Below are 1,036,129 nucleotides of genomic sequence, written 5' to 3'. Positions count from 1 at the left end.
AACAGGATATCAGTGAGTACTGCAGCTTCGTGGGGAGCTGGATATCAGTGAGTACTGCAGCTTTCAGGGAGCTGGATATCAGTGAGTACTGGCAGCTTCAGGGGGAGCTGGATATCAGTGAGTACTGCAGCTTCAAGGGGAGCTGGATATCAGGAGTACTGCAGCTTCAGGGGGAGCTGGATATCAGTGAGTACTGGCAGCTTCAGGGGGAGCTGGATATCAGTGAGTACTGCAGCTTCAGGGGGAGCTGGATATCAGTGAGTACTGCAGCTTCGGGGAAGCTGGATATCAGTGAGTACTGCAGCTTCAGGGGGAGCTGGATATTAGTGAGTACTGCAGCTTCAGGGGGAGCTGGATATCAGTGAGTACTGCAGCTTCAGGGGGAGCTGGATATCAGTGAGTACTGCCAGCTTCAGGGGGAGCTGGATATCAGTGTAGACTTGCAGCTTCAGGGGGAGCTGGATATCAGTGAGTACTGCAGCTTCAGGGGGAGCTGGATATCAGTGAGTACTGAGCTTCAGGGGGAAGCTTGGATATTAGTGAGTACTGTAGCTTCAGGGGGAGCTGGATATCAGTGAGTACTGCAGCTTCAGGGGGGGCTGGATTTTAGTGAGTACTGCAGCTTCAGGGGTAGCTGGATATCAGTAAGTACTGTAGCTTCAGGGGGAGCTGGATATCAGTGAGTACTGCCAGCTTCAGGGGGAGCTGGATATCAGTGAGTACTGCAGCTTCAGGGGAGCTGGATATCAGTGAGTACTGCAGCTTGAGGGGGAGCTGTATATCAGTAAGTACTGCAGCTTCAGGGGGAGCTGGATATCAGTGAGTACTGTAGCTTCAGGGGGAGCTGGATATCAGTGAGTACTGTAGCTTCAGGGGGGGCTGGATATCAGTGAGTACTGTAGCTTCAGGGGGGGCTGGATATCAGTGAGTACTGCAGCTTCAGGGGGAGCTGGATATCAGTAAGTACTGCAGCTTCAGGGAACTGGATATCAGTGAGTACTGTAGCTTCAGGGGGAGCTGGATATCAGTGAGTACTGTAGCTTCAGGGGGGGCTGGATATCAGTGAGTACTGCAGCTTCAGGGGGAGCTGGATATCAGTGAGTACTGTAGCTTCAGGGGGAGCTGGATATCAGTGAGTACTGTAGCTTCAGGGGGAGCTGGATATCAGTGAGTACTGTAGCTTCAGGGGAAACAGGATATCAGTGAGTACTGCAGCTTCAGGGGAAACAGGATATTAGTGAGTACTGCAGCTTCAGGTTGGGCTGGATATCAGTGAGTACTGCAGCTGAAGGGGAAACAGGATATCAGTGAGTACTGCAGCTTCGTGGGGGAGCTGGATATCAGTGAGTACTGCAGCTTCAGGGGGAGCTGGATATTAGTGAGTACTGCAGCTTCAGGGGGAGCTGGATATCAGTGAGTACTGCAGCTTCAGGGGGAGCTGGATATCAGGGAGTACTGCAGCTTCAGGGGGAGCTGGATATCAGTGAGTACTGCAGCTTCAGGGAGCTGGATATCAGTGAGTACTGCAGCTTCAGGGGGAGCTGATATTAGTGAGTACTGTAGCTTCAGGGGAGCTGGATATCAGTGAGTACTGCAGCTTCAGGGGGAGCTGGATATTCAGTGAGTACTGCAGCTTCAGGGGGAGCTGGATATCAGTGAGTACTGCAGCTTCAGGGGAGCTTGATATTAGTGAGTACTGTAGCTTCAGGGGGAGCTGGATATCAGTGAGTACTGCAGCTTCAGGGGGAGCTGGATATCAGTGAGTACTGCAGCTTCAGGGGGAGCTGGATATCAGTGAGTACTGCAGCTTCAGGGGGAGCTGGATATCAGTGAGTACTGCAGCTTCAGGGGGAGCTTGATATTAGTGAGTACTGTAGCTTCAGGGGGAGCTGGATATCAGTGAGTACTGCAGCTTCAGGGGGGGCTGGATTTTAGTGAGTACTGCAGCTTCAGGGGTAGCTGGATATCAGTAAGTACTGTAGCTTCAGGGGGAGCTGGATATCAGTGAGAGTACTGCAGCTTTCAGGGGGGAGCTGGACATCAGTGAGTACTGTAGCTTCAGGGGAGCTGGATATCAGTGAGTACTGCAGCTTGAGGGGGAGCTGTATATCAGTAAGTACTGCAGCTTCAGGGGGAGCTGGATATCAGTGAGTACTGTAGCTTCAGGGGGAGCTGGATATCAGTGAGTACTGCAAGCTTCAGGGGGAGCTGGATATCAGTAAGTACTTGCAGCTTCAGGGGGGCTGGATATCAGTAAGTACTGCAGCTCAGGGGGGGCTGGATATCAGTGAGTACTGCAGCTTCAGGGGGAGCTGGATATCAGTGAGTACTGCAGCTCAGGGGGAGCTGGATATCAGTGAGTACTGCAGCTTCAGGGGGAGCTGGATATCAGTGAGTACTGCAGCTTCAGGGGGAGCTGGATATCAGTGAGTACTGCAGCTTCAGGGGGAGCTGGATATCAGTGAGTACTGCAGCTTCAGGGGGAGCTGGATATCAGTGAGTACTTGCAGCTTCAGGGGGGCTGGATATCAGTAAGTACTGCAGCTTCAGGGGGAGCTGGATATCAGTGAGTACTGCAGCTTCAGGGGGGGCTGGATATCAGTGATTACTGCAGCTTCAGGGAAAAAAGGATATCAGTGAGTACTGCAGCTTCAGGGGGGGCTGGATATCAGTGAGTACTGTAGCTTCAGGGGGGGCTGGATATCAGTGAGTACTGCAGCTTCAGGGGGAGCTGGATATCAGTGAGTACTGCAGCTTCAGGGGGAACTGGATATCAGTGAGTACTGCAGCTTCAGGGGGAGCTGGATATCAGTGACTACTGCAATTTTTTTTTTTTTTACAATTAATTTAATTAAATGATTTCTATTCAGCCTTTAATTCTTTCCCTAGAATTCCCAGAATTGTGGTGAAGCCTTTGCTTCTATTCATGTTTTCAATGTAATAGTATAAATGCACTGTCGTGTGAACCATATTCCCCCACCCCAGCCTCACATAGGCCGATCCGCTGTCCTACCGTCAATGATGAAAAAAACTGGGCTGTAGCTGAGGCTTAACCAGCCTGTGCTATGGAACTCAAGAGAAAAGGAGCAGCTCATAGAATATTCTTTGAAAACCACGCAAAATGCCAGTTCTGCCTGAGAATTCCTGGTAGGCTTCAGATAAATGGATGCTGATATATCCACAGACTAACATAGAAAGAAAGCGGATAATGCTTTTTTATTTTTCCCTCTAATTTTTAAAGGGGAACTCTGCCCCAACTCCACTTTTGAAAAGTAAATATAAGTTTATATTAATACATCAATTAAAAAAATAACCCCCGCCCCCTTTTCCCCTGCTGATCTGGCTGACTACTTTGTGACTGAAATAAAATGGAATAGTAGTCGCCTGTCCTAAGCCTGCCTTCAGCCTGCCTCCTCCCAATCCCACAATCCCCTGCTGCACACGTGATGTCAATAAGGAAAGGAACATGGCAGTGCAATGCATTGTGGGTTATGTAGTTCCTGTATGCTGCCTGTAAGCTGTGGAGAAGCTGTTATAATCTGTAACATCAATGGTTTAGTCCCTCCTCCCCTGCCAGGATTTCAAATGATGCCGAAAGAGAAGAACTGTTTTGCAGCTGGATTTCAGCATATAAAATGGTATTTATTCCTACTTTTTGAAGAAACAGATTACAGTGATAGGAATATTAGGGGTTTCTGTGTTCCCTTATTAAGGGAGTTTATCCAGATGCCGGTATCCCATTTTACATTACGCTGAGCCATAGGAAGGAGGCAGGTGAAGAGAATGATTAATGGTTTAAGCCTACTGTAGACATCTGCAGAATAACACGTGACTGCGCAATAGTGCCAAACAATGCGGTTGTACAGGTATAGGACCCCTTATCCAGAATTCTCGGGACCAAGGGATCTTTCCGTAATTTGGATCTCCATACCTGAAGTCTACTAAAAAATCAATAAAACATTAATTAAACCCAATAGGATTATTTTGCCCCCAATAAGGGGTAATTATATCTTAGTTGGGATCAAGTACAGGTACTGTTTTATTATTACAGAGAAAAGGGAATCATTTAACCATGAAATAAACCCAATAGGGCTGTTCTGCCCCCAATAAGGGGTAATTATATCTTAGTTGGGATCAAGTACAGGTACTGTTTTATTATTACAGAGAAAAAGGGATCATTTAACCATGAAATAAAACCCAATAGGGCTGTTCTGCCCCAATAAGGGGTAATTATATCTTAGTTGGATCAAGTACAGGTACTGTTTTTATTATTACAGAGAAAAGGAATCATTTAACCATGAAAATAAACCCAATAGGGCTGTTCTGCCCCAATAAGGGGTAATTATATCTTAGTTGGATCAAGTACAGGTACTGTTTATTATTACAGAGAAAAGGGAATCATTTAACCATTAATAAACCAATAGGGCTGTTCTGCCCCCATAAGGGGTAATTATATCTTAGTTGGGATCAAGTACAGGTACTGTTTTATTATTACAGAGAAAAGGGAATCATTTAACCATGAAATAAACCCAATAGGCTGTTCTGCCCCAATAAGGGGTAATTATATCTTAGTTGGATCAAGTACAGGTACTGTTTTATTATTACAGAGAAAAGGGGAATCATTTAACCATGAAAATAAACCCAATAGGGCTGTTCTGCCCCAATAAGGGGGTAATTATATCTAGTTGGGATCAAGTACAGGTACTGTTTTATTATTAACAGAGAAAAGGGAATCATTTAACCATGAAATAAACCCAATAGGGCTGTTCTGCCCCCAATAAGGGGTAATTATATCTTAGTTTGGATCAAGTACAGGTACTGTTTTATTATTACAGAGAAAAGGGAATCATTTAACCATGAAATAAACCCAATAGGCTGTTCTGCCCCAATAAGGGGTAATTATATCTTAGTTGGGATCAAGTACAGGTACTGGTTTTATTATTACAGAGAAAGGGAATCATTTAACCATGAAATAAACCCATAGGGCTGTTCTGCCCCAATAAGGGGTAATTATATCTTAGTTGGGATCAAGTACAGGTACTGTTTTATTATTACAGAGAAAAGGGAATCATTTAACCATTAAATAAACCCAATAGGGCTGTTCTGCCCCCAATAAGGGGTAATTATATCTTAGTTGGGATCAAGTACAGGTACTGTTTTATTATTACAGAGAAAAGGGAATCATTTAACTATTAAATAAACCCAATAGGGCTGTTTTGTGCGTTTCCACCCAAGGCTCCTCGTTGGGCTCACACATCCCAGAAAATGTTGAATTATGTGAGTCAGGGAGGCGGCACGTCGCGCTGGGAGAGCGTGGCAAGGAGCGGCCCATGATTGAGCACGAGGGAAGGAGCGTGTCCTCGTCTGCTGCGCAATTAGCGGAAGCGTTTCCCCGTACCCCGGAGCCAAGCCGGCTGTTGGGTTATTGAATAAGCATGTCATTTTTCCCAACGCCCCGGGGCAAACGACTTAATGCTACCTGCTGCTGCCTCGTAAGGGATGCGCGGTGTCACCGGGAAGCACAAGGTGCATGAAAGATTCATTAAGAAGGGGCTCAGTGTATTGAGGTCAGGCTTGCAGCAGAACATCGAGCGGTTGTTGGAGCGCCGTGCCGTGACAGCAGCAAGGGACTCCCGCGGAGAAAGACCCAAATTGAGCTCCGGCAATGGATCACTCTCTCTGCAGACAGAAGTCAAACACAATCTCGCGAGGAGCGGCCGCTTAACCCGTTGGATAACGGCGCTAAATGAGTTTTCTTGAAAGGGCGATTTAGCGTGGAAATAAATATATTGATGTCACGCAGGGTAAATTATCGGCGAGCCTCACGCATTCTGACGCTTCAGGGAAATGTATTGTTAATTGTAAAGCCTCCATACTCCTTCCACTGTAAGCTGCCATGACAGTGTTCTAACCCCACCCACTGCTTGAATTATAAATCCTTGCCCCACCCCCTGTCAGCTGCCATGACAGTGATCTAGCCCCACCCACTATACATGGGGTGAGTGCTTATTTGTGCCCCGGGTACCCCTGGAACTATAGCGGGGTGACTGTTACCCCAATGTTTCTATATATCTGTAACCTTGTTATGGGCTAAGGGGGCCCAGCCTGAAGGCCAGTTAGGGGGGGATTTGGGGTGAGTGCTTATTTGTGCCCTGGGTACCCCTGGAACTATAGCGGGGTGACTGTTACCCCAATGTTTCTATATATCTGTAACCTTGTTATGGGCTAAGGGGGCCCAGCCTGAAGGCCAGTTAGGGGGTGATTTGGGGTGAGTGCTTATTTGTGCCCTGGGTACCCCTGGAACTATAGCGGGGTGACTGTTACCCCAATGTTTCTATATATCTGTAACCTTGTTATGGGCTAAGGGGGCCCAGCCTGAAGGCCAGTTAGGGGGTGATTTGGGGTGAGTGCTTATTTGTGCCCTGGGTACCCCTGGAACTATAGTGGGGTGACTGTTACCCCAATGTATCTATATATCTGTAACCTTGTTATGGGCTAAGGGGGCCCAGCCTGAAGGCCAGTTGGGGGGGATTTGGGGTGAGTGCTTATTTGTGCCCCGGGTACCCCTGGAACTATAGCAGGGTGACTGTTACCCCAATGTTTCTATATATCTGTAGCCTTGTTATGGGCTAAGGGGGCCCAGCCTGAAGGCCAGTTATGAGGGGACTTGGGGTGAGTGCTTATTTGTACCCTGGGTACCCCTGGAACTATAGCAGGGTGACTGTTACCCCAATGTTTCTATATATCTGTAACCTTGTTATGGGCTAAGGGGCCCAGCCTGAAGGCCAGTTAGGGGGGGATTTGGGGTGAGTGCTTATTTGTGCCCTGGGTACCCCTGGAACTATAGCGGGGTGACTGTTACCCCAATGGTTCTATATATCTGTAACCTTGTTATGGGCTAAGGGGGCCCAGCCTGAAGGCCAGTTAGGGGGGGATTTGGGGTGAGTGCTTATTTGTACCCTGGGTACCCCTGGAACTATAGCAGGGTGACTGTTACCCCAATGTTTCTATATATCTGTAACCTTGTTATGGGCTAAGGGGGCCCAGCCTGAAGGCCAGTTAGGGGGGGATTAGGGGTGAGTGCTTATTTGTACCCTGGGTACCCCTGGAACTATAGCAGGGTGACTGTTACCCCAATGTTTCTATATATCTGTAACCTTGTTATGGGGTAAAGATTAGACCTCTAAAGGGGCTTGAACTGAAACAGTAAGACAACCATTACTCTAATATACAGTATATATATACAACTGTATTCCCAAGCTTACAGAGCATTTCTAACAGATAAGGGGGAAATGGTGGTTTTCCAATTCATCATCTTGTACAAAAGAGAATAATTCTGGGATTTGGGTTTGTGAAATTTGATTTTTAAGAGATATCCGCTCACAACTGATAGGGTGATGCCTACTGTGTCATTTAGGAGCCGTAGAGACAAATATAAATGTAAATTTGATGGTTTGACACCAATGATAATAATTCATTTTAGATAAAAGAACATAAAGAATGCTTCAATGGGAATATAAGCAGGGAAATCCTCTTTCTGATTTCTTTCAGGGAACATAAGTTTGGGGGCAAGAACCTGGGATGGATGTAGAACAAAGTGTGGCCCTAGGAATGGAAGCCATTTGGCCACCCCTAGGGTATTCTGCAATGTAGTTAAGTCTACAAGGACAATATGTTACCCCACCAGTAACTTGGGGTATGTTATGTAAACAGGTGGGAAGTCTATGAGGGGTTCATATATATATTTTATATTGGGTTAATGTTGCTCTATATTCCAGTAATTAGATGGCAGATGGTTTAATAGATGGTTCTGGTAGGAGGTGGTAGGAGGTGGTCCCTCTGTAGGTGGTAGGAAACCTAGTGTTACGGAAGCTTTGGTTTAGCTCAGTTTAGTTTGTAAGAGATAGGAGAAAGCCAGCCAGTTGAGCAACTTGGGCTCCACCGAGGAGGAGGGATGGGACCAGCAGGCTTGTGGCACCCCGAGAGTCAGGGACACAGTGACTAGGTAGGACTAGGTAGGCCCTTGGATTCTGCATTAGGTGGTACTGCTTAATGTCTTCCTTATTCTGGTCTTGACAGTTGTGGGCTAACAGGTACCCCCCTTAGATAAGGAGACCCTCATGAAGGTGGGCAATGGGAGAAGCTAAGCACCCTGTGAACTTCTGTCCTGTTTTCTTAGAAATTTGGTGGTAGACAGGGTTTCTATCTTTCCAGTTTTTGGCTGATAAATCACTACCCTGGCTACCAATGATTTAGGGGGGTCCTGGCTACCAATGTTTTAAGGGGTTCCTGGCTACCAATGTTTTAGGGGCCCTGGCTACCAATGTTTTAGGGGGTCCCTGGCTACCAATGTTTTAGGGGGGCCCTGGTTACAAATATTTTAGGGGGCCCTGGCCACCAATGTTTTAAGGGGTTCCTGGCTACCAATGTTTTAGGGGCCCTGGCTACCAATGTTTTAGGGGATTCCTGGCCAATAATGTTTTAGGGGCCCTGGCTACCAATGTTTTAGGGGGGCCCTGGCTACCAATGTTTTAGGGGATTCCTGGCCAATAATGTTTTAGGGGGCCCTGGCTACCAATGTTTTAGGGGGTTCCTGGCTACCAATGTTTTAGGGAATTCCTGGCTACCAATGTTTTAGCGTGCCCTGACTATCAATGTTTTAGGGGATTCCTGGCTACCAATGTTTTAGGAGATTCCTGGCCAATAATGTTTTAGGGGCCCTGGCTACCAATGTTTTAGGGGGTTCCTGGCTACCAATGTTTTAGGGGGTTCCTGGCTACCAATGTTTTAGGAGATTCCTGGCCAATAATGTTTTAGGGGCCCTGGCTACCAATGTTTTAGGGGGTTCCTGGCTACCAATGTTTTAGGGGGTTCCTGGCTACCAATGTTTTAGGGGGTTCCTGGCTACCAATGTTTTAGGGAATTCCTGGCTACCAATGTCTGTGTCCTTTGTGCTGATGGGAGGGGTCACTGGGGGAGGGGCCATTGGGGGGCATGGGAAGAGGGGGGGCCCAGTGATTTCCAGTTGTGAGGGGCCCTGTGATTTCTGATGGCGGCTCTGCCTATACCTATAACCCCTGTATCCAAGTTACCCCAGTAATATCCTTATGTAGATTGTAAGCTCTTTTGGGCAGGGCTCCCTTCCCCTCCTGTATCGGTTATTGGTTGCTTTATATGTTACTCTGTATGTCCAATGTATGGAACCCACTTATTGTACAGCGCTGCGGGGTATGTTGGCGCTTTATAAATAAATGTTAATAATAATAATAATATGAGGGCACTGCTATAGGCAAACAAAAAAAAATTGGTTATAAATTGGTTATCTTCTCTATTTCTAACTATTATTATTAATAATAATCATCATAATAAATGAAACAGAGAATAAACTCTCACAAACATTGCATAACAATCAATGCAGAATTACAGTTCCCAGGGTCCCAGACTCGTGTAATTACAGAACTTTTATCTGAAGCTGCCAATATCCATCAATGAGCTGAGATCCGAGCGCGGAAAACTAATGGAATTTCTCGCTCCCGTTGTACCGCGTCCCAGAAACCCGCCGCCGCTTGAAACAAAAGAGCAGCCCGTTTGCCGATAAGAAGGAAGACGGATCGATACTCATTTTCTTTCCTCTAAATCAGAAAGGGCAGTTAATTTAGATAGATTAATGGTTTCCATGACAATTATTCTCCAGCTGATACGCCGTAGAACTCCGCGCAAATGCGGCCGTTTTCTCGTAAAATAAACTTTCAGCCCAATTAAGCCCAGGCTTGGGGCAATATGTTAGAGCTGTGCTGGGGCAATATAGTTACAGGGTCAAACTGGGGCACATTCATGAAAACACGAGTTCGAATCCCGAATGGGATAAATTCGGATTGGATACGAAAATTTCTGCCGATCGCAAATATCACGAAAATGCTGACGAAAAAATCGTATTAGTCACGATAATATCGTATTGGAGACCTGAAAGTGACGAAATTTTTGGACCGAACGATTGTAAACAGCGGGAAAACCTTTCCGATTTTTTCGCGCGAGTGTACAGAAAAGTCAAGCAAGTGTATGGAAAAGTTGCGCGGGTGTAAATAAAGGAGCGAGGGCGTCGAAAAAGTCGCGCAAGACACGAAAAATTTGGCAAAAATACGCTCGGAGTGTTGATGTCTTAATAAATCTGCCCCCTAGTCTTGTAACCAATAGCAACCACTTTTACACAGCAGGCCAGTAAATATCAGGGTTGGACTGGGGGGTGCAGGGCCCACCAGGGCTGCTGCCCCATGGGCCCCACACCCTCCGCCGGCCACGTCACCCGCACCCCCCGCAGGGACCCCCCCTAACTTCCTGCAGGGGCCCCCACCACCCACCTGACGTCCTCCCCTGAGCGCGTGTAAGTGAAATGCGTCAAGGGAAGCGTCGGACTGGTGCAGCCGGGGCCAGCGTCAGACTGGGCTGTCAGGGTACCAGCCCTAGAGGACCCCGGCGGCCCAGATCTGATCCCCCCCCCCTGGCCAATCCAGGATCGGAGGGTATTGGGAGCCTGTGCAGGGGGGGGGTGAAGGCGGGGGGGGCCATTTGGGGGTGCAGGGGCCCATGAGGCAGAAGCCCCGGTGGGCCCTGCACCGCCCAGTCCAACCCAGGCCGGGGCCCAGTCCGACCCTGGTAAATATGATCTACTGATTGGTTGCTTGGGGTTACTAGAAATGGTGCATGGAGACCAAATTGTGCTGATCTACCAACTGGATCTTATTTAGGATCCCATCAGGGCCACACCCACAGCCCCATGTATTTCCTGTCTGACACTATTTGCCAACCAGACTGGTACCTGCTCTGGCCGAGCTCCTATCAGATATCTCCAACCAGCTATGAATGGACCAATAAGCTGCAACACTGGTTACAAGGCGTTCTACAAGAAGATAATTCTCAGATTTTCCCCCCAATGCAACTGCCCAGGGGTAATTAAAGGGAAACTATACCCCCAAAACAACGTAGGTCTCTATAAAATTATATTGCATAAACAGCTCATATGTAGTAGTATGTGCTATTGGGTAATCCTAACTAGAAAACTGCCATTTTGACTATGAAGGGCCGCCCCCTGGGATCATAGGTCACTATGACTCCGGCAGCCAAACAAATGCCGCTCCAATTTTATTGTATTTGTTCCTTATTCCTTATCTTTTTATTCAGTCCCCTCTCCTATTCATATTCCAGTCTCTTCTGCGTGCCACTGCCCGGTTGCTAAGGTAAACAAGGCCCTAGCAACCAGATAGCTGCTGAAATTCCAAGCTGAATAACTGCAAAACCATAATAAAAAATGAAGACCAATCGCAAATTATCTCAGAATAACGATGTCTATGTCGTATTAAAAGTTGTTTTTCCTTTTTTAACACAGTATATTCATATTCCTCTGCCACCTTGGCGTATTAATGCCCACGTAGGGACCGGCAGACAGAACGAGAGAGAAAAATATTGTTTTTGCCACCTTGCCGGAGCGAAGCCTAAAAATAATATCACATGTCATTCGGGGATTTAGAGACATATTTATTATTCTGACAGACATTGTGACAGTACGGGAGAAAGAACAATATTGCTTTTGTCACCTCTGGTGGGATTATCCCGCAAATGGTATTAACTGATTTTCCCAGTGTCTGAGATTCGGCGAGGGGCGGGCTGTCATTCGGGGGGGGGGGGGTTGTTTATCTTTTTGTTTTCAAAGGTGAAATACTGCGGTGACTTGTTCTGCGGAAGCAAAAAAAAAAGGAGGAGAGATGGTAATGATTGGCTGGGGAATTGCTCAATTAAAAGAAAATGAAACGTTATAGGGGCAATTTAAGCCGAAGAATGACTGTTTGTGGGGCGGCGGCGGGGAGCAGAGTCAGGTCTGGGAACTCAATCAAAGGGAAAATGATTCCCTGTTTATAAGAATATTTGCTGTAAAGGACAAGTCAACCTAAAATTAATATTTCTAAGCAACTGTATATATATATATATATAGGTATGCTCAGGACCTGGGGTCTAATAAGGGGTAATTATATCTTAGTTGGGATCAAGTACAGGTACTGTTTTATTATTACAGAGAAAAGGGAATCATTTAACCATGAAATAAACCCAATAGGGCTGTTCTGCCCCCAATAAGGGGTAATTATATCTTAGTTGGGATCAAGTACAGGTACTGTTTTATTATTACAGAGAAAAGGGAATCATTTAACCATTAAATAAACCCAATAGGGCTGTTCTGCCCCCAATAAGGGGTAATTATATCTTAGTTGGGATCAAGTACAGGTACTGTTTTATTATTACAGAGAAAAGGGAATCATTTAACCATTAAATAAACCCAATAGGGCTGTTCTGCCCCAATAAGGGGTAATTATATCTTAGTTGGGATCAAGTACAGGTACTGTTTTAGTATTACAGAGAAAAGGGAATCATTTAACCATTAAATAAACCCAATAGGGCTGTTCTGCCCCAATAAGGGGTAATTATATCTTAGTTGGGATCAAGTACAGGTACTGTTTTAGTATTACAGAGAAAAGGGAATCATTTAACCATTAAATAAACCCAATAGGGCTGTTCTGCTCCAATAAGGGGTAATTATATCTTAGTTGGGATCAAGTACAGGTACTGTTTTATTATTACAGAGAAAAGGGAATCATTTAACCATTAAATAAACCCAATAGGGCTGTTCTGCCCCAATAAGGGGTAATTATATCTTAGTTGGGATCAAGTACAGGTACTGTTTTATTATTACAGAGAAAAGGGAATCATTTAACCATTAAATAAACCCAATAGGGCTGTTCTGCCCCCAATAAGGGGTAATTATATCTTAGTTGGGATCAAGTACAGGTACTGTTTTATTATTACAGAGAAAAAGGAAATCATTTTTTAAAATTAGAATTATTTGCTTATATGACAATGCATCCTACCCTACTCTAGATACTAATTTCTCTGTGACTTATATATATCCTTATGTACTTGCTGAACCCTATCCTCCCCTAGTGGCCGGGGCTTGCATTACAATTGGGATCCCTGGGAACTGCTGCCACCTAGTGGCTGAACTACAGAGGACAACTAACCCCAACAACTCCTATTAGTCCCATAGCTAAAGCTACACTGGGGGCAGCATACAATTAAACATTCTTACTCTCTCACCCCATACAAGTTGAAGCAAAGGACTATGATATGTATGGCCTGTCAGCTTTGGAATAGTTAAGGTAGCACTGGCAGCATAAATACCAATACGAATGGTTCTGGTCTAAATAGACCTTAAATATCTCCTCAGGCGGCAGCCAGCTCTAAAAACCGCCAATCAGATTGCTGCCGATTGCTCCGAAGTGCAACTCCTGTCCCATCGGAAGATAAAACCCATTCATCAATGGGCTCAATTTCCCCTTTACCAAGGCAGAAACATTATGGCATCGTTACATAAGTAACCTGACCCTTATCTATTATTATATATATTTTTTTTTTACTTGCACTCGGCGGAAACTTCACACGGAACAATTTAGAGCCGGCATAAAAAATATTCATTTACGCGGCGCAGATGGGAATAGAAGTTGTATAAAAAAACATAATGTAAACAAATTAAACGAGTGCCAGGACATCCGAGCCTGCGAGGAAAATATAATTTTCTGCAGAAATCATTTTTCACCCCCCCCCCCCCCCCCCCCCCCGAAATTCACGTATTTTTTTTTTTATCTTTTCCGGAACATCTGGTAGGCGCCTTATGACCTGAAGTACAATGCAAGGTGGCTGTAAAAATGGTATTGTCAGACGGAGGCTGCTTCCTACCCTACTATATCTCCGCTACAGCCCAGGATAAAAACTCCGCGTCCCTCCGGTGTGAATAATGGGCAATAAAAAAAGTGCACGGAAAGAGAGAAAAAGGGAAATAAAAAAGAATATTACATCTGCAATGTGGGGTTTTTTTTTTTTTCTCCCGGCATCGCGGCTGCGGATTTTAGTATTAATTACTCACAAAGGGGACGTTTCATCAATAAAAACGTGTTATTTAAAAAGGGATATTTTTTATGCTTTGCCTTGTTTGGTGTCTGCATTATTGTTGTTTATAACTTGTAACGGGAAGGTTTAAGGGAACGGCAATGGGTGCAATGGGCCCTGTACTTATTGACTGGGTGGCATGGGTGCAGGGCTGCATTGCACCCGCAGTGCTACCCATTAACCTTTGTGTCAGACTCAGTGCTAATTGCAAAGAAATCCCTTTCTGAGGGATGTAGAGATATGGCCATATCAGTTTTGGCCTAAAGGTGGCCAACGACAGGCCTCCCCAACCAACATCTGGCCTGAAATTGGCCAGGTCTCGATAGGGCAGGCAGGGGCGGGCCAAGCTGACCGTGCACCCTAGGCAACCCGGTTGGCCACTTCGCCTCTGCACCTCCCCCCCCCTGCTAATGACAAGTGGCGGGGGCAATGACAAAGAAGTGCGGGCTAGGGGTAGGCAGGAGTGGCTCCTGTCTGGCGCCCCCCAATCATTGGGCCCTAGGCAGCTGCCTCTTCTGCCTACCCCTAGTCCCGGCCCTGAGGGCAGGTTTGATTTTGCTATCGGATCGGGGACCACATTGGTTTGTTGATGTGGTACCTGAACCAACGGTGCCTATGCCCTCCAAAGTTTGGTCCTAGTTTGGCCCCGTAGGTGGGCATATCGGGAGAAGATCCGCTTGGTGACCTCACCAAACGAGCAGATCTTACAGTATATGGCCACCTTAAGTCTAAGTACCCCAAACAGACTTAAGAAGAACTAGTCCACCATTTTTGAAATCAGCCTGCCCCTAGCAGGTCCAAAGCATTGAATTAAAGGCCTGCCCACAGTTGGTTGAGATCCCATGTAGTCTGAAGACCACCGCCTTTGCCCATTTGTCTTGTTGCCCTTTCTGAAATCCCAGTTATGTATCTGAATAAGATGGTGGACTCTGATGGTAGGATGGTAACTTTAAAGGGACCATCCCAAAAATTCAGTAGAGGATCTTTCCAATCTTGGAGTGTTTAACTGTCTGTTTCCTCCATGCTCTCTGTCAACTACTGACATCATCATAATGACATGCCTTGGAGATTTACTAGTCATCTAGAGTTTAAGAAGTGGGTGACGTCCCCTCCTTTATGGGAAAAGAGAATGGTCGACCCAGTGATTCAAGATCCAGCCAAAGTCTAACAGTAATGTAATGGCTCTTCAAGGGAAAAATGCCCATTGTCACCAAATCTCAGCCTAACCGACCTTCTGCCAAGGCTTCCAGGTACATCAAGGAAAGAAAATGTCCATTGTCCCCAAATCTCAACCTATCTGACCTTCTACCAGGGCTACCAGGCGTATCTAGGAGAGCAAATGACCATTGTTAACAAATCTTAGCCTAACTGGCCATCTACTAGGGCTTTCAGGTGTCTCAAGGAAAGGAAATGGCCATTGTCCCTAAATCTTACCCAATTTGACCTTCTACTAGGGCTTCCAGGTGTATCTAGAAGTGGTGGGCATATCGGGAGAAGATCCGCTCGCTTGGTGACCTCACCAAATGAGCAGATCTTACAGTGTATGGCCACCTTAAGTCCAAGTCCCCCAAACATAGACTTAGAAAGAAGTAGTCCACTTCTTTGAAATCAGCATTTTTGCCAAGGCTTCCAGGTACATCAAGGAAAGAAAATGTCAATTGTTCCCAAATCTCAACCTATTCGACCTTTTACCAGGGCTACCAAGTGTATCTAGGAGAGCAAATGACCATTGTTAACAAATCTTAGCCTAATTGACCTTCTACTAGGGCTTTCAGGTGTCTCGAGGAAAGGAAATGGGCATTGTCCCCAAATCTCACCCTATTTGACCTTCTACCAGGGCTTCCAGGTGTATCTAAAAGAGGAAATGACCATTGTCCTTAAATCTTAGCCTGTCCAAACTTCTACCAGTGCTTCCATGTCTATCTAGGAGAGCATATAGACATTGCCCCCACATTTTAGACATCCATCAGTCCTTTGAGAAGTCCTTTCTCATATTTTCTCATTGTTACCCAGTCTTTGCTTTGCTATATGGGCCTCCTTGCCTATAACGTCATCATTTTCTACAGACATTTTTCAGGTTTCAGGTGAAGAGATACCTTCCTCTATTAGGCAGGAATCAAAAGTGTTTACAAAGGCTTTCACTGGAGGGAATGTGTCTTTCTGCATTATCTGCTTGTTGACATTGCCGAGAATAACAGTGACGGTTTATTCTAGAAGCTGCCTGCCAGCTTAACCCGGCAATCAGCCAAGTAATGATCCCATCTTGGTGTCTTCGGCACTTTAATCCGAAAATAAGGGGTTCGTAAGAGAGCCGCACTGCCAAACCCAATGAACAGGAATTTGGAACTAGCTGACAGTTTTGAATGTGATTCTGGAACATTAAGGGAATTTAGATTTTCCAGACGGAAAACAGATGCTTAATAAATGAGCTCATTAAAATAAATCAGAATTCTAGGAGGTGTTTCGCTGATGTGCAAGCTAATACTCAGCAAGCTGCCACATAATAAATATGCCATTAACTAATATAAAATTAGGTTATTGGGACTCATCTATAAATGGCACACTGTTCAGAGGGTTGGACAGGCCTGCCAGAACCCTAGAGAATGGCTTCAGCCTTGGTCATGTCCTATTGACCCTTTCTTATTTGCACCACAGGGGTTTGTAGCACCTAGAACATCTGTCTTTATTCTGTGCTCACAATTCACGGAGCACATTTTAGGAAATCTCGGACAAAAGCAGACTTTTTCCTCATGTCGTGCCTCAACTCTGCTCTCTCCCAGGCCTACTAAGGTTACTATAGTATGCTTATAAAGAATAACAAATCAAATCCAAATAGCCAATGGCTCTTCAGGGGGAAAAATGCCAATGTCACCAAATCTCAGCCTAGCTAACCTTCTGCCAAGGCTTCCAGGTACATGAAGGAAAGAAAATGTCCATTGTCCCCAAATCTCAACCTATCTGGCCTTCTATCAGGGCTACCAGGTGTATCTACGAGAGCAAATGACCATTGTTACCAAATCTTAGCCTAACTGACCTTCTACTAGGGCTTTCAGGTGTGTCAAGGAAAGGAAATGGCCATCATTACCAAATCTTAGCCTAACTGACCTTCTACTAGGGCTTTCAGGTGTGTCAAGGAAAGGAAATGGCCATTGTCACCAAATCTCAGGCTAGCTGACCTTCTGCCATGGCTTCCAGGTACATCAAGGAAAGAAAATGTCCATTGTCCCCAAATCTCAACCTATCTGGCCTTCTATCAGGGCTACCAGGTGTATCTACGAGAGCAAATGACCATTGTTACCAAATCTTAGCCTAACTGACCTTCTACTAGGGCTTTCATGTGTGTCAAGGAAAGAAAATGGCCATCATTACCAAATCTTAGCCTAACTGACCTTCTACTAGGGCTTTCAGGTGTGTCGAGGAAAGGAAATGCCCATTGTCACCAAATCTCAGGCTAGCTGACCTTCTGCCAAGGCTTCCAGGTACATCAAGGAAAGAAAATGTCTATTGTCCCCAAATCTCAACCTATCTGACCTTCTACCAGGGCTACCAGGTATATCTAGGAGAGCAAATGGCCATTGTTACCAAATCTTAGCCTAACTGACCTTCTACTAGGGCTTTCAGGTGTGTCAAGGAAAGGAAATGGCCATTGTCACCAAATCTCAGGCTAGCTGACCTTCTGCCATGGCTTCCAGGTACATCAAGGAAAGAAAATGTCTATTGTCCCCAAATCTCAACCTATCTGACCTTCTACCAGGGCTACCAGGTGTATCTAGGAGAGCAAATGGCCATTGTTACCAAATCTTAGCCTTACTGACCTTCTACTAGGGCTTTCAGGTGTGTCAAGGAAAGGAAATGGCCATTGTCACCAAATCTCAGCCTAACTGACCTTCTACTAGGGCTTTCAGGTGTGTCGAGGAAAGTAAATGGCCATTGTCACCAAATCTCAGCCTAGCTGACCTTCTGTCAAGGCTTCCAGCTACATCAAGGAAAGAAAATGTCAATTGTCCCCAAATCTCAACCTATCTGACCTTCTACCAGTGCTACCAGGTGTAATTAGGAGAGCAAATGGCCATTGTTACCAAATCTCAGCCTACCGACCTTCTACTAGGGCTTTCAGGTGTGTTGAGGAAAGGAAATGGCCACTGTCCCCAAATCTCACTCTATTTGTTCTAGAACATTTGTCTTTATCCTGTGCGCACAATGCTCACAATTCACGGAGCACATTTTAGGAAATCTCGGACAAAAGCAGACTTTTTCTCATGTCATGCCTCAACTCTGCTCTCTCCCAGGCCTACTAAGATTACTATAGTATGCTTATAAAGAATAACAAATCAAATCCAAATAGCCAAGGTCTAACAGTCCTGTAATGGCTTTTCAGGGGGAAAAATGCCCATTGTCACCAAATCTCAGCCTAACTGACCTTCTGCCAAGGCTTCCAGCTACATCAGGGAAAGAAAATGTCAATTGTCCCCAAATCTCAACCTATCTGACCTTCTACCAGGGCTACCAGGTGTATCTAACAGGTGTATCCAGGTGTATCTGGCCATTGTTTCCAAATCTTAGCTTAACTGACCTTCTGCTAGAGCTTTCAGGTGTGTTGAGGAAAGGAAATGGCCATTGTTACCAAATCTTAACCTAACCGACCTTCTACTAGGGCTTTCAGGTGTATCCAGGAGAGCAAATGCCCATTATCACCAAATCTCAGGCTAGCTGACCTTCTGCCAAGGCTTCCAGGTACATCAAGGAAAGAAAATGTCAGTTGTCCCCAAATCTCAACCTATCTGACCTTCTACCAGGGCTACCAGGTGTATCTAGGAGGTGTATCCAGGTGTATCTGGCCATTGTTACCAAATCTTAGCCTAACTGACCTTCTACTAGGGCTTTCAGGTGTGTCAAGGAAAGGAAATGGCCACTGTCCCCAAATCTCACCCTATTTGTTCTAGAACATTTGTTTTTATCCTGTGCTCACAATTCATGGAGCACATTTTAGGAAATCTCGGACAAAAGCAGATTTTTTTTCATGTCAAGATTACTATAGTATGCTTATAAAGAATAACTAATCAAATGTTCCGCTTCAACTCTACAACTTTCATCCCTCACCAAATGAATAACTCACCTGTGTGCGTACCCCTCCGGGACATTGCAGACTTTTTCAAAAGAAAAAGTAGATGCTGTCCGCAAACCATTTGCCCCCTCTACAGAAATGAATGATCTCAACCTGCTTACGTCTCCTCTGTCTTTTTATCACTCTTCAATCTTGTTACTGAAGTTTCCCAGATTAACTTTTTAAAAAATTACTCTGTACAGCCCCCATAATAACAAGCAACTGAACACCAGCTCTTTTACTTACTTCCTTGTCTGGTGTGAAGCTCCGCCTTTTTTGCTTTCTGAGCCCTCCTACTGCCTAGCTTGCATGCTCTAATGATTTTAATTGGAGCAGAGACAGTGGGTATACCCAGTAGGCACCTCTCTGAAGTCTTTATAGTCAGAGAGAAAGAGAGAGGGAGGGCTCAGAAACGTTTTGGGTGAAATAAACCTTGAACCGAGAGAGACAAAAATCTCGTTTTTTTTTTAATCGGATGCTCCGTCGGAGCAAATGTTATTAAAGAAAAAAAAAATTCTATTCTGATAAGGGGATTTCAGGCAGAGTTCCCAGACCATAGAGCGGCTGATAAGGCCGATATAACGGGAATACATTACTCTTTCAATTGCAGCTGGCGCATCTCCGAGCGGAATCTTACACGGGAACACGGGGCGCGGAATAAAGATCACGATTTGTGTTCCGCCGCCGAAGGGACTTCTTTGTTCCCTAAACTGTAATAGGTAAACGCGGCCAATGCCTATCAGTGATACGAGCAAGGAGTCGGGAGATTTGGAAGAGCAGAAGCGCTGTATCTCATTTCCATTGACTGTAATGGGTTTGTTACGGGCACGGCTACGGGCGGAGGGGGGGCGAGAGTGTAAATAATCATATTTGTGTATAGAAAGGGGGGTGGGCAAGCTCCGCTTGGGATTATTATTATGCTTTATTGATATATAGGGATGAGCCAATTTTTTTGCCAGGCACGGATCCGCAGCGAATTTCCGCATTTCGGCGAATTGTTTCACAAAACTTCTGTAAAAATTTGCCGTGGGAAAATTAGTTGCGTGTAAAAGAAATGGCTCTCGTTAAACTGCCCACAGTCCCGTCACATTTGCACCAAAAAAAGACACGAGTGGAAAAAAAAGACGTGGGCAACAACAAAAAAAGATTCAGTCACGCCAAAAAAAGATGCAGGTGACAAAGAAGTCGCATGACAAAAACATTTCGCGGATTTTTCGCCGTTTCGTGAATTTTCTTGTTGTTTCGGGAATTTTATGGAGAAGCGAAACGGGACAGATTCACTCATCACTATTGATATAGTCCCAGTACATCTTACAATTAGAGATGAGCGAATCTGTCCCGTTTCGCTTCTTCATAAAATTCCCGAAACAACAAGAAAATTCACGAAACAAATTTGTCGCAAAATTTTTTTGTTGTGCGTGTCTTTTTTGACGCATGACCGCGCCCATTTTTGACGCCACCACGCAGAACAGTCCTATTGGGTTTATTTAATGGTTAAATGATTCCCTTTTCTCTGTAATAATAAAACAGTACCTGTACTTTATCCCAACTAAGATATAATTACCCCTTATTGGGGGCAGAACAGCCCTATTGGGTTTATTTCATGGTTAAATGATTCCCTTTTCTCTGTAATAATAAAACAGTACCTGTACTTGATCCCAACTGAGATATAATTACCCCTTATTGGGGGCAGAACAGCCCTATTGGGTTTATTTAATGGTTAAATGATTCCCTTTTCTCTGTAATAATAAAACAGTACCTGTACTTGATCCCAACTAAGATATAATTACCCCTTATTGGGGCAGAACAGCCCTATTGGGTTTATTTAATGGTTAAATGATTCCCTTTTCTCTGTAATAATAAAACAGTACCTGTACTTGATCCCAACTAAGATATAATTACCCCTTATTGGGGCAGAACAGCCCTATTGGGTTTATTTAATGGTTAAATGATTCCCTTTTCTCTGTAATAATAAAACAGTACCTGTACTTGATCCCAACTAAGATATAATTACCCCTTATTGGGGGCAGAACAGCCCTATTGGGTTTATTTAATGGTTAAATGACTTCACTGCTCCATTGAAGGTCTCTCTGCAGAATGAATAGGAGAGGGATTGACTAGAAACATAACAAATAAAAAGAGACAATAACAATAAAATTGTAACCTTATAGAGCAACGGTTCTATTGGTTGCCAGGGTCAGTGACCCCCATTTGAAAGCTGGAAAGAGTCAGAAGAAGAAGGCAAATAACTCCAAAACTATAGCAAATAAATAATGAAGACCAGTTGCAAAGTTGCCAGCAATGGGACATTCTATAACAGAGTAAAATGTCACTTAATGGCAAAGATTTAAGTTCCCCTTTATTTATGATGACAGGAAATGGCAAAATAAATCTGCCCACCAATCAGTGGAAAGCGACGTTGATAAAACAAAAAATCCCATAATCAGCAGTTTGATCCCAAAAAGAAACATAACTGGCGCAATGAATCCGTGTCAGCGCGTTAGAGATCTGCCTGCCATGTTTTGTTAACATAATCAGAAGAACGGGGCTGCCCGACGCGCTTTGCGCGGCCGCCACTCATCCTGTTAAACGTTTCTGCCGTTTCATTAGAATTCCCTGTCTCTGCAAATCCCACTCAGCTGTGAAATTGGACTCGCAAACAGAAATATTACATTTCCAGCCACTGTACTTGCTGCTACAGTCTGGGGGTTTTTTTTTCCTTTATTTTGACATGTTGAAATGCGCCGTGACAAGGAGACAAGTTTCTGGGGCTAAAACATGAGAGGATTATGGGTAGGGTGGGGGGAGTGATGAGAAGGAGGAAAGGCGAAACCTCGGAGGTTTTGGTAGGGGGACAGACGGACGTGGCGTCTCAGAACAATTGGCACCTGGAACTGTATCCCCAACTGTAAATGATAAGGATATTAGCAGTCACTGAGGGGTTCTGTGCCCATATAAAGGCACAAGGCTGCAGGCTGAGTTATACAGGGAACTCTGAGTATCACTCATGTATTATAAGGGATAATGTACCCCCTACTGTAAATGATAAGGATATTAGCAGTCACTGAGGGGTTCTGTGCCCATATAAAGGCACAAGGCTGCAGGCTGAGTTATACAGGGAACTCTGAGTATCACTCATGTATTATAAGGGATAATGTACCCCCTACTGTAAATGATAAGGATATTAGCAGTCACTGAGGGGTTCTGTGCCCATATAAAGGCACAAGGCTGCAGGCTGAGTTATACAGGGAACTCTGATTATCACTCATGTATTATAAGGGATAATGTACCCCCTACTGTAAATGATAAGGATATTAGCAGTCACTGAGGGGTTCTGTGCCCATATAAAGGCACAAGGCTGCAGGCTGAGTTATACAGGGAACTCTGAGTATCACTCATGTATTATAAGGGATAATGTACCCCCTACTGTAAATGATAAGGATATTAGCAGTCACTGAGGGGTTCTGTGCCCCCCATATAAAGGCACAAGGCTGCAGGCTGAGTTATACAGGGAACTCTGAGTATCACTCATGTATTATAAGGGATAATGTACCCCCTACTGTAAATGATAAGGATATTAGCAGTCACTGAGGGGTTCTGTGCCCCCCATATAAAGGCACAAGGCTGCAGGCTGAGTTATACAGGGAACTCTGAGTATCACTCATGTATTATAAGGGATAATGTACCCCCTACTGTAAATGATAAGGATATTAGCAGTCACTGAGGGGTTCTGTGCCCATATAAAGGCACAAGGCTGCAGGCTGAGTTATACAGGGAACTCTGAGTATCACTCATGTATTATAAGGGATAATGTACCCCCTACTGTAAATGATAAGGATATTAGCAGTCACTGAGGGGTTCTGTGCCCCCCATATAAAGGCACAAGGCTGCAGGCTGAGTTATACAGGGAACTCTGAGTATCACTCATGTATTATAAGGGATAATGTACCCCCTACTGTAAATGATAAGGATATTAGCAGTCACTGAGGGGTTCTGTGCCCATATAAAGGCACAAGGCTGCAGGCTGAGTTATACAGGGAACTCTGAGTATCACTCATGTATTATAAGGGATAATTTACCCCCTACTGTAAATGATAAGGATATTAGCAGTCACTGAGAACATATAAAGGCACAAGGCCTCTTTAAACAGTAATCACATACAGTATATTAAAGGTTATTTATGTGTGTATTACAGATTAGAATGATAAAGTACATGAAATACAGTTACATTATAACAATATTATGTGCAGGTCATTAATGAGGGATCAGTACTCGGGTTTGTATTTACAAATCAGGACAGGATCTAAATGAGTTTTTCCCTAGAGATGAGTAAATAAATATACAGTTGGGCCCGACCGGCGATATCAATAGGGGAATCTACATTTCTAATCTCCGTGTCTTTGCCCTGATTTATAGCCTCCTACCCTCAGGCACTGCCGGATACACAACTGCGGCAACAGCAGAGAATGCGCAGGAAAGGCTGCAGGAAATGCGAGGAAAAGAGAGAAATTCTGCTTTACTGTGTATTATGAGACCTAAAGGGCAAGTAAACCCAAAAATAACATCTTTCTTAAGCACCTTTTCAATATACTTTTATTCCTAATTTGTAGCGTTATTTATAAATATATCTGTCATTAAAAGCAGTATCTGCTTTTCTGTTTTCTGCACTGTCGGTTATCACTATTGAAATAAAGTAGCACTGAGGGAATTGTAGTCTGTCCAGAGGAGGGTTACCCAATGGCGGAACTGGATGCCGACGGGCCACCAACCCGCTGGAACTACTATCAGAAGAGGCAAGGAGGGACAGAAAAGCATTGAGAATAACTGGGAGGGGCTTAGGGTGATGTAGGCGTGGCCAAAAAGTTCAATCGCAAGATGAAAGCAGCTCAGTTTTAGGCACAACACATGTAAAAATAATAATTCCAAATGTTATCAGCAGAGGGCGCCCTACAGACAAAGGCAAATGAGGCCAGTTTCTTTTTTTTTTTATTTGTTGGAGATGCCGGTTAGATAAGCAGTGAATGCTAGAAAGGTGCGGCATTAAGCTGAAAAACTAAAGGGTAAGTAGCATAAACTCCATCTGTGCCTCTGTAAAGCTTGAGTTTGATTCGTCACTCATATACATGATACAACCCAAAGGATGTGGTCATCCCTTCCAGGTCCTACAGAATGGGTTTGCTGAGATGGGAGTGGAAGAACCAGACTGCCCAATGGAATGACCTCAACCCAACTGAACCCCTGTGGGATGGAACCCCGACTGTGAGCCTGATCCCCAACATCAGTGCCCAACCTCACTAATGCCCTTGTGGCTGAATGGGAGCAACTCCCAGCAACACTGTCCCAACATCTAGTGGAAACCTTCCCAGAAGGGTAGGGGCAGTTATAGCAGGTAGGGTTGGGCAACCCAACTGAACCCCTGTGGGATGGAACCCCGACTGTGAGCCTGATCCCCAACATCAGTGCCCAACCTCACTAATGCCCTTGTGGCTGAATGGGAGCAACTCCCAGCAACACTGTCCCAACATCTAGTGGGAACCTTCCCAGAAGGGCAGGGGCAGTTATAGCAGGTAGGGTTGGGCAACCCAACTGAACCCCTGTGGGATGGAACCCCGACTGTGAGCCTGATCCCTAACATCAGTGCCCAACCTCACTAATGCCCCTGTGGCTGAATGGAAGCAACTCCCAGCAACACTGTCCCACCATCTAGTGGGAACCTTCCCAGAAGGGCAGGGGCAGTTATAGCAGGTAGGGTTGGGCAACCCAACTGAACCCCTGTGGGATGGAACCCCAACTGTGAGCCTGATCCCCAACATCACTGCCCAACCTCACTAATGCCCTTGTGGCTGAATTGGAGCAACTCCCAGCAACACTGTCCCACCATCTAGTGGGAACCTTCCCAGAAGGGCAGGGGCAGTTATAGCAGGTAGGGTTGGGCAACCCAACTGACCCCCTGTGGGATGGAACCCCAACTGTGAGCCTGATCCTCAACATCAGTGCCCAACCTCACTAATGCCCTTGTGGCAGCATAGGGAGGGGCAACTGCAAATTAATTTCCTTGGCTCGGGAACAAGATGTTACTTTTTACCATAGAGTGTAAGTTCTGCTGGTGGTGACCAAGCCCCCCCCCCCCCCACCAAGTAGCTGATCTCCATTTCACCCCAACAGGCCATTGTTTTATTGGGAAGCATTAGGAACAGTGATGGCCATACACTTGAGGAGGTATCTGACTGGTCAACCTGTGGGGCAGATTCAACACAAACTGATCATGTAGAGGGCTGCCCAAAGAACTTTGTTCTGATTATTCTAGCCAACTGCTAGAACTGCTGCTACTCTTCAACTGGATCATTGGTAGATGTAATTTTTTTAGTTTGGACAGGATCCATCAGAAATCATAGGGCCCCAATTACATTCCGATTGTTCACCTAGGCTCTTTGACTGGAGAACAAGTAGAATAGGGCCCAATCACAAAATATGACCCAGACATGAATGGACACACCCCTAATTAACCCTGACCACGCCCTTTATGGGAAAACATGCCTGTTTTGTGACCTCCAAATCACATATTGGTGTCTTTTGGGGCCCCCTGCTTACATGGGCTTGAGTGACAATGTCCCTACCTGATGGTCCAAACTGGCCAAACTCCTTGACCATGGCAATGTATGGTTAACTTTGGGCTGACAGGAGAAGATCTATAAGTAAACACTTTTATAGAGGCAAGGGCTGGCCCTGCAACAGGAATATAATATAAGGAGATAATCAGGATACAAGTCTATAAGTACAGTAAGTACAGAAGTTACAAACTGGGATAACGGGTTTCTTTTCCTTCTCTAAAGAAAGGAGAATTTCCGAAATAAAGGGGAATATTTATGCGGCCGAACAATTTACGGAAACGGCTTTTTTTTTTTACCGGATTATTGAGGCCATAAATAAACGTTGAGATGAGCTACAAATAAAAAAAGCAGGGAATAATAGGGGCATTGTTGGTGACAATAAAGAGCTGATTGAACAGGAACTTGGCTTTGTTGGGAAACAAATGTTCTGCTGGGGAACTCGATGTTCCCTTCGTTTCCATTAAGCGCCTGCCCTGCCGCCCGGGGAGATTTGAAAGGAATTTTATGAAAATCTACTGGAAATATAAAGTAAAAGGGACTCGAATGCCGCACTGATCCAATGGGCTGATTGGGTTAGTAAACATGTTCATTACATTTATATTGCGCCAACATTTTCTGTAGCGATGTACAGAGCTTACAATCTAAGGTCCCTATCACATTCCCATCAGTCCCTGCCCCAGTGAGCTTACAATCTAAGGTCCCTATCACATTCCCATCAGTCCCTGCCCCAGTGAGCTTACAATCTAAGGTCCCTATCACATTCCCATCAGTCCCTGCCCCAGTGAGCTTACAATCTAAGGTCCCTATCCCATTCCCATCAGTCCCTGCCCCAGTGAGCTTACAATCTAAGGTCCCTATCCCATTCCCATCAGTCCCTGCCCCAGTGGAGCTTACAATCTAAGGTCCCTATCACATTCCCATCAGTCCCTGTCCCAGTGAGCTTACAATATAAGGTCCCTATCACATTCCCATCAGCCCCTGCCCCAGTGAGCTTACAATCTAAGGTCCCTATCCCATTCCCATCAGTCCCTGCCCCAGTGGAGCTTACAATCTAAGGTCCCTATCACATTCCCATCAGCCCCTGCCCCAGTGAGCTTACAATCTAAGGTCCCTATCACATTCCCATCAGTCCCTGCCCCAGTGGAGCTTACAATCTAAGGTCCCTATCACATTCCCATCAGTCCCTGCCCCAGTGAGCTTACAATCTAAGGTCCCTATCACATTCCCATCAGTCCCTGCCCCAGTGAGCTTACAATCTAAGGTCCCTATCACATTCCCATCAGTCCCTTCCCCAGTGGAGCTTACAATCTAAGGTCCCTATCACATTCCCATCAGTCCCTGCCCCAGTGAGCTTACAATCTAAGGTCCCTATCCCATTCCCATCAGTCCCTGCCCCAGTGAGCTTACAATCTAAGGTCCCTATCCCATTCCCATCAGTCCCTGCCCCAGTGAGCTTACAATATAAGGTCCCTATCACATTCCCATCAGTCCCTGCCCCAGTGAGCTTACAATCTAAGGTCCCTATCACATTCCTATCAGTCCCTGCCCCAGTGAGCTTACAATCTAAGGTCCCTATCACATTCCCATCAGTCCCTACCCCGGTGGAGCTTACAATCTAAGGTCCCTATCACATTCCCATCAGCCCCTGCCCCAGGGAGCTTACAATCTAAGGTCCCTTTCACATTCCCATCAGCCCCTGCCCCAGGGAGCTTACAATCTAAGGTCCCTTTCACATTCCCATCAGTCCCTGCCCCAGTGAGCTTACAATCTAAGGTCCCTATCCCATTCCCATCAGTCCCTGCCCCAGTGAGCTTACAATCTAAGGTCCCTATCCCATTCCCATCAGTCCCTGCCCCAGTGAGCTTACAATCTAAGGCCCCTATCACATTCCCATCAGTCCCTGCCCCAGTGAATTTACAATCTATGGTCCCTATCACATTCCCATCAGTACCTGCCCCAGTGAGCTTACAATCTAAGGTCCCTATCACATTCCCATCAGTCCCTGCCCTAGTGAGCTTACAATCTAAGGTCCCTATCACATTCCCATCAGTCCCTGCCCCAGTGAGCTTACAATCTAAGGTCCCTATCCCATTCCCATCAGTCCCTGCCCCAGTGAGCTTACAATCTAAGGTCCCTATCACATTCCCATCAGTCCCTGCCCCAGTGAGCTTACAATCTAATGTTCCTATCCCATTCCTATCAGTCCCTGCTCCAGTGAGCTTACAATCTAAGGTCCCTATCACATTCCCATCAGTCCCTGCTCCAGTGAGCTTACAATCTAATGTCCCTATCCCATTCCCATCAGTCCCTGCCCCAGTGAGCTTACAATCTAAGGTCCCTATCACATTCCCATCAGTCCCTGCCCCAGTGAGCTTACAGTCTAAGGTCCCTATCCCATTCCCATCAGTCCCTGCCCCAGTGAGCTTACAGTCTAAGGTCCCTATCCCATTCCCATCAGTCCCTGCCCCAGTGAGCTTACAATCTAAGGTCCCTATCCCATTCCCATCAGTCCCTGCCCCAGTGGAGCTTACAATCTAAGGTCCCTATCACATTCCCATCAGTCCCTGCCCCAGTGGAGCTTACAATCTAAGGTCCCTATCACATTCCCATCAGTCCCTGCCCCAGTGAGCTTACAGTCTAAGGTCCCTATCCCATTCCCATCAGTCCCTGCCCCAGTGAGTTTACAGTCTAAGGTCCCTATCCCATTCCCATCAGTCCCTGCCCCAGTGAGCTTACAATCTAAGGTCCCTATCCCATTCCCATCAGTCCCTGCCCCAGTGAGCTTACAGTCTAAGGTCCCTATCCCATTCCCATCAGTCCCTGCCCCAGTGAGCTTACAATCTAAGGTCCCTATCCCATTCCCATCAGTCCCTGCCCCAGTGAGCTTACAGTCTAAGGTCCCTATCCCATTCCCATCAGTCCCTGCCCCAGTGAGCTTACAATCTAAGGTCCCTATCGCATTCCCATCAGTCCCTGCCCCAGTGAGCTTACAATCTAAGGTCCCTATCACATTCCCATCAGTCCCTGCCCCAGTGAGCTTACAATCTAAGGCCCCTATCACAGTTACACACACTAGGGTCAGTTTATCAGGAACCAATGAACCTGCCTGTATGATTTTGGAGTGTGAGAGGAAACTGATAAAAGTAAAAAGAAGAAACCAAGAGAAAAGCGAATGACACTTTCAGATAAATATGATCATCTTTTCAACTGCAGCAAATTCTTTCGCGGCTTTGTTTCCCCTTGACAATTTAGTGCCAGAGAAGAAAAATTCCCCACTCGGTTATTTGTGCTGAGGAACTGTAACCGGCTCTTATGGCTGAGACGGAGCATTTTATTCTGCAAAAGGAAGGGCCATTATAAATAATTCACGGGCAAGAAATTAGATGAATAATTTTGTCACTTAATACCTTTGCCTCATTCAATATTCAGTGTCCCACGGGATCCAGCGCTTCCTTCCTGCTCTTCTATACACTCACCCACGCACATGTATTATATGCCTAGAATAGATACACCCCTAAATACAGTATTATTCAGATTGGGAGCACTAGGTAGGTACCTAATATATAGAGGCAGAGACAGGGGAAAGTGTTGGAAGGGTTACTGCCTGCCCTGCTCTCATTTCCCTACAGAAATAGGGGTTGGTAGCACTAGGTAGGTACCTAATATATAGAGGCAGAGACAGGGGAAAGTGTTGGAAGGGTTACTGCCTGCCCTGCTCTCATTTCCCTACAGAAATAGGGGTTGGTAGCACTAGGTAGGTACCTAATATATAGGGGCAGAGACAGGGGAAAGTGTTGGAAGGGTTACTGCCTGCCCTACTCTCATTTCCCTACAGAAATAGGGGTTGGTAGCACTAGGTAGGTACCTAATATATAGGGGCAGGGACAGGGGAAAGTGTTGGAAGGGTTACTGCCTGCCCTGCTCTCATTTCCCTACAGAAATAGGGGTTGGTAGCACTAGGTAGGTACCTAATATATAGGGGCAGAGACAGGGGAAAGTGTTGGAAGGGTTACTGCCTGCCCTGCTCTCATTTCCCTACAGAAATAGGGGTTGGTAGCACTAGGTAGGTACCTAATATATAGGGGCAGAGACAGGGGAAAGTGTTGGAAGGGTCACTGCCTGCCCTGCTCTCATTTCCCTACAGAAATAGGGGTTGGTAGCACTAGGTAGGTACCTAATATAAAGGGGCAGAGACAGGGGAAAGTGTTGGAAGGGTTACTGCCTGCCCTGCTCTCATTTCCCTACAGAAATAGGGGTTGGTAGCACTAGGTAGGTACCTAATATATAGGGGCAGAGACAGGGGAAAGTGTTGGAAGGGTTACTGCCTGCCCTGCTCTCATTTCCCTACAGAAATAGGGGTTGGTAGCACTAGGTAGGTACCTAATATATAGGGGCAGAGACAGGGGAAAGTGTTGGAAGGGTTACTGCCTGCCCTGCTCTCATTTCCCTACAGAAATAGGGGTTGGTAGCACTAGGTAGGTACCTAATATATAGGGGCAGAGACAGGGGAAAGTGTTGGAAGGGTTACTGCCTGCCCTGCTCTCATTTCCCTACAGAAATAGGGGTTGGTAACACTAGGTAGGTACCTAATATATAGGGGCAGAGACAGGGGAAAGTGTTGGAAGGGTTACTGCCTGCTGTATTCTTATTTCCCCTTCAGAAATAGAAGTATTGTTCAGATATGGACATCTATTCCATAAAAAGGTTATTCATAGACTCCTGTGTAACAATAATGAATCTGGTGATTCAGAAGCAATTTACAAATATAACTATACTAGCAAAAAAAACCCAAAAACTGAGAGCAACAAATTCAATAATTAAAAAAAAAAGTTAAATTATACAAAAAAAATGATATATTTATTTTTACATGAAACAAATGAGTAACCTATTATATTTTATTCTGCAAGTTTCCCCTCATTTCCAATGCAAAAATAGTTTGGTAATTACAAAAGGTTACAGATGACATGTCAGTTTAATAATCCTCTCTTCGGTAACCTCCATATCTATTTCTGCAGCGCTTGTTATGTCTAATTGCTCTAATGATCATTTTATTTCTGGCAAAAAAAAATAAATAAAAATTTAACAATGATCTTCTTTAAAATCTGTTGGCGTTGGCACGTAGGAAAGAGTTGGGGTGAAGATAGCGCAAGGCCGAAATAATCATCTGTGTATAATTAGGAGTTAACGATCATTATTGGACAGTAAAAATGAATAACGGAACAAAATTTCGTAAAGTATAACCTTTTCCTTCTAGAACTTGACAACAATGACTATTATGCCCCTGGGATTCCACTTTGGTTCCAGTTATTTACACCGCTTTCCCCTCAATCCAGACAATTTTCTGATTTTTATTTTTTATTTTTTTGTAGTTTTTCAGGTACAGGTATGGGATCCGTTATTGGGGGCAGAACAGCCCTATTGGGCTTATTTAATGGTTAAATGATTCCCTTTTCTCTGTAATAATAAAACAGTACCTGTACTTGATCCCAACTAAGATATAATTACCCCTTATTGGGGCAGAACAGTCCTATTGGGTTTATTTAATGGTTAAATGATTCCCTTTTCTCTGTAATAATAAAACAGTACCTGTACTTGATCCCAACTAAGATATAATTACCCCTTATTGGGGGCAGAACAGCCCTATTGGGTTTATTTCATGGTTAAATGATTCCCTTTTCTCTGTAATAATAAAATAGTACCTGTACTTGATCCCAACTAAGATATAATTACCCCTTATTGGGGCAGAACAGCCCTATTGGGTTTATTTCATGGTTAAATGATTCCCTTTTCTCTGTAATAATAAAACAGTACCTGTACTTGATCCCAACTAAGATATAATTACCCCTTATTGGGGGCAGAACAGCCCTATTGGGTTTATTTAATGGTTAAATGATTCCCTTTTCTCTGTAATAATAAAACAGTACCTGTACTTGATCCCAACTAAGATATAATTACCCCTTATTGGGGGCAGAACAGCCCTATTGGGTTTATTTCATGGTTAAATGATTCCCTTTTCTCTGTAATAATAAAACAGTACCTGTACTTGATCCCAACTAAGCTATACACATATATACAGTAATGCTCGCTATTTGCTGGTGGCTACACAAGACGCCCAACCGTTGCTTCTATTGACTTTCCGTTCTCTATTTGAAAGGCTTGAATCCCATGGGGCGACGTTAATGCCCCGTGACTCAGGTTGCAGCAAAATCTCCAGTCCGAAGGGGTTTATTATTCGGATACCGGGAGATCCTGGAATCTAAAAGTGCAAGCTCCATGGGGCTAAAGATGTCTAATTACAGGTCGGTGCGCTCCACACCAGCGCTCTCTTTGTAGACCTCACAGCATCAGAATTTTTCAATTACTTCACTTCCAAAGCATTATCAGAGCTTAAAAATGTATTACCAGTCAGACATGTGTTCCTGATTGCCGGGGCGCGTGCCAAAAGTATTCCACTTAGAGCGCGACATTGCGCGGCTGAAGTCACAGAGCGTTCTATTACTCTGCATACATCATTACTTACTGGGATGATTCAGTTCGGCGCCGCAAAGTTTAATTGCTGCTAAAATTAACTGGAAGGAAACTGGCTCCTCTTCAAAGGGTTGGGGTTTGGCGCAAGAGGCAAGAGATAAAGAACTCGCTGGCGATACGGGGGAGGAATTTAACGGCGGCTCCTAAACAAATAGATTGAGAGGTTGGACACGGCCCATGGTGGGGAAGTTGGTTTAGTTGGTGGGGTGAGCTTTGAAGCTTAATAAAACATGTTGGTTTTGGAGCTAGCTGAATATAAAGTGCCACCTATCCCTATTTCTACTGGAGAGGCTGTAGGAGTGGGCCCAGGAGCTTGCCATCAAACTAATCAAGCAAACTCAATGTAAGAGAACCCTGGGAATACCACCAGCCTGGATGTGGCAAGGTCCAAGCTAGTTGTGCCAGTAGAAGTTATTGAATTGTTCACTCAACATGTCCATAAATGGGTATTATAGGAAAATATTGTTGTGCCCATCGGCCAGCCATATTTTAAAGAATATCTATTGCATCAAAAAAGTTTTTACCCTAACTGACCTTCAAGTTTGGCTTTCTTGAGCAGCAAATAGCCATTCTACCCAAATCTCCCCTAACTGGCCTTCAAGCTGGACCTTTTAGCAGCATCTAGGTAAGCAAATGCTCAGTCTACCCATGGCTCTCCCTAACTGTACTTCAAGCTGGACTTTCAGGAATATCTAGAAGAGCAAAACCCCAGTCTAGTCAAATCTAACCCTAACTGTCCATCAAGCTGGACCTTTTAGCAGCATCTAGGTGAGCAAATGTCCAGTCTACCAATATCACACCATAACTGTCCTTTAAGCTGGACTTTCAGCAGTTTCTAGGTGAGCAAATGCCCAGTCTACCCATAGCTCACCTTAACTGTACTTCAAGCTGGACTTTCAGGAATATCTAGAAGAGCAAATGTCCATTCAACCTAAATCTCACCCTAGCTGTCCTTCAAGGTGGAATTTTAGCAGTATCTAGGTGATCAAATGTCCAGTCTACACATATCTTACCCTGACTGTCATTCATGGTGGACTTTTAGCGGTATCTAGTTTCAAGCTGGACTTTCAGGAATATCTAGGAGAGCAAATGTCCATTCAACCTAAATCTCACCCTAGTTGTCCTTTAAGGTGGAATTTTAGCAGTATCTAGATGATCAAATGTCATGTCTACCCATATCCTACCCTAACTGTACTTCAAGCTGGACTTTCACTAATATCTAGAAGAGCAAATGTCCATTTAACCTAAATCTCACCCTAGCTGTCCTTCAAGTTGGACTTTTAGCAGTATCTAGGTGAATAAATGTCCAGTCTACCAATATCTTACTCTAACTGTACTTCAAGCTGGAATTCCAGGAGTATCCAGTCTAGCCAAATCTCACCCTAGCTGTCCTTCAAAGTGGAATTTTAGCAGTATCTAGATGATCAAATGTCCAGTCCACCCATATCTCACCCTGACTGTCATTCAAGCTGGACTTTTAGCAGTATCTAGGTGAGTAAATGGCCAGTCTACCCATATCTCAACCTTACTATCTTTCAAGCTGGAATGAACATCTAGGAGACCAAATGTCCATTCAACCTACATCTCACCCTTGCTGTCCTTCAAGGTGGAATTTTGGCAGTATCTAGGTGAACAAATGTCCAGTCTACCCATATCTTACCCTAACTGTACTCCAAGCTGGACTTCCAGGAGTATCTAGGATAGCAAATGTCCAGTCTAGCCAAATCTCACCCTGACTTTGTTTTAAGATGGACTTTTAGTAGTGTCTAGGCAAGCAAATGGTCATTCTACCTAGATTGTAATCTAAATAGCCTTCAAGCTGGGCTTTCAGAAGCATCTAATAGAGCAAAGGCCCAATCTGCCTAAATCTCACTCTAACTGTATTTCAAAATAGACTTTCTGGATTATCTAGGAGAGCAAATGCCCATTCTACCTGAATCTGACCAAAACTGGGCTTTTTGGTTTGGGAACAAGTGAATTTGGTACAAAAATGTATTTACACACAATCAGAACATGACCAATTCATCAGCACCTCTTGACCTACTGGTCCTTCAGCTCAACACTCTAGTTCATAAAACTGTACAATGGGTGTAGTGGAAAGGCAATTTACTAAAACCCCCTGCTTATGTTTGTATATAAACATTTGTTGTTTCGCAGTTTAGCAACGTTGGCCGCGGCTGTAGCTTGTGTGCAGCCTTCTATTAGTGCTGAAGGTGATTTGTGAGTACTTTTTAATGACTTAGAATATATTAAACTGCTGCTGCCAGTGACAAATATTTATTTCATTAGGGCTCTCGGGTGAATCATTAGCCGGTGTCTCTCGTATAACAAGCCAATAACCCCACATCAGTTATGGAAAATCCCATTTCGTGCTACAACCAAATGGGTTTATCTTCAGCCTAAAGTGTTGACCTAGAACCTGCGCTGCTCATGCTGGATTCATTTTGTTAATGGCTGAGGGGCAAATTCTCTTTCACCCTAACAATTTGTACCTGGTACAGCCAATTACTCCTGCTCTCATTTTCACAGAAGGCTTTTAACTAAGGTTTTCTGTATCTAAACAACTACACAGCAGTGTATGGGCACCGTCTGAAGTCGTATTGAAGTGTTATAATAGTAAAAACACAAATTGCATATTTCTCTCCATATGTTAAATAGCAAAAGAAGACCTTACAAGGATTCTGATTGGAGAATCCTTTTGCATTTGTAATTAAGTTTGAAATGTCTGCTAAGAGAGTCTTAAGGAATACATAAACCTACATACATAAACATAAAGGGGCTGTAGAAGACCTGAGAAGACTTGACAGTATTGTTAAGGAGAATTTTGATTGGAGAATCCTTTTGCATCTGTAATTATTTAATGAAATGCCTAGTTTGACAGTTTTAAGGAATGCATAAACCACATATAAAGGGACTGTAAAGGCCCACTTCTACCTCAGTCGTAGATGACCTAAAACTTTACCGATGAGAATGAGGCCAAAAACCTAATTACAGAATTTACCGATGAGAATGTGGGCATCTTGCTGTTATCTTACATAGGGAGTCTATTGCTTTATTACATTACAGAGGAATCAGACATCGGGGGGGAGGACAGACGAATCTTTAGTTGCACTGTGATCGAAAAACTGTACTTAAAGCCTCCAGTTCCAGTAGCAGGAACAAAGAACACGGAGCCAGATTTACACAGATCAGCTTGCATTCTGGTTGGAGGATTCTTTTGCATATTAATTAAACCACTGGCTCTGGTGAGGAATAATGGCGCTGAACTGCAGCTCTCGTAGTCCAGTGAAAGTTAATGTAAAGGTGACCTTCCTTGTACCACGCCGGCCCTTTATCATGTGATGCAACCCTAAGCAGCCAATCAGATAGAGTCTTATTTGTGAATTCCTCATCTTGCCGCCACTTTGTTGTAGGATTTTGTTTCTCCTCCCCTAATTAATTTCTTTTCACCTTCATCCAACCCCTCCCTTCCCAACGGCACATTTTCTTCTTCCTTCGTCTTCTAGTGAAGGAAACGCACATAGACACAGTCACCTTCTCGCTGGCGCCCGGCCAGTTACACCTGTCCCAGGCATTGTGGGAGCAGATTAATGGCACAGATACATTATGGGAGCTAATAGGAGTCAAATGAAGAAGCCTAGCCAAGTGGAACGCTGCAAATTGGCTGGCGCACATCCTCCCCGTCTCCTCATTGCACGCGCTTTGCCCATTCTCATCGCTGTCCAGTTTGAGCTAAAATCTAAAGGATTAGAATGTAAATAACTCCAAAGCTGCAATTGGAAAGCAGTCGGCTGTTTCATAGCGTATTTATTAACATGACAGAAATGTAAATCTGCAAGAAGCGACCCCCCCCCCCTTTCCCTCTCTCTCCTTTCCTGGACACTGTAATGTCTGTGTCGGCCTCCCTTTCTTTAATGAGCCTCGTCATTTGCTTTTTCCTTAACAATTTCAGCACCAAAGCAGATTGCAGAAGATTTGTAGGGGTAGCCAGGGACAGAGCCCCATTGGTAGGAGCCCTGCAGCTGCATTGTACATAAACAACAAGTATTTTTTGCCTTACTGTCTCCATCTTGTCCTGTTGCCTCCATCTTGCCCTACTGTCTCCATCTTGCTTTGCTGCCTTCATCTTGTCCTACTGATTACTTCTTGCCCTACTGTCTCCATCTTGCCCTACTGTCTCCATCTTGCTTTGCTGCCTTCATCTTGTCCTACTGATTACTTCTTGCCCTACTGTCTCCATCTTGCTCCACTGTCTCCATCTTGCCTTACTGTCTTCATTTTGCCCTACTGTCTCCATCCTGGCCTAATGTCTCTATCTTGGCCCACTGTCTCCATCTTGCCTACTGTCTCAACTTTGTCCTACTGTCTCCATCTTCTCCTACTGTCTCCATCTTGCCCTACTATCTCCATCTTGCCTACTGTTTCCATCTTGTCCTACTGTCTCCATCTTGGCCCACTGTCTCTATCTTGGCCTACTGTCTCCATCGTGCCTACTGTCTCCATCTTGGCCTACTGTCTCCATTTTGCCTACTGTCTCCATTTTGTCACGCTTTCTCCATTTTGCCCTACTGTCTCCATCCTTTCATACTGTCTCCATCTTACCCTACTGTCTCCATTTTGCCCAGCTGTGATGTTCTTGTCCTGATCTACCTTCAATAAGTGGGTGTAAAGATAGCAGACTTGGTAACTGTTGGAGGGAGTTACAAGTACTTGAATTATATTACATGAGTGATACTCAGAGTTCCCTGTATAACTCAGCCTGCAGCCTTGTGCCTTTATATGGGCACAGAACCCCTCAGTGACTGCTAATATCCTTATCATTTACAGTAGGGGGTACATTATCCCTTATAATACATGAGTGATACTCAGAGTTCCCTGTATAACTCAGCCTGCAGCCTTGTGCCTTTATATGGGCACAGAACCCCTCAGTGACTGCTAATATCCTTATCATTTACAGTAGGGGGTACATTATCCCTTATAATTCATGAGTGATACTCAGAGTTCCCTGTATAACTCAGCCTGCAGCCTTGTGCCTTTATATGGGCACAGACCCCCTCAGGGACTGCTAATATCCTTATCATTTACAGTAGGGGGTACATTATCCCTTATAATACATGAGTGATACTCAGAGTTCCCTGTATAACTCAGCCTGCAGCCTTGTGCCTTTATATGGGCACAGAACCCCTCAGTGACTGCTAATATCCTTATCATTTACAGTAGGGGGTACATTATCCCTTATAATACATGAGTGATACTCAGAGTTCCCTGTATAACTCAGCCTGCAGCCTTGTGCCTTTATATGGGCACAGAACCCCTCAGTGACTGCTAATATCCTTATCATTTACAGTAGGGGTACATTATCCCTTATAATACATGAGTGATACTCAGAGTTCCCTGTATAACTCAGCCTGCAGCCTTGTGCCTTTATATGGGCACAGAACCCCTCAGTGACTGCTAATATCCTTATCATTTACAGTAGGGGGTACATTATCCCTTATAATTCATGAGTGATACTCAGAGTTCCCTGTATAACTCAGCCTGCAGCCTTGTGCCTTTATATGGGCACAGACCCCCTCAGGGACTGCTAATATCCTTATCATTTACAGTAGGGGGTACATTATCCCTTATAATACATGAGTGATACTCAGAGTTCCCTGTATAACTCAGCCTGCAGCCTTGTGCCTTTATATGGGCACAGAACCCCTCAGTGACTGCTAATATCCTTATCATTTACAGTAGGGGGTACATTATCCCTTATAATACATGAGTGATACTCAGAGTTCCCTGTATAACTCAGCCTGCAGCCTTGTGCCTTTATATGGGCACAGAACCCCTCAGTGACTGCTAATATCCTTATCATTTACAGTAGGGGGTACATTATCCCTTATAATACATGAGTGATACTCAGAGTTCCCTGTATAACTCAGCCTGCAGCCTTGTGCCTTTATATGGGCACAGAACCCCTCAGTGACTGCTAATATCCTTATCATTTACAGTAGGGGGTACATTATCCCTTATAATACATGAGTGATACTCAGAGTTCCCTGTATAACTCAGCCTGCAGCCTTGTGCCTTTATATGGGGGGCACAGAACCCCTCAGTGACTGCTAATATCCTTATCATTTACAGTAGGGGGTACATTATCCCTTATAATACATGAGTGATACTCAGAGTTCCCTGTATAACTCAGCCTGCAGCCTTGTGCCTTTATATGGGGGGCACAGAACCCCTCAGTGACTGCTAATATCCTTATCATTTACAGTAGGGGGTACATTATCCCTTATAATACATGAGTGATACTCAGAGTTCCCTGTATAACTCAGCCTGCAGCCTTGTGCCTTTATATGGGCACAGAACCCTCAGTGACTGCTAATATCCTTATCATTTACAGTAGGGGGTACATTATCCCTTATAATACATGAGTGATACTCAGAGTTCCCTGTATAACTCAGCCTGCAGCCTTGTGCCTTTATATGGGCACAGAACCCCTCAGTGACTGCTAATATCCTTATCATTTACAGTAGGGGGTACATTATCCCTTATAATACCCAGAGTTCCACGTTACACGTCTGCACCATATGAATATCCTGACTATACGGTTTCTTTTTTCCATGAAATTCTCTAATTAATCCACAAAAAGTGTAGTTCTCTAGATATAGACATTTCCCTCTTCCTAATGACCTTAAGCATTTTCCCGAAGACAATGATGTAATAAGAGCGATTCATCACGGGAAGCGGCGCGACTTTCTGACAAGCGAATATCCCCAACGTGAAGCTTAACACTTATGCAGTGAATTTATCTCACAATTTATCCTACATGGCTCAATAGCTATATTGCTCCATAAAACTACCGAGGAATAATTTGGAAATGATTTAGAGGCCTTTGATCTTGTCTTCCTTTCTTTACTTAAATAATCTGCTTCCATCATTGCTTACAGTATATCTACCTCTATACCGCTCCATAGTGATGTCATCAATACCAGCGATGTCACAGGTGTCTTCTCTCCTCACCGGTATTACTTTCTGAGCAGAGCAACGTCGCAAGCCATGTCTTTACTCAGGAAATTCATTTTCGGCCGAGTAGAGCCAGACGGACCAAATGACCAGCAGGTGGCGCTGCTGTTTCTAATGGATTAAATCTGCTGGTATGGTGAAAACTAGAAAAATGGTGTAAATGGTAGACGTGCTTAGAAGAACGTCTTAGTGACTTCTAACCAATCTTTCCTAAAGCGCATTGGAGAAAGAGAGGAGTTCTTTGATGCTGAATGGGATTGGGAATTCTCTGAAACTCATGCTTTATAGGATTCCACAGACATTCTGCAGAAGTCTCTGTGTGCCCTCAAGTGATTGTTGATTGACTGAATTGTTTGTTGAGCCTACTCAGAGCCTACATTTATGATTCTACTCAGGTCCTCCTCAGAACCTACAACTGTGATTCTACTCAGGGCCTCCTCAGAACCTACAACTGGGATTCTACTCAGGTCCTCCTCAGAACCTACAACTATGATTCTTCTCAGGGCCTCCTCAGAACCTACAACTATGATTCTACTCAGGGCCTCCTCAGAACCTACAACTGTGATTCTACTCAGGTCCTCCTCAGAACCTACAACTATGATTCTACTCAGGGCCTCCTCAGAACCTACAACTATGATTCTACTCAGGGCCTTCTCAGAACCTACAACTGTGATTCTACTTAGGTCCTCCTCAGAACCTACAACTGTGATTCTACTTAGGTCCTCCTCAGAACCTACAACTGTGATTCTACTTAGGTCCTCCTCAGAAACTACAACTGTGATTCTACTTAGGTCCTCCTCAGAACCTACAACTGTGATTCTACTTAGGTCCTCCTCAGAACCTACAACTGTGATTCTACTTAGGTCCTCCTCAGAACCTACAACTGTGATTCTACTTAGGTCCTCCTCAGAACCTACAACTGTGATTCTACTCAGGGCCTTCTCAGAACCTACAACTGTGATTCTACTCAGGTCCTCCTCAGAACCTACAACTGTGATTCTACTCAGGGCCTCCTCAGAACCTAAATTCCAGCTGCCAATGGGTGACCAAGACTGGGACATGGGCTTGTACTCCCTATGCTTGCAAGCTATGCAGTATGCTCTAGAGTATAGGGATATTTATGGGTGCAACCTAAGGGAACCATGTACTTTGTGCTTACTATGTACCAATAGGTACTCACATCGGCCCCATTAGTGAGCCCTACTGACTGCTGGCACTGACTGATTGACTGATGTATTTAAATACCCTTTTGTCTGATCCAGGATTCTTGCCTTAGACTTTAAAGCTCATTGTAATCCCAGCGTGTGTGTAAATCTAGAATAATGTTCACTAATGTACCATGAAATTGGGTCATCTTGTCAAATTTGTACCTCTCCCGAGGCTCTCAAAGTACGGATATATTATTGGACTGACCAGAAAATCCTTTTCTTACTGAAGAATGCAAAGTTCCAAGGACAATGCTGAGGTTCTCAAACATCTCAAACAAGTCAGCTCACAGCAGGATAAATACAGTGCCAATTCCATGTATAATACCCCAGAACCCACAGCAGGATAAATACAGTGCCAATTCCATGTATAATACCCCAGAACCCACAGCAGGATAAATACAGTGCCAATTCCATGTATAATACCCCAGAACCCACAGCAGGATAAATACAGTGCCAATTCCATGTTTAATACCCCAGAACCCACAGCAGGATAAATAAAGTGCCAATTCCATGTATAATACCCCAGAACCCACAGCAGGATAAATACAGCGCCAATTCCATGTATAATACCCCATAACCCACAGCAGGATAAATACAGTGCCAATTCCATGTATAATACCCCAGAACCCACAGCAGGATAAATACAGTGCCAATTCCATGTATAATACCCCAGAACCCACAGCGGGATAAATACAGTGCCAATTCCCTGTATAATACCCCAGAACCCACAGTGGGATAAATACAGTGCCAATTCCATGTATAATACCCCAGAACCCACAGCAGGATAAATACAGTGCCAATTCCCTGTATAATACCCCAGAACCCACAGTGGGATAAATACAGTGCCAATTCCATGTATAATACCCCAGAACACACAGCGGGATAAATACAGTGCCAATTCCATGTATAATACCCCAGAACCCACAGCAGGATAAATACAGTGCCAATTCCATGTATAATACCCCAGAACCCACAGCAGGATAAATACAGTGCCAATTCCATGTATAATACCCCAGAACCCACAGCAGGATAAATACAGTGCCAATTCCATGTATAATACCCCAGAACCCACAGCAGGATAAATACAGCGCCAATTCCATGTATAATACCCCAGAACCCACAGCGGGATAAATACAGTGCCAATTCCATGTATAATACCCCAGAACCCACAGCGGGATAAATACAGCGCCAATTCCATGTATAATACCCCAGAACCCACAGCGGGATAAATACAGTGCCAATTCCATGTATAATACCCCAGAACCCACAGCAGGATAAATACAGTGCCAATTCCATGTATAATACCCCAGAACCCACAGCAGGATAAATACAGCGCCAATTCCATGTATAATACCCCAGAACCCACAGCAGGATAAATACAGTGCCAATTCCATGTATAATACCCCAGAACCCACAGCAGGATAAATACAGTGCCAATTCCATGTATAATACCCCAGAACCCACAGCAGGATAAATACAGTGCCAATTCCATGTATAATACCCCAGAACCCACAGCAGGATAAATACAGTGCCAATTCCATGTATAATACCCCAGAACCCACAGCAGGATAAATACAGTGCCAATTCCATGTATAATACCCCAGAACACACAGCAGGATAAACACAGTGCCAATTCCATGTATAATTAGAGATGTAGCGAACCTCACAAAAAAAGTTCGCGAACCCGTTCGCGAACTTCCGCCAAAAAGTGCGAACTTTTGCGAACTTTGCGAACCCCATAGACTTCAATGGGAAGGCGAACTTTAAAAACTAGAAAAGCCATTTCTGGCCAGAAAACTGATTTTAAAGTTGTTTAAAGGGTGCCACGACCTGGACAGTGACATGCAGGAGGGGGATCAAGGGCAAAAAATTCTCTGAAAAATACATTGTTGACACAGTGTTGCGTTTTGTGCTGTAAAGGGCAGAAATCACACTACATTTCTAAACTTGTGTAATAAACTGCTTTAAAACGTCCGGCGTCTACATGCCAATCAAGTCGTGTAAAGGTTACAGCCGGTTCACGCAAAACGCCGCAGTAGTGGATACGGAATATACAGTATTATTGCTGGTGGAAAAACATTGCTCAGGTGATTTTATTGCAATGCAATGTCACTACTATGTGTAACGTGTTTGGGGCACTACTATGAATAACAGCAAACAGCACTGGACACATTAAAGAACAGTAAGTTAAATAAAAAAAAAAATATTAAAAAAAAAAGTGATCTCTGGTTGGTGCTGGGGGTGAACTACTAGGAGCAGCACACCAGTCCCCAACACAGCTAGACTAATAGCACTGGGCTCTATACATTACAGTAGCAAAGTAAAAAAACACAAAAAAAAAATGATGTGAATGTGTGGTTGGTGCTTAGTGCACTACTATGAGCAGCACACCTGTCTCCAACACACACAGACGGAGCTGCAGTACACAATGAAAAGAAGAGTAACAGTAATCAGAAAATAAAAGCAGTCCTTACAAGGACTATTGGGTTACAGCCGATGATCAGCAGGACAGCTGCCCACAGCAGCTACATACAGAGCAGTAGAAAGTAGATTACTAGTCAGCAAAGCTACCTAAACTGTCCCTCAAACCCCTGCACAGCTCTCTCCCTATGCTAACTCATCAAGCACACACAGGCAGAATGTAAAATGGCTGCTGGGCTGCTGGGCTTCGGTTTATATATGGAAGTGAGTGGTCCGGGGGTGGTCCAGGAGGGAGAGCTGCCTGATTGGCTGCCATGTATCTGCTGGCTCTGGATGAGAGGTCAAAATTTGGCTCCAGCTAAGGCAAACCCAAAATTGCGAACATCGCTAAAAGTTCGCGAACTTGCGAACTTGCAAACACCCGATTTTCGTGCGAATTAGTTCTCCGGCGAACAGTTCGCTACATCTTTATGTATAATACCCCAGAACCCACAGCAGGATAAATACAGTGCCAATTCCATGTATAATACCCCAGAACCCACAGCAGGATAAATACAGTGCCAATTCCATGTATAATACCCCAGAACCCACAGCAGGATAAATACAGTGCCAATTCCATGTATAATACCCCAGAACCCACAGCAGGATAAATACAGTGCCAATTCCATGTATAATACCCCAGAACCCACAGCAGGATAAATACAGTGCCAATTCCATGTATAATACCCCAGAACCCACAGCAGGATAAATACAGTGCCAATTCCATGTATAATACCCCAGAACCCACAGCAGATAAATACAGTGCCAATTCCATGTATAATTCCCCAGAACCCACAGCAGGATAAATACAGTGCCAATTCTATGTATAATACCCCAGAACCCACAGCAGGATAAATACAGTGCCAATTCCACGTATAATACCCCAGAACCCACAGCAGGATAAATACAGTGCCAATTCCATGTATAATACCCCAGAACCCACAGCAGGATAAATACAGTGCCAATTCCATGTATAATACCCCAGAACCCACAGCAGGATAAATACAGTGCCAATTCCATGTATAATACCCCAGAACCCACAGCGGGATAAATACAGTGCCAATTCCATGTATAATACCCCAGAACCCACAGCAGGATAAATACAGTGCCAATTCCATGTATAATACCCCAGAACCCACAGCAGGATAAATACAGTGCCAATTCCATGTATAATACCCCAGAACACACAGCAGGATAAATACAGAGCCAATTCCATGTATAATTCCCCAGAACCCACAGCAGGATAAATACAGTGCCAATTCCATGTATAATACCCCAGAACCCACAGCAGGCTAAATACAGTGCCAATTCCATGTATAATACCCCAGAACCCACAGCAGGATAAATACAGTGCCAATTCCATGTATAATACCCCAGAACCCACAGCAGGATAAATACAGTGCCAATTCCATGTATAATACCCCAGAACCCACAGCAGGATAAATACAGTGCCAATTCCATGTATAACACCCCAGAACCCACAGCAGATAAATACAGTGCCAATTCCATGTATAATACCCCAGAACCCACAGCAGGATAAATACAGTGCCAATTCCATGTATAATTCCCCAGAACCCACAGCAGGATAAATACAGTGCCAATTCCAAAAAAATTCTTTATCCATTCCAAAAAATATGCCTGGATTAAACAATATGGATTAAAAAAGAAAGAGTTGGTAATATGATATCTGCCGGCAGACAATATCGCGCTGATGGGCACTTTGTGCGGGGCAGTAACATCGGCAGATGATGGGTGGGTATTTTTATTATGTTGTGCCAGGAAACGATTCAGTTGACAGAATTCTCAGTACAATATTTTTTTTTCCGGACGCTAAATGGATAGAAGTCAGTTTTCTGCTGCTTGTTAATGCGGAGAAAAATGGTGTGCAATCTCCAGCCAAATATTGCAGAGATTATATGTCATTAGGTCAGGCTGGATGGCTTCTCTAAATGTTTCTGTGGAGAGAGAGCAGCTCCGGAACCTCAGGAACGCTCCCTTCCATTCACCACTTGCCCTTTTTATTGCTTTCTTTTTTCTTTCTCTCTGTTACAAAGCTCAATATTTATTTTCTGTGGGATTAACACCCAGGCTTCTAACCATCCACATTACAGGGCTGTGGTTGTTATGGAAATGTACTGTAGAAAGGTGGAAGCAGCCAAAAAAAAAAAAAAAAGACCAATATACAGATAAAGTGATTCTAAGGAGGAGCCTGATAACCTGTACCAACTGGGGTCTGGGGAACTACAGGCTGGGCAACATTGATATAGAGAGTCTTGCCCTACTGTCACCACCTTGCCTGACTAATGTCATCTTGTCTTACTGTCAACATCTTATTCTAATGCATTTTTTCTGTAATACAGCCATCCTGTGCTACTGTCTCCATCTTGCCCTACTGTCTTCATCTTGCCCTACTGTCTCCATCTTGCCCTACTGTCTTCATCTTGCCCTACTGTATCCATCTTGCCCTACTGTCTCCATCTTGCCCTACTGTCTCCATCTTGCCCTACTGTCTCCATCTTACCCTACTGTCTTAATCTTGCCCTACTGTCTCCATCTTGCCCTACTGTCTTCATCTTGCCCTACTGTATCCATCTTGCCCTACTGTCTCCATCTTGCCCTACTGTCTCCATCTTGCCCTACTGTCTCTATCTTGCCCTACTGTCTCCATCTTGCCCTACTGTCTTCATCTTGCCCTAATGTATCCATCTTGCCCTACTGTCTCCATCTTGCCCTACTGTCTTCATCTTGCCCTACTGTCTTCATCTTGCCCTACTGTCTCCATCTTGCCCTACTGTCTTCATCTTGCCCTACTGTCTCCACCTTGCCCTACTGTCTCCATCTTGTCCTACTGTCTCCATCTTGCCCTACTGTCACCATCTTGTCCTACTGTCTCCATCTTGCCCTACTGTCTCCATCTTGCCCTACTGTCTCCATCTTGCCCTAATGTATCCATCTTGCCCTACTGTCTCTATCTTGCCCTACTGTCTCCATCTTGCCCTAATGCAGTGCTGTCCAACTTCTGCGGTGCCGAGGGCCGGAATTTCTCTAGCATACATGGTGGAGGGCCGCTAATGGAAGCCAGTTTTGACCACTCCAAACCACACCTATTTTATCACAATGGTGGTAGCACAGCAAAATCCCAAATGCTTGGTCCTTACTGTGGGGATATCAACCATCATTCATATGTGGAAGAATTATGTCATATTAAGATATACCCTTAAATTCCATATGCCGCCTCCTCCCCTGTGGATAGCAGAGCAACCCCCAGTACATAATTACACACCTTAGGGACCATTTAATGGCTTTTTTCCAACTGCTAACCAACTCCCACAACAAACCCCTGCCAGGTTCACCTCCCACAAGCAGCATAGGGCAAGCAGAGTATGGCACACACAGGTAGCACTCTGCCTGTCCTATGCTGTCTGTGTGTGCCATACTCTGCCTGTCCTACCCTGCCTGTGTGTGCCATTCACTGCCTTCCCTATGCTGCCTCTGTGTGCCATACTCTGCCTGCCCTACCCTGCCTGTGTGTGCCCTACTCTGCCTTCCCTATGCTGCCTCTGTGTGCCATACTCTGCCTGCCCTACCCTGCCTGTGTGTACCATACTCTGCCTGCCCTACCCTGCCTGTGTGTGCCATACTCTGCCTGCCCTACCCTGCCTGTGTGTACCATACTCTGCCTGCCCTACCCTGCCTGTGTGTGCCATACCCTCCCTGACCTATGCTGCCTGTGTGTGCCATACTCTACCTGCCCTATGCTGGCTGTATGTGCCATACTCTGCCTACAGTACCTATGTCTGAGGTGTGAAGAAGTGAACAATGTGGGTGATTACAGTCTGAGCCTGAGGTGTGAAGACTGCAGGGGGTGAACAATGCAGGGATTAAAAAGTGTGAACAACACAGGGGATTACATTTTTAAACAATACAGAGGGATTACAGCCTGAATCTGAGGTGAGAACCATGCAGGGGGGGCAGTTAATCACAGTACTGATACCATTTAATGCTTACTCAAAGGTAAGCCATCAAAGCAGCCAGACAGGTGGGGGGCCACACAGAGGGGGGCGGCCCGCGGGCCACCAGTTGGACAGCACTGCCCTAATGTATCCATCTTGCCCTACTGTCTCTATCTTCCCTACTATCTCCATCTTGCCCTACTGTCTCCATCTTGGCCTACTGTCTCCATCTTGGCCTACTGTCTCCATCTTGGCCTACTGTCTCCATCTTGCCTTAATGTCTCCATCTTCCCTACTGTCTTCATTTTGCCCTACTGTCTCCATCTTGCCCTACTGTCTTCATCTTGCCCTACTGTCTCCATCTTGCCCTACTTTCTCTATCTTCCCTACTATCTCCATCTTGCCCTACTGTCTCCATCTTGGCCTACTGTCTCCATCTTGCCCTACAGTCTCCATCTTGGCCTACTGCCTCCATCTTGCCTTAATGTCTCCATCTTTCCTACTGTCTCCATCTTGCCCTACTGTCTCTATCTTCCCTACTATCTCCATCTTGCCCTACTGTCTCTATCTTCCCTACTATCTCCATCTTGCCCTACTGTCTCCATCTTGGCCTACTGTCTCCATCTTGCCCTACAGTCTCCATCTTGGCCTACTGAGGTGAGAATCTGAGGTGAGAACCATGCAGGGGGGGCAGTTAATCACAGTACTGATACCATTTAATGCTTACTCAAAGGTAAGCCATCAAAGCAGCCAGACAGGTGGGGGCCACACAGAGGGGGGCGGCCCGCGGGCCGCCAGTTGGACAGCACTGCCCTAATGTATCCATCTTGCCCTACTGTCTCTATCTTCCCTACTATCTCCATCTTGCCCTACTGTCTCCATCTTGGCCTACTGTCTCCATCTTGGCCTACTGTCTCCATCTTGCCTTAATGTCTCCATCTTCCCTACTGTCTTCATTTTGCCCTACTGTCTCCATCTTTCCCTACTGTCTTCATCTTGCCCTACTGTCTCCATCTTGCCCTACTGTCTCTATCTTCCCTACTCTCTCCATCTTGCCCTACTGTCTCCATCTTGGCCTACTGTCTCCATCTTGCCCTACAGTCTCCATCTTGGCCTACTGCCTCCATCTTGCCTTAATGTCTCCATCTTCCCTACTGTCTCCATCTTGCCCTACTGTCTCCATCTTGCCCTACTGTCTCTATCTTCCCTACTATCTCCATCTTGCCCTACTGTCTCTATCTTCCCTACTATCTCCATCTTGCCCTACAGTCTCCATCTTGGCCTACTGCCTCCATCTTGCCTTAATGTCTCCATCTTCCCTACTGTCTCCATCTTGCCCTACTGTCTTCATCTTGCCCTACTGTCTTCATCTTGCCCTACTGTCTTCATCTTGCCCTACTGTCTCCATCTTCAGCCTGCTATCACCATCTATACTACTGTCTCCATCTTACTTACACCATGGATTCTGAGACCATTTCCAAGAATCATTTTCTAGGTTATTCCCAGGACCCAGTTTTCAGCTGCTGACATGTTAACTATAACATCTCTGTGCCCTATAAACAAACAGCATTTGGTAACTGTATCCGGCATCCATTAGTGCCAAGGGTTCAGGAGTGTCAGTATCACTTCATGATCATTTCTGCCCGGCCGAGGGCCATGGAATTAAAGGAGACATCTCCAAACACACGTGTATCCAGTAGTCGGCTGGGCTGAAGGCAACATCTATATTTCTGATCTTTCATCGTTTGAGCGCTGCCAGATAATCCGCTGGACATTTCTTGCGCAGGATCCACGGTTAATTAAACTTATCGGCTGATTAATTTCCACTGCAGTGTGGGCACCTCATGGCTCGTTGGCAGGAAAAGTGAAGATTGTCAAAGGAGATTTTTCATCCCGTGGATCAGTTTATCTGGGATTTCCGATTAGAGATAAACAGAGAGCAGCAAGAACAACCTGACCATGCCCCATTGTGCCCAAACTCTACCCACTCCCGGCAAGACCTGCTACATTCTTGACCTAAGAGTTGCACTCTCATGTCTTTGGGGTCCCTCTCCGCCAAAGGACCCCTATATATTTTAGGCTCCTCTGTCATTGGTCCCCCATATCCACATAGGAGTAGAAAGCTCCAAAACAAACATGGCTGCCATTAGATAATCCATTGGAAATGGCCAAACATGGTCCACCATGACATAGTTGGCCAAGGAGCCAGCAAATGTATTGGTCTCCAAACCAATATAAACAGATGCGCCCCGTGATTCATTGAGTACATACAACAGAAGAGATAAGTAATAACTCAGCGACACGGTATGGAGAGCGTCTCGTTATCGGCAATCAATGGCAGCGCAGCGATGAATAATAATTTAGTCTCGTTCTGGGCTCTCAGGGAGATTTATCATTCCTAACGAGTGTTTATAGGAGCTGCTCCTCGTAGCGCAGTACGGCGCCTTCACTGATTCAGTTATACCAGGTGATGGTATGGTGAACAGAATGACTGGTAGGAGGCCGAGGCCTAAAACAGCCAAGTGGCCCAATCAAAGCGGATACTGAGTAGGTAGGTCATTGTTATGCGATTTCCCTCATATCTGGGTGTGTTTTGTGCTTTTGGGCCGCAGCTCTGGTCTCTGACCACAGGCAATAATGTCACCCACCCAGCTGGCATCTACCCCAGCTTCTTATTCAATAAACTCCACCCAGGCCATAACCACTGCTGGATTCTAATTCTACTTATTATCCAATAAAGCAAGTAATGCCTAGCCATTCCCTCTGCTGGTATCTACCCTCACTTCTTATGGAATAAGCTCCACCCAGTAGCACCAAGCCCTACCCCTTGCTGGCATCTAATCCTACTTCTTATTCAATGAGCCCCGCCATGTAACACCAAGCCATGCCCCCTGCTGGCCACTAACCCCACCTCTTATACAATATGTCCCAACCTAGTAATGCCAAGCCATGCCCCCTGCTGGCCACTAACCCTACCTCTTATACAATATGTCCCACCTAGTAATGCCAAGCCATGCCCCCTGCTGGCCACTAACCCCACCTCTTATACAATATGCCCAACCTAGTAATGCCAAGCCATGCCCCCTGCTGGCCATTAACCCCACCTCTTATACAATATGCCCAACCTAGTAATGCCAAGCCATGCCCCCTGCTGGCCACTAACCCTACCTCTTATACAATATGTCCCACCTAGTAATGCCAAGCCATGCCCCCTGCTGGCCACTAACCCCACCTCTTATACAATATGTCCCACCTAGTAATGCCAAGCCATGCCCCCTGCTGGCCACTAACCCCACCTCTTATACAATATGTGTCACGCCTAGTAATGCCAAGCCATGCCCCCTGCTGGCCTCTAACCCCACCTCTTATACAATTTGCCCAACCTAGTAATGCCAAGCCATGCCCCCTGCTGGCCACTAATCCCATATTTTACCCAGTAAGGCCAACCATGTCCCTTGTGACATCTAACACTACCTCCTATCCAATAAGCCCCACCCCCTGCTGGTCTTTAACAGCAGCTCTTATCCAATTGTCCCTATCTAGTAATGCCAAGCCATGGCCACTGCTGGATTCTAGCTCCACCTGTTATCCAATAAGCCCACCCATGAATCCCAAATCAGGCCCCTCCTTCTGGCCTCTAACTTCCACCTCCTATTCCAGCTTGTGACCTCCCCTTTCCAATAAGCCCCACCCATTGTGAAAGCAGCATTTATCCCTTTCCATTTTCTGCACCGACGGCTCTGACTTTGGAAACAATGCGGCAGAAGCCTGACAATTAAAAAATGTATTTTGCCTGAAGGAGAACTGACTTCCATCACATTATTATTACTCTGTGAGACTATAGTTTTATAGTTATCGTTACTATTTATTCCTTATGTTACTATTCCGGCCCTCTCCTATTCATTCTCCTTTCTCACATTCACACCACTGCCTGGTTGCTAGGGCCTGTTGGATTCTAGCAACCGTACATAAAACCTAAATCATTCAAAACCCCCCCCAAAAAAAGACCAATTGCAGTTTGTCTCAGAATGTCACTGCCTGCCTCACACTAATAGTTCATTTAAAGGCAAACTAAACCTTTAAAACCACCGGCAACGATTAATGAATATATATATTGGCATGGTTAAAACTTTCTTAAGCAAAATTTTCTTTTTTTTTGGGCTTAGTTCCCCTTTAAAACAAAACTCTCATTATGTTTATTCTGCTCTTAAGTTTCATCCCAAAAATAAAAGACAAATTGAGGGACTATTTTCACGCCGCAGTCTATCATAAAAAATAGATGGGGAGACGCTGATGGAGACGTCTGTAAGAGCTCATTAGAAAGCAGAGCTGCCATAGTGATCCGCCGACGGGCTCATTCTGAAGAAGAACAAGCGCCTGGGCTCCAACGAGGGTGGAATCCGGGTCAGTCATTCTGTTCTGTAATGAAATACTGTAAATTACATTTATCTGCTTGGTTGGGGGGGGGGGGCTGGGACAAGAAATGAATAATTACGTCTGAGCCCTTAATAGGGAGCTGTCAGAATCTGTACGGTTTGGAGCGTTAATGCGCTCTTGGATTCAATGCCATGATTTACCGCGTCACCTGGAATTAGACTGCAGGCGTCTCGTGCGCCGTTGGGAAAGTGACAGCGTCGTTTGGAGCCATCTCCGAGACGGGCCTCCGGGATGAATTCTAATTATTCCATCAAAGGCATACATTGATTTGAAAGGAAATATTACAAATAATGGTCATTTGACACAGATATCATGGGGAATTCATTTTCATTATTCAAACCATATTTCCCTTTCATTCAGCTTCAAGGGCCGGAATTCTGTATATTTATTTATTATGGCAATTAATATGGCAGCGCCGCTCTCTGCAGAAACTGCCCAAGAACGGTGGCCTTAGGGTGCCCATCAGAATTACTGGGGGGGGGCAAGAAAAATGGCAAGGGTACCCATCAGAATTACTGGGGGGGGGCAAGAAAATGGTGAGGGTACCCATCAGAATTACTGCGGGGGGGGGGGGCAAGAAAAATGGGGAGGTTACCCATCAGAATTACTGGGGGGGGCAAGAAAACTGAGGGTACCCATCAGAATTACTCGGGGAGGGGCAAAAAAATGGTGAGGGTACGAATTACTGGGGGGGGGGGAAGGGTTTTGGTACACAGAGCCTTGACCTCAACCCAACAGGAACCCCGGCTGTGAGCCTGATCCCCAACATCACTGCCCAACCTCACTAATGCCCTTGTGGCTGAATGGGAGCAACTCCCAGCAACAATGTCCCAACATCTAGTGGGAACCTTCCCAGAAGGGCAGGGGCAGTTATAGCAGGTAGGGTTGGGCAACCCAACTGAACCCCTGTGGGATGGAACCCCGACTGTGAGCCTGATCCCCAACATCAGTGCCCAACCTCACTAATGCCCTTGTGGCTGAATGGGAGCAACTCCCAGCAACAATGTCCCAACATCTAGTGGGAACCTTCCCAGAAGGGCAGGGGCAGTTATAGCAGGTAGGGTTGGGCAACCCAACTGAACCCCTGTGGGATGGAACCCCGACTGTGAGCCTGATCCCCAACATCAGTGCCCAACCTCACTAATGCCCTTGTGGCTGAATGGGAGCAACTCCCAGCAACCCTGTCCCAACATCTAGTGGGAACCTTCCCAGAAGGGTAGGGGCAGTTATAGCAGGTAGGGTTGGGCAACCCAACTGAACCCCTGTGGGATGGAACCCCGACTGTGAGCCTGATCCCAAACATCACTGCCCAACCTCACTAATGCCCTTGTGGCTGAATGGGAGCAACTCCCAGCAACACTGTCCCAACATCTAGTGGGAACCTTCCCAGAAGGGCAGGGGCAGTTATAGCAGGTAGGGTTGGGCAACCCAACTGAACCCCTGTGGGATGGAACCCTGACTGTGAGCCTGATCCCCAACATCAGTGCCCAACCTCACTAATGCCCCTGTGGCTGAATGGGAGCAACTCCCAGCAACCCTGTCCCAACATCTAGTGGGAACCTTCCCAGAAGGGCAGGGGCAGTTATAGCAGGTAGGGAGGGGCAACCCAACTGAACCCCTGTGGGATGGAACCCCGACTGTGAGCCTGAACCCCAACATCAGTGCCCAACCTCACTAATGCCCTTGTGGCTGAATGGAAGCAACTCCCACCAACACTGTCCCAACATCTAGTGGGAACCTTCCCAGAAGGGCAGGGGCAGTTATAGCAGGTAGGGAGGGGCAACCCAACTGAACCCCTGTGGGATGGAACCCCGACTGTGAGCCTGATCCCCAACATCACTGCCCAACCTCACTAATGCCCTTGTGGCTGAATGGAAGCAACTCCCACCAACACTGTCCCAAAATCTAGTGGGAACCTTCCCAGAAGGGCAGGGGCAGTTATAGCAGGTAGGGAGGGGCAACCCAACTGAACCCCTGTGGGATGGAACCCCGACTGTGAGCCTGAACCCCAACATCAGTGCCCAACTTCACTAATGCCCTTGTGGCTGAATGGAAGCAACTCCCACCAACACTGTCCCAACATCTAGTGGGAACCTTCCCAGAAGGGCAGGGGCAGTTATAGCAGGTAGGGAGGGGCAACCCAACTGAACCCCTGTGGGATGGAACCCCGACTGTGAGCCTGAACCCCAACATCAGTGCCCAACCTCACTAATGCCCTTGTGGCTGAATGGGAGCAACTCCCAGCAACACTGTCCCAACATCTAGTGGGAACCTTCCCAGAAGGGTAGGGGCAGTTATAGCAGGTAGGGTTGGGCAACCCAACTGAACCCCTGTGGGATGGAACCCTGACTGTGAGCCTGATCCCCAACATCACTGCCCAACCTCACTAATGCCCTTGTGGCTGAATGGGAGCAACTCCCAGCAACAATGTCCCAACATCTAGTGGGAACCTTCCCAGAAGGGCAGGGGCAGTTATAGCAGGTAGGGTTGGGCAACCCAACTGAACCCCTGTGGGATGGAACCCTGACTGTGAGCCTGATCCCCAACATCACTGCCCAACCTCACTAATGCCCTTGTGGCTGAATGGGAGCAACTCCCAGCAACAATGTCCCAACATCTAGTGGGAACCTTCCCAGAAGGGCAGGGGCAGTTATAGCAGGTAGGGTTGGGCAACCCAACTGAACCCCTGTGGGATGGAACCCCGACTGTGAGCCTGATCCCCAACATCACTGCCCAACCTCACTAATGCCCTTGTGGCTGAATGGGAGCAACTCCCAGCAACAATGTCCCAACATCTAGTGGGAACCTTCCCAGAAGGGCAGGGGCAGTTATAGCAGGTAGGGTTGGGCAACCCAACTGAACCCCTGTGGGATGGAACCCCGACTGTGAGCCTGATCCCCAACATCACTGCCCAACCTCACTAATGCCCTTGTGGCTGAATGGGAGCAACTCCCAGCAACAATGTCCCAACATCTAGTGGGAACCTTCCCAGAAGGGCAGGGGCAGTTATAGCAGGTAGGGTTGGGCAACCCAACTGAACCCCTGTGGGATGGAACCCCGACTGTGAGCCTGATCCCCAACATCACTGCCCAACCTCACTAATGCCCTTGTGGCTGAATGGGAGCAACTCCCAGCAACAATGTCCCAACATCTAGTGGGAACCTTCCCAGAAGGGCAGGGGCAGTTATAGCAGGTAGGGTTGGGCAACCCAACTGAACCCCTGTGGGATGGAACCCCGACTGTGAGCCTGATCCCCAACATCACTGCCCAACCTCACTAATGCCCTTGTGGCTGAATGGGAGCAACTCCCAGCAACAATGTCCCAACATCTAGTGGGAACCTTCCCAGAAGGGCAGGGGCAGTTATAGCAGGTAGGGTTGGGCAACCCAACTGAACCCCTGTGGGATGGAACCCCGACTGTGAGCCTGATCCCCAACATCACTGCCCAACCTCACTAATGCCCTTGTGGCTGAATGGGAGCAACTCCCAGCAAACCTGTCCCAACATCTAGTGGGAACCTTCCCAGAAGGGCAGGGGCAGTTTTGAACCCCCATGGTCTGGGAATGAGATGTTGGACAAGTATCCCCACCGGTTTGGCAAGGTAGTCTACACCTCAATACAAATATTTCCACATAATAAGCTTCCACTATATATTACTATATTTTATTAGCAGAGGAGGCCGTGACTGCCAGACAGCCATTTATAAAGCGAGTCTCTTGGCCGTAAAACTGGGACAGAACAAAATAATCATAAATTTACAGCAAATATATATTTTTATGTGCGGCTATTTTTCATTCCGCGGTTCAGATGCTGCGAGCCATAAAGCATAATACCTTCTCGTGTCGTGACATTGAAACGCACGGCGCGGCGCCTGAATTGTCAGCTCTTCCGTCTACTAAATCTGCTTTTGGACGGCTCTTTATTCGGGGGATGGACTTTGCACTATAGAGGTGAAAACCAAAATTGAAATGTTTGAAAGGAATTGGATATGGGGTTCCCTGTAGCTGGGGGGGCATTTAATACAGGACATGTTAGTTAAAGGGGAAATAAACCTTCCATGTATCCGGTGGGCTAATGTTATATATATACTGTATATATGTCATTTCTACTCCGTCCCATTTTCCAACTCGGCAGATTTCTAAATGATGAATGTGCCAATGACTTGACAGCATCTGCAAAGAGTCGGAAAAGGGTTTTTGTGCCGCCGTTGGTTCTTGGTCCATTAAGCAGCCGTTCCCAGTGTGGGGGGCAGGGGGGGGAGATATGTGGCATAAAGAGAATTATTTGATGTAATGAATAGATTGTGCTCAGCAGGGCAGTTCCCTGATACTCTGTAGAACTGTCCCATCTCATCGTGCTCCCACCCAACCGATTCAGCAGTAGCCTTACTCTTCTATGGCTTCGGCTACTAGTAGCCCCAGCAGGTCTGGGGGATCCTAGGAAAGGGGCCATAAGGACAGGGTTGGACTGGGCCAGTGGGAGACCAGGAAAAAACCCAGGGGGCGCTGTGGACCCCAATGGCTCAGCCCACTTCCCAGCTGTGGCCCCTACCAGCTCCTACCACTCCACCTACCTGTGAGCCTGGAACTGCGGGAGGAGGGGTGCAGTATGCGGCACGTGGACTGGGACGGGGGGCCCCCAGGTGGCAGCCCTGGGTTGGGCCCTGGCACTCCAGTCCAACACTGCATAAGGACCCAACAAAGTACTGCAGTCAGTGGTTCCATTGCAATAGGGGGCTCCAAGACACACATAGGCCCATATTGTGGGCTGCAAGGGAGTGGGTGGGAATTGGCCATAATGAGGCCAGGGTGGATCAGAGACCCCATTCTACATGTTGGCACGGCCCACTGCCCAAGGTTGATAATCAGAACCTAGGGAGGGTCCTGATAATCTATTAGAAAGGGGCCCCATGATAACTGACTAGCAGCCTTGGGGCCCCTATGAGTTTTGATGGCAGATATGCATAGGGGCTGGGGCCAAATAGATGAAACGGAACATTAAGTACTGCTCCCCCAAACTGCCCAACATCTGAATAGAAATGGCCACGCCTCCCCAAACACAGGCACGCCCAGACCTGCCCCAAATCCCGCCTACTTTCTGGTAAGCTCTGCCCTTCTGGTCCATGCCATCTGCCATTGAGTACAATGGAAACATCTTGGTACAATAACCAGTTATACCAGCAATAACGGGGGGGGGGGGGGGTTTCCATTATACTCAATGGCAATTGGCATAGGCAAAACAACCTTAAATGTCCTTGAGAACGCCATTGTGGTGCTGAGAGCACATCTGAACGCCATTTAGGCCACTTGTCCCTTTCATTTCAGAGAGGGAAGGAATGGAAGGGGGTGAGATCAGAAGCTGTTAGGATGACGGGGCAGCGCCAATCCCGCCGGGACGAGTACATAGGGCCGGACATGCCAAGTCACATTACTTTCCCATAATCCTATCCCTCCTGGTGCCACAAAAATCTGAATATTTAAAGAGACATTTACAATGTTAAAAAGGGAATTTCCTTCAAAAATGCTGACGTGGGCAGAAGAGAGAAGGGAGGGCGCGGGTGGCTGGCACCGGCGGACGGGCGCGGGTAGCAGATGTAAATGCATCGAGCTGTCGCCTCCCGTCCCAGAGGAGTAACAGGGAAGAATGTGCATTCTGTGTAACTGGGCCGAGTGAATCCATCAGGGGCGGGGGGAGACCCTGTACTTGGGCACGATTTAATTGGATCTGACATCCTCCCATAATGGCAGCACCTTGGCACTAATGCTGATCACTGGCATAAAGCACTTCAAGGACTGAGGGGGAAACATTAGTATAGGTAGGGAACCCGTTATACAGAATACTCAGGACCTGGGGTTTTCCGGATAAGGGATCTTTCCATAATTTGGATCTCCATAACTTAAGTCTAGTAAAAAATCATTTTAATATTAAATAAACCCAATAGGGCTGTTCTGCCCCCAATAAGGGGTAATTATATCTTAGTTGGGATCAAGTACAGGTACTGTTTTATTATTACAGAGAAAAGGGAATCATTTAACCATTAAATAAACCCAATAGGGCTGTTCTGCCCCAATAAGGGGTAATTATATCTTAGTTGGGATCAAGTACAGGTACTGTTTTATTATTACAGAGAAAAGGGAATCATTTAACCATTAAATAAACCCAATAGGGCTGTTCTGCCCCAATAAGGGGTAATTATATCTTAGTTGGGATCAAGTACAGGTACTGTTTTATTATTACTGAGAAAAAAGAAATCATTTATAAAAAATTATTTGCTTATAATGGAGTCTATGGGAGATGACCATCCCGTAATTCTGAACTTTCTGGATCCAGAATGGAACCCAAGCACCTAAATTCTCCCCATGAATACAGAGCTGCCTGCAGGAGGAAGAGCTGCATTCATGAGCTCTCACCTCTTACCAGTTCCGCAACGTGTAAGCTAGGGGGGGCTGTTGGGTGCAAGTTATAGAGAAGCCTTATACTTACCACTTGCCCTATGGGCAGTATGACCCTGGACCAAGCCAAGTAGCATTGGGGTAAAAGGCATCTCCCTCCAATCAGGTCTACACAGCCTCCCAACTACTTCCTCCCCTTGCTCCTTCTCCCACCCCCCAAGTTGTGCCTACCCCTAGTTTAAGCCCAGCCCTGGACACAAGTGCTTATTAAATCAACGCTATTGATATTGCACCATCAGGTGCTCTAGAACTTCCATGCAGGGTCAATGGCTTAATGTTTTGCACCAAGCCCGCCCCACCCCCACCCCTCTAACCTGTGTGCCCCAGCTTTTCACGCACCACTACTCCTTCTCCCACCCCCCAAGTTGTACCTACCCCTAGTTTAAGCCCTGCCCTGGACACAAGTGCTTGTTAAATCAACACTCATGATATTGCACCTTCAAGTGCTCTAGAACTTTCATTCAGGTTCAATTGGTTAATGTATGGCACCAAGCCCTCCCCACCCCTAAACAGCAGCCTACCCCCAGCCCTCTAACCTGTGTGCCCCAGCTTTTCACGCACCACTACTCCTCTCACACCCCCCAAGTTGTACCTACCCCTAGTTTAAGCCCTGCCCTGGACACAAGTGCTTGTTAAATCAACACTCATGATATTACACCTTCAAGTGCTCTAGAACTTTCATCCAGGGTCAATGGCTTGATGTTTTGCCCCAAGCCCTCACCAGCCCCAAACAGCAGCCCACCCCCCCCTGTGTGCCCCAGCTTTTCATGCACCACTACTATGGGGGGGCCATATGGAGGACCAAAGGTCATGGGGAGCCAATAATGGAATTATGGTCAACGATTGGGCATGGAAGCTTTTGTAAGGTGGTTCAAAATGGCGACTGTGGCCCAAGCAGGGAGCTAAGAAGGGTCCTTACTGCCGCCCTCCAGCTACAGGGTTTGTTCCCTACTAGTTAAACCACTGATCTTTTTTACAGGCAATTAAACATAGCATTAAGTAGTAGCCGCTTCAATAGCCATTGGATCAGCCATGTTTCATGCCAAACCCTGGCCGGGCATTGTCTCCCTTGTGGGGGTGGATATTTATGATATATATATATATGCACCATATAAATATTTAATACCCGTTGGTATATACGTCAGTAGTCAGTACCAACTGATGAGGGGTTCTTGCCCTTTCTGGGTGGAGGGAACCACTGGATTTCCTATAATAAAAAAAAGAAAAGGAAAATGCACCAATCAAACGCATGAGAGGTGACGGTTTCCGCGTGATGGGGGACGAATAAATCATGAAATGCAAAAGAGAAGGGGGCCCCCTAGTGTTCAGGGGAAGCACTTCAATCTCAAAATCCAATTTATTTTATATTAAAATAAGAGCAATACTAAACAAGGGGTGCTGGGGCTTATTTTTTTAATGCAGCAGAAAGTGGGGTGCACTAAAATGGATACAAGTTTCGTGTCTATAGACCCTATTCATTAGTGGTAGTGACGGGCGAAAAAATTTACCAGACATGGATCTGTGGCGAATTTCCGAGTTTCGCCATTGACAGATTTTTTCGCCAAAACGGGCGGCAAAACTTGCAACGGAAACATTAGCCGTGTGTCCAAAAATTGTCGCCCGCGTCAAACGTATTGTCGCGCGTCATTTTTCCCATTTTGCAAATTTTTCACCGTTTTGCGAATCTTTTGAAAGATTCGCGAATTGTTCAGCGAAGCGAAACGGGACAGATTCGCTCATCACTAATTAGTATTGGAATAGGCATGGGCGCGACTGTGTGGAAAGCATTGCAGTAATGTGAATCAGTAGTGGGAGGGCGCCATGCTGGTTGGGGCAGGAAGGGTGCTGGGGGGAGGGCGCCATGCTGGTTGGGGCAGGAAGGGTGCTGGGGGGAGGGCGCCATGCTGGTTGGGACAGGAAGGGTGCTGGGGGGAAGGGCGCCATGCTGGTTGGGGCAGGAAGGGTGCTGGGGGGAGGGCGCCATGCTGGTTGGGGCAGGAAGGGTGCTGGGGGGAGGGCGCCATGCTGGTTGGGGCAGGAAGGGTGCTGGGGGGAGGGCGCCATGCCGGTTGGGGCAGAAAGGGTGCTGGGGGGAGGGCACCATGCCGGTTGGGGCAGAAAGGGTGCTGGGGGGAGGGCGCCATGCCGGTTGGGGCAGGAAGGGTGCTGGGGGGAGGGCGCCATGCCGGTTGGGGCAGAAAGGGTGCTGGGGGGAGGGCGCCATGCCGGTTGGGGCAGAAAGGGTGCTGGGGGGAGGGCGCCATGCCGGTTGGGGCAGAAAGGGTGCTGGGGGGAGGGCGCCATGCCGGTTGGGGCAGGAAGGGTGCTGGGCCAAGAAGTATTTCCTTTGGTGCCAATCGCCTCACTCCTACATGTGTGACATCATGAAACATTACGCACGTGCAGTTGATCAAGATGGGGAAATGGGGGGTGTCTATAGAGATACAGGGGGCCTTGGGGGGTGCAGTGGCCCTTTAAGTCCTGTTCAGACATGGAGATGTGTTCCTATAAATGCCCCCCATGCTAGATTAACAATTACCCAGGTGACCAGATGCAAAACTGCCCTTTTAGCATGGCCTTGGGGGGCATTATGGGCCCCTGTATGGCCAGCTGAAGGTGGTCCGACCTATAGTAATGTGGCTGCTGTTGAAGCACCCTCCCCCCTTGACAGCACCCCTATCTCCTGTCCGGGGTACCCTGGGATATACCATCAAAGATTCATTAGCTGTTAGTGGGGAAAACAGGCAGCTAGGGGCATCTAGGTACCCCACAACCTCTTAGTAGACATGCCTCATTGTCAACCAGGGTAAGCAACATGGCAGCTCCCCAGCCTAAGTCCAAAGACAGAAATATATAAGTTGAAGGGTTCTGCATTCAAGTAAGATGTATCCTTGGCCCTGGATCTGTGGGTCAGGCCTTGCCCAGGATTCTAGTGGTGCCATGTTGCCCACGCCACATCTGCACTGGGGACTGGGTGGGACATTGGAATAACTGGGGAAATCTCCTGCCACCCAGTTCCCAGTATTGCCAGTTGGGTGCAAGCAGTGTGGAGGTTGGTTGGGCCTGGGGGTGCCCCACCATCAACTCTGGCCTGTGTGCCCCCACACTGTACTATGTAAGGATAACAGTAAGAAGTATGGAGAGAGGGAATGTTGATATTATTGGCTATGCCCCCATACTGTACTATGTAAGGATAACAGTAACAAGTATGGAGAGAAGGAATGTTGATATTATTGGCTATGCCCCCACTCTGTACTATGTAAGGATAACAGTAAGAAGTATGGAGAGAGGGAATGTTGATATTATTGGCTATGCCCCCACACTGTACTATGTAAGGATAACAGTAACAAGTATGGAGAGAAGGAATGTTGATATTATTGGCTATGCCCCCACTCTGTACTATGTAAGGATAACAGTAACAAGTATGGAGAGAAGGAATGTTGATATTATTGGCTATGCCCCCATACTGTACTATGTAAGGATAACAGTAACAAGTATGGAGAGAGGGAATGTTGATATTATTGGCTATGCCCCCACTCTGTACTATGTAAGGATAACAGTAACAAGTATGGAGAGAAGGAATGTTGATATTATTGGCTATGCCCCCACTCTGTACTATGTAAGGATAACAGTAACAAGTATGGAGAGAAGGAATGTTGATGTTATTGGCTATGCCCCCACACTGTACTATGTAAGGATAACAGTAAGAAGTATGAAGAGAGGGAATGTTGATATTATTGGCTATGCCCCCACACTGTACTATGTAAGGATAACAGTAACAAGTATGGAGAGAAGGAATGTTGATATTATTGGCTATGCCCCCGCACTGTACTATGTAAGGATAACAGTAACAAGTATGGAGAGAAGGAATGTTGATATTATTGGCTATGCCCCCGCACTGTACTATGTAAGGATAACAGTAAGAAGTATGGAGAGAGGGAATGTTGATATTATTGGCTATGCCCCCACTCTGTACTATGTAAGGATAACAGTAACAAGTATGGAGAGAGGGAATGTTGATATTATTGGCTATGCCCCCACTCTGTACTATGTAAGGATAACAGTAACAAGTATGGAGAGAAGGAATGTTGATATTATTGGCTATGCCCCCATACTGTACTATGTAAGGATAACAGTAACAAGTATGGAGAGAGGGAATGTTGATATTATTGGCTATGCCCCCACTCTGTACTATGTAAGGATAACAGTAACAAGTATGGAGAGAGGGAATGTTGATATTATTGGCTATGCCCCCACACTGTACTATGTAAGGATAACAGTAACAAGTATGGAGAGAAGGAATGTTGATATTATTGGCTATGCCCCCACTCTGTACTATGTAAGGATAACAGTAACAAGTATGGAGAGAGGGAATGTTGATATTATTGGCTATGCCCCCACTCTGTACTATGTAAGGATAACAGTAACAAGTATGGAGAGAGGGAATGTTGATATTATTGGCTATGCCCCCACACTGTACTATGTAAGGATAACAGTAACAAGTATGGAGAGAAGGAATGTTGATATTATTGGCTATGCCCCCGCACTGTACTATGTAAGGATAACAGTAACAAGTATGGAGAGAAGGAATGTTGATATTATTGGCTATGCCCCCACTCTGTACTATGTAAGGATAACAGTAAGAAGTATGGAGAGAAGGAATGTTGATATTATTGGCTATGCCCCCACACTGTACTATGTAAGGATAACAGTAACAAGTATGGAGAGAAGGAATGTTGATATTATTGGCTATGCCCCCACTCTGTACTATGTAAGGATAACAGTAACAAGTATGGAGAGAAGGAATGTTGATATTATTGGCTATGCCCCCACACTGTACTATGTAAGGATAACAGTAACAAGTATGGAGAGAAGGAATGTTGATATTATTGGCTATGCCCCCACACTGTACTATGTAAGGATAACAGTAACAAGTATGGAGAGAAGGAATGTTGATATTATTGGCTATGCCCCCATACTGTACTATGTAAGGATAACAGTAACAAGTATGGAGAGAAGGAATGTTGATATTATTGGCTATGCCCCCATACTGTACTATGTAAGGATAACAGTAACAAGTATGGAGAGAGGGAATGTTGATATTATTGGCTATGCCCCCATACTGTACTATGTAAGGATAACAGTAAGAAGTATGGAGAGAGGGAATGTTGATATTATTGGCTATGCCCCCACACTGTACTATGTAAGGATAACAGTAAGAAGTATGGAGAGAAGGAATGTTGATGTTATTGGCTATGCCCCCACACTGTACTATGTAAGGATAACAGTAACAAGTATGGAGAGAGGGAATGTTGATATTATTGGCTATGCCCCCACTCTGTACTATGTAAGGATAACAGTAACAAGTATGGAGAGAAGGAATGTTGATATTATTGGCTATGCCCCCACTCTGTACTAAAACAGTAGTTAAGTTGGTTATATATTTCCGTTAGAATATATATTTATAGTTCTTATGATGTTCTCCCCCCAATATTCCTGCACAGCTGATAACCCCCCCCCCAATGGCACAAACCTCCCTGCTTAGAATGTAAAATGAGCAATAAAGACGTTGCCTTGGCACTGATTAAGCCGGAGCGGCGTGTAATATCCCGTCTCTGGGGCAAGGCTGGATGTAGACAAGGCAGCGTTTAATCGGCTTAAGAGTAAATGAGTTTTTTTGTTGATGGGGGTATTTCGGAGCAGATGAAGTGAATTCTGCTTAGGTTGTGCCTCCCGGTATGTTTGTGATTTATATTAATGCAATCAGAACTTTCTGCCGGTGACAGCTATCTCTTACTCAGAGGAACAATCCAGATATGCAAAGCAAGCTAAGTACCCAGCAAGCCGCAGTCGCACAGGGCCGGCTCTCTATCTAGGTCACACTCTCCGCACTCACTTTGCTTTTAAGGTCGGCCAGACATGGATAATAACAAGGTTATTCCTTAACAGAAGAAGTATAAGGTTGTTTAACCATTTTCCGGCATTGGAAGAAATGCTCAGTTGAATGGCGGGTTCCTAACTGGTTTCTTTATGCAGAATTTACATGATTACAATTGGGCAAGAGAGAGAGAGACAGCAGGGCTAGATGGAGACCATTGGAAAACTGGAAACGGTAGGGCAACATGGTGACAGTAGGGCAAGATGAAGACAGTAGGACAAGATGGAGACAGTAGGGCAAGATGGAGACAGTAGAGCAAGATGGAGACAGTAGGGCAAGATGGAGATAGTAGGGTAAGATAAAGACTGTAGGATAAGATGGAGACAGTAGGGCAAGATGGAGACAGTAGGGCAAGATGGTGGCAGTAGGGCAGATGGAGACAGTAAGGCAAGATGGTGACAGTAGGGCAAGGTAGAGACAGTAGGACAAGATGGAGAAAGTAGGGCAGATGGAGACAGTAGGGCAAGATGGTGATAGTATGGCAAGATGGAGACAGTAGGGTAAGATAAAGACTGTAGGATAAGATGGAGACAGTAGGGTAAGATGAAGACTGTAGGATAAGATGGAGACAGTAGGGTAAGATAAAGACTGTAGGATAAGATGGAGACAGTAGGGTAAGATAAAGACTGTAGGATAAGATGAAGACAGTAGGGCAAGATGGAGACAGTAGGGAAAGATGGTGATAGTAGGGAAAGATGGTGATAGTAGGACAAGATGAAGACGGTAGGACAAGATTGAGACAGTAGGGCAAGATGGTGATAGTAGGGCAAGATGGAGACAGTAGGGTAAGATAAAGACTGTAGGATAAGATGGAGACAGTAGGGTAAGATGGAGACAGTAGGACAAGATGGAGACAGTAGGACAAGGTAAGGATAGTAGGGCAAGATGGAGACAGTAGGATAAGATGGAGACAGTAGGGCAAGATGGAGACAGTAGGGAAAGATGGTGATAGTAGGGAAAGATGGTGATAGTAGGACAAGATGAAGACGGTAGGACAAGATTGAGACAGTAGGGCAAGATGGAGACAGTAGGGAAAGATGGTGATAGTAGGGTAAGATAAAGACTGTAGAGAAAGATGGAGACAGTAGGGAAAGATGATGATAGTAGGACAAGATGAAGACGGTAGGACAAGATTGAGACAGTAGGGCAAGATGGAGACAGTAGGGAAAGATGGTGATAGTAGGGTAAGATAAAGACTGTAGGACAAGATGGTGACAGTAGGGCAAGATGGAGACAGCAGGACAAGATGGAGACAGTAGGGCAAGATGGTGACAGTAGGGCAAGATGGTGATAGTAGGGTAAAATAAAGACTGTAGGGAAAGATGGTGACAGTAGGGCAAGATGGAGACAGTAGGACAAGATGGGGACAGTAGGGCAAGATGGAGACAATAGGGCAAGATGGAGACAGCAGGGCAAGATGGAGACAATAGGATAAGATGGAGACAGTAGGGCAAGATGGAGACAGTAGGGCAAGATGGAGACAGTAGGGAAAGATGGAGACAGTAGGGCAAGATGGAGACAGTAGGACAAGATGGAGACAATAGGATAAGATGGAGACAGTAGGGCAAGATGGAGACAGTAGGGCAAGATGGAGACAGTAGGGAAAGATGGAGACAGTAGGGCAAGATGGAGACAGTAGGACAAGATGGGGACAGTAGGGCAAGATGGAGACAATAGGGCAAGATGGAGACAGCAGGGCAAGATGGAGACAGTAGGACAAGATGGGGACAGTAGGGTAAGATGGAGACAATAGGGCAAGATGGAGACAGCAGGGCAAGATGGAGACAATAGGATAAGATGGAGACAGTAGGGCAAGATGGAGACAGTAGGACAAGATGGAGACAGTAGGACAAGATGGAGACAGTAGGACAAGATGGGGACAGTAGGGCAAGATGGAGACAATAGGGCAAGATGGAGACAGTAGGACAAGATGGGGACAGTAGGGCAAGATGGAGACAGCAGGGCAAGATGGAGACAATAGGATAAGATGGAGACAGTAGGGCAAGATGGAGACAGTAGGGCAAGATGGAGACAGTAGGGCAAGATGGAGACAGTAGGGCAAGATGGAGACAGTAGGACAAGATGGGGACAGTAGGGCAAGATGGAGACAATAGGGCAAGATGGAGACAGCAGGGCAAGATGGAGACAATAGGATAAGATGGAGACAGTAGGGCAAGATGGAGACAGTAGGGCAAGATGGAGACAGTAGGGAAATATGGAGACAGTAGGGCAAGATGGAGACAGTAGGACAAGATGGGGACAGTAGGGCAAGATGGAGACAATAGGGCAAGATGGAGACAGCAGGGCAAGATGGAGACAATAGGATAAGATGGAGACAGTAGGGCAAGATGGAGACAGTAGGGCAAGATGGAGACAGTAGGGAAAGATGGAGACAGTAGGGCAAGATGGAGACAATAGGACAAGATGGAGACAGTAGGGCAAGATGGAGACAATAGGGCAAGATGGAGACAGTAGGGCAAGATGGAGACAGTAGGACAAGATGGAGACAGTAGGACAAGATGGAGACAATAGGACAAGATGGAGACAGTAGGACAACATGGAGACAGTAGGTGAAGAATTATGGGATACTATGGGCAAGAGCTAAGAAGAACTCTATAGAAGGAGAATGCTGTATTACAGACTGCCTTTCCCCCCAAAAAAGAGAAAAACAGCTTATTAATCAGAACAAGTGTTTTTGTAATATTTATTATAATGTCATATTAACCCTAAACTTCTATACACCCCTTAAATCTTTAGGAACAGAACTGCCCTGTCAGTGGCATTTCCTTGGCACTTGCGACCCCCTCGCTGTAACGGCAGCGGCAATAAACGGGCAGCGCCGAGGACCTTCAGGAATTGGTTTATCATCTTGTAAAATAATAATAACAAAACGGATAGAAAGTGAAAAATTGAATCTGACGGATATTCCAAAGAAAGTTCTCCGCGCGATGAGAGTTTTTGACCTTTAATGCGTTTAACACAAGCACTTGGAATGGGCCGCCATGCCAATTTAGCAGGATCCCAAGTTCTGCGGCCCGAGGCGTATTTGTTAGGGAGCAGTTTAATGCAGACATATTGTAGCGCCATATGGCGCCCGCTGCCCTCGCCAAATGGGAACGGGAGAGAAAAAGCCCCTGATCCAGTTACTGTGGGACTCTGAGCTGCCCATGGGCGCTGAATTTCCATAGAATTCTCTCATCTTGGCAGGGAATTGGGTTAAAGTTTAATGTTCGGGGGGCGGTGAGTTCTCCTCTCGTTCCAGTTCTAAAGTTCCCACCACTCTTAGTTATTGGCACCGGCTCTTTCCAAATGGCGAGAGCTGAACAAATATTCCTAAGGTTATTCCCATGTTGTAGTTTGTGTTATATCAACTGATTGGCTTGGGGAGCTTTCAGCTACAACAGAAACTATGCAGAATTATCTATCTATCTATCTTTCTATCTATCTATATATGTATCTATCATCTATTTATTATCTATCAATCTATCTATCTATTTATCTATCATCTATCTATCTTCCTATCTATCTAACTGTCTATCTTCATATCTATCTATCTATCTATCTATCTATCTATCTATCTATCTATCTATCTTCATATCTATCTATTTATCTATCTATCTATCTATCTATCTATCTATCTATCTATCTATCTATCTATCTATCTATCTTCCTATCTATCTAACTGTCTATCTTCATATCTATCTATCTATCTATCTATCTATCTTCCTATCTATCTATCTATCTATCTTTCTATCTATCATCTATCATCTATCTATCTATCTATCTTCCTATCTATCTATCTATCTATCTATCTATCTATCTATCTATCTATCTATCTATCTATCTATCATCTATCTTTCTATCTATCATCTATCATCTATCTATCTATTTATCTATCTTCCTATCTATCTATCTATCTATCTATCATCTATCTTTCTATCTATCATCTATCAATCTATCTATCTATCTTCCTATCTATCTATCTATCTATCTATATTTCTACCTATTATCTATCTATCATCTATCTATCTATCTATCTATCTATCTATCTATCTATCTATCTATCTATCATCTATCTTTCTATCTATCATCTATCATCTATCTATCTATTTATCTATCTTCCTATCTATCTATCTATCTATCTATCTATCTATCTATCTATCATCTATCTTTCTATCTATCATCTATCAATCTATCTATCTATCTTCCTATCTATCTATCTATCTATCTATCTATCTATCTATCTATCTATCTATATTTCTACCTATTATCTATCTATCATCTATCTATCTATCTATCTATCTATCTATCTATCTATTATCTATAATCTTTCTATCCCTGCTCTAACTGTTCTGCCTAAGACACATGGAGCTACTTGTTGTGGCTACTAAAATAGACAATGCTGATCATTTACTGAAAATTGTCTCTATGTGAGTTTTAGCAGAGGCAATTCTCAGTATTGTCTATGGCCGGGGATTCTCTGGCATTTAGTAGCCATGACAAGTATCTGGCTACAAGTAGCTCCGTGTCCCTTAGCCCCAAAGGCTACCATGGATGGGCTTATGTTGAACATCACCTGACTGATGGAGCTGAGGGCCCTATGGGAGATCATTCATGGCTTGGCCACCTTCCCATTGTTCTGCTCAGTCAGGCCAACGGCTCAAGTTCAGGGGCTTCCATGCCATTCATTGGTCCCTATGGTGCGTTGGGCAAACCTGCCCTATCAGTGAGCTAACAATGAGCCCTTTATGGGCTGGGTGCAGTGGGGCCCGGGGTAATTCCGACAGATAATTGCCATGTCCTAAAGGTGCAACTGGGTGGAGGAGGGGTCATATCAAGGATTTTGTATTCTGCCCAATGAGCTAAACATTGACTATGAGAATGCTGAAGATGCTGATTGTTATTGTATATAGTATTCTCTTGGTATTACTGTTCTGCCAAACCCTTTCTTGGAAGATGTTGCCCCGCACAAATCAATAGGTGAGCGATTAACATTAAAAAAAAAAAAAATCAAATTGCCATTTCCCATGGATAAATGTGTAAATGCATAATGCATGGAGGGTAAAGGAGAACCTTTCATACTTCACGCTTCACATCCCACCCATTTGCCCTTTAATAAAGAGAGAGCTTGACCCGGTGGAGATACGATTACCCAGAGACGTAACCCCTTTAATGTTCCATGAACGCGGAGCAAACGCACCGTATTCTCCTGGAGCAATAGGGAAGCCAGACGCCGTCTCTTCCCTTTCCCCGCGCTGAAAATGTAGTTAAATTCGACAGAATCATCGTTATCTCTCCAATTAGTGACTGCAGACCAAACCAATGGGGCTTCATATAGACCTGGGTATGTAGGGAATGTACCTCTCACTTGCCCTTCAGCATATTTTTGTTCCCACCGGACTCTGCTTATCCCAGAGCAGCCTTAAATAACCCTGGGGCTGTATTAAATCAGCTTTTGGACTCTAGATACCCTTGATCGCTGTTTATCCGAACTGAAGGCAGTTCCGTAGTCCATAAATAGTCTTTGGACAGGAAATAAATGTGTCCCAGAATCCTTATATATCATATCAGTGTGTAAAGGGGTCAAATAAAAGCTTTCTTTTATATGTAATTAGTTAAACAATATTTCCGGTTCAGCCAGCAGGTGGCGCTAAGTCTGCTTGCAGTGCCTATATAAAGCAGTACCTTGCTGAGGCACATCCGCTTTTGGCCTGGTAACATCTGCAGAGTGAGAGACGCTTCTGAGTAGTGATAAGCGAATCTGTCCCGTCCTACTTCACCAACGGGCGCTACCACAACTTTTTTTGCACCCATGTGCAAACAAATTCACCCAGCGAATCCATGTTTGGTGAAAGAATTCACTCATCGCTACGACTGGGTAAAACTAGGTGGGCACCCATGCCTTCCTAGGCAAGATAGGGAGGTAGAAGGGGGTAACTAGCTTGTTCTAGGAGCGAGAGTTGGATAGGACAGCTAGCAAGGACAGCTTGAGTCCCCACGAGGAGTTAGTAGTTGGGGTAGAGCCCCAGGAGCGATTGTACGCCAGACAGGGATTGTGAGTGGGCAGGGTTAGGGTAGCGGCCTTGTAGTGGAGCTGTAGAGAAACAACTCAAGTGAAGCTTGGGCACAGTAAGGAGACAGGGGTCCTGGTAGCTTTAGGGCAGGGATCCCCAACCTTTTGTACCCATGAGCTACATTCAAGTGGAAAAAGTGTTGGGGAGCAACACAAGCATGAACAAGGTTCCTGGAGGTGCCAATAAGAGCTATAATTGGCTACTTTATAGCCCCTATGGGGACTGGCAGCCTACAGGACGCCCTGTTTGGCATTATACTTGGTTTTTATGCAAACAAAACTTGCCTCCTAACCAGAAATTAAAAAATAAGCCCCTGCTTTGAGGCTACGGGGAGCAACATCCAAGGGGTTGGGGAACAACATGTTGCTCACGAGCCATTGGGGGAACACTACTTTAGGGGGATATGATGTGTGAAAGTGCATGCATCTGGTTGGTTTACTCCACTCTGCATTGTGGGAAGCCTGTGATAAAGTAATTTATGGATCATGGTCATGATTTGAGTTCACAGTAAAGGCCTGGGAGAAGAAGGTGACAGTCCTGGGTACCAGCATTGTAAGTGCATGTATTGATGTATGGATGGACACCAGACACCACTCACATATTGACATCAGTCAGTTGCATATTGTTGCTGGTTCCAATAAGAAGCCCACTATTAATCTGGATCTTCGGTTGCTGCCTCGGTTCCTCTACTCAGTTCCTGCTGAACTTCTGGCCTCCTGCCCTTGACCTCTGGCCCATCCTTTGACCACTGGGCTGTGTTCTGTTTCTCTTTTTACAGTATGTGGACTAATGAGTCTGGGCACAAGAACAGGTTGGAAATCAAGACCATGGGACCTTTATAAGAACTATTTCCCACTATATCTCCTGGTTGGAGCACAAGAGCTGCTCTTACTAGCTACTGTAGGTCTGAATTGTCTCATGTTCCTAGAACATGCTCTTGCCAGATCTATCCTGTACACCAATTACCCCTCGTTCATGGGGTCCCTGCTCCCCACCTTCACTAGAGGTGACAGTTTCCTCTAGGGCAAGATCACTTCTGGGAATTTGTTGTTCCCAGACTCCTTGCAACACATCCACCTGGATGAAGGCCAAAGAGTATGGACCCACCCCCTGCTAAAAATTATACTACCGTGTACAGGAAGTGGTCATTATGCCTAAGGGCCAATAATTACACATATGCTAATATAAAAATGGCGATATATTTTCTGCCTGGTAACAGTAAGAACTAGGAAGTAGTGATGGGAGAAATGTTTCGCCAGGCATGGATTCACGGCCATGCATCCAAAAATTGTTGCCGGCGACAAAAGAATAGCCGCAGGCGACAAAAGAATAGCCCTGTGACAAAGTAATAACGGGGGTTACAAAATAATAGCCGTGCGACAAAAGAATAGCCGCGGGCGACAAAATAATAGCTGCGGGCGACAAAATAATAGCCTCGGGCGACAAAATAATAGCAGCGGGCGACAAAATAATAGCCGCAGGTGACAAAAGAATAGCCGCAGGCGACAAAATAATAGCCACGGGTGACAAAATAATAGCCACGGGCGGCAAAAGAATAGCAGTGTGACAAAATAATAGCCTCGGGCGACAAAATAATAGCTGCGGGCGACAAAATAATAGCCACGCGACAAAAGTATAGCTGTGGGCGACAAAAGAATAGCCACAGGCGACAATTTTTTTTGACACACAACATTTTCGCCGTTACGCGAATCTTTTGAAAGATTCGTGAATTTTTCGGCAAAGCAAAATGGGACAGATTCGCTCATCACTACTGGGAAGTGTAGGGCATAAAGCCATAGGGGTTGTTTAGCCTATGGGTCCCTACACAACCAAGCTCAGTGCCTAAAATCTCCATATCTTTTATGTAGCGCAATATCATACATTGATGGCTTTGCCCTCCTTTATCACTCGGTGACAGAAAAGTGAAATTCCAGCTTATTTTGTGATTCATTGGAGTGGCCTTTTCCTTATCACACCGTAGGCTTTGCTCACATTGAGTGCTCTCCAGGTAATACGACCAGTGATGGCTTGATGAATGGTGGCTCTCCTTTTTCCCTGAAATGCTTAAGACTAAATTTAGCTGAAAAATCATTAGGGAATGGTTCCTATGTTTCCCCTTTCATCCTCACCCCACCTAAGTGGTCTACTAATTAAAGCCGTATTGATATTGCCATAAAGGCAGAACTGATTACTATCTAATGACATTCACATAATACGCCTCTCCAAATCAAACCGGGCCAGGGCTGTAAATTTCCCCTTGCAATTCATTTTCTCGTTATCTTAATACTCTTTCTTCTAGTTAATTATTATCAAAGTTATGGCCTTGAGTGAAAGAATTAAAAAAAAAAAAAAAAAAAAAAACAATCACGGAAATTTTTGTTTAATGAAGTCTAGAAATAGTTTTTTTTTTATCTTTGATAATTAACAAAAGCTGTTTTTTTTTTTTTATCTTTCATAATTAACAAAGGCATGAAGACATAGGTAGAGAATCTGGAAAGGGACTAATTGCAGTCTTAATTGTTTCCTTAATTATATGGTTTGAAGTGACATTGTGAGGAAAGGGATGGAATGCGGCAGAAACGTTGTCTGTTTATTAATTGGGCATAAAAATCTAGATCGGATTTGGAAGGACGTGTATTTATTAAATTGGGCAGTTGGATTAATTTCAAATTTCAAATGTCCGGGGTTGGACTGGGGGGGTGCAGGGCCCACCGGGTCTCCAGCCCAAGGGCCCTGCAGGTGTCCCTAACCCCCCCGCATGGGCCCCCTAACCCTCCCGCAGGGGCCCCCACCCGACATCCTCCCCTGACAGGGGGGTGCAGGGCCCAACGGGGCTCCCACCCAAGGGCCCCCCTAACCCCCCCGCAAGGGCCCCCCTAACCCCCCCACAGGGGCCCCCACCTGACGTCCTCCCCTGACTGGCGGGGTGCAGGGCCCGCCGGGGCTCCCGCCCCAGGGCCCTGCAGGTGTCCCCTAACCCCCCCGCAGGGGCCCCCACCTGAAGTCCTCCCATGAGCATGCGGAAATTGAACGTGTCAGGGGAGGAACGGTCTGGCCGGGTGGAGCACCGGCAAGGGTCAGGTCTGGGCCGCCGGGGCCCACTGGGATTTTTCCCGGTGTCCCTATGGCCCAGTTCGACCCTGAACATGTCAGACGTCTGGGAAACCTGAAAGATTCCCAAGTTGATCCCAAGTAGGAGGGACTTCACTATTGTGTTATATCATAACAGGGGCAAAGTCAGCCCAGGTCTAGAGACCAACAACACTGGTCCAATGTAGGCTTTCGTTATTGGTATGGATGAGTAGATACATCGAAGTTTACCCCTATTATTACCCATTAAATATGTAAGTACTGTATGTTGCTATACTGATTCAACATTACATAAAGCTGTTATTGGTCATTTACAAACCCATTGCCAAGTGCGATTGACCCAATGGGAACATGTCTGAACACGCTCTTTATCATGGTTTCCAAAGTGTCCACCCTGCCTCTTCTGATGAATCCTGAGCAACTGCACCTATTGAAACATGGGAGCCCTGGAGCTACCACTACCCTCGACCTTGTGTTGGCAACAGGGTTTCCACAGCTGATGGCATCAATAGGCACACCAGTCTTTTGCCCAGTTTGCTCCTAAAGTAATGCAACCCTCACTCGGAAAATGCTAGATGCACCTGGTCCTGAGAGAAGAAGGAGGCAGTCCAAGGAACCAACTGTACAAGTGCACGTATTGATACCAAAGAACTTTGTATGGACACCAGACACCACTCGCATATTGTTGCTGGTTCCAATGGGCATCCAAGTGCATCATGGTGCAACCACAACAGTTTCTAAGTCCACCATTAATCTCCATAACTGTCAAGCTGTAGTGTAAACATGAAAGAATAGAAATGGCACTCACATATATCTTTTAGGCTCATTTGTCTTTATTTCAAGCCACAGTTTGACTTGTGAAGTAGACTCTTTTTGGGATGGAAGGTGCTTCCTTCATCAGGAGTCTAACTGGTGCGTGACTCATTCGCTTGTACTGGATCTTTGGTTGCTGCCTCGGTTCCTCTACTCAGTTCCTGCTGAACTTCTGGCCTCCTGCCCTTGACCTCTGGCCCATCCTTTGACCACCGGGGTGTGGGCTGCATCTCAATGCAAGCCCATGGGCACAAAAAAGGAAGACACAATTTCACTGTAATGATGAACCCCCAATTATAACCCGAAGGTCATCAAAACACCCTTTCATCCCTTAATTATTTGAAGCAGATCCATTGTTTGACAGAAGGGGCCAGTTCAATTCAGTGAGAAGACATCTCATGGTTCATCACATGGACAAGATTCCTAATTCAGTTGCAGTTTTTTTTCCTTTAGACTTCAATAGAGTTTTGACATGATAACCCATGAGATAAGGTCTCAAATTGAATCCCATCCATCAGTTTTCACGTGATAAACCTTTTTCTCACTGAATTAAATCTGGCCCAATATGTGCTACTATACCTCTAAACAAACCACTTGCCTACTGACCAAAGATGGAGCCAAAAGGAAATAATATGGCAAGTTTAGAAAGCAATGGTGCAGAACCTTCATATTACCCACTGCTAGCAACTGGGTGGGAAGTTGTTCTAAAGAGAGGAGATCCAGTTGTAGTGGCTGGTCACTAGGAGTTGAAGACAGTCAAATACTAGATATATAGATAATGGTGTAAGTTGAGGAAGCCTAGCACAGAAGCCCCCACTAGTGATGAGCGAATTTTTTCGCCAGGCATGGATTCGCTGCGAACTTCCGCATTTCGCCATTGGCGAACTGTTTTGCGAAACTTCAGAGAAAATTCGGCGCAGAATTTTTTTTTTGAGGCGCATCAAATTGGGTGGCGATCGCATAAACAAAGAAGGCGCGGTCGCGTCAAAATTGGGCGCGGTTGCGTAAAAAAAGGCACGGTCGCATCAGAAAAGATAGACACAGGTGACAAAATATATGGTAATACATGGTAATAGCATTAGGATATAGATTTATCACTCTTAGGAAACACTGATACACAACATTAGTGGTGTCACCCTTTTTTTTTTTTTTTTTTTTTTTTCTCAAATCTTTCATATTATTATGAGCACTATTTTATATATTCTCATATATTTTAAAGTCACTATAATGACACTTGTTCACCATAAAGTAGAAGAAATTTGACTTCACAGTTAATTTTTGAAATTTTGTAATTTGTCTTTCAAGAGCGATATATTTAATTCTCTTGATTTATGACTTCACTTTTATTTAGTACACATAATTTAATTTCACATCACGGTTAATTTTATTTATAATTTGTCTTTCAAGAGTGATATATTTAACTCTCTTGATGTATAATTTCACATTTATCCAGTACACAATTTTCACGACTAATACACAGTGTAAAATAATAAATCCCGCGCTACAGACCATGAGCCATACATTACAGTGTATTGAGTTAATAACATTTACATGCACGTTCAGTACGAATATAGCTATTTTATTTTATTTTATTTTATTATATATCTATAGTGAGCTTGGAATACTCACAATCCTTCGTAAGAGACACGGTAGGGATGGTTGGAAAAATGCCTCCCTGTTATTCATGTACCGGATCCTCCATAAAGGACTGTTAATTAGAAATATATTTTCTTTAAGAAACTCAATAAGAGAAATATTTTCAAAAGAATAAAAACTCTCATGATTTCCCATAAGAAACATCGAAGTCGGATTTGTTCCCCGGTGTTCTGATCACTAATAAATATAAATAATTAACAGTAAACTGTTAAAGGGAATGGTTATCTTATGTATGACAATTTTGGAATGTGTTATTGAAGCTCAGGGAAAGAGTATAAGTAGAGAATACTAAATGATTGATAGTAAGCAGTAATGACAGTTAATTTAAATAAAAGTGGGACGGCCAATGAAGGAATGGAATGATTGGCTAATGTGAGTTTAAAAATAATTCCCGGGAAAGCGAAAAAAACTCGCCTTGATAAAGCTTTAGCGAAACGCGCGTCGGCGTTCGCACCCTAGATCTGTACATTTCTGTGCCGAGGTAATAGAAATAGAGTAGTAGGCACATTAGATTATGCAGTGTGGAAATCCGGAATTGGGGGGTAGCTAATTTGACCTTACTAAAAGCGATCGGGTAGTTTGGTGTACATAGTTAACAACAGTAACTTGATGCCGAGGTATCGTTTGGTAATAGTAGGCACAAGTTCTATCCCGCAGTTGCTTTGTGTGGAGCGACAGAAGTGATATGGGAGGGTACTTAATTTGACTCTGCCAGAAACGATTGGTGGCGTTTGCACCCTAGATCCGTACAACTCTGCGCCGAGGTAATAGCAACAGAGCAGTAGACACAGTAGATTCTGTAGTAAAAACCTGGAATTGGGGGTTAGTTAATTGACCTTACTTGAAGCGATCGGTTAATTCTGTGTACTCAGCTAATAACAGTAACTTGATGCCGAGGTATGGTTGGGTAATAGTAGGCACAAGTTCCATTCCGTAGTTGTGTGGAGTGACAGAAGTGATATGGGAAGTTATTTAATCTGATTCTGTCAGAAAACGATTGGTGGGCAGTGTATATTTAGCTAATCAATGGCAACTTGATGCCGAGGTATTGATCGGTAATTATAGGCACAAGTTCTATTTCGCAGTTGTGGTGAGCGAATTGACCAAAATGATATGGGTTAATGCTGGTCACAAATAACGGCATTTGTAACGGACCACTATTTGAATGATTAACCGGTTGCTGTGGCAGACAACAAGAGGTATTATCCCGCTTTTGGGGTTCATTAAAGGTAATTGCAAATTGTGGAAGCCTGATGGATTGATCACAGGCAACGCTGTAACTGTTGGACCCTTGGTGACGGGTAGCTGGGGCCGAGCTATAGAACTTAAGGTAGTAGGCATAGGTATAATCCTGGCCCCGGAGTTTTGCTTTGGGTAATTATTAACTGCTCATACCTAGTGCCGGGATAGTGAGTACACCCTTTCCCGAACGATACCATAAGACATAATTGTTGGGTTAATGAGGTAATTGAGTTTCCCCGATGTAGAGGGAATATCAAGATAACGAACATAGGGTCCAGGTTGAAAGTGTTGTTTACGTACACAGTACAATATACTTTATACTTACCTGGAGTTCCAGTACGAAGGATCGAATTAAGTGAATAAAGATCTTTGTTAAGTATTTCACGAACAAACCGTGAGATACAGCATTTAATTGATCTATTTGGAGAGTAACAGGGCCTAGTGAAATTTGTAATTACATTGGTAACACTAGGTAGATAAGTAAGGAATGCTTGAATGGTGCTAGGTTAACTGTGATTGAAGCAAAATGATATCTAAACAAACAAATAAATGAGACACATGGAGGTTTATATTTTTATTGATATCATAAAAATCAGATTTAAACGATCTATAATAATACGTACCTTAAGATTGCTCCCCGTGCTAATAAAAGCCCTCTGCGAGCTATAGGTGAGAGGAGCAAGGATTTCCAACAATTGCTACATATGTTACTGAAAATATATTTGAGAGACGAGAGTAACATGTACATTTAAGCAACAAAGTTGCTAATCACTGGATAAGTATTGAAGTCCAGCATATGTTACAGATCTAGGGTGTGTTCTTTTATTTTAAATCTTTCCTTTTTTTCTTCTGCTCTATCTATTTTAATATAAAAAAAGTTTTATGTGATTAACTGGAATAAAGGTTATATTTTAATTTTGTACAGGTGTGCCAAAAAATTGTGTCTCTCTTTTCTTTGTTGTATACTACAGGTGACAAAATAGACTCGGACGACAAAAAAAAAAATCACGAGACAAATGCATTTCACAATTTTTTTGCCATTACCTGAATTGGGACAGATTCGCTTATCACTAGCCCCCCCCTGATTAGTAGCCAGAACATTAGCAGAGCCCCTGCTGACTACTCCCTACACCCCATGTCAGCCACTGGAACGTTAGCATTGCTACACATTAATGGACCTTCCTCGCCCAATGTCAGCAGGTAGAACTTTAGCAGATCTGTGTATTGACCACCCTTGGCCACCACTTTATTGTACACAGGTTGACTAATTCACCAGCCAGTAACATTGACTGATGTCCATTCAACTTCATATGATATCAGTTATCAAATTTCACTAGCCCACACTTTCTGAAGTGCTGAACAGCCATATTGGTCAGCCACATCTAAATTGAAAATATTCACCCGCTTCAGTATGAACTGCCCTACAAACATGGAGTCTACGTTGCTTTGCTCTATGTACGTTTTATTCTTCCCAACCACCATCGCTTCTTTCATCTTCCCATCTGTATCCAAGTCAGAGCCGCAGCATCTGTTTATTCAACAATTAAAGGGGTTTCTTACTGATAAATTTCAAAGTACTTCTAATTAAATGTGATAATGAAGCTATCAATCTATGTTACTGAGCTGGAACTAGAATGTAATTAGTTATTGATACACAAAGAGCTTTGTTTAGGGCCAGTCTTGCTTGTGTGCTCCCTACGCGGCTCTACATTCTCAAAGTCCAATAAAAATATAATATCCTTGAACTGGAGGTGTAGTTTGTGCTTTTTAATGGATAAGGAACACTGTTTGTTTGTGCTTTGTTGATTGGTTGAAGAATGCTTATTTGCTTTCCTAAATACAGCTGAAAGCCCTGGTTGAAGGTCAATTATGGTGAAATTGGCTTTAAACACTTCCTTGCTGCCCCAAATATTGTTGGAACTATGACTGAATGGCTCATACACCAGTGTTTTCTTATATCTCTAACCTTGTCAGGAGCTAAGGGTGGGGGCTGGCCAAAGGCTGGACCTGTGTGAGGACTTAAATACCAAAAAAGTCCAACAACCAATGGACTAGATCAGTGATCCCCAACCAGTGGCTTGTGAGCAACATGGTCAGTGGCCTAAAAGTAGGTGCCCATTTTTAAATCTTTATGGAACTATGGCTGAATGGCTCATACACGAATATTTTCTTAGATCTTTAACCTTGTCAGGAGCTAAGGGTGGGGCCTGGTCATAGGCTGGACTTGCATGAGGACTTGAGTACCATAAAACTCCAGCAACCAATGGACAAGATCAGCGATCCCATCCAGTGGCTTGTGAGCAACATGGCCAGTGGCCTAAAGAGTAGGTTCCCATTTTTAAATGTCTTGGAAGCTCAGAGACCAAGCAGAGCTTCCTGCAGGCCAGCAGGCCACATGGGGCTACTAAATAGCCAATCACAGCCCTCAAGTAACTTTTTTCATGCTTGTGTGGCTCACCAACACTTTTTACATGTGAGTGTGGCTCATGAGTAAAAAAGGTTGGGCATACCTGGCCTAGATGCTCAAAAAAAAGGTGACAGTCAAGTCCTAAAGCACAACTGTAGTATAATAATGGCATGCCCTGGAATTTCTGCAGTGGGGTCACACCAGAATGGCATCATGCCCAAAGGTGCCACCATTTTGGATTTGGTGGCATGGGGATAAAAAGTGCTGACCAGAATACATATGAAATACCTTCCACCAAAATATATGACAGTAACCCTCCACCAGTACCTTATAAGCAGGTTTTTAAGGAAATTGTTTTTAGAATTCACACGCAAGTTGAGGAGCACAGACTTCAGAATTCTTGACCAGAATTAAGTGCCAATTGGTTCTCTTGAGATTAAAGGTGCGCATACACGTGAAGATTCGCTTCCTTGGTGAAGTCGTCAAGCGAGCAGATCTTCACCCGATATCCCCCACGGGTGGGGGATATCGGGGAACATGTAGGCCCTGGGGCCAAACAATCGAATTATAATGGCGGCAATGGGGCAGTCGGTGTGGGGACCACATCAACGAGCCGATGCGGTCCCTGATCCGACTAAATCTTTTAACCTGCCTGATCGATATCTGGCTGATTTCTGCCCCTCGTTCCTGCCCCTACACGGGCCGATAAGCTGCCGAATCAGTCCAAGGCAGGGTTATATTTATGGGGGGGGGGGGGGATATCTGCCAATGAATGTACCACATTACATGCAGCAATACCTTAATAGACACAGAACTTCTTATGTTGACATAATTGACACCAATGTATTATACGAAAATATAATCATCCGCCTACCTCTGGGTCCCAAATTGGCGTCACGGTGAAGCCGTACGGAATCAAATCTCATATATTTACCCAGAGAATAACAACACGGAACATTTGTTATCTTTATAAAAAAGTTTTCGTTCAAAGCGAGAATTCTCAGGTGCCTCGGACACATCTATTTATGGCACGGAGGGAAAACAAGCGGTGACTGTACTCACAGCCTCGGTATCTGTCACCCTTCCGACGTGTGGGCACTGAGTTGCTGATAAATATTCAGCGCCGGGAGGCTCATCCCCATCCAAATATATAAACCCTCTGAGCTTCACAGTCCAAAAACATTTTTCTTTAAGAGCAAAGCTGAGTTATTCATCTGGAGTTTGTTTCTCTTCAGGCTTCAGCTCAACAGATCTTTTATTTATCACCGAATCCTTCACCGCCTTCTCCAAAATCGTAGGAGAAACAAGCCAAACCGCCCCCGTCTGCGCCCCATTCGCCACTCTCTACGGGGAAGGCAGTTTAAATCTTTATCACCCTGATTTTTTTTTTAATTGGGAATTGAGAATTTCACAGGCGCCTGATGCGAGTTCATTATGACTGTTGCTGGCACTTCACACTTTCGGCGAAGTAATTAAACATTTAATTAGGCAACATTTGCTAACATGATGGGGACGACAGGGAGAGAAGGACACGTCTGTGGGAATCACGCTTCGTTATTTTTGTCATTGAATGTAATATTTACTTAACGATTATTTCTGGTGTCAACAATATATTCATGGGAATATTCCATTACTTCAAAAACAAATATAAAAAGAAAAATACCCAAGTTCTTTTGTAAAGGTGGCAACTAGAGGTGGCCATACTCGGCCTGCTGGTCCACTTGTCCTGTTAGCCCATGGGCCACACAATATGGCTGCCTTCAATGATTACTCAACAGGTCCAGTTGCTCTAGATTTACTTCTACTAGATATACCATGGCCTGGATGAATGAAAGAGCTTCATAGACATATGGCAGCCTTGCCATTGGTCTGATCACTTGTGCCGATCACAAAAGAAGGAAATGAGAAGTTGGTTGAAGTTGCGTATTGGCCGATAAAATTTTCAACCCTGCCCAATTCCTGAACTGACTGATGGTTATCAGTTGGGATTGAAGGGCCTTCATCAGGCCTGGACTGGAATTGAGAATAGGCCCTGGCATTTCAAGAGAAATGTCCGAACAGCCCCCCAACAAACCAATAAATAGTGACTGCCAACTTACTTACTAGATATACCATCAACTGGATGAATGAAACAGCTTCATAGACATATGGCGGCCTTGCCATTGGTCTGATCATTTGGGTCAATCAGAACAGAAAGAAATGAGAAGTTGGTTGAAAGCTGCGTATTGGCCAATAAAAATTTCAACCCTGTCCAATTCCTGAACTGACTGATGGTTATCAGTTGGGATTGAAGGGCCTTCATCAGGCCTGGACTGGAATTGAGAATAGGCCCTGGCGTTTCAAGACAAATGTCCGAACAGCCCCCCATCAAACCAATAAATAGTGACTGCCAACTTACAACAGCCCCTCTGGCATTTGCCAGAATCCACAGATTGCCAGTCCAGGCCCATGCTCTATACACATACAATAACTATAGTACAATGGTATTGGTACACAAAGGCCAGCTTTACCCCAGTGATGACCCAGAATGATCCAGTCCTGGATATTTTCAATCTGGTTTCATTATCCCTCTATGTCATTGGTTTTCAAACTTTTAACCCCCCCTTCGATGTTCAATTTTTGGTAAGGCCCCCCTCACATAATAACAAGGTTACAGATATTAGGAACGATTGTAAAAGCTAAATTATAAAAGTTCAAATTATACCTAAAACAGGAAATAAATGTTTACCCCAAATCTCATTCTAGCTGACCTTCAAGAAGGGCTTCCACAAATATCTAGTAGACCAAAATGGCATTATTATCAAAGGTTACCCTAACCAACCTTTAGTCTGAGGACACCTACGCTTTGGGGGACCATTGCTCTTAATGGTAGCATGAAATAAGTCTCAAAAACACCCAAAGTGGACCAATGTCAATGACGAGGGGGTAGTAGACACCAATGCATTTGTTATTTGGTAGATCAATAGCCATCATGAATATAGCGTTATTCTTTATTTAACTGTTATGGTGGCTACACAGTTGCCTATATTCATTGGTATCCGTGTGATCACCCATGGGTTGAACTATTAGAACTGCAGGAATTGAAGAGAAGCGACTCCACTTCCTGATCTACTGGTGCACCATAGTTTGACCAATGTGATCCATCAACGGATGAACTACTCACACCTGCCCGATCAGTGAACTAACCAATATCAATGGCACGGAGATATGAATTGGGATTGTTGCTGCAAAAAGCTGAGCCTGATAGGGTTATGCTTATCTGAAAATTGTGCTGGGGAGCAGATACCTCGGCCCTACCTTGGTTGGCCCAGTGTGAAGGATATAGGATATAGGTCCTACCCTAATCTAACTGTTTTAGTTTAGCGGTATCACTTAGATTGCAGTCCAAGACTGATAACCAAGGCCATACACATGAAGATCCATGCAAAATTCGGAAAAATCAAACCTGGCTTATTTTAGGCCAGATATTGGTCATTCGGGCCTATCTTCTGGCACCATACAAAGGCCAATTAGCTGCGGACTCAGTTCCTTTCTCAGATGGGTGGGTAGCCTTTAACTAAAAAGCAATTTTAGATCACACTACTGTATCTTATCTATGTTGTAATGGAATGACAGAAAGCGAGCCTGAACTTAGTAGTAGAAGATGGCTAGGTTAAGCCTAGGATTAAACACAGAATAAATACAGTTATAAAACCTGGGAAACTTTAGGATAAGATTAAAGGTGGCCATACACCTTCTCCTGATATCCCCACCTACGGGTGGGCGATATCGGGAGAATCCAGGCTAATTCAATCGTTTGGCCCTGGGGCCAAACGATCGAATTATAACGACAGGTATAGGCAAAGTCCGACTAGATTTTTTAACCTGCCTGATCGATATCTGGCCGATTTCAGGCCAGATATCGGTCGGGCTGGCCCGTCGTTAATGCCCATGCACGGGGCGATTCGCTGCCGAATCGGTCTAGGGGACCCATATCAGCAGCTAGAATCAACCCGTGTATGGGCACCTTAATAGCAGGTAGCATTACATATGGAAATCGGTTCTCTTATCAATGGGTGTTGGTTAGTAAATGCCATTCAGTATTATCATCGGTTCATATTTTGTGGTTACCTTTGATGCTACCCCCAGGTCAGTGGTGTAACTAGATGTAACAGGGCCCCATAGCAAATTCAATTTAGGGCCCCAAGATATTGGTAATTTGACCTACTTTCCAAGATATATTGAAATCGATAATTAATTAGGGCCTCACTCGACCGTCTACGTTCCTGTGCCCCACTGCAACTGCAGAGTCTGCTTTCTCTGTAGGTACGCCATTGCCCCAGGTTAACATATCTATTCTACGTAGGCTTGGAGATCTGTTTCCCAGCATCTTTGATCTCTGGCCAAGGATCAATCGTAATTACTCAGGATGGAGGGGAAGCGATACACAAGGTGGCAATGAAATTACGAGAGTTCATTCCTAGGTTGCGGTACTTATCTCGCAGAGCAGGCCGGGCGCGGGAAGACAAACGGCGCAGCTGAGAGACATCAATAGCCGTGCACATCTCTTGCACATCTTTCTTTCCCAGGGCGAGCTCCACAGAAGGATGTTTCTCAGTGCGAACATCTGTTTGATTCAGACCTGGCAGTAGGACCGGCTTGGTCGTTAAACTGCTAGTGTGTGCAGTGAGGGATGAGCTCTCTAGCAAGAAAATCCTGGCTCTCGGTGAGTGTGGCCTGGCCAGACGCTTACTGCCCGGCAGGGAGGCCATCTGCGGAGGCCCAGCGTGCATCATTTGTACTGAGTGTAAACACTATAATGAGACAAAGAATGATTGCTAGAAGAGAGTTAAAGGGAACCTGCCTTGGGGCGAAATCATTTTCTAACATTTCAGAGGATGCTATGGAGAAGAAACTCAACAGAAGATCCTATGAAGACCTCAATGTAGATCAAACAATGATGTTCACCACTGGAGTAGTGAAAGCTTTTATCCAGTGTCGGACTGGCCCACCAGGATACCAGGAAAACTAACAGTGGGCCCAGAAGCCCTCTTGCTTCTACCTATTGAGCCTATTTCATGGTTATTCCCTATTTCTGTATGGAAACAAGGAAGATTGATAGATAGAAGAATATAGTATTTAGAGAAAAGAGACTAGGAGAATAAAGCGTTTGAAGGAGGAGAGGAGGAATTAAAGTTTTGAGAGTGGGCCCATTGTCCAGGGTTTTCTGGTGGGCCCCTGCCATCTCAGTCCGACACTGCTTTCATCTACAGGTCTTGATTCGTTCTAGGAGCAGTTACCTCTTACGTGCATTGATGGCTCATTCTCCATCTTTTAAGGAGGACTTGTGACTTCAACCTTAGTCTCCAGCACCTCTTTGTGTTCAAAAGCACCTCCTTATAAGATTGTGTTGACCCCCTTGCTGTTATACATAGAAAGACCACCAATATACGCAGTAGTCATAGGTGTATTTTAGGGCTGTTCCACCAGGATCAAGGAATTATCCAATTCTCCAAATCTACCTTAACCCAGAGGAAATTAAGTTCTAATTGTTTTGATTGCTTCAGGCTGGTGGCTTGGAGAAACCTAAAATTGCATGGCCGGCACAACCCTGAGCTGTTCACTTGTCTACACTGCTATGTCTTCGGCTATTTTGCCATTCTTTTGGCCATTCTGCTATTTAATTAAATCAGTTTTGACCCAGTGGGCACCTACAGGATGATTGTAGTGCCACCCATTTGTGCACCAGAAAAGATGAAGGAAACTACAATGTGGGTGAGATTTTGGTGGGTTCAGAAGAGTAGATGACTCTGTGAATAGGTGCATCCATCTTGCTTTTGACATATCTAGCTCAATCCCAAATTAAAATGATGCCAGTGTGGCTAATGGCCACATAAACCTTCCATAGCTGTTTGTTGTAGCTCCCACCGTTCTTCAACATATTATCAAGGATATATAACAGCAAGATAACTGTAATAGTGGCTGTGAAACATCTCATTGGTTGATTCTCTTTTATCTAGAGCAGTGGTTCTCAACCTTCCTAATGCCGCAAACCTTCCTCAACAGTTCCTCATGTTGTGGCAGTGTTGGACTGGCCCACCAGGATACCAGGAAAACTCCCGGTGGGCCCAGGTGTCGGTGGGCCCTCCTGCTCCTGACCATTTGGCCTGTTTCATGGTCATTCCCTATTTCTGAATGGGAAGAAAGAGGAGAAATAGATGGAAGAATAGATGCTAGCATGTAAATAAAAGAGACTAGGAGAATAAAGAGGTTGGGCGAGGAGAGGAGGAAAAATAGTTTGGAGAGTGGGCCTATGGTCAAAGGTTTTCTGGTGGGCCCCTGGGGTCCCAGTCCGACACTGTGTTGTGGTGACCCCCAACCATAAAATTATTCCCATTGAAAATATGCGTTTTCTGATGGTCTTAGGCGACCCCCTAAGGGGTCCCAACCCACAGGTTGAAAACCGCTGATCTAGAGTGAAGTTCCCTCTTTGGAGAGCTAGGGGGCTAACTGGGAAAGGATTATGATCAGGAACTTTCTGTTGGTGGCCTACAACTCTCAACATTCTCCATCATATTATCAAGGGTTTAAGCATGATGGCATATTTATCCCACCAACCACAGAGATGGATACTTAAACCACCAATGTTGCCTAAGCTTTGGGTCCCATTTAAAAGTGCTTCAGCGGTATTCCTTTGTTACAGTTGAGATGGGAGATGTTAGCGGTGTGATGACCACCATCCAAGCAGTCTCCATCTGTATGCTATGCTGCTACACAGGTTCCAATGAGATAACGTTGTCTGTTTGTGTCACCGGCCCTAGGACACGGCATAACCATCATTTGTCAGGCTGCTCTACTGTCTCCGAAGACTATCAGGCTCCCGTCAGTGTCAGCGCTGTTGTAATTCCAAGAAGCAACGACTGTCAAGGTCGGAAGAGAGTTAATTCACCGCTAGGTCTTCCTATAGGCTACAGCCATTAATATTATGTCAACCAGAAAGCAAAGGAAACCTATGCAAAAGGGATAATCCATTAAAAATAGGTTAGGACAGAAAAACATTTATAAAAGAAAAGGACGGCTCGGCATCAGGAGTACCATTATAATTTGTTGTATTTATTTAAGAAAAGTCTGATTAATGGGTTGGTTAGTATGCCCTTACTTCCATTGTAGCTGAAGATAGATCTGTCCAGGGTTTGCCCTTTCTTTTAAAGAGCTCCCGCCCCCCGGCTTTGTATTTGCCCCATTCACACACGTCTATCGGATCGATTCCACTTGCGGAACATACGGAGAGTTAATTCACCACTAGGGCATCCTATAGGCAATAGTCGTTAATATTATTTCAACAAGAAAGCAAAGGAAATCTATGCAAAAGTGGATAATCCATTAAAAATGGATTAAGACAAAAACATTTATAAAGGAAAAGGACGGCTCGGCATCAGGAGAACCATTATAATTTGTTGTATTTATTTAAGACAAAAAGTTGATAAATGGGTTAGTGTGCCCTTAATTACATTGCAGCTGAAGATAGCTCTCCTTCCAGGGTTTATCCTTTCTTTTAAAGAGCTCCCGCCCCCCGGCTTTGTATTTGCCCCATTCACACACATCTATCAGATCTATTCCACTCACGGAACATACAGAGAGTTAATTCAACACTAGGGCATCCTATAGGCCAGTGATCCCCAACCAGTGGCTCAGGGGCAACATGTTGCTCACCAACCCATTGGGTGTTGCTCTCAGTGCCCCCAAACCAGGGAGTTATTTTTGAATTCCTGACTTGGGGGCAAGTTTTGGTTGAATAAAAACAAGATTTCCTACCAAATAAAGCCCCCTGTAAGCTGATAGGGTGCATAGAGGCCCCTAAAAGCCAATCACAGCCCTTATTTGGCACCTCCATGAACTTTTATGGTGCTTGTGTTGCTCTTCAAGTCTTTTTACATTTGACTGTGGCTCATGAGTAAGAAAGGTTGGGGATCCCTGCTATAGGCTATAGTCGCTAATATTATTTCAACAAGAAAGTAATCCATTAAAAATGGGTTAAGACAGAAAAGCATTTATAAAGGAAAAGGACGGCTCAGCATCAGGAGTACCATTATAATTTGTTGTATTTATTTAAGACAAAAGTTAGATAAATGGGTTAGTATGCCCTTAATTTTATTGTAACTGAAGATAGCTCTCCTTCCAGGGTTTATCCTCTCTTTTAAAGAGCTGCCGCCCCCCCTGGCTTTGTATTTGCCCCATTCACACACGTCTGTTAGATCGATTCCACTCGCGGAACATACGGGGGAGGCTCATACCTGGATAAAAGAGTCCAACACGTTCCATAGGGGGAAGCCTGTCAGATAGAAAACCATGGGCCCTGGGGTTAATAAAAAAAAATAAAAATGCTTTATTTTCTAAAAATATCATCTACTTCTTTATCTAGAAAAAAAACGGCTTGGGAATCGCCTGCGAAACGCGTCGAGAATAGATAATAAAACGCTCCTCCTCGACTTCAAATATCTCGGCTGGAGCCCAGCTGTCTGATGTTCTCTATTTCGAGGGATAACGGCGAGCGGTTTGTAGTTGTATTTGTTTTGGGAGCGGAGCGCCGATTACCATACTGTCAGCGTTCCCTCGAACAGACGCCGGGGAGCCCTTCTCATCGTAAGATCACTCAATGAGCACGCACCGAGCTTTTAGGCTCACACAGATGCAGATTTATTCCGACATTGAAAACTGTTCAAATATGTTTTTGGGTTTTTTTGTTTTCCCCCGTCCAAATCATTGCTCTGCGGAGGGGAGCGTCGCGCCGAGTGCCGATTGGAGCGCTGGCGTTTTATGTTGCCGCTTTTCTATTCCTGCTGCATATAAATGTAATGTCGATGAAATGTACATTGGTTAAACGGCCGTTTAGGAATTTGTGTATCTGAACATGTGATGCCATTAAGGCAGCCGACTGAGTGCACCTTGGAACGTCCTTGGCGGAAAAGCCTGAGAGCAGCTACACATACGCCAATGTTATTAGCCTTTGTGACTATAGAACCATGACTGGGCCAAGTAGTATTGGCATCCAAGGCCTAGAGCCCTGCAAACCCACCCCCTGCCTCAATGCACCCCTCTTACACTGCCATTGCACCTCCCAAAACAGGCACTCCCACCTCACCCTGGCAGACACTCACTCCCTCACTCACTCACTCCCTGACTCCCTCCCTCACTCGCTCCCTGACTACCTCCCTCCCTCCCTCGCTGCCTGACTACCTCCCTCCCTCACTCATTTGCTCCCTGACTACCTCCCTCCCTCACTCACTTGCTCCCTGACTACCTCCCTCACTCACTCACTTGCTCCCTGACTACCTCACTCACTTGCTCCCTGACTACCTCCCTCACTCACTTGCTCCCTGACTACCTCCCTCCCTCACTCACTTGCTCCCTGACTACCTCCCTCACTCACTCACTTCCTCCCTGACTACCTCCCTCCCTCACTTGCTCCCTTACTACCTCCCTCCCTCACTTGCTCCCTGACTACCTCCCTCCCTCACTTGCTCCCTGACTACCTCACTCCCTCACTCACTTGCTCCCTGACTACCTCCCTCCCTCACTTGCTCCCTGACTACCTCACTCCCTCACTCATTTGCTCCCTGACTGCCTCCCTCACTCACTCATTTGCTCCCTGACTACCTCCCTCCCTCACTCATTTGCTCCCTGACTACCTCCCTCCCTCACTCACTTGCTCCCTGACTGCCTCCCTCACTCACTCATTTGCTCCCTGACTACCTCCCTCCCTCACTCATTTGCTCCCTGACTACCTCCCTCCCTCACTCACTTGCTCCCTGACTACCTCCCTGCCTCACTCACTTGCTCCCTGACTACCTCCCTCCCTCACTCATTTGCTCCCTGACTACCTCCCTCCCTCACTCACTTGCTCCCTGACTGCCTCCCTCCCTCACTCATTTGCTCCCTGACTGCCTCCCTCCCTCACTCATTTGCTCCCTGACTGCCTCCCTCACTCACTCATTTGCTCCCTGACTACCTCCCTCCCTCACTCATTTGCTCCCTGACTACCTCCCTCCCTCACTCACTTGCTCCCTGACTACCTCCCTCCCTCACTCATTTGCTCCCTGACTACCTCCCTCCCTCACTCACTTGCTCCCTGACTGCCTCCCTCCCTCACTCATTTGCTCCTTGACTACCTCCCTCCCTCACTCATTTGCTCCCTGACTACCTCCCTCCCTCACTCACTTGCTCCCTGACTACCTCCCTGCCTCACTCACTTGCTCCCTGACTACCTCCCTCCCTCACTCATTTGCTCCCTGACTACCTCCCTCCCTCACTCACTTGCTCCCTGACTGCCTCCCTCCCTCACTCATTTGCTCCCTGACTGCCTCCCTCCCTCACTCATTTGCTCCCTGACTACCTGGGCGGGGAGTAGCTACACATACGCCAATGTTATTAGCCTTTGTGACTATAGAACCATGACTGGGCCAAGTAGTATTGGCATCCAAGGCCTAGAGCCCTGCAAACCCACCCCCTGCCTCAATGCACCCCTCTTACACTGCCATTGCACCTCCCAAAACAGGCACTCCCACCTCACCCTGGCAGACACTCACTCCCTCACTCACTCACTCCCTGACTCCCTCCCTCACTCGCTCCCTGACTACCTCCCTCCCTCCCTCGCTGCCTGACTACCTCCCTACCTCCCTCCCTCGCTGCCTGACTACCTCCCTCCCTCACTCACTTGCTCCCTGACTACCTCCCTCACTCACTCACTTGCTCCCTGACTACCTCACTCACTTGCTCCCTGACTACCTCCCTCACTCACTTGCTCCCTGACTACCTCCCTCCCTCACTCACTTGCTCCCTGACTACCTCCCTCACTCACTCACTTCCTCCCTGACTACCTCCCTCCCTCACTTGCTCCCTTACTACCTCCCTCCCTCACTTGCTCCCTGACTACCTCCCTCCCTCACTTGCTCCCTGACTACCTCACTCCCTCACTCACTTGCTCCCTGACTACCTCCCTGCCTCACTCACTTGCTCCCTGACTACCTCCCTGCCTCACTCATTTGCTCCCTGACTACCTCCCTCCCTCACTCACTTGCTCCCTGACTGCCTCCCTCACTCACTCATTTGCTCCCTGACTACCTCCCTCCCTCACTCATTTGCTCCCTGACTACCTCCCTCCCTCACTCACTTGCTCCCTGACTACCTCCCTGCCTCACTCACTTGCTCCCTGACTACCTCCCTCCCTCACTCATTTGCTCCCTGACTACCTCCCTCCCTCACTCACTTGCTCCCTGACTGCCTCCCTCCCTCACTCATTTGCTCCCTGACTGCCTCCCTCCCTCACTCATTTGCTCCCTGACTACCTGGGCGGGGAGTAGCGTCCTTTCTGTATTATTTTTTCCAGCCTGCGGGGGAAGTGCTGCTTGATGTCATCATAGGGCGGGGAATGGGTGGCATGGTGATGTCATGGGCGGGTATATGACATCAGGGTAGGGAAATGGGCCTATTGGGGAAATGTAGGCTGTGAGACAAGGAAGGGAGGGTATAAAAGAAAGGTTGTATCAGGGAAACACTTTAGGGAGCCCAGAGCCCGTATGGAATGAGCACTAAGGGCCCTGATATTGCACCACTTATTGCTCTTGCACCCTTAGCGATGAGCGAATTTGTGAAACGGCGAAATTGTTGTGTGTCAAAAAAAATTGTTGCCTGCGGCTATTCCTTTGTCGCCCGGGGCTATTCTTTTGTCGCCCGGGGCTATTTTTTTTTGACGCCCGGGGCTATTCTTTTGACGCCCGGGGCTATTCCTTTTTGACGCCCGCGCCTATTCTTTTGACGCCCGCGGCTATTCCTTTGTCGCCCGGGGCTATTCTTTTGTCGCCCGGGGCTATTTTTTTTTTGACGCCCGGGGCTATTCTTTTGACGCCCGGGGCTATTCCTTTTTGACGCCCGCGCCTATTCTTTTGACGCCGCGCCTATTCTTTTGACGCCCGCGGCTATTCTTTTGTCGCCCGCGGCTATTCTTTTGTCGCAGGGCTATTCTTTTGTCACCCGTGGCTATTCTTTTTCGACACGCGGCAAATTTTTCTGTCGTAAATTTTTTCATCCATTTTGCAAAATAATCCGCCAATGGCGAAACGCAGAAATTCGCCGTGAATCCATGCCTGGCATGGCATTTCACCCATCACTAGTCTAGGTAAATGACCCCACGGTTGGACTGGGGGGTGCAGGGCTAACAGGGACTGCTGCCCCCAGGGGTCCCCATGGGCCCCAACATCCCCCGCAGGGGTCCCCGCCTGACCCCTCCCCAGAGCGCGCGTAAATTAAACGGAACTTCAGCGAATCAGGGGGGCGAGACCATCAGCCCGAGGGAGTGCCCAGCGGGGATTGGGTCTGGGCCAGTCTGACCCCTCCAGTGTTCTTATCACTCTCCCTATATAGACTACATTACTTTTTTGCCCCATTTACTCATAAAGGTCAGAATCAGACCTGAGGGTTTATGGCAGGAAAATGAAAGGTGCTCGGTTGAGACTCCCAGCGACACCCAACTCTCCCCGGTGTGAGAAGGATCGAGCCGCTAATCATATTGAAATTACAGTTAGACCGTCCGGGTGTCCCATTGAAAAGATATAGATGTTTGGTTAATTAATCTGTGCTATCTCATTAAGGGAATAACTTATCGAAGGGCTGGGAGAGAGGTTTCAGCGAAGCGATCGAGGTGGAAATAAACGAGGGGCGAGGAGGGATAAACATAATGAAGCCATTACTTCAGCAATCATTTTTTATTGACAACATGAACCACAGGCTAATGGCTGAGAATGGATCTTCCCAGGCACCCGCGCTGCTCCCTCTCCGTCCTGCCGCGGGTTTAATACGCCCCAAGCCTCGGAGCTCTTTTCTTGTCGGGGAATTGTGGGAAACCAAGAACTACGGCTTCTGAACAAAAATGTATTAAAGAGCCCCACAGAAACCCCTAATATCCCTATCCCTGTAATCTGTTCCTTCAAGAAGTAGGAATAAATCCCATTTTTATATGCTGAAATCCAACTGCAAAACTGTTCTCCTCTTTCTGCATAATATGAAATATGGCAGGGGAGGAGGGACTAAAACACTGATGTTACAAATCGTAACAACTTCTCCACAGCTTACAGACAGCCTGCAGGAACTACATAACCCACAATGCATTGCACTGGGATGTTCCTTTCCTTATTGACATCACGTGTGCAGCAAGGGATTGTGGGATTGGGAGGAGGCAGGCTGAAGGCAGGCTGAGGGACAGGCGACTACTGTTACATTTTATTTCAGTCTCAAACTAGTCGGATCAGCAGGGGGAACAGGGGGCGGGGCTTAGGGAACAGGGGGCGGGGCTTAGGGAACTGTTCCAAACTAGATTATTACATTAAAAATCATGAAAAGGCTGCATATCTTTTAATTGATGTATATTGCAAAGTTGCTTGAAATAAAAGCTGAAGTTGTGTTTGGGTGGAAGAAGAGCTCTTTAAATTTCTTGGTATCTCTATTTATACAGCATTATAGATTGTAAGCTCTACGGGGCAGGGACCTCCATCCTCTTGTGTCTTTGACTCTTAACTTATTGCAACTGTATTTATCTTGTATCTATCTGTATTTATTGTTGTACGTTGTATTTATCTATTATTATCTTAATAACCCGCTGTTTGTATTAATGTATTCTACTGTAAAGCGCTGGGTACATAAGTAGCACTTTATAAATAAAGATATACATACATTGAAAGTCCTTTTCCAGCATTGTTCCCACAAGTGACAGACAGGTGGCGCTAAAGAGCAGCCATTTCTCCACTGAGCAATATAATGGCATTTCGTGCCGACCTTTAGCTCCCGCCTGAAGGGACCAGGCTTGTTGTGACCGGACTCACACATTTGGGTTTGGATTTTGCAGGCAGCGCTGGCAGCTGTTTAGTGAGAGCTCAACGGCCCCGGGCAGAGTAGGAAGCTTAGCAACCACACTAACCCCCCAGTGCTTTGGGTATTTTTACACTTTCTTGATAAAGTGATCAGAGCTGAAGTGTTTTAAAGGGGATATAAACCCTGCTGCACAGTGCGGCTCAACCAAACGTTACTCAGTTGTTACTGGGCTACAAATCCCAGAATAATGTAACATATAATGAAGGCTGAGGCATGCTGGGAGCTGTAGTCCAGCAACATCAGGGCTGGATTCTTAAAGCAATATTGCACAATAAAACTTTTCCCCAAATCCCCACAGCCAGCGACTGCTTTAAAATGCAAAAACTCCCCCAATGAGAATCCCAGCTGATCTGTATAAATCCGGCTCCATGTTCTCTGTTCCTGCAATTGGAGTTGGGAGCATTAAACACAGTTTCCCAGCACTGAACAAGTCTGCCCTTATCCCCATGTCTGATTCCTGTGCCATATAATGAGGGGAAAATGCCATCATTATCTCTATATGTAAGGTACCAGCAAGGGGCCTGACACAGTGCTGGGAATCAGCATTCTCATTGGTCACTTCTTCTGCATTTATAATGAAGTTTTTTTATCAGTAGAATTCTCATTGGTGAATTTTCTTGCATCTATAATTATGTTTTTTGGCAACTTCTACAGCAAAACTAGGGGGCGCAGTGGGACAGCATCATGGCTGGGTTTGTATCCCCTTTAATTATATGACAGGGGCTCCTTTAGTTTAGTAACTATGTGCTTGGCCCCTGGACACTCTCCCGTCCTGACCGTGCCCTTGCAGCAAGTCGCCGCAATGTGTATAGTACTTTGCATGCAGGGGGCTACACACAATATACAGCTGCTAGAGATACACTGCTTTTCTGCTAAATTAACTGACAGGATCTCTGATTTGTCTCCCTAGAAATTCCAGATGATCAGCTCTGCTCTAATCCAGCTTTAGATAGGGAGTCCGTCCCTAAACCTTCCCCGTCGCACACACAGATTAATAAACCTCCCTATATTGACTCTGATAGGATCTGACAGTTCGGCAGTCACTACCGCGCCAGCCATCTCCGTGCAACAAGAAGGAAAGTTGGAAATTCACCCTTCATTTGCCCTCGTGAAATCTCTCGGTGAGAGACCGCCGGCCCAGACGCTGGCCCAATTAGAAAATGATTGCCTTGTTAGCTGGCCGGAATTAAACAGGTTGTAAACCCAACTATAACACTGTCCCACTGCGCCCCCTAGTTTTGCTATAGAAGTTGCCAAAAAATATAATTAAAGATGCAAGAAAATTCACCAATGAGAATTCTACTGATCAAAAACTTCATTATAAATGCAGAAGAAGTGACCAATGAGAATGCTGATTCCCAGCACTGTGTCAGGCCCCTTGCTGGTACCTTACATATAGAGATAATGATGGCATTTTCCCCTCATTATATGGCACAGGAATCAGACATGGGGATAAGGGCAGACTTGTTCAGTGCTGGGAAACTGGGTTTAATGCTCCCAACTCCAATTGCAGGAACAGAGAACATGGAGCCGGATTTATACAGATCAGCTGGGATTCTCATTGGAGGGATTTGCGCATTTTAAAGCAGTCGCTGGCTGTGGGGATTTGGGGAAAAGTTTTATTGTGCAATATTGCTTTAAGAATACAACCCTGATGTTGCTGGACTACAGCTCCCAGCATGCCTCACCCTTCATTATATGTTACATTATTCTGGGATTTGTAGTCCAGCAACAACTGAGTAACGTTTGGTTGAGCAGTGCAGCAGGGTTTATATTCCCTTATATATGAGGCCCAGAGATACAACTAATAAAGGGGAAGTAAAGCCTAAGAAAGAGATAGGCTAGAAATGCTACAACATGAACTCAGCACTACGCAGGGGGCAGAGATAGCAATGACACATGTACCTAAATAAAATGTATTCTGACCCTGTTTATTGCCCCATGAACGCCCCCTCGGGGCTTGCCTGTTACCAGATAGAGAGTGTGTCTCTGTGGAGTTTCCCTTTAAAAGGATACCAAAAAAAAAAAAAGAGCGGTGAAAGAAGCGGCGAATCAGCTCCCTCCTCTTATAATTGATGTCAGACACCTCTTTCAAGGACCCTATCCATCAGGTGGTTAACAGAGCAGATGTAATACGCCGAGGCTTAAACAAATGTTTAATGCATAGAGAGCCACGGCTACAACCGCGCGCGCGCGTCCCATTCTGCAAAATTAGAAATGGAAATGTATATCCCTGCGCATTAACCCTTTCCCTTCCTGAATCATTAAAAATGTTATTGCCTCACCAAGTCACCTTAGCTTTGAAATTTCCAACCTGAGCCTCCAGTCCCCGGTGGGGTAGGGATGGAGCCAAAAAGGGTTCTGGGTTTCCTGCTGGTACTTTGGAAGGATTGGTGATAGGGACCTTAGATTGTATCTGACCCTCTCTACAGCACTCTTGGATCACTTCTTCCTGGATTTCTTCTATTATTTCCATCATTATGCAGGTACCTGCACTAGGGGCCATGCTACCATGGAAATAAAACTACTTTTGTTATACTTTATTTCATGGGAAACGCTCTTAGACAGGGAACTACATCACCGGTAGCACTGCCCTAAGCTCTTCTACTACTTTTAAGCAAAGGAGACACCCATTATTTAGGCAGATTACTACTATCATTCAATTTACATTATACTTTATTTCATGGGAAACACTCTCAGACAGGGAACTACATCACCGGTAGCACTGCCCTAAGCTCTTCTACAACTTTTACCCAAAGGAGACACCCATTATTTAGGCAGATTACTACTATCATTCTATCTACATTATACTTTATTACATGGGAACCGCTCTCAGACTGGGAACTACATCACCAGTTTATTTAGGCAGATTACTACTGTCATCCAGGTAAATGACTACTTACTATACACTATTACATGGGAAACGCTCTCAGACTGGGAACTACATCAACGGTAGCACTGTCCTAAACTCTTCCACTACTTTTAACCAAAGGATACACCTATTATTTAGGCAGATTAATACTATCATTCAGGTAAATGATTGCTTACTATACACTATTACATGGGAAACGCTCTCAGACTGGGAACTACATCACCAATAGCACTGTCCTAAGCTCTTCCACTACTTTTAACCAATAGAGACCCTCATTATTTAGGCAGATTATTACTATCATTCAGGTAAATGACTGCTTACTATACACTATTACATGGGAAACGCTCTCAGACTTGGAACTACATCACTGATAGCACTGCCCTAAACTCTTCCACTACTTTTAACCAAAGGTGACACCCATTATTTAGGCAGATTACTACTGTCATCCAGGTAAATGACTACTTACTATACACTATTACATGGGAAACGCTCTCAGACTTGGAACTACATCCCTCCCATATAGATTATAAGCTCTACGGGGCAGGGACCTCCTTCCTCCTGTGTCCTCGACTCTTAACTTATTGCAGCTGTATTTATCTGTATTTATTGTTATACTTTGTATTTATCTATTATCTTAACACCCTGTTTGTATTAATGTATTCTACTGTACAGCGCTGCGTACATAAGTAGCGCTTTATAAATAAAAATATACATACATACATACATACTGATAGCACTGCCCTAAACTCTTCCACTACTTTTAACCCAAGGTGACACCCATTATTAAGGCAGATTACTACTATGACCCAGGTAAATGATTTCTTACTAAACACTATTACATGGGAAACGCTCTCCAACTGGGAACTACATCACCGGTGGAGCTGACCTGAGTTCTTCCACTCTTCCATTCACGTAGATTAGTACTTACAGAGGCTGGCATGGGGGACCTAATTTACAGTATCCTATAGAAGTGCCAGTTGGCCAGTTATCCACTCTACAGAGTCCCCATGGGCCTCCAGTTGGACAGCAATGTCCCATAGTGACAAAGGCTGTCAGGTCCTGCCACCGCCTACAACGGGCCTGGAGACAGAGTCTCCATTTGAGTTAATAGGCACCAGATAGCTTTCTTACATTGCGCATTTACCCGTTTAATGAAATGAGAGGCTCCGCCACCAATACATTGTGCCCAATTCTTTAAGCTACAAAGCTCATCAGATGAGATCCTGAACTCCCGGAGCTCTTTGTATTGCTGCCAAACTCAGATGCGATTTACAGCCACCGGCTCCCTTTATTTGTAACGTCGCCGAGATTATATCTGTAGGACAGAACATCCCATGACCATTATATACGGGTGTCCTCGTTTAACACCAGTTACTTGGGGTTACGGCAAACATCAATTCTCCGCATCGGGAAGTTGTTACGGAGGCGTAAAGTATAAAACAATTTATCTGGGGCTCTGGAGCATATACAAATGCGCAGGCTTTTTATTTTCTGCCTCTAAATGAGAAAGCGGATTGTGTTCAAATGAGGCAATAGTCAGAATTGCTAAGTATCATGGTCCCTTCGCTTACAGTCAAACAGGTGCAATTATTTCCACACCAATAATACATCTCATTCTGATTACACATATCACTTAGCTGCTCATCGCACAGAAAGATCATTTAGAAATGCATCATGCACGCTTCCCTGGCTCCCTGATTCCGACTGCACTATGCAAAGCGCTTTAACACATGAATAACCAAACACAGCCTGTTTTAGGGGCCAGAGTATCACTCATGTATTATAAGGGATAATGTACCCCCTACTGTAAATGATAAGGATATTAGCAGTCACTGAGGGGTTCTGTGCCCATATAAAGGCACAAGGCTGCAGGCTGAGTTATACAGGGAACTCTGAGTATCACTCATGTATTATAAGGGATAATGTACCCCCTACTGTAAATGATAAGGATATTAGCAGTCACTGAGGGGTTCTGTGCCCCCCATATAAAGGCACAAGGCTGCAGGCTGAGTTATACAGGGAACTCTGAGTATCACTCATGTATTATAAGGGATAATGTACCCCCTACTGTAAATGATAAGGATATTAGCAGTCACTGAGGGGTTCTGTGCCCATATAAAGGCACAAGGCTGCAGGCTGAGTTATACAGGGAACTCTGAGTATCACTCATGTATTATAAGGGATAATGTACCCCCTACTGTAAATGATAAGGATATTAGCAGTCACTGAGGGGTTCTGTGCCCCCCATATAAAGGCACAAGGCTGCAGGCTGAGTTATACAGGGAACTCTGAGTATCACTCATGTATTATAAGGGATAATGTACCCCCTACTGTAAATGATAAGGATATTAGCAGTCACTGAGGGGTTCTGTGCCCCCCATATAAAGGCACAAGGCTGCAGGCTGAGTTATACAGGGAACTCTGAGTATCACTCATGTATTATAAGGGATAATGTACCCCCTACTGTAAATGATAAGGATATTAGCAGTCACTGAGGGGTTCTGTGCCCCCCATATAAAGGCACAAGGCTGCAGGCTGAGTTATACAGGGAACTCTGAGTATCACTCATGTATTATAAGGGATAATGTACCCCCTACTGTAAATGATAAGGATATTAGCAGTCACTGAGGGGTTCTGTGCCCATATAAAGGCACAAGGCTGCAGGCTGAGTTATACAGGGAACTCTGAGTATCACTCATGTATTATAAGGGATAATGTACCCCCTACTGTAAAGAATTTAAGTCACTGAGGAGCCTGGCATACAAACACACAATGTTCCTTCTAATATTCTTATATATTACAATAGGGAATAATACAAACATTTCAATTAGTCGTGTGATGGAATATTAAGTTACAGTGATCACTAAACACAGTGTACCAGGATATATATATATAACAGGGTATTTAGACATTTTTGACAATAGAAAAGAAAGAGAAATCCCGCAGCATTCGGTCCCTTTAAAGAAGCAGCGCAATTTTGTTTTTTTTCCCCAACCGCTGTTTTCTGTACGTCGCTTGGCAGGAATATTACTCACAGCGCTGAATACGCAGACGCCTAAGTAGGGTTATTATAAGCCGTAATCCTTTTAATAAAAAAGAGCACTCCGCCTTGCATGCTTAAACAGCTCGGCTTAAGCCTCTTTTACTTACAGCTTTGAACAAATAAAAAACTTTGTTTCTTTATGTGATTTTGTAACCTGCAGGTTTCCTTGCTATGTAGAGATTATATATATACCTAAGGGACCCCACTACCCCAGGGCATACAGTCTGACTGTCCTTAGCCGAGGAGCTAACCAGTATCCGGTTACCTATGGGGCAGGCTATTGGACAAGGAGACCGTCGGGCTAGTAGTTGCCTTAGGCTAGTAGTTGCCACCTGTCCGGGTTTGACCCTGACAGCCTGGTTTTTGGTAACAAAACTGCCTGCCCGTTTGTCCCAATTTGGAAAACCGGCAGTAGCCCCACCCCCTGTGATGATACAACCCACCCCATGACATCAATGCCCCGCCCCATGATGTCACTCCCTGCCCAGAGTTCCCGGACAGGAGAGGTGGCAACCCTACCTTAGACCCTGTTTGGCAACATAGTACCGGGTATTAGGGCTGGGTCCTACACTGTGTTGGCCAGCAATCTAGGCCATTGGGTAGTGTCGGACTGGCCCACCCGGATACCAGGAAAACTCCCGGTGGGCCCAGGTGTCAGTGGGCCCTTCTGCTCACCCAACCATCTGCCTTGTATGCCTATACCATAGCTGTTACTCAATTATATAGGAAAAGAAACTGAAGAAATGGAGGAAAGGATAGATAATAGTATGTAAAAAGAAGTAATTATGAGATTAAAGAAAGTGAGTAGGGGAGACTGGGCCTAAGTCTAAGGGTTTTCTGGTGGGCCCTTAGCGCCCCAGTCCGACACTGCCATTGGGAATTTACTGTATGTAGTGATTATTTTTTTTAAATGAAAATGTCTATGGCCATGTGGTTGCCGTGGATTGACGGGACTTCTAGTATGTCTGAGGTTAATACAAGGCCCATTATCATTTATTTTTTTGCAGTTATATTACTGGCATCTCTTGGGTTAATACAGTGCTCATTATCAATTACAGTGATCCTGCAGGCATGCGTAGGGTTAAAGCTGAGCTCAGTCATTCTTTGCAGTGATATTACTGGCATATCTGTGCCGTGCTTATTATCTGTTTTTTGCAGTAAAAACTTCTGGCATGTCTGGGGTTAATGTAATGCTCATTATGCATTTTCTGCAGTCATTCTGCTGATAGGCCTGGGGTTAATGCAATTCTTATTATCCATTATCCATGCAACTCTTATTGCCGTGTCTTGGGTTAATACAGTTCTCATTATGATTTTTCTACAGTGACCTTACTGTCATCTTGGGTTAATGCCGTGCTTGTTATTCACTTTTCAAAACAATCTTACTGGCCTGTATGGGGTTAATATAGTACTCATTTTCAATTCCTAATGTTATCTTTTCATTTATGCAATAATTATTATCATTTTATCTCCTGGCATTTCTGGGGATTATGCAATTCTCAGTATTTGGGTTTATGCAGTATTCACTATACAAGGTACATTTTCTGCACTTATCTCAGTGGCATGTCTGGGGTTATTGCAGTGCTCATTACCCTACTTCTGGAGCGATCTTACTAGCATGCCTAGGGTTAATCCAGTACTCATTATCCATTTCTACAATGATCTTACTGGCATGTCTGAGGTTATTGCAGTGCTCAATATCCATTTCTAAAAAGATCTCACTGGCATGTCTGGGGTTAATACAATACTAATTATCCAGAATCATCTTTCTGGCATATGTGGGCTTAATACAATGCTCATTATCCATTCTAAAGTGATCTTTCCGGTATGTCTCGGAGTTAATGCAATGCTCCGAATCCATTTTCTGAAGGGATTTTACTGTAGAACAAATCAGTTCTTCCACTTGTTGCTCTATCGATAGAGCCAATCTGTGATTCCATGTACAGACCACACATACACAGGAAACTGTGTTAGCTTCAGAAATGCCCAGCAAGTTTAAAGTGATGCTGCCATGATGTTTATGGGGTCCTTTTTATTTCTAAATGACACTGTTACACAGCAAATAATTCCCTCTGCCATTTAACCTTTTATTCTTCAACCAACAAATATATTTGTAGCTGTAATATTGGTGTGTAGGCGCCATCTCAGTGCATTGTGCCTGAGTCTGAGCTTTCAGCCAGCGCTACACATTAGAACTGCTTTCAGCTAACCTATTGTTTCTCCTACTTCCATGTAACTGGAGGAGTCCCAAGCCGGACTTGGATTTCTTACTATTGAGTGCTATTCTGATACCTACTGGGAGCTGCTATCTTGCTCCCTTCCCATTGTTCTGCTGATCGGCTTCTGGGGGTGAGGGGGGGGGATATCACTCCAACTTGCAGCGCAGCAGTAAAGTGTGCCTGAGTCTGAGCTTTCAGAAGGAGCCGGCGCTACACATTAGAACTGCTTTCAGCTAACGTATTGTTTCTCCTACTCCCATGTAACTGGAGGAGTCCCAAGCCGGACTTGGATTTCTTACTATTGAGTGCTATTCTGATACCTACTGGGAGCTGCTATCTTGCTCCCTTCCCATTGTTCTGCTGATCGGCTGCTGGGGGTGAGGGGGGGGATATCACTCCAACTTGCAGCGCAGCAGAAAAGTGTGCCTGAGTCTGAGCTTTCAGAAGGAGCCAGCGCTGCACATTAGAACTGCTTTCAGCTAACCTATTGTTTCTCCTACTCCCATGTAACTGGAGGAGTCCCAAGCCGGACTTGGATTTCTTACTATTGAGTGCTATTCTGATACCTACTGGGAGCTGCTATCTTGCTCCCTTCCCATTGTTCTGCTGATCGGCTGCTGGGGGGAGGGGGGGGGATATCACTCCAACTTGCAGCGCAGCAGTAAAGTGTGCCTAAATCTGAGCTTGCAGAAGGAGCCAGCGCTACACATTAGAACTGCTTTCAGCTAACCTATTGTTTCTCCTACTCCCATGTAACTGGAGGAGTCCCAAGCCGGACTTGGATTTCTTACTATTGAGTGCTATTCTGATACCTACTGGGAGCTGCTATCTTGCTCCCTTCCCATTGTTCTGCTGATCGGCTGCTGGGGGTGAGGGGGGGATATCACTCCAACTTGCAGCGCAGCAGTAAAGTGTGAGTGAAGTTTATCAGAGCACAGGTCACATGGCTGTGGTACCCTGGGAAATGAAGAATATGGCTACCCCCATGGGAAAAACAGATGACAAAGCAGGATTCTGCTGGAGAAGCTCTATTAACTGATGGGTTAATTTTCCCGTGACAGTATTGCTTTAATAGCGCTCCTTGCTGTTTGCTCCTGTTCCATTTGCTTCTCAGAACCGACTGTGTGGGATCTTCTCGCCCACATTATTCAGCAGTAATAACAGCAGACACTTCCCAATCATTCTGTGCCCAATAAACACAAACGCCGGCTTCTTCTCCGGCAACATCGCTACGTGGCGCGGTGACTTAGTGCGACTGTCAGCTGCCCTGATAGCTCTCTCCGTGGGGTTAGAACCCAGCTCTCTCTCTCTCGACTGTTTATTTGCTTAAAATCAATTGTTCCTTTGATATAAAAATCATGACGGCCGTTTTTCACGCTCTAATCCCCGTGCCTCTGAAACTCTTATAAACTTCCGCTATTGCTTGGCGATTATTCTTCGAATTTCATGCTTAATCTTTCATAATACATGTTGGTTTTTACGAGCGCTTGATTAAACAAATGCCAAAGTAACATTAAAACGCGGGCAAATTTATGCGGCTGGCAACATTTAGGAGGCGTATTAAAAATTGGGGCATAAATACGATGCGTTTCTTCCGAGGCAGAAATACAATCTTATCTCTTAATGCTTAAAATTAAAATATACCCTTTATGCTTATTGTCCTTGAAAGTAACATTTTACATTTGTATTTATAAAATGGCAAAATGAATAGCTGAATATGTCATCATTTCCGTTTTCCAACATTCTGCTGCTGGATTTTCTTGCAGTTGCAATCAGGTGAAGCAACAACTTTGTGGCCCAGATCTTGCTGGCATATCTGGGGTTAATGCAATGCTCATTATCCATTTTCTTCAGAAATCTCACTGGCATATCTGGGGTTAATGCAATGCTCATTATCCATTTTCTTCAGAAATCTCACTGGCATATCTGGGGTTAATGCAATGCTCATTATCCATTTTCTTCAGAAATCTCACTGGCATATCTGGGGTTAATGCAGCAATCATTATCCAGTTTCTTAAGTGATCTCACAGGCATATCTGGAGTTAATGCAATGCTCATTATCCATTTTCTTCAGAAATCTCACTGGCATATCTGGGGTTAATGCAGCAACCATTATCCACTTTCTGGACTGATGTTACTAGCATAGTGGGTTAAAGTAGTACTCGATATCCATTTTGTACAGTATCCTTTCTGGCATATCTGGGGTTAATGCAGCACTCATTATCCAGTTTCTTAAGTGATCTCAACTTCATATCTGGGGTTAATGCAGTGCTCATTATCCATTTTCTTCAGAAATCTCACTGGCATATCTGGGGTTAATGCAGCAATCATTATCCAGTTTCTTAAGTGATCTCACAGGCATATCTGGGGTTAATGCAATGCTCATTATCCATTTTCTTCAGAAATCTCACTGGCATATCTGGGGTTAATGCAGCAACCATTATCCACTTTCTGGACTGATGTTACTAGCATAGTGGGTTAAAGTAGTACTCGATATCCATTTTGTACAGTATCCTTTCTGGCATATCTGGGGTTAATGCAGCACTCATTATCCAGTTTCTTAAGTGATCTCAACTTCATATCTGGGGTTAATGCAGTGCTCATTATCCATTTTCTTCAGAAATCTCACTGGCATATCTGGGGTTAATGCAGCAATCATTATCCAGTTTCTTAAGTGATCTCACAGGCATATCTGGGGTTAATGCAATGCTCATTATCCATTTTCTTCAGAAATCTCACTGGCATATCTGGGGTTAATGCAGCAACCATTATCCACTTTCTGGACTGATGTTACTAGCATAGTGGGTTAAAGTAGTACTCGATATCCATTTTGTACAGTATCCTTTCTGGCATATCTGGGGTTAATGCAGCACTCATTATCCAGTTTCTTAAGTGATCTCAACTTCATATCTGGGGTTAATGCAGTGCTCATTATCCAGTTTCTTCAGAAATCTCACTGGCATATCTGGGGTTAATGCAGCAATCATTATCCAGTTTCTTAAGTGATCTCACAGGCATATCTGGGGTTAAATGCAGTGCTTATTATCCATTTTCTTCAGATATCTCACTAGCATATCTGGGGTTAATGCAGCGCTCATTATTCACTTTCTGGTCTGATGTTACTAGCATACTGGGTTAAAGTAGTACTCAATATCCATTTTGTACAGTATCCTTTCTGGCATATCTGGGGTTAATGCAACACTCATTATCCAGTTACTTAAGTGATCTCACAGGCATAGCTGGGGTTAAATGCAGCGCTCATTATCCAGTTTCTTAAGTGATCTCACTGGCATATCTGGGGTTAATGCAGTGCTCATTATCCAGTTTCTTCTGAAATCTCACTGGCATATCTGCAGTTAATGCAGCGCTCATTATTCACTTTCTGGACTGATGTTACTGGCATACTGGGTTAAAGTAGTACTCAATATCCATTTTGTACAGTATCCTTTCTGGCATATCTGGGGTTAATGCAGTGCTCATTATCCAGTTTCTTCAGAAATCTCACGGGCATATCTGGGATTAATGCAGCGCTCTTTATCCAGTTTCTTAAGTGATCTCACTGGCATATCTGGGGTTAATGCAGCGCTCATTATTCACTTTCTGGTCTGATGTTACTGGCATACTGGGTTAAAGTAGTACTCAATATCCATTTTGTACAGTATCCTTTCTGGCATATCTGGTGTTAATGCAGCACTCATTATCCAGTTTCTTAAGTGATCTCACAGGCATAGCTGGGGTTAATGCAGTGCTCATTATCCAATTTCTTAAGTGATCTTGTTGATATATCTGGGGTTAATGCAGTGCTCATTATTCATTTTCTGGGCTGATGTTACTGGCATACTGGGTTAAAGCAGTGCTTAATATCCATTTTCTAGAGTAATCGTACCAGTATGTCTGGGGTTAATGCAGTGCTGCTCATCATCCAGTTTCCTAAGTGATCTTACCGGCACATCTGAGGTTAAAGCAATGTTCATTATCTATTTTCTGGAGTGATCTTTGCAGCATGTAATCACTTCCTTTCCCCCTCCAACCTTGCTTTGTAGCACTGCCGACCTTTCCTGCAGTTTCAGTCTTGCCAAAGCTTCCATTGTTGTCAACTGTGAGACCTACGTGGCCCTTGAGATTTCTAAACTCTATTATATGCTTCTGCCCGTACAGTAATACAGTGTGGCTGAGCCGCCTCGGTGCCAGCTTGCCCGTTATTCTTTCCATTTCAATAGCCACTAAGCAGGCAGCCGGTTGCCTTCCATACATTGGAGGACACATGTAAACCGTGTTGGTGACCGCGGCGCTTTGTGTTTCCGTATATCCAGCAGGAAAGTAAAGCTCTGTACGTCGGCAGCGGAGAGGGACTCGCTGACCCGACTCTCTCTTTAACCCGTGCCAATCACATGAGACCTACAAAGCGCTTAATGTAAATCTCTTCCCGGGCACCTCTGACCCAGCCGGATCCATGAAAAATAAATAGTTTTTCTTGAAAATAACTGGATAAAGTCACATTGGCCCCTCGGTGTTAAATATGTATGGCTGCGCTCTACACGCGCCTGGGATTGTAGGCCGAGGTTAACATATTCCTCTCGCTGCCATTTGCTGGACGTCTCGGCTAACCTTCTGCCACCTCTCATAGTGAGCGCAACGCAACAGCAGCGTCGGGAATGGAAATGTGGACCCTGGGCGAGGAATACTACGTTTCTCATCACAATATTGTGAATAAATACAAATAATGTTTTTAAAAAAAATACACTATGTCAGTCATCTTGCCGTTATCTTACATATAGAGATAATTATGTCATTTTCCCCCCTTCATTATATGGCACAGGAATCAGACATGGGGATAAGGGCAGACTTGTTCAGTGCTGGGAAACTGGGTTTAATGCTCCCAACTCCAATTGCAGGAACAGAGAACATGGAGCCGGATTTATACAGATCAGCTGGGATTCTCATTGGAGGGTTTCTTTGCATATTAAAGCAGTCGCTGGCTGTGAGGATTTGGGTGGAGGTTTAGGAAAAGTCATGTGACTTTTTGTCACATAAACACAGAAGCCAAATTTTTTTTCACCACGCATTGCACTCACAGTCCTCTTTAACCCTTCTGTGGCCTAAATTAGGATTAGGATGATATTCGGTATTCGGATGATCCCAAAATAGTAGATTTGGTGCATCCCTTACTCTACTCTATATGTGGCACTTACCTTGCCCTCTATCAGGATAGGGTACATTGTGGTTTCTCTTTCTGTATGTGCCACCTTAAGGTCCCCATAGACTCGCGAGATCACCAAGTGAGCGGATCTTCACCCGATATCCCCACCTACGGGTGGGCGATACTAGGGAGCATGTAGGCTAATTCCATCGTTTGACCCTGGGGCCAAATGATCAAATTATATTGGCAGCAATGGGGCAGCCGGTTCAGGGACCGTATCAACGAGCCGATGCGGTCCCCGATCTGACTGAATTTTCTCACCTGGCCGATCGATATCTGGCCAATTTCAGGCCAGATATCGGGCAGGCAGGCCCCTCATTTCTTCCCCTACACGGGCCGATAAGTTGCCAAATCAGTCCAAGGAACCCATATCGGCAGCTACAATCGGCCCGTGTATGGGGAGCTTTACTCTTTATAAAGGTGGCAGTACAGGGGGCAGTACAGGGGGCGATTAAAGCTCCAGACTGAGTTGGAAACTTAAGGACCCTTGTATGGGACCCACCAACTTGCCTGTCTGACTGATATCTGGCCGAAAATTGCCCAAATATCAGGAGCACATTGGTCGATTTGTGAGGTTCTAGTTCAAACGGTCTTTGTAGGACCCAACAAATGATCCAGTTGCCAGCCCTCCCCAAACGGGCAGATCTGGTTCTGCTCATTCTGTGTGTACTACTTACCTTAACTGCTGTGTGGAGATGCTACATTTCTCTATCTACATTGTCTTCAATCTGAGCAGGGTACACCTGCGGTCAGGGTCAGACCAGGGTGTGCGGGGCCCACCAGGGCTGCCAACTCAGGGGCCACCACCGCCTGCCCACCATGAGCACACATACCTCATACTTACCTATCTGCAATTGGGGAAGAGAGGTCCAGGGTGGAGCGCCAATGCTTCCTGGCTGGGATTGGTTCTGGGTCAGCAGGTGTCCCAGGTGTCCCACTGGCCCAGTCCCACCCTGCCTGTGGTTGCTCATTCTCATTGTGCCCTCTGTTATTCTGTGGTTTTTCCCACAGTCATAATTGGTTTGGGGTAACGCCCATCTTTCCATGGTATGAAATAAGCATTTCCCTTGACTAGCAGAGCAGTACGTATAACAGTAATTCCCATGATCCTCTATGAGTTGCAGGAAACCCAGGCACAGAACAGAGACCAATCGTAACAATGGGAACTGTCAGAATTTGGCCGATTTCTCCGTATAAAAATAGCCGCTAGTTTCCTCTCTCTTCCATCTCTCCCCCACTGTGCAGAATACCAGCCTCCGTGCCAGGCGAGGGGCGCCAAGTGTTGCTTTAAATACCAGCCTCCGAGAGCGCCTCCTGCCCCGGCGGCCAACATCGCTCTGATGCGAACTGTGATAATAAATGTTGTTTGTTTGTTCTGAAACAAATGCGAAAAGGGTAAGGATCAGGCAGGCTTCGGAGCCGGGGAAAGTGTTCGGAGGGCGACCCGGGAGGGTGGGATTACTGGAACGGCTGCCAGAAGTGACAAGCAGCAGTGCGGGCTAATGGCTCCGAGGGCACATGTTTTCCACTTGACATTATCCTCTCGTAGCCGGAGCTGTCAGAATGCCGGGCTCTCCGAGATCCATCTGGGGAAATTAATATTCTCCGACTTAAAAAGTTTGTCTGCGGATGGACGGACTGACAAATCAGGGCTGCGGCTTTACAAGCCCCGTCGATGGCTTCCTTAAGGATAAGCGCCCCCTGTTTGCGGCACTTTGCACAGCGCCCCCCAGCATGGTAAACAGCCCCTATTTTTCTAGGCCAAATACTGAATCCTGTATTAAAAAAACAAAAACAAAATTAACCAATAAAGGGGATCTCCAGTCAAAATAAAGTTATGCCTAATGAAAACGTAACTTTACGATTTACAGGAATTGCACATTTTTAATGGTTTTCAAAGTTATTTGTAAATGTAATTGCTATAGAAAACAGTATTGCCCGCCCCTTACTGTTGTTTGGTTGTGGTTCGTCAAACAGTGAATCTGTCCCGTTTTGCTTCGCCAATAAATTTGCGAATCTTTCAAAAGATTCATAAAACGGAGAAAATGTTGCGTGGAAAAAAAATTGTCGCCCACAACTATTCTTTTGACACCTGTGACTATTCTTGCGACAATTTGGACGTGGGACTATTCTTTTGACACCTGAGACTAATCTTGTGACTATTCTTGCGACAATTTGGACGTGCAACTATTTTTTTTGACACCTGCGACTATTCTTGCGCCAATTTTTGGACGCGTGGCGAATTTTTCTGCGGCAAATTTTTTCGTCCAAACAATCCGCGGAAATTCGCTGCGAATCTATGCCTGGCGAAACATTTCGCCCATCACTATTCGGCAGTAGAGATGAGCGAATTCGTTCGGCAGGCATAGATTTGCAGCGAATTTCAGCATTTCGCCATTGGCGAATTGTTTTGGGAAACTTCCGAGAAAATTCGCCGCCGAAAAATTTGTCGCGTGTCAAAAAAAGTCGCGGCCGGGTTAAAATGGGTGCGGTCGTGTCAAAAAAGGTGCAGTCACTTCAAAATTGGTGCGGGCACCATTTCGTGAATTTTGCTGGCGTTTCGAGAATTTTTCAGCGAAGCGAAATGCGACATCACTATTTGGCAGAAGTCAGTTCTACTCCAGGTTTATTACTACATTAGTTCATGAGTGAGAACCAGTAGTGCAGAGGATATAAACAGATAGACGGGGGGGGGAAGACCCAGGGTCCTAAAGGGCTAAGGGTTCAACATGGTACATAATATGGCAGTAGAGTCCTGTGTGGGTCCAATTTCTTAAACCCAGACCTGACCCATACCTGCATTTTTACCTGCTTGAACCCACTACCCGACCTGCAACTGCCTTATCCGGTGCCTGATCCGCATTAAAAATCTGAGCTGTCAATCATATATTGCCTGCCCCGCCTCTATGCCGCAGGCATAGAGGCGGGGCAGGCAATATATGATTGACAGCTTAGATTTTTAATTACAATTTCTTCAACTTCCCATTCAGCACTTCATAAATATCACCTAGACAGCAACTGGACAAGATTTTGGGGTGATACAAAGCTCTGCCTTAATAACAGTGCCCACAAAATGGCGCCGACCTGCTGGCTGTGACTGTAAATTCCAAGACTGAAGGAAAAAGAAATGGAATAATTTATATAGTGTAAGTAAAGTTCATTTTGCTTTACTAACATGATACAAAAGGATTTGGAATTATTTCTTAGGGTGACAGGTCCCCTTTAAACAGGAAGTGCTGTTGCTGCAAACCAGAAGTGACATCATCAGAAGTGAGGGGGGGGGGGAGAAAAAAAAACCATTTAACAAAAGTGTGAAACTTGCTATAGATAAGACTCAACCTGCGACCCTTAAACCTGTCAACCCCCATCTATCGCCGCATCCAAAATGTCTGCCCGCAACCTGCGGAAAGTGCCAGAAAGGCAAAATCAAATCAATTTAGCAATTAAGCGGATGAGCAGGTTGCAAATTTGTAGCGGCTTTTAAACCATTTCATTCTGTGGGAACTTAATCTCCCTTCAAAGCGCGCGGTTGCTTCTTAGAGAATAAAGCGCTCCACGCTGTAAATTCTGCTTTTATTTACTGGGCGCTCGGAACCAATTCTTCCCTTTGTGTCCTTCTGCTGAATCAGCTGTCGGAAATGGTGGACTTTAGGGAAGGTGACAGTCAGGCTGAATGGGCCCCGGAGTCTGAGGAACTTCCAGATTATTTGTGGCGTTTGATTTGCTGTTGCGCCGTATTAATCCTCTCCACTTGTCGATTACACAGCATTGGGCTTCTGTCTCACTGCCAGCCTTTCATAAATGCCACATACAGAAGGCACAGGGCTGCCATCAGAAATCACGGGGCCCGTAACAACAACATTTTCTGGGCCCTCCTCCTCACACGCCCTTCCCCCAATGGCCCCTCCCCCAGTGACCCCTCCCATCAGTACAGAGGACACACAAACATTGGTAGCCAAGGACCCCTAAAACATTGGTGCCAGGAAGCAGTGCCCCCTAATACATTGGTGCCAAGAGCAGTGCCCCCCTAATATATTGGTGCCCAGAGGCAGTGCCCCCCTAATACATTGGTGCCAAGAGCAGTGCCCCCCTAATATATTGGTGCCCAGAGGCAGTGCCCCTAATACATTGGTGCCAAGAGCAGTGCCCCCCTAATATATTGGTGCCCAGCAGCAGTGCCCCCCTAATACATTGGTGCCAAGAGCAGTGCCCCCCTAATATATTGGTGCCCAGCAGCAGTGCCCCCCTAATACATTGGTGCCAAGAGCAGTGCCCCCCTAATATATTGGTGCCCAGAGGCAGTGCCCCTAATACATTGGTGCCAAGAGCAGTGCCCCCCTAATATATTGGTGCCCAGCAGCAGTGCCCCCCTAATACATTGGTGCCAAGAGCAGTGCCCCCCTAATATATTGGTGCCCAGCAGCAGTGCCCCCCTAATACATTGGTGCCAAGAGCAGTGCCCCCTAATATATTGGTGCCCAGCAGCAGTGCCCCCCTAATACATTGGTGCCAAGAGCAGTGCCCCCCTAATATATTGGTGCCCAGCAGTAGTGCCCTCCTAATAAATTGGTGCCAAGAGCAGTGCCCCCCTAATATATTGGTGCCCAGCAGTAGTGCCCTGCTAATAAATTGGTGCCAAGAGCAGTGCCCCCCTAATATATTGGTGCCCAGCAGTAGTGCCCTGCTAATAAATTGGTGCCAAGAGCAGTGCCCCCCTAATACATTGGTGCCAAGAGCAGGCAGCCTATGGCAGGACAAGTCTCACAAATTTTCTGTGACATTTACATCTTCAAACAGCATATACTCTGTAAAGTTCATGCAATGAAGAATGCGGGCTTACACAGGCGTAACTTACTTTGATAAAAAGTTCTGCTTGGATTGTGCTTGTTAACTGGTAAGCTGAGCTTAGGACAAGAGGTTTGGATGTTTCTCCGGCAGAGTGCACAGCTACAGCACAGTTTCTATAGAAACCAGCAGTGCCGTCTCTTCATTGGCTGCTAGACAGAAGGGTGTGTTTGGTACCGAGTTGAATAGTACTGAGCATGCTCAGTAGCCCACAGCCAAAGCCGTAATGAAGGAAAGGCAACAACTGCATTGTTGGAGAACAATAAAAAGGTGATTTATCTACAATGGGTCAAATCTCTAAGGGTGAAGACACACGGAGCTACTAGTAGCAGCTACTTGTCGTGGCTACTAAAAAAGACAATGATGATCATTCACTGATAATTGTCTCTGCGTGTGTTTTAGCAGAGGCAATTCTCACTATTGTCTATGGCAGGGGATTTTCTGGAGTTTAGTAGCCTTAAAAAAGTAGCTGCTACTAGTAGCCCAGTGTGTCTTCACCCTAAGCCGGCCAGTATAAATGATGCTTAATGCCAGTGTTATTATAGGGAATGTAAACCCTGCTGCACTGCTCAACCAAACTTTACTCAGTTGTGGCTGGACTACAAATCCCAGAATAATGAGAGGCATGCTGGGAGCTGTAGTCCAGAAAGATGACAATTCTGAACCCATCTGATGGTTGGGCACAGGGTCTGTGAGGGAAATCAGTGCTTGTAACCAAAAGAGAAAATTTGGGAAGGATTTATATATTCTTCTGGTTGCCTGTAGGTGGCGCTGTTGCACAAAACAGCTTCCAAATGGCACTGAAAGAGTCATTACACAAATGCAGTTGGACCTCTCCGTGCTGCTGTAATGGCTGCGCTGAACCTTGCCAGGTTGTGCCTGATGAAATGATATTAAATGAGAACACACATAAAGCAAGGAGAAAAAATGCCTCTGAGAAAGTTTCTTCTGCTGCTCCGACCCATACTTATAACTTCAGCTTCCACAATTTCCCCTAGAGCGGTGTAGAAATCATTCTTTTGTAATGTATAGGGTTAACGTGGGCCGTAACAAGGAAACAGTTCGGATTTGGTTCGGTATTTGGTCGAATCGTTCACAAAGGATTTGGGGTTCAGCCTAAACCCTAAAATAGTGGATTCGGTGCATCCCTCTTTGCAATAGAAACTATTTACGGTTTTAGTATTTATGATATTAGCAGTTTTACATCACTAATATTATGAATTAGTATCAGTAGCATCCCTTTTTGTTGCGCCATCTCGAAAAACTCCATACGTTTGCTCAATTCAGTCACTACATGGGCAATAGAACTGAGCAGAGAAGTGTCAGATGACTCCTCCTGCCTCAGTAACTTGAGCTTCTGGCATTCTGTCTGGCCAGCTGGCAGTTGGAGGCTTTGTCCAACAAATTGGTTAGCATGATGCTGTCCCACTGCACCCCTTAGTTTTGCTATAGAAGTTGCCAAAAAAAACCCATAAATATAAATGCAAGAAAAAACCAATGAGAATTCTACTGATCAAAAACTTCATTATAAATGCAGAAGAATTGACCAATGAGAATGCTGATTTCCAGCACTGTGTCAGGCCCCTTGCTGGTACCTTACATATAGAGATAATTATGGCATTTTCCCCTCATTATATGGCACAGGAATCAGACATGGGGATAAGGGCAGACTTGTTCAGTGCTGGGAAACTGGGTTTAATGCTCCCAACTCCAATTGCAGGAACAGAGAACATGGAGCCGGATTTATACAGATCAGCTGGGATTCTCATTGGAGGGTTTTTCTCATTTTAAAGCAGTCGCTGGCTGTGGGGATTTGGGGAAATATTTAGGAAAGGTTTTATTGTGCAATATTGATTTAAAAATACAACCCTGATGTTGCTGGACTACAGCTCCCAGCATGCCTCACCCTTCATTATATGTTACATTATTCTGGGATTTGTAGTCCAGCAACAACTAAGTAAAGATTGGTTGAACTGTGCAGTGCAGCAGGGTTCCATCCCCTTTAAAAGAGATGTAATCCTTCATAGAAACTGACTCTTAAGCACCCTCTAGTGTTTAAAGTAATAAACATAATTACAGATGCAAAAGGATCCTCCAATGAGAATCCTGTCTTCTCTATGCATGCCTTGATTGCTGCTCTTCGTTCATTTGACATCTAGGGGCATTTAAACATACTGTATGTTGTCTTAGAACATCTAGAACTCCGCTTCAACCACACTTTTAATGATTGATTATAATATACAGTCACAAGTAAAAACCACACCATTATCTCACTATGTTTAATGGCCAGATGACAGGTATTGCACTGCTACGTCAGATAATCGTAGTATATTTTTTTTAGTATGTGGAATTAAGGTTAGGATGTTTGTTTTCTAGAGTTTGGGGAAAGTTTATGGCCATGCTGCCTTGTTTCTTTGGCGCTTGAATAACAGTGGGCAGGGCTCAGCCCACAGGCAAATTATCCTATTGAAGTTTCTACCCTTTCAGCTCTCTCATGGTTTAGTGCGCATATTACCTTGAGTGACTCTGAAATCATGGATTAGCACTAGGTAAAACGAGACCAAAATAAATGAAATAATTACAGTGCCGGAAACGATTAGCGGCCCAACCTGTAACCTATATGCAAATCTTTCTGCATTAGATAATCCACGTGAAATCCTTGAGCACAAAGCGCCAGTCAGAGAGGTGAGGGTGGAAGGTAACCTTCACATTATTCCGGCTCCTTCCTCTTTGCTTTATTATATGATTCCGCATTCACTCCGTCTCCCCAATCACACTGTGTCACAGAATGTGTTGGCTCAGTATGAATAAATAATGGTGCTAATTTTGTGATTAACATAATAACCATGTTCGAATGTACCAGCCTATTTACTATGGAAACAAGAGTTTTTGACATGAGATGGCAGAGTAAACAGAAGCTGGGAAAGTGCAATAAATAAATCATACGGCAATGATTGGGGGGTGACTTGTGAATTTAGGGTGACCTTGCCGTGTGTCATTGCTCGCCCTAAGTGGAAGCGAGGTCTAGGGCTGCAGCGCTGGGTTGTAGTTCTGCAGCAAGTGGGGGTTTTGCTATTGAAGCATGCCTTGTATTCATATATTCTAAAGTGGGGGGTCCCTTTTTTACTCATGGCCCAAATTCAAATGTAAAAATAGTTGGGGAGCAACACAAGCATGGAAAAATGTACCTGGGGGTGCCAAATAAGAGCTGTGATTGGTTATTTGGTAGAAACTTTGAGGACTAGCAGCCTACAGAAGGCTCCAAGCCAGAAATGCATGCCCTGGGTAGAACTGAGGTCTAGGGATGGGCCAAATTCAAATGTAAGAAGAGTTGGGGAGCAACACAAGCATTAAAAAATATATCTGGGGGTACCAAATAAGGGCTATGATTGGTTATTTGGTAGAACCTTTGAGGACTACCAGCCAACAGAAGACTTCAAGCCAGAAATGCATGCCCTGGGTAGAACTGAGGTCTAGGGATGGGCCAAATTCAAATGTAAGAAGAGTTGGGGAGCAACACAAGCATGGAAAAAATGTACCTGGGGGTGCAAAATAAGGGCTGTGATTGGTTATTTGGTAGAACCTTTGAGGACTAGCAGCCTACAGAAGGCTCCAAGCCAGAAATTCAAAAATAAGCACCTGATTTGAGGCCACTAAGGGGTTGGTGAGCAACATGTTGCTCCTGAGACACTGGTTGGGGATCCCTGGTCTAAGGGGAATGGCTGTTCTATGTGTAAGGCAGGGTGCAAAGTGCAAAAAATAGGCACAGTCTGCCATGTTTTTGCGCTCTTGTCCTGAATGGTAGATGAATTGCTGCAGCTCTTTGAGCTCCTAATCGGAACCAGGAGACCTTCATTCCCCTGATGGTTAGAACACTGCCTACGTTTGGCAGCACAGTAGTCATCAGGGGTTGGAAGCCCTTAGAGCCCATATAAAAAGCACTTGTGTCCAGGGGCAAGGCTACCCTCCCCCATGAACCCCATTGCTTACCTTTTACTGCACCAGAGGTGGTGCAGGGGGGCCGCATCACTAGAGAACCCAATTGCACTAAAAGAGACAAAATTAGGTTCTTAAAGATACCAGGGGCAGCTTTTTGCTATTTGTCATTGCTCGCGCTGGGTAGAACTGAGGTCTAGGGCTGCAGCGCTGGGTTGTAGTTCTGCAGCAAGTGGAGGTTTTTGCTATTGAAGAATGCCTTGTATTCATATATTCTAAAGTTGGGAGGTCTCCATTTCTACCCATGAGCCAAACTTCTACACTTTATAAGGGGAATTGCTGTTCTACGTAGTCGCTTACTACGTGTAAGGCAGGGTGCAAAAATTAGGCATAGTCTGCCATGTTTTTGCACTCTTGTTCTGAATGGTAGATGTATTGCTGCAGCTCTTTGAGCTCCTAATAGGAACCAGGAGACCTTCAGCACAGTATTCATCAGGGGTTGGCAGCCCTTAGAGTCCATATAAAAAGCACTTGTGTCCAGAGGCAAGGTTCTTGAACCCCATTGCTTACCTTTTACTGCACCAGAGGTGGTCCAGGGGGGCTGCATTGCTAGAGCAGAGAACCCAATTGCACTAAAAGAGACAAAATGCCCCAGATAACTTGTAGGGTGCTGCCGCCTGAGGGGAGTTTCTCAACTCCCTTTAACTCACCTAAGTCTACCCAAGCACTTAGGTGCCAGCACAACATCCGTAGTCACAAGGCACATCTAAACTAGCTGCCTGCCTAGGTAAGTAGAGACCTCTACGTCAGGAATCCCCAACTTTTTTACTGGTGAGCCACGTTCAACTGTGAGAAGATTTGGAAAGCAACGCAGGCATGAAAAATGAGGGGGTGCCCAATAAGGGCTGTGATTGGTTATTTGGTAGCCTCTTTGTGGAATGGCAGCCTATAGAAGACTCAGTTTGGAAGTACCTCTGGTTTTTATGCAACTGGGAGCAACATCCAAGGGGTCGAAGAGCAACATGTTGCCCCAGAGCCATTGGTTGGGGATCACTGCTCTATGTGAAGGGCAGGGTGCAACATGTAAAAAAACCTGATGAATTCCACCTACTTTGCACCCTATCCTGCATGTAATAATGAGCCCTGTTGCTCTTTAGCTTTTGAGGAGAAACCACACCATCAAAATGTCCATTTCTTGGAACAACCTCTGTTCCGTTGGAGCTAATCTGTGCAATTTGAACCTTTTAATCATGGCTAAAAGATACGGGCCCCGTGGCCAATACTTTTATGGCCCCCCCCGTAAACATTGGCCAGAAGACATTTTCCATAACAATACTGAAAGTTTACTGGCTCTCTATACCTGCTGGGCCCCAGCTCTCCAGGCCGGTGGCCCATTTTGTATGGTGAAAGAATATGGAATTCCGAGCAACTTCCCAATATACATTGAATACACATTTTCCATGGCTTTAAAGTTATTGCTATTAAAAGCAGTGTCTGTCCGGCTGTTTGATGGCTCAGGCTCCGATACATGAAACAATGTTGCAACGTTGCTGTTACATTGTTTAAAGATAGACTTTGAGATCAGAAATGGTCGACAGAGGCGACATTAAATAACAATTATATTTACATATAACTTTCAAACCATTAAGAACATGTAATAAATGTGTATTAGGGAATTACCTACAATTACATTGTCTTTCATTGTGCAAAATGATATTTCTGAGATTTATATCCCCTTTAATGTAGTTAGCTTTTTTTTTCGCCCTGACACTGGAAATGTTTCATGCCGGAAGGGGTTAAACCAATATCCAAAAACCAGTACCCTATTCAGGGCAAGATAGAACATTTAAGAGCCTGTTGGAAAGACAGGGCAATCAATCATCCGCGGAACGTCCTTGGGAGACCAGAATTATTGAGTAAATATCACTGGTTTTATTGCTCTCATATTCCAGTTACTGGCCGGCCTATATCCTGCCTGACACTAAATGGCAGTCTGATAGCATCCATAACAACCTCCGTGGGGGGACCCGGCGATTTGGCCGTGACAGAACCAGAAAAAATGGAGAACTTTTAATGATGTTACACCAGCTAATTAATCAGCTTAAACTTTAATATCCCAAAGACAAGTTGTGATTAGGAAATCCCAGGTGCCCGGATCCTTGTACATACAGCCGTGCTGTCTCGGCCAGAGATGCCCTGTATTAATATGCCCACCCTGCAACAGAATTTTATGTGCCACAAGAAGACGTCTCAGAGAATTTACAGGCCAAACTCAGTGACAACGCAACATCACTCTGTATTGGATTTCACTCATCATCTGTCTATTCTGCAGAACATGACAGTATTTCTATGGTCTTACTCTTGTTTTGGAATTAAAGGAGATATAAACCCTGCAGCACAGCGCGGCTCAACCAAACGTTACTCAGTTGTTGCAGGACTACAAATCCCAGAATAATGTAACATATAATGAAGGGTGAGGCATGCTGGGAGCTTGAGGATCCCAGCTGATCTGGCCAAGGTTAAAGCTGGCATCAGGCAAGGGAAGGTCCAAAACCAGGTCAGATGTCTTCACCAGGAATAACAGCAGAACCAAGCAGGGACTCAGGAACTGGGCAAGGAACAGAGGAACCCAGTAGGTAGCAGGCAGGATCACAGGTAAACAACTTAACCAGAGACTAATGGTAGCAAGATGCGGGATTATATACAGTAGACCAGGGGTGGCCAATACCTCGATCGCGGTCCACCAGTCGATCCCCCAAGGATTCCTGGTGGACCATGATCAAGCCGGGGATACGGAAGTGCTCCGTGAATGCGTATCTAGGCTGTGTCGCGTACATACGCACTTCCGCATTACACGTCTGTCCGGTTGATCGCAACCAGACCGAGACTGGCCACCCCTGATATAGACCTTGGCACCTGGCCCTAATGTGATTGGACGAGGAGACTGTAAAAAAAGAGAATGCTCATGTATAACTTATGAAACTGGGACAGATAAACAGTCCCGGGTTCAAATCTTGATAGGTCCTTATACTGTAACCTTGTTGTGAAATGACCACAGGTTGGACCACCAAGATGGGCTTGAACTGAAAAAGCCCAACAACCACTGCTCTAGAAGAGATTATTGACTCTGGTAAGCAGGAGGCCATAGTAACACATTCTAGAGGTCACTGTGGGACAAGATGGCACAGAACTCTATGATACATTGGGACCACTGCTCAGTATCAAAGACATAATTGGGCAGAAGGCAAAATATGCTTCTATATAGTTAAATGGTGAAATTCTGCATATTTGTTCATGTAATCCTCATAGGTTTCCAGCTGGTAATGTGTAACGTGCAATATTTGCCTCGTCCTTTCCCCAGAATGAAGACCATCTTGATAGGTCCTTATACTGTAACCTTGTTAAATGACCACAGGTTGGACCACCAAGGTTGGCTTGATCTGAAAAAAGCCCAACAACCACTGCTCTAGAAGAGATTATCGACTCTGGTAAGCAGGAGGCCATAGTAACACATTCTAGAGGTCACTGTGGGACAAGATGGCACAGAATTCTATGATACATTGGGACCACTGCTCGGTATCAAAGAGATAATTGGCCAGAAGGCAAAATATGCTTCTATATAGTTAAATGGTGAAATTCTGCATATTTGTTCATGTAATCCTCATAGGCTTCCAGCTGGTAATGTGTAACGTGCAAATTTTGCCTCGTCCTTTTCCCAGAATGAAGACCATCTTGATAGGTCCTTATACTGTAACCTTGTGAAATGACCACAGGTTGGACCATCAAGGTTGGTTGAACTGAAAAAGCCCAACAACCACTGCTCTAGAAGAGATTATCGACTCTGGTAAGCAGGAGGCCATAGTAACACATTCTAGAGGTCACTGTGGGACAAGATGGCACAGAACTATATGATACATTGGGACCACTTCTCAGTATCAAAGAGATAATTGGCCAGAAGGCAAAATATGCTTCTATATTGTTAAATGGTGAAATTCTGCATATTTGTTCAAGTAATCCTCATAGGCTTCCAGCTGGTAATGTGTAACGTGCAAAATTTGCCTCGTCCTTTCCCCAGAATGAAGGCCAACATCTTTCACAAAACAATTAGAAGCAATGAGATCATGGGTAATAAAGTGTAGCTTTAACTGATTAAATACAATGCTTGCTTTATGCGTGGGCTTTAACACAGGAAAAGAAGAAGCCAAAGGAACGCAACAAGAACAAAGTCGAAAATAGAGGTTGGAGGCATTAGCTGCCGAAATACGGAGGAGAAAAGCACAATTACGAATATAGTCAAGGCCAGCATGAAAAGCCATTTTAGATCAGTCTATGCGATCGTTTCGGAGGAAAATGGCGTTTGAAGCGTCGTAGAGACACATTAGTATTTAGTCGACGGAATCTGCAATTAGAGATGATGACAATATGATTTATACTAATTAAGATTAAGTCAGACAATATGGGACAATTAGCAGTCATTCCAAGCACTATATTAATACTCATTGTACACTGCTCTGTAAACATCTCTATAGAAATTAAAAAGTAATTAGCAGTATTTTACTCATTTAATTCAGTATAATTAGGATCTTTTACAGTACGGCTTTCGGATGCAGATGCTCGGCTGGGCTGAAGGTCATCGGACTAAAAGCTTTTCAGGCAGAGAGGGAACATGGAGCCGGTAATCCTGAGAGATTTCAACACAGGCAAGTCAGATAAAATAGCTATAGGCTTCTCAAACTTTGTAGTTCGTTGTCCTGGACCGGCCCATGAAAATTAATTGGGGATTTGCCGTGATGGTTACTGCATACAGACAAAGGGATTACCGTAGACAAAAAAAATAACAGAAATACAAATGACTTAGAGAAGTGCTAAACTAGCAGGGAAGTTTCTGAGCTCTGTTTATTTAGGTGGTTTGGCAATAGGGTAGATATGTTCGATAAAGTGGCCAAAGAAACATTTCTCAGAAGATTTGATAACCCATTCATGTGTAGTTACTGTTGTTTGGTTATAAAGGCAGGAGTTGGCATTGTAAACTGCAGGCAAAGTGAGGTTTTACCTGTTTGATCTATCCCATAGTACTAATAGAGATAGCCAAAACAGTTGATCTACAATGGTTGAAAATGGTTGGTTTACAGCAGGGGTCCTCAACCTTTTTCACCTGTGAGCAACATTTCAATTTAAAAAAAATAGGGAGCAACACAAGCATGACCAAAGTCCCTAGGCAGTGACCAATAAGGGCTGTGATTGGTTATTTGGTAGCCCAGTGTGGACTGGCTGACTACAGGAGTCTCTGTTTGGCAATACACATGGACTTTATGTCTCCAAAACTTGCCTCCAGGCCAGAAATTCAAAAATAAGTCCCTGCTTTGAGGCAACTGGAAGCAACATAAAAGGGGTTGGTGAGCAACATGTTGCCCCCGAGCCACTGGATGGGGATCACTGGCCTACAGAATAAATTGTAGACTGTAGGTCGGGAAAGGCATTATTTGTCAGCAACCACCAATTAAGTTGACCATATGAGGTTCAGGGAGAGGTTTTCCCTGTTTGATCTAATCTAACCTGTGTTTCACCAAAGTCAAAATTCAGAACTGTATTTATTAATGTAGGTAGCATTTGACAGTTATTTGACAGATATGACTGACTTTAAGTGCTGCTTAATCTAAAATAAGCCATGCTTGCTAAACACACCAAACTCAAGTGCCACTTGAGTGAAGTTTTACCTGTTTGATCTATCCCAGAATACTAATAGAGATAGCCAAAACAGTTGTGAGCTTTAGCACTGCCAAACATAAGAAAATGGTTGGTCTACAGAATAAATTGTCGACTGCAGGTCCAGAAAGGCATTATTTGTCAGCAACCAGAAACCAGACCAATTGAGTCGACCATATGAGGTTCAGGGAGAGGTTTGCCCTGTTTGATCTAATCTAACCTTTGTTTCACCAAAGTCAAAATTCAAACTCTAAAACTCGGCACTCTATTTATTAATGTAGGTTGCTTTTGACAGTTATTTGACAGATATGACTGACTTTAATTACTGCTTAATCTAAAATAGGCCATGCTTGCTAAACATAATAAGCACCCAAAGCCACTAAGAGGGTATTTTACTGAAACCCAAGTGTCACTTATGCTTATCTAAAGCAGTACTTGTATCCAGGGTCTGACAGCCCAAACAAAAAATCCAGTGGGCTGTGCCGAGGGCAGCTTTGGCTGACACAAGGTAGCCCTATCCATACTGACTGATCTATAGCTGACTCCATACAGGACTCTTATGAATACAGTGCTGCTAAATGCAGGCCGTGCTGTATTCATGGGGTGAATGCAGAGCACCGCACCCCCATTTTTGAAAACAGAGACCTGCAGGGTAGGGTTTACAAATAAATAAACAACCCCTTAAATGTACACTGGATGCTGAGAAAGCGAAAGCAACAATGAAAAAGCTTAGAAGCCCTGGGGCCAAATGATCGAATTCTAACAGCGGCAATGGCACAGTCGATTCGGGGACCGCATCAACGAGCCGATGCGGTCCCGGATCCGACTAAATCTTTTAACCTGCCTGATCGATATCTGGACAATTTCAGGCCAGATATCGGTCGGGTATGGCTGTCGTTTCTGCCCCTACACGGGCCGATAAGCTGCCGAATCTGTCCAAGGGCCACCTTTAGTCTGGGCTTTGGTTCTGCTTTAAGCCACATATTGCTGCTCTATACAGGAAATGGTACATCAGCCTTATATAGTACATAGAGGCACTTGGTCCTGTAACATATTGAGACCATAAAAAGCATTTAAGAGAAGAAGAAAGGGCGTATTAGACCCAGAAAAAGCGGTACCTAAAGAAAGATACAAAAAAAACGTACAAAACTGACTTTGGCGTGCCCTGACTAAAATGAACCGAAGTGGGATGAGATCAGGGAAGGGAGGATTAGACGAGAGAGCTCCAAGTACATTAATTCACTAAAGTTCAAGAGAGAGGCATTGTTCAGAGAAAGAGACACGTTAGTACAAGGGTTTATTGATTGATCCGAGAGTAGCAAACTTACTGGCCACGTGCAGAATTCTGCAGGTAAGGGCTCGGAGACCGAATATTGGGCACTTCATGTCTCAAACGGATGCATTTCTAATATGGGGTACGATTTATGTGGCTGTGTGGGGCACGTTTTTAACCCACTATGCAACACCTTGCATCGAGCAAGGAACAATTTGTTGGTGAAAATGCTGGTAAACAGGAGTTTCAAAGTACGGGAGGCATCAAGTAGAAAAATAAAAAAACATTACCCTTGCACTCATGACCATGTCCCCAATCAATCCCAGCCAAACCCCATTATGCTGAAACCCCACCTAAGATCACCCAAGCTCCCCCCGCCATGCAAGAACCCTCGTTGCGACCAGCAAATGATAATTTTATGACTCTTGGGCCCTCTCTGCCATGGGGCCCCGACTGCAGTACTGCAAACTCCAGGGCCTTAAACTCAGTGCTACATAATAGTAATATATAAGGCATTACTTCATTCACTATGATAGTCGCTCTGGATTTAAATCCCCAAATTTGAAACCCACAGCTTGGTTGGGGTCGGACATCCTTCCTCCAGTCAAACTAATGATAAGGCCCCTCTCCACTCATAAGGCCCCTCTCCACTCATAACGCCACCTCCCTTATATAACCATGGGAGAGCCCGCAGCTATGGGCTATCTGGCACAAGTTCCTAAGTCCCTTTTCAGCCTTTGGCCAGGTTGAATTCCCTACCAGTAAACTTACAAATCCTAAACAAATCAACACCAGTGCTCAAAACTAGCCACTAGCAGCACAATGCCCATCTGTACACTGCCTGTTCAGCACTAGGAAACTTGATAAATGAGTCCCCTCTTTTCAAGTCCAAATAAAATTATTGTATTTTGATGTCAGCATCTCCTCACTGTCCTCGTGCCAGGTCCATACCTTCTCACTGTTCCAAACATCATTAAATTCATCCTATCGACTTTGGGACAAACTGTACCAATTAAAGCAAAGACCGTTGCCAAAGTACAATATGCTCCTACGTGGAAGACTTCTGTTGTACCTTTCTTAGACTATTTATTGTTTCCATGCCTAAAGACACTAAAACATCATCTCTGTTTCAATCTAATTGCAGATTGCAGGGTTAAAAGGTGCAGGCCAGACCATGAGGCATACGCTTATGAGTGGGTCTGGGTTTTCCCAAAAGCCAACATGGATGCCAGTCACACACAAATCCCTTGGGGGTTCAGGAATCAAAGAGTTTCATTATACAGTTGATAAGTTTATTCCCAAAATTCTTTGTGGCTGCACTGTATTACGATGAAACAATTCACTAACCACCAACTCCAGGATGAAGCAGTACGTTGGTAGTTCTGTACCTGTAGGCAAAATTGGGTGAGGAGTCTTGACAAGACCAGGAAGTGGGAGGCTGGTGAGGTCATGGAGAGAGTGCAGGTAGGTCAAGTGAAACAGGAAGCTGCAGGTTCTTCATCTTCTGGTCAGTTATTGCCAGCAGCAGCCCAACCACCCTCCCAAGAGAAATCTACTGGGGAAGTAGCAAGAGGAGGAATGTTTGCCAAGCAACAAGCTTTAATCAGCCAAGTGTGGCATATTGGAGTTCTCTGTGAGTCTGGATCCCGGAAGATATGGATTTCAGTTGCCTTCCCTATGTGCCCATCCAACATGGCTATGGAGTAAGGCTGGCAGAGCAGGTAGCCCATTAGGGGTCATTTAGTTTGGCAAGCATTCTTTTGGGAAAAGTCATTATAGTGGCTCAACGTGGTTACTTATATATTCCAATTGTCTGTAACTGAACAGTACTTGTAAAACTTACCATCAGTTCCATTCCTTATTGGTGTGGTTCTTGTGTTGTTGGGGATCAAGGGTATCAAGTCAGCGACTAGGTAGCACAACCATTGTAGGCTGTCTGTCTTGGGGAAGAAGATCTGTCATAAAGCCTGAGACACCTTCCTGGCCTTATTCTACTCCTGCACCCCCTCTCAGTCTCTGAGTTTGACTTCTATTGTTCCATCTCTGGTTGGCACAGAAGGACCTTAGACCCTTAAACTAGGTGCCACATTATTAGACCATAAATGGACCACAGGGTGACTTTGCAGCCTACATGTGGCTAGTAAAGTGAAATTTAATGGAGCAGAAAAAGTAAGCCAGAGAAGTAAGCCAGAGTTTGAGGTTTGGGAAACAAGGGTGGGTGTTGAGCAGGTTCTTTAGGTGGACTCAACTCAATGCATTCAAACCATTGCCATTGTATAACTTTACAATTAAAGGTCCCCATACACGGTAGGATCCGCTCGCTTGGTGAGATCACCAAGCGAGCGGATCTTCCCCCGATATCCCCACCTACGGGTGGGCGATATCGGGGAGCTTGAAGTTAAAAAAAAAAAATAATCCGATCGTTTGGCCCTGGGGCCAAACAATCGGATTATGTAGGAGGCAATGGAGCAGTCGGTTCGGGGACCGCATCAACGAGCCGATGCGGTCCCCGATCCGACTGGATTTTCTAACCTGGCCGACTGATAGCTGGCCAGTTTCAGGCCAGATATCGGTCGGCCAGCACGCTCGTTTCTGCCCCTACACGGGCAGATAAGCTGCCGAGTCGGTCCAAGGGACCGATATCGGCAGCTTCTATTGGCCCGTGTATGGAGACCTTAACTGTCCAAGCTCTAATCTTTGGGGCTTTAGTGGTGTCATCCTGCCTGCTTACTACCGTCGCAGTGGTCCAGCTCAAGTTGAAGAGTAACCACAAACTTGATGGGAACCATCTCAATGTCATCCAAGCCTTACAGGAACATCTGAGCTCCAGCTTCCACTCTTTCGGCCCTGGTACTGCCAGTATTTTGAGCTCCGAATCTGCTCAAACGCTGCAGAATCTCCGGCAGGCGGAAGAAAGCTATTGAAAGTGATTGACTACATTTCTCTCTTTATTACAGCCCCGGGGATGAAGGATCACATCATGGGCTGAAGGATGCGCTACATTGCTTAGTTGTTTTTGTCTGTCCTATTGATTAAAGCAGTAGGAGCCCCCTCTTAGCTGTACCTTCCACTCAGCCTCACATCGATGGAATAATAACTCGCCATGCTCAGGCTGGAAAGGCTTATCAAGCGAAATGAACGCGAACAAATGGCGGAGAAATTACCACCTTGTCTCCCGTGTTTCTGAGAAACGGCAACAGAAATGGCTTTTACAGTACTCCTGTGAATTGGGCTGATGAAAAGCCCAGAGGGAATGATTTATTAAAGGAGAGAGCGCTGCATTTTCTCTGCTGTTTAGTGTCACCTTTTTTTTATTTTGGTTTCCTAATGAGTAATGGTGGTGCAGGGTCTGGTTCACATTTATTTACAGTATATACATAGAGCTTTATTTAACACATATATACATATATATGTCTCAGGCATATGGCTAAACATGGCCATACACAGGCAGATTTAAGCAATCTGAGCTCTTTTAACCGTTTCGGCAGCGTATCTGCCCCTTTATGGGGACCCCTGATGGCCCTCCCCAATTGATATATGCCCCAAAATCGCCCAGGTATTGATCAGGTCCGAATATCCCATCAGCCTTCGGTCTGATGGCTCCTATGCCTGTCATTGTAATTCGATTGTTTGCCCCTAGGGTTAACCCGATATCGCTCACCTTATTGGGAGAAGATCCACTCATTTGGAGACCTCGCCAATGAGTGGATCTCAACGTGTATGGCCACCTTTAGTGTTTAATCATTCACATCACACTCTGCACCAGCGAAGCTTACAATCTTACAAACACATTAGGGTTAATGCCACCAGTAGCCAACTGACCTACCAGCATGTAGGAGGAGCAATTGCCAAAATAACCTATCTACAATAGCGGCCCATCATGGATATTGATTGGTGTTAATCAGGCATCAGTTGGTGCCCTCTATATTCTTGTCTTCTATTGGCAGTTGCAGGGGCTGCTGCCTCCATTGTTGAACCCGTCTCTTATTGGCCATTTCCAGGGTATATCATATGATGGTCTGAAAGTGGGAGTAGATTTTTTTGTGGGTAGGGGTGCTGATTTATATGCCACAGAGATATTGCTGGTGGAAGTGGTCATAAAAGAAGCTAAAAAGTACATAACCCTTCCATAACCCTTCCATAAAACTCCCCCTCTCCACTCCAAAGCAGTTGCCCAAAACATAATTATGCATGCAAGGTGATGCTCCAATGAGAATCCTGCCTAATAGTTCAAGTCCCTATCTAACATAGGGAGATTCCAGTGCAATAAAACCTAATGTAGGTTTTTTTGGTGGGCACCATACAACCCTATCCTTGGGGCTCTGTTATGGACCTGGTTATCTGCTGGTCCTCCCTAACTTGCACATCTGAAACAGATTAGGGGTATCCCACGTGCCTGCTTCCGCCCACCCCTCATGAATACAGCTCTGCAGAACTGAAGCAGCAATGTATTCATGGGGCAACACACAGGACAGGCCAAATATTGCAAAAAAAATTGTACATGGTGCATTGTGCCTTTTGTTAAAAATTATTATTACACTTTGCACCATGCCCTCCAATAAATGAGCTAAATTGTGCCAGTAGAGTTAAGGTGGCCATACACGGGCCGATTCTAGCTGCCGATATGGGTCCCTTACACCGACTCGGCAGCTTATTGGGCCGTGTATGGGCACTAACGACGGGCCTGCCCGACCGACATCTGGCCTGAAATTGGGCAGATATTGATCGGGCAGGTTTAAAAATTTAGTCGGATCGACTCGTAGATGCGGTCCCCGAACTGACTGCACCTATACATATATGTAATTCGTTTGGCCCTGGGGAATTATCCTGAAATGTCCCAATACAGCCCATCCGTAGGTGGGGAATATCAGGAGAAGATCCGCTCGCTTGGTGACCTCGCCACATGTATGGCCACCTTTACCCACAGCAACCAATTAGGGCTTTGTTTTTATTTTCTAACTTGTAGACTGTGCAACCTTATTGCTGATTAGTTGATTTTGGCAAGCCTACCAACATAGATGATAAATGAAACCCTTTTTCATTAATTATGTCATTAAACCCTTTTCCAGTAGATCCACAAAATAATCAGTGGTCAGTTGGCCATGCATTACTGTATATTTGGCTGCCCTTTGTGCCCCGGCAGCCTCTTACTTCCCAGACGTATATACCTGAGCAGCCAAGAAGTATTCCATTACCAACAGGAGCATTTAGCTCCTCCGTTCTGCGGTGTGCAGATAATTTATAGTTCCTCCGTGTCACTAAACCCAGCACGCAAAAAAACACTTTATTGCTGCAAATAGTTGCACAGCGCAGAAAGGCAAAAAGCCTCACCTGCTGCATGGCCTGTAACCATGGCAACCATGCGGGAGCAAGGCTGACTCATAGCGGATAATTACCCATCTCGCTGCCAGACCACTCACGGTGACTTCCCTATATAGAATGAACCCCTTGTTAACCACGGTGAGTGTGACTTTCCACCCAGCTGCCGAGGGCTCGGAGATTAACCCTTCTCATTGCTGGTGCCATAAACTGCCCATAGACACACAGATATCCTGTCACTCCCCTCCTCCTAATTTCTTCTCTTGTTTTATTTGGGAGGGGGGGAAAAAAGATTAAATTCAACCTGCGTATTTTCCAAATGTTCCACATTTTGCCATTTTGTGAAACTTCCGTATTAACCCAGGATAAAAATGCAGGTGAAAACCCGACTACAATTAACTAATTCACAGCTAATTCGCATTTATATTAGTGTACAGTATAGGGTCAAGTTGGTAGGGCACCCAAGGCATGCCAATGTCCCCTACACTTGGCACTACTACCCCAACCCCCAGCCTGAGGATGCAACTGGAAAAATTTCCGAGGGACCAAAGTTAGGGTAAGCAGCTATGGCGTAACTATAGGGGAAGCAGACCCTGTGGTTGGAAAGGGGGCCCCTTGCCTCCTCTATAACAGTGGAGAAATTACTCCACCCCAGCTGTTTTCATATCAGCTCGGAGGGGAAAATGGCAGCCTAGAGACACCAGTGGGGAGCGGGTAGTGGGCGGGTGGGAGATTCCGATGGGGGGCAGGGGTCTGACTACAGATAGCTGTGCGCTGGGCCCCTCCAAATATGTTTTTTTTGGGGGGGCCCTGGCACACCCTAGTTACGTAACTGGTAGGCAGACAGAAGTGGTACATGCCTTGTGCCCTCCCATCATGGTGCCTTAGGCATGTGTGTCTTCCTATCTTTAGTTCCGTCCCTGTTAAGGTGGCCATACACGCACCGATAATATCGTACGAAACCTCGTTTCGTACGATATTCGGTGCGTGTATGGTATGTCGCGAGTCGACCGATATCGCAGGAAGCTGCTGATATCGGCCGACTCGCCGATCGGACCAGTTTGAAAATATTGTTTGAGCGCCATAGAAGGCGCCTGACCAAAATCTCCCTTCAGCGCTGAATCGGCAGAAGGAGGTAGAAATCCTATTGTTTCTACCTCCTTACCTGCCGATTCAGCGCTGAATGATGTGTGGCGGATCTGACGATGTTTCGTGCGACCGGCGGACGCACAAAACATCGTCAGATCGCCACGTGTATGGCCAGCTGTAGTGTATGACACACAAATGTAATTGGAGGCAACCCTGCCCTTTTGCCCCCCCCCATCACCACCACATACCTCCTCCCGCAGGTGGCTTTCTTGATCATGGTCCCCATGCTGGTCACTAACTTACTGTCCCTTCTTCAAATTGAGCCCCACTACCTGGTTGCACCCTAGGAAATCACCTATAATACCTACCCCTGGCTTTGCCCCTGAATTATGCTGGAAAAACACTGCATTGTGGGTAAAAAAACACAACAATTCGCCAACAATTGAGTTCATAAATAAGAGGGGGTAGAGATGTTGACTACAAATTAGATCACTGATCAAGCATGATTATTTTTCGGCAGGCATTGTTGATAGCCTCTTCTTTGGGTACAGAGCCCCAGGGCTGATGGGGGTAGAACCCATACATGCCAATATAAAGATACCTGGCACCACCCTAGTAATGAATGAGGCCCATTTGGCTGTAGCCAGGGATCCTGCCTGTTGTTAACACTGCAGCAGATTAAGGTGGAAGCCACATCTGTTTAGCATTGCCCAAGGGAGGCCCAGAAGGATTGTATTTCAAGAGGGATAATCAGCTGAGCTCTGCAACCATTGAAGAGCATTTGCATAAATTATTTGCTAATTAGCAGATTTAATTGCTTTCTGACACAAATAGTTAGGTCGGGTGGTGTGCACTCCAATTAGAATATGTCCCATTAAATCTCGAAGTGCTGGAGGGGGCAGCTACAAAAAACCCTTTTAAGCTTTGAAGACTCGCTCTGTGTTTTAGGGAATGAAGAGTATGAAGAGGTCTCTTGGAGAATGAAGGGAATTGTAGTCTGGCATATCTTTGGGCATGCCGGAGTTTAACAACGAGACAACCTTAGCCTTTCAATTTATTGCCTCTTTAGTAAATTTCTCTTGCTCAGTTAGTATTCTTGGTGGAGCATTCTAAATGTTCATTTCATGTCCTTCGCTTCTCTAACATGGAAGACAAGAAATCAAAAGCTTATTTATAAATTAATATAAAGATCAGTACTTCCCAAAGTGTAGGAACAGCCACACCCAGGGCCCTAGAAAAAGCAATATACATGAACTCATGTTCTACTGGGGTCTCACCAGGGGTTGGGGTTACATTTGAATTCAGTTTCTATCTGAAAATGAGATCTTGGGATTATCAAAATGATATGATAAATATTGTATATCTGGCACTTCGTACTATGATCGTAACACGATCAGATTCATCAACTGACCCCATGGCATTAGGGTGATCATTGGCCAGTCTTGGATTTAATGGTTAATGAAACCTAATTCTTCTACACTCCTAATCAGTCTTTCCAAAGACTGGAGAAGTAGCAAGAAAAGGCCAGTTTGGGTGTGAATTAAGGAGAACCATCTAAACAGTCAACTTCCTATATCTGTAGCCAATTCATAAATTAAGAAGGGCCCTGGCCAAAAGGAGGACCTTCAACTGGGGCCCTGGCCAAAGGTTGGAGCCTCAAGTTAGGCTTGAAATTAAAAAGGTCTGACAACAACTTCTCAAAATGGTAACATAAACCAGTGAAAAAAAATCCCACAAATGGGTGTAGAGGATCAATCTTACCCTCATCAAATGGAGTTGGCTGACATCTCTGCAACATTTGGGGCTGGAATTTAGACAAGGATTCAGCTATCTATAGTCCATCTATATTTCATAATGAATTCTGGCTAAAATTAAAACGGATGTTGACCTTCAGACAATAGTCCAATGACCACTGTCAAAATTTTTTTTGTAATTCATCTTTATTATTTAAAAAGTTTACTTTTGAAGCTACAGACCAGGATCGGCGCTGATAAAACTCTCCCCAATCTGCTCTTTCCTCTCTCTGTAGGGGATTTGCCAGACTAGGCAGACAGCCAAATAAAAAAAGTTCACACAGAACTGCTTCTGTGCATACCATCCATCTCCTGCTTCATCTGATACCATTGGCTGGCAATATTCAGCCAGTCGGATCAATGAAATGCAAATGAAGCAGAAAAGGGAAGGCATAAGCAGTAACCAGTTCAGTGTCAACTTCCTGTTTGGGCAGAATTCAAGTTGGTGTCGTCAATCCCTTCCAAAGAAAGAGCAGAGAGCAGAGGAGAGTTTTAGCAGCACTTGTTCTGGTCTGTAGCTTCAAAACAAAACACTTAAGGATACATATACAAAGCAGAATGGTGCAATGTACCACACTTTCATGGTGTTGTATGGATTTAGCATTAAGCTTTGATGGGAAATCCATTGAGACTGAAGTCTACCAGTAGTCAAGAAGGTCAACAGCCAAAGACAGACAGCGGACTACTGGAGTTTCTGCTTTAGTTGACCAGATTAGTGGACGTTATTGAGACCCTCTCTAATAGAAAGGCAAAAATGTTTTGGTTTTGGAGAAAAAAAATACAAGTACAATGAATTCCTTTTATGGAAGGAGGCCAAATGTAAAGATACAATGAAGGTGCAGGCCTAACGAGTCTTTAATAATGAGATTCAGCATCGCAACACAATAGCTCAGGCTGTAAATCAAGCCCCTAATTCTATAATGTAATTTGCCCCCGGAACTGTACAGATGTTTCCTTTGAGACCCTTTAGTTAAAAGCTGTTAGATGGTTCAGTCTCAAGATGATCTTCATGGAAACTATCTCCTCAGCTTGATAGAATTATTGAATTTATGGTAGAATTTGTGTTTTTACCAAGAGAAAAAGCATCTTTCACTCTGGAGTGCCACTATTTTATTCCCTAAACTACACTAGACCAGAGATTGTTGTTCCAAAGCTCTTGATTGGCCATTACAGTCCAGGGAATCATGAATCATTAGGTCATCATGCTGTTTGGAGTAGGCCACCTTGATACAAGATCAGAGACATCAACCTTCCTAGATCTGAACCCGGGTTATTTTTGGCCACGCCTCATTCTTCCTAAACCGTGCTTTGTTCCACCCAGACCACACCCCTGTCCCCCCTCTGTCCGGGATATAAATGCTGGTGATTCCCAAAATATCAGGAAGGGTTGAGAGAGAGATGGTGGCCTGCTTTTTGGACCCCTGTTTTTTCTTTTTGTGATCATTTCTGGAGGCATTAGGCACAAATCTCGAATTGCAATGTTGCCCCCTACAGTAAATGTTCATACACTACAGCTTTAAGCATCTAACATATTATAAAGGTCTAAAGCATGCTGGGAGCTGTAGTACTGTCCTTCTACAGAGGGAAATGATACTCCGCCTCTTTAATTAAAATTGCCCAGTGGGTTAAAGGTCTTATTCTGTACATAGGGAGCATACAGCAGAGTGTCTGTATCACTTTAAGACTCTACAAGACCCTCCAGTACTCCTAGGCCCTAAAGCGACAGGTGGGTCTGGCACGACCCTGCTTGGAAAATTCATATAAATGTTATTTAAACCAACACACGAAAGAATTAATCTTTTTTCCCTATTTAAATTGATTTGCAAGACGATGCTTTCCTGCCGGGGCGGCCTATAACTGTTATACCGAGGTGAATCGGTCACCGCGTATTGTCCGGGGGAATTGTCTCAAACAGAGTTTTCTCTTATTGGCATTCCGCTGCGTGCTACTTAGCCTCATTGTCACTGTGATGTGAGGGGGCGGCAATGTGAAAATGAGAGTTTTCTGCTCAGACCCATAGGGTCTCTTTTTATGGAAGGCTCATAAATTGTGAAAAATGCTCATTTTATTACATTAACTGAAAGGTTAATGAGCTGCTTCCTGATTCCTGATTACTATCATTCCAAACACAACTTGTAATTAAAACTGCTCTTTTGTATTAACCTGTTCAGGTCAACAACAATCCCTCTGCACCATCTCTCCCTACTATACCTGCTATCCCACAGCCCCAGTCCCTTCCCAGTGGCTATTATCCCCCACTGCTACTATAGGCACCATCTCTCCCTACTATACCTGCTATCCCACAGCCCCAGTCCCTTCCCAGAGGCTATTATCCCCCCCCTGCTACTATAGGCACCATCTCTCCCTACTATACCTGCTATCCCACAGCCCCAGTCCCTTCCCAGAGGCTATTATCCCCCCCCTGCTACTATAGGCACCATCTCTCCCTACTATACCTGCTATCCCACAGCCCCAGTCCCTTCCCAGAGGCTATTATCCCCCCACTGCTACTATAGGCATCATCTCTCCCTACTATACCTGCTATCCCACAGCCCCAGTCCCTTCCCAGAGGCTATTATCCCCCCATTGCTACTATAGGCACCATCTCTCCCTACTATACCTGCTATCCCACAGCCCCAGTCCCTTCCCAGAGGCTATTATCCCCCCACTGCTACTATAGGCACCATCTCTCCCTACTATACCTGCTATCCCACAGCCCCAGTCCCTTCCCAGAGGCTATTATCCCCCACTGCTACTATAGGCACCATCTCTCCCAACTATACCTGCTATCCCACAGCCCCAGTCCCTTCCCAGAGGCTATTATCCCCCACTGCTACTGTAGGCACCATCTCTCCCTACTATACCTGCTATCCCACAGCCCCAGTCCCTTCCCAGAGGCTATTATCCCCCCACTGCTACTATAGGCACCATCTCTCCCTACTATACCTGCTATCCCACAGCCCCAGTCCCTTCCCAGAGGCTATTATCCCCCCACTGCTACTATAGGCACCATCTCTCCCTACTATACCTGCTATCCCACAGCCCCAGTCCCTTCCCAGAGGCTATTATCCCCCCACTGCTACTATAGGCACCATCTCTCCCTACTATACCTGCTATCCCACAGCCCCAGTCCCTTCCCAGAGGCTACTATCCCCCCACTGCTACTATAGGCACCATCTCTCCCTACTATACCTGCTATCCCACAGCCCCAGTCCCTTCCCAGAGGCTATTATCCCCCCACTGCTACTATAGGCACCATCTCTCCCTACTATACCTGCTATCCCACAGCCCCAGTCCCTTCCCAGAGGCTATTATCCCCCCACTGCTACTATAGGCACCATCTCTCCCTACTATACCTGCTATCCCACAGCCCCAGTCCCTTCCCAGAGGCTATTATCCCACTGCTACTATAGGCACCATCTCTCCCTACTATACCTGCTATCCCACAGCCCCAGTCCCTTCCCAGAGGCTATTATCCCCCCACTGCTACTATAGGCACCATCTCTCCCTACTATACCTGCTATCCCACAGCCACAGTCCCTTCCCAGAGGCTATTATCCCCCCCACTGCTACTATAGGCACCATCTCTCCCTACTATACCTGCTATCCCACAGCCCCAGTCCCTTCCCAGAGGCTATTATCCCACTGCTACTATAGGCACCATCTCTCCCTACTATACCTGCTATCCCACAGCCCCAGTCCCTTCCCAGAGGCTATTATCCCCCCACTGCTACTATAGGCACCATCTCTCCCTACTATACCTGCTATCCCACAGCCCCAGTCCCTTCCCAGAGGCTATTATCCCCCACTGCTACTATAGGCACCATCTCTCCCTACTATACCTGCTATCCCACAGCCCCAGTCCCTTCCCAGAGGCTATTATCCCCCCACTGCTACTATAGGCACCATCTCTCCCTACTATACCTGCTATCCCACAGCCCCAGTCCCTTCCCAGAGGCTATTATCCCCCCACTGCTACTATAGGCACCATCTCTCCCTACTATACCTGCTATCCCACAGCCCCAGTCCCTTCCCAGAGGCTATTATCCCCCCACTGCTACTATAGGCACCATCTCTCCCTACTATACCTATATCTACCTTGGGAGTTACAGTTTATACTTACTGCAGAAACAAATGGCAGCCTCAATATCACATTACAAAGCAGTAGTACAATCACATACCAGATGCAGCAGGATGAAGGTTGTACAAAGCATAGAGCACTAGTAGAAAAGGGAGCTTCTTCCTACTACATTCCCATTGTATGCTGGGTATTGTAGTTTTACATTACCCTTTGCTGTATACAAAATGTTACAGAAAAACTACAATACCCAGCATGCACTAGGCAAGGTGGGAAAGCCAAGGTACACTAGAAGTAAAAAGAAAATACCAAACCCGCCTAGGATTCCGTTTGCACTTTGGGAACCTGCCTTAGCTTTAAATGAGTAGCCCTGTTTGGCGGGAAAACTTCTCCAGGAGAGGCTGGGGGCTGGGCAGGTGACATTACCATAGCAACCACTGCCTCAAACTCCTCTACCAGGAAGTAGAATATTACCCACAATGCAATGCACCGTGCTAGCCTGGAACTCACACCTGAGACAGAAGGCCTATGTGCCATTGGAGTGTGAGGCCTCTTAGGTGGCAGGTCAGTGAGTGGCAGCCATGTAACATATCATTTCCAGCTTCCCTGCCCCAGCCATATACATAGTTTTACTTTATATCTTGCGCTTCCCAGGCTTTTACACACCTCAGGCTGAGGTTGTCCCCTCCTGTCAGTACTGTATTTACCCTACTTTACCTACCCCCCCCCCACACACACTGCACAATCTCCTTCCCAAATATATTGAGCAATATTGTCTAACTCTGAGCTAGGGTTAGGGTTGCCACCTGGCAGTCTGGTTTTCAAAAGGGCTGCCTGGGTTAAAACCTCCTGTTTGGTTTCCCTGATTAGCAAAACCGGGCAGGACTCAGTACATTGACGTGGCAATCGGGCAATCGCTGAGACTCAAGCCAAACCTGTGGACCCCTGTGGCTGGGGGACTCATGGGGCAAGATCTGCTCTGGGACGTATAGGGCAAGTTTGTACAGCTAAAATGTTCTGGACAGTAAAGAAGTGTAAGATGTTGATTTGGTTGAGAGAGAAGCAAAAAGGCAAAGCAGAATAACAGGGAACTGCCTGTGAATGATAGTGGAGAAGTGATCAGGGAAAGCCGCTGTTGTGAGGGAGAGAGAGGGTTAAACAGGGAAGGCAGTAGGGATGGGAGGAATACTGGGAAATAGACACAATAGGGAGGTGAGTTGTCAATAGAGAGGGGTAGATGGGAGTTGTTTTGGGAAATAGAGAGGGGCAGAATAAGGAAAGGGTGATCCTGGGAAATAGAGAGGGGCAGAATAGTGATGGGAGTTGTTCTGAGTAATAGAGAGGGGCAGAATATTGATGGGAGTTGTTCTGAGTAATAGAGAGGGGCAGAATAGGGCAATGGTAGTCCTGGGAAATAGAGAGGGGCAGAATAGTGATGGGAGTTGTTCTGAGTAGTAGAGAGGGGCAGTATAGGGAAAGGGTAGGCCTGGGAATTAGAGTGGGGCAGAATAGTGATGGGAGTTGTTCTGAGTAGTAGAGAGGGGCAGTATAGGGAAATGGTAGTCCTGGGAAATAGAGAGGGGCAAAATAGTGATGGGAGTTGTTCTGGGTAATAGAGAGGGGCAGAATAGGGAAATGGTAGTCCTGGGAAATAGAGAGGGGCAGAATAGTGATGGGAGTTGTTCTGGGTAGTAGAGAGGGGCAGAATAGGGAAATGGTAGTCCTGGGAAATAGAGAGGGGCAGAATAGTGATGGGAGTTGTTCTGGGTAGTAGAGAGGGGCAGAATAGGGAAATGGTAGTCCTGGGAAATAGAGAGGGACAGAATAGTGATGGGAGTTGTTCTGAGTAGTAGAGAGGGGCAGAATAAGGAAAGGGTGATCCTGGGAAATAGAGAGGGACAGAATAGTGATGGGAGTTGTTCTGAGTAGTAGAGAGGGGCAGAATAAGGAAAGGGTGATCCTGGGAAATAGAGAGGGACAGAATAGTGATGGGAGTTGTTCTGAGTAGTAGAGAGGGGCAGAATAGGGAAATGGTAGTCCTGGGAAATAGAGAGGGGCAGAATAGTGATGGGAGTTGTTCTGGGTAGTAGAGAGGGGCAGAATAGGGAAATGGTAGTCCTGGGAAATAGAGAGGGACAGAATAGTGATGGGAGTTGTTCTCAGTAGAGAGGGGCAGAATAGGGAAAGGGTAGTCCTGGGAAATAGAGAGGGACAGAATAGTGATGGGAGTTGTTCTGGGTAGTAGAGAGGGGCAGAATAGGGAAATGGTAGTCCTGGGAAATAGAGAGGGGCAGAATAGTGATGGGAGTTGTTCTGAGTAGTAGAGAGGGGCAGAATAGGGAAATGGTAGTCCTGGGAAATAGAGAGGGGCAGAATAGTGATGGGAGTTGTTCTGAGTAGTAGAGAGGGGCAGAATAGGGAAATGGTAGTCCTGGGAAATAGAGAGGGGCATAATATTGATGGGAGTTGTTCTGAGTAATAGAGAGGGGCAGTATAGGGAAATGGTAATCCAGAGAATAAGAGAGGGGCAGAATAGTGATGGGAGTTGTTCTGACTTATAGAGAGGGGCAGAATAGTGATGGGAGTAGTTCTGGGTAATAGAGAGGGGCAGAACATTAATGGGAATTGGTCTTTAAAAGAGAGAGGGGCAGAAGAGGGAAAAAGTACTTCTTTAAAAAAAGAGAGGCAGAAGAAGGAGGGGAGCTGTTTTGTCAATAGGGGCAGAAGAGGGAAGGGAAAGTTCTGGGAAACGGAAGGGGCAGAAGAGGAAAAGGGTAGTATTGGGAAATAGAGAGGGGTAGAAAAAGGAGGGGAGTTCTGGCAATAGAGAGGTACGAATCAGTGATGGGAGTAGTTTTGGGAAACCAGAGAGAGGCATCATAGGGAAAGGAGTTGTTTAGGGAGAGAAGGGGATGGGGCAGTAGACATGTAGTTTGCTGAGGGGTCAGTCACAAAGTAGATATTCCATTAAGGAGAGGCAACATTTGTCAGAAACCATCTTAGTGCAGGCAAGAGAAGGTCACAGGTCTAAGGAAAACCTGAAACAACAGACAATAGGGATCTATATATGTTAGAGTGTAAGCCAATAAAGAGTAGAAGCAACAGTGGGGGGGCAATATGTTTAAGAAGGGGCATAAACATAAACATAGAATAAATCATGTCACGGATTTATTGGGGATGTGGGGAGTAGATGAAAGGAGATAATGTATGAAGAGCTGCCAGCTGGGAGCTAATGGATCTCAACATGGCTGGAAGGGGTGGTATTGCAGCTCTTACCTGACATGTTCCCACACCCTGCTTAGGAATGGCCCATTCAGTATAAACACCAGTTTGATTGAGCTACATGAGTCAGAGATGCCATTATGTTCACAGTGCTGCTCTTCCCTACAGCGCTTCTGTACTCCATGCCATGGCGCCTAGAAGAAGAAAGGCAGCGGCGAAATCTGCTAAGATAGTTCAAGAGAAGAAATTAACACATTCCTATAAAATACAGCAAAAAGATCTTAGTGGATCGGAGGAAGATATCAAAAACGGTGAGCAAACTTGTCATGAGTGTTCAGTACAGTAAGGATAATCTGCTCCAGAATGCTGGGGATTGGGACTTAGCACCCTTAGCACTGCCAGGCTGGAAAGAGGCAATTCAAATATGGACCTTGTTGCTTTCTGGACTTGTATAGTGCCTTGTGGTGTCAATTTCAACTGTCCATCCTGCAGTTGGTCTGTCCAGACTGAAACCTATCTGCTAATGCTCTTTCCCAGCTGCTGAAGCACTGGCAAATGCTATTTGCCAAAGTCTGCATATAGACTAAATTAAATTAAAGGGGTTCTATAAAAATACCAGTCGTATATATAGGGCAAATATTAACGGTATATGGCCCCCAGGTCCAAAGGGCATATTAAACATTCAAATAGCAAAGAAATCCTGTAATAAAAATAACCACCTGCCTATGAAAAGGTTCCGTGGTGGTGCGAAATGCGTAAGATATCCATTTTAGACGTTTCGCACCACCACGGAAATTAATCATAGGCAGGTGCTTTTGTTATGGGGGGATTTCTTTGCTATTTGAAAGTCTGCATATAGTCAAATAGCACAGGGTATTCTGTGTATGTTCTGCCCACAAACTGTTTGGTGGGCTACTGGCCCATGTATACCCACCATAGACCTCCTACTACTCAGCCAACACCCTAGAAAGCCTAGAGAGAGAACTTCAGGCAGAAGTATCAGGTGTGTGTGTGGGGGGGAATACATTTCAAATCAAAACTTATTGCCCAGTTGCTATATTCCCACATTTTCAACCCCAATGTGGTTGTAGTAGTACTCCTCCCCTTTTCTCTCTGATGTAATGCTATCTAATTGGTGGGCATGCTCGTGCTGATGTTGGAACCCTTAAAGGAGAGATGGAGGGGGTCTGCAGGGTCATTACGACTGAATCAATCTTTCCTCCAACTATCTTGTGCATTTAATCTGCATTTCATAAATAACTATATGTAGAAAATGTTCATTCAACTTTTGAGTCCTTTTTTGTAGATGAGACCCCAGTAATAGACAAATGCAGAAAGAAAAGACCTTCATCATCTTTGTCAAACCAAGGAGCAGATAATGATTACATGGGGTAAAAACTCTTTATTTATATAACTATTTTCTTTATACTGTATCTGTTATTTATATAGCACTAACACATTTTCGGACTCTGGGGTGCAGGGCCCACGAAGGCTACCTCCCCGGGGACCCCACACCCCCCAAGGTGTCCCTGCCAGCCATGTACCCTGCCGCACCCCCTAACCCCCTCAGAGGCCCCCCTTAGCGACCATAAGTACAACGCATCAGGGGAGGGCATTGCGGGAGGGGCAACAGGCATCAGGTCTGGGCCGCTTGGGCCCAGTGGATTTTTTTCCCGGTGTCCCGGCGGCCCAGTCCAACCCTGAGTAGGGCTTACAGTCCCTATCACATTCATACTCAGTACAGTCAGGTTTCCCAGATGCCAGTTAATATGCCTCTATGATTTTGGAGTGTGGGAGGAAAGCAGGGAGTACCAGGAGGAACCCCCATGTATGTAGACACAGGGAGAACATGACTGGCAGCCTGTTTACCGCCTTATTAACCCCTTTTATATGCGACCAACCCCTTTGTCACTTTAGCCAGACAATAAGGATATTCAGCTTTTTTTTCCAAGAAAGAAGCAATATATGAAAAAAAGCTACCTGCCCTACTGCCGCCTTCCAAAACAGCATCAGAAAAGCAAGTTAGAGTGGGCTACCTTAAAGGGGCAGTTCACCTTTAGTTTTAGTTTTACCCTACCCTTCTCAGTGTGTCATCATTTGTTGGGTGAAAGGGGACCTGTCACCCACAAATAAAAAGTTGTTTAATAAAAAAAAAAAAAAAATGAAAACCCAAATTTTGTTAGTTAAATTGTCCATAACTGTTAGAAATGAATTAAAAAATCTGAGCTTTCAATCATATATTGCCTGAGGCATAGAGGCATAGAGGCGTAGCAGGCAATATATGATTGACAGCTCAGATTTTTAATTATAATTACTTCAACGTTCCATTCAGCACTTCCTAGATATCAGCTACATGGGCAAATGCATAAGATTTTGGGGTGACACAACGCTTGCCTTAATGACATTGCCCACAAAATGGCACCGGCCTGCTTTCTGGGAAGTAAAGTTCATTTTACTCAACTAACATTATAGAAAAGGATTTGGAATTATTTCTTAACGTGCCTTTTAAGCATTTACTCATATATTTTAATTACTAGGGATGAAGTGCAGAATATGTTGGGAAGATTTGGGGGTAAGTACACACACACATTCTTTTCTTATTCGAGGGCAATATAAGCAACATATTTAGTAAAACAAGGGACTACACATAAACCTTATTAAAGGGGATATAAACCCAGCCATGATGCTGTCCCACTGCGCCCCCTAGTTTTGCTATAAAAGTTGCCAAAAACATAATTATAGATGCAAGAAAATTCTCCAATGAGAATTCTACTGATAAAAAACTTAATTATAAATGCAGAAGAAGTGACCAATGAGAATGCTGATTCCCAGCACTGTGTCAGGCCCCTTGCTGGTACCTTACATATAGAGATAATGATGGCATTTTCCCCTCATTATATGGCACAGGAATCAGACATGGGGATAAGGGCAGACTTGTTCAGTGCTGGGAAACTGGGTTTAATGCTCCCAACTCCAATTGCAGGAACAGAGAACATGGAGCCGGATTTATACAGATCAGCTGGGATTCTCATTGGGGGATTTTTTGCATTTTAAAGCAGTCGCTGGCTGTGGGGATTTGGGGGAAAGTTTTATTGTGCAATATTGCTTTAAGAATACAACCCTGATGTTGCTGGACTACAGCGCCCAGCATGCCTCACCCTTCATTATATGTTACATTATTCTGGGATTTGTAGTCCACCAACAACTAATGTTTGGTTAAGCGTTGCAGTGCAGCATGGTTTACTTCCCCTTTAAAGCTGTATGTATTCACCCAGTAGCATCAGACTGCGTTCAAGCTGCAAAACATGTTTTCTTAAGACAATGCAGTTAAAATGTGTGTTGTGGCTATACCTTAATAACAGCTGATATTAGCAAGGCTCTAATGGCAAAAAGGAAGAGGCTGGAAACATACACAAAGGCATCTCTGAAAACCAGCAACCAGAAGATTGAGAATGTTTGGAAAACTCAGCAAGATGACAGGTGAGATTGTATCATTTGTTCTCCAAAGAGCACCTTATAACATTTATATATATATATATATATATATATATACAGATATATATACAGGTATATATATATACTGTATATAATAAATTAAAAAGAGAGGAACATTTCCTGTAGTTTTCTGTAGACTAGGACAAAACTGACTGGGCTATTATGTCCCCTGGCCCTGCCATACTGGGGGGGGGGATGCTTATTCTTTATTTAAAAGTCTTTTCTTTTTGGGTGCATGATAAATGGCCCCAGGGTCGGACTGGGCCGCTGGGACACCGGGAAAAATCCCGGTGGGCCCCGGCCCTAGTGGGCCCCAGCGGCCCAGTCCGACCTTTGCCGGCGCTCCCCGCTACTGACTGTTCCTCCCCGACGCGTTCAATTTATACGCGCTCGGGGAGGACGTCAGGCGGGGGCCCTTCGGGGGGGGTTAGGGGGGCCCTTGGGGGGTTAGGGGACGCGGCTGGGGCACCTGCAGGGCCCCTGGGGCGAGAGCCACGGTGGGCCCTGCACCCCCCAGTCCGACCCTGAATGGCCCTCTGATTTTCCCACAGCCCCATAGACATCTCAGAGCAGATCAAATCCAAACAAACGTTTGTTTGCAGAAGGGAAAGAAGCAAAATAATAAGCAACTTATATCTCAAAAACTGTAAGAAGTGCATATGAATGCATAACTGACCCCTTATTGCAGGCAGAAGCTGAGCAGCGAGTATTCTCAGCAGTTCGGGGATTTGTGTCAACGATGGGAGGCTGATGCACAAAAAGCAGAGGAGCAAGATGAAAAATTAACGGTCAGTATTGTCAGGGCGAAATAAATTAATTTCATTACATTTTTTTAAGAATCTGGATTCTTTAATATCATTTTGATTCTTGTTAAATGGAAATTCGGAACACAGAAGGGTCAAAGAATGGCACGCACAGGGAAATATTTTCAACTAACGTGAATATGGGAAAAAAATCTGATTCGGTTCGGCCGGGAGTATGGATTCGGGCGAATCCAAATCTTACTGAAAAAGGCCGAATCCTGAATCGAATCCAGGATTTGGTGCATCCCTAGTAGACACCCTTCCACCCCTAATCTCCGTCCTAAAAGCTTATTTATGTGGAAAGTGCCCCCTGTGGCTTCTCTGCTCAGTTCTATTGCTACAGGGGCGGTGCTTGCGTTACACTTTTATTGATTCATAATATGAGCAGCGTAAAAACCGCTAGTATCATGAAAATAAAAAGAAATAACATCATTTGCAAAGGGGCACAGAAAAGCACTCTGAGCTGTTTTACATGTGGCAAGGTTTATATCCCCTTTAAAGGACAAGGAAAGGCTAAGTCACTTGGGGGTGCCAAAATGTTAGGCAACCCCAAGTGACTTAAATCGCTTACCTTATACCCAGGGCTGGTGCCCCTGTTAGGAGAAAACAGCACTCAGCCCGGGGTACCTGTAGCGCAGCACTTCCACCCTCCGCCTTCGCTTTTGGAAGGACTACGGCAGGCGCATGCGCAGTAGAGTGAAAAGCCAACTTATTTGTTAAAGTTCCACTATTCACTCTACTGCGCATGCGCGCGTGACCGAAGACGGAAGGAGGAAGCGCTGCAGCTACCCTGCACTGGTGCTATTCTCTCCTAACGGGCACAAGCCCGGGGTAGAAGGTAAGCAATTTAAGTCACTTGGGGGTGCCTAAGATTTTGGCACCCCCAAGTGACTTCGCTTTTCCTTCTCCTTTAAAGGAGATGGAAAGTCATTTTGGCATTTTACTGCCAATAGATACGCCACATTAGTGCCACCTAGAAAAATATATTTATTCTGCAGAAAGCATTACCATACCTGAGTAAACAGCTTTAGAACCTCCCTCCGTTTGTTTAAGATAGCAGCTGCCATTTTAAGTAGCTTCCTGCCTGCAGTCTCTAGCCCTTATAGCTCAGATCGCACATTCCTAAGGGAGGGGGGAGGGAGTTCTTAGCATTCTTGTGGGAGGGGGGAGCAGGAGTGGGGAGAGAGGAGAGAACTGGCAGACTCTGGCCATAGGAATTAAGAATGTTTCTGAAAAAGGAAGTCAGACACTGCAACATCATGTTTACAAAAAAAGAGACAAGAAATTTCTTTCTTTTGATAGAGGACTAAGCTTACTTAGTTTTTATCTTTCTTTCTCCATTAACATTGATTGGTCAAATAGTGTCAAGGTGGCCATTCACTGTAAGATCCGCTCGTTTGACAAGGTTGTCAAGCGAACGGATCTACTCCCAGTATGCCCACCAACAGTTGGGTGATATCGGGCTGATTATTGAATGAAAATGATCAAATTAAAATGGCGGGTATAGGTGCCATCGGATCAGGGACCGCATCAACGAGCCAGTGCAGTCTCCGATCTGATGGAAAAATTAGACATGCCTGATCGAGATCTGGCCAATTTCAGATCGGACAGGCCCATGGGGGGGGGGCCCAGACACGGGCAGATAAGCTACCAAATCGGTCCAATATTGACAGCAGAAATCAACCCGTGTATGGGGCACCTTTAGGCTTGAAGGTACTGGATCTAAAGGCACCTTCCAAAGCTGCTGTTTGTTCACTGTCTCTGTTTTCTGTACAACAGAACATGATTCGTCAGCAGCAGAAACTGTTTCACCAAGCAAGAATAGTTCAGAACCAGAGACTCAAAACCATAAGGCAGGACAACGAGCAGTTTTTAAAGGTGCGTCACAATCTTGGTATTGAATATACAGTTTTATTGAACGGGAATAAATGTTTTGAAGAGGAATAGCTGCATCAATTTGACAGAAAAATCATTCTTTAGATCAGTATATGTTGAGGTTTCATGGCACGGACATGAGCTAAATCGTAGGTTTGTGAGTGTTATAGTTTCCCTCTTCTGCCCCCAATAAGGGGTAATTATATCTTAGTTGGGATCAAGTACAGGTACTGTTTTATTATTACAGAGAAAAGGGAATCATTTAACCATGAAATAAACCCAATAGGGCTGTTCTGCCCCAATAAGGGGTAATTATATCTTAGTTGGGATCAAATACAGGTACTGTTTTATTATTACAGAGAAAAGGGAATCATTTAACCATTAAATAAACCCAATAGGGCTGTTCTGCCCCAATAAGGGGTAATTATATCTTAGTTGGGATCAAGTACAGGTACTGTTTTATTATTACAGAGAAAAGGGAATCATTTAACCATTAAATAAACCCAATAGGGCTGTTCTGCCCCCAATAAGGGGTAATTATATCTTAGTTGGGATCAAGTACAGGTACTGTTTTATTATTACAGAGAAAAGGGAATAATTTAACCATTAAATAAACCCAAAAGGGCTGTTCTGCCCCCAATAAGGGGTAATTATATCTTAGTTGGGATCAAGTACAGGTACTGTTTTATTATTACAGAGAAAAGGGAATAATTTAACCATTAAATAAACCCAAAAGGGCTGTTCTGCCCCCAATAAGGGGTAATTATATCTTAGTTGGGATCAAGTACAGGTACTGTTTTATTATTACAGAGAAAAGGGAATCATTTAACCATTAAATAAACCCAATAGGGCTGTTCTGCCCCCAATAAGGGGTAATTATATCTTAGTTGGGATCAAGTACAGCTACTGTTTTATTATTACAGAGAAAAGGGAATCATTTAACCATTAAATAAACCCAAAAGGGCTGTTCTGCCCCAATAAGGGGTAATTATATCTTAGTTGGGATCAAGTACAGGTACTGTTTTATTATTACAGAGAAAAGCGAATCATTTAACCATGAAATAAACCCAATAGGACTGTTCTGCCCCAATAAGGGGTAATTATATCTTAGTTGGGATCAAGTACAGGTATTGTTGTATTACTACAGAGAAAAAGCAAATCAGTTTTAAAATTCTGAACCATTTGATTAAAATGGAGTCTATGGGAGATGGGTTTTCCGTAATTCAGAGCTTTCTGGATAACGGGTTTCTGGATAACAGATCCCATACCTGTATGGGCAATTTCCATGAAATTTTACTTTTCAGAATATGAGCGACCTTGAAAAGACTCATGAAAATGCTCAGAATGAACTCAAGAAGGAAATGGCTTTGCTGCAAAAAAAGATTATGATGGACACTGTAAGTATAAACCTTGTGATAACTGGAAACAGCGATCTCTTGTGATACATTAGCGCTCATTTACGACTGCAAACGCTCCTGCAAAAAGTCATTGAATTGATAACATTCATTAAAGGGGATGTAAACCCTGCTGCACTGCACGGCTCAACCAAACGTTACTCAGTTGTTGCTGGACTACAAATCCCAGAATATTGTAACATATAATGAAGGGTGAGGCATGCTGGGAGCTGTAGTCCAGCAACATCAGGGCTGTATTCTCAAAGCAATATTGCACAATAAAACGTTTCTCCAAATCTCCACAGCCAGCGACTGCTTTAAAATGCAAAAAATCCCCCAATGAGAATCCCAGCTGATCTGTATAAATCCGGCTCCATGTTCTCTGTTCCTGCAATTGGAGTTGGGAGCATTAAACCCAGTTTCCCAGCACAGAACAAGTCTGCCCTTATCCCCATGTCTGATTCCTGTGCCATATAATGAGGGGAAAATGCCATCATTATCTCTATATGTAAGGTACCAGCAAGGGGCCTGACACAGTGCTGGGAATCAGCATTCTCATTGGTCAGTTCTTTTGCGTTTATAATGAAGTTTTTTATCAGTAGAATTCTCATTGGCCAGTTTTCTTGCATCTATAATTATGTTTTGGCAGCTTCTATAGCAAAACTAGGGGGCGCAGTGGGACAGCATCATGGCTGGGTTTATATCCCCTTTAAAGGTACTAGTGCCAAAAGTCACTCCTTGCACTTCTGCATGGTTGCCCCCGGTGCCTTCTGTTGCCAATTTGCACTTTGAACACTGCACTTGTGGTCGTAAATGACCCTTATTGTTCCATGTAGACCCTATCTGCCCTATGTTAAATGAAATTAGTGACATGTCTCTTTACACCTTATCCACCCTGTGGTAAATAGTGACATGCCACGTGGTACATTGTTCCATGGACATCCTGTCCACCCAGTGGTAAATGCAGGTCATGTGATACGTAATTTCAGGTATACCCTACACTTTATTGTTCACATTAAAAAAAGATAACTTTTTTTCTTACTTTTTTTTTCCCGTTAGCAAAAGCAAGAGATGGCAAGTGTCCGCAAGTCTCTTCAGTCAATGTTGTTCTGATGGCTTCTTAAAGAAACAACCTGCACCTATACAGCTTGCTATAGTAACATTTACAATTATCCAGAGCAGTATTCATCTTTAGTTCAGTGTTTCTAATTACGGTATTAGAACACTTTTTTTGTGCTGTTTAATGGGAAAAAAAAACTTTACAGGAACTTTACAGACCATCTCTCTCAACGCTATGGTCGATGAGCAATGTGCAGATAAAGCAGCCACTTCCCGACCTAGGTGCAAGGGACTGTGGGAAAGTAATCTGGTAGATGCCAAAGAGTAACCAAGCACTGCTGGAAAGGAGCAAATCTGAATCGTGGCTGGGGAGGTGCTACAGAGAGTTGGCAGATTACTCTGCAGTTTGGAACTGTGATGGAACGTTTCAAAATTAAAGTTTAACAAAAAGTTGACCTTTTATAAGATATTTTTTATAGAGGATGTACTCAGGGTGGGAACTAGGGGTAGGTAGAAAAGGCAAATGCCTATGGAGCAATGATGGGCAGAGAGGGGCGCTAGGCCCTACCTCTTCTGCCTGCATATCCTGAGTTCTGTCCCTTCTATAGCTCCTCACCGGTGCAGCTCTTCAATGCTTGTCCCTTTCCCTCCCCAAGCTGATCTTCACTACTCCGAAGATCATTGTGCTTAGCAGGACAGCAGAGAAATTTATTGCAAAGGTGGAGGAGTGAGAGGGAGGGGTCATGAGCCTAGGGCAGGGGTCCTTAACCTTCCGTACTTGTGAGCCACAGTCAAATGTAAAAAGACTTGAAGAGCATCACAAGCACCATAAAAGTTCATGGAGGTGCCAAATAAGGGCTGTGATTGGCTATTCGGTAGCCTCTATACATACTATCAGCTTATAAGAGGCTTTTTTGGTAAGAAATCTTGTTTGTATTCAACCAAAACTTGCCCCCAAGTCAGGAATTCAAAAATAACTACCTGGTTTGGGGGCACTGCAAGCAACAGCCAAGGGGTTGGGGAGAAACACGAGTCACTGGTTGGAGATCACTGGCCTAGGGAGTCCTGCCTAGGGCACAGTAAGCGTTTGGCCTGGCACTGAATGTGCTATGGATTTCCATATGAGAAGAAAGGCTTTCTTAGCAAAATACAGTAGTTTCAAGTAGCAAAAGTCATTAAGGTCTTTCTACATGCCCTAAAATGTATGGATCAAAGACTCTGCTGTAAGGGAGTGAGACTTCACATTCGGCAACTCTTCTCAAAATGTCTATGTCTGAAGACAGTGTCAGAGCATATGAAGAAATGATAGATACTTTGACTCCACACAAGGAGTCTACATTTAGGGTTCCATGACGTTTCATTGCAAGCCTATGGGATGAAAGGTTTAGGCAATTCAATCTTTGACCTGAGCAGCTCTGCTTCACTTGAATCACTAGATTCAGCTATAAAACTCAGTGTGCCTCAGGGTTGTATTTACCATATAGGCACCCAAGGGCCCCTGCCTAAGGTTGTCTATAACACACAAAAAAACTCCTTCCTCCAGGGCAGTTTTAGATGTTTCTTCACAAGTAAAACATTTCAAGTAAGGAGACCCTCACCTCGTTTGTACGCCCAACAAAAGGAATCTTGGGAACAAAACCTCCACCGGGACTAATGTTCTATGCCTCTTTCGTTGTGTGTTTTTACAATGACGTATTTTTGTTCTACGTTTCTTTGATTAACTGCCCAGTCTTCCAAAATGTGACAAATGGCCTTCTATGAAAGGCAAAGCTAATGAGCATCAGCTGTGATAGTTGCTTGTGAACCTAGCTGGATGTCCTTCATGACACTGTGACATGCAGACAACTCAGGGCTATGGGCCTCCAAGCCAGACTGTCGCAAAAGAAGGGATTAACCACCTGTGACCCAGGTCAAGAGCAGCTAATCAAATGCCTCCTGAGATATTATCCAATGGCTTTTCTGCTGGCAGCTTCCTAAAGGAACAAACACTAGCTTCGGTGTTATATCCACCAACGTAAGTGTCCTTGTTTGACATTATTTTGTGAAGTACTTCTGAAAAATCTCCCCCCTTCCCATGTAAGGTCTTCATTTCCTTCTTCAGTTTCTTCTTTATTTCCACTGATTTAATGATGCAGAATCTGCTCTTTTGATGTCTTTGAAGAGGTGCAATACATTACCCAGTCGCCCCGGCTCAACTTAAACCCTCCATTTAAACATAAAAAGAAGTGTGGGATTTTTTTTGATGACAATATCCTCCAGATTTGGATGTTTAAAAGTTCTCATCCTGACTCTGATATGAAAACAACTCCCTAGCTGAATACATTCGAAGAACAAAATGGATAGATATTATAAAAGCAGTGGGAAAAACAAGTGAACAATATAGGAAAAGGGACACAGCCAAAAGGAAGATAGAGGGTAAGAAAACAAAAATGTAATTAGGGATTGTTTGTCCATACTGTATATTGCAATATACAGGTATAGGACCCGTTATCCAGAATGCTCGGGACCAAGGGTATTATAAAACATTAATTAAACCCAATAGGGCTGTTCTGCCCCCAATAAGGATTATTTATATCTTAGTTGGGATCAATTATAAGGTACTGTTTTATTATTACAGAGAAAAAGGAATCGTTTAACCATTAAATAAACCCAATAGGGCTGTTCTGCCCCAATAAGGGGTAATTATATCTTAGTTGGGATCAAGTACAGGTACTGTTTTATTATTACAGAGAAAAGGGAATCATTTAACCATGAAATAAACCCAATAGGGCTGTTCTGCCCCAATAAGGGGTAATTATATCTTAGTTGGGATCAAGTACAGGTACTGTTTTATTATTACAGAGAAAAGGGAATCATTTAACCATTAAATAAACCCAATAGGGCTGTTCTGCCCCAATAAGGGGTAATTATATCTTAGTTGGGATCAAGTACAGGTACTGTTTTATTATTACAGAGAAAAGGGAATCATTTAACCATGAAATAAACCCAATAGGGCTGTTCTGCCCCAATAAGGGGTAATTATATCTTAGTTGGGATCAAGTACAGTTACTGTTTTATTATTACAGAGAAAAGGGAATCATTTAACCATTAAATAAACCCAATAGGGCTGTTCTGCCCCTATAAGGGGTAATTATATCTTAGTTGCATTACAAAAATTTTTGGAAGAGAATTTGACCAAACCACGCCTTCCTATTGAATACAAAATAAGAATTTATGAACATAAAAAAATGAATATAATATTATAATAATATTAACAAAATAACACAACTCTTCAAAGCAATATGCATGGATGACACTTTAGTCTCATGATATTTATGAGGTACTTTTTATTTCTAAATGACACTGTTACACAGCAAATAATTCCCTCTGCCATTTAACCTTTTATTCTTCAACCAACAAATGTATTTGTAGCTGTAATATTGGTGTGTAGGCGCCATCTCAGTGCCTTGTGCCTGAGTCTGAGCTTTCAGCCAGCGCTACACATTAGAACTGCTTTCAGCTAACCTATTGTTTCTCCTACTCCCATGTAACTGGAGGCGTCCCAAGCCGGACTTGGATTTCTTACTATTGAGTGCTATTCTGATACCTACTGGGAGCTGCTATCTTGCTCCCTTCCCATTGTTCTGCTGATCAGCTGCTGGGGGTGAGGGGGGGGGGTATCACTCCAATTTGCAGCGCAGCAGTAAAGTGTGCCTGAGTCTGAGCTTTTAGAAGGAGCCAGCGCTACACATTAGAAATGCTTTCAGCTAACCTATTGTTTCTCCTACTCCCATGTAACTGGAGGAGTCCCAAGCCAGACTTATATTTCTTAGTATTGAGTGCTATCCTGATACCTACTGGGAGCTGCTATCTTGCTCCCTTCCCATTGTTCTGCTGATCGGCTGCTGGGGGTGGGGGGGGATATCACTCCAACTTGCAGGGCAGCAGTAAAGTGAAGTTTATCAGAGCACAGGTCACATGGCTGTGGCACCTTGGGAAATGAAGAATATGGCTAGCCCCATGGGAAAAACAGATTACAATGCAGGATTCTGCTGGAGAAGCTCTATTAACTGATTTTTAGTGTGGATAAAAAAAAAAAAAATAAATGCAATGAACTTTATAAAGTATACAATATAAAGCATTTCCTGAACAAATATTTATTTGCAAACATAAAATAAAATTTGACTTAAAAAAATGAAACACCTCTCCAGCCGGAAAAAGGTCATTAATACGAACAAAACAAATATTTACATCGTGTTTAATAACATTTTCAAATTTAACGATGAATTTCTTAGATTTTCTGAGATGATATATCCCGTTAATCTATAAAAATAACGCCGTTCGGTGTTAATAACTGGGGGGGGGGGGTGTTTGCCGAACGCGACTTTCAATAAATCCTTGCAATCATCACCTGCGGTGGAATCTATGCAGATTAGGGATTCCCTTCATTGTTTAAGTACAAATACAAATTGCATTTGCATATGTAATTAAAATAAATGAGTTCGTTTAGAAAAGTAGTTAAGATCAGCTTCACTATAGGGAAGGCTTTACGAAGGTTGTTTCATCGTTTTCACATCAGATTTCCGTTAGAGTAATGTTGACAGATTCTTGCAAAGGTAATAAAAATCCATGCGTGTGATATAAAAGGCAATTTGGTGTCTAGTAGGGCCCCCGACTGCTGTGTTATTTAACTAGTAGCCTCTACTGTGCAGTCTCCCCTTCCCAAGCCATATTAAAGGGGATATAAACCCAGCCATGATGCTGTCCCACTGCGCCCTCTAGTTTTCCTATGGAAGCTGCCAAAAAACATCATTATAGGTGCAAGAAAATTCACCAATGAGAATTCTACTGATAAAAAACTTCATTATAAATGCAGAAGAAGTGACCAATGAGAATGCTGATTCCCAGCACTGTGTCAGGCCCCTTGCTGGTACCTTACATATAGAGATAATGATGGCATTTTCCCCTCATTATATGGCACAGGAATCAGACATGGGGATAAGGGCAGACTTGTTCAGTGCTGGGAAACTGGGTTTAATGCTCCCAACTCCAATTGCAGGAACAGAGAACATGGAGCAGATCAGCTGGGATTCTCATTGGGGGATTTATCACATTTTATCGCTGGCTGTGGGGATTTGGGGAAACATTTTATTGTGCAATATTGCTTTAAGAATACAACCCTGATGTTGCTGGACTACAGCTCCTAGCATGACTCTAACTTCATTATATGTTACATTATTCTGGTATTTGTAGTCCAGCAACAACTGAGTAAAGTTTGGTTGAGCAGTGCAGGAGGGTTTACATCCCCTTTAGCTCAACTTCGTAGATGTCAACAGTTCCTCTATACATTGAGAAAAAATGCAGAACTGTGCAGCAGAGTTGATGGCCACCATGCTTGACCGTGCTTGTCATGTATGGTCTTATGGTGGTGATCGTTGAGTACACCGGAGCCTGGAAACTGTTGACTTCTACGCAGTTGGGTTGATGTGGTTGGAGAAGGGAAAAGGGTGATGGCATTAAGACTAGAACAACAGGACCCTAAGCGTTGGTGGTTCATTTAGTGTTCTCCCAGAAAAATTGCAACACTGCCCAACAACGATGACTAAGTATAAAAGTTTAAAAATGCTAGGTAAGTTGAAGTTAACCCAATGCATGGCCTACAACTATGGCCCTCTGAAGGCCCCTTCCTCAATATTTCCCAAACCCCACATTTGGTCTGGAGGAAGTTGAAAGGAAAGGAAAATGAGGAGTGTAGAAGAGCAGACAAAAAGAGATAGGAGGGGGAAACAGGAGAAGAAAGATGAGGAGTGGAGAGGAGATATGGAGAAGTGAGAACATTTGAAGAATGAGGATAACAGAAACAAGAGAACAACAGGGAAATAAGAATATAAACATGGATGATTAAAAAAGAATGTTAGAAAAACAAAAGGGCAAACGACCGAATGGAGAAGATAAAAAGGGAGAAGAGCAAAGAAGGAGAGAAAGAAGAATGAGAAGAAAAGAAACGGAACAATTAAACTCTGAGGAAACCCTGTCTGTCAGGAGAAAAGGCATCTGCAATGGGGCATGATTACTCTTTAGTAATGAGCGAATTTTTTCGCCAGGCATGGATTCACAGCCAATTTCCGCATTTCGGCATTGGCGAATTGTTTTGCGAAACTTCTGTGAAAATTCGCCGTGGAAAAAATCTGTTGCGCTGATCTTTTTTTGTTGCGAGTCAAATCAGACGCAGTTGCATAAAAAAAGGTCACGTAAAAAAAGGACGGGACAAATGCGTTTTGTGAATTTTCGATCATCACTATTACTCTTTACAAGTACGTTATAGACAAATGTGACAAATGGGTTCTTTTTTTTTTGCTTCAAAAGATCAACGAAACCAGAAGCCACCCCTTTACATTTGTGGAACTGAACTTTAACCTGAAGCATCAAATTTGGTCCCTTACAGTGGGGGTAGTCGCAGAAAAGCCTTCCGGGTGATGTTGTGATGGCAGTTTCGCTTGGGTAACTTGCCTTTACTTTCGGTAGCACCACCTTCTTCTTGCACTGTATGAAAGACCCAGTGGGCACAATGGTGCACCACAGCGACAATAAACACCACAATAAGGCGTTTGGCACAATTTAGGCTCAATTTTTCCAAACTGGGGAGCTGGATATGGCCTTTAAAAAGTATAAAAACTGTATTCCATGTGTTCTATACTACTACTTCTTCCAAAATGAGATATACATGAGATAGTATGAGGTAAAAGCTCATCTACCCCTTGAAAAGGCATGTAAACGAGGGGGTTAACAATGCACGTTTCAGTTTCCTCTGCGTGCGGAAAATTACAGCAAGTTGTTTAACAAGCAAAATTGGTTCTGTCAAAGTAAGTTAGAGCTTACTGAATAGCTTTCTCTCGTGTCATAGGGCTGCTAAATGTGCCCAGCCTTGTGACAATAGAGATATCATCCCCTCGGAAGCTCTGCTCCGCACCACCATGTGCTTCCTTCCTTGACAGGCCCCGCTGGAATGATCCACATTTAAACAGACATGAGAATAGATTACCTATGGAGGCACATCCGTGATCAAACATCCCACCAGGCGTGGAAATAATAAATAAAAATAGCTATGGAGCAAAGCAGGCCTATGTGGAAAAACATTGTCATTAGTAGTATTATTTCTGATGCTTTTTTTTTTTTGAAGAGGCTGAAACGTCAATGGTTCTGGAGGACCATGCATGACGTCTGGATACACATATGATGCAGTAGATCCAAAAAACCTTTCATAAACCAATAACCAGGACTAAACCATATCTTAGTCCTGTGAGACTGCTTTCTACGTCCTTTACTCATTCCAAATAAGTGCTAAGTTTCAAATGAGAACGTTCACCAGGAACCTTCTCCCACCTCTTTTGTAACTGTCCCCCAAATTGCCTCCAACTGGTGTGGCATTTAGGGCTTTTTTAGGCAATGAACTCTCCTTCCAAAACAGAATTTTAGAAGTATTTGGGCCATGTGGGCTTTGTTATCCCCATAAGATACCAATGCATCTTGTTGAGGTTGCCCGCTAAGCTGTACTTCTAAATGGAAAGCAGCAGATTCAGCTTGCCCTATGGAGAAGATCATCAATGGTCTTTTGCTATTCTAGCCTACTTGTTTCATAAGAGGTTGCCCAGACAAATTTGCCCAAATTTGGAGCCAATGAGCAGGTTATACGAACAATGTACTAGTTCCAAGAGCCAACGCCCTCCCTCCCTTCCTTCCCCCCTCCTGTCCTCCCTTCATCCTTTCTCCCTCCCTCCCATCCTCCCTTCCACCTTCCTTCCTCCCTCCCTCCCTTATTTCCTTCCTCCCTTCCTTCCTCCCTCTCCCCCGTTCTCCCTCCACCTTCCTTCTTTCCTCCCTCCCTCCCTTCCACCTTCCTTCCTTCCTTCCTTCCTTCCCTCCCCCCGTCCTCCCTCCCTTCCTTCCTTCCTTCCTCCCTCCTGTCCTCCCTTCCACCTTCCTTCCTTCCTCCCTCCCATCCTCCCTCCCTCCCTTATTTCCTCCCTCCCTCCCGTCCTTCCTTCCTCCCTCCCCCCCATCCTCCCTTCCACCTTCCTTCCTCCCTCCCGTCCTCCCTTCCACCTTCCTTCCTTCCTCCCTCCCTCCCGTCCTCCCTTCCACCTTCCTCCCTTCCTTCCCCCCGTCCTCCCTTCCACCTTCCTTCCTTCCTCCCTTCCACCTTCCTTCCTTCCTTCCTCCCTCCCGTCCTCCCTTCCACCTTCCTCCCTCCCGTCCTTCCTTCCCTCCTTCTCTTACTTTTTTATTCACCCTCTCTGTTCTTCAGTTCCTTCTTTTCTTTTTCAGTCCCCGAATGAAGTTATAAAGAGAAGGGGGTTCTGACCTCAAGCTTTGGTTTGCTTAAGCCAACATTCCCTTGGAGATGCCCCCTCTGTTCCCACCTGAGCCACATAGTTGCTTACCCTGGAACCCCCATGGGGTGTTGTGTAGTTGAATGGGGTGATATAATAAAAGTAACAATATTCGTCCAGGTCTTGTAACCCATAGCAACCAAGGTTTGTTTGTAAACAGCCACCTGCTCATTGGTTGCTAGGGCAGCCAGTTCACTGAGTAATCACTCATAATTCATTATATAAGACAGAATAAAATCTGTGAATAAAGCCCACCAGGGTTTATAAGGAAGAAGCGCCGTGAACATTTTCCAACAAACAATCATAAATGGGTTAAATCCTGGTCTAGTTTTTGCTTCCATTAGAATCAATCATGAACAGACATAGTGTAATGTGTTTTATACAGCAAAAGCCTCTTAATCACAGAGCCATAATAGACTGGCCCTGGGCCCTGGACTATATATGCATCCATCACCTCATATGTATATAACCCCCAAACACTTAATCCTCTAGCGGCCCATATCTCCATTCATTTTCCCACCACCCGTTACCCCCCAGGAGCCTAGATTATAGAGTCATCAATAAAATATGGCAGAACAAATAAACCGTCTGTAGTAAACACAAACAGAATGTAACTATACACAAACCGTACAGTGCAGGATTAATGCAATATTATGGGCTGCCAGCTAATATCGTTATGGTAGAACCCTGACATTGTGCCCAAAAGAGAAAAAGAAGAAAAACTTGCAAACTGAGAGCATTAGAACCATGTTTTTGTACATTGTGTCTGTGATCTGGAACTCTTTGTAAAGCAAATATCAAAGGTACATTAGTAAGGATCATTGTTGTGGTGGAAAATAAAGTTGCTACCAAGTTTTACGCTTCTGGCTTATGTTTTGGGGTGTTGCTTCTTCTACTTTCTTCTTCTTTCCTCATGGTGCCCATCAACTTCATTTTCTGGCAAAAAAAACCCCAACAGCATGATGCTTCCACCCCCATGCTTCCCAGTTGGGATTGTGTTCTTTGGCTTTAAAGCCTCTTCCCTTCTTCCTCCATATAAAGGATGATCATTATGGCCAAACAGGTTTCATCTAAACAGAAAAACCTCCTCCAAAATGTTGGGTCTTTGCCCTGATGGCCATCTGCAAACTTCAGTCTGGCTTTATTATACTGCGCTGGAGTTCTTCCTTGAGCAACAACCTTTCAGGTGATGGTGATAACAGACTTAACCTGACCCAGCAAGGCACCTGTATTTTTAGACCCATGCCCAACTTGCCCATCCTTGACATCACAAAGGGGACAGGGCAGGCAGGTGTGTGCCTTAAACACAGGCGGAAAACAAGCCATAGTAAGGTTGCAGGCTGGGAGGGGAAAGCAACCTGCAAGAACTGTGTGAAGGATGATCCAAACCCAACCGACCCACAGGTTTCGGGCCAGTCTACACATCACTACTGGAAGCCCAGCTTACACTTACAGTACTGCTTTCTGGAGATCACCTAGAAGAGAGGGCTTTAAAACATAGATGAGAGAGAGCAAATAAAACCCTAAAAGGTTAACTTACGAAAACAAGTGGGCAACCCACATTCAAAGCTGTCACTAGTGTCCAAAGACACACTTACATGCAATTCAGACACAATGGCACTTCATCTATACAGCTGTGCAAGGATCGAGCAAGATTAGACACAAGCATGAGTGTATGATATGTAGAAATGGTCCATACACGCTCCTTTTGTCAGGATTTGTGTGGATTCAATCGCCAGACTGCTGGTGCATTACCCAACTGAGCTACTAGAGACTCTTAGTGCTGGTCCTGTTTAGTTTCCTTAACGTACCTTTTGCAAAACTGTCAACCTTTTAGTTGGGGTGGTCGGGGGAATGCCGTAATTTTTTCCCAATACCTGGAAGTGACATCATGTATTCACCGCAGGAGGTTTTTAGAACAGTTGGGTGAATGCTGCTGGGGAACAGGAGATTGGAGGAGAGCCACCAAAATCTGGTAACCCCTGAACAAATGGGGGTGGGTTAATATCTCTGCTTTTGTATTCCTGCTGTTCCCTTTCCTCCACCCACCTCATTAGCCCCATGTAATTGGATAGAAAACTGGCTGAAGGATAGAGTACAAAGAGTGGTGGTAAATGGAACATTTTCTAATTGGGCCAGTGTGGTTAGTGGAGTACCGCAGGGGTCAGTCCTTGGTCCTTTGCTTTTTAACTTGTTTATTAATGACCTGGAGGTGGGCATAGAGAGTACTGTTTCTATTTTTGCTGATGACACTAAATTGTGCAAAACTATAAGTTCCATGCAGGATGCTGCCGCTTTGCAGAGCGATTTGACAAAATTGGAAAACTGGGCAGCAAACTGGAAAATGAGGTTCAATGTTGACAAGTGCAAAGTTATGCACTTTGGTAGGAATAATATAAACGCAAACTATCTACTGAATGGTAGTGTGTTGGGGGCATCCTTAATGGAGAAGGATCTAGGGGTTTTTGTAGATCACAAGTTGTCTAATTCCAGGCAGTGTCATTCTGTGGCTACTACAGCAAATAAAGTGCTGTCTTGTATAAAAAAGGGCATTGACTCAAGGGATGAGAACATATTTTTGCCGCTTTATAGGTCCCTGGTAAGGCCTCACCTTGAGTATGCAGTGCAGTTTTGGGCTCCAGTCCTTAAGAAGGATATTAATGAGCTGGAGAGAGTGCAGAGACGTGCAACTAAACTGGTAAAGGGGATGGAAGATTTAAGCTATGAGGTGAGACTGTCAGGGTTGGGGTTGTTTTCTCTGGAAAAGAGGCGCTTGCGAGGGGACATGATTACTCTGTACAAGTACATTAGAGGGGATCATAGGCAGTTGGGGGATGTTCTTTTTTCCCATAAAAACAATCAGCGCACCAGAGGTCACCCCTATAGATTAGAGGAACAGAGCTTCCATTTGAAGCAGCGTAGGTGGTTTTTCACGGTGAGGGCAGTGAGGCTGTGGAATGCCCTTCCTAGTGATGTGGTAATGGCAGACTCTGTTAATGCCTTTAAGAGGGGCCTGGATGAGTTTTTGAACAAGCAGAATATCCAAGGCTATTGTGATACTAATATCTACAGTTAGTATTACTGGTTGTATATATATAGTTTATGTATGTGAGTGTATAGATTGGTTAGTATAGGTTGTGTGCTGGGTTTACTCGGATGGGTTGAACTTGATGGACAATGGTCTTTTTTCAACCCTATGTAACTATGTAACTATGTAACTATGTGTAGCTTATTAATCAATGCAGACCATTTATAAGCTTGCCCCTGGCCATTGATCAATGCTTGGCCATTAAGCTGTTCCCGTGGTCTTGCCCTCCTGTGGTTTGTGATTTCCATGTTCCTGACCCTATCTGATGCCTAGTTCTTTGTCCCCCTGTTCCTGAGCTCCAGTGCCCGTCCTAGACCTGTACCTGTGGACCTCCTGGATTTGACCTTGGCTTGTTCCTTGACTCTCTTTGCCAGTCCCAACTACCAGCCCTATTACCGGTCTTTGCTTATCTGCTGCCTGTTTCAACTACTGGCTCGATTACTGACCTTCGTCCCAGCCTGCCATTCATCACTGTCACTGGCCTGTATATTGGTTTTGTTCCTTCAGTGCACCATAAGCTATAGTGTTACCACATCTTACTTATTAAATTCCACATTCCACGTTCATCATGTCTCAGTTCCACCATCTATGGAAACACCAAAGGCTCTGATTTACAATCATCTCCTCACTGTCTCTTTGTGACACTCGTGACCTTTAACTTTCACCAAGCACCAATGCCAACCTGCTCTTATGAATTATGTGCAAGAGCATGTATTGATACATTGGCTATTCTACAGTTCCCATAGCAGGTTATGTCAACAATGGTGAGGAAGTTGTGGTAGATGCAACTTAAGGTGGCCATACACGTAAAGATCTGCTTGCTTGGTGAGCTTTAGTGCTTGGTGAAAGTTAAAGGTGTCACAACTGTCACGAAGAGACAGTGAGGAGATGATTGTACATGAGAACCTATAGGCTGGATAACCTTTGGTATTTCCATAGATGGCGGAACTGAGACATGATGAACGTGGAATGCGGAATTTAATAAGTAAGATGTGATAACACTAATGCACCTTCGGGTGGGGGATATCGGGAGAAGATCTGCTCGCTTGGCGACCTCACCATGTATGTGTATGGCCACCTTAAGTTGCGGTAGATGGGCTAGATGCAACTTAAGGTGGCCATACACATGAAGATCTGCTCGTTTGGTGAGGTCGCCAAGCGAGCGGATCTTCTCCGATATCCCCCACCTAGGGATGGGGGATATTGGGGGAATTTAGGCTAATTCAGTTGTTTGGCCCTGGGGCCAAATGATCGAATTATAATGACTGTAATGGGCGCAGTCGGTTCGGGGACCGTTGCGGCCCCTGATCCGACTGAATTTTTTAACCTGTCGGGCAGGCCAGTCGTTGTTGCCCCTACACGGGCCGATAAGCTGCCCAATCAGTCCAAGGGACCGATATCGGTACTACAATCGGCCCGTGTATGGGGACCTTTAGCATGCATTCACAATTACTCTGTAATCCCAGGGAAGAAGGCTGCGTTATTGGGAAAATGTAATTAATCCTGGAAAATATTGATTCATTTGGAATATTTCCCATCAATTGAACAACCGTTGAGCTATTTTTACGGCAATAAGAAGCCGCCCAATGTGCCGAAGTGGACTAGAGGTTGTACGATGATTTAGTTAAAGTGAATTTATATCTGTGCAACCTTGGGAAACAATGGAGGAAAATTCAGGGATGATTGCTACGGCCACTGGGGAGCTTAACTGATTTCAAGGCAAGAAAATGCGACTGTGTGTAAATGAAAGAGACGTCGGAAGTAGAGAATTCAATTTCCATCCCAATCGCCGTTCCCTTTTCATTCTGCTCCTTTTGCCCCTAAATTGAATTATCGGGCTCCTTGAAATTGGCGCGGGCGTCTAACATTTCCCAGGTTTTAGTTTTACGATTCGCGGCCATAAAAGGAAGGAAAATGAACATGATGACTGTTTGAGAGATCATTTCTTAGGAGAAAAAAATTGATGCTCTCGTCTTCTTACTGTTCAATAAAGCCTTAAAAATGGATTCCGGGACAGGAGGAGGGGGGAGGAAGGAGAAAAACGGCTTAGGAAAAGTTTCAGACAATAAAAAGAAAGTATCCAGGAGACATGCAAGTCCACTTACCATAAAGGCTTCTCATTGTCTCGTGAAATCACAGACAATCGCTATCTCTCTACCCTGCGGCCGGGGATGACCTTTCCTGTATTAATTTCAGCTTGTTGTATGGGCCAGCTGCTGCTCAGCACATTTGTTGACTTCTCCGTGTTAAACTATGAGCCGCTCTGGAATATGTTTCCATCAGTTAACCCACCCTTTGCTTGGTAGGGCTCTTCATATACACCAGGTATTGTGCACTTATGGCACATCATTTTATGGGGAGAATTGCAATGAAAATGGATTCCAACTTCGATGATATCAATGTTATATTTATCTAGTGCACATAGACTATATGGTCAAATATGTGGACAACTGGACAAGGTGAATGTCCTCTTTTGGGGCAATCAGTAGAATAAAACATTTGCCTAAAGGTCCCCAGAAACCTTAAGATCCGATGTCACCAAGCGAGCGGATCCTCTCGCGATATCGGGGGAATTTAGGCTAATTCGATCATTTGGCCCTATGGTCATAGGCAAAGTAGGTTCCGGGGACTGCATCAACGAGCCGATGCGGTCCCCAATCCAAGTAGATTTTCTAACCTGCCCGATAGAGATCTGGCCGATTTCAGGCCAGATATCGGTCGGGCAGGCCCGACGGTAGTGCCCATACACGGGCCGATTAGCTGCCGAATCGGTCTAAGGGACCCATATCGGCAGCTAGAATCCCCCCGTGTATGGGGACCTTAACAGCCTAAAATTGCAATGCACAATGTGAAGCATAAGCTGGAGGGGTATAAAGGTCACTGCCATGGGGCAGTAGAAATGTGCTTTCAGGGGTAATGGATTGCAGTCTGACTAGTCCTGCCATGGGCAGGTTACCCTAGCAACCAGGTGCTAGTTTGAGTGGCATCTAGGCACTAGCATGTATAATTGACAATGGGGGGCCCAATTCAGCTTTTCCACCCCCGCAAGAAGTTGGTATAACGCTTCCTCAGTGGAGGGGGCATATTTAGGGTTCACACCTTTATAAAATAAGTATACTGACTTCAAGTAGGCGGAGTTGTGGCCTAGAGTGGGGAGGGGGCATGTGATGTTGATTGGCACGGATCGTCACATTGAGGGACCGGATCGTGTCATGAAGTAAGGAAGTGGAAGAGGATTTAGTAAGTATATGAGCTAATACAGGAAAAAAGGGACGTAGGAGTTGGCACAAAATTGCCCAGTGCTTAACTTTTGTTCCTTGGATAGATGTAGCGTGATATGACGCTATGGCATGGATTCCTCGTTGGCATAGAGATGTACCGCAAGGATCCAGTGAATCCCTTGTAAACATTCAAGTCCACTTGGTCCCCTTCCTAAGGCAAATTACTATTAACTAAAATGGACTGCCAATAATTACAGTCTTAAAATGAGATACTCTCTGGGTACTCCTGGGTGCCAAATAGCCTCTATCACTATCCAATCATGTGGAGTCCCTGTAGACCAAGGCAACAACTTCTTACCGTTCAATCCTCGGTGGCACTAATGCTGCTCATAGAGCAACTCAAGGTCGGATTTAGGTATTCACTGACTAATCCTTGCTCAGCGGCCCCCCACTTTATCATAGACTATAGCTGGACATTTGGGGATGCTCCTGAGGAAGTCATGTTTTGAATGAAATGTGTTCTCTACCCCCTACATTCCCTTCACTTTATGTATCCTCATCCTGTACAATGGGAAGCGGGGGGGTATACCGTATATACTCGAGTATAAGTCGATCCGAATATAAGCCGAGGTACCTAATTTTACCTAAGAAAACTGGAAAAACGTATTGACTCGAGTATAAGCCTAGGGTGGGAAATGCAGCAGCTACTTAATAATCAAAATAAATACTAATAAAATGACATTAATTGAGGCATCAGTGGGGTATATGTTTTTCAATATTTATTTCAAAGGAAAAACAGTAAACTAGCTCTGTAAGCGGAGAAGAGGGTCAACAAAAACAATATGAGTACTACCCCACGCTCATTGCACATTGGCAAACTGGCAGCAGACCCAGTCCCGGAGGGATGTAAGGGGATATAAGTATTTCTAGTGGGAGCCTAGGCCAGGGCACTAGAGGGTCTGGTTGCAGGGGGCCTAATTTGCACACAAAGGAGAGAGGGTGCTAGTCTAGAGGGACCCATGTGTCAGCGGGGGCCTCCGGCACCCACGGGAGAGGTGAAGTCAGGATCAAGGAGGAAGGCCGCTTCCAGCGAGTCCGAGCGAAGTACAGATGCAGGATAATCCAATAGAGAGGTCAGGTTCAGGCAAAGGTCACTAAAGGCAGGCAGCAAGGTTCAAGGTCAGAAACAGGCAAATAAACAGCAACAGGAAGCAGATAAGAATATTAGAGACCCAGGAACACAATAGGTATGTTGAGCTATACTCGGGCATTGAACCTGGGTCACTGGCGTCTTTTTGAGTTTGAATTTGGCGCCATAGCGCGTGACGTCATCGCGCCGGCGTCCTTGCGCCCACGTGGAGTCCTGGGCGCCGCCATCTTGGATTCGCCGCGCTGAGAAGGAAGACGCCGCCGCACACCAGGAGCAGGTAGGGAGCGGGAGCGGCGACGGTTCCTGACAGTACCCCCCCCCCCACGGGGGGCCACTGGACCACCAGGCCGAGGCTTCTGAGGAAATTGACCATGGAACGCCTTCACAAGACGAGGAGCATGTACATCAGAATCTTTCTCCCAGGAGCATTCCTCAGGGCCGAATCCCTTCCATTGGACGAGGTATTGGAGTGATCCCCTGGAGAGCCTAGAATCTAGAATTTTCTCAACCTCGTACTCTTGCTGATCATCCACGAGGACGGCAGAAGGAGGGGACTGAGCAGAGGAGAAGTGATTGAACACTACTGGCTTCAATAAGGAAACGTGGAACACGTTAGGAATCCGCATCTCTGGGGGAAGTTGTAGACGGACAGCCACTGGATTGATCACCTCAGAGATGGAGAAGGGACCCAGGAACTTGGGACCCAGTTTCGGAGATGGTACCTTCAAGCGGATGTTCTTGGAAGAAAGCCAGACTTTTTCACCAACCTTGTATGGAGGGGAAGGCTTTCTCCGACGATCAGCGAAGGTTTTGTGTACCAGGGAACTTTTCTCCAAATTAGACTTGGTGGCAGCCCAGATAACAGACATGTGAGCCGCCAGGTCATCTGCAGCGGGAACTTCGGAGAGGAGAAAATCTTGAGGGAAGGCCAAAGGATGTTGACCATACACTGACAAGAAAGGAGATCTTCCAGTGGAGGAATGACTGGCATTGTTGTGAGCGAATTCTGCCCATGGGAGTAAATCTGACCAGTCGTCTTGGCAAAGGGAAACATGGTTTCGCAGAAATTGTTCAAGAGCTTGGTTGACACGCTCTGCTGCCCCATTGGTCTGAGGGTGATAGGCCGAGGAGAACTGAAGAGATACTCCCAGAGACTTGCACAAGGAGCGCCAAAATCTGGACACAAACTGAGACCCCCTATCGGAGACAATTTCCACAGGGAAACCATGCAAACGAAAGATATGCTGTATGAAGAGTTGAGCCAGTTCTACAGCCGAGGGGAGTTTCCTCAAGGGTACGAAGTGTGCCATCTTGCTGAAGCGGTCTATCACTACCCAAATGACAGTGTTACCACAGGAGGGCGGTAACTCCACAATAAAGTCCATACCCAAATGCGTCCATGGGCGAGAGGGTACTGGTAAAGGATGCAGAAGACCGCAGGGTCGAGAGTGGCTGGCTTTAGTGGTGGCACATACAGTACAAGCTGCGACAAAGTCTCGGACATCCTTGCGGATGGTCGGCCACCAAACTAGGCGTCGAAGAAGTTCAAGAGTTTTTTCAGAACCAGGGTGGCCGGCTTGTTTGGAGCTATGAGTCTGCTGGAGAATGGGAAGGCGTAACTCAGGAGGTACAAATGCCATCCCTATGGGAGTATCTGGAGGAGCGGCAGACTGGCTTAGCAGTATTTGTTCAGCGAATTGGGGCAATACAGAGGCAATGATCCTGGATGGAGGAATGATAGGCTCTTGCTCTATAGGTAGACGATCCTCTGGAGAGAAACTCCGGGACAGGGCGTCTGCCTTCCGATTCTTGGTCCCAGGACGATACGTCAGGACAAAATTGAAACGGGAGAAGAAAAGTGACCACCTCGCCTGACGGGGATTCTGTCTCTTTAGAGACTGTAGAAATTCTAGGTTCTTATGATCGGTATAGATCGTGACCGGATGAGATGCTCCCTCTAAGAGGTGTCGCCATTCCTCGAGGGCGAGTTTGACAGCCAGGAGTTCACGATTCCCAATGTCGTAATTCTGCTCGGCGGAGGAAAACTTCTTGGAGAAGTATGCACATGGATGGAGCTTACCATCTGCAGAATGTCTCTGGGAAAGAATAGCACCTGCTCCTACATCAGAGGCGTCGACTTCAATAAAGAAGGGTAGATGGGGCTCCGGGTGTCGAAGAACAGAGGCTGAAATGAAGGCATCCTTCAGGGACTGGAAGGCTTCAAGGGCCACAGGGGGCCAACAATTGGGTCTCCCTCCTTTGCGGATGAGGGAAAGGATAGGAGCAATGCGTGAAGAAAAGCCTTCAATGAACTGGCGGTAATAGTTCGCAAATCCTATAAACCTCTGGATTGCTTTAGTACTCTGGGGGAGTGGCCACTTCTGGATAGCAGATACCTTGGCAGGATCCATTTCGAAGCCCCTAGACGAGATAATATAGCCCAGGAAGGAGATCTTTGGTACTTCAAAAGTGCATTTCTCCAACTTGGCGAAAAGAGAATTTTCTCTAAGGCGAGAAAGGGCCTCTTTGACTTGGGAGCGATGGGTCTCCAAATCTTGAGAGAAGATAAGGATGTCATCCAGGTACACGACAACAGACCTCCCCAGGAGGTCCCGAAAAATATCGTTTACGAACTCTTGGAAGACGGCTGGAGCGTTGCAGAGGCCGAAGGGCATCACGAGGTACTCGTAATGCCCATCACGGGTATTGAAAGCCGTCTTCCACTCATCGCCCTCTCGGATCCTGATGAGATTATAGGCCCCACGGAGATCTAACTTAGAGAAAATCTTGGCCCCTTTTAGTTGGTCAAAAAGTTCTGAAATAAGGGGTAAAGGGTATCTGTTCTTAACAGTTATTTTATTGAGACCCCGGTAGTCAATACAGGGGCGGAGTCCACCGTCCTTCTTTTCGACAAAAAAGAAGCCAGCTCCTGCTGGAGAGGTAGAAGGACGGATAAATCCACGCTGGAGATTCTCAGAGACATACTCCTTCATGGCAGCCGTCTCCGCAGGGGATAAGGGATAGGTCCGCCCACGGGGTGGCATGATTCCAGGAAGGAGATCAATAGGGCAGTCATACCGTCGATGCGGGGGAAGAAACTCTGCTGACTTTTTACAAAAAACATCAGAGAAGTCCCTGTAGACGGAGGGCAGAGCTGAAAGACTCGTAGAGGAGACTGTAACCCGCTGGAGTGGCTGATGAATTAAACAATGTCTTTGGCAGTACTGACTCCAACGGGAGATTTGACCCGATGACCAGTCAATGGAGGGGTTATGGAGTCGTAGCCATGGCAACCCCAGCACAACAGGAGACGAAGGACATGGGATGATCAGAAATGACATCTTTTCCAGATGTAGTGCTCCAATCTGCACAGATAGTTCACCGGTGGTTAAAGTGATGGTGTCCGTGGAGAGAGGTCTGTCATCGATGGCGAGGACCCGAATAGGAGGAGTCACTGGAAAGAGGGAAATGCCAACCTTTCTTGCGAATGCCAAGTCCATAAAGTTTCCTGCAGCTCCGGAATCAAGGAAGGCTGAGACTGGAATTGCCTGGGAGGGCAACCGGATCTGCACAGGAACATGAAATTGGTGAGATTGTTCCGCTGACTTAGGAACAATACTACCAGCAAAAGAAACAATAGTCTTACTTGAAGCAGGAGAATTCCCCAGCTTGACAGGGCAGGAAACCGCTAAGTGGGATTGTCCGCCGCAGTATAGACATAGGCCGGAAAGGCGTCTCCGAAGCTTCTCTTGTGCAGATAGTCGAGCCTTCCCAAGTTGCATGGGTTCCTCCGAAGGGGAAGAGGTAAACTGCGGGGAAGACGGTGGTATCATAGGGTTCTGGAAGCGCGGAGCCAGGACTGGATGAGACTTTTTACTCCGCTCTTTGTCAGCCTGATGTTCCTTAAGGCGAGTGTCTACCTTAATAGCGAGAGCAATCAAATCTTCAAGGGAGTCAGGTAGATCTCTGGATACCAGGTCATCCTTCAGACGGGACGATAGGCCTTGATAGAAGACTGCCTTATAAGCCTCCTCATTCCAGGAAGTTTCCGCCATGAGGGTTCTAAAGTCTATGGCATACTCACTGGCACCGAGACTGCCCTGGCGGATTTGCAGCAGGCGTGAAGAGGCAGTAGCGACCCGACCAGGGGCATCGAAGATGGTTCTGAACATCTGTAGAAATTCCTTCACATCAAATGTCAGGGGTGACTGACTCTCCCAGAGAGAAGTTGCCCATTCCAGTGGTTTGCCCTCCAGACGAGACATAACGTAGCCCACCTTCGCTCGTTCACAGGAGAATTGGGAAGGTTGGAACTCAAACTGAATCTGGCATTGAGTCACGAATCCCCTGCAGGACTGCGGATTGCCACTGTAGCGCGGAGGAGGAGGTATTCGTGGCTCACGAGCTGGCGGCATCGCTGGCAGAGGAACCACCACAGCAGGAGGAATTTCCGCGACAGCGGGAGTAACGGGCAAACGGGACAAAATGGAATCAAGTACTTGCCCAATTCTGACTTGCTGGGATTCATACGCCTCCATACGGGACGCCAGCCCGCGAAGGGCTCTTCCGACGTCCGGTACCGCTTCCTCGGGATCCATGGCCCGAGTATAATGTCAGCGGGGGCCTCCGGCACCCACGGGAGAGGTGAAGTCAGGATCAAGGAGGAAGGCCGCTTCCAGCGAGTCCGAGCGAAGTACAGATGCAGGATAATCCAATAGAGAGGTCAGGTTCAGGCAAAGGTCACTAAAGGCAGGCAGCAAGGTTCAAGGTCAGAAACAGGCAAATAAACAGCAACAGGAAGCAGATAAGAATATTAGAGACCCAGGAACACAATAGGTATGTTGAGCTATACTCGGGCATTGAACCTGGGTCACTGGCGTCTTTTTGAGTTTGAATTTGGCGCCATAGCGCGTGACGTCATCGCGCCGGCGTCCTTGCGCCCACGTCGAGTCCTGGGCGCCGCCATCTTGGATTCGCCGCGCTGAGAAGGAAGACGCCGCCGCACACCAGGAGCAGGTAGGGAGCGGGAGCGGCGACGGTTCCTGACACCATGGCACCCGACTCGAGTATAAGCCAAGGCACATTTTGGGTGCTGAAAAACTAGGCTTATACTCGAGTATATACAGTAATTCCTTATATATAATTTTCAGGATATTCAATTTAAAAAGTGACTTGTGTATGACCCCACCGCCACTTTTCACCCTTCCTAAAAGCAAAAACATTTGCAGAAAAAAAGCAGTTTACATCGCCCCCCCCCCCCCTAATCCGCGTGCCTCCCGAGAGAGAAGAGACACTTCTGGTGCCGCTGACGGATGGGTTGTGACACACATCTAAACTTGCCCCGTGATAATGAGCCTCCCTTAGTCATTCCAAGTGGCATTCAGCTGGAGTCCCGGGCACATTGTGCCGGACATCTGCATCTTGGAGATGGACATTTCAAACGGATCTGTCAAAACCCGTTAACCCAGCCGCGCTTCTCACGCCATTTTGGATCAGGGAGACGGCTACCCTTGGCACCTGAAAAACTCCAAGACTTAAAAAAGCTGGAGGGCATTCTCTGCTCGCCACGAGGTGCGAACACAACAGAACCGGGGGCCCTCGTCTCCAATCCAGACCACTTATTATTGCAAATGGCTTCAATTAGGAGAGTTTTAGGGGCCGGGTGCGATTTCAACGGCGACGATATTCGTAGCTTCGGGGGGCGACTGAATGAGTGTGAAACAAGATTCAATTAATTACTGACAACCACAATAAACTGCCACCGTCGGCTGCAGAGTGAGTCTTCGACGGAGTCCTCGGAGAGACGCGCGGTGACAGATGTCAGACAGGGGCCCATCTGGAGACTCGAGAGCAGAGAATAGGAAAAAAAATCCCAAATCTTCCAGATTCCTCAGCTTCTTTAAATGATATTATTTTAGTTTCAGCCTATGTGCTTCTCTCTTGAATATAATAAACTGTAATTGCCTTGTTCCGTGTAAACGAAGCCATCTGGATATACTGTACTCGGGGCTGACATTAGTCATTGTGTAATGGTCACCGTAGGATATAATAGACGGCACAATAAGCGGCTGCAGGTGTTTTTAAAGGTACAGGCTTAATGCGCGGCACATACAGTCGTCTAAAGCAGCAAATAGGGCCGTTTTTATTATTGCTCGTGCCGAGGGCGTCGGGAACATCATTGAATTACATGGGAAATAGGGCAACATGTACATTATAGGGGTTGTAAACCCAGCCATGATGCTGCCCCACTGCACCCCCTAGTTTTGCTATAGAAGTTGCCAAAAAACATAATTATAGATGCAAGAAAATTCACCAATAAGAATAAAAAACTTCATTATAAATGCAGAAGAAGTGACCAATGAGAATGCTGATTCCCAGCACTGTGTCAGGCCCCTTGCTGGTACCTTACATATAGAGATAATGATGGCATTTTCCCCTCATTATATGGCACAGGAATCAGACATGGGGATAAGGGCAGACTTGTTCAGTGCTGGGAAACTGGGTTTAATGCTCCCAACTCCAATTGCAGGAACAGAGAACATGGAGCCGGATTTATACAGATCAGCTGGGATTCTCATTGGGGGATTTTTCGCATTTTAAAGCAGTCGCTGGCTGTGGGGATTTGGGGGAAAGTTTTATTGTGCAATATTGCTTTAAGAATACAACCCTGATGTTGCTGGACTACAGCTCCCAGCATGCCTCACCCTTCATTATAAATGATACTAAAAAATCAATAAAACATTAATTAAACCCAATAGGACTGTTATATCTTAGTTGGGATCAAATACAAAGCACTGTTTTATTTTTACAGAGAAAAAGGAAATCAATTTTAAAAATCTGAATTATTTGATAGAAAATGGAGTCTATGGGAGACGGGCTTTCCGTAATTTGGAGCATTCTGGAGATTGAGTTTCCGGATAAGGGATCCCATACCTGTATAGTCACTTATGCTATTAGTAAACACGACCACTTTGGCAACCCTACCAATAATCCCTCCTTATCCCCACCCATCAGTCCATTTGCCTAATCCCATGTCTAGCCCACCCATTTCTCCGCTGCCAAGTGACATCACTACCTGCCCCCAACCTAAAGGCCAATATTAATAGCAACCCCCCCCCAAACCTAATTACATCCGCCCAGGGCCGCCATCAGGGGGGCACAGGGGGGACAGTTGTCCCGGGCCCGGACGATCGGCGCTTTAAAGGGGGCCCGGCCGTGATACAGTTTTTTAGCTCGGGCCCCCTTTAAAGAACAACGGGCCCCATTGGTTCATTGGTGGCCAGCGGGAAATTTTATTGGTTGCGCCCCGTGCGTGCGTCCCTACGTGCGGGCGCAACCTTTTAAAATGTTAAGATGCAGCGGGGAGGATGCAGAAGAAGAAAGTTTCGGTGGGAGAGCTGGAGGATGCCAGAGGAAGCCGCAGGGGAACAGGAGTAAGTAGCTGGGGTGGAGGGCGGGAGTAAGTAGCTGGGGTGGAGGGCGGGAGTAAGTAGCTGGGGCGGGGAGCCAGAGGAAGTCACTGGGGGTTGAGCTGGGGGAAGCCACAGGTGGACTCTGGGGGGGGTGGGGGTGCTGTGCAAATGCAGCAGGGAGCCTGGTGGGAGCTGGGGGGAAGCTGGAGGATGCTTGGGGGGTTTGGGAGCTGGACGATGCTGGGAAGGACTCTGGTGGGGGAGCTGGAGGTTTCTGGGGGGGAGCCGGAGGATGCTTGGGGGGGTGGGAGCTGGAGAATGCTGGAAAGAACTCTGGGGGGGGAGCTGGAGGACTGGGCAGGGGGGTAACTGGAGGATGCTGGGGGGCCCTGGCTACCAATGTTTTAGGGGGGCCCTGGCTACCAATGTTTTAGGAGGCCCTGGCTACCAATGTCTGTGTGGAGGGGCCATTGGGGGGCAGGGCGTGGGAGGAGGGGGGCCCAGAAAATTGTATTGTGAGGGGCCCCGTGATTTCTGATGGCGGCCCTGCATCCGCCCCACATCCCAGAACTCTATGGAACCTCGGACTCCAGTTCCGATTTAGATTCTCCACCTGATTCTCCATCCCAAACAGACTAAATATAATCTTAAGCCTTATGGCCATATCTGCAAAGCAGCATCCATTATTCACCATAGTAATCTCTTTAATAAAATCAGCAGATGTAGGGGCAGATATACCCCAAGGGGGGGAAGGGGCTCCTGTTTCCTAATGTTCCTTCTTTATTCTCTGACTTTTCTGAAGTGCAGCTGGATCCCAGGCACCAAGCTCGACGCGTTCCGCCCCAAAGAGGGTGCTTTATATAAAGGGCCTAGATTTGTTCCTCCTAAATTTAGCCGTGTCCCAATTAGTTATCGGAATTCACAGGTAAAAGGCAAAGCTAAAATACACCAGAAATAAGCGACATCAGGGGAATGGCCCATTTCTGCAGATCCTATGGGGTGCCGTGAAGGTTCACTCTCCGGCCAGTGACTCTTGAAAGCTTTTTAGCTGACAAAGTGATAGGGACGGAAACGTCTGCCTCGGGAGAATCAGGTGATTGTTCCCTAATGGGTCCCCTGCCTTATGATTCTGGCGCTTACGTTCAGCATTTGGAGCTTGAAGGGCAAGTAAACCCAGGGCACGAGAACATTCAGAAGCTGGAACTTTCGCAACGTGTGGAGAACCGTCAGGGGCCTGATGGATAGCACTTATATAATGAATAGCAAAGTATGCAATGAAGGGATTCCGCCATGATTTTTATGGGATACTTTTTATTTCTAAATGTTACACAGCAAATAATTCCCTCTGCCATTTAACCTTTTATTCTTGTACCAACAAATGTATTTGTAGCTGTAATATTGGTGTGTAGGCGCCATCTCAGTGCATTGTGCCCGAGTCTGAGCTTTCAGCCAGCGCTACACATTAGAACTGCTTTCAGCTAACCTATTGTTTCTCCTACTCCCATGTAACTGGAGGAGTCCCAAGCCGGACTTGGATTTCTTACTATTGAGTGCTATTCTGATACCTACTGGGAGCTGCTATCTTGCTCCCTTCCCATTGTTCTGCTGATCGGCTGCTGGGGGGGGGGGATATCACTTCAACTTGCAGCGCAGCAGTAAAGTGTGCCTGAGTCTGAGCTTTCAGAAGGAGCCAGCGCTACACATTAGAACTGCTTTCAGCTAACCTATTGTTTCTCCTACTCCCATGTAACTGGAGGAGTCCCAAGAGAGATACCATAACACTATGGCAGCATAGGGATTCCCCTGTACTAAGCACAATTCAGCAGGAACAGTCCCCTAAGTTTGCTCATAGCCTGTACAGAGAGATACCACAAAACTATGGCACATAGGGATTCCCCTGTACTAAGCACAATTCAGCAGGAACAGCCCCCTAAGTTTGCTCATAGCTTGTACAGAGAGATACCATAAAACTATGGCACATAGGGATTCCCCTGTACTAAGCACAATTCAGCAGGAACAGCCCCCTAAGTTTGCTCATAGCCTGTACAGAGAGATACCATAACACTATGGCAGCATAGGGATTCCCCTGTACTAAGCACAATTCAGCAGGAACAGCCCCCTAAGTTTGCTCATAGCTTGTACAGAGAGATACCATAAAACTATGGCACATAGGGATTCCCCTGTACTAAGCACAATTCAGCAGGAACAGCCCCCTAAGTTTGCTCATAGCCTGTACAGAGAGATACCATAAAACTATGGCACATAGGGATTCCCCTGTACTAAGCACAATTCAGCAGGAACAGTCCCCTAAGTTTGCTCATAGCCTGTACAGAGAGATACCATAAAACTATGGCACATAGGGATTCCCCTGTACTAAGCACAATTCAGCAGGAACAGCCCCCTAAGTTTGCTCATAGCTTGTACAGAGAGATACCATAAAACTATGGCACATAGGGATTCCCCTGTACTAAGCACAATTCAGCAGGAACAGCCCCCTAAGTTTGCTCATAGCCTGTACAGAGAGATACCATAAAACTATGGCAGCATAGGGATTCCCCTGTACTAAGCACAATTCAGCAGGAACAGTCCCTGCCTTTACTTCGAGCCTGTATATAAAGAGGCCATAGATGAATTCTATAAATTGTATATATATATATATATACAGTATATAAAGTCTGTAACAAACGTTCTATTCATGGTGCAATATCAGTAGCAGAAGGGAATGCAGTTTGAGACTCAGTCGCCTCCTAAAGAGTCCAATTAACCACCCTGACCTCTCCTGGAGGCCCCATAGCAGATAAAGGGAATAGAGATATATGCCGCATATAGGGACAGAGGTACGGAACTTTCCGGGAGGAATCCATTGTGCTTCAATGGAGGCCGGCAAAGTGACAGCACTAAGGGATAACTGTCTCGCTGCTCTATTGTGTTTCCCGCACACCCAGCAGTAATGGAGGTTAAATCGCGTTGGGCTTGTCAAGATGTCCCAGAATTTAGTGCTGTGCAAGCGATGTCTTCATAAATGTTTAATTAAAAGCTCTTGCCGGGGCCCCGGCCTCACAGGTCAAGGAGAACCAATGATATTTACTGGGGGTATTGATCGGGACGCGATGATGGTACATTATGCATTGCTAATAGCCTAATGAGGGAGAGATAAGGGAGACGCGCCGGTTTGGGGACGGGAATTAGCAACGCACTTAGGCAGCCCAATCCCTCATGGTTAATCAGTCCTTCCGTTGATCGAAAGTCATCATTGGTGTAAACAGAATGGGATGGATGGGTTGGCGGGGGGGGCAATGAGCCTTCCAAGGACAATACTAGATAGGTTCGGGCCCTACATAGAGAACATTTAATATGTTATAGAATGGCAAACTCTTCATTTTTTTATATTATATAGCTTATCTTTCTATTCAGTCCCTCTAAAATGTATATTTCAGTCTCTCATTCAGGGCCCACTGCCTGGTTGCTAGGTTAAACTGGACCCTAGCGACCAGATAGCTGCTGAAGTTCCAAGCTGCTGAGAAAAAGCTAAATAATTTAGAAACCACAGTAAATGAAAAATGAAGACCAATTTCAAGTTGCCTCAAAATATCACTCTCTGCATCATACTAAAAATTAAGTATCGGGGGTGATGGATGTCAGTGGGAGGATGGCGTGATTGGTGACAGCAGGGCTGGTGGTTCCTTGATCTCTACTCCAACATTGGATGAACTGATACAGGTGATACAGCTAGAGATAAGGAAGGGGTAACTAGTGGCAATGGGTTTCTGAAGGTCAAGTTCTCTGGTGGGTCCTTGAATCTCCACTCCAAATAGAGATCAGGAAGGGGTGATCTGTGGCAGCAGAGCTCTAAGGGTCAGGCTCTCTGGTGGGTCCTTGGATCTCCACTCCAACACTGGATAAATTGATAAACAGATAGAGATCAGGAAGGGGTGATCTGTGGCAGCTGAGCTCTAAGGGTCAGGTCCACTGGTGGTTCCTTGTGCTCCACTCCAACATTGGATGAACTGATACAGGTGATACAGCTAGAGATAAGGAAGGGGTGATTGGTGGCAACAGATTTCTGAAGGTCAAGTTCTCTGGTGGGTCCTTGGATCTTCACTCCAACATTGGATGAACTGATAGATAGATAGATAGATAGATAGATAGGGATCAGGAAGGGGTGATCAGTGGCAGAAGGGCTCAGAAGGTCAGGTTCTCTGGTGGGTCCTTGGATCTCCACTCCAACATTGGATGAATTGATAAACAGATAGAGATCAGGAAGGGGTGATCTGTAGCAGCAGAGCTCTGAGGGTCAGGTCCACTGGTGGTTCCTTGGATCTCCACTCCAACATTGGATGAACTGATAGACAGATAAAGATCAGGAGGGGGTGATCAGTGGCAGCAGGGTTCTGAAGGTCAGGTCCTCTGGTGGGTCCTTGGATCTCCACTCCAACAATGGATGAACTGATAGACAGATAAAGATCAGGAGGGGGTGATCAGTGGCAGAAGGGCTCAGAAGGTCAGGTTCTCTGGTGGGTCCTTGGATCTCCACTCCAACATTGGATGAATTGATAAACAGATAGAGATCAGGAAGGGATGATCAGTGGCAGAAGGGCTCAGAAGGTCAGGTTCTCTTGTGGGTCCTTGGATCTCCACTCCAACATTGGATGAATTGATAAACAGATAGAGATCAGGAAGGGGTGATCTGTAGCAGCAGAGCTCTGAGGGTCAGGTTCACTGGTGGTTCCTTGGATCTCCACTCCAACATTGGATGAACTAATAGACAGATAGAGATCAGGAAGGGGTGATCTGTAGCAGCAGAGCTCTGAGGGTCAGGTCCACTGGTGGTTCCTTGGATCTCCACTCCAACAATGGATGAACTGATAGACAGATAAAGATTAGGAGGGGGGGATCAGTAGCATCAGGGCTCTGAAGGTCAGGTCCTCAGATGGGTCCTTGGATTTCCACTCCAACATTGGATGAACTGATAGACAGATAGTGAGTCCTTGGATCTCCACTCCAACAATGGATGAACTAATAGACAGATAGAGATCAGGAAGGGGTGTTTGGTAGCAGCAGAGCTCTGAAGTTCAGGTCCTCTGGTCCTTGGATCTCCACTCCAACATTGGATGAACTGATAGATAGAGATCAAAAAGGGATGACTGGTGGCAACAGGGCTCTAAAGGTCAGGTCTTCTGGTGGGTCCTTGGATCTCCACTCCAACACTGGATGAACGGATAGAGATATACTGATCGGTAGGATGATAGATACAGAGAACGATAAATAGGAAAATATGGTAACACAAGTAAATGAACACTACAAAACAATATGAGATTAGAACATTCTTCCGTTATCAGAATTCCTGATAGAAGCAGAAAGGAGGAGGCTGAAACTTTTCCCTTCGTTCTGTAGAAAAGTCCAAAGGTTCGGGTATCTCAAACGCTGAAACTTCCGTGGCATTTACCTTATTGCGGTGATGGATGACACAATGTCAATAGCAGACGTTAATAGACAGGCAGCTTCAAATTGAAGAAGTCAATTCTTTGATTAAATACCTTTTAAGGATAGGTTGTTAGTGTTGGTCAGAAGATCTTGGCCCCTTTCATGTTCTCATAAATAATACCGATCCAATAGGTCAACGGCAAAGGGCTTTTGGAGGGAAGAACATCTATCAATCTGCTGGCGCCACACGTGTAACTGAGAGAGAGTAAAGTTTCCCCTTGTTTTTCAGTTTTATACTAAGATAGTAAATATTTCTATGGGATGGGGAGTAAGGATACTGAGGTTACCTGCCTACTGTCATTGGCCACTGCATTAAACCCATAGATGGCATTTATAGTTCCATTTACAGTTAAGGAAGACCCTTGTACATTAAGTACCACCAGGCATGAGTGACCAATGGGAGTCAGATAAACCCTTCCAGTTCTTCCCCAACTGTGTGTCCAGCTATGGCCATGACTCAGTGCCAAAATGCCACTTTCTAGTAGCCACAGTTTGTCAAATCTATGGTGCCAGCAGGGGCATCTTTGGCAGGAGGCGTGGTGAGAACATTGCCTCAGGCGGACTTTACCAGGGGTGGCAGGTCAGAGTGGCCCGCCAGGTTTGAGGAGCACTTCATGGTGCTCCTCTCTCCTCCGGCACCATGTCCAAAATGGCAGCGCTGACACAAGTTGCTGGGTGTGGCATAAATGCTGTTCTTAATCTTCTGGTCTCCTGAGTGATCTTTTCTGATTGCTGCCTGCCCCGACTTTGTCTTAAATAGGACCTTAAGCTTTCTTAACCTTTTTGGATATTGTGTACTCTTTGAACTCCTTGGTCCAAACTTCTAACCCAGTAAGGGCCATTGAGCCTTGACACCAGGGTACTGACAGAACCCTATTCAACCAAACATTTGGCCTTCTATGCCTATGCCATGATCATTTCCCATGTAGGAGAGCAAAGAGGAGAAATGGAGGGAAGGATAGATAAAGCGCCCAACAGTCATGAAATGCTCCATCTCTGTTGGTACCACTACTTATGCCTAATAGCAGCCTACTAAGACATAGCATCCCTTGAGCTTGTGTTGCTCTTGGAGTGATGGAGTCTAGGAGTTTGATATCACAAGTCTGCTGTCCTCTGCTCAAGTCTGGTTCAGCCGAGGCCAACAACCTCTTGACGCCTCCATCAAACATTACTTATAAAGGCCATTGCCTTGGGGCACCAAAAAAATGCTGAAATTCAGGGGTGGCAGGTCAGAGTGGCCCATCAGGTTAAAGTTTCTGCCTGTTTGCCCTGAGGATTGCAACCTTTGCCTGTCTGTAGAGGTGGCCATACACAGGCCAATTTAAGCTGCCGATATTGATCCTTTAGACCGATTTGGCAGCTTATTTGCCCGTGTATGAGCACGAACGATGGGCCTGCCCGACATCTGGCCTGAAATTGGCCAGATCTCGATGGGGCAGGTTTGATTTTTCTGCTGAATCAGGGACAGCATTGGCTCGTTGATGCGGTCCCTGAGCCCACGGAGGCTAATGCGATTCTTTGGTCCAGGTGTCGAATTAGCCTGATATCGCCCCCCTGTAGGTGGGGGTATCGGGAGTAGTGATGAGCGAATCTGTTCCGTTTCGTTTTGCCGAAAAATTCACAAATCTTTCAAAAGATCCGCAAAACGGCGAAAAATTTGTGAAACTGCGAGAATGTCATGCGGCAAAAAAAAATTGTCGCCCGCAGCTATTCTTTTGTCGCCGGCGGCTATTCTTTTGTCTCCCGCGGTTATTATTTTGTTGCCCACGACTATTCTTTTGTCGCCCGCGGCTATTCTTTTGTCACCCGCGGTTGTTATTTTGTCGCCCGCAGCTATTATTTTGTCATGCGGCTATTATTATTATTATAATTTTTGGACGTGCCGCGGGAAAATTTTTTTTCCCGCGGCGCATTTTTTCATCCGAAACGCGGAAATTTGCTGTGAATCCATGCCTGACGAAACATTTCGCCCATCACTAATAGGGAGAAGATCACCAAGGGAGTGGATCTTAGTGTGTATGGCCACCTTAACTCCGGGCAGGGTTTGGGGTGTAATGTAACTGGGCGGGACAGTAACGTCATGTGGGTGGCACAATGCCATCATAGGGGCGGGTCTATGACGTGGCGATCAGCAATTGGCTGATCATCAGCATGGGCAAACCACAAAAAGCCGTAATATCCCCCTGTTCTTACCCACAATGCAACAGTCAAATGCGTACAAGTTCCATTCGGGCCACTCTGATGTCATTGTGGGTGCAAATTGGCGCCGGCGACTGCATTAATGTGCCAGTAATTAGGTACAAAGTAACTGAGAGTCGCTCATTTGTTTCTATCCCGGGTTCATTTTGGGGGATTTGTGAGGACTCCCTGTAATATCTGGAGCAAGATAAAGAAACAAACAAATAAACACAAAATAGGCCATCATCTGCCCGTCTTTAAAAATCTCACTCTGGGGACAAAAATAAGAATTTAAGTAAAACAAACCCCTAGGATGAATAGGACCTGTCTGCCCCAGTTCCAACTGGAAGAGGAATTGCTTATTCAGCACATTGGCCCCATTCCCTGGGATTCGCTCCCATCCCCGGGTCTCTCCATCAGTGTCACTAAGCCAATTACATTGCAGTTTGTTTACACCGGGAAGCGCCGGAGCCAAGTTGTAGCCGCAAAGCCCGGTGTGATTTATTGGCAGCGAGGGTCGGGCCGAGTGTGGCTCTGTGCCAGCCGGGGAACGGGGGTCTCTGGGGCAGTGCTGCTGGGCATAGCCAAAGGGAACTGCATTATTCTTTCAATAGAGAATATGGAACTTTCTTGGCTTTCTGCCCGGAAACTTTCTATTTGCCACAGTTCTGTTAGTGGGAAATGCTGGCATCCCATTGGCCACTGTTCCTTGTGATACCTCACCTAGTTGGACACCTAACTATCTTTCTATCTATCTATCTATCTATCTATCTATCTATCTATCTATCTATCTATCATCTATCATCTATCTATCATCTATCTATCTATCATCTATCTATCTATCTATCTATCATCTTTCTATCATCTATCTATCTATCTATCTATCTATCTATCTATCTATTTATCTATCTATAATATATCTATTTATATATCATCTATAAATCTATCTATCTATCTATCTATCTATCTATCTATCTATCACCTATCTATCTATATAACATCTATCTATCTATCTATCTATCTATCTATCGATCGATCGATCTATCCTCTATCTATCTATCTATCTATCTATTTATCTATAATATATCTATTTATATATCATCTATAAATCTATCTATCTATCAATCTATCTATCATCTATCTATCTATCTATCTCTCTATATATCATCTATCTATCTATCTATCTATCTCTCTATCAATATAAAATCTATCTATCTATCTCTCTATATATCATCTATCTGTCTATCTATCTCTCTATATATCATCTATCTATCTATCTATCTACCTATCTATCTATCTATCTATCTATCAATATAAAATCTATGTATCTATCTCTCTATATATCATCTATCTGTCTATCTGTCTATCTATCTCTCTATATATCATCTATCTATCTATCTATCTATCTATCTATCTACCTATCTATCTATCTATCTATCTATCTGTCTATCTATCTCTCTATATATCATCTATCTATCTATCATCTATCTATCTATCTCTCTATATATCATCTATCTATCTATCTATCTATCTATCTATCAATATAAAATCTATCTATCTATCTCTCTATATATCATCTATCTGTCTATCTGTCTATCTATCTCTCTATATATCATCTATCTATCTATCTATCTATCTATATATCATCTATCTATCTACCTATCTATCTATCTATCTATCTATCTATCTATCTGTCTATCTATCTCTCTATATATCATCTATCTATCTACCTATCTATCTATCTATCTATCTATCTGTCTATCTATCTCTCTATATATCATCTATCTATCTACCTATCTATCTATCTACCTATCTATATGCAATCGGAGCCCCAACTCCAGATGCTTTATCTTTCTGCTTTCCTATTTTCCTACCAGTAATGACTGTTAGAACTATTGTATCATGTAAAACAGAAATAAATATTGGTCCCAGTGTGTGGGAGAACAATAGAAGAGACCTGGGCGACACCAACCAGCATTAATTAAAAAGTGCAAAAAATGAGCAACCAACCCAACAACCACCAACTGCCCCACGCACCCTGGTTGGAAGGAGTCGCCCCCCAGACTCATGATTTGGATCTTAGATCTTCACCCTGAAGACTGATTTGTCAGTAGCAGAGAAACAGTCCCATCTGCCCATGTGTCATTCCCTCGGCCATTAATATTCCCCCAGCGTGCCAGCCTGCGGAATTTGTTGTCGCTTTATTAATAATTGACAATAATAACAATAATTTTACATGAGTAATTAGCAGTCATTATACAAGGGGAACAGGTGAGGTTAATCAAACATTGAGATGCTTTTTAATGAAATGTAGCCTCTCTGCCCCTATTAATCCCAAACACTTTCATGGAATATTAAGATTTGTCCTTGAATGTGGGCTGAAAAAGATCAGAATTGTTATTGGTGGGTAACAGTGTGTGTGTGTGTGGGGCTGGGAAGGGACTGGGGCTGTGGGATAGCAGGTATAGTAGGGAGAGATTGTGCCTATAGTAGCAGTGGGGGGATAATAGCCTCTGGGAAGGGACTGGGGCTGTGGGATAGCAGGTATAGTAGGGAGATATGGTGCCTATAGTAGCAGTGGGGGGATAATAGCCTCTGGGAAGGGACTGGGGCTGTGGGATAGCAGGTATAGTAGGGAGAGATTGTGCCTATAGTAGCAGTGGGGAGATAATAGCCTCTGGGAAGGGACTGGGGCTGTGGGATAGCAGGTATAGTAGGGAGAGATTGTGCCTATAGTAGCAGTGGGGAGATAATAGCCTCTGGGAAGGGACTGGGGCTGTGGGATAGCAGGTATAGTAGGGAGAGATGGTGTCTATAGTAGCAGTGGGGGAATAATAGCCTCTGGGAAGGGACTGGGGCTGTGGGATAGCAGGTATAGTAGGGAGAGATGGTGCCTATAGTAGCAGTGGGGGGATAATAGCCTCTGGGAAGGGACTGGGGCTGTGGGATAGCAGGTATAGTAGGGAGAGATGGTGCCTATAGTAGCAGTGGGGGAATAATAGCCTCTGGAAAGGGACTGGGGCTGTGGGATAGCAGGTATAGTAGGGAGAGATGGTGCCTATAGTAGCAGTGGGATAATAGCCTCTGGGAAGGGACTGGGGCTGTGGGATAGCAGGTATAGTACGGAGAGATGGTGCCTATAGTAGCAGTGGGATAATAGCCTCTGGGAAGGGACTGGGGCTGTGGGATAGCAGGTATAGTAGGGAGAGATGGTGCCTATAGTAGCAGTGGGGGGATAATAGCCTCTGGGAAGGGACTGGGGCTGTGGGATAGCAGGTATAGTAGGGAGAGATGGTGCCTATAGTAGCAGTGGGGGGATAATAGCCTCTGGGAAGGGACTGGGGCTGTGGGATAGCAGGTATAGTAGGGAGAGATGGTGCCTATAGTAGCAGTGGGGGGGATAATAGCCTCTGGGAAGGGACTGGGGCTGTGGGATAGCAGGTATAGTAGGGAGAGATGGTGCCTATAGTAACAGTGGGATAATAGCCTCTGGGAAGGGACTGGGGCTGTGGGATAGCAGGTATAGTAGGGAGAGATGGTGCCTATAGTAGCAGTGGGGGATAATAGCCTCTGGGAAGGGACTGGGGCTGTGGGATAGCAGGTATAGTAGGGAGAGATGGTGCCTATAGTAGCAGTGGGGGGGATAATAGCCTCTGGGAAGGGACTGGGGCTGTGGGATAGCAGGTATAGTAGGGAGAGATGGTGCCTATAGTAGCAGTGGGATAATAGCCTCTGGGAAGGGACTGGGGCTGTGGGATAGCAGGTATAGTAGGGAGAGATGGTGCCTATAGTAGCAGTGGGGGGATAATAGCCTCTGGGTTGATTGTAACAATAGAGTAGAGAAGCCGAACTTGTGCAGCTTTTGTTGTTTCTGGGGAATAGAAGTTACTGGAAGTTATACTTTAACAACACCATAAGTGCTATTATGGGGACAGCTCTAATAATACAAGCCCACAAAGTCTAATCTTATTACAACTAAATGAAAATGAGTTACATATCAGTTTCCTTTCTGCCTTATTCCTATTTCGTTGCCGCTGTATTACTGCCGCCTGTCGCCAACCCCCATGCTGAGGCGATGAAATTAAAGCCATAAAAGTTTGCTCCGGGTCTAGTAACCGAGACTCTCGCTCTCAGACAGGTGACCAGCCAATGGGAGGCACTGATTGGTTGCTATGGGTTATTAGACTCGGCGGACTCATTGAGCTTCAAACTTGGAACCTGTAAGCTGATAGACTTCAAAAATAACTCTCCTGTATCAGCACAGATCCGAGAGACTGATTATTCTGCTCCCCTTTCCCTTCTTTAATATACAGCCTGGAGTCTGCCAGCTCCCCGGAGCGCCCTCGGCGGCGCTTTTAATTAGGCTACGGTGGCTACCAAAAGCGCTAGATGTAATTATTACAAAAAAACTGTTTAAGCAGCAATCATAAAGCCCTATAAATTTTCACGCTTCTATTCTGGGCCAACGTAAAGCCCAACAAGGCTGCTCATTTGAGCCGGAACCTGCAGAGTCTACCATTTTGGCATGGGGGGGGGGGCAAGGAATTTCAGATGCGGGTTTGTACAATTCAGAAACCAATATCTCACCAATGTAGAGAAGCACCATGAAAATTAAATGTCTTCAATAGTGATGAGCGAATCTGTCCGTTTTGCTTCTTTGAAAAATTTGCGAATCTTTCAAAAGATTCATGAAACAGCGAAAAGATTCGCGAAACGGCGAAAATGTCGTGAGTCAAAAAAATTTTTCACCCGCGACTATTCTTTTGTCACCCACAGCTATTCTTTTATCACCCGGCTATTCTTTTGTCGCCCGTGGCTATTCTTCTGTCACCCGCGGCTATTCTTTTATCGCCCGGCTATTCTTTTGTCGCTCTTGGCTATTCTTTTGTCACCCGCAGCTATTCTTTTATCGCCCGGCTATTCTTTTGTCGCCCGTGGCTATTCTTTTGTCGCCCGTGGCTATTCTTTTGTCGCCCGCCGCTTTTCTTTTGTCGTCTGTGGCTATTTTTTTGTTGCACGGCTATCCTTTTGTCGCCTACGGCTATTCTTTTGTCGCCCGCAGCTATTCTTTTGTCGCCCGCGGCTATTCTTTTGTCGCCCGCGGCTATTCTTTTATCACCCGGCTATTCTTTTGTCACCCATGGCTATTCTTTTATCGCCCGGCTATTCTTTTGTCGCCCGTGGCTATTCTTTTGTCACCCGTGGCTATTCTTTTATCGCCCGTGGCTATTCTTTTGTCGCCCGTGGCTATTCTTTTGTCGCCCTTGGCTATTCTTTTGTCACCCGTGGCTATTCTTTTGTCACCCGTGGCTATTCTTGTATCGCCTGGCTATTCTTTTGTCGCCCGTGGCTATTCTTTTGTCGCCCGTGGCTATTCTTTTGTCGCCCGCAGCTTTTCTTTTGTCGCCCGTGGCTATTTTCTTTTCGCCCTCAGCTATTCTTTTGTCGCCCGCGGCTATTCTTTTGTCGCCCGCGGCTATTCTTTTATCACCCGGCTATTCTTTTGTCACCCATGGCTATTCTTTTATCGCCCGGCTATTCTTTTGTCGCCCGTGGCTATTCTTTTGTCACCCGTGGCTATTCTTTTATCGCCCGTGGCTATTCTTTTGTCGCCCGTGGCTATTCTTTTGTCGCCCTTGGCTATTCTTTTGTCACCCGTGGCTATTCTTTTGTCACCCGTGGCTATTCTTGTATCGCCTGGCTATTCTTTTGTCGCCCGTGGCTATTCTTTTGTCGCCCGTGGCTATTCTTTTGTCGCCCGCAGCTTTTCTTTTGTCGCCCGTGGCTATTTTCTTGTTGCCCGTGGCTATTCTTTTGTCGCCCACGGCTATTATTTTGTCATGCAACTATTTTTTCGACACTCGAGGCTATTCTTTTTACGCCGGTGACAATTTTTGGATGTGCGGCTAAATTTTCCGTGGCAAATTTTTTCATCCATTTCGCGAAACAATCCGCCAATGGCAAAATGCGGAAATTCGCTGCGAATCCATGCCTGGCGAAAAATTTTGCCCATCACTAGTCTTCAATGTTTTTTAGATATTATGCGACCAAGGTGGCAACCCAACGGCGCCCGATGTTGAGGACTATGGCAGGAACGGGGTTTTATTTAACGTCTAACTGTGAGCAGCTTTGAAAACACATCTAAATGCAATGAAATGCAAGCGGTATAATCAATGGAGGCATTGATCTGCATTGCTTCTATAGACGGACGTCAGGAAGGTTCTATTCTTCGACCCCTTCCAGCTGACACTCTTGAGCAATGAGATTTGGCAAAGTGGCCACCAGCTGTGACCTCTCTTCCATTTTCCCCCCTTGTTCCTCTGAAGGATTTCATAATGTTCTTCGGCCTTTCTTGTGGGTTTTTTTTTTTTGTACCTTTCATCTTCCCGGTGACAGGCATCTTTCATCTTTCCAGAGAATGCCTTGCAGCTGGAGGCTTCCTGGATGCTTCTCAAATGGCTCGGAACCTCCAAAGGGGGAGCTCATTGATTGCAGAACCTTCGCTACGGTGGGCAGGGAGGATGATAATTCCACATTCTGTCAACGGGCAACGCATTTAACCCCTTTGATGGATTATGGTGCCGTATGGGATACTTTGAAGATCAAGCGCTGAATATAAAAAGGGTTTTGCACGAAACCAAACTCCTTAGTGGGTATGGGAAATTGATGGCTACCTGGGGAGAAGACTTGGAAGACAAGGACAAGACCATGGAAGGAATAGGTTCATCACTCTCTAAAATGCAGATACCGAGGGTGTTACATATATCGAAGGCAGTTTCTCATGATCATATAGGAAGCAGATAAGCATTTCTGAGAAACGGCAAATAAATAGGAGAAACAAGTAGCAAAATATTCATAATAAAAGAAGACATCTTCATTTTCTTTTCTAGGTTCTTGAGTAGAAATATATTGAAAGACGAATTACTTTCCCTTTGTTTTCTTTCTTCCTCTTTCTTCACTTTCAGTCTTGCCTTAGGCTTCATTGTCCATTGGTCACTAAAGTCTCCTCTAGTTAAAATGGCACCCATCAAGAAGAAAGCCCTTCTGTCTTGTAAGGGTTATGGGATGAGGTGCAATCAGCAGAGCTCAGCTCGCTCATAAGCCTTGTGTTCTCTGGAATCTCCCCAATGCCATGCTACGGTGGGCAGGGAGGATGATAATTCCACATTCTGTCAACGGGCAACGTATTTAACCCCTTTGATGGATTACGGTGCCGTATGGGATACTTTGAAGATCAAGGGCCGACTATATAAAGGGTTTTTGCATGAAACCAAGCTCCTTAGTGGGTATGGGAAATTGATGGCTACCTGGGGAGAAGACTTGGAAGGAATTCAATGCCATGTAGCACGGCTCTGCCAATTCTTCATAAATGTAGGGGCATCATCCTGAGCAGTGGCAGACAGGGGCACCTGGGGTCCACCAGAGGAACTGACCTCAAGGACCCGCCCCATATGCTTGCATAAGAGATAACTTCAGGCATGACTCATACTTCATGTCATATGCCCTCTGGGTGATTTTCCCAGTGTCTTGGTGGGCCAGTCTTACCCAACTTCTGTGGGAAGCTGCATCTGGGGGTGGTGGATACCATTTCTAGGGGGGCAAGGAGCCAAATGGTGCTTTTCAACTGTTTTTGCACTTGTTCCTTTGTAACAGAACCCTAATATCTTCTTATGTGCTCAAATGTCTTCTCTTAACTGGGCATTTATGAGCAAAAAAGAAATGCAAAACCAAACGAAGAGACCTGCAGCTGATCAGGTACCCACAGAATGCCAGCAAAGAGGTCGGATTTTGGGAAGAAAGTTCCCAATTCACCAACCAGGCAGCCTACGGGTAGAAGTTTCTCCCTTTGCCAGGTTGATCCTCCTCTGGAATGACATCACTTCTGGACCTTGGTGATGTCACTTCCGGTCTCGTAGGTCCCCAGGTCAGGTGGTAACTCAACCCACATTACGGGTGTGGATTGGGTAGCGGGTCTGGGGCATAGCAGTGTTGCGGGTCAGTGGGTCTGGGTTGGGCACAGGTCTGCCCAATTGCACCCAAACAGTACAGGTATGGGATCCCTTATCCGAAAACCCATTATCCAGAAAGCTCCGAATTACGGAAAGCCTGTCTCTCATAGACTCCATTTTAATCAAATAGTTCAGAATTTTAAAACTGATTTCCTTATTCTGTGTAATAATAAAACAGTACCTGTACTTGATCCCAACTAAGATATAATTACCCCTTATTGGGGGCAGAACAGTCCTATTGGGTTTATTTAATGGTTAAATGATTGCCTTTTCTCTGTAATAATAAAACAGTACCTGTACTTGATCCCAACTAAGATATAATTACCCCTTATTGGGGCAGAACAGCCCTATTGGGTTTATTTAATGGTTAAATGATTCCCTTTTCTCTGTAATAATAAAACAGTACCTGTACTTGATCCCAACTAAGATATAATTACCCCTTATTGGGGGCAGAACAGCCCTATTGGGTTTATTTAATGGTTAAATGATTCCCTTTTCTCTGTAATAATAAAACAGTACCTGTACTTGATCCCAACTAAGATATAATTACCCCTTATTGGGGGCAGAACAGCCCTATTGGGTTTATTTCATGGTTAAATGTAGACTAATGTACGGAGATCCAAATTACGGAAAGACCCCTTATCCGGAATTCTACACCACAACAAATATATTCATTTTCCTTCCGTTTTTCCCTGTCAATTCCGATTTAACTTTTTTTCGTCTAGTTTTCAAACTCTTTCCAGTGGCTGAACTTTCTCCCAATAAAGAGACTTTTCCTCCCCGTTTTTACGACTCTTTCTTCATTTATTAAAAGCATTTGTTATGCAGAAATGAGCCTTTGAATGGAGCGCTAATCATGGCGCGCAACACATATTTATTTTACATAATTCTGAATTAAACAGGATGAATTAGATTTCCAAGTTTAGTTTACTAAGCAGTAAATAAATTCCTTATCGCCGGCATTAAAGCGCGCGGGGAGGACGTTAATGGGAAATGAGCTTTAGGAAAATATAGAAATAGATGGAATTTAATATTGAAACTGGCGATTAGTTGTGAAAGTAGTTTGTTGAGGCATGAAGAAAATCCCAGTTAGTTACTTACACACGGTCAGTAGCGCAATGTTATGCCTGGAACTTGGCCATGGCCTTCTATAATCCGGCTCAGGGGTTTTCTGCTAAATTTCTGGAATTATGGTTCCAAATATCTGTAACCTTGTTATGGGCTAAGGGGGCCCAGCCTGAAGGCCAGTTAGGGGGGGATTTGGGGTGAGTGCTTATTTGTGCCCTGGGTACCCCTGGAACTATAGCGGGGTGACTGTTACCCCAATGTTTCTATATATCTGTAACCTTGTTATGGGCTAAGGGGGCCCAGCCTGAAGGCCAGTTAGGGGGGATTTGGGGTGAGTGCTTATTTGTGCCCTGGGTACCCCTGGAACTATAGCGGGGTGACTGTTACCCCAATGTTTCTATATATCTGTAACCTTGTTATGGGCTAAGGGGGCCCAGCCTGAAGGCCAGTTAGGGGGGTTTTGGGGTGAGTGCTTATTTGTGCCCTGGGTACCCCTGGAACTATAGCAGGGTGACTGTTACCCCAATGTTTCTATATATCTGTAACCTTGTTATGGGCTAAGGGGGCCCAGCCTGAAGGCCAGTTAGGGGGGGATTTGGGGTGAGTGCTTATTTGTGCCCTGGGTACCCCTGGAACTATAGCAGGGTGACTGTTACCCCAATGTTTCTATATATCTGTAACCTTGTTATGGGCTAAGGGGGCCCAGCCTGAAGGCCAGTTAGGGGGGGGATTTGGGGTGAGTGCTTATTTGTGCCCTGGGTACCCCTGGAACTATAAATGAGGCAGTACAGTATCAACATTTCTCTATCTACTCTTTTAAACCCTAAATCAGTTTCCTAGTTTTATAAAATGGTGAATGGTAAGTTATTGCCCATAAAACTCCTACAAACAAAGAAAGAATATTGCCTGTTCCTAATTTATGTGAGTGTATAGATTGGTAGGTGTGGGTGCTGGGTTTACTTGGAAGGGTTAAACTTGATGGACTCTGGTCTTTTTTCAACCCTGTGTAACTATGTATGTAATTTGCAGGAGGGGTAAAATCAAGTGCCGGCAAATAAGCGGCTCCGAGTCTCTGACTAAACAGTCTCAGTCCCTAAATCGTGCCCGTGATTGGCTTTGCAGAATAGATTTAAAGATCCACCTTGAGCAGGTAGGTGAGTTACAAGCTCGGTGCAACCAATTCACAGTCCCTGTATTTACTGCTATAACTCAATGAAATAAACTTTATCTTTATATCTGGACATTAATAAGCAGCTTTTAAATCAAGCCGGCTCCTAAGCACTGTTCTCGCTCCTATAATTTACTCCCGCCTCTCGCCGCACTATTTTACCTGCTGAAGTCCTTACATTTAATTCTTTCAGACCCTAATCGGATTGTTTCTCGGGGAGCTACATGATGTGGAGCACCCTCGGGACTCGGCGCCAGATCTCTCTGTTATTGCTTTATGGGACTTGCCTCGGAGTCTGCCATGCAATACAAATTACCTGCAAACAATGGGAGAAAAATGAGTCTGACCTGGCAGGAATTCCGAGCAACCAAAGAGAATGTTTATTAGTTCATGAGTATTACTATATCAGCCTCCGGGTGTATGGCTTAATATATGTGCAGTTCTTATGCACACAGACACACAGTATACCAGATACTTGTAATAAATAAAAGGAATAAGGTAAAAAAAAATAGTCTGGTTAGTTCTCCATCTCAAAATCCTCAAGTGCCCTCAAGGCAGGAAAATGAAGGTTCCATAGTCATAATTAGACCTCTTTAGTTAATAGAAGAGAAGGGGGTAATAATCTCAGCCGTGAAAGCAAAGTTTGAGGTCTACTTGGGTAAAAGGACACTTTGATGATAAAGAAAAGGCAAAGACTGGAGGTTGGTTCTGTTTACCATAGATGAGTAGAGTCCATAAGCAAATAAGGGAATTTCCACCCCAATCTAATGCCTTTAGGTGCAACTCCTAGGCTAAGGACCCATAGAGTAAAGGTCCCCATACACTATAAGATCCGCTCGCTTGGCAATGTCGCCAAGCGAGCAGATCTTCACCCGATATCCCCACCTATGGATGGGCGATATCGGGGGGCATGTAGGTGAATTCGATCGTTTGGCCCTTTTGCTCGTCCTTGCATCAAGGAGCAGATGCGGTCCCCGATCCGACGGGATTTTCTAACCTGGCTGATCGATATCTGGCCAATTTCAGGCCAGATATCGGTCGACCAGGCCCCTCAGTTCTGCCCCTACACAGGGCGATAAGCTGCCGAATCGGTCCAAGGGACCCATATCGACAGCTACTATCTGCCTGTGTATGGGGACCTTTAGTTTGTTAAGCCCCTCGCTGCTACCATGGGCGACTGCTCCAAAATGCCTTTCCTATATGAGTCACTAGTGGAAAGGCCAAAGCTCTGGCTTTACAAAGTCCCACAAAGTTTCCTCCTGCAGGAAACATCTCCTTCCTCGCGACTTTGGGAACTTGAAGCAGTTCATCAGCCTTTCCACCGGCAACTCCTATTGTTACCGGTGGAAAGGCATTTTGGAACAGTTAGTCACCAGAGGTAGTGCTCCGTGGGTCCTTAGGGTTAGAATAGAACAGCTGCTGATTACTCTATTTACAGTAGTACCTGTGTTTTGTGAGTAGCAAGTGATTGTCCCCTCAAAGTCCCCCTATCTTGTGAGTCATTCAATACAAAGTTCTATATTGGACCACTTAGTACTTTAGCACTTGCACCTATACCACTTAGAGGTTGAGTGATGAGCCTTTGATGTGGTTTCTCATGCTAGAGACCCTGGTTTGATTCTCTTTGACAACTCCTTGTGACCAGGGTTGAACTGGGCTGCTGAGACACCAGAAAAAAAACTGTGGGCCCTGGCGGCCCAGACCCAACCCTTGACAGTGCTCCCCCAACCAACTGTTCCTTCCCTGATGCTTTAAACTTATGCTTGCTCAGGGGAGGACGTCGGGTGTGGGACTCTGCGGGGGTTAGGGAGGCTCAGTGGGGGCCCCTGTGGGTGGTAAGGGAGGCTCAGTGGGGGCCCCTATGGGTGGTAAGGGAGGCTCAGTGGGGCCCCTGTGGCGGGTTAGGGGGTTTGGGGGACATGGCCAGGCGTGGGCCCTGCACCCCCCAGTCTGACCCTGCTTGTGACTCTGGACAAGTAATTTAATCTTCTGGTGTCCCAGCATACTTAGTGCAGTTATAATGGCTGCCTTGCTTGCTGTAAAGTCCCATGGGAGAAAAGTGCTATATAAATGATACCCTTACCTTTACCACTGCTAAATGAATCAAACACCTGCCTATTCCCATTCCCAAACCAATGGAACTGATATACAGTTGGTTCTCCCCTTGCTGCTATAACTGCCTCATTTCTTCTGGGAAAGTTCCCACTAGATGTTGGAACATTGTTGGTGGAATTGGCTTCCATTGAGCCACAAGAACATTTGTGAGGTTGAGCACTGATGTTTGGGGGTCAGGCCAAGCGCAAAGTTGGTGTTCCAGTTCTTTCCAAGGATTTTCAGTTGGGCTTCTAATTCAGTGTTCTAATGATGTGACTGGATTGGATGGTTGTAATGATATATGTAATTATATAAATAGCTCTGCAGTTGGTTGGTTCCAGCCATTTGGACCTCTAATACTCTTGATTCGCTCTACAAGAGGTATGGTTGACTCTCTACCAGTTTCAACGTTGGCTCCATGCAGTCATTATTAGATCATCTCATCGAGCTTGACTATCTTTTTAATTGCTGGTTTGAATAGATATGTTCTTCTAGACAATGGTTTTGTCATCCTTCCTCTCAACAATGAAATCAAATAGCCAACGTGTGAGCACAAACACAGAACAGATTTGATTTCTGTTCTTTCCACCCCCCTGTCTGCTTGCTCGGAAAACATATACAGCTGGTAACAATAAGTCTGGATTGTGTATTGTTGTTTTTTTCTTCAGCAATTAGAACGTTTATCTCCGTGCAGGCTGTTCCCCCACCTGCTATTGAGTCAGTAGGATGTAGCGCGCTTGCTGCACAGCTATAACAACTCTAGGGTCCCATTAAGGCGTAGAACTATTAAGAGGCAACTAACTAACCACTCCATCCAAGGAAAGCTCTTCTGCTCTAGAATGTGTGGAGCCTGTAGCTTCAGATTATTCTTGACAAGATCAGTTCATTTGAAACTTTGACTGAAGGGTTTGGGTGATGAGGAGCCTTCAAGGTCTGGAGCTTGCTCAGTTATTTGCAGAGGGCAACACATTAAGATGATAATACAATGCTCTTTGGCATGGATGCAATCAGGAGTCATGGGGCCCAATACTACTAAGCTAGTAGTACCCCAGGGGACTCCAGTTCTTAACCCATTGGTCACCTGGACCCTTGGGCAGAGGCCTCTTCCAACTAGTAGACTGAGACCTTAATGGAAACAAAATAAGCCTGCAGACTCCTGCAGCCCCTTCTCTACCTAAAATTGTGCCTAAAATTGGGCAGATCTCGATGGGGCAGGTTTGATTTTCCACCTCATTGAGCACCACATTGGCTTGTTGATGCAGTCCTCAGTCCGAAGGCACCTCGGCTCGGGGAACACATTGGTTTCTTGATGCGGTCCTCAGTCCGATGGCACCCATGGAATTCTGGGAAGTATTTTAGGTCCAAAATTGTGCCTAAAATTGGGCAGATCTTTATGAGGCAGGTTTGATTTACCATCGCATCGGGGACCACATTGGCTCGTTGATGCGGTGCTCATTCTGACGGCACCTATTGAATTCTGGGAAGAATTTTAGGTCCAAAACTGTGCCTAAAATTGGGCAGATCTTGATCGGCAGGTTTGATTGTGCATTGGATCAGGGACCACATCCGCTTGTTGATGCAGTGCTCAGTCCGATGGCACCTATGGAATTCTGGGAAGAATTTTAGGTCCAAAACTGTGCCTAAAATTGGGCAGATCTTGATCGGGCAGGTTTAATTGTACATTGGATCAGGGACTGCATCTGCACGTTGATGGGGTCCTCAGTCCGACGGCACCTATGGAATACTGGGAAGAATTGCATGCCACTTGCCCCAACAGCTTGTGAAACAAATTATTTCTACTGTTCGAAGTCGCAATAAAATATGTTACATCTTGTAGACAAAATATCGGCCTCTCGGAAACAGGGAGATCGGAGGGGTAGTGCATCTTCGGGCTTCAAAATGGAGGTTCGGAAACGATCCAAAGGCCAATGGGAATATTTAGCAACTAGGGACGAGCAAAATTTTTTGGATTGGCTGCAACAACTGCCGCAAAAATTCACCATGACAAAAATTTGCTTAGTGAGGAAAAAAGTCACGGTTGCGTCAAAAAAGTAGCACGCGTTAAAGAATCGTGGAGTAGCCACATTTTGGCGGATGTGTGGTGAATTCTTAAAGGTACACTGTACAGTTGTAAACTGTAAAGTTGTGCCGAGGTTGCACCGAACACGCCCGACCCACTGGTAAACCCACAGGTCCTGCACTTCACTAAGGGGCAGGAAGGGGTGTAGGGTTTTAAAAGAGGGCAAACTCTGCTGACCCCCAATAAACTAACTGTTAATTAGAATATTAATTAATAGAACTCTTTGTATGAACTGCTTATTATAGAGTAACATCAACTGTTTATACACAAGGGGCGTGGGCAAAATCTCAGTGCTGCTCGCTTGTGTTTATGGGGGGGCCCCCAAATTTTCTGATGGCGGCCCTGGACTTATATAATACAGGTATAGGACCCATTATCCAGAATGCTCGGGACCAAGAGTATTCCGGATAAGGGGTCTTTCCGTAATTAAGTCTACTAAAAAATCAATAAAACATTAAACCCAATAGGGCTGTTCTGCCCCAATAAGGGGTAATTATATCTTAGTTGGGATCAAGTACAGGTACTGTTTTATTATTACAGAGAAAAGGGAATCATTTAACCATTAAATAAACCCAATAGGGCTGTTCTGCCCCAATAAGGGGTAATTATATCTTAGTTGGGATCAAGTACAGGTACTGTTTTATTATTACAGAGAAAAGGGAATCATTTAACCATTAAATAAACCCAATAGGGCTGTTCTGCCCCCAATAAGGGGTAATTATATCTTAGTTGGGATCAAGTACAGGTACTGTTTTATTATTACAGAGAAAAGGGAATCATTTAACCATGAAATAAACCCAATAGGGCTGTTCTGCCCCAATAAGGGGTAATTATATCTTAGTTGGGATCAAGTACAGGTACTGTTTTATTATTACAGAGAAAAGGGAATCATTTAACCATTAAATAAACCCAATAGGGCTGTTCTGCCCCAATAAGGGGTAATTATATCTTAGTTGGGATCAAGTACAGGTACTGTTTTATTATTACAGAGAAAAGGGAATCATTTAACCATTAAATAAACCCAATAGGGCTGTTCTGCCCCAATAAGGGGTAATTATATCTTAGTTGGGATCAAGTACAGGTACTGTTTTATTATTACAGAGAAAAGGGAATCATTTAACCATTAAATAAACCCAATAGGGCTGTTCTGCCCCAATAAGGGGTAATTATATCTTAGTTGGGATCAAGTACAGGTACTGTTTATTATTACAGAGAAAAGGGAATCATTTAACCATTAAATAAACCCAATAGAGCTGTTCTGCCCCAATAAGGGGTAATTATATCTTAGTTGGGATCAAGTACAGGTACTGTTTTATTATTACAGAGAAAAGGGAATCATTTAACCATGAAATAAACCCAATAGGGCTGTTCTGCCCCAATAAGGGGTAATTATATCTTAGTTGGGATCAAGTACAGGTACTGTTTTATTATTACAGAGAAAAAGGAAATCAGTTTTAAAATTCTGAATTATTTAATTAAAATGGAGTCTATGGGAGACTGGCTTTCTGTAATTCTGAGCTTTCTGGATAACAGGTTTCCGGATAAGGGATCCCATACCTGTAATCTAATTTTCATTTTCAGACCCACTCATTTTATCTCTACAATAACAATAAGCAGCCGGAATCCAGATCAGGGCCAATCAGGCCGACATCAAGTTTTAAGACGTTCGCCGGCTTCTCGTATTGCAGTTATTAATTCCTGATCATTAGCGGAATGGCGACCGACGCACAGTTTAATCTCTCAATGAAATGTCTCTTTGAAGACAAACATTAAACAGAGTCGCTGGTATGGGCGCAATAGGAGTGTCCCTAGTTATCAGCGTAGGCAGACGGATGTACCAACACTAGTGATGAGCGAATCTGTCCCGTTTCGCTTCGCCGAAATATTTGTGAATCTTTCAAAAGATTGGCGAAACGGCGGAAAATTTGCGAAACGGCGAAAATGTTGCACGTCAAAAAAAAAAAATTGTCGCCTGAGGCTATTCTTTCATCGTTATTTTGTCGCCCGTGGCTATTATTTTGACGCGGGCCACAATTTTTGGACGTGCAGCGAATTTTTCCCCAGCGAATTTTTTCATCCGTTTTGCGAAACAATCCGCCAATAGCGTAACGCAGAAATTCGCCATGAATCCATCCCATGCGAAACATTTCGCCCATCACTAACCAATACTGCTTGTACTCTCTGTTCTGTCGGGAACAGAGAAGCCATGGTGGATTACTTAATTGCTGCTGGACTACAAATCCCAGAATAATGTAACATATAATGAAGGGTGAGGCATGCTGGGAGCTGTAGTCCAGCAACATCAGGGTTGTATTCTTAAAGCAATATTGCACAATAAAACTTTCCCCCAAATCCCCACAGCCAGCGACTGCTTTAAAATGCGAAAAAATCCCCCAATGAGAATCCCAGCTGATCTGTATAAATCCGGCTCCATGTTCTCTGTTCCTGCAATTGGAGTTGGGAGCATTAAACCCAGTTTCCCAGCACTGAACAAGTCTGCCCTTATCCCCATGTCTGATTCCTGTGCCATATAATGAGGGGAAAATGCCATCATTATCTCTATATGTAAGGTACCAGCAAGGGGCCTGACACAGTGCTGGGAATCAGCATTCTCATTGGTCACTTCTTCTGCATTTATAATGAAGTTATTTATCAGTAGAATTCTCATTGGTGAATTTTCTTGCATCTATAATTAGGTATTTTGACAACCTCTATAACAAAGCGTTTAATTGCTAAGTAAGACGTGCGTCCGCGCGACGTGCAACGGTACCTGCCCCCAGACGGAGAAAATGAGTGCATTTCATTGGCTTTTTCAATCTGAATTATGGGGCAATTATGAGTTTGGGAGGAAAGAAATTGGCAACGGATTGACATTGATCTCATTGTTCCCTTCTGAATTACATTCTGCATTTATTTCATTGTTCTTCCAGCAGATTTCTTTTGTCGATGGGATGGGGAGGATTTTGTAAAAAAAAAACCAATTGTTCTATTTTCATTTTCTTTTATGCATTTTCTACTTCAGATGATAGTAAAAGGGTCATTTATGAATGCAGCCGCAAGAGTGGGCAAGTATTGATGCAATTTATTAATGTACTTGCTTCCAAATATGCTTCTGCGCTTACCCTTTATATACCAGTGCTTCCATTCTGCCTCTTCTCATGGTTGGACTGGGCTGGTGGGACATTCGGAAAAAAACAGTGGGTCCGCCAACCCAGACCTGATATCTGCCTGCCCTCAACCATCGCTTCCCCCTTCCTCTCCTGAGGGGGGGGGGGGGGCAAAAATATAAGGTGCATGGAGGGGCTAGCAGTGGGGGAGGGGGCAAGTGTCCCAGGTGGGCCTTGCACACCCCAGTTGACCCTGCCTCTCCTGATGCTGCTTAACTGCACCTACAGGGTTGGACTGGAGGTTGTGGGGCTGCCACCCCAAGGGACGCTACCCCCCCGCCAAAGGGCCCCCAAGCATGTGTAAAAAATTTATAGCTATTACTGACCCCAGGGAACACTGGCGCCCAGCGGGGATTGGGATCCCAGTCTGACTGTGCGCCTACTGACACTGGGGAACCCTGGAGTTTCCACCAACCTGGACTTCTCAGTAGCTCCAGGATTCCCACATTGACCCTGCCTCTCCAGGTTGCGTAACTGCGCCTACAGGGTTGGACTGGAGGGTGTGGGGCCCACCAGGGCTGCTACCCCAGGGGCCCCCTAGCATGGGTAAACAACGTATAGCTATGCATGTTCGAGGAACAGCTATTTCTGACCCCGGGGGAACACTGGCGGGGATCGTGACACTGGGGAACCCTGGAGTTTCCACCAACCTGGACCTCTCAGTAGCACCAGGTTTCCCACAACAGGTTGCGTTAATAGGTCTCTGAGTAGTCACCATGTATAGAATTTAGGATTCTCCTCTCAGGATCTCCAAACACTCTCAAGCTCCCTATACTTTGCTTCCCTGTCCAGTTCAACAGGGATTATAAAGTAACCCTGTAGCTCTGAACAAAGAAGTCTTTTTTACCTCTCTTGGGATGTGTTCCCATAGGCCTAAGGGTAGTGATCGTTTTTCCTGGTCCCTAGTCTGTATAAGAGGGAGAGCACATGGTTCTGTCTCTTTGGACTCCACTTGGTGCTAGGTGTGGATGCTGCTGGAGAACCTGAGGTAGGAGACATCAGTGGGAACATAAGCCCTAAGACAACCAAGGCCTTAGGGAGGGGAAGGATTGGGGACCCCATGAATGAGGTGAAAGCACCTATTATAGAACAATTTAGGAGTGTTAGACAGACAGAAATACTGTACCTAGTAAGAGAAGTCTGTGCTCTACCGAGAAATTCCTACAGGTTGTAGGAACTCAAGTGGGTAGTACTCAGGCTGCCATAGAGCACCGGTTGAGTAATTTGATGGTATACTGGGAGCAGAAACCCATTGTAAACTCAGTGGGGGGTAATATTATACTCTTATGTTTTTGGTGTGCCAAGGAACTACCTCCTCGCTTGTTATTTCTTCAGTAAATCTAGTCTTCCTGGCAGAGAACTGCTGGTGCCCAAGTCTTTTTGAGAAACTGTCTGTGTTGAACTTCCGTTAAAGGGCATATAAACCCTGCTGCACAGCACTGCTCAACCAAACGTTACTCAGTTGTTACTGGACTACAAATCCCAGAATAATGAAACATATAATGAGGGTAGAGGCATGCTGGGAGCTGTAGTCCCCCAAAAAGTAGTACTCCTCTCTATTGCTGATAACTTTAGGTGGATATTTATATGTTATAGAATGTCCTATTCTTAGTAACTTTGCAAATGGTCTCCATTATTTATTTGTTATATTTTTTGAAATATTTGCCTTCCTCCTCTACATCTTTTCAGCTTTGAAATGGGGGTCACTGACCCTGCCAGTCAAATAACTATTCCTCTGTGAGGCCACAGTTTTATTGTTATTGTTACTTTTTATTACTTATCTTTCTATTCTAGACCCTCTCCTATTCATATACCAGTCTCTCATTTCCACACTGCCTCAGCAAGTCCCTGTTTGCTAAGGTAATATGGACCCTAGCAACCAGATAACAGTTATCATTCCAAACTAGAGAGTTCCTGAACAAATAGTAAATTCATAAAAAAATGAAGACCAATTGCAAATTGTCTGAGAATATCACTCTCTACTTCATACTCAAAGGTAACTCAAAGGTGAACAACCCCTTTAACCAGGAATGACCGGGACAAACCCAATTTCCAAATACAATGTTAGACGTCTTCCCATCGGCCTGAGCAAGGCCTCTGCTACTTTCCATGAATAGCATGTCTCGTATTTCAGTAGAGTTTATCCCACTCTGTATTTATCAGCTTTGTGCCTCCCTCCTCCCCTGGAAATGCCTGAAGCTTGTCTCAGCAACCCTGTATGGCACTTCTGCTGCTTCTAATTAACTCGGAAGGCAGGAAAGCCTGTTGGAAAGTGGCCCCAGGAGCCATATCAGGAGCCCACGCTGATCACGCCATTGTCTACTCAACAGAAAGGGACACTGTAACCGGTTGGCCACGCCGGGGTCATTAAGGAAAAGGGTTGACCGATGTCTCGGCGGTTACATCATTCCTCGCCGTTTTTCTCTTGCCGTTTATATTGCGCCTGTTATATTGCGTGGCTGGTAACAAATCACAATGCCAGGTCAACAGAAGTATTCACTGCGCTGGGCGAGAGCGACAAGTGTTCCGCCACAAAGATGATCTGCAGAAAAAACATTTTCCTTTCCCTTTGGGACTCGCTGATGCTGAATGGATAGTTCGGGCTCCGAGTGAGTCTAACATCCATCACCGGGCTCCTCGGGGGACGGCAATTTGCATGGGCTTATGGGTTGAGCGATTTTGTAAAAGTCCTTTTAATGGGCATCTGTGGAACTGGAAGTCAGAGATACCCAAGGCGTACAGGGGAATCCCTATGCTGCTATAGTTTTATGGTATCTCTCTGTACAGGCTATGAGCAAACTTAGGGGGCTGTTCCTGCTGAATTGTGCTTAGTACAGGGGAATCCCTATGTGCCATAGTTTTATGGTATCTCTCTGTACAGGCTATGAGCAAACTTAGGGGGCTGTTCCTGCTGAATTGTGCTTAGTACAGGGGAATCCCTATGTGCCATAGTTTTATGGTATCTCTCTGTACAGGCTATGAGCAAACTTAGGGGGCTGTTCCTGCTGAATTGTGCTTAGTACAGGGGAATCCCTATGCTGCCATAGTTTTATGGTATCTCTCTGTACAGGGTATGAGCAAACTTAGGGGGCTGTTCCTGCTGAACTGTGCTTAGTACAGGGGAATCCCTATGTGCCATAGTTTTATGGTTTCTCTCTGTACAGGCTATGAGCAAACTTAGGGCGCTGTTCCTGCTGAATTGTGCTTAGTACAGGGGAATCCCTATGTGCCATAGTTTTATGGTATCTCTCTGTACAGGCTATGAGCAAACTTAGGGGGCTGTTCCTGCTGAATTGTGCTTAGTACAGGGGAATCCCTATGTGCCATAGTTTTATGGTATCTCTCTGTACAGGCTATGAGCAAACTTAGGGGGCTGTTCCTGCTGAATTGTGCTTAGTACAGAGGAATCCCTATGTGCCATAGTTTTATGGTATCTCTCTGTACAGGCTATGGGCAAACTTAGGGGGCTGTTCCTGCTGAATTGTGCTTAGTACAGGGGAATCCCTATGCTGCCATAGTTTTATGGTATCTCTGTGTACAGGCTATGAGCAAACTTAGGGGGCTGTTCCTGCTGAATTGTGCTTAGTACAGGGGAATCCCAATGCTGCCATAGTTTTATGGTATCTCTCTGTACAGGCTATGAGCAAACTTAGGGGGCTGTCACTGGCCTAAACTTGTACCTGAACCTGTACTCCCCCAAGTACGCATACTACAGGAGAGGGGGACCTGTGGGCCCAGAGGTGCCCAGCAGGGATTGGTTTTCCGGTGCCTCGCCGGCCCAGTCTGACCCTGTCTGCATGATGCCTAACCAGGTACAAACTGGCTATAGCGATGCCCTAATTGCCTGTACAAAAAGCAGATGGCTCGGTATATCCTACTCACAATAAACCAGAGAATGTCATTGTGCCCCAGAAATATCGCCCATCCACAAATGGAATAAACGGAAGGACTGTAATGCTGTTTGGCTGGGGATGTAAATAAACACTCCATTATCCAGAGAGCAATCCGGCCCGATGAGTCTCCTTCCTACCTGTGCCGAATGCCATTCATTAAGTGATTATCATTAATGGATTTAAATGCGCTCAGCTCCTACACTGGCCGCTATAATAATCCCCCTGTCATCACTGACCTTCTGGGAGGTTATGTGCAATATACGAGGTTATACAGCATTTTATAAACCCCATTTATTACTGATACATTAGCTGGAAAGCTTGAGCCCTATGTAACAGGCAGAGCAGAGGCACGGGGATGATAGGCTTGGCACACAAAATGTTTGGTTATGGTGCAGAGGGACCATTTGGCACACAAAATGTTTGGTTATGGTGCAGAGGGCCCATATGGCACACAAAATGTTTGGTTATGGTACAGAGGGCCCATTTGGCACACAAAATGTTTGGTTATGGAGCAGAGGGCCCATATGGCACACAAAATGTTTGGTTATGGTGCAGAGGGCCCATTTGGCACACAAAATGTTTGGTTATGGTGCAGAGGGCCCATTTGGCACGCAAAATGTTTGGTTATGGTGCAGAGGGCCCATTTGGCACACAAAATGTTTGGTTATGGTGCAGAGGGCCCATTTGGCACACAAAATGTTTGGTCATGGTGTAGAGGGACCATTTGGCACACAAAATGTTTGGTTATGGTGCAGAGGGACCATTTGGCACACAAAATGTTTGGTTATGGCACAGAGGGCCCATTTGGCACACAAAATGTTTGGTTATGGCGCAGAGGGACCATTTGGCACACAAAATATTTGGTTATGGCGCAGAGGGACCATTTGGCACACAAAATGTTTGGTTATGGCACAGAGGACACATTTGGCACACAAAATGTTTGGTTATGGTGCAGAGGGACCATTTGGCACACAAAATGTTTGGTTATGGTGCAGAGGGACCATGTGGCACACAAAATGTTTGGTTATGGTGCAGAGGACACATTTGGCACACAAAATGTTTGGTTGTGGCACAGAGGGCCCATATGGCACACAAAATGTTTGGTTATTGTGCAGAGGGCACGTAAGGGCCCATTTATAAAGCGGGAAGAACTAGAATCAGTGCTAATATACTCCTAATAAAATACATTAATAATATAAATATTATGTACAAGATGGCCATTACTATGTACTATGTATCATCTTTTAAATGGAAACTTTTAACAACAGAACATGCTGGGGCTCATTTATAAAGACTGGGCAAACTTGCACCGGGGCAGTAACCTATAGCAACCAATCAGTGATTAGCCTTTTTTCATCCAGATGCAGGTTGAGCAGTGAAAGCAACTAGCTGATTAGTTGCCATGGGTTACTGCCCAGGTGCAAATTTGCCCGGTATTTATAAATGACCCCTGCTGTGTATAACCTAAAGGGATACTAACAGTGACAGGTGCTCACTGACTTCTAATATCCTTATCATTTAAAGTAGGGGGTACATTATCCCTTATAATACATGAATGATACTCAGAGTTCCCTGTATAACTCAGCCTGTAGCCTTGTGCCTTTATATGGGCACAGAACCCCTCAGTGACTGCTAATATCCTTATCATTTACAGTAGGGGGTACATTATCCCTTATAATACATGAGTGATACTCAGAGTTCCCTGTATAACTCAGCCTGCAGCCTTATGCCTTTATATGGGCACAGAACCCCTCAGTGACTGCTAATATCCTTATCATTTACAGTAGGGGGTACATTATCCCTTATAATACATGAGTGATACTCAGAGTTCCCTGTATAACTCAGCCTGCAGCCTTGTGCCTTTATATGGGCACAGAACCCCTCAGTGACTGCTAATATCCTTATCATTTACAGTAGGGGGTACATTATCCCTTATAATACATGAGTGATACTCAGAGTTCCCTGTATAACTCAGCCTGCAGCCTTGTGCCTTTATATGGGCACAGAACCCCTCAGTGACTGCTAATATCCTTATCATTTACAGTAGGGGGTACATTATCCCTTATAATACATGAGTGATACTCAGAGTTCCCTGTATAACTCAGCCTGCAGCCTTGTGCCTTTATATGGGCACAGAACCCCTCAGTGACTGCTAATATCCTTATCATTTACAGTAGGGGGTACATTATCCCTTATAATACAGGAGTGATACTCATGGATGCTGAATGGTATAATAGCCCATTGTTTCAATCATTCCCCCCCATGACTCTCTACATATTACAATGACTTTTGCATGCCTTGCCCTTAATGCAGCACAGATGGATTAGGCCAATATCGCTAAGTAATTTTCAGCATCTGCAGAAATGTAATTTAGCTGTAACACACGTTCGTCTGTGATTCAATAATCCATTTACTGTTAAGATTTACCTGCAGAAATAGGATATTCATGTTCTCTCTGCAGGGCACTCACTTATGGCCTCAGCAAGGGGCTAGTCATGTGATCCTGTACAAACCAGAGAGTACAAAGGGCCCCCCCATGAGGGAGCTGGCAAGCTGTGTAATTCTCCCCCTGAAGTGTCTGTACTGGCAATAGATAGCTTTAAGTTTGCTCATAGCCTGTACAGAGATACCATAAAACTATGGCACATAGGGATTCCCCTGTACTAAGCACAATTCAGCAGGAACAGCCCCCTAAGTTTGCTCATAGCCTGTACAGAGAGATACCATAAAACTATGGCACATAGGGATTCCCCTGTATTAAGCACAATTCAGCAGGAACAGCCCCCTAAGTTTGCTCATAGCCTGTACAGAGAGATACCATAAAACTATGGCACATAGGGATTCCCCTGTACTAAGCACAATTCAGCAGGAACAGCCCCCTAAGTTTGCTCATAGCCTGTACAGAGAGATACCATAAAACTATGGCACATAGGGATTCCCCTGTACTAAGCACAATTCAGCAGGAACAGCCCCCTAAGTTTGCTCATAGCCTGTACAGAGAGATACCATAAAACTATGGCACATAGGGATTCCCCTGTACTAAGCACAATTCAGCAGGAACAGCCCCCTAAGTTTGCTCATAGCCTGTACAGAGAGATACCATAAAACTATGGCACATAGGGATTCCCCTGTATTAAGCACAATTCAGCAGGAACAGCCCCCTAAGTTTGCTCATAGCCTGTACAGAGAGATACCATAAAACTATGGCACATAGGGATTCCCCTGTACTAAGCACAATTCAGCAGGAACAGCCCCCTAAGTTTGCTCATAGCCTGTACAGAGAGATACCATAAAACTATGGCACATAGGGATTCCCCTGTACTAAGCACAATTCAGCAGGAACAGCCCCCTAAGTTTGCTCATAGCCTGTACAGAGAGATACCATAAAACTATGTATATAAATGTATAAATCTTGTGCTAGTAGATAATTGGACAGACTATGATTTAACCTTGATTTAAAAGCTAAATCCCTTTCAATACCCAGTATTTAAAAGACTCAGGTAATACTGAGGGATCACAGTACATTTTCCTAAAAGGTCCCGTCGTCAGCGTCCAGCTTACTGAATCCTCCCCTATAAAAAAAAAGACGAGGGGGGGGTTGGAAAGAAAGAAAATGTCAGAGACCCCCGACTTGCAGAATCCATAAATCCTTCTTTCAACCAAGCGATTCTTATTCTCGTCAACAGGTCGAATCAATCTGGAAAGACTTTTATCTGCTAAAATGCAGTTCAACTTTGCAAAGTTCTCTCTCTCTTTATCTCTTGCCGAATTTTTTTGGTTAAAGGTCAAATTCACGTTGAACAACAAGGGGCGGATTTACTAAGCGTGATTAAACATCTGAGCGAATGAAATGTCAGCTTTTCTTGAATAAAAACAGTAACGACGTGACAGTACTAGAATTACTCGGCTGCTACAAATATTTCTATCCTTTATTCAAGGACCTTATAGTCCTTTTTTCAGTTCGGTCGTATGAGACAAACATCTCTTGGGGGGTTTTATTTATAAGCAAAACATCCGGCCAGTGGGTAGTTGGGCAAGAACCCCAGAACCTGAAACCAATTACATTGTTTCTTTTACAAACACGCCCCTTGTGGGGCCTTCTTCCTTCTCCACCAATCAGTGCATGACTAAGCCCTTCAAGCCCCACGTTGGGCGCCAACATCTTGGCTGAAATGGCCTAAACCCAGCTGCTCCTAGGCAGAAGACCTTTACATGTACGACCCTCTCTCTCAGATAAGGCCTAGAAATAGGTGGAGGATGGGTCAGATGCCACTATACTGTTTCCACACCCACAGTATTTAAAACTAGGAGGAGCACCAGTGGTTCTTATATAGCAGATAGCAGCAAATACTTCTCAGTCACACACACCCATGTTCCCTTTCAGGTATGACACACATGCCTCAGGTATTATCTCCCTATATCCAGGTTGCCTCGGGGGTACTCCAAGGGATTACAAACAGAATTATCTACCCTACATATGGTATCCATTGTCTATACCAGTGGTCTCCAACCTTTTTTGTACCATGGACCGGGTTTAAGCAAGACAATTTTTCCCGAGGACCAGGGGTGGTGGGTACAGACCTGAGCTTGTTTCCCTGAGACTAGATGTGCCCAGCCCCCCTTGCTCTTCTTACTCCCACCTAAGTGGTGACATCCTCTGATGCTAAATATGGAGTTTTAAGTACTTTGGTCCTTTTTGTGATCAGTAGAAAACTCCCTGGACTTCGCATAGCAGTTGTCACAGAGTTGGGACCACAGGTAATTGGGACCAGAGGTGGCCCAGTTTACAACAGCCCAGGGCCCGGCACCGGTCCCCGGCCTGGTGCTTTGGGACCCCTGGTCTATACCTCGTTCATAGGGTCCCTTTTCCCCTTGACTTTACTAGGGGTCCTTCTTCACTTCTTTCTGGGCCCCCCCCCTACATCTCCTCCTGAAGATGTGCTCCTTCCCCTTTTACAACCTTCCCACAGGAACAACTCACACTACCCCCGGCCTAGGGAACCCATCCCTCCCCCATAGCATAGGTAACAGCTACCATGAAATCCTTAAACAGTAGGCCACTACCTCCTTAGGTCGCCTACCAAATATCTTTATGGATGTTGAGTATGTATTGATTCCCCTTATCAGATGCATTGTTACAACCTTGAATTTGGGGGGGGGGGGGTCTCCCAAACTAGCCCATACCTAGCTAGAGGCTGGGGATATGAAAGTGACCTGTTTAATCCAGGAAATGTAACCAAGGCTGAAGGGTGGCACAAAGTAATCCCAAAAGCTTTGGTAAAACCATACACCTAGTAAGTCATTATGGGCATCGTATGGGCATAAATGACAACCACATCTTTTAGCCTTTGGCAAGGGTAGAGATTAGCACCTTCTACCAGTACAGGGCAACACAGAAAGGGGCTAGAGATAGGAAGGTGTTGTGGGTAGTAGTGATGAGCCAATCTGTCCCGTTTCCCTTTGGCGAAAAATTCCTGAATCTTTCAAAAGATTCGCAAAATGGCAAAATTGTCGCACGGAAAAAAAATTGTCGCCTGTGACTATTCTTGCTACAGCTTTTGACGCACGACTATTCTTTTGACGCCTGCGACTATTCTTGCAAAATCTTTGGACGCGCAACTATTCTTGCGACAATTTTTGGATGTGCGACTATTCTTTTGACGCCCGCCACTATTCTTGCGACAATTTTTGGATGTGCGACTATTCTTTTGACGCCCGCGACTATTCTTGCGACAATTTTTGACACCCGCCACTATTCTTGCAACAATTTTTGGATGTGCGACTATTCTTTTGACGCCCGCGACTATTCTTGCGACAATTTTTGACACCTGCGACTATTCTTGCGACAATTTTTGACGCGCGACTATTCTTGCAAAATGTTTGGACGTGCCACTATTCTTGCGACAATTTGTGGATGCGCAACTTTTCTTTTGACACCCGCGACTATTCTTGCGACAATTTTTGACGCATGACTATTCTTTTGACACCCGCGACTATTCTTGCGACAATTTTTGACACCCGTGACTATTCTTGTGACAATTTTTGATGCCCGCGACTATTCTTGTGACAATTTTTGACGCGCGACTATTCTTTTGACACCCGTGACTATTCTTGCTACAATTTTTGACGCGCGACTATTCTTTTGACACCCGTGACTATTCTTGCTACAATTTTTGACACGCGACTATTCTTTTGACACCCGTGACTATTCTTGCTACAATTTTTGACGCGCGACTATTCTTTTGACACCCGTGACTATTCTTGCTACAATTTTTGACGCACTACTATTCTTTTGACGCCCGCAACTATTCTTGCTACAATTTTTGGACGCCCGACTATTCTTTTGACACCCGTGACTATTCTTGCTACAATTTTTGACGCACTACTATTCTTTTGACGCCCGCGACTATTCTTGCAAAATTTTTGGACATGCGACTATTCTTGCAACAATTTTTGGATGTGCACTATTCTTTTGACACCCGCGACTATTCTTGCAACAATTTTTGACACCCGCGACTATTCTTTTGACGCCCACAACTATTCTTGCAACAATTTTTGACGCATGACTATTCTTTTGACACCCGCAACTATTCTTGCAACAATTTTTGACGTGCGACTATTCTTTTGATGCCCGCGACTATTCTTGCGACAATTTTTGACACCCGCGACTATTCTTGTGACAATTTTTGATGCCCGCGACTATTCTTGCAACAATTTTTGACGCGCGACTATTCTTTTGACACCCGTGACTATTCTTGCTACAATTTTTGACGCACTACTATTCTTTGACGCCCGCAACTATTCTTGCTACAATTTTTGGACGCCCGACTATTCTTTTGACGCACGCGACTATTCTTGCAAAATTTTTGGACGCGCGACTATTCTTGCGACAATTTTTGGATGTGCGACTATTCTTTTGACACCCGCGACTATTCTTGCGACAATTTTTGACACCCGCGACTATTCTTGTGACAATTTTTGATGCCCGCCACTATTCTTGCAACAATTTTTGACGCGCGACTATTCTTTTGACACCCGTGACTATTCTTGCTACAATTTTTGACGCACTACTATTCTTTTGACGCCCGCAACTATTCTTGCTACAATTTTTGGACGCCCGACTATTCTTTTGACGCCCGCGACTATTCTTGCAAAATTTTTGGACGCGCGACTATTCTTGTGACAATTTTTGGATGTGCGACTATTCTTTTGACACCCGCGACTATTCTTGCAACAATTTTTGACACCCGCGACTATTCTTGCGACAATTTTTGGATGCGCCACTATTCTTTTGACGCCCACAACTATTCTTGCAACAATTTTTGACGCATGACTATTCTTTTGACACCCGCGACTATTCTTGTGACTATTTTTGATGCCCGTGACTATTCTTGCAACAATTTTTGACGCGCGACTATTCTTTTGACACCCGTGACTATTCTTGCTACAATTTTTGATGCACTACTATTCTTTTGACGCCCGCGACTATTCTTGCAAAATTTTTGGACGCGCAACTATTCTTGCAACAATTTTTGGATGTGCGACTATTCTTTTGACACCCGCGACTATTCTTGCAACAATTTTTGACACCCGCGACTATTCTTGCGACATTTTTTGGATGCGCCACTATTCTTTTGACGCCCACGACTATTCTTGCAACAATTTTTGACGCATGACTATTCTTTTGACGCCCACGACTATTCTTGCGACAATTTTTGGACGCGTGACTATTCTTGCGACAATTTTTGACACGTGACTATTCTTTTGACGCCCGCAACTATTCTTGCTACAATTTTTGATGCGCGACTATTCTTTTGACGCCCGCGACTATTCTTGCGACAATTTTTGGACGCGTGACTATTCTTTTGACACCCGTGACTATTCTTGCTACAATTTTTGACACGCGACTATTCTTTTGACACCCGTGACTATTCTTGCTACAATTTTTGACGCGCGACTATTCTTTTGACACCCGTGACTATTCTTGCTACAATTTTTGACGCACTACTATTCTTTTGACGCCCGCAACTATTCTTGCTACAATTTTTGGACGCCCGACTATTCTTTTGACACCCGTGACTATTCTTGCTACAATTTTTGACGCACTACTATTCTTTTGACGCCCGCGACTATTCTTGCAAAATTTTTGGACATGCGACTATTCTTGCAACAATTTTTGGATGTGCACTATTCTTTTGACACCCGCGACTATTCTTGCAACAATTTTTGACACCCGCGACTATTCTTTTGACGCCCACAACTATTCTTGCAACAATTTTTGACGCATGACTATTCTTTTGACACCCGCGACTATTCTTGCAACAATTTTTGACGCATGACTATTCTTTTGACGCCCGCGACTATTCTTGCGACAATTTTTGGACGCGTGACTATTCTTTTGACACCCGTGACTATTCTTGCTACAATTTTTGACACGCGACTATTCTTTTGACACCCGTGACTATTCTTGCTACAATTTTTGACGCGCGACTATTCTTTTGACACCCGTGACTATTCTTGCTACAATTTTTGACGCACTACTATTCTTTTGACGCCCGCAACTATTCTTGCTACAATTTTTGGACGCCCGACTATTCTTTTGACACCCGTGACTATTCTTGCTACAATTTTTGACGCACTACTATTCTTTTGACGCCCGCGACTATTCTTGCAAAATTTTTGGACATGCGACTATTCTTGCAACAATTTTTGGATGTGCACTATTCTTTTGACACCCGCGACTATTCTTGCAACAATTTTTGACACCCGCGACTATTCTTTTGACGCCCACAACTATTCTTGCAACAATTTTTGACGCATGACTATTCTTTTGACACCCGCGACTATTCTTGCAACAATTTTTGACGTGCGACTATTCTTTTGATGCCCGCGACTATTCTTGCGACAATTTTTGACACCCGCGACTATTCTTGTGACAATTTTTGATGCCCGCGACTATTCTTGCAACAATTTTTGACGCGCGACTATTCTTTTGACACCCGTGACTATTCTTGCTACAATTTTTGACGCACTACTATTCTTTTGACGCCCGCAACTATTCTTGCTACAATTTTGGACGCCCGACTATTCTTTTGACGCACGCGACTATTCTTGCAAAATTTTTGGACGCGCGACTATTCTTGCGACAATTTTTGGATGTGCGACTATTCTTTTGACACCCGCGACTATTCTTGCGACAATTTTTGACACCCGCGACTATTCTTGTGACAATTTTTGATGCCCGCGACTATTCTTGCAACAATTTTTGACGCGCGACTATTCTTTTGACACCCGTGACTATTCTTGCTACAATTTTTGACGCACTACTATTCTTTTGACGCCCGCAACTATTCTTGCTACAATTTTTGGACGCCCGACTATTCTTTTGACGCCCGCGACTATTCTTGCAAAATTTTTGGACGCGCGACTATTCTTGTGACAATTTTTGGATGTGCGACTATTCTTTTGACACCCGCGACTATTCTTGCAACAATTTTTGACACCCGCGACTATTCTTGCGACAATTTTTGGATGCGCCACTATTCTTTTGACGCCCACAACTATTCTTGCAACAATTTTTGACGCATGACTATTCTTTTGACACCCGCGACTATTCTTGTGACTATTTTTGATGCCCGTGACTATTCTTGCAACAATTTTTGACGCGCGACTATTCTTTTGACACCCGTGACTATTCTTGCTACAATTTTTGATGCACTACTATTCTTTTGACGCCCGCGACTATTCTTGCAAAATTTTTGGACGCGCAACTATTCTTGCAACAATTTTTGGATGTGCGACTATTCTTTTGACACCCGCGACTATTCTTGCAACAATTTTTGACACCCGCGACTATTCTTGCGACATTTTTTGGATGCGCCACTATTCTTTTGACGCCCACGACTATTCTTGCAACAATTTTTGACGCATGACTATTCTTTTGACGCCAACGACTATTCTTGCGACAATTTTTGGACGCGTGACTATTCTTGCGACAATTTTTGACACGTGACTATTCTTTTGACGCCCGCAACTATTCTTGCTACAATTTTTGATGCGCGACTATTCTTTTGACGCCCGCGACTATTCTTGCGACAATTTTTGGACGCGTGACTATTCTTTTGACACCCGTGACTATTCTTGCTACAATTTTTGACGCGCGACTATTCTTTTGACACCCGTGACTATTCTTGCTACAATTTTTGACGCGCGACTATTCTTTTGACACCCGTGACTATTCTTGCTACAATTTTTGACGCACTACTATTCTTTTGACGCCCGCAACTATTCTTGCTACAATTTTTGGACGCCCGACTATTCTTTTGACACCCGTGACTATTCTTGCTACAATTTTTGACGCACTACTATTCTTTTGACGCCCGCGACTATTCTTGCAAAATTTTTGGACATGCGACTATTCTTGCAACAATTTTTGGATGTGCACTATTCTTTTGACACCCGCGACTATTCTTGCAACAATTTTTGACACCCGCGACTATTCTTTTGACGCCCACAACTATTCTTGCAACAATTTTTGACGCATGACTATTCTTTTGACACCCGCGACTATTCTTGCAACAATTTTTGACGTGCGACTATTCTTTTGATGCCCGCGACTATTCTTGCGACAATTTTTGACACCCGCGACTATTCTTGTGACAATTTTTGATGCCCGCGACTATTCTTGCAACAATTTTTGACGCGCGACTATTCTTTTGACACCCGTGACTATTCTTGCTACAATTTTTGACGCACTACTATTCTTTTGACGCCCGCAACTATTCTTGCTACAATTTTTGGACGCCCGACTATTCTTTTGACGCCCGCGACTATTCTTGCAAAATTTTTGGATGCGCGACTATTCTTGTGACAATTTTTGGATGTGCGACTATTCTTTTGACACCCGCGACTATTCTTGCGACAATTTTTGACACCCGCGACTATTCTTGTGACAATTTTTGATGCCCGCGACTATTCTTGCAACAATTTTTGACGCGCGACTATTCTTTTGACACCCGTGACTATTCTTGCTACAATTTTTGACGCACTACTATTCTTTTGACGCCCGCAACTATTCTTGCTACAATTTTTGGACGCCCGACTATTCTTTTGACGCCCGCGACTATTCTTGCAAAATTTTTGGACGCGCGACTATTCTTGTGACAATTTTTGGATGTGCGACTATTCTTTTGACACCCGCGACTATTCTTGCAACAATTTTTGACACCCGCGACTATTCTTGCGACAATTTTTGGATGCGCCACTATTCTTTTGACGCCCACAACTATTCTTGCAACAATTTTTGACGCATGACTATTCTTTTGACACCCGCGACTATTCTTGTGACTATTTTTGATGCCCGTGACTATTCTTGCAACAATTTTTGACGCGCGACTATTCTTTTGACACCCGTGACTATTCTAGCTACAATTTTTGATGCACTACTATTCTTTTGACGCCCGCGACTATTCTTGCAAAATTTTTGGACGCGCAACTATTCTTGCAACAATTTTTGGATGTGCGACTATTCTTTTGACACCCGCGACTATTCTTGCAACAATTTTTGACACCCGCGACTATTCTTGCGACATTTTTTGGATGCGCCACTATTCTTTTGATGCCCACGACTATTCTTGCAACAATTTTTGACGCATGACTATTCTTTTGACGCCCACGACTATTCTTGCGACAATTTTTGGACGCGTGACTATTCTTGCGACAATTTTTGACACGTGACTATTCTTTTGACGCCCGCAACTATTCTTGCTACAATTTTTGATGCGCGACTATTCTTTTGACGCCCGCGACTATTCTTGCGACAATTTTTGGACGCGTGACTATTCTTTTGACGCCCGCGACTATTCTTGCGACAATTTTTGGACGTGCGGCAAATTTTTCTGAGGCCGCTAATCCATACCTTTTAAGAGGTGAATATTGGCCTGCACATTTGTGCCAAACTAGGTGCCCTCAAACCTCCATCTAAAATATAGAGAGGGGCTTCAAATTCTAAATTGTGCCTCTTTTCAAAATACCATACAAAAAAATCTTTAAAATAAAATGATACATGTATGAGACTGGGAAACAAAATCTTAGGGAAAAAGGGAATATGTTGGAAAGACAAGATTAAGGCAAGTCGTCAACAGTCACTAATTTATTCACCCATGAAAAATATATTTTACGCCCAGGGAAGTCAGAATGTTGTCGAACGCGGTTTGTTTTCGGCAAAAGTGAAGAGATCTAGGATGCAGAAAAGATTAAGCAGAAATCCCAAAGGAAAGAAAAAAAAAAAGTCAATGTGACTTTGCTCTCCAATATAATTATTTATTGATTAACTTTTGCCCTGATATATGTTCCTCGGGCAGCTCTCCCTGGGTTCCAGTAATCAGCTCATTGGAGAAGACGGCTCCATGCGGTTTGTGATTGGCAGGGCAGGGATTTGTGTAGAACGTATGGGGTGAGAGGATAAAAGGAACATTATAAAATACAAATTATTAATAAACAGAGCAGAAATGTAACTAAAGTTCATCCCAGTGGTTATATTAGCCTTCCAATGAACTCTATAACTGTAAGTTTTACAGCCCTATGTCATATAAAATAAAACCTCAATCTTCTGACATAGGGCTTCTGGGCATGGTGGGTAGCACAGCAGCTCTGCTCGACAGATAAACAAACAGCACCCGGCCTCCTAGTGAAAGGATAAATAAAACATGTACATGTAAACCTTGAAACTGAGTTACATTCAATAAAGGGCTGAATTGCAATACCCTCATTAGCCAGCAGGAGGTTGGCAGTATAGATATTAGTGATGTATGGGGAGGGCTGAAACCTGCAGGTCAAGGCTTGCTGAAGGCCCTGATTGCAGGTAAGCAAAAGGGCAGATTTCTTGAAGGGATTGCCCCCACTGGTAACATCACTACTGTACTTAGCCACCTCTGGTTATGGAACTAACCCATGCAGATATCTCTAATCTCACCAGAGGTGCTGGTTATATTATCATAGCAATACATCAGGTTGGGTGTGGGTTTGTAAGGGACAGGTTGGGGCAAGTGTGGGTCAGGAAATGCCCAACATGTGTATCATGAAAGGTGTTTCATCTGACACAAAAGGTCAATATTATGAAGAACGCTCCATTCATGGGCTAGTTGGAGCTTCATGCATGTATACAGCACATACATATTATGTGTTGAATATATAGAAGTGACCACCCTACTCTAGGCCTGCTGTCTCATGAGCTTCACTGGAGCCACTTGGGGACTAAACCCACCTAACGTCTTATCAGAGCCACAGATTGCTATCTAGGTACCCTGTTCTAGACCCTGCTCCTAAAATAAATACTAACTATTCCTCATTATTAAGGTCTTTCATGACTTACTTAGAGATAGATGTTCCTCCTTGGGCCTTCCAAGTCTATTCTTTGCTGAGGCTTCTTGATTCAGTTTCCCAGGAGACTGCCTAATAAGGGCTGTGATTGGTTATTTGGTAGCCCTATATAGACTGGCAGCCTGCAGGAGGCTTATGCCTCCAAACCTTGACTCCAGGCCACAAATTCAAAAATTGGAACCTACTTTGAGACCACTGGGAACAACATCAAGGGGGCTGCTTCCTCCAAAACCACTGGTTGGGGATCACTGACTTAGAGTATTCAGGGTATCAAAGTAATTGGCTTTAATGGCCAGTTCTGCAGTCTTCCTACTTGGTTCTAGATCAGTGCTGCCTGCTGCAGTGGCCCAGTTATTCTCTATACTACATGTTGGGGGCCCCATATCACAATAATATGATGATGCTACCCCAAGAGGTAAGTGGAGCTCTTGAGTAGTCTTGGGACATGTGAGTCTCCAGTCGGAGCCCCCTGTTCTACATCATGCTCTAGATTCCCAAGACTGTACCAGCTGGTTCAAAGGGACTGAGGCTTCTTGATTCCGTTTCCCAGCACCCCTTGCTTTCCTACCTAAAGGAATTTAAAAGACACTAACCAGCTTTCCCTAACTCCTTTCATATTGCAGAGAAATCCACATTTACTTTTGCTGGGGCTACAGGGGCCCCTTCCCAGCCACTTCTCCCGGGACTTCTCTCAAGAGCAGATGCATAATACAACCTGAGGTTCTGTTCTTCCTCATTACATTACTCCAACCTGTGTCCCTCTAAAACGCCAGTCAATTAAGAAGTATTATCTAATTAATAATTGGCATGTATTATTGCATGTAGGGTGCACTTCGGTCTCTGAGGAATTGAGCCAAAGAGCATTCACTTAGTGATGGGCGAAATGTTTTGCCAGGCATGGATTCGCGGCGAATTTCCCCATTTCGCCATTGGCGGATTGAAAAATGGATGAAAAAATTTGCAGCAGGCGTCAAAATAAGTAGTCATGTGTCAAAATAACAGTCGTGGGTAGTGATGGGCGAAATGTTTCACCATTGGTTTCGCCATTGGCAAATTGTTTCGCAAAATGGATGAAAAAATTTGCCGCAGAAAAATTCGTTGTGTGTCCAAAATTAAGAATAGTTGCGGGCATCAAAAGAATAGCCGCGAGCGACAAAAGAATAGCCGCGGGCGACAAAAGAATAGCTGTGGGCGACAACTTTTTTTGACGCGCAACATTTTTGCCATTTCGCAAATTTTTCGCCATTTCGAGAATCTTTTGAAAGATTTGCAAATTTTTTGGCGAAGTGAAATGGGACAGATTCGCTCATTACTAGTTGTGCTGCGCGACAAAAGAATAGCCGCGAGCGACAAAAGAATAGCCACGGGTGACAAAAGAATAGCTTTGCGAATTTTTTGGCGAATCGAAATGGGATTCGCTCATCACTAGTTGTGGGCGCCAAAAGAATAGTCGCGCGTCAAAATAAATACCTGCAGGCGTCAAAAGAATAGTCACGCGACAAAATAAATAGCCGCAGGCATCAAAATAAATAGCCGCAGGCGTCAAAATAGAAAGTCGCAGCGACAAAAGAATAGTCGCGCATCAAAAAAATAGTCGCGCATCAAAAGAATAGTCGCACGTCAAGAAAATTTGTTGCAGGCGCCAAAAGAATAGTCGCGGGCAACAAATTTTTTTTTACACGCAACATTTTCGCAGTTTCGCGAATTTTCTGGCATTTTCCGAATCTTTTGAAAGATTCACGCATTTTTCGGCGAAGCAAAATGGGACAGATTCGCTCATCGCTACATTCACTCTGTAGCTGACCAAAATTCTATTTAGTGGCGAGCAATGCTGCGCTGGAATTCATGGAGAAAAGTCGCATTGTTGGTAGAGCGAGTTGCCGATTTGTGTCTGTTTTCCCTCTCTGTTCGTTGCCCTCGCTTCCTGTAAGTAACCCAATCCGCGTCGCACACTGTTTGTTTTAGTGGCGCTTCTGTTTGTTACGAGTCCTCATTGCTCCCTTTGTATTGTTTTTACAGCCTTTCTATTGCAGTTTATATGTAAACAATAATTAAAACGAATGCGCACTCGGAGCAGCTATTTCATTAGCAGAGGAGCTCGGTGACTCACTGGGAAGCTATGGAGGGTGGCGAGGAGGAAACAAACTAATTACGCCACCGTTGTCCATTTCTCTGGGATAATATACAGCCAACGCCGCTAGTGGGGAATGCAGTGAAAGTTCTTTCTGAGTCTTGTAACCCATAGCAACCAAGAGGAACCCATACAATCCAATTAGCAGGCTGCATTCTCCACCAAAACTTGCCACGATCGCAACCTAGGCTCAGCGATGCAATCAATATGGCGGCCTCTCTCTACCTCCTGATGACTGAAGATGAGTATAGAAAGCATTTGCTTCATCATAACATAATTGTCATCAGATAAAGTGACTCATATTTATGTCTAGCAATGGCCGACTTGGAATGGGGTGCTAAATATACAGAGCAGGGGTCCCCAAACTTTTTTACCCAAAAGCAACATATAAATGTGAAAAAAAGTTGGGGAGCAACACAAGCATGAAAAAAGGTTCTAGGAGACTGGATAATAAGGGCTGTGATAGGTTATTTGGTAGCCCAATATGGACTGGCAGCCTTCAGGGGGGCTCTGTTTGGCAGTATACAGGGTTTTTATGCCTCCAAACCTTGACTCCAGGCCACAAATTCAAACATTGGAACCTACTTTGAGACCACTGGGAGCAACATCAAGGGGACTGGTTCCTCCAAAACCACTGGTTGGGGATCACTGACTTAGAGTATTTAGGGTATCAAAGTAATGGGCTTTAATGGCCAGTTCTGCAATCTTCCTACTTGGTTCTAGATCGGAGCTGCCTGCTGCTTTTTTTTCAGTGGCCCAGTTATTCCTACTTGGTTCTAGATCATTGCTGCCTACTGCTTTTTTTATCAGTGGCCCAGTTATTCCTACTTGGTTCTAGATCAGTGCTGCCTACTGCTTTTTTTTCAGTGGCCCAGTTATTCCTACTTGGTTCTAGATCAGTGCTGCCTACTGCTTTTTTTATCAGTGGCCCAGTTATTCTCTATACTACATGTTGGGGGCCCCATATCATAATAATATGATGATGTTACCCAAAGAGGTAAGTGGAGCTCATGAGTAGTCTTGGGGACATGTGAGTCTCCAGTTGGAGCACCCTGTTCTACATCATGCTCTAGATTTTCAAGACTGTGCCAAGGATTTAAACACTCCAAAACAAATTAATGTGAAATTGCTCTTCTGAGCACTTTTGCAATTTGTCTTCATAACTCATGCATACTCACTAAGGAAGGCTTGAAAACCAGGGTTCTAGGTAGCACTTATGGAGGGTTCTAGGTAGCACTCATGTAAAGGGAAACTCTCCCCCAAAACAGTTGCCTGCATAATGAAAAAAACTGCTTTTCTTGGCTACTTTGCAATTTGCTTTATACCCAAAATATTATTTTTGGGTGGAGTTCCCCTTTAAGAAGCCAGGCCTTCTGAGACAAGCGGCGCATTTTGGGGTTAATGGGACGTGTTTTATGAACAGCATGCTTGAAAGAGTAACACAGGGGACTTAGAGTATTCAGGGTATCAAAGTAATTGACTAATGCTCAGTTCTGCAGTCTCCTTACTTGGTTCTAGATCAGTGCTGCCTACTGCATTTTTTCAACATCCTAGGTATTCTCTATACTACATGTTGGGGGCCCCATATCACAATAATATGATGATGCTACCCCAAGAGGTAAGTGGAGCTCTTGAATAGTCTTGGGACAGGCGAGTCTCCAGTTGGAGCACCCTGTTCTAAATCGTGCTCTAGATTCTCAAGACTGTGCCAGCTGGTTAAAAGCTGGTTAAACACTCCAAAACAAATTAATGTGAAATTGCTCTTCTGAGCACTTTTGCAATTTGTCTTCATTACTCATGCATTCTCCCTGAGGAAGACTTGAAAACCAGGGTTCTAGGTAGCACTTATAGTTAGTCCATCAAGTTCAACCCTTCCAAGTAAACCCAGCGCACACAATCTATACTTACCAATCTATACACTCACTTATGGAGGGTTCTAGGTAGCACTTATAGTTACATAGGGTTGAAAAAAGACCAGAGTCCATCAAGTTAAACCCTTCCAAGTAAACCCAGCACACACAATCTATACTTACCAATCTATACACTCATATATGGAGGGTTCTAGGTAGCACTTATAGTTACATAGGGTTGAAAAAAGACCAGAGTCCATTAAGTTCAACCCTTCCAAGTAAACCCAGCACACACAATCTATACTTACCAATCTATACACTCACTTATGGAGGGTTCTAGGTAGCACTCATGTAAAGGGAAACTCTCCCCCAAAACAGTTGTCTGCATTATGAAAAAAACTGCTTTTCTTGGCTACTTTACAATTTCATTTATACCAAAAACATTATTTTTGGATGGAGTTCCCCTTTAAGAATCCAGGCCTTCTGAGACAAGCGGCGCATTTTGGGGTTAATGCGACGTGTTTTATGAACAGCATGCTTGAAAGAGTAACACAGGGGGCCAGACTAATTTACTTTTTTTAATTAGTTTTTGGGCGTCAGGCAATTAGGCGCCGTGCGCGTATATATATATTTAGAACGTACTTAATTAAAAACAGAATAAATTATATTTTGTGTGTACATAATGCAGATTTTTTCCCAGCAAGTTCCCCGACGCCAGAACAGTGGCTTAATTAATAAAGGGGGAAAAAAAAGCTGCGGAAAAAGTGAACGGGGAGGCGGAGATCACGCGGCTCCATATCAGGTTTTATAGGTCACGGGGCAATAAGAAACGGTTCCCGGATACGGGTTGGGGTCGATCTGTGCCAATAGCTGGAGAAGGGATTGTGCTTTGGAAATTAAATAAGGCACATTACTAAGAGCATAGGAGTCACAGTGCACACAAACATGCTAGGCCCCATCAGCCAATGAATGGACAGAGTTCTGCCGTTTGCTCCCACACTACTTCCTGTTACAGTTAGAGCCGCATCACTTCCTGTCAGCTGATCTCTGAGGGAGCACACAGCCCATCACAAAATGGTGGCTCAAGGGAAAGGATGTAAAAGGGCAATATTTACTGATATATATATTCCAGTTTGACGAGATTCTGGTGACGTATTCATTCTGGGGGTATAGTTTCCCTTTAATGTAATTAGGCCAACACAAAAACCTCCAATGTATCTTGATATGGGTGCAAAATTTGTGGCAATTTGGCTTTCAGATTGACGTGGCATTCGATCAATTGGCATTCGGCAAGTCATAGCCCCACCCCCGCTGCATTGTAGCCCCGCCCACACTACATCACTGCCCCCGCCCAGTGATGTCACATCCCCCCCCAGGCCCCGTTCGCTTTTTTATTGGCACAGTTCATTATGTTTTAAACACCTCAAAACAAATGAATGTAAAATTGCTCTTCTGAGCACTTTGTCTTCATACCCCATGCCTGCTCCCTGAGGAAGGCTTGAGAACCCAGGGTTCTAGGTAGCACTTATGGACGGTTGGATTGGCACAGTTCATTATGTTTTAAACACCTCAAAACAAATTAATATAAAATTGCTCTTCTGAGCACTTTGTCTTCGTACCCCATGCCTGCTCCCAAAGGAAGGCTTGAGAACTCAGGGTTCTAGGCAGCACTTATGGATGGTTGGATTGGCAAGGTTCATTATATTTTAAACACCTCAAAACAAATTAATGTAAAATTGCTCTTCTGAGCACTTTGTCTTCGTACCCCATGCCTGCTCCCAAAGGAAGGCTTGAGAACTCAGGGTTCTAGGTAGCACTTATGGATGGTTGGATTGGCAAGGTTCATTATATTTTAAACACCTCAAAACAAATTAATGTAAAATTGCTCTTCTGAGCACTTTGTCTTCGTACCCCATGCCTGCTCCCAAAGGAAGGCTTGAAATCCCAGGGTCCTAGGTAGCACTTATGGACGGTTGGATTGGCACAGTTCATTATGTTTTAAACACCTCAAAACAAATTAATGTAAATTTGCTATTCTGAGCACTTTTGCAGTTTGTCTTCAGAACCCATGCCTGCTCCCTGAGGAAGGCTTGAAATCCCAGGGTTCCAGGTAGCACTTATGGACAATTGGATTGGCACAGTTCATTATGTTTTGTTTTTTACCCACAATGCATCATGTGAGAACATAACAAAGCAAAACACATAAAAGAAAACCTGCAGTTACCCCCAGTCAGGGTATTTTTTGGTACCATTTTAAGCTGGTTGCCTCTGTTAATGTTGGCAACATGTTCGCGAAACAGCGGAAAATTTGCGAAATGGCAAAAACATCGTGAGTCAAAAAAAAATGGTCGCCCGCGGCTATTCTTTTGTTGCCTGCGACTATTCTTTTGTCGCCCGCGGCTATTCTTTTGTCACCCGCGGCTATTCTTTTGTCACCTGGCTATTCTTTTGTTGCCCCCGGATATTCTTTTGCCCCCGGCTATTCTTTTGTTGTCCACGGCTATTCTTTTGTCGCCCGCGCCTATTCTTGTGTTGCCCACTGCTATTCTTTTGTCGCCTGCGGCTATTCTTTTGTCGCCCGGCTATTCTTTTGACCCCCGGCTATTCTTTTGTCGCCCGCTGCTATTTTTTTGTCGCCTGGCTATTCTTTTGTCGCCCGCGGCTATTCTTTTGCCGCTCGACTATTTTTTCGATGCCTGTGACTATTCTTTTTTGACGCGCGACTATTCTTTTGACGCCGATTTCAATTTTTGGACGTGCAGCAAATTTTCCGCGGCAATTTTATTCATCCATTTCGCGAAACAATCCGCCAATGGCGAAATGTGGAAATTCGCTGCGAATCCATGCCTGGCGAAACATTTCGCCCATCACTAACGCTGACATCCGCAATGTGTGCCTTTAGCCTAATCCTTGAAGCCTGCAGCCTTGATGTTATTGGACTACAGCTCCCATCATGCTCTACTCTACTTGATACTGTGTTATATGTAGACTAGAGCAGCACTGCCCTTACTTTAGGCTGATGTAGGATATGTATACTGTATATCATTATATCTTATCTCTTCCAACAACCCATGTTCTGCTGATGGGATAACATACATGTGGCGTTGAGGTGGCACATTAAACATGCCCTCTTATGTCCCTGACTGCCGACTGAAGGACGCGCTCGGCTCCCTGGCAGCACCGGCACTACGTGGGTTGCCCTGGGGGGGGCCCCTTTGATGCCTCTCTCTTCTGTTAAAGACAAAGAATGCCACTGAGAGCCAATTAGCCTCGGATATTACTCCTCGCTACAAAGTAGCACACCTTTTAGTGCTTTCCAGAGGGAAAAACAGACTTAACCTATTCAGTGCCATGAAGTAGGCAGAGGGGGTTAAACCCAATACATGCACTGAATTCATTATTTTTGGGTTCGAACCCCCGAATCCTTTGTGAAAGATTCAGCCGAATACTGAACCGAACCCTAATTTGCACATGCAATGAGGCTATGGAAGGGTTAAATAGAAGTGCGCACAAAGCACGTGCTCATATTTTATTTACCCAGTGTTTACGTGGACAGTCACATGATGTTAAGGATTTTGATCCTGGATTTGGTGCGTCCCTAGTTGTGACTCCTGACACAATGTAGCAGAACCAGTTCCTCTCCACGACCATCAATAGACAACTCCTAACTCTCTCCCTACAATCGTTTTCATTATTTACCTCAACTACATGGTTATGGTGGGTGTATTGAATTTGCGTATCTGGAAATAAATAATAATGCTGGTGTCCCATAAATGGGCCGATTATGAAGTCCAAGCAGGAAGGAGATGTTGGCTGATCAGACAATATGGCCCCCAGGTCAATGATCGGATCACATGGAGGTCAATTGGGAGAGGACTTAGGACCACAGCTTCACAAGATCCTTATCTACATCTTCCAACTGATTAATATGTCACTGAATCTGGACCAGGGTAGTCAAGGAGGCCATTGGAAGGCCTGTCCAGGCAGGAAGGCAATGTTGGCTGATCAGAAATATAGCCCACAGGTCAATGATCGGATCACATGGAGGCCCATTGGGAGAGGACTTAGGACCACAGCTTCACAACATTCTTATCTAGATCTTCCAACTGATCAATATGTGCCTGAACCTGGACCAAAGTAGTCAAGGAAGCCATTGGAAGGCCTGTCCAAGCAGGAAGGCAATGTTGGCTGATCTGACAATATAGCTCACAGGTCAAGGATCGAATCACATAGATGCCCATTGGGAAAGGACTTAGGATCACAGCTTCATGAGATCCTTATCTAAATCTTCCAACTGATCAATATGGGCCTGAACCTGGACCAGGGTAGTCAAGGAGGCCATTGGAAGGCCTGTCCAAGCAGGAAGGTGATGTTGGCTGATCTGACAATATAGCACCCAGGTCAATGATCGTAACACATGGAGGCCCATTGGGAGAGGACTTAGGACCACAGCTTCACAACATTCTTATCTAGATCTTCCAACTGATCAATATGTGCCTGAACCTGGACCAAAGTAGTCAAGGAGGCCATTGGAAGGCCTGTCCAAGCAGGAAGGCAATGTTGGCTGATTTTACAATATAGCTCACAGGTCAAGGATCGGACCACATGGAGGCCCATTGGGAGAGGACTTAGGACCACGGCTTCACAAGATCCTTATCTAGATCTTCCAACTGATCAATAGGAAGGAGATGTTGGCTGATCAGACAATATTTTCCCCAGGTCAATGATCGGATCACATGGAGGCCCATTTGGGGGGGGGGGGGGACTTAGGACCACAGCTTCACAAGATCCTTATCTAGATCTTCCAACTGATCAATATGTGCCTGAACCTGGACCAGGCTAGTCAAGGAGGCCATTGGAAGGCCTGTCCAAGCAGGAAGGCGATGTTGGCTGATCAGACAATATAGCCCACAGGTCAAGGATCGGATCACATGGAAGCCCTTTGGGCATGGACTTATGGCTACAGCTTCATGAGTTCCTTGTCTAAAGTTTCCATCTGATTAATTTGAGGCTGGGCCTGGGCGAGGGTAGTCAGGGATGCCATTGGTTGGCCCATATATATTGGCTAATGATGAGTGTCCAAGCAGGAAGGCAATGTTGGTTGATCTAGTCATTTAGACCCTTGGTCCCCTTGCACTACTCTTCCCCACCCTCCATATTGACCAACAGCCTCCTTACAGCTGCCCTGAAAGTATATGGGTTGGGTCCTGGTGCACCTACTTCCCTCCACCCCCCAGTTGTTCCCCCCTGCTGCACCGGAACCCTTGTGCTCTGGTTCTACATGTGATAATGACCCAAAAGGAACCTGACATAGAACCGCCCTTTGATCTTATTATCCAGTTATATATGAAATTAGTCCCCAAAAAATGATGTCTTTGTTCACGACCCAGGAAGTCATTGTTTTTATAGCAATTAATTCCAGCGATCAAACTATTACTCGCTGGCCAGTGTGGGGCTCGCTGATTAATTTCCCGCCGTTTCACATGGTCATGCTTCGCATTTACCGCTTTATACACCGTGCTTAATTACTAATCAACTAGTTAAGTCTCGTCGCCGGTCGGATAATAAGCTGCCACAAAGAGTTTTCCAGTCTTTCTGACGCTCACCTGCTGCCGCACTAATTCCGTGTCAGATGTTAAGTGGATTAATTAGGGGAAATCTCTAATAGAAATAAAAGTACATCAGCTGTCGGCTCTGCGCTGCCTGGGGAACCTGCGGGGAGATTTATTGTACAGCGCTGCGCAGTATGTTGATGCTTTATAAATATATTTCAGTTATAAAAATGTTCTATTTATTGTACTTATTGTACTTAAGGTATACTTCCCCTTTAAAACTAAATTACCTCACACACCTATGCCAATATTATGCTTTATTATTATGTTTCTATATATCTGTAACCTTGTTATGGGCTAAGGGGGCCCAGCCTGAAGGCCAGTTAGGGGGGGATTTGGGGTGAGTGCTTATTTGTGCCCTGGGTACCCCTGGAACTATAGCGGGGTGACTGTTACCCCAATGTTTCTATATATCTGTAACCTTGTTATGGGCTAAGGGGGCCCAGCCTGAAGGCCAGTTAGGGGGGATTTGGGGTGAGTGCTTATTTGTGCCCTGGGTACCCCTGGAACTATAGCGGGGTGACTGTTACCCCAATGTTTCTATATATCTGTAATCTTGTTATGGGCTAAGGGGGCCCAGCCTGAAGGCCAGTTAGGGGGGGATTTGGGGTGAGTGCTTATTTGTGCCCTGGGTACCCCTGGAACTATAGCAGGGTGACTGTTACCCCAATGTTTCTATATATCTGTAACCTTGTTATGGGCTAAGGGGGCCCAGCCTGAAGGCCAGTTAGGGGGGATTTGGGGTGAGTGCTTATTTGTGCCCTGGGTACCCCTGGAACTATAGCGGGGTGACTGTTACCCCAATGTTTCTATATATCTGTAATCTTGTTATGGGCTAAGGGGGCCCAGCCTGAAGGCCAGTTAGGGGGGATTTGGGGTGAGTGCTTATTTGTGCCCTGGGTACCCCTGGAACTATAGCAGGGTGACTGTTACCCCAATGTTTCTATATATCTGTAACCTTGTTATGGGCTAAGGGGGCCCAGCCTGAAGGCCAGTTAGGGGGGGATTTGGGGTGAGTGCTTATTTGTGCCCTGGGTACCCCTGGAACTATAGCGGGGTGACTGTTACCCCAATGTTTCTATATATCTGTAACCTTGTTATGGGCTAAGGGGGCCCAGCCTGAAGGCCAGTTAGGGGGGGATTTGGGGTGAGTGCTTATTTGTGCCCTGGGTACCCCTGGAACTATAGCGGGGTGACTGTTACCCTAATGTTTCTATAGCTTAGATTTGGGGGTGATTGCTTATTTTTGGGCATTTTGGGCTCTGCTAGAGATGAGTCTGTGCCAGAGGTGGAGAGAGAGAGAGAACCGGGCAGAACAAGAAGATTTATCACCAGAAACAAGACCCGAGCGATCAAAACACTCCAAAATCAGCGCGAGTCAATAAAGGCTGTTTATGTGAAAGATCATTTCTCTGAGTGGTGGAATAAATCAATCCCGCGGAATGAAAGAGCAAACTGATGTTTTCTGCCACGCGGGGAGCCCCTTGTAGAAATATCTGCTGCCACTTTGCGGGTGGCATTATGTACTTCTAATGAATTCCCTGCTTCCGTTTGCCTTGGGCACTCTAATTGCACCTACACATAAATGCATTGGACACTATAGGCCTATATAGAACTTAATGGCCTAAAGGAGACAGAAAGACAGTTTCTATGGGTTCCATGACTTCGAAAATAAGGCTTGACTTGACCTAGGACAACTCCCATTGACGTCAATAGAAACTCACAGGCTTTTAGATTGTTTGGGGTTTTTTTGCACCTAATAAACACCCGACATTCGAGTTTATGAAACATAATTTGAATTCAAGTTTCTTTAGGGCAAAAAAAAAAACTGGAAACGAACTCCAGTTGAACATTGATAAAACTCCCCCATAGAGAGGCATGAAGGACAGCTCCGGTCTACTGGCATCTTCTCAGCGTGACATGTTCCAAATTGGTGCTTTTTTAAAAAATAATTTCTGTGAGAGGGAAAATGGCTTTAAAAGCTCTCGGCCGGAGTGCTCAGGAGAGCGTTTTGCAGTACTTAGTTCTAAGGGGTTTTTAGAGGAGCTTCCGGGGCTTCCCTAGTGAATTCCATGCACTGCTGTTGACCCTACTGAACAGCAGCAGAAGATATAAAGGAAAAACTGAGAATGCGCTTGTCACTTTAGCAAATCCCATTAAATGTGTTACTACCTCTCACTCGAAAGGAAGGAATGGAGCTGGACTCGGGGAAAGAGCATTCGGCCAGAGAGCAATGAGTTTTTCTGAAGGTTCTGAGGGCAATCCATAGTTTCCTTGAAAAAGGTCAAGGTCCCCAAGGTCACTGACTCCAACACCACCAGGGATTATGGAAGGTGGTCAGTTGGTTCCACTCAAGGCACCCAAGGTCACTGACTCCAACACTAGCAGGGATTATGGAAGGTGGTCGGCTGGTTCTGCTCAAGGCACCCAAGGTCACTGACTCCAACACCAGCAGGGATTATGGAAGGTGGTCAGCTGGTTCTGCTTAAGGTCCCCAAGGTCACTGACTCCAACACCAGCAGGGATTATGGAAGGTGGTCAGCTGGTTCTGCTTAAGGTCCCCAAGGTCACTGACTCCAACACTAGCAGGGATTATGGAAGGTGGTCAGCTGGTTCTTCTTAAGGTCCCCAAGGTCACAGACTCCAACACCAGCAGGGATTATGGAAGGTGGTCAACTGGTTCTGCTTAAGGTCCCCAAGGTCACTCACTCCAACACCAGCAGGGATTATGGAAGGTGGTCATCTGGTTCTGCTCAAGGCACCCAAGGTCACTGACTCCAACACCAGCAGGGATTATGGAAGGTGGTCAGCTGGTTCTGCTTAAGGTCCCCAAGGTCACTGATTCCAACACCAGCAGGGATTATGGAAGGTGGTCAGCTGGTTCTGCTCAAGGTCACCAGGGTCACTGACTCCAACACTAGCAGGGATTATGGAAGGTGGTCAGCTGGTTCTGCTTAAATTCCCCAAGGTCACTGACTCCAACACCAGCAGGGATTATGGAAGGTGGTCAGCTGGTTCTGCTCAAGGTCCCCAAGGTCACTCAATCCAACACCAGCAGGGATTATGGAAGGTGGTCAGCTGGTTCTGCTCAAGGTCCCCAAGGTCACTCAATCCAACACTAGCAGGGATTATGGAAGGTGGTCAGCTGGTTCTGCTCAAGGTCCCCAAGGTCACTGACTCCAACACCAGCAGGGATTATGGAAGGTGGTCAACTGGTTCTGCTCAAGGTCCCCAAGGTCACTCACTCCAACACCAGCAGGGATTATGGAAGGTGGTCATCTGGTTCTGCTCAAGGCACCCAAGGTCACTGACTCCAACACCAGCAGGGATTATGGAAGGTGGTCAGCTGGTTCTGCTCAAGGCACCCAAGGTCACTGACTCCAACACCAGCAGGGATTATGGAAGGTTGTCAGCTGGTTCTGCTTAAGGTCCCCAAGGTCACTCACTCCAACACTAGCAGGGATTATGGAAGATGGTCAGCTGGTTCTGCTTAAGGTCCCCAAGGTCACTGACTCCAACACCAGCAGGGATTCTGGAAGGTGGTCAGTTGGTTCTGCTCAAGGCACCCAAGGTCACTGACTCCAACACCAGCAGGGATTATGGAAGGTGGTCAGCTGGTTCTGTTTAAGGTCCCCAAAGTCACTGACTCCAACACCAGCAGGAATTATGGAAGGTGGTCAGCAGGTTCTGCTTAAGGTCCCCAAGGTCACTGACTCCAACACCAGCAGGAATTATGGAAGGTGGTCAGCTGGTTCTGCTCAAGGTCCCCAAGGTCACTGACTCCAACACTAGCAGGGATTATGGAAGGTGGTCAGCTGGTTCTGCTCAAGGCACCCAAGGTCACTGACTCCAACACCAGCAGGGATTATGGAAGGTGGTCAGCTGGTTCTGCTCAAGGCACCCAAGGTCACTGACTCCAACACCAGCAGGGATTATGGAAGGTGGTCAGCTGGTTCTGTTTAAGGTCCCCAAGGTCACTGACTCCAACACTAGCAGGGATTATGGAAGGTGGTCAGCTGGTTCTGCTCAAGGCACCCAAGGTCACTGACTCCAACACTAGAAGGGATTATGGAAGGTGGTCAGATGGTTCTGCAACTTTGTTGACTCAGCCCTGGCCATCTATTTACTCCATCCCGATACATGAAACATTGAACTCATACTGTAATAAAGGGGAAGTTCACATTATCATTCATTCTAAGGGCATTTAATAATTCATCTGGAGGTAAGAAGTTCTATACTGGTCACCCCTGTCCCTGGTCAACCAACCCACATCATTAAACAGTATTTATATAGGCTTAAACATGTGCCCATTGTCCAACAAGGGCAAGTAAACTGCACAGAGAGCGCAACAAGGTTGGTTGGCATCGGTCAGTTGTTAGAATATCTATGAAGCAAAGCAACAACAACACAAAGCAGATATCAGCACAGAATTTCTCAGGTCCCTCATTATAATGTGACATGAACATGAGGCCTTATATTTTCTGGGACGTAATGGGAACAAAGGAAATATTGATTGGAGCTTTTAGCCTCCAACCAACTCTGAGAAATGAATTGTGTAGAAGGAAAGGGGAAACATCATGATATTGTGTTGATGCTACAGCCGGAGAAGTAGACGAGGGATTAGTCGGTGCTGGTCCCATTGGGTCACAAGATCATGAAGAATAGGGATCGGCAACTACGGCATAACAGGAGCCAAGTAGGCTTCTTCATTGATTTAGATATTTTTATCCCACTAGTCCCAATACGGTCCCAGAACCCAAGTCACATGAAGATGGAAACCCACTCACATTGCGTGTAGCAAGGATCCGACCTAATGGATTTCATTTGATGTGAAAGATGTAATTGTAGGTGTGGGGGCTCTACTATGGACTCTACTATGGACTCTACTATGGACTCTACTATGGACTCTACTATGGACTCTACTATGGACTCTACTATGGACTCAGTGGAGATCACAGATATCATAACTAGTTCCTAAGGTGCATCCAAACTCCTACATGGTTGCCAATGCGTCCAACTTGCCTCTTCCGATGAGTGATGTGCAACTGCTGTCGGGGAACGTTGGGGCTACTGTGACCCTCGATCTGCCAGTAGCTCCATGGGTCAGTAGGTTCCCCAGACTTGCGCCCAGTGAAAAAATGACCCCCCACTGTTTATCCCATAGAAACCCCATTGGCACTTCAAATTAAATCTCAAGGTAAGTTTACTCTGTTGCCAATCAGAGCATTATAATGAACACACCGCTATACCAACTAGTAGCCAATCATAGCAGTGGAAGTTTCAGAGGACTAGACCAACCTGCAGCCAATCAGGGCGTTAGAACTCTCTTTGGGTTAGACTAATCTGAGTCCAATCAGAGCATCATAATAACCACATAACTAGACTAACTAGTAGCAATGTGGTATTAGAGTATTAGAACTTTTTTTGGGTTAGACTAATCTGTAGTTGAATCGGACTATTATAACTACCATATGGTTAGACTAATTTGTATAAATACAAATATACAGAGAAGGAATGTTCTGGGCACACAATAAGCTGTACCCCCATACTGTACTGTCTAAGGGAAACACTATGGCATCTCCCACCCATATGTATAAATACAAATATACAGAGAAGGAATGTTCTGGGCACACAATAAGCTGTACCCCCATACTGTACTGTCTAAGGGGAACACTATGGCATCTCCTACCCATATGTAAAAATACAAATATACAGAGAAGGAATGTTCTGGGCACACAATAAGCTGTACCCCCATACTGTACTGTCTAAGGGAAACACTATGGCACCTCCCACCCATATGTATAAATACAAATATACAGAGAAGGAATGTTCTGGGCACACAATAAGCTGTACCCCCATACTGTACTGTCTAAGGGAAACACTATGGCACCTCCCACCCATATGTATAAATACAAATATACAGAGAAGGAATGTTCTGGGCACACAATAAGCTGTACCCCCATACTGTACTGTCTAAGGGAAACACTATGGCACCCCCTACCCATATGTATAAATACAAATATACAGAGAAGGAATGTTCTGGGCACACAATAAGCTGTACCCCCATACTGTACTGTCTAAGGGAAACACTATGGCACCCCCTACCCATATGTATAAATACAAATATACAGAGAAGGAATGTTCTGGGCACACAATAAGCTGTACCCCCATACTGTACTGTCTAAGGGAAACACTATGGCACCCCCTACCCATATGTATAAATACAAATATACAGAGAAGGAATGTTCTGGGCACACAATAAGATGTACCCCCATACTGTACTGTCTAAGGGAAACACTATGGCACCCCCTACCCATATGTATAAATACAAATATACAGAGAGGGAATGTTCTGGGCACACAATAAGCTGTACCCCCATACTGTACTGTCTAAGGGAAACACTATGGCACCCCTACCCATATGTAAAAATACAAATATACAGAGAAGGAATGTTCTGGGCACACAATAAGCTGTACCCCCCATACTGTACTGTCTAAGGGAAACACTATGGCACCCCCTACCCATATGTATAAATTCAAATATACAGAGAAGGAATGTTCTGGGCACACAATAAGCTGTACCCCCATACTGTACTGTCTAAGGGAAACACTATGGCAACCCCTACCCATATGTATAAATACAAATATACAGAGAAGGAATGTTCTGGGCACACAATAAGCTGTACCCTCATACTGTACTGTCTAAGGGAAACACTATGGCACCTCCTACCCATATGTATAAATACAAATATACAGAGAAGGAATGTTCTGGGCACACAATAAGCTGTACCCCCATACTGTACTGTCTAAGGGAAACACTATGGCACCTCCTACCCATATGTATAAATACAAATATACAGAGAAGGAATGTTCTGGGCACACAATAAGCTATACCCCCATACTGTACTGTCTAAGGGAAACACTATGGCACCTCCTACCCATATGTATAAATACAAATATACAGAGAAGGAATGTTCTGGGCACACAATAAGCTGTACCCCCATACTGTACTGTCTAAGGGAAACACTATGGCACCTCCTACCCATATGTATAAATACAAATATACAGAGAAGGAATGTTCTGGGCACACAATAAGCTGTACCCTCAATGAAGATCCCCACAAAAGAAGGAATTTTTGCAAAATACACTATAAACGCTCTCCCCTTAACACCAGAGGAAGAGTTAATGAGCCAATCACGGCGTCCTGTACCTTGAGATCTCCGAGCCCGGAGTCGAGCGGGGCGCCCATGAAAGCTGAATTCGCCGCTTTGAGCTGCTATTGTTGAATTTTTCATGGGGGCTTTAAGCGCACGTCAGCACAATATCGCTCTCGGAGGAGACGGGATTTCTTTTGCCGCTGTCATCAGCTTTCTGGGGAAACGGGGACAACTTGGGAAAAAAACATAAAGAAAGTTTCAGCCTCCGGAGATGTGACAGCGCTCGGCTTCTGAATTATTACATTTTCCTTTAATCGCTGATTGGTTTCCAGACATAAAGGAAAATGAGAAACGACAATGTCATCATTCATCTTTACCGGGGTAACTGGCTAAACGCACTCGCCCCGCTGGGATTCCCAGTCTAATGAGTATTAATGATTGGATCGGAACTGGAGCAACATCATGGAGCTCAGCATGATCCGATTGGTCATTCATGTGCTGAGCAATCAAATTGCACGATTGTATAATGTATGGGGGGCATTGGCTGCAAATTTGCATTGGCTTCTGACTAGTGATGAATAAATCTGTCCCGTTTCGTTTTGCCACAAAATTCGCAAAACGGCAAGAAAATTTGTGAAATGCCGAAAAAATTCACAAAATGCATCTTCGTCCGTTTCTTTTTTTTTTCGCCCGTGCCTTTTTTTACGTGCCCAATTTCGACGCAACCGCTTCCAATTTGACACACAACAGATTTTTTGGACGCACACTGAATTTTTCCGCTGCGAATTTTCACGCTCAATGGCGAAATGCGGAAATTCACTGCAAATACATGCCTGGCGAAAAAATTTGCTCATCGCTACTTATGACCAAATAAAACCTCAAGTGGGATCCGGGGGAGATTGAAAGGGGAGGTTTAACTCTGGATTATGTAATAAAAGGCACTAAGTTTGCCCAGGAGCAGTAACCCATAGCAACCAATCAGCAGGTAGCATTTACTGGTCACCTGTTTAAAAGCCAATATCTTATTGGTTGCTATGGGTTTCTGCTCCTGGGCAAACTTAGTGCCTTTTATTACATATGGGTAGTGATGGGCAAAATGTTTCGCCAGGCATGGATTCGCGGCGAATTTCCGCGTTTCGCCATTAGCGGATTGTTTCGCGAAATGGATGAAAAAATTTGCCGCGGAACAATTCGCCGCACGTCCAAAAATTGTTGCCGACGTGAAAAAAGAATAGTTGCGGGCGTCAAAAGATTAGCCGCATGACGAAATAATAGCCGCGGGCGATGAAACAATAGCCGCGGGCGACAAAAGAATAGCCGTGCAACAAAATAATGGCCGCGGGCGACAAAACAATAGCTGCGGGCGACAAAACAATAGCCGTGCGACAAAATAATAGCCACGGGCGACAAAATAATAGCCGTGCGAGAAAGTAATAGCCGCGGGCAACAAAAGAATAGCCGTGCGACAAAATAATAGCCATGGGGCGACAAAATAATAGCCACGGGCGACAAAATAATAGCTGCGGGCAACAAAAGAATAACTGTGCGACAAAATAATAGCCGTGGGCAACAAAACAATAGCCGTGCGAGAAAGTAATAGCCACAGGCAACAAAAGAATAGCCGTGTGACAAAATAATAGCCACGGGCGACAAAATAATAGCCACGGGCGACAAAAGAATAGCCACGGGCGACAAAAGAATAGTCGCAGGTGACAAAAGAATTGTCGTGGGCAACAATTTTTTTTTGCCGCACAACATTTTCGGCATTTCGTAAATTTTTCGCTGTTTTGCGGATCTTTTGGAAGATTCGCAAATTTTTTGGCGAAGCGAACAGATTCGCTCATCACTACATATGGGGATTTATGTGGGAAAGATTGACTGATTCTTAGCAACTTATCAACTGGTCTTTATTTTATTAAATTTTGAATAGTTTGGCTTAGAGATGCACAGATTCCACTATTTTGGGATTCGGCTGAACCCTGAATTCTGCCGAATACTGAACCGAATCCAAATCCTGCTGAAAAAGGCCGAATCTTGGCCGAATCCCAAACCATCGGTATCTTTCCAGAATATTTTTAGATGATAGATTGCTAACTATAAACCAACAGGCCCATGGGATCTCTACTGCCAGCTATTTTTCTTTGCCATTATCCAGATGTCCAATAAAGACAAGAAAATGGCCTTTTGGTCTTTGTACTTTGCATGTTGTACTATAAGCAACAATGGCAGCTCCGGGAATGGATCCCATGGAGACCCCAGTGGAACTCTTTTTGCTCCACACTAGGAATGTAAAGAGTTGATCAGTAAGGAGCAACATATTGGGTTGGGGCAAAGTTGGCATGGGAGGTGGGCAGCCTTCAGAACATGAAAGATGGGGAGTGCCAGGGGAAACAGGACTCTATAGAGGACAATGAAGTCTTGACGTTCTCCTCCCAGCTCTCTGGTGGTGACCACCCAACAGGAACGTGCAACTTTACATTCAGGGATGCACCAAATCCACTATTTTGGGATTCGGCCGAACCCTGAATCCTTTATGAAAGAGTCATCCAAATACCGACCCATGGTGAAAGACTTTCAACTTCAGTTTGGCCAGAAGGATGGATTCCACCGAATCCTGCTGTAAAAGGCCGAATCTTGGATGAATCCCGAACCCAATCCTGGATTTGCTGCTTCCCTATAATTCAGGTCCTGAAGATCTCTGTCTTGGAATGCTCCTGGCAGGCAGAGCGTTGGGAAAAGTAGCCACAGGGTCAAAGATGGTTGCCACCAGCCCTGCCGCACTACTCTGTGTTTTATTATCAGGTGCCGGGGGAATATTGGGGGTCCAGTTAGGGGAAGGAGGGCCTCTACAGGGGGAGTATATTCTGTAAAGAACCCATTTGAGTTATGCTCTGCACCCGCATTTGGCAACACTGTATCTATGACTGGGGAAGAAATGTATGTATCCCCACCAAGCACCCCTACCTGACTCCTAACTTACGGTCATTCAGAGGTGCAAGGCAGGCAGGGTCAAACTGGGGGGCGCTGCACCAGGGACTCCGCATCCCCCAAGGGGCCCCCGCCGTTGCTCCCCACACCCTCTGCAGGCCCCCCGCTACCTGACCAACCCCCTCATCCGAGTGGACTTAAGTTAAACTCCCTCGGGCGAGGGACACCAGTGGCCAGATGGAGCGCCAGCAGGGATTGGCTCTTGGCTGGCAAGGCTCAATGGGTTTTTTCCCGGTGCCCCACTGGCCCAGTCCGACCCTGACAGTAGATGGTAATAACAGGACTAGTTCATACCCATCTGCCACTGGGTGCAGTCCGGACCCTTAAGGGAAACGCTTATAGAATGAACATTAAGGGGTGCACCTTTGAGCCCCCTAGTGCGTCAAGGGTCCCCCCTGTTGAAGCTCCCCTATTTCATCCTCGCCTTATTGCAGCCCAATTACAGCGCAGTGTTCCCATTAATACAATGAGTAATTACTTACCCGCTGTTTATCTCCCCCTCCCTTAATTAAATCTCTAACGATTCCATCTGACTACATGGCCATAAGGCACCCGTATCGGACCCCGAGAGAGAACCCGTGACAGCGCGGGGAAACACAATAACCATCATTAACCAGTTTTTATTCCATCTTTAATTCTCATTTTGTTAAATATTTATTATTAAGAACCCCCCCCAATGACTTTCAAGAGCCAATCGTCATCCTCCTTTTCCCCCTGTCAATCACGGCCGAAGCACGGATGAAGAAATAGCCCCTCTGCCCGACGTTGAAATGTAATGGCCGTGTTTCTGCTCTTCCAATCGGCAGCAAGATTCTCAATTCCAAAGTTCGTTTCCAATCTCGGGAATTGAGCCGGGCGCCCAATCTGTGCGTCAGTACGCATCAATCTTCTGAAATCTCATTACTGCCGAATAATGTAGTATTGATGTATATTGCATGCTAACCTGTTAAAGGTGCAGCCTTAGAGATTCAGAAAGTCTCCAGTAACCGCTACAGTCGTATATATGTTTTATAGACATCGTTTCACTGTTAAAGGCAAAGTAAACTCTTTAGGATAAATGAAAATACCCCTAACCCTGTAGGTAACTATGAATAATATACGGTGCTGGTTTCCCTTTGGGCTAAACATTAATTCTATCTGTAACAATGGCCCCTTTATTGGAGCTCCCTATAGATCCTCTCAGGTCCCTGTCTGTGTTTCAAATGAGGGGTGGGCGTGTCCTAATGGTCCCAGCACAGTAGAAGGTGGATAGCCAATCACAGCCCTGCAGTCACACAAGCACAGACAGGCTTCAGTTCCCTATCAGGTCAGCCTAGCTGCTGATTGGTTCCTATCCTACAGTGCCGCCGCCCCCCCTGCACAGCCTGGGAAAGGAGGCAGCAGGAAGTGGATCAGATGGGCGGGGCTAGTGGAGTTTTTGGAGAAATCAATAAATCAATTCCAAAACGCTACTTTTTAAAGCACATTCCTTCTAAAATTAGATAAAATTGGTGAATCTCTTGAAAGATTTGGGAATTTTCAGCCGCAACGGGACAGATTCGCTCATCGCTATTAAGGGGTCCACTCCCTAGGGTGTCGTGGGGCTCCCCTATTTCATCCTCAACTTTATTATTATTGCAGCCCAATTACAGCTCAGTGTAGTGTTCGATTCCCAGTGAGTCGGACAGGGTCAGCGGATATGAGCCTCCGTGTTCCTAATGATGGTAGCCCGGAATGGAACCACGGGTAATGGGGGTGTAATGTTAAGTAGAGACCAAATGGACAAAGAAAGGCTTTTATTTTCTTGTTGGGAATCTCCGTAATCTTTAAATGAAGTCATTCCTTGTCACGTGTCTATTATAAATGGGGCCACACCCCCAGGGCTCAGGGTCGGACTGGGGGGTGCAGGGCCCATCGGGATCCCGCTCCAGGGGCCCTGCAGGTGCCCCCGCTGGCTGTGTCCCCTATACCCCCCCTGCAGGGGCCCCCCTAAGCCCTCCCACAGGGGCCCCCATAACCCCTCCCACAGGGGCCCCCCTAACCCCTCCCACAGGGTCCCCCTGAGCCCTCCCACAGGGGCCCCCCTAAGCCCTCCCACAGGGGCCCCCCTAACCCCTCCCACAGGGTCCCCCCTAAGCCCTCCCACAGGGGCCCCCCTAAGCCCTCCCACAGGGGCCCCCCTAAGCCCTCCCACAGGGCCCCCCTAACCCCTCCCACAGGGGCCCCCCTAAGCCCTCCCCTGAGGAACAGTTGGGCAGAGGGAGTGCCGGCAAGGGTCGGATCTGGGCCGTCCAGTCCGAACCTGCCAGCGCTGCTCTTCATACTGTTCTGCTCTTGTCACGGGGACTCATTGACCCTAATTGAACAATTAGGGTCAATGAGTAGGATATTCTATAACATGCAAAAAAGTTAACTAGAAGGTGAACTTACCCTTTAAGGGAATAGGCAACGGGGAAGCAGAATGCAGCAACATTTACATTTTACACCCTGGCCCAGGCACACAGGGCCATATAAAAACAGGGCCATAGTGGGATCCATCGCTGTCCCCCCAACCATAAACACAACTTTGCCAGTTACTTTATAGTCACTTTATCCTTTTGTTTCCTTCTCCCTTCAGCCGAATCGACCAGACTGAGCGGAAAGTAAAGAAATGTGAAGGTTCCTCTCTGACTTTTCTCCCGACCTTAATGCCTCATTTGAGCCGCCGGAGACGGGACGGAGAATCCTTTAGAAACAGGGAAAAGAATCAGTTTTCCATGTTCCTATGGTAATATGGTCCCTAGCAACCAGATAGCTGCTGAAACTCCAAACTGGAGAACAGGTTGCTGAACAAACACTGAAATAATTAGACAACTACAAGTAATAAAAAATGAAGACCAATTGCAAATTATCTCAGAATATCACTCTCCCTTTCCTCCCGACCTTAATGCCTCGTCTGAGCCGCCGGAGACGAGACGGCGAATCCTTTAGAAACAGGGAAAAGAATCAGTTTTCCAGTCCGTCCCCACGTTCCCTTGATGATACCAATCTAGTCGCTTTGCCAAGGCTGCGCGGGCAGAGGAACAAGCTGCTTCCCGAGGGGGGCGACTGCAGCCATTTTGTATGCGCAACTTTGTGCAACAGAGATTTGTATCACATGTAACTAGGGATGCACTGAACCCACTTTTTTGGGTTCGGCTGAACCCCCGAACCCGCCTTGATGGATTCTGCCGAATCCCGAACCGGATCTGAATTCTAATTAGCATAAATTAGCATATGCTAATTAGGATAGGAAGGGGTTAAAAATCGGCACCTACGCAGCATGGCAACATTTTTTCCCCCTGATCATTTAACCCCTTTCCAAATGGTAATTAGCATATGCCAATTAGGATTCAGTTCAGCCGGGGCGGTAGATTTGGCCGAAACCGAATCCTTAAAAAAAAAAAAGCCTGGATTTGGCCCGAATCCCGAACCGAATCTGGGATTCGGTGCATCCCTACTTATAACTCACCCAAAATAATCCGTTTCTCTCTCTCTCACCCCAATACCAATAAGTATACAGATGGAGGAAGCTTTATTAGGGATTAATTTTTAGTATGTTAAAGAATGGCCTATAGTGATGGGCGAAATGATTTGCCAGGCATGGATTCAAGGCGAATTGTTTCGCGAAGCGGTTGAAAAAATTTGCCGCGGAAAAATTCACCACGCATCCAAAAAAAAGAATAGCCGCGGGCGACAAAAGAATAGCCACGGGCGACAAAAGAATAGTCGCGTGACAAAAGAATAGCTGTGGGCGACAAAAGAATAGTCGCGGGCGACAAAAGAATAGTCGCGTGACAAAAGAATAGCCATGGGTGACAAAAGTATAGCCATGGGCGACAAAAGTATAGCCTTGCGACAAAAGAATAGCTGCGGGACGACAAAAGAATAGCCGCGAGCAACAATTTTTTTTGACGTGCGGCGCAAATTTTTTGGCGAAGCAAAACGGGACAGATTCGCTCATCACTAATGGCCTATTCTTAGCAACTTTCCAATTGGTCTTCATTTTTTATCTTTTTCGTTTTTTAATTATTTGCCTTCTTCTTCTGGCCCTTTGCAGCTTTCAAATGGGGGTCACTGACCCCGGCAGCCAAACCCTATTGCTCTGTGAGGCTCCAGTTTTATTGTTACTGCTACTTTTTAGCACCTCTCTAATGATGAGCGAATTTTTTTTCGCCAGGCATGGATTCGCAGCGAATCTCCGAGATTTCGCCATTGGCGAATTGTCTTGCAAAAGTTCAGCGAAAATCCACAGTGGAAAAATCCGGCGCTGGTTAAAAAAAGTCGTGTAGTGAATTTTTCGGTGAAGTGAAACAGGACGGATTCGCTCATCACTACCCCTCTCTTATTCCAATCCCAGTCTCTCTTTCAGACCACTGTCGGGTTACTAAGGTAAAATTGGACCCTAGCAACCAAATAGCTGCTGAAACTGGAGAGCCGATGAAAAAAAAGCAAAATAATAAAACACTCACAATAAATAAAAAATGAAGACCAACTGCAAATTGCCTCAGAATATTACTCTCTACATCATACTAAAGGTTAACTCAAAGGTGAAAAACCCCTGATGACTTTTAAAACTCATAATTATGACTTAATAAAGTCATAATAATGAGAATAAAGGTCAAAATTTTAATACATTTGTCCCAATGGGGAATATTTAGAAGCAAATGTATTAAATACCAAATAGAGAATCTAGAGGGAACCTTGCAAGTCTGATATATGGGAGAGTCCTCATTTCTTTTTGTACAGGTATCAGACCCCTTATCCGGAAACCCGTTATCTAGAAAGCTCCGAATTATGGAAAGAACCTCCCATAGACTCCATTTTAATCAAAGAATTCAGAATTTTAAAACTGATTTTGTTTTTCTCTGTAATAATAAAACAGTACCTGTACTTGATCCCAACTAAGATATAATTACCCCTTATTGGGGGCAGAACAGCCCTATTGGGTTTATTTAATGGTTAAATGATTCCCTTTTCTCTGTAATAATAAAACAGTACCTGTACTTGATCCCAACTAAGATATAATTACCCCTTATTGGGGCAGAACAGCCCTATTGGGTTTATTTCATGGTTAAATGATTCCCTTTTCTCTGTAATAATAAAACAGTACCTGTACTTGATCCCAACTAAGATATAATTACCCCTTATTGGGGGCAGAACAGCCCTATTGGGTTTATTTAATGGTTAAATGATTCCCTTTTCTCTGTAATAATAAAACAGTACCTGTACTTGATCCCAACTAAGATATAATTACCCCTTATTGGGGGGTTTGGTACATCCCTAATGAAACTTGAAGGGGATATAAACCCTGCTGCACAGCGCGGCTCAACCAAACTTTACTCAGCTGTTGCTGGACTACAAATCCCAGAATAATGTAACATATAATGAAGGGTGAGGCATGCTGGGAGCTGTAGTCCAGCAACATCAGGGTTGTATTCTTAAAGCAATATTGCACAATAAAACTTTCCCCCAAATCCCCACAGCCAGCGACTGCTTTAAAATGCGAAAAATCCTCCAATGAGAATCCCAGCTGATCTGTATAAATCCGGCTCCATGTTCTCTGTTCCTGCAATTGGAGTTGGGAGCATTAAACCCAGTTTCCCAGCACTGAACAAGTCTGCCCTTATCCCCATGTCTGATTCCTGTGCCATATAATGAGGGGAAAATGCCATCATTATCTCTATATGTAAGGTACCAGCAAGGGGCCTGACACAGTGCTGGGAATCAGCATTCTCATTGGTCACTTCTTCTGCATTTATAATGACGTTATTCTCATTGGTGAATTTTCTTGCATCTATAATTATGTTTTTTTGGAAACTTCTATAGCAAAACTAGGGGGCGCAGTGGGACAGCATTTGGCTTCCAAGTGTGACAGAAGGACACGGCCCTGTTCCTCCTCCCTGTAGCCGACATCTCCATTCTTCCCGCGTCCCGTAACTGGCACGTAACCTCCATAAAAGTAGCCGCATTGTCCTTCCCGCATCACGGCCGCCATTATATGTGACATTCTGCAGACTCTGCCGGGGACGCAAACGGTTTTCGCAGTCTATTTCGTACACATTCGATGTGATTTGTGCTCGTGCCCGATAATCGCGCTTTAAGTTTACACGTTAAACATCTGAGGACGTTATTGTTATGAAATGCCTTGAATTACAGAGCCGGGCCGGACGCCAGCGTTTAGTGATGAGCGAATCTGTTTCGCTTCCCCATAAAATTCATAAAACTGGAAAAATTTGCGCAAAGGTGAAAAATTCACAAAACGCGGAAAATGACGTGTGCGTTATTTTTTTGGCACGCTCGTCTTGTTATTGACATGCGTGGCTTTATTTGTCTTTTTTCTGACACGAGCAATAGTGATGAGCGAATCTGTCCCATTTGACTTCGCCAATAAATTCGCAAAACGGCAAAAAAATTTGTGTAACGGCGGAAAATTTGCATTTGTCGCACGATTTTTTTGTTGACCGAGTGTTTCTTTTTTGTCGCCCACGTGTGTTTTACGCGACCACGCCCTTTTTTGCCACACTGTGTCCGTTTTTGCCACGACCATGCCCTTTTTGGATGCAACCTCGCCCAATTTGACGTGACCACGCCATTTTTTGCCGCAACCGTGTCCTTTTTTTTGCCACGACCGCGCCCTTTTTGATGCAACTGTTCCCAATTTGAGGAGACCTGCAACAAATTTTTCCGCTGTGAATTTTCACGGAAGTTTCGCAAAACAATTCACCCATGGCGAAATGCGGTTATTCGCTGCGAATTAATGCCTGCCAAAAAATGTCACTTATCGCTGCTATTGTTCCATTCCGCACGCGCCAAAAAAAATTGTTACGCTGGTTACATGTGCATCATTTTTCTTATGCGCGCAGCAATTCGCTTTGCTGTGCGTCATTTTTTTTTATGCACTGCAAATTTTTGACGCAATGCCTTTTTACCCAAAAAAATCCAACGGCAAAGTGTGGAAATTCGCCATGAATACACGCAATTTCGCTTTTCCCTGCTTCCCAGCATGGATCCGTGACGAATTTCCGCATTTCACCGTTGCCTGATTTTTTTTGTGGAACGCCCACATGACATTTTGGGTTGACTTGTCCTTTAAAAGGGGAATAGAATAATCAGAAGGCTTCTGGCCAGGGTCTCTCTCCTCTGCCAATGGCACCAAGACCTCCCCCCAAATACGTCTCTTCTCCCTTGTGCAGCAGAGTTGGTGCCCCCCATATCTGGCCAATCCACTGGCTCTCTGGTGGTGACTGCCGGCCAGGACATACACCCTGCAAGCAAGGAACTGATTGGTTTCCAGTAGGCCTGTTCCTATTTACTGATCAATCTTATGGGGCCAAGAGTTCAAAGGTAGTGATGAGCGAATCTGTCCCGTTTTGCTTTGCCATAAAATATGTGAAATGGCAAGAAAATTCGTGAAATGGCAAAAAAATAGCGAAACGCATTTGTTGCACTTTTTTTTGTCGCCCGCGTCTTTTTTGTCACCTGCATCTTTTTTGGTTGCCCGCCTTTTTTTTTTGTTCGTGTTTTTTTGACGTGGCCGCACCCAATTTGACGCAGCCGCGCCCCTTTTTTATGAGACTGCACCCAATTTGATGTGCAACGAAATTTTTTTACAAAATTGGGAGCGGTTGCATCAAAATTGGGAGCGGTCGCATCAAAATTGGTAGCGGTTGCGTCAAAATTGGGCACGGTCGGGTCAAAATTGGGAGTGATCATGTCAAAATTTGGTGCAGTTGCATCAAAATTGGGAGCGGTTGCGTCAAAATTGGGAGCGGTCGCGTCAAAATTGGAAGCAGTCCCATCAGAATTGGGAGCAGTCACGTCAAAATTGGGCATGCCCGCGTCAAAATTGGATGCGGTCAAGTCAAAATTGGGCACATTCGCGTCAAAATTAGGAGTGATCATGTCAAAATTGGGTGCGGTCGCATAAAAATTGGGAGCGGTTGCGTCAAAATAGGGTACGGTCGCGTCAAAATTGGAAGCAGTCCCATCAAAATTGGGAGCGGTTGCATCAAAATTGGAAGCAGTCCCATCAGAATTGGAAGCAGTCATGTCAAAATTGGGCACAGTCGCGTCAAAATTAGGAGTGATCATGTCAAAATTGGGTGCGGCTGCATCAAAATTGGGCACGGTCGCGTTAAAATTGGGAGCGGTTGCGTCAAAATTGGGAGCGGTCGCGTCAAAATTGGAAGCGGTCCCATCAGAATTGGGAGCAGTCACGTCAAAATTGGTCATGGCCGCGTTAAAATTGGACGCGGTCAAATCAGAATTGGGCAAACAAACAAAAAAAAGCGGGCGACCAAAAAAGATGTGGGCAACAAAAAAATTGTGCAACAAATGCGTTTTGTGAATTTTTCGCCGTTTCGCAAAACATTCTTGCTTCCCCATAAAATTCACAAAACGGGACAGATTCGCTCATCACTAGTCAAGAGTTTAATTCCAGCCATTTGTGCCATAGTGGGTAATGAGGGTATTATGGGTAAAGAGAAGTCACATGTAAAATCATCACTGCTGATCTCCAAAAGGGGCAATCAAAATATGACTTCCCCTTTAAAAAGCTCTTGGGATGGAGAATCGTTCTGAGCAGCCCATGATCTCTTCATGACAAAAGGAGCATGAAAACCGTCGCCTGTCTACGTACCGCGGGGAAAGTACGGTTTATTCACCAAAGAGTGCATCATGTGGTCGGTGGAGCAGAAGGAGAACATGGTCCGTCTTTGTTTGAAGCCTAAGAGGAAATTCTCTTTTTTTTCCCATGGAGCAGATGGTGGCTCATTCATGGCATCAATGGCCCAGGCTCGGTATGTCAGGGTTATGGGAGCTAATAAGCACATTTGCTCTCCATGTGTAGGTAACAGTCTGGATGGAGGAGGATTTGAGGCTAGAGTTTCCACAGATGGAGAGGGCTTTATAGATCCATCAAGAGCAGATGCCGCGACACTGGTGGCCGTGCCAGATACATTAACCTGCTCCATCTGCGTTGAACGTAATAAAACTCACTGATTCACGTAAACCCTGCCGCACAGCACTGCTCAACCCAACGTTACTCAGCTGTTGCTGGACTACAAATCACATATAATGAAGAGTGAGGCATGCTGGGAGCTGTAGTCCAGCAACATCAGGGGTGCTGGAGTTATTCACTGGTAGGTAACTGGTATTGGGGGGGGGGGGGATGTTGGGGTTGCAATGATTTTCATGAAAAAGGAAACAATTTGCTGGTGGGTCCCATACTCCCATGTGCCCAAAGGTTACCAGTTTTTAACCCTTTCCCACATTCACCCAAATCCCACCACTTGCTCATGCAGTAGAAAAGGTGGCCATAGGTGGGATCTTCTTCCGATATCCCCACCTATGGGTAGGTGATATGGCCATGGGGCCAAACGATCGAATTAGAATGACTGGTATAGGCATCCGTCGGTTCCTTGCATGCCTATACCATGGTCATTCTTCATGTCTACATGGGAACAATGAGAAGCATTGAAGGAAGGATAGATAATAGGCCCACAGTCTTAGGTTTCTGGTGGGCCCCTGGAACCCCAGTCCGGTGCTGGACCTAAGGGACACGGTGCCGTCAGAACTCTTGTACCTACCTCTCTGGATCCACTGAGCCACTTAGAACGACGGGTATAGGCGTCCGTCGGTTCGGGGACTGCATCAATGAGCCAATGTGGCCCCCGATCCGACTGATTTTTAAACCACCCTATCGAGATCTGGCCAATTTCAGGCCAGATGTCGGTCGGGCAGGCCATCAGTAGTGCCCATACACGGGCCAATAAGCTGCCGACTCAGTCTAAGGGACCGATATCGACAATTAAAATCGGCCCGTGTATGGGCACCTTAAGACTTGGTTTCCTAATTCCTCTGATAAAGTTCTTTATGTCAAAGGGCCACCTACTTAGACCTAAGCAGGGTCGGACTGGCCCACCAGGATCCCAGGAAAACTCCCGGTCGGCCGAGGGTTAGGGGGCCCTCCTTCTCACCCAGCCATTGGCCTTGGATGCCTATACCATGGTCAATCTTCATTTCTACATGAGAACAATGAGAAGCGTGAAAGGAAGGATAGATAATAATAAGTACAGAGAAATGATTAAGAGAAGGTCCACAGTCTAAGGTTTCTGGTGGGCCCCTGGAACCCTAGTCAGATGCTGGACCTAAGGGACATGGTGCCGTCAGAACTCTTGTACCTGCATCTCTGGATCCACTGAGCCCCCGCTCCCTACTGGGAACAATGGGAATCTCCATCCCACCCCCGTAGCGTCCGCGTTGCCCCAGGAACATAATGATGGCATCTTAGCGATTATTTCTGGAGCAGTGGAATCCAACACCTTCATTATAAATCCAGGGAGCATCGTCTCTCATCCTCTCATTTGCCGTTGATATGTTGGAACATCATACAGTTGGGATGAAGAGGAATTTATCAAGACGGCTGATTGCAGCCCCTTACCAGCTCTAGTAAATTTTAGCTGTAATTGAAACATTGATACCGCTGCAGAAAATTCAATTACTTGAGTAGCTGAAGAGATCATCCCTGATGTAAATCGTCCCCGTGACAAATATTTCAGCACTTTGGGGGCTACCTCTACAAGCCCAGCAGGATTTCATGTTTATTTTGTGCATTTTAAAGGAATACTTACCCTTTTTTTCCAAAAAATTCATTAATAATGATAATTTCTTTATTGTTTTTGCTAACAAAACTTGGTCAATGGTTGTTACGGGTATGAACAAAAACTACATTAGTGACTATAAGAAGATAAGGAATGAGTATGAAAAATGGTAGAAAGTAGGGATGCACCGAACCTACTTTTTTGGGGTTCGGCTGAACCCCCGAACCCACCCTGAAGGATTCATTTTGGGGTATATTTATTATAGTGTGTAAGTCAACATCATCAGTGATATTTCCCATAGCAACCAATCAGATCTTTGCTTTCTAACTTGTAGACAACCATTCAAATTGAAATACTGGTTGCTATTGGCAACATTACCGGTGATGTTGACTTACATGCTATAATAAATATGCCCCTTTGAGCAAGTTCTGAGGACTGTTTTTGGACTTCTTGTGAACTATTTTCCCCTCTTTTCAGCCTAATAATAATTTTTTCAGACTCATTGTGATTGGAATTAACCCACTCCCCTGAAATTTTTAGATGGACTCTGCCTAATCATCTAAATCAAGGGTTCCCAACCTTTTTTTTTTTTTTTTACCTGTGAGCAACATCTGAATATAAAAAAGTTGGGAAGCAACGCTAGCATGAAAAAATGTCCTACTAGGGTTCCTTAAGGGTTATTTGGTAGCCCACTGTGGACTAGTAGACTAAAGGAGGCTCTGTTGGTGGTCTTTATGCCCCTAAAACTTGCCTTCAAGATAGAAATTCAAAAATGAGCAACTGCTTTGAGTCCACTGGGAGCAACATCCAAGGGGTTGGTGAGCAACATGTTTCTCCCAAGTCATTGGTTGGAGATCATTGATCTAAATTATTAAAGAAACCAAGCTGAAGACCAGGTCTGAGCACCTACACACAACTCCCTTCTGGTTCCTCATAATAGACATTGGTCTCTTATGAGCAACCAGAAGGGAGTTGTGTGTAGGTGAAGCGCTCAGACCTGGTCTTCAGCTTGGTCTTCAGCTCTTATAGCCAAAATCGCAGAAGCCATACTGTGCCAACAAAAAGTATGATCAGAGAGCCAATACAAAGGGGAGTGAGCATCAAACATACACTTTTTGCGGCTGGGGTCTAAGTGCTGATGCACATGAGTATGATTGCCTGTGCCTGTGCTTCTAGGATCTAGGTTAAAGACTACAGGTTGACAAATTTGGCCTTACTAGATTTCAAGTTGACCTCACAGTATAAAAAATGCTGGTCTGATCGACAGAATCAACAGAGTGGTGTTTGGACATTGGAAAGCAGAGCAGTGACATTATTGAGTTTCTCAAGAGCCTTCTCTTGGGTTGTCTTTCTAGCATCATCTAAAGAAGTGGTTCCCAACTAGTGGCTTGGGAGCAACATATATCTCACCACCCTGTTTGTGTTGCTCCAACTGGCATCAAAGTAGGTGCCCTTTTTTCCATTTCTGGTTTGGAGACAAGTTTTGGAAGCTCAGAGACACAGTTTTACTCCAAGGAGAGCCTCCTGTAGGCCAGCAGGCCACATGGGGCTACCAAATAACCAATCACAGCCCTTATTTGGCACACCCAAAGAACTTTCTTTGACTACATCTGAATGTGGCTCAGGAATCAAAAAGGTTGGAGATCCCTAATCTAAAACAAACACAAACTACTGTATTTTGTTTTTACTTTCCGCCACGCTTCCCTGAAGGTGTTGCTTCTCATCGAAGTTCTAGACTTGCCTAAGCTCCCATTATCTCTCAGGGGTTGCTATCGACATTCACTAATATTAATTGCCGTCAAGTTGATCTCAACTCCTTGTGACCAAATCCATAGAGTTGCTCCTGTCTTCTGTTTGGGTCTTTGGGCTTCTTACCAACATTGTCTTGTCTAGACTCCATTTAGTCGTAGGTTGGCTTCCACCAATTTTGTCTAAAGGACAAAAATCTAATAATTGGTCCCAAATAAAACAGTTTAATTTTGGTAATGAGTGCTTGAAGGAGATCGTGCTAATTTTGTCAAGGACCCAAGTGCCATTCAAAAGTCTCTGCCGACACCAAAGTTCAAAGGTATCGGTACTTTTCCTGTCCTGCTGGTTCTGATGTTTATATACTGTAGACCCAATGTAATTCCCAATTCTGTTCTAAAGGTACTAAACGTTCCAGAGCCACTGGCACACACTCACATTACATAGAGCCTTTGATAAAGGCAAGGGAAAGTATAAGAATAACCCGGGTTCTATTGGAGTATGACAAAAGGGTTTCTTTGTGGGCCAGAAGTGCCGTCTAAATGCACAGAAATCAGGTGGCAGCTGGATATTAACAGCCGTACAGTTTGTATTTGTCATTCTCTTGTCACCTCGGCTTAGACCTTGTCCCCATCGTAAACACTAAAAGAATCAAATGGAAAAATATTTATGAGCATCCAGTTTGCTATGGAGTTTTGAAACATTTATTCTTTCTGTTCCCTTCTTTTCCTGCAGAACAATTGAACTAATGTAACACTGGTAGGTATCCTGCTATAAAGAAACATTTAGGTACACGTGGTGTTAAAATAGCCCCAGTCCCTTCCCAGAGGCTATTATCCCCCCACTGCTACTATAGGCACCATCTCTCCCTACTATACCTGCTATCCCACAGCCCCAGTCCCTTCCCAGAGGCTATTATCCCCCCACTGCTACTATAGGCACCATCTCTCCCTACTATACCTGCTATCCCACAGCCCCAGTCCCTTCCCAGAGGCTATTATCCCCCCACTGCTACTATAGGCACCATCTCTCCCTACTATACCTGCTATCCCACAGCCCCAGTCCCTTCCCAGAGGCTATTATCCCCCCACTGCTACTATAGGCACCATCTCTCCCTACTATACCTGCTATCCCACAGCCCCAGTCCCTTCCCAGAGGCTATTATCCCCCCACTGCTACTATAGGCACCATCTCTCCCTACTATACCTGCTATCCCACAGCCCCAGTCCCTTCCCAGAGGCTATTATCCCCCCCACTGCTACTATAGGCACCATCTCTCCCTACTATACCTGCTATCCCACAGCCCCAGTCCCTTCCCAGAGGCTATTATCCCCCCACTGCTACTATAGGCACCATCTCTCCCTACTATACCTGCTATCCCACAGCCCCAGTCCCTTCCCAGAGGCTATTATCCCCCACTGCTACTATAGGCACCATCTCTCCCTACTATACCTGCTATCCCACAGCCCCAGTCCCTTCCCAGAGGCTATTATCCCCCCACTGCTACTATAGGCACCATCTCTCCCTACTATACCTGCTATCCCACAGCCCCAGTCCCTTCCCAGAGGCTATTATCCCACTGCTACTATAGGCACCATCTCTCCCTACTATACCTGCTATCCCACAGCCCCAGTCCCTTCCCAGAGGCTATTATCCCCCCACTGCTACTATAGGCACCATCTCTCCCTACTATACCTGCTATCTCACAGCCCCAGTCCCTTCCCAGAGGCTATTATCCCCCCACTGCTACTATAGGCACCATCTCTCCCTACTATACCTGCTATCCCACAGCCCCAGTCCCTTCCCAGAGGCTATTATCCCCCCACTGCTACTATAGGCACCATCTCTCCCTACTATACCTGCTATCCCACAGCCCCAGTCCCTTCCCAGAGGCTATTATCCCCCCACTTCTACTATAGGCACCATCTCTCCCTACTATACCTGCTATCCCACAGCCCCAGTCCCTTCCCAGAGGCTATTATCCCCCCACTGCTACTATAGGCACTATCTCTCCCTACTATACCTGCTATCCCACAGCCCCAGTCCCTTCCCAGAGGCTATTATCCCACTGCTACTATAGGCACAATAATAATTACTATAACAATTTGCAAGGGCTATTAAGCTTCCCAGCAGCAGCCCAGAGCCCACTGAGCACGTGCAGTGCCACTGACACACAAGACGGCCCTTTAAGTGTGTTAAAGCCCTACTAGAAATCCGTTATTCATTTTATTAAGTGACAGCGTTGCATAGATGGAAAAAGACGTTTTTATTTAAGTTTCAAGCAATATTCTGCACATTCAGATGAAAACTGAAAACTATCTCAAGGCCTTTTCTTTCAGCAATGTAAATGATTTAACAGCTATTCAGAAAGCTTAAACCACAAAAGAGGTTGAACCACATCACACGGAGATATCATAGCTGAAAGCAAAGGGCATTTTCATTTCTGTTTGAAAAATACAGCTCTTCCAGGAGCCTCCTCCTATGCCCGGCGGGTAATGAGGGTTATAGAGATTGGATAGAGAAACCATATGAGCGTTGGCTATGGCCCATTGGGTACAATAGGGATATGGGCAAGATGGGGCGAGGGGTGCAAGTAGGCAAACTGTCCATGGTGTGTGGCTCCGAGGAATGGCAGTTGTTGAAACAGGGGCTACCAAAAACAAGTATCAGCTAGCCACAATGCTGGGAATGTAAGAGCTTCCAAACTGTTGACTTTATTATAAATAATAGATGGCACACTGAGATCCCATCACTTAGTATAGCCCTTAGGACAATAGTCGTCCCGGGCCCAGAGAATTTCCACTATTAAGGGGGGCCCGGCCGTGCTAAACTTCTGGCTAGCTGGGGCCCCCTTTAATCAAATACAGGCCCAGTCCACCTTAACATTGGGCATCTTAAATTTCATTGGCGGTCAGCGGCTAATCCGATTGGTTGCACCCCGTGCATACGCGTGATGTCAGTACGCACAGGGCCTGTCTCTTGGAGGAGTCCGAAGGCACTGGAGCTGTCGATGAAGAAGAAAAAGCCACTGCTGAAGCCAAAGGGGCACTGTGTATGGGGGAAATTGGGGGCACTGTGTATGGGGGATATTGGTGGCACTGTGTATGGGGGCACTGTGTATGGGGGAAATTGGGGGCACTGTGTATGGGGGATATTGGGGGCACTGTCTATGGGGGCAATTGGGGGCACTGTCTATGGGGGGCCCTTGCCAGCATGGCATTAGTGGGGCACTGTGTATGGGGGCACTGTCTTTGGGGGACAATTGGGGGTACTGTGTATGGGGGCAATTGGGGGCACTGTGTATGGGGGCACTGTGTATGGGGGGCCCTGGCCAGCATGGCATTATGGGGGGGCCTGGCCAGCATAGCATTAGGGGGCACTGTCTTTGGGCGACAATTGGGGGCACTGTGTATGGGGCAATTGGGGGCACTGTGTATGGGGGCCATGGCCAGCATGGCATTATGGGGGGCCTGGCCAGCATAGCATTGGGGGGGCACTGTCTTTGGGGGACAATTGGGGGCACTGTGTATGGGGCAATTGGGGGCACTGTGTATGGGGGGCCCTGGCAAGCATAGAGTTAGGGGGGCCCTGATACTTTTTATGTCTGTGTGTCCTTTGTACTGATGGGAGGGGCCATTGGGGGAGGGGCCCCCAGAAAATTTTGTTGTGAGGGGCCCTGTGATTTCTGATGGTGGCCCTACCAGGAACATAGAAATATCCTTACTCCAACCCACCCCAGCCCACTGACTTCATGCTCCACCCCATTAACATCATTGCTTGTCCCCTGCCCTGGCTAGCCTCCGACCCACCCTGACCCATCTCGATACACCCTCAACCCGCCTCCTATCCTCTCTCCCATCTCCTTTCTAGCCTACCCTCAGCCTATTACCCTTCAATTACCCATCTCCGATACACCCTCAGCCTATTACCCTTCAATTACCCATCTCCGATACACCCTCAGCCTATTACCCTTCAATTACCCATCTCCGATACACCCTCAGCCTATTACCCTTCAATTATGGCCCACTGACTTCATGCTCCACCCCCATTAACATCATTGCTTGTCCCCTGCCCTTCATGCCCCGCCCCCATTAATGTCACTACTCCGGCCCTGATGTCATGGACCCACCCCCCAATTGACCCGCCCCCTGTCCTGACCAGTAAGAAGTAGCCTGAAAGGGGACAACCCTCCATGTGCAGTGGATTCCTGGCTTTCCATGGAACTTTTTAGTTTTTGTTTGTTTCTTTCCCTTTTTATTCCGTTCCCTGATATTTATAGCCCCGCAGCCCAGGGAATTTGTAGCCGGAATACTTGGCCAAGTTACTCCATCACTGGGAAAGCCGCCCTGAAAGGATCTTTATCACGCAGTCAGTCAATTTTAAATTACAAACTAATAATAAAACACCTCCAAGTTTAAGAATGACTCCCATTAATCAGCCGAGTCGGAGGCAGGAGGAACAAATTAACGAGATTTCCTTCTCACCTCTCTGTTCTGAGAGAAATGGGAGAGAGGGAGTGATTCCCAACAGGCGCGGGGAGACGGGAACGCTCAGACTCTCATAACGTTAATAAATGGCGGAGTCTCTGTATGGAGATTATGTGTCACTAAACATTAGGCAGGTCCCGAGTCTCCGGGGGACGAGATACAAATGGATCCCTGTGAGGCCTCAGATATCAACGGAAATACATTCGTTAATTTCTAGTGGGAAATAATGGTGGATTTCTGAGGGATGATGGAGGAGGTCGCTAATGTTCCAGGGTACCAGATTCTTGGATAGGACATAAGGGTGCTGTGGGACTGTGGGATAGCAGGAATAGTAGGGAGAGATGGTGCCTATAGTAGCAGTGGGGGGATAATAGCCTCTGGGAAGGGACTGGGGCTGTGGGATAGCAGGTATAGTAGGGAGAGATGGTGCCTATAGTAGCAGTGGGGGGATAATAGCCTCTGGGAAGGGACTGGGGCTGTGGGATAGCAGGAATAGTAGGGAGAGATGGTGCCTATAGTAGCAGTGGGGGGATAATAGCCTCTGGGAAGGGACTGGGGCTGTGGGATAGCAGGTATAGTAGGGAGAGATGGTGCCTATAGTAGCAGTGGGGGGATAATAGCCTCTGGGAAGGGACTGGGGCTGTGGGATAGCAGGTATAGTAGGGAGAAATGGTGCCTATAGTAGCAGTGGGGGGATAATAGCCTCTGGGAAGGGACTGGGGCTGTGGGATAGCAGGTATAGTAGGGAGAGATGGTGCCTATAGTAGCAGTGGGATAATAGCCTCTGGGAAGGGACTGGGGCTGTGGGATAGCAGGTATAGTAGGGAGAGATGGTGCCTATAATAGCAGTGGGGGGATAATAGCCTCTGGGAAGGGACTGGGGCTGTGGGATAGCAGGTATAGTAGGGAGAGATGGTGCCTATAGTAGCAGTGGGGGGATAATAGCCTCTGGGAAGGGACTGGGGCTGTGGGATAGCAGGTATAGTAGGGAGAGATGGTGCCTATAGTAGCAGTGGGGGGATAATAGCCTCTGGTAAGGGACTGGGGCTGTGGGATAGCAGGTATAGTAGGGAGAGATGGTGCCTATAGTAGCAGTGGGGGGATAATAGCCTCTGGGAAGGGACTGGGGCTGTGGGATAGCAGGTATAGTAGGGAGAGATGGTGCCTATAGTAGCAGTGGGGGGATAATAGCCTCTGGGAAGGGACTGGGGCTGTGGGATAGCAGGTATAGTAGGGAGAGATGGTGCCTATAGTAGCAGTGGGGGGATAATAGCCTCTGGGAAGGGACTGGGGCTGTGGGATAGCAGGTATAGTAGGGAGAGATGGTGCCTATAGTAGCAGTGGGGGGGATAATAGCCTCTGGGAAGGGACTGGGGCTGTGGGATAGCAGGTATAGTAGGGAGAGAAGGTGCCTATAGTAGCAGTGGGGGGGATAATAGCCTCTGGGAAGGGACTGGGGCTGTGGGATAGCAGGTATAGTAGGGAGAGATGGTGCCTATAGTAGCAGTGGGGGGATAATAGCCTCTGGGAAGGGACTGGGGCTGTGGGATAGCAGGTATAGTAGGGAGAGATGGTGCCTATAGTAGCAGTGGGGGGGATAATAGCCTCTGGGAAGGGACTGGGGCTGTGGGATAGCAGGTATAGTAGGGAGAGATGGTGCCTATAGTAGCAGTGGGGGGATAATAGCCTCTGGGAAGGGACTGGGGCTGTGGGATAGCAGGTATAGTAGGGAGAGATGGTGCCTATAGTAGCAGTGGGGGGATAATAGCCTCTGGGAAGGGACTGGGGCTGTGGGATAGCAGGTATAGTAGGGAGAGATGGTGCCTATAGTAGCAGTGGGGGGATAATAGCCTCTGGGAAGGGACTGGGGCTGTGGGATAGCAGGTATAGTAGGGAGAGATGGTGCCTATAGTAGCAGTGGGGGGATAATAGCCTCTGGGAAGGGACTGGGGCTGTGGGATAGCAGGTATAGTAGGGAGAGATGGTGCCTATAGTAGCAGTGGGGGATAATAGCCTCTGGGAAGGGACTGGGGCTGTGGGATAGCAGGTATAGTAGGGAGAGATGGTGCCTATAGTAGCAGTGGGGGGATAATAGCCTCTGGGAAGGGACTGGGGCTGTGGGATAGCAGGTATAGTAGGGAGAGATGGTGCCTATAGTAGCAGTGGGGGGATAATAGCCTCTGGGAAGGGACTGGGGCTGTGGGATAGCAGGTATAGTAGGGAGAGATGGTGCCTATAGTAGCAGTGGGGGGATAATAGCCTCTGGGAAGGGACTGGGGCTGTGGGATAGCAGGTATAGTAGGGAGAGATGGTGCCTATAGTAGCAGTGGGGGGATAATAGCCTCTGGGAAGGGACTGGGGCTGTGGGATAGCAGGTATAGTAGGGAGAGATGGTGCCTATAGTAGCAGTGGGGGATAATAGCCTCTGGGAAGGGACTGGGGCTGTGGGATAGCAGGTATAGTAGGGAGAGATGGTGCCTATAGTAGCAGTGGGGGATAATAGCCTCTGGGAAGGGACTGGGGCTGTGGGATAGCAGGTATAGTAGGGAGAGATGGTGCCTATAGTAGCAGTGGGATAATAGCCTCTGGGAAGGGACTGGGGCTGTGGGATAGCAGGTATAGTAGGGAGAGATGGTGCCTATAGTAGCAGTGGTACCTACATACTGTAGTACCTGTATGACAAACCTGCTTGATAAAGAAAACACAATGTATTGATGTGAAACCAAGTATATCCTTAGCTGAATGGAAGCTGCTGGTTCTTGGGACGTATCTGATGGCCGGGATTTATAGAATCATCGCTGTTATTGTTGGATTCTGTATTGCGAGGCACAAAGCGGCTGGCAGATATGAATATGCAGCTGCAGCGGATATTGCGATGTGACAGTTTGTAAAGTTATTTTTATCTAAGTGCCCAACTTAAGCCATTCCTTATCCGGATACGAGTGGCACTTTCTGGAAAGCGAGATAAAAATAGGGTTTTTTTCTCTAGAAAAAAAGAAAAACTGAGCACACAGGGAAGGTAAGTGCAGCTGCTTCTGTACAATCCATGGGCCTCTCTCTGTCAGAATCAGCCCCAACCGGACAGATCTATTCTGTTCATCAGATGGGAAAGGTTATTAGTAATAATATAATAGCTATTAACAGCAACATCTATGTCTGTATATATATATATAAGCCCCCCCTAACTGGCCTTCAGGCTGGGCCCCCTTAGCCCATAACAAGGTTACAGATATATAGAAACATTGGGGTAACAGTCACCCTGCTATAGTTCCAGGGGTACCCAGGGCGCAAATAAGCACTCACCCCAAATCCCCCCCTAACTGGCCTTCAGGCTGGGCCCCCTTAGCCCATAACAAGGTTACAGATATATAGAAACATTGGGGTAACAGTCACCCCGCTATAGTTCCAGGGGTACCCAGGGCACAAATAAGCACTCACCCCAAATCCCCCCCTAACTGGCCTTCAGGCTGGGCCCCCTTAGCCCATAACAAGGTTACAGATATATAGAAACATTGGGGTAACAGTCACCCCGCTATAGTTCCAGGGGTACCCAGGGCACAAATAAGCCCTCACCCCAAATCCCCCCCTAACTGGCCTTCAGGCTGGGCCCCCTTAGCCCATAACAAGGTTACAGATATATAGAAACATTGGGGTAACAGTCACCCCGCTATAGTTCCAGGGGTACCCAGGGCACAAATAAGCACTCACCCCAAATCCCCCCCTAACTGGCCTTCAGGCTGGGCCCCCTTAGCCCATAACAAGGTTACAGATATATAGAAACATTGGGGTAACAGTCACCCCGCTATAGTTCCAGGGGTACCCAGGGCACAAATAAGCATGCACCCCAAAATCCAGCTATCAGAGCTGAACAGGTTACAGTTTATATTAAATGCAATCAGTGCTGCCCTGCAATATGTATCTTTTAGACTTGTCCCTGAATTTGGAAGTGATGCGGTCACCCTGTATTAAAAGTGAATGTCAGACTGGTTGCTATGGGTTACAAGATCAAGTTTCAGCTTTTTATGACATTACCCCAATAATAGATATTGTATCTGTGCAGGTTGATTAACAATAAAGGAGCTGATTTGTGGAGGAAAATCAAATTATAAATGCTTGGACTTTTAATGCCCCGGGGGTGAGGGGCACAACCAACAGCTTCACATATAAAGTGGGGAATTTTGGATTCTTTCGGGCAGCACAAACCTCCCCTTCCCCCTTCCCTTCTAACAAGAAAGCAGTAAATAAATGGCGGCTGTGATGTGAGCAGTGACCAGTAGAGGGCTCCCTCCGCTCACAGATACTGAGCTGCCATAGGCCTGTAGGACAAGTAGGGTTATTGAGAAGTTGGCAGTGAGGATGACTGTGTAATGTGCCCAGACAGGTATTTTAGGGAGAGAAGCCGCATGTGTTGCCTCTCATTCCAACAATACAAAGGGCGATGTTTATTTAAAAATGAATTTTAATGCATGTTCTTTTCCTGGCTTTCCCCTTTGGGGAATGATTCTTGTGGTGCATGTATTTATCTCCTGCAGGAATGCCGCGGGGGGATGCAAAGTGGAGGAAAGTGTGAAAAGACTCACGAAGCTTCTTCCCTGCTTATCCATTAGCATTGAATTTCCAACGCAACCCGACGAGCGAATCTCATAGGAAACAAAGGAAAACACGTAACCCCTGAACTGCCGGAGAGTAACGCGGGGGGAACGGATTTATCTTCATAGGATGGTCAGGAAAAATGGTATAAAAGTATAAACGGGGTGAATGTCAGATAGCTAGAATCTCAGCCATAAAGCAGGGCAGGACTGCTGCTTACAATGGGGGGGATCAGATAGGATCTGTGCCACTGTGACAGAATGCTCTGTTATACAGATAGCTAGAATCTCAGCCATAAAGCAGGGCAGGACTGCTGCTTACAATGAGGGATCAGATAGGATCTGTGCCACTGTGACAGAATGCTCTGTTATACAGATAGCTAGAATCTCAGCCATAAAGCAGGGCAGGACTGCTGCTTACAATGGGGGGATCAGATAGGATCTGTGCCACTGTGACAGAATGCTCTGTTATACAGATAGCTAGAATCTCAGCCATAAAGCAGGGCAGGACTGCTGCTTACAATGGGGGGATCAGATAGGATCTGTGCCACTGTGACAGAATGCTCTGTTATACAGATAGCTAGAATCTCAGCCATAAAGCAGGGCAGGACTGCTGCTTACAATGGGGGGATCAGATAGGATCTGTGCCACTGTGACAGAATGCTCTGTTATACAGATAGCTAGAATCTCAGCCATAAAGCAGGGCAGGACTGCTGCTTACAATGGGGGGGATCAGATAGGATCTGTGCCACTGTGACAGAATGCTCTGTTATACAGATAGCTAGAATCTCAGCCATAAAGCAGGGCAGGACTGCTGCTTACAATGGGGGGATCAGATAGGATCTGTGCCACTGTGACAGAATGCTCTGTTATACAGATAGCTAGAATCTCAGCCATAAAGCAGGGCAGGACTGCTGCTTACAATGGGGGGATCAGATAGGATCTGTGCCACTGTGACAGAATGCTCTGTTATACAGATAGCTAGAATCTCAGCCATAAAGCAGGGCAGGACTGCTGCTTACAATGGGGGGATCAGATAGGATCTGTGCCACTGTGACAGAATGCTCTGTTATACAGATAGCTAGAATCTCAGCCATAAAGCAGGGCAGGACTGCTGCTTACAATGGGGGGATCAGATAGGATCTGTGCCACTGTGACAGAATGCTCTGTTATACAGATAGCTAGAATCTCAGCCATAAAGCAGGGCAGGACTGCTGCTTACAATGGGGGGATCAGATAGGATCTGTGCCACTGTGACAGAATGCTCTGTTATACAGATAGCTAGAATCTCAGCCATAAAGCAGGGCAGGACTGCTGCTTACAATGGGCAGTCCTGCCTCCAAAGTGACCGTAGTTATCATATGGTTGGCCCAGGCTCTATCAAAGACCTTTAATAGCAATATCAGGACAGGTTTTCTGTAGGGCCCTAGAAGGCCAAGTCCAGCATGGATTTCATCCATCATATCCAACCTACCAGTTTGTGGCTATTTTGCTGCTTCTTTTGGGCCATTGAGGGACCTTTATATAGTTTGAAAGTTCCCGTCACCATTTACAAAGATACCATTGGATTTCTTTGCTTTCTTTGTAGGCTAACGTGTTTCTATGACCTCTTACGGCAGGACAAGGTTACAGATATATAGATATGAAACTATTCACTCTTAAAAGCAAATAAGTTCACTATATTTAACCAAGACTTTAGTTTGTGAACCTACAATTTAAAGGGTAAGTAGAGTAGATTAAGTCTAAAAACAACTGGACTCCAGTTGAAAGAAAAGTCTAGGCACATCAGGCCTGGCTCACAGTCATGGTCCCAGTTCATCCCATAAGGGTTCATTTGGGTTGGAATCAAGTCTCTGTCGACATTTGTAAAGTTCTTCCATTCTGAGGTTGGACAATAATGTTGGGGATAAGGCCTGGCTCACAGTCATGGTCCCAGTTCATCCCATAAGGCTTCACTTGGGTTGGAATCAAGTCTCTGTCTCAACAAAGACTTGATTCCAACCCAAGTGAAGCCTTATGGGATGAACTGGGATGGGATGAACTGGGACCATGACTGTGTATAACAGATTAGTCAAGTTCTTCTAATCTGAGGTTGGGCACTGATGTTGGGGATCAGGCCTGACTCACACTCATGGTCCCAGTTCATCCCACAAGGGTTCAGTTGGGTTGGAATCAAGTCTGTAGCGAGATTAGTCAAGTTCTTCTATTCTGAGGTTGGACGCTGATGTTGGGGATAAGGCCGGCTCACAGTCATGGTCCCAGTTCATCCCATAAGGGTTCAGTTGGGTTGGAATCAAGTTTCTGTTAAAGCTAGACATGTTCTTCCATTCTGAGGTTGGACACTGATATTGGGATCAGGCCTGGCTCACAGTCATGGTCCCAGTTGATCACACATGGGTTCATTTGGGTTGGAATCAAGTCACTGTCAAAACTAGTCAAATTCTTCCATTCTGAGGTTGGACACTGATATTGGGACCAGGCCTGGCTCACAGTCATGGTCCCAATTCATCCCATAAGGGTTCAGTTGGGTTGGAATCAAGTCTCTGTTGAGAATTGTCAAGTTCATCCATTTTGAGGTTGGACTCTGTTGTTGGGGATCAGGCCTGGCTCACAGTCATGGTCCCAGTTCATCCCATAAGGGTTCAGTTTGGTTGGAATCAAGTTTCTGTCGAAACTAGCCAAGTTCATCCATTTTGAGGTTGAACTCTGTTGTTGGGGATCAGGCCTGGCTCACAGTCATGGTCCCAGTTCATCCCATAAGGGTTCAGTTTGCTTGGAATCAAGTTTCTGTCGAAACTAGCCAAGTTCATCCATTTTGAGGTTGGACTCTGTTGTTGGGGATCAGGCCTGGCTCACAGTCATGGTCCCAGTTCATCCCATAAGGGTTCAGTTGGGTTGGAATCAAGTTTCTGTCGAAACTAGCCAAGTTCTTCCATTCTGAGGTTGGACACTGATGTTGGGGATAAGGCCTGGCTCACAGTCATTGTCCCAGTTCATCTCATAAGGGTCCAGCCGGGTTGGAATCAATATCTATCAAGATTAGTCAAGTTCGTCTATTCTGCGGTTGGACACTGATGTTGGGGATCAGGCCTGGCTCATAGTCATGGTCCCAATTTATCGCATAAGAGTTCAGTTGAGTTGGAATCAAGTCTCTGTCAAGATGAGTCAAGTTCTTCCATTCTGAGGTTGGACTCTGTTGTTGGGGATCAGGCCTGGCTCACAGTCATGGTCCCAGTTCATCCCATAAGGGTTCAGTTTGGTTGGAATCAAGTTTCTGTCGAAACTAGCCAAGTTCTTCCATTCTGAGGTTGGACACTGATGTTGGGGATAAGGCCTGGCTCACAGTCATGGTCCCAGTTCATCCCATAAGGGTTCAGTTGGGTTGGAATCAAGTCTCTGTCGAGATTAGTCAAGTTCTTCCATTTTGAGGTTGGACACTGATGTTGGGGATCAGGCCTGGCTCACAGTCATGGTCCCAGTTTATTACACATGGGTTCAGTTGAGTTGGAATCATGAAGTCTCTGTCAAGACTTGTCAAGTTCTTCCATTCTGAGGTTGGACACTGATGTTGGGGATAAGGCCTGGCTCACAGTCATAGTCCCAGTTCATCCCATAAGGGTTCAGTTAGTTGGAATCAAGTCTCTGTCGAGATGAGTCAAGTTCTTCCATTCTGAGGTTGGACACTGATGTTGGGGATGAGGCCTGGCTTATAGTCATTGTCCCAATTCATCTCATAAGGGTTCAGTTGGGTTGGAATCAAGTCTCTGTCGAGATTAGTCAAGTTCTTCCATTTTGAGGTTGGACACTGATGTTGGGGATCGGGCCTGGCTCACAGTCATGGTCCCAGTTCATTCCACAAGGGTTCAGTGGGTTGGAATGAAGTTTCTGTCAAGACTTGTCAAGTTCTTCCATTCTGAGGTTGGACACTGATGTTGGGGATCAGGCCTGGCTCACAGTCATGGTCCCAGTTCATTCCACAAGGGTTCAGTGGGTTGGAATGAAGTTTCTGTCAAGACTTGTCAAGTTCTTCCATTCTGAGGTTGGACACTGATGTTGGGGATAAGGCCTGGCTCACAGTCATTGTCCCAGTTCATCTCATAAGGGTCCAGCCGGGTTGGAATCAATATCTATCAAGATTAGTCAAGTTCTTCTATTCTGAGGTTGGACACTGATGTTGGGGATCAGGCCTGGTTCATAGTCATGGTCCCAATTTATCGTATAAGAGTTCAGTTGGTTAAAAAATCAAGTCTCCATCCAGACCAGTCAAGGTCTTCCATTCTGATCAGTGGTGAGTGAAATATTTCGCCAGGCATGGATTCACAGCGAATGTCCACGTTTCGACATTGCCGCATTATTTCGCAAAACGGGCACAAACATTTGCAGCAAGTGTAGGACTGGCCAAGCTGGGGGTGACTGAGACATAGTTGGCCAGCATGAAGTATATTTCAATATATGGACAAACAATGCATATCTTGGTAGCTTAAGTCCATATAAGTATATTGATAGTGCAGAAGATCTCTTGTTATTGTCTATACAAGTTCCAGGCTGGCCAGCTGAAAAATTATGGGCAAGTACATTTGGAAAAGGGGATGGAGAAAGGTGGTCAGTTATTTTTGGGTTCTTCTAAAACTGTTCCTCACAATTCTGGTCTGTAGGAACACTGGTCTGTCTAATTCATACATTTTCATTAGAGTTCATCAGTTTGAGAGGTCACAGAGGGGAGGTAAGAGGAGAAACGTCCATTGATTTCTAGTGGATTTGTTCTCTGTATGAGAAGCAACGGGCAGTTACTGTATCTCTGAACTTGACACTTTTGTTGACTGAATGTCACACTGTGGCCAAAAAAGTGTAAAGGGGAACATGAAGAGGTCAATACCCTATACCCCTAATGAGGTGTCAGCTGACCATGTCTGGAAACTAGCGAGATGCTCTAGATCGGCGGTTCTCAACCTGTGGGTCGGGACTCCTTTGGGGGTCGAACGACCCTTTCACAGGGGTCGCCTAAGACCATAGGAAAACACATATTTCCGATGGTCTTAGGAATAATTTTATGGTTGGGGGTCACCACAACATGAGGAACTGTATTAAAGGGTCGCGGCATTAGGAAGGTTGAGAACCACTGCTCTAGATTAAATCTGGTCCAGATCATCACAGGCTAGAACTGGAATGGAGAGCAGGGAAACAATTGTATATTTAGCTTTCTATAAAGGTGATAAACATATTAAAAGTCTAGTAACCCATAGCAACCCATTAGATGTGTGCCTTCAAAGATATGACCAATGCCTGCTACCTGCTGATTGGATGCTTGGACGTCTACAGCTGATGCAATCTTCTTCTTATTGGTTACATTACCCCCTTTGGGTCAGTTTGAAGCCTTGAGTTGAGTAGTAGGCTTGGTGGCCCTTTGTTGGGCTCACATATTAGCGGTATAAAACAGCTGCCATTGCCGTCAGGATGTTAAACTTGTATCCATTGAAAAATGACATTTTTTAATTACTCCCACGCCTAGCACGTTAAGCAAGACTCCGGGAACCGTGGGAAAAGGAACGCCAGTCAACGGATGACAAGAATTACTTCTCTTGCCTTTTGGGCAAATGTTTCAAACGTCTCCCAAGTTTAGCGTTTCCTTTTTAATTGAAAAACGAAAGTGTGTGCCGTAGTCGCTAAAGCGTGACTTTAAATAATACAATGGAGTGTGGAGCTACTAATTGTACTCGTAGGGGCTCCTGGAGGTTCCTATAGAGCGTCATAGTATGGGTGTTGGGTGAGTTATCCAGCTCTGTTCTTCTCTTTCTGCATCATTTGAAATCCTGGCAGGGGAGGAGGGACTAAAACACTGATGTTACAAATTATAACAGCTTCTCCACAGCTTACAGACAGGGTGCAGGAACTACATAACCCACAATGCATTGCACTGGGATGTTCCTTTCCTTATTGACATCACTAGTGATGGGCAAAATGTTTCGCCAGGCGAATTTCCGCGTTTTGCCATTGCCGGATTGTTTCGCGAAATGGATGAAAAAGTCACCGCGGGAAAATTCGCCGCACATCCAAAATTTGTCAGCAGCGCCAAAAAAAAAAAATAGTCGAGGGCGTCAAAACAATAGCTGCGCGACAAAATAATAGCCGCGGGCAACAAGATAATAGCCACTTGGCGAAATAATAGCCGAGGACGACGCAAATAATAGCCGCAGGCGACAAAATAATAGCCGCGCAACGAAATAATAGCCGCGGGCGACAAAATAATAGCTGCGCGATGAAATAATAGCCGTGGGCGACAAGATAATAGCTGTGGGCGACAAAAGAATAGCTGCGTGACGAAATAATAGCCACGGGCGACAAAAGAATAGCTGCGCGACTAAATAATAGCCACGGGCGATAAAAGAATAGCCGCGGGCGACAAAATAATAGCTGCGGGCGACAAAAGAATAGCTGCGTGATGAAATAATAGCCATGGGCGACAAAAGAATAGCTGTGCGACTAAATAATAGCCGTGGGCGACAAAAGAATAGCTGCACGACAAAATAATAGCCACGGGCGACAAAAGAATAGCTGCACGACTAAATAATAGCCACGGGCGATAAAAGAATAGCCGCGGGCGACAAAATAATAGCTGCGGGCGACAAAAGAATAGCTGCGCGACTAAATAATTGCCATGGGCGACAAAAGAATAGCTGCGCGACTAAATAATAGCCACGGGCGACAAAAGAATAGCCGCGGGCAACAAAAAAATAGTCGCAGGCGACAATTTTTTTTGCCGCACGACATTCTCGCCGTTTCACAAATTTTTCGCCGTTTCGTGGATCTTTTGAAAGATTTCCGAATTTTTCGGCGAAGCGAAACGGAACAGATTCGCTCATCACTAGACATCACGTGGGAAGCAGGGAATTGTGGGAATGCAGGCTGAAGGCAGGCTGAAGGCAGGCTGAGGACAGGCGACTACTGTTACATTTTATTTGAGTGTCAGAGTAGTCAACCTGATCAGCAGGGGAACAGGGGGCGGGGCTTAGGGAACTCTCTGTTCCTGCAATTGGAGTTGGGAGCATTAAACACAGTTTCCCAGCACTGAACAAGTCTGTCCCTTTATCCCCATGTCTGATTCCTGTGATTCCAGACTCTAGTCTATTACATAATGAATTTTCACTACATTAAAGCATTAAGGTTAAGGAGACCGCCGCATATGTATGCAAATAAACAACAAGAATTCTGGGAATGAATTCCAAAGATCTCCAAGAAAACCCCATTTACATGGGTTTATCCTATAGGCTAAAGCTCACCCACTGGGTGAAGCCAGGATAAGAGCTGGTCAGATTTGGGATTAGTTCCCAGAATTCTTTTCGTTTATTCACTATATTAAAGGGGATCATGGGGCCCCCACTAAAGATCATGGGGGGGGGGGAAGTGCATTATAGCAACAAACAGTAGGGAAAGGATATTATTTTGTCCCTATAGGCCGGTATGCAGAGGGGTGTGCCACCATAACCTCTCAAAGCATCGTATGCCATTCAAGCAGTTAGTTTAACTAGAATTAATGACTTCTAGATAAACAACCTCCTCCCTTCACCAGTTTGTTGTGAACACTTTGGCTTACGGATAAGCAGCGGTGTAACAATAGAGGAAGGGTTGGTCCCGGGGCACAGGGGGGCCTGGGCCGTGGATTCTGCTTCCTCTCCTGTTACTTGTTAATCTCTGCTCCCTGATGGTTCTTAGATAGGAAAGTGGGTGGGAAGGGGGGATTTATAAGCAGCAGGGGATGTGATGCAGGGGACACAGGTAATCTGCTTATTTACAGTACCTAGCTTCAAGCTAGCTTCAGTTCTTCTGATTGCCTTGTTTAGTATTTCCAAGTTAGTTTAACTAGAGATAAGGAGTTCTGTATAAACAACCCCCTCCCTTCACCAAGTAGTTGTGACTGTTTTGGTTTATGTGTGCACTGGTAATCTTCTTATTTACAGCAGCTATCTTTAAACTAGCTTCGGTTTTGCTGTTTGCCTTTTTTAGTATTTCCAAGTTAGTTTAACTAGAGATAATGAGTTCTGTATAAACAACACTCTGCCTTCACCAAGTAGTTGTGACTGTTTTGGTTTATGTGTGCTCTGGTAATCTGCTTATTTACAGCACCTATCTTCAAACTAGCTTCGGTTTCTCCGATTGACTTGTTTAGTATATCAAAGTTAGCTTAATTAGAGGTAATGAGTTCTGTATAAACAACCCCCTCCCTTCACCAAGTTGTTGTGACTGTTTTGGTTTATGTGTGCGCTGGTAATCTTCTTATTTACAGCACCTATATTAATACTATCTTCAGTTTCTCTGATTGCCTTGTTTAGGATTTCAAAGTTAGTTTAATTAGAGATAATGAGTTCTGAATAAACAACCCCCTGCCTTCACCAATTTGTTGTGACCATTTTGGTTTATGTGCAAGCTGGTAATCTATTTATTTACAGCACCTATCTTCAAACTAGCTTCAGTTTCTTTTATTGCCTTGTTTACTATTTCAAAGCTGGTTTAATCTGAGATAATGAGTTCTGTATAAACAACCCCCTGCCTTCACCAATTTGTTGTAACCATTTTGGTTTATGTGCAAGCTGGTAGTCTGCTTATTTACAGCACCTATCTTCAACTTAGCTTCAGTTTCTCCAATTGCCTTGTTTACTATTTCAAAGTTAGTTTAATTAGAGATAATGAGTTCTGTATAAACAACCCCCTCCCTTCACCAATTAGTTGTGACTGTTTTGGATTATGTGTGCGCTGGTAATCTGTTTATTTACAGTACCTAGCATTAAACTAGCTTCAGTTCTTCTGATTGCCTTGTTTAGCTCTTTTAAGTTAGTTTAATTAGAGATAATGAGTTCTGTATAAACAACCCCCTCCCTTCACCAATTAGTTGTGACTGTTTTGGATTATGTGTCCGCTGGTAATCTGTTTATTTACAGTACCTAGCTTCAAACTAGCTATTGGGGTGCTAGAATTACACTAAGGGTTCTAGAGCTTTTATGGTTGAGAAGAGAAATATGAACCAGGTTGTTCCTCCAGCCCACAGAGTCAGCCTACTGCAGATTTATTGGATAAACACAAGGAGTTGAAGGATTCTGAGTTCAGATCCCGTGGTGGTTCCTAACAAAGCCGCCGCCGCCGCGTTGCTGGTTCCCACGATGCGTTTCTGTCAGGCGTAACTGCTTCACAGCTTTTTAGTCTCATTGTTTCCTTGATGATATTATATAAGGTGTAATTTGTTGTTCAGATTTAGTGCAAAGCACTCAGGCAATCACTGCACAAATCTGGGGCACTTATTCAATCACATTTACCGTCACGTGCTCAGCCGGTACTATGAATAGGAGCCAATGAGGAGACAGCTCCATTCTTCCCTTGGGCTCAGCTGAACTGTATTATAAGGGATAATGTACCCCCTACTGTAAATGATAAGGATATTAGCAGTCACTGAGGGGTTCTGTGCCCATATAAAGGCACAAGGCTGCAGGCTGAGTTATACAGGGAACTCTGAGTATCACTCATGTATTATAAGGGATAATGTACCCCCTACTGTAAATGATAAGGATATTAGCAGTCACTGAGGGGTTCTGTGCCCATATAAAGGCACAAGGCTGCAGGCTGAGTTATACAGGGAACTCTGAGTATCACTCATGTATTATAAGGGATAATGTACCCCCTACTGTAAATGATAAGGATATTAGCAGTCACTGAGGGGTTCTGTGCCCATATAAAGGCACAAGGCTGCAGGCTGAGTTATACAGGGAACTCTGAGTATCACTCATGTATTATAAGGGATAATGTACCCCCTACTGTAAATGATAAGGATATTAGCAGTCACTGAGGGGTTCTGTGCCCATATAAAGGCACAAGGCTGCAGGCTGAGTTATACAGGGAACTCTGAGTATCACTCATGTATTATAAGGGATACTGTACCCCCTACTGTAAATGATAAGGATATTAGCAGTCACTGAGGGGTTCTGTGCCCATATAAAGGCACAAGGCTGCAGGCTGAGTTATACAGGGAACTCTGAGTATCACTCATGTATTATAAGGGATAATGTACCCCCTACTGTAAATGATAAGGATATTAGCAGTCACTGAGGGGTTCTGTGCCCCCCATATAAAGGCACAAGGCTGCAGGCTGAGTTATACAGGGAACTCTGAGTATCACTCATGTATTATAAGGGGTAATGTACCCCCTACTGTAAATGATAAGGATATTAGCAGTCACTGAGGGGTTCTGTGCCCCCCATATAAAGGCACAAGGCTGCAGGCTGAGTTATACAGGGAACTCTGAGTATCACTCATGTATTATAAGGGATAATGTACCCCCTACTGTAAATGATAAGGATATTAGCAGTCACTGAGGTGCCTGAGTGCGGCGCCGTACGGAGACCCGCGAATGAAGAGGCGCCGATGCAGAACGCAGCCCCCATCTTCGCGGACTCCGTTCGGATACAATCTGTCGGCGCACAATCAATCTGGGAATGTTGACTCGCATGACACAAAATCAGTACGTACACATTACGCTCGCAGCCCGGGAACATGACACACAATGTTTCCCGAAGATCATTTCTGCTCTGACCTTTTCCTTGTGTTAATATGTACACGCCGGGATCATCCTTCATACACCAAGCCTGCTGGAGAGTTCTTTCCCTGGATTATGGCACCTAATGGAGACAAATCTCTCGCCCCACTCAATGTATCATAAGTTTTTACTCTGCCTCTGTGAGATACATATTGGGGCGGATTGATCAAAATGGGAGTTTAGAGATTAAAGGGGATATCAACCCTGCAGCTCAACCAAACGTTGTTGCTGGACTACAAATCCCAGAATAATGTAACATATAATGAAGGGTGAGGCATGCTGGGAGCTGTAGTCCAGCAACATCAGGGTTGTATTCTTAAAGCAATATTGCACAATAAAACTTTCCCCCAAATCCCCACAGCCAGCGACTGCTTTAAAATGCAAAAAATCCCCCAATGAGAATCCCAGCTGATCTGTATAAATCCGGCTCCATGTTCTCTGTTCCTGCAATTGGAGTTGGGAGCATTAAACCCAGTTTCCCAGCACTGAACAAGTCTGCCCTTATCCCCATGTCTGATTCCTGTGCCATATAATGAGGGGAAAATGCCATAATTATCTCTATATGAAAGGTACCAGCAAGGGGCCTGACACAGTGCTGGGAATCAGCATTCTCATTGGTCACTTCTTCTGCATTTATAATGAAGTTTTTATCAGCAGAATTCTCATTGGTCACTTCTTCTGCATTTATAATGAAGTTTTTATCAGCAGAATTCTCATTGGTCAATTCTTCTGCATTTATAATGAAGTTTTTATCAGCAGAATTCTCATTGGTCACTTCTTCTGCATTTATAATGAAGTTTTTATCAGTAGAATTCTCATTGGTCACTTCTTCTGCATTTATAATGAAGTTTTTATCAGTAGAATTCTCATTGGTCCCTTCATCTGCATTTATAATGAAGTTTTTATCAGTAGAATTCTCATTGGTCTGTTCTTTTGCATTTATAATGAAGTTTTTTTTCTCATTGGAGAATTTCCTTGCATCTATAATTATGTTTTTTGGCAACTTTTATAGCAAAACAAGGGGGCGCAGTGGGACGGCATCATGGTTGGGTTTACTTCCCCTTTATATGAGAGGGTGAATTCCCTATTTAAACAGTGTTTAGAAATATAAAGCACCCTATAAAAATCATAACAGAATCCCTTCAAAAAATCTGAAAATGATGGATTTGGTGCAGCCCTGCTTAATATCTACCTTCCTAAAGGTATTTAGTTAATCTGTGCCTAATCCTCACACCCCGCCATTAGCCCCTAGCAGGGTATTATCATGGCTCCCCATTGGGGAATAAACAGAGAGAGAGAACATTAGGCTGGGAGGCAGCAGGCTGCATTGGAGTTTTTATATTTCAAACAGTTAATCTAACGTTATAGTCTCCGTCGCTGTAAAACCAGCCCATATAATGTTTTATGCGAGGAAAAACTCGACAATTACGCGGAAATAAAACGGGGTAATAACTCTTACTTCTTACTGGACGGTTTAATTTGCTGTCAGCCTATCAGCAGCGGGGTCTTATGTTCCAAGAGAATGATAGGAAATGTTGGGGGGTAGTGATGAGCGAATGTTTTTGGCAGGCATGGTTTCGCAGCGAATTTCCGCATTTCGCCATTGGAACATCCGTGAAAAATTCGCAGCGGAGAAATTTGGCGAGCGGAAAATTGGGTGCAGAAATTTAGGCAAAAAAAGTGCAGGTGACAAAAAAAGACGAGGGAGACTAATGTGACAAAATTCGTGACAGATGCGTTTCGCAAATTTTTCAGCCTTTCTCGAATTTTCGTGCATATCGAAACGGGACAGATTCGCTCATCACTAGTGAATCTTTCAAAAGATCCGCGAAACGGCGAAAAATTCGCAAAACGGCGGAAATGTCGTGCGACAAAAAAAACTGTCGCCCGCGGCTATTATTTTGTCGTGCGGCTATTGTTTCGTCGCCCGCAGCTATTATTTCGTTGCACGGCTATTGTTTCGTCGCCCGCGGCTATTATTTTGTCGCCCGTGGCTATTGTTTCGTCACCCGCGGCTATTATTTCGTCGCCCGCGGCTATTGTTTCGTCGCCTGCGGCTATTATTTCGTCGCCCGCGGCTATTGTTTCGTGGCTATTGTTTCGTCACCCGTGCCTATTGTTTTGTCATCCGCGGCTATTGTTTCGTCGCCAGCGGCGATTATTTAGTCGCGCGCCTATTCTTTTGACGCCCGCAACAATATTTGCCCGTGCAGTGAATTTTTTCATCCGCGAATACATGCCTGGCGAAACATTTCGCCCATCACTACTCATCACTATTAGGGGGTAGTGATGAGGGAATCTGTCCATTTTGCTTCACTGAAAAATGCGCAGAACGCTAGGAGAATTCCCAAAACGCTGGAAAATCAGTGAAATGGGTTTGTTGCGCAAATTTTTTGTTGCAAGCGTCTTTTTTCCCGTGACCGCGACTTTTTTTGACGCGGTATGAGTTTTTTAGTGGCGGATTTTCACTGAAGTTTTGCGAATTTTCATGTGAAGCAAAACGGGACAGATTCGCTCATCATTGGGGGGTTGTTGCACTTTAAAGAATTTGGGGCAAGAAAAAATAAAGTTGCGCATAAAAATGTTGCGTGTGTAAAAATTTGTCGCCTTTTGACTTCAACGCAATTCATTTTTCGGCAGTTTTGTGAATTTTCCGGACAAACTCAACAGATTTGCTCATCACTGCCCAATGGATAATGAGTGAATCTGTCCCGTTTTTAATTGGTCAAAAAATTCCCGAAAAGCTAGGAAAATTCGCAAAGCAGCTGAAATTCCACAAAACACGTTTGTCGCATGTTTTTTTTTGCCTTGACCATGCCCATTTTGACTTTTTTTGGACGCGCAACAAATTTTTTCACGACGGATTTTTGCAAAACAATTCCCTATAACTCAAGGTCATTCTGAATAGATAATTCCGCAACTTTTTCAAATTGTCGCACTGACTTTTGACTTTTTTTGGACGGGCAACAAATAGATAATTCCAGTGCGGCCCCTGTTTCTATGCGCAACTTTGGTCTTCATTAGTGATGGGCGAAATGTTTAGCCAGGCATGGATTTGCGGCGAATTTCCGCGTTTCGCCATTGGCGGATTGTTTTGCAAAACGGATGAAAAAATTTGCAGTGGAAAAATTCGCCACACATCCAAAAATTGTTGCCCGTGTCAAAATAATAGCCGTGCACAACAAAATTATAGCCGCGGGCGACAAAATGATAGCCGTGCGACAAAATAATAGCCGCGAGCGACAAAATAATAGCCACGTGACAAAAGAATAGGCACACGACGAAAGAATAGCCGCGGGCGACAAAAGAATAGCCACGGGCGACAAAAGAATAGCCGCGGGCGACAAAAGAATAGGCAAGCAATGAAAGAATAGCCGCGGGCGACAAAAGAATAGGCACACGACGAAAGAATAGCCGCAGGTGACAAAAGAATAGGCAAGCGACGAAAGAATAGCCGCGGGCGACAAAAGAATAGGCACGCGACGAAAGAATAGCTGGGGGCGACAAAAGAATAGGCACACGACGAAAGAATAGCCGCGGGCGACAAAAGAATAGGCACGCGACGAAAGAATAGCCGCGGGCGACAAAAGAATAGGAACGCGATGAAAGAATAGCCGGGGGCGACAAAAGAATATGTACAGGAGAGGACCTAAGTTGAAAAATAAGGTATAAAAAGTAACAATAAAATTGTAGCCTCACGGAGTAATAGTTTTTTGGTTGCCGGGGTCAGTGACCCCCATTTGAACAAATAGACTTTTGCAGCAAATGGCACTGCTTCCAGCCTCCCTGGGCACCCAGTATGTGGGACCCACTTGGGTGTGGCGTTCAGTCTCCTATTCCTACAGTATAGGGCAGATCTGGCAAACCCTGAGGGATTTTTTTTCCCGTTGGGAGGCTGTAGTTTCACAAAACAATTCGCCAATGGCAAAATGCGGAAATTCGCTGCGAGTCCATGCCTGGCGAAAAAATTCACTCATCACTACTAATTACTATCCCCCACACCCCCATGGGCCCCCCTAGTTTAAAATACCTGAGGTTGCCCCCCTCTTGCCAGGACAGTCAAGAGCTTTCTGGGTAATAATGATGAGCGAATCTGTCCTGTAACACTTCTGCAAAAAATTCACAAGCCGATAAGAAAACTCACGACAAAATCTGCGAAACGCGTTTGTCGCACACATTTTTCTTGTCTCCCTTTGTAATCTCCCCGACGGTTGATTATAAACATGTCTCTGCTGCGCTCCTCTATTCAGCATCCGGGGAGAGACAGCATTTCAACTCCTCGCCTGACTGCCAGCTTTGCTTCAGCAGATGCGGAAAATGAAAAGCTAAAAACTGCCGGGTTTCTGCAAAATACACTAAAAAAAAAAAAAAAAGCACAGCCGGCACAATAAAATACAATTTAGTTTGATCCTGTTCTGAAAGTTAAAGGGGATATAAACCCTGCGGCACAGCACTGCTCAACCACACGTTACTCAGTTGTTGCTGGACTACAAATCCCAGAATAATGTAATATATAATGAAGAGTGAGGCATGCTGGGAGCTGTAGTCCAGCAACATCAGGGTTGTATTCTTAAAGCAATATTGCACAATAAAACTTAAAGCGACTGCTTTAATATGCAAAAAACCCTCCAATGAGAATCCCAGCTGATCTGTATAAATCCGGCTCCCTGTTCTCTGTTCCTGCAATTGGAGTTGGGAGCATTAAACCCAGTTTCCCAGCACTGAACAAGTCTGCCCTTATCCCCATGTCTGATTCCTGTGCCATATAATGAGGGGAAAATGCCATCATTATCTCTATATGTAAGGTACCAGCAAGGGGCCTGACACAGTGCTGGGAATCAGCATTCTCATTGGTCACTTCTTCTGCATTTATAATGAAGTTTTTTATTAGTAGAATTCTCATTGGTGAATTTTCTTGCATCTATAATTATGTTTTTTGGCAACTCTGGGAAGGCTGCCTTTCCTTCAGACAACATAGGAAAGTTGAGTCCAATTCAGATGCCATTGGATCACCCTTATAGGGGTTGTCCACTTTTCAGTAGGCTTTTGCCACGGAATATTCGCAGTTGCACCAACAAAAGTCACAGTCGTGTCAAAAAAAGACAGCGTTTTTTATTGACGCGCCCACAACGTTTTTGACACGCCCATGACTTTTCTGACGCGACCGTGTAAAAAAAATAAAAAAAAGTCACATTTCGCAAATTTTCTGCCATTCGGCGAATTTTTCCAAAGTTTTTGCAAATTTTTCAAATGGGGGTCGCTGACCCCGGCATCCAAAAACTATTACTCCGTGACGCTACAATTTTATTGTAATTGTTTCTTTTATGCCTTATTTTTCCTACTTCGGCCCCTATCCTGTTCATATACCCCTCTCTCATTCAAACCACTCCCTGGTTGCTAAGGTACTTTGGTTCCTAGCAACTAAACGAGCTGCTGAATAAAAAGTGAAATAACTAAAAAACAACAAATAACAAAAAATCAAGACCAATTGCAAATTGTCTCAGAATACTCTTCTCTACATCATACTAAAGGCTGACTGAAAGGTTAACAACCCCTTTACCTTCTACACTGGTTTTTTTCTCAGTTTGACTTGGGTGAGCCCGGCTATAATGTTTTATACAATTATAAAGCATTAACCAGAACCAGAATGGATTATGGGCTCCTTCCAGGCGAGGGAGAAAGAAATAAACAAAGTTTTGTTTATTTCTTTCAAAAAAAGTAAAAAAAAGTCACGTTTCTGCCATTCGGTGAATTTTTCCAAAGTTTTGTTTATTTCTTTCAAAAAAGTAAAAAAAAAGAAAGAAATAAACAAAGTTTTGTTTATTTCTTCAAAAAAGTTTAAAAAATGAAAGAAATTAACAAAGTTTTGTTTATTTCTTTCAAAAAATTCACGTTTCGCAAATTTTCTGCCATTCGGTGAATTTTTCCAAAGTTTTGTTTATTTCTTTCAAAAAAGTCACGTTTTGCAAATTTTCTACCATTCGGTGAAATTTTCCGAAGTTTTGTTTATTTCTTTCAAAAAAGTAAAAAAAAAAGAAAGAAATAAACAAAGTTTTGTTTATTTCTTTCAAAAAAAGTTTAAAAAATTAAAGAAATTAACAAAGTTTTGTTTATTTCTTTAAAAAAAAGTCACGTTTCGCAAATTTTCTGCCATTCGGTGAATTTTTCCAAAGTTTTGTTTATTTCTTTCAAAAAAGTCACGTTTCGCAAATTTTCTGCCATTCGGTGAATTTTTCCAAAGTTTTGTTTATTTCTTGCAAAAAAGTTAAAAAAAAAAAAGAAAGAAATAGACAAAGTTTTGTTTATTTCTTTCAAAAATGTCACGTTTCGCAAATTCGGTGAATTTTTTCGAAGTTTTGTTTATTTCTTTCAAAAAAGTAAAAAAAAAGAAAGAAATAAACAAAGTTTTGTTTATTTCTTTCAAAAAAGTTAAAAAAATGAAAGAAATTAACAAAGTTTTGTTTATTTCTTTCAAAAAAGTCACGTTTCGCAAATTTTCTGCCATTCGGCGAATTTTTCCAAAGTTTTGTTTATTTCTTTCAAAAAAGTCACGTTTTGCAAATTTTCTGCCATTCGGTGAATTTTTCCAAAGTTTTGTTTATTTCTTTCAAAAAAGTCACGTTTCGCAAATTTTCTGCCATTCGGTGAATTTTTCCAAAGTTTTGTTTATTTCTTGCAAAAAAGTTAAAAAAAAAAGAAAGAAATAGACAAAGTTTTGTTTATTTCTTTCAAAAATGTCACGTTTCGCAAATTCGGTGAATTTTTTCGAAGTTTTGTTTATTTCTTTCAAAAAAGTAAAAAAAAAGAAAGAAATAAACAAAGTTTTGTTTATTTCTTTCAAAAAAGTCACGTTCCGCAAATTTTCTACCATTCGGTGAAATTTTCTGAAGTTTTGTTTATTTCTTTCAAAAAAGTAAAAAAAAAGAAAGAAATAAACAAAGTTTTGTTTATTTCTTTCAAAAAAGTAAAAAAAATGAAAGAAATTAGCAACGTTTTTTTATTTCTTTCAAAAAAGTCACGTTTCGCAAATTTTCTGCCATTCGGCGAATTTTTCCAAAGTTTTGTTTATTTCTTGCAAAAAAGTTAAAAAAAAGAAAGAAATAGACAAAGTTTTGTTTATTTCTTTCAAAAATGTCACGTTTCGCAAATTTTCTGCCATTCGGTGAATTTTTCCAAAGTTTTTGCAAATTCTTCAAATGGGGGTCGCTGACCCCGGCAGCCAAAAACTATTACTCTGCGACTCTACAATTTTATTGTTACTTTCTATGCCATATTTTTCAACCCAGGCCCTCTCCTGTTCATATAACCCTCTCTCATTCAAACCACTCCCTGGTTGCTAAGGTACTTTGGTTCCTAGCAACTAAACGAGCTGCTGAACAAAAAGTGAAATAACTAAAAAACGACAAATAATAAAAAAGCAAGACCAATTGCAAATTGTCTCAGAATACTCCTCTCTACATCATACTAAAGGCTGACTGAAAGGTTAACAACCCCTTTACCTTCTACACTGGGTTTTCTGGTCTCAGTTTGACTTGGGTGAGCCCGGCTATAATGCTTTATACAAACACCCAATATTATATGATTATGAATATGATAATAATAAAAAAAAACACTATTAATATAAAAAAAACCAAAACAAGCCCTTAATTCATAGCCGAACACGGGCTGTTAATCTCTACTTTGGGAGTCTGACTCAGTGCGGAAATGTTAATGAAAACCTACAGAACATTAACTCTCCCCGAAATCAAACCAAATTTGTGTTTTTATTCATCCATCTAAAGGGAAACTTAATAAGATAGAAACATGGTTTTTCTTTCTCTCTCGTTCTTTCATTTTAATCATATTCTCACCTTTCTGGAATGAATTCATTGTGAGCCCCGCGCGCCTCAGACTGGCCTTCTAGAAGCATTAAAACGATGCAAGGTGTTTCATCCCGTCTGTGGGTATTAATCAGAACCGAATGGATTATGGGCTCCGTCCAGCTGAGGGAGAGAGAAATAAACAAAGTTTTGCTCTTCTGCGCTCGCAAATTCCCTGTCAAATTAGGGCACGTTTGGCAGAAAGTTGGGTTTATCCATAAATATCCATAAATATCCATTGTATTTCTGTTGCTAGGGTAGGTTTATACTAGAGGCTATTGCTATAGAGTAGAAACTAGAGACTCAATGGGGCTTATTTACAATGGAAATGAAGGCAGCCGCGTCCCCCACACCCCCACAAGGGGGCCCCACTGTGCCCCCCTAACCTCCCACAGGGGCCACCTGCCTAATGTCCCCCCATGAGCGCGAGTAAGTGAAACGCATCAGGGGAGGGAAACCGACGGCCGGGGGAGCGCCTGCTAGGTCTGGGCCACTGGTGACGTTCTTCACTATTCCATCCTTCCTACTGGGGCAACTGTTTAAGAGAAGGTCCACTCCGGCTGTTTCAGCAGGATAATTTGAACCCAGTTCAAATGGTAAGGTCCATATGCTGTGATGGGAGTAGAAGTACTTGATACAAAGAGCCCTGACCTGAACCCCCTGTGGTATGAACTGGAACCCCGACTGTGAGCCTGATCCCCAACATCAGTGCCCAACCTCACTAATGCCCTTGTGGCTGAATGGGAGCAACTCCCAGCAACACTGTCCCAACATCTAGTGGGAACCTTCCCAGAAGGGTAGGGGCAGTTATAGCAGGTAGGGTTGGGCAACCCAACTGACCCCCTGTGGGATGGAACCCCGACTGTGAGCCTGACCCCCAACATCAGTGCCCAACCTCACTAATGCCCTTGTGGCTGAATGGGAGCAACTCCCAGCAACCCTGTCCCAACATCTAGTGGGAACCTTCCCAGAAGGGTAGGGGCAGTTATAGCAGGTAGGGTTGGGCAACCCAACTGAACTCCTGTGGGATGGAACCCCGACTGTGAGCCTGATCCCCAACATCACTGCCCAACCTCACTAATGCTCTTGTGGCTGAATGGGAGCAACTCCCAGCAACACTGTCCCAACATCTAGTGGGAACCTTCCCAGAAGGGTAGGGGCAGTTATAGTCCAACCCTTGATTCTGGAATGAGATGTAGATAGGCAGGTCTCCACATACAGTTGAAGATATAGCTCCCTCTATATATATATGTTTAGCCCCCCCAAATGTGAGCCACGTGCCCTTGGGGCAACCTCCCCATGCCATATTTGTGGATGAGAGAAGATTAATTAGTAGCCCTGGTCAGTTTCCCTTCAGATAGTAAATGACCGCATATATTTTCATGGTCTCTTAAAGTCTGATTGATTTCAGCGAGACCTGGACACTAAATAGAGTCATTATTGAATATGAGATTTGCATATTTGCATTAATTAAGTTTGTTTGCACTTTTTTTTCCCCTTTCAAGCTGTTTAAATATCACCCTAAGAGCGACTGGCGGGGGAATCTCTTCACGCTCCGTTAAATCTAAAAAGTGCTTTTAATTAAAAAAATGTTGCCAATGAAGTATATTTCTTTGATGGTATCGTTTCTGCCCGGGGAGAGAAAGGTCCGGATCAGGTAAGAATAATATTAAAGCCGCTCGGGAGGAGGCCACCGTAAATACCCAGCTGCACCGCTCCGCACAAAAGAACATTAAAACTCTACATGAGAAGTAATTACAGTTGGAAAACAATATTTAATATCAGAGCACGGAAATGGGCCCAGCAATGTGCCAGTTGGGTTGCCTTGGCGCCCGAATTTACAGCCTTGGCCAGGTAGTGAGTACAGACTGCCGCCTTGAGTGTTACTCCCAGGAGTGGTCATTGTTGCCTTGCTAAAATTAGCGATGAGCGATTTTTTTTTCCGTGAAAATTTGCCGCGTCGAATTGGGCGCGGTCACGTCAAAATTTGGCGCCGTCATGTAAAAACACGCGGGCGACAAAAAAGTAGATGCAGGTAACAAAAATAGATGCGGGCGACAATAAAAAGATGCAGGCGGAAAATCATGCGTCAAATGCGTTTTGCGATTTTTTGCCGTTTCATGAATGTTAAGGTGAAACGAAACGGGACAGATTCGCTCATCACTAGTGAGTAGTGATGAGGGAATTTCTGCATTTTGCCATTGGTGCTAAAAGTTTCATGACAATGTGACGCAGAAAGATTCGTTGTGCGTTAAAATTATTGTCACGCATCATATTGGGCGTGGTCGTGTTACAAAAAAAAGGTGTGGTCACTTCAAAATTTGGGGTGGTCATGTAAAAACACGCGGGGAAACAAAAAAGTAGATGTGGACGACAAAAATAGAGGTGGGTGACAATAAAAAGAAATGTATTTTGCAAATTTTTTCGCCGTTTTGCGAAGCAAAACAGGACAGATTCGCTCATCACTAGTGAGTAGTGATGAGCTAATTTTTTCGGCAGGTATGGCTTCACAGCGAATTTCTGCATTTTGCCATTGGTGCCAAAACTTCCGTGAAAATGCGGCACAGAAAAATTTGCAAAAAAATTATTGTCGCGTGTCATATTGGGCGTGGTGGTTGTGTAAAAAAAAAGGTGTGGTCACGTCAAATTGCGTGCAGTCGCGGCGTGGTCATGTAAAAACACGCGGGCAACAAAAAAGTAGATGCGAGCTACAATAAAAAGAAACGGCTGAAAAAAATCGTGCAACAAATGTGTTTTGCGAATTTTCTTGCCATTTTGCGAATTTTCTTGCCGTCTCGCAAATTTTATGGCGAAGCCAAACAGGACAGATTTGCTCATCACTAGTGAGTAGTGATGAGCAAATTTTTTCGGCAGGTATGGCTTCACAGCGAATTTCTGCATTTTGCCATTGGCATCAAAACTTCCGTGAAAATGTGGCGCGGAAAAATTTGTCGTGCGTTAAAATTATTGTTGCGTGTCATATTGGGCGTGGTGGTTGTGTAAAAAAAAGGTGTGGTCACGTCAAATTGGGCACTATCACATCGAAAAAGGGCAGGTGGCAAAAAAAAGGCGGGGCAACCTAAAAAAGGCAAGGGCGACAAAAGACGCAGACAACAAAAAAAACTGCGCAATAAATACGATTCACAAATTTTTTGCCGTTTCGTGAATTTTCTTGCCCGTTCGCAAATTTTATGTCGAAGTGAAACTGGACAGATTCGCTCATCACTGGCGAGTAGTGACGAGCGAATTTTTTCGGCAGCTTCACAGCGAATTTCTGCATTTTGCCATTGGCGCCAAAACTTCAGTGAAAATGCACCGCGGAAAAATTTGCTGTGCGTTAAAATTATTGCTGCGTGTCATATTGGGCGTGGTGGTCGTGTCAAAAAAAGGTGTGGTTGCGTCAAATTGGGTGCAGTCGCGTCAAGTTGGGCATGTCCCATCCAAAAAGGGCCGGCGGCAAAAGACTAATTTCTCGCCGTTTTGCGAATTTTCTTGCCGTTTTGCGAATTTTATGGCAAAGCGAAATGGGACACATTCGCTCATCACTAAAATAGTAGTAATGAGCCAGTTTTTTCACCAGGCATGCATTCTCTGCAGAATTTCACCACTGAGCGCAAACATTTGCAGAATTCGCAGAGTCAGGAAAAAGTCTCAGTTGCATAAAAAAAAAGTAGTGATGGCGGCCAAAAAAAAGTCCTGGTTGTGTCAAATATGTCCCAGTTGTGTCAAGAAAGTCGCAGTCCCGTAAAAATACATTACAGTTGCATCAAGTAAGAAAAGTCGCATAAAAAAAGACATGGTCACGCCAAAAAATTGCATCAAAAAAAGTTGCAATAGTGGCAAAAAAAAGTCACGGTTGAATCAAATTAGTAGTGGTTGCATTAAAAAAGTCAGAATTGCATCAAAAAAATTTGCAGTTGGGTAAAATAAGTTGCGGTCGCATCAAAAAAAGTTGTGGCCAATGTAAAAAAAAGTCACGTCCTTCAAAAAAGTCGTGCTGCAGCTGCATTTCTTGAATTTTTTGCCGATTCACAAATTTTTCTGCAGTATCGCAAATTTTTCAGCGAAGTGAAACGGGACAATTTCTGCAGTGGGTCAGGTACTCGCGGGTTATCCGCAAGAAAATCGAGTACCCTGCAGGCTGCGGTAGGATTTCCGGATGCAGTGTATGTTATCTTTATTTTACTCCTGTAAACATTTGTTTAAATGTTTCCTTTTTTATCCCGCCCACTTCTGTTGATGTCACTTCCTGTTTGCAGCAACAGCACTTCCTGTTAAAGAGTGGTCAGTGGATCGTGGATCAGGTTATTGATAATGCAGTTGCCAAGTAGGTCCAAGTAGTTTGTGGGTCCAGGCTGGGGGTATGGGTTGGGTATGGGTTTCAAAAATTGGTTTCATGCATCTATCTATCATCTATCAATATCTAGCTAACTCTCATGCTTGGCATTTTAGCAGCTATGCGGTTGCTAGAGTCCTGTTTACCTTAGCAACCAGACATTGGTTTGAAAGAGAGACAGGAATATGAATAAGAAGGGGCATGAGTAGAAAGTAGTGATGAGCGAATCTGTCCCATTTTGCTTCATCGAAAAATTTGTAAATCTTTCAAAAGATTCGCGAAACGGTGAAAAATTCGCGAAACAGTGAAAATGTTGTGTGTCAAAAAAAATTGCGGCCCACGACTATTCTTTTGGCGCCCACGGATATTGTTTTGCGTGCGGCTATTGTTTTGTCACCTGCGGATATTGTTTTGTCGCCCGCGGCTATTATTGTTTTGTCGCCCGCGGCTATTGTTTTGTCACCGGCGGCTATTATTTTGTCACCCGCGGATATTGTTTTGTCGCCTGCGGCTATTCTTTTGTCACTGGTGGCTATTTTTTTTGTCGCGCGGCTATTCTTTTGTCGCCCGCGAAATTTTTGGACTTGCTGCAAATTTTTCCGAATCCATGCCAGGCGAAACATTTCGCCCATCACTAGTAGAAAGATAAGAATTAAAAGGAACAATAACAATAAAACTGTAGCCTCATGGGGCAATAGTTTTTGGCTGCCGGGGTCAGTGACCCCCATTTGAAAGCTGAAGAAACGTAGAAGAGGAAGGCAAATAATCCAAAAACTTTAGAAAACAAATAATAAAGGGCAAAGTTGCTGAAAATAGGACATTCTATAGCAGGGGTGGGCAAACAACGGCCCGCGGGCCACATCCGGCCCCTTGGCCTTTTTAATCCGGCCCGCCGACGACGCCAAGTCTCATCACGCGAGACTTAGGGGCTGATTTACTAAGACACGATTTCGAATCCGAATTGGAAAAATTCCGATTGGAAACGAACATTTTGCGACTTTTTCGTATTTTTTGCGATTTTTTCGGTGTCTTTACGATTTTTGCGTAAAAATGCGAGTTTTTCGGCGTCCTTGCGATTTTTGCGTAAAACCGCGAGTTTTTCGGCGTCTTTACGATTTTTGCGTAAAAACGCGAGTTTTTCGTAGCCATTACGAAAGTTGCGCAAAGTCGCGATTTTTTCGTAGCATTAAGACTTGCGCGCAAAGTCGCGCCTTTTTCGTAGCGTTAAAACTTAAAAGGCGCGACGTTTCGCGCAAGTTTTAACGCTACGAAAAAATCGCGACTTTGCGCAACTTTCGTAATGGCTACGAAAAACTTGCGTTTTTACGCAAAAATCGTAAAGACGCCGAAAAACTCGCGTTTTTACGCAAAAATCGTAAAGACGCCGAAAAACTCGCATTTTTACGCAAAAATCGTAAAGACGCCGAAAAAAATCGCAAAATTACCGATCATTACGAAAAAAATGCAATCGGACACATTCGGCCCGTTCGTGGGTTAGTAAATGTGCCCCCTAGTGTCATTGGCGGGCCGGAATTAAAGAGAAGAAGGGGGCATAACGCTGGCCTGGCCCTGCCTGCCCTGGCCCGGTCCGGCCCGGGGGTAAGTAAATGTGGCCCGTGAGCCAAAAAGTTTGCCCGCCCCTGTTCTATAACAAATTGAAAATTAGTTTAAAGGGGAACCTACCCCCCTATACAACCTCTTTTGTTAGTGTGTGTAACGACGCTGTACCAAACCCCTTGTTTCCTGTTGATTAATACATAACAACGTCTCTTCCTTTGTTGTTTTTTTCTCCATCTGACGGAACAAAGGGTCCAAACGTTCCACAGAATAGATCAAACAAACAAAGAAATAAACAACGATTCTGTCGGAGAGATAATTAAACAAAAGCCGTCAGCACCCCCCCCCCCCCCGTGGGCGCCGTTGGCGCATTCCGAGCTTGATCCGCCGGCCGAGGGGGAGATAGATTTGACAATGTTTCCAACCAGATACAACAATACGCTCTCGGATTCCCCTCTGCCGTCGTCGTCGACTCTCGGAAACAAGGAAAGCTTTTTATAAAATCAATAAGAGAAGCCGGAGCACTCAATCACCCTCAATATGGAACTGCCAAAACAATTCTATCTGCTGATCCATCCAATAAACGGAACCCGAAATGGGTTAATTTAGCCGGAATTGTGTATTTATTCCCGGCCGCGGGCTCTATGGATAACAGATAATACAAGCGCCCGACGGATCAAAAGATTATTAGCGTCGGCGTTCCGTTGGGGGGAGTCGCCTGGATCAGACTAAATGATATACAGGTAATCACATATGTATCCTGCGCGGCGAATGAAAATGAAGGTGATTCAGAAACCGCGCACGTGCACCGGGGCAGATTAAACTCTTCTCTGGCAGAAGGGACAGTGATAGATTGCGCTTTGCCTTTTCCCCCTTTTTGTACAGGTACTGTTTTATTATTACAGAGAAAAGGGAATCATTTAACCATTAAATAAACCCAATAGGGCTGTTCTGCCCCCAATAAGGGGTAATTATATCTTAGTTGGGATCAAGTACAGGTACTGTTTTATTATTACAGAGAAAAGGGAATCATTTAACCATTAAATAAACCCAATAGGGCTGTTCTGCCCCCAATAAGGGGTAATTATATCTTAGTTGGGATCAAGTACAGGTACTGTTTTATTATTACAGAGAAAAGGGAATCATTTAACCATGAAATAAACCCAATAGGGCTGTTCTGCCCCAATAAGGGGTAATTATATCTTAGTTGGGATCAAGTACAGGTACTGTTTTATTATTACAGAGAAAAGGGAATCATTTAACCATGAAATAAACCCAATAGGTCTGTTCTGCCCCAATAAGGGGTAATTATATCTTAGTTGGGATCAAGTACAGGTACTGTTTTATTATTACAGAGAAAAGGTAATCATTTAACCATTAAATAAACCCAATAGGGCTGTTCTGCCCCAATAAGGGGTAATTATATCTTAGTTGGGATCAAGTACAGGTACTGTTTTATTATTACAGAGAAAAGGGAATCATTTAACCATGAAATAAACCCAATAGGGCTGTTCTGCCCCCAATAAGGGGTACTTTTATGGGCTTTCCATAATTTGGAGCTTTCTAGATAACGCGTTTCCGGATAAGGAATCCCAAACCTGTATTACTTTTTAAATAAAGCCCTTTACCAGCCAACGATATACAAACCGCTGATCAAATCCCGGCACAAAGCTGATATTTTGAGTCCCAAAAGGACTCACCTTCCCCGTATCCCCGCAAACCAACCGCCTCTTATGAAAATGTACATATTATAAGTGACATCTATTACGCCGCGCTGTGCTTAAGTGCTTCTTTGAAATCCATAAACTGTAGCAATTTGATGCCCCGTGTGACACGGAGTGACATTGTGACGAATCTGGCATTTTTAAAATATATTTTGCATTTATCACGATTGTCATTTGCCATTAATTTCAATTCCCTTTATGCATCTGCTCAAAAAATAATTAGGATTTTATGCTGCAGTAAATATGCTTGTTCATCCATTAGGGCAAAGCAGAAGATTAATTGCATTACAATGGGAATCAGCACTGCAGAATTTAGAGCACCGGTTGTAATGGCAGAAACGCTGCCCACAATACTTTACTCTGATAAGCTTCAAAAGCAGGCGTAAATGGGAAAATAATTGAATCTCTGACAAGTAGCGCCATTCCCGGATCTATTTATATGAGCTAAAACATGGGCCTTTGTTCAAACAATGGAGTTCCGCTCCAAACATATTGTTTCTGAAGACTAAGGACATGCGTTCTAACAATTATCCAATCTTCTCGCCTTTGTCGTTTGCACATAAGCAGCGGCAACCTTTACGCTTGATAGGGAAGCGCAGAACGTAAAGATTCCGTTCTTAATAAACCTTATTATCGTCTACCCAAGTTTCCAGGAGGATGGAATATGGAGAATGTTTACTGGTGGTTAGTGATGGGCGAATGGATTCGCGGCAAATTTCTGCGTTTTGCCATTGGTGGATTGTTTCGCGAAACGGATGAAAAAATTTGCCGCAGAAAAATTTGCCGCTTGTCTAAAAATTGTCGCCGGCGTCAAAAGAATAGTCGGACGACGAAATAATAACCGTGGGTGACAAAAGAATAGCCGTGCAACAAAATAATAGCCGTGGGCAACGAAATAATAGCCGCGGGCGACAAAAGAATAGCTGCGGGTGACAAAATAATAGCCGTGGGCGACAAAAGAATAGCCGTGGGCGACAAAATAATAGCCGCGGGCGACAAAAGAATAGCTGCGGGCGACAAAATAATAGCCGTGGGCGACAAAAGAATAGCCATGGGCGACTAAATAATAGCTGCAGGCGACAAAAGAATAGCCGCGGGTGACAATTTTTTTTGCCGCACGACATTTTCACAGTTTTGTGAATTTTTCGCCGTTTCACAGATCTTTTGAAATATTGGCAAATTTTTCAGCAAAGCAAAACGGAACAGATTCTCTCATCACTACTGGTGCTGGCAGTAAATTGTCGGGAATCACTGTGGGTTACTTTCCATTGACTAAAACAAATAGCCTACATATTCTGTTCCAGAACATGATAGAGAACTTTTTTTCGATGATAAAACAGCATACGAGAAACAACAGTAATCTTAACGTTTGAACAAAACAAGTAAGATTATTTCTACCATTTGGCCAAGGTGCCAATGTAGAGCCCAACTACAGTACTCGCCCCCTATAAAGCACTTAGATATTTCAAATTAGGCAGATAACATTGTTGGATGGAATATGGAGAGTGTTTACTGGTGGTTAGTGATGGGTGAAATGTTTTGGCAGGCATGGATTCGCGGCGAATTTCCGCGTTTCGCCATTGGTGGATTGTTTCACAAAATGGATGAAAAAATTTGCAGCATAAAAATTCGGCGCTCGTCCAAAAATTTCGCCAGCATCAAAAAAGAATAGTCGCGCGACGAAATAATAGCTGTGGGTGACAAAAGAATAGCCGTGCGACAAAATAATAGCCGCGGGCGACGAAATAATAGCCGCGGGCAACGAAATAATAGCTGCTGGCGACAAAATAATAGCCGCGGGTGACAAAAGAATAGCTGTGCAACAATATTTTTTCTTGCACGACATTTTCGCCGTTTTGCAAATTTTTCGCCGTTTCGCAGATATTTTGAAAGATTTGCGAATTTTTCGGCCAAGCGAAATGGAACAGATTCGCTCATCACTACTGTCGGTGGCAGTAAATTGTCGGGAATCGCTGTGGGTTACTTTCCATTGACTGCAACAATATGATCATGAGTAGCCCACATATTCGGTTGGAGAACATGATAGAGAGCTTTTTTCGATGATAAAAAAGCATATGAGAAACAACAGTAATCTTAACTTTTGAACAAAACAAGTAAGATTATTTCTAACATTTGGCCAAGGTGCCAATATAGAACCCAACTACAGTACTCGCCCCCTATAAAACACTTAGATATTTCATATTAGGCAGATAACATTGTTTCTGAGGGGACTGTGTCCCACCAAGAGGCCAATATAGAGCCAATCTGCAGTGCTTACTGCCGTATTGACTGCATTTTTTGGTATTTATTGAGAAGGAAAGAAGCAGCGGCAACCTTTACGCCTGATAGGGAAGCACAGAATGTAAAGATTCAGTTCTTAATAAACCAGGAGAGAAAATAAAGTGGCAACGACAGAAGATAAGTTTTTTATTATCATCTACCTGAGTTTCCAGGAGGATGGAATATGGATTGTGTTTACTGGTGGTGGCAGTAAATTGTCGGGAATCGCTGTGGGTTACTTTCCATTGACTACAAAGATACGATCATGAGTAGCCCACATATTCTGTTGAAGAAGATGATAAAGAACTTTTTTTCGATGATAAAACAGCATACGAGAAACAACAGTAATATGAACTTTTGAACAAAACAAGTAAGATTATTTCTATGAAAGACCATTTGGCCAAGGTGCCAATGTAGAACCCAACTACAGTACTCGCCCCCTATAAAGCACTTTGATATTTCAAATTAGGAAGATAATATTGTTTCTGAGGGGACTGTGTCCCACCAAGAGGCCAATATAGAGCCAATCTGCAGTGATTACTGCCGTGTTGACTGCATTTTTTTGGTATTTATTTAGAAAGAGAGAAGAGTAAGTTAGTTTATGGGTGGAGTAGAGTTGCGTTGAGTAACTGTGCCAAGACTCTATCTAGAGAGAAAAGGGGAGAAATGTGAAAAGAATATGAAGAAAAGGGAGTAGGGGACAAGGGTCAAAAAGTAGCTAATGAAACACATACGTCCTTAGATCAAAGGAGTTGTGTAGGTGAAATAGATCCAAAGCTCAAGTCTTATTGTTCATAAGGGGGCCCAGGGTTAATTGTGGGTTAGCAAAGCCACCCTTATCTGCCTATAATCCCCGCTAATGTACTTGTACAGAGTAACCATCAAGCACCTTATTTCCAGAGAAAAAAAACCCAACCCTGACAGTCTAACCTCATAGTTTAACCCCCTCCATCCCCTTTACCAGTTTAGTTGCACGTCTCCAGCTCATTAATATCCTTCTTAAGGACTGGAGCCCAAAATTGCCCCCCATACTCAAGGTGAGGCCAAAATTATGTTAAAGAGGCAAAATTATGTTCTCATCCCTTGAGTCAATGCCCTTTTTATACAAGACAGCACTTTATTTGCTGTAGTAGCCACAGAATGACACTGCCTGGAATTAGACAACTTGTTATCTACAAAAAACCCCAGATCCTTCTCAATTAGGGATCCCCCCCAACACACTACTGTTTAGTGTATAAAACACATTTATATTATTTCTGCCAAAGTGCATTTTCCAGTTTGCTGCCCAGTTCTCCAATAGAGGCAGTACTGTCTATGCCCACCTCCAGATCATTAATAAACAAGTTAAAAAGCAAAGGACCAAGGACTGACCCCTTGCGGTACTCCACTAACCACAGAAAACCATTAGAAAATGTTCCATTTACCACAACTCTTTGTAATCTATCCTTCAGCCAGTTCCCTATCCAAGTACAAATATTATCTTCCGGGTCAATATTCCTCAATGTTATCATTATCAAGTACCCTATGAAACGCTTTAGTCCAAGTCGATCACATCCACTGCCATTTCAGCATCAAGGTTCCTGCTCACCTCTTCATAAAAAGCAATTAAACAGCTCTTCTGGTACCAATGGGACCTTTGTAAAACAAATTAACTCATCTAGTTCATTGCATGCCAATTACAATGGTACAGTGCTTTCTCATTAAAAGGCAAGAACTGATAGGCTTAAGCTTTAGGGTAACCTCAAAACTCAAACTTTCCCAGAGCAGAATGAATTGCCCAGTAAATATTGTAAGGCATCAAATGGCAATTTTTCAGGAGCACTCTAATGGGATCAAGCAGCAAAGAGAGGAAGAGGGAATAAGTTATTTCTCTGGTGGTTCTGTTGATTCTGAAGGTTAGAACTCTGATTTTACGGCTTGACAAACTTCAGTCCAGATAATAATGCCAAAAGCACCTTTATTTCCCTTTCTGCAATGGTTTCGCTGGAAATACAACTTATGTTACAAAATACAATAATTCCGCTGGCGGTTAGAGAATTACATGTTTTACCTAACCCACAAGAAAAGACGGGCATCGATCTCAACGTCTCATTGATCCGCGTGAACTTATAAAGCAGATGTGGGAAATTCTATGTCCAAACATTAATCCTAAAATACCAGGTATTGTGCAAGCGTCTCTTCTAATAAACACGGATATGTGCGTTTCCTTGCATTGATGGAACGTAAGATACATGGGATTAGAGGGGTTTCAATAAAAATAAATTCCGCAGAACATTTTGCCATTGCCAAAGAAAGCAAAAACCAACAATCAAATATAATCAAGCAAAAAATAATACTGATAGATCTTTCTGACCTTTCTGCTTGGAGGTACATATCCCAGATGACTAGCGATCATAGGGATCATTTATTACACTTCTGTAGGGGGTCTTTGTAATTGAGTCCTCATGAATTTGGAAGAGCCTTTGAAGACCCCAATAGTGCTTTGCAGAATTATTAGGCAACTAATGCCATTGGTGTCCCACCAGATTAGGTTGCACCAGTAATCACAGGAGCTACTCAACCAGATCCACATTTTGGAGGCTCCTTCTCATGTGAAGTATTTAATTAATAAAACTCAAGGTTGGGATGGACAAACCTTGAGTTTTATTAATGTGTACTTCACATGCGAAGGAGCTTCCAAAATGTGGATCTGGTTGAGTAGCTCCTGTGATTACTGATGATAACAGTGAAGTAATGAAAGGAGGTGGAGTATTGTAGATGGCTTTGTACATTAAAACCAAAAATTGAAATGGTCTGTATTTGATGCATGAGAGGTAACCAAAGGCTTGAAGGATTGGTCATAAAGGGACAACATTTGAAGAATGTCTATGAAGATTCAACTGGACTTTTTTTGAAAACCTTCCACCACTCATCTGAGGGGCTTCTTCAATTCATCTTAGTGGCAGAGAATTCCACATTTTTCCATACTGGAAGACTATGTAGTAAAATTAAGTCTAAAGCAACTGGACTTTACGAGTTTTCTTGAAAACATTCCACCACTCATCTGAGGGGCTTCTTCAGTTCATCTTAGTGGTAGGGAATTCCCCATTTTTCCATATTTGAAGAATATGTCTATGAAGATTCTCATTCATCCAGGTCATGATATACAGTTTCTACAGTAGTAGAACTAAGTCTAAAGCAACTGGACTTTCCGAGTTTTTTTTAACACCTTCCACCACTCATCTGAGGGGCTTCTTCAGTTCATCTGAGTGGTAGGGAATTCCCCATTTTTCCATATTTGAAGAATATGTCTATGAAGATGCTCATTTATCCAGGTCATGATATACAGTATCTAGTAGAATTAAGTCTAATGCAACTGGACTTTCCGACTTTTTTTGAACACCTTCCACCACTCATCTGAGGGGCTTCTTCAGTTCATCTTACTGATAGTGAATTCCCCATTTTTCCATATTTGAAGACTATCTATGAAGATTCTCATTCATCCAGGTCATGATATACAGTATCTAGTAGAATTAAGTCTAATGCAACTGGACTTTCCGAGTTTTTTTGAACACCTTCCACCACTCATCTGAGGGGCTTCTTCAGTTCATCTTAGTGATAGTGAATTCCACATTTTTCCATATTTGAAGACTATGTCTATGAAGATTCTCATTTATCCAGGTCATGATATACAGTATCTAGTAGAATTTAGTCTAATGCAACTGGACTTTCCGAGTTTTTTTGAAAACCTTCCACCACTCATCTGAGGGGATTCTTCAGTTCATCTGAGTGGTAGGGAATTTCACATTTTTCCATATTTGAAGAATATATCTATGAAGATTCTCATTCATTCAGGTGATGATATACAGTATCTAGTAGAATTAAGTCTAATGCTGTAAGGTACCTGCTCGTCGTGGTCGTCCACCTGGTCGCAAGGGGGTGCGTCTTGAAGCCGGTGTGCGTCTTGACGCATGCGCATGTTCTGACGCCGGCGTGCGTCTTGACGCCTGCGCATTCGCCTTGCGCTTAAAAAGACGCCAGAGGCCTAGGATCACTGCGAAGTGATCATTTCCCTTGTGAAAGACGCCAAGCATTATTTCCTGATTGATATTTGTTATTTGATCCAGCCTGACTCCCGACTCTGAATCCTGCTGCCTGTACCGACCTATTGCCTGCCTGACCATCCAATTGCCTCCCGATTTTGCCTCAGACGCCTGGTTCGGCACTCCTGCCACTCCTTCACTTGGCTCCAGTCCTGTTCCATCCCCAGTGGCTGTGTTCCTTAGTGGGAGGTGTAGGAGAGGTCCTTCCTCTACGACTTCTTCCAGTGACGTTTCCTGCTTAGTCGTGACAAATGCAACTGGACTTTCTGAGTTTTTTTTAAAACCTTCCACCATCATCTTAGTGGTAGGGAATTCCACATTTTTCCATATTTCAAGAATATGTCTATGAAGATTTTCATTCATCCAGGTCATGAAATACAGTTTCTACAGTAGCAGAACTAAGTCTAAAGCAACTGGACTTTCCGAGTTTTCTTGAAAACCTTCCACCACTCATCTGAGGGGCTTCTTCAGTTCATCTTAGTGGCAGAGAATTTCACATTTTTCCATATTGGAAGACTATGTCTATGAAGATTTTCATTCATCCAGGTCATGATATACAGTATCTACAGTAGTATAATTAAGTCTAAAGCACATGGACTTTCCGAGTTTTCTTGAAAACATTTCACCACTCATCTGAGGGGCTTCATCAGCTCATCTGAGTGGTAGGCAATTCCCTACCATTCAGTTGAACTGAAGAAGCCCCTTAGATGGTTTAAGGTTTTCAATAAAACTCAGTTGATCTTAAGAATTAATAAATGCCCCTTAAGCCACCCCTGCCCACAGCTACTCATAGACTAGGTACTGTATAAATGGAGAGAGTACTTGAGCCTTTTGAAGGAATGTTGCACCACCAAGTCAGGAACATCTTCTACATTTAGATCTTTGTCCTATATGAGAACTTTTATTGTCCCCCACTCCATTATGCACTGCAAACAGACTCACAGAACCACACGTCTTCAAGTGTTTCAATATCTAGCAGAATTAGGTTGAAAGCAACTGGTGTTTCTTAGTCTTGAAAATGTTTCACCACTCATCTGAGGGGCTTCCTCAGTTCAACTGAATGGTAGGGAATTCCCTACCACTCAGATGAACTGAAGAAGCCCCTCAGATGAGTGATGAAATGTTTTCAAGACAAGAGTGGTAGGGAATTCCCCATTTTTCCCATATTTGAAGAATATATCTACTGTACAAAGATTCTCATTCATCCAGGTCATGATATACAGCATCTACTGGAATTCCCTACCATTCAGTTGAACTGAGGAAGCCCCTCAGGTGAGTGGTGAAACATTTTCAAGACTAAAAAACACCAGTTGCTTTCAACCTAATTCTGCTAGATATTGAAACACTTGAAGACGTGTGGTTCTGTGAGTCTGTTTGCAGTGCATATTGGAGTGGGGGACAATAAAAGGTCTCACATAGGACAAAGATCTAAATGTAGAAGATGTTCCTGACTTGATGGTGGCACATTCCTTCAATAGGCTCAAGTACTCTCTCCATTTATACAGTACCTAGTCTACGCAAGGACTTGTGAGTAGCTGTGGGCAGGGGTGGCTTAAGGGGCATTTATTACCCCATTTTCTATCAACTCTCAAAACATGTCTGTAGCACTTTAATTCTATCCAAATTCGCCTAAAAGAAGACAATTTGCAGTCCTTCCTCCGAACGAGTTAATGAAGTAGAGACGAGGCGTCCCTGCAAAACTCTGACTCTGTATGACTTGCACGGAGCTCTATTTATTAATAAATTATTCTTTTGTTCTGTTACTGATTGAATATTTAAAGGCCCATTCAGTCAATAGTGCTCCGGCGTTTATTATTCATTAAAGATAAATAAAATGAAATCATCGCCCAGGCTGAAATGCCTTGCAGTCAAATTTGGAAAATAATTTCCACCCGTCTGTTCAATCAGGGGCTTTTATTCTAAGACTTTTAAAAAATAATTAAATCTTTGTGCAACATTAACATTACTTGGGTGCTGTGACTTTGGGTGCGTGAAAAAAGCAACTGCTCCAATGAGCAATGAGACTAAAGGAGTCCATACATGTGAATATCCGCTCGCTTGGCGAGGTCGTAGGTGGGGATATCGGGAAAATGTAGGGAAAATGTAGGCTACAACAGGAGCAATGGGCGCAGTTGGTTCGGGGACCGCATTCACGACTGAATCTTTTAACCTGCCTGATCGATATCTGTCCAATTTCAGGCCAGATATCGGTCGGGCAGGCCTCTCGTTTCTGCCCCTACACGGGCCGATAAGTTGCCGAACCGTTTCAAGGGACCGATATTGGCAGCTACGATCGGCCCGTTGATGGGCACCTTTAGGGGCACATTCATCAAATACGAGTTTGAATCCCGAAATGGGAAAAATTCCGATTAGATACGATAATTTCTGATGATCGCAAATATCACAAAAATGCCGTGTTGGCAGGAAAACCTTTCCGACTTTGATCCTTCTGTGTATGATTTTGAAAGCCTCCCATAGGGCTCAATGGCACTCTGCAGCTCCAACCTGGCCCAAGGAAAGTCTCCCATAGGGCTCAATGGCACTCTGCAGCTCCAACCCGGCCCAAGGAAAGTCTCCCATAGGGCTCAATGGCACTCTGCAGCTCTAACCCGGCCCAAGGAAAGTCTCCCATAGGGCTCAATGGCACTCTGCAGCTCCAACCCGGCCCAAGGAAAGTCTCCCATAGGGCTCAATGGCACTCTGCAGCTCCAACCCGGCCCAAGGAAAGTCTCCCATAGGGCTCAATGGCACTCTGCAGCTCCAACCCGGCCCAAGGAAAGTCTCCCATAGGGCTCAATGGCACTCTGCAGCTCCAACCCGGCCCAAGAAAAGTCTATCCTGTATCCTGTTTCACTTTGCCGTAAAATTTGCGAGACAGGAGGAAAATTTGCGAAACGCATTTGTCGTGCAACTTTTTTGTTACCAAGATTTATTTTGTTGCATGCATCTTTTTTTACATGACCACGCCTAATTTGACACGACCGCACCCATTTTGATATGACTGCAGCCATTTTGCAGTGACCACACCCAATTTGACGCGACTTTTTTTGACGCCCAATGACTTTTTCTGCAGCAAATTTTCTCACAAGTTTTGCACAACAATTCACCAAAATGTGGAAATTAGCTGCGAATCCATGCCTGGAGAAAAAATTTGCTATCACTAACCCCCAACATTTCATAGCATTCTCTTGGAATATAAGACCCTGCTGCTGATAGGCTGGCTACAAATTAAAATGTCCCCAACCTTTTTTTACCCTTTAGCCACATCTAAAATAAAGTCATGGTAAAGAAGAGTTGGGGAGCAACACAATCATTAAACATGTATCTGGGGGTACCAAATTAGGGCTTTGAGTGGTTATTTGGTAGTCCCTAGAGGAGGGTCTGTTTGGCAGTAAACCTGGTTTTATGCAACCAAAACTTGCCTCCAAGCCAGGAATTCAAAAACACCTACTTTGAGGCCACTGGGAGCAACATTCAAGGGGTTGGGGAGCAATATGTTGTTCCTGAGCCACGGGTTGGGGATCACTGCCTAGAACAGGGGTGGCCAATACGTCGATCGCAGTCCACCAGTAGATCCCCCGTGGATTTCTGGTGGACCACGATGAAGCTGGGGATGCGGTAGTGCTGCGTGAATGCGTACATGCACTGTATCACGTCCGTATGGATTCACGCCACACTTTCGCATTCTGCATTCCCCGGTTGATCGCGGACGAAGAAAGTCGAAGGCCTAGAACATTGGCTTCAGAATCAGAATTTTAAACTTACTTAATCCTGGATCAGCCAGTAAGGTTTGGCAATTTGAGTAATGTTGGCCTAGTCTGAATGAAACTGACAAAAGTGTTAACTTTTTTGTATCCAGATTAAACCAAACACGAAATTGTTGGACAGTTTTTGGACAATTCTGAAGAAAACCAGCCACACTTACGAGGCCTTCTAAACTGGTCAACTATATACAACTTTCCCATCTAAAAGCTGAAGAGGTCATGTAGAAGTCCATGAGAGCTGAGAATACTAATGAACAATGTACTAAATCAGTTAAGAACAATATTAGTAAAACCTAATACAAACAATGATAGTGTCACCGTAAGATATGAATTATTTAAGATTGTTGATGCAAAGAGCTATGTGGAGAACATCTGGACCTGATCCTAAAGCTTCATCAGATCATTACAAGCCTAAGGCCCGGAGCTAAGGTTCGGATTAAGTTACAAATTCCTTGACTGAAGTCTAAAACTATATTTTGAGATATATATATACAACAATCTCAACTACAAACAATAACCTCACAAATCAATAACTTTCCTGTAGATATGTTTCATTTTTACAGTTCTTTCCCAGCCGTCAACACAACCTTTTGACATAAAAACTTGATATTTTTCTGCCCTGCCGATCAGTAATCTGGATCCAGTCTTCAAGAGACTTAGCACAAGTTTGAACAATCTTTAAATTATATCATAAGGAAAACACAATTTTTTGGTGAAAATATAATATTTGGAAGGATGGACAATCCTTTGTTGTGTTACTATTATTTATGGAACCATTGTTGTTAATTCATTCTTAGTTCAAACCATTAGGCCAGGGATCCCCAACCAGTGGCTCAGGGGCAACATGTTGCTCCCCAACCCCTTGGGTGTTGCTCTCAGTGCCCCCAAACCAGGGAGTTATTTTTGAATTCCTGACTTGGGGGCAAGTTTTGGTTGAATAAAAACAAGATTTCCTACCAAATAAAGCCCCTGTAAGCTGATAGGGTGCATAGAGGCCCCGAATAGCCAATCACAGCCCTTATTTGGCTCCTCCATGGACTTTTATGGTGCTTGTGTTGCTCCCCAAGTCTTTTTACATTTGACTGTGGCTCACGAGTAAGAAAGGTTGGGGACATTAGGGTCATATTTACTTCATGTGACTGCCTCATTGACTGGACAGTGAAGTCTATGATTTTCCTTGCTCTGGGTCATTTATCCACTGTTTCACATTTAAAGGCTCATCTTAAAGGCACCAATTTATGAAATTGGGAGAGAAATTGATGTTTTGCAATTTGGATGATTGGGGCATTGTTAATGATTACTGCCTTTAGGGCATATTTACTATACTAGTGCTATGTTGAAACTGCTTATAATTAGTGATGAGCGAATTTCTTCACCAGGCATGGATTCGCAGCAAATTTCTGCATTTCGCCATTGACTAATTGTTTCGCGAAACTAAAAAAATTTGTTGCGGAAAAGAGTGATGAGCAAATCTGTTCCGTTTCGCTTTGCTGGAAAATTCGTGAATCTTTCAAAAGATCCGCGAAACGGCGAAAAATTAGCGAAACGGCTAAAATGTCCAGCAACAAAAAAAATTGTTGCGCAGCTATTGTTTTGTCCCCGCGGCTATTATTTTGTTGCGCGGCTATTGTTTCGTCGCCCGCGGCTATTATTTTGACGCGCGGCTATTGTTTCGTCGCCCGCGGCTATTGTTTTGTCGCACGGCTATTGTTTCGTCGCCCGCGGCTATTATTTTGTCGCACGGCTATTATTTTGTCGCCCGCGGCTATTGTTTTGTCGCACGGCTATTGTTTCGTCGCCCACGGCTATTATTTTGTCGCACGGCTATTATTTTGTCGCCCGCGGCTATTGTTTTGTCGCACGGCTATTGTTTTGTCGCGCGGCTATTATTTTGTCGCCCGCGACTATTCTTTTTTTACGCCGGCGACAATTTTTGGATGTGCGGCGAATTTTTCCGCGCCAAAATTTTTCATCCGTTTCGCGAAACAATCCGCCAATGTCCAAACGCGGAAATTCGCCGCGAATCCATGCCTGGCAAAACTTTTCGCCCATCACTAGCGGAAAAATTTGTCACCAGTGAAAAAAAATTGTTGCGCATCAAATTGGTCGAGGACGCGTCAAAATTGGTCGCAGTCGCACCAAGTTGGCCGCGGTCACATCAAAATTGGGTGTGGCGAGTTGAAATTGGGTGTGGTGGTGTAAAAAAAAAGACGGACGACAAAATAAGACGTAGACAACAAATAAAAATGCGTGACAAATGTGTTTTGCAAATTTTTCACCCTTTTGCAAATTATCTTGCCTTTTCGTGAATTTTATGGCGAAACGGGACAGATTCGCTCATCACTACTCGTTAATTAATCCGCCCATCACTAGATATCTGCCATTGAGGATCTCAACCACTTTTACATTTCATATTTTTCCTTTTGGATTTGTCACAGTTTTAACACATAATAAATGGGAGGGGGGGGGGAATTGAAATTTTTTCTGCAACAAAATTGTATTTTTGCAACAAAAATTTATGAATCTTGAAAAAAAAAATTGTCCGTTAGTAAATGCCCCCCTAACTGGAATATATTTACATATGTATTTTGTGACTGGACCTTTAAGAGGTTGGAAAATCCCATTCGTTTTGACCCATGAATCAATTCACCTAAATAAAAGCCGTTTATGTTGCCCCTTGAACTCCGGTGAATCAATTGAAATCAATCGGTGACTTTATTTGAAGGTCACAAATCGCAAATCATAAAATTTATGTCTTACTGAAATTATACAATTGTGATTCATGGACTCAATGTTTCATTGGAATTAGTGATGGGCGAAATAATTCAGCAGACATGAATTCGTAGCAAATCTATGCGTTTCGCCACTGGCGGATTGTTTCGTGAAATAAGTGGAAAAATTTGCTGCGGGAAAATTCACAGCGCGCCAAAAAATTGTCACTGGTGTAAAAAAAAAAATCAAATCAAAATTTCAAATCAAAATTTTTTTGACGCGCCCCATTTTCGCGTATATGAGACATATTCCAATTAGTGATTAGGAAATCTGTCCCGAATCTTTCAAAAGATTTGCGAAATGACAAAAAAGTCATGCGTCAAAAAAAAAATTGCTGCGCACAACACTTTTTTTGTCGTTCCCAAATCTTTTGAAAGATTCGTTAATTTTTTCAACAGATTTCCTCGTCACTAATTGGAATATGTCTCATATAGGTATGGGATCCCTTATCTGTAAACCCATTATCCAGAAAGTTCCGAATTACGGAAAGGCCATCTCCCATAGACTCTATTATAAACAAATAATTCTAATTTTTAAAAATTATTTCCTTTTTCTCTGTAATAATAAAACAGTACCTGTACTTGATCCCAACTAAGATATAATTACCCCTTATTGGGGCAGAACAGCCCTATTGGGTTTATTTAATGGTTAAATGATTCCCTTTTCTCTGTAATAATAAAACAGTACCTGTACTTGATCCCAACTAAGATATAATTACCCCTTATTGGGGGCAGAACAGCCCTATTGGGTTTATTTAATGGTTAAATGATTCCCTTTTCTCTGTAATAATAAAACAGTACCTGTACTTGATCCCAACTAAGATATAATTACCCCTTATTGGGGCAGAACAGCCCTATTGGGTTTATTTCATGGTTAAATGATTCCCTTTTCTCTGTAATAATAAAACAGTACCTGTACTTGATCCCAACTAAGATATAATTACCCCTTATTGGGGCAGAACAGCCCTATTGGGTTTATTTCATGGTTAAATGATTCCCTTTTCTCTGTAATAATAAAACAGTACCTGTACTTGATCCCAACTAAGTTATAATTACCCCTTATTGGAGGCAGAACAGCCCTATTGGGTTTATTTAATGGTTAAATGATTCCCTTTTCTCTGTAATAATAAAACAGTACCTGTACTTGATCCCAACTAAGATATAATTACCCCTTATTGGGGCAGAACAGCCCTATTGGGTTTATTTAATGGTTAAATGATTCCCTTTTCTCTGTAATAATAAAACAGTACCTGTACTTGATCCCAACTAAGATATAATTACCCCTTATTGGGGGCTTATTCAATATTTAAATGATTTTTAGCAGACTTGAGTTATGGAGATCCAAATTACGGAAAGACCCCTTATCCGGAAAACCACAGATCCCGAGCATTCTGGATAATAGGTCCCATACCTGTATATGCTTTTTATATTTTCCTTTGTTTCAACGAGACTGTAAATAAAGTTTTATTTTGTAGTCAGTTTGGATAATTCTCTGGATTGTGATGAGAGCCAATCACAATAGTGCTACAGGAGCCTTATATTAACTCTTTGCTGACTCGGTTCCATACACTCAGTGCTCGGTGTAGCCCATAGACATGGCCGTACAGCAGGTTTATTTCCCACCCGCGGCTTCACAGCTGGAATTTTTTTAGCCCCTTCCCAGTAGAAAATCATTTGTAGAAGTTCCCGCTGTCGGGCGCCGGATTGATACGACGTCGGAGGAGAAAAAGCTGAACATTCTCTCCCTGAAATCGAATAGAAAACAAAAATAATAGTTCAGACCGAGCCCTTAATTGTGTGATGACGTCAAAACAATGGCAGAAAGCCTGTCCGTGTCAGTTCCTAAAACATTATTGTCGGAAAAAAAAAGAAAAGAAAATGTCCCCGCTGATTGAAAAACACCCAAATTTCACGAAATTTTGCGGTGGCTCTAATTTTTGGGTGAAGTGAATTGGGGCAGATTTAACCCATCGCTATCTGGGAGCTTCTGTAGAAGCCAATGGGAGATGTATTTGCAATATTAGAGCTAATTTTTGAGTACAGCAGGATGAGTAATAATGAATGAGTTTGTTCACATCAAGTTTTTGTGGGAATTAATGTGATCAGGGTTTTTTTCAGCTTGATTTTCTAATTCAATTGTGACTTTTTGAAAAAACTGAAATTCGAAAAAATTAGGATATCTGTACAGGGAGCTTTACTAGAGCTAGCTAGAAAGATATTGATAAATAGATAGATAGATAGACAGACAGACAGATAGACAGAGAGAAAGATAGATACATACATACATAAATAGATAATAGATAGACATACAGACAATAGATAGATACATAGATGATAGATAGATGATAGATAAATAGATAGATAGATAGATAGATAGATAGATAGATAGATGATAGATAAATAGATAGATAGATAGATAGATGATAGATAAATAGATAAATAGATAGATAGAGATAGATAGATAGATAGATAGATGATAGATAAATAGATAGATAGATAGATAGATGATAGATAAATAGATAAATAGATAGATAGATAGATAGATAGATAGATAGCCAGACAATAAAGATAGATAGATAGATAGATAATAGATAGACAGACAGACAATAGATAGATAATAGATACATACATAGATAATAGATAGACAGACAATAGATAGATACATAGATGATAGATAGATAGATGATAGATAGATAAATAGATAGATAGATGATAGATAGACTGACAGACAGACAATAGATAGATAGATAGATAGATAGATAGATAGATAATAGACAATCAGACGGACAATAGATAGATAATAGATGATAGATAGATAGATAGATAGATAGATAGATAATAGACAATCAGACGGACAATAGATAGGTAATAGATATATAGATAGATAGACAGATTTATAATTGATAGATAGATAGATTAATAGATAGATAGATAGATAGACAGACAGACAGACAGACAGATAGATGATAGATTGATAGATAGATAGATAAATAGATAGATTTATAGATAGATAGATAGGTTTATAGATAGATGATAGATAGATAGATAGATTAATAGATAGATAGACAGACAGACAGACAGACAGATAGATGATAGATTGATAGATAGATAGATAAATAGATAGATAGATAGATAGACAGACAGACAGACAGACAGATAGATGATAGATTGATAGATAGATAGATAAATAGATAGATTTATAGATAGATAGATAGGTTTATAGATAGATGATAGATAGATAGATAGATAGATAGATTAATAGATAGATAGACAAAAAGACAGACAGATAGATGATAGATAGATAGATAGATATATAGATAGATAGATAGATAGACAGACAGACAGACAGACAGATAGATAGATAGATAGATAGATAGATAGAATAGACAGACAGACAGACAGACAGATAAATAGATAGATAGATTGATAGATAGGTTTATAGATAGATGATAGATAGATAGATGATAGATAGATAGATAGATAGATAGATAGATAGACAGACAGACACACAGATAGATAAATATATAGATAGATAGATAGATAGATAGATAGACAGACAGACACACAGATAGATAAATATATAGATAGATAGATAGACAGGTTCGGCTGGGGCTGTGGATTCGGCCCAAAACCCAAACCGAATTCGGGATTCGGTGCACTCATTGCTACAAATAAGTACAATTTCAGTTTATTATATAGAAATTACAGACAAAACGGACGGAATCAGCATTTCTCCCTGCTTGCCGTATCACTTGCCTCTGAGTTATTATCCAGTAAAGTTGAGTTTATACAGAGAATTATTAATTAAAAAGTCCAGTTTCCAATTAAATCCCGCATAATGTAAATCAATCCCAATAAAACAGGCACTCAGGGAACGTACACACATCCATCTCTATTACATCTCAGTTTGAAACTCGGCTCTCGTACAGAATGGTATGTACTAAAACAGCGGGTCAGGGCGTCGGCATATAGAAAAGGGATGGGATCTCCATACGCCCTGAGGAGGGGCTTCTTACATCATCATTTGTGCCCGCCAATCCTAACCCTACTCTGCAAGACAGTGGGAGGAGCATATTAACCCTACTCTGCAAGAGAGTGGTAGGAGTATATTAACCTTACTCCGCAAGAGAGTGGGAGGAGTATATTAACCTTACTCCGCAAGAGAGTGGGAGGAGTATATTAACCCTACTCCGCAAGAGAATGGTAGGAGTATATTAACCCTACTCTGCAAGAGAGTGGGAGGAGTATATTAACCTTACTCTGCAAGAGAGTGGGAGGAGTATATTAACCCTATTCTGCAAGAGAGTGGGAGGAGTATATTAACCTTACTCTGCAAGAGAGTGGGAGGAGTATATTAACGTTACTCTGCAAGAGAGTGGGAGGAGTATATTAACCCTATTCTGCAAGAGAGTGGGAGGAGTATATTAACCTTACTCTGCAAGAGAGTGGGAGGAGTATATTAACGTTACTCTGCAAGAGAGTGGGAGGAGTATATTAACCCTACTCTGCAAGAGAGTGGGAGGAGTATATTAACGTTACTCTGCAAGAGAGTGGGAGGAGTATATTAACCCTATTCTGCAAGAGAGTGGGAGGAGTATATTAACCTTACTCTGCAAGAGAGTGGGAGGAGTATATTAACGTTACTCTGCAAGAGAGTGGGAGGAGTATATTAACCCTACTCTGCAAGAGAGTGGGAGGAGTATATTAACCTTACTCTGCAAGAGAGTGGGAGGAGTATATTAACGTTACTCTGCAAGAGAGTGGGAGGAGTATATTAACCCTACTCTGCAAGAGAGTGGGAGGAGTATATTAACCCTATTCTGCAAGAGAGTGGGAGGAGTATATTAACCTTACTCTGCAAGAGAGTGGGAGGAGTATAATAACGTTACTCTGCAAGAGAGTGGGAGGAGTATATTAACCTTACTCTGCAAGAGAGTGGGAGGAGTATATTAACCTTACTCTGCAAGAGAGTGGGAGGAGTATATTAACCCTACTCCGCAAGAGAATGGGAGGAGTATATTAACCTTACTCCGCAAGAGAGTGGTAGGAGTATATTAACCTTACTCTGCAAGAGAGTGGGAGGAGTATATTAACCTTACTCTGCAAGAGAGTGGGAGGAGTATATTAACCCTACTCCGCAAGAGAATGGGAGGAGTATATTAACCCTACTCCGCAAGAGAATGGGAGGAGTATATTAACCCTACTCCGCAAGAGAGTGGTAGGAGTATATTAACCTTACTCTGCAAGAGAGTGGGAGGAGTATATTAACCTTACTCTGCAAGAGAGTGGGAGGAGTATATTAACCCTACTCTGCAAGAGAGTGGGAGGAGTATATTAACCTTACTCTGCAAGAGAGTGGGAGGAGTATATTAACCTTACTCCGCAAGAGAGTGGGAGGAGTATATTAACGTTACTCCGCAAGAGAGTGGGAGGAGTATATTAACCCTACTCTGCAAGAGAGTGGGAGGAGTATATTAACCCTACTCCGCAAGAGAGTGGGAGGAGTATATTAACCCTACTCTGCAAGAGAGTGGGAGGAGTATATTAACCCTACTCTGCAAGAGAGTGGGAGGAGTATATTAACCCTACTCTGCAAGAGAGTGGGAGGAGCATATTATCCCTACTCTGCAAGAGAGTGGGAGGAGCATATTATCCCTACTCTGCAAGAGAGTCGGAGGAGTATATTAACCCTACTCTGCAAGAGAGAGGGAGGAGTATATTAACCCTACTCCGCAAGAGAGTGGGAGGAGCATATTAACCCTACTCTGCAAGAGAGAGGGAGGAGTATATTAACCCTACTCTGCAAGAGAGAGGGAGGAGTATATTAACCCTACTCCGCAAGAGAGTGGGAGGAGCATATTAACCCTACTCCGCAAGAGAGTGGGAGGAGTATATTAACCCTACTCTGCAAGAGAGAGGGAGGAGTATATTAACCCTACTCCGCAAGAGAGTGGGAGGAGCATATTAACCCTACTCCGCAAGAGAGTGGGAGGAGTATATTAACCCTACTCCACAAGACAGTGGGAGGAGCATATTAACCCTACTCTGCAAGAGAGTGGGAGGAGTATATTAACCCTACTCTGCAAGAGAGTGGAAGGAGTATATTAACCCTATTCTGAAAGAGAGTGGGAGGAGCATATTAACCCTACTCTGCAAGAGAGTGGTAGGAGTATATTAACCCTACTCTGCAAGAGAGTGGGAGGAGCATATTATCCCTACTCCGCAAGAGAGTGGGAGGAGCATATTAACCCTACTCTGCAAGAGAGTGGGAGGAGCATATTAACCCTACTCTGCAAGAGAGTGGGAGGAGCATATTATCCCTACTCTGCAAGAGAGTGGGGGGAGTATATTAACCCTACTCCACAAGAGAGTGGGAGGAGTATATTAACCCTACTCCACAAGAGAGTGGGAGGAGTATATTAACCCTACTCCGCAAGAGAGTGGGAGGAGTATATTAACCCTACTCTGCAAGAGAGAGGGAGGAGTATATTAACCCTACTCTGCAAGAGAGAGGGAGGAGTATATTAACCCTACTCCGCAAGAGAGTGGGAGGAGCATATTAACCCTACTCTGCAAGAGAGTGGGAGGAGTATATTAACCCTACTCCGCAAGAGAGTGGGAGGAGCATATTAACCCTACTCTGCAAGAGAGTGGGAGGAGTTCAGGGTTCGACCAAATCCTAAAATAGTTGATCTGGTGCATCCCTAATACTGAGATGGAGAAGAGGGGTTACTTGGGGGGGGGGGCAACAAAATATATGATCCATATCCCATTTACCAAAGTTAGAGGACAAATGGGGCGCATTTATCAACCAATTTGCCCGTGGGCAGTAACCTATAGCAACCATTCAGTTCAGGTAGAACAATAATACAACAGTTTGATTGGTTGCCATGGGTTACTGCCCATGGGCAAATTTGCCCAGTGTTGATAAATGAACCCCCAATTAGTTTTTAGAAACTGTAAATTTTACTTAAATACACTATAGGGCATTTACCTTCTCGGGTTCAGAACAACAATAACAAGGTTGCCCAAAGGAATGACTGTTCATATTGCGCGTTCAGTATTTTTCCGTTAACGACTTACTAAAATACGCTTTAAATGCGAACGTGATACATAATACGGGGAAAAACTCGCCGACACTGAAGCATTTTCTCAAGTATTATAAATGAATGTCATTTTCTCCCCTTATGGGAGCCAATATCTAATATACGCGCCCAGCGAGGGGCCCCGTACGGCACCTTCGTTATTGTAGCGCACAGTAGGGCGTCACTGCCAGAAATCATTACGTTTGCGCTGCAAAAGGAAATTGTTCCCTCAGACCCAGTAACTGAGTGTAATTCTTGTTCTGAAAATCGTATAATCTAATATTATTGGTTTCTTAATACTTAATGTTAGCATTAATTGCGCTTGTTTTTATCTTAAAAAAGATGGATACACGGTTTACAGTGACTGCAGAGGATAAATCTGTGTTTGATACCATTGATCTGATTTGGTCTTGGAATTCATAAAAGAATCATAAATAATACAGGTTCTGTATGTTGCTATAATCTTCTACACTGTGCTTAGTACAGGGGAATCCCTATGTGCCATAGTTTTATGGTATCTCTCCTTACAGGCTATGAGCAAACTTAGGGGGCTGTTCCTGCTGAATTGTGCTTAGTACAGGGGAATCCCTATGCTGCCATAGTTTTATGGTATCTCTCTGTACAGGCTATGAGCAAACTTAGGGGGCTGTTCCTGCTGAATTGTGCTTAGTACAGGGGAATCCCTATGTGCCATAGTTTTATGGTATCTCTCTGTACAGGCTATGAGCAAACTTAGGGGGCTGTTCCTGCTGAATTGTGCTTAGTACAGGGGAATCCCTATGTGCCATAGTTTTATGGTATCTCTCCTTACAGGCTATGAGCAAACTTAGGGGGCTGTTCCTGCTGAATTGTGCTTAGTACAGGGGAATCCCTATGTGCCATAGTTTTATGGTATCTCTCCTTACAGGCTATGAGCAAACTTAGGGGGCTGTTCCTGCTGAATTGTGCTTAGTACAGGGGAATCCCTATGTGCCATAGTTTTATGGTATCTCTCTGTACAGGCTATGAACAAACTTAGGGGGCTGTTCCTGCTGAATTGTGCTTAGTACAGGGGAATCCCTATGCTGCCATAGTTTTATGGTATCTCTCTGTACAGGCTATGGGCAAACTTAGGGGGCTGTTCCTGCTGAATTGTGCTTAGTACAGGGGAATCCCTATGTGCCATAGTTTTATGGTATCTCTCTGTACAGGCTATGAGCAAACTTAGGGGGCTGTTCCTGCTGAATTGTGCTTAGTACAGGGGAATCCCTATGTGCCATAGTTTTATGGTATCTCTCCTTACAGGCTATGAGCAAACTTAGGGGGCTGTTCCTGCTGAATTGTGCTTAGTACAGGGGAATCCCTATGTGCCATAGTTTTATGGTATCTCTCCTTACAGGCTATGAGCAAACTTAGGGGGCTGTTCCTGCTGAATTGTGCTTAGTACAGGGGAATCCCTATGTGCCATAGTTTTATGGTATCTCTCTGTACAGGCTATGAACAAACTTAGGGGGCTGTTCCTGCTGAATTGTGCTTAGTACAGGGGAATCCCTATGCTGCCATAGTTTTATGGTATCTCTCTGTACAGGCTATGGGCAAACTTAGGGGGCTGTTCCTGCTGAATTGTGCTTAGTACAGGGGAATCCCTATGCTGCCATAGTTTTATGGTATCTCTCTGTACAGGCTATGGGCAAACTTAGGGGGCTGTTCCTGCTGAATTGTGCTTAGTACAGGGGAATCCCTATGCTGCCATAGTTTTATGGTATCTCTCCTTACAGGCTATGAGCAAACTTAGGGGGCTGTTCCTGCTGAATTGTGCTTAGTACAGGGGAATCCCTATGTGCCATAGTTTTATGGTATCTCTCCTTACAGGCTATGAGCAAACTTAGGGGCTGTTCCTGCTGAATTGTGCTTAGTACAGGGGAATCCCTATGTGCCATAGTTTTATGGTATCTCTCCTTACAGGCTATGAGCAAACTTAGGGGGCTGTTCCTGCTGAATTGTGCTTAGTACAGGGGAATCCCTATGTGCCATAGTTTTATGGTATCTCTCCTTACAGGCTATGAGCAAACTTAGGGGGCTGTTCCTGCTGAATTGTGCTTAGTACAGGGGAATCCCTATGCTGCCATAGTTTTATGGTATCTCTCTGTACAGGCTATGGGCAAACTTAGGGGGCTGTTCCTGCTGAATTGTGCTTAGTACAGGGGAATCCCTATGCTGCCATAGTTTTATGGTATCTCTCCTTACAGGCTATGAGCAAACTTAGGGGGCTGTTCCTGCTGAATTGTGCTTAGTACAGGGGAATCCCTATGTGCCATAGTTTTATGGTATCTCTCCTTACAGGCTATGGGCAAACTTAGGGGGCTGTTCCTGCTGAATTGTGCTTAGTACAGGGGAATCCCTATGTGCCATAGTTTTATGGTATCTCTCCTTACAGGCTATGAGCAAACTTAGGGGGCTGTTCCTGCTGAATTGTGCTTAGTACAGGGGAATCCCTATGTGCCATAGTTTTATGGTATCTCTCCTTACAGGCTATGAGCAAACTTAGGGGGCTGTTCCTGCTGAATTGTGCTTAGTACAGGGGAATCCCTATGTGCCATAGTTTTATGGTATCTCTCCTTACAGGCTATGAGCAAACTTAGGGGGCTGTTCCTGCTGAATTGTGCTTAGTACAGGGGAATCCCTATGCTGCCATAGTTTTATGGTATCTCTCTGTACAGGCTATAAGCAAACTTAGGGGCTGTTCCTGCTGAATTGTGCTTAGTACAGGGGAATCCCTATGTGCCATAGTTTTATGGTATCTCTCTGTACAGGCTATGGGCAAACTTAGGGGGCTGTTCCTGCTGAATTGTGCTTAGTACAGGGGAAATTTTTGTTTATTGAGTTCTTGCATCCTAATACAATAAAGCTTAAAATAACATAACAAATAAGCAAAAGCATTAAATAGATTTACATGCAGTAAACATAATTAGCTTATCCTATAAACGTATCCGCTTGCTCTCTGGGCAACTGTACAAATGTTACAAAGCTGATGTATAGTTGCACCTGAGCTATACAACGCTGCTCAATTTCCAACTTTAACTCAACTTCAATGAGCGGCTCAGCCTGGCTGGGGGCCACTCTACTATAAACAACTATATACACAAAACATGGCTCTGACTCCAGGAAGGCAAAAGATTGGGCTACTCACCTAAAACTGTATGAAGCCCCATCAGAAAAATACGACGAAGGCAAAAATCTAAGGGGGGTGAAAAGAACTAGCCCAACACCAAAGAGACATCAGAATTAGCAAGAGACTCACGGTGGGTCAAACTGAATGCCCCTCCACAGACCCTTCCACCTTGCTTCATCCATCCTTTGTCTCTCCAAAGAGCGTATCTTCCCGAGCTCACCCAGTACCATATCCACCACCACTGGACCGGGGAGGACTTCACGCCTGAGAGAAACCTTGCACCGTGCGTTCCAGGTGTAAAAGCGGACAACAGAGCTGACTAAGAAAAGAGTGCCCAAATCATACCCCCTGTGTCGCTTGAATGCCCCATAGGCCCACTCCTGGTAATTACAACCAGAGAGGCAAGGAATGCCCAAGGCAGCAGAGACTTGTTTGTAAACATCTATGTTAAAGGGGCACTGAAGCAAGAAGTGGTCCATCGTTTCCACTTCCCCAGAGCATTCCTCTCGTGGGCAGTCACGGTCATCAGTGCGTCTGTACTTCAGATTCCCATTAACATAGAGCTTCCCGTGGAAGGAGCGCCAGACGACATCCCTGAGCTTCGGGGGAACCCTTGGGGAATTGACTAAAGAGAGCCCTGATCTCAACACCTCGTCTGGACAGTCTTTCAGGGCCAGTGATGCATGAAAGTAGGAACCCAAGACTCTCCTATCGATGTCCCTTCTTGGAGAAGCCCTGATCTCCCCAACAGACACACACCACCGCCTCATCACCTTCAGACTCACGGCAACATAAGGCGGGAGAGGGGCATGAGGAGCACGCACGCTCTTTACCAAGCCGCCTCTCTTCCAACACTCAAGAAAAGGAAGGGCCCAAACTCTGAAGATCTCCACCCACAAAGGAGGCTTCTCCAACAGGAGGTTGTTATAGTTATACTTAATAAAGGTGTTCACGAAGAACACAACGGGGTTCACCATACCGAGACCCCCCTCCTTCCTTTGTAGGTAGGTAATATTTCTTTTGATGAGGTTTGTCTTATTCCCCCATAACAGTTGGAAGAAGAGACCTTTGATCTTAACGTAGAAAGCTTCTGGCAAAAGGCACACATGGCTGAGATACAAAAAGATTGGAATCAGGTAGGTTTTGATAAGATCCACCCTTTCTCTGAGGGTAAATTTCAACCCTTTCCACCGGTTCACCAGAACAGATGCGGTTTCCAACTTGCCCTCCCAAATTTGCTTGGCATAATCGCCCTGGCCAAATTCGATACCAAGAATTTTAATTTTGGGCTGGGCCACTGAGAAGACATCCGGAAGATCGAAGGCAGGATCTCCCTTCCCCATCCAGAAAGTTTTGCACTTATTCTGATTAATCAAGGACCCAGAGGCCCTTGAGTAGTCCCTTAGCACCCGTGCCACAGTCTCTGCCTCCTCCCCACTAGACACGACTACTGTGACATCGTCTGCATAAGCGGAGACCTTCAGGGCCCTCCCGGGAGACAGAGGAACCCCTGCTAATGCATCGCACTCTATCCGCCTTATGAGGGGATCAATGGCAAATACATAAAGCAAGGGGCTCAAAGGACAGCCCTGTCGGACCCCAGAAGAAACCCCAAAGCTCTCCCCGGACCAACCATTCACAAGTGGGAAACTCTCGGCCCCTTTATACAAAATCTTTAGCCAATTAACAAATTTACCCGGAAGGCCGTACCTGTCAAGGAGCAACCAGAGATACTCGTGGTTTACCCTATCAAAAGCCTTTGACTGATCCAAAGTCAGCAGATACTTACCCCACTCGCAGATCCTGCACCGCTCTAGGACCTCCCGGATGCCAAGGACAGCGGAAAAGGTGCTGCGGCCCTTCACTGTGCAGTGCTGGGAGGGGGAAAGAAGCCTTTCTGCAAAAGGAAAAAGGCGGTTGAACATGACCTTTGCCAGAATCTTTCGGTCTGTATTGAGAAGAGCGATGGGGCGCCAGTTCTCAACCTTAGACTGGTCCAAACCCTTGGAGAGGAGAATAAGAGCTGAGTGTCTCATAGAGGGAGGGAGTAGGCCCTCTTCCAGGGTGCTATTGAATACCTCTGTGAGACGAGGGGCCAGGACATCAACAAACTGTTTATAAAATTCGGCTGTGAAACCGTCAGGCCCTGGAGACTTTTTGAGGCCTAAGCCTTCAATTGCCTTCCTGACCTCCTCAACTCCAATCTCACACTCCAATTCGTCAAAAGAAATATTCTCATCTTGCAGAATAGGGGTCTCTTCCAGAAAGGAAGACATACTGGCCCGGGAGAGCCCCTGCCCCTTCAGGAGTTCAGCATAGTAGTTCTTAACAACTCTGAGAATACCAGGGACCGAAGTCTCTAGCACCCCAGCCTCATTTTGCAAGCCGTGTATGGACTTGCGGGAAAACACTTCCCGGCAGTTTTGGCAAGGGTCGGGCGAGTGGTGCTTCCCGTAGTCCCTCTCCAAAACCAGGGAAGAGTACCTGTCATACTGATACTCCTTCATGAGGGCACGGACCCTGGCAACTTCCCCACCTTGGGCCCCATCAGACACCAGTCTGTCTAACTTTCTCCTGAGAGATTGGTAGGCACGATCTTTATCAATTTGTATCTTGTTTGCTAGGCCTCGAAAGAGTCCTGCTGCCCTCTTTTTGACCATCTCCCACCACTCCGCCTTAGTGTTGCACAGATCTAATAAGGATTCCTGAGCCTGAAAGAACTCCCTGAAGGACTGATTTACACACTCCTCCCCCAGGAGGGCCGAATTCAGGCGCCAAAGACCCCTTCCCCTCTGAGGAGACTCTGAAACATTCAAGGACACACTCACCATACAGTGATCGGAGAACTCCATGGCTGTCACCTCAGGAGGAGACACTATGAAGTCCTGTTTAACAAAAAACCTGTCTATCCTACTTCTACATGTTCCTCTATAAAAAGTGAAACCCCATTCAGCAGGACGTCTAAGACCATACATCTGCCCATCTCTACCTCAATCACCCGTTTGACTGTTACCTTACTGGTCTTAAAAAGGACCGCCACTCCGCTGTACATCTCGGCCGCAAGAGACCAGTAGGAAGGACCGTGCACCCATTCCTTCTTGGCCCTATGGAGCACCTGAAGATTGCATAATCTGGTCTCTTGCAAAAATAAAATGTCTGCCTCAACTCGGGAGAGAAAAAAGAAGGCCGTGTCTCTTGCGCCTACAGACTTAACGCTCGCGACATTAATGGTCACGACGCGTATCGGAGGGGGAACAGCCATTTACAGGGTGATTAAGATGAGGAGGTTTCCACCCTCCTTTTTACCTTCCTATCATCGTCAGAGCATTCCCTCTTTGCAGAGAGACCAGATGGAAGCTTTTCAGCTTCAGCCGGACTTATGTACTCAAATTCCGAAGAAGAAGAGTTGGCGTTATCAGACCGTGCCAGCTCCCTGTTTAGCTCCTCCTCCTCCTCCAACTCTGCCCTCTCCCCCCAAGATAAAGGAGCAAATCTGTTTACAGATAAAGGAAAGGGATCAGCCCCCTCCTTTGCATGGGCACCTTCTGCCCTTTCCTCTTTCTTTCTGTGATTCCCCCCACTCGAGTTGGTAGCCTTTTGTTTGGCCAAGGTGGCTTTCTGGGGTTCGCCTACTTTAACCCAATCCCCCAATGTGTTGTTAGCCACACTAGGCCGCTCAGAAGGGGGGGTCTCCTGAACTACCCTTTGGGACATTAGTGAACGTCCACTAGGTTGCCCTCTCCCTCTCCCCCTTCCACGTGTTGCCCTAACAGATGTGGAGGACTGCGGGGCCTGGGAAGACCGCGGGGCCCGGGAAGAGGAAGGCTGTGGCCCTTGGGGAGGCTGGGGGCCTTGGGGAGGCTGGGGGCCCTGGGAAGGCTGAGATGAATTATGGGGGATGAACGGGGGGTCAGGATCAGGCACAGGCTGAGTTTCCCCAACCACCTGACCCTGTGTGGCCTCGGACTCCAGCACCCCCATTTCCTTGCGGTATTCCTCATCAATGCTTTGCCACGACATAGGACAGGAACCATACGCATGGCCGAGCTCTCCGCACAAGTTGCACCGGATGCTTTTGGGACAGTGCTTTGCCACATGACCTACCCCAAGGCACATGGCGCATTTCAGTACATCGCAACTAATACTGAAATGCCTGGTGGAGCCGCACTTCCAACATTCCCTGGGCTGCCCGGGATAAAAGCAGCAGACTAAATCCCGACCAATGTATGCGGAGCTGGGGATGTGCTGGGTGACATTGCCTACAGTGCGTAGGTGCACCTTAGCCTGCCAGCCCCCCGTCCATATCCCCCTGTACCCAAAGTCCCTCTCCAGCTCCCCTATCACATCCCCATACCTTCTCAGCCAGATCTTAAGGTCTGCGGGGGGGATGGACTCGTTCTCTATGAGAATGGTGACCTTGCAGACCCCAGGCCTAGACACGGGCACTGCCCGAAACCCCTCCCACATCCCTGTGGCATCCCTAAACTTTTCCCAGAACTCGTCCAACTCCTGGGGCCTCATGAAGCTGATGGTATAATCTTTGAACACTTTGTTATGCACAAAACAATAAATATCATTTGCAGTGAAGCCCATATCACAGATCTTATCAACGACAATATTTCCTTCAGGCAAGGGACCCTCCCCCTCCCACTGCAACCGCACCACATTCCTGCGCCTCCCCGAGTCTGCGGGGTAGATCCTCCCACGTCGGGGGTAATTCCCCACTGCAGGTTTGTCACTCACACGCGCCCCACTCACTGCCACCTTCGCCACATTCACACTGCCAGGCCCTTTAGCCTTGCCACGGACAATATTAGCAAAGCTTTGGCCACTCACTCCCGCCACCTCATTCACTGCACTCACACCCGCCGCTGTGGCATTAACTGCACCAGTTGGGTCATTCACCCCTGCACCCACAGCACTCATATCTGCACCCACAGCTCTTGTACCTGCACCCACAGCACTTGTACCTGCACCCACAGCACTCGTACCTGCACCCACAGGTCTTGTACCTGCACCCACAGCACTCGTACCTGCACCCACAGCACTCGTACCTGCACCCACAGCACTCGTACCTGCACCCACAGCACTCATACCTGCACCCACAGTTCTTGTACCTGCACCCACAGCTCTTGTACCTGCACCCACAGCACTCGTACCTGCACCCACAGCACTTGTATCTGCACCCACATTCACCTCTTGCACAACAGCATTTGACCCTTGCACAGTTGGACCCGAGCCCCCCAACACTTTCCCCCCACACACATTTACACCCACAGAATTCACATTCCCAGTGCACTCACCAGCCTCAGGCAGTCGCTCACCGATCCCCTCACTGCAGTCACGCCCACACACACTTGCACCATTGGAAATGGCAGCAGTTGGAATTGCTGAACTACAAGAGTCCGCTGCAGAGTCTTTTGCAGCCGCCTTCTTCCTGCCAGATTTAGGAGCAGGCTTGGTCTTCTTCTTCTTGTTTCCCTTTCGCTGTTCCTCCTGCTGCTCAGCGACTGCAGCTTTGCCTTTATGGTTCCGCTCCGAGTTGTTTCCTTCACTTCTGGCTTTTTCCTGCTCTGGGAGAGACACAGTAGTGGATGTAATGGCCTCTGGCTGCTGTGAGATGTCACCCTCAGGGCCCGCTTGTTGTTCTGCACCGATGTTTGCAGCAGTGTGGCAAACTGACTCCCTTTCAGCCATGTTCTGCGCCGGCTGCCCTGCATTCCTCCCAGATGGCAGATTCTCACTGTTCCCTGCTGCATCCACATTGGCATTTGCTTTTTGTGCCCAACTGGCCAACGCAGCAGGGGCTGACTGCACCCCAACATCCTCAGCTGACTGAGGGGCAGCCTGGGAGACACCCATAGACATAGGCTGATTTTGGGGTGAGGGCAGGACAGGGAAATCAGATTCTGTGTAGACAAAGCTACTTACTTCCAGCTGCTGTTTCTTTTCCTTTGCTTTCACCTTTTCCTTGGGGTCAATATCTTCAATTTCATCAGTAGAAAAGACAATTTTTTGCGGCCTCAGGGAGCAAGGAGACTCCACCTGCCTGATCTCCCTTAGGAGGCCCGGTGTACCTGAGGGGGTACCTGAGGGGGTACCAGTAGGAGTGCCAGTGGGGGTCCCAGGGCTCTTTGGAACTGGCCGGTTTGGCTGGAGGGCCCCAGAGCTTTCAGGCTCCTCATCGCTGGACACCTCAGTAATGGCTCTGCTTCTCAGCGATGCCCTGTATTTCTCTTCCTGGCGCCTCTGCTCCATCTCCCGGAACCGCTCGGCATTATCAAACGATTCCTTTACCGCACCGATTCCCTTGCCAAGGAAGTCCAGCTCCCGCTCCAGAGTGCGCTGTTTGTCGCACAGGGCAGCAATCTCTACCTTCTTGCGGGGCCGGGCCAGGCTGTAGGCCTTAGCGCACTCATACCTCTTGGTTTTTATTAGAGATTTCAGAGCCGCAAGCTCAGCCCTTTTCTCCTTAAACTTCTGAATTCCCTTGGCCAGATTTTCCTGGAATCCCGGTTCATGCGGCAGCATATCAGGGTTAAACCCCGCAACTTGCACTGGGGACTCCGCTTGGGGCCCCTCAGAAACTCCTCCTTCTGCAGAAGCACCCCGAGGCCTAGGTGACTCAGATGAGGCCTGGGGCTTTCCTGGATCAGCATCCTTGGGCGCACCACACCCTCCAGGGCTGCAATTGCTCATGATTGAGCTCAACGAGCACCACACAAACTGCGATCAGCACCCAGCAGCACACAAGGTCAGGTGAGCACTAATGGGCGGTTCCTGCTGAATTGTGCTTAGTACAGAGGAATCCCTTTGCTGCCATAGTTTTATGGTATCTCTCTGTACAGGCTATGGGCAAACTTAGGGGGCTGTTCCTGCTGAATTGTGCTTAGTACAGGGGAATCCCTATGCTGCCATAGTTTTATGGTATCTCTCTGTACAGGCTATGGGCAAACTTAGGGGGCTGTTCCTGCTGAATTGTGCTTAGTACAGGGGAATCCCTATGTGCCATAGTTTTATGGTATCTCTCCTTACAGGCTATGAGCAAACTTAGGGGGCTGTTCCTGCTGAATTGTGCTTAGTACAGGGGAATCCCTATGCTGCCATAGTTTTATGGTATCTCTCTGTACAGGCTATGGGCAAACTTAGGGGGCTGTTCCTGCTGAATTGTGCTTAGTACAGGGGAATCCCTATGTGCCATAGTTTTATGGTATCTCTCTGTACAGGCTATGAGCAAACTTAGGGGGCTGTTCCTGCTGAATTGTGCTTAGTACAGGGGAATCCCTATGTGCCATAGTTTTATGGTATCTCTCCTTACAGGCTATGAGCAAACTTAGGGGGCTGTTCCTGCTGAATTGTGCTTAGTACAGGGGAATCCCTATGCTGCCATAGTTTTATGGTATCTCTCTGTACAGGCTATGGGCAAACATAGGGGGCTGTTCCTGCTGAATTGTGCTTAGTACAGGGGAATCCCTATGTGCCATAGTTTTATGGTATCTCTCTGTACAGGCTATGAGCAAACTTAGGGGGCTGTTCCTGCTGAATTGTGCTTAGTACAGGGGAATCCCTGGTATACACATTTTGTATTCTTGTATGGCTACAAAGTACAAAAACAGAAAATAAATAATCCAGCATATAATAATAGTGTACATAGTATTAATGTGTGGCTTTGGTCACACTGCTGCTGCTGCCCATTAATAAATGCATCTCCCCTACTGTAGAATCCTGGGGTGGGTTATCCAGAAAGGCATAATCTGGAGCCAATATCAACCCTGTCTGGGGGGTACTTTTCCACATAGTGCAAGGTCTCGCAAGGAAGCCACTCCCCCTAAAAGAGGGAATGATGGAGATCAGATTGAGATGATTATATGACAAATAAATGAATAAATAATCCTAACTTGATGGTGAATTTGGGAAACTAAAGATTATGTAAAACAAAGAAAAATTCATGAAATTTGGGAATTCAGGAAACTAAAAATGAATTTGTAAAACAAATAAAAATTCACAAAATTCAGGAATTTGGGAAACTAAAAAAGAATTTGTAAAACAAATAGAAAATCCTGAAATTCAGGAATTTGGGAAACTAAAAAAGAATTTGTAAAACAAAGAAAAATTCAACAAATTCGGGAATTCAGGAAACTAAAAAAGAATTTCTAAAACATAGAAAAATTCACAAAATTCGGGAATTTGGGAAACTAAAAAAGAATATGTAAAACAAAGAAAAATTCATAAAATTCAGGAATTCAGGAAACTAAAAAAGAATTTCTAAAACATAGAAAAATTCACAAAATTTGTGAATTTGGGAAACTAAAAAAAAATATGTGAAACCACGAAAAATTCACGAAATTCGGGAATTCGGGAAACTAAAAAAGAAATTGTAAAACAAAGAAGAATTCAAAAAATTCAGTAATTTGGGAAACTAAAAAATAATTTGTAGAACATAGAAAAATTCACAAATTTCAGGAATTCAGGAAACTAAAAAAGAATATGTAAAACCACGAAAAATTCACGAAATTCGGGAAACTAAAAAAGAATATGTAAAACAAAGAAAAATTATCGAATTTTAGGAATTCGGGAAACTAAAAAAGAATTTGTAAAAAAGAAAAATTCCTGAAATTTGGGAATTCGGGAAACTAAAAAAGAATATGTAAAACAAAAATTCACGAAATTCAGGATTTTGGGAAACTCAAAAATAATTTGTAAAACAAAGAAAAATTCACATAATGTGGGTACCACGCAACTTTTTTTTTTACGAGATCGCACCCTTTTTTTTTATAATACCATGCCCTTTTTTTTTACACAACCACCCCTGCACGACTGAGAATTGTTTTTGCGCAACCACACCTTTTTTTAATGCACCAATGCCTTTTTTTTAACGTGATCGTAAATTTTGCAGAAGTTTCGCCAATGGTGAAATGAGAAATTTTGCGGTGAATCTGGCAAAATTCGCTCATCACTAGTCACCAGATTTCTAGGAATTGCCATTTGTAATTCTAACTGCCAATCAGAGAAGCCATAAACTGCCTCTACTTTAGTTTGTATTCCAGCAATGAATGGAGCCTGAACAACTGCAGCAATGTGCAACTACAACTCTACAGGAGCCACTGTCCAGCTTCATTGAACGGCCCCTGATCCATTATGCTTGGCTTAATGGAAATCATTATATTCCAGTTACAAACTTAATTGGCTATAAAGTAACATAAAGAACCTTTAATTCTTATTTCATTCCACAGGATCCCAATTACTCTTTGCCATTAATGTCATGTTGTAGTGAAGGTACGGCCGTCAGTGTGCCCACAGGAATCCTGGGAGATTCCAAGATAGTACAAGGGTCATTGACATAAAGGGATTCTGATTGGTGGCACGGGAAAGGAATCCCTCTGTTATATTAGTGTTGAGTTATATACAGTATAAATGTAAATGTGATCCACAAGGATCTGGTTGACCCACCTGTAGTGATGGGCGAATTCCGTTTCGAAAAATAGACTTTCAAATAGTCTTTCAATAGACTTGCGAAATGGATAAAAATTCATGAACCGGTGAAAATTGACACTCACGTCATTTTTTTGGACAATTTTTTGTTGCGCTGCAAATTTCCCCCACAAATTTTGTCGACTGTTTCGTAAAAAAAATGCGATCCAATGCCAAAACGTGTAAATTTGCCGCGATTCCATGCCTGGCAAAACATTTCACCCATCACTACCCACCTATACATCTACAGTCTCTGATATAGGGCCACTATTTGTAACTATGTCTGGATATGTCTTATTCTTTGCCCCTTGGTCACTAGTAACATCAAAGGGATCAGATGAGCGATTTTTTTTTCGCCAGGCATGGATTGCAGTAAATTTCCACATTTCCACATTGTTTTCTCAAACCTAAGCGGAAATTAGCAGCGAAAAATTTGTCGCGTGTCCAAAAAAGTTGTGTCAACATAGGTGATGTGGCATCAAATATAGGCATGGTTGCGGCAAAAAAGATGCTCATGACAAAAATTGACGTTCGACAAACACGTTTCGCGGATTTTCCTGTCGTTTCGCTGATTTTTTGGGGAACCGAAACAGGACAGATTCGCTCATCACTAATCTGGTGTGTTAAAACTCTATGTTGAAGACCCTCTATAAATGCTTTTCATTAAACCTGTAGAGCAGCGGTTCTCAACCTGTGGGTCAGGACCCCTTTGGGGGTCGAACAACCCTTTCACAGGGGTCGCCTAAGCCCATCGGAAAACACATATTTCCGATGGTCTTAGGAATAATTTTATGGTTGGGGGTCCCCACAACATGAGGAACTGTTGAGGAAAGGTCGCGGCATTAGGAAGGTTGAGAACCACTGATGTAGGTATTATATTCATGTACATTTAATTACATTTTATGCTTTCCCTTCCTTTCCTGTGTTGGGTGTTTTGGGCAGTATATACTCACGTCTTATCCTCCAAGCTTGTATTTATTAAAACATGGATGAAGGCTTGGCCAAAACATGTCCTGACCTAACAGTATAATCAGGTCTTAAGGGACCATTTATTATTAGGAAGGCATTGTGGTACAGGCACAATGAGCCATTTTTTTGCACTTTGCACACTTCCTTCCTTGATTAAAGAATTGCTGCATGTCCCTGTGCCCATTTTGGAATGAAGAGGCCTGCGTTGGTCAGTGCTGTATTTATAAGGGCAGGGGAGGCACATAGCAAGACCACCTCTATCTCCACTACATATCCTATAACTTTAACTATCCTTCATCTAGCCCCATACAGGGATAGGGAGTGGTAGAGGCCACAGGCCCCAACTAGGCAGTAAGGATAGGGCTGGCCTTTCCCCTTGGTGCTGTGGTCTGCACCTCTCACTGGAATGAGTTGTAGACTCCAAACCAACTGGTGGACAAAGTGCTGCTTTTGTCTCCTTTGCTGATCTTGTACTTCTTCTCCCTGGTCATCATAAACAAACCTTTTTTCTTAACTGTCTCGGGACATGACCAACATACAGACCTAGCTTTACATGTTGTTTTTATGAATATATATTTGGTAATGAAATCCTGAGATCCAACACTCCATTCAGTCAGTAGAGGTCATTGACTTTTTGATCCTGGGCAAGAAGTTCAAGAGCTCTAAAGGGCACAAGAGCGTACCCCTTAGGTCTTCTGCCCAGGATTGGCTGCCATCTGCATCTTGAGTCCTATGGGAGGCTTTCAAAATCATGCACAGAAGGATCAAAGTCGGAAAGGTTTTCCTGCGTTTTACGATCGTTCTTTACGAAAATTTTGTGACTTTTGGATTGCCAATACGATATTATCGTGGCTAATATGATTGTTTCATAGGCATATTTGTGATATTTGCGATCTTAAGAAATTATAATCCGAATTTTGCCTAATTCGGGATTCAAACTTGTACTTTGATGAATAGAACCCCTAGTGTGTTTTTGCTTTCACTGATTCACTTTTATAACTTGATTCTTTGAGATACAAGTGAATCGGGCGTGCAACAAGTCATTTTTATGTTGATTTACTTACATATAGGTATATTTTGCCTTTACTACAACAAGAAACACTCACAAAATGGTGGAAAATCTCCAGCAATAAGTTTGTACAAATTGTCCTTGTATCTAAGTGTTATTTGTCTACAGCTATAACCATATAATGGTACAATGGTTTGGGCCTGGGGGGGTCTAAATTGCTTCCCATATATTGGCGTGTTTTGTTTTTATTCCGATACACCCAATGGCATTCCAAGGTAAGAAGCATAAACCAAGGTCATGTGCCGCAGTTCATCCATGAACAAGTTTTGATGCTTCATCCACACGTTTGTCCTTCAAAGTCCACATTTGTCAGAAGAAGATAAATGGAGTTGACCTTGACTTTCAGATAGCCACAGAACCGCGACTTTTCCCGATATGCCCTATGGCTTGTCCCTGAATGCTTCTGGAAGGTTCCCGGGCAAAATGATGTTCTCTTTTGAGTAGCTCTCTGCTAGGTGATATTTCATTCTTCACTGCCTAATTAGTTTGATATTCAAACAATAGCGCCGGTAATGTCAAGTGCTTGGAGAATACAATCAATGCAACTGCTAACGGAGAAATATGTGGCCATGTATGATCACAAAAGATTCAGAGACTCCATTTGTATGTTAAATGAGGCACAGATAAAGAGCAGAGCAACAAAAAGGCCTGGAAATAAATCTGCAAGCATCACAAAGGAAATGAAGCTGAATGTATTACCTACCAGCATGTTACATTACAAAAGAAAAAAAAGTTCCATATTGGCATCTAAATGTTCTACGGTTTCTCTTTTATGCTTTCTTATAAACAGGTGTATATTTATACATATACTCATTTATATATATATATATATATATATATATATATATATATATATATATATATATATATATATCTCTTCTCGGCCATTTTGGGTACTGTTTAATTGATGAATTGTTTTTCTATAGACAATAGAAATGATAAACTAGTTGAGAAGAAGTAGAAATGATACCTATGGACTTCAACATTGGGCACAGAATGTTCCCCCCCAGAATCCTATTTCCATAGAAACTCATTATAAGGGTGCTCCGTACCTATAAGGTTGCAGGAGCCTTGACGGTGCTAGGAACAGCAGGGGGAGTGGAAGGGGTTAATTATAGAGGCTAAGACTGGGGTGAAGGAGGGCTTGTAAGTAAGAGAGGAAGAGGCGGTACCATTACCTTGTGGAGAGTCAAGGAGCATTGTCCCACCCACCCGCCCTTGAATATAAGCAATGTGGACTGAGTTGGGAGGGGGTTCGTTTATGCCGTCACAGCTTGCGGTAGGAATGCTTGCTGGAAGGTGGGGGCTAAACCCCAGTTTTGGCACATGGGTGTCAGAAGGTGGAGTGTAACCTCCTCGGAGAAGGCTCCCAGGAGAGTAGTGGATTCTGGTTGCCTGCTCTCACTTGCCCACCTGAAGCTGTTGCGGAAGGCAGCCGTGGTTGGTGGTTTGGAGTGGGCAAGCATTCCAATGGGCATAACATGGATGGTTATTGTTAAAATGTTGATCATTTTATAAATGATTTTGTATTTATATAATTACATATTTTCTGTTTATAATTCTGTGCCCCCCCGACAATTGCCAGCTGGCTCAATCTACTCAAAGCTCTTCTGCCACTGATACAACTCACCTATATAGCAAGGGGATGCCCCCAAAAATATGACAAGGTATGGGGAACATGGGTTGAAGCCATGGAATAATTCCACAGGATCCTCCCGGGGAACTTGAACCCTTACCGGTAATCCCAAATCCTCCCTGTCTTAAACAGAAGTTGAACATTACATCGAGTAGGACTGACTACCTAAACCAATGTACCGTATATGTCCTGAACAAAACACACTTGTAGAACCAATGTCAATGTTTCATGTTGTTATATGGTATAAATGCATAAATAAACACCTTTGAAAAAAATAAAAATAAAGCTGTGGCCTGTTATATCCCATCCTAGGCATCATTATTGTCCCTGAGCTACCGGGGGGTGGGGGGAAAAGAGCTTAAGGTAAGGGAGCCTGCGTAATTGACGCTGCACTGTCAAGTAGTAGATTTTGGTGTTTTCTTTGGTCTTATATAATATAATAAATTGTTGTGCCTAAGTAGCATGATGGAAACTTGGGAGCACCCATGGGCATAGGGTGCAAAGAAGCCCTGATCTACCAACTGCCCTATGCCTGTCTGAATGACACAAAGTCACAAATGATATGATAGGGAGTGGAAGGAGGAAGCAGACATATCAACTCCACCGATTTTGTCCCGATATTATCCCCCTTCCTCTGTTTTCTGGTGGAACATGTCCCCCTCTACAATTGCCCTGGTTGATGGAAGCCTATGTGCCTCCCAAGCCTGATATTTAGGAATACAGTGCATTTCATTGTATTGATAGATAAAGCCTCACCATATTGAATACGGCACTGCCCAATGCAGAAAATGCCATATTCATGACAAAAACAAAGGTCACTTTTCTCCATTATGGTCTACAAAGACCTTGTCATGAATTCTCCATTGCTCTATCTTGTCATGAATTCTCCATTACTCTATCTTGTCATGAATTCTCCATTGCTCTATCTTGCCATGAATTCTCCATTGCTCTATCTTGCCATGAACTCTCCACTGCTCTATCTTGCCATGAATTCTCCATTGCTCTATTTTGTCATGAACTCTCCACTGCTCTATCTTGCCATGAACTCTCCACTGCTCTATCTTGCCATGAATTCTCCATTGCTCTATTTTGTCATGAACTCTCCATTGCTCTATCTTGTCATGAACTCTCCACTGCTCTATCTTGTCATGAATTCTCCATTGCTCTATCTTGTCATGAACTCTCCATTACTCTATCTTGTCATGAATTCTCCATTGCTCTATCTTGCCATGAATTCTCCATTGCTCTATCTTGCCATGAATTCTCCATTGCTCTATCTTGTCATGAATTCTCCATTGCTCTATCTTGTCATGAATTCTCCATTGCTCTATCTTGCCATGAATTCTCCATTACTCTATCTTGTCATGAATTCTCCATTGCTCTATCTTGTCATGAATTCTCCATTGCTCTATGTTGCCATGAATTCTCCATTGCTCTATCTTGCCATGAATTCTCCATTGCTCTATCTTGTCATGAATTCTCCATTGCTCTATCTTGTCATGAACTCTCCATTGCTCTATCTTGCCATGAACTCTCCACTGCTCTATCTTGCCATGAATTCTCCATTGCTCTATCTTGTCATGAATTCTCCATTGCTCTATCTCGTCATGAATTCTCCATTGCTCTATCTTGTCATGAATTCTCCATTGCTCTATCTTGTCATGAACTCTCCATTGCTCTATCTTGTCATGAACTCTCCACTGCTCTATCTTGCCATGAATTCTCCATTGCTCTATCTTGCCATGAATTCTCCATTGCTCTATCTTGCCATGAATTCTCCATTGCTCTATCTTGTCATGAATTCTTCATTGCTCTATCTTGTCATGAATTCTCCATTGCTCTATATTGCCATAAAATCTCCATTGCTCTATCTTGTCATGAACTCTCCACTGCTCCATCTTGCCATGAATTCTCCATTGCTCTATCTTGTCATGAATTCTCCATTGCTCTATCTTGTCATGAATTCTCCATTGCTCTATCTTGCCATGAATTCTCCATTGCTCTATCTTGTAATGAATTCTCCATTGCTCTATCTTGCCATGAATTCTCCATTGCTCTATCTTGTCATGAACTCTCCACTGCTCTATCTTGCCATGAATTCTCCATTGCTCTATCTTGTCATGAATTCTCCATTGCTCTATCATGTCATGAATTCTCCATTGCTCTATCTTGCCATAAATTCTCCATTGCTCTTTCTTGTCATGAATTCTCCATTGCTCTATCTTGTCATGTATTCTCCATTGCTATATCTTGCCATGAATTCTCCATTGCTCTATCTCGTCATGAACTCTCCACTGCTCTATCTTGTCATGAATTCTCCATTGCTCTATCTTGTCATGAACTCTCCACTGCTCTATCTTGTCATGAATTCTCCATTGCTCTAACTTGTCATGAACTCTCCATTGCTCTATCTTGTCATGAACTCTCCACTGCTCTATCTTGCCATGAATTCTCCATTGCTCTATCTTGTCATGAATTCTCCATTGCTCTATCTTGCCATGAATTCTCCATTGCTCTATCTTGTAATGAATTCTCCATTGCTCTATCTTGTCATGAATTCTCCATTGCTCTATCTTGTCATGAATTCTCCACTGCTCTATCTTGCCATGAATTCTCCATTGCTCTATCTTGTAATGAATTCTCCACTGCTCTATCTTGCCATGAATTCTCCACTGCTCTATCTTGTCATGAATTCTCCACTGCTCTATCTTGTAATGAATTCTCCACTGCTCTATCTTGTAATGAATTCTCCACTGCTCTATCTTGCCATGAATTCTCCATTGCTCTATCTTGTCATGAATTCTCCACTGCTCTATCTTGTCATGAATTCTCCATTGCTCTATCTTGTCGTGAATTCTCCACTGCTCTATCTTGGGCGGCTAATTCAACATGGCGGTGCCTATAGCTGCAAAGTCATGTCGGCACAGCACGTAATGACGCACTTCTGTGTGATATCATCATGTCGCCATTTGGTACCAGAGTAAAGGTCTTACTTAGTGAGTTCCTGGGTGCTCCTCAATTGCTATTTTGACTTCATCTACTGGTTCTTTACTCTTCTGCTCTGATTCTGACTATGCTGATTGCTGCCTGCCCTGACCTTTGCCTCAGTTTCAACCCATTAACCCCTTGGATGCACATATTGGACTACTCCTGCCCTCCTAAACTTCTGCTTCCTCCTTGGTCCTGACTCAACCCCAATAATTGGGCTAGTGATCAGCGAATCTGTCCCGTTTTGCTTCACTCAAAAATGTGCGAAACGTCAGAAAAATTTGCGAAATGCGTTTGTTACGTGAATCTTTTTTGATGCGCCCGCAGTGATTTTGATGCAACTGCAGCAATTTTGATGCAACTGTGTCCATGTTGTCACGACCACGCCCACTTTGATGTAACCACGCCCCCTTTCCCACGCCCACAATTTTTTTGACGCCTGGATTTTTTCGCTGCAGAAATATCGCTAAACTATTCGCCACTGGCGACTTTACGCCTTGAAAAAAAATTCGCTCATCACTAAACACGGCTGTTGGAGATATTTGATATACTGTGTATCGTGAACTTTGTTATAAACCAGCGGACGTTGGCCGGCCAATGGGAAATCATAAAAATGTCTGCTATAATGTTTAATATTTACGCTTATGCAGAAATGAGCTGGAAGGAGCGGGAGATTGGTGCTCGGCCTATGGGAACCCTGACAGCAAAACGAATCCTCTATTTGATCTTATCATACATTCAGCTCATTTTCGTTAAGGACGCAGCGGGGTTTTACATGGGAAGCGACAATTTGCCTCGCGAGGTATTAGTGTCGGAGCTGATTAGCAACTCTAAGCACTTTCCCTCTCCTGCTCGATAAACACAATGCTCATAATAAGCCCGATGATTTCTTTGTGGATCTCTGCAATGTACGGTGTTTTTACATGAATTTTCACTGACAGCTTAACCACCAGGCCAGGCACAGAACAAGCCGATTTTAATAAAGGAAAAATATGTACAGATAAAACTTGTAATTTAATTATTTCCTTATTCATCTCCCTCCTACATGCTGTCAGTATGAAGAAGGCAATTTCATAAAGAGGAGGAGGGATCATATATTTCATTGGTAACCATATTAATAGCTTCTTGCAACTATTTTCATGGCAGGGTTTGTTTGTAAACTCATACGGGGGTATGGGATCCATTACCCAGAAAGTTCTGAGTTACGGAAAGCCTTTCTCCCATAGACTCCATTTTAATCAAATGATTGTGATTGTTAAAATGTTTCCCTTTTCTCTGGAATAATAAAACAGTACCTGTACTTGATCCCAACTAAGATATAATTACCCCTTGTTGGGGGCAGAACAGCCCTATTGGGTTTATTTAATGGTTAAATGATTCCCTTTTCTCTGTAATAATAAAACAGTACGTGTACTTGATCCCAACTAAGATATAATTACCCCTTATTGGGGGCAGAACAGCCCTATTGGGTTTATTTAATGGTTAAATGATTCCCTTTTCTCTGTAATAATAAAACAGTACCTGTACTTGATCCCAACTAAGATATAATTACCCCTTATTGGGGCAGAACAGCCCTATTGGGTTTATTTAATGGTTAAATGATTCCCTTTTCTCTGTAATAATAAAACAGTACCTGTACTTGATCCCAACTAAGATATAATTACCCCTTATTGGGGCAGAACAGCCCTATTGGGTTTATTTAATGGTTAAATGATTCCCTTTTCTCTGTAATAATAAATTACAAACTCACAAATTAAAGATATTTGATTTTTTTTTCGTATGGGTTTTCCATGATAAATAAGCATCAGATGTAAAGAGCATTTACGGTAATTTCTAGAACCTCTATCACCGGCGGATCGATCTTTCTCTATCACCGGCGGATCAATCTTTCTCTATCACCGGCGGATCGATCTTTCTCTATCACCGGCGGATCGATCTTTCTCTATAACTGCGGATCGATCTTTCTCTATCACCGGCGGATCGATCTTTCTCTATCACCGGCGGATCAATCTTTCTCTATCACCGGCGGATCAATCTTTCTCTATCACCGGCGGATCAATGTTTCCCTATAACCGGCGGATTAATGTTTCCCTATAACCGTCAGATCAATCATTCTCTATCACCGTCGGATCAATGTTTCTTTATAACCGGCGGATCAATGTTTCCCTATAACCGGCGGATTAATGTTTCCCTATAACCGTCAGATCAATCATTCTCTATCACCGTCGGATCAATGTTTCTTTATAACCGGCGGATTAATGTTTCCCTATAACCGTCAGATCAATCTTTCTCTATCACCGGCGGATCGATCTTTCTCTATCACCGGCGGATCAATCTTTCTCTATCACCGGCGGATCAATGTTTCCCTATAACCGGCGGATTAATGTTTCCCTATAACCGTCAGATCAATCATTCTCTATCACCGTCGGATCAATGTTTCTTTATAACCGGCGGATCAATGTTTCCCTATAACCGGCGGATTAATGTTTCCCTATAACCGTCAGATCAATCATTCTCTATCACCGTCGGATCAATGTTTCTCTATAACCGGCGGATCAATGTTTCCCTATAACCGGCGGATCAATCTTTCTCTATCACCGACAGATCAATCTTTCTCTATAACCGGCGAATCAATCTTTCTCTATAACCGGCGAATCAATGTTTCTCTATAACCGGCGGATCAATCTTTCTCTATCACCGGCGAATCAATCTTTCTCTATCACCGGCGGATCAATCTTTCTCTATCACCGGCGGATCGATCTTTCTCTATCACTGGCGGATCAATCTTTCTCTATCACCGGCGGATCAATGTTTCCCTATAACCGGCGGATTAATGTTTCCCTATAACCGTCAGATCAATCATTCTCTATCACCGTCGGATCAATGTTTCTTTATAACCGGCGGATCAATGTTTCCCTATAACCGGTGGATTAATGTTTCCCTATAACCGTCAGATCAATCATTCTCTATCACCGTCGGATCAATGTTTCTCTATAACCGGCGGATCAATGTTTCCCTATAACCGGCGGATCAATCTTTCTCTATCACCGACAGATCAATCTTTCTCTATAACCGGCGAATCAATCTTTCTCTATAACCGGCGAATCAATGTTTCTCTATAACCGGCGAATCAATGTTTCTCTATAACCGGCGGATCAATCTTTCTCTATCACCGGCGAATCAATCTTTCTCTATCACCGGCGGATCGATCTTTCTCTATAACCGGCGGATCAATCTTTCTCTATAACCGGCGGATCGATCTTTCTCTGTCACCGGCGGATCGATCTTTCTCTATCACCGGCGGATCAATCTTACTCTATAACCGACAGATCAATCTTTCTCTGTCACCGGCGGATCAATCTTTCTCTGTCACCGGCGGATCAATCTTTCTCTATCACTGGCGGATCAATCTTTCTCTATCACCGGCAGATCAATCTTTCTCTATAACCGGAAGATCAATCTTTCTCTATCACCGGCGGATCAATCTTTCTCTATAACCGGCGGATCAATCTTTCTCTGTCACCGGCGGATCAATCTTTCTCTGTCACCGGCGGATCAATCTTTCTCTATCACCGGCGGATCAATGTTTCTCTATAACCGGCGAATCAATGTTTCTCTATAACCGGCGAATCAATGTTTCTCTATAACCGGCGGATCAATGTTTCTCTATAACCGGCGGATCAATGTTTCTCTATAACCGGCGGATCAATCTTTCTCTATAACCGGCGGATTAATCTTTCTCTATAATCGGCGGATCAATCTTTCTCTATAACCGGCTGATCAATCTTTCTCTATAACCGGCGGATCAATCTTTCTCTATAACCGGCTGATCAATCTTTCTCTATAACCGGCGGATCAATCTTTCTCTATCACCGGCGGATCAATCTTTCTCTATAACCGGCTGATCAATCTTTCTCTATAACCGGCGGATCAATCTTTCTCTATCACCGGCGGATCAATCTTTCTCTATAACCGGCGGATCAATCTTTCTCTATCACCGGCGGATCAATCTTTCTCTATCACCGGCGGATCAATCTTTCTCTATAACCGGCGGATCGATCTTTCTCTATCACCGGCGGATCGATCTTACTCTATAACCGGCGGATCGATCTTTCTCTGTCACCGGCGGATCGATCTTTCTCTGTCACCGGCGGATCGATCTTTCTCTGTCACCGGCGGATCAATCTTTCTCTATCACCGGCGGATCAATCTTTCTCTATCACCGGCGGATCAATCTTTCTCTATAACCGGCGGATCAATCTTTCTCTATCACCGGCGGATCAATCTTTCTCTATCACCGGCGGATCAATCTTTCTCTATCACCGGCGGATCAATCTTTCTCTATCACCGGCGGATCAATCTTTCTTATAACTCAATAAAGTAACAATTTGTTTTATTATTTTCAACAAACTAAAAAAAAACAACAAACAGTAATTTAATTAAAAAAAAAAAAAAATAATAACACCAGACAGTTCAACTCCTGTTGTCGAGAAACCCATTAGGCAAACGTTTTAATTAGCTTTTAATTACAGGAGGATTAAGTGAGGTGTGACTGCGTGCATGACATCAAACAAAAACATCAATCTCATTTTCTGATAAATATTCATGTTTTTGTAATATAAAAAGTGGAGCAAAAAAAAAAAAAATAGGTGCACTTTCCTGACTTAAGGTGGCCATACATGGGCCAATTGCAGCTGCCGATATGGGTCCCTTAGACTGATTTGGCAGCTTATCGGCCCGTCTGGGGCACAAACGACAGGCCTGTCCAACCGATATTTGGCCTGAAATCGGGCAGATATCGATCAGGCAGGTTAAAAAATTTAGTCGGATCGGGGACCGTATCGGCTCGTTGATGTGGTCCCCGAACTGACTCCGCCTATTTGGGCATTCTAATTTGATCGTTTGGCTCCAGGGCCAAATGACCGAATTAGCCTAAATTCGCTCACCCATAGGTGGGGATATCGGGAGAAGATCCGCTCACTTGGCGACCTTGCCAAGCCAGCGGATCTTAACCTGTATGGCCACCTTCATTTTACCAATCTACTAGTGATAGGCGAGATAGTTCACCAGGCATTGATTTGTGGCGAATTTCTGCATTTCAGAATTGGCAGATTGTTACTTGAAACAGGCGGTAAAATTGTTGCGCGCATTAAAAAAATGCGCGTGTCAAAAAAAATAGATTTTTTTGACTCGCCACATTTTTGTTGTTTCCCAAATTTTTCTGCATTTCGTGAACCTTTGGAAGATTCGCAAATTTTTTGGCAAATCAAAATTTTCCGCCAGGCATTGATTTGGGGCAAAGTTCTGCGTTTCACCATTGGCCGATTTTTTTGTGGGCGACAAAATTCACCCCAGCCCAACATTTTCACTATTTCGAGAATTTTTCGGCGTTTCACAAATCTTTGGAAAGATTCGCGAATTTATTGGCAAAGCGAAACGGGACAGATTCGCTCATCGCTACAATATACCAGTTTGCTAATGGAATACCCAAGTGATCTACACAAGGGTATGACTGAGGTAAAAGAGAAAGCTATTTTAGTTCTTAGTAGTGATGAGTGAATCAGTCCCATTTTGCTTTGCCAATAAATCTTTCAAAAGATTCGTGAAACGCCGAAAAATTCTCGAAATACTGAAAATGTTGGGCTGGGGTGAATTTTGTCGCCCATTTTGCAACAAAAATCAGCCAGAACTTTGGCAGAACTTTGCCCCGAATCCATGCCTGGAGGAAAATTTCGCTCATCACTAGTCCTTAGTAACATTGACCTAAAGACAGCCAAGGCTATAGTCCACCTAAAGTGGTCAATTAAAAAACCTTCAAGCCAAGCAACTGTCAGATCCTAACCACATAGTCATAAGCTGAGTTTTGTGGATTGTGGAACCAATTAGGGATGCACCGAACCCACTTTTTTGGGTTCCGCCAAACACCCGAACCCACCCTGATGGATTCTACCGAATCCCAAATGAGAAGGGTTAGAAGTTGGGCTAAAAAAAATGTCCCCCTAAATTTTAACCCTTTCTGAATGCTAATTTATGCTAATTAGGACTTCGTTCGGCCGGGACCATGGATTCAGACGAAACCAAATCCATCAAAAAAGGCTGGATTTGGCCCGAATCCGGGATTCGGTGCTTCCCTAGGACTAATAAGGGAAATAGGTTTTGGAGGATTACAATAAATCCAGAATTTCAGAGCATGAATCCTTAACCTATGGTCATCCTCTGAATATAGTAAAATTTTCACCTACAGAAAAGTAGTAATTACAAGGGTATGGAGAACTGGTTATAAAAACTCATTTTTTATCATTTTAGTGATGAGCGATTTTTTTGCGCCAGGCATGGATTCGCAGCTAATTTCCACATCTTGCCATTGGAGAATTGTTTTGCAAAACTTCTGTGAAAATTTGTGCATCAAAAAAAAGTCGCGGTCGCGTTAAAATGGGCATGGTTGCGCCCCAAAAAAGATGCGGATGACAAAAATAAGACGCAGGCAACAAAATAAAGGCGCAGGCAACACAAAAGTTGTGCGACACAGATTTTTCGCCTTTTCGTGAATTTTCTTGTCATTTCGCTAATTTTATGGCAAAACGAAATGTGACAGATTCGATAATCACTACTTAATGTGGGTCCCCTGTTTCGTTTCAGCAAAAAATTTGCGATACCACTGAAAAACTTGCTAAACAGCACCCGGGCACCTTTTTTTTAGTGACGCGCCTTTTTTGACATTTCGTTGCAAAATTTTGTGGGCAACAAAAATGGCACGTATGACAATTTTTTTGATGTGCATCAATTTCTCCGTTTCATGGGTTTTTCGTAGTTTCGCAAATCTTTTCACCGATTAGCAAATTTTTGGGGGGAAGCTAAACGGGACTGATTCGTGTAAAAAAAATGTGCTGGTTTTTTTTTACGTGTGCGTCAACAAAAATGATGCGTGCCATTTTCGCCGATTCGTAGATCTTTAGCCATTTTGAGAATTTTCTTGCAAATCGAAATAGGACTGATTCGTGCGAGTCTTTAAAAAAAAAAAACTCGAATTGTGGAAAAAAATTGAATTCGAACATTGATTAATCAAAACCAGAATAGTAGAGTAAAGTAGAGATTTGTAGATTTTCCAAATGCTTTTAGCATAGCAGGAGATTATAATATTTATTAAAGTTATTGATTTTTATACTTGGCTGAAGCATTAGTACTGGGCCAAGGACCTTTCTGTATGAAGCAGGTCTCCAAAGAAAAGGAAAAACGGTTGCACAGAATTTAACATACGGCACAAAATGTATTATCTTGGGAAAAGATTTGCCCGATTAATGAGCGAGTGAATGGCAGGTAACACCGAATGTAGATCAATGCAAGATTATTATTATAAGATTATTATGGGCCAAATAAAAACACTATTTGCAAACAGAACGTTACATACACACAGCAGAATTTCTCATTGAAAAGTAATTTAGGAAAACGACTAAACGGCAGACTGCAAATGGTTCCGTGTCGGGGAGCAGCTGCCAAAACGAATACAATTTTGTGTTGAATGAAAGGGGTTTTAAATGCGCGGCATGAAAATACGATTTTTGCCTCTTTGTACGTTTCAGGTTAAGGCGCACCGGCAATCTGGAACTCACAAAATGTATACGGAACAGACACGAGACAGAGTTCAGAGCAGGACAACAAAAATAATATTAATAATCATAATAAAATCTCTGAATAATGTTGATACAGTGGATAAATGTGGATTTTCCATAGAGATGTAGCAAATTGGGATGAGCGAACTTTTTCGCCAGGGGTGGATTTGCAGCGAATTTCTGCAAAACTTCTGTGAAAATTCGGCGTGGAAAAATTTGTTGCGCAGAAATGTTTTTGTTGCACATCAAATTGCCCCCTGTCACGTCAAAAAGAAGGCGCGGTTACATAAAAAAAGCGTACGCGCGCCAAAAAAGCGTAGGCGACAAAAAATAGACGCGGGCAACAAAAAAGATGCAAAAAATCACGTGACAAATGCGTTTCGCAAATTTTTCACCATTTTACCATTTCGCAAATGCGTGACAAATGCGTTTCAAAAATTTTTCGCCATTTCGCAAATTTTATGGTGAAACGGGACAGATTCGCTAATCACTAGTAGCAAATTCATATTTTCTGTATTTGGAAGGAATATAAAATCCACAACTACTGATGAGCGGATCCGTCCCATTTCTCATTGGCGAAAAATTTGCAAAACTACAGAAAAATTCATGAAACGGCAAAAAAATTTGCCAAACGCGTGCAATGTATTTTTATTTGACCACACCCAATTTGACGTGCCTATTTTGACCCAACCGCAACATTTTTTGACGAGTGGTGAATTTTTAGCGGTGAATTTTTACTGAAGTTTCATGAAAGAAATCACCAATGGCGAAATGTGGAAATTCACTGCAAATCCTGGCCTGGCGAAAAAATTTACTCTTCACTATCCATAACCAAACATTCAACCAATTCTAAATTCTAATTGACAGTAGAAAATTGGATAAAAATCAACATGTTCAGTGGTGTAACTACTAGTGATAGGGGAAATTTTTTGGCAGGCCTGGATTTGTGGCAAATTTCTGTGTTTCGTCATTAGCGGATTTTTTTTTCGTGAAATGGGTGACAAAATTTGACCCGCAGAAGGAGCCCAGAATTTTTTTTTATGGGGGGGGGGGGGGTGAGCCCTGAAATTACGCCCTGAACATATTTAAACAAATAATTATCACTTTCAATTTTGAGAGCATTAATGTCATGTAAAGGGAAGATTTAATATTTGTTTTTTCTGAATATTTAGGATTTGGTTGAATTCTGCAAAAAGTGCAGCCAAATCCAAAAAAGAATCCCGGATTTGTAACATTGCGGCGAATTTCCGTGTTTCGCCCTTGACGGATTGTTTCGTGAAACGGCTGAAAAATTACTTGTTCAACTCTTTTGAAGATCAGGTGGTTTTAGGCAGGGTTGGACTGGGGGGTGCAGGGCCCACCGAGGCTCCCGTCCCAGGGGCCCTGCAGGTGCCCCCACCAGCCGTGTCCCCTAACCCCCCCAGGGGCCCCCCGAACCCCCCCGCAGGGCCCCCACCCGACGTCCTCCCCGAGCGCATATAAAATGAACGCGTCAGGGGATGAACAGTCAGTAGGGGGAGCACCGGCAAAGGTCGGACTGGGCCGCCGGTGCCCACTAGGCCCGGGGCCCACTGGGATTTTTCCCGGTGCCTCGGTGGCCCAGTCCGACCCTGGTTTTAGGCATTTCCAATGGTTCACTATTGTAGAATTAAGTCTAAAACAACTGGACTTTTGTTGAAAACTTTTCTCCACTCATCAAAGTGGCTTCTTCAGGATATTTTTTATAAGAATCATCTAAATAAATTGTGCAGAAAGCTTTAGAATTAATCCAAATCCTGAAAGATTTGCTCAGTTCAATATATCCCAAATATCTCAATCAGTGATGAGCGAAATGCATTTGTCGCACAATTTGTTTTGTCGCCCACGTCAATTTTTTTGTCGCCGATGTCAATTTTTTTGTCGCCCACGTCAATTTTTTTGTCGCCAACGTCAAATTTTTTTTTTGTCGCCCACGTCAATTTTGTTGACGGTGCTTTTTTGATGCGACTGCGCCCAATTTGACATGCGACAAAAAAAATATATCCGTGCAATGATTTTTTCCCCGGTGAATTTTCTGCAACACAATTTGCCAAAGGTGAAATGCGCAAATTCGCTGCAAATCCATGCCATGGCGGAAAAACACGCTCATCACTTATCTCAATATCTTGATCCCAAATAATATACTCAGCGCTGCCATTTTTCCTTCTACCAAGAAAAGGGTTAAATGCTAAGTAATTAGGACAAAATGGAGAGACTCAGCATAAAAAGTGTTACATTCTGGAAAGCCAATGCCCAACTTTAATAGTGCTGACCTACTCAGTATCCGACAAATAAAGTCAGACTTATTGAAAAAGAATTAGACCCAATTAATGACTGTGCGACTGAGATATACTGTAAGGAAACTCACTTGCTACAGTCCTGGGGACATATTGAAAGGACTACACACAGCTATTGATTTCCAGTCCAGTTCTCTTTGGCTAAATACTTTATTTTAGTCGAGATTAAGAATAATAACATCGTGCCCAACTTAAGTCTGGGAAAATCCAGAGTTTTTGTTTCTCTTTCAAAAAAGCAGATATGGAATGAGCTCTAGTTTATAAGGATAAGAAAATGATTACAGATCTTGATGTGCAGAAATTATGTGGATTTCTGTCCCGTTTCACAGAAAAAAATAGTGAATTAGCGAAAAATTCATGAACCGGCGAAAATGTTGCATTGAATTTTTATGCAGCAAATTTTGTTGCCCCAATCGCAAATCCATCCGCCAATGGCAAAATGCAGAAATTCAATGAAAATCCATCAGTAATCGTCAATAACTGATGAGCGAATTTTTTCGGCAGGCATGGATTCGCAGCGAATTTCTGTATTTTGCCATTGGCTAATTGTTTCACGAAAAGTTCGATGTGGAAAAATTTGTTGCGCTGAATTTTTTGTTGCACGTCAAATTGGGTGCAGTCGCGTAAAAAAGGGCGCGGTCACGTAAAAAAAAAGCGCGGGTGACAAAAAAAATAGCCTCGGCGACAAAAAATAGATGCGGGCGACAAAAAAATAGCCGCAGGTGACAAAAAAGATGTGGGCGACAAAATAATCACGCAACAAATGCGTTTTGTGAATTTTCTTGCTATTTCATGAATTTTATGGAGAAACGGGACAGATAAACTCATCACTAATCAATAAGAAATATTATTGGATACATGGGAAAAATGGGTAAAGGTTCTGAGTAATGACGGGCAAAATTTTTCGGCAGGCATTGGTTCGTGGCAAATCTCAGCATTTCAACATTGGCGGATTTTTGGCGCGTAACGAAAAATTCTCACCAGAAAAGTTCACTGTGCGACCAAAAATTGTCACCCATGTAAAAAAAAAGATGCGAGTCACAAAAATATGTTGCACGCATCATTTTTTTTACGTGCGTGTTAAAAAACTTGACGCGTCAAAAAAATTCATAAAAAAAAAAATGACACATTTTAACCAGTTTGCGAATTTTTCACCGTTTCGGGATTCTTTTCAAAGATTTGCTAATTTTTCACCAAAGCGAAAAGGGACAGATTCTCTCATCACTAATTATGAGGAGGCTAGAGGATTAGGCTATAGGTTTGCAACTAGCATTACTCGCCAATTTGAAGACCCTTCTATGACTATGAGAGGGAGATGGGAAGGTGAGTCCTTAAGGCGAAAACTGACAGGGCGGAGTGGGCGGAGACTGACAGGACAGGGTGGAGTGAGTGGAGACTGACAGGGCAGGGCGGAGCAGGCAAAAACTGACAGGACAGGGTGGAGTGGGTGGAGACTGACAGGGCAGGGCGGAGCAGGCAAAAACTGACAGGACAGGGTGGAGTGGGTGGAGACTGACAAGACAGGGCGGAGTGAGCGGAGACTGACAGGGCAGGGCGGAGCAGGCGGAGACTGACAGGACAGGGCGGAGCAGGCAAAAACTGACAGGACAGGGTGGAGTGGGTGGAGACTGACAGGACAGGGCGGAGTGAGCGGAGACTGACAGGGCAGGGCGGAGCAGGCGGAGACTGACAGGACAGGGCGGAGCAGGAAGAGCAAGGAGGGAAGGCAAATGCAGGCCCAAAGGGAAGATACAAGATCAGGAACCAGAACAGGTAACAGGAGCTAGGGACAAGCCACAGGGCTCAAGGTAAGACCTATATTCAGGCAAGGAGTGTGAGGAAGACTGGGCTTAAATAGGGCAGAGTCACCCCCTATTGGTTGACCCTACCTAACCAATAGGGCTGCTGGGGTGATGTCACAAAGCCTAGAATACAGGTAAGTGGAATAATACAATGGTTAGGGAGAGCAGCCAACTCTCAGGAGATCCTGAGATCAAACCCTGGCAGAGCCTAACACATTGAAGACCTCTGTTTTTTTTTTACTTTTGTTCCATTGTACTTTACAAACGTTTTCAGCCTCACATAAGTTATAACGGAACTTGGACCTTGGACCTGATACACTGAAATAAAGATGGTAGAGAATTGCTAATTGCTATGCAGTCACATTTCATTTTACCCGGAGAATGGTAACTCTGCAACTCGCACTGCCCACAATATTCCCAGCGTTCTTCATCTTCCCTTGGTCTCGTAGCTGGCGGAATATCATAAGGTTCTCGAAGGTTGCAAGAACCGTATCTATACGTGGTCTTTTTCAGATGTGCCAAACCTTTTAATGTCGTTCATATACTCAACTCACACAAGAGCCATGGAGTAGCAATAGACTCATTCCTAGTAACGCAGCAATGTGATAGTATAGGAAAGAACATGTACGTTCTTCACAGTTTTTTCCTGTTGCCAGGGAAACGAAGATGAGAAATTTTGTAAAAATAAGTGTCCCACCACCAAATAAAAAAGAAAAATCGGATACCAAATACATTTAAATATTATCAGGGGTAGTGATGAGCGTATCCGTCCCGTTTCGCTTCGTGAAAAAATTGTGCATCTTTCAAAAGATTCACGAAATGGCGAAAATGTTGCGCGTATAAAAAATTTGTCGCCCGCGACTATTCTTTTGACGCTGCGACTGATCTTTTGACGCGCGACTATTTAATTTGAAACCACAACTATTCTTTTGACGCTGTGACTATTTATTTTGACGCCGTAACAATTTATTTTGACGCGCGACTATTTATTTTGACGCTGCGACTGATCTTTTGACGCATGACTATTTAATTTGACACCACAACTATTCTTTTGACGCTGTGACTATTTATTTTGACGCCGCAACTATTTATTTTGACGCTGCGACTGATCTTTTGACGCGTGACTATTTAATTTGAAACCACAACTATTCTTTTGACGCTGTGACTATTTAATTTGACGCTGCGACTATTCTTTTGACACAGCAACTATTTATTTTGACGCCGCAACTATTCTTTTGACGCTGCGACTATTAATTTTGACGCAGTTACTATTTATTTTGACGCTGCGACTATTCTTTTGACGCGTGACTATTTATTTTGACGCTGCGACTATTTATTTTGGCACCACAACTATTTATTTTGACGCTGCGACTATTCTTTTGACGCGTGACTATTTAATTTGACACCGCAACTATTTATTTTGACACTGCGACTATTTATTTTGGCGCCGTGGATATTTATTTTGACGCTGCGACTATTCTTTTGACGCGCGACTATTTATTTTGACGCCTCAACTATTTATTTTGACGCCGCAACTATTCTTTTGACGCTGCGACTATTAATTTTGACGCAGTTACTATTTATTTTGACGCTGCGACTATTCTTTTGACGCGTGACTATTTATTTTGACGCTGCGACTATTTATTTTGGCACCACAACTATTTATTTTGACGCTGCGACTGATCTTTTGACGCGTGACTATTTAATTTGAAACCACAACTATTCTTTTGACGCTGTGACTATTTAATTTGACGCTGCGACTATTCTTTTGACACAGCAACTATTTATTTTGACGCCGCAACTATTCTTTTGACGCTGCGACTATTAATTTTGACGCAGTTACTATTTATTTTGACGCTGCGACTATTCTTTTGACGCGTGACTATTTATTTTGACGCTGCGACTATTTATTTTGGCACCACAACTATTTATTTTGACGCTGCGACTATTCTTTTGACGCGTGACTATTTAATTTGACACCGCAACTATTTATTTTGACACTGCGACTATTTATTTTGGCGCCGTGGATATTTATTTTGACGCTGCGACTATTCTTTTGACGCGCGACTATTTATTTTGACGCCTCAACTATTTATTTTGACGCCGCAACTATTCTTTTGACGCTGCGACTATTAATTTTGACGCAGTTACTATTTATTTTGACGCTGCGACTATTCTTTTGACGCGTGACTATTTATTTTGACGCTGCGACTATTTATTTTGGCACCACAACTATTTATTTTGACGCTGCGACTATTCTTTTGACGCGTGACTATTTAATTTGACACCGCAACTATTTATTTTGACACTGCGACTATTTATTTTGGCGCCGTGGATATTTATTTTGACGCTGCGACTATTCTTTTGACGCGCGACTATTTATTTTGACGCCTCAACTATTTATTTTGACGCCGCAACTATTCTTTTGACGCTGCGACTATTAATTTTGACGCAGTTACTATTTATTTTGACGCTGCGACTATTCTTTTGACGCGTGACTATTTATTTTGACGCTGCGACTATTTATTTTGGCACCACAACTATTTATTTTGACGCTGCGACTATTCTTTTGACGCGTGACTATTTAATTTGACACCGCAACTATTTATTTTGACACTGCGACTATTTATTTTGGCGCCGTGGATATTTATTTTGACGCTGCGACTATTCTTTTGACGCGCGACTATTTATTTTGACGCCATGACTATTTATTTTGATGCCATAACTATTTATTTTGACGCACGACTATTTATTTTGACGCTGCGACTATTTATTTTGACGCCACGACTATTATTTTGACGCACGACTATTTATTTTGATGCCACGACTATTTATTTTGATGCCACGACTATTTATTTTGACGCCACAACTATTTCTTTTGACGCTGAGACTATTTTTTTTGACATGCGACTATTTATTTTGACGCCGCGACTTTTTCCACAGCAATTTTTTTCATCCATTTCACGAAACAATCCGCCAAAGGCGAAACATGGAAATTCGCCATGAATCCATGCCTGGCGAAACAGTTTGCCCATCACTAATCAGGGGTTCAATATCTGTTATAAATAAGGCTATAGATTAAAGGTTTTACAATACAATAAAAATCAAACGGAGGGTGAGCTCCCAAGGTAAAATACTGTACATGACAATGACAATACAGCATAACATTCACAGATGGCATGGATTCGCAGCGAATTTCCGCATTTCGCCATTGGCGGATTTTTTCATGAAATGGGCGACAAAATTCACCTCGCGACCCGTGAAAAAATGAGCCATTATCTTTAGTGATGGGAGAAGTAATTCGCCAGGCATGGATTTGTGATGAATTGCCATTGGCGGATTTTCTTGCAATACGGGTGACATAATTTGCTGCCAAAAAATTTGCCACGCATCAAAAATTGTTGCCTGCGGCAAAAGATCTGCCATTGGCACGATGGCACGATGATCTGCTATTGGCACAATGGCACAATGATTTTTTTTCCATGCAACATTTTAGCCATTTTTGCGAATTTTCCGCCGTTTTGCAAACCTTCTCAAAGATTAGTGACTTTTTCATTGACGCAAAATGGGACAAATGGGACACAAAATCTGCCATTGGCACTATGGCATGATGATTTTTTTTGCTGTGCAACATTTTAGCAGTTTTGCAAATTTTCCGCCGTTTTGCAAATCTTTTCAAAGATTTGTGACTTTTTCGTTGACGCTAAATGGGACAGATTTGCTCATCACTAATAGTGATGGGCAAAATAATTTGGCCAGGCGTGGATTTGTGATGAATTTCCGCGTTTTCCATTGGCGGATTTTCTTGCAATACGGGAAAGAAAATTTGGCTCAAAAAAACTTGTGCAAACTCAAAAACGCTGTGCAAAAAAATGATGCGCATCCAAAAAATGACATGTGCTACAATTTTTATTTGACGCACAACATTTTAAAAAAATTGTGCCATTTCGTGAATTTTTCCCAGGAACAAAACGGGACAGATTCACTCATCACTAATCACTAGTTTCGCCACTGGCAGATTGTTTCGTGACACGGATGAAAAAATTTGCAGCGGAAAAATTCGCCGCACGTCCAAAAATTGTCGCCGGCGTCAAAAAAGAATAGTCGCGGGCGTCAAAAGAATAGCCACGCGACTAAATAATAGCCGCGGGCGACAAAGAATAGCCGTGCGACAAAATAATAGCCGCGGGCGACTAAATAATAGCCACGCGACGAAACAATTTGCCGCGGGTGACAAAAGAATAGACGTGCAACGAAATAATAGCAGCGGATGACTAAATAATAGCCGGACGACGAAATAATAGCCGCGGGCGACAATTTTTTTTTGCTGCACGACATTTTCACTCTTTAGCAAATTTTTTACCGTTTCGCGGATCTTTTGAAAGATTCGCAAATTTTTCGGCGAAGCAAAACGGAACAGATTCACTCATCACTACTAATCACTAATTATCTTGTATTGGATTATGCATTAGTTGTTCTTTTCCCTCAAATAAAAAATATTATACTTCTGGCTTCACCCTAACGTCTCTGATTGGAATTTTCTTTTTGGTATAGGGCCCGACTGGGACATATTGGGTGCTGAAGTTCCAAATGAGTCACGACTAATTAGCCCAGGTTGAATCACATTCACCATTTCTCCCATAATTTCATGGCTTCGTTGAAGACAACCGAAGACATTTATGTTGCAGATGCCATTATATTTGTGTCCTGGAATATTACAGTATGTACCATATTGTTACAGCGTTGGGATCTAATTGCTTGTAAAGACACGAGTCCTGTCATAGGAGTCACAACCAAGAGTACTTGTAGTGTAGAACTAATGAACTCAGCTTGTTCTTCAATTTCCCGAGGATGATGGTGACATGTTATTCTTAACAAGATTACAGCTTGTAGTTTACACTTCTTCTGATCCCATCTTACCACCTATCAAATGAACATACATCTGCTAACACGTTCTGGCCAATGTGACAATTCCCATTCACTAAGCTTAAGGATACCTCTCTCTTGTTCATATCAATGATGGGTATAAAAAAAAGCCTATTTCAGTCTTCTACTGGATCATTTCTGAATGTTCTCAGTGTTGCTTATATGGTATAAGCTTGAAGCCCACAGTAAACAATGTAGAGTTAAGGTAACCCTAACTCCGGTAGACCAGGGGTCCCCAACCTTTCTTACTAGTGAGCCACAGTCAAAAGTAAAAAGCCTGGAGAGCAACACAAGCACCATAAAAGTTCATGGAGGAGGCAAATAAGGGCTGTGATTGGCTATTAGGGGCCTCTATGCACCCTATCAGCTTACAGGGGGCTTTATTTGGTAGGAAATCTTGTTTTTATTCAACCAAAACTTGCCCCCAAGTAAGGAATTCAAAAATAACTCCCTGGTTTGGGGGCACTGAGAGCAACATCCAAGGGGTTGGGGAGCAACATGTTGCCCCTGAGCTACTGGTTGGGGATCCCTGTAGACAATTAGTGGCATCAACTAGGTCTTTAAAAGTTGCCTATATGTAATTGTATCTTAGTTGGGATCAAGTACAGGTACTGTTTTATTATTACAGAGAAAAGGGAATCATTTAACCATGAAATAAACCCAATAGGGCTGTTCTGCCCCAATAAGGGGTAATTATATCTTAGTTGGGATCAAGTACAGGTACTGTTTTATTATTACAGAGAAAAGGGAATCATTTAACCATGAAATAAACCCAATAGGGCTGTTCTGCCCCCAATAAGGGGTAATTATATCTTAGTTGGGATCAAGTACAGGTACTGTTTTATTATTACAGAGAAAAGGGAATCATTTAACCATTAAATAAACCCAATAGGGCAGTTCTGCCCCAATAAGGGGTAATTATATCTTAGTTGGGATCAAGTACAGGTACTGTTTTATTATTACAGAGAAAAGGGAATCATTTAACCATGAAATAAACCCAATAGGGCTGTTCTGCCCCAATAAGGGGTAATTATATCTTAGTTGGGATCAAGTACAGGTACTGTTTTATTATTACAGAGAAAAGGGAATCATTTAACCATGAAATAAACCCAATAGGGCTGTTCTGCCCCAATAAGGGGTAATTATATCTTAGTTGGGATCAAGTACAGGTACTGTTTTATTATTACAGAGAAAAGGGAATCATTTAACCATGAAATAAACCCAATAGGGCTGTTCTGCCCCAATAAGGGGTAATTATATCTTAGTTGGGATCAAGTACAGGTACTGTTTTATTATTACAGAGAAAAGGGAATCATTTAACCATTAAATAAACCCAATAGGGCTGTTCTGCCCCCAATAAGGGGTAATTATATCTTAGTTGGGATCAAGTACAAGCCCTTTCTGGCTAATGGGTTTCCGGATAAGGGATCCCATACCTGTACTAATATCAAGGGTCCCTTTCCTTAAAGTTCTTTCTTTTGTCTGGAAACTTTCAGATTTTGGGTTTTGTCCAAAAATCATGACTTTTCCGAATGATTCTCAGGGCGACAATTGGAAAAAGTCATGTTTTTTTTATGACTTTTCCTTGCAACTTTTTTTTTTTAGCAAATATCAGACATTTGGGAAAACGAATTCAGACAAATTGGAAAATGAAAAAAACATGAGAAATGATGGAGTTTTAGTTAAACTGACCCCAAATGTGATTATGTATCAAGCAAAGATAGGCGTGATTGGTCTGATCTGGGGCCAAAAAGGAAATCATTGGAGACACTGTGTATCAAGAAAGTGTATAGTCACTTATGTGCAACATATATGTAGTGTTACTGTACCTTTAACCACGGACACCATTTTATTTTTTACAGCCTATCTGTTCCATAAATCTCCCAAAGTTTCTGTGCTGTGGTAATTCCCTTGGGAAGTCTGCACAATATTCTTTTCTATGTATGGAATGTTCCTGCCGTTGTAAATCCCTTCTCCATCATATAATTGATGTGTTAGACACAATAAGTGTGAACAACATAAATGAATTCTATCATCTCGTACTTTTTATTTACGCTCGGATCCAGCTCAGTTCGTATAAGAGACAGTTATTGTTATTATATTACCGAGAAGCCTTGGAAATTAATCTTTGCTTCCTGATGCACTTAGGTGCCTTACTATAAAGTCAGGAACAACATTAGATTGAAGTTAATGATTTATATTATTATGGTTCTATAACTGTAAAATAACAAATGCAAAACTCTTATTGGTTGCTATGGTTAATATCACCAGTGATGTATTCTCCAGTGTTATTAAATATCCCCTAAATGTCTTGTCTTATATTGGGTTTGTTATCCAAAAAGCTCAGAATTTCTCCTTTAGGCTCCATTTTAATAAAACAGTACCTGTACTTGATCCCAACTAAGATATAATTACCCCTTATTGGGGGCAGAACAGCCCTATTGGGTTTATTTAATGGTTAAATGATTCCCTTTTCTCTGTAATAATAAAACAGTACCTGTACTTGATCCCAACTAAGATATAATTACCCCTTATTGGGGGCAGAACAGCCCTATTGCGTTTATTTCATGGTTAAATGATTCCCTTTTCTCTGTAATAATAAAACAGTACCTGTACTTGATCCCAACTAAGATATAATTACCCCTTATTGGGGGCAGAACAGCCCTATTGGGTTTATTTAATGGTTAAATGATTCCCTTTTCTCTGTAATAATAAAACAGTACCTGTACTTGATCCCAACTAAGATATAATTACCCCTTATTGGGGCAGAACAGCCCTATTGGGTTTATTTCATGGTTAAATGATTCCCTTTTCTCTGTAATAATAAAACAGTACCTGTACTTGATCCCAACTAAGATATAATTACCCCTTATTGGGGGCAGAACAGCCCTATTGGGTTTATTTAATGGTTAAATGATTCCCTTTTCTCTGTAATAATAAAACAGTACCTGTACTTGATCCCAACTAAGATATAATTACCCCTTATTGGGGGCAGAACAGCCCTATTGGGTTTATTTCATGTTAAATGATTTTTAGATAGATGGATGGATAGTTAGATAGATAATTAGATAGATAGATAGATAGATAGATAGATAGATGATAGATAGATAGATGATAGATAGATGGATGGATGGATATATAGATAATAGATAGATAGATAGATAAATAGATGGATGGATAGATAGATAGATAGATCACTAGATAGATAGATCGCTAGATAGATAGATAGAGAGATGATAGATAGATAGATCGATAGATAGATGGATAGATAGATAGATGGATAGATAGATAGATAAATAGATAATATATAGATAGATGGATAGATAGATAGATAGATAATAGATAGATAATAGATAGATAATAGATAGATGGATAGATAGATGGATAGATAGATAGATAGATAATAGATAGATAAATAGATAGATGGATAGATAGATAGATAGATGCACCCAGTGCTACAAAATGAGACCTCTTGTGTAGACCTCGTTGGTTTAATGATGGAGGATGTCCATATAAACCATTGTGTTATCCTCATAATTCTCCACTTTGTTTCTTCATTTCAGCAAATGGCAATAGGTGCCGGTGTTCATGGGCAGTTTCAATGTCTTCTCCACCTGCATTTTTTCACCCATGGATAAAAGAACACCCAAGCCCTCATTTAATGATGACAGGAAAAGGAGCAAAGTGTAAAACAGATGCAAGCCGCCATGTATTCACCCTGCCTCCCTGCAGAATGTGTTCAGCAGCACTGTATTCATTCGGGGCCGGCTGGGGGGGACAAAGTAGGGTGACCCTCTTCCTCTTCTACCCTTCTCCTAACTTGTGCATTATTTAAGTTGTATCACATGGAAAAAAAAGGCAGGCACTCCGGGATTTCGAAATATATATACTTAGGACATACATTCACTCTAACACACGTGTGCTTTTTTTTGTTTTAATTTAACTTTGTGCCATTTACTTAATTTACCTAATTAACCTAGTCACCTGATTAATTACATCTGTATAGCCATTGGCTTTTCATGCTTTAAATACCCCTTGTATGTAATGTTTCATTCAGCCTATGATTAAGTACCGTGAGGTACGAAACGCGTAAGGCTATTTGTACCATGCGTTAGTTTAATAAACTTTTTGTGATTTTACTTCACTTTTTCGTGAGCAACTACTTTTTTCCACCGAAATCCCGGAGTGCCTGCCTTTTTTCCATGTGATATACCCAAGATGACTCCCTTAAGCTGGGGCATGAGCATTATTTAAGCTGGCCATACACGCACCGATCTTATTGTACGGAATGAGGTTTTGTATGATATTTGGTGCATGTATGGTGGATTGACGAGGCAACCAATATTGCAAAAGCCTTGGATATTAGTCATCAATTTAAATGGGGGGGGGGGGGCAAAAGATTTTTATTGGGCTACATTGAGCAAAGACATGCGTTTAAGGTGGTCATACACGGGCCGACTATAGCTGCCGATATCGGTCCCTTGGACCGATTCGGCAGCTAATCGGCCCGTGTATGGGGAGAGCAGATCGGCCTGGCCGACCGATATCTGGCCTGAAATTGGCCAGATCTCGATCGGCCAGGTTAGAAAATCTGGTCGGATCGGGGACCGCATCGGCTCGTTGATGCGGTCCCCGATCCGACTGCCCCATTGCTGCCCACATAATCCGATCGTCTGGCCCCAGGGCCAAACGATCGGATTATTATTTTTTTTACCTAAATGGTCCCGATATCGCCCACCCGTAGGTGGGAATATCGGGGGAAGATCCGCTCGCTTGGCGACATCGCCAAGCGAGCGGATCTGCTCGTGTATGGCCACCTTTAGGGCTGAATCATCATATAGAGTAGAATTCCTATTGTTTCTACCTCCATAGGTGACGATTCAGCCCTGAACGTTAGTGAAGGGTATGAAGATCGTTCATACCCTCCACTAATGTTCAGGGCTGAATCCAATGGTTTTTCTTCAACCAATGGTGACAGGACAGATACAAAGGGGCTGATTTACTAAGACACGATTTCAAATCCGAATTGGAAAAATTCCGATTGGAAACGAACATTTTGCGACTTTTTCGTATTTTTTGCGATTTTTTTCGGCGTCTTTACGATTTTTGTGTAAAAACGTGAGTTTTTCGGCGTCTTTACGATTTTTGCGTAAAAACGCGAGTTTTTCGGCGTCTTTACGAAAGTTGCGCAAAGTCGCGATTTTTTCGTAGCGTTAACACTTGCGCGACTTTGTAACACCATGAGAAAGGGAAAGACACAAAGTCATGTTTCAGCACCTTGGACAGCAGCCTACTCATCCAGCCCAATGGACTACCGGCAAGGGACAGTCCAAATGTACAGAAATGCCCTGTGTACTTAATAAACTACTCTTTGTATTGAAACTACTCTTTGGGGCACATTTACTAACCCACGAACGGGCCGAATGCGTCCGATTGCGTTTTTTTCGTAATGATCGGTAATTTTGCGTCTTTTTCGTATTTTTTGCGATTTTTTTCGGCGTCTTTACAATTTTTGCGTAAAAACGCGATTTTTTCGGCGTCTTTACGATTTTTGCGTAAAAACGCGAGTTTTTCGTCGTCTTTACGATTTTTGCGTAAAAACGCGAGTTTTTCGGCGTCTTTACGAAAGTTGCACAAAGTCGCGCCTTTTTCGTAGCGTTAAAACTTAAAAGGCGCGACGTTTCGCGCAAGTTTTAACGCTACGAAAAAATCGCGACTTTGTGCAACTTTCGTAAAGACGCCGAAAAACTCGCGTTTTTACGCAAAAATCGTAAAGACGCCGAACAAAAACGTGTTTTTACGCAAAAATTGTAAAGACGCCGAAAAAATCGCGAAAAAGTCGCAAAATTACCGATCATTACGAAAAAAACCGCAATCAGACGCATTCGGACCGTTCGTGGGTTAGTAAATGTGCCCCAAAGAGTAGTTTCAATACAAAGAGTAGTTTATTAAGTACACAGGGCATTTCTGTACATTTGGACTGTCCCTTGCCGGTAGTCCATTGGGCTGGATGAGTAGGCTGCTGTCCAAGGTGCTGAAACATGACTTTGTGTCTTTCCCTTTCTCATGGTGTTACTTACTAATTGTCTATGGTAAGGATGTCTCAATTTAATAAATCATTGCGAATTCCAACATAATACAGTCATATCTTCTTTTTCTGCCTAAATAAGTTGAAAAGGGATAAGAAAAGGGCCAATCAGATGTAACATTGGCAAGTAGAAGAATACGTTGTGTCAACATGACTGTTATACTTTGTGCTTCTGATAACGATGTGGGTCTCCGTTCCATCTGCAGCATTGCCACATTTTATACATTAAAATCTTTGATTCGACGGGGGCCCCAGTTGAGAAGAAGAAGAAGAAAAGGGCACAGTTCTCAACGCAATCACCGAATGACTAGAGCAGATTTCTCTCGCAGAGCCTCCCTCTCTCAGGCTCCTAAATGATTTAGCACCTCCTCTTTGTCCCTGCGAAGCCAATGCCTCAGCAGCTGCTGAAAAAGAAATGCTGCTGAATTCACACAGAGCACAGAGCCTTCTCAGTCCGGAGAAGGGGAATCAGAAGCGTCTTTAAGGCTCAGTATTCCACAGTGCAACCCCCCCTCCCTCCCCTCCACCTACCTGCTGTACATTTCCCCCCCCCCCAAAGCATCATCTGTATGTACAGCAAAGAAGAGCCAAACAAAATGCAGTAGCACAGGATGCAGACAGAGCCGGCAGTCACCGGGCTGATGGAAAAGGGCTGTTTATGGTGCAGCAAATGAAGACTTGTAGCCTTGCTCTGCATGATGACACCGAGGTGTTGGTGCCGTTGAAGACCCTCTTGTTTCTGTCTTGGTCTTTTTTTTTTGGACAGAAGGGACGTGGGATCTACCTGTGGTTGGAAGACTCTCTGGATTTGCTATCCTATGAATTCCTTGCTCGTGGTAGCCATGCCAGCATCTGTCACAGACTTAACTCTGTCCAGGTCATCCCTAGTCTACAAACTAGAATAATGATATCCTCTGCCACCGCTCTCCCCTGATACCTCACTTACCATCCTGGACTTTTTCCATTCGTTTTTTTTTATTGAATACAACCCGAGACTTCAAAATGGAATAAAGGGAATCTAAAAATAAAAATAAACCCCCAACATATCATCAATTTCGATATATGTATCTGTTCCACGTGACTTACAAAATTCACCCGGGCAGATAAAGACAAGGAACAGGACACATTCCCTTAGACAAGTTTCCGTTCTTGTAAAGGTGGATTGTCAGATGGGTAAGTTATGTCCTATTCTGCTGAATTACTCTTGTGTTATTCGCATTGGGAAGCATGTTGTCTATCTTTACTACACTACAGGAAACTAAATAGCTCGGTGGTACCAGGACCTTTAGGGGAGAACATGCATGAAGAATAGACTCCAGTATTCCCAATGGTCTTCACTTAACAAGTGTTTCCTTTTATTTCATATGTTTTGGGTCCGAATGAGCATATTCATGTGTATCCAAGTCCCGTATGGTTATATTTATATGGTATCTTTGGAAATAATCCCCCCCCTCCTCATGAAAATCTTTTCTTGTAGATAAATGTCATGGGCATTGGAAAAAAGCAAGTTTGTATTCCATAGACAGGGAAGAAGAGAAAACCGAAATCCATTGCAAAACGTTGATAAGTCTTCGTATTTCTACCCATGACCCTAATTTATTTTTACCTATAAGTGGGACCATGGGAACCGGTAGCTATATTCATATTCGTCATACCTGTAGATAGGAATGGACTTGTGTAGATCTGCTTTGATTTCTTCCATTATAATTGTTTGAAGAACCTAAGAAATTGAGTTAAGGTTTAATACCCACTGAGGGTGGGGGGGGGGGGGTTAAGAGATAAACAGGCAGTGTTACTAGTCTGCCAAGGTAGAACTTGGGTTAAATATAGATTACAAATTGGCATTATCAGGACAATGTTCCTTTTTGGTGTGTGGGTGTATGTGTAGGATGGGTTCTGCATCTTAGCCGAAGTAACATGGCAAGGCAGTGCTTACAGGCTTTCGGCGCGGAAGGGGTTAATGGCAAAGGCTTGAAATTAATTAATGTGGCATTTCCAAATTAGGAGCCTGCAGCAGCAGCGGCAGCAGCATTGCATCTTTGCTTTGTGTCTCTGTGCAGTGGCGTGTTCCTTCCCCACTACTTCCAATAAGAAGACCAAGGACGTTATTATTATTATTATTATTGTTATTATTATTACATATGCCGAGGAATATCTCTGATCTCGAGTGATGCTGAGCGTCCTTTGCCTCCGAGGCAGAAGCAGAATGGAGAGAACACAAGTCGTACATTAATGTAACCTCTCCAGACCTCCCTTCGCTATTACTCAACAGCTATTAATTCCTCTTCTTCTAGTGTTTTATAGGATAGGAACCTCGCCCCAGGTAAAGACGGCTCTTAAAGACATTACTGAGCAGTCCGGTGCCTGGACTATTTAATTTAGCAAAAAAAAAAAGAGCATTTTATTGTGTCAGCACCAAATTAGAGAGAGAGGAACGGAGAGCTGCAGTGCTAGGCATTTAGTAGGGAGAATTGAAGAATAATAAGGCAATAAAACATGACCGTGTCCCGGCTATGTACAATATAAGAATATTGATGGTCGCTCAGCCGGGATACTGAATGTGTGTGTGTGTGTGAATAAACGTGTATTTTATGTCATGGGAAGATGGCTTGAGAGGCAATAAACATAGAGAAAGGGTTCTGGTCATGGTTCCATGGTGAGATGTGTGCGATCAAGTGATTCCATCAGCATGAGTATGCGGCATTTCAGACCCCGTTGGAAGTATTCATGTGCATTAACTATATGCAGTTGGCACAGGCTCTCGGCATTGGCTGTCGGTTTAAACAGATCCATTGATCTTTGATCAGCTGCCTTTTTTTTTAACCATTTAATGGCACCGGCGATAAAGCAGCAGCAGCTAGACCACCCTCAACACAAATGATCCAGGCACTGCACCAAGCATGGCTCAAACAATCATGTTCCGGGGAGGGGGGGGGGAGTGTAACACATGTTCCACATGGACATCAACTAGTGAGGAAGGAATTCACACACCGTGTACGGTCCTTATCCAGCTGTTTGATTCTTCTCTCCCCGGAGTAAATAGGAATAAATTGAGATATTGTTGGGTTGCACCTAAAGCATGATTACAGAACTGAACGAAGGAGATATTTTAGCTTCTACTTGAGCACAGGACTGTGTCAGTCTATCTGTCCGTGTCCATTGCTATAGTAAAGTAAGACAGTAACAACGTCTCGGACAATAGCAGTTTAAGGTGTGATCATGGCCGTGTATTTGGCTGAGATAAGTACAGGTATCGGACCCCTTATCCGGAAACCCATTATCCAGAAAGTTCCGAATTATGGCAAGCCCATCTCCCATAGACTCCATTTTAATTAAATAATTCACATTTTTGAAAATGATTTCCTTATTCTCTGTAAAAATAAAACAGAACCTTGTACTTGATCCCAACTAAGATATAATTACCCCTTATTGGGGGCAGAACATCCCTATTGGGTTTATTTAATGGTTAAATGATTCCCTTTTCTCTGTAATAATAAAACAGTACCTGTACTTGATCCCAACTAAGATATAATTACCCCTTATTGGGGCAGAACAGCCCTATTGGGTTTATTTAATGGTTAAATGATTCCCTTTTCTCTGTAATAATAAAACAGTACCTGTACTTGATCCCAACTAAGATATAATTACCCCTTATTGGGGGCAGAACAGCCCTATTGGGTTTATTTAATGGTTAAATGATTCCCTTTTCTCTGTAATAATAAAACAGTACCTGTACTTGATCCCAACTAAGATATAATTACCCCTTATTGGGGCAGAACAGCCCTATTGGGTTTATTTAATGGTTAAATGATTCCCTTTTCTCTGTAATAATAAAACAGTACCTGTACTTGATCCCAACTAAGATATAATTACCCCTTATTGGGGCAGAACAGTCCTATTGGGTTTTTTTAATGTTTAAATGTTTTTTTTAATAGACTTAAGGTAGGAGATCCGAATTACTGAAATACTCCTTCTCCAGAAAACCCCAGGTCCCGAGCATTCTGGATAATGGGTCCCATACCTGTACCAGGGAGTTTAATATGTAATCATGATAGGGCAGTGATCACTTGGTATGCTCGGGCTTCTGTCTCTTACTCTCTCTCATGAGACATTCATTTATATTCTATCTATCCTGTACGCCTTCACTCTCTCCCACTAATCTTTCCTCTCCTACACTTTCCCTTTCCTTGCTAATGTCCTCCTATTTTCTCAGCCTCCTTTCAACACAAGGACCCCTGTGAGGAACCCAAGGCTCATCATAACGCTAATGTATTCAAGGATTGTCTGGTAGAATTTTTAACTTGAGGCCATTCTAGAAGTGACTGGAATATATTTTTTGAGATGGAGTCAGGTATAAGCATACACTCTAATGTCTACAATTAGAAGTCCATTAGTCAAGTGACAGCAGCAAAGGCAGTTATCCGGTCTGCTGTGAAATTCAAAGAAATGTTGATTGCTGTTTTTATCATTGAATGTATCCTTGAGTAGGTAGCCTTCTTGGCATCGCAGCGTCTTAAACTCAGATTCCGAGTGAGTGCAATTTGTTGGTGTTGACCTTGATGGTGGATATCAAGCCTGTAATAATATCCAATCTATGAGAAATAGAAACCATGCTTGTGTAGATAAAACCAATGAAGAACCCTTCCCCTTGGTTATAGTCTATAAAACACTTGGACTGCAACTTAAGGAGCAAGATTATTGGTGGAAAAATTCCAAGAGAGATGTTTGTAAAGATGAGAGATTGGTCTTAGCAAACGTTCTACATAAGCCGAGAACATTCGTGATATGCCGGTCTTAGTTCCAGCTGGCTACGTGCTGGTTCCCTTCACTGGCAGTGTTTGAAAAATTCTGTAAAATTCAGTTACTTGCTAGATTAAGCATGAGAAGCATGTGAAAAGCTTGTTTCAAATCTGTATTTAACGTGTTCATCTACTAAATGTGCCAAAAACAGTGCCATTTTATCACTAGATAGATGTAGCATGGATGAGCATTGGCTGCTTTGGTAAAAATGGCAGCTAAAGGGGTGTGGATTCATTCTGGTAACATGAGCCTAGAACAGGGTTCCCCAACCTTTCTTATTCATGAGCCTCAGTCAAATGTAAAAAGACTTGGAGAGCAACACAAGCACCATAAAAGTTCATGGAGGAGCCAAATAAGGGCTGTGATTGGCTATTAGGCAGCCTCTATGCACCCTATCAGCTTACAGGGGGCTTTATTTGGTAGGAAATCTTGTTCTTATTCAACCAAAACTTGCCCCCAAGTCAGGAATTCAAAAATAACTCCCTGGTTTGGGGGCACTGAGAGCAACATCCAAGGGGTTGGGGAGCAACATGTTACCCCGAGCCACTGGTTGGGGATCACTGGTCTAGAATGTTATCTTAGTGACCCCCAGTAGTAGTTTTTGGTAAGTTTATAAGTTAGTAAGTTTGGTTAGCAGATGGTAAGTTGGTAAGTTTGGCAAGTTGGATTAAAAAATGGGTAAAGCTAAATGTGTAGCTGTGTTGATCCCTTGGTGAACCCCTTAGTGTGTTTTTTTCTCCGACACTGTTGTTCTGTTGCCAAAGGTTATATGGAATTGTATTTGTATGGACTGTGCCTGATAAAGAGTACTTGTAATAAAAGGTAAAACATACCTATATTATCATTCTAACCTGAATAATCTGATAGACACCCATTAGCTTCTTCTTGATGGACACCAACATTAAGGGTTTAGAGTTACTCTCTTCTTATTAACACCTTGGGTACAGATAATAAGTACCAAGCTCTTCCATATTGAAGCATAAATCCTTCTTCCATACCTGTTTTTGGGGGGTTATTTGCTTAGCTGCTCTTATGATTGAACGATCTAGGCAGATTTAGGCAACCAGAGAGCATTAGAGAGAGATCATTATCACTCAACTCTATCCACCATGTCCCGTTTGATATTATTTCATTATATGTAATGTTATTATTGGGTTATTTTTGGCCTCTTTCACTCGGGTATAGGGGCCTAGTGTAATTACATTTTAATTCGTTTGTCCTCCTAACTGAACCTGGAAACGCTGCTTCATAAATAGTGGCAGCGATGACCATCTGGAATTGCCCGAGTTGTCACATGATTTATTTATATAGTTTAATGTAATTCAATAAACATGACAAGATTATCTTGGAACCTCCCATGTAATCGTATTACTGCAATTCCTTTACAATTAGAATTTAAGTTGAACGTAACTTATTGTTTCCTTATCTGCCCTTGCAGCATCCAGTGAAGGTCACAATTAGTCCCCCCCCCCCCAAGAAATGGTGCAAAAATGATACAAAAGGTAGAATTTGATTTTTGGTCAAGATTTATGGTCCCAGAGCAGCAAATCGTCTCTAATACTTTTGTGAAACATAATAAGATGTTTTTACAAGGGATCAGGAAATGAACAGGGCTAAGGATTATGGGTCCCAATATGCATTTAAAAACACCATAAAGGGGATGTAAACCCTGCTGCTCAACCAAACGTTACTCAGTTGTTGCTGGACTACAAATCCCAGAATAATGTAACATATTATGAAGGGTGAGGCATGCTGGGAGCTGTAGTCCAGCAACATCAGGGTTGTATTCTTAAAGCAATATTGCACAATAAAACTTTCCCCCAAATCCCCACAGCCAGCGACTGCTTTAAAATGCAAAAAATCCCCCAATGAGAATCCCAGCTGATCTGTATAAATCCGGCTCCATGTTCTCTGTTCCTGCAATTGGAGTTGGGAGCATTAAACCCAGTTTCCCAGCACTGAACAAGTCTGCCCTTATCCCCATGTCTGATTCCTGTGCCATATAATGAGGGGAAAATGCCATCATTATCTCTATATGTAAGGTACCAGCAAGGGGCCTGACACAGTGCTGGGAATCAGCATTCTCATTGGTCAATTCTTTTGCATTTATAATTTACCAGTAGAATTCTCATTGGTGAATTTTCTTGCATCTATAATTATGTTTTTTTGGCAACTTCTATAGGAAAACTAGGAGGCGCAGTGGGATAGCATCATGGCTGGGTTTACATGATTGGCTTGACCCTCTTCATTCCATCTTCTACTATCAAGCCCTAAGCCACCATCTTAACCCCATAGACAATTAATTTCTTTGTTTTTTTTAACCCTATCCTATAGGAAATTCATAGTGGTTTATAGCAGTAACTCAAGGCTAGAGAACAGCTGATTCATCCCAGTTCAAGGCATGGACTGAGGTGTCTACAAAGTCCTCCAGAGTTGACCATGAGTATAATACTTTTTTCCCCTCTTCTGGAACCAATATCTCCATTTATAGGGTCCATATTGACCATACAGGACAGATAGGAGTAAATTGACATGCTGATGTATTGGAGTCCTATTGAGTGGACAGTCAGGGAAATCTCTTGATGTGGATATTGGGAAACTTTGCTGTATTGTATCCCAAATAAATGTAGATATTTCACAATTAAAGAAGTGAATGACATCTCTTTAATGGGTTCCTCATCCCAAGCAATCATAAAGGAGATCAATCCAAAAAATATTGTAGTTTCTTCAAAAAATCTGTTGAGAGTTTTGTTGTCCCAGCTTGTTGGCCATATTTGATTTAAATACAATATAAGTTTTCTACCACCCTCTGAGAATATAAATTTTACACTACTCCCCCTAGTGGCTCCACCTTTATATTAGATGCATAATTATGCTCCAGTGGAAGTTCTGGATGGTTTGTGTAGCTTGCTTCTTGCACTTAACCCGTGATATGAGTAAAGGTGGCCATACACGGGCCAATTCTAGCTGCCGATATGGGTCCCTTAGAGCGATTTGGCAGCTAATTGGCCCGTGTATGGGCACCACCGACGGGTCTGCCTGACTGATATCTGGCCTGAAATCGTCCAGATATCGATCAGGCGGGTTGAAAAATTTAGTCGGATCGGGGACCGCATTGGCTCGTTGATGCGGTCTCGGACCGACTTTGCCTATACCTGCCATTATAATTCGATTGTTTGGCCCCAGGGCCAAACGACCGAATTAGCCTGGATTCTCCTGATATCGCCCACCCATAGGTGGGGGATATCGGGAGAAGATCTGCTCGCTTGGCAACATCACCAAGCGAGCGGATGTGAAGGTGTATGGGCACCTTTAGGCACTGAAGGGTCACCCCCCTCTACAAATATACAATACTGCATAACTTTTTTTGCTATGTGTTTTAAAGGAAAAGTATACCCCCAAGAAAAAAGACTTGTTAGGTGGCCTATTAAAGAATCTCCCCAAACTGGAATATATATATCAGTAAATATTACCCTTTTACATCCTTTCCCTTGAGCCGCCATTTAGTGATGGGCTGTGTGCTCCCTCAGAGATCAGCTGACAGGAAGTGATGCAGCTCTAACTGTAACAGGAAGTAGTGTGGGAGCAAAAGGCAGAACTCTGCCCATTCATTGGCTGATGGGACCTAGCATGTATGTGTGCCTTGGCTTGTTTGTGTGCACTGTGACTCCTATGATCCCAGGGGGCGGCCCTTAGTACTTAAAATGGCAGTTTCCTGTTTAGGATTACCCAATGGCACATACTACTAAAAAAGTATATTTATATGAAAATGGTTTATTTAGATGAAGCAGGGTTTTACGTATGAGGTGTTTATGCAATATATTTATATAGAGACCGACATTGTTCGGGGGTGTAGTTTTACCATTAATAAGATAGACATAATACGTCTATTCTACTATAATATCGCCATTTAGAAAATGGATGACATTCCCATTTTATGTCATTATGCTGCCATCATTTCTAGAATCTGTGCCTTCATCGACAACATATACCACAAGTATTTGTTTTTAGAATTATTTCTTTTATTTCTACATGTAATGCATTTATTTATTAAATAAATAATCTGATGGATGTATAAAAGTTGTGTGCATAGTGAGAGACTTGTTTCCTTTTTGGTATGTGGCCGCCATGTTGCTTTCTGTGGTAGCAGTATACTCTAGGGCAGGGGTCCCCAACCTTGCTTACTCATGAGCCTCAGTCAAATGTAAAAAGATTTGGGGAGCAACACAAGCACCATAAAAGTTCATGGAGGTGCCAAATAAGGACTGTGATTGGCTATTAGGGGCCTCTATGCACCCTATCAGCTTACAGGGGTTTTATTTAGCTTTATTCAACAAAAACTTGCCCCCTAGTCAGGAATTCAAAAATAAATCCCTGGTTTGGGGGCACTGAGAGCAATATCCAAGGGGCTGGGGAGCAACATGTTCCCCCCAACCCACTGGTTGGGGATCACTGCCATAGAGCAAATCTATTAGTCATAGTTATCCCTATGAGTACTGTATAGAGCAGTGATCCCCAACCAGTGGCTCAGGAACCTCACCAACCCTTGGATGTTTCTCCCAGTGGCCTCAAAACAGGTGCTTATTTTTGAATTTCTGATTAGAAGGTAAGTTTAATTATATAAAAACCATAAGTACTGCCAGACAGAGTCTCCCATAGGCTGTCAGTCTACATAGGTCCTACCGATATCTACAGCCATTTGGCACCCAAGGAACTCCTTTCCTGCTTGAGTTGCTCTCCAACCTTTTTATACAGGTATAGGACCCATTATCCAGAATGCTCGGGACCAAGGGTATTCTGGAAAAGGGATTTTTCTGTAATTTGGATCTCCAAACCTTAAGTCTACTAAAAAATCAATAAACCATTAATCAAACCCAATAGGACTGTTCTGCCCCCAATAAGGGGTAATTATATCTTAGTTGGGATCAAGTACAGGTACTGTTTTATTATTACAGAGAAAAGGGAATCATTTAACCATGAAATAAACCCAATAGGGCTGTTCTGCCCCCAATAAGGGGTAATTATATCTTAGTTGGGATCAAGTACAGGTACTGTTTTATTATTACAGAGAAAAGGGAATCATTTAACCATGAAATAAACCCAATAGGGCTGTTCTGCCCCCAATAAGGGGTAATTATATCTTAGTTGGGATCAAGTACAGGTACTGTTTTATTATTACAGAGAAAAGGGAATCATTTAACCATTAAATAAACCCAATAGGGCTGTTCTGCCCCCAATAAGGGGTAATTATATCTTAGTTGGGATCAAGTACAGGTACTGTTTTATTATTACAGAGAAAAGGGAATCATTTAACCATTAAATAAACCCAATAGGGCTGTTCTGCCCCCAATAAGGGGTAATTATATCTTAGTTGGGATCAAGTACAGGTACTGTTTTATTATTACAGAGAAAAGGGAATCATTTAACCATTAAATAAACCCAATAGGGCTGTTCTGTCCCCAATAAGGGACAATAATATCTTAGTTGGGGATCCCTGGTATAGAATGTGACTCAACTCTTTACTTCAACATCGTCCTATCAATTTGGTTGTGTGTAACGTATCTTCCATTTCAAGTGTTGAACCTTCAACCCTTAATCCGATCACATCAAAAGCTCTTGAGGTCTCCCCTGTGTCGTCTTCCAATCGCACGCCGGATAATACCGAACCAAAATACGACTTTCCCTTATCTTTAGTCCGAACGCCGAAGGTCTGAGTGATGTTTACCGGGCAGAAGGGCTGAAATGAAGGAACTCTTCATCCTTAATGGTGATTTAAAAGTGAGAGACAAAGTACATTGCGTTACAGATGCTGCAGCTATTGGGACAGGAATCAGCTAGAGGGCAGAAACGTAGCAACCGCCGCTGATTAATGTTACACTCCGTGAATAGTCAACAGGAATATTAAACATAGAGTAATGCGCAGAGGAACTGATTACAGACTCTGGGACTCCTGCTGTCTTACTGTGGGATTCAATAAACAGAGGGAACATTAACCAGCCATAAAGCCTTCCTCGGGAACTTCCGTTACTTGATTATCCAGAATAGGGGGGGTCCTTATCAATAATTACAGGTGGCAAGAGAAAGAAAGACGGAAAGATATCCAATATCATTTTGATACGGTATCATTTCTATCTAAAATGTATATTCATTATATTGGTAATATAGAATTTTAAACACCATTCCAGTACTGTTTTATTATTACACAGAAAAAAGGGAATCATTTGACCATTAAATAAACCAAATAGGGCTGTTCTGCCCCAATAAGGGGTAATTATATCTTAGTTGGGATCAAGTACAGGTACTGTTTTATTATTACAGAGAAAAGGGAATCATTTAACCATGAAATAAACCCAATAGGGCTGTTCTGCCCCAATAAGGGGTAATTATATCTTAGTTGGGATCAAGTACAGGTACTGTTTTATTATTACAGAGAAAAGGGAATCATTTAACCATGAAATAAACCCAATAGGGCTGTTCTGCCCCAATAAGGGGTAATTATATCTTAGTTGGGATCAAGTACAGATACTGTTTTATTATTACAGAGAAAGGGAATCATTTAACCATTAAATAAACCCAATAGGGCTGTTCTGCCCCAATAAGGGGTAATTATATCTTAGTTGGGATCAAGTACAGATACTGTTTTATTATTACAGAGAAAGGGAATCATTTAACCATGAAATAAACCCAATAGGGCTGTTCTGCCCCAATAAGGGGTAATTATATCTTAGTTGGGATCAAGTACAGATACTGTTTTATTATTACAGAGAAAGGGAATCATTTAACCATGAAATAAACCCAATAGGGCTGTTCTGCCCCAATAAGGGGTAATTATATCTTAGTTGGGATCAAGTACAGGTACTGTTTTATTATTACAGAGAAAAGGGAATCATTTAACCATGAAATAAACCCAATAGGGCTGTTCTGCCCCCAATAAGGGGTAATTATATCTTAGTTGGGATCAAGTACAGGTACTGTTTTATTATTACAGAGAAAAGGGAATCATTTAACCATGAAATAAACCCAATAGGGCTGTTCTGCCCCAATAAGGGGTAATTATATCTTAGTTGGGATCAAGTACAGGTACTGTTTTATTATTACAGAGAAAAGGGAATCATTTAACCATGAAATAAACCCAATAGGGCTGTTCTGCCCCCAATAAGGGGTAATTATATCTTAGTTGGGATCAAGTACAGGTACTGTTTTATTATTACAGAGAAAAGGGAATCATTTAACCATGAAATAAACCCAATAGGGCTGTTCTGCCCCCAATAAGGGGTAATTATATCTTAGTTGGGATCAAGTACAGGTACTGTTTTATTATTACAGAGAAAAGGGAATCATTTTTAAAAATGTGAATTATTTGATTTAAATGGAGTCTATGGGAGACGGGCTTTCCATAATTTGGAACTTTCTGAATAATGGGTTTCCAGATAAGGGGTCCGATATCTGTTAAAGCTAGATTTTTACATGACAACGGCACGAGCGGGAAATATTCATTCAAAAAGTTGCTGAACGTTCTTTCTACATGGGACTTTTGTAGTACGTATTTGATGCCGTGAATCCACGCCTGGCAAATTATTTCGCCCATCACTATGTATCAGACATTAGTAAATGCAGAGTTGGACTGGGGTGCCAGGGGCCCGCAGTTGCCCACCCCAGTCATGAGGTCCTACTCTGCCACTACCCGCGCTCCCCTGACCACCGGATACACACTTAAAGCTTAATGTTGGGGAGGAGGAGTACCGGTGCCCACATTTGCTGGCATGGGAGATAAGATGCTTTTAATTTGCATCAGTTTTCAGAAATTTCATAAAAAGCTAAACTCAGCCATTTTGAACTTTTCAAAATGTGCATCAAAAAATTATTTGTAGGGAATTTTGGCATTTTACTGCCAATAGATTTGCCACAATAGTGCCACCTAGAACATTATATATATTCTTCAGAAAGCTTTACCATACCTGAGTAAACAGCTCTAGAAGCATCCTCTGTTTGTTTTAGATAGCAGCTGCCATTTTAGCTTGGTCTTCAAAGCTTCCTGCTGCAGCTCTAGCAGTTGGTAGCTCAGATTACACATTCCTAAGGGCAGGGGGAGTGAGATTTATAAATTCTTATGGGAGTGGGGAACAGGAGAGAGGAGAGAGCTGGGCAGACTCTGGCCCGGGAATGAAGGATTTTTCTGAGAGAGGAAGTCAGATACCGAAGAACATGTTTACAAAAAAGAAATAAAGAAATCCTGTTTCTTTTGATAGAGGACCCCAGATCCCAAGCATTCCAGGTAATATCCCATACTTGTATTTTATAAAACCATCAAAATACCAAAAAAGTAGAGAACACCCATAATACATTCACGTCTCTCGATTCAACTCCAGGTTCTGCTCAGAGACAATAATGATTTTGTGAGCTAAAACAAGTAACATCTATTGAAAGCAATGTGTTTATAGTTCATTAAGTTCATCTGTAAAGGCAGTGAAACAGGACAGGTAATTGTAAATGTTTTCTGTACAATTCTCCTTAAAGGGCAAGTAAACTCATGTTTTCTATGGGATGCTGATTTATTAAGCACCACCCATTTCGGACAATGGGCAACAAAATTCACAATGGAAAAATTTGCCATGCGTCAAAAAATTGTCGCCCGTGTCTGAAAATTGATTGAACATTTCCGCTGTTTGTTGAATTTCTTTTAGCATTTTGCGAATCTTGCGAAAGAAATAATTCACTAAACAATTTGCCAGGCATGGATTTGCGGTGAATTTCCGCGTTTTGCCATTTTTTAAGAAAATTGTTGCCTGCCTCAAAATAATTGTCGCCTGTGTCAAAAAATTGTAGCCTGTGGAAGAAAAAAAAATTGTCACCCACGTCAAAAAAATTGTAGCTGTTTCGTGAATCTTTTGGAAGATTGCCAAATTTGGACAGATTCGCTCATTACTACCGATGAGTAAATCTGTCCCGTTTCGCTTCAACGAAAAATTTGAGAAACGTTTTGGAGAAAATGTTGCACATAAAAAACAATTGTCAATTTTTTTGACTTGGGCAACAATTTTTTTACTCTGGCAAAATGTTTTGACGCACGGCGAATTTTTCCGCTGTGAATTTTCCCCGTTTCATGAATGAAATCCACCAACGAGCGAACTAGTGATACTGGAATCTGTCCCATTTCGCTTGGTCGTAAATTTTGCAAATCTTTTTGTAGAAAATGTCCCACGTAAAAAAAAATTGCAGAGTGTCGAATTTTTCCACTGCAAATTTTCCCCTTTTGCAAAAAAGTGATTTTTTGGACTCGGGCAACAATTTTTTTACTCTGGCAAAATGTTTTGACTCACGGCGAATTTTTCCGCCGTGAATTTTCCCCGTTTCATGAATGAAATCCACCAACGAGCGAACTAGTGATACTGGAATCTGTCCCATTTCGCTTGGTCGAAAAATTTGCAAATCTTTTTGTAGAAAATGTCCCACGTAAAAAAAAAATTGCAGAGTGTCGAATTTTTCCGCTGCAAATTTTCCCCTTTTGAAAAAAAGCCATTTTTTTGACTCGGGCAACAATTTTTTTACTCTGGCAAAATGTTTTGACGCACGGCAAATTTTTCCGCTGTGAACTTTCCCCGTTTCATGAATGAAATCCACCAATGAGCGAACTAGTGATACTGAAATCTGTCCCATTTCGCTTGGTCGAAAAATTTGCAAATCTTTTTGTAGAAAATGTCCCACGTAAAAAAAAAATTGCAGAGTGTCGAATTTTTCCACTGCAAATTTTCCCCTTTTGCAAAAAAGTGATTTTTTGGACTCGGGCAACAATTTTTTTACTCTGGCAAAATGTTTTGACTCACGGCGAATTTTTCCGCCGTGAATTTTCCCCGTTTCATGAATGAAATCCACCAACGAGCGAACTAGTGATACTGGAATCTGTCCCATTTCGCTTGGTCGAAAAATTTGCAAATCTTTTTGTAGAAAATGTCCCACGTAAAAAAAAATTGCAGAGTGTTGAATTTTTCCACTGCAAATTTTCCCCTTTTGCAAAAAAGCCATTTTTTTGACTCGGGCAACAATTTTTTTACTCTGGAAAAATGTTTTGACACACGGCGAATTTTTATGCTGTGAATTTTCCCCGTTTCATGAATGAAATCCACCAATGAGCGAACTAGTGATACTGAAATCTGTCCCATTTCGCTTGGTCGAAAAATTTGCAAATCTTTTTGTAGAAAATGTCCCACGTAAAAAAAAAATTGCAGAGTGTCGAATTTTTCCACTGCAAATTTTCCCCTTTTGCAAAAAAGTGATTTTTTGGACTCGGGCAACAATTTTTTTACTCTGGCAAAATGTTTTGACTCACGGCGAATTTTTCCGCCGTGAATTTTCCCCGTTTCATGAATGAAATCCACCAACGAGCGAACTAGTGATACTGGAATCTGTCCCATTTCGCTTGGTCGAAAAATTTGCAAATCTTTTTGTAGAAAATGTCCCACGTAAAAAAAAATTGCAGAGTGTTGAATTTTTCCACTGCAAATTTTCCCCTTTTGCAAAAAAGCCATTTTTTTGACTCGGGCAACAATTTTTTTACTCTGGAAAAATGTTTTGACACACGGCGAATTTTTATGCTGTGAATTTTCCCCGTTTCATGAATGAAATCCACCAATGAGCGAACTAGTGATACTGAAATCTGTCCCATTTCGCTTGGTCGAAAAATTTGCAAATCTTTTTGTAGAAAATGTCCCACGTAAAAAAAAAATTGCAGAGTGTCGAATTTTTCTGCTGCAAATTTTCCCCTTTTGAAAAAAAGCCATTTTTTTGACTCGGGCAACAATTTTTTTACTCTGGCAAAATGTTTTGACGCACGGCGAATTTTTATGCTGTGAATTTTCCCCGTTTCATGAATGAAATCCACCAACGAGCGAACTAGTGATACTGGAATCTGTCCCATTTCGCTTGGTCGTAAAATTTGCAAATCTTTTTGTAGAAAATGTCCCACGTAAAAAAATTGCAGAGTGTCGAATTTTTCCGCTGCAAATTTTCCCCTTTTTTGCAAAAAACAAAAAAAACCCGCCAATGGCAAAACGCGGAAATTCGCTGCGAATTCATGCCCCCCAAATTATTCCGCCCATCCCTTCTCATCACTAATGACTACGTTTTTTCCACTGACACAGATTCTGGCTGAGATTTTGTTTCGCTGTTAATAGAAAAAAAATTTTTCAAGGGGAAAAAGAAACACAACCCCCCCCCCCCCCCCATTGATTCCAATGCATTTGGCAAAATTACAAAAAAACAAAATGTTACTATTTTGCAAATATTTTTCTGTGGATTTGCGCATTTTCCGTTGAAGCAAAACAGGGCAATTTGGCTCATCACTAAACACGATTTACGCCAATTACCATAAGCCAGTGCCGCCATATTTATAGCTATGGAAATGCTGAGCAGAAATGTTCTTTGAACGCAAAATATTTATTCATAAATATTTAATTTTATTAAAGAAAAGGAAGACAAAAATTTCTCCTGATTTTTTTTTAAAAAGAAGATATCAGTTTCTATGTAATAACCAATTTATCTTTCTACACCAGTTGTAACAACCTAGTAGGGTTGGCGTTTTTTTTCCAACGTTTTTTTTAAAGGTGTCGTGCTCTTTTGATTTGCATTCACTATTTTTTTTTTTTTTTACTCGTTGGCTTCTTGTAATTAACCCCATTACTTTATCTGCATAATTACATTTAGAGAGAGTGCATTTGCTGCCCAGCAGAGCTCTTTAACAGCTAATGGGAGTAATGTCCGCCTACTGTGCGTTCTACGATAAAACGTGTTTAGCCTGCATGGTAGGCATTTCTGAGGCCATTAAAAATACAATTGCAAATGGAGAAGAAAAAAAGACGGCAGATATTAGGGAGAAGATATCCAGTCGGCCATTATTCATACACTAATGAAAATAACCCCTAACGAATGAACCATGGGATCTTCTGGGTCGAAGTCTACGGAAAGTGAAACTTTAGTGATGAGCGAATCTGGCCCGTTTCGCTGCGCAAAAAAGATTCGCGAAACAGTGCAAAATGGGGAAAATGCCATACATCGAAAAAAAAATTGTCGCTCGCATCATTTTTTTTTGACACGGTTGACAATTTTTTCGCCCGTTTCACAAAAGAATTCGCCAATGGCGAAACATGGAAATTTGCCACAAATCCATGGCTGCCGAATTTTGACCATCACTATTAAACTTCTATTTTGGATGAAAGTGCCCAATAGTGATGAGCGAATCTGCCCCGTTTCGCTTCGCCATAAAATTCGTGAAACTGCAAGAAAATTCGCAAAATAGACGAAAAATTAGCAAAACGGTGGAAAATTTGAGAAATGCATTTGTCGTGTGATTTTTTTTGTCGCCTGCTTCTTTTTTGTCGCCCACATCTATTTTTAGTCGCCCGCATCTATTTATTTTTTTCGTCCGCCATTTTTTTGCCACAAACGCACCCAACGCTCGACAAAAAAATTACGCACAATGAATTTTTTCCGCTGTGAATTTTCACAAAATAATTTACCAATGGCAAAATGCAGAAATTCGCTGCACATCCATGCCTGGGGAAAAAATCGCTCATCACTAGTGCCCAAGGTAACCATTGGCAGGACAGAAGGCTACGGGTGGGCATGGAAGAAGGAAGGAACTTACCCCTCCCCACAAACTCAAGATATATATTTTATGACCCATTGCTTGAGATGACCATTCCACCAATGAGTTGAACCGGTAAGGAGACTTTAAACAAGGGGAACTACATCATGAGAAGTCACATTGATGACATATTCTTTATATCCCAATTCTGTTTGTGGAGCTGACATTAGTGATGAGCGAATCTGTCCCGTTTCACGGTGAAAAATTTGAGAAACTACGAAAATTGTCGTCAATTTTTTTGGTTCGCCCTGCAACCATCAAACACAGCAGAACTGCGCGTAAAGAATTGTCATCAATATCGTTTTGAGGTCAAGTGCCCTGACCATATCAACAATTATGCTGGAATTAAGAGACAAAACACTGCATTCTGGGTAAAAAAATATTAGGGATGCACTGAACCCACTTTTTTTGGGTTCGGTGCATCCCTAAAATTATGTCAAGCGAAATTTGCGAATTTTGACGCGAAACAATCCGCCAATGGGGAAACGTGGAAATGCGACGGGAATCCGTGCCTGCCAAATTATTTCGCCCATCACAAGTTGACATGTCCACTAACCGCATTTCACCACTGGCGAATTATTTTGAGAAACTCCTGTGAAAATGCGCTGCGGAAAATTTAGTCGCATGGAAACTTTTTTGTCTCGGGTCAAATTGGGCACGGTTGCGTCAAAAAAGGCTGCGGTAGCGTCAAATTGGCTGCGGTCGTGGCAAAAAAGGCACAGTCATCACACAGCGCGGGCAACAAAAACATTGACATGGGCGACAAAAACATTTACATGGACAACAAAAACATTGACATGGGCGACAAAAACATTGACGCGGGTGAAAAAAAATACGTGGGCGAATTTTTCGCCGTTTCGCAAATTTTATGGTGAAGCAAAATGGGACAGATTCACTCATCACTACTCAATGACATGAAAGTACGCCAACTGACACAGGGGAAGATCCCCTCGCCTTGAAGGTGCTGGTATCTCCAGGGTCCACCCTGCAACCATCAAACACAGCAGAACTGTGCATAAAGAATTGTCATCTATATCCATGGCAATAATTATGCTGGAATTATGAGACCAAAACACTGCATTCTGGGTAAAAAAATGGCAAACTTCATCCAAAATGACACTGTGCACTTGGACATGTCCCCTTTGGACGTGCATGGACTCCAGTAACGTTAATGAGTGCCTACAACGACTGCATCCATTTTGACACTTTAATTAGCCCTTTTCTCGCTCTTGTACTCCATTCTTTCCCTGTACTGAGGCAGTCGCAGTGCCATAAATACTTCTTGGAGAGCATCTCGTATGCACGACTGGTCTTTAACCACTTGAGCTCGTTACCCGGTGGAGTAGAGCATTCATTAAGAACTTTAACTCACTCTGGAAAGAAACCATTTGTTTCTTGTACCATAATGCATGAAAGATTTTTCCAATAATGTCACTTTCTGCCGTCGTCCTAATTGCAATGGGTTTCTATACAACTTTGCACGGTGCATTTGCTCTTAAGATTTTTTCAATTGCCTGGGCCATAAAGCTAAAGTATTGCGTGATCTAATTAAAGTTTTAACATGTTTGAGATCATATGCTTTACGGTTCCAACACTCAGAGGCCTTTGTGATTCTTGAATGCATTCATCAATTTATTATTTTATATACAGGTATAGGACCCGTTATCCAGAATGCTCGGGACCAAGGGTATTCCGGTCTTTCCATAATTTGGATCTCCATACCTTAAGTCTACTAAAAAAATCAATAATTATATCTTAGTTGGGATCAAGTACAGGTACTGTTTTATTATTACAGAGAAAAGGGAATCATTTAACCATTAAATAAACCCAATAGGGCTGTTCTGCCCCAATAAGGAGTAATTATATCTTAGTTGGGATCAAGTACAGGTACTGTTTTATTATTACAGAGAAAAGGGAATCATTTAACCATGAAATAAACCCAATAGGGCTTTTCTGCCCCAATAAGGGGTAATTATATCTTAGTTGGGATCAAGTACAGGTACTGTTTTATTATTACAGAGAAAAGGGAATCATTTAACCATTAAATAAACCCAATAGGGCTGTTCTGCCCCCAATAAGGGGTAATTATATCTTAGTTGGGATCAAGTACAGGTACTGTTTTATTATTACAGAGAAAAGGGAATCATTTAACCATGAAATAAACCCAATAGGGCTGTTCTGCCCCAATAAGGGGTAATTATATCTTAGTTGGGATCAAGTACAGGTACTGTTTTATTATTACAGAGAAAAGGGAATCATTTAACCATTAAATAAACCCAATAGGGCTGTTCTGCCCCAATAAGGGGTAATTATATCTTAGTTGGGATCAAGTACAGGTACTGTTTTATTATTACAGAGAAAAGGGAATCATTTAACCATTAAATAAACCCAATAGGACTGTTCTGCCCCCAATAAGGGGTAATTATATCTTAGTTGGGATCACGTACAGGTACTGTTTTATTATTACAGAGAAAAGGGAATCATTTAACCATTAAATAAACCCAATAGGGCTGTTCTGCCCCCAATAAGGGGTAATTATATCTTAGTTGGGATCAAGTACAGGTACTGTTTTATTATTACAGAGAAAAGGGAATCATTTAACCATGAAATAAACCCAATAGGGCTGTTCTGCCCCCAATAAGGGGTAATTATATCTTAGTTGGGATCAAGTACAGGTACTGTTTTATTATTACAGAGAAAAGGGAATCATTTAACCATTAAATAAACCCAATAGGGCTGTTCTGCCCCAATAAGGGGTAATTATATCTTAGTTGGGATCAAGTACAGGTACTGTTTTATTATTACAGAGAAAAGGGAATCATTTAACCATTAAATAAACCCAATAGGACTGTTCTGCCCCCAATAAGGGGTAATTATATCTTAGTTGGGATCACGTACAGGTACTGTTTTATTATTACAGAGAAAAGGGAATCATTTAACCATTAAATAAACCCAATAGGGCTGCCCCCAATAAGGGGTAATTATAGACTATAGACTATAGTCCATAGACGTCCATAGACTATTTGTCTGTTTTATGACTATTTTTGACAATGCCTCTATCAGACTTAACCAGCCTTGCCTGTCAATCCAGTCCTTCCAAATAGTGATAGGTGAGGTGTTTCGCCAGGCATGGATTTGCGGCAAATTTCCACGTTTCGCGAAACAGATGAAAAAATTTGCAGCATAAAAATTTGCTGCATGTCCAAAAATTGTTGCGGGCGTCAAAAGAATTGTCGCGGCGTCAAAAGAATAGTTACGGTGTCAAAATAGTCGCACATTAAAAGAATAGTCGCAGCATCAAAGAATCGTTGCAGCGTCAAATAGTCGCGGCAACAAAATAATAGTCTTGCGTCAAAAAATTAGTCGCGGACGTAAACATTTTTTTTACTCACGTCATTTCCGACGTTTTGCAAATTTTTCACCGTTTCGCAAATTATTTGAAAGAGTTGCGAATTTTTCGCTGAAGCGAACCGGGACAGATTCGCTCATCACTACTTCCAAAGTATTTTGCCTTTCCAGTCCTACCCATCCTTCGTGTTCTCCTATTCCTACTTTCTCCTCAGTCCCCACTTTCCAATGTTGAGGCTAGCAGCCAAGTTGCGAGGAGAAAAGAAACTATCAAGTCAGCTTTTCCCTCCCAATTAAACCTTCTTAATAATTAACTCCCCTTCATGTATTATACTTGAGACAAGGGCACATTAAAGGAAATGCTGGAGCTTCTTATACAAGGCTCATTATTTCTCACGAAACTCTTATAAATGCTTGATCACATAATTTTTATTATAAAAAGGACACATTGCATCACAAGATCGACTGATTTGGTTTATGTTGAACCTGGTGAATACTAAGGGGCTGATTTACTTACCCACGAACGGGTCGAAATGAGTCCGATTGCGTTTTTTTCGTAATGATCGGTATTTTGCGATTTTTTCGTATGTTTTGCGATTTTTTCGGATTCTTTACGAATTTTTCGTTACCAATACGATTTTTGCGTAAAAACGCGAGTTTTTCGTATCCATTACGAAAGTTGCGTAAAAAGTTGCGCATTTTTCGTAGCGTTAAAACTTACGCGAAAAGTTTTAACGCTACGAAAAATGCGCAACTTTTCGCGTAAGTTTTAACGCTACGAAAAATGCGCAACTTTTTACGCAACTTTCGTAATGGATAGGAAAAACTCGCGTTTTTACGCAAAAATCGTATTGGTAACGAAAAATTCGTAAAGAATCCGAAAAAATCGCAAAACATACGAAAAAGTCGCAAAATGTTCGTTTTCAAGTCGGAACTTTTCCAATTCGGGTCGGATTCGTGGGTTAGTAAATCAGCCCCTAAATGTTAATATAAACCAATGGGTAGACGGCTCTAATGATTTGCCTTTAGAACTCCAACTGCTGAACAGAAGAGTATTTACGTTGTGGCCCTTTTGGCTGAGCCCTTGCAGGACAGAAATAGGTCAAGTGGTTCATAACCATGAACTGAAGGTATTTTTTTGAACAGAGAAGGCACTCCCTTAGGCAAACAGATTCGGCAAGACAATATTAGTACTGGGTTGAAGACCCTATTCAAGAGGCCCCTGTCTCCCAGCTTCTCTAAGAATTGGTTACTATAGGGCTTGGTCTTTGTCTCCTGTACTCAGGCTTGCTTCCACCTCACCTCTTTGAAAGATCCACCTCCTGCTATGACAAAAAGCAGAAAAAGAGACCACATGTTTAATTTTCTTTTATAGACATGGGAAGCAGGAACTGGTGTACAAATGAGGAATACTTCTCTCCCACATGGCTCAGGGGACTTTCTGAGAAGTACGGGAAAGTTAACCCTATGGGTCTCCTTGAATAATATTTATCAGTTGTAAGTCTAAAGGTGGCCACACACGGGCCGGATTGTAGCTGCCGATATCAAGTAACTCCAGGTTCATTAAGGTGGCCATACACGTTAAGATCCACTCGCTTGGTGAGGTCGCCAAGCGAGCGGATCTTCTCCTGATATCCCCCACCTACGGGTGGGCAATATTGGGAAAATTAAGGCTAATTCGGCTAATTGGCCCCAGGGCAAAACGATCAAATTATAACAGCAGCAATGGGCGCAGACGGTTCAGGGACTGCATCAACGACTAAATCTTTTAACTTACCCGATCGATATCTGCCCAATTTCAGGGTCACGTTGAGATTTGCTCGCTTGGCGAAATCACCAAGCAAGCGGATCTTCACCCAATATCCCCCAGCTACAGGTGGGGCATATCGGGGAGCGTGTAGGTAAAAAAAAATAATTTGATCGTTTGACCCTGGGGCCAAACGATCAAATTTTATTGGCGGAAATGGGGCAGTCGGTTCGGGGAACGCATCAACGAGCCAATGCGGTCCCCGATCTGACTGAATTTTCTAACCTGGCTGATCGATATCTGGCCAATTTCAGGCCAGATATCGGTCGGGCAGACCCCTTGTTTCTGCCCCTACATGGGCCGATAAGCTGCCGAATCAGTCCAAGGGACCCATATCGGCAGCTACAATCGGCCCCTGTATGGCCACCTTTAGTGACCTTGCTAATGTTTTAGCACTGATCCAGATGGCGTCTGAAGAACCTTTTTTGTTGAACATTCACGATTACTCAGCGACTTTAGTTGCTTTAGATTTACCATTCCTAGATACTGTAAATCATGTCCGGGTAAATGAAACCTTCATACACAAGAACATTTTGCTTGTGTGAAAATTGGTTTTCAGCTGGATCTTTTTGCTCTTGCGGCCTCTTTAGTCAGTAAGATGTTAAATATAGATATAGTATATGATATTGCTGAGTATAGCATGCCTAGGGCATCTTGGCCCATATACCTCTTTGCATCTAAACATTTCCTTTTATCTTAGGAGCTATATATATATATATATATATATATATTTTCTTTTTCAAGAAACACAGCCTGGAATTTTTTGTGCTATATTTTATTACACATAATGCGACGATTCCCCTCATCTCATTCCTACTCTGGCTTGGACACAGCTCCCAGCTATAACTTATATTTGGTGAAAAAGGCCGTGAAACTGGATGACATTAGGCACGGGCCTGTGAGTGGCCTAAATGTCAGCTGAATAGTCGCATTTACTTTTCACGCAGCTCTGGCATCCATCCCGGCCACCGTAATAACGAGATTTTATTCACCAGAATGTGTTCGTTAGAAACATTTTCCTATAACTTTTCCACTGGGCTGAGATTCCTAAACTCAAGCTCAGCGTTCAGTAAGAAATGGCTTATTACGGTTAATTAAACAGAAGGCGCTCTTGAACATTACCATCATTATGTGCAAAAGAATTTTTTTAAATGTCCCAGAATTGTACAATTTTCTCTTAATACGATTTTTTTTTTTTTTTTTTTTAAAAAGCCTCTTCGATGGCTGCCTAAACTCATTTCATTTTTTTCAGCTCATCCATGTCTAACGCCAGGAGGCAAATTTATTCATTTTCAAATTTTGATCGTAGAAAAAAAAATCCTAGATTAAAAAATAAGAAAACCTTTTGTCCGGTAAAATTACTCTAAACAGCCTCCAGAATTACCCACCTTTGTCCCAGCATTCTGTCTGACCTGGTTCCTCAGTCAGAAGTTACGGTAATTCTTTCCTTTGCTTCCTTGTGCAGAGTGAAGCCCCGCCCCCCACTTCCTGTTCAGCTCTCTCTTCAATTCGACTACTCTAGTCGGCCTGGAGAGCTTTCTGGGCATGCCTGGAGGCAGCAGGAGCCAATCTGTGCATTATTGCATTAGCAGGGTTTTTTTTAATGAGAGACCTGAACAGGAAGTGGGGGCGGTGCTTCACTCTGCACAAGGAAGCAAAGGAAAGGTTTTGGTTAAGGCTAACCTTAACCAAAACAGATGTGGAAAGGTAAAGGGGGGTCTTAGTCTTGTCATGTCCTGCTTCCATGTACTGATCTCTGGGATACTGGACTCCCAATAAAATGTGTTTATTACTGTGATATCCAGAATTCAGAACAATTAAAAAAGATAAAGAAATGTGTTTGTGCTGATAGACCTTGTTATATTGGTTCCTATCGTTGGTTCCTATCGTTGGTTCCTATCGTTGGTTCCTATTGTTGGTTCCTATCGTTGATTCCTATCGTTGGTTCCTATCGTTGGTTCCTATCGTTGGTTCCTATCGTTGGTTCCTATTGTTGGTTCCTATCGTTGGTTCCTATTGTTGGTTCCTATCGTTGGTTCCTATTGTTGGTTCCTATCGTTGGTTCCTATCGTTGGTTCCTATCGTTGGTTCCTATCGTTGGTTCCTATCGTTGGTTCCTATCGTTGGTTCCTATCGTTGGTTCCTATCGTTGGTTCCTATTGTTGGTTCCTATCGTTGGTGACTGCAGAGGGCATTCCAATGATGTATGATTGCTACCCATCCCTGCATTTTCTAATAAACAGAGCTACTGACCTATAAATATAAACAGAAAAGGACAGATCTAAAAGTCTGACAAGCACAAAAAAATAAAAATGCATTTTTTTTGTTGTTCCTGTTTCGAAAGTTCTGCAAATTTTTTGTTCGGTTCAAAGAACTCTGGGGACAACTTGAAGGGAGTTGTCGTTGAGGGACATTTAGAAGATAGAAAGTTGGCGAAGGGAGAAAATAAATCTAATTTCTGTGAAGGTGAGGTTTGTTTGGCACATCTGTTATTTTCAAAGGTTACCTTGTAATATAAGATTAAGGGCAGGTACCCAGCATCCAATCAGCACTCGGATAGATGCGCCCACAGGAAGTTGAAATTGGTTTATGCTCAAATTTGTGATGTTTTTTTTGGGGTTGTTTTGCATTTACATAGACATTAATTAAACTGCCTTAGTAGACATGTACAGGTATAGGACCCGTTATCCAGAATGCTTGGGACCAAGGGTATTCCGGATAAGGGGTTTTTCCATAATTTGGATCTCCACACCTTAAGTCTACTAAAAAATCAATAAAACATTAAATTAACCCAATAGGACTGTTCTGCCCCAATAAGGGGTAATTATATCTTAGTTGGGATCAAGTACAGGTACTGTTTTATTATTACAGAGAAAAGGGAATAATTTAACCATGAAATAAACCCAATAGGGCTGTTCTGCCCCAATAAGGGGTAATTATATCTTAGTTGGGATAAAGTACAGGTACTGTTTTATTATTACAGAGAAAAAGGAAATCAGTTTTAAAATTCTGAATTATTCAATTAATATAGAGTCTATGGGAGACAGGCTTTCCGTATTTCAGAGCTTTCTGGATAACGGGTTTCCGGATAAGGGATCCCATATCTGTATAACCAAAATGAAATCCTCATTTTACAAGGGGACAGCATTCTTAATATAAATACATACTATTCAACAGAAACAGGAACATTTGAGACCCATAGGCGCCAAGGTATGTATTCCTCCAATTGCCATAGCTTAATTTTGCAATAAAATGTTGTCCTTATTGCCCCATATTGTGGAGAAGCGCCCTCTAGTGAAGAAGCTGACCATGCAGGGTCCATTCATTCTGTTAGCGGCAGAGGTACATGTAAAGGGTGGTTATGGCAAGACAACCATTGGTGGAGAAGAGTTTAAGAAGAGTTTTGTTGATTAGTGTGTATTTGTGTCCTCCAAAGGCTTTGGTATAGGACCATATAACTTTGTATGTGCTATGACCTGCCTCCTTAATCACAAAATATAGAGCCTACCTATATAAACAAACTTTAACTATTCTAGTATCACAATTCCAACTATGGCCATCATTAGTGTTGGCTCAGTAAGGGTAAAAAAGGTAGAGGATAAGGTTGAAGAACGGAGAGCTGGGCTAATGTATAGAGAGCTAGTCTAAAATAAATGACGGCAAGCTTCCTTAAAAAATAGCGAGCTAGACTAAATAAAGATAAGGTTTGTGGCTTGGCTAAAAGAAGGTAACATAGTAACATAGTAAGTCAGGTCGAAAAAAGACATTCGTCCATCACGTTCAACCATAATGCCTATATATAACCTGCCTAACTGCTAGTTGATCCAGTGGAAGGCAAAAAACCCCATCTGAAGCCTCTCTAATTTGCCTCAGAGGGGGAAAAAGTTCTTTCCTGACTCCAAGATGGCAATCGGACCAGTCCCTGGATCAACTTCACCAAATACATGGATCTCACAATTTGGTCACCCACATGTTTGGTCAAGTTTATCCGATCACTGGCTTGGTGGGTCTATTATTGGATAATGCAGGAGGCCTACCAAAACCCATCAGCTGAAGACTTCATCAATGTGGCAGGTTTTCAAACCTACTTAATACTTTCGATATCTGATTTTCAGCCAGATATCATTCGGGTAGGCACTTCCAAAGCTCCATACATGGGCTGATAGCCTTGCCGCTCAAGTGCCACTTATGGGCATAAATGTGGTTCATCTAGAGCAGTGGTTCTCAACCTGTGAGTCGGGATGCCTTTGGGGGTTGGACGAACCTTTCACAGTGGTCTCCTAAGACCATTGGAACCGAGACACTGCTTCTCTATGGTTGGGGGTCACCACAACATGAGGAAGGTTGAGAACCACTGGTCTAGAGGGAAAAAAACAATTTAGAAAACATTTTCTAAGAAGGCCTGTTCTTCTACCCTAATTTATATGTGTAATTATACAAAGAAATTGTGAGTAACGGAAAAGAGTATAAAAAAAAATATACCAGGAAATAATTTAGAAGTACCAAACAGTGAAGAGGTGTTCTTTCAAGCAAACGTTCTTAATTAAATCGATTTAATTAGAGTCATCTGCATATTAGCAATCTTCTTCTCTGATCTTTTGCTTACCGCCTGTATTTCTACAAACACTAATTTCAGTTCTGATGTATGTTTAGCATCTTGTAAAAAAAAAAAAAAAGCGTCGGAGCCAGATGAATGTCCCCAGAGTCTATTTGGAGAAGAATGGGACGGGTGGTGTATGAAAGAGAGGGGAATCTAGTTCAATCACTCGGGGAAGATTCAGCCTTGTCTAGACGCTGGGAGTGATGTATGTATTGGTTCAGAGGAGAACCTCTTCGTCACTGTATGTTTTATGCATCAATTTACTGATATAAATCCCTACATGTGTTCAAAAATATTGTATAAATATCCTATTCATCCTTTATGCAACACTGAATTACAAACCCATCTCTAGAAATCTAGAGAACAAAGAAAGTATATGCAGTATAAGGGACCAGTAGAGAACTCTCTATAACAGGGATCCCCAACCAGTGGTTCTTGAGCAACATGTTGCTCCCCAACCCCTTGGATGTTGCTCTCAAACCCCTTGGATGTTGCCCCCCAACCCCTTGGATGTTGCTCCCCAACCCCTTGGATGTTGCTCCCCAACCCCTTGGATGTTGCTCCCCAACCCCTTGGATGTTACTCCCCAACCCCTTGGATGTTGCTCCCCAACCCCTTGGATGTTGCTCCCCAACCCCTTGGATGTTACTCTCCAACCCCTTGGATGTTACTCCCCAACCCCTTGGATGTTGCTCCCCAAACCCTTGGATGTTACTCTCCAACCCCTTGGATGTTACTCCCCAACCCCTTGGATGTTACTCCCCAACCCCTTGGATGTTACTCCCCAACCCCTTGGATGTTGCACCCCAACCCCTTGGATGTTGCTCCCCAACCCCTTGGATGTTGCTCCCCAACCCCTTGGATGTTGCACCCCAACCCCTTGGATGTTGCTCCCCAACCCCTTGGATGTTACTCCCCAACCCCTTGGATGTTACTCTCCAACCCCTTGGATGTTACTCCCCAACCCCTTGGATGTTGCTCCCAGTGGCCTCAAAGCAGGTGCTTATTTTTGTATTTCTGGATTGGAGGCAAGTTTTGGAAGCATAAAAACCAATTGTACTGCCACACAGAGCCCCATTTAGGCTGCCAGTCCACATAGGAGCTACCAAATAGAATCTTGGTACCACTGTGATTGGATCACACCTTCTTACCCCTGTCAGTTTTAGCTAACACCTAACTGAACAAGTTCAATGGAACCATTGCGATTGGATGTCTGTGACTGTACTACCATCAACAGTTTAAACACCGGGGAATCCCCTACCAGTCATTTGAACTGAAGAAGCCACTCGGATGAGTTGGGGAAACGTTTTCAAGAAAAGTCCAGTTGTTTTAGACTTAATTCTACTAGATAAGTAAGACATTTGTTTGCTGCACAAAATTGCCATTTTCTGACCAAAACATCTATTGTGGCCCTACTGCCCCTCCCCCTGCTGTGTTGATTTAAGCCTCTCCCCAACACAACTGCAACAATAACATCTCCATTTCCCATCTTTTCAGATAAACCTATTGCTGCCTATTGATGTTTTCTTTGTAAACTTGGCAACTCTACTCCCTGTCTCCTTTTGAGATGAACTTGTAGAGCCCTCGGTTCCATTCTCTTAATGTGTATCTGCAAGCCATACATGAACGCCCCAGGCACAAAGAAATACTGTTTGCTTTGTGACTAATATTGTAGATATATAAATTATTCATGGAAGATAAGATTAAATGGTTTTCCTATTGGAGAAAATGTCTATTATATTTGTATTAGCACATCTTGAATGTAACCCTACTTTGGCCTTATCTTACATTCATGTGAAAGCCACACATACTCTACTGAAATCATTCAGGAGCACCCTTATGGAACCCAAATGGGAATTCTTACCAATGTATCATATATAATATAGTAATACCACAACGAAAAATGGGCAGACGTGGCACCTTAGTCATATTAGTATGAGAATGTAGACATAAAGCCTTGTTTATGTTCTCAAGCCCAGTGGGCAACTTGAACTTTCCCCAGCAATCAGTTGAGCTTAATGCCACTTGGCACCAAAATGCACTCCTTGCCCCTTCCATAGTCATGTTTTCCATTGCAAATAAAGTACTGTTATGCCTAATGCCACAGTGGAACTGTGAGGGTCTACTGGGGTTTGAACCCAGGACCTTCTGGCTCAATGGTTAGGGAGGGGTTCAAACCCCAGCAGACCCTTACATTATTCAACAGGAACAAGACAAAGGGGCAAGAAAGCAAGGCTAAGGAGCAAAGAAGAGAAGAAACAAGACAAAGGAGCCACAACGGGAAATACAAACTAGGGTCAGGCCACAGTTCAGGCACTGAGTGTGAGGAGGGCTGGGCTTATATAGTGCAGAGTCAGCCCCGATTGGCCAATAAACCTAGCCAATAAGGCTGCTGGGGTGATGTCACCAAGCCCAGGACACAGGTGAAAGGCAACATAAGGAAATCACTTCTTGACGGCTGCTCTCCTGGCTCAATGGTTTGGGAGAGCAGCCAACAGCCAGAAGGTCCTGGGTTCAAACCCCAGCAGACCCTTACAGGAACCCTGATGGTACTGCCACCTCCGGACCAGGCAGTAGCTTGAGGGTTCTCTCAGCTCCCTGGCAATGAAATAATAGGGCACTAGCATGTAGAAAACCGGCAATGGTGCCAGACAGACTTAGAAAATAGTTGCCACAACTGAGGCCAATTTGCAAAGATAGTCCATTTTGGCAAATAGTATACACAGTAGGTGCCGCACAATTGTGCCAAGAGAATCGCCCATTTGCATCCACCATGTTGTTGAAATTATGGGAAAAAATGGTGCATTGTGTGGAAAAAAAACATGGCAATTGTGCTTGAAGTTGCACTATGCTAACTTGGGGGCATAAATGAGCCCACGACTTTTTTAGAAGTTGAAGAGTATCTCAGTAACTGTTGCTGACGTGCTGGACTGTCTATTTTAACCTATCCTATGACTATCTAGTGTTGAGCGAATTTTTTCACCAGGCATAGGTTTGCAGCGAATTTCCGCATTTCACCATAAGCAAATTGTTTCGCGAAACTTCCGAGAAAATTCACCGGCGAAAAAAAAGTGTCAGAAAAAGTTGCAGTTGCATGAAAATAGGCGTGGTCACGGCAAAAACAGCACGGTCGCGTCAAAAAAGGCATGTTCGCATAAAAAAGGGCGCAGTTGTGCCAAAATGGGCGAGGCAACTGTGCCTATTTTGAGACGAGCGTGCCTATTTTGTCGCGACCACTTCTGTTTTGCCAAGACCATACCTATTTTGCCGTGGCCGTGCCTATTTTGCCTTGACCGTGCCTATTTTGCCGTGACCGTGTCTATTTTGCCGTGACCGTGTCTATTTTGCCGTGACCGTGTCTATTTTGCCACATCTGCTTCTATTTTGCCGCGACCAAGCCTATTTTGCCGCGTTTTGGGAAACAATTAGCCAATGGCAAAATTCGCCACCAATCCATGCCTGGCGAATAAATTCGCTCATCACTATTGCACAGTTAATGACTGTCTTCGGGGTATATGGTGCAGTCTCGTATCCTCAGGAGACTTGAAATGGTTCAGCCCTGTTATCCTCTAGCTGCTCAGCCCCGGCTGTCGAATGGTTACTTCCAAAATGAGATGCAAAACTGATTATAGAGGGGAACTAATGGGGGGCAGGTCAGAGGACCCCGGGACTAAGCGGCTAATGTTATAATGGGTCTATAATGGACGGCTTGCGTGTGAATATTTCCTGGCTAAATAAATGCACTTTAATAAAAACAAATCTCACTTTAGCGCGTGTTGTTTTAGGCGTAAAAGGGGCGACTCCATGACAGATACATTTCCGAAGGCCGAGAAGCTCTATGAGTCAGATCTGAATCACTGCAATTTGCCTTTAGCAGAACCATTGGCTTAACCCCTTACGGGGTGGCAAATCTGCAAGGAAGGTAAGAAAAGGGATGAGCGGAGTGCGGCGCTTATTGGGTTAAATCAATCGTTCTGTTCAATGGAGATTTCTATGGGTGAAAGCTAGTGCTGGGCGGTATACCGGTTTAACCGGTATACCGTTTTTAAAAAAAAAAAACGGTATGAGTTTTAAACATACCGCTATACCGGTATGCGCGCCTCCTGCTGTTTTTCTCCAATCACATCTGGGTTGCGCCCGTGCGTACGTGACGTCGGCGCGCATGTGACGTCGGTGCGCATGTGACATCAGCGGGCACGCGACGTCGCTAGGACGCATCGCTGGAGCTGGAGGAACCACAAGTTGGGTAAGTTCTGCTGGGGGGTTGTGGCTGGGGTTGGGTTGGGGGGTTGGGGTTGGGGGGGGTTGGGGGGGCTGGGGGGGTTGGGGTTGGGGGGGGTTGAGGTTGGGGGGGCTGGGGGGGTTGGGGTTGGGGGGGCTGGGGGGGCTGGGGGGGTTGTGACTGGGGTTGGGGGGGCTGGGGTTGGTGTTGGGGTTGTTGGGGGGGGGCTGGGGTTGTTGGGGTTGTTGTTGGGGGGGTGGGGGGCCACCAATATTTATTATTTATTTTTTATTTATATACCGTCAAATACCGTGATACCGATATAATTTTGAAAAATATTGTGATATAAATTTTTGGTCATACCGCCCAGCTCTAGTGAAAGCTGAGCATGGTGCGGAGTGTTGGACTGGGGGGCCCAGCGGGGCTGCTACCTAGGGGCCCACGTGCTGCATACTGTACTCTCCCCTCCTGCAGTTCCAGATGGGCAGACGGGGGAGCGGTAGGAGTGGGCCAGCGGGGTTGTAGCTGGGCAGCAAGGGACACCAAGGCTCATTGTAAATGCCCCCTATAAATCTAATTGCTGATTGGTTGCTATGGGCAACATCACTGGTGAAATTTATCTCCAATCTTAGTTAACACGCCCCTAAGTGTAGAGTTTCCTTTGCATCTCTTGAAGGGGTAGGGAGTCTGTAAGTGTATATACTGCAGGTAGGTAGGTAGGTAAATATTGCCCTCAGTGAAGGATTATGACTTGTTTTTACCATACGAGAATTAATTTCCTAAAGTAGAAAATGCAGAGAACACAAAAACAATATCACGTAAACTCACTTGTTTTGAGGGAATAACGTCAGATTCTGTAGAAATCCCGTGTAATTGAGCTGAATTCATTAATTATAGCAAAATAACTAGTTAAGAATACTCATTCTTCAAAGTGAATATATATATATATGGAATCATTTACCACCTGCTGTGGGATATATAGGCAATAACTTATCCTTTGTTGTGATATATAAGCACTAAATAAAGGTATGTGATTGCAGGCTGAGTGCTCTTATACAGTAATGGGACTACAGGGGGGCAACTCATCATCCTTGTTTTCAAACAGAGGAACATTATTTCTTATAACACACATGCCCCCTACTGTAAATGATAAGGATATTAGCAGTCACTGAGGGGTTCTGTGCCCATATAAAGGCACAAGGCTGCAGGCTGAGTTATACAGGGAACTCTGAGTATCACTCATGTATTATAAGGGATAATGTACCCCCTACTGTAAATGATAAGGATATTAGCAGTCACTGAGGGGTTCTGTGCCCATATAAAGGCACAAGGCTGCAGGCTGAGTTATACAGGGAACTCTGAGTATCACTCATGTATTATAAGGGATAATGTACCCCCTACTGTAAATGATAAGGATATTAGCAGTCACTGAGGGGTTCTGTGCCCATATAAAGGCACAAGGCTGCAGGCTGAGTTATACAGGGAACTCTGAGTATCACTCATGTATTATAAGGGATAATGTACCCCCTACTGTAAATGATAAGGATATTAGCAGTCACTGAGGGGTTCTGTGCCCCCCATATAAAGGCACAAGGCTGCAGGCTGAGTTATACAGGGAACTCTGAGTATCACTCATGTATTATAAGGGATAATGTACCCCCTACTGTAAATGATAAGGATATTAGCAGTCACTGAGGGGTTCTGTGCCCATATAAAGGCACAAGGCTGCAGGCTGAGTTATACAGGGAACTCTGAGTATCACTCATGTATTATAAGGGATAATGTACCCCCTACTGTAAATGATAAGGATATTAGCAGTCACTGAGGGGTTCTGTGCCCATATAAAGGCACAAGGCTGCAGGCTGAGTTATACAGGGAACTCTGAGTATCACTCATGTATTATAAGGGATAATGTACCCCCTACTGTAAATGATAAGGATATTAGCAGTCACTGAGGGGTTCTGTGCCAATATAAAGGCACAAGGCTGCAGACTGAGTTATACAGGGAACTCTGAGTATCACTCATGTATTATAAGGGATAATGTACCCCCTACTGTAAATGATAAGGATATTAGCAGTCACTGAGGGGTTCTGTGCCCCCATATAAAGGCACAAGGCTGCAGACTGAGTTATACAGGGAACTCTGAGTATCACTCATGTATTATAAGGGATAATGTACCCCCTACTGTAAATGATAAGGATATTAGCAGTCACTGAGGGGTTCTGTGCCCATATAAAGGCACAAGGCTGCAGGCTGAGTTATACAGGGAACTCTGAGTATCACTCATGTATTATAAGGGATAATGTACCCCCTACTGTAAATGATAAGGATATTAGCAGTCACTGAGAGGTTCTGTGACCATATAAAAGGACAAGCCTATCATATCTATCTATTTCTACAGTATCTGCATTGTATATATATATATATCTATTTCAGCTCGGTTATAGATGGAACTGTACACTTGGGGCATTATAAAGTATCACCAAGAACGTACTGATGACATTTTGGTCTTGGCTAAGATTCTAGTCTGGAGTGCCTACCGGAGATGTCTGCCAAGACCTTAATGTTGACTCAAACCAGAGTCCTTGGTGATTGAACAGCCCTATGAGACTGCACTCACAGCCAAGTTATCGCTCTGTATAATAACATTATCATCCTTTCAAACTTTCAACTCACATATTTAAACTTATTCCTTCCAACCATGTTAAATGGAGGTTTTAGATTATTATTATTATTCTTAATATATACTGAAGACTTAATTATATATTGTCAGTTCTTCTTGGCCTTGCTCAGTGAAGCTTACAACCTAATCTCTCCATTGTAGGCACCCCGATATTATGCAACACATGGAGGGAACCAAAACAAACCCTAGGGTAACACATATGATCCATGAATCTAGAACCCTAGATTTCCTTTTTCTCTGTAATAATAAAACAGTACCTGTACTTGATCCCAACTAAGATATAATTACCCCTTATTGGGGGCAAAACAGCCCTATTGGGTTTATTTAATGGTTAAATGATTCCCTTTTCTCTGTAATAATAAAACAGTACCTGTACTTGATCCCAACTAAGATATAATTACCCCTTATTGGGGCAGAACAGCCCTATTGGGTTTATTTAATGGTTAAATGATTCCCTTTTCTCTGTAATAATAAAACAGTACCTGTACTTGATCCCAACTAAGATATAATTACCCCTTATTGGAGGCAGAACAGCCCTATTGGGTTTATTTAATGGTTAAATGATTCCCTTTTCTCTGTAATAATAAAACAGTACCTGTACTTGATCCCAACTAAGATATAATTACCCCTTATTGGGGGCAGAACAGCCCTATTGGGTTTATTTAATGGTTAAATGATTCCCTTTTCTCTGTAATAATAAAACAGTACCTGTACTTGATCCCAACTAAGATATAATTACCCCTTATTGGGGGCAGAACAGCCCTATTGGGTTTATTTAATGGTTAAATGATTCCCTTTTCTCTGTAATAATAAAACAGTACCTGTACTTGATCCCAACTAAGATATAATTACCCCTTATTGGGGCAGAACAGCCCTGTTGGGTTTATTTAATGGTTAAATGATTCCCTTTTCTCTGTAATAATAAAACAGTACCTGTACTTGATCCCAACTAAGATATAATTACCCCTTATTGGGGGCAGAACAGCCCTATTGGGTTTATTTAATGGTTAAATGATTCCCTTTTCTCTGTAATAATAAAACAGTACCTGTACTTGATCCCAACTAAGATATAATTACCCCTTATTGGGGCAGAACAGCCCTGTTGGGTTTATTTAATGGTTAAATGATTCCCTTTTCTCTGTAATAATAAAACAGTACCTGTACTTGATCCCAACTAAGATATAATTACCCCTTATTGGGGCAGAACAGCCCTATTGGGTTTATTTCATGGTTAAATGATTCCCTTTTCTCTGTAATAATAAAACAGTACCTGTACTTGATCCCAACTAAGATATAATTACCCCTTATTGGGGCAGAACAGCCCTATTGGGTTTATTTAATGGTTAAATGATTCCCTTTTCTCTGTAATAATAAAACAGTACCTGTACTTGATCCCAACTAAGATATAATTACCCCTTATTGGGGGCAGAACAGCCCTATTGGGTTTATTTCATGGTTAAATGATTCCCTTTTCTCTGTAATAATAAAACAGTACCTGTACTTGATCCCAACTAAGATATAATTACCCCTTATTGGGGGCAGAACAGCCCTATTGGGTTTATTTCATGGTTAAATGATTCCCTTTTCTCGGTAATAATAAAACAGTACCTGTACTTGATCCCAACTAAGATATAATTACCCCTTATTGGGGCAGAACAGCCCTATTGGGTTTAAATGATGTTTAAATTATGTTTTAGTAGACGTAAGGTATGGAAATCCACATTATGGAAAGATCCCTTATCTGGGAAGCCCCAGGTCCCAAGCATTCTGGATAACAGGTCCTATACCTGTACTTTTAATGTATCTATTTTATTTGTCATTTAAAGAAACATCCACGTTTATGATATTTAGCTGTTCCCATTCAATACATAGTGTATTTATGTCTATAGGCTGGGTATTCATTGCTCTGCTGTAAAGCAGGATCCAATAAAATTCGCTCAAATAGTGAATCAATGGCTTTTTGGACCATAAAACACTACCTTTGTACGGCAATTCATCATAACGGACGGCTGATCCGGGGGCATTTTGCGTTGTACATTGGGAAGGACATTAGTAAAGGTGAGCTGGTCAGGCATATTCTCGCTAATGCCCCGTTTTCACTTCGGCCAGAGATAATCCATCCTGTGTCAGTGTCACGCCATCGCAAACATCAATAACTCAACATCTAACGGCCACATATATATTATGGCAAGTGGTGACAGTTTATTAAACTAAAGCAGAACCTGTTCCACTCCATCATACTCTAGATCATTAGTAGTGATGAGCGAATCTGTCCCGTTTTGCGTCGAGGCTAAAAATTGGCCGAAAATGAAAAAAAATATATATATATTGATGAGCGAATAGTGATGAGCGAATTTTTTCGCCAGGTATGGATTCGCTGAGAAATTCCGCATTTCACCATTGGAAATTTTCATTAATGCAAAATTGCCACAAAAATTTGCCGCAACAAAATCCACTTGCTAAAGAAAAACTCCACAGTAGTGTCAAATGAATTTTTTGTAATTTTTTAGCAGTTTCTTGAATGTTTCGGTGAAGCAAAATGGGACAAATTCGCCCATCACTAGTGTTTCACCAGGCATGGATTTGCAGCGAATTTCCGCATTTCGCCATTGGCGGATTGTTTTGCAAAACAGATGAAAAAATTTGCCGCAGAAAATTCACTGCACGTCCAAAAATTGTCGCCGGCATCAAAAAAGAATAGTCGCGGGCGTCAAAACAATAGCCATGCGACAAAATAATAGCTGCGGGCAACAAAATAATAGCCGTGCGACTAAATAATAGCTGCGCGACAAAATAATAGCCGCGGCCAACAAAATAATAGCTGCGGCCAACAAAATATTAGCCGCGGCCAACAAAATATTAGCCGCGGCCAACAAAATAATAGCTGCGGCCAACAAAATAATAGCCGTGTGACTAAATAATAGCTGCGCGACAAAATAATAGCTGCGGGCGACAAAATAATAGCTGCCTGACTAAATAATAGCCGCGCGACAAAATAGTAGCTGCGGGCAACAAAATAATAGCCGCGCGACAAAATAGTAGCTGCGGGCAACAAAATAATAGCCGTGCGACTAAATAATAGCTGCGGGCAACAAAATAATAGCCGTGCGACTAAATAATAGCTGCGGGCAACAAAATAATAGCTGCGGGCAACAATATAATAGCCGTGCGACTAAATAATAGCTGTCAATTTTTTTGCCGCACAACATTTTCGCCGTTTCGCAGATTTTTTCAGAGATTCGCAAATTTTTTGGCAAAACGAAACGGAACAGATTCGCTCATCACTAGTCAACATTCTTGGCTTTTTGCACCCAAGGCCCAAGGCACACACTGGAAATAATCTAAAATTGTCTAAAATTGTATCCCAAATGGCAAAATCTGAGGGTGGACTTTAATTGCGCCATCGCACTGTAACAGGGACAGGCAGGTAAATCTGTGCTTGATTATTCTCCATACTAGTGAAGAGCGAATCTCTCCCGTTTCACTTTGCCGAAAAATTCGCAAAAAATTTGTTGTGAAATTTTTTGCTGTCAAACGGTGAAAATGTCACGTGTCAAAAAAAAAAAAATTGGCGCACATGTTTTTTTTTTACACACGCATTATTTTTTTGCTGTGTGCATCAAAATAAACATGCTCATGACAATTTTGACGCAGGCAACGATTTTTCGCCATTTTTCCCGTGGCAAATTTTGTCGCCCATCACTACTCTATAGTAGTGATGAGAGAATCTGTCCTGCTTCGCCAGAAAATTCACGAAATAGCAGGGAAATTCACGTAACGGCAAAAAATTTGCAAAACGCATTTGTCACACAGTTTTTTTGGCGCCCGCGTCTATTTTGTCGCATGTGGCTATTTTTTGTCGCCCGCATCTATTTTTTTTGTTGCCCGCATCTATTTTTTGTTGCCCGCGCTCAATTTTGAAGCCACTGCTCCATTTTTTGATGCGTCCATGCCAATTTGATGCGCCCGCTCCATTTTTTGACATGACCACGCCTGATTTGATGCATCTGTGCCCAATTTGACGTGCAACAAAAAAAATGTCCGTGCGACCCATTTTTTCGTGGCAAATGTTCACGGAAGTTTCGCCAAACAATTCGCCAATGCCGAAATGTGGAAATTCGCTGCAAATTAATGCCTGGCGAAAAAATTTGCTCATCACTACTCTATACCCAACTCACCTTGCCCTGGGCAGTGTACAAGTACAGTCCATGTTTTCCATTTTCTCCGCCGCGCCGGCACAGAATTCATTTCCATTTTACGCCTGCCCTGAGAAACTGTTGAAGGTGTGAATAAAAAAATAAAAAGTGAAATCTCACCAATACATTTGCTGACAATCTATTTTCCTATTTTCTGCCCTGTCGCTTATCAGTTCTACTGACAGGTTTATTCTAAATTGCTGGTTCAGCAAATCTATTTAATCAGACATGCAATCATAACAATACAAATAATACTGGGATTTCTTGCCTTCCTTTGGCGTTTATTGCATTTCTCCTGCTATAACACTGTACCTACGATATATATAGCGATGAGCGAATTTTTTTCACCAGTTGTGGATGTACTATGGGCAAATTTTTGTCGCGACAAAAAAGTCACCGAGACAAAAAAGTTGCCAAGAAAAGATGTCACCAAGGACAGATTCGCTCATCACTGAGTAGCACGGGGTCCATCAGTAGTGATGAGCACATCCAGGCTTGGATCCACGGCGAAATTTTGCATTCCGCCATTGGCAAATTTTTCATGAAATGGCGGTCAAAATTTGCTGTGAAAAAATCCACCGGTACAAAATAATCAGCTAGACAAAAATGTTGCGATGTCGCCGAGACATAAAAGTCACCGCAAAAAAAAAAAATACAAAGCGTGCGTTGACTTTAATGCTTTTGGAGTAAAAAAACCCATTGGCTAGTGATGTGCAAATCTGTCCCGTTTCTCTTCACCAAAAACTGCTAAAAAAATTCACGAAATGGCAAAAAATCATGAAATGCATTTTTCCCCGCACAACTTTTTTGTGACATCTTTTCTTGGCAACTTTTTTGTCTCTGTGACTTTTTTGTTGCAACAAAAATTTGTAGTTGTAGTACATCCACAACTGGAGAAAAAAGATCGCTCATCGCTATATATCGTAGGTACAGTGTTATAGCAGAAAAAATGCAATAAACGCCAAAGGAAGGCAAGAAATCCCAGTATTATTTGTATTGTTTTGTTGCATGGCGAATCTTGCAAAAGATTCGGTGGAAAACTAGCGAAACGCTTAAAATGAATTGAATGCATTTTGGAGTGAGAAAAAAAGTTGCGGGTGAAAAAAGTAGCCTGTTGACTTCAATGTGTTTCACAAAAAAAATACGAAACGGGACAGATTCACTTATCATTAGCGATGAGCGAATCGGTCTCGTTTTGCTTCACCACAAAATTCGGGAAACAGCAAGAAAATTCATGAAACGGCGAAAAATTCATGAAGCCTATTTGTCACGCAATTTTTCTTTGCCCGTGTATTGTTTGTCGCTTGCGCTTTTTTGACGTAATCATGCCCAATTTGACGTGATCATGCCCAATTTGACGTGACCATGCCCAATTTGATGTACAGGAAAAAAATAATTCCGCGCAACGGATTTTTTCACGATGGAATTTCCCGGAAGTTTCGCGAAATGCGGAAATTTGCTGCGAATCCGTGCCTGCCGAAATAATTTGCTCATCACTAGTGCATGGATTCGCGGCGAATTTCCGCGTTTCGCCATTGGCGGATTGTTTCGCGAAACGGATGAAAAATTTCGCCGCGGAAAAATTTGCCGCACATCCAAAAATTGTCGCCGGCGTCAAAAAAGAATAGTCGCGGTTGACAAAATAATAGCTGCGCGACAAAATAATAGCCGCGGGCGACAAAACAATAGGCGCGCAACAAAATAATAGCTGCGGGCGACGAAAAAATAGCCGCGGGTGACGAAACAATAGCCGTGCGACAAAACAATAGCCGCGGGCGACGAAACAATAGCCGCGCGACAAAATAATAGCTGTGGGGGATGAAACAATAGCCGGGCGACAATTTTTTTTTGTCGCACAACATATTCGCCATTTTGTGAATTTTTCGCCGTTTCGCAGATCTTTTGAAAGATTCGCAAATTTTTCGCCGAAGCGAAACGGAACAGATTCGCTCATCACTACTCATCACTACTCAACACTATCCATCAGCTCATGTTCAATCTTAATCACCTTCCAATGTACGTGTCGCCTCCGGTTCCCTCGCTCAGGGGCTGTAGGTTTTGCATTTTCTTTTCGTTCTCCCTACACATTTCTTTCCATAGAACATTTCCGCTTCCATATAAAGGGGCTTTTAGTGCATCAACTGAAAGCTGTTTTTGTTCCTGTCTCTGAGCGACACAACAGTGCAATTTGGCTGCCGGAACACTCGGGAGCATCACCTGGCGTCCTGTTGCGTCGCTCAGTGTCTGTAGGCGCCGATTCAGGAGCACAAACAGCTGCTCGGTTTTATTCATTCCGAACAGGCGTCAGGTATTATGTCGGCCCCGGCATCGCGGCGAGGAGGAGAGAGTAGGAGCTAGAGAGCAGAATTTATGTGTTGTCTCGCGCAGGAGGTCAGGAGACAGTTTGTTTGCAAGTGTCGGCTTCTGACTTACACGCTCTGATAATTCCCAGCTTGGGAAAGGGATCTACGCAAATGAACCCAAAGTCTGGCAAAATTACTTTCTTTTTCTCTGTAATAATCAAACAGTAGTAAAAAGTGAATTTTTTGTCAGGTACGGCGAATCTGTGTTTTGTTTTCGAAAAACTTGGCCAAAAATTCTCAGAGACAAAAAAGCTGCCAAGAAAAATGTCTCTGAAATAAAAAGTCACCGCAAAAAAAAAAACCCCACCCATTGACTTGAATACATTTTTTTGTCTTACTTTTTGTAGTAAATGTTAGATATTTGGGAAAACAAATTTAGTCGAATATGAAAAAGAAAAAATATATGAAAAATAATGGAATTTTAGAAAATCTGCCCCTTAGGGTGCTGTGACAATTTGAAAAAAGTTGTTTTTGGATAAAACCCAGCAAAATGTCTAAAGTTTCAAGACAAAAGAAAGAACTTCAAGGAAAGGGAAGGGACCTCTGCCATTGGCTTCTACAAGTTTACCCTGACGAATTATTAAATTCGGATTTTAAACATGAAATAAACCCAATAGGGCTGTTCTGCCCCGAATAAGGGGTAATTATATCTTAGTTGGGATCAAGTACAGGTACTGTTTTATTATTACAGAGAAAAGGGAATCATTTAACCATTAAATAAACCCAATAGGGCTGTTCTGCCCCCAATAAGGGGTAATTATATCTTAGTTGGGATCAAGTACAGGTACTGTTTTATTATTACAGAGAAAAGGGAATCATTTAACCATGAAATAAACCCAATAGGGCTGTTCTGCCCCCAATAAGGGGTAATTATATCTTAGTTGGGATCAAGTACAGGTACTGTTTTATTATTACAGAGAAAAGGGAATCATTTAACCATGAAATAAACCCAATAGGGCTGTTCTGCCCCCAATAAGGGGTAATTATATCTTAGTTGGGATCAAGTACAGGTACTGTTTTATTATTACAGAGAAAAGGGAATCATTTAACCATGAAATAAACCCAATAGGGCTGTTCTGCCCCAATAAGGGGTAATTATATCTTAGTTGGGATCAAGTACAGGTACTGTTTTATTATTACAGAGAAAAGGGAATCATTTAACCATTAAATAAACCCAATAGGGCTGTTCTGCCCCCAATAAGGGGTAATTATATCTTAGTTGGGATCAAGTACAGGTACTGTTTTATTATTACAGAGAAAAGGGAATCATTTAACCATTAAATAAACCCAATAGGGCTGTTCTGCCCCAATAAGGGGTAATTATATCTTAGTTGGGATCAAGTACAGGTACTGTTTTATTATTACAGAGAAAAGGGAATCATTTAACCATTAAATAAACCCAATAGGGCTGTTCTGCCCCCAATAAGGGGTAATTATATCTTAGTTGGGATCAAGTACAGGTACTGTTTTATTATTACAGAGAAAAGGGAATCATTTAACCATGAAATAAACCCAATAGGGCTGTTCTGCCCCAATAAGGGGTAATTATATCTTAGTTGGGATCAAGTACAGGTACTGTTTTATTATTACAGAGAAAAGGGAATCATTTAACCATTAAATAAACCCAATAGGGCTGTTCTGCCCCCAATAAGGGGTAATTATATCTTAGTTGGGATCAAGTACAGGTACTGTTTTATTATTACAGAGAAAAGGGAATCATTTAACCATTAAATAAACCCAATAGGGCTGTTCTGCCCCCAATAAGGGGTAATTATATCTTAGTTGGGATCAAGTACATCTATTAGTATTTGCTAGGCACTCTCTCCCTCCCGTGTTTCCAAAAATTCTCTATTTGTGGTTTCTTTTTTGCCAAAACAGCGATGATGTTGGGTCGTCTACTGAGGGAAGGGCATCAGATAAGTCCTTTGTTTTGAACAATAATTTTATCGTAAGATCATAAATCACTGCAGGTAATGTAACCAATATGCATCTCTCTTTTGTATTTTTAAAAAACATAAATGAAGGTTTGTTTTTTTGTTAATAAAAAGGAGAATGTTCCATCAGAATCAATCGTTTTACTAACGCCCCCTCACCTTACAACCCCTGTGGTCCTGCCTTAAGGCGATATATGTGTGTCAGGGCCAGAAATGGATTTTAAAAGCACTGAGTGGTCCAAGAGACAGATCTATCAGGCAGAGGAAAGAGCTGAATGCTGAATGTGGCCTGACGATCCCAGCGAGATGGATTAACTCACTAGACCTTTGAAAAACCATCAGCACCCTAAGCGAGCTCCGGTTTAAATCTATCCGGCTATTTGTTTCAAGGTGCGCAGGAAGATAAATACCCCCGGAGCAAAAGTCAAGGATTCTATATGGATTTGCCTGATGGGTCGTGAATACCGAGGCTATTTCAACCTGTTCCCTTGGTTGCGGTGGAATAAAAATCATTTATATAAATGTACTGATCCTGGCGCTGGGCAGAATTTACAGGTGCAATGAACTGGGGCTCTCGACTGTATTTTTTACCCCTCGATGAACAATTTCTCTACCTTCTCTACCTTCCTCTGACATTTTATAAAAGCCATAAATAGTATGAAGGAGAGCTGTGATAGGATTCCTGCCTTAGCTGGCTGTTCCACCCTACAACCCTGTCCATGGCTTGGATCCTCAGCTACATGGGCGCCAACCAAACGTCACAGCAACAGGATCAACCAACTTTTATAGGATTGAACTCCTGATTATTTGAGTCTATGAAGTTTCTGTATCTTAGGTCCAATAGCCTGGAAGCTATGCCCCTAGGTATTAACTAGAACAGTGTTTTTCAACCTTTTTTGGGCAAAGGCACACTTGTTTCATGAAAAAAATCATGAGGCACACCACCATTAGAAAATGTTAAAAAATGTAACTCTGTGCCCAGCAGCAGTGCCCCCCTAGTACATTGGTGCCAAGAGCAGTGCCCCCCTAGTACATTGGTGCCAAGAGCAGTGCCCCCCTAGTACATTGGTGCCCAGCAGCAGTGCCCCCCTAGTACATTGGTGCCAAGAGCAGTGCCCCCCTAGTACATTGGTGCCAAGAGCAGTGCCCCCCTAGTACATTGGTGCCCAGCAGCAGTGCCCCCCTAGTACATTGGTGCCAAGAGCAGTGCCCCCCTAGTACATTGGTGCCCAGCAGCAGTGCCCCCCTAGTACATTGGTGCCAAGAGCAGTGCCCCCCTAGTACATTGGTGCCAAGAGCAGTGCCCCCCTAGTACATTGGTGCCAAGAGCAGTGCCCCCCTAGTACATTGGTGCCAAGAGCAGTGCCCCCCTAGTACATTGGTGCCCAGCAGCAGTGCCCCCCTAGTACATTGGTGCCAAGAGCAGTGCCCCCCTAGTACATTGGTGCCCAGCAGCAGTGCCCCCCAGTACATTGGTGCCAAGAGCCAGCCCCCCTAGTACATTGGTGCCCAGCAGCAGTGCCCCCCTAGTACATTGGTGCCAAGAGCAGTGCCCCCCTAGTACATTGGTGCCAAGAGCAGTGCCCCCCTAGTACATTGGTGCCAAGAGCAGTGCCCCCCTAGTACATTGGTGCCAAGAGCAGTGCCCCCCTAGTACATTGGTGCCAAGAGCAGTGCCCCCCTAGTACATTGGTGCCCTGCCTACGGCACACCAGGCAACATCTCGCGGCACACTAGTGTGCCGCGGAACAGTGGTTGAAAAACGCTGAACTAGAAGATTGAATGAACAGTAGGGCAGAGCAAATTTTTTCGCCTGATATAGATTTGCAGCGAATTTCCGCATTTCGCCATTGGCAAATTGTTTCGCAAAAATCCTGAGAAAATTCTCCGCCAAAAATTTGTTGCGCATCAAAGAAAAAGTTACAGTCGCGTCAAAAAAGTGAAATTAGGTGCGCTCGCGTCAAAAAAGGCGCGGTTGCATCAAAATGGGTGCGGATATCAAAAAAGGACGCGGGCAACAAAAAAAATTGCGCAACAAACCCACTTCGCAATTTTTTTGCCATTTCGCAAATTTTGCTGTTGTTTTGCGAATTTTTCGGCGAAGCGAAGCGGGGCAGATTCACAGGGCAGGTTCAACCATATTTAGTAATGAGGAAATCGTGCCCATTTTGCTTTGCTGAAAAACTAGCAAAATGATTAAAAAAATTATTAAATATTGTTACAACCGTGACTTATTTGACGCGCCCGCGACTTTTTAGCCGCGCCTGTGACTTTTTTTGTCGTGACCCCAACTTTCTTCTTACTTGGTGAATTTTTGTGACTAGTGATGGGCGAGTCTGTCCCGCAAGAAAATTCGCGAAACGGCAAAAAATTTGGGAAATTTCAGAAACATTTTTGTCTTTTTTGTCGCCCGCATCTTTTTTTTTACGCGACCGCGCCCCATTTTGATGCACAACAAATTTTTTTTATACAGAACGAATTTCCACTGAAGTTTCGCGAAACAATGGCGAAATGCGTCAATTTGCTGAAACCATGCCTGCTGAAAAAATTCACTCATCACTACTCAGCACTAACCATTTTAACTAGCTAGAACTTAATTAGATAACAGAAGGCAAATTCAGGGATCAACTGTACATGACCCAACACAGGGTCAAACTGGGGGGGGGGTTGCAGGGCCCACTGGGGCTACTGCCTCAGGGACCCCTACACCCCCCAAAGGGCACCTGCCACAGCCTTCACACCCCCTGCAGAGGCCCCCCCCACCTGTCCACCCCCTCCCCTGAGCATGTATAATTTAAACTTACCTTCAGTGCATCAGTGGAGACAGCAGATCAGGGGAGTGCCCTGTGGGGATTGAGTCTGGGCCGTCGGGACCCACTGGAGCCCAGTCCGACCCTGAGTGCAATACAGGGGATTACCAATCCCCCCATAGTTTTATGATATCTTTTTATCAGGCTATGTGCAATACCAGGCTGCCCCTGCTCAGTTGTGCTTAGTACAGGGCAACATCAATGCTGGTATCGTATTATGGTATTGTCTTCTACAGGCTTCCCTAGGATCTCTTGGTTGAAGCACAGAATTGTTGTTACTGGTTCCCACTCTCTTTCTCACATCTCTGGAGTGTGTTATAACTATAAATACCCTGCCACTGTATGGTTCCTTTCCCCAACTTTCTCTAGGGTGTCAGCCTACCTTAGGGTCCCGGCTTCTCCTATAGAGGCCCTCAAGCACACCCATCATCCCTCATACGGTGGCGTTAATGTGTAATGAAATAAAGGTGTAGCAGTTCTAGTAATCCATAACAACCAGTCAGCAGCTTCGGTATCAATTTCTGGTCTGCCGTTGGCATGAAAACATCTCATTGGTTGTTGGAGGCTACTGGACCTGGATCAAACTTTGTGTCCCATAACGGATGCTCCATCTGTTTTTCAGAAACAGAACTGAGTTAGAACAGCATTACTATTATGAAAGGATCATGTAATGTATCAAAGCCCCCTCTAATGAATAAAATGTAGATTGACGCCCATGGTTCCAAAGGCAAGACTGGTTTGTAAGGTATTAGCGAGTCTGCTGTCAGGGCACAGCTTTGATTTTCCATGGTATTTCTACAGCTGCCGACAGAATTATAACGGAGGTGTTCTCCTGAATGAATTTCTAGAATTCTCTCCCTTGGAATTTTCTGAGAACGGAACTTCTATCCAGTATATGTAATTTATAACAAGTAAATCATGGACTCAAGGTTAGCTTTCTAATGTATGTTACTGTCCATAAATAACATTCACAATCCATCAGTCATGTTTGGAACAAAGCAACTGCGGGAAAGAGAAGGTGATTTGGTGACTAAAGTCCATGGAGACTATGATGACGCTACGCATCAACTGGGCTAGAGCTCTGGAGATTTTCAAATAGAGCTCCCCAGTAGGGGTCATCCTCATTTTTGAAAGCTGTAGATAAGATGCCAGCTTGAAGGTTAGAACATAATGAGGTTCAGGTTTAATGTCCGTGGAACCAAAGGGCATTACTTCACTATATTAGTCTAAAGGTTTTTATGAATGAATGAGGTCCAGAGAAAATGTTTGACACCAAAAAAAGGTGGATTGAACCCCCAAAAAAGGTTGGAAACTCCTGCTATAAAAGGCCTACAGCAGTGGTTCTCAACCTTCCTAATGCCACGACCCTTTAATACAGTTCCTCATGGTGTGTGACCCCCCAACCATAGAATTATTACTAAGACCATCGGAAATATGTGTTTTCCGATGGTCTTAAGGTGCCCATACATCTTCAGATCCGCTCGCTTGACGTTGCTCACCAACCACTTGAATGTTGCTCCCAGCGGCCCCAGAGATGATGCTTATTTTTGGATTTTTGGATTAGAAGCAAGTTTTGGTTGCATAAAAAAACAGGTGTACAGGTATGGGACCTGTTATCCAGAATGCTCGGGACCTGGGGTTTTCCGGATAAGGGATCTTTCTATCTTAGTTGGGATCAAGTACAGGTAATGTTTTATTATTACAGAGAAAAGGGAATCATTTAACCATTAAATAAACCCAATAGGGCTGTTCTGCCCCCAATAAGGGGTAATTATATCTTAGTTGGGATCAAGTACAGGTATTGTTTTATTATTACAGAGAAAAGGGAATCATTTAACCATTAAATAAACCCAATAGGGCTGTTCTGCCCCCAATAAGGGGTAATTATATCTTAGTTGGGATCAAGTACAGGTACTGTTTTATTATTACAGAGAAAAGGGAATCATTTAACCATTAAATAAACCCAATAGGGCTGTTCTGCCCCAATAAGGGGTAATTATATCTCAGTTGGGATCAAGTACAGGTAATGTTTTATTATTACAGAGAAAAGGGAATCATTTAACCATGAAATAAACCCAATAGGACTGTTCTGCCCCAATAAGGGGTAATTATATCTTAGTTGGGATCAAGTACAGGTACTGTTTTATTATTACAGAGAAAAGGGAATCATTTAACCATTAAATAAACCCAATAGGGCTGTTCTGCCCCCAATAAGGGGTAATTATATCTTAGTTGGGATCAAGTACAGGTACTGTTTTATTATTACAGAGAAAAGGGAATCATTTAACCATTAAATAAACCCAATAGGGCTGTTCTGCCCCCAATAAGGGGTAATTATATCTTAGTTGGGATCAAGTACAGGTACTGTTTTATTATTACAGAGGAAAAGGGAATCATTTTTAAAAATTAGAATTATTTGCTTATAATGAAGCCTTTCCGTAATTCAGAACTTTCTGGATAACGGGTTTCCAGATAAGGGATCCCATACCTGTACTACTAAACAGAGCTTCCTGTAGGCTTTCAGGCCATAAAGGGGCTACTAAATTACAAGTCACAGCCTTATTTGGTACCCCAAGTCAGGTTCGGACTGGGCCCCTGCTTGACCCTTGTTACTGCTCCCCTGGCCATCGGTGTCCTCTGATGAGTATCATTTACACACCTTCAGGGGGGGGATATCGGGTGGGTGGTAGAGGCCCCTGCATGGGTTTCGAGGGGTGCTACACCCCCCAGTCTGATCCTGCCCCAAGTAACATTTTTCATGCATGTGTTGCTCCCCAAAAAAGCTTGGGAACCCCTACTCTAAGTGAATTCTGATCCACAAAAAGGGACTTAAACCCACACATTTTAATTACCACTAGTGATGGGCGAAAAGTTTCGCCAGGCATGGATTCGCGGCGAATTTCCGCGTTTCGCCATTGGCGGATTGTTTCGCGAAACGGATGAAAAATTTCGCCGCGGAAAAATTCGCCGCACGTCCAAAAATTTTCACCGGCGTCAAAAAAGAATAGTCGCGGGCGACAAAATAATAGCCGCGGGCGACGAAACAATAGCGCGCGACAAAATAATAGCTGCGGGCGACAAAATAATAGCCGCGGGCGACGAAACAAGAGCCGCGCGACGAAACAAGAGCCGCGCGCGACGAAACAAGAGCCGCGCGCGACCAAACAATAGCCGCGCGCGACCAAACAATAGCCGCGCGCGCGACCAAACAATAGCCGTGCGACAAAATAATAGCTGCGGGCGACAAAACAATAGCCGCGGGCGACGAAACAAGAGCCGCGGGCGACGAAACAAGATCCACGCGCGACGAAATAATAGTCGCGCGACAAAACAATAGCCGCGGGCGACGAAACAAGAGCCGCGCGACGAAACAAGAGCCGCGCGCGACGAAACAAGAGCCGCGGGCGACGAAACAAGAGCCGCGCGCGACGAAATAATAGCCGCGCGACAAAACAATAGCCGCGGGAGACAAAACAATTGCCGCGCGACAAAATAATAGCTGCGGGCGACAATTTTTTTTGTCGCACGACATTTTCGCCGTTTCGCGAATTTTTCGCCGTTTCGCGGATCTTTTCAAAGATTCACGAATTTTTCGGCGAAGCAAACGGAACAGATTCGCTCATCACTAATTACCACTGTTATTATTACACCCCAATAATTTGATATATTCAAGATTCAGGAAGACAGAACATGTTTGCTATTTGCTGGGAATCTCTGACATAAATGAGACAGGGTACCACAAGAGGGAGGGCAAATTCTATCTCTGTTCGTCTCATAACCTCCCATATATATTATTCAGAGCCTTCATTGGTTAAGTGCCTTTGGCTGTGAACTGCATAACAGAGGGCAGAACAAGTTTTCCCTGTGAAAACTCCTTTGGCCAGAATTAAATTGAAAATATGAGTATCTTCATTGTCATGTTCTCATTCTACAGCGGTTCCATTTTATCCATATTGCAGCGCGCTCTCATTGGGAGTGCCGCGTCTAAACAGCATTTGTCAGGATTGCTGATAAGGAAAAAATAAATAAATTACCGAACGTTGAGACCAAATCAAAATATTCTATTAGCGCTCCCATAAACTGGATTTCATCTGCAGCCGAGGATGTAATAGACTGAGAAAAGATACAATTCCCGGCCGATGGGATTCGCAAAATGGAATTTGATAACAGCCGAGCTAAATTTTATTATGGATGAGCCTGGATGATCACCAAGATCAAAATATTAGCCTTTTTTATTTGAAAACCCTGGTATTAACATCGGGGCTTGTCATTGTATCAAATGTCAATAGAGTTGGTTTAATGTAACAATGATTTCCACCGATAAGGACCATAAAGGTACAGGATGGAGGCACTGGTGCTGAGTGCAAAAAATAGGGATAATTTACAACTGCAGTTGGGTATCGTGCAACTTGAACACAATTGTTCCATGTATTCAGGGCAGTTTTAATAAACGGGCAAAAGGGGCAATAGCCTGGGGCCCACCACAACTGGGGGCCCACCATCAGACATTTTATCTGCTATAACTAGTGATGAGCGAATCTGTTCCGTTTTGCTTCGTCGAAAAATTCGCGAATCTTTCACGCGGCTATTATTTTGTCGCGCGGCTATTGTTTCGTTGCCCGCGGCTATTATTTTGTCGCATGGCTATTGTTTCGTCGCACGCGGCTATTGTTTCGTCGCCCGCGACTATTGTTTTGTCGCACGGCTATTGTTTCATCGCACGCGGCTATTATTTTGTCGCGCGGCTATTGTTTCGTCGCCCGCGGCTATTGTTTTGTCGCACGGCTATTGTTTCGTCACCCGCGACTATTGTTTTGTCGCACGGCTATTGTTTCATCGCACGCGGCTATTATTTTGTCGCCCGCGGCTATTGTTTTGTCGCACGGCTATTGTTTCGTCGCCCGCGACTATTGTTTTGTCGCATGGCTATTGTTTCGTCGCCCGCCAGCGACAATTTTTGGATGTGCGGCGAATTTTTCCATGGCGAAATTTTTCTTCCGTTTCGCGAAACAATCCGCCAATGGCGAAACGCAGAAATTCGCCGCGAATCCATGCCTGGCGAAACTTTTCGCCCATCACTAGCTATAACTTTCGACTGATCCTCCAGAATCATTTTGATCAGCTGGAAGAGCCCAAATGTCCCTGGACCTCATGTCGATTTCAGTAAGAACAGACTTTTTTAAAGAAAAAAAATGCCTTATCAAGCGCTTTTGCTTGAAGGTAGTTCTTTTTAGAAATTTATTGGAGCAGTTGTAGGGGCTCGCTGGTGAGATATTTGCCCCAGATTCACTGGTACCTTAAAGCCATTGAGGCCCTTCATCAAATTAACAATATGACTAGTGATGAGCGAATCTGTCCCGTTTTGCAAAATGGCAAGAAAACTCACAAAATGGCAAAAAATTCACAAAATGGCAAAAAATTAGCAAAACGCTTTTGACGTGCGATTTTTTTTGTCGCCTGCGTCTTTTTTGTCGCCCGCGATTTTTTTGACATGTCCTTGCTTTTTTTGCCATGACTGCGTCCAATTTGACGCAACTGCACCTAATTTGTCGCAGTGAATCTTCACAGATGTTTCACGAAACAATTCGCCAATGGGGAAATGCGGAAATTCGTTGCGAATCCGTGCCTGGCGAAAAAATTCGCTCATCACTACTTGTGACCAAACACTTAGATGCATTTCCACCAGGGATGCACCGAACCCATTTTTTTGGGTTTGACCAAACCCCGAACCCACCCCGACGTATTCTGCCGAATACCGAACCGAATCTGAATCCTAATTAGCATTTGCTACTTAGGATCGGTAAAGGTTAAAAAATTTCCCCCCCTACCATTTAACCCTTACAAATGCTAATTAGCATATGTTAATTTATGCTTATTAGGATTCGGATTTGGTTCGGCCGGGACCGTGGATTTGGCTGAAACCAAGAGTCATAAAACACCAACAAGCAGGGGTCCTCAAACTATGGCCCGTGGGCCCCCCAAGGTAATTTACTTGGCTCCCACTGCATCCTCACCCCTGGCTACTACCTGTCTGCTTCAGTGTGGTCCTCAGCCCCAGTGCGTCACGTAACCACGTCCTACCAGCCAACACTAATGACGAGTGCCACCGTTCAGTGTGACGTGGTGACGTGACCCACTGGAGCCGAGGACCACGCTGAGGCAGACAGGTAGTAGCTAGGGAATGAGGATGCAGAGGGAGCAGGGTGGGGCCTGTAGTTTGAGAACTAACTATAGTCCGGCCCCCCAACTGTCTGAGGAACTGTGAACTGGCCCCCTATTTAAAAAGCTTGAGGACAAAAAAGTTTGATTCATGGGAATATTCAAGGATTTCCTATCATTTAGAAGCATGGGCAACATTCGATATTGTTTGATAAAGGTTAAATTTAATATTGATTTGACAATGTACAAAGCACGTGCATTACGGAGAGTTTCAAAAATCAAATTAATAAAATGATGGCTTTTGCACGTGTAGCCTCCTAGTAAAGCTCCCTCTGAAGACTGAATGAGAACAGGATGAATTAATTCTGCTGTGTAACATCTATCGATCATTCCAGTAAATGATTCTGGATGTCCTCAAACTGTTCTAACACGTCAGATCTAAATCATATTCTACAACATTTCAGACACTCGGTAAAAATGATTGTTGGAACTGTGCTAAAGAGGAACAATGGAACTCGCAGAAGGGTTCAATCTCAGGAAGAAGGAGGAAGAACCATGGAGGTCAAAAACATCTCTGACAGATATTGCCTACAGGCCTCTGTAGGGTCATTGAGTTAAGGGTCACGCAAGGGCATAAACTAGAGATTGTTCAAGAGAACTTGATCAAATGCCTTGCACTGTGCTATTGACACCCATTCAGCTGATTGGCTGTTGGTCAAGGAGGCCATGTTGATGATTACAGTTCTATATTCCTAAGAGAATCCTGGCCATCAAACTGCACCATGTGCGTTTCTCTTTTATTATTACTAAAGTTAAAGCTTCTGTAACAAAAAACTCATTAGATGGAAGATTCCCATATACAGCAGATTGTTAGTCTGGTCTAAAGGCCCCCATACATGGGCCGACTATAGCTGCTGATATGGGTCCCTTGGACCGATTCGGCAGCTAATCGCCCGTGTATGGGCAGAACAGAGTGGCCTGGCCAACCGATATCTGGCCTGAAATTGGCCAGATAAAGATCGGCCAGGTTAGAAATCCAGTTGGATCGGGGACCACATCGGCTCGTTGATGCGGTCCCCGAACCGACTGCCCCATAACCACAAATTTAATCCGATCGTTTCGCCCCAGGGTCACCCAGGGATATTGGGTGAAGATCCGCTCACTTGTCGACATCGCCAAGCGAGCGGATCTTATAGTGTATGGGGACCTTTAGCCTCACACAACAATTGCAATTGGCCACACATTTATTTTGACTTCTGAACTTCAACGATCTGGCCTACAGCCAAGGCCAGAAGGATTGAATCAATGAAGAAATATAAACCCCTTCTATCGTCTTTTTATAAACTCTTGCATAGACTTTATATGTTTATTAGTGATGGGCGGCAAAAATTTGCCGGGTGTTGATTTACGGTGAATTTGCACGTTTTGCCACTGAAGGATTTTTTCGTGAAACGGCGACAAAATTCGCTGTGTACAAATTTGCCCACGTTAAACAATTGTTGCCCATGTCAAGAGAATGTTGTGTGCGTTAAAAAAAATGAGTCGCGCGTGCCTTCCCATGGACTTCAATGCATTTTGTAAATTTCATCAAAATTTTACCATTTCACTATTTTTTTTTGTGTGTTTTTATCAGTGGGCCAGTTTTATTCATACAGCAAAAATACCTTATTTCATTCCCAAATTTCCTCCTCAATTTTCACGAGATAAACTATGAGATATGTTTTGTCATACGATAAATATTACATCTCAGCAATAATATGTAAATGCATATGAAGCGATTTTGTGTTACTGCCCTTTTACATTTTTACAATTTTGTTTTCATCTAATTCTCTAAGGGGTCTATTCATCAAATCACGAGTTCGAACCCCAAATGGGAAAAATTCGGATTGGATACAATAAATCCAATCGCGAAAATGCTTACTTAAAAATATTGTTAGTCACGATATTATCGTTTTGGCGATCCAAAATTTTCGTATTGAACGATCGTAAATGGCGGGAAAACCTTTCCGATTTTGATCCTGCTGTGCATGATTTTGGAAGCCTCCCATAGGGCTCAATGGCACTCTGCAGCTCCAACCCGGCCCAAGGAAAGTCTCCCATAGGGCTCAATGGCACTCTGCAGCTCCAACCCGGCCCAAGGAAAGTCTCCCATAGGGCTCAATGGCACTCTGCAGCTCCAACCTGGCCCAAGGAAAGTCTCCCATAGGGCTCAATGGCACTCTGCAGCTCCAACCTGGCCCAAGGAAAGTCTCCCATAGGGCTCAATGGCACTCTGCAGCTCCAACCTGGCCCAAGGAAAGCCTCCCATAGGGCTCAATGGCACTCTGCAGCTCCAACCCGGCCCAAGGAAAGTCTCCCATAGGGCTCAATGGCACTCTGCAGCTCCAACCCGGCCCAAGGAAAGTCTCCCATAGGGCTCAATGGCACTCTGCAGCTCCAACCCGGCCCAAGGAAAGCCTCCCATAGGGCTCAATGGCACTCTGCAGCTCCAACCCGGCCCAAGGAAAGCCTCCCATAGGGCTCAATGGCACTCTGCAGCTCCAACCCGGCCCAAGGAAAGTCTCCCATAGGGCTCAATGGCTCTCTGCAGCTCCAACCCGGCCCAAGGAAAGTCTCCCATAGGGCTCAATGGCACTCTGCAGCTCCAACCCGGCCCAAGGAAAGTCTCCCATAGGGCTCAATGGCACTCTGCAGCTCCAACCCGGCCCAAGGAAAGTCTCCCATAGGGCTCAATGGCACTCTGCAGCTCCAACCCGGCCCAAGGAAAGTCTCCCATAGGGCTCAATGGCACTCTGCAGCTCCAACCCGGCCCAAGGAAAGTCTCCCATAGGGCTCAATGGCACTCTGCAGCTCCAACCTGGCCCAAGGAAAGTCTCCCATAGGGCTCAATGGCACTCTGCAGCTCCAACCCGGCCCAAGGAAAGTCTCCCATAGGGCTCAATGGCACTCTGCAGCTCCAACCCGGCCCAAGGAAAGTCTCCCATAGGGCTCAATGGCACTCTGCAGCTCCAACCCAGCCCAAGGAAAGTCTCCCATAGGGCTCAATGGCACTCTGCAGCTCCAACCTGGCCCAAGGAAAGCCTCCCATAGGGCTCAATGGCACTCTGCAGCTCCAACCCGGCCCAAGGAAAGTCTCCCATAGGGCTCAATGGCACTCTGCAGCTCCAACCCGGCCCAAGGAAAGTCTCCCATAGGCCTCAATGGCACTCTGCAGCTCCAACCCGGCCCAAGGAAAGTCTCCCATAGGGCTCAATGGCACTCTGCAGCTCCAACCCGGCCCAAGGAAAGTCACGATAATGAAACTTGAATGAATCCTAACCTTTCATACTTGTTGCGACAATACGATTTTGACACGTAATTTTTTACGCACGGTACAAAAAAGACGCGTAAAATAACGAAAAATCGGCGAAAATACGCAAGGTACGAAGAAATACAAATCAGTTGTATTCGGAGCGATCGTACTTTGATGAATAGACCCCTTAGTGTTCATTTGTTCTAGATTTCCATGGGAGTAGTTTAGTTAGAATGAAAGCGAATAATAAGGAGCTTATTTTCTATTTCTCAATGTGTTGTTCTGTATCGGGATTCTAAGTCTTCCTTCCTGGTTTTCCATCGTATACAAGAAGTGATCAGACATTTTCAGAATTCAAATGAGTCCTCTCTTGGCAAAAAAAGACTAGAAAACGGAATAAATCTGTAAAATAAAGAAAATCCAAGACCTGTAGGACAACTATTAGATCTAAACATGCTTAATAAATCAACCTTTGAGTGAGTACGTCTGTTTATAGATGGGTATATCTGAATGGAAATAAATGTGTAGGAGCTTATCTGCAGATCTGCCAGTGCCTGTTTGACTGCACATAGAAAACATCACTGTACATTTTTCAGAAAAGCAAATGTGACCTTGGCATTGTGTTCTGATGAGCCATTAACTGTGTTGGAAAAGTCTGGCTGAAAAGCTAGCTTCTTAAAGTGATACTATCCCATGAAATAATGGCAGATTTACACTATACGAGCAGCTACTGTATACTCTCTCAATGTATAAAGTGAATGTTCACAGAGAATGGAAACCACATCCCATTACAGGTATCGGACCCCTTATCCTGGAAACCCATTATCCAGAAAGCACCGAATTAAGGAAAACCCATCTCCCATAGACTACATTTTAATCAAGTAATTCAGAATTTTAAAACTGATTCCCTTTTTCTATGTAGAAACAAAACAGTACCTTGTAATTGATCCCAACTAAGATATAATTACCCCTTATTGGGGGCAGAACAGCCCTATTGGGTATATTTAATGGTTAAATGATTCCCTTTTCTCTGTAATAATAAAACAGTACCTGTACTTGATCCCAACTAAGATATAATTACCCCTTATTGGGGGCAGAACAGCCCTATTGGGTTTATTTAATGGTTAAATGATTCCCTTTTCTCTGTAATAATAAAACAGTACCTGTACTTGATCCCAACTAAGATATAATTACCCCTTATTGGGGGCAGAACAGCCCTATTGGGTTTATTTCATGGTTAAATGATTCCCTTTTCTCTGTAATAATAAAACAGTACCTGTACTTGATCCCAACTAAGATATAATTACCCCTTATTGGGGGCAGAACAGCCCTATTGGGTTTATTTCATGGTTAAATGATTCCCTTTTCTCTGTAATAATAAAACAGTACCTGTACTTGATCCCAACTAAGATATAATTACCCCTTATTGGGGCAGAACAGCCCTATTGGGTTTATTTCATGGTTAAATGATTCCCTTTTCTCTGTAATAATAAAACAGTACCTGTACTTGATCCCAACTAAGATATAATTACCCCTTATTGGGGGCAGAACAGCCCTATTGGGTTTATTTCATGGTTAAATGATTCCCTTTTCTCTGTAATAATAAAACAGTACCTGTACTTGATCCCAACTAAGATATAATTACCCCTTATTGGGGGCAGAACAGCCCTATTGGGTTTATTTAATGGTTAAATGATTCCCTTTTCTCTGTAATAATAAAACAGTACCTGTACTTGATCCCAACTAAGATATAATTACCCCTTATTGGGGCAGAACAGCCCTATTGGGTTTATTTAATGGTTAAATGATTCCCTTTTCTCTGTAATAATAAAACAGTACCTGTACTTGATCCCAACTAAGATATAATTACCCCTTATTGGGGGCAGAACAGCCCTATTGGGTTCAATTAATGTTTTATTGATTTTTTAATTGGCTCCAGCATTCCCTAATTGGCTCCAGCATTCTCTAGTCATACTTCAGGGTACTAGCCTCTCCTGCCCTGGAGATTTAAAGGAGCCCGTACCTCAGCCTGGGTGCTATATAGCTATCCAACAGACAGTTCTCACCAAGACAAACCTTTTTGTCACATACCTCCCCCCTCTGTTCGAGCCTGTGGGTTCGGACACTGATTCCCTGATAGAAAGACACCAAATAACAATCTTTTCCATTGCCTCTCTCACAATATATACAAGTGCACAGCTTAGCAAAGCAGCTACAGGAATAAAACTTTGTATAGTCTGGGCTATCACATTGGTATAAACCAGCCGATCTCAACCTGTGGGTCGGGATCCCTTTGGGGGTCGAACACAGGGTTCATCTAAGACCATTGCAAAACACATATTTCCGATGGTCTTAAGAATAATTTTATGGTTGGGGGTCTACACAACATGAAGAACTGTATCAAAGGGTCATGGTATTAGGAAGGTGTAGAACCAGTGGTATAAACAGTTTTGTTTGCAGGAATATGTATATTCCTTTGTCCGGTATCAGCTAGAAATGCTGCCGTTTAGGTGCAGAGTATCTGATGGCAAAACACAGGTTAGCAAAATCAGCCCATAATGTCTGTCTAATTTATTATCAAGTCAATAATTCTCCTTTTCACTGTACTGGCTGTACCTTGCGTTTGATGATATCTATAAAATCTTACATCCTACAGAGAAGAGATGGAATATTTAATCGTCGTAGCTCAGTCATATCCGCTGTCATTAAAATTATTGGAGTATTCAGGTGAATTCAGGGAGCAGTTATAATTTTTTATCTTCTTTATACGGCCTACGTTTAAACCAAGAGACCTATAGTGGTGAGACGAGTGTTTTAGGTAGAGGGCCCGCTGATGGGAATCTTGCATCTCAGATACTAAATCTATTCAAGCTGCCTCTTCAAGGTTTAATTATCTGGTCAAGAAGAAACCATAAATTTTCCCAGCGGTGAAGAACTGAGAACAAATGTGATAGTTTCACCACAAATGTGACCAGGCCTTGAGGCTTTCAGAGAAGGATCTCATCAAACACACTGCCCAGAATATCTTTGGATGGTTTTGGTTCAGAAATGATTGCTGTTCATAGAGGCTTCTGACAGAAAATCTATGATCTTCTCTCCTCCTGTAACCTCCATCCTCAGGTGAAGAATTCCAACAGTCATAGACTGAGCTCTGGGGATGTTAAAGTTTTCTCAAGGACTAAAGCATCTGCAAAGTCCTTCACATTTATTGGGTGTTGGTGGTAGCCTTAGCTACTCGTTAGAAGCAACACGGCTAGATGTCACAACGAGAGCTGTATTGATGGGGTTGATATCCACTTCTCAGTCCAACGCACATTTAGAATTGACGTTCATTGCAGCTGTCGATGGATTCTTGAAATCAGACAATGGTTCATTTTTTTCTAGCAGTTGCGTGGTTGTCGTCTGACAAGGGCAGAGATGTTTCTTACATTTGCTTCTCGAGAATGATCCGGGGTCATTTCAAAACAAGGTCATGCGTGATTATTTAACAAGGTCGGTCTCGCTGCCATAGCAAATGTTAACGTTACACAAAGTCAAAAGCGATGGTGATGAATAAAACAAGGCAGTATTGAACTTTTCTTCCCATCAAGGTCAACGGGTGACTTCTCTTTAAGTGCTACTTGCAAGTGAAGCCAAAAACGATTTGTCAGCACAGTCATCAAGCCAACCTGCCCACAAAATGTAACATAATGACCAAGATGTCAGCATATTTAGTGCTTAACTATCTACTATCAATACACAATAGGTTGCTAAACTAAGATGTTCACACTGCTGGTACAGACACACATTTGCTCAGAATTAAACTGAGTGGGCTACACAATATATTATTTATTCTGACTTGCAGAGGAGTGACAGCTGAGACAGACTCATCATTCACTCCTTCAGAGTCTCACAAATCAACCAACACTGAATTAACTCTACTTATTGGCTAAAATATACAACCTATCTGGGGGGGGGGGGTCTGTAAGAGCTCAGCCATGGCCGAGAGAGCAATAATCATGGGAATATCATTCTCGTTATAACAAGCCCTTTGGTTTATCATTTTAAATGCAATCATTAATGGGATCACATGATTCCTAATCTTATTGGAAACCTGTTACCATAAAGGTGATATCTTCCTGGTGATAATTCTCCTAGACTGGAGGCCCCCTACCTTTTCTATCCGTTACATCTGAATATAAAAAAGTTGGGGAGCAACACAAGCATGAAAAAAGTCCCTAGGGGGTGCCTAATAAGGTCTGTGATTGGTTATTTAGTAGCCCAACGTAGACAGGCAGACTAAAGGTCCCCATACACGGGCCGATAGTAGCTGCTGATATCGGTCCCTTGGACCGATTCGGCTGCTAATCGGCCCGTGTATGGGCACTCCCGACAGGCCTGCCCAACTGAGATCTGGCCTGAAATCAGCCAGATCTCGATCGGGCAGGTTAGAAAATCTGGTCGGATCGGGGACCGCATCGGCTGGTTGATGCGGTCCCCGAACCGACTTTGCCATTGCCCGTTGTTGTAATTTGATCGTTTGGCCCCAGGGCCAAACAATCGTATTACCCTGGATTCTCCCGATATCGCCCACCCGTAGGTGGGGGATATCGGGAGAAGATCCGCTCGCTTGGCGACATCGCCAAGTGAGCGGATCTTATAGTGTATGGGCACCTTAAAGAAGGCTCTTTTTGGCAGTACACATGGGTTTTATGCCTCCAAAACTTGCCTCTACATCATGAATTGAGAAATAAGCACCTGCATTGAGGCCACTGGCAACAAAATCCAAGGGGTTGATGAGCAACATGGTCCTCCCGACCACCGGTCGCCATAGACCTTCAACCTTCTCCACACAGACTAGACTGTGAACTGTGAAGCTCAATGAAATACATAGGAGGTCGCTATACCTAAGAAGTAAACTAAAGTTCCCCTTTACAATCAATTACATTTTTGGGGGGTCAAAGTAACAACAGTAGAATGTACTTATCCATCAGCACAACAGTTACAACAACAAACACCTTGAACCAAAATGTTGAATCCATCATGGATGGTTAGGTGCACCTTGGCCGGTTTCCACATCTACACAAAGCACCATCGTCAGCTGTAATTTCTCCTTGACAGCAACAGGGAGTTATGTCCAAATTTATTGATTTGATGGCTTCAGACAATAAAGTACATACGCCTTGATCTCTGAAATATGGCCCCGCTTCTGACATACTGTAACCTTTACATTGGAATGCTCTGGTAATGCCAGCTCATCAGTATGCAGAGCAGAACACTAATCACACTTAACAAAGGACAGAAGATGCAGCTTTCAGATATTTTTTTTCTAAGTGGTCAGCAAACACAGATTGCCTGAAAAGGCTAGAGGTGGGAGTGTACTAAACCAACATATTTCTATTGCATTATAAAGGCGCAGCCTTTGCATTTTCTGTCAAGGGGAGCAAAATGCAAAATATTGGGCGTGGGGTATCTCAAAAGGGCTGTTAGCCACAAATAATAATGTGTCTAATGAAAAAAAAATGTAATTCCAATATTAATTCAATATTGTTGACAACCCCTGTTTCTTGCTATATTTCAGAGCTCACTGCTGGTTCTGACAGTATATGAATGGTTACAAATGTAGGTAGAAGGGTGTTCCAGTGACAAGGCTGGAGAGAATGGCCTATGACTAAGGGGCTGATTTACTAACCCACGAATCCGACCCGAATTGGAAAAGTTCCGACTTGAAAACGAACATTTTGCGACTTTTTCGTATGTTTTGCGATTTTTTCGGCATCTTTACGAATTTTTCGTTACCAATACGATTTTTGCGTAAAAATGCGAGTTTTTCGTAGCCTTTACGAAAGTTGCGTAAAATCTTGCGCTTTTTCCGTAGCGTTAAAACTTACGTGAAAAGTTGCGCCTTTTTCGTAGCGGTAAAACTTAAAAGGTGCGAAGTTTCGCGTAAGTTTTAACGCTACGAAAAAAGCGCAACTTTTTGCGCAAGTTTTAACGCTACGAAAAATCGCAAGATTTTACGCAACTTTCGTAATGGCTACGAAAAACTCGCGTTTTTACGCAAAAATCGTATTGGTAACGGAAAATTCGTAAAGAAGCCAAAAAAATCGCAAAATATACGAAAAAATCGCAAAATACCGATCATTACGAAAAAAACGCAATCGGACTCATTTCGACCCGTTCGTGGGTAAGTAAATCAGCCCCTAAGTGTGCAAACGCACGAAACGCATCAGGCACTATTGTTTTTAAAATGATGAAATAAAGACCGTGTTTTAGCAGACTCCTTCAGTGCTTGATGTTCCTTTCAATATTGGTTACTTCTCCCTTCAGCTGCGGGTTCGGGGCTTTGAGCACCCGGACCACTACTGGACAACGGTGAGCATACAGATTTCTCTTGGTCTAATGTGAATCACATTTTGATGAGATTGGGATCGGATATCGAGCGATAGCAATTGACTATTTGGTACGTTTAGCCCATTTTTCCTAACGTGTGAAAAAAAATCTTATATTGTGTTTATTTATTTTGTTTATTTATTTTTACATTCTTGAGAAATCAATTTGGGTTTAGCTCTTTGAGCACCTAGTCCATGGCCAACAACAAATTTAGTTTTTGTAGAAAGATGCAGTAGATTGAGTCACAATGGTGATACCATTTGGTAAGCCCAACCTTGAACTAACTGGTTATAAATGGTTATAAATGTAGGTAGAAGGGTGTTCCAGTGACAAGGCTGGAGAGAGTGTTTAGCCATGGCCAACAACAAATTTAGTTTTTGTAGAAAGATGCAGTAGATTGAGTTACAATGGCGATACCATTTGGGAAGCCCTCTCTTGAACTTACTGGTTATAAATGGTTATATATGTAGGTAGAAGGGTGTTCCAGTAACAAGGCTGGAGAGAATGTTTAGCCATGGACAATAACAAATTTCGTTTTTTTAGAAAGATGCAGTAGAATTGAGTTACAATGGTGATACCATTTGGGAAGCCCTCTCTTGAACTTACTGGTTATAAATGGTCATAAATGTAGGTAGAAGGGTGTTCCAGTAACAAGGCTGGAGAGAATGTTTAGCCATGGATAACAACAAATGTCGTTTTTGTAGAAAGATGCAGTAGAATTGAGTTACAATGGTGATACCATTTGGGAAGCCCTCTCTTGAACTTACTGGTTATAAATGGTTATAAATGTAGGTAGAAGGGTGTTCCAGTAACAAGGCTGGAGAGAATGTTTAGCCATGGCCAACAACAAATGTAGTTTTTGTAGAAAGATGCAGTAGATTGAGTCACAATGGTGATACCATTTGGGAAGCCCTCTCTTGAACTTACTGGTTATAAATGGTTATAAATGTAGGTAGAAAGGTGTTCCAGTGACAAGGCTGGACAGAATGTTTAGCCATGGCCAACAACAAATTTAGTTTTTGTAGAAAGATGCGGTAGATTGCGTTACAGTGGCGATACCATTTGGGAAGTCCTCTCTTGAACTTACTGAGCAGGCCCAACTTGTAATTACTGATGAGTGAATTTTTTCGTCAGGCATTGATTCACAGCAAAATTCCACATTGGTGAATATTTTGGCGAAACTGCGTCAAAAATTTGCAGCGAAAAAGAAAAATTATTCCAAGAAAAAAAGAAAAACACCACAAAAACACCCATAGACTTCAATGTATTTGGGGGGGAAAAATTAAGGAAAAAAATGCTCAGTTATTTGAATTTTTCAGCAAAATGGAACAGGGAAAAATGGCCATTGACTTCAATGTATTTTTCATGAAAAAATTCCATGGTAGCTATGAAAAAATTCCCATTAACTATAATTAGTGATGAGCGAAACGATCCCATTTCGCTTTGTCATAAAATTCGTGAAACGGGAAGACAATTTGCGAAACGGTGAAAAATTTGTGAAACACATGTGTCACAAATATTTTTTGTTGCCTGCGTCTTTTTTTGTCACCTGCGCTTTTTTGACGCAACCACGCCCAATTGTGATGCGACTGCACCCGTTTTTTTTACTAGACCATACCCGATTCAACGAGGCCGCGCCCAATTTGATGCAGAACAAAAAATTCAGTGCAACAAATTTTTCCACTGCAAATTTTTCACGGATGTTTCGCAAAACAATTCACCAATGGCGAAATGTGGAAATTCACTGCGAATCCATGCCTGCCAAAAAAATTCGCTCATCACTAACTATAATGTGTTTTGCAAATTTTTAGGGTTAGGGTAAGGATACACGGAGAGGTTGAGTTACCCAAGATAGATCTCTGCTATCGTGGGCAACAAACTGCTCAGAAAAGGCTTTCCACTGGCAACAATAGGAGTCGTCGGTGAAAAGCCATTAGCACCGATTCGGTAATCCAAAGTTGCATGAAGTTTTCTCCTGCGGGCAACTTCGCGCAACTTTGGGAAAGTGAAGGGCTTTCCACCAGCGACTCCTATTGTTGCTGGTGGAAGGTCTGTGTTAGCAGAGATCTATCGCGGGTGACTCAACCACCCTGTGCGTTAGCAGTTTAGTGCTTTTTTTGCTATATCAAAATGGAACAGATTTGCTCATCACTACTTTTAATCCAAATTACAGTATGTATTGCGTGTTATATGCTCACCATGGTCATGAGAGCAACAAAATAAATTGAGATCCAGCATTGTCCTCACTGCTGGTTCATATATGACAATATATGAATGGTTATGAATGTAAGTTGAAGGGCGTTGCAGTGAAAAGGATGGAGAAAATGCTTAGTCCTGGGCAACAACGCATTTCGATTTGGTAGAAAGATGCAGTACAGAGCGTTACATTGTTAATACCATTTGGGCAGAAGTCTCTTGAACTCAGGGAGCAGGTGCAACTTTTAATCAAAACTACAGTAGCTATTGTGTGTTATATGCTCACCAAGGTCAGGAGAGCTACAGAATAACTTGAGATCTAATAGACAATTTAGTGGAAATACAATCTGTGATGTCAATGTGTATTTTCATTTTTAGAGTCTCAGCCCACAAATACTTGACATTTTCTAAAACTTTCACTATAAGGCTTTGAAAGCAGGGTCGGACTGGGTCAGCAGGACACCAGGACACCCTCATGGGCCCTGCCAACTATAAACCGATCCCGTCCAGGAAGCATCGGCGCCTGACCCTGGACCTCCCTCCCCCGATTGCACCCAGGGCAGCTATTTATAAAAATATAAAGAGGGGACAAAAATATGTAAGATGTACTTGTATAACAATATGTTATAACTGTTATAGAAGGCTTTTATTTCTTATCCTATCAATCAACATCATCAAGTTTTTTTAGAACCAACCTTAGGCATGTTTATTCTATACCAGTGATCCCCAATCAGTGGCTCGGGGGCAACATGTTGCTCACAACCCCCTTTAATGTTGCTCCAAGTGGCCTCAAAGTAGACACAGTTTTACTCCAAGCAGAGCCTCCTGAAGGCTAACAGTCGACATTGGGATACCAGTCGACATTGGGATACCTTATTTGGCATCCCCAAAGAACTTTAATCATGCCCGTTTGGCTCAACACTTTTTAAATCTGAGTGTCTCTCACGAGTAAAAAAGGTTGGGGATTCCTGCTCTATGATCCTAACTGTACCCTGTTGCATTTTCCAAAGGTTTATCATCTAAACCATTTACTAAAGCTGGCCATACACGGGCAGATCCGCTCGCTTGGCCAAGCGAGCGGATCTTAACCCGATATCCCCACCTACGGGTGGGCGATATCGGGTAGCAAGTATCTTAAAAAAAAAAAAAATCCGATCGTTTGGCCCTGGGGCCAAACAATCGGATTACATTTGCGGCCATGGGGCAGTCGGTTCGGGGACCGCATCAACGAGCCGATACGGTCCCCGATCCGACTGGATTTTCTAACCTGGCCGATCGATATCTGGCCAATTTCAGGCCAGATATCGGTCGGCCAGGCCCCTCGTTTCTGCCCCTACACGGGCCGATAAGCTGCCGAGTCGGTCCAAGGGACCGATATCGGCAGCTTCTATCGGCCAGTGTATGGGGGCCTTTACGGTAGGATTTTTCTTTTTCCGATCTGATTTTCAAGTGCTCAAAGTTGTGACTTTTTCAAGTTTTACCATTTAACAAAACTGTGACAATTCTGAATCCGACAATTTGGCATCTAAAACTTATTGAGATCACGTAGAAATTGCTTTGAAAGTTTAGGCAAATATATAGACAGAAAACCACCTTGAGAGCAGATTCTGGAGTTTATATGACTATTCATCGAGGGTTGAATAGAATTCGACAATTTGGCATCTAAAAATTACTGAGATCATGTAGAAATTGCTTTGAAAGTTTAGGCAAGTATATAGGCAGAAAACAACCTTGAGAGCAGATTCTGGAGTTTATATGACTATTCATCGAGGGTTGAATAGAATCCGACAATTTGGCATCTAAAACTTACTGAGATCATGTTGACATTGCTTTGAAACTTTAGGCAAATATATAGGCAGAAAACCACCTTGAGAGCAGATTTTGGAGTTTATACGACTATTCATCGAGGGTTGAATAGAATCCGACAATTCAGCATCTAAAACTTATCGAGATGATGTAGAAATCGCTTTGAAACTTTAGGCAAATATATAGGCAGAAAACCACCTTGAGAGCAGATTTTGGAGTTTATATGACTATTCATCGAGGGTTGAATAGAATCCGACAATTCAGCATCTAAAACTTATCGAGATGATGTAGAAATTGCTTTGAAACTCTAGGCAAATATATAGGCAAAAAACCACCTTGAGAGCAGATTTTGGAGTTTATACGACTATTCATCGAGGGTTGAATAGAATCCGACAATTCAGCATCTAAAACTTATCGAGATGATGTAGAAATCGCTTTGAAACTTTAGGCAAATATATAGGCAGAAAACCACCTTGAGAGCAGATTTTGGAGTTTATATGACTATTCATCGAGGGTTGAATAGAATCCGACAATTCAGCATCTAAAACTTATCGAGATGATGTAGAAATTGCTTTGAAACTCTAGGCAAATATATAGGCAGAAAACCACCTTGAGAGCATATTATGGAGTTTATATGACTATTCATCGAGGGTTGAATAGAATTCGACAATTCTGCATCTAAAAATTACTGAGATCATGTAGAAATTGCTTTGAAAGTTTAGGCAAATATATAGGCAGAAAACCACCTTGAGAGCAGATTCTGGAGTTTATATGACTATTCATTGAGGGTTGAATAGAATCTGACAATTCGGCATCTAAAACTTATCGAGATCATGTTGACATTGCTTTGAAACTTTAGGCAAATATATAGGCAGAAAACCACCTTGAGAGCAGATTTTGGAGTTTATATGACTATTCATCGAAGGTTGAATAGAATTCAACAATTCTGCATCTAAAAATTACTGAGATCATGTAGAAATTGCTTTGAAAGTTTAGGCAAATATATAGGCAGAAAACCACCTTGAGAGCAGATTCTGGAGTTTATATGACTATTCATTGAGGGTTGAATAGAATCTGACAATTCGGCATCTAAAACTTATCGAGATCATGTTGACATTGCTTTGAAACTTTAGGCAAATATATAGGCAGAAAACCACCTTGAGAGCAGATTTTGGAGTTTATATGACTATTCATCGAGGGTTGAATAGAATTCAACAATTCTGCATCTAAAAATTACTGAGATCATGTAGAAATTGCTTTGAAAGTTTAGGCAAGTATATAGGCAGAAATCCACCTTGAGAGCAGATTCTGGAATTTATATGACTATTCATCGAGGGTTGAATAGAATTCGACAATTTGGCATCTAAAACTTACTGAGATCATGTTGACATTGCTTTGAAACTTTAGGCAAATATATAGGCAGAAAACCACCTTGAGAGCAGATTTTGGAGTTTATACGACTATTCATCGAGGGTTGAATAGAATCCGACAATTCGGCATCTAAAACTTATCGAGATGATGTAGAAATTGCTTTGAAACTCTAGGCAAATATATAGGCAGAAAACCACCTTGAGAGCAGATTCTGGAGTTTATATGACTATTCATCGAGGGTTGAATAGAATCCGACAATTTGGCATCTAAAACTTACTGAGATCATGTTGACATTGCTTTGAAACTTTAGGCAAATATATAGGCAGAAAACCACCTTGAGAGCAGATTTTGGAGTTTATACGACTATTCATCGAGGGTTGAATAGAATCCGACAATTCGGCATCTAAAACTTATCGAGATGATGTAGAAATTGCTTTGAAACTCTAGGCAAATATATAGGCAGAAAACCACCTTGAGAGCAGATTCTGGAGTTTATATGACTATTCATCGAGGGTTGAATAGAATCCGACAATTTGGCATCTAAAACTTACTGAGATCATGTTGACATTGCTTTGAAACTTTAGGCAAATATATAGGCAGAAAACCACCTTGAGAGCAGATTTTGGAGTTTATACGACTATTCATCGAGGGTTGAATAGAATCCGACAATTCGGCATCTAAAACTTATCAAGATGATGTAGAAATCACTTTGAAACTCTAGGCAAATATATAGGCAAAAAACCACCTTGAGAGCAGATTCTGGAGTTTATATGACTATTCATCGAGGGTTATCAGGACCGTAGAGAGTCGTTAGAGAAATTCGTAGGGGAAGGACCTCTCCTACACCTCCCACTGAAGCGACAGCCGCTGATGGTGGAGACAGGACTGGGCTTAGTGGAGGAGTGGCAGGAGTGCCAAACCGGAGCGTCGGAACCAATTCAGAAGGCAGGAGCGAGGTCAGGCGGGCAGAGGGTCAGTGCAGGCAGCAAGGGTTCAAAGTCAAGTCAGGCCGGGTCAAAAATCAGAATCTTGGTAGCAGAAAATAGAGCTTGGTGTTTTCAAACAGAAATGATCACTTAGCAGTGATCCTAGGCCTCAGCGTCTCTTTATACATTGTGCGCATGCGCAGGGCGCCGGAAGCGCGTTCCCGAGCGCGTGCGAACGTGCGCGCCTCCATGCGCGTCATTCCGGCGCGTGCGCATATTTGCCGGCGCCATGACAGGCGCGCGCATGCGCAGAAGGGCGCGCCGCGCGCCTGCATCAATCGGCGGCGGCGCCGCTTCGGGACCCGGCGGTTGGAGGCAACGGGCAGCCCCAGGTACCCTACATTGCCCCCCCCAAGGCGCGGCCTCCGGACGTGCATAGGTGCCGGTTTACCTGGAAACTTCTTATGGAAGGCTCGAATTAACCGAGGAGCGTGGACATTGGTTATAGACTCCCAGGAATTTTCTTCAGGAGAAAAACCCTTCCACTGAACCAGATATTGTAAGCGCCCCCTTCGGAGTCTGGAATCAAGGATGGCTTGTACCTCAAATTCCTCTGACCCTTGTATCACCACAGGCTTAGGAGGAGGCTGAGTACGACCAGGAAATGGATCTTTGACAGAGTTCTTAAATAAGGAAACGTGAAATACCGGGTGTACCCGGAGGCTGGTAGGCAACTTCAGTTTGTAAGCAACAGAATTTATCTGTTTGATAATCGGAAAAGGCCCCATAAATCTTTGGCCCAATTTCCTGGAGGGACAAGAGAGTTTGAGGTTACGGGTCGATAACCACACAAGATCACCAACCTTAAACTCGGGACTCCTTCTCCTTCTCTTGTCAGCGTGTCTCTTATAGGTCACTTGAGCCTCCTTAATAGTTTGTTGAAGAACCTTGAAGTTACTGCTCAAAAAGGAAAGCCGATCTTGTGCCGCAGGAACAGCAACTTCAGAAAGTCCCGGAAGAGCAGTAGGATGGAACCCATAATTGGAAAAGAAAGGAGACTGTTTGGACGAGGAATGCACCGCATTGTTATATGAAAATTCTGCCAAAGGTAAGAGGACCGACCAGTCGTCCTGGGAAAAGGAAGAAAAACACCTAATATACTGTTCAAGTGTTTGGTTGGTACGTTCCGTCTGGCCATTAGTTTGAGGGTGAAAAGCAGTAGACAAAGCAAGTTGAATGTGAAGTCCCTGGCACAAAGATTTCCAAAAACGAGAGGTGAACTGTGAACCTCGGTCAGATATTATCTGTTTAGGTAGTCCATGGAGTCGAAAAATCTCCCGGATAAAAGTTTCAGCGGTTGCGTCAGCAGACGGTAAACCTACCATGGGAGTGAAATGAGCCATCTTTGTAAGTCTGTCAACCACAACTAAAACAGTATTATAACCAGCAGACTCAGGAAGATCCACAATAAAATCCATGGAGATCCTTTCCCATGGTTTCTCAGGAACAGGAAGAGGCTGAAGCAGACCCATAGGATGTGAACGAGGATCCTTAAATCGGGCACAAGTCTGACAAGTGGTGACGTATTTAAGACAGTCTTTGGATAAGCCGGGCCAAAAAAAATGTCTTTTAGCAAGTTCCCGCGTCTTACGAACCCCAAAATGACCTGACACTGGATGGTCGTGGACAAACTTGAGAACTTCAAGGCGCAGCCTTTCGGGGACAAAGATCTTACCATCAGTCATAAAATAGTCGTTTTGGAGGATAGACCCCTCAGGTCCTTTGTTTAAAATTCTAGAGGCCTCTTGAATCTTACTCAATACTTCGGCCTGGAAGAGAAGGAAGTTAGACGTCCTAAGTACAGTACTGGTGGCCGGAACATCCTCAGGTGCCGGAAACATACGAGACAAGGCATCTGCCTTCCCATTCTTAGAACCCGGCCTGAAGGTCACATGGAAATTAAATCTGGAAAAGAAAAGCGCCCACCGGGCTTGGCGAGGACGGAGTCTCTTCGCTGAGCGTAAATATTCCAAATTCTTGTGATCAGAAAAAACTAAAATAGGATGGTTTGCCCCTTCCAGAAGATGTCGCCATTCTTGAAACGCAGATTTAATAGCAAGCAGCTCTCTATCTCCCACATCATAATTACGTTCCGATTGTGATAACTTCCTGGAAAAAAAAGCAACAGGATGAAGTTGATTCTTAAAATCGGCTCTCTGTGAAAGTACTGCCCCTACGGCATGTTCGGAGGCGTCAACCTCCAAAATAAATGGGCGAGCTGGGTCAGGATGACGTAGAATTGGGGCAGACGTGAAAGATCTCTTGAGTTCCGTAAATGCTTGTTGGGCCTCCGAAGACCAAAAAAATTTTTTAACAGAGCTTGTAAGGGCAGTGATTGGGGCGATAACCCTTGAAAAGTCCTTGATGAATTTTCGATAGAAGTTAGCAAAGCCCACAAACCTTTGAACTGCCCTACGATCGTTAGGAATAGGCCAGTCCAGCACGGCAGAGACCTTGCGTGAATCCATGGATATACCATCAGAAGAAATGACGAGACCAAGGAATTCTATGGAAGACTTTTCGAATTCGCATTTTTCGAGCTTTGCAAAAAGTTTATGGGCTCGTAACCTGGAAAATACTTTCGTAACATGGACCCGATGTTCTTCCAGAGAGGAAGAGAAAATCAGGATATCATCGAGATAGACAATGACAAAAAGATCTAAAAAGTCTCTAAAAATGTCGTTGACAAGGTGCTGGAACGTAGCTGGGGCGTTGCAGAGCCCAAACGGCATTACTAAGTACTCAAAGTGACCGTACCGGGTGCGGAAAGCTGTCTTCCATTCGTCCCCTTGGCGAATACGGACTAAATTATAGGCTCCCCGAAGATCAAGTTTCGTGAATACTTGTGCCGATCGCAGTCTTACAAAGAGTTCAGATATAAGAGGCAGAGGGTACCGGTTTTTAACCGTGATTTTATTCAGGTCACGATAGTCAATGCAAGGACGTAAGGAATGATCCTTCTTCTCAACGAAGAATATGCCCGCCCCGGCAGGAGAAGTGGAGGGACGAATAAACCCTTTATCCAGATTTTCTTCAATATACCCCTTAAGGACAGTGAGTTCTGGTTCAGAAAGAGGATAAATCCGTCCAAAAGGAATAGTGGCTCCGGAAAAAAGATCGATAGGACAGTCATAAATTCGATGAGGGGGAAGTTCATCAGCGCCTTTTTCATCAAACACATCCAAAAATTGGTGATACGGCTCGGGAATAAGTTTGAGACGAGGGTCAGGAGTTAATAACTGCAACCTTCCAGGAGACCAGGTGTGACGAAAACATGAGTTGGAAGGAAATGAGATCTGGTTAGAGTCCCAATGAATACAGGGGTTGTGCGTCTTGAGCCAAGGAAACCCCAGGATGAGCGGGTACAAAGGAGAGGACACCACATCAAAAGACAACAACTCACTATGCTGCTGAATCTTTATTAACAAAGGAATGGTCTCAAAAAGTACGGGACCAGAGGAGATATCGGATCCATCCGCCAATTTAACCGTCATTGGACAGGACCTCGATTTCAAAGGAATATCATGAGATTGGGCAAAGTCCCGGTCAATGAAACATCCGCACGCTCCAGAATCAATCAGTGCTGGTATCTGAAGTGTTCCTCTTGACCACTGTAAGACAGCATCAACAGACATGAGAGACAAACCAACAACAGCCTCAGCACTAAGGAGGACGGGAACGAGTCTCTTACTTGTGGGCCTAGCGGGACAAGTACGGAGTAGGTGCCCGGAGCCCCCGCAGTACAGGCATAAATTCAGACGACGTCTGCGCAGCCTCTCTTCTGCTGTCAGTGGAGAGCGAATTAATCCGATTTGCATAGGTTCAGAATCCGCGGAGGAGGAGACTGGAACGGGTGTAGAAGAAGAAGGCTTGGGAAACAGAGGAGCCTTGGGAACCAACCAGCTGGGCTGAAACATTCCTGACTTTTCTTGCCTTCTCTCCCTCAGGCGTCGATCAATCTGGATCGCAGAGTCAATTAGGGAATCTAGGTCTTCGGGTACCCCAACACGGGCTAACTCATCTTTTAAGCCCTCCGATAAGCCAATCCTAAATTGATGTTTCAAGGCAGCTTGATTCCACTGTGTGTCAGCTGCAAAGTTGCGAAAGTCCGTAACATATTCTTCCACTGCCCGTCTCCCCTGGGACAGTGATCTGAGCGCGGCCTCTGCCGTAGCCTCCCTTTGGGGGTCATCATAAAGCTGTGCCATAGCCTGGAAGAATGCCGTGGAGTTACTGAACAATGGACTTTGTTGTTCCAAAAGCCGGTGAGCCCATGTCTGTGGTTCGCCAGACAACAGGGAAATTGCAAACCCCACTTTATACTGTTCCGTAACATAAATGTGAGGGTTCAGGGTGAACTCCAGCTTGCAACTGTTCATGAAGGCCCGAAATTTCTTTCGATCCCCAGAGAAGCGCTCAGGCAGAGAAAGTTTAAGTTTTGTAGCCGGTGCCGGAACAACTACAGGAACTTGGGCGACTTCGGGATCCTCGGGCAAGGCATGTAGCTGAGCCTGCATTTGGTGAAACCCCGTCTGAAGGTCTTGTACCGCCTGGGTAAGAGTTGCCAGCTGCTGGGTGACATGATGTAAGGCCGAGGCTTCCCCAGATTCCTCCATCTGGCTAAGTGATACTATCAGGACCGTAGAGAGTCGTTAGAGAAATTCGTAGGGGAAGGACCTCTCCTACACCTCCCACTGAAGCGACAGCCGCTGATGGTGGAGACAGGACTGGGCTTAGTGGAGGAGTGGCAGGAGTGCCAAACCGGAGCGTCGGAACCAATTCAGAAGGCAGGAGCGAGGTCAGGCGGGCAGAGGGTCAGTGCAGGCAGCAAGGGTTCAAAGTCAAGTCAGGCCGGGTCAAAAATCAGAATCTTGGTAGCAGAAAATAGAGCTTGGTGTTTTCAAACAGAAATGATCACTTAGCAGTGATCCTAGGCCTCAGCGTCTCTTTATACATTGTGCGCATGCGCAGGGCGCCGGAAGCGCGTTCCCGAGCGCGTGCGAACGTGCGCGCCTCCATGCGCGTCATTCCGGCGCGTGCGCATATTTGCCGGCGCCATGACAGGCGCGCGCATGCGCAGAAGGGCGCGCCGCGCGCCTGCATCAATCGGCGGCGGCGCCGCTTCGGGACCCGGCGGTTGGAGGCAACGGGCAGCCCCAGGTACCCTACAAGGGTTGAATAGAATCCGACAACTTGGCATCTAAAACTTATCGAGATCACGTAGAAATTGCTTTGAAAGTTTAGGCAAATATATAGGCAGAAAACCACCTTGAGAGCAGATTTTGGAGTTTATATGACTATTCATCGAGGGTTGAATAGAATTCGACAATTTGGCATCTAAAACTTATCGAGATCACGTAGAAATTGCTTTGAAACTCTAGGCAAGTATATAGGCAAAAAACCACCTTGAGAGCAGATTCTGGAGTTTATATGACTATTCATCGCGGGTTGAATAGAATTCAACAATTCTGCATCTAAAAATTACTGAGATCATGTAGAAATTGCTTTGAAAGTTTAGGCAAGTATATAGGCAGAAAACCACCTTGAGAGCAGATTTTGGAGTTTATATGACTATTCATCGAGGGTTGAATAGAATCCGACAACTTGGCATCTAAAACTTATCGAGATCACGTAGAAATTGCTTTGAAACTCTAGGCAAATATATAGGCAGAAAACCACCTTGAGAGCATATTCTGGAGTTTATATGACTATTCATCGAGGGTTGAATAGAATCCAACAACTTGGTATCTAAAACTTATCAGGATCATGTACAAATTGCTTTGAAAGTTTAGGCAAATATATAGGCAGAAAACCACCTTGAGAGCAGATTCTGGAGTTTATATGACTATTCATTGAGGGTTGAATAGAATCCAACAACTTGGCATCAAAAACTTATCGAGATCAAGTAGAAATTGCTTTAAAACTCTAAGCAAATATATAGGCAGAAAACCACCTTGAGAGCATATTATGGAGTTTATATGACTATTCCTAGAGGACTAGGTTAAAACGCAGGGACTGACAGCAAGGGAAAGTACAATAGCCAGCTTATTGAGTACGGATAACCTTAGTTCGTCCTCTCTGTTTCTACTTTCCTCTGCCTTCGGACTGTAGGAAATTTATGTCTGTGCATTAAATTCTAAGAGAGTCATATAAATTCATATACTATATAGCATTTATGGTAATATCAGCACGTACATAATCCCTCACTCCATTGCTCATGTCTATCGTGCTATAATGTTTCGGGCTCTGCAGGGCTCGGCGTTGCACATTAGAGAAGGTGAGTTCCCTGCGGGCAGACTTCCGACACAGTCTCTCATCTCTTTTTATTAGGCGCAAGTTAGTGATAGAAGCGTGAAACAAAGAGATTCTCGGAGTGGAAGGGAGTCAGGTTCCGGGCGACTGTGCCTGTTCTGCTGCATTAAAGCTTTACAAGGAAGCAATGAGTCTGCAGTGCTGCTTACAAATGTCTCGACAACCTGTGTAGAGTTTTATCTACACGGAATCGACCACGTCCACAGTTCACCTGCCTCGGTGACATTTTATCTGAGAAATACGTTCACCTTGACTTTCCAGGCACAAAGAAATGTCTGAAAACTGTTTTAACCCCTTTGACGCGCCTCTGAATATACTTAGTTATATACGATACAATAGTGAAATGAAGGTTAATTGGTGGCATATCATTAAAGGTGCACAACACAACACTGAAACCCCTGGTCCTTCAAAAAGTAGGTATAAATATCACATTTATAGGCTGAAATCCAGCTGCAAAACAGTTTTTCTCTTTCTGCCTCATTTGAAATCCTGGCGGGGAGGAGGGACTAAAACACTGATGTTACAAATTGTAACAACTTCTCCACAGCTTACAGGCAGCATGCAGGAACTACATAACCCACAATGCACTGCACTGTGATGTTCCTTTCCCTATTGGCATCAAGTGTGCAGGGAATTGTGGGATACTTTTTGAGACACAAGATACCCCTCCGTGGTGTCAAAACATTGACACAATAAAGACAATCTTTTATATTTTTTGATAAAATGCAGAGCAGGGTCAGACTGGGGGGTGCACGGCCCAACAGGGTTACCTCCCCAGGGGCCCCCCAAGGTGCCCCGGCCACATCCCCTGCACCCCCCACAGGGGCCCCCCTAACCCCCGCGACATCCTCCCCTGAGCGCAAAACTTGATTTCAGCACTTCAGGGGAGGGACACCGGCGGCCAGGGGAGCGGCGAAAGGATCGGATCTGGGCCCACTGGGTTTTTTCCCGGTGCCCCAGTGGCCCACCCTGACCCTGATCCAGAGTGTATCACAGTAATTTATAGACATAGTTTTTACCTTTCATGTTTACTCCCCAGTGTACAGTGAATTTACTGTAGAGGGTGTAGATAAATCAGGAGATGTGAATACAGGTATGGGATCCCTTATCTGGAAACCCGTTATCCAGAAAGCTCCGAATTATGGAAAACCTGTCTCCCATAAACTCCATTTTAATCAAATAATTCAGAATTTTAAAACTGATTTCTCTTTTTCTCTGTAGTAATAAGACAGTACCTTGTAATTGATCCCAACTAAGATATAATTACCCCTTATTGGGGCAGAACAGCCCTATTGGGTTTATTTCATGGTTAAATGATTCCCTTTTCTCTGTAATAATAAAACAGTACCTGTACTTGATCCCAACTAAGATATAATTACCCCTTATTGGGGGCAGAACAGCCCTATTGGGTTTATTTCATGGTTAAATGATTCCCTTTTCTCTGTAATAATAAAACAGTACCTGTACTTGATCCCAACTAAGATATAATTACCCCTTATTGGGGGCAGAACAGCCCTATTGGGTTTATTTAATGGTTAAATGATTCCCTTTTCTCTGTAATAATAAAACAGTACCTGTACTTGATCCCAACTAAGATATAATTACCCCTTATTGGGGGCAGAACAGCCCTATTGGGTTTATTTAATGGTTAAATGATTCCCTTTTCTCTGTAATAATAAAACAGTACCTGTACTTGATCCCAACTAAGATATAATTACCCCTTATTGGGGGCAGAACAGCCCTATTGGGTTTATTTAATGGTTAAATGATTCCCTTTTCTCTGTAATAATAAAACAGTACCTGTACTTGATCCCAACTAAGATATAATTACCCCTTATTGGGGCAGAACAGCCCTATTGGGTTTATTTCATGGTTAAATGATTCCCTTTTCTCTGTAATAATAAAACAGTACCTGTACTTGATCCCAACTAAGATATAATTACCCCTTATTGGGGCAGAACAGCCCTATTGGGTTTATTTAATGGTTAAATGATTCCCTTTTCTCTGTAATAATAAAACAGTACCTGTACTTGATCCCAACTAAGATATAATTACCTCTTATTGAATGCAAAACAATCCTATTGGGTTTAATTAATGTTTTATTGATTTTTTTTGTAGACTTAAGATATGGAGATCCAAATTACGGAAAGACCCCTTAATCAGAATACCCTTGATCCTGAGCATTCTGGATAACGGGTCCTATACCTGTATTAATAAATCTATGATCTTAGAATTTGTAGAAAACCTGGGTATAGAAGTCAATATTTTGGCAATGTAAGTAATCTGGGTTTTTCAAGAGCTTGAATGTTGGGGTGAGGGAGAGGAGAGATCAAAGGTGGCTTAGTGGTAGGACAATTGGTTTCTAAAGTAGCAGTAAAAGAGGTGACAATTTAGTAACAAAACCAATAAGGAATTATTTTTTTGTCAGACTAAAAATAAAACCGACTGTTTAGCGGTTATGGGTAACTGCACTGGTGCAATTTAGGAACTCTGTGTGATAGAAGACATAGGTTAAATCCAAGGCAGAGAGGAAAACGTTCAAAATAATACAGCAGATTGACATTTGGAAAGTTGAGGCAAAGAGAGTGAGGAAGAGGTCAGACCAAGAGGAGTAAATATCATCAACATAAAATGATGCAGAATCTCCAAGGAATTGATGAGTTTACCAAAAGATGGAAAATATAATGAGAAGTGCAAAGGTCAAGTACCGAGTCTTGAGGGACCACGGATGAAAGGCTAAGGGTGAGAAGGTCTTACCCAACTAAACCTACTGGAAATGAGCATTTGGAATAGAAAATATGAGCAGATAATTGGCTTCCATAGTGATACGGCAGACCCAGTAGTGTTTCAAAATGTTCCATGATGTTCCTCTACATGCAGTGTCAGCTTTTGTGTTTCCCGTAATTATTTTGCTCCAGTGCAGCCGCAGTAGAAGAAGCTGAACTTCCTGATCAAAACAGGAAATTAAACTTTATATAAATACATTTGCCACTGATTAGCAGTGCAACATGACACAAGAATCTTAGGGGGCATTTGCTAACATTCATATTTCTTATTTTTTTACCGATTTGTGGTTTTTTTTGTGCTTAAACTCAAATTTTTGTGATTTATAAAGTGTAAAAACCATGAAAAACACTCATGCAAAACGTCGCCATCTTCAAGCTGTCAGGTTCATGTAGGAGTCAATGGGAGTTGTCCTACGCAAATTGTAACAATCATTATCAAAAACTCTTGAAAAAAATGTAAAACCCACCAAAAAGTTTTGGTTTTCTTGTTCTTTTCAGTTTCGTTCTGCATTTTAATTGGTTTGTGCTTTTCAATTCAAATCTTTTCATAAATGACTAGACATTCATGGTTTTTGTGGAAATGAGTCTACTTGTGGCTTCAAAAAACTCTAAAACCACAAAAAACCCAAATGTTAATAAAAAGGCCTCCCCGCTTTATTTTCAGTGCACTACTATGGAAATGTGCCTTGATTGGTTCGCTTTAAAACAAGAAAAGGCCATTAGCTAACTCTAAGGGGCTGATTTACTAAGACATGAATTCAAATCCGAATTGGAAAAATTCCGATTGGAAAACGAACATTTTGCGACTTTTTCGTATTTTTTGCGAATTTTCGGCGCCTTTACGACTTTGCGGAAATTATCGCGACTTTTTCGCTACCAATACGATTTGCGCGAAAAAACGTGAGTTTTTCGTAGCCATTACGATGCACTCGTATCTTGTAGCGACTTTTTCGTATTGAGCGCTCGTAAGCGGCGGGCGAAACTTTCAGACTTAGCATGATTTTGGAAGCCTCCCATAGGACTCAATGGCACCCTGCAGCTCCAACCCGGCCCAAGGAAAGCCTCCCATAGGGCTCAATGGCACTCTGCAGCTCCAACCCGGCCCAAGGAAAGTCTCCCATAGGGCTCAATGGCACTCTGCAGCTCCAACCTGGCCCAAGGAAAGCCTCCCATAGGGCTCAATGGCACTCTGCAGCTCCAACCCGGCCCAAGGAAAGTCTCCCATAGGGCTCAATGGCACTCTGCAGCTCCAACCCGGCCCAAGGAAAGTCTCCCATAGGACTCAATGGCACCCTGCAGCTCCAACCTGGCCCAAGGAAAGTCTCCCATAGGGCTCAATGGCACTCTGCAGCTCCAACCCGGCCAAGGAAAGTCTCCCATAGGGCTCAATGGCACTCTGCAGCTCCAACCCGGCCCAAGGAAAGTCTCCCATAGGGCTCAATGGCACTCTGCAGCTCCAACCCGGCCCAAGGAAAGTCTCCCATAGGGCTCAATGGCACTCTGCAGCTCCAACCTGGCCCAAGGAAAGTCTCCCATAGGGCTCAATGGCACTCTGCAGCTCCAACCCGGCCCAAGGAAAGTCTCCCATAGGGCTCAATGGCACTCTGCAGCTCCAACCCGGCCCAAGGAAAGTCTCCCATAGGGCTCAATGGCACTCTGCAGCTCCAACCCGGCCCAAGGAAAGTCTCCCATAGGGCTCAATGGCACTCTGCAGCTCCAACCCGGCCCAAGGAAAGTCTCCCATAGGGCTCAATGGCACTCTGCAGCTCCAACCCGGCCCAAGGAAAGTCTCCCATAGGGCTCGATGGCACTCTGCAGCTCCAACCCGGCCCAAGGAAAGTCTCCCATAGGGCTCAATGGCACCCTGCAGCTCCAACCTGGCCCAAGGAAAGTCTCCCATAGGGCTCAATGGCACTCTGCAGCTCCAACCAGGCCCGGATTTGTGGAGAGGCCACAAAGGCCCGGGCCTAGGGCGGCAGAAGTTTAGGGGCGGCATGCTGCCCCGCCGCAAGAACATTTTTTAATTTTGCTCCCATACGGAGCAGTCGGGACCTCTCCCCACTGCTCCGTATGGGAGTTAAAAAGAGCGTTCGCGCATGCGCAATGGGGAGCTGGCGCTTCGCGCATGCGCAGTGGGGGCGCGTTCGCGCATGCGCACCGGGGTACGCGTTCGCGCATGCGCATGGGGGACTCCCACAGGGGCGGCCTCGGGGCGCACCGGAGAGAAATCCGGCCCTGGCTCCAACCCGGCCCAAGGAAAGTCTCCCATAGGGCTCAATGGCACTCTGCAGCTCCAACCCGGCCCAAGGAAAGTCTCCCATAGGACTCAATGGCACTCTGCAGCTCCAACCCGGCCCAAGGAAAGTCTCCCATAGGGCTCAATGGCACTCTGCAGCTCCAACCCGGCCCAAGGAAAGTCTCCCATAGGGCTCAATGGCACTCTGCAGCTCCAACCCGGCCCAAGGAAAGTCTCCCATAGGGCTCAATGGCACTCTGCAGCTCCAACCCGGCCCAAGGAAATTCTCCCATAGGGCTCAATGGCACTCTGCAGCTCCAACCCGGCCCAAGGAAAGTCTCCCATAGGGCTCAATGGCACTCTGCAGCTCCAACCCGGCCCAAGGAAAGTCTCCCATAGGGCTCAATGGCACTCTGCAGCTCCAACCCGGCCCAAGGAAAGTCTCCCATAGGGCTCAATGGCACTCTGCAGCTCCAACCTGGCCCAAGGAAAGTCTCCCATAGGGCTCAATGGCACTCTGCAGCTCCAACCCGGCCCAAGGAAAGTCTCCCATAGGGCTCAATGGCACTCTGCAGCTCCAACCCGGCCCAAGGAAAGTCTCCCATAGGGCTCAATGGCACTCTGCAGCTCCAACCCGGCCCAAGGAAAGTCTCCCATAGGGCTCAATGGCACCCTGCAGCTCCAACCTGGCCCAAGAAAAGTCACCATACTGAAGCTTGAATGAATCCGAATCTTTCGTACTCGGCGCGAAAGCTGCGAAAAAGTCGCGACTTTTCGCGCAATTCGTAACAGCTACGAAAAAGTCGCGACATTTCGCGAAACATTCGTAATGGCTACGAAAAAGTCGCGACAATTAGCCGAAAAATCGCAAAATACCGATCATTACGAAAAAACGCAATCGGACGCATTCGGCCCGTTTGTGGGTTAGTAAATCAGCCCCTAAGTGGCTGATTCATCGAAGTACGAGTTCGAATCCCAAAATGGGTAAAATTTGGATTAGATACAGTAATTTCTGATGATCGCAAATGTCGCGAAAATGCTTATGAAAAAAATCCCAGTACGAAAACTTAGAGAAAATACGTTTTTTTTTTTGTATCTGGAAGCAATCGTATTTTGATAAATGGGCCCCTACGTAGCCTTCAGATATAATAATTATAACATATCTTTGTACCATTCTAGTAATTTCTACAATTTTGGCCATCTGGACAATTGACATGAACAGTGATGAGCGAATCTGTCCCGTTTCGCTTTGCCATAAAATTTGCGAAACGCATTTGTTGCACGATTTGTTTTTGTCACCCGCGTTGATTTTTTGTCACCCGCGTCTATTTTTTGTCACCCGCATCTATTTTTCTTGTCACCCGTGCCTTTTTTTTGACACAACCACACATTTTTTTCCGCTACCGCGCCCAATTTGACGCACAATGAAAATCTCCGCACAACGAGTTTTGCCACAAGCATTTTCACTGAAGTTTCGCTAAACTATTTGCCAATGGCGAAATGCGGAAATTCGCTGCAAATCCATGCCTGGCGAAACAATTCGCTCATACCTAGACATGACCAATGGACACGGTACTCTCAGACTTTTTTTTTTGTATTTTTTGTATTTTATGATGAAAATTATTATTGCGAATAAATATAACGACACAGGGAATGGAAAAAGTCACCCACCCTCGGTTTCATGCAATTAATTTATTTTAGATAAAATTCGAGCACAAACTCTACACGTCTTTCAGGTTTCTTTATATCTGTGCTCAAAATCAATAATTCGTTCTAACAAGTGACACCGAGGAGCAGCGCTCTCAGCCTTCCTGCTCCAAGTTTATTTATTAGCCCAAAAGGCAGCATTGTTTCAAGAGGACCAGTTACACCAAATAAATAGAGCAGTAGGTGAAGATAACCTTCGCCAACAAAATAAAGGATGAACACAATGATGGCTTTGAGGATTGCGTTGCCGCCATACACGGAATTCTCACTGATAAATCCACCACCAGTTGATTATAATTTAGAGAAGCAGAAGGTTTCCTCATCATCTGATAATTTCCTGCACCCTATGAATCATTGGTCACCAACATTTACTACATTCCAATAGATTTCGCCTAGTAATGGAATAGTCATGGCGCGCAACTATTTTGTCGCCTGCATATTTTTTTTGTCACGACCACGCCCATTTTTTTTTATGTGACTACTCCTATTTTTTGACGCAACCGCAACTTTTTTGACGCGACACATTCAATTTCACCTATTGGCCTCCAAGGCAAGGGACACAGGTTCAATATAAACCATGGTGCCTGAAGCTGCAGGAAGATCCCAACCGGATCAGGGCCCACTGGGATTTCCCCCTGGGATACGGGTCTGACATTCCTAGTACAGGTATAGGACCCATTATCCAGAATGCTCGGGACCAAGGGTATTCCGGATAAGGGGTCTTTCCGTAATTTGGATCTCAATACCTTAAGTCTACTAAAAAATCAATAAAACATTAATTAAACCCAATAGGATTGTTTTGCATCCAATAAGGGGTAATTATATCTTAGTTGGGATCAAGTACAGGTACTGTTTTATTATTACAGAGAAAAGTGAATCATTTAACCATGAAATAAACCCAATAGGGCTGTTCTGCCCCAATAAGGGGTAATTATATCTTAGTTGGGATCACGTACAGGTACTGTTTTATTATTACAGAGAAAAGGGAATCATTTAACCATTAAATAAACCCAATAGGGCTGTTCTGCCCCAATAAGGGGTAATTATATCTTAGTTGGGATCAAGTACAGGTACTGTTTTATTATTACAGAGAAAAGGGAATCATTTAACCATTAAATAAACCCAATAGGGCTGATCTGCCCCAATAAGGGGTAATTATATCTTAGTTGGGATCAAGTACAGGTACTGTTTTATTATTACAGAGAAAAGGGAATCATTTAACCATTAAATAAACCCAATAGGGCTGATCTGCCCCAATAAGGGGTAATTATATCTTAGTTGGGATCAAGTACAGGTACTGTTTTATTATTACAGAGAAAAGGGAATCATTTAACCATTAAATAAACCCAATAGGGCTGATCTGCCCCAATAAGGGGTAATTATATCTTAGTTGGGATCAAGTACAGGTACTGTTTTATTATTACAGAGAAAAGGGAATCATTTAACCATTAAATAAACCCAATAGGGCTGATCTGCCCCAATAAGGGGTAATTATATCTTAGTTGGGATCAAGTACAGGTACTGTTTTATTATTACAGAGAAAAGGGAATCATTTAACCATTAAATAAACCCAATAGGGCTGTTCTGCCCCAATAAGGGGTAATTATATCTTAGTTGGGATCAAGTACAGGTACTGTTTTATTATTACAGAGAAAAGGGAATCATTTAACCATGAAATAAACCCAATAGGGCTGTTCTGCCCCAATAAGGGGTAATTATATCTTAGTTGGGATCAAGTACAGGTACTGTTTTATTATTACAGAGAAAAGGGAATCATTTAACCATTAAATAAACCCAATAGGACTGTTCTGCCCCAATAAGGGGTAATTATATCTTAGTTGGGATCAAATACAAAGCACTGTTTTATTATTACAGAGAAAAAGGAAATCAGTTTTAAAATTCTGAATTATTTGATTAAAATGGAGTCCATGGGAGACGGGCATTCCGTAATTCAGAGCTTTCTGGATAACGGGTTTCCGGATAAGGGGTCCGATACCTGTACAGGTATGGGATCCCTTATCCGGAAACCCGATATCCACAAAGCTTCAAATTACGGAAAGCCCGTATCCCATAGACTCCATTATAAGCAAATAATTCAGATTTTAAAAAATGATTTCCTTTTTCTCTGTAAAAATAAAACAGTGCTTTGTATTTGATCCAAACTAAGATGTAATTAATCCTTACTGGATGCAAAATCATCTTATTGAGTTTAATTAATGTTTTATTGATTTTTTAATAGACTTAGGGGCACATTTACTAAGACACGAATTCGAATCCGAATTGGAAAAATCCGATTGGAAAACGAACATTTTGAGACTTTTTCGTATTTTTTGCGATTTTTTCGGCGCCTTTACGACTTTTTCGGAAATTGTCGCGACTTTTTCGTTACCAATACGATTTGCGCGAAAAAACGCGAGTTTTTCGTAGCCATTACGTTGCGCCGCGACAAAACACGAGCGCATCGTAACGGCTACGGAAAACACGCATTTTTTTCGCGCCAATCGTATTGGTAACGAAAAAGTCGCAACAATTTTGCCGAAAAAAATCGCCAAATACCGATCATTACAAAAAAAAGCAATCGGACGCATTCGGCCCGTTCGTGAGTAAGTAAATGGGCCCCTTAAAGTATGAAGACCCAAATTACGGAAAGACCCCTTATCCGGAATACCCTTGGTCCCGGGCATTCTAGATAATGGGTCCTATACCTGTATCTGTAAACAGGGGAGATGAAGGACTTGCATGGCTCCAACCAAACACCATAACAGCGGCAGCATCAATGTGCCCCTCCCAACAACCACAAGCTCCTCCCTCCACCCCTTTATTAAGATAACATACTAGACTACAGGAAACACTTTGGGTGATAAAGGTCACAGCTGGTTTATTAACAAACCTACATCAAAAAAACAAAAATCATACATAAACATCAGTTAAGTGTAAGGCAATTTAAACAATTACATTTAAATTGGAGGTTCCTTGTAACCTCCAATAGCCGCTAAAGGCTGCAAACCAAGGGTGAGGGGCTCCTCTGTTGTCCCTCCTAGGTGCGGCTTTCCTCCATAATTCATGGTCCGGGCCCCTTTCATCACTTTGGCCCCAGGCCTAACCCCTGTTATGCTCTACACTTCACACTCCTATCACTGACACCCCCCCAAGGGAGCCCCTCCCACTGTGACTCCATACTAATGCCACCCCATATCCTCTACCCCAGTGGTTCTCAATAGTGATTAGCGAATCTGTCCCGTTTCGCTTCGGCGAAAAGTTTCTGTCCCGTTTTGCGAATTTTCCGCCGTTTCGCGAATCTTTTGAACGATTTGCGAAACGGCGGAAAATCCGGAAAATGGCGAAAATGTCACACGGCAAAAAAAATTCTTTAGTCGTCCGCGGCTATTATTTTGCTGCAACAATCTTTGGACGTGCGGCGAATTTTTCCGTGGCAAATGTTTTCATCCGTTTCGCGAAACAATCCGCCAATGGCAAAACGCAGAAATTCACCGCAAATCCATGCCTGGTGAAACATTTCGTCCATCACTAGTTCTCAACCTTTCTTATGCCGCAACCCTTTAATACAGTTCCTCGTGTTGTGGTGACCCCCAACCATAGAGGAGTTTCGGTTCCTAAGACCATCGGAAATATGTGTTTTCCGATGGTCTTAGGCGACCCCTGTGAAAGGGTCATTTGACCCCCAAAGGGGTCCCGACCCACAGGTTGAGAACCACTGCTCTACCCCCTTGCTCCGGAGAGGGCAGGAACTGTTCAAGGTTAAAGGGAACACCCTTCACTTTCTTCCTCATTTCTAACCTTCCTAACAGGTAACCCAATAAACTACAACTCCCATACTTCCTAACACACTCCTTCAGTTCCCTTCTTCCTAGCCTAGTTATGGCCCTGCGTTTCCCCAGTTCCTGGCTCACTTCCCTTGGCAGGGTCAGACTGGGGGGTGCAGCACCCACCGGGACTGCCACCCCAGTGGCCCCTTACCCCACAAGGCACCCAGCTGGCCGTCTCCCCCTTACATCCCCCCTGCAAGGGCCCCTACCACTCACCTGACATCCTTACAATGCATCATGGGAGGACACCGGTGGCCAGGGGAGCAGTAAAATGGATTGGGTCTGGGCCGCCGGGGCTCACCAGGTTTTTTCCCGGTATCCCGGCGGCCAGGGTCGGACTGGAGTGTGGAGGGCCCACCGGAGCGCCCATAGCGTACCCCCCCAAGGGCCCCCCAACCCCCCTCGCAGGCCCCCCCACCCGACCACCTTCCCCGCGTCGGGGCAGGAGCGCTCGGGCAGGGGGAGCGCCGCAAGGGTCGGGTCTGGGCCACCGGGGCCCACTAGAGCCGGGGCCCACCAGGATTTTTCCCGGCGGCCTAGTCCGACCCTACCGGCGGCCCAGTCCAAATGAAAGTAGACATGTAAACAGATTTATTCTAAAGTGGCATCTATGACATTGCAATAGCAATTATAAGAGATGGATCAAGAAAACCTGAATATATTGTGAGACGACTGAACTAAAATGTCCTGCTCCGATTTCTAGTCGTATCTCGGAAATAAATGATTAAGCCAAAAGAGGAGGAACAAAAGATCTGTTTGCAGGACCTATGAACAAACTGCTGCCAGACCCTCACAAGTCATTTCCTCTGCAACTGTCAGTTTTCTTCCTTTAAACATCTCATCCTCCTGGTGGTATTCATTGTGTCTGCCTCACAAATAAATTCCACTCATAATTCACTTTGTCTGCGGTGACAGCTCCCGGCATAGGCAGTAGGATGAAAAAGACAGATTCCTTTGCAAAGATAAATAAAAAAAAAACAAAAACAAAAAAAACCAGTTCAAATGGGAGGTGAGTTTCAAAGAAAACAGCCGTCCCTTTAAAGCAGTTGTTTTTGACCCAACTACAACAAAGAACCGAAGTGAGGTTTCAACAGTTTCACAGTAAAAATCCCCTTTATCAGGGATAAATCACTAAGAAAATGTGTTATTGCCACAGGAAAATCAAATAAATTGTCTTTAAAGGAAAACTATACCCCCAGAATCTATACTTAACCAACAGACAGTTTATTAAGTCACCTATTAAAGAATCTTACCAACCTGAAATATATATATACAGGTATTGGAAACCCATTATCCAGAACGTTCTGAATTACGGTAATGCCATCTTCCATAGACTCCATTTTAATTAAATAATTCACATTTTTAAAAATAATTTCATTTTTCTCTGTAATAATAAAACAGTACCTGTACTTGATCCCAACTAAGATATAATTACCCCTTATTGGGGCAGAACAGCCCTATTGGGTTTATTTAATGGTTAAATGATTCCCTTTTCTCTGTAATAATAAAACAGTACCTGTACTTGATCCCAACTAAGATATAATTACCCCTTATTGGGGGCAGAACAGCCCTATTGGGTTTATTTAATGGTTAAATGATTCCCTTTTCTCTGTAATAATAAAACAGTACCTGTACTTGATCCCAACTAAGATATAATTACCCCTTATTGGGGGCAGAACAGCCCTATTGGGTTTATTTCATGGTTAAATGATTCCCTTTTCTCTGTAATAATAAAACAGTACCTGTACTTGATCCCAACTAAGATATAATTACCCCTTATTGGGGGCAGAACAGCCCTATTGGGTTTATTTAATGGTTAAATGATTCCCTTTTCTCTGTAATAATAAAACAGTACCTGTACTTGATCCCAACTAAGATATAATTACCCCTTATTGGGGCAGAACAGCCCTATTGGGTTTATTTAATGGTTAAATGATTCCCTTTTCTCTGTAATAATAAAACAGTACCTGTACTTGATCCCAACTAAGATATAATTACCCCTTATTGGGGGCAGAACAGCCCTATTGGGTTTATTTCATGGTTAAATGATTCCCTTTTCTCTGTAATAATAAAACAGTACCTGTACTTGATCCCAACTAAGATATAATTAATCCTTATTAGAGCCAAAAACAATCCTATTGGGTTTAAATACTGTTTTTTTTCTAGTAGACTTAAGGTAGGAGATCCAAATTACAGAAAGACCCCTTATCCGGAAAACCCCAGGCCCCGAGCATTCTGGATAATGGGTCCCATACCTTTATATATCTCTTTTCCCTTGAGCCACCATTTTGTGATGTTTTGTGTGTTCCCTCGGAGATCACATGACAGGGTTGCCAGGTTGGCAGTTTTCCCACCAAATTGGGCTACTAATGTAAAGCCCAGGTGGGTTTCCAAAGTACAAACCCGCCAAGGTACAGTTTTGGGCTATTTTTTGGAGCCTTGGCGGGTTTGGAGTTTGGAAACTAGTTTTTTCCCCTCCGTGTGCCTGTCCCACTGCATGCTGGGTAATGTAGTTTGTATCTAACAATTAGCCTACAGCTTGGATTAATATAAAACTACAACACCCAGCATGCAATTCAACCTGCTCCCTGCTCTATAGGGTGTGTGATTGTACTGTTACTTTCTACTGGGATGTGGGGCAGTTCTACCCCCTGCTCCCTGCTCTATAGGGTATGTGATTGTACTGTTACTTTCTACTGGGATGTGGGGCAGTTCTACCCCCTGCTCCCTGCTCTATAGGGTATGTGATTGTACTGTTACTTTCTACTGGGATGTGGGGCAGTTCTACCCCCTGCTCTATAGGGTATGTGATTGTACTGTTACTTTCTACTGGGATGTGGGGCAGTTCTACCCCCTGCTCCCTGCTCTATAGGGTATGTGATTGTACTGTTACTTTCTACTGGGATGTGGGGCAGTTCTACCCCCTGCTCTATAGGGTATGTGATTGTACTGTTACTTTCTACTGGGATGTGGGGCAGTTCTACCCCCTGCTCTATAGGGTATGTGATTGTACTGTTACTTTCTACTGGGATGTGGGGCAGTTCTACCCCCTGCTCCCTGCTCTATAGGGTATGTGATTGTACTGTTACTTTCTACTGGGATGTGGGGGCAGTTCTGCAGTTGCTCCTTAAGCTATAACTCTCAGGATATCTTGGGGGCTTCTGAGAGTTGTAGTTCAACGCACCCATATGTATATCATGTCTGGGGTTAATGCAACATTCTGAATCAATTTCTGTAGTGACTTCCCCTCTGGACTGGGCAAGTTTTTAAGCAAAAGGCAGAACTCTGCCCATTCATTGGCTGATGAGGCCTAGCATGTATGTGTGCCTTGCCTTGTTTGTGTGCACCATGAATAGTAGAATCCCAGGGGGCTAACGTTTACTATTCCATTTCAGTCGAAGGGTTAAAAACAAACAAAAACAGAGTCCCTATTGGAAAGTAAAGGGAAAGCGGTGTATTTTTGGCCAATAGAGAGGGACCGTGACCCTTTGGCGCTCCTCAGCGCCACGTTACCGCCCTTATTTACACGAGCGGCTTTGTTTATCTGTTTTTGTGAATGTCAAAACGGAGTCAGTGATAAATGACGGTGCACTTTTGGATGAAATGGAAACAACCCAGACAATTATCTGCTCTGCCGTTCCAAGCACAATCCTAGAAAATGACAACAAATTAGGCTTTTGAGAAAAAAACAACAAAAAGCAAATTGCGATGTGGCGAGTTTTCTTTTTTTCTCGATGTTCTTTGATTTCATCGTAATTAAGGACCCAGGATTTCTGTAGGAGTGCCAAGTCTCTTCAATACCATGTGTGGTCTTCTGATATCTTCTCCAGTACAGTCCTTCCAAAATCTAAAACATACTGTGTATTTATACGTTATGCAGGGTCGAACTGGGGTACCCTTGCCGGCCACATCACCTGCACCCCTGCAGGGGCCCCCACGACCCACCCAATCCTCACCTGAGCGCATTTATGTGTATATTTACCCACCCAAATCCTCCCCTGACCGCTACCCACCCAAATCCTCTCCTGAGTGCATGTATATTTACACTGTACACAGGGTCGAACTGGGGTGCCCCTGCCAGCCGCATCAGCCGCACCCCCTGCAGGGGCCCCCACCACCCGCCCAACATCCTCCCCTGAGCGCATGTATATTTACACTGTACACAGGGTTGAACTGGGATGCCCCTGCAGGGCCCCCCCTAACCCCCTGCAGGGGCCCCCACCACCCACCCAACATCCTCCCCTGAGCGCATGTATATTTACACTGTATACATGGTCAAACTGGGGTGCCCCTGCCAGCCGCATCGGCCGCACCCCCTGCAGGGGCCCCCACCACCCACCCAACATCCTCCCCTGAGCGCATGTACTGTATATTTACACTGTACACAGGGTCGAACTGGGGTGCTAGAAGCATCAATATCTTTTCTGCCAACATACCCGTTGGAGTTTAAGTTCCACACTAACTTGAAGCTCTCAACCTTTGTAGACCAGAGAAAGGCAACGTTTCGGGCCTTACTGGGCCCTTTTGATGATCATCATACGTTTGCTGCCTTCTCTAACTCCAGCTCTATAATATTTAGAGGTAGCAGATGAGCAAACTACGGTGGGGGTGGGATAATTTATCCCTTTATCCCACTTGGTGGGCCCCATGGCACCTGTCAGGGTCGGACTGGGACGCCGGGACACCGGGAAAAAAACCCTGTGGGCCCCAGACCCGACCCTTGCCAGGGCTCCCCCCTGCTTACCGTTCCTCCCCTGACGCGTTCAATTATGAGATAATTTCGTATTTTTTTAAACGTATAAAACATTCCGGAATATATGCGAAAAAAGAGTTTTTCGTGGTTTTCATTACATTTTTTACGAAAAAATTCGCCAGGTTTGATCTGTCGAGTCCCATTGAGTCCTATGGAAGGCTTCCTAAGGCGTCTGGAAGGTATCAAAGCCAGAAAGGTTTTCGTGGCATAACAAACTTATCGTGGCACAAAAATATCGTGACTAGTGATGAGCGAATCTGTCCTGTTTCACTTCATCATAAAATTCACGAAACGCCCAAAAATTTGTGAAACGCATGTCGCACAATTTTGACGCAACCGCGCCTTTTTTTGACGCGACTGTGCCTGATTTGACGCGAGACAAAAAAAATTCTGTGCAACGAATTTTCCCTCAGCGAATTTTCACGGACGTTTCGCGAAACAATTCGCCAATGGCGCAATGCGGAAATTTGCTGAGAATCCGTGCCTGGCGAAAAAATTCGCTCATCACTAATCGTGACTTTCAGAAGGCAATTTGTACGAACGATAAAAGCATTTTCGAGACATTTTAGAACTTTTTTTTAGAATTTTTACTATATCGCATATCGCAAGCCCAGAAAAATCTTAGTAAATGTACCCCTAAGCGTTGTTGCAGCTTGGACATAATATGGGGGTTTATATCTACCCTTTGCGTCCATTTAATCCAGGGGTCCTCAAACTTCTGAACCAAGGGTCCGTATCAAGGGCCCCTCAGACTGTTGGGGGGCCGGACCACCATCAACAGCATATCATCCCCCTCGGCGGTGGCGGCAATGGCAAAATTTGGCCCAAACTGGTCACATTTCCCCCCAAACCCTCCCCCCCCAGAGCTCCCTTCGTTCCCACTGAGTCCTACCTGCCGTCCGTCCTCCCTCTCAGCTCCCCCGTCCCACTCCCCGCTGAGTCTTCTCTCTTCGCTGCCAGGGGTGAGGACGCAGCGGGGGGGGGGCGGGTAAATTCCCTGGGGGGCCGGATCCGGCCCGCGGGCCGTAGTTTGAGGACCGCTGATTTAATCTTTGCTATTAGCCAAAATAGAGTCAAATCAAAGGTAACACCAACACAGGGGAGATAGCGGGAAACTTTCTCTTCCGAAAGACTCGAGGAGAGCAGTAAAGCGTGGCCTTATCGCAGCTTGTTCATAAATGAAAGCCTCCTGACAGTGAATTGAAATGTAAATGAAAATTCCGCTGGAACTTGATGAAAAACTTCTCACATCTGAGGTTCCATTAAAGTGCAGACATCTTTTAATGGTTGAACGTTTTCATTTACACAATATCGACCTATAATTCACTGATACTGTCCTTTTTCACATAAACAGATGTCTCTGAATGACCAAGACCTGCTCCAAGTTAATCTCCCTGGCTGGCATCGTTTTGGGCTAAAGAGCTGTTCCCGGTTTTGGCCGGAAAGACCTCTGGCTGGAGGGCACATCAGATGCTAAAATGGGTACTTGAATAAAGCGGCCTTCAGAGGGGAACCTGCTGGCAACTGCCTGTTTACAGAGATAGGGCTTAAATAGCCAAGTAGTAATAACAGCGAGGAATTAAAAAATGCAAGAAATTTCAGCTGTGAACGGAATTTTCAGTTTTTCATTCCTCAAATGCTTGGTCTGTGACTCCACCATTGTTTATAGACATTGATATTAGAGGGTTAGTACAGGTACATTTATTTTTGGGGGTAAATTTACTTTTGCCTTTTTATATGTTTGTCAGTTTTCTGACACCAGTGCCATTGTACAGTAGTAGTACAGTATTAGTAGTACTGCCATTGTACAGTAGTAGTAGTACAGTATTAGCAGTACTGCCATTGTACATTAGTAGTAGTAGTACAGTATTAGTAGTACTGCCATTGTACAGTAGTAGTAGTACAGTATTAGCAGTACTGCCATTGTACAGTAGTAGTCGTACAGTATTAGCAGTACTGCCATTGTACAGTAGTAGTAGTACAGTATTAGCAGTACTGCCATTGTACATTAGTAGTAGTAGTACAGTATTAGTAGTACTGCCATTGTACAGTAGTAGTCGTACAGTATTAGCAGTACTGCCATTGTACAGTAGTAGTACAGTATTAGCAGTACTGCCATTGTACAGTAGTAGTAGTACAGTATTAGTAGTACTGCCATTGTACAGTAGTAGTACAGTATTAGTAGTACTGCCATTGTACAGTAGTAGTCGTACAGTATTAGCAGTACTGCCATTGTACAGTAGTAGTACAGTATTAGCAGTACTGCCATTGTACAGTAGTAGTAGTACAGTATTAGTAGTACTGCCATTGTACAGTAGTAGTAGTACAGTATTAGCAGTACTGCCATTGTACAGTAGTAGTACAGTATTAGTAGTACTGCCATTGTACAGTAGTAGTAGTACAGTATTAGCAGTACTGCCATTGTACAGTAGTAGTAGTACAGTATTAGCAGTACTGCCATTGTACAGTAGTAGTACAGTATTAGTACTGCCATTGTACAGTAGTAGTACAGTATTAGCAGTACTGCCATTGTACAGTAGTAGTACAGTATTAGTAGTACTGCCATTGTACAGTAGTAGTAGTACAGTATTAGCAGTACTGCCATTGTACAGTAGTAGTACAGTATTAGTAGTACTGCCATTGTACAGTAGTAGTAGTACAGTATTAGCAGTACTGCCATTGTACAGTAGTAGTAGTACAGTATTAGCAGTACTGCCATTGTACAGTAGTAGTAGTACAGTATTAGCAGTACTGCCATTGTACAGTAGTAGTACAGTATTAGTACTGCCATTGTACAGTAGTAGTACAGTATTAGCAGTACTGCCATTGTACAGTAGTAGTAGTACAGTATTAGCAGTACTGCCATTGTACAGTAGTAGTAGTACAGTATTAGCAGTACTGCCATTGTACAGTAGTAGTAGTACAGTATTAGCAGTACTGCCATTGTACAGTAGTAGTACAGTATTAGTACTGCCATTGTACAGTAGTAGTACAGTATTAGCAGTACTGCCATTGTACAGTAGTAGTACAGTATTATTAGTACTGCCATTGTACAGTAGTAGTAGTACAGTATTAGCAGTACTGCCATTGTACAGTAGTAGTACAGTATTAGCAGTACTGCCATTGTACAGTAGTAGTACAGTATTATTAGTACTGCCATTGTACAGTAGTAGTAGTACAGTATTAGTAGTACTGCCATTGTACAGTAGTAGTACAGTATTAGCAGTACTGCCATTGTACAGTAGTAGTACAGTATTAGCAGTACTGCCATTGTACAGTAGTAGTACAGTATTAGTAGTACTGCCATTGTACAGTAGTAGTAGTACAGTATTAGTAGTACTGCCATTGTACAGTAGTAGTAGTACAGTATTAGTAGTACTGCCATTGTACTCTCCTCAAAAGTTATCCACGTCCAAACTTAGTTGGGGAAGAAATATTTATGCAACTTCTCATCGATTTCATTCTATTTTTAGCCAGAAAATGAATTTTACCTTGGAAAGAGAAGAGTGATTTAAAACTCTATACTGATTCTCGATAAAATACAATGTACTGTAGGCTGATTTATGTGAGATTATTTCTCAAGTCTCTGTTAAATGTGAGATGGGATCCATATCCATCTTCTGCTCTCCTTCACGAGTCAACAATTAATTTATCACTTAGCTACTCAAAAGGCAAAGTGGACCTGACGATTATGGTAAATTACGGACTGTGGCTTTCTTGGTAAAGTTACAACCACAATGAATATTTGAAACCAAAATCTTTACATTTAAATATTTGTTAGAATTATTTTTTAATTCTATTTTGAGTTGGAATCACCAAAATTTAATTTTTTTGGCAAAGTGGACCTGACGATTATGGTAAATTACGGACTGTGGCTTTCTTGGTAAAGTTTCAACCACACTGAATATTTGATACCAAAATCTTTACATCTAAATAATTTCTAGAATTATTCTTCATTTCTATTTTGAGTTGGAATCACCAAAATTAAAATTTTTTGGCAAAGTGGACCTGACGATTATGGTAAATTACGGACTGTGTTTTTCTTGGTAAAGTTTCAACCACACTGAATATTTGATACCAAAATCTTTACATTTAAATATTTGTTAGAATTATTTTTTAATTCTATTTTGAGTTGGAATCACCAAAATTAAATTTTTTTGGCAAAGTGGACCTGACGATTATGGTAAATTACGGACTGTGGCTTTCTTGGTAAAGTTTCAACCACACTGAATATTTGATACCAAAATCTTTACATCTAAATAATTTCTAGAATTATTCTTCATTTCTATTTTGAGTTGGAATCACCAAAATTAAAAATTTTTGGCAAAGTGGACCTGACGATTATGGTAAATTACGGACTGTGTTTTTCTTGGTAAAGTTTCAACCACACTGAATATTTGATACCAAAATCTTTACATCTAAATAATTTCTAGAATTATTCTTCATTTCTATTTTGAGTTGGAATCACCAAAATTACAATTTTTTGGCAAAGTGGATCTGACGATTATGGTAAATTACGGACTTTGGCTTTCTTATAAAGTTACAACCACAATGAATATTTGATACCAAAATCTTTATATGTAAATAATTTCTAGAATTATTCTTAATTTCTATTTTGAGTTGGAATCACCAAAATTACAATTTTTTGGTAATGTTTTATTAACTAATGAAGGAAGAACACAAGCAAAGATGTAATACTTTCATACTTTCTTAGATGTTCCATAAAATGTGCTATATTCACATTTTAGATTAAGATTTTTTAAATTAATTCCACCTTTTTGCATACTTTGTGGTACAAAAATTGTCCTATGGATGCTGGTTTACAACTGACATCACCATATTTTTATATGGAATTATATACTACATTTTTTTGGTGAAAGAAAGGCATTTCCACACCCAAGACCAGAGATCACCAACCTTTTTTACAATAAGTATGATAAATGTTCTTTGGGGATGCCAAATAAGGGCTGTGATTGGCTATTTGGTAGCCCCATGGGGACTACTGGCCTGAAGGTGGCTCTGCTTTGAGTAAAACGTATCTCTGAGCTTCCAGAACTTGCCCCCAAGCCAGAAATATAAAAATGGGCACCTACTTTGAGGCCACTGGGAGCAACATCAAAGGGGGTGGTGGGCAACAAGTTGCCCCCGAGCCACTGGTTGGGGATCAATGCCCTTGACTGTTGTTGTTGCCATTCCCAGATATCAAGATTTGTTCATTACTTTTCAAGATTTACATTATAATTGAGTTGATAATTATATGAGTCTTGATACAAGTATATTTGATACAGTTGTAACCTGTTGGCCATGAAGTAGCCCATAATTATTTTAGAAGAGTTACCAGTCCTAACAAAGTATTAAATAATACTAGTTCCTCTCTATCTGGGGGAAAGGACAGAAAAATCATTAAAGCGGGTGTATCCGTTGTGACCTCATGCACTATATGATGGATCTGGGGTCTCTTTCTAATGAAGACATGATCTACATCAGGGACCCCCAACCTTTACCCTTGAGCCACTATCAAATGTAAAGAGAGTAGAGGAACAACACAAGCATAAAAAAGTTCCTGGGGTGCAAATAAAGGCTGTGATTGGCTATTTGGTAGCCTCTATGGCTGGCATCCTACAGGAGACTCTGTTTGGCAAAATGCTTGGGACCAAGAGTATTCCGGATAAGGGCTCTTTCCGTAATTTGGATCTCCATATCTTAAGTCTACTAAAAAATCAATAAAACATGAATTAAACCCAATAGGATTGTTCTGCCCCCAATAAGGGGTAATTATATCTTAGTTGGGATCAAGTACAGGTACTGTTTTATTATTACAGAGAAAAGGGAATCATTTAACCATGAAATAAACCCAATAGGGCTGTTCTGCCCCCAATAAGGGGTAATTATATCTTAGTTGGGATCAAGTACAGGTACTGTTTTATTATTACAGAGAAAAGGGAATCATTTAACCATGAAATAAACCCAATAGGGCTGTTCTGCCCCAATAAGGGGTAATTATATCTTAGTTGGGATCAAGTACAGGTACTGTTTTATTATTACAGAGAAAAGGGAATCATTTAACCATGAAATAAACCCAATAGGATTGTTCTGCCCCCAATAAGGGGTAATTATATCTTAGTTGGGATCAAGTACAGGTACTGTTTTATTATTACAGAGAAAAAGGAAATAGTTTCCAAAAATTAGAATCATTTGTTTAAAATGGAGTCTATGGGAGATGACCTTTCCGTAATTCAGAACTTTCTGGATAATGGGTTTCCGGGTAATGGATCCTATACCTGTATACGTCCTAGAGGTTTTCCATGACCATATAAAGACATTTTATAATGGTCATGGAACTCTGAGGAGACTCCTAATACCCTCTTTTACCCTTTTTTTCTACCCTATTTTACAACAGGGGGTACTTTATTTAATTTCACTGGGAAAAAAAACACTTTCTTTTGTTTTCTTGCTGGTGCAACTCATTTACTGAAAGGTCATTTACTTAATTCCCGGATACGATTTGCAGAGTGCCCAGCCATTGGGCAAAGGGCAGGCCTGTCCTTACCATCTGCCCGAGGGCAGGGTGCCTGAATGATAACCTGCGTGCCACTCCCATGAACAATCCTATTGGGTTTATTTCATGTTTAAATTATTTTCCAAGCCACGGAAAGATCCCTTATCCGGAAGACGCCAGGTCCCGAGCATTCTGGATAACAGATCCCATACCTTTAATATCATTATATTTTACAAAAGCTTTATTTAATATACATTCTCCATTGGAGCTTACATTCTAAGGTCACACCTGTTTGCTAACCTTCCGGTTCCATATTTATATTTAACCCTATAATGGGTTGCGCTATTCTGTAGAACGGTCGGAACAAACATGGCGGCTTAGCCGTGTCAGCTACATCAGTGCATTAGCCCCCAAGCCTGAAATGTAAAAATGGGCACCTACTTTGATGTCATTGGGAGAAACATCAAAGGGGGTGGTGGACAAAGATCCCTTATCCGGAAGACGCCAGGTCCCGAGCATTCTGGATAACAGATCCCATACCTGTAATATCATTATATTTTACAAAAGCTTTTTTTAATATACATTCTCCAGTGGAGCTTACAGTCTATGGTCACACCTGTTTGCTATCCTACCGGTTCCATATTTATATTTAACCCTATAATGGGTTGCGCTATTCTGTAGAACAGTCGGAACAAACATGGCGGCTTAGCCGTGTCAGTTACATCAGTGCATTAGCCCTACTATCCTATTAATCATTGTTATTACATTTGCAGTCCATTTGCCAGCACCGGGCGATGTATCCGGAATGATAAAAGCCTGTTTTCCTCCAGTTTCCCTGGGTTGCAGCTTTGCATTCTGCATCCCCGGCCCAGTAAATAGCTGCGAAGCGACTGCACTTCAGACACTGCCCCCTAATAACAAGGTTTAATACAGTGTTTTGACTTTCAGCTTTGTGTATCCACTGACATATGCAAATAGTGACATATATTCTGGGTTAGAATCATTGCCCGCGCCCGAGCGGCCGAGGATCTGACGTAAATTGGACTGAACTAGAAAGCAATTTTCAGAGAGGATCGGGGCCGTGCAATTTCCTGCAGAAGTCTGAATATACATGTTTCCCCGTGGACTCGGTGTAAATAATTTCCAGCGCGGGCATGATCAGAATTGCAAATGATATCGGAGCTAATATTGGGATTTTGCACACAAAGCAGATCCGGCTCAGTTCTCCCAGCAGCCTCGGACACAGCAAGGAAATTCTCCGGCTTTGGAAACGCTGGGGATCATTTATTAATTCTGACATTGCTGCATTTGCTATGCTTACCCTTGGCAACCAATCAGCTCTCCGCTTTTACTGGTGAAGTGCAGTTAGAAGTAGTGATGGGTGAAATGTTTCGCCAGGCATGGATTTGCGGCGAATTCCCGTGTTTCGCCATTGGAGGATTGTTTCGAGAAACGGATGAAAAAATTTGCCGCACGTCCAAAAATTGTCGCCGGCATCAAAAAAAGAAAAGCCGCGCGAGGAAAGAATAGCTGCGGGCGACAAAAGAATAGCCATGTGACAAAATAATAGCCGTGTGACAAAAGAATAGCCGTGCGACAAAAGAATAGCCGTGCGACAAAAGAATAGCCGTGCGACAAAAGAATAGCCGTGCGACAAAAGAATAGCCTTGCGACAAAATAATAGCCTTGTGACAAAATAATATCCTTGCGACAAAAGAATAGCCGCGGGCGACAAAATAATAGCTGTGCGACAAAATAATAGTCACGGGCGACAAAATAATAGCCACGCGACAAAAGAATAGTCGCGGCCAACATTTTTTTTGCCGCACAACATTTTTGCTGTTTCGCGAATTATCGCCGTTTCGCGGATCTTTTGAAAGATTCGCTAATTTTTTAGCGTAGCGAAAAGGAACAGATTCTCTCATCACTAGTTAGAAGTACAGTATTTACACCATTTACTCATAGGAACCGATCAAAAGCTGCCTATTATTGGTCTAGGGTTTTCAATGGTGCTTAAACTGCAACTCTACATTGGCACTATACTATTACTGCCTATTGTCAATATCAGTCAGGGAAGCTGGGGATAGGGATATTTAAAGGGAGATATAAACCCTGCTGCTCTGCTCAACCAAACTTTACCAGAATAATATTACATATAATGAAGGGTGAGGCATGCTGGGAGCTGTAGTCCAGCAACATCAGGGCTGTATTAAACACAGTTTCCCAGCACTGAACAAGTCTGCCCTTATCCCCATGTCTGATTCCTGTGCCATATAATGAGGGGAAAATGCCATCATTATCTCTATATGTAAGGTACCAGCAAGGGGCCTGACACAGTGCTGGGAATCAGCATTCTCATTGGTCACTTCTTCTGCATTTATAATGAGGTTTTTATCAGTAGAATTCTCATTGGGGAATTTTCTTGCATCTATAATTATGTTTTTTGGCAGCTTCTATAGCAAAACTAGGGGGCACAGTAGGACAGCATTATGGCTGGGTTTATATCCCCTTTAATAGCAAACACAAGGTTCAACTGCATGTAATTTGTACAATATGGGCTAGTGGGTTGCTTCCCCCTGAATTTCCCCCAGAACACCAATATAAAAGCTCCTGAGAAGTTGTGCATGATGTGGTTATATACTTGGGGCCAGGGTCGGACTGGAGGATGCAGGGCCCACCGGGACTGCCGCCTCAAGGGCCCTACAGATGCCCCCACCAGCCGAGTCCCCCGCACCCCCTGCTGAGCCTCTCCCCCCCCCCCAACATTCTCCCCTGAGCATGTGTAAGTTTTAATGGAGCAACACCGTTGCCCAGAGAAGCACTGGCATGGGTCGGGTCTGGGGGTTTGGGGCCCACTAGTGCTAGGGCCCACCAGTTTTTTTCCCTGGAACTATTGCTGTGTCTAAGGTACCAATTCTTTAGTGATACAGTATGTGAATCTATTAAAATTTGAGATCATGTGTTTTGAAATTCAAGAAAATCAAAGCCAAAAAAACCTTATCTTGAATTTTGATTAATTTCCGAACATGAATTTTTGAGATTTATGAGTCAAATTTTTTTTTGTTTTGTTTTGGAAAATTGAATGAAAAACCTATCAATAAAGACCAGGCAAGCTTCTATAGGTGTCAAAGAATACAAGTTTTCCAATTCAAGACTTTTTACAAATATTCTAGAGATGGAATAAAACAAATATCAAGTTTGACACCGATTATTTGGGGGGTCATCGAGTTAATAAAAGAAAACCTTGAATTTGAGAATGAATAAATTGCCCAACGCAGAGTGGAAGACTTGGCCCTATGATTATACTTGGTGAGATGTTTCTTTGTTTAGCGGGAGCTGATCATTTAATAGCGAGTAGCAGGGCAGGTGATTTATTAGAGCGGAGCTAGGGCGTAATTAGTAGGATAATCATGTTCCTATTCCATTCTGCTTATTCCCTATACAACTCTTTTCCTCTATTTTCTTTATGTAGGGTCTCTATGGCCTTAGCCATTACTATACCTGCCCATATTCCCTTCTATTATTCATTGTTCCTTTCTAACATTCAGTTTATTCTCACTTTGTTTTCTTATATTTCTGTTTCTCTATCTAATTATTACCCCCCTTGTGCCCATTACTTGTATGTTATTGACCATTTCTCACCTATCTCCTCTGTCTCTTCTCATTACTCTCCCACATTTGTATTGATATTTCCAATTTATATCTTTTCTGTGCCATTTTTCTTTTTTTCCCATGGAAATCAATTTCACATCAATGGGCCTGATTTACTAAAGGGCGATAAAACGTGCGCTATTCTTATTGTGCGCTAAAATTTTTACTGCCGCTTAATTTTGCAGATTTTTCGCACGATTCACTATAAGCATACTCGCGCTTTTTTACGCGCGATATTGCATGCGTTATTTAACTCGCGAAAGACTATTTCAATGCGGTATTTGCTGGTACATGCGCTAAATTACGCGAATAATCGCCGAATATGAATGGTAGCATAGAAATAGTGTATAAAAATTGTCGAAGCATATAAATGGTGTATATAAATATTAGCCACATATAAATAGTAGATGCATATAAATAGTAGCCACTAGTGATGAGCAAATGTGTTCTGGTTTCTTTAGTGAAAAATTAGCAAATCTTTCGAAAGATCCACGAAACGGCAAAAATGTTGTGCGGGCAAAAAAATTGTTGCCCGTGACTATTATTTTTTGACACTTGTATCAATTTTTGGATGTGTGGTGAATTTTTGCGTGGCAAATTTTTTCATGCGTTTTGCCATTGGCGGATTGTTTTGCGAAACGCATGAAAAAATCCACCGCGAAAAAATTCAACGCACGTCCAAAAATTTGCTGCAAATCCATGCCTGGCGAAACATTTCATCACTTGTAGCCAAATAGAAATAGTCGCGCAAATGAACGCACGCCATGTTAGCCATACACGCCAATACTTGCGGAAAATGACTGTATTAAAAATGAACATTTCGCTGCAAACTGGCGGCTGCGTCACTCTGGGGGAAACACAGACTTGAATAAATAACACTGTAAGTCCATATTTTATTGCAAAAAATCATTTACTGCACTTTTCTATAATTTTTCGCCTGCCTGTAGTAGGTGTTAATTTTCGTATAGCCGAATGCGATATTTAGCGCGCAAAAGTTATAGTGATCGTATTCTTTTCAGCGCGGAAATTAACGCAAAACGGTAAAACTAGTGCGAGAAATACCCCATGCGAAAATGGCGATTTTTCGCATGCGATAATACTATGGTGAATCGCGCGCAAGTTATTTTGCGTTTTTTAACGCGAAAAAGCGTGCGATAATTTTTATCGCCCTTTAGTGAATTAGGCCCAATATATTAAAAAACATTAAAACATTTCGGGGCTCATTTATGAATGCTTGAGCCTTTCTACATGAGCAATCGTAAGGGAAACCCTGTGTGGGTTAAGGAACTCAATGTAGGGTTTCCAGGAAAAAACCTCTTTAGTTGAACTGTTTTCTCCAACGAACTTTTTTAAATAGGAAAATGAAAACTTTCCCCCAAATCCCCACAGCCAGCAACTTCATTAAAATGCGAAAATCCCCCAATGAGAATCCCAGCTGATCTGTATAAATCCGGCTCCATGTTCTCTGTTCCTGCAATTGGAGTTGGGAGCATTAAACCCAGTTTCCCAGCACTGAACAAGTCTGCCCTTATCCCCATGTCTGATTCCTGTGCCATATAATGAGGGGAAAATAATTATCTCTATGTAAGATAATATCAAGATGGCTGATATAGTGCTGGGAATCTAATCAGCATTCTCATTGGTCAATTCTTTTGAATTATTATTCAGTAGAAATCTTACTGGTGAATTTTCTTACATCTATAATTATATTTTTTGGCAACTTCTATAGCAAAACTAGCGGGCGCAGTGGGACAGCATCATGGCTGGGTTTAACCAACCCAACACCTCACACGGGGAGTTGCCTTATGATCATTTTAACGATTCTTGGGATCATTAGAGGAAAGATACATAGAAGATCCTTCACAACTTCTCTTCCTATATCTGTAGTTATAAGTCAGATCAACTGGACTGTGTTTTTCTTCAATGTTGACAGTTTCGACAGTCATCCAACTGATGCCCGTTTATTATTTATAGATATTCAATCAAAAGCTGATAAGGAGGCCTATGGAATACACACAGTTCACCATTAACTTACATTTTACTATCTACTGTGGATCAAATGATCAGAGATTCTCTTGTTTCCCGTTATTTGTTTCATTCTTCTAAAGGCCTTGATCTTCAGCTGGTCCCCTAGGATGTCACATGGAGGAATGAAATATTTATGTTTTTACAGCTCTGCCGCTGCTCCCCGATGAATTGTTTTACATAATTTGTGCAGGATTTAGTGCTCTAGATATTTGTTTTACATTAATTTAGGTCTATTTTTCAGGCTATGCATGTTGCAGAAGATGTTCTGTTAGAAGTTTTCAGGCTGTGTGTTCTCCGATCCATTAATAGGATGGTAAGGGATGAACTTAGCTTTGGCAGGTTAGTAAGGAGATTTATTAGCTGGGGTATTGGAGCATCCAAACCACTAAGGGCCTAAACAATCAGGTCTAGGATCTTCTCCCCACGGTGCTTCACCAACACTTTTATAGGGAAGCCCAAGCTTCAAGGCTTGTTGCTATGGTTTAGTTAAGAAACCTAACCCAAATAAAACTCCAGGAACCTGGATTTGATAGCTTAGATTGACTAGGACCTCAGAATGTCATGGTTAGAGAAGATATCTTCATTTACCCCAAAAACGCTTTGAGAATGTACTCCAGTGAGGTAACCATGGTCACGATTAACTGAATGAGGTAAGACTCCCCTTACATAGAAGAGCTTGTTATGGTTTAGTTGACAACCTAACCTAAATAAAACTCCAGGAACCTGGATTTGATAGCTTAGATTGACTTGGACCTCAGAATGTCATGGTTAGAGAAGATATCTTCATTTACCCCCAAAACGCTTTGAGAATGTACTCCAGTGAGGTAACCATGGTCACGATTAACTGAATGAGGTAAGACTCCCCTTACATAGAAGAGCTTGTTATGGTTTAGTTGACAACCTAACCTAAATAAAACTCCTGGAACCTGGATTTGATAGCTTAGATTGACTTGGACCTCAGAATGTCATGGTTAGAGAAGATATCTTCATTTACCCCAAAAACGCTTTGAGAATGTACTCCAGTGAGGTAACCATGGTCACGATTAACTGAATGAGGTAAGACTCCCCTTACATAGAAGAGCTTGTTATGGTTTAGTTGACAACCTAACCTAAATAAAACTCCTGGAACCTGGATTTGATAGCTTAGATTGACTTGGACCTCAGAATGTCATGGTTAGAGAAGATATCTTCATTTACCCCAAAAACGCTTTGAGAATGTACTCCGGTGAGGTAACCATGGTCACGATTAACTGAATGAGGTAAGACTCCCCTTACATAGAAGAGCTTGTTATGGTTTAGTTGACAACCTAACCTAAATAAAACTCCAGGAACCTGGATTTGATAGCTTAGATTGACTAGGACCCCAGAATGTCATGGTTTGAGAAGATATCTTCATTTGCCCCAAAAACGCTTCAAGAATGTACTCAAATGAGGTAACCATGGCCACGATTAACTGAAGGAGATAAGAAGAGGAAGAGCTTGTAATGAATTGAAGATTACTTACATGTTATTTGTCTTATTTGTAGTAGATCCCAGATGCCCTGGTCAGTTTAAAGGGGTTGTAAACCCAACCATGATGCGGCCCCACTGCGCCCCCTAGTTTTGCTATAGAAGTTGCCAAAAAACATAATTATAGATGCAAGAAAATTCCCCAAAGAGAATTCTACTTATAAAAAAAACTTCATTATAAATGCAGAAGAAGTGACCAATGAGAATGCTGATTCCCAGCACTGTGTCAGGCCCCTTGCTGGTACCTTACATATAGAGATAATGATGGCATTTTCCCCTCATTATATGGCACAGGAATCAGACATGGGGATAAGGGCAGACTTGTTCAGTGCTGGGAAACTGGGTTTAATGCTCCCAACTCCAATTGCAGGAACAGAGAACATGGAGCCGGATTTATACAGATCAGCTGGGATTCTCATTGGGGGATTTTTTTGCATTTTAAACCAGACACTTGGATCAAAACCTAATCCTGGATTTGGTGTATCCCTTCTTGGTAGTAGTATGGGTATATCTGTTTCTTTTTTTAACCCCCAATCATAGCTTTAATTTCAATTTTGAAGACTCGATCTCTGTTGTCCATGTTGACTAAGAATATCTACTAACAAGTTCATTATTTCTATTGGCCGAGGAACCGAGGAGCGCACACCGCAGTCATACTAGATTAAACCCCCCCCATTTTGCTCATTTCCATGTATTCCTCAGCAGTCTGACAGCAGGAGACAGAGACTGAGGGAGTTTCCTGATTTGTTTCCTCATGTTTGATGGTTATGAGCTTCACAGGAGAAGGTATAAATCTTTCTGGCTAATGAGGGTCAAGTATCGTAAATGAAAGAACAAGTCGCTATATATGAAATAGCGCAACGACTTGACAGCGAAGTTTTGACATCATTAAAAGGATACATAAAGATTTCTCCATTAAGAAAAAATGTAGAAGGCACGTTCATCGGAATTGTTTAATTAAATCCGTACGCCAGTTTCCAAAGTGACAAGGTATAGGCTTTGGGCAGCCAACAGAGAAAGGAAGCAAATTGAAAATAATTTGAATGGACTAAGACAAGGCATGAATGACAAAGTGGCGTCTCCGGGGAGCTGCCAAGCGCAGTATCTATTAAAACAGAAAGAATGAACGCTTTCATAATTTAGATGGGGGTTTAAGGGAAAGGAATCTCGATGGAAACTTTGGCAAATCATGCGCAGACAAGCAGACGTCTGTTGTCACAACCATGGGAACAGGTCAAATATTGATGGGGCTCCGGCGCTCAAGGAGCCGAGCAATTTGCAAAGTTTCGGCTTCTCGGAACTTCGGCGAGTTATTACCGATGGAATAGTTTGTAAATTTCTTACTGGAAAAGCTTTAGGGGTCATTTTATTAAGTAATATATAGGGGCAGAGACAGGGGAAAGTGTTGGAAGGGTTACTGCCTGCCCTGCTCTCATTTCCCTACAGAAATAGGGGTTGGTAGCACTAGGTAGGTACCTAATATATAGGGGCAGAGAAAGGGGAAAGTGTTGGAAGGGTTACTGCCTGCCCTGCTCTCATTTCCCTACAGAAATAGGGGTTGGTAGCACTAGGTAGGTACCTAATATATAGGGACAGAGACAGGGGAAAGTGTTGGAAGGGTTACTGCCTGCCCTGCTCTCATTTCCCTACAGAAATAGGGGTTGGTAGCACTAGGCAGGTACCTAATATATAGGGGCAGAGACAGGGGAAAGTGTTGGAAGGGTTACTGCCTGCCCTGCTCTCATTTCCCTACAGAAATAGGGGTTGGTAGCACTAGGTAGGTACCTAATATATAGGGGCAGAGACAGGGGAAAGTGTTGGAAGGGTTACTGTCTGCCCTGCTCTCATTTCCCTACAGTAATAGGGGTTGGTAGCACTAGGTAGGTACCTAATATATAGGGGCAGAGACAGAGGAAAGTGTTGGAAGGGTTACTGCCTGCCCTGCTCTCATTTTCCTACAGAAATAGGGGTTGGTAGCACTAGGTAGGTACCTAATATATAGGGGCAGAGACAGGGGAAAGTGTTGGAAGGGTTACTGCCTGCCCTGCTCTCATTTCCCTACAGAAATAGGGGTTGGTAGCACTAGGTAGGTACCTAATATATAGGGGCAGAGACAGGGGAAAGTGTTGGAAGGGTTACTGCCTGCCCTGCTCTCATTTCCCTACAGAAATAGGGGTTGGTAGCACTAGGTAGGTACCTAATATATAGGGGCAGAGACAGGGGAAAGTGTTGGAAGGGTTACTGCCTGCCCTGCTCTCATTTCCCTACAGAAATAGGGGTTGGTAGCACTAGGTAGGTACCTAATATATAGGGGCAGAGACAGGGGAAAGTGTTGGAAGGGTTACTGCCTGCCCTGCTCTCATTTCCCTACAGAAATAGGGGTTGGTAGCACTAGGTAGGTACCTAATATATAGGGGCAGAGACAGGGGAAAGTGTTGGAAGGGTTACTGCCTGCCCTGCTCTCATTTCCCTACAGAAATAGGGGTTGGTAGCAGTAGGTTGGTCTCTAACATATAGGCACTGAGAATAGGAAGAAGTTTTTCTAGCTGTATTAACTGGTAACTGTGCTCTGATTTTATTTACATTACAGCACTAGGCTACAATATAGTAAAAGAGACAAGGGGAAGAGTTGGAAAGGTTATCGACAGCTCTTGTTTGAAGTTATAGATTTTCGAACACATTTCACTTTTGCCCGCTAGAGTAGAAGAACAAATGGCGTCGTTGTTGTGCCAAAAGGCATTTGCGTTATCTTGAGTCATTTCGTTCCAGTTCCATGTAGTGATGCAGTTTAGCAAATAGTTGCAGATTTATCTAACTGGGATAGTGTGCAATATCCCTATAACTTCTCTGCTGGTTATGTAGCTGTGCTCCATGAGTGCAAATGACTGAGGGGCGCAATTGGAGAGGGAGAAGATCTACTGGAAAGGAACCCAGTGGGTGATAAGCCAGATTGGCATGTGGAGGTTATGTGAGCTTTTTTAGATTAGGGAGAGTCTAGGCTACCTGGTCAAGTACAGTAATAATTGGGCACTAATAGTACTTGGCCTGGCTCTACCTGTAGATACTGCTTGACTAGCTTCATTGCAACTTGCACCCATTGGCCCCTCCTAACTAATGTGTCTAAATGACACAAAGACCTCCATTTGTTAATACAGTGGGATCTAACCCAACCCTGAGTTTATGTTGGCTAGGCAACGGTGCATATTGCAATCAATACAACCAATCATATATCAGTATTACATGAGGTAGAGCCTAATGCAACAAAATATTATTACTATTATACTATTAAAGGTATGGGGCCTGTTATCCACAATACTTGGGACCTGGGCTTTTACAGATAAGAGATCTTTCTGTAGTTTGGATCTTCATACCTTTAATCTTTAAATGACACAAAGACCTCCATTTGTTAATACAGTGGTATCTAACCCAACCCTGAGTTTATGTTGGCTAGGCATGGGTGCATATTGCAAAAAACATGGCAGTTTGCACCTTTATTTTGCACTTAGACATGAGGTAGAGCTTAATGCAACAAGATATTATTACTATTATACTATCATAGGTATTGGACCTGTTATCCACAATACTTGGGACCTGGGCTTTTACAGATAAGAGATCTTTCTGTAGTTTGGATCTTCATACCTTTAATCTTTAAATGACACAAGGGCCTCCCTTTGTGAATACAGTGGGATCTAACCCAACCCTGAGTTTATGTTGGCTAGGCATGGGTGCATATTGCAAAAAACATGGCAGTTTGCACCTTTATTTTGCACTTTGCTCCCTGTCCTGTCAGTGTTAAAACCAATCAATACAACCAACCATATATCAGTATTACATGAGGTAGAGCCTAATGCAACAAGATATTATTACTATTATACTATTATAGGTATGGGACCTGTTATCCACAATACCTGGGGTTTTACATATAAGAGATCTTTCTGTAGTTTGGATCTTCATGATCTCTCTCTCTCTGGGTACTGGTTGGGACCTGAAGAAGTCATGCAGAGGTGCCACCATGATCTCCAGTTCAGGGGAATTCTAAAGGTCTTTTTGTTGTGCTTCCACATGGGCCACTAGGTGGATGACATTAGCACTGAATATTATTTTTTTAAATTCTCTAAATATTGGGGGGAACTCTGGGGAAGGGCAGATGTAACATCCCCCCCATGAATTCCCATGCCATCAGTTACTTCTTTGGTGATGAAAACCACCCATAACTGCCAGTGGCAGGTCAAGCCGCCAGATGCCCTAGGCAACCCAGTTGGCTTGACGTGTGTTCAAGCAAGTGCACAGGGGCGGGGTTTGCCGGGACTGCTGGGGGGGGGGGTGATGTGGTGGGGGAAAAGGGCCTGGAACTAAGGGTAGGTGAAAGAGGAGGTACTTGCCTGGCGCCCCCCACCATTGCACCCTAGGCAGGAGTTTCTTGTGCCTACCCATAGTTCCGACCTTGATAACTGCAACGATGGCACAAACCCTTATGAAAGAACGTCTAGGTTATTAAAGGTTTACTATCAATTCCTACTGGCATAGCTTAGAACTAACGTGATATTAATATTAGGCAAGATAATGTTAGACTAAAGTGAGATATTACTGTTTGTGCCGACATTATTTTAGGTATTTCTTTGGCTCACTGAGTAATTAGAAGAGGATTTAATTGCTTGTTTGGTTTTAAAATTGAATCCTATTCAATTACTCCAACATACTGTAATTAATAGCAAAGCCTTCCTCCTAAGCCATTTCCCGGTATTTGCTTTTTCCCAACCTGGGAATTCATTGATAGCGGGAAATGTTTCCTTGTTCTGTCAACAGAATCAGCTCGGCACCGGATTAGAACGTGTTTTTTTGCAAGTCAACCAATTAGTGGAGGCAATTCCCTTCCATCTTAAACTCATTTCATACCAGATCTATTAATATTGATTTATTTATTTATCTATAGAGTTGTTGTAAAATATATATATATATATATAAGAATGAAAATGGCTCCATCTGTAGCTTAGTTAGTTTGATATTGATTCATTCCGGCATGACTTGCAACAAAACTTCTCAGGGACCATCCCTTCATCCACAAGGTCAACATCGTTTTGTGAAAAATATATCGGACCTTCTCCTACAGATGGAGTCTCAATAGGTTTTGAGAATACTCATTTAAAAATATGAAAATGTTGGGCTGTTTAATTGAATAATTCCATGGAAATCCAGTTTACAGTATCTAACTATTTGGGATAGCCTAAAAAAATCATGTAGGATAGCCGTTGCTCCATCTGTATTTCCTGCTACCACATATCACTTTATTTGTACACAGAGCTATGATTGGCTATTTGATAGGCCCTATGTTGACTGTACTACAGAAGGCTCTGTTTGGCAATAACACTGGGTTTTTAGCAACTAAAACTTGCTTCCTAACCAGAAACTCCAAAATAAGCACCTGCTTTGAGGCTACAGTCAAAGGGGTTGGCGAGCAACATGTTGCTCACGAGCCACTGGTTGGGATCACTGATATAAACTAAGGACATGATGGCCAATTTGGAAACCTTCCCTACCACAAGGAATAGGTAACAGACAAAGAAATCTTGAGTGGGTATGGAATTACCCTTTTGGGTCTTGAAGGCATTGAAAAAATTGTTTGACATTCTGAGGTTGAGATATCTGAGAATTTGGAGCTTGAGATGGTGTGAGAGTTAAGGTCCCCTTACACGGGCCGATTCTAGCTGCCGATATTGTTCCCTTAGACCGATTCGGCAGCTTATCGGCCCGTGTATGGGCACTAACGACGGGCCTGCCCGACCGATATCTGGCCTGAAATCGCCCAGATCTCGATCGGGCAGGTTAAAAAATCTAGGACTGACTTTCCTATACCCGTCGTTATAATTCGATCACTTGGCCTCAGGGCCAAACGATCGAATTAGCCTTTATTCTCCCGATATCGCTCACCCGTAGGTGGGGGATATCGGGAGAAGATCTGCTTGCTTGGCGGCATCGCCAAGCGAACGGATCGGCCCGTGTATGGGGACCTTAAGTTAAGAGTAGGCACAAATAATAGCCATAATTACAAATTATTTGATTAATTATTTCATTTTTTTCTGCCTAGTGATATACAGTTGTCTAGACACCTACAGTAGAACATGCAGGTTGATAGCGACTGTCCTCCCAATAAAATCTTCCTTCTGTGACCTTGGCATCTCCAAATTAAGGATGGTTGTCCATGAACAACCAAGGAATCCATTCTGATATTTTCTCCCATATCCAACATTAATAGAATAGAGATTGGGAGGGTTTTTTTGTTTGAGAAATTCTAAAACAGCTGCAGGACTCAGTAGCAGACAGCTGGCTTCCTACTATTGGCAGAAACGCTTACAATAATAAATACCAAGAGGAGCCGCTCAAGTGACACTTCATTTCAAAGCATCATTTGGCTGCTCGACCCCTGGTTGGGAATGAATAAATGTAGTGTAAAAAAAAAAACCAAAAAATGAAAGCTCCATTCTGCATGACATTTATGAAATAGGCTAAAAATGAATTATTAATAAACTCAAAATTTCATTTTACAATTTTATTCTCTTTAGATGTTACATGAAATATATATATTGTATATTTTCTAGTGATGAGCGTATTTTTTCGGCAGGCATGGATTCGCAGCGAATTTTTGCTAATAGTTTCGCGAAACTACCATGAAAATAAGTCGCGGTAAAATTAGTTTTTTGTCGCGCGTCAAATTGGGTGCGGTTGCGTCAACAAATGGGGCGGTCACGTCAAATCAGGCGCAGTCGCACCAAAAAGCACAGGCAACAAAAAAGATATACACGGACGACAAAAAAATAGCTGCGGGCGACAAAAGGGTTTCGTGAAGTTTTCACCGTTTTGTGAATTTTTCACCATTTTGTGAATTTTCTTGACGTTTTGTGAATTTTCTTGCTGTTTCGCAATTTTATGGTGAAGCGAAACGGGACAGATTCACTCATATCTAATATTTTCCAGTCATTATTTTAGTTCTATATAAAAAGGAAGTCATGGGATACTAACAGTTGTGTAATTCTGAGGCTTAATCCAAGGTTGAAGTTAAAACCCTTTAGGGTTAGGGAACGTATGCCTTTAGCTGAACTGGAGTATGAAGCAAATCCAAGGACTGGAACCTTGGAACTCATTTGGGGCCCTGATGTTCCCACTCGTCGTAGTCAAGTCAACTTCGACCCCATTTCGCTCTGCTCTAGGAGGTACCACTACTGTTCCACGTTCGTTAAGATGCAAATTGAGAGTCTCTAAGTAAAGTCAGTTTTGACCTTATTAAAGCTCTTCGGTGGAAGGCGAAGCTATTACAACATGTTAGTGAGATGCAAATTGAAAGTCACTGACCGCAGCTTCAGTCTACAGCTGCAGGGGTTGATTTTTAACCATCCAATAAGAGATTCTAGCCACGGTTGAGTTGTATAAAGGACCTTAACACAAAAAATATCTGAACAATCGCCAAATAATGAAAATTTCATTTGTCCGAGTGGCTTTGTTACCCATAATGCAGCATTCTTCTCTCTTATCAATTGTGGTCATTGTCTGCATCAAAATGGATGCAAGCTGCATTTACCATTTTAAAAGAGTTTTGCATCAGTTTTTCTGGTGTGCCTATTGATGCAACTTGCAGTTTGGGGCCACCACAAGGTCCAGGGTGGTTCCAAAGGTTCCACATGGTGAACAAGCAGTTGCCTATTATTCATTAGAAGAGACAGGATAGATGCATTGGCAGCCCCATTGAAGTGCAGGAGCGTCTTTGGCCACAAGAATTGTGTCAACATCACTTCATTGCATCCATTTTGGACTTGAGGGTGTCATAAATGGCAATGGATAGAAATTTTGAATTTTCTTTCTTGTTTTTTTTATGTTGAGTTTTGGGAGTCCACCATTAATAACACTTCATCAATATATATAACACATGAAACAATATCCAGTAAAATATTCATACAGATATGAATTTAGCCATTGAGTATCTATTGGCCATTCATTTTCCCAATCTCGGATCATCGTTTGTACAGGTATCGAACCCCTTATCCAGAAACCCTGTTATCCAGAAAGCTCCGAATTACGGAAAGCCCATCTCCCATAGACTCCATTTTAATCAAATAATTAAGAATTTTGAAACTGATTTCCTTTTTCTCTGTAATAATCAAACAGTACCTGTACTTGATCCCAACTAAGATATAATTACCCCTTATTGGGGGCAGAACAGCCCTATTGGGTTTATTTCATGGTTAAATGATTCCCTTTTCTCTGTAATAATAAAACAGTACCTGTACTTGATCCCAACTAAGATATAATTACCCCTTATTGGGGCAGAACAGCCCTATTGGGTTTATTTAATGGTTAAATGATTCCCTTTTCTCTGTAATAATAAAACAGTACCTGTACTTGATCCCAACTAAGATATAATTACCCCTTATTGGGGGCAGAACAGTCCTATTGGGTTTATTTAATGGTTAAATGATTCCCTTTTCTCTGTAATAATAAAACAGTACCTGTACTTGATCCCAACTAAGATATAATTACCCCTTATTGGGGGCAGAACAGCCCTATTGGGTTTATTTCATGGTTAAATGATTCCCTTTTCTCTGTAATAATAAAACAGTACCTGTACTTGATCCCAACTAAGATATAATTACCCCTTATTGGGGGCAGAACAGCCCTATTGGGTTTATTTCATGGTTAAATGATTCCCTTTTCTCTGTAATAATAAAACAGTACCTGTACTTGATCCCAACTAAGATATAATTACCCCTTATTGGGGGCAGAACAGCCCTATTGGGTTTATTTCATGGTTAAATGATTCCCTTTTCTCTGTAATAATAAAACAGTACCTGTACTTGATCCCAACTAAGATATAATTACCCCTTATTGGGGCAGAACAGCCCTATTGGGTTTATTTCATGGTTAAATGATTCCCTTTTCTCTGTAATAATAAAACAGTACCTGTACTTGATCCCAACTAAGATATAATTACCCCTTATTGGGGCAGAACAGCCCTATTGGGTTTATTTCATGGTTAAATGATTCCCTTTTCTCTGTAATAATAAAACAGTACCTGTACTTGATCCCAACTAAGATATAATTACCCCTTATTGGATGCAAAACAATCCTATTGGGGTTAATTAATGTTTTATTGGTTTTTTAAGTAGACTTACGGTATGGAGATCCAAATTACTGAAAGACCCCTTATCCAGAATACCCTTGGTCCTGAGAATTCTGGATAATGGATCCTATACCTGTATATCCGGTTTGAAGAAGTCTTATTCTTATAGTTTCTTATAATTACATTACATTGAGGCAGGTACAATGGACTTGCATTCTCTTTTAAGCCTCACTCAAGCTATTTTCAAGACCTTCACATTCCCATTTAATCCCCTGCTTTGCTATTACATCTGATTTGTCAAGCCTATAGCAGAAGTGCGTTGGCCAGACCTGCCAATCATAATTATTTACCTTTATCAAACCATAATTATAACGGATAGCTTCATTTTTTGTTACAGCTGAGGTCTTTACATGGAACCTTGCATGAACATTTTCTTCTCAATGTACAGTACTTGATGAGAGCTACGTATGGCATCTTGCCAGTAGTTTCTATTTGCCCCAAGTTACAAAGTTGACAGGAATTCCCTGTCTGCCCCACACTGACAGGTCTGTCTCAGGATATCTACTTAAACGAGTGCTCTGGTTTGATTTGCTGGCAACCTTCTCTCATCTTGTGCGTGTTCCCTGCCTCGCAGAATCAGCCAACTTTAATCAATTTTTATATGTTTTTTGAGTTTGCTTTACTCAACTGGAAGGCCTAAACTAGAAGGTAGGGTCATATACAATATCCTATCCAGGAGTCACTAATATTATCAAGTCGGATAAAAGCTGTGTTTTATGTATTTGGGATTGTCAGGGTTTTGTGCAATGAATAATTTTGTGGAATTACCATCAAGCTACAGAGAATTACCCCACCTAATGCGTTTAACTCAACATGGTGAACACTACTCACTACAATGAAAATAATGCATAGCATCCTATAAGCCCAGATATTTTCAATCCTGGGCAAAACTTCATCTCATGATGCCTATTGATGTCCAAGATCACACCCAACGTCTTTTCCAGGAAATCATGCCCTATCATGATGGTTCACCATATAAAGAACCTGGATGAAACATACGACAATAGATAGAAGAGTTGGAGAACATTTTGTATGGATTATAGATGACAAGGAAGAGCTGATGAAGGATCAGGTTGACGAAATGTGAATAAGTACCTGGTGTAACCATGTACAAACATTAGCTTTGCAGTTCTATAGGCTTCTGGCAAAACTCTGCAACCTTCATCATCATCATCATCATCAAGCTACAGACAATTACCACACAAATGCACCTAAAGGACTTACCTTGAAACCACCTGGAAATTTACAATATCCAAGTGGTAATGTGTGCAACACTGTAGAGGAACACTACTCACTACAATGAAAATTTTTCTATCCTGGGCAAAACTTCATCTGATGATGCCTATTGATGTCCAAGATCACACCCAACTTCTTTTCCAGGAAATCATGCCCTATCATGATGTTTCACCATATAAAGAACCTGGATGAAACATACGTCAATAGATAGAAGAGTTGGAGAACATTTTGTATGGACTATAGATGACAAGGAAGAGCTGATGAAGGATCCGGTTGGGGAAATCTGAAGAAGTACCTGGTGTAACCATGTATAAAGCATTAGCTGTGCAGTTCTATAGGCTTCTGGCAATACTCTGCAACCTTCATCATCATCAAGCTACAGACAATTACCACACAAATGCACCTTAAGGATTCACCTTGAAACCACCTGGAAATTTACAATATCCAAGTGGTAATGTGTGCAACACTGTGTAGAGGAACACTACTCAGTACAATGAAAATAATGCATAGCATCCTAAAAGCCCAGGTTAAAGATCTAGATATTTTCTATCCTGGCCAAACCTTCATCTCATGATGCCTATTGATGTCCAAGATCACACCCAATGTCTTTTCCAGGAAATCATGCCCTATCATGATGGTTCCCCATATAAAGAACGTGAATGAAACATTCGTCAATAGATAGAAAAGTTGAAGAACATTTTGTATGGACTATAGTGGTGTGGTGTAACCATGTACAAAGCATTAGCTTTGCAGTTCTACAGGCTTCTAGTAAAACCCTTTCCAGTATATCTGAGGCAAACATATTCACTGCCAAATTTCCAGCTAGCAGATACCATGTATGTCCTGTATTTTTGTGGGATATTGTTAGGTAGAGCCAAGACTCTTCTCTTGCCCCTTCCATTATTGAAAAGTGCCAGCACCACCATTGTTTAGAGCAGTGATCCCCAACCAGTGGCTCAGGGGCAACATGTTGCTCACCACCCCCATTGATGTTTCTCCTAGTGGCCTCAAAGTATGTGCCCATTTCTAAACTTCTGGCTTGGAGACAAGTTTTTGGAAGCACAGAGACCCAATTTTACTCCAATCAGAGCCTCCTGCAGGCCAGCAGTCCACATGGGGCTACCAAATAGCCAATCATAGCCCTTATTTGGCATCCCCAAAGAACTTTTTTCATGCTTGTGTGGCTCAGCAACAATCTTTATACCTGCATGTGGCTCATGAGGACAAAAGGGTGGGGATCTCTGGTTTAGAGGTTTCTAGGAGTCCAAAAGTCCAAAGAATGACAAAGAAAAAATCATAGGGTAAATGTTATCATTAAAGCAAATGTTTCACAAGCCTTAATACTTGGATGCACCTCTGCTGTGGGTGCGTAATCAAACTGAAAGGACTGGACACAACAAAAGACTGTAGAGCAGGCCTTAACCTGACTAGGTTCGAAACATGTTGTGTGACTAATAAACCTTCGAAGCAGTTAAAGTCTGCTTTACAGCCTTTTCTTGTACCCAGTAGTGATGAGCGAATCTGTCCCGCTTTGCCATAAAATTCGCAAACAGGGATGAAAATTCGCGAAATAGCAGAAAATTCGTGAAAGGCATTTGTCGTGCAATTTTTTTTTTGTCGCCTGCATCTATTTTTTTGTCGCTCACGTCTATTTTGTTTGTCGCCGGCATCTATTTTTTGGTGCCCGCGCTTTTTTGACGCGACTGCTCCCAATTTGGCACGCCCGCGCCCTTTTTGATGCAACCACACCCAATTTGACACGCAACAAAAAATCCCTGCAACGAATTTTGCGCGGGCGAATTTTCACGGAAGTTTCGTGAAACAATTCGCCAATGGCAGAAATTTGCTGCGAATCCATGCCTGCCAAAAAAAATCGCTCATCACTAGTAGCCAGTCGAAATAATGCACATTTGTAATGCAGACCATTTGTATCGGGATTTATTTGGTGAACATATGTTGGAAGATATGGCATATAGCTGAATATTTGAACATATAACCAGAGGCGGGCCAAGTCGGCTGGGCGACCTAGGCGACCCGGCTGGCCACCTCACCCCACCACAGTGAGTAAATGCCAGGAAATCAAATGTCCTGGTAAGAGATCCTGGACTAGGGGTGGCAACAGAGGTACCTGCCTAGCGCCCTCTCACTGTTGCCCCCTAGGGAGGTACCTCTTCTCCCTACCCCTAGTTCCAGCCCTGCATATAACAACTAAGTGCAACACTGCAGTTCAGAAACAGTTAAGATTCCTACATCTCATCCCAGTTCTCAGTGGCTCCCAGTGCAATCTCCAAACACCGTGCTGGGCCTCCACCTACACGAATTTCAATTTTACATCCAACCCATTCCCATGATTGTAATAGACAAGCAATGTTTAATAGGTTCTTCAACGACGGCTCTGCATTCATCTCCAAAAAGAGCAGCAGCTCTTAAAATCCAAATTCATAGTCTGAACATCAATTTTTTTTTGTGTGTGGTTCCTTCCGTGTCAGGTATCAATGTGGTTACTATTTCTGGTGAAACCATCAATATTTATGTCCACCCGCCTCCTTTACGAGCTACGGATTTATGATAGGAGCCAGCAATACGTGAGCACGTTTGAAGCCGGGCTGAGAAATCCACAGCCTTGTGTATATTTTAAACTTCATGAGTCAGACAATGGAGTTAGATCAGCATCTTTTCCCCCTCAGCAGATACTTTACAGCTTCGGAAGACCAAGTTGGCATCTAATCGCTTCGGCCTTGGAATTAATGTAACAGCATTTCAGAATGCATACACATGTCGCACCATTAAATCTTTCCTTATCTGATGCTATGCTCGCACGATGGCCTTCTACCATTCCCACTAAGGAGGGTAACGGCCTATGGAAATGTTTAAAGCAAAATGTGACAACTCCTCAGCAACCTAGTCAGTTTGACTTAAGGTGGCCATACATGGGCCGACTGTAGCTGCTGATATGGGTCCCTTAGACCGATTCGGCAGCTTATCGGCCCGTGTAGGGGCACAAACGACAGGCCTGCCCAACCGACATCTGGCCTGAAATTGGGCAGATATCGATCGGGCAGGTTAAAAAATTTAGTCGGATCAGGGACCACTTTGGCTCGTTGATGCGGTCCCCGAACCGATTGCGCCTATTACTGGCATTCTAATTCGATCGTTTGGCCCCAATTTGCCTGAATTCACCCGATATCGGGAGAAGATTCGCTCGCTTGGCAGTGTCGCACTGGGACCCCAGGGCTCCACCAGAAAACCTTAGACCATAGGCCCACTCTCCAAACTATTTGCCTTCTTTCCTCGCCCAACCTCTTTATTCTCCTAGGGGCACATTTACTAATCCCCGAACGCTCCGAATGCGTTTTTTTCGTAATGATCGGTATTTTTGCGACTTTTCCATCACCGTCATGACTCTTTCGTATTTTCCCCCGAATTTTCGCCAACCTACCGAAATTTTCGGATTGAACGAAAGAACGTTCGTTGCACAACGAACGTTCTTTTGTGCGCAAGTGCACTGATCGAGCCCATGCAGACATGCACTGAAGGATCAAAGTCAGAAAGGTTTTCCCGGCGTTTACGATCGTTCAATACGAAAAATTTACGACGAAAAGTCGTGAAAAATACGAAAAAGTCACGACGGCGACGAAAAAGTTCCGAAATTTTCGTTTCCAATCCGAATTTTTGCCGTTCGGGATTCGAATTCGTGGATTAGTAAATGTGCCCCCTAGTCTCTTTTATTTATATGCCAGCATCTATTCTTCCGTCTATGTCTCCTCTTTCTTCCCAATCAGAAATAGGGAATAGCCATGAAACAGGCCAAATGGTCAGGAGCAGGAGGGCCCACTGACACCTGGGCCCACCGGGAGTTTTCCTGGTATCCTGGTGGGCCAGTCCGACACTGTCGCCAGGCAACCGGATCTTAACGTGTATGCCCACCTTTACTGGGAATTTCTGTTCCATTTTTGGTTTCAGTGGAACTGTAGACAAGAATATAATTAAAGCAGCGGACCTGGTAGCAACAGAATAGAAAAAGAGAGAAAAAAAAATCTCTAGTCTCTACTTAGAAAAATTGATTTTCTAGCATTTATCATTCTTTCACAGAATCTCCTTTTCAATGAAAATGTGAAAATTATTTTCGAGCTGTCGGTGTCTCCAATAGACTTTGCATTACATTCAATTCTCACGCAGCTCGGAAACCCTTTCACCACTTTTCGCCTTGGTTGACCGGCAAGTTTTTTTTTTGCCCATAGGATAGAAGGGTCGAAACTGGAGAGTATTTTTTTGGTAAAGTGTGGAATAGAGGCAGAAGCTAGACATTTTTAAAAGTGCATATTTATGAGTGCAGTGTGTTATTTAGATGCAATTCTCAATGTTTCCCCAGACTTTCTCACCATTTCAGTATGGGGAATTGCACGTGGTGAAATTGCTGCAAATTGTAAGCAGTTGTGCATTGTGTTTTGATGTGAACAGCTATCCTCAGGATTGGGTCGTTTTGGGTGCTTAATGTTATTCTTTAGGTGTAAATCCACTTTTTGTATTGATGCAGGCCGCAATGGGAACCTTGGAGCTACTGCCGCCTTCGACGTAGCTGCACCTCCAGGGTTCACCATGTCAATAGGCACCCTTGAGTGTTATTCATCCCAACAAACTAGTCGGGAGCAAGGTTGAGGGAGGATGTTTACATGCAGGGCCGGATGGCGCTTATCGGGATTGAAGCCAGGACTAGTGATGGGCGAAATGTTTCGTCAGGCATGGATTTGCGGCCAATTTCAGCGTTTTGTCATTGGCGGATTTTTTTGCGAAATGGATGAAAAAATTGCAGCAGAAAAATTTGCTGCGCAACAAAAAATAGTAGCCGCGGGCGACAAAACAATAGACGCGCGACGAAAGAATAGGCGCAGGCGACAAAAGAATAGGCACAGGCGACAAAAGAATAGGCGCAGGCGACAAAAGAATAGGCGCGGGCGACAAAAGTATAGCCGCGGGCAACAAAAGAATAGCCGTGCGACAAAAGAATAGTCACACTATTTTTTTGACGCGCAACAGTTTCGCCGTTTCGCGAACCTTTTGAAAGATTCGCAAATTTTTAGCTGAAGCAATTTTTTTGTCGCCCACATCTATCTTTTGTCGAAGCGGCTATTATTTTGTCACCCGCACGAGAACATTTTGTATGGATTATAGATGACAAGGAAGAGCTGATGAAGGATCAGGTTGACGAAATGTGAATAAGTACCTGGTGTAACCATGTACAAACATTAGCTTTGCAGTTCTATAGGCTTCTGGCAAAACTCTGCAACCTTCATCATCATCATCATCATCAAGCTACAGACAATTACCACACAAATGCACCTAAAGGACTTACCTTGAAACCACCTGGAAATTTACAATATCCAAGTGGTAATGTGTGCAACACTGTAGAGGAACACTACTCACTACAATGAAAATTTTTCTATCCTGGGCAAAACTTCATCTGATGATGCCTATTGATGTCCAAGATCACACCCAACTTCTTTTCCAGGAAATCATGCCCTATCATGATGTTTCACCATATAAAGAACCTGGATGAAACATACGTCAATAGATAGAAGAGTTGGAGAACATTTTGTATGGACTATAGATGACAAGGAAGAGCTGATGAAGGATCCGGTTGGGGAAATCTGAAGAAGTACCTGGTGTAACCATGTATAAAGCATTAGCTGTGCAGTTCTATAGGCTTCTGGCAATACTCTGCAACCTTCATCATCATCAAGCTACAGACAATTACCACACAAATGCACCTTAAGGATTCACCTTGAAACCACCTGGAAATTTACAATATCCAAGTGGTAATGTGTGCAACACTGTGTAGAGGAACACTACTCAGTACAATGAAAATAATGCATAGCATCCTAAAAGCCCAGGTTAAAGATCTAGATATTTTCTATCCTGGCCAAACCTTCATCTCATGATGCCTATTGATGTCCAAGATCACACCCAATGTCTTTTCCAGGAAATCATGCCCTATCATGATGGTTCCCCATATAAAGAACGTGAATGAAACATTCGTCAATAGATAGAAAAGTTGAAGAACATTTTGTATGGACTATAGTGGTGTGGTGTAACCATGTACAAAGCATTAGCTTTGCAGTTCTACAGGCTTCTAGTAAAACCCTTTCCAGTATATCTGAGGCAAACATATTCACTGCCAAATTTCCAGCTAGCAGATACCATGTATGTCCTGTATTTTTGTGGGATATTGTTAGGTAGAGCCAAGACTCTTCTCTTGCCCCTTCCATTATTGAAAAGTGCCAGCACCACCATTGTTTAGAGCAGTGATCCCCAACCAGTGGCTCAGGGGCAACATGTTGCTCACCACCCCCATTGATGTTTCTCCTAGTGGCCTCAAAGTATGTGCCCATTTCTAAACTTCTGGCTTGGAGACAAGTTTTGGAAGCACAGAGACCCAATTTTACTCCAATCAGAGCCTCCTGCAGGCCAGCAGTCCACATGGGGCTACCAAATAGCCAATCATAGCCCTTATTTGGCATCCCCAAAGAACTTTTTTCATGCTTGTGTGGCTCAGCAACAATCTTTATACCTGCATGTGGCTCATGAGGACAAAAGGGTGGGGATCTCTGGTTTAGAGGTTTCTAGGAGTCCAAAAGTCCAAAGAATGACAAAGAAAAAATCATAGGGTAAATGTTATCATTAAAGCAAATGTTTCACAAGCCTTAATACTTGGATGCACCTCTGCTGTGGGTGCGTAATCAAACTGAAAGGACTGGACACAACAAAAGACTGTAGAGCAGGCCTTAACCTGACTAGGTTCGAAACATGTTGTGTGACTAATAAACCTTCGAAGCAGTTAAGGTCTGCTTTACAGCCTTTTCTTGTACCCAGTAGTGATGAGCGAATCTGTCCCGCTTTGCCATAAAATTCGCAAACAGGGATGAAAATTCGCGAAATAGCAGAAAATTCGTGAAAGGCATTTGTCGTGCAATTTTTTTTTTGTCGCCTGCATCTATTTTTTTGTCGCTCACGTCTATTTTGTTTGTCGCCGGCATCTATTTTTTGGTGCCCGCGCTTTTTTGACGCGACTGCTCCCAATTTGGCACGCCCGCGCCCTTTTTGATGCAACCACACCCAATTTGACACGCAACAAAAAATCCCTGCAACGAATTTTGCGCGGGCGAATTTTCACGGAAGTTTCGTGAAACAATTCGCCAATGGCAGAAATTTGCTGCGAATCCATGCCTGCCAAAAAAAATCGCTCATCACTAGTAGCCAGTCGAAATAATGCACATTTGTAATGCAGACCATTTGTATCGGGATTTATTTGGTGAACATATGTTGGAAGATATGGCATATAGCTGAATATTTGAACATATAACCAGAGGCGGGCCAAGTCGGCTGGGCGACCTAGGCGACCCGGCTGGCCACCTCACCCCACCACAGTGAGTAAATGCCAGGAAATCAAATGTCCTGGTAAGAGATCCTGGACTAGGGGTGGCATCAGAGGTACCTGCCTAGCGCCCCCTCACTGTTGCCCCCTAGGGAGGTGCCTCTTCTCCCTACCCCTAGTTCCAGCCCTGCATATAACAACTAAGTGCAACACTGCAGTTCAGAAACAGTTAAGATTCCTACATCTCATCCCAGTTCTCAGTGGCTCCCAGTGCAATCTCCAAACACCGTGCTGGGCCTCCACCTACACGAATTTCAATTTTACATCCAACCCAATCCCATGATTGTAATAGACAAGCAATGTTTAATAGGTTCTTCAACGACGGCTCTGAATTCATCTCCAAAAAGAGCAGCAGCTCTTAAAATCCAAATTCATAGTCTGAACATCAATTTTTTTTTGTGTGTGGTTCCTTCCGTGTCAGGTATCAATGTGGTTACTATTTCTGGTGAAACCATCAATATTTATGTCCACCCGCCTCCTTTACGAGCTACGGATTTATGATAGGAGCCAGCAATACGTGAGCACGTTTGAAGCTGTGCTGAGAAATCCACAGCCTTGTGTATATTTTAAACTTCATGAGTCAGACAATGGAGTTAGATCAGCATCTTTTCCCCCTCAGCAGATACTTTACAGCTTCGGAAGACCAAGTTGGCATCTAATCGCTTCGGCCTTGGAATTAATGTAACAGCATTTCAGAATGCATACACATGTCGCACCATTAAATCTTTCCTTATCTGATGCTATGCTCGCAAGATGGCCTTCTACCATTCCCACTAAGGAGGGTAACGGCCTATGGAAATGTTTAAAGCAAAATGTGACAACTCCTCAGCAACCTAGTCAGTTTGACTTAAGGTGGCCATACACGGGCCGACTGTAGCTGCTGATATGGGTCCCTTAGACCGATTCGGCAGCTTATCGGCCCGTGTAGGGGCACAAACGACAGGCCTGCCCAACCGACATCTGGCCTGAAATTGGGCAGATATCGATCGGGCAGGTTAAAAAATTTAGTCGGATCAGGGACCACTTTGGCTCGTTGATGCGGTCCCCGAACCGATTGCGCCTATTACTGGCATTCTAATTCGATCGTTTGGCCCCAATTTGCCTGAATTCACCCGATATCGGGAGAAGATTCGCTCGCTTGGCAGTGTCGCACTGGGACCCCAGGGCTCCACCAGAAAACCTTAGACCATAGGCCCACTCTCCAAACTATTTGCCTTCTTTCCTCGCCCAACCTCTTTATTCTCCTAGGGGCACATTTACTAATCCCCGAACGCTCCGAATGCGTTTTTTTCGTAATGATCGGTATTTTTGCGACTTTTCCATCACCGTCATGACTCTTTCGTATTTTCCCCCGAATTTTCGCCAACCTACCGAAATTTTCGGATTGAACGAAAGAACGTTCGTTGCACAACGAACGTTCTTTTGTGCGCAAGTGCACTGATCGAGCCCATGCAGACATGCACTGAAGGATCAAAGTCAGAAAGGTTTTCCCGGCGTTTACGATCGTTCAATACGAAAAATTTACGACGAAAAGTCGTGAAAAATACGAAAAAGTCACGACGGCGACGAAAAAGTTCCGAAATTTTCGTTTCCAATCCGAATTTTTGCCGTTCGGGATTCGAATTCGTGGATTAGTAAATGTGCCCCCTAGTCTCTTTTATTTACATGCTAGCATCTATTCTTCCGTCTATGTCTCCTCTTTCTTCCCATTCAGAAATAGGGAATGGCCATGAAACAGGCCAAATGGTTAGGAGCAGGAGGGCCCACTGACACCTGGGCCCACCAAGAGTTTTCCTGGTATCCTGGTGGGCCAGTCCGACACTGTCGCCAGGCAACCGGATCTTAACGTGTATGCCCACCTTTACTGGGAATTTCTGTTCCATTTTTGGTTTCAGTGGAACACTGTAGACAAGAATATAATTAAAGCAGCGGACCTGGTAGCAACAGAATAGAAAAAGAGAGAAAAAAAAATCTCTAGTCTCTACTTAGAAAAATTGATTTTCTAGCATTTATCATTCTTTCACAGAATCTCCTTTTCAATGAAAATGTGAAAATTATTTTCGAGCTGTCGGTGTCTCCAATAGACTTTGCATTACATTCAATTCTCACGCAGCTCGGAAACCCTTTCACCACTTTTCGCCTTGGTTAACCGGCAAGTTTTTTTTTTGCCCATAGGATAGAAGGGTCGAAACTGGAGAGTATTTTTTTGGTAAAGTGTGGAATAGAGACAGAAGCTAGACATTTTTAAAAGTGCATATTTATGAGTGCAGTGTGTTATTTAGATGCAATTCTCAATGTTTCCCCAGACTTTCTCACCATTTCGGTATGGGGAATTGCACGTGGTGAAATTGCTGCAAATTGTAAGCAGTTGTGTATTGTGTTTTGATGTGAACAGCTATCCTCAGGATTGGGTCGTTTTGGTTGCTTAATGTTATTCTTTAGGTGTAAATCCACTTTTTGTATTGATGCAGGCCACAATGGGAACCTTGGAGCTACTGCCGCCTTCGACGTAGCTGCACCTCCAGGGTTCACCATGTCAATAGGCACCCTTGAGTGCTATTCATCCCAACAAACTAGTCGGGAGCAAGGTTGAGGGAGGATGTTTACATGCAGGGCCGGATGGCGCTTACCGGGGTTGAAGCCAGGACTAGTGATGGGCGAAATGTTTTGTCAGGCATGGATTTGCGGCCAATTTCAGCGTTTTGTCATTGGTGGATTTTTTCGCGAAATGGATGAAAAAATTGCAGCAGAAAAATTTGCTGCGCAACAAAAAATAATAGCCGCGGGCGACAAAATAATAGACGCGCGACGAAAGAATAGGCGCGGGCGACAAAAGAATAGGCGCGGGCGACAAACAGTTTCGCCGTTTCGCGAACCTTTTGAAAGATTCGCAAATTTTTAGCTGAAGCAATTTTTTTGTCGCCCACATCTATTTTTTGTCGAAGCGGCTATTATTTTGTCACTCGCATCTATTTTTTGTCGCCGCCGCTATTTTTTTTGTCGCCCGCATCTATTTTTTGTCGCCGCTGCTATTTTTCTTTGTCGCCCGCATCCATTTTTTTGACGCTGCTGCTATTTTTTTTGTCGCCCGCATCTATTTTTTGTTGCTGGGGCTATTTTTTTTGTCACCCACAGCCATTTTTTTTTTGTCACCCGCATCTATTTTTTGTCACCGTGGCTATAGTTTTTGTCACCCGCATCTATTTTTTGTGGCCGCGGCTAGTTTTTTTTGTCACCCAAGTGACAAAAACAACACTGCAAACAACACTTGCATCCAAGCCAAGAATTCAAAAATAACTACCTGCTTTGAGGCCACTGGGAGCAACATCCAAGGGGTTGGGGAGCAACATATTGCTTATGAACCACTGGTTGGGGATCCCTGACCTAGTCCTTGCAAACAAAACCTATAAAAGGCATACAACCAGATAGTGACCTGGATGGAATCAAACCCAAGATCTTAGTAATTTGAGGCATTGATTAATGATGATCTGTGTCAGGGAAATGCAGTGAATGGCACCAATGTGATTATTCTTATCTCTGGGTGTTACACTTGGGCATGTAATGCTTTCAATGTCCTACCGTGCTCTGACCAACCGGTATTTTCTTGATTACTGGAAGTTTGCTTGTTGGGTTTAAGGAGCTTAGAGCAACAGCAAGACAAAAAGGGAGGATTATTCTCTACACTGGCTCCCAGCACTGAATGTACAAAAATCAAGCATTCTCTGCCTTAGCGGGCTGAATGGCGCTTAATCCCAGATGATTTAGCCAAACTACAAGCTGGGCACCGCTGGGGCACTTAAGATGTTCCTAATGGCTTCGTTTCAAAAACTAAAAATCTGATTCGGAATTGAAAAGGGAAAGTACTTGCTATTCCATTCGGTTCTGTTCCTCGAGTCTTGTTCAATATGGCAGTGTAAACACAAATGTACAGAGACGGAATGATCTTTGCACAGAGCGAGACGTGTATAATCTCATATTATACTACAAACACCAATATTGTGCCAGTGCCAGAGTCGCACATCCAGGTACAGGCAATAAATGTGTGAACTTAAAAACTACAATTCCGTTTTACAGGTATCTGACGTGTAAACGTTGCTCGAAACAAATTTTTGACTAAATACTCAAACCAACTGATAAAGTAATCAGAAAGGTCTATGCAAATACAGCCATACACACTTACAGAACTGCTGCTCTGAGTCCAGTGCAAAAAAAACAACACATTTCTTTCCTTTTATTCTGTACACATGATCTTCTGTGTCAGACTTCCTGCTGGAAAATCCTTCAGGGCACAAGTCAGTTTGCTCCTCTCTCCCCCTCCCTTCTCCTCCTCCCACTTCAACTGCCTCCTCTCCTATCTCTGCTGTGTCCTCAGTGCAAAAAATAACACATTTCTTTCCTTTTATTCTGTACACATGGTCTTCTGTGTCAGACTTCCTGCTGGAAAATCCTTCAGGGCTTGGCACAAGTCATTTTGCTCCTCTCTCCCCCTCCCTTCTCCTCCTCCCACTTCAACTGCCTCCTCTCCTATCTCTGCTGTGTAATCTGAGCTTACAGCTGTTCTGGACAGGCCCGGATTTGTGGTGAGGCCACAAAGGCCCAGGCCTAGGGTAGCAAAAAACACAGGGGCGGCACAATAGGCAAATTTTCAAATTTTGCTCCCATACAGATCAATGGGGACATCTCCCCACAGCTCCATATGGGAGTTTTAAGTTTGGTGCTTGCGCATGTGCGTTCACGCCCGGGGGGGGGGGGGCGTCAATAGGAGGGTGCCGGTCTTGGGGTGCCCGCAGTAGAAATCCGGAGCTGGTTCCGAAGCAGTGTGCAGTCAGGGAAGTGAAGCCAGACCCAGCTAAAATGGCAGCTGCTATCTTAAACAAACAGAGGGAGCTTTTAGGGCTGTTACTCAGGTATGGTAAAGCTTTCTACAAAATAAATATAGCATTCTAGCATGCACTATTGGGACTAATCTATTGGTAATAAAATATCAAAATGCCATTCTTTCTTCTTTAAGAGCTTGGCATATAGAACATAAGCATTCGTTTACTAATAGCGGCCCTTAATTCTTAAAATGGCAGTTTCCTATTTAGGTTTACCCAATGGCACAGACTACTAAACATGTATATTTTGAAATGAACATTTCTCCAAAAAAATTCCCATCAAATTCTCTTTACAGGATCTTTATGAATAAATCTAGATAAATGTTTCATTGCTTTAAGTACGTGTTTAGCGGCGAGTGGTTCCTGCCTCGGCCGGGGTGCGCGGAATGAGGCTACTGGGATATTGAGGCTTCGGCTTACTTTGCATTTTTCTCTCTTATCTTGTGCTTCCTGCTACTTCATTTTCATTTCTTTTTGCTTTTTTGTCTCGTGGGTCTTTCACATTCACTTTCCTTGCGGTGATTAGAGATTAACAAATTGCATTTTATATAGAGCTCCCATAAGTCCTGGGTTTTCCCCTCATTATTGCCCCCCTCCCCCTCCACGTCCCCCCCCCCTTCTGGTCTCTCTACTAAAATGTCCCAGTTTTTCTGCAAGAATCTCTGAAGTAAAAACAACAAATTAGATCCTTGTTGTGTCCCACTTTTTACATTCATACAACATATATGGGGGGGGAGGTCACCATGAAACAATCATCAGAAGGGAATTTATAATGTATATCTATGGCGGACGGACTACTCCATGATACATCAGTAGTGATGAGCGAATCTGTTCCGTTTGGCTTCGCCGAAAAATTTGCGAATCTTTAAAAAGATCCGCGAAACGGCGAAAAATTTGCGAAACAGCGAAAATGTCGTGCAACAAAAAAAATTGTCGCCCGCGGCTATTATTTTGTCACGCGGCTATTGTTTCAACGCCTGCGGCTATTATTTCGTCACCCGCGGCTATTATTTTGTCACACGGCTATTATTTTGTCGCCCGCGGCTATTATTTTGTCACTCGGCTATTATTTTGTCACTCGGCTATTGTTTCGTCGCCCGCGGCTATTATTTTGTCACACAGCTATTATTTCGTCGCCCGCGGCTATTATTTTGTCGCACGGCTATTATTTTGTCGCGCGGCTATTCTTTTGATGTCCCCGACTATTCTTTTTTGTCGCCGGCGACAATTTTTGTACGTGCAGCGAATTTTTCTGCGGCAATTTTTTTCATCCATTTCGCGAAACAATCCGGCAATGGCGAAACGCGGAAATTCGCAGCGACTCCATGCCTGGTGAAATATTTCACCCATCACTATACATCAGTTGTAAGGAGGCAGATCTATTAAAATTCGAAAGTTTTTGAAATTGTTGTCATTTTTTTTTGTTTTTGTTTAATAAATCTTGAATGTTTGAGTTCAAAAAAATGGCATTTAGGAAAAAAAATTGTAATCTTGAATTTAAAGGGAAACTATCCCCCCAGAATGAATACGTAACCAACAGACAGTTTATATTATGTTAAGTGACCTATTAAAGAATCTCCCCAAACTGGAATATATATATCAGTAATATTTTGTGATGGGTAGTGATGAGCGAATCTGTCCCGATGAGCTTTGCTGTAAAAGTTGGGAAACGCTAGGGAAATTCGTGAAACGGAGAAACACATTTGTCGTACAATTTTTTTGTCACTCACATCTTTATTTTGCTGAGAACGCACCCATTATTTATGTGACCACACCTATTTTTGATGCAATACTGCCTATTGTTATGTCCCCACGCCCATTTTTGACGCAACAGCGTCTATTTTATGTGACTGTGCCCATTGTGATGTGACACCTATTTTTTGACGTAACAGTGTCTATTTTATGTGATCATGCCCATTTTTATGTGACCACACCTATTTTTTGACGCAACAGCGTCTATTTTATGTGACCACACCCATTTTTATGTGACGACACCTATTTTTGACGCAACAGCGCCTATTTTGTATGTGACCACACCCATTCTGATGCAACTGCACCTATTTTTGATGCAACTGCGCTTGTTTTTCCGTGACCACGCCCATTTTGATGCAACTGTGCCTACTTTATCACAACCACGCCTATTTTTGGCTAGACCGCCACCTTTTTTTTGGACATGCGACAAATTTTTCCACGGCTGATTTTCACTGAAGCGTTACAAAAACAATGTTGAAATGCGGAAATTCACTGCAAATCCATGCCTGGCGCAAAGATTTGCTCATCACTAGTGATGGGCTGTGTGCTCTCTCAGAGATCAGCTGACAGGAAGTGATGCAGCTCTAACTGTAACAGGAAGTAGTGTGGGAGCAAAAGGCAGAACTCTGCCCATTCATTGGCTGATGGGGCCTAGCATGTATGTGTGCCTTGGCTTGTTTGTGTGCACTGTAAATCCTATGATCCCAGGGGGCGGCCCTTAGTGTTTAAAATGGCAGTTTCCTATTTAGGATTACCCAATGGCACATACTACTAATAAAGTATATTTATATGAAAATGGTTTATTAAGATGAAGCAGGGTTTTACATATGAGCTGTTTATACAATATATTTTTATACAGACCGACATTGTTCGGGGGTGTAGTTTCCCTTTAAGTAAATCTCTCCCTTAGAGCCCAGTAGCGCATTTTCTTTAACTCCGGATTCTTTTTCAACCATATTTTCAATGCTTTATGGCTAAAAAAAAGAGGAGCCTCGATTGTACGTGTGCCAGTTCAGCGCAGGCTATGTTTATACCATGGGAATTATTATTATTAGATTAGCAGCAATGGCGGAGTGAGGAGAAGATGATACAATCACAGGCCTGTAGGAGAGACCTACTGAGGATAACCGCTCATTCTTCAAAGTGATTCTAATTTACTGCCTATTTTTTGTGTTTGATTGTATTTATTTCTGTTACATCTTCCCTATAACATTCTGTAATACCCATCATTCCCTTTCCTTCTTGCTCATTTTCTTCCGACTGTCCTTAACTGCTGCCTAATACCATCTGCTCTACCCTATATCCTTGTCCTTTATTCATAGCTATCTCTTCTCTGCCATAGTTTTATGATATCTCTCTGTACAGACTATGACCAAACTTAGGGGGCTGTTCCTGCTGAATTGTGCTTAGTACAGGGGAATCCCTATGTGCCATAGTTTTATGGTATCTCTCTGTACAGGCTATGAGCAAACTTAGGGGCTGTTCCTGCTGAATTGTGCTTAGTACAGGGGAATCCCTATGCTGCCATAGTTTTATGGTGTTTCTCTGTACAGGCTATGGGCAAACTTAGGGGGCTGTTCCTGCTGAATTGTGCTTAGTACAGGGGAATCCCTATGTGCCATAGTTTTATAGTATCTCTCTGTACAGGCTATGAGCAAACTTAGGGGGCTGTTCCTGCTGAATTGTGCTTAGTACAGGGGAATCCCTATGTGCCATAGTTTTATAGTATCTCTCTGTACAGGCTATGAGCAAACTTAGGGGGCTGTTCCTGCTGAATTGTGCTTAGTACAGGGGAATCCCTATGCTGCCATAGTTTTATGGTATTTCTCTGTACAGGCTATGAGCACACTTAGGGGGCTGTTCCTGCTGAATTGTGCTTAGTACGGGGGAATCCCTATGCTGCCAGGGGAATTTGTTTGTCTATCATCTTTCTTTCTCTCATCTATCTATCTATCTATCTATCTATCTATCTATCTATCTATCTATATATCTCCCTATCTATCTATCTATCTATCTATCTATCTATCTATCTCTCTATCATCTATCTATCTATCTATCTATCTATCTATCTATCTATATATCTCCCTATCTCTCTATCATCTATCTATCTATCTATCTCTCTATCATCTATCTATCTATCTATCTATCATCTGTCTGTCTGTCTTTCTGTCTGTCTATCTATCTATCTATCTATATATCTATCATCTGTCTGTCTTTCTGTCTTTCTATCTATCTATCTCTCTATCATCTATCTATCTATCTATCTATCTATCTATCTATCTATCTATCTGTCTGTCTGTCTGTCTGTCTGTCTGTCTTTCTGTCTGTCTATCTATCATCTATCTATCTATCTATCTACAGTATCTATCTATCATCTATCTATCTATCTATCTATCTATCTATCTATCATCTATCTGTCTCTCTCTCTGTCTGTCTGTCTATCTATCTATCTATCTATCTATCATCTATCTATCTACAGTATCTATCTATCATCTATCTATCTATCTATCTCTATATGTGGGTGTGCTAAGTTCCCAAAGTAAGCCAACTTTTCCTTATTATTAGTTAGAGTTGAGCCTGATCCATTTCTCAGATGTTTCTGGCCCAAGGAGGGAGGCAATTAGATCCTGTTCCTCGGAATAGATTTGGCCAGTTTTGCATTGCTGAATTAGGCATAAAGGCTTGACGTGCTGCCAAGGATCATTATTTCTGAAGTGGGTTCACAGAATTCTGTTCAATTTAATTCCCTCATTAGGTGAATGCAGAGACGAGCCCAAGAGCAAGATGAGTTGGGAGAAACCGGAGCTGCTTGTGATCCGGTCTGAGTGCCGGGCCCGTGTGTTATATTCATTGCGCGTTACCCGCCGGGCTTGATTATTATTGGCGGGATTCATATAAACCCATTCATTTGCCCTTCTAAAGCCGAAAAATGGTAACTGGGCATTTATAAATCGTATATGGGAGGGGGCAGAATTGTCATAATAATCTTACTCAGCCAATGGAATAGTTACCCCTCCGGGCAACAGAGAGAGAAAGAATCAATCAGCCTATCCACTTCTATTGGGTATTCTAACTATTTCTATTTTAAAGGGAAACTATACCCCCGAACAATGTAGGCCTATAAAAATATATTGCATAAACAGCTCATATGTAAAACCCTGCTTCATCTAAATAAACCATTTTCATAAAAATATACTTTATTAGTAGTATGTGCCATTGGGTAATCCTAAATAGAAAACTGCCATTTTAAACACTAAGGGCCGCCCCCTGGGATCATAGGATTCACAGTGCACACAAACAAGCCAAGGCACACATACATGCTAGGCCCCATCAGCCAATGAATGGGCAGAGTTCTGTCTTTTGCTCCCACACTACTTCCTGTTACAGTTAGAGCTGCATCACTTCCTGTCAGCTGATCTCTGAGGGAGCACACAGCCCATCACAAAATGGCGGCTCAAGGGAAAGGATGTAAAAGGGCAATATTTACTGATATATATATATTCCAATTTGGGGAGATTTTTCAATAGGCCATTTAACATAATATAAACTGTCTGTTGGTTAAGTATTCATTCTGGGGGTATAGTTTCCCTTTAAAGAAGCTTTTCCTTAAAACTGCTACTCTCCCCTATGGCCATGCCAAAACACTACATTGTAATATATCTAGGCAATAGTAATACAAATTCAAGGAAAGCCACTTTGGAATTGGGAATTGTTTTTTTTTTTTTAATCCTGATACACTAGAATCTCTTACTCTTTATGACTTGTTTTCAATGCAAAGGCGTTTGGGGGTGTTTTCTTGACCACCCAAATGCAGTTTCCAACCGTCATCTGAGACTAAACAGTGTCTGTAGAGTTGCTTTGATGTTTACTTTAGTTGCCCTCCATGGACCTTTATAAGTTGTAGCTGTAAGAGGTTCACTGGCTTCTGATCTGAGCATGCTCGAGCCCTGGGCACCACCAATAGGCTTATAGGCTAATGTTACAGAAGTCCAGAAAATTGGGCATGAAAAGGTGTAGAGCAAAGACTCCTTTGAGCCATTTCTCAGGTCACATTGTTTTAAGCCATAAATGAGCTACTAGCATGGAGGGAACCATGGGAGCCAATACAAGGTCTCAAATCACAGACCAAGAGAGCCAAACCAAGTAGTATTGGCTCCCATGGTTCCCTCCCTGCTAGTTGCTCACTTTGGACCTCAGAACTGCACCCTGTCAAAGTAATGCACCCTCTGCATTCTATAATATTATTGTAATGCATGGCACAACTTTCTGACCTGATCCAGTACTGAACATGCTCGAGTCCTGGACACCCCCAAGTAGGCGGCACCAAACTTAAGGGCTAATGTTACAGAAGTCCAGCAAAGTTTGGCCTTAACAAGGTGTAGAGAAATGACTCCTTCAAACCATTTTATCTAAGGTCTCATATCACGGACCAAGAGAGCCAGACCAAGTAGTATTTGCTCCCATGGTTCCCTCCCTGCTAGTTGCTCACTTTGAACCTCAGAACTGCACCCACCAGGCAATGCACCCTTTGTGCTTTATAATATTATTGTAATTCTTGGAACAACTTTCTGACCTCATCCAGTACTGAACATGCTCGAGTCCTGGACACTCCAAGTAGGCGGCACCAAACTTAAGGGCTAATGTTACAGAAGTCCAGCAAAGTTTGGCCTTAACAAGGTGTAGAGAAATGACTCCTTCAAACCATTTTATCTAAGGTCTCATATCACGGACCAAGAGAGCCAGACCAAGTAGTATTGGCTCCCATGGTTCCCTACCTCAGAACTGCACCCCCCAGGCAATGCACCCTCTGTGTTCTATAATATTATTGTAATGCATCGTACAACCTTCTGACCTGATCCAGGACTGAACATGCTCGAGTCCTTGACACCCCCAAGTAGGTGGCACCAAACTTAAAGGCTAATGTTACAGAAGTCCAGCACATTTGGGCATTACAAAGGTGGCTGATCTGAGCATGCTCGAGTCCTGGGCACCACCAGACTTAAAGGCTAATGTTACGGAAGTCCAGAAAATTGGGTATGAAAAGGTGTAGAGCAAAGACTCATTTGAGCCATTTCTCAGGTCACATTGTTTTAAACCAGAAATGAGCTACTAGCAGGGAGGGAACCATGGAGCCAATACAAGGTCTTTATGACTTGTTTTCAATGCAAAGGCGTTTGGGGGTGTTTTCTTGACCACCCAAATGCAGTTTCCAACCGTCATCTGAGACTAAACAGTGTCTGTAGAGTTGCTTTGATGTTTACTTTAGTTGCCCTCCATGGACCTTTATAAGTTGTAGCTGTAAGAGGTTCACTGGCTTCTGATCTGAGCATGCTCGAGCCCTGGGCACCACCAATAGGCTTATAGGCTAATGTTACAGAAGTCCAGAAAATTGGGCATGAAAAGGTGTAGAGCAAAGACTCCTTTGAGCCATTTCTCAGGTCACATTGTTTTAAGCCATAAATGAGCTACTAGCATGGAGGGAACCATGGGAGCCAATACAAGGTCTCAAATCACAGACCAAGAGAGCCAAACCAAGTAGTATTGGCTCCCATGGTTCCCTCCCTGCTAGTTGCTCACTTTGGACCTCAGAACTGCACCCTGTCAAAGTAATGCACCCTCTGCATTCTATAATATTATTGTAATGCATGGCACAACTTTCTGACCTGATCCAGTACTGAACATGCTCGAGTCCTGGACACCCCCAAGTAGGCGGCACCAAACTTAAGGGCTAATGTTATCGAAGTCCAGCAAAGTTTGGCCTTAACAAGGTGTAGAGAAATGACTCCTTCAAACCATTTTATCTAAGGTCTCATATCACGGACCAAGAGAGCCAGACCAAGTAGTATTGGCTCCCATGGTTCCCTCCCTGCTAGTTGCTCACTTTGAACCTCAGAACTGCACCCCCCAGGCAATGCACCCTTTGTGCTCTATAATATTATTGTAATTCTTGGAACAACTTTCTGACCTCATCCAGTACTGAACATGCTCGAGTCCTGGACACTCCAAGTAGGCGGCACCAAACTTAAGGGCTAATGTTACAGAAGTCCAGCAAAGTTTGGCCTTAACAAGGTGTAGAGAAATGACTCCTTCAAACCATTTTATCTAAGGTCTCATATCACGGACCAAGAGAGCCAGACCAAGTAGTATTGGCTCCCATGGTTCCCTCCCTGCTAGTTGCTCACTTTGAACCTCAGAACTGCACCCCCCAGGCAATGCACCCTCTGTGTTCTATAATATTATTGTAATGCATCGTACAACCTTCTGACCTGATCCAGGACTGAACATGCTCGAGTCCTTGACACCCCCAAGTAGGTGGCACCAAACTTAAAGGCTAATGTTACAGAAGTCCAGCACATTTGGGCATTACAAAGGTGGCTGATCTGAGCATGCTCGAGTCCTGGGCACCATCAGACTTAAAGGCTAATGTTACGGAAGTCCAGAAAATTGGGTATGAAAAGGTGTAGAGCAAAGACTCATTTGAGCCATTTCTTAGGTCACATTGTTTTAAACCAGAAATGAGCTACTAGCAGGGAGGGAACCATGGAGCCAATACAAGGTCTCAAATCATGGACCAAGAGAGCCAGACCAAGTAGTTTTGGCTCCCATGGTTCCTAAGGTCTCGTATCAGTGAACATAGCCAGACCAAGTACTATTGGCTCCCATGTTCCCTCCCTGCTAGTAGCTCACTTTGGACCTCAGAACTGCACCCCCCCAAACGATGCACCCTAGATACATGCCTGTCCTGCCTACCCTAGTTCAATCCCTGGTTCTGAGTAGACGAATAACTAAAAAACATTTATTTGTCCTTTATTGTGTTCTTCAATATTATTCTAATTCACAACACAACTCTTGAATCTTAAAAAAAATGGTTCCAAACATCCTAGAAAAAAATAGATCCAACACATCCACAATATTAATGCATTAACTGTACTTCATATCTACAGTACGTGGTGTCCTTCGCTTCCATGGCTTCATTCGGTGGCACCCATGGAGAAGCGGTGACTCCCTTGGCCACAATTCGCTCCAGTCTGTTGTGTCATGGGAGATAGGGTTGCACATAACAAATACACAAAACTGTTTTCCTGCCATGCCTAATCCATCACACCTTGCAAGGTCCTGTTTTATATCCTTACGCCAGAGGACGGGACGTTCTGACACCTGTTCGTTTGCCAGTTCCCTAATGATTAAAGAGAAGGAGGCAGCCCATCCATCTTCCCTTCGATACACATTAGTCACGGAATGACATATTAGTGTCACTGTATTCACATGGAACTTATTCTGCCCCGTCCAGACAGGCATCGTCGCTGATCGATAGCCGTAAGGAAGCCGTTAAGCTGACTTTTCGCGGTTTTACGGAAATAAGAGTCCAAGTCAATCAAAGTCAACCAAGAAAAAAAAAACAAAAGAAACTTGGAATGACAGTTTTTCCAGCCCAGGTTTGATGCCGGTGACAGATTGGATCAGAAACAGAGTCATTAATAGAGATGTGAGGGTTCTTGGTGGAACACAAGCGCAAGTCCAAGCTAAAATGGATACATTACCATTGTCTGGAGTGCTCTTTTTATCCGCTTCCTTCTAAAGATGGTCGCCCATGGTCGCAATATGACATTGGTGCACCGTCGCTATGTGAACCTCGGTCTTTGGTGTCTTTTTATTTTGAATTTTCACTCCAAAGCCCTACGTGATGTAAGGCTTTGGAGTAAAAATTCTAAATAAAAAGACACCAAAGACCGAGGTTCAATGCCCAAATACAGGTCTTTCCCTGTAAAGTTCCTGGGTGGGTTTGGCTTGATCTACTGGTTCTTGACTTTCTGCTTTGTTTCTGGCTACATTGATTGCTGCCTGAATTACGACTTGAACACAAACTTTCTTAACCCCTTAGATACCGAGGCAAAATCTTCTGACCTGATCCAGGACTGAACATGCTCGAGTCCTTGACACCCCCAAGTAGGCAGCACCAAACTTAAGGGCTAATGTTACAGAAGTCCAGCAAAGTTTGGCCTTAACAAGGTGTAGAGAAATGACTCCGTCAAGCCATTTTATCTAAGGTCTCATATCAAGGACCAAAAAAAGTCAACGAAGAAAAAAACTTAGAATTGGATCAGAATAGAGATGTGAGGGTTCATGGTGGAACACAAGTGCAAGTCTGTCCAAGCTAAAATGGATACCATTGTCTGGAGTGCTCCGGTTATCCGCTTCCTTCTAAAGATGGCGGCGCCCATGGTCGCAATATGACATTGGTGCACCGTCGCTATGTGAACCTTGGTCTTTGGTGTCTTTTTATTTTGAATTTTCACTCCAAAGCCCTACGTGATGTAAGGCTTTGGAGTGAAAATTCAAAATAAAAAGACACCAAAGACCGAGGTTCAATGCCCAAAAATAGGTCTTCCCCTGTAAGGTTCCTGGGTGGGTTTAGATGTCTATGTTGGCTTGATCTACTGGTTCTTGACTTTCTGCTTTGTTTCTGGCTACGTTGATTGCTGCCTCAATACGACTTGAATATGAACTTTCTTAACCCCTTGGAAACCGAGGCAAAAATTCGCCACGAAAGAATTCAGCAAGACAAAAAAGTCACCAAGGCAAAAATATTGCCGCAAAAAGACGCCTATTGGCTTTAATGAACTTGGAGTAGGAAAAAATTCACATGTAAAAAATGTTGGTTATTGGCTTCAATGCGTTTGGCAAATTTTTTGCCGTTTTTGTGACTTTGTCAGGAGTTTCGTGAATTTTTTGGCAAAGCGAAACATCGCTAGTGATGAGCCAATCTGTCCCATTTCACTTCGCCATTAAAATTCGACAAGAATTTTTGTCGTCCGTTGTTTTTTTACGCAGCCACGCCCATTTTTGAGGCAACCGCGCCCAATTAGACGCGACTTTGACTTTTTATGGGAGAAGTTAGATCCACATTATGGGAGAAGTTAGATCCACATTAATAAAATAACACTTATTTCATGTTTAACAAATGCTTTCTTCATTTCAGTTTTTGGATTTGCACAGAACTCTGGGTGTTTTGCCAAGTACATCGCTTCTCTGAAATACCAACAGCTTGAAACACAGGTCAAAATTTGCATTATAAAAAGGCTGAACTGATATATTACATTTGTCAAGAGAGAAGTATTTGGGGGGGGGGGGAGTACGATGGTGGGGAGAGTTTTTACTTGGGGAAATTACCTTTGGCTTATTTTTCAAGAACAGTTTTATGGTATCTCTCTATACAGGCTATGGGCAAGCTTAGGGGGCTGTTCCTGCTGAATTGTGCTTAGTACAGGGGAATCCCTATGTGCCATAGTTTTATGGTATCTCTCTGTACAGGCTATGGGCAAACTTAGGGGGCTGTTCCTGCTGAATTGTGCTTAGTACAGGGGAATCCCTATGTGCCATAGTTTTATGGTATCTCCCTGTACAGGCTATGAGCAAACTTAGGGGGCTGTTCCTGCTGAATTGTACTTAGTACAGGGGAATCCCTATGTGCCATAGTTTTATGGTATCTCTCTGTACAGGCTATGAGCAAACTTAGGGGGCTGTTCCTGCTGAATTGTGCTTAGTACAGGGGAATCCCTATGTGCCATAGTTTTATGGTATCTCTCTGTACAGGCTATGAGCAAACTTAGGGGGCTGTTCCTGCTGAATTGTGCTTAGTACAGTGGAATCCCTATGCTGCCATAGTTTTATGGTATCTCTCTGTACAGGCTATGGGCAAACTTAGGGGCTGTTCCTGCTGAATTGTGCTTAGTACAGGGGAAGCCCTATGTGCCATAGTTTTATGGTATCTCTCTGTACAGGCTATGAGCAAACTTAGGGGGCTGTTCCTGCTGAATTGTGCTTAGTACAGGGGAATCCCTATTAATGGTTTATATCATTGCCTTTCATTCCGTACCCTGTATATTTGCACTATTTCTGTTCAACTCTATCAATCATAACTGAATGTGACTTGAGTTACCAAGTGATTCTGATACTTTAGCTCAACCTCAATCCTCCCTTTTTCTCTTAACTAAACATTTACCTTGTGACACGGGGGGGGGGGGGGAGGGGCTAATTATCTCCGTTACCTTGATAAATACAATTGCGCTGCGAGCTCTGAGGCTCAGGCCCCACTGATCGGCATCGACACAAGAGGATTTATGAGCCTCGGCCTTAGATCCAATGCATCAAATCTGGCCTTGATACACTATATCATAAATACCATATCGCCCCCCCCCAACCCCCCCCCATTACACCACCGGCCTGTGACAGAAGGGAATGCGATTGTGTTCCAAAGAATCACAGCCAGGAATATAATAACATCCCGCTATGTAACACTTAGTACATATATATAGATATACAGTATATGCCTGTGTAAGAGCTGTACCCATTGTTATTTGCCGCAATGCATTTATTCCTGGGTCGCTAATTGCACTTCTCATAATCTCATATTTTTTTTTAAAAGCCCTTTTTTCCTCTTTGTTGCAAGTTTTCTCTCTCGTAGAAGGAGTCGGGCTAATTGGATTTATTGACTCCCACTTGCTCCAGGGAAGTGCTTTTTACCCACAGGCTTTTGTTAGCGGTTACTAGGGGTTAAGGCGCCTTAGAGCGTCAGCTTTGTACGACGCTTTGCAAAGAGAGGGCGGATCTCCATGCAGATAATTATCGTTATGATCTTAGTCCTTTGTTGGAAGAGCTGTTTCTAACCCCCTATGTGAGTTCACTTGGAAACACCTTTCTCCTGTGAGATTCCCCCCCTCTGAGTGTTTTGGTTCGGCCCATGGCTGAAGTTAAAGAAGAACTAAGACTTAGGGGTAACAATGAGTGAATCTGCTGAAAAATTCCCGAAATGGGAAAAATTCGTGAGATGACATAGGCGACCAATTTTACGTGCATTTTACTCCAAATGAATTAGTTAAGGGGTGTTTTTTGTATCAGCGATCAGCGTCAGACTGGGCCGTCGGGGTACCGTAAAAAATCTCGGTGGGCCCCGGCTCTAGTGGGCCCCGGCGGCCCAGACCCGACCCATGCCGCCGCTTCCCCCTGCCCGGCCTCTCTTCCCCTGGCGCATTAAATTTACACGCTCGGGGGAGGATGTCGGGTGGGGGGCCCTATGAGGGGGTTAGGGGGTGGCACGGGCACCTGCAGGGCCCCTGGGGCAGGAGGCTGGTGGGTCTTCACCCCCCCAGTCCAATCCTGGCGGCCCAGATCCGATCCCCCCAGGGCGCTCCCACAATCCGGCGTCTCCATCCCCCGACACGCCGCAGGTAAGTTTCTCTTAGGAGCCCTTTGGAGAGGGGGTCGGAGGGTGTTGGGGCCCTCTGTGGGGGGGTGGGATGAAGGTGGCAGGAGCCATTGGGGGGTGCAGGGGACTCTAAGGCAGAAGCCCTGGTGGGCCCTGCACCCCCCAGCCCAACCCTGTGAGCGACATATTTGTCTTGGCAACTTTTTTGTCTCTGTGCCATTTTTTTTTCACAAAATGGCGAAATGCGGAATCTGACTGCAAATCTCTGCCTGGCAAAAAGATACGCTCATCACTACTTAGGGGCAGATTTACTAAAACTCCATATTCGACTAAACTTGTCTTTCTGAATATTTACTCGACTTTTTCAATTGGTTGACGTGAAAATGCCACCAACTTTATGGCGAAATGCGTAATTTCGCAGCGAATCTGTACCTGGTGAAAAATGTTGCTCATCACTAAATATTAGTTACTGTTGGTTAGTGACGAGCGAATCTGTCCCATTTTGCTTCAGCGGAAAGATTTGCATAACCGCGAAAAATTCCCGAAAAGCGGGAAATGGCCCACATCAAAAAAATTGTTACGCACGTCAAAAAAAATGTTGCACGTGCCATTTTTTTACCGTTATTTTATCTTCTGCAATATTTTCCATGGCGAATTTTGGCGCCCATTTCAAATCTGTCCCATTAAGCTTTGCCAAAAAATTCAAGAGACTTTGAAAAGATTTGCGTAACGGCAAAAAATTTGCAGAATGTGTAAAATGACACACATAAAAAAAAATGGTACCACGCATCAAAGTCGCGTGAGTCAATAAAATTTCTTGCGTAAAAGAAAAATTGCCACATGCAATTTTTTTGACGTGCACCAATTTTTTTTTGACAATTGCAACTTTTTTTTGTTGCTCTGCAAATTTTTCTACAGCAAATTTTTGCGCCCATTTCTGCAATCCGAAATGCAGAAATTCGCTGTGAAGCCATGCAAAACTTTGCTCATCACTAGTGATGGCTAAAAAAATTCGCCAGGCATGGATTCGCGGTGAATTTCCACATTTTGCCATTGGTGGATTTTTTTCTCGAAATGGGTAACAAAATTCGGCACGCAAAAAATTGCCACGTGTCCAAAAATTGTCACCCGCGTCAAAAGAATTGTCACGAGCATCAAAAAGGAATTTTCGCGCATCAAACTTATTGTCCCCTGGCAAATGTATTGTCGGCCATCAAAAAAATTGGCTCTCTCATCAAAAGAATTGTGCGACAAATTTTTTGATGCGCAACATTTTCCCCGTTTCGCAATTTTTTGGCCATTTGTTGAAAGATTCATGAATTTTTCGGTGAAGCAAAACGGGACAGATTCATTCATCACTATTGTTGACCCCCTGAATAACTCAACATCCCACAATGAATACGACCCTCTTGCTTGTAAACTGACTCTGCTACTAAAATTGATAAATAATGAAAAATTCCAAGGGTTGATAGGTAGTGATGGGTGAAATGTTTCGGCAGGCATGGGTTCGCCGTGCGTCCAAAAATTTTCGTGGGTGACAAAAGAATAGCCGCGGGTGACAAAAGAATAGCCGCGCGACAAAATAATAGCCGCGGGCGACAAAAGAATAGTTGCGGGCGACAATTTATTTTGCCGCGTGACATTTTCGCCGTTTCGCGAATTTTTCCACCGTTTTGCGGATCTTTTGAAAGATTCGTGAATTTTTCGGCGAAGCGAAACAGAACAGATTTGAACAGAAACGGAACAGACCACTATTGATAGGTCAATAGATTTTCCATTACGGATCCCGATCTAAATACAGTTGAATTGTTGTCTTTTTTCATTAATTACCCACTTTGACCCTGCCAGCTTCCCTTCTCTGGATATTTTATATGAAGTCGTGCCTGTTTTGTTCATTTGTATTGGATATAGAGCACCAATCGGCTATGAGATCACCCGTAACACTCTTGTACAATAATGAGTCCTTTGGGAATAGAGCACCAATCGGCTTTGAGATCCCCCGTAACACTCTTGTACAATAATGAGTCCTTTGGGAATAGAGCACCAATCGGCTTTGAGATCCCCCTTAACACTCTTGTACAATAATGAGTCCTTTGGGAATCGAGCACCAATCGGCTTTGAGATCCCCCGTAACACTCTTGTACAATAATGAGTCATTTGGGAATCGAGCACCAATCGGCTTTGAGATCACCCCTAACACTCTTGTACAATAATGAGTCCCTTGGGAATAGAGCACCAATCGGCTTTGAGATCCCCCTTAACACTCTTGTACAATAATGAGTCCCTTGGGAATAGAGCACCAATCGGCTTTGAGATCCCCCTTAACACTCTTGTACAATAATGAGTCCTTTGGGAATAGAGCACCAATCGGCTTTGAGATCACCCGTAACACTCTTGTACAATAATGAGTCCCTTGGGAATAGAGCACCAATCGGCTTTGAGATCGCCCGTAACACTCTTGTACAATAATGAGTCCCTTGGGAATAGAGCACCAATCGGCTTTGAGATCCCCCTTAACACTCTTGTACAATAATGAGTCCCTTGGGAATAGAGCACCAATCGGCTTTGAGATCCCCCTTAACACACTTGTACAATAATGAGTCCTTTTGCATAGGCCAAGGGTCTATATGAAGGGAAAGAATGAGTTAATCAGGCTGGAAAGGACAGAGAGGAACCATCTGGCTTGCAATCAAATTACTGCAAATATCCGAATGTTTGGCTTCTAGAAAACTGGCAGCTCTGCCAGCGAGAGCTTGGGGTCAATTAGAGAGTCCGAACATATTGCGCCATATTTTCATTTTAATGAGAGGGTGTCGACAGTCTGTGAGTGATGCATCATGGGGGTGAATTCAAACTCTTTGAGTTCTGGGCTGCAGTTGGGCCCGTTTGGCACTGATCCCTAGTTAAGGACCCGACAGTAAGGGGCTGATTTACTTACCCACGAACGGGTCGAAATGAGTCCGATTGCGTTTTTTTCGTAATGATCGATATTTTGCGATTTTTTCGTATGTTTTGCGATTTTTTCTGATTCTTTACGAATTTTTCGTTACCAATACGATTTTTGCGTAAAAACGCGAGTTTTTCGTAGCCATTACGAAAGTTGCGTAAAATCTGGCGATTTTTCGTAGCGTTAAAACTTGCGCAAAAAGTTGCGCTTTTTTCGTAGCGTTAAAACTTACGCGAAACTTTGCACCTTTTAAGTTTTAACGCTACGAAAAATGCGCAACTTTTCATGTAAGTTTTAACGCTACGAAAAATGCGCAACTTTTTACGCAACTTTCGTAATGGATACGAAAAACTCGCGTTTTTACGCAAAAATCGTATTGGTAACGAAAAATTCGTAAAGAATCCGAAAAAATCGCAAAACATACGAAAAAGTCACAAAATGTTCGTTTTCAAGTCGGAACTTTTCCAATTCGGGTCGGATTCGTGGGTTAGTAAATCAGCCCCTTAGTGATGAGCGAATCTGCCCCGTTTCGATTCTCGTAAAAATTAGCAAAACTATGGAAAAATTCCTGAAATGCGGGCGCTTTTTGATACGACCATGCCTTTTTTTGACGTGACTGCACCTTTTCTGAAGTGTTCGCACTAGTGATAAGCGAATTTTTTCGGCAGGCATGGATTCGCAGCAAATTTCCGCATTTTGCCATTGGTGAAATGTTTTGCAAAACTTTAATGAAAATTCGCAAATTTTTGCTGTTTCGCAAATTTTCTTCCCGTTTCGCAAATTTTATGAGGAAGCAAAATGGGACAGATTCACTCATCACTCGTCCGCACCGTTTTTGACAGGACCGTGATTTTTTTGCGGTGAAATTTTGCAACTGCGGAATTTCACTGTGGATCCATGCCTGGTGAAAAAATTCACTCACTCACAAATGTGGGTACTGCGTGACTTTTGTGACACGAGCAACTCTTTTTACGTGACCACACACTACTGTGGAAACAAATCCACCCCCCAGGGCCTAGGTTATAGCTAACTGGGACTTCCTGAACTAGCAGGAACTTAACCCTTTTGGTACCCTACATTAGTGATAAGTGAATCTGTCCTGTTTCACTTCCCACCAAAAATTTGTGAATCTTTCAAAAGATTCGCAAAATGGCAGAAAATGAGCAAAACGGGGAAAATGTTGCACGTCAAACTTCAATTATTTTTGGACGTGCGACATTTTCCCTGTTTCCGCCATTTTGGTCCTACCTAGAGATGAGAGAAACAATTCTTTTGACACGAGAGACTTTTTTTTTTTTAAACCAGTGACAATTCTTTTGATAAGAGACAATTCTTTTTGATGCGAGTGACAATTCTTTTTAACACGAGAGACAATTCTTTTTGACGCGAGAGGCGATTCTTTTTGACGCGGGAGACGATTCTTTTTGACGCGGGAGACGATTCTTTTTGACGCGGGAGACGATTCTTTTTGATGCGAGAGACGATTCTTTTGATGTGCGACAATCTGTTTGATGTTTTGATGGGTGAGACAATTGTTTTTGGCGCGAGACAATTCTTTTGATGAAAGACAATTCTTTTTGACGCGAGAGACAATTCTTTTTGATGCGAGAGACGATTCTTTTGATGTGCGACAATCTGTTTGATGTTTTGACGGGTGAGACAATTGTTTTTGGCGCGAGACAATTCTTTTGATGAAAGACGATTCTTTTTGACGCGGGAGACAACTCTTTTTGATGCGAGAGACGATTCTTTTGATGTGCGACAATCTGTTTGATGTTTTGACGGGTGAGACAATTGTTTTTAGCGCGAGACAATTCTTTTGATGAGAGACAATTCTTTTTGACGCAAGAGACAATTCTTTTTGACGCAAGAGACAATTCTTTTTGACGCGAGAGACAATCTGTTTGATGTTTTGATGGGTGAGACAATTCTTTTTGGCGCAAGACAATTCTTTTGATGAGAGACAATTCTTTTTGACGCGAGAGACAATTCTTTTTGGCGCAAGACAATTCTTTTTTGATGCGGGCGACAATTTTTGGTATCGCAGCAAATTTTTCAACTGCGAATTTTGTCACCCATTTCGTAACAAATCCACCAATTGCGAAACGTAGAAATTCGCCTTGAATCCATGCCTGCAAATTTTTTCGCCCATCGCTACCCTACATAGAAAATAATGTCAATAATGAAGAAACTTCCTATCTTAGACAACATAACCCAAGCAAATGAAGTAAAAAAATATACGCAGCCTATAAAAGGTCTTTTACGGGTGTTTATGTTGCGTCTGGAATAATTAAAAAGACGCCAAACTCAATGTAGAAATACGAATATAAATTCTTCTGCAACGTTACCATTTCGGTTGAATATTCTCTTTATAGGGAGTAAAACATTGAGCTTGATGTTATTAATATCTTATGTTGTACAAAGTCTTAGCTGTGTTCCGGATTTATTATGGGGCTGCTAATTTCATTACTAATGTTTTTATTAGGCGTTTAAAAAACATAAACTATAAGCAGTTTCTGCATGATGGAAAACTGTTCATTTAGAGAAGGGAGAATTAAATGAATGAGATATATCAACAAGAGGCTGTAAAACTCACAACCCTAATTCAGTGTTTATGTATCTAAATATGGCCAACACGGGCCAATTTTAGCTGCTGATCTTATTGGGCAGCTTATCTGCCTGTGTATGGGCACTCCCGATGGGCCTACCTGACCAATATCTGCCCTAAAACTGGCCAGATCTTGATCGGGCAGGTTTGATTTTTCAATCGGATTGGGGGCCACATTGGCTCGTTGATGTGTTCCTCAGTCCGACGGCCCATATACCCACCATTTTAATTCAAACATTTGGCCCTAAGGCCAAACGATCCAGTTAGCCCGATATCACCCACCATAGGTGAGCGAATTGCACCATGTTTGGCCACCTTAACCCTTTTTAAGTCCAGTTTGTTTGATCTATACATGTGTCCATGCAACATGGTTGACTGTAATGACCAGGGGCCATGGCAGCTACTGGTCATAGTGTTTGGGGGTTGGGAGCAAGGAGGAGGCTTGCAACCTAAAATATTTATTTTATTTATATTTTTGCAGCACAGGTAGATAAGAGGGTTCATTTAGGTCAATGCTGCTTATTCCTTTCTGCCTTCTGTTCCAAATCAGGAGCTACTGGGCCAGTTGATGTTGGAGTTGATGTTGCCTCATATCTCCTGGCCAAGTGTTAGCTCCAGGGTTCTGTGATGTCAATAAGGAAAGGAACATCGCAGTGCAATGCATTGTGGGTTATGGAATTCTTTGATAAAACATGGAGAATGCACTCAAAATTGCACTTGCGCGCTTGTAAGGCAGGAAATATAAAGCAAGGCAAGATGAAGAAGCTGGAGTCCACTTTGAGGCACACAAGGGGTCAAGTAGTCCAGAGCTTTGCTTACTCCGAACTAGGGGGCCCACTGCAGGAGAGTAGACAGGGGTATATTTAGGTCCAATACTCCCTTAGATATCAGACCTAAACCTGCCCCTACATTGTACTCGTGATGTCACTTCCCCGGAGCCTGTGACCCCCCTCAACCCTCAGCTCCGTTGTCAGATTTCCTATTTCACATTATAAATAAAAAAAATATATATATAGGCGCTAGTGATGAACGAATTTGTCCCGTTTCACTGAAAAATTTGCGAAACGTCAAGAAAATCCGCGAAATTGTGAAAAATCCCCAAAATGCGTTTGTCATTCGACATATGTGTCACCGGAGTCTTTTTTTGCTACAACCGCGCTTATTTTACCATGCCCACTTTCCAACACCTGCGCCACTTTTGATGCGACCGCGCCTATTTTGACGTGACAGCGCCCAATTTGACATGACCGAGACTTCTTTTTGATGCCCGACGAATGTTTCCGCGGCGAATATCCGCTGAAGTTTCACAAAACAATTGCCTAATGGTGAAATGTGGATATTCGCTGCGAATCCATGGCAAGCAAAAATTTGCTCATCACTAATAGGCACCCAAGGGCTGCCCCCCCAAAATGTGCCACCCTAGGCACTGGCCCTTGGGTGCCTTATTATAAATACGCCCCGGAGAGTAGAGCTAAGTCCAGGCAGCATGACCAGTAGGAAAGGAGTAATGGCTGGGGGAATAATTAGCCAACAGTGATAAGTAGTGATGAGCGAATCTGTCCCGTTTCGCTTCGCTGAAAAATTCGCGAATCTTTCTAAAGATTGGCGAAACGGCGGAAAATTCGCGAAACGGTGAAAATGTTGCATGTCGAAAAAAAATTGTCGCCCGCGGCTATTCTTTCGTTGCGCGGCTATTATTTTGTCGCCCGCGGCTATTATTTTGTCGTGCTATTATTTCATTGCGCTGCTAATTTTTGGACGTGCGGCAAATTTTTTCGTGGCAATTTTTTTCATCCGTTTCGTGAAACAATCCGCCAATGGCAAAACGCGGAAATTCGCCGCAAATTCATGCCTGGCTAAACATTTAGCCCATCACTAATGATGAGCAACTTTTTAACCAGACTTTGCTGCGAAATTCCGCGTTTTGCCCCCGGAGAATTTTTTCCTGCAAAATGGACGCAAAATCTCAGCATGACTAAAACTTGCAGAGTGAGGAAGACGCAAAGTCAAACAAAGTTTTCCGTGGGCGCATTTTGAGAATTTTTCCTGAATTTTTCAGCAGTTTGGCAAATTTTCCGGCGCAACTAAATGGGACATATTCGCTCATCACTACCAGTCAGGTAGACCAGCTACAGACAATGGCGAATGGTTAGACAGAAATACTACAGGGGAAGGAATAGGGAGGACTATTGTCAAAGAAAACCCAGACCACAAGGCCCTGGGTTCAAGTCCAACAGTAGGCTGCACCCTACGCCAGCACCCTGGTCTGGGCACCTCAGTGTTGCACAGCAAGTAAAGCGTTAAATTTCTAACCTGAGCTTTGTTAGTCATTTCAATTCCGCTACATTTTATAGGTCAGATACACCATTGTGAAATATTATGATTTCAGCTGCTAGTTCTCCAGTTAAAAAAAAAAGGTTAGAGCCAAGTCATAAGGGATCTCTTTATCAAAATGAGATATTCCATATTACCAATTTATAAGGCATCTAAAATGTTCCGGCACAAGTGAAAGTCACCACTAACATTTTCTTTATTAGCTGTCAAAATCCCATAAGCGCCGACGATGTTTCCAAATGCAACGAGCGCAGAGGTTACCCTGGCACTTAGCGACTGACTTTTCACGCAGAAATTTCTATGGAAACTTTAGCGCTAGTAGTGCCGTGGCCGGAAAAGCTATTGAAAAAGTTCTGTAGAAAAAACTTCTGGGGGGTAAGTGCAAAAATATATCATTAACAAAGGATGAGCCAATAACTGATTCAGAACTATTTGAATCTTGCAGTTCATAATCGTGGTCGGACTGGGCCGGCGGGACACTGGGAAAAAACCCGGTGGTCCCATGTTAAAGGTACCCAGAAGGCTGTGGATATTTTTATTGGCTGTCCCCTTCTGATGTGTGGGGGTGCAAAGGTTGATCTATTGTAGGGATATGCAAAAAGTTTTACAATAGAACAGAATTTCACACCAAGGACTAGTTATCCACTATTTCATATGTTTGGAACCCATGATACTACCTGTCCAAAACCGAATTCCAAAGCCAAGGGTACTATTGTAAACTTGCTCATTTGTAGCTATAACAACCCCTACTCTTCTTGGAAGGATCCCACTAGATCCCCACAGTTAGGGTTCCAATTCATCTCACAGGGGTTCAGTTGGGTTGCCCAACCCTACCTGCTATAACTGCCCCTACCCTTCTGGGAAGGTTCCCACTAGATGTTGGGACAGTGTTGCTGGGAGTTGCTCCCATTCAGCCACAAGGGCATTAGTGAGGTTGGGCAGTGATGTTGGGGGTCAGGCTCACAGTCGGGGTTCCATCCCACAGGGGTTCAGTTGGGTTGCCCAACCCTACCTGCTATAACTGCCCCTACCCTTCTGGGAAGGTTCCCACTAGATGTTGGGACATTGTTGCTGGGAGTTGCTCCCATTCAGCCACAAGGGCATTAGTGAGGTTGGGCACTGATGTTGGGGATCAGGCTCACAGTCGGGGTTCCATCCCACAGGGGTTCAGTTGGGTTGCCCAACCCTACCTGCTATAACTGCCCCTGCCCTTCTGGGAAGGTTCCCACTAGATGTTGGGACAGTGTTGCTGGGAGTTGCTCTCATTCAGCCACAAGGGCATTAGTGAGGTTGGGCAGTGATGTTGGGGATCAGGCTCACAGTCGGGGTTCCATCCCACAGGGGTTCAGTTGGGTTGCCCAACCCTACCTGCTATAACTGCCCCTGCCCTTCTGGGAAGGTTCCCACTAGATGTTGGGACAGTGTTGCTGGGAGTTGCTCCCATTCAGCCACAAGAGCATTAGTGAGGTTGGGCACTGATTTTGGGGATCAGGCTCACAGTCGGGGTTCCATCCCACAGGGGTTCAGTTGGGTTGCCCAACCCTACCTGCTATAACTGCCCCTGCCCTTCTGGGAAGGTTCCCACTAGATGTTGGGACAGTGTTGCTGGGAGTTGCTCCCATTCAGCCACAAGGGCATTAGTGAGGTTGGGCACTGATGTTGGGGATCAGTCCTGGTTAGCAGTTTAAAGGGAACCTGTCACCAGTGTCGGACTGGGCTGCTGGGACACAGGGAAAAAACCCAGTGTGCCCTGGCGGCCCAGACCCGAACTCCCCGGGGGGCTCCCGCGATCCTTCAGGGGAAGGATCGTGGGAGAGCCCCCAATGAGCCACCGGTAAGTTTTATTTAGGTGCGCTTGGGAGAGGGGGTAGGAGGGTGTTGGGGGCCCCTGCAGGGGGGGAAGTGAAGGTGGCGGGGGCCATTGAGGGGTGCAGGGGCCACTGAGGCAGAAGACATAAAAAGCTGTATAATAAAAGCCCTGTTCAAATTAAACATGAAACCCAAACTTTTTTTTAAATAAAACATCCATACACATTATAAAAGCATTTAAAATCTCCAGCTGTCAATCATATATTACCTGCCCCGCCTCCATGATGTTCATCTACTGTAAACCCTTGGCAAGGGGTTCCTTGACTGCATAGCAACCGACTGAAAAAGGTGGTAGAATCACACGCTATTTGGGTAAGTCCCCCTAAGATTTAGGCATGATGCAAAGCTTTCCTTACTAACAAAATGGCGGCTGCCTGCTTGCTGTAGTTGTGTCATTCCAAGACTGAAGGAAACAAGATTTAAATCATTTATATAGTGTAGGTCAAGTTTATTACGCTTGGCTAACCCGATAGAAAGGAATTTGGAATCATTTCATAGGGTGACAGGTCCCCTTTAAGCACACTGAATGGCTGTCACTGTAAATCCAATAATTTATGCAAGAAGCGTATTTCATCAGATGTTTCCCTATAAATAAAAATCTATTTTCAAACCTCGGTTCCTCTCGGTTCTTGGTTGGCTAAATAGGAGATAAAAATAAGGCAAAGGTTTCATAGGAAGGAGAACTGTCTCTATTTTATCCCCGAAGAGATTGCAATTTTTTTTTAGTTTTTGGATATTCCAATCAATTACCGCGAGCGTTTAAGTGAGATGATAATGCAGAATGCTGCCGTGTTTTCAATTCAGTCAAAAATAATAAACATCAGATTTTTTTATAGACTGTCGGCTGACACTCGGAATACACAAACTGTCAGGCCTCCGCCGGAACAGCAGTCGCTGAAAGGAAATTATAATTATAATCGCAGAATGGAGAAATTTTTGTTTCGAGCGGCGGCTGTCAAGCCGTCAATCTCGCTCGTTCCTGGTAACCGCGGACAGCGGCCGCGCTCTTTAGCCGGACTGACAGAGGATTCTGGGAGATGAAGTGCTCTAACGCACGAAACGCGTCAGGCACCTTGTTTTTTAAGATGAAGAAATAAAGACCGGGTTTTAGCAGACTCTCTTCGTCCGGTGTGTTCGATGCTTCTTTCAAAAATGAAGTTCACATATTAGTTCAAATCGGATGGGACTTATCTGGGAAGCCCATTAAACATGCACGTTATCGAAATTAAGGAGCGTCAATGCGGTTTCCCAAGCAACGAAATTCCGCGTTCCACTAGTGATGAGCGAATCTGTCCGTTTCGGCATAAAATTCGCGGAACGACAAGAAAATTCCCGAAACGGTGAAAAATCAGCGAAATGCATTAGTCACGTGACTTCTTTGTCGCCGTTGTCTTTTCTTGACATGACCGCACCCAATTTGACGCGACCGCATCCAGTTTGATGCTGCAAATACCGCAGAAGTTTGGCGAAACAACTCGCCAATGGTGAATCCATGCCTGGCGGAAAAAATTAGCTCATCACTAATTATAAATAAAAAAAGAAAATTTAGGCACTAGCGATGAGCAAATCTGTCCTGTTTTGCTGAAAAATTTGCCAAACGTCAAGAAAATTCGTGAAACTGCAAAAAAATCGACTTTTGTGCAACATTTTTGTCAGCCATGTTTTTTTTTGTGTCGCCCACAGCTTGTTTTGCCACGACCGTGACTTTTTTTTGACGCGCAATGAACATTCCCGCGTCGAATTTCCCCTGAAGTTTCACGGTGAAAAATCAACGAAACGCATTGCGTGCCCAATATGACGCGACTGAGACTTTTTTTTGGCGCTCTACGAATTTTTCCACACTGAATTTTCACAAAACAATTCGCCAATGGGCGAAATTCGGAAATTCGCTGTGAATCCATGCCTGGCGAAAATATTCGCTCATCGGTACATTTCACCATTGGCAAATTGTTTCGTGAAACCTTTGTGACATTAAGCCCTGAAAATTTTGGTAAAAATGGGCGTGGCCGCATTAAAAAAAGACACGTGGCTCCCACGTTTAGCAAATATTTTGCCGTTACGCAAATTTTTCCATAGAGTCTTGAATTTTTCAGCAAAGCGAAACGGGACAGATTCGCTCATTGCTAATAATTTGTTTTATACAAGATAGAAATGTAAATATTGCCGTTTAGCGCCTACTGAATGTTAGCAAATCAGCCCCTCCCGCGCCTACGTGGAAAAGCTGTATGAGAATTGCCATTAGGAATGAGTGAAATCTTCCGCCAGGCATGGAGTCGTCTCCTTATGAAACTTAGCATTTCGCCATTGTCAATTTTTTTTTGCTAAACAGCCACAAAAATTTGGAAAAAAAAGTCGACTTTGGTCACGTCAAGAAAAAAAAATTCACGGCTGCGTAACAAAACACTTGTGATCGTGTCAAAAAAAGTAGTTCCGTGTGTTGTGATGCAGTGGCCTCAATAGCGATGGAGTCAACTCCCCCTTTATTCTGGAATTGTGTGGGGGGGGAGCACTGCATTCTGGGTAAAGAAAAAGAAAAATTGACGTATTGCATCCAAAATTGCACAATGCATTTGGGGTAGTCAATGACATCATTCCTAGCCCCTAGACTTATTAGTAATATGGTTATCTGCACTGCTTGTTAGTTGTCGACTATACAGCGCTGAGTAAATCCATCACTCATGGTGTGCCCACCCCTGCATGACTCAACCAATGGAGATTCAGATTGGATTTTGAAGATACATGTGAGATGATAGGCTGCCACACACTTGACTTTGTGTTGAACTTTACTACACAGGGTAAGGCTGGGCCAAGCAGGACACCAAGAAAAAACCCTCAATGGCCCCACCTACCTGGACCCGGTCCCCACCTGAAACTCTGGGTGCTCCTTCTTGACCTTCCCCCCAATCACAGCCACAAGGGAGAATACACGGGTGGAGGTTGGTTGTGGCATTGGGTAGACCTCATGACTAGGGTGACATTGTCCCATTAAAAGCAATTAACTGAGCTGGGTTCCCTTAAATGAATGTAATTAATCATTTATGGCTCAGTCCAAAAGTTCATGAGAATACCTACTGAGCAGATGGTGGGCTCTATTCCCACCTAAAAATAAATGCTGCAAATCAAGGGAAAGACACAATAAAACCTCATTTATGGGTCAGCCGGTGGTTTCTACAGAGTTTTTCCTCATTGGACTGAGAAAGCCAGAAAGTTGAATTAATTTTTTTTATAATATGATACGTGCATTCTGGTTGGCTACAGAAAAAAAAAAACCCTCCATGGCTACCAGCCATCTCAATGAGTCCATAGGCCTTATCCCCTTATATACTGTAACGTGGCCCATAACCATGTGATCATCAGTTACTCAACACTGCGTTCATGGTTCACTTAGTACGTTGGCCAAGGTCTTAGAGGCATTATAGAGTATGAGTAACATAGTAACATAGTAAGTTAGGTTGAAAAAAGACACATGTCCATCACGTTCAACCTATATATAACCTGCCTAACTGCTAGTCTATCCTGAGGAAGGCCAAAACCCTCATCTGAAGCCTCTCTAATTTGCCCCAGAGAGGGGGAAAAAGTTCCTTCCTGACTCCAAGATGGCAATCGGACCAGTCCCTGGGGCAACTTGTACTAAGGCCCCAAACTCTGCTCTACAGTCAATCATATCATTGAATTCTGGAAAGTTGCCCAAAATAAAGAGGGATGAAGCAATACTATGATGGGCTGTAGAGCATTTGCGTTGAGTTGAGTTGAGACTCATGGCCTGCAGTCCAGGGTTCAAACGTACTCCGAAGGCCGATAGACTTATTTCGGAATCTGTCTTCATTTGGGAAGAGAATAATCAACAGAGGGAACCATCTGTTATTCTGCACAAAGGTAACCCAGGCAGCCTGTAACATTTACAAAGAATCACTGAACTGTGAAGAGTGACATTTGAGTCACAAAGTCAGACTTGTTTTTAACTAACCTAATGTATTTCAGTCTTGATCTGTCTTTAGATTCAGCCGTCATCGCTGAGCATTTGTCTGGCTTCCCAATTGAAAGCGGCTTGAGGAAGGGGAGGGAGGAGGACTTGTAACCCATTCAGTTCCATGGGACCGTGCATAAAGGGATCCACTCATGGTACTTTCTATTTCTAAATGACACTGTTACACAGCAAATAATTCCCTCTGCCATTTAACCTTTTATTCTTCAACCAACAAATGTATTTGTAGCTGTAATATTGGTGTGTAGGCGCCATCTCAGTGCCTTGTGCCTGAGTCTGAGCTTTCAGCCAGCGCTACACATTAGAACTGCTTTCAGCTAACTTATTGTTTCTCCTGCTCCCGTGTAACTGGAGGAGTCCAAAGCCGGACTTGGATTTATTACTATTGAGTGGTATTCTCATACCTACGGGGGCTTCTCTCCAACAGAAATAGGGGTTGGTAGCACTAGGTAGGTACCTAATATATAGGGACAGAGACAGGGGAAAGTGTTGGAAGGGTTACTGCCTGCCCTGCTCTCATTTCCCTACAGAAATAGGGGTTGGTAGCACTAGGTAGGTACCTAATATATAGGGGCAGAGACAGGGGAAAGTGTTGGAAGGGTTACTGCCTGCCCTGCTCTCATTTCCCTATAGAAATAGGGCTTGGTAGCACTAGGTAGGTACCTAATATATAGGGGCAGAGACAGGGGAAAGTGTTGGAAGGGTTACTGCCTGCCCTGCTCTCATGTCCCTACAGAAATAGGGGTTGGTAGCACTAGGTAGGTACCTAATATATAGGGGCAGAGACAGGGGAAAGTGTTGGAAGGGTTACTGCCTGCCCTGCTCTCATGTCCCTACAGAAATAGGGGTTGGTAGCACTAGGTAGGTACCTAATATATAGGGGCAGAGACAGGGGAAAGTGTTGGAAGGGTTACTGCCTGCCCTGCTCTCATTTCCCTACAGAAATAGGGGTTGGTAGCACTAGGTAGGTACCTAATATATAGGGGCAGAGACAGGGGAAAGTGTTGGAAGGGTTACTGCCTGCCCTGCTCTCATTTCCCTACAGAAATAGGGGTTGGTAGCACTAGGTAGGTACCTAATATATAGGGGCAGAGACAGGGGAAAGTGTTGGAAGGGTTACTGCCTGCCCTGCTCTCATTTCCCTACAGAAATAGGGGTTGGTAGCACTAGGTAGGTACCTAATATATAGGGGCAGAGACAGGGGAAAGTGTTGGAAGGGTTACTGCCTGCCCTGCTCTCATTTCCCTACAGAAATAGGGGTTGGTAGCACTAGGTAGGTACCTAATATATAGGGGCAGAGACAGGGGAAAGTGTTGGAAGGGTTACTGCCTGCCCTGCTCTCATTTCCCTACAGAAATAGGGGTTGGTAGCACTAGGTAGGTACCTAATATATAGGGGCAGAGACAGGGGAAAGTGTTGGAAGGGTTACTGCCTGCCCTGCTCTCATTTCCCTACAGAAATAGGGGTCGGTAGCACTTAGTTATCCATAGATACAATACTGAGCAGAGCTGCTCCTGTATCGTTGCTGAAAACAAATTTCAGACTGTACCTCACATAACAATACCTTAATAGTAAGTGCATGTAATTGAGTGATATCATCAAACTGCAATATGTTAGGTCACTTGTACTTACCCTTGAATGAATGAATGAATGTGAGGCATAAATGGGCTGCTAATAGAATTAATATCAGTGATGGAGTTTTACTTACAGTAACAATAGTTAATGAATGATTGTTATTGCTGGCAATATGTACGGCACATCATTAAGTGATTATTTTTTAAAGCCTTGTTTCATATTAATAATAATAATAATATCTCTGAGCAGTCTCTGTAATTGGCAGTAAATGACAAGCGCCATTAATTGGGATCCTGTTATGAATATACAATACCATCAAAGTATTTGGGGAAAAGCTGCATTTTGGTGGCCGATATGCGGAAAGCGTGGTTTTAAAGGGACACTGTCACGGGAAAACATGTTTGTTTCAAAACCCATCAGTAAATAGAGCTTCTCCAGCAGAATCCTGCATTGTAATCTGTTTTCTAACCATATTCTTCATTTCCCAGGGTTCCACAGCCATGTGACCTGTGCTCTGATAAACTTCACTCACACTTTACTGCTGCGCTGCAAGTTGGAGTGATATCCCCCCTCCCCCCCCAACAGCCGATCAGCAGAACAATGGGAAGGGAGCAAGATAGCAGCTCCCAGTAGGTATCAGAATAGCACTCAATAGTAAGAAATCCAAGTCCGGCTTGGGACTCCTCCAGTTACATGGGAGTAGGAGAAACAATAGGTTAGCTGAAAGCAGTTCTAATGTGTAGCGCTGGCTCCTTCTGAAAGCTCAGACTCAGGCACACTTTACTGCTGCGCTGCAAGTTGAAGTGATATCCCCCCCTCCCCCCCAGCAGCCGATCAGCAGAGCAAGATAGTGATATCCCCCCCTCCCCCCCAGCAGCAAGGGAGCAAGATAGCAGCTCCCAGTAGGTATCAGAATAGCACTCAATAGTAAGAAATCCAAGTCCGGCTTGGGACTCCTCCAGTTACATGGGAGTAGGAGAAACAATAGGTTAGCTGAAAGCAGTTCTAATGTGTAGCGCTGGCTGAAAGCTCAGACTCAGGCACACTTTACTGCTGCGCTGCAAGTTGGAGTGATATCCCCCCCCCTCACCCCCAGCAGTCGATCAGCAGAACAATGGGGAGGGAGCAACATAGCAGCTCCCAGTAGGTATCAGAATAGCACTCAATAGTAAGAAATCCAAGTCCGGCTTGGGACTCCTCCAGTTACATGGGAGTAGGAGAAACAATAGGTTAGCTGAAAGCAGTTCTAATGGGTAGCGCTGGCTGAAAGCTCAGACTCAGGCACAAGGCACTGAGATGGCGCCTACACACCAATATTACAGCTACAAATACATTTGTTGGTTCAAGAATAAAAGGTTAAATGGCAGAGGGAATTATTTGCTGTGCAACAGTGTCATTTAGAAAATACAAATATTTTAACTTCTGGACAAAAAATAGAGCTTCCCTGCAAACTAGAGGCAGTTGGCAGCTCCAATTCTCCTGCCTTTAGCTGAATTCACTGACCTGACACTGAGCAATCTGTTAATCTGTCATGTCGCTCCCATGTGCCCACATCTCTCAGAACGGGACTGGGTTACGTGCGTCTCGGCGCATTGAAAGCAATTCTCACAACGTCACTTTTTATTTTTTTTTTCGGGAAAATGTCCAACTCTTAGCAGGGAGGTCACGGAATACGAGACTGGCGGCGCCCCCCCAGTAGTGTGCGTATTATGACTTGGCACTGATAGGTTAACCCTGTCTCTATAGGAACCCCAGGCTGCCTTCAATCAGGTGAAATCTGCTCTGATCTTGGTTCCATCATAGACACAGACTATTGGGCTTTCATGAAAAGGGAGGCCGGGATTGATTTCAGCAGCTATGTCTCCCTCTGGAAAGGTTTTACCCTGGAGAGAGAGGATTACAGCTCAATTTTAAAATTATTCACATAGGCCAAAGGATGTTGTTCCCTTCAGTGCTTTCCTTTTCTGCCAAGGCCCCCTGTCTGGCAGGGTTATATAAGATTAGATTGAGTAGAATGATATGAAAGTACACTTTACTTGTCAGCTATCTCTTCTCTGGCTGGCTGAAGGACTTGCTGCTTGTGAGGAGGAAGTAGGGGCGGGGCAATATCAGTAGAGTTCTACTGCAAAGGCCGGATTAAAAACTTATGAAAGTACACTTTACTTGTCAGCTGCCTCTTGTCTGGCTGGCTGAAGGGCTAGCTGCTTGTGAGGAGGAAGTAGGGGGTGGGGCAATATCAGTAGAGTTCTACTGCAAAGGACGGATTATAAATTTATGAAAGTACACTTTACTTGTCAGCTGTCTCTTGTCTGGCTGGCTGAAGGGCTAGCTGCTTGTGAGGAGGAAGTAGGAGGCGTGGCAATATCAGTAGAGTTCTACTGCAAAGGCCGGATTAAAAACTTATGAAAGTACACTTTACTTGTCAGCTGCCTCTTGTCTGGCTGGCTGAAGGGCTATCTGCTTGTGAGGAGGAAGTAGGGGCGGGGCAATATCAGTAGAGTTCTACTGCAAAGGACGGATTAAAAATTTATGAAAGAACACTTTACTTGTCAGCTGTCTCTTGTATGGCTGGCTGAAGGACTAGCTGCTTGTTAGGAGGAAGTAGGGGGCGGGGCAATATCAGTAGAGTTCTACTGCAAAGGCCGGATTAAAAACTTATGAAAGTACACTTTACTTGTCAGCTTTCTCTTGTCTGTCTGGCTGAAGGACTAGCTGCTTGGGAGGAGGAAGTAGGGGGCGGGGCAATATCAGTAGAGTTCTACTGCAAAGGCCGGAATAAAAACTTATGAAATTACACTTTACTTGTCAGCTGTCTCTTGTCTGTCTGGCTGAAGCACTAGCTGCTTGGGAGGAGGAAGTAGGGGCGGGGCAATATCAGTAGAGTTCTACTGCAAAGGCCGGATTAAAAACTTATGAAAGTACACTTTACTTGTCAGCTGTCTCTTGTCTGTCTGGCTGAAGGAATAGCTACTTGGGAGGAGGAAGTAGGGGGCGGGGCAATATCAGTAGAGTTCTACTGCAAAGGCCGGATTAAAAACTTATGAAAGTACACTTTACTTGTCAGCTGTCTCTTGTCTGGCTGGCTGAAGGGCTAGCTGCTTGTGAGGAGGAAGTAGGGGGCGGGGCAATATCAGTAGAGTTCTACTGCAAAGGCCGGATTAAAAACTTATGAAAGTACACTTTACTTGTCAGCTTTCTCTTGTCTGGCTGGCTGAAAGGCTAGCTGCTTGTGAGGAGGAAGTAGGGGGCGGGGCAATATCAGTAGAGTTCTACTGCAAAGGCCGGATTAAAAACTTATGAAAGTACACTTTACTTGTCAGCTGTCTCTTGTCTGGCTGGCTGAAGGACTAGCTGCTTGTGAGGAGGAAGTAGGAGGCGGGGCAATATCAGTAGAGTTCTACTGCAAAGGCCGGATTAAAAACTTATGAAAGTACACTTTACTTGTCAGCTGTCTCTTGTCTGGCTGGCTGAAGGACTAGCTGCTTGTGAGGAGGAAGTAGGAGGCGTGGCAATATCAGTAGAGTTCTACTGCAAAGGCTAGATTAAAAATTTATGAAAGTACACTTTACTTGTCAGCTGTCTCTTGTCTGTCTGGCTGAAGGACTAGCTGCTTGGGAGGAGGAAGTAGGGGGCGGGGCAATATCAGTAGAGTTCTACTGCAAAGGCCGGATTAAAAACTTATGAAAGTACACTTTACTTGTCAGCTGTCTCTTGTCTGGCTGGCTGAAGGACTAGCTGCTTGTGAGGAGGAAGTAGGGGGCGGGGCAATATCAGTAGAGTTCTACTGCAAAGGCCGGATTAAAAACATATCCTTGCTTAAACTTATCCATTACATTTAAATTGATGGTGAAAGTAATATTATATACAGGTTGTCTCTTGATTAAGGAATATTTAAATGAAAATAATATTCACACATACAGTAGGTGCCATTGGTAAAAACCCCAGTTAACTGCTTCATTGCAAGAATTCACTCTCAAACACTTTCTATAAGTTTCACAGATCTTACTTCCAGATCATACACAGTATATTGAAATTCTTCAACTAATGCTTTATAGGGACTGGCTTCAGGGTATTTTGCAGTGATCAGGGGATCAGGAAGGCACGTGGAACTGCCCCCCACTAGGGCCCTTCCAAGTCAATGCAGGAAGACCTGAAGGTCAGATCATTCATCTGGAACGTTTCCAGACTGGAAAGGTTCCAGGTCCATGTTCTGCACCGAGGCCCATGGTCCCCTAGTTAGCCCCTGGCTTTTTTATTACACCAAACAAAATCCAGCCAAGTACATTCATTATATCCAGTGGCTTCATTTCAATTATCTACCTTCCTTACGACATTTTACCATTTTTATGTTTATTCCTATTTATTTATTCATGTTTTTATATTTTTTTCCCCGTTCGGCTGGTGATTTAGATTTGATTCATCCCCTAGTTTTTCAGTATTGGGGAAATATATTACATTCTCAATGTCCGTCTTTCTTGCTATTATTCATGTATTCATCTCATTTTGCTCGAAGTCATTTTTTGCCAACTTTTTGTTTTATTTCAGGTTTTTTTCCATTTTATTTTTATTTATTTTATTTTATTTTTGTATATGCACTCATTCTTTTTTAATGTTTTTTTTTAATTTTTTTACCTCCGTTATTTATTTTTATTTTTGTTTGGTTAAACTTCTTTTCGAATGATATAAATAGGAACCAAAGGAGAAATAAGCCTCTCTTATCTCCTTTGCGCACACATGTTTCCGTGTATACAGACCTGGTTTATTTCATTTTTCATCAGTTTTTTTATTTTGTGCATCAAGAAATAGTGAAATAATTTAAAAAATTAAGCTTTATTTTGACCCCCGACGGAAACTACTGATTTATGGGTAATTTTTATTGCGTGTTGGTTTTTTTTTCCCCCCCATAATGCCCAGTTGGACAGTATGGGGGTGCAGATTCCCTGTGTACCAGACTGACACCTCAGACACCGTGCCATATTCTCGCTCGCTATGCACCGGGCCCAGAGCTCAGGGAACAGACGGTTTCCATGGAAACTTCATCATTTTCTCCTTAAGTAACTAAGTAAATAGTCCCATAAAAACCATTGTTAATATTGGCATGAAAACGAAGGCTGCCTTTTTGGCACGGCTCCTATAAACGTGCCCCCCCCCCCCCCCCTTCGTATACAAAAATCCAGATTTCAGCCAATTTCCGTCACTGCAACATGTCGCTGGGTTCGTCGGCTGGGGGAGTCGTTAATCCGTCAGCAACAAGTCATTTAAACATATTCATATTTATGTTTAGAGCAGATCAGAAACCATTTGCGCTGATCCCGGGGCTGTGTGAGGCATATAAATCAGCCACGGAGACGTAGAACCCCCCCCCCCCCAGCCTACGGAATGGTTGTGACCTCTGAATGTACCATGTACGCAAAATATTCCAGTAGCGGTCGCACTGAAAAACAGGTTTTTTTTCAGCCATCAAGTCATTTAATTGCCTGGTTTTAACAATTTGTGTTTTCTTGTTGACTAGAGGTCGATAAACAAATAAACAAATAAACAAAAATAGGGTGACCTCCCTATCAAGTGTGTTGCTGGGGGAATATTTTTGTTTATTTTCTATCAACTTTAGGTGAAGATTCTAATGATATTATCATTATCATTATATTATCACTTTACAAGCCTATCTTGTTCTATAACCAATAGAAATCCTTCAGTAACTGAGTAGCTGAGTGTAGGATTTACCTGGAGCTGGGGGCTTTTTAAAGGGGAGCTGTCACCCTAAGAAATAATTCCAAATGCTTTTCTATCATGTTTGTCAAGCAAAATAAACTTTACTTACACCATATAAACTATTTAATTTTTTTTCCCTTCCGTCTTGGAATTGACAGTCACAGCCAGCAGGCCGGCGCCATTTTGTAAAATCTGTTATTAAGTCAAGATTTGTAACTACAGCTTTGTATCTTCTCCCACCGTCTATTCCCACCCCATTTCTAACCACACTGTTTCTCTCAAACATCTTTCCATCTCTGGACTTTCCTACCATGACCCTATTATATACAGAGAACTCTATTTTCGCCAATTATTTCTAATGTTAAACCCCGCCTCTATTGGTTTGTAAGCTCTTGCGAGTACAGGGTCATACTAGGGGGTGTAGGGCCCACAGGGGCTCCCGCCTCAGGGGCCCTGCAGGTGCCCGCGCCCCCCCCTCACAGGGCCCACCCACCCGGCGTCCTCCACCGTGTGTGTAAATTTAAAGTGTCAGGGCAGGAGCGGTTGGGCAGGAGGAGCACCGGCAAGGGCCCACCAGGATTTTTCCCGGTGTCCCAGCAGCCCGGTCCGACCCTGTGCCAGTAGGACCCTGTACTGCTAATTAGTGAAGAGCGAATCTGTCCCGTTTCGTTTCGCCGAAAAATTAGCGAATCTTTCAAAAACGGCGGAAATTTCGCGAAACAGTGAAAATGCCCGCGGCTATTCTTTCGTCACGCGGCTATTCTTTTGTCGCCCACGGCTATTATTTCGTCACCCGCGCCTATTCTTTTGTCGCCCGCAGCTATTCTTTTGTCGCCCGTGCCTGTTCTTTTGTCGCCCGCAGCTATTATTTTGTAGCCCGCAGCTATTATTTTGTCGCCCGCAGCTATTCTTTTGTCGCCCGCGCCTATTCTTTTGTCGCCCGCGCCTATTCTTTTGTCGCCCGCAGCTATTATTTTGTAGCCCGCAGCTATTATTTTGTCGCCCGCGGCTATTATTTTTTCACGCGGCTATTATTTTGTCACCGTGGCTATTATTTTGTCGCGCGGCTATTCTTTTATCGCCCGTGGCTATTATTTTGTTGTGCGGCGAAACCATGCCTGGCGAAACCTTTCGCCAATCACTACTGCTAATATTTCATTGACTTGTTATAATAATGCTGTAAAGGAACAAATACAACAAAGCTATTGTGAGTGGGACACTTGAAAAAGCAAATAGGATAAGTTATCCTTGTAAATAACACTGACCTATCAGATCCTTGCTTTTAAAATGATAATGACTCTTTCCTATAGGAAAACAGCGAAGTCGCTTTGGACACATTTTGCCCGTATTTTCACATCTGTTAGAAGGATGTTTAATGTATCTATCAGCCCTATTGTAATGGTGACATAGCTTTAGTGGTCAAGTAGAGAAAAGATAGGATATATCAAATAAAAAAATCATATTGGATGTTATAATTGTGCTCTATAGAACAATTAGCAAGTACACAAGCAGTTTTATATACTCTTTCATAATGTTTATGATAATTACTCTCTCTATGGAATCATGTAAACTTGAAGGAAAGTGATGCTATAGCTAGTTTACCTCTATTTATTTTCCACCAATAACATTGTATAGCTTTTTGTGTGCCCAGAACATTCCATCTCTGTATATTTGCATTTAGACATATGGGTTGGAGATGCCATAGTGTTCCCCTTAGACAGTACAGTATGGGGGTACAGCTTATTGTGTGCCCAGAACATTCCCTCTCTGTATATTTGTATTTATACATATGGGTAGGGGGTGCCATAGTGTTTCCCTTAGACAGTACAGTATGGGGGTACAGCTTATTGTGTGCCCAGAGCATTCCTTCTCTGTATATTTGTATTTATACATATGGGTAGGAGGTGCCATAGTGTTTCCCTTAGACAGTACAGTATGGGGGTACAGCTTATTGTGTGCCCAGAACATTCCTTCTCTGTATATTTGTATTTATACATATGGGTAGGAGGTGCCATAGTGTTTCCCTTAGACAGTACAGTATGGGAGTACAGCTTATTGTGTGCCCAGAACATTCCTTCTCTTTATATTTGTATTTATACATATGGGTAGGGGGTGCCATAGTGTTTCCCTTAGACAGTACAGTATGGGGGTACAGCTTATTGTGTGCCCAGAACATTCCTTCTCTGTATATTTGTATTTATACATATGGGTAGGGGGTGCCATAGTGTTTCCCTTAGACAGTACAGTATGGGGGTACAGCTTATTGTGTGCCCAGAACATTCCTTCTCTGTATATTTGTATTTATACATATGGGTAGGGGGTGCCATAGTGTTTCCCTTAGACAGTACAGTATGGGGGTACAGCTTATTGTGTGCCCAGAACATTCCCTCTCTGTATATTTGTATTTATACATATGGGTAGGAGGTGCCATAGTGTTTCCCTTAGACAGTACAGTATGGGGGTACAGATTATTGTGTGCCCAGAACATTCCTTCTCTGTATATTTGTATTTATACATATGGGTAGGAGGTGCCATAGTGTTTCCCTTAGACAGTACAGTATGGGGGTACAGCTTATTGTGTGCCCAGAACATTCCTTCTCTGTATATTAGTATTTATACATATGGGTGGAACAGCGCTGATCCCCCATGCCGCTACCTGTTTGCCCCTGTTTGTGTCACTGTTACAGGGAATATAGCTGTAAGCGCCGCAGAGTGAGATGAGGCGGAGGAAATGCTAATGTTTGTGCTCCCATGGGATCTGACAAGTCCCACACTTAGGTTACAAATGCTCTGGCTGAACGGCACGGCGCCACTGCAGGACATGAAACGGCTGAGCTGGAGCGGAGCCAGGAGAGAGGGGACTGGGGGTCTGTAGGGAATGCAGAGCCGATAGGCCCTAAATATGAGCACTGTAATAACCTCATCATCCAATGCGGCTTTATTTACCCTTACCTGCTAGCACCCTATCCCTATACTAAAACTACTCTCACCCAGGCAGCGCCTTCCCCTTTACTCACATTATGGCAAATGGCATTAAAGGAGAGGGGTTATATACAGGCTATGAGCAAACCTAGGGGGCTGTTCCTGCTGAATTGTGCTTAGTACAGGGGAATCCCTATGTGCCATAGTTTTATGGTATCTCTCTGTACAGGCTATGAGCAAGCTTAGGGGGCTGTTCCTGCTGAATTGTGCTTAGTACAGGGGAATCCCTATGTGCCATAGTTTTATGGTATCTCTCTGTACAGGCTATGAGCAAACTTAGGGGGCTGTTCCTGCTGAATTGTGCTTAGTACAGGGGAATCCCTATGTGCCATAGTTTTATGGTATCTCTCTGTACAGGCTATGAGCAAACTTAGGGGGCTGTTCCTGCTGAATTGTGCTTAGTACAGGGGAATCCATATGCTGCCATAGTTTTATGGTATCTCTCTGTACAGGCTATGAGCAAAGTTAGGGGGCTGTTCCTGCTGAATTGTGCTTAGTACAGGGGAATCCCTATGTGCCATAGTTTTATGGTATCTCTCTGTACAGGCTATGAGCAAACTTAGGGGGCTGTTCCTGCTGAATTGTGCTTATTACAGGGGAATCCCTTTGTGCCATAGTTTTATGGTATCTCTCTGTACAGGCTATGGGCAAACTTAAGGGGCTGTTCCTGCTGAATTGTGCTTAGTACAGGGGAATCCCTTTGTGCCATAGTTTTATGGTATCTCTCTGTACAGGCTATAAGCAAACTTAAGGGGCTGTTCCTGCTGAATTGTGCTTAGTACAGGGGAATCCCTATGTGCCATAGTTTTATGGTATCTCTCTGTACAGACTATGAGCAAACTTAGGGGGCTGTTCCTGCTGAATTGTGCTTTTTACAGGGGAATCCCTTTGTGCCATAGTTTTATGGTATCTCTCTGTACAGGCTATGGGCAAACTTAAGGGGCTGTTCCTGCTGAATTGTGCTTAGTACAGGGGAATCCCTATGTGCCATAGTTTTATGGTATCTCTCTTTACAGGCTATGAGCAAACTTAGGGGGCTGTTCCTGCTGAATTGTGCTTAGTACAGGGGAATCCCTATGTGCCATACTTTAATGGTATCTCTCTGTACAGGCTATGAGCAAACTTAGGGGGGCTGTTCCTGCTGAATTGTGCTTAGAACAGGGGAATTTTATGGATAACAGATTTCTGAATAAGAGATCCCAATACCCGGGCCCTTTAACATTGAGTCTAGTTGGCTATTTTCTTGCTCGGCCCCCATCCCGTATGAGCTATTAGCTTATTACCTTGCAGAGTTCGGCGCTCCTGCCAATTACTGAGGTGCTTCCCTCAATGCCAACTCTCAATGCCAAATTCAAGGTCGTTCCCGCACTATTGTGGGGCCTCAACTTGTGCTGCTGTCGGAATCCCTCTCCCCCTGGTCTGCGCCGACGCAAGTCACATGGATGCCCCTATGTTTTACCCCCTTGCAAATGGTGCACTTTTTTTTTAATCTTAAATACATTAATATCCTTGAACTCAATGTGTTATAGGGCCGGAATCTCCAGCCTAATTGCAACTGCGCTCTTAGTTGCATCTACCACGATTGTCTCAGAACTGACTCCATTGTGCTTGAATTGTGACCCAAATCAGGTTGCACGGTGCGACTAGTGTTTTTAGAGTGGGTTTTGTCTCGCTACCATAGCTAGTTGTATGGGTCCCACACATGTGATTGGTGGAGTCCACCAACCAACGCATCTTGTAGCTAGTTATATGGGTCCTACACATGTGACTGATGGAGTCCACCAACAAACACATCTTGTAGCTAGTTATATAGATCCCTACATGTGACTGATGGAGTCCACCAACAAAGACATCTTGTAGCTAGTTATATAGATCCCTACATGTGACTGATGGAGTCCACCAACAAAGACATCTTGTAGCTAGTTATATGGGTCCCACACATGTAATTGGTGAAGTCCACAAACCAACACATCTTGTAGCTAGTTATATTGGTCCCACACATGTGATTGGTGAAGTCCACCAACCAACACATCTTGTAGCTAGTTATATTGGTCCCACACATGTGATTGGTGAAGTCCACCAATAAACACATCTTGTAGCTAGTTATATGGGTCACACACATGTAATTGGTGAAGTCCACCAACCAACACATCTTGTAGCTAGTTATATTGGTCCCACACATGTGATTGGTGGAGTCCAAAAACCAACACATCTTGTAGCTAGTTATATGGGTCCCACACATGTAATTGGTGAAGTCCACCAACCAACACATCTTGTAGCTAGTTATATTGGTCCCACACATGTGATTGGTGAAGTCCACCAACCAACACATCTTGTAGCTAGTTATATTGGTCCCACACATGTGATTGGTGAAGTCCACCAATAAACACATCTTGTAGCTAGTTATATGGGTCCCACACACGTAATTGGTGAAGTCCACCAACCAACACATCTTGTAGCTAGTTATATTGGTCCCACACATGTGATTGGTGGAGTCCAAAAACCAACACATCTTGTAGCTAGTTATATGGGTCCCACACACGTAATTGGTGAAGTCCACCAACCAACACATCTTGTAGCTAGTTATATGGGTCCCACACATGTAATTGGTGAAGTCCACCAACCAACACATCTTGTAGCTAGTTATATTGGTCCCACACATGTGATTGGTGAAGTCCACCAACCAACACATCTTGTAGCTAGTTATATTGGTCCCACACATGTGATTGGTGAAGTCCACCAATAAACACATCTTGTAGCTAGTTATATGGGTCCCACACACGTAATTGGTGAAGTCCACCAACCAACACATCTTGTAGCTAGTTATATTGGTCCCACACATGTGATTGGTGGAGTCCAAAAACCAACACATCTTGTAGCTAGTTATATGGGTCCCACACACGTAATTGGTGAAGTCCACCAACCAACACATCTTGTAGCTAGTTATATGGGTCCCACACATGTAATTGGTGAAGTCCACCAACCAACACATCTTGTAGCTAGTTATATTGGTCCCACACATGTGATTGGTGAAGTCCACCAACCAACACATCTTGTAGCTAGTTATATTGGTCCCACACATGTGATTGGTGAAGTCCACCAATAAACACATCTTGTAGCTAGTTATATGGGTCCCACACACGTAATTGGTGAAGTCCACCAACCAACACATCTTGTAGCTAGTTATATTGGTCCCACACATGTGATTGGTGAAGTCCACCAACCAAAACATCTTGTAGCTAGTTATATGGGTCCTACACACGTAATTGGTGAAGTCCACCAACCAACACATCTTGTAGCTAGTTATATTGGTCCCACACATGTGATTGGTGGAGTCCAAAAACCAACACATCTTGTAGCTAGTTATATGGGTCCTACACACATAATTGGTGAAGTCCACCAACCAACACATCTTGTAGCTAGTTATATGGGTCCCACACACGTAATTGGTGAAGTCCACCAACCAACACATCTTGTAGCTAGGTATTTGGGTCCTACACATGTGATTGGTGAAGTCCACCAACCAACACATCTTGTAGCTAGTTATATTGGTCCCACACATGTGATTGATGAAGTCCACCAACCAACGCATCTTGTAGCTAGTTATATGGGTCCCACACACGTAATTGGTTAAGTCCACCAACCAACACATCTTGTAGCTAGTTATATTGGTCCCACACATGTGATTGGTGAAGTCCACCAACCAACACATCTTGTAGCTAGTTATTTGGGTCCTACACATGTGATTGGTGAAGTCCACCAACCAACACATCTTGTAGCTAGTTATATTGGTCCCACACATGTGATTGGTGAAGTCCACCAACCAACACATCTTGTAGCTAGTTATATGGGTCCCACACACGTAATTGGTTAAGTCCACCAACCAACACATCTTGTAGCTAGTTATATTGGTCCCACACATGTGATTGGTGAAGTCCACCAACCAACACATCTTGTAGCTAGTTATATGGGTTCTACACATGTGATTGGTGAAGTCCACCAACCAACATATCTTGTAGCTAGTTATATTGGTTCTACACATGTGACTGGTGAAGTCCACCAACCAACATCTCTTGTAGCTAGTTATATTGGTCACACACATGTAATTGGTGAAGTCCACCAACCAACACATCTTGTAGCTAGTTATATTGGTCCCACACATGTGATTGGTGGAGTCCAAAAACCAACACATCTTGTAGCTAGTTATATGGGTCCCACACATGTAATTGGTGAAGTCCACCAACCAACACATCTTGTAGCTAGTTATATTGGTCCCACACATGTGATTGGTGAAGTCCACCAACCAACACATCTTGTAGCTAGTTATATTGGTCCCACACATGTGATTGGTGAAGTCCACCAATAAACACATCTTGTAGCTAGTTATATGGGTCCCACACACGTAATTGGTGAAGTCCACCAACCAACACATCTTGTAGCTAGTTATATTGGTCCCACACATGTGATTGGTGGAGTCCAAAAACCAACACATCTTGTAGCTAGTTATATGGGTCCCACACACGTAATTGGTGAAGTCCACCAACCAACACATCTTGTAGCTAGTTATATGGGTCCCACACATGTAATTGGTGAAGTCCACCAACCAACACATCTTGTAGCTAGTTATATTGGTCCCACACATGTGATTGGTGAAGTCCACCAACCAACACATCTTGTAGCTAGTTATATTGGTCCCACACATGTGATTGGTGAAGTCCACCAATAAACACATCTTGTAGCTAGTTATATGGGTCCCACACACGTAATTGGTGAAGTCCACCAACCAACACATCTTGTAGCTAGTTATATTGGTCCCACACATGTGATTGGTGGAGTCCAAAAACCAACACATCTTGTAGCTAGTTATATGGGTCCCACACACGTAATTGGTGAAGTCCACCAACCAACACATCTTGTAGCTAGTTATATGGGTCCCACACATGTAATTGGTGAAGTCCACCAACCAACACATCTTGTAGCTAGTTATATTGGTCCCACACATGTGATTGGTGAAGTCCACCAACCAACACATCTTGTAGCTAGTTATATTGGTCCCACACATGTGATTGGTGAAGTCCACCAATAAACACATCTTGTAGCTAGTTATATGGGTCCCACACACGTAATTGGTGAAGTCCACCAACCAACACATCTTGTAGCTAGTTATATTGGTCCCACACATGTGATTGGTGAAGTCCACCAACCAAAACATCTTGTAGCTAGTTATATGGGTCCTACACACGTAATTGGTGAAGTCCACCAACCAACACATCTTGTAGCTAGTTATATTGGTCCCACACATGTGATTGGTGGAGTCCAAAAACCAACACATCTTGTAGCTAGTTATATGGGTCCTACACACATAATTGGTGAAGTCCACCAACCAACACATCTTGTAGCTAGTTATATGGGTCCCACACACGTAATTGGTGAAGTCCACCAACCAACACATCTTGTAGCTAGGTATTTGGGTCCTACACATGTGATTGGTGAAGTCCACCAACCAACACATCTTGTAGCTAGTTATATTGGTCCCACACATGTGATTGGTGAAGTCCACCAACCAACGCATCTTGTAGCTAGTTATATGGGTCCCACACACGTAATTGGTTAAGTCCACCAACCAACACATCTTGTAGCTAGTTATATTGGTCCCACACATGTGATTGGTGAAGTCCACCAACCAACACATCTTGTAGCTAGTTATTTGGGTCCTACACATGTGATTGGTGAAGTCCACCAACCAACACATCTTGTAGCTAGTTATATTGGTCCCACACATGTGATTGGTGAAGTCCACCAACCAACGCATCTTGTAGCTAGTTATATGGGTCCCACACACGTAATTGGTTAAGTCCACCAACCAACACATCTTGTAGCTAGTTATATTGGTCCCACACATGTGATTGGTGAAGTCCACCAACCAACACATCTTGTAGCTAGTTATATGGGTTCTACACATGTGATTGGTGAAGTCCACCAACCAACATATCTTGTAGCTAGTTATATTGGTTCTACACATGTGACTGGTGAAGTCCACCAACCAACATCTCTTGTAGCTAGTTATATTGGTCCCACACATGTGATTGGTGAAGTCCACCAACCAACGCATCTTGTAGCTAGTTATATGGGTCCCACACATGTGATTGATGGAGTCCACCAACCAACGCATCTTGTAGCTAGTTATATGTGTCCCACACACTAATCTAAAGACAGGAATTACTCCTTTGCTTTCCTTGGTGCATTCATAGGCCATGGTGTCACTTGATATCAGTTTTGGAGATGGAGAAAGAACACCAACCTGCATTAAAGAGAAGGTACACAGACTCCAATACAATAGCCACCATGAAGAAGTCCCCATGACCTTCTCCTTAATACTTTTTGTTGTTCGGAGTTACCCTTTGAAAATGCTGAGAGGTGCAAAACCTGCCCGATATTTAATATTTCACCCGAAAACTTACATTGATCAAAATGTTTAAGTAACACACAAAACCTCTTGTGCTTAATCTCATCTCCTGCGAGGCTGATGTATGGCGCATAGATGTGTGTTAGACACTGTCATACAGCATTGCCAGAAACCTAAATAGGATTAAAAGAGATTTTCTCACTAGCAATACAATTACAGCTTGTGCCCCCAGGCAAACGCAATATGTTACGTCCCCGTAACCTTTCATCCCCTTCACAAAAACACATAACTAATGGCTCTATGGCAAAATAAACAATGTCTAAAATAGGTGTATTTCTACGGCTGTATCTGCCTGACCAGGGATATAGCAAAGTGGGATGTTTTTGGAAAGTGCCATTTGAAAAGTACCTTTGCACATGTATTAATGAGAGGATTAGGTCCTGGTCCGGTTACTGGCAAAGACACCATGCCCCCCCAAATGTATGGGGGTGCCAGTCCTCAAGGTGTCTGGGCACTGTAGGGCACCATCCTTCCAGAGACCATTATTACAGTCCCACCAGAGTCCAGAACAGTGGTCTAAGTTGGGGAGAACACAATGCAGGAAGATTCTGATTGGACAGTTGAATTTGGAGGTGTAATAACCAGTAGTGAAGGTGTTGCTTACCTTTACTTCATGTAGTCTAGTGATGAGTGAATTTTTTCGGCAGGCATGGATTCGCAGCAAATTTTATGGCAAAACGGGACATGTAGTCTAGCGGAATTTTTCACCAGGCATGGATTCACAGCGAATTGCCGCATTTCAGCATTGGTGAATTGTTTCGAAAAAAAAAAGAAATTTGCCTCGAAAAAATTTGTTCCGCAGAATTTTTTGTTGTGCGTCAAATTAGGCGCGGTTGCGTATAAAAATGTGGGCAACACAATAATAGATGCATGCATAAAAAAATACACGGGCGACAAAAAAATCGCGGAACAAGTGCGTTTTGTGAATTTTCTGTCGTTTTGTGAATTTACTTGCTGTTTTGTGAATTTTATGGTGAAGCAAAACAGGACATGTAGTCTAGTGATGAGCGAATTTTTTCGCCAGGCATGGATTCGCATTGAATTGTCGCATTTCGCCATTGGCGATTGTTTGTGAAACTTCTGTGAAAATTTTTTTTTTCGACAAAAAAGACGTGGGCGACAAAAAAATTGCGCGACAAGTGCGTTTCACAAATTTTTCGCCGTTTCGTGAATTTACATGGCGAAACGAAACGGGACAGATTCACTCATCACTAATGTAGTCCCCTTTGCAGGTTAAATTGATCCCTGGTAGTTGTGTAGTTGGACATTATATTTACTGACATACATAAAATAGTAATCTTATACAGTATGAAATAGTCTTATACAGTATGAAACTTGAGTCTGTATTGAATAGTAGAATAGATTGAATGGATTCAGTTGGGGATTTGGCCAAGATTCTGCCATTTTCAGCACGATTCAGATTTGGCTGAACCAAGACCGACTCTTTAAATTCACGTGACTTTTTTGTTTTTTGTCCATATCTTTCATGAAGCACTTGAGGTTCGTCCAGATCCCAAAATTGTGGATTTGGTGCATCCCTAGTATTGAATGAGCTTATGAAACTGAGACATAGGATTGTGGTGTTGCTTCAAGAGACTTGAACTTCCTACTGAGCTTGTTCATAATAGAAGGGGTATATGGATATTTTTGGATATTATATTTACTGGCATACATAAAATAGTAATGTTATATAGTGATGAGCGAATTTGTCCCATTTCGCTTCGCCGAAAAATTAGCAAATCTTTCAAAAGATTCACGAAATGGCGAAAAATTCGCAAAACGGCGAAAATGTCGTACGTCAAAAACAAATTGTCACCCGCAGCTATTATTTTGTTGTCCGCGGCTATTATTTTGTCGTGCGGCTATTATTTTGTCACCCGCGGCTGTTCTTTTGTCGCTCATGGCTATTATTTTGTCACTCGCGGCTATTATTTTGTCAAGCGGTTATTATTTTGTCAAGCGGCAAATTTTTCCGCGGCAATTTTTTTTATCCGTTTAGCAAAACAATCCGCCAATGGCAAAACGAGGAAATTCGCCGCAAATCCATGCCTCGCGAAACATTTCGCCCATCACTAATCTTATACATTATGAAATAGTCTTAAACAGTATGAAACTTGAGTTTGTATTGAAATATTTTTGGATATTATATTTACTGGCATACATAAAATAGTAATGTTATATAGTGATGAGCGAATCTGTCCCGTTTCGCTTCGCCGAAAAATGAGCAAATCTTTCAAAAGATTCACGAAACGGCGAAAAATTCGCAAAATGGTGAAAATGTCGTACGTCAAAAACAAATTGTCATCCGCAGCTATTATTTTGTCGCCCGCGGCTATTATTTTGTCGTGCGGCTATTATTTTGTCGCCCGCGGCTATTCTTTTGTCGCCCACGGCTATTATTTTGTCGCCCACGGCTATTATTTTGTCGCCCGCAGCTATTATTTTGTCAAGCGGCTATTATTTTGTCAAGCGGTTATTATTGGACGCGCGGCAAATTTTTCTGCTGCAAATTTTTTTATCCGTTTTGCAAAACAATCCGCCAATGGCGAAATGCGGAAATTTACCGCAAATCCATGCCTCGCGAAACATTTCGCCCATCACTAATCTTATACAGTATGAAACTTGAGTTTGTATTGAATAGTAGAATAGATTGAATAGATTGAGTTGGGGATTCGGCCAAGATTCTGCCATTTTCAGCACGATTCAGATTTGGCCGAACCAAGACCGACTCTTTAAAATCACGTGACTTTTTTGTTTTTTGTCCATATCTTTCATGAAGCACTTGAGGTTCGGCCAGATCCCAAAATTGTGGATTTGGTGCATCCCTAGTATTCAATGAGCTTGTGAAACTGAGACTTTATGCCATTTATAGACTGAAAGTGAGTTAGAATGGGTGATCTAATTAGCTGGTCACAACTGGATTAATTCAATTTAATTTTGTTTAAAATGACATATTCTGTAACATGAACATCCCCTTGGGAGGTAGCACTGCTTAGCGAAGACGTGCCCACATATGTTCGAGTAGCACAGATATAAATGAGAGCAGACTGGCTTATTAGGGGAAGGTAAAGTGCGGCTCTCAACTGCTTTTTTCGGAAGCTTAATATCTCTTCTACATGTTCTTCCATCAGAGCTCATTCTTCTCCTGCCCATCGGATTCATCTTCATCTTTTTCTTTTTTCTTTCTTTTTTGTGTGTGTGTGCGGTCTGATTGTCTCTCGCTACGGATCCAAAATTGCTTTTGCCGAGTGCAGAATCTCTCCCTTAACAAATGATGCGCGAGGCTGTAATTTATAAAGGTGCATTGGGCTGGGTGAAATTCAACCGGGCAAAATTGTATAAAATTCTCAGCTAAATATATATAAAAAAAAAAAAGGTTTTATTGTCCAAATATAAATCAACTGTATATGATAGCCTATAAAATTACATTAGGAGGAGCAATTCTTTGCAGGGACATTGGGAGATTTTTATCTTGTCGCTGGGCAGATTTTGGATAGAGAACTGCCTGCCGTTGTCTCTTGTTTGTTTCCTCATTGTATTAACATTTATACACATTACTGATTAATATTATTGGTTTGAGTCTTGACTATGCCGCCATTGTTTCAGGCTGACTGGTCCCAACTTTGTTTATGGCCGTTCATAACCCTCATTTACATTATCGGGGGTGCATTTAGGTCTGGTGCTGCCCTAGGCTCCGGACCTAAAGATGCCCCTACGTCGTGCACGTGATGCTCCCTCACCCCCCCCCCCAGCTCAGTCCACCAGATTCCCTATAGAAATCCGTGGCGGAGGCTGGGGGCATTTTTTCTTTTTAAATTAAAATCATGATTGCATCAAAAAAGACAAAAAAGTTGGGGTTGCGTCAAATAAGTCGCGGTTGCATTAAAAAAGTTGTGGTTGTGTCAAATAAGTAATGATCACATCAAAAAAAGACATGGTCATGTAAAAAAAAGTCACGTTTGTTTCAAATAAGTCACGGTCCGGTCAAAAAGTTGTGGTTTCATTAAAAAAAGTTGCGTCAAAAAGTAACGGTCACTAGTGATGGGCAAAATAATTTAACAGGCATGGATTTGCCACATGTAAAAAAAAATTGTCGCCCACGACAAAAAAATGTCGGGCATTTTAAAAAAATCGCTGCATGCGTAAAAAAAAAGATGCACGTCTTGCGCGTAATTTTTTTGCTGCGTGCTACAAGTTTTTGCCGCACAACATTTTCACTGTTCTGGGCGAGGCGAAACGAGACAGATTGACTCATCACTAACAGTCATGTCAAAAAAATTGTGGTTGCGTCAAAAAAGTTGCGTGTGCCAAAAAAGTTGCGTGGTAGCCACATTTTGTGAATTTTTCAGCAGTTTCGCAAAATTTTTGGTGAAACAAAATCGGACAGATATTCTAATCACTAGCATCCGTGACTAATTTGACCCCACTGTGACTTATTTGGCTTGGCTGTAACTTTTTTGACATGACCATGTCAAAAAAGTTACAGCCACGCCCCAACCAGTGGCGCAATTTTTTACGTGCACTTTTCCGCAACTGCGCCCAAATTTTGACACGACTGTGCCCTTTTGATGTGGCCCTGCCCAGTTTGATGCGCAACAAAAAAAAAATTACGCGCAACAAATTTTTCCGTGGCGAATTTTCATGGAAGTTTCGCAAAACAATTCACCAATGGCGAAATTCGCTGCAAATCCATGCCTGGCGAATTATTTCACCCATCACTACACAAGACCACCTTCACTTAAAGATTAATGATGAGCGAATCTGTCCCAAAATATTCGCCATAAAATTCCCGAAACAGCAAGACAATTTTCAAAACAGTAAAAAATTTGCGAAACAGTGAAAAATTCGCAAAACGGCGAAAAATTTGTGAAACATTCCGCATCTTTTTTTGTCGCCCGTATCCATTTTTGTCACACACATCTATTTTTTTGTCACCCGCATCTATCTTTTTTTTTACAAAAAAAAATTCTGTGCGACTAATTTTTCCGGGGTGAATTTTCACAAGAAGTTTCGCGAAACAATTCGCCGGAAATTTGCTGCGAATCCATGCCTGGCAAAAAAATTCACTCATCACTATTTGTCGTAGGATTTTTTTGTCGCCCGTGTCTTTTTTTTACTTTTTTAGTTTTTGGTCGCGTCCTTTTTTGACATGACCACACCCAATTTGATATGCGACAGAAAAAATTACACAAAACGAATTTTGCCGTTGTGAATTTTCACAGAAGTTTCGCAAAGCAATTCGCCAGAAATTCGCTGCCAATCCATGCCTGGCAAAAAAATTCACTCATCACTACTTGTCGTAGGATTTTTTTTGTCGCCCGCGTCTTTTTTTTTACTATTTTTGGTCGCGTCCTTTTTTTGTTGTGACCACACCCAATTTGATACGCGACAAAAAAAATTACACGAAACGAATTTTGCCGTTGTGAATTTTCACAGAAGTTTCGTAAAACTATTCACGAAATGTGGAAATTCTCTGCGAATCCATGCCTGGCGCAAAAAATTTGCTCATCACTATTAAAGATAGAATACTTGTTGGAAAACCAAAAAATTAAATGAAAGGTCGTTGTAAATAACAATATTTGTTTGTTTTTCTCTATGAGGCTGAGAACGTGCACGTTAGATCAGACGTTCGCATAGGAACTCCTGGCCAGAATTCTTTAAAAACGGATCAGGGATAAAAGAGAGAACTGACACAAAACGCTCTCGGTTCTGACAGTTGCCTTGCGTCGGCCCTCGCCAGCAAACTAAAAATAAAAATCGATGTGCTCGCGAGCTATGAATATTCATAATTTTGCACGTATTTTCCTCCTGCCAAATCTATGGATGAACTCTTTCCCAAACGGAACATAAATTACAGGCAAATGTATGCTGATTGCCAAAGACATGCTTCATAAAAACAAACGTATGCGCGGAGTGGAGCTATGCCAGGCGCTCCATGTCACATCAGCTTCTATTAGCATGTAAAGCAAAGATGCTCCGTGCCCCGTGCTTGTTCTGCATAAAAAAGAAAGAGGCGGAAGAAAGCATAATGAGATCAGAGCTTTACTAGGGTTCCCTGCTCTGCTGACTTATCAGGAAATGTAATAGGGTTACAAAGATAATTAAAGGCGATGTGTGCCTCTTCTTAAAGGGGCAGTGTAATTTACACGCACTCAGTGAATAGGGCTTGTGATGAACATACCGTATTTTTCGCCCTATAAGACGCTCCGGAATATAAGACGCAGCCAATTTTAAAGGAGGAAAATCTAGAAAAAAAATGATTCTGAACCAAATACTGTAGTAAAATATTTTATATCAACTGTATAAAGTTAATTGTCTCTGGGTTCGCACATAATGAGGCTCCCCCAGGGCCCCCACCAAGTATCCTTCGGCTTCCCCCAGGGCCCCCCCCAAGTATCCTTCAGCTTCCCCCAGGGCCCCCCCCAAGTATCCTTCAGCTTCCCCCAGGGTCCCCCCCAGTATCCTTCAGCTTCCCCAGGGCCCCCCCCCCAAGTATCCTTCAGCTTCCCCAGCCCCTCCCCCCAAGTATCCTTCAGCTTCCCCCAGGGCCCCCCCAAGTATCCTTCAGCTTCCCCAGGGCCCCCCCCAAGTATCGTTCAGCTTCCCCCAGGGCCCCCCCCAGTATCCTTCAGCTTCCCCAGGGCCCCCCCCCCAGTATCCTTCAGCTTCCCCCAGGGCCCCCCCCCAAGTATCCTTCAGCTTCCCCCAGGCCCCCCCAAGTATCCTTCAGCTTCCCCCAGGGCCCCCCCAAGTATCCTTCAGCTTCCCCCAGGGCCCCCCCCAAGTATCCTTCAGCTTCCCCCAGGGCCCCTCCCCAAGTATCCTTCAGCTTCCCCCAGGGCCCCCCAAGTATCCTTCAGCTTCCCCCAGGGCCCCCCCCCAAGTATCCTTCAGCTTCCCCCAGGGCCCCCCCCAAGTATCCTTCAGCTTCCCCCAGGGCCCCCCCAAGTATCCTTCAGCTTCCCGCAGGGCCCCCCTGAAGTATCCTTCAGTGTCCCCCAGGGCCCCCCCAAGCATCCTTCAGCTTCCCCCAGGGCCCCCCCAAGTATCCTTCAGCTTCCCCCAGGGCCCCCCCAAGTATCCTTCAGCTTCCCGCAGGGCCCCCCCCAAGTATCCTTCAGCTTCCCGCAGGGCCCCCCCCAAGTATCCTTCAGCTTCCCCCAGGGCCCCCCCCCAAGTATCCTTCAGCTTCCCCCAGGGCCCCCCCAAGTATCCTTCAGCTTCCCGCAGGGCCCCCCCCAAGTATCCTTCAGCTTCCCCCAGGGCCCCCCCAAGTATCCTTCAGTGTCCCCCAGGGCCCCCCCAAGTATCCTTCAGCATCCCCCAGGGCCCCCCCAAGTATCCTTCAGCGTCCCCCAGGGCCCCCCCAAGTATCCTTCAGCTTCCCCAGGGCCCCCCCCCAAGTATCCTTCAGCTTCCCCCAGGGCCCCCCCAAGTATCCTTCAGCTTCCCCCAGGGCCCCCCCAAGTATCCTTCAGCTTCCCCAGGGCCCCCCCAAGTATCCTTCAGCTTCCCCCAGGGCCCCCCCCAGTATCCTTCAGCTTCCCCCAGGGCCCCCCCAAGTATCCTTCAGCTTCCCCCAGGGCCCCCCCCAGTATCCTTCAGCTTCCCCCAGGGCCCCCCCAAGTATCCTTCAGCTTCCCCCAGGGCCCCCCCAAGTATCCTTCAGCTTCCCCCAGGCCCCCCCCCAAGTATCCTTCAGCTTCCCCCAGGGCCCCTCCCCAAGTATCCTTCAGCGTCCCCCAGGGCCCCCCCCCCAAGTATCCTTCAGCTTCCCCCAGGGCCCCCCCCAAGTATCCTTAAGCTTCCCCCAGGGCCCCCCCCAAGTATCCTTCAGCTTCCCCCAGGCCCCCCCCCAAGTATCCTTCAGCTTCCCCCAGGGCCCCCCCAAGTATCCTTCAGCTTCCCCCAGGGCCCCCCCCAAGTATCCTTCAGCTTCCCCCAGGGCCCCCCCAAGTATCCTTCAGCGTCCCCCAGGGCCCCCCCAAGTATCCTTCAGCGTCCCCCAGGGCCCCCCCAAGTATCCTTCAGCGTCCCCCAGGGCCCCCCCAAGTATCCTTCAGCGTCCCCCAGGGCCCCCCCAAGTATCCTTCAGCTTCCCCCAGGGCCCCCAAGCACCTTCCATTTCCCCCCTAACCTCACCCCAGCGGCCTCTGGCTCCCGTGATGTCTTCCTCTCTGTGCCGCAGCTCCCAGCTGCTTCTGTTCTGTGATGTCAGTACGCACGGGCGCAACCTAGCGAGGATGTAGCAGAGAGCTGCGGCACATAGAGGAAGATGCAACTAAAGATTGGGCCCGGGCTTGATTAATGGGGGAACAAGCTAAGGAAACTCTAGTTCGGCCGGGCCCCCTTTAAAGCTAAAAACCCCCGAGCCCGGGACGTTCGTGCCCCCCTGATGGCGGCCCTGGTCTAGTTTGTCGTATAAGAAGCACCAACTCCCCCCCCCCCCCAGTTTTGGGGAAGAAAAAGTGCGTCTTATACGGCGAAAAATACGGTACTTATTGCCAATTGTCTTATTTAAGAAACAGATGAAATGAAGCTCCATGTTCAAGATGCTCCGTGCCCCGTGCTTGTTCTGCACAAAAAAGAAAGAGGCGGAAGAAAGCATAATGAGATCAGAGCTTTACTAGGGCTCCCTGCTCTGCCCCGCCCCTGGTGGGCCCCGTGGGCCAGACCCAATCCCTGTTACCAATCCCTGTTCAGGGGAGGATTTTGGGCGGGGCTTTAGTGGGGTGTGGCAGTTGGCCCTGCACCCCCCAATCTGACCCTGCTCCTTTCACTCAGCACACTGCACTGTAGGACAGGAACCAATCAGCAGCAAGCCTGACCTGATAGGGAACTGAAGCCTGTTTTTCCTTGTGCGACTGCAGGGCTGTGATTGGCTATTGCCCTCCTACTGTGCTTCTGGCAGCCCCCAGTGTTGCACCATAGTCACGTCTCTCTTCTGCCCACCGTCGGTGTCCTCCCCTGATGCACTTCACTTACACGCTCTCAGGGGAGGATGTCGGGCGGGCAGTGGGGGCCCCTGTGGGGGGTTAGGGGGCGTGGCAGTGGGCCGTGCACTTCCCAGTCCGACCCTGCGCCTTTCCAAGGCTGCGCAGAGGGGGCGGGAAGCACTCAGCATACTGCACCGTTGGCCACAAACCAATCAACAGTAAGCCTGACCTGATAGGGAACTGAAGCCTGTATTTCCTTGTGCGACTGCAGGGCTGTGATTGGCTATCACCCTCCTACTGTGCTTCTGGCAGCCCCCAATGTTGCACCATAGTCATGTGTCTCTTCTACCCACCGCTAGTCCCTCCACCCAGTTACACCCAGACACCCATGGGTCAGGAAGTAAGTGCAGGGTGCTGTTGCTGCTGCAGGCCTTGCCCAACTTGCTTCTGAGACAGGTAAGGGAACCTTATGAGGCAGGGAACCTTATGAGGCAGGGAACCTTATGAGGCAGAGCTGCATTCATGGGACGCTTGCAGGTGTCTCCACTCCAAAATGAGATGCAAAGACCTACGATAATTAATGTATGCCTAAGGCAGGGCACACATTCTCTTACATAAATGACCCCTATAGAGCTCCTCATCAGGACCTTGGTTTAGAGTCTCTATAACAGGAAATGTTTGGACAAGAAACCCTAACATAGACAATTTACTTCCCCTTTAACACAGAGAATTGTCCAGTTGGTTACAGTAAGAATCTGAAGTTGTGGGCTTTGTTAACTCCTGACTAATTGATATTTGGTGGCCATACACTTTAAGAACCACTTGGTTGCCAGACAAGTGGATCGTCTCCCGATATACCCACCTAAGGTCGGACTAATTCGATTGTTTGGCCCTAGGCGCCGTCGCATCAAGGACGAGCAAATGCGGTCCCCAATCTGATGGAAAATCAAACCTGCACGATCGAGATCTGGACAATCTTAGGCCAGATATCGGTCGGGTAGGCCCATCAGGGGCAGATAAACTGCCGAAGTGGTCTGAAGGACTATAACTGGCAGCTGAAATCTGCCTGTGTAAGCCCACCTTAGGTCTGATGGCCAGATTTTGGTTCTGCACAGGGCAACGGGGGCCCGTACAGCTCCCTCTCCCAATCATCTCTTCAGTTATCCTGACAATCATAAGGTCGGCCAATAAATCGAGGACCACGTCAACGAGCCAATGCGGTCCTCAATCTGACGGAAAATCAAACCTGCACGATCAAGATCTGGACAATCTTAGGCCAGATATCGGTCATGTAGGCCCATCGGGGTTGTCCATACACGGGCAGATAAACTGCTGAATCAGTCTGAAGGACCATAACTGGCAGTTGAAATCTGCCTGTGTAAGCCCACCTTAGGTCTGATGGCCAGATTCTCATTCTGCACAGGGCAACGGGGCCTGCACAGCTCCCTCTCCCAATCATCTCTTCAGTTATCCTGACAATCATAAGGTCAGCCAATAAATCCATTGTGGGTTACCCATAATTCTGAGCATCTGTGTTTTGACTGACCTACATACTGTTTAATTAGGCAACACCGAGGCGTCTCTCTGCAGCTTGGCTTCTATTTAAAAACAACAATCACACAGTTTTCCTAGTGGTTTGGTTTGAAGCTCTGGACCCTACCACTAGGTGTCATATAATGATCACTTATCAAAGGGAAGCTTGCCGAGAGAGCCATCAAGCAAATCACCATGGAATTCTGTGAGCAGTGCCTTCAGCCTGGGAGGGGGGGGGCTTCCCGAAAGGAAAAGCACGGAGTAAGGATCACGTCTCCCTTAGCGACACGCATGTACCTATCCCCCTCTGTTTATCTAGGTAAGAGATTGTAAACACAACTGCAATGTCTAAGGAAGCTGGGGCACATTACAGACCCTGCAAAAATATGCAGCCTTTTTCAGGATTTTTGGAACATCAGTGTTTTAGTCCCTCCTCCCCTGCCAGGATTTCAAATGATGCAGAAAGAGAAGAACTGTTTTGCAGCTGGATTTCAGCCTATAAAAATGGGATTTATTCCTACTTTTTGAAGGAACAGATGACAGTCATAGGTGTATTAGGGGTTTATGTGTTGGGTGGAGCTCTTTAACACATTTTTGGTTCAGAAGGCAGAGTTCCCCTTTGAATAAACATGGGGTGGGTGGGTATCTCACAGTCGATCTATCTGATATTATATAATCATATTCAACAGAAATACCGCACAGATAATGCATTATACAATTTGCTGCCTGCCTGATTCGTTTTAAAGCAAAACTAAAGTAAAAACACAGGTTGGTAACAACCCATGGGCGTTCATGCCCCAACCGCCATAGAGGAGCTTCCCGATACATCTATATATAAGGCAGCCACTGGTTAATATTAGATTTATTGTCTGCCAGGGGAAAAGCAGCTGCCATGTTTGTGGGTGTTGGTCATTGTAATTCTGTGAAATATACAGAAGGGGGCTTCCCTGTCCCATCAATGAACTGGCCATGGACAGAGAATTTCCTACACTTAATTCATTTCAAGATAGACTGTAGGCTCTTGTGCTTGGTTCCTCATATAAAATGTTTAGAAATCTCAAACTATTTCCAAGGGATGACATACAGGTCTGCATATGTAATACCTGAAGCTCCAGGGTGTGGTTTCATATTCTTTATATCTTTTTAGTAGGGCAACATGGTAGGGATGTCAGGATCAACTGGGATTGGAACTCTGGTGGGTGTGGTTCTAAGATGGTGTATTTGCCAACCAAGCGACTGGAGGCTCCTAGGGTGGTCATGATCAGTTCTACCTATGTATTCCTGCTGTCTGCTTCCTTTCCTCCTCCCACCTTTTTAGCCCCATGTGTAGTTCATCATGTAATATAGACCCTTTATAAGCTTGCCCCTGGCCATTGCTCTTTGCTTGGTCATTGAGCTTTCTAGCCTAGATCTTGCCCTCCTGTGATTCATGTTTTCCTGATCCTGAGACCCCCATCTGGTTCCTAGTTCCTGAGTCCTTGCTTGATTCCTTGTTCCTGTACTCCTGTGCTCCTTCTTGATCTGTTCTTGTGGATTCCCAGTTTTGACCTTGGCCTGTTCTTCGACTCCGCTTAGCTTGGTTCTGCCATTTTTGGGACATTGACAAAGTGGCTTAGCCTGGAGGCCAATTAGGGTAAGATTTGGGGAGAAAGCCAATGTGCTTTTCTAGGTACACCTAAAAGTCCATCTTGAAGATTAGTTATGGTGGGAATTGAGGCATAAACGCATTTGATGTTCTAGATATTCTTGGAACTATGGCTGTTTTGTTATTTTGTCTTCATTAAAACCTTGCATTCATGTTATGATGGCTTCATAGCTCGGTTCTGCCATTTTGGGACATTGACAAAGGAGGCTTAGCCTGGAGGCCAGTTGGGGTAATATTTGGGGAGAAAGCGAATGTGCTTTTCTAGGTACACCTAAAAGTCCATCTTGAAGATTAGTTATGGTGGGAATTGGGGCATAAACCAGTTGGTGTTCTAGATATTCTTGGAACTATGGCTGTTTTGTTATTTTGTCTTCATTAAAACTTTACATTCATGTTGTCATGGCTTCACAGCTTGGTTCTGCCATTTTTGGGGCATTGACAAAGGAGGCTTAGCCTGCAGGCCAGTAAAGATAAGATTTGGGGAGAAAGCCAACATGCTTTTCTAGGTACACCTAAAAGTCCATCTTGAAGATTAGCTATGGTGGGAATTGGGGCTTAAACCCATTCTAGATATTCTTGGAAATATGGCTGAGTTACTGTTTTCCTATATCTGTTTTCAGTTTTTATGAGGTAATGAGTTAGGGTTGAACTTCCAAGGTCCAACAATCACTGATCTATAGCCTTATGCCTTCAGGTTACAAGGAACTAAACATTTCTTCTCTTCTCTTTCTTCTCTTAATCTCTTGTTTGTCCGTGTTGGAGTTAGTAAACTTCTTGGGCTAAACCATTTGTGCGTCAGATTGTTCATCTGAAGTGGAATTGTCTAGGGCAAATTTGATTTGGAAATTTTGAGTCCCCAGAGTAATGGAAAAGGATCTTTCTTTCCTTTTAACAAAGCGTTGGTATGATCCTATCTAGAATATGCAGTGCAGTTTTGGTCTTTACAATAAGACTAATAAAAGGTTTGGATAAGAAGAGTCACTTATAAAAGATGCCCAAAGAAATGATGGGATGTCCAGATTTATTCTTGAAGTTTCAGCTGAAAAAATGATAGTGATAGCGAGGAATCTCCGGTAATAGAGCTTCCCCGCAATACGCCAGATCAGTTTCAATGTAATGAAAAAATATCCGCAAACCTTTGATAAAAACACATCGCTGAAAGTGTATCTGTGCTAGCATTCTCACTCGAGCAATGTTTCCAGCTTTTACGAAGATAATATGAAGAAAAGGTAAAAGCCATTTATTGGAGAGGTATCTGACTTCCTTGGGGAAGACTATATATATATTTAGAAGAAATATAAAATATCAACACATTCTTATCTTCTTACTAGAAAAGCAGAATGTAGTAGGCTGGGCTGCAGAGACATCCATGGCAAAACCAGCCGCAGTGGATGCACTTGTAATCCCCACCCTCACTGCCCAGCCTGAAGGCCAGTTAGGGGGAGATTGGGGGTGAGTGCTTATTTGTGCCCTGGGTACCCCTGGAACTATAGCGGGGTGACTGTTACCCCAATGTTTCTATATATCTGTAACCTTGTTATGGGCTAAGGGGGCCCAGCCTGAAGGCCAGTTAGGGGGAGATTGGGGTTGAGTGCTTATTTGTGCCCTGGGTACCCCTGGAACTATAGCAGGGTGACTGTTACCCCAATGTTTCTATATATCTGTAACCTTGTTATGGGCTAAGGGGGCCCAGCCTGAAGGCCAGTTAGGGGGGGATTTGGGTGAGTGCTTATTTGTGCCCTGGGTACCCCTGGAACTATAGCAGGGTGACTGTTACCCCAATGTTTCTATATATCTGTAACCTTGTTATGGGCTAAGGGGGCCCAGCCTGAAGGCCAGTTAGGGGGGGATTTGGGGTGAGTGCTTATTTGTGCCCTGGGTACCCCTGGAACTATAGCAGGGTGACTGTTACCCCAATGTTTCTATATATCTGTAACCTTGTTATGGGCTAAGGGGGCCCAGCCTGAAGGCCAGTTAGGGGGGGATTTGAGGTGAGTGCTTATTTGTGCCCTGGGTACCCCTGGAACTATAGCAGGGTGACTGTTACCCCAATGTTTTTATATATCTGTAACATTTTTATGCGTTAAGGGGGCCTAGTATGAAGACCAGTTTCGGTGAAATTTGGGGTGAGTGTTTAAAGAAGGGTGATGCCTTTTAAATCAATGTTTGAAAGCAAAGGAGAGCAAATGAAAGCATCTTATGAGGGGAAACAAGCAGTACATATAAGTAGGCCAATATTACCTTTCATCTGGAGCAAAATCAAGTGTCTATGGGAACAATGCAAAAAGGAGGCTGTGTACTTACTGTCTAGTCAGGGTGAAGGACATCCTTGGGGCTAAATGTATGCTGTGCCCTGCACCTTGTGGCTTCTACACCGAAGTAGGAGAAGACAGCAATCTGGCCACCATGTCATTAAGGGCAAATTGTGTATGGCATTGTAATGGGATTGATGTATAATGGTGCTTAATGTTAGCTAAACTAGAATATATTGATCTTTAAACCAACATACTTCCCTGAACATCTGCAGAATGCTAAAAAAGAGGTCTTCTGACCTTGTTGGCTGAGGTTTTAAATGCAATTTTCAGTCAACAAACAGGTCTCACCCTTCCAAACCGCCATTACGGAAATACGATGTATGATAAATGCTATCATGACAAAATAATGTTCTTTATATTTCGGTATTTCCGTATCGGATCGGATCATGTATAGAGGAGTGTAGTAGCTGTTATTTTTTAAGACCAAAATTTCCATCTGGGCTTAGCCGTGCAAGTAAGAATGGCCTCCAAGTCTTAGAAAAACCTGGTGGCAAGAAGCTTGGTTGAAACTAGATGCCATTAACCCCCATCTCAGAGCATCTCCGACCGCGTCCGTCATTGAACATCTAATCATTAACCACTTCTGAACCTTTACATTTGTACATTTTTCTTCTTTTACTGTCGGACCAGCAGAACACCATTATACTGTGAGCTTCTTTCCCACCTGGTGATGGAGGAGAAGCTTAGGAAGCTAAGTACTTTGAGAGATATCTTGGAGCCAATGAGCCTTAACTAAAAAGATGATTTTATTGAACGATGGCTAAGGTGCATCCTGGGTACAGCAAATGGTGATGAGCAAAACTGGGCCATTTCGCTTCACTGAAAAATTCTCAAAAACGCAAAAATAATTTGGGAAATGGTGCCAAATTGACATTTTCCTGCATTTTTCCCAATGCAAAATCCAGCATATTGTGTGATTAAACAAAAATTTTGCCTTTACCTTGCTAATGGGAACCAATGACCCAGACTTATTCAAGGGTGTTGGTCTTCTTAGGGCCTGAAGTTTGATATCAGGTATGTTCTGGGCTCCCACCATATCCACCCATGGGACTAGGTGGATAATAAAGAGACATGATCTTCTTCATTATTCCCATCATATTGATGGGAATAAGTCACAAGATCCCAGGGTCCATTGGGGAAACCAATGTCCCTTAGGCAATAAGGGTTTTTCATCTTTAACTTAATCTTCAGACTCTTTCCAGCTTTGTAATGGAGGTCACTGACCCCAGTAGCCAAAAAACCTGTTGCTCTGTGAGGCTACACATTTGTTGTTATTGTAACTTTCTATAACTCATCTTTCTATTGAGGTCCTCTCCTATTCATATAAGAGTCTCTCATTCAAACCACTCCCTGGTTGCTAGGGTAATGTGTACCATAGCAACCAGATAGATGCTGAAACCCCAAACTGGAGAGCTGCAGAAAAAAAGTTAAATAACTACAAAGGTACAAAATATAAAATGAAGACTAATTGCAGATTATCATAGAATAGAAAGTAGGTATGCAGCCTTTTTTTTGAAGGATTTGTGCAATTTGGATTTGGTTCGGGATTCGGCAGAATCCGTCGGAGTGGGTTTGGGCATTCGGTGCATCCCTAACTTAAAGTTAATGCTAAGGTGAACAACCCCTTTAACAGTAGCAGAAATTAACCCCTTGGGTCCTCTTCAATAGCAACATGGAAAGGTGCGTTCACCACTAAACACTTTCAAATTCGAAATTGCCAGTACAAATTCATTCTCAACCAATCGGACTTGTTCAAAACCCTATCCTGATATTTGCCAACTCCCGACAGCACCCCGTAATTTCTGCATTATTTGTAACCCAACTTTCGATATAAAAGCTCAATCCGCTGAGTGGCGACCCCCCCCCACCTCAACTCTTTTCTTTTTCAGACGTTTCATCATAAAAAAAAAAACTTTTGGAAAGCGCCAATTATCGGCACATTTTTGCACCTCAAACAAGACAGGAAATCCAGAGCTTTCTAAACAGACCCCATTAGTTATATTCTACAATAGAAGCCGCAGTTTGACAAGGAAAGAAGAGAGCGGACCCTTTTAAGCTGTAAAACATGGATATAGCGCTATTATACTAAAAAGCCTCTTCTGAAAATTGCCTTTTTTTTGGCAAACTGATCACACAGAAGTAAAGTGCCTTTGTGACAGCTGATGAAAAGGAATCCTGCACAAACAAAAGGAACGGGGGAAACAGAAGGAGAGTTGCAGAGAACAGACTCTGGCTACAAATCTCACATAGGAAACTAAATCCAAGGAACATCTTCATATGAGTGCCTTTGAGCCTGCGATTGTGCCGCTTGGTAATTAATAGAACCTAAAAAAAAATGTAAAAAAGCAACTTTTTAAGACTTTTTAAGACGTTCATGTTTGATCTTAACATTTCTGCTGCAAAGTTGTTTAAGTACTGTATAAGGTGTCAGTGCTTTATGTCCATATTTACTCATGAAAAACTTGGGATCAGTCGTGAGGTTGGGTTGCCAATAATTGGTCATGAGGTTGGGTTGCCAATAGTTGTTCATGAGGTTGGGTTGCCAATAGTTGGTCATGAGGTTGGGTTGCCAATAGTTGGTCATGAGGTTGGCTTGCCAATAGTTGGTCATGAGGTTGGGTTGCCAATAGTTGGTCATGAGGTTGGGTTGCCAATAATTGGTCATGAGGTTGGGTTGCCAATAGTTGGTCATGAGGTTGGGTTGCCAATAGTTGGTCATGAGGTTGGGTTGCCAATAAGTGGTCATGAGGTTGGGTTGCCAATAGTTGGTCATGAGGTTGGGTTGCCAATAGTTGGTCATGAGGTTGGGTTGACAATAAGTGGTCATGAGGTTGGGTTGCCAATAGTTGGTCATGAGGTTGGGTTGCCAATAAGTGGTCATGAGGTTGGGTTGCCAATAGTTGGTCATGTGGTTGGGTTGCCAATAGTTGGTCATGAGGTTGGGTTGCCAATAGTTGGTCATGAGGTTGGGTTGCCAATAGTTGGTCATGAGGTTGGGTTGCCAATAAGTGGTCATGAGGTTGGGTTGCCAATAGTTGGTCATGAGGTTGGGTTGCCAATAGTTGGTCATGAGGTTGGGTGGACAATAAGTGGTCATGAGGTTGGGTTGCCAATAGTTGGTCATGAGGTTGCCATTTTTTTCGAGATTCACTCTGTGTCCAAATAGTTAAAAATCAGAATCCGACAATTCACCATCTAAAACTTATGGAGATCATATCAATGGCAGTCAACAATTTTTTTCGATATTCACTTTGCGTCCAACAGTCCCTTCCCTTTCCCTGAAGATCGTTCTTTCGTCTCGAAACTTGAGAGGTTTTGGATGTTTGACACTGTTTCTAAAAAGTAAAAAAATTCATCTTGCCAATAATACAATCAGCAATAGGAAAGATATTTACATTTACATATTTATATTTACATTCTGATTTTTTTTTTTCAATTCGGAAAACAAGCAAAAAAGTTGAAATTTTTTTCGAGATTCACTCTGCGTCCAATGGTCCCTTCCCTTTCCCTGAAAAAAAATTCATCTTCACGAGTTTTCTGCAACTTCTCTCGTGCAGACTTTTTCGGCTATAGGAACCATATTTCCTATTCAGAAAAAACAAACAAAAAAAGTTGCAATGGTTTTCTAAACCATTAAAAATCAGAATCCGACAATTCACCATTTAAAACTTGTTGAGATCATGTAGAAGTCAACAGCAGTCAATGGTTCCTTCCCTTTCCCTGAAGATCCTTCTTTTGTCTTGAAACTTGAGAGGTTTTGTATTTTTGACACTGTTTCGAAAAAGTAAAAAAAAAATCATCTTCGCGACGGTTAAAAATCAGAATCCGACAATTCACCAAAAAAAAAATTCACCAAAAAAATGAATCTTCGCGACTTTTTCTGCAACTTTTCTCGCGCAGACTTTTTCGGCTCACACTTTTTTAGTAAATGGAAGACGTTCGTGGAAACTGAGAAACGTTAGAGTTTAATAAATGTGCCCCTTGATGTTTGTTTTGCCAGTTTAACGTAGAAATGAGTTTATGGAACTAGAGTCAATTTCTGACCACCAGATCCTTTAGTGATATAATCAGCAAAACCAGAGTCTTCTTATAAAGTGTATGAAAAATATGTGGCCACCCACGTGTGTTTAATACCTTTTGGCCAGCTTCTGAGCAGTTGCAGTAAATCAGTGTTTATAATATGCCTTTTAAGTTGACTTTAACTTCTGGTGACACATGGATACCGATGGTCTTTACCACCAAAAAATGTCCTTAGACTGCAATGCCTTTTTGCAAATTTTTGCCCTTTTTTTGGCAAAGTGAAACGGGACAGATTCGCCCATCGATACATAATGACAGAAAGTTCTCTCTTCTGATTGGGTCTTCAGGTTTCTCAATGCAATGTTCTAACTTTTTGGGACTCAACCTATCCATAATTTTACTGGTCATATTTTTTCTAGCATAGCTAGGTCTTTTCTAAGGAACGTGGTCATTTTTTCTGGCCATTTACATAGTAACATAGTAAGTCAGGTTGAAAAAAGATGGACGTCCATCACGTTCAACCATAATGCCTATATATAACCTGCCTATCTGCTAGTTGATCTAGAGCAGTGGTTCTCAACCTTCCTAATCCCACGACCCTTTGATACAGTTCCTCATGTTGTGGTGACCCCCAACCATAAAATTATTCCTAAGATTATCAGAAATATGTTTTCCAATGGTCTTGGGCGACCCCTGTGAAAGGGTCTTTCGACCCCCAAAGGGGTCCCGACCCACAGGTTGAGAACCGCTGATCTAGAGGATGGCAAAAACCCCATCTGAAGCCTCTCTAATTTTGTGTTCGTTGGAAGGACCTACTGGTAAATAAAACATTAGGGAGGTTATTATATGATCCCCTTATGTATTTATACATAGTTATCATGTCACCTCTTAAGCGCCTCTTCTCCAGTGTAAACAGACCCAACTTGGCCAGTCTTTCCCCATAACTGAGACTTTCCATACCCATTACCAGCTTAGTTGCCCTTCTCTGGACCCTCTCTATTTCAATTTGTGTTTGAAATGGAAGACCAGGTTTGGTTTGGATATTGCAATGTTTACACTGAGAGCAAACCATTTCATTAGAATTTTAGAACTGCATCATCCCGGTTTTGGTTGATATAAATATTTATGAACAAATATGGAATTTACATGCATAAAAGAATCACATTGTGCTCACTGAAGACATGAACACTCTAATCATATTGCAGTAAGAGAAGTGTGACTTGAGGGCTTATTTATCCATTTTCAACCTTGTGAATTCGAGATTGTTTTGTCTAAATCGAATAAACTCGCATATCGAATAGTCGCTTATTTATTAATAAGGAAAACTCGTTAGAATAAAAAACTCGAATATCTTGAATATGTTTCAGAATATGTCTTGACTTTGCCTGTAACAACTCCCATTGACTTATGTCGCAAGCTTTTGCACAGCAAATTTTAACATTCGAGGTTTTTTTTCAATACTAGACATTGAACCATAACTCGAATTCGAGTTTTTTAAGTGCAAAAAAAACTCAAATCACACCCATAAGGGCACATTTATTAATGTACGAATGATCCGAATGTGACTTTTTTGTAATGAGTGTATTTTCTGCGACAATTTTGTACCTTGCGCGACTTTTTCGTACTTTGCAACAACATTTGTGCGACAAAATCGTATTTTTGCGCCAAGTAGGAAAGTTTGGGATTCATTCAAGCTTCAGTATGGTGACTATCCTTGGGCCGGGTTGGAGCTGCAGAGTGCCATTGAGCCCTATGGGAGACTTTCCTTGGGCCGGGTTGGAGCTGCAGAGTGCCATTGAGCCCTATGGGAGACTTTCCTTGGGCCAGGTTGGAGCTGCAGAGTGCCATTGAGCCCTATGGGAGACTTTCCTTGGGCCGGGTTGGAGCTGCAGAGTGCCATTGAGCCCTATGGGAGACTTTCCTTGGGCCAGGTTGGAGCTGCAGAGTGCCATTGACCCCTATGGGAGACTTTCCTTGGGCCGGGTTGGAGCTGCAGAGTGCCATTGAGCCCTATGGGAGACTTTCCTTGGGCCGGGTTGGAGCTGCAGAGTGCCATTGAGCCCTATGGGAGACTTTCCTTGGGCCAGGTTGGAGCTGCAGAGTGCCATTGAGCCCTATGGGAGACTTTCCTTAGGCCGGGTTGGAGCTGCAGAGTGCCATTGAGCCCTATGGGAGACTTTCCTTGGGCCGGGTTGGAGCTGCAGGGTGCCATTGAGCCCTATGGGAGACTTTCCTTGGGCCGGGTTGGAGCTGCAGAGTGCCATTGAGCCCTATGGGAGACTTTCCTTGGGCCGGGTTGGAGCTGCAGAGTGCCATTGAGCCCTATGGGAGACTTTCCTTGGGCCGGGTTGGAGCTGCAGGGTGCCATTGAGCCCTATGGGAGACTTTCCTTGGGCCGGGTTGGAGCTGCAGAGTGCCATTGAGCCCTATGGGAGACTTTCCTTGGGCCGGGTTGGAGCTGCAGAGTGCCATTGAGCCCTATGGGAGACTTTCCTTGGGCCGGGTTGGAGCTGCAGAGTGCCATTGAGCCCTATGGGAGACTTTCCTTGGGCCGGGTTGGAGCCCCTTAGACATGTGCCCCTTTGACTTGATTGAAATATATATATACAGTATATATATATATATATATATATATATATATATATAGACATATAAATCGCCTTGTTTTATTGATTACATATTGTGATCAAAAAGAATCTAGGGAATTGTATTAAATTAAGGCAATCTCTAATTTCTACCAACCGTTACAGGTACCCATGTGGGTCATTTCCTCTTGTCTTTGATGAAAATAGATGATATTTTGAGCTGCTGTATTTATCCATTTCCATTTGAAAACCTAATAACCAGCCAGAACACTATAAAAAAACCTCAACAGGGAAAATCTGGGGTTGTTAGATCTTAGATTATTATGGGATATCATCATTCAGATGAGCAGTTTGGTGCCATCTGAGGGCAATACTAACATACTCAACAACTCTATGCATCAGCACTCATATGTGTTTTGCTAAGGAACGGATTCATCTGTAGCCAGTTTTATTTAAAAAAAAAAAAAAAATCCAATATTTGTAGAAGATTCATTATTGAAAAGAATGTCCAGATGTTTATACTCATTCATCTGAATATTACTCATATGAAATCATTTATTTTATTGTTGCACCAAACCCAAATTATATATAGGACCACGGTTAGTGAAGGTATCAGAATAGCACTCAATAGTAAGAAATCCAAGTCCGGCTTGGGACTCCTCCAGTTACATGGGAGTAGGAGAAACAATAGGTTAGCTGAAAGCAGTTCTAATGTGTAGCGCTGGCTCCTTCTGAAAGCTCAGACTCAGGCACACTTTACTGCTGCGCTGCAAGTTGGAGTGATACCTCCCCCCTCACCCCCAGCAGCCGATCAGCAGAACAATGGGAAGGGAGCAAGATAGCAGCTCCCAGTAGGTATCGGAATAGCACTCAATAGTAAGAAATCCAAGTCCGGCTTGGGACTCCTCCAGTTACATGGGAGTAGGAGAAACAATAGGTTAGCTGAAAGCAGTTCTAATGTGTAGCGCTGGCTCCTTCTGAAAGCTCAGACTCAGGCACACTTTACTGCTGCGCTGCAAGTTGGAGTGATACCTCCCCCCTCACCCCCAGCAGCCGATCAGCAGAACAATGGGAAGGGAGCAAGATAGCAGCTCCCAGTAGGTATCGGAATAGCACTCAATAGTAAGAAATCCAAGTCCGGCTTGGGACTCCTCCAGTTACATGGGAGTAGGAGAAACAATAGGTTAGCTGAAAGCAGTTCTAATGTGTAGCACTGGCTCCTTCTGAAAGCTCAGACTCAGGCACACTTTACTGCTGCGCTGCAAGTTGGAGTGATATCCCCCCCCTCACCCCCCGCAGCCGATCAGCAGAACAATAGGAAGGGAGCAAGATAGCAGCTCCCAGTAGGTATCAGAATAGCACTCAATAGTAAGAAATCCAAGTCCGGCTTGGGACTCCTCCAGTTACATGGGAGTAGGAGAAACAATAGGTTAGCTGAAAGCAGTTCTAATGTGTAGCGCTGGCTGAAAGCTCAGACTCAGGCACACTTTACTGCTGTGCTGCAAGTTGGAGTGATATCCCCCCCGCCTCCCCCCCAGCAGCCGATCAGCAGAACAATGGGAAGGGAGCAAGATAGCAGCTCCCAGTAGGTATCAGAATAGCACTCAATAGTAAGAAATCCAAGTCCGGCTTGGGACTCCTCCAGTTACATGGGAGTAGGAGAAACAATAGGTTAGCTGAAAGCAGTTCTAATGGGTAGCGCTGGCTGAAAGCTCATACTCAGGCACAATGCACTGAGATGGCGCCTACACACCAATATTACAGCTACAAATACATTTGTTGGTACAAGAATAAAAGGTTAAATGGCAGAGGGAATTATTTGCTGTGTAACAAAAATAAAAAATGCCCTATAAATATCAAGACAGTGTCCCTTTAAAATACCCAACATATGTTATATATAAGAATATAAGAGTTTTATGTGTTTTTTTTTTCCCCTCAAGGGTCCCTTATGAGGACAGGGCCAGGGTATATTAAATTTGTATTATTAAGTTAAGCTTTAAAGACAACCAAGGAGTCGGGTAGGCAAAGGAGAAGTCTAGCTTATATCAAGCACGTATCATTTAAGCACTGGACAATAAGGATTATTCCTTCTGGTCTCTTGAAGATCACAAGATCTATTACTGTTCCATTTTATATCATTTTTAGGCAATTCATAGCACTAAATGTTTTCTAATGACAAGTGTGGACGTCCTCCCGTTGGTAATGAAGTGCCGTCATAATGAACCCGGCCGCTCCTTTTCACAAGACCCATTTGCCGTGAGATATGAAGCTTCCGCTCGCCGCTCATTACAAGGGAATATTTATTTGTTTCCGGGAAATCAAAGGATTTCATTTGGGTGAACTGATTAACTCCTCGAGTGCCCCGGGGGGGGGGGCTTGGGGCGCAAGCAATTATACCAGGCAATAGAAAGATGAATTGTTTGGCTCCTTCATGGAGAAGTGTTGAAGCTGGAGTAGGCACAGGAACATCACCAAATGACTTTGTTTGAAATTTATGAGAATTATGGGACTAATTTGTATGCGGTGGGGACGGAAGGTTGTCTCTTTCTCAGTAAAACCGTAATCTATCAGGGGAACATTTATTAACAAAGAAAAAGTAAAACCTGATAAAACTTGTACTAGAAATTACTGTATGTTCTTGCACAAAGGCCGTACTGTTTTAGCCTAGAGGCTGGTCATGTATTTAGCGCTTTGCCCAACCCTACATGGAGAAGAATTGGCACTGGCCTGCACCCCAAAACAGAGCACAATCCCCTGAATAGTTATTGTGCCTACTTCTTCTTATGGTGTGTCAGCCATCTTACTTTTTTGACGTATATACTCTCCCTAGACCAGTGGTTTTCAACCTTCCTAATGCCGTGACCCTTTAATACAGTTCCTCATGTTGTGGTGACCCCCAACCATAAAATTATTCCTAAGACCATTGGAAATATGTGTTTTCTGATGGTCTTAGGCGACCCCTGTGAAAGGGTCGTTCGACCCCCAAAGGGGTCCTGACCCACAGGTTGAGAACCACTGCCCTAGACTGATTCATTTTCGAGGTCCTTATACACATCTGTAGACACATCTGGACACCTGTTATTCAGAATGTTCCAAATTAAAGAAAGGCCAACTCTCATAGACTCCATTATTTTTAATAATAAAACAGTACCTGTACTTGATCCCAACTAAGAAATAATTACCCCTTATTGGGGGCAGAACAGCCCTATTGGGTTTATTTAATGGTTAAATGATTCCCTTTTCTCTGTAATAATAAAACAGTACCTGTACTTGATCCCAACTAAGATATAATTACCCCTTATTGGAGGCAGAAAAGCCCTATTGGGTTTATTTAATGGTTAAATGATTCCCTTTTCTCTGTAATAATAAAACAGTACCTGTACTTGATCCCAACTAAGATATAATTACCCCTTATTGGGGGCAGAACAGCCCTATTGGGTTTATTTCATGGTTAAATGATTCTCTTTTCTCTGTAATAATAAAACAGTACCTGTACTTGATCCCAACTAAGATATAATTACCCCTTATTGGGGGCAGAACAGCCGTATTGGGTTTATTTAATGGTTAAATGATTCCATTTTCTCTGTAATAATAAAACAGTACCTGTACTTGATCCCAACTAAGATATAATTACCCCTTATTGGGGGCAGAACAGCCCTATTGGGTTTATTTCATGGTTAAATGATTCCCTTTTCTCTGTAATAATAAAACAGTACCTGTACTTGATCCCAACTAAGATATAATTACCCCTTATTGGGGGCAGAACAGCCCTATTGGGTTTATTTAATGGTTAAATGATTCCCTTTTCTCTGTAATAATAAAACAGTACCTGTACATGATCCCAACTAAGATATAATTACCCCTTATTGGGGCAGAATAGCCCTATTGGGTTTATTTAATGGTTAAATGATTCCCTTTTCTCTGTAATAATAAAACAGTACCTGTACTTGATCCCAACTAAGATATAATTACCCCTTATTGGGGGCAGAACAGCCCTATTGGGTTTATTTAATGGTTAAATGATTCCCTTTTCTCTGTAATAATAAAACAGTACCTGTACTTGATCCCAACTAAGATATAATTACCCCTTATTGGGGCAGAACAGCCCTATTGGGTTTATTTCATGGTTAAATGATTCCCTTTTCTCTGTAATAATAAAACAGTACCTGTACTTGATCCCAACTAAGATATAATTACCCCTTATTGGGGGCAGAACAGCCGTATTGGGTTTATTTAATGGTTAAATGATTCCCTTTTCTCTGTAATAATAAAACAGTACCTGTACTTGATCCCAACTAAGATATAATTACCCCTTATTGGGGCAGAACAGCCCTATTGGGTTTATTTAATGGTTAAATGATTCCCTTTTCTCTGTAATAATAAAACAGTACCTGTACTTGATCCCAACTAAGATATAATTACCCCTTATTGGGGCAGAACAGCCTTATTGGGTTTATTTAATGGTTAAATGATTCCCTTTTCTCTGTAATAATAAAACAGTACCTGTACTTGATCCCAACTAAGATATAATTACCCCTTATTGGGGGCAGAACAGCCCTATTGGGTTTATTTAATGGTTAAATGATTCCCTTTTCTCTGTAATAATAAAACAGTACCTGTACTTGATCCCAACTAAGATATAATTACCCCTTATTGGGGCAGAACAGCCTTATTGGGTTTATTTAATGGTTAAATGATTCCCTTTTCTCTGTAATAATAAAACAGTACCTGTACTTGATCCCAACTAAGATATAATTACCCCTTATTGGGGCAGAACAGCCCTTTTGGGTTTATTTATTGGTTAAATGATTCCCTTTTCTCTGTAATAATAAAACAGTACCTGTACTTGATCCCAACTAAGATATAATTACCCCTTATTGGGGGCAGAACAGCCCTATTGGGTTTATTTCATGGTTAAATGATTCCCTTTTCTCTGTAATAATAAAACAGTACCTGTACTTGATCCCAACTAAGATATAATCACCCCTTATTAGAGCCAAGACCATCCTGTTTAAATTATTTTTTTAGTAGACTTAAGGTAGGAGATCTAAATTACGGAAAATTTCTTACCAGAAACCCCAGGTCCCGAGCATTCTGGATAATGGGTCCCATATTTGTACATCTGAATATTACTTAAGTAAAATAATTTATTTTACTGCTGCACCAAAACCAAATTATATATAGGACCAAGGTAAGGTTAGGTCTTGTTGGCATGGGTTCCTCAGACTATGAGGTCCTTCATTGTAGGCTTTGCCTCCAAGTTTAGTGAAGTCTATGAGACATCCTTACACCTATTAATGGCTGTAGCATCTGCTGTTTTATTATAGAACTTACAGCCCCTCCATACAATGGTTGATTCCAACCTGCCTATGTTTTTTGACTGTGGAAGGAAACCCACAAAGAAACTAGAAGGACATATAGTCCCAAGTCAAAGCCAAACTCAAGATCCAAGCAATGTAAGGAAGCCGCACTAATCAGTGAGCTACCGGTGGCATTTTTACAAATACACTTTACAGTTAAGGCAAAGTAAGGACAAGTGTGCGGCTAAATTGGTTGCTAAGCATCAAACTCCACTTATATATATTTTAAGGTTACAGTAAAATGATCATTCTATCAAAAGTTCTAATAGTATAGAGTCTTTAATAAACCGACTTGTGCATCTCATGTGTTTCAAAGTAATATCTCTAGGTAATAAGAGGTTGCACTTTAGGCCTTAGATTGATGGCATTTTGATATCTCTGATCCTTTGCCCTTAAGATAAATCCGAATTCTGCGTTTCTGGGAACCATCGACGTCTGTAAATCAATAGGCACCTTCGTCTGAGCAGCAGGGTTTGGAGGACTGACCCCGAGGACATCTGAGAAAACCGAAAGTTTACAAAGATTTGTGACCTATCAGACTGGACTTTGACAGCAATAACGCCGTGTAATATTTCTGAAGCTTACTTAATGCTATTTTCAAATATTGTGGCCGGGCTTTGAAAGCGGAGATGTTTATTGCCAGAGACGGACTTTCGAAAAGTTGCGGTCTCCGGTGGGAAAATGGAATCAAAGTCATAAAGAGAAACTACATAAGAATATATTCTTGGAGTATTCTTATACCTATAGATGGGGTATTTTTATACAAAAAAACGCTGATGGGTTCCCCAAATCCCCACAGCCAGCGACTGCTTTAACATTTGAAAAATCCTCCAATGAGAATCCCAGCTGATCTGTATAAATCCGGCTCCATGTTCTCTGTTCCTGCAATTGGAGTTGGGAGCATTAAACCCAGTTTCCCAGCACTGAACAAGTCTGCCCTTATCCCCATGTCTGATTCCTGTGCCATATAATGAGGGGAAAATGCCATCATTATCTCTATATGTAAGGTACCAGCAAGGGGCCTGACACAGTGCTGGGAATCAGCATTCTCATTGGTCACTTCTTCTGCATTTATAATGAAGTTTATATCAGTAGAATTCTCATTGGTGAATTTTCTTGCATCTATAATTATGTATTTTGGCAACTTCTATAGCAAAACTAGGGGGCGCAGTGGGACAGCATCATGGCTGGGTTTACAACCCCTTTAATCATGACTTAGTAGAACGCTCTAGATTGGTTGACCAGAGTACCACAAAACTTCTCGTATGCCCAGGTGTGGGAGGACCTTTCAACCCAGCCGAGTGGCCTTGTATCCCTATACCATAGCCATTTCACATTTCTGTATGAGAAAAATAAGAAAGATATGGAGGGAAGAATAGATAATGTATGTAAAATGAATATAGAAGGTGAACAAAGAAAATAGTTTGGAGAGTGGTCTTCGGTCTTCTGGTGGACCTCAGACACTTTTACCTGCTTTGATTGGAATTAGTATGAAGATAAGGAGAATAAGAAAAATGGGCTGCCTGGAGTCAAGCATGGCTTTATTGGGGGACTTTATTCATGCCAACCTTAGAGTTGGCATCTGTCTACTGGTTTAGCCTATTCTAGTACTTTTGTATTAGGAACTGTAACACTGGCTTCAGCAGTGCATCCAGAGACAGGTCCAGCTGACCAGTAAATTCATTGTCAGTAGTTATCCCTACTTAAGTAGCTGGAATATGGCCCACTTGGTGGTATCAGTTTACTCAACATCGGTCTAGGTATGTATAGGCAGAAGACATTGTTGCTATTATCATTACCTAATGCATGCTGTTGCCTTCTCATCTGCAACCAGCATTATAATTGATAAAAAGCTCTATTATGACAGCAGATAAATCAGCAGGATGCATATTTTGCATTGATATATGGGTAATTAAATATGACAATGGAGAATGGGGCCTATCTAATCAGATCTAGATTATTTGTTCAGATATTGTCCCTTATGGAAGGGAACGTGATGTTCTGGCCTTCTCAATAAGGGTGAAGACACATGGAGCTACTAGTAGCAGCTACTTGTTGTGGCTACTAAATCAGACAACGCTGATCATTTACTGATAATTGTATCTACGTGTGTTTAAGCAGAGGGAATTCTCAGTATTGTCTATGGCAGGGGATTTTCTGGAGTTTAATAGCCTTGAAAAAGAAGCTGCTACTAGTAGCCTTGTGTGTCTTCACCCTAAGGAAGCTAGTCCAGTGTCTAATAGGACCTAACCTTATATGGAACCTAGTCTATCAAACTATTTACAAATGGAGTGAATCTTTGACAGGTGGGTGGAGTTACTGTATGGAGGCAAAGTACTCATTGGGCCACACACTAGTTATTTAGCAGGAGACTACTTCAGTTAGAATGGGGCTCTAATGAAAATAAATGTGGGCTTCCTCCGACCATTCCACATTAAGCCCAGAGCCTGCCCATAATTTACCCAAACCCTGGCCAATGCACTTGAAGTCCCACCCATTTCATGACCCACAAATTTCAAAATCTCTTGGGACACCCTCTGCCATAGCCCCTGCACCCACCCTGATGGTGGCCCTGATACTGGCTTTCCAAAACAGCACCCTATCATATTCATGGGGGCAAAATCAGTTATGATAGGGTTCCTGTGGAAACCAGAAATGAATAGGCTAATATCCAACATATCACTGTATAGCAGTCGGCATTGAGACTTTTATACAGGGCAAAGATGCTCATTATCAGGATAATGTAGCAGGTCGGTTTGGCCGTTACACCAATTGCCCGTACTAAAGCCTGTTCATTATTAGTGCCAAGAATATTCTCTGGAGTTGATGGGATTTCTTTGCTATCTGAAAAGCTGAATTATACTGTGCTTAGTTTCAGCTGCTTATCACAACCGTAAAAAACCCAAGATCTCTCTCCCTTCTTATCTGCCAGGGGTTTGAAGGAATTACCCCTAAGTGAAGGCTAATAGCGCTGATTAGTGAGAACCGGCTGCCAGTAGATTTATGTGAATGCTTTATGTGCTGGAAGCTCAAAAATACATCTGAAATGTGAATTTATTTCCTTTTCTAATGTACCTATATGTTCTATTCTATTTTTTTTTTTATAGAGGGTCTTCTAATTTAAAAAGACCCCATCATGGTTGGGTGGGAAAAGCCATTAGGTAGAGTTGAAGGTTTATTTGAGGGATATCCCACTAGCAATACCTGCCTTTACCTCTCCTCCATATATCCCTTGGGTGGTATCTGAATTCTGAGACATAAATACCTTTCAGCTGTCTTCTTAGTCTTTTCTAGACAAAATATTCCGCTCCAAGGTCTGTAATGTTGACAGTTCATCTATCTATCTAGAGAGAGCCAATGGATTGTGAATACATCTGCCAAGTTCACCTACCAAAAAAGAAAACCATTTCTACACCATGAGATTAATATACGTTAAAGACAGTTGGTTCTACACAGAGTCAACTAAGCATTTAGCAAGAACTCATGCTCAGGGCCAAATGTATAGGTTCTAAAAGTGCCCAGTCTATGCAATATATTGGATATCATGGTAGTGAATATAAGATTATCTTGGGGGAATGTTGGCCAGGAGATACAATGAAGAGCATGGCCATCTCTGTGCATTTGGTTCCAAATTGCAAAGAGACCATGAGTAGGAATGGTCTTCACCTGTTGTCCATAAGGAGCTCCGACTCTTCTCTGGAAAAAGTCAATGTGGCCCTCAACATTTCTCAGAACATCGCCAGTGTGTGTGTCTATCATATAGAGTGTATATTGTACAACCAATAGCAGTGTGCTTCTGTACTAAGAATTATAAGATAGAGTTTATCTTGGGGGAATGTTGGCCAGGAGATACAATGAAGAGCATGGCCATCTTTGGGCATTATGTTAAATGGGGACTAAGGGGCAGATGGAAGAGAGCCAAAGGCATCACCAGCGTTTGGGGTAAATGCTGACTCTTCATGCTGACAATTGGTTCCAAATTGCAAAGAGACCATGAGTAGGAAGGGTCTTCACCTGTTGTCCATGAGGAGCTAAAACTCTTGTTTGGGAAGAGTCAACGTGGCTCTCAACATTTCTCAGAACATCTCCAGTGTGTGTCTATCATATAGAGTGTATATTGTACAACCAAGAGCAGTGTGCTTCTGTACTAAGAATTATAAGATATAGTTTATCTTGGGGGAATGTTGGCCAGGAGATTCAATGAAGTGCATGGCCATCTCTGGGCATTATGTTAAATGGGGACTAAGGGGCAGATGGAAGAGAGCCAAAGGCATCACCAGCGTTTGGGGTAAATGCTGACTCTTCATGCTGACAATTGGTTCCAAATTTCAAAGAGGCCATGAGTAGGGAGGGTCTTCTCCTGTTGTCCATAAGGAGCTCCGACTCTTCTTTGGGAAGAGTCAACGTGGCTCTCAACATTTCTCAGAACATCTCCAGTGTGTATGTGTCTATCATATAGAGTGTATATTGTACAACCAATAGCAGTGTGCTTCTGTCCTAAGAATTATAAGATAGAGTTTATCTTGGGGGAATGTTGGCCAGGAGATACAATGAAGAGCATGGCCATATCTGGGCATTATGTTAAATGGTGGCTAAGGGGCAGATGGAAGAGAAGCCAAAGGCATCATCAACCTTTGGGGTAAATGCTGACTCTTCATGCTGACAGTTGGTTCCAAATTGCAACGAGACCATGAGTAGGAAGGGTCTTCTCCTGTTGTCCATAAGGAGATCCAACTCTTCTTTGGGAAGATGTGGCCCTCAACATTTCTCAGAACATCTCCAGTGTGTAGAGTGTATATTGTACAACCAATAGCAGTGTGCTTCTGTACTAAGAATTATAAGATAGAGTTTATCAACGTGGCCCTCAACGTGGCCCTCAACATTTCTCAGAACATCTCCAATGTATGTGTCTATCATATAGAGTGTATATTGTACAACCAATAGCAGTGTGTTTCTGTGCTAAGAATTACTGTGTCCATGTGTGTGTAGTACAGAGCAGTGTGTGTGTATGTTATTCAAAAGCACTATGTTATGTTATTATAATGATAAGAGTCATTTTTGTGTGTTTGTTTTCTAGAACAGTGTGTCTCTGTAGCACAAAGCTTAGTGTGAGTATTATACAGGGCAATGTATGCGTCTGTTATATAAGATGTGTACTGTGTGTGTGTGTGTAATGTGGAGAAGGGAATCAGGGCAACGAGTTTTGTTATACAGAGCAGAGCGGCAATGTTTGTGTCTTTTATACAAAATGTCGGTATAAAGGGCAGGTGGTGCACATTGTGTACATAGAAACAAGTGTGTGTAACCCAGGGTAGGGTGTGCCTATATAGTATGTGTGTGTCTTTTACACAAAGAGTATGTAGTATACACTATACCCATACAATGTGGCACAACTATACACTCCATGCTCATTTCTCTTACTGCGGGTTTGGGTCTGCCCCAGTGTAATGTACAGTGTGGCGCTGTGTATTTCTACATTATACAACGCAGTGTGTCAGCATTGTGTGCATTCTGCCAGATAAATCCGTTTGGCTGTGTGCAATAACCACTTGTCTCCCTTATCTGCAACCCCTGCTCTTCCACTCAGCGCTTAACCCCTGCAGTAAAGCTGCAGAGAAATGTGCTTTGCATGATGCTGCGCGGATCCGGCACGACAATGGGCTCAGCGTGGGGGCACCAGAACTCAGGCCTCTGCATACTAATGGCTTGGCTGTCACCGAGTGTAGCTCCGCCATACAATAAAGCCTGCTTTCTTCCCTCTCTACATCTCACCTCACTCCATTGAGTTTCTTTATTCCTATATAGGTGGTATCTGTAGCCTCTCCATAATCCATAGAGCACAGGCACATTCACAATCAAAAGGATTACATTGCACCCAGAAAGCCAATGACATCAGGATCATGTATTACAAATCCCTTAAGTATATATATATATATACAGATCCTATCTCATCCCCCCCATTGTAAGCAGCAGTCCTGCCCTGCTTTATGGCTGAGATTCTAGCTATCTGTATAACAGAGCATTCTGTCACAGTGGCACAGATCCTATCTGATCCCCCCCATTGTAAGCAGCAGTCCTGCCCTGCTTTATGGCTGAGATTCTAGCTATCTGTATAACAGAGCATTCTGTCACAGTGGCACAGATCCTATCTGACCCCCCCCCCCATTGTAATCAGCAGTCCTGCCCTGCTTTATGGCTGAGATTCTAGCTATCTGTATAACAGAGCATTCTGTCACAGTGGCACAGATCCTATCTGATCCCCCCCATTGTAAGCAGCAGTCCTGCCCTGCTTTATGGCTGAGATTCTAGCTATCTGTATAACAGAGCATTCTGTCACAGTGGCACAGATCCTATCTGATCCCCCCATTGTAAGCAGCAGTCCTGCCCTGCTTTATGGCTGAGATTCTAGCTATCTGTATAACAGAGCATTCTGTCACAGTGGCACAGATCCTATCTGATCCCCCCATTGTAAGCAGCAGTCCTGCCCTGCTTTATGGCTGAGATTCTAGCTATCTGTATAACAGAGCATTCTGTCACAGTGGCACAGATCCTATCTGATCCCCCCATTGTAAGCAGCAGTCCTGCCCTGCTTTATGGCTGAGATTCTAGCTATCTGTATAACAGAGCATTCTGTCACAGTGGCACAGATCCTATCTGATCCCCCCATTGTAAGCAGCAGTCCTGCCCTGCTTTATGGCTGAGATTCTAGCTATCTCTGTAGCAGAGCATTTGAACCTATTTATACATAGTTCATTGTAATATATTCCTGTCTTTATGTATTTAACCCACCACTTCCTAGGCTGGAACTGGAAAAAATACTCCATGATGGATAGTCTAACTAAGTCGGTTCCACGGCTCTAATTTTCTCTTGATTAAACAGACTGATAAACGGTTGCGCCTTGGACAGACGACCAACCTTCACAACTCCGAGAGATTGATATACAGTACAACACTGATAGACTTATATTTGTTTTGACTCTACAAAGACTGCGAAAATCTAATCGCCTTTAGCAATTTATTCTTCCATCTTTCTTCATCGGCAGTCAGCTCAGCAGGCCCAGGCTTGACTGTATCCTTGCCAAGTCAGCTGAAAATTACTTCCACTAGCCTTTGGTCATTTTCTTTCTTCGGTGTTAGCAACACAAGCTGGCACTGTCAAGATATCTTCATGGGATTTTCAAAGACAGATAGCCTCCGAGAATCAGCTGGGGCAACATCATTTGTCTGTGGCCTCCATTAACGAGGCTTTCACTCAAGTGTTTTATGATTGAATGGCGAATTGTCCAGACAATCCTCGGCGTATGAATGTTTTTAATTAACGAGTATTAACCACTTTCGCCTGTGAATTATATTTAAATGCCCTGATTTCAAAAGAGAGAGCTCGGAGAACAGAAGCTCCTCGCCGATCGGTGTCGTTTAAGGTCAATTTGGCACCGTGGAATCCAAAGGAGTTTAGTAATTCGTTATTTATAATTACTCATAAATACTAAAGATTAGATTCCTGCAGTGGGTCGGGTATCTGAAGGTTACTTGCAAGAAAAGTGAGTACCCTACGGGTATCGGATACATGTGGGTTGTTGGGTCGGGGTCAGGTTGCGGGTCTTATCCCTATTTCTTATCTTATATTACCTACATTAACTCTATTTTACTCTTTTGAACATTTTTTTGAATGTTTTTTTTTTCTACCCCGCCCACTTCTGGTGAGGTCACTTCCTGTTTGCAGCAACAGCATTTCCGGTTTATGGTGGTTAGTGGATTTTTTATAATTACCCATAAATACTAAAGATTAGATTCCTGCAGTGGGTCGGGTATCTGAAGGTTACTTGGAAGAAAAGCGGGTACCCTGCGGGTATCGAATGCAGTTATAGATGTGGGTTGGTGGGTCGGGGTCAGGTTGTGGGTCTTATTCATATTTCTTATCTTATATTACCTATATTAACTATATTTTACTCTTTAAAACATTTTTTTTAATTTTTTTTGTTCTACCCCGCCCACTTCTGGTGAGGTCACTTCCTGTTTGCAGCAACAGCATTTCCGGTTTATGGTGGTTAGTGGATTTGTTTATAATTACCCATAAATACTAAAGGGCAGTGGGTCGGGTGTCTGAAGGTTACTTGCAAAAAAAGTGAGTACCCTACGGGTATCAGATACATGTGGGTTGGTGGGTCGGGGTCAGGTTGTGGGTCTTATCCATATTTCTTGTCTTATATTACCTATATTAACTCTATTTTACTCTTTTAAACATTTTTTTGAATGTTTTTTTGTTCTACCCCGCCCACTTCTGGTGAGGTCACTTCCTGTTTGCAGCAACAGCATTTCCGGTTTATGGTGGTTAGTGGATTTGTTTATAATTACCCATAAATACTAAAGATTAGATTCCTGCAGTGGGTCGGGTATCTGAAGGTTACTTTGAAGAAAAGCGGGTACCCTGCGGGTATCGAATGCAGTTATAGAAGTGGGTTGGTGGGTCGGGGTCAGGTTGTGGGTCTTATTCAAATTTCTTATCTTATATTACCTATATTAACTCTATTTTACTCTTTTAAACATTTTTTTGAATGTTTTTTTTCTACCCCGCCCATTTCTGGTGATGTCTCTTCCTGTTTGCAGCAACACCACTTCTGGTTAATGGTGGTCAGTGGATTGAGGATTGAGTTGTGGATACAGCAGTTGTGGGTCGGGTAGCAGGTCAAAGCGAGTAAAAATGCGGGTTGCGGGTCCGGGTCGAAGGCTGTGGGTCTGGGTCGGGTCCAGGTCTCAAAAATTGGTTCTACACAGCAGATATTGTAGTATATACAGAATTACATCACTTATCATTCCTAATAGCAAATTTTTTCGCCAGGCATGGATTCACAGCGAATTTCCGCATTTCGCCATTGGCGAAGTGTTTCACGAAACTTCCGTGAAAATTCACAGCAGAAAAATTCACCGCGGGGAAGAAAATTTTTGTTGAACGTCAAAAAGGGTGCGGCCGTGTAAAAAATGGGGACGGGCACATCAAAAAAAGGGCGCGGGCGCGTAAAAAAAAGCGCGAGCGACAAAAAAATTGCGTTTCACTAATTTTTCGCCGTTTCATGAATCTTCTTGCCGTTTCGCGAATTTTATGGCGACAGATTTGCTCATCACTAATTCCTAATTCCTATGGCATGTGGTTTTCCTATCATCCTATGGCTGGAATAAGTGATACAATGTCCTGTTCCACATAAGTCTCCATAAAGCAATGATCAGAATACATATTTAAGCCATGGGAGCCTGATGTTCTTCTTGTACAAGACCCTGAACTTGTTTCAGAAGGTGGAACCTGTGTGGAGCTGTTCTGCTCCTCAAAAAAAGTAATTAGAAGAGATACAATGTCCTGTTCTTCATGGGTCTGAAGAAAACAATCATTAGACCATATCTGTAGGGCATGGGGCGATGTCTGACTTGTATAAGGTCCTAAAGTTGTAAACCTGTTTTCTGGTGGCCCTGATCCTAGTACCATGATGCTGTGATTGGGCAGGAGGTCTGTTTCTAATAAGTTTGCTAGGCTAGAGTAAGAATGAAGATTATGGTAGGGGATTTGCAGTAGGTCAACTATCTGGGTAGACTATTGACCCAAGCCAAGTCAGTTCTCGAACCTGTTGAACTCAAACCTGTAATTTAGATGGGCTGGCTGTTTTTGGTTTCAGAATAGCCACCTGGGGGTAGAGTCTTGCAATGGCAGAATGGCCTGTAAATGCCAGACCCTGAACATCACTCTTAACTATGCCATCAGTGGGCCCAAATGCTTCTCATGTGTGGACCCCTGAGGAGAAACGATTGAGCTTCAAAAGGTGGTCTTGTCTGTGTTCAAAAACTCTTAAGGATAGGGTTTTTTTTTGCTTTTTCATTGGTAGTTTTGTTAAATAACTGTTCCACCAATAAGTCCAGAGATGCTTTATCTGGATCTTAAATCATAATGGCAACCAAATTTAATGAGGTTCAGTTCATTTTGTTTTCTGGCTACTGACCAGAAGTTTTATACTTGAATGGGGAGACCAAAATTATTCATTTGATCTGATATACAGAAATACTCTCAACTCGAACCCTGATAGTTTTGGTGGAGATGTTTCAAGGGAATGAGACTAGGGGGATTCATCATGAAAGGTATTTGGGTCCTTTGGGAAATTAGACTGGGAACACCTGAGACAGAAAAAGATGTATTTAATGGAATCCTTTAACATATGACATTGTGTATAGTCTAAGGTAGTGGTCCCCAATCAGATGTTGCTCATCAAATCCTTGGATGTTGCTCCCAGTGGCCTCAACCCAGGTGCTTATTTTTGAATTTCTGGCTTGGAGACAAGTTTTGGTTGAATGGAAACCAGTTACCAGAGTCTCCTGTAGACTGCGAGTCCCCATAGGGGCTACCTGAGCCAATCACAGCCCTTATTTGGCACCCCACAGGAACTTTTTTCACAGGTCAGAAATGTTGGGGCAAATTATTGCCCTAGTAACAAGTGAAAGAGCACAAACAATGCAGATCTGCTCTCCTTAGTACTAATGCACCGAACATGTGTGTCCAATGCATCTGTCCGTTTTCGCTTCGACGTAAAATTCTTGAACCACAGAAAATGTTGCGAGTCCAAAAAAATTGTTGCGAGCGTCTTTTTTTTGCCGAGTGCAACAAATTTTTTGGATGTGCGTCTTTTTTTTTTGACGTGAGTGCCAATTTTTTTTTGCCGCCGGAGACACTTTTTTGTCTCGTCGCAAATTTTTCCAATGCATTTCCGTTTCACGAAAAAAATTGGCGATGGCAAAACACAGAAATTTACTGCGAAACCATGTCTGCCAAAAAATTACGCCCATCACTTACTGGGATGCTGGATAAAGAGTCCAATACCTAGAGTACAAACATGTAGAACGCAAGCCCTAGGGCAGGGATCCCCAACCTTTCTTACTCGTGAGCCACAGTCAAATGTAAAAAGACTTGGAGAGCAACACAAGCACCATAAATGTTCATGGAGGTGCCAAATAAGGGCTGTGATTGGCTATTAGGCAGTCTCTATGCACCCTATCATCTTACAGGGGGCTTTATTTGGTAGGAAATCTTGTTTTTATTCAACCAAAACTTGCCCCCAAGTCAGGAATTCAAAAATAACTCCCTGGTTTGGGGGCACTGAGAGCAACATCCAAGGGGTTGGGGAGCAACATGTTACCACTGAGCCACTGGTTGGGGATCCCTGCCCTAGAGCAAAGGTATATTTGTAATAATGAGCGAATCTGTCCCGTTTCGCTTACAAAACTTCTGAAAAACTCGCAAAATGCAGCTACTACACAAATTTTTTGACACACAACCTTTTTATGTGTCCTCAACTTTTTTTTGATGCGACTGTGCCTTATTTGATGCAACTGTGATCTTTTTTTTTGTAACTTATAATTTTTATTGAGTTTTATAAAGAAGGGAAGGGGGGAAAAGTAAAAAAAAAGGGGGTTGATACAGAAAAAATATACAAAGCATACAGAAGATGTAAGATACATTCACTGCATTTTTTGTTATGGTGATGTTTTGGGTGTTTGAAGTTAGTGGTCTACGGAGCTTACTCTTTCTTGGGGGAAATATCAGTCTATGGAGCCTTGGGGTGGTGTTATAGGGGTAGGTGATGAATACTTTTAGTTCCCATATGGACCAGATTTTGAAATACATAGTTGTCTTGTTTTGTATAGCAAGCATTCTGGATTCGAAGAGTCTGTTGTCGTTTACTTTTTTTGTGATCTCAGCGATCGTTGGTATGGTTGTTGACTTCCATTTGGAGGCTATTGCTGGCCTCGTGGCTGTGAGAATTTGGTTGAACAGTGCTTGAGTGTGTTTATGCATTTTGTCGAAGGGTTTGCCTAATAGAAAAGTTGATATTTCCTTACGAACTGGGAATCCTAGACAGGCCCCGATTTTTGGAGAGGCCCCCAAGGCCCGGGCCTAGGGTTGCAAGATGTTAGGGGCGGCAAATAGGTGCCCCTAACATCAACTGGGAGCTGTGCCTGTTCTTTATTTGTGGTGGGCAGCGGGCAGCGGCACAGAAAATAGTTAAATAACATCTTACCCGGCCGCCCCAACTCCGAAAACTGCCGTGCGCATCTAGTTCCTGGTCGGTGACATCATCACGCCATGCACACGCGTCGTTATGTCTATCTGTGCGCGTCCCGGCCCTACAAGGGGGGGGGGGGGCGGCACAGCAGCTGGGCCTAGGGGAGCACCAAAGGTAAATCCGGCCCTGATTCTAGAAGGTGATTTAACATATTGGCTACTTCGGTCCATAGTGGTTGGAGAAGTGGGCATTCCCAGAATATATGGATTAGAGTGCCCCACAGTTTCTCCAACAGAGGGGAGAGCAGTCTGGAAAATGGAGTTTATCTGGGGTGGGGTGCAATTGTGATCTTTTTGACACTACCGCAACTTTTTTCCTTTTTTTGTTGCGGCGAATTTTAGTGGCAATCCATGCCTGCCAAAAAGAATCGCTCAATCGCTCTTGTCCCTCAAAGCACAATGTATTTTCTCACACCGTGCATATAGTACACTGAAAGAAAAAATTAGTTTGGCAGCCCGTGGCCCAATTAGAAAAAAATGGTCTCTCTCCATATATATGGGGTCTGTGCCAACTCTATTTTTCATTTCCTGTGTTTGGCCATGGAAACCCTTCAAGGATGGATAGCACTTTCAACAGCAAGAACATGCCAATTTGCCCAGAGACATAAATAACACCTCAAGCTTCATAAATATCTCCGCTGGCATTTTATACATAATTAACAGAGAGCATTGAGTGATAACACCACTGAACAGGCCTGACACATGGAGCTGTAGATTTCGCCTGCGTCAGCTGTCCGAGTGACGATGCTGAAATACGAGCAATCAGTTGGAAGCCGGCTCGGTCATTTTTAGTTACTGAAACCTAGTGAGAGCTTAAAAATCTAATTAACGGCGATCGGGAGTGCCGGCTTCCTCCCGGCTTTGTTGCTGGGCTCATAGGCACGATTCTCTGTGTTGTCTTAAGGTGGCCATACACGGGCCGATTGTAGCTGCCGATATCGTTCCCTTGGACCTAGTGATTAGTGATGGGCGAAATGTTTTGCCAGGCATGGATTCGCGGCAAATTTCTGCGTTTAGCCATTGGCGGATTGTTTCGCGAAACGGATGAAAAAATTCGCCGCACGTCCAAAAATTGTTGCCGGCGTCAAAAAAGAATAGTCGCGGGCGACGAATTAATAGCCGCGCGACAAAATAATAGCCGCGGGCGACGAAACAATAGCCGTGCGACAAAATAATAGCCTCGGGCGACGAAACAATAGCCGCGCAACAAAATAATAGCCGTGGGCGACGAAATAATAGCCGCGCGACAAAATATTAGCGGCGGGCGATGAAACAATAGCCGCGGGCGACAATTTTTTTTGTCGCATGACATTTTCGCCGTTTCGCTAATTTTTCGCCGTTTTGCGGATCTTTTGAAAGATTCGCGAATTTTTCGGCAAAGCGACTAGTCTTTTGTCGCCCCGTGACTATTCTTTTGTCGCCCCTCAACTATTCTTTTGTCGCCCCCGGCTATTCTTTTGACGCCCGTGACTATTCTTTTGTCGCCCCCCAGCTATTCTTTTGACGCCCGCGACTATTCTTTTTACGCCCGCGACTATTCTTTTTTGACACGTAGCTATTCTTTTGACGCAGGCAACAATTTTTGGACGTGCGGCAAATTTTTCTGCGCCAATTTTTTTCATCCGTTTCGCAAAACAATCCGCCAACAGCGAAACGCGGAATCCATGCCTGGCGAAACATTTCGCCCATCACTACTTGGACCGGTTCCACAGCTTATTGGCCTGTGTAGGGCAGGAACCGATATCTGGCCTGAAATCACAGATCGGGCAGGTTAAAAGATTTAGTCGGATCGGGGACCGCATCGGATCGTTGATGTGGCCCCCGAACTGACTGCGCCCATTGCTCCCATAATGATTCGATCGTTTGGCCCCAGGGGCCGAATTAGCCTACATTTTCCCAATATCGCCCACCCGTAGGTGGGGATATCGGGAGAAGATCCACTCACTTGGTGACCTTGTGTATGGCCACCTTTAATTGATAGAAGTCTTTTATATTATTCAATAACACCAAAGATTAAAATCAGTAAAACACATAAATAAATCAATCGCTCTCCTCCGTTTCTACCAAATACATTTTTTTCGGTCGTGGAAGAATTTTTTCGGTTCTTTCCACCTCTGTTAAATCCCCCCCTGGCCTACTAGTCTCTTCTTTTAGCTTATAAGTTATCCGTGTCCCTCAGGGTAAGATATCAACTCTGCACAGTAAAGGGATTCTGCCAGGGATTGAAACTTAAATGGGCTCTAAAGGCCATGGGATTTAGCAGAGGTTTCTTTCTGCCTCCTTGACATCCGCCTTTACACAGAGGCATTAGAGTTTCTGCAAGCAGTGTACAAATATTTTCTTCATGGAAGATACGATAGAGGAAAAATAGTCATTTTTTCAAAAACTATATGGTAATACTTCTTGGAATATCAGTATGAGTGTAGGGGGCACATAAACTAGGATAGTCTACCACTGTAGAACCCTAGTGGACACTAGCTTGGGGAATAAGTAATGGGAGAGCTTAGGGCAGTCCCACTAGAGATGCATGGTCCATCTGGGAGCATCTAGTAACAGACAGAGCCTGTGTATGTAAGTTAACCCTCCCATATACATATGATAATATTTATGTATAGATATATAATGGGAACATATAAAGAACTCTTTCATGCTTTATTCACCAGGAGGCCTTTCCAGTAGACATCAAGGCATTCATTGAGAAGAAGGTTTTATCTTAAGACATTAGAAAGTGTTTTTCTGAGATCTGTGACGTTAGAGAAGTCTATCTCTGAGGTGGTGGTACTGGCAGATACCTTCAAGATATTTTTCTATCATTGGATCAAATATGGGGATGCTGAAATGATCTCATAAGGAAAGTTGATCCAAAGACTGGTTTGATTAACCTCTTGAGGCCATTTTTAGGAAAATTGACCTTAGTTAGGCTGGTTTGAACTCAGTGGGTGTGTGTCAGGTAGAACTCAATGAATGTGTGTCTTTTAAAGATTTTTCCATTCATCCAGGTCATGGTGAATCTAGTAGAAGTAAATCTAGTAATCGAGTAATTATTGAAGATGTTCTTCAGAGGTTCTTCAGTTCACCTGAGGGGTGCGAGAAGTTCTCAGCATATAAACTCTTTCAGTAATCCAATGGTGCAATGTAACTATTCAGAGAGGTGACAAATAAGACTCACAGAGGTTGTGAATGCTGTGAAGATACTGCCATAGAACCAGTCAGTTGAACTGAAGAAGCTGCTCGGAGGAGTAGTGAAACATATTTGGTGATTACTCAGCAGGTCCATATAGTAACACAGTTACTGCTCTAGATTTACTTCTACTAGATATATCAATGAATGTGTGTCTTTTTTCAGCCTAAATAACTATGTTACTATGTTAGTGTAGCTATAGCAGGGTAGTTGTCGGGCTAATTCTGCGTATATCTAAAAGAATTCAAGGCTCCTTATTAGTAACAGGAGGAGTCTTAAATAATATATGCCCAACTCTGAATTCGATATCGAGCTTTCCCAATCAATTGGTACAAAGGTGAGAAATCATGACAATTATTTAATAAAATAATTAATTTATTTAAATATGAATATTACAAAAATGAAATTATTACTTAACACTCCCTGATATCTATCTAATAATTAATCAAAATGAACATTGACCAATAGACATTCTTCAATAAATGGCAAGCATCCACAAGATTATATATGTACGTTCACTTTCAATACTTAATAACAAGGTAATTAAATATGTTGAATCAAAGGAAGGGTCAATAATTGATTTTGAGGTCTTAAGGAATTCTATCCTTAAATTTTCTTATTTCTCCATTAGATTGTTAACTTGGATATCATAAATCTATACTAATGAAAAATAAAATGGACCCAAATTAAACAGATTATTCCCAGTTTGCAACTCTGGGAAAGTCAATGTTTAGGGTAAGACTATAATATACATAGGAATAATAAATATCCAAGCATACAACTTAATCGAGAAAAAGTATAACAAAATTTATATTTACCAGAGTAGAGTTTTCTTATAGTTGAGAGTAGTTTCTCCTTCCTCTTCCAGTTTTTAGATCCCTCTTTCTTTTAGATCCCTCTTTTTTTCTTATTAGTTCTTAGTCCTTTCTTTTCTCCTAACTTATCCCTCATCTCTATCTAAAACTCCACCTCTGGGATTTATCAACTAACCAACTGGCATCAAAGGATGGTCTTTAAGTTAATCTATCACCAGTTGATTTAAATATTTATTACAGTGACCTTTGGACCCGTAATGTCCTCCACCATCTGTGGATGTCACTGTTTCCTCAATATTGTGGTCTGAAAATATTCAGAAAATATAAAATAACTTTTGACCTTCCTTAATTCGATGTTACACACTATTGTTGACATTGCTCCACACTAGAACAATGCTGTGTAACTACTTAATACCTTAGTACACATACAATATTCCTGTGAACACACTAGCCATACAAAATTGGTCTGTCCTTGATTAATTATTACCCTCTCAACAGGTGTGCTCTATATTGTGGAGAGTTTGTAAGATCCTTCAAGGTGTTCTCATCTTGTTCACCTAGACACCAAGGATTATATAACCTTTGATATTTGCTTTAACACAAAGGTTATACATCTGGGCTAGTAATCCGATACAAACCTCCTTTTCAACATATACGTTTCTGATCAACTAAACAAAATAACATTCATTATTTATTCCTATATGATTCATCAAAAAGCATAATATCATTCATGAATATATATTCTATTAAGTAACATAATCACGTTATCATTAACAAATCAGAATATTCTTGTAATTAATAATTATCTTATCTGAAAATCCGACAAATCCCCCTTGTTTTTCTAAAATGTTTCCTATAATATGAACATTTTAGGAAAATTACTTAGGGTTTTCAAACTCTTCCTTCATCATACTCATTATGTAAACTTGATCGGCGAGATTTAAGCCATAGTTTTTTTGATGATCTTCATCCAACTTCATCCAACTTCATCCAACGAATTGCTAAGATGGTGATTACAGTTAACCACCCTACTATAATTGTGACCAATATACTCCATATATAGTTTTCCCCCCATGACCAAACAGAAGAAAACAGTATTTCATCATCGGTTGGTGAAAATTATGGAGTATCCATGGTTTTAAGGGATTTGGAATTAGCGATTGTTACTCCGGTTGCAAACACGTTTCCTACTACTGCAAAGATTATAGCAGCAACAATAGCAGAAATAAACCATTTTGGTCTTTGGTTTGACGAAAAAGGCTCTCTGATTAAAGTTTTCCCGGTTTGCTCCAGGATTTGAGTAATCCGCTTTTGTGAATATTCAATATGCAGCTGGTACCATGTTTGAATCTCCGGTGATCGAATATTGGATACGTTGACTTGTCTTTCGATGACACAACGTGGATCTAGGCTCATATAAATCTTCTGGGACAAGATTCTCTTGTTGGTCATGATGAATCCCGCCGTATCCTATAGCATGATCCCGGATGATGGACCTGGCATCACAATCCGCTCAGCGTGTAACTCTTTCCCCAAGATCAGGACTGCATATAAAATAGCGATCATCTTGGATGGCATCTTTGCACCTATAGATAATCAAAAGAAATCATTAGGTTCAGCCGTCATATATACACAGCAAACTTCAGTTCACTGATAATATAAAGGATATTTGGAAGGTAGAGAGACATAGACATATCATGATACAACATCTATATACAATATTAATTTCTACTTCCATCTTTAACTAAAATCTCCTGATTTCTTACTACTCAGCTCTCGACTTGCTCTATTCTCCGAAGCTGTGAGCTAGGATGACAAACACGTAATTGGTTAATGTGCACCCATTTTTCAACAAAATCATCCCCCTTAGGAATTTTAACTTTATAAACCACAGGAGTTAATTTATCAGTGATTATATAGGGACCTTTCTGGCGACTAAGATATCCACTGCATAGGGTATTCGTTGTCCCCATCTCAAGGCTTGTTCTTTATCCTGGAATTCCTCTGGATTCCCTGATAGTCTGGACCACAAAACATTATTGATCAAATCAACTTGTATGGCAAACCGATGTATAATGTCATTTCCTAAATACATTTGATATTGTGGTTCCTTTAACACATTGAAAACGTGTTCCGCAGATTTGTTTCCTAGGGAGATAGATAAAATGCATTTTGCAATCACATTTTGACTCTGGTCGTCTTTGTCCAGGTCATAAACCCATTCCTGTAAGGAAGAAAATTTAATCATCTGAGGATTTGTAACCTGCTTTAGAAGTCCTAAACTTATATAGCTGACTTCGGATTTGAGATCCAGCTTGGCATATTTCACCCGGGCAATATTATTTACCTGTACGGGAACCAGCATAGTATCATTGGTCTTCTCGATTTTAACCAATGATTGGATATGTCTGGTTATGCCTGCTACTTCCCGATTTCCCCCTTTAAGAGAAATGGTTAACACATCATCCTCTAGGATTATCTTTTCAATTTTGTCCTTTTGGATATTAATGATGTGGAAGGAAGTATTAATGCTTTCTTCAGGTTTACCGTTTTTTAGGATTGAGACATCTGGTACCTGACTGTTCCGGAAATGGATTTCGACAGAATTAGGTCTTTCTTCAATCATATGGCAACTATTTTGCGGTTTTGCATTGTGGGAACGTTCAAAAGAGATTGGGGTTTTTACCTGAGTCCATATTGCTTCATTAATAAAGTCAATTATGGATCTTAACCTTTTGAGCAGATCAATTCCAATGATCAGCCGATCATATGGAAGATCTACAATCAATGTTGGATGTCTAATGGTCTTTTTACCAATCTTATATGTCAGCCAGGACTTGCCTTTCACTTGTAGACTATCACCACCTACACTTACCAGAGATCCATCAAATACCGTCAATCTCGGTTTATTCTTTGAGGACTCTAAGATCTGTTGGAAATAGCTGAAAGACAAAATAGTGACCTGAGATCCGGTATCCAGTAAACCTTGGATTGGTCCGACACATCCATCCGGGAGACAAATATCTATAAAATACCGGCCATCTAACTGTAAGATATTACAGAGGAAATTGGAGTGTTTTATCATCTGTTGACTTAAAAAGTGATCTCTCTGCAGCATCAGGATATTTGGAGATTGCTCCTCCTTGTTCTGTCTGCAGGGCATTTGTGTTCCTATGGACTCTATTAATGGAACAGACTGAACCGAAGGTACTTCACACACTGGTTCAATTAACACCGGATTATAAGAATTGTCCTTATTAGGCTGTAAAACAGATGAAATATTAGATTTTCCCTTCCCGGCCCTGAATTCAGGGTCGGGGCAATGCAAAACATGATCATTGACTGTATTTAATTCTTTCCTGTCCATTTCCATATAGCAATTTGATTCTGCTTCCTTTATTTGGCAGAGCTTGGCCCCGCTTTTTCCTCTAAAAAAACTTCAGGTTGTTTTCCTGCAGAAACTTGAGATAATTTACTTACAATGTCAGTTAACTTGGAAACCTGATCTGCAAGCTGATCAAATCTGCTAGGTCTACCTGGGTTTTGATTCCGTGGACCATTTTGGTTCCCTGTGGGTGATTTACCCCTGGGTGAATCTGGTGATTCCTGCCCTTTTCTCCATTGCTGCCTGGGCCTATTGTTCCAACGTCTGTATCCCTGGGGATCCCGGTATCCTTGGTAACCCCCATATCTTTGGTTACCTCGGTATCCATGGTACCCTTGGTTGAAACGAGGACAGTAACCTTGGCTTCCAGAACCTGAACTATTTCCTTCTGACCCCTTGGCAATTTGAGGTTTAGTTTTTCTGGGATTTAGCTGTTTTTGGTTTTGCTGATTAGGTCCAGTGGCTGAAGGTATTTTCTTTGGCTGGGACTCAAAATTTAAATGAGGTTTTACCCTGGACTCATCAACATTGTGCTCTGGGAATTTTTTAAATTTCCTATCATTTAAGTTTTGGCCCTCACTAATGTTAAACAGCAAAGTTGCTGATGTTACCAGTCTTTCTAGAGGGTTTTCAAAATCCAGATCATGAGCTAGACTTAATTTGATCTGGGTTGGTAAGGCCTCATAGAATACCTGTTTAAATTCCACAGATTCCCAATCGGGGTTTCTGTAAGCTAAACCATAGGCATTTTTAAGTACAGAGAGAAATTCTCGAGGGCTTTGATTAGATCTACATGTGAGTTTATAAATTTCTCTCTTTGCGGCAGTGGTAGTTCGATAGGGCCCAAATTCTGATTTAATTTCATGTAGGACTGACTGCCATTTGGTGATTCCTCTCTCTTTAAAGGAGGAAAAGTAATGACGGTATCTGTCATCAAAGGCCCATGGAAGAAACCTGATTTTGTCTGCCTCAGATAATTTTAATGAATCCATAGTAGATTCATATAGTTCTAAGTGGTTTGCAATTTGGGAAGAACCTTTCTTAGAAAATTTTGGTATAGCAGTATTCAAAAATTTAATTATGCTGGCAGAATTTTGTTTTTCTTTTGGAGATTGGGGATTTTTCCCTTTTGAACCCCTCTTATGGGTATTCTTCCCCCTGTTTGGGAAAGGACCGGATCCCCATGCTCTCTCATCACTCTCAACTTCACTTGCATCAGTATTGGAAACACTACTTCTATGGGATACATTTGACATAGGTGTTTGATTTCGCACATTCATCACATTCCTCTCTGGGGACGTGTCTGAAGAAGAATCTCTAAGAACCCTTGTTCTGTGATTACCTATTAAGGTGGTCACAGCTTGGCATGCTTCAGCCAACCGGCCCAAAACATCTTGTGCCTCTGAATCAACATTATCAATTGGTTTGGCTCTAGAAATATATGGTGCCCAATTTTTATATTGGGGAGTGATTATTGGAGGATCAGGAGATCTCTCCACACCATATACACCTGACTGTTGACTTTTAATGTGCTGTTGCTGTAATTCTTCGAAATCCTTTCTGAGCTTACAGTATGCTATGCGACTACGTTCAGCATCGGTTTCTAAATCCCTAATAAAAGCTTCCTTGTTTGAGATATCTATCTCTAATTGGTTTTTATCAGATTTCATATGTTGGATATCTGATTCTATCTCATGTAACTGAGACCTCAATTTTTCTACATTTTCTTTTCTAGCTTTTGATAGGGTATCTACCTCCATTAATGCATATAAAACAGGAGGTAGGGCACATATTAATTTTTTTTCTTTGTCTGAACTGTTAGAGGCTAAGTTCATACATGTTAAATAGCGTTCAACCAGGCCGTCTGTTGCCCAGATATCATTAAGGTCTGCTTTAGCATTCCTCTTCAAATCATTAATCCAAACATCCATTCCTATATCAAATTTTACCCGTGTATATATGAATTCAACAATTCTGTGGATCATTTGCTCTGGGGTATTCCCATTCTCACTGCTTGCAACACTCATGGTCTTAATTAATAAACAAAATAATTAGCTTGACAGAAGTATTGGAATGGTTTTTCACTATTTGTACCAATATGAGAAAATAATCTCGATCTCAGCAGTGCCTCCAAATATATGTCGGGCTAATTCTGCGTATATCTAAAAGAATTCAAGGCTCCTTATTAGTAACAGGAGGAGTCTTAAATAATATATGCCCAACTCTGAATTCGATATCGAGCTTTCCCAATCAATTGGTACAAAGGTGAGAAATCATGACAATTATTTAATAAAATAATTAATTTATTTAAATATGAATATTACAAAAATGAAATTATTACTTAACACTCCCTGATATCTATCTAATAATTAATCAAAATGAACATTGACCAATAGACATTCTTCAATAAATGGCAAGCATCCACAAGATTATATATGTACGTTCACTTTCAATACTTAATAACAAGGTAATTAAATATGTTGAATCAAAGGAAGGGTCAATAATTGATTTTGAGGTCTTAAGGAATTCTATCCTTAAATTTTCTTATTTCTCCATTAGATTGTTAACTTGGATATCATAAATCTATACTAATGAAAAATAAAATGGACCCAAATTAAACAGATTATTCCCAGTTTGCAACTCTGGGAAAGTCAATGTTTAGGGTAAGACTATAATATACATAGGAATAATAAATATCCAAGCATACAACTTAATCGAGAAAAAGTATAACAAAATTTATATTTACCAGAGTAGAGTTTTCTTATAGTTGAGAGTAGTTTCTCCTTCCTCTTCCAGTTTTTAGATCCCTCTTTTTTTCTTATTAGTTCTTAGTCCTTTCTTTTCTCCTAACTTATCCCTCATCTCTATCTAAAACTCCACCTCTGGGATTTATCAACTAACCAACTGGCATCAAAGGATGGTCTTTAAGTTAATCTATCACCAGTTGATTTAAATATTTATTACAGTGACCTTTGGACCCGTAATGTCCTCCACCATCTGTGGATGTCACTGTTTCCTCAATATTGTGGTCTGAAAATATTCAGAAAATATAAAATAACTTTTGACCTTCCTTAATTCGATGTTACACACTATTGTTGACATTGCTCCACACTAGAACAATGCTGTGTAACTACTTAATACCTTAGTACACATACAATATTCCTGTGAACACACTAGCCATACAAAATTGGTCTGTCCTTGATTAATTATTACCCTCTCAACAGGTGTGCTCTATATTGTGGAGAGTTTGTAAGATCCTTCAAGGTGTTCTCATCTTGTTCACCTAGACACCAAGGATTATATAACCTTTGATATTTGCTTTAACACAAAGGTTATACATCTGGGCTAGTAATCCGATACAAACCTCCTTTTCAACATATACGTTTCTGATCAACTAAACAAAATAACATTCATTATTTATTCCTATATGATTCATCAAAAAGCATAATATCATTCATGAATATATATTCTATTAAGTAACATAATCACGTTATCATTAACAAATCAGAATATTCTTGTAATTAATAATTATCTTATCTGAAAATCCGACATAGTAGACTATGGGGCTGATTTATCAAAGTCCGATTTTCGGATGTTTTTAAGCACGATTGGCCAAAATTTGTATTATTAACAATAATATTCCCTATTTCTGTATGGGAATGAAATGGGAGGATAGATTATAGTATATAACGAAACAAGACTAGGAGAATAAAGAAGTTAAGTGAGGAGAAGGAGGGGTGTAACTACAGAGGAAGCAGACCCAGTTGCTGAGGGGCCCAGGAATGTAGGGGGTTCATTAAGCCCCCTTATAGAGCAGTAAGGCAGTAAGCCAATTAGAACAATAAGTTGAAGGAAAGTGGACCTTTGGTCTAAGGTTTTCTGGTGAGCACCCGGCCTTCCATCTGGCTGCCCCCTACCACAGTTCCTTAGCAGCAGATTGCTGTCGTTGGTTATTTGTAAGATTTAGCTGCCGTGTATTCAACATTCCTGCTCCCAATATTCTATTATTTTACACATTATTATTATTAATGTTTTGCTGCTTCCAGAGAGCGTATTAATATTCTGCATGCTGTTCTGTCCAACGCCGTATTCTTCTCCCTCCCCCTGAGCCGTTCCCTAGTTCCTCTCCAACCAGAACTGTAATTATCCTGCGTTGGTTCGGCTAGAAATTAACTTTTAATATATTATTGACAAGAGTATCCTAAGCAACATTCCAGTGGAGATTTTTGTTTATTTTTTTTAATGTTCTGCCATTTTAGTTCAGTCCGTCATTAGGTCATTTTTATAGTCTAAAAAGTATAATAAAGTAATAGATTGGGCGAAGAAGAACATACCCTAGGAGAACTTGTTTTTTAATGACTGCTCGTTGAGTCCATGTTCTGACCCTCACTCGGACCTTTATTATATGAGCAGATGCTTTTACTTTTGGGACCATCAGAAAATAAGACAAACACAGTGAAAGCAGGTTGTGGTCAGACATACAGATTATGAGGAGGCTTTGGGCAACATGTATGGAAAGAATGGAGGAGGAGGCAGATAAAAGGAACAGGCATGTTGACATGGACAATATAGGGATTTACATTCTTTTTTTTTGTACAAAAGCAATCATCTTCTCCAAGGTGAGACCATGGAAATGTGAGACCATGGAATTGATTCCTCTGCATTATTTTTGGCCACTACACCAACTTATAACTCTCCCAGAACTGCCACACACCTCCAAAGATACCTAAATCCCTCCAGTAACCCACCAAACCAATAAACTGCACCAATATACCCCACGGCTGCTTACCTCATATAATGGTTCTCCTCCAAACCAGCCTTGGTCACCACCTCACAGGCTTACCACCATTCTTCCATCCATCCTGATAGTAACATACCCACCTTCCAAAACCATACTGGCTGTCCCCATAAGAAGAAGCCCACACCCTTGATCAGGCTTTTTCCTATGTGTTTAGACGTTAAGGTCTCGATAGTAAAAACACCTTGCTACAACTATACAACCATGTCCCAGCTCAACCAGCCCCACCACTCAATCTCAACCGGTCTTCAGCCCCACTATCTTTGATACCTGACCCCGGAGCTGGCTAATTCCTAAACCCATTATGACCTTCTCCTCTCTACAGCTCCCCTCCTCCTGGACTTCATTTTTCTTTTGCAACCCAACAAGTTTTAGGGAAAATAACACAAAACTTTGTTAAAACATTTGCCAAACTGCCAATCACTTACTGTATATAGTTAAATGTCTCAGTGGGAGATGCATCAAACGTACAGCCACGTGAAGCATGGATCAGTTTTGTTTAGAAGTAATTATGAAGCTGCACTTTTATAATTGGTGTCCATTGCTGGCTCTCCCACCGACACTAGACAGAATGCTTTGTAGCATTTCCTCAGTAGTATTAATTAATTTGAGATCATAGGCCCGGGTAGGCCTTTGAAACTCTACATGTGGGTTAGGCTTAACTCTAAGAGGCTGGAGAAGGGGCTTTCAGATGAGTTTGTTAATTAATAGAGATTTCCTGCAATTGGGCAAGAAGAGACTTGAGTTCAAAAGTTGCACAGAGTGATTTGCTGGTAAATAGGGACTTTTCTGCCCAGTTTATCTTCCCAAATCACCCACAATTATGGGATTAGGATGACTTAGAGATGTCTTTATGTATAAGTAAATGAATAGTTTAATAACCAAACTAAAGGAATATCTTGGAAAAAAGGAAACCATTCCGAAGGCAAAAACCCAAGATGAAGAAGAAGCTGCACTCAGAACAGAAGGTTGACCTTATAAAATGGGTGTTTCTAAAGGAATAATTATCATTAATGTAATTAACGGGAGCAATACAAAGTGATATTGTAAGGTTCTACATTGGGTGAGTGGGTGGGCAAAGAGAACTGAGCAAGGACAGGACTGGAACATGTTAGGGACAGACAGAAACCAAATAGGGGACCAAGAGCCAGGGACATGCCTCACTTCTCAGGTAACCAAGGCCAATGCTAAGGCTCAAGATGTGAGGAGGGCTGGGTTACTAAACGGCAGAGTCAGCCCTGATTGGCTAACCCCACCCAATGAATCAGGCTACTGGGATCATGTAACATAGCCAGGGATACAGATAAAAATGAGGTGGGGCTTGTTGGTTGCTCTCCTGGCCCGGTGGTTAGGGTGAACAGCTAACGACCAGGAGGTCCTGGGATCAAACCATTGCAGGTACTTGGTTGGTTTTATCACTGGTTATATAATGTACTTTAATACTGTAGGTGTAAGGATCGGTTTAGAACCAATGGATAGAATCTTTTTTTTCATTTACAGGTATAACTCTTGTGTTGAGGTTATCAGTGCCGGAATACTGGGAGATTGTTAATTTAATGTTCCTCCCAAATTGTAACTATTCAAAAAGCGAAATTCCACTCCACTCACTTTTAGGAACCTTAATTGGGTCTGTTGTTTATGTTGGTAAATGATCTTGTATAGAGAGGCAGCTCTGTATTAGGTGTTGGAAGGGTTACTGCCTGCCCTGCTCTCATTTCCCTACAGAAATAGGGGTTGGTAGCACTAGGTAGGTACCTAATATATAGGGGCAGAGACAGGGGAAAGTGTTGGAAGGGTTACTGCCTGCTCTGCTCTCAATTCCCTACAGAAATAGGGGTTGGTAGCACTAGGTAGGTACCTAATATATAGGGGCAGAGACAGGGGAAAGTGTTGGAAGGGTTACTGCCTGCCCTGCTCTCATTTCCCTACAGAAATAGGGGTTGGTAGCACTAGGTAGGTACCTAATATATAGGGGCATAGACAGGGGAAAGTGTTGGAAGGGTTACTGCCTGCCCTGCTCTCATTTCCCTACAGAAATAGGGGTTTGTAGCACTAGGTAGGTACCTAATATATAGGGGCATAGACAGGGGAAAGTGTTGGAAGGGTTACTGCCTGCCCTGCTCTCATTTCCCTACAGAAATAGGGGTTGGTAGCACTAGGTAGGTACCTAATATATAGGGGCAGAGACAGGGGAAAGTGTTGGAAGGGTTACTGCCTGCCCTGCTCTCATTTCCCTACAGAAATAGGGGTTGGTAGCACTAGGTAGGTACCTAATATATAGGGGCAGAGACAGGGGAAAGTGTTGGAAGGGTTACTGCCTGCTCTGCTCTCATTTCCCTACAGAAATAGGGGTTGGTAGCACTAGGTAGGTACCTAATATATAGGGGCAGAGACAGGGGAAAGTGTTGGAAGGGTTACTGCCTGCCCTGCTCTCATTTCCCTACAGAAATAGGGGTTGGTAGCACTAGGTAGGTACCTAATATATAGGGGCAGAGACAGGGGAAAGTGTTGGAAGGGTTACTGCCTGCTCTGCTCTCATTTCAGTTATTGTATTACTTTGTGTACTGTAGGGAAAGCCTGAGGATAAACAGCAACCTGTACAAAATATTGCTGTGGGCAATCCCTCAGCAATTAGAAAACCAGCATATGAAGTATATACACTTTGCCTTCCTTTTTTATGTACTAACAAGCCTGTGAAACAAAATAGGATGTGCATTAAATGTTGATAGAGATTCATGAAACAAAGTTTTTAAATTAAAAGCGATGCTGAGATTTCCTATGGAGGTGTCGATCACTTACTTTAGATCTATAAAAATCTACAATAGCAAATATTAAGTAACCTCAAAGTGTATGCTGTTTATTACAACCCCTTATCTTCAACTAGGTCACACTTTTTTGGAATGCCCTGTAGTCAGGTTATATAGCAGATAGAGAGGGGCATGGGGTAATGGATACCTGCTATTCCACAGCCCCAGTCCCTTCCCAGAGGCTATTATCCCCCACTGCTACTATAGGCACCATCTCTCCCTACTATACCTGCTATCCCACAGCCCCAGTCCCTTCCCAGAGGCTATTATCCCCCCACTGCTACTATAGGCACCATCTCTCCCTACTATACCTGCTATCCCACAGCCCCAGTCCCTTCCCAGAGGCTATTATCCCCCCCACTGCTACTATAGGCACCATCTCTCCCTACTATACCTGCTATCCCACAGCCCCAGTCCCTTCCCAGAGGCTATTACCCCCCCCCTGCTACTATAGGCACCATCTCTCCCTACTATACCTGCTATTCCACAGCCCCAGTCCCTTCCCAGAGGCTATTATCCCCCCACTGCTACTATAGGCACCATCTCTCCCTACTATACCTGCTATCACACAGCCCCAGTCCCTTCCCAGAGCTATTATCCCCCACTGCTACTATAGGCACCATCTCTCCCTACTATACCTGCTATCCCACAGCCCCAGTCCCTTCCCAGAGGCTATTATCCCCCCACTGCTACTATAGGCACCATCTCTCCCTACTATACCTGCTATCCCACAGCCCCAGTCCCTTCCCAGAGGCTATTATCCCCCCACTGCTACTATAGGCACCATCTCTCCCTACTATACCTGCTATCCCACAGCCCCAGTCCCTTCCCAGAGGCTATTATCCCCCCACTGCTACTATAGGCACCATCTATCCCTACTATACCTGCTATCCCACAGCCCCAGTCCCTTCCCAGAGGCTTTTATCCCCCCACTGCTACTATAGGCACCATCTCTCCCTACTATACCTGCTATCCCACAGCCCCAGTCCCTTCCCAGAGGCTATTATCCCCCACTGCTACTATAGGCACCATCTCTCCCTACTATACCTGCTATCCCACAGCCCCAGTCCCTTCCCAGAGGCTATTATCCCCCCACTGCTACTATAGGCACCATCTCTCCCTACTATACCTGCTATCCCACAGCCCCAGTCCCTTCCCAGAGGCTATTATCCCCCACTGCTACTATAGGCACCATCTCTCCCTACTATACCTGCTATCCCACAGCCCCAGTCCCTTCCCAGAGGCTATTATCCCCCCACTGCTACTATAGGCACCATCTCTCCCTACTATACCTGCTATCCCACAGCCCCAGTCCCTTCCCAGAGGCTATTATCCCCCCACTGCTACTATAGGCACCATCTCTCCCTACTATACCTGCTATCCCACAGCCCCAGTCCCTTCCCAGAGGCTATTATCCCCCCACTGCTACTATAGGCACCATCTCTCCCTACTATACCTGCTATCCCACAGCCCCAGTCCCTTCCCAGAGGCTATTATCCCCCCACTGCTACTATAGGCACCATCTCTCCCTACTATACCTGCTATCCCACAGCCCCAGTCCCTTCCCAGAGGCTATTATCCCCCCCCCTGCTACTATAGGCACCATCTCTCCCTACTATACCTGCTATCCCACAGCCCCAGTCCCTTCCCAGAGGCTATTATCCCACTGCTACTATAGGCACCATCTCTCCCTACTATACCTGCTATCCCACAGCCCCAGTCCCTTCCCAGAGGCTATTATCCCCCCACTGCTACTATAGGCACCATCTCTCCCTACTATACCTGCTATCCCACAGCCCCAGTCCCTTCCCAGAGGCTATTATCCCCCCACTGCTACTATAGGCACCATCTCTCCCTACTATACCTGCTATCCCACAGCCCCAGTCCCTTCCCAGAGGCTATTATCCCGGCATTTATATTTGTATGGGACACGCAGATGAATCACTTTCTGGCTGTATTATAGGAGACATCCATTTCTTAATTAAAAATATATGTATTACAAAAGGAAAAAAATAAAAGAAGCAAGGTATCTCCCCGGCCAGGGAATATAAACAGAGCATCTTTATACCTGGTGCTTTAGGCAAGTTTCCAGAAACAAACAGAATGGAATAAGCTAATGCTTTCTGGCCGGGCAGAGTCGGCTCAGTGAGTGGAAAGCCAATGTGGCTCCATTCTTGTCGGATTATAAGGGAGAAGCAGTGACAGATGGCTGCACACTGACCTCTGCCGGAAGGAATAGGCTGCCGGATTCTGCTGCCAAACCCTAGTTATCCTGCTGTGCGGCCACAGACAGGCAAGGGGAAATATTACCCAGCTCTGTGCCGGCAACGCACTCACTGATCCATCTAACCGGCTAGAAATGCACCGCCTACACATGTAGTAAATCCCTGATACACGGCTGAAACCATTGTTATACATGCATTGTCATATGGTATTATGACAGGAATTAAGCTTAACGCGTTTCGTGCCTCTTGGGGAACTTGTTCATTGGCTGTCACATGATCTTAGGTTTTAATACCCCCTGCCTTTGCTATTTACTTAGGGGCAATAGGCACTTGAACAATTTAGGGGGTAAGAGCAAGGGGTAAAAAAAAGCCTAACGCGTTTCATGCAGCTTGGGGAACTTGTTCATAGGCGGTCACATGGTTTTTGTCACATGATCTTAGGTTTTAATACCACCCCCCTTTGCTATTTTCTTAGGGGTAATAAGCACTAGAACAATTTAGGGGGTAAGAGCAAGGGGTAAAAAAAAGCCTAACGCGTTTCATGCCTCTTGAGAAACTTGTTCATAGGCTGTCATATGGTTTTTTCACATGATCTTAGGTTTTAATACCATCCCCCTTTGCTATTTTCTTTAGGGAAACAGGCTTTTTTTTACCCCTTGCTCCTACCCCCTAAATTGTTCAAGTGCCTAACGCATTTCATGCCTCTTGGGGAACTTTTAATACCACCCCCCCTTTGCTATTTTCTATGGGGTAAGCACTAGAACAATGTAGGGGGTAAAAGCAAGGGGTACAAAAACAACTCATAATTTCTGCTGCTGACTATTATTATGAGTTAATTAGGAAGGGCCCAATTGTTTAGAAAACCCTTTATTCAGAAAGCTCAGAATTATGGGAAGTCTCTCATAGACTCCATTTTAATGAAGCCATTTTTTTTTAAGTTTTAACCCCTACAGGTATGGGACCTGTCATGCAGAATGCGTGGGACCTGGGGTTTTCTGAATAAGGGGTCTTTCTGTAACTTGGATCTTTATAGATAACAGGTTCCCGGATAAGGGGTCCCATATCTGTATCTCCTTCAGTGTTGTAACTAAGATATTATTATTGGAGGCAAAACAATCCCCTTTGGTTTATTGATTGTATTTGTTGTAGGCACAGAAATACTCTCTCTTTATTGGAGGTTAAGAGGGTCAGGTCTTTAATTCAACAAAAAACAAAATGGTGTCCATATGGTGACGTAATTTGTCTTATAGAACAAATATACCGGATGAGTATGAATGAAAAGGGGGATTAGTATTATTTTAAAGGGGATACAAACCCAGCCATGATGCTGTCCCACTGCGCCCCCTATAGAAGCTGCCAAAAAACATAATTATAGGTGCAAGAACATTCACCAATGAGAATTCTACTGATAAATAACTTCATTATAAATGCAGAAGGACTGACCAATGAGAATGCTGATTCCCAGCACTGTGTCAGGCCCCTTGCTGGTACCTTACATATAGAGATAATGATGGCATTTTCCCCTCATTATATGGCACAGGAATCAGACATGGGGATAAGGGCAGACTTGTTCAGTGCTGGGAAACTGGGTTTAATGCTCCCAACTCCAATTGCAGGAACAGAGAACATGGAGCCGGATTTATACAGATCAGCTGGGATTCTCATTGGGGGATTTTTCGCATTTTAAAGCAGTCGCTGGCTGTGGGGATTTGGGGGAAAGTTTTATTGTGCAATATTGCTTTAAGAATACAACCCTGATATTGCTGGACTACAGCTCCCAGCATGCCTCACCCTTCATTATATGTTACATTATTCTGAGATTTGTAGTCCAGCAACAACTGAGTAACGTTTGGTTGAGCCGCGCTGTGCAGCAGGGTTTATATCCCCTTTAATCTTACTTAGCCTTACAAGCTGAGCAGGTTCTTCTTGATGTTTATGCCCCATTCTCTCAATTCTGAATGATGAGAGAACGCAATATCCAAATTTTTTTTCTATTTTTATTTTCTTAATTTATACTGATTGAAGAAAAGCCACCCAGGTTGTTTGGTAGAAAGACCATCGCAGTAAGAAGCCACCGAGAGAAGACAATCTGCAATTGTCTGCGGTGAGTCCATTGTCAGACTAGTACAGTTACAGTGACTTCCCAGCATGGATAAATAAACACGCAAGAGTTAAGAAAACAAGTCGCTGTAGTACAGCTGCCTATGTAAATAGGACGCGTTCCAGTTTAGACTTTCTTCTCCAAGGTTCACGCTGTGATAGCCTTAGAAAACTTTCTTTGACTCCCTGCAGTTTCCATGTTGTACATTCTGAATGCTTTACAAAGCAAATAGCTTGATATTTTTCCCCCCTCTTTTGCAATTTCTCCATTATTTGTGAAGAAACGGCCTTTCTAAGCTTTGCCCTGATAAACACCAGGCTTTGAAGCTGGCACCCTGGGAAAAAATTGGTGGGAACAAAGGCGACTGCAGAAGAGTGCTGGGAGGGCATTGTCTCCATTGTCTTGACGGAGAAGGAAAGTGACAGCAAGTGACGCGTCTCCAGCAGAAGGGGATTGACCCCCAGTCTGTCAACTTGCCCATGAGGTTTAACCAATTACTGAGGCTATTGGCATAGTAAATGTTGGTTTATATAGAGTGATGGGCGAAATGTTTCACCAGGCATGGATTAGCGCCAAATTTCCACATTTCGCCATTGGTGGATTGTTTCGCAAAACGGATGAAAATATCGAAAAAATTCGCTGTGCGTCCAAAAATTGTGCGTCAAAAAAGAATAGTCACGGGCATCAAAAGAATAGTCGTGCGACAAAAGAATAGCCGCGGGCGACAAAAGAATAGCCTCGCGACAAAAGAATAGACTCGCAACAAAAGAATAGCCGCGGGCGACAAAAGAATAGGCGCGGACGACAAAAGAATAGCCTCACGACAAAAGAATAGCCGCGGACGTCAATTTTTCCACGTTTTCCACGTTTCGCCATTGGCGGATTGTTTCGCAAAATGGATGAAAATATCGGAAAAATTCGCTGTGCGCCCAAAAATTGTGCATCAAAAAAGAATAGTCGCGGGCATCAAAAGAATAGTCGTGCGACAAAAGAATAGCAGCGGGCGACAAAAGAATAGCCTCGCAACAAAAGAATAGCCGCGGGGGCGACAAAAGAATAGCCGCGGGCGACAAAAGAATAGTCTCATGACAAAAGAATAGCCGCGGGCGACAAAAGAATAGCCGCGGGCGACAAAAGAATAGCCTCGGGGACAAAAGAATAGCCTCGCGACAAAAGAATAGCCACGGGCGACAAAAGAATAGCCACGGACGACAATTATTTTTACGCGCTACATTTTCGCCATTTTGCAAATTTTCTGTCTCTGTCTCTCAAGACAAGAGACCTCCTTACCTCCATAAGTAGCCTTGTGCTTTCAACTGAATGTTCTTCTGGCTCTCAATACTAGAGACCTCCTTACCTCCACAGATAGCCTTGTGCTTTCAACTGAATGTTCTTCTGTCTCTCAAGACTAGAGACCTCCTTACCTCCACAAATAGCCTTGTGCTTTCAATTGAATGTTCTTGAGTGACTAACAGGGTTGCTGAGCGTTAAAAGGCTTGGCTGAAAGGCACCAGAAATCCCTCCATTACTTGACTTTTGATAGCCCAGACAACTTGGCTGCCAACTTGCATGGTTGTATGGTTTTTCCCAATTCCTGCATGAAAACAAATTTGTGGATACCTAAGTTGACATGGTATGGAGGAGGATGGGCAAATACAGTTGTAAACATTGATGCTACCCACTTGCATTATTCTGATGGACCTCCCTCTAATCCACCTTGGAGATGTGGGTTGTCACCCTGTTTATAATCCTCCAATATTAGTATTTTAAGCATTCTTATGTTATTATTATGGTACTGGGAGAGGTAGACACCTGCTAAATAGTGGTTACTCTATTCTTTTGATGCAATTGAGTTTAAGACTTGTCACAAATACACCTCCTTCTGTTTTTTTCAGGTCCTTGGAGACATTGTGGTTGGGATTCCGCTATCCAGAAAAAACGAGAAGGAACAGGTGGAAGATATTCATTTGAATTCAGAGGTACAAAGCATGACTTTTTGTTGAAATAATTGTCTCGGGCCCTTAGACAATTCCATCTATGCTAATTAGCAAAAAGATTAATTCATTGAGTTTAGCAAAAGCTAAAAGAGACATCTGTTAGCCCAGAACTTTATTTATGTTTTGTTTTTTTTCATTTCCCAAAATGTAAATACAAAAGGTGAAATGTTAACAAATAAAATATGGGCCATCGTTTTTACACCTTTTGAGACGCAAGAGATAGCAGTATAGTATATTTATAGTTATACTGGATACTGTATATACACACACAAGTGAATGATAATGATTGACTTTGCTTTTGAAGTTTTCCATTTTTGTGGGGCTAAAAAGACCAAACAGAGAAGCAGAAGCCACATGTCAACAGTATTTGTTACCTAATTGAGAATTCCCCCCCCCCTCATTATCTGATATGGTATCAGAGTCCCCAAAAATGGTATATTCTACTGGGTTTCCATTAGAATAGATATAGTGAAATGTAGGATACCTGTCTTACCATAAAATAAGCCCCCATTAGGTTGGGTGTGTGGGCAGGAACCCTACTCTCTTAACCTTCTATAGAAGTGGTCTCCAACCTTTTTTGTATTACGGACTGGTTTCAAGCAAGACAATTTTTCCAAGGACCAGGGGATGGTGGGTATAATACAGCTCATCATAATACAAAATCAGTGGGAGACCTGACCTTGTTTCCCTGCAACTAGACACGCCCAGCCCCCTTGTTCTTCTTACTCCCACCTAAGTGCGGACATCCCCTGGCGCTTAGTATAGAACTTTAAGTACTTTGATCCTTTTTGTAATCAGTAGAAAGCTTTCTGGGCTTCACAAAGCTGTTGTCATGGAGTTGGGATCACAGGTAATTGGGACCAGAGGTGGCCCAGTTCATCACAGCCCACAGCCCGGCACTGGTCCCCGGCCCGGTGGTTGGGGACCCCTGTTCTATAGTTTGCTTCTGGTCATTAATAACAAGTATAAAGAAAAGTAATCAAGGTAAGCTAAAAAAATATACAAAATGTAAAATATACTGACTATGTAGATGGAGCCAGCTGTATTGTTTTGCATACATTTGCCCACAGGCCATCATTTATTTCAATGAAGAAAAGGGTGTGGCTTTGAGTCCAAGAAAGGACTTTTTTTTCTGCTCCATTTATAGTATTTCAGAGATGCTTAATTATTATACTATATGTAGGGCCCAACATTTCTTCAACTTTTCATTTGGATAATCATGTGTAAAGAACAGTGAAGCCCAATTGGCTGTCTGCAGTGAAAGTGGTGTACCATCAACAAGCCCATTATTTTATTCTGCTGTCCCAAGAGTCAGACTGAAGGGTGCAGAGACCACCGGGGCTTCTGCCTCAGGGACCCCTGCATCCTCTTATGGCTGCGGCCTTCACACACCTCCCTGCAGGCCCCTTCCGTCCTGTCCAACACCCTCACTTTGGATGGTGGGAGACCGGAGGATGGGTGGAGCTCCCTGCGGGCCATGAAACCCTACAGGAGGTGAACCACACAAGCATGAAAAAAGTTCTTTGGGGATGCCAAATAAGGGCTGTGATTGGTTATTTGGAACCCCCATGTGGATTGCTGGCCTGCAGGAAGCTCTGTTTGGAGTAAAACTGTGTCTCTGAGCTTCTAGAACATGCCTTCAAGCCAGAAATTTAGAATTCTTTGAGGCCAGTGGAAACAACATCAAAGGGGGTGGTGAGCAACATGTTGCTCAAGAGCCACTGGTTGGGGATCACTACCTTAGAGCATAGTAATGATGTAGCCAAAGCTATCCTTTAGAGCAGGGGTCCCCAACCTTTCTTACTCGTGAGCCAAAGTCAAATGTAAAAAGACTTGGGGAGCAACACAAGCACCATAAAACTTCATGGAGGTGCCAAATAAGGGCTAAGATTGGTTATTAGGCAGCCTCTATGCACACTATCAGCTTACAGGGGCTTTATTTGGTAGGACATCTTGTTTTTATTCAACCAAAACTTGCCCCCAAGTCAGGAATTCCAAAAAAACTACCTGGTTTGGGGGCACTGAGAGCAACATCCAAGGGGTTGGGGAGCAACATGTTGTCCCCCGAGCCACTGGTTGGCAATCACTGCTTTAGAGGGCCAATTATTTCTCATGAAACGTGTTTGAGATGACAAAATCCTTTGGAGGGCCACACCCAGGCTGTAGGTCCTCATTTAGACAACCTTCTATAAGTCAATAGAGTCAACCAAGTTCAAGGTAAGCTGGGATAATGATGGCTACATCTCTGGTTAAGGGTTGGTGATGGCCTTACAGGAGGCTTTATTTGGTAGTAAGTCTTGTTTTTATTCAATCAAAACTTGCCCCCAAGTCAGGAATTCAAAAATAACTCCCTGGTTTGGGGGCACTGAGAGCAACACCCAAGGGGTTGGGGAGCAACATGTTGTCCCCGAGCTGGTTGGGGATCACTGCTTTAGAGGGCCAATTATTTATCATGAAACGTGGGGGTTATCAAAATCCTTTGGAGGCCACATCCAGGCTGTAGGTCCTCATTTGGACAGCCTTCTATAAGTCATTAGAGTTAACCAATGAAGGTAAGCTGGGATACTGATGGCTACATCTCTGGTTAAGGGTTGGTGATGGCCTTACAGGAGGCTTTATTTGGTAGTAAGTCTTGTTTTTATTCAACCTAAACTTGCCCCCAAGTCAGGAATTCAAAAATAACTCCTTAGTTTGGGGGCACTGAGAGCAACATCCAAGGGGTTGGTGAGCAACATCTTGCCCCCGAGCCACTGGTTGAGGATCCCTGCTTTAGAGGGCCATTTATTTATCATGAAACATGGGGGTTATCAAAATCCTTTGGAGGCCACATCCAGGCTGTAGGACTTCATTTGGACAGCCTTCTATAAGTCATTAGAGTCAACCAATGAAGGTAAGCTGGGATATCAATGGCTACATCTCTGGTTGGGGACAGTGATGGTCTTAAAAGTTGACTTTCCCCGGCATCACTTCAGCCGATACTCAAAACGCCACGTAGCGTTGGGCTGCATATCAAGTACAAACAGTTAAATAATTCTAGATTTTTGCAAACAATCCTCCGGTAATTACTGCTTAAGACGGATTAAAACCAGCTTTTCTTCCAATAAACACAGAAAGCAGATTTATTTTCATCCTGATGAGTTTGTATTACCTGATATAATTACCCAGGCCAACACGCTGTGCAAACTAAAGGGGAGCGAGTCGGCTGTGTTCCTCCTCATTTGCTCCTTTGAAGTAGCCGCGACTTCCTCAGGAAGGAAACGCCATTGACTCCGACTAGATCCAAATCAACGGCTGTTTTTTTTTTTTTTTCCCCAGTCCCTTATTTATTTATTTTTTTGCTGTTAAATAAAATATATTAGTTGAGCGTGTCAGATAAAAAGAGACACTTACAGGCCGATAAACACACAGCGGAACAGTCCTGTTCACCTTTGTCGGTATTAAGATTCCATTTCGAGTTGAGCCGCGGAGATATCTTGGAATAAACTTCTCCCTCCGGCTGTGCAATCTCGCACATTCACACGCTTTACAATCCTCCCGTGTTTATCAGATTCGCCGTTTATAGCAGGAACATTCAGATGAATATTGTTAAAAAATAAAATAAACATTCAGGGAACAAACGTGGAATTGCCCAGACATAAAAAAGCTTTACAGGTATCGGACCCCTTATCCAGAAACTCATTATCCAGAAAGTTCAGATTACGGAAAGGTCATCTCCCATAGACTCCTTTTTAATCAAATAATTCACATTTTTAAAAAGATATAATTACCCCTTATTGGGGGCAGAACAGCCCTATTGGGTTTATTTCATGGTTAAGTGATTCCCTTTTCTCTGTAATAATAAAACAGTACCTGTACTTGATCCCAACTAAGATATAATTACCCCTTATTGGGGCAGAACAGCCCTATTGGGTTTATTTAATGGTTAAATGATTCCCTTTTCTCTGTAATAATAAAACAGTTCCTGTACTTGATCCCAACTAAGATATAATTACCCCTTATTGGGGCAGAACAGCCCTATTGGGTTTATTTAATGGTTAAATGATTCCCTTTTCTCTGTAATAATAAAACAGTACCTGTATTTGATCTCAACTAAGATATAATTACCCCTTATTGGGGCAGAACAGCCCTATTGGGTTTATTTAATGGTTAAATGATTCCCTTTTCTCTGTAATAATAAAACAGTACCTGTACTTGATCCCAACTAAGATATAATTACCCCTTATTGGGGGCAGAACAGTCCTATTGGGTTTATTTCATGGTTAAATGATTCCCTTTTCTCTGTAATAATAAAACAGTACCTGTACTTGATCCCAACTAAGATATAATTACCCCTTATTGGGGGCAGAACAGCCCTATTGGGTTTATTTCATGGTTAAATGATTCCCTTTTCTCTGTAATAATAAAACAGTACCTGTACTTGATCCCAACTAAGATATAATTACCCCTTATTGGGGGCAGAACAGCCCTATTGGGTTTATTTAATGGTTAAATGATTCCCTTTTCTCTGTAATAATAAAACAGTACCTGTACTTGATCCCAACTAAGATATAATTACCCCTTATTGGGGGCAGAACAATCCTATTGGGTTTAATTAATGTTTTATGGATTGTTTTGTAGACTTAAGGTATGGAGATCCAAATTACGGTAAGACCCCTTATCCGGAATACCCTTGGTCTTGAGCATTCTGGATAAGGGGTCCTATACCTGTATTCAGCTTGGCATGGCCTGCCATTCACTTTCATTGGGAAAAGAGTAGGGTGGCCACCTGTCCAGTTTTGACCTGGTTCAAAACCTACTGCCCGGTTTCCAAAATTACGAAAACTGGGCAGGACTCAATAACATTGACGTGGCAATTGGCGCCCCACCCCTGTGATTTCATGGCCCCACCTCCTCCCAACTCCATGACATCATGGCCCCACCTCTTCCCGCCCCCATGACTTCACCTCCGCCCCCTGCCCGGCTAAGAAAAAGAGGTTGCAACCCTAGAAAAGAATGTGGCAAATAGCAAAGATCTTTGCGGTTGCTATGGTTTAAATGAACACCTATGTCAGCAAACAATGCCCTAAATCCTTTGCTTCACACTGGCGACCTGCTAATCCTTTCCCAGTATGATTTAATTGAAATTCTTTATGGTTCATATGGATTCATAAGAGTATTGCATTTGGGGAAATAAAGTCGCCGTAGGTTCAAGTTTGCCTCCTTACTTGTGATGGTTGATTTTGCTTATTAGTCATAAAGGAGATATAAACCCTGCTGCGCTGCTCACCCAAACTTTACTCAGTTGTTGCTTGACTACAAATCCCAGAATAATGTAACATATAATGAAGGGTGAGGCATGCTGGGAGCTGTAGTCCAGCAACATCAGGGTTGTATTCTTAAAGCAATATTGCACAATAAAACTTTCCCCAAATCCCCACAGCCAGCGACTGCTTTAAAATGCAAAAAATCCCCCAATGAGAATCCCAGCTGATCTGTATAAATCCGGCTCCATGTTCTCTGTTCCTGCAATTGGAGTTGGGAGCATTAAACCCAGTTTCCCAGCACTGAACAAGTCTGTCCTTATCCCCATGTCTGATTCCTGTGCCATATAATGAGGGGAAAATGCCATAATTATCTCTATATGTAAGGTACCAGCAAGGGGCCTGACACAGTGCTGGGAATCAGCATTCTCATTGGTCACTTCTTCTGCATTTATAATGAAGTTTTTTATCAGTAGAATTCTCATTGGTGAATTTTCTTGCATCTATAATTATGGTTTTTGGCAGCTTCTATAGCAAAACTAGGGGGCGCAGTGGGGCAGCATTATGGCTGGGTTTGTATCCCATAGACAGAAGCCATGATATATAGATAGATAGATGATAGATAGATAGATAGATAGATGGTAGATAGATAGATAGATAGATAGATAGATAGACGGATAGATGATAGATAGATAGATAGATAGATAGATAGATAGATGGTAGATAGATAGATAGATAGATAGATAGATAGATAGACGGATAGATGATAGATAGATAGATAGATAGATGATAGATAGATAGATAGATAGATAGATGGTAGATAGATAGATAGATAGATAGATAGACGGATAGATGATAGATAGATAGATAGATAGATAGATGGTAGATAGATAGATAGATAGATAGATAGATAGATAGATAGATAGACGGATAGATGATAGATAGATAGATAGATAGATAGATAGATGATAGATAGATAGATAGATAGATAGATAGATAGATGGTAGATAGATAGATAGATAGATAGATAGACGGATAGATGATAGATAGATAGATAGATAGATAGATAGATGATAGATAGATAGATAGATAGATAGATAGATAGATAGATAGATGGTAGATAGATAGATAGATAGATAGATAGATAGATAGACGGATAGATGATAGATAGATAGATAGATAGATAGATAGATAGATAGATAGATGATAGATAGATAGATAGATAGATAGATAGATAGATAGATAGATGGTAGATAGATGATAGATAGATAGATAGATAGATAGATAGATAGATAGATAGATAGATGGTAGATAGATGATAGATAGATAGATAGATAGATAGATAGATAGATGGTAGATAGATAGATAGATAGATAGATAGATAGATAGATAGATGGATAGATGATAGATAGATGATAGATAGATAGATGATAGATGTTAGATAGATAGATAGATAGATGATAGATACTATACACTATATATATATATATATATATATAGTGTACTTATTGGTATGGCCAGCACCTACCATGGTCAAAAAAGGGGTTAAAATCGAGTTTTCACTGCCAGCCGAGTTATTGATCCCTCCAACGTTCTATCCGTAATATTTTGTCCGCCTTTGATAGAACAATGCAAGTAATCTACATCGGGGACAATGCCTCCCTTCTGTTCCTCTCGGTGAGGGAGTTCTGCCTGAAAGGCATTTGATACTTCACCAACTACCTGCAGCTGCGCCTCCCTTTGTGCTTCATAATCCGGCGTCAGAATTAAAAATAAATGGTTTATTGGAAACGGTGCAGTGAGGAAACCTGCCCGGCCACGTGGTAGCGGAGCATAATAACTGCCTCCGTTTCCCATCTACGACCCTCTGACCCTCATCAGAACCTCTAGTCTTTCATACAAAACATGTTTCTCTGTGAGTTATTGCCAAAAGCTATTTAGTACTGGCGGATCTCTGGTCCAAACAATTATAGTCATTTTTGGAAAAGACACAGGGGCTCATTTATCAACATTGGGTAAGTTTACCCATGGGCAGTAACCCGTAGCAACCAATCAGTTATTTACCTGTACTTGATCCCAACTAAGATATAATTACCCCTTATTGGGGGCAGAACAGCCCTATTGGGTTTATTTAATGGTTAAATGATTCCCTTTTCTCTGTAATAATAAAACAGTACCTGTACTTGATCCCAACTAAGATATAATTACCCCTTATTGGGGGCAGAACAGCCCTATTGGGTCTAAATAACGGCACTGATAAAACGATACTTTCTATTTTTGAACTTTGATGAATAGACCCGTCGTTCCGTCTGGATCTGCCTTTTTAAATAATAGAAAAGTCTACAGATTTATCTGTGTTTTGCTCTGTTGCCATTACATTAAGGCAGAAGGTTCTCTCGGATAACCAACACCGACTGCTGCACTAACTGATTTACATCAAGTGTCCGAGTCGTGTAACGCTGGAATCAATACGATATAAATACAAACGGATCGGGGCACTGAGCTTTTGTTTCCGTCCTGTTGCCGGATTTCCATTCCCAGCTGGACCTGTAATAACGTTATTCTACTTTCCTTATGAACGCCTCAGGATGGATACAAGAGAACTTCCTTTGCCCAATATTGTACAGGTATAGGACCCATTATCCAGAATGCTCGGGACCAAGGGTATTCTGGATAAGGGGTCTTACCGTAATTTGGATCTCCATACCTTAAGTCTACTAAAAAATCAAGAAAACATTAAATAAACCCAATAGGGCTGTTCTGCCCCAATAAGGGGTAATTATATCTTAGTTGGGATCAAGTACAGGTACTGTTTTATTATTACAGAGAAAAGGGAATCATTTAACCATTAAATAAACCCAATAGGGCTGTTCTGCCCCAATAAGGGGTAATTATATCTTAGTTGGGATCAAGTACAGGTACTGTTTTATTATTACAGAGAAAAGGGAATCATTTAACCATGAAATAAACCCAATAGGGCTGTTCTGCCCCAATAAGGGGTAATTATATCTTAGTTGGGATCAAGTACAGGTACTGTTTTATTATTACAGAGAAAAGGGAATCATTTAACCATTAAATACACCCAATAGGGCTGTTCTGCCCCAATAAGGGGTAATTATATCTTAGTTGGGATCAAGTACAGGTACTGTTTTATTATTACAGAGAAAAGGGAATCATTTAACCATGAAATAAACCCAATAGGGCTGTTCTGCCCCAATAAGGGGTAATTATATCTTAGTTGGGATCAAGTACAGGTACTGTTTTATTATTACAGAGAAAAGGGAATCATTTAACCATTAAATAAACCCAATAGGGCTGTTCTGCCCCCAATAAGGGGTAATTATATCTTAGTTGGGATCAAGTACAGGTACTGTTTTATTATTACAGAGAAAAGGGAATCATTTAACCATGAAATAAACCCAATAGGGCTGTTCTGCCCCCAATAAGGGGTAATTATATCTTAGTTGGGATCAAGTACAGCTACTGTTTTATTATTACAGAGAAAATGAAATCATTTTTCAAAATATGAATTATTTGATTTAAATGGAGTCTATGGAATATGGCCTTTCCGTAATTCGGAACTTTCTGGATAATGGGTCCGATACCTGTACTTCAAAATAACTAAACATGACATTACTTAAAAGCTTCTTTTGATTGAATGCAATCATAGAACCTTTTATGCAATGCCCTGTTTAGTGTTTGTAGTGATGAGCAAATCTGTTCCGTGTCACTAAAGGCAGAAAAATCCCCAAAATGCCCAAAATGCCGCATAGCAAAAAAAAAAAAATGTTGCGTAATTTTTTTTGGAAATTCACCGCAAATCCATGCCTAGCAAATTATTTCACCTACCACTAGTGATTTGTCTCTGATCAAAAATCACCATTCAATTCAAGTCTTTTTTATCTTCCATCTGTTCCTTGGCCTGATGGGTCGCTCTGTGCCGCAACAAAGGAATAAAGGCAGATAAGTGCAGGGGGATATCAGGTCTGCAGCTAAGTAGCGATATTGTAGGGAGATACATACAATATCATTTCCTAAAGTGTTGGGGGGGGGGCGTTGACTATGTGTTGCTTTGATTTGCCTCGCCACAAAGGTACAATTGCCCCATTTTCTGGCTGCCTTTGAAGTACCTTCTTGAAGCCGGAATATAGAATTAGAAGGAATTGTTACATTCCATTATTATATACATGTCAAGTAGTTCTTTTCAATGACGCATTTCGCCATCCGTCTCGGAGCTTTCTAGCTGTCGGTTTCTTAATGCCAATAAAATCTCCCAGGCTTTTTACAGCATTAAAAAAAATATATAGTTCCGGAATGCATTGCTGACTCAAGGGTTAAAGATGGCACGGTAAACAGACAATATGGCCGTCGTTCTCGTAAAGCCGAGGCTCAAAGGGGCCGAGACCGATCAAAAATACGAATTCTGTGCCGTACGCGTCGCCGCACTTTTTTTTGGGCCACAAAGGATCATGTCCGACTTGCATTTAAAACGATGTAGACATAATCTGTAAGTAATCAGCTGTGTAATTGAACACGGACACCGGTTATTACCGCTTCATTAGCCTGAGCATCGTGTAAGTGCTTTGCAGCTTCACGCAAGTCGCAATGAACTGGTCGTCATCGGTAAATTACGTGCATGATGTTTTCAGTATCGGATAAAGAGAAAGTTTTAGGCATAACTGAAACATTTGAGTATTGTGTACTGGTGATTAGTGATGAGCGAATCTGTCCCATTTCGCTTTGCCGAGAAATTCGCAAATCAAAATTCACGAAACAGCGAAAATGTTGTACGTCAAAAAAAGATTGTCGCCCGCAACTATTCTTTTGTCACGAGGCTATTCTTTTGTTGCGAGGCTATTCTTTTGTCGCTTGCGGCTCTTCTTTTGTCGAGCGGCTCTTCTTTTGTAGAGCGGCTCTTTTTTGTAGAGCGGCTCTTCTTTTGTTGAGCGGCTATTCTTTTGTCACGGGGCTTTTCTTTTGTCACGAGGCTATTCTTTTGTTGCCCGCGGCTATTCTTTTGTCGCGAGGCTATTCTTTTGTCGCTTGCGGCTCTTCTTTTGTCGAGCGGCTCTTCTTTTGTAGAGCGGCTATTCTTTTGTCACGGGGCTATTCTTTTGTCGCCCGTGGCTATTCTTTTGTCGCCCGCGGCTATTCTTTTGTCGCCCGCGGCTATTCTTTTGTCGCGAGGCTATTCTTTTGTCGCCCGCGGCTATTCTTTTGTCGCCCGCGGCTATTCTTTTGTCGCGAGGCTATTCTTTTGCCACGCGGTTATTCTTTTGTCACACGTGGCTATTCTTTCGTCACGCGGCTATTCTTTTGTCGCCTGCGGCTATTCTTTTGTCACCCGTGAAATTTTTCCATGGCAAATTTTGTTTCCGAAATGCGGAAATCCGTGCCTGGAGAATGATTTCGCCCATTGCTAATTATGATCTGTTTCTATGGATTGACATTGTAGAACATGACGCTAGTGATGAGCAAATTTCTGCATTTTGCCATTGGGCAGTTATTTTGCGAAACTTCCGCGAAAATTCATTGTGGGAGAATTCGTTGCGCGGAAATTTTTTTTGTCAAATTGGCCGAGGTCATGTAAAAAAAGGCACAGTCGCGTCAAAAAAGCACGGGTGACAAAAAAATAGACGCGGGCAACGAAAAATAGACGCAGGTGACAAAAAAATTGTGTGACAAATCGTGCGTTTCTCTAATTTTTCGCCGTTTCACAAATTTTCTTGCCGATTTGTGAATTTTATGGCAAAGCAAAAAGGGACAGATTTGCTCCTCACTAGGCATTGATTTGCAGTGAATCTCCACATTTTGCCATTGGGCAATTGTTTTGCGAAACTTCCATGAAAATTCGCCACTGAAAAAAATTCATTGCACGTCAAAAAAAAAGCCGTATGTGACAAAAAACTCAGGCAAGAAACGCGTTTCGCAGATTTTTCGCTGTTTCGTGAATTTTTCAATTGTTTCGTTAATGTTTCATTGAAACAAAAAGGGACAAAATCACTACATGGTGAAAAACCAAATGACCAATAACATTTGCACCACCGGCGTCCTGGATGTTGAGGAGCAACAACGTTTGGAAGTAGCAGCGCTGTTATTTGCCCTTTAATCAGTTCCCTTCAATGGATTGATATATTTCAAAGAAATGGCTTAAGGAATAATAATAATGGAAGGAATATAACTGCTTCAAACTCCGCCGTCAGACAGCGCTAAGTCACCTCCAGCCACGGTCTGACTCCTGATCCTTTTAGGGAATTAGATACAGAAACCTCCTCTAATAATATAACAAAGTCTTTTACAGAAGGACAGAGATCCCACGAGGAACAAGTATAATGTGAAACAAGGAAAAGTCAAAGAAGTGCAATAAAAAAAAGAAAATGTAGACGAGTTCCGGGACTTTAATTGGTTTAAGCAGATTTATTGGCACTGGGAAAAAATAACAAAATGATATCAGAGTCAGGGGGGCCACACATGGGGCAGAGACCTCCCAGGGACCAGATGGTTCGCCTTTACGCAATATTTCCGGTGTTTCATTAATTTTTGCCCAAAACAAAACAGGACTGATTCGCTCAACACTATTCTCTGCAACATTAGCGGTCAAAAAAAGAGCACGGTCGTGGCAAAAGGGGGCGTGGTTGCGACAAAGAGGGGCGTGATCGAGACAAAATAGTAGTGATGAGTGAATCACTCAAAAGATTTTAAAAAATTTGTGAAACGACGAAAATGATGCTGTCAAAAAAATTTTTTTTTTTTTGCTGTACGCAACAATTTTTGCTGCACTGCATTTTTTTTTACAGGTGTGACAATTTGGTTTTGACACGGGAGCAAATTGTTTGAGTGAATTTTTACGTGGCGAATTTCGTCGCCCGTTTTGAGAAAAAATACGCCAATGCCGGAATGCGGAAATTCGCGGGGAATCCATGCCCATCACTACAAAAAAGTCGCACGTGTTGATAAAGTCACATGGTACCCGCATTTCACAAATTTTTTGCCTTTTTGCACAATTTTCTGCTGTTTCATTCATTTTTCGCCGTGGCAAAATGGGACAGATTCGCTCAACACTATTTTTGACGATTCGCAAATCTTTCCAAAGATTCGCGAAACAGGACAAATTCGCTCATCACAACTTTTTTGTCTCGACCACGTCCTTTTTGTTGCCACCACGCCCTCTTTTTACCGTTTTTTTAATGCGACGGTGACTTTTTTTTCCGACAAATTTTGCAGAAGTTTCGTAAAATTATTCGCCAATGGCACTTTGTGAAGTCCGTCTAAACATTGATTGCGGCGGTATAACCAAATGTGTGGGATTCCCGTCGGTGAGGGGTAACAACTGTAAACCTCGGTGCTGGTAATGTTTCTTGGGTCCACTTTGCAATTTACAAAATCAAAGTAGATAAATGCGGTTTGTTAGTATAGATACAGTATTTTAGGATAATAGAGAAAAGGAGGACAGATCATGTAAAACAGAAGAAGGACTGAAAGGAGAGTAAGGAAAACTATGGAGATGCCCCGCCCAACAATTTAATTAATTACTTCTGTATAATTCTATGATCCTTATGCATTAATAAAGAGAAGCAGCCAACCGCTGTGTCACTTATCCGGTCCATTTGCACAGAGCAGACCGGGAAAAGCCGGCTATAGGGAGAATGGTGATAGAGCGCAGTTGTCAGGGGCTGAGGGGGCACAAGCCATTGAAATTTTTGAAAATTTTGAAAAACCTGATATTGTTCAGAGTGTCTGAACTGCTTCCAGTCAAACCACTTCTGTATAAACTCTTTTTCAGAAGTTCTTATCTCCTCCTATAGATTTCCAACAGTTTATACAGCCAATCATTTATCTTGGGGGGGGGGGGTCTCTGTTTGGCACCATTTAATTTGAATTAATAGCTTAGCAGTAGTGATGAGCGAATCTGTTCCGTTTTGCTTCGCCAAAAAAATTTGCGAATATTTCAAAAGATCCGTGAAACGGTGAAAAATTTGCGAAATGGCGAAAATGTCGTGTGCAAAAAGATTTATTTTTATTATTATAAATTATATAATATTATTATTATTTTGTCGCGCAGCTGTTATTTTGTCGCCCGCGGCTATTATTTTGTCGCACGGCTGTTATTTTGTCACGCGCAGCTATTATTTTGTCGCCCGCGGCTATTATTTTGTCGCGCGCCTATTATTTCCTCGCGCGCGGCTATTATTTTGTCGCCTGCGGCTATTATTTCGTCCCGCGGCTATTATTTTGATGCCCACGACTATTCTTTTTTGACGCAGGCGACAATTTTTGGACGTGCTGCGAATTTTTCCGCACCAAATTTTTTCATCCGTTTCGTGAAACAATCCACCAATGGCGAAACACAGAAATTCGCCACGAATCCATGCCTGGCTAAACATTTCGCCCATCACTACTTAGCAGCATCCAGCATGACTGGGACTAGAGAATTTTTGTATACTGTTCCTTTCACCTATGGCTTTCTCTTGATATTGACATTGCCATAGAAACCAACAGGGTCAGTCTGGGCTGGTTGGATACCGGCCCCTCTGACCCATGACCACTCCCTGCTGGGCTCTGTTTGCTCCACCCCCACTTTCAATCATTTCAAAAAGTAAATGGAACTTGACACAAAGTGAAGAGCAAGGGGGTGAAGATGAGTGCAGCGGGTGTAGGCTTTGTGGTCCACACAACTGGCAATGGAGACCAATGAAAAATAGCAATTGGCCCATAATAGGTGGTGCTGTTTTATCAATGACTAGGGTGGCTACCATAGTAGAGGCAGATGTTATGGCAAATCTCACTCACAGTCAGGCCAATTGGAATTTCATCGAAGAAATTACCCCGATTAACCCAAATGAGTAATTTCTCCATAATGACTCATTAAGCTTTTTTGTATAGACAAAATTCCAAATTTGAATTACCTATATATTTGCCGAAAACTGATCGTTATTTGTTGTTTATCAATAATTGACCATGTCGCTAATAGTAACGGTAATCATTTGCTGCTTTGGTTGCTAAGCAATCTTATTTTGGATATTTGTACATTGTATGGGTTGATGATAATTGCAATAATAACCACAAAATAATTAATGAATCCTTTTGGTCCGTAGGCTTATGGTGAGTAGAGGTTACGGGAAAAAAACAGACTTTGTGATCATTCTAGAATCAGACAGAAATGTAACAACATATCTTTGCTAGGGTAGCAATTACTGTAGTTACCTAGGTAACTGATGATAAAATAAACTGTTAAGCCATCTGCAAATTTCATTGAAATTGATGGGTTCCATTTAAGGAAAAGTTGTTATGTCTGTATTTCTTCTTACAGTTAACAAGGTTACAGCGCTAGGATAGAAGTTCCAAAAATAGCCAACAACTCCGTAACCAAGGTAATTTATCCGGCGTGCCAATTCCAGGCTCTCTACATGTTCGTCTGATTAACTGGGGTAAATTAGGGATTTGTTGAGAATAAATATTTTACTTGTTGATAAGACTAATGGCACAGGTAGCATGTTGGTTAAAGGTTATAGTCTGAGGTGTTTTTGGAAATGGGCATTTATTGGAATGTAAGGTAGCAGTGAAGCATATCTTCATCCCCATCATGAAAAAATTCACCAAAGGCAAAATGATGATTTTTGCTCATCACTAGTGCCCTCTGCTCTTCCTATAAAGTCAACCTGTTTCGATTAAAAAAGTTCTCCATTTCATACATGGAGGCAAGAAAACTCTGGAACCACCTCCAGCCTAGACCTGATGGTAATTGTAGGGTTCCCTTAGCAGGCTGATCTTATAATATAAATAAGGTAATCTATCTAGCGTGCCAATTCCAGGCTCTCTACATGTTCGTCTGATTAACTGGGGTAAATTAGGGATTTGTTGAGAATAAATACTTTACTTGTTGATAAGACTAAAGGCACAGGTAGCATGTTGGTTAAAGTTTCATACATGGAGGCCAGGAAACTCTGGAACCACCTCCAGCCTAGACCTGATGGTAATTTTAGGGTTCCCTTAGCAGGCTGATCCTATGATGCCAACAAATTGTGATGCCACAAATTCAATTACTGATTGTATGTTGCACCCAAATACAATAAGACAAACCATGCACTCTAACTAGGTTGTTGTTTGCCACGGGATTTGGCATACACTACGCTGCAGGTGTTTTAGGATCGCTGGGATTTGAGCCTTGAGCCTACAGATTTTTGCCCACTCTCCTTATGCATTAGACTCGGAGAGCAGCTGGTGATCTCTCTCATTCTCATTAATTCTCAGGATCTCACCCATCTCAAACCAGCAACATTAGTGGTCAGCCAATCAGAACTATTAAAACCCTTCCTTGACCCCATGTCCTTGCCTGAGCAGTAAAGTAGTTTTGGCTTGAGTACTGAGCCTTGCCCCTAACTCTAGATCTTCCTTGCTCTTGCCCTCCCTTGCCTTGGTCCCATTCCTGCCTCTATGTCCTGCTCCTGACATTCTGTTCTGCCTCCGTTTGGTTCTGCCCTGCTCCAATCTGTCCATCTTGCTCCCAAACAACCACCCATCGAATCTGTGTATTAGGGATGTCTCCTTAAATCCCGAACAAGGTGTCTGCTATAACACTCTGGAAAAACACTTTGGGGGTCATTTTTGACTGCAAACATAGTCGGCTAAGTGCAATTTTTAGCACAATCTTCTGTTTTTAACCACAATACAACATTTTTTCCCCATGATTCCAACACAAATGTGGTTGCCATGGAGGGATGGGTCTGATGAAATTTTAGCTGATGCTGTTGTACTGAAAATTTAAGTCTGGTTGGTGTAATTTTTGGAATCTTGCATACTATGCTTTTGACACAATGGTGCTGCCGCAATTGGCCCAAGCTACTGCCACTAGTGATGGGTGAAATGTTTCGCCAGGCATGGATTCGCTGCGAATTTCCGCATTTCGCCATTGGCGGATTGTTTAGCGAAACAGATTAAAAAACCCGCCGCGGAAAAATTCAACGCACGTCCAAAAAATGTCGCCCGCGTCAAAATAATAGTCGCGGGCAACAAAATAATAGCCGCGGGTGACAAAATAATAGCCGCGGGCGACAAAATAATAGCTGCGGGTGACAAAATAATAGCCGCGCGCGACAAAATAATAGCCACGGGCGACAAAATAATAGCCGTGCGACAAAAGAATAGCCGCGGGAGACGAAATAATAGCCGCGCGACAAAATAATAGCCACGGGCGACAAAATAATAGCCGTGCGACAAAAGAATAGCCGCGGGCGACAAAAGAATAGCCGCGGGACGAAAGAATAGTCGCGGGTGACAATTTTTTTTGCTGTGCGACAGATTCGCTCATCACTAACTGCCACCTCCAAACTAGGTAATAATCAATAGGAGAGAGTCCATTGGCTGCAGCAAGCTATTCTATTTCATAGTACAGGTACTACAGTAGACTTAAGGTATGGAGATACAAATTATGGAAAGACCCCTTATCCGGAATACCCTTGGTCCCAAGCATTCTGGATAACGGGTCCTGTACCTGTACTAGGTAAGGGCTTGATCAGGCACTCAGGTCTCAGAATAAAGAACTTTTCTGGGCTTAGCCGTTAGGAGCCCACAACAGTTATTAATGCCAAATGCAGCGTAATCCTAAATTGTGGGAAATACATAAAACACATCAAAAAAATATTGTCTAGTCCTCATTTAATATTTCTGAAACTAAATTCTTGTTTCTCAGCGGAAAGCAATAACCAATGAAATATTTAGTTTCCCGTCCTCCGGAACAGCACGTTTCGTCGGCCCATTGTAAAATGCAACGGTTCAGGAGAGAGATCATACCCATTACCGGTTATACAATGGGCATATATTCTGAATGTCTTAAATTCCGCAAAGGCATCATAACTTTCAAATATCTAGAATATTGCAAAAATGCCGGAACGTTTTTTTACCGCGGCTGTATTTTTGCCGTTCGGTATTAATGAAGCCCCGTCGGAGCAGAACTGTTGCTTGATTCACTGCGAGCTATTGATTGAGTGCCCCTTAAGCCAAAGAATTATGGGATTAAAGCGGCCAAAGATTATCAAAGCAGCGACATAATTAATAAACAGATGAATAGATTGGAATATCCGTTTCAAGGCGACTCGCTAGCGCCGCGGATAATTGTATCAGGAATTCACGTACCTTCTCATGTGCTTTGCGACCTTCTCGTCTCCAGCAATTGCAGCAAGTTGGAGAGATCCTATTATTTCATAACCTTCTGAGTATTGAGTTTCGGATTGTTTTTTAATTAGCATTTTAATTGCTCATCAAAGTAATGGAGGAGGCGCTGGAAAAAAAAATGGAACATTTGCTAATCCCTTTGGTACAAGACAAGACTTTTTTTTTTCCAAGGTCAAGCTGATGTGATGCAACTCAATGTAGACGTCCATGTCCAACGCCACTAAGTGACACATCATTGTTTATACATAGAGAACAAATGTCTCCCACAATGCAATGCCGTACAGGGTGACGAGAGAAATGTTGCCCTGTTGTCGGAGGTGATAACTAGTGATGAGCGAATCTGTTCCGTTTCGCTTCGCCGAAAAATTTGCGAATCATTCAAAAGATCCGCAAAACGGCGAAAAATTCGCAAAACGGCGAAAATGTTGTGCGACAAAAAAAATTGTCGCCCGTAGCTATTATTTTGTCGTGCGGCTATTATTTTGTCGTGCGGCTATTCTTTTGTCACCCGCGGCTATTATTTTGTCGCGCAACTATTCTTTTGACGCCTGCGACTATTCTTTTTGACGCCGGCGACAATTTTTGGACGTGCGGAGAATTTTTTCATCCATTTCGCGAAACAATCCGCCAATGGCGAAACTCGGAAATTCGCCGCGAACCCATGCCTGGCGAAACATTTTGCCCATCCCTAGTGATAACATGTGAAGATCGGCGAAAAATTCGCGAAACGGCGAAAATGTTGTGCGACAAAAAAAAATTGTCGCCCGCAGCTATTATTTTGTCGTGCAGCTATTATTTTGTCTTGCGGCTATTATTTTGTTGCCCGCGACTATTGTTTTGTCGCCCGCGGCTATTATTTAGTCGCCTGTGGCTATTATTTTGTTGCGCGGCTATTATTTTGTCGCGCGCGGCTATTATTTTGTTGCGCGGCTATTATTAAGTCACACGGCTATTCTTTTTTCACCTGCGGCTATTATTTTGTCGCGCGACTATTCTTTTGATGCCTGCAACTATTCTTTTTTGACGCCGGCGACAATTTTTGGACGTGCAGCGAATTTTTCCGCTGCAAATTTTTTCATCCGTTTCGCGAAACAATCCGCAAATGGCGAAACACGGAAATCCATGCCTTGCGAAACATTTCGTCCATCACTAGTGATAACGTAGTTGCATTTCTGGAGCCAACACAAAGGACATAAGGGTTTGAATTCTAATTGGTGGTCGGGGTTCTCCTTGACTCTAGCGGGGTCGTATATTTGTCTTCTCTTGACTCAAAACAACTATATGAAAGAAGGAATATGATGCACGTACATCCCTATTCAACTTCATCCTCTTCATGTTAGGAACAAAGGTTACTCAGTGGTTTACTCATATATATATACAACATTACCATATATATTGCAAGAAGCTTTTAGTGTTCTGTAGACTAGACTAGGAAAAGTCCTACCATGAGGTATTAGTCCTACCTTGAGAAGATGGGATTGGGTTGAGTGGGAAGAAGATGAAGAAGATGTCCTGTGCATCATGTAACCTTGAGAACCTAAGGAACAAGTGATAGTGAAAAATAATGTAGATAACCTCCTCACTAGAGATGTAGCGAACTGTTCGCCGGCGAACTAATTCGCACGAAAATTGGGTGTTCGCAAGTTCGCGAACTTTTAGCGATGTTCGCAATTTTGGGTTCGCCTTAGCTGGAGCCAAATTTTGACCTCTCCCCCCAGAGCCAGCAGATACATGGCAGCCAATCAGGCAGCTCTCCCTCCTGGACCACCCCCGGACCACTCCCTTCCATATATAAACCAAAGCCCAGCAGCCATTTTACATTCTGCCCGTGTGTGCTTGATGAGTTAGCATAGGGAGAGAGCTGTGCAGGGGTTTGAGGGACAGTTTAGGTAGCTTTGCTGACTAGTAATCTACTTTCTACTGCTCTGTATGTAGCTGCTGGGGGCAGCTGTCCTGCTGATCTCATCTGCTGTAACCCAATAGTCCTTGTAAAAGCAGTTTATTACACAAGTTTAGAAATGTAGTGTGATTTCTGCCCTTTACAGCACAAAACGCAACGCTGTGTCAACAACGTATTTTTCAGAGAAATTTTTGCCCTTGATCCCCCTCCGGCATGCCACTGTCCAGGTCGTGGCACCCTTTAAACAACTTTAAAATCAGTTTTCTGGCCAGAAATGGCTTTTCTAGGTTTTAAAGTTCGCCTTCTCATTGAAGTCTATGGGGTTCGCAAAAGTTCGCACTTTTTGGCAGAAGTTCGCGAACGGGTTCGCGAACTTTTTTTGTGAGGTTCGCTACATCCCTACTCCTCACTCTTCAGTAGATACCAGTAGTGATCGGTAGCACCATGTGTAATATGTAACGGAATGGGTCAACAGGGGAGTGTGGAAATGTATTTAATAATTTGCTTTAGTTTCCCCTACAGAAATAGGGGTTAGTGGGGATTCGTAAATACATAAGTATCTAATATATAGGGGCAGAGACAGGGGGAAGTGTTGGAAGGGTTACTGCCTGCCCTGCTCTCATTTCCCTACAGAAATAGGGGTTGGTAGCACTAGGTAGGTACCTAATATATAGGGGCAGAGACAGGGGAAAGTGTTGGAAGGGTTACTGCCTGCCCTGCTCTCATTTCCCTACAGAAATAGGGGTTGGTAGCACTAGGTAGGTACCTAATATATAGGGGCAGAGACAGGGGAAAGTGTTGGAAGGGTTACTGCCTGCTCTGCTCTCATTTCCCTACAGAAATAGGGGTTGGTAGCACTAGGTAGGTACCTAATATATAGGGGCAGAGACAGGGGAAAGTGTTGGAAGGGTTACTGCCTGCCCTGCTGTCATTTCCCTACAGAAATAGGGGTCGGTAGCACTAGGTAGGTACCTAATATATAGGGGCAGAGACAGGGGAAAGTGTTGGAAGGGTTAATGCCTGCCCTGCTCTCATTTCCCTACAGAAATAGGGGTTGGTAGCACTAGGTAGGTACCTAATAATAGGGGCAGAGACAGGGGAAAGTGTTGGAAGGGTTACTGCCTGCCCTGCTCTCATTTCCCTACAGAAATAGGGGTTGGTAACACTAGGTAGGTACCTAATATATAGGGGCAGAGACAGGGGAAAGTGTTGGAAGGGTTACTGCCTGCCCTGCTCTCATTTCCCTACAGAAATAGGGGTTGGTAGCACTAGGTAGGTACCTAATATATAGGGGCAGAGACAGGGGAAAGTGTTGGAAGGGTTACTGCCTGCTCTGCTCTCATTTTCCTACAGAAATAGGGATCAGTAGCAGTAGATAGGTGCTTAATATAGAGAACAGAGACAGTCTATTGAGGATATTGAAAGTAAATTTTGAAACATGAATGTAAAATGGAATGAATCTAAATCATTGCTCCCTTTGCTGACAGGGGTTTAGACAGTGTACACACCATATATTCCATTAAAACCAGGCTAAAAAGGATTTTCAGCAAAGTACTTATTGTATTTTTTCAGATGCTATTTTACCATCAAAGCAGTAGATTTTACACCACGGTGAACAACTGACAGTTTTTTTTCTTGCCGCGACAGCAGATTCATGTTAAACAAAAGGAAAGAGAGTGATTTTCCCTCATCAGCTCAATGCCCTAAACATTTTAATGCACTTAGAGTAAAGGTGGATTTGTCTTCAGTGGAAAGAGTGCATTGTAATTACAGCGGCAGGGGAGCTGAATTCTCTTTATGCTGGCAGGTGCAGTAGATGCCTACAAAAGAAGGTTGAAAACCTCTCTACCAAGCGGGGAATCCAAGGGTAAAAACATATTTTCAAAAGACATACACAGCTGTTGGGTGTTTTTAAGTTAAACACTTGCAGGCTTAGTGAATAGGTTGGTTGGAATTCAACACAATTCCAGTATTTTGTGTGTTTCTCTTTTGTTTTCTCCAACTTGTTGGGTTCATCTCAAACTACAGTTCTGGTCTAAATAAGGTAAAAATTATGGCTCGTAAGATGGAAAGCTCTACAGGGCAGGGACCTCCTTCCTCTTGGGTCTTTACTTATTTCTTTGAACAAAGGAAAGTCACTGTGGGAACAACGAAGGTTGAAAGAAAACAACAATGTAAAATCCACTAATGGTTCTGCTAGTGTAGGGCTCTTTGAGGCTTAGTAGATAGGTTGGTTGGAATTCAACACAATTCTAGTATTTTGTGTGTTTCTCTTTTGTTTTCTCCAACTTGTTGGGTTCATCTCAAACTACAGTTCTGGTCTAAATAAGGTAAAAATTATGGCTCGTAAGATGGAAAGCTCTACAGGGCAGGGACCTCCTTCCTCTTGGGTCTTTACTTATTTCTTTGAACAAAGGAAAGTCACTGTGGGAACAACGAAGGTTGAAAGAAAACAACAATGTAAAATCCACTAATGGTTCTGCTAGTGTAGGGCTCTTTGAGGCTTAGTAGATAGGTTGGTTGGAATTCAACACAATTCTAGTATTTTGTGTGTTTCTCTTTTGTTTTCTCCAACTTGTTGGGTTCATCTCAAACTACAGTTCTGGTCTAAATAAGGTAAAAATTATGGCTCGTAAGATGGAAAGCTCTACAGGGCAGGGACCTCCTTCCTCTTGGGTCTTTACTTATTTCTTTGAACAAAGGAAAGTCACTGTGGGAACAACGAAGGTTGAAAGAAAACAACAATGTAAAATCCACTAATGGTTCTGCTAGTGTAGGGCTCTTTGAGGCTTAGTAGATAGGTTGGTTGGAATTCAACACAATTCTAGTATTTTGTGTGTTTCTCTTTTGTTTTCTCCAACTTGTTGGGTTCATCTCAAACTACAGTTCTGGTCTAAATAAGGTAAAAATTATGGCTCGTAAGATGGAAAGCTCTACAGGGCAGGGACCTCCTTCCTCTTGGGTCTTTACTTATTTCTTTGAACAAAGGAAAGTCACTGTGGGAACAACGAAGGTTGAAAGAAAACAACAATGTAAAATCCACTAATGGTTCTACTAGTGTAGGGCTCTTTGAGGCTTAGTAGATAGGTTGGTTGGAATTCAACACAATTCCAGTATTTTGTTTGTTTTTCTTTTGTTTTCTCCAACATGTTGGGTTCATCTCAAACTACAGTTCTGGTCTTTAAAGCACACGATAAATTGGAAAGTTCTACAGGGCAGGGCCCTCCTTCCTCTTGGGTCTTTAGTTATTTCTTTGGACAAAGGATAGACATTGTGGGGATTTTTAGTTTAATTGAAAGAACAAGAAAGTTGAAAGAACTCAAACTACAGTTCTGCTCTTTAAAGCACATGATAATTAAGGTAAAATGGTGGCTCGTAAGATGGAAAGCTCTACAGGGCAGGGGCCTCCTTCCTCTTGGGTCTTTAGTTATTTCTTTGGACAAAGGATAGACATTGTGGGGATTTTTAGTTGGACTGAAAGAACAAGGAAGGTTGAAAGAACTCAAACTACAGTTCTGCTCTTTAAAGCACGTGATAATTAAGGTAAAATGGTGGCTCGTAAGATGGAAAGCTCTATAGGGCAGGGACCTCCTTCCTCTTGGGTCTTTACCTCTGTCTTTGAGCAAAGGAAAGTCATTGTGGGAATCTTTAGTTGGACTAAAAGAACAAGAAAGGATGAAAGAAAACACCAATGTAAAATCCACTAATGGTTCTACCAGTGTAGGGCTCTTTGAGGCTTAGTAGATAGGTTGGTTGGAATGTAACCCAGTTCAAGTATTTTTTTTTTTGTTTGTTTTCTCCAACATGTAGGGTTCATCTAAAACTACAGTTCTGGTCATTTAAGCACATGATAAATAAGGTAAAAATGATGGCTCACAAGATGCTGTAGAAAGCTCTACAGGGTTGAAGGTTGAAAGAACTCAAACTACAGTTGTGGTCTTTAAAGCACGTGATAATTAAGGTAAAAATATTGGCTCGTAAGATGGAAAGCTCTACAGGGCAGGCACCTCCTTCCTCTTGGGTCTTTACCTCTGTCTTTGAACAAAGGAACGTCACTGTGGGAACAAGGGAGGTTGAAGGAATACACCAATGTAAAATCCACTAATGGTTCTAGTAGTGTGGGCTCTTTGAGGCTTAGTAGATAGGTTGGTTGGAATGTAACCCAGTTTCAGTGTTTTGTTTGAGTTTTTCTTTCTTCAACATGTTGGGTTTATCTCAAACTGCAGTTCTGGTCTTTAAAGCACATGATAAATAAGGTAAAAAATGATGGCTTGTAAGATGGAAAGCTCTACAGGGTAGGGACCTCCTTCCTCTTGGGTCTTTACTTATTTCTTCGAATAAAGGAAAGTCATTGTGGGAACAATAAAGGTTGAAAGAAAACAACTTCTTTTATTGCCGTTATATCTAAACTCCCCTTTAGTGAAGTGCAAATCTGTCCTGTTTCATTTAGCTGAAAAAGTCAATAGGTGTAACTTTTTCCATGCACAATTTTTTTTTTTACCACTAAACTTTTTCTTTTGCCCCCAATGGAGTCTTTACTTATTACTATTCCCCTTCCATTTCATTGCTAGGTTCACCAATAAGTACCCTTGTTCAGATATCCTTGTTGCATATGTCTAATGCCCTTGCCCAAAGCTAAGCTTGTCCTACACCATGGTCATTGGCCTATATCTACAAACCTATCTAACTCGCCGGACCACTTTCATGGTACGTTAAAAATGTTCCTGAAATGTTCAGAAGCCAGTAATTCTCCAGGACAACAACAAGGCAAGCAGTATATGTACAGATGAACATACTGAATGTGTTTCAGTTTACATATTAAATTGGACATAAGGGGGCTGATTTACTAATCCACAAATCCGAATCCCGAATGGGAAAAATCGGATTGGAAACGAACATTTTGCGACTTTTTCGTATTTTTTACGATTTTTTTAGTCACCGTCGCGACTTTTTCATAGCCATTACAACTTTCGTGAATTGTCGCGACTTTTCCATAGCCATTACAACTTTCATGAATTGTCGCGACTTTTTCATAGCCATTACAACTTTCGTGAATTGTCATGACTTTTTCGTATTGAGCGCTTGAAAAATTCGTGACGGTGACAGAAAAGTCGCAAAATACTGATCATTACGAAAAAACCGCATTCGGACGCTTTTCAGACGTTCGTGGATTAGTAAATGTGCCCCATGGTGTGAGAAGAAATGAGCAAACAGATCAACAGTTCAGTTGGGCAAGTGGCCTCTACTCCAATTCCTCAGTAACCCCACATATGCCAATTTTGGTTGTTTTTTGTGGAGGACTCACGTAGGATTCTAGGCCGCAGATAGGAAACCTTTTGTTTTTATCAATCAGTTTTGTAATAACACACATTTAGTTCTGCGTGACCTGTTTTTCCATTCACCCTCAGCGTGTATCTAGGTTTCAAATTTGTCTCTGGGTGAACATCTGGTCAGTTGTGTTTGTGACGCACAGACAACTAATTAAAAGCTTAAAAAAGAGGTCATAGGAGGTAATAGAAATAACTCTAAGCTCTTTCCACCCTGTTCAGACATACTCCCTACTCATAGACATATTCTTTACTTATAAAGCCTGATGTTGGCAGTGAATTCATGAATGGACCTCCATTTACTGCCCAATGTTTGGATTAAATATATTATTGGATCAAATGTATTATATTACAGGAACAATCTAACAAACTCCCTATATAGAAAGGTCTTGGCTTTGAATAGTACCAGATTGGAAAAAGAAGAGGAATGCATATGCCTAGTGAAGCTCTTCTGCTATCCAGAGTCATTATCTCTTTTTATAATGAATTGAATTTCATTATTATTGTCACGTGGTCCTTCACCAGCATGTGTTTCATCTGACGCACCTGTTTGAGAGTCTGTTATGTGCTCGGAAGCCCGAGGGGGGCAACAGGATGTCAACAGTCAGGTCCCAACTGCCAGCTTGAACTTTGCCTACGTATAACTATGACTTTTTATTCAACTTTTTGCTCAACACCCACTCAGTATTACTAGAAAGTACCTTAGAGTAAAGTGAGGCACAGTAAGAGCAGGACTAACCCATTGGGATGCTGGGAAAAATATCAGTGGGGTCCAATCCTGGTGGGCTGTGCTGGCCACCCAGGAACTGCTGTCGTTAAATGAAGATGGAAACAAAATTAAAGATGGCTGTGTGTGTGTGTAGTACGGACAGCCATCTTATAACCCTATGGGGGCAGCCATTCAAAGGAGAAAAGGCACAGGTTACATAGCAGATAAAAGATAAAACACCATTATATTCTAAAGAGCTTATCTGTTATCTGTTATGGAACATGGCTACACAGCGGGGTATTTATATAAACTATAGTAGGGTTTCTGTAGCAAACACCCCAGCTGTACCGGTGCAGGAATGGCTGCCCCCGGGGCTACACAGCGGGGTATTTATATAAACTATAGTAGGGTTTCTGTAGCAAACACCCCAGCTGTACCAGTGCAGGAATGGCTGCCCCCGGGGCTACACAGCGGGGTATTTATATAAACTATAGTAGGGTTTCTGTAGCAAACACCCCAGCTGTACCAGTGCAGGAATGGCTGCCCCCGGGGCTACACAGCGGGGTATTTATATAAACTATAGTAGGGTTTCTGTAGCAAACACCCCAGCTGTACCAGTGCAGGAACGGCTGCCCCCGGGGCTACACAGCGGGGTATTTATATAAACTATAGTAGGGTTTCTGTAGCAAACACCCCAGCTGTACCAGTGCAGGAATGGCTGCCCCTGGCGCTACACAGCGGGGTATTTATATAAACTATAGTAGGGTTTCTGTAGCAAACACCCCAGCTGTACCAGTGCAGGAACGGCTGCCCCCGGGGCTACACAGCGGGGTATTTATATAAACTATAGTAGGGTTTCTGTAGCAAACACCCCAGCTGTACCAGTGCAGGAATGGCTGCCCCCGGGGCTACACAGCGGGGTATTTATATAAACTATAGTAGGGTTTCTGTAGCAAACACCCCAGCTGTACCAGTGCAGGAATGGCTGCCCCCGGGGCTACACAGCGGGGTATTTATATAAACTATAGTAGGGTTTCTGTAGCAAACACCCCAGCTGTACCAGTGCAGGAATGGCTGCCCCCGGGGCTACACAGCGGGGTATTTATATAAACTATAGTAGGGTTTCTGTAGCAAACACCCCAGCTGTACCAGTGCAGGAATGGCTGCCCCCGGGGCTACACAGCGGGGTATTTATATAAACTATAGTAGGGTTTCTGTAGCAAACACCCCAGCTGTACCAGTGCAGGAATGGCTGCCCCCGGGGCTACACAGCGGGGTATTTATATAAACTATAGTAGGGTTTCTGTAGCAAACACCCCAGCTGTACCAGTGCAGGAATGGCTGCCCCCAGGGCTAATGATTTCTAAGCTGGGTTTTGCTCATTTACTGACTTCTTAACTGCACTTCACTTGTTTACTGACTTCTAAGCTGGACTTCACTTGTTTACTGACTTCTAAGCTGCACTTCGTTTGTTTACTGACTTCTAAGCTGCACTTTGTTTGTTTACTGACTTCTAAGCTGCACTTCGTTTGTTTACTGATTTCTAAGCTGCACTTCGCTTGTTTACTGACTTCTAAGCTGCACTTCGTTTGTTTACTGACTTCTAAGCTGGACATCGCTTGTTTACTGATTTCTAAGATGGACTTCACTTGTTTACTGATTTCTAAGATGGACATCACTTGTTTACTGATTTCTAAGCTGGACTTCACTTGTTTACTGACTTCTAAACTGCACTTCGCTTGTTTACTGACTTCTAAGCTGCACTTTGTTTGTTTACTGACTTCTAAGCTGCACTTCACTTGTTTACTGACTTCTAAGCTGGACATCGCTTGTTTACTGACTTCTAAGCTGCACTTCGCTTGTTTACTGACTTCTAAGCTGGACATCGCTTGTTTACTGATTTCTAAGCTGGACATCGCTTGTTTACTGATTTCTAAACTGGACTTCACTTGTTTACTGACTTCTAAGATGGACTTCACTTGTTTACTGACTTCTAAGATGGACATTGCTTGTTTACTGATTTCTAAACTGGACTTCACTTGTTTACTGATTTCTAAGATGGACAACGCTTGTTTACTGATTTCTAAGCTGGACTTCACTTGTTTACTGATTTCTAAGCTGGACATCACTTGTTTACTGATTTCTAAGCTGGACTTCACTTGTTTACTGACTTCTAAGATGCACTTCACTTGTTTACTGACTTCTAAGCTGGACTTCGCTTGTTTACTGACTTCTAAGCTGGACTTCGCTTGTTTACTTATTTCTAAGATAGACTTCGCTTGTTTACTGACTTCTAAGCTAGACTTCGCTTGTTTACTGACTTCTAAGCTAGACTTCGCTTGTTTGCTGACTTCTAAGCTAGACTTTGCTTGTTTACTGACTTCTAAGCTTGACTTCACTTGTTTACTGTTTTTTAAGATGGACTTTGCTTGTTTACTGGCTTCTAAGCTAGACTTCGCTTGTTTACTGACTTCTAAGCTTGACTTCACTTGTTTACTGTCTTTTAAGCTGGACTTTGCTTGTTTACTGATTTCTAAGCTGGACTTCGTTTTTTTACTGACTTCCAAGATATACCTTGCTTGTTTACTGATTTCTAAGCTGGACTTCACTTGTTTACTGACTTCTTAACTGGACTTCATTTGTTTACTGACTTCTAAGCTGGACATCACTTGCTTACTGATTTCTAAGATGGATTTCACTTGTTTACTGACTTCTAAAATGGACTTTTGCTGATTTACCGACTTCTAAGCTGGACTTCGCTTGTTTATTGACTTCTAAGCTGGACCTTGCTGGTTTACTGACTTCTAAAATGGACTTTGCTTGTTTACTGACTTCTAAGCTGGGCTTTGCTTGTTTACTGACTTCTAAGCTGGACTTCACTTGTTTATTGACTTCTAAGCTGGACCTTGCTGGTTTACTGACTTCTAAAATGGACTTTTCTTGTTTACTGACTTCTAAGCTGGACTTCACTTGTTTACTGACTTCTAAGCTGGGCTTTGCTTGTTTACTGACTTCTAAACTCGACTTTGATTTTCAGAAGAATCTAGGATTTAAAACAAAAGCATTTTACCCAAAGCTAACCATAGCTGTGTTTGGGGAATCAAATACATTTCTAAATTTGTCTGAAATAATTCAAAAACTTGGGCACTTAACTGATTTGAAATGATTTAAACCAATTATGGAGGCACACACTGTCCGACAGTGCCTTTAGGTAAGGTAAGGAAAAGCTGGCAGGTTAGCCTGTAGCTTTTGTGGGGATTGCTTGGGCACTGCTATAGGTTATTTCTGCTATAGCAATAAAAATAGGGTTGCACTGAATCCAGGATTTGGTTTGGGATTCTTTTTCAGCCGGATTTGGTCAAATCCATGCCTTTGGCCAAACAGAATCCAAATCCATAAAATCATGTGACTTTTTGTCAAACAAACATGGAAGCCGAAATTTCTTGGCTGTTCGTGAAGTGCATGGTTCATTTTGATGCTTTTGTGTCCTAATGTGTCCTAATTCAGTTCGGTATTCGGTCAAATCTTCACACAGTCATCGATTATTTTTTAAAAAGTTTTTCTTACATTGCTGATGAGACTGTGACTGGTTGAGTTGAATGGAGAAGAGCTTTTAACTAATAACAATTATAAATATCTGTGTTTTTTCCTCCTATGTGTCCGTAGCTGAAGAGATTACTGGCATATAGTCAATATATATATATTTACACCATACGGTATTTAGATTGACGCATGCAGAGCTATCTCATAGCAACTGGGCAAACATAGTCAAGAGTATAATCGAGTTGCTCATAGCAACTAATAGTTCAACACTCTCAGGGTACTGACAGGGAAATTGACAGTGGGAATATAATATCTCCAAAGACTTTTTACAATCTTAATATGTATCTCATTTAAAAAAATAAAAATAAACACACACACACATATATATATATATATACAGTATGTGCCATCCTCCTGTCACTTAGCTCTTAATCTTTAATGTAACTGTACTTTGTATTCTTTATAAATAGCGCTATATAAATACACCTACATACATATATATTACCATTAAAATCAGAGTGGGTTACAACTTTTAGACTGAGGTTTATAATATCAGTCAAAGTTACCCGCTTCCCTCCAGCTGTTTTGTTGAACTGCTGAACCACTGGGATCCCTTACAGCGTGCCAGAGGCAATCAGAATGTACACAGGCTACTGTAAACGAGTCACTGTCTGTTTTTCTGCTGTTCTTTAGTCTAAAATATTTCTTCTTATTAACATGTGAAGCACATATACAAACATGTTTTGATTCACCCCTTACTGAATACTCAGCTGTACCTTCCTTCCTCCCTCTCTCCCTCCCTCCCTCTCTCCCTCCCTTCCTTCCTTCCTTCCTTCCTTCCTTCCTTCCTTCCTTCCTTCCTTCCTTCCTTCCTTCCTTCCTTCCTTCCTTCCTTCCTTCCTTCCTTCCTTCCTTCCTTCCTTCCTTCCTTCCTCCCTTCCTTCCTTCCTTCCTTCCTTCCTCCCTCTCTCCTTCCCTCCCTCCCTCCCTCTCTCTCTCTCTCCCTCCCTCCCTCCCTCCCTCTCTCCCTCCCTCCCTCCCTCCCTTCCTTCCTTCCTTCCTTCCTTCCTCCCTTTTCTTTCCTTTTTGTAACATTTTTCCTTCCTTCCTTCCTTCCTCCCTCCCTTCCTTCCTCCATCCCTTTCTTTCCTTTCTGTAACATTTTTCCTTCCTCCCCTCCCTCCCTTCCTGCCTCCATCCCTTTTCTTTCCTTTTTGTAACATTTTCCTTCCTTCCTTCCTTCCTTCCTTCCTTCCTTCCTTCCTTCCTTCCTTCCTTCCTTCCTTCCTTCCTTCCTTCCTTCCTTCCTTCCTTCCTTTCTTCCTTCCTTCCTTCCTTCCTTCCTCCCTTCCTTCCTCCCTCCCTTCCTTCCTTCCTTCCTTCCTTCCTCCATCCCTTTCTTTCCATTCTGTAACATTTTTCTTTCCTTCCCTCCTTCCTCTCTCCCACCTTCCTTCCTCCCTCCCTCCCTCCTTTCTCTAACATTTTTCCTCCTTTCCTTCCTGTAACCCTTTTCCTTCCTTATGTAATATTTCCCTAATCTATAATATCTTAACACTGAATCCACCTTTCAGTTAGACATTTCTATGTGTACTTATTCCTTGGGAAATGTACTTTGGGTAGTTTTTCCCTCACTCCCTCTACAAAAGCATCCATGATTCTATCTTCTGAAAAGGATCATTTAATTAGCTGCGGCTCTATGAGTGCTCAGTGGGAAGGTGAGCACGTGGCCTCTTACCCATAAGTATATTAATATTTTCATACCATCATCATGCAGGTAGCAGAAAATCATTGCCGTCTAGGACAGAGATGTCCCTGGTGGGCAAGTCTTGTGTCTCTGCAACCCTCAGTCATGTGATTTGTCTGCACCTACATATACAGATGCCATAAATATTATAAACTACATATGATTGTCTGGAGCAAAAACCCATTGTATAATATATTGGGGCAATAGTCTCTACTGTTCTAGACAATCATATGTAGTTTATATGATCTACATTTGCATCCTTTTCTCTTTCAAGGTAATAGATATATTGACCAATATAGAAAACCAAGAAAAACAAAGCTCTACTTCTCAGATCAGGTAATAGATCCAAGTCAAAAGCAATGTTTTTCAGTTATTTATTTACTTAATAGGATGTGGTACACGTGTCCTAGGGTCAAACTGGTCAGTGGGGACTTGTGCTAACTTAATGCCCACCAAATCCAAAGACTTTGATAGAAAACCAAGAAAAACAAAGCTCTTCTTCTCAGATCAGGTAGAAGATCTAAGTCAAGAAGAAAGTCAAAAGTAGAGGACTACTAAAATGTAGTGTTTTTCAGTTATTCTTCTACTAAAAATGATGTGGTACGAGGGTCAAACTGGTCAAAGGGGACTTTGTTTGCAAATGTTTAACGTCCAAATAACCCAATCTGTCACATTTACATTTGGGTTTGGGGCCACCAGGTTTGGTTGTGGCCCCGCATTGGTATTGGTTAGCTTCTATGCATGCCTAATAATGGATAGAACTGGTTAAAATATTTCTCACAACAATAACTGAGAAGGAAGATGAAATGCGGTGGCACCATCTTGGAGTTAGATGACTCTGCATTCCCTAGAGCCTCCTTCCATTCACAAAACACTGAAACCCTCTCTATTTGCCATTTACACTACAACAACAGCAGCAGAGCCCTGGGGGAATAGCAATGAATTGCACTCTCAGAGTTTTACACCTTGGAATGAAACAATGAAACAAAATTATCAAGTACGTAAATAGATTTGCTGCATTATAAGAGGCCGGCATGAATTATTCAACGTCATTATTGGGAAACATATTCCGAGCTTGGTGTTGTGTTATTATAAAAAAAGAGTGGCGGAAGCCCAGGGATTCTGAGATTTTAGATGGATTAGAAAGAAGAAATGACCTTGAGGTGCCCCCATGATGTATATAAAATGGGTAGGCGGACTATGTAATAGGGAATGTTTTATTGGACCAACACATATCTGTAGTAGGAAATACAGGCGTTCAAAAGCCTTGTGGTTCCTCATTAAAGTGCAGAAAGAATGGAAATTAAGGTTGGAGAGGGCCGGTGGGCCCCTCTTGGGCAACGTTGACCCAGATCCTATCCCTGCTGGCACCCCCACCCTGCTTATCTCCCTCCCCCAATTGTGTTGAAGATAAGTATAATGTACACACACTTGGGGGAGAAGGGGTTGGACAGGCAGCGGAGCCCCCTTGGGGAGCCAGCCCCAGTGGACCTTGCAGACCCCATTCTGACCCTGATGGAATGGATCTACAATACAAAGAGGAGAGGAGAAGAGATAAAATCAGGAGAAATTTGCTTTTAAAGAGAAATTTCACCAAAAATTGTGCAAAATACGGCACAATCCGCTATATTCTTGCACTTTGCACTTGTGGGTCCCCCATGATCCCCTATGCTACCTTCCCCCAGTGTATCTGAATACATAAAACCATATAATTACCCTTGTGATCCCTTAATCAAGAAGGGGGGTCCTAGTATTGTAGAAGGGCCCAACCAACTTTTAAATTACATGTGTGTGTGTGTGGGGGGGAATAATATAAATCAGGAACCTTAAACTTGAGCTAAAATTCCCAACATTTCTCCTACGTTTGGGTTGTTGCTAGAATGCTCAGAGGCATCTCACCAAGAATTGGTGCACAGATTTGCTACAAACATTCTACACAGAGGCTACTGTTTCAGGGGCCCCTGCACCCCCAATGGGCCATATATGCAGCCTTACCCCCCCCCGCAGAGGCCCCCACCACCTGTCTGATGCTCTCCCCAGAGAGGATGTAAATTAAACTTACCTTCAGCGCATTGAGGGAGGGAGACTGGCGGCTCAAGGAAGCACCCTGTGGGAAGCGGGCCCTAGTGGGCCCGGTGGCCCAGTCCGACCCTGGTTCTATAATATATTACGTCTTTTTTTTTTTAATTTATCCCTTTCCTCTAGACATTCCTCTGGAAAGTCGGCTTGGAACTGATTAGGGTCTGTTGGCCATGACCATTGCGACTGGTGCTTCACAACGAACACAATGTTGGGTGACTCGGTTGAGATGAAGCTAATATTTTAGAGGGGACATTTACTATTGCTCTATTTGTTTCAGTTCAGGTTTTTTTTTTTTATGCCAAAACCCATTTGATCTTATTATTGCCCCAGTCGTCTTCATGAATAAATGGCTGCTGAAAACCAGTAGCACTGTATTCATGGGTAAGCATGTGGTAGTGGTGGAGGGAGTGTCTTTTTGCTCCAAAATGGAGACCTGTGCCTGGGTTTTCTTTCTCTTTGCACCTTGCCTTGCACTCTGTAAATCGCCCTTATATTGTCCAAAATGTTTTCAATGATTTTAAAGTTTATTTATTTATATTAGGGATGCACCGAACCCTCTTTTTTGGGTTCAGCCGAACCCACTCCGACGGATTCGGCCCGAATCCCCAACCGCAGGGCCGGAACTAGGGGTAGGCAGAAGAGGCAGCTGCCTAGGGTGCAATGATTGGGGGGCACCAGGAGCCTCTCCTGCCTACCCCTAGTACGCGATCAGCAGTTGTGCGCCGTGTCGCCTTGCATCGCACACTGCGCCGGGGTGCACGATGTAGGTGCAGGGGCGAGGTAGCCGACCGGGGTGCCTAGGGCGCTGTTTCTCTCTTTTTATTCTCTGGTTCTTGCAATAATGCGGTAAAAGTCAATTCTTCATCCGGGGCTTCTTCTGCATTGTTTCAGGAGTCAGACACGGCAGTGTTCAGAATACAAACAGCCAGACTGACACTGCTTGTAATAGCAATTATATGTGTAATGGATAACGAGACGAGGTTTTCTTTCATTGGGCCAAAAAAATAGTTTTTGGGTTTCCCTTTTGCGCTGATGCCAGGAACCAGTCCTGTTGTCAAATCTCGAAACCCTCGGCCAATGCTGATAGGATAATGTCTAAATGGAAAGAGAAATGATAGCAGTTTCCCTGTATAATGCAAAGCCAAATGGAGGCAGATAATGCAGATACTGTACATTATACAACTGCCATTGTGTTGTCTCCTCCGCCAATGGTTTCAGCCGGTGTGACCTCAAGCAGGTTTCCTCTCATTCCGCCCCGGGCCGAGAGCGATCCCCGCAGATCAGCTATTCATTGGTCGCTCAGGAAGTGGCACTTAAGTGTAGCAAGCCGCACTAACATAATGACCTTGCCTTTATTAGAATAAATATATCCTGGGGTAATGCATTTCCAACAAAGAAACACTTCAGATATTTCTTTTTCGCTCTCCCCGGCTGTAGTTGTTCTGATGGGCCGGCACTAATTGAAAGCCGTCAGCCTGGTTCTTACACTTAGGGCTAATTTATTTGTAGTGACATGTAGCCTGCTGTATTTGTAAAGGGGATATAAACCCAGCCATGATGCTGTCCCACTGCGCCCCCTAGTTTTGCTATAGAAGTTGCCAAAAAACATAATTATAGATGCAGGAAAATTCACCAATGAGAATTCTACTGATAAAAAACTTTATTATAAATGCAAAAGAACTGACCAATGAGAATGCTGATTCCCAGCACTGTGTCAGGCCCCTTGCTGGTACCTTACATATAGAGATAATGATGGCATTTTCCCCTCATTATATGGCACAGGAATCAGACATGGGGATAAGGGCAGACTTGTTCAGTGCTGGGAAACTGGGTTTAATGCTCCCAACTCCAATTGCAGGAACAGAGAACATGGAGCCGGATTTATACAGATCAGCTGGGATTCTCATTGGAGGATTTTTCGCATTTTAAAGCAGTCGCTGGCTGTGGGGATTTGGGGAAAAGTTTTATTGTGCAATATTGCTTTAAGAATCCAACCCTGATGTTGCTGGACTACAGCTCCCAGCATGCCTCACCCTTCATTATATGTTACATTATTGTGGGATTTGTAGTCCAGCAACAACTGAGTAACATGTTGGTTGAGCACTGGTTCTCCAGAGCCAAAGCCACAGAAGGGGAGAGGGAACTCGGGCAGGTGGGCAGGCAGGGGGTGAGCAGGCTGCAGGGGGTGAGCAGGCAGCAGGGGGCAGGCAGGCAGGCAGGGGGCGGGCAGGCAGGCAGGGAGTGAGCAGGCAGGGGGCGGGCAGGCAGGGGGCGGGCAGGCAGGAGGCAGAAAGGCAGGCAGGGGGTGAGCAGGCAGCAGGGGACGGGCAGGCAGGGGGTGAGCAGGCAGCAGGGGGCGGGCAGGCAGGTAGGGGGCAGACAGGCAGGCAGGGGGTGAGCAGGCAGCAGGGGATGGGCAGGCAGGGGGTGAGCAGGCAGGCAGGGGGTGAGCAGGCAGTCAGGGGGTGAGCAGGCAGCAGGGGATGGGCAGGGGGTGAGCAGGCAGCAGGGGACGGGCAGGCAGGGGGTGAGCAGGCAGGGGGCGGGCAGGCAGGCAGGGGGCGGGCAGTCAGGCAGGGGTGAGCAGACAGGCAGGGGGTGAGCAGGCAGGGGGCAGGCAGGCTTCAGGGGGCAAACAGGAGAAGGGCAGTGGGCAGGTGGGATAAAGCAGTAAGTGGCTGTGCACTGGGCCCATCTGAGGGACCATGCAGGGGGCCCCGGCGCCATCTTGTTATGCCACTGAGTAGAAGTAGGAGAGGGAAGGTATGAGACTATGGTAACAGTACAATGTATAATGAGCTGAATAGAGGGGTTGACAGAGCTGTGTTGGTGGCAGTCATGCGTTGGCACAGAGCAGTCTGAACTCGCTGCCGAAGCTCCATCCCACATTGCAGGTTCCATCTGTGTATCCACCAGGCGCTGCCCACTTGTAATGTTGTGTAAACAGCTCCCCTCAAGGTCTGTGTGCAACGGAAGCCGCATGTATTATTCATCTCCCCTTTTGTTTTATTGGATGTAACAGAAGTGTTTTCTTTTAAGTAACTGCCTCGGCATCTGTCTGTACATGAACGTGTCTCTCCCCGACCCATGGCAGCTCCAGCTTCCCCTCCATCTGCTCCGAGCGGCCCCGCAGCAACCGGCTCCCAGCTCCGGACGGAGGGTCCCCCCCCGAGTCGACTGCACTCTTTTCCGTTGCCATGGTAATTGCTTCCAACCGCTTCATATTCATGGCTTGGTTGGACGCCTGACGCTGTCGGCCCTTCATCAGTCTGATACCAAAGTGATTGTAAGACAAGTGTATAAGGTGAAATATATCATTTATTTTACATATATTATATGCAGAGGTGGGAGCTGCCACTTAGCTACTTAAAGGGAAACTATACCCCCAAACAATGTCGGTCTCTATAGAAATATATTGCATAAACAGCTCATATGTAAAACCCTGCTTCATCTAATTAAATCATTTTCATATAAATATACTTTTTAGTAGTATGTGCCATTGGGTAATCCTAAATAGGAAACTGCCATTTTAAGTACTAAGGGCCGCCCCCTGGGATCATAGGATTCACAGTGCACACAAACAAGCCAAGGCACACATACATGCTAGGCCCCATCAGCCAATGAATGGGCAGAGTTCTGCCTTTTGCTCCCACACTACTTCCTGTTACAGTTAGAGCTGCATCACTTCCTGTCAGCTGATCTCTGAGGGAGCACACAGCCCATCACTAAATGGCGACTCAAGGGAAAAGATATAAAAGGAAAATATTTACTGATATATATATTCCAGTTTGGGGAGATTCTTTAATAGGTCACTTATTATGATGTGGTATAGTTTTCCTTTAAAACTGGGGGGGGGGTAATATTTCCTTTAATGTAATATACCGTGACAGTTTTATAAGTAGGGAAGAAGGATAACAGACATAGGAGTATGTGTAACTCTTTCCAGAAAAGGGGGCAATACCAACCATTGCTGGTCCAGCGGAAACAACTTGTATATTCTTATAAGTGAGTGTTACCATCAGCGCCCCTAGTGGTTAGTAGAGAACATTCAGTTTGTTCAATTTTTAAAGAGGTAGTTCACCTTTACATTAATGTATAGTACAGGTATAGGACCCGTTATCTAGGATGCTCGGAACCAAGGGTATTCCAGATAAGGGGTCTTTCCGTAATTTGGATCTCCTACCGTAAGTCTACTAAAAAATCAATAAAACATTGATTAAACCCAATAGGGCTGTTCTGCCCCCAATAAGGGGTAATTATATCTTAGTTGGGATCAAGTACAGGTACTGTTTTATTATTACAGAGAAAAGGGAATCATTTAACCATTAAATAAACCCAATAGGGCTGTTCTGCCCCAATAAGGGGTAATTATATCTTAGTTGGGATCAAGTACAGGTACTGTTTTATTATTACAGAGAAAAGGGAATCATTTAACCATGAAATAAACCCAATAGGGCTGTTCTGCCCCCAATAAGGGGTAATTATATCTTAGTTGGGATCAAGTACAGGTACTGTTTTATTATTACAGAGAAAAGGGAATCATTTAACCATGAAATAAACCCAATAGGGCTGTTCTGCCCCAATAAGGGGTAATTATATCTTAGTTGGGATCAAGTACAGGTACTGTTTTATTATTACAGAGAAAAGGGAATCATTTAACCATGAAATAAACCCAATAGGGCTGTTCTGCCCCAATAAGGGGTAATTATATCTTAGTTGGGATCAAGTACAGGTACTGTTTTATTATTACAGAGAAAAGGGAATCATTTAACCATGAAATAAACCCAATAGGGCTGTTCTGCCCCAATAAGGGGTAATTATATCTTAGTTGGGATCAAGTACAGGTACTGTTTTATTATTACAGAGAAAAGGGAATCATTTAACCATGAAATAAACCCAATAGGGCTGTTCTGCCCCAATAAGGGGTAATTATATCTTAGTTGGGATCAAGTACAGGTACTGTTTTATTATTACAGAGAAAAGGGAATCATTTAACCATGAAATAAACCCAATAGGGCTGTTCTGCCCCAATAAGGGGTAATTATATCTTAGTTGGGATCAAGTACAGGTACTGTTTTATTATTACAGAGAAAAGGGAATCATTGAACCATGAAATAAACCCAATAGGGCTGTTCTGCCCCCAATAAGGGGTAATTATATCTTAGTTGGGATCAAGTACAGGTACTGTTTTATTATTACAGAGAAAAGGGAATCATTTAACCATTAAATAAACCCAATAGGGCTGTTCTGCCCCCAATAAGGGGTAATTATATCTTAGTTGGGATCAAGTACAGGTACTGTTTTATTATTACAGAGAAAAGGGAATCATTTAACCATGAAATAAACCCAATATTAGTTTAACACAGGGGCTATGGGTGAAGTTGTGACCATAAATGTCCCATATATCTATCTGGGGACTTTGTACCGTATGTTCCAAGACCATCTCCTTAGGATCCTGGCACAGGCACATTCACCCCACGTCTGAGCTTCGGGTATAAAAGAATCTCTGAGCCGGGGATTTGCTGTCCCTATGAAAATCCATGTACGCGGCGCTATCTGAGAATAAAGTTATTTTTATGTGCCAATAATTGCAGCCTCCAGCACAGCGTGACGCGATAGTAAACATTCCAGTTATAACAAACAAGGTGTGGGGGGCACAGTGCCAGTTATTATTAGAAATGATGTGTTAACGTGTAGGGCCGTTGGCACTGGTTATAGAAGCTGCTGCCTGGTGTATATCAACTTGTTGTTAAAGGGGATATAAACCCTGCTGCACAGCGCGGCTCAACCAAACTTTACTCAGTTGTTGCTGGACTACAAATCCCAGAATAATGTAACATATAATGATGGGTGAGGCATGCTGGGAGCTGTAGTCCAGCAACATCAGGGCTGTATTCTTAAAGAAATATTGCACAATAAAACTTTTCCCCAAATCCCCACAGCCAGCGACTGCTTTAAAATGTGAAAAAACCCTCCAATGAGAATCCCAGCTGATCTGTATAAATCCGGCTCCATGTTCTCTGTTCCTGCAATTGGAGTTGGGAGCATTAAACCCAGTTTCCCAGCACTGAACAAGTCTGCCCTTATCCCCATGTCTGATTCCTGTGCCATATAATGAGGGGAAAATGCCATCATTATCTCTATATGTAAGGTACCAGCAAGGGGCCTGACACAGTGCTGGGAATCAGCATTCTCATTGGTCACTTCTTCTGCATTTATAATGAAGTTATTTATCAGTAGAATTCTCATTGGTGAATTTTTTTGCATCTATAATTATGTTTTTTGGCAACTTCTATAGCAAAACTAGGGGGCGCAGTGGGGCAGCATCATGGCTGGGTTTACATCCCCACTTTTTGTATCTGCAACATTCTTGACTTGGGGACTTTTTTTGTCCCGGTGACATTTTTGTCTTGGCGAATCTTTTTTTGCAGTTGAGTTGCATGAATAGGTGGCCATTAGGCTAGCCAACAGTGGCTTGAAGATACTTTTATACCAGCATGGGCTTGTTGATCTTCTACTCTAAGCTTTACTATGGTGGTAAGGGCAATAAAGGCCTGCTAGGACATAGAGGACTTGGTGGGCTCCATGAATGATGGGAACAGGTTGGCTCCTGAAGTTATAAATGCAGAAGAAGTGACCAATGAGAATGCTGATTCCCAGCACTGTGTCAGGCCCCTTGCTGGTACCTTACATATAGAGATAATGATGGCATTTTCCCCTCATTATATGGCACAGGAATCAGACATGGGGATAAGGGCAGACTTGTTCAGTGCTGGGAAACTGGGTTTAATGCTCCCAACTCCAATTGCAGGAACAGAGAACATGGAGCCGGATTTATACAGATCAGCTGGGATTCTCATTGGAGGTTGAACATTGTATGGCTTTGGTTTTACACCCTTTACAGTGTATAGACTCCCATGATTCCAAAGTCTGCTAAAAAAAATTTAAAAAAAAAAGTGCCAACTTTCCTAACAGCCCAGCTTGGCCGAAATCCTCAGATTTGAGTGAAATCATCGCTCTCGCTTTAGCAACGACAGTCCCCATATGCTCCTTGATACATATTTTCTGCTCGTTGTCACTATTCATTTGGTGGCCCATCATATCAGCCTTGGGGCAAATCTGTGCACTTGGCCGGCGGCCAGCGTCCTACGGCGAGAAGAATCTCCGGCAAGTTCGCTCCGCAGACGGCCCCCCTGTAAATAAACGTATGCCACGTGCCCAAACTGAACAGGGGCTGGATATATTTATACTTTTGCGCGTCTACCCACAATCCCCAGAGAAGGCCGCTGCCATTCCTTTCTCAGAACTCCATTGTATTTCATGGTGACTAATGAAGACAAAACGCACTGACAAACGCCAAGCTGGTTTCAAAGAAGAATTCAGCTGGTTTTATTTTAATCCAATCATAGCCAAAGGGGTTGGGGGGGGGGGAAGAGAATCTCGTTCGGTGAGTGAACGGCTGGATTCCGACGGAAAACTTTGAAGATCCTCGGGCCGCTCTAATTGGACGTCGGTCTCCCAGTAAGCCAATTAGCGGAGTTAAAGCAAAATTAGAAGACACTGGCACGGTCTGGGCACGACGGACCATTCCGGCAGTAAAGCCAGAGCGCCGTAGCAAGGGCAGCAAGGCAGCTGTCTGACAGAAAAGTAATTGCTTCTCGCAGAGCAGACATCACAGTAATAGTGAGTCTCGGGCCGGCACTAAATGCAGCGCGCCCAATTTTACGCAGCGCTGCACATGGAATTTTTCAGGCACACTGAGTCCCTGGCAGAGAACGGCCACTCGATATAAATGTTAATCGCAGATGCTCCCTCACCAGGTCCCATGCAGGATCACTTGCTTTCCAATGCCAATTTCTCCATCACGAAGGAGAATCAGGCTAACCGGGTACCCAACAAAACTAGTCCCTTAGACCAGGGGTCCCCAACCTTATTTGTACCAAGGACTTGTTGCTATGTGTAAAATGGGGGGGGTGCGCCGCACGAATGTCAGACACGGTCTTGCACAGTGTGCGCCGCGTTCATTTCGCCTTTGTGTGTATGTCGCGTACGGTTGTGCCTCTATGTGTACGAAGCGATCATTTATAACGTTAGTTGCACACCGCTTTGTGCTCCGTGGGAATGCCGGTGGCCCAGTGCCAAGCAGTCCACGGCCCGGCACTGGTCTGCGGCCCGGTGGTTGGGGACCCCTGCCTTAAGGTGCCCATACACTATAAGATCCGCTCGCTTGGCGATGTCGCCAAGCGAGCGGATCTTCACCCGATATCCCCCCCACCTAAGGGTGGGCGATATTGGGTAGCAAGTAACTTTAAAAAAAAATAATCCGATCGTTTGGCCCATATTTGTGGTTATGGGGCAGTCGGTTCGGGGACTGCATCAACGAGCCGATGCGGTCCCCGATCCGACTGGATTTTCTAACCTGTCCGATCGAGATCTGGCCAATTTCAGGCCAGATATCGGTCGGCCAGGCCGCTCTGTTCTGCCCATACATGGGCCGATTAGCTGCCGAATCAGTCCAAGGGACCCCTATCGGCAGCTATAGTCGGCCCGTGTATGGGGACCTTTAGACCGATTCGGCAGCTAATCAGCCCGCCAGATCTCGATCGGGCAGGTTAAAAAATCTAATCGGATCGGGGACCGCATCGGCTCGTTGGTGCGGTCCCCGGACTGACTTTTCCTACACCCGTTGTTATAATTTGACGGGTCTGAATTAGCCGGGATTCTCCTGATATCGCCCACCCGTAGGTGGGGGATATTAGGAGAAGATCCGCTGACTTTTCGACATCGCCAAGCGAGCGGATCGGCCCGTGTATGGGGACCTATACAGTAGAAACAAACCCCAGAATACTTGGGATGTTGGGAGATGCAGTCAACCAGCCTCAAAGTTGAGCAATATTGCTCAGGAAACTTTTTTCTTAGCTCTCCAGGGCAGGCAGATTCATTAATATGCAATATAATCCTCCAATGAGAATCCCAGCTCATTCTATGATTTTTTTTTGGTCCTGCTACTGGACCTGGAAACATTAAGCACAAAATTCCTAGTTCTGAACAAGTGTGCCTTTATTTCCATGTTTTATTGTAGTGTAATTTAATGATGCCAAAAATCTCTGTATATAAAATAGCAGCAAGAGGTAAATCCAGAACTATGGGTAGGAGAAAGATGCATGTTTCTAGGGTATAATTCTGGGGGCTCTTCTCCTCTCTTCTCCTCTCTTCTCCTCTCTTCTCCTCACTTCTCCTCTCTTCTCCTCTCTTCTCCTCACTTCTCCTCACTTCTCCTCTCTTCTCCTCTCTTCTCCTCCATCTAGCCAGTAGCAATTACTGCTGCTGTTAAAAGACAAACAAATCTCTGTATGTAAAATAGCAGCAAAAGGCAAGTCCAGAACTATGGGTAGGAGAAAGATGCATGTTTCTAGGGTATAATTCTGGGGGCTCTTCTCCTCTCTTCTCCTCTCTTCTCCTCTCTTCTCCTCACTTCTCCTCTCTTCTCCTCTCTTCTCCTCACTTCTCCTCACTTCTCCTCTCTTCTCCTCCATCTAGCCAGTAGCAATTACTGCTGCTGTTAAAAGACAAACAAATCTCTGTATGTAAAATAGCAGCAAAAGGCAAGTCCAGAACTATGGGTAGGAGAAAGATGCATGTTTCTAGGGTATAATTCTGGGGGCTCTTCTCCTCTCTTCTCCTCTCTTCTCCTCTCTTCTCCTCACTTCTCCTCTCTTCTCCTCTCTTCTCCTCACTTCTCCTCACTTCTCCTCTCTTCTCCTCTCTTCTCCTCCATCTAGCCAGTAGCAATTACTGCTGCTGTTAAAAGACAAACAAATCTCTGTATGTAAAATAGCAGCAAAAGGCAAGTCCAGAACTATGGGTAGGAGAAAGATGCATGTTTCTAGGGTATCATTCTGGGGGCCCTTCTCCTCCCTTTTCTTCTCTTCTCCTCTTTCCTCCTCTCTTCTCCTCTCTTCTCCGCTCTTCTCCTCTCTTCTTCTCTCTTCTTCTCTCTTCTTCTCTCTTCTTCTCTCTTCTTCTCTCTTCTCCTCTCTTCTCCTCTCTTCTCCGCTCTTCTCCTCCATCCAGCCAGTAGCAATTACTGCTGCTGTTAAAAGACAAACAAATCTCTGTATGTAAAATAGCAGCAAAAGGCAAGTCCAGAACTATGGGTAGGAGAAAGATGCATGTTTCTAGGGTATCATTCTGGGGGCCCTTCTCCTCCCTTTTCTTCTCTTCTCCTCTTTCCTCCTCTCTTCTCCTCTCTTCTCCGCTCTTCTCCTCTCTTCTTCTCTCTTCTTCTCTCTTCTTCTCTCTTCTTCTCTCTTCTCCTCTCTTCTCCTCTCTTCTCCGCTCTTCTCCTCACTTCTCCTCACTTCTCCTCTCTTCTCCTCCATCCAGCCAGTAGCAATTACTGCTGCTGTTAAAAGACAAACAAATCTCTGTATGTAAAATAGCAGCAAGAGGCAAGTCCAGAACTATGGGTAGGAGGAAGATGCATGTTCCTAGGTTATAATTCTGGGGGCTCTTCTCCTCTTCTTCTCCATCCAGCCAGTAGCAATTACTGGTCTTCTGTTTAAAGGCAAACATGTGATTGGATACTTGACCTGGTTCAAAGTTTGCACCTGTGTTTTCATACACCCCCCACCCCCCCAAATCAGCATCCAATGATATTTTACTGCAACAAAACCCAACCACAAACCATGTTGTTACACCATTTATTCCTGGTTCACCCCTTTTACAGCCTTGACTTCAAGTCTTACCATAAATATCATCCCACAACTGCTGCCTACTTACTATAAATGTTCCCAGTCCCAGATTCTTCCATGGACAAGGTCTTTCCTGCTTGAACGCCCTCCCCTCTCTGTGCATACCTCTTTTTCTTTTTCTACCTTTACAAGTTCTTGTGATAAAGAACCAACAAGCTGCTTAATTAATGCATTTAATTTATAAGGAACATATTGCTGCCTGTGAGCTATTATCCGTTCTTAGATCCCTTATAAAATAACAACCCCTCCCCAACCTTGATAGGCACCAAGGCAATTTATGAAGTCTGAGGCCACCTCTTATTACCACGGATAGGAAATGAAAGGGGCTGTCTAACTGAAACGATAAAGGAAGCTGGGCATCAAATGAAAACCATCATATGTTTGGTCAGTAAGTTGTACTCATTAAAACAAACACCTGACACATGGCTCATTTATGTCCTGTTCAAGGCTGGATGATTACAAGCAAAGGGAAAAGTAGTAGCGAGCCTCGGAACAGACTCTAGGTGAACGGCCTTTGTTGTATTACAGGATCTCTGTATAAAGTAGAGGCAATTACCAAACCTTTTAATTCAGAGATTTTTAACTGCAGTCGTTTGCTCTTGAAAGTCTCTGAACCGCAAAGAAACAGCAATAATTCCTAAAAGTCCTAAACCTTGCTCTTCCGTTTAAATGGACTGCATTGTAACAATGGATTTCATATCACGGTTCTGATTTGTTACTCTAAACAGGGGATCCCCAACCTTTTTTACTCTCAGATGAAAAAAAAGTGTTGGTGAGCCACACAAGCATGAAAAAGGTTCTTTGGGGATGCCAAATAAGGGCTGTGATTGGCTCTTTGGTAGCCCTATGGGGACTTGTTGGCCTGAAGAAGGCTCTGCTTGGAGTAAAACTGTGTCTCTGGGCTTCCTAAACTTGCCTCCAAGCCAGAAGTTTAAAAATGGGCACCATGGGCAACATGTTACTCCTGAGCCACTGGTTGGGGATCACTGCTCTAAGTTGCCTTGTCCTACAGAAAGTGAAGGTTCTCCCCATTTATGGCTAAATTGCCTCATGTTACAAAGTAATGTAGGTTGAAAGAAAACAACAATTCTCTAAATTCAACCCTTTCAAATAATCCCTTGGACACTGTGCAATATAAAAGTCCTCACAAGGGTAATTAGTAATTAATTTGGAGGGGTGGGGGTTTGAAAGCAGAAGAAGAGGTTGAGATACCGCTCAGCATATTAATCAGCAGCAGTTAGTGTAACTGCATTGGAATTGGAACGCTAATATGGCAGAGAGATTAGTCACATGGGCCGGGTTATACATGGGAAATCAGAAGGGAACAGTACTTGGGATTTAGCTCAGAGTAAAACCAGGGAACTGGAATGGACCATATACCGAGGAATCAGTGGACTGGACCATACACAAAGGAACCAGTCCCATACTGGGAGGCAAAATAGGCAGCCCCCTCTAGTATTTGCCAGAACCTACAGAACTTGTTTGCTCAGAGCTGACTGTGGTGGGATCTATAAAAAGCCTTCTTCTGCAGCTCATTGGAGGAAACCAGCAGATAGATTAACCCATATGCTTGCTAAACACACAGAGAAGTACCTAAGGTGAGAGTCATTTGTTACAACTAGTGATGAGCGAATCTGTCCCGTTTTGCCATAAAATTCGCGAAATGGCAATAAAATTCACAAAACTGTGAAAAATTCTCAAAACGCATTTGTGATTTTTTTGTCATCCGAGGTTTTTTTGTCACCCACGGCTATTTTTTTGTGGCCTGCATCTATATTTTGTCGCCGCGGCTATTTTTTTGTTGCCCGCACCCTTATTTTGCCACGACCGCACCCTTATTTTGCCACAAACCTGCCCATTTTGCTGCGACCGCACCCAATTTGACGCCTGACCAAAAAATCCTGCGTGTCAAATTTTTCCGCAGCGAATTTTCACAGAAGTTTCGCCAATGCCAAAATGCAGAAATTTGCTGCTAATCCATGCCTGGTGAAAAAATTTGCTCATTACTAGTTACAACCCCAATTACACCAGCTAGTGCAGTGATCCCCAACCTGTGGCTCGGGGGGCAACATGTTGCTCAACAATACCTTGGATGTTGCTCCCAGTGGCCTCAAAGAAGGTGCTTATTTTTGAATTTCTGGCAAGTTTTGGTTGCATAAAAACCAGGTGTACTGCCAAACAGAGCCTCCTGTAGGCTGCGAGTCCAAAAATAGCCAATCACAGCCCTTATTTAGCACCCCCCAGATACTTTTTTCACGCTTGTGTTGCTCCCCAACTTTTTTTTTTACATTTGAATGTAGCTCTCGGATAAAAAAAAGGTTGGTGACCTCCAAGCTAGTGGTAGAGCAGGTTCAGAAGAGCTCCCTTGTTGATGAGATATTGGCGTAGACCCACTAGTTGAGCTGCTGAGGTTCCTCCAAAGAGTAAGGAAGGGGTCAAAAGATTGATAGTATCTTGCAAGTCAGGATAACAGTGACAGGGTCACTGTTAATTATTTTTTATATAATTATTTATTAGACTTCCTAGGGAAGAATTAGCCTTTATTTCATGCTGTGGCACATCAGCCGACCCGAGGAACCGAACTACTGACATATTTAATTACCTGTTTGCTCTTTATTCTAAATGAAAGCAGATTATTATGAATCACCGTGCTATCTTTTTGTCCAATAAATTAGTTCCGTATCGATCTCAGGAAATCGCGAGTGTTCCCTACAAAACTCATCGACGGAACTTAATGGTACTAATGTACCTTATAAATTAGAATAACGTATTAATTTGCATGGCACTCTTCCCCCCCGGGGGGGGGGGGATGAAAAAATTACATTGTAATTGAAATTCGACAAATAAAATAAACGATTAAACTATGAATAGAGCCGAGCAAATCGGCTGCATTTCTAATCTTCAATTGATTCACCTAAATCAAAACCTTGAAAATAACTGATCCTCGGAATCTCTGACTCAAACTCAAAGGGCTGAGAAATGAAATAAAAAATCAATTGTGATGTTCCAAAGCCTTTTATATTAATTTACCCTCCTCCCCGATGAGCGGGGCCACAGTTTATATCCTTCTATTACATCTTTTTTTAAAAAAAGTCTAAAATAATAGTTTGCCACCTCCCTCCCTAGACCTTCACATGAAGTCTTCTTCATTATTTTGTCATCATCATGATCACTTCTATGTTTTACGTACTGTAGTGAAGGGAAGCCCATAAACTGCCAGGAGTACCTTTTAGGGGTAGCAGGAGAGCCCTCCCAACCCTGGTGCCCAACAACGGACTTGGACCTTGGACCTGGACTTTCTGTGGTGGATTTGACAGGGATCCTACACATGGCTAAGGTATTCTAGTAAACGCGGTACAAAAGGGATCAGGCACAGGCAAAGTCAAGTCAGGCAAAAGGTCGGTGGCAGTCAGTGGAGATTTGAGAGTCAATAATAGTGATGGGAAAATCTGTCCCGTTTCGCTTCGCCATAAAATTCACGAAACGGCAAGAAAATTCGTGAAACAGTGAAAAATTTGTGAAACAGTGAAAAATTTGTGAAACAGCGGAAAATTTTCGAACGTATTTGTCGCCCCCGTCTTTTTTTCCCCATCTATTTTTTTGCCACCTGCGCTTTTCGACACAACCGCGTCCAATGTTGCCACGTCCGCGTCCTTTTTTTGACCCGACCGCACCCGATTTGACGCGCAACAAAAAAAACTAACTAATTTTTCCACGGCGAAGTCTCACGGAAGTTTCGCAAAACAATTCGCCAATGGCGAAATGCAGAAATTCGCTGCAAATCCATGCCTGGTGAAAAAATTTGCTCATCACTATTCAATAATCAGGCAAAAAGTCAAAAACCAGTAGGGAAAATGAAACAAGGCTTTAGCTAAGTTCTATAGCCATTGAACCAGATTGGGCACTTAAAACAAGCAGGAAACAGAATTTAGACCGGGATCTGGCATGCATCAAGGTAGGAACGCATGTTGGTTAGTGATGAGCAAATCTGTCCCGTTTCGTTTCGCCATAAAATTCGTGAAATGGCAAAAAATTCACGCCTGCGTCTTTTTTGTCGCCCGCATCTTTTTTGGTTGTCCGCGTTTTGGTTTTTTTTGTCACCCATGTTCCGTGACCGTGCCCTTTTTTGACGCAACCACACCCAGTTTGATGTGGCCGGGTCCAATTTGACGCCCGACCAAAAAAATTTTTACGTGCAACAAAATTTTCCGTGGCAGAAGTTTTGTGAAACAATTCACCAATGGCGAAATACGGAAATTCACCGAGAATCCATGCCTGGTGAAAAAATTCACTCATCACTAGTGCCGGTCTCCTGGTGCTCCTTACAAGAAAAAGTCCTAGTGCAAGTAAGGGGTCCATAAAAAATGTAGATTGGCAGGTTGAGATTGGGTTGCAATCTGGTGGGTCTAAGACAGGGGTCCCCAACCTTTCTTACTCATGAGCCACAGTCAAATGTAAAAAGACTTGGAGAGAAACACAAGCACCATAAAAGTTCATGGAGGTGCCAAATAAGGGCTGTGATTGGCTATTAGGGGCCTCTATGCACCCTATCAGCTTACAGGGGCTTTATTTGGTAGGAAATCTTGTTTTTATTCAACCAAAACTTGCCCCCATGTCAGGAATTCAAAAATAACTCCCTGGTTTGGGGGCACTGAGAGCAACATCCAAGGGGTTGAGGAGCAACATGTTGCCCCCGGGCCACTGGTTGGGGATCACTGGTCTAAGAGAAAGAAAGAAAGAAAGCAAAGGAAGGAGAAAAATCAGTTGAATTTAAAGAACATACATATTTGATGGATTCATTAGTCCAACCCAGCATGAGCAATTTAGCGACTCTTGGATGTGCTTCAGTGGGCCATGTCTACAATCACCGGCCATGTATTTGCAAACTTTAATCTTGCCATGTAAAAAAGGTTGACCTTATTTTGAAATAAGGACTAGCTGACCTTTACTTATGTATTTCCATTTTTAAGCATGCCGAGAATAATTGAGTGGAGGGGACCGCGTGCTTTTAATAGCTTGACACCAGCTTTCACTGTTAATTACACGCTATTGGATTATAAAGTGATTTAGAACTTTGTAGGCCGCCATTTGAAGTTTTGAGGTCTCACTTGACAGCTGGTGGGTTAAGGATCATCTGGAAACATGAAAGCAATTGAAGGAATGCTCAGTAGTTGCTTGAAGGGCAGAAGAACGTGTCATCGTGCTGGTCACAATCCTGGCCCAATGGCGCTGACGCAGAGCACCTCAACTGACAGACTGTCATATCAGCTAGATGCTTGATTAGTTAGATTACTTTCCTTTTGTTTGACCAGGCCACGGAGTGTAGACTTTCAGAATAAAATTCGTTCATGCATGACTTTCAATTTAACTTTCTTTTCTCGGGTATTTTGGAGACAATTTCAGCACATCCAACGATTGCAGCAAAGGGACCTAACCATAAAACTAAATGAGCTACGAGCAAACAATGAATGGTTGTTGGCAGATACCTTTGCATTCATTGACCTGAATATAAATATTGTCAGATAAGTTGTACGCCATCACCGAGAGTTGTTAATTACTTATCCTTTTAATGGGATAAATGTCAACACTTCCAAAAAAAAGTCTCATTTCATTGTCTAAACAAGCGGCAGTGTGAGAGAGAAGGAACCGTGGGAGAAATCCATGTGGAATTCATGGAATAACATCATTTTCGTATTTAATTCCCAAATTGTTCTTTTTAAAAATGTTATAGGTGGGATGAAGCTTGAGATCAAGGGCAAGGTTGGGTCTTGGGATGAGATGAGTTACTGATCTGAAAGATGTTGGATTATCTGGCAGTCTAGGGAAATACAATCTCTTCGATTTGTTGCAGACTAAATCAATGGCAATTTAGGAGGCAAAAGTGATGTAACACTTTGGGGCAGATTCATCAAAGCACGAGTTCGAATCTCGAAATGGGAAAAATTTGGATTACATACGATAATTTCTGATGATCGGCAATGTCCCGAAAATGCTTCCGAAAAAATCGGAATAGTCACAATCCGAAAGTCACAAAATTTTCGTATCCGTACGATCGTAAACAGGGGGAAAACTTTTCTGACTTTGATCCTTTTTGGAAGTTTCCCAAAGGACTCAGTGGTACTCTGCAGCTCCAACTAGTGATCAGCGAATCTGTCCCATTTCACTTCGCCAATAAATTCGTGAATCTTTCAAAAGATTCGCGAAACGGCAAAAATGTTGTGCGGAAAAAAAATTGTCGCCAGCGACTATTCTTTCGACATGCGACTATTCTTTTGACACCTGCGACTATTCTTGTGACAATTTTGGACGTGCGACTATTCTTTTGACCCCCACGACTATTCTTGCAACAATTTTTGGACGCGTGACTATTCTTGCAACAACTTTGGACATGCGACTATTCTTTTGACCCCCACGACTATTCTTGCAACAATTTTTGGACGCGTGACTATTCTTGCAACAATTTTTGGACGCGTGACTATTCTTGCAACAATTTTGGACATGCGACTATTCTTTTGACCCCCACGACTATTCTTGCAACAATTTTTGGACGTGTGACTATTCTTGCAACAATTTTGGACGTGTGACTATTCTTTTGACCCCCACGACTATTCTTGCAACAATTTTTGGACGCGTGACTATTCTTGCAACAATTTTTGGACGCGTGACTATTCTTGCAACAATTTTGGACATGCGACTATTCTTTTGACCCCCACGACTATTCTTGCAACAATTTTTGGACGCGTGACTATTCTTGCAACAATTTTGGACATGCGACTATTCTTTTGACCCCCACGACTATTCTTGCAACAATTTTTGGATGCGTGACTATTCTTGCAACAATTTTTGGACGCATGACTATTCTTGCAACAATTTTGGACATGCAACTATTCTTTTGACCCCCACGACTATTTTTGCAACAATTTTTGGACGCGTGACTATTCTTGCAACAATTTTGGATGCATGGCAAATTTTTCTGTGGCAAATTTTTTCATCCATTTCGTGAAACAATCCACCAATGCCAAAATGCAGAAATTCGCCGCAAATTTCCTAAGGAAAGTCACTATACCGAAGCTTGAATGAATCTGAAACTTTCATACTTGTTGCGGCAAATACAATTTTGTAAAAAGTTGCGCAAATTTGCGAAAAAATAGGCGAAAATATGCACAGTGCGAAAACTTCGAAAAAAATATGTTTTTTTGTATTCGGAAGTGATCGTATTTTGCTAAATGTGCCCCTTAATGTACAGTATATAATGTTGTATATGAATTTATAAATACATATACACATATATAATTGTAAGTTCTCCAATGGGAAGCCTTTTGTTGGAATCTAACCCAACTATTGCCCAAACTATTTGATCCAATGCAAAGAGGAAGACTGTTTACCTTTCTATATAAACTCTATTTTTTCCATAGCAGGTTCTAGGCTACAACATAGTCCAATATGACTTTTTTGTTCATAACTTTCTATACAGGCACTTTCTATTGAAGGCATTGTAATCACTGGGCTTCTGTAACTTGTGTTAAAGTTTGGAGCTTCTCAACTTTCATTTCTGTTTCAGGCTTGTGAATAACATTTTAGGAATGTTTCTAGGTAGAAATGTTAGCAGACAAAGCAATTCGGATATTTATTGTACAGATGGGAGTAACAGTGCTATAGAACATTCCTAATGATGGATGCCTGGCCCGGCTATAAGAGGTCTTCTGAAAGCAAATTACATGGGCATTCTGATTTGTTATGTTTCTAAATGGCGGGGGTGGCTCATTTACATTCCGTGTAAGAACTAGAAAGGAAATAAAATAACAACATGCCTTCATTATAACAATGCATAATTGGTAGAAATTATATTTGTCAGGAGATGAGAGAAAAAGAAGAATGGGACAATTACTCTTTGTAGATAATGGTTGAGATGGGGGGGATTACTAAGGGGTGCAAAAGCACATTCCTTGGTGCAACATCAGCAGGCTAAACTTGACCTGTCCTTACTGTCAGGCATGAATTCCTCAAGACCAGTGATCCCCAACCAGTGGCTCGGGGGCAACATGTTCCTCACCACCCCCTTTGATGTTGCTCCCAGTGGCCTCAAAGTAGGTGCCATTTTTACATTTCTGGCTTGGAGGCAAGATTTGGAAGCCCAGAAACACACTTTTACCCCAAGCAGAGCTTCTGTAGGCCAGCAGTCCATATGGGGCTACCAAATAGCCAATCATAGTCCTTATTTGGCATCACCAAAGCTTGTGTGGGCTGTTTGGTAGCTCTATGTGGACTTCTAGCCTGCAGAAGCTCTGCTTGGAGTAAAAACTGTCTCTGTGTCTACGGCTCTGTACCTTTCTTATGTGCCTCCCTCATCTGCTTCTCCTAAACTGACTACTGCATAGAGCAGGGGTCAGGGGTGGTTCACCTTTAGGTTACCTTTTAGTATGATATAAAATGGCCAATACCAAGCAACTTTTTCACTGGTTTTTGAACATAGTACCATTGTGATTAGATCATACCTTCTTACAGCTGTAAGTTTCAGCCAACCCCTAACTGAATACGTTCAATGGAATCATTGGGATTGGATGTGACTGTTCTACCCTCAAGGGTTTAAGGGCCGGGGAATTCCCTACCTGCCTTCTGAACTGAAGAAGCAGCTCGGATGAGTTGGGGAAACGTTTCCAAGATAAAATCAGAAAAGTCCAGTTGTTTTAGACTTAATTCTACTAGATACTGTATATTGCTTTTTTTATTATTTGCCTTCTTCTTTCAAATGGGGGTCACTGACCCCGGCAGCCAAAAACGATTGCTCTGTGAGGCTACAATTGTATTGTTACTTTTTATGATCTATTTTTCTATTCAGGTCCTCTTATATTCATATACCAGTCTCATCCAAACCACTGCCTGGTTGCTAGGGTAATTTGGAGTGCTGAAACGCCACTGGAGAGCTGCTTAACTCAAAGGTGAACAACCCCCTTAAAAATCCCAGTCTACAGGTCTCTGTGCCCCAAAACAAAGCTCAGATGCCCCACAATGCCCCATACAGTGGGCAAAGTGCAAACAATGGTAAACAATGGAGCACAAGTGGAATTAGAAGCAATTTGCCCTGTTACCGACCCCCCTATTATCTGAATAGTCACCAGTAGTGATGAGCGAATCTGTCCCGTTTTGCTTCGCCGAAAAATTCACGAATCTTTCAATAGATTTGTGAAACGGTGAAAAATTTGCAAAGCAGCGAAAATGTTGCGCGGAAAAAAAAATGGTCACCCGACTATTTATTTAACGCCATGACTATTTATTTTGACACCGCGATTATTTATTTTGACGCCACTACTATTTATTTTGACGGCGCAACTATTTATTTTGACGCCGCGAGTATTCTTTTGCCGCTGACTATTTATTTTGACGCTGCGACTATTCTTTTGACGCGCAACTTTTTATTTTGACGCTGCAAATATTTTTTTGACGTGCAACTTTTTATTTTGACGCCCGTGACTATTTATTTTGACGCCCGTGACTATTTATTTTGACGCCCATGACTATTTATTTTGACGCCTGTGGCTATTTATTTTGATGCGCGACTATTCTTTTGACGCCTGCGACAATTTTTGGACGCGCAGCAAATTTTTCCGGCGGTGAATTTTTTCATCCATTTCGCGAATAAATCCGCCAATGGCGAAACATGTAAATTTGCTGCGAATCCATGCCTACTCATCACTAGTCACCAGTTTACTCAGCATTCAGAATTAGCCGTTTTGCTGAAAGGAAATGATTGAAATGTCCTTCCGACTCACATCAGACAGAGCGATATTATAAGAGGTGATCAAATTAAAGATTCATCCAAAATGGCTGCTCGACTTTAGACAGGAATATGGAATCTAGGAAAGAAGGAGGGCTGAGTATGTAGGCCGGATACAATAACCTGAGGAATATTAGTAACAGACTTTCATTGACTGAGCGGTTCCGGATTTGACGGATATGGGTAAAACTCACAATTATTCTGTTGTTGTTTATATTTGTTTTGTCATTATATTCACATTCCCATACAGCTGTACGGTTATGACTTATTGTTTGCTCATAAAGCACCTTTGGGTAATATATTAGAGGCACTACAACAAGGTTTCATTGGTTATTCCTAGCCCTAGGAATGTGTATAGAGACTTACCTTTATATATTTTTACTCTGTAATTTCCAAGAACATACATGGATCCTGTATCTGATCCCAGTGTCCTTGCTATGGAGGTTACTGGATGCTAGGGTTATGGTTTTAGAGCGCTACCAGATTGGTGCTTTGCCTTCATTCTATACTTGCATACGTGGGACTGTCAGGCATGAGTTCCTCAAGAGCAATGATCCCCAACCAGTGGCGCCGGGGCAACATGTTTCCCCATCCCGTTTGATGTTGCTCCAGGTGGCCATTTTTAAGTTTCTAGCTTGGAGGCAAGTTCTACTCCAAGCAGAGCCTCCTGCAGACCAGCAGTCCCAATGGGGCTACCAAATAGCCAACCACAGCCCTCATTTAGCATCCCCAAAAAACTTTTTCATGCTTATGTGGCTCACCAACAAGTAAAAAAGGTTGAGGATCTCTGCTTAGGAAGAAGAAAGGACTAGTGATGAGCAAAATTTTTCACCAGGCATGGATTTGCAGCGAATTTCCGCATTTCCCCATTGGTGAATTGTTTCGTGAAACTTCAGTGAAAATTTGCCGCGAAAAAATTCAATGCGCAGAATTTTTTTTGTTATGCATCAATTTGGGCACGGTCGCGTCAATATGGTCGTGGTTGCGTCAAAATGGGGTGCGGTCGCAACAAAATTGGCCGTGGTAGTGGCAAACAAAAACGCGGGTGACAAAAAAACTAGCCGTGATGACAAAAAATAGATGCGGGCGACAAAAAAGACACGGGCAACAAAAAAATTGCGCGACAAATGCGTTTCGTGAATTTTTCGCTGTTTCGCACATTTTATGGTGAAGCGAAACGGGACAGATTCGCTCATCACTAGAAAGGACTATTATGAAAGCAAGAAATAAGAATGGCAAGTTTAGATAACAAAGAAATTTCATGGGAGGGAAGGAAAACCCAGTAATAGAAGGAAAAACTATTTATCATAGATAATAGGGGCTTTTCTTTTCATTTAATGCCTGGAACTGCATGTCCACTGTAAAATCAAGCCAACAGAGCAACTCCTGTAAAGAAACCCCAAGCAAAACAAAATATACACTTACATAATTAAGTTTGTAAATAGATTATATAAGGCAGTTAAACCCTACACCAGGAACCTTTACAGCCATAACACACATTTAAAGACAGAAGTCAACCTTTTTGACCTGTGAGCCACACCAAGATGAAAAAAAGTTGGGGAGCAACACAAGCGTACAGAAAATTTATGGGGATGGCAAATAAAGGCTGTTATTGGCTATTTAGTAGCCCCTATGTCAACTGGCAGCCTACGGGAGGCTCTGTTTGGCAGTACACATGGTTTTGATGCAACCAAAACTTGCCCCCAAGCCAAGAATTTAAAAATAAGCCCCTGTTTTATGGTTACGGGGATTAACATCCAAGGAGTTGGTGAGTTTTGGTCTCCAGTGCACAAACGAGACATTATTGAGTTAGAGACTGGCCAAGTTGGTTCTGTTTACACTGGGGAAGGGGCAGTTATGGGGTGACATGATAACTATGTATAAATATATAGCCAGTCATACTGGCTGATACATTATATAGCTTTAAGAAGGGGCTGGATGGATTCTTAGCAAGTGAGGGAATACAGGGTTATGGGAGATAGCTCTTAGTACAAGTTGCCCCAGGGACTGGTCCGATTGCCATCTTGGAGTCAGGAAGGAATTTTTACCCCCTCTGCGACAAATTAGAGAGGCTTCAGATGGGGTTTTTGCCTTCCTCTGGATCAACTAGCAGTTAGGCAGGTTATATATAGGCATGATGGTTGGCCTTGATGGATGTATGCCTTTTTTCAACCTAAAATAGCAACTATGTTGCTCGCAAGCCCCTGGTTGGGCTTCACTTCTCCAAGGACTACCTGCAGCCCCAGCTACCCTCAGCCACTTTAGATGGGCATGTGATAGCAGGAATTCTATCTCAGCCCATTTTTAGGGGTCCACCCCATGGAGACTTCAAATAAAACAGTTGTTGCTGCCATCTTATCACCAGGTCATAGGACCTCCTTTGAAAAACATTAAAGAAGGTGGAAGAGTGGAAGAGTGACAGAGATGACTCTTCCTCCTCATGTTCTTACTCATGCTCCTCCCCACCACTGCACCACTCAACATATCATAAAGCCACCAGCTTCCTCACACTCGGCATAGCTCCTACCCCTAGGTACATGGTGCCCATCTTCAGGAGAACAACAATGGAGAACCGGAAGGTGGTCCCACTTATCCAGGATAGGGGCATATTTGTAGTAGTGTGAAAAATAGTGTGTCTATGTTGGTGTAGAATACATGTGTAGGTTAACAAGATATAAATAATCCATTACACAGGGCTAATTGGTGAATTTACAAAGGTGGGCAATGTCTACACCGTATTTAATTCAATAGGCCTGGAGTAACCCATTGAGGTTAATGGAACAGATTCAGGTAGCAAAGAGTTTTTGGTGTGAAAAATAATACAAAATGATGTATCAATAGGGGCAATAACACTCAACACCATCTTTAAGTGACTTTCTTCCAAGCTCGAACCTTTTTTTTGTCTTTTTTGTACACATTTTTATAAAATAATGACAAAGCTTTATAAATATGCAACATTTTACAATAAATATGACAAGGGTAAAGCGTCGACGTGAAGAGAATTTCAATGTATTTCTTAAATACCTTTATAGCTATGCCCCATATTGTATGAATATCCAACAAATATACAAGTACAACTTTATGTTTCCCCACCAGAGAGTCACCATGGAAATGGAGCCTGTTCTGTGGTTCAATTATTAATAGTATTATCAAGTATTTATGTAGCTCCGACGCATTTCGCATTATTTTATGATAGCATGAAGCCCCTAAACAACACTTGCAAATTGGGAAAAACATAGATCAATGCAAGAGTTGAAAAGGGTTCAACTAGTAAGGGGAGGGGGCCCTCCAGTCTTATTCTTATTCTGTAACCCTTCTTTGCAAAATTATTGTTGAGATTTCTGCTGGTTCTGAGAATATTATTAGCAGCTTCATTATTAGCTGGCTCTATGTAAATAGAGGATAATGATAATTAAGATAATGAAAAGAGTGTAAGAAATAAGAACCTTACTGGTCAGTCCCTTCCCAGAGGCTATTATCCCCCCACTGCTACTATAGGCACCATCTCTCCCTACTATACCTGCTATCCCACAGCCCCAGTCCCTTCCCAGAGGCTATTATCCCACTGCTACTATAGGCACCATCTCTCCCTACTATACCTGCTATCCCACAGCCCCAGTCCCTTCCCAGAGGCTATTATCCCCCCACTGCTACTATAGGCACCATCTCTCCCTACTATACCTGCTATCCCACAGCCCCAGTCCCTTCCCAGAGGCTATTATCCCCCCACTGCTACTATAGGCACCATCACTCCCTACTATACCTGCTATCCCACAGCCCCAGTCCCTTCCCAGAGGCTATTATCCCCCCACTGCTACTATAGGCACCATCTCTCCCTACTATACCTGCTATCCCACAGCCCCAGTCCCTTCCCAGAGGCTACTATCCCCCCACTGCTACTATAGGCACCATCTCTCCCTACTATACCTGCTATCCCACAGCCCCAGTCCCTTCCCAGAGGCTATTATCCCACTGCTACTATAAGCACCATCTCTCCCTACTATACCTGCTATCCCACAGCCCCAGTCCCTTCCCAGAGGCTATTATCCCCCCACTGCTACTATAGGCACCATCTCTCCCTACTATACCTGCTATCCCACAGCCCCAGTCCCTTCCCAGAGGCTATTATCCCCCCACTGCTACTATAGGTACCATCTCTCCCTACTATACCTGCTATCCCACAGCCCCAGTCCCTTCCCAGAGGCTATTATCCCCCCACTGCTACTATAGGTACCATCTCTCCCTACTATACCTGCTATCCCACAGCCCCAGTCCCTTCCCAGAGGCTATTATCCCCCCACTGCTACTATAGGCACCATCTCTCCCTACTATTCCTGCTATCCCACAGCCCCAGTCCCTTCCCAGAGGCTATTATCCCCCCACTGCTACTATAGGCACCATCTCTCCCTACTATACCTGCTATCCCACAGCCCCAGTCCCTTCCCAGAGGCTATTATCCCCCCACTGCTACTATAGGCACCATCTCTCCCTACTATACCTGCTATCCCACAGCCCCAGTCCCTTCCCAGAGGCTATTATCCCCCCACTGTTACTATAGGCACCATCTCTCCCTACTATACCTGCTATCCCACAGCCCCAGTCCCTTCCCAGAGGCTATTATCCCACTGCTACTATAGGCACCATCTCTCCCTACTATACCTGCTATCCCACAGCCCCAGTCCCTTCCCAGAGGCTATTATCCTCCCACTGCTACTATAGGCACCATCTCTCCCTACTATACCTGCTATCCCACAGCCCCAGTCCCTTCCCAGAGGCTATTATCCCCCCACTGCTACTATAGGTACCATCACTCCCTACTATACCTGCTATCCCACAGCCCCAGTCCCTTCCCAGAGGCTATTATCCCCCCACTGCTACTATAGGCACCATCTCTCCCTACTATACCTGCTATCCCACAGCCCCAGTCCCTTCCCAGAGGCTATTATCCCCCCACTGCTACTATAGGCACCATCTCTCCCTACTATACCTGCTATCCCACAGCCCCAGTCCCTTCCCAGAGGCTATTATCCCCCCACTGCTACTATAGGCACCATCTCTCCCTACTATACCTGCTATCCCACAGCCCCAGTCTCTTCCCAGAGGCTATTATCCCCCCACTGCTACTATAGGTACCATCACTCCCTACTATACCTGCTATCCCACAGCCCCAGTCCCTTCCCAGAGGCTATTATCCCCCCACTGCTACTATAGGCACCATCTCTCCCTACTATACCTGCTATCCCACAGCCCCAGTCCCTTCCCAGAGGCTATTATCCCCCCACTGCTACTATAGGCACCATCTCTCCCTACTATACCTGCTATCCCACAGCCCCAGTCCCTTCCCAGAGGCTATTATCCCCCCACTGCTACTATAGGTATCATCTCTCCCTACTATACCTGCTATCCCACAGCCCCAGTCCCTTCCCAGAGGCTATTATCCCCCCACTGCTACTATAGGCACCATCTCTCCCTACTATACCTGCTATCCCACAGCCCCAGTCCCTTCCCAGAGGCTATTATCCCACTGCTACTATAGGCACCATCTCTCCCTACTATACCTGCTATCCCACAGCCCCAGTCCCTTCCCAGAGGCTATTATCCCCCCTCTGCTACTATAGGCACCATCTCTCCCTACTATACCTGCTATCCCACAGCCCCAGTCCCTTCCCAGAGGCTATTATCCCCCCACTGCTACTATAGGCACCATCTCTCCCTACTATACCTGCGATCCCACAGCCCCAGTCCCTTCCCAGAGGCTATTATCCCACTGCTACTATAGGTATCATCTCTCCCTACTATACCTGCTATCCCACAGCCCCAGTCCCTTCCCAGAGGCTATTATCCCCCCACTGCTACTATAGGCACCATCTCTCCCTACTATGCCTGCTATCCCACAGCCCCAGTCCCTTCCCAGAGGCTATTATCCCCCCACTGCTACTATAGGCACCATCTCTCCCTACTATACCTGCTATCCCACAGCCCCAGTCCCTTCCCAGAGGCTATTATCCCCCCACTGCTACTATAGGCACCATCTCTCCCTACTATACCTGCTACCCCACAGCCCCAGTCCCTTCCCAGAGGCTATTATCCCCCCACTGCTACTATAGGCACCATCTCTCCCTACTATACCTGCTATCCCACAGCCCCAGTCCCTTCCCAGAGGCTATTATCCCCCCACTGCTACTATAGGCACCATCTCTCCTTACTTTACCTGCTATCCCACAGCCCCAGTCCCTTCCCAGAGGCTATTATCCCCCCACTGCTACTATAGGCACCATCTCTCCCTACTATACCTGCTATCCCACAGCCCCAGTCCCTTCCCAGAGGCTATTATCCCCCCACTGCTACTATAGGCACCATCTCTCCCTACTATACCTGCTATCCCACAGCCCCAGTCCCTTCCCAGAGGCTATTATCCCCCCACTGCTACTATAGGCACCATCTCTCCCTACTATACCTGCTATCCCACAGCCCCAGTCCCTTCCCAGAGGCTATTATCCCCCCTCTGCTACTATAGGCACCATCTCTCCCTACTATACCTGCTATCCCACAGCCCCAGTCCCTTCCCAGAGGCTATTATCCCCCCACTGCTACTATAGGCACCATCTCTCCCTACTATACCTGCTATCCCACAGCCCCAGTCCCTTCCCAGAGGCTATTATCCCACTGCTACTATAGGTATCATCTCTCCCTACTATACCTGCTATCCCACAGCCCCAGTCCCTTCCCAGAGGCTATTATCCCCCCACTGCTACTATAGGCACCATCTCTCCCTACTATGCCTGCTATCCCACAGCCCCAGTCCCTTCCCAGAGGCTATTATCCCCCCACTGCTACTATAGGCACCATCTCTCCCTACTATACCTGCTATCCCACAGCCCCAGTCCCTTCCCAGAGGCTATTATCCCCCACTGCTACTATAGGCACCATATCTCCCTACTATACCTGCTATCCCACAGCCCCAGTCCCTTCCCAGAGGCTATTATCCCCCCACTGCTACTATAGGCACCATCTCTCCCTACTATACCTGCTATCCCACAGCCCCAGTCCCTTCCCAGAGGCTATTATCCCCCCACTGCTACTATAGGCACCATCTCTCCCTACTATACCTGCTATCCCACAGCCCCAGTCCCTTCCCAGAGGCTATTATCCCCCCTCTGCTACTATAGGCACCATCTCTCCCTACTATACCTGCTATCCCACAGCCCCAGTCCCTTCCCAGAGGCTATTATCCCACTGCTACTATAGGTATCATCTCTCCCTACTATACCTGCTATCCCACAGCCCCAGTCCCTTCCCAGAGGCTATTATCCCCCCACTGCTACTATAGGCACCATCTCTCCCTACTATACCTGCTATCCCACAGCCCCAGTCCCTTCCCAGAGGCTATTATCCCCCCACTGCTACTATAGGCACCATCTCTCCCTACTATACCTGCTATCCCACAGCCCCAGTCCCTTCCCAGAGGCTATTATCCCCCCACTGCTACTATAGGCACCATCTCTCCCTACTATACCTGCTATCCCACAGCCCCAGTCCCTTCCCAGAGGCTATTATCCCCCCACTGCTACTATAGGCACCATCTCTCCCTACTATACCTGCTATCCCACAGCCCCAGTCCCTTCCCAGAGGCTATTATCCCCCCACTGCTACTATAGGCACCATCTCTCCTTACTATACCTGCTATCCCACAGCCCCAGTCCCTTCCCAGAGGCTATTATCCCCCCACTGCTACTATAGGCACCATCTCTCCCTACTATACCTGCTATCCCACAGCCCCAGTCCCTTCCCAGAGGCTATTATCCCCCCACTGCTACTATAGGCACCATCTCTCCCTACTATACCTACTATCCCACAGCCCCAGTCCCTTCCCAGAGGCTATTATCCCACTGCTATTATAGGCACCATCTCTCCCTACTATACCTACTATCCCACAGCCCCAGTCCCTTCCCAGAGGCTATTATCCCCCCACTGCTACTATAGGCACCATCTCTCCCTACTATACCTGCTATCCCACAGCCCCAGTCCCTTCCCAGAGGCTATTATCCCCCCACTGCTACTATAGGCACCATCGCTCCCTACTATACCTGCTATCCCACAGCCCCAGTCCCTTCCCAGAGGCTTTTATCCCCCCACTGCTACTATAGGCACCATCTCTCCCTACTATACCTGCTATCCCACAGCCCCAGTCCCTTCCCAGAGGCTATTATCCCCCCACTGCTACTATAGGCAACATCTCTCCCTACTATACCTGCTATCCCACAGCCCCAGTCCCTTCCCAGAGGCTATTATCCCCCCACTGCTACTATAGGCAACATCTCTCCCTACTATACCTGCTATCCCACAGCCCCAGTCCCTTCCCAGAGGCTATTATCCCCCCACTGCTACTATAGGCACCATCTCTCCCTACTATACCTACTATCCCGCAGCCCCAGTCCCTTCCCAGAGGCTATTATCCCCCACTGCTACTATAGGCACCATCTCTCCCTACTAAACCTGCTATCCCACAGCCCCAGTCCCTTCCCAGATGCTATTATCCCCCCACTGCTACTATAGGCACCATCTCTCCCTACTATACCTGCTATCCCACAGCCCCAGTCCCTTCCCAGAGGCTATTATCCCCCCACTGCTACTATAGGCACCATCTCTCCCTACTATACCTACTATCCCACAGCCCCAGTCCCTTCCCAGAGGCTATTATCCCCCACTGCTACTATAGGCACCATCTCTCCCTACTAAACCTGCTATCCCACAGCCCCAGTCCCTTCCCAGAGGCTTTTATCCCCCCCACTGCTACTATAGGCACCATCTCTCCCTACTATACCTGCTATCCCACAGCCCCAGTCCCTTCCCAGAGGCTATTATCCCCCCACTGCTACTATAGGCACCATCTCTCCCTACTATACCTGCTATCCCACAGCCCCAGTCCCTTCCCAGAGGCTATTATCCCCCCACTGCTACTATAGGCACCATCTCTCCCTACTATACCTGCTATCCCACAGCCCCAGTCCCTTCCCAGAGGCTATTATCCCCCACTGCTACTATAGGCACCATCTCTCCCTACTATACCTGCTATCCCACAGCCCCAGTCCCTTCCCAGAGGCTATTATCCCCCACTGCTACTATAGGCACCATCTCTCCCTACTATACCTGCTATCCCACAGCCCCAGTCCCTTCCCAGAGGCTATTATCCCCCACTGCTACTATAGGCACCATCTCTCCCTACTATACCTGCTATCCCACAGCCCCAGTCCCTTCCCAGAGGCTATTATCCCCCCACTGCTACTATAGGCACCATCTCTCCCTACTATACCTGCTATCCCACAGCCCCAGTCCCTTCCCAGAGGCTATTATCCCCCCACTGCTACTATAGGCACCATCTCTCCCTACTATACCTGCTATCCCACAGCCCCAGTCCCTTCCCAGAGGCTATTATCCCCCACTGCTACTATAGGCACCATCTCTCCCTACTATACCTGCTATCCCACAGCCCCAGTCCCTTCCCAGAGGCTATTATCCCCCACTGCTACTATAGGCACCATCTCTCCCTACTATACCTGCTATCCCACAGCCCCAGTCCCTTCCCAGAGGCTATTATCCCCCACTGCTACTATAGGCACCATCTCTCCCTACTATACCTGCTATCCCACAGCCCCAGTCCCTTCCCAGAGGCTATTATCCCCCCACTGCTACTATAGGCACCATCTTTCCCTACTATACCTGCTATCCCACAGCCCCAGTCCCTTCCCAGAGGCTATTATCCCACTGCTACTATAGGCACCATCTCTCCCTACTATACCTGCTATCCCACAGCCCCAGTCCCTTCCCAGAGGCTATTATCTCCCCACTGCTACTATAGGCACCATCTCTCCCTACTATACCTGCTATCCCACAGCCCCAGTCCCTTCCCAGAGGCTATTATCCCACTGCTACTATAGGCACCATCTCTCCCTACTAAACCTGCTATCCCACAGCCCCAGTCCCTTCCCAGAGGCTATTATCCCCAATGCTACCTCTGTTGTGTGCCTGAATTCAGCATGATAAATTTATATACAGAGGAGTTGAACACAGCTCTGTTTGTAACAATGTGGGTGTTAAATCCAAATGGGAGACGTAAAAAAATTAACTTTATCTAATCCTTTTCTTTCCCATTTTTTTTTATCTGTTCTGAAATTTTCCCCGTAACTAAGATAATGTGTGGGAGCGAGATTAGAAATCTGACTCAGTATGTCATATGCTCATACATTTGGTGCAGCTGCTTCTGTGGCAAATGTGAGCGGAAAGGTCTTTTTATCTGCTGGATCTTTAGGTCTCAAAAGGCAACGACAGAGAGAGAGAGAGAGAAACAGTCGCGGAAAGCGGATTTATTTTTGGTATTTGTTTGTTTTTTAATTGCAGCAGCCAGGTGTTACATTCATTTATACACATATGGTAGGGCTCCTCCTGGGCTCTAGTTAAAGGCCTATTGTTTTTAGATCTGGAGATCAGATTCAGGGAGCGTTGAGCCAGCGGCGTGACTGCACAATCTCCCTCTCTGACTGTCTCTGTGCCCAAGTGGCTTCATTCATTGGCTGAGGGAGATGGAATAGCAGCTGTCTATAACATCCAACAAGGAAATAAAATTATTACAGGTATAGGATCCGTTATTCTCTGTAATAATAAAACATTACCTGTACTTGATCCCAACTAAGATATAATTACCCCTTATTGGGGGCAGAACAGCCCTATTGGGTTTATTTCATGGTTAAATGATTCCCTTTTCTCTGTAATAATAAAACAGTACCTGTACTTGATCCCAACTAAGATATAATTACCCCTTATTGGGGCAGAACAGCCCTATTGGGTTTATTTCATGGTTAAATGATTCCCTTTTCTCTGTAATAATAAAACAGTACCTGTACTTGATCCCAACTAAGATATAATTACCCCTTATTGGGGGCAGAACAGCCCTATTGGGTTTATTTAATGGTTAAATGATTCCCTTTTCTCTGTAATAATAAAACAGTACCTGTACTTGATCCCAACTAAGATATAATTACCCCTTATTGGGGCAGAACAGTCCTATTGGGTTTATTTAATGGTTAAATGATTCCCTTTTCTCTGTAATAATAAAACAGTACCTGTACTTGATCCCAACTAAGATATAATTACCCCTTATTGGGGGCAGAACAGCCCTATTGGGTTTATTTCATGGTTAAATGATTCCCTTTTCTCTGTAATAATAAAACAGTACCTGTACTTGATCCCAACTAAGATATAATTACCCCTTATTGGGGCAGAACAGCCCTATTGGGTTTATTTCATGGTTAAATGATTCCCTTTTCTCTGTAATAATAAAACAGTACCTGTACTTGATCCCAACTAAGATATAATTACCCCTTATTGGGGGCAGAACAGCCCTATTGGGTTTATTTAATGGTTAAATGATTCCCTTTTCTCTGTAATAATAAAACAGTACCTGTACTTGATCCCAACTAAGATATAATTACCCCTTATTGGGGCAGAACAGCCCTATTGGGTTTATTTCATGGTTAAATGATTCCCTTTTCTCTGTAATAATAAAACAGTACCTGTACTTTATCCCAACTAAGATATAATTACTCCAATTGCAGGAACAGAGAACATGGAGCAACAAATGAGTAAAGTTTGGTTGAGCAGTGCAGCAGGGTTTACTTCCCCTTTAACTGTGTATACCATTTATCAGGAATGTCTGTCCCACCTGTACAATCCATAACAGAACCAGGAGCCGTTAGAGCTTCACCTTCAGGACGCCAGGAGTATGTTCCTCGGTTTAATCCCGCCGCCTTCTCTGCACGCCGAACGCACAACATTCCCCTTGCCCCGATGATGCGGCTGATTAATTAGAAAACACAAAACAATTGATTTTGTTAGGGATGAGGGCAAAGTACATTGAAATTGATTTTTAGAAGTAACATCAAATTGATTTGTCTGGGAAAGTGCACATCATATGTAGACGGCGCAACTGCCGACCACTTCTGTGTTGGACCAGACGGCACTCGAGAATATCCTTGAAGGAAGGAAATGTATGGTCTGATGAATAGTTTCTTAGTTGAAAAGCATGTTTTCCTCTTCTCCAAGGGCAATAGGTTGGGTGCTTCAGTCATTGTTCATTGGTAAAAGGGAAATAATCTGTCTATTTTATTAGTTAGTGCTGTATGAAGACATAAAATATGATCCGCCTGTTTAGTATTAAGCATTCATACACGCTAACCAATCATAACTCTGTCTGTTTACTACCAACCAAATCTTTGCTTTAAAGCTATGGTCCTCTGTTCATGACTGGTGTAATACCTTGAATATGGCCACAAGCAAACTGTGTGATTTTCCTATATATCTCATAAAGTGCTTTCCTCTCCTCAAGTTGTAGGTCACGTAAATACAAGGCTTTTTGTACAGTAGGAGTTGGGTTCCTTGTCCTATCATCATCTTTGGATTGGAATGAACCATTGTGCGTTTTGTACCTATGCCTCTAAACTTTGTCATGAATCCATCGGAAGAAGACACAAATCCAGGGCAAGGAAAATCTTTTAAAAAAATCAAAAATATGCAGTAGTTGCCCATGTCAGAGTTTTACCAAATCCAGGCTCTCAATTCTAGGTCTTCTCCTCACCATTATCTCAACTGACCGTTGACCAAAGTTCTCTCCATATGCCTATATAAATTTAATCTGCTGGAATTAAGGTCCTAGACATCAGTATCTGAGTGAACCCAAACCTACAGATGCAGTCTAGTTCCTTTATCATGTTGTCACATTCTGTCTTTGGCCACAAGGAAACTGTGTGATTTTCCTATATACCTCATAATGAGCAAAGTGCTTTCCTCTTCCCAAGTTGTAGGTCACATAAATACAAGGGATTATACAGTAGGAGTTTGGTTTCCTGTCCTATCATCAGTGTCTTTGGATTGGAATGTCACATTGTGCACTTTGTACCTGTCCTTCTAAACTTTGTCATGGATCCATTTGAAGAATACATACATCCAAGGAATCAAAATAAGTGAATATCAAAAATATGCAGTAGTTGCCCATGTCAGAATTTTACCAAATCCAAAAAAATTCTAGGTCTTCTTCTCACAATTATCTCAACTGACCTTTGTCCAAAATTCTCTCCATATCCTGTATAACTTAAATCTTCTGGAATTAAGGCCCTAGACATCAGTATCTGAGTGAACCCAAACCTACAGATGCAGTCTAGTCCCTTTATCATGTTGTCACATTCTGTCTCTAACTGGTTGTCCCAAAGGGGGGGAAAAACACAAAATTCGCCACCAGGTGGCACATGGTCTATGGCGTTTTCCATTGTGTTTTGCTGGCAAGTTTTTGCACTCTGGCTCCATCTAGAGGCAGGACCTAACATCCAAAAAATGGTGCCTGGACATGGTAAGACAACATGTGTCAACAGGTTGTCCCAGAGGGGAGAAAGAGTTTGGTTCCATGTCCTATCATCAGTGTCTTTGGATTGGAATGTACCATTGTGCACTTTGTACCTTTCCCTCTAAACTTTGTCATGAATCCATCTGAAAAAGACACACATTCAGGGCAAGGCAAGTCATATCAAAATAGGTGAAAATAAAAAATATGCAGTAGTTGCCCATGTCAGAGTTTTACCAAATCCAGGCTCTCAATTCTAGGTCTTCTCCTTACTATTATCTCAACTGACCTTTGCCCAAAGTTCTCTCCATATGCCTATATAACTTTTATCTGCTGGAATTATGGTCCTAGACATCAGTATCTGGGTGAACCCAAACCTACAGATGCAGTTTAGTTCCTTTATCGTGTTGTCACATTCTGTCTCTAACTGGTTGTCCCAGAGGGGGGAAAGAGTTTGGTATCCTGTCCTATCATCAGTGTCTTTGGATTGGAATGTCACATTGTGCATTTTGTACCTACTCCTCTACACTTTGTCATGAGTCCATCTGAAGAAGACACACATCCAGGGCAAGGAAAGTCATATCAAAATAGATGAAAATCAAAAATATGCAGTAGTTGCCCATGTCAGAGTTTTACCAAATCCAGGCTCTCAATTCTAGTTCTTCTCCTTACCATTACCTCAACTGACCTTTGCCCAAAGTTCTCTCCATATGCCTATATAACTTTTATCTGCTGGAATTATGGTCCTAGACATCAGTATCTGAATGAACCCAAATCTACAGATGCAGTCTAGTTCCTTTACGATGTTGTCACATTCTGTCTCTAACAGGTTGTTCCGGAGGGGGGAAAACAGTTTGGCCACAAGCAAACTGTGTGAGTTTCCCATATACCTTATAATGAGCAAAGTGCTTTCCTCTCCCCAAGTTGTAGGTCACATAAATACAAGGGTTTTTGTACAGTAGGAGTTGGGTTTCCCTGTCCTATCATTGTCTTTGGATTGGAATGAACTATTGTGCACTTTGTACCTATCCCTCTACACTTTGTCATGAATCCATGGCAAGGGCAAGGAAAGTCATATCAAAATGGGTGAAAATCAAAAATATGCAGTAGTTGCCCATGTCAGAGTTTTACCAAATCCAGGCTCTCAATTCTACGTCTTCTCCTCCCCATTATCTCAACTGACCTTTGCCCAAAGTTCTCTCCATATGACTATATAACTTCTGCTGCTTATCTGCTGGAATCATGGTTCTAGACATTAGTATCTGGGTGAACCCAAACCTACAGATGCAGGGTCAGACTGGGCAGCCAGGACACCGGGAAAAATCCCCGTGGGCCCCGGTGGCCCAAAACTGGACCTTTGCTGTGCTCCCTCTGCCCGGCATTAAATTTATGAGGGGAGGGGAGGACGCCTACAGGGCCCTGCACCCCCCAGTCCAACCCTGCACATATGCAGTCTATTTCCTTTACCATGTTGTCACATTCAGTCTCTTACTGGTTTTCCCAGAGGGGGGGAAAAAACACACAAAATTTGCCACCAGGTGGCACATAGTCTATGGCGTTTTCCATTGTGTTTTGCTGGCAAGTTTTTGCACTCTGGCACCATCTAGAGGCAGTACCTAACACCCAAAAAATGGTGTCTGGACATGGTGAGACAACATGTGAAAACTTGCTGGCTGCATCTGTAACTGCCAATAAGACAGAATGGGGTTTATTGTAGCATTATAGGTGAAGAACAAAGCCCCGTGCAAGTCTTTTTCCAACTGGAATACATTTCATTTTTGGGTCGGCAGTATCCTATCTGTCGGCTATATTTCACTGGTCACTAGATGTGACAGATGGGAGAAGATATTTAGCATTTTTTGTAATCCCTGTAGATGCCAACAGATTGAACGTGCGTTACAATATATTAATAACTCTGTCTACAACTCACAAATTACTGCCGAGCAGGCCCTGAATATGATGATATAAGAGAGAAACTGATATACTGACGGGGAGGGGATGGGGGTTTAGCATTTTTTATTTACCCAATCTGTTGCTGTTTCTCCACTTTGTCGGGAAGACCATACGCGGCCCTGGCTCCACAGGCAGGGAATTTCAATTTCATGTTTTCCAGATCCGCATGGGAGAGCAGTAATTATTATTATTTCTATTTTGTCCCTTTTCACACTTTTTATGATAAAAAAAAAAATCATTAGACTTTCACTCGGCAGCAAATTATTTTCCAGCGCTTTGTACTTTAAGTGGATACAAATAACATCAGACTTACAGAAGTAGAACATCGGCGCCAAGGGAACGGCACAAAAACATTTCTACTCCCGCCCCCCCCCCCCAAAAAAAATGAAGGATGGAATGGCCCGAGGTAGAAAAGTGATTTTATCATTTGCAGTTGGCATTATAAAGAAATAACTAATCACAAAAGAGGATTAGGGTCTATAATTAACTCTAACTGCAGGTCGTTAGGGTAAAAGGAAAGGTATTAGCCGCGCTCTGCTACACAACCTTTATAATGAGGCACTCAGATACCTGGTGGGATTTTGGAAATCCAGGAAAGAGCTGATCAGTAATTGTAGCAGATATTAAACATGGAAGCCACAAGACTCCCATGGATATAGTATGTGCCAGCAGGGTTGGACTGGGGGGTGCAGGGTCCAACCCCCGCAGGGGCCCCCCTAACTCCCCTCACAGGGCCCCCCATGCGACGTCCTCCCCCAAGCGTGTAAATTTAATGCGTCAGGGGAGGAGCGGTCGGGCAGGGGATGCACCGGCAAGGGTTGGGTCTGGGCCAGCGGGGCTCACTAGTACCAGGGCCCACCGGGTCCGACCCTGTGTGCCAGGAACGACCAGTCTCACCCTGTGCACCAGGACCGACCAGTCCGACCCTGTGTGTCAGGACCGACCAGTCCGATTCTGTGTGCCAGGACCGACCAGCCCAAACCTGTGTGCCAGGACCGACCAGTCCGAACCTGTGTGCCAGGACCGACCAGTCCGACCCTGTGTGCCAGGAATGACCAGTCTGACCCTGTGCACCAGGACCGACCAATCCGACCCTGTGCGCCAGGACTGACCAGTCCGACCCTGTGTGCCAGGACCGACCAGTCCGATTCTGTGTGCCAGGACCGACCAGCCCAAACCTGTGTGCCAGGACCAACCAGTCCGAGCCTGTGTGCCAGGACCGACCAGTCTGATCCTGTGTGCCAGGACCGACCAGTCTGACCCTGTTCGCCATGACCGACCAATCTGACCCTGAGTGCCAGGACCGACCAATCTGACCCTGAGTGCCAGGACCGACCAGTCCGACCCTGTGTGCCAGGACCGACCAGTCCAACCCTGTGTGCCAGGACCGACCAGTCCAACCCTGTGTGCCAGGACCGACCAGTCCGACCCTGTTCGCCATGACTGACCAGTCTGACCCTGTGTGCCAGGACCGACCAGCCTGATCCTGTGTGCCAGGACCGACCAGTCCGACCCTGTGTGCCAGGACTGACCAGTCCGATCCTGTGTGCCAGGAACAGGAAAGGTATGAGGGTAAAGGGAATGGAATACAGGGTAACAGTAGGAACCCTGAGATTTTGCTATACCTACAAGAAAACCTTTACTTTTATTTGAATTGTATCTACAAATGTAGTGCAAGAATCTAGCTGATGAGAATTTAATTGTGACACCCATAAATAGTATTGGGTTGGGCGTCCTAGTACCACTCAAGAACTTGACACTGAGGCCCTACTTTCACAACATTTAGAGCACTGATCCCCAACCAGTGGCTCAGGGCAACATGTTTCTTACCAACCGCTTGGATGTTGCTCTCAGTGCCCCCAAACCAGGGAGTTATTTTTGAATTCCTGACTTGGGGGCAAGTTTTAGTTGAAGAAAAACAAGACTTACTTCCACATAAAGCCCCCTGTAAGCTGATAGGGTGCATAGAGGCTGCCTAATAGCCAATCACAGCCCTTATTTGGCACCTCCATGAACTTTTATGGTGCTTGCATTGCTCTCAAAGTCATTTGACTGTTGCTCATGATTAAGAAAGGTTGGGGATCCCTGATTTAGAGGTACAGGGGTAAATGTAAGTATTATGGACTCATGTTGGAAATAGGGGGTGATGAGAAGTGTCTTTGGCACAAAGGGCTGAGGCTCATTGAGAGATACTCTTGTACACTGGCAGGTCAGTCCAACCCTACCCTATAAGCCATAGCATACTACTTATTGTGGACTTTTTTTTCATTGTCTAAGCGAGGGATGCCCAACTTTTTGTACCCACGAACCACATTCAAATGGAAAAGGTTTTGAAGAGAAACACAAGCATGGAACCAGGAGGTGCCAATGAGAGCTATAATTGGCTTTTGGATAGCCCCTATGTTGACTGGCAGCCTACAGAAGGCTCTGTTTGGCAATTACACTGGGTTTTTCTGCAGTCAAAATTTTCCTTCTAAATTCAGAAATAAGCACCTACTTTGAGGCCACTGGGAGCAACATCCAAGGGGTTGGTGAGCAACATGTTGGGGATCACTGGTCTAACCAGACTGTGTACAGCCACACCTTGATCCAGCCCCCAAAATGACTTCTATCAAGAATACAACCTTATACTGGTCACCTGAATGTAAACATCTGATTGGTTGTTATAGGTTTTTAGAACCAAGGCAAGCTATTAATTCCATAGTCTTGCCTATGCTGCTGTTGCCTGATGATCTGGCCAATGCCATCCTTATCTACACTCATAGACCTCCTATAATTCCTCAATATCCTTATACCGGTCACCTGAATGTAAACCTCTGATTGGTTGTTATGGGCTACTAGAAGGTAAACTATTACTTCTGTTGTCTTGCCTAAACTGCTGTTGCCTTATGATCTGGCCAAAGTCCTCCTTATCTTCACACATAGACCTCCTTTTCTACACACATAGGCCAAAGTCCTCCTTATCTACACACATAGACCTCCTTTTCTACACACATAGGCCAAAGTCCTCCTTATCTACGCACATAGACCTCTTTTTCCACACACATAGGCCAAAATCCTCCTTATCTACGCAGATAGACCTCCTTTTCTACACACATAGGCCAAAGTCTTCCTTATCTACACACATAGACCTCCTTTTCCACACACATAGGCCAATGTCCTCCTTATCTACACACATAGACCTCCTTTTCTACACACATAAGCCAAAGTCCTCCTTATCTACGCACATAGACCTCCTTTTCCACACACATAGGCCAATGTCCTCCTTATCTACACACATAGACCTCCTTTTCTACACACATAAGCCAAAGTCCTCCTTATCAACGCACATAGACCTCCTTTTCTACACACATAGGCCAACGTCCTCCTTATCTACGCACATAGACCTCCTTTTCTACACACATAGGCCAACGTCCTCCTTATCTACACATATAGACCTCCTTTTCTACACACATAGGCCAAAGTCCTCCTTATCAACGCACATAGACCTCCTTTTCTACACGCATAGGCCAACGTCCTCCTTATCTACGCACATAGACCTCCTTTTCTACACACATAGGCCAACGTCCTCCTTATCTACACACATAGTCCTCCTTTTCTACACACATAGGCCAAAGTCCTCCTTATCCACACACATATCTACACACATAGACCTTCTATAATTCCATAATATCCTTATAACAAGTGAAAGATGAAGGGAGTTTTGCAAACTAAAATGGTTAACTTTGCAGTATAATTGTTTATAATAGAAACTTTATCAAGTTGCAGACTGATAAAAGGCCATAAGAGCAATGCAGAGGGCATTGCTTAGTTTTATTTACCCTTTTGCTTGGCAGGGAATGTATTATCAGCTTAAAGGGAAACCATGGTTCCTTAAGACAGACGGCAGTTCATTAATTGCTATCGGGAGCGATCAGGCATGACTTCTCAATATTGCGCATCCAGCTACAGTATATATATACACATGGGGGCTCAGGGCTTTGCACTCGATGCATAAAATACTTCAATAATCAGCTTGTGAAGATGTAATCTTGAGTTTATTAGTTTCATACTGGAAACCATCATAACAAGCATTTGCCCATTGAATGGATAAAGGGGACGTACAAGGGGACGTACTCATCTGACCTTTGTGCCAAAACCCATAGGACAAAATGGGCAAAAAAAAAATTCAGGCCTCCGGCTCATCTGTGTCAGACGTTGATAGAAAGAGAAATAATAGGAGATGCAATGAGTGATTTAACCCTTTTTATTGGAACTAAATAATATAGCTCAGTCTCCCATAGGATTCCACTGTGTGATGGAGTCAGCCCGGAGGAACTCTAATTCACTTTGCCTTTTAATCTCCTCTGATGCTCATGACTGATGATGTTAGATTGCTTGATGGATCTGGAACATCTGCACCTTATCAAGCCGTATTGTAATATCATTCTGTCCTCAGAAATGGAAGAGGATTTATCGCCTGGCTCATTTTAATGCAGACAAAGGTTCTCGTTAGGTTCAGCAGCCACTGGGTTTTTCTTTTTTTCCTTATTATTTGAAATCAGGGAGGTCCATGGGCACAACAGAATTGGTAGATACGGATCGATTCTCCTGCTCCGAGTTCATTTATTAATTAGGTGCAGAACAGGCGGGACTCTCAGAGGAAGGTGTATGGGACTGTTTTAGATAATAGTCAACGTCCACTACCCAACACCAGGGATGTTTTAATAAATGGGCAAAAGGGGCATTTGCCCAGGGCCTACCATGATAGAAGACCCACTTGCACATCTTTCATCTGGGATAACTTCCATAGTGTGCATAGAGGCTGCCTAATAGCCAATCACAGCCCTTATTTGGCACCTCCACGAACTTTTATGACGCTTGCATTGCTCTCAAAGTCATTTGACTGTTGCTCATGATAAAGAAAGGTTGGGGATCCCTGATTTAGAGGTACAGGGGTAAATGTATTAGGTGCAGAACAGGCGGGACTCTCAGAGGAAGGTGTATGGGAGTGTTTTAGATAATAGTCATTATCCAGGGGCATTTGCCCAGGGCCTACCCTGATAGGAGACCCACTAGAACATATTTCATCTGGGATAACTTTTGGCAGAAGCATCCTGTAGAGATGGCAAACCCCTCATTTTAATTATCTAGAAGAGCTCTACAGTATGGTTAATGGTTTAATTGCTTTTCCTTTTTTTTCTTGTGACATCACAATTTTGTCATTTTTCTGCTCCAGCGTCCTCGGTGGCACACCTTGGGGACCATGTCTACTTCAGTAAGCACCGACCATTTCTTCACTGTCTGCCTTATATATAGTGAACGTCATGTGCAAATTTATTGGGGACAACCACAAAAGTAATATATTTAGTGGGTACAGTAATATATATGGTGACACAGTTATTATTACTGCTCACCTTGCCCTCTATAACCTTCCTTTGTGTTGACTTCTTCTGTATGTCCCATTCCCCTTACTCAATGTATCTTTAGGATACTCCTGTTACTCCTTTGTATGTACCACTCACCTTACCTTCTCTCTGGGCAATGTACATCTGTGGCCGTCTAAAAAGAAGCATAGGCACATCAAAAAAGAATTGTGGTCATGTAAAAAAGGTGCATCTACGTTAGTGTTTTTTGACGCACAATATTTTCCCCCGTTTCGCAAATTTTTTCGCAGTTTCGCGAATCTTTTGAAAGATTTGCAAATTGTTTTTGTTGCCCACGTCTATTTTGTCACCCGCATCTTTTTTGATCGCCTGCATTTTTTTTTTTGTCGTCTGTGTTTTTTTGACGTGACCGCGCCCAATTTGACGCATGACGAATTTTCCCCTGGCGAATATTCACAGATGTTTTGCGAAACAATTCACCAATGGAGAAATGAGGAAATTCGTTGCGAATTTCCACGTTTTGCCATTGGCGGATTTTTTCGTGAGATGGGCGACAAAATTTGCAGTGGAAACATTTGCAGAGCGTCCAAAAATTGACGCCTGCATGTCAATGTTTTTTTACGCAATTTTTTTCCCATTTGTGAATCTATTGAAATATTTTCAATAGATTTTTTTGTCACCCGCATCTTTTTTGATTGCCCGCGTTTTTTTTTATCGCCCGTGTTTTTTTGACGAATTTTCCCACGGCGAATATTCACGGAAGTTTTGCGAAACAATTCGCCAATGGAGAAATGCGGAGATTCGTTGCAAATCCATGCCTGGCTCTCATCACTAGTGAGCAATAGTGATGGGCGAAAAAATTTTCCAGGCATGGATTTGCGGCGAATTTCCGTGTTTTGCCATTGGCGGATTTTTTCGTGAAATGGACAACAAAATTTGCAGTGGAAACATTTGCAGTTTTAAAAGATTTGCAAATTATTTTTGTTGCCCGCGTCTATTTTGTCACCCCTGTCTTTTTGGGTCGCCCAAATTTTTTTTGTTGCCTGTCTTTATTTGACGCATGAACAATTTTCCCACGGCGAATTTTCACTAAAGTTTTGCGAAATGCGGAAATTCGTTGCGAATTTCGTTGCAATGTTTTTTGACGCACACCATTTTCCCCGTTTCGCAAATTTTTCGCAGTTTCGAGAATCTTTTGAAAGATTCGCAAATTTTTTTGTTGCCCGCGTCTATTTTGTCACCCGCATCTTTTTTGATTGCCCGCGTTTTTTTAATCGCCTGTGGTTTTTTTTGACGTGACCGCGCCCAATTTGACGCATGATAAATTTTCCCGTGGTGAATTTTCACAGAAGTTTCGCGAAACAATTCGCCAATGGCTCATCACTAGTCTCAACACCAGGTCCTGCCCATACTAACCAAACATCTTCAGAACTTCATTGTAGGTCCCCCTAAAATCCCAACTTTTTGTCTTTTGTCCCTACTCTCGTATTCCCTTTCAAATAAAAGATTTTTTTTTTTTTTGGTCTTTTCTACTGATTTATTTCCCCTTATGTACAACCTCGCAAATTCATTCCAATATAAAAGGAATCAAACAATGATAAAATGTGCCCAGCGTGGCTTATATTGGTCTCCTACCTACTCGAGAATTTCATAAAGGAAAATGACACGTTCATTTTAGTCCTCTCATTTTGTTGGTGGAGAAAAAAAAGAGGAGAATAGGAGCTTTCATCTGCTCATTAAAAGTGTTCATTTGAATGGAGCTGAGCCCTACGCTAGCAGCATCGCGGCGTAGCCAATACGGGCATCAGTCTGGAATAAAAAGAACTTCAATTAGATTTTCAAGCCGTATAAACATCACATCGGTGTGTGTGTAAAATGAGAAGCAGACATTCAAACTCCACTTATAAACTCAGAAAACAGGGAGGACTCACAATTGCCCTCTGGCCCAGGCGATATGGGATGGGGGGGTAGTTTAAGGTAAAACTAGCAAATGTATTTGTAGCTGTAATATTGGTGTGTAGGCGCCATCTCAGTGCATTGTGCCTGAGTCTGAGCTTTCAGCCAGCGCTACACATTAGAACTGCTTTCAGCTAACCTATTGTTTCTCCTACTCCCATGTAACTGGAGGAGTCCCAAGCCGGACTTGGATTTCTTACTATTGAGTGCTATTCTGATACCTACTGGGAGCTGCTATCTTGCTCCCTTCCCATTGTTCTGCTGATCGGCTGCTGGGGGGGGGGGGATATCACTCCAACTTGCAGCGCAGCAGTAAAGTGTGCCTGAGTCTGAGCTTTCAGCCAGCGCTACACATTAGAACTGCTTTCAGCTAACCTATTGTTTCTCCTACTCCCATGTAACTGGGGGAGTCCCAAGCCGGACTTGGGTTTCTTACTATGGAGTGCTATTCTGATACCTACTGGGAGCTGTTATCTTGCTCCCTTCCCATTGTTCTGCTGATCGGCTTCTGGGGGTGAGGGGGGGGGGGATATCACTCCAACTTGCAGCGAAGCAGTAAAGTGTGCCTGAGTCTGAGCTTTCAGCCAGTGCTACACATTAGAACTGCTTTCAGCTAACCTATTGTTTCTCCTACTCCCATGTAACTGGAGGAGTCCCAAGCCGGACTTGGATTTCTTACTATTGAGTGCTATTCTGATACCTACTGGGAGCTGCTATCTTGCTCCATTCCCATTGTTCTGCTGATCGGCTGCTGGGGGTGAGGGGGGGGGATATCACTCCAACTTGCAGCGCAGCAGTAAAGTGTGCCTGAGTCTGAGCTTTCAGCCAGCGCTACACATTAGAACTGCTTTCAGCTAACCTATTGTTTCTCCTACTCCCATGTAACTGGAGGAGTCCCAAGCCGGACTTGGATTTCTTACTATTGAGTGCCATATCCTATCCTATAGAAGCTTCTCACAAGGGGTGTCCAGAAAGGGTAACTAAGGCTGATGGGGTTATTATCCCAACTCAGCCAGGGAACAGAAACTCTCCGCTTCCAAATTCCGCATGAATAACTTTTTAGCTCTAAACATAACAAATTGTGTGACTAAAGGACGCCTCCCCCACACTGCCCACCAGTCAGCTTCACTCGCTTCTACAAATCTTTATAAATATTCCTTGAGAATCCCACATCAATTATGCTCAGCTAACACTTAACAAACATTGATTAAACCATTTTGCAAAAGCATCAGCTGTTTCTTCCTAGCGAGCGAGTCACTATGTGTAGGACAAACATGCGGGACAGTGTGAATATCAATGTGTGTGGGGAAGGGGGGGTGGTTCTTTAATTTTCTATACAGGAATATGAATAAAGGAAGAGAGAGGAGCCTGTGCTGCTTAGCATTGCAAGTCAAGATCCCCCCATTGTAAGCAGCAGTCCTGCCCTGCTTTATGGCTGAGATTCTAGCTATCTGTATAACAGAGCATTCTGTCACAGTGGCACAGATCCTATCTGATCCCCCCATTGTAAGCAGCAGTCCTGCCCTGCTTTATGGCTGAGATTCTAGCTATCTGTATAACAGAGCATTCTGTCACAGTGGCACAGATCCTATCTGATCCCCCCATTGTAAGCAGCAGTCCTGCCCTGCTTTATGGCTGAGATTCTAGCTATCTGTATAACAGAGCATTCTGTCACAGTGGCACAGATCCTATCTGATCCCCCCCATTGTAAGCAGCAGTCCTGCCCTGCTTTATGGCTGAGATTCTAGCTATCTGTATAACAGAGCATTCTGTCACAGTGGCACAGATCCTATCTGATCCCCCCATTGTAAGCAGCAGTCCTGCCCTGCTTTATGGCTGAGTTTCTAGCTATCTGTATAACAGAGCATATATCATTATTATTGCTTTTTCATCCATCCTTATTTCTTTCTATGACTGGTCTGCTGTTGGAACTACAGGTTAAACATTAAATCAGCTTTTAAACTCTTGTTAGTGTAAATCTATGAAATGAAATATATCTATGTGGAAGCTACAGTATTAATAAGGATGGTTGCCTTTTTCTGCCTTTTGGTTGAGCAAAGAAACTTATACATATGGACATAATGAGGCAACTAGTGATGGGTGAAATGTTTCGCCAGGTATGAATTTGCTGCGAATTTCCGCGTTTCGCCATTGGCAGATTGTTTTGCGAAATGGATGAAGAAATTCGCTGCTGAAAAATTCGCTGCACGTCCAAAAGAATTTGTCGCCCGCCTCAAAAGAATAGTCGTGGGCGACAAAATAATAGCCGGGGCAACAAAATAATAGCCGTGCAACAAAATAATAGCCATGGGCGACAAAATAATAGCTGTGGGCGACGAAAGAATAGCCCCAGGCGACAAAATAATAGCCACGGGCAACAAAATAATAGCCGCGGGCGACAAAATAATAGCCGTGCGACAAAATAATAGCCACGGGTGACAAAATAATAGCCGTGCGACAAAATAATAGCCACGGGTGACAAAATAATAGCCACGACAAAATAACAACGACGGGCGACGAAAGAATAGCCGCGGGCGACAAAATAATAGCCACGGGCAACAAAATAATAGCCGTGCGACAAAATAATAACCACGGGTGACAAAATAATAGCCGCGACAAAATAATAGCGACGGGCGACGAAAGAATAGCCGCGGGTGACAATTCTTTTTTTTACGTGTGACATTTTCGCCATTTCGCGAATTTTCCGCCATTCCGGGAATCTTTTGAAAGATTCGCGAATTTTTCGTCGAAGCAAAACGGGACAGATTCGCTAATCACTAGAGGCAACCAAACTCAATTTGGCCTATGATAGTCTGTTTATTACCAGTTTGATGCAAGAATTAATTTAATCCTGTCTGCAAAGATCCATACTTGTTTCTAAGTGATCCCAACATCTATATCCTTCTTAACCCAAAATGTATCTGATTTACTTGATGTTCTTTGTTCCCGTCGAGGTGGGACCGAGGGGGATAGCGAGACGCACGCGGCAGTAAATTCATCTTCTGAATTAATCCTGACGTTTCCTCGAAATCCGCCCGTTTCCTTTCATTTCCCTTTGACGATGACCTGATCCCTCTGGATACTTTCCACACAACAGGCTTCGGTGGGGTTTAATGTTGTTTGAGGAACATTTGGCACATTCCATTATCCTGAGATTTGAAAAGCATAAAGAATTCACTCAATGTTGTGACCGCGCTTCACAAATGGTTTCCCCTTGGAAAAGTGTTTGTGGGATTGAAAGGCCGGCATGTTCATTAAGTCATTGTTCCCCTTTGCAAATAATGGGAATATTAAATCTGTTTATTCAGTGTTCAGTATAAAGAATCAATATTCGGTACAAAGAAAATCCTTGTGTTGCTGCCTAGGCTAAGGGGCTGATTCATAAAAACAAGAGTTCGAATCCCAAATGGGACAGATTCGGATTGGAGACGATAATTTCTGAAGATCACAAAAATCACGTAAAAATTGTATTAGTCACGATAATATCGTATTGGCGATCCAAAATTTTTGTACCGAACGATTGTAAACAGCGGGAAAACCTTTCCGACTTTGATCAAGTTCAACCCTTCCAAGTAAACCCAGCACACACACCCTATACTTACCAATCTATACACTCACATACATAAACTATATATACAAACACTAGTACTAACTGTAGATATTAGTATCACAATAGCCTTGGATATTCTGCTTGTTCAAGAACTCATCCAGGCCCCTCTTATAGGCATTAACAGAGTCTGCCATTACCCCATCACTAGGAAGGGCATTCCCCAACCTCACTGCCCTCCCCGTGAGGAACCCCCTACCCAACATCCCCCGGCAGGGCATTCCCCAACCCCCTCACTGCCCTCACCGTGAGGAACCCCCTACCCAACATCCCCCGGCAGGGCATTCCCCAACCTCACTGCCCTCACCGTGAGGAACCCCCTACCCAACATCCCCCGGCAGGGCATTCCCCAACCTCCTCACTGCCCTCACCGTGAGGAACCCCCTACCCAACATCCCCCGGCAGGGCATTCCCCAACCTCCTCACTGCCCTCACCGTGAGGAACCCCCTACCCAACATCCCCCGGCAGGGCATTCCCCAACCTCACTGCCCTCACCGTGAGGAACCCCCTACCCAACATCCCCCGGCAGGGCATTCCCCAACCTCCTCACTGCCCTCACCGTGAGGAACCCCCTACCCAACATCCCCCGGCAGGGCATTCCCCAACCTCCTCACTGCCCTCACCGTGAGGAACCCCCTACCCAACATCCCCCGGCAGGGCATTCCCCAACCTCACTGCCCTCACCGTGAGGAACCCCCTACCCAACATCCCCCGGCAGGGCATTCCCCAACCTCCTCACTGCCCTCACCGTGAGGAACCCCCTACCCAACATCCCCCGGCAGGGCATTCCCCAACCTCACTGCCCTCACCGCGAGGAACCCCCTACCCAACATACCCAACAATGTACTTGTACAGAGTAATCATGTCCCCTCACAAGCACCACTTTTCCAGAGAAAACAACCCCAATCCTGACATTTTCCAGTTTGCTGCCCAGTTTGGTGTGTCAGGGACAAGCATCATCTAGTCCATGGGTCCTCCCTTTGTCAGAGAGTCCATTTAGGGGCATCACTTTTATCTGAGCTCAAGTGTGACAAAGTTGGAGATGGTCTCCTTGGCAAGGGTTTCAATATGGAGATATTTTCTCATTGGAAGTAGCCAACCAACCATGTAGTGCTTTTGGTAAGCATTCCATGTGGACTATATTATTTTTCCTCTCTGTGTTATATTCGTTATCCTACTATTTATATTTAAATATAGATTTTTAAGCACATGATAAAACACACTAGACACAAAACCAGTGGATCTCTTTTTCATATCTGCAAGTTTTATTTTAGACGTCTTATAACTTAAAGTAGTGCTTTAGAGTAAGTCTTTCTATAGATTACTATATAGTGAAGATGCTGAGTTTCTTCTTGGATCCCTCCCAAACCCTTTATCTCACACTTCAAGATCATTGTGGTTTCATGAAATCTGTTGTGTCTTTTACCTTAATCTCTGTGTTTATTTCTCCCTTGAGTGGTCCCCATACATAGTTGGCATGGTAGGTCCAGGGTAATAGAGAAAATGTCTAGCTACTTGAGCTGATCATTTTCTGGTCATTCTCTATATCAGGTCCCCCCAGTGGGTTGCATTAATGGAGTCTTGACATCTAGTTACATGATGCCTGTCTTCAGCTGAGAGGGTTATTTCAAGTTGTAGGAGGTGGTTCTACTGAAGCACTGAAGAAGGAGCAATCAATACACCAATAATATGGAAAATGACTAGGGAACCACAGCAATCGAACCATTGTCTCCTTCCGACAGGGAAGAAGATCTCACCTCCAAGTGTGTGAAAATGATAATTTCATCAAATTATTCAGTTCTGCTTAGCTATAAAATAGAATGCACCATTTGGACTTATGGCCCCATAGGTGTCAGGACTGGCCTCTGGTGGGTGACCAGCAGGTAGGAGCCTATGTGCAGAGTAACTCCAAGAAACACCCTTTAATAGCTGGATAGTTATCAAGGCCAAGTGAGGTGAAGCAGATATTTAATAAAAACTGAACAGAACCTGTGATGAGGCAAGATAGACAAGAGTCCGGTAACAGGCAAGTTGGTCAGGGCTGGTATAGTACTGGCAAGATCCAAAAGGCAGGCTGAGGTCAGTGGCAGGCAGCAGGCAAGCAAGGTCAAGTAAACAGGCTGAAGGTCAAACCAGGGAGATCCACAAAAGACAGGGTACCAGGTGGGGACAAGAGAATGAACGCAAGGAACCAGGCAGGGCACAGGCAGGGAACACAGGAATAACGGATCACGGAATCATAGACTGTTCAGAATCAGGAAAGCGGCTAGATCAGGCTCAGCAAGAATGATGATCAAGCACCGGGAGTTGCCAGGAGCAGGTTTATAAAAGGCTCCTAATTACTAGACCAGCAACACATGCTATTAACAAGATGGGTGGAGACTGAAGGGAAACAGGCAGAGATGCTGGATGCGCATCGGGGCAACTGACCAAGTCCTGGTCAAAGAGCCTCTTGTGGCTCGGTAGGTTGATGCAAGCATAGATCCTCATGAAGTCCAGTGTTTGATTCCCCACAGATCCTGACGATAGGTCAAGGCAGAAGGATGGAAAATACAAGGGACATAATGGACTTTGAGGCATTGGTTGAGTCCTTTTAGGATCACAAATGTGTTCAAAGCTTCATACTTATTTATCTAGACTTATGCACATCTATGTACTAATATTCTCAGCTGTAGCCTATATTGGAAGCCATATACTATGTACATTTCCGCAATTCATACATCCCCCCCCCACAACTGGGCACCGAGCACTACAACTGCACGAACAACCATGTTAAAGAAATAATACAGAACTAATAGAAAATAGCTTCAAGAGGCCCAGAAGTTTTACACTTCACCCCTAATTATGGCTAATTGGAAGGCATTGAGATCTGTTGAAAGGTTGCTTCACATTAGATCCTAATGCCATCCTCATTAGAAAGTAGTGCTTCTCATTAAGGACAGCTTCCCTCACAGATAATCTCGTTTATTGTACCTTTGGCTGGTAGACCTATTAAAAGGTATTTCCACTTCTACAAAGCAGACTCCCTTCTCGAAAGGTGGTTTCAATCACAAGTAGGTTTTGCTCTCATATTAGAAAGGACAAAAGGAATTCTTTTGATGGCATAAGAGGGGAGTGTAACTCGCTGGACGGCCAAACCGTTGCTAATTCAACCACAAAATCTGGAGATTGGAGATTCCAGTTTGGATTTGTTTGTCCTAGTGATGAGCAAATTTTTTCACCAGGCATGGATTGGCAGCGAATTTCCGCATTTTGCCATTGGAGAATTGTTTCGCGCAACTTTCACGTGTCAAACTGGGCGCAGTCGTGTAAAATTTGGGCTTGGTCGCGTCAAAAAAGTGCGGGCGACAAAAAAACCGTCATGGGCGACAAAAAAATGACGCGGGTGACAAAAAAATTGCGTGACAAATGCATTTCACGAATTTTCCGACGTTTCGAAAATTTTCTTGCCGTTTCGCGAATTTTATGGCAAAATCAAGAACGTCAAAAAAGACGCAGTCGATTCAAAATTGGGCGCAGTCTTGTAAAAAAAAGTGCGCTTGCGTCGAAAAAGGCTCGATTGCATTAAAAAAATAGACGCAGGCAACAAAAAATAGACGCGGGCGACAAAAAAAAAATCATGCAACAAATACGTTTTGCAAGTTTTCTTGCCGTTTCGCGAATTTTATGGCGAAGCGAAACGGGACAGATTCGCTCATCAGTAGTTTGGACCTCTTTACAGTTGTTGGCAACATGGCCACTTGAAGACAGACCAATAGATCTGGCAATATTAAGTAAATAACGTCTGCTTATGGGTTGCTATGGGTTACAGGACCTGGGACAAATGTTACATTTGCTGGTATATTATGCCTAGTATAACATTAGAAGAAGACACATTAGCCCAACTAATCTGCCCATTATATGGTCCTGTCTCTTTGGACTCTACACCAGGAGGAAGGTGGATGCTGCTGGAGATCCTGAGGTAGGAGGCATCAATAAGCACCTGAGGTGGAAAATGGCCTTTAGAACTGAATAAAAGTTAACCCTAAGGTTGGTGATAAGGAACCCCATAAATGAGGAAAAGGTAGTGTGGCAGGCAGATACTGTTAAAAATGCTGTAGGAATGTAAGATAGACAGTAGAGCTTATTTATAAGCACTGGGCAAATATGCACCTAGCAACTAACCAGTCATTAGTATTTTTTTCCCAGCCAATTAGGACAATAAAAACAAACATATTATTGGTTGCCATGGGTGCTTATTATGTTGTATAATCTACTGCTTCCAGTTAAGAACCACTGGCACCCTAGTCTCTTTGTCTTTATAGAGACTTCTCTGCAAAACCTAAACTCTCTGTTGATCCAGCCAGTTGTGTGTCTCAATGGAAAACTTGGAAGCATTAATTTAATGCATGGGTCATAGGGTAAGTTCTGGTCAAGGTACTCTCTAGAAGCAGTGTCGGACTGGCCCACCAGGATACCAGGGAAACTCCTGGTGGGCCCAGGTGTCAGTGGGCCCACTTGCTTCTAACAATTTGGCCAGTTGCATGGTCATTCCCTATTTCTGAATGGGAACAAAGGGGAGAAATAGATGGAAGAATAGATGCTAGCATGTATTTAAAAGAAACTAGGAGAATAAAGACGTTGAGTGAGGAAAGGGAGGAAAAATAGTTTGGAGAGTGGGCCTATAGTCTGTTTTCTGGTGGGTCCCTGGGGTCCCAGTCCAACACTTGTATGTTGGCTGTGTGAGTAGGTTGTCTTTCTTGTTTTCCTCCACAATCCAAAATTATTCAAGCAGGTTAACTCTTAAGGTTTGTGTTATTCATGGCCATGGTTCATTTATTGGTTTGTGTGTCTTATTCGTGCATCTGTTTTTTCCAAAAACATCTCAAAAACCGTAATAGCACCTGTTGTGAAGGATCAAAGGACCTTCAAAGAGATGTCTATACTGTACCTGTACCAACAAAGGCTCTCATTCATTTGAGGGTTATGGAGACAAAGGGTTAATGAGGTAGGGCACATATTTTGAAATACCCCCCATATCAGTGCTAATGCAACAGTTGATTTTCTTCTGGAGATGAGAGTTTCCAGCAAGTGATTGAAGGTGAAGCTCCTTCGTCATCCGCAGGTGATGGGAGGTGAAAGCCTTGAGTGTTTTTGACAGTTTCTCATGGGCGACTGCTCACTTTTGCTCTGCTATAGACGTAAGAAGCAATTTAGCCAGCCAAGTACTAATAATGAAAGCCAAATGTAGGGCATGCTGTGTAATTCACTTCTCATGCAGTGACATTATGGTAGTGACTCCAGGGTAGCAAATCTCATACGCAATGTATAGTCTATATTCATGCCAGGTTACCGAGGGGGTCCCGGCTTGATGGGATACTTAGTGGCTCACTTATTCAGAATGACCCAATTAAGCTCAGGAAAAATCAGTGAAACACTCAGAATTTGGCCTCATTGTGTCCTGAGCTCTGACATTGATTTTTTTATTTTATTTTAATAACTTCACAAGAATGACTTGAGTTGATTTCCCATTATTATTCAACAATATTGTCAGGTTCTCACTCATGATCGAGAGAGATCTTTCTACAAGTCTCTGGGTTTAAGAGACCATTCTTGCAGTCAGAAAAAAACATTTATCAATGGAAGATGCATTAAAGATATCCAAATAATTTGTATGGACCTGTTAGTTCTTACTTTGCCCCAATGCAATTTGCTAATTTTTGCCCTGAGGCCCATTGGGCTTCTAGAATGGAGTACAAAGTTCTGTATGCAAAGCTACCTGTATCTGGCACTACTGGATACCCAAGAGGTAGGAGGTTGGTGGGTGGAATGCCCCTAGCTTGGGCAGTATTCAGAATAAGAAAGCAGGAGACGCAATGCACTGGGGTTCCTGCGCTTTCCTATGTATTGAACTCTGCATTCTGTACCATGGGTACGTTAATGGATACTGTAATTATTGCATAAACTGATCTGAATCATATAATATTAAAGTGATGGACAACTAAACTATTTACAAAGGTTCTCCAGTCAATGCAAGTTGCTACCTCTTCCCTCTGGGACCATTGTAGGCCTTTGCTGAGAAAAGTAGCCAAGACTACACGAAGTGTGTTGACCCAGACTTGACTGGCAAGCTTCTCAGTACACAGAGCAGGGCAGACTGGAGTAACCCAACCAGGAAACTTCTCTAGAAGTCACACGAGAATGAGTAACACTCATACTTCAAGCAGCATATCTCCATTAAAGCCTCCAGTGCCAAAGCGTCACACAGCTGTTGTTTCTCCAAGGTCTGTACCCTAATCCTATACACACAATCCCTATCAGGTGTACAATCACCACTGGGGCTCTATCCCAAATTCCGCCTTCTCATGGGGACCCAAGCTGTCCCTTTTATCTGACCTGTCTAGCTCTTGTTCCTAGAACAACCTAGTTTCACCTTCTACTTCTCTATCTACCCTAGTTAGAATTGGGTGGCCCACCAGGCTTAACTCAGTAGTGTCTGTCTCTCTCTACTGATCTTCTCAGGCCAAAAGATGAAGTGCACAGCTAATGCACTGCATTATATAGGCTCTTGGGGGGGATGTGGTACCACTTGCTGGCTACCATCTTGCACCAAGATGTCCACTGTGTTTGTATCTTGCACCAAGATATCCACTGTGTTTGTATCTTGTACCAAGATGTCCATTGTGTTTGTATCTTGCACCAAGATATCCATTGTGTTTGTATCTTGCACCAAGATGTCCATTGTGTTTGTATCTTCCCCCAAGATGTCCATTGTGTTTGTATCTTCCCCCAAGATGTCCACTGTGTTTGTATCTTGCACCAAGATGTCCATTGTGTTTCTATCTTGCACCAAGATGTCCATTGTGTTCATTTTCATGAATAAAAGACAAGGTTTATAGTACAGGCTGCACCAACTCATGGGAGCCTTGGAACTAGCACTGACCTTGAGGAGATGTTCCAGGACTCCCTTTGTTTTACACCTACTGTTTGTATCTTCCCCCAAGATGTCCACTGTGTTTGTATCTTGCACCAAGATGTCCATTGTGTTTGTATCTTGCACCAAGATGTCCACTGTGTTTGTATCATGCACCAAGATGTCCACTATGTTTGTATCTTGCATCAAGGTGTCCACTGTGTTTGTATCTTGCACCAAGATGTCCACTGTGTTTGTATCATGCACCAAGATGTCCACTATGTTTGTATCTTGCACCAAGATGTCCACTGTATTTGTATCTTGCACCAAGATGTCCACTGTGTTTGTATCTTGCACCAAGATGTCCATTGTGTTTGTATCTTGCACCAAGATGTCCATTGTGTTTGCATCTTGCACCAAGATGTCCACTGTGTTTGCATCTTGCACCAAGATGTCCATTGTGTTTGTATCATGCACCAAGATGTCCACTATGTTTGTATCTTGCATCAAGGTGTCCACTGTGTTTGTATCTTGCACCAAGATGTCCACTGTGTTTGTATCATGCACCAAGATGTCCACTATGTTTGTATCTTGCATCAAGGTGTCCACTGTGTTTGTATCTTGCACCAAGATGTCCATTGTGTTTGTATCTTGCACCAAGATGTCCATTGTGTTTGTATCTTGCAAAAAGATGTCAATTGTGTTTGTATCTTGCACCAAGATGTCTACTGTGTTTGTATCTTGCACCAAGATGTCCTTTGTGTTTGTATCTTGCACCAAGATGTCCACTGTGTTTGTATCTTGCACCAAGATGTCTACTGTGTTTGTATCTTGCACCAAGATGTCTACTGTATTTGTATCTTGCACCAAGATGTCTACTGTGTTTGTATCTTGCACCAAGATGTCCTTTGTGTTTGTATCTTGCACCAAGATGTCCTTTGTGTTTGTATCTTGCACCAAGATGTCCATTGTGTTTGCATCTTGCACCAAGATGTCCATTTTCATGAATAAAAGACAAGGTTTATAGTACAGGCTGCACCAACTCATGGGAGCCTTGGAATTAGCACCTACCTTGAGGAGATGTTCCAGGACTCCCTTTGTTGTTACACCTACTCCCACATACTCACTTGGGTATAATCATTTGACTTGCTTCAAAAGACAAATATGGCATTTTATATTGGGACAATTTCGGCAATTAATTATTTTGTTTCTATATCCAAAGCAAAAAAAAAAACATATTCCTTAAAACTGGCTGCATTCATATCCAACCCATTACTCCAGACGACAGATGAAGGGCCATAATGCATAAAACACAGGTCAGAAAATCCAGATATATGCTGTTCTCTCAGTTCCTGAGGAGAAGGAGCAACAGGACTCAGCTTTAATGAGCCTGAATCTCCCTAGGTACAGGAAGACTTATAAATTACAAGAACCTTAAAAAAAAATGTCATAAAAATAGTTTCTATGGCCGCATAAAGCCCAAGAACGGCTGGAAAATAAAGTACAGCTATTAAGGGGATTTTTCTTTTTATACAAACTTGCATAGCTTTTGTGTATGTAGATTCGGCACTGTTTTAGTATTCACACTCATACATAAAGGGGATGGATATACAATGCTTTCAGTGCAAGTGATTGTAATACATTAAAAAAATTCTATTAAGCTCCTAACTGCGGCACAGAGTACGTCTGGGGGTGACTGATGGTTAGTAACGAGAGCTTAAATGTTTTGAGGGCCAAGTAACCCTAGCAAGGAGTTTGTTTCATTGTGCTTGAATACAATAAATAAATCAAGGAGCCTGTTTGGGGCCCTTAATTTAACTACCCTCAACATATTGGTGGAGAGAAAGAACCCTTTTATGATAATACTCCAGAAAAGTTATGGAAAAGTCTCACCAGCTCTGTTGGGGCTTCCTGTTCTGAGAAGCTCTAGTAGCAGCTTTGAGCAACTATTCAGTCCCTTTTTATTCCTTTTAGACATATCCATACCCACTGCCACCTCATATCATGGCTACAGTAGAACAGGGGTCTTCAACCTTTCTTACTTGTGAGCCACAGTCAAATGTAAAAAGACTTGGAGAGCAACAAAAGCATCATAAAAGTTCATGGAGGTGCCAAATAAGGGCTAAGATTGGCTATTTGGGGCCTCTATGCACCCTATCAGCTTACAGGGGGCTTTATTTGGTAGTAAATCTAGTTTTTATTCAACCAAAACTTGCCCCCAAGTCAGGAATTCAAAAATAACTCCCTGGTTTGGGGGCACTGAGAGCAACATCCAAGGGTTTGGGGAGCAACATGTTACCCCCGAGCCACTGGTTGGGGATCACTGGTCTAAATGTTCTGAAAGTGGGGACTCAGTGTCAAGTTCTTGAGTGGATACTCAAGGGTCCCTACTGCTACCCTATATTCTGTTTCTCATTACCCTCAACAATCACACACACATTTCCGTTTCTTGGCACATACTATTTCCACAGGAGTCATGTGGCTTCCATGTTTAATATCTGTTACAATCACTGACCAACTCTTTCCTGGATTTCCAAAATCCCAACAGGGGAGAAGGGTTAAAGGTTGTGTAGGAGAGCGCGGCTAATATCGCCCCTGTGTTGCCACAGGTTGGGGATCACTGCAGTAGAGTAACAGGTATATGAAAACCCAAGGAGGATGGATTACTAACCACAGCAACAAATGAGGCTTCTTCCTTGGTCAACTATATTGACCCAGTAGTGGTGGAATTTTCACTAGAGCAGCTACAGATGGACTATATACCATATGTATGCAGAGCAGCGGTTCTCAACCTGTGGGTCGGGACCCCTTTGGGGGTGGAACAACCCTTTCACAGGGGTCGCCCAAGACCACTGGAAAACTCATATTTCCGATGTTCTGAGGAATAATTTTATGGTTGGGGTTCACCACAACATGAGGAACTGTATTAAAGGGTCGCGGCATTAGGAAGGTTGAGAACCACTGATGTACTGAGTATTTTTTCAGCCCCCACTTCCCCATATTACATATGCATTGGACATAACCAACGTTGATAGTTGACAGCAAAGCCTTCATCCCCTAAACTCAGCACATGTGTTATCCGAGAAGGTATCCTCCAAGAATGGCCTCTGGTAGTTATGAATATCCTTATTACTTTGATAATACTGATACATAACTTATATACTGGAATCAACCGACTAGAGAAGCTCAAGCATTAACTTATGCAAACACCCCAAGCATGGAACAGACATGAGAATAATTGGACCCCGTGGAAAATTTATTGTGATCAACATGAAACATATCAAGGCCTAAAGATACCATTAAGACCCTTTAATTCAAATACTGTATCTCCTGTTTTGGTTTGATTACAAATGTATCCCCTCAAACAATACAATATGTCAGATTATAATATGAAGCCGTTCCAGGATGAAATTTATGGAAGTTGATGAACGTCAAACCCACTGCTTCCTGTTGTCCTTGTATAGGACTATCTTCCTATCTCTAGTTTCCTTATCTTATAACGACAGGGTTTAGTATTGTTTTACAGTACTGATGGAAAAGAGTTGTCCAAATTATTAAACCTCCCTCCTCATTTGCACCAGAGATTAATGGTTTGAAGGTCCAGTATGTTAGAGCTCACCACTGCCACTGAGCTCCAACACCTAAGAGCAGCTGAACATATTCTTCCATTTACCCTTTTGATATAGGTCTCAAACTAGTGACTAATTAGTGCTAATAACTCTGTATTCCCCACTTTAGTATTTATTAAATCTACATTCTCATCATACACCATCATTTTATCAATGCGGGGAGCTCCAGTCTGGAAACATCAAGGTTGAATGCTCAGAGCACTGTTGCCCAATAAAATATTGCCCCTGCTCTCCAGGGACAGTTCTGCCCCAATAAGGGGTAATTATATCTTAGTTGGGATCAAGTACAGGTACTGATTTATTATTACAGAGAAAAGGGAATCATTTAACCATGAAATAAACCCAATAGGGTTGTTCTGCCCCCAATAAGGGGTAATTATATCTTAGTTGGGATCAAGTACAGGTACTGTTTTATTATTACAGAGAAAAGGGAATCATTTAACCATTAAATAAACCCAATAGGGCTGTTCTGCCCCAATAAGGGGTAATTATATCTTAGTTGGGATCAAGTACAGGTACTGATTTATTCTTACAGAGAAAAGGGAATCATTTAACCATTAAATAAACCCAATAGGGCTGTTCTGCCCCAATAAGGGGTAATTATATCTTAGTTGGGATCAAGTACAGGTACTGTTTTATTATTACAGAGAAAAAGGAAATCATTTTTAGAAATGTTAATAGTTTTTTTTAAAATGGAGTCTATGCTATATGGTCTTTTTATAATTCAGAAGTTTCTGGATAATGGGTTTCCAGATAATGGATCCCATGCCTTTACTAGAAGATGGGGCTCAAAGTCATGTTGTGATTGAAGTGATTTAACATCAAACTTCGCAAAGAAAAATAAGTGCAATTACCCAGAATACCCCAATCGTTATTATAAACCATTGGCCAGTCATAATGCTTGCCTTATAGAAGCAACATTTTTTACCTCCTTTAGGGTCCGTATTTAATAAGATAGGCAGTATATGCTTAACCTTCTCAAATTTTCTCCCAAAATCGTTTTGTGGTTATTCTAGTAAACACCCATGTATCTTCTTATCTATAGATGTTGAATTTTCAAATTCCAAATTATTCAAATTCTTGATTTTTTTTGTCACAATTTTAACAAATTACAGCAAAAAAACAAATTAAAATTGTAATAAAGTTGCCCCATACGTCAGCTTGTAAGTAGTGATGAGCGAATCTGTTGAAACGGCAAAAAATTCACGAAACGGCGAAAATATCGTGCAACAAAAAAAATTTGTCACCCGCGGCTATTATTTTGTCGCATGGCTATTGTTTCGTCGCCTGCAGCTATTATTTTGTCGCCCGGCTATTATTTTGTCGCCCACGGCTATTATTTTGTCACCTGCTTTTTTTTATTTTATCGCGCGGCTATTATTTTGTCGCATGGCTATTATTTTGTCGCCCGCGGAAAATTTTTTTCATCCGTTTCGCAAAACAATCCGCCAATGGCGAAACGCGGGAAATTCGCCGCGAATCCATGCCTGCCGAAACATTTCGCCCATCACTACTTGTAAGCCAATCAGCTAGATCATTTCGTGGAATTGCAGGAACGTGCAATCCTGGACCTGCCAGTGACCCTAGACACAAACCAAACTGAGCCATAGATTGACCCAGATTTTTAATTTAGGCTAATCAGTTTAACAACTGAGATGTGTGCGTATCTCTAATGCGTAAGTTAGAAAGGTTATCCAATGCATGAGATATACAATGGTTTATTCCATTGCTGACGTGTTATTGAGTGAAAATGTTTCTACCTAATAGGATATTGCGGTAAAAATCAATGCGAAATCCCTTCATTGGACACATGGACAGAGTATGTGATACATTTTTACATCAATATAATTCTTAGATGGTAAATGCCATGATGAAAGCAGGCATTCAGCTGTGGATAGAATGCTGGCTGAGATAAATATGCCATTTATGGTTGGAAAACGGGAAATGTTGAGGTTTCCTGATGGCTTTGTCCAGTTGGTTTGGTCTATGACTTGGTTTAAACTAAGGTCTTTGTATTTGAGGACTGGAATTCTGAGCTAATCTAAGATCTCCATTGAAATCAATGGGAGCATTTTTGGGTGGAAACATATCCATTGCCTAATGTATTCATAATTTTGGTGATTTTTTGGGGGGGTTCAAGCCTACTATAAGGTCCAACAATGGTCCTAAATGAGAAAGGTCCCACATAAAGGTTGAACTTGATGCATATGTGTTATTTCACCTTCAGTTACATAATTGGTTGTGCCTGAGTAGACTTTAGAAGTTATGCTCAGCTTGACAGCCACTACGTTCTTTGATTTTTGAGACATTGAGACAAGTCTAGATGTGCCCATGAACATGCATCAGAGCTCCCTTGTTGGCAAATAGGCCAATATCTATCAATTTAATTTGCTTATCTTAGCATTATTCACCATTGTAACATTGTTATTGCTATATTATCCAAGCTCAGGTCTTTCTAAAGTGCAAAATATTAGGGATCCCACAAAATCTAAGATTTGACTACGTTGTGGTATATTTTATTTTTGAAAAGTAGACTCCATGCTGCACTTTTTCACTCTATTCTTTATAACCGAAAGCTATTCCTTTCTACTTCATGAGATAAAACACTCGGCACAAAGAAAAATTAACACGACAACTCTCCCTAGGTCTTCTCAGTTGTGTAGCCGGAGTTTAAATATAACTTTAACCATGAGATTTTTCATTTAGATAACATGACAAATAATTATAGACGCTAAGTCAAAAGTTGCTCCCCGCTTGGTTACGGCTTTGAATTTGCAGCGCTTTGTATTTCAAACACCAGGACATATACTGTAGGCTCGGCACAGAAACTGACAGTTGAAGCTTATGTCTTGTTCTGCAGAAGGTTTTTGTCTGTGCACGGAGATTGCATTGCTATAAAATCCCTGTTGGTGTAGGGCACGTCCACCTAAGGTTTGCGCAATGGAATGATATTAATGATTTATCACCAGAATCTCTTTGTGCCCAATCTGCAGTGTTTGATGTCAGATAACAGCAATTCGGGGGTTTCAAACACCCTAAGAATGAGATTCTTCATATAAATACTTTCAGAATCAACCCCTAACTGCAAGGGATGCTGGGAAACTTTATTTTTGTTCATTCCATCCATCCATTCCATGGGGCCGATTCACTAAAGTGCGATAAAACGTGCGCTATTTATAGCGTGCGTTAAAATTTTTTATCGTGTCTTAATTTTTGATTCACTATAAGCATCCTTGCTCTATTTTATGCACGGTATTTCATGCGATAGTTTTGTCGCGATAAATAGCGTGCGCGGTATTTTTCGCATGCACGCTATTTATCGCATGCGCTAATTGTCGCGACATTACACACGCGACAATCGGCAGCATAAAACTGGCGACATTTTGCCCTGGGAGAGCACAGAGTGCTAGAGAGGTGCTGTATAAATGTTTATTTGCAAAAAAAAGTGCTAGAGTTATCACACTCGGCAGAAAATACGCTACGTACAGGTATGGGATCCCTTATCCGGAAACCCGTTATCCAGAAAGCTCTGAATTACGGAAAGCCCGTCTCCCATTGACTCCATTTTAATCATATAATTCAGAATTTTAAAACTGATTCCCTTTTCTCTGTAATAATAAAACAGTACCTGTACTTGATCCCAACTAAGATATAATTACCCCTTATTGGGGGCAGAACAGCCCTATTGGGTTTATTTAATGGTTAAATGATTCCCTTTTCTCTGTAATAATAAAACAGTATCTGTACTTGATCCCAACTAAGATATAATTACCCCTTATTGGGGGCAGAACAGCCCTATTGGGTTTATTTAATGGTTAAATGATTCCCTTTTCTCTGTAATAATAAAACAGTACCTGTACTTGATCCCAACTAAGATATAATTACCCCTTACTGGGGCAGAACAGCCCTATTGGGTTTATTTAATGGTTAAATGATTCCCTTTTCTCTGTAATAATAAAACAGTACCTGTACTTGATCCCAACTAAGATATAATTACCCCTTATTGGGGGCAGAACAGCCCTATTGGGTTTATTTAATGGTTAAATGATTCCCTTTTCTCTGTAATAATAAAACAGTATCTGTACTTGATCCCAACTAAGATATAATTACCCCTTATTGGGGCAGAACAGCCCTATTGGGTTTATTTAATGGTTAAATGATTCCCTTTTCTCTGTAATAATAAAACAGTACCTGTACTTGATCCCAACTAAGATATAATTACCCCTTATTTGGGCAGAACAGCCCTATTGGGTTTATTTAATGGTTAAATGATTCCCTTTTCTCTGTAATAATAAAACAGTACCTGTAATTGACCCCAACTAACATAAAAATAATCCTTATTCGATGCAAAACAAGCCTATTGGGCTTAAATAATGTTTTATTGATTTTTTAGTAGACTTAAGGTATAGAGATCCAAATTACGGAAAGATCTCTTATCTGGAATACCCTTGGTCCTGAGCATTCTGGATAATGGGTCCTATACCTGTACTAATTTTGAAAGATCCCCGAAACGGCAAAAATGTTGTGCGGGCAAAAAAATGGTTTCCTGCGACTATTATTTTTTGAAGCCTGTGTCAATTTTTGGACGTGCATTTTGGCGTGGCAAATTTTTTTATGCGTTTTGGCAGATTGTTTTGCGAAACGCATGAAAAAATGTGCTGCGGAAAAATTCACCGCACGTCCAAAAATTCGCTGCGAATCCATGCCTGGCGAAACATTTCATCACTTGTAACCGCATATAAATAGTCGCGCAAATGAACGCACGCCATGTTAGCCATACACGCCAATACTTTCATAAAATTACTGTATTAAAAATGACCATTTCGCTGCAAACTGGCGGCTGCGTCACTCTAGGGGAAACACAGACTTGAATAAATAACACTGTAAGTCCATATTTTATTGCCAAAAACTCATTTATTGTACTTTTCTTTAATTTTTCGCCTGCCTGTAGTAGGTGTTAATTTTCGTATAGCCGAATGCGATATTTAGCGCGCCTAAGTTACAGTGAATCAAGCGATCGTATTCTTTTCAGCGCGGAAATTAACGCATGCGGTAAAACTAGCGCGAAAAATACCGCATGCGAAAATGGCGACTTAACGCACGCGATAATACTATGGTGAATCGCGCACTAATTATCGCGACTTATTTAACGCAAAAAAGTGTGCGATAATTTTTATCGCACTTTAGTGAATCAGGCTCCATGTCTGTGATCCTTAGGGGCAGATTTACTAAAACTCCAAAATGTCTAATTTTTTCGAAATTTTCAAATTGGACTAAATTTGCTTTCCCCAATGTCTGATATTTATTAAAAAAAAACAGTCACAAGAAACTGTGATATTGGTTCTATTTCACTGTTTTCTTTTTTAATTTTACCTTTTCTTTCATTTATACTACTGAATGATTACATGAACATTAAGCCCGACAATGTGTTTAATATACAAAATGAAATACATGTAAAACTTGAAAACAAATGTAACAATGAAACATGTAAAAAAATCAATAAAAACAAAAGTTTACAAAAAAAAAGTCACAAGGAAAAGTCGCTGCAAGAAAAGTCATATAAAACTCAAATTTTTCTAAATGTTGCCGCGAAAATCCTGAATTTATCGAATTGTCGCTACGGCAATTTGAAAAAGTCAGGATTTTCCGACAAAACCCAGCAAATGAAAGAACTTTTTGGGAAGGGAAGGGAAGTTTGCCATTGACTTCTACATGAAGTTCAAATTTGTGTTCTTGGCCGTTTGGACACTCTCGAAAAATCTCAAAAAAGTTACAGTGTTTTTTCTCGGTAGAAAAAATGCAAATCGAATTTAAAATAAAAAATCAATGGTTTGTAAATGAGCCCCTTAAGTCAAAAAAAATTGATTCGGCAACTTATCAGCCCATGTATGGGCACTAACTGCCTGACCAATATCTGGCCTGAAATCAGGCAGATCTTGATCGGGTAGGTTTGATTTTTCGTCAGATCGGGGACCGCATTGGCGTGCTGATGCGGTTCCTGAACCAACGCATGCCTATTCCCATCGTTCTAATATTGCCCACCCATAGGTGGGGATATCGGAAGAAGATGCGCTTGCTTTGTAACACTTTTGATGCAGTTCCCAATTTTTGGTCACGTGTAATGATGGGCGAAATGTTTCGCCAGGCATGGATTCACAGCGAATTTCTGCATTTCGGCATTGGCGAATTGTTTCGTGAAACAGATGAAAACATTTGCTGCGTGTCCAAAAATTGTTGCCAGAATAGTCCCGCATCAAAAGAATAGTCGTGTGTCCAAAAATTGTTGCAAGAATAGTCGTTGCCGTCAAAAGAATTGTTGCAGGCAACAAATTTTTTTTGGCACACAACATTTTCGACATTTTGAGAATTTTTCACTGTTTCGGCATTTTTTTGCAAGAATTTTGACGCCGTTTTGCGAAATAATCTGCCAATGGCGAAATGAGGAAATTTGCTGCAGATCCATGCCTGCTGGATTATTTCGCCCATCACTACCCAAGGGTACATAGAACATACAATTTCTGAACTGGCCAAGAACCAGGAGACATTTCTAGTACATATTAAGAACATAGCAGTGAGAAACGGCCGTAGGTAACAGTCTTTTTTCTTTTTCAAAATCTGCTACTTAAAAAAAAATGCTGAAATTGTTTATCAATGTTTCTGTTTAAATGGGTGTTTATCGGAGTTTTGTTTGACCAACTGTTGTTTTAATCTCCGGTGGATCCAAGAAAGGAAAAAATCCATTAAGATTAATTTTGTGCTGAAATCTTGGAATCCTTACAAAAAGCTTAATGGGCTATTTCTTGTGTATTGCTAATTAACAGATTGCATACACTAATGCAAGCTCTCAGCAGGGTTTAAATGCTGTTACCGGGGTGCATAAATGAAATCCGGTTCAATTATTTAATCTGTACCTTCAGGAGATAAATAGACAGAATGTTTATTGCTAAAAAGACAAGGCTGCAGATTGCATGTTTTTAAGCTTGTCTGATTTTGACATTTCACATAGAAAAATAAACAACGCAAATGTGAACGGAATATCAATATAAGAATCCAGCACCAGTCAAAGATTATTGCCGGCAAATGATTTCATGTCTACTAATGAGCGAATCAGTCCCATTTCGATAAGTCAAAAAATTTGCAAGTCTTGCAAAAGAGTCGGTAAACAGTGAAAAATTCTCAAAATGGCGAAAATGTTGCGTGCCAAAAAAATTTTGTTGCCTGCAACAATTCTTTTGACCCCCGTGACTATTCTTTTGACGCCAGCTACAATTTTTGGACACACGACTATTCTTTTGATGTGGGACTTTTCTGGCAACAATTTTTGGACATGCAGCTAATTTTTTCATCTGTTTCGCGAAACAATCCGCCAATGCCGAAACACGGAAATTCGCTGTGAATCCATGCCTGGCGAAACATTTCGCCCATCACTACACGTGACCAAAAATTGTCAACTGCATCAAAAGTGTCACAAAGCAAGCTGATCTTCTCCAGATATCCCCACCTATGGGTGGGCGATATTAGAACAACGGGAATAGGCGCACGCCGATGCGGTCCCCTATCTAACAAAAAAATCAAAATTCGCAAAATGACAAAAATGTTTTTTTGATGACCACAACCTTTTTTGTTTACCCGCGCGACAATTGTTTTTTCTGCACATCAAATTTCGGAAATTTGCCGCGAATCCATGTCTGACGAATTATTTCGACCATCACAATTCATGTACATTTGGCACAAGAGAACATATTTCTGTTTTTTGCAAACACGATATTTACTAAAGAGCAAATGTATTAAAATTCGACAGATAAAATTATTTTGAATTCAAGTTTTCTGAACTCGAACTTTCAAATGAAAACATTTGGCCTCTATAACTCGTTACAAGTCACATAAGAGGTATATTATCAACAGTATATTATTTGGGGGAAGGGAAACAAGTGAGAACTTGTAAAACTGTATGGAATTTTTATTGTCGTTGAGTAATTTCTCAGTAACTTAATGCTACTAAATTTGTATTTTTTATTTTTGTGATCGTTTCAAAAAAACTTGAATTTAAAAATTGATAAATTGACCTCCATGTGTTGAAGAATCAACAGAATAGCATTAAGTTATTTGTAGCGATAAGCCAATCTGTCCCATTTCGCTTCAGTGAAAAATTTGTGAATCTTTCAAAAGATTCGCGAAATGGCGAAAATGTCGCGCGTCAAAAAATATTCCCCAGGCAAGGATTTGTGGCGAATTTCCGCATATATCGCCTTTGGCAGATTTTTTTCTCGAAATGGGCGACAAAATTCAGCGTGGAAAAATTTGCTGTGTGTCCAAAAAACGTGGCCTGCGTCAAAAGAATTTTCACATGTCAAAAAAACCTGTCTCGCTCATCAAAATTGTCTCCCATCAAAACAATTGTCTCCCATCAAAACAATTGTCTCTTGCATAAGATAAAATTGTTGTGCGTCAAAAGAATTGTTGTGTGCAACAATTTTTTTTTGATGCTCAACATTTTCGCCATTTTTTTGCCATCTTTTAAAGATTCGCAAATTTTTCAGTGAAACAGGACAGAATTGCTCATCACTACACATAATAAATATTGGACATTTGAGTTTTTGAACCATAATTTGAATTTTGGGGGGTTTAGTGCAAAAAAACTTGAACTGTGGAAAAATTCAAATTCAAACATTAATAAATCACCCCCTAACTGTACAGCTTGTAGTTAAAGTTAATTCAATATCTCTGCTTCATTCTACTTTCAGCTTATTTTTAGTGATGAGCGAATCTGTCCTGTTTCGCCAAAAAAATTAGTGAATCTTTAAAAAAAGATTTGAGAAACGGCAAAAAATTCAAGAAGAAATGAAAATGTTTGTCCATTTCGTAAAAAAAAATCTGCTGAAATTCGCTGTGAATCCATGCCTGGTGAATAATTTCACTCATCACAAGTGATGAGCGAATCTGTCCCATTTTGCTTCGCCATAAAATTCATGAAACGGCGAAAAATTCGCAAAACGCATTTGTCAAGCAATTTTTTTTGTCGCCAGCGTCTATTTTTTTGTCGCCCACACTATTTTGACTTGACAGTGCCTTTTTAACTCACCTGTGCCCAATTTGACGCGTCCGAACCCCTTTTTTGATGTGACCGCTTCCAATTTGACACGCGACAAAAACATTCCACACAACAAATTTTTCTGCAGCAAATTTTCCCAGAAGTTTCGCAAAACAATTCGCCAATGGCAAAATGTGGCAATTTGCTGCGAATCCATGCCTGGTGAATTATTTTGCCCATCACTAGTGATGAGCGAATCTGTCCCATTTCGCTTCACCATAAAATTTGCGAAACGGCGAAAAATTTGCGAAACGCATTTGTCACGCAATTTTTTTGTCACCTGCGTCTATTTTTTGTTGTTGCCCACGCTATTTTGATGCGACAGCGCCTTTTTTAATGCACCCGCGCCCAATTTGATGCGTCTGAACCCCTTTTTTGACGTGACCGCTCCCAATTTGACGGGCAGCAAAAAAATTCGAATTTTTCTGCTGTGAATTTTCACAGAAGTTTCACAAAACAATTCACCAATGGCGAAATGCGGAAATTTGGTGGCGAAAAAATCCGCTCATCACTACCCATCGCTACTTATTTTGCAAATAAATAGATGCCAGCTCTACGACTAAGAAAATTATATTTTTTTTTTACAGATTACTAAAAAAAGAGATATATATAGTAAATTCATTATCCCCGTGACGCCGGGTAAGTGAAGCAATTTAAATTGAATACTGTGTTAATCATTAATATGCAGAATTCAGCTAATTAATTGAAAGTGTTTGTGTTAATGAGGCTACAGTGGTGTGAAAAACTATTTGCCCCCTTCCTGATTTCTTATTCTTTTGCATGTTTGTCACACTTAAATGTTTCTGCTCATCAAAAACCGTTAACTATTAGTCAAAGATAACATAATTGAACACAAAATGCAGTTTTTAAATGAAGGTTTACGTTATTAAGGGAGAAAAAAAACTCCAAATCTACATGGCCCTGTGTGAAAAAGTGATTGCCCCCCTTGTTAAAAAATAACTTAACTGTGGTTTATCAATTTCAATTTTCAACTTCAATATCAATTTCTGTAGTCACCCCCAGGCCTGATTACTGCCACACCTGTTTCAATCAAGAAATCACTTAAATAGGAGCTACCTGACACAGAGAAGTAGACCAAAAGCACCTCAAAAGCTAGACATCATGCCAAGATCCAAAGAAATTCAGGAACAAATGAGAACAAAAGTAATTGAGATCTATCAGTCTGGTAAAGGTTATAAAGCCATTTCTAAAGCTTTGGGACTCCAGCGAACCACAGTGAGAGCCATTATCCACAAATGGCAAAAACATGGAACAGTGGTGAACCTTCCCAGGAGTGGCCGGCCGACCAAAATTACCCCAAGAGCGCAGAGACAACTCATCCGAGAGGCCACAAAAGACCCCAGGACAACATCTAAAGAACTGCAGGCCTCACTTGCCTCAATTAAGGTCAGTGTTCACGACTCCACCATAAGAAAGACACTGGGCAAAAACGGCCTGCATGGCAGATTTCCAAGGCGCAAACCACTTTTAAGCAAAAAGAACATTATGGCTCGTCTCAATTTTGCTAAAAAACATCTCAATGATTGCCAAGACTTTTGAGAAAATACCTTGTGGACCGACGAGACAAAAGTTGAACTTTTTGGAAGGTGCGTGTCCCGTTACATCTGGCGTAAAAGTAACACAGCATTTCAGAAAAAGAACATCATACCAACAGTAAAATATGGTGGTGGTAGTGTGATGGTCTGGGGTTGTTTTGCTGCTTCAGGACCTGGAAGGCTTGCTGTGATAGATGGAACCATGAATTCTACTGTCTACCAAAAAATCCTGAAGGAGAATGTCCGACCATCTGTTCGTCAACTCAAGCTGAAGCGATCTTGGGTGCTGCAGCAGGACAATGACCCAAAACACACCAGCAAATCCACCTCTGAATGGCTGAAGAAAAACAAAATGAAGACTTTGGAGTGGCCGAGTCAAAGTCCTGACCTGAATCCTATTGAGATGTTGTGGCATGACCTTAAAAAGGCGATTCATGCTAGAAAACCCTAAAATAAAGCTGAATTACAACAATTCTGCAAAGATGAGTGGGCCAAAATTCCTACAGAGCGCTGTAAAAGACTCGTTGCAAGTTATCGCAAACGCTTGATTGCAGTTATTGCTGCTAAGGGTGGCCCAACCAGTTATTAGGTTCAGGGGGCAATTACTTTTTCACACAGGGCCATGTAGGTTTGGATTTTTTTTCTCCCTAAATAATAAAAACCCTCATTTAAAAACTGCATTTTGTGTTTACTTGTGTTATCTTTGACTAATAGTTAAATGTGTTTGATGATCAGAAACATTTTGTGTGACAAACATGCAAAAGAATAAGAAATCAGGAAGGGGGCAAATAGTTTTTCACACCACTGTAAGTACTTAGCACTCTGAAAACCTAATAACTCGACTACTTAGCACTCGCGCTTGCAATGAATTCCACATACCTCAGCGCAAATATTGTGTTGACTGCAGAGTTCAACATGTTCCTCTGATAAATAGAAAATGGTGTTTGTTTTGTGAGACAGAATTTTTCATTTCTTTCCCCCCAGAAATAGAATCGGGGCTATTTGGGAAAAGTTCAACATGTTCATTCATAATGTTTAAGATCTTTCTCTAGTATTATTTATTAGCGATAAGTGAAAAATTCGCTCATCGAATTTTGCGGGTGTTGCACGCAACTTTTTTTGACTAGCGCCCATTTTGGCGCCTATTTTGATGCGACTGCACCTATTTTGACATGTAACAAATGTTTTTGTGCCAAATTTTCGAGGAAGTTTCGCAAAATAATTCGCCAGTGGCGAAATGCGTAATTTCACTGCGAATCAATGCCTGTACCAAAAAATTTGCTCATCCATATCGTTTATTATGAGTTGATTAGTGTATGTGATGGAAAGCTGTCACTAAGGATCTTGGGAAAACATGTTTTTTTCAAAACACATCAGAAGTGATTAGTGATGAGCAAATCTGTCCAGTTTTGCTTCGCCCTAAAATTCGCGAAACGGCAAGAAAATTCACAAAACGCATTTGTCGCACGTTTTTTTTTGTCGCCCGCGTCTTTTTTGTCACTCACAGCTATTTTTTTTGGTTGCCTACGCTTTTTTAACATGACCGTGCCCGATTTGACACGACTGGGCCCTTTTTGATGCGACCGCGCCCAATGTGATGCTCAACAACAACAAAAAAAAAATCTGCGCAATGAAGTTTTCACGTTTCAAGTTTCGCAAAACTATTTGCCAATGGCGAAATGCGGAAATTTGCTGCGAATCCATGCCTGGCAAAAATATTTGCTAATCACTAGTAGTGATGAGCTAATTTTTCCACCAGGCTTCACTATAGATTCACAGCGAATTGCCGCACTTCGGCATTGGCAAATTGTTTTGTGAAACTTCTGCAAAAATTTGCAGTGAAAAAGCTGAATAAAAAAAAAGCGCAGTCGCATCAAATAGGGTGCCGTCGTGTCAAAAAAGGCACAACCATCCAAAAAAAAGTTGCCAGGTACCCCCATTTTGTGATTTTTTTTTTTTTACATTTTGTAAATTTTTGAACAGTTTCGGAAATTTTTGGGCGAAGCAAACTGGACAGATTCACTTATCACTACACATCAATTAATAGAGCTTCTCCAGCAGAATCCTGCATTGTAATCTGTTTTTCCCATGGGGCTAGCCATATTCTTCATTTCCCAAGGTGCCACAGCCATGTGACCTGTGCTCTGATAAACTTCACTCACACTTTACTGCTGCGCTGCAAGTTGGAGTGATATCCCCCCCCCCAGCAGCCGATCAGCAGAACAATGGGAAGGGAGCAAGATAGCAGCTCCCAGTAGGTATCAGAATAGCACTCAATAGTAAGAAATCCAAGTCCGGCTTGGGACTCCTCCAGTTACATGGGAGTAGGAGAAACAATAGGTTAGCTGAAAGCAGTTCTAATGTGTAGCGCTGGCTCCTTCTGAAAGCTCAGACTCAGTCACACTTTACTGCTGCGCTGCAAATTGGAGTGATATCCCCCCCCCTCACCCCCAGCAGCTGATCAGCAGAACAATGGGAAGGGAGTAAGATAGCAGCTCCCAGTAGGTATCAGAATAGCACTCAATAGTAAGAAATCCAAGTCCGGCTTGGGACTCCTCCAGTTACATGGGAGTAGGAGAAACAATAGGTTAGCTGAAAGCAGTTCTAATGTGTAGCGCTGGCTGAAAGCTCAGACTCAGGCACACTTTACTGCTGCGCTGCAAGTTTGAGTGATATCCCCCACCCCCCACCCACCAGCAGGCGATCAGCAGAACAATGGGAAGGGAGCAAGATAGCAGCTCCCAGTAGGTGTCAGAATAGCACTCAATAGTTAGAAACACAAGTCCGGCTTAGGACTCCTCCAGTTACATGGGAGTAGGACAAACAATAGGTTAGCTGAAAGCAGTTCTAATGTGTAGCGCTGGCTGAAAGCTCAGACTCAGGCACAAGGCACTGAGATGGCGCCTACACACCAATATTACAGCTACAAATACATTTGTTGGTTCAATAATAAAAGGTTAAATGGCAGAGGGAATTATTTGCTGTGTAACAGTGTCATTTAGAAATAAAAAGTCCCCCATAAATATCATGACAGAATCCCTTTAATGTTCCTAATAATGTCACAGGCCATGTTATTCACACGTATTAGTGATGAGTGAACCTGTTTTAACATGACTGCGACTTATTTGACACCGTGACTTTTCTTGACAGCTTCGTGTAAAAATTGGCCAATGGCAAAATACGGAATTTCGCAGTGAATCCATGCCTGGTGGAAAAATGTTCTCATCGCTAACACACACACGAGCACACGTTACTCGGACGCATCAGGGAGAGATAACAAAAGGAATGTTTCTAAGGATATCAGTGCCGTTAAATCAACTGTTCTCACTTTTACCTCTGCGCCCTCAGTTTTGGCTTCTAATCAAACAGCATATTAGAGTATCTTTATCTGTATCAAAGCTCAGTACGCCTCTCTTTCTCTCTGGGCACTCTTATCTCCCACTACACCTGCTCTCTATCCTTATGCTTAGGTCAGGGCAATCTATTGTCCATACAATGCACCTCTAGAAAACAGTCTGTCTGAAAATTGTACTCCTTTATAGCCTACGTCTCTATCTCTGCGGCTTTGCAACCGGTTCTTGATGTTTTGTACAACACTGTCCACCCCTGTCTTATAAATATAAACTATACTTCTTGGCAGTAGTGATGGGCGAAATGTTTCGCCAAGCATGGATTCGCAGCGAATTTCGCGCGTCAAAAAAAAGAATAGTCGCGCAACAAAAGAACAGCCTCGGGTGACAAAAGAACAGCCTCGGGTGACAAAAGAACAGCCTCGGGTGACAAAAGAACAGCCTCGGGTGACAAAAGAATAGCCGCGGGTGACAAAAGAATAGCCGCGGGCGACAAAAGAATAGCCGTGGGTGACAAAAGAATAGCCTCGTGACAAAAGAATAGCCGCGGGCAACAAAAGAATAGCCGCAGGCAACAAAAGAATAGCCGCAAAATGCCAAAATGCGGAAATTCGCTGCGAATCCATGCCTGCCAAAAAAATTTGCTCATCACTAGAGATGAGACAGATTCATTTATCACTAGTAGGCAGTAACTCATTTCAGCACTTATCTCCACACTTCACTCATAACTAGCGATGAGCGAATCTGTCCTGTTTCACTTGGCCGAAAAATTGTCGCGCGTCAAAAAAAAAATTGTTGCCCGTGGCTATTCTTTTGTCGCCCGGCTATTCTTTTGTCACGAGGCTATTCTTTTGCCGCAAAGCTATTCTTTTGTTGCTCGTGGCTATTCTTTTGTCACCTGCAGCTATTCTTTTGACACCCACGAACATCCTTTTTGACGTGTGGCTATTCTTTTGTCGCCCGCGGCAATTCCTTTGTCGCCCGCGGCAATTCCTTTGTCGCCCGCGGCTATTCTTTTGTTGCAAGGCTATTCTTTTGTCACCCGCAGCTATTCTTTTGACACCCACGAATATTCTTTTTTGACGTGCGGCTATTCTTTTGTCGCAAGGCTATTCTTTTGTTGCTCGTGGCTATTCTTTTGTCGCCCGCAGCTATTCTTTTGTCGCCCACGGCTATTCTTTTTTTTACAATTTTTGGTCGTGCGGCAAATTTTTCCGTGGCTAAGTTTTTCATCCGTTTCGTGAAACAATCCGCCAATGGCGAAGCGCGGAAATTTGCCGCGAATCCATGCCTGGCGAAACAATTCGCCCATCACTACTCATAACTCTCTTGGCTCCAGTTATACATTGTTGCTCGTTCCCCCCATTCTGTTGTCAGGTAGTATAAGCCTACTTTCTTTTTTAGTTACTGCTTAATCATCTTCCCTCAAAAGAATCCACTTCTTTTCAATTAAACCAAGTCATTTATAATGTTAAGTATACGTCCCCCTAAAATCCATTCCATTGATCCTAAAAAAAATCATTACCCATCAGTGGACTTATACTCAGTAGGCATATAAACGGTCCTTTTGGGATGCTCTTTGGAGCTCCGAGAGGGCGGAGCCTCTTTCTCACATAGGTTTTTCATGCATCACAACCTGTCTCTTCCCTTATTGACATTAATATCTATGAAGCTGGTTTCATTAAAACAATGTTGAGCAGTAAATTTCACCGTGTAATGTATAGTATTCACCCTTTTGACCTCTTGATATTTTTATTGGATAATGTTAATTCTTCCAAATCCATATGTAAAATTTGCTGCCCTTATATCTATACCTTTCTACAGTGTAATTACACAGTTCTGTCTGAACCAGAATTAGTGTTTTTTTTACAGTTAATTCATATACTGTAAATGATAATAGAATAGGCAATTTATATTGCCTTTGGTGGAGAGATATACAGGTCCCCTTATCCGGAAACCTGTTATCCAGAAAGCTCCGAATTACGGCAAGCCCGTCTCCAATAGACTCCATTTTAGTCAAATAATTCAGAATTTTAAAAACGATTTCCTTTTTCTCTGTAAAAATAAAACAGTACCTGTACTTGATCCCAACTAAGATATAATTACCCCTTATTGGGGGCAGAACAGCCCTATTGGGTTTATTTAATGGTTAAATGATCCCCTTTTCTCTGTAATAATAAAACAGTACCTGTACTTGATCCCAACTAAGATATAATTACCCCTTATTGGGGGCAGAACAGCCCTATTGGGTTTATTTAATGGTTAAATGATTCCCTTTTCTCTGTAATAATAAAACAGTACCTGTACTTGATCCCAACTAAGATATAATTACCCCTTATTGGGGCAGAACAGCCCTATTGGGTTTATTTCATGGTTAAATGATTCCCTTTTCTCTGTAATAATAAAACAGTACCTGTACTTGATCCCAACTAAGATATAATTACCCCTTATTGGGGGCAGAACAGCCCTATTGGGTTTATTTAATGGTTAAATGATTCCCTTTTCTCTGTAATAATAAAACAGTACCTGTACTTGATCCCAACTAAGATATAATTACCCCTTATTGGGGCAGAACAGCCCTATTGGGTTTATTTAATGGTTAAATGATTCCCTTTTCTCTGTAATAATAAAACAGTACCTGTACTTGATCCCAACTAAGATATAATTACCCCTTATTGGGGGCAGAACAGCCCTATTGGGTTTATTTAATGGTTAAATGATTCCCTTTTCTCTGTAATAATAAAACAGTACCTGTACTTGATCCCAACTAAGATATAATTTCCCCTTATTGGGGGCAGAACAATCCTATTGGGTTTATTTAATGGACCCCTTATCCGGAATACCCTTGGTCCCGAGCATTCTGGATTACAGGTCCTATACCTGTATATATATTTCTTTTGCTATGTCAACCTCAATAGTTTCCAATAAAACCTTATTCAGGATTAATGAAAGCAGTGGTAACCAGATTGGGAAACATGTAAGTACCTTGATTGTACTGCAATGACTGAACTGTTATTCTCCTATATTGCTGTACATTTATGAGGAAATAGTTTGAACAATTTTCTAGGAAGATATTTCAGTATATTATTTATGTCAATAATTCTGAATTCCGGTGATTTCTTCCAGTTTTTCTGAAGAGCAATTGTATTATTGTAGAACACGGTTCACCAACCTTTTTTACTCATTAGTAGGGTTGCTAGTGATGAGCGAATCTGTCCCGTTTCACCGGAAAATTTGCGAAACGACAGCAAAATTCACGAAACGGTGAAAATTTTGCGGAACGTGTTTGGTGCACAATTTTTTTGTCACCCATGTCTTCTTTTGTCACCCGTGGCCATTTTGACACAACCGTGCCCTTTTTTTTTATGCGACCGCACTTATTTCGACGTGATCGCAACTTTTTTTTTGACGTGCAACAAATTTTCTCTGAAGATTCACGAAACAACTCGCCAGTGGCGAAATGCAGAAATTTGCTGTGAATCTATGCAAAAAAATTGCTCATCACTGAGAGTTGCCACCTGTGCCAGCTTTCTTAGCCAGGCAGGGGGTGGAGAAAAGGCGGGGCTTTCACGTAATGGAGCAGGAAGGGGGCGGGGCCATCAAAGGGGCGGGACTATGAGGCATAGAGGCGAGGCAAGCAATATATGGTTTACAGTTGAGATTTTTTAATACCTTTATAACAGGTACAGATTAGTAATTAGTAGTGATGGACAAAATGTTTCGCTAGGCATGGATTCGCTGCGCAGCAAAAAAGAATAATCGCGAGTCCAAAAAGCATAGCAGCGGGCGACAAAAGAATAGCCGTGCAACAAAAGAATAGCGCTGGCGACAAAAGAATAGCCGTGCAACAAAAGAATAGCCGCGGGCGACAAAAGAATAGCCGTGCAACAAAAGAATAGTCACGGGTGACAATTTTCGCCATTTCACAAATTTTTCGCCGTTTCGCAAATCTTTTGAAAGATTTGCGAATTTTTCAGCGAAACGGGACAGATTCACATGGCATGGATTCACCATTGGTGAATTGTTTCAAAAACTTCTGCGAAAATTTGCCACTGAAAAAATCGGTGCGCATCAACAAAAAGTCACGATCATGGCAAAATAGTTGTGGTCGCATCAAATTGTGCGTGATTGTGTCAAAATGGGCACGGTCACATCAAAATTATACAGGCAACAAAAAAAAATAGACACAGGTGACAAAAAAGTCACGTAACAAACACGGTTCGCTGATTTTTCTCCGTTTCAGAAATTTTCTTGATGTTTTGTTAATTTTATGACAGATTCGCTCATCACTAGGACAGATGTTTTAATTAAAAAAACAATTGGTTTTGTGTTTTATTTAAAAAAGGAATTTTATTATGCATTTAATAATGTCTAGTTGACAGGTCCCATTTAAGAAGGCTAACAGGGGGGCATGGACTGGACATCAGAATCGGATAAGCCACTGGGATTTAAACTCCAGTTATTAAAGCTCGTTTTTTTCAGTTCAGGTTTTTTTGACGCCAAAATACGATTTTGTCATGTAAAAAAAACAAAATTTTTTTGTGATTTATTATGTGACGAAACCACTACAAATCCAAAAGTAAAAATACTAATACATCTAAAAATCTGTAATGTGACAATTTGTATTTTGTAAAAAAGTAGTGTGACAACCGAGTTTCGTGAATTTTTTGCCGTTTCACAAATTTTTCTGTAGTTTTGCGAAACGGGACAGATTCGCTCATCACTACTAACAATGTAAAAATATAATTTCTATACAGCAGAATGATGGACTTTATGTTTCTATTCGGTTGTTTAAGGAAAATCTTGTTTCATGGTTGACCAAGCAGATCATTCCTCGCTCAATAAGTCAATGTTTATACTTGTACAGAACCAAAGTACCAATGATCTGCCATAGGGAGATGATGTATTTCATTTCTAAACAATCAATCTATCTTGACTTCTAATTGCAAATGTAAACACTTCGGGAAAAGTCCCGATATCCCGTCTCATTTCATTTTCTGGTGGAGTATGAATTCATTGAAAATCAGTGCAGTCCTTCACAGAACTATTGGCAAAGTTGAATGTTTCTCATAATGATCTCAGTATATTTTGGGATCCCAGATTCAATTTGGGATTTGGCCCGGATTGAGCATTTTTTTCAGCAGGATTTAGATTCAGCCAAATGAATGTGCTTGACCGAACCGAATCTGAATTTCTAAAATAACATGACTCTTTTGGGGGAGATTTACTAATCCACGAACGGGCCAAAGGCGTCCGAATGCGTTTTTTTCTTAATGATCGGTATTTTTCCGAGTTTTTCATCGCCTTCGACTTTTTCGTATATTTTCCGTGACTTTTTCTAATCCACGAATCCCAATCCCGAAAGAGAAAAAATCATATTGGAAACAAAAATTTTGTGACTTTTTCGTCGCCGTCGCGTTTTTTTCATATTTGTTGCGACTTTATCGTATTTTGCGCATCTATTTCTGCGCCGTCGCGATTTTTCCGTATTGAACGGTTGTAAACGGCTGAAAAACCAATCTGTTTTTTTCGCGACGGCGCAGAAATAGACGCGCAAAATACAATAAAGTCGCGGTGGCGACGAAAAATTTGCAACAAATATGAAAAAAATGCGACGGCGACAAAAAAAGTCACAAAATTTTTGTTTCCAATATGATTTTTTCCCTTTCGGGATTGGGATTCGTGGATTAGTAAATCTCCCCCTTTGTCACATAAACATAGAAGTTGAAAAATTTTCACTCTGCGCTGCATGCGATTTTCCTCCATGACCTTATTGGCATATTCAAATTAGTATTCGGATTTGGTTCGGTATTTGGACAGATCTTTAACAACTTTGGACAGATTCACTCATCACTAATAGTATTTACTTTTAAATGTCCAATCCCAAGTACAAGGCTCTAACAGTGGAGTTTCTGTGGGATCTATTTACCACAAAGACTTGATTTGAGTCCATGCTTTGCCAGATGACACAGAGGGTACTAACCCTTTTGCTCTCTTCATTGGGGCCTCCTGCTGCTCTATTAACTGCCCAAATCTCAATCCTAGAGTGACCTATACCAGGATCTAACCTCACACTGGCTTGACTTATTTTATTTCCTACTGAGGCCTCCTACTTCAAACTCCTCAGTTCCAACCACCCCCTCCAGCAATTGGGTCCAAAGTAACAGACCCACATGGTGACTTCCCTTTTAAAGACTAGGGACAACTGACACCCCTGGCCAATACAAAACTACCAGAGAAACTCTGGTCTCTTCATTGGAGCCTCTTGCTGCTCTATTAACTGTCCAAATTTCAATCCTAGAGTGACCTATACTAGGATCTAACCTCACACTGGCTTGACCTATCTTATCTCCTACTGATGCCTCCTACTTCAAACTCCTCAGTTCCAATCACTCCCTCCAGCAATTGAGTCCAAAGTAACAGACCCACATGGTGACTTCCCTTTAAAAGACTAGGGACACCCCCAGCTAATACAAAACTACCAGAGAAGCTCTTGTCTCTTCATTGGAGCCTCTTGCTGCTCTATTAACCGCCCAAATCTCAATCCTAGAGTGACCTATACTAGGATCTAACCTCACACTGGCTTGACCTATCTTATCTCCTACTGATGCCTCCTACTTCAAACTCCTCAGTTCCAATCACTCCCTCCAGCAATTGAGTCCAAAGTAACAGACCCACATGACGACTTCCCTTTAAAAGACTAGGGACACCCCCAGCTAATACAAAACTACCAGAGAAGCTCTTGTCTCTTCATTGGAGCCTCTTGCTGCTCTATTAACTGCCCAAATCTCAATCCTAGAGTGACCTATACCAGGATCTAACCTCACACTGGCTTGACCTATCTTATCTCCTACTGAGGCCTCCTACTTCAAGCTCCTCAGTTCCAACCACCTCTCCAGCAATTTGGTCCAAACTATCAGACCCACATGGTGACTTCCCTTTTAGAGACTAGGGACAACAAAGCTACCAGAGAAGCTCTAACCTACAAAGAGAAACAGTCCACCTCCCTTCTGTGAACAGACCCAGTCTATTATTTGGGTTAGACATTTTCTGAAGAGTAGGAAACCCTAAAATGCAGTTCCTCCACCATCACTCATATCTAATGTGTTACACTGAATATTTTGAATCAACCTTATTTCTTTAAATGTAGGTTTATATTGACCAGATTGCTCTTCTCCAACACTTTTCCAAAGGACTAAATTGCCGGAAGGTAGGGCAGTGCTACAACATTGCCCCAGTTTGACACAAGTTGGTTGTTACTTCTACCTGTGTCTAGAGGAGGATATAATTAGTATCATTTTCTCCCACATTTTCCCAAACGGGATTTCCTCGTATTAGAGAACCTTTCATTCCTGTTAATTTCCGTGTTAATTGATACGCTAAACACTTTAGTGCTATTCACGCTATGTGAGGAGCTTCTCAACCCGCTTAACCTTGTTGGAAAAATAAAAGTTGTTTCCCCAATCAAACTAATTTCATCTGCTCCGATAGAATAACGTGATTCATAGTCAGCAGCTTGAATGCCTTCATTAATTCCAGCGTATAATTAGATAAAGGGTACCTTCATGTAACATTATGACAAATGTTAAATATTTCATTCCATGATAATGCTTATCCTTATAAAAAAAGATTTTTTTTTTGCGCTCCGTGATATTCTTTAAATCTGAACAGACTTGTCTTCTATTTTTAATATCCAAGTGTTAAGTCAATTAGGAACATTGGGGTTATAACTGTAAAATAAATGTCTCTGTGCTTATTAAACAATTAATGAATCCAGGGTTAATAGTTAACTTTACTCAACTTCAAAGGAAAGTTTTATTGCAGAAAGAACATTTCCACACAAGTATCTATGGGTGGAACCACCGTTGCCCTAAAAAGGATCTGATTCTCCTGAGCTACCACACTCGTTACTAGTGATGGGCAAAATGTTTCGCCAGGCATGGATTTGTGCAGGGCGGGATTTGTTTTCGGAGCGTCCCTAGGCCACCCCCGTTGATCGGGCCGGCTCCCCCCAATGCGCATGCGCGAACGAGCGAACCACCGCTTGTCCCCCCTGTGCGCATGCGCATACATTTAAAGCCCCATACGGAGCAGTGGGGAGAAGTTCCCACTGCTCCGTATTGAAAAAATGTTAAAAATTCCGTTGCGGCGGGGCGGCATGCCGCCCCTACATTTCTGCCACCCTAGGCCCAGGCCTTTGTAGCCTCTCCACAAATCCGGGCCTGGATTTGTGGCAAAATGCAGCGCTTCGGCATTGGCGGATTGTTTTGCGAAACAGATGAAAAAATTTGCCGCGCGTCCAAAAATTGTCAAAAGAATTGTTGTACCGTTAAAATAAATAGTCACGGCATCAAAATAAATAGTTGTGGCGTCAAAACAATAGTCTTGGCGTCAAAATAAATAGTTGCGCATCAAAAAATAGTTGCGGCGTTAAAATAAATAGTCGCAGCGTCAAAGAATAATGGCGCGTCAAAAGAACAGTCGTGGTGTCAAAATAAATAGTCACGGCGTCAGAATAAATAGTCGCGGCGTCAAAGAACAATCGCGGCGTCAAAATAGTAGCCGTGCGCGCGCAAAATTAGTTGCGGGCAACAAAATAAATAGCTGCGGCGTCAAAAGAATTGTCACGGCATCAAAATAAATAGTTGCGGAGTCAAAAGAATAGTCTCGGCATCAAAAAGAATAGTTGCGGCACCAAAATAAATAGTCGCGGCGTCAAAATAATAGTTGCGCGCCAACAAAATTAATCGCGGACGTCAAAAGGATAGTCGCGGGCACCGAAATTTTTTTACACGCAACATTTTCGCCATTTCCCTATTCGCTTATCACTACTTCGTAACACATATGGGCATTTCTTTATATGTAGTGATGAGCACATTTTTTTGGCAGGCATGGATTTGCCCATTTCGGCATTGGCAAATTGTTTTGTGAAACGTCTGAGAAAATTTGCCGTGAAAAAACTCATTGGGCGCCAAAAAAAAGTTGCGGATGCGTCAAAATAGGTGCGATTGCATCAAAATAGGCGTGGCCATGTCAAAATGGGTGCGGTCGCGAGACATCTGCGAAAATTCATCGCAGCCAAAAAAAGTCACAGGCGCGGCAAAATATGCGTGGTAGCACGAAATAGGTGCGGTAGCATGAAATAGGTGTGGTCACATCAAATTGGGCTCAGTCGCATCAAAATGGGTACAGTAGCGTCAAAATTGGAGAATTAGTTTCAGATTTATTGCAGTTTTGTCACATAATAAATGGTGGGGGGGGGGAATCACTTTTTTCAGCGTCAAAACCTTATTTTTGTTGAAAAAATACAAATTATGAAAAAAAAGTTATGTGATTCCTAAGAAAAGCACCTTACATTTCCTTGAATGTATAGTCTTCCTGGTCTCCAACTCACTGGCTGAGATGAACCTGTCCAGGATTCATTACTAATATATCTCGATGACCTCCCTTGCTGCCCTATTTACCCCTTATATCTACCAATGTAGTAATAACATCTAAATGGGTATATAGGAGAGTATGTGTGGATTAATAGATCATGTTATAAGTATTAGGAAATATGAACACTTTAGGTGGCTTCTCATCCTCATGGGTAGGATGTGCAAAGTAGCCAAAGGGTGTAGTTTGCATTATAGGCCCACACAAGGTCAGATATGGACCCATGGACCTTTAAGGCAGGGGTCCCCAACCTTTCTTACTCGTGAGCCACAGTCAAATGTAAAAAGACTTGGGGAGCAACACAAGCACCATAAAAGTTCATGGAGGTGCAAATAAGGGCTGTGATTGGCTATTAGGCAGCCTCTATGCACACTATCAGCTTACAGGGGATTTATTTGGTAGGAAATCTTGTTTTAATTCAAGCTTACACCAAATCGGGAATTCAAAAACAACTACCTGGTTTGGGGGCACTGAGAGCAACATCCAAGGGGTTGGGGATCACTGCTTTAAGGTCTGTGTATGTCAACAGCAGAACAAAAGCTCTGGATGGTCTTCTGTTTTGGCCCACCACTTGATAGGCCGGGTCTGGCAAAGGGGCTGTTGTTTTACCAAACTATGGGTGTAATGTAATAAATGGTCATAAGTTTGATACTTGACTAGTAAAGGTGGCCCGTACATAGTAAGAGCCACTCATTTTGCAAGGTCATCAAACGTGCAGATCATCTCCCGATATGTCAACCAACAGTAGGCCAAATGATCGAACTATTGTGGCGGGCATGAACGCTGTCAGATCAAGGAGCGCATCAACGAGCAAATGCAGTCCCCCTAATCCGACAGAAAATCAAACCAACCCAACCAAGATTTGACCAATTTTAGGCCAGATATCAATGGTTAGGACCGATGGTGGTGCCCATACATGAGCAGATAAGCTGCCAAATTGGTCTGAAGAACCCGAATGGGCAGCTGGAACCTGCCCGTGTATGGCCACCTTATGTCATAGCAAGTAGCATTTAGTGGTCAGCTGCTTAAAATCAAACATCTGATTGGTTGCCATGAGTTACTAGATAGCAACTAACTAAAGACTGTTTACTACATTACCCCAAAAGTAATATTTTTGTGTCAAGCATAGTTTAATGTCGTAATACTAGAATAACCTGAATTGCATGATTTTCTGTATATTATATAAAGGGTACATGCATCTTTAATATAGGGTTTGTTTATTCATTAACATACTTCTAAGTAACAACGGAATCTCAATTCTGCGCACAATCACATAATATTTCAGTCTACATCCCTGAGCGGAAATACATGAGAATCGGTCCGTGTATCTCGATAAAAACGTTATGTTCTATATACAATAAACAAAACCAGTGTGAAACCTCTGTTCCCTGGCGAGAACCACAAAAAAGTATCTCCAATATTATTCAAGAAAATAGTCCATCTAAATTCACAGGTATGTGTTTGCCCCAATCATACTTACGTCTCATAGAGCAACGAGTCTTTTTCAATAGATAATACTCAACAGGAGATGCCATTGATCAAAGACTGAGATTAAACTGCACTGAAAATTAATCTTTTGTTAGGCTTGAATGTTAAGCTGTGTCTTCAACATACGGAAAACACTCCCTTTACTGTTATTTAATGACATTTCCGCCTGGTTTCAGCTTATTTTTCCTTTACCATTTCAGGTTTATCATGCTCACACTCAAATAGAATGACATGCCTATTGGCCCATAGCAAGCAGTTTCCCCCCAGTACCCATGGAAAGAATATAAACATTCGATATACAAAGCAAATACACCTTGGCAGGCACAGTAGATGGAGGTCTAGGTCCATCATTGTTTCACCTCACCCATTACCGTAGATGGTTATGAGCAAACTGGTAAATTTAGGGGCTGATTTACTAACCCACGAATCCGACCCGAATTGGAAAAGTTCCGACTTGAAAACGAATATTTTGCGACTTTTTCGTATGTTTTGCGATTTTTTCGGATTCTGTACGAATTTTTCGGATCCAATACGATTTTTGCGTAAAAACGCGAGTTTTTCGTATCCATACGAAAAATGCGCAACTTTTCGCGTAAGTTTTAACGCTACGCAAATTGCGCAACTTTTTACGCAACTTTCGTAATGGATAGGAAAACTCGCGTTTTTACGCAAAAATCGTATTGGATCCGAAAAATTCGTAAAGAATCCGAAAAAATCGCAAAACATACGAAAAAATCGCAAAGTACCGATCATTCCGAAAAAAACGCAATCGGACTCCATTCGACCCGTTCGTGGGTAAGTAAATCAGCCCCTTAGTGTCTGTTAGCACTAATCTAGAATTCCATATCAATCTGAGACTTATTTTTGGTCTCCTGATAGAATAAACCTTCCAACAAAAGACAGGTACAGGCTACCAGTATAAGTTTGATGGAGGCCCTTCAGTTAGATATAATGAAGCTTAAGATCGAACACACCAGCCTTGGGTGATTTTCAGACTTCTAACTTGTAGAAGGTTTTATGGGTGGTCTATGCTCAGTGTATATCTAGCCCTTTCCCATGAACCAGAGCCCTCTTTTGTATAAGTTTGTACTAGTATGGACTCAGAACCTGGATCAACCTGGTCAAACAATGTTGGGAAATAATTTTAGGTGCAAGGGTGTAGATTGAGAACAATGGGCCTCAGTTTAGGTTATCCTCCTCACTTTCTTAGGTTCATGCCTTCTAGCCATATTCTGGCCCTCAAGTTTCAGGTTTGACTTGAGATAAAAGGCAGAAAAGTCAACTAGGGGATTGAAGCCTAATCTTATGTGCTGAACGGCTTTAGAATTTGGGCTAATTACTTTAGGGTGGGACCTGCCCATCCCTTTGCATCCCTTATAGGTCCTACAACTCTATGTTGCTTTCTTGTCTACTAGGGTTTTTTTTTTTTGGTAAAAATCACATAAGCCTATGAATTATCTGCATGGCGCCGACTTGACTGATTGTCCCCCAATGTTTTTGTATGCAAACACAACAAAATCCATTGACTCTCATTATAATGGCCCTGACTCCATAAATATATAATCACTCACTGACTTAGCAAAGGTTCCGTCGGTTCAATTTCGCCCCATTTTATTCATGTATGCCTACATATCCCTGGCAAGAAATACAATGAGTATTTTCACCTTTTCACTCTTGTCCTGGATGTGAAATTACAAGGGAAATTACGATAATAAGCAGCCTATTTACAGCACAAAAAGTGTCAGAAAAAAATCCATAACATATAGAATATTCCCTAATAGAAATGTATACCGGTGACACACACAAACAACTCCCCGTTTGGCAGAAAATTATAACAGGAATTCATATTCCGCTGCCATTACATGAGTCACGGGTAGGTCTGAAATTAGAGGCTGCAATTTGATGTCCTTATTTATGAAAACCTGAGAGACTGAGAGATAAATTACAATGCAGGGGAAATTAGGATCTTGTTCCATTCATGTGCACAAAATACTGTATTTTTTTTTACCCGTTCACTTCCAGGTCTGCCAGGTTATTAACGAATTCCCTAGTGTCCAGTTTAGGGGGACCAGTGCTAAGGGATTCAGCAGTAGAAGGTGCAATGTGTGTTACAGAAGGCACAGCAATGAGGTTCTAATGCACTTAGATTGTAAGCTCTACGGGGCAGGGACCTCCTTCCTACTGTGTCTCATACCCTATGGCACATTCCCTGTGTATTTATACTTATTTATTGTATTTATTATAACACCTGTCCTCCCTGTGTGTAATTTTGTATATTGTAAGATTCTACAGCACTGCTTACCCTTGTGGCGCTTTATACATAAAGTTTTTTTCGAAAGATTCACGAAAAACGGCAAAAAATTTGCGAAACGGCGAAAATGACATGGGTCAAAAAAAAATTGTCACCCGCAACTACTTTTGTCGTGTGGCTATTCTTTTTTCGTGCGGCTATTCTTTTGTCACGCGGCTATTCTTTTGTCACCCGCAGCTATTCTTTTGTCACCCGCGGCTATTCTTTTGTCACCCGCGGCTATTCTTTTGACGCCTGGGACTATTCTTTTTTTGAAGCGCGACTATTCTTTTGGACGCACAGCAATTTTTTTCATCCCTTTCGCCCATCACTACTCACCAACCCCTTTGATGTTGCTCCTAGTGGCCTCAAAGTAGGTGGCATTTTTACATTTCTGGCTTGGACAAGCTTAGAGGCACAGTTTTACATCCAAGCAGAGCCTTCTGCAGGCCACTAGTCCACATGGGGCTACCAAATAGCCAATCACAGCCCTTATTTGGCATCCTCAAAGAACTTTTTTCAACACTTTTTACATCTGAGTGTGGCTCACGAGTAAAAAAGGTTGGGGATCCCAGCATTAGAGGGTTCATTTACCTTCACGGTTGCAGTTGCAAAATGGAAGCAGTTGCACCATTCATTGAAGGTATTTGCCCCCACTTATGCTCCTTCTACTCGCCTATGGTTGTGCTGGGAACCCATCTATCCTGCCTCCTCTTCAGTAATACATGGAAGTGTGCCTACTGATGCAGGGGAACCATGGAGCTAAGGTGTCGTTCAAGCTCGCGGGAGTTCCCATTTCCATCAAAACAATTTTTGTTTAACGTGTCAGGTTCAACTCCATCTTGTAGCCACAGCTACAGTGCCGTTGTAGGAAAAAATACAATGTTCTTAGTAAAAAACATGGCGGATTGGGTCCAAAATTGCACTTTTGCACCATTTTGGGGCATTAATGAATGCAAGTGCATTGTGCAGTTTCAGACACAATTTTACAAATGTAACTGTGGTATGTATATCAAGGGGGGCATTTATTAAATGTCATATTTTTTTCTTCACGATTCGTATTTTTTATGAAAACATATGATTTTGTCTTGATAAAAATGCATTTTTGTTAGTGATAGGTGAAATAATTTGCCAGGAATGGATTCATGGTGAATTTCCGCATTTTGCTTTTCCACGAAAAAGCCGAAAATGCTGCTCGTCACAATAAATTGTTGACGCGCAACTTTTTTTTTTTTTTTTTACTTGGATGACAATGTTTTGTATTTTGTTTTTTTTTCGATGTGCAAAAAATTTTCCCACGGCAAACTTTGATGCCCACGTCAAAAAAACATTTTTTTTTTTACGTTTCGGCTGTTTTTTTGCCGTTTTGCAAATCTTTTTAAAGATTCGCAAATTTTTCAACGAAGCAAAACTGGACAGATTCGGTCATCATCAATTTTTGTCACTATTTATTATGTGACAAAACTGTCAACTGGGACAAATCTGAAAGAAAAAATGCACCATCTAAAAGCCATTGAGATCATGTAGAAGAAGTCAATGGTAGGTGCACTTTTTGCAACTGGAAAATCTTTCTTTGCTTCATGGTTTTAGAGATTTTGGGGATTTGTTGATGAAAATGAAAAATTCGTGTTTTTCACGTTTTTTTCCCCACATCTTTTTTCCCTTATAAAAAGCTGTTTTAAAAAATTCCTTGTCATTCGTAGTCTTAGAGAAAATGAGTTGAGTTTAGAAACCTCTGAAACTATGAAAAGGTGCAAATGTGTCCATGATTTCCAGAATGGTGGTCGTGTCACTTTAAGAGCATTAAGACGGTATTGCAACTGATTTACTGGGCACAAGTCTGCCTATTAAGAAAAGAAACCCTTGTTACCTCCATGTCCAGAGTAATGGTAACTTCAGGGTTCCTCTAGCACCAATAGGCGCAGTTGTCCTATTTTGCTTCACCTACAGGGTGAAAATTCTCAAAAAGTCAAGTTCAATTTTTTTGCGGTGACTTTTTCCAATTTTCACCAAAAAAAATACAATTTTTTCAGTCATTGGAGCCTCATCATTGCTCATCACTACTACACACCATTCATCAGAAGAGTCAAGATGGACACATGTGGACCTTAATGACTCTCTGTTGAGTCAAAGTTGAGCAACTTGACTTGTGGCCGGGTTCATCAACGACCCCAATTGTGTTGTGATTGTAAGAAGGGAAGCTCCAAATGCCTACCCTTAGGATTCTGCTAACTGCCAGTTAAGCAGTAGACCTCAGAACAAGGTTATTCAAGAACAGATTTGCTTTGAGGGTGACACCATGCAATCTGTGTGCACATTTACTCAGCCACAAGCTGTATAAATACTGAACATAACCTTTATGAGTGGAGAAAAGCTGATTTTATGTCCCAGCTACTTGTGGAAGATAAAGATGCTCTGACTGTCTTTCTGCATCTTGGGCATAATGTGTCCTGTTTCCATGGTAACTAAAATGGCTTAGTAAAAATTGAAGCATAGAAAAGTTATGTTTCTTGTTGCCAAATATATATATATATATATATAAATATATATATATATATATAAATAAATATATATATATATATATATATATATATATATATATATATATATATATATATATATTGGGGGTACTTTTATAATAAGGAAGGTCGAATAGGGGAAAACACACCCAGATCCTAAGGGAAATACACACCTAAGATGTTACAGTATATTCATTTGGAAACATAACCAATAGATTGCTTGTATGTGTATTTTCATTATGTAAAACTGAACTGTAGTGTCCCATTGCATCTACACTAGTGATGAGCGAATCTGTCCCGTTTCACCGAAAAAATTGCGAAACAGTTAAAAATTCATGAAACGCAGCTACCACATAACTTTTTCGACGCACCCACAATTTGTTAATAGTTTTTTCTCCTACTCCCATGTAACTGGAGGAGTCCCAAGCCGGACTTGGATTTCTTACTATTGAGTGCTATTCTGATACCTACTGGGAGCTGCTATCTTGCTCCCTTCCCATTGTTCTGCTGATCGGCTGCTGGGGGTGAGGGGGGGGATATCACTCCAACTTGCAGCTCAACAGTAAAGTGTGCCTGAGTCTGAGCTTTCAGCCGGCGCTACACATTAGAACTGCTTTCAGCTAACCTATTGTTTCTCCTACTCCCATGTAACTGGAAGAGTCCCAAGCCGGACTTGGATTTCTTACTATTGAGTGCTATTCTGATACCTACTGGGAGCTGCTATCTTGCTCCCTTCCCATTGTTCTGCTGATCGGCTGCTGGGAGGGGGGGGGATATCACTCCAACTTGCAGCGCAGCAGTAAAGTGTGAGTGAAGTTTATCAGAGCACAGGTCACATGGCTGTGGCACCCTGGGAAATGAAGAATATGGCTAGCCCCATGGGAAAAACAGATTACAATGCAGGATTCTGCTGGAGAAGCTCTATTAACTGATGGGTTTTGAAAAATAATTTACAAATATAGAACAATATTCAGTCAGGGTTTTCTCAAAGTAAACTGCACGGTCACCATTAATTTGCCTTATGGCTTTTACTTTATAAAATCAGCACTTTCGGTGTCAGAGTCACGTTGAGTGGAACCAAACGTAGATAACTGGAAATGTTAGTTATTTGGGAGATGTACTGGAAGAGAAGCAGAGAGAAAACACTTAAATGCTACTTTAGTACAATTTAGGAAGAGCATTTAGATGTAATGTTCCAGCCATTAGACTGAAGGCAGGGTCTTCAGCGGGGAACTGTACATTTTCCCCATTTTCTGACTAGCATGGGTAATTGGCCAGTAATACAAACAGGGGCAAGGATCCGCTTAGTGCAAATAAACAAGTACCTGGATACTCACAGAAATACTTTATTCTCGCTGCAGTTCTAGTAAACGTGTGTGAGGACCTGCTCAGCTCCTATTGGGTTTGTAGTCAGGACTAATGGTGGCCATACACGGGCCGATTGTAGCTGCTGATATAGGTCCCATGGACTGATTTGGCAGGTTATCGTGTAGGGGCAGGAACGAGGGGCCTGCCCAACCAATATCTGGCCTGAAATTTGCCAGATATCGATCGGCCAGGTTAAAAGATTTAGTCGAATCGGGGACCACATCGGCTCGTTGATGTGGTCCCTGAACCGACTGCGTCCGTTGCTCCTGTTATAATTCAATCGTTTGGCCCCAGGGCCAAAGATCAAATTAGCCTAAATTTGCCCGATATCATCCACCCGTAGGTGGGGATATCGGGAGAAGATCCACTCGCTTGGTGACCTCACCAAGCCAGCAGATCTGAACGTGTATGGCCACCTTAAGGGGGGAAGTTTAGTTCAGGTAAACAAATAGTCCAACATTTGGTTTCCAAAAGGGTTAAATAGTCTCGGAGTCGTATTCCAGGAGAAGGTCAGTTCATGCAGCAAAACAGCAGTCAAAAACAGGCCAAACAGTCAGGAACCAGAAGAACAATCATTAGCAACTTAGAACTCACCCAAGATCTTGCAGGAAAGTCCTATATTTGGGCATTGAGTCTCTGGTGTCTATTTATTTAGATTTTGTGTGTCTGATGTGACCTGATGATGTCACAAGCCATGGGCGTCGCCAGGGGGGGTGCAACCTCCATTGGGCGCTCCTCCAAATAGGTCCTTAAATACTAAATATTCATGACTCGGACGAGAAACCGATTGGTTATTGCGTGATTTCTCCCTCCAAATACATTAAAGCTAATGGGCGGTTTTTGCGGCGACTTTTTTGTCTTGGCGACTTTTTTGTTTAGGCAAATATTTTTCGTGGAACAATTTACCAATGGTGAAATTCAGAATATCCCTGCGAATCCCAAAATTCGCTCATTACTATATCGTATTGACCTTTCAAAACTACCGAATGTAGATGGGTTTGGGTTGACGAACAAATGGATTTTCGTGGTGGTGAATTGTTACCTGTTACCCAAGATCAATTAAAAAAGGACCGCCAATAACTTTTAAAGGTAAATACTACTCATTGGTCGGGCTATTACATTTTTTTATAAGTCAAATTGTGGCTGATGTGCTTATATTTTTTAAGAATATGTGAAAGAAATCAGAGATCTCTCATACGATGGACATTAAAGTAAGGCATTGGCAGGGTCAGACTGGGGTCTCCTGCATCTCCTGTATCTCCTGCATCTCCTGCATCTCCTGTATCTCCTGTATCTCCTGCATCTTCTGCATCTCCTGCATCCCCTGCATCCCCTGCATCTCCTGCATCTCCTGCATCTCCTGCATCACCTGCATCTCCTGCATCTCCTGCATCACCTGAATCCCCTGCATCTCCTGCATCTCCTGCATCCCCTGCATCTCCTGCATCCCCCGCTGCGCCTCCCTAACCCCTTGCAGGGGCCCCCACTCAACATCCTCCCCTGAGCGCACATAAGGAGAGGGACATTGGGGGTGGGGGAGCACCTTCAAGGATTGGGTCTGGGCCACCAGGTCCCATTAGGCTCTGATCCTGGGCATAAGCCAAGGGAGGAACTCCAAGTTCCAACAATCCCTCACCATCTATGAGGTAGAAGCCTACAGGGAGTTCCAGCTTTGATACTACTGGATCAGGTCATTCCTTCTATCAAGTTCAACTCTTTGCCAAACTCCTTAGCTACCTTGATGTAGAGAATCACCAGTTTGTTTGCCCTTTATTTTATAAAAGGGTGTTAATTCCCTTATTCCATTGTGTTTCCATATTATAACCTTTGCCGTGTAGCAGCGGTTTCTGCTAATTAATAACAGCTTTTTAACGGGCAACAAGGGGCACTTGGCACACGTGGGGGGGGGCTGACTATGCTCATTAATCAAACATTGGTCCCAACCGCTTCGGAATAAACAACATTAAAGAGGATGGAAGAAGAACAGAGGACATGGGCAGGCGAATAAAATCTCCCATAAACGAGATGTACGAGGTGAGGGGGGTCACTACATCCAACTCTTGCCAGCCTCAGCAATCCTTTATACGGCCCTTGGAGTAGAATTACTGTAGTACTTAATGAGTGCTTGAGCGTTAGCCGAGGTGCATACTAATGAGCCGCAGTGTGATTCATTAATGAGAAACATTATTATAGTTTCCCTCAAGTCTGGAGTTTCTTCATTTGCATTTCTTTAGTTCCAGTTAAGAAGTAACGGACTTGGGAATCAAAATAAGGCAACGGAAATACTAGATAAATAAACAAAAGGATTCAAGGGGAAATAGGCGTTAGGTATTGTTTAACGGTAAAGGGGGAGTTCACCTTTAAATTAACTTTGAATAAGCCGTCCCACACCTTGTGTCTCAACCCTTTCGCCTTGTAGATTGTAAGCTCTTTTGGGCAGGGCCCATTCCCACACATTGTGTCTCAACCCTTTCGCCTTGTAGATTGTAAGCTCTTTTGGGCAGGGCCCGTTCCCACACCTTGTGTCTCAGCCCTTTCTCCTTGTAGATTGTAAGCTCTTTTGGGCAGGGACCGTTCCCACACCTTGTGTCTCAACCCTTTCTCCTTGTAGATTGTAAGCTCTTTTGGGCAGGGTCCGTTCCCACACCTTGCGTCTCAACCCTTTCTCCTTGTAGATTGTAAGCTCTTTTGGGCAGGGCCCGTTCCCACACATTGTGTCTCAACCCTTTCGCCTTGTAGATTGTAAGCTCTTTTGGGCAGGGCCCATTCCCACACCTTGTGTCTGAACCCTTTCGCCTTGTAGATTGTAAGCTCTTTTGGGCAGGGCCCGTTCCCACACCTTGTGTCTCAACCCTTTCTCCTTGTAGATTGTAAGCTCTTTTGGGCAGGGCCCGTTCCCACACCTTGTGTCTCAACCCTTTCGCCTTGTAGATTGTAAGCTCTTTTGGGCAGGGCCCGTTCCCACACCTTGTGTCTCAGCCCTTTCTCCTTGTAGATTGTAAGCTCTTTTGGGCAGGGACCGTTCCCACACCTTGTGTCTCAACCCTTTCTCCTTGTAGATTGTAAGCTCTTTTGGGCAGGGCCCGTTCCCACACCTTGCGTCTCAACCCTTTCTCCTTGTAGATTGTAAGCTCTTTTGGGCAGGGCCCGTTCCCACACATTGTGTCTCAACCCTATCGCCTTGTAGATTGTAAGCTCTTTTGGGCAGGGCCCGTTCCCACACCTTGTGTCTCAACCCTTTCTCCTTGTAGATTGTAAGCTCTTTTGGGCAGGGCCCGTTCCCACACCTTGTGTCTCAACCCTTTCTCCTTGTAGATTGTAAGCTCTTTTGGGCAGGGCCCGTTCCCACACCTTGTGTCTCAACCCTTTCTCCTTGTAGATTGTAAGCTCTTTTGGGCAGGGCCCGTTCCCACACCTTGTGTCTCAACCCTTTCTCCTTGTAGATTGTAAGCTCTTTTGCGCAGGGCCCGTTCCCACACCTTGCGTCTCAACCCTTTCTCCTTGTAGATTGTAAGCTCTTTTGGGCAGGGCCCGTTCCCACACATTGTGTCTCAACCCTTTCTCCTTGTAGATTGTAAGCTCTTTTGGGCAGGGCCCGTTCCCACACCTTTTGTCTCAACCCTTTCTCCTTGTAGATTGTAAGCTCTTTTGGGCAGGGCCCGTTCCCACACATTGTGTCTCAGCCCTTTCTCCTTGTAGATTGTAAGCTCTTTTGGGCAGGGACCGTTCCCACACCTTGTGTCTCAACCCTTTCTCCTTGTAGAGTGTAAGCTCTTTTGGGCAGGGCCCGTTCCCACACATTGTGTCTCAACCCTTTCTCCTTGTAGATTGTAAGCTCTTTTGGGCAGGGACCGTTCCCACACCTTGTGTCTCAACCCTTTCTCCTTGTAGATTGTAAGCTCTTTTGGGCAGGGACCGTTCCCACACCTTGTGTCTCAACCCTTTCTCCTTGTAGAGTGTAAGCTCTTTTGGGCAGGGCCCGTTCCCACACATTGTGTCTCAACCCTTTCTCCTTGTAGATTGTAAGCTCTTTTGGGCAGGGCCCATTCCCACACCTTGCGTCTCAACCCTTTCTCCTTGTAGATTGTAAGCTCTTTTGGGCAGGGCCCGTTCCCACACATTGTGTCTCAACCCTTTCGCCTTGTAGATTGTAAGCTCTTTTGGGCAGGGCCCGTTCCCACACCTTGTGTCTCAGCCCTTTCTCCTTGTAGATTGTAAGCTCTTTTGGGCAGGGCCCGTTCCCACACCTTGTGTCTCAACCCTTTCTCCTTGTAGATTGTAAGCTCTTTTGGGCAGGGCCCGTTCCCACACCTTGTGTCTCAACCCTTTCTCCTTGTAGATTGTAAGCTCTTTTGGGCAGGGCCCGTTCCCACACCTTGCGTCTCAACCCTTTCTCCTTGTAGATTGTAAGCTCTTTTGGGCAGGGCCCGTTCCCACACATTGTGTCTCAACCCTTTCGCCTTGTAGATTGTAAGCTCTTTTGGGCAGGGACCTCTTGTATCGGTTATTGTTTGCTTTATATGTTACTCTGTATGCCCAATGTATGAAACCCACTTATTGTACAGCGCTGCGGGATATGTTGGCGCTTTATAAATAAATGTTAATAATAATAATAAAAGTCGTCGACATTGATATTCTGAGACAAATCGCAAATTGGTCTTAAGTTTTTGTTCAGTTTTTTAGCTTTTTGTTCTCAAAACTAGGGATGCGCCGAATCCGAATCCTAATTAGCATAAATTAGCATAATCTAATTAGCATTCAAAAAAGGTTTGAATTTCCAGGTGAAAATTTTTTTCACCGTGCTGCGATTTTTAACTCCTTCCAATCCTAATTAATCCATGTTAATCAGGATTCAGATTCGCTTCGGGATTCGGCCAAATCCTTCAGTGTGGGTTCGGGGGTTCGGCTGACCCCAAAAAGTGGGTTTCGGTGCATCCCTACTCGAAACGCAGGTACTGTTCGACTTTGTTGACACAGCCACGCCCATTTTTGACGCAGCTGCAACTTTTTTTGACGAGACCATGAATTTCACAACACAATTCGCCGACGGTGGAATGTGGAATTTTGCTGCGAATCCCTAGTGAGGGGCGAAATAATTCCCCAGGCATGGATTTGCAGTGAATTTCCTCGTTTCACCATTGGTGGATTTTTTTGCAAAACGGACGGAAAATTAGAAAAAAAATTGTTGCATGCATCAAAAAATTGTCGCAATAAAAAATGACGCACTTCTAAAAAAAATTGTTGCACGCATCGTAACATTTTCCCCGTTTTGTGAATCTTTTCAAAGATTCGGGAATTTTTTGGCAAAGCGAAAGGAGACAGATTCGCTCATCACGACTCATCACTAGTGATAAGCAAATTTTTTCGCCAGGCAAGGATTCGCAGCGAATTTCCGCATTTTGCCCAAATTGGGCGCGGTCGTTGCAAAACTGGGCGTTGTCCGTCTAAACTGGACAGGGGAGACTGGACTGGGAGAGGTTGCGTCACAATAAGGGCGCGATTGCGTCAAAAAAAGACGCGGGCAACAAAAAAATCGTGCAACAAATGCGTTTTGTGAATTTTGTTGCCATTTTGTGAATTTTATGGGGAAGCAAAACGGGACAGATTCCCTCATCACTACTCATCACATCGTTTGATTAAACTTGCTGAGTTCATGTTGAAGTCAATGGCAAAGGTCTCTTTCCCTGAAGTTCTTTCTTTTGTCTTAAGGAATTCTGGGAGTGAATTCCAAACTCTTAAAAAAATCCCATTTACATGGGTTTATCCTATAGGCTACAGCTCACCCACTGGGTTTGAAGCTTCAAACCCAGTGGGTGAGCTGTAGCCTATAGGATAAACCCATGTAAATGGGATTTTTTTAAGAGTTTGGAATTCACTCCCAGAATTCCTTTTGTTTGCTTTTGTCTGTATGAGGCAGTTTCCTCAACCTAATTTATTTGTTTCTTTTGTCTTGAAACTTTAGATATTTTGCTGGTTTTTATCCCAAAACTCGACTATTTTTAAGCCACAAGGACAACTCAACAAATTTGGGATTTTCATGGCGACAATTAGAAAAAGTCTTAGTATACCTGTATGTTATATGTTTAGAAAACCGAATTTAGTCGAATTTGAAAAATAAATTGAGAATGTATTGAGTTTTAGTTAATCTGCCCCATAGTTTGCCAGTCTGCAGGAAGACCTGTAGATCATCTTCTCGAAGCTTGTCTTAAAGTTCTCCTCTATGAGCCCATAGTTTACTTTCTAGGAGAACTATTACTGCCATGTCTAGTTTTGTATTGTCTGAACAGAAGAAGCAGTAATAGCAACAATTAGTAAGGTGTATAATTGGTATATTAAATAGACTCTCAGAAAAAGTAGCAACTTCTACTGCCAAGTATGAGGAGCAAGGAATCAACTGAGGCCCAGCCAGGTTGTTAAGCATGTCTAGTTTGCAATTAGCATTCATGTTATTTGTGCCCTTGCAATTAGCAACACTGAACCTCGTTTGCTGCTCAGATTTAGCCAAATCTTTTTGAAAATTGGCAACCTCCTGCCGTGGCCCAATTAGAAAATGTTCCATTTTCCACCATTCTTTGTCATCATCATAAGATATGTACAGCTGTAACCCCGAGAAATAGTCCGTCCCCTTTGAATCTTATTGCGTGTAGACTAGGGTTGCCACCTCTATGGCCCAGGAACTCCAGGCAAGGTGTGATGTCATGGGGGCGGGGTGTGATGCCACAGGGGTGGGGCTATGATACGGTGATAGAAGGTTGGCCAATCGCTGTGTCAGTCTTGGAAAATCTTGCCTGGTTTTCCAAATTGGGAAAACAAGGCCGGAAGTTGACCCGGAAAGCTCAGTTTTCGGGCCAATCCTGGACAGGTGGTAACCCTAGTGTAGACCCAATGGCGCTCATTTATTGACAAATTTGCTCATGCGCAGTAACCCATAGCAACCAACCAGTGATTGGCTTTCTTCAGCCAGCTGCAGGTAGAGCAATAAATGCATCAATTTGATTGGTTGTCAACTTGCCATGTGTTACTGCCCATGGGCAAATTTGCCCAGTGTTGATGAATGACCCCCCACGCCTCCCCATAAGCTTGGCATTGCCTCCCATGCCTGTCCCTTCCTTCCCGGCACACAAAGGGTGGCGCACTGTTCCTCATCCCTTTGTCTTTATTCTTCCGAGTTTGTCAAATGAACCTCCACGGGTTTGTTTATCTCAGAGATCACATACCTGCAGCACAAATTATTTTAATGGAATTTATTAAATCAGCTCAGTAACTAGAACTATATAATTAAGAATAAGAGATTGAAAACACTTTTCCAGATCCAGGCGTTTCCGAGGTCTCTCTATCAGATCAACGTTGTCGTTTCACAGGGAGAGCGGAATTTTTTTTTATTTAATATTTAGTTCATCTGCAAAGAATTACCTTAATATTGGGGAATATTCATCCATGAAATGTGATTTGCTTCTTACCCATGAAAAGAATATTTAAATGTATCATTCCTTTCAATAAACACTGAATAGTGTTTGTGTTGTTTATTTCTTCAGACTCCATTCGGCTGTAGTTCAATATGTATTTTTCCATTTAAACAACCATCACTTGGCTCTAGTGATGGGCAGACATGGATCTGCGGTGAATTTCCACGTTTTGCCATTGGAGGATTGTTTCACGAAACGGATGAAAAAATTAGCCGTGCATCCAAAAATTGTCACCCGCGACAAAAAAATAGCCGCGGGTGACAAAATAATAGCCATGCGACAAAAGAATAGCCGCGGGCGACAAAAGAATAGCCGCGGGTGACAAAAGAATATCCACGGGCGACAAAAGAATAGCCGCGGGAGACAAACGAATATCCGCGGGAGACAAAAGAATAGCCGCGAGACAAAAGAATAGCCGCATGACAAAAGAATAGCCGCGGGTGACAAAAGAATAGCCACGTGACAAAATAATAGCTGCGGGCAAAAAATTTTTTTGATGCGCAACATTTTCGACGTTTCGAGAATTTTTCGCCGTTTCGTGACAGATTTGCACATCACTACTTGTCCCTCCTCACTTTATTCAAGATCTGCACTCACCCATTATAAATATATATATTTCCGTGTTTCGCCATTGGCGGATTGTTTCACGAAACGGATGAAAAAATTCGCCGCGTATCCAAAAATTGTCACCCGCGACAAAAGAATAGCCGCGGGTGACAAAATAATAGCTGCGGGCGACAAAAGAATAGCCGCGGGAGACAAAAGAATAGCCACGGGAGACAAAAGAATATCCATGGGAGACAAAAGAATAGCCGCGCGACAAAAGAATAGCCGCTGTACTTGATCCCAACTAATCATTTAACCATTAAATAAACCCAATAGGGTTGTTCTGCCCCAATAAGGGGTAATTATATCTTAATTGGGATCAAGTACAGGTACTGTTTTATTATTACAGAGAAAAGGGAATCATTTAACCATGAAATAAACCCAATAGGGCTGTTCTGCCCCAATAAGGGGTAATTATATCTTAGTTGGGATCAAGTACAGGTACTGTTTTATTATTACAGAGAAAATGGAATCATTTAACCATGAAATAAACCCAATAGGGCTGTTCTGCCCCAATAAGGGGTAATTATATCTTAGTTGGGATCAAGTACAGGTACTGTTTTATTATTACAGAGAAAAGGGAATCATTTAACCATGAAATAAACCCAATAGGGCTGTTCTGCCCCCAATAAGGGGTAATTATATCTTAGTTGGGATCAAGTACAGGTACTGTTTTATTATTACAGAGAAAAGGGAATCATTTAACCATTAAATAAACCCAATAGGGTTGTTCTGCCCCAATAAGGGGTAATTATATCTTAATTGGGATCAAGTACAGGTACTGTTTTATTATTACAGAGAAAAGGGAATCATTTAACCATGAAATAAACCCAATAGGGCTGTTCTGCCCCCAATAAGGGGTAATTATATCTTAGTTGGGATCAAGTACAGGTACTGTTTTATTATTACAGAGAAAAGGGAATCATTTAACCATGAAATAAACCCAATAGGGCTGTTCTGCCCCCAATAAGGGGTAATTATATCTTAGTTGGGATCAAGTACAGGTACTGTTTTATTATTACAGAGAAAAAGGAAATCAGTTTTAAAATTCGGAATTATTTGATTAAAATGGAGTCTATGGGAGACGGGCTTTCCTTAATTCGGAGCTTTCTGGATAATGGGTTTACGGATAAGGGATCCCATACCTGTACAAAAAAAAACTTATTTTCAAGTTGACCACAAATCTGTTCGTCCAACCAATAGTGACATTTTTAAATCCGCCTCAGGGGCCCCTCCCTCACTTGACTGCAGTCTGTCACCATTCTTCAGTTCAGATCTTTTGTTGTCATCTCAACCGCATAAGAAATTGACACAGTGGGGCGAAATGATTAAATTTCAAAGACGATAATTTTGCCAAAGAGGGAATGCAGCGTACACACACAAAAAAACCCATAATAATAATAATAATGTGCAAATAAAACAGCAATACGGTTTTGATTTCGATTTCCAATGCGTCACCACAATACATAAAGGAAGGAACAATACACAGCACTTATTGCAGCAAAAAAAGTGAATAAAACAACAATGCAATGTGCAAATCAATGCAATTCCAATTTTCCAATGGGTCCCCATAGCAATAGCAAATAACCATATTATCTTAAAGGGAAACTATACCCCCAAACAATGCAGGTCTCTATACAAATATATTGCATAAACCGCTCATACGTAAAACCCTGCTTCATCTAAATAAACCATTTTGATAAAAATATACTTTATTAATAGTATGTGCCATTGGGTAATCCTAAATAGGAAACTGCCATTTTAAGTACTAAGGGCCGCCCCCTGGGATCATAGGAGTCAAAGTGCACACAAACAAGCCAAGGCACACATACATGCTAGGCCCCATCAGCCAATGAATGGACAGAGTTCTGCCTTTTGCTCCCACACTACTTCCTGTTACAGTTAGAGCTGCATCACTTCCTGTCAGCTGATCTCTGAGGGAGCGCACAGCCCATCACTAAATGGCGGCTCAAGGGAAAGGATGTAAAAGGGCAATTTTTAGTGATATATATATTACAGTTTGGCCAGATTCTTTAATAGGCCACTTAGATAATATAAACTGTCTGTTGGTTAAGTGTTCATTCTGGGGGTATAGTTTCCCTTTAATTCTGTTTTAACCTTGCGTGTTATTATAATAAAGTGCATATATGACTGTGCAACATCAGGGCTGTATTCTTAAAGCAATATTGCACAATAAAACTTTTCCTCAAATCCCCACAGCCAGCAACTGCTTTAAAATGCGAAAAAACCCTCCAATGAGAATCCCAGCTGATCTGTATAAATCCGGCTCCATGTTCTCTGTTCCTGCAATTGGAGTTGGGAGCATTAAACCCAGTTTCCCAGCACTGAACAAGTCTGCCCTTATCCCCATGTCTGATTCCTGTGCCATATAATGAGGGGAAAATGCCATCATTATCTCTATATGTAAGGTACCAGCAAGGGGCCTGACACAGTGCTGGGAATCAGCATTCTCATTGGTCACTTCTTCTGCATTTATAATGAAGTTTTGTTCAGTAGACTTCTCATTGGTGAATTCTCCTGCATCTATAATTGACATGTGTCTTTTTTCACCCTAACTTACTATGTTACTATGTATTATTTTCCAGTGCTGGAAAAAAAAAATGGAGCTTTCTAATTAAAACATGACCTCACCCTATCCTAACTTGACTATTCGCTGCAATATACCGCAGTGCTTGCCGGTGGCAAATGAGATAAGTTTTAACTATCTACTAATTGTTTTTTTGTTTTTTTTGACTAATTATCACCATAGCCACCTTTCCATAGAGAGTATTTACCCCTAGATTTGATTGATGTTTCCATCCCTACCGGAGCCCCGTAATCAGGATAAAGGTACGTCTTTGGCCCTGTAGTGTTTTTCGCCCCTACGGTTTTCTCACGGGACTCAGCAATCTCCACGCGCCGGAGATAATGAAGTGTTCCAGGTTTATAACCTATTGTACTCATTTCACAGATGAAAATGTAAGCCTTTATCTTCTGACAGCGAGTCTGGATTACCGCGCATTTTAAATACCACGCGCTCCATATTTGATGGAAATAAATGACTCATTGCAGATACATTTGGAACCCTTTTGTTGGGTTTTGTCAGGATGAACAATAGCAGCCGGGAACAAAAAAAAAAAAAAAAAAAATACAAAAAAGGTAGATATTTCTAATGATTACATGAAATTATAGCTGATAAAACGGGAAGGCATTTCAATGTTTTTGTAATATTTATTGTACGCTTGAGCTGTTGGGGCTGCGGCTCTGGGTTTCAGATTTGAAGACATGAGCGGATTTCGTAGAAGTCGTAAAGAGGGAAAATGTTTGAGATACGGACACGGGATCCGCGAGTCAAAACAAGTAAGTAGTGATGAGCGAATCTGTCCCATTTCAAAAGATTCGTGAAACAGCAAAAAATTTGCGAACCGGCGAAAATGTTGCGCGTCAAAAAAAATTCTCAGCCGTGGCTATTCTTTTGTCGCCCGTGGCTATTCTTTTGTCGCGCGGCTACTCTTTTGTCGCCCGGCTATTCTTTTGTCACCCATGGCTATTCTTTTGTCGCCCGCGGCTATTCTTTTGTCGCCCGGGTATTCTTTTGTTGCCCAAAGCTATTCTTTTGTCGCGCTGCTATACTTTTGTCGCCCCCAGCTATTATTTTTTCGCCCGGCTATTCTTTTTACGCCCGCGGCTATTCTTTTGTCGCCCGCGGCTATTCTTTTGTCGTCCGCGGCTATTCTTTTGTCATCCGCGGCTATTATTTCGCCGCCCGGGGCTATTATTCTGACGCGGGCGACAATTTTTGGACGTGCGCCAAATTTTTTCATCCGTTTCGCGAAACAATCCGCCAATGGTGAAACACGGAAATTCGCCGCAAATCCATGCCTGGCGAAACATTTCGGCCATCACTAACAGCGAATTTTTCGGCGGCAAATTTTTTTATCCATTTCGCGAAACAATCCGCCAATGGCGAAACGCGAAAATTCACCGTGAATCCATGCCTGCCGAAACATTTCGCCCATCACTACAAGTAAACATTACCTTTATGTACACCAGCATCGGGATTTCTGTATTACAATATGGCAATAAATCTTCATTGCATTAGAGTTACGCACATTAGAGTTACGCGCATTCTACTGATTGGAGATTGCGCAACCATAGCAAGGCCTACACGATTCCTTAATTGCCGAGAGTTTCAGTTTGAAGTCACAAACCACTTATATAGCAACAATGATAGAAAGTGTGTAAAGTGTTCCTGAGTCTGAGCTTTCAGAAGGAGCCGGCACTACACATTAGAACTGCTTTCAGCTAACCTATTGTTTCTCCTACTCCCATGTAACTGGAGGAGTCCCAAGCCGGACTTGGATTTCTTACTATTGAGTGCTATTCTCATACCTACTGGGAGCTGCTATCTTGCTCCCTTCCCATTGTTCTGCTGATCGGCTGCTGGGAGGGGGGGGGGATATCACTCCAACTTGCAGCGCAGCAGTAAAGTGTGCCTGAGTCTGAGCTTTCAGAAGGAGCCAGCGCTACACATTAGAACTGCTTTCAGCTAACCTATTGTTTCTCCTACTCCCATGTAACTGGAGGAGTCCCAAGCCGGACTTGGATTTCTTACTATTGAGTGCTATTCTGATACCTACTGGGAGCTGCTATCTTGCTCCCTTCCCATTGTTCTGCTGATCGGGTGAGGGGGGGATATCACTCCAACTTGCAGCGCAGCAGTAAAGTGTGCCTGAGTCTCAGCTTTCAGCCAGTGCTACATATTAGAACTGCTTTCTGCTAACCTATTGTTTCTCCTACTCCCATGTAACTGGGGGAGTCCCAAGCCGGACTTGGATTTCTTACTATTGAGTGCTATTCTGATACCTACTGGGAGCTGTTATCTTGCTCCCTTCCCATTGTTCTGCTGATCGGCTGCTGGGGGGGAGGGGGGGGGGATATCACTCCAACTTGCAGCGCAGCAGTAAATTGTGCCTGAGTCTGAGCTTTCAGCCAGCGCTACACATTAGAACTGCTTTCAGCTAACCTATTGTTTCTCCTACTCCCATGTAACTGGAGGAGTCCCAAGCCGGACTCTATCTATCTATCTGTCTGTCTGTCTGTCTGTCTGTCTGTCTATCTATCTATCTATCCGTCTGTCTGTCTATCCATCCATCCGTCTGTCTGTCTGTCTATCTGTCTATCCATCCATCCGTCTGTCTGTCTATCTATCTATCTATCTATCTATCTATCTATCTATCTATCTATCTATCTATCTATCTATCTATCTATTGATTATCTATCCATCATCTATCTATCTATCATCTATCTATCTATCATCTATCATATATCTCTATCTATCTATCTATCCATCCATCTATCTATCTATCTATCTATCTATCTATCTATCTATCGTCTATCTATCTATCTATCTATCTATCTATCTATCTATCTATCTATCTATCTGTCTGTCTATCTATCCATCATCTATCTATCATCTATCTATCTATTTATCTATCTATCTATCATCTATCATATATCTCTATCTATCTATCTATATATCTATTGTCTGTCTGTCTGTCTATCTATCTATCTGTCTATCTACTTTTTCCTATATTTGTTGCTCTTTATCTTTTTTTTTTTTTTACTTATTTTATTTGACTGCTACTTTTTAATATCAGATTTTCTAAAAAAAAAAAACAAAAAAACTAATCTATGTAAATATATAATTTCCGGATTTCCAGCAGGACTAACCAATGTGCTTTTGTCCTTCATGTTTTGCTGTATTGACGTCCGTGTGTATTGGGCAAACATGAAACAACACATTTGGCTTCCCTATACTGGGACTGAAGCCAATGAAGGGGCTGCATGTTGGCCTCTTCCCTTCCCAGCCCACCCCCTCAGTCCTTTTAGCGCTCACCACTTCTTAGATTGTCAACAAAGCTATTATTCCGCTCAGTGGTCAATACATGTTCATTTTCTGCTGACTGCCTGGGGAATAAATGCTCACTACTCTTTATGGGTCGGCTTTTTTCTTCTCAAATAGTAATGTCTGAGCGTTAGATTTTGCAACTCAGAAGCATTGTAATTTTAAGTTCTTTACTCAGCAAAAACAAACAGCTCTTTCCATCTAGATGGGCAAGAATTACAGACTAGGGCTCGGGGGCCCGAACAGCCTCACAAGGGTTCAATGCCCAACGGCTTCATGTAACTACTACATTGGCTACTGCTTGGAATGTGTCATCAGAAACAGCCGTTCTAATTGGGGGTTGAAATGAGTTTTTTCATTATGACAAAAATCAATATTTAACGTCAATGTGTAAAATTCTGTCAGGAAAAGAATAATATGGATATGGGGTCTGTGCTTTCCAGATTCTGTCAGTAAAAGAATAATATGGATATGGGGGTCTGTGCTTTCCAGATTCTGTCAGTAACAGAATAATATGGATATGGGGGTCTGTGTTTTCCAGATTCTGTCAGTAACAGAATAATATGGATATGGGGGTCTGTGCTTTCCAGATTCTGTCAGTAACAGAATAATATGGATATGGGGGTCTGTGCTTTCCAGATTCTGTCAGTAACAGAATAATATGGATATGGGGGTCTGTGCTTTCCAGATTCTGTCAGTAAAAGAATAATATGGATATGGGGGTCTGTGCTTTTCAGATTCCGTCAGTAAAAGAATAATATGGATATGGGGGTCTGTGCTTTTCAGATTGATTCTGTCAGTAACAGAATAATATGGATATGGGGGTCTGTGCTTTCCAGATTCTGTCAGTAACAGAATAATATGGATATGGGGGTCTGTGCTTTCCTCATTCTGTCAGTAAAAGAATAATATGGATATGGGGGTCTGTACTTTCCAGATTCTGTCAGTAACAGAATAATATGGATATGGGGGTCTGTGCTTTCCAGATTCTGTCAGTAACAGAATAATATGGATATGGGGGTCTGTGCTTTCCAGATTCTGTCAGTAACAGAATAATATGGATATGGGGGTCTGTGCTTTCCAGATTCTGTCAGTAAAAGATTAATATTGATATGGGGGGTCTGTGCTTTCCAGATTCTGTCAGTAAAAGATTAATATTGATATGGGGGGTCTGTGCTTTCCAGATTCTGTCAGTAACAGAATAATATGGATATGGGGGTCTGTGCTTTCCAGATTCTGTCAGTAACAGAATAATATGGATATGGGGGTCTTTGCTTTCCTCATTCTGTCAGTAAAAGAATAATATGGATATGGGGGTCTGTACTTTCCAGATTCTGTCAGTAACAGAATAATATGGATATGGGGGTCTGTGCTTTCCTGATTCCGTCAGTAAAAGAATAATATGGGTATGGGGGTCTGTGCTTTCCAGATTCTGTCAGTAACAGAATAATATGGATATGGGGGTCTGTGCTTTCCAGATTCTGTCAGTAACAGAATAATATGGATATGGGGGTCTGTGCTTTCCAGATTCTGTCAGTAACAGAATAATATGGATATGGGGGTCTGTGCTTTCCAGATTCTGTCAGTAAAAGATTAATATTGATATGGGGGGTCTGTGCTTTCCAGATTCTGTCAGTAAAAGATTAATATTGATATGGGGGGTCTGTGCTTTCCAGATTCTGTCAGTAACAGAATAATATGGATATGGGGGTCTGTGCTTTCCAGATTCTGTCAGTAACAGAATAATATGGATATGGGGGTCTTTGCTTTCCTCATTCTGTCAGTAAAAGAATAATATGGATATGGGGGTCTGTACTTTCCAGATTCTGTCAGTAACAGAATAATATGGATATGGGGGTCTGTGCTTTCCTGATTCCGTCAGTAAAAGAATAATATGGGTATGGGGGTCTGTGCTTTCCAGATTCTGTCAGTAACAGAATAATATGGATATGGGGGTCTGTGCTTTCTAGATTCTGTCAGTAAAAGAATAATATGGATATGGGGGGTCAGTGCTTTCCAGATTCTGTCAGTAACAGAATAATATGGATATGGGGGGTCTGTGCTTTCCAGATTCCGTCAGTAAAAGAATAATATGGGTATGGGGGTCTGTGCTTTCCAGATTCTGTCAGTAACAGAATAATATGGATATGGGGGTCTGTGCTTTCCAGATTCTGTCAGTAAAAGATTAATATTGATATGGGGGGTCTGTGCTTTCCAGATTCTGTCAGTAACAGAATAATATGGATATGGGGGTCTGTGCTTTCCAGATTCTGTCAGTAACAGAATAATATGGATATGGGGGTCTTTGCTTTCCTCATTCTGTCAGTAAAAGAATAATATGGATATGGGGGTCTGTACTTTCCAGATTCTGTCAGTAACAGAATAATATGGATATGGGGGTCTGTGCTTTCCTGATTCCGTCAGTAAAAGAATAATATGGGTATGGGGGTCTGTGCTTTCCAGATTCTGTCAGTAACAGAATAATATGGATATGGGGGTCTGTGCTTTCTAGATTCTGTCAGTAAAAGAATAATATGGATATGGGGGGTCAGTGCTTTCCAGATTCTGTCAGTAACAGAATAATATGGATATGGGGGTCTGTGCTTTCCAGATTCTGTCAGTAACAGAATAATATCGGTATGGGGGTCTGTGCTTTCTAGATTCTGTCAGTAACAGAATAATATGGATATGGGGGGTCAGTGCTTTCCAGATTCTGTCAGTAACAGAATAAAATGGATATGGGGGTCTGTGCTTTCCAGATTCTGTCAGTAACAGAATAATATGGATATGGGGGTCTGTGCTTTCCAGATTCTGTCAGTAAAAGAATAATATGGATATGGGGGTCTGTGCTTTCCAGATTCTGTCAGTAAAAGAATAATATGGATATGGGGGTCTGTGCTTTCCAGATTCTGTCAGTAACAGAATAATATGGGTATGGGGGTCTGTGCTTTCCAGATTCTGTCAGGAAAAGAATAATATGGGTATAGGGGTCTGTGCTTTCCAGATTCTGTCTGTAAAAGAATAATATGGATATGGGGGGTCAGTGCTTTCCAGATTCTGTCAGTAACAGAATAATATGGATATGGGGGTCTGTGCTTTCCAGATTCTGTCAGTAACAGAATAATATCGGTATGGGGGTCTGTGCTTTCTAGATTCTGTCAGTAACAGAATAATATGGATATGGGGGGTCAGTGCTTTCCAGATTCTGTCAGTAACAGAATAAAATGGATATGGGGGTCTGTGCTTTCCAGATTCTGTCAGTAACAGAATAATATGGATATGGGGGTCTGTGCTTTCCAGATTCTGTCAGTAAAAGAATAATATGGATATGGGGGTCTGTGCTTTCCAGATTCTGTCAGTAAAAGAATAATATGGATATGGGGGTCTGTGCTTTCCAGATTCTGTCAGTAACAGAATAATATCGATATGGGGGTCTGTGCTTTCCAGATTCTGTCAGGAAAAGAATAATATGGGTATAGGGGTCTGTGCTTTCCAGATTCTGTCTGTAAAAGAATAATATGGGTATGGGGGGTCTGTGCTTTCCAGATTCTGTCAGGAAAAGAATAATATGGATATCGGGGTCTGTGCTTTCCAGATTCTGTCAGTAACAGAATAATATGGATATGGGGGTCTGTGCTTTCTAGATTCTGTCAGTAAAAGAATAATATGGATATGGGGGGGGTCAGTGCTTTCCAGATTCTGTCAGTAACAGAATAATATGGATATGGGGGTCTGTGCTTTCCAGATTCTGTCAGTAACAGAATAATATGGATATGGGGGTCTGTGCTTTTCAGATTCTGTCAGTAACAGAATAATATGGATATTGGGGGTCTGTGCTTTCCAGATTCTGTCAGTAACAGAATAATATGGGTATGGGGGTCTGTGCTTTCCAGATTCTGTCAGTAACAGAATAATATGGATATCGGGGTCTGTCAAGCATAGAATTAAATGGCGGAGATGAGTCAGTTTAGGGGATGTAGGTAGGAAAACGTATTTAATACACATTTTGATAAACATTCACTTCTTTAATAGGGAGGAGCAAAGTTTTTTACCAAGCATGAATTTCCGCATTTCGCCATTGGCGAATTGGTTCACAAAACTTCTGTGAAAATTCGGTGAGGACGTTGGGCGACAAAAAAATTGTCGTGTAAAATTAGGAGCGGTGACATAAAAAAAAAATAATACGCAGGCGGCAAAAAACCCGTGGGTGACAAAAAAAAAATCCGACCGGCACAAAATAAGACACTGGCGACAAAAAAATAACGCGACCAACACGTTTCACGGATTTTTCACTGTTTTGCAAATTTTCTGGTCGTTTCGCAAATTTTACAGCAAAGTGAAACGGGACAGATTCGCTCACTGATATTCTTTAATAGTGGTGAGTGAATTTTTTCGCCATGCATGGATTCACAGCGAATTTCCGCATTTTGCCATCGGCAAATTTTTTCACAAAATTTTTTTTTGTTGCTCGCTTTATTTTGTCGCTGCGTCTTTTGTTTGACACCCGGGTCATTTCCTTTTCACCCGTGTTTTTTTTTTGCCATGACCGCGCCTATTTTGACACTAGCGTTTTGTGAATTTTCCTGTCGTTTTGCAAATTTTCCTGTCTGTGCGCAAATTTTACGGCGAAGCGAAACGGGACCGATTCGCTCATTACTATTATCATAGGGCCCTTTGATACAGGTGTTTTTATATCACAGGAATTTTAGAAGTCAGGGAAGGAAGAGCCAAAAAATTCCAGAGCCATAATATCAGGCATGGATTCACTACGAAATTCCGCGTTTCGCCATTGGTGAATTTTTTTGTTCGCCCACAAACATTTGACGCGAAAAAAAGAAGAAAAAGTTGCAGTCAAGTCAGAAATGTTGCAATGTTGGAAATAAATGTATTGCAACACATTTGCATACTTTGGGGCAGATTTACTAATCCACGAATCCGAATCCCGAATGGGAAAAAATCGGATTGGAAACGAACATTTTGTGACTTTTTCGTATTTTTTGTGATTTTTTTTGCTGCAACTTTTTTGTAGCCGTTACGACTTCCGTGAATTGTCGCGACTTTTTCATAGCCGTTACGACTTGCGCGAACCTTTTCGTATTGAGCGATAGTAAACGGCGTGCAAACCTTTCCGATTTTTTTCGCGACGGCTACGAAAAATTAGCAACAATTCGCACAAGTCGCAACGGCTATGAAAAAGTCGCGACAATTTATGAAAAAGCCGCGACGGCGACGAAAACATTCACAAAATACCAATCATTACGAAAAAAAACGCATTCGGACGCTTTCCATCCGTTCGTGGATTAGTAAATCGGCCCCCTAGTTTTAGCATGAATTTGTAAATGAATCGTATTCTGAACTAGGAGAAGAGGGTTGTTTACACAGAGCTCGTTATCTCCATTCAAGCACAATCATTTCTGCTGAGGATGAGAGGAAGCTATAAAGGGAAAAAACTACCAATAATTTTTTTTTTAATTAAAATAATATTCCGATCTATTAATATAGCTCATGGTGAATAATGATGTACATAGATATATATTGTCCCTTTTAATTGACTCTGTCGCAAAAGGAAAACCTAAATATTACATTAAGATTGCCAAACACTTTCTTAACCAAATGCTGATTTACCCCCGATGATGAGTCTCTGTCAGGCTATAATTCACTGCACAAAATGGGCACTTTTGTCGCTGTTTATTGTACGATGCTTCCTCCATAGCAATTTGTCATTGTGACACATTACATTCCCCAGTTTGCTGATGTTTTGACAGTTGAGTGGGGGGTAAAGTGGCGAGTTAACACCTTTTGAACCATAAGGACGCTACATTGTCATCCAAAAGGGCCCCTGGGTAATCAATGGAATATTGAACTTTGTGATGGCTGAGATCATGGTTTATCCCGGCTGCTTCTCTGCATAAGCCACGTAGCCACATATTTACTGTATTAGTGATGAGCACATTTTTTCACCAGGCATGGATTCACAGTGAATTTCCACATTTCGCCATTGGCGAATTGTTTCGTGAAACTTCTGTGAAAATTTGGCAAAATTTGTCTCTCAAATTGGGCACGGTCACGACAGAATAAGGCGCAGGCGCGTCCAAAATGGGCACGGTCGAGTATAAAAAAAGTGTGGGTGACAAAAAAATAGGCGTGTGCGACAAAAAATAGATGCGGGTGACAAAAAATAGACGTGGGCGACAAAAAATAGACATGGGTGACAAAAAACAGATGAGGGTGACAAAAAATAGACGCGGGCGACAAAAAATAGATGAGGGTGACAAAAAATAGACGCGAGTAACAAAAAATAGATGTGGGTGACAAAAAATAGACGTGGGAGACAAAAAATAGATGAGGGTGACAAAAAATAGACGCGGGCGACAAAAAATAGATGTGGGTGACAAAAAATAGACGTGGGCGACAAAAAATAGATGAGGGTGACAAAAAATAGACGCGGGCGACAAAAAAAACGCACAACAAATGTGTTTCGCAAAGTTTTCTCCGTTTCGCGAATTTTCTTGCCGTTTCGCCAATTTTATTTTAACGGATTTCTATACAGAATATGTTTGCTGAGAATCCTTGAATATATGCAATGGGGGTTATTGATAATATCGATGCTCTTGGTGTGTATCATTTAGATTGTAAGCTCTTCTGTTATAGCCAATGACAATATCCTTGGTGGGTATCATTTAGATTGTGAGCTCTTCTGTTATAGCCAATGACAATATCCTTGGTGTGTATCATTTAGATTGTAAGCACTTCTGTTATAGCCAATGACAATATCCTTGGTGTGTATCATTTAGATTGTAAGCACTTCTGTTATAGCCAATGACAATATCCTTGGTAGGTATCATTTAGATTGTAAGCTCTTCTGTAATAGCCAATGAATATCCTTGGTGGGTATCATTTAGATTGTAAGCTCCTCTGTTATAGCCAATGACAATATCCTTGGTGGGTATCATTTAGATTGTAAGCTCTTCTGTAATAGCCAATGAATATCCTTGGTGGGTATCATTTAGATTGTAAGCTCTTCTGTCATAGCCAATGACAATATCCTTGGTGGGTATCATTTAGATTGTAAGCTCTTCTGTTATAGCCAATGACAATATCCTTGGTGGGTATCATTTAGATTGTAAGCTCTTCTGTTATAGCCAATGACAATTTCCTTGGTGGGTATCATTTAGATTGTAAGCTCTTCTGTTATAGCCAATGACAATATCCTTGGTGGGTATCATTTAGATTGTAAGCTCTTCTGTTATAGCCAATGACAATATCCTTGGTGGGTATCATTTAGATTGTAAGCTCTTCTGTTATAGCCAATGACAATATCCTTGGTGGGTATCATTTAGATTGTAAGCTCTTCTGTTATAGCCAATGACAATATCCTTGGTGGGTATCATTTAGATTGTAAGCTCTTCTGTAATAGCCAATGAATATCCTTGGTGGGTATCATTTAGATTGTAAGCTCTTCTGTCATAGCCAATGACAATATCCTTGGTGGGTATCATTTAGATTGTAAGCTCTTCTGTCATAACCAATGACAATATCCTTGGTGGGTATCATTTAGATTGTAAGCTCTTCTGTCATAGCCAGTGACAATATCCTTGGTGGGCATCATTTAGATTGTGAGCTCTTCTGTCATAGCCAATGACAATATCCTTGGTGGGTATCATTTAGATTGTGAGCTCTTCTGTCATAGCCAATGACAATATCCTTGGTGGGTATCATTTAGATTGTAAGCTCTTCTGTTATAGCCAATGACTATATCCCTGGTGGGTACCATTTATTATTATTATTATTATTATTACTAACATTTATTTATAAAGCGCCAACATATCCCGCAGCGCTGTACAATAAGTGGGTTACATACATTGGACATACAGAGTAACATATAAAGCAATCAGTAACCGATACAAGAGGTGAAGAGCATCGATATTATCAATAACCCCCATTGCATATATTCAAGGATTCTCAGCAAACATATCCTGTATAGAAATCCGTTATTTATGCTCTGTGTTTATTAATGGAATTGTTCCAGCCCTAATGAAAGTTGTCCACTTAACGATTGTGCTAATAGGCTATTTTACTTCGGTTGGAACTAAAGGGGAGACGTAGGTTACACAAAATATGTGGCTCTTCGGTCAAAGGGAAAGTTTTAATATGCATAGACATGTGTTCTCCTTGTTCCCAATATACAGCCGGCATTGTAGCTCACATTACTCACACTGTTTGTCTCTGCACATAGATATATTTCATATAATTTCGGCTGGAAAGTTTACATTTGCTGTGTGTGTGTGATTTCCCCATAAAAAAGAAGCTTCTCTTTCCCCGTGGTCTAATATATATTTAAAAGAAATGTTGTATTCCTCAGCACTGGGTTTATTGCACGGCATTTAGTCATCAATATATCCAGTAAACATCCCCCGTTAAACCAAATTGCCATAGATAAGCATCCAGCGGGGGGCATTTATCTTGGTGGCACAGTCATTCCAAAAGAGGAGGAATAATGACCATAAGCCCGGAAGGAATTCTTGGTACAGATAAGGCCAAATTTAATGAAGAACATGGAGTACACTATTCAATTAACTTGGGAAAATTGTGTGGTTGGATATCACTTTGATAGTAGCTCTGACTACGCGTCTTGTTCCGCTTCTCTTGTGTTTAGTTTAAAGTGAATCTGTCCCATTTTGCTTTGCCAAAATGTTTTTCGAAACTGCTAAAAAATGAACAAAATGGCGAAGGTTTGGGACGTTTTTGACGTGAGCAATAGTGATGAGCGAATCTGTCGTGAAACGACAAAATTTTTTAATAAGTTGTCTATTTTTTTCGCCCACGCTTTTTTGATGCAAGCACGCCTTTTTGACACGACCGTGCCTAATTTGACGCGGGACGAAAAAATTCTGTGCAACAAATTTTCCCGCTGTGAATTTTCACAGAAGTTTCGGGAAACAATTCAATGAAAAATTTGAATTTGTTGTGTATTTTTTGTCGCCCGCGTCTATTTTTTGTCACCCGTGCTTTTTTGATGCAACCGCACCAAATTTGACGCGGGACAAAAAAATTCTGTGCAACGAATTTTCCCACTGTGAATTTTCACAGAAGTTTCGGGAAACTTTTTTTATGGTACTTTTTCCTTACTCTTCGAATTTTTGTCTTTTTTCCCAGTTTCATTAAAAATTTGCAAATGGCGAAATGCGGAATTTGGCAGCGAATCCAAGCCTGTGCATTTGTCCCATTTTGCTTCGCCATAAAATTCACGAAACAGCAAGAAAATGCGCGAAATGGCAGAAAATTCACAAAACACATTTGTCGCGCAGTTATTTTATCGCCCACATCTTTTTGGAAACATAAGTTTCACTAAAGAATTCAGCAAAAAATTCAAATTTGTTGTCTATTTTTTGTCGCCCGCGCTTTTTTTGATGCGACCGCGCCTTTTTTCACAAGACCATGCCTAATTTGACAAGGGACAAAAAAATTCTGTGCAACGAATTTTCCCGCTGTGAATTTTCACAGAAGTTTCGGGAAACAATTCAGCGAAAAATTCGAATTTGTTGTGTATTTTTTGTCGCCCGCGTCTATTTTATGTCACCTGTGCTTTTTTGATGCGACCCTACCTAATTTGACGCGGGACAAAAAAATAATGCGCAACGAATTTTCCTGCTGTGAATTTTCACAGAAATTTCGGGAAACAATTCACTGTGAATCCATGCCTGGCGAAAAAATTTGCTCATCACTAGTGAGCAACTTTTTTGACGCTGCTGCTGACTTTTTTGATGGTACTTTTTCCTTACTCTTTGAATTTTTGTCTTTTTTCCCAGTTTCATTAAAAATTTGCAAATGGCGAAATGAGGAATTTGGCAGCGAATCCAAGCCTGTGCATTTGTCCCATTTTGCTTCGCCATAAAATTCACAAAACAGCAAGAAAATGCGCGAAATGGCAGAAAATTCACAAAACGCATTTGTTGCGCAGTTATTTTATCGCCCGCATCTTTTTGGAAACAGAAGTTTCAGTAAAGAATTCAGCAAAAAATTCAAATTTGTTGTCTATTTTTTGTCGCCCGTGCTTTTTTTGATGCAACCGTGCCTGGCGAAAAAATTGCTCATCACTAGTGAGCAACTTTTTTGACACTGCTGCTGACTTTTTTGATGGTACTGCAACTTTTTCCTTACTCTGTGAATTTTTGTCATGCCTAGTTTTTTTTTCCTAGTTTCATGAAAAATTTGCCAATGGCAAAATGCGGAATTTGGCAGCAAATCCAAGTCTGTTGAGCGAATCTGTCCCATTTGCTTTGCCATAAAAAATAAGTAAATAAAATAAAATTCACTAAACTTTGCAAAATTCAAGAAGATGGAAAATGCACAAAACGCATTCGTCGCACAATTTTTTTTTGTCGCCCGCAGATTCTTTTTACGCGACCACGGCCTTTTTCGACACGGCTGCAATCGATTTGACGTGACCCTGCCCAATCTTGACGCGATCGTGTCCAATTAGACGTGCAACAAAATATTTTAGCACGCAACTAATTTTTCTGAGACAAACTTTAATTGGGCTGGGGGGGGCTGTTTGTGCCTCTGGGTACTGGGAATGCCAGGGGGGCTGTAAGGTGCCACAGACAGTCACTATTTATTGGGCTGGGGGGGCTGTTTGTGCCTCTGGGTACTGGGAATGCCAGGGGGGCTGTAAGGTGCCACAGACAGTCACTATTTATTGGGCTGGGGGGGGGGCTGTTTGTGCCTCTGGGTACTGGGAATGCCAGGGGGGCTGTAAGGTGCCACAGACAGTCACTATTTATTGGGCTGGGGGGCTGTTTGTGCCTCTGGGTACTGGGAATGCCAGGGGGGCTGTAAGGTGCCACAGACACTCACTATTTATTGGGCTGGGGGGGCTGTTTGTGCCTCTGGGTACTGGGAATGCCAGGGGGGCTGTAAGGTGCCACAGACAGTCACTATTTATTGGGGTAGGGGGGCTGTTTGTGCCTCTGGGTACTGGGAATGCCAGGGGGGCTGTAAGGTGCCACAGACAGTCACTGTTTATTCGGCAGGGGGGGCTGTTTGTGCCTCTGGGTACTGGGAATGCCAGGGGGGCTGTAAGGTGCCACAGACAGTCACTATTTATTGGGCTGGGGGGGCTGTTTGTGCCTCTGGGTACTGGGAATGCCAGGGGGGCTGTAAGGTGCCACAGACAGTCACTATTTATTGGGCTGGGGGGGCTGTTTGTGCCTCTGGGTACTGGGAATGCCAGGGGGGCTGTAAGGTGCCACAGACAGTCACTATTTATTGGGCTGGGGGGGCTGTTTGTGCCTCTGGGTACTGGGAATGCCAGGGGGGCTGTAAGGTGCCACAGACAGTCACTATTTATTGGTCTGGGGGGGGCTGTTTGTGCCTCTGGGTACTGGGAATGCCAGGGGGCTGTAAGGTGCCACAGACAGTCACTATTTATTGGGCTGGGGGGGGGGGGCTGTTTGTGCCTCTGGGTACTGGGAATGCCAGGGGGGCTGTAAGGTGCCACAGACAGTCACTATTTATTGGGCTGGGGGGGCTGTTTGTGCCTCTGGGTACTGGGAATGCCAGGGGGGCTGTAAGGTGCCACAGACAGTCACTATTTATTGGTCTGGGGGGGGCTGTTTGTGCCTCTGGGTACTGGGAATGCCAGGGGGCTGTAAGGTGCCACAGACAGTCACTATTTATTGGGCTGGGGGGCTGTTTGTGCCTCTGGGTACTGGGAATGCCAGGGGGGCTGTAAGGTGCCACAGACACTCACTATTTATTGGGTTGCTGGGGGGCAGCGTGTACTTGAAATGAACTCCTCCTTGTTTTTAAACCTGAGACATGGGGAAAAGGGGGTGGCTCGTTTATACAGAGCACATTATCTCTCTTTATAATCACATGAAGGTCAAGATGTGAGAAGTACATTATAGAGCCGCCTCTTGCTTTTAGCAACTCCACTGTTTCAATGTTATGTTGTTAATGTTATGTTAACCCTTTCTTTTAATGGAACTATGGGTACTTAACATTTTCTTGAATGTGAACTAAATGCCTGAGGCTTAGCTCTGACATTCATAGAGTATCTTTTTTTTTTTTTTCGGCACCATGATTTTATTTGCTTTGAGAAATATGAAGCTTTCCGTGTAGGTTTTGAGACACGGTGGCACATTCCCTCCTGCGCTTGTCCTGGTTCCCTTGGGCCCCGATGTCTGATCTACAAGTGTGAGGCAGCTTGAAAGGATTCAGACTGGAGAGGGCTCCCTGGGAGGAAAGGCACAGGCTCTGGGCTCTGCAGATATATCACTGTTATTCCAGCAGGAATTAACACATTACTTACAAGTCTGTCCTGTGCAATGCACATAGTCTAACTCTGCTGCCGTCGGGATATTATTTTGTAACTCAAAAGATTCTAGATAAAACCTTAACCCAAAATGTGTTTTTTGGAGTGTAGGCGCCATCTCAGTGCATTGTGCCTGAGTCTGAGCTTTCAGCCAGCGCTACCCATTAGACCTGCTTTCAGCTAACCTATTGTTTCTCCTACTCCCATGTAACTGGAGGAGTCCCAAGCCGGACTTGGATTTCTTACTATTGAGTGCTATTCTGATACCTACTGGGAGCTGCTATCTTGCTCCTTTCCCATTGTTCTGCTGATCGGCTCCTGGGGGGGGGATATCACTCCAACTTGCAGCGCAGCAGTAAAGTGTGCCTGAGTCTGAGCTTTCATAAGGAGCCAGCACTACACATTAGAACAGCTTTCAGCTAACCTATTGTTTCTCCTACTCCCATGTAACTGGAGGAGTCCCAAGCCGGACTTGGATTTCTTACTATTGAGTGCTATTCTGATACCTACTGGGAGCTGCTATCTTGCTCCCTTCCCATTGTTCTGCTGATCGGCTGCTGGGGGTGAGGGGGGGCGGGATATCACTCCAACTTGCAGAGCAGCAGTAAAGTGTGCCTGAGTCTGAGCTTTCAGAAGGAGCCGGCGCTACACATTAGAACTGCTTTCAGCTAACCTATTGTTTCTCCTACTCCCATGTAACTGGAGGAGTCCCAAACCAGACTTGGATTTCTTACTATTGAGTGCTATTCTGATACCTACTGGGAGCTGCTATCTTGCTCCCTTCCTATTGTTCTACTGATCGGCTGCTGGGGGTGAGGGGGGTAGATATCACTCTAACTTGCAGCGCAGCAGTAAAGTGTGCCTGAGTCTGAGCTTTCAGCCGGCGCTACACATTAGAACTGCTTTCAGCTAACCTATTGTTTCTCCTACTCCCATGTAACTGGAGGAGTCCCAAGCCGGACTTGGATTTCTTACTATTGAGTGCTATTCTGATACCTACTGGGAGCTGCTATCTTGCTCCCTTCCCATTGTTCTGCTGATCGGCTGCTGGGAGGGAGGGGAGGATATCATTTATTTTTGAGGCTCCATCAGGTTCAATAATCTTGCAGTCTACCAGGACAAAAGGATTTTTGGTCCTGAAGGAGGAGTGATTGGCCAGACACTCCCAGATGATAAGTATGGTTGAAACACCTGACCAAATCTGACCTTGAGTGGACAGTTGAAGAACCAAGAGAGTGCAAGAAATAAATATATCTCCATTTGGCAAGAAGCACTTTTATAAATGTAAAGGGTATCTTGCAACAGGAACTGAATGACTTATTATTATCTAAATATTTCCATCAGACAGACCAGATTTAAAAAAATGTGAAGGCTTTAGAGAGTAGGAGCACTCACAGCTCCTGCATTGTGCTGGTTCTTAGAATCCAGTCCGACACGCTTAGCTCTAAATGTACATGAAAACACTATAATTAATAGGCAATATCTAAAACGTAGATAGCAACAACCATCATTTTGACAGCATTAGCGTAGAGCTGATAGTAGAGTGCAGTAAATGTCCCCCTGGAGAGAGAATTTGCGTTATACACAGACAAAGGTAGAACTCAAACATCTCATTCCATTAAATGCACCAGAAGAGAGAGACTGGACAGAACGATTTGGTGACGTGACCCTTAACGTTCCCTGTAGGAAACGTTCTCTTTGTTGATGTGTCAAATCCACTATTTTGGAATTTGTGTGAACCCTAAATCCTTCGTGAAAGATTCGGCCAGGAGTGTGAATTTGGCCGAATCCGAATCCTGATGAAAAAGGCGAAATTTTGGCCTAGTCCCGAACTGAATCTGGGATTTGGTGCATCCCTAAATGAAATTCAATTCATTTTCAAAAACATTTTCGCAGAACTGAGCTAGAATTTTGCCTTGTGTTTTCTTGGGTTACTGGAAAAGGTTGTGTTTTTTCCACAAAAAACAGGAGAAAAAAAGACCCACTGATGTCAATGCATTTGGGGTAAGAACAAACACAAAACAAGACAAGTGATTGCCCCTTGTTCCTATATCCAGTTCTAGACCTGTTCTAACTCCTCACACCTAGGTTCTGATTCCTCATTCCTGCCTCGTCTTGATCTTGTCCCTAGTTTTGGCCTCCAGGTGTTGATGTTGGAATGTTCACTGCCTCTTTGGTTCTGACCCGGTCTGTTTGACTATACTTTGATCTGAAGCTTGCCCCAGAAGGTAGCACTTAAGTAGCTGAAGACCACAGACCCGAGTGGGGTTGCCAACTCTCCTGACCTGGACCAGGCAGGGGTGTGACGTCACGGGGACGGGGCTATGGTGTGGCAATTGGCCAATCGTCGCTTCAGTCTTTGAGAATTTTCCAAATTGGGAAAATGGGGCAAGCAGTTTTGACCCCAACAGCCCTACTGAAAACCAGTCTGTTCAGGTCAAAACTGGACAGGTGGCAACCCTAGACCGGAGGCCAAAAGCATCTGTTATAGATAGAAGAGCAGACTTGAACCCATTGAACATTACAAACATATTATAGTAAACATATACATAAAATTGTCACTTTATTTCCATAATTCTTCTTTCATTGTTTGGTGTTAGCAGTCCATTACCTTCTGCTGGAAGGTTATCCATTGTAACATCACTTTTAGATACACTTCTATTATTTCCATTTTTCAATAGACGGTAAAGTTTGAAGTATTTTTTTCCATGGTCAACTCCAACTTTTACACTTTATTATCCTGGGAACCGTAGTTAACAGTAGCCGAAAGGTCAGAAAATAGATGTCCATTGTGATTTATATGAGAGCTTGGGTGTACAGCTTAATAAAAAACACTGTTATCTGTAGTATAGTAAAGGTAACTACAAGATCAGTTTTAAAAAGGTAAGAGTGAACAAAAAAGTAAAGAATAAGCTTAATTGCATTGAATTTATAGTAGTAGTATTTATATTTTAGAGTCGGTTATCAAATCCATAGGGACATTTTTTTGGTTCCGCTTAACTTGATCCGCTTGGCTTTTTGCACCACGTCTAACAAGCCGTTGGTTTCATCTCCGTAATATTGAAAGTGGAAAGACTTTACATGGTTTGGGTTGCCAATACTGAGAGCTGAATTGCCTGTGAGAGGTGATTACAGTTGTTTTAATTCAATGCCAGGTCCAAAAAGCACAATCCAGTGCCAAAAGTCTAAACCTTTTCCAGTAGTGTGTGAATCCAGCATTATAGTTTCAGACATGATTTTATAATTTTAAACCATCAAATACTACATATAGATTGTCTATCCATGCTTTTCTTTCAACGAAGTCTGTAGGCAGACTGTGTTTCCAGGGTTTGAAGAGGTCTCTACCATATTTTTTCTTACACCGTATGGAAACAAAGTATGAGGAGCATTATGTCTCACATGAGCTTAGGGGAGAATTTAGGTCTTAACTTACTTTTTGGTTTAGATCTAGCTTAAGCTGGGTCTGTAGAGGTGTTGGGAGAAGAAGGTAATCAAAGTTCAGTCTATTAAAGAGGTGGTGGGCTAGGTAGTTTAGACTTCTTTGGATGGTGCTGAGAATCTAAATCAATCACGGCCTTATTAGAGGAAGGAAGAACCATAATATCAGCAGTACATAGTCAGGGAGAAGGCTACAAATTCTGAAAGCAGACTGTTTTTCCAGGGTTTGAAGAGGTCTCTACCATGTTTTTTCTTACACCCTATGGAAACAAAGTATGAGGAGCATTATGTCTCACATGAGCTTAGGGGAGAATTTAGGTCTTAACTTACTTTTTGGTTTAGATCTAGCTTAAGCTGGGTCTGTAGAGGAAAGAAGAACCATAATATCAGCAGTACACAGTCAGGGAGAAGGGATGCTGTGATCAAGGACTAGGATGAGTAAAGGTGGCCATACACAGGTTGCCGATATCGGTCCCTTAGACAGATTTGGCAGCTAATTGGCCCATGTAGGGGCACTAACGATGGGCCTGCCCGACCGATATCTGGCCTGAAATCGGCAAGATATCAATCAGGCAGGTGGGGGATATCGGGAGAAGATCTTCTTGCTTGGCGACATCACCAAGTGAGTGGATCTGAAGGTGTATGGCCACCTTAAGGGATAACTTTCATTATATCTTACTCTAAACTCTTTGTATGGGGACCCCTGACAAACCAATATCTGGTTGAAAATTAGCCAGGAATCGTGGACCGCATCATCTCATTGATGTGGTCCTCACTACAACGGCTCCTATACCTGTCCTTGTAATTTAAGGTGGACACGTTGGGAGAAGGATCCACTTGTTTGATGACTATGCTAAATGAACGGACCTTAAAGAGTATGGCCACCTTTAAGAGTCAGAGTCAGACTTAGGATAGCTAGTAGAACAATCAGGGACTCCACTAAAGAGAACAGGAAGAGAAATACCGAAGTGTGGCCAACCAGTGCAGGACAAGCAGAGTAAAGCAGATTCCTTTGAAGCAGGCCTTGTCCTGTCACTGTCCTTGACAATCATGGAAAAATTACCACTGACTTTAAAAAAGTGCCACTTGGCCTTCATGTATTTTCCATTATCTGTTGTATTTAAGATCCACTTGAAATCAAGTTATTATGAATCAGTCAAGTGTAGAAATCAGAATGGAAATCCTAGTCCAAAACTACAACCAGCTGAGCGACAAATGAATTGAATGCTCTCCTGAGAGTGTCAGACACTTGCTTTGGAGTTTTGAAGAGGTCAGCTGACTATTCCACATGGAGAAGTTGAGGATTTTTGTCTGGATAGAGGGTGTAGGATTAAAAAAATTGGCGCTGATGCAAAGAACAGATATTTGGAGATGGAAAAATCTAGGGCCCCATCCCAATTTTTTAGAAGGGTTCATGGGCCTCTGTTTACGTCAATGTTAATAACATATAAAATGTTATTTTATTATTTCTCGTGTTATACTGTATATTGTGAGAAAAATCTGTGCATTTTAGGGAGAATGTTGGACCCCCGCCCCCAGAAACTGTCTTTTCCGAAATTGTTTCGAATTGTTTCCCATTAACAACCATAGTATCCCTTGTGCTTAACAGGTATCTTCCTATGGAAATCCAATGTGGAATTTAATGGCTGCGTGAATACCCTGTGAGGATGGCATCATATCGAGTGGAGGAATCATGGGAACGAGTGTGACCAATGGGAGGGTCCTCCTGTGAAGCACTTCAAAGGGAGGTAAGAAACAACTATGGTTTTACTACTATTACAAATAGCGGCATTGTGTAAACAGCTCTGGGATTTAGGCACATAATATATTCTATGATTTAACTGGATTTTCACAGAACTTTGAGAATTATTGAGAGATTTGTATTTGTAGATGAATTTGTTTCTTTTTACCGGAGGCAGTGAAAATTAATGAGAAGGACAGTGGTCACGTAACTCATGGTAGGTCCCATTTTTGGGCTGCAATCATTGGATCAATTGTATTGGCTGTGAGTACAAACTTTGCATTTGTCTTCATACTCCATCACATGTCCATGGTCAAGAGTTTCCAAACTATCAGATTATATTTACCCAAATAAAGTTTGGGTTCCTAATGGTCTGAAGACCTTTCTCCAAAAAATGCAGTTCGGAATGTTAAATAAAGTTGTATCCATCTGAATGTCAATATTTTATTATTTTCCATTGGTGACCATTGAAAGCAATGGAGGGAATTGGAATAGTCAACAGTTTCCAAACTATCAGATTATATTTACTCAAATAAAGTTCGGGTTCCTAATGGTCTTAAGACCTTTCTCCAAAAAATGCAGCTCGGAATGGTAAATAAAGTTGTATCCATCTGAATGTCGATATTTTATTATTTTCCATTGGTGACCATTAAAAGCAATGAAGAGAATTGGAATGGTCAAGAGTTTCCAAACTATCAGATTATATTTACTCAAATAAAGTTTGGGTTCCTCATGGTCTGAAGACCTTTCTCCAAAAAATGCAGTTCGGAATGTTAAATAAAGTTGTATCCATCTGCATGTCAATGTTTTGCAGACAGAGTTTAGAGCAAATGATGTGCTCCTTCTTCAAAGTTCAATTTTGAAGGCATTGTTTATAACAATATCATTTATATCTAAGAATGAGTGCGCATCGCAGATCTTCCTCCTGATGACTCAGTTTCCAAGAATGATTCAGGCCATTGGCTTAGAAGCCCTTTGAACAGTAAATGAATTGTGACTCCGCAGTTTGTCTATTAGTTTCATTGAATGGACACAAAGTTCTGTATCTCTGGGCACGCTAATGTAACCAAACCCAATTACTTAAACTCAACTATTATTCAAGACTTAATACCAACTAGAAGCTTGAGACAAAAAAACGGCGAAGTCTGTAGACAGCATTTCTGCTGTTAAAGGGGGGTTCACCTTTACATTAGTTTTTAGTATGTTATAGAATCTCCTATTCCTGGAAACTTTGCCATCGGTCTTCATTATTTTATTTAGAGTTTTCAAACTTTTTGCCTTCCACTTCTACATTTTTCCAGTTTTTAAATGGGTTTTACTGACCCCAGCATCCAAAAACGATTGCTCTGTGTGCTTACTAGTGATGAGCGAATCTGTCCCATTTCACTTTGCCGAAAAATTTGTGAATCTTTCAAAATATTTGCGAAACGCCAAAAAATTAGTGAAAGGGTGAACATTTTTGCACATCAAAAAAAAATTATTTTGACAAAAATTCTTTTGTCGCGCAATTTTTTTTTTTTTGCCACCCATGTCTTTTTTGTTGCCCGTGGCTATTTTTTTGTCGGCCATGCTTTTTTGACGTGCCCACGCCCAATGTTGCCGCGACCGCGCCTGGTTTTGACATGCCCACACCCAATTTGACATGACCACGCACTTTTTAGATGCACCTGCGCCCAATTTAGACCCTACCATGCCCAATATGACGCGCAACAACAAAAATACAGCGCAATAAATTTTTCTGTGTGAATTTTTATGGAAGTTTTGCGAAACAATTCACCAATGGCGAAATGCGGAAATTTGCTCATCACTAGTGACAATTCTTTTTCCCCGGGCAACAATTCTTTTGACGCGGGTGACAATTTTTGGACACGCTGCAAATTTTTTCAGCCGTTTCGCAAATGGCGAAATGCGGAAATTCACTGCAAATCCATGCCTGGCTAAACATTTCGCCCATCACTATTGTTCAGTTTTGTATATATTGAATGCTTTGCCTTGACTATGAGTTTAATCTAAGAAGTTGTAATGGGTGGATTTCTATATAAAATGAAATGGACCCCGATTGCTGTTTCTCTAATGAGATATGGACTGATTTCTCTTTTATACTCACAACATATTTGCCGGTGGGTAGGCGCAGTCAATGATTTATTTTCAGGGCATGTAGTATTGGCTGCTGAGCAGATGCTCTGGGTATTGAGCCTGGACAGAGCGCTCCGTGGGCAGATTGTGCTGCCCAGAAATGTACTGAGTGAATCCAGCAGACACATGCTTTGTCTGACGACTCTGTGTATCTCGTGCCTCCGTATCAATTGCCTCTCAAAGAAAAGCAAAAAAAAAAATACTTGTGTTCTGGGCCCAAGTCAAGAATGTCATGAATTAACTACAGGTGGGTTGGTCATGTCAACCATAGAGACCATAGAGAGAGACAGTCACTGCAAAATAGCTCGGTCTCTTGGTTCTGTCTATGAGAAAATTTGGAATTAAATCGAGAATTTGGCCTGTTGGGTTCAATTCTAATTGAACTAAATATAATATTTTTCCTTTGGTTATAGCTTTTTATGTGCACAGAACATTTTTTCCATGTGTATTTCTATATATACGTTTCTGTTGTTTCCCTTAGCTGGTATCAAGGTGGAGTTGACCTATACAGGTATGGGATCCATTACATAGAAACTCGTTTTCCAGAAAGCTCCGAGTTACGGGAAGGCCATCTCCCACAGATAGGGATGAGCGAAAATTCCCGAAACAGCGAAAAATTTGTGAAACACATTTGTCACACGATTTTTTGTCCCCCGCGTCTTTTTTGTCACCCGCGTCTATTTTTTTTTGCCCGTGTATATTTTTTTTGTCGCCCTCACCTTTTGACGCAACACCGCCCTTTTTTTTAGTGACCACGCCCTTTTTGTCGCGCGACAAATATAATTATGCCGACAAATTTTTCCACTACGAATTTCCATGGAAGTTTCGCTAAACAATTCGCCAATGGCGAAATGCGGAAATTCGCTGCGAATCCATGCCTGGTGAAAAACTTCACTCATCACTACCCGCAGACTCCAATTTAACCAAATAATAGCCGCGTGACAAAAGAATAGCTGCAGGCAAGAAAAGAATAGCTGCGGGCGACAATTAGTTATGAGCGAATCTGTCCCATATCGCCCAAAAAATTGCGAATCTTTCAAAAGATTCGCGAAAGGCGAAATCAAATAAAATTGTCTCCCGTGACTATTCTTTTGTCGCCTGCGGCTATTCTTTTGTCACGTGGCTATTCTTTTGTCGCCCGTGGCTATTCTTTTGTCACGCGGCTATTCTTTTGTCGCCCATGGCTATTCTTTTGTCGCCCGTGGCTATTCTGTTGTCGTCCGTGGCTATTCTTTTGTCGCCCGTGGCTATTCTGTTGTCGTCCGTGGCTATTCTGTTGTCGTCCGCGGCTATTCTTTTGACGCCCACGACTATTCTTTTTTGACGCGGGCAACAATTTTTGGATTTTTCCCGCAAGCAAATTTTTTCATGTTTCTCAAAACAATCCGCCAATGGCAAACCGCGGAAATTCGCCGCGAATCCATGCCTGCCGAAACATTTCGCCCATCACTAGTGCTGTTGACTTAACCAAAAGGCATATAGTCTTTAAAGAGAGCAACCGACTAGAGAAAAGAACAAAATAGGTTCTCTTATAAAGGTTTTCATTAGATACAAGACCTGTATCTATCAGTCTCTTATAGTTTACTCTAGCTTGCCTCCCCTTGTGTGACCCTGTACTGCTTGGTATTCTCCGTATCAATTCTATCACCATGGAATATGAGTTCACCTGAGAGCTATATTTGATGGTTTTCCAGCTTTGAAAAATGCAGGCGGAGATCAGCAGGCTCATAATGATGTTTGTCCACAAATCTCTACCTGCTTGCGCTTCGGAGTTGTCAGCTTGAGCCAGAGCAGCTTCCCCCCGTGCTTTCAATCCCCTATTCAATTTCGCTCAAGGTCTTTAATTCTCCAAGATATTTCTCGGTGTGAGGTTCATGGTCTATCTACCAAAGAAAGAGTTAAATGACAGGAAAAGAGAAAATTGACAGTAAAAACTCTCCCAGGAGGAGATTTAATTGAAAGAACCATTGACGGGTCTAAAGTTTCCTCTACAGCAATTAAAGACCAGGGATATTTAGCAAATAAGTCCACAGTATATATTTATATATTTTTGTCGGTTTGTTGTCTCATTTCATGCTGTCAACTGCCAGAAAATTGGTTTCTGTTGTGTTGTCAAACTAAAATGTTTCCAATAGTGGAAAAAAAAGTGAAAGATGGTCATACATGGGCCAATTTTAACTGCCGATATTGGTCCTTTACACCGATTTGGCAGCTTATCTGCCCATGTACGTGCACCAATGATGGGCCTCCCTGACTAACATCTGGAAATCATCCAGATCTCATTCAGCAGGTATGATTTTTATGACGGATCAGGGACCGTTGATGCGGTCCCCAAACTAATGGTGCCTATGCCTGCCATTCTAATTCGATCGTTTGGCCCTTAGGTGGGCATATTGGGAGAAGATCCGCTTGCTTGATGACCTTGCCAACTGAGCGGATCTTACAGTGTATGGCCACCTTTAGACTGTAGTGGGACCCCTCTTCCAATGCCAATGTTAGACTTAAAAGGAAGAGGAAAAAGACCTTATATCTAGGGCAGGGGTCCTCAAACTACGGCCCCCCAGGGTAATTTATCCGGGCCCCTGCTGTGGCCTCACCCCTGGCAGCAGAGAGAGGAGTCAGTGGGGAGCAGGGCGGGAGAGCCGTCAGGGAGGACAAGCGCCTACAGAAAGAGAACTAGACGGATGGAAGACTGGGGGGAGCTGGAAGAGGTAGGACTCAGCGGGAGGGTTGACAGATGGAGCACGGGAGGGTGGACGGACTTTTAGACAGACGGACAGAGTGCACGGGGGGCAGGTTGGTGGGGTGCTGGAAGTGGGGGAGTGGCCATAGTTTGACGACGGGGGGGGGATGGTGATGGCGGCCTGGCCCTCCAACTGTCTGAGGGGTTGCCTAAGAAGTGTATGGACCCCTGATCTAGGGAAAACAGCCCCAGAGCTGTTGCAATGGTAGATAGCCATCAGCAGAGAGCCTTGATGCATTCTCCATGGCACTGGTTCTGTGGGTCAGTTTTAATGTCCTTTCTGCTATGCTGTAGACACAAACTTTCTCCTAATTCAGTTCCAGTTTTCCCATAGTCTTGAATAGAGATAAGTGAGATACGTTTTTTCTCATTGAGTTGCATCTGGCTTTGTGGGAATATCTGGCACTGAATAAGGAGATAAGTCTTTCTCATCTTATTGAGTCTGACCCAAAATGGGAAAACCTATCACAGAGAAGCTCATTGAATAGTTCTATACTAGCCATAGGTTCCATATACTAGAACGTCCCGAGTCAGCAGAAAAATGAACTCCATGGGCCCCCTACAATAATCTTCCCAATCATAAAACTCACCCTGCACCTTTGAGCATCAACACAACGGGACTGGGACAAAACATGGGGTCAGGCTGGTCTGGAACGTTCCATGACATGTGTCAAGGGCATAGGTGTTTATTATCCATTTGCAGCCTTTGCTCAATGCACATTACGGACTACTTTCTTATAAACTATAAAAGAAATGCTTTCTCAAAGCACATATTTTTAGACACAACCGTACAGGTTTGCCAGGAACGGTGCATCGCCGGCAATTTAATGGATACTATCTAATGCGTCCAATCAAAACGGAATCACTCACAATGACTTGAGAGACTAGAATTTCCACACAATCACATCTCATTGCGGCGCGCCATTACTGTAATGGATTTCCAAATAAGCTACTTCCGATGAAAACAGATTTTTTTTTTTCCTCCACCAATATATCTATATATATATATAAAAACAGGCAGTAGAAAAGTGATCTGAGAGCGGCAGTGCTTACTTTTGTTATGGTAAAACGGTGCCCGCGGGTCAACATTAGTGTCATTGGTAACTTCTCTAATCATCGCAAAGTAAATGCCTTTGTCTGCGAGGAATAATGCATCGACTTCTCGCCTGAAAGGCTGTTTGCTGAAGAAAAGTCATCAGAGATGTATAAAAGTGATAACAGATTTATAAATGCCAAACTATCAAAACAACTTTATAAATTGTCTTCTCTATGGCTTTTTTTATGGAATAGACTTCAATGATACAGCGCATCGTACATTCCGGTGGCTCTGTGTGTCAGGGGCGCTACAGTTGGAAACACTCCTCTTCAGTTCCAAGATGGAGGTGCCCATGGCTGCGATGGTACGTCAACTGTGAAACGTCATCTCAACGCATTTTACAGAGAAACTCAAAATGAAGAGATGCCGGAGTCCTGGGTTCAAAGCCCAAATAAAGGACCTATTTTGTGAGTTCCTGGGTGCATCCTAAATAACAGTCATTGTTCCAATTCATCCCACAGGGGTTCATTTGGGTTAAGGTTGGGGTTCTGAGCAGGCCAGTCAGGTTCATTTTGTCAAGGCCCTATGGCCCTTACCATGGTTGAAGCCTGGACCAAGGAGGACGCTGTGTACTGGTCCAATTTGCAATATTCAAGTGGTTAAGAAAGCTCAAAGTCAGATAGCAACAAAAGTGGTCAGAATCAAAGTAGAAAGTCCGGAACCAGAAGATCAAGTCAAAATAGTAATTTAGGCACACCCAGAATCTCAAAGAGTAAAGACCTGTATATAGGCAATGAACCTGGGTCTCCGGCATTCTTTATCTGGAATTTTTGCATTGAAGCATGATGCGATGATGTCACGTGACGTTGCAGCCATGGGCGCCGCCATCTTGGATGCGCTCCTGACACTTCCACTCTCATCTCAGAAAGCCTACTCTGTACAGGCCTGGCTATTACATAGTATGTATGGTTAGTGGCATCTGTGTTGGCAATGATGACTGTGGGTCAGATATCCAGTAATAAGTAATGGTGTCCACATACTATTGGTCAATTCATTTGTCTTTGATAAATTCTACCTTTGCAACTGTCTGTAGGAGAGAATTATTTAAAAAGATGTTAAATGTTGGATTGGATTTACAGCAAAACTACACGGAATGTCATTGGTTAAAAAGGATTTCTTCCTTATCTGGCGAGTACCCAGTCTCCAGGAGCTGCTATTTCTGCAAGAATTACAGCTTTAAATAAAATATAATGAATGTGCAGCATAATGATACTTCAGACATTGCTACAGGAAAAACATTTTTATTAGTTTGTGTGGGCAGATTAGACAGTGGCTTAATTAACTCAAAATATGCTATTTTTGTACTGGCACAAGGAGTGTACTGGCACAGCCCTGATTTCATTTGCTTTATAGGCACATTGGTAGCACTAGGTAGGTACCTAATATATAGGGACAGAGACAGGGGAAAGTGTTGGAAGGGTTACTGCCTGCCCTGCTCTCATTTCCCTACAGAAATAGGGGTTGGTAGCACTAGGTAGGTACCTAATATATAGGGGCAGAGACAGGGGAAAGTGTTGGAAGGGTTACTGCCTGCCCTGCTCTCATTTCCCTACAGAAATAGGGGTTGGTAGCACTAGGTAGGTACCTAATATATAGGGGCAGAGACAGGGGAAAGTGTTGGAAGGGTTACTGCCTGCCCTGCTCTCATTTCCCTACAGAAATAGGGGTTGGTAGCACTAGGTAGGTACCTAATATATAGGGGCAGAGACAGGGGAAAGTGTTGGAAGGGTTACTGCCTGCCCTGCTCTCATTTCCCTACAGAAATAGGGGTTGGTAGCACTAGGTAGGTACCTAATATATAGGGGCAGAGACAGGGGAAAGTGTTGGAAGGGTTACTGCCTGCCCTGCTCTCATTTCCCTACAGAAATAGGGGTTGGTAGCACTAGGTAGGTACCTAATATATAGGGGCAGAGACAGGGGAAAGTGTTGGAAGGGTTACTGCCTGCCCTGCTCTCATTTCCCTACAGAAATAGGGGTTGGTAGCACTAGGTAGGTACCTAATATATAGGGGCAGAGACAGGGGAAAGTGTTGGAAGGGTTACTGCCTGCCCTGCTTTCATTTCCCTACAGAAATAGGGGTTGGTAGCACTAGGTAGGTACCTAATATATAGGGACAGAGACAGGGGAAAGTGTTGGAAGGGTTACTGCCTGCCCTGCTCTCATTTCCCTACAGAAATAGGGGTTGGTAGCACTAGGTAGGTACCTAATATATAGGGGCAGAGACAGGGGAAAGTGTTGGAAGGGTTACTGCCTGCCCTGCTCTCATTTCCCTACGGAAATAGGGGTTGGTAGCACTAGGTAGGTACCTAATATATAGGGGCAGAGACAGGGGAAAGTGTTGGAAGGGTTACTGCCTGCCCTGCTCTCATTTCCCTACGGAAATAGGGGTTGGTAGCACTAGGTAGGTACCTAATATATAGGGGCAGAGACAGGGGAAAGTGTTGGAAGGGTTACTGCCTGCCCTGCTTTCATTTCCCTACAGAAATAGGGGTTGGTAGCACTAGGTAGGTGGGGGGACTAGTCTGAAGGGGTAACAGTCACCCTGCTATAGTTCCAGGGGTACCCAGGGCACAAATAAGCACTCACCCCAAATCCCCCCTAACTGGCCTTCAGGCTGGGCCCCCTTAGCCCATAACAAGGTTACAGATATATAGAAATATTGGGGTAACAGTAACCCCGCTATAGTTCCAGGGGTACCCAGGGCACAAATAAGCACTCACCCCAAATCCCCCCTAACTGGCCTTCAGGCTGGGCCCCCTTAGCCCATAACAAGGTTACAGATATATAGAAACATTGGGGTAAGAACTTATAACATACAGTATGAAGGGTACCTGGTTGGTAGGAAATGGATTAAACATGTTTAAGCCTCATGGTTTTTTTCCCTATCCACATAAATATTCAGTTGACTTTGCCCTTTAATGAGCTGAGTGCCATATCTTCATGTTGCTTCTAATCTCCGCTGTCACCCAGTACTGGAGAGGTTTATGAATTCTAATGTGGGATTATATGTCCATAAAGATGATGTGATATTAATCTCCCTGCAGGGGTAACTTTAGGGCAGGGCATAAAGCAAATATGCTCTGGTTTCCCCCAAGCGCCACTTGATTACATTTCTAATATATCAGTGACATTTAATCTGCAGTCTTTCAAATGTCACCCAACTACATCTCCCAGAATCCTTATGGCAGTTAAAAGATATTGGTGGCGACAGATTAATTCAAGCGCAGTTAGATGGCTTTTGGGGGCTCCCATTCTCCATTACATTACGGGCTCCGTGGAAGTCGCTATTTATGGTTTTTCTCTTCACCCCCTTGAAAGGGATACATATTAAAACCACATCAAGCGCTGCTTGTTGATAATTAAAAGCGGCGACCTACAAAATACATTTACAATGGTTTTAAGTTACTTGTAAACGTAATTGGTATTTCTATTCTCCATCCTACTGGTTATTAGTGATGAGCAAATCTGTCCCGTTGCAAAATGGAGAAAAATTCCCCGAAATGCGGTTACCCCTTGACTTTTTGGCACGCAACTTCTTTTTACGCGACTGCAACTGTTTTGATGTGAACGAGACTTTATTCACGCGTCTGGATTTATTTGATACGACCATAACTTATTTGACGCAACAGCGACTTTTTTTTGCCGTGACTAGTGGTGAGTGAATCTGTACCGTTTCGCTTCGCCATAAAATTCACGAAACGGCAAGAAAATTAGCAAAATGGTAAAAAATTTGGAAAACACATTTGTTGCACAATTTCTTTTTGTCGCCCACGTCTTTTTTGTCACTCGCATCTTTTTTGGTCACCCATGTCTCTTTTTTGTCGCTGCCCAATGTGACACAACCGCACCCTTTTTTTACACAACCACGCCCTTTACTGATGCAATTGCGCCCAGTTTTGATGCGACCACTCCCAATTTTTTTTACATGTGGCAAATTTTTCTGTGCCAAATTTTCACTGAAGTTCCGAGAAAGAATTCACCGATGGCGAAATGCGCCAATTCCCTGCAATTCAATGCCTGGCGAAAAAATTCACTCATCACTAGCCATGACCATTCCACTGGTGGAAAAAGAAAAGCTGGAAAGCTTTAGAAGACTGTATATAAGACCTTATATGTCGAGAATAGTGATAAGTGAATCGGTCCCATTTTGCTATGCAGAAAAATTACAAAAAATTACAAAACTGTTGAAAAATTCACCAAATGGCAAAATATTCTAAAAATGTGGCTACTACTCAGCTTTCTTGACGTGCATAACTTTTTTTACGCTACTGCAACTCTTGACAAAACTTATTTGCCGCAACTGCAACTTTTTTTGACGTGACCACAACTTTTCCCTCAATTTTTTGTCTCTTGAAACAAATTGCCAATGGCGAAATGCGGAATTTTGCCGCAAATCCATCCCTGGTGAAAAAATTTCACTTTTGATGTGACTTATTTGTCGCAACCACAACTTTTTTTTTTACACAACCACAACTTTTCCCTTACTCAATTTTTGTTGCTGCAAATTCTTGCAGCAGTTTCACGAAACAATTCGCCAATGGCCAAACACGGAATGTCACAGCGAATCCATGCCTGGTGTAAAATTTCGCTCATCCCTATTGGGTATGACTCCTGATTAGTGATAGGCATGGATTCGCAGCAAATTTCCGCATTTCACCGTCGGTGAATTGTTTTGTGAAACTTTTGTGAAAGTTCGCAGCGGAAAAATTTGCTGCGTCTAATTGGTCACGGTCACGTAAAAATTGGCCGTGGTTGCGTCAAAAAAGGGTGTGGTCGGGATAAAGAAAGTGCAGGCAACCAAAAAAGACGCGGGCAACAAACAAAATCGTGCAACAAATGCGGTTCGCAAATTTATCGCCATATCGCAAATTTTATGGCGAAGCAAAATGGGACAGATTCGCTCATCACTACTCCTGATGCAGTATAGATAGCTGATTGCCAATGAAGTATGCAAGATGTGACTTTAATATGTGTCTTGATTTAACCGGGTTAATCCATCTTATCTCCTTCTAAGATCAGACTTTACGGCTTCTGAGCAAATTGGAGGCAACTCTTTGCAGATAAGACCTTGTATCGATAGAAAGTACCCATCAGTGATTAAGATTAAGTTGCCCTTTAGGAACCTACTGTCTGGATGAGATGGGGTGAAGATGGCTTCTAGAGCACGTTGGGCTGCACATATCATTATTGCTCCTTTCCCTTCTGTTCATGTATTTAAATGCACCCCAAGGGGGTTAATCCCCTCCGTCCCCGGTGCCGCCGCGCCTGTTCCATTATATTGTAGCCTCTCCGCCTGGGTCCATGATTCACGTAACCGGGAAAGGATCAATTCCGCGGCGGCTTTTGGAGACAGGAGTAAAGCTATCTTCACAAGTGATTTATATCAGGCTGAACAGATAAACCACTAGTAATCTTCAAGGAAAGAGCAGGCCGGCATTTATTTCCCACTGCAGGTGCAATTGGCACGGAGAGTTTAACCCCTTCATGAGGGCTTTGGCTCTAGGGTTCTGCGGAATACAGAGAAGAGTAAAGCACTAACAAATATATAACCAGGGGTGCATCATTTTTCTAATTTATTGTAAAATATTCCCAATTTTTTCCCTTTTGTTACTCATTATGTTACTGTGTCCTGACCTTCTCCATGTAAGCCCCTCCCACTGCTTCAGTCAAGTATTTCCAACCCAACCACATAAATAATAGCGTTCACATTAACTGAACTCTACTTTCTACTCCACTTTAGCCCCTTTCTACCTTTCTCAAAGGAGGGTCCTTTAAACAAGTACAAAGGGGTCCCAATAAAATAATGCCCTTATGCCCTATGATCCATCCCAGTCACACCCTCTTATACCAAATTCCCCCTACGATCTACCCCCTTCACAACCTAAAGGGCCCCTGACTTAAGTACTTCCTGTACTTCCCTGATGGCCAAGGTTGGACTGGGCCAGCGGGATACAGGGAAAAAAAACCCAGTGGTGCAGGACCCCTGCTGGCCCAGACCCAATCTCAGCTGGCCTCAGCTGGGGAGGGACAGGGCCCCAGCAGGGGTGTGTGCTTGTGGTGGGGGCCCTGTGATGCGCATGTGCGGGCTTTGTGGGCCCCTGGAGGGTGTGTGTGGGGCCCCTGAGGCGGAAGCCCTGGTGGGCCCACACCCCCGGTCCGACCATGCTGAAGGCTGTTCTGGCTGGGCAGGAGCATGCTCAGTTGCAGCCAATCTGGTTCTGACTTCCACTGCTCGTGCTCCTGGTCATTGATTGTGGCAGCGGCAGAACTAGGACTTGAAAAAAATAAACAAAGTAGCCATCAACCCCGCTATGCTGCACTGAAGTTACAGAACTAGTATGGGGCACCAGGACTTTTACCCACAGGGACCTAAGCAGCTGGATTGAAAGCAGTAGGGCCTCTATGAGGGAGATATCATCCAATGACTAGCGATGAGCGAAACTTTCCCAAAAAATGGCGACAAATTTGTGAAACACAATTTTTTTGGCGCCCGAGGTTTTTTTATTGCCTGCATCTTGTTTTATGTGACCGTGCCCAATTTTGATGCAACCGCGCCCTTTCTGACGCGAACGCAACTTTTTTTTTGACGCGCGCCGAATTTTCCTGCAGTGAATTTTCACGGAGATGCAAATGGCGAAATGTGGGAATTCGCTGCGAATCCATGCCTGGCGAAAAAATTCGCTCATCACTACCAATGACTAGCGATGAGTGAATCTGTCCCGTTTCGCTAAAAAATTCGCAAATCTTTCAAAGGATTCGAGAAACAGCGTACAATTCACGAAACGGCAAAACTGTTGTGCGCCAAAAAACATATTGTTGCCCTCGACTATTCTTTTGACGCTTGCGACAATTTTTGGACGCTTGACTATTCTTTTGACGCACCGCGACAATTTTTCCACGCGCAGCAAATTTTTTCATCCGTTTCGAGAAACAATATGCCAATGGGAAACGCAGAAATTCGCCGCGAATCCATGCCTAGCGAAACATTTCGCCCATCACTACCAATGACCATTACAAACACACATGTACATGAATTTTTTTCATAGTTCTAAGGTTGTACATTCTCCTTTACTTCATTTATTCTCACTCTATTCCTCTGCACCGTGACTCATAAAAGCCAATGTCAAAAACGTCTTTGATTGTCATAAGTAGAGACACCGCCTAGAAAGCCAGAGAATGGAACAGAGGGTGGGGGTGCATGATTTATGCAGGGACATTATTCCCGCTGCTGCTATCCAAGTGACAGCCACAAAAGAGATAATTGGCAGCTACTCTGGTGTCCAGTAGGACCTACAAAACCCTTTTTATATGCACATTTTTTATAGAACTAGGTCTTTCTTGAATTAAGGGTCCTTCTTCCACCCCTCATGATCTTTCAATCCATAGTGAGACCTCATCATTTGTATTTAACCATCAGTTCTCTGCAACAATTTCTATAGATATACTCCTTGCTAGTGATGAGCGAATCTGTTCCGCTTCGCTTCGCCGAAAAATTCGCGAATCTTTGAAAAGATCCGCGAAACGGCGAAAATGTCGTGCGACAAAAAAAATTGTCGCCCGCGGCTATTATTTTGTCGCGCGGCTATTGTTTCGTCTCCCGCGGCTATTATTTCGTCACGCGCGGCTCTTGTTTCGTCACGCGCGGCTCTTGTTTCGTCGCCCGCGGCTATTGTTTTGTCGCGCGTGGCTCTTGTTTCGTCGCCCGCGGCTCTTGTTTCGACGCGCGGCTCTTGTTTCGTCGCCCGCGGCTATTGTTTCGTCACGCGGCTATTATTTCGTCGCCCGCAGCTATTATTTTGTCGCACGGCTATTGTTTCGTCGCGCGCGGCTCTTGTTTCGTCGCGCGGCTCTTGTTTCGTCGCCCGCGGCTATTATTTTGTCGCACGCTATTGTTTTGTCGCCCGCGACTATTCTTTTTTGACGCCGGCGACAATTTTTGGACTTGCGGCGAATTTTCCCGCGGCGAAATTTTTCATCCGTTTCGCGAAACAATCCGCCAATGGCGAAACGCGGAAATTCGCCGCGAATCCATGCCTGGCGAAACTTATCGCCCATCACTACTCCTTTCCAACTAGTATCTGGTTATGATTTGGGCCAGATATTGACCCCAGCAACAAAAAAATCCCATTGGACATGGATGTGGTCTTCTCTAAAAGCATCAGCATAGGTACCTAATATGAACTGAATTTGATCACATTGGCTTAATTTTGACCTATCAACTGGAAGAATAAAATGGGAAAGAATCTGATTGGTTTGCCAAACTCACCAAGTGTTCAGGTGTAGACAAGACTGAGTCCCTTTGTAGTTCAAAGCTAATCATTTTGAAGTGAACCAGTAGAAGTTTGGGCTGCAAAAACCTTATTATTACGTTTCCTCTCAAACAATTGCCCTATAACAATGGGTTTGTTATTTGACTTTCAGTGAAAAAGAATTAACCCTCTTCTGAGACCAAAAGGAGATTTCTTTTGTTGTTGTTGGATTGGAATGCCTTCTTTTAGATCAGCTCGAAGAGGAATAGCATTGTTGGAAGCAAATAATAGAGCCTGATGGATGTCTGGCATTTCTTTTTAAACCTTGACAATTGTAGTACAGGTATAGGACCCGTTATCCAGAATGCTCGGGACCAAGGGTATTCTGGATAAGGGGTCTTTCTGTAATTTGGATCTCCATACCTTAAGTCTACTAAAAAATAAAAAAACATTAATTAAACCCAATAGGATTGTTTTGCATCCAAAAAGGATTAATTATATCTTAGTTGGGATCAAGTACAGGTACTGTTTTATTATTACAGAGAAAAGGGGAATCATTTAACCATTAAATAAACCCAATAGGGCTGTTCTGTCCCCAATAAGGGGTAATTATATCTTAGTTGGGATCCAGTACAGGTACTGTTTTATTATTACAGAGAAAAGGGAATCATTTAACCATGAAATAAACCCAATAGGGCTGTTCTGCCCCCAATAAGGGGTAATTATATCTTAGTTGGGATCAAGTACAGGTACTGTTTTATTATTACAGAGAAAAGGGAATCATTTAACCATGAAATAAACCCAATAGGGCTGTTCTGCCCCCAATAAGGAGTAATTATATCTTAGTTGGGATCAAGTACAGGTACTGTTTTATTATTACAGAGAAAAGGGAATCATTTAACCATTAAATAAACCCAATAGGGCTGTTCTGCCCCAATAAGGGGTAATTATATCTTAGTTGGGATCAAGTACAGGTACTGTTTTATTATTACAGAGAAAAGGGAATCATTTAACCATGAAATAAACCCAATAGGGCTGTTCTGCCCCAATAAGGGGTAATTATATCTTAGTTGGGATCAAGTACAGGTACTGTTTTATTATTACAGAGAAAAGGGAATCATTTAACCATGAAATAAACCCAATAGGGCTGTTCTGCCCCCAATAAGGGGTAATTATATCTTAGTTGGGATCAAGTACAGGTACTGTTTTATTATTACAGAGAAAAAGGAAATCAGTTTTACAATTCTGAATGATTTGATTAAAATGGAGTCTATGGCAGACAGGCTTTCCATAATTCGGAGCTTTCTGGATAATGGGTTTCTGGATAAGGGATCCCATACCTGTACATGTTATGTTGTGCTATATGTGGTCTTAGTAAACTAGTCCAGTTTAGATCTTTAACTTAGCACCAAATGTGATGTTGGGTCCCTCAATACTATGAGTTTTCACAGTAGTTTTAAAATGGTACAGCACTAGTGCTAAAACTTGTTCTGGTTCCATATATTGAATATGGACCTTGACTGGAAGTGATGCCACAACCGCAGGATCTAATAATGTTACATTTCCAGCCTGGCAAACTGAATGTTCTACCAGGCAAAGCCATTGTTTCTTCTAGTTGGAAGTTCCAAGAGAAGTCTTGGGAACCCAAGCATCTACTGGTTTACTTACAAAAAAATATTCAGCTTTATAATCACTTGCCTAAAGCCATAATCCTAAAGATCTTTGTCTGATTTGGTCACCTGGGGCAAAGATTGAATCCTACTGAGCATCTATGGACACTCGGTGGACATAAACTCTATCAACATGCTGACACAGTCTTCACCCAAAGGCATTTATAAACATGCCCGATAGATATCTGCCTAGTGTTGGACTGGCCCACCAGGATACCAGGAAAACTCCCGGTGGGACCTCCTGCTCCTCCCCATTTGGCCTGCTCCATGGTCATTCCCAATTTCTAAATGGAAAATAAAGGAGACTAGGAGAATAGAGAGGTTGGACGAAGAAAGGAGTAGAGTGGGCCTATGGTCTAAGGTTTTCTGGTGGGCCCCTGAGGTCCTAGTCCGACACTGCCCAATTTTTAGTCAGACATAGATCATGTAGGCCATTGGGAGGGATCAATAAATGAGCCAATAAGCTGTTTACTTTGTGTAAACAGTTTTATAGACATAAAAAATAGACATAGCTTCAATTTGCTCAATGTCTAAGTCCCCTTGGTTGACTTGAATACATTGGCAACACAAATGGAAATTACACTGTTACCCCTTTATAAGGCCTGATATAAACACTGCAGCCCAGAGGTATCTATTACACTCTTACGGTTTTGCCAAAAATATCTAGCACAGACAGAAGGTGCACGGAAAAAAGGAGATAACTTGCACTTCACTGTAATAATTGGATGATATGAAGGAATCATAAATGATCCAAGAACAGAACTCAGACAGATTGTAAGAGAATCCTGGCTCTCTTCTTACAAGAGGAAATGCATTAAAGATTAAACAAAATAAATCTGTTTATGCATGTAAATGGTTCAGAATGTTTTCTGGATGTTACAAGTCTTTGATTAGAAAAAGAAAAGAAAAAAGAAAATATATGGGGAAAGAAGAAGGAAAGAAGCTCATTTGTAGAAGTGAAAGGGCAATGCGAGTAGGCCTGAAACTCATTCTCATCATCTCGTCGGGTTTAATTGCATTATATTGAAACCTGTAGATGGTTATTTTTTAATTACTCACATCAACAACTCCATTTATATTGTGGAATATAAAAAGATGCATGAAGGGATCAGTAATCATTGAACTCGGCTAATATAAGGGTTACTTTTTAAAGAGGACTGTTAGGATCAGCCAGGACTTGAACACTGGTTTGTGTATTTCTAGCTACATGCATTTACCTCCTGAGCCCCTTGAGGCACTGGGGCTCGTCCTAACCAATTCTCCTGTCACCCTCCTTGTATTCTCTCTGCCTGCTCCCTTTCCTCCACCCACCTCATTATCCTCATGTGTTTTCCATCTTGTACTCTGGGCCCTTTATAAGCCTGTCCCTGTCCATTGCACCTTGCTTGGTCATACTTGCTTGTATCCTGTTCTGTTTCTGGTCCCTGCCTTCTGAGGTTCTGTTCCTGGTCCCTGCCTTCCAAAGTTCTGTTACTGGTCCCTGCTTTCTGAGGTTCTGTTCCTGGTCCCTTCCTTCTGAAGTTCTATTCCTGGTCTCTGCCTTCTGAGGTTCTGTTCCTGGTCTCTGCCTTCTGAAGTTCTGTTTCTGGTCCCTGACTTCCAAAATTCTGTTCCTGGTCCCTGCCTTCCGAGGTTCTGTTCCTGGTCACTGCCTTCCAAGGTTCTGTCCCTGGTCCCTGCCTTCTGAGTTTTTGTTCCTGGTCCCTGCCTTCCAAAGTTCTGTTACTGGTCCCTGCTTTCTGAGGTTCTGTTCCTGGTCCCTGCTTTCTGAGGTTCTGTTCCTGGTCCCTTCATTCTGAGGGTCTATTCCTGGTCTTTGCCTTCTGAGGTTCTGTTCCTGGTCCCTGCCTTCCAAAATTCTGTTCCTGGTCCCTGTCTTCTGTTCCTGGTCCCTGCCTTCCAAGGTTCTGTTCCTGGTCCCTGCCTTCTGAGATTCTGTTCCTGGTCCCTGACTCCTGAGGTTCTGTTCCATGACCCCAGCCTTGTTCCTTCACTCCTGGTCCCTCCGTGTCCTGATCTTTGGATTCCCTGGTACTGACCCTTGGCCTGTCCATGACTTTGTGTATTACTGCCAGCCCCAACATTTGGCCTGATTCTGGATTGTGTCTCCTGTGCCGATTTCTACTATTCAAGTCTGTATATCAATTATGTGCACTATTACTTATCACTTTCTTAATTAAAGTTCTCTTTCATTGATTATCATGGCCTCTGACATCAGTTCCATGATATATGGTTACACTCCGGGTTACCCAGTCTTTAGGCTCCCAACTTCCTGGTACTCCACAGCTTCTCCTTGTGACAAGGACATTACCTTGCTCATCTGTGTTGCTCAACAATTGGTTCCCAAACTCTTGCACAACTCAATAGAATGCTCTTACATATTATAACCTATTATTAGAGGTCAAAATGGGTCAATTTTGAAGCCATTTTTAGTATTTTAACGATAGACATATGATAAGCAACATTTTTTACTTATTCTTCATGATTTTTTTGTAGGGGTTTTTTAATTCTTGAACTATTTTTAGGGCTGTATCTGAAAAGCTATCTGGTTGTTGGAGCCACTGACCCCCAACTTTCTAATTCAGAGAGGTAGTATTATAGGTAATGGTATTCACCCTCTGGAGAAAGGGAGCAACATATAGGATTAGATTTGTGATGAAGTGCTGAGGTACTTGAACTAAGAGATCTCAAGGGAACAATAGACGCATAACAGTAGGTTTATATAGTAATGTATATAGTCAATTATTACAAAGGACCTCACATTTCTTGGACACGGCTTATTCAGTAGATATTGCAAGGAAACATAGTTTCGGCAAAATGAATAATTTCACCAGAACTGGATTTGATATTTCTCGGCTGCTTGTAAAAGTGGGTGGAGTTATATGACTAAAGAAGCAAGATAACTTTATATGCTTATAATCGATTGTGAAGTTCCTCACTGGGTGCGAAGAGTTAACTGAAATTCAATATTCTCTCTTATAAAGGACCTTTTCGTTAAAATTTGAGTTCAAACTTTTTTTGCGATTTGAGAAAATACAAAAAAACAAAATCTTCAAATTCTAATTTTTGGAACTTGAGTTCTATGCGCTTTATTATTTGTAAAAATGCTGAATATTCGAGTTCAATATTTTATTTTTACATTTTTTTTAGAAAAGAACTCAAATTTGTAAAAATCAATGCAAGAATGTGATTTTTTTTAAGAAAACAAATGCAATTGAGTTTTTCTTTGACTTTTAAAAAATATGTTTGAGAAACAAACTGCAAAAGTTTAATTGTGATTGTTTTTGTGATTCGGTTTCGAATATTTGAATTTGAAAAAGGTTCGTTCTTCCCTTTTGCCCTGTCTAAGGAGGACTTGAATTTTCCATAGAAAAACGAAGATGCTTGTGGAATTATTTTTGAAAGAAGACTTTTACTAGTTCATTTTAGTGATGAGTGAAATTTTTGGCAGGATTTGCCGCAAAATTCTGCAATGGGAGAATTTTTTTAGTAAACTACCGCAAAAATTTGGCACAAAAAAAATTTGTTGAGTAAGGTTAAAGTCACAGTTGTGCCGAAAAAAAAAGATGTGGTCAAGTCAAAAAAGTTGAGCGGTGCTCGCATTTCGCAAAATGTTTCCCATTTTGCTCAGTTTTCATCAGTTCCAAACTGGTTTGGGACCAATTTGCTTGTCACTAGTGATAAGTATATCTATTCTGTCAGCTTTGCCAAAAAATTCCCGAAACGACGAAAAAATAGCGAAACGCGTCCGATGCGCAACCTTTTTGATGTAACCTTGCCTATTTTAATGTCACTGCTCCCATTTTTGGATGCTCCGATGAGCATTTTGGGGTGAGCAACCATGCTCATTTTGACCACGCCTATTTTGCCCAACTTCTTTTTTGTTTCGCAGAACATTTTCCCAGTGGTGAAATGTGGAAATCCTCTGCAAATCCAAGTCTGGCGAAAAAATTCACTCATTATAACTTGTCACTAGTTAATTTAATTTAACCAGTAATGACAATGGCTGGATGATGATATCCTGTTTCTTTTAATTGGCCAGAATACCCAACTTTGCATCTACTAAATGGCCAATAAGCAAAATGTATGCCAAATGAATGACAACTTGTTATAATAAAACAAAATTATACAGCTTAATTCCCTGTGATATTTAGGCCTTATCTGCTAATGCATTTTACAAAATTAATTAAGATTGTTTTTATTGCCGGCATTTCTAAAAAACAAACATTTGAATAACAAATGTATTGGTTTATAGGGCGACACTGCGATATATCTTTGTGAAGTTTTTTTTATGCGGTATTAAAATTAAAAGTTTGTAAGTCTTACATCTTTAACACCAACCTCTGGTAAAGATAGACAGACAGACAGACAGACAGATAGATGATAGATAGATAGATAGATAGACAGACAGACAGACAGATAGCTAGATAGATAGATGATAGATGATAGATGATAGATAGATAGATAGATAGATAGATAGATAGATAGAGATAGATAGATAGATAGATAGATAGATAGATGATAGATGATAGATAGATAGATAGATAGATAGATAGATAGATAGATATAGATAGATAGATATAGATAGATAGATAGATAGATAGATGATAGATGATAGATGATAGATAGATAGATAGATAGATAGATATAGATAGATAGATAGATAGATAGATAGATAGATAGATAGATAGATAGACAGACAGACAGGCAGGCAGACAGACAGACAGACAGATAGCTAGATAGATAGATGATAGATGATAGATGATAGATAGATAGATAGATAGATAGATAGATAGATGATAGATGATAGATAGATAGATAGATAGATAGATAGATAGATAGATAGATATAGATAGATAGATATAGATAGATAGATAGATAGATAGATGATAGATGATAGATGATAGATAGATAGATAGATAGATAGATAGATATAGATAGATAGATAGATAGATAGATAGATAGATAGATAGATAGACAGACAGACAGGCAGGCAGACAGACAGACAGACAGACAGCTAGATAGATAGATAGATAGATAGATAGATAATAGATAGATGATAGATAGATAGATAGATAGATAGATGATAGATAGATAGATAGATAGATATAGATAGATAGATAGATAGACAGATAGATATAGATAGACAGACAGACAGACAGACAGATAGATAGATAGATAGATAGATATAGATAGACAGACAGATAGATAGATAGATAGATAGATGATAGATAGATAGATGATAGATAAATAGATAGATAGATGATGGATAGATAGATGATAGCTAGATAGATAGATAGATAGATAGATAGATAGATATAAATAGATAGACAGATAGATATAGATAGACAGACAGATAGATAGATAGATAGATAGATAGATAGATAGATATAGATAGACAGATAGATATAGATAGACAGACAGACAGACAGACAGACAGATAGATAGATAGATAGATAGATATAAATAGATAGACAGATAGATATAGATAGACAGACAGACAGACATAGATAGATAGATAGATAGATGATAGATAAATAGATAGATAGATAGATAGATAGATGATAGATAAAAATATTATAATATTACTGCACTTTACGGATTTTAGTTGCATTTTGAAAAGGACACACATATACATATATTTTTATGATTCCAGTTCTGAACCCAGAAATACAGACTTTCTTACATTAGATTAGTTTTGGGTAGCGATGAGTGAATCTGTCCCATTTCACTTTGCCAGAAAATTAACGAAACTACAGAAAAATGTGAGAAATGGCAAAAAACTAGCGAAACCGGGTGTTGCGCAACTTTTTTGTTGCGACTTGTTTATGACACCCCTGTGACCATTTTGATGCGAATGCAGGCATTTTGCCACGACGGCGAAAAATCCACGAAGCGGCGAAAATGTTGTGTGTTGAAAATAATTTGTCGCACGTGTAATTTTTTTGATTGTGTCAAAAAAAAACCAATTTGTTTTACGTGCGTAATTTTTTACGTGAGAGACAATTTTTTTTTCTTGACATGGGCGACTATTTTTTGCCGTGGAATCGGCCGAAACCGAATCCATCAAAAAAAGTCTGGGTTCAGCCCGAATCCTAAACCAAATCCGGGATTTGGTGCATCCCTAATTTTCACACCCACTAACGATGGGCAAAATGTTTTTGCCCGGCATGTATTCGTGGCGAATTTCTGATTTTAGTCATTGGCGGATTTTTTTTTTGGGAAACGGGCATAAAAAAGTTGTCGTCCATAGAACACATGATTATGACTATAATTAAGATATGGATGATCCTCTAGGGAATTCTTTATCTACAAAAAAAATTAAAAATTGTCGTCCACGTCAAAACAAAATTTTTGCGCACATAAACAAAAAATGTTGCACCAATTCTTGTATTTTTTGGTGTTTCGCTAATCTTTTGAAAGATTTACAAATTTTCCGGCAAAGCACAACGGGACAGATACGCTCATCGCTAGTTATCTCCTACTTGCAGTATGGAATCTTGTGTTATAGGTTTAATGCTTATATTTCTTTTATTTCTTTTCTGCCCATCATTTTTTTGAAATCGGCTCGAGCACCGTAAGATGCTTTTTGAACTGTTTACTTGTAGTGATGGGCAAAATGTTTCGCCAGGCATGGATTCACGGCAAATTTCTGCGTTTCGCCATTGGCGGATTGTTTTGCGAAACGGATGAAAAAATTTGCAGCGGAAAAATTAGCCGCACGTCCAAAAATTGACGCCGGCATCAAAAAAGAATAGTCACGGGCGTCAAAAGAATAGCCTTGTGACAAAATCATAGTTGTGGGTGACAAAAGAATAGCCGCGGGCGACGAAACAATAGCCGCGCAACAAAATAATAGCTGCGGGCGACAAAATAATAGCCGCGCGACAAAATAATAGCTGCGGGTGATGAAATAATAGCCGCGCAACAAAATAATAGCCGCGGGCGACGAAACAATAGCCGTGCGACAAAATAATAGCCGCGGGCAACAAAAGAATAGTCGCGGACGACAAATTTTTTTTGTCGCACAACATTTTTGCCGTTTCGCGGATCTTTTGAAAGATTTGCAAATTTTTCGGCAAAACGAAACGGAACAGATTTGCTCATCACTACTTGTTTGTGAAGAATCAGCAACCGGCGTAGATAGGGCTAGATTTACACATAGACTATTATTTAATGCCCGAGTTCTTTCATTTCAGCAGGAAATTTATTTCACCCAAGGGTCTTGTTGTGCAGGATTTGTGGTCCCTTGATGGAATGGATTAAATGGACACAGTCTGGGGCTTAAATTACAGGAACTGGGTGCCAACATCACTGTGTATATGCAACCACTACCCAGAGGATTATATGATACTCTGGTATTTAGGAGGTGAGACATATCAATAATTAAAAAATCATTTTTTTAATTATACATTTCTAGCGCACCCTTGGGTGTTGGCTTATGGCTAATTGAGAGCGTGGGTGAAGGGCTGTGCGCGGCTATTACCAGGCAGTGGTTCTTTTCTGGAAGTTTCGCAAAACAATTTGCCAATGCCGAAATGCGGAAATTTGCTGCTAATCTATGCCTGGCGAAAAAAAATTGCTCATCCCTAAATAGCGCACTTCCATGGAGGTTCCACACACCTGCACAGTGGCCCTATCTCCAAAATAGTCGATCCCATGGTGAGGTCTTGCTCCCTGGAAAACTACCTGCCCCTGAGCTCACCCACTTGTGTCTGTATTGTGGTGGTTCTGACCACCTAGGGTCTTAGCCCTCTAATCTCCTCGGTGGGGCAATCAACTGCCTGGCTACCTTCCCTGAACCTATCTCTTGCTCCTAGAGCGACTCCTTTCAAAGCTACCTTTTCTCTATCTTGACTTTACTGACCTATAATCCTCTCCATGAGAGGAAAGGTCCCAGGAGAAGACCTCTAGAGGTCCCCATACATGGGCCGATTCTAGCTGCCGATATGGGTCCCTTAGACAGTTTCGGCAGCTAATCGGCCCGTGTATGGGCACTACCAACGGGCCTGCCCGACCGATATCTGGCCTGAAATTGGCCAGATCTCGATCGGGCAGGTTAAAAAATGTAGTCTGATTGCAGACCTTATTGGCTCGTTGATGCGGTCCCCGGACCGACTTTTCCTATACCCGTCGTTGGCCCTGGGGCCAAACAATCGAATTAGCCTGCATTCTCCCGATATCGTAGGTGGGGGATATCGGGAGAAGATCCGCTCATTTGGCACCATCGCCAAGCGAACGGATCTGAAGGTGTATGGGCACCTTTACACATGTGGGTCATTCCCTTTTATACTGGAGAACACCTCCACCTAGTGGGAATTCCTGAACTGCAGTGGAAGCTCTCTTTTAAGCTGGAAAGTATAGTTTTACTGTGCACACAATTAGTATCACCTTTAGGTGTCCAAACTAGGGGAAACCTGCCTGAACAAAACTGTGGGTTGTTACAAATTTTTCATACAAAATAATTCAAATGTTTTCTGTTTGCAACACCTGCTTTTTTGGATGAGTTTGGACGAATTTTAATATATTTTGCTCCTACCATCATATCTGGTAGAATACATTTAGTTAGAGAAAAGAAAAATAGGCAATTGCACCCAAGTAAGTTAAGGGGGAGTTAATAACCTATTGAAAATAACCAAATTGCCCCAAATAAGCCCATACATAGCCACCCCCACTTTCTCAAAAGTAAACAGCCCTACCGGGATCTGAACCGTGTGGTTCACGGACAAAATAAATTTCACTGTAAAAGTTTGGGAATGTTAAAAATGCCATCAAAATTGAATGTTACAAATACCATCAAAATGCTACATCCCCTTGACTTTCAGATCCCAGATTTAAGATGAGGCATTTTAGTGAGTCTTTTGTCAGTGAAATATTGGACAAAGTAAATCTACAACCCATGTCCTTTCCAAAATTATACATCTGCTTCCTTTCATAGTCTAGGTTTTGTTGTTTTGTAAGTTTTTCACTTATTTGGTCTTTCTTCTCGACAAAAACATAAAAGGCCATAAAAAGGCCACGTCATTCCTTGTACGTTCAGCGCAGTTTTCGTCAGTGGAAAACATTTTGATCCAAATACTGTATTTCTTTTTGCCAAATATTTATGTTTAAGAGGTATTGCTTTGTATGAATAGAAGGTAGAGTGACTTTGCCTTACTCTCATGTGAAGGTCCTATTTATATTGGCAGCAGATTATAAAAAAAATTAGATCAAGTCTAAAATGTTTCGCTAGCCATGGATTCGCCGCAGAAAAATTTGCCACGTGTCCAAAAATTGTTGCCCGCATCAAAAGAATAGTCACGGGTGACAAAAGAATAGCCGCGGGTGACAAAAGAATAGCGGCGCAACAAAAGAATAGCCGCGGGCGACAAAAGAATAGCCGCGGGTGACAAAAGAATAGCGGCGCAACAAAAGAATAGCCGCGGGCGACAAAAGAATAGCCACACAACAAAAGAATAGCAGTGGGTGACTATTTTTATTTGACGTGTGACATTTTCACCGTTCCGTGAATTCGCCAATTTTTTTGGCGAAGCGAAACAGGACAGATTCGCTCATCACTAGTCAAGGATATTGATGAGCAAATCTGTCCCATTTCACTTTTGCTGAAAAATTAACGAATCTTGCAAAAGGCTCACGAGAAGGCAAAAAATTGGGGAAACAGCGGAAAACGGCGAAAATGTCCCACATCCAAAAATATTGTTACGCATGTCATTTTTTTGACACGTGCATCAAAAAATGGCGCAAACAACAATTTTTTTTTGACGAACATCGTTTTTTTATGTGCGCAACACTTTTTTTGATGCGGGTGACATTTTTTTTTTCGTGGAAATTCACCGCAAATCCATGTCTGCCGAATTATTTTGCCCATCGCTAGTCAAAATTCACTGCACAGCCAATAATTGTTGGCCGCCTCCAAAAAATTGTCACACATGTAAAAAAAAAATGTTGCGCGCATCAATTTTCTATAGACACACCATATTTTTCACAGTTTCGCTAATTTTACTGTGGTTTTACGATTTTTTCAGCAAAGTGAAATGAGACAGATTACCTAAATGGTAGTGATGAGTGAATTTTTTCGCCAGGAATGGATTCGCAGCAAATTTCTGCATGTCGCCATTGGCGAATTGTTTCGCGAAACTTCCAGAAAAATTAGCTGCAGAAAAATTCAGCGCACAGAAATTTTTTTTTGGCGTGTCTGCGTCAAAAAAGGGTGCGGTCGCATCAAATTGGGCATGGTCGAATAAAAAAGGGTGCGGTCACGTCAAAAAATGCGCGCCCGACAAAAAAAATTAGACATGGACAACAAAAAAATAGACATGGACAACAAAAAAGACGTGGGCAACAAAAAAAATCGTGCAACAAATGCGTTTTGCAAATTTTTCACCGTTTCACGAATTTTATGGTGAAGCAAAATGGGACAGATTCGCTCTTCACTACTTAATGGGAGTTGTCCTAGGCAAAGTCAAGACATATTGTCAATTTGAGTTTTATTCGAGTTAAAATTCAATTTTTTTATCTCTCAAGTTTACCAGTTTAATCGATTTAGAAAAACAATATTCACCAATTTGAAAATTGATAAATAAGCCCCTAAGTTTCCAAGTCAACATCACTGAAGGCAGTCAGGCCAGCTTCGTCTTCTTCTTTGGTGTGAAGAAGTGAAGAATCCAGACTACTTGACACATTCTCTTTTCACTTCCCCCCAGGAGGTTCTACTATAAAGGTAGTTCCATAGCCCTTTGTGCCGCCCAGGGAACGGAGTAGAACTGGAGTCACTTTCCTACAGAGAACTTTTCTTTAATATATTAAAGGGTAAAACTGTCCTTTCACCTGAGTTAGCGAGGTAATCTTCTTTCTTTCCGAGAGATAAAAGTAGAAGTGGTCTCATTTTTTATTTAAGGACTTTTTTTGGGTGGCTTATTTAATTTTGATGCTGGTTCTTCAGCATCCCAACTCCGGCAGGATCAAGAGACTTGAGCGATGAAGTAACTTCCTTGTGCCCATTGTGTAGCCGGTTCTTTGCATCACAAGCCCAAGTTTCTTTAGAAATAGCACTTGACTCAGTCCGACCAAAGTAACAGGAACTGTGATCTGGAACTGGGCAAGGTTACTTTCCATTTTCCTCTCTTGTAAAATCAGTGCAGGGAGAGAATCAAAATCTCTTGCCATTAAATATATCGTTATACACATTTAGCCATTGGCGGATTGTTTAACGAAACGGATGAAAAAATTCACCCCCGAAAAATTAGTCAAAAAAGAATAGCCGCGGGCGACAATTTTTCACCCCAGAAAAATTAGTCAAAAAAGAACAAGCCACAGGCGACAATTTTTTTCACCCCAGAAAAATTAGTCAAAAAAGAACAGCCGTAGGCGACAATTTTTCACCTCAGAAAAATTTGTCAAAAAAGAATAGCCACGGGCGACAATTTTTCACCCCAGAAAAATTAATCAAAAAAGAACAAGCCACGGGCGACAATTTTTTTTCACCCCAGAAAAATTAGTCAAAAAAGAATAGCCACAGGCGACAATTTTTCACCCCCAAAAAATTAGTCAAAAAAGAACAGCCGTGGGCGACAATTTTTCACCTCAGAAAAATTTGTCAAAAAAGAATAGCCACGGGCGACAATTTTTCACCCCAGAAAAATTAATCAAAAAAGAACAAGCCACGGGCGACAATTTTTTTCACCCCAGAAAAATTAGTCAAAAAAGAATAGCCACGGGCGACAATTTTTCACCCCAGAAAAATTAGTCAAAAAAGAACAAGCCACAGGCGACAATTTTTTTCACCCCAGAAAAATTAATCAAAAAAGAACAAGCCACGGGCGACAATTTTTTTCACCCCAGAAAAATTAGTCAAAAAAGAATAGCCGCGGGCGACAATTTTTCACCCCAGAAAAATTAGTCAAAAAAGAATAGCCACGGGCGACAATTTTTCACCCCCGAAAAATTAGTCAAAAAAGAACAGCCGTGGGCGACAATTTTTCACCTCAGAAAAATTTGTCAAAAAAGAATAGCCACGGGCGACAATTTTTCACCCCAGAAAAATTAATCTAAAAAGAACAAGCCACGGGCGACAATTTTTTTCACCCCAGAAAAATTAGTCAAAAAAGAATAGCCGCGGGCGACAATTTTTCACCCCAGAAAAATTAGTCAAAAAAGAATAGTCACGGGCGCCAATTTTTCACCCCCGAAAAATTAGTCAAAAAAGAACAGCCGCGGGCGACAATTTTTCACCTCAGAAAAATTTGTCAAAAAAGAATAGCCACGGGCGACAATTTTTCTCCCCAGAAAAATTAGTCAAAAAAGAATAGCCACAGGCGACAATTTTTCACCCCAGAAAAATTAGTCAAAAAAGAATAGCCACGGGCGACAATTTTTCACCCCCGAAAAATTAGTCAAAAAAGAACAGCCGCGGGCGACAATTTTTCACCTCAGAAAAATTAGTCAAAAAAAATAGCCACGGGGGGCAATTTTTTTCACCCCAGAAAAATTTGTCAAAAAAGAATAGTCACGGGCGACAATTTTTCACCCCAGAAAAATTAGTCAAAAAAGAATAGCCACGGGTGGCAATTTTTCACCCCAGAAAAATTAGTCAAAAAAGAATAGCCACGGGCGACAATTTTTTTCACCCCAGAAAAATTAGTCAAAAAAGAATAGCCGCGGGCGACAATTTTTCACCCCAGAAAAATTAGTCAAAAAAGAATAGTCACGGGCAACAATTTTTTGCACGCATCAAAAAAGGTTTAGCAAATTTTTCAGTGTTTCACAAGTTTTTTTGAAGTTTCATCGCAGACGTGTCAAAAAAAAAAGTTTTGCGCATCAAAAAATTTTTAACAAATTTTTCACCGTTTTGAGAATTTTTTGAAGTTTTGCCGATTTTTTTAAAGTTTAGTAAATTTTATGGCGAAACGGGACACATTCGCTCATCACTAGTATCATATAGTGCACATGGAACATTAGTGTATGGTGTTTTTCTAATAAATACAGACTATTTGTGGTTAATAGTATTTTTCAGTAGGTTCTCAAATTGTGAAAAAACGCAAACTCAAATCGGCCCCTAAATAGTGATTATACACAGATTTATCTATCTATCTATCCATCTATCTATCTATCTATCCATCTACCTATCTATCATCTATCATCTATCTATCTATCTATCTATCCATCTATCATCTATCTATCTATCTATCTATCATCTATCTATCTATCTATCTATCATCTATCTATCTATCTATCAATCATCTATCTATCTATCTATCAATCATCTATCTATCTATCTATCTATCTATCTATCTATCTATCTATCTATCATCAATCTATCTATCTATCTATCTATCTATCTATCACCATTTATATTCTTCTATCTATCTATTTATCATCTATCTGTCTATCTATCTATCTATCTATCTATCTATCTATCTATCTATCATCATTTATATTATTCTATCTATCTATCTATCATCTATCCTATCTATCTATCATCATTTATATTATTCTATCTATCTATCTATCTATCATCTATCTATCTATCATCTATCTATCTATCTATCTATCATCATGTATATTATTCTATCTATCTATCATCTATCTATCTATCTATCATCATCTATCATATATCTATCTATCATCTATCTATCTATCTATCTATCTATCTATCTATCTATCTATCTATCTATCTATCATATATCTATCTATCATCTATCTATCTATTATCTATCTATCATCTATCTATCTATCATCTATCTATCTATCTATCTATCTATCATATATCTATCTATCATCTATCTATCTATTATCTATCTATCATCTATCTATCTATCTATCTATCTATCTATCTATCTATCTATCTATCTATCTATCATCTATCTATCTATCATCTATCTATCTATCTATCTATCTATCTATCATATATCTATCTATCATCTATCTATCTATTATCTATCTATCATCTATCTATCTATTATCTATCTATCATCTATCTATCTATCATCTATCTATCTATCTATCTATCTATCTATCTATCATATATCTATCTATAATCTATCTATCTATTATCTATCTATCATCTATCTATCTATTATCTATCTATCATCTATCTATCTATCATCTATCTATCTATCTATCTATCATATATCTATCTATCATCTATCTATCTATTATCTATCTATCATCTATCTATCTATCATCTATCTATCTATCTATCTATCTATCATATATCTATCTATAATCTATCTATCTATTATCTATCTATCATCTATCTATCTATTATCTATCTATCATCTATCTATCTATCATCTATCTATCTATCTATCTATCTATCATATATCTATCTATCATCTATCTATCTATTATCTATCTATCATCTATCTATCTATCTATCTATCTATCATATATCTATCATCTATCTATCTATTATCTATCTATCATCTATCTATCTATTATCTATCTATCATCTATCTATCTATCATCTATCTATCTATCTATCTATCTATCTATCTATCTATCTATCATATATCTATCTATAATCTATCTATCTATTATCTATCTATCATCTATCTATCTATTATCTATCTATCATCTATCTATCTATCTATCATCTATCTATCTATCTATCTATCTATCTATCATATATCTATCTATCATCTATCTATCTATTATCTATCTATCATCTATCTAGTGATCTATCTATCTACATGCAAAAAAGTAATGCCCTGTCCAAAGCATAATTGTACCCCAGACTCTACTTTCTAAGGGAAACAAAATGGCGACTCATATGGATAAATGCATATACACATAGAAATGCACACAATTGTTAGGATATATATAAGAAACCTCAATGTATCAATCATTCAGTCATAGATCCAAGAATATCCCAGACATCAAAAAAGCATTTACCCACATCTGACACTAACAGACCTAAAACGCTACCTTTTCTCATTCGTTTTAATTTTCAAACTCGACTGAACTCATTTTCTCCAATGTCTGAACATTTACCAAAAAGTCTTTGCAACTTTTCTTTGCGAAAACCTGACTTTTTCAAATTGTCGCTGTGAAAACTCGACTTTTTTGAGTTATTGAGCAAAAAACCAGCGTCAAAAATCCAAAACCTCTAAAGTTTTGTGACAAAAGAAGGCTCTACAAGGAAAGGAAAGAGAAAAATGGAAAATGATTGGATTCGGTAAATCTCGAAAAAGATCCGAATCGAGAAAAAAAATCCAATTTGTGTATTTTTGGGAGCAAAAATTGCAGTCTTTTCAAATCTCTCCTTAACTGAAGCTCCACCCCCACTACTCCAGTTCCCAGAATTCCCAAGGCGCCTCCCCTCATTCATTAAATGGTTTTAATTAAATGTACCCGGCATATACAGCCATTCAAATAGATGGTTGGATTTTTTAATGTCCTCCACTATCTCCTAATTCCGTTTATAGCTTTAAAATTCAACGCACATTGCGCCAAGATGAATGAAACCCATAAAAATGTTTTCTGTGTGCACCTTCTGTGAGTTTTCCTCGAAGCAGAGTAATTATGCATTTATTTCATTTTACCCATTTCGCTTGAAATGCTGCAGTGATCGTGTGCGTTCCGTGTATTATGTTCAGTAAACAAAACCGTATTATTGACTCACTGAGCTCGGGAAATAAAGGGAGAAAATTAAATAGGGCGTTTTGGCACCACAAGTGATTCCTTCTTGAGAATGTAAAACATTTTTGGAAATGAAGCCATCATACACTTAGGGGCACATTCATCAAAGTACGATTGTTTCCAAATACAAAAAATTAGCATTTTTTCTATGGGAGACTTTCCTTGGGCTGGGTTGGAGCTGCAGAGTGCCATTGAGCCCTATGGGAGGCTTTCCTTGGGCCGGGTTGGAGCTGCAGAGTGCCATTGAGCCCTATGGGAGACTTTCCTTGGGCCGGGTTGGAGCTGCAGAGTGCCATTGAGCCCTATGGGAGACTTTCCTTGGGCCGGGTTGGAGCTGCAGAGTGCCATTGAGCCCTATGGGAGACTTTCCTTGGGCCGGGTTGGAGCTGCAGAGTGCCATTGAGCCCTATGGGAGGCTTTCCTTGGGCCGGGTTGGAGCTGCAGAGTGCCATTGAGCCCTATGGGAGAGTTTCCTTGGGCCGGGTTGGAGCTGCAGAGTGCCATTGAGCCCTATGGGAGACTTTCCTTGGGCCGGGTTGGAGCTGCAGAGTGCCATTGAGCCCTATGGGAGACTTTCCTTGGGCCAGGTTGGAGCTGCAGAGTGCCATTGAGCCCTATGGGAGACTTTCCTTGGGCCGGGTTGGAGCTGCAGAGTGCCATTGAGCCCTATGGGAGGCTTTCCTTGGGCCGGGTTGGAGCTGCAGAGTGCCATTGAGCCCTATGGGAGGCTTTCCTTGGGCCGGGTTGGAGCTGCAGAGTGCCATTGAGCCCTATGGGAGACTTTCCTTGGGCCGGGTTGGAGCTGCAGAGTGCCATTGAGCCCTATGGGAGACTTTCCTTGGGCCGGGTTGGAGCTGCAGAGTGCCATTGAGCCCTATGGGAGACTTTCCTTGGGCCGGGTTGGAGCTGCAGGGTGCCATTGAGCCCTATGGGAGACTTTCCTTGGGCCGGGTTGGAGCTGCAGGGTGCCATTGAGCCCTATGGGAGACTTTCCTTGGGCCGGGTTGGAGCTGCAGAGTGCCATTGAGCCCTATGGGAGACTTTCCTTGGGTCGGGTTGGAGCTGCAGGGTGCCATTGAGCCCTATGGGAGACTTTCCTTGGGTCGGGTTGGAGCTGCAGGGTGCCATTGAGCCCTATGGGAGACTTTCCTTGGGCCGGGTTGGAGCTGCAGAGTGCCATTGAGCCCTATGGGAGACTTTCCTTGGGCCGGGTTGGAGCTGCAGAGTGCCATTGAGCCCTATGGGAGACTTTCCTTGGGCCGGGTTGGAGCTGCAGAGTGCCATTGAGCCCTATGGGAGGCTTTCCTTGGGCCGGGTTGGAGCTGCAGAGTGCCATTGAGCCCTATGGGAGACTTTCCTTGGGCCGGGTTGGAGCTGCAGAGTGCCATTGAGCCCTATGGGAGACTTTCCTTGGGCCGGGTTGGAGCTGCAGAGTGCCATTGAGCCCTATGGGTGACTTTCCTTGGGCCGGGTTGGAGCTGCAGAGTGCCATTGAGCCCTATGGGAGACTTTCCTTGGGCCAGGTTGGAGCTGCAGAGTGCCATTGAGCCCTATGGGAGACTTTCCTTGGGCCAGGTTGGAGCTGCAGAGTGCCATTGAGCCCTATGGGAGGCTTCCATGCACAGAAGGATCAAAGTCAGAAAGGTTTTTCCACCAGTTCCGATCATTCAGATACAAAAATTTTGTGACTTTCGGATTGCCAATAAGATATTATCGTGACTAATACTATTTTTTCTTAAGCATTTTTGTGACATTTCCAATCATCAGAATTTATCTCATTTAATCCGAATTTTACCCAACTCGTACTTTGATGAATCTGCCCCTTAAGGGGTGATTTACCAATGGTTGAGTATGATTTTTTTTTTGTCAATTCAAGTTTTTTTTTCTCTTAAAAAAACTCAAATTCGAATTATAGTTCGAAAACTCAAATGTCTGATATTTATTAAGTGCAACACAACAGACAAGTTGAATGTAAACATTTTCCATCTAAAAGCTTGTGACTTTATATAGAAGTCAATGGGAGTTGTCATTCGCAAAGTCAAGCCATTTAGAGCTTGAATAGTGATGGACAAATCTGTTGTGTTTCGCTTCGCCAAAAAATGAGCTAAACTACAGAAAAATTATCCAAATGGCAAAAAAATTGCGAAATACAGGTGTTGTGCGAACTATTTTGATGTGAACGTGGCCATTTTGAAGCGAACGCGGCCATTTTGAAGCGAACGTGGCCATTTTGATGGGACTGCAGCCATTTTGATGGGACTGCGGCCATTTTGATGGGACTGCGGCCATTTTGATGTGCACCTATTCTGATGTGACCACAGCTTTTTTTTTTTGATGTGCCGATGAATTTTTTCATATCGAATTAACGCCAAAGTTTCACGTCACAATTCGCCGATGCCGACATGTGGAAATTCACTGCCTATTCGTAAACTTGAAAATTTGAGTTTTTTTAATTCGTTGCGTTTCTTTATTAATAGTAATGAGCGAATCTGTCCTGTTTCGTGTCGCAAATCCTTGAAAAGTTTCACGAAAAATCCATGAAACGGTGGAAAATGTCGGGCGGAATTTTTTTTTACACAGTCCAGAAATTTTTTAGCGCACCGAATTTTGTCGCCCGTTCCATGAAATAATCCAACAATGGCTAAATCACCGCAAACTCATGCCTGCCCAATTATTTTGCCCATCACATGTGATAAAAAATGTCGAATTGCTAAATAAGCCCACTTTTGACTAATGAACCATAGGGGAACATCCCCAGGTAAGAGCTTCCATGTGCTGGTCCTGTTTGTGCATAGACATTGAGATGGATGCTTCCACTACTTCAAGATATTCTTATTTTAACCCTCCCTATGCTAGAAAATGGCATTCAGAAACTTTAAAAGAAAGATAACCAGTTTTTGGAGTTTGACTAAAGGTCCCCATACACGGGCCGATTATAGCTGCCGATATGGGTCCCTTGGACCGATTCGGCAGCTAATCGGCCCGTGTATGGGTAGAAACGAGCAGCCTGGCCGCTGAAATTGGCCAGATCTCGATCGGCCAGGTTAGAAAATCCAGTCGGATCGGGGACCACATCGGCTCGTTGATGCGGTCCCCGAACCGACTGCCCCATGGCCGCAAATGTAATCCGATCATTTGGCCCCAGGGCCAAACAATTGGATTATTTTTTTTTTTAAGATACTTGCTACCCAATATCGCCCACCCGTAGGTGGGGGATATCGGGTGAAGATCCGCTCGCTTGGCGCATCGGCTCGTTGATGCGGTCCCCGAACCGACTGCCCCATGCCCGCAAATGTAATCCGATCATTTGGCCCCAGGGCCAAACGATTGGATTATTTTTTTTTTAAGCTACTTGCTACCCGATATCGCCCACCCGTAGGTGGGTATATCGGGTGAAGATCCGCTCGCTTGGCGCATCAGCTCGTTGATGCGGTCCCCGAACCGACTGCCCCATGGCCGCAAATGTAATCCGATCATTTGGCCCCAGGGCCAAACAATTGGATTATTTTTTTTTTTAAGATACTTGCTACCCAATATCGCCCACCCGTAGGTGGGGGATATCGGGTGAAGATCCGCTCACTTGGCGACATCGCCAAGCAAGCGGATCTTATAGTGTACGGGGACCTTTATTGTACTACTGAGTCTTTTGCAGGCTTCAAACGGTTAATCGGGCAAAGTACAGTTTATTCCATTGTCTACTATGCACGGGTCAAGCATGGGCGAAAACCAACTCCGTTCAATTATCTTTCAAAAAGCCGAGAACCAGAAATTACTGTAAAATCAATGGCCGTCCTGATTTGTAAAGCCACTTCAGATGCCACAGTGGTTCCTCGGGGAAGGTGCCTTGAGTACAATTAGTTATTGCTGGAAACAAAAATCTACGGACTGCACAGCACAATTTACTGAAGTTGCCAAGAGCATTATTAAAGTTTCAGAATTTACAGCAGGATTCATCCATGTTTTACTTTAGTTTTACACTAATGAGAAAAAACGGCCCCATTGTTCTCTGCGGAGATGGGGGGACCGGGGAATCTATTCTTGCAACGTGTTTATGAATCAGACTTTATTCTTTCCCTAATAATGGACAGCTAAATAGTAAAAAAAATAACATAAATTCACTGGAGTTCCAGGAGAAAAATTCAATTTTAACCTCCCATTCATAGAAAATGCATAAAAATATATGGAGCAATAAGCGGGAAAGTGGGTTAGCTTGGCACAATCGGCTTCTTTTTTTTTAATTTAATGCCGCTTATTTCGGAGGAGGCAAATTTAATCTATGATTCTTTGTGGCAGAAGTTGTTCTATTTGTGTTTATATTCTATTCATGTTGGGAAAGTAGGATGATTCTGAAGGCTCATTCAGGGGATGGAAGAGATTTGTCAGACTCTTACATCTAGAATGAATGGGGAAATGTGTACAATAAGCACCTTAGCTGGAGAACAGAAGGCTCTCCTCAACGGAGGGTGAATGATAAGAAAGAAGAGACTATAACATTCTATTGTCATTGTGCCTTAGGTACGTGAAGGAATATTCAATATTACAGCTTCAACTCCTAGGGGCTTTTTGTAGTCTCAAGTGAGAGTTAAGGTGGCCATACACGGGCAATTCTAGCTGCCGATATCGGTCCCTTAGACCCATTGGGCCATGTATGAGCACTAATGACGGGCCTGCCCGACCGATATCTGGCCTGAAATCATCCAGATCTCAATCGGGCAGGTTTGAAATTTAGACCCATTCAGCATCTTATTGGGCCATGGATGAGCACTAATGACGGGCCTGCCCAACCAACATCTGGCCTGAAATCATCCAGATCTCAATCGAGCAGGTTTGAAATTTAGACCCATTCAGCAGCTTATTGGGCCATGTATGAGCACTAATGACGGGCCTGCCCAACCAACATCTGGCCTGAAATCATCCAGATCTCAATCGGGCAGGTTTGAAATTTAGTTAGATCAGGGACTACATTGGCTCATTGATATGGTCCCCGAACCGATGGACGCCTATACTCATCAGTCTAATTCAATCGTTTGGCCTTAGGGCCAAACGACCAAATTAACCCGATATCGCTCACCCGTAGGTGGGGATATTGGGAGAAGATCTGCTTGCTTGGCGACCTCACCAAGTGAGCGGATCTTAGCATTTATGGCCACCTTTATTTGTAAAACTGGTCTTTAGGGTTGGGGGGGGGCAGACTGTGACTTGATTTGGGAGCGGGGCTATGATGTAAGGGGTGGGAAAATGGGCAGACTGGGTGGAAATCAGGTGAATGGGGCAAGGGAATGGGTGGCCTTGGTGGGGAAAAGTCATCTGGACTGAAACCTTCATCTGGCCTGAGATCTCAATCGGGCAGGTTTGATTTTTCGGCAGAAAGAAGAGACTATAACATTCTATTGTCATTGTGCTTTAGGTACGTGAAGGAATATTCAATATTACAGCTTCAACTCCTAGGTGCTTTTTGTAGTCTCAAGTGAGAGTTAAGGTGGCCATACACGGGCAATTCTAGCTGCCGATATCGGTCCCTTAGACCCATTATTGTAATGTATGAGCACTAATGACGGGCCTGCCCAACCAACATCTGGCCTGAAATCATCCAGATCTCAATCGAGCCGGTTTGAAATTTAGACCCATTCAGCAGCTTATTGGGCCATGTATGAGCACTAATGAGGGGCCTGCCCAACCAACATCTGGCCTGAAATCATCCAGATCTCAATCGAGCAGGTTTGAAATTTAGACCCATTCAGCAGCTTATTGGGCCATGGATGAGCACTAATGACAGGCCTGCCCAACCAACATCTGGCCTGAAATTATCCAGATCTCAATCGGGCAGGTTTGAAATTTAGACCCATTCAGCAGCTTATTGGGCCATGTATGAGCACTAATGAGGGGCCTGCCCAACCAACATCTGGCCTGAAATCATCCTGATCTCAATAGGGCAGGTTTGAAATTTAGACTCATTCAGCAGCTTATTGGGCCATGGATGAGCACTAATGACAGGCCTGCCCAACCAACATCTGACCTGAAATCATCCAGATCTCAATCGGGCAGTTTTGAAATTTAGACCCATTCAGCAGCTTATTGGGCCATGTATGAGTACTAATGAGGGGCCTGCCCAACCAACATCTGGCCTGAAATCATCCAGATCTCAATCGGGCAGGTGTGAAATTTAGACCCATTCAGCAGCTTATTGGGCCATGTATGAGCACTAATGATGGGCCTGCCCAACCAACATCTGGCCTGAAATCATCCAGATCTCAATCGGGCAGGTGTGAAATTTAGACCCATTCAGCAGCTTATTGGGCCATGTATGAGCACTAATGATGGGCCTGCCCAACCAACATCTGGCCTGAAATCATCCATATCTCAATCAGGCAGGTTTGAAATTTAGTTAGATCAGGGACTACATTGGCTCATTGATGTGGTCCCCAAACCGATGGACGCCTATACTCATCAGTCTAATTCAATCGTTTGTCCCTAGGGCCAAACGTCAAAATTAGCCCGATATCGCTCACCCGTAGGTGGGGCTATTGGGAGAAGATCTGCTTGCTTGGCGACTTCACCAAGTGAAGGATCTTAGCATATATGGCCACCTTTATTTGTAAAACTGGTCTTGGGGGGGTTGGGGGGGGCAGACTGTGACTTGATTTGGGAGTGGGGCTATGATGTAAGAGGTGGGAAAATGGGCAGACTGGGTGGAAATCAGGTGAATGGGGCTAGGGAAATGGGTGGGCTTGGTGGGGAAAAGTCATCTGGCCTGAAACCTTCATCTGGCCTGAGATCTCAATCGGGCAGGTTTGATTTTTCGGCAGACTGGGGACTGCATCGGCTCGTTGATGCAGTCCCTGAATCGACGGCGCCTATACCCATCATTTTAATTCGATTGCTTGGTCCCAGGGCCAAAAGACCGAATTAGCCCACAGAAAAAAATGTATTTTGTGTAGGCGGTTAAAAAAAAACAATAATCATAAAATAATTGCCTGTAAGCAATGCGAGAACAAGGTGGGCAGGAGTTGCTAATATTCAGCTTGGATTATTATTGGCTTTTTGTAGTCTCAAGTGAGAGTTAAGGTGGCCATACACGGGCCAATTCTAGCTGCCAATATCGGCCCCTTAGACCCATTCAGCAGCTTATTGGGCTATGTATGAGCACTAACGACGGTCCTGCCCGACCGTCATCCAGCCTGAAACTTTCATCTGGCCTGAGATCTTGATCAGGCAGGTTTGACTTTTCGGCAGATCGGGGACCACATTGACTCGTTGATGCAGTCCCTTAACCGACGGCGCCTATACCTGTCGTTCTAATTCGATCGTTTGGTCCCAGGGACAAAAGACCGAATTAGCCCAATATTCCCCACTCGTAGATGGGGATATAGGGAGAAGATCCGCTCGCTTGGGGACCTCGCCAAGCCATCAGATCTTAGCGTTTATGGCCACCTTTGGGGCAGATTGATCTCAATTTAAGAAATCTTTTGATTTTCTCACTTGATCACACAAGAACCCTTCCTTGATTTTTTTTCTCATAAATATTTCTCATGTTTTTTTAAAATTCTTCTTGAGTTGTGCAAGGTGCCCATTGGCTTCTATTGAATGGATAAAATACGGCAAATAGGAAATTCTAAACTAAGTACATTGGTTTAGATGGGCTGCTGATATTCATCCTGTAATTAGCCGAGAATATCATCATTTTATATTGTACCTGGTGAGATAATGAGAATTCTCAAAATACATGTATGGTAAACAAGAAGCATTATTAATCAATTCTGCTTGTATATTTGGAGAGAGAAACAAAGGGTAAATGCAATAAAACGACCATAATATATCAGTGAGTAGTGATGGGCGATGTTTCGCCAGGCATGGATTCACGGCGAATTTCCGCGTTTTGCCATTGGTGGATTGTTTCGTGAAATGGATGAAAAAATTTGCCGTGGAAAAATTTGCAGCACGTCCAAAAATTGTTGCCGGCATCAAAAAAGAATAGTCGCGTGCGACGAAATAATAGCCGTGCGACAAAATAATAGCCGCAGGCGACGAAACAATAGCCGCGCGAAGAAATAATAGCCGCGGGCGACAAAATAATAGTCGCAGGCAACGAAACATAAGCCGCACGACAAAATAATAGCAGCGGGCGACAAAATAATAGCCGCGCAACAAAATAATAGCCACGGGCGACGAAACAATAGCCGCGGGTGATGAAAAAATAGCCGTGCGACAAATTAAAATAGCCGCGGGCAACAATTTTTTAAATAATAATAAATAATAATACTAGTTATTAATAATAATAATAATAATAGCCCCGCAACAAAATAATAGCCGCGGGCGACGAAACAATAGCCGCGGGCGACAAAACAATAGCCGGGCAACAATTTTTTTAATAATAATAAATAATAATAATAATAACTATTATTAATAATAATAATAATAGCCACGCAACTAAATAATAGCCGTGGGTGACGAAACAATAGCTGCGCAACGAAATAATAGCCGCGGGCGACAAAATAATAGTCGCAGGCGACGAAACATAAGCCGTGCGACAAAATAATAGCCGCGGGCAACAAAATAATAGCCGTGCGACAAAATAATAGCCGCGCAACAAAATAATAGCCGCGGGCGACGAAACAATAGCCGCGGACGATGAAAAAATAGCCGTGCGACAAACTAAAATAGCCGCGGGCAACAATTTTTTTTGTCGCATGACATTTTCGCCGTTTCACAAATTTTTCGCCGTTTCGCGGATCTTTTGAAAGATTCGCTCATCACTATCAGTGAGCTATAATATGCTTGAACACATACAGTATATACATAGAGACACATACATTAAATAAAAATACAAAAGAAAATAATTTATTTTGTGTAGGAGGATAAAAAAAACAATAATCATAAAATAATTGCCTGTAAGCAAAGCGAGAACAAGGTGGGCAGGAGTTGCTAATATTCAGCTTGGATTATTATTGGAGATGCAAAAAAAAATAACAGAGTCTACGGGGAACAATCAGAGGAAAAAAGATTGGAATCTAAATAGTTCTAAAGTGGGAAGATGTTTTATTATTATATGATGTTCATTATTTACTCTTGGTGCATCTCCATAAATCACCAATATCCACGGATCACAAATGAAAGGCTTGGAAGGTCGGGAGAATAAAACCACTTTATATCATTTTCTGATCAACCGCGGGATTTCTTGTGCTATTATTGGGCAGAGTGAAATACGGGAGATAAAATGGGAGTAGGAGGTTTAATAAAGGAAAGATTAACTTGGGAGAGGGTTAAACCTTTTTATGAATAGACCTCTTTTGTCTTTTTTTCTGAGGATCCATAATATCTGAGATGATCTGTGTCAAGAACTAGGGCTGGGCCGTTGGGTGAACAGGTTGTAAGGTTAAAAATAATGTAAAAACAGATCTCTAACGGGCTGATTTACTAATCCACAAATCCAAATGATGATATTGTTATGATACTTAAGGTGGCCATACACTGTAAGATGCGCTTGTTCGGCGAGGTCGCCAAGCTGATCTTCTCCCGATATGTCCACCTACGGGTGGGTGATGTTGGGCTAATTCTATCATTTGGCCATAGGGAGAAGATCTGCTCGCTTGGCAACCTCGTCAATTGATTAGATCTTCTACAGATATGCCCACCTACGGGTGGGTGATGTTAGGCTAATTCTATCATTTGGCCATAGGGAGAAGATCTGCTCGCTTGGCAACCTCATCAATTGATTAGATCTTCTACAGATATGCCCACCTACGGGTGGGTGATGTTGGGCTAATTCTATCATTTGGCCATAGGGAGAAGATCTGCTCGCTTGGCAACCTCATCAAATGAGTGGATCTTCTACAGATATGCCCACCTACGGGTGGGTGATGTTGGGCTAATTCTATCATTTGGCCATAGGGAGAAGATCTGCTCGCTTGACAACCTCATCAAACGAGTGGATCTTCTACAGATATGCCCACCTACGGGTGGGTGATGTTGGGCTAATTCTATCATTTGGCCTTAGGGAGAAGATCTGCTCGCTTTGCAACCTCATCAAACGAGTGGATCTTCTACAGATATGCCCACCTACGGGTGGGTGATGTTGGGCTAATTCTATCATTTGGCCTTAGGGAGAAGATCTGCTCGCTTGGCAACCTCATCAAACGAGTGGATCTTCTACAGATATGCCCACCTACGGGTGGGTGATGTTGGGCTAATTCTATCATTTGGCCTTAGGGAGAAGATCTGCTCGCTTGGCAACCTCGTCAATTGATTAGATCTTCTACAGATATGCCCACCTACGGGTGGGTGTGTTGGGCTAAATTCTATCATTTGGCTCTAGGGAGAAGATCCGCTCGTTTGGCAAGGTCACCAAGTGAGTTGGTCTTCTCCCGATATGCCCACCTACGGGTGGGTGATATTGGGCTAATTCTATCATTTGGCTCTAGAGAGAAGATCCACTTGTTTGGGGACCTTGTCCAACGAGTGGATCTTCTACAGATGTACCCACCTACAGGTGGGTAACGTTGGGCTAATTCTGTTGTGTGGCCCTAGGCCCAAACAATGGAATTAAAACAGCGGGCATAGGCGCCATTGGTTCAGGCGCCAATTCAACGAGCGAATGTGGTCCCCGATCTGATGGAATAATCAAACCTGCCTGATGGAGATCTGGATGATTTCAGGACAGATGTCTGTTGGGGAGGCCCATTGTTGGCTCCCATACACAAACAGATAATCAGTCTAAAGGACCAATATTGGCACAATACTTATTGTGACATCACTCAATCATTACATACCACCTCCCCAGGTAAAAGGTTATATAGGAGGTAAATGTCTCCTCTGCTATACAATGTTAAATTATTTTTTGGCGAAGCGAAATGGGACAGATTCGCTCATCACTAATCATCAACCTACAGACTGATCCAATGAGCAGAACATGTTTGGACTTTTGATGTCTTCTTGATGGTGCTTCTATCCATGTCAAAATCAGTATTGTGTACAAATCAGTAGAGATGTAGCGAACTGTTCGCCGGCGAACTAATTCGCGCGAACATCGGGTGTTTGCGAACCCGCAAGTTCGCGAACTTTCCGCGTATGTTCGCAATTTGGGTTCGCCGCATTTCTTTTTCCACTGCGTTTTTTCTTGGCCTAAAAACGCCACACATGGCGTTTTCAGCAAATCCAGTTTCCATGGTGGTAACAGCGCGAAATAGCAAAAAACGCTGCGTATTTCCGCTAGGTCTGCCAGCTGCCTTTGCGATTTTACGCAACCCTGTGTCAACAAAGTATTTTTCATAGAAATTTTTGCCCTTGATCCCCCTCCTGCATGTCACTGTCCAGGTCGTGGCACCCTTTAAACAAGTTTAAAATTAGTTTTCTCTCCAGAAATGACTTTTCTAGGTTTTAAAGTTCGCAAAGTTCGCGAATATTCGCGCTTTTTGGCGTAAGTTCGCGAACGCGTTTGCAAACTTTTTTTTTGAGGTTCGCTACATCCCTACAAATCAGCGATTGTTCCCCATATTTACCCAAAGAATGGTTTCGTGAAAACTGTTTGATCACCTCTACCTATAATACAATCCTATAGTCAACATTCATACCACTTGCTTGATGTTCCTATAGGTCATATATTGATTTAAAAAATGTTATTATCAAGTAATGTGCCAACAACTTGCTTGGCTGTCTTTACATCAAAAGATGCAGTTTATGTACAATTACAGACTGATACAGGCATAAAGAGAACCCTGTTTTGGAAAGGTTACACATAGACAAGGCAAGAGTTATAACATGACCATACTTACAATCAGAGCTAACAATCAAAATAAAGTGAAAAGGTTTAATGATATCTTGAATGGTGTCTGTATGGATTAACAAGGTCTACACTTTGCTAATCCCTACACAGACCATTCAAGATGGCAGAAGGGTTGGTGAGTAGTGATGGGCGAAAAGTTTCGCCAGGCATGGATTCGCGGTGAATTTCTGCGTTTCGCCATTGGCGGATTGTTTCGCGAAACGGCTGAAAAATTTCGCCGCGGAAAAATTCGCCGCACGTCCAAAAACAATAGCGCGCGACAAAATAATAGCCGCGGGCGACGAAACAAGAGCCGCGTGCGACGAAACAATAGCCGTGCGACGAAACAATAGCCGTGCGACAAAATAATAGCTGCGGGCGACGAAATAATAGCCGCGCGACAAAACAATAGCCGCGGGCGACGAAACAAGAGCCACGCGCGACGAAACAAGAGCCACACGCGACGAAACAATAGCCGTGCGACAAAACAATAGCCGCGGGCGACGAAACAAGAGCCGCGCGACGAAACAAGAGCCGCGGGCGACGAAACAAGAGCCGCGCGACAAAATAATAGCCGCGGGCGACAATTTTTTTTGTCGCACAACATTTTCGCCGTTTCGCGAATTTTTCGCCGTTTCGCGGATCTTTTCAAAGATTCGCGAATTTTTCAGCGAAGCAAAACGGAACAGATTCGCTCATCACTATTGGTGAGGATACATACAAGAGTTACACCAAAGACTCTCTAACGCTGAGGCAAATTTAGACTGGATGAATCCATTTGCTAACCTATATCCCTAGGTGTACATCCCTTAAGACATAAAGAAGACACTTCTTATTAGACTTTGCAATCAAAATAAAGATGAAAGGTTTAAAGATACCTTGAATGGTCAGTGTAGGCATTTGCAATGCCAGGCAGGTTACATATGGATAAGGCAAGAGTTACACTAGAGACTATCCCATTAGCTGACCTATATCCCCAGGCTTATATTCCTACAGGTTCAAAGGAGACCCTGTTTATTAGAGCTTAAATTCAAAAAGAATATGAAAGGTTTAGAGATATCTTGAATGGTCAGTGTAGGGATTAGCCAAGTCGGACGGCTGTGGAAAAATGCTTGGCGAGGCGACATACAGATAAGGCAAATATTATACCTTTAGCTGACCCATATCCCTGGAGGCAAAATGGGTTTAAATAATCTTAATTATTTTTTACAATATGAATTCTCTTTGGTGGTAAAAATGAATACTCGGCAATTTTTTTCAAGCATCGACCTTACTAATCCCAAGTGCTTTTTTGGACCAAGATTAGGCCACTTTTTTATTGTAACCAAGATGGGGAGGTTGATTCTGTGCTTGGAGGCTGAGTCAAATGCAGACTGGATGAATGCAGCGAGTATTGTGCCCGAGTCCCCATCCTTTTACAAACAAGAGAACGTGCCAAACTCACAGCTGTGTCAGCATTAGGAGGATTAACTGTTCATCTCATTGTTAAATATAGATTTAAGACCTTTGACTTGATGGCAAACAAAAATAAATTAAACCCTGACAAATCAATTCAAGGTGATAATGTACATATTTAACTTTTTATTGGTTGTGGAGGAAAAAAACAACTTTTCTTCTTCAAAAAATTACATATTCAATGTAAAGCAAAATAAAGCAAACTTCCAAATTCCACCACTGTTTTTAGGGTCGATAGTGGCGATAGTAGTGATGAGGGTATCTGTCCCATTTTGCTTCGCCGAAAAATTCTTTTGAAAGATTCGCGAAACGGCGAAAAATTTGCAAAACAGCAAAAATGTTGCACGTCACAAAAATTGTCACCCGCGACTATTCTTTTGTCGCCCGCGGCTATTCTTTTGTCGCCCTCGACTATTCTTTTGTCGCCCACTGCTATTCTTTTGTCGCCAACGGCTATTCTTTTGTCGCCCGGCTATTCTTTTGTCGCCCAGCTATTCTTTTGTCGCCAGTAGCTATTCTTTTGTCACCCGCGGCTATTGTTTTGTCACCCGCGGCTATTCTTTTGTCGCCCATGGCTATTCTTTTGTGACGCGGCTATTCTTTTGTGACGCGCGACTATTCTTTTGTGACGCGCGACTATTCTTTTGACGCGGGCAACAATTTTTGGACGCGCGGCGAATCCATGCCTGGCAAAGCATTTCGCCCATCACTAGCAAAAAGCAAAGAGTTCTACACAAAGAATGCAAAACATCGAATCTACATTGGAAATACTGATCACTTCCCTTGATCTCCCTTTGGGCTGTGATAAATTTGCTTTGGGGGAGGGTACATGGGTCAGTTGAGGGTGGGATCGTGGAGATAAATGGGAAGAAATCAAAGCTTTAATTTGCTTCACTAATGTTAACTTATAATTGTATATAATGCTTTTAAAATGGTTCAAAGGTTTAGCTTGCTAATAACTAGAAAAATTTGCAAAATAATAAAATAATATAGAATAATTCCTGAAATTCGCAAAACTGCGAAAAATTAGCGAAACACATTTGTTGCACGATTGTTTTTTTGCCTCCCGTGTCTATTTTTTTGGTCGCCTGTGTCTTTTTTTTTTTGGCCGCGTGGTTTTTTGGCACGACCGCGCCCAATTTCATGCAACCACACCTTTTTTCACGGAACAGCGAAAAATTAGCGAAACGCATTTGTTGAGCGGTTGTTTTTTTGCCGCCCGTGTCTATTTTTTGTTACCCGCCCTTTTTTACACGACCACCCCCAATTTGACACGCAACAAAAAAATTTCCGTGTAATGAATTTTTACACTGCAAATTTTCATGGAAGTTTCGCAAAACAATCTGCAATGGCGAAATGCGCAAATTCGCTGTGAATCTATGCCTGCCGAAAAAATTCTCTCATCACTACTCATCACTAATTTTTTCGCCGGGCATGGATTGCAGCCAATCCCCACATTTCGCCATTGGCGTATTGTTTTACGAAATGAGATGGCCACATAAAAATTGACACAGCTGCATCAAAAACAGTTTTTGTTGTGCAACAAACTTGTTTCACAAGTTTTTTCTTTCATCACTACTAATGAGCGAATTGATTTGCAGTGAATTTCTGCATTTCAGCATTGGCGATTTGTTTCGCAAAACTTCCGTGAAAATTTGGCTTGTGTAAAAAAAATGGTTGCGGCGAAATTGGGTGTGGTCACATCAATTTGGGCATGGTTGTGTCAAAATAGGGCACAGTCACGGTAAAAAGTGCGCAGTCGCGTCAAAAAAAGACGCGGGTAACAAAAAAAAAGTGTGCAACAAATGTGTTTCGCTTATTTTTTGCCGTTTCGCTAATTTTCTTACGTTTCTCGAATTTTATGGTAAAGGGAAACGGGACAGATTTGCTCATCACTAACCATAAAGCAAAAAACGATCTTTCAGTTGTAAAAGGGATGTCTACCATTGACAGCTTTTAGCTGGCGTATTTTTGCTTTTGCATTTGTTTTTGGTTTTATCACATAATAAATCACAAAAAGTAAGTTTTTTTTCCACAAAATTGTATTTTGACACAAAAAATATGAATTATGAAAAAAAAAAAATCAAGCACTGGTAAATGCCTCCTCCCCCAAATCTGCCTACAAAAACCTACTTTTTGTTTTTAAGATTTTTTAAAGGTTATTTTTTCAATATTTTTTTCAAAGCGGGACCTACACCTGAATATATAAGATAAGTAAGAGCCAAACAGAAAATGAAGGTCAACACTGAGAATATTGCAAAGCCCACGAATCCTGAATGTGACCCGATTAATGATCTCTGAAATGAATTCTGGTATTTTCAGCCTGATATAAATATATAAAAGCTTTAGCGAAGAGCAAATCTTATTTCTTGCCTCCGCGGCAGACTAAAAAACATGGTAATTGGATGTTTAACATTTAACACAGAATATAAGCATGACAAGCCAGTCTTGGAAAGAGTCGCCGCATTCACCTGGAAAACATTCTGCATGTATTATCTTAGACCTGCTCCCCCCCCCCACAATGAAAAATTATAATCTTCTGGCTCTCGGTGCGGAACCAAATAAATCATTTTCCTATTAAAAATTAAGAAGAGTCACAATTCTAAATGTTTAGTGATGTGGAAATATTGGCCCATTTTTTTCCTTGTATTTTAGAAACCTAATATCTTCCCCCCCCCCCCCCCCCCCCCAGCAATCCAACAATGACATATCTCGATCGGGCAGGTTTGAAATTTAGTCGGATCGGGGACCGCGTCGGCTCGTTGAACCGATGGACGCCTATACCTGCCAGTCTGATTCGATCATTTGGCCCTAGGGCCAAACAACCAAATTAGCCCAATATCACCCACCCGTATTGTTTAGCGAAACTATAAGGGCGCGGTCACGGCAAAAAGCGTGGACGACACAAAAATAGCTGTGGCGACAAAAAATAGATGCGGGTGACAAAAAAGAAACGGGCAACAAAAAAAACACGCGACAAATGCGATACACCAGGCATGGATTCGAAGCGAATTTCCGCATTTCGCCATTGGCGAATTGTTTTGCAAAACTATAAGGGCGCGGTCACGGGCAAAAGCGCGGACGACACAAAAATAGCCGCGGCGACAAAAAATAGATGTGGGTGACAAAAAAGAAACGGCCAACAAAAAAAAACGTGCGACAAATGCGATTCGCCAGGCATGGATTCGAGGCGAATTTCCGCATTTCGCCATTGGTAAATTGTTTTGCGAAACTATAAGGGCGCGGTCACGGGCAAAAGCGCGGACGACACAAAAATAGCCGTGGTGACAAAAAATAGATGTGGGTGACAAAAAAGAAACGGGCAACAAAAAAAAACACGCGACAAATGCGATACGCCAGGCATGGATTTGAGGCGAATTTCCGCATTTCGCCATTGGTAAATTGTTTTGCGAAACTATAAGGGCGCGGTCACGGCAAAAAGCGCGGACGACACAAAAATAGCCGTGGTGACAAAAAATAGATGCGGGTGACAAAAAAGAAACGGGCAACAAAAAAAAACGTGCGACAAATGCGATTCGCCAGGCATGGATTCGAGGCGAATTTCCTCATTTCGCCATTGGCGAATTGTTTAGCGAAACTATAAGGGCGCGGTCACGGCAAAAAGCGCAGACGACACAAAAATAGCCGTGGCGACAAAAAATAGATGTGGGTGACAAAAAAGAAACGGGCAACAAAAAAAAACGTGCGACAAATGCGATACGCCAGGCATGGATTCGAGGCGAATTTCCGCATTTCGCCATTGGTGAATTGTTTTGCGAAACTATAAGGGTGCGGTCACAGCAAAAAGCGCGGACGACACAAAAATAGCCGTGGTGACAAAAAATAGATGCGGGTGACAAAAAAGAAACGGGCAACAAAAAAAACACGCGACAAATGCGATACGCCAGGCATGGATTCGAGGCGAATTTCCGCATTTCGCCATTGGTGAATTGTTTTGCGAAACTATAAGGGCGCGGTCACGGGCAAAAGCGCGGATGACACAAAAATAGCCGCGGCGACAAAAAATTGATGCGGGTGACAAAAAAGAAACGAGCAACAAAAAAAAAAACCTGCGACAAATGCGATTCGCCAGGCATGGATTCTAGGCGAATTTCTGCGTTTCGCCATTGGCGGATTGTTTCGCGAGACGGTCATTTTCGCCATTTCGCGAATCTTTCGTCGTTTCTCGAATCTTTTGAAAGATTCGCGAATTTTTCGGCGAAACGGGACAGATTCGCTCATCACTATGATAAGAGAAAAGAGTCCTGTTCTAACCTGCATAGTCAGAATTCACTAACTTGCTTGTCTAGATACTAAACAATTTAGGGGATGGATCGAAGGTGGGAGGAAGGGACGCTCCTCCTCCCATACACAATGCATGAATACAGTGTTGCCAAACTCTGGCTTCACTATTGCAGTTCTGTGCCCTCAGTGTATGTAATTAATGGCCCATTTTATGTTTATGAGTCTAACGAAGATCCTAAAACTAAACTGCAAAACTACTAAACTTCACCATTACCAAGAAACATGGAAGACGCCCCCCCCCCCCCCCATCCCTTTCTGTCCATTAAAAACCTCCACAATAAACTAGTAGGCCTTTATGAATGCAGCTTGGTCTGATGTGACTGTTTACTAAGATCAGTAGAGTATGTATGTATGCAATTAGATGAATATTATGGCAACTGTGGTTGTTCCCAATAGCTATGGGTGGCTGTGCCGGGGGGAGTGGCATGAATGTTCTAAGAATTGCTGCAGATCTCTTAGAATATTAAACGTAGTTGCTCTAAGCACAAATAAGTCATTGTTGCATAAAACATTGTTTAATCGGTGGAAATGGTGACTGTTGACCATCAGAGGTACAATGTTTATTATAGTGGAAAGCAGAAACTCTTGTAGACTATTTATCAAAGTGTGCAAAGCCTCTCCATGGGTTGGGTTACTAACAGTTTTTTAGGCCATTAGGAAACTGGCTAGCTATCCTGCCGATGAACCACCGCTGAGCATCTTCACGATTGGTTTTGTTCTTTAAAGCAACACTGTCATGGTAAAACATGTTTTTTTCAAAACCCATCAGTTAATAGAGCTTCTCCAGCAGAATCCTGCATTGTAATCTGTTTTTCCCATGGGGCTAGCCATATTCTTCATTTCCCAGGGTGCCACAGCCATGTGACCTGTGCTCTGATAAACTTCACTCACACTTTACTGCTGCGCTGCAAGTTGGAGTGATATCCCCCCCTCACCCCCAGCAGCCAATCAGCAGAACAATGGGAAGGGAGCAAGATAGCAGCTCCCAGTAGGTATCAGAATAGCACTCAATAGTAAGAAATCCAAGTCCGGCTTGGGACTCCTCCAGTTACATGGGAGTAGGAGAAACAATAGGTTAGCTGAAAGCAGTTCGAATGTGTAATGCTGGCTCCTTCTGAAAGCTCAGACTCAGGCACACTTTACTGCTGCGCTGCAAGTTGGAGTGATATCCCCTCACCCCCAGCAGCCGATCAGCAGAACAATGGGAAGGGAGCAAGATAGCAGCTCCCAGTAGGTATCAGAATAGCACTCAATAGTAAGAAATCCAAGTCCGGCTTGGGACTCCTCCAGTTACATGGGAGTAGGAGAAACAATAGGTTAGCTGAAAGCAGTTCGAATGTGTAGCGCTGGCTGAAAGCTCAGACTTAGACTTAATTCTACTAGATGCTGTATATCATGACCTGGATGAATGAGAATCTTCATAAACAACAGAATGCCTTGTATTCTAATTACTACTGAGCCCCATGGGATTGTCTTATAAGGGATCCAGAAGGAAAAATAGAATATACATACATCAAAGCCTCATTTCATCTTCTGGACATAAAAGGGGAAGGAAAACTCATCCTTATTGTCCTTATTTCAACCTTTTCGTACAGTGTGCCTGCCTATGATTATAGCATTGTGTGCAATGTCATGAAAACATAAAAAAATGGTTGGTTTAAGAAAATTATATATTAAAAAAAAAGCATATTATTCTATTTGAAAAATAAAAAGCATCGTCTGCGCATTACAAATCTGTCATTTTTGGGAAAAAAAATTCATGTCCTTTTTCCCATTATAGCAATTTCAAAAATAACAAGCAGATGCCGGTGTTACCATGATACAATAGTTACTTAGAGATGTGGAGTTTGTATCCTTGGAAACACTTCCATTATTCCCAATGATTGTTTACCTGTGTGATGAGAGCATCCCCTCGGAATCAGAGAGAGATTTCTTTATTTTGGCCAAACGCATGTCTGTGTATTAGAAGATCCCAATTATTTGATTATGGCAAATGATGGGTGAAATGTTTTGCCAGGCATGGATTCGCCGCGCGTCCAAAAATTGTCGCCCACATTAAAAGAATAGTCGCGCGTCAAAAGAATAGCCGCGGGTGACAAAAGAATATCCGCGGGCGACAAAAGAATAGCCTTGCGACAAAAGAATAGCCACGGGACAAAAGAATAGCCATGGACGTCAAAAGAGTAGCCAGGCGACAAAAGAATAGCTGCAGGCGACTAAAGAATAGCCGGGCGACAAAAGAATAGCCTTGGGTGACAAAAGAATAGCCGCAGGCGACAAAAGAATAGCTGGGCGACAAAAGAATAGCCTTGGGCGACAGAAGAATAGCCGCAGGCGACAAAAGAATAGCCGCGAGTGACAAAAGAATAGCCGCGGGTGACAAAAGAATAGCCGCGGGCGACAAGTTTTTTTTTTTTTGATGCGCAACATTTTTGCCATTTCGCAAATTTTCGACGAAGCGAAACGGGACAGATTTGCTCAACAATAATTATGGCCCTATTTATACAATGTAAGTAAAGTCGCCTCTTTTTCACTAACGTTATAAAAAAAAATTAGGGGTTGTTAGAGAATAAAGGGAGCTGCGGGTGTAAGATAGCACTGGGCTTGGGGTCCTCGGATCTCGTTTCTCTTCTTCCGCGCACAAAGGTTGGACAGGCGAAGTGTAATGAACATGGGCTTGGAAAGGAATTTTTCCGTGTAGTAGAAAAATGTATTTCATTGGCAGCGGCAGGTAAACATCTCCACACAAAGGAGATAACATAGATATCAGCGGTAGATGGATCTCTCGTGCCGTCCTTCCCAAGTCCTCTGCTATTTTACAAGGTGCACAATAGCCAGTGGCAATGTAGGCTCCACTCCGGGAATGCTCTCAAGTAGAAACAAGTGGATGAAGCACAATGGAAGCGCTTCTAGAATGGAGAATAGATATGAATTGCAACCTTTTAGATATAAACCCATGTGTGCATTTGTAGGGGGCTTCTGCTATATCCAAGCACCAGCGCCAAAAGCAAATATCCGAGCCGCCTTTTTTGTAGTATGTGGAACTTTGTTTACAATGTGTTTAATGTGGAACAATAAAGCTTGTTGACTAGTGATGAGCGAATTTTTTCGCCAGGCATGGATTTGCAGCGGATTTCCGCATTTTGCCATTGGCGAATTGTTTAGCGAAACCTCCGTGAAAATTTGGTGTGGAAAAATTTGTCGCACTGAATTTGTAAAAAAAAGGGCGCAGTCACGTCAAATTGGGCGTGGCCACGTCAAAATAGGCACAGTCGAGTCAAAATTGGGCACAGTCGCGTCAGGACAGATTCGCCCATCACTAGTGATGAGCGAATCTGTTCTGTTTCGCTTCCATCGAAAAATTATTATTTTGTCGCCCACGGGCATTATTTAGCCGCCCGCGGCTATTATTCCGTCGCGCGGCTATTCTTTTGACGCCCACGATTATTTTTTTTTTACGCCAGTGACAATTTTTGGACGTGCAACAAATTTTTCCACGGCGCGAAACCATGCCTGGCGAAACATTTCGCCCATCACTACTCATCACTATTGTTGACTTCAGCTCGATCTGTAATGCACAGCCGTTCAGTGGAGGCCCTATACGTCATATTATGGACCCATTACTTTCTAGAGCAAAGGTCCCAACATTCTAATGCAAAAAGAGTTGGGGAGCAACACAAGCATAAAAATTTAACCTAGGGGTGCCAAAAAAGGGCTGTTATTGGCTATTTAGTAGACTTTCTATTGACTAACAACCTTAAGGAGGTTCTGTTTGGAAGAACACATGGTTTGTATTTAGTTAAAACTTGCCTCCAAGCCAGGAATTCAAAAATAAGCACCTACTTTGAGGCCACTGGGAGCAACATCCAAGGGGTTGGAAAGCAACATGTTGCCCCCAAGCCACTGGTTGGGGATCACTGGTTTAGGGTCTAGTACAAGGTGCAAGGACAAGGCATAAGTACAGGACCCTAATGCAGTTGCACCCAATAGCACTCCTTATTAGTGGTGAGTGACTTTTTTCGCCAGACATGGATTCGGAGCGAATTTACGCATTTCTCAAAACTTCTGTGAAAATTTGGAGCAAAAATATTTGTTGAGGCAAATTGGGCACAGACGCACCAAAATGGGTGTGGTCGTGTAAAAAAAAATTGCGGAGAACAAAAAAGTTGCATGACAAACGCGTTTCATTAATTTTCCGCCTTTTCGCTAAATTTTTCTGGCAGACATGGATTCGCAGTGAATTTCCATATTTCACAAAACTTCTGTGAAAATTTGCAGAGAAAAGATTTGTTGAGTCAAATTGGGCACGGATGCACCAAAATGGGTGTGGTCGCATAAAAAAAATTGTGGAAGGCAAAAAAGTTGCGTGACAAACGCATCGCTAAATTTTTTCATCAGACATGGATTTGCAGAGAATTTGCGCATTCAAGGAAAAAATTAGTTGCGCGGTCAAAAAAGGCGACAAATTGGACGTGCCAAAATGGGCGTGGTTGCATTAAAAATTGTGAACAAAAAAATTGTCGCATGACAAACACGTTTTGTGAATTTTCTGCCGCTTTGCTAAATGTTTCCGTCAGACATGGATTCACAGCGAATTTGCGCATTTCGCGAAACTTCTGTGAAAATTTGCAGCGAAAAAATTAGTTGCACGTTAAAAAAAGCGACAAATTGGACATGGACGCGCCAAAATGTAAAAAAATCACGGGCGACCAACGCGTTTCGCAAATTTTTCATTGTTTCTCTAAATTTTTTTGTTTCGCTAATTTTCCATCAAAACGGGACAGATTCGCTCATCACTACTCCTTGACTTGCCCATTTGAATGTCATGTAGGTTAGGGGGTGGATAGGGGGCAGGAGTGGGGAGACCTATGTGCTTTCAATGCCTATGTGCTTCCCTCATCTGCCCCTCACTAACTCAGCTCCATCAAACATAATAATGGAGCCCAGAGCACATAAAACTGTAGTGAATACATTTCAGCAGGAACAGCCCCCCCTAAGCTTATGCATAGAATACACAGTGTAACAGAAGAAACCTAATCGAGGTGTTGATTCATCAGTTGGATATAAAGTTTTATTCAAACTCCCAGCTCCTGAAATTTGCTATTTGCTCCCAGCAGACGTATGTGGATCGTTACCAAACTGATCAATTATATCAGTTCATAAGTTTTTTTTTTGTACCACTGATTTAAATTACTTTTGCAAATTGCCTTTAGATCTAAAATCCATTGTACCCAATTTATTCTGCTAAATGGATTTCCTCAATGGCAATTCTATAATAATAATGTCTCCGGACCATCTGTATATTGATATGAATTATTCTTTTACAGTGGGGAATGCAGATCAGGCAGTTTTCTGCTGCCACATTGGTATAAATACCGTTTACGTGAGGCGTTTAAACTCTCGCTCACCTTTTCCTACTTGGAAGGAAGGGTAAAGGGGCAGCGCTGAAGGGCGCGTTCAAAATGGATCTTTAGTATGATGTAGGCATATATAATGTGGGACTTGATCAGATCTGGTTGTCAGGGTCAGTGACCCCTGATTTAGGGTCCTGTAGCGGACCGGGTTGGATTTTTGGATGTGGGTATAGATGAGGGTCAGGTTGTGGGTCTTATCCATATTTCTTATTTTATATTGTATTACCGACATTATCTATATTTTACTCCTTTTAACGTTTTTATAAATTTTTCTTTCTACCCCACCCACTTCTGATGTCACTTCCAGTTTGCAGCAACACCACTTCCTGTTGGTGGTCATGGATCAGTTTGCGGCTAAAGGTGGCCATACATGGGTCGATTCTAGCTGCCGATTTGGGTCCCTTAGACTGATTCAGCAGCTAATCGGCCCGTGTATGGGCACTACCAATGGGCCTGTCCAACCGATATCTGGCCTGAAATCAGACAGATCTCGATTGGATAGGTTTGAAATTTAGTCGGATCGGGGGCCGCATCGGCTCGTTAATGCGGTCACCGAACCAATGGATGCCTATACCCATTCGGTCGTTTTGGCCTCAGGGTCAAATGGCCAAATTAGCCCCATATTGCCCACCCGTAGGTGGGGATATCGGGAGAAGGCAAGGTCTCCAAGCAAGAGGATTTTAGCGTTTATGGCCACCTTAAGGCAATTGCAGCACGGGTAGCAGGTCAAAAGTAGAAAAACTGTGGGTTGCGGGTCCAGATCATGGGTTGCAGGCCGCTGGTCTGGGTCGGGTCCAGGTCTCAAAAACTGCTTCCATGCAGGACTCTAAACTGGTTCATGCCAAGGCTAAATTATTAATATTACCTGTAGACCTTTCTAGGAGCACAATTACCCATGTCTACTCATCCTCTTTCCTAGTTGTCCTCTCACCAAAGTGATAGATAAATCTGTAGCACCGACTGACACATTCAGACGCTCAAGTTATGGAGCACCGAAAAGCAAGGCCACAATTTGACCCTGTTCTTACCACGTGCCATTAGAAACCTGCAAATGCAGTGCTCCTCATCCAGGGTCAGACTGGTATGTGTGAGGCCCACTGGGGATGCAACCTCAGGGGCCCCCACACCCCCTCTGGGGACCCGGCTGACTGCCCTCTCCCCCACCACCAGCCCTACCCTCCCACATATGCACCTTATACTTATATTTTCCATGACGTTTTATGGTAGGCAATATTGGGTCTGGGTTGGCAGGGTCCATCATGTCCCGCCAGCCCATTCAAACCTTATCTGCTTCACATGTGCATTTTTTTTATCCAGTGCAAGATTTGGACAAAAGTACCTGAATGAACACAAATTGGCATCCATTTTGTGCCCCTTAGTGCTCTTGCACTTCTGCCTGGGGTCTAAATAAATGAACCCAATAGTGTCCTTCTTTGCGTTCCTTGACTAATTGGCTTGTCATTGATAGCTGTGCCTCCCTGGCATTGTGCACTCTTTGATGCATCGTGTAGCCTAAGTTGCACCTACATACATGAGCACCTAGACCAGATGAAGATGTTGCATTTGGCACCCACATTGGCACAAGCACAGCACCCTGTTGGCACCAGTTACACTGGAATTCTGTCTAACGCTGCTATAGATTTTAAAAAAACAACATGGCGGACTGAGTGCAAACCAGCCATTTTGCACTTTGCACCTGGTCTGTAAATGAACAATTATCCATAAACTATGCTTTTCAATGGTTCCTCCATTTGGAAACCTAATTCCAAACAATTTATTGCAGCCGTACGACGTATCCAAAGGGAATTAGGGTTTGCGTATTGAACGTTTAAGTGGAAACCAATATGATCCAACTGATCCGGGAATCAGACGGCTAATGTCCGTGTTGTTAGCGGCGTCCTCGTACGGATTGAGCCACACGGAAGATTTCACGCCTACGCACAAGTGCATGAAGGCACGTGTAATTCTCTGAATATTTAAGCTCAGTTTTGTTGCCGTCAACATAAGGACAGCGGGATATTACATGGCCCAGAAGAGACGTATATATAGTTGCGTGTCAGTCAAGGTCCTTGATTTTTATTTCAACCATTCTAAGCCCCATTTCAGCGCCATAAAAAAGGAAAATTCATACTGCACTTTAATGCGCACTAAAAATAATGTGACATTTAAATGCAAGGAACGGTAGCATTACACACAGGCTCAATCATATTTTAAGCACAGCGCATGATGATCAGCGAAGCTCCTTCGGATTTCAGACTCTCCGTGGCTTGTTTCTTCATGTCTCAACATTAATGAGATTGGTTTCTCTGTTCTTTAAAAGGGATTTGCTCTTCGCATAGGAGGTAACTGTACAATTGGGAAAGAGATTGGGGCAATAGGAGGTACAACAGGGTAACTACAACTGTACAATTGGAAAAGAGATTGGGGCAATAGGAGGTACGGCAGGGTAACTACAACTGTTCAATTGGGAAAGAGATTGGGGCAATAGGAGGTACAGCAGGGTAACTACAACTGTACAATTGGAACAGAGATTGGGGCAATAGGAGGTACAGCAGGGTAACTACAACTGTACAATTGGAACAGAGATTGGGGCAATAGGAGGTACAGCAGGGTAAATACAACTGTTCAATTGGAAAAGAGATTGGGGCAATAGGAGGTACAACAGGGTAAATACAACTGTACAACTGGAAAAGAGATTGGGGCAATAGGAGGTATGGCAGGGAAACTACAAATGTACAATTGGAAAAGAGATTGGGGCAATAGGAGGTACAGCAGGGTAAATACAACTGTACAATTGGAAAAGAGATTGGGGCAATAGGAGGTACGGCAGGGTAACTACAACTGTACAATTGGAAAAGAGATTGGGGCAATAGGAGGTACGGCAGGGTAACTACAACTGTACAATTGGAAAAGAGATTGGGGCAATAGGAGGTACGGCAGGGTAACTACAACTGTACAAATGGAAAAGAGATTGGGGCAATAGGAGGTACAGCAGGGTAAATACAACTGTACAATTGGAAAAGAGATTGGGGCAATAGGAGGTACAGCAGGGTAAATACAACTGTACAATTGGAAAAGAGATTGGGGCAATAGGAGGTACGGCAGGGCAACTACAACTGTACAACTGGAACAGAGATTGGGGCAATAGGAGGTACAACAGGGTAACTACAACTGTACAACTGGAACAGAGATTGGGGCAATAGGAGGTACAACAGGGTAACTACAACTGTACAACTGGAACAGAGATTGGGGCAATAGGAGGTACAACAGGGTAACTACAACTGTACAATTGGAAAAGAGATTGGGGCAATAGGAGGTACAGCAGGGTAACTACAACTGTACAATTGGAAAAGAGATTGGGGCAATAGGAGGTACAGCAGGGCAACTACAACTGTACAACTGGAACAGAGATTGGGGCAATAGGAGGTACAACAGGGTAACTACAACTGTACAACTGGAACAGAGATTGGGGCAATAGGAGGTACAACAGGGTAACTACAACTGTACAACTGGAACAGAGATTGGGGCAATAGGAGGTACAACAGGGTAACTACAACTGTACAATTGGAAAAGAGATTGGGGCAATAGGAGGTACAGCAGGGTAACTGCAACTGTACAACTGGAACAGAGATTGGGGCAATAGGAGGTACAACAGGGTAACTACAACTGTACAATTGGAAAAGAGATTGGGGCAATAGGAGGTACAGCAGGGAAACTACAAATGTACAATTGGAAAAGAGATTGGGGCAATAGGAGGTACAGCAGGGTAACTACAACTGTACAATTGGAACAGAGATTGGGGCAATAGGAGGTACAGCAGGGAAACTACAAATGTACAATTGGAAAAGAGATTGGGGCAATAGGAGGTACGGCAGGGAAACTACAAATGTACAATTGGAAAAGAGATTGGGGCAATAGGAGGTACAGCAGGGTAACTACAACTGTACAATTGGAAAAGAGATTGGGGCAATAGGAGGTACAGCAGGGCAACTACAACTGTACAATTGGGAAAGAGATTGGGGCAATAGGAGGTACAGCAGGGTAAATACAACTGTTCAATTGGAAAAGAGATTGGAGCAATAGGAGGTACAACAGGGTAAATACAACCGTACAATTGGAAAAGAGATTGGGGCAATAGGAGGTACAACAGGGCAACTACAACTGTACAATTGGGAAAGAGATTGGGGCAATAGGAGGTACGGCAGGGCAACTACAACTGTACAATTGGAAAAGAGATTGGGGCAATAGGAGGTACAGCAGGGTAACTACAACTGTACAATTGGAAAAGAGATCGGGGCAATACTGGGGTTGAGCAAAACTGGGGTTGGGCAAAACTGGTGTTGGGCAATACTGGTGTTGGGCAATACTGGGGTTGGGCAATACTGGTGTTGGGCAATACTGGTGTTGGGCAATACTGGGGTAGGGCAATACTGGGGTAGGGCAATACTGGGGTTGGGCAATACTGGGGTTGGCCAATACTGGGGTTGGCCAATACTGGGGTTGGGCAATACTGGGGTTGAGCAATACTGGGGTTGGGCAATACTGGGGTCGAGCAAAACTGGGGTCGGGCAAAACTGGGGTCGAGCAAAACTGGTGTCAGGCAAGCAATACTGGGGTTGGGCAATACTGGGGTTGGGCAATACTGGGGTTGGGCAAAACTGGGGTTTACTGGGTTTTTTGCTAAAATTTAACAAAATACTCCAAGCTTCTACCACTGGTACCACCTTTCCAAGTACGTACACCCTTCCTGTCTAGAAAAAAGTCTTCGGAGCTATTAAACGCCACCGCAAATGAGCTAATGGACTGGGCTTAATAATCCCCAGAACCATTTTCTTAAGCAAAAAAAAAACCCAGAACGTCTCTTCATGGAAAGAAAATTGAAGATGATATGAATCTACTTGAAGTTAATGCCTCATCAAGCAAAGGGGCAATCTGTTCCTAACTTAAATTAACATATTTTCATTAGGTAAATTAAACATGACACCTCTAGTGCTTTGCCTTGTAAGTAATTATAATGAAACTGATGCAGTGAGTATGCTGAAAAGCAAAGTAAAAAAAAAAAAAAATGCCGCAAAAACCCGATGGGAGGGTTGATAAAGCTGAGCAGGAGAAGTATTATACATGGAATTGGCGCTGTATTTATCCTGCTGTGGGTTCTGGGGTATTATACATGGAATTGGCACTGTATTTATCCTGCTGTGGGTTCTGGGGTATTATACATGGAATTGGCACTGTATTTATCCTGCTGTGGGTTCTGGGGTATTATACATGGAATTGGCACTGTATTTATCCTGCCGTGGGTTCTGGGGTATTATACATGGAATTGGCACTGTATTTATCCTGCTGTGTGTTCTGGGGTATTATACATGGAATTGGCACTGTATTTATCCTGCTGTGGGTTCTGGGGTATTATACATGGAATTGGCACTGTATTTATACTGCTGTGGGTTCTGGGGTATTATACATGGAATTGGCACTGTATTTATCCCGCTGTGGGTTCTGGGGTATTATACATGGAATTGGCACTGTATTTATCCTGCTGTGGGTTCTGGGGTACTATACATGGAATTGGCACTGTATTTATCCTGCTGTGGGTTCTGGGGTATTATACATGGAATTGGAACTGTATTTATCCTGCTGTGGGTTCTGGGGTATTATACATGGAATTGGCACTGTATTTATCCTGCTGTGGGTTCTGGGGTATTATACATGGAATTGGCACTGTATTTATCTGCTGTGGGTTCTGGGGTACTATACATGGAATTGGCACTGTATTTATCCTGCTGTGGGTTCTGGGGTATTATACATGGAATTGGCACTGTATTTATCCTGCTGTGGGTTCTGGGGTATTATACATGGAATTGGCACTGTATTTATCCTGCTGTGGGTTCTGGGGTATTATACATGGAATTGGCACTGTATTTATCCTGCTGTGTGTTCTGGGGTATTATACATGGAATTGGCACTGTATTTATCCTGCTGTGGGGTCTGGGGTATTATACATGGAATTGGCACTGTATTTATCCTGCTGTGGGTTCTGGGGTATTATACATGGAATTGGCTCTGTATTTATCCTGCTGTGGGTTCTGGGGTATTATACATGGAATTGGCACTGTATTTATCCTGCTGTGGGTTCTGGGGTATTATACATGGAATTGGCACTGTATTTATCCTGCTGTGGGTTCTGGGGTATTATACATGGAATTGGCACTGTATTTATCCTGCTGTGGGTTCTGGGGTATTATACATGGAATTGGCACTTTATTTATCCTGCTGTGGGTTCTGGGGTATTATACATGGAATTGGCACTGTATTTATCCTGCTGTGGGTTCTGGGGTATTATACATGGAATTGGCACTGTATTTAACCTGCTGTGTGTTCTGGGGTATTATTCATGGAATTGGCACTGTATTTATCCTGCTGTGGGTTCTGGGGTATTATACATGGAATTGGCACTGTATTTATCCTGCTGTATGTTCTGGGGTATTATACATGGAATTGGCACTGTATTTATCCTGCTGTGGGTTCTGGGGTATTATACATGGAATTGGCACTGTATTTATCCTGCTGTGGGTTCTGGGGTATTATACATGGAATTGGCACTGTATTTATCCTGCTGTGGGTTCTGGGGTATTATACATGGAATTGGCACTGTATTTATCCTGCTGTATGTTCTGGGGTATTATACATGGAATTGGCACTGTATTTATCCTGCTGTATGTTCTGGGGTATTATACATGGAATTGGCACTGTATTTATCCTGCTGTGGGTTCTGGGGTATTATACATGGAATTGGCGCTGTATTTATCCTGCTGTGGGTTCTGTGGTATTATACATGGAATTGGCACTGTATTTATCCTGCTGTGTGTTCTGGGGTATTATACATGGAATTGGCACTGTATTTATCCTGCTGTGGGTTCTGGGGTATTATACATGGAATTGGCACTGTATTTATCCTGCGGTGGGTTCTGGGGTATTATACATGGAATTGGCACTGTATTTATCCTGCTGGGGGTTCTGGGGTATTATACATGGAATTGGCACTGTATTTATCCTGCGGTGGGTTCTGGGGTATTATACATGGAACTGGCACTGTATTTATCCTGCTGTGGGTTCTGGGTATTATACATGGAATTGGCGCTGTATTTATCCTGCTGGGGGTTCTGGGGTATTATACATGGAATTGGCGCTGTATTTATCCTGCTTGGGGTTCTGGGGTATTATACATGGAACTGGCACTGTATTTATCCTGCTGTGGGTTCTGGGGTATTATACATGGAATTGGCACTGTATTTATCCCGCTGTGGGTTCTGGGGTATTATACATGGAATTGGCACTGTATTTATCCTGCTGTGGGTTCTGGGGTATTATACATGGAATTGGCACTGTATTTATCCTGCTGTGGGTTCTGGGGTATTATACATGGAATTGGCACTGTATTTATCCTGCTGTGGGTTTTGGGTTATTATACATGGAATTGGCACTGTATTTATCCTGCTGTGGGTTCTGGGGTATTAAACATGGAATTGGCACTGTATTTATCCTGCTGTGGGTTCTGGGGTATTATACATGGAATTGGCACTGTATTTATCCTGCTGTGGGTTTCTGGGGTATTATACATGGAATTGGCACTGTATTTATCCTGCTGTGGGTTTTGGGTTATTATACATGGAATTGGCACTGTATTTATCCTGCTGTGGGTTCTGGGGTATTATACATGGAATTGGCACTGTATTTATCTGCTGTGGGTTCTGGGGTATTATACATGGAATTGGCACTATATTTATCCTGCTGTGTGTTCTGGGGTATTATACATGGAATTGGCACTGTATTTATCCTGCTGTGGGGTCTGGGGTATTATACATGGAATTGGCACTGTATTTATCCTGCTGTGGGTTCTGGGGTATTATACATGGAATTGGCTCTGTATTTATCCTGCTGTGGGTTCTGGGGTATTATACATGGAATTGGCACTGTATTTATCCTGCTGTGGGTTCTGGGGTATTATACATGGAATTGGCACTGTATTTATCCTGCTGTGGGTTCTGGGGTATTATACATGGAATTGGCACTGTATTTATCCTGCTGTGGGTTCTGGGGTATTATACAAGGAATTGGCACTGTATGTATCCTGTCCATCACTGCTGGAAGACTCCTTTTAGCAGTTTGAATGTACATATGTTAATCCCCATTCTTGAAGTTTTACCAGTTCCCTTGAGCGCAGAGGGCACCATCAAGTGGAACCATTAGTCCTCGGTCTGACAACTCATGGGAGCTTTTTCCCAGTCAGTCAGTATTCTCTGCGCCAGTATCAATATTACTAGTACATGGTAATTCAGACATTAGCATTCTGTGCCACAGAGACGACTGCTGCAGGTGATGTAAATTTTCTGTCCTGGCAAGGGAAGCGCAGCGGTGCTCTGTTTGTACCCAATCAGGGATAACGTGCAGAGCCACCAGTCATGGAGGACATGATACACCCTCTGCAAATAAACAAATACACTTGTATTGGTATAATATAAATACATTCTGTATTAGGCATAAGCGCTATTTCTGTGGCTCTGGGTAACCATAAGGGTGCTCATGTGACCATGAGGATCACGCACAGGGGCCCCGGTGGGCCCCGGCCCTAGTGTGCCCCGGCAGCCCAGTCTGACCCTTGCCGGCGCTCACCCTGCCCGACTGCTCCCCGGACGAATTAAATTTATGTACGCTCAGGGAGGACGTCGGGGGGGCCCTGCAGGGGGGTTAAGTGGGCGTGGCTGGCCGGGGCACCTGCAGGGCCCCTGAGGCGGGAGCCTCGGTGGGCCCTGCACCCTCCAGTCCAACCCTGATCACGCCCACTGCTATGTGGCAAAATGTTCACAAATGCACTTGCATTTTGGACCTTTAGGTGCCACTGCCCATGTTCCCTAAGCCCCGCCCACTGTTCCCCTGCCGATCTGGGATTGGGCAGAGGCAGGCTGAAGGCAGGCTGAGGGAAGTCGACTACTTTTACTTTTTATTTGAGTCTCAAAGTAGTCATACTTTGAGACTCAAATAAAAAGTAACAGTAGTCGCCTGTCCCTCAGCCTGCCTTCAGCCTGTATCCTCCCAATCCCACAATTCCCTGCTGCACACGTGATGTCAATAAGGAAAGGGACATCCCAGTGCAATGCATTGTGGGTTATGTAGTTCCTGCATGCTGCCTGTAAGCCGTGGGGAAGTTTTTACAATTTGTAACATCAGTGTTTTAGTCCCTCCTCCCCTGCCAGGATTTCAAATGAGGCAGAAAGAGAAGAACTGTTTTGCAGCTGGATTTCAGCCTATAAAAATGGGATTTATTCCTACTTTTTGAAGGAACAGATGACAGGGATAGGGATATTAGGGGTTTCTGGGTTGTGTGGGGCTCTTTAATATAAAGTTCCCCTTTAATAAGTAGCATCCGTTTGCTCATCTCCTTGTATTTTTATATATATAAGGAAAGCCGGCAGTCATTTTTTCTGTTTACTTTTTCTCCCTGCGTGATTCACAGAACTGAAAGGGGGATGACGGATAAGCAATAAACGCAAGCAATCCTACCAGCCCTATTTGGATATGCAGAATGGATTTATTTTTACCCATACGTAAATATAATTGCCAATCCTTTTTCATATTCATAGTTTCTGGTGGCTGCGCCGTGCCCGGACTTCATCATTATATTCCGAGCTGCTGATAAAATAAAATACATTGGGGGAAAAAAATAAATAAGGAAAACCGGGCACTCGGCATTATAATCTGTTTTCTTCTAATGACATTTTAATTGTTTTTTGTTGATTTACGGGAGTTTTATGGTATCTCTCTGTACAGGCTATGAGCAAACTTGGGGGGCTGTTCCTGCTGAATTGTGCTTAGTACAGGGGAATCCCTATGCTGCCATAGTTTTATGGTATCTCTCTGTACAGGCTATGAGCAAACTTAGGGGGCTGTTCCTGCTGAATTGTGCTTAGTACAGGGGAATCCCTATGTGCCATAGTTTTATGGTATGTCTCTGTACAGGCTATGAGCAAACCTAGGGGGCTGTTCCTGCTGAATTGTGCTTAGTACAGGGGAATCCCTATGTGCCATAGTTTTATGGTATGTCTCTGTACAGGCTATGAGCAAACCTAGGGGGCTGTTCCTGCTGAATTGTGCTTAGTACAGGGGAATCCCTATGTGCCATAGTTTTATGGTATCTCTCTGTACAGGCTATGAGCAAACTTAGGGGGCTGTTCCTGCTGAATTGTGCTTAGTACAGGGGAATCCCTATGTGCCATAGTTTTATGGTATCTCTCTGTACAGGCTATGAGCAAACTTAGGGGGCTGTTCCTGCTGAACTGTGCTTAGTACAGGGGAATCCCTATGCTGCCATAGCTTTATGGTATCTCTCTGTACAGGCTATGGGCAAACTTAGGGGGCTGTTCCTGCTGAATTGTGCTTAGTACAGGGGAATCCCTATGCTGCCATAGCTTTATGGTATCTCTCTGTACAGGCTATGAGCAAACTTAGGGGGCTTTTCCTGATGACCAATGCTAGGTATTTCATTTGATAGACTCGTTTTGCCCTTTGGGGCCAAAGATATCCATATTGGCATAGCCAGAGCATGCACCATTTTGCCATCCTGTAATATTCCACCACAATGTGCCATTGGCAGTGATGAGCGAATGTGTCCCCTTTCGCTTCGGCATAAAATTCGTGAAACGGCGAAAAATTCGCAAAATGCTTTTGTTGCACAATTTTTTGTCACCTGTGCTTTTTTTCACGATACAATTCGCCACAAATCCATGCCTGGCGAAAAAATTCGCTCATCACTAGCCATTGGTCCAAACTTCCTTGTAAAAAATGTGGTCGTGCCATTCACTCTTATTCAACATTTTCTACTACGCCAATACTCACCAATTTCTTTACTTACAAACAGGTGAGGGTCTTTGTAACTAGCCCACAGCATGCCACGGCAAGTCTTAGCCAATCTGTTCATTTGTATTATGGTTTCATCCAAAATGAGGGACGCTCATCACTAGCCATTGGTCCAAGCTTCATTGTAAAGAATGTGGTCGTGCCATTCACTCTTATTCAACATTTTCTACTACGCCAATACTTACAATTTCTTTACTTACAAACAGGTGAGGGTCTTTGTAACTAGCCCACAGCATGCCAAGGCAAGTCTTAGCCAATCTGTTCATTCGTATTATGGTTTCATCCCAAATGAGGGACGCTCATCACTAGCCATTGGTCCAAGCTTCATTGTAAAGAATGTGGTCGTGCCATTCACTATTATTCAACATTTTCTACTACGCTAATACTCACCAACTTCTTTAGTTACAAACAGGTGAGGGTCTTTGTAACTAGCCCACAGCATGCCACGGCAAGTCTTAGCCAATCTGTTCATTTGTATTATGGTTTCATCCCAAATGAGGGACGCTCATCACTAGCCATTGGTCCAAGCTTCATTGTAAAAAATGTGGTCGTGCCATTCACTCTTATTCAACATTTTCTACTTTGCCAACACTCACTAATTTCTTTACTCACAAACGGGTCAGGGTCTTTGTAACTAGCCCACAGCATGCCAAGGCAAGTCTTAGCCAATCTGCTCATTCGTTTTATGGTTTCATCCCAAATGAGGGACGAAGGGGATGGTGGGCATGGGGTTGGCATAACAAAAAAGGAGCTTATCATTTACATGCCGGCAAAGCCTCAACATCAGCCTTATATTGTAGATGAGTGGTTGGCTAAGTGGACCCGCCGTCTCCTGTTTCCTGTTCTAGGTCACGGCTTTATTAATATTTTACATGTGTTCTGACAAGACAATGACTGATAAAAACAAGTTAATTACAAGAGGTACAAATACATCTCGGCTGAACTGAACATCGGCTGCCAAGATAATTTCCCGGTTATACAGAGAACTAGTGCAACAATATTGTGGCCTGAAATGTTCCATTAGCAACAGATGGTAGAAGAAGTGGATTTTGGAAATGGCCGTCATTTCATGGGTGGGGATAGAATGTTCCAGGGGTCCTTGGTCCCTATTAAAGTTTTACTGAGAATCATGGAGGAAGCTCACAGGCAGGTCCTTGAATGGAGAAGCTTCAATCAGCAAACAAAGTTGGAGAGTAGGAAGATCTTCATAGGGAAGGGGACCTGCCAAGAGGATGTGCTACAAGAAGGCAGAGTCATTGATGTCAGTGGGTACTTAATACCTGAACTTGGTGCCAACATTTGGCATCCTCACATCCTTTCTAAAAGTTCCTCGCCAGTGGTTCTGGCATTCCAAACCCATTACTTCTAGAGCCTAGATTATAACTTCTCAGGGGCAAGGTCTTCACTTGGGGTACCATAGTTCTCCATAATTCATCGTACAAGCCTGCAGAATATGTATGTTATAATAATAACCAAAGTGAAAGAGAGAGAGGCCCAGCCTGAAGGCCACTTAGGAACAGGTTTTGGGAGGATGTGGCTTTGCTCTCCCAGATAAACCAATTTTGGAGGCAGATTTGGTTCTTTGATGTCCTAGATGAGGGTCTCCAACCTTTTTTTACCTGCCAGCAATATTTAATTCAAGTTGTGGAGCAACGCAATCATGATAAAATTTCCTAGGAGGTGACTGATAAAGGCTGTGATTGGTTATCTGGTAGCCCAATGTGGACTGGCAGATTAGAGGTGGCTCTGTTTGGCGGAAACATGCTCTTCAGGCCTCCAAGTCAAAAATTCAACCAACATCAAAGGTGTTGGTGAGAAACATGTTGCTCCTGAGCCCCCGGTTGGGGCTCACTGTCCTAGATAGTCATGGGACTAGGCTAAGTGGCTTATTCAGTAATGTTTCCATAGGTTTGTAACCTTACTATAAGTTGGGAGAGGCTTGGAAAAATATTGGGTGTCAAAGGGGGACTTGCCAAATAAATAGGGAGCACCACTATATTATGCATGCGTTAGGAAGTGTTGCCCTTTACATGATCTGCCTCAGCCACTGATCACTCAACAATGTGCACCTTAAAGGGTAACTCCACCCAAACATAACTTGAATTTTTTAAAAAATAAACATGATTTCAAGCAACGTTGCACTATATATATACACATATATGTATCAATTAAATAATATGCAAATCTTTAATGTAATAATCTGGTTTGGAACAGTTCCCTAAGCCCCGCCCCCTGTTCTCCTCCTGATCTGGCTGAGACTTTGAGACTCAAATAAAATGTAACAGTAGTCGCCTGTCCCTCAGCCTGTCTACCTCCTCCCAATCCCATAATTCCCTGCTGCACACGTGATGTCAATAAGGAAAGGAACATCCCAGTGCAATGCATTGTGGGTTATGTAGTTCCTGCATGCTGTCTGTAAGCTGGGGAGAAGTTGTTACAATCTGTAACATCAGTGTTTTAGTCTCTCCTCCCCTGCCAGGATTTCAAATGAGGCAGAAAGAGAAGAACTGTTTTGCAGCTGGATTTCAGCCTATAAAAATGGTATTTATTCCTATTTTTGGAAGGAACAGATTCCAGGGATAGGGATATTAGGGGTTTCTGTGTTGTGTGGGGCTCATTTTGATTTGAAATCATAATATAATGAGCAGATAGTATGAGACATGGGAGCGTATCAGAGCCTGTGACCTCAGTGTAAGACAGATTTAGCCTCTCCGTCCCAGAATAACCCAACCTCATTAACGAGGACAAGCCAAACAATAGCGGGGAGCTGGGATAATTCGCTCCAGACGTGGAACGGCGGTGTCTCCATTCAGTAGCGATAGCCTTTTAACGAAAAAATTAGCTTCTGCCGACAAGTGTGATGAAAACAAATGTATTATGTCAACGGAATAAATTAGTGGGGAATGTGACACAACGAGTCTCGCTGGCAGAGTAGTGGGGGGGGGGGGACCCTGACAAGATAGGCTTTGTTCACAGTTTGCACTTTATTAGCAGCGATTGGTGCAGCTGCTCCCGTTCATAGGGCTGATGCGCGGCGTCACCGGAGAATATCCCTGCGCCGCGATAAAGCTTCATGCGAATAAATGGAATTGCCTATGTACATTGTTAGAGATGCCACCGTGGCAGGTCGAGAGTTAATTATATACTGTATATATATACAGGTATGGGACCTGTTTTAATAATAAAACAGTACCTGTACTTGATCCCAACTAAGTTATAATTACCCCTTATTGGGGCAGAACAGCCCTATTGGGTTTATTTCATGGTTAAATGATTCCCTTTTCTCTGTAATAATAAAACAGTACCTGTACTTGATCCCAACTAAGATATAATTACCCCTTATTGGGGGCAGAACAGCCCTATTGGGTTTATTTAATGGTTAAATGATTCCCTTTTCTCTGTAATAATAAAACAGTACCTGTACTTGATCCCAACTAAGATATAATTACCCCTTATTGGGGGCAGAACAGCCCTATTGGGTTTATTTCATGGTTAAATGATTCCCTTTTCTCTGTAATAATAAAACAGTACCTGTACTTGATCCCAACTAAGATATAATTACCCCTTATTGGGGCAGAACAGCCCTATTGGGTTTATTTCATGGTTAAATGATTCCCTTTTCTCTGTAATAATAAAACAGTACCTGTACTTGATCCCAACTAAGATATAATTACCCCTTATTGGGGCAGAACAGCCCTATTGGGTTTATTTAATGGTTAAATGATTCCCTTTTCTCTGTAATAATAAAACAGTACCTGTACTTGATCCCAACTAAGATATAATTACCCCTTATTGGGGGCAGAACAGCCCTATTGGGTTTATTTAATGGTTAAATGATTCCCTTTTCTCTGTAATAATAAAACAGTACCTGTACTTGATCCCAACTAAGATATAATTACCCCTTATTGGGGGCAGAACAGCCCTATTGGGTTTATTTCATGGTTAAATGATTCCCTTTTCTCTGTAATAATAAAACAGTACCTGTACTTGATCCCAACTAAGATATAATTACCCCTTATTGGGGCAGAACAGCCCTATTGGGTTTATTTCATGGTTAAATGATTCCCTTTTCTCTGTAATAATAAAACAGTACCTGTACTTGATCCCAACTAAGATATAATTACCCCTTATTGGGGCAGAACAGCCCTATTGGGTTTATTTAATGGTTAAATGATTCCCTTTTCTCTGTAATAATAAAACAGTACCTGTACTTGATCCCAACTAAGATATAATTACCCCTTATTGGGGCAGAACAGCCCTATTGGGTTTATTTAATGAAAGTTAAGAGAAAGTGTGTTTTTATAATGAGACTAATTCTGTATGATACATTAATTGTATGCATGAAAAACATGTATCATTGTGACTGTACCCCAATATTACTAATAGAAACCCCATTTTCCTTCTTCTAACTGTAACAATAACAACAGCAAAGCTTTTATGATTATTATTTAAATGCATTTTCTGATTAGCCTCTGATTGTAAAGTGCTCAATGTATTCTGTGTTTGGGAATGAGTTATTAAAAAAAAAAAAAAGATAATTGCTTCAGAATAAAAGATTTGTTTCATTATATTCCTCTTGTTTTGTGTCACAGGTAAAAAGTTTGTTAATCTCACAGGCCATTAGGCAGATACTTTCAAAATTCACCTTAACAGCAAAAATGGTTGCTAAGGGCAAAGAAACAGTACAAAAAAACAACAAGGAATATATTGTGTTTATTATTTTGTTATTAATTAATACATGTTAATGCTGAGACAGCCTCTAGTGTCGTTTAATGTACAGACATAATTTATTACGTGTATCCGAATACATTCCGTGCACTTCTGCGGCAAACGCCATTGTATCCGTCGGGCCTCTAGTGCAGTTAAACATAGGAGTGATGCGGAATATCATGGTGATTTGGCCAACTCCATGCATGGCCATGATTGCACATGAATTATATGTAGAAACACAGCATTTGGGGGTAAAAGTGCAAAGATCTGAGTTCAAAATTGCACTTTGAGCAAGTAAATAAAAAAAAAGATAAATAAATGTGTAGGAGGGTGAAAAAGGAGTGTAGGGTGTAAGGAGTAAAATTGTTTTATTGAAATGTCGGTGTTTCTAGTTCAGCAACTAGGTGGCACTGTGTAATAGGAGAGGCTATATAGGAAAAAGGGGAGGGTACAACTTCCTCTTTGGCCAATGAGAAGTGGATAGAGCATGACAACAGGGCATCTGAGGTAGGGCAGCTCAGAAAGATATCCTGCAGGGTTAGTTAGATTAGGGTTGTAGGGTAGATTTGTTGGAGCTCACTGCAGGAGAGACGAGCAGTTGAGGCTCCAACGAGAAGAGAGAGAGGGACCACTGTCCCAACAGTACCTCAACCAGTTAGGGACCAAGTGGATGAGGGACCAGGTTAGATAGGGCCCAGTATGCCCCAAACGTAAGGCTGACCCCTATGCTGAAAGTCTGTAAGAAGGTGCAACAGACCTGACAAGGAGGAAGGAGCAGGGAAGTAGGTATCAGGCTTGGGCCCAGTGGCCTGTGGAAGCTTTGATTGTTAATAAACAATGTATGTAAGTTACTTGGTCAAGTATCCCTGATATGTTAGTATTAACTATAGTGTTTAGCTCTTAACTCTAGGAACAGTTATAGAAACTTCTAGGAGGGTGGAGTTTAAGACCATATAACAGAAGACAAGACAAGCCAATAAGACCTTTATTCTATTTACTGTAACTGGTGAAAGTTGAAATGAAAATAAATATGTGTTAAGATCTTTATATCTTGCTTGCACATCTATGAAGGTTTACATTCATCAAGGTATAATCTAGTAGTAGGCAAGTCCAAGGCTGATGTCCCATGATCCTACGATAGATCTTCCAAAATGCCTTTCCACCAGCAACATTATAAATCGCTGGTGGAACGGCCTACGCAACGCTTCAGTTTTTTTCAAAGTTGCATGGAGAGACTAAATCTCTCCATGGGACATCAACCTAAAGCAATGGGACTGCTTTAGACTTTTCATACAGGAAGCTTCTTCGGTTCAGCTGTCAAGCTAAAGAAAAAGCCAAAAATAGGGATGGGCGAAATGTTTCGCCAGGCATGGATTCACGGTGAATTTCACCGCTTCATCATTGGCGGATTGTTTCGCGAAGAAAAAATTCACCACGGAAAAATTGTTGCGTCAAAAGAATAGTTGCGCGGCAAAAAAGAATAGCCGCAGGCTACAAAAGAATAGCCACGGGTGACAAAAGAATAGCCGTGCAACAAAAGAATAGCCGCGGGCGACAAAAGAATAGCCGCGGGCGACAGAAGAATAGCCGTGGGCAACAAAAGAATAGTCGTGGGCGACAAAAGAATAGCCGTGCGACAAAATAATAGCCACGGGCGACAAAAGAATAACGGCAGGTGACAAAAGAATAGTGGCGGGTGACAAAAGAATAGCTGTGCAGCAAAAGAATAGTCGCGGGCAACGAAAGAATAGTTGAGGGTGACAAAAGAATAGCCGTGCGTCAAAATAATAGCCATGGGCGACAAAAGAATAACCGCAGGTGACAAAAGAATAGCGGCGGGTGACAAAAAAATAGCTGTGCAACAAAAGAATAGTCGCGGGCAACAAAAGAATAGTTGAGGGCGACATTTTCACCATTTCGCGAATCTTTTGAAAGATTCATAAATTTTTCGGCGCAGCAAAACGGGACAGATTCCCTCATCACTAGCCAAACAGATTCAAGCATTGGGCTTCTGAGTACAGTAGAGGGTTAAATACTCCAGACAGCAGGTTTCTGAAGCCCTCCCAACTCTGGCTTGATCACTGCTCGAAATAACTCTTTTACATTTTTTTGGAAACAAACTCCTCAGTTTTATTTTCGAAGCCAAGCGAGCTCTTCCAACGTTCAGTTCCAGAATTGGAAACAAACTAATGGCGAACATACGCTTTGCCAGCACATTCTCTCTCTGCCAGGGCATTGTTCGCGGTTTTTATTTCCAAAATTAGAGCTTGAAAAATCTGTTCTTTGTTTTTTGTTTTTTTTTGGAGAGTTTTTTTTTTTGAGCTGTGAGCAGGGGCTGCTGGTAAAGATATCTCCACTAGGTTAATGGTGAAGAAACACTGATGTAGAGGTCTACATATGTCTGTCTCCTGTGCTTCTCTGGAGTTTTGTGTATTCTTTTTGATATAGTATCATTGTTAGTGATGGGCGAAATGTTTCGCCAGGCATGGATTCGCGGCGAATTTCCGTGTTTCGCCATTGGCGGATTGTTTCGCGAAACGGATAGAAAAATTTGCCGCGGGAAAATTCACCGTGCGTCAAAAAAATTGTTGCCGGTGACAAAATAATAGCTGCGGGCGACAAAATAATAGCCACGGGCGACGAAATAATAGCCGCGGGTGACGAAATAATAGCCGCGGGCGACAAAATAATAGCTGCGGGGGACAAAATAATATCCACGGGCGACAAAAGAATAGCCGCGGACGACAAAAGAATAGCCACGGGCGACAAAAGAATAGCCACGGGCGACAATTTTTTTGAAGCGCAACATTTTCGCCCTTTCGCAAATTTTTTGCTGTTTGGCGAATCTTTTGAAAGATTCGCAAATTTTTCGGCGTAGCGAAACGGGACAGATTCACTCATCACTAATCATTGTCTAATAGTCTAAACCTCAATAGATATATCAGAATGATCAAAAGATCAGAATTATACAACTAACCAACCCTACCAAACAGTAGATACAGTATTAGAAATGACCCAAGCTATGGACAGTACCACCTTAAAAATATCATTTGATGACATCACAGCAATGATGCTATCATGATGCAACAACATGGCGATGATTTGGAATTGTTTTTTAGGGTGACAGGTCCCCTTTAAAATTTTGTGGTTTCGAATTGGCGAAATGGCGAAAAATCCGCAAAACACACTTGTTGCGCAACTTTTTTGGGGGGGTTTTTTGTCGTCCATGCCTTTTTTTTTTGTCGCCCGTGTGAAGCCCAAATTGATACAACCGCATCCAATTTTGGCCGCCTGCGTTTATTTTTCACTTTTTTTAGCACGTCCGTGCCTTTTTTTGATGCGACTGCGTCCGATTTTGAAGAAGAAGAAAATTCGCGAAACGGAGAAAAATTCGCAAACCTCATTTGTCGTGCGATTTTTTTTGCCGCCTGCGTCTTTTTTGCTCGCCCGCACCTTTTTTTTGTCGCCAACACTTTTTTTTTTTACGCGACCGTGCCCAATTTGATGCAACTGTGCCCAATTTCGGTCGTCTGCGTCTTTTTTTTCACTTTTTATTTTACACGTCCGCTCTTTTTTTTTATGCGACTGCGTCTAATTTTGACGCACGCCAACTTCTCTTTACGTGCCCAGGAATTTTCTCCCCATGAATTTTTACTGACATTTCGTGAAACAATTCGCCAATGGCGTAATGGGGAAATTCGCTCATCGCTACCCGTGTGTTTTTTATTGCGTGACCGTGCCCAATTTTTATACACCCATGCCCATTTTTGACCTGATTGTGACCAATTTGACGTGATTTTTTTTGATGCGCGCCAAATTTTTCCCGGAAATTTCACTAAGCAATTCGCTCCGCATCCGTCCCTAGCGAAAAAATTGGCTCATCACTAGAAGAAGACACTCTTTCCTCCCAAGGGTTTTGAGCCCCTTCCTAGTGACTTATCTATAACGCACAAAGCCTCCCCGTGACTCGACAACTCAACAATATGTGCAACATGTCTGCAATAGGAAATGTTTGTTCCGCGCTTCTTTGATGATTTAGTAAAGGGCTGCGAGAACTGGAAATAGAAAGAGAGACCTGGGCTGACGGGAGAATGATGGCGCTAATAGGCATGTGTTTAACAGCACTAAGGTGCAACATGGAATCAGTTGGGGAGAGGTCTCGTTGGGGTGAGAAGCACTGACGTTGTGTATAGTCCTTGCATGATAAGCACCGGCTGCGCCACAAACGGCTCCCAATCCCCGTCACACGCGTCTCCTCCTGCCTTTTTATTTAATGGCTTGACATCCTATGACAATAATCATTATTTTCTGTCCAATTTTCTCTCTGAAAATGCTTCGACACAGATCAATGCGTCTTACTGTCTCTTTTATGGCGCAGAAACATTTGATACTGGTATCTGGAAAACTTAATTGGTCTGGTGACAGAAAATGGAATGACTATTCTCTGAGTCACTTATTCCATCTGACCTTGCATTGCAATCCGGCAAGGTAAATGCTCGGTTTTTAACAAACATCAAATGTGCATTAATGGAACAGACACAGGCTGGCTTATGTCTTAATTGGGTTCCCTAAGCACTCACCCCAAATCCCCCCTAACTGGCCTTCAGGCTGGGCCCCCTTAGCCCATAACAAGGTTACAGATATATAGAAACATTGGGGTAACAGTCACCCCGCTATAGTTCCAGGGGTACCCAGGGTACAAATAAGCACTCACCCCAAATCCCCCCCTAACTGGCCTTCAGGCTGGGCCCCCTTAGCCCATAACAAGGTTACAGATATATAGAAACATTGGGGTAACAGTCACCCTGCTATAGTTCCAGGGGTACCCAGGGCACAAATAAGCACTCACCCCAAATCCCCCCCTAACTGGCCTTCAGGCTGAGCCCCCTTAGCCCTTAACAAGGTTACAGATATATAGAAACATTGGGGTAACAGTCACCCTGCTATAGTTCCAGGGGTACCCGGGGCACAAATAAGCACTCACCCCAAATCCCCCCCTAACTGGCCTTCAGGCTGGGCCCCCTTAGCCCATAACAAGGTTACAGATATATAGAAACATTGGGGTAACAGTCACCCCGCTATAGTTCCAGGGGTACCCAGGGCACAAATAAGCACTCACCCCAAATCCCCCCCTAACTGGCCTTCAGGCTGAGCCCCCTTAGCCCATAACAAGGTTACAGATATATAGAAACATTGGGGTAACAGTCACCCCGCTATAGTTCCAGGGGTACCCAGGGCACAAATAAGCACTCACCCCAAATCCCCCCCTAACTGGCCTTCAGGCTGGGCCCCCTTAGCCCATAACAAGGTTACAGATATATAGAAACATTGGGGTAACAGTCACCCCGCTATAGTTCCAGGGGTACCCAGGGCACAAATAAGCACTCACCCCAAATCCCCCCCTAACTGGCCTTCAGGCTGGGCCCCCTTAGCCCATAACAAGGTTACAGATATATAGAAACATTGGGGTAACAGTCACCCTGCTATAGTTCCAGGGGTACCCAGGGCACAAATAAGCACTCACCCCAAATCCCCCCTAACAGGGTTTTACATATAATATGAGCTTGTTTATGTAATATATTTTTATTGAGACGTAGAAAAAAACATTTATTTAACCCAAATTGACTCCGCTCCATGTTTCAGAGGAATAAAGGAATTTGCTTACGGTCACAGGAATCTCTGTAGCGGATCAGGGCTGAACAACCGGAGAGGGGCATTGGCATTAAAGGGGCCCAGTTTCTCATCCGTAGAACTGTAGGCCTCTCTTAGGGGGAAGAAGACATCCCTTTGTGCCGCGCAGAACGGATATTTTTTGAGGCACAGTGACTATTTTGTGTTTGGATGTTCCCAGCTGTCACGCCTTGGGTCCGCTCCAAATTCCCAGTTCCTGATGGCAATAAAGAGAAATTCTGCCACGGTTTTATATAAACAGATATGGGATCGGGGTTGAATTCTCCATTAGAAATAAAATACAAATAAAATACAAATAAAAAGACTGATTAGAAGGCATAGGTGCCAGAATATACGAAAATAGGTCAGTAAATGCTCCTTTCTAAATGGGGCTCGTTTGGGATTGGTTTGCTTGCCCCTATCTGGATTTGTATATATATATTTATTAATCCCAGGGGGGGGGGGATCAGGAAGAGTTGCAAATGAGGCTCGGCAATGTTATTTATAGACACGTCTCCCCCCCCCCCCCCCCCCCCCGATAGGACATAGTGTATCCGGCGTGGCACAGGAATGCACAATAAAGGGAAAGGTGACTAAGGCCATCACTTCAGGCCCTGAGCTGTAGAGGGCACCATTACCCCAGGGATATATAACATTTCTATGAATTTTCCTCTCCCCCTGCCCTATTGCTCATGGTGATGTCCAGAGCTCAGAGGGGAACGCCATTGGGAGAGGAGAAAGGCAAAACTGACAGGCATAAGGGAATGCAGCAGGCGCCTAAGAGACCAGCATCCACTGACTGCTACTGACTTGGTGGTAACATTTCGTATGACATGGGTTAATGTTCAAGGTCAGACGCAGTCAGTAAATGCCGGTCTGTGTTTGTGCTGCATTTGCCTGTGCCTGCCAGATCTGCCAGCCTCCTGTGAGATGAAATGTGCTCTTGGCTAAAGATGACAATACGCATGTTCATCCATTGATTTTACTGGCATATCTGGGGTTAATGCATGACTTATTATCCATTTTTCTGCAGTTATCTGTACTGACACATATGGGATTAATACAGTGCTTAATAGCCATTTTCTACAGTAAGCTTATACATCTGGGGGTTAATGCTGTAATTATTATCCATTTTCTGCAGTGGTTTTTACTGGCACATCTGGGGTTAATGTTGTACTGTTCTATTTACAGTAGTGATTTTCACTGACAAATCTGGAACTAATACAATGCCCAATACCCATTTTCTACTGTAAACTTGACATAGAGAACTGACACATCTGGGGTTAATGCCATTTTCTACAGTGAGCTTACTGGCACATCTGGGGTTAATGCTGTACTTATCTATATTTCTGCAGTTATCTGCACTGATGCATCTGGGATTAATTCAGTGCTCAATACTCACGTTCTACAGCAAACTTACTGGCACATCTGGAGTTAATGCTGTAATTATTATCCATTTTCTGCAGTGGTTTTTACTGGCACATCTGGGGTTAATGCTGTACTTATCTATTTTTCTGCAGTTATCTCTACTGATGCATCCGGGATTAATACAGTGCTTAATACTCATTTTCTACAGTGAATACTGGCACATCTGGGGGTTAATACTGTAATAATTATGCATTTTTCTGCAGTGGTTTTTACTGGCACATCTGGGGTTAATGTTGTACTTTTCTATCTTCAGTAGTGATTTTCACTGGCACATCTTGAACTAATACAATGCTCAATACCCATTTTCTACTGTGAACTTGACATAGAGAACTGACACATCTGGGGTTAATGCCATTTTCTACAGTGAGCTTGCTGGCACATCTGGGGTTAATGCTGTACTTATCTATTTTTCTGCAGTTATCTGCACTGATGCATCTGGGATTAATTCGGTGCTCAATACCCATTTTCTACAGCGAACTGGCACATCTGGGGTTAATGCTGTAATTATTATCCATTTTCTGCAGTGGTTTTTACTGGCACATCTGGGGTTAATGCTATAATTATTATCTATTTACAGTAGTGATTTTCACTGGCACATCTGGAACTAATACAATGCTCAATACCTATTTTCTTCTGTGAACTTGACACGCCTTGGCATAGAAAACTAGCATATCTTGGGTTAATGCTATATTGGCATAGCTGGAGTTAATTCTGCACTTATTATCCACTTTCTTCAGTGATTTTTACTGGAACATATGGGGTTAATACAGTACCCAATACCTCTTTTCTACAGAGAACTTGACATATCTTGCCACAGAATACTGACACATCTGGGGTTAATCCTATACTCTGAATTCATTTTGGGCAGTGGTCTTACTGGCATGTCTGGGGTTAATGCAGTGTTAAGTATTCATTTCCTGCATGATTTTACTGGCACATTCTTGGTTAATGCAATGTTCAGAATCCTTTTCTGCAATGATCTTACTGTAATTTCTAGGGTTAATGCTCTGAATCCATTTTCTGCAGTGAGCTTACTGACATCCTGGAGTCAGTACAGTGCTCTGAATACATCAGTTGTGATCTTACTTTCATATCAGGGGTTAATGCAGTGCTCTAAATCTATTTTATTCAGGGTTCTAACGTTCTAGAGTTAATGCAGTGCTCTGAATACATTTCTGATGCGACCTTATTTGCCTATGTGGGATTAATGCAATGCAAGGTGTCAGTTTTCTGCAATGATCATAAGGGCATGTCTGGGGTTAATGAAGTGCTCATTATCCATTTACAGAAGTGATTTTACTGGCAGGCCTGGCTCATTATGATTCAAAGGGTAGAGTGCATGGTGCCTCAGGCCTCATGTTTTGTTGGGGGGTTTTGGTTCTTAAGTAAATGTTCCATCTAGTTGCTGACAATGGGTGGGGTTCAACCCACAAGCAGCAAGCAGAGCATTTAGACAAGCATACCTCCGACATACAGCAGTTTCATGCGCACTATTGTCCCCTAATATAACCAATGTAAATAAGATTAACACCGGAATAGTATTTTACACCTGCTAAACACCTTGAGGGCCAAGGTCCACCAGGCATTCAAAGGGTTAAATGCAATTGGTCTGGAAATCTCCCGACCGCCTCCCATTCCTCCTAATTTATTTAGCATTTCCAAATATCGCGACCCCATTAAAGATGGTCCTTTCTAAAAGTTCACATTTTCAGATCATTATCTGCCCGCGAAATTGGTAAACAGGCGTGTGTGTGGCCCTCGTTAGCGGAGATCTCGTTAATAAGAGGAGCGTCAAAATTAAACTTTTTTGTTTTTCCCCTTCTCAGTGTCTAGGTGTGTTCCAGGATAAAATCAGTGGGGCAGTTAATTATGTCAGAATTAATCCGGGATAACGACTGATTTTCTAACGTTTTTTTTTTCGTTACCCCCCCATTGTCCAATGAAAGAAGATGTAATTCATGGAAACTTTCTAATAAGAATTTTTTAGCTATTTTGAAATTATCTGTTTTTTGCTTAGTGCAATTTTAATTTCCCGGGTTGAGTGTAGAGGCTGTGAGACCATGGCCTGTAGGTTTATTGTACTGCAAATTCTGCTTCTAGATTCAGATCCCTGCAGCACATTGACAGCTTTCTAGGTACAGATTCCTGCTCTACATTTACAGCCACGTACAGGTCCCTAGTGCAAATTTACAGCTCTCAAGGTACAGATCCCTGCAGTTCATTTACAGTTTTCTGAGTACAGATCCCTGCAGCACATTTACAACTTTCAGATTAGAGATCCCTGCAGCACATTTACAGTTATTTGAATAGCGATCCCTGCAGTACATTTACAGTTATCTGAGTACAGATCCCTGCAGCACATTTACAGCTTCAGATTAGAGATCCCTGCAGCACATTTACAGTTATTTGACTAGTGATCCCTGCAGCACATTTACAGTTACCTGAGTACAGATCCCTGCAGCACATTTACAGCTTTCAGATTAGAGATCCCTGCAGCACATTTACAGTTATTTGACTAGTGATCCCTGCAGCACATTTACAGTTATCTGAGTACAGATCCCTGCAGCACATTTGCAGCTTTCTATAAACAGATTCCTGCTGTACATTTACAGTAAGTAAGGTCCCTAGTGTACATTTACAGCTCTCGAGGTACAGATCCCTGCAGCACATTGACAGCTCTCTGAGTACAGATCCCAGCAGCAAATTTACAGCTTTCTAAGTACAGATCCCTGCAGCACATTTATAAGTACAAACCACCTTCAGAAAATAGATAGCTTTCTTAGTACAGATCCCTGCAGCACATTTACAGCTTTCTAGGTACAGATCCCTGCAGTACATCAACAGATATATAAGGGCAGATCCCAGCAGCACATTTACAGCTTTCTAAGTACAGATCCCTGCAGCACATTTATAAGTACAAACCACCTTCAGAAAATAGATAGCTTTCTTAGTACAGATCCCTGCAGCACATTTACAGCTTTCTAGGTACAGATCCCTGCAGTACATCAACAGATATATAAGGGCAGATCCCAGCAGCACATTTACAGCTTTCTAAGTACAGATCCCTGCAGCACATTTACAGCTTTCTAGGTACAGATCCCTGCAGTACATCAACAGATATATAAGGGCAGATCCCAGCAGCACATTTACAGCTTTCTAAGTACAGATCCCTGCAGCACATTTATAAGTACAAACCACCTTCAGAAAATAGATAGCTTTCTTAGTACAGATCCCTGCAGCACATTTACAGCTTTCTAGGTACAGATCCCTGCAGTACATCAACAGATATATAAGGGCAGATCCCAGCAGCACATTTACAGCTTTCTAAGTACAGATCCCTGCAGCACATTTATAAGTACAAACCACCTTCAGAAAATAGATAGCTTTCTTAGTACAGATCCCTGCAGCACATTTACAGCTTTCTAGGTACAGATCCCTGCAGTACATCTACAGATATATAAGGGCAGATCCCAGCAGCACATTTACAGCTTTCTAAGTACAGATCCCTGCAGCACATTTATAAGAACAAACCACCTTCAGAAAATAGATAGCTTTCTTAGTACAGATCCCTGCAGCACATTTACAGCTTTCTAGGTACAGATCCCTGCAGTACATCAACAGATATATAAGGGCAGATCCCAGCAGCACATTTACAGCTTTCTAAGTACAGATCCCTGCAGCACATTTACAGCTTTCTAGGTACAGATCCCTGCAGTACATCAACAGATATATAAGGGCAGATCCCAGCAGCACATTTACAGCTTTCTAAGTACAGATCCCTGCAGCACATTTATAAGTACAAACCACCTTCAGAAAATAGATAGCTTTCTTAGTACAGATCCCTGCAGCACATTTACAGCTTTCTAGGTACAGATCCCTGCAGTACATCTACAGATATATAAGGGCAGGTCCCAGCAGCACATTTACAGCTTTCTAAGTACAGATCCCTGCAGCACATTTATAAGTACAAACCACCTTCAGAAAATAGATAGCTTTCTTAGTACAGATCCCTGCAGCACATTTACAGCTTTCTAGGTACAGATCCCTGCAGTACATCTACAGATATATAAGGGCAGATCCCAGCAGCACATTTACAGCTTTCTAAGTACAGATCCCTGCAGCACATTTATAAGAACAAACCACCTTCAGAAAATAGATAGCTTTCTTAGTACAGATCCCTGCAGCACATTTACAGCTTTCTAGGTACAGATCCCTGCAGTACATCAACAGATATATAAGGGCAGATCCCAGCAGCACATTTACAGCTTTCTAAGTACAGATCCCTGCAGCACATTTACAGCTTTCTAGGTACAGATCCCTGCAGTACATCTACAGATATATAAGGGCAGGTCCCAGCAGCACATTTACAGATTTCTAAGTACAGATCCCTGCAGCACATTTATAAGTACAAACCACCTTCAGAAAATAGATAGCTTTCTTAGTACAGATCCCTGCAGCACATTTACAGCTTTCTAGGTACAGATCCCTGCAGTACATCTACAGATATATAAGGGCAGGTCCCAGCAGCACATTTACAGATTTCTAAGTACAGATCCCTGCAGCACATTTATAAGTACAAACCACCTTCAGAAAATAGATAGCTTTCTTAGTACAGATCCCTGCAGCACATTTACAGCTTTCTAGGTACAGATCCCTGCAGTACATCAACAGATATATAAGGGCAGATCCCAGCAGCACATTTACAGCTTTCTAAGTACAGATCCCTGCAGCACATTTATAAGTACAAACCACCTTCAGAAAATATATAGCTTTCTTAGTACAGATCCCTGCAGCACATTTACAGCTTTCTAGGTACAGATCCCTGCAGTACATCAACAGATATATAAGGGCAGATCCCAGCAGCACATTTACAGCTTTCTAAGTACAGATCCCTGCAGCACATTTACAGCTTTCTAGGTACAGATCCCTGCAGTACATCTACAGATATATAAGGGCAGGTCCCAGCAGCACATTTACAGATTTCTAAGTACAGATCCCTGCAGCACATTTATAAGTACAAACCACCTTCAGAAAATAGATAGCTTTCTTAGTACAGATCCCTGCAGCACATTTACAGCTTTCTAGGTACAGATCCCTGCAGTACATCTACAGATATATAAGGGCAGGTCCCAGCAGCACATTTACAGATTTCTAAGTACAGATCCCTGCAGCACATTTATAAGTACAAACCACCTTCAGAAAATAGATAGCTTTCTTAGTACAGATCCCTGCAGCACTTACAACTTTCTAAGTACAAATACCTGCAGCTTATTCGCAGAAAAGCACAGATGCCTGTCGCACATGTACAGCTGTGTAAGCACAGATCCCTGCAGCACATTTACAGCTGTGTAAGCACAGATCCCTGCAGCACATTTACAGCTGTGTAAGCGCAGATCCCTGCAGCACATTTACAGCTGTGTAAGCACAGATCCCTGCAGCACATTTACAGCTGTGTAAGCACAGATCCCTGCAGCACATTTACAGCTGTGTAAGCACAGATCCCTGCAGCACATTTACAGCTGTGTAAGCACAGATCCCTGCAGCACATTTACAGCTGTGTAAGCACAGATCCCTGCAGCACATTTACAGCTGTGTCAGCACAGATCCCTGCAGCACATCATCAGATATAAATGTACAAAACCCCATATATAAATTCTGCTGCACTATATCTTATTGGAACTCTACCAATAATTTGTACTCATTTTTGTGCCTTCTATTTGTAAATGTGACTCTTTAGGCTTCAACGGATAGAGCCTCCATAATATTAGACCCCTGCAGCACATGTCCATGTACCTTGTTGAGCACCCCTTCCCCATCACCTGCTCTCTCAGGTTGGCATTGAGCCTAATCCAAGTGTCTGGCTGATAGGAAAAGGTGACATTCGATCTGGAGAAGATATAAGGGAATTAAACGTGCAATTTCTTTAGGACTATGCATCTGCCCGCGCTCTAATAGCTTGATACATAAGCACTTTTTAATGAAGAAGACTGAGCGTACTCCGACAGCTTCAATTTAAAACCTAAAGATATTTTTGGTGGGTCTAATTTGTCCTTAACCCAATGGCATTGAAAACGTCTCCCTCTCCTTTTTTTTTACAGTACGGTGGAGACTCTTTCATCACTCGGGTTACATAATTGTAGAATGAATTACGGCGAAATGGCAGGAGCAGTAAAAGCTCCGGCTGCGGATACACAAAACGTAAATTGGGCAAGAGAAATGACATGCCTAAGGGGAGAGGTGGATAGGAAAGGGATAGGCTTTTTCTTTATCATGACAAGCTGGAAAATCAATACGGCACAGTCTCGTGTCTCCCGTCTGTAGGAACGACTCCGATATTGCTACAAACACGCCGAGATGGATGGGCCTCTGCTGAAGCTGAGAACTTGGCCACCGAGCCTTGCGTGGTCAGCAAATCAGACGGCTATCGAAATGGCATTAGCAATAGTATAACTGGTTAACAATAACTGGGGCCCCTGTGGCCCCCTCACCTATAGGCAGGTCATTGTTCAAACAAGAAGCCAACATTGACCATCAGCCAGGACCTTTATCCATTCCCTGTGTATATTGCAATCTTTGACCCAGTGGCATAACTATATATGCAGCAGATCCCATGGTTTTGGGGGGACCGGACCGCAGGGTTCTGCTGTACCTTAGTAACCCTTCCCCTGCCCCTCTCCTACCTTAACTATAGCAGAGTGGTCGGGGGCAAGTAACTGTTCAAACAAAAAGTCAACAGTGACCATCAGCCAGGACCTTTATCCATTCCCTGTGTATGTTGCAATCCCTTGACCCAGTGGCATAACTATATATGCAGCAGATCCCATGGTTTTGGGGGGACTGGACCGCGGGGTCTGCTGTACCTTAGTAACCCTTCCCCTGACCCTCTCCTACCTTAACTATAGCAGAGCGGTCGGGGGCAAGTAACTGTTCAAACAAAAAGTCAACAGTGACCATCAACCAGGACCTTTATCCATTCCCCGTGTATATTGCAATCCCTTGACCCTGTGGCATAACTATATATGCAGAAGATCCCATGGTTTTGGGGGGACCGGACTGCGGGGTCTGCTGTACCTTAGTAACCCTGCCCCTCTCCTACCTTAAATATAGCAGAGCGGTCGGGGGCAAGTAATTGTTCAAACAAGAAGTCAACAGTGACCATCAACCAGGACCTTTATCCATTCCCTGTGTATATTGCAATCCCTTGACCCTGTGGCATAACTATATATGCAGAAGATCCCATGGTTTTGGGGGGACCAGGCAGCTGGGGGACCGGACCGCAGGGTCTGCTGAACCTTAGTAACCCTTCCCCTGCCCCCCTGTCCGATGTCCTCCCCTGAACACGCATATGTGAAACGCGTCAGGGGAGGACATAGGAGGCCAGAGGAAGTGGCAATAGGGTCAGGTCTGGACCGCTGGGGCCCTACGGGTATTTTCCCGGTGTCCCGGCGGCCCAGTCCGACCCTGTAATAATCTAGATAAAGCCTTGATATACACACATGAGCCAGTGCTTCTGTAGAATGAGGATGAGAGAGCTGTCAGAAGAGTTTGACCGCCCCCCTCCATATTCATAGCACTCTTTCCCAGTCAAACGTTTTAATTCTGCATTTATAAGGATTTTTTTTTTGCAACCCTTTCTACTTATGGCGATTTACATTTGAATGTGTCTGCGCCGACTCCCTCTGCATTGAATGGACTAATGGCGATTGGTTAACGTAGAGTGACGCCATGATAGACAGGCTGTATGAGATGCGTTCCGTCTATTGTGCGGGGAGCGGAGCTCATTTATATGCGGCGCGGTGATCATTGCTCGCTCCAGCCACCTGAATAGCACAATGTGAGACAAACACAAAGGATTCTGGTTATGGATATGCAAATCAGCACATTCAGGCAATTGGAACAAGCTATAACCAGGCTGTACGCCGCATATGAATGAGATTTTATGAAGTTTTTTTTTTATGCACTTTATCTCGATTCCTTAATTAACGGTAAACTGTAAAAGAATTTTGGACGGGCACCCTGGTGAGAACATGTAACATGTAACAAAAAAATCTGTTTTTTATTGGACGCTTTTCTTAAAGGGGATGTAAACCCTGCTGCACAGCACGGTTCAACCAAACATTACTTAGTTGTTGCTGGACTACAAATCCCAGAATAATGTAACATATAATGAAGGGTGAGGCATGCTGGGAGCTGTAGTCCAGCAACATCAGGGCTGTATTCTTAAAGCAATATTGCCCAATAAAACTTTTCCCCAAATCCCCACAGCCAGCGACTGCTTTAAAATGCAAAAAATCCCCCAATGAGAATCCCAGCTGATCTGTATAAATCCGGCTCCATGTTCTCTGTTCCTGCAATTGGAGTTGGGAGCATTAAACCCAGTTTCCCAGCACTGAACAAGTCTGTCCCTTATCCCCATGTCTGATTCCTGTGCCATATAATGAGGGGAAAATGCCATCATTATCTCTATATGTAAGGTACCAGCAAGGGGCCTGACACAGTGCTGGGAATCAGCATTCTCATTGGTCACTTCTTCTGCATTTATAATGAAGTTTTTATCAGTAGAATTCTCATTGGTTAATTTTCTTGCATCTATAATTGTTTTTTTTTGCCAACTTCTATAGCAAAACTAGGGGGCGCAGTGGGCTTAAATATCTCATGTTGCAGTGTATGACAGTATACATAACATGTAGGGGGGTCTGTACTAGCATTGCACTCGTTAAATTGATGCTATAATATGTTGGATCCCACCACAAATTGTACTGATAGGCTGACCACATGAAGGGGGAAGAGCGTGTGGTTGTTGGGAGGGGCTTGCCAAATTGATGCTGTCATGTGTTGGATCCCACCATGAGTTGCGCTGATAGACTCACCATATAAAGGGGGGAGGAGCTTGTGGTTGTTGGGAGGGGCTTGTCAAATTGACATTATCGTGTTGGATCCCACCATGAGTTGCACTGAAAATATATTCCCTTTGATTCTCTGCCCTGCCAGGGAACATACAGGCACTGCCCCAGGTCCAACCCAGACCCACCCCGCAGCAGAGAGATAGAGGCATGGTTATATAGCGCTACACTGCTGTTCCCTCCTGATTGGCAGGTACTTTCAGGGGCGCCAGATGCATTGCTAAGTAAGCAGAGTGACTACCATATAGCAACGAGCTGTCTCCCTCACTGTCTTCTCCACTGTCTCCCTCACTGTCTCCTCCACTGTCTCCCCCACTGTCTCCTCCACTGTCTCCCCCACTGTCTCCCCCACTGTCTCCTCCACTGTCTCCTCCACTGTCTCCCCCACTGTCTCCCCCACTGTCTCCTCCACTGTCTCCCCCACTGTCTCCCCCACTGTCTCCTCCACTGTCTCCCCCACTGTCTCCTCCACTGTCTCCCCCACTGTCTCCCCCACTGTCTCCTCCACTGTCTCCTCCACTGTCTCCCCCACTGTCTCCCCCACTGTCTCCCCCACTGTCTCCTCCACTGTCTCCCCCACTGTCTCCTCCACTGTCTCCTCCACTGTCTCCTCCACTGTCTCCCCCACTCGCTTCTTCATGGCAGGTGTCAGCAACGCTGAGCGGAACAAAATGATTTCACCTTTAAATGCCAAGCGGTATCTGAATATTCCAGTTTCAGAAAGCATAACATACTCACAGAGCCACTTAGAGAGGGTGTCGCCCCGGGCGATTGGGTTTGTACTTTGTTTAACAAGAAAGGTGGGAATATTTTGTCTTAATGTTTCTCAACATCAACCCAAATAAGCTGATTAATAGAACCTTGCTACCCAGTACCCTCCAACACTTTCCCCTGTCTCTGCCCCTATATATTAGGTACCTACCTAGTGCTACCAACCCCTATTTCTGTAGGGAAATGAGAGCAGGGCAGGCAGTAACCCTTCCAACTCTTTCCCCTGTCTCTGCCCCTATATATTAGGTACCTACCTAGTGCTACCAACCCCTATTTCTGTAGGGAAATGAGATCAGAGCAGGCAGTAACCCTTCCAACACTTTCCCCTGTCTCTGCCCCTATATATTAGGTACCTACCTAGTGCTACCAACCCCTATTTCTGTAGGGAAATGAGAGCAGAGCAGGCAGTAACCCTTCCAACACTTTCCCCTGTCTCTGCCCCTATATATTAGGTACCTACCTAGTGCTACCAACCCCTATTTCTGTAGGGAAATGAGAGCAGGGCAGACAGTAACCCTTCCAACACTTTCCCCTGTCTCTGCCCCTATATATTAGGTACCTACCTAGTGCTACCAACCCCTATTTCTGTAGGGAAATGAGAGCAGAGCAGGCAGTAACCCTTCCAACACTTTCCCCTGTCTCTGCCCCTATATATTAGGTACCTACCTAGTGCTACCAACCCCTATTTCTGTAGGGAAATGAGAGCAGGGCAGGCAGTAACCCTTCCAACACTTTCCCCTGTCTCTGCCCCTATATATTAGGTACTTACCTAGTGCTACCAACCCCTATTTCTGTAGGGAAATGAGAGCAGGGCAGGCAGTAACCCTTCCAACACTTTCCCCTGTCTCTGCCCCTATATATTAGGTACCTACCTAGTGCTACCAACCCCTATTTCTGTAGGGAAATGAGAGCAGAGCAGGCAGTAACCCTTCCAACACTTTCCCCTGTCTCTGCCCCTATATATTAGGTACCTACCTATCTGAAGACCCAACAGAAAAATAAAAATAAGAACCTATATTAATACTATGGTGCTTTTAACACTAAGCTCTTTGTGGTTGATGCAATGTGGCCTTTATCATGATTTATTTATATGGTAAGTGACAAATCACTCAGCTGTGCCTCGGGTATCACATCCCATCAGTGCATATGCCGCGCGTGACTCATAAAGTGAAAGCGATTATATAAAGTGATTTTTAGCTCCTACTGCACTTAAAGGGCCAGCGCCGCCAGCATTGGTTTGTTGTCAGTATTGGGGCTCACACTGCGTTGTGTCATTGACTGGCACGCGGGTTTTTACAATGATACGTCGGTATAAGGAGCTGGTTTTCTATGAGGCCTACGTCACATAGAGACTGTGCTTTTGCCCAAGTGCCTTCCCTCTTTTAACCCTCTCTCTGCCTCAATCTGCCTTGTCGTGTGTCAAATAAAGTCACGGCCACGTCAAAATGGCGCGGATGTGTCTTAAACAGATTTGGGCGACATAAAAAAGACGCCGGCAACAAAAAAGTTGCGCGACCAACGCATTTCGCAGATTTTTTTCCCAGTGTAGCAAAACGGTACAGATTTGCTCATCGCTAGTGGTGCGTAGTGAGGATCGAAAATTTTTGCCAGGCATCGATTTGCAGCGTATTTCCGCGTTTTGCCATTAGTGACGTAGCGAACCCGCGCAAAAATGTTCGCGAACCCGTTCGCGGACTTTCGCCAAAACTCGCGAATATTCGCGAACTTTGCGAACCCCATAGACTTCAATGGGAAGGCGAACTTTAAAACCTAGAAAAGCCATTTCTGCCCAGAAAAATTATTTTAAAGTTGTTTAAAGGGTGCCACGACCTGGACAGTGACATGCAGGAGGGGGATCAAGGGCAAAAACTTCTCTGAAAAATACTTGTAAAAAAAAACGCCAAAAAATAACGCCAAAAAAAAAACGCAAGCTATTCCTATGTATAGGCGATAAAACGAAGCGAAAAAACGCAGTGGAAAAACCAAGGCGAAAAAACGCGGTGCCAAAAAAAAACGCGGCGAACCCAAAATTAGTTCGCCGCGAACAGTTCACTACATCTCTATTTGCCATGGGTTTTTTTTTGCGAAACGGATCGAAAAATGCGCCATGAAAAAAATGTGGTGCGCGTCAAAAAAAAGGTCGTAGTAGAGTCAAATTGGGCCAAACCCGGGACCATGGATTCAGCCGAAACCAAATCCTTCAAAAAAAGGCTGGATTCGGCCCGAATCCCAAAACCGAATCCTGGATTCGGTGCACCCCTAATCCAAATGGACGCGGTTGCGTCAAAAAAGTCGCGCACATCAATAAAAGTGGTGTCTCCCTAATTTTTCTGAAGTTTCGCTAATTTTTTGCCAAAGCGAAAGAGACAGATAAAAAATTAGCAAAATGGCAAAAAAGTTGCCAAATGAGGCGCCTGCGTGACTTTTTTTACATGCAACGTTTTTGATGCGACTGGGACTTTTGTTACGTGACCCATTTTTGATGAGCCCCCAAATTTTCCACAGCTTAATTTTGTCAAGAATAAAAATTGCCAATGGGCTCATTGAGGAATTTCACAGCGAATCCGTGCCAGGCAAAAAGATTTGCTCATCTGTCACCAGCCTGGCCAGTGAATCATCAGCTAGGGCCGGCCCTGGTATTACATATTTACCAGCAACGTGTTTAGCCTATAAAGCCCCACTTTCCTCACCTTCTGCTCTGCTGATCAGCTTTTATAATCATAGGCCCACCTCTGCCCCGCCCATTTCTCCACCCAGTCACCTATTTCCCTGCCCATTTACCGCTCACATTCACCCTTTCCCCACCCAGTCCACCCATTTTCCCAGCCCTAATGTCATAGCTAGAGATGAGCTTGCGAAAAATTGCGAATCTTTCAAAAGATTCGCAAAACGGCAAAAATGTTGCTCGTCAAAAAAAAAATTGTTGCGACTATTCTTTTGACTATTTTTTTGACGCGCGATTATTCTTTTTGACATGCGACTATTATTTTGAAGCCTGCGACTCCTTATTTTGATGCACAACAATTCTTTTGACGTGGGCGTCAATTTTTGGACGCACAGCGAATTTTTCCGCAGCAAATTTTTTTCATCCGTTTTGCCAAACAATCCGCCAATGGCGAAACGTGGAAATTCGCTGAGAATCCATGCCTGGCGAATTAATTTGCCCATCACTAGTCATAGCCCTACCCCCAAGTAATTTCACAGCCCACCCCCCAACCCAAAGACCAGTTTTATGGAAACAAAATGGTGGCAACCCTAGTTTCTTTTACCTGTCATTAGAGATGAGCACATTTTTTTTTTTTGCCTGATACAGATTCACTGTAAAAAATTTTTGCCAGGCATGGATTCGCTGTGACTTTCCACATTCCATTGAAAATTTTTTCCACGAAAGGGGCACAAAAATTTGCAGCGGTGTGAGGAAAAAGTCGATGTTGTGTCAAAAACATCATGGACACATTAAAAAGATCTCAATTGCATTCACTCTGTGGCCAATGAGTCTCTGCTGTACCCCCTAAGTCAAGACAGCAATCTACATTATTTTTATTTATTTTAAGCATTTTAGTTGTCATGATAGTAGCAGTTTTACACTGCTAATATCATACATTTGTGGCCATTTGGTCTGAACGTCAATTTACAATATTTAGGAAATTATTCCCTTTCTAATGAGCTTTTTGTCCACATTTGGAGATAGAATAACCAACCATGTCCCCACTCCTTAATAGTATTTTTCCATTGTGGAGAGGGATTTTTAGCATAGTCGTTCGTGTCCATCTCGTTTCTGTAGGCAGCTGAGCTTGGACGCCACTTAATGGGTGTGAATGAGTTGAACGCTATTTGGTCCTACAGTTAGAAGGTTTAATGCTCTGATAAGGTTGTTTAATCTTCTGAGAGGTCTCTTTGTGTCAAATGAAATGCAGTCTCTGTTTCCCTGCCAGCGGATTATGGCTCCGTACTTTCTTTTGCTTGAGCCAAAACAATCCTGGAAAACACGGCACTTGGGATTTCGTGGTCATTTTGTGGATATTAATGGTTTTGGGCTCGACCTACAGTATAGCCTTAGGCAAATGATGAAGGACAGAATTACAGAATACAAGATAAAATATGTCTCATTTATAGGTATTGCCTATTGTTTATCAACGCTTGAAGGGGAAGTAAACCCTGCTGCACTGCTCAACCCAACTCAGTTGTTGCTGGACTACAAATCCCAGAATAATGTAACATATAATGATGGGTGAGGCATGCTGGGAGCTGTAGTCCAGCAACATCAGGGCTGTATTCTTAAAGCAATATTGCACAATAAAACTTTCCCCCAAATCCCCACAGCCAGCGACTGCTTTAAAATGCGAAAAAACCCTCCAATGAGAATCCCAGCTGATCTGTATAAATCCGGCTCCATGTTCTCTGTTCCTGCAATTGGAGTTGGGAGCATTAAACCCAGTTTCCCAGCACTGAACAAGTCTGCCCTTATCCCCATGTCTGATTCCTGTGCCATATAATGAGGGGAAAATGCCATCATTATCTCTATATGTAAGGTACCAGCAAGGGGCCTGACACAGTGCTGGGAATCAGCATTCTCATTGGTCACTTCTTCTGCATTTATAATGAGTTTTTTAGCAGTAGAATTCTCAAAGCTGGGTTTAACTTCCCCTTTAATGTCTATCAATAATGTTTCTGATGAGACAGGAAACATGGCTGCTCTTTTTGTCCTATATAAAAATGAATATATATGTAGTGCACTCAGGAAAGCGCGGTATAAGCTGATATGCACTATATATATTGTCTTAAATAGTCATTAAATGGATCTGCCAACGTCCTTTGTCATTGAACTTAGAATACGTTTATTTCTCAGAATGATTAAAATCCACTGGAGATTGACAGGAAATAAATCTCTCCAAGGAATGGGCGACGTGTATTTAATGTGATCTTTTCAGAGAATAGGCCACATTGTACTCGCCACATTGTTCTTTCCACATCCACAAGCCAAGCCAAGGTTGGAGAACATGGAGAGTGAAAAGCGCAACTCAAGGACGCCGGATGAGACTAAAACAAGAAGAAAATGATATAATGATAAAATATTCAATTCATCCGTTGCAGTGTGTAACCACTTACTCATTAGTTAATGAAGTCCAATCTTCACAAAGCAATGAGAGCTCTTTCTTTTCTACAGAACCTTCTACAAGATAGGACTATCAGCGAAGAGAAGTTATCTAAGAGATAATACATCTTTGACAGACCCGGAAAGGGCATCCTGGTGTCCCAATTCCAATAATCAGCTGAGTGTATCCACCAAACACTACTTTTTCTGTCTAGAAGAGATGCCTTGGTTGGTTTCTTAATGATCAGTCATAGTGTTGGTGATGAACATCAACATTTTCTAATAAATGGACCAACGATTAGCAGGTGCAAAATGGACATTAAACAATGGACTTTTTTTGCTTCTATCTAAAGATGAAGCTGGGATTAAAGATTGGAAGTGAAATGGGCACTTTCCTTGGCAAGAAACATGATGGGGGTCATTTGCTAGTGCAATAGCACTAAGGGGCAGAAAGGTGCACTCCATTGTGCTCATTTATAAAGCATTTGAGTCCAGGGGGGGTGTGTGTTTGTGTGTAGGGTTGGACTGGAGGGTGAAGGGCCCACCGGTGCTCCCGCCCCAGGGGCCCTACCGGTGCCCCTGCCGGCCACGTCCCCTAACCCCCCTCCAGGGGCCCCCTAACTGAAGTCCTCCCCAAGCGTGTGTAAATTTAACGCATCAGGGGAGGAGCAGATTGGGGAGGGGGAGCACTGGCAAGGGTTGGGTCTGGGCCCCCGGGGCCCACCGGGATTTTTCCAACCTTGTGTGTGTGAATGACCTTCAAGTTAAAGGAGGGGTACAGAGTATAGAGTTGTCCCTTCTCGCTCCCAGCCACCCCAAAAGGAGCTTTAGCATCTAGTTTACTAGGAAATGCTGGGTTCCTGATCAGTTCATGGCTTAATAGCATTTAAAGGACAAGGAAAGGCTAAGTCACTTGGGGGTGCCAATTGCACTTGCACAGGACGAGTCATAAGCCAAAGGATATGATGTGATACAAAACCAAGATGGTGGCCATGATGAGGCTTAAAGTGCTACTGCTTTCTTGAAAGTTTTAGATGAAAAATTGTATAGTATTGATCTTATCCTATTGAAGGAACATCTATGAAGATTGTCATTCATCCAAGTCATAATATACAGTATCTAGTACAGGGATTCCCTACCTTTTATACCTGTGAGCCACATTCAAATGGAAAAAGTGTTGGAGAGCAACACAAGCATGAAGAAGGTTCCTGATGATGCCAATAAGAGCTATCATGGGCTACTTAATAGCCCCTATGTGGACTGGCAGCCTACAGAAGGCTCTGTTTGCCATTATACTTGATTTTTATATAATCAAAACTTGCCTTCAAGCCAGGAATTCAAAAATGAGCACCTGCTTTGAGACCACTGGGAGCAACATCCAAGGGGTTGGGGAGCAACATCCAAGGGGTTGGGGAGCAACATCCAAGGGGTTTGGGAGCAACATCCAAGGGGTTGGGGAGCAACATCCAAGGGGGTTGGGGAGCAACATCCAAGGGGTTGGGGAGCAACATCCAAGGGGTTGGGGAGCAACATCCAAGGGGTTGGGGAGCAACATCCAAGGGGTTGGGGAGCAACATCCAAGGGGTTGGGGAGCAACATCCAAGGGGTTGGGAAGCAACATCCAAGGGGTTTGGGAGCAACATCCAAGGGGTTGGGGAGCAACATCCAAGGGGGTTGGGGAGCAACATCCAAGGGGTTGGGGAGCAACATCCAAGGGGTGGGGAGCAACATCCAAGGGGTTGGCAGCAACATCCAAGGGGTTGGCAGCAACATCCAAAGGGCTGGGGAGCAACATGTTGCTCATGAGCCCCTAGTTGGGCATAACTGATCTAGTAGAATAAGGTCTCTAGCAGAATAAGGTCTAAAGCAACTAGACTTTCTGAATTGTCCTGAAGGCATTTCACCACTCATCTGAGCGGCTTCTTGACATGTTTTCAAGAAAACTCTGAAGGTACAATTGTTTTTTGATATGTGATACTCACAATCAGGAACAGGGTCGGAGTGGGCCACCGTGGCACTGGTAAAAAAAAAAAACAGGTGGGCCCCAGAGGCCCAGACACGATCTCCGCAGGGTGCTCCACCAATCCTCAAGTCTCCCTCCCCTGATGTGCTGTAGGTAATTTTTATTTACGTGCGCTCGGGGAAGGGCGTCAAAAGGGCGGTGCCCTGGTGGGAGGTGTGTGAAGGCTGTGCCGAGGACCATTGGGGGGTGCAGGGGCCCCTGAGGCAGAAGTCCCAGTGGGCCCTGCACCCCCCAGTCCGACCCTGATCAGGAATCAAACAGAAAAACCTATAATGCAAACAGGCATGCATATCGTTATAGTTCTTCATCTTTTCAAATATTCTCAGAACGACGGCAGCCACCGAAGATGCTGATCGTTCCTTCCTCATAAAAACCTTCTTTAATCATCTCCCAACCGCTGGGTGCCTGTATCAGATGATACTCATTTCTCAATCTGAATATAAATGTTATGCGGGCTGACAAGGAACACGTCAGGTGAGGTGTGACAATTTTCTCGACTCTTGATAACAAAAAAAGAGACATAATGACAAGAAGGCGTTCAATTAATATTACACTTTCCAATCTGTGTCAAGCCACATTTAGACATTAATAAATCACTTAGTGATGTGGGCAGAGAGGTAGAACTCATATCGGCGATACAGAGAAGGAGAGAAGTGCTCTGCAGTTACACTAACAACCACCTGCGCAGAAGAACCATCTCAACAACAATCATCGGCCAAATGACCATAGAGATATCTCCAATCATTCCACACAGCAGGTTTCTGGGGCTGAAGTATCCAATTGAAAAGACTTGGGAGGGGATGTGGGTTGGAACACTCTTACGAGAAGGACGATACACAATGTAGAACATTTGGTCTAACGGTCGTTTAAATATTTACCTAAAGCCTGTGCGCTTAACAGAGGTCAACATGGACTCATCAAGAAGACTGAGCATCTGCAGGATTTGTGATGCATTTTAGCACCTGGTTGATTTGGGAGCGATGGCCAATAGGGCTAGTCCTTTCCAGATTTTAACTTTATCTCAAAATGAGACAGAAGGGTCCCTGATGATAACAGTATATAATGCCTTAGTAATTAGAAGCGCATAGTAATTTGGCACCTGTAATTGCTTGTGTTTTGGTGCATGGGCCACCTGGAGACAAATGCTTCATTGTGGGTAAAACGGTGTCCATTTGTGTGCCTTTGCACACTCCACTCACGGTTTTAAGTGAGCCCTAGTGTTGAGCGAATTTTTTCACCAGGCATGGATTCGCCATTGGCGAATTGATTCGCGAAACTTCAGTGAAAGTTCGGCGCGCGTAAAAAATTTCATTGTTTGTCAAAATTGGGCACAGTCATGTCAAATTGGGCGCGATTGCATCAAAAAAGTGTGGGTGGGACTAAAAATAAAAAGACGCGGGCAACAAAAAAGACTCGGGCGACAAAAAGGACACGGGTGACAAAAAAGACACGGGCGACAAAAAAGAAGACACGGCATGAAAGCTTCAGCCTTCTCTTACCAAGTATGGTGTCATTCGTAATTACATAGTAACATAGTAAGTTAGGTTGAAAAAAGACGTACGTCCATTACGTTCAACCATAATTCCTAACTTCTAGTTGATCCAGAGGAAGGCAAAAAACCCCAACTGAAGCCTCTCTAATTTGCCCCAGAGGGGAAAAAATTCCTTCCTGACTCGAAGATGGTAATCGGAGCCCTAGTGCAACTTGTACTAAGAGCTATCTCCCATAACCCTGTAAAAAATCCCTTCCAAATATTTAATCGGAGTGGGTGCCCTCGTGGACCTACTGGTAAATAAAACATTAGAAAGGTTATTATATGATCCCTTTCTATATTTATACATAGTTAAAATGTCCCCCCTTAAGCGCCTCTTCTCCAGTGTAAACAGACCCAACTTGGCCAGTCTCTCCCCGTAACTGAGACTTTCCATACCCTTTACCAGCTTAGTTGCCCTTCTCTGGACCCTCTCTAACTCAATAATGTCCCTTTTGAGCACTGGAGACCAAAACTGAACGGCATATTCTCAAATTTGTTTGAGGGTGGTGGGTAGGAAAATATTGTAGCTTGGCACTGCACTTGTCATGGCCTTGGGTTGTTGTGTGGCTTCCCACAACCAACAGTCTGTGCCTCTTAAGATATAGCTTTTCAACTTCCCTTGAAAGCCTAAAGCAAAGTGCTGGCCCAGTGCACCGCGATAGGTCATTGGCGTACAGGCACTAGGATTTGAGTATGGTGCTATTCTCTGGCGATGGTAGGGCCATGATAGATGAATCTAGAAGTTCAAGTTGGGTTGACTCATAGTCCACATAGGGTTGCTCTTTATATAGGCCTGACATTAGATGAATACAGATCAAATGCCCCATTTTTGCCGATGCTGTGGGCTTCCTGCTTCCTTCATTTGTCTTCCCTTTGATTATAGAATCAGTAATTCCAGGCAAACAGGACAGACACGATAACGACGGGAGTGGGTTATGGGCAGCGATGCTCCGGTTTTATGAGCTGTATATGTTCTTTTATAGTTCCATTTCTATTTCATTACTGTGCAAACAAAATGAGTTGACGCGTAGAAGCAATCAGCATCCGATATGCCCACTGGAACCTCAATTGCCTGACTTTGGCTGCCTCTATAAACAATTGTCTATTAAGTGCTACTGAGGCAAAAGAAATGGTTATCTTTGCAGGATTAACAGAAGGACATTAGGAGAATTATGGGCAAGATGCTTATTACCTGTCGAGTGACCCCCATCAAGATCCATCGACATGACACTTTCTATCTTATCCAAGAGAGCCATTTTGTCCGATCAACGAGATTTCATAGCGTTTGATTATTCCGCGCAGGTCGAATCACATTATGGGCTTTATTTTTTTTTTATTGAACAGAATCGGAGATTGACCGTTTTCACCGGGACAAAATTCATCATGGCTAGTTATCATCTACACGTTCCCTCCATCGCTCATCCATACGCTCAACCGGTTAAACTCTACCTGACTTTCATATTCACGCAATGGGCTGCAATTATTAGCCAATAAGAAATCTGCGAGATGGTAATGCAGCCGGGCAGGGGGCTGGCTGGGCCGAGCGCGGGGATATTAGAAGGCAGTTTAATCTTGCTACCGGCTGATGATATGACAAAAGACAAGTCAAATTAGGAAAGAGGAATGACTCTATTATAGCGCACAGCCGGGGGGAAAAAAAAGATCGACTTTGTGTTTGTATAAGTACTTGGTCTTTGGTCTTCATGTTGGAAAGGTGGTCTTGCTTAAAGCAGCGGCAGTAGAACCATAACTGGTTGCCATGTTTTTTTGCTTTCACTTGCACCCCTTACTGTTCTTGCTCTTCTTCTCCAGTTCTGTCCTATAAGACCTTATGCCTTTCCTGCTCCTGTACTTGTTCATCCTGCCTCTTCTTATGAATGGGGCCCAACTATAATACAGACATGGGACACATTATCCAGAATGCTAGGGACCTGGAGTTTTCCGGATAAGGGATCTTTACGTAATTTGGATCTTCTGCCTTAAGTCTACTAAAAAAAATCATTTAAACATCAAATAGGTAGGATTGTTTTGCCTCCAATAAGGGGTAATTATATCTTAGTTGGGATCAAGTACAGGTACTGTTTTATTATTACAGAGAAAAGGGAATCATTTAACCATGAAATAAACCCAATAGGGCTGTTCTGCCCCCAATAAGGGGTAATTATATCTTAGTTGGGATCAAGTACAGGTACTGTTTTATTATTACAGAGAAAAGGGAATCATTTAACCATGAAATAAACCCAATAGGGCAGTTCTGCCCCAATAAGGGGTAATTATATCTTAGTTGGGATCAAGTACAGGTACTGTTTTATTATTACAGAGAAAAGGGAATCATTTAACCATTAAATAAACCCAATAGGGCTGTTCTGCCCCAATAAGGGGTAATTATATCTTAGTTGGGATCAAGTACAGGTACTGTTTTATTATTACAGAGAAAAGGGAATCATTTAACCATTAAATAAACCCAATAAGGCTGTTCTGCCCCAATAAGGGGTAATTATATCTTAGTTGGGATCAAGTACAGGTACTGTTTTATTATTACAGAGAAAAGGGAATCATTTAACCATGAAATAAACCCAATAGGGCTGTTCTGCCCCAATAAGGGGTAATTATATCTTAGTTGGGATCAAGTACAGGTACTGTTTTATTATTACAGAGAAAAGGGAATCATTTAACCATTAAATAAACCCAATAGGGCTGTTCTGCCCCAATAAGGGGTAATTATATCTTAGTTGGGATCAAGTACAGGTACTGTTTTATTATTACAGAGAAAAGGGATGATTAAAATGGAGTCTATGGGAGATGGCCTTTCTGTAATTCGGAACTTTCTGAATAATGGGTTTCTGGATAAGGGGTCTGATACCTGCATTGACAAATTGGAACTAGATGCAAGTCTGGTGCTACTATTGAGTTAAATAGCCATAATTATAGATGCAAGAAAATTCACCAATGAAAATTCCACTGATAAAAAACAAACGTTACTCAGTTGTTGCTGGACTACAAATCCCAGAATAATGTAACATATAATGAAGGGTGAGGCATGCTGGGAGCTGTAGTCCAGCAACATCAGGGTTGTATTCTTAAAGCAATATTGCCCAATAAAACTTCCCCCAAATCCCCACAGCCAGCGACTGCTTTAAAATGCGAAAAAATCCCCCAATGAGAATCCCAGCTGATCTGTATAAATCCGGCTCCCTGTTCTCTGTTCCTGCAATTGGAGTTGGGAGCATTAAACCCAGTTTCCCAGCACTGAACAAGTCTGCCCTTATCCCCATGTCTGATTCCTGTGCCATATAATGAGGGGAAAATGCCATCATTATCTCTATATGTAAGGTACCAGCAAGGGGCCTGACACAGTGCTGGGAATCAGCATTCTCATTGGTCACTTCTTCTGCATTTATAATGAAGTTTTTTATCAGTAGAATTCTCATTGGGGAATTTTCTTGCATCTATAATTATGTTTTTTGGCAGCTTCTATAGCAAAACTAGGGGGCGCCGTGGGACAGCATCATGGCTGGGTTTACATCCCCTTTAATTTATGGATTAACACAATTGTTATGCAGTTTGCTCTATATTTATGGTACAGTGGAGTAAAATTCTTGAAAATGAACACAATTGTGTTTGCAAGAGACATATAGATACAACCAACGCTTTGTGATACATGTAACATGCATCCGAAGTGACGTGTGCTCAGCCGCTCGTGTGTGAGAGCCCAGGGCTGTCTCTCAGTACGGGCAGAATCAGTTTCTCTCTCTCATTGCCTCATGTGGAAACAGCGGTTCAATGAATGACGTATAGACGGGAAAATCAGTTTTTCCTGGGGCTGAAAATGCGATGCCATGTGATATCGACAGAACCTGAGTTCTGGTTTCTCCTCCTTCCCTTTGTCAAATGTGAAACTTAAACGGGGCAAATCACAAACTGCCATTCTTCAGTAATTCAGTATTTTTTTAAACAATCCTATTAGGTTTATTTAATAGTTAAATGATTCCCTTTTCTCTGTAATAATAAAACAGTACCTGTACTTGATCCCAACTAAGATATAATTACCCCTTATTGGGGGCAGAACAGCCCTATTGGGTTTATTTAATGGTTAAATGATTCCCTTTTCTCTGTAATAATAAAACATTACCTGTACTTGATCCCAACTAAGATATAATTACCCCTTATTGGGGCAGAACAGCCCTATTGGGTTTATTTAATGGTTAAATGATTCCCTTTTCTCTGTAATAATAAAACAGTACCTGTACTTGATCCCAACTAAGATATAATTACCCCTTATTGGGGCAGAACAGCCCTATTGGGTTTATTTCATGGTTAAATGATTCCCTTTTCTCTGTAATAATAAAACAGTACCTGTACTTGATCCCAACTAAGATATAATTACCCCTTATTGGGGCAGAACAGCCCTATTGGATTTATTTCATGGTTAAATTATTCCCTTTTCTCTGTAATAATAAAACAGTACCTGTACTTGATCCCAACTAAGGTATAATTACCCCTTATTGGGGGCAGAACAGCCCTATTGGGTTTATTTAATGGTTAAATGATTCCCTTTTCTCTGTAATAATAAAACAGTACCTGTACTTGATCCCAACTAAGATATAATTACCCCTTATTGGGGGCAGAACAGCCCTATTGGGTTTATTTAATGGTTAAATGATCCCCTTTTCTCTGTAATAATAAAACAGTACCTGTACTTGATCCCAACTAAGATATAATTACCCCTTATTGGGGGCAAAACAAGCCTAATGGGTTTATTTAATGGTTAAATGATTTTCTATTCTCTGGATAACAGGTCCTATACCTGTAGTATGATTTATAATGCCCAAATACATTCAATGGCCTTTGTCCTTCAAACATGGATTTTGACCAAGATAAATACAATGTAAGTACCTGTACATGAAAGAGGAATCTTCTCATTACAATGTGTAGGAGATGGAATTTTGTCCTGTTTCACCTCTGATTTATCTTCTGAATAATAGGGGATGATATGGGATCATGGGTAAGGGAGATCCATTTATTTATGTAATTGGAAGGGCTCCTTTGGAAGCTCTTGGGAAGTGATGACAATCATTATTCTGTTTCTTGAAATCAAGAATCATTAGTTAAGTTCATGAAGCGGAACATCCTGAAATCTTTAATTTTCTTGGGCGACAAGCAAAAAAATATATAATAATGGATAATAACTGATCCATGGGAGATGGGTGACCACATTGCTTTCCTGTAGAGCATCTGTGAGTAGGTACAAAACTAGCAACCCATGGATTAACCTACACATAATTCTACATAGAGGGACCAAGAAATTATATGTGGCTAATTATCAATTTATATACATATGTGGGGGTTCAAAAATGGAGACAACCTCCTCCACTTCTATAGAGAAGACTAAGTCTAAAGCAATTGAGTCGAATTGCTTTAGTCTTAATTCTACTAGACAATGTAGACCAGGGGTCCCCAACCTTTCTTACTCATGAGCCACAGTCAAAAGTAAAAAGACTTGGAGAACAACACAAGCACCATGGAGGTGCCAAATAAGGGTTGTGATTGGCTATTAGGCAGCCTCTATGCACCCTATCAGCTTACAGGGGCTTTATTTGGTAGGAAATCTTGTTTTTATTCAACCAAAACTACCTGGTTTGGGGGCACTGAGAGCAACATCCAAGGGGTTGGTGAGCAACATGTTGCCCCTGAGCGATTGGTTGGGGATCACTGATGTATACCATGAGCAGGATGAATGAGCGTTTTCATAGACAGTAACGAGAAGACAATATCCACAGTAAAATCAGGTAAGAAATAAAATGTCCATGCAAAGTCACCTCTACCATGGAACCAGAACCTGGAGTGTATTAATATTTCCTTGATACCATGAACCTCATGTTAAGTTTGATCCCTGCTGTCCTTTTAGATGTCCTATTTATGAGATAACACTGAAATGTAGATCTTTGGTTCATAAACAAATGGAAAAGATAGGTTTGTCCAAGATAAAATTAACAGCAGAAGATGGCCATGACCATGTAAGGCTTCACATATGGTAGGCATCCATACAGACCATTTGTCAATTAGGCAGATACCGTGGGGGATTGGCAACCGTTTGACCAACCTCTACAATGTCAGCATCCATGTTTTATCATGGGAATAGATCTGACAGTATAGAGTTTTGAGCTATATGAGGCTCTATATCTAGAGTTGGACTATGTATTGTCTAAGGAAGGATCTAGTTCAAAATGAAAGAAAGCTTCATCATTGCTAAATTCCATGCATAATTCATAGTTCAAGAAGAGTCAAACTGAACTGATTGTTGGTCTCCAAGGAGTTAAATGATTATTTAAAAATGCAGCACTGGAACAGATCTTATCTACCCTATCACTAAGGGAAGCCATTACGATTTAAGTCTTTATGTCTTACTGAGGGTTGGGGTTACTGAGGGTTCTGGTGGGCATATGTCTAATGGAATTCAAATGAATAAGAGCAGAGCATCTAATCCAAAGGACAAGTCCACACCTCATAGAATTCCATAATCATTAGGGACCTGTTGAAGATAAACAGGGAATGTAATAAAAACAGCGGGAATTCAATATAAAAAATGAAAAGCAAAGACCAAAGAACGTCTAAAAATCCAATACAAGGACACAAGTCTTCTGATATCTCAGATAAACCCAAGATCATGTTTCTTTATGTTCACCAAACTATCTCTCTATCTATCTTGGGGGTCCCCAATTGGCTAATTATAGCCCCTATGTGGATTGACAGCCTACAGGAGGCTCTGTTTGGCAATACTCATGGTTTTGAGGCAACTAAACTTGCCTATAAGCCAGGAATTTAAAAATTCTTTGAGGCCACTGGGAGCAACACCCAAGGGCTTTCTTTATGTTCACCAAACTATCTGTCTATCTATCTTGGGGGTCCCCAATTGGCTAATTATAGCCCCTATATGGATTGACAGCCTACAGGAGGCTCTGTTTGGCAATACTCATGGTTTTGATGCAACTAAACTTGCCGCCAAGCCAGGAATTCAAAAAGAAGCACCTTCTTTGAGGCCACTGGGAGCAACATCCAAGAGCTTGGGGGGCAACATGTTGCTAGTAAGCCACTGGTTGGGGATCACTGATCTATGTTGGTTACATGCTATGTGGTGAACCTACTACCTCCGGATGAGAGTTTACATACTCCAGGAAGCAATCCTTATTGTAATACTTCATATTTGCTCTTGAAAAATGAACATCTACTGAGCTAACCAACCTCATAGATACACAATCTAAATGGCTTTCCAAGAATCCATCAATACATCTTGACACAGCCATCCTAGCCACATTGCTACTGTGTCTTTAACATGTCTACCATGTCAGGAGCAGGGAATTTAAGTGGAATGTGTAGGAGGAGTGAAGGGTCTGCATTTATACAATGCTGAAATGGACTTGGCCTTGGTATATCTGTAACAATGCAGCAGCAGCACAAGGTTGGGGGGGGGGGGAAATAGTACTGCGTCTACGGACATGACATTTCCATTCAGTATAAGAGCTTGGCTTGTGCTATAACTGATGTTAAATATCCACTTGTTAAACATACAACTTCCGCCTATAGGAGTTGTTGTTTTTTTAATAAGTAAAGATTTCTGTATGTAGGAACAAAATGATGGAAGTGCTTGTCTCTTTCTTGCCAACACTAAAGCTTTTAGTGCAAGTTACTCAATAGCCTCTATAAAATGACCGTGAGTAATTGCTGTGCATCGAGGTGTTATGGGTAATACTTGCTGTAAAGCCAGGACCCGACAGCAGGGAGAACAGCATAGTAAAAGCTGAATGAGGGCTTTTAGTGAGTGAAAGTACAGCCCCATGTACAGCCCCATGTACAGCCCCATGTACAGCCCCATGTACAGCCCCATGTACAGCCCCATGTACAGCACCATGTACAGCCCCATGTACAGCACCATGTACAGCCCCATGTACAGCCCCATGTACAGCCCCATGTACAGCACCATGTACAGCCCCATGTACAGCCCCATGTACAGCCCCATGTACAGCCCCATGTACAGCCCCATGTACAGCCCCATGTACAGCACCATGTACAGCCCCATGTACAGCCCCATGTACAGCCCCATGTACAGCCCCATGTACAGCCCCATGTACAGCACCATGTACAGCCCCATATACAGCCCCATGTACAGCCCCATGTACAGCACCATGTACAGCACCATGTACAGCCCCATGTACAGCCCCATGCTCTAGAAGTGTGAGATAGACAGGGTAGTTAGAATGATGAGCCTTATGCTGCACCAAGTACGTACCTTATGGTATAATTTCCCAAGGAAACTCCATCCACAGTAGGGACTTCAGTGTGTAGGGGCTGAGGATATAGTACATAGGGGCAGTGTGGGGTTAGTCCCTCAGTTTACACCTTCCACAGTAGGCACTTCAGTGTGTAGGGGCTCAAGATAGAGTACATAGGGGCAGTGTGGGGTTAGATCCCCAGGTGACACCATCCACAGTAGTGACTTCAGTGTGTAGGGGCTGGGGGATAGAGTACATAGGGGCAGTGTGGGGTTAGATCCCCAGGTGACACCATCCACAGTAGTGACTTCAGTGTGTAGGGGCTGGGGGATAGAGTACATAGGGGCAGTGTGGGGTTAGATCCCCAGGTGACACCATCCACAGTAGTGACTTCAGTGTGTAGGGGCTGAGGGATAGAGTACATAGAGGCAGTGTGGGGTTAGATCTCCAGGTGACACCATCCACAGTAGTGACTTCAGTGTGTAGGGGCTGAGGATAGAGTACATAGGGGCAGTGTGGGGTTAGTTCCCCAGGTTACACCTTCCACAGTAGGCACTTCAGTGTATAAGGACTGAGGATAGAGTACATAGGGGCAGTGTGGGGCTTGTTCCTCAGGTGAAACGCTCCAGAGAAAGGAGTTCAGCGTGTAGGGGCGGGGGGATAGAGTACATAAGGGCAGTGTGTGGTTAGCTCCCCAGGTTACACCTTCCACAGTAGGCACTTCATTGTATAAGGACTGAGGATAGAGTACATAAGGGCAGTGTGTGGTTAGCTCCCCAGGTTACACCCTCCACAGCAGGTACTTTAGTGTGTAGGGGCTGGGGGAAGGAGTGCATAAGGGCAGTGTGGGGTTAGTTCTTAAGGTGACAACTTACACAGTAGGGACTTCAGTGTGTAGGGGTTGAGGATAGAGTACATAGGGGCAGTGTGGGGTTAGATCCCCAGGTGACACCCTCCATAGTAGGGACTTCAGTGTGTAGGGACTCAGGGAAAAGTACATTAGAGACACCAAAACTATGAAGTATGTATTGATGGACATGAGCTATTTACCTGATACATTGAAACTCTCCAGTGAATCAAATGAAGAACCTTCTTTGCCCGTTGATTATTCTTCTCCAAATAAGTTGTTTCTCTAAGAAGCACTGGCACCCAATTTTTCTTCTGTGTGGCAATTATTGTTCAGCTTAGAAACTCTTTATTTATACCGTCCTATGAGGGTCCAACCACCCCCCCCCCCCCCCCGTGTCTATAGAGCAGCAGTTCTCTGGGTCGGGAGCCCTTTGGGGGTCGAAGGACCCTTTCACAGGGGTCACCTAAGACCATCTGATGGTCTTAGGAATAATTTTATGGTTGGGGGTCACCACAACATGAGGAACTATAGGTAGGTTGAGAACCACTGCTCTAGAGCTACAGGAGCAACATAGACCTGTGAAACGGTGGCAACTAACCTGCCCGCTAATTTGTTTCTAGGAAATTCACATTCAAAAACGGATGTTTTTGTTAAAGAAAAAAAAAAACATTCACACCGAGATGCCGGCGAATTGTTGATAATTCAAAAGAATCCAGAGTCAAACTTCAGACGCGGTAAAAGCAACGGGACCTTCTTGAACTCGCGAATCAATACAACTTCCATGAATCATGTCTTTTAAACATGGTTATTGTGGTTCCCAGTGAGACGCAACTGCTGCCTTTGTGTAACGAAGTGATGCGCCAACCCGGACTTCACTTGCCATGTTGTTATAGTACACGCGGTTTGATTCTTCCACAATCCATTATGTGTTCAGATGTTTAACATTCGCTGTTACAAAGTAAACTCTTCCATCCCGTTCTGCAATGACTCACTACCTGTTCAACACTAAACATGCTTTATATTCGCCGAACGCACGGTAAGTTGCGGTTAATGTGACAAGTTGCCCCCTTTGGGGCAATATCACATCCGGCTTTTAATTTCCCCAAACAATTCTTACCAGTGTGGAGTAGTTACAAAGGAAAGACAAGGTGCCAAGTTTCCCAATTCTCAAAATTTATGCGACGCGTTTTGAGCTTTGAGTTTCTGCATTGCAAAAAGGGGGAAAGGGACCGGAAATTAAAGGGGATGCCAAAGCAAAAAATTTAATTGTACCTAAGGAAAGATATTTAATGCTAAACAACTTTTCCAATATATATTTATTATACATTTTCACTGGTTTTAAAGTTATTGGCAAATGTAATGGCTGTAAAAAGCGATGTCTGTGTGGCCATTTTTTTTTTCTGCTTTGGACTTTTTAAACAATGTTGCAAAATGTATCTCTCCTCGTCAATCAGCTGCTTCTGCTACATTGTTTCCTTGGAGACACCAGGGCGGGGAATAACAATGGAGAGCCACAGAATGCTTTCAATAGCAAATACATTTGTAAATAACTCTAAAACCACTGAAATGTGTAGTAAATAAATTAGAAAAATGTGTTTATAATGAGAATATCTTTCATTAGGCACAATTTTATTTGGTGTAGTTATGTACATTTTCAGATGTTCTTTTTGTATGTGAGAATATCTACGTTTTGTTTTATTATGAGCTACTAGTCCCGGGGTGGGCAAACTTTTTGGCTCAGGGGCCACATTGACTTTAAAAATTTGACAGACGGGCCGGGCCAGCGTTATGCGTTTCCGCTTGTCAGTCCCCAGACGCCAAGTCTCGCGTGATGAGACTTGCGGAGTCGGCGGGCTGGATTAAAAAGACCAACGGGCTGGATGTGGCCCGCGGGCCGTAGTTTGCCCACCCCTGTACAAGTCTCATCTGCCTCTTTAACCTGGAATAAAGAACAATGCAGATCTACCAACAGTTCCAGATCCAGTTAAACTACTGTAAAGGCCCCCATACACGGGCCGATTATAGCTGCCGATATTGGTCCCTTGGAATGATTCGGCAGCTTATCTGCCCGTGTAAGGGCAGAACCGAGGGGCCTGGCCGACCGATATCTGGCCTGAAATTGGCCAGATATCGAACGGCCAGGTTAGAAAATCCAGTCGGATCAGGGACCGCATCGGCTTGTTGATGCGGTCCCCGAACCGACTGCCCCATTGCCGCGTGCAGAATTCTGGGGCCAGACGATCGAATTCGCCTACATGCCTCCCCAATATCGCCACCTGAGCGGCCACGCCTTTTTTTTTTTTACTCAAACACGCCTACTTTTTACATGACCACAAATTTTTTGCACTAAAATTTGGCATAAGTTTCACAAAACAATTCGCCAATGGCGAAATGCGGAATTTAGCCAGAAAAATTTGCTCGTCACAAAAGGTGGGCATACACGCTAAGATCCACTTGTGTGGTGAGGTCGCCAAGCGAGCGGATCTTCTCCCGATGTCCCCACCTACGGGTGGGCGATATCAGGCTAATTTGGTCGTTTGGCCCTGGGGCCAAATTATCGAATTAGGCAGGTATAGGCACTGCTCAGTTCGGGGGCCGCATCAACAAGCTGGTGGTCCCCAGTCTAACAAAAAATCCAACCTGGCCGATTGAGATCAGCCCAATTTCAGGCCAGATGTCGGTCGGGCAGGCCCATCAGTAGTGCCCATACACAGCCCAATAAACTGCCAAATTGGTCTTAGGGACTGATATCAGCAGCTAGAATCAGCCCTTGTATGAGCACTAGGGATGCCCCGAATCCCAGATTCGGGCCGGGATTCGGGCCAAATCCACAGTCCCGGGCGAACCGAATCAGAATCCTAATTAGCATATGATAATTGGAAGGGTTAAATGGCGGGGGGGGGGGGGGAAATTGCTGCGCACTGCGCTTGCACAGATTTTTAACCCTTCCCAATCCTAATTAGCGTATGCTAATTAGGGTTCGGATTCGGTTCGGGATTCAGCAGAATCCGACGGGGTGGGTTCGGGGGTTTGGCCAAACCCAAAAAAGTGGGTTCGGTGCATCCCTAATGGGCACCTTAACTGTAATCCCTATATTTTATCAAAAAGCTAAAGGCCAGAAATCCATACTTGAAACTCATACACTACACTGGTGGTTCCCACATTGTGAGGTTTGCAACGATATTAGGAGGATCTCCTGAGGGTCAGACAGGGTGACATTTGGGCAGAAAGGTTATTTGCTATCTCCAGATATAGCTGAAAGCCTTGGGTAAAAACTTTTTTATTGCCTTAGATATTCTTTTGATCATTGACTAATTACCTATACTGTACATTGAGGTTTCCTCTATTTCTAACCTTAGAATTTGCAAAGGAAGCCTGACCAAATGATGAGCCTCAAAGTAGATCTTTGACAACCACTGGGACAATACAATAATACAATACAATAAGAGAACACCATACTGTGCCCACAGAACTGACTATTTGTGGCATACTGTATCTGCATGTAGAAATATGGATGGGAGTTTTCATTTTGATTCCAGTAGAGTTTGAGGGTACAACTTATTTTACCAGATGTACCTCCAGTCAACTCCTGGTCCAATATGAACTACTACATTTCTATTCTCACCTATACTGTAGTCCCACTCACCTCTAATAACCTAATTTAAAACGTATACTTTAAAACGGTGGTTCCCAACCTTGGGAAGGGGATGAATGGCGTTCAGATAGGATGGAACTTGGGGAGGATGGCTCTTTTCTCTTCTAGATACACATGAGAGCTAAACTTGAAGGCCATTTAGGGCGAGATATTATTAAAATGCCTTGGACATTGTCCTAATTATTCTTGGTACTATGGCTGAATGACTGTTTCAAGCTTACCAGGAAGGGAACAAGTATCGTGACAGAGAGAGACCCAGAAGCGCCCCACACAGCCCAAAGCTCACCTGTGGGTGGAACAGGGAACTAAGGGAGTGACGAGTTGCTGGTGAGGCCAGATTGCGAGGTACACGAGGATGAGACGAGAGCTTGGTCAGACAAATCCGGGTCAAGTCAGGCAGTGGAGGTTCTTGAGCGAGTAGACAGGCCAAGTCAGAAGTGGAGAAGAGGCAGAAGGTCAATCGGAGCAGAAGGTCAAAACTGGAGGGATCAAAATACAGGAACAGGCTAGGTTTCTTAGGAGGAGACCGAGATAACCAGGCACTGATAGACATTATAGCCAGCCTTAAATAGCCAGGGGGAGCGTCAAGACGCATACAACCCATTGGCGCCCAAGACTTTACATGTTGAAATAGAAGTGGTGGGTTTGATGCTGACCAAATGTTGAAGGTCCATCCTTCAACATTCAACTCAAAAGTGTCAAGACCACTGCTCAATTCAGCGAACAAATGCAAGTATAGTCAACACAGCCATTGAAGGTTAAGAGGGTTTTTAACCATTAGGCTAAAAGAGCTAAATTACCAAATGCCCACTCAGTAGTTAATAAGCTTGACTGTAACTCTAAACATAACTGCTTATATTATGTGGCATGATGAATCTAGCTGCCAGATTCCAAGTCCAGACAATATTTTATAATTGCACTCTTCCCTCCACTCGTACAGCCACAGGCTCCCCTAGAAATATGATATTCGTAGCACAAACTGATATCTTGTCAGCAGCCAATTTACTATGTTGTAAATATGGAATTTTTTTATTATGGCCTGCCTTAGAGAAACCTAATTGCTTATCCATCATAGAGCAAAAAAACAAGGCGAACGCATAAAGGCATCAATAAATTTCTCTAAAAAAACCGCTGCATTCTTAACAATGTCCCAATGAGTAATATTCCATGGTGAAATAGATTCTCCACTTGGTGCGCATGTACCGCCTCATTCAAATGACCTCTGGAATAAGGCAAAGTATTTTTTGAGAATTAGGACCCCCCCCCAAAAAAGTAAACCTTTGCCCAAAGCCAAACTTCTTTTGACTTCAACCTTCTTCTGTAAGCCTAGAGTTCATGTGGTGGGGTAACTAGATGTTTCTGGGCCCCAAGTTGACATATTTTATCAATATATATTGAAATTACTCACTAATTAGGGCCTTAATGGGTCCCCTACACTTCTGGGCCCCCCTGCAACCTCAGGGTCTGCCTTCTCTGTAGTTACGCCCCTGAGTGCATGTACCCTGGTACCTTAAACCCAAGGGCACTTTGCTAGAGTAGAATGGAAGGAGGAGGACCATAACCAAAGAAAAAGACTAAAAAATAACCTGTACTTTGAAACATTTGGTACAACCCATGGGTGTATTTATAATAAGGCCCCTGAGGACCAGTGCCTACTGGCAACCTATTTAAAAAAAAAATGCCCCGAGCCTCCCCCTAGGGCAGCACCGGACCTAAATACGCCCCTGGTACTACCCATGGAAAGTACCACAGCAGCCCAATGCCAAACTAATGAAAGAATTTGTTTTGTAACAAACACAACAACAACAAAAAATTTAGGATTAGGACCCCCCCCCAAAGTAAACCTTTGCCCAATGCCAAACTTCTTTTGACTTCAACCTTCTTCTGTAAGAGTTCATGCAGTGGGGTAACTAGATGTTTCTGGGTCCCACAGAAATATTGGGCCCCAAAACATTGGAAAGTTGATGTACTTTATCAATATATATTGAAATTGCTCACTAATTAGGGCCTTAATGCGGCCCCTACACTTCTGGGCCCCCCTGCAACCTCAGGGTCTGCCTTCTCTGTAGTTACACCCCTGAGTGCATGTACCCTGGTACCTTAAACCCAAGGGCACTTTGCTAGAGTAGAATGGAAGGAGGAGGACCATAACCAAAGAAAAAGACTAAAAAATAACCTGTACTTTGAAACATTTGGTTCAACCCATGGGCGTATTTATAATAAGTCACCTAAGGACCAATGTCTACGGCGTTTTGGGTGGCAACCTATATTTTCTTTTTTTTATTAAAAAAAATGCCCCGAGCCCTGCCTAGGGCAACACTGGACCTAAATACGCCCCTGGTACTACCCATGGAAAGTACCACAGTGGCCCAATGCCAAACTAACACAACAACAACAAAAACTAAAATTAGAAAACCATTGGGTGAACAAGACACCCCGACAGGCAAAATCCCCCATAGATTGCTCTCCTTTTGCCCCACCCCTGCAGTGTCCATTAGATAGGAAAGTGTCCTTGTTTGGAAAGCTGACCTTAAATTGCAGAGAAGTGCAGTAGAGTTCATCGGTGCCATATTCTGGATCTTGGGATCCTCTTCTCTTAATAAAATGACGGATGGACGTTTTTGGCGCCGTTGGAGCTATTCCTGGACTCAGTGATGGTGAACTTCGAAGACCCAAAGACCTAGAAGATGGTAAATGGGAGGCACACTGTGCTACTCTACATGTATAGGTAGACAGGGACACTTTTTTATCTAAAGGACTCTATGGGGCAGTCTATGGGGGCTTTTGTCTTTCAGAAGGTGGGTTAGTTTCCCTTAACTTGTCGAACAAAATCCAAAGAACTATACTATGGCAACTGGGAAGTACGCTGTGCTACTCATCATTTGTAGTTAAGCTTTCCAGACAGGGCCACTTATGTATCTAATAGACTAGTGATCCCCAACCAGTGTCTCGGGGGCAACCAACCCCTTGGATGTTGCTCTCAGTGCTCACAAACCAGGGAGTTATTTTTGAATTCCTGACTTGGGGGCAAGTTTTGCTGTAAGCTGATAGGGTGCATAGAGGCCCCTAATAGCCAATCAGCCCTTATTTGGCTCCTCCATGAACTTTTAGGGTGCTTGTGTTGCTCTCCAAGTCTTTTTACATTTGACCGTGGCTCATGAGTAAGAAAGGTTGGGGACCCCTGTAATAGACTCTATGGGGCAGTCTATGGGGGCTTTTGTCTGTTGGGGGGGGTCAGTTTCCCTTAACTTGTCGAACAAAATCCAAAGAACTAGAAGATGGCGCCTGGGAAGTATGCCTTTCTACTCAACGTTTATAGTTAAGCTTTCCACACAGGGACACTTTTGTATCTATAAGACTCTATGGGGCAGTCTATGGGGGCTTTTGTATGTTGGGGGGGTTAGTTTCTTTTAACTTGCCGAACAAAATCCAAAGAACTAGAAGATGGCGCCTGGGAGGTATGTCTTTCTACTCAACATTTATAGTTAAGCTTTCCAGACAGGGTCACTTTTGTATCTAATAGACTCTATGGGGCAGTCTATGGGGGCTTTTGTCTGTTGGGGGGGGGCAGGTTTGTTAGTTTCCTTTAACTTCCAGATAACTAGAAAATGGCAATTGGGAAGTAGGTGGTGTTACTCAACATTTATAGTTAAGTTTTCCAGACAGGGACACTTTTTCAATTAATAGGGGGGGGGGGGGGGGAGCAATGGAGGGCAGTCTATGGGCTTTTGCCCATTGGGGGTTTAGTTTTCCTTCAACAGAGCCCATTAGGCATGGGGAGAGGGAATACTACTGTATGATGGAAGGTCTATAGGCAAAACAACATGCCATATGCAAAAACACTATAGGGGTCATTTATAAAATAAAGGGGAGGGGCCAAAGTGCAAAAAGATGTGGAATCTCCCCTTTTTTTTATTACTCTTTGCATTCTTCCTTCAACTGTAGTTGAATTTCCACAGCTCTCATTTCATAGGGACTTGTAGCCACCTCCATGAATACAGCACTGCCTGCATTTGGTAGCACTGTATTCATGAGTAATAGTTAAGGAAAGAAGTGTATATGGGTCAGGTTTCCTATTTTTTGGTAGTTTATAACTAGATTAAGGATAAAACGGGGCAAGGAACAACCAAAGTTCAGCACTTTGATCACTATAAGATATAGGGGAAAGTCCCACAGAATGCTTGTGGCTAGTGATGGGCGAAAAGTTTCGCCAGGCATGGATTCGCGGCGAATTTCCGTGTTTCGCCATTGGCGGATTGTTTTGCGAAACGGATGAAAAATTTCGCCGCTGAAAAATTAGCCGCACGTCCAAAAATTGTCGCCGGCGTCAAAAACGAATAGTCGCGGGCGACAAAATAATAGCCGCGGGCGACGAAACAATAGCGCGTGACAAAATAATAGCCGCAGGCGACGAAACAAGAGCCGCGCGACGAAACAAGAGCCGCGGGCGACGAAACAAGAGCCGCGCGCGACGAAACAATAGCCGTGCGACAAAATAATAGCAGCGGGCGACGAAATAATAGCCGCGCGACAAAACAATAGCCGCGGGCAACGAAACTAGAGCCGCGCGCGACGAAATAATAGCCGCGCGACAAAACAATAGCCGTGGGAGACGAAACAATAGCCGCGCGACAAAATAATAGCCGCGGGCGACAATTTTTTTGTCGCACGACATTTTCGCCGTTTCGCGAATTTTTCGCCGTTTCGCGGATCTTTTCAAAGATTCGCGAATTTTTCGGCGAAGCGAAACGGAACAGATTCGCTCATCACTACTTGTGGCTCCACCCACACAGCAGTGAGTCATAAGTCGGAGCCCAAAGCATCATAACCATGCAGTAGTTGCATAGGAAGCATACACACAGGATTGGGATTGGTTAGCTTGTATGCATGCATAATGAATAGGTATTGACAAAAGCAAGATGGCGGACGTTGAAAGAACTTTGAATCATCATAGCACGAAGACTAAAACAAATAAATAACGATAACGCATTAGCAAAATGCTTTGTTTCGCCTGAAATTCCAAATGGCATAAAACACACGTCTGCCTTTAATGTGCCTTTAATGTGCCTTTAAATGCCATTATTCTAAAAGGCAGTAATTATGTTTTTAAAAAAGTGACTCTCGGCACTGTGCAGCGTGGGTAATTAAAAGCCCAAAATGTTGATTCCAAACAATTTTTTTTCTTGTCGTCTTTGAAGCTACGAAGGCAGCCGGTTAACATGCAGACGGCGTAGGAAGAACAGAGCGAACTTTATGGGGATTACGTTCTCGTCCGGCTCCGCCGCCACAAATCATTTTTGCCGGAAAATGACATTATTTCTGGTCAGTTTATCAAAACAGATTAAAAAAAACGTCGCCTTAATTGCTTAAGATCTCCGAATGACTTTTAAATGGAAAACTCCAGCGCTCCCTTTTATCTGGGAGAGATTTTAGCGCCCCCCCTTGGATTTCTTCTTCAGCTGCTAAAGGCTTCTCGGGGGGGAATGTTCTTATGTTTCCCAAGAACATCTGGGCCCAACATCTGCCGTCTTCATGAGCTTCTATTAGAAAAGGCCTCAAAAATCCTCGCTGCCCTCCTGGGTGCCATCTTGAGTGTGACCATGTAAATGCTTTACCAAGGGGAGGGGTCTATGGTTTCTGCCAGATGCTTGATTAATTTAATTACATTCATTCATTTCTTCTAATCAATATGCCAACCTGCAAAGGGAGAGAGACAGGGGAAAGTGTTACTGCCTGCCCTGCACTCATTTCCCTACAGAAATAGGGGTTGGTAGCACTAGGTAGGTACCTAATATATAGGGGCAGAGACAGGGGAAAGTGTTGGGAGGGTTACTGCCTGCCCTGCTCTCATTTCCCTACAGAAATAGGGGTTGGTAGCACTAGGTAGGTACCTAATATATAGGGGCAGAGACAGGGGAAAGTGTTGGAAGGGTTACTGCCTGCCCTGCTCTCATTTCCCTACAGAAATAGGGGTTGGTAGCACTAGGTAGGTACCTAATATATAGGGACAGAGACAGGGGAAAGTGTTGGAAGGGTTACTGCCTGCCCTGCTCTCATTTCCCTATAGAAATAGGGGTTGGTAGCACTAGGTAGGTACCTAATATATAAGGGCAGAGACAGGGGAAAGTGTTGGAAGGGTTACTGCCTGCCCTGCTCTCATTTCCCTACAGAAATAGGGGTTGGTAGCACTAGGTAGGTACCTAATATATAGGGGCAGAGACAGGGGAAAGTGTTGGAAGGGTTACTGCCTGCCCTGCTCTCATTTCCCTATAGAAATAGGGGTTGGTAGCACTAGGTAGGTACCTAATATATAAGGGCAGAGACAGGGGAAAGTGTTGGAAGGGTTACTGCCTGCTCTGCTCTCATTTCCCTACAGAAATAGGGGTTGGTAGCACTAGGTAGGTACCTAATATATAGGGGCAGAGACAGGGGAAAGTGTTGGGAGGGTTACTGCCTGCCCTGCTCTCATTTCCCTACAGAAATAGGGGTTGGTAGCACTAGGTAGGTACCTAATATATAGGGACAGAGACAGGGGAAAGTGTTGGGAGGGTTACTGCCTGCCCTGCTCTCATTTCCCTACAGAAATAGGGGTTGGTAGCACTAGGTAGGTACCTAATATATAGGGACAGAGACAGGGGAAAGTGTTGGGAGGGTTACTGCCGCCCTGCTCTCATTTCCCTACAGAAATAGGGGTTGGTAGCACTAGGTAGGTACCTAATATATAGGGGCAGAGACAGGGGAAAGTGTTGGAAGGGTTACTGCCTGCCCTGCTCTCATTTCCCTACAGAAATAGGGGTTGGTAGCACTAGGTAGGTACCTAATATATAGGGGCAGAGACAGGGGAAAGTGTTGGAAGGGTTACTGCCGCCCTGCTCTCATTTCCCTACAGAAATAGGGGTCGGTAGCAGTAGGTAGGTACCTAATATATAGGGGCAGAGACAGGGGAAAGTGTTGGAAGGGTTACTGCCTGCCCTGCTCTCATTTCCCTACAGAAATAGGGGTTGGTAGCACTAGGTAGGTACCTAATATATAGGGGCAGAGACAGGGGAAAGTGTTGGAAGGGTTACTGCCTGCCCTGCTCTCATTTCCCTACAGAAATAGGGGTTGGTAGCACTAGGTAGGTACCTAATATATAGGGGCAGAGACAGGGGAAAGTGTTGGAAGGGTTACTGCCTGCTCCCAGTATTTTGCTACTGTACATACTGTATATTTGCCCTACAATGAGATATATTTTTACCGGCCAATCCTTCAGCAGGGGGCTGACAAACCCTCTAGAAGCTGCTCTGATAACTGAATGGAACATGATTATCAGTTATACGGTGCAGCCGGTCGCTGGCAGGTATATAAATAAGCCCAGGCCCGGGGGGGGGGGGATACAGATTTAGTTGTACGTTACGGTAAATATCCGATATTTGGCTGCACAATGAGCCTCCGCGAGTAAGTTCTGCCCTCAACAAAGAACCGGCGCCGGATTCGGTCCCCCTAAGCCACCTGAAAAAAATTGCCGCTGCTCCGAGCTGCGAGGTCTGAGGCTTAATGGCGAGAGAGACGGAGAGGAAGATGAATGTCACAGCGTGACGCCTGCGCGAGGACGAGACACTTCGTAACATGAAGGCGCAGCGGCAATTAGCAGCCGACTCACGCTGGCCAACTTTGATTAAAAAGGAATGGAGACCGGGGCGCAGTCTCTGGGAAGGGACAAGGGGACGTTACTTTCTGACTTGTTAGAAAATAGGAAAAATTCACTTTCTAGATAATAATCTTCCAATATTGATGTATAGGTTATTAGCCAAATACATGTAACCCAATCTGATCCCCCCATTGTAAGCAGCAGTCCTGCCCTGCTTTATGGCTGAGATTCTAGCTATCTGTATAACAGAGCATTCTGTCACAGTGGCACAGATCCTATCTGATCCCCCCATTGTAAGCAGCAGTCCTGCCCTGCTTTATGGCTGAGATTCTAGCTATCTGTATAACAGAGCATTCTGTCACAGTGGCACAGATCCTATCAGATCCCCCCATTGTAAGCAGCAGTCCTGCCCTGCTTTATGGCTGAGATTCTAGCTATCTGTATAACAGAGCATTCTGTCACAGTGGCACAGATCCTATCTGATCCCCCCATTGTAAGCAGCAGTCCTGCCCTGCTTTATGGCTGAGATTCTAGCTATCTGTATAACAGAGCATTCTGTCACAGTGGCACAGATCCTATCTGATCCCCCCATTGTAAGCAGCAGTCCTGCCCTGCTTTATGGCTGAGATTCTAGCTATCTGTATAACAGAGCATTCTGTCACAGTGGCACAGATCCTATCAGATCCCCCCATTGTAAGCAGCAGTCCTGCCCTGCTTTATGGCTGAGATTCTAGCTATCTGTATAACAGAGCATTCTGTCACAGTGGCACAGATCCTATCTGATCCCCCCCATTGTAAGCAGCAGTCCTGCCCTGCTTTATGGCTGAGATTCTAGCTATCTGTATAACAGAGCATTCTGTCACAGTGGCACAGATCCTATCTGATCCCCCCATTGTAAGCAGCAGTCCTGCCCTGCTTTATGGCTGAGATTCTAGCTATCTGTATAACAGAGCATTCTGTCACAGTGGCACAGATCCTATCTGATCCCCCCATTGTAAGCAGCAGTCCTGTCCTGCTTTATGGTTTAGATTCTAGCTATCTGTATAACAGAGCATTCTGTCACAGTGGCACAGATCCTATCTGATCCCCCCATTGTAAGCAACAGTCTTGCCCTGCTTTATGGCTGAGATTCTAGCTATCTGTATAACAGAGCATTCTGTCACAGTGGCACAGATCCTATCTGATCCCCCCATTGTAAGCAGCAGTCCTGTCCTGCTTTATGGTTTAGATTCTAGCTATCTGTATAACAGAGCATTCTGTCACAGTGGCACAGATCCTATCTGATCCCCCCATTGTAAGCAACAGTCTTGCCCTGCTATGAGGAACTAGGTATATTCGTAGTTTCCCAGATGCCCTCAGCCATGTGACTTGTGCTCTGTTAACTTCAGTCACCCTGCACGTTGGAGTAATATCCCCATCTCACCCCCAGCAGCCGATCAGCAGAACAATGGGAAGGGAGCAAGATAGCAGCTCCCAGTAGGTATCAGAATAGCACTCAATAGTAAGAAATCCAAGTCCGGCTTGGGACTCCTCCAGTTACATGGGAGTAGGAGAAACAATAGGTTAGCTGAAAGCAGTTCTAATGTGTAGCGCTGGCTCCTTCTGAAAGCTCAGACTCACATGAACCAAATTGTATGTAAAATGCCTTATCTTCCGCCAAAACAGAAAGGCGTTCAAATAAATATTGATTTGTGAATGGTTTCAGAGGGCTATACGCTATACCGTGGATTCATTTCCTACCTAGAACTACTCGGAATGTAAAAGGTTTAGCCGCAGCCCGTCCTTCGGTGTCGGCTCTAATACACTCTCAGCAGAACTCACCTAATGGTTCTTATCTTGTATTCGCAACCTCGGGGAAAAAAAAAAAAAATGAAATTGCTTTATGTGGAAAGTAAAAGCAAGACACGGGGGCCATAATTGCATGTTTCAAGGATCTCGTTTATAGGTTCTTATTTTATTTATTTATTTATTTATTTTTTGGTCAATGCTACTCCGCTAATTTGGATGGGAAGTGAAGTGCGGAGTAATATGCTGAATTAAGTGAAGGGCTAAATGAAGCAATTAATTCCATTCTCTCCGAGACAATAAGGGAACCCGGCAGAATAGCGCGTAGCATCCGAATGACCTCTTGTGGGATTGTAAAGTGATAGGACTAGGAGATAAAGAGGATTCAGCGCTGTACTCCTCGCTCCTTTGAAGTAGTATCCAGGGAGCCAGTGGCACAAGTTATCAGAAATACAGAGAGAGCTATTACCGCCTGTTAGTTATGCCTCATAATCCCCTCAGCGGCTGACAGATCTGAATGGCCCGGCTACATGTGCCACAGAACCTTCTCCTTCACTGCACCTTATTCTGGGAATTCATTGCTGGAGCTCCATCAGGCAGAATAAATGGAGGTGCTTTATATAGAAGACTGTGCGAGGGTGCAATCCCAGTCGAAATACGCTATACATTTAATTCATGCATTTCTATAGCTCATTGTGTCTTTTATTAACTCTTTTAGGAGCTATGTTTATATTTCATGTATGTTTAACACTTTGGGACAAAAGAACCCACACTTTTTGGCATATAAAAAAAACCCACTTTTTGGCACAAAAAACCCCACACTTTTTGGCATAAAAAACCCCACACTTTTTGGCATAAAAAAACCCCACACTTTTTGGCATAAAAAACCCCACATTTTTTGGCATAAAAAACCCCACACTTTTTGGCATAAAAAACCCCACACTTTTTGGCATAAAAAACCCACACTTTTTGGCACAAAAAACCCCCACACTTTTTGGCATAAAAAAACCCAAATTTTTTGGCACAAAAAAACCCACACTTTTTGGCATAAAACCCCCCACACTTTTTGGCATAAAAAACCCCACACTTTTTGGCATAAAAACCCCCCACACTTTTTGGCATAAAAACCCCCCACACTTTTTGGCATAAAAAAACCCACACTTTTTTGGCAGAAACCCCCCCCCCCACACACTTTTTGGGACAAAACCCCACACTTTTTGGCATAAAAAAACCCACACTTTTTGGCACAAAAACCCCCACACTTTTTGGCACAAAAAACCCCCCACACTTTTTGGCACAAAAAACCCCCCACACTTTTTGGCACAAAAAACCCCCCACACTTTTTGGCATGAAAAAAAACCCACACTTTTTGGCATAAAAAAACCCCCCACACTTTTTGGCACAAAAAAACCCACACTTTTTGGCACAAAAAACCCCCACACTTTTTGGCACAAAAAACCCACACTTTTTGGCACCTTTCCCCATTTTTTGTACCCAGAGGACCAACTCTTTGCTCTTCTACAACTGACCATAAAGGGATTATTATGACCCTGTATTTATATTAGGGATGCACCGAACCCACTTTTTTGGGCTCAGCCGAACCCCCGAACCCACCTAGCAGGATTTGGCCGAATTCCGAACCGAACCGAATCCAAATCCTAATTAGCATATGCTGATTAGGATCGGAAGGGGTTAAAAAAAAATTTGCTGCCCATTTAACCCTTTCGGAATTCTAATTAGCATATGCTACAATTGACCATAAAGGGATTATTATGACCCTGTATTTACATAGCACTGATATATTCCACATGGCTGTCCCATCTAAGGTCCCTATCCCATTCTCTAGGGCTCATTTTACAAGCAGCCAATTAATCTGCAGGAAGCCCACACAAGTATGGAGAGCACATACCCAGAGGACCAACTCTTTGATCGTCTACAATTGACCATAAAGAGATTATTATGACCCTGTATTTACAAAGCACCGATATATTCCACATGGCTGTCCCATCAAAGGTCCCTATCCCATTCTCTAGGGCTAAGTTTAAAACAGCCAATTAATCTGCAGGAAGCCCACACAAGTATGGAGAGCACATACCCAGAGGACCAACTCTTTGATCTTCTACAATTGACCATAAAGGGATTATTATGACCCTGTATTTACATAGCACCGATATATTCCACATGGCTGTCCCATCTAAGGTCCCTATCCCATTCTCTAGGGCTAATTTTACAAGGAGCCAATTAATCTGCAGGAAGCCCACACAAGTGTGGGGAGTACATACAACCACCTTGCAGATGGTATATGGTTGGGAGCAAACCCAAGACCCAAGGGTCATAATAATCTCTTTATGCTCAATTCTAGAAGGGCAAAGAGTTGGTCCTCTGGGTACAAAAGTGGGGAAGAGTTTAAAAAGTGTTGTTAAACATACATGATACTTACATAGTAACATAGTAAGCTAGGTTGAAAAAAGACACATGTCCATCAAATTCAACCATAATGCCTATATATAACCTGCCTAACTGCTAGTTGATCCAGAGGAAGGCAAAAAACCCCACCTGAAGCCTCTCTAATTTGCCGCAGAGGGGAAAAAATTCCTTCCTGACTCCAAGATGGCAATTGGACCAGTCCCTTTCCGAATATTTAAAAAAAGTCTACCAGGCACTTCTATGTCATCTTTCAGTCTTCTCCTCTAGCTTAAGAGTGTGCCCTAGCCATGGGGAACGCTTTCTTCCTTTTCATTTTCTGATATATTTGGAGCTTTGCTCATCTGAGCTATACATATTAAAGTTTTGAAGCCTTTGTTATTGAGACCATACACCATAGTAGTGGCCCTTCCCCTAATTGCTTCTATATTATGTTCTTCTTCTTAGTAGGACCTCCAGAATGGAATGCAATATCTAAGATGACCTCTTTGGTGCCCAACTTATACTTCCTTTCCAACTCTGCACTGTTTACCTCTCCATATATTCAAGTCATCAGTAGTGATGAGCGGATCTGTCCCGTTTCGCGAATCTTTCAAAAGATTTGCGAAACGGTGAAAATGTCATTTGTTGCCCTCTTTTGATGCGAATTTTTCCACGGCTAATTTTTTCATCCGTTTTGCGAAACAATCCGCGGAAATTCACCGCGAATCCATGCCTAGTGAAACAATTCGCCCATCACTAGTCATCAGAGTTTGGGAGATCTTGCCCTTACATTTAGTTTAATGAAAATACTCAAGTGTGATTGGCTCTTTGTCTTCTTCTTCTTCTATTCAAACCATCTCTGACCAATTCTCGCCCGCCAACAGGCAGTTAGTCATCGGATACAGTTTATTATTCTCAGATCCTACAATTAGATCCAATCATTTCCATTTTGTAAAACATCAGTCGATCACGTGTGCTGCTCATATTAATATCTGAGGGACATTAGAGTTCATTAATGGTATCAGTGGACACGTTGGCTAAATGTTTCTTTTTGTTTTTACTAAGCAGAACCCGACGATTAACTTTTTTTTTTTAAGGCCAGAGGTTATGTTTTCCTGAAATAATAAATATTACATGATCTTTGTACCATTTGGGTCACTTAAATATGACATGTACAATAACCCTTCTGACTGTTATCCGATCTGAATAAACGTGAATGGAATAAATATAATCCGGAAAGCTTTTAATTGCTTATCTAAATGGCGGCTTTCATCAAGTATGACAAATCCCCACTTATATTATTTAACTCTTTCTTATAAGCATCTGCTTGGTGTTGCCCATTGAGTAATTGAGCACAATACGCTTATAGCTAGTGATGGGCGAAATGTTTAGCCAGGCATGGATTCGCGGCGAATTTCCGAGTTTCGCCATTGACGGATTGTTTCGCGAAACGGATAAAAAAATTTGCCGCACATCCAAAAATTGTCGGCGGTGTCAAAAAAGAATAGTCGCGGGCGACGAAATAATAGCCATGCAACTAAATAATAGCCGCGCAACAAAATAATAGCCGCGGGCGCCGAAATAATAGCCGCGGGCGACAAAATAATAGCCACGGGCGACGAAATAATAGCCGCGGGCGACAAAATAATAGCCACGGGCGACAAAATAATAGCCACGGGCGTCGAAATAATAGCCGCGGGTGACAAAATAATAGCCGCAGGCGACAAAATAATAGCCGCGGAACAAAATAATAGCCGCGGGCGACGAAACAATAGCCGTGCGACAAAATAATAGCCGCGGGCGACAATTTTTTTTGTCGCACAACATTATCGCCGTTTCGCGGATCTTTAGAAAGATTCGCGAATTTTTCGGCGAAGCAAAATGGAACAGATTCGCTCATCACTACTTATAGCAATATCATCATTGGTTTTTCCAGGAAGAAATGGAGCTTGTCTACTGGGTTTTTTGGCATCAGTCAACTCTGTAACCTCCTTCAGAGCAAAGCACAGACAATTAGATTTGGCAAGACTACTTTTTGGCTGGGCAAAGTCCTTGGTGAGACATTATGCTTCAATTAAAGACATTCAGTTATACTCATGAGACCTGAGTTCAGACTAGGAGGCTCAAGTTGAGTTATGGACAATGAACGTTCCACAGCTTTCATGAAAATGAAGACATCATGAGAGGAAGCTTTATTTTAACCATGCCCTGTTGCGATTTGGGGGGGAATCAAAGACGTGTAAGGTGTCTACATAGCATAAGATCAATAGTACATGTAGGTGGTCATTTACAACTGCAAGTGCCGTGTCCAAAGTGTCAATTTCAAGTACAAATTTGCATGATTTTACCCAGAATGCAACATTTCATGCAAAATCATTGCAACATCCATTTTTATATATCCACAGTCCAACTGTGGTCATAAATGGTTCCCATCAAGCGGAGAAACACCAGACACCTCTTCATAAAGGCTGAAATTTAGATCAACAGAAACACCTGCCATGAAGCAGCTTCAATTGTCCTTCATATTTGGGTAGAAGCCCATGGCTAAACATGGCAATGGAAAAGTGGCACAAGTGCCATTGGCCTCAGGGAAATATAAGCTCCACTCCGCTCTAGTTGCCCAATTAGCACTTATTGATTGATTGATTGCTATGGCGAACAGCACCCTCCAGGACCGGAAGTAGAAAAGGACTCCCAACACAATGGCTATAGGGGTATAGTTGGAGGTGGAGCAATTGGCGAGGTAGTGGGAGATCAGTAGGGTAGGGGTGTCTTGGGTAGCAAGAACCTATGGTATATTAATGGTATATATGCTCAAATACCGAACCGAATCCTGAATTTGGTGCATCAAGGAGTTTAGTCAACAATAGCCAAGTCTATAATAATAAATCAGTGATCGATGGTACCATTTCCAGAACCCTCAGTCAAAGGGTGACCATTTATCAGAATTCAGAACAACCTAAAGGCAAAAGATCATCAATAATTAAAGCAGTAGTTGGAAGTAAAATTCCAAGAGTCATTTATTAGGACAAGGATAGAAGCCTTACGCGTTTCGTGCCTTATGGGGATCTGATACCCACCTCAGATGACCAGATGAACCACCAAATGCCGAGATGCTACAGATGAGATGTACAAGTTTATACACTGCTGTATCATTGCTGCCCAATCCCTATAAAGCATTTACATTCCATATACATAGTATATTTAATAACAGCACTCCTAGTGGGCAGATACAGGTCAGGTCATTCAATTGCTGTGCATGGGTGATAGCAAATCAATATTTGCAAATCATGCCCAGATTGATCGGAAGGATTAGCTCTAATAACAAAAAAAAACCTCCTCGCTAATTGTCTCCCCGATCACACAGTATTTAATTAACGGCTACGCTCAAAGTCACCTAGATCCACCGAATGGCATTCTTTCTCCTACCCTTTACAGTAAGTCATCCTGATTATATTATGTCACGCGATTGTGTCAAAGGTTTTTACGGTTTGACTTATGGTAGGGGAAAAAGAATGTAAGTGCTGAGTATGGGTAAAAATCCGACAAATAAATTATGTCAGAAAGGTGACACGCATTACTATATATAAATATACTGGGTGCTCATAGGAGCCGAGAAAAGTCAAGGAGATGTGGAGGACTGATTGTCAAATTAAATCTGTCATTATGGGAAGAGATGAGCGAATGGAATGAGGGAATCATTATGTTGATTCAGGAGCAGAAAATATAATAAATGCCTGAATTGTCCCTTCTCCTTTCCTACGTCCAATTTGTGGTGTTTGATGGGTGCTACTAATAGGCTAATTGGACAAAGATGCGTTGGGGACATTCAGAAATTTGCCCATCAAGTCTTTTCTCACCGATAAACGTGGTTTCAAAATTCTCCAATTTGTCCTCCCCATAGCCCTTCTATGACAATCACCCCGTAAGAGAATGTGGAAGTGGTTTAAAGTGATTGTCCTAGAGGGCAATGGAGGGACATCTTGTGCCTTCAACAATGTGAGCAACACACCCTAAGTCATGGATAAAAAGTAGAGTCCCTTGAGGGTCCTCCCACCCACCGTCCCAAAATGTCACCCTAATAGTGCTTAGTTTTCCTTAACTGTCATGTAAAAGCAGAAAACCACAATGGCACCATGATGAGCCACTTCTTCTATAGACGTTCACCAACACAGCAAGTCTGTCCAGACCAGGCTTCAATTGGTCTGGAATCACTTGTAGGAGATTAGGCGGCTTGTGATGGAGCCCAATGACACTTGTCTTGTCTTTTACAAACAGGTAACCAAAAGGGGGCAGTATTGGTGGGGTGCGCTGGTAAGGTCCAGTTGGGAGGGAGGCCTCTTCAGGGCTTCTACCTTTCTTGCATGGGTTTTATTTTTCAAATAAAAAGCAATGCACACAAAGACAACCCCAGTTCGTCTAGTATTCCATGGTCATTGGACCCTAAAATGATTGGAGCTTATATTTAGAGAGGTTGACTGGCATTGGTCAACGTGGATAAAGGTGTACATGTTGTACTTCATTCACTTAAAGTAGGCACATTCAGGGCTGCCATCAGGAGTAGTGATGAGTGAATCTGTCCCGTTTCGCTTCGCCGGAAAATTTGCGAATCTTTGAAACGATTTGCGAAACAGCAAAAATGTTGTGCGGCAAAAAAAAAACTGTTGCCCGCGACTATTCTTTTGATGCCAGCGACTATTCTTTTGACGCCCACGACTATTCTTGCGACAATTTTTGGATGCGCAGTGAATTTTTCCGCTGCAAATTTTTTCATCCGTTTCGCGAATCCATGCCCGGCAAAACATTGCGCCCATCACTAATCAGGAGTCATGGGGCCCCATGCTATTAGGGGCCCTAAATTAGTAGCACATCACATGGGTTGCGGCCTCTGTCAACATTTAGAATGGGGCCCCAATAAAACAAAATTGCCTGTGCTCACAGGGTCACAACCCCTAGTGTGCCCCAACAACACCCCGTTATACCAAAAGCCATGGCTACTATCCACCCCAAACCCCACCCACTTTCCAAAAGCCCCGCCTCTTATTGTAACCTTCAAATCGCACTTTTGCAACTAGTGGGGCCCCCTTGACTACTAGGACCCAGACTGTATTTCTACCCCTGATGGTGGCTCTGGGCACCGCTTTGAGTTCATCAATGGTCAGTTGGTCTAGGGCAGTGGTTCTCAACCTTCCTAACCCTTTAATACAGTTCCTCATGTTGTGGTGACCCCCCAACCATAAAATTATTCCTAAAACCATCGGAAATATGTGTTTTCCCATAGTCTTAGGCGACCCCTGTAAAAGGTTTGTTCGACCCCCAAAGTGGTCTGACCCACAGGTTGAGAACCACTGGTTTATTGGACTATATAAGCAGAAACAGGTTCCGCTATAACCTATGTTCTTATATTTTACACTGTTATGTTTAATTATACTCTGTTTTTCCCACCGCACCGAGCGAGCGCCATCGTGACTGTGTACGGCTCCGGGCTAAAGTTGTACTCCCATTAGTCTCAAATATCACACAAGGAGGGATCTATCACTTTCTGTCAGCAGAAATTCGCACTAATAACATTTTGCGGAATTCAGTAATTCCGTCCCATCACAGCCCTTGATGTTATTAAATTCATAATGTGTTTACAAGATATGAAATGAAGAAAAAATAATAATAATAATAATAATAATAATAATAATAATAATGTGTCTTTGAAAGGTAGATGCAATTTTTAAGGAGAGTTCACTGAAAAACCTTGGCTTGGTATGAATTAGGGGAGATAGGGAGGAACCGGAATGGGGGCAATTGAAAATTGTTGCATTCATCATCTGAGGATTAAGTTGCCCTTTGTTGAGATGTGTTCCAACCCATTTCCCTCATAGAAAGAGATGAAATGCTTTCTGATGACACACACTATGGTGGTCATGAAAAGTTGCACCAGGTCTACCAACCTAATCAATCAAACTATTGACCATTAAAGGCAACCTTCTCATTGGCTGCAATAGGTTAAGAGACCTGGGGCAAACATTGACACTTTTATGACATTGTCCCAAAAGATAGGATTGGCCAGGGGTGTCCAGGGCTCACTGGGACTGCCACCTGGGGGCCCCCCACTCCAGTTGCAATGTCAAACCCCCTTCATCTGAGGATTAAGTTGCCCCTTGTTGAGATATGCGCCAACCTCTTTCCCTCATAGAAAGAGATGAAATGCTGATGACAAACACTATGGTGGTCATGAAAAGTTGCACCAGGTCTACCAACCTAATCAAGTGTCTGCTTTGAAACAATTGACCATTAATGGCAACCTTCTCATTGGCTGTGATAGGTTAAAAGACCTGGGGCAAACGTTGTCGCTTTTATGACATTGTCCTAGAAGATAGGATTGGCCAGGGGTGTCCAGGGCTCACTGGGACTTCCACCTGGTGCCCCCCACTCCAGCTGCAATGTCAAATCCCCTTCCCCCTTTATTCCACACTTACATCTTGCGGGGGGAAGGTTTTGGCACCTGCAATTGGTGGACGAGGGGTCCTGGGTTGGTGGGGTCTATAAGAGGTGGGGCCACCTGTTTTTTTCCAGGTGCCCCACTGGCCCAGTCTGACCTTGCCAAAACAGAACCACTACTCTGTCCACTCTCAGAGTCCAAAACTTTAGAAGAGGGGACAGACTGAAGTCATTTGGGGTGCGGTTTGGGACGAGTGTTCCTTTTAGGGATTAAAGTAGCAGGGTGGCTGTTCCACTGATGCTTATTTCTGGACAACGAACCACTATCGTAAAATATACAGGATACAATCCCCGGGGAGTTCCGTGAGCAGTGTCACAAAAATAGACACAGTTATTTCAAGGTACCATTCAAGGTAGGTGCAAATTCATCTGTTGGCCGAGGGGAACCCCACGTTGAGTTGCAATAACAGACTTGCACCTAAAGAACATTGGCCCATGTGAATTTAATGTGAATTCATTGATAATTCCATTGGGGCAGCATGGTTGCTCTGTGTTTCTGGGGCCCTGGGTTTGATTCCAGTTTGAATTCTTGACTTGGGGGTAAGTTTTGGTTGAAGAAAAACAAGATTTCCTACCAAATAAAGCCCCCTGTAAGCTGATAGTGTGCATAGAGGCACCTAATAGCCAATCACAGCCCTTATTTGGCTCCTCCATTCATTTTTATGATGCTTGTGTTGCTCTCCAAGTCTTTTTACATTTGACTAAACTGTTCTCAGCATCACTCCAATATACATTTTGTAAAAGTGCTATTTCATTTTTTCTGGCTGTTTTAGTCTCTCCATTCTTGGTTTTGACTCCCAAAACAACATCACAAATGCCAACTGATCAACAGACCCCCCAAAGCTGGGCTAAAATGGTGCCCAGTCAAGCCGCTAGCCATCAGCCCCACTTGCCACCTTTCCCACAATACTGCCAACACCAATCACCTATTTGTCTTCTTCTGGTTGCACAAGTCTATAGAAGGCAGCAGGGGTATGTGCTTAAGGTCCTATTGCCCCCCCTCCCCAACCATTGCTCCTTAGGCATGTGACTCTAGTCTAGTTCCACCCCTTACAGACCTGAAGAAGAACTGACTTCTGCAACTTTGTTAGAAGAATCAGAAGCAGAGAAGAGAAGAGAAGAGAAAGGGATAAACAAATAATGTGTTCAGTCCTTGTAGTTCTAGAACTTCTAGTTTAAGACCAACCAAGCTTAGTCCTCTGCTCCAAATCCATCAAAAGAGAAGCAAACCCCACATTCCCTCTTCCACCAGGCTGCATTATTCTCCCACGTTCCACTCTTCCATTTCCTCATCTTCTTTTATTATATCCAGCCTATTTCATTTGCTTGGGTTATACACACAGCCGGCTCCGAGGATTCTCTTCAGCTTGTTCCAGTGATGAACAAGGCAAACTGTTTGACCTTCTGCCCATGCAACATTATTTCTCCAGCAATGCGTGATTGACATAAAAGCTTGTAATTTGCTCTGTCTTATTATCCCATGTAGTTTCTCGGCTGCAACCCTTGCCTTGAACCTCCAGTCTTCCTCTCAGCCAAACCAAAGAGCATTTTGCATTCTCCTGGGAATATTAACTTATGGCTCAATTAAATAAGGTCGACTGCATTTCATGCCAACTTCCCCCCACCCAAGTCGATAAATAAACCAACGTTTTTATCTCTCCTGGTCAGCGAATATTTTACTTTTTGAGCTGCATAGGAATCCGTAGGATCTTGAGCTTCTTCCAGCTGTTCCATGACATCAAAATAGAAGTGATGCCCAAAGCCGCGGTCACCGGTTTAATTAAACTGCTTCTATTTCCGACTTCTCCTTGCTGATTTTTTTGTGTGGGGGGTTCTTGGAATGTGTATGAATGAGGTTGCAGATTAGCTGTGTGCTGGGTACGTACACGGCTCTTTACTCTTCATTTCAATCCTTTCCGTCGTTGTCTTCCACAGCATGGGACGGATTAGAAAGAAGCTTTTTTTTGCCCTAAAGACATTATCTGCCTTTAAATAAAGAAATTGGATTTCCCATTGAAGTATAGCAAAAGCCCTTGTAGAGTTTATTAGGAAGCGGTGGAAGAACAGCAGGGAGAGGACACCCCATGGTTATGGGGTGGGGGTGGTGGGGTCTTTGGGATAGAGGGCCATGGAAGGACCTGGAAAGATCAGGTTCTTCCACGTGGACCTGTTATCCAGCTTGGGACTTCGGGTTTTATGGATAAGGGATCCTTCCATCATGTGGATCTCCATACCTTACGTCTACTAAAATATCATTTAAACCCAATAGGATTTTTTTTGCCTCCAATAATGATTAATAACAGCTTAGGGAACTGTTACATTATTACGGGGGAAAAAGAAAATCTTTTTTAAAAATTAGATTTATTTGCTTATAATTAGGGATGAGCGAATCTGTCCCGTTTCGCTTCGCCATAAAATTAGCGAAACGGCAAGAAAATTCGTGAAATGGTGAAAAATTAGCAAAATGCATTTGTCGCGCTATTTTTTTTGTCGCCCGCGCTTTTTGGACGCAACCTCACCCTTTTTTTTACGTGACCTCACCCAATTTGACACGACTGTGCCATTTTTTTGATGTGCCCATGGGCAATTTGACGTGTGACAAAAAAAAAATTCTGCGCAACGAATTTTCACGGAAGTTTCTCAAAACAATTTGCCAGTGGTGAAATGGGAAATTCGCTGCAAATCCATGCCTCGCAAAAAAAAAACGCTCATCACTACTTATAATGGACTATCTATCTATATATCTATCTATCCATCTATCTATCATCTATCTAACTATCTATCATCTATCTATCTATCTATCAGCTATCTATCTATCTATCTATCTATCTATCTATCTATCTATCTATCATCTATCTATCTATCTATCTATCTATCTATCTATCATCTACTGTATCTATCTATCTATCTATTATCTATCTATCTATCTATCTATCATCTATCTATCTATCATCTATCTATCTATCTATCTATCTATCTATCTATCTATCTATCTATCTATCCATCTATCTATCATCTATCTATCTATCTATCTATCTATCTATCTATCTATCTATCTATCATCTATCTATCTATCATCTATCTCTCTATCTATCTATCTATCTATCTATCTATCTATCATCTATCTATCTCTCTATCTATCATCTATCTATCTATCTATCTATCTATCTATCTATCATCTATCTATCTCTCTATCTATCATCTATCTATCTATCTATCTATCTATCTATCTATCTATCTATCTATCTATCTATCTATCTAATGGACTATGTGAGATGGCCATCCCTTAATTCAGAACTTTTTCTGGATAATAGATTACTGGATAATGGATCCCATACCTGTACTACATTATTAGTAGGGATGCACGAATCCAGGATTTGGTTCGGTATTCGGCCAGGATTCGGCCTTTTTCGGCAGGGTTCAAATTCGCCCAAATCCATGGTCATGGCCGAACCAAATCCAAATCCTAATTAGCACATGTTACTCTTGTCATGTTACAGATCATGACTTGGGGTTGGAGCCCAGAATATTTGTCATAGGGGATCATTGAAGTTGGACAAGTTTTTTTAATACAATGTGGTCCATAGTAGGGATGAGTGAATCTGTCCCATTTTGCTCCGTTGAAAAATTCGCGGAACGGCATTTTTTACATCCACTTTTTCCATACAGAGTTTTTTTTTTTAAACATGCAACTTTTTTTGGGCCCACTGGAGTCTATGGGCGTTTGAAAGCTGGTAAAAAAATTTCGCTCATCACTAAAGGTCCCCATACACAGGCCGATTGTAGCTGCCGATATGGGTCCCTTAGACCGATTCGGCAGCTTATCGGCCCGTGTAGGGGCAGCAACGAGGGGCATGCCCGACCGATATCTGGCCTGGTTAAAAAATTTAGTCGGATCAGGGACCGCATCTTTGTGTCATGGTAATGGGCACAGTTGGTTTGGGGGCCGCATTGGCTCGTTGATGTGGTCCCCAAACCGACTGCGCCCATTACCACTGTCATAATTCGATCGTTTGGCCCACCCATAGGGGATATTGGAAGACGATCCACTCGCTTGGCAACCTCGTGTATGGCCGCCTTAATCCATAGTCCATCATTGTCCCCAAAGTGATTGATAAGCCATCAACCTCTAATACTATTGCAACCAAGTCTTTTGAGCAAAACTGAACAATGAGCCAAAATGGCCCATGCTGTTGGGTTATCAGGTTGTTCAGAGCTTTATAGGTTCAATCCCTGCTTGGTCCACTAACTGCCCAGTGCTATTAGACTGTAAATGTGCATCTGCCTTTGGGAAGATTGCTGTAGGGAACAGGTCTTTATTGTACATTGCAACATTCCCTAATGAGTCTTTTGACTCATTAGGGAGATAGTCTAATGACATCTTGACAGGTTGGTACTCAATGTTTTCCCACCTATATACAAAACTAAAGAGCAAGTCAATAATTTGCTACTTCTACTGATCAGCCTATCCTTCATAAATCTACTTCTGCCCCAAAGCACAAACCTCTTAACATTTCTGAACTGCATATCCTCCCTGGTAACTACTTGATTCATTACTAGTGGATGAAATTGTATCGCAATTATTATTATGCCCCAAACGGGACAATGCAGTATGCAATGGTATATGTCTTAATAGTTATTTTCTTTCTCTTCTTTTACAGGGACTGATGTGCCTTCAGAGATTAGGAACTCCCTGGGAAACTGGACCCCTACAGGTAGAGAACATCAATTGCTTTGACATGTAGATAGCAGTAGACAAGATGGAGTTTGAACTCATTGTGTGGTCTTCTGTGGCCTATGTATACTCTTGATGCCTGTCTCTGATCCCTTGCTGGTAACATCCATGAAAATGGAACCTAGACTACTTACAGTAAATGAATTGGATCTATGGATTTATAAAAGCTCAAGTGTCATGGAGCTGGGTTGGTTCAGGCTTAAGGATTAGGCTCATGTTATAGAACAGGGATCCCCAACCTTTCATACCCGTGATCCACATTTAAATGGAAAAACTGTTGGGGAGCAACACAAGCATGAAACAGGTTCCTGGGGGTAGGAATAACAGCTATAACTGGCTACTTAATAGCCCCTATGTGGACTGGAAGCCTACAGAAGGCTCTGTTTGGCATTATACTTGGTTTTTATGCAACCAAAACTTGCCTCCTAACCAGAAATTCAAAAATGAGCACCTACTTTATGGCCACTGGGAGCAACATCCAAGGGGTTGGGGAGCAACATCCAAGGGGTTGGGTGCAACATCCAAGGGTGTGGGGAGCAACATCCAAGGGGTTGGGGAGCAACATCCAAGGGGTTGTGGAGCAACATCCAAGGGGTTTGGGAGCAACATCCAAAGGGTTGGGGTGCAACATCCAAAGGGTTGGGGTGCAACATCCAAGGGTATGGGGAGCAACTTTCAAGGGGTTGGGGAGCAACATCCAAGGGGTTGGGGTGCAACATCCAAGGGTATGGGGGGCAACATCCAAGGGGTTGGGGAGCAACATCCAAGGGGTTTGGGAGCAACATACAAGGGGTTGGGGAGCAACATCCAAGGGGTTGGGGAGCAACATCCAAGGGGTTGGGGAGCAACATCCAAAGGGTTGGGGTGCAACATCCAAGGGGTTGGGGTGCAACATCCAAGGGAATGGGGAGCAACATCCAAGGGGTTGGGGAGCAACATCCAAGGGTATGGGGAGCAACATCCAAGGGGTTGGGGAGCAACATCCAAGGGGTTGGGGAGCAACATCCAAGGGTATGGGGAGCAACATCCAAGGGGTTGGGGAGCAACATCCAAGGGTATGGGGAGCAACATCCAAGGGGTTGGGGAGCAACATCCAAGGGTATGGGGAGCAACATCCAAGGGGTTGGGGAGCAACATCCAAGGGGGAAGGTATGGGGAGCAACATCCAAGGGGTTGGGGAGCAACATCCAAGGGGTTGGGGAGCAACATCCAAGGGTATGGGGAGCAACATCCAAGGGGTTGGGGTGCAACATCCAAGGGGTTGGGGTGCAACATCCAAGGGGTTGGGGAACAACATCCAAGTGTATGGGGAGCAACATCCAAGTGTATGGGGAGCAACATCCAAGGGGTTGGGAAGCAACATGTTGCTTTTGAGCCACTGGTTGGGGATCACTGTTATATAATATCACTCTCTACATCCTACTAAAGGTTACCTCGAAGGTGAACAACTCTATCCTCATCCTTTATCAACATCTTAACTTGCCCTGAAAAAAAACAGCACTTTGAATGATTCAATCCACTCTTGTTATGAGAGAAGTCGTATGTTCTTTTATTATTTTTTTTCACACCGAGGACAGAGGAGGGTATCTATATAATGAGGTTATAATGAAGTGTCAACCTGGGGAATAGCTAGAAATCAACAGAAATGCTATAGAGGACTTTGTGTGAGCCACAACATGCTGTGTTTTAATAAGGAGGGGGTGGTCAGTTTTGTCACATGTCACCGAAGCCACCTAGTGTTGAGTCACGGGCCACCTACAGAAACCAATTTCTCCCTCATTAGGCCGCCTCAGTGCAGGAGGGTATAGCACATATTAATATGTGAAGCATTTGGTACGCTATTCCTCACCTTTCCATACTTATCTGAATGAACATATGGTACCTAACTATAAATTGGCTGTAGCACACATTTATTTATACAATGTCTGACGAGAAAGATAATATATTTGGTTCAGTCATTAGGTTTTCTTCACGCTGTAAGATGCTCCCAAACGTATTGAGATTATATATACATCAAAGATTGAATATTTTTCGTTCATGTATTGCAGTAACTATAGAAAATGCAGTGTAAGGAATGGTGGACAGAGTTCAGAGATGCAATATCTTGCTTGAGCAGAAGGTTCTTCTACTTTGATGTCATGCAAGAATATCCATGAATGGTCCACCCGTATGCTCCATCGATGTGTGGCTAGGGCAAGTCACTGTAAGTAGCATCAGGCAGGTACATCTTTGTGTCTGTTATTTTCAGGTTGCACATTGAGTAGAACCATTAGCTCAAAGAGGGTTGGTCAAGATCAAAAAGTTTTTGATCTATGAGGGGCAAGTTCACTTCCCAGATCTACAGTGCCAGGTGGCTGCTGTACCTCTGGGTTGGTAAACCCTGCAACATAGCTGAAAAATATATTTTCCATTTACTCCTATGGCTGAAGAAAGGTGGACAACTATTGGAGCAGCCACTCCCTACAGTGTATATTGTCCTGGTGAAACTGACTTGTTACCTGGTTATCAGTGAATGTCTTCTCTTCATTGGCTGTTGAAATTCAGAAAGTGTAGACATTGCAGTCTTTGCAGTTACCAGACACTTGGTTAGATTAAAATATAGATACCTGAAGTGGCCTCCTGGGTCAGGCTGCTTCTTCACAGTTTATCTGGTCCTTGACATGGACCAAGGGAGAGAGGAAGACAGTCAAGGAATTAATTCATTTGCCTTGAGTGGCTGCATCTGTGTTATTCTTGCCCAGGTATCAATCTGCGATCTTGAGTCTGCCTGCATTCTCCACCAGAACTGCCTGAGAAATCCAGTTACCAGAGACCACTTGAGGTGTAAGACATAGTTTATTTGACACAAACTTCATGGATTCTGTACTTTTAAGAGTCAGAACCCAGTACAAAAACAGTAAAGAGTTGTTGGAGATGACAAAGTCATGGAAATATTATGGGAGAGAAAAGGGTGGGGTGAATGGAGATAGCACTCCACAGCACAGAAAAACAAACAACCAAAGAGGTGGCTGTGCCCTCAAGGCCAGGGTAGTAGTAACCAAGTCTTGACAACAGAATCCATCCAAGTCAGGGGGCTTATGGGGGAATCTGCATTCACAGAAGTTTTCTCTCACAGAGCAACACTAGACTTAAGGTGGCCATACACAGTAAGATTCACTCATCTAGGGAGGTGGCAACATGAGCAGATCTTCTCCTGATATGCCCACCTAAAGGTGGGCCAAATCAGGCTAATTCAATTTCAATGGAGGGCATAGGTGCCATCAATCCAACGGAAAATCAAACCTGTCCAAACGAGATCTACCCAATATTAGGTTGGATATTGGTCAGGTAGGCCCATCGGGGCTGCCCATACATGGCCAGATAAGCTGCTGAATTGGTCTGAAGGACCCGAATTGGCAGCTTTAATCTGCCTATGTATGGCCGCCTTTAGTTACCCATAGAGTTCAGGTCTTAACAATATTAGGAAACTTCACGGGTTCTGCACTTTTAAGAGTCAGAACCCAGTACAAAAACAGTACAGTTGTACCCTTGAAGATGACAAAGTCATGGAAATATTATGGGAGAGAAAAGGGTGGGGAGAAAAGAGATAGCACTCCACAGCACAGAAAAACAAACAACCAAACAGGTGGCTGTGCCCTCAAGGCCAGGGTAGTAGTAACCAAGTCTTGACAACAGAATCCATCCAAGTCATGGGGCTTATGGGGGAATCTGCATTCACAGAAGTTTTCTCTCATAGAGCAACACTAGACTTAAGGTGGCCATACACAGTAAGATTCACTCATCTAGGGAGGTGGCAAAATGAGCAGATCTTCTCCTGATATGCCCACCTAAAGGTGGGCCATATCAGGCTAATTCAATTACAGTGGCGGGCATAGGTGCCATCAATCCAACGGAAAATCAAACCTGTCCAAACGAGATCTACCCAATAATAGGTCAGATATTGGCCGGGTAGACCCGTCAGGGTTGCCCAAACAAGGACAGATAAGCTGCTGAAGTGGTCTGAAGGACCCGAATTGGCAGCTTAAATCTGCCTGTATATGGCCACCTTTAGTGACCCATAGAGTTCTGGTTAGTGATGAGCGAATCTGTCCCATTTCGCTTCACCAAAAAATTTGCGAATCATTCAAAAGATTCGTGAAACGACGAAAAATTAGCGAAATGGTGAAATTGTTGCGCGTCAAAAAAATTGTCACCCTGCGACTATTCTTTTGTCGCCCACGGCTATTCTTTTGTCGCCCAGCTATTGTTTTGTTGCCCGCGGCTATTGTTTTGTTGGCCGCGACTATTATTTTGTCGGCCGCGACTATTCTTTTGTCGCCCGCGGCTATTGTTTTGTCGCGTGGCTATTGTTTTGTCGGCCACGACTATTATTTTGTCGGCCGCGACTATTCTTTTGTCGCCTGCGGCTATTGTTTTGTCGCGTGGCTATTGTTTTGTCGCCCGCGGCTATTGTTTTGTCGCCCAGCTATTCTTTTGTCGCCCGCGGCTATTCTTTTGTCGCCCGCGGCTATTCTTTTGACGCCCGCGGCTATTGTTTTGTTGCGTGGCTATTGTTTTGTCGCCCGCGGCTATTGTTTTGTCATCCGTGGCTATTGTTTTGTTGCCCTTGACAATTTTTGGACGCGCTGCGAATTTCCCCTACAGCAAATTTTTTCATCTGTTTCACGAAAAAATATCCCAATGGCGAAACGCGGAAATTCGCCGTGAATCCATGCCTGGTGAAGCATTTCGCCCCCATCACTCATTCTGGTCTTAATAACATTAGGAAATCTCTTTAAACAGAAGCAGCACTATCCTCACTTGCAGGCATTACCCACCACCTCATTGTGTCCTTTCAACAACCATATTCAATAAAACAACCCAAACTTATTGCCTCAGTAAAATCGCCGAGTACCTTGTACACTCCATAAAAAAAACATTACTAATTTAAAATCACGATCGTTATCTCACACACTTGTCGCATTGTCATAGCACTAAATTGGGATAAATGTGGCATTACCATTTTTCATAGCGCGCCGTATAAATGTATGAGGTGTGAATTCTGGAATGGGATTTAAATGGAAAATGCCGTATTTGACAAAGTAGGAGCTTAATGGCATCCATTAGCGCGGCCGGTTTTTGCCAGAAAAATAACAGCTGTGGTGATTTGTTGCTCGTGTTTAATATTAATGCTGTACGGTAATAGGCTACGAAGCCATCGTACCTCCAGCTTATTGCTTAACCATTGCTTAAACCAGCTCTAAAAAAGGTAAAGGGTAAGTTTAGCTGACATAGGGCTGCTGTACATGCCTAGAGCATGGAGGAGGAGGGGGTTAAGAAGGTATTTGGTATCCCAGCTATGGGGAAGGCTGTTAACATACAATGAGGTGGTATAAAACTGCAAATCTAGTTACACTGCAGGTTCCAGCAACCCTGGGAGCCTTGAGCTGTCAAAGGGATGCTCAGAACTCTAGTTAAACAAAAGCTGGATTGTTTTTAGTTATATAGCTTTGTTTAATATAAATATTGAGGCCCCTATACAGACTAGGTAGACCTAGACCATGGTGATCCTTTGAAACACGAGCCTGAGATACTTTTGCCCATGGGCACCTGAGATGAGAGTTGAAGCTTCTGACCTACTCCAGTGCAATGACCATATTGGCTTGGAGCAGGTCTATTGGACTGTAGTTCCATGTAAAGAAATGTTCTCTTCTTTGCAGAAAAGGGTCAATGATAGAATTATTTTGTGTAGCTTACTACTTATATATATATATATATGCTAGCTGCAGATGTAATGCTTGTGGAGCTACATGTATCCAGAGTTCATCCCAGAAGCTGAGAGCTGGAAGTCCTTGGACGTTGACCCCATAAAACAGTAATTAGGTTAGACTTATGAAGGGTCAAGTGGTGTTCTTTGTTAAAAATGTACTGGATTATAACACCTAGAGGGCATAGGAAATGACATGTACTGACATGTGTGTCCAAGAGATTAGCCTGTGCCAGGGTCTTTAATATCGGTTCTATAGAGTTGTTCTGAGAGATAACCTTGGAAAGGTCATTAAAATTGGTTTGCGTTTGGTATCATGTGATCTTCAGGTCAGAATCTCGTACGGGATAGAATGAGATAAGAAATCATGATAATCATCTGACTTTATGGTAGGCTCTTGCATGGTCTTTGATAGGGTCTTCCAATAAAAATTACATTTGCCTTACCTATCTTCAAGATCTTCTCTAGTCTCGTTTGATGAACATCAGTTGACTGGAACCCTAATGAAATAATTGCAAAAAGCCATTCCATGGTTGACCTTGATTTAATTCACTATAAAAAAAAGGTGAAGCCACTTAGGAATGTTAAAAGCACTGTATATCCTGAAGAACATCTAAAGCGTTCTTTGATGAGCTCCAGTATCTAAGAACCCAAATGATGATTTGCTTATTGTCCGTAAACCTTGATGTAGTTCAAAGTTAAGTGGTTGAAGATTAAAGGCTAAAAAAGTTGCAACTTATGTATGTTAATGGCTACCATATTAAGTAACCATCAGTGCCATGGTGGTCTTCAAATGGCCTAGCTGTCTGGTCATTGGGGGGCATCTAGCTATTTTTTATATGCAATCAAAGAGTTTTGATGGCATCATAACCCAATAATTTGATTAATTGTTTCACTCATCTCTAAGTAGGTTCCCATCTGTACTTAGTTTCTAGAAGACCCTTAAACAGAGGTTTCTAGATTGTGGGGCCCTTCAGTGTGAAGAATTATGTACTCAGGCTGAAAGCCAATTATGTTAATTGGGGTTCCATCTCAGGACCTCCCGATTGTTGCCTGCTCTCCCTAACTATTGAGCCAGTAGAGCAGCCGGCAAGAGTTTCTTGCTCATTTATTATTCCACTCACCTGTATTCTGGGCTTTGTGACATCACCCCAGGTGGGGGTCAGCCAATCAGGACTGACTCTGCTTTATTTCAACTCAGCCCTCCTCACACTCCTTGCCTGAACATACGTCTAACATTGAGCACTGTAGCTTGCGCCTAGCTTCTGTTACCTGTTCTGGCTCCTGCCTTTGCCTTCGCTCCTTGCCTCACCAGTTCCATCCTGTCCTATTCTCAGACTTCACCCCCCCCCATCCCGTCCAGCCAGTCCTACTCTCAGACTTCGCCCACCCCATCCTGTCCTGTCCTACTCTCAGACTTCACCTGCTCCATCCCGTCCTGTCCTACTCTCAGACTTCGCCCACCCCATCCTGTCCAGCCAGTCCTACTCTCAGACTTCGCCCACCCCATCCTGTCCTGTCCTACTCTCAGACTTCACCTGCTCCATCCCGTCCTGTCCTGTCCTACTCTCAGACTTCACCTGCTCCATCCTGTCCTGTCCTACTCTCAGACTTCGCCCGCTCCATCCTGTCCTGTCCTACTCTCAGACTTCGCCTGCTCCATCCTGTCCTGTCCTACTCTCAGACTTCACCTGCTCCATCTCGTCCTGTCCTACTCTCAGACTTCACCTGCTCCATCCCATCCTGTCCTACTCTCAGACTTCACCTGCTCCATCCTGTCCTGTCCTACTCTCAGACTTCACCTGCTCCATCCTGTCCTGTCCTACTCTCAGACTTCGCCTGCTCAATCCCGTCCTGTCCTACTCTCAGACTTCGCCCGCTCCATCCTGTCCTGTCCTACTCTCAGACTTCGCCTGCTCCATCCTGTCCTGTCCTACTCTCAGACTTCGCCCACCCCATCCTGTCCTGTCCTACTCCCAGACTTCACCTGCTCCATCCCGTCCTGTCCTACTCTCAGACTTCGCCCACCCCATCCTGTCCAGCCAGTCCTACTCTCAGACTTCGCCCACCCCATCCTGTCCTGTCCTACTCTCAGACTTCACTTGCTCCATCCTGTCCTGTCCTACTCTCAAACTTCGCCCGCTCCATCCTGTCCTGTCCTACTCTCAGACTTCACCCGCTCCATCCCATCCTGTCCTACTCTCAGACTTCCCCTGCTCCATCCCATCCTGTCCTACTCTCAGACTTCACCTGCTCCATCCTGTCCTACTCTCACACTTCGCCTGCTCCATCCTGTCCTGTCCTACTCTCAGACTTCACCTGCTCCATCCCGTCCTGTCCTACTCTCAGACTTCACCTGCTCCATCCCGTCCTGTCCTACTCTCAGACTTTGCTTGCTCTACCCCGTACTCTAACAGCCCCTGCCTCAAGGACTCACCGTTCTCATCTCCTCTCTAGCGCCCTCCACCTACTCGCTCATCAAATTCTTTTCATGTCCATTACCGTTTCTTTGTGGTAGAGACCCTTGGAACTATACAATAGTGGAGCTAGTATAACTAATAAATATTTGCCCATAGCAACCAGTCATCTTTGATTAGCCTACTAACAGCTTCTAAAGTCAAATGCAGAGATCTGATTGGCTGTTTGGATTGGTAGCAAATCACTTCCAGTTAGTGTTACAACATTGGCCAATGCAGGAGGAGCCCAGAAATTAAATATCTTTAGTAAACCCCCATCAGAATATCCAACACTGGGATCTTTAAGTCCCCTCTTTAAAAACAGGGCATTTTCTTTTTTTTTATTTTACTCAAAAAACCGCATTTCTGAAGATTTATTTTTGCTTCCTTCTGTTTGTGTGAGTCACTTTCCCGGCTGAACTCGGCGAACGGCAAATCATCTTTTTTTTCCTTTTTTAAAAATATATATTATTCATATTTCGCCTCCTCTCCCCCATAATGAAGGGTAGTGAAATATGTAATTAAAAAAAAAAGCCCACACAGGAACACTGCCAGGATTTATTTTTATTTTTTATTTTTTTGGGGGGGGGTTTCTTTCTTTCTAAATCCTCACAAATGTGCATTATTTATTTGCCGGGGAGGCGGCGACAGATAAATCATTCTGAAATGCAATTGTTCATTCGTGAAATAAATATATTTGTTAGTAATGGAAAGGCTCGCCCCGGAGTAATGCTCCCTCCGCTCCGTGGTTATAAATGGGTTGGAATCCGCACCAGAAGAGCCGCCGATGCACGGAACCTCCCTCGGCCGAGGCTTTACTTCCCCTTGAAGCAAGGGCAGTTGAAGGGCAAAGTTGCTGAGATATTTCTATATATTCCACAGGCTTCGTTAGGGAAACGGGAAAGGAAACGTGAAGACATCTGCATAGATTTGTGTTGCTGGAAGTTTCCCCCTACCCAGGAGAGAACTGCGAGTTGATTAGGGAGGTGTAATTGCAGTAAGGCCGTAGATGGTTCTTGTGCATCGTCAAAAGAAGCCCATGGAGGGAAGGCGGAAGAGAAGGGAAGATTATATTTAGACTGAGCTTTGCCTGAGCAGGCAGGCAGGGAGGAATACGCAGGGTTAAAATGCCAGAGCCAACGTTATGATGCCATGATGATGCGGATACGAGTGCGCCTATGGGTCTAGTTGAGCTTTCTCATCGATGTGGATATGTGTACATGATGCCATCAGAGTAATTAGAGTCCCGCCCACTGCTTAAGTATGGAAAAAGTTCTTTGGGGATGTCAAATAAGGGCTGGGATTGGCTATTTGGAAGCCCCATGGGGACTGCAGGAGGCTCTGCTTGGGGTAAAACAGTGTCTCTGGGCTTCCAAAACTTGCCCCCAAGCCAGAAATTGAAAAATGGGCACCTAGTTTGAGGTCACAGGGAACAACGTCAAAGGGGGGTTGTGAGCAACATGTTGCCCCCCGAGCTACTGATTGGGGATCACTGGCTTAGCTCTAGACTCTTTAACATTCCCCCTGTAAGCTGCCATCAGAGTGTTCTAGCCCCACCCCCTGCTTAAGTTTCAGAGTCCCTGCCCTTCCCCCTGTAAGCTGCCTTCACAGTGTTTATTATCTGTCTGTCTGTCTATCTATTATCTATCTATCAATTATCTATCTATCTATCTATCTATATCTATCATCTATCTATCTATCTATCTATCATCTATCTATCTATTATCTATATATATATCTATCATCTATCTATCTATTATCTATATATCAATCTATCAATTATCTATCTATTATCTATCTATTGTCGATCTATCAATCGACCAATTATCTATCAATTATCTATCTATCTATCATCTATCTATATATCTATCATCTATCTATCTATCTATCTATCTATCATCTATCTATCTATATCTATCATCTATCTATCTATCTATCTATCTATTATCTATATATCTATCTATCAATTATCTATCTATCTATTATCTATTTATTGTCGATCTATCAATCGACCAATTATCTATCTATCAATTATCTATCTATCTATCTATCTATCTATCATCTATCTATCTATCTATCTGTCATCTATCTATCATCTATCTATCTATCTATCTATCCATCTATCTATCTATCTATCTATCTATCTATCTATATCTATCATCAATCTATCTATCTATCTATCTATTATCTATCTATCTATCTATCAATTATCTATCTATCTATCTATCTATCTATCTATCTATTATCTATCTATTGTCGATCTATCAATTGACCAATTATCTATCTATCAATTATCTATCTTTCTATCTATCATCTATCTATCTATCTATCTATCATCTATCTATCTATATATCTATCTATATGTTATCTATCTATCTATCTATCTATCTATCTATCTATCTGTTATCTATCTATCTCTCTATCTGTTATCTATCTAGCTATTATCTATCCATCTATCTATCATCTATCTATCTATCTATCATCTATCTATCTATCTATCTAGCTACCTACCTAGCGATTATCTATCTATCTATCTATCTATCTATCTATCTATCATCTATCCATCTATCTATCTATATCTATCTATCATCTATCCATCTATCTATCTATCTATCTATCAATCTATTTATTCATTTATCTATTATTTATATATCTATCTATCTATCATCTATCCATCTATATATCTATCTATCTATCTATCTATCTATCGCTCTATCTATCTATCTATTATCTATCTATCTATCTAGCTACCTACCTAGCTATTATCTATCTATCTATCTATCCATCTATCTATCTATCTATCTATCTATCTATCTATATATATATATATCTATCATCTATCTATCTATCATCATCTATCATCTATCTATCTATCTATCATCTATCTATCAATCTATGTATTCATTTATCTATTATCTATCTATCTATCTATCTATCTATCTAGCTAGCTACCTACCTAGCTATTATCTATCTAACTATCTTTCTATCTATCATCTATCTATCTATCTATCCATCTATCTATCTATCTATCTATCTAGCATCTATCTATCTATCTATCATCTATCTATCTATCTATCTATCTATCTATCTATCTATCTATCTTCACAGTGTTTATTATCTGTCTGTCTGTCTATCTATTATCTATCTATCTATCAATTATCTATCTATCTATCTATCTATATCTATCTATCATCTATCTATCTATCTATTATCTATCTATCATCTATCTATCTATTATCTATAAATCTATCTATCAATTATCTATCTATTATCTATCTATTGTCGATCTATCAATCGACCAATTATCTATCAATTATCTATCTATCTATCATCTATCTATCATCTATCTATCTATCATCTATCTATCTATCTATCTATCTATCTATCTATCTATCTATCTATCTATATCTGTCATCTATCTATCTATCTATCTATCTATCTATCTATTATCTATATATCTATCTATCAATTATCTATCTATCTGTCTATCTATCTATCTACAGTATCTATCTATCATCTATCTATCTATCTGTCATCTATCTATCATCTATCTATCTATCTATCTATCTATCCATCTATCTATCTATCTATCTATCTATCTATCTATCTATCTATCTATCAATTATCTATCTATCTATCTATCTATCTATCTATATCTATCATCTATCTATCTAACTATCTATTATCTATCTATCTATCTATCTATCTATCTATCAATTATCTATCTATCTATCTATTATCTATCTATTGTCGATCTATCAATGGACCAATTATCTATCTATCAATTATCTATCTTTCTATCTATCATCTATCTATCTATATATCTATCTATATGTTATCTATCTATCTATCTATCTATCTGTTATCTATCTATCTCTCTATCTGTTATCTATCTAGCTATTATCTATCCATCTATCTATTATCTATCTATCTATCTATCTATCATCTATCTATCTATCTACCTACCTAGCGATTATCTATCTATCTATCTATCATCTATCCATCTATCTATCTATCTATCTATCTATCTATATCTATCTATCTATCTATCTTTCTATCATCTATCCATCTATCTATCTATCAATCTATTTATTCATTTATCTATTATTTATCTATCTATCTATCTATCATCTATCCATCTATATATCTATCTATCTATCAATCAATCTATTTATTCATTTATCTATTATTTATCTATCTATCTATCTATCTATCTATCTATCACTCTATCTATCTATCTATCTATCATCTATCTATCATCTATCTATCTATCTATCTATCTATCATCTATCTATCTATCTATCTATCTATCATCTATCTATCTATCTATCTATCTATCTTTCTATCATCTATCCATCTATCTATCTATCAATCTATTTATTCATTTATCTATTATTTATCTATCTATCTATCTATCATCTATCCATCTATATATCTATCTATCTATCAATCAATCTATTTATTCATTTATCTATTATTTATCTATCTATCTATCTATCTATCTATCTATCGCTCTATCTATCTATCTATCATCTATCTATCATCTATCTATCTATCTATCTATCATCTATCTATCTATCTATCTATCTATCATCTATCTATCTATCTGTCTATCTATCTATCAATCTATCTATCTATCTATCTATCTATCTATCATCTATCTATCTATCTATCTATCTATCTATCATCTATCTATCTATCTGTCTATCTATCTATCAATCTATCTATCTATCTATCTATCATCTATCTATCTATCTATCTATCTATCTATCATCTATCTATCTATCTATCTATCTATCTCTCACCCTGACATACAGACCCATAAGGAACAGAGGGATGGGGAGAGGAGCAGGTTGCTTCTAGCTGAGTAAATAAATCTGGGGAACATATTCTCAGTGCGGCGGAAGCAGCAGGAAGAAAACAAAAAAATCTAAAGTATTTGAAGCCAACTTGCTGGAAAACTGCCCAATGTCATATGTTAATGGAATTCTAATGTTTTCTAGGAAAGAGATAATCCCAAATGTATTTGTTCTACAAGCTGCACGTTTCCTCCTCTCAGGGTCTTTGCATTGGGTTGCAGCAGTTTTTGTTGCTAGAATCACGTTAAAGGTTTCGGGGGGGGGGGGGGGGGGGGGTCACAAATACGTTAAATACTAAACACCCCCATGTAAATAAATTAGCACTCTGATTGATTAGCTGCAATATGTCTCATTCTCCAGTAGGCGGAGCTTGCTCTGTTTGATTGCTGTCAGTATTAATTCTGCAATATTTCTCAAATATACAGAGAAGGAATGTTCTGGGCACACAATAAGCTGTACCCCCATACTGTACTGTCTAAGGGAAACACTATGGCACCCCCTACCCATATGTATAAATACAAATATACAGAGAAGGAATGTTCTGGGCACACAATAAGCTGTACCCCCATACTGAACTGTCTAAGGGAAACACTATGGCACCTCCTACCCATATGTATAAATACAAATATACAGAGAAGGAATGTTCTGGGCACACAATAAGCTGTACCCCCATACTGTACTGTCTAAGGGAAACACTATGGCACCTCCCTCCCATATGTATAAATACAAATATACAGAGAAGGAATGTTCTGGGCACACGATAAGCTGTACCCCCATACTGTACTGTCTAAGGGAAACACTATGGCATCTCCTACCCATATGTATAAATACAAATATACAGAGAAGGAATGTTCTGGGCACACAATAAGCTGTACCCCCATACTGTACTGTCTAAGGGAAACACTATGGCATCTCCTACCCATATGTATAAATACAAATATACAGAGAAGGAATGTTCTGGGCACACAATAAGCTGTACCCCCATACTGTACTGTCTAAGGGAAACACTATGGCACCTTCTACCCATATGTATAAATACAAATATACAGAGAAGGAATGTTCTGGGCACACAATAAGCTGTACCCCCATACTGTACTGTCTAAGGGAAACACTATGGCACCCCCTACCCAAATGTATAAATACAAATATACAGAGAGGGAATATTCTGGGCACACAATAAGCTGTACCCCCATACTGTACTGTCTAAGGGAAACACTATGGCACCTCCTACCCATATGTATAAATACAAATATACAGAGAAGGAATGTTCTGGGCACACAATAAGCTGTACCCCCATACTGTACTGTCTAAGGGAAACACTATGGCACCTCCTACCCATATGTATAAATACAAATATACAGAGAAGGAATGTTCTGGGCACACGATAAGCTGTACCCCCATACTGTACTGTCTAAGGGAAACACTATGGCACCTCCTACCCATATGTATAAATACAAATATACAGAGAAGGAATGTTCTGGGCACACAATAAGCTGTACCCCCATACTGTACTGTCTAAGGGAAACACTATGGCACCTCCTACCCATATGTATAAATACAAATATACAGAGAAGGAATGTTCTGGGCACACAATAAACTGTACCCCCATACTGTACTGTCTAAGGGAAACACTATGGCACCCCCTACCCATATGTATAAATACAAATATACTTAGAAGGAATGTTCTGGGCACACAATAAGCTGTACCCCCATACTGTACTGTATAAGGGAAACACTATGACACCTCCTACCCATATGTATAAATACAAATATACAGAGAAGGAATGTTCTGGGCAAACAATAAGCTGTACCCCATGCTGTACTGTCTAAGGGAAACACTATGGCACCCCCTACCCATATGTATAAATACAAATATACAGAGAAGGAATGTTCTGGGCACACAATAAGCTGTACCCCCATACTGTCTAAGGGAAAAACTATGGCACCTCCTACCCATATGTATAAATACAAATATACAGAGAGGGAATGTTCTGGGCACACAATAAGCTGTACCCCCATACTGTACTGTCTAAGGGAAACACTATGGCACCCCCTACCCATATGTATAAATACAAATATACAGAGAGGGAATGTTCTGGGCACACAATAAGCTGTACCCCCATACTGTACTGTCTAAGGGAAACACTATGGCACCTCCTACCCATATGTATAAATACAAATATACAGAGAAGGAATGCTCTGGGCACACTATAAGCTATACCCCCATACTGTACTGTCTAAGGGAAACACTATGGCACCTCCTACCCATATGTATAAATACAAATATACAGAGAAGGAATGTTCTGGGCACACAATAAGCTGTACCCCCATACTGTACTGTCTAAGGGAAACACTATGGCACCTCCTACCCATATGTATAAATACAAATATACAGAGAAGGAATGCTCTGGGCACACTATAAGCTGTACCCCCATACTGTACTGTCTAAGGGAAACACTATGGCACCCCCTACCCATATGTATAAATACAAATATACAGAGAAGGAATGCTCTGGGCACACTATAAGCTGTACCCCCATACTGTACTGTCTAAGGGAAACACTATGGCACCTCCTACCCATATGTATAAATACAAATATACAGAGAAGGAATGCTCTGGGCACACTATAAGCTGTACCCCCATACTGTACTGTCTAAGGGAAACACTATGGCACCCCCTACCCATATGTATAAATACAAATATACAGAGAAGGAATGCTCTGGGCACACTATAAGCTGTACCCCCATACTGTACTGTCTAAGGGAAACACTATGGCACCCCCTACCCATATGTATAAATACAAATATACAGAGAAGGAATGCTCTGGGCACACTATAAGCTGTATAACACAGCTAGTCCCTCCTTACCCAAAGTACTATGTTTCCCCTTAAGTCGAATAATACAAGGCAAACTGATGTTTTCAGCCTTATATTTGTAAGTGAAATAATTGGCCAGAGCCAAGGAGAGATTCCTTCTCCCCCGTGTGCAGAAATATAACTCTGCTGCTGTCCGCGGGCCTGAAAATCAATAATCTGTTGCGCCTCTCAAAGCATTTTATAGCCGCCTCATGGTTATAAATGTGACACGGGGAAAAAAAAAAAAAAGTCTCTGAGCACAATGGTCAATATATGAATCCATAAGTACCTTCTAGGGTGATAATTAGTTATTTGGCGGTGAGTAGAAAGATTGTACACAGTGGGCTTCCCACCATTAATATCCAGCAAAACAAAAATACAGTAAAAGCTGTTGACAGTTGGAACTGACAGTGGTGGAAGGTTTCTCGGTGCCAAAACCTGAGATCTTGTGTTTATCATTAAATAATTGGCATTAACGATACTGTCGACTAATTGAAATGCGGACCTCTTAGCTAATTAATATGTTAGAGTTGTTTCTGACTTCTGTCAATAATATCATCTCCTCATTGGCTTTTGAAGCACCTTTTTCCTAATTACTTGTTTGTTATTTATAATATTATTAGCCCCTGCCTCAGTGGAGCTTGCAATCTAATACAGTAGGGTCAGTTCTGTCCGGAGCCAATGAACCTGCCTGTATATTTGGGGTGTTGGAGGAAACCCATGCAGAAGAATATACAAACTCCAAGTAGAAAGTAGCCTCTATTGGAATCGAACCTAGGTCCCCAATAAGGGGTAATTATATCTTAGTTGGGATCAAGTACAGGTACTGTTTTATTATTACAGAGAAAAGGGAATCATTTAACCATTAAATAAACCCAATAGGGCTGTTCTGCCCCAATAAGGGGTAATTATATCTTAGTTGGGATCAAGTACAGGTACTGTTTTATTATTACAGAGAAAAGGGAATCATTTAACCATTAAATAAACCCAATAGGGCTGTTCTGCCCCAATAAGGGGTAATTATATCTTAGTTGGGATCAAGTACAGGTACTGTTTTATTATTACAGAGAAAAGGGAATCATTTAACCATTAAATAAACCCAATAGGGCTGTTCTGCCCCCAATAAGGGGTAATTATATCTTAGTTGGGATCAAGTACAGGTACTGTTTTATTATTACAGAGAAAAGGGAATCATTTAACCATTAAATAAACCCAATAGGGCTGTTCTGCCCCAATAAGGGGTAATTATATCTTAGTTGGGATCAAGTACAGGTACTGTTTTATTATTACAGAGAAAAGGGAATCATTTAACCATTAAATAAACCCAATAGGACTGTTCTGCCCCAATAAGGGGTAATTATATCTTAGTTGGGATCAAGTACAGGTACTGTTTTATTATTACAGAGAAAAGGGAATCATTTAACCATGAAATAAACCCAATAGGGCTGTTCTGCCCCAATAAGGGGTAATTATATCTTAGTTGGGATCAAATACAAGGTACAGTTTTATTATTACAGAGAAAAGGGAATCATTTAACCATGAAATAAACCCAATAGGGCTGTTCTGCCCCAATAAGGGGTAATTATATCTTAGTTGGGATCAAATACAAGGTACAGTTTTATTATTACAGAGAAAAAGAAAATCAATTTTAAAAATTCTAATTATTTGATTATAATGGAGTCAATGGGAGTTTTCCGTAATTCGGAGCTTTCTGGATAATGGGTTTCCGGATAAGGGGTCCGATACCTGTACTATTGGTTTATTTAACCATAGATGGGATAGTTAGCAAATAAATAAATAATGAGTGGCAGCCGTAGCTGCACAGTGGGGCTAACGCATTCTAGTGTCCCACTTTGTCAGGTAGATGGCAGCAGCATCCCATTCATTGCCTTCATGTCCCTGTTTTTCCCACAGACATCAAGTGTTAATGCAATTGACCAATCAGTGCTAAGATGATGGGAGGTAATTGGGTAATTGTATTTTATTCATCACAAGCAGAGGAAAAGGAGGAAAAAGTAGGATTGGGTGGGGAAGAGAAATGGAAGAAGGAAAAGCCGAGGGAAAAGGGTGAGTGAATTAGGAGGTGGGGTGGGGGGTTGGAAGGAGGAGGAGGAGGAGGGAGAGCCAAGGCTCACTAGATGTGAATGCTGAAAATTGCATTAAGGAGTTCTCAGAAGATCTGCACGCAGTTTGCTAGGGATGCACGGTGAGCGGAAGGGATTGTGCTTTTCTCTGCTGGAACTGGGAACTTCAGGCATTTCATGTGTGGATCTGCTGCTGGTGGGAAGTCCATAAAGAGCTCCGTTGTCTCCTAGAGGGAGAGCCATGGGGAAAGAGCGAGGCTCCCAAGAACGGAGAGAGATCGGGGGAATATAGGAATGAGAACAAGAGAAGATCTATTTATAAAGGAAAAACCCTGGGGGTCTGGGCTTGAGCTGGAGAAACCCAAGTGCACCCTAAGATCTGGAATATGGATGAACAAGGAGAGTAACTGATCAGCTGAAAGGACTTTTCTACGTATATTCCCACCTGGATGGAATTTTTTGGTTTTTTTTTTTTCTTTCTCGTGCTCATTGGACGAGTTTGAGTCATCTGCAGGGAGGCAATGAAACCCCCCGTTTCCACCAGGTGATCCTACGAGGCTGATGGATTTATTACGAGCGGCATCTCTCCAACAGCCCTCCCATTGAAAGTGATATAATGAAATTGCAGAGGAGGCTGAGCAGAAGGGTGGCAAAGCAAGACTGGAGTTTGAGCATTGGGATTTCTGGATCAAAGAAATTCAAATAACGTGGGGTGGGGGGGAAAAATCTAATTCAACAAATACATTACGAGGAAAGGGTTAAAGATAAAAAAAAAAACATGCAGAGCTGCACTGGGTTGTGATTGGAAATCTAATCAGATCTTTGGAGAAAGGGAAAGTTTCTTCCTGGGTTGGGGAAAAGATCTACGTTATGGTGCATGGAGAAGCTGTGGGATAGACCATGAAAACTGGTGGCTTGGTATGGACCAAGGATGGATTGGATTTTTAAAGCAGGATGGTGAGGAATGAGTGGATCCCCAGTCTCCTGGTTGGCGAAGGAGAAGGCTGCACCGTGGAACCGAACATCGCCCTTCAGCACCATGGTCAGTAAAAGTTTGGATAGGGGAGAAGGTGTCTCGTTCTCTCTGGATGGTTCCTCGGCGCCTTCCACCTCCCTGTGCAAATCGGTGTGAAATTAGCCTCAACTTGGAGGCACAGTTTGAATGAACCTATTGGGCTGAATCGGATTGTTGGGCTAAAATAGGGGGGGAGGGTTTTTTTTGGTGTGTGTGTTGGGAGGGGGGGGGGGACCGATGGCGAATTGCATTTGGATTGTATCCTGGCTGTCACCATCTCCAAATCTGCACGTCTAAGCATTTGGGGTCTTCATCTGGATAAGCTGCCATTATCCTGACACAGTGAGTGCCTTCTCAACATTTTTAGTACCATACCCCTCCCCGGCCCTTCAGTCCTTGGTCCCCCTTCTTGCATTTAACCATTTAAGTGACGTAGCTAAGCAACGCATTGGAGAACACCCTTCTCCTTCCACCACCAGCCCTACATTTCCATCATCTCCTCAGTCAGTTGAAAATGCTGAACTTGAGCTTCATGTACATACGGTACCGAGTACCACACATGGTGTGTGCAGCTGGCCACTACCACAAGCCCTGGGCACGTAGACTATCTCAATAAGGAATAGCAGAGCCAAACGCACTGTGTGTGTAGCAATTGAATGCAGATTCCCATACACTCCTCCTCAACCCTAATCATCTGTCTACTGAATGTAAAGCAACATATGGGCTATTGTGTTCCACTTGTAGACAGTGGCAAATACAACTTGTGCTGCTTATAGCTATGAGTAGGCGTTGGTGTGTGTGTATAGAGATGGTGTGTGTATATAGAGTTGGTGTGTGTATATAGAGTTGGTGTGTGTATATAGAGTTGGTGTGTGTATATAGAGTTGGTGTGTGTATATAGAGTTGGTGTGTGTATATAGAGTTGGTGTGTGTATATAGAGTATATCTATAAGGAGTGGTGATAGCATTGTGGGTTCTAGGTATGTCTACATCTGTGTGTGCAATGTAGGGGGGGGTTATATGTGTTATATGTGCGGTGTGGGTGGTGTATAGGTGTGTAGTGTGTGACGTTTGTGTGTTTAAATATTCATCTACCTGTACTACAACACAATGGCCATAGACATGGGGGAAAAATATAGGGGTTCAACCCTTACAAGACCTAAAAATGCCAGTATCCATTGGCCAACGGATAGAGGGCACCTATAGGCATATATATATATGCTCTGAATCCTGGTTATACAGGAAAGCCTTATATAATAGGAACATGGCAGCCTTGGTTCCATTTGCCACATTAGAGATTCTGACTGCCCCCCCAATATGTCTTCCCTCAGGGGATAAGAGGTCAGTGCCAACTTTGCTCCCCAAGACTTGAGTTTCCTATAGGAATTCTCCATTGCCCATTAAGGAAGGGGGGAGAACAGCCCCAGGGGGAATATCTGATCAAATGCTGCCCTACTGCTTATCCATGGACCTAATGATGAGTGGGAAATCTGTACAGGTATGGGACCTGTTATCCAGAATGCTCAGGACCTGGGGTTATCCGGATTAGGGATCTTTCTGTTATTTGGATATCCATATCTTAAGTCTGCTAAAAATCATTTAAATATTGAATAAACCCAAAAGGGCTGTTCTGCTCCCAATAAGGGGTAATTATATCTTAGTTGGGATCAAGTACAGGTACTGTTTTATTATTACAGAGAAAAGGGAATCATTTAACCATTAAATAAACCCAATAGGGCTGTTCTGCCCCCAATAAGGGGTAATTATATCTTAGTTGGGATCAAGTACAGGTACTGTTTTATTATTACAGAGAAAAGGGAATCATTTAACCATGAAATAAACCCAATAGGGCTGTTCTGCCCCAATAAGGGGTAATTATATCTTAGTTGGGATCAAGTACAGGTACTGTTTTATTATTACAGAGAAAAGGGAATCATTTAACCATTAAATAAACCCAATAGGGCTGTTCTGCCCCCAATAAGGGGTAATTATATCTTAGTTGGGATCAAGTACAGGTACTGTTTTATTATTACAGAGAAAACGGAATCATTTAACCATTAAATAAACCCTATACGGCTGTTCTGCCCCCAATAAGGGGTAATTATATCTTAGTTGGGATCAAGTACAGGTACTGTTTTATTATTACAGAGAAAAGGGAATCATTTAACCATGAAATAAACCCAATAGGGCTTTTCTGCCCCAATAAGGGGTAATTATATCTTAGTTGGGATCAAGAACAGGTACTGTTTTATTATTACAGAGAAAAGGGAATCATTTAACCATGAAATAAACCCAATAGGGCTTTTCTGCCCCAATAAGGGGTAATTATATCTTAGTTGGGATCAAGTACAGGTACTGTTTTATTATTACAGAGAAAAGGGAATCATTTAACCATGAAATAAACCCAATAGGGCTGTTCTGCCCCAATAAGGGGTAATTATATCTTAGTTGGGATCAAGTACAGGTACTGTTTTATTATTACAGAGAAAAAGGAAATAATTTCTAAAAATATGAATTATTTGCTTATAATGGGGTCTATGGTAACGGGTTTCTGGATATGTGATCCCATACCTGTACTTTGGCCCCTTCTCTTTCCTAAGAAACTAAGGGTAAGAAACTCTACTCTGGCCTAAAGATATGTCTGAAAGAGGGGATGAATGTGAATAGTAAGGGCGAATGGTGAAAGGGGTTGTGTATTAGTGTATAGTAAGGCTAACTATAAAGGCTAGCAAGGTATGCTGGGAGTTGTAGTCGTAGTCCATTCACAGCTTAGATTGTAGGTCGTTACAAGGGACAGGAGCTGCTGTGGGGGCGTTGGATGGGTGGCCATCGTCCCCTTATTGTCATTATTGTGAGAGGTCTGAGGCTGAGCCTTTATGCAGTAATTACTGCAGTGACCGGAAGCATCTGCCCCGGGAAGCGATCCGGGGTCACAGCCCCACATTGACATAAACGCTGTCCCTTTCAAAAAGAACCAGGCTGATTTACGAGCCCCAATAGATGCTTCACACATGGGCGATTTGGGACCAAAAAAGATGCTGCTGAGAGTGAAGGTATTCGACGCCCTAAGGTGCAACTACAACTCCCCCACCTTCTGCAGCCCAAGGATGCTGGGAAATTGTCTAATCAACAACTGAGGGCTTTCATGTTTAATTGGTCCCTGTTAGGGAGCGACTGGTCCCTGTTAGGGAGCGATTTAAAGGGGAAATAACGCTAAACTCCCAGCTAGATTCCTATATTGGGATAAATATGTCTATAGGCTGTACTTACTGCAGTGTGTAGCCATAGTGATTAATAATTATATTCTTTATTATTATCACTTATATTTATTATTAAAAAAAACCCAACTATTATGTCTTTATTGGGCTATGGGAAGACTGACCTATTTGTTAATTAAGCAGGATATTTCTATTGGGAGGGTGAGACCATTAGTAACGAGCAGCAGGGGTGTCGTGGCCAGATCTGATTGGCTGATTGGGTTGGCCAGTTTGGGCAGTCAGTCCAGGCGGAGGGGGTCTATAGGCATCCCTATGGGACGTGGGCTCTACAGGTGTGAAGCCCCCCCCCAAGCTGGGCCTGGGTGCTTACATTCCAATGCATGGGAAGGAATACCCAGCAAGGATGGAATCAGGGCTAAAAGAGTTAAAAAAAAAACCCTCATATGACTCTGCGGCGTTTGTATTCTCTCATGTGCAGCAATGGTTACGGGGAATGAGGGCAACAAGATATACTATTATGGCTACTGAATATTCATCTCTCCTTCTATACAGTATTTATACTGTCTGTCTCTATGTCTATCTATCTATCTATCTATCTATCTATAGCATAATATCACTCTGTTTGTCTGTCACTAGCGCAATACCTGTCTATGTATAGGCAATATCTATTTATCTATCTCTATGTCTATTATGTATCTATAGCCTAACATCTATTTATATCATCTATCTATCTATCTATCTATCTATCTATCTATCTATCTATTATCTATCTATCTATCTATCTATCTATCTATCTATCTATCTATCATCTATCTGTCTATCTATCTATCTATCTATCATCTATCTATCTATCTATCTATCTATCTATCTATCTATCCATCTATCTATCTATCTATCTATCTATCATCTATCTGTCTATCAATCATTGATATCATAATATCTATCGTTCTATCTATCTATCTATATGACTATTATGTATCTATATCATAACATCAATTTATTTCATATCTATCTCATAATATCTATCTGTTTGTCTGTCTGTATGTATGTAACGCAATGCCTGTCTATGTATCAATATCTATTTTTCTATCTCTATGCCTATTATGTATCTATAGCCCAACATCAATTTATTTCATAATATCTATCTATCTATCTATCTATCTATCTATCTATCTATCATCTATCTATCATCTATCTATCTATCTATCTATCTATCATCTATCCATCTATTTCTCTCTATAATATATCTATAGCTTAATACCTTTCTAGGTATCAATATCTATAGCCTAACATCTATTTATATAATTATCTATCTATCTATTTATCTATCTATCTATCTATCGCTATGCCTATTAGGTATCTATATCATAACATCAATTTATATCATAATATCTATCTCCCTATCTATCTATATCTATCTATCTGTCTATTATATATATTTCTGTCTGTCTTTCTCTGTCTATAATATATATGTAGCTTAATATCTATCCACGTATCAACATCTATGTATCTATGTATGTATGTATGTATCTATCTATCTATCCATTTCTATATTTGTCATCAAACGAGAGCAAGGATAGAGAGATATTGGTAACTAACCCCAGAGCTGCACTCTGTAAGATATAAAATGCCTCGGTTATAGAAAAAGCTGAAGTACATTCTGTCCACATAGGGCATTGCCATCCCATGTATATGTTTCTTTTCTCTCTTTAACCCCTCCCTTCCCCTGACTGCACCCACACAGCCCCACGCACATACATACATGGATCGATAAAGAGACTAGATAATCGGATATTGAGAAAGAAGCTACAGATACATAGATAGACAGATAGATACATAGATAGAAAGATAGATAGATAGATAGATAGACAGACAGACAGATAGATACATAGATACATAGATAGATACATAGATCGATAGATAGATAGATAGATACATAGATTGATAGATAGATAGATAGATAGATAGATAGATAGATAGATAGATAGATAGATGATAGATAGATAGATAGATAGATAGATACATAGATAGATCGATAGATAGATAGATACATAGATAGATAGATAGATGATAGATAGATAGATAGATAGATAGATACATAGATAGATAGATGATAGATAGATACATAGATAGATAGATAGATAGATAGATAATAGATAGATAGATACATAGATAGATAGATACATAGATAGATACATAGATTGATAGATAGATATATAGATAGATAATAGATAGATAGATAGATAGATAATAGATAGATAGAAAGATAGATAATAGATAGATAGATAGATAGATACATAGATAGATAGATAGATAGATAGATACATAGATAGATAGATAGATAGATAGATAGATAGATAGATAATAGATAGATAATAGATAGATAGATAGATAGATAGATAGATAGACAGATAGATACATAGATACATAGATAGATAATAGATAGATAGATAGATAGACAGATAGATAGAAATTGTTCCATGTTATATACAAGATATCTGCAAATGCTTCTATAGTTATTAAAGGGTTACCCTCCACCTCCTCCCCCCTCTCCCCCCCCCCCGACCCAAAGTGTGACGAATCGGAAGAACCACCCGCAAACTTGAGGGGCTTTCAGAGAAGGAGCTCGGGGCTTCAAAGCCCTTATGTGTCTCCCCGCACAATGGCAGCTCTGTGTTGGCGAGACCTCGGTGAATACGCATTGGCGCTGGAATTTCTAAATGGCGGCCTCCATCATTCCAGAATGTGCAAATGATTCAGGATACAAACAGACCCCACCATATTCCCATGAATAGCTAAGGGGGCCTCGGGGGGCTGCATCTCTCTGCCCATAGGGCAATTCAGGCAACGTGCGTTGGTTATTGGGAACATTTGGGGAGATATAGGGAACCCGATGGCGAACGTGTCATCTGCTTAGAGAAAGAAAGTCCTTCTTGGAATTTCCTAATTAGGCATGAGTTCATTAATAATGGATGATGTGCTTAAATGGAACAGCTCCCATAAAGCCTAAGCCACAATAAGAGTTTCCCAGTTGGGAGAAGCCACCCTGGCCTTGGACTCCAACCATGGCCATTGATTCATGGATAGAAGAGAGAAACGTTTGGGGCCTGATGTAGGTCAGACACCCCAGCAGTATAGATTAGATATATGTAGCCATGTTCTTTATACTTGTAGCCGTATGTTATAATGGCCTCCTCTGATGATGGACCCTATCTATCTATCTATCTATCCATCTATATCTATCATCTTGTGATTCAACCATTTCAACCCCCTTCTCCCTCTCTCTCTGTCTATTATGTATCTAACTATATCATAATATCTTTCTATCTATCTATCTCTATAATATATCTATCTTATTATTCTACCATCATTCTCCCTCATGCTCTCTCTCTCTTTCTTTCTCTCTGTCTATTATGTAGCTTACTATATCATAATATCCGTATATCTATCTATCTATCTATCTATCTATCATCTATCTATCTGTCTATCATCTATCTCTATAATATATCTATCTTATGATTCAACCATTTCAATCCCCCCCCTCTCTCTTTGTCTATTATGTATCTAACTATATCATAATATCCGTCTATCTATCTATCTATCTATCTATCTATCTATCTATCTATCTATCATCTCTATAATATATCTATCTTATGGTTCAACCATTTCAATCTCCCCCCTCTCTCTCTCTCTCTCTCTCTCTCTCTCTCTCTTTGTCTATTATGTATCTAACTATATCATAATATCCGTCTATCTATCTATCTATCTATCTATCTATCTATCTATCTATCTATCTATCTATCATCTCTATAATATATCTATCTTATGGTTCAACCATTTCAATCTCCCCCCTCTCTCTCTCTCTCTCTCTCTCTCTCTTTGTCTATTATGTATCTAACTATATCATAATATCTGTCTATCTATCTGTCTATCTATCTATCTATATCTATCTTTCATCTATCTCTATAATATATCTATCTTATGATTCAACCATTTCAATCCCCCCCCCCTCTCTTTGTCTATTATGTATCTAATTATATCGTAATATCTGTCTATCCATCTATCTATCTATCTATCTATCTATCCATCCATCCATCTATCTATCTATCTATCATCTATCTATCATCTATCTATCTATCATCTATCTATCTATCTATTATCTATATCTATCTATCTATCTATCTATCTATCTATCTATGTATCTATCTATCTATTATCTATCTATGTATCTATCTATCTATCTATCTATCTATCTATCTATCTATCTATCTTTCTATCTATGTATCTATATCTATCTCTATAATATATCTATCTTATTATTCTACCATCATTCTTCCTCATTCTCTCTCTCTCTTTCCATCTCCTGCATTTTAAAAGTCATGACCCTATTAGCATGAAATCTTCCCTAAAACTCTCCCAGTTGCACCCCCTAGCTCTCTGAAGGTGTCTCTGCAGTATTAATTACATATGCAAGTGGATTCTCCAATTAAACTGATCCCTGCCCCTTTGTTATTCCACATCGGTGGGTTACTGTGTGAGAGAATCCTCTTGCATCTGCAATGGTCGGTGACACCTTCTTTGAGGAGCAAATTGTAGGAAATTGAGAGTTTGTCTTTAGGAAGGTTTGCCCACCGCCCTTGGATAATTGCCTCCAACCCCCAGCATGTTTTACCCTTTCAATATTTATTTGTATATGCTTTGTAGAAATAGAGTAGGTCTACATTTATTTGGGTAGAAGCCACTATATCTGTAAGTTTGTCCATAGACATAGTCTATAACCATGAACCCCTTGGTTGGCAGAAGACCTAAAACGTAGAATCTACTTTCTTTTGTACTTTTTCTACTTATTCTACATTTGCCAGTATTCAAAGGGGGTAAAGAAGAATGTTTATGGGGAATTCATAGGGCAGGTTTGAAACTTTGGCTGGAAGGAACCATGCTGGCCCCTTCAATGCAGATCCTGGGATAATGACCCTCAGCCCAGATTGACATGTTCTTCACGGCCATGATGCAACCAGCTGATGTTCATGGGAAGCCACAGACACAATCTCACCCTGCTTCATTGGGAAACCTATTTGTACATCTGCCGCCTCGCCAGCTACGCGTCCTCCCAAGTGATTTGAAATGCCTTTCATTCCACGCAGTAATTCTTTAAATAGGTCCTGGCTCTCTCTTGTGATGTTTATCTCCTAAACCAATTGATATTGGCAGTGCATCGAGTGCTCGCTTAGGGTGGCTCGGCAATGATGAATGAGGTAGTGCTTTTGAATTTTCACCGTTCCCCCAAGTTCTTTGTGAATATCTGTCCAATCAGAAAGGCACAACTGTGGGCGATATTCTAAAAATCCAGGTGATGGTCAAGGCAGGTGGTGGACAGTCCAGCCAAGGTATAATGGACCTCAACTGGGGTAAATAAAGTGCTGTCTTGTATTAAAAAGGGCATTGACTCAAGGGATGAGAACATAATTTTGCCCCTTTATAGGTCCCTGGTAAGGCCTTACCTTGAGTATGGGGGGCAGTTTTGGGCTCCAGTCCTTAAGAAGGATATTAATGAGCTGGAGAGAGTGCAGAGATGTGCAACTAAACTGGTAAAGGGGATGGAAGGGTTAAACTATGTGATTAGACTGTCAGGGTTGGGGTTGTTTTCTCTGGAAAAGAGACGCTTGCAAGTACATTCGAGGGAATTATAGGCAGATGGGGGTGTTCTTTTTTCCCATAAAAACGATCCACGCACTAGATGTCCCCCCCTTTAGGTTCTGGAATACCCTGCCAGGGGATGTTGGGTAGGGGGTTCTTCATGGTGAGAGCAGTGAGGGGGTTGGGGAATGCCCTGCCGGGGGATGTTGGGTAGGGGGTTGCTCATGGTGAGGGCAGTGAGGTTGGGGAATGCCCTGCCAGGGGATATTGGGTAGGGGGTTCCTCACAGTGAGGGCAGTGAGGTTGGGGAATGCCCTGCCAGGGGATGTTGGGCAGGGGGTTCCTCATGGTGAGGGCAGTGAGGTTGGGGAATGCCCTGCCGGGGGATGTTGGGCAGGGGGTTCCTCACGGTGAGGGCAGTGAGGGGGTTGGGGAATGCCCTGCCGGGGAATGTTGGGTAGGGGGTTCCTCACAGTGAGGGCAGTGAGGTTGGGGAATGTGCTTCCTAGTGATGCTGTAATGGCAGATTCTGTTAATGCCTATAAGAGGGGCCTGGATGAGTTCTGGAACAAGCAGAATATCCAAGGCTATTGTGATACTAATATCTACAGTTAGTATTAGTGGTTGTATATATAGTTATGTACAGTATGTGAGTGTATAGATTGGTAAGTATAGGCTGTGGGTGCTGGGTTTACTTGGAAGGGTTGAACTTGATGGACTCTGGTCTTTTTTCAACCCTAAGTAACTATGTAACTAACTATGTAACTATGTAACTACCTCCTTGTGATGGACAGTGGTCTCCACCGTGTTTGAGGGACAGTAGAAGTCACAGAATGAGGGGACAATAGGATTTGTAGTTGAACAACTGGAGGTTGGCAGATGAAAATCCATGATTGATGCTTTTATGGGACGTGTCCATGTCTTACAAGAGTTAAACAGCCATTGCAAGGAATGTTCCGGCACTGCTGAAAAAGCTGCAGAACAGGCAGCGGGTTATGTTCTTAGCATTCTTTTCTAGGATGAGATGCGTGTGGATGTGGCAGCAAGGTACTAAGATGATAGATGGTGTTTACATTTCATATCGTATAATTGTATAAAGATACAACACCGGCTTTCTATATATAGACCCTCAATTTCATTCAGGAGTGTGGCATTTTCACCCCACCAAATACAATTTTCTATGTTAATAACTGCAGTGAGATACATTGGTTTTATGTACTTAGATTGTCAGCAACTTCCGGAACATTCCAGCAGCAAAGATGGATTTCGACAAAATAGGACTAAAGTCAGGGTCGGAATGAAGGGGGTGCAGGGCCACTGCAGGGGTTCTGCACCCCCCCCAAGGGACCCCCGCTGTGGTCCCCACATCCCCTACCCAACCCCCTCCCCCGAGCTCACATACTTAGGCGCATCCAGCAGGGATTGGTTCTGGGCCGGCAGGGCCCACAAGAGTCCAGTCTGACCCTGACTAAAGTCATTCTCATAATTACTAGCAGGGTCATTTTCATTAAAGACTGGGCAAGATTGCACCTGGGCAGTAACCCATAGCAACCAATCAGTGATTTGCTTTTCTCATCCAGCTGCCGGTTGAGCAGTGAAAGCAAGTACATGATTGGATGCCATGGGTTACTGCCAAGTTGCAAATTTGCCCAGTCTTTATTAAAGGAGAAGGAAAGATATAATCACTGGGGGGGGGGCACCCCAAGTGATTGTAATCGCTTACCTTATACTCTGGTGCTTCTGTGAAAACCACCCCAGCCAGGGGTATAAGGTAAGTGATTACAATAACTGGGGGGGTGCCTAGCTCTATATTACTGCAAGGAAATTGCAGGGGGCCCAGCCTTTGACCTTGCTGAAGGGACATAAGTTGGAATTTGCTGTGCAAGAGGCTCCCACACCACTAAAATGGCCTTTATTTTATGCTGTGTAAACTTGATTTGCTAATGGTCTAGGGGCCCTTAACATGATTATATTAGCCACAATAGGGCAAGCTAGAACGCTGTATTTATTCAGAAGAAAGCTTTACCATACCTGAGTAAACAGCCCTAGAAGCTCCCTCCGCTTGTTTAAGATAGCAGCTGCCATGTTAGCTTGGTTTCAGTAGCTTCCGTGCTGCAGCTCTAGCTGCTGATTGCTCAGATTACAGCACAGTTGGGAGGGGGAGAGAAGAGTTATGGGAAGGAAAGGAGGAGAAGGGAGGGGGAGAGAGGAGTGATGGGAGGGAAAGGAGGAGAAGGGAGGGGGAGAGAGGAGTGATGGGAGGAGAAGGGAGGGGGAGAGAGGAGTGATGGGAGGGAAAGGAGGAGAAGGGAGGGGGAGAGAGGAGTGATGGGAGGAGAAGGGAAGGGAGAGAGGAGTGATGGGAGGGAAAGGAGGAGAAGGGAGGGGGAGAGAGGAGTGATGGGAGGAGAAGGGAGGGGGAGAGAGGAATGATGGGAGGGAAAGGAGGAGAAGGGAGGGGGAGAGAGGAGTGATAGGAGGAGAAGGGAGGGGGAGAGAGGAGTGATGGGAGGGAAAGGGGGAGAAGGGGAGAAGGGAGGGGGAGAGAGGATAGTTGAGCAAACTGAGCAGACTCGTGTCTTGCCCTAAAGAGGCCTCATCCCCATGTGTATTAGTGTTGGATTCTCGGATAACTTGAGTTTCTCTTGGAACAGTAGTGGCTTCCATTTCTTGAATTTTTCTGAAATTCTCTGATGCACAAAGCAACACAAACAGACTGTATCCCTGTAGGTTCAGGTGTTCAAATATCTTGTAAATCAAATCTTGACCCCTTTTCAGTACCGCGGCCTGCTGGGAATGGATCATGTAAATCACAGAAGAAGTTTCCTGTGAAACAACCCACAAAATGAATATCTAGTGATGCATTTACATGTAAAGGGATCCTGAAATCTATGAGTATAGATGCGGAATTCAACAGCTATTGCTCGGCAAAAGCAAAATACACTTACAGTCATGTTTAGAACATCATTGCCCCAAGGGGTCACTGCTTTATGGAGTCTCTAGATGAGATTTTATTGTCAGCCGAGCAGCCAAGATAAGCCAATCCCACCTATAAGAACATTTTGCATGAAATTATGAAATACCAATACATTAAGAAAAACTGCAATATACTATTTCAATTATACTGGCATTTTATGGAACTTAGGGGGCTGTTCCTGCTGAATTGTGCTTAGTACAGGGGAATCCCTATGTGCCATAGTTTTATGGTATCTCTCTGTACAGGCTATGAGCAAACTTAGGGGGCTGTTCCTGCTGAATTGTGCTTAGTACAGGGGAATCCCTATGCTACCATAGTGTTATGGTATCTCTCTGTACAGGCTATGAGCAAACTTAGGGGGCTGTTCCTGCTGAATTGTGCTTAGTACAGGGGAATCCCTATGTGCCATAGTTTTATGGTATCTCTCTGTACAGGCTATGAGCAAACTTAGGGGGCTGTTCCTGCTGAATTGTGCTTAGTACAGGGGAATCCCTATGTGCCATAGTTTTATGGTATCTCTCTGTACAGGCTATGAGCAAACTTAGGGGGCTGTTCCTGCTGAATTGTGCTTAGTACAGGGGAATCCATATGTGCCATAGTGTTATGGTATCTCTCTGTACAGGCTATGAGCAAACTTAGGGGGCTGTTCCTGCTGAATTGTGCTTAGTACAGGGGAATCCCTATGTGCCATAGTTTTATGGTATCTCTCTGTACAGGCTATGAGCAAACTTAGGGGGCTGTTCCTGCTGAATTGTGCTTAGTACAGGGGAATCCCTATGTGCCATAGTTTTATGGTATTTCTCTGTACAGGCTATGAGCAAACTTAGGGGGCTGTTCCTGCTGAATTGTGCTTAGTACAGGGGAATCCCTATGTGCCATAGTTTTATGGTATCTCTCTGTACAGGCTATGAGCAAACTTAGGGGGCTGTTCCTGCTGAATTGTGCTTAGTACAGGGGAATCCATATGTGCCATAGTGTTATGGTATCTCTCTGTACAGGCTATGAGCAAACTTAGGGGGCTGTTCCTGCTGAATTGTGCTTAGTACAGGGGAATCCCTATGTGCCATAGTTTTATGGTATCTCTCTGTACAGGCTATGAGTAAACTTAGGGGGCTGTTCCTGCTGAATTGTGCTTAGTACAGGGGAATCTCTATGTGCCATAGTTTTATGGTATCTCTCTGTACAGGCTATGAGTAAACTAAGGGGCTGTTCCTGCTGAATTGTGCTTAGTACAGGGGAATCCCTATGTGCCATAGTTTTATGGTATCTCTCTGTACAGGCTATGAGCAAACTTAGGGGGCTGTTCCTGCTGAATTGTGCTTAGTACAGAGGAATCCCTATGTGCCATAGTGTTATGGTATCTCTCTGTACAGGCTATGAGCAAACTTAGGGGGCTGTTCCTGCTGAATTGTGCTTAGTACAGGGGAATCCCTATGTGCCATAGTTTTATGGTATCTCTCTGTACAGGCTATGAGCAAACTTAGGGGGCTGTTCCTGCTGAATTGTGCTTAGTACAGGGGAATCCCTATGTGCCATAGTTTTATGGTATTTCTCTGTACAGGCTATGAGCAAACTTAGGGGGCTGTTCCTGCTGAATTGTGCTTAGTACAGGGGAATCCCTATGTGCCATAGTTTTATGGTATCTCTCTGTACAGGCTATGAGCAAACTTAGGGGGCTGTTCCTGCTGAATTGTGCTTAGTACAGGGGAATCCATATGTGCCATAGTGTTATGGTATCTCTCTGTACAGGCTATGAGCAAACTTAGGGGGCTGTTCCTGCTGAATTGTGCTTAGTACAGGGGAATCCCTATGTGCCATAGTTTTATGGTATCTCTCTGTACAGGCTATGAGTAAACTTAGGGGCTGTTCCTGCTGAATTGTGCTTAGTACAGGGGAATCTCTATGTGCCATAGTTTTATGGTATCTCTCTGTACAGGCTATGAGTAAACTAAGGGGCTGTTCCTGCTGAATTGTGCTTAGTACAGGGGAATCCCTATGTGCCATAGTTTTATGGTATCTCTCTGTACAGGCTATGAGCAAACTTAGGGGGCTGTTCCTGCTGAATTGTGCTTAGTACAGAGGAATCCCTATGTGCCATAGTGTTATGGTATCTCTCTGTACAGGCTATGAGCAAACTTAGGGGGCTGTTCCTGCTGAATTGTGCTTAGTACAGGGGAATCCCTATGTGCCATAGTTTTATGGTATCTCTCTGTACAGGCTATGAGCAAACTTAGGGGGCTGTTCCTGCTGAATTGTGCTTAGTACAGGGGAATCTCTATGTGCCATAGTTTTATGGTATCTCTCTGTACAGGCTATGAGCAAACTTAGGGGGCTGTTCCTGCTGAATTGTGCTTAGTACAGAGGAATCCCTATGTGCCATAGTGTTATGGTATCTCTCTGTACAGGCTATGAGCAAACTTAGGGGGCTGTTCCTGCTGAATTGTGCTTAGTACAGGGGAATCCCTATGCTGCCATAGTTTTATGGTATCTCTCTGTACAGGCTATGGGCAAACTTAGGGGGCTGTTCCTGCTGAATTGTGCTTAGTACAGGGGAATCCCTATGTGCCATAGTTTTATGGTATCTCTCTGTACAGGCTATGAGCAAACTTAGGGGGCTGTTACTTGTGCAATGTGTAACACTATTATAGCAGCTAGGGGAAAAATGACTTTGCATTAAACTGCAATTATTATAGGGGAACACCACTGAAACACATAATTTCAAGAAACTTTGCAATATACATCAATTAAATAATATGCAGTCTTTACATGATCTTTAATGTAATAATATGGTTTGGCTCAGTTCCCTAAGCCCCGCCCCCAGTTCCCCTGCTGATTGGCTGACAACTTTGAAACTCAAATAAAATGTAACAGTAGTCGCCTGTCCCTCAGCCTGCCTTCAGCCTGCCTCCTCCCAATCCCACAATCCCCTGCTGCACACATGATGTCAATAAGGAAAGGAACATCTCAGTGCAATGCATTGTGGGTTATGTAGTTCCTGCAGGCTGTCTGTAAGCTGTGGAGAAGTTGTTACAATTTGTAACATCAATGTTTTAGTCCCTCCTCCCCTGCCAGGATTTCAAATGATGCAGAAAGAGAAGAGCTGTTTAAGGACGATCTGCTTGAAGATTAACTGTAAAATTTTTTATTTATGACAAGTGTAACGTTTAACCTACTAGATGATGGCGTTTAAAAAAAAAAAAAGCTGGAGGAGAGCCAGAGCCTATTGAAGGAGCCGTGGGAGGGGAAGATGGGTCTGTAAAAGCTTAGGGAAATCAGTTTAAAGACGGGAGTTTAAAGGCAAACTAACGCTTCAAAGGGAGTTGACGTTAAACTGAAGGGATCACCATAATGAGGCATGGAGGAAAAATGTTCCTAATCCTTGTTCTTATAGGTGCCCAGCCATAGCAACATGAGAAAAAGGCATAGTAACCAAGTAAACCAATAGCAAAGGGGATGAAAGTAGAGCTTGATATTCCGAGACAATTTGCAATTGGTCTTCGATATTTATTTCCGATGGGCTTTGAATTATTTAGCTTTTTGCTTAGCGTCTCTCCACTTTTGTATGTAAGCAGGTATATGGTTGCTAGGCTTCAATTGACCCTAGTAACCAGGCAGCGGTTTGAATGAGAAACTGGCATATAAATAGGAGATGGGCCTGAATAGAAAGATAGGTAATAAAAGGTAGCAATAATTAGTCCTGAGCGATTTTTTTCACCAGGCATGGATTTGCAGCGAAATGACGCGTTTCGCCTTTGGCGAATTGTTGCCGAAAATTCGCAGTAGAAAAATTGGCAAAAAAAGTTGTGATCTCATCAAAATGGCCGCCATATGCTTGCGTAAAAATGAAGACACGGGTGACAAAAAAAAGCGTGGGCGACAAAAAAGTTGCGCGACAAACGCGTTTCGCTGATTTTTTGTCATTTCACAAATTTTCTGGAAGTTTTGTGAATTTTACGGCGAAATGGGACAGATTTGCTCATCACTAGCAATAATAATAAGCATTTAGACTCACAGAACAATAGTTTTTGGTTGCCGGGGTCAGCAACCCCCCATTTGAAAACTGGTAAGAGTCCGAAGAAAAAGGCAAATCCGAAAAGCGATAAGAAATTAAAAAAATGAAGACTAGTGATGAGCGAATTTATTTTTTCCAGGCGTGGATTCACTGAAAATTTGATGCTTCAAAAAATTCGCCAAGTGGGGAAAAAAGTTTGGTCAAAAAAGTCAAAAAAGTTTGGTTGGGTCAAAAAAAGTTGCGGTTACGTCAAAAAAATCATATTAAAAAAGTCATGTTGGGTGCATGAATGTATTGACTTCAGGATCTGCCTTATAATAATAAGCCCCCGGACCCCCTTCTCGCGCCCTTACAAGAATTACCTTATATATTTCTCATCTCCCTTTCCCACCATCACAATGGAGTGGAGCCTGAATGGCTCATATCCTGAGAGATACGGCGCAACGGTTTCCATAGCGATGACTGCCGTTTCAACTTGTTGTTAGCGATGTTTTGTTCCTTCTCAAGTTGAGATCTTCTTCTAAACCTTCACAAAGAGGGGGAGGAAAAAGCAAAAAGATTTCTTTTTTTGTAACTAGTCGCTATGATTCCATCTGTGGTTTGGGTGTTTCTCTTGTTTCTGAGCAATTAAATGAATAAATAACAATAAAAAAAAAGCTTTAATCTATGAAGATACAAGTTTTTATTATACCCAGGGATTGGGATAGAGAAAATACATTGCTCTAACTGTGACACATGTAAAATTCAGTCTGACTGGGCTGGTGGGACAGCAAAAAAAAAACCTGGTGGGCCCCGTTGGCCCAGGTGGTCTTCTCCCCCTTCCTGGAACTTGTGTGCCCCACGCAACCACTAAAAGTAATGTGCTACCATGACTTTCCATAAGGTGCTTGACTAGGGCGGAGGCCCTTGGGGCGGTCCCTGGACACCCCATTCTTGTATGGTTAAATAGAAGTGAATTAATCTGTAGGCAGTGGTTTAACTATAGAGGAAGAAGACCCTGCAGATGTTGGGTGGACCTGGGAGAAGGAGAGGACCAGACTGCAGGGTGCTCTATAGCTGTCCCCCCTCCTCAGCCACTCTCTTACCTACTCAGGGGATAGGGAACACAGGTGGGTGGGTCGAGTGAGGGCTGAGTAGGAGTGCCGGGCTCGTGGGACACCAAGAAAAAACCTGGTGGGCCCTGTTGGCCCAGGTCTTCTCCCCCTTCCTGGAACTTGTGTGCCCCACGCAGCCACTAAAAGTAATGTGCTACCATGACTTTCCATAAGGTGCTTGACTAGGGCGGAGGCCCTTGGGGTGGCCCCTGGGCACCCCATTCTTGTATGGTTAAATAGAAATGAATTAACCTGTAGGCAGTGGTTTAACTATAGAGGAAGAAGACCCTGCAGATGTTGGGTGGACCTGGGAGAAGGAGAGGACCAGACTGCAGGGTGCTCTATAGCTGTAAAATGTCCCCCCCCAGCCACTCTTACCTACTCAGGGAATAGGGAACACAGGTGGGTGGGTCAAGTGATGGCTGAGTAAGAGTGCCGGGCTGGTGGGATACCAAGAAAAAACCTGGTGGGTCCCGTTGACCCAGGTTCGCTTCTTACCAGGAACTTGTGTGCTCCACCCAAACGATAAAAGTAATTTTACACAGCGTGCTAGGGTGGAAGTGTAAGAAATGGGGTGCTTGACTAGGGTGGAGGCCCTTGGGGTGGTCGCCATTGTGGGTCCTGGACACTCCAGTCAGACACTGTCTTGTATGGTTAAATTGAAGTGAATTAATCTGTAGGCAGTGGTTTAACTATAGAGGAACTATAGATGTCTGCTTCCTCTATAGCTGTAAGATTTCCCTCCCCTCCCCAGGGAATAGGGGGAACAGGTGGGCAGATGGAGGTAGGGCTGGGTAGGTGCAGTGTCAGACTGAGAAGGCAGGGGCCCACCAAAAAACCCTGAACCATGTGCCCACTGTCAGAACTTTAATTCCTCCTCTCCTCCCTCAAACTCTTTATTCTCTCTTTTCTCTACATATTATACTCTATTCCTCCATTTATCAAGTGTCTTTGTTCCCATACAGAAATAGGGAATGACCATGAAATAGGCTAAATAGTTAGAAGCAGGAGGTCCTACTGACACCTGGGCCCACCGGGAGTTTTCCTGGTATCCTGGTGGGTCAGTCCGACACTGGGTGGCTGTGCACCGGGCACCTCCAAAGATTTTTCTTGCAGGGGGTTGTTATGCTACTGTCTGTAGAGTATCCCATCACTACAGTGGCTTCTATGCATGTAAAATGCATCTAAAGGAAAAGGAAAGGCCATAAATCACATCTAACCAAACCAATAGGCACCTAAAAATGTCAGTACCTTTTCCACCCACGTCTCTATCTCCAAAACTGAACCAGCAGCAGGATCAGAAAGTGTAAAATTATTTCATGTTGGAGCAGATTGTACGTTTCACTGGCTTGGAGCCTCTGAAAATATCTATTTTTTTGCCCTGCACATCCACCTAGAGAAGAACTTCGTATTGCTGATAGTGATCCTGTGCAATCATCCACAAAACGACAGAATTTACTTTTTTGAGAAACTAGGTTTAACAGAGGATTTTCAAAAACCAAGGAGCTGTTCAAGCGTCAAATAATGTCTAGCTTGACCCAACGTGATGTCCACTCAAGGATATCTAGTATTTATGGCTCTCCAGCAAACGTGCAAAAAGTTTTGAATTGATATTGGTGGTAACAAAGCGAGACCTCAGGCTATCCCAAAGGCTGTCTCTCGACCAATGAGCAATGTTTTGATATTGCTTATTCCTTTTGGCATAATGGTGGCCACATCTGTATATAGTTTGGATGAATCAAGGGACATGGATGACCCATTTCATCTACAACCTATGATTGAGGTTATTCAACCTTTCATAGTAGGGTTGCTACATCCAAAGGCCTCTGGACTGCAACTCCTAGCATTCAACATATACTTAAATGGGAGGTCTAGTCCAGCAACCATAGGCGTGCAACATTCTGTAGCAACACTACACCATTAAACTTTTCCCACATACTCTAGGGCCAATGGGCCAAAGTGATGCAAGATGATCCTCCAATTAAAATCCCAGAGTCTGTTAACAATTATTGGTTTCATAAGATCATATGAGCACCTAAAAAAACCCTATACAGGTATAGGACCCATTATCCAGAATGCTCGGGACCAAGGGTATTTCGGATAAGGGGTCTTTCTGTGATTTGGATCTCCATACCTCAAGTCTATTAAAAAATCAATAAAACATTCATTAAACCCAATAGGATTGTTTTGCATCCAATAAGGATTATTTATATTTTAGTTGGGATCAAGTACAGGTACTGTTTTATTATTACAGAGAAAAGGGAATCATTTAACCATTAAATAAACCCAATAGGGCTGTTCTGCCCCCAATAAGGGGCAATTATATCTTAGTTGGGATCACGTACAGGTACTGTTTTATTATTACAGAGAAAAGGGAATCATTTAACCATTAAATAAACCCAATAGGACTGTTCTGCCCCCAATAAGGGGTAATTATATCTTAGTTGGGATCAAGTACAGGTACTGTTTTATTATTACAGAGAAAAGGGAATCATTTAACCATGAAATAAACCCAATAGGGCTGTTCTGCCCCAATAAGGGGTAATTATATCTTAGTTGGGATCAAGTACAGGTACTGTTTTATTATTACAGAGAAAAGGGAATCATTTAACCATGAAATAAACCCAATAGGACTGTTCTGCCCCCAATAAGGGGTAATTATATCTTAGTTGGGATCAAGTACAGGTACTGTTTTATTATTACAGAGAAAAGGGAATCATTTAACCATGAAATAAACCCAATAGGGCTGTTCTGCCCCCAATAAGGGGTAATTATATCTTAGTTGGGATCAAGTACAGGTACTGTTTTATTATTACAGAGAAAAGGGAATCATTTAACCATTAAATAAACCCAATAGGGCTGTTCTGCCCCCAATAAGGGGTAATTATATCTTAGTTGGGATCAAGTACAGGTACTGTTTTATTATTACAGAGAAAAGGGAATCATTTAACCATTAAATAAACCCAATAGGGCTGTTCTGCCCCAATAAGGGTAATTATATCTTAGTTGGGATCAAGTACAGGTACTGTTTTATTATTACAGAGAAAAGGGAATCATTTAACCATTAAATAAACCCAATAGGGCTGTTCTGCCCCCAATAAGGGGTAATTATATCTTAGTTGGGATCAAGTACAAGGTTCTGTTTTATTATTACAGAGAAAAGGGAATCAGTTTTAAAATTCTGAATTATTTCATTAAAATGGAGTCTGTGGGAGGTGGGCTTTTCGTAATTCGGAGCTTTCTGGATAACGGGTTTCTGGATAAGGGGTCGCATACCTGTATCTGCCTTGCTTACATTTGTTTAGAGTCTAATATTAGCAACCTATAATTGCCCTGTAATGTCAAAATGTTACAGTAATTAGTAAGATACAGTAATTATGAAAAATCAAAAGGGTTGAGGAGACCACCTCATACATATGCAAATAAACACAAGGAATTCTGGGAACTAGTCCCAAAGAGCTTCCAGAAAATCCCAAAATCCCATTTACATGGGATAATAGCTCATCATATTCCCAACAGATTCCCAACTACAGACCAATTTTACCTTTCTTGGGGTTCATCAATGCTTGCAGGGTTTCCTGATCAGCTTAGGTCAGGGGTGGTCAGACTTTGTCCACTGACTCCTCCCCCAAGATGCAGCGTATGTACCCATTCCCAATACACACACCGTGCTTCCGCATCCCCCAGCTTTGTCATGGTCCACTAAAAATCCACAGGAGATCAACTGGTGGACCACGTCTTGGCCACCCCTGGCTTAGGTAGAGCCAGGGGTGTGACTACACAGATAAATCAGAAAGGTTGAGGAGACCGCTTCATACGTATCCAAACAAACACAAGGAATTATGGGAACTAGTCCCAAAGAGCTCCAAGAAAATCTCATTTACATGGGTTTATCCTATAGGCTAAAGCTCACCCACTGGGTTTTTAAAGCACCTATAGGATAAACCTATATAAATTGGATTTTCTTGGAGTTCTTTGGGATTAGTTCCCAGAATTCCTAGTAATTATGACACAATTAATATAATGCATGTAGGGATGAGTCTCAATGGGACATCCTCTTGCATCTACTTGCTGTACTAGGGGGTACAAAACAATCCCCAAAGTTAAGATTCAAAAACAGCCGGAAAACTGCAGGTTAAAATTCAATGTTTTTGCTTTCCCTTCTTCATCCATTGAAAGGCAGTCCGTGCTTAACAAAGAGAGCATTTCTAATTTTGTTTAAGGCTTACTGTGTAATTAAAATGTCCCATAGACGTGGCCTGCTGTATCACTGTCAGCATTTAAAGAAAAGCTTCCAAAACATTTTTTATTGCTTTGAAGCTTTTTATTAGTGGTTCTGTAATCATTGCTTCCCATCTGTGCAGGTACATGGAATATATTGCTTTCTTGTATAATTAGCAAAGAACACCCGGCATTGGACGACAGAAATGAAAATGTTGTGAGTATGAGATATTCTTGGCATAGTGTGTTTATAAAATGTTTGCCCCCTTAATTCCCCACATCAATTGGGAATGGGAATTTGGCTTCCAAAATGCAAGTTCTCATTATGATATGACAACTGAATGGATGAAGCATGCCTGATCCTATCAAACACATGTATTTCTCCCAGTAATAAAGTTCAGAGGGAGTTGGTAGTCATTAATGAATTGGCCAATGAGCATTTTCTTGAAAATGATGTCCCTCAGGCTTTGGTCTTGTAGTACTGATCATTGGTATTTGTGTCATATATTGGGGTTATTAACTAGTTGTAGGAATGCAACACAGAGATAATACTGCATTGGCCAAGCCTGATCTTGACCTTGTATCTGAAAGAGCTTGAGTTGGTCTTTGTAGCCAATAACAAGTGACTTTAGAGGGAGTTGGTAGTCATTAGTGAATTGGCCAATGAGCATTTTCTGTTCACTCGGGCTTTGGTCTTTTAGTACTGATCATTGGTATTTATACCATGTATTGGGTTATTAACGAGTTGTAGGTAATCCAACACAGAGATAATACTGCATTGACCATGCCTGATCTTGACCTTGTATCTAAAAGAGCTTGAATTGGTCTTTGTAGCCATTAACAAGTGACTTCAGAGGGAGTTTGTAGTCATTAATGGATTGGCCAATGAGCATTTTCTTGAACAGTGATGTCCCTCAGGCTTTGGTCTTTTAGTACTGATGTAGTATTTATGTCATGTATTGGGGTTATTAACTAGTTGTAGGTAATGCAACACAGAGATAATATGCATTGACCAAGCCTGATCTTGACCTTGTATCTGAAAGAGCTTGAGTTGGTCTTTGTAGCCATTAACAAGTGACTTAATTTTGTCAAGGCAAAACTCATTCATTCCCATCTGGGGTATGTATGCCAGTGAGTGGGCAAATAAAGAGATGAGTAAGGTTCTAATGATGGACAGGTTTGGAAGAACCATCTCTCTTAACATATGAAAGGAAATAATGAGGAGCATGGTGAGGTAGACTAGTGACCACAAATGAAACCATATAGGGATGGTAGCTATCTCTTGCAAGATAGGTGGCTGAATAACATGTAGCATTAGGACAATATTCTCTAGACCCCATCCAAAGAGCAGTATGGTAGACTAGACCACCATGACTTTAACATGCTAGCTGCAACTTGCCCCTATGTTTATGTTATTATACTATATTATTGGTATTGTTAAGGTTTATTATTGTGACTTTATGGTGGCCCACCATTCCTGACCAATATCTGTGTACTATCGATTATTTAGGAATTGAGTAGGTTTATACATTTTACCTATTCTTGCTCTATGTTGGTCACTACATGAACAATCTAAACCAGTGCTATCCAATGTTGTGGCCCAATTATTTTTTATATAACATGTTTGAGGTACAGTGAAGTCTGTGGAGCTTTAAAGAAGACTGGGGGTCATAAAAATCCTTGGATGGCCATATTTGGCCCGCAGACCTCCGGTTGGACAGCCTTGATCTAAACAATAGGAATAAGATCATGGTGTGGGTGGCCTTTTGTACGCTCTACTGGTGGCTCGTGGCCTGCCATCTGGAGATCGTACATGATTGGCCTGTGTGGTTACCTTTAACGAATCACAGACAGAAAAGGGGCAGTGCAAAGTTGCTTGAATTAGATTTTTCTTTATGGTTCCTGTTAACCCCTGCATACTCATTTCTTGTCCACAGCTCATGTTTTCATTGGTCAGAAGACACTTAAACTCTTCAAAATGAGTTTTAATTGCATTGTTGGCTTATTTTTTTGGATGGAGAGGTATTTTTAGATGACTTTATTTGATGGGCAGAGATAAAGTCGGATTCCTTTACTCATTGTTTGTGTTTTAAAGAACGTATTACAATATTTTGTGTAGCCGTGATATGTTAATTGCATAGCTGCAGGCAAGCGGACTGTAGCCTCCTGTGACAATTACGGGGAACAATGGACTTACTGTGAGTTACTCTGTTCCTGCGAGGAGAAGGATGATTAAAATGCATTGCAGGCAGAGAGAGAAAACCTCACTGGAGGGGCTAAGACGCCCAGAGAGGCTTCCTGCCTGCATAATCAGTCACCTCTCACAGTTGGTATGCATAAAAACCAAAGGCAAAAAGAAGTCAAGTCGCAAGTAAATACACCGCCGTGTAAAGCCGATAAGGAGGAGGTTAAATGTTTTGAGTGCAGAAGAGGGTTGTAGAATGATGTTTGATAGACACGTCCATCTTGGTTTGTGGTGATCATTTCCACAAGGAAAAGGAAAATCTGCATTGGTGAGCAACACAAGTCCTAGTAGACCACAAGTCACTACTGAAGTCAGGTTTCATACCATCTATCAGTAGAATAATTGCTCTGGAAAGTTCTACTCCCTCTTGGCTCCATCTGTTTCATCTCAACTGCAGGTGCAACTCTATTGGTGTCCAGTGTTTTTGAACAGTAATCTGACAGTAAAAAATTTAATTTTGGCATATTCCTCTATAGATTTTATGAAAATGGGGGGTAGACAGTATTGAACCCTAAACTGACTTGGCCCTCCCTTGGGACTCATACTAGATGGAGATACAAAAGCAGGTGTTAATAGATGGGAATAGGTTTTGGAGATGACGAGGAAAATGGACCTCTAGCATATTTTAGTATTGGGTATTAAGGGTAACTGGTTACTCCTCTGGCTGGTTTATCATTCTGTTGAAAGTTTGATTTGGGTTGCCAACATTTACTAGAAATGACACCGGCCGGGCAGGGGGTGGGTATACAAAGGGGCAGATTGTGACGTAAATAGGCGGGGTAATGACATCATGGGGGCAGAGTTTAATCATCAAGGGAACCAAGCCGCAACCTGAAGGAATGGAATTAAGCAGAATAGTTGAGAATGGAGGGGAGAAAGGGGCAGGCTGGGGGTGGATCAGAGGTGGATTGGAGCCGAATTGACTAGATATTACAAATTTACCATCAATAACTTGTATACTGGCCTTGGCTGTTTTTTTTAGACAGGAATAGGTTTTGGAGATGACATGGAAATGGACCTCTAGCATATTTTAGCATTGGGTATTAAGGGTAACTGGTTGCTCCTCTAGCAGGTTCATCATTTTGTTGAAAGTGTGATTAGGGTTGCCAACATTTACTAGAGATGACACCGGCCGAGTAGGGGGTGGGTTTACAAAGGGGCAGATTGTGACATAAATAGGCGGGGTAATGACATCATGGGGGCAGAGTTTAATCATCAAGGGAACCAAGCCGCATCCTGAAGGAATTAAATTAAGCAGAATAATTGAGAATGGAGGGGAGAAAGGGGTAGGCTTGGGGTGGTTCAGAGGTGGGATCAGAGGTGGACTAGGGCTGAATTGACTAGTTATTACAAATTTACCATCAATAACTTGTATACCGGCCTTGGCTGTTTTATTTTAGACGGGAATAGGTTTTGGAGATGACAAGGAAATGGACCTCTAGCATATTATAGTATTGGGTATTAAGGGTAACTGGTTACTCCCAGGGTCGGACTGGGCCGCCGGGACACCGGGAAAAATCCCGATGGGCCCCAGCGGCCCAGTCCAACCCTTGCCGGCACTCCCCCCTACTGACTTTTCCTCCCCGACGCGTTCAATTTCTACGCGCTCGGGGAGGACGTCAGGCGGGGGCCCTGCGGGGGGGTTAGGGGGGCCCCTGGGGGGGTTAGGGGACGCGGCTGGGGCACTTGCAGGGCCCCTGGGGCGAGAGCCCCGGTAGGCCCTGCACCCCCCAGTCCGACCCTGGTTACTCCTCTAGCAGGTTCATCATTTTGTTGAAAGTTTGATTAGGGTTGCCAACTAGAGATGACACCGGCCGGGCAGGGGGTGGGTTTACAAAGGGGCAGATTGTGACATAAATAGGCGGGGTAATGACATCATGGGGGCAGAGTTTAATCATCAAGGGAACCAAGCCACATCCTGAAGGAATGGAATTAAGCAGAATAGTTAAGTATGGAGGGGAGAAAGGGGCAGGCTGGGGGTGGATCAGAGCCGAATTGACTGGATATTAAAAATTTACCACCAATAACTTGCATACCGGCCTTGGTTGCTTTTTTTTACTGGAAATACCGGTGAGGTGACAACCCTAAGTGCGATATATCAAGTGCCTACTAAGTCCCAGAGTCCACTAATGGTTAATCAGACTCTTACTTGGTATTACAAACCTTTAGCTGGCAGTAACTTTGAGTTCAGTCCGTCCTTACTTGTAGCTGAGCCTGAATACAATCTCCATGGTAATTTTATTTATAGAGCTTCCAATTTCTGGTTTAATAAAAATGTTTCACTAGAACCAGTTGGCTGTATGTCTTTATCAGTTATAGGGAGCCAAATATGTTGATGCGGGAAGTTTTGCTGCCAACAGTGGATAATCTAGACTGGCCGGACGCCACAAATAGGTCCCAGTGAAAATACACGACTAGATTGCCTGTCCGCTTTGGTTAGAGCTTTGACGACCCAAATTACATCAACATCTTTCCTTTATGAACTCATTTGGCTAAGACACCAATCTTATAAGCATGGATACCTAAATCGCCGAGTTACTTATAGGTAGGCATTTGCGTGGATCTGTAGTGTGAAAATATATTGAGCTCAACGATGTTTATATTTAATTACCTTTATTTTAAAGAAGCTAAAATGTCTAATTTCAAATCTGTGTCTTTGTTAACTCATGTTTATGACATACGGGTACTTCCAAGATAGGCAATTTACAATATGGCAGGCTTCCTGCATGGGGATACACAACATTTGTAAATGACTGGAGGCACCTAAACAGCTTTATGCTGGAGAGGTTCTGTGAAATGGTTCTGATCCATTACAGCTAGCTTCAGCAGAACATTTAACTCACAGATCCCCAACCTTTTTACTCATCCACACTGACCAAAAGTGTTGGGGAGCCACACAAGCATGAAATAGTTCCTTAATGGTGCCAAATAAGGACTATGATTGGCTCTTTGGTAGCCCCACGTGGACTGCTGGCCTTCAGAAGGCTCTGCTTGGAGTAAAACTGTAACTCTGGGCTTCGAAAACTTGCCTCCAGGCCAGAAATGTAAAAATGGGCACCTACTTTGAGGCCACTGAGAGCAACATCAAAGGTGGTGGTGAGGAAAATGACCTTCTGAAGGTAGATGGTTGACTTTGGGACAGAGCAATGATCTCCAAGTGTCCTGGACATGCACATATGCCATAAACATGTATTAAAAATGCACAGTTTTACTTGGAGTAAAAGTGTATCTCTGGGCTTCCAAAACTTGCCTCCAGGCCAGAAATGTGAAAATGGCACCTACTTGGAGGCCACTCAGAGCAACATCAAAGATGGTGGTGAGCAACTTGACCTTCTGAAGGTAGATGGTTGACTTTGGGACAGAGCAATGATCTCCAAGTGTCCTGGACACGCCCTTATGCCATAAACAAGTATTAAAAAATACACAGTTTTGCTTGGAGTAAAACTGTGTCTCTGAGCTTCCAAAACTTGCCTCCAAGCCAGAAATGTAAAAATGGAACCTACTTTGAGGCCACTGGGAGCAACATCAAAGGCGGTGGTGAGCAACATGACCTTCTGAAGGTAGATGGTTGACTTTGGGACAAAGCAATGATCTCCAAGTGTCCTGGACATGCACATATGCCATAAACATGTATTAAAAATGCACAGTTTTACTTGGAGTAAAAGTGTATCTCTGGGCTTCCAAAACTTGCCTCCAGGCCAGAAATGTGAAAATGGCACCTACTTTGAGGCCACTCAGAGCAACATCAAAGATGGTGGTGAGCAACTTGACCTTCTGAAGGTAGATGGTTGACTTTGGGACAAAGCAATGATCTCTAAGTGTCCTGGACACGCCCTTATGCCATAAACAAGTATTAAAAAATACACAGTTTTGCTTGGAATAAAACTGTGTCTCTGGACTTCCAAAACTTGCCTCCAAGCCAGAAATGTAAATATGGCACCTACTTTGAGGCCACTGGGAGCAACATCAAAGGGGGTGGTGAGCAACATGACCTTCTGAAGGTAGATGGTGGACTTTTGGACAGAGCAATGATCTCCAAGTGTCCTGGACACGCCCTTATGCCATAAACAAGTATTAAAAAATACACAGTTTTGCTTGGAGTAAAACTATCTCTCTGAGCTTCAAAAACTTGCCCCCAAGCCAGAAATGTAAAAATGGGCACCTACTTTGAAGCCACTGAGAGCAACATCAAAGGGGGTGGTGAGCAACATGACCTTCTGAAGGTGGATGGTTGACTTTGGGACGGAGCAATGATCTCCAAGTGTCCTGGACATGCCCTTATGCCATAAACAAGTATTAAAAAATACACAGTTTTGCTTGGAGTAAAACTATCTCTCTGAGCTTCAAAAACTTGCCTCCAAGCCAGAAATGTAAAAATGGAACCCACTTTGAGGCCACTGGGAGCAACATCAAAGGGGGTGGTGAGCAACATGACCTTCTGAAGGTGAATGGTGGACTTTGGGACGGAGCAATGATCTCCAAGTGTCCTGGACACGCCCTTATGCCATAAACAAGTATTAAAAAATACACAGTTTTGCTTGGAGTAAAACTATCTCTCTGAGCTTCAAAAACTTGCCTCCAAGCCAGAAATGTAAAAATGGAACCCACTTTGAGGCCACTGGGAGCAACATCAAAGGGGGTGGTGAGCAACATGACCTTTTGAAGGTAGATGGTTGACTTTGGGACAGAGCAATGATCTCCAAGTGTCCTGGACACGCCCTTATGCCATAAACAAGTATTAAAAAATACACAGTTTTGCTTGGAGTAAAACTATCTCTCTGAGCTTCAAAAACTTGCCTCCAAGCCAGAAATGTAAAAATGGAACCCACTTTGAGGCCACTGGGAGCAACATCAAAGGGGGTGGTGAGCAACATGACCTTTTGAAGGTAGATGGTTGACTTTGGGACAGAGCAATGATCTCCAAGTGTCCTGGACACGCCCTTATGCCATAAAAAAGTATTAAAAAATACACAGTTTTGCTTGGAGTAAAACTGTCTCTCTGAGTTTCAAAAACTTGCCTCCAAGCCAGAAATGTAAAAATGGAACCCACTTTGAGGCCACTGGGAGCAACATCAAAGGGGGTGGTGAGCAACATGACCTTTTGAAGGTAGATAGTTGACTTTGGGACAGAGCAATGATCTCCAAGTGTCCTGGATACACCCATATGCCATAAACGTGTATTAAATAAATACAAAAAGATCCTAAAATGAGAATTTGAATAGATGTAATGCCATGTAAACACTGCAACGTACAATGGGCACAACAGACCCAAGTTTAATATATCGGTTAGCCATACTGAGTTTAACACAATTACTGTAAAGAAAAAAAGGCAGGCAGCTGCTTCAATGTACTGTCCATTGTATAGTGAAAAAAGAGAGATATATTATGTTTGTATTTTTATCATAAAGTCTGAGTTGCTTTACTGCGCTCGGCGCATTGTTATTGCTTTATGTAAAAAAGTAATATCGTATAATGAGCTTTCTGCTGAGCACCTTTGAAATGGAACATCAGAAATGTTCTGTCACCTTGAAACCCATTTGAATGCTCCTTTGTCAGTCAATAGCTCCAGATTATACCTCTGAAATGCTTTCCAAAGGTATGTGTCCGCACTTGAAAGCATTGTTCAGCTCAGACGTGATGGAGACAGAATGCTGAATATCTTAGCCCCGGGAAAACCTATTCACTGCTGGGATGCCTGGTTTGCAATGGAAATTAGCCTGAAGCAGTAGGATTGGGGGGGACCTAAATGGCCATGTAGAAGCATTCATCTTCCATCCTCCAAAGAGAAGGGAACCCATATAATTACTCCATTGGTACCCAACATGAATGATGATGGAACAGGCTACTCATCATAGGCTTAGTCTAAGATTTTGATGTTGTGATGGTTATTATAATGGAGTTCCTTTCAGCAGTGAAGGAGTGAAAGCTCCTACAGGGAAATCGACCTCTGATTTCTCCGCGTGATTATGCTTCTTGGTGCTGTCCATCTCTCATAGCACTAATATGAAACACTTGAATGCACTTTGGGCTATTACAGCGTTGTGCAATATGGTACAGGAATTTTTTCTGCATATATATATATACATGTATAAAATGTATTTTTATATTTCTTGGAGAGCAGGGAAGAGTCACTAGGTCAAACAGTTGAGTTTCACAAGAACTGATTACTCACTGATACCTTAAACTACAGTTATAGACATCTAGTTATTGCAAACGATTGGCTGAAGTACTTTCCAACGAGAGATGAGCAAATTTCTGGAGATTTGGTGGACCAAGATGTTTGGAAACACAGCAGCTTCTAGAACAGGTCCATCCAGTGTCGGACTGGCCCACCAGGATACAAGGAAAACTCCCAGTGGGCCCAGGTCTCAGTGGGCCCTCCTGCTCCAAACCATTTGGCCTGCTTCATGGTCATTCCCTATTTCTGAATGGGAACACAGAGGAGAAATCGATGGAAGAATAGATGCTAGCACGTAAATAAAAGAGACTAGGAGAATAAAGAGGTTGGTTGAGGAAAGGAGGAAAAATAGTTTGGAGAGTGGGCCCATGGTCTAAGGTTTTCTGGTGGGCCCCTGAGGTCCCAGTCCGATGCTGGGTCCATCCAACCAGCTAATGGGCACTTTGAAGAATGTAGCTGCTGGGGTTGTCTTAGGAAGCCAAATATATGGATCTTAAACCACATTAGAGGTATAAATGGGCACATTAACAATGTAGAGGTAGAGGCATATGGGGACAACAGTGGGATAAAGAATGTTGGTCTCCAAGACTGTAGTAATTCGACTTACATTTGGTGAAAGGGTGACAATATACGATGTATGTTCAATAGAAAGCAGTAAAAAAGGCTTCTTCCCAACCTCAATAATCCATTGAATAAAGAACAAATGACAAGCTTAGAAGTAGATTACTGATGTTGGATGTTCATTGAGGTTGCCAAAGACAGGGCCAATGCCTAAAGGTGGCCATACACGTCGCAATAACGATCATTCATGCGACCATTGGATCAAATTCCTTCCTGACTCCAAGATGGCAATCGGACCAGTCCCTGGATCAACTAGTACTAAGAGCTATCTCCCATAACCCTGTATTCCCTCACTTGTACTGAGAGCTATCTCCCCTACCCCTGTATTCCCTCACTTGTACTGAGAGCTATCTCCCCTACCCCTGTATTCCCTCACTTGTACTGAGAGCTATCCCCCCTACCCCTGTATTCCCTCACTTGTACTGAGAGCTATCCCCCCTACCCCTGTATTCCCTCACTTGTACGGAGAGCTATCTCCCCTACCCCTGTATTCCCTCACTTGTACTGAGAGCTATCTCCCATACCCCTGTATTCCCTCACTTGTACTGAGAGCTATCCCCCCTACCCCTGTATTCCCTCACTTGTACTGAGAGCTTTCTCCCCTACCCCTGTATTCCCTCACTTGTACTGAGAGCTATCTCCCATAAACCTGTATTCCCTCACTTGTACTGAGAGCTATCTCCCCTACCCCTGTATTCCCTCACTTGTACTGAGAGCTATCTCCCATACCCCTGTATTCCCTCACTTGTACTGAGAGCTATCCCCCCTACCCCTGTATTCCCTCACTTGTACTGAGAGCTATCCCCCCTACCCCTGTATTCCCTCAATTGCTAAGAAGCCATCCAGCCCCTTCTTGTACCTATATAACAAATCCTTTCCGGATATTTAAACGGAACCTCCCTTCTTCTAAACGGAGTGGGTGCCCTCGTGTCCGTTGGAAGGACCTACTGGTAAATAAAACATTAGAAAGGTTATTATATGATCCCCTTATATATTTATACATAGTTATCATGTCCCCCCTTAAGCGCCTCTTCCCCAGTGTAGTCCCCTCAATGTAACCAGTCAACTCTATTTCAAAGTACACGTCCCGAATCTCTGTGCAAATTGTTAACCAAAAGCCCCCGTTGATGAGTTAAAACGAAGCCAATTGACCAGTTTAATGTTCTGAAGGGCCAACATTATCCCGAGGAAGAACATAAGAGTCCTAAACACAATGCGTTCATGCTTTTAAATGTTCGTTCCCAAATGCCTTCCCCTCGCCGTTCTCTTAACTTGCTGAATTTAATGGATTCTGAGTAACAACATACGGTGCCGTCATAGCAGGAGTATAACTTACAAATGGAGCTTAACTCTCCAACCAGTCGAACCTGTTCACTTTGTTACCGGGTTCCCTGCAGCGACGGCATTGTCTTTATGCGTTTGATGCCTCTAATTCTTTGGCAGGAGGATGGTATTTTGTTCCCCGTTTCATGCGTTTCATAAAATAAGTCCCCTACGGTGTTCTTGGCTTGGCTAGCAGCTATCCAGGTGCATATATTGTGCTTGGAAGCCTTCAAAACAGACCCCCGCAGCGTAAATAGAAAAGACTTTCGCTTTTGACTTCATTTTGTGTATAAACAACACACAAGGATTCCTATAAAATATGTAAGCTTATGAGATGTTAGCCCAATATATGTCCACACAGCTGCGTATTGTCTGTCCAGTACAAGTTGCCCTTTATTCTCCTTTTTTGTTATTTATTTATTTTGTTTTTTCCATGTAACCATGTCCTACTTAGATGGAGTAAAGCTAGGGCATACAGTTTGCCTTTGTGGGCGTGCAAAAATAGAATTCCATCTGTGTATTGATTGTTATATCTAACAACCAGGCTATGTATGGAGGCGCTGAAATGGAAAAGTGACATGTTCTACCGTGGAACCAGTAATGTCATTGTCAATCAGCTGGTCCGAAAGCCTGTAAGCTATGGGAAACATAGGGACTGGCATGTTTTGCTTTGGGATTAGTGATCTCAGCGTCAATCAGGGGATATAAACCCAGCCATGATGCTGTCCCACTGCGCCCCCTAGTTTTGCTATAGAAGTTGCCAAAAAAACATAATTATAGGTGCAAGAAAATTCACCAATGAGAATTCAACTGGTAAAAAAAACTACATTATAAATGCAAAATAATTAACCAATAGGAATGCTGATTGCCGGTACTGCGGTTATCAAAAAAGTTCCCGGGAAAAGTGGAGCCGAGACAATAAAGTCGGCGCAAAAAAAAAATGCCAATTGACTTTAATGCATTTGGAATCTTCCACAATTCAGTGTTTGAATGAGCTGTGATAGGACTATTAGAAAGAAACAGGTTTTCGTTTTCCAAATCCCTCAAAAGAGCCCACGTTTGTTGCCCAGGAGTAAAGGTCCCCATACACGGGCCGATTGTAGCTGCCGATATGGGTCCCTTAGCCGATTGCAGCTGCCGATATGGGTCCCTTAGCCGATTGCAGCCGCCGATATGGGTCCCTTAGCCGATTGTAGCTGCCGATATGGGTCCCTTAGCCGATTGCAGCTGCCGATATGGGTCCCTTAGCCGATTGCAGCTGCCGATATGGGTCCCTTAGCCGATTGCAGCTGCCGATATGGGTCCCTTAGCCGATTGCAGCTGCCGATATGGGTCCCTTAGCCGATTGCAGCTGCCGATATGGGTCCCTTAGCCGATTGCAGCTGCCGATATGGGTCCCTTAGCCGATTGCAGCTGCCGATATTGGTCCCTTAGCCGATTGCAGCTGCCGATATGGGTCCCTTAGCCGATTGTAGCTGCCGATATGGGTCCCTTAGCCGATTGTAGCTGCCGATATGGGTCCCTTAGCCGATTGTAGCTGCCGATATGGGTCCCTTAGCCGATTGTAGCTGCCGATATGGGTCCCTTAGCCGATTGTAGCTGCCGATATGGGTCCCTTAGCCGATTGCAGCTGCCGATATGGGTCCCTTAGCCGATTGTAGCTGCCGATATGGGTCCCTTAGCCGATTGTAGCTGCCGATATGGGTCCCTTAGCCGATTGCAGCTGCCGATATGGGTCCCTTAGCCGATTGCAGCTGCCGATATGGGTCCCTTAGCCGATTGTAGCTGCCGATATGGGTCCCTTAGCCGATTGCAGCTGCCGATATGGGTCCCTTAGCCGATTGCAGCTGCCGATATGGATCCCTTAGCCGATTGTAGCTGCCGATATGGGTCCCTTAGCCGATTGTAGCGGCTCGTTGATGCGGTCCCCAAACCGACTTTGCCTATACCCATCATTATAATTAGCCTGGTTCTCCCAATATCGCCCACCCGTAGGTGGGGGATATCGGGAGAAGATCCAAGTGAGCGGATCTTAAGGTGTATGGGGACCTTAACTCATAGCAACCAAAAAGATGTTTGCTTTAAAACAGGTGGGCAGTAGTGATGAGAGAAATTTTTGCGCCAGGCATGGATTTCCTTCGAAAAACTTGCATGCGTCAATATTTTTTGATGTGTGTCAGGTTTCATGAATTTCGCTAATTTTATGGCGAAACGAAACCAAAAAATTCACAAAACGGCGAAAAATTTGTGAAACATGGCTACAGTGAGACTTTTTTTTTTGACATGTGCAACTTTATTTTACCCAACATTTTTGTGCAAACGCAACTTTTTTCTTTTTTTGCAGCCGGTTTTGTGAATAAATTCACCAATGGCGAAACGCAGAATTTCCCAGCGAATCTATGCCTGGTGAATAGAGTTGAGGAAACCTGTCTTGTTTCGCTTCGGGCAAAAATTTGCAAAACTATAAAAAGATTCGGGAAACCCGAAAAAAGTCTGCGAAATGGGGAGACTGACGCGTGCAACTATTTCTTTTGCTTTTTTTTGGCTACGCACAAATTTTTGTATAATGGATTTTTGCAAAACAAGCTGCCAATGGCAGTGGAAATTCACCACGAATCCATGCCTGGCGAAAAATTTTGCTCATCGCAAGTTGCTATGAGTAAAGGTCCCTTAGACTGATTCGGCAGCTAATCGGCCTGCTAATCGGGCCTGCCCGACCGATATCTGGCCTGAAATCGGGCAGATCTCGATCGGGCAGGTTAAAAAATCTAGTCGGATCGGGGACCGCATCGGCTTGTTGATGCGGTCCCCGGACCGATTTTTCCTATACCCATCATTATAATTTGATCGTTTGGACCAAGGGCCAAACGATCGAATTAGCCTGGATCCTGTAGATGGGGGATATCGTGAGAAGATCCGCTCGCTTGGTGACATCGCCAAGCGAGCGGACCTTATGGTGTATGGGGACCTTTACTGCTTCGGGGCAAACTTAGTGCCTTTTATTACATAACTAGTAATGAGTGAATCTGTCCCGTTTCGCTTCGGCAAAAAATTAGTGAAACTGCAAAAATGTCGCCTGCGTCTATTTTTTTGTCGCCCACGGCTATTTTTTTGTCGCCCACAGCTATTTTTTTGTCGCCCACGGCTCTTCTTTTGTCGCCTGTGACTATTTTTTGTCGCCCACGGCTTTTTTTCTGTCGCCCACGGCTATTCTTTTGTCGCCTGCGACTATTTTTTTTGTCGCCCATGGCTATTTTTTGTCGCACGGCTATTCTTTTGACGCCTGTGACTATTCTTTTTTGACGCCGGCGACAATTTTTGGACATGGGGCGAATTTTTTCCGCTGCAAATTTTTTCATCTGTTTCGCGAAACAATCCGCCAATGGCAAAACGCGGAAATTCGCCGTGAATCCATGCCTGGCTAAACATTTCGCCCATCACTATACATAACCCCCTTAGTGCCTTTCTGTTTTGCACTCCAGCAGTTGTATTGATTATACGGAGACCAGTAGGCATTGTTGTCACCCCCATAGGCCGTGAACCTGTTTAGTAGATTTGTGGCTTTACATAACTCTTTCTCTGTTATGTTTCACTGGGTGATTTTTGGTTCGATAATAATATAAATTGCTTCATTATTCCGGCACATTTCCCCTGACAGGAGAACCTTACAGCCGCTCTACGTAGATATTATTCTTCATTTTCAAAATAGGGATTGGCCATTATTTTTCACGGCAAAGGAACTAAATTTTGGGGGTTTACAGATGAACAATGAGTAACAAAATAGATGTGTTTGGGGGGGAAACAAAAGAAGGAAAGAATTGTTCAAATGTCCCAGGTCTCTGATATATCCCTGCTGGGTTCCTATCTCCATTTACCTTCTGATATAGCGATTAGTGATGAGTAGTGATGAGCGAAATCTTTCGCCAGGCATGGATTTGCAGCGAATTTCTGCATTTCGCGAAAAATTCATTCCGCATAAAAAAAGTCGCAGTCGTGCCAAAAATAGAAGTGGTTGCGTCAAAATTGGGTGCGGTTGCATCAAAATAGCCGGAGGCAGCAAAAAAACGCGAGCGACAAAAAAAAAAAAAAACACGGGACAAATACGTTTCGCAAATTTTTTGCTGTTTTGAATTTTATGGCGGAGCGAAATGTCTGTCCTGTTTCGGCAAAATATTTGAAAGACTGCGGAAAAATTAGTAAAATGGCGGAAAAGTCAAGACGGTACAGAGCTTTTAAGTAAACCCAGCCATGATGCTGCCCCACTGCGCCCCCTAGTTTTGCTATAGAAAAAAAAAACATAATTATAGATGCAAGAAAATTCACCAATGAGAATTCTATTGATAAAAAACTTCATTATAAATGCAGAAGAAGTGACCAATGAGAATGCTGATTCCCAGCACTGTGTCAGGCCCCTTGCTGGTACCTTACATATAGAGATAATGATGGCATTTTCCCCTCATTATATGGCACAGGAATCAGACATGGGGATAAGGGCAGACTTGTTCAGTGCTGGGAAACTGGGTTTAATGCTCCCAACTCCAATTGCAGGAACAGAGAACATGGAGCCGGATTTATACAGATCAGCCGGGATTCTCATTGGGGGATTTTTTGCATTTTAAAGCAGTCGCTGGCTGTGGGGATTTGGGGAAAGTTTTATTGTGCAATATTGCTTTAAGAATACATCCCTGATGTTGCTGGACTACAGCTCCCAGCATGCCTCACCCTTCATTATATGTTACATTATTCTGGGATTTGTAGTCCAGCAACAACTGAGTACTGAGCTCTTTTTTATAGGGTGACAATACGGAAGGCTGTGGGCAATTATCTTAAGTGACAAGGGAAACAGAATGCAGGAAATAAAGAAGAAAGAAAGAAAAATAAGCGCATTGTGTCTCTATAATGATGTACAGTGATGCGCCAATCTGTCCCATTCTACGCTGAAAAATTAGCCAAACGCGGTTACTAGTGATGAGCAAATCTGTTCTGTTTCGCTTCGCCGAAAAATTTGCAAATGTTTCAAAAGATCTGCGAAAATGTTGTGCGACAAAAAAAAATTGTCGCCCAAAGCTATTATTTTTGTTGCACGGCTATTCTTTTGTCGCCCGCGGCTATTATTTCGTCACACGGCTATTCTTTTGTCGCCCGCGGCTATTGTTTTGTCACGCGGCGACTCTTTTGACACCCGCTACTATTCTTTTTTGACGCCGGCAACAATTTTTGGACGTGCAGCAAATTTTTCCACAGCCAATTTTTTCATCCATTTCGCGAAACAATCCGCCAATGGCGAAATTCGCCCCGAATCCATGCCTGGCGAAACATTTCGCCCATCACTAGCGGTTACCAAGCACCTTTTTTACATGATTGTGCCGTTTTTTTTTTTCTTTTTATGCCACCGCTAATTTTTTGCGGTGAAATATTGCGCAAGTTTTGCAAAGCAATTTGGCAATGGGAAAATGCAGAATTTCGCTGGCGTAAAAATTCGCTCATCACTAACTACGTACAAACCATTCACTGCTTTCTTTCCATCCGCGTTTAAGATTCCACTTCCACGCCTTTTCCATAAACATAAGAAGCGAATGTTTTTACTTTAATTCAGTGTTATGTTTGTGTATGCAAAGCCGCGAAAGAAAAATCTCTTTATATAGCGCTGGGGGGGGGGGCTTATTGTCACATTTACATAGGTTCGGCTTTAGCTGTCTTTACAGCTTAAATTCAAAAGCGTGACCTTCCGGAGATGCGAGAAAGTGGATTTATACGGCGGCTGCCGCGGATTTATCCTGTCGAACGCACCGTTATGTTTATCTAGCGGTTGTTTAAATCACGGTTTTGATTTCATAGTTTGGGACCGGTGTTTATTACGTTCCGGGGGGGATGTATTTTCCGATGCTATTTATCGGCGGTGTTCCGACCGCACTCGGAGAGCGCAGATTTAGTTGATAGATACGGCGGCTGCTGCTTTAGATGTTAAGCGAGATACCTATTTCCCTCGTGTGAAAATCAATCTATCTCGTTCTCTATCAGTATTTATAGGTTCCAGAAGGGGAAGAAGGAAATATATTTCCCCCCTTCACTGTTATCGGAAATGGTTGTGTGTATGAGAGAACATAGGGGTAGTGATGAGCGAATCTGTCCCATTTCGCTTCGCCAAAAAATTCGCAAATCTTTCAAAAGATTTGTGAAACACCAAAAAAAAAACGTGAAACGGTGAAAATGCTGCGCGTCAAAAAGAATTGTCGCCCGCAGCTATTCTTTTGTCACCCACGGCTATTCTTTTGTCACCCGTGGCTATTGTTTTGTCGCCCGTGGCTATTGTTTTGTCGTCCGTGGCTATTCATTTGTCGTCCGCAGCTATTCTTTTGTCACCCGTGGCTATTGTTTTGTCGCGTGTGACAATTTTTGGACGCTCTCAGAATTTTTTCATCCGTTTTGTGAAACAATCTGCCAATGCCGAAAAGCGGAAATTCGCCGCGAATCCATGCCTGGCGAAACATTTCGCCCATCACTACACAGGGGGTCATTTTTCAACAGTGGGCAAATCTAACTAGTGAAGGATAAAAAAATTCACCAGGCGTGGATTCTCGGCAAATTTCCAAGTTTCGTCATTGGCAGATTTTTTTGTGAAACGGGAGTCAAAATTCGCAGAGGAAAAATTTTTGCTCTTCCAAAATTGTCACCCATGTCAAAAGAATTGTCGCGAGCGTCAAAAGAATTGTCTCGCTTTTCGAACCTTTTGTTGCTCATATTGTCCTTTTTGACGCACAACATTTTCCCTGTTTCGTGAATCTTCTGTAAAATTTGTCGCTAATGATAAGCGAACCTGTCCCGGTTCGCTGCGGCAAAATATTGCAAAACGGCAAGAAAATTCACGAAACAGCGAAAAATTCACAAAACGAATTTGTTGTGCTTTTTTTTTGTCGTCTGCATCTTTTTTTTGTCGCCCACATCTATTTTTTTGTTGCCCATGCTTTTTTGACATGACTGCTCTTTTTTTTTTACGTGACCGCGCTCTTTTTTTAGGCAACTGTGCCTTTTTTGACGAGACTGCACCCAATTTGACGCATGTCAAAACAAAATAATTCCACATGACAAATTATTCCACACATATTTTCACAGAAGTTTTGCGAAACAATTCGCCAATAGCGTACGTAATGCAGAAATTCACTGCTGATCACTATTTGTCACCATGTTTCACTGTTTGGCTAATTTTTTGCCATTTCGTGTTTTTTTTGGCAGTTTCGTAAATTTTTCACCAGTTGTGCTGATTTTTCATCAAAGCGAAACAGGACAGATTTGCCCCATATCTGTATTCCTTCCTTTCAGCAATGGTTGCCGGCTGCTCTGGGGCTCATAGAGTTAACAGGTGATTTCCAATTGCTCGTTAAATACTCATCTTTTAATGACAGTTGTCTGCTTGGGTCAAAAAAACCCTCCTTCATCCGCCATGTCGGGTGATTCAGCGCCTGCGAAATGAATAGATGCTTCTAATTAACAAATCCGATAATGCTCGTTATTAATGATTAGGCGACTGGCTTCTCATTTCTGCCTCCTAGTGTTGGAAATGATTTAATTATGTTGCAATGGATTTTATTGTTAGCGATCAAATAATGATAAATGTGATAAATGTCACCTGTGAGTAAAATCACTGCCTAATTATGCGGCGGGAGGTCCAGGCGCCGCAAACGCTTCGATTGAAGGGAAGAGATGCCTTTTATAAAGATAAGATTATGAGTAGTGATAAGAGAATTTGACCCGTTTCTCTTCGCCAAAAAATTAGCAAAACTGGGGAAAAATTTGCAAAATGGCGAAAAAATTGTGAAACGCGTCTACTGCACGACTCTTTTGATGCAACCACTACTTTTTAATGCAACCCTAATGTACTTGGTGAGTCCATGACCTTTTTGATGCGACTACCATTTTTTTATGGTAATTTTTTGCAGCCAATTCACGGAAAAACTTACCAATGGCGAAATGTGGAATTTCACAGTAAATCCATGCCTGGCAAAAAATTTCGCTCATCGCTAATAATCAGCCATAATATATTCACGGATAGTGATGAACGAATTTGTCCCGTTTTGCTTCATCGAAATATTAGCGAAACTGCTGAAAAATGTGCGAAAAGGGGAAAAAATGGTGAAATGTGGCTACCCCATGACTTTTTTGACATGGCTGCCACTTTTTTTTATGTGACTGCAACTTTTTGGCAATTTTTTGTTGCAACTAGTTATGGCCGAAATGTTTTTTTTTTGCCACGCAACTTTTCACTGTTTTGTGAATTTTTCGCCCATTTCGCGAATCTTTTTGCTAGTCGCAACGCATTTTTCACAAAAAAAATAGCCAATGGTGAGATGCAAATTTTTTTTTTTATTATTTGTGGTTTTTGAACAATTTAGCTTTCTCCAGGTTGGAATTTCAGCAGCTATGTGGTTGCTAGGGCCTAATTTAACCTAGTAACCAGGCAGTTGCTTTTAAAAACGGACTGGAATATAAAGAGAGAAGGGCCAACCTAGAAAGATACGTAATATAAAGTAACAAAATGGTATTTTAGCCCAGTTGGAGGTTTTCCAATGAGTCGTGCCACCCAAAGAAATTATAGTTGATAAAGGAATCTTTGCCCCTTAGGTCATCAGCAAATATCTTCATAGATCTTATCTTCTAATAAGACACAACGCGTTTTACATACATAAGGGTAAATGTCATAACATGACCTTTCATACAACTCTAACAGCCCTGAGGCCTTACATTTCTCTAATGTGGATGACAGTTATGTACCCCAACGTTGTTTATAAAACCATCAGATTTATCATTAGTTCAATCTTTACGAATAGTGATGAGCGAATCTGTCCCATTTCGCTTTGCCGAAAAATTCACAAATTTTCCAAAAAGATTCGCAAAACGGCTAAAATTTTGTGCGTCAAAAAAAAATTGTCACCCACGGCTATTCTTTTGTTGCCCGCGGCTATTCTTTTGTGGCCCGCGGCTATTCTTTTGTGGCCCGCGGCTATTCTTTTGTCACCCTCGGCTATTCTTTTGTCGCCCTTGGCTATTCTTCTGTTGCCCCCGGCTATTGTTTTGTTGCCCGCGGCTATTCTTTTGTCGCCCGAGGCAGTTCTTTTGTCGCCCGAGGCTATTCTGTTGTCGCCCGAGGCAATTCTTTTGTCGCCCGAGGCAATTCTTTTGTCGCCCGTGGCTATTCTTTTGTCGCACGGCTATTCTTTTGTCGACCGTGGCAATTCTTTTGTCGCCCGTGGCTATTGTTTTGTCCGTGGCATTTTTTTTCATCTGTTTCGCGAAAACAATCCACCAGTGGTAAAACGTGTAAAATCGCCGCAAATCCATGCCTGCCAAAACATTTCGCCCATCACTATTTACGAAGCTTAAACATTGAGCCCCCCCATAGAAAGATGATTTGCTTCTTAAAGAGGACATTCCCACTGCCGAGCAAATTGCTCAGTTTTGATATTGATGCCAGCAGATGTGATAATTTGGCAGATTCTTGGCACGTCAACGGAGAAGCTGAACGCTACAGCCCTGCGTAATTCCCCCCTCAGCAGAAAAATGTTTCATTGATTTGCCATTGAATATTTCCTGGAAAATAATTCTCTGGAAGACGTCGTTATCGGTAACATTTTATGCCCTTAACTAAATATTGTGTTGAAACTTAATGTAGACAATAACATGTCTAAACTCATACTGTACCTAAGAGTGGGAGCTGCCATGCTGAATTAAAAGGGAAGTTAGTGGTAAAAATGTATATTTATTATGTAGAGTGTATCTGTGTGGGCACAGATATTTATTAAGTACCTATGGGTACCTAAGCACTTCTGTATTTCATATTTCGGCAGAATAAATGTCAATACTATCAGCACCCATAATGATCAGAAATAGAGGCTGCAAGATGGTCAATGGGCAGCACAGCCATAGTCAGGTAGGCAAGTAAAAGCAAGGTAATCCTCACTGTTTACCCCAATGACTAGCTGAGGAGGTTCCAGTTCCACTCCCATTCCCTTCTGAGAGCTGCCAACCAATCCTATTTCATGAGGGAGATAATGATCCAGTCCTGGATTTTTTTTTAGGCCTGCATTCTTTATACTAAATGAGGGCAAGAAATAAAGGTTCAAAAAGGTCTGGAGTGGATTATCAACCTTGTAACATGGGGTTGGTTGACAGCTCTGTCTTCTACTCTGTCTACTCTGGCTAGAATTCTCCCCACCAACCTATAGCTGTGCCAAACAACTAATATACCCATCCTGAGCACCCCTGATTCAAAGGTCCCACCAAAGAAGGGAGGCTGCTCTCACTCTGCCAAACAGGAACAGGACCAGACTTTTTGCCTTCTTTAAACCCATATACAAGGTATAACCCTTACCCCAAAATCCCAATTTTCACGATGTCCTCCCTGCCTTTCTAGCCACGGAAAAAGCACCCGGCGTTAACATGGATGCAGCATTTATGATATTCTAGTACAATCCCTCCGCAGAAATGGTCCATGTAGTTATCATTCAATGCCAGGAAAAGGTCAGATTTCTTATGATGGTTTTTGATAGAAATAAAATGAAAAATATGCCGAGTGCACAATAACCAAATTATTCATACATTTTATTGAAAGGAAAGCTCACCGGGGAAGTTGCTTGGAGACTTTTACTTTGTTCACTCTGCATGTCCATGAAGAAAACTCGAGCTCTAGAATAAACAGCATTTGCAAGTCTAAGTAACCCTTTAGCACTTACTGAGCTGCAGCCAATGCTGATATTACGGAAACATGTGAGGCCTGATGCATTTCTTTGCAAGCAAAAAAGTATAGACCCATTGTTACTGGTAAAATGCATCAGATACTTTCTTCTTCTTCTTCTTCTTCTCCTTCTTGTTCTCCTTCTCCTCCTACTATTTTTCCTCCTTCTCCTCCTTCTCCTTCTCCTCCTACTATTTCTCCTCCTTCTCCTCCTCCTTCTTCTTCTTCTCCTTCTCCTCCTTCTCCTTCTCCTCCTCCTTCTTCTTCTTCTCCTTCTCCTCCTCCTTCTCCTCCTCCTTCTTCTTCTTCTCCTTCTCCTCCTTCTCCTCCTTCTCCTTCTTCTTCTTCTTTTTCTCCTTCTCCTTCTCTTTCTTCTTCTTCTTCTTCTTCTTCTTCTTCTTCTTCTTCTTCTTCTTCTTCTTCTTCTTCTTCTTCTTCTTCTTCTTCTTCTTCTTCTTCTTCTTCTTCTTCTTCTTCTTCTTCTTCTTCTTCTTCATTATTCTTCTTCCTCTTCTTCTTGATGTTATTATTAGTATTCCTCTTCCTTTTCTTCCTCCTCCTCTTCTTCTTTATTTTCTTCCTCTTCTTTCTCCTCCTTTTTTTCTTTTTCTTCTGCCCTTTCAAACCTACTGCTTCATGAGTTTACAAATTTGCAATTTTCCCATTAAAGACCAAATCCATTTATTTTGGGTGCAATATGCCATGTAGAGCAGTAAATCACCTTTGGTTGGGGTGGTACACATAAGGGGCCTGATTCACTAAAGGGCGATAAAACGTGCGCTATTTTTATTGTGCGCTAAAATTTTTACCGCGTCTTAATTTTGGCGATTTTTCGCACGATTCACTATAAGCATACTCGCGCTTTTTTACGCGCGATATTGCATGCGTTATTTAACTTGCGAAAAGACTATTTCAATGCAGTATTTGCCTGTACATACACTAAATTACGCAAATAATCGCCGCATATGAATGGTAGCATAGAAATAGTGTATAAAAATTGTTGCCGCATATAAATGATGTATATAAATATTAGCCACATATAAATGGTAGCATATAAATAGTAGATGCATATAAATAGTAGCATATAAATAGTAGCCACTAGTGATGAGCAAATGTGTTCTGGTTTCTTTAGTGAAAAATTAGCAAATCTTTCGAAAGATCCACGAAACGGCAAAAATGTTGTGCGGGCAAAAAAATTGTTGCTGTGACTATTATTTTTTGACGCTTGTATAAATTTTTGGATGTGCGGTGAATTTTTGTGTGGCAAATTTTTTCATGGGTTTTGCCATTGGCGGAATGTTTTGAGAAACGCATGAAAAAATCCGCCGCGAAAAAAATTCAACGCACGTCCAAAAATTCGCTGCGAATCCATGCCTGGCGAAACATTTCATCACTTGTAGCCGCATATAAATAGTTGCGCAAATGAACGCACGCCATGTTAGCCATACACGCCAATACTTGCAGAAAATTACTGTATTAAAAATGAACATTTCGCTGCAAACTGGCGGCTGCGTCACTCTGGGGGAAACACAGCCTTGAATAAATAACACTGTAAGTCCATATTTTATTGCAAAAAATCATTTACTGCACTTTTCTATAATTTTTCGCCTGCCTGTAGTAGGTGTTAATTTTCGCATAGCCGAATGCGATATTTAGCGCGCAAAAGTTATAGTGAATCATGCGATCGTATTCTTTTCAGCGCGGAAATTAACGCACAACGGTAAAACTAGTGCGAGAAATAACCCATGCGAAAATGGCGATTTTTCGCACGCGATAATACTATGGTGAATCACGCGCACATTATTTTGCGTTTTTTAACGCGAAAAAGCGTGCGATAATTTTTATCGCCCTTTAGTGAATCAGGCCCAAGATGTCTAAAAAGCAAAACAGATGCCATCTCACCATCATTTCAAAAATTCAAGTACAAAAAAATGGGTTTCATGTACTTTGCACCTTCCTCTGCAGCCAAAGAAACAGCTCTTTGTATTTGGAAGAACTGTATTTATAGGGACAGGTGGTGAGTGAAAAAGCACAGCCTTGGATGCAAATATTCTGTACATGAGCATTATTGGGTTCAATTTTGCACCCCTTAGTCCTCTCCACTCCCTAGTTACATAGTGAAGGAACTAAGGAACTTAAGGAATTTTTGGCAGTGAGAATATAAGTTGTGGTTGCTTCAAATAAGTCATGGTCACATCAAATAAGTCACAGTCACATTCATAAAGCGGTGGTCCCGTCAAAAGGCATGCCGTAGCTAGCTCTATTCTTTCTGTCTGTGTGACTTTCCCAGTCCCTTAAGTCAGTGGTCTCCAACCTTTTTTGGACCATGGACCGATTTCAAGCAAGACAATTTTCCTGAGGACCAGGGGTGGTGGGTACAGACCTGAGCTTCTTTCCCTGCAACTAGATACATCCAGCCCACTCGCTCTTCTTACTCCCACCTAAGTGGTGACATCCCCTGATGCTTAATATGGAGCTATAAGTACTTTGGTTCTTTATCGCGATCATAAAAAAGCTCCCTGGGCTTTGCATAACAGTTGTCATGGAGTTGGGATCACAGGTAATTGGGACCTAGAGGTGGCCCAGTTTAGCACAGCCCACGGCCCGGCACTGGTCCCCGGTCCGGTGGTTGGGGACCCCTGCCTTAAGTTACTATGGATCTGCCAACTTACGCTGCCTCTCCGACTCCCTGGCAGTGACACCGTACAACATGATTTTCATACTCAGGCAATGCGTTTTTGTTAATCACTAGGATGTAAAATGACCCTGCTTCCATGGTGACTAAATCCCCCTAAAGCTTATTTCGTTTGTCATGGTGTCTAAAGCGCAAGAATTCAGGCATAAGGAATGATTTTCTAGTGATGCCGGCAGAAGCGATGTGTTATTTACATAAAGTGAGCTTCGTTGATTACATTATGTGCAGATGTAGAAAAAAAAACCCTTTGCATCCCATACATTGTAGCTGGCAGACATAGACAAGTCCATCAAGTTGAAGAGCAACTCTTCGTCACCAACCTGCTGTGCCCAGCAAGACCCCAACACTGCAAACTATGGAGCCACCATGTTGCCCACCATGCATGAAGGTAGAACTGACCCCATTGGGCACCCCAATCAAACAGGCATATTCTCTTGTATTTTACCCCAGTTGGTCTAAATGCATTGCCAATGATTCAACTTAGTCTGGATTGATTAGAATAAAAAAAATGGCGGATAGCAAGTCTACCACAAATCTCATCATTCATTTGAAGCCAATATTTCAATAAATGAATACATTTGCCTCTTTTTGGGCAGAAACTTGATTGGCCATGAACCAAACTGTAGCTTAAAGCCTGAGAACCTAGAGAAAGAGATTATGGGGCCCTGTTGGCTCAGTAGCCTCTAATACAGTATATATTTACAGCTTCTTCTTGACAACATATTATTACAGTATTTTGTTCTGAAATATCCTTTGTGTATGAAGTTTGAATCATTAATGTACAAGGCTAAGCTACATGCTGAAAATCAATAAGCTTCCTGCTTTCAGCCTGTCCCAGTCCAATATCTCTCTATCCTTGTATATAGCACCAAGGGTAGAGCAAAAGGGCAATAAAATAAAACTGCAGGCTCCAAATGAGTCCAGTAAATGATTTTTTTGGCCAAAAACCTCTGTCTTTTTTATGGATAGATACCTGGACACATGATAAAGGTAAAAAAAATGCATAGATTGATAGGCAGATAGAGGTGAAGATAACTAAACACGTGTAATAGGTTTTATAAGAAGGATTACTTTGTACCTGTATGGACCTTACGCTGGCTAGCTTTGGGCATCAGCAAACACTAAGATGGAGATGGTACAGTTCTAGTTACCATTACAAATGGTCCGTCCTTCATTACTTCCTTCTTACCTTAATTCCTTCCTTTCTTCCCTCCTCTTTCACTTTCTTCATTCCTTCCCTCCTTCCTTCCCTCCTCCCTTCATTTCTTCCTTCCCTCCTCCCTCCCTTCATTCCTTCCTCCCTTCTTTCCTTCCTTCCTTCCTTCCTTCCTTCCTTCCTTCCTTCCTTCCTTCCTTCCTTCCTTCCTTCCTTCCTTCCTTCCTTCCTTCCTTCCTTCCTTCCTCCCTTCCTTCCTTCCTTCCTTCCTCCCTTCCTTCCTTCCTCCCTTCCTTCCTTCCTTCCTTCCTTCCTTCCTCCCTTCCTTCCTTCCTTCCTTCCTTCCTTCCTTCCTTCCTTCCTCCCTTCCTTCCTTCCTTCCTTCCTTCCTTCCTTCCTTCCTTCCTTCCTTCCTTCCTTCCTCCCTTCCTTCCTTCCTTCCTTCCTTCCTTCTTCCTTCCTTCCTTCCTTCCTCCCTCCCTCCCTTCCTTCCTTTCTTTCTTCCTTCCCTCCTCCCTTCCTCCCTTCCTTCCTTCCTTCCTTCCTTCCTCCCTCCCTTCCTTCCTTCCTTCCTTCCTTCCTCCCTCCCTCCCTCCCTTCCTTCCTTCCTTCCTTCTTTCCTTCCTTCCTCCCTCCCTCCCTCCCTCCCTCCCTCCCTCCCTCCCTTCCTTCCTTTCTTTCTTTCTTTCTTTCTTTCTTTCTTCCTTCCTTCCCTCCCCCCTCCCTCCCTCCCTCCCTCCCTCCCTTCCTTCCTTCCTTCCCTCCTTCCTTACTTCCCTCCCTTCCTTCCCTCCTCCCTTCCTCCCTTCCTTCCTTCCTTCCTTCCTTCCCTCCTCCCTCCCTCCCTCCCTCCCTCCCTCCCTCCCTCCCTTCCTTCCTCCCTCCCCTCCTTTACTTCCTTCCTATTCTAACATTTTTTCTTTGCCTCTATTATTTTTCCCTCTATATTATTCTGTGCCTCACTTTCTCACTCTCTCATTTGTCTCCTCTCATCAATATACTATTTTTCACATTTACTCTATATTTTCACTCATTTTTCTCCCCTTTCTGCTCTCCTGTGACTGTATCATGTAGATGCATGTATAGGCATAAGGGTTATCTCCTATCAGCATATAGTTACGAGTGCTAAGGAACCTATTGGAATGCCGTATGCACCCTGCTTCTATACTATTACATCTCACTAATTGATTAGGGCAATACTTGAGTTTGCTGTATTCCTGTAGAATAAATCTGTTATACTTTATCTAGTAAACTCCCCCTCCTTTCTGAGCGGTACCGTGTTTTCCCCACCCCCGAAACGCTTTAGTTATATACATTATTTTTCTTTTCCGAGGGGTGAACTAATTTATGCTGAATCAAAATTCTATACATTTCAGTCTAATTATTCTGAATGGAATGGATTTTTAGAAAGAACCTGAAAAAAAATCAATGTAATTGAAAATGCAACGTTGGCTCCTAATGGCGCTATAGGCCTGCGAGAAAAGCGCCTATTTTATAGATTTAGATTTTATTTTCATTTCTGCTTGATGAGCTTTTTATAGGGATTTTTAAACAAAACATCACAATAATGCAATTAGGCCTGACAAAAGAACATTTGTGGGTTTAAAAGTTCACGGATAATGAGATTTGTTGGGATTTTTTCCAGTGCAAGGTAATGTGTTTCCTGCCCCTCCTGTGTTGATAAAACTAATTGAATTGTGTTAATACAAAGTATAAAATGGCCAAATCGGCCTAATCTTTAATTTGTTTTCCAAGGCTTTTCAACCCCTTCCAGTTTCTCTCTTTCTCTGTGGATATATATATATATATATAAGCTACAGACTCTCTTATAACTTAAGTCTACTAAAAAATCATTTCAATATTGAATAAACCCAATAGGACTGTTCTGCCCCCAATAAGGGGTAATTATATCTTAGTTGGGATCAAGTACAGGTACTGTTTTATTATTACAGAGAAAAGGGAATCATTTAACCATGAAATAAACCCAATAGGGCTGTTCTGCCCCCAATAAGGGGTAATTATATCTTAGTTGGGATCAAGTACAGGTACTGTTTTATTATTACAGAGAAAAGGGAATCATTTAACCATTAAATAAACCCAATAGGGCTGTTCTGCCCCCAATAAGGGGTAATTATATCTTAGTTGGGATCAATTACAGGTACTGTTTTATTATTACAGAGAAAAGGGAATCATTTAACCATTAAATAAACCCAATAGGGCTGTTCTGCCCCAATAAGGGGTAATTATATCTTAGTTGGGATCAAGTACAGGTACTGTTTTATTATTACAGAGAAAAGGGAATCATTTAACCATGAAATAAACCCAATAGGGCTGTTCTGCCCCCAATAAGGGGTAATTATATCTTAGTTGGGATCAAGTACAGGTACTGTTTTATTATTACAGAGAAAAGGGAATCATTTAACCATGAAATAAACCCAATAGGGCTGTTCTGCCCCCAATAAGGGGTAATTATATCTTAGTTGGGATCAATTACAGGTACTGTTTTATTATTACAGAGAAAAGGGAATCATTTAACCATTAAATAAACCCAATAGGGCTGTTCTGCCCCAATAAGGGGTAATTATATCTTAGTTGGGATCAAGTACAGGTACTGTTTTATTATTACAGAGAAAAGGGAATCATTTAACCATTAAATAAACCCAATAGGGCTGTTCTGCCCCCAATAAGGGGTAATTATATCTTAGTTGGGATCAATTACAGGTACTGTTTTATTATTACAGAGAAAAGGGAATCATTTAACCATGAAATAAACCCAATAGGGCTGTTCTGCCCCAATAAGGGGTAATTATATCTTAGTTGGGATCAAGTACAGGTACTGTTTTATTATTACAGAGAAAAAGGAAATTATTTTTAAAAATTATTTGCTTATAATGGAGTCTATGGGAGATGGCCTTTCCGTAATTCAGAACTTTCTGAATAATGGGTTTCCGGAAAAGGGATCCCATACCTGTATTAAGAAAACACTGAGACATGGGCAGCATTCACTACAATATTCTCCTTCATACCCACCCGCCTTACCAAAAAATGTTCTAATGTCCCCAGGTTATAAATATTATGGTAGCCTTGGGCACCCATGCTTTTGCCCCAGGGTGCTAACACTTATATTGGTACCCACCACTGTTTGCTGCATCCTTAGCCATTTATTAACTATCCTATCTGTTATACTGTATAAATTGAATCAAGGCTCCTAACCATATGAAAGGATGGAAATTTCTACTGTAGAAAGACAGCATTAGGGTATTAATGTAGGTCTACACCATCCACCATGGCCAATTTAGTGCCAAAAAGTATTGCAAATAGAGTGACACCGTGGGACATTGTGAGGGATCTGATAACTAGATAACATTTTGTTTGTGAGTTTATGGCAGGCATCCTCAAACCACGGCCCACGGGCCATATGCGCCCCCCCAAGTTAATTTACCCAGCCCCCACTATGATCTGATGCGAAGACACATGGAGAATGGGTTGGCCCCCCAACAGTCTGAGGGACCCATGAACCCGCCCCCTGGTGTATGGTTGGTTTCCTCCTTTTCAAGCTGCCTATGGCTTGGCAGGGGGCAGTCTGTGATATAAATGGGTGGGGCTGTGTCATTAAGGAGGAGGGATTATGATTAGTGAATGTTTTGCCAGGCATGGATTTGCAGCGAATTTCAAAAGAGTCAAAAGAATTGTCGCCCGTGTCAAAAGAATTTTTTTTGACACGCACCAGATTCACAGATTTTTCGGCAAAGCAAAATGGGACAGATCCGCTAATCACTAGTTACAATGTCAAGGGGAAGAATTATGCCCTTAAGGATTGATTTGAAGAGGATTTAGTAAGTCCATTGGAGCTAGGAGGGAAGAATGGGGCAGGACGTGGACAGATTGGAGGAGGGTTGGGGACAGGACTAGCTATTACTAGCGATGGGCAAAATGTTTCGGCAGGCATGGATTTGCGGCAAATTTCCGTGTTTCGCAATTGCCGGATTGTTTCGCGAAATGGGTGAAAAAATTTGCAGCAAAAAATTTTGTCACCCGTCCAAAATAATAGCCGCGGGCGACAAAAGAATAGCCTCACGACAAAAGAATATCCGCGGGCGACAAAAGAATAGCCACATGTCCAAAATAATAGCCGCGGGCAACAAAATAATAGCCGTGCGACAAAAGAATAGCCTCACGACAAAAGAATATCCGCGGGCGACAAAAGAATAGCCACATGTCCAAAATAATAGCCGCGGGCAACAAAAGAATAGCCGCGCGACAAAAGAATAGCCACAGGCGACAAAAGAATAGCCTCACGACAAAAGAATAGCCGCGGGTGACAATTTTTTTTGATGCACAACATTTTCGCTGTTTTGCAATTTTTCGCCGTTTCGCGAATCCTTCTAAAGATTCGCAAATTTTTCGCCGTAGTGAAATGGGACAGATTCGCTAATCACTAGCTATTACAAATCTACAGACAAGTCCATTGATGGTTAATTTGTAATACCAGTCTGGGTCTTGGCTGGTATTTTACCATCTGGGCCAGTTAAATACCAGCCAGGGAACATCCCTAGTGCATGGGTGGCCCCATTCTGATTCAAACATTGGTCCAAAGGCAAAAAATCTAAATCTCCACAGATTGAGCCCCTACTCCCCATGGCCAATATCCCTAGTGTATGGGCCCCTATTCTGATTCAAACATTGGTCCAAAGGCAAAAAATCTAAATCTACACAGATTGGGCCCTTACTCCCCATGGCCAATATCCCTAGTGTATGGGCCCCTATTCTGATTCAAACATTGGTCCAAAGGCAAAAAATCTAAATCTACACAGATTGAGCCCTTACTCCCCATGGCCAATATCCCTAGTGTATGGGCCCCTATTCTGATTCAAACATTGGTCCAAAGGCAAAAAATCTAAATCTACACAGATTGAGCCCTTACTCCCCATGGCCAATATCCCTAGTGTATGGGCCCCTATTCTGATTCAAACATTGGTCCAAAGGCAAAAAATCTAAATCTACACAGATTGAGCCCTTACTCCCCATGGCCAATATCCCTAGTGTATGGGCCCCTATTCTGATTCAAACATTGGTCCAAAGGCAAAAAATCTAAATCTACACAGATTGAGCCCTTACTCCCCATGGCCAATATCCCTAGTGTATGGGCCCCTATTCTGATTCAAACATTGGTCCAAAGGCAAAAAATCTAAATCTACACAGATTGAGCCCTTACTCCCCATGGCCAATATCCCTAGTGTATGGGCTCCTGTTCTGATTCAAACATTGGTCCAAAGGCCAAAAATGTAAATCTACACAGATTGAGCCCCTACTCCCCACGGCCAATATCCCTAGTGTATGGGCCCCTATTCTGATTCAAACATTGGTCCAAAGGCCAAAAATGTAAATCTGCACAGATTGAGCCCCTACTCCCCATGGCCAATATCCCTAGTGTACGGGCCCCTATTCTGATTCAAACATTGGTCCAAAGGCCAAAAATCTAAATCTGCACAGATTGAGCCCCTACTCCCCATGGCCAATATCTCTATGCCACATGAGGCATTACCCCCTTGAATAGTATCATTTACTTTCCTGGCTTCACCGCTACGGTGCTTAATCTCTCTCCCAGCTTGCATGGAAAGCTCCCATAGTGTCAGGTACCAGAACACATAACAAACCCTACACTCTCAGGCACCATCAATGTAGTTTACCGAAGAGACTCCGGCAGAACCCAAGCAGTAAGTGAAGCTGATCAGAGAGAGATGTATTTCATGGGGTAAGTGACACAGTCAGTCAGTGGCAGTATTCCATAAAAGTGATTGATATAACCAAAGTTATCCCAGGGCTTTATTTCCCCTTAAATCAATAAAACTTCAGCATCCAAGCAATCACGTGACTGTACAATAAAAGCCAAGCTTTTTCCCCCCCCCCCTGTTTTATTTCAGCTGGGCTACGTTTCTAATAAAGGCGCAGACCAACGTCCAGCAGAAAATAGACAAACCTGCAGTAAATGTATTTGTATTGACGTCTACATTTGGCTTGATGTACAATGTGAAATGAAAAAGGAAAAAAAATACAACAACAATAGTTTTTGAGGATATGGAAACCAAACGCAATGTGGTTGACGGTTTCTGTGTTGGTCGTTAATATTATTATATTACAGCCCCCATAAATATGATTATGTCTACATGCAACGGAGCCTCAGGCCCAAGCAAATGGTGCAGCCAACTAAGAAACGGCATTGGACAAACAATAAATCCTTTGCTCTTGGGAATAAATGAATTGGCTTCAACTCCGTTTTAAGTAATGGCGGAGCGTGGCTGGTGCAAAAGCAGCATGGAGAGCAGAAAATTTATTTTCCAATGATATCTGGTCTTAATTAAGAGTTTTACGTGTTTATTCTGGGCATTGACCAAAACTAGATGAGCTTGGCACGGCTGAGTTTGTGGGACGATATCAAAGTGCAGTTCAGCATCGGACACGGACGTTTATTGCCTCGTTAATTGATGCGACATCATTTTCAACTATTCAATTAAGAGGAGAAGTAAAGCTTGGTAGCAAATCCATGCATTCCATTAATGGGTCAAGTTAATTTACCCTTTACTGTAAGTAGTGATGGGTGAAAAGTTTCGCCAGGCATGGATTTGCGGCGAATTTCCGCGTTTCGCCATTGGCGGATTGTTTCACGAAAAGGATGAAAAATTTCACCGCGGAAAAATACGCCGGCGTCAAAAAAGAATAGTCGTGGGCGACAAAATAATAACCGCGCGACAAAACAATAGGCGCGGGTGACAAAACAATAGCCGTGCGACAAAATAATAGCCGCGCGACAAAATAATAGCCGCGGGCGACAAAATAATAGCAGCAGGCGACAAAATAATAGCAGCGGGCGACGAAACAATAGCCGCAAGACAAAATAATAGCCGCGGGCGATGAAACAATAGCTGCTAGACAAAATAATAGCCGCGGGCGACGAAACAATAGCCGTGAGACAAAATAATAGCCGCGGGCGACAAAATAATAGCCGTGGGCGACGAAAGAATAGGCGCGCGACAAAATAATAGCCGCGGGCAAATTTTTTTTTTGTTGCACGACATTTTCGCCGTTTCACGAATTTTTCGCCGTTTCGTGGATCTTTTGAAAGATTCGCGAATTTTTCGCGAAGCGAAATGGAATAGATTCGCTCATCACTAACTGTAAGCAATTTCTTTTTCCTGGGGAGGCAGGAAAACTATGGTGTTGGCTACTAGAACCTACATTGCAATGTCCCGATTATTGGATCTAAATAGTGATGAGTAGTGATGAGCGAATTTCTTCACCAAGCATGGATTTCTGCATTTCACCATTGGCGAATTGTTTAGCGAAACTTCCATGAAAATTTGCAGTGGAAAATTCGTCGAGTGGATTTTTTTTGTTGTGCATCAGATTGGGTGCGGTCGTGTCAAAATTGGGCGCGGTCGAGTAAAAAAAAATTGCCGTGGCGACAAAAAATAGATGCGGGCGACAAAAAAAATAGCCGTGGGCGACAAAAAAAAGACACGAGTGACAAAAAAATCACGTGACAAATGCGTATCACTAATTTTTCGCCGTTTCGTGAATTTTCTTGCCATTTCGCAAATTTTATAGTGAAGCAAAACGGGACTCTTACCAATGGGCGTTGTATGTTTAACATTTAAGCTAAATTTTTTTTTATTTAAAATCTATTTTTGGACGCACAAATTGGCATGAGAATTTTTAGTTCTCTCAATGTAGAAAAAAAAATCAAGATCACGAAAAGTCCTGATTAGTGATGAGCGAGATAACTCAGGCATGGATTTGGGCCAAATTTCCACGAAAATGGATTTTGTGCTAAATGGGCCAGAAAATTCACCGCAGAAAAGTTCACCACGCAAGAAATATTTGGCGCCTGCGTCAAAAAATTGTCAACAATGGCGGATTTTTTAGCAAAATGGTTGACATAATTAGCTGCACAAATATTTGCCACGCGACAAATACTTGTTGCCTGTGTCAACAAAATTGTCACCAGCGTCAAAAAAATTGTCACCATTGGGGTATTTTTTCATCAAGCAGGTGACAAAATTCACAGCAGAAAAATTTGCCGCGCAACAATTTTTTTTTGATGTGGGACAATTTTTTATCGAATTTTACGGCGAAGTGAAATGGGACAGATTCACTCATCACTAATCTTGATTGAATTCAGAAAAAAAATTGATTTGAAAAATAATAAATTGCCCACCCTCAATTTTTTCAAATATATATATATTTTTTTTATAGTACATGACAAATATATTCAAAAGATTTTTGAGCTTGGTTTGCTTTTTATTTATTCCTGCCAACGCTACAAGACATTTTAATGCCGTTAAAGTTACACGTAGATTTATAGTATGGATTAAGTCTAAATTTCTGCTTTCTGTAGCAAAGCTGTCAGCAAATCTGGTTACTAAACAAACTGTCATCTGCTGGCTGCACACAGCTAAATATACATATGGAAAACAGGAGCGCCATTAAATGACAGGCGAAGTAACAGAGCTAATTACATGCAAGATCCAAATTGTCTGCGGTGCGTTCTCCAACGAGGGGTAATTTGTTAGAAATCTGCTCAAAAACATCACAAAAATATTTTTTATTCAAACTTTTTTATTCTTCTTCTACCTTTATTTCCATCCTTTGGGGTTTTTTTTTTTGCTCATGACTTTATTCCGAGATGAGATTATTTTGTAATGATGTCTCTCAGGAGTTACCTAGAGCCACAAAGAGAATTGACGACCGTGTCCTCTGTCGGTACAAATGGCGATGTATTATATTTATTCTGCCGCTGCATAGAATCCTCAAATGTAGTGATAAGCGAATTTTTCTGGCAAGCATAGATTCGCAGCTAAATTTTTGCATTTCGTCAAAACTTACGGGAAAATTAGACACCAAAAAATGAGTTGCGTGACAAAAAAAGTTGTGGTTGCATCAAATTGGGTGCGGTTGCGTCAAATTGGGCACGGTCATGGCAAAATGGGCGTGGGCGCAGCAAAATGGGTGCAATTAGCGACAAAAAAAGACGCAAAAAAAAGAAAACGCGGGCGACAAAAAAGTAATTTCACAGATTTTTCGCAGTTTCGGAAATTTTCCTGTTGTTTCGCGATTTTATTTTGACGAAGCGAAAGGGAACAGATTCACTCATTACTACTCAAATGTTGCTGTTTCTTATATTAAAGTGGCAGTAGGGGTTGTATTTATTATAATAGGAACGTGAAAAATTGTATTTTTTTATAAAAAGAAAAATGTAGATTTTTTGACAATTATTCATGAGTGAATTTTTTCGCCAGGCATGGATTCGCCGTGAAAACGGACTTTAAAATTTGCCTTGTAAAAGTTTGACAAAAAAAAGTGACACCCACGTAAAAAAAATGATTGTCCGCCCGTGGGCAACATTTTCGCCATTTTGCTGATTTTTCGCTAATTTTCCTGTTGTTTCTCTAATTTTTGGCCAAAGCAAAACGGGACAGTTTCGCTCATCACTAAGTTTGACTAAACAATGGGGTTCTCTTAACCCCTCATGAAAATTTTTTGTGGAATATTAACAGAATCATTTATCTGCACTGGGCAAATTTGCCCGTGGATAGTAAAGGTCCCCATACATGGGCCGAGAGTAGCTGCCAATATCTGTCCCATAGACTGATTCGGCAGCTAATTGGCCCGTGTATGGGCTCTACCAACGGGACTGCCCAACCAATATCTGGCCTGAAATCGGCCAGATCTCGATCGGGCAGGTTAGAAAGTCTAGTCGGATTGGGGACAGCATCGGCTCGTTGATGAGGTCCCCGGACTGATTTTGCCTGTACCCGTCATTATAATTAGATCTTTTGGCCCCAGGGCCCCAGAAATCTCCCGATATTGCCAACCCATAGGTGGGGGGGGGACATCGCCAAGCGAGCAGATCTGCCAGTGTATGGGGACCTTAACCCATGGCAACCAATCAAATTGTTGCATTCATTGTTCTACCTGCAGCTGGCTGAGAAAAGCCAATCACTGATTGCTATGGGTTACTGCCCATGGGCAAATTTCCCCAGTGTTGATAAATGAGCCCAATTCTGTTAATATTTCCCCAAAAAAATTCATGAGGGGTTAAGAGAACCCCATTGGCCTCATCAAGTTCCATCCCAGCTCATTTATCAACACTGACCAATGTCACCAAGATGGAGGTCCTGGTTTTGATGTGGGCTGCTCATATAGATGTTTTGGGTTGGCTGCCATCTTGATACCCCTAAACTTGTATATTTAAAAATGACATCCACGCTGTAGTCCGAATTGTAATTCTTTCATGAAGCCTAAATCCCAGTAAATCCTCTCCAACCCCACAATGACATTATATACAGTTTATTCTCCTAGGTTAGGGAATCTGTTACATATTTATATCTGTAAATGTCATGGTATGTATTGAAACATAAGGGTGATTTAGTTTTAATCCTTTCCGTTCCTATAAGCCACGAGCGCCAATAGTCACTTGGAATTTCTGTATTCCTAATGATTTTTTTTTGTTTGAGTAAAGCATTGACTGAACATAACATATTTTAGCATTTTTATTTACTTTGGACCTCACAGTTGATATTAATCTTATGCTTTCTATTCACTAATCCCATCGGTGCTTAAACTTGTTTAGAACTGGAATCTGTAAGGCGGAGACTCCCAAACTGATGCTTTTGCCTCAAGCAAAGGATTTGGGGGGTTTCCCTGGGTACCCCTGGAACTACCAATGTTTCTATATATCTGTAACCTTGTTATGGGCTAAGGGGGCCCAGCCTGAAGGCCAGTTAGGGGGGATTTGGGGTGAGTGCTTATTTGTGCCCTGGGTACCCCTGGAACTATAGCAGGGTGACTGTTACCCCAATGTTTCTATATATCTGTAACCTTGTTATGGGCTAAGGGGGCCCAGCCTGAAGGCCAGTTAGGGGGGATTTGGGGTGAGTGCTTATTTGTGCCCTGGGTACCCCTGGAACTATAGCAGGGTGACTGTTACCCCAATGTTTCTATATATCTGTAACCTTGTTATGGGCTAAGGGGGCCCAGCCTGAAGGCCAGTTAGGGGGGGATTTGGGGTGAGTGCTTATTTGTGCCCTGGGTACCCCCGGAACTATAGCAGGGTGACTGTTACCCCAATGTTTCTATTTATCTGTAACCTTGTTATGGGCTAAGGGGGCCCAGCCTGAAGGCCAGTTAGGGGGGGATTTGGGGTGAGTGCTTATTTGTGCCCTGGGTACCCCTGGAACTATAGCAGGGTGACTGTTACCCCAATGTTTCGATATATCTGTAACCTTGTTATGGGCTAAGGGGGCCCAGCCTGAAGGCCAGTTAGGGGGGGATTTGGGGTGAGTGCTTATTTGTGCCCTGGGTACCCCCGGAACTATAGCAGGGTGACTGTTACCCCAATGTTTCTATTTATCTGTAACCTTGTTATGGGCTAAGGGGGCCCAGCCTGAAGGCCAGTTAGGGGGGGATTTGGGGTGAGTGCTTATTTGTGCCCTGGGTACCCCTGGAACTATAGCAGGGTGACTGTTACCCCAATGTTTCGATATATCTGTAACCTTGTTATGGGCTAAGGGGGCCCAGCCTGAAGGCCAGTTTAGCTCATGTTAGTAATCCTTTAAAATGACCTGCTGAAGAGCTTAGTTCTTTCATACTTGCCACTGTACTAAATCACATCAATAAATAAACACTTCAGGAGCCAAATAAATTGCATTAAGTAAATTGAAGCAATGCGCTCGGTAGAGCCCCATCTCTAGATGAACAAGCTGTTGCTGACCAAAATTCAGAGCTGCCCTTGGATTCGGTCAGAGTACTAAGGAGCAGAGATTTAAGGTGCCCATTCTAGCTGCCGATATGGGTCCCTTAGACCGATTTGGCAGCTTATCGGCCCATGTAGGGGCACAAATGACCAGCCTGCCTGAAATCGGGCAGATATCGATCGGGCAGGTTAAAATAATTAGTCGGATTGGGGACTGCATTGGCTCATTGATGCGGTCCCCGAACCGACTGCGCCTATTCCGGCGCTATTTGCCCAGGGCCAAACAACTGAATTAGCCTAAATTCCTCCGATATTGCCCACCCGTAGGTGGGGATATCGGGAGAAGATCCACTCGCTTAGCGACCTCGCCAAGCAAGCGGATCTTCACGTGTATGGCCACCTTTACCCTTGAGGAAAGATAGGGACTTCTAGAATACTCAGTATTTCCTAAAGAATGAGTAGGAATCGTGGGAGTGAAGTGCACATTAGTGATGAGCAAATTTTTTTCGCCAGGCATGGATTCGCAGCGAATTTCTGCATTTCCCCATTGGCGAATTGTATCGTGAAATTTCCGTGAAAATTCACGCTGCAGAAAAATTCAGCACACGGAAATTTTTTGTTGCGCGACAATTTTGTGCGCAACCTCAAAATTGGGTGCAGTCGTGTAAAAAAAAGTGTGTTGCGGCACATTGGGAGTGGTCGCGTCAGAAAGAGGCGCGGTCACGTCAAAATTGGGCGTGGTAGCGTCAAAAAAAGTGCGGGTGACAAAAAAAATAGATGCGGGCGACAGAAACTAGACGCCGGTGACAGAAACTAGATGAGGGTGACAAAAAAGATGCGGGCGACAGAAACTAGAAGCGGGCGACAAAAAAGATGCAGGCGACAGAAACTAGACGCAGGCGACAAAAACTAGACAAGGGCGACAAAAAAGATGCGGGAGACAGAAACTAGACGCGGGCGACAAAAAGATGCAGGCGACAGAAACTAGACGCAGGCGACGAAAACTAGACGAGGGCGATAAAAAAGATGCGGGCGACAGAAACTAGACGTGGGCGACAAAAAAGATGCGCAACAGAACATGGCACCATCCAACTGTTGGCGGGTTGCACGTTGAACAGCCCTGTGTTCGAGAATCCTAATGTCCTAATGTTAATACTGGAAAAATAGTTCAATGTCATTCATCGGTAACGGTAGCAGTGGCATTTATATGGTTAATGGGTATACTAATTGCCTTCTAAAAAAAGGAACCAGGTTTCCAAATCTCATATTCCCCACAAAGCATGAATTTTGTGTATCCTCAACGGGGCACTGGTAAGTCACAGATGGATCTGTCAGAATTACTCATTGATCCACCCGGGCATCTGTAGGGATCCCGGCAAACATTCAGCGCTTGGTGGGGGTGACAGCAGGCGTCGGGTCTCGTTAGCAGATCCAAGGGGAGGTAACATTTAGTAGTAGTTTCTAAAAAGAACGTCTCGTGTCCCTCGGGCAGATGCTGATGACATATCACAATATGAATATGGCTGCAAGTGCTGACATCCCGCCCCTAGAGGGAGCCTTAGCCCAGTTTGAGTTACCGTGAGATGTTACCAAAAAAAATAAAAAATGGTTAACATAATACAGTATATAGGGGGGTCATTTATCATCAAAGGTGCAGGAAGGAATTTTTAACTGGAATAGACATAGTTGTGTTATAACGCGGCATTCCCCCCATAATTCTGGGTAATTGTTGCGCCATAAATACATCAAAATGGGTGGAAGTTGCATTCACCATTTTTGTAGTTGGGGTTGAGCTTCTTCTGGATCAAAACAGATTCACTGGCCACAAACCTACTGTGGGAGCCACGACTTATTCTAGGGTGGCAGCAGCTCCAGGGTTCCCCAGTGTCAATGGGTCCAAATGGGCCCATACTTAAAGGGGACCTGTCACCCAGACATTAAAAGCTGTTTAATAAAACTCCTTATCAAATTAAACATGAAACCTCAAATCCTTTTTTTCTTAACATATCCATAGCCATTATAAAGGCATTTAAAAATCCCAGCTGTCAATCATAAATTGCATGCCCCGCCTCTATGCCTTAGGCACTCACATTCCCCCCTCCCTCTTCACCATCTAATTGTGTAACCTATGCATTACCATATGCATCAGGAACCCCATTTTGGCACGATAAACAAGATTTTGGCATGATACAAAGCTGGCCTTAATAACAGTATCCACAAAATGGCGCCGGCCTGTACGCTGTGATTGTGTGATTCCAAGGCTGAATAAAACAAGATTTATGTTATTTAAATAGTGTAAGTGACATTTATTTTGCTTGATAAACACAATGGAAAATAATTTGGAATTATTTCTTAGGGTGAAAGGTCCCCTTTAATTTATGTGTCACTTTTAGGGTTAGATTTATCAAAATGTGAATTCAGAGCTGAATACATAGAAACTCACCCACGTTCTATTCATTCCTATGGGGTTTTAAGAAGTGTATTTATCAGTGGGTGAAAGTTAGAACTCACTTTTTGATTAAAAAAAAAAGTTTTTATGTATTCAGCTCTGAACTCACATTTTGATAAATCTGCCTCTTAGGGGCTGATTTACTAATCCACGAATGCGAATCCCGAATGGGAAAAAATCGGATTGGAAACGAACATTTTGCGACTTTTTCGTATTTTTTGCGATTTTTTTCGTCACCGTCGCGACTTTTTCGTAGCCGTTACGACTTACGCGAATTGTCGCGACTTTTTCATAACCGTTACAAATTTCGTGAATTGTCACGACTTTTTCATAGCCATTACGACTTTCGTGAATTGTCGTGACTTTTTCATAGCCATTACGACTTTCGCGAATTGTCGCGACTTTTTCGTATTGAGCTCGAAAAATTTGTGGCAATTCGCGAAAAAGTCGCAAAATACCGATCATTACGAAAAATGCATTCGGACACTTTTCGGACGTTCGTGGATTAGTAAATGTGCCCCTGAGTGTTGCGTTGGCCAATGATATGGCTCTATAGTTGTGTGGTATCACTGGTATGAAATAAATGGAAGGCAAGTCCACTCCAGGCATCATTTGATACAAAGGTTTTACAGTTCCAATGGTTGAGTCGAGGGACACTGGGCAATAAGGAAACTGCATGATGAATAAAATACATAAAGCAATTGCGACGACCAATTGCAAGTATGTTTTATTGATTAGCACCTATAGAAATGCAGTTGTTGAACCCTTAAGATCTAGTCCTATCCATGTTGATGATTCTACTTCTTTTATTGTGTCTATACCAATAATTTCCCAAACTATCAGCCCCCACTCTGAAGCCCCTTTGCCCCAGAAGAGTACAGTCTTTACTTTAATGAGATCAAACAGTAGTGGGGTGCTATAAATCTGACAGATGTGCCACAGATTAGATCAGAGTCAAAAAGAGGTGGGGATCTGCATGCAGATGTGTATGGCAAGCCTTTATTCTCCTATCACATGAAAGCCTTCTAGGACACCGAGGTATTAATATCACATCAGTACAAACAAACATTGTCCCCGGTGGTTCGCATCAAAGGATTGATTCATAGAAACAAGTTTATTTTGTTGCAAATGCAGGAGATGTCATGTTTAGTTACCAGACTTTCTAGCCTACCTTTGATGTTGCTCCCAGTGGCCTCAAAGTAGGTGCCCGTTTGCAAATTTCTGGCTTGGAGACAAGTTTTGGAAGCTCAGAGACATAGTTTTACTCCAAGCAGAGCATCCTGCAGACTATCACTCCCCATGGCATCCCCAAGGAACTTTTTTCATGCTTGTGTGGCTCCCCAACACTCTGAGTGTGGCTCACAAGTAGAAAAGGTTGGTGATCCCTGGTCTAGAGCATATCAACACCTTTAATGTAAACTTAAACACGTGCAAGAGTCATAGTCCCCAAGGCATTGCACTGCCACCTTGCTAGAGAAGTCATGGGTCAGGGGTACAGCTGTAGGGGTGTCAGTCATCAATGGAACTCGGAAAACGTTTCTAAGGTTTCTGATGGTAGCACCAGGACCAGGCAGGTAAAGGTTTCTGGAGGTTAAGTAACTTTTCATGCTTGTGTGGCTCCCCAACACTTTGAGTGTGGCCCACAAATAGAAAAGGTTGGGGATCCCTGTTCTAGAGCATATCAACACCTTTAATGTAAACTTAAACACGTGCAAGAGTCAAAGTCCCCAAGGAATTGCACTGCCACCTTGCAAGAGAAGTCATGGGTGAGGGGTACAGCTGTAGGGGTGTCAGTCATCCATGGAACTTAGAAAATGTTTTTGAGCTTCTGATGGTAGCACCAGGACCAGGCAGGTAAAGGTTTCTGGAGGTTAAGGGACTTTTTTCATGCTTGTGTGGCTCCCCAACACTCACAAGTAGAAAAGGTTGGAGATCCCTGTTCTAGAGCATATCAACACCTTTAATGTAAACTTAAACAAGTGCAAGAGTCAAAGTCCCCAAGGAATTGCACTGCCACGTTGCAAGAGAAGTCATGGGTGAGGGGTACAGCTGTAGGGGTGTCAGTCATCCATGGAACTCAGAAAACGTTTTTGAGCTTCTGATGGTAGCACCAGGACCAGGCAGGTAAAGGTTTCTGGAGGTTAAGGGATTTTTTTCATGCTTGTGTGGCTCACCAACACTCTGAGTCTGGCTTACAAGTAGAAAAGTCCCTTTTCTAGAGCATATCGGCACCTTTAATGCAAACTTAAACACGTGCAAGTGTCCTAATCCCCAAGGAATTGCACTGCCACCTTGCTAGAGAAGTCATGGGTGAGGGGTACAGCTGTAGGGGTGTTAGTCATCAATGGAACTCAGAAAACATTTCTAAGGTTTCTGATGGTAGCACCAGGACCAGGCAAGTAAAGGTTTCTGGAGGTTAAGGAACTTTTTTCATACTTGAGTGGCTCCCCAACATGCTGAGTGTGGCCCACAAGTAGAAAATGTTGGGGATCCCTGTTCTAGAGCATACCAACACCTTTAATGTAAACTTAAACACATGCAAGTGCCCAAGTCCCCAAGGAATTGCACTGACACTTTGCTAGAGAAGTCATAGGTGAGGAGTACAGCTGTAGGGGTGTCAGTCATCGATGGAACTCAGAAAACATTTTTAAGGTTTCTGATGGTAGCACCAGGACCAGGCAGGTTAAGATTTCACCTCAACAAACGTTTTAAAACCCACTTATATAAAACATAGGGACCTTGATGTGATTATATTAGGGATGCTACGGATCCCGGATTCGGTCCAGGATTCGGGCTGAATCCAGGCTTTTTTTGAAGGATCCGGTTTCTCCCGAATCCACGGTCCCAGCCAAACCGAATCCAAATCCTATTTAGCATTTGGGAAAGGGTTAAGTGGTCAGGGGGAAAAGATTTTGCCACGTGATCCACGCACAGCGGTTTTTAACCCCTTCTGATCCTAATTAGCATATGCTAATTAGGATTCGGATTCAGGATTTGGCAGAATCCTTCAGGGTGTGTTCAGGGGCTCGACCCAAAAAAGTGGGTTTGGTGCATCCCTAGATTATTTCATATGTTCCTTAAAGACACCGGATAAATTATTAATAGTGATGAGCGAATCTGTTCTGCGAAAATGTTGTGTGACAAAAAAAACTGTCGCCCGCGACTATTCTTTTGTCGCCTGCGGCTTCTATTTTGTCGCGCGGCTATTGTTTAATTGCCCACGGCTATTATTTTGTCTTGCCCGCAGCTATTATTTTGTCGCCAGCGGGTAATATTTTGTCACCCGCGGCTAATATTTTGTCACCCGCGGCTATTATTTCGTCGCCCGCGGCTATTATTTCGTCACCCGCGGCTATTATTTTGTCGCCTGCAGCTATTATTTTGTCGCACGGCTATTATTTTGTCGCCTGCGGCTATTATTTTGTCGTGCTGCTATTATTTTGTCGCACGGCTATTCTTTTGTCGCCCACAGCTATTATTTTGTCGCGCAGCTATTCTTTTGACGCCCGCGACTATTTTTTTTTTGACGCCGGCGACAATTTTTGGACGTGCAGTGAATTTTTCCGAGGCAAATTTTTTCATCCATTTCGCAAAATAATTAGCCAATGGCGAAACGCGGAAATTCGCTGCGAATTCATGCCTGGTGAAACATTTCACCCATCACTAATTATTAACTACAAATTTTATAATCTCTTTATGTTTCTACCAGCCAACACTATTTCCTACACATGTAGAAGATCAACTCTCCTCTTCCGGAGTTATTCAATCTACGTGTGTATTTCTGTTTGCACAGTTTGTGTCGCTTCTACCAATGTTTAATTTCAGGTTATACTCTTTCCATTGTGGGTGAATCTTGACGCCTACTATTTCAATGTTTATCCACATTTGTATCTTTCCGAATGCCTTGTTTCTGTTATTTTATGAAAGCTGAACAAAAGGAGAAAAACACCATATAATTTGAGTTCTGCTAAAGTATTTAGTAAAAACTGAATGTGGTTCCCCCCCCTAGGGCTTATATAAATGCCACCATCACATAAATGAATATAAATGTGGAGCAAAATTGGCTGGATCTTCTCTCATAGTTACATATAATCCCCCAGTCTGTTGGAAGCCTGAATGACTTGGCATGACGGAGTATCGTTCCTGGCCAACTGCTGAGATGTATAAAGAGGGATTAAATGCCTTATCTTCATTTCTTCAGATAGCGATATTAAAAATAATGTGGCCGCGTGATATGGAGTGACGTGCTTTATGAGTAACAATAAGCCTATCTGATTTCCATACTTTATTAAACATTATGGAGGGCATTATCATGAACTTGAAGCTGTAAAATCATTACGAAGGCAGCAAATCTCATCCATAAAGATGATCAGCTGTTTATTTTAGAATGAAGGGAGGATATTTGGACACAAACACATTCATTATTCCTTTCAAAAAAATGCTATTCATATTGGTTTGCTTTAAGTTTCAGTGTGTCACATGACCAATAAACCTCTGGCAATAATTTGTGATGATGTTTTGACGTTTGATGTGTTTTATACTCATCAAACCTACTCTTCTTCTAGAGTAGCAACTCTATCATTTCAGTCTTTGTGATATCTACTATAGCTTAAGTGCTGGTATCATCAACTTGGCATCAATTGACATTCTGGAAATCCATGATGACATTGGTGACATATTTTTATAGTTAATTTGAACTGCAGACAACTCTCCAACTACTTCGGCTTCTCACTGTATCTCTCAGCAATACAGGCCCACATTGTAGAGGGCATCATGTAAAGGCTTTACATGATGTCTTCATGTTCATTTTTGTGTTGTGTTTGGCAAGCTTTTTCATGAATTGACATTCTAGAAATGGTGAGATAGTGACATTGTTCCATAGTTAATTTTGACAGAAAAAAGACAACTTTCCACCAAGTTCAGCTCTTCACTGTATCTCTCTCAGCATTACTGACTCTACTGATGTTGTCTTCTTGTTCATTTTGGAGTTGTATTCGCTAAGCTCTATGTTTTATGACTGGGCATTCTGGAAATCCATGATGAGATAGTGACATTGTCCCATAGTTAATTTTGACTTAAAAAAGACAACTTTCAACCAAGTTCAGCTCTTCACTGTACTTCTCTCAGCATTACTGACTCCACTGATGTTGTATTCAAGTTCATTTTGGAGTAGTATTTGCCAAGCTCTACGTTTCATGACTGGGCATTCTGGAAATCCATGGTGAGATAGTGAAATTGTTTCATAGTTAATTTTGGCTGAAAAAAGACAACTTTCCACCAATTTCAGCTCTTCGCTGTATCTCTCACAGAAATACTGACTCTACTGATGTTGTCTTCAAGTTCATTTTGGAATCGTATTAGCTAAGATCTATGTTTCATGACTGGGCATTCTGGAATTCCATGGTGAGATAGTGACATTGTCCCATAGTTACTTTTGGCTGAAAAAAGACAACTTTCCACCAAGTTCAGCTCTTCACTGGATCTCGCTCACTATTACTGACTCTACTGATGTTGTCTTCAAGTTTATTTTGGAGAGGGCCTCATATAAAGGCTTTACATGATGTCTTCATGTTCATTTTTGTCTTGTGTTTGGCAAGCTTTTTCATGAATTGACATTCTAGAAAACCATGGTGCGATAGTGACATTGTCCCATAGTTGATAGAAAAAAGACAACTTTCCACCAAGTTCAGCTCTTCGCTGTATCTCTCTCAGCATTACTGACTCTACTGATGTTGTCTTTAAGTTCATTTTGGAGTTGTATTTGCTAAGCTCTACGTTACATGATTGGACATTCTGGAAAACCATGGTGAGATAGTGACATTGTTTCATGGTTAATTTTGACTGAAAAGACAACTTTCCACCAAGTTCAGCTCTTCACTGTATCTCTCTCAGCATTACTGACTCTACTGATGTTGTCTTCAAGTTCATTTTGGAACTGTATATGCTAAGCTCTACGTTTCATGACTGGGCATTCTAGAAAACCATGGTGAGATAGTGACATTGTCCCATAGTTAATTTTGACTTAAAAAAGACAACTTTCGACCAAGTTCAGCTCTTCACTGTATCTCTCTCAGCATTACTGACTCTACTGATGTTGTCTTCTTGTTCATTTTGGAGTTGTATTTGCTAAGCTCTACGTTTCATGACTGGGCATTCTGGAAATCCATGGTGAGATAGTGAGATTGTCCCATAGTTTATTTTGGCTGAAAAAAGATAACTTTCCACCAAGTTCAGCTCTTCACTGTATCTCGCTCACTATTACTGACTCTACTGATGTTGTCTTCAAGTTTATTTTGGAGAGGGCCTCATGTAAAGGCTTTACATGATGTCTTCATGTTCATTTTTGTCTTGTGTTTGGCAAGCTTTTTCATGAATTGACATTCTAGAAAACCATGGTGCGATAGTGACATTGTCCCATAGTTGATAGAAAAAAGACAACTTTCCACCAAGTTCAGCTCTTCGCTGTATCTCTCTCAGCATTACTGACTCTACTGATGTTGCCTTTAAGTTCATTTTGGAGTTGTATTTGCTAAGCTCTACGTTACATGATTGGACATTCTGGAAAACCATGGTGAGATAGTGACATTGTTTCATGGTTAATTTTGACTGAAAAGACAACTTTCCACCAAGTCAGCTCTTTGCTGCATCTCTCTCAGCATTACTGACTCTACTGATGTTGTCTTCAAGTTCATATTGGAGTTGTGCTTGCTAAGCTCTGCTTTCATGAATAGACATTCTGAAAATCCATGGTGAGATAGTAACATTGTTTCTTGTTAATTTTGTTAAGCTCTTCACTGTATCTCTCTCAGCAATACTGACTCACATCGTTGAGAACTTTGCAAAGTTTGAAGATGATTCCTTTTTTGCCTTGGACTTTAGCCTTTGGACAATATATATATATAGCAATGTCAACTAAAGAGATTGCTCTTTATGCCCTTATTGATGATGTTCAAACAGTTAAATTCTATTTCAAATCCCTGTTTCCTTAATAACTTGCCTTCATGGTTCCACCAAGGACAGAAACTCTGTTTTCTTTATGATATATGTTGCTATCATTATTTGCTCTATAAGAACACAATATGCAGTCTGGGAACATCGTTGCCGTTTCAAAATAGAACAAAAATAATGATAAATAAGCGTCCCCTTATCTCTAACTAACTAACTGATGCACCTGTGTGTCGATCCATGACTGTTGCATCTGTGTTTTGTTTTCCAAGATTGGCCAGACTGCAGTTTTTATTTTCAGACTGACAAGGCACCTGGATTGATACCTTAAAGAATCAATCATCCCACAGACTTCACTTGACAGGTGGAACATTTAAGGTCACTTAATCTAAGACAAAGAAGAACATCTCTTTATTGACTCGGCGCATAGCTGTTCTACATTCATACTCTGACGGCACTTTCCCCCCCCCCCTCCCTTTCATCCCTGCCGATGCACAATAATATTTGACCTATATGTCCAGAAATAATGAGTCTTTGAATATGATCAGTCAGTCAGCTAGTAAATAATGACAAATCTACTCATCCAGGTATCAAAAGAGCAGCTTAAAGATTCATTAGCTTCCCTATCTTTAGGATCCTTAAATTGAAACAAGGTCTTTTGAAAAATGTAATTAGTTTACCTCCAGCCTTCTTTGGAGCTTGTTGTTTGGTGCAGGCCATGAATATTAATGGCTTCCCATGCAGATCACTGGTAACCCTTGATGCTTTGGGTAATAGAGGAAACTTTGCTGTGCGCGTACGGGGAGGGTGGGAGGAACCATGTGCTGCAACTTTATTACAAATCAGATCGGGTCATAGATAAACATGTCATTACCAGGAGAACATCTCTTCCACTCTGATTGACTGTAATGGATCGTAATGTATTAAGCAGTCCGTTTGGTGTGCTAATAACAAGGTATAGTTGAGGAAAGGAAAACTAAAATAAAAGTGCACCCTTATTGATATAGCTTGGTTGCTTTTTCCAAACAGCGAACTAAAAGGGCATTAGATAGTTGAAAGGGTAACTTGATAATGTTGATAAGGATCTATAAAAATGGGAGGACATAGTAAGTCGTCAATGTCAAAGGTCTACATAATAGAAGTCCAAAGTCTACATAACATTTATGAAATGGCTCAATTGGCCATGATTTTGCACTTTGCAACTTGCCCTGCAGGTAGAACAATTGTGCCAGGTCTCTGCTCTTCCTTTTTGGAATGCCTATGTTTGTCCACTTCCTATTGGTGGGGGAGGCATGTAGGCTTACCCATCCGTCCTCATCCTTCCTTTTTATTCCCTAACTTAAGCATTTGAATGACAGCGAGCATAGGCCTCATTGAGGCCCTGTACTTACCACCGGCTCTATGGTAGTATGGTTGTGCCAGGTCTCTGCTCTTCCTTTTTGGAACGCCTATGTTTGTCCACTTCCTATTGGTGGGGGAGGCGTGTAGGCTTACCCATCCCTCTTCATCCTTCCTTTTTATTCCCTAACTTAAGCATTTGAATGACAGCGAGCACAGGCCTCATTGGGGCCCAGTACTAACCACCGGCTCTATGGTAGGCCCCTAAGGACAGGTCTTCCTTGTGCCCATTGATGGACTTTTGGAATGCAGTGCATGATCATTACCCCCAAATTACCCTTTGAACCTCAAGACAGAAACTGTGCACTAAGTTCCAATGTTTTGAGAAGGAGGGTGATGCCTAGAAGAATCCAGAAGGCAAGTGGGGGCTGTTGGGGGGGGAGTATTACATAGCATATGCCACAAGTGGTATTAGAAGAAGTCAACTTTTGTATGGGTTTTGGTTTCCCTATAAAACCTATGTTTTATCGTTGTCTGTGCCAAAGCTGTTATCACGCAGGCAGCAGGCATTGAAGTAGCAATTCCTCCCATCTGTCATCAATTTGCACCACAAAAAAAAAGTTCCATACTCTGAAGAATGCAGAGAAGACACATTGCACTTAGACAAACATCTCCTTGGGCTTCAAGCACCCTATATCCATTCATGCATCCATTTTGTGCTAATTAATTTGTGCCCATACAACACTTCCTTCCGTGGCATTCTTGTCCACTTTCGTTAGATCCAAACCAGGCAGAATAACGTATGAAATTGTTGATTTGTGGCATCAGGCTCCCTTTGTCTGACGTAAATCCATGCCTGGTGTTTAAGATGCAAACTAAATAAAATAATGAGAGCTCATCACTCATTCGCCTGGCTCCAGCACTGTCTGGGATTTGGGTTATCATTAGAAACACGCCAATCTTTGGCATCTGCTTCAGCCAATCATTTCTTTTAATTTATAGCAGGACGAGCCTGTCGTACAACTCATACATATGTGCGGTCATCTGCCGTTATTGCTGTAACAGCATATTGATTCTTATGCGGCGCTGCAAATTAGGAGGGAGCACTCACTTACACCTGTATCCCAGCTATAAAGTCAATGGCAATGTCATTTTCAAAATCTCTATTGCTAATGGGAGCGCGCCGTCCAAGGAGCCATTCAAGAAGGTCTATGGAGATTTTGACCTTGCTGGGTGCCGTAGTAATCCCACGTACTGCCTAGAAACTACCAGTTGGATAGAACAGCTTTACTAAATGAAACCGTACCGCAGGGTACCCACCCTGGTGGTACAGAGAACCCTCTACTTCATCCTCACCCACTACTTTTATCGTCCCAAGAAGCCATTCAAGAAGGTCTATGGAGATTTTGACCTTGCTGGTCGCCGTAGTAATCGCACGTACTGCCTAGGGACTACCAGTTGGATAGAACAGCTTTACTAAATGAAATCATACCACAGGGTACCCACCCTGGTGGTACAGAGAACCCACTACTTCATCCTCACCCACTACTTTTATCCTAAAATGACTGTTTTTTGGGATAAAAATGAGCAAACCATGGAAACTAATTGTGGAAACTAAGAAAGGGACTATAGGGGATGAAAGGGACCCCAAGATTTGGTTTAATATTCCTCAAAATGATACCAAATGCATTTTCTAAGCCATTGATCCCCAACAGTGGCTCACAAGCAACATGTTGCTCACCGCCCCCTTTGATGTTGCTCCCAGTGGCCTCAAAGTAGGTGCCCATTTTTACATTTCTGGCTTGGAAGAAAGTTTTGGAAGCTCAGGAAACCCAGTTTTACTCCAAGCAGAACCTCCTACAGGCTTGCAGACCACATGGGCTACCAAATAGCCAATCACAGTTCTTATTTGGCATTCCTAAAGTATTTTTTTCATACTTGTGTGGCTCCCCAACACTTTTTATATCTTAGTGAGGCTCATGAGTAAAAATAGGTTGGGGATCCCTGATGCAAGCTACAGTGCCTTCTCCCAGAACTTGTTTCATGCCAAGTAAGGATCATCAACCTGGACCAGCATGGACTTGCAAACCAATACACCCCTCCACTCATACCCATATGCCAGAACTGCACTGGAATGAAGCTTGGTTCCCATCAGAGCAAGCTACCTTAGAATGGCTAACATTATGGCACTACTGTGTCTTCTGCCATTGGTCATCGCCAAGATTTTATAGGAGTACGGTAGTGTTGCCTCTAAGTATAAATAAATCTAAAGCAACTGGATTTGTTAAGTAATCATTGAAGACGTTTCACTACTCATCCGAGCAGCTTCTTCAGTTCAACTGACTGGTATGGGAAGTCCTCAGCATATATACTCTTCCACTAATCCAATCACAATGACACATTGTAACTCTTCAGAGAGGTGTCTATGAAGATTTTCATTCATCCAGGTCATGATATACAGTATCTAGTAGAATTAAGTCTGAAACAACTGGACTTTTCCGAGTTTTTCTTGAAAACGTTTCCCTACTCATCCGAGCAGCTTCTTCAATTGAACCGACTGGTATGGGAAGTTCTCAGCATATGTACTCTTCCACTAATCCAATCACAGTGGCACTATGTAACTTTTCAGAGAGGTGACACCTGAAACTCACAGAGGTGTGAATGCTGTGGAGTTACTTTGATGAGTAGTGGAACATCTTCAATGATTACCAAACAAGTCCAGTTGCTTTAGATTTATTTATACTAGATATACCATGACCTGGATGAATGAAAATCTTCATAGTCATAGGGGGAGATTAACTAATCCACGAATCCAAATCCCGAAAGGGAAAAATTCGGATTGGAAACGTAAATTTCGCCGTCTTTTTGTCACCGCCGTGACTTTTTCGTATTTGTCACAACTTTTTCGTTGCTGCCGCGACTTTATTGTATTTTGCTCGACTATTTCGCCGCCGTCGCGATTTTTTCGTATTGAGCAATTGTAAACGGCGGAAAAACCAATCCGATTTTTTCGCGACGGCGACGAAAAAGTCGCGGGAAATCCACAAATGTTCCGAAGATCGTAAAGATCGGTATTTTTGCGACTTTTTCATCACCGCCGTGACTTTTTTGGATGTTCCGCAACTTTTTGCGTTGCCATCGTGACTTTTTCGGATATTTTCCGCGACTTTTTCGTCGCCGCTGCAAATTGGTTTTTCCGCCGTTTACAACTGCTCAATATGAAAAAAATCACGATGGCGCCGAAATAGTCACGCAAAATACGATTAAGTCATGGCGGCGATGAAAAAGTTGCAACAAATACGAAAAAAATTGCGACAAAAAAGTCGCAAAATTTTTGTTTCCAACACGATTTTTTCCCTTTCGGGATTCGTGGATTAGTAAATTTCCCCCATAGTGTTGCTCCTTACCCTTTTGATACAGGGTATACATGAAACCTCTATGCTCCATCAGTTTAGGCAGGGCCGCCATCAGGGGGCACAGGGGGGTACAGCCGTCCTGGGCCGGACAATTTTAACTTTAAAAAGGGGGCCCGGCTGTGCTAAAGTTTTCTTAGTAGCTCGGGGCCCCTTAAATCCATTCTGGGCCCTGTCATTGGTGGTCAGCGGGTGATCCTATTGGTCGCGCCCCGTGCATACATTCACGTCAGTACGCACGGGGCGCAACCTTATAAAAGGGCCTGGCTTCTTTCGGCACTCAGAAGTGTCGAGGTGTCATACAGGAAGGGCCTCGCCCGGAGGAGCGCGAAGCCGCCGCCAAGGAGGAGCCGCTGCAGAAGACGCTGGCTACCAATGTACTGGGGGAAGGGGGGTACAGCTGGCTACCAATGTACTGGGGGAAGGGAGGTACAGCTGGCTACCAATGTACTGGGGGAAGGAGGGTACAGCTGGCTACCAATGTACTGGGGGAAGGGGGGTACAGCTGGCTACCAATGTACTGGGGGGGCACAGCTGGCTACCAATGTACTGGGGGAAGGGGGGTACAGCTGGCTACCAATGTACTGGGGGAAGGGGGGTACAGCTGGCTACCAATGTACTGGGGAAAGGGGGGTACAGCTGGCTACCAATGTACTGGGGAAAGGGGGGTACAGCTGGCTACCAATGTACTGGGGAAAGGGGGGTACAACTGGCTACCAATGTACTGGGGGAAGGGGGTACAGCTGGCTACCAATGTACTGGGGGAAGGGGGTACAGCTGGCTACCAATGTACTGGGGGAAGGGGGGTACAGCTGGCTACCAATGTACTGTGGGGGCACAGCTGGCTACCAATGTACTGGGGGGGCTGCTGGCTACCAATGTACTGGGGGGGGCACTACTGGCTACCATGTATTAGGGGGGCCCTGCTGGCTACCAATGCCTGTGAGTTCTTTGTACTGGTGGGAGGGGGGCCCAGAAACAATTTTTGTGAGGGGCCCCGTGATTTCTGATGGCGGCCCTGAGTTTCGGTGTATGTTTGAAGGCACGTGTGCTTCCTCCATTTTCATGTGAATATCCTATTTCAATAGAACTTGGATAGGATTAAGCCATTCGGCTCCACGCATGGACAGATACAGATATTGCAAATGCCGCAACTATAAAACAAACCGTTGACCCGTTGCCCCCCCTGCATTCACATAAGTGAATCCGGCAAGATCTTGTGACGAGACTTTTTTAGGGCAAACATGACAAATGTCCCCCCGTGCTCCCGCGTCCCCACACCTGAGTAGGGGGAGATTAAGAGCAGCGTAATTAAGAATTGTCTCCCATCAATGCAATCAGAGCTCAGAGTTATGGGTTGGGATCCCTGCGGTGGGTATTTGTGCTTTCGGATTCCCAATTGGAAAGTAAAGGGAAAATCACTTACGACGGCACAGCTGGCAATGCCTACTGCACACAAGGGCTGGTCGTATCCATTCCTTAAGCACTGCTGATGCGGAAATAACAGCTGCGCCCGCCGCTCTATAAGGCTCCCTTTTGCTTTATTTCGCCGTGACTCCTATAACCCGACAGATTCTTTTTTAGAGTCTTCATCACTATTCAAAGGCTCCTTTTTAATAAGCTGTTTGGTTTGTTTAACAATCCAATCAACATTTTCCTAATAAAATCGCTGCCGTCAGCCATCTGCAATATCGTTAGCGCCTCATCTCTCGCTCAGGCGACGGCGTTCAAACCGCGAGCCATGGAGCCCAGTTGTAGTAAAGGCACTTATTAATAATATATAGGCAGTCGTTGCATTTTAGCTGTGGAAGAAATTAAACTACAGATCCCAGAATCCCCTGACAATCACATTTGTTTAAATAGAGATTCACCCTGCTGAGTGAGGGAACGATGCAATAGAATAGCTGAGCATTTTATTCCTCAGTAGTAGCTTTTTGCTATTACAGGTATAGGACCCATTATCCAGAATGCTTGGGACCAAGGGTATTCCAGATAAGGGGTCTTTCTGTAATTTGGATCGCCATACCTTAAGTCCACTAAAAAATCAATACAACATTAATTAAATCCAATAGGATTCTTCTGCCCCCAATAAGGGGTAATTATATCTTAGTTGGGATCAAGTACAGGTACTGTTTTATTATTACAGAGAAAAGGGAATCATTTAACCATTAAATAAACCCAATAGGGCTGTTCTGCCCCAATAAGGGGTAATTATATCTTAGTTGGGATCAAGTACAGGTACTGTTTTATTATTACAGAGAAAAGGGAATCATTTAACCATTAAATAAACCCAATAGGACTGTTCTGCCCCCAATAAGGGGTAATTATATCTTAGTTGGGATCAAGTACAGGTACTGTTTTATTATTACAGAGAAAAGGGAATCATTTAACCATTAAATAAACCCAATAGGGCTGTTCTGCCCCCAATAAGGGGTAATTATATCTTAGTTGGGATCAAGTACAGGTACTGTTTTATTATTACAGAGAAAAGGGAATCATTTAACCATGAAATAAACCCAATAGGGCTGTTCTGCCCCCAATAAGGGGTAATTATATCTTAGTTGGGATCAAGTACAGGTACTGTTTTATTATTACAGAGAAAAGGGAATCATTTAACCATGAAATAAACCCAATAGGGCTGTTCTGCCCCCAATAAGGGGTAATTAATACGGGTGGGCGATATCGGGGAGCTTTTAGGCTAATTTGATAGTTTGGCCCTGCCACCAAATTATATTGGCGGCAATGGGGCAGTTGGTTCGGGGACCACATCATCCCCCGTAGGTGGGGATATCGGGAGAAGATTGGCGGCCAATCGAGCAGATCTTAACATCTATAGCCACCTTTAGATGCTTGTTTTTATGGCTGTTCCAACTGTCTAATAGAAAAAATAATATATTGTATATGAAAAACTTACCTAACTCCAAATCTCTTTTTTTGCATATATTTTGGGATTGACAAGTACGACTCAGTTTCCCGGGAAACTAGCATCTAGCTAATGCGTTGGAACGAGGCACGTTATTGGGCGCTGTGTGCGATTAAGCTCATGTAAGGAGCCATAACCACTATAATGAGTAGATCTTTGATGAATTCCGTTTGTCAGTTAAAAAAAAAAGCCGTTCCCGCTTTTAAGTAAAAGCCGTCAATATTTCAAAAGAAGCCATTTGATCCGCTTAATCCTCTGTCTGTGATCTGGCAAGGCTCGGCGCCCGGTGACGACCCAACTAAGACACATGACGAGAAGATAAACAGATTAACGGAGAAAAGGAAGATTTAAATCTATAGTGCAAAAGGTCCGGATTTTTGGATATCCCTAATGAAGCCGGAGTCAAGCTAATTAGCAGCTTAGCTATTATAACTGGGAGATCAATAGACATTGCAAGGACCAGTCGTGGGGCAACATGGCATTCCTTCTGTGTATCTGTTTATAAGAAAGGGCTGCTATATGGCTTGACTCAAATGAAGAATTTGCTATATATATTTTAGCTACTAGTAGTGATGAGCGAATCTGTCCGGTTTCGCTTCGCCATAAAATTCGCGAAACGGCAAGAAAAATTAGCGAAAATGCATTTGTCGCGCAATTTTTTTGTCACCTGCGTCTTTTTTGTCGCCCACATCTGTTTTGTCGCCCGCGTCTATTTGTTTTGTTGCCCGCGTCTATTTGTTTTGTTGCCCGCATCTATTTGTTTTGTCGCCCACGTCTAATTGTTTTGTCACCCGCGTCTATTTGTTTTGTCGCCCACGTCTATTTGTTTTGTTGCCCGCATCTATTTGTTTTGTCGCCCACGTCTATTTGTTTTGTCGCCCGCATCTATTTGTTTTGTCGCCCGCATCTATTTTTTGTCGCCCACATCAATTTTTTGTCACCTGCTCTTTTTTTGATGAGACCACGCCCAATGGTGACGTGACTGCCCCCTTTTTTACGCGACTGCGCCCTTTTTTGCCACAACCATGCCCAATTTGACGCGTGACAAAAAGAAAACCTGCGTGACAAATTTTCCGCGCCGAATTTTCACTGAAGTTTCGCAAATTCGCAAAAATTCGCTCATCACTACCTACTAGAGCAGGGGGTCCCCAACTTTTTTTTACTCATAAACAACCTTTATACATAAAAAAAAGTTGGGGAGCAACTCAAGAATGAAATAAAATTCATAGGGGTGCCCAATATGGTCTTTGATTGGGTTTTTGGTAGCCCAATGGGGACTGGCAGTACATATAGTTTTTATGTGCCCCCAAGAGAGAAATTCAAAAATAAGCACTTGTTTGAGGCCACTGGGAGCAATATCCAATGGGAGAGCCACGGGTCGGGGATCACAGTACAAGAAGTAGCTACTTGGCAACTGTTTTAGTGAAGATTTCTCATCACAAACAAGCAACCTAGTATCTTTACTTCCATTACTAAATTAAAATGGGCAGAGATTAAATGGGGCAGTTACGAAGATCCATACACTAAAAGGCACGGGGCTATTTTTCACCTTGTACCTTTTAAAGCAGGGGTGGCCAAAACTTTGATCACGGTCCACCAGTCAATCCCCCATGGATTTATGGTGGACTGCATCTAAGCCAGGAAATTTTGGTTTATTGGGTATGTGTACGTACGATGCGTTGCGTACTTACGTGGGGAGGAGTCAAAAGTAGATCGCAAAAAAGTCTGGGCAACCCTGCTTTAAAGGGTGTAAAGTAATAAAAGGCATTGTTTGCCCAGGGGCAGTAACCCATAGCTACCAATCAGCCAGTAGAATTTACTGGTTATTAGTTAAAAAGCAATCATCTTATAGGTTGTTAGTAGTTACTGTTACTGGGCAAACTTAAAGCCTTTTATTACATTACCCCCTTGTTTCAGTGAGAAAAATATGGCGGCTTATATAAGTATTTTACATTTTCTACCCTTCCCTATCAGTCAGGCGGTGCTTACCGTTCCCTGAATCTGCCATGTCTCCTAACCATCCTCTAACGTCCACATCTCAATGTTGCACAGATAAGGGCATGGTTAGGGGACATTAGAAGTCAATGGACCTGCTTGTAGGTGTTTGAAGTGTTGGAGGACACTGATGAATCCCAGAGTATTGGGCACCTTCGGCTAGCATTGCTTTGGTGATGCAGAGCCCGTGTTTGTATTGTCATTAACTGGCCAAAAGAGAAAACTTGCAGGTGATCCTCAAAACCATATGTATAGGGTTTATCTGCCAACCTGAAATAGGGTTGGTCTGCATATTGCAGGTAATCCATAGGCTGATATCTTAAGGTGGCCAATTTCCAATATGGCAGCTTATCTACCCATTTATGGGCACCACCGACAGGCCTCCTTGACCCATATCTGGCCTGAAATTGTCCAGATCTCCATCGGACAGGTTTGATTTTTTGTCAGACCAGGGACAGCATCGCTTTGTTGATGTCCCCGATCCAATGGAGCCTATGTCCACCATTTTAATTTGATAATTTAGACCTAGGGTCTGACCCATAGATGGGCATATCGGGAGAAGATACGCTCACTTGGAGACCTCAAAACCATATGTATAGGGTTTATCTGCCAACCTGGAATAGGGTTGGTCTGCCTATTGCAGGCAATCCGTAGGCTGATATCTTAAGGTGGCCAATTTCAGCTGCCAATATCAGTCCTTTAGACCAATATGGCAGCTTATCTACCCATGTATTGGCCTCCTTGATAGATCTCTGGCCTGAAATTGTCCAGATCTCAATCGGGCAGGTTTGAATTTCTGGGGACGCAATTGACTTTTTTATGTGGCCCCTGATCCAATGTCCACCATTTTAATTTGATCATTTAGACCAAGGGCAGGCATCCCCAACCTTTTTTACCCAAGAGCCACATTTAAATGTAAAAAGAGTTGGGGAGAAACGCAAGCATGGAAAATGTTCCTGGGGTTACAAATAGGGGCTCTGATTGGCAATTAGGCGGCCCCCCTGTGGACTCGAAGCCTACATGAAGCTATGTTTGGTAGTACACCTGGTTTTTATGCAACCAAAACATGCCCAAAAGCCTCAAATTCAAAATAAGCAACTGCTTTGCGGCCACTGGGAGCAACATTCAAGGGGTTGGTGAGCAACACGTTGCCCCTGAGCCACTGGTTGGGGAACACTGACCTAGGGTCTGACCCATAGATGGGCATATTGGGAGAAGTTCTGCTCACTTGAAGACCTCACCAAATGAAAGCATCTTACAGTGTATGGGGTTGCCTTTACAGGTATAGGACCCATTATCCAGAATGCTCAGGACCAAGGCTATTCCGGATAAGGGGTCTTTCCGTAATTTGGATCTCAATACCTTAAGTCTACTAAAAAGTCAATAAAACATTAATTAAACCCAATAGGATTGTTTTGCATCCAATAAGGATTAATTATATCTTAGTTTGGATCAAGTACAGGTACTGTTTTATTATTACAGAGAAAAGGGAATCATTTAACCATTAAATAAACCCAATAGGGCTGTTCTGCCCCCAATAAGGGGTAATTATATCTTAGTTGGGATCAAGTACAGGTACTGTTTTATTATTACAGAGAAAAGGGAATCATTTAACCATTAAATAAACCCAATAGGGCTGTTCTGCCCCCAATAAGGGGTAATTATATCTTAGTTGGGATCAAGTACAGGTACTGTTTTATTATTACAGAGAAAAGGGAATCATTTAACCATGAAATAAACCCAATAGGGCTGTTCTGCCCCCAATAAGGGGTAATTATATCTTAGTTGGGATCAAGTACAGGTACTGTTTTATTATTACAGAGAAAAGGGAATCATTTAACCATGAAATAAACCCAATAGGGCTGTTCTGCCCCCAATAAGGGGTAATTATATCTTAGTTGGGATCAAGTACAGGTACTGTTTTATTATTACAGAGAAAAGGGAATCATTTAACCATGAAATAAACCCAATAGGGCTGTTCTGCCCCAATAAGGGGTAATTATATCTTAGTTGGGATCAAGTACAGGTACTGTTTTATTATTACAGAGAAAAGGGAATCATTTAACCATGAAATAAACCCAATAGGGCTGTTCTGCCCCCAATAAGGGGTAATTATATCTTAGTTGGGATCAAGTACAGGTACTGTTTTATTATTACAGAGAAAAGGGAATCATTTAACCATTAAATAAACCCAATAGGGCTGTTCTGCCCCCAATAAGGGGTAATTATATCTTAGTTGGGATCAAGTACAGGTACTGTTTTATTATTACAGAGAAAAGGGAATCATTTAACCATTAAATAAACCCAATAGGGCTGTTCTGCCCCCAATAAGGGGTAATTATATCTTAGTTGGAATCAATTACAAGGTACTGTTTTATTTCTACATAGAAAAAGGAAATCAGTTTTAAAATTCTGAATTATTTGATTAAAATTGAGTCTATGGGAGACGGGCATTCCGTAATTCGGAGCTTTCTGGATAACGGGTTTCCGGATAAGGGGTCCGATACCTGTACTTCAGAGTAATGTGGCCACCACTTCAGCTAGATCATTGGTCAAATCTTCTAAAGAAAGTCCATCCATGTGACCTAGGTATGTGACCTGGAGCATTTTACCGTATAAAATCCGTCAAAAGTTTATCATAACAGGATATTAAATGTATTATTGACGTTGAGTCTATAAATAAGGCTGCTCCGTTCCTGGGGGAGTTCCTGCAATGCAGACAAATTATTTCGGTTGGACAAATTACCTTTGATCTATATTTACCCATGACGACACACATTAGTGAATCATTTCCATCAGAAGGAATTTCTAAAGATCTTTGCATATTTTATGCGCGTGGATTCAAATAGCATCCAGTCTTCTTTGTGTGTTTATCTGAAGAGGAAAGGTAATGTCTGAAAACAAGAGGTTCTCAAATGAAATAGTCATTGCCGTTCCTAGCAAATAGGTCAGTGGACTGATTTGAAAGTTCAGGGTGGGAATGATGATACGACAAGATCCAGAGTTCCCTTTCATATCATTTCCAACCTTTTCTCTTTCCATTCATCGTTTTATCTCTTCCCCTTTCCTCTTCTTCTACCCTTTATTTCCTTTTTTCTACCTTCATCTTCTCTCTACTTCCCTCCCAACCTTTACTTCTTCTTCGCCATCTCCCATAGACTCCATTATAAGCAAATAATTCTAATTTTTGAAAATGATTTCCTTTTTCTCCATAATTATAAAACATTACCTGTACTTGATCCCAAGTAAGATATAATTACCCCTTATTGGGGGCAGAACAGCCCTATTGGGTTTATTTCATGGTTAAATGATTTCCTTTTTCTCTGTAATAATAAAACAGTGCCTGTACTTGATCCCAACTAAGATATAATTACCCCTTATTGGGGCAGAACAGCCCTATTGGGTTTATTTCATGGTTAAATGATTCCCTTTTCTCTGTAATAATAAAACAGTACCTGTACTTGATCCCAACTAAGATATAATTACCCCTTATTGGGGCAGAACAGCCCTATTGGGGTTTATTTCATGGTTAAATGATTCCCTTTTCTCTGTAATAATAAAACAGTACCTGTACTTGATCCCAACTAAGATATAATTACCCCTTATTGGGGGCAGAACAGCCCTATTGGGTTTATTTAATGGTTAAATGATTCCCTTTTCTCTGTAATAATAAAACAGTACCTGTACTTGATCCCAACTAAGATATAATTACCCCTTATTGGGGGCAGAACAGCCCTATTGGGTTTATTTCATGGTTAAATGATTCCCTTTTCTCTGTAATAATAAAACAGTACCTGTACTTGATCCCAACTAAGATATAATTACCCCTTATTGGGGGCAGAACAGCCCTATTGGGTTTATTTAATGGTTAAATGATTCCCTTTTCTCTGTAATAATAAAACAGTACCTGTACTTGATCCCAACTAAGATATAATTACCCCTTATTGGGGGCAGAACAGCCCTATTGGGTTTATTCAATATTTAAATTATTTTTTAGCAGACGTAGGGTATGGAGATCCAAATTGCAGAAAGATCCCTTATCCGGGAAAACCCCAAGTCCTGAGCATTCTGGATAACAGGTCCCATACCAGTATTACTTCTTTGCTCACCCAGCACATATTTCTGCTTTTCTTTGGTTATTGTTTCATCATTAGTTCTGCTCTTGAATCTCTACTATTGTCCCTAGGTATTACTTACTCCTTTATACAATCCTTCTTCTTTAATTCTCCTTTCCCCTGTATCTATTATGGGAAGATTGGCTTTTTAAATGGTAGGCAAACGGGTTTATTATGCAGAGAATGAGACAGTGACTCCAAAATATAACAGTTTCTAAGTCAGGCTCCACAAAGCCTTCTCCCAAGTCAGCTTGACTGCTGCACTCTCTTCAAACACTGTCTCTCTCCAGGCACAATCATAGACCCCTTGGCACTTGCTCCCTCTCTTTCTTTATAAAACATTCCCCATGTCTCAGACTCCACAGGCTCCTTGGACCTCTTCTCTTCTGTTTCTTCTCACACTATAGGAACAACCAGGGCCATGTCTCTCCATCAAATACACAGGACAGATCTGTCTCCTCCAGACATCCAAGGAAGACCCTCAGGTCTGGTAGCACAGACAGCTCCACTCTCAGTTGATTAAGAGGGAATATTAACCCTATTTTGACTAGGAGCCCCCCTGCAGTCCCCATCATGCACCTCAAAAGCACACTTTCCTGTGTATTTTAGGCCAAACAGTTGTCCATTATGTACCCTCACTTTTTTTCCACCTTTAGTAATGTTTTTCTTGGTTTTAACTTCATCTCAGGGTCAGACTGGGGGGTGCAGGGCCCACTGAGGCTGCCACCCCAGGGGCCCTGCAGGTGACCCCACCAGCTGTGTCCCCCACACCCCCTTACCCCCCCCCGTTGAGCCTCCCTAACCCTCCGCAGGGGCCCCCCCGCTGAGGGGGCAGAGTTCCCCACCCAACGTCCTCCCCTGAGGGAGCTTAAGTTTAATGTGTCAATGGGGTCCCACCCGACATCCTCCCCCTGAGGGATCGTAAGTTTAACGCGTCAGGGGGGGAACAGTCGGCCGCCGGGGCACATTGGGTATTTTCCCGGTGTCCCAGTGGCCCAGTCCGACCCTGCGTCATCCTCCTTCCAACTTTTTCTTCCTAGTGTTCCTTTAGACTATCCTTTTGGACTCTTTGTATCCTATATAATTATACCATGCCCTGCTCTCCAAAATCAGCCCTCTTGAAGGCCACAATTCTTTATCATTCTTAATTTTTTTAAAAACTCATGGGGTATCAAGTTTTGTAGCAGTAACATCAGGATATTGCCCCAAAGCTGCAACATTTTCCTCAGTTGTTCTAATGCCTTTGACTAGTGATGAGCGAATCTGTCCCGTTTCACTTCGCCATAGAATTCACGAAATGGCAAGAAGATTCGTGAAAAACCGAAAAATTCGCTCAACGCATTTGTTGTGTGATTTTCTTTCGGCCGCCCGCGTGTTTTTTGGTAGCCTGTGTTTTTTGTTTTTTTTTTGTCACCTGCGCTTTTTTTTTTACGTGACCAGGCCCAATTTGACATGACCGTGCCCTTTTTTTGATGTGTCCAATTTGACGCGCAACAGAATTTTCTTTACGCGGGGCAACTTTTCACGGAAGTTTTGCGAAACAATCGGCCAATGGCGAAATGCAGAAATTGGCTGCGAACCCATGCCTGGCGAAAAAATTCGCTAATCGCTACCTCTGACTAGTGATGAGCGAATTTTTTCACCAGGCATGGGTTCACAGCGAATTTCCGCATTTCGCCATTGGCCAATTGTTTCACGAAACTTCAGTGAAAGTTCACTGTGAAAAATTTTTTGGACACACGGCAAATTGGGCGCAGTCACGTCAAAAAGGGCGTGGTTGTGTCAAAATGGGTGTGGCCGTGTCAAAAAAGGTGCGGTTCCGTCGAATAGCCTGGGTAAAAAATTGAGCTACAAATGCGTTTCGCGGTTTATTCGCCGTTTCGTGAATTTTTTTGCCGTTTCGCGACAGATTCGCTCATCACTACCTCTGACTCATTGGTATGAGCACCTTTTTTTGATTTATGTTTAGTTTGGCCATAGCCCTGAACAGTTGCCGGATAAAGTGAATCTTTCATTTTATTAATAAGCTTGTGCGCCGGGAAAGTGCGTGAATAAATCAGAAGAATACTTTCCATATTGTGGGCGTGCATACGAAAAAACATCCGGCTAAAAATACCTTTTGGAGTCTGCCAATAGCTCACAAAAAGGCCCTTCTGCTTGCTCCGGCGGCTAATGAAAAAATATATATTTTGCATTTATTTCCTTTATAATATGGTATGGCTGACATGGATGCTAGAAACGGGGGAAAAATAAATAAATAAATAGAAAGGAACAGCTTCAAATAGAATTCGTGTGAATAATGGTATGAGCCGGCTGGGAAGAATTTTTAGAACTTCTCATTATAAATCTTCAGAAGGACAGTTAGAGAGAACAGTTTGCAAGCTGGGATTTTTGGATTAAAGATGAAAGAATCTGGTTTTTAACGGAAGCAAATGGAAGGAGCTGGTGGGAAAGGGGGGAATGTTGTAAATGGCATTTTGGGGGAAAAAAAGACCCATATATAAAGTCAAGATGTAGTAATTATACACAGGTATGGGATCCCTTATCCTGGAAACCCGTCTCCCATAGACTCAATTTTAATCAAATAATCCAGAATTTTAAAACTGATTTCCCTTTCTTACTGTAATAATAAAAGAGTACCTGTACTTGATCCCAACTAAGATATAATTACCCCTTATTGGGGGCAGAACAGCCCTATTGGGTTTATTTAATGGTTAAATGATTCCCTTTTCTCTGTAATAATAAAACAGTACCTGTACTTGATCCCAACTAAGATATAATTACCCCTTATTGGGGCAGAACAGCCCTATTGGGTTTATTTCATGGTTAAATGATTCCCTTTTCTCTGTAATAATAAAACAGTACCTGTACTTGATCCCAACTAAGATATAATTACCCCTTATTGGGGCAGAACAGCCCTATTGGGTTTATTTAATGGTTAAATGATTCCCTTTTCTCTGTAATAATAAAACAGTACCTGTATTTGATCCCAACTAAGATATAATTACCCCTTATTGGGGCAGAACAGCCCTATTGGGTTTATTTAATGGTTAAATGATTCCCTTTTCTCTGTAATAATAAAACAGTACCTGTACTTGATCCCAACTAAGATATAATTACCCCTTATTGGGGGCAGAACAGCCCTATTGGGTTTATTTAATGGTTAAATGATTCCCTTTTCTCTGTAATAATAAAACAGTACCTGTACTTGATCCCAACTAAGATATAATTACCCCTTATTGGGGGCAGAACAGCCCTATTGGGTTTATTTCATGGTTAAATGATTCCCTTTTCTCTGTAATAATAAAACAGTACCTGTACTTGATCCCAACTAAGATATAATTACCCCTTATTGGGGGCAGAACAGCCCTATTGGGTTTATTTAATGGTTAAATGATTCCCTTTTCTCTGTAATAATAAAACAGTACCTGTACTTGATCCCAACTAAGATATAATTACCCCTTATTGGGGGCAGAACAGCCCTATTGGGTTTATTTCATGGTTAAATGATTCCCTTTTCTCTGTAATAATAAAACAGTACCTGTACTTGATCCCAACTAAGATATAATTACCCCTTATTGGGGGCAGAACAGCCCTATTGGGTTTATTTAATGTTTTATTGATTTTTTAGCAGACTCAAGGTTTGGAGATTCAAATTACGGAAAGACCCCTTATCTGGAATACCCTTGGTCCCGAGCATTCTGGATAAGGGATCCTATACCTGTATATATCCTTTGATGAATAATGAGATATCTGTATGCATAGTATTAGCGATCACCAAAATGATTCAGCAATTTCTGAAGTTCTATGAATTTCAGGGGGTCTGTCACTTTTATTTAATTAAAACCCCCATAGCATTTCATAATGGGCCAACCCAAAGGGGGGTCTTTGTCTCTGTACAATTACACATTGAGAGGGCTCGATTCTTTCACTTGAATGGAGTCTTCGTGGCAAAATCCCATATTGCAATAATGACTAATGCACAGAGCGCTAGGGCTTGGGAAGATCCCACGCTTCATCGTTAATTGCACTAAATACTGGTTAAATAGCAAAGCTGAGAAGAGAAAAGCATTTTCATGCACAAAAGAAAACGGATATACAAATGGTAAAAACATTATCACTTAAAGGGGGCCTGTCATCCTAACAAATAACTCCAAATTATTTTCTATCATGTTAGTTGAGCAAAATAAATGCCACTTATACTGTATAAATAACATAAATTGTGTTTCCTCAGTGTTGGAATTGCTTAATCACAGCAAGCGGGCAGCCGCCATTTTGTGGACACTGTTAGTAAGGCTTTGTATCATGCCAAAATCTTGTTTATGTGATAGAATGGAGGATCAGATGCCCATACACATGTACTGGCTACATAATTAGATGATGAGGGGGGAGGGGAAATTGTAATTGTCTGCCCCACCTCTATGCTTAAGGCAATGGAGAATCCTGGAACTATAGTCACCCTGAACCTGGTAGTAGCTCAAAGGGTTCCCACAGCAGGTTGTGTCAATAGGAACCCCAGAATTGTGCCAAGTGAATTGGACAAGAAGTGACACAACCCCACTTGGCCATACCCCATTTGGAGTCCAGCTATAAATATACTGGAGTCATAGAAATTATAGAAATTATTTTAAAGGGACCCTGCCATGATTTTTTTGGGGTACATTTTCTCTCTAAATGACACTGTTACACAGCAAATAATTCCCTCTGCCATTTAACCTTTTATTCCTGATCCAACAAATGTTTTTCAGCTTTCAGCCAGCTCTACACATTAGAACTGCTTTCAGCTAACCTATTGTTTCTCCTACTCCCATGTAACTGGAGGAGTCCCAAGCCGGACTTGGATTTCTTACTATTGAGTGCTATTCTGATACCTACTGGGAGCTGCTATCTTGCTCCCTTCCCATTGTTCTGCTGATCGGCTGCTGGGGGTGACGAGGGGGATATCACTCCAACTTGCAGCGCAGCAGTAAAGTGTGCCTGAGTCTGAGCTTTCAGCCAGCGCTACACATTAGAACTGCTTTCAGCTAACCTATTGTTTCTCCTACTCCCATGTAACTGGAGGAGTCCCAAGCCGGACTTGGATTTCTTACTATTGAGTGCTATTCTGATACCTACTGGGAGCTGCTATCTCGCTCCCTTCCCATTGTTCTGCTGATCGGCTGCTGGGGGTGAGGGGGGGGGATATCACTCCAACTTGCAGCGCAGCAGTAAAGTGTGCCTGAGTCTGAGCTTTCAGCCAGCGCTACACATTAGAACTGCTTTCAGCTAACCTATTGTTTCTCCTACTCCCATGTAACTGGAGGAGTCCCAAGCCGGATTTGGATTTCTTACTATTGAGTGCTATTCTGATACCTACTGGGAGCTGCTATCTCGCTCCCTTCCCATTGTTCTGCTGATCGGCTGCTGGGGGTGAGGGGGGGGATATCACTCCAACTTGCAGCGCAGCAGTAAAGTGTGCCTGAGTCTGAGCTTTCAGCCAGCGCTACACATTAGAACTGCTTTCAGCTAACCTATTGTTTCTCCTACTCCCATGTAACTGGAGGAGTCCCAAGCCGGACTTGGATTTCTTACTATTGAGTGCTACTCTGATACCTACTGGGAGCTGCTATCTTGCTCCCTTCCCATTGTTCTGCTGATCGGCTGCTGGGGGTGAGGGGGGGGGATATCACTCCAACTTGCAGTGTAGCAGTAAAGTGTGAGTGAAGTTTATCACAGGTCACATGACTGGGGCACCCTGGGAAATGAAGAATGGGTTTAAAATTTTTTTTAAAAAAAACATCTTTTCCCATGACAGTAACATCCTTTCAATCTGCTATCTCTACAACAAGTGGATTAAAAAAAACTTAGCAAATTGTCTCTGTCCTTCTTAAAACTTGGCTATAAAAGAATTTCTGGTACAAGTCTGAGCAGGAATAGGAAATAAATGGAAACATCAAACACAACAATGGAACTTTCAAACTATTCTCAGTCTTTTGAAGCCGAGTCCGAATGGGTTGGGATCAAACCTGTCGAACAATAGAGAACAGGGATCTTCGGCGATTGGCTTTGTAATCCCTACTTAGGGTGAAATTCGACTTTTAACGAGTGTAAATTCCCTCTGTGGGACTGGGAATGGGCTTTGGTAACGGAGCTACAGGTTTCTGCCTTGTTACAGGAAAGGACTTTGCTCAAATAAACGACATAACTGACAAAATAATATTTTGTGGCTCCAGGTCAGGGCTTCCGTAAAGGGGGTCATTGTGTCTCTCTGACACCTAGGGGCACATTTATCGAAGTACGTATGCTTCCGAATACCAAAAATTCATATATTTTTTTAATTTATAGAACTGTGCGTATTTTCTGCATTTTTTTTGTTAATTTGCATGACTTTTTTGTATTTTGTAACAAATCTTACACGACAAAATTGTATTCATCGCAACGAGTACAAAAGCTTTGGTATCGTAACATTTAGGGGCACATTTAGTAATCCACGAATGTCCGAAAAGCATCCGAATGCGTTTTTCCTGCAATAATCGGTATTTTTGCAATTTTTTTCGTCGTGACTTTTTCGCGAATTGTCATGACTTTTTCGTGAATTGTCGTGACTTTTTCGTGAATTATTGTGACTTTTTTGCGAATTGTCGTGACTTTTTAGTCACATTTAGTAATCCACGAATGTCCGAAAAGCATCCGAATGCGTTTTTCCTGCAATAATCGGTATTTTTGCAATTTTTTTTCGTCGTGACTTTTTCTCGAATTGTCATGACTTTTTCGTGAATTGTCGTGACTTTTTCGTGAATTATTGTGACTTTTTTGCGAATTGTCGTGACTTTTTTGTTGCTGTCACGACTTTTTAACAAATTGTCGCGATTTTTTGTCACCGTCGCGAAAAAATCGGATTGTTTTTTCCACCATTTCAAATTGCTTAATACAAAAAAATTTTGACGGCAACAAAAAAGTCGGACAAAATACGATAAAGTCGTGACGGCGATGAAAAAATCACGCAAAATATGGAAAAAAACACAACAGCGATGAAAAAGTTGCAAAATTTGCGATTTTTTCCCATTCGGGATTTAGATTCGTGGATTAGAAAATGTGCCCCTTAGTGATAAGCAAATTTTTTGCCAGGCATGGTTTTGCCGGGAATTTCCGCATGTCCCCATTGGTGAATTGTTTCGCCAAACTTCCGTGAAAATTCGACGCAGAAAAATTCGTCGTGCATTAAATTGGGCGCAGCTGCATCAAAAATAGGCGCGGTGGCGTCAAATTGGGCACGGTTGCATCAAAAAATTCCGACCCTGTAGGGAATAGAATGTTTGCTGTGGAACTTTATAACTGACTATGTGTGATGTCACAGCTAGCTGATTATAAACACTGGCTAATGGAATGTATATATTGACCAATGAGAAAGGGGAATATGTGTCAATCATATTCAGAACCAAGTAAGTGTGGGTTGGCGGATTCAGGGGGTAAATTCATTTTACCAGAACGTATTGTACGTCCCCTCTTCATTCTGCTGCTCGTGTGTAAATGTATTCAGACAAAAACACCAATTCATATTTGTAATTACTGCAATTCAGCTGTTTGTTCAAGAATTAGATTTTGTGGTTCAGTTACGAGATTTAGTTTAGAGGAAGAATAATGTATGAGTGTATAGCTATTTGTTTTAGAAGAAGTGAAATCTCGAAAAAATGAAATTAGTAATAGAAGTGATTTATTGTCCCCTCTGAATTTTTCCTTTTGCATTTACTGATGGGAAACAGTTTCTTTGTAATGGCTGCAAATAATATGGACTGGCTTGGAATACTGTATTTATCCTAAAAACCCCTTTACATCAAATTAACCAGTAGGCTTTAAGATATAATTACCCCTTATTAGGGGCAGAACAGCTCTATTGGGTTTAATTAATGGTTAAATGATTCCCTTTTCTCTGTAATAATAAAACAGTACCTGTACTTGATCCCAACTAAGATATAATTACCCCTTATTGGGGCAGAACAGCCCTATTGGGTTTATTTAATGGTTAAATGATTCCCTTTTCTCTGTAATAATAAAACTGTACCTGTACTTGATCCCAACTAAGATATAATTACCCCTTATTGGGGCAGAACAGCCCTATTGGGTTTATTTCATGGTTAAATGATTCCCTTTTCTCTGTAATAATAAAACAATACCTGAACTTGATCCCAACTAAGATATAATTACCCCTTATTGGGGCAGAACAGCCCTATTGGGTTTATTTAATGGTTAAATAATTCCCTTTTCTCTGTAATAATAAAACAATACCTGAACTTGATCCCAACTAAGATATAATTACCCCTTATTGGGGCAGAACAGCCCTATTGGGTTTATTTAATGGTTAAATGATTCCCTTTTCTCTGTAATAATAAAACAGTACCTGTACTTGATCCCAACTAAGATATAATTACCCCTTATTGGGGGCAGAACAGCCCTATTGGGTTTATTTAATGGTTAAATGGTTCCCTTTTCTCTGTAATAATAAAACAGTACCTGTACTTGATCCCAACTAAGATACAATTACCCCTTATTGGGGCAGAACAGCCCTATTGGGTTTATTTCATGGTTAAATGATTCCCTTTTCTCTGTAATAATAAAACAGTACCTGTACTTGATCCCAACTAAGATATAATTACCCCTTATTGGGGGCAGAACAGCCCTATTGGGTTTATTTAATGGTTAAATGGTTCCCTTTTCTCTGTAATAATAAAACAGTACCTGTACTTGATCCCAACTAAGATATAATTACCCCTTATTGGGGCAGAACAGCCCTATTGGGTTTATTTCATGGTTAAATGATTCCCTTTTCTCTGTAATAATAAAACTGTACCTGTACTTGATCCCAACTAAGATATAATTACCCCTTATTGGGGCAGAACAGCCCTATTGGGTTTATTTCATGGTTAAATGATTCCCTTTTCTCTGTAATAATAAAACAATACCTGAACTTGATCCCAACTAAGATATAATTACCCCTTATTGGGGCAGAACAGCCCTATTGGGTTTATTTAATGGTTAAATGATTCCCTTTTCTCTGTAATAATAAAACAGTACCTGTACTTGATCCCAACTAAGATATAATTACCCCTTATTGGGGCAGAACAGCCCTATTGGGTTTATTTAATGGTTAAATAATTCCCTTTTCTCTGTAATAATAAAACAATACCTGAACTTGATCCCAACTAAGATATAATTACCCCTTATTGGGGCAGAACAGCCCTATTGGGTTTATTTAATGGTTAAATGATTCCCTTTTCTCTGTAATAATAAAACAGTACCTGTACTTGATCCCAACTAAGATATAATTACCCCTTATTGGGGCAGAACAGCCCTATTGGGTTTATTTAATGGTTAAATGGTTCCCTTTTCTCTGTAATAATAAAACAGTACCTGTACTTGATCCCAACTAAGATACAATTACCCCTTATTGGGGCAGAACAGCCCTATTGGGTTTATTTCATGGTTAAATGATTCCCTTTTCTCTGTAATAATAAAACAGTACCTGTACTTGATCCCAACTAAGATATAATTACCCCTTATTGGGGGCAGAACAGCCCTATTGGGTTTATTTCATGGTTAAATGATTCCCTTTTCTCTGTAATAATAAAACAGTACCTGTACTTGATCCCAACTAAGATATAATTACCCCTTATTGGGGCAGAACAGCCCTATTGGGTTTATTTAATGGTTAAATGGTTCCCTTTTCTCTGTAATAATAAAACAGTACCTGTACTTGATCCCAACTAAGATACAATTACCCCTTATTGGGGCAGAACAGCCCTATTGGGTTTATTTCATGGTTAAATGATTCCCTTTTCTCTGTAATAATAAAACAGTACCTGTACTTGATCCCAACTAAGATACAATTACCCCTTACTGGGTTTAATTCATGTTTTATTGAATTTTTAGTAGACCTAAGATATGGAGATCTAAATTACGGAAAGACCCCATATCTGGAATATGGTAATAGTAATCACACCTTTAGCTTTTAAACCTACATCTGTCTATGTTTAGCCAGATGTTATCCATCTACTTATCCATTCCTATCTGAGTTGCCAGCTTATTGTCATGCTTAAGGGACCAAGATGGCAGTATTTCCAAACAACATTTGCCCAGATATCAACCTATAGTATCTATTGGGCTGATTTAAGAAGCCCATTTGGCAGGTCCCAAGGTTCTACAAAGCAACCTAATGTAATAAGTCTAACTTGGACCACCACCATGATTATCAAGCTGAGCGCAATCCACTTGTTAAGCCCCACTGCCAGACATGTAGATCTTTGGAGTTGGGCCGGTTTAAGAAGCCCATTTGGCAGGTCCCAAGGTTCTACAAAACAACCTAATGTAATAAGTCTAAATTGGACCACCACCATAAATGCCATGCTGGGCACAATCTACTTGTTAAGCCCCACTGCCAGACATGTAGATCTTTGGAGTTGAGAAGGTTTATGAAGCCCATTTGGCAGGTCCCAAGGTTGTTTCAGTTCTCCTCCTAACATTGTCCTTCTTGTGCTCCATTCTTCTCAATGTAATATTAGTAAATAGTTGTATCATCATGTCTCCATTGTATTCAATGTGCCAAGCTTTCTAACGTTTTTACCAAAAAAGTCATATTTGCCCATCTTATGGTGCACCTAACCTTGGTCTTCCTTTTTACAATGTAAAACTGTATCAAGCATAAATCACCCCTCCCCCCCCCCCACACACATACACATTATTAAAAAAAAAAAAATCATGCCTAACTGGAATTCCTATTGCAGTAAATGAGATGCAGACTCGTGATAGGATCCAGGCAAATGCCAAACCTATGATCTTTTAAATAATTCCAAACAATATATTTTTAACACCACCGAGACCCGTTTCTTTAGCTGAGGCAGGCAATATTGCACTACCGACTAATATGGGTTTATATATATATATATATATAGTGTATTCAGTATGATATTTCCTCCTATATTTATGGAAAAAGCAGGATATAACCCAACTTGTAAATAATATATATATTTTATTAGAGTCGATTTCCATCAATCTCCCAACGGCATATGGATTCGGACTCTCCTTGTCTCCTTGTAAATAACCCTACCGCGGTTTTAATCATTTTCACATGATTTAATCATGGCAAATCAATAGAAATTCAAGCGGCCAAAGATAAAACATTGAGCTTGTTAATTAAAAATGATGGTCGTGTTACAAATTGAGTGTTGTGTTGATCTTCTAAATGAAACCAGTTCAAATCCCTCGATATGTAATTGTTTATGTGTTACGTTGCCAGGCTGGACAGAGCACAAGGTTAATATTCTATGCTTCCTCCAGTTACATAATGATGAAAAACTATCTGTACTGCCTACCATATTCCAGTCATTACCCTATCTTGGATGCCGCATGTTTTTTAGCTTCAAAATTGCTGCCTTTCTGTCCAAGAATGATGTGTACGTGTAGTTTATGTCTTATCACTAGTGATGAGCGAATCTGGCGAAAATGTGACCCGTCAAAAAATTGTCATCTGCGACTATTCTTTTGTCGCATGCGGCTATTTTTTTGTCGCCAGGCTATTCTTTTGTCGCCCGCGGTTATTCTTTTGTCCCCTGCGGCTATTCTTTTGTCGCCCACGGCTATTCTTTTGTCGCCTGTGTAGTTTATGTCTTATCACTAGTGAAAAAAAAAATTTGCGAAGCAGCGAAAATGTGGCGCTTCAAAAAAATTGTCATCTGCGATTATTCTTTTGTCGGATGCGGCTATTTTTTTGTCGCAAGGCTATTCTTTTGTCGGCCACGGCTATTCTTTTGTCACCCGCGGCTATTCTTTTGTCGCCTGCGGCTATTCTTTTGTCGCCCGCGGCTATTCTTTTGTCGCCCGCGGCTATTCTTTTGTCGCCCGCGGTTATTATTTTGTCGCGCGGCTATTATTTTGTCGCCCGCGGCTATTCTTTTGTCACCCGTGGCTATCCTTTTGTCACGACAAATTTTGGACGCGAATCCATGCCTTGCAAAACATTACGCCCATCACTACTTATCACCTTCTAAAGAGCTAAATCATTAAAATGCCATTGTTGCCTTCAATGTTCCTCAGGAATCCTACTGTTTCCCATACACATTTATTTTGCAATATAACTAGATAGTTTTCTGGCTCTTACGAAATTAGACAAGTACTTCTTTCCAACGCATAGCAGCCATCAAAGTATGATGCAAGCCCCATTACGGCAAACACAAATTAGCTAGCCTATTTGCATCTAATAACGTGCGTTGCTGATTTTGATAGGGGTTAGTAAATCCAGTGAACCGAGATAAGGAGTCTGTGTAATGGTTAAATCAATTAAGGGTATACAATGAGATCTGCAAGGCAGGTTCATTAGGCAGAATAGGATGATCTGCTTTAATGTACACACATTTTATTCCTCTGCTGCTATACTGCCTGTCACCATAACCTGAAACATTTCCTAATTACTCCTCTGGGTGTATTGTAGAACAACCTCAATTTGTTTCATCTATCTATCATTTTTATCTATCTACAATATCTATCATTATTATGTGTAGATATCGGTTTCTATGTGTTTTTCTTCTATCCCATCCTTCTGCCTACTTACTGTTGCGCCCAACCTAGAATTGAACATGCCTTCAGGGCACACTTTCTTTTCCATTTCTTCTCATGTAGCCCTGGGGATTGTTACCTTATGGGTATTTATATCCAAGATGATTTATAAAATCTCTAATTTAAAATGTATTAATTTTAGATGCGGCGATTCAGGGGATTTAGTACAGGATTTGGATGTATCCCAATACTTTTTATAAGATTCACCTAAATCCTCCACCAAATCTTGACAAGATTAACTATTGTAGTTCATAAGGCAGGGATATTATTATTATTCTATCTTCACTTGAGGAACTCTGAAACTAATGTTATGATCCCTGACCTGGAGATTGTAACATAGCTTGAATAATTGCTTAGGAGGTAATTAACCGTAATTCGTTTTTTATATATATTTTTATAAAGTCCTAAAAAATGGCAAATAAATTGTAATTATCCTGCTTTAACCAGATCATTTTTTAACTAACACTTATTATTCACTTTATTAAGATCCTATTTGTAGAAAGGAAGTACAGATGGAGCCAACATTATCTAGACCCCCACAGTCCTAAGATTCTAGGTTTAATTGTTCATAATGCTGCATCCCATTTCCTTGTCATTGGGAAAACTACATAATCCAGTTGTCTCTATGGTAAAAGCTCCATTTTTTAACTTTTGGTTGAGTTTCACTCAGATATTTTATTAAGTTTCTATTTGTAGAAAGGAAGTACAGATGGAGCAAACATTATCTAGACCCCCCACAAGTTAAGTCTTAAGGTTCTAGGTTTAATTGGTTATAATAGTGCATTCCATTTCCTTGTGAAACTGGCCAAACTTCATAATCCAGTTGTCTCTATGGTGAAAGCTCCATTGTATGGCCTGAAAAGAATTTGCACAGTGCTACATATAATTATAAAACTATCTGATTTAGGGAGTGATGCAATTTCTCTTTCAGTGTCATCGATTTCTCATCTCAGTGGAGGTTTTTTGGAACAATGCCTCTAGTATATTTTACTTGGGGAGATATCTGCTGCTCCTCTCATATTACCTTCTGCTGATGATATTAAATCAGTGAGTCCTACCCAAAGGCATGGGCTCTGATGCTCATGTGTCCAAGGCACCAGCCAATGAAGAGCTTGGGCAGGTAGGTCCACCTTTGCCAAAGCTAGGGTGAACCCCACCTGGTCGTTGGACTCCCCTTCACCAAAGCTAGGGTAAGCCCCAACAGGTCGTCTGGACTCCCCTTCGCCAAAGCTAGGGTGAGCCCCACCAGGTCGTTGAACTCCCCTTCGCCAAAGCTAGGGTGAGCCCCACCAGGTCATTGGACTCCCCTTCGCCAAAGCTAGGGGCAGTCCTCGTCTACCCTTCTACTGATCTGCCAAGAAAGGGCATTGGTTAAGGATCATTTGAGTCAGAATAGAGCAATTGCATTTTGATCACAGGTTGTTAACCTCAAGTTACCATATGGAGAGGGTCAGAGGGTGTTGGTCAAAATCTGCCAAACTAATTCAAAGGGCAAACAAATTATTTGACTAATACATATTATATAATTTTATGGTCTAAATTATTTGGCTACTATATTATTATTATATATCATCTAAATTATTTGGCTAATACATTATTATTATTATTATTATTATTATTATTATTATTATTATTATTATATAAATAAATGCATTCATAATTTTATTAATTCATCTGAAAATTTATTTATTTACAAATCATTTTGAACAATATTTTTGGGATTTAGGTAAATAACTTCCTTGATGGGGAAAACAAATGTGCTTCAAGACTCTCATTAAAAATCATTTCCTTTGCAAGGGAAAAGCAGTGTGTGAAACGGGCATTTGTCTGGTGAATTTATGGTGTCGGGAACAGTATTAATCTTGCGTTCGGCTCAAGGTTTTCTGCCTTCGGCTTCATTTGTCTGCTCCGCCCTCTCCCGTCTGCAAACTTTTTACACTCGCTGACCCCACCGCTCAATTTCCCCGACAGAGATTTGATCTCCCCGCGTGCCAGGGAAATGTCTCCGGTACTTTCCTGCCTGGGGAGGGCCCGACAAACAGAAATGTGTCTCTCAACGGGGAAAGTGTAGACGAGCTCGAGAGCGGGAACAATGATTTTATGCTCTAGAGTCTAGAGAAATGGAAGGAGTGCGTGGACGAGGTTTATGGCTCACTGGGAGGGTTGGCCAACACTTAAGATGTGTTTCATTGTTCTGCGTAGAAAAATGTGGGGCTTATTCTTTGGCGTAAAGAGCAGTAAGTGTTGGTGTCTCAACACTAGCAGTGATCCCCAACCAGTGGCTCGGGGGCAACATGTTGGTGCCAAGTAGGTGCCATTTTTACATCTCTGGCTTGGAGGCAAGTTTTGGAAGCCCAGAGATACGTTTTACTCCAATCAGATCCTCCTGGAGGCCAGCAGTCCACATGGAGCTACCAAATAGCCAATCACAGCCCTTATTTGGCACCCCAAATAACTTTTTTCATGCTTCTGTGGCTCCCCAACACTTTTTACATCTGAGTGTGGCTCACAAGTAAAGAAGGTTGGGGATCCTTGTATTTAAGAATACCCAGTTCCCATTTGGGAAAATTCTGGCTGTAAGTCAATCTTGGAATCTTGGGATACAATCATCCCTATTAGTGTATTATTTATCTTTACATTACTTTTATCTTTATATTTACAAAATCCTGCAATGGGGGTACGCATTGGGTTTTAGTTAGCAATTCTGAACATTGGGGTCCACATGCTCTGTGTAAGGCACACCGCCGGTCTGGGGCATTCCCCTACCTCAGTTTGCGCTGACCATCAGGTGCGTCTCAGGGTTCCAGGTACATTCGCGTGGGGACGTCCCAACATGCGCGTTTGTTCAATTTGAAGCCAAAGGCGCCATCTTGGTTATGTTTTTTTTGTTCTCGCTTCCTTTCATGTTTGGGTGCCAAAACTCCCTATTTAAACCTCTCCTCTCATTCCCTCTTTGCCCAGGTTGGCTTCTGGTTGCCTCAGATCCTGCTAAGCTTTGTTTTTGTGAGTTTCTTTCCATTTGTAACTTCTGCCTGTTTTTCTGACCACCATACTTGCTTCTGCCTTGACCTTAGCCTGAATTGACCATGTTTTTGTCCCATCCTTGCCCAGGGTCAGAACTAGGGGTAGGCTGAAGAGGCACAACGGTGGGGGGGGGGGGTGCCAGGCAGGTACCTCTTCTTTTACCTACCTCTAGTTTTGGACCCTTTCCCCCCCACTGAAGTGGCACCGGCAACCCCGCCACCTTGTGTGCACGCATTGTGCACTCATTTGCACGGTGGTGGTGGGACTGGTTGGGGCGGACCAAGCCCACCAGGTTGCCTAGGGCGCCCGGTAGGCTTGCCCCGACGCTGTTCTTGCCTGTACTTTGCATCCTTGTAGTCTTATATTCCGAGGTTAGGAGGTTCCCAGCCAGTACCGTAGTAGAAAGTCTGGGGCCCCTATAGGGCATTGGTGAACACCGGGACTGGTTGGGTACACCCTACATACTAAAGAGTCAGACTTTTTCAGTTGTCCAACTTCCTGGTTCCTATCTAACTAGAACAGTGCTGTCCAACTGGATATCCCCGCAGTGAGGACCAAGCATTTGGGTTTTTGCCGCACTACCACCATTGTGACAAAATGTGTGTGGTTTGAAGTGGGTGTGGCTTAAAAAAGTGGGAGTCAAAATGGCTTCCATTATCGGCCCTCCACCAGTTGGACAGCACTGAAGTTGGACAGCACTGAACTAGAAGGTTACATAAATGTAGCTAAAACCTTAGGTATAAAATATGATAGGACTGCTGGTTTATGAGAGGAAGGAAGTGGATTAACCACTTGATTAAAACACCCTACACAATTATAGCAACAACATCCTAGTTCAACAACATCCTAGTTCCTATCTAACTAGAACAGTGCTGTCCTCACTGCGGGGATATCCAGTTGGACAGCACTGTTATAGTTAGATTGGAAAGCAGAAAGTCTGGGGCCCCTATAGGGTGTCGGTGAACACCGGGACTGGTTGGGTACCCCCTACTTACTGTCAGACTTTGTCAGTGGTCCAACTTCCTGGTTCCTATCTAACTAGAACAGTGCTGTCCAACTGGATATCCCCGCAGTGAGGACCAAGCATTTGGGTTTTTGCCGCACTACCACCATTGTGACAAAATGTGTGTGGTTTGAAGTGGGTGTGGCTTAAAAAAGGGGGAGTGGTCAAAACTGGCTTCCTCTAGAAATTCCGGTCCTCGGCACCCCAGAAGTGGGACAGCACTCAACTAGAAGGTTACATAAATGTAGCTAAAGCCTTAGGTATAAAATACGATAGGACTGCTGGTTTATGAGAGGTTTCTGCCCTTCTGACTCCTGCCTGGTATCGGCAAATCAAAAACCGCCACTGAGTAATCTCCTTCTGTTATATAACGGTAAGCGTACCGGTAGGCAGAACCCTCATTGGCTCATCTCCTTGCATCTTTAATTCAGCTCGAGTTGGTAAATGCAGTGGAAGGGATTTACGGAAGATTAACATCTCGTTAAAATATAATCCCGTTGACGGAGCCTTGTGCTTGGGAATCGCGGAAAAATCACATTCTCCTGTCTAAAGTAAATCATATGCTTCTATCCCTACCGCTCGATGGAACCAACACTGCCCCCCTCAGAAAGGTCTAGATATACGTAGGAAGGGAACTGTGCAATTTGGCTTTATTTAAACCTTTATTGTTGGGAACATTTTGTTTCCTTCCTGAAATAGCAAAGCATAGAAAGCCAGCCTTTAATAAAGTTATTAATAAGTCTAGATCTCTCAGCGGATTCTCTGTGCACTGTATGGAGAGAGACGTTTTTGTTCAGTAGGGAAGCCGGGATATTTCTTCTCAAATGTTCTTTGCTTTGAACAATACGTGCTTCAACCTGACAAAGGATATGGGAGAGAGAACTGCGTATTAATCCCAAATAAAAGCATGTATACAATAATAACTTTTGTATTGTTAGTGGTAACATTGGTTCCCAATAGAAATAAAGAGTTGCCATGTGTTTCTCTTTAAGTTCTATGAGCTAATTGGGGAAAGGAGGCAATATGGCTTGTTGTTTCCTTTAGACAGTACAGTATGGGGGTACAGCTTATTGTGTGCCCAGAACATTCCTTCTCTGTATATTTGTATTTATACATATGGGTAGGGGGTGCCATAGTGTTTCCCTTAGACAGTACAGTATGGGGGTACAGCTTATTGTGTGCCCAGAACATTCCTTCTCTGTATATTTGTTTTTATACATATGGGTAGGAGGTGCCATAGTGTTTCCCTTAGACTGTACAGTATGGGGGTACAGCTTATTGTGTGCCCAGAACATTCCTTATCTGTTTATTTGTATTTATACATATGGGTAGGAGGTGCCATAGTGTTTCCCTTAGACAGTACAGTATGGGGGTACAGCTTATTGTGTGCCCAGAACATTCCTTCTCTGTATATTTGTATTTATACATATGGGTAGGAGGTGCCATAGTGTTTCCCTTAGACAGTACAGTATGGGGGTACAGCTTATTGTGTGCCCAGAACATTCCTTCTCTGTATATTTGTATTTATACATATGGGTAGGAGGTGCCATAGTGTTTCCCTTAGACTGGATATATTATTTAAGAACCATAGATTGCTTTGGTGGCTTGAATAGGGAATGGGAGGTCTCGTGTTACTGTTAATATTACCCATCAATTGTTTACCCATTCATTATTTATCTATCTTTTATTATCTACCGTTGCTATATATGTGTACTGTGACTGCATGGGCTTTATGGAGACACGGAGAGATGGAGATAGTGCTATGTTATTGTACTTAATCTAATCCTTTAAACATTGATTTGTGCTATTGTAGAACTGTATATGAACAATTTAGATCACTTTATATATATATATCCACAAATATTTAACATAGATTGAACCCCATGGTTGATGTGAAATATGGCTCTATGTCCATCTGAGTATGGACTTATTCTGTGGTTTTAAGATATGTTTCTGTTTTTAAACCACTTGGTGTTGGCGGGTTAACAATAAACTGGGCGAGTGGAATGTATATCCACAAATTTTATATTATGAATATTTGGTTAATCAATATTTATTTATAAATGTTTCACACAAAATTAACCTCATGTAAAGGGCACTATATAGCTCAATGGGTTTATACGTATGGGCTCTAATTTCTATTTCTTGAAAGACCAACTGGTTTCAATGCATTCAATTGAATTGTTTGGCACCTGTGAGGTTAATAAGCACATGAGGGGGTGTGGATTTGGGTGTGTATTTAAAGGATGGGCGTGGGAGTGACTCTGGTTGTAGCTTCTGATGAAGTGGCGTTTGAGCCATGAAACGCGTTAAGCTGGGGGGTCTGAGCTGTGCAATATGTTTTTAATCTAAGTTTACAATAAAGGATATTTTTATTCATTGAGTGGTCCTGGCGTGCTCCATCCCATCAATTAACTTTTGTTTCCCTTAGACAGTACAGTATGGGGCTACAGCTTATAGTGTGCCCAGAACATTCCTTCTCTGTATATTTGTATTTATACATATGGGTAGGGGGTGCCATAGTGTTTCCCTTAGACAGTACAGTATGGGGCTACAGCTTATAGTGTGCCCAGAACATTCCTTCTCTGTATATTTGTATTTATACATATGGGTAGGAGGTGCCATAGTGTTTCCCTTAGACAGTACAGTATGGGGCTACAGCTTATAGTGTGCCCAGAACATTCCTTCTCTGTATATTTGTATTTATACATATGGGTAGGGGGTGCCATAGTGTTTCCCTTAGACAGTACAGTATGGGGGTACAGCTTATTGTGTGCCCAGAACATTCCTTCTCTGTATATTTGTATTTATACATATGGGTAGGGGGTGCCATAGTGTTTCCCTTAGACAGTACAGTATGGGGGTACAGCTTATTGTGTGCCCAGAACATTCCCTCTCTGTATATTTGTATTTATACATATGGGTAGGGGTGCCATAGTGTTTCCCTTAGACAGTACAGTATGGTGGTACAGCTTATTGTGTGCCCAGAACATTCCTTCTCTGTTTATTTGTATTTATACATATGGGTAGGAGGTGCCATAGTGTTTCCCTTAGACCAGTGATCCCCAACCAGTAGCTCGGGGGTAACATGTTGCTCCCCAACCCCTTGGCGGTTGCTCTCAGTGCCCCCAAACCAGGGAGTTATTTTTGAATTCCTGACTTGGGGGCAAGTTTTGGTTGAATAAAAACAAGATTTCCTGCCAAATAAAGCCCCTGTAAGCTGATAGGGTGCATAGAGGCCCCTAATAGCCAATCTTAGCCCTTATTTGGCACCTCCATGAACTTTTATGGAGCTTGTGTTGCTCTCCAAGTCTTTTTACATTTGACTGTGGCTCACAAGTAAGAAAGGTTGGGGAACCCTGCCTTAGACAGTACAACATGGGGGTACAGCTTATTGTGTGCCCAGAACATTCCTTCTCTGTTTATTTGTATTTATACATATGGGTAGGAGGTGCCATAGTGATTCCCTTAGACAGTACAGTATGGGGGTACAGCTTATTGTGTGCCCAGAACATTCCTTCTCTGTATATTTGTATTTATACATATGGGTAGGGGGTGCCATAGTGTTTCCCTTAGACAGTACAGTATGGGAGTACAGCTTATTGTGTGCCCAGAACATTCCTTCTCTGTATATTTGTATTTATACATATGGGTAGGAGGTGCCATAGTGTTTCCCTTAGACAGTACAGTATGGGGGTACAGCTTATTGTGTGCCCAGAACATTCCTTCTTTGTATATTTGTTTTTATACATATGGGTAGGAGGTGCCATAGTGTTTCCCTTAGACAGTACAGTATGGGGGTACAGCTTATTGTGTGCCCAGAACATTCCTTCTCTTTATATTTCTATTTATACATACAGTATGGGTAGGAGGTGCCATAGTGTTTCCCTTAGACAGTACAGTATGGGTGTACAGCTTATTGTGTGCCCAGAACATTCCTTCTCTGTAAATTTGTATTTATACATATGGGTAGGAGGTGCCATAGTGTTTCCCTTAGACAGTACAGTATGGGGGTACAGCTTATTTTGTGCCCAGAACATTCCTTATCTGTTTATTTGTATTTATACATAAGGGTAGGAGGTGCCATAGTGTTTCCCTTAGACAGTACAACATGGGGGTACAGCTTATTGTGTGCCCAGAACATTCCTTCTCTGTTTATTTGTATTTATACATATGGGTAGGAGGTGCCATAGTGTTTCCCTTAGATAGTACAGTATGGGGGTACAGCTTATTGTGTGCCCAGAACATTCCTTCTCTGTATATTTGTATTTATACATATGGGTAGGAGGTGCCATAGTGTTTCCCTTAGACCAGTGATCCCCAACCAGTAGCTCGGGGGTAACATGTTGCTCCCCAACCCCTTGGCTGTTGCTCTCAGTGCCCCCAAACCAGGGAGTTATTTTTGAATTCCTGACTTGGGGGCAAGTTTTGGTTGAATAAAAACAAGATTTCCTGCCAAATAAAGCCCCTGTAAGCTGATAGGGTGCATAGAGGCCCCTAATAGCCAATCTTAGCCCTTATTTGGCTCCTCCATGAACTTTTATGGAGCTTGTGTTGCTCTCCAAGTCTTTTTACATTTGACTGTGGCTCACAAGTAAGAAAGGTTGGGGAACCCTGCCTTAGACAGTACAACATGGGGGTACAGCTTATTGTGTGCCCAGAACATTCCTTCTCTGTTTATTTGTATTTATACATATGGGTAGGAGGTGCCATAGTGTTTCCCTTAGATAGTACAGTATGGGGGTACAGCTTATTGTGTGCCCAGAACATTCCTTCTTTGTATATTTGTTTTTATACATATGGGTAGGAGGTGCCATAGTGTTTCCCTTAGACAGTACAGTATGGGGGTACAGCTTATTGTGTGCCCAGAACATTCCTTCTCTTTATATTTCTATTTATACATACAGTATGGGTAGGAGGTGCCATAGTGTTTACCTTAGACAGTACAGTATGGGGGTACAGCTTATTGTTTGCCCAGAACATTCCTTCTCTGTAAATTTGTATTTATACATATGGGTAGGAGGTGCCATAGTGTTTCCCTTAGACAGTACAGTATGGGGGTACAGCTTATTGTGTGCCCAGAACATTCCTTCTCTGTATATTTGTATTTATACATATGGGTAGGGGGTGCCATAGTGTTTCCCTTAGACAGTACAGTATGGGGGTACAGCTTATTGTGTGCCCAGAACATTCCTTCTCTGTATATTTGTATTTATACATATGGGTAGGAGGTGCCATAGTGTTTCCCTTAGACAGTACTGTATGGGGGTACAGCTTATTGTGTGCCCAGAACATTCCTTCTCTGTATATTTGTATTTATACATATGGGTAGGAGGTGCCATAGTGTTGCCCTTAGACAGTACTGTATGGGGGTACAGCTTATTGTGTGCCCAGAACATTCCTTCTCTGTATATTTGTATTTATACATATGGGTAGGAGGTGCCATAGTGTTTCCCTTAGACAGTACTGTATGGGGGTACAGCTTATTGTGTGCCCAGAACATTCCTTCTCTGTATATTTGTATTTATACATATGGGTAGGGATTTTATTGAAAGTAAAAACATTACAAGTAAAATATAAACATTTCAGAAACAGAAATGCAAACAAAAATGCATCACATTATTACTCAATGAAATTCAGAAGCAAAGAAGAATCACAAATGAAAATGTACATTTACCCAGAGTGCAACATTCTCTGCCTTTCTCTCAGTCTCTCTGGATTTAATGAAAGCAAGTTCCCTTACAATTGCCCCTGTGACTTGCCCCACTGCTTCTCTCTTCTGACTGAGGGTTAACTTGCAGCGCATATGCCACAGATAATAGCGCATAACAGATATTATAAGATACAGGGTTTCCGTAGTTACCGCGCCAGCACACTCACGCCCCACTATCCCGTACGCCATCTCCGTATAATTCAAGTTCCCCAAAAAACCCAACTGTAAAGTATTTGCCAGGGAAGATTTGAGGCTCTTGGTAATGACACAGTCTAACAGAAAGTGCTCCTGGGTCTCATCCGTGCCGCAGCCCCAGGGGCATTCCCTGTCCCCCACATTCAGATACCGTAGGTTCCCCCTGACAAACAGTTTCCCCTGGAGGGAGAGCCAAGCGTTATCCTGAAACTTTTTGGGCAGTCTCTTACTGTTTAGGAACTTTAGGCTCAGAGCCAGGGTCTCGCTCGTGCAGTCTCTCAGAGCAAGGGGAACACAAAAGAAAACCTCCAAAATCCTGAAATAAATGTTTTTCCTAGGGGCAGACTTGAGTTCCTCCATCCCTATGTGCCACTTCCTAATGAGCTTCAAGGCCTGAGCTACATGGGGTGGGACACAACCTCCTCTTATCCGGACACTCTTCAGCCTATCATTGAGCAGCCAGTCCTTGACAAAAGGCGACACCCAGGCCCTAATACTGCTCTCCCACAGAGAGTCGTTCCCCTGAGCCATACCCCCAAGGTTACATTTGAGGAATATGACACAGAAGAAAGCCACCGGGCACAGCATGCCCAAACCTCCCTCCTTTCTCTGCAGGAAAGTTACTCCCCTTTTAACTGGGTTCAGTCTGCTCCCCCAGAGCATTTGGAAGAACAGACTGTGGACTCTTGCGTAGAAAGATTCTGGCAACAAGAAGATATGAGAGACAAACAGAAGCAGAGGGACCAAGAAAGACTTGATAACGTTAATCCTTTCCCTATAGGTCAGCCTCCAAGCCTTCCATCGCTGAACCTTTGCTGCACAGGCATTCAGTTTCTCATCCCAATTTGCCTTTGCATCATCGCCCTTCCCAAATTTTACACCCAAGATCTTAATCCTCTCTGGGGCTACAGGGAAGTCTTTTAGTTGGAAACCCGGCTCTTCCTCTAAGACCCAAAAAGCTTCCGATTTTTCTTGGTTGACAAGAGACCCAGAGGCCTCTGAGTAGCTTCTGATGTGCTCCATTACCATAGACGCCTCCTCTGGTCTAGACAGAACAATGGTCACATCATCCGCGTAGGCTACTAACTTAAAGGGCTGACTCAAGGGAAACCGAACACCCTCCAATGCACTATGCTGTAATGCTCTTAGGAAAGGGTCCAGAGCAAACACATACAAAAGTGGACTGAGAGGGCACCCCTGTCTTACCCCTGCTCCCACCTCAAAGTCTTTGCCTCTCCAACCATTAATCAATGGAAAGCTTCTTGCCCCTTGATACAAAGTCTGTAACCATCTGACAAACTGACCCGGAATGCCGTATTTCAGCAAAGCAGCCCATAGGTATTGGTGATTAACTTTATCAAAAGCCTTTGCTTGGTCCAAGGTCAGAAGATACTTTCCCCATTTATGGACTTTGCACCTCTCTAAGGCCTCTCTTATTGTAAGGACTGCTCCAAAAATGCTACGTCCCTCCACTGTGCAGTACTGAAAAGAAGATAGTAAAGTGCCAGCAAACTTACTTAGCCTTGAAAAGAGAATTCTTGCAAGAATCTTTCTGTCAGTGTTAAGAAGAGCAATGGGCCTCCAATTCTCAACATGCCTTGAGTCCTTCCCCTTTGAAAGCAGGATCAAGGAAGAGTATCCCATAGAGGGAGGAAGACTACCCTTCTCCAAACTCTCATTGAAGACTTCAACAAGAACAGGAGCAAGTTTGTCTTTAAATCTTTTGTAAAACTCTGCTGTTAGACCATCAGGCCCTGGGGCCTTTTTCTTTTGCTGTTTGTCTATGGCCTGAATCACCTCTTCCAGTGTTATTTCTGCTTCCAAAGTGGAAAAATCCAAATGATCAGTATTGGGACCTGGGGTCGCCTTCAAGAAAGCCTCAGTCTTTCCCTTATCCAAAACTCTTTCCCTGAAAAGCCCAACATAGTAAGATCTAACGGCTTCCAAGATCCCCTCCTTTGACTTATGAAAATGACCCTGGGAGTCATAAAGACCCTCAACCAGCTTTTTCTCAACAACCTCTTTGCAATTCTGGCAAGGATCTGGGCAAACAGAAGCCCCATAATCTCTTTCCAGAACCAAAGACTTGTACCGGCTGTACTGATGTTGCCTGATCAGTTGCTTGAGTCGGTTTCGCTTTTCAGCCCCCTCCCCTTCCGAAATACAGATCTCTAGCTCCTTTCTCAAGGACTGGTACCTCCTCTCCTTCTCCCTCCCTTTTTTATAAGAGATAGACTTGAAGAGGGACCGGAAAGAATCCTTGGCTGCATCCCACCATACAGATAGAGAATCATACAGCTCAACCTTTGATATCTGCACCAGTAGCAGATCCTCAAAAGATTGTTCTGCCTGTTCTCCTTCCAGGGAACCTACATCAAGTCTCCATAAACCCCTCCCAATCTTGGGCTGGTTCTGGATACCATACAGAAAGGAGAGTACCGAGTGATCTGAGAACTCAACGGCCTTCTCACAGACCTCTGTAAAAGATTCACCTTTCTTAACAAAAATCATATCTATTCTGCTGCTTCTCTGCCCACAGAAATACGTATGTTTGCCTGCCCGACCCCCCCATGTGGCCACATCTACTAAACCCGCATCCTCAGCCAACTTATTCATAAATGAACCCTCATATTTACAGAATCTGCCAGTCCTGTCTACTGCCCTCAGGACTTGGTTGAAGTCCCCTGCCAAAATGACTGGACTTGATGTATACAGGTACGGTTTGATCTCTAATAAGAGTTCCCTTCTCTCTGAGGGCCCCTGGGGGCCATACACATTGATCAATCTGATCAGATTCCCTTGGAATACAATGTCAAGCACCAAACAACGCCCAACCTGGATTTCTATGATTTTTTTAATCTCCAACCCCTGAACATTTTTGAAAAGTATTCCTACCCCTCCTGCCGGCTCCTCAGCAATAGACCAAAAGGAGGGCCCGTGCCACCAATCTCTTTTGGCTTCAAAAATCTCACTTCTGGTTGTGAGCCTGGTCTCCTGCAAAAAAAGGATTTCAGCCTCCACCTTTCTAAAAAAATCAAAAGCCAAAAATCTGGTCTTCCTATTCTTAATGCTACAGACATTGGCTGTAAGGAATGGGATAGGATGATCCATCATTAGGTCTTGTTTTGCTTCTGCCTACCACCAACCCCTTCATCACCCCTTCTTTTCACCTGAACTTTTGGGGTACTCTCTGCCCCCTCCAGGTCAACCACCACCTCCTCCCCTGGGGATTCCGCCTCCTGACTCTCCTCCCCACTCTCTTTCCTCTCTCTTTTTTTCCTGTCCTTCTTTGCCAAGGCCCTAGCCTTCCTCTCCTCTTTCCTCTCCTCTTTCCTCTCCTCCTCCCGCAGCCTCTCCTCCTCTTCCTCAGCGAGATCCCCCCAGGTTTTACCATCTGGCAGGACAAATCTGTTGTCTGTTGCTACCGTCATTTTTGGGGGAATGTTTTTCCTTTTCTCTGAGGATTTTCCCCCCGCCACACTCCACTCCCCTTCTCCTCTAGGCTTACTGACCCTCTGCTCTCCTTCCTTTTTCCCACTGTTCCCCTTGGGTAACCTCCCTTGTGCCCCACCCACCACCTTAGTAACTGGGGCAGAGGATTCAGGCTGCACAGCCTCCCTCTCTGGTTCCACTACCTCTGAGGTTTGATCCCCTTCCTCCAGAAGTTCCATTGAGAGGCTCATTTCCTCCTCCAAATTAGAACATTCTGCCACCATATTGTGCCATGCGTCGGGGCAAGAGCTGTGGGCGTGGCCTAACTTTAAACACAAATTGCAGCGGATTTTCTGGCATTCCTTACTGGGGTGCCCAGTCTCACCACAGAGGGCGCACTTTAGAACTGTGCATTTAACTGCAAAGTGCCTGTTTGATCCGCACTTGAAACACACCCTGGGTTGGCCGGGGTAGAAACAAACGCCCCTGTCCTTCCCAATAAAGAAGGAATTGGGGAGGTGCTTGGGGACATGGAGATTCATGTGCAGTTTGACCTGCACCTTCCAACCTCCTACCCAGAAACCCTCCTCATCATACAGTGGGGTGAAGGGGGACAGAACGGTGCACTGTCTCTTTAACCAGATCAGCACATCATCCGGGTGCACAGACTCAGTCTTAAACATGATGGTGACTGTCTTGGTGTCGGGCCTGGAGACTGGGGTCACCCTAAACCCCTCCCACTCTGGGGCGCCTTTCTTACCCTCATACCTGCGCCAGAAATCATCCAACCCCTGAGACAGTTTGAAGCCAAGATCAAACTCAGTGTCTGTGACACTTATCAGCCCACTTACGTCTGCAGGGGTAAAACCCAGGGACTGTTTGATGAGATTCCTGCCCACAAACCTGCGCCCCGGGAACTCACCCCTCTCCTTCTCCCACTTGATCTTCACTACATTCTTCCTCCTACTGGCAGCACTCTCACCCGCCATAGAGACATTCTGCTGAAACAGTCTCTTACCATCCCAGGCCCCTCTCCTCCCTTGTGCCCCTTCACTCTCAGTATTTACAGGGGGATTCCCTGCACCCTCTGTGGCACCACTTTCACCCACTCTTACTGCAGCATCACATACGGTTTTATCAGTCAATGGTGCAGCCGTGCCAGTACTCCCAGCAGCCATATTAGTACTCCCAGCAGCCATATTAGTACTCCCAGCAGCCATATTAGTACTCCCAGCAGCCATTTTAGTACTCTCAGCAGCCATGTCAGTACTTTCAGCAGCCATTTGAGTACTCCTTGCAGCCATGCCAGTACTCCCAGCAGCCATATGAGTACTCCCAGCAGCCATGCCAGTACTCCCTGCAGCCATGCCAGTACTCCCTGCAGCCATATGAGTACTCCCAGCAGCCTTGTCACACTGCACACTCACATGAGGCACACTCCCACCAGACACACTCACAGTATTAACATTATTGCATGGCAAAGAATCAGTTAGTGGATCCCAGGAATCCGCACATGACGGACCCCCATTCCCACCCGCAGGAGTCACAGTCCCTTTAGGAAAAGCAAAAGAGTCTTTCAAACCCTTTTTCAGTTGGTTTCTCTCCATTTCCTGGAACCTCCTGTGGTTATGATAAAGCTCTCTCCAGGGCTCTATAACTGCCAGAACCCCGGTAATGTTACTTTCAATGTCCTCCAAGTCTTTGTTTAAATAAGCAATTTTTTCAACTGCTTTTGCTCTCTGTGCCCCCCTAAGGGCCCCCAGTCCAGCCACCATATTGTCTATACTCCCCTCCAAAATGTTCCTTTTCTCCTCCAGAATACTGATGTCTCTCAGAGCCCTGATGATCTGGGTCTGATTGGGCCCAGCTGAGCTCACAGTCTCTGGCTTCCCAGCGCCATTGCTAGCAGCTGTCTCTCCCCCATCACACAGGTGTATTGCTCCTACCTGGGCCATTGCAGCAGTCTCAGAGCTCTCTCTCAGCGCCTCCTCAGCCACTTCCATAGCCACACAGCCTGCGGCCTCAGCACTCTCCATGGCTGCCTCGCAGCCTGCAGCACTTCCCTCCTGGGTCCCAGCATGCCTTGCAGCAGCTTCCTGGCTTGCCTCTGGACTGCAGCTCCCAGCAACAGAACTGCCGTTTTCCGCAGCAGAACTGCAACTCTCTGCAGTAACCTCGGCTTGGTCGTCCAGGGTGTTCGCTCGCTCAGGGACCTCCATTACAGATGGAACGCCGCACGTGCCGGTACTTTCTCCTTCTTTGTCACTTTTAGCCATGGCCTTCACCTCCTTGCGCACCTCACTGCTCTCAGCCGCTGCTGCCAGATTGGGGGGAGCAGCCTTCCTGCTGGATCTCAGGCAGATCCTCACTCCTTTACCCGGAGTTACCACAACTTTCTTCCTCATTCTTTTGAGGAAATTTTTTTGGGGAAATTGCAGAAAAAATAATTCTCCTGAGAGAAATCCTCACAACCTGCAAAGTTTGCAGGTAAAAAGCACTCCTCCCAGACCCAAAAAGGGCCTGGGAAACCCTCACAGTCTGGAGCTCACACACACACCTCCTCTCAGTATGGGGGTACAGCTTATTGTGTGCCCAGAACATTCCTTCTCTGTTTATTTGTATTTATACATATGGGTAGGGGGTGCCATAGTGTTTCCCTTAGACAGTACAGTATGGGGGTACAGCTTAGTGTGTGCCCAGAACATTCCCTCTCTGTATATTTGTATTTATACATATGGGTAGGGGGTGCCATAGTGTTTCCCTTAGACAGTACAGTATGGGGGTACAGCTTATTGTGTGCCCAGAACATTCCTTCTCTGTATATTTGTATTTATACATATGGGTAGGAGGTGCCATAGTGTTTCCCTTAGACAGTACAGTATGGGGGTACAGCTTATTGTGTGCCCAGAACATTCCTTCTCTTTATATTTCTATTTATACATACAGTATGGGTAGGAGGTGCCATAGTGTTTACCTTAGACAGTACAGTATGGGGGTACAGCTTATTGTTTGCCCAGAACATTCCTTCTCTGTAAATTTGTATTTATACATATGGGTAGGAGGTGCCATAGTGTTTCCCTTAGACAGTACAGTATGGGGGTACAGCTTATTGTGTGCCCAGAACATTCCTTCTCTGTATATTTGTATTTATACATATGGGTAGGGGGTGCCATAGTGTTTCCCTTAGACAGTACAGTATGGGGGTACAGCTTATTGTGTGCCCAGAACATTCCTTCTCTGTATATTTGTATTTATACATATAGGAAGGAGGTGCCATAGTGTTTCCCTTAGACAGTACAGTATGGGGGTACAGCTTATTGTTTGCCCAGAACATTCCTTCTCTGTAAATTTGTATTTATACATATGGGTAGGAGGTGCCATAGTGTTTCCCTTAGACAGTACAGTATGGGGGTACAGCTTATTGTGTGCCCAGAACATTCCTTCTCTGTATATTTGTATTTATACATATGGGTAGGGGGTGCCATAGTGTTTCCCTTAGACAGTACAGTATGGGGGTACAGCTTATTGTGTGCCCAGAACATTCCTTCTCTGTATATTTGTATTTATACATATGGGTAGGAGGTGCCATAGTGTTTCCCTTAGACAGTACTGTATGGGGGTACAGCTTATTGTGTGCCCAGAACATTCCTTCTCTGTATATTTGTATTTATACATATGGGTAGGGGGTGCCATAGTGTTTCCCTTAGACAGTACAGTATGGGGGTACAGCTTATTGTGTGCCCAGAACATTCCTTCTCTGTATATTTGTATTTATACATATGGGTAGGAGGTGCCATAGTGTTTCCCTTAGACAGTACAGTATGGGGGTACAGCTTATTGTGTGCCCAGAACATTCCTTCTCTGTATATTTGTATTTATACATATGGGTAGGAGGTGCCATAGTGTTTCCCTTAGACAGTACAGTATGGGGGTACAGCTTATTGTGTGCCCAGAACATTCCTTCTCTGTATATTTGTATTTATACATATGGGTAGGAGGTGCCATAGTGTTTCCCTTAGATAGTACTGTATGGGGGTACAGCTTATTGTGTGCCCAGAACATTCCTTCTCTGTATATTTGTATTTATACATATGGGTAGGAGGTGCCATAGTGTTGCCCTTAGACAGTACTGTATGGGGGTACAGCTTATTGTGTGCCCAGAACATTCCTTCTCTGTATATTTGTATTTATACATATGGGTAGGAGGTGCCATAGTGTTTCCCTTAGACAGTACTGTATGGGGGTACAGCTTATTGTGTGCCCAGAACATTCCTTCTCTGTATATTTGTATTTATACATATGGGTAGGAGGTGCCATAGTGTTTCCCTTAGACAGTACAGTATGGGGGTACAGCTTATTGTGTGCCCAGAACATTCCTTCTCTGTATATTTGTATTTATACATATGGGTAGGAGGTGCCATAGTGTTTCCCTTAGACAGTACAGTATGGGGGTACAGCTTATTGTGTGTTATGTCTCAGCCTTTATCCTTTATATATAGTTAATTTATCCAGGAAGTAAAGTCAGGTTTTTTACCCTTGTGGCTAAATGGACAGAAGATCCGCTAAAGGTTTTATTTTCCTCCCTCTACACAGGATCACCTTGACCCGATCCAACCCCTATTCAGTTGTCTCTTCCTCCTCTTTCATTAAGGGGCATTAATGCTTCCATTTACAATAGGGTAATTATCTTTTATGCAATGCCTTTTACTAATTGTCAGCTTTCAACACCCACACAACTGTCGCACTGACAGGTGTTCATCATATAAAAATGCTCATTCTTTCTTGCTTGGATCTAAGATTCTTGTCTAAAAATATGATTTGTGCCTGGGTGGGATTTTTTATTTATGGTGAATAGACGTTGGTAGCGAAATAAAGACAGGAGGGTTATACAACTTTTTCAAATGTATTTGTAGCTGTAATATTGGTGTGTAGGCGCCATCTCAGTGCCTTGTGCCTGAGTCTGAGCTTTCAGCCGGCGCTACCCATTAGAACTGCTTTCAGCTAACCTATTGTTTCTCCTACTCCCATGTAACTGGAGGAGTCCCAAGCCAGACTTGGATTTCTTACTATTGAGTGCTATTCTGATACCTACTGGGAGCTGCTATCTTGCTCCCTTCCCATTGTTCTGCTGATCGGCTGCTGGGGCTGGGGGGGGGGGGGATATCACTCCAACTTGCAGCGCAGCAGTAAAGTGTGCCTGAGTCTGAGCTTTCAGCCGGCGCTACACATTAGAACTGCTTTCAGCTAACCTATTGTTTCTCCTACTCCCATGTAACTGGAGGAGTCCCAAGCCGGACTTGGATTTCTTACTATTGAGTGCTATTCTGATACCTACTGGGAGCTGCTATCTTCCTCCCTTCCCATTGTTCTGCTGATCGGCTGCTGGGGGTGAGGGGGGGATATCACTCCAACTTGCAGCGCAGCAGTAAAGTGTGCCTGAGTCTGAGCTTTCAGCCAGCGCTACACATTAGAACTGCTTTCAGCTAACCTATTGTTTCTCCTACTCCCATGTAACTGGAGGAGTCCCAAGCCGGACTTGGATTTCTTACTATTGAGTGCTATTCTGATACCTACTGGGAGCTGCTATCTTGCTCCCTTCCCATTGTTCTGCTGATCGGCTGCTGGGGGTGAGGGGGGGGGATATCACTCCAACTTGCAGCGCAGCAGTAAAGTGTGCCTGAGTCTGAGCTTTCAGCCAGCGCTACACATTAGAACTGCTTTCAGCTAACCTATTGTTTCTCCTACTCCCATGTAACTGGAGGAGTCCCAAGCCGGACTTGGATTTCTTACTATTGAGTGCTATTCTGATACCTACTGGGAGCTGCTATCTCGCTCCCTTCCCATTGTTCTGCTGGAGAAGCTCTATTAACTGATGGGTTTGGAAACATGTTTATTTGTGCCAGCAATAAAATAATTCTAGATATTTTGAAGAAAATACCATATTTTCTACTGAGCAAACACAGAATAGTCGCGGGTATTTTCCTACAAAAACACAGTAGCCTTCGGAGATTTCAACGCGGTTTCCTAAAAAAAACTTTCTCGAAGCTCAATCAATATTTTGCAATTAAAAAGCCAGGGCTAATGAATTGAACGAGCGAGGGCTGTCAAGATGAAGCCAATACCGGCCAATCCCCAGTACAGTACATCAAACATTATTGCAATCTGCAGATCCATGTAAAAAAAAAAAAAAAGCTTGAACCGCCGCAGTCAGCGATCACGGCACACTAAATAATGGATTGTCCTCTTTTGTAACAGCTCTTTTTTCCTGTAAAATTAGGGCATATTTTGTTTTACGCAGCAGAGGTATTATTAGGCTGAGTACTTGCATTATGTATTTATGTGCCGCAGGTTATAAATGTGCTCGGCTGTAATATATATATATATATATATATAAGGCTTCACTTACGGCTGATTTATAGGAAAATTCATTAATCTGCGCGGCAACGAGACCCGGCGGTGAGCGGCAGATTGGAAATAAACCAAAGGACGTAGTTTAGAATCAAGAACATACGATTCTGCGAAGATTAGGGTCTCTGAGAGTCAAAATGCTCAATTTGGAAGAGGAGCTAAGGGAATATTTAATATCTAAATGAGATTAGCACAGCGGCGGCGGCAGATTCTATGGGCCAGTGTATCGAGCGCAGTTTATTGGTGGTTTTAATGCTGTTCAATGGTTCAGTCATTAGCCAAATAAACACAACTGTGGTTGAAGGTTCTGCAGAAGAGTCACTAAAATTGGGACGGTTGAGCACTAAAGTAGTCTCTGTTACCCTCTGGCATTGATTGGATGTTGCTTGTAGAATTTGCCCCAGGCCCTTGGGTATCTAATTCCGCTACTGTTGTTACCAGTGGCCTAAGTATCAGTGGGGTGGGGTGAAGGAATCATAGCCAACACCTCCATGGGGTCCAATGGAGACACTTGCAGAATGCTGAGGGTGGGGGGTTCAGATGCAAAACATATCTGGGGGGAGAGGGGTTGGTGCACATTTTGCACAAAAGCCTGTAGGGTTTTAGTTACAGTACTGACTGGTATAGAACATTTTTGCTCCCAGACATTGATGGCCGAGAAGGAACCTGGGCTCTGGAACCTGGTAGGTTGCTGGGTAACTGGATTACATGCTCCTAGCAGTCTCTGTTACCCTCTGGCATTGATTGGATGTTGCTTGCAGATTTTGCCCCAGGCCCATGGGTATCTAATTCCGCTATTGTTGTTACCAGTGGCATAAGTACCAGTGGGGTGGGGTGAACCCCTCCATGGGGCCCAATGGAGACACTTGCCGACTGCTGAGGGTGGTGGGTTCAGATGCAAAACATATCTGGGGGGAGAGGGGTTGGTGCACATTTTGCACAAAAGCCTGTAGGGTTTTAGTTACAGTACTGACTGGTATAGAACATTTTTGCTCCCAGACATTGATGGCCGAGAAGGAACATGGGCTCTGAAACCTGGTAGGGTGCTGGGTTACTTGTGGAAAGCTGAGGGTGGTGGGTTCAGATGCAAAACATATCTGGGGGGAGAGGGGTTGGTGCAAATTTTGCACACAAGCCTGTAATGTTTTAGTTACAGTACTGACTGGTATAGAACATTTTTGCTCCCAGACATTGATGGCCGAGAAAGAACATGGGCTCTGGAACCTGGTAGGGTGCTGGGTTACTTGTGGAATGCTGAGGGTGGGGGGTTCAGATGCAAAACTTATCTGGGGGAAAAGGGTTGGTGCACATTTTGCACATAAGCCTGTAGGGTTTTAGTTACAGTACTGACTGGTATAGAACATTTTTGCTCCCAGACATTGATGGCCGAGAAGGAACATGGGCTCTGGAACCTGGTAGGGTGCTGGGTTACTTGTGGAATGCTGAGGATGGTGGGTTCAGATGCAAAACTTATCTGGGGGAGAAGGGTTGGTGCACATTTTGCACATAAGCCTGTAGGGTTTTAGTTACAGTACTGACTGGTATAGAACATTTTTGCTCCCAGACATTGATGGCCGAGAAGGAACATGGGCTCTGGAACCTGGTAGGGTGCTCGGTTACTTGTGGAATGCTGAGGGTGGTGGGTTCAGATGCAAAACATATCTGGGGGGAGAGGGGTTGGTGCACATTTTGCACACAAGCCTGTAATGTTTTAGTTACAGTACTGACTGGTATAGAACATTTTTGTTCCCAGACATTGATGGCCGAGAAAGAACATGGGCTCTGGAACCTGGTAGGGTGCTGGGTAACTGGATTACATGCTCCTATAAGTCTATGTTACCCTTTGGCAACGATTGGGCGTTGCTTGCAGATTTTGCCCCAGGCCCATGGGTGTCTAATTCCGCTACTATTGTTCCAGTGGCATAAGTACCAGTGGGGTGGGGTGCAGGAATCACAGCCAACACCTCCATGGGGCCCAATGGAGACACTTGCCGACTGCTGAGGGTGGTGGGTTCAGATGCAAAACATATCTGGGGGGAGAGGGGTAGGTGCACATTTTGCACAAAAGCCTGTAGGGTTTTAGTTACAGTACTGACTGGTATAGAACATTTTTGCTCCCAGACATTGATGGCCGAGAAGGAACAAGGGCTCTGGAATCTGGTAGGGTGCTGGGTTACTTGTGGAATGCTGAGGGTGGTGGGTTTAGATGCAAAACAGATCTGGGGGGAGAGGGGTAGGTGCACATTTTGCACACATGCCTGTAGGGTTTTAGTTACAGTACTGACTGGTATAGAACATTTCTGCTCCCAGACATTGATGGCCGAGAAGGAACATGGGCTCTGGAACCTGGTAGGGTGCTGGGTTACTGAATTACATGCTCGTTGTTGGGTCTTACACCAAATTTGCAGGTAGAAATGGTGGCCTTCAACTCTGATGTAGATGAGCACCAACATAATTCACAGGGCTGCCCAACAGAAGAGCTTACATACAAATATGGAATGAAACAGGAGGTAAAGAGGGCTCATTAGAACTTGCAGTGTAAAAGTAGGAGGCATAGGACACAAGTGATGGGCAAGCAGATTGAGTATTGCACATACTGGGTGGCAGCGGCTTATAGAGTATGACTGTGTATCATCAAGGAATGGTAAGCTTTTCTTAAGAATAGGGATGCACCAAGTCCAGGATTTGATTCAGGATTTGGCCAAGAAATGGCCTTTTTCATCAGGATTCAGATTAGGCCAAATCCACATTCCCAGCCAACCTGAATCATGTGACTTTTCATCACAAAAACACGAAAGCTGAATATTTTCTCTAGCCCTTCCATAGCCTAACTTGCTATAGATTTAGATTCTGTTTGGTATTCGGCCAAATATTTCACAAAGGATTTAGGGTTTGGCCGAATCCCAAAATAGTGGGTTTGGTGAATTCCTACATAAGAACACACTATTAAATAATGTATGTGTCTAGTGTGCATGGTATTATTATATTCAGCAAGAGTGAAAACTGTATTTATACTGTAGATGTCCCAGATTATATATCTGCCAATGTCTAGGACTTTATTATACATAAGAAAATGAAGTTCTATGAAACATCTTTCTTTGACTCCATAGAATGGAATCTTCTGCTGTCTCCCATTCTTTTGGTTCCCTTTCCCCTACAGTCCCCATTGTTATTCTTTCTTCACTTACTTCTTTGTTCCTTATATCTATCACAACTCACTCTACTCAAGGACCAACCAAGGAACAAGCTTCCATGATATTTGTATAACATAGTGGTTCAAGTGTTTTAAAGAATAGTAGACCTTGCAAAAGGCATAGAATGCTTGAGTGTCCTCCCACCGTTGTGGTCAAAAGACAACGGAGTCTGTTTAATTCCAAGACTAATGAATTTATATACTATGAAAAAGCCATGTAACTGTGGGCTCTGGAACCTGGTAGGGTGCTGGGTTACTGAATTACATGCTCGTTGTTGGGTCTCACACCAAACTTGCAGGTAGAAATGGTGGCCTTCAACTCTGATGTAGTTGAGCACCAACATAGTCCACAGGGCTGCCCAACAGAAGAGCTTAAATACAAATATGGAATGAAACAGGAGGTAAAGAGAACTTGTAGTAGACCTTGCAAAAGGCATAGAGTGCTTGAGTGTCCTACCACCTTTGTGGTCAAGAGACAAAGGAGTCTGTTTAATTCCAAGACTATAGCATGAAAAAGCCATGAAACTGTGTGCTGTATATTCCATAAACTATGTTCCCAACATTGAGGAAGGAAGTATGGAGTCAGCAAAGTCATTGTAAGTCTAGAACCCTCAGCTTCTCGAAAGGTTTTCTGCTTACCACTAGGCATCTCTTTTCTCAATAAATATGCAGAGTCATACATTATAGAGTTTGACCGTTAATTGTAAATCAAGCAGGTCTATGAATAACATGTTGTCATGACTGCAAGATTGAAAGAGTGGATGACTAATATTGCTTTTCTTTGCTTTTTTTTTCAGACTCCTGGAACTCCTGAAGGACCAAACACGAATAAATTATGAATGTTGAACAAGATGAAATTACATCCACCGCAGATGATGATAGGTCCTAGGTTCAACAGGGCCCTATTTGACCCCCTTTTTATTGTGCTGTTGGCTCTTCAGCTTCTTGTGGTGGCGGGTTTAGTCAGGGCTCAGACCTGCCCTTCCGTATGTTCTTGTAGCAACCAGTTCAGCAAGGTCATTTGCACAAGAAGAAACCTCCGAGAGGTCCCAGACGGCATCTCCACCAACACAAGACAACTGAACCTTCATGAGAATCAGATCCAGATAATCAAAGTCGACAGTTTTAAACACTTGAGACATCTAGAAGTTTTACAGTTGAGCAGAAACCACATTAGGACGATTGAGATTGGTGCTTTCAATGGCTTGGCGAATCTGAATACATTGGAGCTCTTTGACAATCGTTTGACCACTATTCCTAATGGAGCTTTTGAATATTTGTCAAAACTGAAAGAGCTTTGGCTGAGAAACAATCCCATTGAAAGCATTCCATCCTATGCTTTTAATCGCATCCCTTCTCTCCGTAGGCTGGATTTGGGAGAGATGAAAAGATTGTCATATATTTCAGAAGGGGCATTTGAAGGCCTTTCAAATCTCAAATATTTGAACCTTGGAATGTGCAACCTAAGAGATATCCCCAATCTTACTCCTCTTGTTAAACTAGACGAGTTGGATCTTTCTGGGAACCATTTGTCGGTCCTTCGACCTGGATCTTTCCAAGGATTAACCCATCTTCAAAAATTGTGGATTATGCATTCCCAAATTCAGGTGATCGAAAGGAATGCCTTTGATGATCTCCAGTCGCTGGTGGAACTTAATTTGGCACATAATAATCTAACTTTACTGCCTCATGATCTTTTCACACCTCTTCACAACCTACAAAGGATTCAATTGCATCACAACCCCTGGAACTGCAACTGTGACATCCTTTGGCTCAGTTGGTGGCTCAAAGAGATAGTCACCACGGGCAGCACATGTTGTGCTCGGTGTAGCACTCCCCCGAGCTTAAAAGGAACTCACATTGCAGAGCTGGACCATAACTATTTTACTTGCTACGCTCCTGTAATTGTAGAGCCCCCTGCTGACCTGAATGTCACGGAAGGCATGGCGGCTGAGCTTAAATGTAGGGCATCGACATCGTTGACTTATGTTAGTTGGATTACTCCAAATGGAACTATTATGACCCATGGATCTTATAAAGTACGTATTTCCGTGTTGAACGACGGCACGCTGAACTTTACAAATGTAACAGTGAGGGACACGGGCTTGTACACCTGTATAGTAAGCAATTCCGCCGGTAACACCACTGCCTCAGCGACACTGAATGTGACGGCGTCCGACACTGGTTACACTTACTTTTCCACCGTGACCGTAGAGACTATGGAACCATCTCAGGATGAGGCAAGGACCACAGAAACTCACGTCGGCCCAACCCCGGTCATTGACTGGGAAACCACCAATGCAACCACCTCTCTAATGCCTCAGAGCACAAGGTTCACAGAAAAAACCGTCACCGTCCCCGTCACAGATGCAAACAACGGGATGCCAGGTATCGACGAGGTCATGAAAACCACCAAAATAATCATTGGCTGTTTTGTGGCCATTACCCTAATGGCGGCGGTGATGCTGGTTATTTTCTACAAGATGAGAAAGCAGCACCATCGGAAGAACCATCACGCCCCTACGCGGACTGTTGAAATTATCAACGTGGATGACGAACTCACGGCCGACACCCCCATTGAAAGCCACTTGCCCATGCCGGCGATAGAACACGAGCATTTAAACCATTATAACTCTTATAAGTCTCCTTTTAATCACACGACGACGGTGAACACAATAAATTCAATACACAGCTCTGTGCATGAACCTTTATTGATTCGAGCAAACTCTAAAGACAATGTGCAGGAAACGCAGATCTAAAACTGTAAATTCACCAGAATAAAAACAAAAAAAGACAATTTATAAACAGACAAAATGACTGGGCTAAATCTACTGTTTCCAATAAAAAAGTGTCTTTACAAAAAAAAGAAATAATAAAAAAAAGAAAGAAATTTATTTATTAAAAATTCTATTGTGATCTAAAACTGCTGAAATCGTGTATTCCTAAAAAAAACTGAATTATGTTTTTTTTTTTTTATATATATTTTTCTTTTTTAATCGAGCGATCAGAATTGAGAAGTTTCGAATGAAATTCGTGGCGCTTTAAATATGTTTCTGGTTCTGGTTCATCTCTATCATTCTGTCCTTTATTTTGCTAAAGAATAGTCATGTATAAAAACGAGCTGCTTTTCTATAATACCGTACTTCTAGGTCACTTTAAAAAATATATATGGTATATAAAACATTGACCTGTCATTTTTATAATTTATAAATGAGTTTCCCTTTCTAAATTCTGATTGGCTACAATTTCCTATTACAACCTCTACATTCCCTCTACACATTAGAACTGCTTTCAGCTAACCTATTGTTTCTCCTACTCCCATGTAACTGGAGGAGTCCCAAGCCGGACTTGGATTTCTTACTATTGAGTGCTATTCTGATACCTACTGGGAGCTGCTATCTTGCTCCCTTCCCATTGTTCTGCTGATCGGCTGCTGGGGGTGAGGGGGGGGGATATCACTCCAACTTGCAGCGCAGCAGTAAAGTGTGCCTGAGTCTGAGCTTTCAGAAGGAGCCAGTGCTACACATTAGAACTGCTTTCAGCTAACCTATTGTTTCTCCTACTCCCATGTAACTGGAGGAGTCCCAAGCCAGACTTATATTTCTTAGTACTGAGTGCTATCCTGATACCTACTGGGAGCTGCTATCTTGCTCCCTTCTCATTGTTCTGCTGATTGGCTGCTGGGGGTGAGGGGGGGGGGATATCACTCCAACTTGCAGCACAGCAGTAAAGTGTGCCTGAGTCTGAGCTTTCAGAAGGAGCCAGTGCTACACATTAGAACTGCTTTCAGCTAACCTATTGTTTCTTCTACTCCCATGTAACTGGAGGAGTCCCAAGCCGGACTTGGATTTCTTACTATTGAGTGCTATTCTGATACCTACTGGGAGCTGCTATCTTGCTCCCTTCCCATTGTTCTGCTGATCGGCTGCTTAGGGTGAGGGGGGGGGGGATATCACTCCAACTTGCAGCGCAGCAGAAAAGTGTGAAGTTTATCAGAGTACAGGTCACATGGCTGTGACACCCTGGGAAATGAAGAATATGGCTAACCCCATGGGAAAAACAGATTACAATGCAGGATTCTGCTGGAGAAGCTCTATTAACTGATTGAAAATAACTATATAAGGATACATAGTGGGGCTAATTATATATCACTGGGCACATTTGCCCCGTGCAGTAACCCATGGCAACCAGTCATTCATGAGCTTTGTTCATCTATCTGCAAGCAGAAGAGGAGGCTGGAATATGTGGGGAGGCTACCAGTAGATGGCGTTTCATGAAACAGCTTATAAATGTATACTTATATATAGTGGGTAACTGAGAAAATAATATTTCCTCCCCATAGAAACTTAGGGGAAGATTCTCAAGACAGGTGTATTATCCCATAGGGGTTATAAAGCAGTTCAGAACTTATTTCTCATTGGTTATTGTAGGGCAGTAATCCCCAACCAGTGGCTCAGGAGCAACATGTTGCTCACCAATCCCTTTAATGTTGCTCCCAGTGGCCTCAATGTCTGTGCCCATTTTTGAATTTATGACTTGGAGGCAAGTTTTGGAGGCATAAAGACCATGTGTACTGCTCAACAGAGCCTCTAGTAGTCTGCCAGTCCACATTGGGCTACTAATTAACCAATCTGAATCCTTATTGGTCACCTACTAGGAAAGTTTTTGTGCTTAAGTTGCTCCCTAGCTTTTTTTCATTGAAATGTTGCTCAAGGGTTAAAAAGGTTGGGGATCCCAGCTGTAGAGTAATGTCCCAGTTCCCCCACTGCTACTACAAAAGATTGGGAACTTTATTGGTTCCATTTTTGTTGTGATAGCCCTACTTACTTTATTCCCAATTCTCTCTGACTTTACCCCATTAAATGGGGACATCTAAAAAAATGTTACTTGGATGTTTCTTTTTCAAAAATGATCTTTTTTTGTGTGCCCAGAACATTTAATCAATGGTGGGAGCCATCATTTTACCTTCCTCAACTGAGATCTTATTAGACATAAAGAGAACAGTTGTTGGGTTAATGTCTTATTGGAGTCCATAGTGAATAAAATGGCAGGTTCCATTAGCAAATGTGCAGAGAAGGTCCATAACAGACAGTTATATCAATAGACGAGGACCTGAATAGAAAACTAAGTTATGTAAAAAGTAACAAAAACTTGAATTATTTGATAAAAAAAGGAGTCTAGGGAAGATGGGCTTCCCATAATTCGGAGCTATCTGGATTTTGGATTTTAGAAAAATGGATCCCATACCCGTAACCACTTCCTTTTGTTGCAAAGGAATAAATGAACCAAGGGATGCATTTGGCCAACCATAGAGCATTCAGGGTTACAAATAGATTCCCACAGCTGTCCTTCAGCCCCACCTCTTTGAACCAATGTGTGTTTATTCATTGGAACATATGGAACTACTCTTATTTTTCTCAACTACATTAACATATGACCATTAGGAAGTTCAGCCATTTGTTTAATTGTTTATTCCAGGTCTCTCACTTAATAATAATAAAGCTGAATATTATTTTCATTTAGAGAATAACAGTAGAAGACGACTTCCTTCTACTGAATGATAAACAGGATATAGCAGCACTGGGACTCATCTCTTTTGTAAGGATTACTTATCGGGGGTCTCGATGAATGTAGCTCAACATAGATTTTATTTTCTTGCCATCTTTTGGTTTATCTAGAGCAGGGGTGGGCAAACTATGGACCTTGGGCCACGTCCGGCCCGTTGGTCTTCTGAATCCGGCCCGCCGACTCCGCAAGTCTCATCACTTGCGACTTGCTGACTGGGGACTGACGAGCGGAAATGGCGTAATGATGGCCCAACCCGGCCCGGCCCAGCCCGTCTGTAAGTCAATGTGGCCCCTGAGCCAAAAAGTTTGCCCATCCCTGATCTAGAGGGATGTTTATTCCCTCAACAGTGGTGCTGGGCCCCCCTGCAAAATAATCTTTGGAGGAGCCTAGCCCAAAAAAAACAAGCTCAACCTGTCCCCCTTCCATCCGCTTGCTTATAAATCCTACCTGAAAGTCAGGGGAACAGTAATTTATACACTGTGGAACCAGACCCTACGGTCCAGGCCAACCTGTCCCCACCACCCCCCATTACCATGGTGCCTTCTTCCTCTATTGTTACGCTACGGTCCCCCATGTTAGTTGACTTCAAACCCTGTGTATGATGTACACTTCTTCAGTTTGCTGGAAATCATGGACAACGCGCCACCCCCCATTACCATAGTGCCTTCTTCCTCTATTGTTACGCCACTGTCCCCCACCTTAGTTGACTTCAAACCCTGTGTATGATGTACTCTTCTTCAGGTTGCTGGAAATCATGGACAACGTAGGGACCGGGTCATCCTGTCCCCGCCACCCCCCATTACCAGGGTGCCTTCTTCCTCTATTGTCACGCCACTGTCCCCCACCTTAGTTGACTTCAAACCCTGTGTATGATGTACTCTTCTTCAGGTTGCTGGAAATCATGGACAACGTAGGGTCCAGGTCATCCTGTCCCCGCCATCCCCCATTACCAGGGTGCCTTCTTCCTCTATTGTCACGCCACTGTCCCCCACCTTAGTTGACTTCAAACCCTGTGTATGATGTACTCTTCTTCAGGTTGCTGTAAATCTTGGACAACATGGTGCCTCCTTTACTTGGGAGAACAAGAATGAACTTTCATCCTACAAAGTCCAGAGAAGATATCACCATTAAAAAATAAACACACTATTTAACACCTTTTGTATTTTATTGTTGCCTATATAAAGTAGGACAAAGGATAGGGGTCAAACCTGAAGGTGTACATTGGAAAATGAAAGAATTTTAACTTTCTTTGGTATTACATGGAGTAAAAGGAGGACAACCGTATATTCTTAGGTTTAAACATCTCCATGTTATTTTTGACAGTAGATTGTTGGGTTTCACATACTGAAAAATATACTGTATCTTTCCTTGCAAATCAGGTGAATCCTGGAGAACAATGGAATCCAACCAAGAAACTGTCATCTTCGCTAGGTGAACATGACAGAGTGGCGATTTGGGCAGCTAAGTGGCAGATGAGATTTAATAGCCTTGGAAATTAAATATGCAGGTTACTTATACCTGTAAAAGACTAATATAGACACATTTTGGATGAATAAGGGCCTAGGAGTACCTACTTGTAGCAAAAGACTGTTTGGCCTCATCAAGAATTTGGACTACAATTTTGGTCTTCATTACACAAAGTGAACATGATTTTAACAGAGAGAGTCCAGAATAATATATATATGGTCGGTATGAATAAATATATAAGGATACCATACAGCAAATTCCTTCAGTAGATCATTTCAAAGGATGAGAGGACATCTCTAGATCTTCGAAGAAAAGAGGCTTCATGGTAAGGTTCCAAAAACATATTTCCTTGAGTAAGACCTGGGGAACTGTGTAAGTCTCTCTGTACTGGAAGATGCCTTAGATATCTCCAAAAAAGGTTTGAATGCCTTTTTACTAGGGATGCACAGAATCCAGGTTTGGATGGTTTGGGATTCGGTCAAGATTCTCTGGAATCCACGCTCCTTGCTGAACCGAATCCAAAACCATAAAATCACAAGAGTTTTTGTCACATAAACACAGAATTTGAAAATTTTTAGTGTACGCGGTTCTCTTTGGCCTTCTTTATCCAGTTCTTAATTCGGTTCGGTATTTGGCCGTATCTTTCACAAAGGATTCAGGATTCGACTGAATCCAAAAATAGTGGATTCGGTGCAACCCTACTTTTTACTAAGATTGAAAGATACATTCCTACGACAATGTTGATCCAGGGAATGGCCTTTGTCCAATTGGGAGTCAGGAAGCATTTTTCCACTATTCAGATGGACTTTTTCTGGATAAACTTCAAGTAAGTTCACACTATCTTGGCCAATGGTTAAACTTGAACCGGAAACAAAGTTCCAAACATTGTTTTTTTTAGGAGCCCTGGCAACGATGGGTCACCCTACAGTTGTGCCACTTACAACCAGTGATGGCCGCCTGGGGTATAAATATAGCCAATGACCAAATGTGAGAATTTATGTCCAATTATATTGACAGTGACAAGGTTCTTTTATATTCTGACGTAATGTCGTTCCTGTAAAGTGCAAAACCCTGTTCTATGTCATCTCTGTTTTCTGGCCATTAATGAGCTTCCATAGGCCGAAGCTATTGATTTCTTTAACTTGCGCTTTTCAGCTTTCAGACAGCTCGAACCTTTTCGCCGCCTGAGAACCGTGTTATCAAAAACTGCCATCCACTTACAATACACAGAGGCGAGCGGGACGGTAAAAGGCTGAGACCTTTGCTGTTTTTTATTGAGGTAGAATTCTGGAAATGTAAAATGCTGGAATGAGTTAAGGCTTTATGAGCGTTAGTTATTGCAACGCGTGCCCTTATGTGGCGGATCAATATATTTTATTATCGTTGGGTTTATTGCCAGTCGCAGTGGATGTTATGTATTATGGCATATTATTTTCAACTGCAAAACCTAATGATAAGGTAGTCCTGACCTTACATTGGCATTTCTATACCAATGGCAGCATTGGGTTCCTGGAATAAAATATCTATTGAGAATAATGTGAATGATAATGTTGCTTAGACAAAAGTTCCGGGTTACATTGGCCGGAGACTTCAAGCGTGTAGAATGGTTATACCAACTAGGAAACAGATGGGGGTGGCTTAAAGCCACAGTCCCATTAGAAAGAGTCCACCAAGGATATGTGCAAGCAATTTACTCCATGGTAAGAAAACACATCAGGGAACATTCCACCAATCTGCATGGCCCAAAAATCATTCTTATGCAGAAAAATGAATACAAGTTCTATCTAAGTTCTTGGACTTGGTTAAACTGGTTAAAAGGATACTGCCATGATTTTTATAGGGTACTTTTTATTTCTAAATGACACTATTACACAGCAAATAATTCCCTCTGCCATTTAACCTTTTATTCTTGAACCAACAAATGTATTTGTAGCTGTAATGTTGGTGTGTAGGCGCCATCTCAGTGCCTTGTGCCTGAGTCTGAGCTTTCAGCCAGCGCTACACATTAGAACTGCTTTCAGCTAACCTATTGTTTCTCCTACTCCCATGTAACTGGAGGAGTCCCAATCCGGACTTGGATTTCTTACTATTGAGTGCTATTCTGATACCTACTGGGAGCTGCTATCTTGCTCCCTTCCCATTGTTCTGCTGATCGGCTGCTGGGGGGGAGGGGGGGATATCACTTTAACTTGCAGCGCAGCAGTAAATTGTGCCTGAGTCTGAGCTTTCAGCCAGCGCTACACATTAGAACTGCTTTCAGCTAACCTATTGTTTCTCCTACTCCCATGTAACTGGAGGAGTCAGAAGCCGGACTTGGATTTCTTACTATTGAGTGCTATTCTGATACCTACTGGGAGCTGCTATCTTGCTCCCTTCCCATTGTTCTACTGATCGGCTGCTGGGGGGGAGGGGGGGGATATCACTCCAACTTGCAGCGCAGCAGTAAATTGCGCCTGAGTCTGAGCTTTCAGCCAGCGCTACACATTAGAACTGCTTTCAGCTAACCTATTGTTTCTCCTACTCCCATGTAACTGGAGGAGTCAGAAGCCGGACTTGGATTTCTTACTATTGAGTGCTATTCTGATACCTACTGGGAGCTGCTATCTTGCTCCCTTCCCATTGTTCTACTGATCGGCTGCTGGGGGGGAGGGGGGGGATATCACTCCAACTTGCAGCGCAGCAGTAAATTGTGCCTGAGTCTGAGCTTTCAGCCAGCGCTACACATTAGAACTGCTTTCAGCTAACCTATTGTTTCTCCTACTCCCATGTAACTGGAGGAGTCAGAAGCCGGACTTGGATTTCTTACTATTGAGTGCTATTCTGATACCTACTGGGAGATGCTATCTTGCTCCCTTCCCATTGTTCTACTGATCGGCTGCTGGGGGGGAGGGGGGGGATATCACTCCAACTTGCAGCGCAGCAGTAAAGTGTGCCTGAGTCTGAGCTTTCAGCCAGCGCTACTCATTAGAACTGCTTTCAGCTAACCTATTGTTTCTCCTACTCCCATGTAACTGGAGGAGTCCCAAGCCGGACTTGGATTTCTTACTATTGAGTGCTATTCTGATACCTACTGGGAGCTGCTATCTTGCTCCCTTCCCATTGTTCTACTGATCGGCTGCTGGGGGTGAGGGGGGGGGGGGATATCACTCCAACTTGCAGCACAGCAGTAAAGTGTGCCTGAGTCTGAGCTTTCAGAAGGAAAGAAACTTATCTTCTAATTTATCTTGCCCATAAGTTGCCACGTGATAAACCATTAAATAACTTTTTCTCATGAAACTGAATATACTTTCTTCTTCGGACTCTTTCCAACTTTCAAATGGGGGTCACTGACCCCGGCAGCCAAAAACTATTCCTCTGTGAGGCTCCAGTTTTATTATTAGTGTTACTTTTTGTAACTTTCTTTTCTATTCAGTCCCTCTCTTATTCATATACCAGTGACTCATTCAAACCACTGCCAGGTCACTAAGGTAATTTGAGCCCTAGCAACCAGATAACTGCTAAAAATTCCTAACTGGAAAGCTGCTGAACAAAATTCATGCCAGTTTCACGAAAAAATGTTCACATGGCAAAATACGGAATTTTGCTGTGAGATTTGTTCTAGCAAGGGGTTTCACTCTTGGGGCACCAATTCATTGTATTATTAATAAATGGGGAAATAAAGCCGTTCCCTTAAGGCGCATACATTGATATCTACTGTTCTAACGATGATGCTCACTAATGATCACTAATTTAGTAGCAACATCATTGTCCCAGAGGGAATAACTCATTAAAAGTACAACAACAATGAGTGTGGTCAAGATACAGTATGTTCTGCTATGGATATACTGTATATCTATATAGTAGGGATCCCCAACCTTTGTTTACTTGTGAGCCACATTAAGATATAAAAAGTGTTGGGGAGCCACTCAAGCATGAAAAAAGTTATTTGGGGGTACCAAATAAGGGCTGTGATTGGCTATTTGGAAGCCCCATGGGGATGGCTGGCCTGCAGGGGGTTCTGGTTGGAGTAAAACTGTGTCTCTGGGCTTCCAAAACTTGTCACCAAGCCAGAAATGTAAAGATGGCACCTACTTTGAGGTCACTGGGAGCAACATCAAAGGGGTTGGTGAGCAACATGTTGGCTATTTGGAAGCCCCATGTGGACTGCTGGCCTGCAGAAGGTTCTTGTTGGAGTAAAACTGTGTCTCTGAGCTTCCAAAACTTGCCTCCAAGCCAGAAATGTAAAAATGGCACCTACTTTGAGGTCAATGGGAGCAACATCAAAGGGGTTGGTGAGCAACATGTTGGTTATTTGGTAGCCCCATGGGGATTGCTGGCCTGCAGAAGGTTCTGGTTGGAGTAAAACTGTGTCCGGGCTTCCAAAACTTGTCTCCAAGCCAGAAATGTAAAAATGGCACCTACTTTGTGGTCACTGGGAGCAACATAAAAGGGGTTGGTGGGCAACTTGTTGGTTATTTCGAAGCCCCATGGGGACTGCTGGCCTGCAGAAGGTTCTGGTTGGAGTAAAACTGTGTCTCCGGGCTTCCAAAACTTGTCTCCAAGCCAGAAATGTAAAAATGGCACCTACTTTGAGGTCACTGGGAGCAACATCAAAGGGGTTGGTGAGCAACATGTTGGTTATTTGGTAGCCCCATGGGACTGCTGGCCTGCAAGAGACTCTTCATGGAGTAAAACTGTGCCTCTTGGCTTCCAAAACTTGTCTCCAAGCCAGAAATGGAAAAATAGCACCTACTTTGAGGCCACTGGGAGCAACATCCAAGGGGGGTGGTGAGAAACATGTTGCCTCTGAGCCACTGGTTGACATTAACATTTTCCTCAGCACTTTACATAGATTATACATCATTCCCATCAGTGCTTGTTCTAGGAGCTTACAACCTAAGGTCCCCATTCACATTCGCTCACCCTAGGGGCAGTTTTATCAGGAGACAATGGACCTGCCTCTATGTGTGTATTGGCACAGGCACTATGAGAACAATTTGAAGTAAACACCTCCACCAACCAATAAGTGCTTATTCCTGTGATTTTCTCAAAAAACAAAGCACATGGTGAAATTCTAGTGCAAATTTACACAACTCACAAGAATGCAAACTTTGTCATAATTCTGTACAAGGTACAAAAATATGTGCTCATCCCTACTTCCTAATGTAACAGGATTTTTCATATGGGGGTATCTAAAACCACTATTACCCCAGTTTGTATACCAGGTCAGATTGGGTTCAACTCCGTCCTTGTTACGTACAAAACGTGAGTTTTTTTTTTTTAGAAATGGAGATAAGAACCTACAGTATATGTAGCCCTAGGGATGCTTTTTTATGCACAGTTATTATTGTGTCATATTTTCTAATAATCACAGCCCCTGATGTAATGGGATATAAACAACTTTTCTTTTTCTAATTTCCCCATAACTGGTCCATTCTCAACTCTATATGAGAAGTTTTCATTGATCCTTTATGATAGTGGGGTAAAGTGCAAAGTGCACAATATATTATTATATTATATCAGATGCTGAGAGACACAGGGGTCTCTTTTATTCATTTTGTTTCATTTATATGTGTTTACGTGTAGGCTGGTAAAGATTTTCCAACCTTTAATTCATTAGTTTGCCCAGGATTGTTCTTGGCCCAGTAGGTTTGGTCCTAAATTAGAGTTGGCAGGGGGGAGCAGGTCTTAGAATTGTTTGCCCATGGGTGTCAGGCCTCCCCTGCTAAAGGGAGTGGTATTGTGCTGGAGGGCCTGGAACAGGGGTAGGTTCCAGTAGGTGCCACAGCGTCGGAATGGAGGGTGCAGGGTCCACCAGGGACCACTGCACTTTACTTTCCCTTCTTTCCCTTCCTTTCCTTTCCCATCCTTTCCCGTCCTTTCCGTTCCTTTCCCTTCCTTTCCTTTACTTTCCCTTCCTTCCCTTCCTTTCCTTTCCTTTCCCGTCCTTTCCGTTCCTTTCCCTTCCTTTCCTTTACTTTCCCTTCCTTCCCTTCCTTTCCTTTCCCATCCTTTCCCGTCCTTTCCGTTCCTTTCCCTTCCTTTCCTTTACTTTCCCTTCCTTCCCTTCCTTTCCTTTCCCATCCTTTCCCTTCCTTTCTTTCCTTTCCTTTCCCTTCCTTTCCCTTCTTTTTCTTTTCTTTTATTTCCCTTCCTTTCCCTTCTTTTTCTTTTCTTTTATTTCCCTTCCTTTCCCTTCCCTTCCCTTCCTTTCCCTTCTTTTCCTTTTCTTTCCTTCTCTTTCCTTTCCCTTGCCTTTCCTTCCTTTCCTTTCCTTTCCCTTTCCTTCGTTTCTCTTTGTTTCCCTTCTTTTTCTTTGCCTTCCGTTCCGTTCCCTTACCTTTCTTTTGTTTCCCTTCCTCCCTCCCTCCTTCCCTCCCTCCTTCCCTTCCTTTCCCTTGCCTTTCCTTCCTTTCCTTTCCTTTCCCTTTCCTTCGTTTCTCTTTGTTTCCCTTCTTTTTCTTTCCCTTTCGTTCCGTTCCCTTACCTTTCTTTTGTTTCCCTTCCTCCCTCCCTCCTTCCCTCCCTCCTTCCCTCCCTCCTTCCCTTCCTTTCCCTTCCCTTTCCTTCATTTCCCTTCCTTTTCTTTCCTTTTCTTTCCCTTCCCTCCCTCCCTCCCTCCCTCCTTTCTTTCCTTTCCTTTTTTTTCCCTTCCTTTTATCACAATCCACATACAAGTCCTGATCCCCAGTCCTGACGCACTTGGGCTGCATGGCAATTGAAGTAAAGATCAATATATACAGTGGCTGTCCTACTTTCCAAAAAAACTGGGCCCATGACCTGACATATCCATAACCTTTCATGCTCTGCTGTGTGGCTCATCCTGTGTTGGAACATAACGCCAACAATTACAGGTCATCCAAGAAAAAACACCTCCCGCAGTTCCACCACTTAAGCCCTTCTTTTGGTTTATAATCACCGTTGTGCACTCCTCTTCACACTGTTTTGTTGCTCGAGAGAACAGAAAGTCATTTTTGTACGAAACACATCAATGATTTCTCAAGCAGCCAAGAATGCTTAATAGCATCCTAAGGTTATGTACGGCATGTAACAACTCATGCTTTTTTCATAACATTTCATTAAAGAGAAAGTATAAAGCAAAAAAAATACCCTATTTGCTCTCGAATCATTAAAACAACATGCACCGGAGCTTTCTCTCTGGAAGCGTTATGCACTATTTATATTTGTAAATAATTGAATAAAATGTGTGCAAGATATAATTTCCCTGTTTTACCTTTAAAGAATTGGATCGGAAGAACCATGTTCTATAAAAAAAACCATTACTGAATTAGCCACTGCGTACAATGGCGCAGAGTCTTTGATCGGGGATCTGTGGAGAACATACGGAATAAGAGCTAAATGGTTCAATGTATTTATATAATATAAAAGAGATGGCTGTTTTATTTTTCTTTCTAGGAAAAAATATTATGTTTCAATGGGCAGACACTCCCCCCCACACATTAATTCTAATTGCTTACTTTAAAGCTCAGGCCAGTGCTTCTCTTCTCATAAAAAAAGCACAGTTCTGAGATACTTTTCTTCTCCATGCCACCATACTCTTCTGGTGCCCCAGCATCTTCTAGAAACTCTTTGCCAGCTTCCTGTTCCCGTTCTTCCTGTTTGAACAGGAAGAGAATGGGTGGGGCGTCCTACACAGGGAAGCAGAAAGTGTATGGAGACACCTGAACATTTCCAGTGCATATGTCAAAATGGTCCTCCTTTCATTAATACAGTCCAAAATGTCCAAAAGACCTAAAAAGGTAAAGTTCAGGATGGGTGTGTATAACTTGGTGTTGATCTGAGATACTTTTCTTTTCCATGCCACCATACTCTTCTGGTGCCCCAGCATCTTCTAGAAACTCTTTGTCAGTTTCCTATGTCAAAATGGTCCTCATTTCATTAGTATAGTCCAGAATGTCCAAAAGACCTAAAGTTGAGGATGTGTGTGTGTATAACTTGGTGTTGATCTGAGGTTGTGGCCCAATGTTCAATTCCAAAATATTGGTAGGTATGAGTGTTCTCTAACTCATAGCAGCTAAAGCCCCACTCAACCTTCATTGGAGATACACAAGGGCATTACTGCTCATACTCAGCACTTCCACTGTTAAAGAAATTCTCTTGGCTTTTCCAACTGTTCAGATGCCCCCAGGCTTCATTGAGGACCCCTGTGAATTAATGACTCAAAAAATAAACTCATGCAGATGGTTAATTGAATTATTCATTTTATATTACACCATTTGCAAACTAATATTTACAAACAATCTGCACAACATAGAGCCCCTTTGACCCCAATGAGTTCTGCTGCACTCCGAAGACCTGGCTTTACATTGTGCTGCTGATGATATTCATGCCACCTACATCTAGCCTTGACTTATCATTTATCATTGCGATGCTCAGCCAGGTCAGTCCATGCCCTAAGGGGTTGGAGGCAATGTAAAAGCTGCCTTAAAAATACTGTTCTTGATAAGGAATTGGTATGAGCGCAATGTGCTGGAGTCTTTAGTCAACGATGTGCCAAAAATAATGCCATTGTGATGGATAGGAACATTGAATTTTGAAGACAAATGCCAATTAGTACCTTTTATATACCGATACGTAAAAGCCTACTGATTGGAATGCAACAAATTGAAATTATATATATAGTCGTATAGGGGAGAGAGAAGGAGTTATTCACCGATATTTAGCCAAAAATCGTCAAGGTATTGGTCAGTTAGGCTTCCTTTTTCTGTCAGATTGAGGACTCCATTGGTTGATTGATCCAGTCCTCGTTCCAAATGTTCGTTGGGCCAAACTAGGGCCCCAATGTGGGCATATCAGGGAAAAGATTTGCTTATTATGGCCACACTTAGATATAGAGATACTGCTGTGCCAGTGCCGTAGATTCTACAGTTTCCAAAGTTTAATAAGGCCTATTAATAAGTTAATAAAGTTATTACGTTTGCTTCACAAAAATGATTATTGTTTTTGTTTATTGCTTATACAAATGGATAACAAGAAGTGGGTTAATAGATTCCACAGTCTACAATTCTCCACTTATTGCATACCATAACTACATAAAGCTCTTTCCATTATGGACTTTGCCAATGGCTGACTGTTGGTGGGATGAGATTGCAAGATCAGGTCAATGACTAGTGATGGACGAAATGTTTCGCCAGGCATGGATTCATGGCGAATTTCTGCATTTCGCCATTGGCGGATTGTTTTGCAAAATGGATGAAAAAATTTGCCACAGAAAAATTCGCCGCACGTCCAAAAATTGTCGCCGGCGTCAAAAAAGAATAGTCGCGGCATCAAAAGAATAGCCATGCGACAAAATAATAGCCGTGGGTGACAAAAGAATAGCTGTGCGACTAAATAATAGCCGCAGGCGACAAAAGAATAGCCGTGCGACAAAATAATAGCCGTGCGACAAAATAATAGCTGTGGGCGACAAAATAATAGCTGTGCGACTAAATAATAGCCGTGGGCGACAAAATAATAGCTGTGCGACTAAATAATAGCCGTGCGACTAAATAATAGCCGTGGGCGACAAAAGAATAGCCGTGCGACAAAATAATAGCTGTGGGCGACAAAATAATAGCTGCGGGCGACAAACGAATAGTCACGGGCGACGGGGGATTTTTCACCGTTTCGTGGATCTTCTGAAAGATTCGCTCATCACTATCAATGACTGGTTCCATCTGCAATTCTTGCAGCCAATTGATCCTGCTTTCATAGCTGTTTTAAGGAGCCCAATAAAAAAATATAGGGCTCATTTACTGAGGAGTAGGAGTTTGTGCCTGCCAACTCTGGGCAAGATGTACTTTAGGACATAACTGGTCATTTATGACCAAACAGCAGTTGGTGGTTGTGCAATTATAGGTAAAAAATGGCAGCCATTATGTACTTTTGCCCAAAGCTGCTCCATGCACTAATGCATAGTAACATAGTAAGTTAGGAAGAAAAAAGACACAAGTCCATCAAGTCCAACCATAATGCCTAAATATAACCTGCCTAACTACCAGTTGATCCAGAGGAAGGTGAAAAACCCATCTGAAGCCTCTCTAATTTGCCGCAGAGGGGAACAATTTCTTCCTGACTCCAAGATGGCAATTGGACCAGTCCCTGTATCAACTTGTACTAAGAGCTATCTCCCATAACCGTGTATTCCCTCACTTGTACTGAGAGCTATCCCCCCTACCCCTGTATTCCATCACTTGTACTGAGAGCTATCTCCCCTACCCCTGTATTCCCTCACTTGTACTGAGAGCTATCCCCCCTACCCCTGTATTCCATCACTTGTACTGAGAGCTATCTCCCATACCCCTGTATTCCCTCACTTGTACTGAGAGCTATCTCCCCTACCCCTGTATTCCCTCACTTGTACTGAGAGCTATCTCCCCTACCCCTGTATTCCCTCACTTGTACTGAGAGCTATCTCCCATACCCCTGTATTCCCTCACTTGTACTGAGAGCTATCTCCCTACCCCTGTATTCCCTCACTTGTACTGAGAGCTATCTCCCCTACCCCTGTATTCCCTCACTTGTACTGAGAGCTATCTCCCCTACCCCTGTATTCCCTCACTTGTACTGAGAGCTATCTCCCCTACCCCTGTATTCCCTCACTTGTACTGAGAGCTATCTCCCTACCCCTGTATTCCCTCACTTGTACTGAGAGCTATCTCCCTACCCCTGTATTCCCTCACTTGTACTGAGAGCTATCTCCCCTACCCCTGTATTCCCTCACTTGCACTGAGAGCTATCTCCCATACCCCTGTATTCCCTCACTTGCACTGAGAGCTATCCCCCCTATCCCTGTATTCCCTCACTTGTACTGAGAGCTATCTCCCATACCCCTGTATTCCCTCACTTGTACTGAGAGCTATCTCCCCTACCCCTGTATTCCCTCACTTGTACTGAGAGCTATCCCCCCTACCCCTGTATTCCCTCACTTGTACTGAGAGCTATCTCCCCTACCCCTGTATTCCCTAACTTGCACTGAGAGCTATCCCCCCTATCCCTGTATTCCCTCACTTGTACTGAGAGCTATCTCCCCTACCCCTGTATTCCCTCACTTGTACTGAGAGCTATCTCCCCTACCCCTGTATTCCCTCACTTGCACTGAGAGCTATCTCCCATACCCCTGTATTCCCTCACTTGCACTGAGAGCTATCTCCCCTACCCCTGTATTCCCTCACTTGTACTGAGAGCTATCTCCCCTACCCCTGTATTCCCTCACTTGTACTGAGAGCTATCTCCCCTACCCCTGTATTCCCTCACTTGTACTGAGAGCTATCTCCCCTACCCCTGTATTCCCTCACTTGTACTGAGAGCTATCCCCCCTACCCCTGTATTCCCTCACTTGTACTGAGAGCTATCCCCCCTACCCCTGTATTCCCTCACTTGTACTGAGAGCTATCTCCCATACCCCTGTATTCCCTCACTTGTACTGAGAGCTATCTCCCCTACCCCTGTATTCCCTCACTTGTACTGAGAGCTATCTCCCCTACCCCTGTATTCCCTCACTTGTACTGAGAGCTATCTCCCATACCCCTGTATTCCCTCACTTGTACTGAGAGCTATCCCCCCTACCCCTGTATTCCCTCACTTGTACTGAGAGCTATCTCCCCTACCCCTGTATTCCCTCACTTGTACTGAGAGCTATCCCCCCTACCCCTGTATTCCCTCACTTGTACTGAGAGCTATCTCCCCTACCCCTGTATTCCCTCACTTGTACTGAGAGCTATCTCCCCTACCCCTGTATTCCCTCACTTGTACTAAGAGCTATCCCCCCTATCCCTGTATTCCCTCACTTGCACTGAGAGCTATCTCCCCTACCCCTGTATTCCCTCACTTGTACTGAGAGCTATCCCCCCTACCCCTGTATTCCCTCACTTGTACTGAGAGCTATCCCCCCTACCCCTGTATTCCCTCACTTGTACTGAGAGCTATCCCCCCTACCCCTGTATTCCCTCACTTGTACTGAGAGCTATCCCCCCTACCCCTGTATTCCCTCACTTGTACTGAGAGCTATCCCCCTACCCCTGTATTCCCTCACTTGTACTGAGAGCTATCCCCCATACCCCTGTATTCCCTCACTTGTACTGAGAGCTATCTCCCCTACCCCTGTATTCCCTCACTTGTACTGAGAGCTATCCCCCCTACCCCTGTATTCCCTCACTTGTACTGAGAGCTATCCCCCTACCCCTGTATTCCCTCACTTGTACTGAGAGCTATCTCCCCTACCCCTGTATTCCCTCACTTGTACTGAGAGCTATCTCCCATACCCCTGTATTCCCTCACTTGTACTGAGAGCTATCTCCCCTACCCCTGTATTCCCTCACTTGTACTGAGAGCTATCTCCCATACCCCTGTATTCCCTCACTTGTACTGAGAGCTATCTCCCATACCCCTGTATTCCCTCACTTGTACTGAGAGCTATCTCCCATACCCCTGTATTCCCTCACTTGTACTGAGAGCTATCTCCCCTACCCCTGTATTCCCTCACTTGTACTGAGAGCTATCTCCCCTACCCCTGTATTCCCTCACTTGTACTGAGAGCTATCTCCCCTACCCCTGTATTCCCTCACTTGTACTGAGAGCTATCTCCCATACCCCTGTATTCCCTCACTTGTACTGAGAGCTATCCCCCCTACCCCTGTATTCCCTCACTTGTACTGAGAGCTATCCCCCATACCCCTGTATTCCCTCACTTGTACTGAGAGCTATCTCCCATACCCCTGTATTCCCTCACTTGTACTGAGAGCTATCCCCCCTACCCCTGTATTCCCTCACTTGTACTGAGAGCTATCCCCCATACCCCTGTATTCCCTCACTTGTACTGAGAGCTATCCCCCCTACCCCTGTATTCCCTCACTTGTACTGAGAGCTATCTCCCATACCCCTGTATTCCCTCACTTGTACTGAGAGCTATCCCCCCTACCCCTGTATTCCCTCACTTGTACTGAGAGCTATCTCCCCTACCCCTGTATTCCCTCACTTGTACTGAGAGCTATCTCCCCTACCCCTGTATTCCCTCACTTGTACTGAGAGCTATCCCCCCTACCCCTGTATTCCCTCACTTGTACTGAGAGCTATCTCCCCTACCCCTGTATTCCCTCACTTGTACTGAGAGCTATCTCCCCTACCCCTGTATTCCCTCACTTGTACTAAGAGCTATCCCCCCTATCCCTGTATTCCCTCACTTGTACTGAGAGCTATCTCCCCTACCCCTGTATTCCCTCACTTGTACTGAGAGCTATCTCCCCTACCCCTGTATTCCCTCACTTGTACTGAGAGCTATCCCCCCTACCCCTGTATTCCCTCACTTGTACTGAGAGCTATCCCCCCTACCCCTGTATTCCCTCACTTGTACTGAGAGCTATCCCCCATACCCCTGTATTCCCTCACTTGTACTGAGAGCTATCTCCCCTACCCCTGTATTCCCTCACTTGTACTGAGAGCTATCCCCCCTACCCCTGTATTCCCTCACTTGTACTGAGAGCTATCCCCCTACCCCTGTATTCCCTCACTTGTACTGAGAGCTATCTCCGCTACCCCTGTATTCCCTCACTTGTACTGAGAGCTATCTCCCATACCCCTGTATTCCCTCACTTGTACTGAGAGCTATCTCCCCTACCCCTGTATTCCCTCACTTGTACTGAGAGCTATCTCCCATACCCCTGTATTCCCTCACTTGTACTGAGAGCTATCTCCCATACCCCTGTATTCCCTCACTTGTACTGAGAGCTATCTCCCATACCCCTGTATTCCCTCACTTGTACTGAGAGCTATCTCCCCTACCCCTGTATTCCCTCACTTGTACTGAGAGCTATCTCCCCTACCCCTGTATTCCCTCACTTGTACTGAGAGCTATCTCCCATACCCCTGTATTCCCTCACTTGTACTGAGAGCTATCTCCCCTACCCCTGTATTCCCTCACTTGTACTGAGAGCTATCTCCCCTACCCCTGTATTCCCTCACTTGTACTGAGAGCTATCTCCCATACCCCTGTATTCCCTCACTTGTACTGAGAGCTATCCCCCCTACCCCTGTATTCCCTCACTTGTACTGAGAGCTATCCCCCATACCCCTGTATTCCCTCACTTGTACTGAGAGCTATCCCCCCTACCCCTGTATTCCCTCACTTGTACTGAGAGCTATCTCCCATACCCCTGTATTCCCTCACTTGTACTGAGAGCTATCCCCCCTACCCCTGTATTCCATCACTTGTACTGAGAGCTATCTCCCCTACCCCTGTATTCCCTCACTTGTACTGAGAGCTATCTCCCCTACCCCTGTATTCCCTCACTTGTACTGAGAGCTATCCCCCCTACCCCTGTATTCCCTCACTTGTACTGAGAGCTATCCCCCCTACCCCTGTATTCCCTCACTTGTACTGAGAGCTATCCCCCTACCCCTGTATTCCCTCACTTGTACTGAGAGCTATCCCCCTACCCCTGTATTCCCTCACTTGTACTGAGAGCTATCTCCCCTACCCCTGTATTCCCTCACTTGTACTGAGAGCTATCTCCCCTACCCCTGTATTCCCTCACTTGTACTGAGAGCTATCTCCCCTACCCCTGTATTCCCTCAGTTGTACTGAGAGCTATCCCCCCTACCCCTGTATTCCCTCACTTGTACTGAGAGCTATCTCCCCTACCCCTGTATTCCCTCACTTGTACTGAGAGCTATCTCCCCTACCACTGTATTCCCTCACTTGTACTAAGAGCTATCTCCCATAACCCTGTATTCCCTCACTTGCTAAAAACCCATCCAAACCCTTCTTGAAGCTATCTAATGTCACACTTGAGCAATGACGCCCTGTACTTGAGCAGTAGGTAGGTACAGGGCTGTTGATGTCCTTCACTGGTGTGCCAAGAAGGGTTGCACAATCGGGAACCCACCTTAGACACCCCCATTACAGTTGATCCCAATGATAGTTCCCCCTGCCTTTCATCACTTTCCCTTTAATACATAACATTATTTCTATTTTTTTTTTCTTTTTGCCGAAGAAATTGCATTGGCGTGCATGAGAAAGAAGGTCACGTCACAATAACTCAGATGCAAACACAAAGCAAAACATGTTAATGAGCTGCAGATGATAAATGAGTAGCAAAGCGAATGGCCGGTTTCTCCCTGTAGTTTCGCTGCGGGGGAATTAGCTGCGCGCCTCCCTATTGAACTCAATGCCTAAGTGGGGGCCGATGTTGCGCTTACATCAAAGATCATTAAACTGTGACATCAAGCAAGTCAATGCAGCGTATATACACCACTCATTTTTGCTAGAGGCCTTTACAGAATTGGATTGTCACCAGGAATTTTTTTTTTATTTTTTTTCATTATGTAATTGAGACATCATGAAAATTAATTATAGGCAGATATTGTACATGACCATATTAATGACTGCTGTGCACTGTTCATCGGGTCTCCAAGGTTTTGTAAAGCAGGAATAAATTGTATGTTGGCTTGGTATGATGTATTACTTCAAGATAAATTAATGTAAAAATGCTAAAGAGTAGAAGGTAATACAATGGAGATGTATTATATATCCTACCCCAAGAGGTCGAGAATCGGAAAAAAAAAAAGAAAAAAAAATGAAATCTGGTTTGAAATTGAAGTTCACATGTGCCGAGGCCTTGGGAAGGTGCAGAGCGAGCGGGAAGATGTATTGCAGTAGCCTCTGCGGAGAAGCATATGCTAGGGATGGAGAACATGAAAGATGTCTTCTAGAGTCCAATCACTTTATGGAACAAAGAAATACTTAACCAATACAGTATCAACTTGAGTTCTGTATCTTAATATAAAATACTGTATGACTATAAGCAGCCATGGCCTCAAGTATTACAGCCTCCGGGGCAGTGGTTGCCAAACTGTGGGGCTGACCCACCAGAGAAAGTGACAGGGAGGACAGATTGAAGGGTGAGAGTAAGTGAGAATTAATGACTGTGTCTATTTGTACTCCTTCAGTATTCCTGAATGAGATGCCTCAATGAGTGAGCCCTTATTTATATAGTGATGGGCAAAAAAGTTGCCAAAAAAGACTTCCATTGGCCAGCCATGACCTTAAGTATTACAGCCTCCGTGGCAGTGGTTGCCAAACTGTGGGGCTGACCCACCAGAGAACGTGACTGTTGGAGGACAGCATGAAGGCTAAGAATTAGTGACTATGTCTATTTGTACTCCTTCAATATTCCTGAATGAGATTCCTCAATGAGTGAGCCCTTATTTATATAGTGATGAGTAAACTTTTTCACCAGGTTTTGCTGTAAAAAATGCCTATAGACTCCAATGGGCAAAAAGTTGCCAAAAAAGACTCCCATTGACCTCAATGTGTTTCACCAATTTTTGTTGTATTGAGAATTTTTTGGAAATAGAAATGGGGCACATTCGCTCATTACTTACTTGCTATACTACATATTCTTAAAGCATATTCTGAAAGCATTGCAGACGTTCATTCAAAGCTGTTTTTGCTTATACCCCCCAATGATACAGGTTTGGTGCTTTTTTTTCTAAATTTTTCCTTGATTTGAAGCAAATTACTTTTGACCATGGAGATTTCTGGGCAGCAGCTCAAGGTTGCAGGTTGGAAGTTCTTCATCGCTCTCAGCGACACCACCTTTCTTCACCCTTTCGAGGTGGGAATCAGATATCATTGAGATGACTCTACAGTTGCAGAACAATTCAGGAGCAGTAATTGATCTCCAATCAGTAGCTCGGGGGCAACATGTTGTTGCCCAAACCCTTGGATGTTGCTCCCAAACCCCTTGGATGTTGCTCCCAAACCCCTTGGATGTTGCTCCCAAACCCCTTGGATGTTGCTCCCCAACCCCTTGGATGTTGCTCCCCAACCCCTTGGATGTTGCTCCCCAACCCCTTGGATGTTGCACCCCAACCCCTTGGATGTTGCTCCCCAACCCCTTGGATGTTGCTCCCAAACCCCTTGGATGTTGCACCCCAACCCCTTGGATGTTGCTCCCAAACCCCTTGGATGTTGCTCCCAAACCCCTTGGATGTTGCTCCCCAACCCCTTGGATGTTGCTCCCAAACCCCTTGGATGTTGCTCCCAAACCCCTTGGATGTTGCTCCCCAAACCCTTGGAAGTTGCTCCCAAACCCCTTGGAAGTTGCTCCCCAACACCTTGGATGTTGCTCCCCAAACCCTTGAATGTTGCTCCCCAACCCCTTGGATGTTGCTCCCCAACCCCTTGGATGTTGCACCCCAACCCCTTGGATGTTGCTCCCAGTGGTCTCAAAGCAGGTGCTTATTTTTGAATTTCTGGCTTGGAGGCAAGTTTTGGTTGCATAAAACCCAAGTGTAAAGCCAAACAGAGCCTTCTGTAGGCTGCCAGTCCACATAGGGGCTTAAGTAGCCAATTAAAGCTCTTATTGCTACCCCCAGGAACCCTTTTCATGCTTGTGTTGCTCCCCAACACTTTTTCCATTTAAATATGGCTCACAGGTGTAAAAGGTTGGGGATCCCTGGTCTAATTCCTTACTTTCTACTCTAATATCTACCAGGGGACACTTTGCTGTCAATGCAGAGGAGATTCACCATGTGGTTCCTAAGCAGCCGGTGGCCACAGTATGGGTCTATCTGAGTATGCAAGAGAAATTCTACCTGCCTTGAGAGAAGAGCAGTCTACTTCATATTTAGTTCACTGTAAGCGGCTCTTCCTGCGGTGAGATGCCCCTTTTGCTTAGTGAAACAGCCCGTTAACAAAAAGCAAGTGCTCTGTCATGTTCGCTTGGTGCCACTTCTCTTGGTCTGTCGGTTCCATCTCTGAAGCCCCAACAATTTTTAAAGTGTTTTTTGAAATCTAAAAGGTATATTTCAAATCCTGGTTTACTCATTTCAACCGTATATCCCCAACGCCCCCTCCAATCCCATAACAGAAGGGAAATTTGTACCCTAGTTTCCATTATCATCGTCATCATCATCATCATCATTTATTTATATAGTGCCAGCAAATTATGCATGGCTTCACAATAAATGTAAGCAAACAGGGATGTTAAAAAGTTTAACAAACAAAGGGTATACAGAGTAGCAATAGGATCAGAGGGCCCTGATCACAAGAGCTTACAATCTACAGGGGTTCAGGATACATTGAATCAAAAGGAATGTGGATTCTGATTGATGATTTATGATATATTTGTCAATGTCTGATCAGCTTAGATATATTGGATAGGCTTCCCTAAACAGATGGGTCTTTAGGGGACGTTGGAAGATTTGGAAGGGGAGAGGCAGATGGGCCGAGGCAGAGAGTGCCAGAGACAGGCAGAGAGTGCCAGAGACAGGCAGAAAGTGCCAGAGCCAGGCAGAGAGTTCCAAAGACAGGTAGAGAGTTCCAGAGAAAGGCAGAGAGTTCCAGAGACAGGCAGAGAGTGCCAGAGACAGGCAGAGAGTACCAGAGACAGGCCGAGAATTCCAGAGACAAGCAGAGAGTGCCAGAGTAAGGCAGAGAGTTTCAAAGACAGGCATGGAGTTCCAGAGAAAGGCCGAGAATTCCAGAGACAGGCAGAGAGTGCCAGAGATAGGCAGAGAGTTCCAGAGCAAGGCAGAGAGTTCCAGAGACAAGCAGAGAGTTCCTGAGACAGGCAGAGAGTTCCAGAGAAAGGCAGAGAGTTCCAGAGACAGGCAGAGAGTGCCAAAGACAGGCAGAGAGTTTCAGAGACAAGCAGAGAGTTCCAGAGACAGGCAGAGAGTGCCAGAGACAAGCAGAGAGTTCCAGAGACAGGCAGAGAGTTCCAGAGACAGGCAGAGAGTGCCAGAGCCAGGCAGAGATTTCCAGAGACTGGCAGAGAGTTCCAGAGACAGGCAGAGAGTGTAAGAGACAGGCAGAGAGTGTAAGTGACAGGCAGAGAGTGTAAGAGACAGGCAGAGAGCACCAGAGACAGGCAGAGAGTGCCAGAGACAGGAAAAGAGTTCCAGAGACAGGCAGAGAGTGCAAGAGCCAGGCAGAGAGTGCCAGAGCCAAGCAAAGAGTTCCAGAGACAGGTAGAGAGTGCCAGAGACAGGCAGAGAGTGCCAGAGACAGGCAGAGAGTGCCAGAGCCAAGCAGAGAGTTCCAGAGACAGTCAGAGAGTGCCAGAGCCAGGCAGAGATTTCCAGAGACTGGCAGAGAGTTCCAGAGACAGGCAGAGAGTTCCAGAGACAGGCAGAGAGTTCCAGAGACAGGCAGAGAGTGTAAGAGACAGGCAGAGAGTGGCAAAGACAGGCAGAGAGTTTCAGAGACAGGCAGAGAGTTTCAGAGACAGGCATGGAGTTCCAGAGACAGGCAGAGAGTTCCAGAGACAGGCAGAGAGTTCCATCCAGAGACAGGCAGAGAGTGCCAGAGACAGGCAGGGAGTGCCAGAGACAGGCAGGGAGTTCTATAGACAGGCAGAGAGTGCCAGAGACAGGCAGGGAGTTCCAGAAACAGGCAGAGAGTTCCAGTGACAGGCAGAGAGTGCCAGAGACAGGCAGGGAGTGCCAGAGACAGGCAGAAGCCCAGAAGAAGTCTTGCAGTTGGGAATGGGAAGACAAGATGAGAGGAGAATAGAGGTGAAGGTCAGAGGCAGAACGTAGGTTGCATGAAGGAGAGTATTTTGGGATTAGAGCTGAGATAATGGGAGGAGCTTCATTAGTAAGAGCCTTATATGTGTCAGTAATTATTATTGCTAGTTCATAATTATTATATTGTCTATTTCAGATTTCTACTGAGGCCCTGAGATGTGGCGGCTCAGCACACGGACAAGGCCTAACTGTTCATAAAAAAAAAAAAAATTATCTTTATTACGGTCATTTTTCAAAAATATCCCATCAGCGCAGGAATATACTTTATGTCATCAGAAGCCTTTATAATGTACCCAGCTTAATGTGTTCTATTTAATATTTAATCAGCCACAGTTTAATATTATATTGAAGATACCAGGCTGATTCTTTATTTAACACAAAGTGCAACAAACCGTTGTTGCGTCGCCTCAGGCACTGTCTGTATCCCACCGTCACGGAATGTTCCGGGCACCGACACGGAATGTTCCGCGCACCGACACGGAATGTACCACTTGAGCTTCTGCCCCCGTACAAAGGAAGGAAATCCAGGTTATAATCGAAAATGTACTATTGAGAGGCAAATAAATACGTTGAATTTCTGCCTGGGGAATCCGATTTCATAAAATGTAATAACCTTGAGAGTAAAATTAATAACAATTAATAATAATCCTTGGATTTGGCACCAAATTCCAACCTTTCTCTGTTATAATATCATCAAAAATTCATCTCACAGTCCATTGATTCCTTTCTGTCTGTTTTAATCCACTAAAGCTTTGACTCTTGATCTGGTAATCCTTATATACAGTACATGAAAACAACAACAGGAGAGAAGGAAACCCCTCTGCTAGTACAGGTATGGGACCTGTTATCCAGAATAATCAGAACCTAGGGCTTTCCATAACGTGTATCTCTGTGCCTTAAGTCTACTAACAAATCATTTAACCATGAAATAAACCCAATAGGGCTGTTCTGCCCCCAATAAGGGGTAATTATATCTTAGTTGGGATCAAGTACAGGTACTGTTTTATTATTACAGAGAAAAGGGAATCATTTAACCATTAAATAAACCCAATAGGGCTGTTCTGCCCCCAATAAGGGGTAATATCTTAATTTCTTAAGTAATTATAAATTATCTAAATTTATAAACTATAGTAGGGTTTCTGTAGCAAACACCCCAGCTGTACCCGGGCAGGAATGGCTGCCCCCGGGGCTACACAGCGGGGTATTTATATAAACTATAGTAGGGTTTCTGTAGCAAACACCCCAGCTGTACCAGTGCAGGAATGGCTGCCCCCGGGGCTACACAGCGGGGTATTTATATAAACTATAGTAGGGTTTCTGTAGCAAACACCCCAGCTGTACCAGTGCAGGAACGGCTGCCCCCGGGGCTACACAGCGGGGTATTTATATAAACTATAGTAGGGTTTCTGTAGCAAACACCCCAGCTGTACCAGTGCAGGAATGGCTGCCCCCGGGGCTACACAGCGGGGTATTTATATAAACTATAGTAGGGTTTCTGTAGCAAACACCCCAGCTGTACCAGTGCAGGAATGGCTGCCCCCGGGGCTACACAGCGGGGTATTTATATAAACTATAGTAGGGTTTCTGTAGCAAACACCCCAGCTGTACCAGTGCAGGAATGGCTGCCCCCGGGGCTACACAGCGGGGTATTTATATAAACTATAGTAGGGTTTCTGTAGCAAACACCCCAGCTGTACCAGTGCAGGAATGGCTGCCCCCGGGGCTACACAGCGGGGTATTTATATAAACTATAGTAGGGTTTCTGTAGCAAACACCCCAGCTGTACCAGTGCAGGAATGGCTGCCCCCGGGGCTACACAGCGGGGTATTTATATAAACTATAGTAGGGTTTCTGTAGCAAACACCCCAGCTGTACCGGTGCAGGAATGGCTGCCCCCGGGGCTACACAGCGGGGTATTTATATAAACTATAGTAGGGTTTCTGTAGCAAACACCCCAGCTGTACCAGTGCAGGAATGGCTGCCCCCGGGGCTACACAGCGGGGTATTTATATAAACTATAGTAGGGTTTCTGTAGCAAACACCCCAGCTGTACCAGTGCAGGAACGGCTGCCCCCGGGGCTACACAGCAGGGTATTTATATAAACTATAGTAGGGTTTCTGTAGCAAACACCCCAGCTGTACCAGTGCAGGAATGGCTGCCCCCGGGGCTACACAGCGGGGTATTTATATAAACTATAGTAGGGTTTCTGTAGCAAACACCCCAGCTGTACCGGTGCAGGAATGGCTGCCCCCGGGGCTACACAGCGGGGTATTTATATAAACTATAGTAGGGTTTCTGTAGCAAACACCCCAGCTGTACCAGTGCAGGAATGGCTGCCCCCGGGGCTACACAGCGGGGGTATTTATATAAACTATAGTAGGGTTTCTGTAGCAAACACCCCAGCTGTACCGGTGCAGGAATGGCTGCCCCCGGGGCTACACAGCGGGGTATTTATATAAACTATAGTAGGGTTTCTGTAGCAAACACCCCAGCTGTACCAGTGCAGGAATGGCTGCCCCCGGGGCTACACAGCGGGGTATTTATATAAACTATAGTAGGGTTTCTGTAGCAAACACCCCAGCTGTACCAGTGCAGGAATGGCTGCCCCCGGGGCTACACAGCGGGGTATTTATATAAACTATAGTAGGGTTTCTGTAGCAAACACCCCAGCTGTACCAGTGCAGGAACGGCTGCCCCCGGGGCTACACAGAGGGGTATTTATATAAACTATAGTAGGGTTTCTGTAGCAAACACCCCAGCTGTACCAGTGCAGGAATGGCTGCCCCCGGGGCTACACAGCGGGGTATTTATATAAACTATAGTAGGGTTTCTGTAGCAAACACCCCAGCTGTACCAGTGCAGGAACGGCTGCCCCCGGGGCTACACAGCGGGGTATTTATATACCCTGGGCATTATACACTGGCTGCTTGTAGTAATTGCAATTGCTCATTAAACTCCAAATTTTACCTATAATTGCAAAGACCATCACATTTCAGTAGGGGAAGGCAGATACTAATGCCACTAATTTATAGCTAAAATGACTTTTTTAATATAAAACATTCCAGAAAGAAGACGTATAGTATGGGGCTTCGTTACTGCGGCAAATTAATTTTGAAAGCCCATGAAATAAACGACAATGCGCTAATCAATATTTTGGCATCACCCTGCATTCCTGTTGCCTAGCAACCGTAGACTTGTAGAGTTACCATAGGAGACTTGGGAATATAAAGCAAACACATTCCAAAATCGTGTTCCTTATATTTCCTTAATCAGATCCTTACTGGGCCAATGGGATTTGTGTCTTAATATGCACCACCCCGGTCGTGCTCGAACCAAAAAGAATGGAATTTAAACAGTATAGGACCCATTATCCAGAATACTCGGGACCAAGGGTATTCCGGATAAGGGTTCTTTCCGTAATTTGGATCTTAATTAAACCCAATAGGGCTGTTCTGCCCCAATAAGGGGTAATTATATCTTAGTTGGGATCAAGTACAGGTACTGTTTTATTATTACAGAGAAAAGGGAATCATTTAACCATGAAATAAACCCAATAGGGCTGTTCTGCCCCCAATAAGGGGTAATTATATCTTAGTTGGGATCAAGTACAGGTACTGTTTTATTATTACAGAGAAAAGGGAATCATTTAACCATTAAATAAACCCAATAGGGCTGTTCTGCCCCAATAAGGGGTAATTATATCTTAGTTGGGATCAAGTACAGGTACTGTTTTATTATTACAGAGAAAAGGGAATCATTTAACCATTAAATAAACCCAATAGGGCTGTTCTGCCCCAATAAGGGGTAATTATATCTTAGTTGGGATCAAGTACAGGTACTGTTTTATTATTACAGAGAAAAGGGAATCATTTAACCATTAAATAAACCCAATAGGGCTGTTCTGCCCCCAATAAGGGGTAATTATATCTTAGTTGGGATCAAGTACAGGTACTGTTTTATTATTACAGAGAGAAAGGAAATCAGTTTTAAAATTCTGAATTATTTGATTAAAATGGAAGACAGGCTTTCCATAATTCGGAGCTTTCTGGATATGAAGTTTCCAGATAAGGGATCCCATACCTTTATAACCCATTCTGTGCCAGGGTCCTTTTTATTTGACTGCCATTAATACAACGTGCGAAAAGATGTGGCGTATTCAAAGTTCAATATTGGACACAAGTCAACATGTTTTAACTCGTGATGAGCGAATCTGTCCTGTTTCGCTTCACCAAAATATTTGCAAAATGACAGGACAATTGGCGAAATGGTGAAAAAACTGCGAAACTTTTTTGTCGCCCATTTTGACGCATCTGCACCTGTTTTGTCCCAACTGCGACCAGTTTGATCCGACCGCATTTTTTTTTTTACGTGTGCGAATGATGAGCGAATCTGTTCCATTTCGCCATATAATTTGCGAAACGGCAAGACAATTTGAGAAAAATTTGCGAAATGCATTTGTCACGCAATATTTTTTTGCCGCCCGCGTCTATTTTTCGTCTCCCATGTCTATTTTTTTGCGCCCACGCTTTTTTGATGCCACCGTGCCTTTTTTTAACGCAACAATTTGATGTGACCGCAACCTTTTTTGACGCCCAATATGATGCGCAACAAAATATCATTTTGGGCGACGAATTTTTCGCCTGTGAATTTGCAAAACAATTCACCAATGGCGAAATGCGGAAATTCGCTACAAATCCATGCCTGGTGAAAAAATTTGCTCATCTGTAGTAGAGATAATGTACATAGGGGCTTTTACAGGTACAAATATGACCACGAAAAATTAAGGGGGTAAAGTTCTTCTCCCAATTTAGAGTATATTATAAAAACAACAGGAGGGGGGTCAAGATGAAAAATGTTCAGCAATTGCTACTAACTCACTAACACTGTATGGGAGGGATATGCCTTTAGTTCTGTTCAGAACATCTGATAAAATTAATGTCTTCTTATTACGGAGCTTTCAGAAATGAAACTAATTCAGCAACTCATTATGTATCTTCTTGATAATATTGCAATTTATCTCAATCCTGGCACATAGGCCTTAAAACTCATCAAAATTCCACAGCTCTGACTTGCCCATCAACTGTGAAATGGCTTTTCCTTAAATAAAACATTTATGATAATATCAGATGCAAAAAAAAAGAAAAAAAGAAAAAAGATTTCCGGACTTTCTCAGAGATTTGATGTTTGTGTCCAGGTCCAAAAACAGCTCTCGATACAGGAAACAGAAGGCAGTTTTCACTTCATTCTATGGACAATGACATCTATAATCTGTTTTGTTTTTTTAAATTATCCCTTGATGCCTTTGAACAAGTAACTCTTAAAGAAAATGAACTACTTACAGAATGTTCAGAAGAAAAATGTAATGATGAATGTGAGGGAAGTGGTAGGGGGCGCTATGGAGGAGTTCTTTAGGTGAGGACTGACAGTGTTCTAACAGACTAGGCAGGTACCAATAGGAGGGGCAAGAATGCAGGAACAGGAGGAGGGCAAAGATCCAGGATCAGGAAGGAGTGCAGGGCAGAGAGGACGGAAGACAGTCGGGGCGGGCAAAGATTCTGTAAGGGGAGGACAGTATGAGCATAGACTAGGAAAGGACAAGAACGGAGCAGGGATCATTAGGACAGGATGGAGTGGAGAAGACTAGGACAGGATTGAGCAGGGAAGACTAGGACATGATGGAGCGAGTGAAGTCTAGGACAGGATGGAGTAGGTGAAGACTAGGACAGGATGGAGCAGGGAAGACTAGGACATGATCGAGCGGGTTAAGTCTAGGAGAGGATGGAGTAGGTGAAGACTAGGACAGGATGGAGTGGGGAAGACTAGGACAGGATGGAACGGGGAAGACTAGGACAGGATGGAGTGGGAAGACTAGGACAGGATGAAGCGGGTGAAGACTAGGACATGATCGAGCAGGTTAAGTCTAGGAGAGGATGGAGTAGGTGAAGACTAGGACAGGATGGAGCGAGTGAAGTCTAGGACAGGATGGAGTGGGGAAGACTAGGACAGGATGAAGCGGGTGAAGACTAGGACAGGATGGAGCAGGAGATGATTAGGACAGAAATGGAGTGGACAAGACTAGGACAGGATGGAGTGGGGAAGACTAGACAGGATGAAGCGGGTGAAGACTAGGACAGGATGGAGCAGGAGAAGACTAGGACAGAAATGGAGTGGACAAGACTAGGACAGGATGGAGCGGGCGTACACTAGGACAGAAACGGAGTGGACAAGACTAGAACAAGATGGAGCGGGTGAAGATTAGGACAGGATGGAGCAGGGAAGACTAGGACAGGATGGAGCGGGTGAAGACTAGGACAGGATGGAGCAGGTGAAGACTAGGACAGAACAGAGCGGGGAAGACTAGGACAGGATGGAGCAGGTGAAGACAAGGACAGGATGGAGCAGGTGAAGACTAGGACAGGATGGAGCAGGTGAAGACTAGGACAGGATGGAGCAGATGAAGACTAGGACAGAAACGAAGTGGAGAAGACTAGGACAGGATGGAGCAGGTGAAGACAAGGACAGGATGGAGCAGGTGAAGACTAGGACAGAAATGGAGTGGACAAGACTAGGACAGGATGGAGCGGGCGTACACTAGGACAGAAACGGAGTGGACAAGACTAGAACAAGATGGAGCGGGTGAAGATTAGGACAGGATGGAGCAGGGAAGACTAGGACAGGATGGAGCGGGTGAAGACTAGGACAGGATGGAGCAGGTGAAGACTAGGACAGAACAGAGCGGGGAAGACTAGGACAGGATGGAGCAGGTGAAGACAAGGACAGGATGGAGCAGGTGAAGACTAGGACAGGATGGAGCAGGTGAAGACTAGGACAGGATGGAGCAGATGAAGACTAGGACAGGATGGAGTGGGTGAAGACTAGGACAGGATAGAGCAGGTGAAGACTAGGACAGCATGGAGCGGTGAAGACTAGGACAGGATGAAGCAGGGAAGACTGGGACAGGAGGGAGCGGGACTAGGACAGGATGTAGTGTGGAATGTGAGGAGGGCTGAGCCTATTTAGGGCAGGGTCAGCCCTGATTGTCTGACCCCAACCTACCAATAAGGATACTGGGGTAAAATAGCTAGGCCAGGGATCCTGGTGAAAAGGATTATGCAGGGAAAAAGGGCACTTGCTTGCTGCTCTCCTGGACCAGTGGTTTGGAAGAGCAGCCAACACCCAGAAAGTCCCAGGTTCAAACCCCAGCAGAGCCATACATATAAACACAATCGGTTCCATCACCCTTCATTCTCCATTAATGAAAGGCCAAATGTTTATACACATAGTGGGCCAATTATATCTCATACAGCATGTTGGAGGGCCGGATTAAATTAAAATAATGATGTAATACAGAGCCTCTGAGGCCACATCTGGCCCTGAGCCTCCAATTGGACACCTTGTTATAGACTATTAGCTTCCCCTGGATAGTGTTGTACAGTATATGTCTTCTGTGGGTAATGATGCCACCTCACTTGTTGGGTAAGTATGAAATATTAAGACAAAAGGTCAAGCAGACTTGAAGTTACCTCTCTGCTTTCGCCTTTATGTTGCATTTAGAGCCGCGTTCTTTGAACATCCCTTCAATACAAACATCTGGCGAAAAATCAAAGTCGAATGAAAATGAGAGGAATTTCCGAGAAATCTCCCAGCCTCTTGACTCTCGCAGATTGTCATGGAAAGAAAATGGGTCATACAAATACACTTTACAGTCAACTTGGGTTGGAAATAAAACAGCGAAGATCTTCAAAGCCGGCACTGAACCATTAGTTTGACTTATTAATTGGAGAGATGTAAGATGTAATCTTTGTGAAGCCGACTTTTATTCCGAACATCGTAGGTGAGTGTTTGAAGTGAAGTGAAGTGCCAAAGATGAATGTAGAGCATTGAAAAATAAGACTATAAAGGCAAAGTTCACTTACACCATCGATAATTTTGTGCAGTTTAAATGCCCCACACTTACTAAGCACAGGGGTAGTTGGGTCAGCGCCAAATAAGATTGGAGGAATCCAATGAAGGGTTGAAGGGTTGTTTATTTGTCCCATTTATTCATTTATTTGGAAAATAAAAAGTTAACAGATACAAGAGCATTACCAACATGATGGTATTTACCAGTAGAGTATATGATTACTTGGGATCTATGTTACAACAATGCTCTTTAGTTGTTATGTGTTATTAAAGGTGGCCATAAACACTACGGGTGGGTGATATTGGACTAATTCGGTCATTTGGCCCTGGGGTCAAACAATTGAATTAGAATGGTTGGCCGCTGGTTCAGGGACCGCATCGACGAGCCAATGAGGTCCCTGATCCGTTGGAAAAACCAAACCTTAATGATTGAGATCTGGCCAATTTCAGGCCAGATGTCTGTTGGGCAGGCCCATCATTCGTGTCCATACAAAGGCAGATAAGCTGCCAAATCAGTCTAAAGGACCGATATCGGCAGCTAGAATCGAACTGTGTATGGCCAGCTTAACACATATAAGGTGGGATTCTTATTGGATGATCCCCTTGCATATTAATTGGGCTGACTTAGGGAAGAGCTTTATTGTGCAATATTGCTTTAAATACACAACGCTAATGGTCCTGTATTACAGCTGCCAGCATGTTTAAACCACTGATAAGTTATATATTGGGATTCTGTTATCCCCTCCGTCCCCCCAGCAGCCGATCAGCAGAACAATGGGAAGGGAGCAAGATAGCAGCTCCCAGTAGGTATCAGAATAGCACTCAATAGTAAGAAATCCAAGTCCGGCTTGGGACTCCTCCAGTTACATGGGAGTAGGAGAAACAATAGGTTAGCTGAAAGCAGTTCTAATGTGTAGCGCCGGCTCCTTCTGAAAGCTCAGACTCAGGCACACTTTACTGCTGCGCTGCAAGTTGGAGTGATATCCCCCCCCCTCACCCCCAGCAGCCGATCAGCAGAACAATGGGAAGGGAGCAAGATAGCAGCTCCCAGTAGGTATCAGAATAGCACTCAATAGTAAGAAATCCAAGTCCGGCTTGGGACTCCTCCAGTTACATGGGAGTAGGAGAAACAATAGGTTAGCTGAAAGCAGTTCTAATGTGTAGCGCTGGCTGAAAGCTCAGACTCAGGCACAATGCACTGAGATGGCGCCTACACACCAATATTACAGCTACAAATACATTTGTTGGTACAAGAATAAAAGGTTAAATGGCAGAGGGAATTATTTGCTGTGTAATAGTGTCATTTAGAGATAAAAAGTGCCCCATAAATATCACGACAGGGTCCCTTTAACAACTGATATTGTGGGCTATATTTATTTCAGTAAAACGCGGATAACGTAGCTGAATGTGACAGTGTATGTGTTGTTCAGGTGGATCAATGTGCGTATGTGGCGAGATAAGTCTCTCCAAACAATTTGCCTGCGGGAATCTAATTATCCGCAGATCATCACTGTATAATACAATTGCCTTTGATAAGGGAATAAAATACAAAACTCTTTTATTTGTTTTTGTTCTTAGAGTAGTTAAGTTCTCTTTGTTATGCTTGCATTGATGTTTTTTTCTTTTTGTTGGTACTCAGGGAGGCATATTCATCAAGCACTGAGTTTGTAAATATAAAAAAACCCCCTCAAAAACACACCAGACTCGAAAGCGCGTTTATCGTAAAAACGGCGGAAAATTCGCAACGCGGCAAAAATTGCTGGTGTGGTATCATCCAAATGATAGAAATAAAAAAATAAAGGGGATACAAACCCAGCCATGATGCTGTCCCACTGCGCCCTCTAGTTTTGCTATAGAAGCTGCCAAAAAACATAATTATAGATGCAAGAAAATTCACCAATGAGAATTCTACTGATAAAAAACTTCATCATAAATGCAGAATAAGTGACCAATGAGAATGCTGATTCCCAGCACTGTGTCAGGCCCCTTGCTGGTACCTTACATATAGAGATAATGATGGCATTTTCCCCTCATTATATGGCACAGGAATCAGACATGGGGATAAGGGCAGACTTGTTCAGTGCTGGGAAACTGGGTTTAATGCTCCCAACTCCAATTGCAGGAACAGAGAACATGGAGCCGGATTTATACAGATCAGCTGGGATTCTCATTGGAGGATTTTTTGCATTTTAAAGCAGTCGCTGGCTGTGGGGATTTGGGGAAAGTTTTATTGTGCAATATTGCTTTAAGAATACATCCCTGATGTTGCTGGACTACAGCTCCCAACAGGATTGTTCTGCCCCAATAAGGGGTAATTATATCTTAGTTGGGATCAAGTACAGGTACTGTTTTATTATTACAGAGAAAAGGGAATCATTTAACCATTAAATAAACCCAATAGGGCTGTTCTGCCCCAATAAGGGGTAATTATATCTTAGTTGGGATCAAGTACAGGTACTGTTTTATTATTTCAAAGAAAAGGGAATCATTTAACCATTAAATAAACCCAATAGGGCTGTTCTGCCCCAATAAGGGGTAATTATATCTTAGTTGGGATCAAGTACAGGTACTGTTTTATTATTACAGAGAAAAGGGAATCATTTAACCATTAAATAAACCCAATAGGGCTGTTCTGCCCCCAATAAGGGGTAATTATATCTTAGTTGGGATCAAGTACAGGTACTGTTTTATTATTACAAAGAAAAGGGAATCATTTAACCATTAAATAAACCCAATAGGGCTGTTCTGCCCCAATAAGGGGTAATTATATCTTAGTTGGGATCAAGTACAGGTACTGTTTTATTATTACAGAGAAAAGGGAATCATTTAACCATTAAATAAACCCAATAGGGCTGTTCTGCCCCAATAAGGGGTAATTATATCTTAGTTGGGATCAAGTACAGGTACTGTTTTATTATTACAAAGAAAAGGGAATCATTTAACCATTAAATAAACCCAATAGGGCTGTTCTGCCTCAATAAGGGGTAATTATATCTTAGTTGGGATCAAGTACAGGTACTGTTTTATTATTACAGAGAAAAAGGAAATCATTTTTAAAATTGTGAATTATTTGATTAAAATGGAGTCAGGCTTTCCGTAATTCAGAGCTTTCTGGATAACGGGTTTCAGGAAAAGAGATCCCATACCTGTATTGAAAGAAAGGATTGAGGAAAATGAAGTTGGGTTGATCACATTTCCAAAGCAGTCAACAGAGGGCATCAGATGGGCACAAAGGCTCACCATGAAAGTTGAGTTGTTATTAGTGATGAGCAAATTTTTTTGCCAGGCATGGATTCGCAGTGAAATTCCGCATTTCGCCATTGGTGAATTGTTCTGTGAAACTTTCACATAATTTGTAAAAAATTTGTGTCCAAAAATGGTGTGGTTGCATCAAAAAAAGGCGAGTAAAAAAGTGCAACCACAGCAAAAAAAAGTCATAAAAGTGCGACTGCAGTTTGGTGAATTTTCCCGTAAAGCAAAATTGGAAAGAATCGCTCATCCCTAGTCCTTGGCAATTAGTGATGAGCGAATCTGTCCAGTTTCACCGGAAAATTTGTGAATCTTTCAAAAGATTCGCGAAACGGCGAAAAATTCAAGAAACGTCGAAAATGTAGCGCAAAGAAAAAATAGACGCCCGCGGCTATTCTTTTGATGCCTGTGCCAATTTTTGGACACGCGGCTATTCTTTTGACGCCCACGACTATTCTTGCGACAAATTTTGGATGCGCGACTATTGTTGCGACAATTTTTTGACGCACGCCGATTTTTTTCCAGCTGTTTTGCTAAAAAAAATCTGCCAAGGCCAAAACGCAATAATTCGCTGCGAATCCATGCCTGGCGAAACATTTTGCCCATCTCTATTGGTAATAGATCAGCGAGTGAGTTTATGAGACAGCTCGACCACAGCTGCTGAAATCAGCAATGGTCATTGATAGTGATGGGCGAAATTTTTCGCCAGGCATGGATTCGCTGCGAATTTCCGCGTTTCGCCATTGGCGGATTGTTTCGCGAAGCGGATGAAAAAATTTGCCGCGGAAAAATTCCCTGCACGTCCAAAAATTGTCGCCGGCGTCAAAAAAGAATAGTCGCGGGTGACAAAATAATAGCCGCGGCAATGAAACAATAGCCGCGCGACAAAACAAAAGCCACGGGCGACAAAACAATAGCCACGGGCGACGAAATAATAGCCATGGGCGACAAAATAATAGCCGCGGGCGACAAAATAATAGCCGCGGGCAACAAAATAATAGCCGCGGGCGACGAAACAATAGCCGCGGGCGACAATTTTTTTTGTTGCGCAACATTTTCGCAGTTTTGCGAATTTTTCGCCGTTTCGTGGATCTTTTGAAAGATTCACGAATTTTTCGGCGAAGCTAAACGGAACAGATTCGCTCATCTCTACTCATTGACCAATGAGGATAATAAGCCTCCCATCCGGGATAGATTGTTTTCTTCATAAAGACTCTTAATTAAAACTTATATCTTAATTGGCGGCTTCCTCAGCTGTATCAACCTGATTAGAATAGACTGTGTGGGCGGATAACCAGTCTCACAAACACTAAAGCAAGAAGGCAGTAAATCATTTTTGTGCATATTTGTGTTGCTTGCCCTTTAACCTTATTCTTTTTGAACATATTGACTACATCTCCTCGCCTTCGTTTTCGAGCAAGTTAATAGCAAATGTCATTTGTACATGAGCGTTCATGAGAAGATTCCGTTGCCTATTCCGGCACCTTTCTGTAGGAACACATTATAAAGTATAAAATGCAAGGCCATGAAACGCGTCGAGTTCTTTAATGAGATGGCCCCACAGTTGCTTGGTCTTGTTTTATAACTTTCCCTTTATCAAATAGTTACTCTCCCAGCCGCGCTCCTCTTCATTTATCATGCTCTTTGTGTTTTTTAGAGGTCTAATAAGGCTATGCTCACCGAGTTCAATTAAAGCTATATGTTGACATTAATTATATCCAAATGGCAGATGTGAATAAATCTTAGATAGCTCTGCCTTCCAGCCAGCCTGGGGCTTCCTTACCAGCAGATGCTGAATTCTTTAAATAAATGAGGTGTTCCTTGTATAAAGTGAACTCATTGTACAGGGTTTCTTTCTTTCTTTCTTAGTTTTAGCAGTAATGATGCGTAAAGATGAATCCCCCAAATCCACGGTTCCCCCCTTTTTTTATCCTTATTGTGTAAAATAGCTGTACACCTAATGGGTATAAAAGAAAGAGGACTCAGTATTGCTTTAGAAAGATACTAGATAATAAACTAGAATAGTCTAATGCAATTACCAAGTTGAAAGAACCACATTAATGTGACTATAAAAAGGTAAAAAGTAAGTAAGCTTTATTAGAAAAATCTGCATCTGACAGAGTCCTCTGTCAAAAGAAACACAGGATTTATTGTCTTCTTTTGTGTACACATGTTCTTCAGTGTCAGACTTCCATCTCTCAGAAAAGTTCCTCAGGGCAGGGGCATAAGTCTGCTCAGTTTGCGCTTCTTTCCCCCTCCTCCTCCTCCTTTCTCTTGCTTCCCCACCCATCATAATTTTGTCCTTCTCCCAACTCTGTGTAATCTGAGCTACCAGCAGCTAGACCTGCAACACAGAAGCTACTGAGACCAAGCTAAAATGGCAGCTGCTATCTTAAACAAACAGAGGGAGCTTCTATGGTTGTTTACTCAGGTATGGTAAAGCTTTCTGCAGAATAAATATATTGTTCTCACTTGCACTATTGTGGCTAATCTATTGGCAATATAATGCCAACACGTCTTTCCTTCTCCTATAACTAGCATTGATTTGAGCATATTAGGAAGCAGCAAGATGCTGGAGGGGTTTTGTAGTTCACACCTGTCTAAAGGTGGAAGACAGGGTTGCACTCTATAGGGGGCATTTTCTAATAATTAGGGCTCACCAACACTTTTTACATCTGCGTGTGGCCCAAAAGTAAAAAAGGTTGGGGTTGCACTCTATAAGGGGTATAGAGTGCAACCCCAACCTTTTTTACTTTTGGGCCACACGCAGATGTAAAAAGTGTTGGTGAGCCGCACAAGCTTGAAAAAAAGGTTCTTTGGGGGTGCCAAATGAGGGCTGTGATTGGCTGTTTGGTTGCCCCACAATGACTGCTGACCTGCAGGAGGCTCTGCTTGGAGTAATACTGTGTCTTTGTGCTTCCAAAACTTGCCTTCAAGCCAAAAATTTGAAAATGGCACCTACCGTGTCACCACTGGGGGTGGTGAGCAACATGTTGCCCCCGAGCCACTGGTTGTGAATCACTATACTACTTATTGGATGCAAAACAATCCTATTGGGTTAAATTAATGTTTTATTAATTTTTTAGCAGATTTAAGGTATGGAGATCCAAATTACGGAGAGACCCCTTATCCAGAATACCCTTGGTCCTCAGCATTCTGGATAATGGATCCTATACCTGTATAGGGAATTCTATTTATTGCCCCTTAACTAAAATTGATATTTGAATGGGAAATTCCATTTTTCTCACCACCGAACCTATAATTAACCCAGAACTGTGCAATCATGATCGAAAATAGTGCGGTCCTACACGTCTCTGGAGGAGTAATCTTTCCACGCAAACATTGTGAGATCCATTTCAGATTTATAAATGCACATATGCTCATAGGGTATGCAGACATAACTGCATATTTTACTTTGTACCAAAAAAGAACGGAAAATCCTAGCTCTTCCAATTCATACCAAATACTAGAAAAAAGATAGAAAGTAGGATAAAACCATCAAAGGTTGCTAAGTTGCTGTCTAGTAAAGAGAACAAGAGGCCATCTGGCCAGTAGGCTTGAGAGAATAAGGTCAAACCAATTTGGCCTTGAGGAAAACCAGCTTGTTTAACAAGGTGGTAATAGATATCATCGCTCTTTACCCATAATTTGTTTGAGACTAATTTGGCAACACATGGACAACATTCTTGGATCTTTTTTTTTTCAAGAATTGTTGCGTGCATGCAGGTTTTTACAGATTTCTTTCATTTGCTCCTCCGACGATGATGTATGGCCGACCATCTGTTTTTAAAACACAGACAATATTAATCCTCGGTGGATAGGAAGGCCCATAATGTCCTGCCAATTTTCTTAACTTGATTTACTCCCATGGGAGCCAATAACAAATGTATCACCTAATTTGAAGCCCTATTGATTAAAACGTTTGAGTAGATTTGTGCCATTGGCACACTTCTCTCAAGAGAAATATTCCCCAAGAATATTCCCCATCGTAATCCTTTCCCCAACAGAAATCCATTTCATTTGGTGCACAATAATGTTTTGTACATAACACAACAGATCATATAGAAAACATTGCACATTTTTTATTTCTTTTTTGGTATGAAACATAAACACGCCAAAATATACCATAACATCCCATAAAACAAGGAAAATATAATTTGTATTTACATATAAAATAAATATTTTTGGCAAGGTTTTCTTCCCTTTGGTCTAGAATAGACTAGAGGGTATTTGCAGGTAAGTGAAATATTTGGGAAAATCATGAAAGTCGACAATCTTCTTGAAGATCTTCTGACTAGGAATCAATTTTCAAATATATATTTTTCATTACATACCTATTTACATTTCTCCCTCGTATGAATTGCACAATGGGCTTAGCATGTCTCTTTAATGAAAAGTTTGACTCCTGTAGAAGGATCTCCAGAAGCTTCATTAGGAATTATTACAGTAGTTGCCTAGAATATTGTCATATTTTCTAATTAAACAAAACATTTCCCAATATTTTTTGGCAATATTTCAACAATAGGATGAAGACAAGAGTTGGGTCCTGATCTGGAAATATGGTTTGTGGTTCTATGTTCCATAGTTTGGAAGAGGAATATGTGGTTCTATATTCCATAGTTTGGAATAGGAATATGTGGTTCTATATTCCATAGTTTGGAATAGGAATACTGTATGTCATTCTATGTTCCATAATTTGGAATAGGAATATGTGGTTCTATGTTCCATAGTTTGGAAAAGGAATATGTGGTTCTATATTCCATAGTTTGAAATAGGAATACTGTATGTCATTCTATATTCCATAATTTGGAATAGGAAAACGTGGTTCTTTATTCCATAGTTTGGAATAGGAATACTGTATGTCATTCTATATTCCATAATTTGGAATAGGAATATGTGGTTCTATGTTCCATAGTTTGGAAAAGGAATATGTGGTTCTATATTCCATAGTTTGAAATAGGAATACTGTATGTCATTCTATATTCCATAATTTGGAATAGGAAAACGTGGTTCTTTATTCCATAGTTTGGAATAGGAATACTGTATGTCATTCTATATTCCATAATTTGGAATAGGAATATGTGGTTCTATGTTCCATAGTTTGGAAAAGGAATATGTGGTTCTATATTCCATAGTTTGAAATAGGAATACTGTATGTCATTCTATATTCCATAATTTGGAATAGGAATATGTGGTTCTTTATTCCATAGTTTGGAAAAGAAATATGTGGTTCTATATTCCATAGTTTGGAATAGGAATATGTGGTTCTATATTCCATAGTTTGAAATAGGAATATATGGTCCTACAGTATGTTCCATAGTTTGGAATTGGAATATGTTGTTCTATATTCCATAGTTTGGAAAAGGAATATGTGGTTCTATATTCCATAGTTTGGAATAGGAATAGGAGCCAGTGTAGAAAGACCGAAGCCGCTAGTTTTTATTTATAGTTTTTCAACTGATGATTCTCTGCCTGGACTCTTATTGGCTGCTGGTCACCATAAGTGAATCAATGGGGCAGATTAATCAAAGTGAGATTACATCTCATCACTTTCTATTCATTCCTGTAGGATTTCTAGAAGCTTATTTATCAATGGGTGAACGGTAGAGTTCACCATTTGATAAATACACTTCTAAAAATCCCATAGGAATGAATAGAAAGTGGGTGAGTTTTTCTGTCACATTTTGATAAATCTGCCCCATATGTTACTATCCTTAATATTATGGATTAAACACATAGCAGTAGATCATTTCTTTGACCAACTAAGACAAGTCCACTGTCCCCTAGAGGCCCTTAAATTAAAGCTTGATCAGAGAGTACAAATAACTGCACCTGCCCATTGCGAATGCTCAAAGACTTAAATAGCAATTCAATAAAACAATGTATTTTTTGCCCCAAGTCAAAAATTTTTTTGATTGAAATGAATTGGAAATTTGACATAAAATGTAAAAATTGCTGAAATGCCCCAAACTGAACTACTGTACTTATTCGAATATGAAGCTTTAAACGAATTCCTGTTGAAGGTTGTTCAACCACATCTAGATTATCCCAATTCAATGAGTTCATCTTTATGTAAAGGCAGCCAACCATGGGCCAATGTTGAAGTTATCAGACCAATTAACTAACAAGCCGAATGAGCCAGTATTGTTAGATTTGGCCATCTACATGGAAATAGCTATTACTTGAATGAGCAAATCAGATTGGAAGTAAGAGGACGGTCACTTTCATGACTAGTAATGCCATTGTTAGTGCAACCTAAAAATGAGGCCAAAATCAACCATAACAGTCTGACCATCTTTTTGCACATATTTGACATTTTAAAACACAGAATATTATCACAGCCTGGAAATTTTGCCCATTGTTATACGTTTGTTTCAACATTCCGAGTGGTAGCAAGTACCAAGTGATGCATAATTTGCTGATACTTCATTGTCACAAGGATGAAACTGGGTAGTGGTGACTAAGTAATTCTCTGGGTGACACACATTGAAGATCTGAGTTGAGTCTTTGGATGACACAACTTGAAGATCTAAATTGAGTCTTTGGATAAGACACCTTGAAGATCTAAATTGAGTCTTTGGATTACACAACTTGAAGATCTAAATTGAGTCTATGGATGACACAACTTGAAGATCTAAATTGAGTCTTTGGATGAGACACCTTGAAGATCTGAACTGATTTTTTGGATGAGACACCTCGAAGATCTAAATTGAGCCTTTGGATCCAAAGACTCAATTCAGATCTTCAAGTTGTGTCATCCAAAAACTCAAATTAGATCTTCAAGGTATGTACCTTGAAGATCTGAATTGAGTCTATGGATGACACACCTTGAAGATCTGAAATGAGTCTTTGGATAAGACACCTTGAAGATCTGAATTGAGTTTTTGGATGAGACACCTTGAAGATCTAAACTGAGTCTTTGGATGACACAACTTGAAGATCTAAATTGAGTCCACTGTCCCCTAGAGGCCCTTCAATTAAAGCTTGGTCAGAGAGTACAAATAACTGCACTTGCCCATTGCAATTGCTCAAAGACTTAAATAGCAATTTAATAAAACAATGTATTTTTTGCCCCAAGTCTATACACAAATATTTCTCAAAAATATTTTTGATTGAAATGAATTGGAAATTTGACATAAAATGTAAAAATTGCTGAAATGCCCCAAACTGAACTACTGTACTTATTCGAATATGAAGCTTTAAATGAATTCCTGTTGAAGGTTGTTCAACCACATCTAGATTATCCCAATTCAATGAGTTCATCTTTATGTAAAGGCAGCCAACCATGGGCCAATGTTGAAGTTATCAGACCAATTAACTAACAAGCCGAATGAGCCAGTATTGTTAGATTTGGCCATCTACATGGAAATAGCTATTACTTGAATGAGCAAATCAGATTGGAAGTAAGAGGACGGTCACTTTCATGACTAGTAATGCCATTGTTAGTGCAACCTCAAAAAATGAGGCCAAAATCAACCATAACAGTCTGACCATCTTTTTGCACATATTTGACATTTTAAAACACAGAATATTATCACAGCCTGGAAATTTTGCCCATTGTTATACGTTTGTTTCAACATTCCGAGTGGTAGCAAGTACCAAGTGATGCATAATTTGCTGATACTTCATTGTCACAAGGATGAAACTGGGTAGTGGTGACTAAGTAATTCTCTGGGTGACACACATTGAAGATCTGAGTTGAGTCTTTGGATGACACAACTTGAAGATCTAAATTGAGTCTTTGGATAAGACACCTTGAAGATCTAAATTGAGTCTTTGGATTACACAACTTGAAGATCTAAATTGAGTCTATGGATGACACAACTTGAAGATCTAAATTGAGTCTTTGGATGAGACACCTTGAAGATCTGAACTGATTTTTTGGATGAGACACCTCGAAGATCTAAATTGAGCCTTTGGATCTAAAGACTCAATTCAGATTTTCAAGTTGTGTCATCCAAAAACTCAAATTAGATCTTCAAGGTATGTACCTTGAAGATCTGAATTGAGTCTATGGATGACACACCTTGAAGATCTGAAATGAGTCTTTGGATAAGACACCTTGAAGATCTAAATTGAGTCTTTGGATTACACAACTTGAAGATCTAAATTGAGTCTTTGGATGAGACACCTTGAAGATCTGAGCTGATTTTTTGGATGAGACACCTTGAAGATCTAAATTGAGCCTTTGGATCCAAAGACTCAATTCAGATCTTCAAGTTGTGTCATCCAAAGACTCAAATTAGATCTTCAAGGTGTGTACCTTGAAGATCTGAATTGAGTCTATGGATGACACACCTTGAAGATCTGAAATGAGTCTTTGGATAAGACACCTTGAAGATCTGAATGGAGTTTTTGGATGAGACACCTTGAAGATCTAAATTGAGTCTTTGGATGACACAACTTGAAGAGCTGAATTGAGTATTTGGATGAGACACCATGGAGATCTGAATTGAATTTTTGGATGAGACACCTTGAAGATCTGAATCGAGTCTTTGGATAACACCTTGAAGATCTAAATTGAGTTTTTGAATGAGACACCTTGAAGATCTGGATTGTGTTGTTGAAGGACACACCTTAAAGATCTGGATTGTGTCTTTGGATGAGGCACCTTGAAGATCTGAAATCAGTTTTTGGATGACACGCCTTAAAGATCTTTTCATGACACCTTGAAGATCTGAATGGAGTCTTTGGATGACACACCTTGAAGATTTGAATTGAGTCTTTGGATGACACACCTTGAAGATCTGAATGGAGTTTTGGATGAGACACCTTGAAGATCTGAATTGAGTCTTTGGATGACACGCCTTGAAGATCTGAATTGAGTCTTTGGATGACACACCTTGAAGATGTGGCCTGAGTCTCAGTCTTCAAATGCAAGACCAGATTGTCAATAAAAGGACCCTGTGCAGGTGTAACAACCCTGCTGTCTCACAAAAATCAAAGG

At 43.1% G+C, this 1,036,129-nt stretch overlaps 3 protein-coding genes across 5 annotated transcripts; 2 read left to right on the top strand and 1 right to left on the bottom strand.

The window, feature by feature from the left end:
• The first annotated feature begins 134,698 nt into the window (after positions 1-134,698).
• Positions 134,699-146,543, top strand: sycp3 (synaptonemal complex protein 3). The gene is given in 9 exon segments (NM_001078758.1): positions 134,699-134,815; positions 137,642-137,784; positions 138,780-138,864; positions 140,011-140,045; positions 140,836-140,953; positions 141,657-141,756; positions 143,551-143,649; positions 144,951-145,043; positions 146,100-146,543. Coding segments are annotated over 8 exon segments (708 nt in total). The 5' UTR covers positions 134,699-134,815; positions 137,642-137,660; the 3' UTR covers positions 146,154-146,543.
• Positions 146,544-341,659: 195,116 nt separating this feature from the next.
• Positions 341,660-992,666, top strand: lrrc4c (leucine rich repeat containing 4C). Of its 3 annotated transcripts, XM_031900422.1 has the most exons (5): positions 341,660-342,255; positions 569,828-569,911; positions 722,412-722,550; positions 853,806-853,859; positions 990,281-992,666. In XM_031900422.1, the coding sequence occupies exon 5, from the start codon at positions 990,323-990,325 to the stop codon at positions 992,240-992,242; it is 1,920 nt and encodes a 639-aa protein (XP_031756282.1). In that variant the 5' UTR covers positions 341,660-342,255; positions 569,828-569,911; positions 722,412-722,550; positions 853,806-853,859; positions 990,281-990,322; the 3' UTR covers positions 992,243-992,666. The 3 variants fall into 3 exon arrangements, with proteins under 3 accessions (XP_031756282.1, XP_002938986.1, XP_031756281.1); XM_002938940.5 differs by lacking the exons at positions 341,660-342,255; positions 569,828-569,911; positions 722,412-722,550; positions 853,806-853,859 and adding an exon at positions 871,807-872,921; XM_031900421.1 differs by lacking the exons at positions 341,660-342,255; positions 569,828-569,911; positions 722,412-722,550; positions 853,806-853,859 and adding an exon at positions 981,786-982,126.
• On the bottom strand, positions 555,998-558,261 carry LOC105948179. The gene has a single exon (XM_012969139.3). The coding sequence runs from the start codon at positions 558,026-558,028 to the stop codon at positions 556,013-556,015; it is 2,016 nt and encodes a 671-aa protein (XP_012824593.2). The 5' UTR covers positions 558,029-558,261; the 3' UTR covers positions 555,998-556,012.
• Positions 992,667-1,036,129: the final 43,463 nt, after the last annotated feature.

Source organism: Xenopus tropicalis, chromosome 4 (genome assembly GCF_000004195.4).
Source record: "Xenopus tropicalis strain Nigerian chromosome 4, UCB_Xtro_10.0, whole genome shotgun sequence".
Lineage (NCBI taxonomy): Eukaryota > Metazoa > Chordata > Amphibia > Anura > Pipidae > Xenopus > Xenopus tropicalis.
Note: the sequence above shows the minus strand (reverse complement) of the source record. Positions and strands in the feature narration are given on the sequence as shown.

What these genes read in the sequence shown, in the direction of transcription:
- LOC105948179 (XM_012969139.3), bottom strand. Translation starts at nt 558,028, where the DNA reads ATGAGTGTTGCAAGCAGTGAGAATGGGAATACCCCAGAGCAAATGATC.
- lrrc4c (XM_031900422.1), top strand. Translation starts at nt 990,323, where the DNA reads ATGTTGAACAAGATGAAATTACATCCACCGCAGATGATGATAGGTCCT.